This window comes from Oryctolagus cuniculus, chromosome 12 (genome assembly GCF_964237555.1).
Source record: "Oryctolagus cuniculus chromosome 12, mOryCun1.1, whole genome shotgun sequence".
Lineage (NCBI taxonomy): Eukaryota > Metazoa > Chordata > Mammalia > Lagomorpha > Leporidae > Oryctolagus > Oryctolagus cuniculus.
In genome coordinates, this window is record NC_091443.1 from 90,722,370 (window position 1) to 91,858,954 (window position 1,136,585).

Below are 1,136,585 nucleotides of genomic sequence, written 5' to 3' on the forward strand. Positions count from 1 at the left end.
GTGTGCCGCTCACCCGTTCCCCAGCCCCCCGATCCCGGGGACAGTCAGACGCAGCGGGGAATCAAGTCAAGTAAGCAAGAACTCAGTTTATTGCGCGCATAGCAAAGCCTTTTAAAGCACAAGACTGCAGGATTACTGGGGCAGGGCATAAGGACCAACCAATTACTTAAAAGGTCATTTTACAGGGTGACTTTTTACAGGACCAGCCATATGTCTGTACACTCGTCATCAGTTGTCGTCACCTCCCCTGATGCTGCACAGACAATCAGCTTTGGTGGTAGACAACTTTGGATACCGCCCATCTTACTTCCTTTGGGCGCCATCTTTGAATTGCCACGTGTGCCTAATTTCCCCACACCCAAGTATTGGGCTATCTCCTGCTGCTTTCCCAGGCACATTAGCAGGGAGCTGGACTGGAAGTCGAGCAGCTAGGAGTCTAATCGGTGCCCATATGGGATCTGGCACAGCAGGTGGCAACTTAACCCACTGCACCACAGCACCTGTGTTTACATTATTGAGGAATCACCAAGCTGTCTTCTACAGTGGCAATGACATGTTGTAACATGTTCCCACCAGCAATGAATGAGTGCTTCAATTTCTCCATATCCTTGACAATGCTTCCTCCTTCCTCACAGCAGGGGCCGGCGCTGGTGCTATGTCATAGCAGGTAAAGCCACCACCTGCAGTGCTGATATCCCATATGGGCACTAGTTCGAGTCCCATCTGTTCCACTTCCAATCCAGCTCTCTGCTATGGCTTGGGAAAGCAGTAGAAGATGGCCCAAGTCCTTGGGCCCCTGCACTTGCGTGGGAGACCCGAAAGAAGCTCCTGGCTCCTGGCTTGGGATCAGCCCAGCTCTGGCCATTCCAGCCATTTGGGGAGTGAACCAGCAAATGGAAAACCTCTCTCTCTCTCTCTCTCTCTCTCTCTGCCTCTCTGTAACTCTGCTTTTCAAATAAATAAATAAATCTTTTTTTAAAGCCTTTCTGGTGGATATGACCTCTTATTGTGGTTTTGACTTGCATTTTGCCAATGGCAATAACATTGTGCATCTTTACAATTTTTTTATTTAAATTTCAATTTATTTGAGAGGCAGAGATGGAGACAGAGAGTGCTCCCATCTGCTGGTTTACTCTCCAAGTGCACCCAGTGGCTGGAGCCAGGAGCCCTGAAACTGAATCCCAAGTTCGACAGGAAGCCAAGCACTAGAACCATCACCACTGTCTCCCAGGGTGTGCAGTGACAGGAAAGTGGAACCAGAAGCCAGAGACAAGAGCTGAACACAGGCACTCGGATGTGACCCGTGACAACAGCAAGGCTGCACACTTGTCCCACACTGAGCGTCTTCCATGTGCCTCTTGGCCACTGTATATGCTCTTTTGAGAAACATCTATGCAAGTCCTTTGTCCACGTTCAAACTGGCTTGCTTTTCTTTTTGTTGTTGAATTGTAGAAGGTTTTTTCAAGTCCCCCCAAAAAACTGCAAATATTTCTCCCATTCTGTGGGCTGTCATTTCACTCTCTTGATAGCTTGTCTTGATGCAGTTTTAAAGTTTTTGGGAAGCCTCGTCTATCTACATTTTCTGTTGTTACTTGTGCTTTTTCAGTCATTTCTAAAACAAACACCAACAAAAGAAAACCATTACCAAATCTGAGAGTTTATGGTTGTACATCCTACAACCAAGTCTTTTACCCATTTTAACTTTTGTTTTTTTTTTTTTTTTTAAAGATTTATTTATTTATTTGAAGGCAGAGCTACAGAGAGGCAGAGAGAGAGAGAGAGGTCTTCCTTCCGGTGGCTCACTCCCCAGATGGTCGCAACAGCTGGAGCTGGGTCGGACCAGGGCAAGGAGCCAGGAGCTTCTTCCGGGTCTTCCACACATGTGCAGGGGCCCAAAGACTTGGGCCATCTTCTACTGCTTTCCCAGGCCATAAGAGAGAGTGTACTGGAAGTGGAGCAGCCGGGGCCTGAACCGGCGTCCTTATAGGATACGGGCACTGCAGGCGGCGGCTTCATCTGCCTATGACACAGCACTGGCCCCTTAACTTTTGTATTTGGTGCAAGGTAGGGGTCTGCCTTCCTTCTCTTCCTGTGAATATCCAGTTTCCCCCAGTCACTTGTCCAAGAGACTCTTTCCCCCACTGAATCATCACAACAGCCTTCGAACACCAACTGACCTTAGCTACTTGGGTTGATTTCTGGACTCTTGATTCTATTTCATTATCTGTACATCCCGAAAAACTGAGGTTTTTTTGCTTGTTTGTGTTTTTTAAGATTTATTTTATTTATTTGAAAGGCAGAGTTACAGAGAAAGAAGGAGAGACAGAGAGAGTTTTCTTTCCTCTGGTTTACTCCCCAACTGGCCACAAATGGCTGAAGCCAGGAGCCAGGAGCTTCTTCCTGGTCTCCCACGTGGGGCAGGGGTCTAAGCACTTGGGCCATCTTCCACTGCTTTCCCAGGCCGGCGGCTTAACCCACTAAGCCACAACGCTGGCTCCCATGCTGTTTTGATTACTCTAACTTCATAGTAAAGTTTGAAATCAAGAAGGCAAAGTTTTTACATTAATTCTTTTTCCAGATCACTTTGACTACTCTTGATTTCTTAAAACTCCGTATGAATTTTGTGCTCATCTTGTGCATGCGAAAAGGCCTTTAGGTTTCGATAGGTTTTACACTGAATCTGTGGGTTACTTTGCCAAGTGTCACCATCCCCAAATTAAGCCTGCAAACCCACAAACCCAGTATTTTTCCATTCATTTAGATCTCCATTTTATTTCAGCAATGTTTTCATTGCACAAGGCTTTCATCTCCTTGATTAAGTTAATTCCTGCAAATTTTATTCTTTTCTTTTTTTAAAGTAATAAACTTTAGGGGGCAGATTCAGGTTTACAGAAAAATTGAGCAAAGAGCACAGAGTTCCCATATTTTATTCCTTTAATGGCATTAAATGTGAAAATTGTTTTCTTCATTTCCTGTGCAGATATTCATTGCTTTTAATGTAGAGAAATATGACTGATTTTTGTGTGTTGAGCTGGTAGCTTGCAACTTCTCTGAATTCATGAATTAACTCTAATGGCTACCAACATTTTATCCTTGCTCTAACCCACCCACCTTCTCCTCTCCCTTAGCTGGGGCTTGCCCCAGGTCCTATGGCCCAGCTTGGGATGGGCTCAGCATTGGTCCTTTTGGGGTTCAGAGCTCAGCTCACTCCCTTCATTGAACCAGGATTTTCAGTGTCATTTGCGGACACAAATTCCAAGAAGGCCCACAGTCCCCGCCCTCTATTGGCTCCCGCTGGAGTGTCATGGGGAGCCCGCGCTGGCCCCCAGCCCCCATGCCTGATCGCAGAGATTAACCCCAAGCCAACTTGAATTCGGGGACTCTGAGCTCCTGAGGCCCCCTGGAGCACAGAACTACCCAGCCCCCAGGGCAGGTGACCCTCCCCCAGCTGTCTAAAGGGCTCTCTAGGTCCCTGCCTGTCCCCAGCCTCTTGGAGCACCACGGAGCCCCCAACTCAGGCCTCACCAAGCTCTGCACACGCCGAGCTGGCAAGGTCAGACCTGCGCCTGCAGCGCGCCGGCCAGAAAGGCAAACGCGGCATGCAAACCAGGATTATTTTAGCGACTTGGGGCCCCCGCCTGGAATCTGGTTTCCATGCTCACAAAAAAAAAGCAGCTCTAACGGTGCAACTCCCAGGTCCAGTCCCGGGAAGCCGCGAGCTGAGACCGAGCAGCGGGAAGGCGGCCTGCGCTGGAGGGGGTGCAGAGGGAGCCGTGCTGCACCCCCCCCCGTTGCCTAGGTGACGGGAGGGGGGGCTGCGGGGGCTGGGTGCGCCCAGCATCTCAGATCTCCACCCCGTCTAGGGCGCCTCCTTCAGCTGCTTCGATCCCAGGAGGGAGCCCGGGGGGAGCAGAGCCGAGGGCCCCAGGCCCAGGGGTGTCGTCTCCATCCTTTGCGCCTGGCGCCCCAGGCTCTGCGGCTAGTGGAGAAAAGGAAATGTCCACCCTGGAAAAAAGGCTGGTAAAGTCTCCTGGCCCAGTGGTGCCCACCCAGCAGGACTGAAGCAACGAACCTCATTTCAAAGGCACCCCAATACGCAAAACAGACGCAGCGGGGGCTCCTCGTCCATGCCATCTTCCCAGTACACAGCCACCTCAGGCCTGGGCGCAAACCCTCCGTGTAGAGATGGAGACGGCGTCTGCCCTGTGCGGGGCCGAACTGGGGTTGGAGATGACCCGGGTGCATCCCTTTCGACCCGCCAGGAGCACGCCGCCCTCCCCGGGGGCCACCCTCACCCTCGCAGGCAGCGATGTCTCCCCCTGAACCACGACGCGCCCCCCGAACCACGAGCGCCCGAGCGCCTGGCTTCTTGCTGCAGCCCCAGCAGAAGATCCATCCCTGCTGGAACTCGGAGGCGCCAGATGGCGCGGGGGGAGCGGGCCCGTGACCTTGGGAGGCGCGGGGATCGTCCCGAGGATCACAGGATTAGTCCCGGCTCCGCAGGGTCTTGCATTGTCGTTGAAAGTCAGGGCCTCCCTGGGCGGGGCGGGTGGGTGGGGAGGCAGGGAGCGCGCTGGTCTTCAAAGACAGGGAGCTTCTTAAACGCCCTTATTTTCTTTCCCATTTTCCATGGCTAATTATGAAGCAACACGTGGCCATTTCAGAAGAAGTGTGGACAGAAACTGAAAGGAAAAATAAGCAGAAAATAAAAGCACCCCTCAATCAGCGCCAGGGGCAGCGGTTAGGCCACCGGGCACATTTCTGTTCAGTCTTTTTTCTTTACATTTTTCTTGGGCATAGCACTATACTATGCCCAAGAGATTATTTGAGCACTATACTATGCCCAAGAAAAATGGGCAAAACCAGAAACTATGGAATTTTGAAAATAATTTAGTCTAACAATTAGCATTTAACTTAGATACTATTGCAATGTTAAAGCCAAAGCCCTGTTTGGTCACCATCCACAACTGTAGATTTTTTTTTCCAGGCTCTTACAGACAACTACTGCGTTTGGTAAACTTCCTTCCAAAGCCTTCAATTTCTTTTCTCGTTTACAGGAGTTCCTGAAAAAGTTCATGGAGGGTGGCATTAAAAGATAAGTTTAGGGACCGGTGTCATGGCACAGTGGGTTAAACTGCCATGGTTGGAGTCCCTGCATGCGCCATTTCCGATCCAGCTCTCTGCTGCGGCCTGGGAAAACGGCAGAAGATGGTCCAAGTGCTTGTGTCCCCGCACCCACGTGGGAGATCCAGATGAAGTCCTGGATTCAGCCTGGTCCAGCCTTGGCATTCACAGCCATTTGGAGACTGAATCAGTGAATGGAATAATGGAATCTCTCTCTCTCTCTCTTTGTCTTTTTTTTTTTATCTCTGTCTTTCTGAGTAACTTTGCCTTTCAAATAAATGTTTTAAAAAAAAGATAAGCTTATCTTGGTACAAACAATTTTGAAATCTATGTGTAGTTTTCTTCCTAATACCCATATTCCATGAACTATTTTTTAACATTTGTTTATTTATTTGAAAGGCAGTGTTATATATAGAGAGAGGAGAGACAGAATGAGATCTTCCATCTGCTAGTTCACTCTCCAAATCACCACAATAGCCAGGGCTGTGCCAGACTGAAGCCAGGAGCCAAGAGCTTCATTCAGCATCTCCCACATAGATACAGGGGCCCAGGGACACGGGCCATCCTCTGCTGCTTTCCCAGGCACATTAGCAGGGAGCTGGGTCAGAAGTGGAGCAGCTGGGTTTTGAACCAGCACCTATATGCGATATTAGCACTGCAGGTCATGGCTTAACCTGCTTTGCCACAGTGCTTTTTGACTTTTTTGAAGACCTCTTGGGTACATGGAGTTCAGATTTTTTGCACCAAAATAAATCTTCCGTGAGTTTTTTGAAGCACCCATGATCGATACCCATGTTTCATATATCTTTACCTATTTCACTTATGTATACTCATAAGAAATGTAGAGTATAATAATAATAAATATAAAAATAGATAATAATATATACATAATTGAATTTATGAAGTTTTTGTTTCCATAGTGGTATGTGTTTTCTTTGCAGTATTGCTTTTCAATACCTCATCTGCTTTGACCCCTGTGTTACTTCTTATGTAAAAACCACTTTACTCATTTTGTACTTGATGAACATTGGAGCATTGGTCCAAGGTTTTGCTACGTCGCTCAGTTCCGCAGTGACTACCTCTCCCCACGTCCATCTGCACAGGAGCTCACGTGTCTCTGGTGGTAGGTGCATGAAGTAGCAATGCTGGGTTTGCGTGGATTTGCCTGAGCCCATGCTGCTAAATTGCCCCCCACAAACAACATGACTGCATGTCTGAGCCCACACTCCGAGTCACGCATTTATGAAACTAAGTTTGATTGTGAGGGTGGGGTGGATGAGTGGTCAGCCCATCGGCTAAGATGCCGGTCAGGATGCCCACAGTCCATACAGCAGCACCTCAGTTGGACACCTGCTCCTGATTCCAGCTTCCTGCTAATGCAGATTGTGGGAGGCAGCAGTGACAGCTCAAGTGCTTGGATCTCTGCCACCCATGTGGGAGACCTGGGTGAATTCCCAGCCCAACTCCAGCCCTGCAGGCATTTGGAGAGTGAACCAGCAGATGAGAGTTTTTTAATCTGTCTCTGCCTCATAGATAAACACATTCTTCTTGTTTTTATAAAACATCTTGGAGACTTCCTGTGTGCAACCTGATACTTAGGCAATTTTAGTGAAGGCCCCATTTGTGTTAGAGTGTACATCCTCTATTTTTTTTTTCCTCCGACATCTTGCAAGGTTGAGGTGGTTGCTGCCGTGCCCCGCCCCTCGTCAAGCCGCCCAAGGACAACGAGAAGACGCCAGAAAGTCGGCCAAGAAAGATAAGGACTCCGTGAACAAATCTGGAGGCAAGGCCCAAAAGAAGTGGTCAAAGCAACGTTTGGGACAAGCTCCAAACCTAGTTTGACAAAGCTGCCTAGGACAAGCGCTGTAAGGAAGTTCCCAGCTACAGGCTTAGAACTCCGGCTGCGGTCTCTTCGAGACTGAAGATCCGCGGGTCCCTGGCCGGGGCAGCCCTGCAGGTGAAGGACTTCACGCACCTGGTATGGGCTCAAAGCGTGGAGCTCAGCACCCAAAATTCCAAGGGTGGAGCTGCCCCAGCTGCTGCAGACGATGGGGACCAGGTCCAGGCAACTGTTCACTTGGAAACATAAAACTTTATTAAATAGCAAAAAAAAGTGCATCGTCTGTCGGATTCCAAGTCCTACACACTCATATATCCGTTACGTTCCCATGTCGTCCATCACTGTGTTAAAAGTCCAGCTCACTGATGAACAAACCTGTTCCCCCTCCCACCCCGGGCACACGATGAGGCTGTATATCGTACGCTCTTTTCTTGCAATGAGATGTGGCCTCACGAGTGCGTTCTGGCCCGTGGCATGCAAACAGCAGTAACCTGCATCACCGCCAGACCCAGCTCCCACGAGTCTCCCTTCTCCGCCACACTGAGAGCCGGCCACGTGTCAACGCCCGAGGTAACCCGGGAGAACACAGAGCCGGCAGAGACTGCCGTCCTGAATCCCTGAATGCCTGTGTGGAACAGAGGCGTTTCTTCAGTGTTCCATGACCTCACATTAAACTCCATGGAAGAGAGAAACGAACTCCTGTTTGTTTAAGGGTTCGGCTCCTGATATTTGTGAAAATTGCCAGTATGACTTAAACCAATATCATTTTGCTCTTCACACACTCTATACCTATACACTTGTTTGTCTTGTTGATGTCTCAGAATATGAGGGACTGTGTTAGAGTCTCTGAATATAAATTTATTATAATAAGTCTATAAAACTTTGCTGTGTATTTCAGTGCTATATTGTTAGGTGTGTACAATCTCATAAGTGTTATAATTTCTTGGACATTTAATCCTTTTATAAGATGAAAAATAATTTTGATAATATGGCTAGGGGAACCAGTGCTGTGCACAGTAGGCTAAGCCTCTGCCTGTGGCGCTGGCACCCAGTGTGGGCAAGTTTGTATCCTGGCTGCTCTTCTGATCCTCTCTCTGTCTGTAATTCTACCTCTCAAATAAAGAAATTAAAACTTTAAATTAAAAAAATTTGCTAGGTGTTTTGTTTTTTAAAATGTTTAACTTTCCCATGTACTTTTAAAGCAAATTCTTTTTTATATGGAATGCTTCAAGAATTTGTGTATCATCCTTGCACAGGGGCCATGCTAATCTTCTCTGTATCGTTCCAATTTTAGTACATGTGCTGCCTAAGCGAGCATTAAAGTAAATATTTTGTATAAATAACACAGAGCTATGTATTTTTAAAATTCAAAATGGAAAATCTTTTAATAGCTAGGTGAGTTTAATCATTCATTTTTAAAAATAAGATCTTAAAATTGCATTTCAAAGGCAGAGTGTTAGAGGGAGAGGCAGAGAGAAAGAGATCTTCCATTTGCTGATTCACTCCCCAAATGACTGCAATAGCCAGGGCTGAGCCAGGCCCCGAAGCCAGAGGCCTGGGACTCCACAATGGTGGCAGGGGCCCGTGCACTTGGGCCGCCTTCCACTGCTTCCCCAGGAGTGTTAGCAGGAAGTGGATCAGAAGTGAAGCAGCAGACATTCAAACCAGCCCTCACATGGGATGCTGGCTTCACAGGTGGCAACTTGATTGACTGCACCACTGTACCGGCCCAGGCCTTTAAATTTTTTAATTAATTAATTAATTTAATTTTTGAAAAGTGGAGAGACAGAGACAGAGAGATCTTCCATCCACTGATTCACTTCCCAAATAACATCAGACAGCAAGCTTAGGCCAGGCTGAAGCTAGGAGCCAGGAACTCCATCTGGGTTTCCCACAGGGGTGGCAGGGACCCAGTTATTTTAGCCACCACTTGCTGCCTCCCAGGACGCACATGAGCAGGAAGCCGGAGTCAGCAGCGGAGGCAGGACTCGGACCCAGGCCCTCCAACGTGGGATGTGCGCATCTCGAGCAGAGTCAACCGCGGTGCCAGAGAGCCCCTGCGGTTTCTTGTTTTACTTTCCCCACTGCCCTCGAGTTTTCTGGACTCATTGAATTGTATTCATTCAGCCTTTTCCTCTGTGGTTTTGCAAGTTGCCTATTCAATTCTATAACTCTGGTGCGTAATGTTCTTTCTTGTTTTGATAAAATGCATATAACCTAAAGTTCTGTGGTATTAAGGACAACGCATGGTTGCACAGCGCCGCTGTGGGTGCATCTCCAGAGCCTTCTCACACTCGCCCACTGAAATCCCAGGCCACTCTGAAAACCACTGTTTCACTTTCCTACCTAGATAGGTCACATAAGTGAAATCCTACAACATTTGCTCTTTTGCGACTGGCTAGTTTCACGTAGCCAAATATCTTGGAGGTTCATGCATGGGGTAGCGTGTGTCAGATTTTCCGTCTTCATTTGACTTCAATAATAGCCCTTGTAACATTCTTTTTAAATAACAACTTTATTAAGAGAAAACTCACATACTGTAAAATTCACCCTTCTCAGTATACAATTGAGTATTGTTAGTATACTCATAGTTTTCCGACCATGACTGTTATCTAACTGCCGAATATTTTCATGACTCCCCCACACACACACACCCCGAAAAATCCTATGGCCATCAGCAGTCACTTCCAAGTCTCCCTCCCTTCTGCTCTTGGCAACCACTAATCCACTTTCCCCCTCTGTGGATCGGCCCTGCTGGACATTCCACACAAATGAGATCATGCAACACAGGACACGTTGTGTCTGACTGCATCGTTGCTGCGATGTCTTCAAGGGGCTTTCGTGTTGCAGTGGGAATCCACGCTTCACTCCCCTTTCCGGTTGAATACCGCGCTCCTGGGTGCGTACCCCACGCTGTGCGTATCCACTCCTCGGCGGATGCACTTTGAGTTTCTCCACTGGGTCCCTGCCGTGAATAACACTGCTATGAACGTGTGTGTGCAGGTTTTCGTGTGAACATGTGTTTCCCATTTTCTTGGGTATGTACCAGGAGGAGAATCGCTGGACTATGTAGTAACTCTGTGTATAACGTGTTGAGAAACTGCCAAACTGCTTTCCAAAGTGGCTATCCCATTCTGCAATCCCACCAGGGTTTCAATTTCTCCACTTCCTTGCCAATACTTATTATTGTCTGTCTTGTTCATTATAGCCTGTCTGGTGGGTGTGGCAAGGTGTCTGTGGTTTCCAGCTACATTTCCCCGATGACCACTGGTACTGAGATTTTATTTTTCATGTGCTTATTAGCATTCACTTTAAAATGCATGCATGCAAATATATTTTTGAAGAATTCATTGGTATCAATGTCCTCACTCAAACAAGGCAAAAATATTAGCAAGAAGCTTTTTAAGTCTACCTCCATTTTTAGTGGGATATTTGCTATACAAGAACTGTGCCATCACCGGACATCTGACATTTTAGCTCCAGGGTATTATTTTAGAACTTTTTCAAAAATATTTTTTTATTTGAAAGGCAGAGTGACAAAGACAGAGAGAGAGAGAAAGAGAGAGAGAGAGAGAGAGAGAGAGATCCTCCATCCACTAGTTCACTCCCCAAATGGCTGCGACGGCCAGAGCTGAATCTTTCAGAAGCCAGGAGCCAGGAGCTTCATCTGGGTCTCCCATGTTGGGTGCAAGGGCCCAAGCACTTGGGCCATCTTCCACTGCTTTCCCAGGGCATAAACAGTGAGCTGGATCAGAAGTGGAGCAGCCGGGACCCAAATTGTCGGCCATATGGGATGCAGGCAACGCAGTCAGAGGCCTAGCCTATACACCACAGTGCCCGCTCCACTGTTTGCTCTTAGATTTCCCTTTTTTTTTTTTTTTTAAGATTGATTTATTTATTCGAAAGTCAGAGTTACACAGAGAGAGGAGAGGCAGAGAGAGAGAGACAGAGGTCTTCCATCCAATAGTTCAAACCCCAATTGGCCGCAATGGCCGGAGCTGTGCCGATCTGAAGCCAGGAGCCAGGAGCTTCTTCCAGGTCTCCCACACGGGTGCAGGGACCCAAGGACTTGGGCCATCTCCTACTGCTTTCCCAGGCCATAGCAGAGAGCTGGATGGGAAGTGGAGCAGCCAGGACTAGAACCAGCACCCACATGGGATGGCGGCGCTTCAGGCCAGGGCATTAACCCGCTGCGCCACAATGCCAGCCCTGGATTTCCTTTTAAACATCTCTTTGAGAAGATCTGAAGAATGTGGTCTTTGCACCCCCTAGTTAGAGTACAGCATTTACTTACTTTTTTTTTTAATTCAAAAGAACCAGAAAGGAAAAAATAAATAAAGTTTCTGAGTACTTCTATGTCTGACAAAATCTATGTATCATCCTCACATTTATATAATGATTTGGTTATGAAACAACAAATTCAAATATTCCTTACCTTAGGGTCTTAAAGGTGTTAAACCGCTAAAAAGGTCCAATGTCATCTTTGCATAGTAAGCAAATCTGATACTCCTGCCTCTGAGATTTAGAATTCTTCTTTATCTGTAATAGTCTCAAATTTCACTATGATGAGTCCTGATGTGGGTTAAAAAAGTATCTTATTGGGGCCAACAGTGTGGCATACTGGGTAAAGCCACCGCCTGCAGTGCCGGCATCCCATATGAGCACCGGTTCGAGTCTCGGCTGCTCCACTTTCGATCCAGCTCTCTATTAGCTCATTTGTTATTTATTTCAAATTTTATTGCAAAATTTTTATTTTTTATAAGCAATTATTTCTGTTTTATGAATGAAATCCTTGTCTCTTTGAGGATTTATAATTACACATATCCTTTTTTTTAAAAAAAAGATTTATTTATTTACTTGAAAGAGTTACAGAGTGAAAGGCAGAAAGAGAGATCTTTCCATCTGCTGGTTCACTCCCCAAATGGCCACAATGGCCCGGGCTGAGCCAGGCCCAAGCCAGGGGCCAGGAGCTTCTTCCAGGTCTCCTACATGCGTGGCAGGGGCCCAAGCTCTTGGGGCCATCTTCCACTGCTTTCCCCGGGCATTAGCAGGGAGCTGGGTGGAAAGTGTGGCAGCCAGGACATGAACTGGTGCCTGCATGGAATGCCAGCATCACAGGTGGCAGCTGTACCTGCTACACTGCAACACCAGCCCCCACATTTATTTTGAGTTCTAATCTCATTACCCTATTAACCTTCTTTCCTGTTTAATCTCTTTTATTGAAGAGCCAGGGGGGTGGCACAGAACTCCCATCTACTGGTTCACTCCCCCAATGCCAGCTGGGAGCTGGAAACTCAATCCAGGTCTCCCACGTGGGTGGAAGGAACCCAAGTACCTGAGCCAGCACTGTGCTCCCAGGAGGCTCATTATCTGGCAGCTGAGATCAGGAGCCAGAGGCAGGGATCAAGCCCAGCGGAGTCCATCTATTTTATGTATTTGAAAGGCAGAATAACAGAGAGAGAGAGATCTTCCATTTGCTGGTTCATTCCTTCATTCCTGTAAATAGTCACAATGCCTGGGGCTGGGCCAGGTAGAAGCCAGGAGCCAGGAGCTTCCTCTGGGTCTCCCACATGGGTGCAGGGATCCAAGCACTCATGCCATCTTCCGCTGCTTTTCCAGGCAAATTAGCAGGGAGCTGGATCAGAAGTGGATCAGCAGAGAAGCAAAGCAGCGTCCCTAGGGGATGCTGGCATTGCAGGCAAAACGGCTTAAGCTGCTGCACCACCAAGCTGGCCCCAGGGATGCACACATCTTAAACAGTGTCTGAACCACTCGACCAAATGCCTGCCCTCCATAACCTCCTCTTTACGGTATTGCACTTCCTTGTACATTTGGTTATCCTTGACGTGTGTGTGTGTGTGTGCCTGTGTGTGTATCTTTGTAGCTGCAACGTCTAGCCAGGTGGACAGCTGCCTCTGGTGCAGCTGCTTGCCTGCAGGGAGGGACCAAACAGCTGCTGGAGTTTGACGGGCAGGACTGCTGCTGGTGGGAATCCCAGCAGCTGGGCTCTCTGGCCTGCATGTTTCTCAGACCTCCCAGGTTTTGACAGCCACACAGTACGTGGCCAGTTCCATCAATCCAAGTGCTTCTCCCAAGGCCCTCACGCCCTGGGTGTGCAGAGAGATGCAGCGTTGGCATTTATCTCTGCCATCGTTCCCCAATGTCAAGTTCCCCCTGGGCTCTTGGGCTCCCGCCTTCCCTGCACGGGCTCTGAACACGGACCATTGTACTCCTGCTTCCTTTCGGACAGCTCAGTGACGCCATGACCGCGTCTAACGCTGTTTTCTTCTTGAAGCTGAGCCTGTCTGGTTTCAGCATCGCAGAGACTCCTGCTCTGGGGACGTGGAGAAAGTCCCTGCTTGTTCTGGATCCGCATCTGCCTCCCTCTTGTCCAAGGCTGAGACTGGGCTTATTACATGTGTAGTCAGCCATAAATATAATTCTGTGTTTTTCCACTTCATGTTGTATTAAAAACATGTTTTCCAGGGGCCAGCGCTGTGGCGCAGTGGGTAAAGCCGCTGCCTGCAGTGCTGGCATCCCATATGGGCGCCGGTTTGAGTCCCGGCTGCTACACTTCTGATCCAGCTCCCTGCTATGGCCTGGGAAGCAGTGGAAGATGGTCCAAGTGCTTGGGACCCTGCATCCATGTGGGTGACACGGAAGAAGCTCCTGGCTCCTGGCTTCAGATCAGCTCAGCTCCAGCCATCGCGGCCAATTAGGGAGTGAACCAGCGGATGGAAGACCCCTCTCTCTCTCTGCCTCTCCTTCTCTTTCTGTGTAACTCTGACTTTAAAATAAATCTTTAAAAAAATGTTTCCAGTTGTGTGAGTATAAACGTGTGTGTGTGTGTGTCTTAGCTATGTTTGCTCAAAACATCTAGAGACAACGACCAAGAGCAAACCAATTGCCCAAATCTTGGTTTCTTTTTGTTGTTGTTAAGGTTTATTTATTTATTTGAAAGGCAGAGTGACAGAGAGGGAGAGAGAGAGAGATCTTCCATCTGCTGGTTCCCTCCCCAAGTGGCCACAATGGCAAGGCTGGTCCAGCCCAAAGTCAGGAGTCAGGAGCTCCATCTGGGCCCAGGTACTCGAGGCGTCTTCCCTTGCTTTCCCAGGCACATCAGCTTGGAGCTGGATCAGAAGCAGAGCAGCTGGGACTTGAACCAGCACCCTGATCTGGGCTTGTGCTGCTGGGCCTCCAGCCTGCCCTCTTGGTCCTATTTTGACAAAACTGCGTAATCGGAATGTGAACATGAGGAGACACGACTGGGAAATCCAGACTGAAGATAGTCCACAAAGTAAGTGGCCATCACGGATCGAAAGTCCCACGTGTGAAAGACGAGAGTGGGAGAGCGTTCCACAGCATGTGTGTGTGTGTGTGTGTGTGTGCAAATTGTTGAACTCTTTACTTAGTACAGAGTTGGTCTTCTGTGTATAAAATTAATTGAAAATGGATCTTAGTGGAGAATGGGACTGGGATTGGGAGAGGGAGGAGGAGGAAAGGGTGAGAGTGGGTATGGTGGGAAGAATCATTATATTCCTGAAGTTGTACTTACGAAATGTATGTAGTTTGTATTCCTTAAATAAAAGCTTTCTTTGAGGAAAGAAAAAAAAAAAAAAGAAAAAGTGTTCCGGACTACATCCTGACTGGCCATGACAGCTGACTCCTACATTGGCTCCTGTGTTAGGAAGGTCACTTTTTCCCTTTTGCTATGAAGGGTATCACTGGGCAATGGTGAGATGTTTTTATCTGTGCATTAAATAATAGTATCATATCATCATTGCTTTTCTGATTTTGATTGTTGTTATGTTTATTTATTTATTTATTTATTTATTTTTGACAGGCAGAGTGGACAGTGAGAGAGAGAAAGAGAGAGAGACAGAGAGAAAGGTCTTCCTTTGCCGTTGGTTCACCCTCCAATGGCCGCCGCGGCCTGCGCACTGCAGCCGGCGCACCGCGCTGATCCGGTGACAGGAGCCAGGTACTTCTCCTGGTCTCCCCATGTGGGTGCAGGACCCAAGCACTTAGGCCATCCTCCACTGCACTCCCGGGCCACAGCAGAGAGCTGGCCTGGAAGAGGGGCAACCGGGACAGAATCCGGCGCCCCGACAGGGACTAGAACCCAGGGTGCCAGCGCCGCAAGGCGGAGGATTAGCCTAGTGAGCTGTGGCGCTGGCTTATTGTTGTTATGTTTAAAAGTGATTCTTTTTAGAAAACCACACTGAAGTATTTAGTAATCAACAAACTAACACACACCCCCACATTTTTATGCAATTAAAAAATTACCCAGGGTGCCGGCGCTGTGGTGAAATGGGTAAACCCTCTGCCTGCAGTGCCGGCATCCCATACGGGCACCGGTTCAAGTTCTGGCTGCTCCACTTCCCATCCAGCTCCCTGCTACGAGCCTGGGAAAGCAGTGAAAGATGGCCCAAGTCCTTGAGTCCCTACAACCATGTGGGAGACCCAGAAGAAGCTCCTGGCTCGTGGCTTCAGATTGGCCCAGCTCCAGCTGTTTTGGCCACTTGGAAAGTGAACCAGCAGATGGAGGGCCTCTCCTCTCTCTGCCTCTGCCTCTATGTAACTCTGCCTCTCAAATAAAGAAATCTTGAAAAAAAATTCTCCATAAATATCCATTATAAAGCCTGCACAGTGTTTTGGGTAAGTTGTAAATTACTTATCGTGACTTCATATTTGATGTTTCCATGATTTCTAACTTATCCCTATGATAAATAATACTCAAATGCACACTCTTACATTAAAACTCTGTCTACATTTCAGATTTTTCCCTTTAGATAAAGTCATGGACATGTTCATTACTGCCCAGGGGGCCTGAGTGATTCAAGATCCTTAATTCACCCTGGATTGATGTGAGTTAGACTAACCCGCACATGTCATGCATCTCCTCGGTCATTTAGAAGTTCTGTTAATTTAGGGGGGAGATGGGAGCTTATTTCCTGTTGCTGTAACTGACACTTCCTCGCTTATTAGGGAGGATTTTCCCCTCTGGAAGCAGTGGATGTTGTGAGTGGTCCGTTTCTGGTTCTCAAAGGGATTTGTGGTTTTGGCCTCCCCCAGCCCTGCTGTTGCCATTTGGGGAGGGAACCAACCTTGCACATAAATGAATAAGCCTTCAAACATACAAATAAAAACCTTGGGACCTAATTATTTAAGAAATAATAATAATACCTGGCTTCTCCGGGTTTCTGGAGGGTTTAGAGGGAAGTGATCAGCTGGCTCTCCTCTGGGGGCCACACTCCGCCAAACTTGCAGCCGCACCCACCCGGGCGCCAGGGTTTCTCGGACCCTCTCCTTGCCTGCTTTCTCCGCACCTTGCGGCACCAGGAATTCCCTTCCCTACTGCCCGCCATCGAACCTCAATGCCCTTTCAAGCCCGCTCATGGAGGCCACCTCCTCCTCCTCCTCCTGCGTCCTGCGTGCCGCCCGCTGAGCGCCTCCAGGGCAGGCGCTGGGCTGACTCCGGCGCCCCCTCCCCCCACCTGCCACAGCTCCAGCACAGAGGAAGCGCTGAGTGAGCAGCCAGGGAAGAGAACGAAGGAACGTGGCCAGACAGTGTCCCCGCAGCAGCACGCGCAGCACGTGCAGCAAGCGTGTGCGAGGGGCCTGGCTGCTAAGTTATTACCGCCGGGCGACTGCGCGCGGGGCTGGCTGAGGGTTCCCAGAGCGAGAGCTGGAACGGGGCAGGTAAGTCGAGGCCGAGTACTGGAAGAGCAGAGTTCCTGCCCCAGCCCTGCCCCTCATCAGCTGCTGCTCTTGCAAGTTTACTTCCTCCGTGGGCCTCGACCTACCCATCTGTAACACAGGGCCTGCGGGTGACACCTTTCCTGATTAGCCATTCGCCCTTCTGCCACGCACAGTGCGTCAGCTGCCCAGGCAGCGCCGGGCAGACTCAGCCCTGACCTGGAAAAGAGGAAGGCGCGTGGCTGATACCGGGGCCTCCACGTGCTCTCTGTCTTCTTGAAGGCTGTGGAGTTTCAATGACGCTATTTTCTGGGGGAGACCTTCTCCCTCCCCCGCCCCGCCCCCCAGGCTTCGTGAAGGATTTCTCACGACAGACTTGGATACGGGTAGCCTGTGTGAAACATGGATCGTGAACAGGAAGAGCGGCCGGGACACAGTCTAGAAGACTAATGTGGAAAGATAAAAGTGAGTCCATCTCCCGCAGGTGCGTGCGTGCGTGTGCACGTGTGTATGTGTGTATATGTGTGCATGCATGTGTGCACATGTGCATGTGTGTATATATGTGTGTACATGTGTGTGCATGTGTGTGCACATGTGCATATGTGTGTACGTGTGTGTGTATGTGTGTATATGTGTGTGTATGTGTAAATGGAAAATGGCAGAGACACTGGCACACAGAACGGATGACAATGGTATCTTTTAGTAGAGGTGAGGAGGGGGGTGTGGTCAGGGGCTGGATCCAAAAAGAGTTTGGCCTTAATAGCAATGTTCAGGGTTTTATTTTAGGAGAATCTAGCAATGTATTCTTTGCATAGTTATAAAGTTAAAATGATAATAAACAGCAAGTTAAAAGGCCCAAGCGGTATTTAGTGCTGCAGGGTATATATCTTCATTTTTATTTCCTCATCTTTCCATCTGTCTTCCTGTCTGTCTCTGTCTACCTGTCTATCTACCTGCCTATTGTCTATCTAAATGTGAAGATAGGAAATCATTAAACTTCTAGAAATAAGGGATTGATTAAACAGAGGTGTTTTAATTCATAAGACTGCTGTCTCCTAAGATTATGTATTTTCACAGAAAAGAAGCAGATTAAGAGAAAAAAAATGAATAATAGAATTGGGACCGGCGCTGTGGCACAGTAGGTTAACGCCCTGGCCTGAAGCACTGGCATCCCATATGGGCGCCGGTTCGTGTCCCGGCTGCTCCTCTTCCCATCCAGCTCTCTGCTGTGGCCTGGGATTACAGTAGGAGATGGCCCAAGTCCTGCACCTGCTTGGGAAACCCGGAAGAAGCTCATGGCTCCTGGCTTCGGATCAGCATAGATGCGGCCATCTGGGGAGTGAACCAGCGGATGGAAAACCTCTCTCTGTCTCTACCTCTCTCTGTAACTCTGTCTTTCAAATAAATAAAATAAATCTTAAAAAAAAAAAACAGAATTAAGAATCAAGACTTATAAACTCAAAACTCATTTGAAACCTCATTGAAAGATTGTTTTCTTTTGGTGTCTGATGTGTTTGTTCCTTCTAGAATATCTTATTTTCTGCATAGTAAACAGCTTTCCTTTGGTAGCTATTAAAGTATAAATAGAATAAACAGTAATGACCACAAACAAACAAACAAACAAACCAGGGTTTTGCAAAAAGGACGAGGTTGAAACAAGAGAAGCAAGATGGAGGCTGCGGACACGCGCCCGGGGGATGAGCTGGGACAGGTGCATGGCACAGAGGTTTAAGTGGCCACTTGGGCACCTGCATCCCAGCACCAGAGAGCCTGGGCCCAGCTCCTCCGATTCCAGTTCATTTCCCTGCTCATTCACATCCTGGGTTAGAGGCAGCAGATGATGGCTCATGACCTGGACCAAGTACTGGCCTCCTGGCTTCAGCCTGGCCCAGCCTTGGCCCTCGTGGGCATTTGGGGAATGCAGTTATCAGAAAGGAATATTTTGGGGCTAGCACTGTGATGTAGCAGTTTAAGCTGTCACCTGCAACGCCGGCATCCCATATGGGTGCTGATTCGCATCCTGGCTGCTCCACTTCTGATCCAGCTCCCTGCTAATGGCCTGGAATGCAGCAGCAGATGGCCCAAGTGCTTGGGACCCAGATGAAGCTCCTGTCTCCTTGCTTCAGCCTGGCCCGGCCCTGGCTGTTGTGGCCATTTGAGGAGTGACCCAGCAGATGGAAGACCTCTCTCTCACTCTCTCTCTCTCACTCTCTCTCTCTCTTTTTCTCTAACTCTGTCTTTCAAATAAATAAATAATCTTTTTAAAAGAAGATTTCTCTCTCTATCTCTCTTTCTGGCACTGTGCCTCTTTAAAAAAATGAAAAGAAGTAAATAAAAAATGTGAAGTTTTACTAAGTGCTAGAATTCATCTAATTTTTTTAAGAAAGGAAGCAATGTGGTTGCTGGGACCGGGCACCACAGTCGCTTCTGAGGTTCCTGGCAGTGGGGGAGGGAAGAGGAAGAGGCCATTCCTTCCACTGTGCCGCTTCTCAGAAAGCAGGCCTGCTGCCAATTACAAAGAGGGCAAAGCTTGCTACGAAATTCTAAAAAGAACCATTATTGTCCCGTGAGCCAACTGAGGCCTACAGTGAATCAGTAACTTGCCTAATATCCCACTGCCAGCAAGTGATATGGCAGGAAATTAACCTGGTACTTACCCGGGCATTTGCTCATGCAGTCCCTGCGGCAGCAATAAGCCATGCACATCTCTGTCCTCATTTCAGGGATAAGGAAATGGTGGGTCACAAGGTTGGTGCGTGCAAGGACACAGAAGGGAAAGGCAAAACCAGGACTCTGGCTCCAGGAGGCCACCCAGGACGTTGGCAGCACCTGTCTGCCACTGCTGTGCCCTCTCCACTCCCCGCCCCCCAATCCTGTGCCCAGACCCCGCACTGCCCGCAGTTCCACGCGCATGGGCCCCTTCACCCGCCATCCTCACTCCTGCAGAAGTCCTCTCATTCTTCAGCATCTGGACTGCACTTCCTCCTCCCCAGTACTCGGGATCACAGCCGCATTTGATCTCCCGTCGTCTTTAAACACCTGCTATGCTCTCCAGACGCTGAGTCCCGGAAGGATCTGGGTTTTAGGAGTCATCTTTCTAGGCCCAGAGGCTAGCGTTGTGCCTAACATGCAGCAGGTGCTCAGTGAACATTCTGGAAATGGACGTGTAATGTGGCCAAACCTGCCCTTGTTCTGGGAGGCAGAGGGCCCACGTGGCAGATGACAGTGTACCTGTCCCAGAAATCGTGTATCCTTTTTAAAAAGATTAATTTATTTATTTATTTATTTTAAAGTCAGAGTTACACAGAGAGAGAAGGAGAGGCAGAGAGAGAGAGAGAGAGAGAGAGAAAGGTCTTCCATCGCTGGTTCACTCCCCTATTGGCCACAACTGCTGTAACTGCCGATCCAGAGCCAGGAGCTTCTTCACTTCCAGGTCTCCCACGCAGCACGCGGGTGCAGGGCCTCAGGCACTTGGGCCATCTTCTGCTGCTTTCCCAGGCCATAGCAGAGAGCTCGATAGGAAGTGGAGCAGCTGGGACTCAAACCAGCACCCATATGGGATGCCGGCATTGGAGACGTTTGTTTTACCCGCTATGCTATAGCACCAATCCCTTATATCATTTACAGCACAAGAAAATAAACCCAGGAAGCAACTAGAGAACAAAATACATGCAGTCAGATGCCAAAGTGTGTGGTTTAAATTCCGGGGGCTGAAGAGGAAAATGAGTGAGTCTTTGTTTTTGAAAGGCAGAGTTACAGAGGGAGAGAGAGAGAAAGATCTTCCATCCACTGGTTCTCGCCCCAAATCGTTGCAACATCCAGAGCTTAGCTAGGCTGAAGCTAGGAGCCCAGAGCTTCTTCCAGGTCTCCCACATGGGTGCAGGGGCCCAAGTATTTGGACCATCTTCTGCTGCTTTCCCAGGAGCATTAGCAGGGAGTTGGATCAGCAGTGGAGCAGCCAGGACATGAACTGGTGCCCATATGAGATGCCGGTGTGGCAGGCGGTAGGTTAACCTCCTATGCTACAGAGCCAGCCCCAAATGAGACTTTTCCCCCACAATATGATCAGTGTCATGAATGCCACATTTTGTGAAATTAATATCACTATTTTCAAGAAAAAAGCAGTATACATGTATATGTATATAATATCTACCTATGAAGTGAAAACAGTGACATGTTAAAAATTGTTTAATCTTAAAATTTAAAAAAAAATTTTTTTTCAAAAAGTTAAGAGTGAGATTTTTATAGCTGGGGCACAGGAGGAAGCTCTAAGGCTCTGGGCACTGGGCCTGGCCATGGGATGGGCTGCCCTCCACAACAGCTGTTACACAGCAGCAGTAGTGGATCAAATAAGTTTTAAAAAGGCTAAACCTTTGCTAGGAGCATACTTCAAAAATTTCAAGAAAAATGCAGATAAGGGCTGTGTCTCCCTGTCACTGGGTTAACTGCCACCTGCGACATTGTCTTCCCATAACAGAGCAACCGTTCAAGCCTCGGCTGCTCCACTTCTATCCAGCGCCCTGTGAATGAGCCTGGGAAAGCAGCAGAAGATGACCTAAATCCCTGCCACCCTTGTGGGAGTCCCACATGGCGTCCCAGGCTCCTGGCTTCAGTCCGGCACAGCCCCTGAATGTTTGGCCATTTGGGGATTGAACCAGTAGATAGAAGATCTCTCTCTCTATCTATCTCTATCTCTATCTCCCTCTCTATCATTCTTTCAAATAATTAAATAAAATGTTTTTTAAGAGAAAATGGAATTAAGAAGTTTTTTCAGGTGAAAAAATTTTTGAAATTCACGCATAGCTTTTTCATGACACGTATTTTCCATGAACTTTTTGAAGACCCCTCAAACACTGAGATTGAGAGCCAATCTTCATGAGATCATGGAATCCCTGATTCTTTGAACCAGCATGAAGGGTAACAAAATTGTTCTGCCAACAAGAGAGGAGAGGGAGGCCCATAGAAATGAATGAATGTTCATTTCAGCCAATGTTCCTTTTGTAAAATTTAATTTGATAGAGGTTCATTGTGTTTCAAAATGTTTAGCTTTGAAGTACCTTAATGTGTGATTCAAATGTTTATAATTGATGACTTTACTATATGAGGGTTTGAAGTTGAATTTCTAAACCTGATGCCTCTATTTTCTTTCATTTTTAAAGATGTATTTTATTTATTTGGAAGGCAGAGTGACAGAGAGGGAGAAAGAAAGAGACAAAGAGAGAGATCTTCTTTCACTCCCCCAAATGGTCACAATTGGCAGGGCAGGGCCAGGCTAAAGTCAAGAGCCTGGAGCTTCATCCGGGTTCTCATATGGGCAGCAGGAGCCCAAGCTCTTGGGCCATCCTCTGTTGCTTTTCCAGGCACATTAGCGGGGTACTGGATCGGAAGTGCGGCAGCCGGGACTCGAACCCATGCTCCTATGGGATGCCTGCGCTGCACAGGGAGGATTAGCCACTGTTCCACAACACTGGCCCCCCAGACCTCTGCTTCCTCATAGAGCCAGAAGTGATGAGCTTACTTGCGGGGCAGACACCCCCTCGCTGCTACCTGAGTGAGGTCATCGACGGTCGTAATTATCTCCTTATGGACTATAGCTCGGCTGAGATTTTTTTTTTTTTTTTTTTTTTTTTTTTTTGACAGGCAGAGTTAGACAGTGAGAGAGAGAGACAGAGAGAGACAGAGAGAAAGGTCTTCCTTTTCCCTTGGTTCACTCCCCAAATGGCCGCTACGGCTGGCACGTTGCAGCCGGCGTGCTACACTGATCCAAAGCCAGGAGCCAGGCGCTTCCTCCTGGTCTCCCATGGGGTACAGGGCCCAAGCACTTGGGCCATCCTCCACTGCACTCCCTGGCCACAGCAGAGAGCTGGCCTGGAAGAGGAGCAACTGGGACAGAATCCAGCGCCCCAACCTGGACTAGAACCCAGTGTACGGTGCTGCAAGTGGAGGATTAGCCTAGTGAGCTGCGGCGCCGGCCTGAGATTTTTAAAAAAATTTTTTTGTATTTATTTGAGAGACACAGAAAGACAGAGACTGAGACAGACAGACAGAGCTTTTGGAGATAGAGATCTCGGCTCCCTCTCCAAATGTCTGCAACAGCGGGGACTGAAGTCGGGAGCCAGGAACTCAATCCAAGTCTCCCCCATGAGCAGCAGGAACCCAAGTACTTGCGGCATCACCTGCTGCTGCCTTCCAGGTCTGCATTAGCAGGAAGCTAGAACCGGGAGCAGGGCTGGAGCTCAAACCCAGGTTGCAAGAGTCCCAGCTGGTATGGCAAATGCCTGCCCGAGACACTTCTTGAATCGGGTCGCATGTGTCCAGATGTCTAAACCTGTCGTTGTCAATTGCTTTTGGTCATTCCCTTTCACAGCTGTCACAGGAAAAACGTGGAGCCAGTCTTGAGGAAGAAAGGGAAGGAAAATGGTACCCACCAAGCTTGAGGAACAGGGAAACCTCTGAGATAAGTCAGGGCTGTGGCCAGAAGCCAGATTCCCCCCTGGGAGGTTCAAATGCAGACATGGAAAAGAGATACTTGAAGAATTATGAGCAGAGCACAGGGAACCGGCAGCAGGTTTGGGGGCGCTCGGAGCTGAGCAGGTATCAGAGGGAGGGAGAGAAGCTGCTATCACCCGTAGTTCTGAAGGCACAAGGAAAATCAGACAGTATTGTAGGAGCCCAGGATGAACTGGGTTGGGAAGAAAGGGATCACCTGGGGCCAGCGCCATGGTGTGTACAGCATAAGCCGGCACCAACCCATCCCGTATGGGCACCTGTTCAAGTCCCGGCTGCTCCACTTCCAATCCAGCTCCTTGCTATGGCCTAGGAAAGCAGTGGAAAATGGTCCAAGTCCTTGGGTCCCTGCACCCACGTGGGAGACCCAGAAAAAGCTCCTGACTCCTGACTTCGGATAGGCCCATTTGGGGAGTGAAACAGCAGATGGAAGACTTCTCTCTCCTCTCTGTCTTTAACTCTGCCTCTCAAATAAATATATAAATCTTAATAAAAATGCTTTATTTAAAAGAAAAAAGAAGACAGACAGACAGAAAGAAAGAAAGAAAGAAAAGGATCACTTATTCCTAGGGTTGCTTTAGCAAAACCCTTGACTCTGGGCAGTTTCTAAAGAACACATGTTTATTTGGTTCAAGGTTCTGGAGGCTGGAAGTCCAAGAACACAGCAGCTAAGGAGGGCTTCGGGCTGCGTCGGAACATGGTGGAGGGTGTCCCACGGCGAGACAGCAAGTGAGAGTCAGCCCAGGGCTCTCTTCGGCTTTTTGCAGTCATGAGTCCCATCCTGGGAGCCCTACCCTCCTGGCTTTATCTACTCCCAATCACCTCGCAAACGCTCCACCTCCGAACACCGTCAGCGTAAGAATTTGGAGAATAGGTTTCAACATGACTCTTGGTGTGACACCCGTCAGCAGCTGTAGCTCCGGAGGCCACCTCGCCAAAGGCAAATCAAGACAGCAGAGAGGGAGGAGGGAGAGACAAGGGTCTGACCTCGCTTTCTTCCTGTTCCTGGCCTCCTACTAATGTCTCCCTTGGCCAGCCCTAATCAGAAGTGAGCTGGTGACAGATCTTTGGGAAGCCAGAGCAGACAGGGCAGAGCCTCGATCTGGGTAAGGGTGGGTGCGTGTCCCCAGGGAGCAGGGTGCGGCTGGCCAGCATGCCTTCTGAGAGCCAGACCAGAAAAACCCACACACAGTAGATGCCATCAACTACTCTAAAGCAATCCTTGTCAGGTGACCAGATGGGTTGGACAGACGCGAGACTCCAGCCACAGTGCCTGCACTCTCATTCCCCAGGAAATGTGATTTCCATTAAGGAAACTGAAAATGAATGAATTACACTGTACCCAGTCTTGGAGCTCTAGCAGCTCTCAGGAGAGGAGAAGCATGGACCTGGAGTGAGAAGACCCAGAGAAGATTTGGCCATGGGTCTCCAGCACTGTCCAGGGCAGAAGCCCCTTCCAAGCCTGCCTCCAAAAGGGTGATGGACCGAAGTGGCGTGTCATAGCTGTGAAGCCCACCTGCTCCTCCAGTACCTCTGCTTCCAGACTCTGCAAACACACCTGTGTTAGCGTTTGGCCTCCCACTGAGCTCCCCTGTGTCGCTCCCCATCTTCGTGGAGGAATGACACAGGACCCTGCGTTGTTCTTCTGTCTGCTCGGCCCTCCCCGGGTTTGCTGCTTGTTCTTCCCGGGTTGGCTACCGACCCTCCACCTCCGTGGAGGGGCGGTTCCCCCTGCCACATTCCCCACTTCCGCGGGGGAGCGGCACACCGCCTGCCGGCTCTCTCGGGGGCTGCACAGGTATTCCCCTTAGATGTTCCTGGTGCATGCCGTCTCTCTCCTCCTTTATAGTCCTCTTCCACCAATCCCAACTCTGCTACCCACACGCCGAGTACGCTGCTCTCCTCCAATCAGGAGCAGGTCCTACAGTTTATTGGTTGAACTGGAGGCAGCTGTGTAGAAGCTGTTTCTCCCTTCTCAGCGCCATATTGTGGGAGAGCAGATGCATAGAATAAATCTTAATTCCAGTAACTTAGTCTAGTCCGGGTTGCTCCCCACACCCTGCAAAATGGAAATGCGGGGCTCAGCCTACCTAGGGTTCTGACTCTCCTGACAGTTATAGCTCACTATAAATGAATAAGTTCACCTCTAATGCATGTAGACTTGCTCACACTCCACGTTCCATGCCCCACCTGCCTTTTTTTCTTTCTTTCTTTTTTATTTGACAGGTAGAGTTATAGACAGTGAGAGAGAAACAGAGACAGAGAGAAAGGTTTTCCTTCCGTTGGTTCACTCCCCAAATGGCCGCTACAGCCAGTGCTGCACCGATCTGAAGCCAGGAGTCAGGTGCTTCTCCTGGTCTCCCATGTGGGTGCAGGGCCCAAGGACCTGGGCCATCCTCCACTGCCTTCCTGGGCCACAGCAGAGAGCTGGACTGGAAGAGGAGCAACCAGGACTAGAACTTGGTGCCCATATGGGATACTGTTGCGGCAGGTGGAGGATTAACCAAGTGAGCCACAGCGTCAGCCCTCCACCTGCCTTTTCTATCTCTGTTCCTTGTAGACTTCCTGCTTCAAGTCTTTGTCCAAGCACAGGCAGCCTGCGAATGCACAGGATCGTATGTCCCCGGGGTGGGGGTGGGGGTGGGGGTAACCTCAACTCACAGAGGATGAAAATCAGTGCTTGCATGGCCCCGTCTGCCCCCTGCAGAGGAACAATCTAAGATGCGCTCTGTAGGATTCCTTGGAGGTGCCCCAGCAGCACTGAAACCCAGCGTTCCTCATTAGTAACCGACTCCAAACCGCATCCTAACCACAGCAACCCACAAGGCAGCTACTGGCAGCCAGCGGCCGCCGCGGGCCGACGCTCGCTCAGGATCACGCCCTCTCCTGGCCTGTCCTCCTCTGTCCCACCCCCCGCATTCCCTCATTCCAGCTTGACAGAATCATCTCCCCCCAACATTCAAATCTTATCTCAGGCTCTGCTTTGAGACAACACTGGTCAGGCTGGCCTACTTTTCTTTCCCTACAAGGAGGATGCTGCTCCTTTATTCACACATGTAAGCATTCCTCCTCTCCAGATAAGAAATCCAGAGCTCAGGAGCTGTTAAGAGACTTCCTGAATTCCTAGAACAGTGACATTGCTCAATCAAGAACCTGCAGAATTTCTCAGCTTGAAAGACTTAGAATCTGGGGAAGTGTTTCTCAATCCATTACCAAGAGACTTTCTCCCTCATCACCCTCCTCCATGAAAAAAAATTTTTTTTTTGGACAGGCAGAGTGGACAGTGAGAGAGAGAGACAGAGAGAAAGGTCTTCCTTTGCCGTTGGTTCACCCTCCAATGGCCGCCGCGGCCGGCGTGCTGCAGCCGGCGCACCGCGCTGATCCGAAGCCAGGAGCCGGTGCTTCTCCTGGTCTCCCATGGGGTGCAGGGCCCAAGCACTTGGGCCATCCTCCCCTGCCTTCCCGGGCCACAGCAGAGAGCTGGCCTGGAAGAATCCAGCGCCCCGACCGGGACTAGAACCCGGTGTGCCGGCGCCACAGGCGGAGGATTAACCTAGTGAGCCATGGCCCGGCCCTCATGAAATTTTTAATATCCCAGATATCACAGTGCCTATCTGTTTATGCACTGTGGGTCCATGCACATGTGTGTGTGTGTGTGTGTGTGTGTGTGTATTTGACTGGGTATTCTTTTGTATATGGTTGATAATTTTTTTATTTCTAGGAGTTGACATAATTTCCAAGAGACTGAATCACTTCGTAGAATGAAATTGTAAAACACAAACTAAAAATTTAGTTCTCAAAGCCTAAGCCACACAAAAAACATGGGAGATCAAACATCAACAGCATCCGTGTATTAGCTTTTCATTGTTATAATGAAATACTTGAGACAGACTCTAAAGAGAAGCGGTATAGTTGGTGCAGAGTTTGGAGGTTCCAGGGCATGGCACTGGCAGCAGCTCGGTCCTGGTGAGGACTTGGCTGCACCACATCAGGGCTGAAGGCAGTGGGGAGAGGACTGGTGGAAGCAAGTGGTCACCCCTCCATACAGGAAGCCAGAGCCGGGTGGGGACAGGTGCGGCCCTTTGTAACCATACTCTTTAATACCTTCAGAGAGCAGTGGCCTCAGTGACCTAACAAGCTCCCATTAGGCTCTGCCCCTCAAAGGTCCACCCCAATTCCCAGCACAGCCCCTCCGGAAACCTTGTCTCTAACACACAGAACCTTGGGGGACAAACCACATACAAACCCTGGCAGCACATGAGACAGCCCATGGGAGCCAATAGGCTCACCAAGGCCAGTTCTCGTGTTGGGGCTTTTTTGTCAGAGCAAGGGGGCCATAAAGCATTGCAATATCTGAGATATTTTTGCCTCCCCCCAGAATCTGTTTTCACCTCCTCAAGTGTGATGAGAATGTTTGATTGGGTCCAACACCATCATTTTATCATTTTGTGGATCATAGAGACGCTGATAGCCAGAAGATCACACAATGAGACCCAGGAAAAAACAGATCTTCAGATTCTGCATCCAAAAACCACTTTATGCCACCCAAAAACCTTGCTTGCTGGTCAGAAGGAAGCGAGTTTAGTCTCAGCCAGTCTGAAGACTCTCTGGTCCTCAATTTTTATTGGATTAAAAAAAAAATCTTCATTTCGCTGTGGAATGTACTGTGAGTGTTAAGCTCAGTTACGGCGGCTCCGCAACCCAATCTCCACTGGGGCAGATAAAAGCAGGGAGCTAATTATATGATAGTCATTACCTGGAAATTATATGTTTATTGGTTTTCCACTCACGGATACTCCTATTTTCGAACTCTTCACGGTTCTACCCAGTGACAGGAGTCACACTGTCCCCACTGTGAATGTCCCCCCAACCTCGTGATGAGCACACTCTTCAAATGGAGCCGGCGCCAGCGGCACGGAAAGCCTCGGGGGTAGGAGAGGAGGGTCTGACTCAGTCTACGCAGGAGGCACCCGGAAGTCGCCATCGCCCACATTCAGACACCTCACTTGTCCTTTAATAATCAAGCGCTCAGCGCCCCACGGTCTAAATGCAGCATATCCAGTCTTTGCTGCTGGATCCTGGGAATAGTAGCCAATCGGGAAGTGCCTCGTCTGCCATCGGATATATTTATACACCCTTCAATTATGTGCCTTGGTTAATTGTCCCTTTTCTACCCGCTCTCCTTACGACAGAGCTCCTGAAGCTTGCCTGTAATTATAGCGAGGGATTATTTCCTTGAACTTTGCAAAAGACAGCCTAATCTGGGTCAAATACTAAAGGTGGTGGCTTGGGGCACAAGGGTCAAAGTTGACCTCACTTGGAGGAGTTGGTTTCAAAGACTTTGCGTGTCTTGTCACTGGGGGGCCCTTACCTGGAACTCTTCCGTAGGCCTGTCATCCTCTTATCATTATTACAATTAAGTCGATGGGCAACACCTGCCAAGGAGTTGACCAAGTGCCTTGTATGTGAAATACCTCACCCATCTTCTCCGCAAATGCAGGTGCACGTCTCCTCACCTGTCCTGCGGGGCCACAGGACAGATGCCCTCAGTCCTGTTGATGCCTCGGTGTGGACAGCTGGCCAGCGTCCAGCACCAGTAGCTCTTCCTGTTACTCACAGGAAGATCTCAGCCCTTAACAAAATGCCCACACGTGATAGGATGCGGAAAGCGTCAATGGAGAGAGTAGAAGTGTGCATCTAGCACAGGGATGTACAGGGTTAGTGTTCCCAGGGAGGCTCTCTCCCCGCACCACCATGGCCTTGCTGATTCCACCTACTTAGAATGCCTTCCTGCTTATCTTAACGAGTCCATCAGTTCTGGCGTGAATTCCACAACCAAAGGGACGCTCCCAGGGGCGCTGATCCTTGGCAATCCCCTCTATTTTTTCTTTTTTCCAAGAAAAGAAAACTTTTTATTTATTTATTTGAAAGTCAGAGTTACACACAGAGAGGAGAGGCAGAGAGAGAGAGAGGGGTCTTCCATCCTCTGGTTCACTCCCCAGATGGCTGCAATGCTGGAGCTGCACCCATCTGAAGCTAGGAACAAGGAGCTTTCTCCGGGTCTCCCACATGGGTGCAGTGGCTCAAGGACTTAGGCCATCCTCCGCCTCCTTCCCAGGCCATAGCAGAGTTGGATCGGAAGTGGAGCAGCCGGGACTTGAACCAGTGCCCATATAAGATGCCAGCACTGCAGGCGGTGGCTTTACCTGCTACACCACGGCGCCAGCCCTGATCCCTTCCTTTTTTGAACTCCTCCCCCACTCATCAGCTCCCCTCTCAGAGCCTTGACATGAGGTTGGAAACCAATTAATTACCAACCCAGCTACCTCATTTTAAAAAACGAAACACAAACAAACAAAAACCAAGTCCAAAGAGATGAACAGTCTCCCACAAGCTCCAGATAGCCCAGTGAGTCAACCGCAGGGTTGAACCCAGGACCTGGGTGCTCTGATGAGCTGCTCCGGTATGCTTCCTTTTACACCAAGAAACACTTTCCACCACGATGATCTGCTTTGATCAGGCCCCAGTAACACACGGAGAACACAGCAGCCCAGCTTGTTGGGAAAGAGCTCTGTGATTGTTTAATCGCGCCTGCCAGCCTGTAGCAATGAGCAGTGTGTTGGGTGGAGAGTGACTCACGCTGCAACATTTAGGACCTCAGTTTCACCTGGCCTGATCACTGATCCCCTACTTAGCTGATGACGTCGCCTGCCCGTCACCCACCCCTCTCCCGGGGCACTGATTCACAGCTACTCCCTTTTGCTCGCCCTGAAAAGAAAACACATCTGAAGGCCAGAGCTTAGGTTAGGCCAGGATATGGTGTGGCCAACCCTTGCCCGGCTCCAGAAGAGCAACCTTGGAGAGACCAGCGGCTCTGTAAGAACACTTGAAATCGCAGTAGGACTGAAGGGAAAGGCAAAGAGGCCGCGCTCCGTGCCACCAACCGCATGGACAGAGAAGCAAGTCAGCAAATGTTTCTCTCCTTCTCTGTGGCTTTGGAAGAGTGGTGACAAACGCAGATTACTGTAGGGGCAACACGGATAATACAAACGAGTATGTTTGCCCAGGGCAGCAGGGAGCAGTGGGGACTGTGACTAACAGAGTGTAAGCTCTACCTAAAGAAGTTCAAGTTCTCAAGCATTTTTAAAACCACAGCACTGGGGGCCGGTGCTATGACATAATAAGCTAAGCCTCTCCCATATGGATGCCGGTTCGAGCCCCAGCTGCTGCACTTCCTATCCAGCTCCTTGGGAAAGCAGTGGAAGACGGCCCAAGCTCTTGGGCCCCTGCACCTGTGTGGAAGACCTCAAGAAGCTCCTGGCTCCTCCCTTCAGCCTGGCCCAGCCCTGACTGTTGTGGCCATTTGGGGAGTGAACCAGCAGATGGAGGATCTCTCTTTCTCCCTCTCTCTCCTCTGCCTCTCAAATAAATAAATCCTCAAAAATACATAAATAAAAACAGCACCGGCCGAATAAAACGTATTTTCTGGCTTCGTTGAGCTTGAAAGCTTCAGATGGAAAAGTCTGCTCACTGGAGATCTATGTGTAGTGGCTTTACGAGTTATCCACTGATTAATCAGAAAAACAAAGAAGCACATCCAACCCAGGGTGCTGCTCAGACTCTGGGGGTCACCGTGCTGCGGCTCACTGGGGTCTGTCCCGCTGATTCTAGGGGTATCACTCCAGACCAAGGAACTGGGACTTCAAGAATGTTGGCTTAGATGAAGACTTGAGGTTTGAGAGTGGGATCTCCTGAAAAGTGAGAACAGATTGACGAGGCCGAGTAGAGATTTGTAAGAAAGAGCTATGGGCTGGCACTGTGGCGCAGCGGGTTCATGCTCTGGCTTGAAGTGTCGGCATCCCATCAGGGCACCAATTCGAGTCCTGGCTGCTCCACTTCAAATCCAGCTCTCTGCTGTGGCCTGGGAAAGCAGCAGAAGATGGCCCAAGCACTTGGGCCCCTGACACCCACATGGAAGAGCTGGATGGAAGTTCCTGGCTCCTGGCTTCGGCCTGGCCCAGTACTGGCCATGTGGCCTTTTGGAGATTGAACCAGCAGATGGAAGACACCTCTCTCTCTCTTTCTCTCTCTCTAACTCTGCCTTTCAAATAAAAAAAAAGTAAACCTTAAAGAAAAAGAAACCTTTAAAGAAAATGGATATTATAAAAAAAATCTGGTCGGCGCCACGGCTCACTGGGCTAATCCTCTGCCTTGCAGCGCCGGCACACCGGGTTCTAGTCCCGGTCGGGGCGCCAGATTCTGTCCCGGTTGCCCCTCTTCCAGGCCAGCTCTCTGCTGTGGCCAGGGAGTGCAGTGGAGGATGGCCCAAGTGCTTGGGCCCTGCACCCCATGGGAGACCAGGAAAAGCACCTGGCTCCTGCCATCGGATCAGCGCAATGCGCCGGCCGCAGCGCGCCGGTTACGGCGGCCATTGGAGGGTGAACCAACCGCAAAAAGGAAGACCTTTCTCTCTGTCTCTCTCTCTCACTGTCCACTCTGCCTGTCAAAAAAAAAAAAAAATCTATGCCTGAGTTACCAAAGTGGTTTACATCCAAATAAACAAATCTTTTTTTTTTTTTTTTTTTTTTTTTTGACAGGCAGAGTGGACAGTGAGAGAGAGAGACAGAGAGAAAGGTCTTCCTTTGCCTTTGGTTCACCCTCCAATGGCCACTGTGGCTGGCGCGCTGCGGCCGGCACACCGTGCTGATCTGATGGCAGGAGCCAGGTGCTTTTCCTGGTCTCCCATGGGGTGCAGGGCCCAAGAACTTGGGCCATCCTCCACTGCCTTCCCAGGCCACAGCAGAGAGCTGGACTGGAAGAGGGGCAACCAGGACAGAATCCGGTGCCCTGACTGGGACTAGAACCCGGTGTGCCGGCACCGCAGGCGGAGGATTAGCCTATTGAGCCACGGCGCCGGCCCAAATAAACGAATCTTTTTTAAAAAATTTTATTTATTTGTTTGAAAGGCAGAGTTACAGAGAGGCAAAGGCAGAGGCAGAGAGAGAGAGGTCTTCCATCAGCTGCGTCACTTCCCACGGCTGGGGCTGCATGGAACTGAAGCCAGGAGCCAGGAGCGTCTTCCGGGTCTCCCATGTGGGTGCAGGGGCCCAAGGACTTGGGCCATCTTCTACTGCTTTCCCAGGCCACAGCAGAGAGCTGGATCGGAAGTAGAGCAGCTGTGACTAGAACTGGCGCCCACGTGGGATGATGGCACTGCAGGCGGCAGCTTTACTCATTATACTACAGCGCCGACTCCTCCACTGATCTTTTAATTTCTTTTGTCCACAAACGTTTTGAAGTCCCCTCCTACACACTGGACGACGGTATTCCAGAAAAGGGCGAACAGCAGGGGCCTGGACCAGTTCAGGGCCAGAGCTGCCTGATCTCCACCGCAAAGCTCAGAAGGAGCTGCGGTAATGAGCCTCCCAAAGCCCCCTGGGAGGGCTGCATCCGAGGACACTGGTGGACGCTGGGGAAAATAGAGAGCTCCACAACGCAGAATGTCGAGACGCACTCTCCCTCCCACCCCCACCTGCTTCTCACCTTCAGGAGGGACAGGCGATTACATTGTAAGCTGCTTAACCTCCCCTGGCCAGACAAGCAAGCCTTCAGGTACAGCCACAGACGCGTGGAGATTGCAGGCCTGGCCTTGCCTTGGCCTCCCCCAGCCCTGGGGAGGAGAGACCGTGCAGGCCGGTGTAAGGGCAGGGTCTGTGTCTCCTGGCAGGCCTGCATTTGATCCTAGGAGGGTCCTACCCAATCCGTGCCTCGGTTCCCTCGGCTCCCTTCCAAGGCTGTTGCAAGGAATGTGGACAAGCCCTCTGGAACCCCCCAAGCTTTGAGGAACAGAAAGTCTGCTAAAAGTGACTCGAGGCCGGCACCGTGGCTCACTAGGCTAATCCTCTGCTTGCAGAGCTGGCACACCAGGTTCTAGTCCTGGTTGAGGCACCAGATTCTGTCCCGGTTGCTCTTCTTTCGGTCCAGCTCTCTGCTGTGGCCTGGGAGTGCAGTGGAGGATGGCCCAAGTGCTTGGGCCCTGCACCCGCATGGGAGACCAGGAGAAGCACCTGGCTCCTGGCTTCGGGTTGGTGCAGGGCGCAGGCCGTGGCTGCCCTTTGGGGAGTGAACCAACGGAAGGAAGACCTTTCTCTCTTTCTCTCTGTCTCTCTCTCTCATTGTCCACTCTGTCAAAAAAAAAAGAAGTGAGTCGAAAGAGAAGACCCCTTATCCACGGGGCCCACCTTCTAAGACCCCGATCAAATAAATGAAATGCTATTTGAAGGTGCTTTAACAAGTTTATGGAGAAATGAAATTAAAATGTAAGTTTATTTTTGTGCAAAAAAAGGTTTGAACTCCATGTAGTTTTTTCAGAGTACTATTTTCTTTGAGCTCTTTGAAGATCCCTCTACTCATGGATTTCAAAATTTTGGTACCAAAATAAACACCTTTTTAAAGAGGTTTAGTTATTTATTTTTATTTAAAAGCAGAGCAAGAGAGAGGGAGAGGGAAATTGTCATCCACTTGTTTACTTCCCAAATGCCTGCGACAGCTGAAGCTGAGCCGGGCTGAAGCCAGGAGCCTGGAGTTTCACCCGGGCTTCCCACGCGGGTAGCAGGGGCTGAGGACTTGAGCCATGATGAGAGCTGGATTGGAAGTGGAGCCAGGCCTGAAACCCAGGCCCTCTAATATGGGATGTGGGCATCCCAAATGGCAGCTTAACAAGCTATACCAAGGTGCCCACACGCAAAATAAATCTTTTTAAGAATATTTATTTATTTCAGGGATGGCACTGTGGCACAGCGGGTTAAAGCCCTGGCCTGAAGCACTGGCATCCCATATGGGCACCAGTTCTAGTTCCGGCTGCTCCTCTTCCGATCCAGCTCTCTGCTATGGCCTGGGAAAGCAGTAGAAGATGACCCAGGTCCTTGGGCCCCTGCACCCACATGGGAGACCTGGAAGAAACTCCTGGCTCCTGGTTTTGGATCGGTGCAGCTCTGACCATCTGGGGAGTGAACCAGTGGATGAAGACCTCTCTGTCTGTCTCTGCCTCTCTCTGTAACTCAGTCTTTCAAATAAATAAAATAAATCTTAAAAAATAAAGAATATTTATTTATTTGAAAGGCAGAAAGACAGAAAGAGGCAAGGAAACAGAAAGAGACAGAGAGCTTCCATCTGCTGATTCGCTCTCCAAATGGCCACAACAGCTTGATCTGGGCCAGGCTGAAGCTAGGACCCAGGAACTCCAGCTGGGTGTCCCATGTTGCTGGCAGGTGCCCAAGTGCTTGGGCCATCATCTGCTGCTTTCCCAGGTGCATTAACAGGAAGTTGTATAGGAAATACAACAGCCAAGACTCAGACTGGCACTCACATGGAATGCCGGTGTGGCAAGTAGGAGCTTAATTTGTTGTGCCACAACACTGGCCCCCAAAATAAACATCTTTTTTTAAAGATTTATTTTATTCATTTGAAAGACAGAGTTGCAGAGAGAAAGAGAGAGAGAGAGAAAGAGATCTTCCATCTGATGGTTCTACTCCTCAAATGGCAGCAACAGCCATGGCTGGGCCAGGTTGAAACCAGGAGCCAGGAGCTTCATCTGAGTCTCCCCTATGGGTGCCGGGACCCAAGCACTGGGGATATTTTCTGCTGCCTTCCCAGGCACATTAGCAGGGAGCTGGATCAGAAATGGAGCAGCCAGGACTCGAACTGGTGCTGCAGGCAACGGCTCAATCTGCTATGCCACAACACTGGCCCGCAAAATAAACATTTAATTCTATCTTTCCATGAGTTTTTGCACCCCCCCCCATACTGTATACTAGGTGTTTTTCATACACATACATACCTATGATCAAGTTTGATTTCTAAATTAGATACAGTAAGATAGTCACAATCATAACTAATAATAAATTAAAGCAGTTGCAAGCACATAGTGTAAGAACAGTTCTTTAAAACCTATGAACTGTTTCTCTCTGGCATTTTCCATTACCATTCTCTGACCATGGCAGACTGCAGTTGGCTGAAACTACAGAAGGCAAGCGTGATGGTGAGGGGTGGGTTCTCAGATGATGTTTGTACTCTGGGTAGAATCCTGCTCCTGGGACCAGTGCTGTGGTACAGTGGGTTAATTCTCCACCTGCAGTGCCAGCATCTCTTATGGGCACCGGTTCTAGTCCTGGCTGCTCCTTTTCTGATCCAGCTCTCTGCTATGGCCTGGGGAAGCAGTAGAAGATGGTCCAGTCTTTGGGCTCCTGCACCCACATGGGAGATCTGGAAGAAGCTCCTGGCTCCTGGCTTCAGATCGGCACAGCTCCAGCTTTTGTGGCCATTTGGGGAGTGAACCAATGGATGGAAGACCTCTCTCTGTCTCTCCCTCTCTCCGTCTGTAACTCTATCTCTCAAATTAATAGGCAAAATCTCTAAAAAATAAAAAAATCTCACTACTTCCCCAAGGGCCAATCAAGCTGAGTTCTTGGTTAGGGAGCGTCATCTCATCACAAGGCACCTGTAGTCGGGTACCGATGCCTGAGGTTGAGGCCTGGGGAAATGACTGTGTCCCAGGACTGGGGACAGTGGCACTGCCCACCCCCCTCAGTGTAGTCCCTGACCACTGCCGTCTCTGGCCCTCTGGTCACTCTGCCAAGCAATGCTTCCCCGTGGCGGGGACACCTGCAACCCTTCTCAGTGCAGAGGCCGGGAAGTCACAAACAGCTTTCCGTCTTTTCTCCTACTCCGGGAGCCAGAGAAGCTCCAGGGGCCCGTGGCTTCCAGGTCTATCTATTAAAGCCAGGAGAGTTCTTGGGCACCCAAGGATCCAGCACCATCTCTTCTGATTGGAAGGGAAGTCTCTTGTCTGCAGGATGAAGTCCAAGTTCTGGAGCCGGGACCCAGGGTCCCCAAGGTGGTGCAGCTCCTGGCCCTGGCCACACCAGCCACACACATTTCCTGCCTCTACAGCGAGGCTCCTACCCTGTTCCACCAGCTGAACACTTGCCATTTACCAACATCTCTGAGAAAACCTCCCCGCTCACCCCCGGAAGAGCAAGGCCATCCCTTTGTTTCCTCCCTAGCCCTCCAGCTGAGCTGGTTTGTTCACACTTTGTGCTCTCCACCAGTGTGCCAAAGCAGTCAGTGCGGAAGCAGGCTCAGGTGGTGCAGTGGCCAAGACCACCTGGGTTGCCCACACCCAAGTGTCTGGTTTTGAGTCCCAACTCCACTTCAGACTCCAGCTCCCTGCCAACACACACCTGGGGAGGCAGCAGGTGATGGATCAAGGACTTGGGTCCCTGCCACCCACATGATGAGACCTGGCCAAATCTGACCGTTGAGGCACTTTGGGAGTGAACCAGCAAATGGAAGACCTCTCTCTCTCTCTCTCTCTCTCAAAAAATGGAACATACTCCATAGAGGGCACGGTCCCGACAGCCGCTAGTGGGCCATCTTGAGCCGGGACCCCATTCAGGGTCCCAGGGGGAGAAGCAGGGGTACTCTGTGATTGAAGGCTGTGAGCCACTCCCCGGATGTTGCCCCTGAGCCCTTGGCCTCATCTTCCCGAGGACTTGACTTTGACTTTCTGCATGGATCCCAGACTTGGGCCAAACTTCTGGTTTTGGTGGCCCAACTACCAACTTTGAAAAATCCCCAGAGCCTCAGCCCCAGAGTCTCAGGTCCTCATCCAGCTTCCCTCCCGAGGGGCTGGGTCAGACCACTCCGTCTGTGCTCCCCACCTTATTGCTCTGCAACTGACCATTTTGTCTTCCAACTGTTTGTTTTCATGACTGAACTGCTCCCCGGACGGTGGGAAATTCCAGGGTAAAGCGTGGGTGTCAAAACGTGTTTCATTAATGAATGCATGAATTAATTATGATCACTCTCGGGCTGTACAAACATTCATAATGCTGCAAACAATATCGATACCTAGAGAATCATTTTTTCCGTCCTCGACATCCACTTCAAGTCTCACAAAAGAGGGAAGAAGAACAATCCCTGCCTGTCTGGCCCCCCCTGGAGTCCGAGGGCTGTCTTCCTTCTTTTCCTTGTATCTTTCCAACGCCACAGATTTCTTCGGGGCTTGTCCGCCTCCAAATCTGCAGTTTGACTTGGGTTAGATCTGTGGCTGGGTCATGCATCTTGAACTTCATCTTCAGTTGGTCATGGCTCATTGCTATGGCTCCACATTTCATCTGTGGTGGTTCCTCTTTTATTACTTCTATAGGTTGTGAGTTAGGATAATCAAATCAAGATAACATCACTCCAAGCCGTTTACTTGCAGCTCTGGGAAGCTGGCACAGGGCTGTCAGAAGCTGGCTGGGTGCCAACGGGAGGAGGAAATGTCTTTCACGTTGCCAGCCTTATCAGGACTCCCACCTGTTTCTTGCCAAAATTGTAGGAAAATGATGATGTACTCCCCTGCAGCTACCCTGTATGTTCCTATAGGCAGGGAGTCTTTCACCAGGCATTTTCACGGTAAATACCTCTCCTGTTTATCCATCAGATTAAGTGCATAACTTGAGCTCCGTGTTGTGAAAGACTGACATAGAGATGTTAATCAGTGCGTGGCTGAAGTATCGTTGTCATCACAGCGGCACTCACACGGACTGAACGCTTTCATCATAGATGCCCTCCCATTCTAGAAATACGCACAAAGGCTTCCTGGAGACTTCCTTAATTTTTTTAAAGATTTATTTATTTCCTTGAAAGTCAGAGTTACACAGAGAGAGGAGAGGCAGAGAGAGAGAGGGAGAAAGAGAGAGAGAGAGAGAGAGAGAGAGAGAGAGAGAGAGAGGTCTTCCATCTGCTGGTTCACTCTCTAGCTGGCTGTAACCAGGAGCCAGCGGCTTCCTCCAGGTCTCCCACGCAGGCGCAGGGGCCCAAGGACTTGGGCCATCTTCTACTGCTTTCCCAGGCCATAGCAGAGAGCTGGATCAGAAGTGGAGCAGTCAGGACTTGAATCAGCACCCACATGGGATGCCGGCACTGCAAGCGGCGGCTCTACCCACTACGCCACAGAGTCGGCCCCATGAGACTTTCTTATTTTTACTGGGAAAAAAAATGTTCTTTTTGGGAGAAAGGGAACAGCTTATAGAAAGCTAGTAAGTACTCACAATTCTCTTTATTTTTTAAAGATTTATTTATTTATTTATTTATTTGAAGGGCAGAGTTAGAGAGAGAGGAGGAGAGACAGAGCAAGATCTTCCTCTATTGATTCACCCCTCAAATGGCAGAAACAACCGGAGCTGGGCTGATCTGAAGCCAGGAGCCAGGAGCTCCTTCCGGGTCTCTTACGTGGGTGCAGGGCCCAAGGATTTGGGCCATCTTCTACTGCTGGAAAAGCAGGCGCATTAGCAGGGAACTGGATCAGAAATGGAGCAGCCAGCTCTCGAACCAGTGCCCATATGGAAAGCTGGCGTCACAGGCAGCAGATATTTTTTTAAAAGATTCATTTACTTTATTTGAAAGTCAGAGTTACACAAAGAAAGAAGGAGAGGGAAAGAGAGAGAGAGGTCTTCCATCTGCTGGTTCACTCCCCAGTTAGCTGCAATGCCAGGGCTGGGCCAGACCAAAGCCAGGAGCCAGGAGCTTCTTCCAGGTCTCCCACGTGGGTGCAATGGCCCAGGCCACAGCAGAGAGCTGGATCAGAAGTGGAACTGAATCTTAGAAGAAAAAAAAAAAAAAAGAAAGAAAAAACTCTCTCAAAAAGAGGTGATGATAACATCTGCCTCTCAGGGCTGCGGAGGAATGAAGGAAGTAGAGGGTGTATGTTGCAAGGTGCATCTGCAAATGTTGGCATTCTTCCCCTTACTTTTTAGCCTGGAGCAGTCCTCATGGAGAGGGTCATTCCAGCAGCCCTGGGTGAAGGTCGCATTCTCCAGGCCAAGGGCTGTTATCCCTGTAGCCACATGTAAGCAGGCCACTGGTGACCAGCTGTACCCAGGGGAGCAGACTGGCTGCCAATGGCAGTGACCAATGGCAACCTTGGACACTTCCAATTTTCCCTACAATATTAAAATTGCTATCTGTTGCCAGTGTTTAAATATCAGAAGCTCTCTATAAAAGCTTGAACTTGGGGGTTCTCTTGAAAACCAGAGGGGCCGGTGCTGTGGCATAGCAGGTAAAGCCACCACCTGCAATGCCAGCAGCCCACATAGGCGCCAGTTCGTGTCCCGGCTGCTCCACTTCTGATCCAGCTCCCTGCTAATGGCCTGGGAAAGCAGCAGAGGATGGCCCAAGTGCTTGGGTCCCTGCCACCTGTGTGGGAGACCTGGAAGAAGCTTTTGGCTCCTGGCTTCAGCCTGGCTCAGCCCTGGTTGTTGCGGCCATCTGGGGAGTGAACCAGCAGATGGAAGATCTCCCTGTGTGTGTCTCACCTTTCTCTTCTCTGTAACTCTGAGTTTCAAATAAATAAATCTTTGGGGGGGGGGGGGGAACCAACATCACTATTGAATCCCTTGATGTGCAAGGTATGCTGACTGTATTGGCTATGAAGGGAAGAGAGAGAGAACACACCCCTGGGGTTGGGCTCTAGCTCATCAGATGCTCCTCTCAGCTGTGCGAGGTAGGGATTCAGCCTTTCATTGGGAGAATGAGAGGCTAGAATTGATGGTTAAAGGTGACAGCTACTAGGGTTGGCACTGTGGCATAATGGGTAAAGCCGCCATCTACAGTGCCGGCATCCCATATGTGTGCCAGTTCGAGTCCTAGCTGCTCCACTTACAGTTCAGCTTTCTACTAATGTACCTGGGAAGGCATTGGAAGATGGCCCAAGTGCTTGGACCCCTACACCCATGTGGGAGACCTGGATGAAGCTCCTGGCTCCTGGCTTTGGCATGGTCGAGCCCTGGCCGTTGGGATAGAAGTCTCTCTCTCTCTCTCTCTCTCCCCCCACCCTCCCACCCCTCTCTGCCTCTGCCTCTGCCTCTCCCCTTCTGTAACTCTGCCTTTCAAATAAACAAATCTTAAAAAAAAAAAAAAAAAGGTGTCAGCTGCTGAGTGCTGGAGTCAGGGTCCCTGTCGCATTTGCTGTACTCCGGGGCCCCTGCTGTGTGCTTGTCTCTTGGAGGTTGGTCTGCAGGCCCTGGGAAGACAGGGCGGGAACGGGTCAGCTGCTCCTCTGTGCTGTTCCATATGCAAGTTGGGCACACAGTGGTGGGCTTTGCAGTTTTCTGGCGGATTGTAAGATGGGATGCCTTCTTGGCTCCTGCTCTCAAGAAGATTCTAGAAGCACAGAAGACAATGACTGTCACATCAGGTGCTTAGAGTGGAGACGCCAATCAAAGGCTGGAGGGGCCTCAGGCCTCTGGGCAGAGGCCGCCTGTGACAAGGCTTGGAAAGGTGAGGAGGCAGCAAAGAATGTTCTGGACAGAGTTGGCCACAGCAGAGACACGCAGAGTAATCCGGGAGAATGGAGTACTAGAAGTGGAGAGAGTTAGAGGGGCGCGTAGAGCAGACCCCGCAGGCAGCAGCCGTCATGGCCTAGGCGCAGGCTGAAGAACGCGGTCCTCAGACTCCCTCTTACCCTGGGCTCTTTGCTGCTCTCGTGTGCGGCGTCTTTCCGCTCCCTCCCTTGGCCTCAAAGAGATGAGGGAATTCGAGCAAATGCACGAGTATAAGCAACGGAAGGCGCTCAGAGCTCGTGCTATGTGGTACGGATCTGTTTCCGAGAACGAAATGTCGGCATCGTCAGATACAGGTGAGCCTGTCAAACGGAATGACTCAGAAATTTTACCCCAGATCTATGCTCTAGTCTAGAAAAACTTGGGCTCAGGACTGATTGGGGCTGGACGGTGTGTGTAACAGACACAGGATAAGCAACTCCAGTGTCTGATGCTTGGAGACTGGGTAAATAAACAGCGGTGTCATCAAAGGCTGGCCAGCCTGAGAGCAGTAGCTCTGAGCGGATTCTGGTTACAGCAGAAATTCTCAAGTCAGGGTGCTATTGCCACCTTCCAGGTGGACATTTGGCAGTGCCCAGAGATGCTTTTAGTTGTCATGACTGGAGAGGTGTTACAGGCACCTGCAGAGAGAGGGGGGCTAGGGAATGCTATTAAATGCCCCATAGTGCACTGGGCCGCCTCTTAGGCCAGTGACGTCAAAGTTGAAAACCCCTGATGGATGTTATTAAGGATGCATCTCACACATATGCCGAGAGCGGAAAGCAAGCTGCAGAAGAATACACGTCCATAATGCTGCTTTTTAAAATTCAAAAGCAAATGGAACAAAAACATGCTCGACATACAGTAAAACTGCATTGAAAGCAAGGGAAGTGGGGCAGGTGTTCTGGCACAGGTTAAGCCTCTGCTTGGGATGCCTGCATCATGGTTCTGAATGCTTGGCACCCAGTGTCACCTCCACTTCCAATCCAGCTTCCTACTAATGTGCCGGGGAGGAAGTGAGTTGGACCCCGCCAGCCACATGGGAAACCCAGAGAGTGTTCCTGGCTCCTGCTTTCAGCCTGGCCCAGTCCTGGTTGTTGTGAGCATTGGGGACATGAACCAGCAGTTGGAAAATCTGTCTGTCTCTGTTGCTCTTTCAAGTAAATAAAAGTAAATAGGACAGCGCCGTGGCTCAATAGACTAATCCTCCGCCTGTGGCGCTGGCACCCCAGGTTCTAGTCCCGGTCGGGGCACCGAATTCTGTCTCAGTAGCTCCTCTTCCTGTACAGCTCTCTGCTGTGGCCCGGGAGTGCAGTGGAGGATGGCCCAAGTGCTTGGGCCCTGCACCTGCATGGGAGACCGGGAGAAGCACCTGGCTCCTGGCTTCAGATCAACGCAGTGCACTGGCCGCAGCGGCCATTGCGGGGTAAAACAACGGAAAAGGAAGACCTTTCTTTCTGTCTCTCTCACTGTCTACTCTGCCTGTCAAAAAAAAAAAAAAAGTAAATAAAGTTTTTTTTAAAAAAAGCAAGAGAAGTAACAACAGCAAAGACAAAATCAGGAAAGCGATTTCCCCGGTAGGGAGTCAGGGCTTGGGAAAGAGCACTCCAGAGAAGGTAATACGTCACACTTCTTAGACTGCAGGATGAGCTCACGAGTACTGGTTGTTATGCGCCATGACTTACAGCATGTATGTTCTTTGCTCATGTCAAGCATGTCAAAATTAATATACATAAAAATTTTTAATTTTTATTTATTTGCAAAGTGTATATACAGAGAGAGACGTAGAAAGACCAGTGAGAGAGAGGATGAGAATCTTTCATTTACTGATTCACTCCCCAAATGACCACAAAAGCAAGAGCTGGGCCAAGCCAAAGCCAGGAGCCTGGATCTCCCATATGGGTGGCAGGGTCCCAAATACTCAAACCAACTGCCTCCCTGGGTGTGCATCAGCAGGAAGCTGCAATGAGTGGAAACAGAGCTCGAACCAGGCGCTCCAATATAGGATGCAGGTGTCCCAAGTGGCATCTTAACCACGTCACCAAATGCCCGTCCTTAAATTCATATATTTAAAAATATTTTACAGGCCGGTGTTGCGGCACAGGTTAAGGTTAAGCTGCTGCCTTCAGTACCAGCATCCCATATAGAGCACAGGTTCGGGTCCCAGCCACTCAACTTCTGATCAAGCTCCCTGCTAATGCACCTGGGAAAGCAGTGGCTCATAGCTCAAGTACCTGAGGCCCTGCAGCCTTGTGAGAGATCAAGCCTGGCCCAGCTGCAGCCAATGCAGCTATTTGGGAAGCAAACCAGCAGATGGAAGATCTCTCTTTCTCTCCGTCTCTTTCTCTGTCTCTCCCTCTGCAATTCTGCCTTTCAAGTAAATAAACTAAATCTTTTTAAAAAGTTTAGTGCATTGAGGCCGGTGTTGTGGCACAGCAGGTTAACTCTCCACCTGCAGTGCCGGCATCCCATATGGGCGCTGGGTCTAGTCCCAACTGCTCCTCTTCTGATCCAGCTCTCTGCTGTGGCCTGGGAAAGCAGTAGAAGATGACCCAAGTCCGTGGGCCCCTGCACCCACATGGGAGACCTGGAAGAAGCTCCTGGCTCCTGGCTCCTGATCGGCATGGCTATTTTGGCCATCTGGGGAGTGACCATCAGATGGAAGACCTTTCTTTCTCTCTGTTTCTCCCTCTCACTGCCCTTAACTCTACCTCTCAAATAAATAAATAAATTTTTTTAAAGAATATATAGCACTCTGTTTACAGTAGTATGTCTAGGGACTGGCTTTATAGGAAATTTCTTTTCCATTTCTAAATGTTTTTTTTTGTTGTTGTTGTTGTTTTTTTTTTTTTGACAGGCAGAGTGGACAGTGAGAGAGAGAGAGACAGAGAGAAAGGTCTTCCTTTGCCGTTGGTTCACCCTCCAATGGCCGCCGCGGCCAGCGCGCTGCGGCCGGCGCACCGCGCTGATCCGATGGCAGGAACCAGGAGCCAGGTGCTTTTCCTGGTCTCCCATGGGGTGCAGGGCCCAAGCACCTGGGCCATCCTCCACTGCACTCCCTGGCCACAGCAGAGGGCTGGCCTGGAAGAGGGGCAACCGGGACAGAATCCGGCGCCCCGACCGGGACTAGAACCCAGTGTGCCGGTGCCGCTAGGCGGAGGATTAGCCTAGTGAGCCGCGGCGCCGGCCGCATTTCTAAATGTTTTATCTTTCATGATGTATGTGTAATGTTTATGTTGGGGAAAAAAAAAACAGGAACAAATACAAAGAATCCTCGAAATATTCATGACAGGGCTGGCATTTTGGTTCAGTGAGTTCAGCTGCTTGCCAATGACCCATAGGAATGCCAATTCAAGTCCCGGCTGCTCCACTTCCTGTCCAGATCCCTGCTAATGTACATGGGAAAGCAGTGGAAGATGGCACAAATGCGTTGGGCCCTGCCACCCACATGGGAGGCGTGGATGGAGTTCCTGGCTCCTCAATTCAGCCTGGCCAAGACTTGGCTGTTGTAAGCATTTGAGGAGTGAACTGTTACACAATTCTGACTGCAGAATTGAAGTGGAGCAAACTTTCTGCTCAATGAGTGCCAAAACTGTTGCGTCCAGATGAACCACAGACTACCAATGGAGAGTCAAACAAATGGGATCCAGATCCTGAAGCAGGAGATGAAACATGGCTTTATCAGGATGATCCTGAAGACAAAGCACAATCAAAGCAATGGCTACCAAGTTGGACATGGTCCTGGCAAAGCAAAGTAAAAGCAGGCCAGTCAAGAGCAAAGGTCATGGTCACTTTTGTTCTGTTTTGATGTTCAAGGCATTCTGCTTATAGACTTTCTGGAGTCCCAAAGAATAGTACAATTTATTTATTATGTGTTTTGAGAAAGTTAGCTGCAGCATTGGCAGAAGTGTCCAGGAAAGCTTCACCAGGACAATGCTGCTGGTCATTGCTCTCACGAAACAAGGACAATTCTTATTTTTTTTTAAAGAAGATTTATTTGTTTACTTGAGAAGCAGATATACAGACAGAGAGAGAGAAAGGTCTTCTATCTGCTGGTTCACTCCCCAGATGGCTGCAACAGCTGGAACTGGGCTGATTCGAAGCCAGGGGCCAGGAGCTTCTTCCAGGTCTCTCACGCTGGTGCAGGGGCCCAAGCATTTGAGCCATCCTCCACTGCTTTCCCAGGCCATAGCAGAGAGCTGGATGGGAAAATGAGCAGCCGGGACTAGAACTGGTGCCCATATGGGATGCTGGCACCACAGGCAGAGGCTTAACTACACCCCACTATACCACAGTGCTGGCCCCCAAGGAGTTTGATTTTAAATGTATGTATGTTTAGAAATTAAAAGAATGATGAAGCATATTTAGTTTTATAAAAATAGTCATCCTTGATTCAAAACAAATGGTCTATTTGCAAAAACAATCATCCAGGAAACTAAATTCTGTGATAAATGTAGCCACTTCATATGATGCTTAACCTACTATGCCAGGGCACCGGTCCCCACAGGGACAATTCTCCATGAGTGTCCACGGGAAATCACTAGATATCCACCTTACACTTCTGATTTGACTCTTTCTGACTCCTTTGTGTTTCCTAAACTTTAAAAAAAAATTAAAGGCATGAATTCTTCTTCAGTTAATAATGCAAAAAGACTGCATTGACATAGTCAAATTTCAGTACCCTGAGTTCATTAGTGTGGGGAGCAACTCGGACTAGACTGTTACTGGAATTAAGACTTATTCTATGCATCTGCTCTCCCACAATATGGCTCTGGGAGAGGAGGAAACAGCTTCTACACAGCTGCCTCCAGTTCAACCAATAAACTGTAGGACCTGCTCCTGATTGGAGGAGAGCAGCGTACTCGGCATGTGGGTAGCAGAGTTGGGATTGGTGGAAGAGGACTATAAAGGAGGAGAGAGACAACATGCACCAGGAACATCTATCTGAAGGAACACCTGTGCAGCCCCCGAGAGAGCCGGCCGGCGGTGTGCCGCTCCCCCGCGGAAGTGGGGAAAGTGACAGGGGGAACCGCCCTTCCACGGAGGTGGAAGGGACGGTAGCCAACCCGGGAAGAACCAGCAGCAAACCCGGGAAGGGCCGAGCAGACAAAAGAACAGCGCAGGGTCCTGTGTCGTTCCTCCACGAAGACGGGGAGCGACATAATGGTGCCGTGACTCGGATATGAAGCCTAGGCAGGGTTTGGTGTCATTCCTCCACGAAGAGGGGGAGCGACAATTAGGAAGGGACTGAATGGTTGGTCTCACTACATACAAAAATGTCTTAAACTTGGTGGAGCTTTACACTGAGAAATAAAGTTCATATTTTTTATTTTTGTTTTTAAAGACTTATCTTTTTATTTGAAAGGCAGAGTTACAGAGAGAGGAAGAGACACACACAGATCTTCCTTCCACTAGTTCCATCCCCAGATAGCTGCAATGGCTCGGGCTGGGCCAGGCTGAAGCCAGGAGCCTGGAACTCCGTCCAGACCTCCGATGTAGGTAGCAGGGAGTCAAAGACTTGGGCCCTCCTCCCCTGTTTTTGGTGCATGAGCAGGGAGCTGGATCAGAAGTGGAACAGTGAACTCGAACTGGTGCTCAAATGGGATGCCGGCATTGCAGGCCACTGCTTGACCCACTGTACCACAGCGCACGCCCCTGTTTTTATTTCTTCATTCCATTTTTACCATGAACTGTTAGAAGTCCCATCTTACATCAGAATCCTTTCACTAACAAAGAGTTGTGTTTCAAGAGCTCAGATATATCTAAATCCAAATATTACTCTGCCAGTGTAATTTATTGAACCTCAGATGCTGTCAATTACTAAATTTGCTATCATTTTATGTGTTGCTAAGAATGAAAAAATGACACAATACTGTCCTATCTCCGAGACTTCAATTTCATACTTACTGAAAGAGACCTTTCAGACACCTTTTACTTTCATTACATGTCACTCAGACAGGAAAACTACAGACAAATCAGCTGGCTCAGGCACTCAACATTCCCTCACATTCCAAGGCCTGCTAGGCGGCATCACTTTGTAATGGGGGTAATTGACATCTGTCTCCCTTTCCGCCATCGAGAGCGTGGGCGACACAGCACTTCAGAGCATGCTCAATGATTGCCTCAGAGTCTCTTCCAAGCTCCTGCCTCCCGTCTGCCGGGTGATCTTGCTGGAACACGTCAACAGGGACTGGCGTTGGGATGCAGCGGGTTAATTCTGTGATGCCTGCATCCCATATGGGCGCCAGTTCAAATCTCGGCTGCTCCACTTCCAATCCAGTTCCCTGTTTAGGTGCCTGGGAAAGCAGCAGAAGATGGCCTGAATGCTTGGGCCCCTGCCACCCACGTGAGAGACCTGGAGGAAGCTCCTGGCTCCTGACTTTGCCCTGGCCCAGCCCTGGGCCATTGCGGCCATTTGGGGAGTGAACCAGGACATGGAAGATTCTCTATCTCTCTCTTTCACCCCTTCTCTCTCTTTAAACTCTGCCTTTCAAACAAAATAAATAAACCTTAAAACAAAATGTCGGCAGGGTTTTCAAACAGCAAGCAGAATTCCCGTTCCTTCTCCCAAATGGTTCTTAGCTGGTTTGCTGAGTGAAACACTGACAGCTTGCAGCTGCCCGGTCTTGCCATGGAGAACAATGACCAGGTGCACACCTGTGTGGATCACAGCAACTGCACCGTGACTGCTGTCAGGCCGAGAGCATTTAGAAGACGCCGCTGGCTGGGACAGGGTCTGGTCTTCAGAGACAGTGTAACATGAAAGCCGCCATATCACAAGTGCTGAACGCCAGGAAGGCAAATCCATTACCTCCCTGCAAAGTGTGTACATCACAGACTAAGACGGAACCTTCGGAGTCTCCTCATCTCCCAGGATGCCAGCCCAACCAAAGCCGTCGCAGGCGGCCTTGGGTTTCTGTTCTGACAATCTGCTGGCAATTCCAGCAATGCCAGTGACAGAACAACCCTCCCTGCAACCAGAAATCCCCTAGAGATCTGAGTTCCAAGCAGTCGCGGCAGTTACTGCTGAATTTTAATGATAAACAAGCCAATAAGTACTTTGAATGAGCACTAATATTTGTCATCCCCTTCATAAAACTTGCATTCTATGTGGAAGTTAATTTGCAAAACTTCCGGTTCTACGCTGCCCCATACCACGTACATAGGCAGACTCTACCACGCATGACAGTCTTGAGAGACCATTGTTAGGGCGCAGTGGGTTAGATCGGTGTCTGGGATGCCGCCATCCCATATGAGCCCTGGTTTGAGACCCAGCTGCTCCATTTTTTTTTTTTTTTTTTTTTTGACAGGCAGAGTGGACAGTGAGAGAGAGAGACAGAGAGAAAGGTCTTTCTTTTGCTGTTGGTTCACCCTCCAATGGCCGCCACGGCCTGCGCGCTGCAGCCAGCGCACCGCGCTGATCCGAAGGCAGGAGCCAGGTACTTCTCCTGGTCTCCCCTGGGGTGCAGGGCCCAAGGACTTGGGCCATCCTCCACTGCACTCCCTGGCCATAGCAGAGAGCTGGCCTGGAAGAGGGGCAACCGGGACAGAATCTGGCGCCCCGACCAGGACTAGAACCCTGTGTGCCGGCACTGCTAGGCGGAGGATTAGCCTGTTGAGCCGTGGCGCCGGCCTCAGCTGCTCCACTTTTAATCCAGCTTCCTGCCAATGCACCTGGAAGCCAGCAGATGGTGGACCATGTACTTGGGCCCCTGCTACCCACGTGGGAGACCCAGATGGAGTTCCAGGCTCCTGGCTTCAGTCTGGCATAGCCCTGGCTGTTACAGTCATTTTTGGAGTGAACTGGATGGAAGATTCTCTCTCTCTCCCTCTCTCTTTCTTTCTCTCTCTCATTCTCTAGCTTCCTGTTTCTCTGTAACTCTGCCTTTCAAATAAATAAATCTTAAAAGAAAATAAAACTCAAGAGGCCCATGCAACAAGGGTACAACCCCCAGTGCCCAAAGACCTCCTGCCAAGGCCACCTCTGAGAGGCCACAATGAGATTCCATCTCCACCCTTAATTCATCAACCAACAATATTAAGACATCAGAGTTTAACCAGCTGCTTGGATTTTCAGCAGACAAATCCTGCTGTCCCCATAACAACAGTTTTCCAACACTTAGAATTCTGACTTTTCTGGTGAGATCAGTGGGGGCATTCATGAATCTGATTTTTTGATATAATATGATGAAATACGTCAACAGTTGGAAGATCTATATAACCCAGTGAATCAGTATTTCCCAAATGACCAAGGCATACTGTTACAATATTACACATGAATAAAATGAGCCACTCAAAGTACAAGATACATCAATGGAATTCTAATGTCATAGAGTAGGAAAGTTCATGGATGTGATTGCAAAATGCACATTTCAACCAATCTTTACAAAACTACCAACAAAGAATATTCAGAGTTATCTGAACGCCTCCTAAAACACTTTGTCCTTGTCCCTTAGCATATCTGTGTGAAGCTGGACTCTATTTACTTTAACCAAAACAACACCAGCTACTGGGGCCAGCATTGTGCTGTAGCAGGTTAAGCTACCGTCGGTGACACCAGTATCCCATATGGGCACGGGTTTGAGTCCTAGCCCAGCCCCCTATTAATGCGCCTGGGAAAGCAGTGGAAGATGACCCAAATGCTTGGGCCCCTGCACCCATGTGGGAGACCGGATGAAGCTACTGGCTCCTGGCTTCAACCTGGCCCAGCCCTGTTGTTTGGGAAGTAAACCAGCAGACAAAAGATCTGTCTCTCCCTCTCTCTGTGTGTAACTCTGCCTTTCAAATAAGCAATAAAGCTTAGAAAAAGAAAAAAAGAATCCAGCTAGCTTCTGTAAGTTCTTAAAGACATCTGCAAAAATCCCAATGTAATCTTTTCAGTAATTTGTTTGTGGAAAATGGTTATTTTTCACAAAATACATTATTTTAGCATTTGATAAGTTGTGGATTTTTTTTTTTTTTTTTGACAGGCAGAGTGGACAGTGAGAGAGAGAGAGACAGAGAGAAAGGTCTTCCTTTGCCGTTGGTTCACCCTCCAATGGCCGCCGCGGCCGGCGCACCACGCTGATCCGATGGCAGGAGCCAGGAGCCAGGTGCTTTTCCTGGTCTCCCATGGGGTGCAGGGCCCAAGCACCTGGGCCATCCTCCACTGCACTCCCGGGCCACAGCAGAGAGCTGGCCTGGAAGAGGGGCAACCGGGACAGAATCCGGCGCCCCAACCGGGACTAGAACCCGGTGTGCCGGCGCCGCTAGGCGGAGGATTAGCCTAGTGAGCCGCGGCGCCGGCAGTTGTGGATCTTTTTTTTTTTCCCTTGCAGTCTTTCTGGCAATGTTTAAACACAAATAAAACACAGACACTCTGTTAATGCGCTGTCCCCAGGGACTGGGGACTCTGCCGCTCTTTGCGTCCCGGCTCTGCAGTTGCTGAAGGCAGCCTGGTGAGCAGGCTGGAGCAGCCATGCGCACTGCACATCAGGCCCCCCCAGCTCCTGCATGCTGTGTACTGGGAACTCCCAGAAGTCCCCAGGCAGCATATGCTGTGTCTTCTTGCTGCTCCCATCAGCTGAACACCAAGATCTGGCCCTGGCCTCGACACACCCAATTGTCAGCACCTCTGGGTTCCTCCCAGTTACACTTCATTCCGACGCCTCCGTCTGACTGGTGCCTGATGCACTTCTTGGTTCTGTTTTGACTTCATGGGCCATCCGAAGGCAGCCGTGATGCCAGGCTTGGTTGTCCCCACCCCGGGAGCAGGAATTGTTACTTTTAAAAGAATTCAAAAGTTTAGCATCTAATACTATAAGTACCAATAGATGTAGCTGACAAAAAAAAAATCACTAAGGTCCTTGATAATTTTTAAGAATATTAAGTGTGGGGCCAGCACTGTGGTGTAGTAGGCTGAGCCTCTGCCTGTGGCGCCGGCATCCCATAAGGGCACCGGTTCAAGTCCCGGCTGCTCTACTTCCCATCCAGCTCTCTGCTATGGCCTGGGAGAACAGTAGTAGGTGGCCCAAGTCCTTGGGCCCCTGCAGCTGCTTAGGAGACCCAGAAGAAATTCCTGGCTCCTGGCCTTGTATCAGCCCAGCTCCGCTGTTGCAGCCATCTGGGGAGTGAACCAGAGGATGGAAGACCTTTCTCTGTGTATCTCTCCCTCTCTCTGTAGCTGGCAAAGAAACAAAATCTTAAAAAAAAAGAAGAAGAAGAAGACTATGAAGGGATCATAATGCCACTTTGTGAGAACAAGTGACAGCTGTGCTGATCTGAGGCAGATCTGACTTATCTCCTCCTTCAGTCTCTGGAAGCTTCCATTTATTGAGAATCTACGGTGGACACACGCTCACTTTAGCCTCTACTTCTTTCTCATGTCTACTAGGATAAAAAATTAGGAAGTGCATGTGGTTTTGACTCATGGTTCTTGTTTTAAATTTTTAAAAATATTTTTATTTATTTATTTGAAATTCAGAGTTACACAGAGGGAGGGTGAGACCGAGAGAGAGGTCTTCCTGGTTCAGTCCCCAGATGGCCGTGACAGCCAGGGCCGGGCCAAGCCAAAGCCAGGAGCTTCATCCGGGTCTCCCACGTGGGTAGCAGGGGCCCAAGCACTTGGGCCATCTTCTGCTGCTTCCCCAGGCACATCAGCAGGGAGCTGGATCAGAAGTGGAGCAGCCAGAATTTGAACCAGTGCTGATCTGCAATGCCAATGTTGCTGGCAGTGGCTTTACTGGCTTTGCCACGGCGCCAGGATCTTGATTCTTGGTTTCTACCTTCAGGAAATGTCTACCTAGATTTTTCTCCCAAGCATTGTCCTCCTCCTCTTTTGTATTTGTGCATGATTTCGTATACCTTATAGAACACCTTGAATAATAGAAGAAATTAGATACTTTTTATCAAATGCTTCCCTGACACACTGTGCCTACAGGAGTTAATCTCCTTTAACCCTACCATAAGATCATGAGGCAGGTGCCATTCCAGTTTTTTGTTTTTTTTTTTTAGGATTTATTTATATATTTGAAAGAGTTGCACAAAGAAGGAGGGAGAGAGGTCTTCCATCCACTGGTTCTCCCCAGTAATTGGCCACAACTTCTGGAGCTGCGCCGATCCGAAGCCAGGAGCCAGGAGCTTCTTCCGAGTCTCCTACATGCATGAAGGGGCCCAAGTTTGGGCCATCTGCCACTGCTTTCCCAGGCCACAGCAGAGAGCTGGATCAGAAGTAGAGCAGCTGGGACTCGAACCAGCAGCCATATGGGATGTCAGCACTGCAGGCTGCAGCTTTACCCACTACGCCACAGCGTCGGCCCCTACTATTCCTTTTTTACAAGGGAAGAACTGGGGGCTACCTGCGTGAAGTGTCGAGCTCAAGGAAGTAGCGATGGTGTCAAGATGAGGTTCTGGCCTGGACTGTAGACCTGGGGGTTTGGCCTGCACTCCCTACAACTGTTCTTGGGAAGACATGAATAATCAATCCAGTAACTTCACTGTTTCCAAGAGGCTTGCAGGCTAGGGGGGAGGGTTAGTCAATTTTGCAGGCATTTGGTGTTTTTACGCATATTCTATCCTGTCTTGCTCAAGAAAAACAAAATTGAAGTCCTTTAGTGGTTTGCATTCATTGCTGATTCTTGCAAGGGTTTGGGAACACTAATCATCATTCATTGAGGGCTGAGTACAGCATTGGAGGAAAAAATAAACAAGAGCAGAAATGGCCTCTCACTCCTAGGGCTCACCAACACTGGGGAGAGCGAGGCAGGCTCGGCAAGAGAGGCATGCACACGGTCTCTCCCAGGGCAGAGAGCACAGCTCGGAGCACCTTCCCAGGAGAGGCGATGCGCCAGGATGAGATGCATTGGGAAGGGAAGAGATGGCAGGAGCCGGGAACCCAAAGAGGGCAGGGATGGGTGCCATTGCCTAAGCTTGGCTTCTCTGGCAGCAGACACCGAGACAGTTTATTAGGAATGAGCAGCTACGAGAGGGAAGGAAAGCAAAAGAGAAGCAGAGTGGACAGAGGAAACCGTGAATTTGCAAAGCCTCAGCCGCTGGGTGGGGAACTCAGCAGGGGCGCAGGGCCGCCCCAGGTCAGTGAAATGGTTAAGTCCTAAATGTAAAGGGTGGCCCTGGGGCATTTGGGGGAGTCCCTCAGGGCAAAAGGGGATATCAGCCCCCCCAGCTCCGCGGAGACATGCAAATCTCCTGGACCATAGAAAACTCAAGCTGACTGAGGAAATATTGCTGTTACAAGTCCAGTATTTAAATGGACAGCCTCTGGTTGTCCTGCCCATGGCTCCTTATAAGCATATGGTAATAGTTACCCTTACTGTAAAAGGGACTGCCAACCTAGATATACCCCTCAGCTAGCGTCTGCACTGCAGCACTTGTCAGCTCCTGTCTGTTCTGTGTGCTGACTGTCTAGCAGATTTATCTCTGCTCACTCTTATCACATGATAGCTGTAGGACATCCTGAGGCATGGCTGCAGGTGCTGTGACTCTGCAGCTAAACAAAGACCTTTTCTTTGGAAGAACAGCTCTGTGGTAGCAGGTGCATAACCTGCAGGTTAACACTCCACTCACCAGGCTCACATCCCACATCACAGTTCCTTTGTTCAACTGCCACCCCTGGCTCCTGATTCCAGCTTCCTGCCAATTCAGACTCTGAGAGGCAAAGGTGATAACTCAAGTATTTGAGTCCCTGGCACCCACGTGGGAAACCTGGATTGAGTTCCAGTTCCTGCCATCAGCCTGCCCCAACTATTGCAGCCATTTGAAAAGTGGAACAGCAGATACCACCCCCCTCCCTTTCTCTTTCTCTCAAAAGAGAAAAAAAAATCCTGTGGCAACCTGCAGGACAGATTCCAGGCCAGAGGTATGGGCTCACCCTCGGTTGGCTGTCCAGCCCCTGTTCTCTTGGAGTGACCCTGCTCCATCCACAGGTGATGGCGCCCAGGCACAGTGGCAGCCTGCCTGGTTGGCCAGAGTCCTTTACATGGGATTTTGGAATGGAGTCGAGGAGATGTTAGTGACTCTCAGGCCTGGTCTCTTCAATGCAGAAGGGAAACCTCAACTATGGGTCCATGGCCACGTCTTCCACCATGGGGTTTGAGCAACAGGAGAAAGATGCACAGGGCAAAAATCACCAAGCGGAGCACAGAATGAGGCAGCCGAGAGCCTTGGCGACTATTCTTGTCCCTGGCTGTAGCATTGCTTGAGGTTTCATAGGCCATCCCTGTCATTTTTCAGAAAATCTTCCCTTCCAGCCTTTTCCCTTTTTCTGAAAAAAAAAAAAAAAAATCACAGGGCCGGCGCTGTGGTGTAGTAAGTTAGTCCTCTGCTTGTGGCGCCGGCATCCCATATGGGCGCTGTTTCAAGTCCCGGCTGCTCCTCTTCTGATCCAGCTCTCTGCTATGGCCTAGGAAAGCAGTGGAAAATGGCCCAAGTCCTTGGGCCCCTGCATCTGCCTGGGAGACCAGAAGGAAGTTCTTGGCTCCTGGCTTCAGATTGGCCCAGCTCCAGCTGTTGCAGCCATTTGGGGAGTGAACCAGCAGATGGAAAACCTCTCACTCTCTCATAACTCTATCTCTCAAATAAGCAAAATCTTTTAAAAGAAGATCAGTTCAGTTCTGTTCCTGGCTCTGTTTCCCACTGGGAAGACTGGCTGGGAGCTATTGGACTAAGCAACTATGACTGGTGCGGGGCTGGAAAGAGGATTAGAGAACTATTTGTTTTAGCAGCAAAGGGGGAGGGGCAGCAAAGAGGAAGCACCGGCTGCCTTTGCGACCAGGAAGAAGGCAGTCCAGAAACCAAAACAGGGAAGTCAGGGAGAGGAGCTGGCTTGGGAGTGGGCAGGGTGGTTTCAGCGTGGCTTCCGTTGGCAGGTGCACCCCGGTGCCTCACGTCACCCCAGCCCTGCCCCAGTCGGACACAGCACTTCCCATCAGCCTTCCTACCTCAGCCTGTGCTCTCTGCCCTGCACCAACCCCTCCCACGTTTCCATAGCTCCTTCCTGGGAGGAGAGTACTTCGAAAAGTTCCTAGAAGCTTCCTTTGGTGCAAAGACATTTTAAAATCCATGCAGAGTTTTTGCATAATCCAAATTTGCCATGACCTTTTTGAGGACCCATCACGTATCCAGTCTTCCAAGTAAAGATCCTGTAACCCTGGCATGGTGGGAAAACCGGGGAGATGAGTCCGGGTTGGTGTCCCAATGTCGATGACAGTTTGTGAGATCAGACACAGCGGTGAGCAGAGAGGAAGCAAAGTTTTATTAAAGCAAGGAAAGAAGAAGCTCCCCACAAAGGGGAGGGGCTGGTGGGAAAGAGACCGAGCCGCTGAGCTCTCGCTTTCTAGAGGTATTTGTGTGTCTGTAACACGTCATCTCCAGGGAGCAAACACAATGCTTATATATCAGCTACTGTGAAGACAGGGGCCGTCTTCATGGAGCCTCGTTAAACTTGTTTCTGTCAAAACTAAACCTTGTTGTCCATCGGCAAATTTTTGTTGCAAGGAGCTTCCATCCAGTTCTGTTCAGTGTGTCCGTGCTGGGAAGGCGCTGTGGGAAGGCGTTGGTCCGGCCTGCATTAAGTCAAGGCTACCTCGCTGGCGCTGGTGTTGTGGTATGGCGAGTTAAGCCGCCACCTGCCTGGGAAAATAGCAGAAGATGGCCCAGGTGCTTGAACCCCCGCCACCCATGCGCGGGACCCGGATGGAGCTCCTGGGTCCTGGCTTCAGCCCTGACTTAGCCCTGACTATTCGGGCCATTTGGAGAACAAACCAGTACAAGGAACATCTCTCTCCCCCGCACCCCCCGTGTGTGTGTGTGTCTCTAACTCTGCCTTTCAAATAAATAAATTTTTCAAAAAAGAAAAAAAAAATCCTCTAGGCTGACTCTTCGATTCCCTTCACTCATTTCTCTGATCACTTATTACTATAACATTCAACGAGCATTTGTCAAAGAACCACTGCGTGCTACCTGCAAGGTGTCCGGCACGTAACAAATCTTCCCAGCCAGATGAATCAATTAATTCACAAGCTTTTATTGGGATTCCACTCCCGGGCTAGGTTCACTGGTCCCAACAGAGCAGGGGGCCGGGGAAGTCATGCCTCAGAGGTTGGGAGGGCTCCTTTTATAGATACAGGGCGTGGGGGTTAAAGGTTGATCCTTGTTGGTTGACCTTTAGGCACCTGCGGGGACCTTGACAAGGACTTTTCTTCCCCGGAAGTGCGGGTAGGGACTCTCCATTCCCGGAAGTGTGGGCCTTCCCTCTTGCGGATCCCAAAGCTACCACTACCTGCGTACTGGGTGGCAGCAGTAACGAGGGCAGTGTGCCTGGGTCACGATTCCAACAGGACAGATTCCTAGGGAAGAACAGTGCACGTGACTTAGGGGAAGGCTGGGGGGGGGGGGGGGGGCAGGGAGCATCGAATCTGAAGGAATCAGGGCAGGCTGCATAGAGGAAGTGACTTTGAAGCCGGATTTTGAAAACCAGGCTGGGTTTGGCCATTTAGAGGAGCAGGAGGTGGCGGGCCGCACGGAAGGAAGCAGGAGAGTGTGGCTGCAGCTCAGCACTGAGCACAGGAGGGGTAGGGCTGGGAAAGCCGGGTGAAGGGAGCTTTTCCTGTTGGCCTAAGGAACCTGGATTTGACCCCGCGGGGGTGGGAATTTTGAGAGGGGCTGAAATGTGATCACGGATACTTAGGTATCACGTGCAGAAAAGACAGCAAATCACCACCTACCTTGGTGGATTTTCACAAAGTGAGCACAGCTGCACATGGAAGAACCCAAATCTAGGAACGCACAGGAGCCAGCGTCCCAGAAGCCACTTTTGGTCACCACCCACTCCCAAGGACACAGCTGTGCCTGCCAAAGCCCTGCGTGGCAGCGACACAAAGACTGAGGGGGAGGGGTTGAGATGAAGACAGAGCAATATTTGAGGAGGGACAGCCATGGTCCGCGGGAGAGCCGTGAGGCAGCAAGGAGAGCCAGAGTCAGATCTGAAGAGCTGTGGTGTGCGGGACAGACGGCACTCCCCTCGCGGGAACTCACTATGCATTCACTGCTCCAGGCCAGCGTGAACTGACCCTGAGAATTTCCAGTGGCCTCCCTTATCATTTAAAAGTGCCCAAGACCAGCGCTGTGGTGTAGCAGGTAAGGCCACCTCCTGCAGTGCCGGCATCCCATATAGGCAGGCACTGGATTGAGTCCTGGCTGCTCCACTTCCAATCCAGCTCTCTGCTGTGGCCTGGGAAAGCAGTAGAAGATGCCCCAAGTCCTTGGGCCCCTGCACCCACGTGGGAGACCCAGAAGAAGCTCCTGGCTCCTGGCTTCAGATCAGCCCAGCTCTGGCCATTGATGCCATATGGGCAGTGAACCACTGATGGAAGGCCTCTCTCTCTCTCTCTCTCTCTCTCTCTCTTTCTGCCTCTGCTTTTCTTTAACTCTGCCTTTCCAATAAATATTTTTTTAAAAAAAGAAATGTTTGTTTTGGGTATAAAACGATTTGAAACACATGTGTCGTTCCCCCTCTTCGTGGAGGAACGACATTAAACCCTGCCTAGGCTTCGTATCCGAGTCACGGCACCATTATGTCGCTCCCCATCTTCGTGGAGGAACGACACAGGACCCTGCGCTGTTCTTTTGTCTGCTCGGCCCTCCCCGGGTTTGCTGCTTGTTCTTCCCGGGTTGGCTACCGTCCCTTCCACCTCCGTGGAAGGGCGGTTCCCCCTGCCACTTTCCCCACTTCCGCGGGGAAGCGGCACACCGCTGGCCGGCTCTCTCGGGGGCTGCTCAGATGTTCCTTCAGATAGATGTTCCTGGTGCATGTTGTCTCTCTCCTCCTTTATAGTCCTCTTCCACCAATCCCAACTCTGCTACCCACACGCCGAGTACGCTGCTCTCCTCCAATCAGGAGCAGGTCCTGCTGTTTATTGGTTGAACTGGAGGCAGCTGTGTAGAAACTGTTTCCTCCTCTCCCAGCGCCATATTGTGGGAGAGCAGATGCATAGAATAAGTCTTAATTCCAGTAACTTAGTCTAGTCCGAGTTGCTCCCAGTTGCTCCCCACAACATGCAAATGTGGAGGTCTGAAGTCATGGAAAATGCATATTATGAAAAACTGTGTGTGGACTTCAGAAGTTTTTTATTTATTTGAAAGTTAGAGTGCAGAGAGAGAGAATGAGAGACAAAGACAGAGAGAGATCCTCATTCTGCTGGTTCACTCCCCAAATGGCCACAACAGCCAGAGCTGGGGTGATCCAAAGCCAGGATCCAGGTGTTTCTTCCCCGTCTCCCACGTGGGTGCAGGGGCCCAAGCACTTGGACCATCTTCCACTGCTCTCCCAGGTGCATTAGTGGGGAGCTGGGTCAGATGTGGACCCAAATCCATGCCCCTAAGGGGCGCCAGCCCTGCAGAGGCAGCTTCCCCTGCTCCACCACAGCACCAGCCCTGTGCACCTATCCTTAAATTCTGTCTTCCCGTGAATATTCTGGAGTACCCTCTTCCATAGGCAAATATGTCCACCCTCAAAGGGAGTTCCATCTCAATGTACTGTCACTTTTCAAGGACGGGGGCCCCCTGGGCAGTTTCCTGGCACTGTTTCCAAGCAACAGCAAGCATTGGTTAGGATGCTGGTTAGGACACCTGCATCCAGTACCAAAATACCCACGCCTGATGCCCAGCTTCTGACTCAACAGCCTGCCAACGGGAAAACCATGGTGGGGCAGCAGCAGGTGGTGGGTCAAGTGCTTAGGCTCCCTGCCTAAGCTGCTCACCCAGCTGTTTAATGCCCAGCTTCTGACTTCTGCCTGGCCCAAGCCCATACCATGGCCAGGCATTCGGCGAAAGGATGGGTGCTCTCCCTCTCTCTCCCTATCCCTCTTTCTCCCTTTCCCCCCTCCCTCTCAAATAAGCTTTAAAAAGAAGACATTAGAAAACAACAGTAACACAAATCATCAAATGCGGACCTCGCGATAAGAGAGTGCAGGCGCTTCTCAGGATCCTGAGCCTGCGAGCGTCTTTCGCAGGCGGGAGCTGCTCGCCGAGCCACACCAGCAGAGCCATGTGGCACCGACTCAAGCAGTGTAATTTCACAAACACCCACACAGTATTATAGAGGGAAAAAATGTTAAAGCAATAAAAAAAGGATAATTGCTATACATGTTTCTGCAATCCTGACACAGTAATAACTTGCCTGTAAACACCTCCCTTGAAGAATTGGTTAATAAGACATACAATGCATGGCAAAGGAAATTGTTTATCCCACAGGGGCTTGAAGGAAGGGGCGTTGATTCTTCTTGCGAAGCTGTGATGATTCTCCAAGACTGGAGAGGAGGAGGCAACTGCTTAACAACGGTGTAGACTAGAGGGGACTTATAGGAAACACAAGTGGCCCATGACCTTGGGTGTCTTATCTGTAATACAAGGGCACTGGCTGGACCTGGAGGTGGCCCGTGGACCCCACACAGCAACGCATCTCCCTTGCTTTAACTAGAGTGTCTCTGCTCTCAGCTGTTTAAATATCGGGTTGGGGGCCAGCGCTGTGGTGCAGTAGGTTAATTCTCCAGCAGTGCCAGCATCCAACATGGGCACCAGTTCGAGTCCTGGCTGCCCCACCTCTGCTCCAGCTCTCTGCTGTGGCCTGGGAAAGCAGTACAAGATGGCCCAAGTCCTTGGGCCCCTGTACCTGTGTGGGAGATCTAGAGGAAGCTCCTGGCTTCTGGCTTCAGATCAGTGTAGCTCCAAGCATTGCAGTCACTTGGGAGTGAACCAACGGATGGAAGATCCCTCTCTCTGTGTAACTCTGCCTTTCAAATGAATAAAATACATAAAAAAAGGAGAAGAAAGAGAGAAAGGGAGGGGAGGAGGGAGGGAGGGTGGGAGAGAGAGAAAAAGAAAGAGAGAGAGAGAGAGAGAGAGAGAGAGAGAAAGAAAGAAAGAAAGAAAGAAAGAAAGAAAGGAAGGAAGGAAGGAAGGAAGGAAGGAAGGAAGGAAGGAAGGAAGGAAGGAAGGAAGGAACTGGAGGTGGATGGATCCATTTGAGCAAAATGATGGAGGCCATTGGCAGGCACGTGCTGGGAGAAGTGTGCTATCTTCATTATGCTCATTAAGCTTCCTGCAACCCAGGGGAGTAGCTAGAAGTAGCCAAATAAGACACCAAGTGACAAGCTAAGGGAGCTAGAAGAGCTCCTCCCACCCCCACCCCCACCCCCACCCCCTGGGAGCTCTGTTTTGGATTGATGCTAGGTTTTGCAGGTATGTAGCCAACTAACAATAAGATTGTTTAATCATTGACTGCACCACACCTTCTATTATTTTGTAACTCCACTGGGTCAAGTAAAAGAGGAACTGTGTTGATAAGACAGTGGGTGGGGCCCTAACAAAAGCCTAGGAACAGGGGAGTCTCCGCCCCCTGAGCTGGTAGCCCTCAGCCCAGGCTCTTCCCTGGGAAGAGAAGCCCTGCAGGGCCCAAGGACTTGACCTTCTCCAACCAGGCCGGGGCCAAGATTGCCCTGTAGGTCAGCAAATGGGACCTTGTGCTGAACTCTGGAAGCTGGTGTCCCTGGGGAAAGGACACCTTCCAGGGTTGAAGAGGCAGAATCCACTTCCCTGAGACAGGGAAGGGACCTGGTATTTGAGCGTAGTAGGTCCAAGGCTGGCGGCTTCCTGCCCCCCCACCCCATGGTATACAGTGGCCCGGATTGCGGGTGGCCACGCACTGGGTCTGGAGAAGCTGGACTAGGACGCTGCTGCGGGAGTGCGGAGCAAAGGATCTTGGTGTCCTGCTGGAATCAGGACAAAGTGCTTCGAGCAGTGGCCGGGATGAGCCACAGGGCGTTCCAGAACTCTCTGGCCCTTCTAACCTCTTAAGATTCCTTTGCGATTCTAGGAAGGAAAGCCCTCCATATTAAACCACTCTCCCAGAAAAATGATTGTTCAAAGTCAATTTAATCTGATGTAGAAAGATAATGAGATGCGATGGTGCTTACATGCAAATATTGTAGAGCGAATGCTTGTCTCTATAACGGCTTTTCAGTGGGAGTAAGACACGACCAGACCTGTAGTTTGGAAAATCACTCTGGCAGTTGAAAGATGATGTAGTGGAAGGGGGGAGATCAGTCAAGAAGCCATGTGGACGTTGGGATGATGGGATGGCAGCAAGGACAGTAGGAGTGGAGATTTGCAGGGGTGTAGAAGACACCTTGGAGGCAGAGTCAACTGCTATTGGCAGCCAATGAAAAATAATTATGCAGGGGCTGGCGCTGTGGCATAACAAGTAAAGCTGCCACCTGCAGTGCCAACATCCCATATGGGCGCTGGTTCGAGTCCTGGCTGCTCTACTTCTGATCCAGCTCTCTGCTATGGCCTGGGAAAGCAGTAGAAGATGGCCCAAGTCCTTGGGTCCCTGCACCCATATGGGAGACTTGGAAGAAGCTCCTGGCTCCTGGCTTCGGATCAGCCCAGCTCTTGCCATTGTGGCCATCTAGGGAGTGAACCAGTGGATGGATCCTCTCTCTCTCTCTCTCTCTCCCCCTCCCCCATTAGGAAACTGGCACAGTTTTATCTATGGCGCGATCTACACCTTCATTTACATCCTATGCCCTGGCTCCCCCCTGCCATTGTTGAAAGCCAGGTGGCCACATGGCCCAACCACTGTTGTCAAGCTCCACCCCCATCCTAATGGGATTCGCTGCTCCTGCTTCCCTGCCCGCCCTCAGGCAACGTTTTAAAAGGACCTATTTCTGAACACGTGGCTCTCTGGCTCCTCTCCTCCTCTAGTCTCTCTTCTCTCTCCTCTCTCTAGCCTCCTCTTCTCTCTCACTCCCCTCTCTCCTCTCCTCTCTCCTCTTTCTCTCCTTTTGCCCTCTTCGCCCCTTCCCTCCAGTCCGCTGCGTTTGCCCCAATAAACCCTTTCCCTTACTCCGGTGTTTGGTGTGTTTTGTGACAGCCTAAAAGAAATACATAACACCCCCCTCTTTCTGTAATTCTTTCAAATAAGTAAAATAAATCTTTTTTAAAAAAAATGGGGCTGGCACTGTGGCATAGTGGATAAAGCCGCTGCTGGCAGTGCTGGCATTCAATATGGGCACTAGTTCCAGTCCCGGCTGCTCCTCTTCTGATCCAGCTCTCTGCTATGGCCTGGGAAAGCAGTGGAGGATGGCCTAAGTCCTTGAGCCCCTGCACCTGCGTAGGAGACCCAGAAGAAGCTCCTGGCTCCTGACTTAGGATCGGTGCAGCTCCAGCCATTAAGGCCAACTGGGGAGTGAACCAGTCAATGGAAGACCTCTCTCTCTGCCTCTTCTTCTCTCTCTGTGTAACTCTGACTTCCAAATAAATAAAAAAATCTTTTAAAAAATAAAATAAAATAAAAATGAACTTGAAACAGGAGCTGAAAGTGACACTGAAACCATGACTTGCAACTTGGCTGTACTTGAGAGCCATCTTGGAATCTTTCTAACCTCCCATCCCCTGCCCCATGCCCAGGCCATACATCAGACCAGCTGCACCATGTGTTTGGATGCAGCCAAAGCTAAGAAACCATGGCACCAAGAGTTCATACTGGGTCAACAGAATGAATTAGAGTGATATTAAATGAGATAGGTAGGGAACAACCTATTTTTGTTGATCAGGGTGTAAAATAGGTGAAGAGGGAGGAAGGCAAGGTCAGGCAGAAAGCAATGGAGGAGCTGACTGCAGCGAAAATTCTGATGTCCTGGAGGGGACCCCCAGGAGCGGGGGCCTGGAGGGTTGGGGGTGAGGCTGGGAGAGGAGTCGGGTGAGACAGGTGGGCAAAGGTTTGGAACGGATGTCACAGGGAAGGAAATGGTTCTGAATTAAGAACAACAAGGGGCCGGCGCCGCGGCTCTCTAGGCTAATCCTCTGCCTTGCGGCGCCGGCACACCAGGTTCTAGTCCCGGTCGGGGCGCCGGATTCTGTCCCGGTTGCCCCTCTTCCAGGCCAGCTCTCTGCTGTGGCCAGGGAGTGCAGTGGAGGATGGCCCAGGTGCTTGGGCCCTGCACCCCATGGGAGACCAGGAGAAGCACCTGGCTCCTGGCTTCTGATCAGCGCAGTGCGCCGGCCGCAGGATCAGCGCAGTGCGCCGGCCGCAGCGCGCCAGCCGTGGCGGCCGGTGGAGGATGAACCAATGTCAAAAAGGAAGACCTTTCTCTCTCTCTCTCTCACTGTCAAAAAAAAAAAAAAAAAAAAAAAAAAAGAACAACAAGGAAGAATGTGTGTGTCAAAGACTAGCCAGGAGGGAGGGCTTGAGTGAGCCTGCACTGTTAACCCTTTGTTGCATTGTCATCCCAATTGCTGGCGTGCTGGATCTGGCCTGTGCCAGTGCGAGAAAGCAGATGGTAAGATTTACAGGAACCTTGCCAGCCCCTGATTAAACACAGCCACTGATAAAGGTAAACTATATAAACTGAAATATATGAAAAATCTTACACTAAAATAAAGGTCATAAACACTCACTTTTCATCCCTCCTTCTTTCCTTTGCTCTTTTTTTTTTTTTTTTTTTTTTTGACAGATAGAGTTAGACAGTGAGAGAGAGAGACAGAGAGAAAGTTCCTCCTTCCGTTGGTTCACCCCCAAACGGCCGCTATGGCCAATCTGAAGCCAGGAGCCAGATGCTTCTTCCTGGTCTCCAACGCGGGTGCAGGGGCCCAAGCACTTGGGCCATCCTCCACTGCACTCCCAAGGGCCACAGCAGAGAGCTGGACTGGAAGAGGAGCAACCAGGACTAGAACCCGGCGCCCATAAGGGATGCCGGCGCTGCAGGCGGAGGATGAGCCAAGTGGGCCACGGTGGTGGCCCCCCCTTCGTTTGTTCAAACTGTGTTCTGGCTGTGATTGCTCCCCGGAGCTCTCAGCAGAAATGGCCACTCTGGAGTGTATAAGTCTTGTCTCCCTGTGGCAGTCACACTCACACTGGGATTTCTTGGTCTTGATTCCCGATTCCTAGGGAAGGAGCTTGCTCCACATACCAAGCTTCTAACCTTTCAGTTTCTTCTGTAAGATCAAGGTGAGGGAGATATGCATGCCAGACTCCCATGGAAGTCTACATATACCCCAGGGCAGGCTTTTGGCTAAGCAGTTGTGTTGGAGTGCCTGGGATACAGTCCCCATGCCACTACTTTTTTTTTTTTTTTTAAAGATTTATTTTAGGGGCCAGCACCATGGCTCAGTAGGTTATTCCTCCACCTGTGGCGCCAGCATCCCATATGGGCGCCAGTTCTGGTCCTGGCTGCCCCTCTTCCACTCCAGCTCTCTGCTATGGCCTGGGAAAGCAGTGGAAGATGGTCCAAGTGCTTGGGCCCCTGCGCCCACGTTGGGGACCCAGGGGAAGCGTCTGGCTCCTGGTTTCGAAGCGGCACAGCTCCAGCTGTTGTGGGCATCTGGGGAGTGAGCCAATGGAGGGAGGACCTTTTCCTCTGTCTCTCCCTCTCACTGTCTATAACTCTACCTCTCAAATAAACAAATAAAATCTTTTTTAAAAAAGATTTATTTTATTTATTTGAAAGGCAGAGTTACAGAGAAAGAAAGAGAGGTCTTTCATCCACTGCTTCACAACCCAGATGGCCGCAACCATCAGGGTTGGGCCAGGCAAAGCCAGGAGCCAGGAGCTTCCTCCAAGTCTCCCACATGGGTGCAGGGGCTCAAAGACTTGGGCCATCCTCTGCTACTTTCCCAGGCCATTAGCAGGGAGCTGGGTTGGAAGTGGAGCAGCCAGACTCAAACGGGTACCTATACGGGATGCCAGTGTCGCAGGTGGTGGTTTAAATCACTGAACCACAGGGCTGGCCTGCAACTCCACTTCTAATCCAGCTTCCTGCTAATGAACCTGAGAGACAGCAGGTGATACCTCAAGTATTTAGATCCCTGCCACCCACAAGGGAGACACCAAGCTCCTGGCTTCAGCCTGGCTCAGCCCCAACTGTTGTAGATGTTAGGAAAATGGTACAGTTTTATCTATGGTGCAATCTACACCCTGACACCATCCTAGGCTCTAGCCCCTGCCGCCATTGTGGGAAGCCAGGTGGCCACATGGCCCAACCACCGGTGTCAAGCTCCACCCCCATCCTAATGGGATTCGTTGCTCCTGCTTCCCTGCCCGCCCTCCAGCAAGGTTTTAAAAGGGCCTGTTCCTGACCAGGTGGCTCTCTTGGCTCTTCTCTCCTGCTCTCCTCTCTGCTCTCTCTATTTGCTCCTCCCTAGCTCCTCTCCTCTCTGTCTCTCTTATACTCTCCTTCTCTCTCTTTTGCCCTCTTCGCCCCTTCCCTCCGGTCTGCTGGGTTTTCCCCAATAAACCCTTTCCCTGCCGGCGCCGCGGCTCACTAGGCTAATCCTCCGCCTAGCGGCGCCGGCACACCGGGTTCTAGTCCCGGTCGGGGCGCCGGATTCTGTCCCGGTTGCCCCTCTTCCAGGCCAGCCCTCTGCTGTGGCCAGGGAGTGCAGTGGAGGATGGCCCAAGTGCTTGGGCCCTGCACCCCATGGGAGACCAGGAAAAGCACCTGGCTCCTGGCTCCTGCCATCGGATCAGCGCGGTGCGCCGGCTGCAGCGCGCCGGCCGCGGCGGCCATTGGAGGGTGAACCAACGGCAAAGGAAGACCTTTCTCTCTGTCTCTCTCTCTCACTGTCCACTCTGCCTGTCAAAAAAAAAAAAAAAACCCTTTCCCTTACTCTCTGGTGTTTGGTGTGTTTTGTGACGGCCTAACAGTAGGCATTTGAGGAGTGAATGGGTAAATGAAGATCTCTCTCTCTCTCACTCCATTTCTCTCTCTATTGCTCTATCTTCCAAATAAAAATACATTTTTAAGTCTACATCTCTTGTTTTAAATGTTTCCTTGTTTATTTATTTATTTACTTACTTATTTGAAGCAAAGCAACAGGAAGATCTTCCAACTGCTGCTTGGTCCCCCAGATGGCCACAGCAGCCAGGTCTGGGTCAGGCCTAAGCAGCCGTCCAGAACTCCATCTAGGGCTCCCACAAGGGTGGCAGGGCCCCAAGTACTTACGCTGTTTTCTGCTCCGTTCCCAGACGCATTATCAGGAAGCCGGATCAGAACAGTTGGGACTTGAACCAGTACTCGGATATGAGAGCAAGAGGCAGTTTAACCCATTGTGCCACAACGCTGAGCCCCTCCAACCCCCAAACCTACATCTCTAGGCTCACTTTTTCCTTAGGATAAAAATGTAGCATTTTGAGCCCAGAGTCCACTCAGGGTTATATTAAAAAAAAAAAAAAAAATGACAGCTGTCTCCTGAGACCAGCCGTCCAAGACTGCATGGGAGACCTTATTGTTATACTTCAACCTAAGACACAACTCATCACATGGCAGTGTTGTCTCTGGCAGAGAGATGAACAGCTAGGAAGGGTGTCAGGCACACAAAATACATTAGCCTAAGTGGCAATTTGTAATTGTAATGGCCCAGCTGCTTGTCACGGTGGGATGGGATGCGTTTTAATTTAGTCCTGTTTACTGTGACTAAGTCTGACTTTGCCCCTTTGCTCATTACGAAATGTCTGCTGCAGGCTTAGGGCAGTTGCTGTAGGGCTTGTCTGACTTCTTGGTTCCTGGACTTCTCATTGAGCAGCTGGAAGTACAAGGAAGAACCCAGCACGGATCCGTGGACTTGGGTCAAAGCCAGGGTTAAGGCTGCAGCTGGTGCACTACTTGTTAAGTTCCACTGTTAGCTGGAGAGCATTCGAAGGCAGAGCTGCTTAGAATCCAGACTCCAGCTATCTTGGGCATTCCAAACTCCTAACACCAGGCCTCATAAAGAAGAAAAAACTTGTTCCCAATTTCTATAGTTTATGAAATGTACAACACACCCCCAAGTTGAGGTAAGTGATGACTCCCTATGGTTAATTCTGTCCCTGCACGGATCAAGAAAAGGTGCACCGCGCTCACCAGCTGCTCAGATTTTCTCAGGCACCACAAGTCAAAGCTTATGATCCACTTGGTTGTATTTAAACCATGTTTGGATGAACAATTTTCAGGAAATTAAATTATAATAAAACATACGTAGGGGTCGGCACTGTGGCGTAGCGGGTAAAGCCACCACCTACAGTGCTGGCATCCCATATAGGTGCTGGTATCCTATATGGGTGCCGGTTCGTATTCTGGCTGCTCCACTTCCAATCCAGCTCTCTGGTATGGCCTGGGAAAGCATTAGAAGATGGCCCAAGTCCTTGGGCCCCTGCACCCATGTGGCAGACCCGGAGGAAGCTCCTGGCCCCTGGCTTCGGATCAGCCCAGCTCCAGCTGTTGCAGCCATCCGGGCAGTGATCCAGCAGATGGAAGACCTCTCTCTCTCTCTCTCTCTCTCTCTGCCTCTCCTTCTCTCTGTGTGTAACTCTGACTTTCAAATAAATAAATAAATCTTAAAAAAACATATCTGGCCCTTAAACTTTATGGTGAATCCGTCTTTGATGACTGAGAGTGCATTGCTTCAGTTAGCAGATATTCAAAAATTGTTTCCTATATGTGAGGCCCTGTTCTAGATCTTAGAAATATAGATACTCCTGGGGCCGGCGCCGTGGCTCACTTGGTTAATCCTCCGCCTGCAGTGCCGGCATCCCATATGGGTGCCGGGTTCTAGTCCCAGTTACTCCTCTTCCAGTCCAGCTCTCTGCTGTGGCCAGGGAAGGCAGAGGAGGATGGCCTAAGTCCTTGGGCCCTGCACCTACATGGGAGACCAGGAGGAAGCACCTGGCTCCTGGCTTCGGATCGGTGCAGCGTGCTGGCCATGGCAGCCATTTGGGGAGTGAACCAATGGAAGGAAGACCTTTCTCTCTTTCTCTCTCTCACTGTCTAACTCTGCCTGTCTAATAATACTAATAATATATATAGTCTCTGGTTTATGATGGGTGAACATGATTTTTTTAAAATTATTTGAGAGGCAGGAAGAAAGAATAAGATAGGGTGAGATTTCTGTTCTACTGGGCACTGCCAAAATGCTCACAAATAGTTGAAACTGGGGTGATCTGAAGCTAAGAACTGAGAACTCAGCGTAGTCTCCCACACGGTGGCAGGAACCCAATTGCTTGAACCATCAGCACTGCCTCTCAGGGTGGACAACAGCAGGAAGCTGGAGCCAGTTCCCAAAGCTGGAGCTGGGACCCCGGCACTCTGACGTGGGCATGGATGTCCTCACTGGCCTCTTAACCACTAGGCAGACCTACAGTTGTTTAATTCTACAATGGCGCAAAAGGGATACACACTCAGTAGAAACCACACTTTTTAAAATTTTGGATCTTCCCCTGGTATAGCTGTATGCCATAGGATCTTCTCTGTGATGCCGGGTAGGGCCAGCAGCCACAGCTCCTGTTCAGCCCTGTGGTCACGTGGGGAAACAACCCACACTCTATGGTGGACGATGTTACTAAACCAGGATGTGTGGTGGGTAAGGTATATTAAACGCACTATCCACTTAACGATATTTACAACTCACGGCGGGCTTGCCAAGCAGTAACCCCATCGTAAATCCAGCATCATCAATCTAAGACGCAGCTGCCACCCACAGTGAGCTTGCTCGTTTGGCTGGGGGGAGCCTGTAGCGGATGACAGTCCTGGGAAGGGGGGATTTCAGGGCTACAGGAGCAGTGCATGCTGGGACTGCTCCAGAAGGGGCGTGTCTCCCAGATGTCTGGGTGAGGTGTGGCCAAGGAGGATCCTCCAGAGGAGGCGACGTCGTCCAGGGAGACCGGAAGATCAGTAGGGGTTTGCAAAGGGAAACTGGGAGGGGGAGGATGGGGCGAGATGTTCCCGGAGCAGGCTGGGCTCCGTTTCCAGGAACAAACTGCCTCAGCAGGGGCCTCAGGGCTGGGACTTTGATATGGAACACTTTATTTCATCTCCATTCATTTCTCTCCGGTTCACCAGGAACCCTCCGAGGTAGGTGGGTGGTGCACCTGTGCATTGTCACCTGGCTCTGTGAGTCTGGGGCAGTCCTGGGGAGCTGGGCTGTGCCGGCTGCCCTGGGCTCCTCTGCTCCCCACAGCTGGCCTGGGCATTGCAGCCACTGTTACACCTTCATACCTCTGGGAGCTCAACACAGCTAGCAAGTGAAGAATTTCTGCAGTCCTGCAGTGGCACTGTACACCGATGCTGACCCGGGCTCGCCTGGCCCAGCGGCTAGCTAACTGTGTGACCTTGGGCAACTTGTTTACCTCATCCCGAGGCTCAGTGAAGCCTCGTCCAGTTAAAAGATTTTATTTTTTAAGATTTACTTATTTATTTGAAAGAGTTACAGAGGCACAGAGAGAGAGTGAGAGAGGTCTTCTATCAGCTGGTTCATTCCCTAGATGGCCGCAATAGCTGGAGCTGTGCCAATCTGAAGCCAGGAGCCAGGAGCTTCTTCTAGGTCTCCCACGGGGGTGCAGAGGCCCAAGGACTCTCCCAGGCTATGTCTGAGAGCTGGATCGGAAGTGGAGCAGCCAGGACTCGAACTGGCATCCATAGGGGATGCTGGCACTGCAGGCGGCGGCTTTACCCGCTACACCACAGCGCCGGCCCTAATGTCTACATTTTAGATTGACTGAGCTGGATGATGGGTATAAGAAGGTTCCTGTGATTTTGTTTGTATGTTTAAAATTTTGCCCAGGAAAAATTTCAAAACAAAAAACCATTTGAAAGCAACTTTTTCTAACCCGTTGACTTTTATATTATGATAAGAAATAATTGAACTCATATTTCAGACTCAAGGTGAACATTTCATTCCCTCACTCAGATATTCTCCATAATTCTAAGGAATTTTCCAAACTTAAAAAAAAGTCCCTTGCTGGAGAAGGAAGGAAATAGGCAGAAATGAGGGGAGAAACTCCAAGAGCTTAAAGACAGAACATAAAGCCGCAAAGAGAAAAGAGACTTTGACAAGCAGAGAGTACTTGCTGTACCCTCTGGGTCATGGGTCAGCGCAGGGAGGGGCAGGGCCCAAGGGTACAGAGCTGGGGAAAGTGACCCTGCTTCGCACCAGCCCCCAGGGGAGCCGGCACTGGGCCAAGATCCACTGGCCCAAGGACACACAGTCCTCGGAGCCAGACAGGTGGAAGCACCTTTGTTCTGGGTCATCAGTTTATTCAGAACAAGGCTGCAGCCCGAAGTTGGGGGTTCAGAGAACGCTGGCCAGCTCCTCAAATGGAGAGGCTGACCAGTGTGGGCACAGTGGCCCAGTCATGTGACCTGGGAGTCAAAACAGAAAGTGGGCTAAGAGGCCCCCAGGCAGGAGCCCCGCCCTGACACCTGGCCCAGTGTGGTCCTCAGCTCTTTCTCCCTGCAGGGGAGGACAACTTGAGCTGGTGTTGGGGATACACTGAGAGAGGAGCTTGAGCTCTCTCCTTTTATTCCCATTTTTGATCTGTGGTTCCTGAGCCCTGAGGTCATAGTGAGACCAGCAGTGTCTGCTACCTCCCGGCTTTAGGTCATGGCCCTCTCTTTAATGGGCTCCACTATCTGGGCCCCGATCTGGCTCAGGGTGGGTTCCCTAGGAAACAGACTCTGCAGTGGGTATTTGCAGGCAGGAAGTTTACAGGGAGGAGTTCTGAGGCTCAACACCCACACAGAGGGAAGCAGGAGGGAGAGGTTGGGAGTTGGGATGGCTTTTCAGAGCTGCCCCAGATTGAAGCAATGGGGCCAGGCCTTCGCATTCTCACTGGGCTGCCAGTGAAAGGCCAAGGCCTGGCAGGGACACTTCTAGGAGAGGGACTTAGCTGTGGGTAACTCCAACGACGTCCACAGCTGGGAGAACGAGAGCCTCTGTGCAGACTGGCAGGTGCATGGTGTATCACGCCTCCCCTCCATCTTCTGCCTGACTTTCTCCCAAGAGTCATGCTGGTGGGGTCCACTGGTGACTCTGCAGTGGCAGATGTCACGCCCTCCACAGACTTCCCTCATTTCCAGCTTAAACAGATGGCTACTATTGTTTTGGACCTGATCCCCATCTAACCCATTGCGGAACTGCCTAACTCACAGCAAGACAGCTTCCACTGGAGGGCCTGTACGAATGATGTCGCATGGTCCCCGTTAAATAGGTGTGGGGGAAATTTGCCACTCACCAAGGTTGCAGAAGCTCGCTGGATCCCAAGTGCAACTGCTTGAAGGACATCGGCTGCCAACAGCCCCACTACCGTGGTCAAATCTTGGCCTGGAATCTGGGTACAGTGGCAGCTGCACATGCTGGGTGGGTGGTCCACAGCTGAGCAGGCCTAAGGACAAAAGCAGTACTGATGAGACAAGACAGTTTGTGCTGTGCAAAATCTTCACTCCAAGAGAGCTAGCACCATCCTAAGAGTGAGGAAGTGATATGGGATAAACAGGCAGCTACATTAGAACCATAAGCTGGGCGCCACAATACCCACCTCCCATGTAATCCTATTCACCTCCTGGTCAATCAGAACTGCCCCATTCCCAGGAAGTACCAGGTCACCACTCCAACCTCATAAGAGAGAGCGGCATAGGACAGGATCTCTCCTCTCTATGCAGACCAGGATGGGAAAAGGTGCAGAGCTGCCATCTCTCCCCTTCCCTTCCCCACTCCTATTCCCCTCTGGCCCACTGCACTCACTTATGTCTCTCTGTGTGTGTGTGTGTGTGTGTGTGTGTGTGTGCACGCGCATGCGCCTTCCCTAAGTAGAAGGCAAGACATGAAATAATTAAACCCCACCTTTCCTACTTAAGAAGAACCTTGAATCTGAGCTCTAAGCCTGCAACTTTCTAATTATATGCAAGCCATTGGCTTATGGTTCACCAATCAGAAAATATTTAGGGAGTACCTACGGCCAGAAACTGTGTCCAGCATTGGGCCTCTCTGGGCCTCAAGTTCAGCTTATTGTAAAATAAGGGTAGTGGGGGCTGGAATTGTGGCCTAGCAGGTAAAGCTGACATCCCATATCAGTGCCAGATCAAGTCCTGGCTGCTCTACTTCCAACCCAGCTCCCTGCTAATGGCCTGGGAAAAGCAACTGAAGATGACCCAAGTGCTCTCTCTCTCTAACTCTAATTTCCAAATAAATAAGTAAAAGTCTTTAGAAATAAAATAAAATAAAGATATTGGAATCAATTATTTCAATAGGTTAAGACAGTGGCCCTACTTTCAGAAATAAAAATTGAAGGTGCATGGCTGTCAGTGGTAGAATACTTGATACTGGGGCCAGCGCAGTGGCGCAGTAGATTAATCCTCCACCTGCAGCACCGGCATTTCATATGGGCACCGGTTCTAGTATCAGCTACTCCTCTTCCAATCCAGCTCTCTGCTGTGGCCCGGGAAAGCAGTAGAAGATGGCCCAAGTCCTTGGGCCCCTGCACCTGCATGGGAGACCCAGAGGAAGCACCTGGCTCCTGGCTTTGGATCGGCCCAGCTTTAGCCGTTGCGGCCATTTGGGGAGTGAACCAGTGGAAGGCAGACCTTTTTCTCTGTCTCTCCCTCTCACTGTCTGTAACTCTACCTCTGAAATAAATATATAAAATCTATATAAAAAAAAGAATACTTGATACTGAGGGTGCACTCAGGAAGCCCAGAGGTTATATCAGCGTGTACCTGTGGATAAACTATCCCCCAAACCCCAACTTTTCTTGCCCCCAGACATACCACAAAGAATGACTTAATCCTCAGAACCATGGTGAAGAATAGAGAGGTAGTCCTGCAAAAGTTCATAGCAAATGTGTATGAGGAAAAACTGTGCTTGGGGCTAGTGCTGTGGCATAGTGGGTAAAGCTGCCGCCTGCAGTGCCGGCATCCCATATGGGTGCCAGTTCAAGTCCCTGTTGCTCCACTTCCAATCCAGCTCTCTGCTATGGTCTGGGAAAGCAGTAGAAGATGGCCCAAGTCCTTGGATCCCTGCACCCACGTGGGAGACCCGGAAGAAGTTCTTGGCTTCGGATTGGCCAAGCTCTGGCTGTTGCAGCCATTTGGGGAGTGAATCAGCAGATGGAAGACCTCTCTCTCTCTCTCTCTCTCTCTGCCTTTGCCTCTGCCTCTCTGTAACTCTGCCTTTCAAATAAAGAAATAAATCTTAAAAAAAAAAGAAAAACTATACATGAATTTCAAAAATTTCAAGATAAACTGATCTTTTAATTCTACTTTTCCATGAACTTTTTGAAGTAACCTCATAAAAGCTATATGTTTTTTTTTCCTGCTAATCTTGAAAATCACCTAAGTGTTTAACCCTGTTTCTAAAAAATTCTTTAGAACTTAAAGGGCCTGCGATTAAATAGTCCTGAACACATTCCTCAAACACTCTTATTTAAACAAGGCTCAGCCACAGTGATTACACAGCCAGATGTTTTTCCAGCGCTTGGAGACTTACCACAGTGTTAACCTTAGGAGCAGGCACCCATACCTTTGAAAGCTGTGCCTGTGAATCGCCTGTGGGAAGCCAGGGGCCAGAGCCAGAGTGCTCTGCAGAGGCTCCATAGCAGCGCAGAGAGGTCTGGGAAGCAGGGACCCAGCAGTGTCACCTTAGCCACATGGACACCCTCTCAGCCACAGAGTGCCAGGAGCTGAATGTGGTGGAGGGGGCGGAGCAGCCATCAGGGGCATGGCCTTGGCCTTGCCATTGTGGACAGTGACCCTGTAGTAACAGGGCTGGGCGTGAGTGTGCCCTGAGAGTAGGGAGTGCTTAGTACAGATAAAGCACCACTGGTAGCGCCCTAAAAGATGTAAAGGCAAGGTATAGAAGATTAGCATTGATTGTACAGACAAGTATTCAATCAACCATAACAATAATAATAAGCCCTTTGAGGTTTTCACTAAGGGCTGCAAAATGTGCTTAATGCTTTGCATTTTCTTTTATTTTATTAATTCATCCGGCACATTAGTTTTAGCACCTTCTCATAGCGAGCATTGTGAGACATTCGTGAATGCAAACCCCTGCTGCCCTGGAGGAGTTTACATTCTGGTGGGAGAGACAAGTCCTCATGTGCAATAAGCCTGTTAGTGAGCAGAGCTTGGCACAGTCCCAGTGCAGTGGACGCATCATGTGTCAGAGACAGGGAGCATGCGTATCTGTCTGTGTCTGTGTGGCCTCTCTCCTCCTTATAAAGCCACGAGGATACAGTCACAGAGAACTCATCTTAACGACCTAATCTGGGGCCAGCACTGTGGTGCAATGGGTTAAGCCACCGCCTGCAGCACTGGCATCCCATATGGGCACTGGTTCAAGTCCCAGCTGCTTCACTTCTGATCCAGCTCCCTGCTAATGCACCTGGGAAAGCAGCAGAGAATGGCCCAAGTCCTTGGGCCCCTGTACCCACAAGGGAGACCCAGAAGAAGTTCCTGGCTCCTGGCTTCAGGCTGGCCCAGTCCTGGCCTTTGTGGCCATCTGGGGAGTAAATCAGTGGATGAAAGATTACTCTCTCCCTCTCTCTCTCTCTCTCTCTCTGTCACTCTGCCTGTCATATAAAAAAATACACAAACAAATCTTTTTTCTAAAAAAGAGCTTTTAAAAATTTGTGGATGGTGGCCGGCGCCGTGGCTCACTAGGCTAATCCTCTGCCTTGCGGTGCCGGCACACTGGGTTCTAGTCCTGGTCGGGGCACCAGATTCTGTCCCGGTTGCCCCTCTTCCAGGCCAGCTCTCTGCTGTGGCCAGGGAGTGCAGTGGAGGATGGCCCAGGTCCTTGGGCCCTGCACCTCATGGGAGACCAGGATAAGTACCTGGCTCTTAGCTTCGGATCAGCGCGATGCGCTGGCCTCAGTGCACCGGCCGCGGCGGCCATTGGAGGGTGAACCAATGGCAAAAAGGAAGACCTTTCTCTCTGTCTCTCTCTCTCACTGTCCACTCTGCCTGTCAAAAATAAATAAATAAATAAATAAATAAAAAAATTTGTGGATGGCAAGCTCTCATTTCTAATGTCAGCCTGCCATATGGGTGCCAGTTTGATTCTTGGCTGTTCTGTTTCTGATTTGAGCCCCTGCCCCAGTGTGGGAGACCTGACAAAACTCCTGACTCCTGGCTTCAGCTTGGCCCAGCCTGACCATCTGGGGCGTGAACCAGTGGATGGAAGATCTCTCTTTCTCTTTCTGTCTTCCTCCCTTTCTCTCTCTCTCCCTCTCTCCCTCTCTCTGTTACTCTGCCTTTCAAATAAATAGATAAATCTTTAAAAAAAAAATAGATTGTTCTAATTTGCTTACATGGAGAGATGTGGGTGACACATTGTTTAATGAGACAAGGAAGTTTCAGAATTATGTAATACGGCCACATTTTTACAAAACAGGAAAGAAAGGGGATAAAACTATAAATGTGATTGTATCCCTGTTTGAGCATAGGGAAAAGAGTATAATAATACAAACCCATAGTTAACACGTGTGCTTGTTACGGTCTCCCCCAAGCCAGTCCTTCAACGTTCTGCTTTGTGGTGCTGGGGCTGAGTCCACAAAGCAAGCTTCTGCTCCCTCAGCTGTTCCGCTGCACTGTTAATAAGGGGTCCTGGAGAGGAGGAGGACGTCGGAAAAGGCACTTCCTGTTTGCTTCCTGTTCCTGTCAGAGCAGCTTCTGCAATTTTGCACTCTGGCAGCAGTAGCTGGTTCCTGTTTCCAGTATTTTCCACATTCCAGGGATCAGCTTCAGGGTGCTCCCTCAAAGCACCAGAACACCAGCCCCTAATCCCCCAGCGGCTTGGTCCCAGCTCGATCCTGTCCTCCATGTTTCTGGGTTAAATGACCCTGGCTGGTTCACTTGTTCTCCAGCCCTTGGAGTGGGAGTCACTTCTGCGTCTTCTCTCTTATCTCAGGGCCCCCTTTGCCCTCTCAATCCTCTAACTCCTCCTGGATGAGACAGAGGCAGCCCAACAGGTGTCTTAACCATTGTGCCAGATACCCATCCTCTATTAAATTTTTATTTCCTTCTGTATTTTAAGACAAAATCACACACAAGGAGACTTCAAAAAGTTTAGGGAGTGGGCATTTAACCCAGCAATTAGGTTGCTTGCATCCCACAGTGGCATGCCTGGGTGCATTCCCAGTTCTGTCTCCCAGTCTCTCACCAATGCAGACCTTGGGATGCAGTAGTGATGCCTCAAGTACCTGGATTCCTGGCATCCATGTGAGAGACCTGGATTAAGTTCCTTGCTCCTGGCAGGGACCCAAACATCTGCTGCCTTCCCAGATACATTACCGGATAACTGAATCAGAAGTGGAGCAGCCAGGACTCGAACCAGTGCTCCAATATGGGATGTGTATTTTACAAGCAGCAGTTTAACCCATTACACCATAAGGCCCAGCCTCAGCTCGCGCTCTCTCTCTCTCTTTTAGAATTTATTTATTTATTTGAGAGGTGGAGTTACAGAGAGTGGGAAAGACAGAGAGAGAGGTCTTCCATCCCTTGGTTCACTCTCCCAATGGCGCAATGGCCAGAGCTGGGCCAATCCAAAGCCAGGAGCCAGGAGCTTCTTCTGGGTCTTCCATGCAGGTGCAAAGACCCAAGGACTTGGGCCATCTTCTACTGCTTTCCCAGGCCGTAGCAGAGAGCTGGATCAGAAGAGCAGGAGCTGGTGCTATGGCATAGCAGGTAAAGCCGCTGCCTGCAGTGCCAGCATCCCATATGGACACTGGTTCAAGTCCCAGCTGCTCCACTTCTCTGCCCCTGAGAAAGGAAAAAGCGATGGGAGAGGAGATTAAAGGCTGGGACACACACATACACCCAACATTTTTTTTTTAAATGTATTTGAGACACAGAAGAAAAGAGAGAGTGTGCATTCCCATGCCCTGGGTCACTCCCCCGATGCCTACAATGGAGGGGATGCAGTCAGTGCAGGCCTCCCATGTGTGTGGTATATGAAACATTCCTGCTGCCCCTAGGAAATGAGTCAGGAGCAGGACTCAGGGATCAAATCGACACTCTGATGTGGGACATGGGCATGCTAATTGATGTCTTAGGGGCCGGTGCTGTGGCATAGCAGGTAAAGCCACCACCTGTAATACCAGCATCCCATATAGGCACTGGTTTGAGTCCTGGCTGCTCCACTTCTGATCCAGCTCCCTGCTTATGGGCCTGGGAATGCAGCAGAAGATGGTCTAAGTGCTTGGGCCCCTGCACACAGGAAGGAACACCTGGCTCCTGGCTTCAGCCTGGCACGGCCCTGGCCATTTGAGGAATGAACCAGCATATGGAAGATCTCTAGTCACCCACCTTACCCCCAACACCAGAACTCTGCCTTTCGAATAATAGAAAATAAATCTAACAGGTGTCTCAACTGCTAGGGCAAATGCCCATCCCTTTAGTGTCTTCACTGTACATAGGCTGATGTAACTTTTTCACTCAAAGACTTTGGGATTTCTTTCCATGCCTACTAACGTTTTCCTCTACAAAGACTAAACTTACTGATCACTATCTTGGTCAGGGTAGGTTGGGTAAAGTGGTCAAAAATGATAAACAGGCCGGCGCCGCGGCTCATTGGGCTAATCCTCCGCCTTGCAGCGCCGGCACACCGGGTTCTAGTCCCGGTTGGGGCGCCGGATTCTGTCCCGGTTGCCCCTCTTCCAGGCCAGCTCTCTGCTGTGGCCTGGGAAGGCAGTGGAGGACGGCCCAAGTGCTTGGGCCCTGCACCCCATGGGAGACCAGGAGAAGCACCTGGCTCCTGCCTTCGGATCAGCGCGGTGTGCCGGCCACAGCGCACTGGCCGTGGCGGCCATTGGAGGGTGAATCAACGGCAAGGGAAGACTTTTCTCTCTGTCTCTCTCTCTCTCACTGTCCACTCTGCCTGTCAAAAAATAAAAATAAAAACAAACAAACAAACAAACAAAAAAACAAAAATGATAAACAAACCAAGAAACCCTAACAATCTCAGTGGTTTACCTCATTCAAAGCTTATTTTGCGCTCACACGATGTGGTGGCCTGGCAGAATGCTCTCTGGGCCAGAGCCACCCAGGGACAGCGAGTGACAGAAGCTCAACCTCGACACACCACAAAGACAGAAGAGAAGAGAGAACACTGGCTCTCCTGGCGTCTGCCCCAGAGAGACACCTTTCACATTTCATCCAGCAGACTCTGATGTGGTCAGGGTTCCTCTCACATGGAATGGAGACTGGCAATCCCTACTGTGTGTTTGTGAGGGGAGGGACAAAATACTTCTGAACAGGTGTAAGGAAGACTAAAATCCACTAAACACTTTCCCACCAAAAAATGCCTTCACCCAAAGTCCAGTTCTGGTTGGACCTTCCTGCTGAGACCTTAATCCATTCAGAGATTTGTTTTATTTAGATTTGATTTTTATTTATTTGAAAGGCAGAGTTAGAGAGAGTTAGAGAGAGTTAGAGAGAGAGAGAGAGAGAAATCTTTCACTCATAGATTCACTCCCTAGATGGCTACAATAGCCAGGGTTGTGCCAAGCCAGATCCAGGAGCCAGGAGCTTCTTTTGGGTCTCCCATACAAGTGCAGGGGCCCAAACACTTGGGCCATCTTCGACTGCTTTCCCAGTTGCATTAGCAGGGAGCTGTGATAGTAAAATGGCGCTGTCTTACTTGTGGCACCATCTATGCCTCAGACGCCATCTTGGGCCCTGGCCCCTGTCGCCACATTGCATGGTAGGTTTTGGCCCTAAACCTCATGGTCCAACCACCAGTATCAGCTCCACCCCTACCCTAATGGGATTCGATACTCCTACTTCCCTACCCGCCCCCTGACAAAGGGATATTAGGACCTGTGTCCTCAATACGTGCTCTCTCTCTTTTCCCTCTTCACCCCTTCCCTCGGGTTTCCCCCAATAAACTCTTTCCCTTACTCCAGTGTTTGGTGTGTTTTGTGGCGGCCTTACAAGCTGGATCAGAAATGGGGCAGATGGGACTCGAACTGGCACCTGTATAGGATGCTGGCATTACAGGCAGAGGCTTAGCTCAGTACACCAGGGCGCCGGCCAGAAAATTTTAACTACAGGTGCGATGCTCAACACAAGAATTTCAGAGGTGATGTGAGGAGTCAGACAGGTTATTAGACAGTCAGGTTTCCTCTCCCCCCTCCACCCCTACCCCCCCCCCCCCACCAAGGAAATTGGGCATGCAAAATGCTTGCTTTCTCCCAAAAGTTATCTTTAGCAAGATCAAGATGCCAAATCCCAGGGCATACTTCTCCCCAAACTCTACTTTTAGCAAAACAAAAGTACCTGCCCCACTCATTGGGAGCTTCAAATGCCGTGAGAATAGCAAGGGAGTGGTGCACCCACCCTCCTGATGGCTCCTTTGTTTTATCTTGAGCAAGCGGAAGGACAGGGCAGATAAGATTACAAATCAGGTCTTTTGAAGGGTTTGTCCTGGCCTCCTAACTGATTGTTAGCTGAGTGTCAGTTTTTTTTCCCCCTCAAAATTGTTCTTAAAGACCCCACTACCACCAGCCCCTTCAGATCTTGCCTGTCTTGCAGCCCTCTCCCGGCCACTCTGCTGGAGGTTTGTGTGTGTGTGTGTGTTTAAAGATGTATTTATTTATTTATTTATTTGAGAGGCAGTGACATAGAGAGGGAGAGACAGAGAGGTCTTCCACCTGCTGGTTCACTCCCCAAAAGGCCATGATGGCCAGACCTGGACCAATAGGAAGCCAGAAGCCAGGAGCCAGGAGCTTCTTCTGGGTCTCCAACCTGGGTGCAGGGGCCCAAGGACTTGAGCCATCTTCTACTGCTTTCCAGGCCACAGCAGAGAGCTGGATCGGAAGAGGAGCAGCTGGGACACAAAGCGGCATCCATATGGGTTCCTGGCGCCACAGGCAGAGGCTTAACCTATTAAACCACAGTGCCTGTGCCTCCTTATTATTATTTTTTAAGATTTTAAAAAAAATTATTCATTTGAGAGGCAAAGTTAGAAAGAGAGAGAGAGAGAGAGAGAGAGAGAGAGAGAGGTCTTCTACCCACTGGTTCACTACCCAGATGGCCTCAATGGCTGGAGCTGAGCCAATCTGAAGCCAGGAGTTTCTTCTGGGTCTCTCATGTGGGTGGCAGGGGCCCAAGCACTTGGGCCATCTTTCACTGCTTTTCCACAGTAAGCAGCGAGCTGGAGTGGAAGAAGAGAAGCCGGGGCAAAAACCAGCACCCATATGGGATGCTGGCGCCACAGGTGGAGGCTCACTCTACTATGCCACAGCTCTGGCGCCATGGAGGTTTCTGACTTAAATAAATCTTGCTTTTCTCTCTGCCTGTCTGCTTGGAAATTCTTTTTTTTTTTTTTTTTTTTTTTTTTCAGGCAGAGTGGACAGTGAGAGAGAGAAACAGAGAGAAAGGTCTTCCTTCGCCGTTGGTTCACCCCACAATGGCCACCATGGCCAGCGCGCTGTGGCCGGCGCACCGCGCTGATCCGATGGCAGGAGCCAGGTGCTTCTCCTGGTCTCCCATGGGGTGCAGGGCCCAAGGACTTGGGCCATCCTCCACTGCACTCCCTGGCCACAGCAGAGAGCTGGCCTGGAAGAGGGGCAACCGGGACAGAATCCGGCGCCCCGACCAGAACTAGAACCCGGTGTGCTGGCGCTGCAAGGCGGAGGATTAGCCTAGTGAGCCGCGGCGCCTGCCGGAAATTCTTTTTCAATGTGAGACAAAGAACTGAGGTCATCTTTTCTCCGCTGCCATTTCACCTGCAACATTTTGGTGCCCTGACTCGGATAACAACTTCAAAGTGACTTGGGTGTGGCTCGAGTTCAATTCCAGCCAGTATCGGATCATCTAGCCGGATGGGTGAGTACACCGATTGCTCCCGCTGCTGTGTTCCCGAGAGCTTCACTCTCCTCCATAGCAGCTCTCTCACTTTCTCGAAAACACTGGGTCTTCCTCTCGGAGCCCCCCTCCCGGCAGCTTCAACAGGTTTCCAACTTAAATAAATCCTGCTTTGCTCTCTTGCCTTGCTTGCGTCATTCAGCGTGAGACAAAGGGGTCGTCTGTTCGCCACCCCTGCTTCACCCGCAACAGTGAGGCCGAGTTGCAGTGAGCGAGGTAGCAGCATTTAATGAGAATATGCCTAACGGGCCAAGGTGCTGTCTCAGCCAAGAACTGAGAGCCCCCCCACGCTCGGACCGGAGCTTTACAGATAGCAGCCCCTCACCTCTCCTCCCTTCCTCTTCTGGGATACTGCTTTGGAATTCATGGAAAACTTTATCAGCACAGTGTTTTGCTTTGTTTTAAGATTTATTTATTTGTAAGGCAGAGTTAGAGAGAGAGAGAGAGAGAGAGAGAGAGAGATTTTTCACCTGTTGGTTCACTCCTCAAACGACTGCAACAGCCGGGGCTGGGCCGATCTGAAGCCAGGAGCCACGAGCCTCCTCTGGGTCTCCCAGGTGGGTGCAGAGGCCCAAGGACTTGCACCATCTTCTGCTCCTTTCCCAGGTGTATTAGTAGGGGGCTGGATGGGAAGTGGAGCATCAGGAACTGGAATAGGTGCCATACCGCCCTGAGCCACCAGGCCAGCCCCAGCACAGTTTTATTAGACCTAATTACCACCCCTCATGCCCCCTCCCCTCCCCCACACTGGGTGGGGAAGATTCTCTCAATCTGATCACCGGGAGGGCAGGAACCCACTTTATCAGACTTGGATAAGATTTGAGTTGTAAACGCTAGTCTGCTTCTAAAGCAGGCGAATGCTTCTTCCTTCAAGCAACTGCACAAAATTCCCAGTTCTGTACATCAGCCCCTCTCAGGCACGTAGGCTACTGTCTCACTTCCTGCTTAACTCTAACAGTGATGCCATTGCTGAAAAGAAGAGTGTTTATCTTCTCTTTCAACTAATTTATATATTATTACTATTATAGGTATTTCTGGGGTATGGATACAAGTATAATGTAACAATCAAATCGGTTTAGTTTACATTTCTACCTCCTTAGACATTAAATTTTTTTCTTTATGTTTTTTAGGTTTTTAATTTTCTTAAAAATTTTGTTTTAATACTTTATATTATATATAAAGCATACCTTATAATACAATGCATTATAATAGACAGTATTATGTTTACAATTTATGTTGTAAATATTTGGGGTACAGTGTATTTTTCAAAAAATGTGTACAATGTGCACTGTTCAAATCAGGGAAATTTTTTTTTTTTTTTTTGGACAGGCAGAGTGGACAGTGAGAGAAAGAGACAGAGAGAAAGGTCTTCCTTTTTCAGTTGGTTCACCCCCCAGTGGCCACTGCGGCCGGCGCACCGCGCTGATCTGAAGCCAGGAGCCAGGTGCTTCTCCTGGTCTCCAATGGGGTGCAGGGCCCAAGCACTTGGGCCATCCTCCACTGCACTCCCTGGCCACAGCAGAGAGCTGGCCTGGAAGAGGGGCAACCGGGACAGAATCTGGCGCCCCGACTGGGACTAGAACCCAGTGTGCCAGTGCCACAGGCGGAGGATTAGCTTAGTGAGCCGCGGCGCCGGCCAAATCAGGGTAATTTTGAAAATCAAGATAATTACTGTTATCTTTTCCTTAGCATTACTTTATGTTTGCAGGCTTTGAGCTTGTCTCTTGTATTTATTCATAAAAAATGTACAACAGGTTATTGTGAACTACAGTCACTCCAGTTTGCTTTAGAACACTAGAACTTTCTTTCTTTTTTTTTTTTTTAAGATTTATTTGAGAGGCAGAGTTAGAGAGAGAGAGAGAGAGAGAGAGGGAGAGGGGTCTTCCATCCGCTGGTTCACTCCCCAGATGTCCACAATGGCCAGAGCTGGGCAGATCCAAAGCCGGGAGCCAGGAGCTTCTTCCTGGTCTCCCAGGTGGGTGCAGGGTCCCAAGCACTTGGGCCATGTTCTGTGGCTTTCCCAGGCAGAGAGCTGGATAAGAAGTGAAGCAGCCAGGACTTCAAGGGGCCTCCCTATGGGATGCTCGTGCCTCAATTGGAGGCCACAGCGCCAGCCCCTAGAATTTAGTCTTTCTCTCTGGCTGTATTTTGGCACCCATTATCCTCCAGCCCTCTAGGCCCCGCCCCCAATCTAATTTATATTGAGAAGCAGTCTATTGGCCCTGCAATTTCTGGACTCTCTTTTGCCATTCTTTCCCACTTGCAAACACTTTTTTTCCTTCTCTTCTCTGTCTCTTTGCCAGACACAGTTGCTACTTTAGGCCAGCATTGTGGTGCACCAGGTAAAGCCACCACCCATAACATCAGCATCTCACATAGCTGCCAGTTCATGTCCTGGCCATTCCACTTCTGATCTAGGTCCCTGCTAATGGCCTGGAAAAGCAGCGGAGGATGGCCCAAGTCTTTGGGCCCCTGCACCAGAGTGGGAGACCTGAATGAAGCTCCCAACTCCTGGCTTCGGCTTGGTCATTGCAGCCATCTGGGGGAGTGATCCATAGTTTGCCAGGTTGCTCTCTCATTCTCTTGCTGTATCTCTGACTTTCAAATAAATAAATCTTAAAAAAAAAAAAAAAAGTCGATACCATTAACATTATGCTTTCTGATTGCTTCTTTCAGAACTACAAATGCATTAGGTACAGCACCTACGTTCCATGGAAGTTTAGACAAGAGCTCTGCGAAAGGTCTCGCAGGATCCTTGTCACTGCCAATGCCACTTTTGTAGATGTTCTGCCAGCATCCTATACTAGGGATCAGTCCAGACCAGGGAGGTTGGGCTTAGTAACCTCAACCTTCCAACAACTTCAGTAGAAGCTTGGTTCTCCTACGCCACTTGTCCGATCTGCATTCACAGGGATACCTGCTCCCTGCGGTCATGCGGGTACCTCTGCCATATGCTTTCGCAGTCCTCACAGCAGGGAGAAGGGGTGCGTGGCACAAATCCATGGCTCTGCCTAGAAGTGACACTCCTCCCCTCTGTTAGCACTTTGCTTCATGGTAAATCACTTGGAGCTACCTAACTTGCAAGGTATTACCGTGTCAGAGTCGCAGAAAAGACAGCCTGGGTATTTGTGAACCAACTCAGTGACCACCCCAGGATTTTGTGTTTTGGTTTAATTGCGGTGAGATAGACTGTAGGGTAACAGCAACAACAATATTAACATTACCCACACCCCTGGATCTAGTTTCAAACTCCAGCCAGGGTTCCTACTGCACTATTATGGTCCTAAGAGTTGGCCACTGTATTTCTGATCCCACCTTCAAATGAAATTTATTTTTGCTTTAAAGCTGAATAAAAATATGTAATCCTTAAGGCTCAGTTCCTTCCACTAAGTCACAGTGGCTCAAGATAGAGTCTAATTGGGATTTTTGCTTGTGTCCATCCTCCTTTCCTACCCAATGTTTCATTCCGCAACTCTACTGAAGACTGCAAAACCACAATTCATAGTGTGTTTTGCAAGAGGAGCAATTCAGAAAAATAAAAAAATTTGACCTTATTAAAAATGAAATCTGTTTTTACTCAAAATAAAAATGGCTTAATCTAGTTCAATGAAATAATGGCTATTCTCATCAAAGTTACCATTATGTACTTTGTGAAATGGAGGAATGATATTTGGGAAGAAGATTGAACTGCTTTATATTAAGATTAATATAAATATTTGGACATAGTTGAGAAGCAATAACATAAAGTGACATTCTAGCTTTTTCTATCCTAAAATTAGATCCTTTCTTAAGGTTAGGATTACCAAACATTGACTTTTTTTTTTAAAGATTTATTTTATTTATTTGAAAGACAGAGTTACAGAGAGAGGGAGAGACAGAGAGGTCTTCCATCTGCTGGTTCACGCCCCAGATGGCCATAACGCCCAGAGCTGCGCCTATCCGAAGCTAGGAGCCAGGAGCTTCTTCCAGGTCTCTCACGTGGGTGCAGGGGCCCAAGGACTTGGGCCTTCTTCCACTGTGATCCCAGGCCTTAGCAGAGAGCTGGATTGGAAGAGGAGAAGCCGGGACTCGAACTGGCACCCATATGGGATGCCAGCGCTTCAGGCCAGGGCTTTAACCCGCTGCGCCACAGCACCAGCCCCGGCTTTTTTTTTTTTTTTTTTTTAAGATTTATTTATTTATTTGAAAGTCAGAGTTACACACGGAGAGAAGGACAGGTAGGGGGTGGGGAGGGAGAAGGAGAGGAAGAGAGAGAGGGAGAGGTCTTCCATTTGCTGGTTCACTCCCCAATTGGCCCCAAAGGCCGGAGGTGCACCAATCTGAAGTCAGGAGCCAGGAGCTTTTTCTGGGTCTCCCACGCAGGTGCAGAGACACAAGGACTTGGGTCATCCTCCACTGCTTTCCAGACCACAGCAGAGAGCTGGATCAGAAATGGAGTAGCCAGCGCCCGATACCCACTATGCCACAGCACCGGCCACAGCTTTTTCGTCATTGGTTTAAAATGCCCTGATGAGGGGTGGGCGTTTGGTACAGCTTGGAATGCCCACATCCCATATCAGAACACCTGGGTTCAAGTCCCAGCTCCCCTCCTGATTCCAGCTTCTTGCTAATTTATACCATGGAGGCGACAGTGATGGCTGAAATGACTGGCTCCCTGCCGCCCCATATGGGAGACTTGGATCTAGGTCCTGGCTCCCAGCTTTGGGCTGGCCTAGCCCCAGCTTGTGGGCATTTGGGGAGTCAACCAGTGATGTGCACTCTCCCTCTGTGTCAATCTCTCTGCCTTTCAAGCTAATTTTTAAAAATTAAGTTAATTAAATAAAAAAACGTAACTTATTGAAAGATAATAGAAGTTCTCAGGATTAAAAGAAGCCTGGAAGAGTGGACTTGCAAAGTGACCTAGAACCCCAAGAGCCGTACTTGGGATCACTGAGTGGGGCCTGGTGCAGGGAACTCTGCTTGCCAGGTCTGTGTCCTGGGTCCCTGGATCCCTGGGTCCCTGGGTCCCTGGGTCCTAGCAGACACCAGAGACCAGCAGTGAGGTTTTGTTTGATTGAATCGGGTTCTCACACCTGTCCCTCCACCTAATCCAGGAAGCTATTGTCCCCCAGCTTCTGGCTTCCATGTTAGTGGGCTCACTCCAGGTGCTCCCCCTTCCACCAGTTTCTCCAATCCACAGTGCGGAGTTCCTACAGTGTTGGCTACCTCAATGGGGGTGAGTTAGAGGTGGGTCAGCCAGAGGGGGTAAAGGCTGACTACGGGTGAAATAACCTCTATACCAGGTCATGTCTTCAATAAAAGACTTCTAATAGAAAGTAGAATTTGACCCAAGCCAACCTGAGCCTGTTGTCTTCTTCCTTAATTTGTCCTACTACAGATTTTTTGAATGTTTTCTTGATAACTAATAGATTTGAATTTTTTCATATCTTTTGGCCATTTGGTATATGCTCTTTAGAGGTATACCACTTCAAGTCTCTTGTCAATTTTTCTGTTGGATTGTTGGCTTTTTATTTTGTTAAATTGATTTGGAGGCATTTTATCAATTCCTGGTACAATATTCTGAAAAAGTCCTTTCATTGGATATATTTATAAGTAGACACTGAAAAGTTTCACAGAGGGGCCAGAATTGTGGCATAGCAGGTTAAGCTGCTGACTGCAATGCTGGCATCCCACATGGGTGCTGGTTCAAGTTCCAGCTGCTCCAATTTTGATCCAGTTCCCTCTAAAGTGCCTGAGAAAGCATCTGAGGATGGCCAGGTGCTTTGAGCCCTTCCACCCACATGAAGGGATCCCGAAGAAGCTCCTGGCTCCTGGCTTTGGCCAGGCCTAGCCCTAGCCGTTGCAGCCATTTGGAGAGTTAGCCAGCAGATGGAAAATCTCTCTGTAGTTCTTACCCTCTCTCTCTGTAACTCTGCCTTTCAAATAAATAGATTAAAAAAAAATTTTTACTACTATTTTATTGCCAGCATTTATAAAACCAGACATAGGGAAAGAACTAGGCCTGGGGACACATGCATGGTCTTGATATAGCGATTTTTTTTTGTTTGTTTGACAGGCAGAGTGGACAGTGAGAGAGAGAGACAGAGACAGAGAGAAAGGTCTTTCTTTTCTGTTAGTTCACCACCCGCCCTGGTGTGCTGCGCTGATCGGAAGCCAGCAGCCAGGTCTTTCCTCCTGGTCTTCCATGCGGGTGCGGGACCCAAGCACTTGGACCATCCTCCACTGCACTCCCGGGCCACAGCAGAGAGCTGGACTGGAAGAGGAGCAACTGGGACAGAATCTGGCACCCCAACTGGGACTAGAACCAGAGTACCTGCGTCGCAGGCAGAAGATTAGCCTAGTGAGCCCCTGCGCCGGCCTTCATTATCATTTTCAATTCCTATAGGATCTGTAGTGATATTCCTTTCTTCATTTCTGATAATTTTAATTTCTCTTTTATTCTTCTTGATTATTAGAGACATCAGTTTTATTAAAATTTTCAAATATTCAAACTTTGGCTTTAATTGTCTCTGTTTTATATTTGTTTCGAATTTTATTTCTGCTCTAGTGTGTATTATTTCCTCACTGCTAGTTTCTTTAGTTTCTTTAGTTTGATTTGTTACTCTCCTAAAACCTTCCTGAGGGCTGTGAATAAAATTTATGGGAGGCCATTGTTTTGAACGAAGCTCCTACACTAGACCTAATAGACCGCACCAAACCAAAATGGCGTCATTCGTGTAAGGTGATATGTAATCAAACTGAACTTCGAAACAGCTTTCTAAAGAGACAGGAGATTCACAGTGACCTGACAAAGGGCCCAGCTCATCTGAGCCAGCATGATGAGCCAGTCCCCTCTGTTGTAACTCTATAAAGAAATGTAATTATGAAATGTTCTTTCCATGTTTTTTGTTCTCTATTTCTGCCGTTTTCTGCTCATTGTACCACCTTTTCTGAGTTGTTAGAGAAGATAAATTCACAAATCACTAATAAAAGCCAATTAGATCTTTAAACTAAATTTGTTGAAATTTTACATTTTGTAAGAAGGAAACTTGAATAATTGATTTTTAATATTTTTTATTTTTTCTAATATAGAGATATAAAGCTATATATTTACCCTTGAGTGATTTTTAGGTGTGTCTCACAAGGTTTGAGTTTTTTTGTTGTCTTTGTTTCTGTTTTACTATTTTGTTGTTATTGCGGTGTCCTATATAGTACACAGTTGTCACTTGGAGTTACAAATTCGGCAAAGTTACAGGACACAAAATCAACACACAAAAATGAGCTCTATTTCTGTATGTGAGCATAACAATCTGAAAAGGAAATTCAAAAACAATCTTTTAAAAATAGCAATGGTGGGGGAGGTAGCGATTGTAGGGGTTGTGGCACAGTGGATAGGTTAAGCTGCAGCCTACGATGCTAGCATTCCATTCACTGCTGGTTTGGGACCTGGCTGCTCTACTTCCGATCCAGCTCCCTGATAATGTGCCTGGGAAAAGCAGCAAAAGATGGCCCAAGTGATTGAGCCCCTGCACCTACTTAGGAGACAGGGAGGAGCTCCTGACTCCTGATTCCTGGCTCCTGCATCCTAGCTTTGGCCTTGCTCAGCACCAGCCATTCCAGCTATTTAGGGAGTTAACCAGTTGATGGAGGATCTCTACCCTTCAAATAAATAAAACAATTTTTTTTTTTTTTTGACAGGCAGATTTGGCAGTGAGAGAGAGAGACAGAGAAAAAGGTCTTCCTTTTCCATTGGTTTACCCTCCAAATGGCTGCTACGGCTGGTGCGCTGCACCGATCCGAAGCCAGGAACCAGGTCTTTCCTCCTAGTCTCCCATGCTGGTGTAGGGCCCAAGTACTTGGGCCATCCTCCACTGCACTCCCGGGCCACAGCAGAGAGCTGGACTGGAAGAGGAGCAACTGGGACTAGAACCTGGGGTGCTGGCACTGCAGGCAGAGGATTAGCCAAGTGAGCCGCGGCACTGGCCAATAAAACAATTTTTTTAAGATTTATTTATTAGAGAGGCAGGGGCAGAGAAAGAAAGAGAGAGAGAGAGAGAGAGAGAGAGAGAGAGTCTTCCATCCTCTGGTTTACTCTCCAGATGGCTGCAATGGCTGGAGCTGCATCAATCCAAAGCCAGGAGCCAGGAGCTTCTTCCAGGTCTCCCATGAGGGTGCGGAGGCCTCCTTCTACTGCTTTCCCAGGCCTTAGCAGAGAGCTGGATCAGAAGTGGAGCAGGCAAGACTTGAACCAGCACCCACATGGGATGCCGGCACTGCAGGCAGCGGCTTTACCTGCTATACCACAGCGCCAGCCCAACATACTATAAGTCTTGACGTGTTGTGTTTTTGTTTGTATTCATCACAAGGTAGTTTCTAATATCCCTTATGGGAAATTCTTCTTTGATCTATTGGCTGTTTAAGAGTGTTTATTTTCCACGTATTTGCAGATTTTCTATTGGTTTCTAATTTCATTTCATTGTGCTTGGAAAAGACATTTTCTGTTTTTTTCCACCACTAACACATTTATTTGAGGGTGACAAGGTCAGATCTTACCAGGAGTTTTTAAAATGGGTAGGACTAGGCAGAAAAGATATTTTCTAACACTTCAATATTTTTTAGTGCAGTAAGACTTGTTTTAGGGCCTAACATATGTACCATCTGTATTTCCTTCACACACTTTGGGACTTTGTCATGAGGCACACATAAGTTTATATTTGTTATACCTTCTTTTTAAAATGTTTTACTTATTTATTGTCACTTTATTTTTGTAAAGATTTATTTTATTTACTTGAAAGGCAGAGTTACAGAGAGAGAGAGAAAGAGAGAGAGAGAGGTCTTCTACTTGGAATTGGGTTCTCAACAGAACTGAATCTACTAGTGCCTTGATCTTGGACTTTCCAAGAATTGTGGGAAATAAATTTCTGGTTTTTTTTTAAAGATTTATTTATTTTTTGAAAGTCAGAGTTACACACAGAGAAGGGGAGGCAGAGAGAGAGAGAGAGAGAGAGAGAGAGAGAGAGAGATTTTCCATCCGCTGGTTCACTCCCCAGTTGGCCACAATGGCCAGAGCTGTGCCGATCCAAAGCCAGGAGCCAGGAGCTTCTTCTGGGTCTCCCACATGGGTGCTGGGGTCCAAGTACTTCGGCCATCTTCCAGTGCTTTCCCAGACACATTAGCGATGAGCTGGATTAGAAGTAGAGCAGCTGGGACTTGAACCAACAGCCATATGTGATGCCGGCACTGCAGGCCAGGGCTCTAAACTACTGCGCCACAGTGCCAGGCCCAGATGGATCATCTTTTAAATCCATTCTACCAATCTATGCTTTTCAGAGTTTAATCCATTTATTTGTAGTTTAAAGTAATTACAGATAATAATAATTATTATTATCAATCAATTATTATCAATTATTATTATCAATAATGACTTTTTTCCTGTGTTCTTTATGTTGACATTCTTCCACTGAGTTCCTTCCTTCTTTCTTTTTCTGCACATATTGGAGTTATTTTCTTAGTGGTTACTTTGGGAATTACACTTATCGTCTTCAAGTGATAATAACCTGGGAACAGCACTGCGGATAGTGGGTTAGACCTCCGCTTACAGTGGCAGCATCACTGATCGGAGTGCTTTAGTCCTGATTATTCTGGTTTTAGCCCAGAGCCCTCCTAAAGCACCTGGGAAGCAGCAGATGGTGGCTCAGGTACTGGCTCCCTGCCTCCCACATGAGGAACCTGGATTGAGTTCTTAGCTCCTGGCTTCAGCTTGACCCAGTCCTGGCTACGTGAGGGCATTTGGTGGAGGGCAACCAGTAGATGGAAGATCTCTTCTCTCTGACTCTGTCTCTCCCTCTCCCTCTATTACTCTGCCTTTCAAAGGAATAAACAAGTAAATTTTTTTAAAAAATCTATAGCACCCTACTTTGAATAGTACAAAATAAATTTCAGTAATACACATCTTGCTTTCACACATCACTGTCTTTTCCCCTTCATAGTATTATTGCCACAGTTTACATTTTTATAAATCGTATCCCTTTCACATAGCTTCTTTCTCTCTGTCTCTCTCTCTCACTGTCCACTCTGCCTGTCAAAAAAAAAAAAAAAAAAAAAAGCCGGCGCCGTGGCTCACTAGGCTAATCCTCCGCCTTGTGGTGCCGGCACACAGGGTTCTAGTCCCAGTCGGGGCGCCAGATTCTGTCCTGGTTGCCCCTCTTCCAGGCCAGCTCTCTGCTGTGGCCCGGGAGTGCAGTGGAGGATGGCCCAGGTGCTTGGGCCCTGCACCCCATGGGAGACCAGGATAAGTACCTGGCTCCTGCCATCGGATCAGCGCGGCCATTGGAGGGTGAACCAACGGCAAAGGAAGACCTTTCTCTCTGTCTCTCTCTCTCACTGTCCACTCTGCCTGTCCAAAAAAAAAAAAAAATAGCTTTACAAATTACTTTATTCATTCTCCATTTAAATCATAGAGGAAAAGAACTGAGATGTTACAAAACCAAATAAATTATTGATTTTTATATTTGTATATATAGTTACTTTTGTGTTCTTTTATTTCTTCACATAGGTTTGAGTCATTGTCTGCTATCTTTTCATTTTGGACTAAAGGACTTCCTTTAGTATTTTTTTTTTTTTTTTTTTTTTTTTGACAGGCAGAGTGGACAGTGAGAGAGAGAGACAGAGAGAGAAAGGTCTTCCTTTTTGCCGTTGGTTCACCCTCCAATGGCCGCCGCTGCAGCCGGCGCACCGCGCTGATCCTGGCAGGAGCCAGGAGCCAGGTGCTTTTCCTGGTCTCCCATGGGGTGCAGGGCCCAAGCACCTGGGCCATCCTCCACTGCACTCCCTGGCCATAGCAGAGAGCTGGCCTGGAAGAGGGGCAACCGGGACAGAATCCGGCGCCCTGACCGGGACTCGAACCCGGTGTGCCGGCGCCGCAAGGTGGAGGATTAGCCTATTGAGCCACGGCGCCGGCTCTCCTTTAGTATTTTTTATAAAGGCAATTTGTTATTTGTTATTTAAGAATTTTCTTAGGTTTTGAATATCTTAGGATTTTCTCCTTTTTTAAAAAAGATTTTATTTATTTGAGAAGCAGAGTTACAGACAGAGAGAGGGAGAGACAGAGAGGTCTTCTTGCGGGTCATCTTCCATTGCTTTCCCAGGCCATTAGCAGAGAGCTGGATCAGAAGAGAGCAGTGGGACATGAACCTGCACCGATCTGGGATGTGGGTGCGCAGGTGGAGTGTTTGCGCAGGTAGAGTGGTAGCCTGCTACACCACAGCACCTGCCCCTCTCCTTCATTCTTTTTTTTTTTTTCTCCTTCATTCTTGAAGGATAGTTTTTTGCTGGATATGTTTTTTTTCTTTTTCTTTTCTTTTCTTTTCTTTTTTTTTTTTTTTAATTTGAGAGGTACAGTTACAGAGAGAGAGAGAGTCTTCCATCTGCTGGTTCACTCCCCAATTGGCCACAAACGGCTGAGGCTGAGCCGATCCAATGCCAGGAGCTAAGAGCTTCTTCCGGGTCTCCCACATGGGAGCAGGGGCCCGAGCACTTGGGCCATCCTCCACTGCTTTCTCAGGCCATAGCAGAGTTGGATCAGAAGAGGAGCAGCTGGGAAAGAGCTGGCTCGAAAATAGGATGCAGGCACTGCAGGTGGAGGCTTAGCCCACTATGCCGCAGCACCGGCCCAGCTACATTTTTGCTTTCAGCACTTTAACATTCCACTGCTTTCTACCCTCTGATGATAAAAATTCTCTCTCTCTCTCTGTCTCTCTGTCTCTCTCTGTCTCTCAAGATTTATTTTATTTATTTGAAAGTCAGAGTGTCAGAGAGAGAGAGAGACAGAGAGAACTTCCATCTACTTGTTCACTCCCCAGTGAGTGTAATGGCCAAGACTGGGCCAGACCAAAGCCATGAGCTTCAAATTCCATCTGGGTGTGCCACGTGGGTGCAGGGGCCCAAGCCCTTGGGCCACCTTCTACTGCTTTCCCAGGCACATTAGCAGGGAGGTGGATCGGGAGTGGAGCAGCCACCAGGACTTGAGCCTGGGCTCATATTGGATTCTGGTGTCACAGGCAGCGGCTTAACCCACTGTACCACAATGCTTGCCACTAAATTGTTTCTCTCTTAATGCTTCAAAGATTCTTTGTCTGATAATGTGTCTATAGTATATCTCATGGATCTCTTTGAACTAGCCTGCTTAGCGATCACCGTGCTCCTTGTGTGCTGGTATTCATGTGTTTCATCAACTTTGGAAAGCCTCTGGCTATGATTTTCCAACTATTCCTTCTATCTCTTCTTCTCCCTCTTCCTTCCATAGCTTCCATAATGCACACATTAGCCCACCTGATGGTGCCTCATAGGACACGAGGCTCTGTTCACCCCTCTTTGTCTTCTTTATTTTCGTCTGCTCCTCACACTGGATAATTTCAACTGTCCAATCTTCAAGTTCACTGATTCTTTCTTCTAGTTGCTCAAATTTGCTCTTGAATCCTCCCAGTGACTTTATTATTTAGTCGTCACCTTTTTTTTTTTACCACCAAAATTTCTACTGGGTTCCTTTTAATGATTTCTGTCTCTTTATTGATATTCTCATTTTGTTCACTCATAGTTTGTTGGTTTCCTTTGAGTCATTGCTCAGAATCTCCTTTATCTCTTGAAGTGTCTTTAAGATAATTGCTTTAAGTGTTTGTCTAACACACCTGACGTCTGAGTTTCCTTATGGTTGATTTCTTTCTAAAAAAACTTTTTTACATTGAATGGGTTATACTTTACTGTTTCTCTATATGATTTGTTGAAAATTGGACATTAAAGTACTGTAATGTGGTATGTCTGAAAAAGCAGATTTTTTTCTTCCCTAGGACTTTCTGTTCTTGATTGTTGAAGAGCTACCTTATGTTCAGCTAGTGTTTTTACTGAGATTTCTTTGAACACCAGAACTTAAAAACAGGAAAAAAAAAAATCACCTTTCTCATTCTTTACCCATGGCTCTGCAGGGGTACTCCTTGGACACTTAGCCAGGCCATTTGGAATTCCTCCCCGGTCTTCACTGAGCTGGTGCACTGAGTCTCTCAGTCAGCCAGTGGTGGGATCTTACAATCCTCTTGGGGTCTTCCTCAGCCACATCTCTTGTCTTAGGTATGTGAGTTTCTGAAGTCCCCTCAATGCAGGATTTGAATACCCAATCTACCCAACAAATATCTCTCCCTGACTTCTACTCCCAGACTTTATGTGGTCTGTTCTGTGTGTCTGTAATCTTTGGCCCCAGGTTGTTCCAGTTTGTTTGCCTTACAGGGTATTGGACCAATGGCCACTGCTTTTCTGCGCTGGGTTCCCCTTAGGGGAAGTAGAGGCGTGCCATGCATCAGTGCCTCAGTTCACCGCTAGACAGCTGGTGCACATAAACACGCCTGTGAGTGAGGTCGGCTCTGCTCCTCTGTGAGGACAAGGGTCCCACCCTGGAGAGGTGAGCTGCGATCTTTAAGACTGCTGTTGGCCGGCGCTATGACTCACTTGGCTAATCCTCCACCTGTGGCGCCGGCACCCCGGGTTCTAGTCCCGGTTGGGGCGCTGGATTCTGTCCTGATGCTCATCTTCCAGTCCAGCTCTCTGCTGTGGCCACAGGAAGGCAGTGGAGGATGGCCCAAGTGCTTGGGTCCTGCACCCCATGGGAGACCAGGAGGAAACACCTGGATCCTGGCTTTGGATCGGTGCAGCGCTGGCCGTAGCAGCCATTTGCGGGGTGAACCAATGGAAGGAAGACCTTTCTGTCTCTCTCTCTCTCTCTCACTAACTCTGCCTGTCAAAAAAAAAAAAAAAAAAAAAGACTGCTGTCAAGTCAGGGTGGTAAGGTGGTAAGCTTTCCTGCTACTTAAAATCACCCTTTAAAAAAAAATCAGCATGTTGTTGGTTGCTGTAAATCTTTGTTTTCTTCCAGAGTTCTGACTAAGCTGGTCTGACAGTTTCTGCTTGTTTGTTGCATGTTTCTGTGGAGGTATGGGCGCTAGCAGCTGCCTACTTTGCTCTTTTCTGATGTCTCTCTCTCCACACATTGTGTTAGAGTGTTTCTTCGTTATTCATACACACATGCAGGTCTCCATGCATAGCTTTTTCAAAATACACATCTTTCATGCACTTTTTGAAGACCCTCGGTATGCATGGCTTTCAACATTTTCCTCTGCCAAAATAAACTTATCTTCTAAATCTATTTTCTGTGAACTTTTGGAAGTGCCTTTGTGTGTGGGGGATGTGTGTGTGTATTTATTTATGTTAGATACAATTATTGATCCACTTGCAGGTAGGTCATCTGAACCCTTCTCACGGTCTCTGCTAATGTTAATATTTTTATGACAATAGTTTAGTATCAGAACCAGTAGATTAATGTTGGTAACACTCATCCCTTTTCCCCGTTCCTAATCCCATGACAACCATTAGTCTGTTCTCCTTCTCTGTAATTGTGTTATTTCATGGAGGTTATATAAATGAAGTCATGCAATATATATAACTTTTGGTGTTTTTTCACTTAGCATCCTTTCATCAGCATAGTTATCCAAATTATTGTATGTATTTTTTTAAATTGAGGCTGAAGTTTTATTCATTTTAAAGATTTACTTATTTATTTGAAAGCGAGAGAGAGAGAGAGAGAGAGAGAGAGAGAGGTCTGGCATCCACTGCTTTACTCAGAAGTGTTTGCAGCAGCCCTGGCTGGGCCAGGCTGCAGCCAGGAGCTAGGAACTCCTTCCAGGCCTCCCACACAGGTGGCAGGAGCCCATGTACTGTGGCCATTAGCTTCTGCCTCCCAGGGTGTGCATTAGCAGGAAGTTGGATGGGAATCAGAGGTGGAACTCTGTTCCAGGCACTCTGATAAAAGATGTGGTAAACCAGAGGCTTAACCAGCGACACCATGATGTCTTCACATTATGAAAATGTTTTAAATCCTTTAAAATCAGAAGAAAGGGGGGCCAGCTGTATGTCTACCTTTCTCTGTAACTCTTTCTGTTAAATAAATAGAATCAATCTTTTAAAAAATATTTATTATTTATTTATTTAAAAGTCAAATAGAAAGGGGGAGAGAGAATCCTCCATCCACTGGTTCACCCCACCAGATGGCCACAATGGCCAGGGCTGGGCCAGGCCAAAGCCAAGAGCCAGGAACTCCAGCAGGTCTCCCATGTGAGTGACAAGGGCCCAAGCACTTGGACCATCATCCACAGCTTTGATCGGGAGAGAAGCAGCCAGGACACACACACAGGCGCTTATATGGGATGTGAGCCTTACAAGTGGCTTTACCCGCTATGCTGCAACGCCAGACCCGGAGACTAGGTTTTTGAAACTTTGGCAAAAGACTCTGGGTTGGGGAATATGTGGAAGTGCTGGTCAGAGGGAAGATGGTGGAAGCTCTGCACATCCTGTCTCCATTCCTTATGCATCCTCTTCCTTTTGGCCGTTCCTGGGTGGTATTGTTTGTACTGAATCGGTCATCACGAGTGGTTTTCTGAGTCATTCTGGTGAATTATCCAACCTGAGGAGGGACTTGCAGGCACATCTGACTGTACAGGTGACCTAAGGGGATTGCATCCGTGTCTGAGGGGGGGCCAACTGAGTGGGACAGAGCCCTTCACCTGTGGGCTCCGCGTCAACTCTTGCAGTTAACTGAATTGCAGGACACCCAGTTGGTGCCAGGGATTTAGAGAACTGGTGTGCGTGGGCACTTCAAAAAACCTGTAGAAGATGGAAGTATGGGGCCTGTGCTGTGGTGTAGCGGGTAAAGCCATGGCCTGCAGCACCAGCATCCTGTGTGGGCACTGGTTTGAGTCCCAGCTGCTCCACTTCTGATCCAGTTTTCTGCTAAGGCCAGGAAAAGCAGTAGAAGATGGCCCAAGTCCTTGGGCCCCTGCATCCACATGGGAGACCTGGAAGAAGCTCCTGTCTCCTGGCCTTGGATCAACTCAGCTCTGGCTGTTGTGGTCATTTGGGAAGTGAACCAGCAGATGGAAGACCTTTCTCTCTCTCTCTCTGTCTCTACCCTCTCTCTGTAACTCTGTCTCTACCCTCTCTCTGTAACTCTGTCTTTCAAAGAAATAAAATAAATCTTTTCAAAAATGGAAATAAAAGATAAGGAAATAAGCTTAAAATAATGGTACAAAACATTTTGGAAATCCATGAATACTTGTTTCATAAACATTTTCTATGAAATTTTTAAAAGATCCCTCATATTCTGTGGCAGAAAGTTTATCAGAGGTGCTCTCTTCCACTAAAATAAATAGATAAATAAATATTATATATATAACTGTGCTCTGAAGGACAAATGTAATCCAAGCCGACTATGCTCATTTTTTTCTTTGATTTTGTTTTATTTTACTTTTTAAAGATTTATTCATTTGAGAAGCAGAATTACTAGCAGAGAGAGGGAAACAGAGAGAGAGGTCTTCCATCCACTCTTTCACTCCCCCAAATGACCACAACCGATTCGAAGCCAGGAGACAGGAGTTTCTTTTGGATCTCCCAAGTGCATGCAAGGGCCCAAGCACTTAGGCCATCTTCCACTGCCTTAGCAGGCCATAGCAGAGAGCTGGATAAGAAGAGGAGCAGCCGGGACTCAACTGCCCATATGGGATGCCAGTGCTGCAGGTCAGGGCTTTAACCGACTGTGCCGCAGTGCCGGCCCCATAAGTAAATCTTTTTTTTTTTTTTCCTCACACAGGCAGAGTGGATAGTGAGAGAGAGAGACAGAGAGAAAGGTCTTCCTTTTTGCCGTTGGTTCACCCTCCAATGGCCGCCACAGCTGGCGCGCTGCGGCTGGCGCACCGCGCTGATCTGATGGCAGGAGCCAGGTGCTTATCCTGGTCTCCCCTGGGGTGCAGGGCCCAATCACTTGGGCCATCCTCCACTGCCTTCCCTGGCCACAGCAGAGAGCTGGCCTGGAAGAGGAGCAACCGGGAAAGAATCCGGCGCCCCGACCGGGACTAGAACCTGGTGTGCTGGCGCCGCTAGGTGGAGGATTAGCCTATTGAGCCGCGGCGCCAGCCCCCATAAGTAAATCTTAAACAACAAAAACCCAGTCTTCAACTACCTTCTCTCTCATCCTCTAGTAGTTATGGTGACCTGCCAGCATGCTGAAGCTGTCTCGGGGCTGCACCCTGAGTCACCTCCTTAGCATAATCTCTGGTGTGATTGAATGGAGTTTATTATGAATAGCAGAAGACAACCAGGACAAAATTTCCTATCAGGAAATTCCTAGGGTTTTGGGTGCTCTGTGCCAGGAAACAGGGATGAAGCCCAAATATGTTTTATTATATCACAAGACCCAAGAAGCCCAACGTGCCTGGAGTCTCAAAGTCGTCTGGGTGGGCTTCCAGATGTGAGGCTAGGGCAACTTGGCCCAGGGATGCAGCAAAATGGGTGGAGTCTGCCCGGCGCGTGGATGGGGTGTGGGAGGTGAATGAAAGAGGAGTGAAGGATGCTCTCCAGATTTTTGGCTTGAACAGCTGGATGGATGACAGTGCCAATCAGTGAGAATGTTGGGGAAGGAGCAGAGTAGGGAGTGAGGTGAAGAGCTCTCTTCAACATGGGGAGTCTGAGATGACTCAAGGCATGGGTGTTAAGGAGCCAGTTGGATTGGTGAACCTGGGTGTTGGGGGAGAAGTCTAAACTGGAGAGAAACTTGAAAATCGTTAGCTTATAAATGAGATCACCTAGAGAGAGTACGACGGAGAAGAGAGGAGTGGGAGATTTGGAGCAGTGGGTTAAGTTGCTGTTAGGACACATGCATCCCCTATGGCGTGCTGGTTCCAGTCTTGGCTACTCTGTTTCTGATCCAGCTCCCTGCAAATGTACCTGGAAAACAGCAGATGGTGGCTCAAGTACTTGAGTCCCTACTATGCACTTGGGAAACTCGGATGGGATTCCTGGTCTTGTCTTCAGCCTGGTCCAGACCCTGCTGTTATGGCTGTTCGGGGTGAACCAGCAGATGGAAAATCTCTTTCTGTCTCTCCCTCTGTGTTTGTCACTCTGCCTTTCAAATAAATAAATCTTAAAAAAAAAAAAAGAAATTGAGAGGAGAGTAAGGATGGAGCTTTTGAGCCCTCCAATATTTTAAGATTTAGCAAAAGAGGAAAAATCAGCAAAGGATACGGAGGAGCAGATTCAATGCAGAGCTGGCTTCATTCACAGGGAACCAAAGGACACTATGCAAATAAGAGTAGTTGGCCTAGTGAGAAGGGAGTTTATATCTGAGATCTTTTTTTTTTTTTTAAGATTTATTTTATTTATTTGAAGGAGTTACAGAGAGAGGTAGAGACAAAGAGAGAGGTCTTACATCCGATGGTTCACTCTCCAAATGGCCGCAACGGCCGGAGCTGCACCGATCCGAAGCCAGGAGCCAAGAGCTTCCTCTGGGTCTCCCACGTGGGTGCAGGGGCCCAAGGACTTGGGTCATCTTTCATTGCTTTCCCAGGCCATAGCAGAGAGCTGGATTGGAAGAGGAGCAACCAGGACTAGAACCAGTGCCCATATGGGATGCTGGTGCTTCAGGCCAGGACTTTAACCCGCTGTGCCACAGCGCTGGCCCCGAGATCTTTTTCCTAAAAGATTTATTTTTATTTGGAAGGCAGAGTTACAGATAAAGGAGAGAAAATGATCTTCTATCTGGTGGTCCACAATGGCTGGGACTGAGCCAGGCTGAAGCCAGGAGCCTGTAACTCCATCTGGGTCTCCCATGAGGGTGGCAGGGGCCCAAGCACTTGGGCCATCCTCTGCTGCCTTCCCAGGGCGTTAGCAGACAGCTGGATCAAAGTGGCACAGCTCAGACTCAAACCAGAGCCCATATGGTGTGCTGGCATCACAGGCAACGGCTTAACTCACTGGGGCACAAGGCTGGCCCCATAACTGAGATCTTTTATTTTTTCCCATGAGGTATGAGGCAAACTTGCATCGTAAAAAGTAGGGGGTTGGTGGGGAGGGTATAGGAGGAAAGGGTGTGAAATAATCTTCAAATCTAATTCAGTGTCAATGCAGTGGAGAAAGTCCTTCCAGGATTTCAGTCCATCTCCCAAATCCTCTTCCTCTCTCACTAGTTCTCGTTCCCACCACCACTGGTAATGTATCCTTACTTGTTCCCTTGTCTGTACACCAGACAGGGGCAGGAGGGCCAACCTCCCCTAACCTCCCAGTGCGTGTGTAGCCCTAGGGCAGGGCCGGCTAATGACTGCATATCTCCACACTCTGTTTTAGGGCGCCCCTGTTAAGTCTTAGTTATTTGGGCAATTCATCCTTCTCCAGATTTCCGTTTCTGAATACAGTTGTCCGAATTCAAGGTTCTGCACCTGCGGAGTCAACTAATCAGGATGGGAAACATTTAGGAGAAAAAACTGAGCCTGTAACGGACTGTGTGTGTGTGTGTGTGTGTGTGTTTTGCCTTTATTCTTTGAGCAATACAGTACAGCAATTTTTTAAAAATTTATTTGACAGGTAGAGTTACAGACAGTGAGAGAGAGAGAGAGAGAAATTACAGCAACTATTCACCCATCATTCACATTGGGTTAGGCATTAAAAATATTCCAGAGAGGAGTAAAGCATGCAGGAGGCTGGGCAGAGGTTCTGTGCAAATTCCATGCCATGTTCCACGAGGGGCTTGATCTTTTGCGGATTTGGGAATTCTGGGGGGACCAGAAGCCAATCTCCTGCGGACACCGGGGGGTGGAGGGGAGATGTAGGAGTGGCAGGAATACAATCTCTTCCTTGCCTCCCTCACCCTGTTATTAGGAGGAGGATCTGAGCCAGTAAAGGCTTCATTAAATGTTCCTCAAATGTAACAGACTGCAGGTAACAGGTGCTGGAAGAGCCTAGCAAATCGGAGCAGGAGGCATTATTGTCCCTGGGGCAGCGGGCTTTGAAGCTTTGCACAGGGCTGCAATGCGAGGCCCAGACCAGCGTCCCCCTTTGCTCCGGCCTTCCCTGGAGGCGCTGGACTGGCGAGGGCAGGGGGGCGGGAAGCCGAGGGGGGAGTAACTGTCAAACCTCGCCGCTTGGCGCCATTATTTAAATAGTACGTGCCTGTCTCGCAGCTGTACGTGCCCGGGGCGGGGCTCCGAGCGCCAGGAGAGGGGCGGAGGCCGGGGGCGGGCCGGGAAGGCCGAGGGGCGGGCCGGGGCGGGCCGGGGCGGGGCCAGGCCGGCAGCAGGGGAGGGTCTAGCGGCGGCCCCCGGCGAGGTTCACTGCGCTTGCGCTGATAGACGCAAGATGGCGGACAGTGCGGAACTAAAGGTAAAGCGCAGCTCGAATTCACTTCTAATATTCGGCCGCGGAGACGGCGCCGCTGGTGCCGGGGGGGATGGGTCCGGCCCTGGGGGGCCGCTCGGGCCTGACTCTACCCGGGCCTGGAGTTGTAGGGAGGAGAGGCGCGCCCGGCCCCAGCAGAGGTGGCCAGCTGCGGCGGGCCGCGGGCCCCGGGTGCCTCGGGGGCGCTGACGGGTCGTCCCCGGCGTGTTATTGTTGTGGGCGCCTCTGGCGGGGGTGGCGGGGGAAGAGAGAGGGAGTCGGGAGGTGGGGGCTGCGGCTGTCCCCGGGGCTCGGCTTCCTCGCCTCCCAGGCAGCCTCCCCGCCCCCCCATCCCCAAGGGGAGCTGGGACTGGGGGCAGGGTGTGCTTGTCGGGGGGATTGGGAAAGCTCCCCGCCGTCGCTTCCTCTTCCTCCTTTGCAGTCCCGGGCTCCTGTCAGGCGCTTTCCACAGACCCCCGGGAACTTGGCTCCGGCCGCCCCGCCCCTCCGCGGATCCCTGGCGCCCCCGCCCCGCGCTGGGCTCTCGGCGGCTGCCCGCCTGTCAGGAGGCGCCCGGGGTGCCCGGCGTGCGGGGCGACCGGGTGGGAGGGTCGGGGGAGAAGCTGTGGTAAAGTTTCGCGAGCCCCGGCCGGCGTCGGGGTTCGGCCGTCGGGCGCCGAGGGGGGACCCGCCTGGGCGGGACGTTAACTCTTCGCTCTCGTTGCTGGCAGTGGGGGCGAAGCCTCCCACCCCCCGCGAAGAGCGGGCGTGTGGACGCGGTGGCGGGTGGTGGGATGCGGCTGCCTGCTCCGGCTCCGGCTGGCGCCGAGGGCGAGGGGAGCCTTTGGGGGTCTCTGCACACACCATGATGGCGATGCTATGGCTGATGGAGGTGAATGGTTCGTGTTTATATCCCCCCGTTGCCTTTTGTTTGTAGGGACATCTCGCTGGCCATGTTGATTTGAACGGCATTCGCCTCCCTCCTCCTCCTCCAACCCCCCACAAATAGAACGCTCCCCGGTTCCTCTCAACTGTACGGATTACTCACGCCTCGCGAAATTGGATGAAAGGGGGCCCCCTTCTCCCCGCTTTTTCTCCCACCCCAGTCGTTACCTGATGATGGCTTCTTTACCGAAGCCGATAAACCACGACACAAGCAGTTGGGGGAGGCGGTGGAGCCCTTATGATTGGATTGTGACAAATGGGGCTCCGGTTGGATAATTTTGGCTTAGTAGCAAGCAGTTCTTAACTAACGCGTATTATTTCGAGGCTCTGATCGCGATATTCCCTCCTTGGTGGCTTCCCGTGTGTGAACCGAACAGCTGGTTCCATCCCGACCCAGAGAGCTGACATCTCTGTCAGTGGAGGGGGGGGGGCGTATATGCAACTGTGCCCGTTTGGGGAACGTCTTTCTGTAATTCATAAAAAGTATTTCGAATTTTTTTCTCTTATAATGAAGCAACTTGTGGAGCAACCAAACACTAGGTTAATTTCTGGACAGTCTTTCTATGGGAAAGCCTCACGGGAACATCTTTTTTTCTGAATAACTCTACATTGCTAACATTCCAAGATTTGTATGGTGAAGTGTTGGCTTTGAGTGTCACTCTTTTTAAATGGACTTCTAATTACAAATCTATTTAACGGAGAGCAGATTGAAGGTAGATGGTATCATCTGTTTTCCAGTTTCGAACTATTGACTGATACAAGAAAGACTCAGGAATTTTGAGTGTTTGGAGCTAATTTACTCTTGGAATAGAAAAAGTACACAACTTTAAGAATTTTTTAAAATAGTTTTTCTTAAAATATAGCCACTATGTTGCTATGATCTTTGTCTTCTGATATTTATTTTGTTAGCAGTCCTTTTGAATGACGCTAATCAGTTCTCTTGAAAAAGGACCATGGAGCAAAGCTGAAAAGCTTTTGTGGGCTATATTGTCACTCTTGATGCTGTCCAAAGAAACTAGTATGGAAAGCACATGCTGGGAGATTTCCTTCTTTGTTCTTTCTCATTTTAAGAAAGTGCCTTTGGGGATACATCAGATCCCTGGTGTGAGTCTTGTTAGGTAAAAGTTCTCTTTATAAAAATGAGCCAGTATCAGATAAACACCATACACTTGGGGGGAAATGTTATTTTTCTAAAATTGGCTTCCTTTGCTTGCTTGCTTGCTCTCAAAATTTTCTTGAGTTTTTCCAGAGGAGTTGTTCTCTACTTTTATGTTCCTGTTGTATAATTTCTCAAGTTATAATAACTGTTTTGACATGTTGGTATGTCATTGTGTGTGCCTGAGACTTTGAGGAGCTCTGAAAATTGCTTAGCTGGTGATAACTGTATCAAAAATTTGTGTTAATACTTCCTTGTGGTTGAATTTGCTGCTCTTTCTTGGGGCATGGTGGTGATCTCAGGATCACCTACCCTAGTTATTTGAGATGTCTGTGCATAATTATTTCGTGCAGTAAGGTGTGGGAGATATTCCTTTTGGAACTGATACCTTGTGAAGGTTTTTGTTTGTGGTGTGGAGAAATAGTGTGCATTACTAGTAAGGGCAAATCAATAAGAATCAAGAAAAAGCTAGACTTTGGGGGGGGAGGTTCTCTTGGAAATACAGTACTCCCAGCTCTGAGGCTTGGAGTAAATGCGGTGGCTTTTTCATTCGCAGTAGAGACTTCATTTTGCTGTGGATTCTATTAGTAATTATTTTCCTTATGGACCTTTTAGTGAGTCCTTCTGAATCTAACGAATCTGCAAAGATCTGATGGGAAACACAGATCTGTATCCCATGTAGAAATAGCGCAAGCTGCAACACTTTAAAATATTGCCAATAAAAATCAGATTGTGAGTCATATATATCAAAATGAGTTCTCTGTGCACATTTGTTTATAAAAGGTTTACTTTTTCATTAGGGGAATACCCATAAATGACATTTGTAAGAACATGGAGGGTGAATATTTTATTATCTTCAGGAACTTAAAAGCAGGCTGGTGTGATGGCCAGATGATCTTGGTAGTTAATAATCTGACAGCTTCGTGTAGCTCTTCTTAAAGTACTTTTTTCTGAACAAATGCTTTTTGCATGAAAACTCAAACCAAGTTATATTGCCATTTTAGCTCACAGGAGGAACAGTGGGAGAGAAGTTCATCCTTTTAGTGGAGTAAATAACGGAGTTCAATGAAAAGAGAAACCACACTTTTAAAAGTTATCTGTAAGCACATCAGTAAATTCTGTTGTCATATTCTGCCTCTTTATTATCAAGAAATAGCCACTTAATTTTGATCTTTGTGGTGCAGTTTGTCTACTTTTATCTTAAATGGAGGCAAGTAAATCTGACAGTTTGTTCACAGACTTGTTTTGAAGCTCCATAACTTGCTTTTTTTCAAGTGCCTCATTTAGATGCCTTTTGTTTCATGTCACCATTTTTATGAACAGTATTTAAAAACAATTTATAAAACCCTTTAAGTATTTTTAAGTATTTCATGTAATTATTTTGAAATGCTGCCGCCGTGTCCTCTGCCTCTTTTCTCCTGGGTAATTGGGTTGTCTTTCTCTTCAGTCTCTTGTAATCCCTGTTGATTGTAGTAGTGCTTAGTGGCGAGTCTATAGCTGATTAACCTTGGGTTCTCCTGGTGAACCCCATCAACATGCTGTTCAGTGTTCTTGCTGAGGCTTTTGAGATCAATGTAGTTTGTACCCTTTCTTGTTGGTAACTCAGGATACGAAAATAACATGGCCTATGATTGTAGTAGCTGCTGGGAAGAAGTATCTAAGTCTTAGAAAAACTGGATGCTTGTGATGAGATTAGCTTTAAAAACAAAAACATGTGGTTCATTACTTTAGAGAAGTGTTGTAGTATTTTCTGAAGTATTCTGCTGTGGCTTTGAGTCTTTTTTTTTTTTTTTTTTCTAAATGTTCCAATAGTAAGTTCTTTGCACTTCATAATGTAATGCATTATTTCCTTTGATCTTTGCAACAGTTCTTTGTAGTAGGAAAGGCAAGTAGAAACTCCTTTTTATAGGTAGTAAGCCCAGAAAGGGTAAGTGACTAGCCTAAGGTCATACAAATAGAAGTGGCAGGGACCTGAACCAAGGTCTTGTGATTTCAAAACTCTATGCTTTAGGCATCTGTAAAGGTATGGTGGCAGCCCTGGAGTCCTCTAGAGTGCCTAACTCAAAAAGGATTCTATTTAGTTTGTTACTGATACTTTCTCTTTTCACCCTGTGCTAAGGTATTTTTGGATATTCCTTGGGGTTTTTGCAAACTTCCTTGAAAGAAGTTGAGAGTTTGTTAGTTGGAATCATATTGTTATTTTTTTTAGTGATTATTTTTTTGAAAGAGAGGGAGATACACAGAGATCTTCCATTCTCTGGTTTACCTCCCAGATAGCTGCAAGGGCTAGGGCAGACCGAATCCAGGAGCAGGGAACTTCCTATCCAGCTCTCCCTTGTGGGTGGCAGAGATTCATGCACTTGCCACCATCTGCTTTTCCCAGGCCATTAGTAGGAAGCTGGATTGGAAGTGGAAGCAGCTGGGACACGAACTGGAGCTCAGATGAGATGCTGGCTTCGCAGATGGTGGCTTTACCCACTCTGCTACAACGCCGGTCCCTGAATCATACTATTTTGTTTGGGACAATTTCAGAGAATACTGAGACATAAGCGAAAAACAAACAGCACCTGTAATCTCAGCATTTAGGTAATCGTTAACATCTGGGTATCTATCCATTTAGACTTTATTTGTGAGCATATGCGTATGTTATAGTCATCATAAAAAGAGATCACACTATTTTTTATTTGTACTGCTGTTTTCATAGCTGTCTTTCCAGGTTAGTAAATACAGGTCTCTATGATCATTTGAAAGTTTACGTAGTATTTAGTAGTTCTTATCATTAGACAGTTGGATGATTTCTGCCTTTTTTTTTTTTTTTTTTTGCTATATATATTTTTTTCTTCTTCTTCAGGACCCAGCATGGTAGATGGAAAGTCTTTTGCACCAAGATGCTGAGGTGGCTCTTTTCCCTCTGTTTCTGAATAACTGGGTAGAGGGATCACATGCCCACTCCCTGCTGAGAAAAGGACGATGGATTTTGTTATTTTGAACAATGCCTTGAGAAATACTCTTATATAAAAGTTTGAGGGACCAGCATTGTGGCCCAACAGGTTAAGCCACCACCTATTGCACCAGCATCCCATATGGGTGCCGGTTCGCATCCTGGATGCTTCACTTCCCATCTAGCTCCCTAATAATGGGCCTGGGAGAGCAGCAGCAGATTTCTCAAGTCCTTGGGCCCTGTGCATCCAGGTGGGAGACTACAGTTCCTGGCTCCTAGCTTCAGCCTGGCACAGCCCCAGCCGTTGCAGCCATTTGGGGAGTGAACTAGTGGGTGGAAGATTTCTCTCTCTCTCTCTGTCTTTCAAATAGATAAAATAAATTAAAAAAAAAAAAGTTGAGACATGTTTTATTCTAACTAAATATATTGATGGAACAGATCTTTTTGTGTGTGCTTTAGAGAGCAATGCAAGTGGTTTTCTGATTAGATGTTATGAGTGAAATAAATTAGTAATTCTTGATTTGTTCATTGTTACAGCTTTATTTCTGTAAACATGTCAGATTATTAAATGATAGAGGCAGATTTTATAAAATGATAGTAGACAGTGCTTCTGAATTAGAACATTTGATATGTGAAATAGATTATGAGATAATGTGTAACTTATTTCAAGTGTGTTTTAGTTTTGGAAGATATATCAAATATTGCACACTTTGTGCCTTATTTAAATACTTATAAGTTTTAACTGGCATTTTAAAACTATACTGAAGCCAGCGCCGCGGCTCACTAGGCTAATCCTCTGCCTGCGGCGCCGGCACCCCGGGTACTAGTCCTGGTTGGGGCACTGGATTCTGTCCCTGTTGCTGCTCTTCCAGTCCAGCTCTCTGCTGTGGTCTGGGAAGGTAGTGGAGGATGGCCCAAGTGCTTGGGCCCTGCACCTGCATGGGAGACCAGGAGGAAACACCTGGCTCCTGCCTTCGGATTGCTGCAGGGCGCCGGCCATAGCTGCCATTTAGGAGGTGAACCAAAGGAAGGAAGACCTTTCTCTCTGTCTCTCTCTCTCTCTCTCTCTCTCACTCTGCCTGTCAAAAAAAATTAATTAATTAATTAAAACTATATTGAAAATATATAGAAAAATAGAAACGAAAATTTGAAAGTCAGAGTTACACAGAGAGAGGAGAGGCAGAGAAAGAGAGAGAGAGAGGTCTTCCATCCAATGGTTCACTCCCCAATTGGCTGCAACCGCCGGAACTGTGCTGATCCAGAGCCAGGAGCTTCTTTCAGCCTCCCACAAGGGTGCAGGGGCCCAAGGACTTGGGCCATCTTCTACTGCTATCCCAGGCCATAGCAGAGAGCTGGATTGGAAGTGGAGCAGCTGGGGCTTGAACTGGTGCTCATATGGGATGCTGGCACTACAGGCAGCAACTATACCCTCTATTATGCCACAGTGCTGGCTCTTTAAGACATTTTCTGCTGCTGGATCAGAAGTAGAGCAGCTGGGACTTGAACTGGTGCCCATATGAGATGCAGGTGACAGCTTTACCAGTTATGTCACAACGCCAGGCCTGAGGTAGTAAAAACATTTTAAAGTTCTTAGTTGTCTTGTACTGTTATTTTCAGAAGTACACAGGGCTCCTACTTATATACTTTTGACTTTATGATGGTTTAACAGTCCTATACATTCAGTAAAAATTATACTTTAAATTTTGATCTTTTCTCTTAAAGCATGATGTAGTATGAGACTTCTTTAGTGTGCTGGGCAGGGACATCCAGCTACAACTCCCAGTTAGCCCCAGGATTGTGGAGAAACAAACAATATTCTATAGTGCACAGTGTTGTTAAGCTACATTAAGTTAAGTACATTATGGGTATTACAATGGATCTTTTAAAAAATTTTATTTGAAAGGCAGAGTGACAGTGAGAGGGAGAGACAGAAATGGAGGGATCTTCCATCTGCCTGTTCACTCCCCAAATGGCTACAATGACCAGGGCTGGTCCATGCTGAAGCCAGGGGCTTGGAACTCCATCTGGGTCTCTCATGTAGGCGATCTGTGCCCAAGCAGATGGGCCATCATCCTCTGCTTTCCCAGATGTATTAGCAGGGAGCTGAATTGGAAATGGAGCAGCAGGGACTAGAACCAGCCCTCTGATATGGGATGCTGGCCACTACATGCATTTTAAAGATAATTTATTTTATGTATTTGAAAGGCAGAGTTAGAGAGAGAGAGAGATGTCTTCCATCTGCTGATTCACTCTCTAGATGGCTGAAATGACCAGGACTTGGTGAGGCTGAAGCCAGGAGCCTGGAGCTGCTTCTGGGTCTTCTGTGTGAGCACAGGGGCCTAAGTACTTGGACCATTCTTGCTGCTTTCCCAGTCGAATTAGCAGGGAGCGGGATCGGAAGTGGAGCAGCCGGTACTTGAACTGGTGCATATAGGGATATAGGCATTTCAGGCAGCACTTTACCTGCTACACCACAATACTGTCCCCACTCCCCGCCTGCACATTTTGACTTAATTCCAATGTATGATAGGTTTATCAAGATATAACCCGTTGTTAAGTGGAAGAGCATCTGTAGTACTAATTGCCCTTATGTTTTTTATTTCTTTTACTGCTAGATGTTTGTGACCTATACTTCCCCTTCCATGTTGAAAATTGTAAAATGCCTGTTGCTTTTAATTTCCTTTACTCTTGGTTTCGGTGGTGTGGTGTGAAAAGATACTCTCCAGAATCCTTCCCTCAGAATTTTCTGACAAATCTTGATTCTTTGCTATAAACTTAAACTTCATCAAAATGAAGCAACTACGTTTGTTTCTTTTCGGCTTTTTTTAGATCAGTCAACCAAAACAAAGGAAAACTCTTTGAACGTTAGCTGGTAACTGAAATATCAGTAACACTGGCAGGACTGTTGCAGACATTCCTATCTTTGAAAACTTCATCCCTTTCTTACCTTTCCTGCTATTCTCTACTTTCACTTTCCTCTTCCCTACATTTGGTTGCTAGGTTAATTTCACTAAAATACTTTTCATCTGTGAATAAAAACTTTCAGTGGCTTTCCATTGAAAATGGGACAAAGTCCTAGCTTTCAATCTGGTATTCAAGATTTTCTATAGCTTGATCCCAGTCTAGTTTGTGTGTTTTGTCTCCTCAGCAGTATAGCAAAAGTCCTTAACTTAAAGCCAGAGCTGTTAGTTTGCTGCTTTTTGTCGGCTTTGTGTGTGTTTGTATTTAAGATTTATTTTATTTATTTGAAAGTCAGAGAGGGAGAGATAGAGACCAAAAGAAGTCTTCCATTTACTGGTTCACTCTCCAGATGGCTTCAACAGCTAGACTGGGAACTCCATCTGATCTCCCACGTGGATGGCAGAGGCCCAAACAGTCGGGCCATCTTCTGCTGCTTTCCCGGGAACATTAGTAGAGAACTGGATCCAAAGTGGAGCAGAAGGGACTCAAAATGGTCCCTATAGGATGTAGACATTGCAGGTTGAGGCTTAACACACTGTGCCACAGCACCGGCCCTACTAGTGTTTTATTTGTATGTTATTTTGTCCTCTCACATCCCTACTCTTAATACAATAGATGCTGAATGAATATTTGTCAAAAGAGCACATTGTAATCAAGATTCTGTCAGGGATGGGGTGATTCTCATTTCTGTATGATAGTATAAATTGGAAATAATATTAGGGTCATATGTTCACTGTTGTTTCATTTTGCTTCTGAGGTTAATTTGAGTAACATTAAGTCCAGAATAATATAGGAAGGATTTTTGAAGGATGTTTTAAGTTTAGCTTTTATATTCTCTCTCTCTTTTTTTTTTTTTTTTTTTTTTTGACGGGCAGGGTGGACAGAGAGAGAAAGAGAGAGACAGAGAGAAAGGTCTTCCTTTGCCATTGGTTCACCCTCCAATGACCGCTGCGGCCGGTCTGCACTGCGCTGATCCGAAGGCAGGAGCCAGGTGCTTCTCCTGGTCTCCCATGGGGTGCAGGGCCCAAGCATTTGGGCCATCCTCCACTGCACTCCCTGGCCATAGCAGAGAGCTGGCCTGGAAGGGGGGCAACCGGGACAGAATCTGGCGCCCCGACTGGGACTAGAACCCGGTGTGCCGGTGCCGCTAGGTGGAGGATTAGCCTATTGAGCCGCGGCGCCGGCCTATTCTTTCTATCTATATAAGATGTGAATACGTATTTCACTGTGATGAAAGAGCAATAAATTAAGTAAAATTTGAAAGAGCTCACCATTTTCATTCTTCCTCTAGACATTGCCACTTTGGCGTGCATCTCTTTTCTTGGGTGGGTAGAGAGAGCATTAACAGCTTTATTGAAATATAGTTCACTTACCACATAGTTCATCATTTAAAGAGTATAATCAAATAGTTTTTGGTGTATTGAAGTTGTACAGCTATCACTATAGTCAGTTCTAGAATGTTTCTCAACTCGAAACCCTAAGTGGGGGGCATTTAGCCTAGAGGTTAAGATTAAGACACCAGGGGGTCAGTGCTGTGGTACAGTAGATTAATCCTCTGCCTGCAGTGCCAGCATCCCATATGGGTGCCAGTTCTAGTCCTGGCTGCTCCTCTTCTGGTCCAGCTCTCTGCTGTGGTCTGGGAAAGCAGTAGAAGATGGCCCAAGCACTTGGGCCCTGCACCCTTGTAGGAGACCTGGAAGAAACTCCTGGCTTTGGATCTGCCTCACACCCACCATTGTGGGAGTGAACCAGCGGATGGAAGACCTTTGTCTCCTTCTAACTGTTTGTAACTCTACCTCTCAAATAAGTAAGCAAAATCTTTAAAAACAATAAAATGGGGCCTGCACTGTGGTGCAGTGGCTAAGCTTCCACCTGTGGCGCCAGCATCTCATAAGGGCACTGGTTTGAGTCCCAGCTGCTCCACTTCCGAACCAGCTCTCTGCTATGGCCTAGGAAAGTTGTAGAAGATGGCCTAAGTGCTTGGGCCTCTGTATCCACGTGGGAGAGCTGAAAGAAGTTCCCAGCTCCTGGCTTCAGATTGGGTTAGCTCTGGCCGTTGCAGCCATTCGAGGAGTGAACTAACAGATGGAAGACTTTCTCTGCCTCTGCCTCTTTGCAAATAAATAATAAATAAATAAATAAATCTTAAAAAACCAAACAAGGCTGGCGCCGCGGCTCAATAGGCTAATCCTCTGCCTTGCAGCGCCGGCACACCGGGTTCTAGTCCCAGTCGGGGCACCAGATTCTCTCCCAGTTGCCCCTCTTCCAGGCCAACTCTCTGCTATGGCCCGGGAGTGCAGTGGAGGATGACCCAAGTCTTTGGGCCCTGCACCCGCATGAGAGACCAGGGGAAGCACCTGGCTCCTGGCTTCAGATCAGCGCGATGTGCCGGCCGCAGCGCGCTGGCCGCGGTGGCCATTGGAGGGTGAACCAACGGCAAAGGAAGACCTTTCTCTCTGTCTCTCTCTCTCACTATCCACTCTGCCTGTCCAAAAAAACAAAAACAAAAACCAAAACAAAACAAAAAAACAAACAAAAAATAGATGTAACAGTAAGGCACATCCTTATCTTTAAAATAAATAAATAAATAAAAGATTAAGACACGAGCATCCCGGGCTCTGTACTGGTGGTGCAGTGGTGATGGCTCAGGTAATTGGGTTCTTGCTACTCACAAGAGACCTAGATTAAATTCCTGACTCTCAGCTGCAGCCTGGCCCAGTCCTGGCAGTTAGCAGCATTTGTGGAGTGAACCGGAGGGACAGGAGCTCTGTCTCTCCGACCTCATCATCACTCTCTTTCTAAACTGGGCAGATAGAAGGAACTTCTAACATTTATGAAATGAATGCATGTACAGATAATATCCTTCAACTTGTTTTTTCACTATCAGTATATGTTGAATATCTTTCCAAGACATACCCCAAAATAAGATCTCATTCTTTTTAACAGTGCAGAATATTTCATAGGTATGTTTGCAGAGATTCACCTCTTGAATTTATCAGTATATGTGGTTAAAAGTTCTTATGAACTTCTGTTAATGGTTTTGCTATGCTATTTTATAAAAATGATTACCACATTTAATGTAACCTACAGTATCAGTGTTGGAGTTTTACTTTAAAATAGAACGCAAAACATGACAGATAACGATAGTTTGGCTTGAGGAGACATGGAATGCAGGCTCTTTATGGGGTTCTGGCAATGCACAGCCTAGGCAGTTCATTTTTGTATTTTGGTTTCTGAATGTGAACAAGCCTGTTTTTAGTCTCATAGCATAGTACTTAAAATAGAATTTAACTTGATGTCTTGTGCTTTATGGTGAATGTTAAGACTTTCTTAAAAAGTTATGCAGGTCTAATCTTAAAGATGGGGAACATTTCAGAGTATTTTTCATATGTTAAAAATCATCATTCTGGTCTATGGATTTCTTTAAATTATCCAGGAAAGGGAATGTGGAGGCCAGTAGCTCATAACCTGGCTTATAGTAGTTACTTGGCAATTGTTACTGATTCAAGAAATACCTATCTGACATTCTGTCATTCACTTAACGTTTGAATGCCAGTTGTGTGAGACTCCAGGCTATTGGTGGTTTGAGAATATTACTGCATGTGTGTGTGTATAGACACATGTTATAATATGTACTAAAACTTTTTAAACTATAAAGGTGTAAAGCACAGTGATTACAACTGTTCTCAAAGCCTGTTTCTCAGTTCCTGGTGCTTCTCCAGACTGGGGTTTCTCCAGATCAGAATTTTTTCCCTAATAATAGTAAGGCATTATTTGGTATATTAACATTTGCAAAACCAGTGTTGGGTGAAACTGCTGACACCTTAGCATGAATTAAGTTAGTAAATTGTACTAGTTGTATTCGTCGTCACTGTACACTTGGAATCTGTCTAATGAAGTTATAAAATTTGTTAATTAATTTCATTGTATTTCAATCTTTGAATTTTTAAAAAGATTTTATTTGAAAGGCATAATTATAACGAGAGGGAGAGACAGAGAGAGAGAGATCTTCCATCCACTGGTTTACTCCCCAAATCACCAAAACAGCCAGGACTGGCTGGGCCAGGCAGAAGCCAGGAGCCAGGAACGTCTTCTGGGTCTCCCATGTGGGTGCAGGGCCCAGGCAGTTGGGTTATCTTTTGCTGCTTTCCCAGGCGCATTAGCAGGGAACTGGATCAAAAGTGGAGCAACTGGGACTCTAACTGGCACCCATATGAGATGCTGGCATTGTAGGCAGTGGCTTAACCTGCTGCACCACAGCATCAACCCCTTGAATTAGTTTTAAAATATATTTCATATGATAAAATGAAAAGTACCTGTAAAGCAGTTTTTTTTTTACATACCAAATCTGATGGTTAACTCAGGGAAAAGAACTTGTGTTGTTTGGCTAGTCTGTCTTTTTAAATAAAATATCATTTTTATTTGAAAGAATGCCTGGCAAAATACAATTATACAGACTTGTGTATTTGGCATACATTTTTCTCAAAAAATAAAATGAGTTTGTCACTGCAAGGAAAACAACTGGCAGTGTATGTTACTAATGATGAAATCCAAGCTTTCAAGTGAAAATGCAATTTTGGAAGGCTTGTATTTGCTACTGTGAGCTTGATAGTTTCCCAGTACTTGACTTTTTTGATAAGATCAGTATGTTATTAGTGAATGTATGTTGAAATTGTGTAGTGAAATGCATCAGTGTTTAGAGGAACTGTATAACTCAGTGAATGAGTATTTTCTGAGTAACTAACACATGATCTTACAAAATCATGCATGAGTAAAAAAGACCAATTGAAATGGGAGATGGACCATTGCAATTTCAGTGTATTGGGGTAGAAGATGTTCATTAATAATGGTTTCATATTCTGTATTGCAATAGTATTTAAGAAACTGATTTGAAAGGGCAGATGTTGTGGTGCGCTGGGCTAAACTACTGCCTGCAAAACTGGCCTCCCATATCCAAGTGTAGGTTTGAGTCCTGGCTGCTCTGCTTCTGATCCCACTCCCTGTTAAAACACCTGGGAAAGCACTGGAAGGTAGCCCAAGTACTTGGGCCCTTGCCACCCAGGTGGGAAACCCTGGATGAAGCTCCATGCTCTAGGCTTCTGGCTTTGCCTGGCCCAGCCCTAACCATTGTAGCTGGTGTCCATATGGAACTGGTTAAGACTGTGGCTTAACCCGCTGTGCCACAACGCTGGTTCAGAAAACCTAAACTTTTAAAAAAATATGTAAGATTCACAGTACAGGAGTTAATAATTTAAAATGGGAACATCCCATTCACCTTCTCTTCGTATTTTCTGTAATTTAAAAAGATAAATAGTTTGTTTATAGATACAGTGATCCATTAACAAGGCCAGTTTGCTAAGCAGAAGCTGCTTATTAAGCTGTGTAATCTGTTGTAAATGCTGAACACTAACAGTTTGCATTGCACCGAGCGAATGTGCTTGAGGTAGTTTTTATCAGTAATGATATAGAAAATGTCTAACTATCTTTTCAAGGATGTATCTCAACCTTTGATTACTTTTCTTTCTGTGGTAAGGGGTGGGAATCATGGATAAATGAAAAATCTCTGCAGATGTTCCCTAACTTAATTTTAGCCAATAATTTCCATTCTAGGCAGAGCTTAGCTCTTACCAAATATCTATGACTGATTTGCATCCTACATATTTGTTTCCTTTCTCTCTTGTAGGATAAAAACAAAATAGAATCTAAAGGATATAAACTCTGAATGCTTTTCAGTTTCTGTCTATGTTTCTCTAGAATTGTGTGTGAAAAAATCTGGTTTCTCTATTTTGTATCTTGAGGAATGATGCCTCAAGGTCTAAAAGTAAGGTGAGGGTCTGGCGCTGTGGGTAGTGGGTTAAAGCCCTGGCCTGCAGCACCAGCATCTCATATGGGCACTGGTAAGTCCTGGCTGCTCCACTTCTGATCCAGCTCCCTGCTAATGCACCTGGGAAAACAGCAGAGGATGGTCCAAGTGCTTGGGCCCCTGTACCCATGTGGGAGACCCAGAAGAAGCTCCTGGCTCCTGGCTTTGGAGCTGTTGCAGACATTGGGGAGAGAACCAGAAGATGGAAAACCTCTCTCTCTAACTCTGTCTTTCAAATAAATTAAATAAGTCTTTAAAAAAAATTAAGGTGGGAAAAGGAACATTTTGTTTCAGAAGTTATTTTATTTTTAAAAACTTGCATATTTTTTTAAAAGGCAGAGAGAGATCCTCAGATTGATTTTTTTTCATCCACTGTTTCACTCACCAAATGCTCACAGCAACCGGGCAGGCCAAACCAGGAGCTCAGAACCTAATCTGGGTCTCCCAAATAGATGGCAGGGACTCAGGTTCTTTAGCTATAACTGAGTGCCTCCCAGGGCATGCCCAAGCAAGAAGCTGAATTGGAAGTGAAGCTGAGAACTCTGCTATGGGATATGGACAACCCAAAGGGTGATGTAAGCACTGTGCCAAATGCTGTCCCCCCTTCATGTTATTTTAGTGTGATTTCAATAGATCAGTGTCTTTTTTAAAAAAATATATTTATTTTGTTATTTGAAAGAGTTAGAGAGGTAGAGTGAGCGAGCGAGAGAGGTCTTCCATCTGCTGGTTTGCTCCTCAAATGACCACGACGGCCAGAGCTGTGCTGATCCGAAGCCAGGAGCCAGGAGCTTCTTCTGGGTCTCCCACATGGGTGCAGGGGCCCAAGGACTTGGGCCATCTTCTGCTGCTTTCCCAGGACATAGCAAAGAGCCTGGGATCAGAAGTGGAGCAGCCAGGACTCGAACTGGCACCCATATGGGATGCCGGCGCTGCAGTCTGGGGCTTTAACCTACTGTGCTACAGCACCAGCTGCATATATTTGTATCTTAAAAGTGAAAGATCTTTTAATTGAGTCATAGTTAGAGAAATTAGCATGAATTTTAGGATTACCATTAGTCTTCACTCCTGAATTTAGACAGTCCCAGGAATAGTTCAGACTAATGAAGTATGAACAGCAAAATTAATAACCTTTTCTTCCATACTGATTTTAGAACATTACTTCTTTTTTGTTTTAATGTTTATTTTTCATTTACTTGAAAGGCAGAGTAAGAGCAAGAGTGAGAAAAAGAGAGCTCTTCTATCTGGTGCTTCACTCCCCAAATGCCCACAACAGCCAGGGCTGGGCTGGGCTGAAGCCAGGAGCCCAGAACTCCATCCAGGTCTCCCACATGGGTGGCAGGGGCCCAAGCATTTGTGCTATCAGCCACTGCCTTGCAGGATGTCTTAGCAAGAAGCTGGATTGGAAGCAGAGCAACTGGTACTCTGACATGGAATGTAGGTGTCCTAAGTGGCAGTTTATGCCTACCAGAATGTTACTTAGTGTATGTGGCTGTTATTTAAAATGCTTTTCCAGGTGGCAATCTGTTGTACCCAATAGAAGGGATATTAGATAAGACTCATTGGTAATTAGCAGCAGTATTTGGATATAAACACTGAATGTGATAAAGCTATTGAATACTCTTTTGTTGAGTGGGTGAAACTTTGCTTCTTAAAGGTTGGGTGATAATTGTTTAGTACATATTTTCTTCTAGGTAAACATTTTATTCTCTACTGAGTATGTTAGTGTTTTCTGGAATCTGCTGATCTCAACATGTAATTCTATGGAGTGTGGAGGGTGATACTGAACCTTTTGTTTTACAAATAGATATCAGTTTTATTTGTAACATTGGTAGTAAAGTGTCTCACTTTTTGTTCAAACATCTGTCATCGTAAAGCACAATCATCTGAAGGGATGAGGTCTGATGGTAAATGTGCGTTTGTGTCTGGGTGGTAGTGAAGGTATTGGATTTACATAATAAATTCTTTGATTCTGGTGTTCCTGTCTCTCTCCCCTCCAGCCCTTTGCCTCCTTTCTCCCCCTTGTCTGTTAGAAAGTATCATTCATTCTTAGGTTAGTTTTGTCAAATTAAAGTAACCAGAATCCATTGGGAACAAAAGAAATTTAAAATAAAGTTAATGTTGAACTTGAATAATGAGCTTATTGAAGTTAGTTTACTGCTAAATCTGACAAATCTTTAGCTTTTCAGAAACTTTTCTCTAAAGGCTAGTTTTATCTCTTGAGTGAAACTAGGGAATTTGAAGTAGGGTATACTTTTTGAATAGTTAGAACGTTTTCTCTTCTGCATTCTTGACCTTTTAAAGTATAAACTAAAGACGATTTTCACATTGTGCAGAGTACTGTTTCAGTTTCTGTGCCTCTGTAAGTGACCTGTCTAGAAGGTTTTAGGACTTTCTTTATTCATGGTATGCTCAGATTTCATGATGAGAGGCCTCAGTGTGGATATTTTTCGGTTATTGTGTTAAGGTACTTGGTGGCCCACTCTAAAGATGGATGTTCTTTATTTGTAGGAAGGTGTCATAATAACCCTTTAGTAATTTTCTTCCTTTCATTTTCTCTTGTTGGAAGCCTGAACTTCTGCCCTTGCTTTGTATTTCCTCTTCTATTTTCCATCTCTTTGTCTTTATTCAGTGTTCTGTGAGATTTCTTTAACTTCCAAATGTTTTTCCAAAAAAATATTTAGAACAGTTTAATTTCCCAAGAGAGATGCTTGATTCTCCCCCAAACCACTTCTGTTTTATTGCAATAAAATACACGTAACAGAAGTACCTTTGTAACCGTTTTAAGCATACATTTAATTCCATGATGTTGAGTACATTCACAGTGTTGTGTAGCCATCACCACTGTTTGCATAACTTTTTCATTATCCCAGAAGCATGCTGCAGATTAAGGGGCAACTCCCCGTTCCTTCCTCTTCCCAAATGCTGGTGTTCTACGTTCTAAGAATTTGACTATGATTAAGTGTCTTGTTAAAGTGGTCATACACTGTTCATCTTTTTGTATTTGGCTTATTTCATTATTTCAGGGTTTATCAGTGTTGTAGCAGGTATCAGATTTTCATTTGCTTAAAAACTGAGTACCGGGGCCGGTGCTGTGGCGAAGTGGGTTAAAGCCTTGGCCTGAAGCGCCGGCATCCCATATGGGCACCAGTTCTAATCCCGGCTGCTCCTCTTCCGATCCAGCGTTCTTGTGGCCTGGGATAGCAACAGAAGATGGCCCAAATCCTTGGGCCCTTGCACCCACGCGGGAGACCCGGAAGAAGCTCCTGGCTCCTAGCTTCGGATCGGCATGGCTCCAGCTGTTGTGGCCATCTGGGGAGTGAACCAGCAGATGGAAGACCTCTCTCTAACTCTCTCTGTAACTCTGTCTTTCAAATAAATAAAATAAATCTTTAAAAAAGAAACTGAATACTATTCCTATGTGTATATGTATATATAATATATATTTGTTTATTGATTCATCTGTTGATGGATACTTTTGGCTATTGTGTCTAAAGAGACTGTGAATATTGGTGTACAAGTATCAGTTTGAGTGCTGTTTTCAATTTGGGTGTATTCCCAAGGTGGAGTTGCTGGGTCATACTGTAATTGCATGTTGAACTTTATTTTTTTAAGAGTTATTATTGGGCCGGCGCCGCGGCTCAATAAGCTAATCCTCCGGTTGCCCCTCTTCCAGGCCAGCTCTCTGCAGTGGAGGATGGCCCAAGTGCTTGGGCCCTGCACCCCATGGGAGACCAGGAGAAGCTCCTGGCTCCTGCCTTTGGATCAGAGCGGTGCACTGGCCGCGGCGGCCATTGGAGGGTGAACCAACGGCAAAAGGAGGACCTTTCTCTCTGTCGCTCTCTCTCTCACTGTCCACTCTGCCTGTAAAAAAAAAAAAAAAAAAAAAAGTTATTATTTATTTAGTTGAAAAAGAGAGAAAGAATCCATCTGCTGGTTTACTCCCCAAATGGCTGCAACATCCAGGGCTGGGCCAGACTGAAGCCAGCAGCCAGGAACTTCTTCCACGTCTCCCATGTGGGTGCAGGGGCCCAAGCACTTAAGTCGTCTGCTGTTTTCCCAGGTGCATTAGCAGGGAACCAGATGGGAAGTGGAGCAGCTGGGATTTTAACCGGCATCCATATGGGATGCTGGCATTGCAGAAAGCAGCTTTACTTACTATGCTGTAGCGCTGGCCTGAATGTTTAACTCTTTGAGAAATCGTGGATTTTTAATTTTTTAAGTTTAATTAATTTGAAAGGTAGAGTAACACAGAGAGAGGGAGAGACAGACAGAGAAAGGTCTGCCATCTGCTGGTTCATTCCCCAAAAGGCCGCAACAGCCAGGGCTGGGCCAAACTGAAGCCAGGAGCCAAATGCTTCTTTTGGATCTCTCATGTGGGTGCAGGGACCCAAGCACGTGGGCCATCTTCTGCTCTCCCTGATGTTTTAGCAAGGAGCCGAAGCAGAAGTGGAGTAGTGGGGATGTCAGCCGGTGCCCATATGGGATGCTGGTGCTGCAGGTGGCAGCTTAACCCACTATGCCACAATGCTGGCCCCAGTTTTTTAATTTCTGATATCATGTTTTAAATTTCTAATAGCTCTTTTTGTTTTATTTTTCTTTTTTAATAGTATTTCTTTATTTTTTTCTCACAGTGACTGCACTCTTCTTTTGTATAAAGTATACTACCTTTTCTCCCTAAATTATTTCTATCCACTGACTTTCTCTTCCTTATTCTTTTTCTTTCTTTGGTTTCTATCATTTTTCTTAGGAGGCTTTTCCAAATTATTGGTGATTTATAATTGTAAGATGATTGGAAAGTGAGTTTTCCCTACTTTGGGATTTTCCAGTTGTGAGTATGTGTTAGGCTTTCAATTTTTCCTGAAATGAATTCTCTGATCTCTGTGGAGGTGCTTAACTTGGCTGGTGGTGTTTGAAGAACAAGACTGGGTGGATAAAAGTGTCTCACTTAGGGGCATGCAGATATTGCTTATTATCTGTGTGTTTAGACTTGTGCCTCACTTTTTAAACTTGGTTCTTTCTGTGTGGGATTTCTGAGCCCAGAGCCTCTCTGTTTCATTGTTCAGTAGATTTCACGTCTCCTGTGTTAGGAGAGACTAGGGGACGTGGTAAGAGCTTTTGTCCTGGATGTTTAGATGGATGAAATCTGAGTGCCTACCATCCTATGTACAGATTTTCAAACACCTCTTTGATTTTCAGCCTTGCATCTCACCCCTGCCTTCTTATTGGATGAATTTGCTGTGTGTGTGTATGTGTGTGTGTGTGTGTATGTGTGTGTGTGTGTTTGCCTTTCTTTAGTATTTCCTTCTCTAGGCATTTGAAAGTTATAGCTTCTGGTAATTTAATTATCCCCATACTATCTGCTTTTTATCCTCAAAAAGTTTTTTGAAATTGCTAGTTAACCTTGTTTTCTTGGGAATGATTTTTTTAAAAATTCCTTTACTATCATTTTGTTTCCCTTCTGGGAGGGAATATGATCAGTGTTTGTTTATGACTAATTCGTATTTAACTGGAGGTCATTGTAAACTTTCTATGAAGATTGTAATACAGAGTATACTAATGTATGATAATCACTTTTTTTTTTTTTTTTTTAAACAGGCAGAGTTAGAGAGAGACAGAGAGAAAGGTCTTCCTTCCGTTGGTTCAACCCCCAAATGGCCGCTACGGCCGGTGTGCTGTGCCGATGCAAAGCCAGCAGCCAGGTGCTTCCTCCTGGTCTTCATGTGGGTGCAGGGCCCAAGCACTGGGGCCATCCTCCACTGCCTTCCCGGGCCACGGCAGAGAACTGGACTGAAAGAGGAGCCACCAGGACAGAATCCGGTGCCCCAACTGGGGCTAGAACCCGGGGTGCTGGCACTGCAGGTGGAGGATTAGCCAAGTGAGCCAGGTGCTGGCCCGATAATCATTCTTAAATACTAGCCAGTGTTGATTTTTTTAAATATGTATTTGTGTGGGCATATATTTTGCCCAGAGGTTACGACACTGGTTGAGATGCCTGCATCCAATAACCGAGTACCTGGGTTTCAGCCTTGATGCATTTTCCGATTCCAGCTTCTTGCTATTGCACGCCGTGAGAGGCAGTGAGTGATTGGCCCAGGTGTTTGGGTCCCCATCATCCATGTGGGAGATCCAGATTAAGTTGATGGCTCCTGTTATAGGCTGGCTGTGGGTATTTGGAGAGAGAACCAGGAAACGGTAATTTTCAGTCTCAAATAAATAAATAAACAAATTAAGGGGTAGGCTTTTTGGCACTGTGGTTTTTATTTTATTATTGATTATTTTAAAGATTTATTCATTTATTTGAAAGGCAGAGTTACAGGGAGAGAGAAGGGGAGAGTAATCTTCCATCTGCTGATTCACTCCCCAAATGGCCACAATAGCCGGGGGTTGGACCAAGCCAAAGCCAGGAGCCTGGAATTTTATCTGGGTCTCCCACATGGATGGCAGGGGCCCAAGTACCTGGGCCAACTTCCTCTGCCTTCTCAGGTACATTAGCAGGGAGCTGGATTAGATGTTGGGCAGCTAGGACATGAATTGGTGCTTACCTAGGATGCCAACATTACAACTGGTGGCTTAACCCATTGATTGCACAATAGTTAAGACACCTCTTGGGATATGTGCATCCTGTGTAGGAGTGCCTGGGTTTGAGTCCTGGTTCTGCTTTGGATCCAACTTCATGCGAATGGAAAGCTGCAGGTGATGACTTCAGTACCTGGGTCCCTGCTACTCATGTGCGAGACCGGACCTCCTGGCTGCAGCCTGGCCCAGCCCCAGCTGTTGTGGTCATTTGGAGAATGAACGAGTGGATAGAAGATAGCTTTCTCTGTCTCTGTTTCTGTCTCTTTCAGTCACTTTGCCTTTTAAATCAACTTAAAAAGTTAGTGTTCTAAAAAAAATTCATGAATGATAGTAAAAATTGTATATTTAAGGAGAAATGTAGATTATTTTTAAAAATTAAATATACACAAGATAGTATATATAACTTTATAGAAGAATTTGAAATATGGAATGGTAATAAATATCAAGATTAATAAAAAGACTTTCAGGCCTTATTTTTTGTACGCTCATTTGGTCTCTTCTCTCCTTCCTCCCAGGTAACTTGCATCAGTAAGTTATTTTAATAATAAAACTTGTAGTGTAATAATGATTTTGCATATTATTTGTATGGTTATTTTTTTTAAAAAATATTTTATTTGAAAAGCAGAGTTAGAGAGGAAGAGTCAGAGAGAGAGAGGGAGATTGATTGATTGATTCTCCTTTTGCTGGTTCATTCCCCAAATGGCTGGAATGGGCTAGGCCAAAGTCAGGAGCTAGGATCTGGGTCTTCCAGGGATTTGGCTCAGGTATTTGGGCCATCTTCCATTGCTTTTCTAAGTGCATTAGCAGGGAGCTAGATCAGAAGTGGAGCAGCTGGGACTTAAAACGGATACCCATAAGGGATGCTGGTGTTGCAGGTGGTGGCTTAACCTGTTATGCCACAGCGCTAGCTCTTAAACAGTTATTGTAATCATTTTTTGTATCAAAGTACTGGAATTTTCCAAATCTGCTATAGCATTCTTTGATTAGGAGGATTCCATACGTGCAGGTAGACAGGAATGTTTTGCAAACTTCATTTTGAAGTTAGGCATAACTGGCAAATACACATGCCCATCGAATATAGTAATTACATCTGATGACATTTGGGGAAGAAGAAGGGAAGGGACTTAAGTAATTGCCACAGTGATCTGCACTTGTTATCAGGGACAATATTCTGATTTATACTTGTAGGTGTAAATGCTATAATCCATGAAGAAGTTGAATCATCAGAGTTATGGTGAAGTATAAATTGTTACAGTGTATATTGAAGTTTGTATAATTTTGCCCATAAAAATCACAGATTTTTTTTTAAAAGATGTATGTTTATTTGAAAGGCAGAGTTACAGAGAGGGAGAGACAGAAAAAGATCTTCCATCTACTGGCTCATCCCCCAAATGGCTGCAGTGACGGGGCGGGGCGGTGGGGGGGACCGGGAGGGTTGGGCCAGATCAAAGCCAAAAGCCCGGAACTCCATCTGGGTCTCCCATGTCGGTGGTAGATGCCCAAATACATGGGCCATCCTCCACTGCTTTCACAGGCACATTAGCACTCAGGAAAGAGGAGCAGCTGGGACTCAAACTGGTGCCCATATTGGGATAGAGGCGCTGGCTCCTATTTCTGTTTATTTTAGAGACACATAGGGAGACATTTCTTACTGTTTTACTCTTCAAATACCAGCAACATCTGGGGATGGGTCAGGCTGAAGTCAGGTCCCCAGAACTTAATTCAGGTCTCTCTCGCAGGTGGCAGGGACCCAAGTACTTGAGCTGTCACCTGCTTCCTCCTGGGGTGCACATTAGCAAGAAGCTGGAATCAGAAATAGAGTGGGATCAGAACCCAGGTACTCAGATATAGAATGCACCTATCCCAAGTGGCGTTTTTAATTGCTGAATAACTCCTGCTTATATTATTTTGTTTGATAATTTTTTTTCTAAAATCTTATGTAAAGTAAAAATAGTTATTTACTGGGATATAAATATATTTGTTTACTGGCGTATAGGCATTCTGTACTAACAAATAAGCATATTTTCCTCTTTTTCTTCCTTTTGACTTATCTTTTTATTTTTAAGATTTATTTATTTGAAAGGTAGAGTTAGAGAGGAAGACACACACACACACACACACACACAGGGAGAGAGAGATCTTCCATTCCCTGGTTCACTCCCCAAATGGCCCCAATGGCTAGAGTGGGGCTGATCGGAAGTCAGGAGCAAAAACCAGGAGCTTCTTCCGGGTCTCCCATGTGGGTGGCAGGGACCCAAGCACTTGGGCCATTTTCCTTTGCTCTCCCAGGTGCATTAGCAGGGATTTGGATCGGTTGTGGAATAGCTGGGACTCAAAACTGGTGCCCAAATAGGATGCCAGCATTACAGGTGGCCATTTACCTGCTGTGCCACGACACTGGCCCTGAGTTTGATCTTTGCTATTTTTCTTGGAGCAAGATTATTATTCATTCCACTAGTGATTGCTGACTTATGTGCCAGATACTCTGTTATATGCTCAATAGTTAGTTGCTTATGAAATAGATAAAAGTCTTGGCTGGAATGAAACTTACATTCTAGTACTACTATAATATGAAAAATATTTTAGGTTCTTACACCTTTCTATATCCGAATTTTTATAAAGAGCATATGCTCTTTATAAGTGGACAGTGAGAGAGAGAGACAGAGAGAAAGGTTTTCCTTTGCCGTTGGTTCACCCTCCAACGGCCGCCAGGGCCGGTGCGCTGTGGCCGGTGTACTGCGTTGATCTGAAGGCAGGAGCCGGGTGCTTTTCCTGGTTTCCCATGGGGTGCGGGGCCCAAGTGCTTGGGCCATCCTCCACTGCACTCCCGGGCCACAGCAGAGAGCTGGCCTGGAAGAGGGGTAACCGGGACAGAATCTGGCTCCCCGACTGGGACTAGAACCCGGTGTACTGGTGCTGCAGGCGGAGGAATAGCCTATTGAGCCGCGGCGCCGGCAAGAGCCTATGCTTTTAAAACTAGCAACAATTATTTTATTTTCAAAGTTTTTAAAAATATCAGTGCATTGTGAAAGAAAAAAGAATAGTCATTTATTTTATGTATGCTTCTTAAAGGTGATTTGTGGAGGAAGATGTGGGAATACCAAGGAAAAGATAGGAAATAGTTTGTGAGAAGCTTGATTGCAAAAATGTTTAATGGGGCCGACGCCGTGGCTCACTAGGCTAATCCTCCACCTGCGGCGCTGGCACCCCGGGTACTAGTCCTGGTTGGGGCGCCGGATTCTGTCCCGGTTGCTCCTCTTCCAGTCCAGCTCTCTGCTGTGTCCCTGGAGGGCAGTGGAGGATGGCCCAAGTGCTTGGGTCCCTGCACCTGCATGAAGACTGGGAGGAATTACCTGGCTCCTGGCTTCGGATCGGCGCAGCGCCGGCCGTAGCGGCCATTAGGGGAATGAACCAACAGAAGGAAGACCTTTCTCTATGTCTCTCTCATTGTCTAACTCTGCCTGGCAGGAAAAAAAAATGTTTAGTGGGATGTTCCCCCCTCCCCACATCGAGATGATATAGTAATGTCTGCTCTTCTGAGTGCATGCATTTTCTCCTGCAAATAGGGAACCTGCAAATAGGGCAAGCAAAGAATTTTGCAAATGAGTGTTTACTGATGGACTTTGGAATCTAACTAAACGTGGACCTCAAGGAAACTGATGGATAGACTGTGAAAGCTTTGGTGTATTGGAGACCTTCGTGAAATTGAATTCTTGCAGTGAAACAAGTGAGACTAAAAGTTGGAAAATGGAGTGTTTGCATTAGTGGATTTTCTTTATTTGTTTGAAAGGCAGAGTTACAGAGAGGCAGAGGCAGAGAGAGAGGTCTTCTGTCCACTGGTTCACTTCCCTGATGACTGCAACGTCTGGGGCTGTGCTTATCTGAAGCCAGGAGCCAGAAACAACTTCTGGGTCTCTCATGTATGTGCAGGGGCCCCAGGACTTGGGCCATCTCTGCCTTCCCAGGTGCATTAGTATGGAACTGGATCAGAAGTAGAGCAGCCAGGACTCAAACTAGTGTCTATATGGGATGCTGGCACTGCGGGTGGTGTCTTTACTGCTACACCACAATGCTGGCCCCTTAGTGGTTTTCGAGGTGTTATAGGTTCTGATGGGAAAATCCAGGGTGTGGCCATGTGGAGAGTGATGCTGAGGTGTTAGTAAGTTAGACCCTGGATGACTGTGGGAGGTGCTAAAAGTTGCATGATTTACAGGGATGTTCCAGAGTACACTTTTCAGTACTATGTTTGCTACCTATAAGTGGCTATCGAGTACTTGAAATACGGCAAGTGCTAACTGAGGTTTGCTCCAAGTGTAAGATGATGGGCTTTGAAGATATAGTATGAAAAAAAGAATGGATATATCACATGAATTTTTTTATATTGGTTACATGTTGATGTGATAATAGTTGGCCTTTGTTAGTTAGAATATATTTAATTTTGGCTGCTTTTTTTCTTTTTAAAATGTGTCTAGTAGAAAATAAGAAATTACATATGTGGGGTGGGCATTTGATACAGTAGTTAAGGCATTGCTTGGGAATACCTGCATCCCATATCTGAATGTGTGGGTTCATGTCCTGTCTCCTCTTCCAATTCTGCCTTTTGGCTAATGTGCACCCTGAGAGGCAGCAGGTCATGGCTCAAGGGCTTGGATTCCTACCTTCTGCTCCTGAGACCTGGAATGGGTTCTCCAGGCCCAGCCCCAGCTGTTGGGATGCATGGATGATGTCTGTTTCTCTGCTTTTTCAAATGAAAAAAATAGATAAAATGTGTGGTTTGCCCTTATAGCTTAATCATATTTCTTTTATTTATTTCTTTTAAAGATTTATTTATTTATTTGAAAGGCAGAGTTAGAGGAGGGGGAGAGAGAGGTATCTTCATCTGCTGGTTCACTCCCCCGAATAGCCACTATGGCCGTGGCTGGGCGAGACTGAAGTCAGGAGCTCAGTTCTTCTTCTGGGTCTCCTATGTGGGTGCAGGGGCCCAAGCACTTGGGCTGTCTTCTGCTTTCTCAGCCCTGGCCGTTATGGCCATTTGGGGAGTGAACCAGCAGATGGAGGATCTCCCTCTCTGTATTTCTCCCTCTCTCCCTTTGTAACTCTGCCTTTCAAATAAAAAAAAGTCTTTAATTAAAAATTCTGATGAAGGGGCTGGTGTTGTGGCATAGCAGGTTAAGCCGCCATCTGCAATGCTGACATCCCATGTGGGTGCTCGTTCAAGTCCTAGCCACTCCATTTCTGATCCAATTTCCTGCTGTTGTGCCTAGGAAAGCAGAAAATGTCCCGAGTGCGTGGGCACCTGCCACTCACATGGGAAACCCAGATGAGGCTCCTGGCTTCTGGCCTTTGCCTGGCTCATTCTTGGCTGCTGTGGCCAGTGAATCAGTGGATAGAAGATTAATCTCTCTCTCTGTCTCCTCTCTCTTTAACTCTGTCTTTCAAAGAAATTAATCTTTGGGGCCAGTGCTGTGACATATTTGGTAAAGCCACTACCTGCAGTGCCAGCATCTCACTTGGGTGCCGGTTCGAGTCCTAGCTGCTCCACTTCCAATCCAGTTGTCTGCTGTGGCCTGGGAAAGCAGTAAAAGACCCCTGCACCCGTGTGGGAGACCCGGAAGAAACTCCTGTCTCCTGGCTTTGGATCAGCGCAGCTCCGTCTGTTGTGGCTAACTGGGGAGTGAACCAGCGGATGGAAGACCTCTCTCTGTCTCTACCTCTCTCTGTAACTCTGACTTTCAAATAAATAAATGAATCTTTTTTTAAAAAGTGAATCTTTAAAAAAAGAATTCTGAAGAACTCACAGATAAGGCCTGGAATAATGTTTAAAAATGTCTTTGAAAACTTAACAACATATCTTCCATGGGCTTTTTAGTGTTTTCAAGAGTTTTCCTTTCCTTATAATTAGAACAGATTATTTTAAATTATGCATTTATATCATTTGCTGTTCAAATCTATCTGGTTCATGAGTTCAGTAATCCAGAGTATTTTTTAGAGATTTATTTATTTATTTGAAAGCCAGAGTTATACAGAGAGAGAAGGAGAGGCAGAGAGAGAGAGAGAATTTTCCATCTGCTAGTTCACTCCTCATTTGGCCACAGCGGCCAGAGCTGCGCGGATCCGAAGCAAGGAACCAGGAGCTTCTTCCAGGTCTCCCACACTGACGCAGGGGCCAAAGGACTTGGGCCATCTTCTACTGCCTTCCCAGGCCATAGCAGAGAGCTGGATTAGAAGTGGAGCAGCCGGGACTTGAACCAGCATCCATATGAGATGCTGTCACTGCAGGTGGCAGCTTTACCCACTACGCCACTGCACTGGCCCCAGTCCAGAGTATTCTGAAAATATATTTAAGATTGCTAGAGGAGAATTCTTTAAGAAATTTGAGAAAAGGGATCAAGATGATCATTATCTCTATCGCATTTTGGCTGAATGCAATGACATAGCCAGGCTAATGACATTTGGTAATGGTAGCTCACGTGTTTTATAATGTATTTTGTCATTCCTGTGTTAATTCTAAGGTGACTGTATAATTTATTATTCAAACAGAGACACTTTTAAGAGTGAAGAGGGTTCTTTAAATAATTTCCCTAGACAACAGGCAGAGAATGAAACTCTTGGAAACTTGAAGGTCTCATTATTTTTTATTAATTAATTAATTTTATTTTTTGGTGAAGGGAGATGAGGATACTGATAATAATAAATTAGAGTTGTGAACAAGTACATTTGCACAATGTTAACAAAACATTTCTTCCTACTGTATTTCTTGGACTCTTCGATGTATATGATTTGAGAAGGGAAGGTGTGGTTAAAAACTAGAGAATGTTGAATTTTCCTTTTCTTTTTTTAAACTTTTATTTATTTGAAAGGCACGGCTACTGTGTGTGGGGGGGGGGTGAGAGAGAGAGAGAGAGAGAGAGGCTGAGAGACTATCTTCCATCTGCTGGTTCATTTCATTCCTCAGGTGGCCACAATGGCTGGGGTTGGATCAGGCAGAAACCAGTAGCCAGGAGCTTCATCCGAGTCTGCCATGTGTGTGTAGACTGGGGCCATCTTTCATTGCTTTCCCAGGCCCTAAGCAGGGAGCTGGATCGGAAGTGGAACATCCAGAACCCGAACCAGCGCCCATATGGGATGCCAGTACTGCAGACTGCTGCTTAACCCATTGTGCCACAGCACCAGCAGACACAGTTTTTCAAAAGGGTTTTTTTGAAAGGCTAGAATGATGAACTCAGAAAGTTTAATAGTATTAAATACAAAGTTCTGCTTTTAAATTTGAAAAAAAATTGCCTTAGAAGATGAAGTGGCCAAACTTAATAATAGTAAATTCATGTGAAAGAGATCCAGTAAAGATTTCAGTTAATTTCATTCTTAATATGAGCGCAAGGTGAATGTACAGGCAGTCCTCCAGCCCCACTGCTGAAGCAAAAAAAGTAAAACACATCACACTTTCTGCCTTGCAAACAAACCTAAAATTTGAACAGTTTAGTAGGTTACATTGGTAGAAATAATGTTCATAGTAAGGATAATAATAACTGCTGCTTTTTTTGTGTTTGAAAGTAATCTGACTATAAATGTATTATTTCATTTATTCCTGAGTACTGAATGCAGAATGCTTAGAGAACAGGGTTCACAAGTGGGAAGAGGTCTAGCTAATTGAAGGGAAAGAGCCCTCTTAATAAAGTTTAAGAATGGACTTTGATGTGTCATGAAAATGAACTATTAGAACCACTGGGTGGAAGGAAGTTATGACAGTGTTGATTCATAGAGCTTTTCTCGTAAGTGAGCTGCTGTAAAAGATGTGAACTCTTGGTAGTATTTAACAGAGGCTGGGAGACCATCAATCCAGAAACAGTAAGGGATGAGCATTTGGCCTAGTGGTTAAGGCACTGCTTAGGATGCCTGCATCTAGTAACAGAGTGCCTGGGTTTGAGACTGGGATCTGCTCTTGCTTCCTGCTAATGTACATGTCCCCTGAGAGACTACAGGTGATGATAGCTCAAGTGCTTGGGTCCTTGTCACTCATGTTGGAGACCTGGATGGAGTTTCTGCCTCTCAGATTAGGAATGGCCCAGCCCTGGTCATCGAGGGCTTTTGGGGAGTGAACCAGCTGATGGAAATTCTCTCTCAAATAAAATAGATAAAAATTTAAAGAAGTAGTTGTATTTTATGTTATCCTATTTTTCTGCCACTGTGGGGAGCAACTCAGACTAGACTAAGTTACTCGAATTAAGACTTATTCTATGCATCTGCTCTCCCACAATATGGCGCTGGGAGAGGAGGAAACAGCTTCTACACAGCTGCCTCCAGTTCAACCAATAAACAGCAGGACCTGCTCCTGATTGGAGGAGAGCAGCGTGCTCAGCGTGTGGGTAGCAGAGCACGGATTGGTGGAGAGGACTATATAGGAGGAGAGAGACGGCATGGTGGTGTGGGTTGGAGAGTGCGTTGGAGAGTTCGCGGGGAAGTTTTGCTTCGTTCTTTCTCATTTCTCTCTACTCATTCTTGCTTTGGGAGTTCGCTGTTTACTTATTCTTACTTTACTATAGAAAAGACTTGTAAAAAAGGGGAACAACAAGCGTCCGGTCCGGTGCGGCTCCTCCGCGTGCGGAGGAGCAGCAAATGGTGTCCTGACTCAGATAAGAAACCTAGGCAGGGTCCTGTGTCGTTCCTCCACGAAGAGGGGGAGCGACATAATGGTGCCGTGACTTGGATATGAAGCCTAGGCAGGGTTTAGTGTCGTTCCTCCACGAAGAGGGGGAGCGACATAATGGTGCCGTGACTCGGATAGGAAACCTAGGCAGGGTTTAGTGTCGTTCCTCCATGAAGAGGGGGAGCGACATGCCACTTCCAAAAAACATCATATTTTAGAATCATCTAGTAATATCTGCAGTTGCTAGTACTCCATATTACTGTGTGGACTTTGACATATGACTTGAGTCTGAGTACCACTACTTGCAGCTTGCAGTTACACTTGTTACTCTGAAGTAGTTCTCTTTACTGTCCGTCCAGGGCTTTTCCTTAAACTGTGTTCTGGGACTAAAGTCTATACTTTCAAGACTCTGTTTCGTTATATAATGCATTTGTTTTTTTATTTATTTTTGTTAATACATAGCTCTTCCTATTTCTAGGCTTCTCAGCTTTCTGTCAAGTAGGGTATATTGTTTCTTTTACTTCTTGTCTTACCTGAAACTTACATGAGATGAGCTCTCCAGTTGCAATTACAGTGTTTTGTTTGGAGGGAGTTAGGAAATAATATTCAGTCTTTTAGAATTGAATACACTTAAAATTTCTTAAAGTTCAGAGTAATTTTTTTAAAGATTTATTTTAGTTATTTGAAAGATAGAATTACAGAGAGAGAGGTAGAGACATGGAGAAAGAGGTCTGTTGGTTCACGCCCCAGAAGACCGCAATGGCTGGAACTGAGCAGATCCAAAATCAGGAACCAAGAGCTTCTTCTGGGTTTCCCACTTGGGTGCAGGATCCCAAGGCCATCTTCTGCTGCTTTCCCAAATGCACTGAAATCCACACCCATATGGGATGCCAGCACTGCAGGCCGGGGCTTTAACCCACTGTGTCACAGTGTTGGTCCCCAGAGTATTGTGGGTTTTTTTTTAAAGATTTATTTATTTACTTGAAAATCAGAGTTACGGAGAGAGAGGAAGAGAGCCAGAGAAAGAGAGATGTCTTCCATCAGCTTGTTTACTCCCCAATGGGCCGCAATGGCTGGAGCTGTGCCCATTTGAAGCCAGGAGCCAGGAGCCATCTTCTACTGCTTTCCCAGGCCATAGCAGACAGCTGGATCGGAAGTGGAGCAGCAGAGTCTCGAACTGGCGCCCATGTGGGATGCTGGAACTACAGGCGGCGGATTTACCCACTACACCACAGCACCGGCCCCAGTACTGATTTTTTAAAAGACTCACTTGTTGTAATATTGACCATGACCTGCAATTGTTCTTTTATAGTAGTTTCTGATTCTGTCATCTCTATTTCCATTGTCAGTTGTTTCTACCTTGAACGTATATAAAATTTTGTTTGCTGCCCATCTTTAGGTTGGAAGTCATCTTCTCTTTCTTTCTTTCTTTTTTTTTTTTTTTTTTTTTTTAGATTTATTTACTTACTTGCTTAATTATTTGAGAGGCAGAGTTACAGAGAGAGAGGTGTTCCATTCGCTGGTTCACTCTCCAAAAGGTTCTAACAGCCAGGGCTGTGCCACGCTGAAGTTGGGAGCCAGGAGCTTCCTCCGAGTCTTTGGGCCATCCTCCTTTGCTTTCCAAGGAGCGTTAGCAGGGAGCTGGCTCAGAAGTGGAGCAGCTAGGACTTGAATCTGTGCCCAGAAGGGATGCCTGTGTTGTAATTGGCACCTTAATCTGCTGTGTCACAGTGCTGGCCCTTTGAAGTCTTATTTCTTAAGTCGTTTCTTGTTTGATCTATCCTGTTGGCTGGTAATTCAGTTTTCTTATTCATACAGCGGGAGTAAATCTGTCTTATGGGTTCATGTGAGAGTTAAGTATGATTATCAAGGTCACTATAATTGGTATGTTATGGATACATTATAAGCATTTAAATATATATTTGGTTTTATCAACTCATGGGAATGACACTTGATAATGAAAAACATTCCTAGTATAGAAAGACTTCACTGACTAAATGGGTTGTATTTCCTCAATTATAGAACAGTAGAAGAATGAGAAGAAAAATTTCATGTAATGGAATTATACATTATAGAATTTTGAAATTTTAGAGGAGCTCTTTAAAACCTGTAGTTATTTCTGGGGAGAAAAAAAAAAAAACAGTAGTTAATGCCTTACTTATGGAAGCAAACTCTCTAAGATTGTGATTTGGTGAATTAGCAGTCAAATCAAAAACAGAATCTAAATCCTGTATATTCAAGTACCATATTACATTGTGTGTACCAGGCATATAGTAGATGTTCAATAACTTTTGACAGCTAATATGATTACATGTGTCTGAAGACTAGATTGTCTCTGTGTTCATTATTCCTACTCACACAGGACCTGTGCATTGATCCAAAAAGCATTTATTGAACATCTGTGTTCAGAGCAGCTTTTTACTTAAATAAGAGCCATTATTTTCCTGTCTCTGCCTAAGGAGTTTGGCAGTGTTTCAGAATTTTAACCTCCAAATTTTAAAATTGAGCAGAACTATTTCTTATTAGGAAAAATATTTAATCAAAGTTTAAAACATTCTGAGTTGGATTTGTTATTTTTTCAGTATTCAAGCTATCATCTAGAAAGAGTTCTTTGAAGCACATACCCCTATGTTTCATAAAATGTGGTACTACATAAGGGATGGTGTTGAAATTATCTATTGAAAATGGAAGCCATTGTATACCATTTCAACAATGTTAAGTTTATAGTTTGCGTAAAAGGAAATCTCCATCTGTATAATTAACAGTGTTGTCCTGTTCTGGGTACTCAGTGCAATGAATATAATGAAATAGAGTTGGAATAGAGACCAACTTCGAGGAGTAGATGTTACATTCATTTTCTAGTTATCTTACATTGAGAAATAAATAAAAGATGAGAAATTGGGTGGATCAAGATTATGGAGAAGTATGCAACTAACCTGATTTGCTGCTTGGAATAGAAACTGTCTGACTAGATTTTCTGGTTGAACAACACATTGCTGGCAAACTACTAATCTGGCATCTGCTTATTAACAATTTTTAATCAGAAGGATTGGTAATGAAACAAAAGTCAGTCTCATTGATGAAGCATCTAACTTTGAAAGCAGTAAATAAAATACCTTTGTTGTACAGGATTTAATATAAGTAGTTGTCATTTTTTATTCTTTTGCTTTTTAGGATAGAAACAGTAAAATGTTAAAGCATTATTATTATTGTTTTTAAAGACTTATTTATTTATTTGAAAGGCAGAGTTAGATCTGTATTCCATCTGCTGGTTTACTTTAAAAAGGCTGCATCCACCAGGGCTGGGCCAGGCTGACATCAGGAGCCTGGAACTCCATTTCATGCCTTCCCAGGCACATTATCAGGGAGCTATATTGCAAGTGGAGCAGCTGAGACTTGAACTGTTGCTCATGTGGGATGCTGGCATTACAGGTGGCAGCTTAACCTGCTGTGCCACAACACTGGCCCCTTAAGGCGTAATTTATCTTTTTAAGGATTTATTTATTTATTTATTTGAGAGGCAGACTTACAGACAGAGAGAGGGAGGTCTTCTGTCCACTGGTTCACTCCCCAAGTGGCTGCAACGGCTGGAGCTGAGCTGATCTGAAGCCAGGAGCTTCTTCTGGGTCTCCTACATGAGGAGGGGCCCAAGTACTTTGGCCATCTTCTGCTGCTTTCCCAGGCCATTAGCAGGGAGCTGGATGGGAAGTGGAGCAGCTGGGATTTGAATCGGCTCCCATGTAGGATGCCAGCACTGCCAATGGAGGCCTGACCTACTATGTCACAGTGCCAGCTCCTTCATTTTTTTTTTAAATACCTTAAGACATTATTAAATGCTTATTTTGTCTATCTTTAAAATTCATTTTGACTTACAATTAATATCAGGTAAAGGCTCAATATAGAATTTGTTTAATGACTAATCCTATAAAACTGCAATGGAATTTGTGAATAATAATAACTGTATTGTTCAACAGGAAGTACCTAATTCTTTTTTTAATATTTTATTTATTTTTACAGGCAGAGTGACAGTGAGAGAGAGAGACAGAGAGAAAGGTCTTCCTTTGCCGTTGGTTCACCCTCCAATGGCCGCCGCGGCTGGCGCACCACTCTGATCCGATGGCAGGAGCCAGGTGCTTCTCCTGGTCTCCCATGGGGTGCAGGGCCCAAGTACTTGGGCCATCCTCCACTGCACTCCTGGGCCACAGCAGAGAGCTGGCCTGGAAGAGGGGCAACCGGGACAGAATCTGACGCCCTGACCGGGGCTAGAACCCGGTGTGCCTGTGCCGCTAGGCGGAGGATTAGCCTATTGAGCCATGGTGCAGGCCGTACCTAATTCTTATTCACAATTTAGATGCGACCATTAATAATGTAAGCTCGTGGCTAGTGAGACAATGAAACTGGCGGCTTATTTAATTACAAAAAGTACTTTGCTTGTTGATATTGTTTGAATATTATGTGTATTTATCTTTCTTAGAATATGGTCCCTGGTTCTGTGTAGTGGGGATGGTGTTCACTTACATGTATATGTGATATTTTTGGGAAGTTTTATATTTGTGAAGAGGGGACTAAGTGAAATGTCTTCTTATTGAATCGTATGCATCTCCCTCTTCTCGCCCTATTCTTTTCTGGTCTCCCTACCTCCAGAACACTGGGAGCCAACCTTGTATCACCAGAGCGAGAGGTTGAATTCTCCATCGTAAGTGATGAGATGAAAGTGAACAAAAAGGAATTCAGCTAAAATTGCGTTTTCTACTTAATCATTTTGGAATGAAATACACTACTCTGTTCACATAGATATAATTGTCATCTTACTTTTAAATCTGAATGAATAACCAGGGATTTCCACTTATTTAAGAAAAGCTTCAAATATGAAAGACAGAGATCAGAGCAAATAACAAAGAGAGCTCGGAGGTTACCAAAACAATGCACAAAGTGGAAGAAAACAGTGTCAACACTCAATTTAATTGTGTTCTCCAAGAGAAGAGAAAATAAAGATAGAGGACCAGTCCAGTATTATAAAATTAGGCATATAAGGAAAAGAATAGAACATTTTCTAGCAGTGAAGGACATGCATCTCTCCATTAAAAGGCTTATTAATTGCAATTTTTTAAAAAAGACTTTTTATTTGAGAGGCAGAGTGACAGAGAGGGTCTTCCATCTGCTGGCTCACTGCTCAGATGGCCACAACGACTGGAGCTGGGCCAATCCGAAGCCAGGAGCCAGGAGCTTCTTCTGGGTCTTCCCATAGAGGTGCAGGGGCCCAAGGACTTGGGCCATCTTCCACTGCTTTCCCAGAGAGTTGGATAGGAAGAGAAGCAACTGGGACTTGAGTCAGCACCCATGTGGGATTCCAGCGCTGCAGGTAGAGGCTTAGCCTACTACACCATAGTGCTGGACCATCAATTGCAATTTTTACAAAGAAAGAAAGGGGGAAAAGTCTTAACTCTAAGGTATGGCCGGCGACGCGGCCTCCTAGGCTAATCCTCGGCCTTGTGGTGCCGGCACACCGGGTTCTAGTCCCAGTCGGGGCTCCGGATTCTGTTCCGGTTGCTCCTCTTCCAGGCCAGCTCTCTGCTGTGGCCCGGGAGTGCAGTGGAGGATGGCCCAAGTCCTTGGGCCCTGCACCCCAATATGGAGACCAGGATAAGTACCTGGCTCCTGCCATCAGATCAGCGCAGTGCGCAGGCTGCAGCGCACCGGCCACGGCGGCCATTGGAGGGTGAACCAACGGCAAAAAGGAAGACCTTTCTCTCTGTCTCTCTCTCTCACTGTCTACTCTGCCTGTCAAAAAAAAAAAGAAACTCTAAGGTATAATATTGTAAAGTTTAATTTTTTAATTTTTTTTTTTTACTTGTGAGACAGAGAGAGTGACTTTCATACACACAAATGCCTGCAGGGGCCCTGCATCGGGCCAGAGGATGGAGGTGGGAGCTGGGGGTCCAGTGCAGGACTTCAGCTCTCCCATGTGGGTGGCAAGAATCCAGACATTTGAGATATCATTGCTGCCTCTCGGGATCTACATCAGCAGGAGGCTGGAATACAGAGTGGATGGGTGGGTGCATGGGCATTGAACCCAGGCACTCTCAAATGTGACACAGGCATCTTAACCACCAGGCTAAACTTCTACCTTGTAAAATTTTAGTACATACAAAGCGAAGCTCTGCAAGTTTCCAGAGAGGGAATATACAGATGACTATAGAGGATTAAGGACCAGCATGCTACGAGGCTTCTTAACACTAACGCTGGAAACCAGAAGACTATGAGGAAAGCCTTTTAAGATTCTGACAATATATGATTTTCTGCCTCGAATTCTGTACTGCTCCTGACTCAGTTACTAAGTACCAGTAAATGAAGATTCTTGAAGACAGTGCAAAGAATTAAAGTTTCTCCTGTGTTCTCTTTCTCAGAAAGCTACTGAAGGAAATACCCTACAAAAAGAGAGCCAAGAAAGAGGAAGAAGTGACACAAGGAACCAGGAGGTCTAATATACAAGAGAGACAAGGGAATTCCTAGGGATAAGTTAAAGGGAAATTCCATGACCATAATTTTGCATGAGACCTGGGAACTAACAGTCCAAATTGGAACATGCTGGAGGACTACAGGAAATAGGAGATTTACTTGATAGAAGAGGGCACTTCAAAAGACTTTGGAGGCCGGCACCGCGGCTCACTAGGCTAATCCTCTGCCTGCGGCGCTGGCACCCCAGTTACTAGTCCCGGTTGGGGCGCTGGATTCTGTCCTGGTTGCTCTTCTTCCAGTCCAGCTTTCTGCTGTGGCCCAGGAAGACAGTGGAGGATGGCCCTGCACTCACATAGGAGACCAGGAGGAAGCACCTGGCTCCTGGCTTCAGATCGGCGCAGCACACCAGCTGTAACAGCCATTGGGGGGTGAACCAGCGGAAGGAAGACCTTTCTCTCTGTCTCTCCCACTAACTCTGCCAGTCAAAAAAAAAAAAAAGACTTTGGAGAGGTGGGATAAGTTATTTTGGTACAAAAAATTTTTGAAGTCCATGCATAGGTTTTTCACAGTACACATTTTGAAGTATCCTCATATTTGAATATATTGAGGAAAGGTACTCATTTAACAGAGTTTGTAGATGAATTAATAGTAGAAACAAAAAACTACACAAATGAGAGAATTGTGTAGTTATTAACTATGAGAAAAGCAAAGTTAACAACAAAAGAGTAAAGGAGTTCCTTTGGCTCAGTTGTGAATATTCTGCCATGGTAATCTAAATGCGAGCATCAATAATTGGCACAATTACTTAAAAGTTAGGTAGGTTAGATGGAGGGAGGAGAGATATAATGGACTAAACTATTATCTTTTGTAATGGAAGTAAATAGATAATTTAAAAAATTAAGAAACATCTGTATAGAGCTACTACATAGAATGTAGTGAAAAATGCCCTTGATTTGAAAGTGGTTGCCTCTGAGATGAGGGATTTGGGGTTGGGGCAAGGGACTGCTATGTTTCTTGTAAAACTACTTAGTCTTTTAAAGTTGTGTATGTATCTGTCTGCTTAAAAAATTAATTTTAGGAACTGGCACTGTGGCACAGCAAGTAAAAGCCATGGCCTGCAGCGCTGGCATCCCATATGGGTGCTGGTTCCAGTCCTGGCTGCTTCTCTTCTGATCCAGCTCCCTGCTAATGTACCTGGGAAAGCAGTAAAAGATGGGCCAAGTCCTTGGGCCCCTGCACCCACGTGGGAGACCCGAAAGAAGCTCCTGGCTTCAGATTGGCTCAGCTCCAGCCACTGCAGCTGTTTGGAGAGTAAGCCAGTAAATGGAAGACCTTTCTCTGTAACTCTGTCTTTCAAATAAATAAATCCTTAAAAAGTAATTTTAAGAATATGCCCATCACAGAAAGTTCTTTTGCACAAAAATACATGTGCTTTGCAGGCATTCTTAATCTCTGAGGATTCTGAGAAGTGTGTCATTTGAGGATGTAATTAGTAGATTCTTATGAAATTGCCAGTAGTAGTAGTGGTTGATATTATCCTTTAGTTGTAAATACTCATTTTGATATAATACTAACAAACGATGATTTTTTTTTTTATTTTTTTTTTTTTTTATTTTTGACAGGCAGAGTGGACAGTGAGAGAGAGAGAGACAGAGAGAAAGGTCTTCCTTTGCCGTTGGTTCACCCTCCAATGGCCGCCGCTGCAGCCGGCGCACCGCGCTGATCCGATGGCAGGAGCCAGGATCCAGGTGCTTTTCCTGGTCTCCCATGGGGTGCAGGGCCCAAGCACCTGGGCCATCCTCCACTGCACTCCCTGGCCATAGCAGAGAGCTGGCCTGGAAGAGGGGCAACCGGGACAGAATCCGGCGCCCTGACCGGGACTAGAACCCGGTGTGCCGGCACCGCAAGGTGGAGGATTAGCCTATTGAGCCACGGCGCCGGCCTACAAACGATGATTTTTTAACGCATGGCAGATTAAGATACACTGCAACACCTCAGAAGCATTTGCTTAGTTTTCTTCTGTTGTCAACACTTTGCCTTGTGAATTGAGAATTCATATTTCTCTGTAGCTTTTATTTAGGTTGAGTGATGATTCAGTTTCTCCCTCCTCCTTTCTTTAGTTTTGTAAAATAGTGTGTATTTATTACAGTCCTTAGGAGTGTGTAACGGGTTGGTGCTGGGCTGTAGACGGTTTAGCCTCTGCCTGCAATGCTGGCAACCCATATAGGTGCTGGCTTGGGTCCTGACCGCTCCACTTTTGATCCAGCTTCCTCTTAATGCACCTGGGAAAGCAGCAGAAGATGGTCCAAGTCCTTGGGCCCCTTCCACCCATGTGGGAGACCCGGAAGAAGCTCCTGGCTTCAGCCTTGGCCCAGCTTTGGCTGTTGTGGCCATCTGGGGAGTGAACCAGCAGATGGAAGATCTCTCTCTCCCCTCCTTTTCTCTTTGTATCTCTGGCTTTCAAATAAATAAATCTTTTTTTTTTTTTTTTAAAGTATGTAACAGCTGCTTCAATAACAATGCCTAATTTTTAAGAAATTTTAACTATTTTTATTTGAAAGTGATGAGAGGGTGTGGAGATATCTTCTACCTGCTGTTTTTTTTTTTTGTTTGTTTGTTTGTTTGTTTTTGACAGACAGAGTGGACAGTGAGAGAGAGAGACAGAGAGAAAGGTCTTCCTTTGCCATTGGTTCACCCTCCAATGGCCGCCGCAGCCAGCGTACCACGCTGATCTGATGGCAGGAGCCAGGTACTTATCCTGGTCTCCCATGGGGTGCAGGGCCCAAGTACTTGGGCCATCCTCCACTGCACTCCTGGGCCACAGCAGAGAGCTGGCCTGGAAGAGGGGCAACCGGGACAGAATCCGGCGCCCTGACCGGGGCTAGAACCTGGTGTGCCGGCGCCGCAGGCGGAGGATTAGCCTATAGAGCCGCGGTGCCAGCCCTACCTGCTGTTTTAATCCATAAATGTCTGCAACAGCTGGGGTTGGGCTAGGCTGGGAGCCAGGGACTCAATCCAGATCTCCATTGTAAGTGAACAGGGACCCAACTACTTGACAGTGACCCACTGATGCCCAGGGTGTGCATTAGCAGGAAGTTGGAATTAGGGAGTGGACTTGAACTCAGGCATTATGATGTGGGAGGTTGGTATCCCAAGTAAATGCCCACCCAGTGTTACTTCTTTAAAAGCAGAAGCTTATTTATTAATGGAAAATTTCTATTTGAAGCCATATTCCTTTTAAAATAAATAATGAAAAGTATTTTGTATTCTTTTAGACATTTGTTGAGTAGGGAGAAATTGATACCTGCTGACATTATAATTAGAAATTATAATCTCTGAAAATACCCAAAAAGAAACATTTAGAGGATTTGGAGTAGAATTTACTTTTTATTTTTTAAAGATTTATGCCTTTTTATTGGAAAGGTAGAGTTACAGAGGTTCGGAGTAGGGAGGGAGAGAGGGACAGAGGGAGGGAGTCTGCTGGTTCACTCTCCAGTTGGCTGAAACAGCCAGAGCTAGGCTGATATGAAGCCAGGAGCCTGGACCTTCTACCTGGTCTCCCATGTGGGTGCAGGGGCCTAAGGACTCTTGGGCCATCTTCTGCTGATTTCCCAGGCTATAACACAGAGCTGGTTCAGAAGTGGAGCAGGATAAGTGCTAAAATAAAGATAGGAAAAAATGGCGAATAAAAATGGATTCTGGATGGGGCAGACATTGCAGTGCAGTGAGTTAACTCACCACTTGCAGTGTTTGCAGCCTCATACTGGAGTGCCATCTCTAGTCCTGGCTACTCTGCTTCTGCTCCAGCTCCCTGTTGCATAACTGGGAAGCAGCAGACGATGGCTCAAGTATCTTGCCATCCATTCAGGAGTCTCAGATGGAATTCTAGGCTACTGGCTTCAACCTGGCCTTGTGTTGGCTAATGCAGCCATTTGAGGAGTGAACCAAGTGGAAGATCTCTCTCTCCCCCTCTCCCCCTCTCCCCCTCTCCCCCTCCCCCTCTCCCTCCCTCCCTCTCCCCTTCTCCCCCTCCCTCCCTCCCTTTCTTCCTCCCTCCTTCCCTTTCTTCCTCCCTCCCTCTCTCCCTTTCTCCCTCTCTCCCTGTCACTCTACTTTTCAAATAAATAGCTAAATGAATAAATAAGTCTTAAAAACAATAGAATTTGTTCTTCCGGGCCTAGTGGGCAAAGGCTGACAGAAGTTGCACCTTGTGGTAACAATTTTCCAGGCCAGAGAAGTGGGAGGAAAGGCTCTCATTTCTGTGATTAACCAGCTGTATTGCTTATAAAGCTCTTCATAAACTTTTCTTCTATTTTACTTTTAACTTAATTGTTTGTCTCCTGCAAAGAATTTCTAGAGGATTGGTTGGGACGAGAGGGTCATCACAGTGAGTGGCTGTAGTCAGGGAGACAGCATAGCTTTTTGTGTATGGTATTGATATGAAATGAGGGAATCCAACTGTTGAGGAGGCAGCTGATGATAAGCTTGTGTATGTATGTCTTTCCATCCTAACACTTTCAGTGATGGTGGAGTCTCTGATTCTGCTCTTAATAGCTGTGTGATCTTGGGTAAGTCATTTCTCCTCTTTGGGTTTCATTTTCTATTCCTTTAAAATGGGAAGATTAGTATAGATGGGGCATTTCCTATTGGTAGCCTCTTAGTATGTAGAGGAAAACAGTGAGCAAGTAAGTTTATGAATACAGGGTTAAGCAAAATGAGGTAGATTTCTTCACTACAGCCTCACAAATTGTGGCATGTGGATTGAATTCCTTGACTGTCAGCTTGGCCTTGTAGGGACAGTCAGTAATATGTGTTCAGATTTAGAATCAGACATACCTGGATTTCAGTTCTAGATTGCTACTTAACTGTGTGGCCTTGGGTAAGTTATTTAACCTCTTTGAGGAGGTCTGTGCCATATGTAAAGCAGGAAAGATAACACTTTATGGAGTTGTAAAGGTTAAGTGACAACACATTAAAAATGTCAGATGTCGTATCTGGTACGTAGTGATTAAAAAAAAAAGTGTAGTTTAATTTTACAAATTCTAGATTTAGTATATATGTTATTGATATCCTGACTACATCTGGAGTTTGAAGTGGGCTGTTTATTTGTCTCATGTACACTTGACTGTTCTTCCATAGAAAACAAGTTATTCTTGAAGGCACATTATTATCTTTGCCATCCACATAGCACACCCTTCTGGAGATTCAGAACGTATTTTATAAATACATGACAGTTTCATCAAAACAGTGGAATGAAATGAGATATGGTTCTACCTGTTATATATTTATCTTATGTCTTTCATAACCCTGGGTAGAAGTCGATGAGCTATGAATATTAATTTTAAATTCTTTTGATTACTCAAGTTAAATGATTATATTATACAGTTGAAATAATTAGGATTGTAAATATGTTGGTCTTTAAGTAAACCATAAGGAAAGGTTTCAATAAAGTATAGTTTAATATTATGAATTATATTATTGAATACTAATGTGTTTACATTTTGTTTTTTTCTCCAAGCAAATGGTTATGAGCCTTAGAGTTTCTGAGCTCCAAGTACTGTTGGGCTACGCTGGGAGAAACAAGCACGGACGCAAACACGAACTTCTTACAAAAGCCCTGCATTTGCTAAAGGCTGGCTGTAGTCCTGCCGTACAAATGAAAATTAAAGAACTCTACAGGCGGCGGTTCCCCCAGAAAATCATGACGCCTGCGGACTTATCCATCCCAAACGTACATTCAAGTCCTATGCCAGCAACTTTGTCTCCATCTACCATTCCACAGCTCACTTACGATGGTCACCCTGCATCATCACCATTACTCCCTGTTTCTCTTCTGGGACCTAAACACGAACTGGAACTCCCACATCTTACATCAGCTCTTCACCCAGTCCATCCGGATATAAAACTTCAAAAATTACCATTTTATGATTTACTGGATGAACTGATAAAACCCACCAGTCTAGGTAAGATTATTATATAATGCTATTTGGTTAACCTTTGTGGTTAAAATTTTCATTTTAGATGTTTAATTTGACCTAGTATATTATGAATGAAATGAAATTTATATTTGGTAATAGCATCAAGATGAAAAGGATTTTTCAAATTTAGATAAAATCAAATATAGAGAAAAGTCATCTTAAAAAGATGGTATAGACATGGTTACTGACACAGTAACTATTAAAAGCTTTCAAGAATATAAACTTTAAGAGTAACATTTCAGACTGTTGGTTAATATTTTACAATTAAAGCTAAATCACTACCAGTCTGAATTCAGTTCTTAATTTTCAGCATTTGATAACATCTAAAACAAATAACTGGCTAGTTTTGATTATTTAAATTCTTGAATGGTTTTGATTATCATAAAAGGAGATGTGAGCTTTGATGTGTAGTATTCAAATTTCAGCTGCATCTTTTTCAAGTGGACATGTGTGTTTTGCAGGCGCACGTGTGATCATGGTTGTGTATTATGAATGCTTGAAATTTCTTATACTGTGTTTTTTCATAATTTATTTTGTCTAACATAGAATTCAATTTAGTCAAGTTGTAATTTTAATTGCTATAAAACCACCTTGATTTACTTAATGTAGAATAAAACTGACCTTTTTGTGACCTTTGATGTCTTTGGTGTGGTATATTTTGAAAAGCAGACTTCCAAGTGCTGGTCTGTTTTTATGAATCAGAGGTCTGCAAACAGTGGCTGGCAGGTTGAGTGTACTCTGCAGCCTGTTTTTGTGGCTCTGAGCTAAGAATTAAAAACAACAACAACAACAACAACAAAAATCCTACAGAGTTGAAAAAATGAAAGAAAAACAAGAAAATGTTAACAGAGACCATATGTACCTGCAAAACCTAAAATATTTTTTCTATGGTCTTTATAGAGAAAATTTGTCTATCTTTGTTACAAATCATTTTAATATTTTGGTTTCAGGGATTAGAGAATGTTGGGGACATTTTGAAAATTTTCAGAGAACATTTTGAGAACATTTATTGAAATTCTGTCTTTGAACTGAGAAGTGTTTTTTAATTAGATTTCACAGAATTTATCAGAATATTAAAAGGTTATAGGAGTCATTTTTAAACAACATGAATTTTTGTTATTTTATTCTTATAAAGGCTATAAAAGCAAACAAAATTTAATACTTATTAAGAACCTACTGTGTGTTTATAAAACTTACACATGCTCATTGTAAACTTTGAAATTGCCAAACTTCCTTCCTTGTTAGTGGCTTAGTGTGCATGCATATACAAACAAATTATGTTAATTCTTTTTCCCAGAAGGAATCATATACGTAGTATTGTATAGCTTGGCTTTTTCCATTAATAATATAAACATTTTGTCTACCTCATGTATCTCCCGTTTATATTAAAGGCCATATCTGTCTATCTATCTACGTATTTAGTCTGTATGTGTGCATGTATACTTTTAGTTTAGTTTCTTTCTTGTTGAAGATTATATGAGTCTTTTATTAAAAGACAGATTATTCAGGTTTTTCACTATCAAGAATATGCTGCAGTGAATATTTGAAATTTAAAAGGAAAAGGTATTGGTGCTTCTATTTTGATTCCTAGGTTTTAAAATTTCTTCTGATCTTAATTACTGCGTTGTACTGTTTTCATTTTTACTAATGTAAATTTGAAGTGTCAGTTTCATTGGATAATGTTACATATGTATGTAAATTTTGTTACAGAGGAGGAAATGCAAACTGGACATGCATTATGGCTGTATTGGATAATATTTGCAAATTTTAAGATTATTTTTATCTTACTAAGGAATTTTCCTTGAATATATATATATTGATTTTCATTTCTCATTTTCTATAATAGTTGTCTTTTCATTGTTACTGCGTAAGCAGTAACCTGCATAAGCATTGTAGTTTAACTTTTTAGTTTTTTTAAGATTTATTTTATTTGAAAGGTAGTGTGATAAAAGAGAGGGAAAGAGAGATTCCTTCATCTGCTGATTTGCTCCCCAAACGCCTGCAACAACTAGGCCAAGCCAGGGTCAGGAACTCCGTCTGAGTCTCTTATGTGGATGGGAAGAACCCAAGTACTTGGGTTGCCTCCCAGGCCAGAACTGGTACTCTGATATGGGTATGGGTGGCTAAACCTACTGTGCCCTGTCAGTGTCTGCCCCACGGAGCTTGACTTTATAAATCATAATTTATGTCTTTAAAATTTTTTTATTTATTTTTATTTGAAATGCAGAGAGAGAGAGAGAGAGAGAGAGAGAGAGTTGTAAATAGACTGAGATCTACTCAGTGGTTGATTAAAGACCTCCAACAGCCAGGGCTGGGTCAAGCTGAAGGCAAGAGCTGGGAACTCAACCTGGGTTTCCTGTCTGGTAGGTCTCTTATTTGGGGAGCAGGGACTCAAGTACTTGAGTCATCATCTACCTCCCAGAGTGTACAAAAGCAGGAAGCTGGAATTGAGAGGGGAGCCTAGACTGTAACCCAGGTCCTCCAATATGGGATGTGGATATCCCAAGCAGTTTCTTAACTACTTCCGTAAACCATCTCCTCCCATAATTTACATCCTATAATCTATTGTTTTAATACTTTTTGGGTACTTTTATCCTTAGGAGTTTTTTTTTTTTTTTTTTTTTTTTTTTTTTTTTTTTTTTTTGACAGGCAGAGTGGACAGTGAGAGAGAGAGACAGAGAGAGAAAGGTCTTCCTTTTGCCGTTGGTTCACCCTCCAATGGCCGCCGCTGCAGCCGGCGCACCGCGCTGATCCTGGCAGGAGCCAGGAGCCAGGTGCTTTTCCTGGTCTCCCATGGGGTGCAGGGCCCAAGCACCTGGGCCATCCTCCACTGCACTCCCTGGCCATAGCAGAGAGCTGGCCTGGAAGAGGGGCAACCGGGACAGAATCCGGCGCCCCAACCGGGACTAGAACCCGGTGTGCCGGCGCCGCAAGGTGGAGGATTAGCCTATTGAGCCACGGCGCCGGCTCCTTAGGAGTTTTTAAACATGTAGTAATAATTGGAATACATCTGATTTTTCCCCTAAGATGCTGGAAGCAAATAGCTCCTAAGAAATTTTGTTAAGCTACGGTTTTTTATATCTTTATATAATATTTTACCTCAGTAATTATTTTTAAAAGATTGGGCAGTATATTTTAAATAATTTTTCTGTCTTCTGCTTCATCTGAAAGCTTTAAAAAATTTAAACAAACATCTTTTAATTCCATTTTCTCACAAACTTTTTTTTTTAAGATTTATTTATTTATTTGAAAGTCAGAGTTACACAGAGAGAGGAGAAGCAGATAGTGGGAGAGGTCTTCCATCCACTGGTTCACTCCCCAGTTGGCCGCAACAGCCGGAGCTGCGCTGATCAAAGCTGGGGGCTTCTTCCGTGTCTCCCACATGGGTGCAGAGGTCTAAGGACTTAGGCCATCTTGTACTGCTTTCCCAGGCCATAGCAGAGAGCTGGATCAGAAGTGGAGCAGCCAGGACTTGAACCAGTGCCCATATGGGATGCCGGCACTGCAGGTGGTGGCTTAACCTGCTATGCCACATCACTGGCCCCACAAACTTTCTTTTTTTATATTTATTTATTTTTGTCTGTTTGAAAGGCAGAGATGAGGGATTGTCCATCTACTGGTTCACTATACAAATGCCTACAGCATCCAGGGCTTTAGTTCCCAAATGCCCAGAATAGCTGGGTCTGGGCCAGGCTGAAGCCAGGAGCCTAGAATTTAACCTGGTGTCCCATAATGATGGTGTTACAGGTTGCAGAGGGGAGGGTGGTTATCAGAGCGAGTTTTATGAGTTCTTTCCTGCAGCTTAGTGTAGAAATAAAAAGCTGGGAGACAATTTGCAAAGAAGTGAAACTTTTGTTTGATTAGCAAGTGACAGTAAAGCATCTGGTTCGAGAGAATACCGGTTGAATGCTTGATCGGGATTCTCGCTCTCAGGAAGTTTTTGAGGCATTACTGTCTTTTCATTGGGTCATTCTGTGGGGGTTTCACATATGTTTGCTGATTGGCTTGGAGCTCATGGAGATAGCAGGCATCTCTTGGAGACAGCCCAATTCTCCTTAGGGGCTCAGTTCCCTCCTCTGCTAGCTCTGGGTGGAAGATTGCAACTAACTAGAAGGTGTGGTTTAAGACCACAAGGTCACCCGTGCAGCACAAGAAGCTGCGCGGGAGATGCACGCAGGTCTGGAAACAGGCTCTCCGCCCACAGCTGGCAGCCTGCTTGGAAGGACATTCTGCCCATGTCTGAGGGGCCCACAGACCCCCAGCCTCACGGGACGGCCTCAGGTGGCAGGGATCTAAGTACTTGAGCCACCACCTGCTGTCTCTCAAGGTACATGCTAGCAGGAAGCTAGAATTGGAGCTGGAGCCAGGACTTAAATCTAACCACTTTCATATGGCCTGTGTGCATCCCAACGCCAAACACCTGCCCCATCTGAGAACTTCAGAAAAACACTTCAATGAGATTCTTTGTTTGACTTTAAAGCAGTGTTGAAGTTTTGCCTATTGCTGATAGCCAATGTATATAAACCATCTCATTTGTAAGGTTTACTAATTGAAATACTAAACTATTTCCCATGAGATTTATTGAATTGGGCTTTTTTGTGTGTGTAGTCAGTCTTCATTATTTGCTGATTTTGCACTTGTGAATTTGCTGGCTTGCTGAAATTTATTTGTAACTTTGAAACAATTCTCATTGGTGCATCCGGTTAATGCCCTGGCCTGAAGTGCTGACATCCCACATGGGCGCCAGTTTGAGACCTGGCTGCTCCACTTCCGATCCAGCTGTCTGCTATGCAGTAGAAGATGGCCTCAGTCCTTGGGCCCCTGCACCCATGTGGGAGACCCAGAAGAAGCTCCTGGCTTTGGATTGGTACAGCTCTGGCTGTTGCAGCCAATCGGGGAGTGAACCATTGGATGGAAGACCTCTCTTTATCTCTCTCTCTCTCTCTCTCTCTCTCTCTCTCTCTCTCTCTGCCTCTCCTCTCTCTGTGTAATTCTGACTTTCAAATAAATAAATAAAGCTTAAAAAAAAACAGTACTCATGTAACTTTGTACATGTGAGGATTGGAAAACATTCGACCCTTTGCTCCCCGAGTTCCTATCTGTGGTCCTACTAGGTGACAGTGTGCCTCCTTGTTTTCAGTTCTCGTACTGTAAACACATGCTCTGTTTGGTCTAGGTAGTGCCACTTTTTTGTTTGTGTTTTTGTGCTTTTGTGGGGAGTGATTTTGCTGTTTAAAGTTTAGCAAGTGTAGTGCCAAAGTGTTGCCTAGTGGTCGTAAGTACAAGAATGCTGTGATGTGCTTAACGTAGGAAGTGGGTAAGTCACGCATGAGTCAGCGTGGTTGGCTGTGAGTTCTGTGTTAGTGAACCAACGATATATATTAAATAAAATGTCTTTAAAGTTGTGTGTTTGATCAGTTGATGAGAGTATTGTGACCAGAGTCTCGTAGGACTCTGGTTTTCCCCAGTAACAGTGATTCAGTATTTACTAATGCAGTGTTCCAGTGACTTTATTGAACCTACCTGCAACAAATAACACTTAAAGTGTAAGTTTAATACCAGTTTTCATAAATAAATTCATTCTTTGTGATACATAGCCACACAAAAAGGGAATAGAGTGGCTTGGTACTATGTAAATAGATTTCTGATTTCTCATTGTTATGATAGAATTAAAATAAAAGAAAACATTTTTATTATCATAAAAAGATCTCACCAGAAGTTAATTTGTGGCAGTTTATAGTTTCAGCAAGTATTTGTTGCAAGCTAATTCTCAGTGAATCTGAAAAATATTTGTTGAAAAAAAGATTCTGAGTAATTGCATAGTTTAAGTGTGTGTGTGTGTGTGTGTGTAAAGATTTATTTATTTAATTGAAATACAGAGTTAGAGCAGGAGAGAGAGTTCTTTAATTTGCTGGTTCACTCTCCAAGTTGCCGAAATGGCTGGGGCTGGGCCAGGCTGAAGCCAGGAGCTGCGTACTTCACCTGGGCCTCTCACGTGGATGGCAGGGGCCCAAGTAGTTGGGTCATCTTCCTCTGAATTCTCAGGCACAGTAAAAGGAAGCTGAATTGAAAGTGGAATGGCCAGGACTTGAACTGGTACCCATATGGGATATCAGCATGGCCAGCGGCAGCTTAACCTGCTACAACTTTGGCTCTAAGATGAGTATATTTTAAGACTTGATTATTTTATAGATTCTTTTTTTTTTTTTTTTTTTTTTTTTTTTTTTTTTTTTTTGACAGGCAGAGTGGACAGTGAGAGAGAGAGACAGAGAGAGAAAGGTCTTCCTTTTGCCGTTGGTTCACCCTCCAATGGCCGCCGCTGCAGCCGGCGCACCGCGCTGATCCTGGCAGGAGCCAGGAGCCAGGTGCTTTTCCTGGTCTCCCATGGGGTGCAGGGCCCAAGCACCTGGGCCATCCTCCACTGCACTCCCTGGCCATAGCAGAGAGCTGGCCTGGAAGAGGGGCGACCGGGACAGAATCCGGCGCCCCAACCGGGACTAGAACCCGGTGTGCCGGCGCCGCAAGGTGGAGGATTAGCCTATTGAGCCACGGCGCCGGCTATTTTATAGATTCTTTAATGTTATTAAAGACTGTTCCTGATATGAAGTGGCTGCATTTATCACAGAATTTAGTTTCCAGAATGATTATTTCTGCCAATAAATTGTTTTGAATCTAGTAAAACTCTATTTTTTGAAAAACTAAATATATTTCATCATTCTTTTTATTTCTAAACATACATACATTTAAAGTCAAGCTCCTTGGGGCTGGCACTGTGGTGTAGTAGGCTAAGCCTGTGCCTGTTGCACCAGTATTCCATATGGGCACCAATTTGTGTCCCAGCTGCTCCACTTCCAATCCAGCTCTTTGCTTATGGCCTGGGAAAGCAGTGGAAGATGGCCCAAGTGCTTGGGCCCCTGCACGCATGAGGGAGACCCAGAAGAAGCTCCTGGCTCCTGGCTTCAGATCAGTCCAACTCTGGCCATTGTGGCCATTTAGGGAGTGAACCAGTGGATGAAAGACCTCTGTCTGTCCATCTCTCTTTGCCTGTAACTGTGCCTCTCAAATAAATAAATAAATAATTTTTAAAAAAAATCAAGCTCCTAAGAGCTTACTTTTCATCTGTAGTTTGTCACAACTATCACTTGAAATTACAGTATGATAGGCAAATGTAATTTTTCATCTTCTCCATTATGGCCACAAGCACTAGATTTAAGGTCATTTTAAGAGGTGAAGTAAGCTGAATATTTTTTATGCATGGTTTGTGTTTCCAACTGAAATTGAAACAATAGTTCTAATAACTCCCATTTTATTAAGTAGCCTTGTCCATTGTTAAAGTCATTTTTTTGCACATGCCTGAGTGAGAGAGAGAGCGGGGGGCACAATCTTCCATCCACTGATTCACCCTCCAAATGGCTGCAATGGCCAGGACTGGTCTGTGCCAAAGCCAAGAGCCTGAAACTCCATCTGGTCTCCCATGTGGGTGGCAGGGGTCCAAGTACTTAGGCCATCCTTTGCTAGCACTAGCCCCTTAACTAGAAGAATTGAGACATGAAATAAAGGTGGTTCTTAAGTAAAATGATTTATTGTCAGTGTGAAAATCCTTGGTTTTGAATGATAGCTATTTCAAATCCTTTTTTTGTTTTTAAGGGAAAGGGTTTATTGGGGGAAACCGGACAGACCGGAAAGAAAGGGCAAAGAAGGAATAGAGGGAGAAGGAGAGTGTAAGAGAGAGATCCAGAGACAGAGATCAGGAGATGGAGAGAAAGCTAAAATGCTTTTCAAAATTATTTTTGGGGCTATGCTGTGGCACAGCAGAATAAGCCACAACCTGCAGCACTGGCATCCTGTGTGGCTGTTGGTTCTTGTCAATGCTGCTCTGCTTCTGATCCACTTCCCTGCTGATGCACCTGGGAAGGCAGTGGAAGATGGCTCAGTCCCAGAGGCCCTGCACCCATGTTGGAGACTCAGAGGGTTGGCTCCTGGCTCCTGACTTTTGCCTGGCCTCGCCTTGGTCATTCTGGCCATTTGGGGAGTGAACTAATGGATGGAAGATCTTGCTCTCTCTGTCTCTCCTTCTCTAACTCTGCCTTTCAAATAAATCTTTTTTTACAGGCAGAGTGGACAGTGAAAGAGAGAGAGAAAGGTCTTCCTTTTGCCGTTGGTTCACCCTACAATGACCGCTACGGCCGGCACGCTGCAGCCGGCGCACCGCGCCTATCCAAAGGCAGGAGCCAGGAGCCAGGTGCTTCTCTTGGTCTCCCATGGGGTGCAGGGCCCAAGCACTTGGGCCATCCTTCACTGCATTCCTGGGCCACAGCAGAGAGCTGGCCTGGAAGAGGGGCAACCAGGACAGAATCCGGTGCCCCGACCGGGACAAGAACCCGGTGTGCCGGCGCCACAGGAGGATTAGCCTATTGAGCTGCGGCGCCGGCCCTCAAATAAATAAATCTTTTTAAAAACAATTTTTTCATTAATCTAAGATTTTCCTTTTATATAGGTTTATTCTTTCCCCATCCAGAATGAATTTCACTTTCCTTCGTGTTGCTTTAACATTTATCTTACCTCTTAACCCCAGAATGCTAACAGCTCTTCAGTATTTATCTGTATATTCCCATAACAGCTAGAGAGGACTTATTACATAGTATTTGTTCAGTAAACAATTATTAGTTCTCCCACTCATTTTTAATACAAAGTGTGGAATATTTTGTTTTACTTAAATTTAGTGGATTTTAACCATTTTCCTGCACTGCTGAGGCATTGCCATGCTCCGCTATCATGAGCAGATTCCTATGATAGGGCTGGGGAATAGAGTACAGGGGTATCCTTTCCCTTAATGCCACACATGTGCTCTGATCTCTGAATAATTGATGACTGAAATTTAATATAGTCTAATCATAAAAAAACTCCCTAATTATAAAAATACCACACTTAAGGTAGAACCATGGACTTACTTTGTATTAGTGTGTCTCTTGGTGTTGATGAGTTACGGAATTTGCATAATTATGAAAGTCAGAAGGATGTGGATTAAAAAAAAATCTTATATCCTTTCAATGATAAGATGATTACATCATATTTGCCCTCAGTCCACAAATATTTTGTTTAGAGTAGTACCCATATTATTGTAAATAGTTCCTAATATTTTTTATTATTTATTTGCCTGTGTTAGATCATAATGGCAAAAAAGAAGTATTTTTGTGATGGCTGAAAGAATCTGATTCTTTAAGAAGCAGTATTTGACTTGAGTCAGACTTGAGTAAACAAATCTATTAATACACAGTTTTATATTTGTTAACTAATTTAGTATTTTTCTTTGACTCGGAAATTTTCAAAAGCAGTACTCTGAAGTTTTAAGTAGTTTTAGTCATTTCAAAGACCAACATTTAAAGAACAGACATGGCTACATGGAGTAGCCATGTAGAAGTTAGTGGTTCATCTTGTTTGCTCAGATTTAAACCAAATTACATGTTAGGGGATGTCTTCCTTTTCGGGTTTTTTTTTTTTAAGGGCTCAAATCTTTTCTTCCTGTGTCTTTAAAATTTTTTTAAAGATTTATTTATTGTTTGAAAAGCAGAGTTACAGAGAGGCAGAAGCAAAGCAAGAGGTCTTCCATCCGCTGTTTCATTCCCCAAATGGGAGCAGTGGCTGGAGCTGGGCCAATCCAAAGCCTAAAGCCAGGAGCTTCTTCCAAGTCTCCCACATGGGTGCAGGGGCCCAGGCACCTGGGCCATCTTCTTCTGTTTCCCCAGGACATAGTAGAGAGCTGAATCGGAAGTGGAGCAGCCGGGACTGAAACCAGCACCCATATGGGATGCCGGTACTGCAAGGCGGCAGCTTTACTTGCTATGTCGTAGCACCGGCCCCCTTTTTTAGGTTTTTAAAGGTCTTAGGCATTAGATCATTTTATGGTTTAGATATTTTTTGCTGATTGATATGAAGCATAATAGTTGTTGACTTTGAGTGTTATTTATAATTCAGTGTTCTTTGAGGGGTGTGGAACCTTTTCTCTGCCAAGAGGCATTTGAGTATTTATAGCATCAATCACAAGCCATACAAAATTATGAACTTAAAACTTAGCCTACAATATAGATTTATTGAATTTCAAGCCCCAGTTGCCTTGGCACAGGGCCAGACCAAAGGCCCATGGGCTAGACATTTCCCACTCCAGTATCTATTTGGTTATTGAAGGATACAGTATCCCCTTGCTGTGATCTGAGTATTTGTCTCCCAGAATCTGTATGCTGTAACCTAATCCCCAATGCAATAGTATTAAGAGGTGGAGCCTTTAGGAGGTAATTAGGTCATGAGGGTAGAATTCTCATGATTGGTGCCTAGTGGAGCTTTTTTGCCACTTCTACCATGTGAGGACATCAACAAGAAGGTGCCATAAATCTGCTGATTCCTTGATCTTGGTTTCCTTGTCTCCCAAACTGTGAGAAACAAATTTGTGTTGTTTATAAATTACCCAGTCTAAGGCATTTTGTTAGAGCAACCTGAATGGACTGAGATACTCCTTTTAGTCAATCCAGTTTGAACAAATTAATGGATAAAACTAACGAATGATGAAAGATGCATTACTTTTAGTTCTTACTTTAACATACAGTCATTTGCCAATCTTTGATATAGGTATAGGCCTTTTCTTTGAGAATGGTGATTTCCCAATTTAGGGTTCATTAAAGTAGCAAGAGAATTTACAGTTTAATAAAGCATTCTGATTATAGAATCTTATGACTAGACAAGAAATATTTTATAGTTATCTCACATGATTTCATAGCATTTTTTCCCCTCAAGATTTACTTATTTTGAAAGGCAGAGTTATATAGAGAGGGGTAGACAAAGAGGTCTTCCATCTGCTGGCTCACTACCCAAATAGTGACAGCAGCTGGGGCTAGGCCAGGCCAAAGCCAGAAGCTAGAAGCTTCCTCGGAGTCTCCTATGTAAGTGCAAAGGCCCAAGTGCTTGTGCCATATTCTGCGGCGTTTCCCAGGTTCATTAGCAGGGAGCTGGATCAGGAATGGAACAACTAGGACTCAAGCTGGCTACCCTGTGGGGTGGTAGCTTAACCCAGTACAGCACAAAACTGGCCCATTTCTCTTTATAAACAAAATCACTATTATTTATTTTGAGAGGTAGAGTCACAGACAGTGAGAGGGAGAAACAGAGAGGAAAGTCTTCCATGCACTGGTTTATTCCCCAAATGGCTGCAACGGCTGGAGCTGGGCCGATCTGAAGCCAGGAGCCTCTTTCGGGTCTCCCGCGCTGCTGCAGGGGCTCAAGGACTTGGTCCATCTTCTACTGCCTTCCCAGCCCACAGCAGAGAGCTGGATCGGAAGAGCAGCCATGAATAGAACCTGCGCTCAAATAGGATGCTGGTACCACAGGCAGAGGATGAACCCACTGTACCACAGAGCCAGGCCTATTTTGTTTTATCTTTCTGTTTTTTAAGACTTACAAGAAGGTGACTTCTATTTAAGTTTGTTTCTGAAATCATCTTTTCATTAAATACCAAGAATGTCCATTTTTTGGGTTATGTACTTTTGGATTTTCCTAAGCTCTGTTACGAGTAGTTCTTACTTGATGTGGGGTGATACACCAATACTTTCAAGAGAAGAACCAGAAACTTTGGTGTGTTGGGTTTATAGTCTTTGATTTAGAAAACTAGATTAACCCCTTTTCCTTTTTTAAAGTGGGAGATTGCTATATAGGTACTGACAACTGTTCTAGACTTGGGAGGATATATGGATAATTTATACAAAAGAGTTGAATTTAAAAATAAGTGTGTGTATGTATAAACTTAGGTTTTGCCTTAGGCAAAAAGGCAGCAGATGCTTCAACACTTCTCAATAGTTAAAATGATCCGTCTTGTTCTGTGCAGTGCGAGTAAGGTTTCTGCTACATCTTAATGCTATTGGTTACCGCTGTTTTCTGCCAAGGGCTCCTCTGGCATTAGATTATATTTCACAGTTTCCTTCTCCTCTCATTTTTTATAATTGAGTTTTCCTTCTTCCACATGCCTAATAGCCAGTGCCTGGAGATCGTGTGATGCAAATTCAAGGATGCGGGCTCTGACAAGCATTGGAAAGGGTGTTCAAAGGCTTTGCGATTCACTCTACTCCGCTTTTAGAAAATTTGCTTTCTAACAATGCAGCACAAGCTGTGCTCTTCTATATTTGAATTTTGGGGACTCAAAAGCACTTATTTTTCTTTAGGCAGCTTTCTTTTCTAGAAGCTTTTCTTAATCTGGCAGTGCTATTTCCTGACTTTCAAAACAAAAATCTTTGAAGATTCACCTTCTAAATCCTAAATTCCTTTGTTGTTATTATTTTTAGTTGGTGATTTCAGTGTAATATTTTTATTCATGTTTGTGTACTTGTTGAGAAAGCCCCAAGGCATGCAGTGTGTTTTTACTAAATGGGTGTTTAGGGGCCAGCATTTGGCCTAGTGGTTAAGATGCCTTCATTACTTTGCAGTGCCTGTGTTTGAGTCCTGGATCCTGGCCCCCAAGTCCATTGTCCTGCTTGTGCAGACTGTAGGAGGCAGCAAGTGATGGCTCAAGTAATCAGTCACAGCCACCCATGTAGGAGACCCGGGTTAAGTTCCTAGCTTCTGGCTTCCTCCTTGTGCATCTGGGGGATGAACCAGCAGGTGGGCATGTTCTGTTGTCTGTACATTTCTGTCTCTGGGTCTCTCTCTCACGCACACACACATACAAATGGTTTCTGAATATTGTATTGTCTTGGGAACTAAGTATGATAAACTTAGGGCTGTAGTTACAACATAGTGGGTTAAGCCAATGCTTGACACACACACACATCTAATATCTGAGAGCTGGGTCTAGTTCTACCAGCTCCCCTTCTGATCCAGCTTCCTGTTAATGTGCCTGGAAAAGCAGCACACATCTGAATCCCAGGTGCTTGGGTCCTGCCACCCATGTGGGAAACCTGAATCTGTATGAAATTCCTGGTTTTGGTCTGGCCCAGTTCTGGCTGTTGTGGCCATTTGGGTAGTTAAATGGAGTGAACCAGTAGATGTAAGATACTCTCTCTTTTTTTTCCCCTTTCTCTCTCTTCTTTTCCTCCCTTTTTCCCTCCCTCCCTCCCTGTTAACTCTGCCTTTAAAAAATAATAATAGACTTTTTTGGTTGGAAGGGAATCTTGACAATCAATGAATAAAAAGAACTCTTCTATATAATTAGTAAATGTGAAATAAAAATTTTAAAGTGAGGGATTGAGATTCAGAAGTGAAAAAGTTTACTTTTAATTTATTTTCATTTTTATTTGAAAGGCATGAGACAGAAAAGATCTTCCATGTAATGGTTCACTCCCCAAATTAAGTCAGGGCTGGGCCAGGTGGAAGCCAGGAGCCTGGAACTTAATCCAGTCTGTCATGTTGGTGGCAGAGACCCAAGTACCAAAGCCATCACCTGCTGCTCTCCTGGATATATAGTACCAGGAAGCTGGCATTCAAAGAGGAGGCAGGACTTGAACCCAGCAGTCTCATGTGGGATGTGGACATCCCAAGTGATGTCTCAACCTCAGTGCCAAACACCCACTCCATACATGAAGAAATCCAACATACAAGCATTTACTGGGTGAGCGGGGGGCAGCACTGTGGTGTAATGGGTTATGCTGCCGCCTGCAGCGCTGGCATCCCATCCTGGCTGCTCCGCTTTTAATCCAGCTCCCTGCTGCTAATATGCGTAGGAAGGCAGCATAGGATGGCCCAAGTGCTCAGGCCCCTGCACCACGTTGGAGACCCGGGGAGAAGTTCCTAGCTCCTGGTTTCAGCCTGGCTCAGCCCTGGCTGTTGAAGCCATTTTGGGAGTGAACCAGTGGATGGAAGATCTTTCTTTCTCTCTGCACCTGCCTCTCTGTTACTCTGCTGTTCAAATAAATAATTAAATCTTTTAAAAAAAAAGTTTATTGGGGATATAATTTAAAGATTAAGCACCTGGTTTATACTGTTTGAAATTCAGCATTTCAAAATTTGCCTGTGTTTTCTGTAGAGCTTTGGCCCCTCCTGAGCACAAATTTGATTGCCATGAGCATTGCAGAGCTGCCAGCTGGAGGACTAGGTTTTGGGTATTTGGGAAGAGCCCAATGTTGGCAGTTCATTTTTTATTGATAGGTAGCGGGTGATTGGGAGACAACTTTAACCTGAGCTCCCTACCTCAGTTTTGTCAGTGCTTGCGCATGATGATTTTATCAGTTTGAGGCAGAGATTAGTTATTCTAATTTTTGGCATTGCTCCTGGCTAAATCCATTCAAACTGGAATGTAAATAAGCTTTAGATGAAGATGGGGATATGGCAGAGCAAAAGGAATTGGGTGTTGAATGTAGTATTAAAATTGAATCACTTTTATTTTAAAAAAGTCTGAGTTGAAAAAACAAATTTTTATTATCTTCACATTTTCTTGCAAAAAAATCTGTAGTTCTTAGAATTTTGTTTTGAAGCTTCATTTTTAAATCGAAATGTTATTTTCAAGGCCAGTACTGTGGCGAAATGGGTAAAGCCACCACCTGTAATGGGCACTGGTTCAAGTCCCAGCTGCTCCACTTCCAATCCAGCTCTCTGCTATGACTGGGAAAGAAGTAGAGGATGGGATGCTGGCACTGCAGGCATCCTTGGCCTTGCCCTGGTTTTTACCCCTCATGTGCAGGTTACATATACAATTACCAATTTGTGTTTATGAGTTAAGAAATTACACAGAAAATGATCAGTAGAGTGGAAAAATCTACGCATCAGGTTTTTTTTTTTTTCTTTTTTCAAGCATTTAGTGCAGCTGTTAAGACAAGTGTCTAAGGTGCTGCTTGGAATGCCTGCATCCTGTATCAGAGTGCCTGGGTCTGTCCCAGATTCCTGCTTCCTTCTCTCGTGTATCCTGGGAGTTAGCAGGTGATGGCTCATGTATTTGGGTCTGTGACATCCTCATTGGAGACCATGATTGAGTTCCAGACTCCAGATTCTGCATGGCCTTCTGCTACTTCACTCCCATATTGCCAGTGCTGGGCCAGGCTGAAGCCAGGAGCCTGGACCTCCATCCAGATCTCCCACATGGATGGCAGGGGCCTAACCGTCTTCTGCTTCTTTGACAGGGAGCTGGATGGGAAGTACAGCAGTGGCCCTTGACAAATAAAAATATTTTATGGATTTTTCTTCAAAATAATTTACTAAATTTTATAACATTTTGTTCCTTTTAAATGGACATGTCCCTGGGTCAGGTGAAATTGCTGGTTATATGCCTGCACATCCCATGGTGGCATGTCTGGTTTTGATTCCTGCTCCCACCTCTTGACTCTCATCTTCCTGCTGATGCAGACCTAGTGAAGCAGCAGTGCTTACCTGCCTTACACCCATGTGAGAGACCTGGATTGAGTTCTCAGCTTCTGGCACCAGCCTCAGCCCAGCCCAGGCCTTTGTGGACACTGAGGAAGTGAACCAGCAGATGGAACCATTCTCTCTCTCTCTCTGCCTCTCAAACAAAACAAAAAAAAGTAAAGTAAAAAAAAAAGTAAAAAGAAGTAAAAAAGAAAGATATCTCCTTGGATTTTTTTTTTTTTTTTTTTTTTTTTTTTTTTTTAATTTTTGACAGGCAGAGTGGATAGTGAGAGAGAGAGAGAGACAGAGAGAGAAAGGTCTTCCTTTTGCCGTTGGTTCACCCTCCAATGGCCGCCGCTGCAGCCGGCGCACCGCGCTGATCCGATGGCAGGAGCCAGGATCCAGGTGCTTTTCCTGGTCTCCCATGGGGTGCAGGGCCCAAGCACCTGGGCCATCCTCCTCTGCACTCCCTGGCCATAGCAGAGAGCTGGCCTGGAAGAGGGGCAACCGGGACAGAATCCGGCGCCCCGACCGGGACTAGAACCCGGTGTGCCGGCGCCGCAAGGTGGAGGATTAGCCTATTGAGCCACGGCGCCGGCCCTCTCCTTGGATTTTTTAAATAGAAGTAATTGGCAAGAAATGAAAACAGTTTGTTTAAATGCTAAATGTCTTTTGTATTCCATGTATACATTGAAAGGGGGTTTGTGGTTTTAATTTAACACAATAATCCTTACCAGTGTATACTGTAACTGCAATAGTATTTAAACAGATCGGTTTGGACCCATATGAAATTCACAGTATATAGCAGAATTCGAACAACACTTACAGATTTTACTCTCCAGATAAAAAGTATACTGTGTTAAAATTACAGACTCCGTTATACCTCGCTACCTTAAAAAAAAAAATCTAACTCAGTCAAGATTTTAGGGTTTGCTGAGCTTCATTGTCTTGAATGAACTGTGTATTGTAGTTACTCAGTATTTCCTGATATCTAAGTATTTTGTGAGAGGGAAACCTTTTTTCTTTAAGGAAACAAGGGGTGGGGGTAGGAGAGTGGCTGCTCCACCTCCCAGCTAATGTGTCTGGGAAAGAAGCAGAGGATGTTCCAAGTACTTGAGTCCTTGACATCCTCCTGGGAGACCCAGGTCAGTCTTCTGGCCCACGGCTGGTCAGTGTGGGCATTTAGGAAGTGAACCAGTGGAGGTCTCTCTGTCTCCCTGTCTCTAAAATTCTGCCTTTGAAATAAACCAAGAAATCTTAAAAAAAAAATTATAAGTAAATTTTAAAATAAAAAAAAATCAATTGAGAGAGAAATGCTAAATGGAAGTATAGAGGATTCAGGACTTACTTTATTGGTTATTTTCTTTAGTTTGTTATTTTTGATTTCTGTGTTTTTCACATGGATCAAGCGATTTTAAAATGCTCAGAAAGAATAAGGATTTTTTAGGGGCTGGTGCCGTGGTACACACCAGGTTAATCCTCTGCCTGCGGCGCCGGCATCCCATATGGTCATCGGATCTAGTCCTGGTTGCTCCTCTTCCAGTCCAGCTCTCTGCTGTGGCCTGGGAAGGTAGTGGGAGGCACCCGCGAGGGAGACCAGGAGGAAGCACCTGGCTCGTGGCTTCCAATTGGTGTAGCTCTGGCCATTGTGGCCATTTGGGGAGTGAACTAATGGAAGGAAAACCTTTCTCTCTGTCTCTCCCTCTCTCACTGTCTGTAACTCTACATGTCAAATAAATAAATAAATAAAATATTAAAAATAATTTTAAAAGATTGTTTTCATTTTTATGTGGATGCTTATGGTTAGGGAAGTAGAGTCTTCTCTCTTCCTTTCTCCAGATAGATTTATGACTTTATGAACTATGTAAATATGAAAATACTTTTGATGTCACAAAAATTCAATATTCATTGAATTCTTTTTTTGTGCCAGGCAACATTTAAGTTGTTGGGGAAGAATAAAACATGGCCATTTAAGGAGTTTATAATCTAGTAGAGGAATCAAAGATACCTTGGTCCATTTTAGAAAACACAGGACAAAGTAAACTAAAAGACACAGTCTAGGGCCGGCGCCGTGGCTCAATAGGCTAATCATCCACCTTGCGGCGCCGGCACACCGGGTTCTATCTAGTCCCGGTCGGGGCGCCCGATTCTGTCCCGGATGCCCCTCTTCCAGGCCAGCTCTCTGCTGTGGCCCAGGAGTGTAGTGGAGGATGGCCCAAGTGCTTGGGCCCTGCACCCCATGGGAGACCAGGATAAGTACCTGGCTCCTGGCTTTGGATCAGCGCGATGCGCCGGCCGTGGCGGCCATTGGAGGGTGAACCAACGGCAAAGGAAGACCTTCCTCTCTCTCTCTCTCACTGTCTACTCTGCCTGTCAAAAAAAAAAAAAAAAAAAAAAAAGACACAGTCTAGTGATAAAAATGAAAGTATATCTGTTAAGGAACATGAATTTAACATTTTTGTCTTGTAGAGTAGTTGAATCAGAATTACCTGGGACAATTTAAAAAAAGAGAGAGATGTTAAAAATAGTGACTTTTTTTTCACAGCTCAAATCTTCTGAATTACACTAAACATCATATCCATATATCCATATTCCTGTGTAGATCACTTGACTTTTTTGAACTACTACAGAATGTATCATAGTATAAACATAAATTTAAGTTTTCTCCTTTCCATGAATGTATAGTTTTCAATTTTTGTATTTTACCAAATCTGTGATTATCCTATATATAAGGATATTTATTTTGGTTTTTTAGATTTGCTAGGCAAAGGATATGCATACTTCTAGTTTACTACTATCTAATTATGTCATCCCCCCTTTTTTGGTTTAAAAAAACCCCTCACATTGCCACCAGTTGTCTTATGAGAGTGCTTATTACTTGCCCTTTTAGGAAAGATTTAAAATTTTTAAATCAGTTAATAAAGGAAAGCATGTTATTTTAATTTGCATTCCTTCATCTACATATTGTTGAAGTTGAATATGGTTATGATTATTTATATTGTTAAATATTTTATCTCAGTTTTACACTCATTGTTTATAGTATCCTTCATTACACAGAAGTTGAAAACAAATGAACAAATCTGTTACTGTTTGGATTTTTTAAAAAACAACAACTTCATTGAGATACGACTTGCGTACTTGAATGTTCACCTTGTACAATTCAGTAGTTTTTAATATGTTCACAGAGTTATGCATCCATCACCACTGTAATTCCACAAGTTTTGATCATTCCAGAAGGAACTTGAACTGATCAGTCAGTACTCTGTCCTCTCAGCTCCTATGGGTCTCTTCTCGACAATTCGTGTACTATGTGGCCCTCTGTGACTAGCTTCTTTTACTTTGTGTATTTTCTCTTTTCTTTCTTTTTTTTTTTTTTAAGATTTTATTTATTTATTTGAAAGTCAGAGTTACACAGAGAGTGTAGAAGAGACAAAGAGAGAGGTCTTCCATCTGCTGTTTCACTCCCCAAATGGCAGCAATGGCTGGAGCTGTGCCAATCCCAAGCCAGGAGCCAGGAGCTTCTTCCCGGTCTCCCACACGGGTGCAAGGGCCCAAGGATTTGGGGCATTTTCTACTGCTTTCCCAGGCAATAGCAGAGAGCTGGATGGGAAGTGGAGCAGATGGGACTCAAACCGGTACCCCTATGGAGTGCTGGTGATGCAGAAAGAGGATTAACCCCCTGTGCCACAGCACTGGCCCCTTTGCGTATTTGCAGGGCTCGTCCATATTACAGCATGTCACCAGTCCTGCTTCTCCCTTGCCTTGCCTTCCCTTTACCTTCCTTTTCCTCTCCTCTCTCCTTTTATTTAATTTTAATGAGCTATGTCTATTTCTTTAAAAAACTATGGTAAACCCATAAAACTTATTCTCTTAGCTATTTTTAAGCCCAGTAGGGTTAAGTATATTTACATTATTTTGCAACAGACCTCTAGAGCTTTCTCATCTGGCAAAACTGAAACTATACTCATTATATAACTTGCATTTCCCCCTTCCTGCATGCCCTGATGACTGTCATTCTACTTTCTGTTTCTACAAATTTGTCTACTTTAAATACCTCATATAAGTAGAATTATACAGTATGTGTGGTTGTGTGTGTATGATTAGCTTATTGCACTTTGTATAATGCCCTTAAGTTTCACCCCTGTTGTAGCGTATGGGAGAGGATTTCCTTCATTTTAATGCTAATTAATATCCTATTGTATGTATGTACTGCATTTTGCTTACCCACTCATCTGTATATGGGTATTTGGACTGCTTTCACTGCTTGGTTATTTTGAATAATGCTGCTATGAACATGGGTGTGCAAATATATCTTCTAGATCCTCCTTTCAGTTATTTTGGAGATACACGCAGAAATGAGATTGCTACATCACATACTAATTCTGTTTTAAATTGTTGAAAGAACCATCGTCCTGTTTTTCACAACTGCACCACTTTACATTGCTACCGGTAGTGCTTAGAGTTCCGGTTTCTCTATATCTTTGCCAAAATGTTATTTTTATTTATTTATTTTTATAGTGGCCATTTTGACTGCCTGTAGTTTTGGTTTTTGTTTCTCTAATGATAAGTGATGTTCAGCATCTTTTCCTGTCTTTCTTGGCCATTTGAATTTCTTCTTTGAAGAAATTATTTAAGTTCTGTGCCCATTTTAAAATTGGATTTTTTTGTTGCATTGTAGCTGTTTATATATTCTGCATATTCATCCCATGTCATTTATGTGATTTGCAGATAACTCTCCCCTTCTGTAGGTTGCCTTTTCACTCTGCTGATTGTTTCCTCTGAGGTGCCGGAGTTTTTAAGTTTAATAATAGAGTCTGTGGTCTGTTTTTTTTTTGTTTGTTTATTTGTTTTTTTCTGTACTTTTCATGTCATATCCAGTAAATCATTGTCAAATGCAAAGTAATGAGTCAAGTTACTGCAAACATGTACTTTTACTTTTACATTTGTATGCTTTTCCTCGCCTAATTGCTCTAACTACTTCTAGTGCTATGTTGAATAGAAGTAACAAGGGTTGCCTTATTCCTGATCTTAGAAGAAAAGCTTTTAGTCTTGCACCATTAAGTATGATATGGTAGCTGTTTTTTTTTTTAATATATATATGGGTTTAATTATGTTGAGATAATTTCCTTTCATTCCTAACTTTTTTTAAATTAATCATGATAGAGTGTTGAATTTTGTCAAATGCTTTTTCTTTATCAGTTGGGATGATTGTGCATGGATTTTTTTCATTCTGTTAGTGTGGTATATTATATTAATTGAATTTCATATCTTGAACCATTCTGTGTTGCAGGGATAAGTACCACTTGATCACGATATCTAACCCTTTACACTTGCTATTGAGTTTGAAAAGTGAGCATTTTTGTCTTGTTTTGTAGGGAAACATTTTGTCTCTGTTAACTACAATGTTCACTGTGGAATTTTCCATAGATGCCCTCTGTTGATTTTTTAAAATTATGAAAGTGTGTTAGAATGTATTAAAAGGTTTTCTGCATATACTGAGATTTTTTTTAAGATTTCATTTATTTATTTGAAAGGTAGAGTTACAGAGAGAAAGAGACAGAGACAGTGACACACACTGAGAGAGAGAGAGAGAGAGAGAGAGAGAGAGAGAGGTCTTGCATCCACTGGTTCCTTCCCAAATGGCCGCAACGGCCGGAGCTAAGGCTCTCTGAAGCCAGGAGCTTGGAGCTTCCTCCAAGTCTCCCACATGAGTACAGGGACCTAAGGATTTGGGCCAACTACTGCTTTCCCAGGCCACAGCAGAGAGCTGAATTGGAAATGGAGCAGCCGAGATTTGAGCCAGCACCCATATGGAGTGCTGGCACTGCAGGCAGTGGCTTTACCTGATACGCCACAGCATCAGCCCTGATCATATAGTTTTTGTCTATTATTAATATGAGGTGTAGTTTTTTTTATGTTAAACCAGCTGCTTTTGGATTTTGTCTGATTTTGAATGACCTATCCTACTGTCCAGATGAGTAATTAACATTTCCCAATGTTTTCTAATTCTGGCTTGTTTTTGTGGCTGTAGGCTTTAATTTTGTTTTCTCAGACTGTCTTTGAATGACTACTTTCCTAAATCGTATTCTGTTCCATTGATCTATATGTATACTTTGCACAAACATGGAAATATTGTATTTGTTTGGATTGTTTTTAAGTTTTTGAGTAGGCAGTATAATACATTGACTTAGTCAAGTTATGAAAGTTATAATAAAAAAAGAAGTCTCTTGCCTCAACCACAGGTGTTGCTTTCAGTTCCTTTTATATTTTTCCAGAGGTAGTTTCTGTGTATACAAACCCATTTGTTTCTTTTTTAGCAGCTATTTAGCAGGCAGTCGATTGGATTATGTGTTGCTGAATGTCTTGTTGATTGTCAGTTAGGTGATTTCATGCTATTAAAAATGTGCTATAGGGACCAGCATGGCACAGTGGGTTAAGCCACAGCTTGCAGCACTGGCATCCCATATCCAGATGCTGCTTCGGTTTCCTGCTACCCTGCTTCTGGTCCAGCTTCTTGCTAATGTGCCTGGGAAAGCAGTGGAAGATGGCACTTGTGTGGGAGACAAGGGTGGATTTGTTGGCTCTTAGCTTTTGCCTGGCCTAGATCTGGCTGGGTGTAGTCTTTTAGGGGAGTGAACCAGCAGGTAGATCTCTCTCTGTCTTTTTTGTCACTCTGCCTTTCAAATAAATAAGTCTTATAAAGAAAAGTGCTACAGAGAATGTTCTGTGATGAATATCACCATGCACATGTCTAAATACAGCCAGTTTTTAAAATTAATTTTGGTAGATGTTACCAAATTTCCCTTCACAGAAAGTTTTGTATTAATTTGTGAACACATTGACTATGTAAAAGAGTAGTTTTTTTTTTTTTTTTCTGTAAGCTTTCCTCAGTACTACATTATAAAGCTCTTGGTTAATAGGTAAAATTTTCTAATTATAATTTTAATTTTTTATGGATGAGGATTAAGTTCTCATTTTTATATGTTTTAGATGATTATATTTTTTTCTTTTGAGCTATTCAAAGATCTTTGAACTAGCCCATTTTTAAATTGGTTGTTAGACTTTGCCCTCTGATTTGTAGAATTAAGAAATACAGCACCTTAGGCCGGCGCCGCGGCTCACTAGGCTAATCCTCCGCCTAGCGGCGCCGGCACACCGGGTTCTAGTCCCGGTCGGGGCGCCGGATTCTGTCCCGGTTGCCCCTCTTCCAGGCCAGCCCTCTGCTGTGGCCCGGGAGTGCAGTGGAGGATGGCCCAGGTGCTTGGGCCCTGCACCCCATGGGAGACCAGGAAAAGCACCTGGCTCCTGGCTCCTGCCATCGGATCAGTGCGGTGCGCCGGCCGCAGCGCGCTGGCCGCGGCGGCCATTGGAGGGTGAACCAACGGCAAAGGAAGACCTTTCTCTCTGTCTCTCTCTCTCACTGTCCACTCTGCCTGTAAAAAAAAAAAAAAAAAAAAAAGAAATACAGCACCTTGCGTTATAAATTGCAACTACTTTTTCCATTGTGATCAGCTCTGGCTTTATTTATGATTGATGTTGCAAATTTGCCATCACTTCAAAAATGCCTGTCAGAAATACAGATATGTTATAGGGACAGAAGTTTTCTTTTCTCTAGATACATACCTGGGAGTGGTATTGCTGGGTCATACGTATAAATGTATGTTCATGTTTCTGAGAAAAATGCCAGACTTTTCCAGGCCAAAGCCAGGAGCTTCATTCTGGTCTTTCACATGTGTGCAGGGATCCAAGCAGTTGGGCCATCTTATACTGCTATTCCTAGTTCATTAGCAGGAAGCTGGATCAGAAGAGGAGCAGCCAGGACACACACCAGCACATATATGGGACATTGGCTGTGGCTTTACCTGCTGTGCAACAATGCTGGTCCCTCTGAGAACTTTTTTAAGGATTTATTCATTTGAGAGGAAGAGGTACAGAGAGGCCCAGAGAGAGAGAGAGAGAGAGAGAGAGCTTCCATCTTCTGGTTCACTCTCCAAATGGCTGCAATGGCCGGAGCTGGGCCAGTCCGAAGCCAGGAGCCAGGAATTCCATCTGGGTCTCCCATGTGAGTGCAGTGGCCCAAGGACTTGGACCATCTTCTACTGCTTTCTCAAGTGCATTAGCAGGGAGCTGGATTGGAAGTGGAACAGCTGGGACTTGAACCGGCGCCCATTTGGGATGGCAGCACTGCATGCGGTGGCTTTTTACCCACTTACGCCACACCTCCAGCCCCTCCGTGAATTTTTTAAAGCTGCCTTCTGCCCTGTAGAAATGTGTATGTGCACGTCATTCATATTTTTAATTCAATTGTTTGTTTTTATACTCTGACTTCTGTGAGAGTTCCTTTGAATGTTCTAGAGACTGTTCCTTGTCACATATGTTGTTTGCAGGTAATTTCTTTCAGTATATAGCTTGTGTTCCTTTTTTTTAAATAAAGTTTTTGAGGGATAGATGTTTGGCATTTCAGTTCGGATGCCCACATCCTATTCTGGAGTGCCTGGGTTGAGTCCCAGCTGCACTGCCAGTTCTGGCTTCCTGCTGATGTTCTCTCTAGGAGGCAGCAGGTGCTAGATGACTCCAGTAGCTGAGTCCCTGTAACCCACTTGGGAGACCTGGACTGAGCCTGGCCCTGGCCTGGCTGCTGAGGCCATTTGGGTATTGAACAGCAGCAGGTGGAAGAACTTTATCTTTTGTGTCTCATTCTTCGCTTTTTGTCTCTCTGCCTTTCATTTAAATAATTATAGAATCATATATGTTTCAGAGAAATGCAGCTACTTCCATTGCTGTTCTTTCCTAACAGTAGTACAATATTAAAAGTAGGAAATCCACATTGGTACAATCCAGTGCCCATATGGGTGCTGCTTAACCTGCTAAAACACTGTGCCACAGCCTAGGCCCCCTCATTTCTTCCTGATCTTTGTTTATTCTTCCGTTTTCCTGCCTGTGTGCCCTGGGGGATTTCATGTGGTCTCTATGCTTTACATAATAATTAAACATGGGTGACTGTAGATTTATATCTCCATAAGGGCCTCTCCCTGATTCCAGAGTTTCTTTCAGCTGCTTTTCCCCCCACCATTCTGATATCTTTCTGAAGCTTACCATGTCCTAAAGTAAACTTTTGTTCTTCCCTCCAATATTAATTCTACTCTTATTCATAAATAAAAGCATCTTCAGCTTTTTTGTTGTTCAGGTACAAAACTTGTGTGTCACCCTTGACTCTTTAGTGATGTCCCACATCTGGTTAGGAAATCCTGTTGGCATTACCTTTAAAATAGAGCCAGAATTTGACTACTTCCCATGATCTTTATTGCTACTACCTGATCTGTGCCACCATCATCTCTTACTTGGATTACAGTGATACCTACTTCTACACTTAGCCCTGTGTAATCTCAATTTAGGAACTAGAGTGATCCTTTTAAATATAAACTAGCAGTGTTAACTCTACTGTTTAAAGCTCTCTATTGGCCTCCTCTAACTCAGAATAAAATCCAAGGCCTTTATGACTTGGCCCTCTCTTATGTCATCATCCACAGCTGTTTGTTTACTGAAGTCCTCCTTGCTGTTTCTCAGTATGTATGCTCTTGTCTTGGGACCTTGTCATGGGTCTTCTCTTCCCACAGACACTCATTTGGATCACATTTACACTGACTACCCTATTAAAATTCCACATCCCTTTCAATCTCCGTTACCCTTCCCTATTTTCTTCTAAGACATTTATCACTTTCTAACATACCTTATTATATAAATTATTTATTTAGAGACAGCCCAAAGCTCCTATTCACTGGTGTACTTCCCCAGTGCCTACAGCAGGTTGGGTTGGGCTAGGCCTTAGCTAAGAGCCAAGAACTCAATCCAAGTCTCCCATGTGAGTGACAGACTCACCCACTTGAGTTATCACCTGCTTCCTCCAATGGTACACATTAGCAGAAAGATGGAATTGGGAGCAGAGCTGGGACTTAAACTCAGACACTTGGAAATGGGATGCAGGCATTCCAGCCAGTGTCTTCTCCACTGTATCCAAGGGCTCACCACTGAATGAGTGTTTGTAGAACGAATCTCTTCCATGTTCTCTGTTTTGTGGCTCTGATTCCTTGAAGCTAATTCCATTCTTAGGTGTAGCTTTTTTCCCAGCAGTTCCTGGAATCCTTTCAGGAAGTCTGTCTCCTCATTCTCAGGAAAAGTACTGGGGTTCACTGTGATTGAAGTACTTGCCTTGTTCAACCCTTGACCACTCAGCCCTGCCTGGAGAATGCAGCTTTCTAGACTATACTTTGATCTTATGTTCTAGCTCTGAACCTTAGAGGTAAAGCTACAAACAAAATTATCTGTTGGAGGAATAAAAACGTTGAGCAAATATACAAAAAAACTATTAGCTTATATTACTGTTCTACAAAATATGATCCTTGGATTCTGGCTCCATGGGATATCAATAGGTGCTCTTTGATGCTCATTAAGTTTGGAAAGTTCTATTACTGCAGAATTGCTGAGTTTTTAATGTGTAAATGATGTTTGTGAATCTCTAAGCAGGAGATGGTATATGCAGTAGCTTCTTAAAATTCCTAGAACATGGAACCCTTTTCCCTCTAGATTATTTCATGGTGTATTCTCTTGGACAATGCTGTGAGAAATACTCATATGTTTGCTAAGAGCTATTTAGAAACATGAAGCAAAAGCTCATGCAACAATGAAGAGAAAAACAAAAACCACTTTACAAATGTATAGGAGCTGCTTGAAGAAAAAAATTGACAGTATCAAAGACTTTAATGTATAGGACAGTCTTTTAAACTTGTTTATTTAGTTTAATTCGAAAAGTAGAGAAGTGGACAGAGGGACACAAAGATGCCTTCTCTCTGCTGGTTAACTCCCCAAATGCTTTCAATTGCTGGGGCTGTACCACGTTGAAACCAAGAACCCAGAACTCAATACAGGTCTCCCAAATGAGTGGCAGGGACCCAGTACTTGAGCCATCACTTACTGCCTCCGAGGGTGCACATCAGTAGGAAGCTGGAAGGAATCATTAGCAGTGCTGGGACTTCAGTCCAGGCATTCTGGGAATATAGGATGCAGGAATCCTTGGTGATATCTTTTTTTTTTTTTTTTTTTTTTTTGGACAGGCAGAGTGGACAGTGAGAGAGAGAGAGAGACAGAGAGAAAGGTCTTCCTTCTTCCTTTTGCCGTTGGTTCACCCTCCAATGGCCAGCGCGGCCAGCACGCTGCAGCTGGCACACCGCGCTGATCCGAAGGCAGGAGCCAGGTACTTATCCTGGTCTCCCATGGGGTGCAGGGCCCAAGCACTTGGGCCATCCTCCACTGCACTCCCTGGCCACAGCAGAGAGCTGGCCTGGAAGAGGGGCAACCGGGACAGAATCCGGCACCCTGACCAAGACTAGAACCCGGTGTGCCGGCGCCGCGAGGCAGAGGATTAGCCTATTGAGCCGTGGCGCCGGCCCCCTGGTGATATCTTAACCACTGGCCACATGTCCATCCCAGGACAATCTTTAGAAAGATGTTTATTCTCTGTGGCCAGTATTATGGTGCAACAGGTTAGGCTGCCACCTGTAACACTGGCATCCCATATGGCACTCGCTTGCTCGCTCTCTCCTCTCTGTCCTTCTCTCTCTGTCTCTCTCTCTCAGATGTATTTGAAAGTCAGTTACAGAGAGAGAGAATGAGAGACAGATCTTCCATCCACTGGTTCACTCCCCAAATGACTGCAACAGCCAGGTCTGGGCCACGCCAGACCCAGGAGCTTCTTTGGATCTCCCATGTAGGTGCAGGGGCCCAAGGACTTGGGCCGTCCTCTCTTGCGTTCCCATGAACATCGGCAGGGAGCTGGGACAGATGTGGAGCAGCTTGGACTCGAACCATCACACATATGGGATGTTGGTGCTACAGGCCGTGGCCTAACCCACTGAACCACATTGCCGGCCGTAATAAAATAAGTTTTTAAAAATGTTTATTATTGGTAGATTTAATATATTTGTGATTAAAAATCTAGTAAAGAGAGAGATGAAAGGAAGAGAGAATTTTGTAAAATGATCTTAAAGTTTCTTTGTTCAAGGAAGGATAATACCTCAGGGCACCTAAATAAAGTTCCATAATCAATCTTAAAAGAAGCTGGCTTAATTTGATTTTTAGTTCATCTGTCACTGATGGGCAGATCACTTCATGTCTTGTCACTTTATTTGCTCAGAAGTCAGTAGATAGACCACCCTTCAGAAAATTAGGCTCCTTTGTCCTGTAGTGGCTGCTCAGTGCCCAGAATAGCCTATTGGTACATCTGTGGTAGGAAGAAAGGATTAGAAAGGGAGATTTGCTGTGTTAGGCACCATCACTAAAATGTTCTAGAAGGAAAAACAGCAATACCCAGAGGAATTCTGTAAAAAGGATGCAGGCTATACCACATGTACGCTATATCTGTGTATGGCAAAGGTATAGTAACAGTTGATAACCTGGATAAACAGTTAATAAAGTTTTAAATTTAACAATTAATATAGTTTTAAAACAAGATAAAAGTGAAATTCCAAGTTAATGGAATGAGTTTGATACTAAATTGCTCAGGAGTATCTAATTGACCATTAAAAAGTGAAATTTCTACCTTGCAATTTAACAGAATAGTATCAAAATGGCTTAGATTTAAATAATAATTAAGCTAAAACTATCAGAGGAAGATATAGATTAAATTTAAATAATTGAATAACTAGTGTATTACTTAATATTGGGATGAGGAAGAAATGTTCCCTATGATAAAACCATAAAGTTCATTTCGATTCTGTTACGGGAACTCAAGAAAAGGTTAAACTAAATGACAAAGTAAACAAGGGGAGATGATCTTAAATTTGTGAAAGACTGTGAGAAATAATTTGTGTATATAGAACTTCGTCCTACCCAGCCATTGTAACAATATTACGGTCCACACACACTCCCAGTTTCCTGGATGGCTATTTATACCTGTTCTCTCTGTGAAGGTGTCCAACAACTACTGCTGTACTCCGACTCTCTGGTGATGACTGCTCTTTTCTTCTTCCTCGCTGAGAACTGTGCCAATCAGAAAGTACTTCCAAAGGCTCTCACTGCATACATCCCTTTCACACACCTGCCTACATCTCTCCTGTGTGCTGTATGTTTTCTTCTGTGCCTGTGGACTCTGATCTCTGGGCGGAGGCCATCCCCTGCAGTTGTGTATTCGATTCCACTTGAGTGTTTAGTCAAGGACATTGCTTAGCACATCTTTCTACCTGCTATATGATCAGTTTTTGTTTTTACTGTTAGTGGTTTATTCCCATTAACATTTTATTAATATAAAGAAAACAGTTTTAATGTAGTTTGCAGATAGTTCTAAGAATATAATCCATCTCTCCTGCCTTTCTCTATCTCTGTCTTTAAATATTTATTGAAAGTTAGAGTTCCAGAGAGATCTTCCATCTGCTGGTTCACTTCTGTGATGGCCGCAACAGCCAGGGCTGAGCCAGGCTAAAGCCAGAAACTTATCTGGGTCTTGCATGTGGGTGCAGGGGCCATCTTTGGCTGCTTTTCCACACCATCAGCAGGCAGCTGGGTCAGAAATGAGGCAGCCAGGACTAGAGCCCAGAGTCCAAATGTGATACAGGTGTGGCAGGCAGCTGCTTAACCCAGCCCACCACATGCCAGCCTGCCTTTCCCTGCTCTTCCCTCTCCTCCACTCCCCTTCCCTTTTTGCAATAACGTGTTTTTAGTTTACTTTATAATCAAAGGCTGAATGCTCTAATTTTCCAATTTCAAACAGAATATTTTTCTCCTGATTTCCCTTCCAGAACACCCCCATTTTTCTTTGCTTCACCACAAAATTCCTTGCTAGAGATATCTATTTCACTGTCAGTGGTTCTCAACACTGAAAAGGCCCGTGAAGACAGGTATGGAAGCTGTCAAATCTGTATTAGTCAAAGAAATGGAGCCGGTGCTGTGGTGTAGCGGGTGAGACTGCTGCCTGCAGTGCTGGCATTCCATATGGGCGCCAGTTCAAGTCCCCAGCTGCCCCATTTCCAATCCAGCTCTCTTCTGTGCTCTGGGAAGGCAGTGGAGGATGGCCCAGATCCTTGGGCCCCTGCACCCGTGTGGGAGACCCCGAAGAAGCTCCTGGCTTCAGATTGGTGCAACTCCGGCTATTGCAGCCATCTGGGGAATGAACCAGTGGAGAGAAGACCTCTCTCTCTCTCTCTCTCTCTCTCTCTGCCTCTCTGTAGCTCTGCCTTTATATAAGTGAGTAAGTCTTTATAAAAAAAAAAAAAGGAAATGCAGACTTAAGAAAATAAGATAATTTTCACCTGCTTTCTAGTGTTGACAAGGAGCTCCATAACTGTCATGTCACTTGCTTTTATAAGTGACAGTTGATAAATTTCTGGAAGCCCTTTAGTAACTTGTACAAAAGTTTTAGAAATTAGTAGCCGGGTTTGATTTCCTGGCTCCAGCTCCTTACTGTAGCTTCCTGTTAATGAAGACCCTGGGAGGCAGCAGAGATAGCATAAGTGATTGGGTTCCTGCCGCCCATGTGAGAGATCTTGTTGGCATTTCCAGCTCTTGGCTTCAGTTCCAGCTCAGCCCTGGCCATTGTGGGCATTTGAGGGTTGCTCATGCTCTCGAGATCTCTGACTCTTCAATCGATCAATCAATCAATCAATCAATCAACATTATTTTAAGACAGAAGTCTCTTGATCTTTTTAAAAGAAACGTGTAGGTATTTTGATGTGCTGATTGTATTTCTATGAGTGTTTTAAGCAAATAACATACAAATGAGTGCACGCACTGACAAGCGCAAACAGGATTCATTACAGCATTGATTCTGGAAGAAAAAAAACTTAAATGTCTGACAATACGGATTGGTTAAATTATGATATGTGCATATAAAGATACCTTGTAGCCACTTAAAGATAAGGTAGATATGTTTATTGAGATGGAAAGACTTAATATGTTTTTAAGTGGTAGAAATACTCAGTGCAGTTTTGTGGGGAACAAAGTATAAATTGCACTCATGTTTGTATGCGTGTACATATGCGTGAGTTATGTGAATATGTGTGTGTACAGGAAAATGCCTGGAAGCATATATACCAGAATGTTTTCCAGCTGCTATCAAGTAGGATTTTAGATTTTTTTTCAAAACTTTGAATGCTTATATTAACAACACAAAAAGAAAATGAAAAGAAATTTTTGTAAAATTATAGCCTGTTTCCCTTTTCTGTTTTTGCATCTGAACATTGAGCATTAGACTCTGTTCATAGCTGGTTGGCTTATTGTGAAGCTCAGTCCTGTTTCCTAACCCCTTGGATTTAAAATAGCCTAATAGTTTGCCAGCTGTGAGAGAATAGATGAGCCAGATAAAATATTTACCATACTTCCAGCTCCAGAGCTGCTTAGGAGTCAATTTAAGACCAATTAAGTCTACCCGGAGGCCAACTACTAACTCAGTAAGCTAATCTGAGAAAGACTACAAAGATAAAATACATAGGACAGGTAGAGTTCAACCCAGGAGGAGAAAGGTAGTGAAAAGCATAGGCAAGCTTACTAAAGATAGTTCATTAGGAACTTGCAGTTAGGGTGTGAACAGAGGAAATCCAAGTGTTTTGCGGAGCTAAAGTCCAGTAGCATTTTATGTTGTAGTTGTTTTATATTTCTTAGCGTTGGTAATTTTTGTTCTGAGTGGAAAATTTCACGTGCAATTCTCATTGTACCGCAAATAACTTTAAGCCAGGTTTTATTACGAAATATTTGCCACCATGAAAATTCAAATATCTAGCAATAGGACATCATGACTATTTCATATATTTATGTATGTATACATACACATTTACATATGTACTGGTATATGTAATATGGTTTATTCAAGGTATATAAAACAGAAATTATTATGAAAGCAACATATGTTCAATCTGAAGATTTTTAAAAGTAGATGTTATAAAATCAATTTTTGCTGCCTTTTATCTTTTCAGGCATAATTTGCTTATGCTCTACACTTTAAGCTTGTGTCTTGCCTTTTTTCACTTCTCATTTTATGATTGGGAGTGGACATCATGTCGTTCAGTATTTTCTGCTTCAAAAACTCACATTTAAGAGATAAACTCATTAGTCAGAACAATGGGAGTGACTCAGTATGTCTCTTATTGGAAGAAACAAATTTTCTGCAATCTCTGTCTTAATCGTAGTTGAGAACCTGCTGATGAACTGCATCATTTCAGCCACACTTTTTAAAATTTTATAGTTGTCAGATTTTTGTTTGTTTGAGAAACCAACGGGTTCATTAGATTTTAAGGCTGACATTTGGGTACTTTAGTTTCACTTTCCCCAAGACAGCAAGAAATGTTCTATAACAGAAAGATGACTATTTTTAGCTTTTCTTTCTGCTGGTGAGGTGGAGTAGCGAATATTTTTAGAGCAGTTGAAAGTACAGCCACTTAGATTAGCTCACTGTTTCTATCATCAGAATCTCAATAGCCTTGTTTATTTTATGTATCTAGGTTTTCCTTTCCAGTGTTTTGAGTTATGTAAATTGCAACATGATTCCTCTTTTTCTTTTTGATTGAGTTCATTGCTTTGTGGAACAATATATTAAAAACATGAAATTTCTAAATCCTTAATTTTCTGTATAATTTGTGTATTTTGAATTGTAATTAAATTCTTCTGGTTATTGGGCAATATCTCTCTTAGAGATGACTCTTTGGTAATTAATCTCATCGTGGATGGTGCTGAGAACTTCATCTTTAATATTTACAGCCGATCCCTTATAGCCATTGTACACCATTTCATCTTTCTGTAAAATGGTGCATAGGATAAATGAAGGTTTGAGTGACTTATGCCTTACTGAGAGCTACTGACAAGAGTGCAACAGTTGAGATCACACTCATCTCTTTAGGACTGGTCACAGTGATTAAAACATTATGGTAATTAATTCACAAGTCTGAGTCATTAATACTGTTGCTTGTGATGGATATGAAAAAAAAAGGCTTTTTTAAAAAAAAGATTTTATTTATTTGAAAGACAGAGTGACAGAGAGAAATCAGTCTTTTCATCTGCTGATTCACTACGCATTTGCCTGCAATAGCCAGCCAGAGACCAAAAGTCCAGAACTCAGTCTGGGTTTCAGACATGGCTGGTAGGGACCCAAGTAAGCTGGATCAGAAGCAGGGATCCGTGAGAGATGTAGGCTTAACCCACACCATTCCACAGTGTCTGCCCTGATAGTCTGTATTTTGGTGTTAAAACCAATGACTTAGGGGCTGAGCCCTGTGGCATAGAAAGTTGTCTCCACCTGCAGAGCATCCCATGTACCCATGTAGGCACCTGTTTGTCTCGACTGCTCCATTTCTGATCCAGCTCTCTGCTAATGCACCCGGGAAGGCGGCAGCAGATGGCCCAAGTCCCTGAGTCCCTGCACACATGTGGGAGACCCAGAAGAGGCCCCTGACTACTGGCTTTGGCCTGGCCCAACCCCAGCCATTGTGGCCATTTGGGGAGTGAACCAGTGGATGGAAGATATTTCTCTTTGTCTCCCCACCCCACATCTCTTCCTTTCAAATAAATAAATAAATCTTAAAAAACAAAACAAAACAGTGACTTAATAAATCATTCATACCTGAACCAGTTGCAATTTGGCTTCTGCACTCACCATTCCACCCACAGAAACAGCTTCAGCCAAGATTGCCTACTCGTTAAATCCAGTTCTCAATTCTTAACTGAGCTCTGTATCATTTAGTACTGCCCATACCTACTTTAAAATTTTTGCTTGGTATCATGGGCACCATTTTTCCTTGCTTATCTATTTTCAGCCTTTTTTTTTTTTTTAAAGATTTACTTATTTATTTGAAAGGTGGAGTGTATCAGAGGGAGAGAGGGAGGGAGAGAGACAGAGAGAGAGAAAGATCTTCCATCCTATGTTTCACTCCCTAAATGGCTGCAATGGGCAGAGCTGTGCTGATCCAAAGCCAGGAGACCAGGAGCTTCTTCCAGGTACCAGGACTGCAGGTGGCAGCTTTACCCATAATTCCACAGCACTGGTTTTGGCCATTTCTTTCTTCTTCTTCTTTTTTTTTTTTTTCTAAGAATTATTTATTTATTTGAAAGCCAGAGTTACAAAGAAAGGCAGAGAGAGAGAGAGAGAGAGGTCTTCTATTCGCTGGTTCACTCCCAATTGGCCACAATGGCCAGAGCTGTGCTGATCTGAAGTCAGGAGCTAGGAGCTTCTTCTGGGTCTCCCACAGGGGTGCAGGGGCCTAAGGACTTGGGTCATCTTCTACTGTTTTCCCAGGCCATAGCAGAGAGCTGGATCAGAAGTGGAGCAGCCGGGACTAGAACCAGCACCCATGTAGGGGTGCCAGCACTGCAGGTGGCGGCTTTACTCACTATGCCACAGCGCCAGCCCCCTCTGGCCATTTCTTAGAAGACTTAAGCCTCAGATGTTGGTACCAGTTTCCTAAGGTTGTGTTGCCTGTCCCCTCTCCCCCTGCCTTCCTTTGCCATTTTGCATTAGCCACTGTTTTTAAAAAATGTTCTGTCAAAATATTCTTGTCAAAGCATACATTTTAAAAAGCTGTTTATTTTAGCAGTTTGTGGTGTATAGATTTTTAAAAAGATTTATTTTAGAGACAAGAGAGAGGGAGAGACAGGCAGACACAAAGGGAAAGCTCCCATCTGCTGGTCCACTCCCCAAATGCCCACAACAGCCGGGACTGTGTTAGCCTGGGTCTTAGTGCAGATCTCCTGCAGGGATGGCAGGAACTGTTACTTGAGCCATCATCATTGCCTCCCACAATCCCCACTAGCAGGAAGCTGGGGTGAGGTGCTGGAGCTGGATATGGAACCCAGGCACCCCAGTATAGTATGAGGGTGTCCTGATTGGCGTTATAACTGCCAAGCTAAGTGGCTACCTTGTGCTGTTCTAGTTACACATTTTATCTACATGTGTTAAATTTCATTTTGTTGTTATTGTTGCTTTAAATAGTTCTTTTAAAGACATTTAATAAGAAAATTGTGCTTTATCTTTGTTGTTTCCATTTCTAGATTTCCTCATTCCTTTGTGTACATACAGATTTTAATCTGGTATCATTTTCTTTTTGCCTGAAAGCTGTTTTTTACTTTCTTTAAATAAAAGGACTGCTCGTGAATTCTTTTCACCTTTTGTGTGCCTTAGTTTTTACTTTTGCTTTGCTATTATAAGATACTTTTGCTGAGTAAAGAATTCACAGTTGACAGAGTTTTTTTGTTGGTCGTGGTTAATTGGTTGGTTGGGTTTATGTTTTTTCTTTTTTTTTTTTTAAAGTATGTTAAAAATTGCTGGTGTTTGACCTAAGGGTTAAGACAGCTAGCATCCCCTATCAGAGTGCCTGAGTTCAACATCTCAGGCTCCTGGCTCCGGCTTCTGTTAATGCACACCCTGGGAGGCAGCAGGTGGGGCTCAAGTATTTGGGTCCATACCACCCCAGCTCCTGGCCTTGGACTGACCCAGTCCTGCCTGGCCATTTCAGGCATTTGGGGAATGAACCAGTGAATGTGAGTGCCCTTTCTCTCTCCCTCCCTGCCTCCTAGATAGATAGATAGATAAAATAAATAAATAAATAAAATCTTGTGTCTTCTAGCTTGCATTATTTTCTACAAGAAATCTGCTGTTGTTCTTATCCTATTCCTCAGCTTTTTTTTCCATAATGACTGCTTTTAAGATTTTCTTGTTATCAGTGTGTCTCTGCAATTTTGTACTCATGCTTTGGTAATTTTTTTGTTTGTTTCTTATGTTTGGGGTTTGTTGAGTTTTGTTGAAAGCCTTTTTTTTTTTTTTTTTTAAGATTTTATTTATTTATTTGACAGAGTTACAGACAGTGAGAGGGAGAGACAGAGATCTTCCATCCGCTTGTTCACTCTCCAAATGGCTGCAATGGCTGGGGCTGGGTCAGTCTGGAGCCAGGAGCTTCTTCCAGGTCTCCTACATGGGTGTAGGGGCCCAAGCACTTGGGCCATCTTCTGTTGCTTTCCCAGGCCATAGCAGAGAGCTGGATGGGAAGAGGAACAGCTGGGACTTGAACTGTCTTTTTTTTTTTTTTTTTTAAGATTTATTTTAAAGTCATATCTACAGAGAAAGAGGTCTTCCATCAGCTGGTTCGTTCCCCAGGTGGCCGCATTAGCCAGGACTGCAGGGCCCCCAGCACTTGGGCCATCTACTGCTTTTCCCAGGCCATTAACAGGGAGCTGGATTGGAAGTGGAGCAGTCGGGACTTGAACCCATATGGGATGCCTGCATTGCAGGTGTTGACTTTGCCCACCATACCACAATGCCAGCTTCTTGTTGAGTGTTTTGACTGAAAATACCTCTTTGAAATTCTATCTTCTGTTTTTTCTGACCATTTCTTGTTTTATTTGACCCCTAAATGTTGGTAAACCTGGGAATTTTGCTATATAGATATATTTTTTGACTCAACAGGAGAGAACCAGGTAACTGTGTACTCTCGTAGCTATACTATCAGAGATCTTCATGTTTGTCTCGACTCAGACCTCTTCCTAAGCTCCAGATTCGATTCCTTCTCCGCATCCCTACTGAAGTAGACGGGAAGGAGCTGCAGTGTGCAGAGCTGTAGGATAGCTGCTCTCTGAGCTGTAAGAGAGTGCTCTCAACTTCAAGGGCATGTTCAGCAGACAAGCAAGGAAACCTTACATCTGACATTCATAAATAAAATAGCTTTGATGGTGTGAGAAATATCCTTTACCTGTTTGTTCAAGAGATGAACTTGGACTCAGGAAGTGCATTGAAAACAGGACTTTCTTATCATTCTTGCATGATTGGGTGTCTGAAGAGCAGTTGCAGCAAGCGATTTATATCCTATCAAGCTGGTTACTCCCCGGTTCCTCATTGGCTGAGTACTGTGGGACATATAATCTTCTTGGAGGTTTCCTAAGTTACAAAATTACCTTCCCCATTCCTTCTCTGTACTTTAATTTCCTCTTGTGAGTTGCCTACTCGGTAGCATCCTGTTTGCCTAATGAGTTTTGCTACATCTGCAAGTCAGCTAACAGTAATTTTCCATTCTGTGTTGAAAATGGACCACCAAGGGCCGTCATTGTGGCTTATCGGTAAAGCTGCCTCCTGCGGTGCTGGCATCCCATATGGGTGCCAGTTCAAGTCTTGGTTGCTTGACTTCCGATCCAGCTCTCTACTATGGCCTAGGAAAGCAGTAGAAAATGGCCCAAGTCCTTAGGCCCCTGCACCTATGTGGGAGACCCGGAAGAAGCTTCTGGCTCCTGGCTTCAGATAGGCCCAGCTCCAGCTGTTACAGCCATTTGGGGAGTGAGCCAGTGGATAGAAGACCTCTCTCCCTCTCTCTCTCTGTCTGCCTCTGCCTCTGCCTCTCTGTAACTCTGCCTGTCAAATAAATAAATCCAGTCTTTAAAAAAAAAAAAAAAGAAGAAGAAGAAGAAAATGGGCCACCAGACATTTTCTTCTAAGGGGCTGGCGTGCTGCAGTAGGATAAGCTTCTGCTGGTGATGCTAGCATCCTGTATGGGTTCCAGTTTGAATCTTGGCTGCTCTGCTTCTGATCCAGCTCCCTGCTATTGCATCTGCGAAAGCAGTGGAAGGTGGTGTATGTGCTTGGGCCCCTGCACCCGTGTAGGAGACTTGGATTAAACTCCTAGCTCCTGGCTACAGCCTGGCCCAGCTCTGGCTGTTACGTCCATTTGGGGAGTTAACCAGTGAATGGAAGATCTGCGTTCATACGTGTTCTCTCTTTGTAACTCTGCTTTTCAAAAATAAATAAATAAATAAATAAATAAATAAGAAAGCTTTGCCTATTAGGATGTACTAGCAAAAGAAACTGTAACTCTCAAGGAATTAAGCCCTTCAAGAATGACTTGTGAACTACAAGAGAGGAATGAGGACAAGGGAGTTCCAAATGGCAACTATTAGATGGTTTGGAACTGTGCCAACTGAATGAGTAATGTGAGATTTACCCAAACTTTGAAGTGAAATATAATCCTAGAGGCTGGTGAGCTACTATTAGCAAATGACAATGGAAAAAACTGTTCACAGTAGTGGTTCCAAGACATTTTATAAATTCTGTTTCTTTTAATTATGTTATTTTGGTTATATAGAAAAAATAATGTGCTACTAGCTTAATTTGAATGCCACATCAGAATAGTAGATGCTCTTTATGTAGTAGGGAAACAAACAGAAGCCTTTGAAACAGAAGTGATAAGATCATCACTGTGTTTACTATACTATCTAATACTGTGTACTTCTTTAGAAGAGTAATGGTCACCGATTTTTCCAAACTCAGCACTGTGGCATCTGCAGTGGCTCCCCTTCATTTTGTTTCTCACCCAGCTAAATGATCCAGCTAGAGGAATCCTGAGAAAGTGGGATTTTATTTTCTTTGTTAGAATCTATGACAGTTGAAAAGCTTTGAAACTTTTTTCTTATAAATGAAAAAAAAATTTGAAAATTACATTTTGAAATCCAGGAATATTTTAACATGCAAAATTCTTTTTTTTTTAAAGATTTATTTATTTAGGGCCGGCGCCGCGGCTCACTAGGCTAATCCTCCGCCTAGCGGCGCCGGCACACCGGGTTCTAGTCCCGGTTGGGGCGCCGGATTCTGTCCCGGTTGCCCCTCTTCCAGGCCAGCTCTCTGCTGTGGCCAGGGAGTGCAGTGGAGGATGGCCCAGGTGCTTGGGCCCTGCACCCCATGGGAGACCAGGAGAAACACCTGGCTCCTGGCTCCTGCCATCGGATCAGCGCGGTGCGCCGGCCATTGGAGGCTGAACCAACGGCAAAGGAAGACCTTTCTCTCTGTCTCTCTCTCTCACTGTCCACTCTGCCTGTCAAAAAAAATTAAAAAAAAAAAAAAAAGATTTATTTATTTATTTGAAAGTCAGAGTTACACAGAGAGAGGAGAGGCAGAGAGAGAGAGAGGTCTTCCATCTGATGGCTTACTCCCCAATTGGCTGCAACAGCTGGAGCTGTGCCGATCCAAAGCCAGGAGCCAGGAGCTTCCTCCGGGTCTCCCTTCTGGAGAACTGGATCAAAAGTGGAGCAGCTGGGTCTCGAACTGACGCCCATATGGGATGCCGGCGCTTCAGTCCAGGGTGTTAACTTGCTGCACCACAGCCCGGCCCCAACATGCAAAATTTTTAATAGAATTCTAATTTCCTTAAAAAAATATGGATTTACTCTTCTGGGAGATGTTTTAATATTAAAATCACTGCTCTTATGTAATCATCTTTTTTTGTTTATGTCCATCTTCTTGAAAGGCAGAGTGACAGAGCAGGATCTTCCATCTACTGGTTCACTCCTTAAATGCCCCCAACAGCCAGGGGTGGGCCAGGCTGAAGCCATGAGCCCAGAATTCCATCTGGGTCTCTTACATGGGTGACAGGAGCCGAAGCACGTAAGCCATATTCTGCTGTCTCCCAGGGTGCATTAGCAGGAAGCTGGATTGGAAATAAGAGTACCAGGGACTCTAACTGATGCTTTGATAGGAGATGCACACATTCCAAATGATGGCTTAACCTGCTGTGCCACAAGACCCACTCCTAATCTCATTTTTTGGTCTATATATCATATCATACGAGGGTCCTTCACCAAGTTTGTGGGGAAGATGGAATTAAAAGATAAAACTTATTTTGATGCAGAGAATTTGTAAAAAAACCCATGCATAATTTTTAAATATACTTCTGTAACTTTCAAAGGGCCCTCATATGCATGGCTTTCAAATTTTTTTGCACCAAAATAAATTTATTTTTTAGATTAGGAAATATAACAGAGTTGAACCTAGAAAGCACCTTGTATAGCAGATACCCTCGCATGGGATATCATGAAAAGAATCCTCCCCTTTGTTAACACAGAAGAGTGCACTCAAGGAACCACTTTGCTTAGAAACTGATTTAAAATAATTCTGGACCACTTGTGGAAATGTATCCATATGAACCTTCAAGAGTGGCATCCAATTAAGTATATTTTGTAGTATATATTGAAACCTTATTTATGCAGGAAACTTGGATGATTTGTGTCTTCAGTGAGTTTATTGATAAAATGAATTTGATATACCTTAACTAAAACCATGCTTAATTGTAAATGATGTTATTACTTGTTTGTACCATGTTTACATATTTTTTTTTGAAAGATTTTATTTGTTTATTTGAGAGGTAGAGTTAAGGGCAATGAGAGGGAGAGACAGAGAGAAAGGTCTTCCCTCAACTGGTTCAATCTCTAAATGGCCACAATGGCCAGAGCTGGGCCAATCTGAAGCCAGGAGCCTTTTCCAGGTCTCCCACATGGGTGCAGTAGACAAGGGCTTGGGCCGTCTACTCTATCCCAGGCCATAGCAGAGAGCTGGATCGGAAGAGAAGCAGCCGGGACACGAGCAGGTGCTCATATGGGATGCTGCTGCCACAGGCAGTGGCTTAACCTGTTATGCCACAGCGCTGTCCCCGTTTACATATATTTTTAAGTAAAAGAACACAGGTAATAAAGATTAGACATACAATAAACCAGTATTGCTAACTAAAAGTGTTAATGTATATATTTATATGCACAAGAGTATGGAAAAAAGTAAAAAATCTACCAATAGGATGTTGCTCTGTTTCTTTATGGTCTGAATTTCATAATTTTATAATTCTTCTTGATGATGGTGGTGGGGAAGTTATTTCATTTTTGAGGGGGCCGGCACTGTGACATAGCGGGTAAAGCCACCGCCTGCAGTACCGGCATCCCATGTGGACACCAGTTCAAGTCCCAGCTGCTCCTCTTCTGATCCAGCTCTCTGCTGTGGCCTGGGAAAGCAGTAGAATATGGTCCAAGTCCTTGGGCCCCTGCACTCGTGTGGGAAGACCTGAAAGAAGCTCCTGGCTCCTGGCTTCGGATCAGCGCAGCTCCAGCTGTCGCGGCCAGCTGGGGAGTGAATCAGCGGATGGAAGACCTTTCTCTCTGCTTCTCCTCTCGCTGTGTAACTCTGACTTTCAAATAAATAAATAAATGTTTAAAAAAAATTTGAAATGAGCCGGCGCCGTGGCTCAATAGGCTAATCCTCCACCTTGCGGCGCCGGCACACCGGGTTCGAGTCCCGGTTGGGGCGCCGGATTCTGTCCCGGTTGCCCCTCTTCCAGGCCAGCTCTCTGCTATGGCCAGGGAGTGCAGTGGAGGATGGCCCAGGTGCTTGGGCCCTGCACCCCATGGGAGACCAGGAAAAGCACCTGGCTCCTGGCTCCTGCCAGGATCAGCGCGGTGCGCCGGCTGCAGCGGCGGCCATTGGAGGGTGAACCAGCGGCAAAAGGAAGACCTTTCTCTCTCTGTCTCTCTCTCTCACTGTCCACTCTGCCTGTCAAAAAAAAAAAAAAAAAAAAAAAAATTTGAAATGAAAACCAAATTGGGGAATTTTAGAGAATGTGAATTAGGTTGTTACTCTCGTATTCTGTACATGCTGATGACTGTGACCATGTGAAGAAGTGAAATATATTCTGTAAAGGGCAAGCTGGAAGTTAGGAAGATCCCACCTTTAATTGTGGAGGTATAGAGATGGCCTCGTCTTGGGCTCATTTCCCACAGTTGTGACTTTTGCTATTTCTTAGGGTTTTTTTTTTTAATTCAAAAATAGAAATGAAGAAATTGAGGGGTCAGATGGAGTTGTTTTAAAACATCGGTGCTCATCCCCTTTTTCTCTCATTTCCTTTTTTCTTTGGACAATGATCTTGACCTCTTGTCTTTTAAATTAATATGATTACATCACAGATTCATGCATTTTCAGTTTTAGGCATTGTATGTTTCTCTTCCCACCGTGGAAAAGCAGAGTTAGACTTACAATCCATCCTTAGCACAAATCCATTTGTTTCTTGATTGCATATAGTTCTTGGGGGGGGGGGGGTTAAGTTGTCCTGTTACGATTATGTAAATAGTTTTTGTGGCAAAATAATGTGATGAACTGTTTTCCTTTCTTGAATACCTTTTAATTTTCCCTGAGTTTAATAATGGTCATTTTCTTATTTTTCCTGTGTATCTATTCATCTCTCATTTATTCTCAGACTTTTAAAACTTGTATGAATCTCATTAAAGTTCATAAGCATAAGTAGTTCTGCCAGCTTCATCTTCTATAAGAATTTTTCTCTCCAGAATACTTAGGATTCTTTTTTGTACCAGGGTTCTGCAGTTTTATTGTCATTCAGGTCAGTTCCAGCCTGTGTATTGGGAATACCATGGTAATTTGGAAACTCGTTCTTTATTTTGGGGAGATTTCCTTGAATTATTGCATTAATGATTTCCTAGCCCCTTCTCACCATTTTTTTTTTTTGCTCTCCCTCCCTCTGGAATGGCTGGTCCCAGACTCTCTGGTTCTCTGTTCTCTTCATTGCTTCTTTGCTGTGCTTTCAGGGTAGACTTCCTCAGTTTTATTTTTCTAGCCATTCTGTTGAGTTTTTCCTTTCCCAAGGTTTTTTGCTCCCAAAACATTTTTGTCTCTACATCTACAATATTAATTGTTTCATAATTTCAGTCTCTTATTAAGGTGGGTATTGTTAATTGCTTTTTCGGAGTTTTTGGAAGTGTTTTAAATCCCTACATAATCTCTGTTCCTTGCTACTTTTTCTTCCTTACTGTTATTTTGTTTTCTGTCCCGCATTATAACTTCCCTCTGATATTTGGTCATGTTGACACTTCGCATCTGTTCACTTTTCAGCTTGGATGTACTATCAGTGTCCAGGGGCCCAGTTTTAGTTTTGGGTTTCCTGCTGAGCAATGCTAATAGAATTTTGCAAGAAGAGGACGAGCAATCATCCAGCTGTCCAGAGAGGAGAAAGGGACATGGGAATCTGGTTACTCCACAGATTTTTCAAGGAAGTCTTGTTATTTTAGTCATCTTTCCCCTATTTCTAGAACTAGTTTCCATCTTAAAATGGTTCAATTCTAATTCACTCAGCTTTTCTACCTGCTTGGGACGAGTTTTTCTTAGATAACTTTTTAAATCCCTCACACGAGAACATCTTAAAGTTTCTAGTTTCCACACTTTTCTTGAGCTCTTTCTCCCATCCTGCTAATGAGTTTATTCTTTCAAAACAAAAAAGCAAAACAAGTGAGCAAGCAAAAAAGCCCTTTACTGACATTTCATTGGAATTTTAGGAGAGAGCAAAAGTAGATGCATGAAGGGACTTCAGAAACTTTGTAGAAAAGTGGGATTAAAAGGTGTTTGTTGGGGCAGTGTTGTGGCATAGCAGGTAAAGCCGCTGCCTGTTTCACCACTGTCCACCATGGGCATCACATCCTGGCTGCTTCACTTCCAATCCAGCTCCCTGCTAATGACCTGGGAAAGCAACGAAAGGTGGCCCTAGTGTTTGGGCCCCTGCCATCCGTGTGGGAGATCTGGAATAAGCTCCCGACTTCAGCCTGTCCCAGTCCTGGCTGTTGTGGTCATTTGGCAAGTAAACTGGCGGATGGAAGATCTGTCTCCCCCCGCCCCCACTTTGACTTTCAAATGAATTAAATAAATAAATAAATAAATAAATAATTTTGGCACCAAAATATTTTTGAAAATCCATGCATAGCGTTTTTCTAAATTTTTTTAAAGATTTATTTATTTGTTTGAAAGGCAGGGCTACAGAGAAGCAGGGACAGACAGAGAGGGAGAGGTCTTCCATCCACTGATTCACTCCCCAAATGGCTGCAATGGTTGAAGCTGAGCTGATCCGAAGCTAGGAGCCAGAAGCTTCATTCAGGTTACCCACACGGGTGCCAGGGGACTTGGGCCATCCTCTACTGCTTTCCCAGGCTGTAGCAGAGAGCTGGATCAGAGGTGGAGCAGCTGGGACTCGAATTGATGTTCTTATGGGATGCCAACACTGCAGGTGGTGGCTTTACCTGAAAACTCTAGGTATGTACTAAGCCAGCAGTCCTTACCAGAATTGATTTCTCTCTCCTTTTAGATCTTTTATTTGGTAGTTCAACTTTTAGTAGTTTAGAATGAATTCTCAACCACACATTTCGAATCACCTGGAAAGCTTTTGAGAATGACCAGTACTTGGATCTGAAAGATTATTCTAATGTATATGAGAATCTCGATCTGAAAAAAATTTTGAAACTGGCAAAAGGCCACAATTTCTAAAAATATTATTATCATCAATTATTAGAACTTAATATGTTGGGATCAGTGTTGTAGTGAGTGAAACCAGTAGTGCCTGTGATGCCGGCATCCCATATGGGTGCCAGTTTGAGACCTGGCTGTTCCACTTCTGATTCAGTGTACTGCTAATGTGCCTGGGAAAGTAGCAGAAGATGGCCCAAGTGCTTGAATACCTACATCTATGTGGGAGACCCGGAAGAGGCTTCTGGCTCCTGGCTCTGGCCTGGCCCATCCCTAGCCATGTAGGGTGTCTCTCTCGTCCCACCCCCCTTTCTCTGTAACTTTACCTTTCAAGTAAATAAATAAATCCTTTAAAAAATCTATTAGCATTATAAATTCTATTTCAAACATTTTAAATTCTGCTAGAAATATTAACTTTTCTTAATAGAAATTGAGAATGAATTTCTTTGAAGGGTCTGTTCTTCCTTGCATTCCATTAAACAACATTATAGAAGCCAAATCTTTATTGGAAATGGAAAATCCGTAATTCTGTAGAAACTCCAATTAGTAGTGTACAGGATAACTTGAGGATCAGTCATGGAATGCACCGTGAGTCTAGTTAAATTAGAAAAAACAATAATGGGGCTGGTGCTGTGGCACAGCGGGTTAAAGCCCCAGCCTGCATCCCATATGGGCGCTGGTTCGAGTCCCAGCTGCTCCACTTCCTATCTAGCTCTCTGCTGTGGCCTGGAAAAGCAGTAGAAGTTGGCCAAAGTCCTTGGGCCCCTGCACCCACATAGGAGACTTGGAAGAAGCTCCTGGCTTCGGATTGGTGCAGCGGATGGAAGACCTCTCTCTCTCTCTCTCTCTCTCTCTCTCTCTCTCTGCCTCTCCTTTTCCTTGTGTAACTCTGACTTTCAAATAAATAAATAAATCTGAAAATATATATACACACACACTATGGTGTGTTTACATGTTTATTAAATTTTGTTTCATAAATATGAGAGGATACCAATATTTCCAGCTGTCTAAAATATTTATGAAACTTCATGTACACTTTATCATAAAGATAGTGTCCAATTCAAAATAGGAATTTACAAAGTTATTGCTCTGAGTATATTAAAAATTTTTTTAGTAAGGTCAAAAAATAAATTTATGAAAGCAGGCTTTACATAGTCAAAAGAAGCATGTGTGCTTTTATTATTAAAAGGTTAAAGAACCAAGAATTTAGTTTAAAATTTAATGAAAATAAAGACAGGAAGAAAAAATTCAAATAAAAGTAAAAATTATTTTAAATTTATATATATATATATAAAACACTTACAGATACTAAAGTAGAGAATTCTGTATATATATATTGCAGTGAAAAGTTATCCCTCAAAATCAGATTGCAAGATAATTATACTTTTAACACATATGTTAGTTAAAGACAAAATTTTTCAAATTTCAGTGTTTTTTTTTCTTCCTTGGTAGATGCAACAAAGATTGCAGGATACTTTTTGTTTTAATCACATAATATTGTTGAATTTTTTATAGTGATTATTATCTATAGTGTATAAATGGAAAAAAAGATATGTCCATTTTGAGGGGGGTAAATGCAGTATTTCACCACGTTGAAACAGGGAAAATAGCAGGATTAATAAACCTATAAAAAGAAAAGACCTCAGGGCTGGCGCTATTGCATAGTAGGCTAAACCTCTGCCTGCTGCACCAGCATCCCACTTGGGTGCCGGTTCATGTCCTGGCTGCCTCTCTTCCAATCCATCTCTCTGCTTGTGGCCTGGGAAAGCAGTGGAGGATGATCCAAGTTCTTGGGCCGTTGCAATCATGTGGGAGACCTGGAGGAGGCTCAGGTCCAGCCATTGCCGCCATCTGGGGAGTGAACCAGCAGTTGGAAGACCTTTCTCTCTGTCTGTAATTCTGCCTCTCAAGAAATAAATAAAATCTTAATAAAAGACTCATAAAAAGATACAATAAACTATTGGTAAATAAAATTAACTACAGAGTGGATATACAAGAGCACATCAGAAAGCTTATGGGAAATTGCAACTAAAAGATAAGTTTATTTTGGTGTGAAAAAATTTGAAATCTATGCATAGTTTTTTCTTAATGCACACTTTCCATGAACTTTTTTTTTGAATACACCTTACATGCATGAATCACATTATTTATAATTTCACTTAACTGAATTTTCCAGGAACTTGTTTATTTTGAAATTCTTTATTTGAAAAGCAGGTGAAACAAAGACATACACACATGTACACACACACACACACACACACACAAAATCTTCTACTCCTGGTCCACTGTCCCACGTACCCACAGCAGCCTTGGACAGGTAGAAGCCAGGAGCTGGGAACTCAGTCTGGATCTCTTTATTTCAGCTGGAATGCAGCTGAGCTGAGACTTTAGGTGTCCCAAGTGGTATCTTGACTGCTGTGCCAAATGCTCACCCCATGAACTTTGTTTTCTTTAATCTTTATTTATTTGAGAGACAGAAAGAGACAGACAACAGAGGACCTGCCTGCTAGTTCACTCCTCAAATAACCTCAATGGCCAGTGCTGGGCCAGGTCTCCCCACATGGGAGAACCATCACCTGTGGTTTCCCAAGGTCTGCCTCTGCAGGCAGCTAGACTCAGGAGCTGGAGCTCGGGGACTGAACCTAGGTACTCTGATACAGGATGTGGGCATCTTAACTGGCATCTCCCCATAAACATCTTGAAATTCCCATGTAAATCGCATAGAAGGAATATATGTATGCAAATATTAGAATAAACCTCAATAAAATTTCCAAGTATATTAAACATTCCAAATATATATCCTTAAATGTTCCTTTTAAAGAAAAATATAAAACTGTACTTTATTTATTTATTCTTGATAACTTGAATATCATCAAAAAAGTACTTTTAAAAGGAAATAAAAACAAAAATTCAGGATGATTTATTTGCTGATGAGTTCTTTAAAAACTCTTTTCTGGGGACCAATGCTGTGGCTTAGCTGGTAATGCTGCCTCCCGTAGTACCAGCATCCCATGTGGGTGCCAGTTCCAGTCCTGGCTGCTCCACATCCCATCCAACTCTCTACTATGGCCTGGGAAAGCAGTGGAAGTTGGCCTATTTGCTTGGGCCCCTGCACTTAAGTGGAAGACCCAGAATAAGCACCTGGCTCCTGGCTTCATGTTGGCCCAGCTCCAGCCAGAGCTGGAATACCCCACTTGGGGAGTAAACCAGCAGATGGAAGAATCAGTCTCTCTCTCTCTCTCTCTCTCTCTCTCTCTATTTCACTCCTTCCCCCCGTCCCTCTCCCTCTCCCTCTCCCTCTCCCTCTCCCTCTCCCTCTCCCTGTTTCTATAACTCTGCCTTTCAAATAAAATAAAATAAAATAAAATAAAATAAATAAAATAAATAAAAAACTCATTTCAGAGGCAGATAATTTCTGTTTACTACAAAATGTTCTTAATTATTAAAATGCAGTCAAGCCAAAGGTTAAAAACAGAGTAAAGATAGAATTTTTAAAAAAGATAATCATTCGGGGCCGGTGCTGTGGCGCAGCAGGTTAACTCCCTGGCCTGAAGTGCCATATGGGTGCCAGTTAGAGACCTGGCTGCTCCTCTTCCCATCCAGCTCTCTTCTGGCCTGGGATAGCAGTAGAAGATGGCCCAAGTCCTTGGGCCTCTGCACCCGCGTGGGAGACCTGAAAGAAACTCCTGGCTTCTGGCTTCAGATTGGCACAGCTCTGGTCGTCGCGGCCAATTGGGGAGTAAACCATCGGTTGGAAGACCTCTCCCTGCATCTCCTCTGTCCGTGTAACTCTGACTTTCAAATAAATAAATAAATCTTAAAGATAATCATTCATTTTCAATTTAGGATTTTATTATATTCCTTTAAATTATTAACTAGTAAAATGTATTAGAATACCGAAAAAATAAGTTTATTGGAAGAATCTTTTAGTGACTTAATATTGTAAATATTTTAATTCACTGGTATGAGGACCAATAAGGAAATAGCTCCAAAATAAAATTTTTGTGGGTAAAAATTTAATATGTGGTCAGAGAAGCACACGTATATAGAGAAAAGTCAAGAAATGTTTACAAATGGTGTTAATATCGCTAAGAAATTTGGACTAATAGAAATTTAGGCTCTTTTTAATATCATATTTGGCGTATAAATTCCAGGTGGCTTACATAATTAAATAATTGGAAACAACAAGCCAAAGAATTTAATTGTGGATTTGTTTATTTTTTTAAGATTTTTATTTTATTTATCTGAAAGACAGAGAGGGAGGGAGAGAGAGAAATCTTCCATCTGCTGATTCACTCCCCAAATGACTGCATGGCTGGAGCTGAGCCAGCCCAAAGCCAGGAAACAGGAACCTCTTGTAGGTCTCCCATATGGGCACAGGGGCCCAAGCTTGGGCCATCCTCTGCTTGCTTTCACAGGCACATTAGCAGGAGCCGGATCAGAAGTGACTTTTTTTTCTGTGCCAGTAGTGCTCTATAAACATGGAGAACATTCCTAAAACCCCTGGACCTTCTGTAAGAGGTGTGGCAAGCACCAGAAGAAAAGGGGGCAAGTGATCCAGTTCTAATCTTCATCTTATGTTTTGTTAGGAAAACTAAAAGAAGTGGAGCAGCCAGGACTTACACCACAATGCCAGCCCCGAATGACTTTACATATGAGCATAAAACAACCATTCAGAAATCAGTCTTATGATGTGTCAAGATTCATAAAAATCTCTGTACTTTTTGAACCTGGAATCTCACAGATGAGAATTGATCCAAAGAAAATAAACCACCCCCTACCTCCAAAAAACAAACCTATAAAACCAAAGATGTTATGGAGTTGTTTAAAATAATGAAAAATTAGAAACAACCTAAGTGACTACTCAGGGAAATAATTAAAAATTTAATGCACACCCTTATGAAATGCAATAATTAAAATGTGATCCTAGAGATTGTGATTAGAAAGTGTTATCTGGGGTAATTTTTTAAAATAAGCTTTCAAATTGGAAGGAAATACACAAAAATGATAAGCAGTTATGATTATAGTTCATTCTTCTCCTGTTTCCTGTGATCCAGTAGTCAGTAGTCAGTGCAGCACCGGAATCAGGGGGACTGACAGACCTGAGAAGAGCGTGGACTTGGGAGATGGGAGACATGCAGGTCTGAGTTTCAGGTCTGGCTCTGCTACCTACAACTTAGTCATTTAACCTTAGGTCCACCGTCTGAAAAGGGGGCTCATCTCTTCTTCATGATTGTGAGGATTGGCAGTTACTAATACAAACATCGCAGCTGTAATACCGTGACAGCTTATAAGCAGCTGGAGGTCTCAATGGCTAACAACTGGTTTTCAGCCCTCACTTTCTTACCTCCAGGGGGCAGGTTGGCAGTGGCTTTGCTCTGTCTTCTCTTCCCTGTGGAATCAAGACAGCAGGGAAGGGAAGGTGGTAAAAGCACAGGATGGACCTTAAACATCTGTGTGACCGTGGCACACTCCTATTTCAGTGGCCCAGGTTAACCTCCGTGGTCTTGGAGGTCCAGTTCTTTCATGAGGATGGGACATACAAAAGGCAGCATATTTTTTGAACAAATAATTATGCAATGAGAGAGTATGTCCAGGTCTGCCACTTTAATAAGGTTATGCAGAGAAAGAAGATCAGGACAGTGAGTAATTCTGAAGTCTTACTGGGAAGACTGGGAAAGAGAGTCGCTGGAGGGGGCCGGGGAAGCTGGGTGGTCACTGGAGAGTGAGTTCAGCCCAGTGCTGAATGACATCAGTGGGTAGAAGTTACAGCACTGTATGCAAATGTTTTGGTTCAGTATGGAGGCATAAAAGGAAAGGGAACAGAAAAGGAAATTGTTGGTTGTTTTAAATATGTTTAACTTCATTTGCATTCTACTGAATAGCCCTGAGAAGAAAGCAGAGAGTAGATGCTGGGGAGGGAGTATACGAGGAGATTGTTATCCAGTACAAAAATACAGTGCAATAACCAGGGGCAAAGCCAGGAGCCTGGAACTTAATCTTGATTTGTCTTTGAGTAGTAGGGACTCAAATACTTGAGTCTGCTGCCTCCTAGGGTGTGCATTAGCAGGAAGCTGGGTTGGAAGCGGAGAAGCCAGGCCTTGACCTGGGCACTTTGACATGGGATGCAGGTGTCCCAAGCACCAAACATCTTCCCCTTGTGGGTCAATTTTTAAAAATAATAAAAAGAGGCCGGCACCGCGGCTCATTAGGCTAATCCTCAGCCTTGCGGCACCGGCACACCGGGTTCTAGTCCCGGTTGGGGCGCCGGATTCTGTCCCGGTTGCCCCCCCTTCCAGGCCAGCTCTCTGCTGTGGCCAGGGAGTGCAGTGGAGGATGGCCCAAGTGCTTGGGCCCTGCACCCCATGGGACACCAGGAGAAGCACCTGGCTCCTGCCATCGGATCAGCGTGGTGCGCTGGCCGCAGCGCGCCAGCCGCGGCGGCCATTGGAGGGTGAACCAACAGCAAAGGAAGACCTTTTTCTCTGTCTCTCTCTCTCTCTGTCCACTCTGTAAATAATAATAATAATAATAATAATAATAATAATAAAAAGAACACTATCAGTGTGTGTATGTGTGTATGTAGTTATCAGAGGAAACAGTGAATAAGTACCTAAAGTCACATGGCAAATAAATAGCAAAACCAGTTTGGATTCCAGGTCTGTATAATTTTATGTGGGTTTTTTTTGCTTTTTAAAAAATTTATTTATTTATTTGAGAGGTAGAGTTACGGACAGTGAGAGAGAGAGACAGAAAGCTCTTCCTTCCACTGGTTTACTCCCCAAATGGCTGCAATGGCTGGAGCTGCACCGATCCAAAGCCAGGCGCCAGGAGGAGCTTCTTCCTGGTCTCCCACGATGGTGCAGGACCTGGGCCAACTTCCACTGCCCTGCCAGGCCATAGCAGAGAGCTGGATCAGAGGTGGAGCAGCGGGACTCGAACCAGCACCCATATGGGATGCTGGTACTACAAGCAGCATCTTTACCTGCTACGCCACAGCGCCAGCCCCTCTATATAAAAAACAAAACTATAATGTCTTCACTGGCATATCAGCAGTTAAACCTAGAATTCACATAGTGTGAAAGGCACTTTTCCAAATAAATGGTAGCAACCCTATGAGCATTACAATCCATCTGTGACTAGAGATGTAGATAGGGATTGTTATTAAGTAATAAACCTGCTCTCTGTGTGTAGCATAAGGCAGCTGCTTATTTCAGTCATATCTTTTCCCTCTAAAACTGTGTGTGTCCAAAACCTAACTGTAGTCATAGATTCTGAAATGAACCTGAAATTTTGCCTAGAAAATAATAAGAATTTTTGTACTTGGGAAATTATTTTAGCACTGTTTTAGAATGGAGCCAAAGATTTAAATTAGGCTACTGGACTAAAATCTTACAAAAATGTCCTCTAAGAAGCAAAAGAGATAGTTACTTGCCTTGCCTGACAAGGGAAACGTTTGCTTTCCTCCATTTCTGGTTCCTAGTTATCAGCCATTACCAGATCGATGTTTCCCAATGAAGATAACTTTTCTGGCTGGGAACTAACTGGTCCTTGGTAATAGGTTGTTTAAGAAAGAACCTTCTCAGTGCACACAGTGCAGAGATGTAAATGTAGCCTTTCAAAGATGCTCCTGTATTGAGATAAAATTCGAGGTAGCGGTGCTCTTTGCTGCTTTCCTCTCATGGGGATATATTAGTATACAGATGTTTTGATGCAACGGACTGCGGTTTGGGTAGTAGTTGTGAAGGAAGTGTTGCTTGCAGGGAACATCAAATCCATTTTAAGCCAGAGATTAAAACAGCCAACTTCAGCTGCTTTTTCAGCACAGGTCTTAAGTAACCCATGTGCCAGGAGCCCCTTTCTAATTCTTAGTGATTCTTTTTTCTAGAAAGTGAACCTGGAAAAACACATTTCTTAAATTTCTCTGTTGCTTTACTCATTCATTCAGTGTTTCTTTGTACCAAGCCCTTGAGGAAATGGTAGTAACAGGAGGGATACTGACCATGATTTCATTTACCGGGTTTAAATGCCAGTACCAGCACACTGTAAGGCTCCCTGCTCTAGACTGACCTGTGCTTGCCCAACTGCTTGCTCCTTTCTCTTTCCCCACCACTCTGCTTCGTCTTTTTATTCTTCTCTTCTTAAAACTCTTCTGTATTCGAAATGATGACAAACAAATTTTGAAATCAAATCATCCAAGAATAGGAGAAATTATATGTGATATTTATGGTGTAACTTGCATTGTGGGGCTGGGCATCATCACACAGTACAAGGTGAAGGCGCTACTTGTAACACCAATATCCCATACTGAGCTCCAGTTCAGGTTCTGGCTGTCCACTTACAGTCTAGCTCCCCACTCATATGCCAAGGACGTCTGTAGATGATGGCCCAAACATGGACCCTTGCCAACTGCATGGGAGACCTGGATAGAGCTGGAAGTTCCTGACTTGGGTCTGGCCTACCCCTGGCCATTGAGGCCATTTGAGGAGTGAACCAGTGGAGTGGAAGATAACCTCTCTGTCTCTCTCGATCTCTTTTGTTGCTGCCTTTCAAATAAATAAAATTTTTAAAAAAAGAATTTGCATAGAATAGTAAAACAGGAGTTGATAAAAATCTTAATTTGCCTTAATGACCAAATGCCATGTCAATTATATAGGTCTCCAGGCAAGTACATGTGTTACTGAGCTCAGAAACCATTATTTTTTTAAGATGTAAAAAAAATTATTTATATGAAAGAGTGACAGATTTGGCGGGATGGGGACATCTTGGAGCTCTTTCATCCACTGATTCACTCTGTAAATGGCTGCAACAGCGAGGGATGAGTCCAGCTGAAGCCAGGAACCTGGAACTCCATCAGGTCTCCCATGTGGATGGCAGAGGCCCAAGTGCTTGAATATCTTTTGCTGCTTTCTCAGACTAAGAATTAGCAGGAAGCAGGATCAGAAGTAGAGCAGCTGGGACTTGAACTGGCATGCTGACATGGGATGCCTGTATCGAAGGCAGTGGCTTAACCCACTATGCGACAACAGAAAACGTTGTCTTTAAATGGATTAATATTATTGTAAGAAATATTAGTATCCATGTGTTTTTTATATAAGTGTGCTTTTTAGATGTAAACATTTATATGCTTAGATAATTTTCTATTGTCTTTCTTCACTTATGTATTTTCTGAATTTGAACCCCAATCTTATTTCTAGAATTAGCTATTTTTGTGATAACCAGCCCCTTTTTTATTTTTCAGTGCTTTAATCACCTTATTTCATCTCTAGAGTATGTCCCCAATTCAAGACATGTGAGTGTGTTTGTTGCTGTTGCCTTCTCTGTTGATGAATTTAAAAGTCATTAAAATTATTTTTATCTTCTTTAGCATCAGACAACAGTCAGCGCTTTCGAGAAACCTGTTTTGCATTTGCATTGACACCACAACAAGTGCAACAGATCAGTAGTTCCATGTAAGTTGTCTTCAAGTTTAACTTGGAATTTGGCCTTTGAATTCAGTCCTGCCTATTATAAGTAGTTTTAAAAAGCAGTATATTAGGTGAGAATATTAATGTCACAAATATTAGAATTGAAAATATTGTAGTGTGTTAGTTACTCTGAGGATAGGTATAATGGATAACTTGAAAAAGTTTACTGGTGTAACAGTGTCTTTGAATCAACTTGAATGAGCATATTGTGAAAATTATGGAGTTGTAATTCTCACTCTGTCTGTTCTAGGGATATTTCGGGGACCAAATGTGACTTCACAGTGCAGGTCCAGTTAAGGTACAGTGCCGACTATAGTATATATCCAGATTTTAGAGATAATATTCCCTAAAGATTAATTTTTAAATTTGCCTTGTTTTCAATAAGTGCATTAAAAATACTGAGTTCAGTTATTCAGATAAGCGAAAGCATTCTATTGGGCAATATCCTAATTTTTTTCCAATTTAGATTTTAGTACAGCAATTCATATATATCACCACATTTCTCTACTCTAGTTGCTCCCAGTTGGTTAAGAAGCTCCAGCTAATAATATCTTAATATCATAGTGGTCAGCTCTTTAGAAAAACCAAGTTTTGTAAAAGCAAGGACTTTATCATAAGAGGCAAATTATTCTAGGTAAGGGACTAATATTTAACTCTACAGTGTTTCATGAGCCAGCAAACACTGAAATATTCTGATTCGCTTTGTCCTGTTTTTTAAACCATTAATTTAAATATGCTCTAATTGGAAACTCTATATGTCACATCTCTTCAAAATTTTTGGAGTTAACACAATTTTCTCACGTGGCCTCAATAGCTGCCTCTTACTCAGCTTTCCTTAGCCCACTCATTTCTTCTTAGAATGTCTAATCTTTTATATTAACATGCCTCTCTCTTACATAAGCCAGTCTCATTCTGCTCCTGCTATTCATTGACCATGTAGGAACCTGAGTGCTCCATATTGTCCTTTTCTTTCTTTCTTTCTTTTTTTGTACTTTTTTTTTCTTTTTTCCATATTGTTCTTTTAAAAACTTTGTTTTATTTGAAAGAGAGACAGAGAGAAATCTCCCATTTGCTGGTCCACTCCCATACTGTACGCAACAGCCAAGTTCAAAGCCAGTAGCTGGGAACTTAGTTTGGATCTCCCATGTGGATGACAGGGACTCAACTACTTGAGCTGCCACATAGCAGGAAGCTGGGCTCAGGAACAGAACTCCAGCTGAAACCCAGGGACGCTGATAAGAGTTGTGGACAGTCCCAGAGCAGTGTCTCAGCTGCTGCACCAAGTGCCCACCCTCCACACTGTTCTTGCTGTCATAGGGGTAGAAGAGAACTATGAGACAGTTGTTTTCTTCAGTAAGTTTTTCCTTGTTGTGGGGAGGATAAATCACACAGATAGTGTAGTCTTGATAATCAGACACTGAATTTAGTACATAAATAATTGTCAACCAGCTAGTAGGTCAGAAAAAAGATGAAGTGGAAGCACTTGCCCAGCCAACACCTGCTGGAACTGTGTCAAAACCTCAGATCGAGGCCTGCAGGCAGTAAGGTGAAGACAGTGAGAAAGCAGAGGAGAGCTCAGGTCAAAGATGCTAGCAAAGATACAACGGTACTTGCTGTCTTTAACACCATAAAACAATAGGACAGAATCTTACCCCAACAAACTGATGGAAATCTGTTGGTTTTGGAGGGACTGACAAACATGATTCTGTGTGGAAAGTGTACTTTGTCCTGTCAGGGACAGACAGTGAGGATGACTGAATAAAGGATGAAAATATGATGCCTTCATAAGTAATTACATACTGCTGTAACCTTCTTTACTTCCTGCCTTGACAGTTTATGTTGCCTTTTGTGCTTACTAGTGTGTGGTATAATCCTTTAAAACAGTGTTTTTCAGACTGTTGCATAGAGCCACCCTTAGAGGGGTACACAAACACACTGACCCAAAGCAACCAAAGTAGAGGTGTTTTTATCTTTTTAATTAGTTTTGCTTGTTTGGCCTTCTTGCTTAATTTTCACTTAAAGAAAGAGACCTCAAGACCACAATAAACCTTGGAAACCAGAGCTCTAGAATTGAAGATTTAGGTACTGTCCTCAGTGTTTTATAGGAATATACATCTGTTCTGTAAAGCTGCAACATTCCGAAGGGAGGCTATCTTTCTAAGAGCAGTCAACTGTCTAATTCAGAGATTCCAGGGGAGTATTGATAGTTAAAAATGTTTTAGCCATTTTTAGAAAGATTTATTTATTTTTATTTACTTGAAAGGTAGAGAGACAGAGAGATCTTCTGTCCACTGATTGACTCTGTAAATGCCCATGATATCCCAGAACTCCATCCAAGTCTTCCACTTGGGTGACAGAGACCCAGCCGCTTGAGTCCTCACCTGCTGTCTCCTGGGGTGTGCATAGCAGGAAGCTGGATTGGAAGCAGAGCTGGGACTTGAACCAGGGCCGTCCCATATCAATATCAGATGTGGGTTGACTCTTAACTGCTCTTCAGCCATTTCTAATACAAGTTTATTTCTAGAACTTGGTGAACAGATGAACCATTTTGTTTTATATTTGGTAATTGTTAGGTGGTTCTTTGTGTTTTAACAAAATAGTTCCTCTCCTGCTACAGATGCCCCATTACTAGGTCAGAAACCCTAGTGTATTATTTAAGTTAAGAATATATGCCCATCTCGTAGCCTAATTATAAATGTTTACCTAAAGAATGAATTAATTTGGTCAGAATTAGGGTCAGTGTTTGCATTTATGTACCTGTTCACTCTCTTCATTTCCCCACCTGCCATGTGAACTGCTTCACAGAAACTTTCTGCTTTTTTCCCATTTACCTTCAGTTGGTTGGGTAGTTTATATTTTCAGTTTTTTACTTAGTTGAATAGGAGTCGACTTGTCATATTATTCTTTTCCTGAGCTTTCGGCAAATAGGGTCCAAGTTTCAAGTTACTCACTGCATTGGATTAGTCGATTAAAAGCTACAGCATGCTTTCATTTTGCAGTATAAAGATCTAGCCTGTTGGGCTGGCATCATGGCATAATAGGTTAAGCCTCTGCCTGTGACTCTGGTATTCTACTTGGGCACTGGTTCAAGACCCAGCTGCTTCACTTCCGATCCAACACTCTGCTAATGGTGCCTAGAAAAGCAGCAGAATATGGCCCAGGTGCTGGGCCCCTGCACCTACGTAAGGGACCCGAAAAAAGATCTAGGCTCCTGGCTTCTGCCTGGCCCAGCCCCGGCCATTGGAGCCATTTGGGGAGTGAACCAGCTAGTGGAAGATCTTTCTCTGTCTGTCTCTCCTCCTCTCTCTGTAACTTTGCATTTCAAATAAATTACCAAAAAAAAAAAAAGATCTCCCCGTTGTAGAAGTTTCTACTAGGGTTCTGTGATGTGGCCAATGCTGTAGCGAAGCCAGCATCCCATATGGCACCTGGCTGCTCCACTTCTGATCCAGCTCACTGCTAATGCACCTGGGAAAGTAGTGGAGGAGGGCCTGGGTGCTTAGTCCCCTGCACCCACATGGGAGACCCAGAAGAGACTCCTGACTACGGCTTGGCCCAGTTCTGGCTGTTGCAGCCATTTGGCCATGGGGCCAGCAGATGGAAGACCTCTCTGTCTGTCTCTCCCTTTCTCTGTCTGTAACTCTGCCTCTCAAATAAATAAATAAATCTTTAAAAAAAAAAATAGTGATCCTGTTCAGTTTTGACATCTGTTTGCCAAGTTTATTTCTGAAAAATCTTTGTAGGCCGGTAGTTAACTTTTTTATAGAACCCTAGTCCTCTTGATTGATGCAGGTTATGGATTATTTTTCCTGAAAGATGTATATATACTGTTCTCATAAAATTTCACATAGACAAATTATGTTGTTTTGTGAACCATGCCCACACAGATTCCATGGCCTGGAGGGAAAGACCTCACATCGTAGGTGTTGAGAGATGTTTGCAGATGTTGAGTGTTTCACAGAATATTCTTTCCACTGTATAACTCAAAAGTGCTGTGAGAGTTCTGTAAAGGTGGGGATGAGCTTCAGATGTATATTGGGAATAAGAAGTAAAAAGAATAGATGTCTTAAATAACAAATTCTTGATCTATTTAGCAGAGAATAAAATGAGAAGTTACAAATTATCTAGCTTCCTTGGTTTTCCCAACAGATTATGCTTGTAATTTAGAAACATTGTTTTCTTGCGGTTTCTAAAATAATATTTCAGATTCCTGTAGCTATAGCTTAAATAATGTTTAGCACCTTCAGTTCTTAAGGAATAAAGGGAACCTTGGCTTACTGGACAGAACTTGATCCTGTACATGAATTTATAGCATGTTCAGTTTTTGGTTTTTTTTTGCTAAGAATCAGTAAAGTAGTTCGTAGGCAAATAAATTTCATAAATACTGCATACTGTGTCTTCCTGTTGGAGATTTGTAATGGATACTAGCTGTTAAAACCTCTGAGAAGTTCTGTGTTAAGCTTAGTTTCATTATTTTGCTTTGGGAAATTTCTTGTTCATTCAACTACAGAACCTTTTTCTTTCTCTTAACACCTGTTAATATCCACAGAAAATAATGCTCCTCATAGCTTGTTTAAATAGATGATTGGCACATGTCCTGATTGCTAAAACTCTGCATCGTCAGAATTCTGTATTTTAGGGCAGTTTACATATGCTTATTCATCATGTAAAATGTCTAGTTTTTGTAGTTTTTTTTAAGTTGGCTATCTTTTAGATTAATTATTGAAAAAAATTAATGAAGTCATCCTTTAATAAAAATCTTAAACTTGTCCTTTATTGTTTAGGTTTTGTTTATCAGAAACCAGTTGCCCGCAGGAAGATCACTTCCCACCTAATCTTTGTGTGAAAGTGAATACAAAACCTTGTAGCCTTCCAGTAAGTCCTAAAAGCTAATTTTTAAAATACATTGCTAGCATAACTCATTTATAAGTCATCATAGCTATTGTTCATCATAATCATTCATTAAGAAGACAGTTTCATTTTGGATATATATTCATGTGGCTGAGCTAAACATTTATACCAACTCTGTACAGTTAGGTGCTGTGTCATTAACTGTGGAGACAAATCTAGGATTTGGAGTTGGGCGTGGAAGCCTTAGTGTTATATTGGGTTTTGGGGGAAAGCAGTTGTTTCAGCAATATCTTAGTTATGCTCATGTCAGTCTGTAAGCCTGTGGTAGAATGGAGATGTGAAGAAGGCTGTGCCTAAATGGAGTACAGGTGCACACTGTTTCTCTTACACTTGAATATATTCCTGAATACCTATCCAAGCTATTTATGGACGCTTCTGATTCTTAAGTTTAAAATATTTATGTTTTTCTCAGGCTTACAGTAATGATACTGTAAGATTGTTTAGAGAAATAAGAACAGGATAACTGGAAACTCTTTAACAACTGTTTGCTCCTTTACTTTATAATGAAAACATTTTTTCTATTGTATAGTTTGTACTTTTTTTTTTTAAGGAATAGAAGTTGAAATGCTTGTGGAAATAATCAGTTGAAATAAATTATGTTTCAATCTCAGGGTTACCTTCCACCTACTAAAAATGGCGTGGAACCAAAGCGACCCAGCCGACCAATTAACATAACTTCACTTGTCCGGTTGTCCACAACAGTACCAAACACCATTGTTGTCTCTTGGACTGCAGAAATTGGAAGAGTAAGTAAATTTTTGTGTCTGCCAGATCTTCGTATTACAAAGAAGGGTTAATCACCATGGCTACTTGAGCTTATATGTAAATGATACTGTAAAAAGAGTTGCAAAAGGGTTTATTTTTGTTTCACAATGAATTTTCAACATGTTCTCATTTGAAAAATGGCATCATGCAGTATCTAGCATTTTATAGTCCTGTCTTTTCACTCAGTGAGTTATCATGTCTTCCTATGTCATTACACCTTTTCCTGCTTTCTTTTAAACGGCTACATCATATTCCAGTATGACCATGCCTTGATTGTTAGCCTGTTTCCTTCTGTTGAACACTAACTTGATTTATTGATTGATCTGAAGACCCTTCTCGTAGCTGCAGCTGTGCATGTGTGCCTGATCATTTCCTTAGGGCAGGCTCTCAAAGTGGAACTGCGGAGTCAAAAGCCTGGGGGATTTCAAGGAATTTTGTGTAGCTCAAAAGATTGGCTTCCCACAAGATATTGTATAAATTTATCCTGTTACTTTCACTGTTTATTCTCATGCCACACTGTTATCTTCTTTAAAATTCTTACCAATTTCATTAGGTAACTAACGGTACTGCTTTGCCTTAATTAGTGTTCCATTCAGTAGTCAGCATGTTTTACGTTTATGATTATTTAATATCGTATCCATGTCTGTGTCTCTGTTGCTATTTTTCTTAATGACATGTATATTATTCATATGTTGAAACGTAACTTTTTGTCACATACAAATACATGTTTCCAGTTTGTCTTTTGTTTTTATTTGCGTTATTATATAGTATGTGAGAGACTAACTTATTATGGAGCCAAATCTTAGCCAGGTTTTTCCTTTCTAATCTTCCCCTCTACCCTTGTACTTGGTCTGTTTGCCCTTCCCAAGTTTATGTGTATGTCTGTTTATATTTTCTTCTAGACTTTTTAAAGTTTTCATGTTTTGCATTTAAATATTTACACCATCTCAGATTTCTATGTGGCAAGATTTAATCACTTTGATTTTTTAAATAACTAGTTCTAACACCATTAACTAAATAAATGCTGATTCTTAGGCCAGTATTACATATTTAATTTTTACATATCCTGGGTTGTTATAGTTATATATTTAATTTTTTACATATCCTGAACTGTTTCTATAATTTTTTGGTCTACCTTTTTCTGCGAAAATGTTTTAAAAGTTGCAATAAATAAATAAATAAAATCTTTTTTAAAATAAATCTTTTTAAAAGATTTATTTATTTGAAAGACAGAGTTATAAAGAGAGGTAGAGAGAGAGGTCTTCCATCCACTGGTTCACTCCCCAGATGGCTGCAATGGCCGGAGCTGCGCCGATCTGAAGCCAGGACCCAGGAGCTTCCTCCAGGTCTCCCACGCGGATGCAGGGTCCCAAGGACTTGGGGCATGCTCTATTGCCTTTCCAGCAGAGAGCTGGATCAGAAAAGGAGCAGCAGGACCAGAACCGATGCCCATATGGGATGCCAGCGCTTCAGGCCAGGATTTTAACCTGTTGTGCCATGCCAGCCACTGAAAGTTGCAATTTGTAAATTACAGCTTTGAAGTATTCATTCCTGTCAATCCACTAATTTGGTTGAATTTTTTGTGTGCCATTCATAGTAACTCACAACTGACAGGGAGAAAAAGAGGTTTCTTGCTCTTGTGGGATCTGAGATCTAGGAGACAGGTGGTCACACAAAAAACCTGAACTTACCTTGAGTACTATGAAGGAGAAGAGCACATTTTAGGAGGTGGTACTTTAGAAAGGACAGAAAGGCAATCTGAACTGGAGAGAGAGGTCAGAGAGGGCTTCCCTGAGGAAATAGTGACAGAGCCAAGAGCTGAGAGAAGTCTAATCACTCATTAGGTGAATGCTCAGAGGAAGCCACCTGCACAGCGGCCCACTGGCCTGAGACGGCTTGGTTTTGTGAATGACACAAAAAGGGATCTGCTGTGACCAGGGTGCAGAGAGTGGGGAAGAGCAGTGTGGACGGGGCTGGAGGGATGAAATAGGGCTTTATAGGTAGTGTTAAAGTTACGGGTTCTCACTCTCAGAAGAGTTATTTGTTTACAAGGCAGAGTGACAGGGAAAGACAGCTGGAGAGAGCTTCCATCCCCTGGTTCACTCCCTAAATGTCTGCATTGGCCAGGGCTGGACCAGGGCTAAGCCAGACGCCTAGAACTCCAGCTGGGTCTCCCAAGTGAGTGTCAGGGGCCCAAGGACTTGAGCTGTCTTCTGCTGCTTTCTCAGGCACATTAGCAGGAAGCTGCATCAGAAGTGGAGCAGCTCGAACCGGTGCTCATGTGGGAAGGCAGCGTCTTAGCTCACTGCACCAGAAGGCCGGCCCCAAGAGTCTTCTCTTTTATCATATTTCTGTTCTAGTGGTAACAACTTGAATAGCGCCAGAATCATGCCAGGAGGCTACATCTTAGGAACCAGCTTTGGAGAGGTATTGATGAGAGAGATTCTTAACCTAGAGTGCTGGCAGTAGAATGGGGATGAGTGGGAAATCCACAGGTTTGTGATGGATTGGAAGTGGGTGCTCGGAGAAAGAGAGACGTCATAGATGTTCCCTTGGTTTCTGGCTCAATGAAACACTGCAAAATGACTGATGTTACATGTGTTGTGCTGTGCTTTGCTTTGGAAAAGGAGGCATTGAAGGGCTAGAGCAAGGGTGGAGAGTTTATCTTTTCTCTGCCAAGGGCCATTTGGATATTTATAACATAAGTTGTGGCCTTACAAAATTGTCAGATTACAAATTAGCTTGCTATAGACTGATTGAATTTCAAGACCCACCTGCAGTTGCCTTGGCAGGGCCAGACTAGATGATTTTGCAGGCCTTGGGTAGGCCCCACCCCTGAACCAGAGGGAGAACATCCTGAATTCAGTTTTGGAGGTTTTGAGTTTTAGACATCCTGAGTAGGCAGTTGGGCACACAGGCTCAGAGGAGGTTTGGGCTAGAGAGAAGAAAAAGTGTGTGAGGCATCCGTGTATTAGTGATTGCTGGAGCCACACAGGAAAAGCTGGAATGCATCAGGCAGGCAGAGAAGAGTGCCCAAGACCTACTCTTGAGGTCCCACAACATTTAACCCCAGGAGGAGAGAAAGCTGCAGACGACATGGGGAGACGGGCAGTGGTGGGGCGGTCTGCAGGGTGGGTGCAAGAAGCCAAGAGACAGAGTCTCAGGAAGGAAGGAGACGGGAAGCAACACTGAGCAGACTTGGAGAGGGTAAGTGTGCGGAAGTCTGAAGTGTGAGATGACAGAGTTACTTGTTTGGAGGGGAGAGCAAGAGATTAAATGTGCAGGAGAAGGAGGGATAGAAATCAGGAGTGGACTGCATAGTTGGAGGAACTAGCGGCAGTGCAGAGGGTCATTTCTCTACTGGAAGGATAAAAGAACTGGATGAGCAAGCGAGTGTCTGGTCCTGGAGAGGTGATGGCTGGATGACGTCTCTTCCCTCTCTGAAGTTAAGGGAAGACGGAAGGTTTGTGAGGGTAGTGGAGGTTGGAAAGTTACCGCGGAGACTGAGACGTGGCCTCCTTTGTTTTCTCCTCCCGTTTATTCTGGCTGAACTGTAGAATTACCTGATTACATTTCCTCTCCTCCTTTCACTTCCATCTTTCAGAGAATTTGGATGAGATCCCTTAGAATGGTAAATTAAGATGGGGGAATTTATTAACTCATAATGTTTAATATACTCATTCTAACAATGGTGTTTTTCTCTACCTACTCAAATTATCTTTGGTGTTCCTCAGGAATTTAACAAGTTTCTTCTACGTCCTGCATATTTTGTGTTAACTTGTGTGTTGGTTATTATTACTGCTATTGCAAATATATTTTCTATGATATTTTCTAAAGTATTTATTGTTTTTTTAAAAAGCTAATTATTATTGGATATTTACTTCATATCTAAATTCATATCTTGGTTCCAATAGCTTTTTAGTTGATAATTTGGTATTTCCAACTAGGCAGTTTGAGCTTGAGATGCATCATATGCTAGCCCTAACACTTACCTTCATTATTTCTTGTTCTGACTCTCCTGGCTAAACCTTTGTGAACAGTGTTAAGTTACACAGGTGCTAGTGGACATATTTGATGGGTTTGTGTCACTGAGGATACTGCTGCTTACAGCAATTATAATAGCCATTGAGTTTTGGTAGAACTTAATTATGCCAATGATATATCCTTATTTCCCTCTTACTGGATATCTGTTTTAGAAATGAGTTTTGGCTTTTAGCAGAGTCTTTCTGACATCTGTCAGGGTTATATTTTTCCCTTTGACTAGTAACATTTTAAAAATCCTTACGATTGTTTTGCTTCTAGGGTGTTTAGGAGTTCCCTGCCTTCCTTCCCTTTCAGAGAGTGTTGGAAATCCTTAGTTTTGTTTTTGTGTGTAAGAAGTACAGCCCACTGAAGGAGCAGGGGGTGATTTTGTTGAAATATGAAAAAGGCTGACACTGGGGGAGAGCAGGAGGTCTCTCCCAGGGCGGGCTTCTGAGCTGCAGCTCTGAATATTTTAGGCCTGTGAGTTGGCGGCCTTCTTTTTGAAGTAAAACATGGAAAGAAATTTATTCTTTTCTGAAACCCAGAAGATAACTTATTAGTTTGTTGTTAGTTCACCATTTTAATTCAGTTTTGAAGGTATTGTAAATGGTTGCTGTAGAATCCCTTAGCATTTTGTGGATAACTTTGTGTGATTGGTAGCTGTTGAGAAATGTTTTAACTGTCTTTTCAAATGAAATGGAGAACTATTAGTGAATGATATTTTAGCTTCTTTTCCTACCCCAAGGTAATCACTGCATTGAGTCTTTACTAAACTCACTATTTAGAGAGAAATTATTTAGATCTTAGTATAAATAATACATAATGAATAGATTGTATTTCAGTTATGGAGGAAGTGTTTTATAGACTTTATAATTTTCGAAGACTTGAAAAAAACAGTAGTGTAAGCCAGTCTATCACTCATTAGATGTAATTAGTTGCTACTGTGAAGGGTTAACGGGAATATAATGGCATCTTCATAACTATACCATTTTGAAGTTTTAGGAGGTTTGCTGGTGGACCTATTTTATATGATATACTCATAAAGTTGAAGTCCACATTATCAGGACAAGTGAACCTAATGTTCTTTTTTGCATCTCCCCCTAACCTCCTTTTTGGTTACATGTTCTAACTAGAGTGAACATACCTTTTCATGGAATTGTGGTTTTCACTTGATCTCTTCTTAAATATTTATATAGAGCCGTAGGGTAATTCCAAGTTCTGAAGATTCAAGCTGTCAGTACATAATTTCACAGTGTTAATTAGCATTTCTCTAGTTTTCATCATACTTGAAGCATTAAGCAGATACGTAGTAATTGTGACTGAGGTTTTTTCCCCTAAAAGAAGCTTATGGTGTATGCTTTAAAATGTAGGGAAATTTTAAGTTTTTTTTTTTTTAATTATGAGATTTATTAGTGAAAGTAAATTAGATTTTTTAATACTTTATTTTTATCCCCAGAAAATGTATAGCATATGCACATGGGTAGGTTTCTGAAAATTGAAAGAAAATTTGACTTCCCAAAGGTACTATAGGATGTTGCCAAAAGAAAGGAATCCATTTTTGGAAGTGTGAAATGTAACTGAGAGTTGGGTGGCACAATGGACGAAGGAAGGCGTTTCAGAGCTGGTAGGCTGTGCGAAACTGAGAACTGCAGAGAAGCGCCGCGGACTTGAGAACTGAGGCCCCTGTCCTGGCGTCCCTGCTGTTCCTCTTGGTCTCTAGCGCCTGCTCTGCCACCAGGCGGCTGCATGGTCATGAGCAGATGACATAAATCTCTGTGTGTTGCGGTTTCATCAGCTCTTTGATCTCTTAACAGACCCTCTGCAAACTTTAAATGCAGTACTCGGTACATGTTAAGAGTACTTTGAGAACTGTGTATGGCTATAAAATACAGGATGGTAGCAATTATCTTTCCTTTGTTTCTTTTCAAGTCTCTCAATCTTCCTCTTGATCCATCTCTTTTAGATCATAAGCCTTTGCCCTCTTTTCTTCCTCTTATCCAGCCACGCGCCCTTCACACTGCGCCTTGGCTTGTTGATATTTTCTGTATCGCTTTCTCACGATACCATCTCTGCATAGTTCCTTGGCTGGTAATGATATTCATCCACTCAGTTGCCAAACCAGCAGCTTCTTTTTAAAAATCATCTTTAGTAGTTCTCCTCTGCTTGTGTGATAATAGCCTAGGTAGGGTCTTTTTAGGGACTGGTCAAAGGTATAGAGATAGGTTAAGAGTTACAGATTAGGATTAGGAAGCCAATCTCACTTGTAATTTTTTAAATAGCTACAATTTTAGATCTGTTATCTACCAAATAGAATTTGTAACTTTGACACCTTACTTGCCTTCGTTTATCTTTTAGCCTAAACAATGTTTTTTCATATAAGTGCCTTAAATTTATTAGCTCAAGTATAGGTAGTCAGAATAATACATAAGCATGACAGACCTGGTTTTAAATTCTAGGTTTGTTACTTGAAAGGTATAGAATTTAGGGCAGGCTCTTTTACTTCTGTATACTTTACTTTCCTCTTTAGTTAGGATCAAATGAATTGCTGTTCATGAAAACACCCAGGAGTGCTTTGACACACAGTAGATGTCTTAATAAGCATTAGTTTTCTCTCCCTATCTCTGTGCAAATACAGCAGATGTGCTATTTACTTACATATGTCGTTTGTTTTTTCTACATCTTTTTTTTTCCAGACCTATTCCATGGCAGTATATCTTGTAAAACAGTTGTCCTCAACAGTTCTTCTTCAGAGGTTACGAGCAAAGGGAATAAGGAATCCGGATCATTCTAGAGCTTTAAGTACGTATGATGAACTTGATACTTCACTTATGCAGCTCAACTGTTCTGTTAAAGGTCTGAGTAGTATTTGCTTTAACTAAAGAAATTTTAAGATTTATTATTATTTTTTTAACTAGGGCCTGTTGTAGAGGATTAAAAACACTGAGAACCTCATGAAACAAGGCCGAAGAGTAATTTTTGTATATTTGTCACAAATGATATGTTATCTGTATTTTATTGACTTTAACATTGTAAGTTTATACATGAACATTGAAGATGATGTTACTGCAGTTTCGTAAAACACACATTTAAAGAATTCCAGAAGATGGGAAGGAAATCTTGGCATACACTTGAAGATGATTTTAAATTGGAGGTTTACCTGGGAACAATGTGCAGAGTTTATGAGCCAGCATCTATGTAGCAGCAGTGTAGAGGTGGGGTGGGGTGGGGTGGGGTGGTAGAAATGGTCATGAAGTGAGCTCTGCCAGCAAACAGTTATGTAGCCTGGGACAGTCACCGTACCCCTGTACCTCATGTTCCCGCTGTGTAAGGGGTTTCCACAGCCTCCCCAAGAGTCTGTATTCCTGAGCGTGACTGACTGGATGTGTTAATCTGAGATGAAAGTGAGGTCTGCAGATGGGTTCCCTGGCCTCCAGTCATGGGGGCTAAGGGTCGGTGGTCTTTCCAAAGAGGTGAGCTAAATTCTTCCTTTATTAAACTCTTTGTAAAAAGTAGATGCTTCATGAATGGCTTGAGAGTGAGGGTTGGATACTTAGAGACCAACAGGCAGAGGTTGGCTGTCTTTTAAGGAGTCTGGAGGTGAGTTGACTAATGGAGCCCACTATCAGATTTGTAGTTAGAGCTCTGTTGTAGAGAACGACATGGTACAGCCAGCTGTCCTCTCACTTCCCTGTGCCACGGAGCTTTTCTCTGTGAAGATGTGTTCATGTATTTGAAACGCAGAGTTGCAGAGAGGGAAAGACAGAGAAAGAGATCTTCTCTTTGCTGATTCACTCCCCAAATGGCCACAACGGCGAGGGCTGGGCCAGGCCAGACTCATTAGCAGGGAGCTGGATCCAAAGTGGAGCAGCTGGTCTCGAACTGGCACCCATATGAGATGCCGGCATGGCAGGCAGCGGCTTTACCCGCTACACCACACTCCCAGCAAAGCTTTTATGTTTTCCTCTAAGCTGTGTCTGTGCCAGAGTGAAAGCTCCCACTACTCTGACCAGTATACCCTTAATAGTTCATTGAAGGAATCGTCTGTTCTTTTAAAAATGCAGATAATCCTGAATCAAGGGGAGATTCCTTGACAAATGATAGAAAGCTAGAGTGCTTTGTGGTCTGGGGGAATGAAGACACCATTGGCAGGGACAGTGTTAGCAGGAATCCTGAAGGAAGTAGAGCGTGCAAGACAAGTTTGGTTATTTCAGTCTTGTTGAATTTATTCTTGGTCATTCTTTTGTACAGATTCCTGTTAGCTTCACAGTGCTAGAATCTCAGCCAGTCAGAAAACCTTGTGGAATTATGTGTGGAAAAGGAAACGCCAGGAAGTGGTAACAACTTGTCTGCTGGAGCTATTCTGTCCTCCGCTTCTAGCTGTAGCGCCACCTGGAGGTAGAGTGGGAGAGTGACCAGGAAGTGTTTTTTCTGTAAGGAGTCCCTGTTAGTGGCTGTTGGGCAGCTAAAGCTGCTTGCTTCAAAAGCGCTCATTTCAACTCTGATACCCCATGGGATGTAGAGCTAATTGCACATGGCCTCAGATTTTTTTGTGGCACTTCTGCTACATACAAAGAAGTAACTTTCTCAGCAAATTGTGTATCTAAAGTAGTGCTTGAAATAACTTGACAGAAAATGTCAGGTATCGGATATTTATTTGAAGAAGCAAGTTACTTACAGATGTTCATTGTAAGTCATTCTTTTTTTTTTTTTTTTAAGATTTTATTTATTTTGAGAGGTAGAGTTACAGACAGTGAGAGGGAGAGATAGAGAAAGGTCTTCCTTCCATCGGTTCACTCCCCAAATGGCCACAACAGCCAGAGCTACGCCGATCTGAAACCAGGAGACAGGTGCTTCTCCCTGGTCTTCCATGCGGGTGAAAGGGCCTAAGGACTTAGGCTGTCTTCTACTGCTTTCCCAGGCCATAGCAGAGAGCTGGATTGGAAGAGGAGCAGCTGGGACTAGAACTGGCGCCCATATGGGATGCCGGCGCCACAGGCGGAGGATTAACCTACTGCTCCACAGTGCCGGCCCCTGTAAATCATTCTTTTTTTTTTTTTTTTTTTTTAATAAACATAAATTTCCAAAGTACAGCTTATGGATTACAATAGCCCCCCCCCATAACTTCCCTCCCACCCACAACACTCCCCTCTCCCACTCCCTTTCCCCTCCCATTCATATCAAGATTCATTTTCAATTATCTTTATATACAGAAGATCAATTTAGCATATATTAAGTAAAGATTTCAACAGTTTGCACCCACACAGAAACACAAAGTGTAAAATACTATTTGAGTACTAGTTATAGCATTAATTAAACACCTAAGAGTAATTGTGTATTAATTACAGAGTTTAACCAATAGTTTTAAGTAGAACATAAAAAATACTAAAAGGGTAAAGTATTAAGTTCTTTTTTTCTTTTTTTTGTTTGTTATATAGTTATTTTTTATTTTTTTTTAATAAATGTGAATTTACAAAGTGCAACTTTTGTATTGTGGTTTCCCCCCCAACCTCCCTCTCCCATCCCGCTCTTCATCGAGTTTCATTTTCAATTACCTTCATATATTGAAGATCAACTTAGTATATACTAAGCAAGGATTTCAATAAGCTGTCCTCACACAACTGCACAAGGTATAGGGTATTGTTCGACTAGTAGTGTTTTTAAGTTTCATAGTAAAACACATTAAGGACAGAGATCCTACATGGGGAGCATGTACCCAGTGACTCCCGTTGTTGATTTAACAATTGGCACTCTTATTTATGACATCAGCAATCACCCGAGACTCTTGCTGTGAGCTCTCTAGGCTGTGGAAGCCCCTTGAGTTCACCGACTCTGAACCTGTTTAGTCAAGGCCGTATCACAGTGGAGGTTCCTTCCTCCCTTCTGAGAAAGGTGCCTCTCTCTCCTTGATGGCCTGTTCCTTCTGCTGGGGTCTTGTTCACCAGGATCTTTCATTTAGATTGGTTTTTGCCATCATGTCATGGCTTTCCATGCCTGTGAGATTCTCATGGACCTTTTAGCCAGATCCGAATGTCCCAAGGGTTGTGTAAATCATTCTTAACCTTACACATAAACTTTATTAAGATAAAGTTTTATTAGCCAAATCAGGCACTATTATGATCTTTAAGGAATGAAGTTGATAGGTTTTGGTCCTGTAGTTTTTTACTTTTTTTTTTTTTTTTTTTTTTTTTTTTTTAAGATTCATTTGTTTATTTGAAAGAGAGATTTTTGCATCCACTGGGTCACTCCCCAGATGGCTACAATGGCTGGAACTGGGCCAGGTGGAAGCCAGCAGCCAGGAACTTCATCTGTGTCTCCCACATAGGTGGCAGGGGTCTAAATACTTTTGCGCTATCTTCTGCTGCTTTCCCCAGGGCATTAGCATGGAGCTGGATTGGCAGTGGAGCAACAAACTGACACCCAAATGGGATGCTGGCGTTGCAGGCCGTGGCTTTACCTACTACACCACAGCGCCAGCCCCATGGTCTCCTCTTATGTGTAGAGTCATCCCCTTACAGCTATCATAAAAATATTTAGTCTTTGGACCTGGTCAAGTCTCTGTCCTGCCCTGTCCTGTCCCTTCAGCACTTGCTTCAAACCTTAGCCATATTTTACTCAAACATTATTCTCCTCTCCAGACTCCCTGCCAAAACAAGAACACTGGCGATTCAAGAAGTGAATTCTCTAAAGTACTTATTTCTTCCTTAATCTTAGTGCCATCATAATTACTTTTTCACCTTATCTGTATTTGTATCCATCTTACTTTATTTCCTTCTGTTTCAAGGGGAAATATCCCTTTTCCTGCTCGAAGTTAATGTTTTGTTCGTTCATTTTTCTCATTCAAGAAAATGTACTGCCTAGGTGTATAGGCATAGGAGAATATAGCATTAAACAAGACATACATCCTCTCAGCATCCCCTAGAAGTTTGCAGTCTGGCGGGAGAGGAAAACACTGAAGAGGTGTGTAAGTCGTTGATGAGCTACAGTTGTGATGTGCGCCTTAGAGAAAGCAGACAGGAGGCTGGGTGGAGGTGAGCAGGAGAAGACAATCTCCCTGGTGCCGTGATGCTTACAGCTAGATTGTAAGGACCAGGACGGGGCCTGCGCTGTGGTGCAGTAGGCTGAGCCTCCACCTGCCTGCAGCACTGGCTTCGCATACGAGCGCCGGTTCCTGTCCTGGCTGCTCCTCTTCCGATCTGCCTCTCTGCTATGGCCTGGGAAGGTAGTCGAGGATGGCCCAAGTGCTTGGGCCCCTGCACCCGTGTGAGAGACCTGGAAGAAGCTCCTGGCTCCTGGCTTCAGATCAGCCCAGTTCCTTCCATTACAGCCATTTGGGGAGTGAACCAGTGAGTGGAAGACCTTTCTCTGTCTTCTCCCTCTCTGTCTGTAACTCTCAATAAATAAATAGAAACTTAAAATAAATAGAAAAATTAAAAAAAAAAAAGACTGGGCGAGTTGAGCTCCGAGATGGGGAGAAAAGACCGGTCAGTGGAGGTGCCATGGAAAGAGCAAAGCAGGAGAGTGGCCAGAGAAACAGGCACGCAGACAGTGCAGAGGAGGATGGGGTAGCCGCTGAAGTCATGACATGGTCACCTTTGGACAGCATGAGCCTTGCTTTAAGGACGGAATTGAAGTGGGATTGGGGGTGGGAGTTCGCAACCTCATCTGTAGACAGGACTCCCTGTTCCCCCTTAACATATGTTCTTACTGACTTACAGTACGAGTACATATTTATGGGGTTCAGTGTGATGTTTCAACACGTACGTAGTATTTACAACATGTAGTGATCAGATCAGGATAATTGGCGTATCTATGACCAATGACATTTGTCATTTCCTTGCTTTGGAAATATTCAAGTCCTTTCTGCCCCGCTTAATGATCATAGTTGTTGTCAACTACCGTTCTTCCGTGCTCTAGAGCACTGCACGGTGTTCCTCCTGTTCAGCTGTACCCCGTTCCTGTTAACCTTTCTCTGTAAGCTTCTCTCCATCTCCGCCCGCTACACCTTCTAAGGCTCTAGTAACCACTCCTTGCTCTCAGCTTCCACGAGACCAACTCTTTAGCTTCCCCGTGTGAGAACACATGGCAGTTGTCTTTGTGTGCCTGACTTATTTCACTTAACCTGATGATCTCTAGCATCATTTACATTTCTGCAGATGACAGACTCATTCTTTTGTGTGGCTGAATTACATTCCATTGTGTGTATATACTACATTTTCTTTATCCATTTGTCTGTCGGTGGATACGTAGGTTGATTCCTTATCCTGGCTCTTGTGCTGGTACTACAGTGAACATGCAAATACAGATGTTTTTTCAGCATACTTATTTTATTTCCTTTGATTATATACCTAGTAATGGGATGGCTGGATCATAGAGCAGTTGGATTTGTAGCTTTTGAGTAAGCTTCCATACTATGTTCTGTATAGACTGTGCTAATTTGCAGTCTCAACGAGCAGGAGAGCTCCCCTTTCTTTGCATCCTCGCCAACATTTGTTACCTTTTGTCTTTTTGATAATTTGTTGTTTTTTAAAAAAAAATTTTTTTTTAGTTTTCATTTTATTCAAAATGCAGAGAGAGAGGGAGAGACAGAGGTCTTTTATCTGCTGGTTCATATTCTAAGAAGCCCACAACAGCCAGGGCTGAGCCAGACTGCAGCCAGGAGCCCAGAATTCCATGTAGATCTCGCACATGGGTGTCAGGGACTCAAGTACTTGAGCCATCTTTCCCTGTTTCCCAGGATAGGCATTGGCAGGAAGCTGGATCAAAAGTGGACTAGCGAGGGCTCAAGTGAGGCAGGCACTCTGATAGGGGAGGTGGGCGCCCCCAGCTGTAACTAGCGCTGCTGCACCAGTCACTCTCTCCTGGTGATTGCCATTTTAACTAGGGTGAGATGCCTTATTGTGATTTTAAAAATTTTTTAAAAGATTTATTTAGGGGCTGGCACTGTGGCATAGCCAGTAAAGCTGTTGTCTTATAATGACGGTATCCCATATTGCCTGTTTGTGTCCCGGCTGTCCCACTTCCAATCCAGCTCCTTGCTGATTACCTGGGAAAGCAGTGGAAAATGACCCAAGTGCTTGGGCCCCTGCCACCAACATGGGAGACCCAGATGAAGCTCTTGGCTCCTGACTTTGGCCTGCTCCAGTCCCAGTTCTCTGGGGGAGTTAACCAGCAGATGGATAGAAGATCTCTTGTCTCTCCGTATCTCTAACTTTCAAATCAAATATATTTAAAACACAGAGTTAGAGAGATGGGAGAAAAGAGAGAGAATCTTCCATTTGCTGGTTTACACCCAGCAACCAGGAGCCAGGAGCTCCATCTGGGCCTCCTATGTGGATGCAGCGCCCAAGCACTTGGGCCATCATCCGCTGCTTTCTCCAGGCCTTTAGCAGGGAACTGGATGGGAAGTGGAGCAGTTGGGCTGTGAAGCAGCGCCCATGTGGGACATGGGCGCTGCAGGTGATGGCTTAATCTGTCACGCCACAGCGCCAGCACCCATCAATGTGATTTTCACCTACATTTCCCTAATGATTTGTGTTATTGAGCATTTTCTTACACTTGCTGCCATTTGTATATTTTCTTTAAAGATTTAGGCCACCTGGGCAATTTTCAGATTGCTTTCTCTCCTCTTGAGTTGAGTTCCTTGTCATCCCTTGTCAGATGTGTCATTGCAGCTGGTTTTTCACATTGTGTAGGCTGTCTCTTCACTCTGTTGATAGCTTCCTGTGCCGTGCAAAACCTTTTCGGTTTGATGGAATCATTATGGTCAGCTTTCCCTTTTGCTCTTGTCCTTTTGGGATCATATTCAAAAAATTCTTGCCCATTCCAGTGTCCTGAAGCATTTCCCCTATGTTTGCCTCAAATAGTTGTATAGTTTCAGGTTTTACATTTATTGTCTTTTATCCTTTTTTTTTTTTTTTTTGGTTGAGTTTTGTATATGGTGAGAGATAGGATCTAGTTTCATTTTCTGCGTATGGATGTCCAGTTTTCCCAGCACTGTTCATTGAAGAAACTCCTTTCTGTAAAATACATTCATCTTGGCTTTTGCTGAAAATCTGTTGGCTCTTCATCCTCATTTCTTCACAGGAAAGTCCACCCTTGCTCTTTGTACCTCCTCATGCGATTCCTCAAACACGCCATCATTGTGCTGAAGCCGCGCCTGCGCGTGGCACAATGGTGTGTGGGTGCCAGATAGGAAGAACTTCTCTTTTGGCTTGGATGCACTTGCTGTGTTTGATACCAGCTAATTTCTCCTGGAATCACTTTCCTTCCTCTTCTCTGACCTTTTCTTTTCAGTCACTTGCCTCTAACAGGTTCACAGAACAAAAGCATCGTAGATGTTGGTGTTGCCTAGGGTTTCATCCTCACTGCACTTTCCTGCATGCTTTCAGTGTTCAGTCGCAACTGTTCTTGTACCCCCAGGTACACGTCTGCTTAATCTTTCCCCATCTAACTGCCATCCCCGAAACTGTCCACTGACCCCTCCAACTCCAGTGTTTTAAACTGAACTCATCAAGTCCAAACCTACGTGCTAAATATTTCTCAAGTCTGTCTTCTCTGTAACATTGCCCTTGTTTAAGTAAATTCTCATATCCTGCCTTTATTTTCAAAACTCTTCTTAAATAATATATCCCCTGGGGCTGGCGTTGTGGCATAGGGGGTAAAGCTGCCATCTGCATCCCATATGGGCACCGGTTCGAGTCCCGGCTGCTCCACTTCTGATCCAGCTCTCTACTATGGCCTGGGAGAGCAGTAGAAGATGGCCCAAGTATTTGGGCCCCTTCACCCACATGGGAGACCTGGGAGAAGCTTCTGGCTCATGGCTTCAGAGCAGTGCAGGAATTACTTTAAAGCAGTAACAACCTTGAAGAGCACAAAACAGTTTAGCAGAACTGTTTGTGATGTACTGCATCTGCACCATCCCATCTGGTAGCCACCAGAAACCTGTGGCCATTGAGCACTTAAAATGTGCCAGTGCAAGAGCCGGCGCTGTGGCTCATTTGGTTAACCTCCGCCAGTAGTGCCAGCACCCCATATAGGTGCCAAGTTCTAGACCTGGTTGCTCCTCTTCAGTCTAGCTCTCTGCTGTGGCCCAGGAAGGCAGTGGAGGATGGCCTAAGTACTTGGGCGCCTGCACCTGCATGGGAGACCAGGAAAAAGCACCTGGCTCCTGGCTTTGGATCAGCACAGCACTGGCCATGACAGCCACTTGGGGGGTGAACCAACGGAAGGAGGACCTTCCTCTCTGTCTCTCTCTCTCACTGTATAACTCTGCCTGTCCGATTAAAAAAAAAAAAATGTGCCAGTGCAACTGAAGCACTGGCACATTTTTTTTTCCAGATTTTATTTAAGTTTAAATACAACCTCATGTGGGTAACTCTCATAGCTCATAGTAAAAAGGGATAAAAACAAAATCAATTTAAATGTGGCTCATTCTAACTTTGTTATAGGTCATGTAATTGAATATTGTTACCACTGCATATGACACTAACTCAATAAAACTTTCACTTCCAGATAACCTCCCACAAGTTAGTAGATTACAGCAGGATTAAAATTATGTGTTAATTTTAATTTTTTTACTTCCTTGCCACAAAGGATAAGTACTTTTACTTTTATTTTTCCTCCATTTTTAAAGGATTGATTGATTGGAAAGGCAGAGAGAAAGATAAAGAACTGATTCTGTCCTCAGGTACAACAGCCAGAACCAGGCAGGGTTGAAGCCCAGAGTCAGGAACTCTATCTAAACATCCCCCACTTGTGTCATCCTCTGCTTCCAGGCACATTAGCAGGGAGCTGGATCAGAAGCAGAGTAACTGGGACCCAAACTTGGATAGGGGATCTGGGCATCCCACACGGCAGCTTAACCTGCTGCAGCAGAATGCCTGCCCCTCTCTATTTTCTTGTTTAAATTTCCTATAATTCTTTTCCACCTCTTCTTTCTTCTTTCTCCTTTTAGTAAAACTTACTGAAGTATAATTTATAAATGGTAAAAATTTGTTTGACAGTTACGCAGCATCGTGGACCACAATCAAAATGCAGAGCATCCTGCACCCTGGGAAGTTCTGGGTGGCCCTTTGCTCTCCAATCCCGTTACCCCAATTCCTGTAACCACTGATATGATTAGAGCCAAAGTTTGGTCTTTTTCAGAATGTCAGATAAATGGAACCCTCTAGACTGCAGCCTTTGTGTGTGGCTTCTTTCATTTAGCACAATGCTTCTGTGGTTCACCCACATAGTTTGTTCCATTTCTTTGTACCATAATTTATTTACCCATTTATCAGTGGTAGACATTTGGATTGGTTCACGTTCTGCGCTATTTTGAATTACAAATAAAGCTGCCGTAAACATTTACATTTTGCATATGGATGTTTCAGTTTTGTGGACATGTCCATAGGTTCTCAGTTCTCTTGGTTAAATACCTAGGGCCGAGATTGCTGGGTCATACAGTAAGTGTATGAAAAACAATTTGGCAGTTTCTGAGGAAGTAGATATGCCATTTTCGCATTCCTGCTGACAATGTATGAAAATGAGAGTCTCTCCAAACCCTTGCCGGCACAACTGGTATTGTCAGGGTACTTTGGTGTTAGCAGCAGTCCCAGTTGCTGCACAGTGCTCTCTCCATGCCTTTTCCCAATGAATAACGATGCGAGAGCACGTGCTTAGGCCATCCCTGTATCTTCACAGATCTTTTTCCCATTTCTTTGTGTTGGTCTTGCTTTTGTATACATGAAGTCTTTGCTTAACCCAAACTCACAGCCATTTTCTTCTGTTTTACTTTTCATAGTTTTTTTTTTTTTTTTTTTTTTTTTAATTTTTTTGACAGGCAGAGTGGACAGTGAGAGAGAGAAACAGAGAGAGACAGAGAGAAAGGTCTTCCTTTGCCGTTGGTTCACCCTCCAATGGCCGCCGCAGCCGGCACGCTGCAGCTGGCGCACCGCTCTGATCTGAAGCCAGGAGCCAGGTGCTTCTCCTGGTCTCCCATGGGGTGCAGGACCCAAGCACTTGGGCCATCCTCCACTGCACTCCTGGGCCACAGCAGAGAGCTGGCCTGGAAGAGGGGCAACCGGGACAGAATCCGGCGCCCCGACCGGGACTAGAACCCGGTGTGCTGGCGCTGCAAGGCGGAGGATTAGCCTAGTGAGCCACGGCACCAGCCCATACTTCTTGTAGTTTTAACTCTTAGGCTTAGGTCCACAATTCGCTTTGAGTTAAATTTAATATCTAGTGCAGGATAAGGGTAGAAGATCATCCCCTGCCTTGCCCCCATCCCCACACGTATATATCCGATTGATTGTTCTAACATTTATTGAAATGGCTGTTTTCCCCCTTTTTAAATTACTTTGGAATCTTTATGAAAATTAACTGACGGTCGGCGCCGCGGCTCACTAGGCTAATCCTCCGCCTTGCGGCACCGGCACACCGGGTTCTAGTCCCGGTCGGGGCGCCGGATTCTGTCCCGGTTGCCACTCTTCCAGGCCAGCTCTCTGCTGTGGCCAGGGAGTGCAGTGGAAGATGGCCCAAGTGCTTGGGCCCTGCACCCCATGGGAGACCAGGAGAAGCACCTGGCTCCTACCTTCAGATAGGTGTGGTGCGCCGGCCGCAGCGCGCCAGCCACGGCGGCCATTGGAGGGTGAACCAACAGCAAAGGAAGACCTTTCTCTCTCTTACTGTCCACTCTGCCTGTTAAAAAAGAAAAAGAAAAAAAGAAAAACTAACTGACCCTAGAGGTGTGAATCTGTTTCTGAACTCTGTCTTTTCCTTTCACCTCTATGCCTGTCTTTCTTGCAAACCAGAATAGTGATTAATGAAGCCTGGAAATCAAGTAGAATCCTCCAGCTTTTTCATTTTTGGATTTTTTTTTTTTTGACTGTTTAAGTCCACTGTGGTAAAATGATAATGCACAGTGACCAGGTGGAATCTATTTCAGGGATATTAAGTTGATTGAGCATTCAAAAATCAATCAGTGTAATTCACCTTCTCAACAAACTGGGGGGGGGGGGGGATTACAACAAAAAGCCCTATCTGATCATCTCCATAGATATAGAAAAAGCAGTTGACCAGGTTCAACATCCATTCATGATAACATTATTGGTAAAATGGGGGCTGGTTCAAGTCCTGGCTGCTCCTTGCTTACTGTGTTTGGGAAGTCAGCAGGAGATGGCCGCAGTGTTTTGGCCCCTGCCACCAACAAGGGAGAAACCCAGACAGAGTTTCAGGCTCCTGGCTTCAGCCAGGCCTGGCTGTTGTGGCCATTTGGGGAGTGAACCAGCAGATGGAAGATCTCTCTCTCTTTATGTCTCTCCTCTGTCTTTGTTACTCTGCCTTTCAAATAAATAAATAAATAAATCTTTTAAAAAATAAAGAGAAGGCAACTGCCCTAGTGTAATAAAGAATATTTACTAATAACTGACACTAATGTAATACTTGATGATGAAAAACTGGAATGTTTCACCCCTAGAGCTGGGAACAAAGGAGGGGTATCTGCTCTTGGCATTGCCCTTCAGATCCTGGGTAACACAATAAGGACGGGTAAAAAATGCACAGGTTACAAATGAAAAATTATTGTCATTATTTGCAGATGACCTTGTTGTCTATGTAGAAGAAGATCCCAATGAATCTCACAAAACAGCTACTAGAATCAATATGTGAGTTTAGCAAGGTTAGAGAATACATGGTCAGTTTACAAAAGCCAGTTGTTTTTGTTAGTAATGAACAGTTGGAAATTGAACTTCAAAATATTAGAATTTACAATAACATCCAAAAATGTGAAATACCTAGGATACATTGGACAAACTATGTGAAGATGTGTATGCTCAAAATTATGAAACATTGCTTAGAAAAGATCTGGTATGACCCAGTGTGGATCTGGAGAGCTATACTATGTTAATAAATCAGAAGACTCAATATTACTGTATGTCAGTTTTCCAAATTGATTTATAGATTCTGTCCAGTCCAATCATGATCTTTGTACCTTTTTTTTTTTTTTCCCCGACAGGCAGAGTGGACAGTGAGTGAGAGAAAGAGAAAGAAAGGTCTTCCTTTACCATTGGTTCACCCTCCAATGGCCACTGCGGCCAGCCGCACCGATCCAAAGCCAGGTGCCAGGTGCTTCTCCTGGTCTCCCATGCGGGTGCAGGGCCCAAGCACCTGGGCCATCCTCCACTGCACTCCCTGGCCACAGCAGAGAGCTGGCCTGGAAGAGGGGCAACTGGGACAGAATCCGGTGCCCCGACCGGGACTAGAACCCGGTGTGCCGGTGCTGCAAGGCGGAGGATTAGCCTATTGAGCCGCAGCACCGGCCTGTACTGTTTTTAAAAGTATCTTACAGGGAAGGGTTGACTAAGGTTGGGTCTATAGTGGCAAAGGTGTTTTTTTTTTTTTTTTTTTTTTTTTTTTTAATAAAACTTGACAAACACTCTGATATATTTTCAGAAAAATTTCACCTCTGAGAGAAAGTGAACGTGCAATCACATTTTACTTTAACAATAGCTAATAATTATTGAGTGCAATGTTCATTTGTTTTAAAGCATTGTACATGTATTAATTTATTCAATCCTTAAAGCAGTCTTGTGAGATTATAATTATTCCCATCTACTGGATGATGAAACTGGGGCATAGAAAGATTCCGAAACTCAACGCAGGCTGAATTCTAATCCAGGCTGGCCCTCGGTCCCGTGCTCTTATATGTTCCTTTCTAAGTACCACACACTGAGAGATTTGTTGGCTATGAGGTTGATATTATGATCCATGGCGTTGTTGCATTTAAGTGGAAGTTTGATGTGCAGATTTCCAAGTCCCCATTGATGTGTCAGGAAGGATGCGGGGGCAGGGGGCAGGTAGTTGCTGAAGTCACCTACAGTGAGTTCTCCAGAAAGAAACAGAACAATAGGATAGTTAGAGACACCAGGGGGAATTGACTAGTGCAGCTATGCAGGCTGAGATGGCCCACGGTGTGCCGTCTGGAAGTTGGACAAGGGACTTGTTAGTGTGCCCCAGTCCAAGTGTGAAGGCCTCAGAACCAGGGAAGCCAAACTTATTTTTTTTTTTTAAGATTTATTTTATTTATTTGAAAAGCAGAGTTGCAGAGAGAGGTAGACAGAGAGAGAGAGAGATCTTCCATCCGCTGGTTCATTCCCCAAATGGCTGCAACTGCCAGAGCTGGGCAGGGTTGAAGGGAGGAGGAAGCCAAATTCTTGGTGGAAGACTGAAGGTCTGAGAACCTGCGGCCCACTGGTACAAGTGCCAGACCTCAGAGGCCATGCAACCACGAGTTCTGATGTCCAAGGGCAAGAGAAGGGTCTTCTAGCTCCAGGAGAAACATGCATTTGCTTTTCCTTAGCCTTTTTGTTCTGTCTAGGCCTCTGAGCCAATTAAGTGGATGACATGTTGAGGTCAGATCTTTCCCACGTGGGTACCCAGTCTCTGGAAACACACTCAGAAATAATGCTTTGCCAGATATCCAAATATCCCGTAATCCAGTCAAGTGGACACCTAAAATCAGCCATCACAGGTAGTGAACACAGTAGAATACTATTTACATATTTTTATGGCAGTTATTCGTTGCCTTTAATAAGATGCTGTGCTTTAAAAGTATCTTTATAAGAAAGGGCTGAGATTGGTTATATAATGACAGACATACTTTTGTTGTAATTTGTATGTGTATTAATTGGCAAAGTGTTGTAGTAACTGTATTTGTGAATCAAGAACCAAGGGTTTTATTGCATTTTGGATGTGAGACTCACCCTATGAAACACGTGAAGACAGAAGATTGGGGATTTCCAGGTAGTAAAATAACTTTCTAGCCTGGCGTCTCGATCGCACCTCAAGTTTTTAAAACTACCCATTGGTGTCCCTCTTGCCATTCTCACTCAGTGGACAATTAACAGATTAGAAAGCTCTATAAGTAGTTTTGAAGTAGTCTTGATCAAGATCCACTAATTAATGCAAACAGTTCGATAGAGTATCCAAGAATTAGACCATTTCAAAAAATTCTTCTGCCCTAAACTTCTTGCTTATCCGAGTTCTTTCCCCTCTGTTTTCTTTGTCTATCTGGTCACAGTTGTTTGCCACTGCTCTGAAAAATCCCACGATCAGTTACACACCCAGCCATTCCACTTATGGCTTAGAAACTTTAAAATTACTGCAGGATCATTGCCAAGATTATTAGAATGTTATATTTAAACATTTCCTTTCTTACCTATGATGCTTGTTATTGTTGACTAAGGTTTAGGAGGTAACAGATGCCTCAGGTTGACAAATGAGAAGTATGAAGAGCCTTTTCTGTTAAATGGAGAAGAGAACAGCCATGAAAAGCAAAATGACTACTGCTTCCTCTCTGAAGAACATGGAAAATTTGAGCCAAAAAGAGTTCAAGATTATCTAGTGCAGGCTCTAGTTCCTCTGAGCTGAAAGAGTAGGCTTGACTTGCCCAAGGCAGCACAGCTAGTGCATAGATAAGGAAGGGCAGAACTCCAACAATGTGGTATAAAAGCAGCTGGGCATTTTTCTTTTCATTATTTGAAATTCAAATGAATATGTTTTGAATAAATATCTTACTATCTAAAGCTTCCAAAAATTTATGTTGCTTTTATGGGTACTATTATTAATTTCCTTTGAAATAGGAGAATCCAAATAGTACTAGCTGTAGTTTAAAAGAGTTATGAAAGAGAAAGAGCCATCAGTTGACTGTGGTTGATCTGGTATAGAAATTTCCTTTATTTTACTGCAATGCAAATTTTTGTTCCATGAGTGAGGAATGGAAAATTTTTAGGAAATCTAGTCACTCTATAGGTATTCAATTGTTCTCCTTCCTTTGTTTATTATAGAAATTATTTGCCATGTAATTGTTTTTATCATACCATTCAACTGATGGAGAAATAATTGAGCAGATTGTTTTTAGTTCTTTTTAAGTTTTGATTTTTAAGTTCCTTATTTTTTAATGTTGCATCAGTAATGATTCTTTAATAAAGTTGTTCTGTTTGTTTGTTTTCTATTCAATGAATTTCAGTAAAAGAGAAATTGACTGCAGATCCAGACAGTGAAATAGCCACAACCAGCCTAAGGGTTTCTCTACTATGTCCAGTAAGTGTTAACTAATGCTTGCTTTTGAGAAGGCTTAACATACATTTTCTCTTTTCATTGAGTATTTGTAGTATTTGAGAAATTCTGTTTATGTGTAAAATATGCCTGTGTTTGTTAGAGTTTATGAAAATGGAAGGCATCTAGCATGGGTGGAATTTAAACATTTTAAGAATTCTGTACCCTTAGTAGGATGTATCTAAATACTGCCTGTGCTTAATGACTGTCTCAGACTCAAGTACAAAATCTCAGAATAAAGAGTGTCTGTTGTCTCCGTGTATTTATGAAAGGTCACTGTACAGAGAGTGCCCTTCCGAGTAAAGTGGCCGTCATTACTCGCACATCCAGTCTCACCGTCTCACCAAAAAGGACTGTGAGAACCTACCACTTAAAAGCTGTTCTCGTCTTACACAAGAATTTGTTAATGTATATAAAATAACCTACAAGTATTGTAAGTTGTAAGTTGTGTTCAAAATCAGTAATTTTTATGAAGTGAATAGATGGTCTCGTGACATAATGAAATTATTAAACCTGTAGCAGAAAAGTCTTCCAAAAATGGCTTCTTGACGGTTTATTTCGTAATTAATTTGCTGATGATGGGTGGAGCCTAACTAAACAGGGAAGGAGGTACGCAGAGTGAGAGGCCTCTCTGTTGCCTGCTTTGCCTTGATTGTTTAGGCCTGGAACTGAAATCCTGCTGCTCTAGGGTGACAGTGTTGTACTGAATTTTTAAAGGTACAAAGAACTTCAGTAGAAAGTAAATGGCATTTGTCAACAACAACAACAAAAGACCAAAAATATGTTATTTGTCCCTCATCTTTTGTGATTTATAAAACCTTAAAGACAATGTGAAACAGTCATTAACTCTGAAGTTAATTTATATTACTGTACTTTAAGTAGCTCTTCAAAAATAAAACCATTTTTAAAAATTTTGGTATTTGCCCAGGGAAATCTTGCTAATTATAAAACTTCTGTGAGTTATAGAAGGAACTATAATGAATTAATGAAAACCACCAGATCCTATCGTTTTGTATTTACCCTTCTAATCTTCCTATAATTTTCATTTTATTCCTCATTAGAGCCAATATTTTTTCTTACAAAGAATTTTTTTACTCCAGCTTTTTATACTATTAAAAATTATTTAATTAAATACCAGATAAATGTTCTAACAGTCTGTGTTGTAAAGGGAACTGAAACTTTTTTTTTTAATTTTTAACATTTAGAAAAATGCATCAGACTAGGGAAGTAAAGGGTGAGAAGAAGGCAGAAAATAATTTTTTATAAGATTTACTTATTTATTTGAAAAGCAAAATTACACAGAGAAAGGGAGAAACAAAGATCCTCCATCCATTGGCTCATTCCCCAGATGTCTGCAAGGGCTGGAGCTGGGCCAGGCTGAAGCCAGGACCAGGAGCTTCCTCCGGGTCTTCCATGTGGGTCCAGGGGCCCAAGTACTTGGACCATCTGCTGCTGCTTTCCCAGGTACATTAGCAGGGAGCTGGATTGTAAGTGAAACAACTGGGACATGAACTGCTTCCCATATGGGATGCTGGTCTAAAAGGTGGCAGTTTTATCTGTTACGCCACAACTCCAGCCCGTAAATTTTTTTTTTAATAAAAAGATACATACTTAATCTTCCCCTCTTTGCCTCAAATTCTGGCTTATCTGTTTTCCCCTGCTTGGTTCCTTGCTCTCCCATTTCATTGTAAGATCAGCTCTGAGAGTTTGATAAATGTAGACAGTATGGGACTGACACTGTGCAGTGGGTTAAGCCACAGCCTGCAGTGCCGCCGTCCCATATGGGCACCAGTTCGAGTCCCATGTGCTCCACTTCTGACCCAGCTCCATGCTAATGCACTTGGGAAAGCAGCAGAGAATGACCCAAGTACTTGGACTACTGCTACCCACACGGGAGACCTGGAAGAAGCTCCCGGCTCCCGGCTCCCGGCTCCCGGCTCCCGGCTCCTGGCTCCTGGCTCCTGGCTCCTGGGTTTGGCCTGGCCCAGCCCCAGCTGTTGCAGACATCTGGTGAGTGAGCCAGTGGATGGAGGCTCTGTCTTTCTTCCTCTCTCTGCAACTCTGCTTTCAGATAAATAAGTAAATCTATATAAAACAAAAAGAAAATGCGTAAGATTCCATTTTAACTAAGTCTGGGAAAAAAGGCTTGTTCTGCATTCTCACTTAAACAGACTTTACAGTTATTCTAATATGTGATAGTTATAACATTTATGTTAAACACTTATGCATTTAAGACTCCAGGATAAGTCTTTGAAGTTTTGATTTATGGAACCAGTTTTGATTTTTATAGTGGAGACACTCTTTCTTTGTTATTAGAAAAATGTTAATCACATTTTGTTCCTTGCACCTCTTAATTTAGTGGGTCAGCTCTAAAAATTTTTTATGCCTCTCCCCTACTCTTCCCTCTTTAATTCCAACAGTTTTCACAGTACATTTTAAAATGACATTTTAAAAAATTCAGATTATAGGAAAAAACTATATAATCCATAATTATAATACATTCATAGGTCTGTTTGGCTAAAGGGAGAATCCATTTACAGTTATTCTGAAACAGTAAGGCCATATATTTTAGGTATATTTTTGCCAAAAAAATAAAATTTAGTAATGATAGCACATCTAAATACCATATTTATTAAATAATGAGATTTGTTCCCTTTGAAATATGTAAATATGGTGTTTCCCTGTGCATTTGAATTGCCCTTGTGATCTGCAGAGCTCAAATTAAGTTGGTTTCTGTTGTTCGTGTACCATTTAGCTAAAGGCAACAAAAACAATTAAAGAGGTTTTTGTTCTTTGGAAACTTTTTAGTTGTGACTTATTAAAAATAGAGCTGGAAGAATCTTTGAGAACCCACATTGTGAGATACTGTTCAGACTTGTAACTCAAATACAAATAATTTGAGTTGATAAAATGGAAATCTACTTACGAAATTTATTATGAAAAAGCTACACTTCTTCCTCTCCATACAAGGAAAAAAAGTACATATTTTATTGCTGTTTTGGTGTCCTTTTGGTATAAGCTGGTTTAAACTTAAAACTTGAATATTCTCACAGCAACATCAGTTACCGATAGCAAGGTTAAGGGCTTTTGGAAACAGCTTTATGAGTTGTTTCCAAAGTGTTCATTGGAAAATGATGCAAGTATCCATCACCTCCTGAGAAGAGAAGAAGGTGACTTGTAATAACAGGAAGGAGGTGTTCAGAGCTTAGCCTCTTCCAAGTTAGAGAAAATCAGTGTGCATTTCTTGGGTATATATTTAGATCTTAGTGATTGTGTAAAAATAATCACGTAACAGTTATTTTATGATTCTTCAAAGCACGTGTTAGTGATTATTTTAAAACAGGAATATGAGGATTATCACGTAATGGCTATTTTATGATTGTTCAAAGCACAGCATTTGTGTGACAGCCCATACACAGTGCATTTGAAAGTGAAGTTCTGCTTTCCTATACCCATCTATAAATGCCTTCCCTGCACCATTCTTGTTGCTTAAAATCTGTAGGTCACCTTGTCAGTGTAGCTGATCATAAAGGCTTAAGAGTTGTTCTCTTGCCTAAGAGATCTGACAGTTGGGGGATTATAGAGATGGAGTTCTTTGAGATGAAGGCTTTGGAGAACAGCTGCTGTTCAGTGTATAGATCCTGTGAGTCCTGGCATGGGTTCTGAAACAATCTGTATGTTTTCTCATCCCATCCATTGTCTCCCTAAATTACCAGAACTGTATTTGTCTATGATTTTTAGCCTACTGTTTCTCTACTTAGTGGTAAGGCAGAAGCAAAAATACCTACTTGGTAGGAATTTGTACTTCACAAGTACGCTAAGATCTGACTTATAAACATTTAGAACATTTACAAACATTTATTTTGGTACCACCAAACAGTGTCACCTGGAAAATGTTTCTGGATGTGAATAGGTGATGACTTTTCTGTTCCAGGAACTAGTTTGTTGTTTGGCCTTTTTATCAAGTATTCATGTAAGTCAAATTGTAAAAATGGAATCAAAGCTGTTAGGTGTGAGCATAGTATAGAAGAATGGTGGAGCTGCAGTTTGGGTGGACCTCCTAGCATACAAATGCTCTAAAGCAAATATATTTCTGTACTTTAATTAAGAAGGCTGATATTTAGTGAAAACTTACTATGCACTAGGCACTGTGTAATAAACTTATTCTGTGGGGTAGATGCTCTTCTTATCCCCTTACAAATGACTAAATAACACTCAGGATTCACACTGTAAGTAATTGGGGCAAGAATTCAGAGCGAAGAACTCTATCTCCAGAACTCATACTCCGGGCTTGCTGGCCGTGTGCTTGCCGTGCGCACCACCATGAGTGACCCTCCTGGAAGTGCCCATGGTGCACGGGACCATCATCCCGGAGTGTAGCAGGCACATCTCCCCGTGCCGAGGGCCAGGAGATGACTCCCACTTAACTTCAGTGAGAGGAAGCTCAGAGATAAATGGGTAATGGAACTGTGCGCATGGGGTAGTGTTGGAAGTACAGGGGAGGGGGCTGACCAAAACTCTGAGGCGCTGCTGTCTGTACTTCTGATAGTAGGAAGCACTGTGTCTCCCTTATGAAAGGTGTATAACGTCCTTTTTCATTCCTTATCACTACGTATGGTTGCAGTAAGGAGGAAGCAGTGGTGCTTACAGATAGAAAAAGAGGCCCAGAAAGGTTAAGTGCCTTTCCTAGAGGCACAGTAAATCATTGGTACCAGAACAATAATTTTGGGCTCCAGCTGACAGTTAATTTCCTTGGTAGACTAGGAAATTGCACATTTCCCTGAAATTCTCTAAGCCAAGAATCTTTTCCTCATTGAACTCATACCCTTTGCGAGCATTTCTGTTTTTCGAGTGTAGAGATATGTGGGAAATCTTTTCCTGGTGTTCAGGAAATAACGTGGTTATTGAAAGTAGGTAACTGTACTGCATAGGCTGTGTGGGCTTTGGGGTCCCCACGATGGTACTAGGTGACCTCAGGGACGGAAGTTGATGGGCGAGCTCCCTGTGCAGATCTCTGGGCGTTCTCTCTGCTTCGGGCCAAAGCGCAGTAGCTCGAAGACCAGGTGGAGCAGATTTCCTCACTCATGGGATCAGCTCAGCCTGTGTCAGCTGAAGCAACGTTGGCAGCAGGGGAGAAGTCTCCTGGCATGCTGGCCGGGCGGAGGGCCAGGGCCAGGTGCTGCCTTGCCTGTGGTGGTGGTGCCGGTGGGGTGGATTAGGGAGAGCACACCCCTGCCTTCCTCCTCAGAGCTGCCACCTAGCAATTATGTGAAGCTTCACGAGGACTGATTGATATTGATCGTTTGGTCCAGTGAGCTACTTTCATTCAGAGATAAAACTGATAGTGAATATTGTGTCTCTGCAGTATTCACTAAAACATTCTTGTCTCGAATCCCCAGTTAAATGGTGCTTCCCTTTTGCGGAATCAGGAACTGCTTTGAGGATCTGGTGAAAGTCCTCTTCAGAAAAGTGCTTATACCTGGTTGCGCATATGATTTCAAAGGGTTCATTGCCCCACCCACCACAAGCTGATCCATAGGCTGTGGAGTAAATAACCTTTATGGTTGGCATTCTCTCCTCATGTGTTTGACATCCAAAGAAATCGTGTACTTTTTTAGCCTGTAGATGTTTCACAGAAAATGTATTTAATGTTCTTTCACATTGATGAAAAGTAAATATAGAATGCTGTAAGTGAGAACTCATACGTATTGTGTTTCAGGAGCTTTTTATCAGAGCTTACTTTTCAGACAACTGTTAGGCGTAACGTCTGCTCTCTCCTTCTCTTTGAAAGCTCGGTAAGATGCGGCTGACAATTCCGTGCCGGGCCCTTACCTGCTCCCATCTGCAGTGCTTTGATGCAACTCTGTATATTCAGATGAACGAGAAAAAACCAACCTGGGTTTGTCCTGTGTGTGATAAGAAGGCTCCGTATGAACACCTTATTATAGATGGGTATGTCAACTTCTCTTCCTCATACCTGGGTCTGTTATCCTTTGAGTTTGGAATAAAAATTCTACAGGTAATGTTTTCTCAGTTACGCATTTGTAAGATTTTCATGGCTCTTGAAGTCAGTATTTTCATAGCAATTAAGTAGTAGTGTGAAGATTTTCCTTTTTAGTGTGATGTCCCCTTGTTTGAAAATGCGGCCGGCTCTGCGGCTCACTAGGCTAATCCTCCACCTGTGGCACCGGCACCCTGGGTTCTAGTCCCGGTCGGGGCACTGGATTCTGTCCCGGTTGCACCTCTTCCAGGCCAGCTCTCTGTTGTGGCCAGGGAGTGCAGTGGAGGATGGCCCAAGTGCTTGGGCCCTGCACCCGCATGGGAGACCAGGAGAAGCACCTGGCTCCTGCCTTCGGATCAGCGTGGTGCGCCAGCCGCAGCGGCTATTGTAGGGGAACCAACGGCAAAGGAAGAACTTTCTCTCTCTCTCTCTCTCTCACTGTCCACTCTGCCTGTCAAAAAAAAAAAAAAAAAAAAGCATACTTTACTGTGTATGCCTTCTAACGTTTTCCCGTTTTTAAAGCACCAGTGTTTTTGAGCAGGGTATGCATGTTTCCTAACATGAGTCCACCTGTCCCCATATATGCTAACCATTTGGAGAAGGCATGAAAGAATTACGAAATTCGGTTTAACTCTAGCTCATCAAAAAAGTGGAGTTTTTAGTGGAAGTTAGCCTGTTTCTGGAGATTGGATCAAGCTTCAGTTTTGGCCTGTTCTCCCACAGTAGGGTTCCTACAACTGATCAGCACACTGGCTAGCAGCCTCCTTTGTTTATCCATTTCCTCTTTATTCTTCTTTCCTTTTTTTTTTTTTTAATCTAAAGCATTATAATAATTACGTGTTTGTTGTTAATACTATGTTCTTATTAGACGTCTTGGGATGTTCTTTGAGATTTACCCCTATTATTCTGTAGCCTTTCTTTCTTTCGTTCGTTCGTTCCTGAGCAAAAATATGAAAAAGAGTATTTCCTGCACTCTCCTGCAAAACACTTAAAGCAACTTACTTTTGAGAAACACAGGAGTCTGAAATGGTAACATCAGAAATGGAATGTATGTGTGGGCACAAGTGTAACCTAGAGCTTGGTGTAGCTACAAACCCCGTGCCCTGGGTGTATCTGCTTACCTCTTCAGAGATGAGGGTGAGGCTTGCGGATGACCTGGGTAGTGGCGGCTCACCGACTCTGCATGCTGCGTAGCCTTGAGGTTCCCCCTTTCTTGTAATGAAAGCTGTCAAACATTCTTTGTAAGACACATTGGACAGCTCAGGAAGGAGCTCTTTTTGGTGTATAATTTTCTAGGTTTTGCTTTCACATAATTGGGATTGTTTGTTGTTCAGGATATTTATTCTTTTGTTTCATTTAACTTTATAACCTAAGAATTTGACCGTGATGTTCTGCTTTCGTTGTAAATATCTGTGTTTGAAGATGTCTGCATGATGCTTTTTCAGGGAGGCAGTTTATCAGATAAGAGTTGCTTAGTGCAGGCAGTTTGGAATTTTTGAAAAGTATAAAGAAAAATAATCCTGAAAGTCAGCACTGTAACTGCTCTTCTACTGCTACCCAGACACAGTTTTATTTTGGATTCATCATTTTGTTTTCTTGGCCTTTTTTCGCTTTCTGTAAACATTTTTGCATGTTATTAGAATCTTTAAAAATGTAATTTTTTCATCCATAGTTTTAGTAACAGTTTTCCTACTTAGCAGTGGTTTTTGAGAACAACTGTAATTTGCCTGTTCTGCTTTCTCTTTCCCTGTTCATACTTGTACAAAACCTAAACAGCCTGAATGTTTCTTGAACAGTAATATTTCTAATTTGTCTTCATTTAAAATGGGATATTCCAAGGACAATTTTTTTTTTGTAGCTTATTTATGGAAATCCTAAAATACTGTACAGACTGTGATGAAATACAATTTAAGGAGGATGGCTCTTGGGCACCCATGAGATCCAAAAAGGAAGTACAGGAAGTTCCTGCCTCTTACAACGGAGTCGACGGTAAGTGATCATGTTTCACGAGGGTGGGGCAGCCTCCCTGCTGCTGCAAGCCCTGGTTTTCAATATCAGAATTCATACTTTTCTAAAAAAATGAGTAGCTTATGGAGATTTCCAGTGATTCTTACTAAGCTCTTCATTAAGTGCTTAGAAGTAGTAGAACTACTTCTTAATTCCTTTCTTTGCCAGCTTTTAAAATTTTCTGATAAAAGATTTCAAAGTAACCTAATAAGTCATTTTTAACAGACTTGAGACAGAGTAATGAATGGTTCTTTTGCATTTTTTTTTCCTCATTGGCTTTTAATATGTTTTTGCTGGAAGGAGGCCATGAGGTTTTAAAAAATATCACCATTTTTATGTGATTTTATACTGTACTGTACAGAAAAATATATATAATATACAGTCTGTTCTCAAACGACTTTTATTCTGATAGTTATTTTGATTGTTTACCCAAATTCACAACTGTCTTTCAAAACAAGTTTTGTTAAACTCAGTTGGGTTTCCACTCTGAGAAAAGCAGGGCGTGTCATGGATATTCTGTGCCTTGTTTTCTAAACATTCCCACACAGGATGCCTGAGCTCCACATTGGAGCATCAGGTGACTTCCCACCACTCGTCCTCAAATAAAAACAAGAAAGTCGAGGTGATTGATCTAACCATTGACAGCTCATCTGACGAGGAGGAGGAAGAGCCATCTGCCAAGAGGACCTGCCCTTCCCTGTCCCCCACGTCGCCACTCAATAATAAAGGGTAAGTACTGAGGTCAGAACTCAGTGTGAAAGGTAACTTAGTAAGTAGTAATTAAAGAGCTGCTGAATTAAATGATTTGTGCTTGGTTGTCAATTTGGCAATCAAAGAATAGGTTGAATTTTCCTTGTGTGTGATATTCTTGAGAGTTCAGATGATGCACTGGAAGGGCGCTTGGATATAGTGTAGTATCAAAAGCAATTCTCAGACTTTAGTGTAGATGAGACTTACCGAGAGCTTATCAAAATACGCGGTTGCTCCCCCGTGCCAGGTGGGGGCTGGGACAGTGTGTATTCCTGCTGTGTTCCCAGGTGACCCTGCTACTGTCCATCAGATCTAGAACACTTGTTCACTGGAAGGTTGACCCGTTGGAAAGCAGAGGAAGCCTAGGTGATGTGGACCTGGGCCTCAGGGTGTTTGTGATCTGGCAGTGAAGGAGGTCAGAGATGACTTCGGCTGCAGGACGCAGACTTGTTTCCCGTATTTCCTCTTAGTCATAGATCAATGATAGTGTACCTTGGCTACTTCTGTTTAGCTCAGGAAGCACTGTTAATCTACTTTGTGTAAAACAACCTGTGCTAAACATGCATGGTAGTGTAATGAGTAAATACAGAGCTGAACACTATGGAGATGACAGAAGCAGCAGCAAACTCTACCTGCACTCTGAAGCAGACTGTTTGTCCCGGAAACACATTGGGGATGCTCAGCAGGGAGATTTTGTGTGTAGTGTGGCATAGCTGTCGCCTGCTAATGGGAAACCTACAAATAGATGTGCCCCGTTCTGGGTGCATCTCAAGAGAATGACGTAGCCCTTTGAAACTGAATAGGAGCTATTTAAAAAGTCTTCAAACAAAAAGTAACCCATTAGGAAGGGATGTGAGGGGGAGAGGGAAGTCCATAAATGGCGTTGCTATGGATTTCAAGGTTCAAGGGGGAGCATTGCTACCAGGCCAAGAGTAGACGTTTCTGTGCTTGAAAGAAAATCTTTTTCAGGTCTGATAGGCATGATGAGATCAAAAAATATTTAAAGCAAGCGTTACACGGGTTATTGCATTCAGGAGTTGTTTATTTGAGTATGCGGACAGAAATGAAGACATTAAAAAACAGTACCATTATTCTAAACACAGTAAATATTTAAACCAGTTTATGAACAGTTTCTCTGAGGGAATCCCACCTTGACAGCCCTTACGTGGCAAACCTGACCTTGCTGTTGTACTGACCTGAGAAACTGAGGGGGAGCAAAGGTCAGTTTACTTAAAGCCAGCATGGTTAGAATAAATATCTATAGAATGCAAATTCCAAGCTGTTTTATAAGTATCAGACCATAGTCTGACCAAATAGATAGTCAGCCATCCATATCTGATGTTTCTACATCTCCTGTGGACTGAAAATATCCAGAAAAAAAAAAATCACACCAGTACTGAACACCTGTAGACTTAAAAAAAAATTTCCTTGCCATTATTCCCTAAGCAATGCAGTATCACAGCTGGTTACAAAGCATGCACTTCGTGTGAGTATTGTAAGTCATCCAGGGCTGCCTCACAGTACCCAGAAGGACCGTGTGGGTTTTATGCAAATACTGGGCTATTGTGAACATCTACAGATTTTGATATAGATACTGAGGGACAACTGTGTTGTGAGTTTTTAAGACCATAATTGGCAACATTAAAAGATATTTCTTAAACTTCTAGGTATGTGAATACTTTTGAGTTAATATGCATCATTATGTATGTTGGTTCTTTAGAATAGTGATAACAGTCCTGTGTGTGTGTGTGTGTGTGTGTGTGTACATACATATAATACACATAAACTATGCTATAGTTTTCCCATGTGGCTAGATGTTTTTTTTCCTTCAAGGAAACTTTTTAGATATTTACTTTGCTATGTCTATAAAAATAGCTCTGTGTGTTAATGTTTGAAAAAATTACATTAGATGTATTAACTACTTCCTGAGTTTCCCAGTGACTAATTGAACCCAGATACAGTATTTGCAGATGCCAGTCCTTTTTCTATTTTCAGGTAAAACAAGAAACCTGACAATTTACAAGATCTTTAGAAGGAGAATACACCACAGTAGTAGCCATTTTACAGCATGATTCGCCAGTAGCTAGAGAACTAAGCCCAGCGTGGTGTGTGTGTTAGTTATTGTGCAGAATAAAGGTGGAAAAGCATCTCAAAGCATTATCACAAAATTGCAAGTACAGCAGCCAGCCAGGGGCCAGGAAGAAGCAGAAGTCACTAACTGTAAAACCACTTGGCCAGAGTTCCACTGAGTGTCCATTTGTCCAGAAGTGTACCGTACCGTTCAGTGTACTGAGATGTTCCCCGAGATGAGCCTCTCGAATGCTTTCTTCTCTCCTGCAGTCCCCTGGGCACTGTCAGAGGACATGGCTAGTGGAACATGGTAGTTTTTGTAGATGTAAGAGATTTAATTAATTTTCCATTAGATGAGACACTTTCACAAGGAAGATGAGAGTGTGTTGTATATTTCATACCCCATTGATGAAAACGTGGTAGGTAGATGGTCCTAACTAGAACTCTGTTCCCAGAAACCCAACCTGGGCATCTTTTGAAATATTCTGTGCCTTTGAAATTGCCTCACCACACCCAAAAAACTTCATATGAAGCATTCAAAACCAAATATAGCCTCTTTAACCCTTGCTGCTTCTTGGTTTTCTATAATGTAATGCCTGTGAGCTTTTTGTATGACTGGGATAACCTACAACCCTGTTTCTGCCCAGGGTGGTTACATTTCTTTCATTTTCTTCTCCAAATTAGTCACATTCATACTTTTCTCTTTCCTTGCTTCCTTCCTTCCTTTTTCCCTTTTCCTTATATTTTGCTAAAGAGAAACAAGATCTGAATACTCAGCTAATATAGACATTTCACTCTTTTCCTTTTTTTCATGTTCTGATTATGCTCTTCTTCCTTTAAAAACTCTCCACTTGGGGCCGGCGCTGTGGCGCAACGGGTTAAAGCCCTCGCCCGAAGCGCCGGCATCCCATATGGGCACCGATTCTAGTCCCGGCTGCTCCACTTCCAATCCAGCTCTCTGCTATGGTCTGGGAAAGCAGTGGACGATGGCCCAAGTCCTTGGGCCCCTGCACCCGTGTGGGAGACCCGGAGGAAGCTCCTGGCTCCTGGCTTCGGATTGGCACAGCTCCAGCCGTTGTGGCCATCTGGAGAGTGAACCATTGGATGGAAGACCTCTCTCTCTGTAACTCTGTGTTTCAAATAAATAAAATAGATCTTTAAAAAACAAACAAACAAACAAACAAAAACTCTCCACCTTTCCACTGGGAGCACCTCTTGTTTCAGTTCTACAAGGCTTTTATGCCAACAGTGTGCTGACAGAGGTGCTGGACATTGGATGTACCGAGACAGATACCAGCCAGTTTTGGTCCTCATGAAACTCACGTAGGTGCTTTTCACATGTATCCTGCTGAAGTGGCTTAGACATGCCTTTCCCTACATTCTCAAAGTGTAGATGATGGTGTCTCAAAGACTGTGTAATCTGTGCGTATGGATGCTGGATACCATTGCATGCATCTGTTTCTCTCTGTAGCCTCCATAAAATGCTATATTAATTGGGCAGATTATTTCCTCATCATTGTGGATTGTGTAAATTGTATATCACTTTGCCCGTTTTTTGCTTTGATATCCAGCACAAAAGCTAGGGCTCGTAGTGAAATGCAACCTGTTTCAACTAACTCATGGAAATTATGCGAACATTTCCTTCTTACAGCATTTTAAGTCTTCCACATCAAGCATCTCCAGTATCTCGCACCCCCAGCCTTCCTGCTGTGGACACAAGCTACATCAACACGTCCCTCATCCAAGACTACAGGCATCCTTTCCACATGACGCCCATGCCTTACGACCTGCAAGGTGAGTCGCCGTGGCTTCCGAGTTGTCACACGGCATCAAGCATTCCTCTGATCCGTGTGGTCCTCTGTGGGTGCGCCTGAGCAAGAACTGGAAGATTGGGAGAGCAGGCCCCAAGGGATTGAGAGAAATAATAGAACATGGTCACGAATCTGTCCCAGTCATTGTGGGTAACTGCTGTATTATCTTTTAGGTAATGCTGAATTGAGAGACTTGCAAGTTTTCTCTTTTGCTCTAGTGAATTAAAAGCAGTGAGAACTGTCACTCATTTGTATAATGTATTTGGAGTTCGTAATAATCATTTGCACTATTGGAAAGTATTGTTAGTTTTCATATCTTTGTAGTTTAGTAATTTGTAAATTAATCAAGTCATGCAGGAATATTTTTCTTTGTTATTACAGAAAGCCCATATTATATCCCATGAATATGTTCAATTTTTATGGATCCGTTTTTAAAAGCTATATATGCTCACTGTAGTGAATTCCATACAAAACAGTGAAAATTTTCCTCTACCATTCTCCCAAGTCCACAGTCCAGAAGTTCCATTTGCCCTTAACTGTTGGTTAGATGCCTTTCCGTAGCTTTTGTCTTAATGTTTGAAGCATACTGTCGCTCCTAAGGATCGCGGTGCTAAGTCAGCACTTGAGCTGTAATGAGGAGCAGGCAGCGCGTGGGCCCCGTGGTCTCCATGTGCTGGTGGTACGCTTTGCCCTGGGTTTAGCTGTCCTCCCGAGGCATCTCAGTCGCCTTGTTTACTTTGCTCCTGACCACATCACAGTCGAGAATGGGTGCAGGGAGGCCCACCCCCCCCCCCACCCCCCACCCCGGGCTCTGGCCGCTGCAGAGATTCCAAGTTACAGTCTGGTACAGATGGTGGCAGTGAGCAACTCTGAGGAAGAAAAGGAAAATTTGGGCTGTGGCTTGCTTATTACTCTTGGAACTTCAAACTTTCTCCTCTGCAAAATGAGGCCAGAAATGATCAGATGCCTCACGAGGTGCCTGTGAGGGGGAATGAGAGGAATGGAGGAGAGCGGGCCGGTGCGCGGCCAGCAGCCGGTCCCCAGCTGCTCAGACAGAGGTGCGGGGAGGCGGCGTCTCTGCTTGCGCCGCGCCCTCAGCATTCAGAGGAGGGAGAGGCGCAGGACACTCAGCTTGAAGTCAGATTCCAAAAGGCAGAGGAGTTAGGATTTATGTTTGTTTTCCAAGTACTGGGCATTTGGAAAGGGGTTTTACTATGTTTTTTTGTTTTTGTTTTTTCCAAAACTAAAATAATTTTTCTCTCCCATAGGATTAGATTTCTTCCCTTTCTTATCAGGAGACAATCAGGTATGTTACATGAAAAAAGTTACCATTATTTTACTTGTACATTCAAAATATTTAAAAGTCTAATATGTTATCCAGGAGGCAGAATACATTTCTCTGGAAAATTCAGAGTGACCCATGCCTGTTATAGTTAGGTCTGGGAGTGTGGATGAGAGCCCTGGCCTCAGTAGAGCCTGCATCCGTCTGTGGGCTCGCAGTACTGTCTGGAAGAGCAGCTGCAGGCAGCTGGATGGAGAGACGATTCCTGGAGACGCAGTCACACGCCACACGGCGTAGACCATCCCCGTGCTGAGGGCTCACAAGAGGATGACTTGCTGTAGCCCAGTGACATCACAGTTGGGTCACGTCAGCACACTGCCTTCCTGTGCGTGCGTGGGTGTGGGGATAAGCAGACCTAGCGTTGCCAGTCACGGGCGAGCACAGCATGTACAGTTATGCTCACTGCATAACACTTGATAGTGATCAAAAGCATCTCACTGGCTTATGTCTATTACACCACACCACATTGGTAACTTTTGACCGGCTCCTGCTAACCCTACCGATGAACAGGAGAGTTTCAGAAGTATGCCACACTTCATTGGCAGCAGCCCTCTCTCTCATGTCTACTGATTGTGCCCTTCTAGAGCGTGCTTGATTTAATCTGATTTCTTTGGTTCGCTGAGGTCCCTAAATGTAGAAAACCCCTCGCTGACACTGCCCAGTAAGAAGCCACACTGATTGACCCAGAAACAAAATATAAGGTGATTAACGAAAGTTGAAAATCAGTGATGGGGGCTGGCTCTGTGGTGTAGCTGGTAAAGCCGCCACATGTGTTACCAGCATCCCATATGGGCATCAGTTCGAGTCCTGGCTGCTCCACTTCCTATCCAGCTCCCTGCTAATGGGCCTGGGAAAGCAGGGGAAGCTGGCCCAAGTGCTTAGGCTCCTGCCACCCACGTGGGAGACCCAGATAAAGCTCCTGGCTCCTGGCTTCTACCTAGCCCAGCCCCAGCTGTTGCGGCCATCTCGGGAAGTGAACCAGAGGCTGGAAGATCTCTTTGTCTCTCCCTCTCGCTCTCTGTGACGCTGCCTTTCAAATAAATTAATCTAAAAAAAAAGAAAAAAGAAAATGGATGACGGTGTCGCTCAGCAGTCAGGCCTGTCCCATGGCGAGGTAGCTCCTGTCTTGATGGACAGACGTGGAGGAAAGGAAGCTGTTGGAGGAGCCGCTTTACTGAAGGCAGCAGGACCAGTGAGACGGCCAGAGGGGCCCACACCAAGGGTGGAGAAACTTGTGCTGACCTGGGTTGGTGACAGGCTCATCCCTCTTGGCACCATGGTGATCGTAGCCAAAGCTCTGATCAGAACGGAAGTTTGCAAGGTTGAAAGAGGCCAGGCTCAGCTTCGATGTTGAGCTCACTGCCAGCTGTGGGTGACGTGAACACCCGAGAGGCCTCATTCATCACGCATCGTGAAGGTGAGCGGTGGATCCGCACGTGCTGATGCGACGGCAGCCGAAGAAAGAGCTGTTGGAAATGGAATCGGCTGACTGCGGAGGGGCCTTCCTTGCCGGAGCTGATCCTCACTGTGGAGGATGCCTCCCTGTCCTGGAAACGGATGCCCGCAAGGACTTCGTCCATGAGGAGGCCAGGCCAGTGCCAGGTTTCGCGGCTAGGGTAACAGTCTGGCTTGCGGGCCGTGAAGCCGAGCGTGATGTGGCACGGTGCGAGTGCCAGGGCTTTCGAGCCTGTCAGCAAGCACACACTGCACGCACTGCAGGAGCAGCAGCAAGTCACGGATGGCCCCGCCCCTCCTCCGAGATGCCCTCCTGAATTGCTTTGCCAGAGCACTGGAGAAGTACGGGGTGGAGGGCAACACGCCTTCAGGGTTTTGGTGACTGTTGTAAGGCTCCCAGCGCCTTTTCTGTGGTGCCGTTTGTCCCGGGATGAAAGGACAGTTTCTTCCTCCAGACTCAGATCCAGCCAGTGGGTGAAGATTCATAAGGCCCTCCCTCTATGCAAGGGAGATCTTTGCCCAGGCTACCACAGCTGCGTAGACACAGGTGCAGCCCTGGAAGGACTCCCCGGACCTTGCGTGGGCCTGCTGTGGCGTCACCCAGGAGTACATGGTTGGCATCTGCAAGAGAGTCATCCGTGACTTCAGAAGATGTGCCAAGGACGCAGAGGTGGCAGCAGCCATCCAGGCTGGGGCTGAGCCGGGCGGGTGAGGATGACCCAAGGGGCTGCCGGAGCTGCTTCCTGAGGAGTCCAGGAGGGAGGAGGTGCAGAGGGGCCAGAGGAAAGGGCAGTGCGAGAGGAGAGGGCGCTGCCCAGAGGTCTGCAGTGACGTTGAGCAGAAGGCCTGCACAGCCTGACACGCTCCCTAAGAAGCGTGGAACATGGGCCCCAAGCGGGACATGCTCCATAACTAAACAAGGATCCTCACGGGCGCCGCTGCTTGTGAGCAAGCCTGTGGTGACCGACAGCCCGACAGCAGACCGCCTGGACAGACGGCCTGGACAGAGAGCGGCCCTCGGGCGGGGCTCCGTCAGCAGGCCAGACGGCGGAGACAGCGGCGCGAGTGTGCTGTGGCCCGCTGGCCTGCCGGCGGGACAGGAGGCAGGGGCGGAAGACAGCGACAGGCGAGATCCTCACCCAGTGTAGCCTGCGCTCATGTGTTTTTCATTTTTAATAAAAATATTTTCTGAAAATTTAGTCCAAAAATGCTTATAGAATAAAGATATGAGGAAAAAACTTTATATAGCTGTATAGTATGTATTTTAAGCTAAGTGTTACTAAATAGTCAAAAAGTTTTAAGACTTAAAGTGTTTATAAAGTAGACAAGTCACAGGAGGAGAAGCCGTGTTAGGGGAGCCACAGGCCATGCTGTGTGGTGCAGGTGGGTGGCAGGTGCGGCCGCCCAGCTCTGGGTGAGCGTGCTGCAGGGTCCAGGTAACGAAGGCATTGCCTGCTGCCGCGGTGCCCGGACGTGGCCCCATCATTGAGTGCCGTGTGACTGGAACTCCTTAGGAGAAAGCGGGTGGACTGTGCTGCTGCTTCTGGCCATATTCTTCTTTGGCAAGTAGAATTTTGAGAATTGCTTGCCTTACAAATTAAAACAAAAAATTACTATTTTCCAGTTCCGGATGGAAAGATGTGTCTCAGAGATAGTTAGTCATTACATAAGGCCATTGGGTTTTGCACACGTTTAGGAAACCACCGATCCTCAGGACGCAGTAGCAGTAGGAGTGCACTCTGCAGAAAAGGGGTTGGCTGGTTGTGTCGTTAGCATTAACGTGTCTCGGCCCTTGCCCCCCCCCCCAGCATTACAACACCTCGCTGCTGGCCGCCGCCGCCGCCGCCGTCTCGGACGATCAGGACCTCCTGCACTCCTCGCGGTTTTTCCCGTATACCTCCTCGCAGATGTTTCTCGATCAGCTGAGTGCAGGAGGCAGCACCTCATTGCCGACCACCAACGGGAGCAGCAGTGGCAGTAACAGCAGCCTCGTGTCCTCCAACAGCCTGCGGGAGAGCCACAGCCACCCGGTGGCCAGCAGGAGCGGCACGGACACGGCGTCCATCTTCGGCATCATCCCAGACATAATCTCCTTGGACTGAGCCCCCGGCCCAGAGTCAATGAACTCGGCAGAAAGAAGAGAACTTTGTGCTGTTTTACCTTATTCTGTTTAGAAAAGTACACAAGCGTGTTTTTTTCCTTTTTTTAGGGAAAAAATTAAAAGAAATGTACAGAGAACAAAACTATATTTTCAGTTTTACTTTTGTATATAAATCTAAGACTGCCTGTCTGATAAAACACTTATAAAAAAAAAAGAGAAAAGAAAAAAGAAAAATCAAGCACCCACAAACCACCTTCAGTTCATTTTTTCCTGGATTCTGAAGATTTTTCATCAGTTGTCCTCTGGTTTTGGTTTTATTTTACTTCAATGGCATTATTTTATTTGCAATAACAGAAAAGGAATTGCATGTATGAAGTTTTAAATTGTGGGCTTTGTTGTGGGGAGGGGTTGGGGGGATGGTTTGATTTCCATTTTCTAAATATGACAGACTTGGATTCTGTCTGCGTGTGTGTGTGTGCATATTTTATCCAGCCTTAAGTTATAAGTTTCATCTGTCCCACTGCATTCCTGTATTTCCAGGACATGGCTCGTGCGTGCGTGTGTCTGTGTGGATATTTTTCTGTCGTTGCTGTTCCCTCTCCTCCCGAGTTTGCGTTCAGTTCACACATCCGTTGCCTGCTTCTTTCAAACTGCTTTGAGGGTCTTGAACTCACACGGGAGCCCTTTTCGCAACCAGCCCAGTTGCGTGTTCTCTCCGCCAGGTGTTCTCCCCTGAGGATTTGCCTTAGGCTAATGGAGGAGAGCCCCCCCGGGTGGGGAGTGGGCTTGGCAGACCTGGGGTAATGCGCATCCGTCTAGTTCTTGATTCTCAGCCCGGATTGCCAGCATTGCGTGTCTACACCCAGCCTGTGACTACCTGCGTGTTTGGCCACAGGGTAGCAAGTTTTCATGGAAGATCACTCATGCCAAAGGACGATGGAAAAGTGCTTAGGAAGCCCTGCTGGGTGTCCTGTGCAGCCGACAGAGGTAAGGTGACGCCACCTCAGGAGGAGAGACAAGTCCGTTATCCCAAAGGGGCGTTCTCTCTGGAAAACGCAGTGCTGCACGTCCGTCTGTAGGAATGTGAGCAGTTGATGAGCAGTTGAAATTCCACGTGGACTTGATCCACTTCTTTTCCACTCTGGCTCTGAGTGTTCTTATTCCCTTAGCCTGTCTGCCGTGGTCGTTTTCTTCACCTTCTCATGACAACCATGACACGGGAAAGTCACTTTTTAAAACCGCGTGGGTCAGTCTGATCTGCTCTTGCTCATCGGATGTGTAATGTTGACAGCTGCTGCTCAGGGTGGGGAGGGAGGAGAGGCGGCTTCACCTGCGCTCCAGAAGCCGCGTCAGAGAAAGCGTTCGGTCTCAGGTGTGGACACTGCCTTTGAGCTGATGGACAGTGCAGGGATAGGTAACGGAAAAAAGTCACAGGAGGGGTGTGGTGATGCCAGTCCCAACTGGTAGCGTTCTCAGAGCTGATGAAGGACCACCTTTGCGTGTCCACTGGTCCTGTGGGATCTTGCATTGGTGACAAAGTGACATGCTTTAACCCAGGCGGAGTTCATGCTGGCTGTATCTTCAGTTGTGTGACAGAAGTAATGGTTCTCATGACTGTGTGGCATCTAAAAAGAACATGTTTCTACAGCATCTCTGCTACTAAATTGTTGACTTGAATTTTGGAAAAAAAAAAAAACAGTTGGTGTTGCTATGTATATGTGTGTGTGTATATATGTATTTATAAACAGGTGTGTGTGAGTAACAAGTGAGTTACATAGTCTTCCCCTGGGCGTGTGGACTCCACACAGAAGTGGCTGGCTGTAGTCAGGAAACAACTTGTAACTTTGGAAAAGCAGATTGGTTGTCAGTTCACACAGGAGATAGTTTTTAAATGAATCTGGTGTTACAGTGAGTCCACACTAAACTCTCATTACCATATTAATCAAAGCTAATTCCTAATATTACATTTTTGTGTCTGAATTTGTATTTGGGTTTCAGTTTCTGATTTTATATTGCAATAGGAGACAGACTTCTGTTAATTCAGCTCCTTCGGGTAAAATCCTGAATAGTTTTCTTTACTCATTTTTTTTCCTCAGTCGTTCGTGGTCTCAGAATTCTGATCAGTAACTTCGTATATGATGCTGAATTAGGAGCTCTTTGAATGATTCAGTTGGAAACCCACCCTCTACTTTCTTCAGCCCGGTGGTGTTTGTTGTGGAAGACGGAGGGCTGCTGTCCCTCAGTGGCCTGCATTGCGCCGCCCTTAGGGAAGACGGGTGACAGGGAGAAGTCGGTGTCCAGTGGCGTTCGTCCTGATCTCGTTCCGTGTCTGACTTTTTAGTTCATTCCACTCTGTGAGGAGTTTGTTTCCTTCCGTTGGTAACGTTCCACAGTGTTGTGCTGGGTCGTGGCGGTCGCTCGCTCCCTAGCGTCCTGCTCCCCGGAAGTCGGCCCTGGCCTGGGCTGTCACCAGCAGCACCCAGTCCGGCCTGCTTCTCCGTCTCCGCATCTTCAGTGAGAGTCCCTCGCCCCTTCCTCTTCCTTGCTCGGCTCTCCCTTGCTCCCCAGCCCGCCCCAATGGTGACAGTGAGTGCCAGAAGAGTGGGGGCACCTGTGCCACCCCCTCACTCTGGCTGCTCGCGAGGGGTGTGCGCATGTCTGTGTCTCCGTACAGTGCTGTCTGTCCGCACATGTGTGTATCGGACGCTGTCTGCACACGTCTGATGAGACCGCTGTTGGGCTAGCAGCGTTGAAGTGGCTTTTCTTTACTTTGTGGGCATTATTGGACACATCTATTAAAAACAAAAAGTCTGAACCGAAACCACGCCACGTGTGGTGACTGAGTATTTTGAGCATGGAATTTTTTTCCTGTCAGTTTAGACATTAGCACAACTCTGCATCATTACTGACTTAAGATTCACTTAAGCTTCAGAAAAATGTGATTTCCTGGCATTTTTTTCCTTTGAGCCAAGTGTCTGAAATCTGAATGAGAAAATGGATCCCAGCTGTGTACATTTTAAAATGCGGAAAGAACATTGCTTTTAGGACAATTTGAATTTTAAATACATAAAACTCTCAAAGATCTTCAGGACTCTTTAAAGCACATTTGAAATTATTTTAGTAAGAATGTTTGTTTTATTAATACATGTTGGATTCTGTTTTTTAGTTGAACACAAAGCTTAGGTTTCAGAGAGCAGGAGGGAGACTAGCTGGTGGCCCCAGAGAGTGCTGCTGATAATTGTTTAATTAACAAGGGGAAAATGTATATAAACAGATATAAAAGCTACCATAAATTCCATGAACTTCAATCTGTGATTCATTGCCTTAAACTTTCTCTCTTAGAATTTCCATACCGCATGCCAAACCAGTAAAACGGCTTTTAAAACATGTATAGTAGACCAATGTCAGTTTGTATAAAAGTACCAAGTGAAAATATTTATTACATGCATTGGAAAGAAATTGTTTACCTATTGAATGTTACCTGTTTATGTAGAGCTCTTTAGATGTAATAAAAGAAAAGCCTTCAGTTAATTTGTCTTCTGTAAGAGTAACACACTGGATAGATGAGGGGCCGGGCCCCTGCAAGAGAGGTGCCAGTGCCATGGAACCCACAACGCGCTCCTGGCAGGATTGCGGAGCGTGGCCGGGGCTGGCTCTCGCGGCATGGGCAGGGGAGTTGTTCACGCACAGCCCTCGCCCCCTCTTCTCAGAATCGGGCCGCCTGGTGGACCACAGCGTCTGGGCAGCTTTACATCTGTTCAGTGGCTGCAGTTCGAGGGCTCTTGTTGCAAATGACACCAGGTGCCCGGTGAACCCCTGGACATTGCACTGGAGAGAGCACGAGACCTGGACAACGGCAGCGGAAGGGCCCCAAATCCAAACCCTTGCGGGCTCCTACCTCCCAGGCACCGGGCGCGCAGCAGGAGGGCCGAGCGGTTGCAGCGGCGTGTTTGTGGTGTGCTGCGGTTCGGGCTCTTGTTAGGCACGTGGGGTTCGTGAAGCTTGCGTGCAAGCCTCACTGGGACCAGTCAGTGGTAAATGTAGACAAAAAAGCTCCCAGGGAAAGGGCTGTGGTTTATTCATAGAGCCCAGAGCTTCCGTTTCCTGTCCCATCGGTGTCTGGCTCCTGTCTGCTCCCTGGTATTGCAGATGGGCTGCGCGGGATTTGCCTCCTGGTGTTGAAACAGAGGGTCTCTGACCCTTGAGCTTCATCTGAAAGCACAACCTGGAAGGCCTCGGTCTCTACCCAGCAGCAGGTGCACTGCCCGTGTAAGCACCAGGGCTCCTCAGCTTGCTCTGGCCTCCTGCAGGGTCATGGGAACAGCCGCAGACATTCTGTTTCTGTTTTTGTAATTTTTTTTTAATATTTGTTTGAAAGGCAGAGTTACCCAAAGAGGCGGAGCACATAAGCACTTCCAGCTGCTGGTTCACTCCCCAAATAGCTGCAACAGCCAGGGCCGGGCCAGGTTGAAGCCAGGAGCCTGGCACTGCGTCCTGGCCTCCCCGGTGGGTGGCAGTGCCCCAGGCATGTTCATTGGGTTGGAGATGGGGCAGCCGCAGCTCAGACCACCATACAGAATAGAATGCTCATGTCCTAGGTGGCAGCCTCACCCCCTCACCACAGTGCGGGCTCCTGTGTTTGTATTTCTTAAAGAAGCCTACCAAATCACGTAGGGCTCAACGCCCCGCAAAACCTGGATCTGCCCCGGCACCGCAGGACCCAAGCTCCCAATCACTTGTCGCAACCTCACGTCATCGGTGTCGGGGCATTTGCTGCCTGCCGCTCACCGCCACCCCCAGGAACCCTTCCTGCAGCTCCTGGGAGCTCTTGCGGCCATTGGCAAGCACACTGTTGGGAAAACAGCCGGCCCCTTTGTCAGGGCTGCAGGTCCCCGCAGGGCTAAGCCCTCGGTGAGGCACTTGGGGCTTGTGTACCCTCCCGCTGGACGTGACGGCCCCTCCGGGTGTTTTTCTTCTGCCACAACCCAGAGCCCAGTGTCCACGCGAGGATGAGCATCTACCTGGAGCTCTGCACCCCCCGTGTGTCCCTCCGGCAAGGGCGGGGGCGCCTCAGTGTTGAGCAGCACCTCCTAAGTGACCCAAAGGCGCTTGAGCTGGAGGGCCGCCGCCCTCTGACTCCCAGTAGTGCTGGGGCAGTGGCTTAAGGCCATGGTCAGGCCCAGCGCACAGGAGAAAAGGGTCCAGGAAGGCCTTCTGTGCAGGTGCTCAGAGTGCGAGCCCCCGGCTGCTGGCTGCTGTGGGTGTGGTTAGGGTGAGGTTAGGAGGCTCCGCCCACCGCGTGCAGGTGCCACAGCCTCCACCCCGCGGCCGCCGGGATGGGAGTGGGAGTTTAAGTTGCCCTTGGTGCTAGATGCGTGGCCCTAAGCGGTGTGTGTGTCCACCCTTGGCTCGGTGCCGCTTCGCAGCCAGCACTAGCTTGGTCTTGAAAACGTGGAAGGTGATGCCAGCGCCCACACGCAGACCGGGGCTTGGGGTAGAGTGCCCGTCTCAGGAAAACGCCCTCACGCTAACCGGGGGTCCCGATGTGCCCTGCAGCCTCATCTCAATACACCCCAGGAGCTGAGTCGGGATCCAGCTCTTGGGGGCATCCCGAGGCACAGAGGTGAAGAGCTTTGTCCCGAGTCACACAGCTGGGCCTGGGGCCCAGGCTCCTCTCCAAACCACAGGCTGTTTGCACAGCCGAGGCTGGACCTCGGGTGTTAATAAACACATTCGCAATCGGTCCTGAGGCTGAAGTCCTTTATTAGGGTCGCCGGCCGCCCCCTGGCACACTTGGGCACCGCCCTGCCCGGCTGCGCTGGCCGCCTCCGCTGGGGTCTGCGGGCCCCTGCGCTCCCCGCGGCCCCGCGCTCAGTAGTCCTGCATCGGAAGGGTGATCTTGCGGATGAACTCATCGTACTTCACCTGGCCGTTGGGTTCGATATCCGCTTCCTTGAAGAGCTCGTCCACTGCAACAAACCCCGGGGGTGGCTCAGGGGCGCTGCTGGGCACATGGTCGTCGGCAGCTCGCGCTTGGTGGCTGCGGGCTCCCGGGAGGGCTGCCCGGGGGTGGCCGACCGCCTGCTTCCGTGGACAGGAAGTAAGCCAGTGGACCAGAAGGGAGCCCCCACCTCGGGGGGTGGGCACTGATTGCATTTTGAGCCAGCTGGGCTTTCCACAGGGGGCGGGAGTCAGACCCTGAGGCCATCCTGTGCTTCCTTGTAAAGAAAACATCTGACCCCTTTGCCTGTGTCTCTAAAAACTATAAAAATGTATTTCTTTGAAAGGCACACCGAGAGAGGCCAAAACAAAATCTCCCATCTGCTGGTCCCTCCCCCTCCCCAAATGCCTGAAATAGCTGGGCCAGACCCCAGCCTGGAGCCTGGAACTCAATCCAGGTCTCTCCCACGTGGATGGCCAGGACCCAAGTCCCTGGGGGAAGGGAGCCGCGAGTCAGCAGGGACCTGGAATCAGGAGCAGCCCGGGAGCTGGAACCCCGCAGGTGCCCCAGGCAGGCCTCACGGCTGTGCCAGATACACACCTGGATGTGCCCCAGCCCCTCACCTGCCCTCCTTCCTCAGCTCTTTCCTATCAGCCTTGGCTGCCTCTCCCCCGCCAAGAGAGAGCTTGGTGACACAGGGCCCCTGCTATTCACCTCTTTAAAAAAGTGTTTTGGACGTGAGAATTTTATGAGAGAAAAAAAAAAATCCAACTCTGTCTAAAGCTTTGCCTGTTTCCTCTGGTTCTGGGTTCCTGGAACAAGATGCCCGCTTGTCCCTGGCGTTGGCGACAAGAGCCGGCTCAGCTCCTCGCCCGCCTGCACAAAGCGACGCCACCACCCTGGGTCGGCCCCGGCCCCGGCCCCAGGCGCCCTGCCCGCAGCCCTGGGAGCCCCGCGGAGCGCATCGCCTGGACAACCTGAGCGCCCCAAGCCGCCTGCCAGCTGCCTGAGCGCGCGGTGTTTTTAGAAACTGAGCCTGGACTTCTCTGCCTTCACGGGGAAGCGGCTACCCGTCCCCAGCTGGCTGCAGCCGTCCCAGGGGACAGGGCCCAGGCTCGGCCTCCGCGGAGCAGGGACAGCGCTGCGTGGCCACGGCTGGACCTGATGGTGCCTCCTGGGTACGGTGGCCTTCCCCTTGTCCCCCCGGGGTGCGGAAGCCTGCCTGCCCCGGCCACCTCCAGCCGCTCCAGCCACCTTCCTTCCCGGCTCCCTGCTTTCCTGGAACGCGCCCCCTGCCCCCGCCCCCTACCCCCCCACCCCCATTTCTGTGAATCTTCCTCCACTGCTTCAACAGACGGAAGGTTTGGAGAGGTTCCCACAGAGGGCATTCAGCCACCCCCACCTGCTGCCCGAAGGGCCTGGTTCCCACCCCCACCCCCAGGGAAAGGGCGGATGGTGATGGCTGCCCGCCCCAGCAGGCCGCTGCCACTGCCCGCTCCTGCGCTGTTTGCAAACGCGGCGCCCCCTGGGCAGCTGGCTTGGCAGAGGTGAGCGCGTGCAAGGTGCTCGCTCCCAGGGAGGAAACGCGTGCCCCAGGTGCCCCGGAAAGAGGGCCAGCCAGGATTCAGCCCCGATGCAAACCACAGCCCCAAACCCTGCTTGCTGGTGACTCAGCCCAAAGCAAAAGGGCGCTTGTGACCGAAGCCGCTTTCCTGCGCCCCCTTGTGGCCACAGAGGCGAGCGCGGCAGCCCACCTAGAAACCCGGCCCCTGGGAGTTGATGGACGTCCACAGTGCCCGGCAGGCTGGTGGCCCAGCAGAGTGCACAGGCCTTTCCCCAAAGGCCCAGGGCTTGGAGACAGGAAGAGAGCTGGGCCGCTGGCGGGTGCCAGGCCCAGGTCCCTGGGGGCTCCCCCCACCCCGTTGTCCCTGCAGAGCCCCTGTGGCTCCTGGCCTGCAGGGGAGCCAAGTAGGGACGCCTCTGGGGGAGAGGCCAGCCCCTGAGCTGAGTCCCCCTCCAGCCCTGTGAGAGCCACTCCCTCCCTCTGTTTCTTCAGCACTGGAAAGGGACACTTGTGCTCCCAGGATGTCCCCTGTCCTAATTGAAGACGCATGGTGACAGCTTAGACTGAAGCAGAGGCCAAAGCAATGCTGCAGCCACTCTACTGCCTGTGGGTCCCAGAGTGGCCTTCTCCGGACAGTCCCGTCACCCAGGGGAACCTGCTGGGGCTCTGTCCCTCTCCAAGGGCGCACCTGGACTGCCACCTGCCACCTGCCGCTACCTGCACTGGGCTACGCAGGCCTCAGCCCCCCACCCCTAACACCCTGACCCTGTGCCAGGAGCCAGGTGTCCTGGGCTCTCACCTTCCCTGTGCGTGAGCTTCTCCCCCAGTGTTGTGAGCTTCGACCGCAGCTCGGACGCCATGATGTAACCTTTCTTCTCCTTGTCGGCCATCAGCAAGGCCAGGAGGATCTCCTTCTTGGGGTCCTCTTGTTTGATTTGCGTGTGCATCATGGTGAGGAAGGTGGAGAACTCCAGCTCGCCATCTCTGCCTGCGGGACCCCAGACCCAGCCGGTGGGCAGGGGGGAAAGGGGCGCCCGTTGGAGGAGCAGCTGGTCCAGGCCAGCTGTTTAAGAAGCACCGAGAGTTCCCAGGGAGGCCGCTCATAGACTGCTTTTCTGTGTTTTGCCCGCTGCTCCCCGCACCTCCCCCCAGCAGTCCACCGTGACCCTGGTTACCGTCACCCTGTTTTCTTACTAAGGAGACAGCAGCCAGGAGCTCCAGCCCAGGACACCTCCCAGCCACGAGCTGGAGGAAGGCAGTTCCACCCCTCCTGAGCACATCTCCCAGGATGCAACAGGGGACCCCACGAGGCTAGCACCTCAGGCCCCACCTGGGCACCTGCCCTTCCCCCTCCCTACCGCCTGCATCCCAGCCTCCACCCTGGCTCCTCCTCTGGGCTCACCAGGGCCTGGCCCAGCCAGGGCCATGACAGCACGCATGGGATCTTGGCCAGCACAGCTCCCTGCTCACAGGGGCACCTGCCAGGAAGCCACCGCTGCCCCCCCACCAGAGTTGCCAGTGGGCGCCATCAGGAATCAGCCCACCGAGCGCCCCCTCGTGGGGCTCCCAGCACTGTGGCAGGTGGCGGGAACCCACGATGAGAGACCCGGCTTCTGCACCCTGGGCCACTCCTCCTGCCTGAGGGTCCCTCGGCCAGCACCGCTCCACTTTTCTTGGAAAAGAAAAAAGGACCCAACGTGTTTGTTTCTGATCATAGAAGTCTTACAGGGCGGCTTTTCAAAATGTTCATGGAAAATGCAGGTGATGCATGGATTTCAACCTCGTTGGCACCAGAATAAGCCTCCTTGAATCCCATTTCCATGAACTTTCTGAAGTCTCCCCCCCGCCGCTGCCCCATAGTTGAAAACACAGGAAACAACAATAAAAAGGAGGACCCACGCCGCCCTCCCCCATCCCGAGAGCCCCGCGGGGCCCTGTTCCAGGTGGCTTTGCTCCCGGCCTGTTTTCTGGCCATTTTACAGCGTTTTTAGGTCAGTCTTTGAAATCAGAAGAACTGCGTTCCAATCCTGATCCCACTATTGGCCCAAGAACACGGGCAGGCTCCTCCCTGGCTCGGAACCGTTGACGCTTGCCAGGGACAAGGCTCAGCCTTGTGTGGACTGCGGGGCTGTTCCGGCTCAGCCCACGGCAGTGGTCCTCGCCGAGGGACTTTGTCCCACACCAGCAGCGTAGGGACCCTGCCCAGTGCCCCCTCCCCGCCCGCCTCGCCACTGTCTGCACCCACCTGCCGGCCCGGGCCGCTCGCTCACTCACCTATCCCGTGCGTCTGCAGGTGCCGCTGCGCCTCCCCGGGCGTCGGGCTGGCCCCCAGGCACCTCATGGCCACCAGCAGGTCAGCGGCTTTCATCTTGCCCCGCTGCTGCTTGTCATACAGCGAGAAGCACTCCTTGTACTCTGCACACAGCCGGGGGGAGAGTCGGTTGCAGCCGCTCCGCGCCCACCCTGCTGCCCCCTCCATCTTGCACCCCGACAGCCCCCTGCCCAGCCCTTGTCTGTCTCTTTCTCTCCTCTTTTTCCCCTTCCTTCTGCCCATTCCCCAGATGCAGCAAATGAAAACACAGAACGGCCAAGTCAAATTGAATTCTGAGAAGCAATGACTACGTCGTTAGTGTGCGTATGTGCCACGCTTGGGATGTGCTGATCCTAAAATAGCAAGTGTGTTGGGGTGGACATTTAGCCTACTAGTCAAGACACCTGCGTGCCCTAGCAGAGGGCCTGGGCTCAATGCCCAGCTCCATCCCGACCCCAGCTTCCTGCTGACGCAGACCCGGGGAGGCAGCGGGCAGCTCAAGTAGTCGGGCTCCTGCCACCATCCATGTGGGAGATCCAGACTGAGTTAGGGGCCATTGCGAGCATTTAGGGGGTGAACCAGAGGATGGGAGAGCTCGCCCTTTCTCTCTCTCTCAAATACACACATACATAAAAAGCTTTGCGAGTGTTTTTTGTCTGACGTTGAAATGCAACTGGGTGTCTGTTTTATCCCCGCCACTCCTTCTTCTTTGCCCCTCACACCCACAAAGGAAATAAAACGCCAGCCTTGGGAGGCCAGGAGCCAGCTCCGTTCCCAGGAGGGCTCTGGATGACTGTGAGGGCCAGAAGTCCCCCCGACCAGGCCGGGCAGAGCGAGGCTCCCATAGGTGGTGACGGTTGCCACCGCCACCGCCATCATCACCATCGTCACAACTAGGGGCTCTTCTGAGTGCCTGGCCCTGCCCAGGCCCCCAGGCTGCTGACCTCCAGTGGTCCCCTGGTACAGGGCCTGGGCCTGGTCTCTGACTCCCGGACCTGCTGCTGTCCCCAGAGCCCTAGCTGCCCGGTCCTCCGTGTGGAAGAAGCGGCTGCCGGAGGAGGGAAGGCTCCTCTGCACCTGCCGTCCCCAGCCCGGCAGCGCCGCCTGGCACAGAACAGCCCGCTGAGAACTGGGAGCATCCCTGGAGCACCCCAACGCAGGTGCTGATCCGGGGGCTGACAGCAGGAGCAAACGAGTCAGCTCCAAACCCTTGTGGCTCCCCAAGGACGCAGCTGGGCCTGCGGGTGGAACCACTGGCTTGAGCCCCACAGCAGTGAACCAGCCCCAGCCCAGAGCCGGCTCTGCCCTCTGCCCTCTCTCGCTCCCACGCCAGCCAGGGGCATCCTCAGAGGCCCGAGTGCCTCACCCCCAGGCCGTCCCTCGCGTGATCTTCATAACCCTGAGGGCCGACATCACCATGGCCAGGGGTCAAGTGGAGGCCCGGCCCACCTCCCAACAGACCGGCCCATCAGATACCTTCTGTCTTCCTACCCTGACAGCTGGGCCTTTTATTGTTTAATGGAGTTATTTATTTATTTGAAGGAGAGAGTGAGCTTCCATCTGCTAGTTTACTCCCCAAATACTGGGGCTGGGCCAGACCCAAGCCAGGAGGCCAGAACTCAACCCAGGTCATGAGTGTGGTTGACAGGGACCCAAATACTTGAACCATCACCTGCTGCCTCCCAGGCGCATTAGAAGGGCTCTAGATCGAAAGCGGAGCCAAAACTGAACCCCAAACACTCTGATATGGGATGTGGGCATCCTAAGGAGTATTTTTTTTTTTTGACAGGCAGAGTGGACAGTGAGAGAGAGAGACAGAGAGAAAGGTCTTCCTTTGCCGTTGGTTCACCCTCCAATGGCCGCCACGGCCGGCACGCTGCGGCCGGCGCACCGCGCTGATCCAATGGCAGGAGCCAGGTACTTATCCTGGTCTCCCATGGGGTGCAGGGCCCAAGCACTTGGGCCATCCTCCACTGCACTCCCTGGCCACAGCAGAGAGCTGGCCTGGAAGAGGGGCACCGGGACAGAATCCGGCGCCCCGACCGGGACTAGAACCCGGTGTGCCGGCGCCACAAGGCGGAGGATTAGCCTAGTGAGCCACGGCGCCTGCCTATTTTTTTTTTTTTTTTTTAAGATTTATTTATTTGAAAGAGTTACAGAGAGAGAGGGAGAGACACAGAGATTTTCTGCTGGTTCACTCCCAGGATGGCCCACAGCTGCGAGGGCCCAAGCAGAAAGCCAGGAGCCAGGAGCTTCTTCCGGGTCTCCCACGTGGGTGCAGGGGCCCAAGCACTTGGGCCATCTTCTGCTGCTTTCCCAGGCGCATTGGCAGGGAAGCTTAGGGCCATGCTGTGGCATAGTAGGTGAAGCCTCTGCCTGCGGCGCCAGCATCCCATTTGAGTGCAGGTTCGAGTCCCGGCTGCTCTTCTTCCCATCCAGCTCTCTGCTGTGACCTGGGAAAGCAGTAGAAGATGGCCCAGTCCTTGGGCCCCTGCACCCGCGTGGGAGACCTGGAAGAAGCTCCTGGCTCCTGATTGGTCCAGCTCCGACCATTGGAGCCATTTGGGGAATGAACCAGCAGATGGAAGACCTCTCTCTCTCTCTCTCTCTCTAACTCTGCCTTCCAAATAAACAAGTAAATCTTTGTTTAAAAAAAAAAAAAAAAAACGCTCGGCTTTAACAACCATCTTGCAAAATATCCTCAAAATGTGGCTCTCCCCAGCTGGTGCCTCCCACTGCCCGGCTGTGCCTGGCCCAGTGTCAGGCGCGAAACTGGCATCATCTCCATCTGGCAGCAGCCTGGTGAGGCGGCGTTGCCAGCCTTGCGCCACAGATGAAGAACCGGAGGCGATTGCCCCCCCCCCCCGGTGTGGTGTCTCCAGGGCTCCTGTGGGGCCCACCCCGGCAAGCTAGCCCTGTGTAGTGCTTCGTGCATGTGTCACACACTGGGGTGCAAAGAGAAATTACCGCTTCCCTTTGGGGAGGTCCCGATGCGCGTGAGCCTCAGACCCAGCGTGGGTGGGGGACGCTGAGGCTGAGAGCTGACCCCGGCCCCCAGTCTACCAGCAGGTGTCACCTTCAGTGCTGGGCCAGAGGGGGCCTCTGCTCTGGGTCCTGGGCTTTCACAGGCCCGGCTCTTGGGGAACAGAGTCCAGGCCTCCATGGGAGGTACTCCCCTCTCCTTCTCCCTTCTAGACCAAGGTCTAGGTAGGTACCCAGAATTCTGGAACCCCAGCCTATGTAACCGGAAGCCACTTCCAGGGCCTGCAGCACCCCACCCTGGCTCCGGGGAGGCAGCATCTTAGCAGAGATGCAGTGAGAGTGGGGGGTGCCCGGGGCGCACTCACGGGCCCACCGCTGGCCACTGTGCAGGAGGAGCAGAGGTGTGCAGCTCCCCTGTGTGACTCTGGCCTCCCTGCCAGGTGCTCAGAGACCTGGCCTGGGCCCCCTAGTTCTTTGTAACCCGACTCTTTGCTCTCAGCCTTGTGGAAACAGAGCTGTGCCCTCCTGCAGGGAACGGAAGCCCAGAGGGAGACAGGGACAAGGGGGCTCAGACCCCAGCTGGGCTTGGTTACGGGGCACAGACTGGGAGATCCAGGCCCAGAGCGGAGGTAGGCCGGGCGCTTTCCCCATCTCAGCCAGTTTCAAAGCCCGTCCTCCCTTTTCCTCTGTGATCAGCCGCAAGGTGAAGGGTCTCCCCTCCACCGCAACCCCTTCCTCCCCCAAATCCACCCACCAGCTTCCGGGTTGGGGAACCCAGCCAGCTCTGCCCTCTGACCTGGGCTTGTATTGCATTCCCGGCTGTGAAGCTGCCCCCACCCCCTCCTCAGCACGGCTGTGCCCCCTATCCATGGGTGGGCCCAGACCCCCACAGACACATGCTTGCCTTCCCACCACCAAAAGGGAGCGGAGCAAACCGCCTAGGGAGACCCATATTCTGCTAATTAAAGAACAAACCCGCATACCATTAATTTGGTCCTGGGAAAGAAACTTGGCCTGTAGCGGAGAGAAGACAGCGGTCAGGGCCGACTCCGCTCGCCCCCGCCCCGCCCCCCCCCCCCAGCCCTGGCCCTCCCCTCCACCCCGCTGCCCCCCATTTACCATCGCGGGACCCCGGCTGCTTCCTGCCTATGATCTCGGTTCCCTTTCTTCCGGCTTCAGGTCTAAAGTCCCAGCCGCCAGCCGGGTGGAGGCCTCCGTAATAAATTCCCGGCTGCCATGGAGACCGGGACCCACGCCACTGGGCTCAGATTCCAGTTCCTGTGCTTGGCGGCGGCAGTGGCGAAGGCTCTGCGGGGCGGGCCCCGGGTGACTCTTGAGGAATTGGGCCTTGGGGTCCTTGCCTCTGAGGCAAGCCCAGGGACAGAGGCGGGTGCTCGCCTGGGATGGAGCTGACCTGGGCTGTGGGGTCTCCCCACTGCCCGCGCGGGTTTTTTTTTTTTTTTTTTTACAGCCCTGTGTTACTGACGGTGCTGGCAGAAGGAATGGGGCTTGGCTCAGAAGCTCCGGCCTCCCCAGCCCGGGGACACCTCTGCAGAAGGAAGCCAGGCTCACTGTGTCAGGCTGGGGTGCTAGGCCTGCTGATTTGCCCGGTGCCCTGGGAGTCAGTCACAACTCCATGCCTCGGTTTCCCCACCAGGCCCCCTTACAGGGCTGCTGGGAGAATCAATTGGCCAGTGCACGGGCGGCTCCCAGCCGGTGCTGTGGTCTCGCGGGTTGGGGTGGGTGCCTGGACTGGGCCTGCAGCCCTACTACGGGCTACCTGGCGGAGTGAGGCCCCTTGGGAGACCTCCCTGGTCAGGAAGGCTCATCCAAGACTTCCTTCTCCTCCCTGCCCCGCGCCTTCCGGCAGAAGCTGCTGACTCCGGATTCTCCAGCGGTTTGGGCTGTGCCCCTCCCCCCAACCAGGGGAAACCGGCAGGGTGGGGCAGCGCCCTTGAGTTTCTGTTCTGGGCTGTGGAGCAGGCGCGCCCCTGCACTGCCAGCAACTACATTGCCAGGGTCACGTGTGGCCACACAGCGGAGTGCCCTGCACAGGGGCACCCCCACCTAGGGGCCAAAGGCGGGCTGGCGGGGGGCTGCCTGTGCCGGAAGGAAGAGGGCGCTCTGGCCCATGTGTACAAAGGCATGGGCCCGGGGGCCGGGTGCATCCTCTCCTTCCCTCCTGTCCTGCCCACCTCCATAGGAACAGTTTTCATGCCCTAGATCCTGTCTCCTCTCTCGTCTTCACAGCTGCTTCCGAGAGAGAGAGAGAGAGAGAGAGAGAGAGAGAGAGAGAGAAAGGGAGAAACTCCCGTGGAAGGGTCACAGTGCTGGCTCCGAAGACCCCCGTCTTGGGGAAGCGGCTCGCGGGGGAAGAAGCATGTGCTTGGGTGCAGGTCAGAGTGCGTGCGGTTTGACCTGTGCACCTCAAAGGCAGCCTGACACCCGCGCGCCTCCTTCCTCCTCTCTGCAGATGTCTCCAAGGAGGGCCTCACAGATGGCCGAGGCCACATGAGGTTCACCGGCGAGCTGGGCCAGGCAGCGCATGTGGCTTCATCTCGGCGAAAAACCCGCGAGTTTTCATTCATTGACCTTATTCCTGAACCCTGGCCACTCTGCTGCGGGAGCTGGCACACCTGGTACCTCTGCGACTTTCTCTGGGTCCAGGCCCTCCTGCCCCAACTCCCTGGACCCCTCCAGGGAGGGGTTCCAAGCAGGAGAAGCTCCTCCATCCTCCAGCCCCACTGGCCAAGTCTCAACAGAGCCCCAGAAAGGTTCCGGTGGCCACAGCGCCACCTCCTGCCTGCCCCAGCCTTGTTGCGCCCCACCTGGGCACCTGTCTCCACCTTGGACCTGAGTGGGCCTGGACCTCAGAGCGAGCTCCGTTCTGTGCACAATCAGGGGCTGGTGGGGTGTCCTGGGGAGCACCAGAGGAGTCCAAGTCCATGGCAGGTTAGGGGTGTGCTCCTGGTTGAGGGGCGGGAGTGGCCCCCAGAGGCCATGTGGGCTTTGCTCCCCCTGGTCCTGTGTGCCCCGGAACAGGGGACGCACAGCCACCTGGCACCTGTGGGGATGACCTCACCTGGAAACAGGCCCCTTCCAGGTACAACTGAGATAAGCAGAGGCCATGGGGGGTAGGAGACACACAGAGATGCACCTGTCGGGGGTCCCATGGGGCAGGGACTGCAGTGCCACCTCCAGGAGCCAGGGGCCACCAGGCACAGCCTTCGGACCACGTGGAGGTGGCGAAGGGTCGGCCCTAGAACCTGTGGAAGGAGCACGGCCCTGCTGCCCCTCGCAGACCCGAGAGGCCACACTGCTGCCGGTTTAAGCCACCATGTGTGGTCCCCTGTCCCAGCCATCTGGCACACAGACACAGGCCTGCACTGGCTGGTGTGGCGAGGTGGGCACGGGGTCACTCACAGACCCCGCCACCTGCAGCCAGGGAGATGTCTGGGTGGAGCCAAGACGCCATGCTCCTCACTGGTTCCCCGGTGGGGCCGGGCAGATGCGGGACTGCGGGGAGCTTGGCGGCTCCCAGACGTGAGTGCATCAGAGTTCCCTGCAGACCCAGAGCCCGGAGCTCTGCCCTCCGGGGCTGTGGCGTCCCCAAGGCTCTGGCTGCCCGCCGGCCAGGGGGAAGTACTTCCAGGGCAACACTTCCCAAAGTGCCCAGAGACCCCAAGGATGAGCCATGTTCTCCAGGCTCCAGCGATTGGCAGGGGCCTCTTCTTTCTAGGCATGCATGGTCATGGTCATCCAAGTTTTCACTGCACTTTTGCTCTTTACTGCCTTTTTTTTTTTTTTTTTTTTTTAAAGATAGAGTTAGTGAAAGAGAGAGAGACAGAGAGAAAGGTCTTCCTTCCTTTGGTTCACCCCCCAAATGGCTGCTACGGCCGACGCGCTGCACCGATCCGAAGCCAGGAGCCAGGTGCTTCCTCCTGGTCTCCCATGCGGGTGCAGGGCCCAAGGACCTGGGCCATCCTCCACTGCCTTCCCGGGCCACAGCAGAGAGCTGGACTGGAAGAGGAGCAACCAAGACAGAATCCGGCGTCCCAACCGGGACTAGAACCCATGGTGCCGGCGCCACAGGCAGAGGATTAGCCTAGTGAGCCATGGCGCCGGCTTTACTGCTTTTTAAATAAACTTATTTATTTATTTATGTGAGAGGTAGAGTTACAGAGAGAGGGAGAGACAGAGAGAAAGAGAGAGAGGATTCTTCCACCCGTGGGTCCACTCCCCAGTTGGTCGCAGCAACTGGAGCTGTGTCTGTTAGGAAACTGGTGCAGTTGTAGCCAGGTGACCGCATGGCCCAGCTACATGAGCCAGGCTCCACCCCCATCCTAATGGGATTCGCTGCTCCGGTTTCCCTGCCCGCCGTCAGCGAAGTTTTAAGGGCTTGTTCCTGCACACGTGCTCTCTCGGCTCTCGGTTCTTCTCTCTTAGCTCCCCTTTCCTGCTCTCTGCTCTCTTCTCTTCTTGCTAGCGCCTCTCCTCTCTGTTTCTCTTGTACATTCTCTTTCTCTCTCTTTTTCCTTCACTGCCCCTTCACTCCGGTCTGTAGGGTGTTCCCCAATAAACCCTTTCCCTTACTCCGGTGTCCGGTGTGCTTTGCGACGGCTAACATTAATATATAACAGTGTTGACCCGAAGCCAGGAGCCAGGAGCTTGCTCCTGGTCTCCCACAGGGGTGCAGGGGCCCAAGGACCTGGGCCATCTTCTACTGCTTTCCCAGGCCACAACAGAGAGCTAGATCGGAAGTGGAGGAGCCAGGACTCCAATCAGCGTCCACATCGGATGCCGGCGCCGCAGGTGGGGGTTTAGCCCACTGTGCCACCGCGCCGGCCCCTTTCACTGCTTCCTAACCCAGGGCGCCCCGGCTGCACAAGCTTCAGGGCCACACAGCCAGGCCACGCGGCTTCCACGGTGTCCTGGAGGCTTCTGTGCAGAACAGGCCAGACTGGGGCCGGGGGGCTGTGTCCTGGGGGCCGGGAAGGAAGCAGAGGTAGAGGCGCTGCCGCCGGCTGGTAGGGGTGGGGGCGTGGACGCATGGTGGGAGCCGGCCCACGGCCCTCCTTCTGTGTGCCCGGCTAACCTCAGCCCGCCCACGTCGCTGCTGCGTTCGTGAGGACGCATAGACCCTTGAAGGTGAAGAGCTGAGGTCGCGAGAGGTAACGGGTTGCACCCAAGGTGGTACAACCTGCGAGAAACCAGCCTCCCGCCTTGCCCCAGAGGGCAGCACAGGCCACGCCCACAGCCCCCTCTGAAAGGGGCTGGGATGGGGCTTCTTGTGCCCCACTCCCTAAAGGCCACTAAGGGGCACTCAGGCAGTGGCACTGGCCAGGCTCACTGGCCACCAGCCCTGGGAAGCTCCTAGGGGGACCCTTGGGCTCCGGCCTGAGCTCCAGAACAGCTAGGTTCTCCCCTACTCCGGGGACCCCACCCCTCCCTGTGCCTCCCCAGCTCATACCCAAAGCCACGAACAACCACCAGCCAGGCCTTATTCCTGTGTGCCAACACCCACCCAACGAGGGCCACCAGCACGCAGGGCCTGCCCCAGCGGCCGGGGACTCCTAAGGGGGCTGTGGAGGGCCGACGCCGAAGGAGAATGAGGCTGAGGGCTCCCTGGGGGCACAGGAGAGGGGGGAGTCCCTCACCCCGCCCGGAGAGCGTGGGCACCCTTGAGCCAGCCAGCGTTGGCTGGAGAATGACCTGGCCCCACCTACTCCCAGGGAGCTCCTAGCTCCTGGGAGCAGGGCCAGGTGGAAGGGGGAGCCTGGGTGCCCTGGACCCCTGCAGGGCGAGGGTCTGGTGCCCAAGGGTTTGGCTGGGGTGGGGGGTGCTGGCCACACACAAGTTCAGGCCGGGCAGGTGGTGGAGCGAGCAGGCTCCGGCTTCCTGGAGTCCGGCTGGGGGGGGGGCTCATGCCACATGGGAGCTGGAGGAGCACCCGCCCCTGCCAGGCTGGGGCACCTTAGGGACAGGAGAGAAGCACGAGGTCGTCCCATGGCTTCCCTAGGGGCGTCAGTGCCCCCAGCCCCCCAGGACCCGGGGCCCATCTGGGACACGAGGCCCAGGGAGGGAAGTGCTTTGCTCACCACACACACACACACACACACACACACACACCTGCCCATGTCCTGTGTAACCGGAGTACAGGGCCAGCGAGGGCCCGAGGGGAGCCAGGTGGCGGCCGGGTGACACCCAAGTCCCCTCCTGTCATCTGCCCCAGCCAGGCCATCCCTGAGGTGGAGGAGCCCAGCTCTGAGAAGCGGCAGCGTGACCAGGGGCCTGGAGCTTGGCCTGGACATGCTTCCCCACACTGGATTCCATCTGGAAAGATCCAAACCCAGGAGAGCACCTGACACACTCTTGCACACACGTGCGCCTTTCCATGCACACAGTGCACACCCCGCCATGCTCTTCAAACACTGGTTTTGCACACACACAGCACACAAGGAGGTCTCAACAAGTTCGTGGAAAATGTGTATTATGAAAAAAATATGCAGGGATTTCAAAAATGTTCTGCATCGAAATAAACCGATCTCGCGATTCCACTCTGCACAGAGCTTTGCGAACCCCCCACGGCCCCGTGCACCTGCGCGGGGGCGCGGGGCGGGGCTCAGTGCTGACTGCTGACGTGCAGGGTGTAGAAGGCCCAGGGCTCCGGGACGTAGATGACGCCCGGGTACTTCTTCCGGAGCACAGGGTCGTCCCACAGCCAGGCGACCCACAGCGCCACCAGCGCCAGGGTGAGGGCGAACGAGTAGACGAGGAAGAGGCCGTTGCTGTCCAGGAAGAGGCGCTTGCGCTTCTGGTGCAGCACGAGCGCCAGCATGGCGAAGAAGGTGAAGAGGAAGAGGATGAAGATCTGGCCCTCGGTGACCAGGTACCTGGGGAGGCGGGGGCGGGGCGAGGTGGGCACCATGGCAACCCCGCCCCGCCCCCGCGGCCCCGCCCTGGCAGCGCCTCTCAGCCGGCCTCCCTGACGGCTGGTGCAACTGTAGCACCGAGGGGCGCACAGCGCATGCCCACTCCTCGCTGACGTGCTGGTCTGAGTCCCGGCGGTGCCGCCTACGATTCGGCCTCCTGCTAAGGAGCCTGGGAGGCGGCAGCTGAGGGCTCAAGCGCTTGGGTCCCTGCCACCCACGGGGGAGACCTGGATTGAGTTTTGGGCTCCTGGCCTCAGCCTGGCCCAGTCCTGGCTGCTGTATTTAGGGAGTGAACCAGTAGATGGGAGATTGTCTCTGTGTTTCAAGTAAATGAAAAATAAACATTAGGGACCGGTGCTGTGGTGTGCTGGGTAAAGCTGTCACCTGCAGTGCCGGCATCCCATGTGGGTGCTGGTTCTAGTCCTGGCTGCTCCACTTCCTATCCAGCTCTCTGCTATGGCCTGGGAAAGCAGTGGAAGATGACCCAAGTCCTTGGGCCCCTGCACCCAGGTGGGAGACCCGGAAGAAGCTCCTGGCTCCAGATTGGCCCAGCTCCGGCCATTATGGCCATTTGGGGAGTGAACCAGAGGATGGGAAGGCTCTCTCTCTCTCTGCCTTTCCTTCTCTGTGTGTAATTCTGACTTTCAAATAAATAAATAATTCTTTAAAAAAGGTAAACACTAAAAGAAACCAGAACACCTAAAAGTGTGGATCGCTGGGTTCTGCTTCCCTGTGACACAGGCGGAGGAGGGACAAACACTCGCAGCGGTGGTTAGGGCCGCGTGGGACACCCACATCTCACGGGGGGGGGGCGCCTGGGTTGGAGCCCCAGCTCCTCGCTAACACACACCCTCGGTGGCAGCTCAGGAAGTGGGATTTTGCCACTCACAGACTTGGACTGAGTTCTAAGTCCTAGCTTCAGTCTGGCCAAGCTCGGCTGTTGTGGGCATCTGGGGTGTGAACCAGCGGATAGGAGCTTTCTCTGTCTCTATCTCTTTAATAAAAATTAAAAACAAACAAAGAAGAAAAACAAAAAGAGAAAGCAGCTGCCTCCTTTAGAGAGCACTGCTGTGTAGTTTGCCACACTCTCCACCCCTCCCTATCGCTAACTGCCGCATTCCTGATACCCACTCGGTTCCTGCTGGCTGTTGAGTCTGGGAGTGCAGCTGCCGCTGGTGGAAGCTGTCCTCACTGTCTCCCTGAAGGCTGCAAGGCAGCCTCAGACCTGGGTCCTCCAGCGACACTCCCCTGCCTCCAGGACCTGCAACCTGCAGTGCACAGGCTGCGTGGCCTCAGGGAAGTCAGGCGGGTCCTGGAGACTATTTTCTCTACAGCAGGGCCACGTGTGGCCCGACCTCTCAGGTCACAGCCAGGAGCAGTGCGCACCTCCGACTCGGCCAAGTGTGGCTCAGTGCGGGCCGCTGCCCCCGCACCAGCACAATGTGGAAAAGACGCAGCAGGAAGCACCCCAGGCCCGGGTGTGCCCTCCAGAAGCCTCCTGCTCCTTTCAGTCGTCCTCAGGGAGAGCAGAGCTGAGCCCAGGGGGACCCTACCAGACGGTGGGGGGAGGCCCTGGCGGTGGGGGGAGGCCCTGGGGGTGGGAAAGGCCCTGGGGGTGGGGGGAAGGCCCTGGGGGTGAGGGGGAGGTCCTGGGGGTGGGGAGGCCCTGGGGGTGGGGGGATGCCCTGGGGGTGGGGGGAAGGCCCTGGGGGGAGGGGGAGGTCCTGGGGGTGGGGGGGAGGCCCTGGGGTGAGGGGGAGGTCCTGGGGGTGGGGGGAAGGCCCTGGGGGTGGGAAAGGCCCTGGGGGTGGGGAGGATGCCCTGGGGTGAGGGGGAGGTCCTGGGGGTATGGGGGAGGTCCTGGGGTGTGGGGGGTGGCCCTGGGGGTGGGGGGAAGCCCTGGGGGTGGGAAAGGCCCTGGGGGTGGGAAAGGCCCTGGGGGTGAGGGGGAGGCCCTGGGGTGAGGGGGAGGTCCAGGGGGTGGGGGGAGGCCCTGGGGGTGGGGGGAGGCCCTGGAAGTGGAGGGAGGCCCTGGGGGTGGGGGCAGCCCCGGGCAGTGGCTGGGCACTTCTGGCCAGAGACAGCCCAGTCCACCAAGCCCTCCCTGACGCTCACAGCCCCGCGGCAGGGTGGGGAGCCCTGTAGGGGCAGAAGTGAGAGGAGGGGGTCAGGCTGAGGCCAGGATCCCGGCTGGCGGGAAGAGGAGCTGGAGAGAGGAGAGGGGCCCCGAAGGCCACGGCTCCCCCATTCCGCCCCGTCCTCACTGTCTCCAGAGTGGGAGGCTGGCAGGTGTCACCATGTCTGTTTCACACAAGAGGCAACGGAGGCCGGCGGGCGTGCTGGGACTCGGTGTTGGAGGTGGACCCTTTCAGTTCCGGGATGGAGACCCTGCCATCCCTGCCCTTCCTCCCCACTTCCTGCCGGCCCGGGACCCAGGAGGGGGCAGAGAGCGCCAGGCTCCTCTGGGCCATGCACGGGGCAGGCAGCCTGGGGTCCCTGCACCCCCGCCCCCGCGCAGCGCCCAGCCCCACTCACCAGTAGTAGAGGCCGCTGGGCCCCAGCAGGAGCAGCGCGGGCCCGGGCAGGGCGCTGTGGGCTCGGCAGGCCGTGAAGCAGCCGCTGAAGTACATGAAGAGGATGAGGAAGAAGGGGACGTACCTGCAACACACGGCACCTCAGCCACGGCCCAGGAGGGCGCCCCCGGGGTGTCCTGGTCCTTAGGGTGTCCAGGCCCGGGCCAGCCATGCGGGCTGGGGTCAGGAACACAGACGGGAACGGGACGCGAGGGCCCTGGGCTCCCTGGCTGCACGCGCAGGTGCAGGGGACGCAGGATGCTCACACCCCCACCCCCACCCCCACTCCCACCCAGGGGGCTGGCCTGGGAGACACCAGCACGCGGGGCCTCCCAAGGGCTCCCAAGGGCTCTGCGAAGCCTCCCACCCACGCTGGGCCACAGCCTGGGACCCCTCCCCTCTCCTCCCCCACTGCTCTGCGCCCGGGAGGACCTGGTCTCCGTGCCTGGGGCAGGTGAAGGTGGCAGGCTGCGGTGCCGGCCCCTTCCCGGCTCCCCCCAGCCCAGACCCCACCTCTGCCGGGTCCGAGCCCTCTCCCGGGGGTGCGGGAGACAGACCTCTGTCGACCCGAGGAGGGGAGCTCGAGCAGAGCTCCCCTAAGTGACCGAAGACGCCCTGCCCAGTGGGCTGGGGGTGTGGATCAGGGCGGCGCCCTTCCCCCAGCCCCGGGGACGACCCGGGCGGGACCGCAGCCGCGTGCTGCCCCCTCGTGGCCGCTGCGGGCACTGCGGCTGGCAAGGGGGAGGAGCTCGAGGCCGGCGGGGAGGCCGGCGCAGGACAGGACCGCAGCGGCGGAGCTCGCAGGGCCCGGGACGCCGTCTCCCCCGCCTGCACGCGGGGCCCGCCACTCACCACATGCAGTGGCCCAGGTACTCGTCGTAGTAGTAGAGCAGCTCGAAGGAGTCGATCTGCGGGGGCGCAGCAGGGTTAGGGGCCACTCCGCCACCCCTGCCGCCCGCCGTCCGGCCGAGGGAGCCCCGGGAGCAGCGGCCGCGGCCAGGGTGCGGGGCAGGTGCCTCCCGGGAGGCGCGCGGGGCCTCACCAGCGTCTCCGGCTTGAGGTTCTTGATGACCGGGTTCTCGCGGACCGACAGGTGGTGCTGGTAGCCGCTGAAGAGCAGGCGGTGGTTGACGGAGTCGCCCACCAGGTGGATGCTGGCGCCCATGATGAAGGTGATGATGCTGACGTAGACGACGGAGCGCGGCAGGGTGCGGGGGGACCGCTCGATGAGCTGGGGGCGGGGGGAGGGCGCGGCATGAGCCTCGACCCCAGACGCCGGCGTCCTGCCTCCCCCACCAGCCCGAACGCTCGGAGAGGCGTGGGCCCCCTCTCACTTCCCAGGGGCTGCAGGCGGCGGCCGGGCCTTCAGTGCAGGGAGCCAGGCTCTAGGAGCCCTGCCCCGGCCCCAGCCGTGCCCCGGGGTGGCTGGGCCAGCCTGCCCGAGGCAGCACGCAGGTGCCACTGAGCGAAGTGACGCGGAGGGGGGGGGGGGAATCCAGGGGCCAGCAGGCGGTGAGGGCGGCGTTAGAAGGCCCTGACTGCACAATGCAGAGTCGGGGCCCCTGCTGTTGCTGCCATGATGCCCCAATCACCGCCTCTCTAGCCACCTGTCCCCACCCACCTTCCCAGTGAGTCCCTGAGCTCTCCCTGGACACCTCAACCACTCCCTTCTGCCTCACACCTCCCGTGGCTTCCCAAGCAGGCCTGTCTACCGGCCCCAGGCCCTTGGCCCATCCCGCGCTCACCCCAGCAGCAGGCGAGCCTGGCACCTGCCCCCTGCTGGAAGGAGGAGGAGACCCGGGGGCGGGAGGGCGCAGGGGCGGGCCGGCCTACCTTCAGCAAGAGGAAGGGTGTGATGACGTTGTAGGCCATGTGGAAGTAGTCTCCGACGCTGGGCTTGTTGAGGGGGAACCATTCCAGAGGGAACACCAGCTGTGGAGGGGCGGGGGGAGGCGATGACACAGGCCTGGACCCGTGAGGCCCTGGGCGGCCAGTGTCCCCCTCCCCCACTCTGCTGGGGGCCACACAGGCGTGCGTCATTCCCGCCACGGTCTCTAGGGCACTGCGGTAGCCCCGGGGCGCAGGGGCTTTCAGACGGGGAAACTGAGTCCCGGAGCCGGCCGAACTGTGCACCTCCCCCTGGATAGCAGACTCAGCCGTGTCCAGACTCCACTGGGTGGTCCTGGGCCTCGGTCTCCCCACCTGCAGCACAAGGGCGGCCCAGGGGCTCTGGGCTCAGGATACCTGCGGGCCCAGGGTGGAGGAGGCTCTGAGGCATGGCCACTTCGGAGTCACGGCCCAGGTGGACAGCAGGGGAGCAGCGGGAAGGCCACGTGCTCTACATGTGAATCACGTGTGTGTCTCCTCCGACTCAGAACCGCCCCACAGACAACACTGAACCACAACGACGAAACCCTCAGGATGGGGGGATCTCAGCCCCGCCCCTGGCACGCATGCAGGCAGCAATGTCTTTTCATTTTATTTATCTACGTATTTATTGGAAGGGCATAGTGTGTGTGTGTGTGTGAGAGAGAGAGAGAGAGAGAGAGAGAAAGAGGTTGATTCTGCATACCCTGGTTCACTCCCCAAATGCCTGCAATAGCCAGGGTTGGGCCAGGTCAAACCAGGAGCCAGGAACTCCATCTGGGCCTCCCATGTGGACAGCAGGAGCCCAAAGGCTTGGGCCATCATCTGCTGTCCCCTGGGTGTGTCAGTAGGAAGCTGGTTTGGAAGCAGAGCAAGGACTCAGCTGCAGGTACTCTGATATGGGATGTGGGCTGTGCCACCACACCCACCTTAAGAATTCCTTTTCTTTTTTAGATTTTTTTTTATTTGAAAGGCAGGCCAAAGCCAGGAACCTGGGACACCACCCAGGTCTCCAACGTGGATAGCAGGGCCCAAGTATTTGGGTCATTTTCTGCTGTTTTCCCAGCTACATTAGCAGGGAGCTGGATCGGAAGTGGAGCAGCCGGGACTTGAACTGGTGTCCATACGGGATGCTGCCATTGCAGGCGGTGGCTCAACCCACTGTGCCACAATGCTAGTCCCTGTCAATGAATGCCAGCCCTATCTTTACCTGTATTAAAACATATGTTTGCTGAGATCCTCTTTGTGACAGCAAAGTCCCAGAGGTCACTGACTCCTCAACTTAACAGGACCAGGTAAATACTTAATGGTTCATTTTTACCGTGGAAGGTTAAGCAGCCATGAACAGAAATGATACCTTCATGTACTGACATGGAAAGACATCCACAACACAAGTGCAGGTGGTGTATAATATTAAAAAAAAATCTCACTTAGGTCAAGAAAATAATATCTGCTGGTATGAACAGAGAGAGGAGTGAAAGGATGTGCCCCAGACTGTCCAGGGTGAATGCAGGGAACTGTTCTTCATGTTGCAACCACCACGTGCTACTTTTAATGTGTAGTTTGTTTCTACAGTGAGCTTTGTAAATGTATACTCTGACAAAAAGTCCCAGTTACGTCACAGTCACAGCAGGTCTGCAGAAAGGGCAGCTAGCGCCTGCCCTAACTCCCGGACACTGGTGTCCAGGAAGCTGGGCTGGAGCCCCTTCAAGTTGGATCACAAAACTCATTTCCCCATCCCTACTGCTGGACACTGAAGTCACTCCCGAGGTTTGTTCTGATGTGCGTAGGTGACAGAGCTGACTCTCCCAGAGGAGGTGGCAGGCTCTGGGGATTCAGATGGAGGCTCCTCCACTTGAGCCCATTTCTGTCTCTGTCTTCAAGATTCCTCAGCTATAAAATTGGAATTGGTAACACTGCGGGTGTGAGAATTAAATAAACTTGAACACAGAAGAGCTTAGAAGAGAAGCAGCACTCAATGCTAACTGCTAGTGTTACCTTTCATCATTGTTGTTAATTCAACAACAACGTTTTGAGGACTTAACTGCATGAGGCACTATTGTAGGTACTAGCTATTACCTTGCCAGACTTTGCGATGTTGTGTTATCACTGGCATGTACGAGGCACCAGCTTCAGCACCAGACATGTGATTTTTACCCTGGACGCACACATAGAAAGCCAGCTGACATCTGGTGCTATCCCACGCAGTTTTAAAAATCAATTTATCACAAGTGAGGGGCTTCGGAGCTCTCAGTATCAATCCCTTGTGTGTGTGGAGACCCTGCACTGCCCTCTGACATATGAAGGCCGGGGGCGGGGGGCAGAAGGGATGGTTTCACCAAATGGCACTAAAATGAAATCTCCCCTACAGGAAAATAACAGCAGCTCCATGCAATGGGGATGCCCTGTTGCTTAGTCCATTGTCTGGGTTGGTGACTTGGCTAAACCTGTTCACCTGCTTCAAGACAGAGGCTGTGGGACAGGGGTGCGGGCTGTTGTGTGCATCCCATATACTGGAGCGCCAGTTCCAGGCATGTGGCCCCGGCTTCCTCTCCTGCTTCCTGCTAATGCGCCCTTGGCTCAAGGGGTGCCTTGAGCGATGGTTCAGGAGCTGGGCCCCTGCACCCCTGTGGGAGGCCCGGATGGCGTCCTGGATTCCTGTCTGCAGCCTGGCTCAGTCATGGCTGTTATGGGCATTCGGGGAGTGATCTAGTGAAAGGCACTGCTCTGCTTTTCAAAGAGATGAAAATAAATAGAGATTTGCAAAAACATTGACCATTGTTTTTTTACAAAAGGTGGAAGCTATTGGGGGGAGGCACAGCCTGACTGTCCGGCCTCGCCCTCCCCAGTGTGCTGCCACTGCCAGGTGGGCCACAGTGAAGGAATGGAAGGTGTGGACGTCTTGAAGGCCATCTCTCAGTGTTGAGGGACAGGGAGTGACCTGTGCAGGCCATGCAGCTCAGCCCGGGTGCCCTGGGTCTCCTGGATGCCGGGCAAGGCTGCCCACAGCTGCCCACTCACCATGGCAATGGGCCGGCCGAAGTCCAGCACCCAGTTCTGCAGTGTGAAGTAGACCCAGAGGTCGAGGTGGAAGGGAGCCGTGGGCTCGACGTCATCAGCCTGCGCCGACGCGTGTCTGGGAAGGAAGGGGACAATGCGTCAGCTCCTCCCCCGCCTGCTGCCGCGGCGGCCAGAACCTTCCAGAGACGGCTAGAGCCTTTGGGGGACGAGCTCGGAGCGCTCGGGGGCTGAGGCAGCAGGGGACCCGCGACTGCGCCCCGGGAATCTGCAGCCGGCGTCCTGGGGAGGGGGTGGGGCCACTCCAGCTGCCCTGTGACCCGGAAGGACTCTGCCACGCAGCCGCCATAACTGCCAGGCAGGCAGCTGTGTTCTGGGCGCGTTGCTGGCTGCTCGTGTATCGCCTCACGTCATCCTCTCCATCTCACAGGACTCCCGAGGGGCTGGAATGTCACCCCCACTGTGCAGGTGGGAAAGCCAAGGCCCCACAGGCTAAGTAACTCGCCTAGGGTCACAGCGCTGGCCATGGCGGGCATGTGGGGAGTGAACCAGTGGATGGAGGGTCTTTCCTGTCTCTCTGCCTTTCAAATAAATGAAAAGAGAGAAAAAAGTTCCTGGAAAAATGGGAGTGGGTGTTGGGCCTCACAGTTAATTAAGATGCCGTGTGCTACATCAGAGCTCCTGGGTTTGCTTGTTGGTTCAAGCTCCCGGCTCCAGCTTCCTCCTAATGCAGACCCTGGGCGGCAGCAGCGGTGGCACCGCCACCCGCGCGGAGGACGATTTGAGTCCTCGGCGCCTGGCTTTGGCCCTGGCCCAGCCCCAGCGCTCAGGACATTCAGGAAGTGAATGACAGGGTGGGGACGCTCTTTTTCTTTTTCAGATAAAAAAATAAAAGGTCATGAAAAATGACTATTATGAAAAGGGTATGGATTCCAGAATTTTTTGCACCAAAATAAACTCATCTTTCCATTTTCCACGGACTTTTTGAAACACCCTTGGATCTTTGTCGGCAAAGCAGTCAGCCACCTGCTGGTCACAGATGCACTGAAGTTCAAGGGCAGATGCCACCTCCTCCAGGGAGGCTTCCCTGATGAAAATCTGCCAGCCCTACTCCAAGGAGTGCTTTGCTCATTCAGTCTGGCCATGACGTCATGGGGCCATGCGGGCCCTCAATAAGAAGGTGACCCTAAGGTTCTCCCCCCATTCCGTCTCCCCATCAGTGTCCAGAACCTCTTCATAATGTCCCCTCTACTACGTGCACCCCTCCAGTGACGAGCAGCCTACTGTTTCCTCAGGGGAGTGTGCTGTGAGCAACACTGCTCACCACTTTTAAAAAGAGGTTTTTAAAATTTATTTGGAAGGCAGGGTGACAGATAAAGAAATGCAGAGAGCCCACCCATCCACTGGTTCACTCCCCAAATGGCTGCAACAGCCAGGAGCCAGGAACTCTATTTGGGTCTCCCATGTGGGCGCAGGGACTCAAGCACTTGGGCCATATTCTGCTGTCTTCCAGGTGCGTTAGCAGGGAGCTGGATCAGAAGCGGAGCAGCTGGGACTTGAACTGGTGCTCCAACACAGAATCTCGGCTTTGCAGGGCAGCAGCTTAACCTGCAGTGCCACCACACTGGCCCTACAGCAACCCCTTATACCCAGAAGGGGCAAGCACACGGATCATGTACCCCTCCGCACTTTGAGCTGGGCCCTTGGTTCACACTCAGTGTGAACTTACCTAAAACCAGCACAGTTACCAGTTACTCCTGTTTTAGTGGCAAACAGCAGCTCACGGGCACCTTGAACTTCCCGCTGTCGATGCTGCTGTGATACCCAGCAACCTTTTCAGTGAATTCCAGGGGTGACGCTCCCTGGGCTGATGGGGCACCGGGACTGGGAGGCCAGCTCTTGGGCGACCTCATCATCTGGCTGCAGGTACATGTGGAGTAGGCTTTCCCTGGGTCAACCAGGTCTTCCTGTCCCCAGCACTTATTGCACACCAACTGCATGCCAGGCCAGGAGCTCTACCCACATCAGCTCATCCTCAGTTCCTCCAGCTGGCAGGGGCTCTCATCTCCCACTTTGCAGACGGGCAGCGGGGGCTGAGAGGGGTTAAGTGCTTGGCCAAGGTCAGCCACGCAGTCCGGAGCTTCAGCGACTGCTCCTTTGGTCAGCCTATTTGCTCCCTCCTGCTGCTTTTGCGAACACATGATGTTTGTATGATGTAGGCTAGGCCAGAGGGACTTGGTGCAAAGACTCCTTGTTCTCTGTGGCTGCTGCTCCCAGGATATGGGGCCGCCTGTGGCCAAGGTTCTCCTCCCCAGCGATGGCTGGGGTGGGGGGACAGACAGCCCCATTTGTGCTGGCCCGTTCTCTCTGTCGAGGGAGCTGCCGCCCATGCTGGCTGTCCTCTGCAACCAGGGTGGGAAATGGACTAGCACGAATTCCAGACCTGGGCCTCTATGCACGCAAGACCCCTGCTCTTCTGCTTTTGATGATTATAATAAGCCGCATGGAGAATGAGGAGATCAGAGTGGGATTCACATGGCCTGGAACAGTGCGCAGGCCCGCGGGAAGGAAGGCAGCCTGGGCGCGGGTGTTTGAGCAGAGGGAAGCGGGCAGACAAGCAGCAGGTGCGCAGCACCAGAGGCCAGGAGGTGGCGGCCGGAGCGGCTCTTTGGAGTTGAGAAAAGAAGACAGGCTTCCCGGCGGTGGAGGGAGGGATGGGGGCGGGGTCCAGTGGGGTCTCCAGGTGGGGCAGAAGTTCAGGGAGGACCTGGGAGCACTGGTGATGACCAGCATGGAGACCCAGCCTGCCCGCTCCTCTTCAGGAAGCAGACAGTGGAAGCCTCCAGGCCAGACGCGCTTGGATGGAGCAGGAGGCTAAGAGTCTGAAACCTCCACGCTGGGCTGAGAGTGGGAGGCTTGGTACAGGAAATAAAGGGACTCTGGATCCCTGCGGGCAGCACCTAGCCGTGCGTCTCTGCAAGGTATGGGACTACTGTGATTGGAACGTGGTTTGACACCGAAACCCCAAAGTTCCTAAGCCAGCGGTACAGAGGGCGGAAACTCCATCCAGTCATGGTGTGTGGGAGGTCCTGGGGTCATGCCCTCCAATGGTAATTCTTTTCTTTACTCATTTTCATTTTATTTTTGAAAGTCAGAGAGACAGAGAGAAAGAGATCTTCCACTTACTGGTTCACTCCTCAAGTGCCTCCAACAACGAGGGATGCATCAGGCCCAAACCAGGAGCCTGCAACTCAACCTGCGTCTCCAACGTGGGTGGCAAGGACCCATGTCCTTGGGTCATCATCCGCAGCTTCCCAGGGTGCTCGTTAGCAGGAGGGGCATTGGAAGTGGAACCAAACCCAAATAATCAGATAAGGGATGCAGGCTTCCTAAGCATTGTCTATGTAGCTGCACCAAATGCTCACGCCAGATGGCAAGTCTTGTGAGAGAAGACTGGTTATAAAGGCTGTGTGGGGCCTAGCCTCTCCCTCTCCCTCTCTCTGCTTCTTGGCTTGTCCCTGATCCTTCCCCCACAGCTGTCCTGCCAATGCCATCTGCCACCTGCACGAGACACCAAACCAGTGGAGCCACCTGATCTTGGACTTGAACCTGTCTTTCCCTCCTAAGTAGCTCCCTTCAGGTATTCCATTATAGCGGTGAAACGCTCACACAGGTGGAACCCAGCCCGGGCTAGGGGCTCAGTTCCTACATCCTCTTCTACCTCGAGAAGGACCTTGGTCAGTGGGAATCCCTAGCATCAGTCCAATCTCACTTAGTACGGTAGGAAAGCAACGGAAACAAGCAAAACCCAGATGGCAAGGGCAGCCAGCCAGCTTAGGAATCAGGACAGAGCAGCATCTGCCCAGCTCTCTTCTCCTGGGACTCTGACCGTGGGAGGGAGGTCACACAGACAAAGGCCCTGTCCTTGGAATGATCAGGCTCAAGTCTGCCCCAAGTTCCTGACTCCACACACGGATCCCCAGCTCAGGACAGCAGCCCTCGCTCCCAGTCTCCCCTCAACTGCTGTGGAGAACCATGGGAAAAGTGCAGAGACAGGTAACCTGAAGCTAGGCTGTGGGCTTTGCTCCCTTCCACAGCTTTGCAAGTCTCCCACATGGGAAACTCGACACCCCGACAGCTGGGGAGCGCACACCGTCCAGTAGTCCAGGCAATCAGCCGCACCTGGAGGGCTGCCCAGGAGAAAAAGGGCAGGAATTCGTCCTGGAGATGTTGAGCAGGGACCCGTTAGAGGGGACTGCAGAGGGGAGGACGGTGGCTCAGCACACTGAGTGATGAAATACCAGACACGACTGCAAGTTTGAACAAAACGAGCAAATAACAAGAGGTAGGGGGAAAATAAAGGCCATGACAAATCCCAGGAAAAACAAAAGCCTTATTAGAAAGCAAATGTAACTGTTAATCATTACTTGGTTCTGAAGGGAATAACATTTACATGACTTAAATAATGTAACATTGTACATTGATTTTCGGGGTTTAGAATCAATCTTCAAACAAAATGTAGAAGATAATTATGGCTGAAATGCAAGTAGATGCTGCCAACCTTGACAACATGAAAGCAAAACTAGAGGTGACAAGTGGGGGGAAAAGGGCAGGGTTACAGTGGGGGGCTAACAGTCTCTTTTTAAAAGGAGTCAAGCTTACCTATGGCTGAACCAAGCAAGGAGTAACTGCCAAGGCCACATGATAGGGGAGGTAATAAGCGAGTCAATTCATAACAGGAAGGCAGGAAGTCAGGAGGTAATATTTAAAATCGATAAACCAAGAAATAGCAATTGAGCGTAGCTTTTAAAAGTGTGGACTTTGGAGACCAGCCGGGTTTATGTTCCAGCTCACTCACTAAGCAGATCCTGAGATAGACTTAACTTCTTGGGACTCAATGTTGTCATCTGTAAAATGGGAGTTAACCTCAAGAATTGTGGTTAGGGAGGCTGGCACTGTGGTGCAGTGGGTACAGCTGCTGCCTGCGGTGTCGGCATCCCAGATGGGCTCCAATTTAAGTCCTGGCTGCTCCACTTCCAACCCAGCTCCCTGCTAATGTACCTGGAAGGGCAGCAGAACATGGCCCAAGTGCTTCGGGCCCCTGAACCCACGTGGGAGACCCAGAAGAAGATCATAGGTTCAGGTCGGTCCAGCTCTGGCTGTTGCGGCCATTAGGGGAGTGAAACAGCAGGTGGAAGATCTCTCTCTCTCTGTCTCCCCACCTCCAACTCTGCCTTTCAAATAAATAAATAAATCTTAAAAAAAAAAAGAATGGTAGTTGAATTAATTAATGCAAAAACTTAGAGCCTTGTCAACAGAAAGTATTACACAATACTTGCTATATTATAAAGGTATTACTTAGAAATCTGAATTTAACTCTGATAGAAAAGCAGCTCACGTGGTTGTCTCTGGTGCCAGGGAGGGGTGGAAGGGCACGACTGCTTTTAAAACTCTGACTTCTGTGTTGTCAATGCACAAAATCTGTCAGCAGAGCAGGCAGCACCTGCAAGCGGCTACCTGGTGAGGTCGTGCGCGTCTTGTTACAAGAGGTATGTAAGAGAAGCACAGCACAGGACGTGCAAGCACACCCAGAACTGGACAAGATGATTCCGCCTACAGTCGTGAGCAGCACTGATACAGCCAGAGACCCCACGAATGGGGGAGAAGACCCCTGGGAGAGAGATGGTACCTCTCACCATCCCCAGGGCCAGGCTGGCCAGTGGAAAGCTCATTACTGCTCAGCAGCCAACGTGGAGGAGCAGGGATGGACAGCACTGACCAGAGCTCTGGCCTTGGGGCCTGGCTCTTGACAGGGAATGACACGATGTCTCTGGGCCTCAGTCTTTCAATCTGTGCATTGGGAGTGACACTCGGCAGCCACTGCAAAAACCAAGCGACAGGCTAGACCTGGGTGGCCCCAGCAGAGAGTGGAGATCCTCTCTGGTACCCACAGGCTGTTCTCTGGGCGGCCACAGCTCAGGGCAGCCAGAGACCCCCAACTTGACAGGGGCTCAGTAGAGACACCCCAGGGGCAGAGGAGAGTTGGCAGGTGGGCTGGGAGGAGAGGCCCCAGGGGACCCATTCCGCAGTGACAGCCCAGGCTGGAGGCTCCTTAGCTCACCCAAGCCTATGTCCTCATCCATAAAACCATACTTAGCTCAGAGACCAAAGCGAGGCTTAGACCAGAGAGTGAGTCGGGAGGCACACAGTTGGGTCATGGGTCCCTTAAAGACGGGGGGGTGCATGGCGGGGGGGGTTGCTCCTGGGCAAAGATCACACAGACTAAGGGCAGCACCACTAGGCCCTGTCATCTAGCGGAGATGCCCACCTACCCACGTCATGCGGCACAGGACTGTGTTTGGTAAATCATTTCAAAGCAAAAACGGAAATCCAGCCTACGGTGCCCCCAAAGGGCTATCTCAGACTCCTGTCCTCACCCACATCAAACCACAGGCTTCCTAAGACCCACCCTGAGCGCAATGCACCAGCGCTCACAAACCTTCCACGGCTCCCGGTGCCCAAGGGATGAAGGCAGCATCCCTGGCGAGCCACCCAGATCAGGAGCCAGGGCGAGGCACCAACGCCCACCAGCCCCCACTCAGGCGCAGGGTCTCACCCTGCCCCAAGAGGCAGCACCTCATCAGAACCCTGCAGCCCCGGCTCTCACTCGGGAGTGGGGAGCCTTTTTTTTTTTCTCTCTATTTGGATGTTTATAGCATCATTTGCAGGACATAGAAAATGATTAACTTAAAAATAGCTGGCTATCATAGATTCATTGACTTCGGAGTCCTGTCTGGGCCTTTTACTGCGAAAGGCTTTTCCCCACACTCTTGCCCTGCCCTTCCCGGGAGCCGCCCGGGTTTCTTCTCACTCCTACTTGGGCTCCTGCCCCTCCAAGCTTCATCCTGCGCGCCTCTTGGTGCCTGGACATCGGAGCACGGGGCTGAACGCGCGCTGAACAAAATCCGTGCCGCTGGTCGCTCAGGCCGCCCTCCCGCTCTGCCTCAGCGGCCGGGAGAAGCCAGGCGCCCTCCCCGCTGCCACACTGGCCCGCCCTGGGCTACCCCGGGCCAGGAGTACACCCCGATTAACTCAGCCTCCAGGTCCCACGCGGCCCAGAACCTGCAGGTGCGCTGGGAGCCGAGGCAGCGCCCTCGCTTCCCCGTACCCGGAACTCCCTGCGCTCCCCAGCCCTGCGGGGCCCGAGGTCACCCAGGAAGAGAGAGGAACACCGAGGCTGGGCGCGGGCGAGCGGGCGCGGGAGCAGCCGCACCGGTGCAGCCCGGCCCGCCCCAGGCTCCGCTTCGTCGGGCTGGCCGCCCGCGCCCCGCCAGTCCCCGAGCAGGGACTCGGCTCCCGCTGCCGGCGCGCGCCCACCTGGCCTGCAGGAAGGAGGCGCCCGGCTGCGCCCCGGGGCCGCCCGCCGTTCCCGGGTGCTGCCGCCTCCGCGCCGCGGCCTCCATGGCTGCCCCGCCGGCCGGGCTCCGGCCCGCCTTCCGAAGTAAGACGCCGGCGCCGCTGGCCCGGCAGCGGCGATTACGAACGCGGAGCGCGGGGGCGGGCCGGAGCGGGCGAGCGCGGGGCCGGGGAGGAGCGTGCAGGGCCGCAGGGCCGGAGCGGGGCCGAAGGGGCGGGAAGGGGCGTGGCGAGGAGCCCTTGGGCCCTGTGAGGAGCGTGCAGGGCCGCAGGGCCGGGGCGGGGCCTGAGGGGGCGGGGCCTGAGGGGCGGGCGGGGCTTGAGGGGCGTGGCGAGCTCTGCCCTGCGACCGCGCGGTGAGCGCGGCGTGCACTTGGCGAGCAAGCCAGTGGGGCTGGGATTCTTGGGGCGGCCCTGGGGTGTGGACGCGGGAAGCCTAGCTACTTAGATTGGCTGAGGTCTTGAGGGAGCTGGGCTGGGGCGCGGTGGGGACCTGGGGACAGATGCGGCTGAGTTAGGCGCTAGCCTGGGTGGGATTTTCTGGTGTCTTGTACGGGCAGCCCCGGGGCTGGGGTGGTGGTGGGGGCGTGGGGAGGCTCTGCGCAGCGCCCCTTTTGCGGGTGAGAGATGTTTCCTCTTAAAATGTCAGGGCGCCGGATTCTATCCCGGTTGCCCCTCTTCCAGTCCAGCTCTCTGTTGTGGCCCGAGAAGGTAGTGGAGGATGACCCTAGTGCTTGGTCCCTGCACCCACATGGGAGACCAGAAGCACCTGCTCCTGGCTTCGGATCAGCGGGGTGCGCCGGCCGTAGCGTGCTGGCCGCAGCGGCCACTGGGGGGTGAGCCAACGGAAAAGGAAGACCTTTCTGTTTCTCTCTCTCATTGTCCACTCTGCTTGTCCAAAAAAAAAAAAAAAAAGTCAGCCCTGTGGCTTTGATGATAGGAATGAAATGGTTGGTGGGACAAAGGGTGGGAAAGAGGGGAGGGGACGGATTTACAGGGTGGGGGTGGCGTGCAGAGTCCGCTCCTCGCTTTGTGGCTTTGGAAGAGGCACTTCCTGGCTGGGTCAGAGGCGGATTGACTGCGCCGTGGGCCGGGCACGTGGGGCGGGTTCTGCAGGCAAGTGGGGAATGGAGGAGGTGCTCTCTGGGTTAGGGCCGGCGTAGGATAAATCAGGATGTCTCCTTGGAAACAGTAAGCAGGAGGTGGATCGGGAAGGCTGTTGGACCTAGGGACCCAAGGCCAGACCTGGGTGCCCAAAGGGCAGATGTGGCGGCAGGAGAAGGCAGAAGGCAACCAGGGCGGAAGGAGACCGCATCCCTCTGAGAAGAGAACTGAGGGCCACGGCCGCCTGAGCACTACCTGCAGGGGCAGGTGCTGGGGCTTCCAGCTGTGACACGGCCTCCGCTTGCTCCTCTGTAACAGGGGACGTCTGTTGCTACTGCACTGAGGTTGTGATGATGAAATGCGAGAAGGCATGGAGTTAAATGTGATTCATCAAGTCTGATAAAGCACAGGCATGCGCACTAGCAGAGCCTGGCACTGGCGCCTGCTGGGACTCCTTACACGGGACCCTCAGCACCGCGAGGGGTTGGTTCCAGGAGCACAAATCCACAGGGGCTCGCGTCTCTGGTATCAAATGGTGCGGGGCTTGCACAGAACATGTGCATCCTCCGTGTAGACTTTAGGTTCCGTGTAACAGCTGATACACTGTTAGTGCTTTGGAAGTAGCTGTTCTGTGGTCTTGTTGGGGGAGTGCTGACAAGAAAAAGGTCTCCCCACGTTCAGTGCACACAGGATTTTCCCTAAGCATTTTCCATCCGTGGCTGGTTGAGCCCTGGGTGCGGAGCCTGTGTGTCAGGAGAATCAACTGTGTTCACAATAGGTCCTCTCTGGACCTGGCGTTTCCCGTCCTGGTGTGAGGTTTGAGCCCAGCCGAGTTCCCTTCTCTCTCTTTCCTTTTTTTCTTGGGAGTCTTTTCTTTCCCCACTGGGCCAGAACCTGCTCATCCATCTTAACTGCAGGCGGCAGGGCTGATTGCCTGCATTAGGGCCCTTTCCCATCAAGCCTCACGGGGCCCCCTGAGCAGAGCAGCAGTTATGCCCCCACGTGGCAGCGGAGACAAAGTCCTGAGCCGGAGCGGTAGGTCCAAGGTCAGCGGCGACAATGCTGGGACAGCCCCTAGGTGTAACCCCGGGGGCTGCCTTACAGATTTGTCTCTGGATACACCACAGGAGAAGATCGAGGCGCCCTGCTCTGACCCCAATCTCTCCTCTGCGGGCTGGACAAGCTGCTGGGCCCTGGAGGGAGGGCCAGGAGGTGCCCGTGATGTAATCGCCCATGTAATAACACTCAGGAGTGGGCGTCCAGCTGTTGGGATGAGGCTGTGTGGAGGGAGCATCTCTGGCCCACTTAATCCTCCAATCCCTTAAATACCAACAAATCTGCCTTCCGCCTGGTGCTGGCAGCTGCCCTCTGTGTGGAGGGAGGTAAGTCTAAGCTGGTGGGGGGAGGGAGCCGGGCCTTCCTGCATGAACAAGTTGCCTGGCGGGATCATCGGTTCTTGTTGTTCTCATCTCGTCAGCCTCTCTAAAACACCGTCTTCATGAGTTCTCAACCTGTCTGGAAATTTGGACCTGAAGCTGGTACCTGCTTGAGCACTGAGCGAGTAGAGGTTCTCAGGCTCCTGTTTGTGATCCTCTAGGGGACGTAGTCCCTGCACGTCCGAAGGGCAAATGCTCCCCCATTCCCGAGCGGCAACTTCAGTGACCAGCAGCAGGAAGTCTCAGCTGGGAAAGTTCGTTGGGATTATCCAGTCCCCAGCTTTCAATAGTTGTTTTAGGGGCCGGCACTGTGGTGTGTCGGGTAAAGCTGCTGCCTGCAGCACCGGCATCTCATAAAGGTGTGGGTTCAAACCTGGCTGCTCCACTTCTGATCCAGCTCTCTGCTGTGGCCTGGGAAAGCAGTGGAAGATGGCCCAAGTCCTTAGGCCCCTGCACCCACGTAGGAGACCAAGAGGAAGCTCCTGGCTCCTGGCTTTGGATTGGCCAGCTTCAGCTGTTGTGGCTATCTGGGGAGTGAACCAGAGGATAGATGACCCCCCCCGCCGTGCCTGTGTTTTTCAAATAAATAAATCTTATTTCTTTTTATTTGACAGATAGAGCTAAACAGTGAGAGAGAGAGAGACAAAGAGAAAGGTCTTCCTTCTGCTGGTTTACTCCCCAAATGGCTGCTATAGCTGGAGCTACGTTGATCTGAAGCCAGGTGCCAGGTGCTTATCCTGGTCTCCCATGTGGGCGCAGAGACCCAAGCACTTGGGCCATCCTCCACTGCCCTCCTGGGCCACAGCAGAGAGCTGGACTGGAAGAGGAGCAACCGGGACTAGAACCCAGTGCCCATATGGGATGCTGGCGCCGCAGGCGGAGGGTTAACCAAGTGAGCCACGGTGCCGGCCCCTGTCTTCTTTTATTTTATTTTATTCTTTGTCCTTTTTGGTCTTGGTGGCTAGTTCTTGTACACTGAGTTTTTCCAAAACAAGTAGGGCTACTCTGAGGGAAGAGAAGCATTGCAGGCGCGGAAGGTAGCAGCGCCCTGGGATGCCTTTCATCTTGTCCTGTTCCATGATTCTGCAGCTGCACAAACCAGAGCCGACTGTCCCATGGCGAGTCAGAAGCAAAGCCTGCCCCTGGGGCCAGCCCTGGCTCCCTGTCCTGTACCCTTGCTGTCCAGCCAGTTTGAAAAATGTTCTTTCCCCAAATGCTTTCCCATGAGGGCCGGCCACCAGGTGGCTTTGAAGGCCCCTGCTAGACTGTAGCTACCCCCGGGCGGTATGACACACAGTGTCATAGTGGGGGAGGCCATGAAAATGTGAAAATTAAGCTCCTCGTGGACTCTATGGAGGTATGGTGAAATTCTCACCCATGTAGAGGCACCACGCCCTAGCTCATAAAAAAGGGCCAATGATGGGGGGGTGTCCTCTCTTTCTCCATGGTCCATGGCTGGGGTGCCAGTCAGGTCCCCCTGCCCTGCTTTGGGCCATCCTGTATCCCCCTCATGATGGTATTTCTCCACGGGGGGTGCTCCACACTCGTGTGTGGATGTGTTCTGTCTTTCCCTGTCCCTATTTGTGCACCTTATACATGTCTCACCTTAGAATGGGACAAGGACCTGGGAGAAGATTAGAATCACCCATGCCCCAGCAGTCAGAAGGCGGCTCGAGGACGGGCCTCAGGGGTCGTAGGCACCTGGGGGAGGGGAGGTCACCGAGGGGGAGGCCACATCTTTCTCCAGCGGCCGGTGTGGCTGCAGCCACCCTCAGGAGATGTTGGCCTCCAGTTGCTCCAAGGAAGACTCCTTGCGGGTTTTTCCTCCTTTCTCCGCCATCGTGGTGAGCGGCCCCGACTCTTCCTCACCGTGTCTTCTCACAAAACCTTCAGGATTGAGAGATTCCTTGGCCAAAAACCAAAAAAAAAAAACAAACAAAATCGCCCCATTCCCCCAATGGATTCGGATGAAAACTGGTAACAAAGTCAGGTAATGACTCCAGGAGGGGAAGAACCATGCGGGGTCCTTAAGGAATTCACTTGCACGGCTGCACACACACACACACACACACACACACACGTATGCTGCGTCAATAGCATGATCTTCTTCCCTGCATGCAGCTGAAGCTGTCACCTGCAAGGCACAGCTGCGAGGGTTTCACTGGGGCTGTGATCAGCGGGTGGGTTCAGCAAAAACTATGCCAGGGCTTTAAAAAAAGACTCTGTGCTTGTCCGTTGTTGCTGGAAACAATTGGGGACAGATTGACAACAGTCTGTGGATACAGGAGTGTCTTTTTTTCTTTTCTTTGTAAATATTTATTTGAGTGGCAGAGTTACAGACAGAGAGAGGGAGAGACAGAGAAAGAGGTCTCCCATCCACTGGTTCACTCCCCAAATGGCCACAGTGGTGGGAGCTGCACCAATCCGAAGCCAGGGGCCAGGAGCTTCTTCCAGGTCTCCCACGTGGGTGCAGGGGCCCAAGGACTTGGGCCATCTTCTACTGCTTTCCCAGGTCATAGCAGAGAGCTGGATCAGAAGTGGAGTAGCCGGGACTCGAATTGGCACCCACAAGGGATGTTGACGTCATGGGCAGAGGCTTAACCCAGTACCCCACAGTGCCGGACCCCAGATGTTTCATTTTTCTTGGTAGATGCCTGGACACGTGGTAAGCCTCTGTTTACCTTTATCAGAAGCTGTAAACTGCCGAAGCAACTGGATCTGTTTCAAAGCGAACCTTTAAGAACCTCAGATTCTCTGCCTCACAGTCAGGGTCAGGCAAGATTTCCTTCTGGGCTCATAACCCAAGCAGTAGGATCGCCGGTGAATCAAGTTGCGGTAACCTGCCCCTGCCACGTGGGAGGACCGCTCTAAGCCGGGTCATTCACCCTCCCTGTTGTTGCTCACCCTCCCTCGCCCTTCCCTGACCTTCCTTTCAGGTATCCTGGCACAAGTGCCAAGGGCAGAATCAGGTCAAGGCAGTGGATACATAATGTATGGATCGTCTGCAAATTAAGTTTCCATCCCAAGCCCAGAGCCCTGGTTGTCTGCCTTGAGATGAACTATTTATTGGTTTGGCTACTAGATCCCGCACTGGACAATGGGCGAGTCACGATTCTCAAGGGGCCAGGCTGGTGAAGCTGGATCACTTTTCCCAGCTGGACAAGCGCCCAGAGGCAGCTCTCAGTTACGAGATCAGTCGGAGGCATCGGCTGAGCTGCGCCAGGACGAGCGCAGGCAGAACCAGCATTTCCTGCCACTGTCCCGTGCGCCCCGTAGATGCTGTCACTGCTCGTTGAGCGATGAGTCATGGGAACTTGGAGGTCTGGCTGAGCCTGCCCAAGGTCACTCCGCAGAGGCTGCAGTGGACTCCCCAGTCTTGGTGCTGTGCGGGTCCTTCCCTGGAAAACCTCTCGCTCCATCTCTCTCTCTCTCTCTCTCTGTAACTCTACCTTTCAAATAAATAAGTAAAATCTTAAAGAAAGAAAGAAAAGCATTAGGAGAAACATTCTGACGTCTTTGGCCTCTACAGAAGCTGGACTGGGATTTTGGGTGTTCTCTCTTCCTCTCCGTAAACAGTGCCCACAGATGGATGCTGGGGGTCTTTGCACCACCTGACTGGGAGCAGTGTGCGCTGAGGATACGCAGGCTGGGTAGCCCTTATTGGAAGAACTTGGGACTAGAAGTGTTTCAGAACTTCTCCCTCCAGAGTTTGGAATATTTGCATATGTATAATGAGACATCTTGGGGATGGGACCTAAGTTCAAATGCAAGATTGTGTACCTCTTAGACACATAGCCTGCAGGTAATTCTATTTTATTTTATTTTTAAAAAAGATTTATTTATTTGGGGCCGGTGTTATGGCATAGCTGGTAAAGCCACTGCCTATGGCTCCAGCATCCCATATGGCTGCTGATTTGAGTCCCTGCTGCTCTACTTCTGATCCAGCTGTCTGCTAATGCTGCTGGGAAAGCAGTGGGAGATGGCCCAAGTGCTTGGGTCCCTGCACCAGCTTGGGAGACCCAGAAGAAGAAGCTCCCGGCTCCTGGCTTTGGCCTGGCCAAGCCCTGGCCATTGCAGTCACTTGGGAAGTGAACCAGCAGATGGAAGATCTCTCTCTCTCTCTTTTTCTCTCTCTGTGGTTCTGTTTTTCAATTTAAAAAAATCTTTAAAATATTTATTTCTTTGAAAGGCAGAACAACAGAAAAAGAAGAGATTCTTCCATCTGCTGGTTCACTCTTCAAATGGCTGCAACAGGCAAGTCCGGGCCAGGCTGTAACCAGGAGCCAGGAGCTTCTTCCAGGTCTCTCATATGGGTGCAGGGGTCCAAGCACCTGGGCCATTTTCTGCTGCTGTCCCAGGAGCATTAGCAGGAAGCTGGATAGGAAGTGGAGCAGCCAGGACTTGAACCTGCCCTCCAGTATGGCATGCTGGTGTCACAAGCAACAGCTCACCTGCTGGGTCACAATGCCGGCCTGAGGGTAATTCTATACAATCTTCTTAGTGCACCTGTATTTTGACGGCAACCCATCACCGAAGGTCAGGTGTAGAATTCTCCACTTGCAGCATCATTTCAGAGTTCAGAGGGTCTCCGACCGTGGGGCGATTCACATTTTGTATTTTTAAATTCGGGATGCACCTCAAAACCTCTGTGACACAGCCACAGGTTTGCGTAATTTGTTTTTCCCCGTACCCCTGCAGCACTGGTAGCAGGATTATTTCGGAGACGTCAGAGGATTGTCGCAGGTGGGGAGCCTTTTGCAAAGCACCCTGAGTCTTCTGCCTTTGGTTAGCGCGCTGAGCACGCAGAAATAAGCGAAGTCTCCAAAGCTCCCCGCCGCGAGAACCAGAGGCAAATCTGGGCTGCTCTGAGGGCAAATTCCTGCGTCAGCTGCTCGTGGGACGCCTCCCCAGCGCCGGTCACCACAGGGCAGCTTTGACCCCAGAGTGCATAAGCTCAGGTCGCTCGAAGGCGAGGAGGAGGAGTGTATTGCAGCCCCCTTCCAGTGCTCCTCCGCATTCCAGAGGGGCGGCCAGGAACTCCGTTTCCCACCATCCGCGGCGGAGGCGGGGTCCTTGTGAGCGGTTTGGGAGCGGGCGCAGCTTCTGGGTGCGCTACTAGAGCGTCGCCGCTAGGGGCGCTGCAGCCCGAGTGGGTGGTGCTTCTCCCAGGCTCTGCGCAGCACAGCGGCCCCTTAAACTGCGGCCAGACCCCTGGAGCTGCCCGCCCGGGGGTGGGGCTGCAGCCTGAGCTCCCAGGCGGAGGCGCCCTTGTCTTTGCGCCCCTAGCCTTCCAGTGGCTGTATAAACCTCTGTTTCCCAGTGTCCAAACCTTAGATCCTGGGCGTGCTAGTTCTCACCTTTCAGCTCCGAATTCACTTCAGCTATCCAACAAGAATTTTCAAGTCACTTTCAAGTCACTTTTTCAAGACTCTTTCAAGTCACTCAGGGTGCTGGATGATGGGGCTCTAGCAATGGCCCAGAAGTCTACCTTACATTTTCACAGCAGTGATTCTCCAGACGCAGAAGGGAACAGGCCGCCTTAAGTGACAACAGGTAGGCCGGCGCCGCGGCTCAACAGGCTAATCCTCCACCTAGCAGCGCCGGCACACCGGGTTCTAGTCCCGGTCGGGGCGCCGGATTCTGTCCCGGTTGCCCCTCTTCCAGGCCAGCTCTCTGCTATGGCCCGGGAGTGCAATGGAGGATGGCCCAAGGACTTGGGCCCTGCACCCCATGGGAGACCAGGAGAAGCACCTGGCTCCTGCCTTCGGATCAGCGCGGCGGCCATTGGAGGGTGAACCAACGGCAAAGGAAGACCTTTCTCTCTGTCTCTCTCACTGTCCACTCTGCCTGTCAAAAAAAAAAAAAAGTGACAACAAATAACATATTTCGATGCCCCCAAAGGTTTTTTCTGGTTACTGTAACTATGTGAGATAGAAGCTATAAAATAACTGTGAAATATTTGAAGCAACAAAGGATGAGATCTTGAGAAACAGCAAATGATCCAGCAGACAGGCGATAACGAACGCTGGTGAGGACGCAGAGGAATCGGCTCCGCTCTGCGCTGTCGGTGGGGCTGAGACCTGGTGAAGCTGCCTTGGAAAACCGTTGGGCTGTCTTCCAGCCGCAGGCATGCAGTCATCACACGACTCACCAGCTCTGCTTCCAGGCATAAAACCAAGAGGACCCAAGGCAAAGTCCACCCAGGATCTGTGCGTAAATGCTCACCGCAGCAGCCTGTAACAGGCCAGCAGGTGAGCAGCCCGGAGGTCCGTCAGCAACCAAGGAACAGCTAGCTGCGTGCATACGTTCCATGTCCCAAGAGTATTCTTTAAGTACTAATACAACCGGGAAGAACCTCGGAGACACTGTGCCGGAGGAAAGCAGCCAGCCACGAAGGACCAGAGAGTCTACGATTCCATTCTTGTGAAATGCCCAGAGCAGGCAAGTCCACAGAGACAGAAAGTGGATCCGTGGTTTCCAGAGGCGAGAGGGTCAAGGGAAATTAGTGGTGACTGCTCGTGGGACAAGGCTTCTTTCTGGGGCGACAGACATGTTCTAGAATTCAATAATGGCATTAGTTTCACAACTCCTGTGAATATACTAAAAGCCATTGAATTGGGCCGGCGCTGTGGCGTAGCAGGTTAAGCTTCCTCCTGCAGCACCAGCATCCCATATGGGTGCCAGTTCGAGTCCCAGCTGCTGGGAAGGAAACGGATGGCCCAAGTGCTTGGGCTCCTGCACCCACATGGGAAACCCAGAAGAAGCTTCTTCTGGCCCTTGGCTTTGGCCTGGCCCAGCCCTGATCATTACAGCCATTTGGGGGACTTGACCAGCAGATGGAAGATCTCTTTCTCTCTCTCTGTCTCCTTCTCCTTCTCAATCTGTATCTCTGCCTTTCAAATAAATAAATCTTAAAAAAAACCCTACTGAATTGTACAATTAAAAAGGGTGAATTTTATGGTATGTAAATTATGTCTCAATAAAGCTGTTATTTTAATAACTTATGTAAGGCAAAGAGACTACTGCAAATGGCCAGACATATCTGCAAAAAAGGCAAATAGAACTTTGAGAGCTTACTTATGTAATTGTGGGGTGGAAGGCTCAATGGATAGGGTGAACAACAGGTTAAATGCAGCTGAATAGTGCCTTAGTAAAGTGGAAGGCAGATCTGAAAAAATTACCCAGAATGCAGCACAGGGAGTTATATGAAGAAGAGGTTCCCAGAAGAGTTTGCAATGAGAAGGTATATAAATATGCAGTCGGAATCCTAGAAGAGAATAGGGGGAAATCGGCATTTGAGAAGCTAATGGATAAGCAATTCCAGAGTCAAAGAAAGAAGGGAGCCCATAAATGAAACACAACAAGCTTCAAGAAAGTTAAAGAACAAAGAAACCACACCTGGATGTACTGCAGAGAAACCACAAAGCTCCAAACAAGCTAGAAAGAAAAGAAAGATGTTCTACAAAGAAACAGTTATATGGTGGCAGTAACAATGAATCAAAAAAAGTCTTCAAAATGCCAACAGAAAAAGTAACTGTTAACCCAGAAGTGTATACCCAGTGAAACCATTTTTCAAAAACTATCTTTTAAAAACTAGTGTTAAGTAAAAATATGAAGGTGAGATAGGGCCATTTTCAGAAAAAAACAGATTTTACCACAAACAGATCTCTCTCTCTCTCTCTCTCTCTCTCTCTCTCTCTCTCTCTCTCTCTCTGACTCTCCCTCTCTCTGTGTGACTCTGCCTTTCAAATACTTTGACAAATCTTAAAAAAAAAATTGTCCACAAAAAACTACCCATAAATCTGTGTATAATCTGTGAAATTCTTAAAAAAGGATGTTAACAAACACTGTCAACACTAATTTGTAATTGGGGTAAGAGGTGAGGCTAGTACAGAGAGTTATGATATTCCAGGTTCTTTGTGCATTTCTTAGAGAATATTAAGGTATTGATCTACTGTAGACATTGCTAAATGTGCATGGTAAAAATTCAGGTAATCACTGAAAACAGAAAATATATAGTTTCCATACAAGAAGAGGAGAAATAGAATAAGAACACAAAACCTCAATTTAGGAGAAAAAGAAGTTTAGAAAAGAAGACAAAGAGAAACCAAAAGGAGGATGGTAGAAATTTAAATACAGGGGCCAGCTCTCTGCTGTAGCAGGTAAAGCCACCACCTGTGGCGCTGGAATCCCATATGGGCACTGGTTCGAGTCCTGGCTGCTCCTCTTCTGATCCAGCTCTCTGCTATGACCTGGGAAAGCAGTAGAAGATGGCCCAAGTGCTTGGGTCCCTGCACCAGCTTGGGAGACCCAGAAGAAACTCTTGACTTCTGACTTCAGATCGGCTCAGCTCTGGCCGTTGCAGCCATCTGGGGAGTGAACCAGTAGATGGAAGATCTTTCTCTCTGTAACTCTATCTTTAAAAAACAAAACAAAATAAAACAAATACCTTAAACAAATGTAAACACATTAGTAATTACAATAAATATAAATAGACTAAGCAATCTGCTAAAAGAACCTCGGATTTAGATTCATAAAAATCTTCGCACACCTGGATTAAGGACAAAATAAAGAACAAAGAAAAGATAAAAGTATAATGATGAGCCGGCGCCGCGGCTCACTAGGCTAACCCTCCACCTTGCGGTGCCGGCACACCGGGTTCTAGTCCCGGTCGGGGCGCCGGATTCTGTCCCGGTTGCTCCTCTTCCAGGCCAGCTCTCTGCTGTGGCCTGGGAGTGCAGTGGAGGATGGCCCAAGTACTTGGGCCCTGCACCCCATGGGAGACCAGGATAAGTACCTGGCTCCTGCCATCAGATCAGTGCGGTGCGCCGGCCGCAGTGCGCCAGCCGTGGCGGCCATTGGAGGGTGAACCAACGGCAAAGGAAGACCTTTCTCTCTGTCTCTCTCTCTCACTGTCCACTCTGCCTGTCAAAAACAAAAACAAAAACAAAAACAAAAACAAAAACAAAAACAAAAACTATAATGATGAGAAATGATGTACCAGGCAAATACTAATGAAAAGAAGACTGGTACAACTATACTGATAGTTAACAAATAGGTGATAAAGTGAAAATTATAGGAGATAAATAAGGACCTTATTTAATGATAAAAGAATAATGTATCAGTAATACAAGAGAGTTCTGAAGTTGTGGGAAATTATTGAAATAGCATCCAAATATATATATAATATATATATATATAATATATATATATAAACTAAACATTTATGGATTGTGGAAAGGAAGTTGATGAGTAGTGGGAGATTTCGATACAATGCTCTTGATTATTGATAGATGAAGCAGGATTTCAATAACAAAATTGGTCAGCTTGATTTAGTGGATGTTTACAAATTACCCTGTATCCAAAAACCAAGTGCCCATGGAACAGTTCCAAAACTTGACCAGAAAGGCCATAAAACCAATCTCAACGAATTCCAAAGATTCCGATTCACATAAAGCATATTTATGACCTAGGATTATTGCATCTAACTTAACGAACTACTTACAAGTCCACAACAGAAACTTGAATGACAGATCCCTACATTTTGGAAATTGAAAAGTTCCAGAGAATGTGTGGGTCAAGCGAGAAATTGTAGGAGAGATTGAAAGTTGTCTAGCAATAGGGGCCGGCGCTGTGGCACAGTGGGTTAAAGCCCTGGCCTGCAGTGCTGGCATCCCATATGGGCACTGGTTCTAGTCCTGGTTGCTCCTCTTCCAATCCAACTCTATGCTATGGCCTGGGAAAGCGGTAGAAGATGGCCCAAGTCCTTGGGCCCCTGCACCCACGTGGGAGACCAGGAAAAAGCTCCTGGCTCCTGGCTTCAGATTGGCATAGCTCTGGCCATTGTGGCCATTTGGGGAGTGAACCAGCAGATGGAAGACCTCTCTCTGTAACTCTTTCAAATAATTAAAAATAAAGTCTTTTTAAAAAAAGTTGTCTAGAAGCCGGCGCCGTGGCTCAATAGGCTAATCCTCCACCTTGCGGCGCCGGCACACCGGGTTCTAGTCCCGGTTGGGGCGCCGGATTCTGTCCCGGTTGCCCCTCTTCCAGGCCAGCTCTCTGCTGTGGCCAGGGAGTGCAGTGGAGGATGGCCCAGGTGCTTGGGCCCTGCACCCCATGGGAGACCAGGAAAAGCACCTGGCTCCTGGCTCCTGCCAGGATCAGCGCGGTGCGCCGGCTGCAGCGGCGGCCATTGGAGGGTGAACCAGCGGCAAAGGAAGACCTTTCTCTCTCTGTCTCTCTCTCTCACTGTCTACTCTGCCTGTCAAAAAAAAAAAAAAAAAGTTGTCTAGAAATAGTGATTCAATTCTACTTATCAAAACTTGTAGATGCCCCTAAAACTGTAATTACAGGAAATTTATAGCTGTAGACACTTACATTATAAAGGAAGAAAGGCTGAAAATTATTGAGCAAGAATTCACTGTAAGAGGGAAAAAATAGAATAAACCCATAAAGTATAAGGTACTTATATATACTTTATATAAAGTATAAAAAATATATATATAAATATATATATACTTTATATAAAGTATAAAAATGATAAAAGCAAAAAGGAATGAAATATAATAAAATAAGCATAAAATGGAGATGATCAATGAGCCAGGGCCAAGATAAAATAGACAAACCTTTTGCAAGACATTTAATTAAAAAAATGAGAGTAGGACCAGCGCCGCGGCTCACTAGGCTAATCCTCTGCCTTGCGGCGCCGGCACACCAGGTTCTAGTCCCGGTCGGGGCGCCGGATTCTGTCCCGGTTGCTCCTCTTCCAGGCCAACTCTCTGCTGTGGCCCGGGAGTACAGTGGAGGATGGCCCAAGTGCTTGGGCCCTGCACCCCATGGGAGACCAGGATAAGTACCTGGCTTCTGCCATCGGATCAGCGCGGTGCGCCGGCCGCAGCACGCCGGCCGCAGCACGCCGGCCGCAGCAGTCATTGGAGGGTGAACCAACGGCAAAGGAAGACCTTTCTCTCTCTCTCTCACTGTCCACTCTGCCTGTCAAATAAATAAATAAATAAAAATTTTAAAAAAATGAGAGTAGAGGCTAGCATTTGGTGTAGTGGTTAACGTGCCACTCAGGATGCCAGTACCCCCCTCCAGAGTGTCTGGGTTTGGGTCCTGACTCCACTTTCAAATGCCAGCTTCCTGCTAACGCACACCCCGGGGAGGCAACAGACAATGGTTCAAGTACTTGGGTTCCTGGCACCTACCTGGGATGCCTGGATTGAGTGGCTTCTGGCTTGGGCCTGGCTCAGCCCTGGCTGTTGCAGGCATTTGGGGAGTGCCAATCCAAAACCAGGAGCCAGGAGCTTCTTCCAGGTCTCCCACGCAGAGGCCCAATCACTTGGGCCATCTTCTACTGCTTTCCCAGGCCATATCAGAGAGCTGGATTGGAAGTGGAGCAGCTGGGACTTGAACTGGTGCCCTTATGAGATGCTGACACTGCAGGCCGGGGCTTTAACCCACTGTGCCACAGCGCCGGCCCCAGAACACTGCCTTCTGATGTGTCCTCCTGTGTGCCCCTTTCCTTCCTCGCCCTGCTTCCTCATCATGTAGATCCTTAGCTTGATTTTAAAAAAATGTCTGTACTTTCATCATATATCTGTGCATCTCTAAACAAAATAGTATTTAGTTTACTTGTTTAGGCTGTATAACAGTGACATCATGACTTCAAGTTCTGCAACTTGCCTTTTTATGCATTATATGCTGTGATTATATATTATACATAGTTGTGTATTTATTATGTAGCAGTGAGTCCGGCGCCGTGGCTCACTAGGCTAATCCTCCGCCTTGCGGCGCCGCCACACCGGGTTCTAGTCCTGGTCCAGGCGCGAGATTCTGTCCCGGTTGCCCCTCTTCCAGGCCAGCTCTCTGCTGTGGCCAGGGAGTGCAGTGGAGGATGGCCCAAGTACTTGGGCCCTGCACCCCATGGGAGACCAGGAGAAGCACCTGGCTCCTGCCATCGGATCAGCGCGGTGCACCGGCCGCAGCGTGCTGGCCGCGGTGGTCATTGGAGGGTGAACCAACGGCAAAGGAAGACCTTTCTCTCTGTCTCTCTCTCTCACTGTCCACTCTGCCTGACAAAAATAAAAATAAAAATAAAAATAAATAAAAAAATACTATGTAGCAGTGACTGATTCACTCTGGAAATATCACTGACCATTCTCCTATCATTGCATGGTGGCATCCCATATTTCCGTATTGTAAATATTAGTTCAGTGAGCATTCATATCAGTGTGCAAAAATGTCTCTGCAATATATCTAGCTCCGTTTTCCATAATACTGCTCCTTGGCTTTGCAGGCAATGCACACTCCATTTGTGTATATGTGACATAGACCCTCTATCAGCCTTTGTACTTTTGTACTTACCAACCATTCTGGGCTCACTTATTAATTTTAATAATTTATAAATTATTTTGGTATTTCTGTGCACTTAATTATATTCACTGCCAATAACGACAATGCTGTTTTTTTCTCTCTCCTTATATGAGTGTCTGGCTTACCCTGGCCTTATCGAGCAGTCAGGATGTTAGAGACAGCTTCATCTTTTTCTGCTCTTAAAGGAACAATAGTTACAATGATTTACCATTAGGAATGATGACTAGAGGGGCCAGCGCTGTGGTGCAGTGGGTTAACCTGACATCTGCAGCACCAGCATCCCCTGTGGTCACTGGTTTGAGTCCCAGCTGCTCCACTTGCAATCCAGCTCCCTGCTAATGTGCCTAGGAAAGTATTGGAGGATGGCCCAAAGTGCTTAGGCCTCTGCACCCATGTGGGAGACCATGAAGAAGCGCCTGGCTTTGGCTTGGCCCAGCCCTGGTCATTGTGGCCATTTAGGGAATGAACCAGCAGACAGAAGATCTCTCTCCTCTTTCTATCTCTTCCTCTCTCACTGTAACTCTGACTCTCAAGTAAATGAATAAATCTTTAAAAAATGATGACTGAGGCCAACGCTGTGGTGCAGTGGGTGAAGCCTCTACCTGCAATGCTGGCATCCCTTATTGGAGTGCTGGTTCAAGTCCCGGCTTTCTGCTTCCAAATGCAGCTCCTTGCTAATGCACCTGGGAAAGCAGCAGAAGATGGTCCAAGTGCTTGGGCCCCTGCATACCCGGAAGAAGTTCCTGGCTCCTGCCTGGCGCAATCTAGGCAGTTAGAGCCATGTGGAGAGTGAACCAGGAGCTTCATCCCGGTCTCCCATATGAATTGTAGGGGCCCAAGCACGTGGGCCATCTTCCACTGCTTTCCCAGACCATTAGCAGGGAGCTGGATCCGAAGTGGAGCAGCTGGGATTCAAACCAGTGCCTATATGGGATGCCAACACTGCAAGCATGAGCTTAACCCATTATGCCACAGCGCTGGCCCCATTTCATTCTCTTTAATAGCTGCTCACTACTCAAGCTTTATTGACACAGCATTGATAAACTATCCTTTTCTGGAAATATTCCTTACACGCTTTCTGACACATTCATGTCACCTTTGTAGTCTCCATATCTACTACCTTCTTCTGCTCTGCCTTCTTATTCATTGCTTATTTATTCGTGATGCTTCTTTTTCAAGTGGTGTCTTGGCCATTTGGGGAATGAACCAGTGCATGGAAGACCTCTGTCTCTCTCTGCCTCTCCTTCTCTCTCTGTGTAACTCTGACTTTCAAATAACTAAATAAGTCCTTTTTTTTAAAAAAAAAAAAAAGGTAGTGTTCCATTTCTTAAACTGTACGGTGAGTTTCCAACTAGCATTTTATATTGCAAGTTTTCTTTTCCTGAGTATTAAACCTATTTAAGGGCCATGCACTTTCCCTTTTTCACCACTACGCGGCAGGCTAGGACGTCTGGACAGTAAGCCTGGTCTGGGAAAGGCTGGGGAGAATGCATAGGCCTAACCCGCCATGTTTCTGTAGCATTCTTCTAATTCCCCCACACGGGCGATGGTTCGCAGAGTATTAAATGTACCGCACACCAGCCCAGGTGGGCATCTTTGCAGCCCCGTGGCCAGATGTTCTGTTTTTTCTTTTCGCCTGGTTATGTCACCGTTTTTGCAAACTTAGAAAGTTTGTCTGCTTCATGGCCCATTCCTATTTCTCAGTTTCCCAGGGTGTTTGTTCCTAAATTGCCAAGGGCACGAGGGTGGTGATGTGGCCTCTTCCTGGCTGCTGCTCATGAGATGCCTCCTTTCACCTGTATTGATTTGGGGCTTTTTTTGGGGGGGGGGATTTATTTATTGGGGCTGGTGCTGTGGCGCAATGGGTTAACACCCTGGCCTGAAGCGCCGGCATCCCATATGGGTGCCAGTTCAAGATCCAGCTGCTCCACTTCCAATCCAGCTCTCTTCTGTGGCCTGGGAAAGCAGTGGAAGATGGCCCAAGTGCTTGGGCCCTGCACCCACGTGGGAGACCTGGAAGAAGCTCCTGGTTCCTGGCTTCGGATTGGCCCAGCTCTGGCTGTTGTGGCCAATTGGGGAGTGAACCAGCAGATGGAAGACCTCTCTCTCTCTCTCTCTCTCTCTGCCTCTCCTCCTCTCTTCAATAAATAAATAAATAATTCTTTATTTATTTATTTTAAAGTCAGAGTTACACAGAGAGAGGAGGAGAGGCAGAGAGAGAGGTCTTCCATCCTTTGGTTCACTCCCCAAATGGCCACAATGGCTGGAGCTGCACCAATCCGAAGCCAGGGGCCAGGAGCTTCTTCCAGGTCTCCCACGTGGGTACAGGGGCCCAAGGACTTGGGCCATCTTCCACTGCTTTCCCAGGCCACAGAAGAGAGCTGGATTGGAAGTAGAGCAGCCGGGTCTTGAACAGTGCCCATTTGGGATGCCGGCACTGCAGCCGGTGGCTTTACCGCTACGCCACAGCACCGGCCCCGGGGCTGTTTTTCAGCACCAGCGTTAGAACTTCTGCTTGGTGAATATTTGGATGACATTGTTTTAGAGAGCTGTATGTAAAGTTTTAGTAACAAGCAATGTTAAAACATCACCACGAGAGTTACCAAAATCGTTCATAGGAATCCTGGTGCCAGAGGCCAGCATTGTGGTGTAGTGGGTTAAGCCATGGCCTGCCCTGCCGGCATCCATAGGGGCACTGCTTCCAGCACCCTGCCAATGAGCCTGAGAAAGCAGAGGAAGATGACCAAGTGTTTGGGCCCCTGTACCCACGTGGGAAACCTGGAGGAGCTCCTGCCTCCTGGCTTCCGCCTGGCCCAGCTCTGGCTGTTGTGGCCATATGGGGAGGGAACCAGCAGATGGAAGACCTCTCTGTCTGTCTCTCCCTCTCTCTGTAACTCTGACTTTCAAATAAATAAACAAATCTTAGACTTTTTTTACAGAAAAATGTTAAATGCTACAGAAACACAGGGGTACTTCCAAAAAAGAAATTGTGGTAACACATAATGTGTTCATGTGACATGACTGGTGTGGTATTGACAGCTGTGGGTAGGAATTTCTGGTTCAGCAGTCACCGACTTTCACTAAGGGACAGCACGGGCGGTACCCCAGCCACCTGCTTCCCTTGGCAATCCCTGGGTCCGCCCAGCCCCTAGCCTAGCACCAATCACCCTGACCCTCTGCAATGAGCCGTGAAGGCAGTGTGAACACACCCTGGACCTCTCCGCTGCGGGCCGGCCACCCACCTCACCCCACTGTGTCCCCACTCTGGCCAGGGACGATTGGGGGAAGGGCTGTGTCTCCTCTTCTGTCTCCATGAGGTTTGGGGTATTTTTCTTGTGTCTTGGACTCCGATTAAAATGAAAATGATTGGTTTCTCAAAACAAACAAACAAACAAAACAAAAAAGCCACTTGAATTTGAAGACAGTATTGGAAAAAAAATAGCCAGACGTCTCAATGATTTTTTTGAATATTGATTGAGTTTAAGTATTGATTAACGTTGACATGCTTCTTTCGGGATGCTGGTTAAATAAAATGCTTCATAAACATTGCTTTGAACGGCTCCTTTTCACTTTTCAGAAAATGAGAGTACGGCCAAATTTAAAGGCCTGTGTGGTGGTTTGCCTCGCGCAGGGCAGCGGGTGCGGAAGTCAGGACCCGGGCGCGGGACTGCGGCGCATGGTGCAGCGCGGTGGTCCTGCGGGCTCCGTGTTCGCAGGTCCTCGCGCTTGATTTAACCCTCGGCTGTCACTGCCTGGAAGTCCTTTGAATCTGAGCTTTGCTAAGCGAAGCCTCACTGCGCAGTGCAGCACGCCCACGCGCGGTCCCTGCTCCCGCCGCCTCCCGCAAGGCACCGGCGGCCGTTCCTCCCCAGGGAAGAGCCAGGTGCGCGCCCCCGCCAAGGCCACGCGTGGTGTGCTCGGGCGGCCACGCGGGGTCCTCTCCACCCCGACTAGGGAGCTCGCGGCGAGCTTGGCTCTGGGACCGGGACTGCCGGGTGGACTTTCCCAGACCTGGGGGCGCGGGGCTCAGAGCTGCGGGGCGGATGCACTGGCCCCCGGGAGCCGCCGCGTGCAGGAGGAGCTTGGCGCTGGGGTCTCCTACAGGACCTGTGTGAGTTTGGTGATGGCGATGTTTAAATTTAAACCTGGGCTGCAACAACCTGGTAAAATTCGCGAGGGTAATTTAATTTTTTTAAAAAATTTGTATTTATTTTAAAGACGGAGTTACACAGAGGCAGAGAGAGAGAGAGAGAGAGAGAGAGAGAGAGAGAGGTTTTCCATCTGCTGGTTCACTCCCCAAATGGCCGATCCGAAGCCAGGAGCCAGGAGCTTCTTTCAGGTCTCCCACGTGGGTGCAGGGCCCAAGCACTTGGGCCATCCTCCACTGCTTTCCCAGGTGCATTAGCAGGGAGTTGGAAAGGAAGTGGAGCAGCCGGGTCTTGAACTGGCGCCCATAGGGACACCAGCGCTGCAGACTGTGGCTTTAACCCACTGCACCACAGTGCCAGCTCCTCTTTTAATTTTTGAAATGACATATTTTTAATTTAATTTATAATCTCTAAGTTTTACAACTACAAACTTTAAAAGGAGATAAAGTGGATCTTAATCTTTTTCTCCCAGGAGGCAACTTAATTTCTGTAAAGCTGACTGCTCTTTGCAGCAGCCTGGGTTATTGGGATAATAGGAAGGAGAGAGGACACTTGGCCAAGCCATTAAATTCTGCAAAAAAAATTTTTTTAAATATTTATTTATTTGAAAGTCAGAGTTACACAGAGAGAGGAAAGGCAGAGAGGTCTTCCATCTGCTGGTTCACTCCCCAACTGGCCATAATGGCTGGAGCTGCTCTGATCCCAAGCCAGAAGCCGGGAGCTTCTTCTGGTCTCCCACACGGGTGCAGGGGCCCAAGGACTTGGGCCATCCTCTACTGCCCTCCCAGGCCATAGCAGAGAGCTGGATCAGAAGTGGAGCAGCCAGGACTCAAACCAGCACCCACATGGGGTGCTGGCACTTCAGGTGGCAGCTTTACCCACTATGCCACAGCGCCGGCCTCAAATTCTGCAAACTTATGATGATCTGATCACCATAGGTAAGGGGACTGCTACTTCAGACAGCAGACACTTACAACTCTGACACCTGTATGAATGTGGTGTTTTAGGTGGACTTTGATGCTTGTGCCCAGTAACAATATTGTGAGTAGGTGGTATTATTAGGCCTATTTTTAAAGAATTAATGAGTATTTAGAAGTTTTTAGAAATTTATTTCATGGCCGGCACTGTGGTATAGTGGGTAAAACCGCTGCCTGCAGTGCCAGCATCCCATATGGGTACCAGTTCTAGTCCTGGCTGCTCCACTTCCGATCCAGCTCTCTGCTGTGGCCTGGGAAAGCAGTAGAAGATGGCCAAGTGCTTGGGCCCCTGCACCCACATGGGAGACTCAGAAGAAGCTCCTGGCTCCTGGCTTCGGGTTGGCCAGCTTCAGCGGTTGTGGCTATTTGGGGAGTGAACCAGAGGATAGATGACCTCTCTCTCTCTGTGTGTGTGTGTGTGTAACTCTTCCTTTCAAATAAATAAATCTCTTTTTTTAAAAAAAGAAACTTATTTCCTTTTTATTTAAAAAGCAGAGAGAGAGGGAGAGGGAGAGAGAGAGAGAGAGAGTGCGCGCATGTGAGCTTCCATTTGCTGCTTCACTCCCCTAATGCCCCCAACAGCCGGGACTGAGTCAGGCCAAAAGCAGGAGCTGGGAACTCACTCTGGGTCTCCCCCACGGGTGGTGGCGGGGACCCAAGTACCTGAGCATCACCCGCTGCCTCCCAGGGTGCACAATAGCAGGAAGCCAGAAGGAGGCGCAGAGGAGCTGGGGCTCAAACCAGGCACTCCGCTGTGGGATGTGGGCATTGCACACTTGGCCTTCAGCGCCCTGCTGAGAGCCCACGGCTCAGCCTGTTTTTTGGTGAGGGAACAGCGAAGCAAAGTCGTGCAAATGTTTGCATGAAGTCCCCTGGTTGGGAATCCAGATTTGATGTTACACTGTCTCCTAGAGTGAGGACTTGCTTCAGATAGCACAAGCATGGCTGACAGCTACTGTTCTTTAAGAAACTATCATTGTCTAACTTTATTTGCATGCTGATTACATGCTGATTTAACTTGGTTCACAAAATACAATAAACCAATTTACGTTTTGAATCCCATTGAGTCGGGTATTGAGACATGCCCTTTGAAAGCACAGTAATGTTAAATCCCAGAGCAGTTTGTACACCAACATTCAATTGACTTATTAATCTTCACATAAAGAAGAGCTTAATCTAAAATTTGTTTCTGAGTAGGTGGGACACGCACACAGTATGCAATTAAAAAGGCTTGCAGTTGTGGAAAACAGTTTGGTGACTTTCTGCAAGAAGTTAAACATAGGCTTTACCACATGATGCACCAATTCCACTCCTGGGCAGAGGCCCCAAATGATTAAAAGGGGCTTAAAGAGACATTTGTACTGCATTGTGCTACAGTGGATTAAGTTGCTGCCTGAGATGCTGGCATCCCATATGAGCACCATTGAGTCCTGAGCATGCTGCTTCCCCCTCAGCCCCCTGCTAAAGGGCCCAGGAAAGCAGCAGAAGATGGCCCAAGTGCTTGGGCGCCTGCACCCACATGGGAGACCCAGATGGAGTTCCAGGCTCCTGGTTTTGACCTGACCCAGCCCCAGCTGTTGTGGTCATTCAGAGAGTTAACCAGTGGATGGAAGATTTCTCTCTCTCTCTCTCTCTCTCTCTCTCTCCTCTTCTCCTTCTTTGCCTTTCAAATAAATAAATAAATAAATCTTATAAATAAATAATTAAATATATTATTTTTATAAAAGCTCATACTTGGATGTTCAAAGCAGCTTTATTCGCAAAAGCCAAAAGGCGACCATGTGAATGGGTCAGCAAAGAGGTATATCCAGATGGTAAGCTGTGTCTTGGCTATGAAAGGAAGACGTATGATACGGGCTGCAACCTGGGTGGGCCGTGGAAACATGCTGAAGCCAGACATACAGGCCACATCCCTGCCACGTCTGGACTGGACAAATCCACGGAGACCCGCAGCGGATTCGTGGTTGCCGGGGGCTGGAGGCCAGAAAGCGGCTGCTTTGGCATACTATTGGGGGTAATGAGAAATGGCTGACCTGGACTGCGGGGATCTTGTACAACATTCTGAATATCTTGAGGGCCACTACCCTGTGTACCTTAAAATGGTTACCAGAAACATTTTGCTTTATATGTATATTACCACCAGCCCCGCCAGCCCTGCCCACACCCCCTGAAAACAAACTCTTCCATCAGACACTATTGCTCGCAGATCTGCCCATGTTTCCCCTGGCAAAGTCTGTGTACTAGTTAGGTGTATTTATATTTGGTTTAGTGAGATTTCCCCACAATCGTGAAAGGTTGTAGCATTTCCTTCTTTTACTCTCCCGGTGCCCACCAAATAGGCAGATTGTTCCACATCCCTTCCAAACACAGACTCAACACAGTGTTTTTTTTTTTTTTAATAAAATTTATTTATTTGTATTTCAAGTCTTTAAAGACTTATTTGGAAGGCAGAGTTACAGACAGAGAGGGAAAGACAGGGATAGGGAGGGAGGGAGGGAGGGAGAGAGAGAGAGAATCTTCCATCCACTGGTTCACTCTCCAAATGGCTGCAACAGCCAGGGCTGGGCCAGGCTGAAACCAGGAGCCAGGAGCTTGTTTCAGGTTTCCCACGTGGATGCAGGGGCCCAAGCATTTGGGCCACCCGCCACTGCTTTCCCAAGTGCTTGAGCAGGGAGCTGGATGGGAAGTGGAGCAGCCTGGGACATGAGCCAGTGCCCATATGGGATGCCGGCATTGCAGGTGGTGGCTTAACCCACTGTGCCATGATGCTGGCCCCTCATTCTGCATTTTTAAATGGTTGAAACAGTTTTTTAAATATTCTGATTGTTAAAATACACATAGCAGAATTTTCTTGTATTTGCCATTTTCAACTGCATCATTCAGTTGTGTTGAATATATTCACATTTTGTTCAAACAGCCTCCCAACTGCATGGAGTCTCCAAAGCCAGGAGCCAGGAGCTTTATCCAGGTCTCCCACATGGGTGCAGGGGTCCAAGCACTTGGGCCATCTCTCACTGCTTTCCCAGGTGCATTAGCAGGAGCTAGATCGGAAATGGAGCAGCCAGGATTTGAACTGGTGCTAATATGCATGCCAGGGTTGCAGGCAGCTGCCTAACCTGCTGTGCCACAACACCAACACCATTTTTCTTTAAAGAATAAATGTCTTATTATTTTTTAAAATAGATTTACTTATTTATTTGAAAGTGAGAATACATATATATGTGGGTGGGGAAGGGGAGAGATCTTCCTGGCCAGGGCTGAACCAGACCAAAGCCAGGAGCTTCTTCCAGGTCCCCACATGTGTGCAGGGGCACAAGCACTTGGGCCATCTTCCATTGCTTTCTCAGGCCATAGCAGGGAGTTGGATCTGAAGTGGAGCAGCCAGGACACGAACCAGTGCCTATATAGGATGTTGGCCTCAAAGGCAGTGGCTTAACCCACTATGCTGCATCACTGGCCCTTGTGCAGGTCGTCTTGCATATCTTTTGTTAGATTTACTCATCTCAGGACTTCATGCTATTAATAATGTTCTTCACTTTCACCTGCTGTGTTTCTTTGTTGCAAGTACATAGAAATACAACTGACAGTTGACCTATATCCACCAATCATGTTAAATTGCCTTACTGATTTTAGCAGCTTGTTCATAGATCGTTTTGAATTTTCTTTATATACAACCATATGGTTATTTACTCCTTTGTCTTACCTTATTGCACTGACTGGGACCTCCATGTAATATTTTAGATACAATTGGTGGTAGGGGACAGCAGGCACTCTTGTCAGTCTCAAGGAAACTGCTTTCGGTAGTTTATCATTACATAGGATGTTTGCTGAAGATCTTTATGCATACTTCCTATCAGATTGAAAAAGTTTTCTCTTGGGGCTGGCGCTGTGGTGCAGCGGGTTAACACCCTGGCCTGAAGCGCCGGCATCCCATATGGGCGCCAGTTCTAGTCCTGGCTGCTCCACTTCCGATCCAGCTCTCTGCTGTGGCCCGGAAAAGCAGTGGAAGATGGCCCAGGTGCTTTGGGCCCCTGTACCCGCATGGGAGACCTGGAGGAAGCTCCTGGCTCCTGGCTTTGGATCGGCGCAGCTCCGGCCGTTGCGGCCAACTGGGGAGTGAACTAACAGATGGAAGACCTCTCTCTCTCTGTCTCAGCCTCTCTCTGTAACTCTGTCTTTCAAATAAATAAAATCTTTAAAAAAAAAAAAAAGAAAAAGTTTTCTTTATTACTTAATGAGAATTGTTAATATCCTGGATGGATATTGAACTTTACCCAATGATTTTTCTGCATTTATTGAAATGATTTTAAGTTTTTTCTTTTATTTTGTTATTACAAGGATTGATTTTCTAGTAATGAAACCACCTGCTCTCAGTGAGATAATTTGGCTTGAAGTATCATTGCTTTCATATATTGCTGGACGGATTTGCAAAAGTTTTATTTTGGATTATGTTGTTATTATTTATTGCAGCCATTAGTCCGTATTTTTCCTTTCTTGTAATAACCTTGTTCTATTTTGATAACAAGGTTATGTTGACCTCATAAAGAGAGCTGGGAATTATTCCTTCCTTTTATCCCCCTGGTGTTTTCTTTGTGGGCAGGTTTCTAATTATGGATTAAATTTTTAAAAAGAGACATAGGCTCTCAGCAAATGTGAAGCTAAATCGGGCCCAGCTGAGGACATCACACCTTGCTGTCCCCTCAATGCTTCTTCAGGCTTCCCTCGCTCATCCATGCCCCTCAGTGTAAGGGTTTGACACCTGCCCTTACAAGAGAGAGAGAGAAAGAGAGAGAGAGATAGGAATACACACTTGTGTTTCTTCTTGTGTTTATTTTGGGAAGTTGGATTTTTCAAAGAACTGACCCAACCCACATCCTCAAAACTTTCAAATGTATTAGCATAAATTTTTTTATTTTTTAAATTTTTTAATTTTTTTTACAGGCAGAGTGGACAGTGAAAGAGAGAGACAGAGAGAAAGGTCTTCCTTTTTGCCGTTGGTTCACCCTCCAATGGCCACTGCGGCTGGTGCGCTGTGGCCGGCGCACCGCACTGATCCGATGGCAGGAGCCAGGTACTTCTCCTGGTCTCCCATGGGGTGCAGGGCCCAAGCACTTGGGCCATCCTCCACTGCACTCCCTGGCCACAGCAGAGAGCTGGCCTGGAAGAGGAGCAACCAGGACAGAATCCAGCGCCCCGACCGGGACTAGAACCCGGTGTGCCGGCGCCACAGGCGGAGGATTAGCCTAGTGAGCTGTGGCACCAGCCAGCATAAATTTTTAAAGACTCCTTTTCAATGTCCTTTTTAAATAATTATAGGATCTGTTGTAAAATCTCAATTTTTAACCCTGATGTTGGTAATCTGTATTTTCTCTTTTGATCAATCTTGCCAGCATTTATTAACTTTCAAACTTTTTCAGGGGCCAGTGCTGTGGTGTAGTGGGTTAAGCCACTGCCTGCAGCACCAGCATCCTATTTGGACACTGGTTCAAGTCCCTGCTGCTCCACTTCTGATCCAGGTCCCTGCTAATGCACCTGGGAAAGCAGTGGAGGATGGCCCAAGCTCTTGGACTCCAGCACCCATATGAGAGAGCTAGAAGAAGCTCCTGGCTCCTGGCTTTGGCCTGGCTCAGCTCCAGTTGCTGAAGCCATTTGGGGTGTAAACCAGTGGATAGAAGCCCTCTCTGACTCTTCCTCTCTTTCTGTAACTCTGCTTTCAAATAAAATAAATAAATCTGTTTTTTAAAACCTTTTCAAGAATAAATGTTTGAATGTGTTATAATCTCATATTTGTCTTTTTCAAAAATTTCCACTCTTTATTACTAGCTTCCTTTTTGTTTGCTTGGTTTTAGTTTGTTGCTGCTTTTCTAGATTCTTGGTTTTTTATTTCACGGTTTCCTTTCCTTTTATTTTTCTAAGTGTGACATGTTATTGTTCTACCCTTTTATCTTTTTTTTTTTTTTTTGGCCAGGCAGAGTTAGACAGTGAGAGAGAGAGACAGAGAGAGAGAGAGTAATAGACAGTGAGAGAGAGACAGAGAGAAAGGTCTTCCTTCCGTTGGTTCACTCCCCTAATGGCTGCTAGGGCTGGCGCTGCACCTATCTGAAGCTAGGAGCCAGGTACTTCCTCCCGGTCTCCCCCATGTGGACGCAGGGACCCAAGTGCTTGGGCCATCTTCCGCCGCCCTCCTGGGCCACAGCAGAGAGCTGGACTGGAAGAGGAGCAACCGGGACCTGAACCCCGGGGTGCCGGCACCGCAGGCGGAGGATTAGCCAAGTGAGCCACGGCACCGGCCCTATATTTGTTTTTAACAAGTGATTTTTCTGTTATTCTGCCTTTTAGTTTTCCTAAGTTTGGTCACTTAAGGAACCCAAAAAAGAACAAATAAAAGTATGATCTGAACAATGTTGAAGTAGCAAGCTTACTTTTCAGAACTTGTGTGTTAGCTTTTCACTATGATCCAGTTCAAAGTCTTCTCTAATTCCCATTGCAATTTTTTTTGGATGCGTGAGTTATTTAGAAGTTTTATCTGATATCAAAGCGGTTGAGAGTCGCTTTCTTACCTACCTGTGATAAATGTCTGGCTTAACTGCACGATGGAAGAACACGCTCCATGCCACCCTCCTTCTGAGATCTGTGGAGTCTGACTGTGTCTCAGCACGTGGTGTGTTTGGGGAAGCGATCACTGCCCCCGTGAGAACAAGCTCTCCACAGTTGTTGGGCACAGCGTTTGCAGTATGTTAATTAGGTCAATGTTGCTAATGCTACTGCTCACATATTTTATACCTTCAGTGATATTTTTGCGCTTGTACTGTCAGTTGCCCATAGAGGTAAGTTAAAATTTCCAATCGTAAGTGTAAATTTGCCTATTTGTTTCACTTCTGTTTTCATGATCTATTTTCAGGCTATGTTATTACATCATACACAAGTTGGATTAATATATCCATAAGGAAAAGGAGCAGAACAGAGAGGAGACAGGATACACACTCACAGCCAAAACAAATTTATTCAAGAAGAAAAATAAATTCTCCGAGGTGACCGACTGCCGGTATGCACACAGAGCAAGTGGCAGAGGGCAAGAAACTGGTTATGGGCTGGATCTACACAGCATCAGCCAGGCAAGGGCCACAGCAGGGGTGGAGCTATCCATGTGAGAGACCTGGACTGAATTCCTGGCTCCTGGCTTTGGCCATGGCCCTGCCCTGCTCATTGTGGGCATTTGGAGAGTGAACCAGTGGGTGGTAGAGATCTCTGTCCCTCACAATAAATTAATAAAGAAAACATTTTAAATGTTGTAGAAGAAGTAAACGTGTGAGTTTACCATAGTGCAAAAATAAATATGAGGGATCGCTGGAATGGAAGAAAACACAGGAGATTATCTTTGTGACATGAAGATAGGGAAATACCTTAAATAAAAACCAAAGAGGGGCCACTGGTGTACTGGGTAAAGCCGCTGCCTGCAACACCATGCTGGCATTCCATATGGGCACTGGTTCGAGTTCTGGCTGCTCTGCTTCTGATCCAGTTCCTTGCTCGTGCACCTGGGAAAGCAGTGGAGGATGGGCCAAGTGCTTGGGCCCCTGCACCCACGTGAGAGACCTGGAAGAAGCTCCTGCTTCCTGGCTTCAGCCTGGCCCAACCCTAGTCGCTTTAGTTATTTGGAGAGTGAATCAGCTGATGGAGGGTCTCTCGCCCTCTGTCTCTGTCTCTCTCTCTCTCTCTCTTTGTAGTTCTGCCTTTCAAATAATCTTTAAAACCAAAGAAAAAATTGAAAGGCCCAAATTGAATGAATGTGATTATGTCACAATTTTACTATTTCTGTTTAATGCAGATCAGGTTAAAAGTGTCTGTCTGACTTGGAGATAATATTTGCAATATCTCAAACAAGATAAGTGGCCATCATCAGATTGCAAAAAAAAAAAAAATTCATGCAAATTGGTAAGAAAAAACTCACAAATAACTTTATAGAAAAAAATGACATAGAAAAAATAAGTATTCACAGAAGCAGAAACTAGAATGTAAGATACATTCAAATGTATAAGTCATCAGAGAGATGTAGTCACAAAAATGAGACACCACTTCATAATTGCCTGGACATCAAAAATCAGAAAGCTGGGTGATCCCACATGTTAGTACTGGTGGCAGAGAAATTCTCACAGAGGCTTCCAGAGGTCCTGCACAGCAACTTCAGCCTGCCTTGGAGAGGTGGGGGAGTGAGGGCCTCCTCAGTGCCAGTCACTGGGAACGGAGAACAGCATGATAGTTCCACACCATGGCATTAGCTGGTTAACTGCTCACCAAAGCTAGTCCACATTCCCTGTCCTCCACTACAGCTAGGTATAGTCTTCCACTGAGGTCCAGAGAGGGCAAATGAACGGAACTGAGGTCACCGTTCCGTGTGATGGTCTGTTCCTTTCACCGTCTGCCATTTGATGCAGGTGGACCTGCCAGCCTTGCAAGCCACCTGTTAGAGAAGACAGAGGCCCAAAATCCATGCAGCCTCGTTCCTGACATCACCACTTGGAGGGAAACCTGCATGCTAATTTGCAATGCCAGTTTTGGAACTTTATGAATAAGGAATAAATTGTGCTTGGTGCCATATACTCTGGGATTTGCTTATTGTAGCAGCTGGTGTTACTACAAATAATGTAGCACACTGGGAAACACAATGCTGGGGAAAGAGGAGAGACAGAAAGCACCATGGCTGGGCCTCAGACACATTGGACTCAGAAGGGTATTTGTAACAAGGTTCTGTGTATTAAGTGATGTATTCACACAGTATTCTAGTAAATATTCTCTAAGGAGACCTGCATATGTAGGGATGTACCAAATGCTTTATTTTATTTTATTATTTTTAAGATTTATTTATTTATTTTGAAAGGCAGAGTTACAGAGAGGCAGAGAGAGGAGAGAGAGAGAGAGAGAGAGAGAGAGATCTTCCATCCCCTGGTTTACTCCTGAAACTGCAGCAATGGCCAGAGCTGGGCCAATCTGAAGCCATGAGCCAGGAGCTTCCATCGGTCTCCCATGATGGTGCACTTGGGCCATCTTCTACTGCTTTCCCAGGCCATAGCGGAGAGCTGGATTGGAAGTGGAGCAGCTGGGACTCGAACTGGCGCCCATATGGGATGCCGGCACTGCAGGCTGTTGCCTTACCTGCCTCACCACAGCGTTGGCCCCATCAAATGTTTTATTTTTTTAAAGATTTATTTATTTATTTGAAATGCAGAGTTATAGAGAGGCAGAGGCAGAGGCAGAGAGAGAGAGAGAGAGGCAGAGACAGAGAGAGGCAGAGAAAGAGACGGGGCGGGGAGCGGAGAGGTCCTCCAACCGCTGGTTCACTCCCCAAATGGCCACAATGTCTGGAGCTGTGCCGATCCGAAGCCAGGAGCCAGGAGCTTCTTCCAGGTCTCCCACATGGGTGCAGGGGCCCAAGGACCTGGACCATCTTCTACTGCTTTCCCAGGCTATAGCAGAGAGCTGGATTGGAAGTAGAGCAGCCAGGACTTGAACTGGCGCCCATATGGGATGCTGGCACTGCAGGCGGCAGTTTTACCTGCTATGCCACTGCACCTCCCCCCACCCCCAGATGCTTTAGAATGCATTGATAGGGTAGAATCAGGGAAGAGAGAAAGAGAGAAAAAAGAAATATTTCAAGAGAGTTATTGAGGACAGTAAACTGTGGATGGAGTAGTATAATGAATTAATTCTGTGTACCTGAGGGCCTGAGTCCCACTTCTAAAAAAGAAAATAAAACAACAATTCACTTTAAAAATTAAATAGATCCAGCAAGAAAATATGTGAAAAATTCTGGCCATGACACTTTTTTTTTTTTTTTGGACAGGCAGAGTGGACAGTGAGAGAGAGAGACAGAGAGAAAGGTCTTCCTTTGCCGTTGGTTCACCCTCCAATGGCCGCCACAGCTGGCGCGCTGCGGCCGGTGCACCACGCTGATCCGAAGGCAGGAGCCAGGTGCTTCTCCTGGTCTCCCATGGGGTGCAGGGCCCAAGCACTTGGGCCATCCTCCACTGCACTCCCAGGCCACAGCAGAGAGCTGGCCTGGAAGAGGGGCAACCGGGACAGAATCTGGTGCCCCAACCAGGACTAGAACCCCGGGTGCCAGCGCTGCAAGCAGAGGATTAGCCTAGTGAGCCATGGTGCCGGCACAAATGTATATTATATTTGGCTACAAATGTGTAATGAACCAACTAGTCTCACAGCTAGGTGTGGGAGTGGATGCCCTACCTACAGTAAACTCTCAGCGTGGCAAGAATGGACAGCAAAAATAAGCAAAAAGAGGTCAGTCCACTTCCATGAGAAATGGAGTTTCCAACTAAGTTGGTTTTGCTGAATGAGAACTGTGACCACCTGTGTCAGCATGACACAACTTTTTTTTTTTTTTTTAAGATTTATTTTAGGGGCTGACACTATAGCATAGTGGTTAAAGCTGCAGCCTGCAGTGCCTGCATCCCATATTATGGGCGCCAGTTCAAGACCTGTCTGCTTCTCTTCTGATCCAGCTCTCTGCTATGGCCTGGGAAAGCACTAGAAGATGGTCCAAGTCCTTGGGCCCCTGCACTCACATGGGAAACCTGGAAGTGAAGAAGCTCCTGGCTCCTGGCTTCGGATTGGTGCAGCTGCAGCCATTGTGGCCATTTGGGGAGTGAACCAGAGGATGGAAGACCTCTCTCTCTCTGTCTCTGCCTCTGCTTCTCTGTAACTCTGCCTTTCAAATAAATTAATAAATATATATATATATTTTAAAAGAATTTATTAATATTATTTATTTATTTGAAAGAATAACAGACAGAAGAAGAGACAGAGAGAAAGAGATAGTTTATCCCCAAATATCTGGAATGGCCAGGGCCGGGCCAAGAGCCTAGAACTCCATCCTGGTCTCTCACAGGGACCTAAGGACTTGGACCATCATCTCCTGCATCCAGAATGCATTAGCAGGGAACTGGATCAGGAGTGGAGCAGCCAACCCAGAACTGTGCTCTGATACAGGATGCTGGCATCGCAGGCCATGGCTTAACTCACTGTGCCACAGCGCCTGCCCCATGACAAAACTCACCCAGCAGTCTTTCCCAGGATGATAAGATGGTAAACCAAGAAGTGCATTCACTGCTTGCTCCAAGAAGTGAATGTCTGTGGGCAAACAGTTTGGTCGTCAGGGCAAAGCACTCTCCTGTGTGGTTTGGATGTGCTTTGTCCCCAGCAGTTCATGGCTGAAAGCTTGGTCCCCAGTATGGTGGTGTTGGCAGGTGATGGAACCTTCAAGAGCTGGGGCCCAGTGGGAGCGCTTTAGGTCTCTGGGGAACCAGCCTTGTGACGGCGTCAGTGCTAGCTGGTGGGGTGAGTTAGTTCTCCCGAGAGCTAACCTGCTGTGAGAAGAGTGAGCCCAGGCCCTGCGTCTCTCTGGCTCCCGGTCTCACCGTGTGAGCCCTTCCCCTCTGATGCCATCCGCACACCGGGATGGAGCCAGAGGCCTTCACCACAGCAAGCAGGTGCCAGCCCCATGCTCTTGAATCTCCAGAACTGTGAACTCAAGTGCCCAGCCTCAGGTCTTTTGCTACAGCAACTGGAAATGGACTAATGTCCTATCAGAATCATAGATGGCTCACTTGTGCAAGGCAGTCTGTCTACATGGCTGGCTCCCATACCTGCTCTCCACTGTGTCTACCAACCCTCAGTTCTCCTAGATTATAAACTATGCCCAAGCTCCATTTCTTTCCTGCTTTCTAAGACCACGTTAAATTACGTCAAGGGTGGGTGTTTGGCCTAGTGCTTAAGATGCTGGTTGGAATGCCTGCATCCCATATCATGGTCTCTTGGTCAGAATCCTGGCTGTGCACCTGATTCCAGCTTCCTGCTAATTGCCGCACACCCTGGGAGACAGCAGGTGATGGCTCCTGTGGTGGGTTCCTGAGAGACCTGGTTGGTTCAGAGAGACCTGGATGGAGTCCCTGGCTCCATAGGCATTAGGGGAGTGAATCGGAGAATAAGAGCTCTCTACGTCTCTTTCTCTCTGTCAGATAAAGAGAGAAAACTTAGGGGTGGATGTCGCTCCCCCTCTTCGCGGAGGAACGACACTAAACCCTGCGCTGTTCTTTTGTCTGCTCGGCCCTTCCCGGGTTTGCTGCTGGTCCTTCCCGGGTTGGCTGCCGGCCCCTCACTCGCGGAGGAACGACGCCGTCCTGGGTTAGCTGCCAACCCCTCCACCTCCGTGGAGGGGCGGCACCCCCTGCTACTTTCCCCGCTTCCACGGGGGAGCGGCACACCGCCGGCCGGCTCTCTAGGGGGCTGCTCAGGTGTTCCTTCAGATGTTCCCCTTAGATGTTCCTCGTGCATGTTGTCTCTCTCCTCCTTTATAGTCCTCTTCCACCAATCCCAATTCAAAAATATTCAGATTTGTCTATTTGCCTTTACTCTTTTTTTTTTTAAATATTTATTTATTTATTTGAAAGGCAGAGTTACAAGGAGAAAGGGAGAGAAGAGATAGAGATCTTCTATCTGCTGCTTCACTCCTCAAATGGCTGAAAAGGCCAGGGATGGGCCGGGCTGAAACCAGGAGTCAGGAGCTTCATCCGGGTCTCCCATGTGGGTGCAGGGGCACAAGTACTTCAACTACTTTCCCAGGTGCATTAGCAGGGAGCTTGATCAGAAGTGGAGCAGAAAAGATTTGAACCAGTGCCTTTATGGGATGCCGGTGCTGTAGGCAGAGAGGCTTAACCTTCTACGCTACAATGCTGGTCCTGGCCTCAACATTTTGAAAAAAAAAAAAAAAAAGATTCCACATTATTTTTAAAAAACATATGTACTTAATTTGATTTTTTTAAAAAAGATTTATTTATTTTTATTTGAAAGGCAGAGTTACAGAGAGAGAGAGAGGGAATCTTCCATCTGATGGTTCACTCCCAAAATGGCTGCAACTGCCAGGGCTGGGCCAGGCCGAAACCAGAAGCCTGGAACTTAGTCTGGGTTCCCATGTGGGTAGCAGTGACTCAAGAACTGGAGCCATTACCTGTGTCTTCTTGGGGTGTGCCTTAGCGGGAGCTGGATTGGAAGCAGAGCCAGGTCTAGAACCCAGATACGGGATGTGGGTGTTGCAAGCAGTGAGCAAGGGCAGACGCCCACCCCTTTGTAACATTGAGTGTTCAGTGAGCGGGGTGCGGCTACAGAAATCGTGACACATCTCTCCCCTAAGTGCAGCCATTATGCGTTATCACAGTAGTATGGTAACACAGGAAAAGGGCCATGACCTTATGGTAAGTGAATAAAATACAGAACTCTAGGGGTGTGGCTCTGATTTTGTTTATCGAACTATAAGTTTATATATGCATATTTATGGGGGACGTCAAAAACTTCATGGGAGATTTAAGTAAATGTTAGATTTATTTGGGTGCAAAAAAAAAAAGGAATCCCATGCATAGTTGTTTTTTTCATAATATGCCTTTTCCACGAACTTTAAATATCTCTCATACATGGGCTTAGAAGAAAAGACTAGCAGACTAGCAGCAAATGGACTGATACTTATTGCTAGTGACCTAATTCTGTAAACGCATCTGACATTTAAAATTTACATTGGGAAAAGTTTCTCCATAAGCATGTGCTGCTCTGTCATCAGAGAAGCATATTATTTAAAAGGATCTCAAAACTGACGCTAACCCGTATTGTGCGGCAGGGTTGGTGTTTTCCCAGCTGGACTCCGGTTTAAATCAGTCAAGTCTGCTCCTGCGCGGCTCCGGCAGCTCCTGGTGCAGGCGGCTCCCTCCCTCTGCCCGGCTCCTGCTCCCCTGCCTGCCTGGCAGCTGGGCAGCCCCACCCCGTTGGTTCCGAGCCTGGTTTGTTTTTCTTCTAGCCCTGGATCCGCGGCCCAGCCCTCCTTCCTTGCGCACAGGGCTGTCTGGTCTTGTCTCCCGGGTGACTCATGCGTCAGAAATGGTAGAAGCCTCAAGGCCAGGGCCTGTCTCTGTGCAGGAGCTGGGGCCCAGCTCGCACGGTGACATCAATGTGTGTGATGAGGGTTTGGTTGCAGATTCCAGGCTGCATGGCAGGCGTGGGTGTCGCTAAGCTCCTGGCCTTGATGGAGGGCTTAAGTGATGTGGCCAGACACAGGTGAGGACAAGGCCACAGCTCCTCTTCCCGGCAGCCCCCAGCTCTGGTGCTGACTCACTCACTTCCCCTCCTGGAGTCTCCACCATCAGTCAGGCTGCTTCGCAGGGAAGAGACCTGACAGGCGTGGACAGAGAAGGCTCCTGCCCAAATGCACATGGATCAGATGGGACAGTTTCCATCCTGGGCGAGGACTGAGGCCGTGGAATCGGTGGGACTGATCCCCTGTGGCTCAGGATGCTACCTGATGTCTCCTTGCCTGTTCCATGACACACACCAAGCATCTGCCAGGCACAGTTCCAGGGGCCTTTCTATTAGCTCACTCGGTCTCTTACAACCAGCTTATTAGGCAGTTACTGCTGTCATGCCCACTTTACAGATGAGAAAACTGAAGCACTAGTAGGTCGCTGAGCTGCTCAAGGTGTCACAGCTTGATGGAGCTGGAGGAAGCCTTAGAGGTTTGAGCTCATTTGAATTGATGACAAGAACTGACTTGCTTTGTTCATTCCTGCAGACATTTGGGGGTGGATTCAGTGAGATGATGATAACGATGGCGGGTTGGTTTATCTCTTCCAATCCTCCAACCCTAGGGTGGAGTTGCTATTATTGTCCCCATTTCACAGACAGGGAAACTGACACATTGAGAAGTCAAGTGAGTAATGGTCCAGCGTCACACACCGGGGAGGGAGCGAGGTTGCAGGCAGAGAGGGATCCAGAGCGTGGTTCTGTCTCTGAACCCTCATGTTCTCTGCCATCTCTGTCATAGAAGGTAGCCAGGCCGGCGGAAGGGCAGGGTGGCAAAGTGCTTTGCAGGATATAATGTACAGTACAGACATGAGTTATTACTAGGAGGAGGCGAGGGTGACAGGAGAGACAGAGGAGAGCTCAGGGCAAATCAAGAAAGATCTGCAAGATGAGATGGCATTGGTTTTGGATTTGAAGCCGCGTTCATGGGGAATGTCCAGGGTGTGTGGGACACGGTGGTGGGGGGATTTCCTACAGCCTTTCCTTGCACTGGATATCTGATTAGATTACCCAGTGGGCTCCTGGGCCCGGGTGAAGCGATCAGAACCGCAGAAAACTGGGATCCTAACTGCAGAGAGCAGGATGGGGTGGGGGAGGGGGAGAAGGGGGCATGGAAGGCTGGCAGCAGGAGCCGGGGTGTCATCCCTGTGACGCTCTAGCTATGAGGCTGTGCTGTGGGCAAGCTGCTCACCAGCCCTCTGCCTCCGCTTGCTCATCTGAAGATTGGGAATGAGAATAAGGAGATGTACTTCGGGCTTGGGTGAATTCAACACGCTAATCCATGTACAGTGCTTACTGTGCTGCCTGGCACACACAAGCTCTCTGTAAGTGCTAGCTGTTGCTATCCTGGCTGGGACCACTGTCCCAGGAAGAGTGGGAGGAGCTAGAACAGAGCAGACACACACGGCCACTTCATCTACTTTCCTGATGAATCTAAACTGGGCAGGGGTGACCGGTTAGCAACATAACATAGGTCAGTTCCCCCTTCACTCCCCTTGGCTTTGTTTTGCTAATCATTAGATCTGCTTTTTTTTTTTTTTTTTTTAAGATTTATTTATTTATTTGAAAGGCAGAGTTAGAGAGAGAGGGAGATACAGACACACACACACACACACACATTTTCCACCCGCTGGTTCACTCCCCAAACAGCTGCAACAGCTGGGGCTGGGCTGGGTCGAAACCAAGAGCCAGAGGCTTCTTCCTGATGTCCCAAAGTAGGTGCAGGGGCGGGTGCCACCCTCTGCTGCTTTCTCAGGCACAGGAGCAGGGAGCTGGATTGGAGGTGGAGCAGCAGGGACTCCTATGGGAGTGGCAGCTTGGCCTGCTGTGCCACAGTGCTAGCTCCTAGGTATGCTTTTCAGGGAAAAGTAAAAAGGTGGGCAGGGAGGCAGAGGCCAGTGGGTGCTCAGCCTGTGAACGGGGCTCAGGGGGACTCTTCATCGGGGCGGGGGGTCTTGTTAGGCATCCTGATTTCTGGAGACTTCCAGCGAAGGGAAGCGTTGTCTGGAATTTCTACTCTTATTCCTCAGCCTCCCCCGCCCGGCCCCTGACTGTGGGTTTCCTCTGCATTCTCAGAAGCAGGCACATCCTGCAGATGGGGTGGGAAGACCTTTCTCAAGCAGGTGCAGGGCACAATCCAAGGGTGACCGCTGGGCTGGGAGACAGGGAGACAGGCATCTGTAGTGACAGGCACCCTTCCCCAGGACCAGGCTTGGCGACAGAGCGTCACGTCAGCATCACACAGTCCTGCTGGGGAAGATACGCAGATGAAGAAACTTGGCCAAGGCCACAGCCAGCCTGTAGGCGGGAGAGTCCAACCCAGATGTATTCAACACCGAGAGTTGCCCTCTTCCTCTATTGTGCGTGGGAGAGTTATAGGACCAAAACAAGTGTCTGCCCTGGCTCTTGAAAAGCCACATTTTCCATGTACTCCATGCAAAATCTGAGACACTGCATTGGCTCAGAGCTCTAAGGCTGGGCCAGCCTGCCTTGGGAAAAGGATCCGATCCACCAACTCTCAACCACCTCAGCCCCTGGGAAGCAACGTCCCGGGAAATGTGGCTCCAGTTTTTGTCCAGGTAGAAGGCTACAGAGCGTCGTCATTAGCAAATCAGTCTCCGCCGGGAACCAGGTCCTTGGAGTTGTACTTTATTTTTGTTCATTTGCTCAGTGGAATTCTGTGCAGGGGGAGGGTAATGGTCCTGCTTACACACGCTCTCTCCCAATTTGCACAGGATGACCACAAAAACATCACCCTCCAAACCTAGGTAAACAGAAGCAGCCACCTAGTTTCTATTCAAAGAGCTATTTAGCAACCAAGGCGTCCCAGAACCCTGTCCAAAGCCACTGTGACAAATATACATGAAGACAGCAGCCCCAAACTCCCGACCCGGGGCTGCTGGGGCAGAGGTGTATTCCTGCCTGGTGGCGGAGGCTCTGCGCCTCTCTCAGGTGTGAGCCTTGGTCCAGTCACCCCTTTTAGTATCCACCCAGTTCTAGCACCCAGCTGAGGTGGGAGGAAGAAGGGAGTCTTACTGAGCAATGAATGTCTGTGTGAATCAGGTCTTGTTTAGGGAACAAAACTGGAACAAGGCACCTGTGTTTTGAACGGGAAAAGAGTGATGGAGAGATGTGGGTGGGCCAAAGGCTGGGAGGAGAGGGTCTCACCTAGGGAGGCAGGCTGTCTTCCATGAGTGTCAGCTTACGCCCTGGTGATCCAAGCTGGAGTGGGGGTGAGAGGAGAGGTGTGGGAGGGAGGGAAGGAGGGAGAGAGAGAGAATGAATCAGACAGGAGAGAGCCTGGTTGCTCGGTAGAGGCAGAGAAGGAAGTCAGAAGATAAACTGTGTCTCACATCTGAATGTGTCACTGCTGTGACCCCAGAGCCCAAGAATCCTGGGTGAACCTGCCCAAAACTGGACTGTCTTACAGTCTTCAAGCCCTAGAATGCAATCAGCCAGCTTCCCCCTCTTTCCCACCAGCTCCCTCAGAGACACCATCGGGAGATTCTCATCTTTAATCCTTAACATGGGGGGGGAAAATCCAGTGTCAGTGTAGGCGGCTGCAAATAAGGAAAGTTGTGCTGTAGATTTAACAAGTGTCCCCTGCCCCCAGGAGCTCAGCACTGGAGGTGCAGGCTTCAACTCCTGGGACTGGAACAGTAGGGCTCCAATAGAATAATCCCTGTGAACCTGTGGAGTGCAGCCCCAGTTTTTGGAGCCAAAAGAAAATGTATTTGTTCTTCTCTCGGGCAGGTATGATCCCCTTGGGGGAAGGTGGGAAGGGGAGGAGGGAGAGAAGGACCTTCCCCGTGGAACTTGGACTTTCCGAGGCTGCTCCCAGAGCGTCCTCGGCTCCACTCCTACCGTCCTAATCCCAGGCCTCTCCTAACTGACCTCTCCGCTTCTACTCTTGTTTCCTGGGGTCCTTGTCCACACAGAAGCCAGAGTGATTTTTTTTTAAAAAGATATCATCAGGATCTTGTCATTTCTAAAACTCTTCAAATGCCCCCATCACTGGGTAGACCTGAAGCCCTTTGTCATGGGTTCCCGGGCTGGATGGGCATCCAGCCGTCTTCATCTCCCATTCCCTCAAGGGCAGCTCCTGCTGCAGCCTCAGGGGCCTTCCTGGTCCTGGCTCACCACCCCTTCCTCTCTCGGGGCGTTTGTAGCAGCGATGCCCTCTGACGTGGAGGTCCCGCCCGACCGTGCAGACTAGTCTCCCATCACTCCCCTTCCATTCGTTTGACAGCAAATGGCTACAGGACCGCGTCTCGGCCATCATTTGTTTATTGTCTGCTTCCCCCCAACACAAGTCCCCGGGGGAGAGGGGCCTGTTCCATCGCGGAATCCCGAGTGCTGAGCGGAGCCTGGCACACAGTGGCGCCCAGGCATTCGTCGGATAAACGAGCTTTTCAGATGCCAACAACAATCTTGGGCCGTATGTGAGAACACGGACGTTCTTGAGGCTCAGGGACGGAGCGCCATCAGCCCAGGGACCCTGCCTTCCTCCGCCGCGCACGCCTCGCCCCCTCCCCAGCGGCATCAGCTCCCCTCAACGCGCCCCACACCCCGAATCCCCCTCCCCAGCGACTTCCGGCCCCTCCTTAGAACCCGGGGCAGCAGCCCGCGGGCCCTTCCATTTTTCGCGGGCTCGGCGACGCCGCCCTTCTTCTAATATAGACCCTCTGGGGGCGCGCATCTCCCTCCCGAGCCCCCCGACCAGGGGGTAGAGGGCCGTCCCGCAGCGTCGGTGGCAAAACACGGCGGGCTCCCTAACCCACCAGTTCGACGTCCTCGCCCCGGCCCCCACCCCCTACCCCGCCTTGGACCCCCAGGGCCGCGGAGGGGCGGGCAGAAGGCCCTGGGCGTCAAGGGTACTGAGGACATCCAGGCCCGACCCGGCTCCGCGCAGCAGAACCTTTCTTCACCGCGGCCGCGTTTGCCGGCCGGCCGGCTTTGGCGGAGACACCCAGCTAACCGCCCGTCCGGCTCCGCCCGCCCCAGCCGGCGCCGTCGGAGGAGGCTCGCCTTCCTCCCCGCCCCGAGTTCCGGCGCCGCTCCTGTGGGCGCGTTCCGCGTCGCTGCGGGGCCACCCACGCGGGGCTCGCCGACGCCAGCCGCAGCGCCGCCCCGCACTCCTGAGCTGCGGCGGGCGAGCGTCGGCGGCCTGCCCGCGGCCGGAGAACGCGGAGAGCGGAGGCAGAGGCGGGCCCAGGCCTTCGGCCGGGTGGCCCGGGCAAGGCGGGCGAGGCGGGCGAGGCGGGCGAGGCGGGCGAGGCGCGCCCGTCGTCCGCCATCCGGGGCGCGCGGGACCCCGCCGGCGACCCGTAGCTCGGGCGCGCGCCTGTCGCAGCCCGGAGGAAGGAGGGGTCCGGCCTGAGGCCCGGGGCGGCGGCCGCCATGGAGATCCCCTCGGCCCAGGGCCGGCGCCTGGGGCCTCGGGGGCGGCCCTGACCGCCCTCCTCCCCGGCCCGGCTGGGTGGCGGACGTGCCCGCTGCGGCACTCGGCCGCCTCTGCGTCTCCGCCCTCCCCGGGCCGCGCTGCTGCCTGGGCGCGGCGGCGGCGGCGGCGGCGCCCTGTTGAATGGGCTGTGAGGGCCCAGGTTTGAAGTGCTCGGCGGACGCGGCCTCCGGGGGCGCAAGGCAGCAGCCGCGGTGGCGACCAAACGGGTGTTGGAGTTGGCGGCGGCCATGGAGGGCCTGGCTGGCTATGTGTACAAGGCGGCCAGCGAGGGCAAGGTGCTGACTCTGGCCGCCCTGCTCCTCAACCGGTCTGAAAGCGACATCCGCTATCTGCTTGGCTATGTGAGCCAGCAGGGAGGGCAGCGCTCCACGCCCCTCATCATCGCAGCCCGCAACGGGCACGCCAAGGTGGTGCGCTTGCTGTTGGAACATTACCGGGTGCAGACCCAACAGACCGGCACCGTCCGCTTCGACGGGTAGGTACACCCCGGCTCCAGCCTCCCGCCGGCTCCCGGGGCCTCCCCCCCGTCCTGCAGGGCCCCTCGTTAGGTAGAATCCCAGTTGTCTTCTCGGCTAGGTGGACTGGACGAGCAGTGTTTTGCGTTTTCTCGGGACTGGCCTTGTAACCGCGATCAGAAATTCATGAGGTCGGCAATTAACATCGAAGACCTCCGACGCGGGTTCTTGGGCTGCCCAGTTTCCTCCTCCCTCCATCGCCCCCCAGGAACCCCATAACCCGACCCCTACAAGCGAGCGGTCGCATAAAGCAGTCCTCGGCGAGCCGCGGCCCCTTGATGTCAAAGTCAGCCCCCAGGACCCGCAGCAGCTGCAGCCTCTTGAGAGCTCGTCACGCAGCCAGACATCTGAAAACGCGATTCTGGCCCGTCCACATTGCTGGGGTAGCTAGGCCGGCTCCACAAATGGCCCTGGGCCTGCCGTAGGCGGTGATGCCATTGTTAAGTTGGCGGTGTTTACCCTGCAGGTTGTGGAGGGGCTGGGTCCCTTGCTGTTGGGTGGGGGGAGGGGGCGGTGTTCAGACTTTCCTGCCCTCGCGGTTGGGGAATGTGCCCTTTGGGTTTAATTGTGCGTATTTTGGGGCGTGAGGAGGGGCACAGGCTTGTCAGGCTGAGTGATCCAGTGTTTCGCAGATTACAGCTCCTAGAGATGTTTGCTTCATTCATTGTGTTTTTTGTTGACTTGCACCAGGAGGTGAGCTATTTTATCCTTTTATTCTTCTGAAGTGGCTGGGGCTAGGCATAAAAATACAAACTCTATATGGTCAGGTTGAAAACGTGGTACTTCTCTAAGGTGACTAGGGTCGTGTGGAGGCGTTTTCAGGCTCAGTGTTTTAGATGGGAGGAGAATATTTTAGGGCTTTACGCGTTAGTGTGAGGATAGCCCGTGGGTGCTGGCTTATCTTCAGAGACATTAAGGAGGTGGTGATATTTTGGTTTTTGTTTTGTCTTCCCATGTTGACCAAAGATGGCAACCTGATTCACGGTTGTTTTCTCTCGCTGGCATCTATGTCTCCGGAAGGCTCCGCATTCCCACAGCCTGAGTTTACACCTGCAGGAGGGAAGAAGAAATGACCCCTGAACCCGGGGTCCAGCTGTGCAGGCTTGTGCATTCGCTGAGATAGGCGTCTCTGCAGTAGCAGCTGCTCCGAGTTTGCCGAGGCCTAGTTGGGTGAGGAATAGTCTGGAAGGAGCATAGTTCTCTAGAAATTCAGGTGGGCTTCGCTTGTCGCTGCCTTCCTTGGCCATCAAAGGGAAAGACAGTTTGAGTGGCAGTTAAAGGAACGGACAGTGAACTGGACCTGTAACATGGAGACTAGGAAGTGGTTTACCTTGCCCCACGCTCTGCAGGGAAAGGAAGGGCTTTAGGCAACAAACACGTGGAGTACCCACTGTGTGCCAGCCTCTGTGGTAGATACTGGTGTCTAGATGAGTGACACGGTGTTCCCACGGTGGGAGAAGGAGGTAGAGAGAAAGAGAAGGGAGACGGAGACAGTGACAGAGAGGAGAGAGAGAAGTGGATGTATAAATGAGCAATTATGGATGCCAGTTCAGTTGGGCTTGCAGAATCTTTTGGACTGTGAGGGAGAGGGAGAACAGGGAGGAGAGTGCTTGGCTTTGCGTGGGGGAACCAGGGAGGGTGTCACAGAAGAGGTGATATTCGAGCTGGGTTTTAAAGATGAGTGGGACATGAAGAAGAGGGGACAGCACCATGGTGCGCTTGAGGTGGCCAGTGTCCCAGGGCTGTAGCAGCAGGATTCTAGCTGGAAAGACTGTGGGAGAGCAGAGAGCATTGGATGGCCCTTGAGTGAAATACCAAGAATCAGACTCAGGTGTTCCATCGTTTGCAGTGTTGCCCGAGCCTTCCTGAATCTGTGTATCTGCTTAGCCTATGGAGTGCTAGAATTAGGAGTTTCTTAGCTTACAATTGAAGTAGCTCAGTGTTCATTTGTTTCATGCCATGTCCCTGCATCCTCAAGGATACGGAGCAAATGGAAGGGTTCTTTTGAGGCGCTTACCAATTACTTAGTAAGAGAGAAGAATTGAGTTTCATGGCCACCTTCTGCCCTCTCACACTTCTTACTGAGGTTTTGCTGTAGTGTAGCGCCATCATTCTGGCACGTCCAAAAACCAGGAGAAAGAATGGGACTCACAGACGTGTCGCTTGTCCCAGCACGCCTTTCAGCCATTGAGCAAGCGGTCGGTGGGTGCTGTTGGCCTTAGGAAGCGTGCTCGCTCCCTAGGGGCTGCCTTGTGAAAAGTGCTTTTCCTTGGCTCTGGAGACCCCAGGTGAGGTGGGGCTAGCAGGTTCCTGTTGATGCTGAAGTAGATTCGAGTTTTTCACTTTCAGTCGCTTGTATACCATCGTTCCAATTTTTGACTGAGTTATTTGCCATCCGTCTTGCTACTAACTTTTAATGCCTTTAAAATTTCTGTTATTTACTTTATAAGTATCTTTAGAGTGTCGTCTTAGCTACATCCTATGAAACAGTATCTGTAATTTGATGTAAGGTTGTGTGTGTGTGTGTGTGTATGTGTGTATACACATAAAAGAGAGAAGGAGAGAGACATTAAATAAAACTGTTGTCAGCACCGTGGCGCAGTAGGTTAATCCTCCATCTTCAGTGCCAGTATCCCATATGGGCACCGGTTTGAGTCCCGGCTGCCTTTCTTCTGATCCAGCTCTCTGCTATGGCCTGGGAAAGCAGTGGAAGACGGCCCGGGTGCTTGGGTCCCTGCACTGGCGTGGGAGACCCGGAAGAAGTTCCTGGCTCCTGGCTTTGGATTGGCCCAGCTCTGGCTGTTGTGGCTACTTGGGGATTGAACCAGCAGATGAAAGACCTCTCTGTCTCTCCCTCTCTCTGTAACTCTCAAATAAATAAAATCTTTAAAATAATTAACTGTTAAAAACTTTTAAAAATCTGTATTCTGCCTAAAAACTTCTATACTACATTAGGAGACTAAAATAGATTCATACTACAGCCTGAGGGAGAAAGGGACCACCCACCTAGATTAAGCTGTATGTGGCTATTTGAGTCCTCATTCACATTTCTAGGAGTAACATCTCAGGTTATTTTACCGTGGCTTAACACGTGAATACCAAGATTGACATAGGTGAGTGGTCAAACTGAGAAGCTGTTAAAGAATGTTACAGACATGATGGGGTGGGGGCATTGTGGTGCAGGGGCTTAAGCTGCCTTTTGGGACTCCCGTGTCCCATTTCAGAGTGCCTAGGATAGAGTTCTGCCTCTGCTTCCAATCCAGTCTCCTGGTAGTGTGTACCCTGGGAGGCAACAGATGATGACTCAAATACTTGTGTCCTTGCCACCCACATGGGAGACCTGGATGGACTTCCTGGTTTGGCCTGGCCCAGCCCTGGCTGTTGTGGGCATTTGAGGAGTGAACCAGCAGATAGAAGATCTCTCTCCCTGTTACTGTGCCTTTAATATGTTAAACAAACAAACAAAAAGAATAGAAATGTTAAAGAAAAGAATGTGGGGGCCAGTGCAGGGGCTCACTTGGCTAATCCTCCACCTGTGGCGCCGGCATCCCATGTGGGCACCAGGTTCTAGTCCTAGCTGCTCCTCTTCCAGTCCAGCTCTCTGCTGTGGCCCGGGAGGACAGTGGAGGATGGCCCAAGTGCTTGGGCCCTGCACCCCATGGGAGACCAGGAGAAGCACCTGGCTCCTGCCTTCGGATCAGTGTAGCTCCAGCCCTAGCGGCCGTTTAGGGGGTGAACCAATGGAAGGAAGACCTTTCTCTCTGTCTCTCTCTCTCTCTCACTGTCTAACTCTATCTGTCAAATAAAAAAAAAAAAAAAAAGAAAGAAAGAAAAGAATGTTATAGGAATGGAGTAGAACAGAGGGAAGGGATCATGTGTTCCTGGTGGCTTATGTTAGCTTGAGTTCTGAGGACCCTGCTGCCCTGTGCCGGAGTTTGCAGGGACCACCTGTCCGCAACACACTGACTAGCGTGGATGTGGAGGAGGACGGAGCTCTTTAAGTCCATGCTGGTGCCAGTAGTTGTGGCAGATGCCCAGGTAGCTGAAAGGCGTGACAGGCAGCACATCATTTGGCTTCGTTTAAAAAGGCAATGGCAATATATATTTTAAGGAACTCGTTAGACCCATTGAATGATTTTAGTCTTTGGTAAAATAACAATGCTGATCATGTACATTTAGTGAATTTTTATTTCCATTCAAAATGCTTGAATCATGCATTTCTGTTTCAAATTGAAACAGGAAATAGACGAGTTGGCCTTGTGATTAGTGATGTTCTCTCACTGTGAACCATTTCCATCATCTGTTACATAGCTTTTGTTTGAAAGTGTGAATATCTGATTATAGTTTCTTGATTTTAAGTTGAAATATGTAATAGAGAATTTGCATTGCAGTTTTGGACTGAATCTGGAAAGAGCATTGTTTTATAGTTTTCTCCCTTAAGAACTTTAGTGACTATTGCATTACTTACATTTTTTATTCTGTTAAGTGCGTTTGGTATTTTGTTCTGAGGTAGTATAGTCTTATATTTTAGCTAGATTTTATAGATAGAGGAATGTGTTAGATGTGAAGATTCTAATTCTCTTGAGTCATTTGATATTTTGGTTTAGATGTAGATGTTCTGAATTCACCAAGGCTAATGTGTCATTACTTAAACTGCCAGCGGCAGGCACTTTGTAAAGAACAGAGCTTTACTTTGGCTCATGGTTCTGAAGGGTCGTAGTTTGAGATGATGGGTGGGCCATGGCTTTGGTCTGTGGTGATGGAGTTCTTGCTGACAGGGCACCATGTGACAAGGGGGAGACAGTGTGTGTCTGTATGTGTGACCTCTTTCTCCCCTTTTGAAGCCACTGAGATTCAATGATGAGGGCCTCACCCTCATGGCAAAATCCAGCCTAATTACTTCGCTAAACTCCCACCTCTTAAACACCGTAATTAGTGTCATTGCCATGAGATTCAGGAGACTAACACGCTGCCTGAGTTTGGGTTCAAATCACACTAAAACCATAGCATAGTCATTTTATAAAGCGTTTGCAATGAATTTTTAAAAATATTTATTTATTTATTTGAAAGGCATCATGGCTAAACGAGAGACAGACACACAGAGAGCCAGAGAGCCCCCATCTGCTGGTTCACTCCCCAAATGCCCACAACAGCCAGGGCTGAGTCAGGCCGAAGTCAGGAGCCAGGAACTGCATCGTGGACTCCCATGTGTGTGGCCGGGACCCAAGTACTTGAGTCATCATCTGCTGTCTTCCAGGCACATTAGCAGGAAGTTGGGTTGGAAGTGGGAGTAGCAGGAACTAGATAGCACCTGAATATGGGGTGGGGGTTTCCTAAGCAGAGGCTTAACCTGCTGCTCTGCATCTGCCAACTCCTGAGTACCGATTTTAATGTCATGTTTCTTCAGTTTCAGATAGCTTAGATTCATATTTCTGGCATTTAATAATTTTATATTTTAAAAACCAGTACAGGGACTGGCACTGTGGCATAGTGGGTAAAGCCGCCACCTGTGGTGCCGGCATCCCAAATGGGCTGGTTCAAGTCCCAGCTGCTCCACTTCCAATCCAACTCTCTGCTATGGCCTGGGAAAGCAGTAGAAGATGGTCCAAGTCCTTGGATCCTTGCACCTGTGTGGGAGACCTGGAGGAAACTCCTGGCTCCTGGCTTCAGATTGGCCCAGCTCCAGCTATTGAGGCATTTTGGGAGGTGAACCAGCAGATGGAAGACCTCTCTGTCTCTCTCTGCTTCTGCCTCTCTGTAACTCTGCCTTTTAAATAAATAAATAAATCTTTAAAAAAAGTACAAAGAAGCTTTATAATTAACATGTAAATGTAACTGTGTACTTAGTGTTTTGATAGATTAGTCAACCTGACAAAATACTGTTTACATTGAAACAAAATTTGAACAGTGTTCCTTCCATTTGATGCATTTTATGGTATTCAAAGTATGTTTGTAAACACTTCAGTTATATTTCTATAAGATGGGCTTTGTAAATAGTGTCTACCTTAAAGGTTTATTGACAGGAGATTACTTTAATGTGAGGATTAAATGAGATATCACATTAAGCTGTTAAGAGAGTGCGTAGCACATTAAAAATACTTGATAGCTATTTGTGCTCATTTACATTTTCTTTAAAGTACTTTGTATTTCTTTTTAAAAATGTATCATTGTATATTTTTACTAAAGGTATAGCAAATCTAGTAAAGTGTGAGAATCTTAAGTGCATAGTATAGTGAACTTTTAATGTTTGCATCTAGGTACTCACTGTCTAGGTCAGATGATATGTGAAACTATTACTCTGTAAAAATTTCCCTTTGTCCCTTTTCAGTCAGTCTTCCCTTCCCACCACCCCTACCCCTGAAAAATGATTGTTCTGACTTCTCTCTCCATAGATTAGTTCTACTGGTACTTGAATTTCCTATAAGAGGAATCATGCAGTATACTCTATTGTGTTCAACTCTTTTTTTCTTTCTTTCTTTCTTTCTTTTTTTTTTTTTTTTTTTTAAGATTTATTTATTCATTTGAAAGGCAGAGTTGCAAAGAGGCAGAAGCAGAGACAGAGAGGTCTTCCATCCGCTGGGTCACTCTCAACACAGCAGCCCTAATGGCTGGAGCTGAGCGAATCCGGAGCCAGGAGCTTCCTCCAGATCTCCCATACAGGTGCAGGGGCCCAAGGACTTCTATTGCTTTCTGAGGTCATACATAGCAGAGGGCTGGATTGAAAGTGGAGCAACCAGGACTCGAACCAGTGCCCATATGAGATGCCGGCAGTGCAGGCGGTGACAACCTGCTACTAGTGCCGGCCTCCCGACTTTTCTTGTTTGACATAAAGTCTGTGACATAGATTCATCCTTGTAGCTGTGTGCATCGGTAGTGTCTCCTATTTTTTCAGTGCTGTGTAGTATTCCTTTGTATGAATCTACTGTGATTTATGTATCCATTTTCCTCTTTGTGCGTATTTCAGTTGTTCCCAGTGTTTGTTTGAACACAGCTACTGTGAACATTGTTATGTATGTCTTCTGGTGGACATTGCATTCTTTTCTCCTGGTATATATCAAGGAGTAGAATTGCTGGATTGTGTGGCAGATGTGTGTTTAATAGATTTGCCAAGCAGCTTTCCCAAAATGGTTGGACTGAATTTCATTCCTTCCAGTGGTTTCCACCAGCTGTGAAGAGTTTCAGTTGCCCTGTTCTTATTAAGTTAGCTATTCTGATGGATGTCTGTTGGTCATTACTAGTTTCAATTTGTATTTATTTTGGTGAGTAATTATCTTGTTCTGTCAAATGTTTCTCTTGCAAATGTCTTCTCAGTGGATGACTTGCTTACGATATAACATCATAATGAATAGCGGTTCTTAGTTTTAATGAAGTCTAATCTTTTTTGTTTTATGGTTATTACTTTCTTTTTGCATCTTTGAGAAATCTTGATCAACACTGAGGTTATTAAGATAGTGTGTGCGAGTGTGTGTGTATGTGTGTGTAGAAGCATTTATTCTGCTTTGCACCTTACAGGTTTATACTGTTACTTTAATGTTTTGTACATAGTGTGAAGTAGGAGTCAAAGGTAATTCTTTTTGATACAAATTATCTTGTTGCTCCAGCTACTGTGAAAGACCGCACATGCTTACATGCTTTCACCTGAATTTCACTGGAGTCTGTGTCATCAATGAAGTGACTCTGGACTTTTTTTTGGCTTCAGTTGATAATACTGTTCTTTGTATCAGCAACACACTCACACTAATCTCTTTTTTTTTTTTTTTTTTTTAAGGATTTATTTATTTTTTTTGAAAGAGTTACTCAGAGAGAGAAGAGGCAGAGAGAGAGAGAGAGGTCTTCCATCCACTGGGTCGCTCCCAAATTGGCCGCAATGGCCGGAGCTTCGCCAGTCCGAAGCCAGGAGCTTTTTCTGGGTCTCCCACATGGGTGCAGGGGCCCAAGGTCTTGGGGCGTCTTCTTCTGCTTTCTCAGACCATAACCGAGAGCTGGATTGGAAGTGGAGCATCCGGGACTTGAACCAGCACCTACATGGAATGCCAGCAATGCAAGTGGTGGCTTTACCTGCTACGTCACAGTGCCGGCCCCAACACACTTATCTTAATTGTTGTAATTTGCCCTCTAACTTTTGTTTTTCTTCAAGATTATCTTGGTTGTTTGCATTTCCATGTGCTTTTTGGAACTGGCCTATCCATTCCTTTATATGTGTGCACATGCAAAATTATACTACACAGTTCACTGGGATATTGATTTTGATTATATTGCATCTTTATCATTTTAGGGAGTAATTGACACCTTAACACTATGGAGTCTTCTGAATTGTGAATATGGAGTATTTCTCCACTTATTTGGGTTTTCTTTTATTTATCTCAAGAGTTTTGCCATTTCCAATGTAGACGTCTAGCATGTTTCTCATTGACTACTAGATACATTGATACTTTCTGATGGTGTTGCAAATAGTATTTCTTTGACAGTGCAAAAAAGTATTAAACTTTATATACAGTCATGGAAATTAAAATATAATAAGGAGTGAGTGCTTGGCCTAGTGGTTAAGATGCCAGTTAAGATGGCTACATCCTGGGGCCTGCGCTGCGGCTAGGCAGGTTAAAGCCACCGCCTGCTGTGCTGGCATCCCATGGGGTTGCTGGTTTGAGTCCCTGCTGCTCTACTTTCATTCTAGCTCCCTGCTAATGTGCCTGGGAAAGCAGCAGAAGATGGCCCAAATCCTTGGGCCCATGCACCTGCGTGGGAGACCTGGAGGAAGCTCCTGGCTCCTGGCTTTGGCCTGGCCAGGCCTCGGTTATTGCAGCCATTTGAGAAGTGAACCAGAGGATGGAAGATTCTCTCTGTGTTCCCTTCTCTTTGTGTGTAACTGTGCCTCTCAAATAAATAAATATATATATATTTTTTAAAGATGTCTTCATCCACATCAGACCTGCTCTGGCTCTTGACTCCAGCTTCTTGCTGATGCAGAGCCTGGGAGTCAACTGTGATAGCCCAAGTGATAGGATTCCTGCTAACCACACGGGGGAGCTGTATTGATGGCCCTGGCCCATCGCCTGACTGTAGGCATATGGGAATGAACCAAAGGATGGGAGCTCTGTTTGTCTTGTCTGTGTATCTCTCTAATGATAATTGAAAAAAGAAAAAGTGTTTAATGCAATAGTGAATTTTGGTAAAGCTGAGTTAGAAGGTACAGTTGGCAACCAGTGAAACACATCACTGATGTAATGTTGTTTCCTTGATTCATTAAGTTTAAAAGATGATTTATAATTAAATGGCTTTTTAAAAAAGATTTATTTATTTATTTATTTGAAAGGCAGAGAGAGAGAGGTCTTCCATCCACTGGTTGGTTCACTTCCCAAATGGTCGCAACAGCTGGAGCTGGGCCAGGAGCCATGAGCTTCCTCCAGGTCTCCCACGTAGGTACAGGAGCCCAAGGACTTGGGCCATCTTCTGCTGCTTTCTCAGGCCATAGCAGAGAGCTGGATCAGAAATGGAGCAGCCGGGACTTGAACCAGCGCCCATATAGGATGCTGGCACTGTAGGCAGTAGTTTTACCCACTGCGTTGCAGTACCAGTCCCTAAATGATGTTTTAAAAAAAAAATTTAAAAAGAAACTTCAGAAATTTTCTGATTTAAAAAAAAAAGATTTTTTTTTTTTTGAAAGGCAGAGTTACAGAGAAGTGGGCGTGGGGGGGCGTGGGGAGAAAGAATCTTCCATCCGCTGATTCATTCTCTGAATGGCTGAAGTGGCTTGAGCTGGGCTGATCCAAAGCCAGGAGCTTCATCTTGGTCTCCCAAGTACAGGCCCAAGTACTTGGGCCATCTTCCACTTCTTTCTCAGGCTCATTAGCGGAGAGCTGCATCAGAGGTGGAGCTGCCAGGATTCGAACCAGTGCTCAAATGAGATGCTGGTGCCGCAAGTGGCAGCTTTACCCACCATGCCATAGCACAGGCCCCAGTTTTCTGATTTTTTAAAAATGTATTTCTTTTAAAAGCAGAGAGAGAGAGAGAGAGAGAGAAAGAGAGAGAGCAAGAGAGAGAGAGTGTGAGCGCACTTCTATTATTCCCCACATGTCTGCAGTGACCAGAGAGGGAGAGATCTTTTGTGTGCTGCTTCATTCCCCACATGTCTGCAATGGCCAGGGCTGGGCTAGGTTGAATGAGTGTAGGGACCTAAGTACTTGGTTTTTCCCAGGTGCTTTAGAAGGGAGCTGGATCACAAGTGGAGCAGCTGGGACTTGAACCAGCCCCTATATGGGATGCCAGTGTCGCAGTCAGCAGCTTAACCCACTATACAGCGGTGGGCCCTTCTCATTTTTTGTTGTTGTTGATGTGTATCTTAAGTACAGTAATATGCACAGATATGAAGTGTGTAGTTTGGTGGAAATATTTTCCCCCTAAATACACATCCATGTGAACACACCCCAGATGAAGATACAGCATCCAGTACCTTTAAGCCTATTGATACTACCGCCTTCACGCATAAGTAACCACTGGCACTGAGACAGCTTTTGCTTATAAACATTTTGTGGCATTATTTTAAATTGAGGAATTAATCACTTGAATTATTATATACTGAGAATTTTATTTTCAACAGAGGTGGTAGAAGGTATTTTTGAGATGTTGCTAACTGGGATTAAACTTTGATTTTATCTTAGTCTGTTTTGTGCTGCTATAACAAAATGTTTGAGGCTGAGTAATTGATAAAGTCAAGAAGTTTATTTATCACAGTACTGGAGACTAGACAATCCAAGGTCAAGGTGCTTGTAAGTTTGGTTGTCTTATGAGGCCTGTGTCTGGAGGGGAGGAGTGCTCTGTTCTGGCAGGAAGCAGAAGGGCTGTGGCACTGCTCTGTTCCTGGAGTCTTACTGCCATTCACAAAAGCCGGAGCTTTCTGGCCCTCATCACCTCTGAGAGGCCTCTTCTCTCAGTACTATCACATTGTCCGAATCTGAATGTTGGAGAGGACATGTTCCAACTCTTTCACTTCATGGGAGGTACAATTTGACCTGTTGACTCTTGGTATATACCCGATCACTGTGGTGAATATTGCTTTGATCAACCTTGTTCCTTAACGCTTCCAAGTATACTCGCTAGTTTCTAGCACAACAGATCTAAATATCTCTAACAAAAATCTACTTTTCAGGTCTTTTGGTCAGTGGTAGGATAAAAATCCGTTGAGATTGGGGGAAATTGAAAGTGGAAAAATGAAAGTGATTTATGTGAGAGTCTAAGTAGTGAACTTAGCACGTGCAGGTGTTCGGTAAGTGGTGACTGTGAAGCCGTAAAGTCCACATCACGGTGGGGAAGGTCCCTGCTTGGTTTTCAGAAGTGCTGCTTGTTTCCTGCTGTTAGTAGTTTCTTCCAGAAGGATTTGGTTGAAGAGCACACAGACATTCAGTATATACACATCGGTACAGGTATATCTTAACAACTTAGATGTACAGGGAAAGGCACCGATGGAAAGTAGAGCGTTTTCACAAGATGAACGTGAAGGACTGTGTGTGCTCCCTCCCGTTCACTGCCTCCCCCAGCCAGTGGATCAGCTTGGTGGTAAACATGTTGTAAACCCCTTGCATTTCTTCTGTGCTTTCTGGTGATTCTCTACTTTTTTTTTTTTTTTTTTTTTTTAAGGTTTATATGCTATAGCAATGATAACTAATAGCTAGCTGTAATTGTAATGCTAACTCTCATTCTTACTCTCACCTTAGCTGTAACCCATTAACTGTAACCCTAACCATAACCATAGCCTTGGCCTAGCCCTAACCCTAAACCTAAAATTAACCCTAACCCTAAACCTAGCCCTAGCCCAGGCCCTAGGCTAAACTTCAACCCAGCCCTAACCCTAATTGTAGCCCTCGCTTTAGCCCTAGCCCTAGCCCTAGCCCTAGCTCTAACCCTATCCCAAGTCCTGTCCATAAATCTAGCCTAAGACTAGCCTTACCCTTAACCCTAATGCTAGCCCTAATCTTACTCTAATCCCAATATAACTGTAACCCTTAACCTAACCCTGATTTACCCTCATACTAGGTACAAGTACCATACAGAGTACTTTACTAGAATTACCTGTTTTTATTTTCACAAAATCCGATCTTTTATGAATGTTCTGGAGGGTAAGGTTTTGGTTGATGCAGGTGATGCATCCTTTAAACTCATATTAAGGCATGTGGCTGCCATCATGTAATGGTTTGCTCTTTTCATGGGCAGGTATGTCATCGATGGCGCCACTGCTCTTTGGTGTGCCGCGGGAGCTGGACACTTTGAAGTTGTTAAGCTTCTAGTCAGCCACGGAGCCAACGTGAACCATACCACCGTCACTAATTCGACCCCACTACGGGCAGCATGCTTTGACGGCAGACTGGATATTGTGAAATACTTAGTTGAAAATAATGCCAACATCAGCATTGCCAACAAGTATGACAACACCTGCCTAATGATTGCAGCATACAAGGGACACACTGATGTGGTCAGATACCTTTTAGAACAACGTGCTGATCCCAATGCTAAAGCACACTGTGGAGCCACAGCACTGCACTTTGCGGCTGAAGCCGGGCACATAGATATCGTGAAAGAGCTGATAAAATGGCGCGCCGCAATCGTTGTGAACGGCCACGGGATGACGCCCCTGAAGGTGGCTGCCGAGAGCTGTAAGGCTGATGTTGTTGAACTGTTACTCTCTCATGCTGATTGTGACCGAAGAAGTCGCATTGAAGCTTTGGAACTCCTGGGTGCCTCCTTTGCAAATGACCGTGAGAACTATGATATCATGAAGACATACCACTATTTGTACTTAGCCATGTTGGAGAGGTTTCAAGATGGTGATAACATCCTTGAAAAAGAGGTTCTGCCACCAATCCATGCGTACGGGAATAGAACTGAATGTAGAAATCCTCAGGAACTGGAAGCCATTCGGCAAGACCGAGATGCTCTTCACATGGAAGGCCTTATAGTTCGGGAGCGGATTTTAGGGGCTGACAACATCGATGTTTCCCACCCCATCATTTACAGGGGGGCTGTCTACGCGGACAACATGGAATTTGAACAGTGTATCAAGTTGTGGCTGCACGCCCTGCACCTCAGGCAGAAGGGTAACAGGAATACTCACAAGGATCTTCTTCGATTCGCTCAAGTTTTCTCACAGATGATCCATCTGAATGAAACTGTGAAGGCCCCGGACATAGAATGTGTTTTGAGATGCAGTGTTTTGGAAATAGAACAGAGTATGAACAGAGTGAAAAATGTTACAGATGCTGATGTACACAACGCCATGGACAATTACGAATGTAATCTCTATACCTTTCTGTATTTAGTGTGCATCTCCACCAAAACACAGTGCAGCGAAGAAGATCAGTGCAAAATTAACAAGCAGATATACAACCTGATCCACCTCGACCCCAGAACTCGGGAAGGTTTCACCTTGCTGCATCTCGCGGTCAACTCCAACACGCCAGTCGACGATTTCCACACCAATGACGTCTGCAGCTTTCCCAACGCACTGGTCACCAAGCTCCTGCTGGACTGTGGTGCCGAGGTGAACGCTGTGGACAACGAGGGCAACAGTGCGCTGCATATCATTGTTCAGTACAACAGGCCCATCAGTGACTTCTTGACCTTGCACTCTATCATCATCAGCCTGGTTGAAGCTGGCGCTCACACTGACATGACGAACAAACAGAATAAGACTCCGCTCGACAAAAGCACAACTGGGGTCTCAGAAATACTACTTAAAACTCAAATGAAGATGAGTCTCAAGTGCCTGGCTGCCCGAGCAGTTCGGGCTAATGACATTAACTACCAAGACCAGATCCCCAGAACTCTTGAAGAGTTTGTTGGATTTCATTAAGTGACTGGATATGTAAAATCGTTTAATGTGGTGCTAAAAAGTAAAGGACTTTAATCACAGACAATAGAATTATGTGTTCATAAATTCTGCTTTTCTTTCCACTACCCTTCCTCCCAACCCAGCCTCCCTTAGTTCTGTGTTTGTTCCTGCCTGTTATGGGAATCGATTTCAAACACACTTTAGACAAAGCCACATTGTTTAGGTGTAATTAGAGTTTGAGGTATTTGGAACGTTGATCACCTAACAATTTCTCCTTTTTTTTTCCTCTTTAAAGGAATGAATATGAAATATTTTGTTTATATAGTAGGGGACATTTATGATTTCAAGTTGATGATGTTTAAACAGCTGCCTACAGCAGTGTTTCTGTTAAGCCCATGTCAGCGTGTTTTCCACGCCGCAATTTGGAGGATTTCATGAAGAAGAGGAACTACAAAGGAACATGGAAAGTGGTGGGATATTCAGGTGTTCTGCCCATGCCAAGCTGCTGCGGATAGCTGTCACTCTTCATTTCTTCTGTGGAGTGCTGCAACACACATTAACATCAGGAGGATTTAAAAAACAGCTGCAGATGAATCTGAATGTGCTACTTCACTAACAACACTTGGCAAATGTCTCAAGTTAAATCCTTTGAAATTGTTGCATAATTGTGGATACTATAGACAAAGTGGTAGTAATCTTAAAACCAGTTTTTCAAAGAATACTGATGAACTCTTTGCCTTTAGGCGCAAATTCTTCAAAGCCTGTTTTAATGAAATTTATCTAAATTGCAGCAGTCTGCATTTGATTCATTTTATGGATGTGTAAAAATTATGAATTCTGTGTTTTCTTATGAAACAAGTTGTCACAATATAGTTACACATTCTATTTTTGTCCCCTTCTCCCTTCCCTCTCGTGTTGTTTCTTCCACAAAATGGAAAGCTACTTTTCCAGAGGGCATTATTTGTGCCTCCCTAATAAGGTGTTTGTGACAGATGAAAAAGAACCAGGATATTTTTGAATTTTTCCTTTCTTAGTCTGTGACAAGAAGTAGAAAAATTATTGATGTGGTCCAGGAAATAGAACGTTTTTGAGGATGAAAATAATTCTCAATTCCACTTGAAAGGTATTTTTTGTCAGAACTACAAATTTTTCGGCCACAAAATGTTGCTTATTCTGACAGCTCTACAGGAGTCTTTATGCATTTTTGTTTGGTTTGGTTTTAATGGCAACATTTTAACTGTCAGATAAAGTATTCTGTGGTTATCTTTTAAGCATCACAGAAATTCAAGTAAAGGATACACATCTCTTTCTATTGATACTAAAAACGATAAAGTAAAATCAGCCGTATCTGTAATTTTCTCTCTAGTGCCAAATGAATGCCTTCGCTACTCATAGTGCATGGTACTGTAAGTGAAGATCTGCAGCTTTCTTTTTTCCTTAACAAAAAGCATTATAACGACGTGGCTATATCAGATTCGCACTTAGACAAACCCGTAAGGTTTCAATCAACATTTTATGTGCAGATGTTGCTTTGTAAAATACAAGACAAAGGTTGCAGTTAGAGCAGTGTCAAACAATGACCAAGCCAAAATCAGCACCTAGGGCCTTAAATAAAACAGAGATGCCCCACGAAAAGAGATACTTTGAAGGGTGGGAGGAGATGGAAAGGGAGGTTTAAACACTTTTTCCCTCCGGGAAGCATGATACTTCTACAGCTCTATTAACACTTTGACTGTCTTCTTGCTTCAGTTAGGAATGCTTTGATGGTCAATTCTGCCCTGTTGATAGATACGTGATTTCCTAACATGAGATTTTTTAAAGAGGCTTTTTTAGGATGGCTTAAAGGAAGGCATTTGAGCCCTAATTTGAGAATTACCCAACCTTGATCCTGCTAGTGTGAGTCAGGGAGATCCTGTGGCCTGAAGGAGAAAATGCGTTTTTCCTTAAGGCGAGTGAATCATGCCTTTTCCATGGCTCGGACCTTCACAGTGCAAGGCCTGCTTGTTGGACAGTCTGGGGAATGGCTATGATACTTGGTATTCAGTTGGCTCCATTATTGGTGTGTATGATTTTTAAACACTTGAAATATCAGATAATGTTGCATGTTTTAAAAACACATTTCATCCCTTCGGCTTCCCAGGACCAGCACTATTTAAGACATTAGTTACAAAATAAAGATACCGACTATGTACATATTCAGACATCAAAATTTAATGTCCCTCAGTGTTGTGGAGGAGGGAAGACTGTGCTGGAGAAGGTAAAACCGTGCTGATTGGAAGCTGACAAAGATGGAGAAAGAATCGAAGAGGGTAATGACATATGAACTGTGCTAATGGTAACTAGATTTTTTTTTTAAACTGTAGTATAGTAGTACATTGTGCGCTCTCTCGCTGGGGATCTAATTCTGTCTTGTAAAACCGATGTGTGTTGTAAAACACCTGTATAAAAGCATTCTTGAAACAAGTGATCTACATGCCTGTTTTTTAAAAATTTGTGGTAGAATTATTTAAAAGTATGTTTCGCCAAACCCCTCCCAAACTTAGTATTTTTTTTGTTTGTTTGCTGTTTTAAAAGGAAAATAGATAAGAAAGGTTATAGTTTTACACCTCAGCTCACTACGAACTCTAGGCTGACTCTACTGTGCAGCCACTGTTGTCATTTGACTTCTATTATTGGTAGAAATCTGCTTTGAACTGTAACTCTTCCTGGAGAGCATTACAGATTCGTTCAGAACCTCTCTGTTCTGCTTGATACGTGATTTCTTCTACGTCCTATAGATCTGGATGAGCTAGAGACCTGGGTGGACGCTTTATATTGGCCAGCCCTGACTTAAGTGGGCTTCATACTTGCAGTAGAATTGGTGAAATTGAACTCTGGAGTTAAAATAACTAATTCAAGGAGTGTGCAACAAATTCACCCCTTTCACTGATGCAGAAGGGGGACATTTTCACTAAGAACCGATGCTGACAACCTGAGTTTATTTGGTCTACCCTGGACTGCTCTAGTGGGGCCACAGCCCACCCACCTTTGCTGTGGGAACCTTTAATAGACTAGCTAAAAAGTGGATTATCTGTAGGCCTTTTTCCTGAGAAGGGTTCGTTTTATGTACTAATAGTTAATGGTGGCTAACAGTGAGCCTGTAGCGAGGTGTAACAGCATTGTTTGTTGTGAAGTCAGATTTGAAGGCAGCAGCTCCCTCATGCTGACTGTTTGACGAGTGTTTTTGAAAATCAACATTTCCAGGGAGCAACACCCTATTAGGGTTCCTACCACAGTTGAGGCAGCTACTTTCTGAATAAGACCACTCTGGGTAACTCAATGAGAAGCATTTTTGGGGTGGGGTGGGGTGGGGTGCGCAATTTGAGTTGCCGTACCTTGGATTAAGTACTATTGGCTGGTTTAGAAGCGGCTGGCAGTTGAACCAGTGAGTAGGTGAAAGAAAGTGCAGTGGGCTTGTTTTCATGGTCGGTTTTCTGTAAAAACCTTAACTGTTCCACTTCAGACTAGCCAGGCTTCTGCTTTCCTCACTGATTCTACTCTAACTTTGAAAGGGGTTAAAGAAAGCAAAAGTCTGCCTTTCTCTCTGAGAAGTTTTTAGTCCAGGAGATTGTAAGCTGTGTGTCCATTGCTTCTCTAAAGATGCACAGCCGTGTCCTGGATAGCTTCTCTTGAAAGGAGAAGGCGCCTCGCCGTGTCTGTCCCATGGCAGGGCTCTCGCAGCCTTGCCCAGATCTTCTCACGGGCTGGCTCGTACAGATCCCCTCCCCTGAATGCAGGGTCTGACATAAATCCTTCATTGATAGTGGTGATGTATTAGTTTTTAAAACTGTAAAATAAATGTGGTCTCTAGTCCTAGGTTTGTGGTGTGTCCTTTTGTGTTACTGTGTAGGGAAGGGGCAGTGACTTGGTGGCGACGGGGCGTGTGTCTTGCTTTGTGTGCAGGGGCGAGCATTGCTGAAGTACTAACAGCCTTTCATTTAGGAGTGAGTCATGGCATGAGCGGCCTAACCAGAAAAATGACAGGGTGAAGACACAAGCTTGCCGAGTTGGTGACGTGAACCAGATTCTGTATCTGTTTTTTATCAGGTGTTGTAAAATTGTGCATGGCCTTTTTTCTTGTTGCTTAATAATTGGGAGAGGGAAAAAAAAAAACCCTCCACTTTCCTAACCAATCTTCGCAGAGGCACATCGTTGGGGGTAAAGTCTGCCTGGCCTAAACTATTGGAGAGATCTGTCCTTGAATACGCACCCTCCCTGTAGTCCTCGGTGTGGGGGAGTCGCCTTGTTGTATTCTAGTAATTCACTGTGCATTAGAACAAACCAATGATGTCATTCGATTGTGTACTTTTGTCAAATCATTTATGTGACTTTAATAAAATAGTGAACTTGCTGACTGCACCAGAGGTCTGTTAGTGATTTGTATATTGCATGGTCTTCCCCCCCCCCCCATTTGAGTTTGACATGTCGAATCACTTTTTTTTAATTTAGTGGCAATGGACAGCCCTAATAGCTCAGCTAATTTGAAACTAACAATCTTGCTGTACAAAAGGAAAAATATGGTGTTTGTGTTCAGTAAATGTTTGAAAAAAGAAAAACTCCCTTGAAGTTTGTGTCTTTATTGTTCGTTGTGCCTTAGTTGAGATGCTCTTTTGTTGGGCTCATTAAAAAAAAAAAAAAAGCTATCAAGGTTCCACGTGTGCACGGGAAAGAATTCAGATGGTAAAATAATCCCGCTTCCTCTTTGTGCTGTGCAGAAGCGGTCAGTAGCTTTGCAGTTTTTCTCTGCGAGTCTGTGTTATTTCTCCTCATTTTAAAAAATGCAAGTGCACTCTTATCTTTTAAATTTAATATATTTTAGGTATTTTTCATTTCCACAGCTAGACTTTAAGAAAAAAAAGCTTCACAGTATTTAGTTCAGTTGTCGTTTTTTTTTTTTTTTTTTTTTTTTTTTTTTGATTTCTCAAATAACGCTGCGGTGAACATCTTTAAATACAGTATTCATAGAACAACCTCATTCCTAGCACTGGAACATCTGGTTAGTGACTGTGCATTTGGAATCTTGACAGAAGCTATCCGAGTGCCTTCATCTCCCTATACCTTTATATTAATAAAGGTGTTACCTACTCAGTTTTTGTCAGGTGATTAGTGAAAAGTAGTATTTTGTGGTTTTGATTTGTGTTCTTTTCATTCTGAATGGGGTTGAACACCTTCTTCTATGTCCTGACCTTTAATAATTCCTTTGTGGTGGTCTTCTCACTCCTTGTTAGAAATTCCTTGGAAATTTAAGGAGATTTCATCATATAACAGTTAGTAGTTTTTTGATTTTTAAATGTAGTTTTTGTATCAGAAGTTTATACTCTTATGAAAAGTTGATAACTTTTTTTCCCTCAAAGATTTAACTGAAAGACTTACAGAGAGAGAGGGAGAGACAGAGATCGTCCATCCGCTGGTTCACATCCCAGATGGCCACAACAGCCAGTGCTGGGCCAGGCTGAAGCCAGGAGCCGTAAGCTTCCGAGTCTCCCACGTGCATAGCAGGGGTCTGCGGCTTTTCTCAGGCCATTAAGAGGGAGCTGGATTGGAAGTGGAGCAGTTGAGGCATGAACCAGCGCCCGTATGGAGTGCTGGCATTGCAAGTGGTGGCTTTACCACAATGCTGGCCCTTATAATAATTTTTGTTTGTTTTTAAGTTTTGTATCTTGTTTGTATGACTCTCTCCATTCCAGGATCTTTTTAACCATTTTTTTTTTTAACTTGAGAAGGAGAGATTTTTTATGACTTTTTTCTCTTTTCTTCTTTGAATTTCATTTCTGACCTTGGAGGCCGGCACTGTGGCATATAGGATAAAGCTGCCACTGCGACACTGGCATCCCATGTGGGCACCAGGTAGAGTCCTGGCTCCCTGCTAACTCACCTGGGAAAGCAGTGAAAGATGGTCCAAGTCCTTGGGCCCTTGTACCCAAGTAGGAGACCCAGAAGAAGCTCCTGGCTCCTGGCTTTGGTCTAACCCAGCCCTGGCCATTGCAGCCATTTGGGGAGTGAACCAGCAGATAGAAGACTTCTCTTTCTCTGCCTCTGCCTCTGTCTCTGTGACTCTGCCTTTCAAATAATTTTTTTTTAAGATTTATTTTGTTTATTTGAAAAAGTTACAGAGTGAGGTAGAGAGGTCTTCCATCCGCTGGTTCACTCCCCAGATGGCTGCAACGGCTGGAGCCACACCAATCTGAAACCAGGAGCCAGGAGTGTCTTCCAGGTCTCCCACGTGGGTGCAGGGGCCCGAGGACTTGGGCCATCTTCTACTGCCTTCCCAGGCCACAGCAGAGAGCTGGATTGGAAGAGGACAGCAGGGACTAGAACCAGTATATGGTACGCTGGCGCTTCAGGCCAGGGTTTTAACCTGCTGTGCCACAGCGCCAGCCCCTAAATAAATAAATAAATAAATAAATAAATAAATAAATAAATAAATTTTTTTTGACAGTAGACAGAGAAAGGTCTTCCTTCTGCTGGTTCATCCCCCAAATGGCTGCTACGGCCAGTGCGCTGTGCCGATCCGAAGCCAGGAACCAGGTGCTTCCTCCAGGTTTCCCATGCAGGTGCAGGGCCCAAGGACCTGGGCCATCCTCCACTGCACTCCCAGGCCACAGCAGAGAGCTGGACTGGAAGAGGAGCAACCGGGACTGAATCCGGCACCCCGACCAGATTAGAACCCGGTGTGCCGGTGCCACAGGCGGAGGATTAGCCTAGTGAGCCGAGGCGCCGGCCAATAAATCTTAAAAAAAAATTCTGACCTACCTTGGATTTACTTTGATATAAGGTTCTAGCTATCTAAGGGCCTTTTAATTATTTCTCACTGATTTGAATTATAAACGAAATTCCCACAATGTCACTGGATCTTTTTCTAGTTGGTTTAAAGCTCGGGAATATCATCTGTGTTCAACTACCAGCTCTACCACTTACTAGCTCTGTGACCTTGGGCAAGTTGCTTTTCAATCAGGCCGCAGTTTTTGTAAATTGGGACAATAAGATTCTCTAACTTGGGCTGTGATGAGCAAATGAGAATTATAATACTTACCTAGTGTCAGAGGGAAGTACCTGGTAGATGCTTATTAGGATTGGTTAGTTGGGCTAGTATCTCTTCATTTGTTTTTGTTTGTTTTTGGTGGTGGTGTGTTTCTTTTTCTGGATGAATTTTGGTGTCATTTTATCATGGTGAAGTATTTTGTTTAGCATCGGCTTTATTTCTTGACATCTCTACAGTTCTGAGCTTTTTCTTTCAACGATTTATTTATTTGAAAAGGACACAGAGAGAGCGGGCACAGACAGAGATCTTCTGTCTGCTGGTTCTCTCCCAAAATGGCTTCAACTGCTGGGACTGGGCCAGGCGGAAACCAGGAGCAAGAAGTTTCTTCCGGGTCTCCCACGTGAGTGCAGGGGCCCAAGGACTTGGGCCGTCTTCCACTGCTTTCCCAGGCCATAGCAGAGAGCTGGCTCCGAAGAGGAGCAGCCGGTACTCGAACTGGTGCTCTGGTATGGGAAGCCGGTGTCACAAGCAGCAGTTTAACCTGCTGTGCCATAGGCTGGTCCCGGTTCTGAGTCTTTTAATTCAAAAGCAAGATATTTTCATTTAGTCAAGTCTTTTATGTCTTCGAAGGTTTTGAAAAAAAAATTTTTTTTTTTGACAGGCAGAGTGGACAGTGAGAGAGAGAGAAAGGTCTTCCTTTTGCCGTTGGTTCACCCTCCAATGGCCACCACGGCCGGCGCACCGCGTTGATCCGATGGCAGGAGCCAGGAGCCAGGTGCTTTTCCTGGTCTCCCATGGGGTGCAGGGCCCAAGCACCTGGGCCATCCTCCACTGCACTCCCTGGCCACAGCAGAGGGCTGGCCTGGAAGAGGGGCAACCGGGACAGAATCTGGCGCCCCGACCGGGACTAGAACCCGGTGTGCCGGCGCCGCAAGGCGGAGGATTAGCCTAGTGAGCCGCGGCGCCGGCTGAAATTTTTTTAAATGAAAATCAGATGTCTTTATTTTCATTGTTTATATTGGTATATATGTGTCTAAATGTCAGCGTTATTTTACAAAGTCCTTTAATGATGACTTTTTTTTTTTTTTTTAAGATTTTTGTTATTTGAGAGGCAGAGTTACAGGCAGTGAGAGGGAGAGACAGAGAGAAAGGTCTTCCTTCTGCTGGTTCACTCCCCAAATAGTCGCTACAGCCAGAGCTGCACCGATCCGAAGCCAGGAGCCAGGAGCTTTCTTCTAGGTTTCCCACGCAGGTGCAGGAGCCCAAGCGCTTGAGCCAGGCCATTGCAGAGAGCTGGATCGGAAGAGGAGCAGCTGGGACTAGAACCAGCAGCCACGTGGGATGACAGCGCTGTAGGCAGAGGATTAACGCCCTGTGCCGGCCCCGACTTTTTTTTTTCTAAGAATATTTTTCAGTTGCTTCTTTTGGATGTCCCAGATACACTCATCATCATTTATGTGTCATGATAAAATCTTGCCTTTTCAGTCGTCACACCTGTGTGTGTGTGTGTGTGTGTGTGTTTTGTTTTGGCCAAATTACTGCCTGTCAAAACAAACAAAGATTGCCAGGAGAGTATTAAATGGTGGTCTTAGAGCACATGCTTGGCACATGCTTGTTTTGAATTTAGATTTTTTGGGTAGCCATTCCAGTCTATCTAAAGATCGTAACTGTGTAGTGTAACCCTCTCTCTCTCGCTGTGTCTCTCTATTTATTTCTTTGAAATGCAGAGTTACAGAGAGGCAGGGAGAGAGAGGTCTTCCATCTGCTGGTTCACTCCCCAGATGGCTGCAATGGCCAGAGCTGTGCTGATCCGAAGCCAGGGTCCGGGAGCTTCTTCCTAGTGTCCCACGTGGGTACAGGGGCCCAAGGACTTGGACCATCTTCTACTGCCTTCCCAGGCCATAGCAGAGAGCTGGATGGGAAGTGGAACAGCTGGGACTTGAACCAGCATCCATATGGGATGTTGGCACTGCAGGTAGTGGCTTTACCTGCTACACCACAGTGCTGGTCCCAACCCTCTCATTTTATAAGCAAAGATATGGACCAGAAAGTGACTCGTGCATCCAGGTCCACATCAGGACTGCGTGTCAGAGCTGGGAGTAGGCTGTGGGTGGTAACCCTCCCAGAGTGCTCTCACTGCCTGGCGGCAGTACCTGGCTGACTACAGGAAGTGCCCCCTATAGGTTGCAGAGCCTGGCTTTTCTTAGTAAGACCGCAGGCTCTCGGGCTCACCGGCACACAGAAACGGACAAGAGGCCCATGTGTGGTGGGAGCTTGTTCTTGAGCACAAGGGAGTAGCCTAGCGTGAAGAGGCCCCACTGGCTGCTTGGATGGCGGAGCTGGGTGGGGCCTTTGGTCAGATAGGGGGCTTGGCAGGTCCCCTCACACTCAGGGCACCCCCATCTGCACCCAGCCTGGAATTCTGGCTCATCACCCTCAGCTTTGTGCTTTGGGTGCACCCAGGCCGGTTCTGTGCAGGCTTGGTTCTTACTGCACATGACAATCTCAAAATGGGGGTGTTGCTCACTGCCTCACCCCGGGAAGGATATGTATTAGTTACATTGGGCTATTCCGGGCACGTGTGTAGGTTAGGGAAGGCCCCCACAGGGCAGTGTGGGGCCTTTGCAGGTAGGGTCTGGCTGTTTCTTGGGCCTCATTGATTTGAGACTAGATGGATACATACCATGGGAGGGAGTGAGGGCTGGAATTTGTGAATCCTACTTTTCTTTTTGTAAAGTTTTATTTATTTGAAAGACAGAGTTACACAGAAGGATGGAGAGAGAGAGAGAGAGAGAGAGACAGAGAGAGAGAGAGAGAGAGAGAGAGAGAGATCTGTCTACTGAGTCACTCCCCAAATGGCCTCAATAGCCAGTGCTGGGCCAGGCCGAAGCCAGGTCTCAAATGGGTGCAGGAGCCCAAGCGCTTGGCCCCTCCTCTGCTGCCTTCCCAGGCGCATTAACAGGGAGCTGGATCAGAAGTAGAGCAGCCGGGTCTCGAACCGGCACCCCTTTGGGATGCCACAGTGCTGGCCCCTGTGAATTCTGTTTCTATCCTGTCTCAAGATGACCAGACTAAAGAAAATGCTGGTAATAGTATATTTTGGCAGATAATTTGATTCAGGAAATTTTGATACAAGAGGTGGGAATATCAAGTGTTTCACAAAACCTTAGCTTGTTGGCAAGTTTAGAAAACTATTTCCAAATTGCCCAAGCTTTTACAATTTGATGTGCTCCATCCATCCAAGAGGAGAACTGGGTTGTTCTCTTGCCTCAACCAGTGAGAACAAACGTGGGAGCCCTTAGTGGGCACCTGCGTGCCAGGCTATGTGCCAGGGGTGTGCAGCGACAGTAAGGCAGATGGTCTCTGGCCCTGTTTGAAACCTAATTTTCTGGTTTTTGTCAAATTTTAATTTCTCAAACATTTGCAAGTATATATATATGTGTGTGTGTGTATGTGTGTATATATACATATATGTATTTTTTATGAAGTCTTGGGCCACCCTCTGGAAACATTTCAGAGCACTGAGTTGTTTCTTGCACATTTTTTTTAAAAAGTGCAGTCTGAGGGCGATTAGAACAAAGCCAAGCAAGACTGACCAGGAACCATGTACCCTTCCCTTTTTTTTTTTTTGTTTTCAAGAATTATTTTGCTCATAGCCTATTTTGAGCCTGGCGAGCTTGCTGGGTAGAGTTCAGCCTGTGTCTTGCTGGGCGTTTCAGAGCCCAGGCGCAAGGCTCCTAACCCTGTCTCCACGCCGAGCCGGGGAAGCCGGCCGTGCCTGTTTCGGTTTCAGTTCTGGAACACGCTGTCGCACTTCAGTGTGATGCCAGAAGTGGCAGCCTGGACAGTGACAGGAGAGCTCTCTGCGGATCATGTTGTGCTCAGTGAAGCTGACTCCCCTTGGAGAAGCAGCTGCTTGATGTTAATGCTAATGTGATGTTTGAATTAATTCTAAGTTGTAGGAAATCGTGCAGACTACAGGGCCGGTAGCGCTCTAGCTGCAGGTGAAACCAAAGGCGGGGGGGGGGGCCCACGGCTGCATGAAGTCAGCCCAGGGCTGAGACGTGGTTGCAGTGAGTCATCGCACCAGGAAAGGAGCGTGGTACAGCCTGCTGCTTCTATTACAGGTTGTTTGGCATCCTGGGCTGGAAGCCAGAAGCCAGGGGAACTGACTTCCTGTGTCTTGCGAGGGTATGCCACTAGAAACTCTGGAATACAAGGGTGCTTCAGAAAGCAATTGGAAATGGAATTAAAAGATATTTATTTTGGTGCAAAAACAATTCAAAAATCCATGCATAGCTTTTTCATAATACATAGTTTACATGAACGTTTTGAAGATCCTTTGTATGCATGGATTTCACTGTTTTTTGGCACCAAAATGAACTTTTTAAAGATTGATTTATTTATTTGAAAGGCAAAGTTACAGAGAGGCAGAGGTAGAAAGAGAGAGATGGCCAGCGCCGCGGCTCACTAGGCTAATCCTCCGCCTGCGGCGCTGGCACATCGGGTTCTAGTCCCGGTCGGGGCGCCGGATTCTGTCCCAGTTGCCCCTCTTCCAGGCCAGCTCTCTGCTGTGGCCCGGGAGTGCAGTGGAGGATGGCCCAGGTCCTTGGGCCCTGCACTGGCATGGGAGACCAGGAGGAAGCACCTGGCTCCTGGCTTCGGATCAGTGCGGTGTGCCGGCCACAACACACCAGCTGTAGCAGCCATTGAAGGGTGAACCAACGGTAAAGGAAGACCTTTCTCTTTGTCTCTCTCTCAGTGTCCACTCTGCCTGTCAAAAATAAAAAATAAAAAAAGAGAAGTCTTCCATCCCCTGGTTCACTTCCCAAGTGGCTGCAATGGCTGGAGCTGCCCCGATCCAAAGCCAGGAGCCAGGATCCTCCTCTGGGTATCCCACATGGGTGCAGGGGCCCAAGGAGTTGGGCCATCTTCCACTGCTTTTCCAGGCCATAGCAGAGAGCTGGATGGGAAGTGGAGCAGCCGGGACTCGAACCGGTGGCCATATGGGATGCCGGCACTGCAGGTGGCGGCTTTTTTTTTACGCCACAGTGCCGGCCCCCCAAAATGAACTTCTTTTTAAAATATTTATTTATTTGAAAGAGTTACACAGAGGAGAGGTAGAGAGAGAGAGGGGTCTTCCATCCACTTGTTCACACCCCAAATGGCTGCAAAGGTCAGAGCTGCGCCAATCTGAAACCAGGAGCCAGAAGGCTCCTCCAGGTGGGTGTAGGGTCCCAAGGATTTGGGCCATCTTCTACTGCTTTCCTAGGCCATAGCAGAGAGTGAAGTGGAGCAGCCGGGTTTCTAACCAGCGCCCATATGAGATGCCGGCGCTTCAGGCCAGGGTGTTAACCCGCTGCACCCCAGCGCCGGCCCCCAAAATGAACTTTTAATTTCATCTTCCATGGAGGTTTGAAGTCTACTTGACCTGTTGGAGGTGAGGGTAATCTTGCAGAGACCTCCAAGGAAGGAGGGGTCCTAGAAGCTCCTCATGTCCTAAGCTCAGTACCTCTCTGCTGTGTTCACGTTAGCACTTAGCCCTTCCACCTGTGTAGCTGTCTTGTTAGGAAACCACTTTCCTGGGGCGGGTTCTGGCACAGCCGTTACAGCGCCACTGGGGACACCCACGTTCCATATTTGCAGTGCCTGGATTTGCGTCTCGGCTCCCCTTTCAATTCAAGCTTCCCGTGAATGAAGACCATGGAAGGCAGCAGGTGACAGCGGAAGCAGTTGGGTCCCTGTCACTGATGAGGGAGACCCGGATTGAGTTCCGGGCTCTTGGTCAGCCTGGTTCAGCCCCTACCTTTCGGTGCATTTGGGGAGTGAACTGGCGAATGGAAGATCTCTGTGTCTCTCTGCCTTTCAAAAAAACAGAAACAAAAACAAAACAAAACAAAAACCACACCCCACCTCCCTTACTGAAGCACATCTAGAAAGGCCGATGTTTCAAATGTAGGATCCACACATTGCCGAAGGGCCGCTGGTTAAGAAACTGACACTGAAGATTAGGAAATACCAGAAGATCGTTGCTCCTGTTGGTTTAACGTGTTTAGAATTGGATCTGTGAAGTCTGGAGTGGGATCCAGGAGTCCATGGGACCCTGCTGAGAACCTCAGCTTGGATGCCCCTGAGCCTGCACGCCCGCGTCCTCCGATGCCAGAAGATAGCAGTGCGCTTGTCTGGGTTTCTGTGCCGCTCTCAGGTGGCCCTGCAGAACCTAGGCCCCTGGAGGACCTGTCCCCGTCATGGGTGCAGGCTCTGCTAGAGGCCCCAGAGGACGGAGTCAGCCATGCAACCGTAGGGACACCTTGCACATCTTTTACAGCTCCTTATTGGAGGTCTGTCTCTGCCACAGTGACCTGGAACTTAGAAATCCTCACCACCCAAGAGCCGCTTTTTGTTTTTTAAAGATTTATTTATTTATTTAAAAGAGGCTCACTAGGCTAATCCTCCACCTTGCAGCGCCGGCACACCAGGTTCTAGTCCCGGTTGGGGCAACGGATTCTGTCCCGGTTGCCCCTCTTGCAGTCCAGCTCTCTGCTGTGGCCAGGGAGTGCAGTGGAGGATGGCCCAAGTGCTTGGGCCCCTGCACCCACATGGGAGACCAGGAGAAGCACGTGGCTCCTGGCTTCGGATCAGCGCGGTGCGCCGGCCGCAGCGCGCAGGCCATGGTGGCCATTGGAGGGTGAACCAACGGCAAAAAGGAAGACCTTTCTCTCTGTCTCTCTCACTATCCACTCTGCCTGTCAAAAAAAAAAAAAAAAAAAAAAAAAAGAAAAAAAAGAAAAAAAAAAAGAGTTACACAGAGAGAGGAGGAGATGCAGAGAGAGAGAGAGAGAGAGAGAGAGAGAGAGAGAAAGAGTCCACCCCCGCTGGTTCACTCCCCAAATGGCCACAACAGCCGGAGCTATGCTGATCCGAAGTGAGGAGCCAGGAGCTTCTTCTGTGTTTCCCAAACAGGTGCAGGGGCCCAAGGACTTGGGCCATCTTCTTCTGCTTTCCCAGGCCATAGCAGAGAGCTGGATCGGAAGTGGAGCAGCCAGGACTGGCGCCCATATGGGATGCAGGCACTGCAGGCAACGGCTTTACCCGCAATGCCACAGCACCAGTCCCTGTATTGCATTTTTTTTTTCCATTCATAGGATTGTTTATTCAGAGCTGTCTCTAGACTGTAGCCAATCTGACCCAAGCTCCATTGGCTCCATCCTGGGCATTGTGACCTTGGCAAGAATCTGCAGAGGCACCAGTGTTCCCTTAAACAGGCACCGACGAAGAGCCCGTCTCCTCGCCGTCCCCCCTTGGTCTGCAGCCACACCTTCACTTCTGTAAGTAAAAGGTGAAACTTCCTACAGTGCTGTCCACTCATTGGTGTTTTTAATGCAATCTTTTTTCTCCAAAGTTTTGTTTTATTACTGTTAATTTTCAAATTAAAAAAATATTTGAAAGGCAGAGAGAGAGGGAGAGCAAGCGAGCTTCTGTCTGCTAGTTCACTCCCCAGAAGGATCGGAGTGGGGCAAGCAGGACTTGGACCTGCCCTCAGGTGATGCTGACATCGCTCGCGGGCAGCGACTTAACTCACTGTACCACCACGCTGGCCCCTGCTTGAAAAACACTAAACAGAGCACAATGTGAATTTTAGTGTTCATGTGAGTTTGCATCTGGGCTGCTTCCCTGTAAATCCGAAAACTGTCTTCTCAGACCGAGCAAGTGTATCCAGCTCCTCCCAGTGCCCCCTGGGTGCCACCCCCGCCCCGGACCCTGGGAAGCTCAGTGAAAATCTGAAGGCTGCAATAGCCAGAACTGGGTTAACTTTTTTTTTTTTTAATATTCATTTTATTTATTTGAAAGAGTTATAGAGAAAGGGAGAGAGAGACAGAGATCTTCCATCAGCTGGTTCACTGCTCAGATGGCCGCAATGGCCGGAGCTGGGCCAATCTGAAGCCACAGAAGCTTCTTCCTGGTCTCCCACGTGGGTGCAGGGGCCCAAGGACTTGGGCCGTTTTCCACTGCTATCAATTCTTTTTTTTTTTAAAAAAAAGATTTATTTATTTCAAAAGTGTGGGGAGCAACTCGGACTAGACTGTTACTCGAATTAAGACTTATTTTATGCATCTGCTCTCCCACAATATGGCGCTGGGAGAGGAGGAAACAGCTTCTACACAGCTGCCTCCAGTTCAACCAATAAACAGCAGGACCTGCTCCTGATTGGAGGAGAGCAGCGTACTCGGCGTGTGGGTAGCAGAGTTGGGATTGGCGGAAGAGGACTATAAAGGAGGAGAGAGACAACATGCACCAGGAACATCTAGCTGAAGGAACACCTGTGCAGCCCCCGAGAGAGCCGGCTGGCAGTGTGCCGCTCCCCCGTGGAAGTGGGGAAAGTCGCAGGGGGAACCGCCCTTCCACAGAGGTGGAAGGGACGGTAGCCAACCCGGGAAGAACCAGCAGCAAACCCAGGAAGGGCCGAGCAGACAAAAGAACAACGCAGGGTCCTGTGTCGTTCCTCCACGAAGAGGGGGAGCGACACAAAAGCAGAGTTACAGAGAGAGAAATAAATCTTCCATCTGCTGTTTCACTCCCCAAATGGCTGCAACAGCCTGGCCCAGGCCCAGCCAAAGCCAGGAGCCTGGAACTCTACCTGGGTCTCCCAAGATCTTGGGGCATCATCTGCTCCTTTCCAGGCACATTAGCCGGGAGCCGGGTCAGAAGTGCAGCAGCTGGGACTCGAACTGGTGCCCATGTGGGGTGTGCACACTGCAAGCCGTGGCTTAATCCACTGCACCACAGCACTGGGTCACCTTGAATGACCTTGGTGATGTCAGCACAGGTCCGAGCATTCCCTGTAGAAGTTGGCTGTTGTAACTCGCTCGGTCCTTCAGCCTGGAGCCTCAGTGTTCCCTTGAGTTTTGAGTTCAGCTCGGCACTTCAGAATTATTTGGGGGAATTGGACACAAAGAAAAATGAAGCTCTGGCCCCTCTCCCAGCCATTTACCTCTGAGTGCCTAGGGGCTGGGGCCCATGCACCTGTACCTAAAGCTCCCAGGTGACTCAATGGTGAGCTGGGACTGAGAATCTGTGTTAGCATTGAGATTCTCTCCCAAAAAATGTGCCTTGTTGCATCTGTTGGTGCTGCCTTGAACATTCAGCCTTCAGAGTAAAACAGGTTCAGAAAGGGTGCGGTGGTAAGAGGGAGGAGCTGACGGACAGACAGTGCAAGGGCTAAAGGGCTTGGGGGAGCGAGCCCCCCCCTCCATGTCCCCACCTTTTGACCATTGAGTTGGTCTTGGTACAGACCTGGGGGAGAGACTGGGGTCCCGGGGACAAAGCTGCTGGCCAGAGGTTGCAGGTGCCCTGGGCTGGCTGCATCTGACCGCAGACATGCTCTGTGCCTTGCGTGGGGGTCACGTGCATCAGTTGTTAACATCGCACGGCAGCCTCTCTGAAGCTTTCCATGAGCGCATTCCCAGATCCGCTGCAGACATTGCTCCATAGATTACCCCATTCAGACGGTCATGCCTGACAAGGCGTGTGATTTAACCACACTTCCATCTGATTGTTAGGAGGAAGAACAGGTTTTGCTATTTAGGTTTCATTTTACCATTTTCACCTTTGGCTTCTCGCTCTGAGGCTGGGCTGGAGTGACAGCCCTGGTTTGGAAATCGCAGCCCCGGGTGTAGTTTTGATTTTGCTGCAGGATCTCAGGCTCTCTCTCTCTCTCTCTCTCTCTCTCTCTCTCTCTCTCTCTCTCTTTCAAAGGTTTATTTATTTAAAAGGCAGAGAGTTAGAGGCTGAGGCAGAGAGAGAGAAGTCTTCCATCTGCTGGTTCACTCCCCAAAAGGCTTTGGCCTAATCCCAAGCCAGGAGCCAGGAGCTTCTTGCAAGTCTCCTACATGGATGCAGGGGCCCAAGGAAGTGGAACAGCGGGGTTAAAACTGGCACCCATATGGGATGCTGGCACTGCAGGCTGCAGCTTTACCTGCTACGCCACAGCCCCGGCCCCATCAGGCTCTCTCTTAACTTAGCTCTGCGTGTCCTCATTTATGTAGGAAGAAGACCAAGTCATTTCCAAGGTTCTGCTTGTTGGGGTTCCAAGGAGTGAATGGCGCAAGAACAGAATGCAGATGCCTTGGTTTAAAAGCAGCTGGTGGAAAGAAGTCATTCGAAGTCAGGGTGTGCGAGGGACCACACTGGACCTCCAGCCTGGAGGGGAGAAGTGGGAGCCCAGGGCAGAAGCTACCGCAAGGCAGCCGTGACCTAACCATCCACAACGGCCAAGACAGAAAGGATGACCTGGGGGGCAGGGGCGGAGAAGGGCGCTGTGGTAGGCAGCAGATGGCGTGCAAGCCCCTCCCCACATTTAGAGTTGGCTGGTGGGAAGCAGGGAGCCCCACCTGCTTCCTTTCCTGAGAAACAGCGTGGCTTGCCGCACACAAAATGGGATGTCAGCACCTTGGTTGGTTTTAAACATGATTTTTTTTTTTATAATTTTTAAAAACTCCGACAGTAAAGGTCGTACTGTGCACAGGGGGACAGATGCCTTTGATGTGTCCCCTTTCATTCCTACCTTAAAACAAGGCTAAGGCATAAATTACTCTGCCGGGCAGCAGGCATGCCCCTTGTCCTTGGGGCGCCATCGGTGGTGGTACCACTTGGTCTCTGGGCTGGTGGATGAGACATTTGCCAGTGAGGCTGCCCAGGTGCCTGGAGCCTTGCACGGGCGTTGTTCAGTGCATTCGAGGGAGGGCCCCTCCGAGCCCTTCTCCCACGCACTGGTGGGCGTAGAGGGAGTGGGAGGCCCCCCTCCTAGCCTGCGCCTGGCTGCAGTGGGGTCAGTGCGCCTGCGTCAGGTGCAGCCTGCGGCCGGGCCCCGGGCATCGCGTCACCCACGTGCCTTGCTTCCCCTTCCCGTGAGGTACCCCGGAACACAGCAGCGGGAGGAGAGGGGGAGGCGGGAGGCCGGGAGCCAGGGCGGACGGAGTGTGTGGGTGGCAGGAGAGCCAGCTGCTTTCCAGGCTCAGCCGGATCCACAGCCTCCTGGGTCCCACCCCCACCCCTCCGCAGTCTCCGCATCCCAGAGTCTCCCAACATCCCTGGCGGCAGCTGTCACCAGCAAGCCCTAGGGTGCCATTCTGTCTATCCATGGGGAGCCCTGGGGGCCTGGGGTTGGGGCTGATCTGTGAGCCAGCCGCAGGCGTGGGAGGGGTCAGGAGGGTGTCGCAGGATTCCGCAGTGCTGGGCCGCTGCGTTCTGGAGCTGCAGAGAGGCGTGGCCGGTGCACAGCGGGGTTGTATTTACAGTCTTCCTCCCTGGGCTTCTTCCCAGGATAGGGATGGTGGTCAGTTCCTAGCACCTTAGTGGCTGGGGCAGCAAATGCCCTCCACGGGGGAGGGGGGGTGTTCTCCTGCCTCTAGGGAGCTGTGCTGCAGGTGTCCCAAGCCCCCCAGCAGGACAGTTTCCCTTGAAAACTGGCTTGAGTTCCATTCCAGAGGGAGCAGGTGCGTCACTCAGGAGATGAGGTCAAGTGCAAAGCCAGCTGGCGTCCTGTCCGCTGCAGCTTGGTGGGGCCTCGGATCTGGGCCTGCTCTCCGCCGGGACTGGCCCCCCTTCTACTCGAAGCTTCCTGCCCAGCCTCACTCCAGCTCTTTGGGGGCGGGGTCCAGGCCAGGCTCCCTCCTGCGCTTGGCGCTTTGAAAGAAGCCGAGCTGTGGCAGAAACAAAGGCAGAATCGTGGCGGGGAGTGGGGTGAACAGCGTGGAGAGGGCCTGCCTCCCATCTCAGAGGGCCTCCCTGGATGCCCCAGCAGCCCACCACCAGAGCCCCCCACCCCCAGCTGTGGTCTGGAGCAGAGCAGAGGGAGCCCCGGGAGTGGGGCCAGGACATGGAGCTGGCTCCCGCTGTCTTGCTGTGTGGTCCTGCCAAGGTCAGTCTCCCTCTCTGGACCTCCCTTACTTCATCTGAAACAGGAGGAGGTGGGGACCAGGAGCTCAGCTCAGAGACAGGGAGGGCGTGGCAGGGTTTATTAACAGCCTGGCCCTGTTGAGATGTTGTCTTCCCAAGGGTTGCAGCATAGTTGGAGTGCCCTCTGCTGGCACAAACCAGTCTGCCTGCCACGGCGAGGGGCTGGAGGCGGGGGAGCAGGAGAGCTGCAGGAGGAGGCTGGGTGGGGGCCTAGGCCTGCCCAGCAGTCCGGAGGCTGTGCCTGTCCCTGCCGTGTGTGGGAGCACTCACCTTCCACAGGGCCAGGACCAGCAAGGCCAGAAGCAGGAGGCCCCCCAGCGTGCTGCCCACGATGATCCAGATGGGGACGTGCGAGTCTTCCTCCTTGGAGATCTCGAACGTGACCTGCAGGGGGCAGGGGAGGAGTCAGGTGACAGCTTTGCTGCTGTGGGGCGGGGCGGGGCAGGAGAGCCAGGGTAGGTGGGGAGGGGGGTCAGCTGGCCCTCGGTGGGAGAGCTGCAGCCCTGGTTCAAGGAGAAGGCGGAGCGATGGGCGGCACACAGCCAGCCGGGCTCTCTCAGCAGCCAGCCCTGCACGGTGGACACCTGAGTTAGGTGACAAGGTGAGGCTCCTCCGTGAGACACTTTCCGCCTCTGGCCTCAGGCCACCTCGCTCGCCCAGATTCGCGTCCTACTCTGTGCACTGCTCTTCCTCAGTCTTTGTCACTTCTTGTTGCCCCCTCCCCCACATCTGCAAGTTGGTGCGCCCCTTCCTTCAGTCCTTGGACCCCTTCTTTCTCTGCAGCTGTTCCCTGGGCGAGCTCGGGGCTGGCTTCCCAGGAGACATAGCAGGCTTGGTGTCCAGGCCCGCAGCAATGGCCGGAGCCCAGGACAATCTGAAATTCTTTTACAAAGTGGTAGAAAGAGTGAGTATAACCTGGGCTGGATGATATGCCTTCATCTTGACAGCAAGCAACACCGCTGGATAACGTGACGATGTTGCATAGAATATACACACAGAGCACTAAGGGAGAGAGGGGCCCCCAGACAGGGGCTGGGGCTGGGGCTGGGGCCAAGGAAGCGAGAAAGCAGCACTGGGGGCGCTCACTCAGCTTTAACCGCCAGTGCGCTGGCCACACCCACGCTTGGCCCAGCAGCTTCAACCACCCAGCACTGGCCACGCCCACACTCAGCCCTGCAGCTCTAACCACCCTGCGCTGGCCACGCCCACACTCTCCTGCAGCTCTAACCACCCATGCGCTGGCCACGCCCACGCTCAGCCCTGTAGCTCTAACCACCCTGCGCTGGCCACGCTCACATTCTGTCACCTGCCTGCGCTCCAGCTGAATTCCAGACTCACGTGTGTCTGCAGGCTCCAAGGCAGACCCTGGGCCCCATCGCCTGCCCCCAGCCCTGTTCCTCCTGTGTCTCCTGTGCGTGTTTGCTGCTGCCATGCCCAGAGCACTCCTGGCTCATGCCTGCTCTCCCTTCCGCATCAGCAGAGGCCACTGCTCTGCCCTGCAAACACCCAGATGTGCCCGCTCCCCTGTGCCCCATCTCTGGAGCTGGCCTCCGGCTTCCTCCTGAGGCCTCGGCGCAGCAGCTAAGGCAGCTCCCTCAACTGGGAGCGCTCTGGTCACTGCACCGGCCGTGGTGCCCAGTGTCACTCAGGAAAGACGGAAGCCCTGGCCTCACCATCTCCTACCGCCCTGGCTCGCCCCCAGCCCTCAGCCTCAGCCTCCTGCAGACCCCCACCCAGCAGTCTCGGCTACCCCACGCTCTCCCCCTGCTGTCTGTTCCCTCCACCTGGACGCCCCGTCTTCACGAGTGTGCCTTCTCCAGGGGCAGCCCTTCCCTCCACGAGTCACTGCCCACCTCCGCGTTGACTGCCTTTCTTCCTGCCTAGCATGGTCACGTCGGGAGAGCAGAGCCTCATTCGTGTGGTTCTCTGCACTGTACCCTGGGTGTGGAACACAGCGGGGCTCACTCAGCACCTGCCCTGGGTGCATGAACCTCTGCAGGGCACAGGGGAGCTTGCCCTGGGCACTGACTCACCACGCAACTCAACGCAGGGCACTGCCTGTTCTGCCTGACCTTCTGCAGCCTCAGTTTCCAAATCCGAACAATGGGGTGGTGGGATGCACCTCGCAGAGCAGTGACGAGCGAGCAAGATAAAGTGGGGTGTCTGTGGCAGTGCCTGGCACGAACCCAGTGCTCAGCACTTATTCTTTTATGTGTCTTCTTTCTGTGCCCGAAGGCTGGGGCCTTGTTCTGCCTCTCCACCATCTCCTGCACAGCCCTCTCCCCCCAGGCTAGGGGTTTAGTTTGGGGGTGGCGAATCTCTTTAACAGAAAAGCGAGGCATCCGGAGGGTATAAGAGGGATTTTTATGGGGTGGGGTGTGTGGAAGGCGAAGAATTCACCTAAAAGACATGCGCTGTAGCGGGGACAGGAGCCTGTGTGTGTGAGGGGGGCCTGTTCCATACCTCCCTTCTCTTGAAGGCCTGGAAGATAACAGCATTTCCAGGTTCGGGTCAAAGGGGCTGGCTCCAGAAAGCTTTCCTGGGACCCCTCCCCACTGTGCCCCCACCTGGCTGCAGCGCCTGCACTCACCCCATATCGCACCTGTGCTTTGCTGTCATGGTCCCCTCACTTGCTCAATTCATCTCCATACCCCCCTGGGGGGGGGGGCTGAGTTAGTAGGAATGGCAAATGAATGAACAAATAAATACAGAACACTCCTGGGGCGGGGCGCCCCCCAAGGGCAGCTTCCAGGCCTCTGCACCTGCTGCCCCTTGGCCAGGCACACCCCAAGTTACCCACGCGCCTTCCTTGACCTTGCCTGTCGCCCTGGGGCGGGGCTGGCGTTTACTGGGGCGTGGCCAGTAGGGGGCAGCAGCGTCCCGCGCCCGGCGGCGGCGCTCTCTCTCTCCAACAGAACTGGGCTTTTCTTTGGGACTTTTCTCTGATCCAGAAAAGTGTCTCTCGAAGGCTCGCCCCTTTTCTGGCCCCCGATGTCATCAGGTTTGATCGGTAACAACCTGGCCAGGGAGGGCCGACCCCAGCACCGAGACACCCCCACGCCCGTGGAGTCTGGGAGCGAAGTCCGCCCCAGACCCGGCCCCTTTTTCTTACAGCTGAGGTGGATGGGGAGGGGGCTTTCCTTCCAAGTTGCCTCCCCTGCCCCGCTTCTCAGGCACAGGGGCCTGGGCTCCCGTTCCTGCCTCCTCCCGAGTAGGATGTGCAGGTGTGCCTCCTACCCCCTGCCCCAGGGGCGGTGACGGTGCCTTGGGCACACAGCCCCTCCCCACTCTTGCATGTTCTCTCCTCGGAGGCTCACCTGTCCACAGGTCTGCCCACCTCTCCCGCTGGGACACGGGGGAGGGGGCTGTTGGGGAGCTGGGGGCAGCCCTTTCCAAGGTCTGCAGGGGCTTAGGGGTGGGGGTTGGGGTGGGGAGCACGCACCTGGCGGCTGGGGTCCTCCTCGCGGAAGATGAAGGGGCTGTGGAACTGCCTCTGCAGGGCGGCGTGGATGGTGATTTTCAGAGACCTGTACTTGAGCTGTGTGATCAGAGGGCGTCGGTCAGAAGCCGCCCCCGCCCGGGCCCCTTCCCTTCCTGCCCCCTGCCCCGCAGCCACCCCTGCCTGGCCCCCCCCCCCGGGGGGGGGGCGGCGCCTCCACTTACTGCTTTCAGAGACTTCAACCACAGGTTCCCCAGCAGCCGGAAATGGGTTTCCTGGTTGGGGTTCAGCCTCACGTTGCAGTTGATGGAGACCACGTCAGAGTTGCTGTGGTTCTGAAAGAGGCGAGGGGGCTCGGGGTGAGCAGCTGGGCTAGCCGGAGTAATACGGCAAGAAAAGTGACCTGTGGGGCCTGAATGGGAAACCTCGCGTTGATGGCCCAAGCAGGTGTTCAATGATTAGAAGCCGTCAGGTAGAAGCTGTTTGTGGGGCTGCCCGCCCCAAGCCTTTGCGTGAAGCATGCGTTTGGGGGAAATAAAACTAAAAAAGCTAAGATTTTGATCTGGGTGAGGACCAGTGAGAGCGTGCCGAGGACCTGAGAACAGGAGCCTGGTTGCAAGCAGGTGGCCTGGGAGGTCGTGGGGCAGGAGACCCCCCTGGCTGGTGTGGGCGGACACCTCCAGCACAGCGGCGCCTGTGCGCCCTGCTCCCTCTTCAGATCCGGGGAGACAACCAGCCCCCCGGCTCGGCCTGGGGTTCCAGGGACACTCACCAGCTGTGGGGCACGACTCAAATCCTCCTCCGTTGGGGTGGTCCGGTACTCGGTGCCGTTCCCCCACACGTTACAGGATGTGTTCACCTGGACAGAGGACACGCGCACACGGCTTCACAACCCACCCAGCCCTCAGCAGCCCAGAGATCTTTCCCTTCCCAGAGGAGGCCCAGCTGCCCCAGTGCCAGGAGAAGGGAGCCGGGGACCAGGGGACGCACGCCAGAGTGCATCTGTCTCCCGGCTCCTCCCTGAGCCTGGTCCCTGGGGGTTTGGGTACCTGGTCAGTGAGGAAGTCTCTCAGCATCAGCAGACGGTTGCCAGCCCTGGTGGCCACAGGTACGGTGATTTTCATCGTCACCCCGTGCACGGGGAAAAGGCCCAGGTTCTGGATCTGCGGCCAGAGAAGGGCAGGGTCAGTGCCCCAGCAGCAGCTGAGGGGTGGCAGACAGGCCTGGAGGGGCCAGAGCTGGGAGACGGGCCATTCAAAGGCCCCTGGGGAGCAGGGCCGGTGCTGTGGCATAGCTGGTTAAGCTGCTGTCCACAGTGCCGGCATCCCATATGGGCACCAGTTCAAGTCCCGGCTGCTCCACTTCCAATCCAGCTCCTTGCTAATGCGCTGGGGGAAGCAGTGGAAGATGGCCCAAGTGCTTGGGCCCCTGCACCCACGTGGGAGACTCAGGTAGAGTTCCTGGCTCCCGGAGTCTGCCTGACCCAGTCCCAGCTGCTGTAGCCATTTGGAGAGTAAACCAGTGGATGGAAGATTGTGTGTGTGTGTGTGTGTGTGTGTGTGTGTCTGCCTCCCTTTCTCTGTAACTCTTTGGGCCCGGGGCTCCCCTTGTGGAAGATCTAAAGCTTTGCCAAATTGTTGGGGGTCGGGGGAGGCGGCATGGATGAAACTGCTCACACTGGGGGCGGGGGTGGGGTGGGGAACAGCTCCTCCTGGCTGGGGGTAGGGGGAGTTTGCTGGAGCCAGGGTGGAGACATGGCGGTCAATGCTTCTCACTGCAGGACTTCAACAGCGTGTGTGAGCGTTCACATTCGAGCTTCGACCCCTTCAAACCCCTTTGGGACCAGAGCCATGGGGCAGGGTCGCCGCCAGGTGGGAGCTGTGTGGCCTTGGCCAGGTTACTGAGCCCCTCTCGGACAAGCCAAGCAGGGCTCCAGTGTCTGCAGTCTGGTGTCCGGCTGTCGGCCTGCCCCCAGCTCTCACACAGCTGAAGGACAGTCTGATAAACTCAGCAGGTCAGGGCGCAGTGTAGCAGAGACTGCTCAAGTTCTCCTAATACGCACTACAAAAGGCCACCTTCCCAGCCTACACCTCCACCATTCTGGAGACAGGAGGTAAGTGGAGTGTGATGAACTACCAGGGAGTTTCTTTAATAGGGGCAGAGTGGGGCTGCACACTCTCTTCCTCTTCCTTCTTGCTGCTTCCTGGAATGAAAATGTGATGGCTGGAGCTGCAGCCACTTTGGGCTGGGAGGTGAACCGGAGGCTACCAATCTCACGCTGAGGATGGTAGAACAGGAAAACCAATCCTGGAAGACTCTGCCAGCTCTGACCTTCTCTCATGGTAGGTTTGAACTTCAAATTTAGTTTTTTTTTTTTTTTTTTGTATTAAAATTTTTACGTGGCTACAACTAATCCTCACTGACGAATCTTCCAGCCAAGAGGGGATGGGAGGCCCAGAGAAGGGTGGCGGCTTGCCAGAAGTTGCACGGTGAGGGGTGGCGGGTGGTGGCTGGACTCAGGCATGAGCAAGGCTCCCAAGCTCCCCCCAGCAACATGGGCGCGCCTTACCGCCGTCCCTCCCTCTGTGCCCAGTCCCCTCCAGCCTCACCTTGAAGACACAGCTGAACGGCGGCCCGATGCCGTTGTATCTCTCCAGTGAGCTGTTGGCCTTGACCTCGTAGTGGCTCAGGCTGCTGCTCCTGCAGAGACAGAGAACAGAGCAGTCGAGAGCTCCGTCAGTGTTGGCTACGTGGGCACGTGAGCGACAGAGCGCGTGGGCAGGCACCTGCCTCCCCCTAGCCACAAAGACCAGGCTTGCTCACATGTCCACCGGGATGGCTGTGTTGGGCAGGATTCTGAGGTTCAGTGTGTCTGCCTCATGTGCAGGGGGTACCTGAGCCAGGGAGCTACTTGCTGGTGTCTGCACAGGGCCCTGGCCTCTAGCGGTGGCCGTGGGGTGCGGCTGGCAAGATGCCCCGGGGCCAGGCCTGGGTCCCCTTCTAGTGTGGCTGCAGAGGAGGGGCTGTGCTTGGCTTGGTGGGTGTCCCAGGCCCCCAGGGCCCAGCAAAGGGTGCGTGCTGCCTGAGGCTGCTGTCCCAGGGTCCCCCGGGGCCAGCCCACCTGGTGAAGAGGACGTCGGCTTCGTACTTGAGGTGGAAACGCAGGAGGGCAGTGTTGTCGTCCTTGGTGCTGTCCTGTTCCTCACTGTCGCTGCAAGGGGAGCCGGGCAGCCGTCAGGAGCGCACTGGCTGGGGAGTTCCCAGGGGAGGAGGGCCTGGGGCTGGGAGTGGGTGGACGCAGCCTTGCCTGCTGCCTTGGCAGGAGCTGCTGGGCTGGTATGGGGTCGGGACGGCGGGGCGGGGCGGGGGGAGGAGTTAGATTGTTCATTTATTTATCTATCAGTTATTTGAAAGGCAGACAGAGAACGAGAAACAGACAATTAGAGAGAAATCTTCCATCTGCTGGTTCCCTCCCGGATGCCCACAACAGCTGGGGCTGGCCAGGCAGAAGTCAGGAGCCAGGAACCCCATCTAGATCTCCCACACAGGTGTCAGGGGACACAAGCGCTTGGGCGTGGTTACTGCCTTCCAGGGAACGTGGGAGTGGGGCTGGGACTCCTCTGGTGTGGGGTTAGGGCATTGCAAGCAGGGTCTTAACCACTGAGCCAAGTTGCATCCCCACCGAGGGTGCGGTGTGGGTCTTGGCCATGGCCTGCCTGTGACCTCCTCGCGGCCGCCCCCTGCTGGCCATGGAGTCTCAGGGGCAGGGGCGGGGAGGGCGATGACACCTGCCCGCTCTGGCCCTGGGGGGTTGGGGGGAGACCGGAGGAGTCGCAGTGGAGTGGTTTGCTTCTGTCCAAGCTGACTGGTCGCAGCCCCTCTGCAGGCGGGGAGGACCCTGTTTCTGCTAAGGGCCATTGGCTATTTCCAACCTCACTCGCAGGCCACAGGAAACGATCAACTTGAAGATCCGCCTGCTGTGGGTGTACTGAGTTTCGAGCCCCGCCTGCGGCTGCCTTGGCACAGGATTCCCCGGGCACAGCAGGGGCGGACGTTCCCCACCCCTGCCCAGGACACTGTGCCCCAGGAGAAGGCTGCAGGGGACTCAGAGGCGCACAGGGAGTCTCGCCAAACCCTCCCCCCTCTTGGAGCTGAGCACGTGAGCTACCAGGGCGATCACTGCGGACGCAATCATGTATGGTTTCTGCTTGCTCCTCCCCCAGGTCTGTCCCCTCTGGAGCCTTGCCCCAGGGTAAGTGTTTAGTTAGAAGGAGGATCCCCCAGACGTCCCCCACGTCTCCCCGCCGTGCTCCTCTACTACACACACCTGATTCCCAAATACTCGCATCTGTGCCCAAGGCACGACCACGCAGGTGTATTCCTTGTCCTGCGAGAATGGGACCGTGCTTTCTAACAGTGGGGAAGAGCCTGGGGGAGGCTGGAAGACATCCAGGTTACCGCACAAATTTGGTCATATGTCAAGTGCAAATTCTTCCGAACGGCACTTTGTTTAACCGCAGTGAGGGTGAGCACACCCTGGTGTGTGGAGTGCTGGTCGTCCCGTGACCGCTGAGCTGGGTTTGTGCACGTGCATGTGTGTATCTACATGTGTGCTGGCCATCCTGTGGCCACTGAGCTGTGTTCATGTGTGTGTGCACGTGTGTGCACATGCGTGTTGGCTATCCTGTGACTACTGAGCTGAGTGTATATGTGTGCATGCGGGTGTGCATCTGTGTGTGGGTATCTGCATGCATGCATGTGTGTGTGTGCTGGCCATTCTGTGACCTCTGAGCTGCGCATGTGTGTATGTACACATGCACATATATGTACAACACACGTGTAACTTCACATGACACATACACGTGTAACCACACACATGTACATGGCATACACACGTGTGCACATACGTGTGCATGTGTGTGCTGAATGGCAGTGTGTGTTTGCTGGAGTTCTTCTTTCTCAGCCCCCCCCATCCCACACGGGGGTGATTTTGTGAAAAAGGAAAAGTGTGCTTGCTCCAGACGCAGGGTGACTCACGGATGTCACCACGCAGCAAGCCCGTCAGAGGCCTGGGAAGCAGGCAGGCAGACAGACGCACGGAGAGGAAGGAACGGTCTCTAAAACGTGGAAAGAGTTCCCAGGAGAGAGCTCTGGGCAAGGAGCAGGACAGTTCCCAGTTGTGCCATTCCGTGCTGTGTGTCATAGAGAAGTTTGCTCAATGTCTCTGGGCCTCCCCTTCCTTCCCTGTAACTCGGAGGATGGAGTAGGGCTGAGCCCCTGCCCTGGGGGGTCTCCGGGGTGCAGGGGAGATGGACTGAGGGCAGGGAATGTGCAGTGCCTTGTGTGGGGGAACACAGCTGCTGTGTGAGGGGAGGGACTGCCCTCCCCTGACACACAGGTGGGCAGCCACGCGCAGGCGGCAGGGCCCACACCTGTGAGGGAGGCAGGACGTGGTTCCCCGGCTTGGGCTTGGGTAGCAGGGAGGGGCCTTGCTAGGAGAGGGGCAGGCCTGGCCCTGACCTGCCCGAGGCGAGCTGGATCTCCAGGTGGTGCAGGAAGACGGATTTGCTGAACTCAAAATCCAGCCGGAAGGCCACCTGCAAGGAAGTGGGGCCTGAGCTGGGGCAGCTGCAAGCCGAGCTGTGTGCACTGCCCCCCCCCCCAGCCCCCTCCCTTCCTGCCCGCCCTGCTGCTGAGGCCCGGGTGCTGGGAGCCGGCTTGGGGAGGGAGCTGGGGACGCAGCCAAAGACCACAGCTCCCGCCACTCCAGAGCTCAGCTTTGAGGCCACCCCTCTTTTCCACTCCCTCCCATCGCCCCGCCTTCTGTGTTTAACCAAAGACACTTGGGAAGCAGCAAGGCAGCTTCAGGCCACTTCTGCTGGAGTTTGGGGTGGGGGCCCTGAGGGCAGGAAGGGGAGGGTTTTGCACCACAGGATGTGGAGTCAGAAGCAAGGGGAGGGGTTGTCGGCCTCACCGCCCCTTGCTCTTGTGTGTGTGTGTGTGTGTGTGTGTGCGCGCGTACGCACATGTGTGCAGGTACCCTCACAGCGCATGCCTGCGTGCCTGTGTGTACGTGTGAGCATGTGCGTCTGCATGTTTGAGTCCATGCATGCGTGTGTGCCCACGTAAACTTACGTGCACCACACACCTGTGTGTGTGTGGGGGGTGAGGCTGGAGAAGGCAGTAGAGCACCTGCCTCCTTGCCCATGAGCCCAATGCCAGCCCGCTGCACTGATGCCCTGTCCAGAGGTGGGGCAGGGGTCCCTGAGTGTGACCTTTGCACAGCTGACCCTCCCAGCCTCCTCCCTGCCCCACCCTGGAGACTTCCCTGGAGCTTCGCACAGACCCCCTGTTGTCCTCCCAGGTCTGACCCTCAGGAGGTCCACAGGAGGGGTTGGGGTGGGAGCAGCAAGGGCTCTCCCTGGGGTGAAGGGGACCTGGGTCCCATTCTCCAGGGAGTGGCTAGGTGGGGAAGGGGTGGAGAAGTGCGTGCTGGGCTCTCCTCTCTGGGCCCTCACTCCAGAGCTCCCGGGTTTGTCGTGTTTCAACCTGAAAGCTACACCTTGACCTTGATCTCACTGGGGAGGCTGTGTTCCAAGGCGCCCCTCCCTCCACCCCATGCTTTCCCCTGGCCGCAACTTTGCAGCCCCAGCTCCTGGGAACACTGCTCCTGCCCCGAGCGCCCCCTCTCTGATTTTGCAGGTGGTTTGACCTCAGTGAGGGCTTCTCCTGCTCCAGAACCTTCTGTGGCTGCCCACTGCCCAAGGCTGATGGCTGAGCACCCCCCCCCCCCCGCCGCCACCGTCTGGCACCTGCTCCCTTTCCCAGCTACCTTGCTTCTCCCATAGACCCAACCCTGTTTCCACATGGCTGCTAGGCACTTGAGAGACGTTTCTCTCCCCATGCCTGCCCATCCACAGGAAGTCTGAGCCACCTGGGAGGAAGAAGGCAAGGGATTGGCCAGGAGTGGGGTTGGGGTGGGAGCAGCAAGGGCTCTCCCTGGGGTGAAGGGGACCTGGGTGCCCTGCCTGGGTGGGCTCCCAGTGCTGGGGCTGGCTCCCTCATTAGGTGATTCAAAGATTGTTTCACAGGAGAAAACACCAATCGACTCAAAAGTCGCTCCAGGCCTCTCCACCTCTCCCTAGCTTGGCCCCCTATACATTTCCACAGTTTTCTGGGCCTCCTTGGAGCTCCCAGTGCCCACCCCATTCCCTCCCCAACCCCGACCCCAGCCTCCACCTTGGCCTTGGCCCGGAAGAAGGGGTAGCTGACGTTGCAGACTTTCTTATGGAGCCTCCTCTCCTCATTCACACACTCGATGCTGCCTTCCGAGTCGTCCTGGACGGGGGGAGCACAGGCAGGAGACATAAAGGCAGCAGTTAGAAGGGTCCAAGGCCCATGGCTGGAGCCACCCTCACCACCAGCAGCCCCACCCAGGCCACCCTGCTGCCCATGCTACTGCCCGGAACACGAAGACCCTGTGTGGTTCGTGGAGGACACGGGGTGGGGCACACTCAGTGACTTCTTAGCACAGGAGCCTAGGCAAGGGACTTGCACACAATGTTCTGTCTTACACTGCTGTGGCCACACTGCTTGGCTGGAGTCTTTTTGCTCGTTGGTTAGATGGCGATGGTGGTACTTATGGCCCTCTGTATCCACAGGTTCTGTGTCTGCAGATTTAACCAACTGGGGATGGGAACTGTTCCCCAAAACAAGTGTGTCTCAACTGACCATGTACAGACTTCCTTCCTTGTCAGTCTTCCCCAGACAGCGCAACACATGTGCATTGCATTAGGTATTCTAAATAACCTAGAGATGATGTGCAGTGGAGCGGAGGGTGTGCATAGCCTCTGTGCAGATACCGCACCACGTTCTGTGCGGGGCTTGAGCGCCTGCGGATCTTGGTAGGGTTCCGGAACCCATTCCCCCATGGATATGGAGGAACAACTGCAATTGCCTCGTTCAGTTGGGATGAAGATTAAATGATGTGATGCCTGCAAACACGCCGGTCTAGTTCAATGCGCTGCACATTGTCATCACTCACTGAGCAGCAGGTCTTGTCATGACGGCTGTGCCTGCCCGGGCTCTGCAGTGCTGGGCGTGGGCTGGGGAAGGAGTGAGCATGTCCCTGGGCACGTGTGTGTGTCTGCGTGTCAGTGCGTGTGTGTGTGCACGATGCAGATGTGGGTGTTTCTGCATGGTTGTGATCAGAGGAGTGTGTATTTGGCTGAGAAATGTATTCCGCCACCAGGGCTCCCCTTGGCTAGACGCAGGGAGGAGGGGGAGAGAAAGTCCGACCTCCCAGCTGTATGCCCTTCTGGGTTGGGGTCGAGTGGCATGTCCCGTGGAGGAGGCTGGATTTAGCCGGCCACGGCCACCACCTGCCCTCTGTGGGTTCAGCACTTGCTAGGACTCTTTGCCTCCATTGATTTCTGAAAGCCCTGCTGTGTTATGAAAACAAAAGTGATACAGGCAGGGAGGTAGCTAAGGGCTGAGGTCGCCAGCCTCTCCCTGCCGCCTGGTTTGCCCTGCTCAAACCACCCCCTATCTTTCTGTCTGCCACTTAGAATTTGCATCAGCCAGAAATGACCAGCATGGCTGCTGACTGCATCCTCAGAGCCTTTGGCTAATTATATCATTAAAATAGAACTACTACAGTCTCCCTAAAGGACAAGGCGAAGTTTCTTTACCAGTGCCAATACCCCTTACAGCCAGAAGCCAAATGGGGACTTCAGTCTTCAACTGATAAATTTCTCAATCATGGAGTCCTGATTCCATGTCAGTGCTCTCGCAATACCCCCGTCTGCTAATTTTAAAGCTACATGGGGAATATAGCATGGTTCACGACCTTAGGAACACACACGAGGCTGTCAGCCCACTTCATCCTGTTGTATCAGATCCCTTTACCATCCTAACCCAGGTACCTGAAGGCAACACTTGGTCCACAGCCCTAGACCTAGAAGATGCCACCTTCTGTATACCATTATGCCCAGAATCTTCGGACTCCCGGTGTCTGTTTGCCTTTGAAAGGACTGGTTCGTTCTTAGCAATGACTCAGTGTTACAGCTGGACAGTTCTTCCTCAAGGCTTAAGGGATGGCCCTCATTTGTTTGGCAATGCCCTCACCAACGAACTTGGCTCAAGTTCAAGACTGGAGCCATTCTACGCTATGTAGATGATATCTTCCTCTAGCGAGGACTCAGATGAAAACATTCATGTCTCATTGTTTGTTTTAGAGAAACGGAAATATAAAGTTTACCCAACCAAAGTACGTGTCTCTCAGCAGGAAGTAAGCTATGTCTTCACCCCAGGAAGCTGTGCCCTCTTGATTAAACAAGAAGAAACCATACTACATGTAGGGCTTCCACAGACGAAGCAGGCGAGGAGGCAGGGCACAGGCCTGGCTTTCCTGGGGAGCCGCACTCTGCAGCTGCCACTCCTCCTGCCAGGAGCAATTCCTGTGTGCGGGCGGGGCCAGGGAGGGGCCTCTCCCCCAGCCCAGCTGGCGGGGACCTCGGGGAGCAGCCGGTTCTGAGGTGGAGGTGGGGACAGCAGGGGTGCTGGGGGCTCCACGTGGACCCCAAGACCCATCTGAGGGGCCCCGGGATGGCCCAGCACCCGTACAGGACAGCAGTGCCCCCTAGCTTTGCTCCACCCACAGGTCCTGCCCAGCCCTGGGCACAGGCAAAGGCTAAGACAGCGGTGTGCAGCAGAGCAACACCCGAGCACCGCTGCTTGCTCCGGAGCCCCGGGTGGGCGGGGCCTGGAGGCGGGGCGGGGCCTTGAGCTCCACCACCGAACAGCATCCAGTTGGCTGGGAGAGTGGCTGGGGATGATCGGAGGTGAGGCGTGGGCGGGAACCAGCTCCGAGTCTTGCTAGAGCGCCCTTTCTGAGAGCCTGGGGGCTGCACGGCAGGTGCCCGGCGTGTGGCACTGGCGGCTGCCGCGTGGCACACGTGTGACTGTGACCTTGGTTCAAGCATCTTCCTCCCCTGCTCCTGGGGACTCAGACACCCCGATGCCGATCCTGGCCGCACAGCAGAGGCACCAGGGAGGCGTGCAAGCCTGAGGACGCCCGGCCCCACCCCAGGGAGCAACAGTGGCTCTGGTGGGCAGCTGGGACACCCCGCCCGGGGCTGGGAAGGGGCAGGGGCAGGGGCAGGGGCAGGGGCAGGGGCAGGGGCAGGGGCAGGGGCAGGGGCGCCACCTTGTGGATGAGGCTGGCAAACTGCAGGTTGGCCGACTGGGAGATGTTCAGTGTGGTGCTGTAGGCGTTCTCGCCTCGGTTCTCCAGCAAGGCCTCCACTGCCACCCGCCGGCGCGTGCTCTCTATGATGAAAACCGTGGTGTCAAAGGACAGCGTGTAGGCGGAGCAGTCCTGTGCAGGTCTCCTCAGCACGCGCTGGCAGTACTCCCTGCGGGCGAGAGACCACGGGTTCAGGCGGGGCGGGGGTGGGGGGGTGGCACTTGGCTCCCAGCTGGAGCAGCTACTGGGAGAAGCAGGGGATGGCAGAGCTCACCCTGCCCCTCAGGCCCCTGCGCTTCCCTCCACGGACTGCATTCTCCACTCAATTCAGAGTGCATCACCTCCTCACTCATCATGTTTCCCTTTTGGCCTTGGCTGCCAGGAAGCTTGGAGCTAAATGGAGAGCCACTTCTGGTTGTCAGCCTCCACTGCTGGAATATTTGCTTCCCTGGGGCTGGTGCTGTGGTGTAGTGGATAGAGCTGCCACCCACAGTGCCAGCTTCCTATATGGATGCTGGTTCTAGTCCCAGCTGCTCCACTTCTGATCCAGCTCTCTGCTAATGTGCCTGGGAAAGTGCTTGGGCCCCCACGTGGGAGACCCAGAAGAAGCTCCTGGCTCCTGGCTTTGGATCTGCCCAGCTCTGGCTTTTGTGACCATTTGGGGAGTGAACCAGCAGATGGAAGACTCTCTCTCTCTCTCTTTTTGACAGGCAGAGTTAGACAGTGAGAGAGAGAGAGAGAGAGAAAGGTCTTCCTTCCACTGGTTCACCCCCCAAATGGCCGCTATGGCCGGTGCACTGTGCCGATCTGAAGCCAGGAGCCAGGTGCTTCCTCCTGGTCTCCCATGCAGGTGCAGGGCCCAAGCACTTGGGCCATCCTCCACTGCCTTCCCAGGCCACAGCAGAGAGCTGGACTGGAAGAGGAGCAACCGGGACAGAACCAGTGCCCCAACTGGGATTAGAACCCTGGGTGCCAGCACTGCAGGTAGAGGATTAGCCTAGTGAGTCATGGCGCCGGCCAATAAATCTTTCTAAAAGAGTATTTGCTTCCTACCCTTCTACACATCTTTGGATTCATGCTATTTCTACATCCTGTCTCATGTTGTGGTTTATGTTTCTTCCATCTAAGTCATCTCATCCTTAGACAAAAGTTAAGCGTAAATCATTGCACGTATAAGACTTCAATGTAGACGAGGCTGTGCTTCCTTCTGTTTCCTCACTTTGGCGACTTTGTTTCTTCCAGGGGTTGTGGACACCCTGCCCAACCTCTGTGTCTTTCCACCGCAGGGACCGGAAAACCTCGCTGTTCAAACCAAGGACCCGGGGTTGCTCAGTCCAGGGACGCAGGATGTGCACCCGGGACTCGGCTATCCGATTTGGAGCGTGGATCCAGAGAAAGCATCTTTTTTCTAAGCAGAGTTTGAGAAAAGGGACCAGGCCAGCAGCGTTCACTTTATAGAGGAGAGGCCCAGGGGCTGGCCCAGGGTCCCTCGGGAGTCAGAGCTGGAGCCTGGCCTGCCTGGGCTGGATGTTCCGTGCCTGCTTCCCCATTACCTATATGGAAGGCGCGCAGCAAAGCACCCTGGGGGTCCTGCCAGCCAAAAGCCGCTGGCGAGGATGGGCGGGGCAGGCAGGGAGGGGCCGACTCACATGGCGGTGGGCAGGTCGCTGCGGGCGTCCAGCACAAGGTCAGGGACACAGTGCTCGTCTTCATTGCAGCCGTTCCAGAAGGGCACCTGTGCCAGGGAGAGCTCCGTGTGGGCTGCACAGGCACAGTGGCTCCCAGCGGCCACCCTTCCTGAGCCCACGGCGCGGCAGTGGCTCTGTCCACCACACCAGAGACGCCCTGGCCTCGTCTGCCCTTCCCTGGACCCCACACCACCTTTTCTCTTGCTTTTGTGTTGATTCTTCCTTCTTTCAAACATGGCTCAGAAGGCAACTCCCCCAAGTCCCTTTCAGGCCCCAACCCAGCTGGGAGGCGGAGCTCCCCAATTCCCCTGCAGTAAGCATTTAATTGATCATCTACTATGTGCGTGTGGGGGGAAGTCTTTGGTGCTGGGGATACAGGACGAGGAAGACATGGCTCCTGCCCTCAGCTCAGGGGGAAGATAGGGCAGTGAACAAATAATGATAGTGTGAAATGTGCGAGAGATTAGGAAAGGTAGAAGTCTTTAGGAGGAATAGAAGCCCAGGGAAGAAGTGGCTATTCTGGCCTGTGGCTGGCCGAGCAGGATTTATAGGAGTGACAGCCGGCCATGGTTCTGAAGGATGAGTGAGCTGCCCAGACAGACTGAGGCGGAGAGGGAGGTCCAGGGGAAGGAGGATCCTGTGCAAAGGCCCTGTGGCAGATGCTGCATGGTGAGTTTGGGGAATGACTGGCACTTAGGAGCTGTTTTGGTAAGAGAGACAGGAGTGGAGGGGATGGAGAAATGGGTGGGACCAGTGCTTGCGGCGCCTTGGGGTCCTGCATTATTACTGACAGGAGTCCCTGGAGGCTTTGGGCAGGGGAGTGTCCCACCAGACACACATGCCGGAGGCTCCCCTGGCTGCTGCACGGGGCTGGACCAGAAGGGTCTGAGCTGCAGGCCGGGAGCTCACTGAGGAGGCTGCTGGAACACTCAGGGAGAGAAGGCGATGGTGGCGGGGAGGTGGTGGGCGTGGAGAGGAGGAAACAGGCGAGCTCCGAGTGGGGCCAATAGGACGTGGAGGGGGGCGGGGCTAAGGGAGAAAGGGGCCAGGGTGCTGCCATCTATGGGTTCACGCCCCAAATGCCCAAAATGGCCAACGGACGGAGCTGGGAGGCCGGAACTTTTCAATCCAGGCCTCCCACGTCAGGAGAAGCAACCTGATCATTTGAGCCATCCCCAGGGCCTCCCAGGGTCCCCACTGCCTCCCAGGGTCCCCATTGCCTCCCAGGGTCCCCAGTGCCTCCCAGGGTCCCCTCTGCCTCCCAGGGTCCCCGGTGCCTCCCAGGGTCCCCAGTGCCTCCCAGGGTCCCCTCTGCCTCCCAGGGTCCCCGGTGCCTCCCAGGGTCCCCACTGCCTCCCAGGGTCCCCGGTGCCTCCCAGGGTCCCCACTGCCTCCCAGGGTCCCCGGTGCTTCCCAGGGTCCCCACTGCCTCCCAGGGTCCCCTCTGCCTCCCAGGGTCCCCACTGCCTCCCAGGGTCCCCGGTGCCTCCCAGGGTCCCCACTGCCTCCCAGGCTCTGCATTAGCAGGAAGCTGGAGTCAGGAGCTAGAGCCAGGAATCCGACCCAGGCGCTTTCATGTGGGACCTGGGCATCTAAGCATCTCGCCCTGAGATTGTTCTCCATTTAAAAAGAATCTCATGGTATCTGTTGATTTGAAAGGCAGAGTTACAGAGAGAGAGGTCTTCCATCCGCTGGCTCACTCCCCAGATGGCCGCAACAGCCAGGGCTGGGGCAGATGGGGGAAGTCCAACAGGAGGAAGCCTGGTCCTTCCCCCAGGGACCGGCTGGGCTCACCCTGAGCACCCCCAGAGTGGGAGGGGAGCAGCCGGGGCGGGGGAGAAGGCAGGAGGCGTGGCGGGGAGGGCACCTCTGAGGGTCCCGGGGGCGGGGGATATTGCCAGTCGGCTGAGTCCTGCCCACTAGGGAGTACCGAGACTTTGAGGGTAGTGGGCCAGCCGTCATCCAGTATGGGACCGTGGTCCGGGTCCTCCAGGGAATACTCCACCCAGAAGGTCACTGGCTTCACGTAGTCAGCGGTGTCCTGGGGGGTGGAGAGAGGGCAGGGGTGAGAGAGCAGAGGGCACCTCCCTCAGCCCAAGGGCGGCTGCTCGGGGGGCCCTGGCGATGGGCAGAGGGCACACCCAGTGGGGTCCGCAGGTGCCGAGTGAGCCGCGTGGAAGGGGCTCCGTGTGGCTCAGCCACGCCCAGCCTGGCTGTGTGGCCAACCTTCGGCTCCCCTCGCCCCACACCTGGGTCTGGGCCACACCTGACCGCTTCCCGGCGCGGTTTGCACCGCCTGCCTGCCAGGCTGCCCTCCTGGCGGCATGGTGCTGCCCAGGAGGGGGCCAGTGCCAGATTCTGGGATGGACAACGTGCAGAAGGAGCCTTGTTTAGATCAAGGTGGTGGCTCCGAACCCCGGCAGGGGGCGTCAGAATCCCCCAGGGGCTACCCCCTCACCTCTGCCCCAGCCAGGAAGGCTGATGCGCCCTGGGGCCATGCCTTGTCTGGGTGACCTTGGGCCAGGGGCTATGAGTGCCCTCTGGGCATTTGGAGGTTCTAGAGGGACACACATGTCACCTGCTCCTTAGCCATAAGAGGAGCTCCAGGCCTCTGTCCTGCTAGGCCACCGCTGGTCTCCCTTGCTGCCTGCCTGGCTCCTCTCTGCTCCTCTGCCCAATTGTCCCGGCCTCTGCCCACCTCTGCCCGCCAATGCCTGTGTATCCTCTCCCCTGGAGCCGCGGCCCCCGCTGGCTGACTCCAGCTCCCAGTGCCAGCTTTTACAAGCCCACCGCCCTGCTGAAGAAGCCCTCCCTGGACATTTGTACGTGGGGGCTAAGGGGCTTTGCAGGGAGGGACTGAGGGGTGGTGGGCAGCACTGCCCCCTGCTGGCACCCTGGGACCCTAGCCTCTCCCACTGTGGATGCTGCCCCCGGTTCTGGGTCCCCTTCCCGCGGGAGCCCGAGCTCTGCGGGTGGGGGCAGCCCGGCTCACCAGGACGTGGAAGTTGATCCGCTGGCAGTGCTCCTGGCCGGCGGACAGCAGGGCAGCCCTGTTGGTAAAGCGGTCCCCGCCGTCGTCCAGGTGGGCGCGCGGTGTGTACCGCCTTTCATCCATGGTGGCGTTGTACCTGATGCCTGTAGGAGGGAGCAGAGTCAGACAGGCAGGTGCAGGTCCGCTCCCACCCAGTGTGGAGTGTGCTTCTCTTTAAAAAAAAAAAAAAGCCTCTGGGGAGTCTGCCTCCTCCAGGAAGCCCACAGGCTGACCAGGGAAAAGCTTTTATAAGCAAAGAGAAAGGAAGGAACAGAGGCTAAGGGGGAGGCAGAAGGAGAAGGAGGCAGAGGAGCACGGGGGAGCAGGAGGGGAGACAGGGCGAGGGGCTGGGGTGGCGCCCTGTTGAGTCTCTGAGTTATCAGCATACCTCCTTCCCTCCCTCCACCTGCAGGGCTGGTCCAAGCTTCTGCCAGCCGGCGCCTTCCCCAAGAGGGTGTCTCTGGATGCGGCCTGGCATGGAGACCCCACCTTGGGGGCAGCCCAGTCCCCGGGGTGGGGGGCAGGCTGGGAGGGGACGGGGCAGCCTGCGTTACCGACAGTTGCAGTCTGGAAGTGGGGCGCCGGGAAGACGGGCGTGAAGCAGAGGAAGGCGGCCAGGCACGTGGCGTCCCTGCCGTTGCGCTTGCAGTCTTTGTGGAAGATGTTGATCTTGGACGGCTCAAAGCGGAGGCTGGCGTTGATCTGGACCACGGGGCGGGACCTGCGGGAGGAGGGCCAGGGCTGAGGGCTGTGGGTGGGGGGCTGGGAGTGGGGCGTCTGCAAAGCAACCACGGGACGGAGAGGTAGTGCGAGGGGGCAGAGCGGGGCTCCGGATTGCGCAACAATGACTGGGAATGGGGGGTCCAGGAGCTGGTCAGCCCCCGAGGCAGCCCTGCGACTCGCGCTGGGGGCTGCCCTTGCTGGGGCCAGCGCTCCTCTGATGGCAGCGTCTGGCTGGGACCACGACAGTGAACACCTGTGCTATGCTTTCCAAGCCCAGGCCGCTGCTGGTGCTGCCACTACCAAAGACCCAGGAGCCCTGGCATGAGGAGCAAACCCCCTGAGAGGCAGAACGCGAGCCTGGGCCCTGGAGGGGTGGGACCCCCGGAGACTCCGGCTTGCCCAGGGGTGCCCAGAGGCCAGAGGACACCGCTGGAAGTGTGGCTATGGCAACAGGGACCTGCAGGAGCCTGTGGAGTGTTGCCTTGGTCCCCTACCACAGCTGTTTTGTGGGACTTCGGTGCAGATGCTGAGTGGCTGAGCAAGGGGCGGCACATGGGGTGGATCCGGCTCGCTCATCGCCACTCTCCCGCCTCCCTGCCTCGTTCTGCTGTGGGACTGAGCCCACTCCCAGCTGTCACACAGGAGCCCACGCCTCAGGCCCTCCTTCCCAGGGAAGCCGGCGAAGCCGTCACGCAGCTGGGCCGCACTCATCTCCCTGTACAGTCATGACTACTTTCTCTGCTTAATCTTTTTTTTTCTTTTTGGGTGGAGGGGGAATAAAATATTTATTTATCTGAAAAGCAAAAAGACACCTGCAAAGAAATCGTCCTTCCGCTGGTTCACGCCTCAAATGCCTGCAGCGGCTGGGCTGGGCCTGGTGGAAGCCGGGAGCTCAATCCGGGTCTCCCACATGCATGTCAGGGACTCAACTTGAACCGTCCTTGCTGACTCTCAGGATGTGCATTAATTGGCCGCTGGAATCCGAAACAGAGCTGGGACTTGAACCCAGATGGGACGTGGGCACTCAGTGGTGCATGCCTGCTCGCATGTGGCATCTTTTTAAAGTTAGATAGAAAACATGATTGCATTTATATAAGACAACAAGCAGGGTGGGGAAGGAGGGGTGGGAGTATGCCCACCCAGCCCAGGTGACGGAGCGGGAGCGAGCTTCCCCTTGTGCTGTCAATCTCTGAGTAACGTGTTTTGATGAGAAACATCTCATTAATATACATTAACAGAAAACTCAGGGGCCAGCACTGTGGCATAGTGGCGGGTAAAGACGCCACTTGCAATGCCAGCATCCCATATGGGCACTGGTTTGAGTCCCGGCTGCTCCACTTGTGATCCAGCTCCCTGCTAATGTGCCTGGGAAAGCAGTAGAAGATGGCCCAAGTCCTTGGGCCCCCGCACCCACGTGGGAGACCCGGAGGAAGCTCCTGGCTCCTGGCTTCGAATTAGTGCAGCTCTGGTTGTTGCGGCCATTTGGGGAGTGAACCGGAGGATGGAAGACCTCTCTCTGTGTTTCTCCCTAACTCCAACTCTGCCTTTCAAATAAATGAAATAAATCTAAAAAAACGTTCAAATTATCTTTCTTTTTTTTGGCACAAAAAGTAGTCAATGCACGGTAAACTACATGGGCTTTTAAGGAAGCATTAAAATGAGAACTTGGAAAAAGGAAACAAGAAGATGGGGCACTGGAAAGAAAGAAATCTTTGTGTCACGATCACATTCTTGCACCAACGGGGGAAGGAAAGCTCCCCCGGCTGGGAAAACCATGCTCAGCCCAGTGTCGCTCCCAGCAGCGCAAGAAGCTGAGGCAGGGGGAGGCCCAAGCAGTCAGCACTCTGGGGCTAAATTCCAAGAGGGTTTGAAGGCCCTGGACATCGGTGGAAAGGGGAATTTGAGGGGCCGGCGCTGTGGTGTAGCGGGTAAAGCCACTGCCTCCAGTGCTGGCATCCCATATGGGCGCCGGTTTGAGTCCTGGATGCTCCACTTCTGATCCAGCTCTCTGCTGTGGCCTGGGAAAGCAGTGGAAGATGGCCCAAGTCCTTGGGCCCCTGCACTCACGTGGGAAACCTGGAGGAAGCTCCTGGCTTAGGATCAGCGCATCTCCGGCCGTTGCAGCTATTTGGGGAGTGAACCAGTGGATGGAAGACCTCTCTCTCTCTCTCTCTCTCTCTGCCTCTCCTTCTCTCTGTGTGTAACTCTGACTTTCAAATAAATAAATCTTAAAAAAAAAAAGAGAGAGAGAAGGGGTATTTGGACCTCAAGATCACACACAATGAGTCTGTAAGAGAAATCTGTCGTTGGGACAGGATAAGAACAGGTGATGACAAGGGACAGGAACGGGTCCATGGTGGCCCTCAAGAGAGGCGGAAGTGGACACCAACCACAGAATCACAGCGTTGCCCAGGGCGCCCACCGCCAGGTCCACAAGACCATCCTCGTTGAGGTCCAGTTGCCCATGGATGCTGCAGCCAAAATACTGGAGGCCAGGAGCCAGCTCCGCCGCGGCGATTCTCTGCGGGCCAGGAGAGAGAACTCAGGGCGCGGGTGCGGGCATGGCGGGAGGGGCTCTGCCCGGGCAGAGCCCAGCACCCCAGCCCCAGCTGTCTGCTCTCCTGCCTGCCATGGCACTCCAAGTTCCCCCAATTCAGGTCATTCTTTTGTGTTAAAATGTCTTGTCTTAGAAGAGCTGCCCACTGTGTGTAAATACATATTACCTGTCAGGTCACCTGTAATTATTAGACTATCTTAAAAATTTTTTTTGACAGGCAGAGTTAGACAGTGAGAGAGAGAGAGACAGAGAGAAAGGTCTTCCTTCCGTTGGTTCACCCCCCAATGGCTGCTATGGCTGGCGCGCTGTGCCGATCCAAAGCCAGGAGCCACGTGCTTCTCCTGGTCTCCCATGGGGGTGCAGGGCCCAAGCACTTGGGCCATCCTCCACTGCACTCCCTGGCCACAGCAGAGAGCTGGCCTGGAAGAGGGGCAACCGGGACAGAATCCGGCGCCCCGACCGGGACTAGAACCCAGTGTGCTGGCACTGTAAGGCAGAGGATTAGCCTAGTGAGCCGTGGTGCTAGCTATCTTAAAATTTTTTAAAATGCATTTATTTTTATTTGTTTGAAAGACAGATACAAGATAGAGATAGAAATATACATATGGGTAGATAGATGATAAATAGATAAATGATAGAAACCTCCCATCTCCAAGAGTGACTGCAACAGCCTGGGCTGGGCCAGGCCGAAGCTGGGAGCCTGGAATTAAATCTGGATCGCCCACGTAAGTGGCAGGGACCCGAGTAACTTTGGCTTCTCAGAATGCACAGGCAGGAGGCTGGGAGGGAACCAGAGCTGGGACTGGAACTCAAGCACTCCAATATGGACCGCAGGTGTCTCGGGAGGCATTTTAACCACTGTGCTGTGTGCCCGCCCCTAGAGGCTGTGTGGCCAATAAAACATGAGCCTGCATAGGGCTTGAAATGGGGCAGTTTTGGAGGGAGGGTACCCCGGGGAGTGATGGGAAGGTCCCGGGACAAATGGCCTGCGTTAGAAAGTCTCTGCCAGGGGCTAAGCCCACGGTGGGGGCGCAGGGAGTGCTGGCTCCAGTCCCAGCTGCTTTGCGTCTGATCTGGCTTCCTGCTAATTTGCCTGGAAGACAGCAGGTGGTGGCCAAGTACTTGGGTTCCCCGCCACCAACACAGGAGACCAGGATTGAGTTCTGGGCTCCTGGCTCCTTCTGCTTGGACCTGCTCTGGCTGTTGTGGCCATTTGGGGAGTGAACCAACAGATGGAAGATTCTCTCTCTCCCTCTCTCTCTCTCTCTCTCTCTCTCTCCCTGTTGCTCTGCCTTTCAAATAGATGGCTAACATAAGAAATAAAATTAAAGAAAAAAAAAAAACAAACAAAGAACATCTCAGCTTGAGACAAGAACAACCAGGATGAACCGGAGTTGCCTTCCTGGGCGTGGACACAGAGCCTGGGGGCCACGCGTGAGCTCCCAGCGGTCTGCGCGCCTCCCTGACTCTCCCTGGGCAGCTGTACCTGCTTGGGCCTCTTCAGGACGCCCCCGGGGAAGCCGTGGAAGATGTAGATGGCTCCCCCGTGACTGTCCTCCAGCGGTGCTCCCACCACCACGTCGTTGTAGGAGTCCTGGTTGAGGTCTCGGATGGAGGCGATAGAGGACCCAAACCGTGCGTTCTGGTAACTGTGTGAGTCCTTCAGCGTCCCGTTGTAAACAAACCGATTCTGCAAAGCCGGGCGTCGGGGAGAGGCTCAGGGCGCCTGGGCCAGAGCCCCCAGGGTCATGGTCGCTGCCCACCCCCACCCCCGCCTGTATGCGCTGTCCCCTCCGTTTCCCCAGCACCCCATCCTGTTCAGTGACAGAGGTCCCTGGTCCTTCCCCTGGTAGCCCCGTTTCCCCAGGCAGGGGTCAGGTGCCCCGCCCCGCCCTCCTCAGTACCTGTCTCAGGCTGTACACCTTGCCCCGCCCCACCCCGCTTCCGGCACCTGTCTCAGGCTATAGAGGTACACCTCGCCCCGCCCCGCCCTCCTCGGTACCTGTCTCAGGACGTAGACGTACACCTTGCCTCGCTCCCGGCCCTCGCTGAAGTACATGGGGGCGCCCACGAGCAGGACGTCGGTCACTCCGTCGTCGTCGCTGTCCACCGACGTGATTTCACTCCCGAAGTAGGAGCCTATCTGTGGCACACGCGGGCAAAGGGGAGCGGGGCTGGGTTCCCGCCTCGCACGGCCACGAGCTCCCAGGACCACCCCTCCGCTCAGAAGCGCATAGCCCCTTTGTCGGGCCGCTGGCTCCCTTCCTCCCGCAGTGGGCATGCCTGCCCTCAGCGCGGCCTTGGCCTCTTCCCCTCCCTTCTTCCCACCCCCTTTCTTCTCAATGTTTAATTTTTGCGCTGGCCATTTATTTTGTTTGGAAGTCATATACGATAATGACTAACAAAAGGGAAAAAATTTTAAAAACCCAAAAAGATAAAGAAAGCCAAAGTTACTGATTTCCTAAACATAACTAAATTAGTGGGTTTTCTTCCAGTCTTTTTGTTTGTGTGTACGTTTCCATTGTAATAAATCGAGGACATACTACATGTATAGCTTGTATACTGACTTTGAAAATCAGAGAGAGAGGGAGAGAGGGATGGCTCTCACTCACTGGTTCATCACCCCAGATTTCTGAAATGTCTGGGGCAGGGAGCTAGAGATGCAACCAGGGTGTCCCATGTGGGTGGCAGGGACCCATGTACTTGAGCCATCACCTGGTGGCTCCCAGGGTGTGCAATCCGCAGGAAGCTGGGTGGGAAGTGGAGGAGCCGGGTCTCTAACCAGGCTCTCTGGTATGGGGTGAGGATGTCCCAGGGGGGCGACTTAGTTGTTAAACACTACTGCTTGTCCAGTTTTTAATAGTGCAAGTCCTCTGTACTCGTGTCTTGGATGGTGATATGCGTTAGAGATGGTTAAGGGATCCCAAAGGTTCATGTAATGGGGCTTGGTGCCCAGGGTGGTGATGTGAAGAGGTCAGGTGGGACCTTTAAGGGGGGAGGCCTAGTTGGGGTCGTGACATCATCGAGGGTGTGGCCTGGGAAGAGACTGACAGTTCTTGTAAGAGTGCATTACCCTGCTCTCTGGCCATGTGAACCTTCTCTCACACACGGAGCCAGAGGCTGGCACGGTGCCCTTGAGCCTCTGGAACTGGGAGCTAAATGAACCTCTTTTCTGGATAAAGTACTCAGCCTTAGATACAGCCTTAGATACAGCCTTGATACAGTAACACGCAATGGACTAACAATGGTGCGTGGCGACCCCTGTGGGCGCCTGAGCACCTGCTGAGTTCTTTCCTGCCTCAGTGCGGCGCTGCCTACCACCCCCATCCCACCAGAAACTGAGGGGTCCTCCCTGGTCCCACCTCCCACCTCTCCCACCTGCAGATGCCCCAGCAAGCCCCACGGGCTGTCTGCCCCCCCCCCCCCGACTCCTACCCAAGCGCCTCCCAGCTTCTTGGGTCCCTCCAGCCCTCCCAGCTAGAGGGGAGCACACAGCATCCTCGCGGTCTCCACTCCTCAGCGTGCCTCTGTGGACCTGCCTCCCTCCACAGCCTCTGTCCCACCCCTCCTGCTCCCAGTGCTGCACTCCTGGCCCCTGCCCTACCAACTGACTTCTCTCCAAAAGCCCTAGGCCCTGGCTGGGTTCCTCTGCACCCCCAAATAAATCTTGGCCACCCTTCGGGTCTCTGCTGAAGGGTCCCTGCCTGCCAGGAGCTGCCCCTAACCCTCTCTCTCTCCACTCTGTGCCTGGTGCCCCCTCAATGACTCCCCAGCCCCTACACTTCCCCCACCAGGCCCGACTCCCTCCACTGGCAGCCTCAGGAGGGGCGCCATGCCTGGCACACAGGAGGTGCATACTAAATGCTTATAGGGTCCCTGGGTTGCCTGGGAAACTGGAAGGTGCCCTGGCCGGGCTCAGGCTCTGAGTGAGAAAGGGGTAGGTGAACACGCGGGAGCCCCACACTGCTGCGGGGAGAGAGAAATGGCCTCATTATGCAGGGAAGGAATGCGAGTGGCTGGCCCAAGGTCAGACGTCTGGGCCCTGCCAAGCTGGGGCTGTCTGATGCCCGGGCTCATGACTCCTGGAGGAGAGTGTTCCAGAACACAGCCATGCTCAAGCATCAAAGCTTGTAACTGAGGAGAAAGATGAACAAGAGAGAGAGAGAGAGAGAGAGAGAGAAAACTCCTGAACACGGTGCGGGGAGAGGGAGACGCTCCTACAGCCGGAGCCAGGCAGGCAGGGGCGGGAGAGACGGGTCTCAGTCTGCGGCCTCAGCTATGTGGGTCACAGTGATTTGGAATCCACTTAATTCAGCTGCCTTCAGCACTGTGGTTTCGCGTTCGGATGTTGGAGGAGGAACCGGCTAGGAAAAATGTCCTAAAACCATCAGCAAATTCCCTCCAGCTCTCAAGGTCTAGTGCTTGATTCCAAAAGTGCCGGCCCAGGGTGGGGCACGGTGTGGGCAGACCCTGGAGTGCCAGCGCCCGTGGGGTGCAGGAAGAAGGACGGCAGAGTTAGACCCACAAGGACACCATCCTCAGTGTGACAAATGCAGCAGAGGCTCTGGGGAGCTGAGGACAACAATGAGGGCCAGACTGGGCTCCGCCGGGGCCCCGGGGGTCTGCATGATGCCAGCCTGGAGGAGCCAAGGTCAGGATCAGCGCCATATGCCAGTCCCACCCAGAGGCCAGGATTCTTAACCTGACCTCGCCATGGGGCTGCCGCATGGCTTCCCCTCACTTTTCCTCGCCACTAATGTCTTATTTTCTGATCTCTTCGCCGCCACCAACTCTGTTCATGGCTCCCAGTTGGAGGTCTAGCCTGAGCCACTGAGCACCACGGGCCGGGTGCCAGCCCCACACCAGGCAGGTGTCGGCACCATCTCCTCCCAGGAGCAGGGTGGATGTTGGTATGGAGGCCGCGGTGAGTCCGTGGCACCCTGCTGTGGGTGGGTGGGTGGGTGCAGAACTCCGGCCACTTTGGGCAGCACGCTGGCCCCTCTAAGATGCCCGCACAGGGGCAGCCCAGGCTGGATGGCCATGACCTAGATGCCATCTGGAGCTCTGGAGTGAGGGGAGGGGGCTGGTGGGAAGGAGCAGAGGTCTAGCACTTGCCCTTCCCCCAACCCCAAGACAAGAGTTCCAGGAAAAGTAGGCAAGAAGTTCTTCTGGGATCTCCCTGCTGGAGGAGGGACCGGGCGTGGTGCTGGGGGAGGGGCAGGCTGGAGCACCTGCAACCTGGGTGCCAATGAGGTCCATGCTCCCCATCAGGAGGGATGCTTGTAGGTCAGGGGCCTTCCTGCGGAGAGGGAACAGGTGAGTTCCAGGGGCCCCTGGGCCACCTGTGCCCGCTGCCACTCCCTGTGGGCTGCCTCCCGTCTTCCCTGCCCCAGGCTCCCCCGCCTGTTACCTGCTCGCCGCGCAGAGCCTGGTGGATGGTGAGGTTCCGGTTGTTGTGCATCGTGAACAGGATGACTTTGCCTGTGTGGTTGAACCGGGGGGCTCCGGCCACGTACACCCGCCCCTGCCTGGAGGACACGACCGATGTCACCGTGTACCCTGCCACAGGAGGAAACAGGCTGGTCTCTGGCGCCTTGTCCTGGGCAGGCCTTGCCTGGGCCTGGCTCAGGGCTTGGCTCCCCAGAGGACGGGCCTGGGACGGAGGTGGCTCCGGGGCAGGCTAAGCAGGTGCGTTCATTGTGGGTGGCGGTTCCCAGGGACGGCTGGGCCTGGGACACGGGTGTGGAGGGTGGGGCGGACTCCCTGCACCTGACCCCTGCTGGAGGAATAAAGGAAGCCATGGAGGGCCATGAAAGGGAGCTGCCAACCTGGAATGTGTACGTCCCAGCCCCAGCTCACGGGAGCAGTGCGGACCGAGCCACACTTCATTCCAGACTGGGCAGGCCCCGCCAATCAGTGTCCACGCTACGTCCCCACCTCCTGCTCCGTGTTGGCCCCAAGTTGCTCTACTCCTGGAGTCTTGGGGATTCTTGCAGCCCCAAGGCTTTGTACACTAAAAGGAGGAAGCTCCCAGGCTCCTGCCGGTCCCCTGGCCCCTGCCCTACACACTTCACTGGAGAGGAAGAAGCTTAAGCCCCGAGGCTCCTTTGGAAGGGCCCCCAGCCTGTGCCATGCTGTGGCTGAGCGTGCAGGTCCCCGGAGGTGAACGTGCAGTGACCAGAATTCTCACTTCCTGCCAGCCGATACTGTATACTGGATCCCGACTTTGAGATGGGCACCCGGCTTTGTCGGCAGTTCCTGGGCTGCTTCCGGGGAGATCAATGTGTCCTTCTGCTGTGTGTTTGTGTGTGTGTGTGTGTGTGCAGGGGTGCACCTATGCACATGTCCTGTGTGTGCAACACTGGCACTTGGGTCACACCTGCGGCTCCCAGAGAGGCTGTGGGATGGGTAAACTAGCGGACTCAGTGCCCAGGAGCGTGGTGGGTACAGTAGGGGGCGCTGCTCTGGCTCCCAGCACACTTTTGACTCTTGGAGGTGGATTCTGGTCAGTGGGGCCTCCGAGGTCCAGGAGCCCAGGGCAGTGAACTTAGAGCAGCCGCAAATAGGTGGTGGTGGTGGGCTCAGCCTTGTGGACAGTGTGAGGGCGCTCCCCAGCTGGGCCCACAGGGACACTCAGTTGGCCTTGGACTTGCAGATTTCTCCGAAGGAGGGAGGCTGGGCCAGGCCCGGGGACGAGGGTCCCGGCAGCGGATGGGGGCTGCCGCTCCGAGGGCGTGGAGCTTCCTGCTCTCTAGCCGACTACCAGCTGCCTGTGCCTGGGGTTCCCTTGCTGGTTCTTTGGCGCATGGGCAGGGCTCTTCGGGAACTGGCCCAGCCTCCCTGGGGCTGGGTGAAGGAATGGGGGCAGAGCCTGGCCTGAATCCAGGTGAGCCAGGCCTCTCTGTCTCCTGGCTCCAAAACTTCCTCTCTTCTCTGCCTGGGGAACCAGGCGGTTACTGCCCCAGGGGAGAGCCCAGAAGGAGGAGGTGGAGGGAAGGTGTGGGTTCTCCCAGGACCTGCCCAAGGCAGTGACTGGGGTTAAGGAGTTACAGCTGGGCTTCCTGGAGTGGGGGAGGGGCCTTTCAGCCTGGCTCTGCCCCTGCTGGGTCTTCTGGGAGGAGCCGGAGGCTAGCTGTGCTGGGCCAGGTGTGCCCTCAGTTACCTTCCATAGCTCCCTACTGCCAGACCTCTTAGCCTGGCATTCAAGGCCTCCTGCTGCAGCTGTCCTAACCTGTGTCTGGAACCCAAACTGTGTCCAGAACCTGCCAGCACTCCCCATCCCTCCCTCCTTTGCTTGGCCAAGCGGAGGCTGTAGCACACACCCAGTGGGGCCCCGCATGTGCCAGCCTGCTGCCCACGGCCTCCCGCATCCTTCCCCCACCATAAGCGGCCCTGGGACACTGCCGCTGTCACCTGCCTTGCTATTCCACGCTTTGGGGCACCCACACCTCAAAGTGATCAGTGCTTGCTTCCTTGCCTGCAGGGCAGGGCTCAGCATTTGGACATCCAACCGATGCTAGAGAAAGGGGCGCTGGCCTTTACCCTGTCTGTGTTTTCCCAGCGTGGGCGCCTTTGGCCATGCAGGGACTCCAGCCTCTCCTCCTTTACCTGTGCTGTGTCCCAACCCTTGCCGCTCTTGTGCGAGGGTTATCTGTGCACAGGTGTCTCTGCCACCCACTGGCCGGGAAGCAGCCCGAGGGTGGGGGCCAGGACCTGTCCACCGCTGCACCTGACAGTAGGTGCTGTTCTGCACAGCCTGGGTTTAACACCTTGAGCATGAGAGGGAGCTCGGGCCCCAGGGCCAGGGCTGCAGGCAAATTTCTAGAGCTCTACTCCTCTGAATGTTGTCGCATAGCTCCCAGATTCCAGCATTTTGCACTGTGCTCAGCTGAGGGTCCCAAGGTTGGGGGATGGAAGTGGGGGTGACCATGGTGGGGGCAGCACCGTGGGCCAGGTATGAGGCTGAACCGCTGAGGGATGAGGGCAGGACTGGGACGGTGCTAAGCTCGAATGGCCGACATAGTCTGGCGGCAGCAGGTGCAGCACAGTTCAGACATGCAGGGGAGGCCTGTCGTTTCCTGATGTGCCAGGCGTGGGCGGGGCCATGATGGACAGGAAACGGTGCCTGACTCCAGCACTCGGGTGGAGCGCTGAATCAGCACTCTGCCCCCCACCCCCACGCCGCTGCCCTGTTCGCCCCCAGCCGCCAGCCTCCTCCCAGGGCCTGGCTCGTACCCAGGTATGCGCCGTGGTTCTTGAGCTCCTCGGGGAACTCCTTCAGGTAGGACTCACGGTGCGGGATGACCTTCCCGCCGCTCGTCTCCTTCAGCACAGCTCCGTTCCAGTCGTAGGCGCCCACGGCTCCCAGCAGAACCCCGTCCTGCCATGGAGGGGCCACACGTCAGCTCCCGTCCCCGAGCCACACCTAACTTCCGGGTGGGACTCTTGGCTTTGCAATGAGCTGAGGAGACCTCATTCCATCCGTCGTTAGCACGAGATAGGTCAAGTTGATCCCAAGGAGAGGAATTTAGGAAACAGAGAATGTTCTAGAAAAAACTGCAAATCCAGCACCAAACCTCTATTCCCCCGCTGGGTTACAAAACTCCTCTAGGAAATCTCTCATTGCCACCCCTTCCTTCTGCCAGCCCTTGCTTGGCTCTGGGGAGATTGTCCTTGCCCTCTTGGATAAGAAAGGAATACTCAAGACAGAGAGCAGCAGCTCATACGTATCAAGGTGGTACATCCAATCAGGGAAAGCCACAGCTGGGTTTCTTTAGACTGCCATGGAGGCCAGCAGAAGCCGTGCGAGGAAATGAGGTTTACCCAGACATCTGCAAGACAAGGCAGGGTCAGGCAGGGGAAGAGCTGGAAGGGAAGCACTAGAAACAGCTCATGCAAAGGTCCTGAGGCTGGCGAGAGTTTAGAGCTTCTGTTTGGTGGGGCTGGAGCAGTGAGTGAGAGTGGGCAGAGAGGCTGGAGGTAAGGCCAGACAGGTAAGCCAGGGTCCCATCTCTGACAGTCAGGTCTGAGAGATCCCGGGAAAGACGGGCGGATGTGTGAGCCCACGGAAGGCGGGAGAGACCCAGCAGTCTGGGAAGGGCAAGTGTGTGCAGGTGGGAGACAGGGAGGGCGGCTCCCAAGCCCTACCTCCACCACATGGGAGGAAAAGCCCGTCTGAGACATCTCCAGTCCAAAGGAGGTTTCGTTCTTGTTGGTGCCTGAAACAGAGGGACGGAAAGGCGTCAGCTCCGTGCCTAGCTGCTTAGCGCAGGCCGGTGCCTGTGTCCCAGGGGCCTCTTACATTGGGGCGGAGTCCCCTCCCCACCCCGCAACACCATCCTGATAGCCTGGTTTATTTATTTATTTTTAGAAAGGTTTTACTTAATAAATATAAATTTTATAGGTACAACTTTAGGAATACAATGGTTCTTCCCCCCATACCTGCCTTCCTACCCCCACTCCCATCTCACCTCCTACTCTCTCTCCCATCCCATTCTTCATTTAGATTCATTTTTCATTATCTTTACATACAGAAGATCAACTCTATACTAAGTAAAGATTTCAACAGTTTGCACCCACACAAGTATAAAGTACAGTTTGAAGACTAGTTTTACCGTTAATTCTCATAGTACAACTCATTAAGGACAGCGATCCTACATGGAGAATAGGTGCACAGTGACTCCCGTTGTTGATTTAACAATTGACACTCTTATTTATGACGTCAGTGATCACCCAAGGCTCTTGTCATGAGCTGCCAAGGCTATGGAAGCCTACTGAGTTCACAAACTCTGACCTTATTTAGACAAAGCCATAATCAAAGTTCTCTCCTCCCTTCAAAGAAAGGTACCTCCTTCTTTCTTTCTTTCTTTCTTTCTTTCTTTCTTTCTTTCTTTCTTTCTTTCTTTCTTTCTTTCTTTCTTTCTTTCTTTTTAAATTTGACAGGTAGACTTTTAGACAGTGAGAGAGAGAGAGAGACAGAGAGAAAGGTTTTCCTTTTCCATTGGTTCACCCCCCAATGACCGCTGCAGTCGGTGTACTGCAGCCGGCGCACTGTGCTGATCCGAAGCCAGGAGCCAGGTGCCTCTCCTGGTCTCCCATGCGGGGGCAGGGCCCAAGGACTTGGGCCATCCTCCGCTGCACTCCTGGGCCACAGCAGAGAGCTGGACTGGAAGAGGAGCAACTGGGACTAGAACTGGGCACCCATATGAGATGCCAGCACTGCAGGCGGAGGATTAACCAAGTGAGCCATGGCTCCTGCCCCCAGGTACCTCCTTCTTTGATGGCCCGTTCTTTCCACTGGGATCTCACCCACAGAGATCTTTCATTTAGATCATTTGTTGCCACAGTATCTTGGCTTTCCATGCCTGAAATGCTCTCATGGGCTTTTTAGCCAGATCTGAATGCCTTAAGGGCTGATTCTGAGGTCAGAGTGCTGACAGCCTGCTTTGTTAGGTGGACCATGCACCTGCTTGGTAGCCACACATGAGCCATCCACTGCTTTGTGGAAAGGGCTTGGGACCAGTTAGGTTCCAGGGTGCAGCTACTCCAAGCCTGTTAAAATGGGGAGGGAAGGGGCTGAAGAAAAAGTGCATGGTGGTAAACAGTGTGCATTGCTGGCAGCAGATGGAATTTTCCACCTTGTTCATTCCTAGTAATCACCAGATTTGGTTGCAGTCGCCAATGGATGGTTCCTGAACCTCAGATCCACCCCCAGAAGGGAGGTCTGGCCTCTGCAGCGCCCCCCCCACCCCCACTTGTGCAGGATAAGCTCCTCCCCCTGGAGGCTCCCTGCACATGTCCTGGGAGCTCACGTCCTCGTCACTGAAGGTGACTGCCATGGAGAAGAAGCGTGCTGACCTGGCTGTTTCAGTTCGGGTGGGAGCGGCACAGCTCACCACACACAGTTTGTACTCATAGATCCTTGCTCTCGAGGGCCATTTTTGTCTCTTTCCGTGCGGCTGCAGCTGTCGATGGCAAAGCACTGGGGACTTCTCAGGCTTTGGGACACTGACATTCTATAATCCTCCCCTTTGCCCAAAGCCCTGTATGGGGAGGGCCCACTACCATACTCTAGGGTGCAGATGGGCTCTGCACAAATCAAAGATGCAGCTCAGGGGCCGGTGCTATGGCATAGCAGGTAAAGCTGCCACCTGCAGTGCCGCATCCCATACCTGCACCGGTTCGAGTCCCGGCTGCTCCACTTCTGATCCGGCTCTCTGCTATGGCCTGGGAAAGCAGTAGAAGATGGCCCAAGTCCTTGGGCCCCTGCACCCACATGGGAGACCCAGAGGAAGCTCCTGGCTCCTGGTTTTGACCTGGCCCAGTCCCAGTTGTAGCTGTGCAGTGGATGGAAGACCTTTCTCTCTGTCTCTCCCTCTCTTTGTCCGTAACTCTGCCTCTCAAATGAATAAGTAAAATCTTAAAAAAAAAAAAAAAAAAAAGAAACCCAATTCCTTGAGCCATCACAGCTGCTCCCGGAGTGTGCATAGCAGGAAGCTAGAGTCAGGCTTGGAGGCCGGACACAAACCCCAGCACGCTGACAGGGGCCGCAGGAGTCTTAGCCGCCAGACCGAACCTTCGTTCCAGTTCCCGTGAATTTTGCGCAGTCCCCTGTGTCTCTGGGGAGGGCTCTTGTGAATCCACAGTGCTCTGTGGGACTGGATTCTCTGTGGGTTTTACCTGGCACAAGCCCAGGACGGCCCAGCCCCTGCCCGCACCCGCTGCTCACCTTCCAGGCTGAAGATCCTGTCCCCCAGTGCGTCCACGATGTCCTTCAGGGCCGCCTCGTCCGTGACATTGAAGAAGTGCTTGTCATCGGGGTCGCTGGCGATGTATTTGATTTCATTTAGAAAAGTTTCCGGGTTGATGCCCCTGCGGTTGTAGTAGCCCAGGACCTGCCAGGGGACAGGGGCAGGGGCGACAAACCGGGACATGGCACAAATTTCCCCACGTGGCCCCGGCCCTGACCCCGGGGGCTGCAGTGTGGGCCGGAGCCAGGGCTGCACCGCGGCCACGAGCGTTCCTGGGGTGCCCTTTGCACTTTGAAACTGAGTCTCGGCGGCAAGGCGAGGCCCCAGTGCCGAGCGAGGGCTCTGCGAGGCGGGGACTTGGGGTGCTCTCAAGTTTGAGATTCAAGACCCCCCACCCGCCAGCAGTGGGAGAGAAAACCCCCTACGACTCTTGCGGATAGCCCTGAGCCGGGCTGGCAGGAGGTTCCTAATTCTTCGTTTTTGGGAGGCTCCCGGTGGTGGTGGTTGGGGGCAGCCAGCAGCCCTCGGGCGGGGGCGGCACTCACGGCCACTGCGTATCTGGTCACGTTGTCCCTCTCGCTTTGCCGGATCACCTTCTTCAGGTCAGGGCTGTCGTGGGACTCCCCGTCCGTGATGACAATCATCACCTTCTTGGCTCCTTTCCTTCCACCTTTCTGGAAAGCCTCGGAGCTGGGAGGAGAGCACAGGGCGGGCTCCCTGGAGGAGGCGGTGTGGTGGGGCAGCCCCTGGCCGCTCTTCCAGAAACCCAGACCGAGGCCCCTGGGAGAACCTGCAGGCGTCGCTGGCTGGGCTGAGATGCCCAGGCTGCCTCCCAGGCGGGTTTTGCACCTGCTCATCTTTCAGGCTGACTTTGGAGTCTTGGCCTTGATGGTTGGGGTGGGCAGAGGAGATGAGGAGGATGTGGGAGGCGAGTGCAAGGACAGAGAGCAATTTCTGGAGGAGCTAAGTCAGTTGTTCAAAAATCCAGGTGCCATGCATCTGGGAAGGCAGAAGATGGCCCCCAAGGGGCTGGAGCTGTGGCATAGCAATGGGGCACCAGCATCCCAAATGGGTGCCGGTTCGAGTCCTGGCTGCTCCTCTTCTGAACCAGCTCTCTGCTATGGCCTGGGAAAGCAGTGGAAGATGGCCCAAGTGATTGGGCCCCTGCACCTGTGTGGGTGACCCGGAAGAAGCCCCTGGCTCCTGGCTTCGGATCAGCCCAGATCTGGCTGTTGCAGCTACCTGGGGAGTGAAGCAGTGGGTGGAAGACCTCTCTCTACTTCTTTCTGACCCTGTCTCCTGTAAGTCTACCTTTCAAATACATAAATAAATCTTTAAAGACAAACAAACAAACAAACAAAAAAAGGCCCAAGCACTTGGACCCCTGCCTGCTACTCATGTGAGAGACCAGGATGGAATTCTTTGCTCTTGGAGGTGGTCTGGCCCAGCCCTGGCCCTGGTGGCTGGCTAGGGACAGAACCGGGGGGTTTGGAAGATCGACTCTCTCTCTTTCAAATAAATAAATTTTAAAAAGCATTGCACATTAAAATCTCCTGGAGGCTGTTTCTGAGATCCCGTGGTGCCAGCCCCCATCCACCCAGGAGATCAGAAGCTCTGGGGTGGGGGTGGGGGTGGGGGTGGCCAGGGGTCAGCGGTTTTTGGAAGCTCCGCTGAAGCTCCAGCGCTGAGAGCTGCTCCCCTAAGAGCTGCAAAGCGGAGGCGCCCGGGGAACGCAGCATGCGGGCGGTGCCAACCCTTAAATCACGTGTGAGGAGGGGCGATGACTAATTTGATTCATTTGGGGAAATATTCAACGTCAGCTTCCACGAAAAGGACTCTCCTTTCTCATCTTTTATTTTGTTTTGTGTCCAGAGCTTGACTGAGCTGCTGGTGGCAAGCCGCCAGAGGACGGCTGAACGCAGCAGAGGGGCTGGCAACTGGTCTACAAAGCGGGCCCAGTGGCTCCTGCACCATCACTGGGCCCTGGTGCCAACGCCCCCACTATGGTTAGGACGTTCAATGCCCCCAACGGCTCTCGTGTTAACGACTCGGTTCTTAGGATGGCGCTACCAGGAGGCAGGGGAACCTTTGCAGGTGGTCTAGCAGGAGGCCCTTTGGGCACACCCCGTGCCCTTGGAAGGTGGGTCTCCAGCAGAGTTGTTAGGGCAGCCTGTGTTTGAACCCATCCAGTCTCCTTCTGCTCCGGGTTGAGTTGTGTCCTTTTGTGCCCGTGTCCGCCACTCCCTGTCCCTTGCGATGTGATGCTCTGTGCCACCTCAGAACTCCACCAGCAAGAACAGCGTCTCCAAAGGCTGAACAAACAGGGTCTGCCTGAGCTTAGACTGTGAGCTCCAGAACCATGAGCCGGGATCAACCTCTCTCCTCTATAAAGCCTGCCTGGGCGAGGTTCTCAGAAACCGAGTCTGCCCCAGCAGGTGGAATTTTCCAATGGGGTTCTAGAAATAAGCCTTACTCTTGGATTCTCCAGTAATTCCTCCATGGTCAAGCAGGAGGGACAGGCCACCGAGTTAAGCTCCCTGGAGCCTGGTTAAAGGGCCATGGGCTTTGGTTGCTAGGGGTCTCTCTAAGGACGAGGCAAACTCATGGGCTGCTGTGTATGATTTAGATGTTGAAGAATTCACGAAACCTGGAATGAGTTAGTCTGGAGCATCTTCAAGCTACCAGGAAAGGGGAAAAACCATCTGCAGCTCTCTTCGCAGCTCTGTGATATTCGGGGTGTGTTGACTTTACAAAACCCCAGTGCTAGGACGAGCTAAGCTGCACGCTGCACAGGCTCGCCAGCGTGATGCGAGCGGGAAAACTCGTCTGTCCTCCAAAGGAGATCCTAGAAGCTTCCATGACCTCACTAAAGGGCCAGGCCCAGGAACGAAACTCCAGACAGAGAAGCATAGCAGGGGAAAAACAGATTTCTGCTTTATCTGGAGACCAGAAAAATTCCAAGAGCATGGAATAGTGTGAGTATCAGCAGGCACCATCAGATTTTAAATTGTGGCTTTGGACTGAGTTCAGAGACCTGGATCTGGGCCTGGCTCAGCTGGATTACGAAGTCCCAGAAGGCACCAGGTTCTACAGAGACGCAAGCTTGATCCCCGGATGTTGAGAGCGCCTGGGGTCTTCCGTCTGCACGGCTCCTATTTCTCTCGGGGATAGCCCAGGCTCTGCCCAGGGCCTGCGCTGGGCTGTGGGATTTGGCCCCAGTGCCTGTCTGAGCCCTTCCACGCGCTCTCGGCCCTTGGTTGGTTCTGGACAGCGCCGGGCACACTCGGAGCCTTTGTTGCAGGCTGCACCCTCTGCCAAGCGCTCCCTCCCAGCTGTCCCCTCTGCCATCACCCTCACCTCCGTCACCTCGGGTCACCTCTCAGCGAAGCCTTGCCTGACCACCCTGATGCCCTCACTGAGTTAGGGGTAGGGTTCCCACGTGTCTGAGCTCCCATCAGACTGCGAGCCATCAAGGTTCCCAACCCCTCAAGTTCAAGCTCACTAACAGAGGTACAGAAAAAAAAATAACCCATTCCAAATAAGCAAGTGGGGAGAAGGAAACTTTCCCCTTAAGAGGCACGGGCTGCAGTTTGGGAGGTGACCTGGGCAGGCAGGGAAGGTCTGAGACTTTGACTTGAGGGGAAGATTGCTGCCCAATGGCCTTGAGTCACCGAGGGCTCAGGCCACCGGGTGCGCCATGTGCACACTTGCCCTAAGGTCGGAGGGCTGCAGAATGAGACGGGCTCAGGGGGCTTCACCCCAGGGTGAGTCAGTGAGCTTCCCACTTGGGGGAGGGTGGCCCACTGCTTCCATGTCACAAGGGTCTCAGGTCTCCCCCCAGAGATGGCAGCATAGCGAAACAGCCCATTCCTTAGGGGGCTAAGTGAGGCAGCCCCCACTCATCCAGGCAGGAAAAGCTCGCAAGTTTTATCGACAAACAGAACTACGCTGGTGGAGCAGCAGCTTCTATCACACAGAGGTGGGGGTGGGGCGGTCTTCATCTTCCCACCACGTGACGTCATGACACAATGAGATAGCTCTGACGCTGTAGAATTCTGCCGAGTGCATCCATAGATCCTATGTGAGATGGCGCTGTGTGTGGTCTCCATGAATGTGGCAGAGTCCACATTCACAGGCGGTTAAAGTCTAAATGCCTCTGCCATGGTTGTCTTAGGAGCTTAGGCTTTGGCTCAAGAAATTTTTTTTAAAGATTTATTTATTTGAAAGGCAGAGTTGCAGAGAGGCAGAGACGAGAGAGAGAGAGAGAGAGAGAGAGAGAGAGAATCTTCCATCTATCCGATTCAGCTCTCTGCTATGGCCTGGGAAGGTAGTAGAGGATGGCTCAAGTCCTTGGGCCCCTGCACCTGCATGAAAGATCCGGAAGAAGCTCCCGGCCCCTGGCTCCTGGCTTTGGATCAGCTCTGCTTCAGCCATGGCAGCCATTTGGGGAGTGAACCAGCGGATGGAAGACCTCTCTCTCTCTCTCTCTCTCTGCCTCTCTGTAACTCTGCCTTTCAAATAATAAATAAATACATCTTGTTTTTAAAAAGTGACCTTGCTGTCCCTCCATCAAGAGGCCGGATCCGTCTCTCTGCCACCTCAATCTGGCCTGGCCTTCGTCACGTGCCTGTAGAATGGGGCAGAAATCTCACTCTGGGACTTGGAGGCTGGGTCACCGGTGGTCTCCAGGACCTGCCGAGGACTCTTGGGAAGCTCCTTCTGGGGACAAATCCCTCTCAGAACCCAGTTGCCGCACTTGGAAAACCAAGCCACAGGACCATGTGTGGATGCTCAGCTCATCCATTGCCCACAGCCGGCACCAGCTGTCAGCCACACGCAAGCGCCATCTTGGACGCACAGTGCATACCAAGCTTCGGATGACAAGAGCCCCAGCTGGCACCAGCCCACGACCACATGAAAGGGCCCAAGAGGTAGCCAGCAGAGCCCAGCTAACCCCCGGAGCCTGGAGGGGTTCCTACATTTTGTTACATAGTAACAGGGAGCTAGAAATGGGCATATATATATATATATATATATATATATATACTTTTTTTTTACCGAGCAAATTCTATGCCAAATGCTGTCCGGGTCTCCGTTCCTCCTCTCTGCTCGATGTGGCTGGCAGCTTCCACCACGTCCTTCACAGACTTGTAGTCATTGAGGTGGAACTCATGGACCGCGTCTTCCCCGTACTGCACAACTCCAACCTGCAGATCAGACGAGAGCAGGGCAGAGCATCCGGGCACCTGGAGACGCCTTGAGATGAGGACCGCCCCCCGCCCGGGGTGGGGGTGGGGCTGTTTCCCTGTCTCTGACGATTGGGGAGCCAGGAGGGCTGAGGGCCTTTCCAAGACGGTGACTACAGGGGAAAGTTCCCAGGAGGAATCGATGGCTTGTTGGGACCAGTGGAGAGTGTGTGTGTATGAAGGCGCGCTCACAGCTCATGGATGGACAGGGGCTTGTTGCAGTGGTTAGCTGGTCTCTTGGGACGCCTGCTCTCCCTGTTGGAGGGCCTGGTTTGAGTCCCAGCTCCTCCTCTGACCCCAGCTTCCTGCTAATGCACACCCTGGAAGGCTGCAGGTGATGGCTCAAAGTACTTGGATCTCTTCCACCCACCTGGGAGGCCCAGATTGAATTCTGGCTCCTGGCTGCAGCCCCAGCTGTTGTAGGCATTTGGAATGTGAACCAGCAGATAGGAGCTGTGTCTTTCTGTCTGTCTCTCTCTGTCTTTCAAATAAATTAAAACCAGGGGCTGGCGCTGTGGCGCAGTAGGTTAATCCTCCGCCTGCAATGCCAGCATCCCATATGGGGGCTGGTTCGAGTCCCGGCTACTCCACTTCCGATCCAGCTCTCTGCTATGGCCTGGGAAAGCAGTAGAAGATGGCCCAAGTGCCTGGGCCCCTGCACCCACATGGAGACCAGGAAAAAGCACCTGGCTCCTGGCTTTGGATCGGCGCATCTCCCGCCATTGCGGCCATCTGTGGAGTGAACCAATGGAAGGAAGACCTTTCTCTCTATCTCTCCCTCTCACTGTCTGTAACTCTACCTCTCAAATAAATAAATAAATAATCTTTAAAATAAATAATAAGATAAATAAATAAATAAATCAGTCAAAACTTTAAAAAGGTTCATGGAAGATAAGTTCATTTTAGTACAAAAACATTTTGAAACACATGCATGCAAACGAGGCATTTTCAGACAATTCAAGAGAAATGTGTATTATAAAAAAAAAGCTATACTTGGGGTTTGCATTGTGGCAGAGTAAAACCTGCAGCACTGGCATCCCAAGTGGGTGCTGATCTGAGTCCTGGCTGCTTCATTTCTTTCTCTCTCTTTCTCTCTCTCTCTTTTTAAAATATTTTTTGGAGCTTACTTCAATTTTTTCCTCCAAGATTTGTTTATTTGAAAGGTAGAGTTACAGAGAAGCAGAAGCAGAGCGGGGGGCGGGTGTCTTCTGCTGGTTTGCTCCCCAAATGACTGCAATGGCTGGAGCTGGGCAGATCTGAAGCCAGGAGTCAGGAGCTTCTTCCGTGTCTCCCATGTGGGTGCAGGGGCCCAAGGACTTGGGTCATCTTCTACTGCTTTTCCAGGCCATGGCAGAGAGCTAGATCGGAAGTAGAACAGCCGGGACTTGAACCGGCGCCCATATGGGATCCTGGCACTGCAGGCGGCAGCTTTATCCACTATGCCACAGTGCTGGCCCCTGCTCCGTTTCTGGTCACTGCAGCCATCTGTGGAGTGAACCAGCAGATGGAAGATCTCACTTTCTCTCTCTCTGCCTCTCTCTATGTAACTCTGACTTTCAAGCAAATAAATACAACTTTTAAAAAAATCTGTAGGTGGATTTCAATTTATTTTGCACCACAATAAACTTGTCTTTAAAATCCATTTTCCATGAGCTTTTTGAAGTCTCCTGATAGAGAAGGGAGACTTTGTGATTTAACAGAAGGCCCAGTGGGTCATGTTTCTTTTCTAGAAAGAGAGAAGTCAAGGAGAACGTGGAAGTCTGAAATTTCAGGAACTGTGTCGGTGGGACGCACAAGGTTCAGGCCAAGCCCTGATCGAAAGGCTCCTTAAGTTTTGGAAGAGACGAGATCCTTCTATCCCCGAAGCCGATCAAGTGTCAGTAGCATCAGCTGCTTCCAAGTAAACAGAAACCGTCAAGCCGGGAGTCGGGATAGGACAAGAGCTGTGGCCGTCAGAATGCACACGGGCCAGGCGCCCTTCTGTGGCTGGACCCTCAGCCAGGAGGCCCTGAGCGTGCCTCCCAGGGGGGATGCCTTACGTCACCAGTGCGTCTACCTTCTTTTTTTCTTTTTAAATTTTTATTTATTTATTTGAGAAGTAGAGTTACAGACAGAGAGAAAGGTCTTCCATGTGCTGGTTCACTCTCCAGATGGCTGCAATGACTGGAGCTGGGCCTCTGAAGCCAGGAGCCAGGAGCTTTTTCCAGGTCTCCCACATGGGGGCAGTGGCCCAAGGACTTGGACCATCCTCTGCTGCTTTCCTAGGCCACAGCAGAGAGCTGGATTGGAAGCAGAGCAGCCGGGACTAGAACCGGCATCCATATGGGATGCCAGCACTGCAGGCAGAGGATTAACCTACTGTGCCACAGTGCCAGCCCACACTCTCTTCTTAATAACTCTAATTGGTCCAAGTGATTTCTTAGATTGTCTTGGAATCTGCCACCTCGCATGAAACATCTCTTCCCTGGTCCTTGTTTAGCCAAAACATGGAAAACTTTTAAAAAAAAATTTTTTTATTTTATTTTATGACAGGCAGAGTGGACAGTGAGAGAGAGAGATAGAGAAAAAGGTCCTCCTTTTCCATTGGTTCACCCCACAATGGCCGCTGTGGCCAGCGCACTGCGCTGATCCGAAGCCAGGAGCCAGGTGCCTCCTCCTGGTCTCCCATGCGGGTGCAGGGCCTAAGCACTTGGGCCATCCTCCACTGCACTCCTGGGCCACAGCAGAGAGCTGGACAGGAAGAGGAGCAACCGGGACAGAATCTGGTGCTAGAACCCGGGGTGCCGGCACTGCAGGCAGAGGATTAGCCTATTGAGCCGCGGCGCTGGCCCAAAATAGGGAAAACTTGAACCCTCTTCAGACAGGCTGTGTTTCAAATGTTACCACCTCCCTAGCCTTCTCGGCGAGATCAATCAGCTCCTTGCTGTGCCCCCCAGAGACGGGTGTGTGGGTACCATCGCCTGTGCCTTTTCAGTGAACGTATCTGCCTGGGGCTGGGGATGGGGGTACGGTCCCGTTCAGATGGAGCCGGAAGAGCCCCGGAGGGAGGACTCACCTGGATCTGCCCAGGGCCGATGTAGAACTTCTTGAGGATGTTGATGAGGAAGTGCTGGACCTCCACCCAGGGGTAGATGCTGTTGGAGCCATCCAGGACAATGACGATGTCCATGTAGGTCTGGCACCCTGGGAAGTGGGGACAGGGTCATGGCTACCTGGCGAGCCACTGTCTGCAAATCTCGGCTGCTTCAGGAGATTAGGGAAAAGCATGATGCTAAACCTGGGAGATCCCCCAGGCCAGGGAGCCTCTTGGGCCGGGCGTTTACTTGGGCAACATGAAAGATGAGCCCAGGGGTTCCTGGTTCGGTTCCCCCACTCCACTGGCCGTCTGCACGCGGCTGAAATTAAGCCTGAGCATCTCTGCTCCCAAGCAGGCGCGGACTGCCAGTCACTGGTCAGTTCTGAGGCCCCATCGGACCATGGTGTCATTTGTTTTGCTGTAACAAGTGGGCTGGCATTAATCATTTTCCTCCTGAATGAATGCACCTTACTTTTATTGAGGGGGCACGGGGTAATGGCCGGGGGCATGGAACCTGGCATCCCACCATCTGCCTCCTGGCTTTGCCACACCTTTGCTATGTAACCAGGGCTGCCATTTAGCTCTCTGCCACAGTGATCTGTTCAGCGCAGAGGCAGGGTAAGGGGCAGCTGTCACGAGGAACTAATGCGAAGATGCTTCTAAGTGGCAGTGCACAAAGCGACAGCTCCAACAAGCTCAGCCCAGGCCATTTTCAAGTCTTTTAGAACAAACCGCCCAGGTCAGTGGCTCTGACATCATCAGGTCGAGTCTTTATCTCTGCTCTGAACAGCAAAGCTTCTCTGTATCTTTGTAATAACAATACCCAATTAAAAGGGACAACAAAATCAACCAAGAAAACTAATCAAAGGCTGATAACCACAACAAACATAAAAGAAATCTCATCTAAGGACTAAGCAAGTTCTGTTTGCCAATGCCCCCGAGCTGTGTCTGGCCTCTGCTTATTTTCCTGGAGGATTTTCCTTCTGCTACACACAAGGCTGCAGGGAGCCCTCTGTGTGGCAGCCACGCCCCCAACGCTCGCCCCACCGAGGGGCTGGGTGTTGGAGTCAGCCCTCCCTCACTGGAAGGCGCTCAGCCATGCAACTGCTCCCACTGCACCCCGTGTATACGGTGTGTGTCCGGCAGGTCTGCACTGTTGCAGGCGGGTTCAGCTCAACACCCGTGGACTGAGTGCCTCCTCTCGCTCCCAGGACTCTGCAAGCTGCAGGCAGCCAGGGGCGACCCAGACAGAAACGCCTTTATTCGGGGGAATGTATGACCTGGTGGAGGGGCGGGGCCTCTCATTTATATGCATGCTTTACTGTTCAAATGCATGCATTGTTGCTGATTTCTTCCTCCCAATTTCAGACTTTTCTTTTGAAGACATCTCGGGAAGAACCTGGCTTTGGGTCTGTGGTTCCTAAGCGCGACCGGACACTTCCAGGGGGAACTCACACCCACACAAGCACACACGTGTGCACACACATGAACTCACACATTTGCATGCACATGCACACACACATATGCACAAGCACACGCTCGCTCTTGGGGCCACGGGGAGCACCGTGGAGCCTGCGCTTGGGCAGCTCACGGCAGGGGAGTCCTGCAGCAGAACAGGTTCAGGGAGCCGTTGACGGCCCCATCTCAGCCTGTGGAGAACCGCAGCCCAGGGCGGGCGGGACCTGGCTCCTGGGGGGGACCCCGCATGCCCTGACCTTGGACCTCCCACCCCATGCCCAGGTGCCATCTCCCTTGAGCATTGCGTGTGAGTTGACAGCACACCGTCTCGTGCCCTAAGATCACTTTCCAGCCCCTGCTGCACGACGCTTGCTCCGCCTCCCTCCCCCAAGCCCCGCCCCGGCACCGCTGACTGGGCCTGTTGTTCGGAGGTGCTAATCCCCTTGCTCTCCATAAAACGGGCAGCAGCGGCTGGGGTGATGGTGCTCAGCCCGGCGACACGGGGAGGCTCCGAGCCAGGACGTCTGGGCTTTGGGAGGCACGGCCTCAGCGTGCGTTTCCCAGGTTTTCTTGGTGGGTGGTGAGGGGGAGGTTTTGTGACCCAGGAGGCTCTGAGCAAGCTGGGAAGAACTCCCTGGAGCAGGAGCACTGGCTGGGTGGCCTACATCTACAGGGCCCTGCATAGCATCAGGAGCACCACTCACACTATAGTCTAAGTGAATGATGCTTCTAGAATTGTGAGTGCACAGCCTGGCTGCTGTACCTGCTGACCTTGTGGGTTTTCCCTGTGAGCCTTCTTTGATGCCAGGATTGTCCTGCCAACCTTAGCTCGTTTGCTCTCCGCCATCACATGGGGCAGAGGGTGGCCAGGGTGAGGGCCTCCACAGAAGCCCAGAGAGGGGAAGCGACTCTTGCAGGGTGTTCCAGATTGCTGGGCAGGGCAGGGCTGATGTCCCAATCCTGCTTTGTAGCCACAGGAGAGCAGTGATCACAGCCCCGAGCCCCTCTGTACTGTCCAGCGCTCAGCCCCACCCTGCGGAGTCGGAGCCACTTACTTTGCAGGGCCGGGGCCACGGTCTTGGAGAACCGGAAGTTGGAGTTGACTCGCGAGCACATCCCCGTGGTGTAGTAGGAGCTGCCGCACTCGTGAGACCAGAGCGGGCTGCAGGCCTGCGAAGCACAGTGCAGACCCCCGGTCAGTGGGGTGGGGGTGGGGCCTGTGGGGGGGGGCTCAGGCCCACTGGCCTGCAGCCCATCCCCAAGCTCCACCCCCCAGGTGGACCTCCTGTGAGTGAGTGCTGAGGGTCTTCCCTGAGCCTGCCTCAAGCCTCCCTTGTCCCGTGCCCAGGCCCCTTGGTGTCAGGTGTGAGGGGGACGGCTGGCTTGGGGTCCCCTTGTGCCGTTTCCCCGAGGCCCCATTTAGGGCTGTGGGGCTCCTTCATCCCCCAGTCCCCTTTCTGTCCATGGCAGTGACCGTCCCAGGGTCCCCAGAACAGCTTCTTGGGTTGAAGGGCTCCTGACTGTCCTTACTGGAAAAACTCCCAGGACAGAGGTCCAACCCCCTGCTGTGGCCCTTCTTAGGGAATGAAGGCAGAAAGCCTCTTTGCCTGTGAACTTGGCTACCAAAAACATGGACGTCGGCCCCTTGTTCGGGGGTTGAGTGATGAGCTCCTATGGCGGAGTCGTTGAGTCGGAAGCCCAGCTCCAGGCCTCCTGTTTGCCCTCCTGCCAGAAGCCCAGGGTTGAGTCTGGCTCTGTGGTTTCATTTGGTTTCAGGGAGTAATTATTCTACTCCCAAACCCTTTCTTTAACTAGCTCCCTTTTTTCTTTTTTACCTTGATCTCAAAGACTGTGTTTTATTTGTGTCCTTTGTTGAAGTTCCTCTAAATTATTTTCGGAAGTGGGGGAGAATAAAGAATGGCTAGATCAGTGGAGAGGGATGGATGGGCAGGTGGGGGGATGGATGGGTGGGTGGGTGGACGGGTGAGTGGCTGGGTACATGGATAATTAGAAGGGAGGATTGGGGCTGGCGCTGTGGCGAAGTGGGTTAACGCCCTGGCCTGAGGCACTGGCATCCCATATGGGCGCCGGTTCTAGTCCCAGCTGCTCCACTTCTGACCCAGCTCTCTGCTGTGGCCTGGGAAAGCAGTGGAAGATGGCCCAGGTCCTTGGGCTCCTGCACCCGCGTGGGAGACCTGGAAGAAGCTCCAGGCTCCTGGCTTCGGATTGGCGCAGCTCTGGCCATTGCGGCCATCTGAGGAGTGAACCAGCAGATGGAAGACCTCTCTCTCTCTCTCTCTCTCTCTCTGCCTCTCCTTCTCTCTCTGTGCAACTCTGACTTTCAAATAAATAAAAATAAATCTTAAAAAAAAGAAGGGAGGATGATGGATGGATGGGGGTGGATGGATGAATGACGGATGAATGGATGGGTGCATGGATGGATGAGTGCATAGATGGGTAGATGGATAGTTAGAAGGGAGGGTGATGGATGGATGACAAATGGATAGATGGGTAGGCAGATGGATGGATGGATTGGTGGGTGGATACATGCATGGATGGATGGATGGACAGATGGATGGATGGGTAGGTGGATATACATATGGATGTATGGTAAATGGATGAGCAGGTGGATGGTTGGATGACTGGATAATTGGTTGGGAGGATGATGGATAGGTGGATGATGGGTGGGTAATGATTGAATTGGAAGATGAGTAGATGGACTATTCATAGACAGATGATGTATTGGATGAATGATTGGATGGATGGATGACTGGGGGGATGGATGACTGGGGGACCGACTGCTGAATGAGTCAGTTACTAGGCGGGTGAATGAGTGAATGAGCTAACAGAGGCCGTTACTATGAACCAGGAATCAGCCTCACAGAGGTCCTAGCGGATGCCTCTTGAGCCTTCCTGTGCTCCGTGAAGTAGCTGACGTCAGGTTATAGGGAATGTGGCAAGGAGATTCCATAGGAAAGGGGCCAGGGACAAAGGCCTGGTGGATGTGGACATGGATGGGGCCAGGGTTCCTGCCCCGTCCTGGACTGGGGAGGAGGAAGGGCCGTGGGCTGAGCACACAGGTCACCTTCTAGGTGTGGCCCTGGAAGCACACGGTGTCCTCAAGTCCCCATGAGCCCCATCCCCTTGGCCTGGGGTCTGCGGCTCCAGGCCCTGTTGAGTTTCATCTTCTGCGGAAAGGGATTGAAGGACAAGAGTGAGGAGTGGGTGGCGCGAGCCTCCGTGTGAGGATGGGTGGTGCTTTGCATTGCGCTTTCTGGGACGGTTTTCTCTCGCGGCTGTTTTGAGGAACCGCCAGCCCCAGCAGGCTCGTGTTGGAAGCCTCACGCTCAGGGCGGTTCCCCCCGCACGGTGACCTGAGCAGGCAGTGCCGAGGGATGCGGCTGCCCCCGCCCCTGCACCTGCAGTGTGCCCAGGCTGCCAAGTCGCCCCTGCTCACTTTAGACATCACTCATTTGCCATCGTCTCTGTCCCAGCCAGAGGGTGGGTCCCAGCAGGGCGGGCGCTCTCTGCACTGGGATGAACACACACTGGGTGTTGAAAACCCACTGGCTGTTTAAAGAGACAAGTGCTTCTACCCCCTCCTCCCTTTCCTCTGCCCCAGAAACCCAGCTTCCCAGGGGCAGGGGTCGCACCCCCTCCCCATTATTATCTTCATTCCTTCTTGTCCCTTTTCTGGCTGTCCCCAAAGGCCACCCCCCCCCCCCCCGCCACAACAGGGCATGGGCACAAACGGGCTCAATCCTTTTCTTGCCAGGGCCTGGGCATCCAGAATGGCAAAAGCAAGGGGCATGCGGAAGAGCCGCTTGCGGGAGCCCTGGGGCTGGCAGCCCGTGGAGGGGCGCGTGTGAGGGGCAACGTCACCCCGCCCCCCGCTCTCTGGACCCCGCGCTTACCAGGAAACTGTTGTCCTTGGGGTTGGTGGCAAGGCTGAGGCCCAGGCGCATGTTGTCCTTCCGCTCGGACACGTTGGACAGGGTCACCCTTCCTGGGGGTGGGACGAGAAGCTCAGCCTGGTCCCCGCTGCCTGCCCCCCGCCACCCAGGGTGCCCGCAGCAGGGCTGGGGCTGGGCAGTGCCGGCCCTGATTCTCCGCCCCTCCGGGACTTGTTATGTGAGTGTGTGACAGGAGGGTGCAAAGCCAGAGTGTGCCAGTCCCGACCTGCCGCCAGGAGAACCCAGCTCTTCTCGTGGGGGTGGGGCAGGGAGCCTCAGCCCAGCCTGGTTCACCCTCTGCCCGCAGCTGCAGGAGCTTTCTGGAGGCTGGAGGTGGTGGCCTGGCTTCCATGGGTGCAGGAGCAGAGGCCAGAATCCCGAATGCAGGGTAGCTGGGTGGGCTGGGGGTGGGGCGGCTGCATTTGTTGTTTGCCCCTGGGAGCTCCCTCAGTTTTCCCAGTGGCTCCCTTTGGACCCAGCAGCCCTTAGCCTGGCCCTGGATCCCATGACCACCCCAGCCCCCGCCCCTCCTTTAAAACCCCGACTTCCTCCAGATATAGAGAAGAAGGTCTCCAGGGACAGGCTCTTTCATACTCAGGTGTGAATGACTGTCGCCCGCTCAGCCTTCCCCGGAGAGAGAATAGTCCTGGCGTGGGCGTGGCCTGGCGCCTGGAAAGGCCACAGGGAGCCCAGACTCTGTGTTCTTGCCCCGGGGTTCAGCTGGCTGATGGGCGTCCTGCCTGCATTTTCTTCCCACCACGTGACGCCCCAACCACCCAGCCCACGCCACCGCCCCCTGCCTCCTGGGAGGACGCCCAGCTCAGAGCTGTTTCCTGGGGTCCGGTGGTGTTAGGTCTCCTCCTCCCCCTGCAGGGAAATGAGCTCCGCACTGGAAACCAGGACAAGACAGGAAAACAAAAGGATGGTTTGCTGTCCATGCCTTGCCCGGACCAGGGTGGCCTGGACCCCGAACACCACCCCTGCCTCTCCCAGCATCCTCCTGGCTCCCTCTGCTTGAACCACATGGCCCTTCCTCCTATTCTCCAACAGCAAACCTATTCTGACCTCAGGACCTTTGCACTTGCGGCCTTCCTGTCTGCAATCTCCACCCCTTCTCACCCTTTGCTGGCGTGTTTCCTGCTCTGAGAGGCCCTCCCTGGCCCCTCCCCACCCCTCTATGCCACAGTCGCTCCGTCACAGAACCCTGGCATATTGCACAGCGTCTGTCCCCACCGCAATTATCCTGCCTCCTCATTTGTCACTTCTTGTCGCCTCCCAGCCGAGCCCTTGGCTCCCAGCAGAATTCCCTGCACGGTGTTGGGAATTCCAGGTGCTGCTCATCAGGGCTGGAGTAGAGCCAGAGGGGATCCCGGGGGTCTTGAGTCCAGCCTCCCCACTTTACACACGAGCAAACGGAGCCTCAGAGAGGGGGTGTGAGCTCCCCAGAGACACACAGCCAGGAGCCCATTCAGCTGGAAGGGAAAGCTGGTGCTCAACAGAGTGGCGATGACCGTGAGCCACAGGCCACCAGCTCCCTCGGCAGCTCCTTGCTGCAGTTTGAGCCCCTACAATGCTGGGTTTCGGACTCCCCACCATGTGACGCTGCACCATGTGACGGACAGCTGGCCACCCCAGGCATGGGAGTTCTTGTGACTTCCTCTAGGATGCCGGCCTTTGCAGCCCTCTGCATGCGTAGATTTTTTGAGGACTTGGCAAGCTGCAGGGTGCTCACAGCATGGCCCTACTCCCTGCCACAGAATATGCTGGAAAACTCTTCTCTTCAGCAGAGGCAAAAGCTTTGCTTCGGGAAGGCAGTGCTGTGCAGCGGTTAAGGGCTTGCGGGGACTATGGACTGGCGTCCCGGCTCTGCTACCCCCAGGTGGGTGCCCCCAGGCAGGCCCCTCACCTCCACACACTCACTGCTGCCAGTCTCATCCAGGTGTCGTGAGATCGCAGCTGGGATGGAATGAGCCCTAAATACCTACGAGTGCGCCAACCAGCGCCTGGCACATTGCACATCACCCAAGACACGTGTACGTTGGCTGCCGCTGTTACCCCAAAGCAGAAAGAAGGCAGACAACGGTTTACTGCAGCCACAGGAGAAAAGCCCAAGTTGAAGGGCAGTGGAGGAGCTGGAAAGAGCAATGGCCAGGACCCTGGAGACCCGGGGTTGAGCCCTGGCCAGGCTCTGACCGGCCTGTGACTGTGGGGAAGCGGCTTCCTCCCTCTGTGAAGTGGGAGCAGCGCTGTGAGCTGGGATGGGGGCAGCGGGGAGGCGCCAGTGTGACCATGACCATGGATGTGGCTGGGGGGTACCCTGTCCTGGACGGGCAGGGGGGCGCACTTACCCAGGTTGAGCTTGGTGCAGTTCCCGTGCGTCACTGGACACTTGTACACGTCACCTGTCTTCTGGTGGCCATTGGTTTCCAACGGGGCACCTACCACCAGCCTGGGGAGGGAGAGAGGGTGAGCGAGGATGCTGGGGCAGGCGGGAGGGGAGCCTGGGGGAAATCCTGGTGCAGGGACCACAGGCGGTCCTCGGGAGGAAGACTGGGCATTCAGTACTCAGTCCCGGGGCTGGGGCTGGGGTCTGGGGGTTCAGGGCTGAAGAATGCAAGGGTCCTGTGATCAATGGTTTGCAGGCAAGTCTGGCAGAACAGGGGACAGTGCTTGAACTGGATTTTTTGCCTAAAATCTGTTATTATTTATTTCAGAAGGGAAGACAGGGAGAGAAAGAGAGAGAGAGAGAGAGAGAGAGAGAGAGAGAGAGAGAGAGAGAGGAGAGGACTTCCATCCTTTGGTTTGCTCCCCAGATGCCCATAACAGCCAGAGCCAGGCTGAAGCCAGAGCCTGGAACTCAGTCCAGGTCTCCCATGTGGTTGGCAGGGACCCAACCCCTTGAGTCATCAGCTGCCGCCGCCAGGATGTGCATCAGCAGGAGGCTGGATTGGAAGCAGAGCTGGGACTCAAACCAAGCACGGCTGGTGTCCTGAGCCATGTCTGACCCATGGTGCCAAGCAAGCTGGGTCTTAACAGATGAAGACGAGTTTGTGGAATGGTAAGAGGGTGGCCACACAGTCAGCACAGACAGAGGTGCCATGCGCTTGCACTCAGAGCCATTCTTCTTGGCCTCACAAGGCAGGTTTCCTGCAGGTGGGTCCAGGGTGGGGCCCAGGATGGGCAAGGCAGCCCAGGAGCTAAAAAACAGCCTGGGGAGCCGGCGCCGTGGCTCAATAGGCTAATCCTCCACCTTGCGGCGCCGGCACACCGGGTTCTAGTCCCGGTCGGGGCGCCGGATTCTGTCCCGGTTGCCCCTCTTCCAGGCCAGCTCTCTGCTGTGGCCAGGGAGTGCAGTGGAGGATGGCCCAAGTGCTTGGGCCCTGCACCCCATGGGAGACCAGGAAAAGCACCTGGCTCCTGGCTCCTGCCATCGGATCAGCGCGGTGCGCCGGCTGCAGCGGCGGCCATTGGAGGGTGAACCAACGGCAAAGGAAGACCTTTCTCTCTGTCTCTCTCTCACTGTCCACTCTGCCTGTCAAAAAAAAAAAAAAAAAAAAAAAAAAAAAAAAAAAAAACAGCCTGGGGCAGCCACGCAGCCGGGCCTCTGCCTCCAGCCTGAGCCTCTGTGACCTTATTTGGCAAAGGCATCTTTGCAGCTAGAATTAAGCTCACAGGTTCAGATCATCCTGGATTCTCTCGTGCACCCTACGGGCAATGCCAAGTGTCCTCCTGAGAGACTCGGGGCGTGGAGGACCTGCAAAGACGGAGGCAGAGGCAGGGAGGAGGAGGCTGCTGGGGGTGGGGGGCAAGGCTGCCTGGAGCCACCGCAAGCCCAAGAGTCACCGAAGGCTCCGCCGGGAGCTTGGGCGGGAGCGCGCACGGCTGCGGCTTTCAGCCTCCTGGCTTGTGATCCTGGCTACAGCAGGGAACGGCTCTCACCCGCATGCAGACCTGGTCCTGCTTCTGGGGACAAGGAGCGGCCACTGCCTCCTGCGCTGGGGGTCTGAGGGAATTCCCCCTCCCTTGCCAGGGCCCCAGGCACTGTCCGTCATGCTCCCATGCTCCCTCCGTGCCCCACCCCCCTCCGCCCTGGGCCCACTGGAGGGCAGCACCCACAGGGGTGGCCTGGGGTGGTCCAAGGACACAGTGGGCCCACCTGCCATCTCTCTGGCATACCTGGAAGCCCCAGGCCTTGGAATCCTGTCTGTCACACTGTGTAGGCTCAGATGGCTCATAATGACTCAGGAATGATAACCTGGGGGCCAGCGTTGTGGCTCAGTGGGCTAAGCCGCTGCCTGTGATGCTGGCATCCCATATGGGTGCCACTTCGAGTCCCGGCTGCTCCACTTCCAATTCACCTCCCTGCTAATGCGCCTGGGAAAGTAGCAGAGGATGGCCCAAGTGCTTGGGTCCCTGCACCCACCTGGGAGACTTGGATGGAGTTTCTGGCTCCTGCCTTTGCCTTTGACTAAATAAATAAGAGAGAAAGAGAGAAAGAGAGAAAGAGAGAATGAGAAAGAGAGGAAGGAAGACACGCAGTTTTTGCTGGGACCATGCCTCAGCCCCATAGCTCTTCTGGATTCTAAGGGATAAAGAAAAACAACCATAGAGGCCGGCGCTGAAGCTCACTAGGCTAATCCTCCGCCTGTGGCACCAACACTCCGGGTTCTAGTCCTGGTTGGGGCACCGGACCTGTTGCTCCTCTTCCAGTCCAGCTCTCTGCTGTGCCCCGGGAAGGCAGTGGAGGATGGCCCAAGTGCTTGGGCCTTGCACCCGCATGGGAGACCAGGAGGAAGCACCTGGCTCCTGGCTTTGGATCGGCGCAGCGCGCCAGCTGTAGCAACCATTTGGGGGTTGAACCAATGGAAGGAAGACCTTTCTCTCTGTCTCTCTCTCTCACTGTCTAACTCTGCCTGTCAAACAAAACAAAACAAAACAAAACAAAACAAAATAAAACATAGAGTTTGGGGCACAGAGGCAGGTGAGACATTTGGGGAGGAACGAGGTTTCTGGAGGCCTTTAAACTCCCTTCCGGAAGCTTCTCACCACCCAGCAGCACAGCCTGGGGAAGGCACCCTTGGTCGTTTCCTGCCTTCACAAGGTCAAGTGGAACCAACCCAGGAAGGAGGCTGAGGACTCCCGTGGCCCCTGCAGCCCCGCCCCCACCCCGCCCCGCCCACCTCGGCGGGGTCAGGAGAGGGAGCCAGGGCTGAGCGGCAAGTGAACGGAGCTCTGTTTGAAATTAAGAGTGTGTGAAATCAGAGCTGAGCTTTCTCCCCCGGGGAGCCAGATAATGACAGATTCTAAAAATAGCCCCCTATTAAGCACGCCTAGTTTTGACTGGCAGGAATTAATTGGTCCCATAAAATCGGTTTGTCTAGACGGACGTGAATGTTGACTACTTGGTTCTGCGAGCCATGGTGTGGTCAGGGCTGCTTCATTTTTTCCAGCCAGAAAGAGAGGGAGAGGAGGGAGGAGAGAGAGAAAGAGAGAGAGAAAGGAGAAAGAGAGAGAGAGAGAGAGAAAGGGAGAGAGAGGTTGGTCAGTGAGTAAGGGGGCCTGGAGCTCCCTGCTTGCTTTCTGGTGCTCGGGGGTCTGTGGTATGGGGCCACGTGTCCCCGAGGCGCCCCCTGGTGGACACCAATGCTACCTGGGGCGGTGCGCCCTGGAAGAGGTGGGTATCTTTGGGGTGCCCCCTCACTGGGTGCCTTTGGGAGAATCAGGCATGGAACATTCCAGATTAGAAGACCATGGCCATGTTCTAGAACAGCTTTCCCCACGTGTCCTGTAGAAAACCCCAGAGCCTGACACGGGCAGATGCCCCGCAGCCCGTCCCGTCTCACAGAGGACAGCCCTGAGGCCCCAGGGGCCTACTTAGAGGGGCACCTGGGGGATGGTGAGATCCTTGGCTCAGGCACAGAGCTGGATCCTCGTCCTGGTTCTGTCACCAGCCGGCTGTGTGACCTTGAGACATCATTTACTTTTCCAACACTTGCTTTTCTTGGCCGTGGAATGGGTTGACTATCCCTGCCTCCCAGGGCCACCATGGAAGGTCACAGATGATAAAATCTTTGGGAAACAGGAAGGGCCACACCTAGGCGAGCGATGCAGGAAGATGGGTGGCTTCCCAGAGGTCAGGTACCCTGGCAGTGACCAAGATGGGACGGACAGGCAGCCAGTCCACTGGGCCGCTGCGACCCTGAAGCCACAGAGAGCCTGGGCTGTGTCTTCTTCAAAAGCCGGGAGCTGTCCCTACTTCCCACCTCCATCCTCCAAGCCCTCCTTCCCCTGGGGGTCCTTGGCACTTATGTCCCCATAATACGGATGCAGAAACTGAGGCCCCAAACAGAGGAGCTGCCGCAGGGCCCCGGATGGCACGGCATCCCCTGTGTTGCCCCAAAGTGCTCTGTGCCGAGAAGAGAGCCCCAGGCCAGTGGTCTCTCCGCTCTCGGGTCTGGGCATGACGTATGCCTGTCGGGTTGAGGTTTCGAGGGTATGTATGATTCAGTCGCACTCCGGGCCGATAACTGCCGAAGCGCAGGGAAAATGTTCACGTCACCCCCCGGCGCAGCCAAATTGTTCCTGGGGTCTGGCAGCCCCGCCACCCACTGTGGCCGGGGTGCTCGCGGGGCTGGATACCCAATCCCTCCTGGCGTAGGAGGTCCTCGTGGCGGGCGCGGGGGCCCCCTCCGCGGCTGTGCGCGTGAGTCACCGGCTGCGGGCTCCCGGCATTCCTCCTGTGGGGCCCAGGCAGCAGGGCTGCGGCTGCCGGCATTTCAGCCACAGCCTCGGAGAAGCCTGGCCCGCGGGCCGCTCTCTAAGCAGGGTCCCGCCAGGGAGGCTGGCTGGGGAAGGCTGGACATGGCCCTCTGGCTCCCAGTAGGCTCTGGGCTAAGGGAAGGGGCTGTCCCCCCCCCCCCCCCCCCCCAGCTCACACCCTCTCCAACCAGGCTCTGGGGCAGGGCTGGGGAACCTTCTCTCTGCCCAGGGCTGGCTGGATATTTACGGCATCCTTCGCGGGCCATACAAAACCATCAACTTAAAAAAAAATCAGCTTGCCAGAGAGTCACTGAGTTTCGAGGCCCACTTGCAGTGGCCTTCGCAGAGCCAGACCAAACCGGTTTCACGGACCTTACGTGGCTCACGGGCCGGATGTCCCCATCCTCCACTCCGCAGAACTCAGCCTGAATTCTGCTTCCCCCTAGCTCCACCCTTCAAGGCACTTTGGGTCCCCTAAGCTTAAAACTGCAAAATCCATCAGTAAAAATGGACACAGGCACCCCTCCCATTAGCATGGTAGAATCTACGAGTACATTATGTCAGGACACAACTGTCATTAGTGGATTCAATATTAGTCATCTTAGGGTTTTTTTTTTTTTTTTTTTTTTTTACATATAAACTTAAATAGAACCTGATCAGTTTATTTCTGTGCCCCAGTCTATTGTCTGGCACATCCCCTGTGGTGTGCATACCCCATCCTGGAGATCATCCTTTACTGTGCAGCGCAAATCCCCACCTGCTCCAGGAAGCCCTCCCTGACTGCCCCAGGCGTCCCCCCGTTAACCAGCATGCCGTCCCTGCCGCTGGTGTGGCCTGTGTTGCAGCATCTGCATTTCCTGGGGGCTAAGACATCCTGGTCTGCCCTGCAGGGCTGGGTGGTCCTGAAGCCACCGCGGCTGCTCTGAGCTTGCGTCTGATTGTCTGCCGCGGAGGCTTTGGGTTTACCCCAGATCTAGGTGGAGCCCCCAGATCAGCACCCAGGAAAAGGGCTTCTGAAAAACAGCCTTTTGGGTGCACAGAGGTCCACGGAGCTGCTCCGCGTCCACTCTGAAGCCCCTGTCGGCTGCTTCTTTGGTTCCCGGTTCCCTCTTCCCAGTGGGTCAACATTTCTGTTGAGGGTCCGGGGAACCTGGCTCAATTCCCAGTCCCGTGGCTGAAGCACACAGCTCAGAGGAGGCCAGTTCCACCTGCGGCTGCAGCGGCTAAGTTGGGGTGAGTGGCTCTCGGGACTTCTGCCCCAGGTGCGGGGGCCACGGTGTTCTCTCTGACTGCTGTCATGTGGGGATATATGGCCTGGGACTGCTGGCAGCCATGCTGCATCAATGAGGGAGGCTGTGAGCTGATGCCTGAGAGGGAGAGGGCTGAGAAGGAGCTGGAAGTTCTGTGAACCCCTGGATCCAACTATACCTGAAGCCCACACTACTGCTGGTTTTATCCAGATATATAGGCAATAAGTACCTTTTACTGTAGCAATCTGAGTTGAATTTTGAGGTGTTTATACATGAAAACATGGTGACCTTAGCATGTGTAAGGCAAATGAAAGACACACATAGTGAAAACCGCCCCAACAGTTCCGACTATTACGGTGCTATTGGAGGAACACAGGCCAAGGAGACCAATGAGGGGGAGAAGCAGAGGCCCCTCCCCTCCTGGTCTGCCTGGAGGTGGGGGTGGAGCTGCAGCACCAGGTACAGGTTTCTCCTGGTTGTTCAGCTGGGGGCACCAAACTGTCCTCAGGCCCAGACTTGTGGGAGCAGCAAGCCCCTGACAGCAGCCCCCCACCCTCCAGATGTGGCTGGTTGTCAGAGCTCGGGGCACATTGTGGGGCACCTGGAAGTCCCTGGGGCCAGCCTCGGGTGAGCGTCCCAGGCTCAGAGAGGGCACAGGAGAGCAGGTGGCGCCCGGCCTGCTGACTCCAGGGCAGCACGTCCCCCAGGGCACAGAGGCTTGCCCCGGCTGAGTCTGGTGAGGGGCATGTGCATGGCTTGGCTCCCTAGCGGGTGGATCATGGGCCCAGAGAGGCTCCTGCCTGCTTGGGGGGAGGAGCAAGGGGACCTCCTGGCTCTGTAGGCAGCCCTGAGCCCAGAGGGAGGCTGGCAGGGACAGGGACAGCCGGGGGAGCCCAGTCCCCTCCCTGCCAGCCTCCCGCCCCAGGAAATCCAACGAGCCTTGTCCTTTAGACCAGTGACTTCCACAGTGAGGGAAGCCTTGCTTCTGGCCCCGTGCACAGCTCCGAGGCCGGCGGGGCAGGTTCAGAGCGCCACTGTACTAAGCTGGCAGACACCGCTGGTCCGTGCCAGAGCCGGGTCTCCAAAGGCAGTGCTCTCTTCACCTCTGAGAAGAATCTGGAAGCTTGATCCGGGCGTCAGGGGGCTGGGAACTCCAGAGAACAAAGGGGAGACTATTCCTTGGGCGCGGCCGCCCCCACCCCTCCCCTCCCCTCCCCATGGAAAATGTAGTCCCCGGCAGCCACTGTGAGCGTGCCGCTAATGGGTTCAGCGTGCGGCTGGGGAAGCAGTGCTGGCCGGGTGGGGGGTGGGTGGGGAGGCCGCCCACAGGCAGAAGTGGGCACCTGCAGGCCTCCCTGGGCAAGCAGCTGGGCCTGCAGGATCACCTCGGCTCCAGCACCCTGCAGAGCCTGGACCCCTAGGGCCCCAGAAATGAGGGCCCCTTGCGTTGCCAGCTCACTCCTTACTCTCCCTGCACGCGCCTCCCCCTCCCCCAAGCCCCACCCGAGACGGACACAGCCCTTGTGTGTGCTTTCAGCAACAAATGCGCACAGACTGTGCACTGCTGGTTCCTTTCAGTCCATGACGACCTGACTGGGCCCCGGGGCACCCAGATACGTGTGTGTGTGTGTGTGTGTGTGTGTGGTCCAAGCTGATTTGGGGTGTTCTGGGAGCACGCGTGGGCACTGGGCACTGAAATCTGTAGCCTCAGCAAGGCAGATGGCACCGCCCTGGGTGGGAGTGGACTCATCTCCTGGCTGGAGGCCGGAGGGAGCAAAACACTGGCCCTGTGCCCCCAGAAGAGTCGGGCCTCCTGCCTGCCTGCCCCCACACAGGGACAGCGAGTTTCTCTGACTCAGACAGGAGCCGCAGCATCGGCTTTCCCTGGAGCCCGCCAGCACCTGCAGCAGACCAGCACCGTGGGCAGCCCTGGGGGCCCCACTGGCCCACTCACTGCAGACCCGGGACCCGCCCGGCCCTGCCATGGTCCCAGCGACTCCCTTCTGGAAAGTGCTCTCTTTTTGCACACGTGCATTCTATTAGTCCCATTTGTCTGATTATGCTGTGTTACGACGGCTTCGCATTATTAGGGGCGGCTGGCGGTTCACACCTTCATCCGCTCACTCCGTAACCTGCGCTGAGCCCCCCACCCCCAACATCCAAGCGCTGGGGCCGAGGGTGAGCGTGACCTCACCCCTGCCTTCAGGCTGGGGCGGGGGCAAAGATAACACAGCAGGGGTTGTCGAAGGGGTCCCCAGGCCAGCAGCGGCTGTCCCCTCTGTGACGCCTTGGGCCCTGTTGAGACTGAGGTTTGAGAACTGGGAGAAGGACTTCGGTGGCAGCTGCAGAGGGGTGGTGGCGCTCACTTGGGCTCCAAGTCTCTGATGCACTCCAGGGAAAAGCCACCCTCTTGCATACAGGCTCTGTGTCCCCTCGCTGCTGCCTGCCCCCTGCGCCCACCTTGGCCAGGGCTGCAGAGGACGCGGTGCCAGGACCTGCCCTTCAGGGGCAACACGTGGGGCTCACCCCTAAGCCCGCCTCGCCCAGCGGGCTCTGCACCTCCACCCGCCGTCCTGTCCCGCGCCATCTGCTTTATGGACCTCGGCATCAGCTCTCTCCCCTGTCGAATCCGAGCTGCGATCCTCAAGCTCCCGTGGTGCTGGGGCCCAGCTGGCCAGGTTCATGGCTGCATCCTTGGGGAACTGAGCCACACGCCCGGCACCTGCCCCCGCTCATCCTTCACGGCGGTTTCTTTATTAATTTTTTTTCTAGTGTGCAACCTTTTGTATCAAAGCAAAATGCAAGGTCGCTGCTCACGAGCAGCCGAGTGGGGCCGGGACACCAGAGGACGTCCACGTCACTGGGAAGGCTGGGCGTGCCGGTGGCCCCAGTCTCGGGTTTGCAGCCTGTTGGCACACAGCGCGTGTGGGATGCCTGCAAAGGCCCCCACTTGTTCTGGGCAACTCTCGCTTGATCCACCTCAGTTTCTGTGCAGGCAACAGTTTTTCCCAAGCTGCGGAGGGGAGAGTGAGAAACAGTAACGGCTCACAAAGTCCTGGCTCAGAAGGGGGAAGGGACCGCCTTGTGCCGCTTAGGTAACGGGTGTCCACCTCTCCGCTCCCCTTCTCCGTCACGCCCCAGCGCCGGGCACATCACCACATGTCTATCTCTGAACACGCCAGCACTCTCTCCCTCCTGCCTCGGTGTGTGTAGTCTCCTCGTCCCAGCTCCGCTTTGGCACCTCTTCCTCCAGGAAGTCTTCCTTGATCTCTCAGCTGAAAGCGCTCAATTCCTGGGATGTTTTGTTCACGTCTCTCTCGCCTCTCAAGATAATTTGCTTCTAGAAAGCAAAGAGAGAGACCTTGATCCGCCTTTCGTCTCTCCCAATGCCGCTCCAGCCTCAGGAGAAGGCTGGGTAGAAGGAGGAGGCTGCAGAGTCTTCGTTTGCTTCTTGGGGTGTAGCTGTGGGCAGAGCTGGGCTGGGTTCATCTGGGTCCCATTCACAGGTGGGCCGCCGGCCCGGGGAGGCTGTGGCCCAGCTCTTCCGGGAAGGAGACTGTGGTCTGTCCTCTCCCCAGAGAGGCTGAGCACACAGTAGGACCAAGGCCCATTTCCTGAGACACAGTAGGACCAAGGCCCTTCTGAGCGCACAGTAGGACCAAGGCCCTTCTCCTGAGCACACAGTAGGACCATCTCCCCTCTCCTTTCAACGCGCCTGAGACACCCTTGCTTGCTTCTCACAGCCACGCTCTGCCACTTTCTGTAACAAGTCTCTCCTCTGAAAACGAAACGTAAACACAGCCATAGTTTGGACAGCTGTTTCTGGGTGGGAAGCGGAGTTTTAATTTCTTGGTATGTGTGGGTCTGTTGGCTCTCAGGCTGTGTGGCATGGTAGCGAGGAGGAGGCTCCCAGGTTCCCGGGCCTCGGGTCCAGCCCTGATCCCCTCGGCTCACACTGAAGACCGTGCTGAGCCTCTGTCTGTGACCGGCTGGACAGGCTGAGCTCAGGAGCACGTCCCTGTGCTGGGCTCTGTGCACCTGGGCACGCAGGAGGCGCGGTCCTCACCTGTGCTCTGGGGAGCGCAGCGAGGCCTGCACCTGTTTCCGGGTGGAGAACAGTGGGCGGCCTCTCCTCAGCCAACTTCGAAGCAGGGGTCCCACAAATGGACTCTAGGGAGGCTGTCTTGGTGCCTCCAGGACTGGGTGAGAAATCTGCCCCAGGGGACTCCAGCGTATTCATGGACAATGGAATGGAAAGGGAAGCTTGGGGCCAGCGCTGTGGTGCAGCGGGTTAACGCCCTGGCCTGAAGCACCAGCATCCCATATGGGCACCAGTTGGAGAGCTGGCTGCTCCACTTCTGATCCAGCTCTCTGCTACGGCCTGGGAAAGCAGAGGAAGATGGTCCAAGTCCTTGGGCCCCTGCACCCATGTGGGAGACCTGGAAGAGGCTCCTGGCTTCAGATCGGCTCAGCTCCGGCCGTTGTAGCCAACTGGGGAGTGAACCATCGGATGGAAGACCTCTCTCTCTACCTCTCCCCTCTCTGTGTAACTCTGACTTTCAAATAAATAAATAAACCTTAAAAAAAATCTATTAAAAAAAGGAAAGGGAAGCTGATTTTGCCGCAGAAAATATTTTTGAAGGCCATGCCTAAAGGATCTTCAAAATGTTCAGGGAGGGAACCAGGCGTGGATTTCAATTTTTTTTTTGCACTAAAATAAACTCATCATTTTTTTTTTTTTTTTGACAGGCAGAGTGGACAGTGAGAGAGAGAGAGACAGAGAGAGAAAGGTCTTCCTTTGCCGTTGGTTCACCCTCCAATGGCCGCCGCTGCAGCCGGCGCACCGCGCTGATCCTGGCAGGAGCCAGGAGCCAGGTGCTTTTCCTGGTCTCCCATGGGGTGCAGGGCCCAAGCACCTGGGCCATCCTCCACTGCACTCCCTGGCCATAGCAGAGAGCTGGCCTGGAAGAGGGGCTACCGGGACAGAATCCGGTGCCCCGACCGGGACTAGAACCTGGTGTGCCGGCGCCGCAAGGTGGAGGATTAGCCTAGTGAGCCACGGCGCCGGCTTAAACTCATCATTTTTTAAAAAAGATTTATTTATTTTATTTATTTATTTATTTATTTGAAAGACAGGGGCGGGGGTCCTCCAACCGCTGGTTCATTCCTCAAATGGCCCCAATGACTGGAGCTGGGCCAATCCGAAGCCAGGAGCCAGGAGCTTCCTCTGGGTCTCCCACGTGGGTGCAGGGGCCCAAGGACTTGGGCCATCTTCCACTGCTTTCCCTGCCACATTAGCAGGGAGCTGGATTGGAAGTGGAGCAGCCGGGACTCAAACTGGTGCCCATATGGGATACAGGCGCTGTAGGTTGGGGCTTTAACCCACTGCACCATAGCACTAGCCCCTAAACTTTTCCTTTAATCCCACTTCCCAGGAAGATTTTTCAAGTGCCCTCGAATTCCTTGTTAACCTTCACGGGTGATTCTGTTGTGTAGTCAGGTGTGGGCACCCTTGGGTCATATTATCAGCCATCAGTGGGCTTTGGAAGAATGGGAAGTAGGTCTCCCGTAGGGGCGGGGGGCCCGTGCCGTGCAGAGAAATGGTGAACAAACACCAGCACCCACGCAGCACCCACATGGGTCCACTTTCAAGGCACTTGGCTAGGGATAAGCAACTCCACAGCCGGGCGGCAGACGGTACGTTGGAGCCGAGCACCTGAAGCCTGTCCGGGCAACATCAGGTCCTGGGTCATGGTCATGGGTGCAGACTCCTCCTAAGCACGTTTCGTCTGGTCCCCGGCTCAGGTGTCCCTCTCGCCTCCTGCTCTGGAATATGGCTAACGGCTACTCCGACACAATTGTTCTAACTTTGAGGAACCGGAAAGAAAGGCCGTGGCGCAGCTTGAGCCGGCCGAGTCCGTCATTGCAGTTCTGGAAACCTCCTCCTCCTGGGTGCAAACCCTCGGCTCGGCAGTTGGGCAGCGGCAGAGGGGATGATGCAGGCAGACGCTGCTGTCACTGTGCAGGCATCCTGGGGCTTGGTGGGGCCTCCGGCTCTCACCCACCTGCCCTGCTGTCTCACTTCCCTTCCACTGCGTCCTTCCAAGGTTTGCGAAGGAAAGAAGAGGCCAGGAAACCCCCCTGAGGCCCCCGAGCCCCTACACCCTGCATCACAAGAAGGCCCAGCACGGGTCACCCCTAGACCCCCCGGAACCAACTCCTGCTTCAGACCTGCTCCACGCACCGGAGACGCACAGGTGAACCGGCGGCCCCACCCCGGGCGGATGTGCCGCCCGCCTCCCCTCCTGGTCGGCTGTGTATCTCCCACCTCACCTTCTCCCTTCTCTCATGGCTTTTCCCACTTCATTCCTGTTTCGTTCAAGATTTATTTTAGTTTTTCGAAAGGCAGAGTTACAGAGACGGAGGGAGGGAAGGAGGGAGGAAGGGAGGGGGGAGGGAGGGAGGAAGGGGGAGGGGGAGAGAGATTCTCCGCTGCAGGGCAGGGCTGGGGAGGGAAGGTGCTGACTGGGCCAATTCCCCTGGCTCCCCCAAGCGCCCACATCCACTTCACTTCTGCCCTTGGAGGTGAGTCACCGGAGCCGTTCTTTCCAGTGTTTCCGCTACTGACATTGCGCCTCTTGCCCCTACAGCCGGCGGTGGCGGTTACAGGGCTGCCAGCACTGGGCTTAGCTCCATGCCTGGCTGATCAGCTGGTGCGCAGGCCAGTCCCCGGGCCCTCCCTGCAACACTCGAGTCCCAGGGATTTCCCAGGTTTGCGTTGCCTTTTTTTTTTTTTTTTTTTTTTTTTTTTTTGTGATAGGATGAGAAAGCAAGGGCAGAAGAGCAGCAGGGCAGCAGGGAGCCCACCACAGGCTGGGTCTTAGCTGCACACGCTGGCTCAGCTCTTGTGTGCTGGGCCTGTGTTCATCCGGGCTCTCCCGGCCTGCAGGTGCCCCCAGCTCCATCCAGTGAGGATGGCTGTCTGCATGGCTACTCCCGGGGCCTTTGCAACTCCTGTTCTTCTCCGTGTGTCTGCCAGGATCTCCTGGGTGGCTTGGCTCAGGGCCCCGGGCCAACGTTTCCCCCAAAACAATCTCTCTCTCTCTCTCTCATGCATTGGGTGGTTTCATCCTACCTCAGGCTTTGCTTCTGTAGCGACTTCTTCTTTAACCAGAATGAGTCATGGTGTGGATTTTATTTGTTCCGACAGAAAGCAGCGGAAGGCCTGTCTGTGTGTCTGTGCTGTGGCATTGGGAGCTGGGGCCAGGGAAAGAACTCAGGCAGTTGTCCCGCAGGGAGTTCCCCAGCGGCCAAGGGCCAAGCTGCCTCAGGCCTGAGCACTGGCCCTGGCACCGAGGAAGAGGGACGGACTCAGACAAGATCCAGCCTTCTGTCCAAACACCAGGTCGGTGCGGGGGTGGGGAGATGGGGTGGGCTTTTCCTTGAGACTTCTCCCTGGACCCCGGAAGGGAGCAGGCCAGCTCCTCCCGCACCTACCCCAGGAGGGACCCCATCTACATCATCCTCGTAAGAACCCTCTGGGGTTGGCATCAGCACGCCCATTTCACAGATGTGGAAACTGTCGGCCGGAGAGCAGAGGCATACGTGCTTAGGCGGCTCGGGAGGAGGCTGAGCTGGGAAACCTAAACTTGCCCTGCGGTGAGAAGTCGCTCAGGTGCGCCCTCACTTGCCTGCTCAGCCCAGAGACCCCTGGAAGCACAGAACAGGGCGCCAGTGAGGGCTGGGAGGGGCGTGAGCGGGAACTGAATCCTGCAGTTACAGGAACCACCTTTCCCGTCAGCCCGAAGGCTCTGAGGCACGGGAGCCCCCAGGGAGTCCGGAAAGAAGGTTCACGAAACCATATGAAGGGATCGATGCTGTGTCCGGATTAGAACTCAGGTCAGGAGCAGGGTGCGGAACCAAGAGACCAGGCCGCAGGCGGTGGAGGAGCAGAGTGCACGGGACGGCGCGGAGGGGCGTCCGGCTGGTCTCCGCACTTGCGGGGCGCCCTAGTGCCGCCCCTGGATCCCGGGTAGAAAGCCCGGGGCACGGGCACCCCTTGGGCCTTGTGCTGCCCAGGCCCCGCCCAGAGCCGCAGAGGGGCGGGGCCGGCGGCTTCTGGGACCCGCGGTGGGCGGGGAGAAGCGGGGCCTTGCGCACCACGCCTGCCGCGTGCCCCGATTCCCGTGAGGCCTCGGACCTAACTCGCGCGAACACGCGCCTGCCAACCTCTGCCCTCCGGACACGGCAGCGCGCCCGCCCTAGTCACCGTCCCCAAGTCCACAGCTTCACAGCTGTACCTACCACTTCCCAACAGGCGATGGACGGACCGATAATGCCTCGTGCGCAGCGGAAGCAGAGCTCCATAGGGTAGGCACTTGGCAATTTCGTTCGTCCTTGAAATCTCAAGAAGTACCGATGCTGATCAAGCAGCACCCCTCCAACCCCTCACCCCTTAGCTTGGCCACGCCCCCCGCCTCCTCCCTACAGAAGCTCCCCCCTCGCTACCATCCTTCGCAGGACAGCTCCTGCCGATCACTCTTCTGCCCAGCAGCCTGCCTGTCGCGCCCATGCCGGCCCCTTTGCCACCCTCTGCCCTCCCTCAGCCGCCCTCTCCTGCTGGGTTGGAAATGCGCTCCCCCTCGGCTGAATTCCCGAGGTCCCATGGGGGGTCCCTCTCTTGGGCTCACTCCATCTTCCTGGGCCTTGGGGCTCTGCTTAGTGCTGGGCCACTGGACACCAGCGGACCGGGGGTCCCGGCCAGTCGTGGGAGGGAGCTGCTTCTGATCCAGGTCTCTTTTTGGGCTGAACCAGGCCCCTGCCCTGAGTCAGCGGGGAACAGGCAGCTCTGGGCTCCAGGCCCGACGCTGACACTGATTGTGTCATCTCTTGGACTCTGAGTTGTTGCACCTGTAAAATTTGTGTGTGGTCTGTGTGTACGCGCACACGTGTGCCTACTTCCCATGCAAGCTGCTTATGGCCCTAGACATGTTCCCAGGGGTTCCCCTTGGCCTCCTGCCCATAAAGCCTGCAGCAGGCTAAGCAGCCGCTTGGGGCCCCCACGTGCCGTATCAGAGTGCCTAGTTCAAGCCCTAGCTCCTCTACTTCCAGTGCAGCTCCTTGCTAATGCACCTGGGAGGCGGCTGTGTTGGCCCAAGTGTTTGGGTCCCTGCCACCTGTGTGGGAGACCCAGATAAAGCTCTTGACTCCTGGCTCGGGGCTGGCCCAGCCCTGGCTGTGTGGACATTTGGGGAAGGAACCAGCAAATGGAAGATCTCTCTCTGTGTGTCTCTCTGCCCGTCACTCTGCCTTTCAAGTCAATAAATTAATCAGAAATAAAATACAGGCTGCAGAGTCCTAAAGACGGCCCCCTTTGGAGCGCACTGGGGAGCTACGAGGCACCTGCTCGCCAGCGTTCTGGTAGAGGGAGCGGCCTTCTCTCTGCAGGGCTGAGAGGCCTGGAAGCCTGGGAGGGCTCTGCTGTGTGGTCTCAGCAGCACCAGGAGGCTCCGGGCTCAGTAAGGCCCTTCGCTTCCCCGTGCCCAGCCCCTGGCACAGCCAAGGGTTCTAAAAACCAGCTGACTTAATGACTTCCATGTCAATGCAGCGGAGCCATATGGATCAGATTTCTCTGAAAATACGCAAGGGCTTAAAAGCAGGGGCAGAGAAGCCTCAGGCCGAGAGGAGTCTGTTTTCTCCTTCTGTTTGGTGGGTCTGTGCGTGTTGTTATTGTTGCTAAACCAAAGCAGGTGGGAACCTCTTCCAGCTGCCTGGAGCCCGTGGGCAGGTGGCCTCCCCCTGGCTGGGGTTGGGCGTTGGGGGTACGGAGGGCAGAGGCTGCCTGTCCACTCACCCTCCAGCTGTATGCTCCACATCCTGTGCCCTAGGCACTCAGGCAAGCTCCCAGCCTGGCACCTGCGGTGGGAGGGAGATGGCAGGTGGGATCTTGCCTGGGGCAATGCTGAGAGCAGGTCTGGGGGCGGGCGCTGGCGAGTGATGCTTTGCCTTGCTGGTCTCTCCCAGTCCTATGCTCTCTGGGGGAATGGTGGAGACTTTAACCTTTAACCCCAGCCCTGTGCCAGAGTCAGCTGGGAGCTTTGCTTTGCTTTTTCTTTCCTTCCTTCCTTCCTTTATTTATTTGAAAGACAGAGTTACAGAGAGAGAAGGAGAGAGAGAGAGAGAGAGAGAGAATCTTCCATCTGCTGATTCTCTCCCTGAGTGGCTGCAACAGCCAGGGCTGGGGTGGGATGTAGTCAGGAGCCAGGAGTTTCATCTGGGTCTCCCATGTGGGTAGCAGGGGCCCCGTGGCAGGAGGCAGCTGAACTCACTGTGCCTCCCGCCGGCCCCTGGAAGTGTTTCTAGAAGCACAGATTTCCTGGCCCCACTGCAGGCTCAGGAGGTGCAGATCAGCTCCGCCTTAAGGGCTGGAAGCCAGGTGTACGTCTAGGAGGCAGTAAGAGCCTGGGTCAGTGGCCTGCACGTAACCAGGTAGCCAGTGGCTTGACTTCCATTTGAGCTGCCCATAGGCTACGAGCGACTCATCTCTGCTTTGCTGATCACAAAATACCTACACCTTTTGGATCTTGCTCGGCACCCAAGGCAGGTATGCCCACTCCCACTTGACACAGGAGCAGATAGAAGATCGGGAGGCTTGAGATGGCTTCTCACAAGGTCTCCCGCCAAGGGGCAGAGGCTCTGCACCTCCAACCTTGGCTCTTGGCCTCCTATGAGGGGCTCAAGACCCCGCCCCTCTGGGGTCACTCATCACGGTCAACCTTGACACCCCCCCCCCCAGTGATGCTGGCTTCAGCCTCTCTTTTCCTATGACCAACACGTACAGGGTTCTTTGTCAGGATAAAGAAGCTTGGGGTGCTGCCTTTAGGAGAGGGAAGGTAGGGGCTGGGGGAGGCAGCCACGTAAGCTATGCCGTGGGGTTCACGCACAAAAGGCCCAGTGTGCTCCCATGCCTCTACCTGCGGCTCGGCTGCCTGTGTCCCCCAAGCTGCTGTCTCTGTTTTACTCAACTCAGGGCCGGCGGCTGCAATGGACGAACCCTACCTGCCTGGGGGACCAGCTCCTCCCAGGATCCTCCTGCTGTTCTCATCAGCCAGCAGCTGGGAGTCAGTTCTGTCACCTCTGTCTGCTCACCTGGGTCCAACCTCAGACCCCGTTCCAATGCCTGTCTCCCTTGCAGCCCTCCAGAGACCCCAGGCAGGCCCAGACAAGAAAATCCTGCTGTGAGCGGGACAGTGTGCTGGCTGCTCTCAGGCCGCAGGGGATGAAGCCGGGTCCCGTGGGGGAGATGGGCCCTGGCCCATGTGGCTCCAGCACAAGACAAGGAGTGACGTGTGCCATCAGAGAGGAGGCCCAGAAAGGGAAGGTCATTTTAGGCCGAGAGAATGATCTAGAACGCCTTCATGGAGAAAGTGGCCTTGCCAAGATGAATGTCATTAACAGCAGTGTGTATTTTGTTGTGAATGGGTTTTCAATTATTCCAAGGATGTTCGTGTTGCCGCCTCAGCTTGCCTGTGAGTTATTTGAGAGTGCAACCACATTTTACTCAGAATCCGGTAAAATCCAGCAGATGCTTAGTAAACAAAGATCAGTCAGAATAACTTCTATCTGGGAAAAGTCAGTGCGGCTTCACCTCCAAGCCTTCCCAGCATGTCAAGAATGTGGGTGTTCCTCGTCTTACCTCTGGGCTAGAGATTTAAGCCATGAGTTTAGTCTCTCCGAACAGGCTCCTAGAACCCCTGCTAAATGCCGGGGATTACAGCCTTGATTTCAGGAAGAGAGACAGTGAAATAGGCAATGACTATTCAGTTTGAGAAATGCCAGGAGAAGGGAAATATAGACTATTATGGGGGTGGCTAATCCCCCGATGGGAAGGGATGGTTAGAGAAGGTTTCCCAGGGGAAGTGGTACCTAAGGTGAGAAAAAGAACATGAAAGAAGGGGCTGGCCAGCCGCCACCTGTGACACTGGCTTCCCACATCAGAGCACAGCTTCCAGTCCCGGCTGCTCTGGTTCTGATCCAACACCCTGCCGATGTTCCTGGGAAGACACCAGAAAGTGGCCCAAGTACTTGGGCCCCTGCCGCTCTCGTGGGAGACCAGGATGGAGTTCCAGGTTCCTGGCTGTTTGTGGACATTTGGCTGTTTGTGGGCATTTGGGGTGTGAATCAGTGGATGGAGGATCTCCCTTTCTCTGTGTCTCTCCCCTCTCCTGTCACTCTTTCAAATAAATTTTAAAAAAAGTTAAAAAATTAGATCCTATAATAGCTGAAAAATAAAGAATATGAACAGGACTTTCCGTTCCAGCTGTGAACAGCCTTGAAAGCCAGACAGAATGCATGAAAGAGCTGTTTCCGGGCACTGGACCACAATGAAAACAAAGCAGGACACTTGAGAGAGAGAGGAAGTGTGGGGCAGAACCCACAGCCAGCCCTGCCTTCCCTGTGCAGGCGTTTTCTTTCCTGCAGCCCAGGGAAGGGGAGTGCACCCCAACAGCACAGTCTCCCTGGATGGAGGGAAGACTGGAAGCGGGGCTGCCAGGACTACAGCTCTGGGAGGGACAGGGCACCAGCAAGGAGAAAGCCTTGGCAAGAGCTCCCCAACTTTTGTTGAAAGCCTCCCTAGGTCCTTGGCTGACTCTGGGAAATGTGGTTGGAAATAGCTGCTCTAATGGGGAGATCTTATGAATGCCCTGGGCTTTGATCTGAGACTGGGGAAACTCTATACTCCAAAAGCAAAAACCATATGGCAGGAGTAAGGGCAAGACCAGGTTAGACCTGCACTAACCAAGACCCAAACCAAGTGCTAAGGTCTCCATGAGTTTACTTAACTGCTAGACAGAGCAGAATGTAGTGTTCTTTAATGAATGGTAAGATGATCCATAGCCTCTATAATGTATCATCCACAATATTTAACATAGAATAAAAAGTTACTGTACAAGAAAAGAATTAGGAAAAAAATGGCTGATAACCAAGAGATAAAATAGTCACTAGAAGCAGACCAAAGATGTTCCCAATATTTGAGTGAACCAACTAGGACTTCAAAATAAGTATGATTAATACATTAAAAATATGGGGTTGGTGCTGTGGCGCAGTGGGGTAACACCCTGGCCTGAAGCGCCGGCATCCCATATGGGCTCCAGTTCTGGTCCCTGCTGCCCCACTTCCAATCCAGCTCTCTGCTATGGCCTGGGAAAGCAGTAGAAGATGGACTAAGTCTTTGGGCCCCTGCACCCATGAAGGAGACCTGGAGGAATATCCTGGCTCCTGGTTTCGATTGGCACAGTTCTGGCCATTGAGGCCAACTGGGGAGTGAACCATCGGATGGAAGACCCCCTCCCCTGCTTCTCCTCTCTCTGTGTAACTCTGACTCTTAAATAAAAAATAAATAAATCTTTAAAAAATACAATAAATAAAAATATGATAAAAGATGGAGGAAGGGGATAGAGATGATTCTGACAGAATTAGAAGCTATACAAAAGAATCAAAAGGACATATAGGGACTAAAACATAAAATTCTGTAATAGTGTATTGGATGAGTTTAGCTGCACACTGGATGCAACAAAAACAGTATTAGTGAGCTTTAAGAAATATCAATAAAAGATACCTAATTTCAAGCACACACAGAGAAAAATGGAATAAAAAACCCACACAGGGTTATGAAGAATATGACAAGAAGGTGTAACACACACTCAATTGGAGCCGGAGAAGACAAGGAGAGTATAAATGAGACAGAAACTGTACTCTCAGTGGTGAAGGTAAATAATCTCCCAAATCTGTTGGAAGATGTCAACTACAGATACAAGAAGCTTAGGAGACCCCATGCAGAACAAATATAAACAAAACTACACTTAGCTACATCACAGTCAAACTGCTCACACCAAAGACAAGCAGGAAACCAAGCATGGGAAAACAATGTTCAAAAGAATAATAAGGGGCAGCTCTTTGGTTCAGTAGTTAAGGTGCCACTTGGGATACCCTTGTGCCATGCTGGAGTGCCTGGGTTTTTGTCCTGGTTCTGCCAATGTACACTGTGGAAGGCAGCAAGTGATGGCTCAAAGAGCTGGGTCTCTGCCATCCATGTGGGTGACCTGGACTGAGTTCCTGGCTCCTGGACACCAGGGAAATGTCTGCTTGTCTCTCTCTGCCTCTTAAATAAAATCAATCAGTAAATAAAAATAAAAGAGAATAATGATAAAACTACAGGTTGACATCTCAAGAGAAACTAGAAAACCAGAAGACAACAGAATGACATTTTAAAGTGAAACACACACACACACACACACACACAACTGCCAGTCAAGTATTTTATACCTACATAAGATAATCCTCAAAAATTAAGGTGAGGGGCTGATGCTGTGGTGTAGAGGGCTAAGCCTCTGCCAGTATCTTGTATGGGCACCGGTTTGTGTCCCGGCTGCTCCACTTCCAGTCCAGCTCTCTGCTAGGGCCTGCGAAAGCAGCAGAAGATGGCTCAAGTCCTTGGGCCTCTGTAATCATGTGGGAAACTGGAAGAGGCTCCTGGCTCCTGGCTTTGGATCAGCCCAGCTCTGGCCATTGTAGCCACTGGGGAGTGAACCAGCAGATGGAAGACCTTTCTCTCTGTTTCTCTCTCTGTCTCTCTCTGATTATAACTCTACCTCTCAAATAAATAAATAAAATATTTTTAAAAATTAAGGTGAGAAAAATATTTATTCAAACAAATAAACCAACAAACAAAAAAACCCCCAAAACACCACAATTCCCAATGCTGAAAGAATCATTATAAGAATATCTGCATTAAAAGAAATACTAAGCAGACATCTTTGGCTAAACGAAAATAGTCTTGAATTAAAGCACAAAAGATCTGTATGGGAAAAAACGAAGGCCACCAGAAAAGGTAATTCTTTGGGTGAGCTGACGTAAGTATTGATAGTTTAAAGCAACAACAACAGTGATGTCTTGTGGAAGTTAACAACACACGCAAAGGTAAAATAGATGACAAAACTGAGAGAAAGGCTGGAACAGGCAACTGGAACCAGACTGTTACAAAGTTCTAGTGTTATGTAGGAAATGGCAAAAGTACTAATTTAAAGTGGACTGTAGTAAATCAAGGATGCATACTGCAATTTCTAGGGTGAATGCTAAGAGTAAGAAAAGAAGGTAAGCTAAAGACTAGAGGCAGCAAAGACAAATATTCAAAATACTTATCAAAAGACGTTCAAAGAAGAGAAATAATAGGAACAAAAATAGATGAAGCAATTGTAATATCCATGGCAAGATGACAGAATTCAACCCAACTCTTTCTCAGTTATTACACTGAATATAATGAGCCAGTTAAAAGGCAAGGATTGTCAGACTAGATTAAAAATAGCAAGACTGTTTACAGGAGACATGCTTTAAATACAAGGACACAGAAAAATTGAAAATGAAATTATGGAAAAAGAGAGCCCCCCCAAATTGACAAAAAAGACAGTGGGTATGCCAATACTAATATCAGACAAATTAGACTTTAAGGCAAGAAACATTATTAAAGATAAAGAAGGATCAATTTAATAGGATGGATCACAGTCTAACATTTACATATTGTCTAATTAACATAGCTTCAAATATAAAAAACTGACAGAACTAAAAGGAGAGGGAAGCAAATTTCCAGATAGCTGGAAATTTTAATACCAAAAAAAAAAAAAAAAGAAATCAGTGAGAATGTAAATGATTTGAACAACCCAATCAAATAGAAAATTTCTACATATAATTTATATATTACATATATTTAATAAATTATAGATGCACAGTCTTTTCAATTGTGCTGGGAATTTACTAAAATAGGTGATGTCCTCAGTCTTAAAGAAAATAATGTCAAAGAATTCAAATTATACAGTGTCTCTTGTGACTTCTGTGGAATTAAATTAGAACTGGAAAAGAGTGATAACTAGAGACTCTTCAAACATGTGAAAACTAACACATTTCTAAATAGCCCATACACAAAAAAAAATCACAACAAAAATTAGAATTTTTGAACTGTGATTGATAATGAACACATCAAAATTTGTGGGATGTAGCTAAGGGAATATTCAGAGGAAGTTTATAGCCTTCCATGTATATATTAGAAACAAAAAGATTAGACAATCAACAATTTAATACAAATTTAGAAGAAAAAAAAAACAAATTAAATCCCCAAAATAGGAGGAAAGAAATAGGAGTAGGAAATAAGAGTAGGAACCGAAGAAAGAGAAAACAGAGGTTCAATAGAGAAAGCAAATAGTCCAAAGCTGAGCCTTGAAAACATTACTAAAATCCATACACCTTTAGCAAGCCTGATCAAGAACAAGAAAGACAAACTACCAGTAGGAGAAATGAAAAAGATCTCATAGACACTGAAAAGATAATGGGAGGCTAACATGAATAATAATGTGTTAACAAAATTTGAAAATGGACAAATTAGTTGCAAAATACAATTTACTAAACTTAACCCAAGAAGCAACAGGAACCCACGAGGAAAATCCAGATGCTGTATTGGTCGGCTTTTCTAAATATTTACAGAAACAATACAAATCTCACATTATACTAAATAATAGAAAAAGAGCACTTTTCAAAATGTTATTTTAAAAAATAATTTTAGTTTTATTTGAAAGGCAGACACACACGCACAGAGAGAGAAAGAGAAGGAGAGAGAGGGAGGGAGGCAGAGAAACAGAGAAATCTTCCATCCACTGCTTCATCCCACAAATGCCCAAAACAGCGAGGGCTGAGCCAGGCCAAAGTCAAGAGCCAGGAACTCCGTCCGGGTCCCAGCCTGGAGAGCAGGGCCCCAAGTGTGTGAGCCGCCCCCTGCTGCCTCCTGGGCTGTGCATCAGCAGGAGCTGCAGTTGGAAGCAGAGCTGGCACTAGGACCCAGGCACTCGAGATGGGCTGTAGGTGTCCCGGGCAACATTTTAACCACTGCAACAAATGCCTGTCTACAACATATTCTATGAGATCTGATTAACTGTAATACCAAAACCCAAAAAGGATATTACAAAAAAAAATTTATAGGCCAACACAACTCATAAAGTAAAAAATAGAAACAAATATCTCATAGAAACAAAATTCCTGAGAATACATGGTGACCAAGTGAGCTTTAGCCCAGGAATGCAAGTTTGGTTTCATACCAAAAGCATTCATCCATCCATCCATGAAATTAACCACATTAACAGGATAAATAGGAACCATATAATCATCTCAATTGTTGCAGAAAAAGCATCTGATAAAATTCAATCCTGTTCACAATTAAAGAAGAAAACCTCAGAAAACTAGAAATAGCAGAAAATTGCTTTAATCTGAAAGTATCTAAAACAAACAAATGAATAGACTACAGTTAACATCTTATTTAATTTTGCCATATTGGAAGTTTTCCCTTTGATGATGGAAATAAGAAAGAATATTCAGTATCAACACTTGTATTAAACCTTACACCAAAAGTTTTAGCCAGTGCAATTAGGAAAGAAAAATAAATAAGGGCAGGAAGATTAGGAGAGCAAAAAGAACACTGTAATTATTTCAGATGATCTGATCATGCAATAGAAAGTCCAAAATATCTACAAACAAGCTATTAGAAATGGTAACTGGCCGGCACCGTGGCTCACTAGGCTAATCCTCCGTGTGCGGTGCTGGCACCCCGGGTTCTAGTCCTGGTCGGGGCGCCGGATTCTGTCCCGGTTGCTCCTCTTCCAGGCCAGCTCTCTGCTGTGGCCCGGGAGTGCAGTGGAGGATGGCCCAAGTCCTTGGGTCCCTGCACCCGCATGGGAGACCAGGAGAAGCACCTGGCTCCTGCCTTCGTATCGGCACAGTGTGCTGGCCATAGCGGCCATTTTGGGGGTGAACCAATGCAAGAAAGACCTTTCTCTCTGTCTCTCTCTCTCTCACTGTCTAACTCTGCCTGTCAAAAAAAGAAAGAAAGAAAGAAAGAAAGAAAGAAAGAAAGAAAGAAAGAAAGAAAGAAAGAAAGAAAGAAAGAAAGAAATGGTAACTGACTTTAGTAAAGTTGCAAGATAAAATATGCATAAATCAACTACATTTTTATGTACTAGCCAAACAAATTGGAAAATGAAATAAGACATTTTCACTTTTATTTATTTTTTTGGCAGGCAGAGTGGACAGTGAGAGAGAGAGACAGAGAGAAAGGTCTTCCTTTGCCATTGGTTCACCCTCCAATGGCCGCCGTGACTGGTGCGCTGCGGCTGGCGTACCGCGCTGATCCTAAGCCAGGAGCCAGGTACTTCTCCTGGTCTCCCATGGGGTGCAGGGCCCAAGGACTTGGGCCATCCTCCACTGCACTCCTGGGCCACAGCAGAGAGCTGGCCTGGAAGAGGGGCAACCGGGACAGAATCCGGCGCCCTGACCGGGACTAGAACCCGGTATGCCAGTGCCGCTAGGCGGAGGATTAGCCTAGTGAGCCGCGGCACCGGCTGGACATTTTCACTTTTAATAACCTAAATACAAACATGTAAGAATTAATGAAATGAAAGCTATGCAAGACTTTTACATTGAAAATTTTAAAGCATCATGGACAGAAATTTTGAAAAGCTGAATAAATGGATATGCATATTCATGAGCTGACCATATGCTATTAAGACGTCATTTCTCCACACCTATGCTAAAACTCAGTGCAACATCAATCAAAATTTCAATGCATTTTATTGGGGGAAAGTTGTCAAGCTGGCTCTCAAATTCATATTTGAGCCTAGTGCCACCAAAACAGCCTTGTCAATAAAAAACCAACCTGGGGACGTCACAGCACCTGGCTTGAAGACTTGCTATAAAGCTGTCATAACCCAAACAGCTTTTTGTTGGTGCAAATTTAGAAAAAATAGACAAACGGAATAGAGTAGACCAATGGATGTTTGACAAAGATGACCCCAGAATTCAGTGGAGGGAAGAAGCTTTTAACAAATGGTGCCAGATCAGTCGGGTTTCCATGTTGGGGAAAAAAAAAAAAGAATTTGACCGTTATTGTACACGTTATGCAAAAATTAATTTTTCATGAATCACTGACCTAAATAAGAAAGAAGAACATCTAACACCTAGAAGTACACTTTGGGGAGAGGCAAAGATTTCTTAATGAGACCCACAAAAACCAGAAGGAGATGGATAAAGCAGCCTTTATCAAAGTCAGGAACTTCGCTTCATTGAAAGATGCTCAGAGAAAGAAAAGGCAAGCCGCAGAGTCAGAAATAACCTCTACAGCGCCCCTGTCTGAACAAAGGTTTGCACACAGGATATATTTTTAAAGTCCTATAAATCAATTTTCAAAGATACATAATGCAATTTAAAAATGGACAAAAGACTCAGTCAGACTCTTCACAAAAGGAAGCATCAAAATGGCCAATACATTTATGAGGAGTTCCTCAGCATCAGTAGTGCAGAAATGCAAATTAAACCCATGACGAGCTGCTACTGCGCACCCCTGGAATGCCCACAGCCGAAATGGCTGGTAATGCGCGTGTTAGTGAGGAGTAGAACAGCAAGAACTCTCTTATGTTACTCGGGAGAGTGGTAAAATGGTAAACCACCCCGGAAAAATGCTTGGCAGATCCTCCTAAAGTTAAACACGTACCTACCCTTGAACTCAGCAACCCTACTCCTGGGTATATATCCAGTAAAAAGGAGTCCATGTGTCCGACAAAAGATATTTACAAAATGTTAGCAGTGGCTTCATTCGAAATAGCCAAACAGGGGAACAATCCAAGTATCCATCAGTAGTAGAATAAATAAACAGTGATACATTCATTCAAGAGGATGCTACACATCCGTGACACATCCTTATGGATTGGTGCTGAGTAAAAGGGGTCAGATATAAATGAGCCATTCATCGATGTGAAGTCCCAAACTGGCAAAACTGACCTATGGCCATAGGGGTTGGAGCAGTGCTTCCCTGGAGGGGCACTAAAGGGGAGGGGGCTCGGCGGAGCCTTCTGGAAGCTGGAAGCCTCCTGAACACGTGTGTGGGCACACAGGCGCAATCCACTGAGCTGTGCCCGCAAGGTACTTTATTCCATGTAAGTCATCCTTTCATAGAAAGATAATAAGATACCCCTTTCCAAAAAAGTAGGAGGGAAGGAAAGAAGGAAGACCAGGAGAGAATTGTGCAGATTGGGGTGGTGGGGAGTGGGGTGAGGGAGTGGGGGAGCGGGGGAGGCAGCAGGAGGCAGGGGCACGTGCCGAGAAGGCCTGGAGAGCTGGGCAACTGGCCAGGTGCAAGCGTGGCTGGAGGGCGGAGCACAAGGACCAAGGCAGAGGGCGGGAAGGGTGGGGAGCAGCAGACAGGGTGGGGGGGAGGCGGCTTAGGACACTGATGGCCACTGTTACTGCGGTCTCCCGGGATAGATTAGTCCCCAAGGCCTTCTCAGAGGGTCCAGCAGAGGCCTGGCCCCAGCCACCCTGGAAGGGGCAGGGGCAGGGGCAGTGGGGCCCATGAGGATCGTGTGTGGGATCACGGGTGATCCCATCATCTAAAGATGAGTCGTGGCTGTCGTGTGCATACCTTGTTTATTTGCATTCTTGGAATAGCAGATCATACGATAAAACCTGCTGTGATTCAGTTATTTTAAAACTGGGAGGTGAGTCATTGCCTCCTCTTGGTTGCTCCTGGCCTGGAGGGGTCCTGGGGACTTTCTGCGCCCCTTCCCCCTCCCCCGGCCTCGCTCTCGCTGCCTTTGCCCCAGGCTTGCTGTGCTGCAACATCCAACTCTCAGGGGCACCCCAGTGGACGGGAGCAGAGGTGCTGTCCCCTGTTGATGAGACACCGAGTCCCTGAGGGCCACAGGAAAGGGCTGCCCGACACCTGTGCTGTCCCAGCTCATTCCCAGTTCACAGACGAGAAGACACAGGGCCTGAGAAACCAAGCGCTCAGCTTGCACGGCTGGGGCGGGGTCTGCCTCAGCCTGTGACCGGCTGGGGTACAGTCCAGTCTGCTGGGAACGGGGGTCGCCAGCCGCTGGGCCTGGTGCGCGGGTCTCACTCACCACTTCTGGCCCCCGATGTCGTGCTGCTGCACCGTGTAGCCGAAGAAGGCGCTCCTGGAGCCCGCGATGACCCGGGGCTTCCTGGTGTCCACGTTGAAGGTGTCTGTGAACCCTGGAGTGGGAGCAGAGGGGAAGCGGGGTGTCAGGCTGGGGAGGTACAGGCCCCCGGGCTGTGCGAGGGCCTGCCGCAGGTGACCCGCCCCAGAGGGCCTCAGCCATGGGGACGGTAGCTTCCCCTGGATCTGAGAAGCCCCCGCATAATGTGGTTCACATGGTTTCTGCTTGAGCGAACCCCCAGTCAGATGGGAGAGGCCCAGACCCTCCCCATAAACTGATGGGGGAGGCACAAAAGCTAGTCCTAGGAAGAGCAGGTTTCTGTCTGTCCTGGAGAGTCCTGGTCTCACGGAAGCAGAAGGCTCCCTTCCCCCACTCCTCACTCCTTCCTCCAGTCCTGCGTCCCCCAGCTTCTGTTGTTTCTTCTTCCCCCCTCTTCCCCTCCTCTCTCCTTTCTCTCCCTCTTCCTCCCTTCTTTCGTCTCTGCCTACTAAGGAATCAGGGTACTGGGCTCCCACCTCCTGCCCAAGCCTGGGGTCCTTGTGGCTACCTGGCCACATCCTTCTGCGCCTGTGTGCAAGGCTCTGTCTGGCTTTAGCAGGGACTGCCACTTAGCTGGGCAGCTACGGGTGAAGCAGAGAGAAGTCCCAAACAGCCCTGGCCCCAAGAGTCGTCCCTGTGTGGCTAAGTCACATGTCAACCGATTCTTCCAGATGGAATCCTGCGCTGAGCCAAACGCTTTGCCCTTTGGGGAAATCACAAGAGATAACAGCTCACACCTCTGTGGCCCTGTTGTCTGGATGTGGCTGGTCCCCACTAGAACTCACGTTCAAGTTCAATTCCCACTGTCAGGGTGTTAGGAGGGGACTTTGAGAGATCTGTAGGTCATGGGGGCTGCACCCTCAGGAATGGAGTGATGTCTCTCTGGAGAGGCAGGGTCAGGCCTGTCAAGACTGGATCAGGGGCTGGCACTGTGATGTGGTGGTAGAGCTGCTGCCTGCGGTGTCGACATCCTATATGTGCACTGGTTTGAGTCCCAGGTGCTCCACTTCTGATCCAGCTCTCTGCAATGGCCTGACAAAGCAGTAGAGGATGGTTCAGGTCCTTGGGACTCTCTGCACCCGTGTGGGAGACCTGGAAGAAACTCCTGGATCCTGGCTTGGGATCAGCCCAGCTCTGGCCATTGCGGCCAGTTGGGGAGTAAACCAGTGGCTGGAGGACTTTCTCCCTCTCTCTCTCTCTCTCTCTCTCTCTGCCTCTATAACTCTGCCTTTCAAATAAATCTTTTTTTTTTTTTTAAAGACTGGATCATCTCTTTAGGGAGGGAGCTGGGTTTCCCTGGACTGATTCTGCAAAGTGGCCAGTAAGGCAAAGTTACAGCCAATGTTTCACCTCTTCTGCACAGGCCCCTACTGGCCACTCTCGCACACACTCCAGTCTGGCCGACCAGATCCCAGCACCGTGCTCGTGGACTCCAGAGTCATGAACTACATAAACCCCATTCTTCATAAAGCACTCAGTCTCGTGCATTCTGTTACAACAACAGAAAATGCACTAAGACGGCCATCCTAACACCTGCCACCATCTACCCTCACGGGACCTGGAAGGAATGGGCCGGCACCACCTACACGCGGCAGAAGCACTTGACCCAGCACCAGAGCAGTCCAGAGGTGTGTCCAGGGGTGCCCTGCGTTCAGGGGCAGCGTCAGAACCAGGACTCTGTGACTGCGTCCTCCCCACGGCCTTTGCCAGCCTATGTTCAAGCAAGCCTCTGCCTGGCTGTCACCACTGATAGGACCAGCAAATGTGGGGTGCAAGGGATGGACAGGGTGGGATCCCGCCAGGAGCCAAAACTTTGAGATTAGTGAGACTCAATCAGCAGGACACCATTGTCACCACGGTGCCCTTGTTCCTGTGTAGGACACTGTCTAAGCCTCAAAGAACAGTCATAGGCGTGTTCTCAGGGATACCTGATCTGCCATCTCACGTACTCATGCCAGTTAATCATTAGTGCTGCCTGGAGCGTTGAGTTAAGGATGATGCTGGGTCAGGGGGCAAGAGTAGTGTGACTGATGAGCGGTAGCTGCTGCAGGTGCAGGAGGGGCCCATGGCAGCAAGTGACATGGACGTGAACTTGGTGCCATGGCCTTGGAGTAGGGTGGGGGGAAAATCACGTTGGCTGCTTTGTGCCTCACTTACCATCCCATCCCTTGAATGGGCTTCCCAGGCTGGTAGACTGCAGGCAGTCGTGGGGAAGAGGACTCTGGTCTGGTGAGCCCAGGGGATGAAGAACACAGGCCCTGGCTATTGGGGAGCAGGGAGGGACAGCAGTGTAACCCGTGCAGATGTGGGAGGCCAGTGTCGCACACAGAGTGGTCACAGACATGGAGTTGTGGTGGCAGAGCGAGACCTGACTGTAAGTATGAGAAGGAGCACATATATGTAGCTGCATTCGTGCACATGCCCAAACACAGCTGTGTGTCTGCACACACACACACCTGTACGTAAACGTACACACACCTGTATACCCTTGAACACACGTGCACAGGCCATGCACATTTCCTGCATGGACAACCCTTTCTCTGGCTCCCTGGTGCCCCCTGGGGACCAGGCTCTCCCCTTCCTGCACAGGACCCCAGCGTGGGTGGAAGTGCTGGGCAGGAGCGCCCGTTCCGACCGTCAGAGTCCAGAGCAGCCAGCACCTCCCCGCCTTGCAGAAGGGTGAGGGCCATGAAGGTGACTCTGAAGCGTGCCCTGGGCCCTTCTCCACCTGCTGCCTTCTGTCAGCGTTTCTTGTGTGACCACAGCCAGAGGGACCCTTCCCAGGTGCCCTGGCCCCGCTCTCCTCAGCTCTGCGCCCTCCTCTGGTTGTCTCTTTTCCACACACAGGCTGAGCCCGTGGCCCCAGCTGACAGCTCCCTGGTTCCTCTGCCCACCCTCTGCTGCGGCCACACTGCCAGCCCCCTGCTGCCAGCCCCATTCTCTGCTCAGCATCTGCGCCCTGGCTCTCCCCTGCACCTGCTGTGCCCTTCCTCCTCTCCCCGCCGGGCTCCTCCCTCCCGTCCCCAGGCTTCCTCCTTCCACGCCATCCCCGGCTCTGACAGCCCTCGTGGCACTTATCACACAGCGGATGTTCTGCCATAGTCTCAGGTTCCCTAGGTGCGGCGAGTGGTTGCGTTGTTGGAGACCGGGACCCCGATCTGGCCTGAGCACCCCTTCTCCCTCAGCGAGAACCTGTTGAGGCGCTGCTCGGGGGCTCCGAGCGCTTGCTTCACGTGAATCAACCACAGCTCACCCCAGCCCTTGGAGACGGATCCCATCCGACCTTTGGGGCTTTAAGTAAATGACCTTAACTCTGATTGGCTGAGAATAATAAGATCCCATGCTGGAGGGTGCCGGCTGCCATGACCCTCAGAGAGGCCAGCCTTCCCTTGGAGGGACACACTGAGGCCAGGGAATCGTCTCAGCAGAGAAGAGGGTCCCCCTCTTACCCTCTTACCCTCGGGTCCTGCCTCCTCTGCCTTTGGGTTCCCGCTGGGAAAGCAGGTGACCAAGCAGACTCCTGTGGCCCAGTGAGGTGCCCTCTGACTAGGACTGGCGCCACCTCCCAAGTTCCTCTCTCACCTCAGCCCCGCCCCCGCCCCCAGCTCCTCGGACCTCTCTGAGGGTACACGGTTTTCACGTCGGGGGAATGGGCTCTTTGCAGAAATGTGTGACCCCCCTTACCAGCCAAGCGCAGCTAAGTTGTTTGTGATTGGGATCAACAGGGATTGCAGGAACACTGGGAGCTGGCACTTCTCTGCCCTGGGTAGTGATAACAGTGGCAGGGGTGGAGGTGGAGGAGGGGGAGGGGGGGATCCGTGATTACTGGGCTCTCTGCCTTTGTCTGTGGCCAGCATTACACCAGCTACTGCTGCCTTTCTCAGAGTCTCATCTGCTTTTTAAAAAGCATCAGTCAGGGGCCGGCGCCGCGGCTCACTAGGCTAATCCTCCGCCTAGCGGCGCCGGCACACCGGGTTCTAGTCCCGGTCGGGGCGCCGGATTCTGTCCCGGTTGCCCCTCTTCCAGGCCAGCCCTCTGCTGTGGCCAGGGAGTGCAGTGGAGGATGGCCCAGGTGCTTGGGCCCTGCACCCCATGGGAGACCAGGAAAAGCACCTGGCTCCTGGCTCCTGCCATCGGATCAGCGCGGTGCGCCGGCCGCAGCGCGCCGGCCGCGGCGGCCACTGGAGGGTGAACCAACGGCAAAGGAAGACCTTTCTCTCTGTCTCTCTCTCTCTCTCTGTCCACTCTGCCTGTCAAAAAAAAAAAAAAAAAAGCATCAGTCAGTCCTGCGATGGCACTGGAGTCACGACATTCAACCTGAGCGTCACGTGGCACTCACAGGACACCAACCACTGCCAATCAAGGTGGAGGCTGGCACCTCTGCCTCGTGGGGCAGTCATAGTCCCCAGAGCCGAGGGGCGTGGCCCAGCTCCTGCCTACAGCTCAGCGGCTGCATGGGGAGTGTTCTCACAGCCTGGGGAGAGTTTGCCCAGTGTCCACGCGTGCCGTTCCCCTTCTGCCCCCTCCTCCTCCTCCAGGGATCCTGGGAAAAATTCCAAGACCTTCCGTGAGGTCTCTAGCTTCATCTTGTGCGAGTTTTTCTCTGGTTCCTTGCAACCCAGTCACCACTAAGCCCTTTCTGCCGCCCACACACATCTTGCTTCCTCCACCTCTGGGCCTTTGCACAAGTCGGGTCCTCTGGGGAGCTTCTGGTCCCCTTCAAATCTCAACACAAACGTCACAGCCTCCCCTCGCCTCACCTGGAAGCGGCTACCCTGACACCTGGACCCCATCAGGTCTTGCTCAGAGATCTGATCACCCCGAACCTCATTGACAGGTGCCCGGCCACACCTCCATTTCACATCACAGCCACCAGCCATCCTCCATGGCTGTGATCTTGTGACATCTGTCTCTCCCGTCAGCACCACGGCTCCACGAGAGCAGGATGGGGTCTGCTTACTGCTCATCGCTGGCTGCAGTGCTGGCTCAGGGCACTCCCAGGATACTGGAGAGGGGTGGGCGGGACCACAAGACAGCATGGAGACCACCCCCGCCACACACAGACACACACACACACATACACACATACACTTTTTTTTGTTTTGTTTTTTTGATAGGCAGAGTGGACAGTGAGAGAGAGAGACAGACAGAAAGGTCTTCCTTTGCTGTTGGTTCACCCTCCAATGGCCGCCGCGGCCGGCGCGCTGCGGCCAGTGCACTGCGCTGATCCGATGGCAGGAGCCAGGTACTTATCCTGGTCTCCCATGGGGTGCAGGGCCCAAGCACTTGGGCCATCCTCCACTGCCTTCCCAGGCCACAGCAGAGAGCTGGCCTGGAAGAGGGGCAACCGGGACAGAATCCGGCGCCCCAACTGGGACTAGAACCCGGTGTGCAAGGCGGAGGATTAGCCTAGTGAGCCGCGGCACTGGCCTACACACACATACACTTATACACACACACGCACACACCAGCTCCTGGAGTAAGTGTGCACTGCAGCCAGAACGCCTTGCTTGTGAAGGAAGAACTGCTGTGGGCAGGGGTGGGCAGGAACTTTCTGGAAATGTGCACCTGGCCTTGAACGGTGATGTGTAGGACCAGGGGAGGCCACCCTGAGGTGGCAAGCAGGCTTTCCTGACGTGACCGTGCAGCCAGGCAGGGAGAAGCCTAGCTCCTCCCACTCTCCAGCTAGGCTCCTAGAGGGGTGGCCTGGCCTGGAGACAAAGTGAGAGGGCGTGGCTGGAGGCTCCAGTGTTCTTTCACCAAGCGGGTGGCCCTCGCTGGTTCTCAATTTACTCATCTGTAAAATGGAATCATAATAACACCGGCCCTTGGTATGCACAGGGGACTGATTCCAGGGCCCTCCCCATCGTGGATATCAAAATTCTTGGATCCTTGGGAGACTGGTTTGAGCATCCATCATGGAAACTGAAATCTGCCAACGCCCGAGTCCCTGGCATTGAAAGGTGAATATTTGCATAGAACCTGCACACATGAAATCACTACCTATAATACCTGACACAATGTAACTGCTACGTAACTAGCTCTGACACTACATTGTTCAGTGTGTAAGACAAGACAAAGGCTGTCCATGTTCTTCACTTTCGATTTTCGAGTATTTTGGATCCACAGCTGCTTGAATGACTGTTGTAGAATGAGCAGGTGCCAGGGCTGATGAAGCTCCCTCCCAGGGTGGCCAGCAGGACCGGATGGCAGGGCCCTGGCACGGAGAAGGCGCCCGGTAAACCTCAGTGGAAATGAGCTGAACCAAGGTTCCCTGTTCTCGGAGCTGCCTCAGTGCCTTTGCCCGTGCTGGTTGCTGTGCCTGGTCCAGCTCTGATGATGGACACCTCTGCTGCAAGGAAGTCCCTCCCCGGGGGCTGCCTGGCTGCTCATTTCTTCTGTGCTCTCTGCGTAGGGTGGCAGCTGTTTCCCACCTGCCTTGTTTTCTGCGGAAGACAACACCTACGATCAGGTTTCGTCTTTGCCCCGTGTTGAGAAGTTGCTGAGACTCGCCTGCCGGGCCTCTCGCTGTCTGAGAACTTTTTGTCCAGCCAATACCTGCTGGCTGCTTCCCGCCTGAGTTTCCCAAGTCCCCTACCACTTAGATCACACATACAGAAATAATAGCGTGTGTGTGCCAAGCTCACTTCTCAATTGACAAAAACCCTTACCATCACCTTTAGATGTAAATATCTTAATATTCTCATCTCACAGGTGATAATGCTGTGGGACAAAGGTCAGCAGGTGGCCCAGGTCACCCAGCTGACATGCGAGACCTCATCCATGTTGCTTCTCAGAACCCTGCTCTCTTTAGTTCCTTTTTAAGGCTTATTTGTGGTGCTGGCACTGTGACATAGCAGGCGAAGCCACCACCTGCAGTGCCAGCATTCCATATGGGTGCCCGTTCGAGTCCTGGCTGCTCTACTTCCAATCCAGCTCTCTGCTGTGGCCTGGGAAAGCAGTGGAGGATGGTCCAAGTGCTTGGGCCCCTGCACCTGCATGGGAGACCTGGAAGAAGCTCCTGGCTCCTGGCTTTAGATTGTTGCAGCTCTGGCCATTGCAGCCATTTGGGGAGTGAATCAGCAGATGGAAGACCTCTCTCTCTCTCTTTCTCTGCCTCTGCCTCTCTGTAAATCTGCTCTGCAAATAAATACATATTTTAAAAAAACAAAGTTTATTTGTATTTATTAGACAGAGTGAGAGTGAGAAGGTGTGCGACAGAGAGAGAGAGCCACTGGTTCACTCCCCAAATGCCTGCAACAGCCAGTTGTGGGCCAGGCAGACACCTAGGGCTAGGAACGCCATTCAGGTCTCCCATGTGGATGGCAGGGACCCAAGTATTTGAGCCATCCTCTGCTGCCTCCCAGGGTGCACACGAGCAGGAAGCTGGATGGAAAGTGGGCGCGGGACTCGATCCCATGTCCTTGGCGATGAAGTGCAGGCACCCTGAGCAGCGGCTTCACTGTCTGTGCCACCACACCCGCCCTCTCGGCTCCTCCGCCCTCACTGGAGGGCTCTCCCCGAGGCTAATCCCACTCTAGCTGCATCTTCTCCTTCAAAACTCCCCATCCTGCATCCCCACGCCTCCGATCGTGTTGGCTAGAGAACTGACTGGCGAATTCCTGATGGTAACAGGCTGGACGCGAGAGACCAGGTCTCCAGGAAGGATGGAGCCAGGGCCCTGAGGGTGCTGGCCCGGATTTGAGCTGAGGGTGGGAAGAGGAAGGCGCTGGGGAGAGCCCGGGAGTGAGCATCCCTTGCAGCCTTCCCATTGCCAGTGTCCCGGCCCCAGCTCACTCCCTGGACCCCGCCTGATGCCACAGCTGCACCTGTGCGGGCAGTAGCTCCCATTTTTCCTGGGTGGCGCTGGGGGAGGGGTCTGGAAACAACACCCGTTCTCTGGCATTTTTTCCTTCACCCCTCCCCCCCAACATTTCATCAAAAATTTTTTTATTTACTTCATTTGAGAGGCAGAGAGAGAAAGAGAAAGAGAGAGAAAGAGCGCTCCCACATGCTGGTTTACTCTTTAAATGGCCTCACTGGCCAGGGTTGGGCTGAGGCTGAAGCAGGTAGCCAGGAAGCCCATCCAGGTCCCCCATGTAGGTGGCAGGAACCCAGTGAATCAGGCTGTCACCTGCTGCCACCCAGGGTGCACAGTAGCAGGAAGCTGGCTTCAGGAGCCGAGCCAGGACTTGGACCCAGGCCCTCCTCTGTGGGAGGCAGCTGTCCCCAGCAGTGTCTTAGCTGCGGCACTAGCTGTTCTCCCTAACCTGTGGTCTCCAGGGGCTATGGTGGCGGGGGAAGGGCCAGCAGCACATTTGTCTGTCTCAGCTTTGTCACGAACCAGGTCACGTGTCCATGCAGAGTCGCTGAGCCCTCAGGGCCGGGGCTTCCCCTCCTCCACCCTGGCACACGTCAGGCAGGCTCCCCTGGACCAACCCCAGCTGACTTCCAGTTGTGGGCCCATGAGCAAGTGTCCGAGGAGTGTGGAGAGGGAGGCCAGGCTGTGTGTAGCAATTGCACACTCGTCTCGGTGGGCTGGAGCCAGATCCCTTCAGGAAGGGAAAGCTCCGGGCATGGATGACAAGAGTTTGCATCGCTGTGCCAACGGCAAGGGTTCAAGCAAATCGGCCTCCAGGGCGCAGCGTCACCCGTGCTGGCGCCTTGGAGACTTGGCTGCAGTGCCCCGCCCCGCCCCTGGCTAGGGCTTCTGGACACACCCAGGGGTTAGAAAGACGGAGGCCTTGGTGGGAGTCCAGGCAATGTGGTCACCTTTCCACGGAAGCCCAGCAGAGCCCCGGAGCGCTCGGGGCAAGTGGGCGGGGCGCCAGCACGGTGCTGGTCACACTCCTCCTCATTCAAAACAGCTGACCCCAGCCTGGGTACACTGCCTCCTTGGGACCATGTCACGCCTGTGTGGTCTTGAACTGAGCCAGGCTGCGCTCCTCCTGGGATCTGCTAGGAATGAGAGCGACGGTGGTGGGGATGGGGAGAGAATGGCTGGAGTATTGGATGCTGAGGTCAAAGGCCACAGCCTGGATGCAAGGGCTCAGAGATGGGGACCTGGGACGAGAACGCCTGCCTCCTGAGAGCTCAGGCTGCTGTGGTTTCTCCTTCGGGATCTGCCTGTGTGACCTTGAACCAGATCTTGTGCCCTCAGAGGCCTCCCGCAGGGGAATGATCTCACTGGGGAAGCAGCAGGCCCGCAGCCTGGCAGCCAGGAGCTCTGAGCGCGTGTCTTGGGGTTGCCCTGAGGCCTGGCCTGCAGGGGTTGCACTGTGGCCAGTGCGTCCGCTGTCCCCAGGAGCAGAGCCCTGGATCCCGGCACTGGCACGGCCGACCACTGGGGGCTGGATGGTTTCCAGGGTGTGCGTTAGGGGAGACTCAGCTGGCTCCCTAGAAACGGTCAGGGAGGTGCTCCCTGGGGCGGTGAACCTGACCTTCACCCAGGATGGCCAGGAAGTCAGGGGACCTCCTGGTAGAAGTGTCCTCTTGGCAGTGGGAATCCTAGACAGCAGCCGCAGGCCGGGCACGCACGGCCACCCTGCAGATGGCTCAGGTCTGAAGCAGGCAAGTGGCTCCTCCGGATTCCCCTTCACTTCCGCTCCATCAGTCCTGCAGGTTCTGCCTCATCCCCACCCCCCATGTGTCCACCCTGCCCCGCCTCCTTTGGGACTACTCAGACCAAGCGAAAGTCTCAGCCCGCCGCTCAGTTCTTCATAGCCGGAGTGATCTGAGAACCACGTCAGTCAGGGCTGCCCCTTTGCTGTTCTGAGCCTCCTGGAGTCCCCCACGGAATGAGAAGAGATTCCAGACCCTTCCCCGGGGGCCCTCCCAGGCCCTGCAGGCCCTGCAGGCCCTGCCTTCTCTTGGTTCCTGGAGCACACCCAGCTCTTTCCCACCGCGGCATCCTTTTTTTTTTTTTTTTTGACAGGCGGAGTGGACAGTGAGAGAGACAGACAGAGAGAAAGGTCTTCCTTTGCCGTTGGTTCACCCTCCAATGGCCACTGCGACCGGCGTGCTGCAGCTGGCGCACCGCGCTGATCCAATGACAGGAGCCAGGTACTTCTCCTGGTCTCCCATGGGGTGCAGGGCCCAAGGACTTGGGCCATCCTCCACTGCACTCCCTGGCCACAGCAGAGAGCTGGCCTGGAAGAGGGGCAACTGGGGCAGAATCCGGGACTAGAACCCGGTGTGCCGGCACCACTAGGTGGAGGATTAGCCTAGTGAGCCGCGGCACCTGCCGCGGCATCCTTGCACCTGCTGCTCCCTTGGCCCAGGACATTCTTGCCCAAGGTCCTCGCTCTGCTAGCTCCTTCTCAGGCTCCAGTTCTGCCGGCTCGGCCCATGCTAGGAAGAACCAACCTCCTGGCATCTCCTTTGTGCCTTTCAGAAGGAAAGGTGACCACAGGGAGCTACCAGCGCTGTCTGCTTGCTTGGGCGCTGTCTGCCTTGCATCAGTTTACCAGCCGCAGGGCCAGGAGTGGGGGCTGCTGGCGCCTACTCCCCAGAGCTGACGGACGGTGCACAGGCCTCATTCAGCGATGTCATCTTGTGAACTTGATCTTGACCACATTGGGAGAATTTACACCAGTGTCCTTGGCCAAAGGCACAAACAACAATGGAAAGAAGTCTTGCATACTACCCCAAGAGAAGAAGTCGGTGTTAACCATTTGCCAGCAGCACCCTGGAAGGGACCAGATCTGCCTCCCTGCTTTATCTGTAGCGTCTGGAGCGAGGCCTAGCACCCCGCTAGCACATCAGTGTGCGTTTGTGAAAGGGAAGCACGCAGGTCTCTAGGACCTTGCCCTGCCGACGAGGGGTTGCCGGCGTCCGCGATCTCAGAGCCTTGGGAAGGGAAGGCACCGACGGTGTTGAGTTCGGCTTCAGGAGCCCTAGTTCTTTTTTTTTTAATTATTTATTTATTTATTTTATTTTTATTTTTTGACAGGCAGAGTGGACAGTGAGAGAGAGAGACAGAGAGAAATGTCTTCCTTTGCCGTTGGTTCACCCTCCAATGGCCGCCACGGCCCGGCGCCCCGCGGCCGGCGCACCGTGCTGATCCGATGGCAGGAGCCAGGAGCCAGGTGCTTTTCCTGGTCTCCTATGGGGTGCAGGGCCCAAGCACCTGGGCCATCCTCCACTGCACTCCCTGGCCACAGCAGAGAGCTGGCCTGGAAGAGGGGCAACCGGGACAGAATCCGGCGCCCCAACCGGGACTAGAACCCAGTGTGCCGGCGCCGCTAGGCGGAGGATTAGCCCAGTGAGCCGCGGCGCCGGCCAGGAGCCCTAGTTCTGATCCCAGCATGCCTTCTAACTTGCTTTGTTCCTCTGGGCCAGTTCTTTCCTCTTCCTATCCCTCGTCTGTAAAAGACAAACACTGGACTAGATGCCCTACATCCCTGTATTGGATTTAAAGAAATCCATAGGCACACACCTCTGCCATTTTCCTCCCCCTCCCCCCACCCCTGGGGTCACAGCACTCCACAAGTACACAGGCCGTTGTTAACACTGGAGTTGGTGGAAGCTACACAGTGCACAGCCTGTGCAGCTGTACGTGGCGGCCCTGCCCTCTCTGACCCTGGCCACAGGCCTTTTCAAAGAGAGCCAACTTGGACAGTGAGTCCCTCCCTTTCCAAACATAGTAACCAGCTCCAGGGGCTCAGACAGTTTGGCTTTGATTTGCCAGCTCCCAAGCTTGTGTCCTGCTTGTCATGGGTGTGTGGCTCCACGGCCCCATGCATCCGGGATTAGCCCCAGCCTAGGGAGTGTTTGGGTAAAGTTAAGAGCAAGACAAGGCTCAGAATATGCAATTTGTGGCAGGGCTTCCCCCCGGAGGACAGGAAGTAGGGTAATGAGGACCCAGAGGACCGCTCGGCGAGGCTACTCCTGCCGTTTGAGTGTAAACTAAGAAAGAGCATGGCGGGGCGCTTCCCTCGCAGGCCAGCAGGGCCCGCCCAGCAGTGCAGCCACCCACGCCCTTCTGCAAAGTCCTCTGGCTGTGCAGAGCTTAGCGCAGATCCACCAGATGCCTGCAGCTAGGCTCGGTGGGAGCGGGGATGCTGGGGAGGGGTGGGTTTTGATTCCCTGGGGGTTGTGCAGAGGTTCTTCCGGATTTCATGTTAGGCCGGGTTTTGCTGGTTGCAAAACCATCTCAGATGTCCACTGTTGCTTTCAGGTTCTGTGACTCAAGCTCTCGTCATCCATCTGCCTTTACTGCACGCTAAGGGGACTGCCTTGCGAGGCGGTGACCTCCCTGTCTTGGGGCAGTTGCAAGCCCCCGATGGCTGTTTGTCCTGGGATGTTCACACTGTCAAAGACCCTCGCAGGCAAGTGCGTGGTGCTGAGCCTCTGGGGGTGGGGACAAAGCCCAGAACGGCTCATGAAGTGGTGACAAGGGAAGGCCACCCTCGCACTGGATCCACCCATGTGCTGGAGCAAACTGTTACAATAATGAAACTGTCAACCTCCCATCACATGTAGCTTTGCGGTCAGATTCGGGGCTCTATTTCTGGAAGTTTTCATCAAGGCCCCTAAAGACTATTAGAAGCACAAAAGCCCCCCACTCCCTGCTAACGCACCTGGGAAAGTAGTGGAATTTGGGTGTGTGTGTCGGAGGCAGGACAGACGGTGCCAGATTACACTGAAGAAGGGACAGGAACAGGAAGGCGGAGAACAGCGCTCACAGCCCCAGGGTCCTGACGGCCCCGTGAGCAGTGGCCGTATCATGTTGGTCAGACAAAGCAGAGAAGCCCATAAGTCTATGCTCTCGCTCTTGTTCCGCAGACCTCGGGCAGGCCACTTGACCCCTCAGGACCACAGTCTCTGGAGTCGGAGTGCCAAGGTTCCAGTCGCAGGCTGTGGCTTTGTCACCCGGGGCCATCATGGCTAAGGCCTGTCACGTGTGCATTGGTCACGATTCCTTTGCTGGTGGCACTTTTCCAGCACTTCATCCCTGCCAGCCACTGCGTCTGGGACCAGGCGACATCGGCTGTGGCTGGGTGGCATTCCTCCCTTTCCACCCCCTGGCCCTGTGACATCCGTCATTCACTCCACACTGGACTTTGGTCCATGCATCCAGATGTGATCCCAGCATGCCTCCCAAGGAGAGGAGGTTGCACACTGAGCAAGGGGCAGGGCTGCCGCCGGGACCCAGGCTCATGCACAGGCTGCCCAGCTGAGCCACCGGAACAGGTTCTGGGCTCTAGGGTTCCCAGAGGCCACGCCATGGCCTGGGGTCTCTATTCAGCCCCCACCTTCTTCTCTGGACACCCCCGGCTCGCTCTGGGTCCTGCAGGACCTGGCCACATTCTGCCGAGGGTGGGTGACGTCTGAGCCACTTCCCTTAGTGGGGGGAATGAGAGACGTCTGCTTCCCTTGGTCCTCGCTGGGTCAAAACAAGGTCTCTCCATGTCTCCTTGTGTTCTCTGAGCCACAGGAAACCCGGGGCCTGCTGGGAGTAAACTTGCCCCTTTCTGAGGCCCCCTCCCTGCAGCTGCCCTCCTGCCCTGTCCACCTGCTCCTGCAAGTGTCCCTCAATGCCCCCAACCCATTGTTGTCTGGAGAGACAGCTCTGGATAGCAGGTGGCCAGGGCAATGGCAGGGCTGGCCCTGTGCCCACCTAGTGGACTGGTTAAGAAGCAGGGGGGTGGTTGGTTAATGGACATCCCAGCTGCAACAGGAGCTTCCTCTGGGTCTCCCATGTGGGTGCAGGGACCCAAGCATTTGGGCCATCTTCCACTGCTTTCCCAGGCCATCAACAAGGAACTGGATCAGAAGTGAAGCAGCCGGGACTCGAACTGGTGCCCATATGGGATGCTGGTGCTGCAGGTGGTGGCTTTACCCGGCCCCTGGTGAGGAGATTTTTATTAGTTGGTTCATCCCTTCTACAGCTGCCTATTAGGCCAGGCACGGGTCTGGGCTAGGCAAGTAAACACAACAGAAAGAGATCCTTGCTCCCACAGGTGTTCTGTTGGGACAGGCAATGCAGGGAGCACTTCAACAAACTTGTGGGACATGGCATTAAAAGGCCAATTTAGGGGCCAGTGCTGTGGTGCTGTTAAGTTGAGCTGTAGCTTGCAATGCTGGCATCCTAAGGCAGTTCAAGTCCTGGCTGCTCTGTTTCCAATCCTGCTCCCTGCTAATGCACTGGGAAGGCAGCGGAAGATGGCCCCTGCACCCACGTGGGAGACCTGGCTGGAGTTCCTGATTCCTGGCTTTGGTGTGGCCCAGCCCCAGTTGTTGCAGCCATTTGGGGAGTGAACCAGTGGCTCTGGGCCTGGACAGGGGATGGAGCAGCACTAAGGCACTTGTCTGGGCGACTACTCACTCTTGCTGCCTGACTCCCAGCCAAGGGCCACCTGCACCTGCCCCGCAGCTCGGTGCTGTGAACGGGTCCAGACCCGATGCACCCTCCCCTCCTGAAGCCTTCTTGTCCTTCATGCTCTCTGCTCAGGTCAAGGCCACCGCCCTTTCACCTGCCGCACGTTTGCTGGTTCACGCCTCACTCTCTGCCCTGCCTTTATCTGAAGTTTCACCATCACCTTGCTGGGCCACTGCAGCAGTCCTCTGACTGCTCCACCTGCTCCCCCACACCTGCTCCCCCACCCATCTGCTACCCACCCACCTGCTCCCACCCACCAGCTCCCCATCTACCTGCTCCCAACACATGCTCCCTCCCCCACCTGCCCCCCCCACATCTGATCCCCTAACACCTGTTCCCCCCACACCTGCTCCTCACCCACCTGCTCTCCATTGCACCCACCAAGCACAGAAACCGGCACTCCCCTCTCTCAGAAACCTTGCATGGCTCCTATCTGCTAGCTCCAACTTTGTTGGCCCCCAGGTCCTCTCTCAGGACCTGGGTATTCCCCACAGCACACACTGTAGCACCCTGCTGAGCAGATAGCAGCCCATGTGCCCAGAGAGCCCCTCTACCCACCTCTTGCTGCAAGGCCAACCCTCCTTGTACTTAGGATTCTCTCGCCTCGCCCACCTCCCAAATCCCAGAGTCTGTGTCTGCTGCTGTCTGTGGTCCCTGTTACTCCCTCTTGTGCTGTCATTATTTATCCCCAAACTCTCTCCAATAACCCGCGAGCTCCCTGACAGACAGATGACTTTTCACCGTCTGTCCCCAGGGCACCCAGCACAGGGCTCACGCAGGCTACCGTGCTCGGACCACCTGGCAGTGAGTGTCGCTCCCCCTCTTTGCGGAGGAACGACACAGGACCCTGCGCTGTTCTTTTGTCTGCTCGGCCCTCCCCGGGTTTGCTGCTGGTTCTTCCCGGGTTGGCTACCGTCCCTTCCACCTCCGTGGAAAGGCGGTTCCCCCTGCCACTTTCCCCACTTCCGTGGGGGAGCGGCACACCGCCGGCCGGCTCTCTCAGGGGCTGCACAGGTGTTCCCTCAGATGTTCCTGGTGCATGTTGTCTCTCTCCTCCTTTATAGTCCTCTTCCATCAATCCCAACTCTGCTACCCACACGCTAAGTATGCTACTCTCCTCCAATCAGGAGCAGGTCCTGCTGTTTATTGGTTGAACTGGAGGCAGCTGTGTAGAAGCTGTTTCCTCCTCTCCCAGCGCCATATTGTGGGAGAGCAGATGCATAGAATAAGTCTTAATTCGAGTAACAGTCTAGTCTGAGTTGCTCCCCACAGAGTATGCAAAGAAATGTCAGCCATCTCTCCTGCCTGCAGCTCTCTCCACAGCAATGTGGTCTTCTGTCCATCCCACACATGCTCACTGAGCACCTGCTATGGCTGGCACTATGTGAGAGCTGGGGACCCCACGGCTGATCAGAGAGATGATGTGCCCAGTGCCGAGGGGGAGGATGTCAGGGGACTAGACAACTGTGGTGGTGGGGACTGGGCAGCTGTGTGTGTGGGGGGAGGGGGCTGGGCAGCTGTGGTGGGGAGGGGAGAGGCACAGGATTCCTCAAAATCACACGGTGGGAGGGGAACGCTGATTGAGGACATCAGGGGAGCCTTCCAGGAGGAAGTGGTACCCCAGTGAAGAACTGGAGCATAAGTGGGAGGCAGCCAGAGGAAGAGCAAGGGTACCGTGGGATGTGAGGAGGCCAGAGGGAGCCCTGTGCATTTGAGAAATGCAGAGCCTGGCTTGTTGGGGGGCTGCAACGGTGTGCAGGTGCCCACACACCTGGCGCTGCTCAAGGTGAGTCCTGAGCAGGGGCCAAGTCAGCCAATCCAGGTCTGGTTGGAGCTTGGACCAGGACTCAATGGAATGGCAGTAGGGAGTCATGGAGGGTTTAAGGAGGGGAGTAAGAAACACTCTAGGTTGGGGCAGTAGAAGATGGCCTAAGTCCTTGGGTCCCTGCATCCACATGGGAGACCGGGAAGAAGCTCCTGGCTCCTGGCTTCAGATTGGCGCAGCTCCAGCCATTGTGGCCATCTGGAGAGTGACAGTGAATGAAAGACCTCTCTCTCTGTCTCTATCTCTCTCTGTAACTCTTTCAAATAAATAAAAATAAATCTTAAAAAAAGAGAAAAGAAATGGTTTAGGTTGTGTCTTAGCCTCACTTTGGCTGCTGCTGAGAAAGGTCTGGACCGGCCTCAGGGAGGTGCCAGGCCTGCACATCCCCCCGCCCCCAGCCTCCTCTTCCTGCTTCATGGGGCCTCTGTTCCCCCCTCAGCCTGGCTTGGGTTAGCCAGGACCCTCTCCCGAGTCAGAGGCTCCCTTCACCGGAACACCAAAACAGCTCCAGCGGGACCCAACATCACGGCACAGGAGTGGCCCCCACGGGCTTCTTCCCACCCCTGCTGTCACTCCCACGTCCCAGAGCTGCGGGCAGCCCTGACTGGGTGGGACCCTCAGCCAAATCCATCACCCCTCAGCTCCCTGGGTTTTCCTGCTCTTCCCATGTGGAGCCCGAGATGGAGTAGTTGACGGCCTGGGATGGGGGCGATGGGGACAGGACACAGACAATGTCTCCAGTGAATAAATCCCCAAAGACCTTGTGCTCAAGCCTCTGAAAGCCTGGCCAAGCCGTGGGTGCAGCCCCGCCTGGCTGTGAATCCCCTGGAACTTCAGGCTGGTGGCGGGAGAGGAACTGAGCTTGCGGAGAGCTGGCTAAATCCCGGCTCTGACCCCGATGCGCTGGGTGACCCTGAGCAAGCCACTTTCCTTCCTTGGAGAGCGTTTGCCCTTGTCCCTTGCGCTCGACCCGGGAGGTGCTTAGCCAATGCCCATGGCTGCCTCCTTGAGCGCGGCCATGTGTTTGGAGGTGGGTGGGGCAAAGGTTTTGTCTGACACCATGGTTCCCACGCTCACCCAGGAGGGAGGGGCCTTGGATGTGCTGATGCTTCTGTACCTCCTGGCCCTGACCATCTTGGACAGACACGAGGGGGGCGCGAGTGGGCAGGCGAGAGGGGTCGCTGCTTATTCAGAGCCGTCATCCCAGTAGCATAGGGCCACCCCACAGTGGGGGCTGCGAGAGGCAAGGACCTGCAAGTCCCGGCTGCTCAGCTTTGCCCTGGACCCTGACCCTGACCCTGAATGGTTCTCAAAGCAGTCTTGGGCAGCAGCTGCAGACAGAAGCCCCTCCTGGATTCCAGGGCTTGAAGCGAGCTGTGTGCTCTCAGAACGGCTCCGTGGGGTCCCTGCCCTCGCCGCTCAGCAGGCTGGGGGCTGCTCCCACCTCCGTGTCCCTGGGATCGCCAGAACCCAGTAAGCGGGTGTCTGGGGCTCCATGGAGCTCAGCCCCTTGGTTGCCTCAGAGTCAAGGCTGGCTGTGGGGAGAACCAGGTGAGCAGGACTGGCCTCATGGGCGTGTGCCTGCCCTGGGTTTAGCACTCTGCTGTGGTCATCTGGAACTTGTTCATTTTTAAACAAGGGGCCTGGCATTTGCCTTTGGCACTGATGGCCCGCTAAGTGGTACGAATGAGCCCAGGGGAGAGCTGCGCCTGCACATTGCTTATGAGCCTTAGATCAGCACCGAGCACCGGCTCTGAGGGGCTGTGAGCTCCAGGAAAGAGCAATTCCAGAGGACAGGACAGGGCCTGGAGTGGGCCGGGCTGACCAGGGCACTGCGGTCAGCACGCCAGTACTACCTGCCCACCACAGCTGCAGAACACACACCCTTAGAAAGTCACTCCTTTGGCTGAGTCAACACACCTTAAGTTCCCCTGCTGGGTGTAGCCAACTAGGCTTTCCACCTCACCCTTACCCTAGGACCTGACTCCGAGTCCCCATGTGACCTTGGGATGAGCGAGGCACTCACACAGCGCACATAGCCTCAGCTTCCCCGTCCCTCTACTGGACACATCAGCCTTAGCTGGGCTTCTGGCCTCACCTGGCCTGTCCCGGCTGATGAAACCAACACCGGGGAGCCCTCTTTGCAGACTGCCAAGGCTGCAGCCCTTTGCCCCTCTGCTGGTCCCCCTCCCCCGCGCCCCGCCTTCCTGGGCCCTGGAACTCCCCCCTGGCTTAAGAGTTTCTGGTGCCTGGCCCTACCAGGCAACGTTGTTGGGGGCAGAAGGCTGTGAGCGCTGCTGCTGCGCAGGCAAAAACGCCTTCCCTGTCATCCTGCTTGGAATCCTGGAGGCGTTGCCATGGGAACTCGCCTAACTCACCCCACACGCCACGTGGAAAACACTCGGCCCGGCCCGGGGCAGAGCCGCTGCAATCAAGCCACGGGCTGGGTTCTTCCCCATTGGAGGCCGAGGCTGTCCATCATCACCAAGGGCTGGGCAAGGGTGCGCCCGCCTGCGCCGGAGCAATCCAGGCCAGGCAGGTGTCCCTGCCAGAGTCACTTGCTGGGGGGTCCCCCGTGAGCCCTTTACTCAAAGGCAAAGACAGGGTCCAGTTAAAGTGCCAGCCCCTCTGGGTAGCGCACATCAAACCGTCACCAGTCATCCCTGCAGTTCGGCGGGAGCTCAGAGCGGGTTTGGGTTGCGGGAATGGGGGCACGCAGGGTTGGGAGGAGACCTCTGTCCGGACCCAGGGGGATGGGCTGCATGGGAGCCCTGGGGCAGCCAGAGTGACCGGGCGCTAGGGCAGGGGTGCCAGGGCCCTTGGCTGGCAGGCAGCGGAGACTGCAAGTGAGGGGGAGAGGCTGTCCTGAGCTGGGGCTCCGTGAGAAGCCCCCTCCTCTCCCAGCCAGATCTCCCGTGGAGAAAGCTGGGAGGGCCTGGGGTGACCACTTTCCCCCTCATGCCAGCGCCTCTTCTGTGCCTTCAAGGCCCACGTCCTAGGAGAGCATCTGTGGGCTCAGCCAAAGCTTGATCCTCAGTCTGCGGTCTGGAGCTTGGACAACGTGGGCCTGGCCATCACGACCTAAGGCAGCTGCAGCGAGGCCGGAGGGGGCGCCGATGACTTCCGGTTTGCAGAGGGCTGCCCAGGCGCGGGGCGCTGTTCTGAGCACCTGACACGCATGCATCACGCATGCATCATTCAACTGCAGCACCGGCTGGTGCTGTGCTTAGTCTACATTTCACAGCTGAGGAAGACAGGGCCTGGGGCGCTTATACTGGATCGCCCAAGTAACAAAGGTTTGAATGAAGGCGATCTGGCTCCGCCCCCAAGCCTCACTGCACTCGGAAGCACTCCAGTGAAGGAAGAAGTGAGGAGGCAGGGAGGGGATTGGCCACGCTGACGCCCCCTCCCAGTGGACTCCACATGCCTGATGCCTGGGTGCTAGGTACCCGGATGGTTACCCTCCGTGGGAATTTGCAACCTCATATACTTTTGGTTTATAAGATGACCTACTCCAGTCTCTCTCTTGCCCTTTCTCCTCTGTTTCAAACCTCTGAGCACCCAGCACAGATTTCACACAGGGGGGGTTCACATGCTAGGGTGGAGTGGTCCCTCCTGGGCCAGCACTCCCCATGGCACGTGCCCCATGCTGTGGGTGTGTGACTTTGGAACTCACTATGGGCTTTGAGGGGAAATCCTAGGGGGCTTCAAAACGTTCATGGGGGGGCTGGCGCCACGGTGTAGAAGGTTAAGCCTTTGCCAGCAGCACCTGTGTCCCATATGAGCTCAGGTTTGAGACTTGGCTGCTCCACTTCTGATCCAGCTCCCTGCTAATGCATCTGGGAAAGCAGCAGAGGACGGCCCAAGTGCTTGGGCCACTGCACCCACATGGGAGACCTGGAAGAAGCTCCTGCTTTCAGCCTGGCCCAGCTCTGGCCGTTGGGGCCATTTGGGGAGTGAACCCGTGGATGGAAGACCTCTCTCTCCCCTTCTACCTCTGCCTTTTAAACAAACAAATAAATAAACCTTTTTTTAAAGTTCATGGAAAAGTGAAATGAAAAGATAAGCTTATTTTGGTGCAGAAATGTGAAGTGCATCAGGGATTTTCCATAATGCACCTTTTGCATGGAGAGCCCGCGGGGTTTAAACAGCCAGGAATCCTTGGTGGTGACCTTGGTTTGGGAGGTGGGGAGGGAGATGGGGTATTAAGTGATAAAGAGCAGCAGGGGCGTGGTTTCCCAGCTCAGAGGCCGCTGCCAGTAGGGGAGAATGCTGAGGCTGCTTCCTCTTTACAGCTGTCAGTCCCAGAGAAAGATCTTCGATTCTCTACTGAGACGTGGCCACCCAAACCAGGCTCTAAGGGGAGGAACTAAAAGGTTTTCAAATTCACCCAGCCCCGGGCTGGTGCTGTGGTGCAGCAGGTTAACTCTCTGGCCTGAAGCGCCGGCATCCCATATGGGTGCCGGTTCTAGTCCCAGCTGCTCCTCTTCCGATCCAGCTCTCTGCTCCCAGCCTCTTCCATTAGCGAAAGCTGAGCCAGGCCAACTCAGGACATGGTTTTCTCCTAAGCACTGAGGGAGGGCTAGATTGCAATGAGAGGCTGTGTGGCTGGGCTAGGGAAACCGGGCAGGAGGGGGAGGCCCACTGAGGGCTGAGAGTGGGGTGGGGTGAGAATGCAGAGAGAGGGCGAGGCCCCCCAAGGTTGCATGTGCTGTGCAGGGCGCCACAGGCTCCTTGGCTGACAGCGGCTGGGTTGAGGAGCGTCCAGCAGGGTGGGCGATGGAGAGACACGGGGACAGCCTGCATCCTTTCCCATGCTGCCCTTATAGTCTGCACATCCACGGACTGGCCTCTTACTGACTGGGACCTCTCCACCCACAAGGACACCCCAGGGCCAGGCTGAAGGGCATAGTCCCCACCCCTCCCCATCCCCAGCTCTGCAACACCACAGACACCCACACTGAGATCGCACGGACTTCACAGCAACTCAGCCACCAAAATCTTCGGACCTGGTCTTGGGGGTGGGGTGGGAGTAGGGAGTGAGTGGGAGGAGCCAAGAGAGCCTCAGTGAGGGGGCATCCTCCGAGCCTCCATCACACTTCTGCTAGCTTTGTCTCAGAGACCTGTGCTTGAAAGTCATATCTCTGGGGCCGGTGCTGTGGCGTAGCAGGTAAAATTGCCTCCTGCAGTGCCAGCATCCCATATGGGCGCCGGTTCAGGTCCCGGCTGCTGTATTTCTGATCCAGCTCCCTGCTGTGGCCTGGGAAAGCAGTAGAAGATGGCCCAAGTGCTTGGGCCCCTGCACTCGTGTGGGAGACCTGGAAGAAGCTCCTGGCTCCTGGCTTTGGATTGGCACAGCTCTGGCCATTGAGGCTCACTGGGGAGTGAACCAGTGGATGGAAGACACCTCTCTCTCTCTCTCTCTCTCTCTCTCTCTCTCTCTGCCTCTCCTTCTCTCTCTGTGTAACTCTGCCTTTCAAATAAATAAAATAAATCTTAAAAAAAGTCATATCTCTGTGATCCTTAGATCCTCACAGAATTGTCACCCCCTTGATGATGACCATCATCATCCTATAGTGCTGATCAAACCTGCCTGGAGCTCTGACGCTATATACTTTGTAGGCCGAGAAACTGAGGCATAGAGCCTGACCGTGACTCACCCAGGGCACAGGGCCCTGCTGGGCAGAGCCCGGGTCAGCCCCAGGCAGCAGGACACCGGGGCCTTGCATGACGAGGCCTGGCAGACAGCAGGTGTTCAGGAAAGACTGTGTGACTACAGAAGCAGCGGCTGGGACGTTCTGGCCCCTGAGGCTACTTTCTCTGAACAGCAGCTGTGAAAGTCTTCGGAGTTATTTCCTTCATTTTTTTTAAGGCTTTCTTGAGAGTCGTGTCCCCACCACTGCCCTGCACAGCCTGCAGCAGGAGCCCCGCCCAGCAAGGTGCAGGCCCACGCTGGCCTCTGACAGCTGCCCGCCCAGCCAGACTGTGCTGTCACCGGAAAGCAAGCTTCCTCCTAATCCTCACATTGAATCCAACCACCTGCTGCACGGATGAGAGAGCCACACGTACCCTGCCCTGGAGCCAGGGGAATGGCCGCTATGACCCTAAGACCTTTCCAATTGCCAGAGCCCGTATTGACCAGAGTCACCTTTGTGGCTTTAAAATACCAACGTCCTGGTTCTTTAATCATCGCAGGAACTGCCTTGCTAAAATAGGCACAATCTCATTTTAAATTCTGTCCACACACTCCACACACACACTCCTTCGGTGCCCAATCCAAATTACGTCTCTTCCTCCAGGAAGGCTCCCTTGCTTATCCAGCTGAGGCTGAACTTCTCATTTGCTGGCTCAGTCCTGGGGCTCACTGAGCCGTGTGTTCCCTGGCCTTGCCTTGATCTCAGCTACAGCAGGGCCCAGTCTGCACCCGCGGGCCGGGGCCCCACCCCCCAGCTCCTTGCAAGCAGATGTCGGTCGCTCCAGCGTGGATTGATATGTTTAATGAATGCCATATTTCAAAAACCCAAACTGACCAGACATAACTCCAGAGTGGTTTTCTCCACATGCAGGACACTCTGAGTCACAGCTCCCGTGTCATCAGAGGTCTTTCACTGGTCTGCACCCACCTCCTTCCCCTCCCCAGGGTAGCACCCCTGCCAGCCATGGAGAGAGCCATCCTGTGTGCCAAGCCCCCTCCCCCCAGGAGGGGGGAGGCTTTTGTTACAGACCCTTGGCTTCATCCCAGGGACAGTGTGTGGATTTGAGTTGCCGTCTGCGTTGCACACACGGGAAACCTATGGGAGAGGCGGCAGAGCCAGCCCGGGGCGGCACAGTCCCCCCGCAGGCGGCAGAGCCGGAATTGGAAGCGGGCTCTGATTTCAAAGCCTTTGCTCTCAGCTTCTGGAAGTTCCCAGACCCCAAGCTGGCGGCTCCATCCCAGGTTCTGGTGGGGCCACCAGTCTGGAGCCACACGGAAGTGCACCCCTCTCCCTGTGGCTGGGGGGCAGCTGTCCCTGCAGTGGTGCCCCCTCCCGTCTAACTGCAGCAGGAAGGGGCTCACTGGTTGCAGCAGTGGCTGCTGTCTGCTGGGCGCATGGGCGCTTCCCCACCCTCCCTGGGACTCCATCCATCAGAGTTGGCTTTAAAGTCACAGTGACTTTGGGGTCTGGTCAGATCCCCACCAGCCCTAAGCCTTGTCAATTACAGAAGGCAGAACGGAAGGGCGCACTCTTTTCTCAACGTGCCTGGGGGCCAGGGAGAGTAACCGTGGGCTGGGGACGGGGGTCTCCTCCTGGGCTCCGCCTCTCTCCAGCTCCGGCCTGGAGTCCACACCGAGGGGGAGCCCAGCTCAGAGGCCACACTCGGCCAGCCCCGAGGCACTGGCCCGTGTCAGATCACTTGGGAGGGGCCCTGCGAGCTTTCGCTCGATCTCCGAACAAGTCGCTGGCCACCGCCCCCGCGTGGCGCCGGCAGTTGTGCAGAGGCCTGGGCCCCGGTACCCCAGTGCCGGCAGCCCCGGGCCTGCCTCTCGCCCCCCTGGCCCCGGATCCGCGCTGCGCCCCAACACCTGGAGTGCATTAGGCGGCAGCACGCGTCTCGGCGAGAGCGGCTTGGTACGGATTACGGAATAATCACATAATTCGGGCGCGGGTTGGGTGGGTGGGCAATGCCGGTGCCCACCCCGGGTTTCAGGGACCCTCGACCAGGCAGACGAAGGCTTGCCATTTCGCGCCGGGGCTTCGCTCCGGCCCCGGGCCAGAGGGACTTTCGCAGTCTTCGGCGCCCGGTCCCCCTCCCGGGCCACCGCGCCGGGCTCTCCAAACTTCGGGAGGCAAACAGGCGGCCAAGGCTCCCTCAGCGCGTTCTGCCTGCTTCCCCAGCCGGGGTCGCGCGCCCTCCGCGTTCCCGGGACGCCCGCGTGCCCCGGCGGTAGCGCAGGACGCCCAGCGCCGCCCTGGCAGGCACCCCGGGCGCCCGGTGGGGCCAGCAGCCCCCGGCGCTGCGCGATTAGAGCCTCTGCAACTCTTCCCAAACAACCCCAAAGTCCGCGTTCTAAGTCTCCCCGGCGCACAACTCCTTTGTGCAGAAGCTGGCGGGGCCGCCAGGCTGCTGCCGGTTCCCAGGGGACCCGCGTCCCATAGAGCAGCCAAGGTCTCACCCCGGGGGGCGCGGCGCGGGATCCCAAGTCCCAGCGGGCCCGGCAAGGGCTCCACGACGCAGGGGACGGGCATCGGGGCACGTACCTGGCCAGAGGCTGAGCGCCCAGGCCACCACGAGGCTCCTGGGCAGGTCCATGGCCGGCGGCGGGTGTCAGGGGCGCGGCGGCGGCGGGGGGGCGACGAGCCAGAGCGGCAGCCTCCTCGGCGCGGCGCCTCAAGCCTGCACTGCGTGCCGGGCTCCCTGACAGCCGCGGCCCGGGCGGAGGAAGTGGGAGGGCCCGGACGGCGGGAGGGGCGCGGCCGCCACTGGAGCTCTGGCACCGGTCCAGGCTCGGCCCCTCTGCCACCTGGGCAGGCGGCGCGCGGCGGCCTGGACGCCCCCTCCCGCCTCGCGGCTTCTCCCCGACCCCACGTCGGTGCTAGCGGGAAACCCAGGGACCAGCCCGCTCCCGCGAACCGCACCTCGCCGGGGGCGCGCCTCCGCCGGTCACCGTCGAGCTCCGGGTCTGTTCGGGGAGGAGATGTGAACCCTATTTCTCTAGGAAAAGAGCGTTCCAAAGCGAGGTGAGCCGGGGACACCCGCTGGCCAAGTGTCCACTCTGCCACAGCCCTGGCCTCTGTGCACCGCGCGCCTTGCGCTGTCAAGGCCACACCGAACTTGCGCACCTGTTGCCGCCCAAGGTCCCCCAGCGGGGAGCGGGGCTCTCTGTCAGCCCTGGGAAGCTCTTCTTTGGAGCCCACGCGTCTTCCTCCCCGTGTGACTGGCTTCTCTCTCCCTGCCCAGACTGAAAACACCTTCAGAGTAGACAAATGGAGGCTTCACACTGAGGACCCTGCCCCTAGCCCCCAGGTGGGTGAATGGATGGTGGTATGCGGGTGCATAGGGATTGGGAGGGCTTCCTGGAGGAGGTGACCGCTGGGCAGCCTCCCTGAGGGTGAATCAGGTGCTGGGAAGGCCTGCGGTGGGGTCAGCACAGCTGTGGGCATCGTGTTTATATCTCTTCCTGGTGGCCCCTGTGTTAGCTTTGGTATCTTCACTTCTTCCCTTCGGCTGCAGACTGGGGATGCCCATTCCACCCCTGGGGCTTTTGTGTGTGCATGTGTGTGCATGTATGATTGCGCACGTGTATATTTGTGTGTATATTGCATATGTGTATGTATATGGGCACATGTGTGTATTTGTGTGCATGCATGTGTGGGTGTGTATATGGGTGCCTGCTTATGTGTAAATGTGTGCATGTATGTGTGTGTGTGTCTGTGTGTGTAGGGAGGCACGTGGCTCCAGCTGAAACCATCAGCGTGCGTGTGCCATCCCAGGCCACAGTGGAAGAAAGGGTGGTGTGACAAAGGACAGGGGTTTGCTGGGACATAAGCATGCTTGCTCTCCTAGGAGCCCCTAGCAAGAGTGCACATGTCAACTCACCCACAACTGACTCACCGTTCTCCCCCTCTCTCCTGCCCCACCTCCTCTCCCTGGCTGGGGCAGGCTCTAGCGGGCTGGGAGTTGGGGTTGGGGTGGGGAAGCGGGGAACCTGGCCTTGGGAGGAGGCAGACAGAGGAGATCATGTGCAGGGGAATCCCCGGGACCTGGCGGTGATGGGTCAGGGGGTCCTCTTCGTTCTTTAAGTTGGTTTACATCCGGGTGCCTTGCATCCAGCGCACCCTTACCTGATGGCACCTGTCTCATGGGCTGCAACTCGCTTCCAGCCTCGCACAAATTCCTGCTCTCTCTGGTGGTTCTCAGACTCCAGGTGCCTCAGCCTGACCCGGAGCACCTGTGCAGGATCGGGGCGTGCTGGTGGGCGCCCCAGGCCCCGGTGATGGGCTCCGTGGACATGTGCTGTTGACGGCCTCCATTCATTAACTTTCCTCGTCCTCACGGGGAGCTGTGGCTCTCAGTGTGTGCACTTTTGTGCAACACCGAAGGCTGGGGGAGAGGTGTGAGCACATTTGTTCTTTCAACAGGTGCCTATGTGTCCCGGGCTCTGCAAGGCACTCAGCAGAAGCCCACAGAGGGGAGCCAGCGATGGAGCTGAGAAGCAAGACCCAAGCTCAAGGGGATGCATTTACTCATAATTTCCTGGCCATGAACTTCCTGCACGTCCTTTCTTCTTTCATCATTATTAAACATGATTTCGGCAGGTGGGAGACCAAAGCACAATCTCAGTTGCGAGGCTGGAACAGCTCAGAGAATTGGATGAAGGACTTTAGGCAAGTTTGGATTTTTTTCAAAAGATGTATTTTACTTATTTGAAAGAGAGAGAGAGAGAGAGAGAGAGAGAATCTCCCACCCGCTGGTTCACTTCCCAAATGTCCAGGCTGTAACCAGGTGCCAGGAGCTCCATCCATGTCTCCCTTGTAGGTAGCAGGGATCCAGCGACTGGAGCCATCACCACGGCCCCTCAGGAGCCAGAGCCCGGCCTCGAACCCAGGCCCTCTGGTGTGGGATGAGAGCATCGCCAGTGCTCGGGCCAGCTGCTGGCTCCTGGAGGCTGGCATTTGCACTGACTAATAATAGTAATCCTTTACAGGGACGTGGTCTTTTTATTCATCTCTTTTAAAGTTTTTATTGAGATATAATTCACATGCCATAAAGTTCACCATGTAATTCAGCAATTTTTAGTACATTCACGATGTTGTGTAACCATCACCACTGATTACACAACATTTCCATCATCTCCGAAAGAAGCGCTCTAACCATGGGCGGCCCCTCCCCAATCCTTCAGCCACCATTCGACTTTCCGTCTGTGTTCATCTGCCCACCCCGGAACACTTCATGGAGATGGAATCACCCCATCTGTGGCCTTTGGGTCTGCGTAAGGTTTCCAGGGTTTAGCACACAGTCGCAGTGTCAGCATCTCGCTCCTCTCTGTTACCAAGTACACGTCCCCACATTGGCTGTGCCGTACGCTTGGCGCTCACCAGGGGCTGCCTGCCTGGATGCTTCTACTTGGGCCATCATGAATAATGCTACTTTCAACACGTGCGTGCAAGTCTTCGTGTGAACTTCGGTTTTCAATCCTCTTGGGTAGGTGCGAGGGAACTTCAATAAAAAGTTTCATTCCTTTTCACCTGAACTTGTTGAAGTCAACTTGGTGATGTCAGGGCCAGCATCATGACCCAGTAGATTGAGCTACCGCCTGTTCCTGCCCACGCTGGCGTCCCGTGAGTGCTAGTGCTAGTTGGACTGCTGGCTGCTCCACTTCTGATCCAGCTCCCTCCCAATGTGCCTGGATATGCAGCAGAAGATGGCCCAAGTGCTTGGGTGGCCCCTGCCACCCACGGAGGAGACCCAGATGGAGTTCCAGGCTCTGGGCTTCAGCCAGGCACAGCCCTGGCTATTGTAGCCCTTTGGGGAGGGAGCCAGTGGTTGGAAAATGTGTCTCTCTCTGTAACTCTGCCTTTCAAATAAATCAATACATCTTTATATATATACATATATATATATTATATTGACATCTATTCCTATGAAATATTTTCCAGAAGTTTATAGAAAATTCATATGGGGAAAAAGCTGTCTATGGCTTTAAAATTGTTTTCTACCAAAAACAACCTTATCCTTTAGTGTTCAATTTTCCACGAACTTTCTGAAGAACCCTTGTCCATACTGTCACATGCCACAACCCGCTGTTTCCGTCCGTGATGGTGATCCCAGGGGGCCTAGGTGTGAGGTGAGTCTCGCCCTGTAGGTTCTCGGGGGCGCACTCCACATTGCAACAACAAAACCGCCCAACCCAGCACTTCTCAGAACACGCCTCTGTCCTTAAGTGCCGCACGACCCGACCTGGCATGGAGCTGCTGAGTCCTACGGTCAAGTTTCTGTTTAATCACTAGAATGGTTTTCCATTGCTGCACTCTTGTTTTGCGTCCCCCTGCAGTGTATGACTGATGTACGGGACGTTTTACGCTTTTGGAAATTCTTTCACATGTATCATCTCATTGAACACTCACAACGGCCAATAGCTCTGCAAGGAATTTTTATATATATAAAGAGAGAGGAGAAAGAGTGGGGGGGGGGAGAGAGAGAGAGAGGGAGGGATTGTATTGGTGAGGATTCACTTGGTTGCAAGAAACAGACTCAGAACTAGCTGGAGCAGAACAGCAAGTGTAAAAGTTCAGGCCACCAGGAGGTGCATGCTAGCTGCAGGTACGGCTGGATCAAGCATCTCCAGTGAATGTTCCTGCTGCGTCTGTCCCCCTTTCGTTTTGCGTCACTGTTTCTGTCTCCTGTAGCACACAGGACGGCTCCATCCAGAGAGCCAGCCAGCTCACTCTTGATGGATTCTAGGAGGAGACAGGCAAATGTCCCTCCCAGAACAGCAGAAAAGTCCCAAGCTTTAGTGCAGGCCCACCCCTGAGCAAATCATAGTGTCTGGAGGCTATGGCATTATAATCGGCCCCGTCTGGGACACACGCCCAGCCCCGAGGGGTGGGGAAGAGAAGGGCATCGTGGGTGACAGCCCCACCAAGACCACATATTGCAGGAGAGGACTGGCCTGGAGGAGCCAGAAACAGACTGGAAAAGGCTGCTGGGCAGGCAAAGCCACAGCTGCCGCGTCCACTCCGAGAGTCGAGGCTCCGAGCGGCACCAGCTCGGCCCCCCGCCCCCCGCCACCTACCTTGGCAGACTGGGGTTGCCATCCAGGCTCACAGCTTGCCATCACACCCCAGCCGGATGGGCAGGGCAGGCGGTTCAGGCCAGGCTGCAGGAGCACAGTCAGCCCAGAGGGAGGTCCCGCGGGTGGCTCCTTGGGCATTTCTTGCCTCTGTGACCCGTGAGCCGCCGCCCTGGTGTGCCGGGCACTGAGGGTTTCCCAGGACGCTGGGCTTTCCGTGTCAAAATCGAGACAATCTGTGGCCAATCGGGGCAGGCAGTCCCCCGGCTCTGCCTTGGAGCCTCAGCCCCACCTTCTCCAACTGCTCTTTCTCCACGTGCGCTCCTCTCTGCCATGCCAGCACCCTGACCATGCCACCCTCGGGTGAGCTTGCTTCCTCCCCCTCCCCCGGCTCCCAGGTGCCTGCTACACCGAGGCTTCCCATCCCAGCGTGGGGTCTCCCCCTTGAGGTGCTGCCTGCCTCATGCCCCAGCGCCTTCCTGGCCCACGCCTCCCACCCCACGGGGGAGCTGGCCTCCTCCTTGTGCTGTCGGCTGGTTTGCACTTAGGAAATGCAAGCGTGTGCGCATGCGCTCTCTCTCTCTCATTTATTTTTGAGATAAACAAAGAGTTACTGAGAAGTCATGTCTTACACCAATAAAAATGCTGTAACAAATTCCAAAGCCAAAGAAAGAAGTAGGAAGAAAAGCTGCAAGGTGGCTTTTCTGGGCTGGTGGAGCGCCGCGTTGCGCCGCTCTGCTCTGCGCCTGCGATCTGGGTGGCGGGAGGCGATTGCGTTTGTCACGCACACGTGGGCTGAGAGCGCTTCCCCAGGGTCTGCTGTCACAGCTACACAGGGAAGGGGGCTCAGGGGAAGAGGGCGCGTTCCCCAGCTGCGTGCCTCGCCCCCGCCACTTTCTCCTCCCAGTCCGCTGGGCACCCTCGGACACCACAGCTCCTCCTCCTGTGCCCCAGCCCCTGTCTTATTCCCCCTGCTGAGGGTCAGTGGCACTTCCCTTAGGATCAAGCCCTGTACACAACCTATATGGAATCCAGGAAAGTTATTTTGTGACCCTGTCTCTCTGGCCACAAGTATGTCCAGCATTCGCAGTAAAGACCTCAAAGGAAACGGGAGGGGCCAGGGCACACTCGGACATGCAGCTCCCAGAGGGCAGCCGCCCTTCAGAGACGAGTGGTGTCCCAGGGGATGGGGGGAGGCGGAGCACTTTCTAGTCTGCAGGGCAGGTGGCCCCCCACCGGCCTTGCTGAGAGGTCATTTCTGACGGGGCTTGAGTGGGCTGAACCCTTGGCACTGGGCCAGCCTGCAGCAGCTGCATCAGAAGCAAACATCACATGAATGACCTCAGCCTGGCAGGCTGCCTTCACCTGAGCCTCGTTCTGGGCTCCACCGGCCTCCCGCCTCCTCTCCTCCAATCCTCAGCGCTGCTCAGGGCCTCTTCTGGACTTCCTGCCCCGGCCCCGGGCTGGGCTGAGACGTCAGTGACAGCCAGGGTCTGGACGTGTGCACAGGACAACAGTGCCCTGCCCCCGCCCAGCCCCGGATGCTCAGCCGGCAGGGTCATGACCCCAAGCAAGTTCAAGGAGAGGAGGCAGGTATGTAGGACAATAAGCAAGCAAATTTCCCATGGGGTGGCTGCTTGACCCTGCCATGAAGATGCCCACGTCCCATATCAGAGGACAAGGGTTCAAGACCAGCTCTAGCTCCAGTCTCCAGCTTCCTGCTAATGCGGAGCCTGAGAGGCAACAGTGGGTTCCAGTCGTTGGGTCTCCGATGCCCACTCCCCCCATGGAAGACCTGGGTTGAATTCGCGGCTTGCAGCTCCAGCTCCAGTCCAGCCCTGACTGTCCTGCGGGCGTTTGGGGAGTGAACCCGTGGGTGGGATATCTCTCTCTGTATCTGTCTGTCTGTGCCTCTCTGTCTCTCAGCTAAAGCTGAAACAACCACAGTGATCCCATCCTTTGGCCACTTGGCAAGCTCAGCGCTCACCTTCCGTCATTTTCTTTCGTCTTCTTGGCGGCCTAGCTGGGGGTCCCACCTGAGCAGGCCTCGCAAGCAAGAGTAGGAGTTCTTCAGAGGAAAATGGGCATGCGGGGTGGAGGCGACTGGGCCTGGACTGCTCTCTGTGCACAAGAGCGAGGGTTCGAGCTGTGCACAGAGCACAGAGAGCAGCTGGGGTCGGGGACAGAGAGGTAAGAACAGGGCAGGGCCATGCCTGCGAGGAACAGGTGTATCGGTCAGGGTCTCCGGTAGACCAGCAGTCCCTTCATCTCCCAGTACCCCCTACACACTCCCCCAAGATACCACTCACCTTTCACAGGTGTTTCGTGAGCTTCCTTACAGAGGCCGTCTCCTCCCCACCCCCAACCCCGGCTCCAGCGGGAGCTCGCCCCCGCCCTCCTGCCTCTGGGTCACACCCTGCCCTGCCAGCCCCTGCAGGCCCTGTGTGGACCAAGCCCTGAGCATGGACGAGGCTCCGTGCTGAGCGCGTTGCACAGCCACACCCAGGGCCCCGCAGGCCTTTTGTACAGGCACCCAGTGGGTGGTGCTGCAGTCCCTGCCGATACATACCTCCATGTGAATGTTGACGCCATGGCCTCCAGCTGCCAGCCTGCGCTGTCCTCTGCGCCCCGAGCAGGCCGGGAGTGCTGGAGAATTGATGGGAGCTGTCTCCGAGGGCCACTTCCCCGGCTACTGCACCAGGCAGCCCATGGTGCTGACCTGCTCGCTACTGCCTCGCCTTGGAGCTGCTTCTAGGGATCACTCCCCTCACCACCCCCCCTCAAAATACTTAGGCTTATGTCCTCTTGTCACACAGTCTCCTTCCAGGGCAGGTGGTAGGCAGAAGCGAAGCAAGTTGCTCCAAGTATCAGAGCTACAAAGTAGCAGATTGAACGCAGGAGGCGGGCTGCTAGGCTGATGGTGACTCCAAGCCAGCCTAATCATACTGCCTCCAGACTGGTGCACATCCGCCATGCACCTGGGCTGTTTAGGACGCCTGGATCCAGCTGTTGAAATGTGTGGCTCTGGGAACCTTCTTTTAATAAGAAAACCCCCCTTGGGAAGCAGATTAACCTATCACACTAATATCACCTGCCATGTGAACTTGTATATTACACCCTCTGCCATGTGAACTTGTAACTTGTATATTATACCCTTTTCTTCCTCAAGGTCCTTGAACACAGGAGGACTTTTTTTTTTTTTTTTTTTTTTAAGGGGAGGGGGGGCCGGCGCCACGGCTCAATAGGCTAATCCTCCACCTAGCGGCGCCAGCACACATGGTTCTAGTCCTGGTTGGGGTGCCGGATTCCGTCCCGGTTGCCCCTCTTCCAGGCCAGCTCTCTGCTGTGGCCCGGGAAGGCAGTGGAGGATGGCCCAAGTGCTTGGGCCCTGCACCCCATGGAAGACCAGGAGAAGCACCTGGCTCCTGTCTTCGGATCAGCGTGGTGCACCGGCCGCAGTGCGCCAGCCGTGGCGGCCATTGGAGGGTGAACCAACGGCACCATGGCTCACTAGGCTAATCCTCCGCCTTGCGGCACTGGCACACCAGCTTCTAGTCCCGGTCAGGGCGCCGGATTCTGTCCCTGTTGCCCCTCTTCCAGGCCAGCTCTCTGTTGTGGCCAGGGAGTGCAGTGGAGGATGGCCCAAGTACTTGGGCCCTGCACCCCATGGGAGACCAGGATAAGTACCTGGCTCCTGCCATCGGATCAGCACGGTGCACCATTGGAGGGTGAACCAATGGCAAAGGAAGACCTTTCTCTCTGTCTCTCTCACTGTCCACTCTGCCTGTCAAAAAATTTTAAAAAGGGTTTATTTATTTATTTAAAGGCTGAGTTACAGAGAGAGTGAGAGCAAGAGCGATAGCGAAAGAGAGAGAGAGAGAGAGAGAGAGAGAGAGAGAGAGAAAGAGAGAGAGGTCTTCCATCTGCTGGTTCACTCTCCAAATGGCTTCAATGGCCAGGGCTGAGCCCTGGTGAAGCCAGGAGCCAGAAGCTTCTTCCAGGTCTCCAACTTGGGTGCAGGCGCCCAAGCCCTTGGGCCATCTTCTACCACTTTCCCAGGCCATAACAGGGAGCTGGATCAGAAGTGGAGCAGCCAGGGCTTGAACTGGCACCCATATGGGATGCCGGAGCCACAGGTGGTGGCTTAATCTTCTGTGACACAGTGCCAACCTCCTAGGATTAACTTATTTAAAAAGTGGGGAGGTGGAGGTGGAGAGGGAGAGAGTGAGAAGGGAAGAGAGAACACTGATCCACTGGTTTACTCCTTAATTGCCCAGAGCCAGGAACTCAATCCATGTGCCCCATGTAGGTGGCAGGAACTCAACTATTTGAGCCATTACTGCTGTCTCCAAGGGCATCCGCAGGAAGCTGGAATTGTGGGTGGTGGAGCCAAGACTCGAACCCAGACCCTCCAACATGGGATACGGGCAACCTAAGTGACGTGTTAGCCACTGCACCAAATGCCTGCCCAGGAAGCTGGAGGGCCCACGAGGAGAAAGCAGACCCTCAGAAGAGCGGTGGTGAGGGTGATGAAGGGTCACGTGGCCCATTGCCCCTTTCAGCTGAGGGTAGGGCCCAGCTCTTGGGGTGGATGTCCTCAACCTAGAAGGGTACGCGGGGATTTCTGAACATCCCAAGTTGCATAGCTGATTGTCGAAATGGAAGAGAAGTGAGAACACAGCGCAGGATAAACCAGGAATGATGTTCGTGACAGTGTGACCAGGGGAGGAAGCCCATTATCTAAGCTCCGCCCCCAGCCCGCCTCACCAAGCTCAGTGGCCGGAATACAGAATGGATGCTACCTCCCTCACCCTTCGCTTCTCACGGGATTGAGGGGCTGGTCTTGTCCCTGGACCAAATGCCCTCCAGGCGGGGCCGGCCACCAACTAGGTACCTGCTTGGAGACAGCTTTGGGGACACCTATTTCTGCAGAAGCCAGACTTTCTGCTTGGCCGGGGGGAGGTTCTGCAGACCGCCCCAGCTGCGACACAGCCTCGTGCATGTACCAGAAATAAACATCTCCCGAGCAATTTGCAGCTTCGGGCAGAGGTCAAGTGGCGGTGGCCAGTGATGGGAGAACGTACGGGGCGTGTGGGTGTTTTAGCTGATGTCTGTGAGTATTTTTTTTTTCTCTGCTGAGCCTTAGTGAGAAAAATGTGGGTGCAAGTGTTGGGCTTAAAGCCTCTTGAGAACGACCCCCTTAGAAATGGCCAAATATCAGGCATTTTCTGGAGGGTGATTGCAAAGGGAGTGGAGAGAGCTTTGCAATGGCTGATGACACCCGAAGTTGCCTCTGTGGCTGCGGGGTAGGGAGTAGACTGGTTAAACGTGTGGGTTCTGGGGTCCTAGCTGGGTCAGAACCCAGCCTGGTCCCTCAGCCACTGGATGACCTGCTGCCCGCAGCCCATAACGTGAAGACCATAAAGCAGCCAGCTCGACCGGTGCTTCCCAAGTGCCAGGCACAGTTGTAAGCACTGGACCTATGTCGTACTCGTGCAACGGCTCTGCGATGCTGCCTCCCCTGCCGTTCTCGCTTTTCAGATGAGAGACCAAGGCAGAAAGGAGACCAGCGCCGGCTCAGGGCCGCTCAGCTGGCCGCGGTGGAGCCTGGAGGTGGCCTCGGGCGACCTGGCTGCAGTGCCGCTGACCACACCGTCTCCTGGGCTGCTGCGCGCGAGCGAGTGAGTGTAGTCCATAAAGGGTTTGGCACGAGCGCTCAATAAATGTTAGCTTCCATTATTAACACCATATGAAGCAGCATAAAACAGCCGAGTCGGGCTGTCTGCATCGTTCGAGATTCTTAACAATGCCTGACACTTGTTTAGCTCTGTATATAATCCAAAGGGGATGTCCCAACTCCGTCTCCTCCAACCCCCCAAGCCCTGTGAAAGTAACGGGGCAGCGTAGAGTGGGAGGTCGGGGACTTGCAAATGGCCCCACCCTGGGCAGCCCATCCTTCAGCAAGTCTCATAGCCCAGAGCTTGAATTACACGGGGTGTGGGCTGGGAAAAAAATGTCAGAGGGCCATCTGTGTGTGGGTGACCCTTAAGTATGTTGAATTCAGAGTCTATCTGCACAAATATTTTGATACTCCACTGTGTAAACTGTGATACAAGTATCATTCCTTCATTGCTTACTCTCTACCTTTGGGAACTAGGAATCTGAAAGGATTGTCACAAAAGCAGATGTCACAAACTCAGAGAATCACCTATGACCTAGAGGACCGGGGGCTAAACAACAGTACTAACCTCTGCACAGCATTCTCCAGTTTATAAACGTGAGCGACCTCATTTCAGCCTCACGGCCATCCACTGCTGGACACACTTGGGCCATAAACATTGGGCTTAGGAGTGCGGCTACAATTGATAATGATATGAAGATGCCAACTCTACCTTTATTGTTTAGCCTGTATGCTGTGTTCGTTACTAAGAGAGGAGGGTTTATGTATCCCACCATGTTTTTTTTTTTTAAGATTTGTTTATTTATTTGAGAAGCAGAGCTACAGACAGAGAGAGGGAGAGGCAGAGTGAGAGGTCTTCCATCCACTGGTTCCCCCCAACAGGCCCAACCTCCTACGCCACAGCGACAGCCACTCCCACTATGCTTCGGTAACGGACGCAAAGGAATGCTTAATTTCATGTATCTGACCTGATACTTAACTAATGTTGGAAGAGTTGTTTACCCTTTGAGAATTGCTGAATTCTTTTTTTTAAAGATTTATTTATTTGAAAATCAGAGTTTCACAGAGAGAGAGGCAGAAAGAGAGAGAGAGAGAGAGAGAGAGAGGTCTTCCATCTGCTGGTTCACTCCTCAGATGGCTGCAACAGCTGGAGCTGTGCCAATCTGAAGCCAGGAGCCAGGAGCTTCTTCCAGGTCTCCCACATGGGTACGGGGGCCCAAGGACTTGGGCCATCTTCTAGTGCTTTTCCAGGCCATAGCAGGGAGCTGGATCAGAAGCGGAGCAGCTGGCTCTCTTATGGGATGCTGGTGCTTCAGGCCAGGGCGTTAACCCACTGCGCCACAGCACCGGCCCCTGTTGCTGAATTCTCACTGTGTAAGTGAGGTACCAGTTTCATTTGACTGTGGTGAGGATTAAAGGAGCCAGCACACATAAGGTGTCCAGAAAGGTGCCTGGCATGTGGTGACGAAGTGCTATCTGCTTATCGAAAATCAAAATGAAATCACGCCTCACAAAGATTGTAGAATTGCATCTCTCGGCGTTCTGTCCATTTTTTTTCTTTCTGGATTTTGAGGCTAAGTTATGAACTGCATACTAATTTAGAATTGTCATATCTACTTAATGATTTGAACATGTTATCATTGCATTTGTTTTCAGCGATGTTTTTTGCCTTAAAATCTACTTTGTCTGATATTAATGTGGGTTCGCTCTCTTCTTTAGGATTATCATTTTGTATTCTTTCACTTCCCACACGTCTGTGTCTGTGTTTTTGACCTGTCTCATGTCAGTAACATATTGTTGCTTTTTTAAAAAAATCATTGAAGCATTTAGTCCTTTTGCATTTAATTTACTTGGCTCTGAACTTGAGTCAAAGTCTACCATCTTAGCATTTTCTATTTGCCCTGCTTCCTTATGTCCTCTTTCTTTGGAAATAGTATTTGTGAGTATTCTACCTCACCCTGTTGTGTTGGAAATGATGAAGTCATTTGCTACCCTTGGACGTTTCCCTTGCAATTGCTATGCAGCTTTGATTTATGAGACTCTGGGACTAAGTGCTTTTGTCTTCCTCTCAGACAACTCAGGAACCCCAGGGCATTGGCACAGCAGTTACTCTCCCGATTCCTGTTCAATTGTCTTTGGCTTTTCTCTCTCTCCTTTATAAAAAAGATTTATTTATTTTTATTTATTTGAAAGACAGAGTACAGAGAGAGGTTGAGCCAGGGAAAGAGAGGTCTTCTACCCCCTGGTTCACTCCTCAAATGGCCGCAATGGCCAGAGCTGACCTGATCCAAAGCCAGGAGCCAAGAGCTTCTTCTGGGTCTCCCATGCGGGTGCAGGAGCCCAAGGACTTGGACCATCTTCTACTGCTTTCCTAGGCCACAGCAGAGAGCTGGATCGGAAGTGGAGCAGCCGGGACTCGAATTGGCACCCATATGGGATGCCAGCGCTGCATTCTAGGGCTTTAACCTGCTGCGCCACAGCCGGCCCCATCTTCGTAGTTTAAGTACTACAAGCCGTTACGTTTTGCAGCCATTCGCTATTTAGATTCACCCACACATATTTACACTCTGCTGTCCTGTGTCTCCGACTTTGCTGTGAGATATCTGCCTTCTGTGGGAAGTAAGCTGTGTCCTACTTCCTGATGGGTCGATTTTCTGGTGCCAAATCCTCTTGAGTTGTTTGTGTGAACGTGTCGGTATTTTGCGTCTGGGCTGGAAGGACACGTTTTTCTGGGCCTAGAATTCCGTCTCAAGAATGTTTTCTTTAGGGGTAGAATATCCTAGACTGTAAGCCGGCGCCGTGGCTCAATAGGCTAATCCTCCACCTTGCGGCGCCGGCACACCGGGTTCTAGTCCCGGTCGGGGCACCGGATTCTGTCCCGGTTGCCCCTCTTCCAGGCCAGCTCTCTGCTATGGCCAGGGAGTGCAGTGGAGGATGGCCCAGGTGCTTGGGCCCTGCACCCCATGGGAGACCAGGAAAAGCACCTGGATCCTGGCTCCTGCCATCGGATCAGCGCGGTGCGCCGGCTGCAGCGGCGGCCATTGGAGGGTGAACCAACGGCAAAAGGAAGACCTTTCTCTCTCTGTCTCTCTCTCTCACTGTCCACTCTGCCTATCAAAAATTAAAAAAAAAAAAAAAAAAAAGAATATCCTAGACTGTCATTCGTGCTTCCTTCAGCACCTTGAACACGTCCTTCCCCTGTCCTCTGACTCCTGTTCCTTTTGAGAAGTCAAATGTCAGTTTGATGGTGGCTTCTTTGAAAGCAAATTCTTTCTCCCCCATAGCTGCCTTTAAGGGCATTCTCTTTGACTTCGAGAAATTCTACTATGTTTCAAGCTTACTTCCACCTATTCTTATGAGATTAATTTGGCTTCTTTTCACCACGGATCTAAGTCTTTCATCAGTTTTTGGGAAAAGTTCGGTCCTTTTCTTTCTCTTTTAAAGATTTATTTATTTATTTATTTATTTATTTGAGAGAAAGAAAGAGAGAGAGAGCTAGCGAGCTCTTCCATCCACTGGTTCACTCCCCAAATGGCCGCAACGGCTGGAGCTGCACCGATCTGAAGCCAGGAGCCAGGAGCTTCTTCCGGGTCTCCCACGTTGGTGCAGGGGCCCAAGGACTTGGGCCATCTTCCACTGCTTTCCCAGGCCATAGCAGAGAGCTGGATCAGAAGAAGAGCAGCTGGGACTTGAACCAGTGCCCATATGGGATGCCGGCACCACAGGCGGCGGCTTTACCTGCTGTGCCACAGTGCTGGCTCAGCCCTTACTCTTTGTGTCCCTCCCATGTTCTCTATTCTCCACGTGGGGACCACACCTAAACGCGTGTTTGCAATTCCCAGTTGCAGTCTGCGTGTCCTTTACCCTCCGTGTGCATTTTCCAGTTTTAATTCTGGTGGCTCATTTTGGATATTTTCTTAATCTCTATGTTGGAATTTCTAAAGTCTTTCCTCAGCTGAGTCAAAGTCCATCCTTTAAGTTCTACATTTTGGCTGTTTAATTTTTAAACTTGGGAATCTCGATTTAATTCGTCACAGTTGTCTGTTAAAAATTTAAATCTTATCTTTCATATCCGCATGCATAAATAATCACTACTTTAGACTCTGAGGAAGCGGGTTCTCTTTGGTCAGTTTCTGTTGGACGCCGCCTCTCTGGTGCTCGGGTGGGCTGTCTCCTCGTGGGACCGGTCATCTGCGGGCACAGGTCATTGCACTGGAAAGTGATTTGGGAAAATAAAAGGACAGCTCGGATTTCACTTTCCAAAGAGGATTCCTTGCTTCTGGAAGGTTTCTGAGGTCATTCATATCACTTCCAAATGGCTAATGACGTTGCAGGAATTAAGACTCTCGTGGGTCCCCACCAGGTCGTCTGGAAGCCGGGTCAGTATCCCTGAGGTCCGGCTCACCAAGAGCTCGCCCTCACCCTTACAGCAGAGCCCACTGGAGTTGAGAAGTGTTAGGGTTTGTCACCTTCCCCCATTGACAGACCCTATGCAAAATGCTTCCCCCTCGCTCAGCGGCTCAGCCGCTTTGCAGACGCCTCCAGGGCAAAACCCCCCAAATGCCAGGCACACTTTTCCAGGCTTCTTTTCTCTTTCAGATCCTAGTCCAGCCTTTTTATTTGCATTATTATTATTACCTTAATAGCTTTCCCATCCTTTCAAGTTGGGTTTTGGAAAGCATTTTGAGTAATTTTTCAAGTTCTCCGTAGAGGGGGAATTTGTCCAGATTCCTCAAGCTCCCAGAATTGGAAATAGAAAATACGGCAGTGTCATTTCCTCAGAGTGCCCTTTAATGGCATCTCAGAAGTCTCCGCTGGAATTTTCTGGAAAATCTTTTAAAATTTCCAATTCCTGATCAACTACGCGAGGGTAGGGATTTTCTCCAGCCTCCTAACAACTTGAGGACGGGGAGATGGGCTCATTCCTTGATTCAACAAGTACTTATCGAGTGCGTGCCGTGCGCCAGGCCTGACCTTGGCAGAGCAGGCACCTCCTCTCACGCCGTTTACGTCTAGACAGAGCGTGGGGTAAGGAGAAAGCTCACTCGGATGTGCTGAGAGATTGAGAGGGAAATTGATTGAAAACAATCGATTGCAATAGGAAGAGGGGGAGGGTGCCAAGCAAGACAGATTCCAGCAAGCGTGAGGCTCTGTCTGCCAGCACCACCAAATCCAGCCCCAGCGGCTCTGAACAATGACTGAGCACATTATCTCTTACAGAGTGAGTGGAGGTGGGGAACCTCAACCGAGGTCCTCATCACTCCCCTCCTCCACGGATCCCACGCAACCAGGGAAACAGCCAGAAGAGGAAAAAAAAGAAAAAAAAAGGAGCACTACCCAGCATCCCTAGCACAGCTCTCCTCCCTTTGCACTGCAGAATTGATTGGGTTCCAAGCCCACTGGCAAAGGGAATAAAGCCGTCGTGATGGACTTAGAGTAGCCCCAACCTGCTCCCGGCTCGGGGTGGGACAGTCCTGCTTCGAGCCATCTGTGGGAGAGACTCATTCCTCAGTGAAATCGGGGGTCTCTTAGGGAGGAAGAAGGGAGGAGTGAATGGTTACCGTGCAGGCAGCCGGAAGTGTCTGCTCTCGAGGGTGGGGGAGAGACATCACCAACCACCAGCCACTCACTGCACGACTCCTCAGGGTCTCCCGCATATGCATTCGAACCTGTTCTTCCCAGCAGCCCTGGAAACGAATAGTAACGATGGCTAACAGTGCTGAGTGTCTATATGTAACTCATTAGGCCTGTGACAGCCCCACAGGTAGGTCTTACCGTTGTTTTCATTGGTTAATGGCAAAACTGAGTCACAAAATGACAAGGAGCTCACCCAAGGTGACATGGTTGGTGGAGCCAGTTGCCAGTCCGGGACATCTGGCGTCACTGTTAATGATGTTCACCTCTGCAATAAACTGCCACTAACCAGCCAAGTGGAGATTTCGATTCTCACTTTTCAGGCCAGAAAACCGAGGTTCAGAAATGAGATTCATTCATCTGCTTATTCATCTAACGTCACTTCCTTTGAATCTTTTTAAAGAAAGGTTTATTTATTTTATTTGAGAGGCACAGAGTTACAGACAGAGAAAGGGAGAGACAAAGAGAAGTCTTTTATCTGATGGTTCACTCCCCAAATGGTGGCAACAGCTGGAGCTGAGCCGATCGGAATCCAGGAGCCAGGAGCTTCCTCCTGGACTCCCATGTGGGTGCAGGGCCCCAAAGACTTGGGCCATCCTCCACTGCTTTCCCAGGCCATCAGCAGGGAGCGGGATTGGAAGTGGAGCAGCCGGGACTTGAACTGGCACTATATGGGTTGGCTGGTGAGCAGTGAGCTCGGATGTTAACAACCGTCTTCTGTTCCAGATGCTGGCAGTGTCCCACAACACTGGACTGAGATCCGGTTCACTAGGAAAGTGTGGGTTTGATTATGCACGCATCCCTTACCCATCCGCTTATCCATCCACTTATCCATTCATATATCCATCTATCCATCCTTCCTTCCATCCTTGCATGTAAACACGAATGCGTTCACCCACATGCTTTATTTTTTTTTTTTTAATTATTTATTCATTTGGAAGGCAGAGTTACAGAGAGGCCCAGGCCAAGGTGCAGCTTTTCCTGTGAGGCCGCACTGCCCAGGAGAGCAGGGCGGGCGACAGTTTCTTCCCACAAGGAAGACTGGAGACAAGTTTCGGTGAACATGTCTGACTTTATTCAGCCACAAACACTTTTAAAGGGCAGGTAGAAGGGGCATTAACTAATGCAGGGGAACACTATTAGTAGGACAGAACTGACACTGGTGCCAATAGGCCTCTCCAATCAGCTTGAAGGCCACGTAGCTAGGGTAGCTTTCCAGGGGGCCTGGGCCACACCCAGGAGCAGTTGACTTGATTGGCCGAAGGCGGGGGTAGGGGAAATGTACCTGGGGGTCCTACCACCTGCCAGTAGGTAGGCTAATTGCTGGGATTGCCTACACAGAGGCAGGGAGAGAGAGAGAGAGAGAGAGAGAGAGAGAGGTCTTCCATCTGATGGTTCACTCCCCAGATGGCTGCAACAGCCAGAGCTGCACCGATCCGAAGCCAGAAGCCAGGAGCTTCTTCCGGGTCTCCCACATCGGTGCAGGGACCCAAGGACTTGGGCCATCTTCTACTGCTTTCCAAGGCTTTAGCAGAGAGCTGGATCGGAAGTGGAGCAGCCGGGACTCAAACCGGCACCCATGTGGGATGCCAGCACTGCAGGTGGCGGCTTTATTCACTATACCACAGCACTGGCCCTTCACCCACTATCTTGTCTGCTCACTCAACAAACATTTATTGAGTGCCTGCGATGTGATGTCGCTGTCCGGGATCCCCTTGGAATCTCTCCAACTCCCCCTCCCCGCCCCCACCCCGCCCTGGCCCTGATGATTTGGACTGGCGGTCCCTCTGCGGCACAGTGGAGAGGGAGTTCTCACAGAGTCTCTGAGAGTGGACAGACTGGACTAAGCCGTGATTGCCCTGAGCACAGGGAGGCCTTGCTGGGCCCTCACGGGTGTGAGCTCAGGCTGGCATCTTCCTCTCTCAGCCTGGTTTCGTCATTTACAGAGCTCAAACACTGGGTGGGGGGCGCGGGGAGCTTCCTTCCAGCTCCACCCGAGCACATATTGCTAAACACAGTGTGTCAGGAGACCCTCACTCCGTGGAACCATGGCTGTCTCAGAACTCCCCCCGCCCCCCCCCCCCCCCGAAGGCTACCCACACCCACACATCCTTCTGGTCCATGCCTCCCGCTCCCCCGGGAGGGCCCAGCTCTTTTCAGATATTTACTTCCAGGAGGACGGTGAGACGCAATGACAGCTGCGGACGCAACTGCACGCAGTAGACAGAGAAGGTCGCTGGCGGTCCCTTTGTTGGGCTTTGAAGTTCGTCGACGCATGACGCATCGCCTTCATCCGGGCAGCCTGACTGCTTCTCAACATGAGCCTCATCTTTCAGTGAGACGGGGCCACGGCAATGCCACGATGGAGCCCCACAGGCGGAGCCAGCTTCGCAGTTTTCTCTGAGGCCGCTTGTTGTCCACAGGTCTGGGAGGGAGCCTTGCCAGGCTGGACCGGGAGCCAGACACGCAGAAGCCTCCCGTCTCCCCCGCAGGCCCAGCCGCAGCCCTGTGGACAGGCAGTCGTCAGGCAGCGGGGCGAGGCCCAGAGCGGCACACAGCAGAGTCTCCTCTTTCTCCACCGGGGGTGTAGAAGAGAGCGCGGCCCAGCTCCCTCGAGGGGGTTCTTCCGTTTTACGATTTTACAGGAGCCGGGAGGGGTCAGGAACCCCAGGGAATCTAATATGAGGTTGATTTGTATAAAGCCAGGGTATCTTTAAGATTGAATAAGAAATAAACTCTACCGGACTGGTGTAGTGGCAGCAGCTGGTCTGCCTGTAATGCCTGCATCCCATATGAGTGCCGGTTCGAGTCCTGGCTGCTCCACTCCCAATCCAGCTCCCTGCTAACGCGCCTGGGAAAGCAGCAGAAGATGGCCCAAGTGTTTGGGTCCCTGCCATCCACATGGGAGACCTGGGTAGAGTTCCAGGCTCCTGACTTTGACCTGGCCACTGAGGCTATTTGGGGAGTAGATCGGGAGCAGATGGAAGCTCTCTTTCTCTGTCTCTCCTTTGTGCTCTGTAACTCAACAAATGTATAAAAAACAAACAAAAAGAAAAAAAAAACTCTATGAAGAAGCTAAGGCATGGAAACCAGCCTTTAAAAAATATTGCTAGTGGATGGTGTGTTAGCCAGAGTTCTCTAGAGAGACAGGATGGATAGGATATACATTCAGGTGAGTGGAGGGGGGTTGTTAGGGGGCTTGGCTGACTGAGAAGCCCTACCACGGGACATCTGTAGGCTGCAGCCCCTGGGACAGTGGCAGTGTGGCTCAGGCCGAGTCTGGAGGCCTCAGAACCAGGGAAGCTGAGGTGTAACTCAGTTCAGGGCCAAGCACCCGAGTGCCAGTGAGGAGTCCACGGGTGTAAGCCCCGGAGGCCGAGGGCCAGTGAGCCCGGAGCTCAGTGTGGAGGGCAGGTTGTGAGTGGGACCCAGCTCTGAGAGCAAGGAACCGAGTTGCCTCCCAGAATGGAGACTCTCCGGCCCCTCAGGCAGCTGACGGTGCCACCCGCATCAAAGCTAGACTTTGCACCTGGTCCATGCAGACTTCCAGTCCCACACCTCATTTGGGAACACCCTTGTAGGCATTAATCCAACCAAGTTGGAGATGCAGAGAAATACATTCAAAATGATCAGTTTCCTTATATGTGAGTTTATAGTTTCAATTTGGACAATAAGCCTGTCACAAAATTTTAAATGGATAATTTAATTGAATTTTCTTCCCATGCCAGAAGAAGCAAACATAAAAAATCTTTGGAGGAATGAAAATCAAGCTCTTGGAGATTTCCCATAGCTAAATTCCCAAAGAACATGGGCTTCTCACAGTAAAAACAAAATTCAGCACAAGACACAGGAAATAAGTCATTGAAAGGGAGAATCAGCAGAAATAACAATCAACAGAAACTGACCCCCAAGATGACCCTAAAAGCTGGGCCACTAGACAGAACAACTCATCTGCTTAAAGAAAGAAAAATACCTTAGGAACCTGAGCAATAAAGAAGAAGGTTTGGAACCGAACTGAAACAAAACCACAATGAACTGGTGAATGAGCAGCTTAGACACTGAAGAAAGAGGCTGAAGAGAGAATCCATAAAGTGGAAAACAGCATCAAAAGAATGAACCACACGTCACATCATGATCCAAGCAGCTGGGAACTACGAAGAGAGGATGCTGCTAAGAGACACAGAAGGTAGAGTGAAAAGTGTTCATATATTTTGAATGGATTCATTAAAAGGTAATAGAAAAAATGGAGGGAGAGACAATGCTTTGGATATACACATGCTAATGATTTTCCAGAATTGTCAAAACTTTCTAGTCCTTATCTCTAGAAAACACAATAGATTGCAATGAACACACATACATACTCCTAGACATATCATAGCGAATGTTTTATTTAATTTTTTTTAAAGTTTTATTTTATTTATTTGAAAGACAGAGTTAGAGAGAGAGGAGAGACAGAGAGAGAGAGAGGTCTTCCATCTGCTGGTTCACTCCCTAGATGGCTGCAATGGCCGGAGCTGTGCCAATCCAAAGGCAGAAGCCAGGAGCTTCTTCTGGGTCTCCCATGCGGGTGCAGGGGCCCAGGGACTTGGGCCATCCTCCACTGCTTTCCCAGGTGCATTAACAGAGCTGGATGGGAAGTGGAGCAGCTGGGACACAAATCAGTATCCCCACAAGGTGCCAGCAGTGATTTTACCTGCTACACCAGAATGCTGGCCCTTACATTTATCATTTAAAAATATTTTTCTTATTGTTTGACAGGCAGAAAAACAAAAAGAGCCAGACAAAGAGCTCCTTTGCTGGTTTACCCCTCACCTGCCCACATGGCGCCGTCAGAACCAGCAACTGAATCCAGGTCTCCCGTGTGAGTGGCGGGGACGCAGTCCTGTTGAGAACAGAACCATCCCTTTCTGCCTCCGAGTCTGTAGTGGCAGGAAGTTTAAACCTGGAGCCATGGTGGGGAACTGAATCCAGGTCCATCAGTGTGGGACAGGAACATCTTGGGGCTGTGTCTTGGCCTTTAGGCCCAACACCTGCCCCATAAACTTATCTTTTAATTTCACTTTCTTCGCATAAATTTCTTGAAGTAACTTCATGTTGTTTAGTAGGAAGGTTATAATGCGCTTTATCTATGTGGAGTTTAGTATGCATGAAAAAATAAGTAGGGAAATTACAAAACATATAGACACAGAACTTATAATGAAGTATAGGAGGGGGCCAGCACTGTGGTGTAGTGAGTAAAGCCGCCACCTGCAGTGCTGGAATCCCATATGGGCACTGGTTCGAGTCCCAGCTGCTCCACTTCCAATTCAGCTTCCTGTTGATGGCCTGGGAAAGCAGTGGAAGATGGCCCAAGTGTTTGGGCCCCTGCACCCATGTGGGATACCCTGATCCTGGCTTCAGCCTGGCCCAGCCCTGGCAGTTGGGGTCATTTGGGGAGTGAACCAGCAGATAGAAAAATCAAATAACCAAAAGATTTTAATAAAAAGGACCTATACATTAACAGCATTTTAAATATCCCATACTACTTGCTTAGCTTGATTTAATCATTCTACAGTATATACATGCATCAAGATGGGGAAGGCATTGTGGCAAAGAAATCACATTGCATAGTGTAAGTATATACAATTTTAATTAATTAATTATACTTTAATAAAGTGTGGAGAAGAGAATTCCTGCCTGCTAAACAACTCATTGATCAAAACCCAGAAGACAATGAGAATTCAAGGACTTATAATTGAACAGTAATAAAACTTTTTTATAAACACTTATAAAAGGTTCTTCCTACAGAGTTAGAATATTGCTGATTCATAGCTTTAAACTGTATTCTTAGAAAAAAAGACTCAAATTTTATATAGTAAGTGCATAACATTGGTATCACAGAAACCCAGCCAAATAATCCTATAAAAAGTCCAAAGAAAGAAATGGCAAAGGTAGAATCAGAAAATGATAAAGTGGAAGATAAACTTCCTGGTGAAGGGACTTTGCTCCCCTCTTCTGAGTACACTCAGCATAGCTCACCACAGCACGCGTCTCCCTGGTCACCAGGCCCACGTGTGGCTGCCCCTCCACATTTCAGGCAGTTCTCCGCAGACAGCGGCTGGGGGACCCGTGCTGTAGCTCGATTCTGATGCTGTCTGCTTGGAGCCAGGTTAAGTAGATGCTGCTGACCTGAAATTGGGTCTGCAGTTGGCAGCCCTGTTACAGGGGAGTGGGTGCCCAGAAGCACTTCCATCAGTTCAGGAGCCCAGTAGGAGAAAATATGCATAATAAACAAGAAGAGATGTTTATTTCTTCAAATGCATAGATATCAATGAGTCATGAAGAATCAGGGAAAATCACACCAAGAAAGGAATGACATGAAAAATGCAATATTTTCAAAAATAGAATTAAGCAGAAGAAAGAATATGTGACCTTGAAGATAGATCATACAAAATTATCCATTCTGGGGGTGAGGGAGAAGACAGAATTGGTAAAAGCTAAGAAACATTTTAGGATTCATGAGACATTGGAAAGCAAACCAAAATACATGTTATGGTGATTCCAATAGGACAAGAAAGAAAGGAGTAAAATGCTCATTTAAATACTGAAAAAGTATTTAAAACTGAAAAGTTTCCAGACTTTGGGAGGAATATGAACATGTGGGGCCATGGGATTTGAAAGTTCCCAAACAAGAGCATACTGGGACACATTTAAAGTTCAATCACCACCAGTCAAAGACAGAGGAGAATTTTGAAAGCCCAATGAGAACAGTGGCTCACAACAGAGAAGGGAATCCCCACAAGGCTGCTAGCAGATTTCTCAGCAGCAACGTTTCAGGTGGGGAGAGGATTTATTCAAAGTACTGAAAGGAAAAAAAAGCCTACCAAACAAGAATGAGAATACTATACCCATCTGCTATATCCTGAACGTTGGTGTCTCCCCAGAATTCATACAAGAGAACCTAATTCCCCAAGCCAGCACTGTGGCATAGAAGGTTAAGCCTCTACCTGCAGTGTTGGCATTCCATATGGGCACCAGTAGCTCTACTTCCAATCCAGTTCCCTACTAATGTGCCTGGGAAAGCAGCAGAAGATGGCCTAAGTGCCTGGGCCCCTGCACCCACATGGGAGACCTGAAAGAAGCTCCTGGCTTCAACCTGGCCCAGCCCTGGCCATTGCAGTTATTTGGGGTGAGCCAGTAGATGAAAGATTCTCTCTCTCTGACTTTCAAATAAATAAATGAATCTTTTTTAAAAAAGAACCTAACACCCGTTATGATAGTATTAAGAGGTGGGTTCTTTGGGAAGTGATTAAGGAAGAAGGCTTCATCTTCACATATGAGACTGAAGGCTAATGAAGAGAACCGAGTGAGCTACCTCTTCTGCCATCTGTAGGTGCGACAGTAAGTTGCTGTTTGTGAAGCCCTCAGCAGAGACCCAATCTGTGAGCACCTCCATCTTGGGCTTCCCAGCCTTCTGCAAGAAACTGACTGATGCTGTTTGTAAATTACCCAATTTAAGGCACTTTGTTGGAGGAACTGAAACATGATCCAACAAAGCTGTCCTTCAGACAGAAGCTGAGGGAGTTTAACACCACTAGACCTGCCTTACAGGAAATGCTGAAGAGAGTTATTCAAGTTGAAGGGAAAGGACTCTTGTTAGTAACATATAAACATATACAACTCACGGGTAAAGGCAGCTGAAGGTCAGATTCGCATACCGTAGTCTGATAATGTGCTACATAAGACACTTCACTCATACTATAAAAAAGCAACCCAATAATAATAAAGACAAATAACCCAATTTTGAACAACATTTCTCTAAAGAATATGCAAATGCCGTGTGAGTGCAGGAAGATACTTGGCAGCACTCGTCACTGAGGAGATGCCAATCAACACTGGGATGAGATGCCCCTTCGTACCCACCACGATGATGGCAAAGATGGCAGCTAATCCATTATCTGGCAAAAATATTATCTTGGCAAGATTTTCATATATTGGTAATGCAAATGTAAAATTAATACAATGCAAGCACTGTACAAAAATGGTTTGGCAATTCCTTGTGGAATTACCATTTGACCAAGAAATTCTGCTCCCAGATAACCGTGCCAGAGAAATGAAAACATAGGCCCACACGAAAACCTGCACATAAATGCTCATAGCAGAGTTATTCCCAAGGGCCCCAAAGTAGAAAGACACAAATACCCATGGATACATTAAATGTATCCATTCAGCAGAATATTATGTAGCAAGAAAAAAAGAATGAACTACTGATGGAAGGCATCTCTCGGTCTCTCCCTTTCTCTCTCAATTCTAACTTTCAAATAAATAAATCTTTTTAAGACAAGGTTTCTTTTGAGAATGCTGACAATGTTCTGATTTTAGAGTATAGCAGTAGCTGCCAAGTGCTATAAATACACCGACAGTCTTTGAATTGTCCATTTTACATGGGCCAACTTTATTATGAATAAATTAAATCTCAATAATTCCATGTGAAAAGACCATGCATAACAAGATACATCTTCATTCCTGCCAAATAGTTAAATGAAAAAATGCAGAAAAAACCCATTGGTGGCCAGGATGAGGAGCGCCCAGAGCTCTCTTCCATTGCGGGTGGAACTGCAAGCCACTTTGATCACTTCAGAAACCCTGTGCAAGGAGCTCCTGAAGTTGGCCAAATAGACGCCCTGTGATCTGGCAGCTCCTCCCCAAGATGTATTTCTGGAAGGTACGTTCCAGAATCCTTCAACCATACTACTCACGATAACCCCAAACTAGAAAGCATTAAATGCTTTGAACAGGACAATGAACACATACTGTGCTGTGTTCTTACAGTGTAAGACTGACGCAGTCAGAATGAGTGGTCTACAGTTACACACACGGCGTGGAGAAATCTCACTCATAAGTTCGAAAACGGGTGACACTGATGTGTACTTAGTTGGGAGAGAAGTTGGCTTAATGTTTGGATCCTGTGGGGAGTGACTGGCAGGGGACAGGGCAGGGTTTGAGAGATACTATTCATGTTCTGTTTCTTGATATGGGTGCTATATAAGTGAGTACTTTCAGTTTATGATAATTCCATAGCTTCTTGACTTATATGTATTTTTCTAATGTACACCAATAAAAAAGCTCTGAAAATATCAAACATAAAACAGCAAAAAATGTAAAAGGTACAGGAATAAATTTAACAGGTGGGAGCTGGTGGAAGACCTCTCTCTCCATCTTTCCATCTCTCTGTAACTCTTTCAAATAAATAAAATAAAGCCTAACAAAAGTAAATTTAGCAGGTGGGCTAGCCTTTTATGGACAAAACTGTAACACTTTACTGAAAAGCACTAGACAAGACCTCAATCAATGGAATGACAGGTTGTGTTTTGGATCGGGTAGCAGCATGGTGGCGATTCTTGGTTGTATATAAACGCAGTGCCAGTCCAATTAAAAGACAGCAGTAGTGTTTTCATTTAGCAAGCTGATTCTCAAACTTACATGGAAATGCTAAAGAGCAGGAATAGTCCAAACACTCTGACTGAACAAAAAACACATCAACAAGCCAGGTGGTAGATTACCATGTCAGATGTCGGGATTTGTCATAACGATGTGTGATAGTTGTAGGGATGAAAGTAAAGAGAGAACCAAGAAGTCTACCTTCTTAGTCAGAAACTTCATTTACACAGCCCAACCACTGCAGATCTGCTATGCCAGGACAACCGGTGATCCAGACGGAAAGGGTGAAATTTGATTCCTACCTTATACGATACATAAAAATCCATTCCAGATGGAGCAAAGGCTTAAAAACGAAGGGAAAAACTATAAAATTATTGGAAGATAATATATTTCTGACCTCGGGGTAGGGACATATTTCTTAAATAAGGCATGGTAAGTACAAACCATGGGAGCCAAGATTGATACATTTGCATTATAATCAAGAGCTTCTGTTCATCAAAAGATACCATAAAGTCAGTAAAAAGACAAGCCACAAACTGGGAGAAGATAATTTCAATACATAAAAATAACATAGGATTCAATGGTATCCAGAATATATAAATATGAATCAATGTGAAAATGATAATGAAAAAGTAGGCAAGAGATATAAATCAGGATTTCACAGAAGAGGAAACATCAATGGCTCCTAAGTGTAGAAAATGAGATCGACGTCATCGGTCACCAGGTAAATGCAAACTAAAGCTGCAATGAGATACAATTACACCCTGATGAGAGAGGCTACCTTACAAACTACTGGTGAGGATTTGGAGGCACAGAATTCTCTTTCATTGCCAATGGCAGTAGAAGGCAATAGAACAAACTGTGAAGTGACTTGGTATTATGACCCAGTAGAGTTGAATAGGCATCAACCCTAGGATTCACATTGCAATTCTAGGTATAAATACTTCTGCACATGGCATCAAGAGACCCTTTAAAGAATGGATTGAGGGGGCCGGTGCTGTGGGGTAGCAGATAAAGCCACCGCTTGCGGTGTCGGCATCCCACATGGGCACCAGTCTGAGTCCAGGCAGCTCCACTTCCGATCCAGCTCTCTGCTATGGCCTGGGAAAGGAGTGGAAGATGGCCCAAGTCCTTGGGCCTCTGCACCCTCATGGGAGACCCGAAAGAAGCTCCTGGTCCTGGCTTCAGATCGGCACCGCTCTGGTCGTTGCAGCCATTTGGGGAATGAACCAGTGGATGGAAGATCTTCCTCTCTCTGCCTCTCTCTAACTCTGCCTTTCAAATAAATAAATAAATAATTTTTTTTTGACAGGCAAAGTTAGACACAGAGAGAGAGACAAAGAGAAAGGTCTTCCTTTTTCCGTTGGTTCACCCCCTAAGTGGCCATTACAGCCAGCGCATTGCGGCCGGCGCGCTTTGCTGATCCAAAGCCAGGAACCGGGTGCTTCCTATTGGTCTCCCATGGGGTGCAGGGCCCAAGGACCTGGGCCATCCTCCACTGCACTCCCTGGCTACAGCAGAGAGCTGGATTGGAAGAGGAGCAGCCAGGACAGAATCCGGCGCCCCAACCGGGACTAGAACCCGGGGTGCCAGCGCTGCAGGCAGAGGATTAGCCTAGTGAGCTGCGGTGCCAGCCATAAATCTTTTTTTTTTTAAAGAATGGATTGGGGGGTTCAGTTGGCACAGTGGTTATGACACCTCTTGGGATGCCTGCATCTTATATCAGAATCCCTGTGTTCAAGTCCTGGCTCCACTTACAGTTCCAGTTTCCTGCTAATGTAACAGATGAGGGCTCAAGTACTTGAGTGCTTATCACCTGCTTGAGAGACCCCGATGCGATTCCAGACTCTCGGCTCTGGTCTGGCCCAGCTCCAGCAGTCGAGGACACTGGGGGAGTGACCCAGCAGATGAAAGCTCCATCTTTGCTGCTGTCTGAAGCTCTCTCTCTCTTTCTTAATAAAACTTTAAAGGAATGCTCATAAAATAAAATAAATAATAATAAATAAATAAAACTTTAAAAGAATGCTCATAGCAGAATTATTGGTATTAGTCCCAAACTGGAAACAACTCAACTGTCCATCAATCACAGAGCAGATAAATAAATTCCAGCAGGTGCAAACAATGGGATACTACATAGAGACGGAATGGAAAGACTCCAGCTGCATAAAAGAACAGATGAAAATACAGTGAAAGCAATAAGTCACAGGGTAATTCACACAGCATTGTTTCTTTCAGATCAACTTTTTGTTTTTTTAAAATTCACACATTCTGGGGCCGGCGCTGTGGTGTAGTAGGTTAAGTCTCTACCTGTGGTGCTGGCATTCCATATGGACACTGGTTTGAGTCCTGGCTGCTCCACTTCTGATTCAGCTCCCTGCTAATGGCCTGGGAAAGAAATAGAGGATGGCCCAAGTGCTTGGGTCCCTGCACCCACGTGGGAGACCTGGATGGCATTCCTGGCTCCTGGCTTTCGATTGGTGCAGCCTCAGCTGTTGCAGCCATCTGGAAAGTGAACCTCTCTTCGCTGTCTTTCACTCTCTCTGTCTGTAACTCTGCCTCTCAAACAAATAAATAAATCTTTAAAAAAATTGCACATTCTTATGTGTACTTTCATGATAGTTGACACAGTCAAGTACTACCTCCATGAATGCGTTCCATCATTCAACATGAATCCATGCTACAACATGTGTGATCCTTGGAAACCCTGTTTACGCGGAATGTCCAGATTAGGCAGATGTATGGAGGAGGCGGAGAGCAGCTGAGTGGCTGCCAGGGGCCATGGGAGGGAGGAATGAGGAGTGACTGGTCCAAGGTTTTGAGGGCAACGATGAAAAAGGGGATGGTTGCACGTGGTTGTGAAAGCGTGTTACTAGTACTAGTAACATGTTACAGTTCTAGTACACAGTTAATGTTCTAGTACACAGTTGCTAGAACTAGTCACTGTGAAAGCACACATTTAAGGTGTGTGAACTGTATCTCAACTATGACAACCAATACGCATGAGCTTGTAGAACTATTTTTAAATGTAAGGGCTGGTTAACTCAGCATGGAGATGTGGTTACCTCCAGCGTGCGGGGTGGGGCTTTGACAAGGAACGAGGTGGGCACTCAGAATATGTTGGAAACGTCTCTCTGCGTATCTTCCGAGATGAGCCCGAGGTCTTCTTTTTCACAGCTCTGCAAGCGGCACACACTTCACTGCACCTGCCTGCAGTATATTCTAGCAAATAGGAACCATGAAGTGAGGGCGTTGAATGAGATGATCTCCCAGAGTCCTTTTAGCCCAGGAACCACAAAGCTCCTGTCCCCGTGTGACCACCCTCAGGGAAAGGCTCCTGTCTGGCTGACCCTGGCCTCCTGGGCTCCCTGGCTGGCTGCTTCCCAGACAGCCTCAAGAGGGTGCTCATCACATTGCCTGGCAGCCGGGTGCCCCTCAGACACCTGCTGCCATCAGCCCCACCCGGGCCCACCCACAGACTCCACATCAGGGGAGGGGTTACATTCTTGTGAATACAGCATATGCATCTGATGGATAAACTAAACTGCTTCATTATAGTGCAATTGCCATTGCAGGGAGACCTCGGGACTCACACTGGGTGCTCACATTGTCCTCCTAAGGAGGGGTCTGAGTGGGGGCCTCCCCAGCAGCAGGAAGCGGCCTGGTGTGCCCACAGTGAGGACAGGCGTCCACGTTAGCAACCTGGCACAGGTGCGTTGGGTGAATGAACGGATGCCTAGCCACTGAATGACAATGCTGCCTTCCGTGGGTAAGGCTGCCTCTCTCCTGCACTCCTGGGCACTGCCTGGGACTCCCCTCCTCTTCTGCCTTGCACCAGCCCCCTCCATCTGATTTGCACGATCCTCCTTGGGAGCTTTCCATGAGGCCCCGGCTCAGACTCGGCGTCGTGAGTGCCAGTCCATCTGCGAAGGCGACTCTGATTACTGCTGTCCTCATTCATTCACGTTCTTGGGGCAGCACGGCCCTGTGGCTGCCAGGGCCAGCAACATTTATGTGGTTGTCACAGTGCAGCCCAGGGAGGTTATCCGAGTGGCCGCATTCGAGATGGCGCTCACTTCCCAGTGGAGGGTAGACGATGCAGCCCCAAGCTGAGAACACTCGCTCACCCTAGCAGGACCTGAGCCTGTCCAGAGAGCTGTGCGGCCTCCCCAGGCAGGACTGGGGCCCCCGGGCCATGAGACAGTGAGGGGCCATCAGTAGGCAGAGGAGAGAGCAAGGGCCCAGTCCTTGGAAACACCCCGAGGTGATCGGAGAGTGGGAATGTTGTCGCTGATGGGCCAGGAGGGGATTCTAGCAGCAGCCAAACACGGAGACTTACAACCCAGTGGAAGCAGCCTAATTCCTCTGCTGCTACGGACTCAGACTCAGAGGATGGTAGCTGTACCATGATAATAATACTAGCTAGGATTACTCCAGCTCAGAAAGGGAGGGTGGGCTAGAGAATCCAGATGAGCTCCAGGGAGCAGGCAGAACAAGTCCCCTAAAAGCAAAGATCAGATATGTGGGAAGGGTGGCAGGTGGGGGGAAACTGAGGCAGAGGGTGGGGCAGAGTGGGTGGGGGTGGGGCCTGGTTGGGGAGAAGCCCTCCAGGCTGCACAGAGTTGGAGCTGGGGTTGGACGGGGCTGAGGGTGCGTCCTGAGGCTCTGTCTAAGGAGCTCTCAGCATCCCAACAGAGGCTGTCCCTGCAACTCGCTCAGGGCTTCAAGATGTCACCCTGCACTTCCTGGGGTGCCCTGGTCGCGAGTGATGGGCACATGGGGTTGCTGCCATTTTGGAAAGACCCAGGGTCTCCAGCAGCTCTGCCTCCAGTCAGGCGAGCGCCCTTATGGCTTCCTTTGGCCGACATCTGTTCCCTTACCCGGGAGACGGAGGCGGTACCTGCTGGCCAAAGCGTCTGTTCCTTTGTGACTTCTGCAAAAGCAAAGCAAAACCTAAAGCACAAAGCACCCACTCCAACCTTGCCCCTCCTGTTGCAAAGAACGCGTGGGCAAAGCTCCAGGTACTCATTTGGGTGAAGTTCACAGCGAGGTGGCTGTGAGCAGAGCTCCTAGGCTCGTGGGTTTCAGTCCTGAGAGTTAACAAGGCAACTGTTGTCCTTGCATCAGAACTTCAGGACTAATAACTTTTTAAAAATACCTTTTGAAATGCAGATTGGCTCCAGACTAACCCACAGGCAGCTGTGTGCGGTGGTGGCCGAAACCTTGGCCTTGGGTTTGGTAGATGGGGCTGGTGTGCTGGCTCGGACAGCCAGCACCCATGGGATCCCGGTCAAGATCCCTGCTCTCCCAGCCCAGGAGGGGCAACCTGTTCTCTGATGCTTAGGACAGCCTCGCAAGGCCTCTGCTGCACACTCGCTTCAGCCTGGGCGGTGAGCGAGAGCCCCTCCCCCAGCCAGAGAGGACCATGGCCCCGGGGACGGTGAGGCAGGGCCATGTGGCTGTTGACCACAGTCACCAGCAGGCCCCCAGTTCCAGTAGCTGTCCCGGAAGCTGCAACCCAGGCCTATAATTTTCAGGCTGGGCCTGGCCCAAGAGCAACCCCGCTGCTGAATCAGTCCGTCGGTGGGTCCCGGCTCCGTGTCTCTTGGCTCCGCCGCTGAGTGCATCGCCTCCAGAAAGCAGCGCTCAGGAGCCTGCCCTCTGTAGGGCATGCTGGGGTCACCTCACCATCTCTGTCCTGCTCCCCAGACACGCACGCCCCTGGCTCCTGACCCCTAAGCCCCGCAGCCTCTCTCCAGCCTCCCTCATCAATTGCAAACCTTGCTGGCTCCATCCCACTGGCTGAATCATGCGTTTTTTTCTCCCCGGAGGGCCTGGGCTGGGGTTTCTGCCAGGCAATCTGACAATCTCTGCAGATAACTGCAAGGCACTTTCCCACAAGACACGGGAAAACGGCCCAGAAATGAGACAACTGGCCGCCATCCTCCCCTCCCCCACCCGGCCCTCCACCCGGCCCCCACAGGCTCCCGCAAAGCCCAAGAGGGGATGGAACCCAGGGGGACAACACAGGGCCCTCGAGCAGAGAGCACCTTCTCGGGGCCCCGCAGAAAGGCTGTGGACGCGGGTGCTGGAGCGGGAAGACCCGATGATCACTTCTGAAAGAACCGGGCCCCTGTCACCGCTGTCTGGATGGTGCTGGCTCTAGACCAGAGTCGCCTCCCAGCAGGCTCCAGGCAACCCCTCTCCATCTCTTTCCCACACACAGAAGCTGGGCTTCCCCTTCTGAACTGTGACTCTGCCGCGACTCCCCTGTGCCTCGTTATCACCTGTTGGTGGTGTCCATGGAACTGTGTGGCCTACCCACTGCCTCCAGATTCTCTCGGGCCTCCTGTCACCACCCACCTGTCATCACTTGTCCCTCCCACCCAGGGACCCCTGTACTCACTGCTCCTTCTGCCTTGAGTTCTTGTGCCCACCTGGCTGGCACCTGCTCAGCCCTCCAGCCCTGTGTCCCCAAGCTCAGCTCAGTCCGCATCATCCTCACCACATCACAGATGCACCCACCCCCCCGCCATCACAGCTAAGTCACAGTGCAACCATACGCTTGTCTGTGTGTTCCTTTGATTAATGTCTGTCTCCTCCGTGAGAGCCAGGAGCTTGTCTGCTTTTGCCCCCACCCTCCCCATCTCTGGTGCCTAGCATCTTACGTGGCCCAGGGCAGGTGCCACCTGGTTCATATTTGTACAGTGGGGGAAGAAAATGCCAGATCCTTCCAGATGCCAAGCGCCTGTGGTCTAGGAGCTCCCGACAGTGGTCACACAGGGTGCCTAGCGGAAGTTGTAGCAGAGCTGGGAACCATGGATGGCTCAGGTCATTTGCAAGTGTGCAATGATCATGGGTGTGAACCCTCAGCAAGTGTGTGTGTGTGTGTGTGTATGCATGTGCTCACACCCAACATACTTCGGTGCAAGCATCACCTGTGACTCAAACCCCAGTTGGTGCACAAGTCCGTCCACCGCATTCCAGAGACGGTCACCATGTCACAGAGCGGGCATTCCAGTGGCTGCGCACCTACCTACCTCGATTGGAAGGAGTATTTAAAAACACACAGTCAAATGCGCCGGGCTGGAATCCCAGCCGCAGCACAGAACAAGCCATCTAACCATCCGGAGCAGCGGTTTCTTTCCTTGAAAAAGAGAGATGGTGATTTTTCCACCTCCGGGGATGTCGGTAGAAATCTGTGACGCTGCGTTTGATGTGCTTCGCACAGGCCCATGCACATCCAGGGCTCTGCTGCTGACGCTCCTGTGTGGCCCTTCTGCGAGCAGGCTTTTTACCTTTGACTCAGGTCCTCCTGGGTCAGGAGTCGAGGCTCTCACCAAGTCCCTCAAAAGCCAATTCGCTCCCCAAGCACCCCACCCCACTCCCTCCCCACCCCCTATAGCCCTGAACTACCCCTGCCTGGCCCGCAGTTCAGCTGGGACCCACACCTGCACTCTGCGTGACGGACACCGCGCACAGCTTTCCCGATGGTGACTTGCCAGCACTGAGCCCGGTAGTGGTGGCATTCAGTCCACTGAGAGCCCAGCTGTTGGTCATTGTCATTTCCCGCAACAGCAGGTACTCTCACTGTGAAGAAGTGGTGGTAAATGCACTGATCTCTGATTGCTAAGCAAATCCCCGTTCTGTGATGAAATTCCTTCCAACGTGGAGCGCAGCTTGGTGGCCCCGTAACTCCACCTTCTCCCCACCCCCTCCCACCCACGGGAAATACCCACTGAGTCTGTTCTTCTGCATGGGGCGGGCCTCCGAAGGTCACATCGAGTTCCCTAAGGAACATTCCACAGTGTATTCTTGGCTCTCAGCCTTCTCCAGAATCCCACGTCTCGCTTTCGCACTGGCTCTTGGCTGTGTGTCTGTCTGCCTTTCCCCTCAGGCTCCGTATGTGTTCTTCCTGGTTGCAGCTCATGCATATGCCGCCGCCGCCATATCAGTTTGTCCACCAGGCCCCCTGATCTTGCTTCCTCCGGGCCACGTCAAGCTGCACTCACCTGGATTTCACCTGTGATGGCAAGCTCTCTTATACAGTCGCTCAGAATGGGATGCACGGGCTGCTTGCTTCCTTCGCGTTGAGGGAGGGTATAAAAGGGCAGCCATTTGGTGCAGTGTTGAGATACCAAGTAGGATGCCTGATCCCCTGTCGGAGGACCTGGGTTCGAGTCCCGACTCTGCATCTGATTCCAGCTTCCTGCTCGTGGGCACCCTGAGAGGCAGCAGGTGACGGCTCCAGTACTCGGGTCTCTGCCACCCACATGGGAGACCTGATTAAGCAACAGGCTCCTGGCTTTGGTCTCACCCAGCCCTGACTATTGGCGACACCAAAGCCAGGTCTCCCCCTCTGCCCCGTTCCTTTCAAATAAACAAAAATCAATGAAACTGTATTCCTAAAATGCAGATTCTGGGCTTCCTCTCAGATCTGCTAAAGCCAGCCTGGTGAAGGATCTGACATGGGACAAAAGCGAGGTTCTGTGTCGTACTCTGCCATATAGCAACAGAAGTCCCCAGACTCTCCTGGGGCCGGGAATAAACCGACCCCCCCCCCCCAACGACTAGAGGCAAGTCCAGATCCCAAAGCAGAGCTCTAAGGAAGCCAGAGAGGCACCTCGTCAAGCCGGGACTCCACGTGGTCCGCTGTTGGAGATTTGGCTGGCGAGGATGGAATTCTTACAGGGTTGGTAGCGAGGAGGGAGAGAGGTGTGTTTGTTGGTGATGAGAGGAAGTTGTTTACCAAGTAATAGAGCATTCCCTTCTTGGGCTTTAGTATCATCATTTTTGGAGCCACTGAGATTCCAGAAATGCTTCAAATGCTGCCTGATTCTGCACTCACCAGCCGGCCGCTCAGACATCCCGGGTGTTTATTTGTGTTCCTACAAATAGCTTCTCATGTTCATTGAGTGTCTACACCATGCCTGGCTCAGGGATACTTCCGCGAGCAAAGCAAGTGTCCTGTGCTCATGGACATCACCCCACGAAGGACAAGGAGGGACGGAGGCACCGGCAGTGGAAGACGGAGACGTGGGAGTGCCGGTCGCTCTCATTTGGTGGGTAAAATGCAGTGAGATGTGAGGTTGAGACATGAGCAGAGATGGCCCACGAGCAGGTCGTAAGGGAAAAGTCCAAGGGTGGGGGATGAGGAGGACTCTGAAGGTGACTGGGGGGGCAGGTGCTTGGTGTCGTGGTTAAGACTCCACTTGGGACCTCTGTGCCCCGTACGCGGAGGCTGCTTCTGGTCTGGCTTCCTGCTGGTGTGCACCCTCGGAGGCAGCAGGTGATGGCTCAGTACTTGGGTCCCTGTCACCCACACGGAAGACCCAGAGCGAGTTCCCAGCTCCCGGTTTGGGTCTGGTCCAGGCCCGGCTGTTGCGGGTATTTGGGAGAGTGAACCAGTCTCTCTAGCTTTCAAGCAAAATAAAACAAATTAATAAAACATATTTTAAGAGGTGATTGGGGACTCTGCCAAGGAGAGAAGGGAGCTTACATCAGATGAGAGGGAGCAGGACTCTGGGCAGTAGACTGGCAGCTATTGACTAGTAGCAGCTACTGCTGGGGCTGTGGGCTTACAGAGAGAAGGCAGATGTCTGGGTGAGCGGGGAGCTGATGTCCAGGAGGCTGAGCCACGCAGCTGGGTACACAGGAAGACGGATCTCAGTGTGGGAGCCTCTGGGCACAGCCTCTGCAGCACTGGATCATCTGTGTGTGGTTCTGTGTCACTGGCGTCTGGTGTACTGGTCCCTCTCCTGACAGCAGACATGAAAGAGTGGGGGACCTGGCTTCAAGGCTCAATGCAGGCACAGGGGAAACACAGGTTCTAAACCCCTTATGCGGCAAGGGACGTCACAGGGCACTCAAACATGGGCACACACTCATGCATGTTCACACATGTACACGCCAAGGGACATCACATGGTCACTCAAATATGGACACACTCATGCATGTTCATAAGTGTACATGCTAAGGGATGTCACAGGTCACTGAAACATGGACACATACACTCACACATGTTCACATGTGTACATGGCAAGGGACATCACTGCCACTCAAATATGGACACAGACTCTCACATATGTTCACATGTGTACATGCCAAGGGATGTCACAGGGCACTCAAACATGGACATACACATGTTCACACATGCACACATGTGTGCACATCCGCACCCACAGTCACCCTCCTGCTCTTTCCCTGAGCTTGTGGAGTGTGGTTGCAGGGGTAGACCTAGGTGACAGAGCCGCGGGGCTTGGCGGGGACATCTCGAGGACAGGGGTCAGAGGCGAGACGAGTGCTGCCTGCGACATCTGAGTGGGGGTCTCGGGCCGTCCCACGGGCCCAGCCCTCTCTCCTGCTGGTCTGCCCTGGACCGGCTCGCAGGGAGTGAGCGATGACAGCGGCCACGGAAGAAGAGAGCTCCTGGAGTCACACCACTCTGCGCTTGTCCTCCCGAGGGTGGAAAACACATTTTTGAGGCCAGATTTTTATAGCCAGGAAGTCATTTTAACCAAAGCAAGGGGCCTAGTGATGTGTCGCTGTTGACAGCAACATTCGGGATTAATTCTGCTTCTTCGGAAGACTCGTTCCACCCTTGAGCAAACACTGAACTCGTACCTGCTGGGCAGCAGGCGCCGCCATGAGGCCAAGGCCACGGTAAGGACCACGAGGTGTGGGGGTCCCCGCTCAGGTCCAGGGAGCAGAGGGCTTGGTGTGCCAGGCAGTGCCGGGCCCCCTGCTGAGCCCATGTGGACTTTCCAGATGTACAGCCTTCCCTGCAGCCCCCCAGATGCTGTTCTGGGAGGCACCGGTCATCGCTGACACGGAACAAGGCCTGGACATGCAGGCCACTGGGCGGGGGTGGGGGGTGGGATAGCCGAGATCTGGGTCCTGTGCCATCTGCTCTTAGCAGTTGGACAGCTGTTTCCTTCCCCCATCCCCCATCCCCAGGAAGGAGCCAGCAGATCCAGACCTCCCGCCAGCACGGGGGAGACGCACTGAAGATGCAGCCATGCTGGTGTGGGTGGGTTTCCCAGCTCAGTGCCTGTGTCACAGTTCTGCAACACAGCCTCCAAGCCTAACTGCCCCTGGTCTTTCTGGTCTACCAGCTCTGTTCAACGCACGCACGGACAGCAGCCAAGCGCTGGACACTGGTGGAGCAGAAATCCATGAAGCCGTGTTCCCAGCATGCCCAGAGCTCCCCCAGACTGTGTAAGCCCCAGGAAGCATTGGGTCTGGCCATGTATGCTTGGTTGTGACGTCACTCACCACGGCTGTGTCCATGGCTCCCCTCGAGCCGACCACCACCAGAAAGCGCTAGAACACCCGTAACTGCTTCCCCCATCTCATCTCCCTGCCTCCCCCTGCTGCGATACTCACTCGCCTGCCTCCTGTGTTCATGATTTGCTTATCCCAACACATGGCTCCCATACACGTATGTGCAAACACTTCCATGAGAGAATGCACACACACACACTCCACACGCATGTGCGTGCATACGCATGGAACTATTCACTGCCACCGTCCCAAGGAGTACATGTGTGTGTTGGTTGTCATTTGTAGCTTTCTGAAAATGGCATTGCTTGCTTTTGATCATCTTCTGCCATTTTCGCTTTTTATTCAATGCCTTCCTGGTAAAGTTCACCTGTATTGCTGTGTGGCTATGGCTCATCTCTTACCACTGCTGTAAGAGATCCTAGCACGGTGGACTGATTTGCTCTCCGTTGGATGAGCAGCCCTGTGCTAGTTCCAGGTTCTGTTTTTGCTGTTACAGGTTGCTGTGAAAATGCCTGGATGTGTCTTCAAGTCTTGGGTTTGAAGCGAGGAGCGCAAATGCTAGGTTCAGAAGAGGAGACGGTTCAGATTCCCGAGAGAGCCCGGCGCCACCTGTCCCGCAGAAGGCTGGGTTTATCTTCTCCCACAGACTGGAGAGAGTAAATACTGTACAGCCGCAGAATACACTGGGGAGCTCTCTGCACTGTGAGGGAGTGAATGGCAGTGGACGTCGTTAAAGGACAAAGAGCAAAGTCCCAAAGCATGTGGAGTAGCTGTCCTCTTACGTAAGAACAGAAATAAGAACCTGCGCGTTTGTCTGCTTCCCTTTCTAAACAGACAGAGGAAAGATAAGCCGGGAAGCCGGGAGAAAGGGTGACCACAAGGTGGGGGGATTGGGGTGGGAGGGTCCCGCCATGTGGAAGCAGGGACTTTTCTGTAAATCCAAAAAAATTAAATCGACAATAATGGGGGGGGGGCTGGCACCATGGCTCACTTGGTTAATCCTCCACCTGTGGCGCCAGCATCCCATATGGGCGCCGGGTTCTAGTACCGACTACCCCTCTTTCAGTCCAGCTCTCTGCTGTGACCCAGGAAGGCAGTGGAGGATGGCCCAAGTCCTTGAGCCCTGCACCTGCGTGGGAGACCAGGAGGAAGCACCTGGCTCCTGGCTTCGGATTGGCGCAGCGCGCCAGCCATAGCAGCCATTTGGGGGTGGGGGTGAACCAACAGATGGAAGACCTTTCTCTCTGTCTCTCTCTCTCTCACTGTCTAACTCTGCCTGTCAAATAAAAAAAAAAAAAGAAAAGAAAAGAATGGGAAGGGGGAAAGAACCTAAAATGGAAGCAAATGGGCCCAACTATATTTCAAATAAATATCGTCATCACAGTCATCCACAGAAAAGTAGAGAAGACCCCGATCCAGGTCCCTGGGGGATACGGTGTTTGACGGCACGACTTCAGAGTTGGGTAGGACATAGCTGAGGGAGGTAGAGCTTGGTTTTTGTCGTGGGAGGGGTGGCACGATGCTGGAATCGTCGTGAATGCATTCCAGGATTAGTTAAGTGCGTGGCTGTTGACACGACGGGGACTTGGAGTTCCAGCTGTGGAAGAAGGGACAAGCACGAATGGAGGGAGGAAAGGCAGGAAAGAACGGGAATGAGTGGGAACTGGAAGCATCAGTGCAAACCCATAACTTTTTTAAAAAAGATTTATTTATTATTTGTTTGAAAGTCAGAGTTACACAGAGGAGAGGCAGAAAGAGAGAGAGAGAGAGAGGTCTTCCATCCACTGGTTCACTCCCCAGATGATCAGCGAGAGCTGTGCCGATCCGAAGCCAGGAGTCAGGAGCTTCTTCCGGGTCTCTCATGTGGGTACAGGGACCGAAGGACTTGAGCCATCTTCTACTGCTATCCCAGGCCATAGCAGAGAGCTGGACTAGAAGTGGAGCAGCCGGGTCTGGAACTGGTGCCTACATGGGATGCTGGCACTTAAGGCCAGGGCTTTAACCCATTGTGCCACAGCGCCAGCCCAACCATGACTTCTAAAATAGGTAGATATTGGGATATATGGATATGAATACATACATGCACTGTGCTTTTGTGTACATATGCGTGTGTGTGTGTATATATAAGGGTACCTCAAAAAGTTCATGGCTGGGGTCTGGGGGACTGGTGTTTTGGTGCCTTGGGTAAAGCCACTGCCTATGATGCTGCCATGCCACACCAGCACCGGTTCCTGTCCCAGCAGCTACACTTCGCATCCAGCTCCCTGCTAAAGCCTGGGAAACCAGTGAAAGAGGACCCAAGTGCTTGGGTTCCTGCACTCGTATGGGAGACTTGAAAGAAGCTCTTGGCTCCTGGCTTCAACCTGGCCCAGTCCTGTCCATTGCAGCCATCTGGGGAATGAACCAGTGGATGGAAGATCTCTCTCTCTCTCTCTCTCTCTCTCTGACTCTGTAACTCTGCCTTTCAAATAAAATAAATAAATACATCTTTTAAAAAGCCATCTTTTCTTTTTGTAAAAAAGGATGTATTTATTTATTTGAAAGGCAGAGTTACAGAGAGGCAGAGGCAGAGAGAGATAGAGAGAGACAGAGATCTTCCATCTGCTGTTTCACTCCCCAAATGGTGGCAATGGCTCGAGCAGGGCTGGTCTGAAGCCAGGAATCAGGAACTTCTTCTGGGTCTCCCATGTGAGTGCAGGGACCCAAGCCCTTGGGTCCTCTTTCACTGTTTTCCCAGGCCATAAGCAGAGAGCTGGCTCGGAAGTGGAACTACCGGGACTCGAACCGGTGCCCTTATGGGATGCCTGCCCTGCAAGCAGCAGCTTTACCTGCTATGCCACAGCGCTGGCCGCAATAAATACTTCTTAAAAAATTCATGGGAAATGGAATTCAAAGGTAAGTTTATTTGATGAAAAAAGTTTTTTGAAATCTATGCATATGAGGGAACTTCAAAAAGCTTATGCAAAATACGGATTATAAGAAAACTAGGTGTGCCGAGCCGGTGCCGTGGCTCAATAGGCTAATCCTCCACCTTGCGGCGCCGGCACACCGGGTTCTAGTCCCGGTTGGGGCGCCGGATTCTGTCCCGGTTGCCCCTCTTCCAGGCCAGCTCTCTGCTATGGCCAGGGAGTGCAGTGGAGGATGGCCCAGGTGCTTGGGCCCTGCACCCCATGGGAGACCAGGAAAAGCACCTGGCTCCTGGCTCCTGCCAGGATCAGCGCGGTGCGCCGGCTGCAGCGGCGGCCATTGGAGGGTGAACCAACGGCAAAGGAAGACCTTTCTCTCTCTGTCTCTCTCTCTCACTGTCCACTCTGCCTGTCAAAAAAAAAAAAAAAAAAAAAAAAAAAAAAAAAAAAAAAAAAAAAAAAAAAGAAAACTAGGTGTGGATTTCAAAATATTTTTGCTCCAAAGAAACATCTTTTAGTGCTGTTTTCCCTGAACTTGTAGGGCCCTCATATGTGTTTGCTTGTGTATGATTATGCACATACCTTTCTTGGCCTTGGGTAGGACCCAGAAGGACCTAGAAGGACCTGGAAGGACCTAGAAGCAGATGCCCTGGTAGCAGTGAACACCTCTAACGCCTAGACCTTGTCCCTGCCATTATTCCCCAGGGAAAGAACCCAGGGCTCCTTGAAGAAATGCCTGATTCTGGGGCTAGGTCAGGGCAGATATAAGCTAAACCTGAGGCATCTGCTTACACCACAAAGGAAGGGAGTGTCCCCCAAATGCTGGAGGCGCGCCACCAAGACGCAAACACCAGCCTGAGGGGGTTCCCATTTGGCAAACCGAGGATCATTTGAACAAATAATTCGGAGCACAAGTGAACTACAAACTGCTGAAAGAAGTGGAAATGCTGGCATCGGTAGCCATGGAAACAGATAAATAAGTCAACAGTGCAGAGTCCTGCGTGAACGAGTGGTCGTGAAGGACGTGTGGCATGTGCCAGCCAAGCAGCACACGTGGAGGGGGTGCTGGAGGAAAGATGGGAGCAGGCAAGCCTCCCACCGGATGCACGAGCCCCTGGTGCTGAGTCAGAGTTCGCATGGCTGAACAGTGCATCTCCACGCGTGGGTGACTCAGCGTAAAGGGGATCCAACAGCCTTTCCGTGGAGACATTATATGATAGCTCGAGGAGGTGATCTGAATTAGAGTGACCCATACAGGCGAGTGACATCATGTGTCTCCAACGATGGTATCGTGAGAAGGACCCCACGTCACTGATGGAATATTCCAGAAGGAAGCCATAGCCTGAATCCAAGCATGAAGAAGCACTGGACAACACTTCCCCTTCCCTTCCTCCTGCTCCCCCTCCTCCTTCTTCTCTTTCCATCCACGTCTTGTTCTTGAACTACCCATTTTTCTCCTGGTTTTTTTTTTTTTTTTTTTTTTTTTAATGATTGTGTATTTAGTTGAGAGAGGAGGAGTCCAGTTTGTTCCCCCATGGCTCACAATGGCCAAAGTTGGGCTGGCACTGGACCCAGGAGCTGGGCACTCCATCCAAGGGTGCTGTGTGGGAGGCAGGCCCCCAGCTGCTTGGGCCACCAAGGGTCTGCCTTGGCAGGAATCTGGAATCAGGAGCAGGAGCTGGAACTCAAATCTCAGCACTGCCATTGGAACACAGACATCTTGAACAGTGTCCTACCCCCCAAACCACAGGCCTACTCCCGTTTTTCCTACTTAATTTGTTACTTTAAGGCTTGGAATTTCCTTCCCTAAGGGATCTCTCTTCTATTTCATGACTTTCTGCTCTTATTATCGCCTTCGTTCAAATTTCCTTGGATTGATTCTTTTTATTTATTTATTTATTTATTTAATTTATTTATTTTGACAGGCAGAGTGGACAGTGAGAGAGACAGGGAGAAAGGTCTTCCTTTACCGTTCCTTTACCCTCCAATGGCCGCTGTGGCCGACACGCTGAGGCCGGTGCACCGCGCTGATCCGATGGCAGGAGCCAGGTGCTTCTCCTGGTCTCCCATGGGGTGCAGGGCCCAAGCACTCAGGCCATCCTCCACTGCACTCCCGGGCCACAGCAGAGAGCTGGCCTGGAAGAGGGGCAACCGGGACAGAATCCGGCGCCCCGACCGGGACTAGAACCCGGTGTGCCAATGCCGCAGGTGGAGGATTAGCATATTGAGCCACAGCGCCGGCCTTTATTTTTTTAAAGATTTATTTTATTTATTTGAAAGGCAGAGATAGAGAGACAGAGAGACAGAGAGGGAGAGAGAGAGAGAGAGAGAGAACACTCCCATCCACTGGTTCACTCTCCAGATGTCTACAACAGCTGGGGCTGGGCCAGGTGGAAGCCAGGAGCCTGGAGCAACATCCAGGTCTCCAACATGAGTGGCAGGGATCAAGGACTTAGGCCACCTCCTGGGGCTTTCTCAGGAGCATTAGCAGTAGAACAGAGGGGCTGGTGCTGTGGCATAGCAGGTACAGCTGCCACCAGCAGTGCTGGGATCCCATGTAGGTGCCCGTTCCAGTTCCGGCTGCTCCACTTATGATCCAGCTCTCTGCTATGGCCTGGGAAAACAGCAGAGGATGGCCCAAGTCCTTGGGCCTCTGCACTGTTTGGGAGATCTTGAAGAGGCTCCGAGCTCCTGGCTTCGGATTGGCCCAGCTCCAGCCTTTGCAGCCATTTGTGGAGTGAACTGACAAATGGAAGACCTTTCTCTCTCTCTCTCTCTCTCTCTCTGCCTCTGCCTCTCTATAACTCTGCCTTTCAAATCAATCAATCAATCAATCCTTAAAAAAAAAAAAAGAGAGAGAGAGCCGAAGGAACTCAAATTGGTGGATGCTTTGGGTTAATTCTTTTGTTATTTTTCCCATTTCTTACACTGGACACCAACTTATTAATTTGCAGCCCATGGGTTAAAAAATAAATTTCTAATGAAAGTTTAAAAATACTTGGAGATGACTGATAGTTAATAATGACACTGTAAATAAAATTAAATTAATCATTAAAAATAATCATGAAGAACTCTCCAGGGAGGATAGTATTCTATCAAAATTTTAAAGAAGAATTAACATAAATTCTTCTTCATATGAGCTAATAGTATTCTGATTCCCAAACCAGACAAAAACAGTACCCAAAAAGAAAACTACAGGTCAATATCCCTTATGGATATAGAAAAAGAAGTCCTTAAAATGTTCACAGAGAAAATTAAATAGCAAATAAAAAAACAGGTGTAGAGTTTATTCTCTAAGAATGAAATATTAGCTCAAGATTGGAAAATTCCTCAAAAAGATTCTGGCCAATTGAATCCAACAACACATCAGAAAGATCATTCTCCTGGACCAAATGGGATTTATCCCTGGTATGCAGGGATGGTTCAACATTCACAGTCAATCAATGTGATACATCACGTTAACAAACTGAAGAGCAAAAACCATATGATTATCTCAATAGATGCAGAGAAAGCATTTGATAAAATACAACACCCTTTCATGATGAAAACTCTAAGCAAATTGGGTATAGAAGGAACATTCCTCAACACAATCAAGGCAGTTTCTGACAAGTCCATGGCCAGTGTCCTATTGAATGAGGATAAGTTGGAAGCATTCCCACTGAGATTTGGAACCAGACAAAGATGTGGGCACCAGTCAACAGGACTCCAAGCCAGAGACAAACCAAAGAGTAAAAGCAGAAGCAGAAATGAGAGATGGTAAAATCAACAAACAAGGTCTTCAAAACAGGTACCGTGGTTATGCTCAGGACCAAAGATTTAAAGGAACATATGAACTCAATGAGGACAAAGAGAAAATTCAAAAACCATTTTAAAAAAACCATGAAGCTTGGGGCTGGCACTGTGGTGCAGTGGGTTAAACTGCCGCCTGCTGTGCCAGCATCCCATAGGGGCATTGGTTTGAGTCCCGGCTGCTCCATTTCCAATCCAGCTCTCTGCTATGGCCTGGGAAAGCAGTAGAAGATGGCTTAGGTCCTTGGGCCCCTGCATCCACATGGGAGACCCAGATGAAGCTCCTGGCTCCTGGCTTCAGACCAGCACAGCTCCGGCTGTTGCGGCCATCTGGGGAGTGAACCAGTGGATGGAGGACCTCTCACTCTCTCTCTCTGCCTCTCTGAAAGTCATAACTCTGACTTTCAGATAAATAAATCTTTAAAAACTGAACACTGAAAATAAAAATTGCACCATTATGATCTCCCAGAAAAAAGTGAGATAGATGTAATCTAATAAAATATGCCCCAGGCCTGGATGCTGAAAACCCCAAAACACTTAGGAAACGACTCAAAGATCTTCACAGATCAAGACACATACTGTGTTCTCAGATTGGAAGACTCAGTATAGGTAAAGATGTCAATTTTCCCCAAATTGATATGCAGGCTGAACACAATACCTACCAAAAGCCCAGAAAAGAATCTATGGATATAGACAAGATTATTTGAACATTTACATAGAAAGGTAAAGAACTATAGTAGTAAAAACTACTTTTTCTGTTGAAAAAGATTAATAAGTTGAGCGAAATGAGTCTGCTCTGTTTCAAGTCTTGATATACAGCTAAGGGATCAGCACTGTGTGGTACTGGCTGAGGGACAGACACATCAATCAATGTAACAGAACCGAGAACTCAGAAACAGACCTACATAAAGAATTGAAAGTTTGTGAAAATAATATTAAAAGTTTATTTTGGTGCAAAAAATCAAAATCCATGCATTTTTTTCATAATACACACTTTCTGTGAACATCTTGAAGACTCCTGCTATACACAGATACCCAACTGATTTTTTTTTTTTTACAAATGAGAAAAAACAATCCCATAAGGAGCCTTTCCCACAGATGGTACTGGAGTGATTGGACATCCATAGGCAGAAAAAAAAAAACAACCTTGATATAAACCTCAAACCTTATGCAAAAAAATTGCAGACTTAAATGTAAAGTGTAAAAGTAAAACTTAGAAAAAATGTAGGGGAAGATCTTTGTGAGTTAATGATAGACAATGAGTTCTGAAAAGATCCCAAAGGCATGACTCATAAAAGGAAAATTTATAACTTGGACTTCATCAAAATAAAAAATTGAAGGTTACGCTGCTGCTTGTGACACCAGAATCCTGTGTTAAAGCACCAGTTAGAGAGCCATTGGCTCTGCTTCCACTCCAGCTCCCTGCTATGGAGCCTGGGAAAGCAGCAGAGGACGGCCTGAGTACTCACGTGGGAAACCTGGATGGAATTCTGGGCTTCTGGCTTCAACCTGGCCCTGCCTCAGCCCTTGCAGCCATTTGGGGAGTGAATTAGCAGACAGAAGATCGATCTCTCTCTCTCTCTACCTTTCAAATAAAATAAATGAACACCTAAACACTTCTCAAAAAAACTCAACAGTAAAAGCCCCCAACAACCTTTCAGGGAAAAGGTGAAAGATGTGCTCAGACATTTCACCAAGGAGGACACACAGACAGCCAACAAGTCCGTGAGATGCTGTTCACCATCACTCGTTGGTAACATAGTGCACAGCGAGACTTCCAGGAGACATCACTACAGAACTGACAGAATGGCTAAAAAGAAAGGCGGTGAGAATGCCGAGAGACTGAAGCACACACACTTATCTGGTGAGAATGTACAACGGTGTTCCTCCGGAAAACAGTTCAGCAGCTTCCTAAAAAACTAAACCCGCAGCTACTGTATGATCCAGCAGTTGCACCCCCAGACGTTGACACCAGAGCAATGAAGACCCATGTTCATACAAAAGCCATACTTGAGGGTTTGTTGCAGTTTTATTTCTAACAGATCCACACTGGAGACAACGCAGGCATCTTCAACTAGGTGAATGGTTGCACAAGCCATGGCTTATCCACACCATGGACTACTACTCAGCAACAAAAAGGAAGGAGTGATTGACACATGCAACTGCTTGGGCCGCCAGGGAATTATGCAGAGTGACAAAAAGTCAGTCCCAAAGGTTACGTACTGTGGGATTCAGTTTACATCGCACTGTTCAATTGATGGGCCCGTAGAGATGGAGATGTGTGACTCTCAGGTGGTCACCAGGCTTAGAGGAGTAGGTGGGGACAGGAAGGTGGATGAAGCTATCAAAGGACAGTACAGGGTCCTTGTGGGAATGCACTGGTCATCTTGGCCACATCAGTGTCGTGTCCTGGCTGTGACAGTGCAGGACGCCATCACAGAGGGAACTAGGTAACAGGTGCAGGGATCTCCAGGGCTGTTTCTCACAACTGCTTAAGAATCTACAGTTAATCTTCATGAAAGTTGGGGTGTCCCAGAGATTCAATGGCTGTCATGGCTGCTGGTGTTGACTACGACATTGCCTGCAGGTGCTGGGGACCACAGCTATGCCACAGAGAAACCAACCCTCGACATCAAGGCAGAAGGCCTGGATTCAAGTCTTGCCCTCACTAAGCCCTTGACCTTCTGCAAGCGGCCCGGTCCCTTGGTCTCCTGTTCCTCTCTTCTTCCTGCTGCTCAGGTGGGGCTGACCTGTCCTTGCTGAGCAGGTGTGGCACCTTCAGGGACGTAGCAATCAGCCAGAATGATGGGTTCTGACGTCAGGCTGGGAGCCAGGCGGCATTAACGAGAGCTTCCCTTCTTCTGCACCTCCTCCCCCTCCTTCTTTCCAAGGAGCCATCAGAAAGGTTTCTCCCCTCCTTTAGAAACACAGGCTCTAAGGCTGACACGGGGGCTGCCTGGCCTTTTCTTCCCCAGCCCCAGGAAAGGAGAAGCAACTAGGCAAGGTCAGGGTTCCTCGGTCCTGCCAGGCCTGTGACAGCTACTGCACAGAGCCTTGATCACTGATGCTGATTTCAGCTAATAGTATTCTGATCCTTCCTTCCTTCCTTCCTTCCTTCCTTCCTTCCTTCCTTCCTTCCTTCCTTCCTTCCTTCCCAGGGCGCTGGATTCTCTCCCGGTCACTCCTCTTCCAGTCCAGCTCTCTGCTGTGGCCCGGGAAGGCAGTGGAGGATGGCCCAGGTCCTTGGGCCCTGCACCCGCATGGGAGACCAGGAGGAAGCACCTGGCTCCTGGCTTTGGATCAGCGCAGCGCGCCAACCATAGTGGCCATTTGTGGGGGGTGAACCAACGGAAGGAAGACCTTTCTCTCTGTCTCTCTCTCACTCTCTAACTCTGCCTGTCAAAAAAAAAAAAAAAAAGACAGGTAGAGTTAAAGAGAGAAAGAGAGAGGTCTTCCATCCATTGGTTCACTCCCCACAGCTGGAGCTGTGCTGATCCAAAGCCAGGAACCAGGAGCTTCTTCCCAGTCTCCCACATGGGTGCAGGGGCCCAAGGACTTGAGCCATTTTCAACTGCTTTCCAAGGCCACAGCAGAGAGCTGGATCAGAAGTAGAGAGCAGCCGGGACTAGAACTGGCACCTACATGGGATGCCGATGTTGCAGGAGGTATCTCTAACCGCTACGCCACAGCACCCGCCCCTGGATGATGGTTTTGTCATGGGCGCTTGAAAAGGTGGTCATTATTATTTCCTTTAACCACCTCGAGTCTGTTTTATTGGCTCAAAAATAGGTATAAAAAGAACAATCTCATTGAATTTCTGGACTTGCCATGCAGGTAAATATTTTCTTCCCCACCGTTAGGCAGTTGATTGGCGTGGGTGGTCACAGGGAAGACAGAGCAGAATACACTTACAGGAGGGGGTCTGAGAGACCATCCAGAGCCCCCCCCCCCAAATGCTTTCTCCAGTCTTGTTATTCATGGCGGGTATAACCGCCTTTTTTTTTTTTTTAGTACATAATGTGGTTTGGAGACTTAAATGGCTTGACGTGTATTAAGATATATTGCACAAAATATAAGAAAAAAGTTAATATTTCACAAGGGACCTGTGGTCTGGCAACAGAGATAAGGACTAGTCCAGGAAGCTTCTAGAAAGAGCTCCTTAAAATGCAGGGATGCATAAGAATAAGCTGAGGAGTGGGGCAGGGTCATCGAAATGGCGTGGGTCACCCCGGTGCCGCACGGTGAGAGTCTGCAAGAACAGCGGGAAAGCAGCTGTCCCACACGTGCTGCTGACCATGGGAGAAGGGGCCCCGGCTCGCACTGCCTGTGAGCTGGGTGAACGTGGGACAGGCAGCCGCAGCTGGACTCCGGGAGGAAGGCCGCGTAGGTGGGGTTCTCCCAGGGACAGACCTGGAACCAGGTATGCAAGTGCAAGGGGTAAACCGGCGGCTCGCTCCAGGGGACACTGCTCAGGGGTGGGTGAGGCGGGATAGGGAGGCGCAGCAAGTGGGCACAGGTGCGGGGGCAGGCGAAGTCCCTGCTCTCTCGGGCTCCCGCACCCCGTCAGGCGCTGGCTCTGCAAGTGGGAATCCACTCCCCTTGCCATCCCGCTCCCCTGGGTGTGGGGCGGGGCCAGAGCCCGAGAGCAGGGTGCTGGTGGTCCCAGGTGCCGCCCTTGAGCAGCAAAATTCCAAGAAGCTGAGGAGGTGGGTGAGTGGGAATTGCGAGGCTTAGAGTTCCTTGGCCATGGCCGTGATCTCTAGGATGGTGGAGGAAGCTTCAGGATCCCAGACTGAAAGTCCCCTGTGGCGTGAGCTGCCACTCTCGCATTTCTTAAATGATTTTCCATGTCTCTAGCAGAGCCCAGACGAAAATGCCAAGAACCCTGGCACATCACCCACCTTCCCACACCCCTGCCTTCAGCACCCCGCCACACACAGCTGTGCCCTTGGCCGTCAGCGTCTCCAGACGGCGTTGCACAAGAGCCGAGCTGCGCGCCGCCCGCGGATGGGAAAGCCATCCATGCTCGGAGAAGCAGCCAGGGTGGCTCAGGGGAGCTGGCAGGTTCCAAACCTCTCTGCACAGAAAGGGAAAACCTGACGAACGCCAGGGAGGCGAGGTGACCTCATCCAGCCGCGGAGTTACTGGGAGCAATAACAGGCGAGCCCACTTGCAGTTTTGGATTCACAGAATGTTACAGCTGTGAGGACTCTTGGGAGCGGGTCTGCAGCCTGAACCGGCGGTTACCAAAATGAGCAAACAGAGCTTCTCCCCCAAGTCGCATAGCTTCGCTGGGGGCTGAGATCAGAACCCAGGCTCGGCTGGCAGCCAGCCAGAACCCTTGCTTGTCTCTCTTAATCTTCAAAGAGAGTTGGAGTGGAGCCTCCCCGCCAGCCACGAATGAGCCCGTGCCTGCAGGGTTTCCCGGAGCAGCGCGGTGTGCAGGTCATTGCTGTACCCCAGGGCCTGGAGGGGTGGCTGGCCTGTAGCAGGTGCTCAGGGAACTTAAGCCGAACGCATGAGTGACGCAGCCGAACAGCCCTGCGCAACCCCTTTGGGCAACGACTTCTCACACGAGAGAAGAAATAGTCTTGTCCCCTGGGGGGCTCGCATTTGAGTTGCTTGGACGGGATCCATGGGTGGAAAATGCTAGAAAGTGATCTCAGGTCACACAGACACACACACACGAGCTGCTGGTGCCAGCTTTGGGGGGGGTGTGGAGGTCTCCACCCCACCCCCACCCCACCTGCACTCTGGCTAAAAGGAGCTACTCCTTCACCCCCATGCCCCAACCAAGACCTTGACCTAAAGCAAACTCCCTCTGGTTCCCCAAGCCTGGGTCCCACCAGCCTTCAGGGCTTGACTTGGTGCCGTCTCCTGCAGGAAGTCTTTCTTGATTCCTCCTGATAGCAGGTATTTCTCTCCACTCGGGGTTCCCATAACACTTGACCGGTACCTCCCTTGTGGCACAGACCTCACCCCCTCTACTGGCCCCAAGATGGGTGTCAGGTTCACCCCTGGAGCCCCAAATACCCAGAAAAGACCCTGATCCACTGGTGTGTCCCGGGTATATGATGAGCGATGGATGGAGGAGTAGCTGTGTGTTACTCGGCTTTTTGTTGCTACAATAAAAGAAAAGGGTTATGCAGCTGACAGCTGGGGAGGTTCAAGTCCAGGATGAAGTGGTCCCCAGTGGTTTGGCCTCTGGTGATGGCCGTGTGTCTGTCCAATGTCTCCTTACAGAGCCAGGATTCATTCACTGGGGCTCCATTCTGACAACTCAATCTGATGGGTTTGTGGTTTTTAAAGATTTATTTATTTGTTTGAAAGGCAGAATTACAGAGAGTCAGAGAGAGAGAGAGAGAGAGAGAGAGAGATCTTCCATCCGCTCATTCACTCCCCAAGTGTCCACATCAGCCAGAGTTGGGCCGATCCGAAGCCAGGAGCCTGGCGTTTCTTCCAGGTCTCCCACATGGATGCAGGGCCCCCAAGGACTTGGACCACCCTCTACTGCTCTCCCAGGTGCTTTATCAGGGAGCTGGGTTGTAACTGGAGCAGCCAGGACTAGAACCGGCACCCACATGGGATGCTGGTACTGCAGGCAGCGGCTTTACCCACTGTGCCACAGTGCCGTCTCCTCCATCTGACATATTCACCTCCAAAGGCCCTGCCTCTGAACACCCTGATGGGATGAAGCTCTGGTCCTTTGGGGGCTACCATGCATGAGTCCAGGCACCGGCTCCTAGTAAAGCAGGTGGCGAGGTGGGTACCAGACAGGCTGTCTGGAGCAGGGGGTCGTCCCCACGGAGCACAGGAGCCTGCCCCCTGGTCACATGTTCCACACCTCCTGTTAGCCACCTACCGCTCTGAGTTCAGGGAGAGGCAGGAACTTCCATCTCCCTGGCCGCACGAATCCTTAGGCTTAATTTCAACTCATGTTTGGAGCAAGTAGCAACACGCCTGTCCCTGTTGGGTGCTTAGAGTTGCAAAAAAGGGAGCATGGCTGTAAACACCTTTGACATCATATCTTGGAGAAGTGGTTTGCAAGCTGTGCTAGAGCCACCTCCCCCGACCCCTGCCCCCACCAGCTTCCCCAAATGACTCACTCTCTCTCTTATTAATTTTACGTTTCCCCCATTCAATTTATTTGAACAAATTTTCCACGTGCTGGAAATCTCGACCCTGTGCCCCTTGGCCACTGTGGGTGCTGGGCTGGTGTTGCGTTCAGAAAGCCCCCACAAAGCCCCGGGGTTGCAGGTCCTGGAGGACAGGGGCTCTGATTCGCTCACTGCACCTGCCCCACACCTGTCACACTGCCTGGCACCAGGTGCTGAGTTTCTTTGCAAGGCAGGGGAGGGAGATAGCATGGATGGGTTAGAGCATTTGGCAAAATTACTGATGGCCATTGGACAGAGACGTTTTGAACCCTGCAGGGAAACGGTTCCAGGAACACAGGAGAAGGTGGCGACGGAAACGGGTGGGGGCTGGGGGACAGCCGTGCTGCATGGAATCCTGGCACTGGCAAGAGGACCTGTGTGGGCCCACGGACAACCGGCCCTGCATCCTGCCTCCCATGTGGCCTTGTGTGTGTGTGTGTGTGTGTGTGTGGCCATGTCGAACTTCAAGTCCAAGTTCTACACACACTTTCCAGAAAGTATCCCCACCTCGGCCACCCTGAGAGCCCAGGGAGTGGCCTCCTTAGGAGAGGTGGCTCCCTGGACGTGCATGGGGTCCATTTAACCAGGGAATTCTGGAGTCTTGGGGACTGGAAGTACGGGTTTGGGGACAGCGGGTAGGAGGCAGGGCTCCGGTGGGGCCATCCCTTTGGCCCTGAGATCTCGCTGTTCTTCTGGGGTCAGAGGAGAAGCAGAACAGGGATCCTGGAGACCCAGGCCTCCAGGAGAAACCCCAGGAGGGAGAAGAGTCACGCTGCTGAGCCCCTCAGGAGCAAGGCACACACTGCTGACTGATGTAATGGAACAGTTCGCGAATAAAGTGGGAGAGTCACAGGTAAAGGTGTTAAATGCCAGACTACCCTGAGGGGAAGCCAGCAGGTCCTGCGAGAAACCAGTGCAGCACAGGGTGGGCGTCAGCGCTTCCGAGGACGCTTGGAGCGCTGGTGTCCCACACTGGAGAGCCAGGGGCCGAGCTCCTTCTCCACTGTTAGCTTCCCGCTAATGTGCACCCTGCCAGACAGCAGGTGATGGCGCAAGTGGCTGGGTCCTTGCCACTCACCTCGGAGACCCGGATTGAGTTCCTGGCACCCAGCTCCAGCCCTGGCTCAGCCCCAGCCACGGGGGGCGTTTGGGGAGTGACTCAGTGAAGGGGGGCATTTCTCTCTCTCTCTCTCTCTGCCTTTCAAATAATAAATTAATTTTTAATTATAGAAAAAAAGAAATAGGGGCCAGCATTATGGTCCAGCAAGTTAAGCCGCTGCCTGCAATGAGCCCTGGTTTGGGTCCTAGTTTCTCCAGTTCCAATCCAGCTCCCTGTTAATGCGCCTGGGAAGGCAGCAGGAGACGGCTGAAGTTCGTGGGCCCCTGCACCCTCATAGGAGACCCGGATGGAGTTCCCGGTTCCTGGATTCAGCTTGGCCCAGCTGGGATGTTACGGCCATTTGAGGAGTGAGCCACTGGATGAAGACCTCTCTCTCTCTCCCCTCCTCTCTTCTCTCTCTCTCTCCTCTGTATATGTCTCCATATCTCTCTGTAACTCTGCCTTTCAAATAAATAAATCTTTAAAAAAAGCAATAGAAATAAAAATATAGACTTTTAAAAACTTCTGAAAATGCACATTATGAAAAAAAGATGCATTGATATTTTAAATTTGTACCAAAATGAAATTATCACTTAATTCCAATTTTCCACAATGTTTTTGAAGTATCCTCATATTTTTCTTTAAAGTGCTGAAAGTTGGTGGTGGTGCTGTGGCCCGGTGGGTTAAGCCCAGCCTGGAGTGCTGGCATCCCATATGGGCACTGGTTTGAATCCCAGCTGCTCCACTTCTGATCCAGCTCCCTGATAATGCACCTGGGAAAGCAGCAGAAGATGCCCCAAGTCTTTGGGCCCCTGCACCCACCTGGGAGACCTGGAGGAGGCTCCTGGCTCCTGGCTTTGAATCAGCACAGCTCTGGCCATTGTGACCCTCTGGGGAGTAAACCAGCAGGTGGAAGACTTCTCTCTCTCTTTCTCTCTGCCTCTCCTACTCTCTCTGTGTAACTCTGATTTTTAAATAATAAATAAATAAATAAAAGTGATGCTGCCCTAGCAGCATCAGTGTCACCTGGGATCTTTAAAAAAGAGAGAAGTTTATTTGGGTGCAAAAAAATGAGATCCATGCGTAGTTTTTTCATAATGCCCCATTTTTCATGAACATTTTGAGGACCCCTAGTATGCATGAATTTCACATTTTTTTGCACCAAAATAGACTTATCTTTTAATTCTGTCTTCCATAAACTTTATTTTTTAAAAATATTTTATTTTATTTATTTGAAAGACAGAGTTACAAAGAGAGGTAGAGGCAGAGAGAGAAAGAGAGAAAAAGAGGTCTTCCATCCCCAAAAGGCCAACGGCTAGAGCTGAGCGGCTCTTAAACCAGGAGCTTCCTCTGGGTCTCCCATGTGGGTGCAGGAACTGAAGAATTTGGACCATCTTCTGCTTTCCCAGGCCATAGCAGAGAGCTGGATTGGAAGTGGAGCAGCTGGGACTCAAACTGGCACCCATATGGGATGCTGACGCTGCAGTCTGGGACTTTAACCCACAGCACCAGTCCCCTTCCATAAACTTTATAAAAATCTACTTATTTATTTATTTTTATTTGAGAGAGAGAGAGAGAGAGAGAGAGAGAGAGAGAGGGAGGGAGGGGGAGAGAGAGAGAGGGAGGGAGGGGGGAGAGAGAGAGAGAAAGAGGGAGGGAGAAGGCACTTCTATCATCTGGAGAGCACTTCCATCATGGTTCACTACCCAAATTCCCATAATGCCGAGGCTCGACCAATCCAAAGCCAGGAGCTAGGAACTCAGTCCAGGTCTCCCACATGGGTGGCAGGGACTCAGGAGCTCTCGAGCCATCACCTACTGCCTCCCAGGGCACACGTCAGCGAGAAGCAGGGACGGGAAGCAGAGACGGAACACGAACCCAAGGCACTCTGACACGGGATGTGGGGATTCTCAGCGGTATCCTAACTTCTGTGCCGATGCTGCCTCCTGACTGGTTTTGAAAAAGGTTTATTTATTTATTTATTTGAAAGTCAAAGCTACACACACCGAAAAAGAGCGGGGGAGAGAAGAAGAGATCTTCTATCCACGGGTTCACTGCCCACAGGGCCACAGTGACTAGGGCTGGGCCAGGCTAAAGCCAGAAGCCAGGAGCTTCCTCTGGTGGGTGGCAGGGGCCCAAGAACTTGGTCCATTTTCTTCTCCCAGGCACATGAACAGGTAGCTGGATCTGAAGTGGAGCAGCCAAAACTCAAACCAGTGCCCACGTGGGAGCTGGCACCACAGGCGGTGGCTTCACGGGCGACATGTCCTTGTCAGTGTCTGGCACCTGGAAGTGGAGCATGGGAAGACAGGGCTCAGTCTGGACTGTTGGCCTGAGCATCTGCAGGTGCCTTTTCTGGTCCTAAGGGTCTCGGGGACCGTCCATGTAAGCCGGGGACTCTTCCACGGTAGCTCAGGGCTCCCAGGGCCAGTGTACCACAAGTGCCAAGCAGAACTCTTAAGGTTTCTTTTTTCTTTTCTTTCTTTTTCTTTTTTTTTTTTTTGACAGGCAGAGTGGACAGTGAGAGAGAGAGAGAGAGAGAGAGAGACAGACAGACAGACAGAGAGAAAGGTCTTCCTTTGCCATTGGTTCACCCTCCAATGGCCACCGTAGCCGGTGTGCTGTGGCCAGTGTGCCGCGCTGATCCAATGGCAGGAGCCAGGTGCTTCTTCTGGTCTCCCATGGGGTGCAGGGCCCAAGGACTTGGGCCATCCTCCACTGCATTCCCGGGCCACAGCAGAGAGCTGGCCTGGAAGAGGGGCAACCAGAACAGAATCCGGCGCCCCGACCGGGACTAGAACCCGGTGTGCCGGCGCTGCAAGGCGGAGGATTAGCCTAGTGAGCCGTGGCACCGGCTCTTAAGGTTTTTTATGAGTGAGCCGGAGAAGCCCCAGTCTGTCCTCCTACCACCTCCAGGCAACCCAGTCACCAAGGCCGACACAGATTCAAGGACAAAGGGATCAGACTCCGAGGTGCAGCAGAGGACTTGTGACCACGTTTCTCAAATCCTCCTAAGGTTTTGAGATGGTTCATATTATTTTGTAAAGTACTAATATTATATAAAGGTTAAAATAATAAGGACCTCAGAAACCAAGCTCCGGGCCCTGCCCACCTTTGGGACTTTTCTAGTTGATGTTACTGCTTCAGGCAGGTGAGCGCACCTGCTGATCCCAGCACCCTGTCTCAGTCTCGCCTTCAGAGGGAAGGTGCGCCATGCTGGGCTGTGGCTACCTTGTCTGCTGCAGGGTTTGATGGGTGCTCCTGCATCAGACTGAGAAATCCATGACCTTCAGCCCTGACTTTGAAAATAATGAGCCTGTGCAAGAATGCTACTTTGGTCAAATCACAATTTAAAAAAATAAAAAGATGCCCTTGGTAGCTACTGCGGAGGTGAGCGCAGGTATGAGACACGAGGAGGGAGGCCAGTGGAGACCAAGTGGAGGCCGGGAGAGATGGGGGCGGGGGGAGGGCAGCACGCCACGGCCTGGAGAAGCAGCTTATTGTGGGGGAAGGGTGTGGAAGAGAGGGCTGAATACCCCTGCAGGTCTGGCAGCTCTAATGATGGGGACCTAGAGGTCAGCAGGCGGGGCAGAACCCCAGCCTGGCTATGAGTGAGGGGCAGGAGGAGAGGCTCGGTCCTGTGTGGGCTACGGCCATTACAGAGGGATCCCCTCCGATGGCCATCATCACTCAGGCACCTGCTTGCCAGCTGGGAAGGGGCTAGGATTTCCCAAGCCAACAGGGCAAGAATTCTTGGGAACTGAAATTGATCACTTGGAATAGTGAGATGGCATTGGCACATGCCACCTTGATGGGATTGAACTGGAATCCCCTGGTATGTTTCCAACTCTACCAATTGGGGCAAGTCAGCCCGAGCATGCCCCAAATTATATATCTCTTCCCTCTCTTATTCCCACTCTTATGTTTAACAGGGATCACATTTCAGTTACTTTTCAACACTTAAGAATAACTGTGTGATAATTACAGAATTAAACCAGTCATATTAAGTAGAACAGACAAAAAAAAATACTAAGAGGGATAATGTATTAAGTTGTCCATTAACAGTCAGGGCTATGCTGATCAAGTCACCGTTTCCCATAGTGTCCATTTCACTTCAGGAGGTTTCCTTTTTGGTGTTCAGTCAGTTGTCACCGATCAGGGAGAACATATGGTATTTGTCCCTTTGGGACTGGCTTACTTCACTCAGCATGATGTGTTCCAGATTCCTCCATTTTGTTGCAAATGACTGGATTTCATTGTTTCTTACTGCGGTATAGTATTCTAAAGAGTACATATCCCATAATTTCTTTATCCAGTCTACCGTTGATGGGCATTTAGGTTGGTTCCAGGTCTTGGCTATTGTGAATTGTGCTGCAATAAACATTAGGGTGCAGACCGCTTTTTTGTTTGTCAATTTAAACTCCTTTGGGTAAATTCCAAGGAGTGGGATGGCTGGGTCGAACGGTAGGGTTATATTCAGGTTTCTGAGGAATCTCCAGACTGATTTCCATAGTGGCTTGACCAGTTTGCATTCCCACCAACAGTGGGTTAGTGTCCCTTTTTCCCCACATCCTCGCCAGCATCTGTTGTTGGTAGATTTCTGTATGTGAGCCATTCTAACCAGGGTGAGGTGAAACCTCATTGTGCTTTTGATTTGCATTTCCCTGATTGCTAGAGTCAAAGGGAGCACATAAACAAGTCTAGTACCTGCTAACACTAACCGATAGAATAAATAAAGGGGAGAGTGATCCAACATGGGAAGTGAGATACTCAGCAGACTCATAGAATGGCGGATGTCCTAAATAGCACTCTGGCCTCAGAATCAGCCCTAAAGGGACTCGGATCTGGCTGAAAAGCCCATGAGAGTATTTCAGGCATGGAAAGCCAAGACACTCTGGCAAAAAGATCTCTGTGAGTGAGATCCCAGTGGAAAGAACAGGTCTTCAAAGAGGGAGGTGCCTTTCTCTGAAGGGAGGAGAGAACCTCCACTTTGACTATGACCGTGTCTAAACAAGATAAGAGTCGGAGAACTCAGGGGGCTTCCATAACCTTGGAAACTCATGACTGGTGCATAGGGAGATTACTGATGCCATAAACAGGAGTGTCAATTTGTAAAGTCAACAACAGGAGTCACTGTGCACTTACTCCTCATGTAGGATCTCTGTCCTTAATGTGCTGTACATTGAGGCTTAATGCTATAACGAGTACTCAAACAGTATATTTCACTTTGTGTTTCTATGGGGGTGCAAACGATTGAAATCTTTACTTAATGTACACTAAACTGATCTTCTGGAAAAAAAAAAGAAATTATCAATTCCCAACTTGACTCTCACTGGGATTAAACATGACAATAGGTCTGATCTGATTTCATCATCATTTAAAAAAATCATCTATTATTTTTCACTTTATGTTTCTGTGTGGGAGCAAACTGTTGAAATCCTTACTTAAGGTATACCAAGCTGATCTTCTGTATATTAAGATAATCGAAAATGAATCTTGATGTGAATGGAAGGGGAGAGGGAGTGGGAAAGGGGAGGGTTGTGGGTGGGAGGGACGGTATGGGGGGGGGAAGCCATTGTAACCCATGAGTCGTACTTTGGAAATTTATATTCATTAAATAAAAGATTTAAAAAAAAAAAAGAATTCTTGGGAAAGGAGAATTAAAAACCATAAAATCCGGGGCTGGCATTACAGCGTAGTGGGTAAAGTTGCCGCCTACAGTACTGACACCTCATGTGGGCGCCGGTTCGAGTCCCTGCTGCTCCACTTCTGACCCAACTCCCTGCTGGTGGCCTGGGAAAGCAGCGGAGGACGGCCCAAGTCCTTGGGCCCTTGCACCCACATCAGAGACCCAGAAGAAGCTCCTGGCTCCTGGCTTCAGCCTGGCCCAGCCCTGGCTGTTGTGGCCATTAGGGGAGTGAACCAGCAGATGGAAGATCTCTCTCTGTCTTTCCCTGTCTCTCCCTATCTCTCTGTAGCTCCAACTTTCAAATAAATGTATCTTTAAAAAAAAAATTCCCAAAACCACAAAATCAATTGTGGCCCTGAAATAAAAATAGCCAATAGCTGAGATTTTTAAGAGTGAGGAAAAACAAAAACAGCTTTTGGATCCTGAGTCACTCTGACGTCTCTCAATTACCAGCTGCTGGGCTCCTAGTGATGCTTCTGACCGAGAAGCCTTGGAATGCTGGCGGGGCGCGGCCCTGAGCGCTGACCTCTGGCCCGTCTCGAACGCGGCCCTTTCCCGTGGAAACAGGTGGCCTGCCTGCCCGGGGCTGTGTGTCTGTCTTCTCTGGTGCTGGTCCAGGTCATGCCCCTCCTGGGGCCCCAGCATCCCCCTCTGCAAAGCAAGGAACCTGGACTGAACGGCCTCACAGCTCCCCCGGCGCGCATGTGCTTCGGTGTGGGAAAAGCGTCAGAGGTGGCCATGGCCGTCACCCCCTGGGCAGGTTTTGGGGGTCAACAGGCCCAGGAGAAAGCTCTGAGGCCTGGCAGGGGCTCCCAGAGAGAAGCCGGGGAGGAGGTTTGTGCTCAGAGCTGTGGTTTGGGTGTTGGTTTGGATGTTGAATGTCCCTAAGTGGACCGTGTGTGTGGAAGGCTTGGTCCCCACCATGGTGCCGTGGGGAGCGGGTGGGACCTGGAGGAGGCAGGGCTGGGTCCCAGGTTGGGGGGAGTCCTGAGGTCACTATAGGTGGACCCTCAGAAGGAAGTGCTTGCAAGAATGCTATTAGATACATGGCGGGGGGCAGGGGGCACTGGGGAATAGCGGATAAAGCCGCCACCTGCAGTGCCGGCATCCCATATGGGCACCCGTTTGAGTCCTGGCTGCTCCACTTCTGACCCAGCTCTCTGCTGTGGTCTGGGAAAGCAGTAGAAGGTGGCCCAAGTCCTTGGGCCCCTGCACCCATGTGGGAGACCCAGAAGAAGCTCCTGGCTCCTGGTTTTGGATCGGAGCAACTCTGGCTGTTGCTGCTGTCTGGGGAGTGAACCAGTGGATGGAGGACCTCTTTCTCTCCCTCTGTCTCTGTCGCTCTGTATTTCTGTCTCTCAAATAAAGAAATAAATATTTAAAAAGAAAGAAAGAAAGAAAGAAAGAAAGAAAGAAAGAAAGAAAGAAAGAAAGAAAGAAAGAAAGAAAGAATCTGGGGCAGGCATTCGGCATCATGATTAAGATTCAGCTTGAGACACTGGCACCCCAGCAATGCCTGGGTTCCAGTCCCAGCTCCACTCCCGATTCCAGATTCCTGCTGCAGTGCATCCCACGAGGCAGTGGGGATGGCTCAAGTAGCTGGGCTCTGACACACACACGGGAGACCCACGTTGAGTTCCGGGTTCCCAACTTTGGCTGAACTCAGTCCTGGCTGTTGCAGGCATCTGGGGGAGTGAACTAGCAGAAGGGAGATCTTTTTGTGTCCATCTGACTTGCTCTCTCTCTCTCTTTCTCCCTTTCAAATAAAAAAATAAAATTTTAGGAAAAAATGAAAGCCTGAGCTGGGCCCAACCTCACCCTCTCCCTGCCCCCTGGCCGCCGAGTGATCCTGCACACCAGCACGGCCATTGCCACCCTCTGGCATCCCCAGATGCCAAGCCCGCAGAGCTGCCCAGTCTTGGGCTCCAACCCCCAGAGCTGCAAGCTAAAGAATGCTTCTCTCTTTACAAAGTCACTGCCGCTTGTGTTTTGTCGGAGGAGCAAAAACCCAACGAATGTACTTGGGGAACCTCCACCCCTGCTGTGAGTCAGGAGGAAGGGGAGAGAACGCCATCTCTGGGCTGGGCTGGGCTGGGCGGCTGCTGGAGGAGGTGGCCTTGGACTTGAAGAACAGGCAGGAACCACCTGCTTGGGCCGGTTCAGCCGTGGGAGCACGGATGCAGGGGGATGGACGAGGTGACTCCTGCAGTACTCCCCACCCTACAATGTGAATAGGGTTTGTCCCCTCCAAAACTCCTGTCAAAATTTAGCCCATAAGTGGCACCCGTCCTCTGCACCCTCAGTCAGGCTCCGGCCCAGGCATGTCAGTGAGTGAGACCATTCCGAAGAGCTCAGTGCCGACAGTGTGTGCAAAGTCACTGATGCCCTGGTCACCAGCAACACCTCAGGGCCCCAGGTCTGCAGGAGTCTGCTTTGTGTATTTATTTATTTTAAAGGCAGAGGAGGAGGAGAAGGGGAGGAGAGAGAGAGAGAGAGAGAGAGAGAGAGAGAGAGAGCGCACGCGCGAGAGAGCGCACTTCCATCCGCTGGTTCACCCCCCAAATGGCCACAACAGCCAGGGCTGTGCTTGTGGCTTCACAGGAAACACCGTCCCACCCAGGCGTGGAGCCCCGGGGCCTTGGTTGCTGCTGACATTCTGAATACTAACCAGTGGGGGAGATCCTGGGAGGTGTGGTGCCCTCCTGTGGCCTGGAATACAGCGGCCCTTGCCCAGGGACCAGGCTGTGAACATCTGGGAGGGAGGAGCCAACCCAGGTGACCCAGGAGGCCGGGTTTGCAGCAGGAGCGATGACCCCGAGGCTGGAGTCCTTCCTTCACCCCACCATCCACTCCGAAGAGCACGCCCCTGAGTGGTTAGAGACGTCCCAGGGCAGCCGTCTGACTTCACCAGTTGGCCTTGGAGCAGCTGGGCCAGCCAGCCAGCAGGGAAAGTGTGACCCAGCGAGGGTCCAAGTTGACTCAGGCTGTGAGGGTGGATTCTTTGGGGGCTGAAGCTGCCCCGTTCTCAGCTCTGTCCGGCACTGGTCACCTTCTGTCCTGGGCCCTGTGACCTGGGCAGTGGCCTGGGCCCTGTGACTCTTCCACCTCCCAAGTGTGGCTTCCGTCGAACTCAACGTGACCCCCTCTCTGCCCGCCCCGTGGCCCGAGCCCCCTGCAGGTCACGGGTCATGTGCTCTGGGACACACAGGCCAGCGGCTTGTTTACACAGTGTTTGCTCACAATAGCAACAAGCGCCTGTCTGATATTGTCAGCTAGGAGGGGCTGCAAAGTAGCTGGCAGCAGGGAGCATCCAAAAACTCAGCTCAGGCTCACCAAAGCGTCTTCAAAACAAGCTCCGATCCGAGAAAACATGTATTTTAAAAAGTGAAAAAGGAAAGAAAGACCGAGCACCCTCGGGCCCAGGCCCTTTCCCCAGGCTCAGGCGGATGCGCACGGGCCCGGGCCACACCCCCTGTGCACATCGCAGCCTCCTGAGCCTTTGCGACCCTGACGGGCACTGCTCACCCTGGCTGCCCTCAGATCCCACAGTTAAGGGGAGCTGGCTGGCAGGCAATGGGGTCTTAGAAACACCACCGGAGCTCTCAGGCTGAAGGAGAGAGGTGGCCACTTTTGCATGAACACACGGTTTTCTCGTGCTTCAAGCCTACGAGTCCCAGAGGGGGCGGGATCAGCAGGACAGGGTAGGGAAAGCCCTGGAAGCCACCCCTCCCCCGCCCCCATCCTGGTGGCTGAGAGCAGTGATGAACTCTCCCACAGCCTAGTTCCCATCCCTGTGCCCCTCCCGACACCCGGCTGCCCGTCTACACAAGAGCAAAGTGAACCACGCAAGGGAAGCATAGCCCGGTTGTGGTTGGCCTAAAGCTGGTGTCCGGTGTCCAGAGCCCAGCGCAGTGGCTACAGTGGCAGTGAGCCACATGTAGCGTTTCCCATCGCACTGCCACCAATCCTGGCACTCGTATGGTGCCTTCCGGTTTAGGTAGCACTTGCAGTCCTTTGGTAAATACTGCCGAGCACGTCCCAGGTGCAGGGCAGTTTGCTAGAAGCGAGCGTTCCCGGGCGAATACAGTCAACATGGAGGGTGGACATTGGGTGCACCAGCTGGGACGCTGCTTGAGACACCTGCATCCCACATTGCAGAGCCTGGGTTCAAATCCCGGCTGCAGCTCCAGCTTTTGCTCATGTACGTCCTGGGGGGCGGTGATGGTAGCTCAAGTGCTTGGGTCCCTGTCGCCACCGTGGAAGGCGAGCATTCAGTTTCCAACTCCAGCTGGGACTTGACCCAGCCCCAATGATTGCAGGCATTTGGGGAATGAACTAGCGAATGGGACATCTGTCTCTCTCTCTCTGCCTTTCAAAATCAACACATACAAGCAAACATCATTTTACAAACTGGCACAGAGCATTGGGAGAGGCATTGGGGTAGCAGGGACAGCCTGCCTGGGCCAGGGACTGATTAGGGCTTTTCTTGGAAGGGACGGAGCTTGGGGAGTTGGGGAGCCTCAGTCTCCATTGCAATTCTCTATATAGACTCACAAAGTATTCTTTAAAAAGATTTATTTATTTATTTACTTGAAAGGCAGTTACAGAGAGGCAGAGGCAGAGAGAGAGAGAGAGAGAAAGAGAGAGAGAGAGAGGTCTTCCATCCATCTGCTGGTTCACTCCCCAAAGGGTTGCAACAGGGGGAGCTGTGCCGATCTGAAGCCAGGAGCCAGGAGCTTCTTCCAGGTCTCCCACATGGGTGCAGGGGCCCAAGGACTTGGGCCATCCTCTACTGCTTTCCCAGGCCATAGCAGAGAGCTGGATCAGAAGAGGAGCAGCCAGAACTAGAACTGGCGCCCATATGGGATGCTGGCGCTTCAGGCCAGGGCGTTAACCCACTGCACCACAGCGCTGGCCCCATCAGCCAGTCTTGTTCCTGAGCCTTTCACAGCCAATCACGTCATCCTGGCATCAAGGCTGTGTGCAGGGGCAAGCGTGCGGCTGTGCACAGGTGTCATCATGCCGCTGAGTCTGGGATGAATCCTGGTGACACATCCTGGAGGGATATGTCATCCTTTTGTCTCCAACAAGGTGGGATCTGGTTCAGAGACCACATCCCCCCAAGGTGCCTGGAAGGAAGGAGTTAACGAGTGCTTGAGCAGGAGTGCAAGGACTGAAGACAGCAGATAGCCGGGGACCCCCCACCCCACCCACACTCTCAGCCTCCATGTCCTCATCTGCCCCCAGGGTGATGTCTGAGGGCCCCTTCTCCCGACGTGACAGCAGTGAGCTGGTGTGGCTGGAAACTCCGCCTGCTGTGTCTGTCCCTGTGTCAGCCCCCGAGGCCCGACTCCTGGGTGTCTGGGAGACTTCACCCAGAGACAGCGGCTTCCACACTTAGCGTGTGGACCGAGTCCCAGCAGCGGTACTGCAGTGTGGGGAGACGTCTCCGGGCCCCGGGCTCTGTGGCCAGGGCTTGTGCGTAGATGCAGACGGGTGTGACTCAGGAGCAGAGACAGGAAATGTCTTCTCCCAAATACCTCTGCCGCTGCTGCTGCCGCTGCTGCCTGACATTCCACCATCTGGGATTTATTCCCCTGGGCTCGGCGTGGCCCTCCTCATCAGTGGGTCCTCCCCACAAAGCTGAAACCCTTGGTCGAGAGAGGGAGCTTGTCAACAAAGCTCAGTTCTGACGGGGCTTTCGGGTGCTGGCGTCGGCACAGCGGGCTGGGGTAGACACAGGGGCCCTGACAGTGCCTTTAACATCACGGCTGTTTAACTGAGCGTTTACTATGCAACACACTCAGCACACATGGCTTCCCCTAGCCCTTACGCCAGCCCCAGGAGATGTGTCTTTTTGATCTCCTGAAACTGAGGCCGAGAGACTGAGACACTCACCCAACATCACACAGCTGGACGCCTCCTGCCGGCACACGTGGTTCAGGGCAGGAAGTGGAAGACCCAGGTTTGGCAATGGGGGAGCCGTTGGAGGATTTTGCAGAATGGAAATCCACGTCTGTTTTCAAACTCTCCCGCCTCCTGAAAAGCTACCACAGACCACATGGGCTAAGGAGACAGGTTCATTAAACGCCACGAGGCATCCTGCATGGGATTCTGGGACAGAAAAAAGACGTTGGAGGGAGACCCAGATCTAAGTAGGATTGGAGTTGAGTTCATGGCAGTGTTGCTCCATTCACTGGATCAAGGCACGCTAACAACAGGGGGAGTTGGGTCAAGGGGGGTGTACCGAAACTCTCTCTGCGAACTTTCTGCAAATCTAAAAATGCTTCCCACAGGCAGCGCTCCCAAGTGACGGAACGACCTCCCACCCTTGGGGACCCCTCAAGCCACGGTCAAACCTCAGCATCCTCCCTGCTGCCCAAGAGTCAGGGGCCGCGACTGTGCTTAGAGAAAGCCGGGACTCAAAGGGGTCCCTACACCGAGTGGGGGCATCAGCGCGCGCATGCGCGCAGGTTGGCTCTGTGCTCTGGCCGGTTTTCAGCCGCAGGGCGCTGAGGGCAGCCGACTGCGTTGCTGCTCCGCCTCTTCCCCTCGGGCACTTCAGGTTTTTCTGCAGGCTCCTCCTGGTTCTTCCTCCCCGGAGGCTGAATCACGGGTTGCTTTGGTTCAAGGAAAGGAGGAAGCAGAGGGGCGTGCCTGGAAGAGCCAGGGCCAGAGGTGACCTCACAGCTGGCCCCCGTGGCAGGAGCGCGTGCGGAGCTCTGGAGCCCCGGCCCTGACCCTGGCGCTGTCCCCAAGTCTCTGCCACCGACAGACTGGGAGGAACGGGACTCTGGCGGCACCTAGCAACAGGTCCTAATGACAACACGGAGAGGCTGGACACAGGGTCAAGTGTAGTCTTTGCTTGGGGCGGGGGGGGGGGGTGTCTCTGTGGCGTTTGGTTTTCCCGTGGGCACCGCCCCCGTCAGAGACTGAAGCCGGGCTCTGGGGCTTCCTCTCCTTGGAGGCTGCAGGGGTGAAGGGGAAACGGGTTGGAAGCCATCTCCTTTCTGGGCTTCCCAGGGCACTGGACAAAGGAGCCGTTAGGGTCCCTGGGGCAGGCCAGGTGGCCACACAGGGTGGGAGATGCCCCTGTGCTCAGGAATGGAGCCTGGGAGTCTGGGGGGTTGTGAGTCGTGGGGACCCATCCTGTAGTCCCCTCTCTGGGGCTGTACTGCTCGCCTCGGGAGGCGTCAGCCTCTTCAGAGACTCATTCGCTCATCAGGGAGTCACCACCCCAAACCCAGGCTGTGCGTGCACCTGCCTGGGCTTGGGGGTGCAGGGAGCCCCAAGACAGACGGTTAGGAAACAACAAGACACTTCCAAGGTCCATCTCGCAGATGAGAATCCACCCCCAGCTCCCAGCCATGGCCCCCTCCCCCAGCCTCTGCTTGCCCATGGCCTTGCTTTTCAGGCTGGGGCTCCACTCGGCACTCACAGCCTTTAGCATAGGAGAAGGTGGGTCCCTGCAGCTCGCACACAGTCCTTGGCACCTACAGGAAGGATTGGCTCACTGAGCTATGGGAACGGAGAAGGCCGCACCCTGCAGAGCCGGGAAAGCCGGTGGCCTGATCCAGCCCCTGTCCAGCGGCTGAGCTCTGCGGCAGACAAGGGCGTAAATCCCCGCACGGAGCTGAGAAGGCGAGTGAGCAGGTGCAGCTCGGCCGGCAGGCAAGAAGCAAAACAGACCGAACTGCTCTGTCTTTTTGCACTGGGGAGGCCCTCAGCAGAGGGCATGATGCCCCCACCCACCCACGCAGGAGGGCAAGGGACTTTCCTGCTTGGGGTGCAGGCACTCTCGCCCTCTGAAAAGCGGCGGGTGTGGGAGATGATGCACACGCAAACCAGCTGGGTTCAGGCGTTACTCCGCAAGGTGCACAGGTGCGCTTGCCCCACACCGCGGTTACGCGCAGCCTGCGCTCGCCGATCCACTACTGAAGCTGTCAGTCCACCCAGAAACACCATCGCAGACATACCCATGGGGAACAATGCCCACGGCACTCGGCTAGCCAAGTCCACGGTGGACAGGGCGAACCAGCACAGGCAGCTGTGCTTACACTGCCTCTCTGAGTTGGTGTTGTTCGTGCCCAGGGTGCCAAATCCAATCCAGCGTGGCAAGGAAGCAGTCCAGACTGGAGCAGGAAGACAGAGGGCTTCCTTCGCCCCGGAGGCCTCCAGGGAGAGGGCCTGAACTTCCAAGGCGCAGTGAACTCAGCAGAGAAGTGTCTATAGGTCTGGCTGAACCTGGGACTAAATAGAGCTCATAGGAAGAAAAGAAATGAAAGGGAAAAGTATGATTAACTCTTGAAAAAACAGAGGCCAGGGGCCAGTGCTGTGACGTAGCAGGTAAAGCCACCACCTGCAGTGCCGGCGTCCCATATGGGCACTGGTTCGAGTCCTGGCTGCTCCACTTCTGATTCAGCTCTCTGTTATGGCCTGGGAAAGCAGTGGAAGATGGCCCAAGTCCTTGAGTCCCTGCACCTGCATGGGAGACCCAGAAGAAGCTCCTGGCTCCTGGCTTTGGATCGGCACAGCTCCTGCTGTTGCAGCCAATTGGGGAGTGAACCTGCAGTTGGAAGACCTTTCTCTCTCTCTCTCTCTCTCTCTCTCCCTCTCTCTCTCTCTCTCTTTCTCTCTCTCTCTGCCTCTCCTTCTCTCTCTGTGTAACTCTTTCAAATAAATCTTTAAAAACCAAAAAGAATCACACTTGTGGGCTCAGCTCTGAACAAGTCAGTACTGAAGGGAGATTTAAGCAAAAATTATGCTACAGTCATATTGAAAAGATGGATGTTGGAGAAGTTGGAGGGAGAAGTTGGAGAACTAATTTGCTATTGTTGGCAGTGAATAGCTGATGTCTCCCATTTAGACATCAGAAACCAATGTCAAAGATATGGCTGTCCTCTGAAATCTCACAACAGCACAGTCATGGAAACGGATGCAAATGGTGGCTACCAGAGGCTGCGGGCGGGGCCTGGTGGGCGGTGGGGGGGGGGCACACGTTTCCATGGAGACACCGAGCGGAGCCAGTTCTGGAGCTCCACACTTTGTGCTGGTGGATGCGCCACAGGACGGGATTTAGAAAGGTTCGTGGAAACTGAGAATTATGACCAAGCTAGGCCTGGATTTCAAAGTCTTAGCGGTCTCTCCTCGCACTCGTCTGAGAGTGGGGTGCAAGCGCTCTCGCCCTCTGAGAAGCGGCGGGTGTGGGAGATGATGCGCACGCAAACCAGCTGGGTTCAGGCGTTACTCCGCAAGGTGCACGGGTGCGCTTGCCCCACACCGCGGTTACGCGCAGCCTGCGCTCACCGATCCAAAAATAAGGAGAAACGAAAGAAACACCAGGAACCAGAACCAGAAGCCGGATCTGTGCGGGTGAGCCTGCTCCAGAGAGGGTGCAGAACCGCGCGTGTGTGGCTCTGGAATCTGCGGTTTTTGTTATCCATTTTACAGGCCTCTTGGACTATTTAAACCCAAGCGCAGGCAGTGCTACAATTCGGATTACAATTTAAACCCTGACAAGACCAAAGAGACTGCCTGGGGTCTCTGCCCAGCTCCTCCTGGGGAACCCCGCGAAGTATCCCCTCCGCCCTGCTGGGCCACGTCTCAGCTGGGGCAGGGCCCGTGGAGAATGCGTCCCACTCAGCGGCTGCCGAGTTCCACGGCTCAGGAGCACAGGGCCAGCAGCTCTCGACCTGGCGCCGTGCGCGTGCCAGGGGGAGCAGGTGCGGTGGAGGATGCCTGAGAGAAACCTGGCGGGCCGGGCCCCGGGGCTTTGTTTTTCTTCTGAGACCAGACACTTCTGAGAACCCTCGTTCCCGAGTGTGGTTTTTCAAAAACCTTCCTCTTTGCAAATTCCACGGGCGGCCCAGACTGATTCGTCCGTCTAGGAATTTGAGGGGCCAGGAGCAGAAATAACATTTTATAGGAGCAGGGGGATCCAAGCCAGCGGGCTGTGTGCAGAATCCGCCCGGGTCTCGCCCTTGCAGGCTCGCACCTCTTTAACAGCCGCCGAGGCTCGCGGGGCTGCTTCTTAACAAGCCGCTCTTCTCTGTGCTCTGGCTTGCTATCAGCATTTTCCAGGCAAGCCGCTGTTTGTCCTGGAGCTGGAATAAATCCCCAGTGGACTCCAAGCAGGACCCAAACTCCACCGTACAAGGGGTCTTGTGCTTTGTCTGCCAACGTGTGCGGCTCATCTTTCTCCGTGTACTCTTCCAGCGAGCCCTAAGATTTCCGTGGTGCCATCCAGGTTCCCACTCTGTGTCAGTCAACATGGGATGGGTGGGGACTGTGGCTTCCATTGAACAGGTGGGGGAAACTGAGGCTCGGAGTGGTTAAGAGAAAGGTGCGTGGTCACACAGCTAGAAAGGGCCACAGGTGCAACTCGGGGTTGCCAAGCTGGCGAGCGGTGCTCTCCTCCACACCGGACACCTGCAGGTGACAGTCCCCAGCCCCCTGCAGTGGCCCTGGTGTGGCGCTGGGCTAGCTCACCTGCCTGCTTGTCTCACAGGGAGCCAGGTCTCCTGGCCTCCTCTCCAGCTCCAGGCTCCTCGCCAGCCTCAACCTCTCTCCTAGAGCCTGGCTGTCATCTCTAACCATCAGTGCACAGGGTCTGAAGACAAGTCCTCTAAAGCCCAAACAGATGTCACTCACGCCTATGGGTGTGACGTTAGCTGCAAAGCCCCAGCTCTGGGATGTGTGGACTGTGGCCATGGGCAATACCCGAGGCCCTGAGGGCCTCCCGTCCCCTTCTCCGAGATGAGGGGAGGAGTTCCTGTCCCAGCGGGGTCTCCATGGATCAAAGAACCGAAGCGCACTGAGAGAAGTGTTGGCAGCAGCAGCAGTGGTGCCTGTGTAGACCCCACGCCTCGCCTGCCCGCTTCGCAGGTGCAGACACTGGTGTTCAGAGACGGCTTGGACTGTCGTGCAGGAGCCGCAGGATGTCCTGGTCTAGATCTGAGCTCTGTTCAGTGTTAATCCAGCACCAATTCAGAAGGACTTGCCTCTCCAGTACATACCCTTCATGCACCTGGCCGGTCCCTGTGTCTCAGAGAGTAGCTAACAAATGCTTTTACTAAAAATTGTATTTCTTTTTTTTAAAAAATGTTTATTTAAAAAGCAGGGTTACAGAGAGAAAGAGAGAGATCTTCCATCTGCTGGCTCACTCACCAAATGGCCTCAATGGCTGGGGCTGGGCCAAAACTAGGAGCCTGGAGCTCCATCTGGGTGTCCCACATGGGTGGCAGGGGCCCAAGCACTTGGGCCATCCCCTGCTGCTTTCCCAGGTGCATTAGCAGGAAGCTGGATCAGAAGTGGAGCAGCTGGAACTTGAACCAGCGTCTATGTGGAATGCCAGCATTGTAGATGGCAGCTTTACCTGCTATGTCACAGCACCAGTCCCTTCGTATTTCTTTTTTTAAAAAAAGTATTATTTATTTAGTTATTTGAAAGTCAGAGTTGCAGAGAGAGGGAGAGACAGACAGAGAGATCCTCCATCTGCTGGTTCACTCCCCAGATGGCCACAGCCACCAGGGCTGGGCCAGGCTGGAGCCAGGAGCCAGGAATTTCATCCGGGTCTCCCATGTGGGTGGCAGGGACCCAAGCACTTGGATCATCTTCTTCTGCCTTCCCAGGCGCATTAGCTGGGAGCTTGATTGGAAGTGGAGCAGCTGGGGAGGCTGGCGGTTTAACCCACTGTGTCACACCAGCCCCCAAACTCGTATTTCTTAGCATTCTTGTGGCCACAAATAACAACTCCTAACGAAGACAGGAGGAAGACGAGTGACATCACACGACAAGCAGTTTCCAGCCCTCACTGTATTTCCAAGGGCAAGATGCCAGCACCCAGTCCCTCTCCCAGGCTGCGCATGGCTTTGGGGTGGAGGGCGCTCTGCCCTCCAGGGAAACACTCTCTCCTGGGTCACCACCGCCTGGCCACCCGACCCCAGCGCCCAAGGCCCAGTGCCCGCCAGGGGCCTGGGGTCTGAGCGGTGACTGCGCTGCCTCCTGGCCTCCGCACAGGTGGGGCTCGCCAGTGATATGGCCTGTGCAGATCTCAGTGAATGGGACCGTAGCTCTCCCAACCGACGCCCAGCACACACAGGTCAGGGTGGTGACGGCTGTGGCCTGGGCTCAACGGCTTGTCCCAGACATGGTTCCACTGCCAGGCAGACCACCACATAAATTCCTGGGGGTCTCTGCTGTACGCTCCTCCCTTCTCCCCTCCTCTATCCTCTGTCCCAGCCCTGACCTTCGGGTCACATGCCGGCTTCGATACCCTACCTCATCTCCTTGCGTCAAATATCTCTACCTCATCTACTCATGTGGTTCTGCCGAGGTCCAAGTCCAAAGCCGCCTCTTCCTTGAAGCCCTTCCAGATTTCCACCTAGAAGTGAACAATTTCTCCTTTGTCTCCAATAACCCATGTAAAAGGATCCTTGGGGTAAATCACGGGTGGCCTTGCTTTAGAGTGCCGTGCGTGTGTTTCCCGACCCACAAATCTCTGCTCTCTGCACCCCACCCCAGGCACCAGGCGCGGTGTTCTGTTGGAGCAGGGAACACTGGCCCTTGGTGTAGACTCCCTCTCTTCCAGACTCTGCATCCCAGTTAGTATTTACGGAGCATGTACTACGTGTCTGGCCAGAGCCACGCTGTTTTGTGGGCTTTAACTCATGCCCTCGGAATAGTGCAGTGAGGTGGGTGCACTATTAAGAGAAAGGGTGCACTATTTCTGACAAGGAAAGGAAGGCACAGAGAGGTTAAGTACCCTGCTCAGAGCCACACAGCCAGGAAGGGGCAAGGCTGGGATGAGACTCTGTGCGGTCCAAAGGCCAGAACCTGTGGAACCTGTGCCACTCACCCTCCGCGTCCCCTCTGTAGGCAGTTGTGGACGTGGGGCCTGACAGCTGGGGTCTGGATCAGGGCTCCACGTCCCCTAGCTGTGTGCCCTGGGCACGGTTACCCAACTGCCTGTCTGAGTTTCCTTGTGTGTGCAAGAGAGATTTGAGTTCCTCTGTTACAGCTTGTTTCCAGAATTCAGTGAAGGGGCTGGCATTGTGGTGTAGCGGGTAAAGCCGCCGCCTGCAGTGCCGGCATCCCATATGGGTGCTGGTTCTAGTCCCAGCTGCTCTACTTCCGATCCAGCTCTCTGCTATGGCTTGGGAAGGCAGTGGAAGATGGCCCAAGTGCTTGGGCCCCTGCACCCCCGTGAGAGACCTGGAAGAAGCTCCTGGCTCCTGGCTTTGGATCAGAGCAGCTCTGGCTGTTGCTGCTGTCTGGGGAGTGAACCAGCGGATGGAAGACCCCTCTGTCACTCTCTCTGCTTCTGCCTCTCTGTAACTCTGCCTTTCAAATAAATAAATAAAAATATTTTTTAAAAAAAAGACTTCAATGAAGAGGCAGCAGGTGCAAAAGGCTCTACCTGCTGCTTGGCGTGCAGAAAGTACACTGGAAGAAGTGCACTGAGCCCCCTGCTCCTGCCTTGACGATGCTCAGCTTCAGGAGGGTCTGGCCCTCAGTGTGCAGGCCCAGCACTGAGGGCCAGCGCCAGGGGTGTGGCAGGCAAAGTCACAGGAAGGGAGCCCAAGGGGTAAGAGACACCTCTCAACCTGGGACCCCGGAAGGCTGCTCTGTGGTAGCTCGGTGTAGGTCAGGGCCAGGGCTGCCACCTGGCACCTCCCAGCCTTCCCCATCCCAACTCCCCAGGGGCTGAGGTCAGAGTCCCAGAGTACCCCCCCTCCTTTCCAGCTTGCCCCAGCCTTTCTGCCGCCCCCACTCCAACCTCCAGGCCAGCCGGGGCCTCTCCAGGCCTCCCCTGCGGGCAGGAAAGATGGTGCTGTCGTCTGTATCTGGTGTGGGAGGATAAGGCCTGCAGGAAACAAGAAAGAAAGGCACTGTTGCATTAGGATGCCAGGAGGGTGGGGTGCTTGTTTCTAGAACATTCCTCTTTAAAATGTGCATTTTATTTATTTGAAATGCATAGAGAAAGAGAGAGAGAGAGAGAGAGATCTCCCATCTTCTGATTCATTTCCCAGATGCCTACAACAACCAGTATCGAGCTGGCCGGAAACTTGGAGCTGGAAACTCAGCCCAGGTCTCCCATATGGGAGGCAGGGACCCAGGCACCTGGGCTGTCCTCTGCTGCTCCCAGGTGCGCATTAGCAGGGAGCTGCAACAGGGAGCAGAGCTGGGACTTGAACCCACGCACGGTAGGGATGCAGGTCCCTTAAGCAGGGTCTTAACTGATGCTCCTAACACCTGCCCCTAGAACATTCTTTAATGATGTTGTTACATCCATCACCCCTCATAAAACAGTCCAAGTAAACATGGGGTTACTTCAACAAGTTCACAGGAAACGCATATTGTGAAAACTTGTGGGGGGACTGTATACAAATTTGCACCAAGGTCAGCGTATCTTTTAGTTGCATTTCCCACGCACTTTCGGAAGTCCCCTCGGAGCGCTGCTGCAGAGCCGGGGGCTTATGTGTCTGCGTGCACCTGCTCCTCTTGGCCACGGCTCACGTGTTCTGATTCCAGGCCCAGCTCCCAGGTTGGACCTGTGACCCAGTGCTGGCCCTGCAGTACACCAGGCACCTGGAGCCGTAGGGGTGAGGCCCAGTGAGACCATCTTCTGAGACACCCCCCCCCCCCCGCCTTTGAATAGCTCGGATGACGTAAGCCTCAGCTGCCGACGGCCACCGCCTGCAGAGGCCTGGCTGAGACGGAGTTGACATCAGGACCAGGCAGGGAGGTGGCGAGGCTGGTGGGTTGTGGTGACATTGGTTGGGGCCCTGGGTGCAGACTTGCCTGAAGAGAGATCTCTTCCCGCACTTCCTTCTCTGTGGGGTGTGGAGCCAGGCTCCTACGTCAGCTCTTGGCTCTGCCGCTTGCCAGCACTGGGAAAAAGTCCACTCCCGAGTTTCTCATCTGTAAAATGGGGGTAAGAATGGCCCACCCAGGTTGCTGTGAGTTAATACAAAGGTTCTTAAAAAAGTTGGTGGAAAAATGGAATGAGAACATGTTTATCCTGATGCAAAAAAAAAAAAAAATAGGCAGGCATAAGTTTTTTCATGATAGTCATTTTCCATGAAAGTTTTGAAGATCCCTCCTTGGTATGCATGGTTTTCAAAATTCTTTTTGCCAAGGTAAACTTATCTTTCAGTTCTATTTTCCGTGAGCTTGTCCCTAGTGTCCATAAAGCAAACACAGGGACGGATGCATGGGACACAGACACATCAAACCGCGTGTCTTCTCACTGCTGCTGGCGGCGTGGGTTGGCATGGACAGCTGGCCCCAGGGGCAGGCGCTGTGGCTCTCAGCTGCATTGTTTGCTGGCTGTGGGCCCTCTGACCCTCTCACCCACATCATGGGCCAGTTCTGACCCAGGAAGATGCAGCCTCCAGGCGAGGACCGGAACCAGCTGTGCCGCAGGGTTCAGGGGCCAGGTGAGGCTGGCTGCAGATGTGCGCACTGGCCAGGCCATAGTGTCTTTCTTCCCTGACCCATTGGTCCCACTTGGCAGATAGGTAGTTGACTCACTGTCCTGGCTGGCCCTGCAGCACCCGGGGCAAATTGCACCTGCTTCGCTCAGCCTGTGGCAGCCTTGACCCAGCAGTGGCTTCTGTCCAGGCACACTCAGCGGGCTCCAAACAGCTGGGCCTTCTGGAACCTGCAAAAACCTGACACCTTCCCACCAGTGGGGCCAATCCCAGGGGCGTGGGACAATGAGTGATGTACAAGCTACTGTTTGCTGTGGCTCCTTGACCACACGGGGGTGATGTGAAGCTGGGGCCTGGCTGGGAAAATGCCCCCCCCAGGAGAGCCGCTGGCCCTGACGTAGTCGCCTCCCTGCCCCACCTGCTGCCCTGGCCGAGTTCCCGGTGAAGCCAGAGCCCCCGCCTGCATCAGCTGTGTGACAAAGGACCCGCAGGCACAGCCGCCTAGAACAACCCACACTGATGACCATGTGTGGCCTCGCAGGGGTTCCGAGGGGCAGGGATGTGGGAGTGGCTCTGCTCCGGGCCCCTTGAGGGGTGTTCCGGCTGTCCTTGGGGGCTACAGCTGTCCTGAGGCCTGCAGTGGGAGGGGCTGCTCCCAGCTCACTCCCACAGCCATTGGCAGGGGCTTTGGTCTGTCCCGTCCCAGGGAGATGACAGACACAGGTAGAGAGAGGGAGGGAGGGGGAGAGAGAGAGCGAGTCTGCAAGACAGAAGTGGCTGTGTGGTTTTTTTGTTTGTTTGTTTGTTTGTTTGTTTTTTGTGAAAGATTTATTTTATTTATTTGAAAGAGCTACAGAGAGAGGTAGAGCCAGAAAAAGAGGTCTTCCATCTGCTGGTTCACTCCCCACATGGCCACAACAGCCAGAACTGAGCTGATCCGAAGCCAGGAGCCAGGAGCCTCTTCTGGTCTCCCTCATGGGCGCAGGGGCCCAAGAACTTGGGCCATCCTCTACTGCTTTCCCAGGCCACAGCAGAGAGTTGGATCAGAAGTGGAACAGCTGGGACATGAACCGGCGCCCATATGGGACGCCAGCACTACAGACCAGGACTTTAACCCTCTGTGCCACAGCACCGGCCCCTGCAGTGTCTTTTATAACCCAGTCTTGGAAGTAATGGACGCTCACATTCTCCTGTTCACCCGGCCCAGCCTTGGCACTGAGTGGGAGGAGCCTGCACCGGCACGCCCCGCAGAAGGCAGGTGGCTGGGACCCGCTTGGATTTCGGCTGTGCTGTGTCCAGCAAGGCCTAGAGCCAGACTGAGGGGCAGGAAGAGTTCCATTCAGAGCAATTACAACCGTGAATGGTCACAGACATGTATTTTTTTAAAGATTATTTATTTGAAAGGAGAGTGACTGAGATGGGGGAAGAGAGAGAGAAAGATATTTTCCATCAACTAGTTCACTCTAAGTGCTTGCAACAGCCAGGGCTGGGCCAGGCTGAAGTCAGGATCCAGGAGCTCCATCTGGGTCTCCCACTGGGGTGGCTGGGACTCAAATACTTGTACCTTCATCTGCTGCCTCCCAGGTGTGTTAGCGGGGACCTGGATTGGAAGTGGAGCAGCCGGGACTCAAACCGGCGCTTCAATATAGGATGTAGACAGCCAAGTGGCTTAACACTCTGGCCACAGCACCCGCCCTGCACAGTCATGTTTCAGTCTGACCGGTCCCTCCCCCCAGGACACACAGATGTTAGGAACCTCCCTCCATGCCGCGGGAACGGGAGGAGCAGCATGGGTCTGTGTTGAGCACGTGGGGACTGCAGCACATGGACTAAGCTCGGTCAGACGGGCGGGGCTTCCCCTGGGGACTCGGTCTGTGGGTCAATTCACTGATGTCTGCCAATGCAGGTGCACCCTGGCAGAGTCTGGGGCAATGAGATAGACAAGGCTCACGCAAGAGGGGGCAGCTGTTGAGCCGGACCTTGAGGGAGGGGAGAATTTGGGCCGCAGGAGGAACCGTGGCAGGAAAGACTGAAACAGCAGGTGGCGGTCAAGACAATGGCCACCACCCAGGTGGACAGCAACATCACCTCTGTACCGGTCACCTCTATTCCAGGAGCGTGTCAACTCTGAGCTCTGGAGCCCATCCCCACGCCCCACCCACCCCCAGTTCCTGGGCCTGCAGCTTGCAGACAGCAGAGTGTGGGACCACCTGCGCCACCCCCTCCTGTCCATCCCGCACTGCCCCACATCTGGCCTGCTTCTGTGGGAAACCCCATCCCTGGGGAAGAAGCAGGAGCAGGCTGCTGCAGGGCCAGCCAGCGAATTCCTGAAGCGTGAACAGGTTGGTTTTCATCAAAAGAAAGTTCTCGACAGCCAGACACGTCTCTTTGGGGTAATGATATTTGCAGACCCCAGGGCTGTCTTCCAGCTCCCGTGCATGGCAGCTTGCTGCCTCCCGTCTATCACCTCGGAGTCCCAGAATCCCTGCTCCCTGAGGCCCCCTCCACCTCCTGGAGCCCTCTGGGGCCCAGGGCCTTCCTGGATGGAACCAAATCCAATCTTTGCAAACTTGGTGTTCGGCCAGAAGGTGCTGAGGGGCCCCAGGCTCAGCCCCCAGACAAAGGCAGCCCAGCCTCCAGCCTGCCTCTCCAGGTGCCGCCAGCATCTCCCGTGGCCTGCCAATCCCCAGATAGCACACCCACCCCAGCCCCTCTAGCCACGCTGGCCACTAGAGTCTCTCCCTCGGCGCCAGTGAGGCTTCAGTTTAGGGGTGAATTTGAAGGGGCCATGGGACGCCCCAATGCATGATCAGCTTGAGCTCTGGGTATGGCTGCAAGGGTGCTGCTAAGGGATTACACTTGAACTTGCGGATTGCATGCAGCCGATGGCCTCTGCCCCTATGGGCTCCTCCAATGCGAGGGCTCGCATGGACCATGAGGGTGGAGAGGGGTGATTCTCACTCCGGCTGACAGCCCTTTGCTCTCAGGTCTTCCCACTCGGACTGGAATGCACACCCCAGCTTTCCTGGGCCTCCAGCCCATGCCCAGCAGATTAGGGGACCCCTCAGCCTCTGGTTCCATTGCCCGCAACAGCCCGGACTCCTCCAGCGCCGGTGGGGGACGAGAACACGGGGAGCTGGGGGATGCAGTCCAGTCCCGCCTCTGCCTTGCATGCACACTTCGAGCAGACCAGCCCCCTGCCCGCCGGCTCCCTGGGAGCAATCCTGCCCTCCCACCCCGCAAGGCTGCTCAGAACGCGGGGCAGTGAGATTACGGAACTGTACGCATCACCCCTGCTGCCCCAGATACCTGCAGGAGCGTATGCTGCTTTGATTCAAGACCCCCCTAGGATCCTGGCACCTACACAAAACTCAGTTCCCGAGGCCACCCCTTCTGTCTCTCCCACAGAAGATCTCAAAGAGAGTGATGCTCCTACGTCAGCAGGAGTAGTGGGTTCCGGCTCAAAGTTCCGTGCACTGACATTTGCAGCGTCAGGAGATTCGCAACGCTCTCGTGCAAGCCATTCAGGAAGCTGGCGCAAGGCCAGGCGGGCTTCTGCCTTGTTCCTTGTGCATGGTTCCTAAATGGGAACCAAACACAAGGGAGCTGCCGCCCCACTACTTCTCTCCCACCTCCTGCCTCCCCCACCCCTGCAGCTGATGAGGAAGCTGTCTGATGAGGGATGGCTGTGTGGGGTGCAGCGCCTCCCCTCGCCTCTGCATGGTGAGCCCATGCAGCTGGGAGAACAGCAGCCACCCAGGGCTCTCCCTTCAAAGCTGTCTGGAGGTCCGGCAGGGCCTGCAGCTCTGCTCATGGGCTCCAAGGGAGTTTGCAAGTGGAACCAATTTGCAAGTGACCGTGGAGGGTCCACCTTTGCATCCTCTGCTCCTGGGCTGCAGCCAGGCAGGACCGTGTGGCAGTTCCAGGAGTTGGACGCTCTGACCATCACGGTCCACCCCTTTCAAACTAAGACCCTGCAGTGTTGGGTGGGTGGGACCTGGCACCACGTGTGGGCCATCAGACCTAGGCAGCTCCTAAGGCAAGAAGCAGCAGGTGCAGTGGGCGCAAGGAGGCTATACTCATAATGTTTGTATCCATTCATTCAGAGCTGTTTTATGTCGGGCGGGCCAGGCTCTGGGGACTGAATGGTGGGTGTGACTGCTTTGGTTCTGCCTCCGTGCAGATGGGCCGGCAGTGACAAGAGCTGTCATGCCACAGGAGCCCAGGAACGGGAGAACGGTGAGGAGGTAGCTGGCCTCCCTGCCTCGCAGGTATGCTGATGTCCTAACCCCTAGCCCCTGTGCACATGACCTCACTTGGAACTTGTCTACAGACGCGATCCCCTGTGACCTGAGACATGGACACACAGGGACCCTCTGGGAGAAGCCTCTGGGAGAGGCAGAGGTTGGAGAGCTGTGCCCTGCAAACCAAGGGCCAGCCACAGAGCTTCCCTGAGCCTCAGGGAGAGCACTCCTCTGCAGAGACCTGGCCCGGGGCTACTTTCTGCTCCACAAAGCCGCCCACCCTCCAGTCTGTGGGGCAAGAGCAGGCACTGACCTCAGAGCAGCAGCAGGCGGGCGTCTGAGCAGATGCGGGCCGGCATCTGGAGGGTGGGCATCTCATCTGGGGGAGCGGACTCAGATGAAGGGGCTGGTGATGAGGGTGGGAGCTGGCAGGGCGCCAGCCTCTCTGTTTCTCCCTCCCTCCTGGGTAGCCTCTTCCCCTCGCTGTTTGGGTCCCAATGTCACCATACGGGGTCCCCCGTACCCGTGGCTCCATACCATCGCCCTGTTTCGCTTATGTCTCCTGCTTAGCACAAGTCACAGTCAGTGGTTGAAAGTTCCGGAAGTTTGTTTTTCACCTGTCTTGCTCCTGATGTCGGAAGCCTGCCCTGATAAGCATCCGGCCCTCGTGCTGAGACCCAGGACAGTCACGTGATGGCACTTGTGCTTCCTAAGGATCCCGGGGCTGCGGGCTGAGGAGGAGGGGTGAGGCCTGGAACGGAGTGAGCGCCCACAGGCCGTGCTGTGAGCATGGTCAGGGCCCAGATGGGGGTGCAGCCAGAGAGCTCGCTTGATGGCCCGGGCTACGCGCAGTAGCAGAGAAGTGCTGGGGGAGGGGCATGAGAATCTCGAGGCACTGGGGAAGAAGAGCAGACGAGACTCAGGGCCTGCCTGATGTGGGAAAGAGGGAGAGAGGAGAAAGCAAGAAGAGCTCACAGGACTTGGGGTATGGCGGGTGGGGGGCTGGGGCTGGCAGAAGGGGTGATGCCCGCATTCCTGGATGAGTGCGCTTGAGGTGCCTGGGGCCCTGGCATGGGGGAGTCGGAGAGCAGCTGTGCCATCTAGGGGGGCTCTGGGGCCCTGGGGGGCGGGGCCACTGGGGGTGCTGATTTGCAGTTAGAGGAGGCGGCTCCCAGGGACTACGCAGTAAGGGAAGGGGGAAAGTGGCCTCGGGCAGCCCCTGAGAGCATCCGATCGCCAGGAAGGAGCAGAGGAAGAGGATCCTGCACAGGAGGCGGGAAGCCGGGCCAGGGAGGGTGGGGCGAGCACAGGGAGGGTTTCCGGAAGCTGGGCAGAGCATGGACAAGGTGGGAGTGGCCAGCAGCGCCCAGCGGGGTCTCAGGGCCGAGCAAGATGAGAAAGGAAACACATCTCTCAGCTTCGTTGCAAGGAGAGCATTGGTCATCTTCACAAAGCTGCTTCCTTGTTGCAGGGGGAGAGTCAGATGGTGGAGGGGGTGTGGGGTACACACTGTGTAGGGGAGAGAGTCAGATGGTGGAGGGGGCATGGGGTGCGTGTGTGTGTGGACAGCTCTTCCCAGAACTGGGAATACAGGAGAGAGGGAGGAACCCAGGGCAGATCCTGGAGAGGGGTGGGGCAGCGGGAGCTCTGGGGAGAGGGTCCCAAGCCCACCATGGGGACAGACCCCCGCGCAAGCCACTTCGCACAGTGCCCGGGCAAGCACACAGCCTTGGGAGCAGCCAGTCCTCCTGCCTCTCAGCCCGTGGGCCCTGCTGGACGCCCATTGGGAGCCCTGCCTCGTGTCCCGTCCTCCTGGGAACCTGTCCAGCTCCCACGCCCGGCTCTGTCCCACCGGCCTCGTCTCCCCCAGCACAACTCCCTGAGAGACTCCAGTCACAGAGAAGGAGAGAGAGAACGAGTCTCTGCTTCGGGGGATTCCGGGGCAGCTCCCTGCAGGAGCAGAGCCAGGGCTGCTGAGCGGTGCCCCCGTCCCGGGCCCTGCAGCCCCTCCTTCTGTCACCTTCCCTGGCGGCCCTGGCCCATGTGATCAAGTTGAGTGTCGCGAGGCTGGATCCTCTGCCATCTGACTGGATCAGCTCTGAACACAGGGTTCCGGTCAGAGGGAGGTGTGACGGCACTGCACCGCTGGCTTTGATGCCCGCGAGGGTGGCGTACTCTACAAGACTGCGGTGACCACAGCGGGTCCTGCCCTGAGCCCTGTGACGCCCGACTGTACCCCAGGGTCTCTGACTTTCACCTCTGGCCCCAGCCCTGTAGGGTGGCTTTGTTCGAAGCCATTCAGTGACAGCAGCTGCAGCTGACCAACCGCAGTCTTAACCTCATTCCGTCTGACTTCTTACTTCCGGCTCCCTTAACCAGCCCCTTCCTCTGGCACATCAGCCCCACTGCAGTGCACCGGGCACTTCAAAGAGCTCATGGAAATGCCATGAAAAGGTAAGTTTCAGGGCTGGCACTGTGGCGCGGTGGGTTAAAGCCCTGGCCTGAAGCACTGGCATCCCATATGAGCGCTGGTTCTAGTCCCGGCTGCTCCACTTCCGATCCAGCTCTCTGCTGTGGCCTGGAAAAGCAGTACAAAATGGCCCGAATCCTTGGGCCCCTGCGCCCACGTGGGAGGCCCGGAAGAAGCTCCTGGCTCCTGGCTTCGGATCAGGCAGCTCCAGCCGTTGCGGTCATCTGGGGGAGTGAACCAGCGGATGGAAGACCTCTGTGTCTACCTCTCTCTGTAACTCTGTCTTTCAAGTAAATAAAATAAATCTTTTTAAAAAAAGGTAAGTTTCTCTGCGCACAAAGAATTCTTAAAGCTCACGCCAGTGAGGGATCTTCAAAGAGTTCAAGCATGAAAAAACAATGCATGGATTCCAACATTTTTGCACCAAAATAAACTTAATTTATAATTTAATTTTCCACCAACTTCTGAAGTGCCTCCTCGTCTAAACTCGAAAACATTTGGGAGGGTGTTTGGCACGGTGGCTGAGATGCCGCTCGGGACGCCCACATCCCATTTGGGAGTTGCTCAGTTGAGCTCCAGCTCTTCTGTTTCCAGTGTCGACTTCCTGCTGTTGTGCACCCTGGGAGGCGGCAGTTTGGTCCCTGTCACCCACGTGGGAGACCTGGATTGAGTCCTGGGCTCCCGGCTTTGGCCTGGCTCAGCCCTGGCTTTTGGGGGCATTTGGGGGAATGAGCCAGTAGATGGCAGATCCCTTTCTCTTTCTGTCTCCCTATCTCTCTGTCTTTCGAATAAAGGAAATAGAGAAATTCAAACTTTAAGCATCTCCTTGGTAAGTGCATTTGCTGTAGGATTTTAGTTGAGAATCAAGGTCAAGTTTAAAAAGTTCCTATCTATTCTTAGTGCCTGAGAATGTTCATCATAGAGAGAAGTTCCACTTTGAATTCTCTTCTTGTGATGGTGCATCTGTATGCATATCTGTGATTTTCTTCCCCTTAGTCTGTTAGTGTGAGGACACATGGGGCAGGTTTCCCTGGATCATCCTTACCAGCCTGGGACTGAACCCTTCTTAGTGACAAGAGGCTATTTGAAAAATACTTTGTGAGGGGCCAGCGCGGTGGCATAGCAGATAAAGCTGCCGCCTGCAGTGCCGACATCCCATATTGGCACCAGTTTGAGTCCCGGCTGCTCCACTTCTGATCCAGCTCTCTGCTGTGGCCTGGAAAAGCAGTAGAAGATGGCCCAAGTGCTTGGGCCCCTGCACCCGTGTGAGAGACCTGGAAGAAGCTCCTGGCTTCAGTCTGCCCAGCTCCGGCTGTTGGGCCATCTGGGGAGTGACCCAGTAGATGGAAGACTCTCTCTCTCTCTCTCTCTCTCTCTCTCTCTGCCTCTGCCTCTCAAGTAGATAAATACATCTTTAAAATACTTTGTGAATCTTTATACAGAATTGCAGTGGGGCAATAAAGGAAAGAGCCTATAGCTTCCTTTTCTTGTGCTGTCCTTGCACAGTCGGAAAGCAAGATTACCGTGGCCTCATTTACAGCGGATGGCAGGTTGCTCTCTTCCCACTGGGGTGCTGTGAAGGTGGGCTTCTGTGCTGCCCACCTGGAGGAGGTGGCAAAGAACATCTGACCACATGCTTGCTCCAAGTCAAGGTTCTTAATAACACAAGATGCTGTGGGAATTCGGTTTATCATGGATGGCTGAGAGCGGGGGTGGCTGGGACCAGGCATCAGGACTGCTGCTTGAGGCCCAGAGGGGGAGGTTAAGCATCAGTGGGAAGCAGGGCCCCCCAGAACACGAGCGGAACCCCGAGCTGGACAAGGGGGCTCCTGGTCCAGAACCAGAAACTCAGAGCCAGCTCTGGAGTTCAAGTTCTTCCCCAGGCAGGCTGCGTGCCCTTGGGCAAAACACTTCTCTCTGGGTCTGTGAGTCTGAGATCTTTCAAATGGGTTAGAAATGATGGGAGACCCCTTGCAGCTGTAACTTGACACCAGTTAGGGGATGGGTGACTTGGAAAAAGGTGGCACTAGGTAGAAAGACTCAAAGGGACAAGTTGAAAAAGCGACGTTGTGTGAAAATCGATCCAGGCTTTCCCGCGTCCACTCAGTAGCTGGCATGAACACTGGCACTGATAACAATGACCTTGGTCTCGGGCAGTGATTGCCCTTGAGGACTCCCAGGTCCCGCAGGACAGGCCCTGTGCTGCCACTCACACATGGTGATCTCACCGTCTGCGTCTGTGCAGGGGGCGAGATGTGACAATGTCTCCTGCCTTTTGGTGGTCTTCTCTCATGGGAGGTGGGCAGTGATCCAGCCCGCAGCCCAGAAACAGAACCCCGGCCTGCCTCCCTGCACGTGTTTGCCCCTATAAAGGCATTAGATTGTTACTGCAAAAGAAAATCGGAAAACTGTGGCCGTCCTTCCCGCTCTTTCCACCAAGGTGGAATGGCCATCACAGCCTTCTCACCGTGTGCCAGCAGCTTTCCGTCTCAATGCCAAACCCACTGCCGCTGGGGAAGGAACCTTGAAACAGCAACTGAGTTGAACACGTGTGGTTCCAACAATGGAAGCCACGCACAGTTGAAGAGACAACAATAGGAACAGCTGGGTCCTGCATGGACAGCCACGTCACAAGCGCCACCTGGCCGATGGCAACTTAAGAGGCTCCGTTCCTTAGAAACACATCCTGGGGCCGGCGCTGTGGCGCAGCAGGTGAAGCCGCAGCCTGCAGTGCTGCCAGCATCCCATCTGGGTGACGGTTCAAGTCCTGGCTGCTCCACTTCTGATCCAGCTCCCTGCTAACGCACCTGGGAAGGCAGCAGATGGTGGCCCAAGTACTTGGACCCCTTCACCCATGTAGAAGACCTGGATGGAGTTCCAGGCTCCTGGCTTCAGCCGTCTGGGGAGTGAAGGAGAATCTCTCTCCTCACCCTATAACCTTGCCTTTCAAATCAATAAAGAAATCTTAGAACAACACACTTTCTAAGGCCTCTTATAGTGGGTGAAATAGAGTCGCTAAGGAAGGTCAATGTTTATCAAGCAAATCACATACGTGAATATAGAGACGGCCTGGGCTTCCCTCCCCAGCCTAAGGGGGGCCCTCAGAGCTCCACAGTGAAGATGCGCTTGACTGATGCACCTGTCACCTCCTGCTCGTATGAGCAACGGTGTCTGATCAAGCTCTGAGGGACCTGGAGTCAGGCTGGCCAGGGTGAGATAGTTGGTCTGGGGCTGGGGTTAGAGGTCGGCCAGAAGTCCCCAAGAGCGTGGTTCATGGCAGTTAGGGACACCCTCAAGGTGGACCACCCTGGAGGGCTGGGGTCAGTATTCCAGGGTGCTCCACGGACAGCCAGTCTCTCGGTGGGTAACTGCAACTGGGGTTCACAGCTGGCCTGTGCTTGTTTTTATGGGTCTGTGTGTGTGGCCAGGGTTGAGGTCAGGGTATGGTTCAGAGTTGGTGTGTGGCTGAAGTTGGGAACCAGAGAGAAGCCCTCTGGGGGCCTGGGACTGTCCCTGGCCGCCCGAGTGGATCTCAGGACTTACCACACCTCAGGGGCCTCTTGCCTGATCCCTTTGGCCGACCAGCCTCGGCTCTGGGCCTCTGTCCAGAGCATGCTCTCGCCAGACCCTTCCTAGCACACGGATTGCAGCAAACCCCGCACTGCCCCCTCACAGGGGCTCCACTCTGAGCTCTGGGACAGCCCAGGCCTGCTTCCAGCACAGCACTGTAGCCCTGCCAGCTCAGAGCCAGGTACCAGCTACCTCCCCGGAGACGCCGAGGCTCGCCTAGGGAGACAGGAGTGGCCACAGAGGGATGGTGTCTGTGTTGCGTGAGCCTGCAGCTGCCCCGTGCTGTCCCGTGGTTCTGCGCTGTGCAGAGCTGCAGCTCCAGGGCCTACGTCTTGCTTCTCCCTCCGTCTTGGGTAAGAGAGAAGCCCACATGGCATTTGGTCTCTGTGAACTTCAGCTTTCTTGCCTGCAAAATGGGAATAAATAAGAACTCCTGCAAGGATGAAATGAGACAGTGTGCTGAAATTTATTGTGAAAAGTGGTAAAGTAAGGGATGATGGTGATGATGAGGATGATGATGACAATGACAGCTACAAAATGGTACAGTTGGGGCTGGCGCTGTGGTGCAGCGGGTGAAACTGCCGCCTGCAGTGCCGGCATCCCATATGGACGCCAGTTCCAGTCCCGGCTGCTCCACTTCCAATCCAGCTCCCTGCTATGGCCTGGGAAAGCAATAGAAGATGGCCCAAGTCCTTGGGCCCCTACACTCACGTGGGAGACCCTGAAGAAGCTCCTGGCTCCCGGCTTTGGAACAGCCCAGCTCTGGCCATTGCGACCAGTTGAGGAGTGAACCAGCGGGTGGAAGACCTCCACCCCCATCTCTCTCTCTGCCTCTGCTTCTCCTGTAACTCTGCCTTTCAAATAAATAAATAAGTCTTTTTAAAAAATGGGATGGTGAACCTGTAGCCTCGTCCCAGCCACAGAAGGCAGCATTATCCCCATTTTATAGATGCGAATGCTGAGGCTGGGAGAGTGTAGGATTTAACCAAGGTCCCGTGACTCGGAGGTTCTTGAACTCCTGTTTTAGAGCCTGTGCCGGACGCCGGTTGCCTTGGTGAGCAGTGTCTGACGGAGGCTGCTTCCGTCCCATCTCCAGAAACCTGCCGTTGCCTGTGTCACCAGTTAATACAGGATGATAGGAACCCTGGACCGAGCGCTCACTGCTGGCTTCTGTGCTCCGTCCTTGAGATGAATCGTTTCATTCCATCCTCACGACAGCCTTTCAAAGAGGGGTCTATTTCAGCTAGAGCTCCCCCGAGGGGAGGGGGGGAAACCACCGCACATGAAGAAACCAAGGCTGCAGGGGGCGTGAGTCCCAGCAGGTGCCTGACCCCCGACTTCCTCGCGGTCCTTCCTGGCCCCAGAGCCCACGCTCACAGCGCAGTGCAAACCTGAAACTGTGCCTTCTGGGCCTCAGCCAGCCTGCCCCGGACGCCTCTGCGCTGTGGCCCTCTGCACTCGTGTAGCATTCTCGTCTGCAGAAAACGAAACCCACACCTGAGCCTCCCTCCCAGGGGTGGTTGAGGAGCAGGTGCACACAAGAATACCTGGAAAGGCCAGGAAGCTGCAGAAAAGAAAGGGACGTTGAACATCCTCAAATCCGTTCGCTTTTGTCCACTCTGGGTTTCCGATCTCCCCACTCCCTCCCTGCCAGTAACAGAGTCAGGACAAAAGGGGCGACTGTTCGGAGGGGTACAGGCAGGGATCTGTCTCTGGCAGGGGCCTCTCCCCCGCAATCTCCTGGAGGCTTCCTGGTGTGGGGCTGTTCCCAGTGGCCCCCAAGAAGCCTACCACTGCCCGCTCCGTCCCTCTTCTGCGGGCAGCAGTAGGCTGCTCCATGTCTGGTCAGGCCCTTGACCGTGACCTTTGCTTGCATTCTCAACCCCTCACAGGTTCTATTTTTACTTCTCTTGCTGGAGGAATTCTGCAGAAGTTGACTCCAGCACAAAGAGCCCTAATTAATTTCCCCTGGCTTTAAATATTTGTTCAAAGTATCTGTTTGAAAAGGACATTGAAAGAAAAAAAAAAAAAACCATGACTCTGAGGCGGATTCCAAAATACTTCTCCCTGCTTTCCACTTGGAAAGCAACCTCCCCCCTGGCTGCAGAATCCTGTTTTGCAGCTGGGCAGGACTCAACACTCCTCCTCCTCCTCCTCCTCCTCCTTCACCTCCCCTCCTCCTCCTCCTCCTTCCACTCCCCTCCTCCTCCACCCAACTCACTTGCAGCTGGGACCCCCCACTGGGGCCACAAAGGCCTTATGCCAGAGACTGAGGGCCCCAGGAAGAAGAAGAGGGTCCAGGCGAAAAGTCTGGCAAAGGTGAGGGGGCACCAGGGGGCCTCCGAGGGCCAGAAACACAGGACTGGAGCCATTGGAAAAACCATTAGTAAGATTCCTTTGCCTTGAAGGCCCGTTCCCAGGATGGCCGCGGAGCCAAACTATACATGTTGGCTGGAGATTTATTGCCGACCTGGCTGTGCCGACTTTGCGGTGATGCTCCTCTAGCTGTGTGTGTCCTTGTCGGGCCCCGCAAGCTGGAGCCCAGGACCTCGCCCTTGTGATGGGGAGCACGGGTTCCGGGAGGCAGTTTCCCCCCCTTGGGAGACATCCGGGTTTTCAGGCTGCTCGCTGAAGAGCACTTGTTTTGAAAGAACAGATGCTTTTTGAAAACACACAAGAAAGGCCGCCCCTTGCAGCTCTCGGCTTCCTGGAAGGCATCCTAAACCAAGCAGGGAAGCCAGAGGCCCCTCCAACCTGAGCCGAGCCTCTGCCTGGGAGAGCCCTGGGCCCAAATGCCCGGCCTTGAGTGCTTCTGGCTCTCGGAGTCTGGGCGCCAGCCCTGGAAAATGCAATTCTCTCCTGAGGAGCTTGTGAGAGGCGTGGGTGGCAGCGACCTAGAAACTGCCCCTCTCCCTCCCCTCTCTCCCCTCCTCCCCAGGTCTCCTCTCCTCCCTCCTTCCCCATTCCCTCAGTAGCCTTTCTCCCCCCATCTGGTCTCTTCTCTCCTCTCCTCTGGGTCTCCCATGCAGGTGTAGGGGCCCAAGGACTTGGACCATCTTCCACTGCTTTCCCAGGCCACAGCAGAGAGCTGGATCGGAAGTGGAGCAGCTGGGACTTGAACTGGTGCCCATACTGGATGCCCGCACTGCAGGTGGCAGCTTTACCCGCTATGCCACAGCACAAGGCCCCGATTTATTTTTAAATACATGTAAAAGATGAGAGAGAAAAAGAGAGAGAGGAGGAGAGAAAGAGAACGAGATCTTCCACCTGCTGGTTCATTCCCCAAATGCCCACAACAATCAAGGCTGGGCCATTCTGATGTCAGGAGCTAGGAACACTACCTGGGTCTCTCACATGGGTGGCAGGACCCTCGTACCTGAGCCATGGTGACACACCTTCCAGAGTGTGCATTAGCAGGAAGCTGGATCAGAAGCAGAGCCAGGACTCAATCTCAGGCACTTGGAAACGGGCTGTGGGTATCCCAAGCAGTGGCTTAACTGCGACACCACAACGCCCACCCTGTCATCCAGTCTTTTCGCCAAGGTGAGTCTGGTCAGTGGCACTCTGGCCTTTCTGCTAGAAATGGGGCAGTCTGAGTGCGGTTGAGCTCCACCCTCGGGCTCCCAGGGGACTCCCTGGTGATCTGTGGTGGCCTCTCTCATTGCTCCTTTCTGATGGGTGGGGGTGGGGGTGACTGGAGGAGACAGAGGTTTTCTCTTTACAGCCTTGGACACTGAGAAAGACACTGGCAGCTTGGGCCCTGAGCCTCCTGCTCCGCACCCTGGAACGACCTCTAGCCCAGGAGGAGGAGCCTGCGCTGGGTCCCTATTCTCCGGCCGCTGATTTCAGGAAACACAGTCCAGATGCCCTGCTCTGTTGCCAAGCCTGCAGATACCTTAGTGTCACCCTAGATTCTCACCCCACCCCCGAGCACTGATCAGAGCTCCCTGGCCTCACCCAGCACAAGTCTCTGGGTATTCACTGAGGGAGCAGACGCTCCACTAAGCCACAGAGGCTCAGTTCAAAGATAGAAGCCATCGGAGGAAAAACCAACAGATGTCTTCACAAGTGCCTAAAGATGAACACAGAAATGAAACAATGAGGAAGACCACATGGTCTCCCAAGAGGACCACAGCAACACCTCAATATTAGGATGTGAAGACGAAGAGGCTGTGACATGGCTGAAAATGAATTCAGAAAAAGATCACCAAATTGCTCTTCTGAAACACAGAGAAACAAATTCATGAGATAAAGAAATCCACACACAATACGAATGAAAAATTTTACTTAGAGGTTGAAATATTGAAGAGAAATCAAACTGAAATGTTAGAGATGAAGAATTCAATACATCAAATAGAAAATACAATGGAAAGCCTCAACAGGCTTTGTGAGGCAGAAGAAAGAATATTCAAACTAGAAGACATATCCTTGAAATTTCAGTCAGACAAGAAAAAAATAGAAAAACAAAATAGTGTTTGAGATTTTTGGAATATTATCAAACGACTTAGGAACTCTTGAAGACGTAGAAAGACAGAATGGATTAGAAAACTTATTCAGTGAAATAATAGCAAAAATTTCCCTAAGAAAGGGATAGCCAAGTACAGGAATCACATAGAACTCCTAATAGACATGACCAGAAAAGAGCTTCATCTTGACACTTTATAGTCAAACTTTCAACAGCAGAATGTAAAGAAAAGATTCTAAAATAAGCACGAGATAAATGCCAGATTACCTTCAGAGGATCCCCTATTAGACTAATAGCTTATTTCTCATCAGAAACCCTATAGACAAGCAGAGAACAGAGAATAGAGAGACACAGTCCAAGTCCTAAAAGAAAGAAACTCTCAACCCAGAATACTGCACCCAGCAAAGCTCTCATTTGTGAGTGAAGGTGAAATAAAGACCTTCCATAACAAACAGAAATTGGAAGAATTTGTCAGCACTTGTCCAGCCTTAAAAATGATTCTTCAGGATCTACTATGCACAGAAACAGAGAATGATAGTCATCATTATGAAAGAAAATCTCCTAGTAAAAGTTCAAAGGAAATCCGAAGCAAACGTATGAATATGTGTGGAAAAGGGGTAGGACCAAATTGTTACTTACCAATAATAACCTTGAATGTAAGTGGCCTAAATTCCCCAATTAAGATGCAGACTGTCTGAATGGATTAAAAAACAAGACCCATCTATCTTCTGTCTACAGGAAACACACCTCGTCAATAAAAATAAACGCAGATTGAAAGTGAAAGGCTGGAAAAAGATATTCCTTGCTGATGGAAACCAGAAATGAGCAAGTATAGCCATCCTAATACCAGACAAAATAGACTTTAACACTAAAACTGTTAAAAGACACAAAGAAGGGCATAATGTAATGATTAATGGGTCCATTCCACAGGAAGACGTGACTATAAGGTGCCTGGCTATTTAAAACAAATAATAATGGATCCAAAGGAAGACATAGACTCCAATACAATAGTAATGGAGGACTTCAGCTCCCCACTTTCATCAATGGACAAATCAACTAGACAGAAAATCAAAAAAGAAACAGCAGAGCTAATCTACATCATGAACCAAATGTATCTGATATCTACAGAACTTTTCATCCCACTGTTTCACAATACACGTTCTTCTCATCAGTGAATGGAATTTTCTCTAAGATAGACAGTATACTAGGCCATAAAGCAAGTCTCAGCAAATTCAAAAAAACTGAAATCATACCATGTATCTTTTCTGACCACAGTGGAATGAAGCTGGAAATTAACAACTCAAGAATCTTCAGAAAATATGCAAACACATGAAACCAAGTAACACATTCCTGAATGTACAGTGAGTCATAGAAAAAATCAAAAGGAAATCAAAAGATTCCTGTAAACAAATGAAGATGACAATACAATATATCAAAACTTATGGAATACAGCAAAAGTAGTGTTAAGAGGGAGGTTTATAGCAAATTAGTGCCTACATCAAGAAATTAGAAAGGCATCAAATAAATAAGCTATCAATACATTTCAAGGATCTAGAAAAACAACAAACTGAACCCAAAATTAGTAGGAGGAAAGAAACAATTAAAATTAGAGAAGAAATAAACAAAATTGGAACCAAAGAAATACAAAAGAACAGTGAAATTAAAAACATTAAAAAAAGACACACCATTTGCCCAACTAATAAAAAAAGAGAAGATTCAAACCAATAAAATTGGAGAAGAAAAAAAGAGATGTAACAATGGATACCATAGAAATAAAAAGAATCATCAGGAATTCCTGCAAACAGCTGCATGTCAACAAATTGGGAGATTTAGAAGAAATGGATACATTCCTAGAAACACAAAATCTACCAATATTGAGTCACGAAGACATAGAAAACCTAAACAGACCAATAACCAAGATGGAAATTGAAGCAGTAATAAAGACCCTCACAACAAAGAAAAGCCCAGGACCAATGGCTTCACTGATGAATTCTACCAGACTTTTAAGAACTAACTTCAATTCTTCTCAAACTATTCAAAAACAATTGAAAGTAAAGGAAACATCCCTAACTCCATCTATAAGGCCAGCATCACCTTAATTCCAAAACCAGAAAAAGATACAACAAAGAGAGAACTATAGACCAAGATCCCTGATGAACAAAGATGCAAAAAATCCTCAACAAAATACTAGCCAATTGAATCCAACAACAAATCAGAAAGATGGTTCAACATAAGCAAATCAATAAATGTGCTACATCACATTAACAAACTGAAGAACAAAAACCATAGGATTAGTTCAATAGATGCAGAGAAAGCATTTGATAAAATACAATAACTGTTCATGATGAAAAAAAAACTATAAGAAAATTGGGTATAGAAGGGTAGAAGGGGCATTCCTCAACACAATCAAGACAATGCATGACAAACCCATAGCCAGGATCATATTGAACAGGGAAAAGTTGGAAGCATTTTCACTAAGACTGAACCAGCAGCATAGTTTTTAAAAGATATAGTCTGAAAATCTTTCTGTATTTTGAGCAGCATATTTAGTCCATTTACATTTAATTGGAATATCTATTACTTTGGTTGATATGCTTGTGATTTTATTGACCATATTTCCTATTTGTTTTCCTATATATCATGTGTTCATTTTTCTTGCCTTATTTTGGATTAATAATTTTTCATGGGGCAGGTGTTAGGTACAGCAGTTTAGACACCACTTAGGGTGCTTGTATCTCATATCAGAGTGTCTGGGTTCAAGTTCTAGGTCCACTTCTATGCCAGCTTCCTGCTAATAATACACACGCTTGGTGGCAGCAGATCATGGCTCATCCTAGGGTCCCACCTCCCATGTGGGAGGCCTGGATTGAGTTCTAGGCTCCTGATTTCAGCTGGGCCCAGCCCTGGCTATTGTGGGCATTTGAGTAGAGAACCAGTGGATGGAAGACCTTTGTCTGCCACTCCCTCGCTCTCTCTCTCAAATAAAATGAAAACAAATAACACATTTAAAAGATATTTTTGGCCGGTGCTGCGGCTCACTAGGCTAATCTTCCGCCTTGTGGCGCCGGCACACTGGGTTCTAGTCCCAGTCAGGGCGCCGGATTCTGTCCCAGTTGCCCCTCTTCCAGGCCAGCTCTCTGCTGTGGCCAGGGAGTGTGGGGAGCCATTGCACGGCGCCCTAAAGATGGCGCCGGCTCCTTTCCCCCGGAAGGACTGGCGAGAAACAAACATCTCCTAATAAGGAGATGTTTGAGCTCCCTTCCGGCTTCCGCGTTGCTGTACCAATCAATGCTTGCCACTTGGCCGCTTTTGATTGGTGCGCGGATGGCTATAAGAGGGAGGGGAGAAAAAAGGGCGCGAGATTCAAAGTTTGAAAGAGGTTCCTGAATAAACTGCTGGAAGAAGAGTTCGGGTCGTGTCTTCCTTGCTGGTCGAGGGACGCGACAACTGGTGGCCCGTACGGGGAACATCTCGAACGCGAACTCAGAACTTCCTGCAGTCAGGGCAGCGCTGGTAAGTCCCCCGGGAAAATAAGGTGGGGATCCGCGATAAGAGCGGGCAGTCCTGCGATAAAAGCGGGAGGGTAGTTCTGCGATTAAAGCAGAGGAAGTTCTGCGACAAAAGCAGAAGGAGCTCTGACCCGTGGCCAGGGAAGGAGCGCAATTTTTTGACAATGGGTAATTCACAGTCCCATGAAATTTTTCTGGCGCTGAATGCGCTGCTTCGGGAAAACGGTTTGAAACTTAAGCCTAGTACGTTGCATAGGTTTTTACGTAACTGCGATACCATTGCACCCTGGTATGGGGTTTCGGGAAGCCTTACTATCCCTTCATGGGACAAACTAGGCAGGGATTTGGATTTTGCATTTGAACAGGGTAATCTTGAAGGGGGAGTGAGACCAATATGGAAGTTAGTGCGAGCATGCCTCGAGGATGAGCAGTGTAGTGAAGCTATTCTGAGCGGTCAAGCTGCCTTGGAGGAGCTTCAGGAAGAGCGCTCTGAGAGAGCTGCCAGTGAAAAAGGGAAAACTTTGAAGGAGAGTCGGAAAAGAACTAGGAAAAAACTGTACCCCGATCTTTCCGAGTTGCACAGCCCCTCCTTAGTAAGTAGTTCTAGTGCAGAAAGTAGCTCAGAAAGCAGCAGTGAGTCTGAAGAGTGTGGCGATAACAAAGAGTCTGATATAAAGCAAGTACGGGAATTAAATCGGCAAATGAGGAAATTGCAATTAAAAGGAAAAAAGGAACTTAAGCATGGTACTTTCAAGGGGAACTTAGGGGAGGAGCCTGAAGCCTCTCCTCCTCAGTATGAGCCTGTATCCGCGCAAGAAAGAGGGCGGACTTTCTGTCCAGGAGTCTGGAAACAGGTTGGTGCAGAGTTGTTAAGTGCCTATCCTGTCTTCCAAGATCCGCAAGGGCAGAGGTACGAGGAACCCCTCGACATAAAGATAATCAAATCACTAGCGGAGTCAGTAAGAGCCTATGGCATCAGCGGCTCGTTCACGCTGGCTCAAGTAGAAAATCTTCAAAGATACTGCATGACTCCAAATGACTGGAGCGGGTTGGCTCGTGCTGCATTGTCACCAGGACAATACTTAGACTTCAGAGCTTTCCTGATTGACTTTGCCAATGAACAAGCGGCAGAAAATGCAGCGGCAGGGAATCAGCATTGGGACAGAGATATGCTGCTAGGCATAGGGAGATTCGCTAACCAGCAGACAGGTTACCCACATGCAGTGTATGAACAAGTTAACAAGATAGCCATCAAGGCTTGGAAGTCTATACCCAACAGAGGAGAGGTAAGTGGGAATTTGACAAAGATTACACAGGGACCCACCGAGCCGTTTTCAGACTTTGCAGCGCGCATGGTGGAAGCTGCGGGTAGGATTTTTGGAGATCCAGATCGCGCCATGCCGCTGATAGAACAGTTGGTTTTTGAGCAGTGCACTAAGGAATGCAGAGCCGCTATAACACCATGGAAGAGCAAAGGGCTTCAGGTATGGATAAAACAATGCAGGGAAATAGGAGGGCCGCTATCCAACACTGGCCTTGCTGCAGCAGTCCTTCAAATCACGAAGGGCAATAGGGGATCAGGGAACGCTGGAGCATGTTTCAGCTGTGGAAAAATGGGACATATGAAGCGGCAATGTCCGCAAAGGGGAAGAGGCAAAGAACAAAGACAGGAAGGACCAGGAATTTGTCCAAAATGCAGGAAGGGAAAGCACTGGGCCAACGAATGCCGCTCGGTAAAGGACATTGACGGCAACGTCCTTGTTTCTGGCAATGGTGGGGCGCGTCCAAAAAACGGGCAGCGGGGCCCTCGTCCCCAGGGCCCGCAAATATATGGGGCATTCGAGAGTCAGCATCAGGGCCCCCATCAGGACCAGCAGCAGGGGAGGCAAAGTCAGTGGCCCAGCTTCAGACATCCCAGAGACCACGGAGAGCCACTGCAGGCTCTGCAGGCCTGGACCTCTGTGCCACCACCAGACTCATACTGACACCAAAAATGGGAGTGCAAGCCATTGAGTCAGACTTTCAGGGACCCCTAGAGGAAGGGACAGTGGGATTGTTGTTGGGACGTTCATCCTCTACCTTGAAAGGTCTCATAATTCATCCAGGAGTCATAGATTCGGATTATACTGGCATGGTGAAAATCATGGTTGAGTCCCCTAGAGGTATAACAGCTATTAATCCAGGAGATAGGATTGCACAACTTGTAATCCTTCCTAGCAAGCATTTGCAGTTCAGTGCATCAAAGAAACAACGAGGAAGTGAAGGCTTTGGATCCACAGGCGTAGATTGTACCTTCTTGTCTTTAGAACTAGACCAGAGACCAACCTTAAAGATAAAAATAAATGGAAAGGACATTCTCGGCCTACTAGACACAGGTGCAGACCGTAGTATCATCGCCTCCAAGGATTGGCCTCCAAAGTGGCCTAAGCAGGCATCCTCACAATCCCTTCGGGGACTGGGATATTCAGAAACTCCTGAGATGAGCGCAGTAATGCTGCGCTGGGAGGATGCAGAGGGACATTCAGGCACGGTGCAACCTTATGTTTTGGATTTACCTATCTCTTTATGGGGCCGAGACCTTTTGAAGGACATGAACTATAAATTAAGTAATGAATACTCCCGTGTTTCTCAAAAATTGATGAAGGATATGGGACACCATCCGAATTATGGAATAGGAAAATTCTTACAAGGAAGAAATGAGCCCACTGAAGTAGTGCAGAGGCCTTCTCGCCAAGGGCTGGGTTTTTCATAGGGGCCGCTGAGGAAGGTATTCCCATTACTTGGAAGCACGAGGACCCAGTGTGGGTTCCTCAGTGGCCTCTGTCCTCAGACAAATTGGTCGCAGCGCAGCAATTGATTCAAGAACAATTGAATTTAGGACACATTAGACCCTCTGTATCGCCTTGGAATACTCCTATTTTTGTAATAAAAAAGAAATCCGGGAAGTGGCGGTTGCTACATGACTTGAGAGTTATTAATATGCAGATGCAGGTCATGGGGCCGGTGCAACGTGGGCTGCCTCTTCTATCTGCACTTCCACAGGGATGGCCCATAATAATAATAGATATTAAAGACTGTTTCTTCTCCATACCCCTACATACAAAGGATTGTGAAAGGTTTGCCTTTACCTTGCCGGCGTGCAATCATGAGCAGCCTGACCAGAGGTATGAATGGGTTGTGCTTCCACAGGGCATGGCTAACAGCCCCACAATGTGTCAGCTATTCGTGGGTCAAGCGATTGGGCCTTTACGTAAGAGATTTTCTTCCCTAAAATGCATCCATTACATGGATGACATCCTCTTAGCAGCAAAAGATGAATTCGTATTAGATGATGGCTTTGCATATTTGATTCAGTTGTTAGAAAGTAAGAAGTTATTTATTGCCCCTGAAAAGGTTCAAAAAGGAAGCATTGCAACTTATCTGGGATCCTGCATAACTAGTACTCAAATTGTTCCTCAAAAGGTGGAATTGCGCAAAGATAGTTTAAAGACTTTAAATGATTTTCAGAGATTATTAGGAGATATAAATTGGGTTAGGGGTTATTTGAATCTTCCCAATTATGAACTTAAGCCACTTTATGTCATTTTGCGTGGTGATTCGGCATTGGACTCACCGCGGTGCTTAACTCCGGAGGCCAGGGAGGCCCTAGAGAAGGTAGAAAAGAAATTACAGGAGGCATTCTTATGCAGAATGAATGAAAATCTGCCATTGTCATTATGCATTCTCCCAACGCTTAGCCAACCTACAGGGCTAGTATGGCAGGAAGGTCCGCTTTTATGGATACATCCAAGGAGCTCTCCAGCCAAGTCTATTGAGTATTATCCGGCAGCGGTGGCAAAGCTAGCACTGGAAGGTTTGCAACAATGTTTACAATATTTTGGAAAATTGCCGTGTGAAGTGATTGTTCCTTATGATGCCAAACAAGTCAACGTCCTATGTGCTCTTTTAGATGATTGGGCAGTGTTTTGCTGTGGGTTCCCAGGCTTTATAGACAATCATTTACCAAAAAGTCCATTGTTACAATTCTTTAAAGAACATCCGGTAGTATTTCCAAAAATTACAGCCGCTGAGCCATTACTAGGTGCTCCAAATATATTTACGGATGGGTCAAAAACAGGCTGTGGGGTTTATATGGTAGAGGGTAATGACCCGGTATTTCATCAGTTTCAGCCAGGCTCACCTCAAGTTGTGGAGTTAAAAATAGTTATTGAGGTCCTTAAGCAGTGCTCTTTTGCCTTTAATTTGTTGTCAGATTCCTTATATGTGGTGAACGCATTAAAGATATTGGAAACCGCAGGGCCGATTAAACCTTCTAGCCCAATTGCATCCCTATTACATATAGCCCAGCGGTTGCTTTGGTCACGGAAAAATCCCTTTTTTGCTCAGCATATTAGAGCCCACACAGGCATGCCTGGTCCTTTATGTGAAGGCAATGCGCGAGTAGATCTGTGTACTAGACAGGAATTCATCTTTTTTACTACTTCCGCAGAGGCTGCTAAAGCTTTCCATCAATCTTTTCATGTCAACGCGCGCGCTTTGCAGCAGAAATTTCATCTTTCCCGCGCAGATGCCAGACAGATTGTACTTGATTGCGCTGACTGTGCTGTTACTCGTGCACAACCTAGTGTTGGCGTAAACCCTAGAGGGTTACTGCCTGGGAGAGTATGGCAGATGGATGTGACCCATGTATCGGAATTTGGTAAATTGAAATATGTTCATGTCTCAGTGGACACGTGCTCAGGCATTATGTATGCCTCTCCCCTCAGTGGTGAATCTACACGTCAGGTGATCGCTCATTGTCTGGATGCATGGGCCGCCTGGGGGAAACCCCAGGTGCTAAAAACTGATAATGGCCCGGCCTATACATCTCAAACCTTTACCACCTATTGCCAAAAAATGGAGGTTCAACTTGTCCATGGATTGCCATACAATCCTCAGGGCCAGGGCATAATTGAGCGAGCACACCGCACACTGAAAGAATATCTTTTAAAACAAAAAGGGGGAGTTGGCTATAGCCGCACCCCGAGAGAGAGAATTGCCTTAGTCTTATTTACAATTAATTTTTTAAATTTGGATGTGCATGGGCACTCAGCCGCGGACAGGCATCAGCAACAAGGAAACCCAAGTAGAGGGTTGGTAAAATGGAAAGATCTCTTGACGGGCCAGTGGCGTGGCCCTGATCCCGTGCTGGCATGGGCACGAGGTGCTGTTTGTGTTTTTCCACAGGATCAACATGACCCGGTGTGGGTTCCGGAGCGAGCGGTCAGGCGGGTCTGCCACGAGGAGAATCCTGCTGTTGCTTTTGATACTTCTGCCTCAAATGCAGCGGACACTGGCGGAGCAGAGATGGGGGATTCTATCAGTATTCCCAAAGCCGATGCCGAATTGGTCCGCGGAATTTGACTACACCTTGGAGCAACTGCGCCTTGCCGTGGTCACCATCAACTCCACGCGTGTGGATGTCTCCTTCGCATCTGGACTGTCATCCCAGATCCAGCTGTCTCCAGCCTGAAGGAGTGGGTGGGACTTGGAGCTTTGACGGGGTTGCTGTTACTTGTTGTGTTATTTTGCCTGTGGTGTTTGTGCAGGATGAGGACAGCTCATTGGCGGGAATTGGCCATGATAGCTCAAGCCTTTTATGCCCTTGAGGCTGGACAACTGCCGCAAGCATGGCTGGCCTTCCTTGAATGCTAGGCATGGGTGCAGGGTGCGAGGCAAAGCACTGCAGAGAGAACGAGCCATTACGTTCTCTGGAAGGCAAGTCTGTCTGCATGTGGGTTGGCATCCCAGATCCCACCCCCGCGAAAAGGATGCTGTTCCAGGTGGATGCCTGGCAGTGGGGGACAGACCCCTACCTTCTCCTGTAATCCTTAGATGCCTGGTTCTAAAACAAAAAGGGGGAACTGTGGGGAGCCATTGCACGGCGCCCTAAAGATGGCGCCGGCTCCTTTCCCCCGGAAGGACTGGCGAGAAACAAACATCTCCTAATAAGGAGATGTTTGAGCTCCCTTCCGGCTTCCGCGTTGCTGTACCAATCAATGCTTGCCACTTGGCCGCTTTTGATTGGTGCGCGGATGGCTATAAGAGGGAGGGGAGAAAAAAGGGCGCGAGATTCAAAGTTTGAAAGAGGTTCCTGAATAAACTGCTGGAAGAAGAGTTCGGGTCGTGTCTTCCTTGCTGGTCGAGGGACGCGACAAGGGAGTGCAGTGGAGGATGGCCCAAGTGCTTGGGCCCTGCACCCCAGGGGAGACCAGGAGAAGCACCTGGCTCCTGCAATCGGATCAGCACAGTGTGCTGGCCACAGCACACCGGCCGCGGCGGCCATTGGAGGGTGAACCAACAGCAAAGGAAGACCTTTCTCTCTGTCTCTCTCTCTCACTGTCCACTCTGCCTGTCAAAAAAAAATTTTTTTTATTATTCCATCACTCCCATTAGCTTATCTTTTACTAATATTTTAGAGGTTGCCCTAGATTGCTTAATTTATCAGAGTCTGATATAAAATCAGCACTTTGAAGCCGGCGCCGTGGCTCAATAGGCTAATCTTCCACCTTGCGGCGCCGGCATACCGGGTTCTAGTCCCGGTTGGGGCGCCGGATTCTGTCCCGGTTGCCCCTCTTCCAGGCCAGCTCTCTGCTATGGCCAGGGAGTGCAGTGGAGGATGGCCCAGGTGCTTGGGCCCTGCACCCCATGGGAGACCAGGAAAAGCACCTGGATCCTGGCTCCTGCCATCGGATCAGCGTGGTGCGCCGGCTGCAGCGGCGGCCATTGGAGGGTGAACCAACGGCAAAAGGAAGACCTTTCTGTCTGTCTCTCTCTCTCACTGTCCACTCTGCCTATCAAAAATTAAAAAAAAAAAATCAGCACTTTGGTAGGTTGTCAGATAATTCTAGAAGCCTGGAACATTCTAACTGCATCTGCTGCTTTTCTTCTTGTGGACTGCTACCATGCATGCTAGTGTCATGTCATATGCACTTTAACCTTCGCGATGTTGTCTCAACGTCCATCTAGACTCACCACATACTGCTCCTGCTGTTCTGTGTTCCTTTCTACGTCTCCTCATATTCTAGCTGGGAATGCTTAACTCCTGCCTCAAGAACTCACCGTAGTGTTTAGGTGGGTACAAGCCTGCTGGTGCTGGATTCTTTTGGTTCCTGTCTGTCTGAAAACAGTTTTATTTTGCCTACATTTTTGGAAGATATTTTCTCTGGGTATAGAATCCTAAGTTGCTAATGATTTGTACTTTAGAAGTTTGAAGAGGCCGGCACCGTGGCTCACTAGGCTAATCCTCTGCCTGCGTCACCGGTACTCCGGGTTCTAGTCCCGGTTGGGGCGCCAGTTCTGCCCCGGTTGCTCCTCTTCCAGTCCAGCTCTCTGCTGTGGCCCGGGAAGGCAGTGGAGGATGGCCCAAGTGCTTGGGTCCCTGCACCCACATGGGAGACCAGGAGGAAGCACCTGGCTCCTGGCTTCAGATTGGTGTGCTGGCCGTAGCGGCCATTTGGGGTGTGAACCAATGGAAGGAAGACCTTTCTTTCTTTCTTTTTCTTTTTTCTTTTTTTTGACAGGCAGAGTGGAGTGAGAGAGAGAGACAGAGAGAAAGGTCTTTCTTTTTGCTGTTGGTTCACCCTCCAATGGCCGCCGCAGCCAGCGTGCACCGCGCTGATCCGAAGCCAGGAGCCAGGTGCTTATCCTGGTCTCCCAGGGGGTGCAGGGCCCAAGCACTTGGGCCATCCTCCACTGCACTCCTGGGCCACAGCAGAGAGCTATGAGGGGCAACCGGGACAGAATCTGGCGCCCCGACTGGGACTAGAACTCGGTGTGCCGGCGCCGCAAGGCAGAGGATTAGCCTATTGAGCCGCGGTGTCGGCCAGGAAAACCTTTCTCTCTGTCTGTCTCCCTCTCACTGTCTAACTCTGCCTGTCAAAAAAAAAAAAAAAAAAAAAGAAGTTTGAAGAGATAGTCTATTGTCTTCTGGCTTTCATATTTTAAGACATTTTTATTTTATTATTTATATATTTCATTTATTTGAAAGACAAACAGATATATGTATATGTGTGTATCTATCTATTTATATATATATACACACACACAAACATGCTCAGATATTGAGAGAGAGAGAGAGAAGACTCCTATGTGCTGGTGCATTTCCTAAATGCCCTCAATAGCCAGGCCTGGGACAGGTTAAAGCCAGGAGCCAGAAACTCAATCCAGGTGACCCATGTTGGTGGCAAGAACCCAACCATTTGAACTATTACCGAGACGTGCATTAGCAGGAACCTAGGCACTCTGGTGTGAGATGCAGATGTTCCAAGTGGTGGCTTATCTGCTGTGCCCAACACCCACCCCTGGCTTTCATCTTTTAATTCTGCTTTTGAAGGTCTGTGTCTTTTCACCCTGAACTCCTTTTGAGAATTATTCTCTTTCTCTGCGTCTGAAGCTTCGCCGTGATATTCCCTGGTGGGATTCTCTTTCTGTTTATCCCGCTTCTTGTATCACAAGTCTGATATCTTGTCATTGCTGGAGATTCCAGGCCTCCCCTGGACTGCAGCTGAGCTGGCCTTAGAACTTTGCACCACGGGTGTCTCCTACACTCTCTGTACAGCTGAGCCGCTTCCCTTCAATGGGGCCGATCTCCTTTGGAGCTGAAGACTGAATTCTTAATTTCATGAATTTCATTCCTTGGCAGTTTCAGAATTTCTCTTTGATATTTTTTTATGGGTTGCAGCCCTGAAGTGACGTCTTCCACCCCGTTAGATATGTTTTTCTGAACGTTATTAACCACAGTTAAGTTGACCTATGGCTGAGACTCCTGGCATCTTGGCCACCTGTCCATTCGCTTCTGCCGTCTGCTTTTCTCTTGGTCCCATCGCCTGCTGCACCTGGGGGGTCCTGCTGTGATGCGTGGAGGCTCTGAATGAGGCTGTCCTCTTCTACAGAGGAAGCATCTCCTAGCCTGCGCTCTGCCAAGCAGCTGGAGCCCCGGCTGCCGTCACGGGCTGAGCTGCCGCACAGCTGGTTCCAGTCTTGCCCAGACTGCTCTTCCCCTGGCCAGCTTTCCCTCCCTCCCCGAGTGCAAACCCCTCCCCCTCTGGGCCCCAGGTTCAGGGATGTTTCCGGAGTCCCTCATCCTTGGCAAATCCCAAGTTCACATGTTTGTCTCCCAGGAATCACGGAAGCTTGTCAGCCACTGTCAGCATCTTGGCTCCTCAATCCCAGCTGTCTTGGCCGCCTGGAGCTGGGCTTCTCTTCCTCTCTGCTCTGTAAAGAGGCCCCGAGCTCTCTGCGGCTTCTCTGGCTCAGCCAACAAGTGTTCCAGGTGCTCGGCTCTCTCAGAGTCTTCTTTTAGTCTCCAAAATCTTGACCCCTTGAATAGGGTTACCATCGGAATCCTACTACTCTTCAGAGATTTTTTTTTTTTAAAGATTTATTTATTTTATTTGAAAAGCAGAGTTACAGAGAGGCAGAGGCAGAGAGAGAGAGAGAGGAGAGACAGAGAGAGAGAGAGAAAGAGAAGTCTTCCATCCAGTGGTTCAGTCCCCAAATGTCTGCAACAGCCAGAGCCTAGCCAATCCGAAGCCAGGAGCCTGGAGCTTCATCCAGGTCTCCCACGTCGGGGCAGGGTCCCAAGCACTTGGGCCATCTTCTGCTGCTTTCTTAGGCTCATTCGCAGGGAGCTGGATCAGAAATGGAGCAGCAGGCACTCGAATTGGCACCCATCTGGGATGCCAGTGCCAAAGATAGTACCCACTCTGCCACAGCGCTGGCCCCCAAAGAGATTTTAAGACTATCTTATCCAGCTTTTAAAGTTGGTCTTGTGGAAAACTCTGATCTGACATGAGAGACTCCATTATCACCCGAAGTAAAAGCATAATTCTCCCATCTTTCAAAATCTTATATTATATGATTTTCAAGTGAACAGAGTTTGTTGTTCTCCTTAATCCTGTTAGCACCTCCATGAGGGATAAACAAAGACGTCACAAATGCCTTCAGAGGCTTGTGCCTGATGTCTCCCGGGCTCATCTCCCAGTCCCGTTTTCATCAATGAACTTCACAATGGCATTGCGTTTGTATTTTTAAAAAGTGCATCCTAGGCACTATTTTCCTTTCACCTCACCCAAATCCTGAAAGTTCACTGGGAGGGATCATTCGCTTCTCTGGCAGGCGAAGACTGGAAGGAAGCTCATTACAATGTATCTAACACGGAAGTTCAATGACTTCTAATGCTGCTGAGCAAGTAGGGGAATCATAACTCAAAGTCAGCTGTCTGGCTCAGCGTCTGGCTGCCATCATGGTTCTCGTGTAAAACATTTTTATTCACTTATTTTATTTGCTTGTAAGACACAGAGAGAGAGAATCTCATCCACTGTTTCATTCCCCAAATGCCCACAAATCCAGGCCTGGGCCATGTCAAAGCTAGGATCCTGGGGGGCCAGCCCTGTGGTGTAGTGGGTGGAGCCTGCCGCCTGAAGCACTGGCATCCCATATGGTCGCCTGTTTGAGTCCTGGCTGCTCCTCTTCCAATCCAGCTCTCTGCTCTGGCCTGGGAAAGCAGTGGAAGATGGCCCAAGTCCCTAGGCCCCTGCACCCACTTGGGAGATCCAGAAGAAGCTCCCGGCTCCTGCCTTTGGATCGGCACAGCTCCAACCATTGCAGCCAATAGGGGAGTGAACCAGCAGATGGAAGACCTCTCTCTCTCTATCTATCTATCTCTTAAAGATTTATTTTTATTTATTTGAAAGACAGAGTTACAGAGAGAGAGAGGTAAAAACAGAGAGAGAGGTCTTCTATCTGCTGGTTCACTCCCCAGATGGCTGCAAAGGCTGGAACTATGCTGATCTGAAGCCAGGAGCCAGGAGCTTCTTCCGGGTCTCCCACGGGAGTGCAGGGGCCCAAGGATTTGGGCCATTTTGTACTGCTTTCCCAGGTCATAGCAGAGAGCTGGATCAGAAGAGGAACAGCCAGGACTAGAACTGGCGCCTATATGGGATGCCAGTGCTTCAGGCCAGGGCTTTAACCCTCTGCGCCACAGCGCCGGCCCAGTCTCTCCTTCTCTCTCTATGTAACTCTGACTTTCAAATAAAAAAATAAATAAATATTTTTTTAAAAAAAAAGCTAGGATCCTGAAAATCCATGCAGGTCTCCACATGGGGGAGAGGGAACCAAGTACCTGAGCCCTCCCCCACAACCCCCTTCCCCCCAGTGCACATTAGCAGGAAGCTGGAATAAAAAGCAGGGCCAGGACTCGAACCCAGGCCCTCCCATACAGCATGTGGGCCTCCCAAGCTGCATCTTCACCACGAGGCTAACATCCTCCCCTCGCTTCCTTTCCACTGTAGGTGTCCAGCCACCAGAAGCTCCCTCCGAGGGCTCCCCGGGGCTCCGCAGGGCTCTCGGGCTCCAGCAGATGCGCTCGGAATATCTGCTGAATTGATTTGCTGACTGATCACGGGCCCAGGCTGCCGCCCCGCTGCCGGCCCTTCACTGTTGCATCGGATTTTATTGAAAAAGGAACTGCGAATAATAAATCAAATGCTGGTGCCAAAAGGAACCCACAGGAATTGATGAGAAATACAACATAAATTCACTGAAACTCTTACTCAGTGTTTCTTCTGCTCTGTCTTTTATTTAGACACATCTGGGTCCAACTAAGAGGAAGCTGCCCCCGCCAAACAGGCAGCTTAACCGCCACTCGCTCCCCCCAACCCTCCCCCCCAAAAAAACAAAAGTCAAGCAAACTGACATCATGCACAGTTAATGGGGCCCATTATGTTCTAACATGACAGGCATGTCAATTAAAGCCGCTTCTGAAATGAGCCACTCAAAGCCCCAGGGCTGAGGGCATCACCGTTTTCCTCTTCCAAAAGTCAATTCTGGCACCTCCCGCAAAAGCAAGCAGGGCTGTCTCGGAGCCGACAGATGTTTTGAAGCAACTTGTTGGTGAGCTTGTCAAAATGCGGGCGAGGCCAGCTGCCCGCAGCCCGGGGCACGGGAGGACTCCGGGAGGCTGCGCACGGCCCCCAGCTCAGATGAACCTGACTCTCGACGCAGGCTTTTGCAGGGTTTGGGGAAAATATTTTTCATTTGTTAAAAAAGCACAAATGCAATTTCTGTTGCTTGCTCACGCAATAAAAATCTCCAGACTCCGGTCTCAAATTCAACCTCATTCCTGCCCGTCCCCAGCTCAGAAACCAAAGCGCCTGAAGCCCATCAACTATGTCAGCGCTGTTTACAGGACATGCTGCTGGGTGGAGAGGCAAACTTGGCTCGCTGGAGTTTTAAAAACTGGTTTTAATCAACTTTATGGACCCTATTGAAGGACAATGTGTGTATGTGTGTGTGTATACAGTAAATTGCACTCCATTAAAGTGTATATTTTTGTTTTAAAGAGTTATTTACTTATTTGAGCGGCAGAGTTACAGAGAGAGAGAGAGAGAGGTCTTCCATCCATTGGTTCACTCCCCAAATGGCTACAATGGTCAGAGCTGAGCTGATCTGAAGCCAGGAGCCAGGAGCTTCTTCCAGGTCTCCCATATGGATGCAGGGGCCCAAGCACTGGGCCATCTTCTGCTGCTTGCCCAGGCACATTAGCAGGGACCTGAATTGGAAATGGAGCAGCTGGGACACGAACCGGTGCCCATATGGGATGCTGGCATTGCAGACTGTGGCTTAGCCTGCTGTGCCACAATGCTAGCCCCAAAGTGTAGAATTGCAATAAATGTGTATGCTTATGTACAAATCAAAATATAGAACTCTCTGGACCAGTGTCGTGTTGACTGCAGGTTAAGCTGCCTAAGACACTGGCATCTCAAATGGATGCCAGTTTGAGTCCCTGCTGTTCCACTTCCAACCCAACTCCCTGTTAGTGCGCCTGGGAAAGCGGAGGAAGATGCTGAAGTGCTTGGGTCCCTGCACTCACATGGGAGACCTGGACGGAGTTCCAGGCTCCTGGCTTCAGCCTGGCTCAGCCTCGGCCACAGCAGCCCACTGGGAAGTGAACTGCAAATGGCAGACTTTCTCTCTCTCTCTCTTTCTCTGTGTGTAACTCTTCCTGTCAAATAAACAAATAAATCTTTAAAACAGAAAGCTACAGAACCTTCTCTACTTCCCAACGTTTGCTTATGTTCTGTCAGGGTCAAGCCCTCTTGCAGCCACCCCTAAGGAACCGCTGATGAGTGTTGCGTGGCTTGTTGAGGAGCCTCTGAGAGCCACTGCAGTTGTTACACCATTGACACCGTCACCGGTCATGCTCCTCAGCCTTCCCATTCTTACAGCATCAGTTTTTAAAATCAACCATCTTTAACATTTTATCTACTTTAAAGACACAGAGAGAGAGAGAGCTTCCATTTGCTAGTATAGGCCCCAGATGGCTGCCGGGGTTGGGGCTGGACCAGGAGCCAGGAACTCTACCCACATGGGTGCAGGGGCCCAAACACTTGGGCCATCCTCCGCTGCTTCCCCAGGCGCATTAGCAGGGAGCTGGATGGGAAGCGGAGGAAGCGGGCCTCAAGCCAATGCTGAGATACGGGACATCAGCGTTGCAGCAGCTTCACCGGCTCTGCCACAGGCTAGCCCCCAGTACCGGCCATTCTAATGGGTGTGTTTTGACATCTCCTTGTGGGTTTAAAATTTTGTTTTCATGAGCATTTTCTCGCGTGTTTCTTGGCCATTCACACATCTCCCTTTGTGAGGTGTTTCTATGAGTCTGTTGGATATTTAAACTTTTTGTTGTCCTTGAGCTTTTTATATATTCAGAATAGAAGTCCTTTGTTGAGATACGTGAAAGTGAACATTTTCTCCCATGCTGTGGCCTGTCTTCATTCACTGGAGATGTTTTCATAAGAACAGAAGTTTTTAATTATGATGAAGATGGTTTGGAACAGAACTGGGTTCCCTGCCAAAATTCCTATGCTGGAGCCCTAACAGATACAACTGTGATGGAGACAGGGCTTTCAGGGTGTGACTCACACTAAATGGGACATTTAAAAGGTTTACTTCTTTATCTTTCTTTATTTGAATGGCAGAGTAAGCAAGAGAGAGAGAGAGAGAGAGAGAGAGAGAGAGAATAATCCATCCACTGGCTTACTCCACAAATGATTGCAACAGTCAGGTTCCAAGGTCTGGGCCAGGCTAAAACCAGGAACGCCATCTGGGTCTCACACATGGGTGGCAGAGGCCCAAGTACTTGGGCTATCGTGTGCTGTCTTCCTAGGTGCATCCGCAGGAGCTGGATCAGAAGTGGAGCAGCCAGGACTCGAATCAGTGCCCATATGGGATACCAACATAGCAGGTGGCAGATTAACCCACTGAGCCATAGTGCCGGCCCCTTTCACAGTTCCTTTATGTAGTTTGAGTATTTGGGTATGATGGCTCCATAAGGAGTTGGAACATACTCCTTCCTCCTCCTTTCCCTGAAAGAGTATTTCGTTCTATTTTTAGACTTGCTATTATCTATTTCTTAAATGTTTGTTGGAATTCACTACTGAAACTCTCTGGATTTGGAGTATTTTGTTTGGATGAGAAAATTGTAAATTATGAATTCAATGTAGTTGTTTAAGATGTATTTTATTTATTTGAAAGGAGATATACATACATACACAGAGAGAGAGAGACAGACAGACAGAGAGAGACAGAGAGAGACAGAGAAAGAGAGAGAGACAGAGAGATTAATGGGAAATGGAGCAGCTGGGACTCAAACCAGCCTTAACATTGGACACTGGTGTTCCAGGCTCTGCTTAACCACTTGCACCACAATGCAGGATCCTGAATTCACTAGCTTTAGTGGGCATGTGTTGCATTTGAGTTTCCAACTGACTATTTTTGATGCTCTTAATTCCTTTCGACACATCCAAGTTTCCAACTAATATCATTTCATTTCTGTTTGGATAATTTCCTTTTAGTCTTTTACAGTGTGTGTGTGTGTGTGTGCACACCAGGATTTAATTCTATCAGTTTTCATTTGCCTGCAAACATCTTCAGTTTGTCTTTACTCCTGAAGGTCATTGTCACTGGCTGTGGAATTCGGTTGATGGAGCGCGTTTTCCTTCCGTCTGTCCTTGTTCTCTGATGCGCACACTGTGTGACCGGTCTGCGGTTTGGTGGCGGTGTCTTTCCTCTGCCGTGGGCTGTGCTCTTTCTGCAGCTCCTGGTACTACTCCCACCACTGCAATGGGATCGCGCCGCGTCTCGGTCTGATTCTCTTTGTTTTTGTTCTGCTGAGGCTCTGTGGGTTTACATTACTCATCAAACTTAGAAAAGTTTTGCTCAGGATTTCTTTAAATATTTTTCTCCTCTGCTCCGGGATTAAGCTACTGCTGCTAAATGCTGTCCCACAGATCAGCGTGACTGCGTTTCTTTGTAGTTCGGCCCTGCCCTCTGTATTTCAGTTTAGATAGTTCCCATCACCTTGTCTTCACATTCACTGTTTTTTTTTTTGTTGTTGTTGTTGTTTTTTGTTTTTGTTTTGTTTGTTGGTTTGTTTTCCCTAATTGGCTGTTCATCCTATCTGGTGAGTTTTTCATTTCATATATTATCTTTTTTATCTCTAGGAGTTCCATGGCTTTTTTTTTTCATTTGAAAGACAGTTACAGAGAGGCAGAGGCAGAGAGATAGAGAGAGAGAGAGAGGTCTTCAATCTTGCTGGTTCACTTCCCAAATGGCCACAACGGCTGGAGCCATGCCAGTCCAAAGCCAGGAGCCAAGAGCTTCTTCCGGGTCTCCCACATGGGTGCAGGGGCCCCAAGCACTTGGGCCATCCTCCACTGCTTTCCCAGGCCACAGCAGAGAGCTGGATCAGAAGTGGATCAGCCGGGACTCGAACCAGTGTCCATATGGGATGCCGGCACTGCAGGCGGTGGTTTCACCCGCTGCACTACAGCGCTGGCCCTGAGTTCCATGGTTTTGTGAAATGTTTCTTGAATCTTCTCTTTGTCCTCGTCGAGTTCATATGTTCCTTTAAATCCTGGGTCCCACTGAGCATAACCGCAGTACGTGTTTTGAAGGCCTTGTTTGTTCATTTTGCCATCTCTGTCATTTCTGCCTCTGTCTGGTTTGTCTCTGGCTTGGAGGCCTGTTGATCTGAGTCTTGGCATGTCCAGCCATTGAAGTGGATTTAGTTGTGAATATCACAATTTGGGGCATTTTGTTGTCTTCCTGGAAAGACGTGTCTGGGCGTTGGACCACCAAAGATTGGCTTCTGTCTTTCAAGTCTTGGTTGGACTTTGTTGGGTATGCCTGGAGTCGGATGCCCTGGGTGGTCCCTCTTCCCCTCTCTGGAGACGAGACATCCCTCTCCTGTGTGACCTCTGGACGCTACTCGGCTTCCACACCCACCCCCACTCTCTGCCGGCCGTCACAGCGTCTCCCCCTACACACGTGTGGCTTAAAATTCAGCTAAAACCCAAGGGGGCTCTTGGGCAGTTTTCAGAGCTCCTTTTCTGCACCCGGCCCTTGTCCCTGGAGCTCTGTGCCCGCTGGTCCCCGTCTCCTGAGCACTGCACGGCCACCATGCTCTCCTTGAAAGTCTCCCCCCACACACCCCCCACTGTCCACATGTGCCTCCAGGCTCCGGTCCACAGAGGCCACTGAGCATGCGTTTTTACCTCGCTTCTCTTAGGAGTTCACTCTTAGCTGCTTATGAACCAGTGTCTCCGAAAGCAGGTGCTTAATAGATTCGTGGTCAGTTGACCAATTAGGACGGGGAGGTCCGTGTGAACCCTGTTGCTCTCACATGGCCAGAACTGGAAATCCTCTGTGCTGAATTTGAACTCCGAAGCTCTCGGCTCAGCTGGGGAGAACAGACGCAGGTTTGCAGATTAAGCAGACGTGGAACAGGTGCGCAAAAGCATCACCTGCGAGTGTGAAGGACTAAACAGAGAAACTTGACCAGTGGGGACCTCGGGTAGAATCAGCACAGAACAGACAGATACCAGAGCTGGGACAGTGCAGCTGGGCCATGGCTGTCAGCTGACCAGGAAAGTGCCCTGCGCGTGAGCGAGGACAAGAGAAATCAATGCCGGAGCTGGGCAGAGCCGTGAGGATGTGAAGTCAGCGAGAGGAGCAGCCAGGCCTCCCCACGCACTGTCCCGAAGGACACTATCTTTTCAGCGTTTTCAAAGGTCACATTGATATGAAAGTGGTCAAACTAATACCAGAGGGATCGGCACTGTGGCGTAGCGGGTAGAGCCACCGCCTGCAGTACTGGCATCCCATATGGGTGCCGGTTTTGGTCCCGGCTGCTCTACTTCTGATCAAGCTCTCTGCTATGGCTGGGAAAGCAGTAGAAGATGGCTTAGGTCCTTGGGCCCCTGCACCCATGTGGGAGACCCGGAAGAAGCTCCTGGCTCGTGGCTTCAGATCGGCGCAGCTCTGGCCATCGCGGCCAACTGGGGAGTGAACCAGCGGATGGAAGACCTCTCTCTCTCTCTCTCTCTCTCTTTCTCTCTCTCTCTCTCTCTCTGCCTCTTCTTCTCTCCCTTGTAACTCTGACTTTCAAATAAATAAAGAAATATTTTTAAAAAACAATAGTAGAAATGTGTTCCGGCGAGCAGTACGAAATCTTCCAAGGAAAGAGCTGGGCCCCCATTGTGGGTGCTCAGAGGAAGAAACCAAAGGGTGGGGATACTTTTGTGGCCATTGTTCCCGGCCACACTCCACACAGGGCTGTGCAGAGCTGCCGGTTCCCACCCTTTCGTTCCATGGCTTCCTATGGCCTACAGGACAGATTCAAGCAAGGCCTCGGCTGACCCTCATCTGACCCCTCCCCCAGCCTCCCAACAGGGGCTCTGCCTGCAAGACAGGAAGTGCTCCCACCTGGCCTCCCCTCCCACAGTGGCTCTTTCCCCTGGGGACCCTGCGTGCTGGTGGGGCCCTGGCTGGGAGGGCCCCCTGCCACCTCTGCCAAGGCCACCCCCCAACTTCCCTGCCTTTGTGTCCTTCTGGGTCACACACACACACACCCATGTACATGATTGCCTATGCCACTTGCAGGTGCACGCACACACACACACACACACCCATGCTATCCTCCCACAGCTGCACTTGTAACTGGTTACCGGCCACCTGTTTCTCCAGAGACAAAGATTTCCATCTCCAGATCCCGGATCACGACAGAAGCTCAGACAGTGAGTGCTGTCTCATGATCTGCCTTGGGAATTGGTCGGCCAGCTGCACCTGGATGCTCAGGTCAGCCAGTCCAGGCACCGCCCCGCTTTCCCCTACACACTGTCAATTAAAGACGTGCCTCTGAAAACCACGTACTTGAAGGTTACATGGCCTTGCCTGTGCGCTAATTCTCCATGTCCTGGAGCATTACGTCTCGATGCTCACTGAGTTACACGGGGCCACACCCTGGCCACCCCTCCCCGTGGGTCACTCCAGGAAGGACTATTCCTGCAGATGGCTCCTTTAATCATTTCCCTGTTGGAATTCTGTGGCTCTGATCCCAAAGAGTGGGGCAGCCTTTCCTCCCAGGTTCTGCCCCAGCTGGCGGCATTTCCCTACACCCCGGAACCAGCAACCAGGGCTGAGGTGCAGTAGGCTTTGTGGCTCAGCTGGTGAGGGCCAGCTTCCAGTGCAGCTTCCTGCTCGTGCACCTGGGAAGCAGCAGAGGATGGCCCGAGCGCAGGGAGCTGGAGTTAGAAGCCAGCGCTGGCAATCGAACTGGGAACTCAGACAACAGGACATAGGTATCTTACGTGCTCGGCTAAATACACGAGCCTGAATCTGCTACTTGAAATATTTATTGACTTGCATTTTTATTTCAAGGTATAGAGACACACAGAGAGAAAGAGAGAGAGAGAGAGAGAGAGAGAGAGAGAGAGAGAGAGAGAGAGGCATACACAGAGAGATATTTCACACACAGCCAGGCTGAAGCCAGGAGCCCGAGCACAATCAGGGTCTCCCGCTTGGGTGGCAGGGGCTCAGCTACTTGAGCCGTTGTCTGCTGCAGGAAGCTGGGCTCTCCGATGATACGAGACGCCGGTGACCCAAGCGGTGACACGCGGCCCTGAGCTGCTGCTTTACGGTTGTGTGACTTCCGCCAAGCCGCCTAGGCTTTCTGACGCTGGCTTTTTCACCTGTCGAATGAGACTATCAATGATAACTGCAAACATTTTCATTAGGATGACAACCCAGTCGTAAGGCTGTTGGGAGGATTAATGTCAAGAGCTTAGAGTGGTGCACAGGTAGGCGTTCAACCAGCCAGGATCGTCCTAATTACTGGTGTTCTCCCTCATACGCTGATGGTGCTGCCTCTCACAAGTCTGAATATCTGTAGAAGTTGTCATGCACCCATGCAACCAGTGGAGGTGCCGAGAGAGAGAGAGAGAGAGAAAGAGAGAGAGAGAGAGAGAGAGAGAGAGAGAGGAAATCTGCTTACCACCAGCATGGAGCAGAGGGCTGTTTTGTGAATCCCAACTTGGGAGCAGACACAGACACCTCGGTTGCCAGCTCCGCTGGGGGCCTTGGGACACAGAGACCAGGAATGTCATCCGCCAGGGTGACGTGGGACTCCAGGACACAGACTGTCTAAGAAGCTCGCTCCATTCTGGAAACTTGGTTGAGAAGAATCAGGTGTGTTTTTACAGAACTGTAGGCTCCAGAAATGCTGCCTTGATTCTAGACACAATGGCTTGGAAGAACTCTGGGTGATCCTGGAACGCTGGCCCGTACTTGGGGCGTTTAATAATATTGTACCATTTTACAGCCTTGTGCGCTTCTGGAAACCTGATCCGCGGTAGCCTTCTGTGGCTCTGGAAAGTCAGTTTATTAAGCTGTTCTGCAGAGCTGGCCAGCGGGAAGGGGGTTTGACCCCGGGCCGCTGGCTGTCGGAACAGTGGATGGTAGCACGGTGTGATCCAGAATCTTCCTCTACAAGGAAAGCGTGTGACTCTGGAGTCCGTGTTTACAGGATGTCTCGTGTTGTTCTGGAATTGCCATTCCCTCGTCTCTCAGCCTGTAGGGACCTTGCAAGCCTGAGTATAAACGTTGGTTCTGGAGGAATTTCACGTATTTCTGGACCTTGGAGTGAAAGAGTCTCATGTGATTCACTAGGTTTTGTAGTTTGGGCTTGTGAAAACCTGACACGAATCTGGAGTCTTGGCCTGAAGGAATGTTACTTCTAGAACGTTGGCCAACGAGAATCGGATGTGACTCAGAATCAGATGCGGCCTATAAGGGCACAGGGCTGCAGAGCTGCGGCCGGTGAGAGGGTGGTGTATCACAGGCCGCCTGCCTGTGATAACAGAACCTTGCCCTTTGTGGGGTGTGACTGAGAAGGCTTGGGATGTCAGAGACCGCGGGCTGGCTGCTAACATCTGCTCTTCCTCCGCTTTCTCGGATATGGCCCACCTGGCTTTTCACTGTGTGCGTGGCCACCCGAAATAAAAACTGAACTCCTTACCATTTCCTGCTGCTAAGTTTGTCCTTGTGACTAAGCTCTGACCCATGACACGGAAACAGGAGCGGCTTAGGCAATAGAAAAGATCCATTAACACAGGGGCTAGGCCCTTCTCCCAGCATGCTCTTTCCTGTCACTGGACTGTGGACCTGGCTCCAGCAGTCACCTTGAACCATAAAATGAATGGTGGTGCACAGAGATTGCAGGAACCCGGAGAGCATCATCCCAGCCCACCCTGGTTCAAGAGCAAGTTCAACGGCCTCATGTAAACACTTCTCCTTTGGGTCCTGTGTCCCTCACCAGCAGTCCTAACTCACTGCTTTAACCCAAAGAACCACAGAGGATTCTGCAGACCTGGTTTCCGTCACCCTAGCGCTGTGACCTGCTGGATCGTCTGCTGTCAACGTCATTACCGCTTTCTTGGGGAGAAGCAGCTGAGAACTAGACTTCCCAGAATTCCCTTCGACACAGTTCTGGACTATAATTTGTGTATAAGAGGCACTCATGTGAGGCTTAGAAGGTAGAACAGGAGAGGCCATTATTCTTCAGAGACAATGATAAGCAATAGTGTGGTTAGACTCTGGTCATTATGGCTCTGAGCAGAGCTTAGAAAACTATAGTTCCAGGGGCCGGCACTGTGGTACAGTGGGTTAAGCTTCTGTCTGCAGTGTCAGCATCCCATGTGGGCACTGGTTTGAGTCCCAGCTGTTCACTTCCCATCCACCTCCCTGCTGGGAATGCAGTGGAGGATGGACCAAGTCCTTGCGTCCCTGCACCCACGTGGGAGACCCTGATGAAGCTCCTGGCTCCTGGCTTCATCTTGGCCCAGCCCTGGATGTTGTGGCCATTTGAGAAGTGAACCAGTGGATAGGAGATTTCTCTCTCTCTCTGTCTCTCTTTCTCTCTCTCTCTTTCTCTCTCTCTCTCACTCTGTCTTTCAAATAAATAAAATAAATCTTTAAAAAGAAAACTGGAGTCCCTAGGCCACACTGGCCCACTGCTTACTTTTATAGATAAAGTTTTATTGGAACATAGCCATGCCTGTTGACTATGGTTGCCTTTACGTTACAAGAGTGGAGCTGAGCAGTTGCTGTGAAGACCCCATGTGGGCCACAAAGCCTAGAATGTAAGTTTACCAACTCCTGCTACAGAGCACGTGCTGGAGTTGAGGGAGGTAAATTTGGAAAGGATGCATTCACAGAGTGGGTACCGTTTAGGTGAAATAAGAAGGTACACGCAGGTTCTATCAGCGTCACAAACCTGCTTACGTCCCCTCCAGACGTCCAGAGAAGCACACAACACTGCTTTTCTTCTCCAGGATTTTTCTCACCTCCTTCAAGCCACTGTGTGCTGGGCACGAGAGGCAAGAAGCCCTACAGTGCGCTCTGGCCCAAGAACTGTATTCTCGGCTGGTGCCGCGGCTCACTAGGCTAATCCTCCACCTGCGGCGCCGGCACACCGGGTTCTAGTCCCGGTCGGGGCACCGGATTCTGTCCTGGTTGCTCCTCTTCCAGGCCAGCTCTCTGCTGTGGCCAGGGAGTGCAGTGGAGGATGGCCCAGGTGCTTGGGCCCTGCACCTGCATGGGAGACCAGGAGAAGCACCTGGCTCCTGGCTTCGGATCAGCATGGTGTGCCGGCCGTAGCGCACTGGCCGCAGTGGCCATTGGAGGGTGAACCAACGGTAAAAGGAAGACCTTTCTCTCTCTTTCTCTCTGTCTCTCTCTCTCACTGTCCACTCTGCCTGCCAAAAAAAAAAAAAAAAAAAAAAGAACTTTATTCTTTCCTTTACCCTCTCCATCTCCCTGGCCGTTCTGGGGGGCAGAGGGTGAAGGGAGTTGCAGGGGGTGGCCCCAGCCTCCCAGGGGGCTCACACAGCCCCCTAAAACAACTTGTGATGGCACAAAAGACCACGTCAAAGCCGTGCTCAGCTGCATGAGGTTAAAGACGTCCGAAGAGACGGGACCCGCACTGGGTGCAGCAGGAACATTGCTGCCTGGCCTGCCTGCACCCACATCAGAGCGCCTGCCTGCAATTCCAGCCTCCTGTCATGCACGCCCTGGGAGGCAGCAGATGACGGCTCACGTTACTTTGTCCCTGCCACCCACGCCGGGGGCTCAGATTGAGTTCTGGCCTCCCCGCTTTGGGCTGACCCAGCCCTTGGCTGTCACAGGCATTTGCGGACTGAACCAGCAAATGGAAGTTCTCTCTTCCATTTCTCCGCCTTTCGACTCCAGTGAAAATAAACACGAACTGTATACAGAGCGGGCAGCACGGGAGAGGTGGCCGAGGACACGACACAGCCCTGGGATGGCTGCCCCTGGGTGCTCTCTGGGCTGGGACTAAGCAGAGGTCGTGCTTTGGTGCAGCAACACCGCTGGGGGCTGCGGTGTGCGAACACGCCCAGTGGCTCTGCCTGTTTCTCCGTGCACTCAGGGCCAGCGCCTCTCGGCGGATTGGACTCCTCTTTGCTTCTTTCCGTCATTTTGATGAAAGTGTAGTCATCAGATTTACTCAAAATCGCTGGGTCTTTCCCTATACCAGGGAAACTCACAAATTCACGAACACAGCAGAAAGGTGAGCTTTCTCGTGGTGTTCTGGCTCCCAGACCCAGAGGGAGAGAGAACATGCGGATCCCCGACCACCCGGCGCGTCTCTCAGCTAAGGAGCGGGCTCCCCATTATCCCAGCAGCCGCAGCTTCGCAGCAGTCGGGGTCTCGCTCTGTCCCATCGGGGAGAGACAGAGGGTCAGGCGGCCTTTGCTGGCTCAAGTCCTTGGGGACGGGAGACACAGAACTCCCTCAGTCCTTTAAAACCACATCACAGGATGGCACTCACGCACTTCCGATTCTGCTTCTGTGTCTAATTTCAAACATTTGGGTGACACTTGAATTGCGTTGCTTAGCACCCACAGGCTTCTATAAACAAAGGAGACGGCTCAGGGCCCCGAGAGAAAATGCAGCATGACGTCATAGAGCTAGAGCGCTGTGGAGGGGCTCCTGCGAGGTCTGTCCCTCTGTCATCTTGTTCTGACAACTCAACATCCCGCCAGGTGGCAGGCGGCGGTGCTGACGGCCCCAGCTCCACTGTTGCTGAACCAGCAGGGCACGGTGAGTGTACACCTGCAAGTCGGAGTCTGACAACAGAAGCATGAGAGTTTCTCATTCGTTTTCAAATAAGAGTGACAAATCCGCTATGCGTCACGCATGACGTCATGCCTCTCTGTAGGTCACACACAAATGCTCCCTCCACTGCCACTGGGTTACACACCCAGGAAGCCACTGGGAGCTGGCAACAGCGTGGGTGGAAACCACGTGAGGTGCACCTTCCCCGCCGACATCACTGCTCAGCCTCACCTGCCTTCGACACACCCAGACACCTGCCTTGAGCCCACATTTGGGCAACACCATCTAATGCGAAGAGTGTCAGCTCTCCCACGTGGTCTATTGGATGCCTGCATCCACCCAAGGCTGCCGTCACAGCGCAGTGCAGGTGCAGTTAGTACAGCGCAGACATTCCCCGTGCGAGCACAGGGCTGGCCAGGCACCGGGCTCACTGCCACCGCCCAGCACTGCGAGAGTGACTTGTACCCAACATGGCCTAGCCTGGGAAAAGACCAAAATTCAAAAAAGCATGATTTCTACTGGATATGTATCACTTTGGCACTGTAGTCAAGTCCAAAAATTCTGAGTTAAACCATCTTAAGAACCACCCATAATGCATTTTTTAAAAATGGCTGTATTTTTCCAAAAATACACACAGACTTATTTGAAAGAGTGGCATTGTCTGACAATCTCGGGAGTCTCTTTGGAGTTTGGCTTGATAATAACAGTTGGTCTTCCCCTCTGAATTCAAATCAGTCTATTGTGATGCAATATATTGGGCGAAGTATGTGAGGAAACCTGACCTCACGCAGATAAGTCTTCGGGAAAGGGAAGAGTTTTTAAATCACTTTTAAAGATCCTTGTGGATATTTTTCTTTGTCCATGCACCAAAAGGCATCATGTGGTGGTTTCTTGCAGGCGTCTGAAGCCGTCTCCACTCCTCACACCTGCTACGTGAAGATCCGCTGGCCAGCCTTGCACTCGAGACGGGTCTTCGCCCACTCGTGAGTTTGCAACATGAGGCAGTGATGACCATTTGGAAAGCAGTGGTCCTCTGCGCTATGGGACCTTCCAAATGTTGACCCACTCCAGCAGACAAGAGGAAAAAACAGTGTTCCCTAACATCACCGTGTATTCGGAAGCTGTCCATCCTGTTGGGGCACATACAAGTCGTCCAAAATGCTAACTTGAAATCTTGAGTTATTTGTGAGCAATCATTATTGCCAGTTATCCAAGTCTGAATAACTCTCCTTTGTCTGTCTTTCAGGTAGAAATGGAGTGCTGTTGGAAAAGTCCCAGCTACTCCACTTCTGATCCAGCTCTCTGCTGTGGCCTGGGAAAGCAGTGGAAGATGGCTCAAGTCCTTGGGACCCTGCACCCACATGGGAGACCCGGAAGAAGCTCCTGGCTCCTGGCTTTGGATTGGCGCAGCTCTGGCCGTTGCAGCCATCTGGGGAGTGAGCCAGCAGACGGAAGACCTCGCTCTCTATCTCTCTCTCTCTGCCTCTCCTTCTCTCTGTAACCCTGATTTTCAAATAAATAAATAAATCTTAAAAAAAAAAAAGAAAAGAAAAAGCACTCCGCGTAGCTCACAACGCACACCACACAAGTGCTTCTCCTGCAGGCGGCCATTCTTCCTCGCGTGCAGCAGAACTGCCGACACCATGCACCAGGACATTCTAAAGGTCGGTGTTTAATATACCACAGGATGGTATTTAATAAGATGGACACTTTTTACTGCTTCTTCAAGGCCGTTCTTTCTTCAAACAATCCTTTAAAATCATTTTGAGAGGCAGAGAGCTCCGATCTGCTGGTCCAGTTGGCAGCAGCCAGGGCTGCGCAGGGCTGAAGCCGGGAGCAGAGAGCTCAATCCAGGTCTCTAACGCGAATCGGAAGAACCCCACCAGGCCAGCCACCACCACCGCCTCACAGAGCTTGCTTCAGCAAGGCACCGGAGTCAGGGGCTGGAGCTGGGAATGACAGCAGGTACTCTGGCCTGGGCCACAGGCCCCCAACTGCTGGGCTGGGTGTCCCGCCCAAGGACGTTCTAAGTAAAAGTGACAAGTGCAAGTGACTACCTCTCTCATGGGTGCAGGAGCCCACGGTCATGGGCCATCCTCCGTTGTCTTCCCAGTCGCATCAGCAGGAAGCAGAGTTTGGGACTGGACTTGCTGCTCTGAGCTGAGCGTGGGCGTCCCAGGTGGCAGCTTAACCCACCCGTGCCACAATGCCCACGCCACGTAAACACCATCGCGCGCTCTTAGGGCCGGCATTCGCACGCGAAGGAAGGGTGCTGCAGACTCCAAGGGCACCAACTGAGCCGTAAGGCGAGTGAGGCCAGCGCAGGAGAGGTCCCAGGTGATGACGTCAGAGCCTGGGGCAGGGCTGAGTCATCACACTGGGCAGCTGAGCCCCGAGGAACTGTGCGGCTGCAGCCGGGGGCGGGGGGGGGGGGCTGCCTTCCAGCAAAAACAGGGCCGTCCTGAGCAGACTACCCCACCCGCCCTGCCCCGCCCCGCCACCTAAGCAAGACGCTTCCAGGCGCTCCGCCTGCGACTCAGGAGGTGTCCAGTCTACCTGGAGAACAGCCCGGCGCTGCGTGAACTTCTAGTGCCATTTCCTCTGGTCCTCTAGGCGGCTCGCTGCCTGGTTCTAGAAGCTTCCACACGTATGCACATGTGTGGCTCAGGCTTCTGCTGAACACAGGAGACCTGCGCCCTGTGAAGCTCATTCCCTGTGTGGCGCTCGCTCGCTCTCTCTCTCTGTCGTTTCTAGTGCAGGGTCCTTGAACTCCTGCTGCCCAGCTGGCCCTCGCTCAGATTCCCCACTCCAGGGTCTGCCCGGGATCCTTTTCCCTGCACCGTGGCCTGCAATCTCTCAGAGCAGCCGGCGGGGGGCGCTCCTGGGACGCTGCCTTTGCTCTGGGGACCACTGCCTTGTGTTGCCTGGGATCCGGGCTCCTAAGGACCCTGGTTTCCTGGTTACAGTTGCTTTCATCGAAGCAGACAGCATCAGGGGGTCCCAGCTCCTCCCGTGAGCACCCAGTGTAGACTGGCCCTTCCTTCTGAACATATCTCCCACTCTCTTTTAAAGATTTACCTGTTATTTTAAAGGGAGAGAGAGAGAGAGAGAGAGAGAATCTTCCACGGGCTGGTTCACTCCCTAAATGTTCACAACAGCCAGGGCTGGGCCAGGCCAAAGCCAGGAGCCTGGAGCTTCTTCCAGGTCTCCCACGTGGGTACAGGGGCCCAAGGACTTCGGCCACCTTCCTCTGCCTTCTTAGGTGCATTAGCAGGGAGCTGGGTCGGTGTGGAGTAGCTGGGACTCGAACTGCCACTCCCACATGGGATGCTGGCTTTGCAAGCAGCGGCTTAGCCCTCTGTGCCACCACACCGGGCCCCTCCCCTCTTTTCTGCCATACTTTGTGCCAAATGCAGCCAACAGCAGCAGACCACGCTGCCAACTCTCTTGGAGCCCCTCCCGCAAGTAATCCCAGGGAACCATTTTCCCAAACACTGCTTCACGCCTCCAGTCATGGCCATTGTGCCTGTGTCCTGTTGCCACCTAGGACATCTGAGAGACCGCCACCTCTTTTAGGCCTCGTCGGTTTCAACACGACACCGCTGCTGAGCAAAAATGCCTGTGTCGGGCAGGCGAGGCGAGGCGGCTGAGTGAACCACGACCTCCAAGCCAGCCGGGGTGGCTGCTCTGCCCAGCCAGTAGGGGCCAGGGGCAGGGGCTCACCTTGTCACAGCTACAAGTGGGTCAGGCTGCAGCCAACTGTGCAGGGCTCCCAAGGGGTCTGCTCTGTTTCGGAGGTCAAGGTGAGGGGCGTGGCTTCGCTGAACTTCTAGACAGCAGAGACCGCCCTAAGAAGGTGCACCGGGGGCAACTTTGGGCTTATGCTGCCTCGTGATCCCTGCTGCCTCTTTGGCAATCGGTGACCTGCCGAGTCAGGCTCAGCCCCCGAGGCGTACCTAACCAGGAGCACCTTGCTCCAGACTCCCCCTGGGGGACATCAGCGTGTATTGCAGACCAAAGGCAGTGCCAATGCAGAAGCATCCGATTGGACCAGTGGTGATAACCCAGGAAGGCTCCCAGCAGGGGGAGGCATTGTGTAGCCAGAAGTTCCTGATGCTACCCTGAACAGGCAGCATCCCTGCTGCAGCCCCCCAGCTCGCTCCCTGGAAGAGGTGGGTAGTGTGTGCATGGAAATTTCCAGAACAGAGCTGGACTTGCTCCCCTCCCCCTGGCTGGGAAACGTCTCTCTCTGTCCTGGACCGGGGCCTGGGACTGATTCACAGCCGCAGTCAGCGCGGGCCAGGTCAGCGTGTTGTTTATCTTGGTGGCCGGGCCCATTCCTGACATTTGCAGACATGGAGGATAACAGCGTAAGGGCCCGGGGGTCGCCACCCCAGCTCTCTGCCATCCCCTCCCCTCCTTCCCATCACCCCAGGAGCGTGTGGGAATGACTGCAAAATGTGGCTGGGAGGCGTGTCCCCGAGGGCCTTCCCTGGGAATGCTGGGGGTTGGTTGCCCCCTGTCCAACCCTGCGCCTGCACTCCCGGCCACCCTCCTCCTCCAGCCTGCTCCTCCCAGCCAGGGCTCCTGCGCAGGGAATGAGATGGAGCCCCGTGGTGACGCGAGGCCCTTGTTGCTCTCCTGCCCACAACAGACGGGAGGCTGTGGGGCCAGCTGTGTGCCTTCTGCCTGTGTGCCCACCAAGCCCTTCCTCTGGCAGCCCTGGCAGCATCGTACACCCCACCTTGGTGGCCACACTGCCCTGCTCCACCCTGTCCTCCTCCAGGGGCTATGTAAGACTCCTGTGTGATGGGCTCAGAGCAGACAGAGGCGCAGGGGCTGGCGTTGCCATCTGTGACGCCCGCATCCCCTATAGGAGCACTGATTCCAGTCCCGGCTGCTCCACTTCTCATCCAGGGGAGGCAGCAGAAGATGGCCCAAGCGCTGGGCCATGCCACTCACGCGGGAGACCCAGATGGGCCATTGTGGCCATCTGGGGAGTGAACCAGAGGATGGAATCTCAATCTCTCTCTCTCTCTCTCTTTCTCTCTCTCTCCCCTTCCTCTCTTTTTCTCTGCCTTTCAAATAAACAAATGATACTTTACAAAAAGAGAGAGAGCCAAGGTGACAACAGCTGCACTGTGGGATACACACCTTGGTTCTGCCTCTCGTGAGCAAGTGGCTTTAAGCTCCCTGACTCGGTTTCCCTGGAATCCCAATCCCCTCTTCTGGGGCCTCCTGGGAGCGGTAATTGAGAGCAGGTGTAATGGTGTGCAGCATGGGTGGCCATAGCCTACATTTCATCCACCTGCTGGCCCACCTGCCCGCACATGTGTCCTGAGCCCCTCCTCGGGCCTTGAGCTAGTTGCTAGGGATGCAGGATGCCTGGGGCTCAGTCCACATCGTCCTGGAAGCATTCTTCCAGCAGAAGAGAGAACCGCTGAAACCAACGTGTGGACGCCGTGTGACATCAGTGGACAGAGCCGTGGATGAGGAGTGCTCCTTCTGCCTGGGGGCAATCCACTGAGCTGGGTTCCCCGGCTGAGTTCCCCAGGGAAAGGCGAGGGCGGTACCCTGCGGCTGGATCCTAACTCTTAAAGGGCGAGCCAGCTGGCGCCCTCTAGTGCCTGCCGCTGGACCCTGCAGCGCTGTTCTGTGAGGGTGAGGAGGCAGAGAAGTGGTCCGGCCTTGGGAAGAATGGCTCGTTGGTCTGGGCTTGTGAGGGCCCGAGGGGCTCTCTGTCGAGCACATACAGAGTGCTTCATCAATGCTGCCCCTGTGTAGACAGATGTGTGGGATGACCGAGGACCCCACAGTCTAGGGCCACTCCCACCCCCGCCTCGTGGTGCAGGGGGCCCGCTGGCCACATGCCACGCTGGCTGGGAATCCGTGGAGCAGACTTTCTCGAAGCTTCCAGATGGTGGTACTGGTGGGCGATCTTCAAGTGGGAAACGCAAGCCCGTACGTGGGGTCCATCCCTGTGAAGGTGAACCACTGGCCCTTCCAGGACAGAGGAACCCGACCCACTCACCTTTCCGGGTGGCCAGTGGGCTCCCCGAGGAAGCAGTGCCACATCCGGGGTTTGCTAGTGGTCTCCACTGATGCAGGTGGGACACCCAGAGACAGCAGGAGCCAGGTGAGCCTTGGGAAGTGCAAGTCCACGCTGTCAGCCCCACAGTAGCCCAGGTCCCTGCCACTGTCGCTGCTGCACTAACGGGCCCCGGGGTGGTGCCTGCCAACTGACCAAATGGTGCGGTCCACTCAGTGGTTCAGGGCTTCCTCGGCGGTGATGTTTTTCTGGAAGGTTTACTATCTCCTACCAAATCCTCATCCTGCCAGCTCACTACCGTATGCCCATACATATGCTACTGCCCCACACTTCCTCGCCTTGGACTGTCCAAGCTCCTGCCCATATGGCCAGGTCATTGGCCGCTGCTCAACAGTCCCCCCAGATTCTCCCTCTGGGCTGCTTCTCCTACCACACGGATGGGAGCAGGTGCGCCGAGCACGGCTTCATCCGTCGGGAAGACACTTCCTCTGCTCCGTCTCGGATGTGACCATAACACAGGCACTGCTCTCCTTTTGCAGTCTTTTTAGAAACTGATCCGATCTGAACTGAGCTCCAGATGTTCCCTCCCCTTGTAGCTGCTTGTATAGGAACTGTCTTCCCTCCAACACCACACACACACACACACACACACACAGCCATAGATGCCACCTGGGAGAGGGGCCTGGGGCCCTGACTACCCAGGCCTGCAGCCTACACCTGCCTCTGGTGCCACACCAGCTTGATGGGGACACGCACCTTGCATCTCACCGCGGCCCCTCCCAGTCTGACCTTAGGATTCGGCCATCATAGTTCCCGACGAATGGCCTTTGACGCCCGCTGAGCACGTGTTCCATCTCAACCAGGGCCAGTGCCAGGCCAGCAGGAGCTGTTCCACGAGGGCAGTGCAGCTCTCTGCTGTGGGTTTCCCCAGGCCTTGCTCCAGAGCCCCAGGGGTCTTCGCCGTGACTCTCACTGGAGCTGCCTGCAAGCCCTGTGCTGGTGTCTCCAGCACCCAGGCCCAGGGGGAGGCAATGGCACCCTGACCAGGAGCCCTCTCCTTCTCCGGTCCCATCCACACCTGCCTTCTCTGCTGCCAGGATATGGGAGGAACAACACCCCTTGATACGCGAAGCTTCGTCTGTCTGGGGCTGTGCTTCCTACTTTGTGGTCCAGGAGGCAAGGGGAGTGGCTTCGCAGCTGCCTCGGATCCCAGAGTCTGTGGGCAGAGGTACAGAGACACAGGGAGAGAGGTTTTCCATCTGCTGGTTTACTCCGCAAGTGGCCACACGGCTGGGGCTGGGCCAGCACAAAGCCAGGAGGAGCCTGAAGCTGCTTCTGGGTCTCCACGTGGCTGCAGGGGCCCAAGCACTTGGACCATTGTCTGCTGCCTTCGCAGGTCCATTAACAGGGAGCTGGATCAGAAATGGAGCAGCCGGGACTTGAACCGGTGACCACATAGGATGCCAGTGCTGCAGGCAGTGGCTCAGCCTGTTGTGCCACAGTGCCGACCCGTCTGAAACTCTTTTTAAGAGAGACAGAGATCTCCCACCACTGGTTCACTCCCCAAATGCCTGGAATCCCCAGAACTGGGCCAGGCAGAATAACCCAACCCAGACCTTACACTTGTGGTGGGGACTAAAACACTTGAGCCGGCACCTTCTGCCTCCTGGGGTCTCCACTAGCAAGAAGGTGGAGTCAGGAGCCAGAGCCAAGGACAGAGCCCAAGGACTCGGGTGTGGGCTGCGGATGTCCTAGCTGGCAGGCTGAGTGCACATCCCATGACCGTGAGTCTGCAGCGCACGCCCGTGTTTCACCCAGGCCTCCCGCGTCCTCGCCACCTCTTGCCCATCTCAGCAAAGCAGCTCGATGTCTCCATAGAAGAGTGGAGTGAGTCTGGGGGCTGCTGTGGTGGTGAGGGACAGACAGCCGGAGAGTTCCCGTAGACCTGGGACAAATCCTACCTGGGTAGATTCGTGTCGTGTCCCCCCCCCCCCCCCCCCCCCCCCCGTCTTCATGTGAAGTGTTGCTGGTTCTTTTTTTTTTTTTTTTTTTCCTAATTGGAATGCAAAAGAATGCATTCACCAATGGGTGACTGGGACTGTGGACCTGAGGCTGTGACACTCGGACCACACCCGGTGCAGCAGCCTGAAGGGTGGAGCCCGCTGAAGCCGGACACCTGCAGGGCACAGCCCAGGGCCCCCAGCGTGGACTGAGCGACAGCTGGGACACCATGGACCTCGCTCCTTGGGAAACTGTGTCTGCCTTCATGATGTTCCCTGACTGTTCAACCTGGATGTCTAACTCCTGTCTTTTCCCTTTTTCCCGTATGTGGAAAGGGCTGTCCGCTGCAGGTCACAGCTTCTACACCTCCAGGTCCTCTTGCTCCACGCCTCTCCGCCCCTCCCATCGGCACTCCCCCGTATTCGCTGGGAGCTGAACTGTGCAGCACCCGCTCCTCCATTTTGAGGTTCTTGTGGGGTAGAAAAGCATCCCAGAGGCTCCCCGAGGCCCGGCCGCCCTGCCTGCGTCAGGATGTGGGGGAGCAGAGTTCGAGTATAGCCTCCCGTCCCTCGGTCCTGGCAAGAACATTCCTTCTGGAAAATACCATAGTGCTGTTCCGTAAGGGCAATGAACCAGGCCTGCCTGGAAGGGGGCACGGATGCCGGCTTCTGGGCTCAGGACGGAGTCCCCAGCCCCAGTACCCCCAAAGGTGCGGTGTGGGAGACTGGCAGGGGCAGCGCCAGGGCCCAGAAAGACTGGCATTGCCACTGCAAGGGTCTCACGTCCCCGGCGCAGGGTCTCCCAACCCCGCCCACTCTGCACCAAGCAGTGAGCCATTCTGGCCAGGCTGAGCAGTTTGGGTGGAAAATGGCCTCTGGGCTCTCGTTGAGGGCCATTCGGTGCCAGCCTTTACCCCGCCTGCTCAGCGCAGGCTCCCTCTTGCCGCTGTCGAAGCTGCTCCAAGCCCCCAGGGCCGCCCAGGGCCCATCTTCCCGGTGTCTCCCCCTGCACAGCGCCGTGTGTGGGCCTGAGCCATGTGTGGAGGGAGTTTCTGTGCCTCCACTCCGGACCTGGCTGCCCCACGGCTTCCGTGGCATCCAGTGACCCCCAGGGAGGCCTGTCCAAGCCGGGAGCCCAGCCGCCCCTAGTCCGGTGTGTCTGGCTGCTCTGCCTGAGTTTCCCGAGTTGAGTTTTGGTCATTTGAGTGCTTCTGCCAGGCCGCCCCTGGCCCAGATATGAAAGGGAGGGAGGAGGAAGTGGGGAGGGGGGAAGAGGGAGAGAGCGAGGCAGGGGGGAGGGACATTGCCTTGCTTTGCCCCCTTCCTGCCTGGTACCTGTCCACTCTGGTTTTAGGCTGACCGTTTCCTTTGCTAACCTTGCCCTTGACCTTGGCAGCTTTTTTCACCCAGGCCTTCACTCTATCCCCTGGACCATGAAGCGAAACAAACCAACCATACACATGGCAAATCATTTATTTATTTTTTTATTTGAGGGACGGAGAAAGCTGCCAGCCGTTGGTTCCCTCCCCCGAATCCCTGCAGCTGCTGCATTGGTGGAGAGAGAGAGGCAAAGCTGGCGGCTGGGGGGTAGGGACTCAGTCCAGGTATCCCATGTGGGCCGCGGGGACCCAGCTCCGTGGGCCATCGCTGCTGCCTCCCAGGATCTGCTGCACTCGGGAGTGGAGGCTCAAGCCCAGGTCCCCCCAGCAAATACCATAGTGCGGCTCTGAGCATTTGCTCCGGGGCCTGAGATCTGTCAGTCTTCCTTCCTGGCTTGCAGCTCTGGGGCTCCGGGGCTGCTTTTTCTGTCTTTGTATCGACCAGCTCGGGGTTTCGATGCGACTGCTCTTGTGGCGCTAACACCTGCTGGCCTCCCAGCTCGTTCCCTCTTGCACTCACTTTGCTAACCATTGGCTGAACCAGCCCCGGTGACCTCATGGGAAAGGGAAACACGAGGTGTGGGTGCACTGTGGCGGGAATGGAGCAGCGCTAACCCCCTGCCCACCCAGCCACCTCCCAACCGCCCACGGTGGCAATCAGATTTCATCACGAGCTGTGGTGGGGACCAGCTGTGGTCAGGCCCTAGCAGGTACTCTTCCAGACCCGGGAGAGGGCAGAGTCGGCCAAGAGCTGGGCAGCAGGAAGGCAGGGCGGGCGGCCTGCCGGGCGCTGGGGTTCTCTGTGCGGGGACACTGATTTCCTTACCAGCACCAATACGGAGAGTGGCTAGAGAGAGCTCCGGCATGCAAGTCAGGACAGCCCCGGGGAGGGGTGCTCCCTTCCCACCTTGGTCACTGACTTGTCCTGAGCTGGCCCTGGGCCTCAGGACTCCCCCCGGGAGGCCGGTGGGCTGGGCAGTGACGGGAGGGCGGTGGAGCTTCAGCCCACGCCCGATTCATTGAGTGAATTAGTTGGCCTCTCTGAAGCTCAGTGTCACGACGAGATGGGGACACGATGGCCCCTACCTTGTGCAGTTCAGTGTAAGAACTTAATGAAATGGTCCAGGTGCAGCAAGGAGGTTGGAACCTTTCTCACTGTCACTGCTGAGGGCTAGGCGCCCTACCCAGAATAGCCAGCAGGTGGCGCTATCTCAGAACAAATCTCCCAGTTGCACGTGGAAAGGTTCGCCTCCTGAATACCAGGGGGCCTGGCTGGAGCCAGAGCTCACCTCAGAGGCAGGGGGGCTGAGAGCACAGCCCCCTCATTCTCCAAGGGGTTCCTGGGGCCAAGAAGGGTGCACTGCATTCCTGTAACCATAACGGAGCCAGAGCTGGAACCCAGCCCACTGGCTTCCCAGAGGGTCTCCTGGACTCTCCGCAGTCTCCCTCCCACCTGTGGGCAGCCCCCCACCCTCTGGGTGGGATGCCCGGCTCCGTGCAGCCTGTGGGGTGAGCGTCTGCATGGGGAAGCTGACTCCTGACTTGGGAGAAGGAAGCCCGGGTTGTGACCCTTGGCGGCCCTGAATGGGAGTCCTTACTCGGTCTGTCCCAACACTCCTGTGCCAAGGTGGGCTGAGAGAGGGGCGTGGGATGAACCTGAGGCCTGACCCAAAAGAGAGGCAGCTCGCAGAGCACAGAGCCCCTGCGCTGTTGGGGACCTCTGGCCCCGCACCCCAACCCGCATCAGGGGGCCCAGTGGGGAGGGGTTCTCCTAAAGGCTGGGTGGCCCAGCCTGGCCTTCAGGGCAGCTCATGTCATCTTTGTCCCCTGGGATGTTCCTAGAAGAACTCGGAGCAGAGGGAGCAGAGCTGGGCCCTTGCCCAGCCCCCAGCCCAGCCCCCCGACCACGCATTGGTGGTCAACTCGCTCCCTCCGCAGGCCCCACCCAGCATCTTCCTTCTTCTACAGGAGGCCTGGGGGTTGGGGAGCCAGGGCCCTCGCAGGTGGGCAGAGGCCACAGCTACTTCCACTGCTTTGGACCCAAGTCTGTTTTCAAAGTGAAAAACAGGGACCGGAGTTCCAAAGGCTGTAGCTGGTTTGAAATGTTTATGGTTTCCAACAAGTCCCTTCCACTGACGAAACCTGAAGACGGCCTTATAAGAAGCTCCTTGGCTGACGACAGGTGCAGCGCAGGTGCACGAATGGAAGGCCCAGAGCCCAGCGGCCTCTTGAGCCCTGGACCCCCAGCCCCAGCCCCAGGCGCTGCAGAGCTCGGGGCGGGGGACAAGAACCAGGGGCCTGATGTGTGCTCGGCTCTGAAGTCGGGATGGCAGCTACAGAAAGCGCCTTGGTTGCCAGCTCGCACGCATTTCCTGTTTTTTGGATGCTTAACCCATGACCTCTGGCCACAGCGGCCTCAGAACTCTTTCAGCTGCCCCCCTGGGTCCTGGGGTGAGAGGAAGTCTGGTTCCATCCAAACACGGGGCAGTCAGAGAGGACATCTACACCCCAGGGGCAGAGCCGGCCATAGGAGGGATGGGGGGGCAAGCCCTTGTTGCTGGGCAACCAGCTCCCTCTGTTGCCTTGGTGACGGCCCTGCCAGAGGGAGGCTGTGAGTCCCCAGTCTCCCCAGCACCAGCCAGCTCCTCCCCACTGCACACTGCCTCCCACAGGTATTCTACGCCCCCTTCCATCACCAGCCTCCCCAAGCCTTCAGGTTTGGGCTCAAGCAGTTCCCCAGCCCAGGGCATTGCTGGTGGCCCACCCAGGCAGAGGCCCAAGAGGAGGAGGCTGCGGCTCTCAGGGGACTGGAGGAGCCAGTGCCAAAGTCACTGTCATTCATTCAACAAACAGTCAGCGAGTGCTGCCCCCACATCAGGCTCCATGCTGGGCACAGGGGCCAGCTCTGTCCCTCAGCCAGAAGCGGCAGGGTAGGGGACAGTGTGTGTTCCACGAGGGATCCTGCTGTGAGCTCTGTGGCTCTCTGAGAGGGAAGAGGAGGCTCGGAGGGAGAGGAGAGGTGCCGGTGGGCACCGGAGGTCGGAGCCACGTGGAGAGGCGGGAGGCAGGGAGAGAGAGGCTAGGATTGGCAGTCTCCGCGCTCCGCCCCCTGAGAGGCCCAGTGAGGATTTTGCCTTGGGAGGGAAGGCCAAGGAGCCAGAGATGGGGAAAGGGGTGAGGACAGGGCCTGATGAGCCATGGGGAAGAGTTTGAGCAATGGGGAGCCATGGAAGGGTAAAGCGAGAGGGTGGCCGAGTCATATTGGACTCCTGGGAACACCACTGATTCCCCAAGAGAGAGAAAGGATGGCGGGGGCAAGACTGGATAGGGGAGACCAAGCTGGAGGCTGCCAGTCATCCAGGGCTGGAGAGGGCCACACAGCGGGGAGGGAGGAGCACTGCACCTGTGCCATCGACCCTGGCCACGCCCCACGAGCCTGGCCAGCACTGGACACCTCGGCCCCCTTCGCTTCCCATCCACTCCATGGAAAAAGTGCTGACCTCACTCTGTGGAGGCGCAGAGATGCTGAGTCAGCCAATGGCTGAATGGTCCGAAGCCCCATGGCCAGAAAGTGACATGCCCGGAGGGAAGAGGTCCCCGGCATCTGGGGCCAAGGTCACACAAGGTCACAAAAGACCAACCTTGACCTGGGGTTTGAAGCCAGGCTTGTCTTGGTGCCAGACCCAGGGGAGCATCTGCACAGAAGTGGGGGCCTCCCAGGTGCCCCGCAGCCCAGCCCCCAGCTGGCCACACTACTCACCAGCCACAGGCACCTGCCTTTGTCCTGCACCAGGGCCCGGCCCTCACAGCCTTGGGAGGCCTTGGCTCTGGCAGGGCCCAGGGGTATGGGACAGGCATGTTGGGCAGTGGGTGGGGGGACCTGGAGCCTGGGACAGCGGAGGCTCTGTGTCACCCCCACCAACACAAGGCCCCATCAGGCAGGACTCCTGGACTCCCTGCTCCGGGCCGCCATCCGCTGTCTGTGGCCAAGCAGATGCATCTAAGAGCGCTCTGCAAAGGCAGCTCCCACAAAACAGACTCAGCTCCGCTTGGAGAGCAGCAACAATGCAGGTGTCCGGGCTGGCGCTGTGGCCCCCAGGTGCATCCATCCTATATGGGCACCTGTTCGAGTCCCAGCTGCTCCATTTCCGATCCAGCTCCCTGCTAATGCACCTGGGAAAGCAGCAGAAAATGGCCCAAGTGCCTGGGGCCTTGCACCCTCGTGGGAGACCCGGATGAAGCTCCTGGCGGACTGGCTTCAGACTGGCCATATGGGAGTGGACCAGGAGATGAAGATCTCTCTCCTCTCTGTCTCTCCTCCTGTCTCTGTCACTCTGCCTTTGAAAGAAGGCAGGTGCTGGCCAGCTGCATGGCCCGGCTCTGTTGGGAGAGGCTGGGGAAAGCGCTCACTGGAGAGGAAGTGGCCGTGTTTTTGGGGGAGGGAGGGTTCTAACTGAGAGCATACTACATGGATCTTCCATCTGCTGGTTCACTCCCCGAATGCCCACAACCAGGATTGAGCCAAGCTGAAGCCTGGAGCCAGGAACTCCAGCCAGGTCTCCCACATAGGTGCAGGGGCCCAAGCACTTGGACCTGCACCTGCTGCCTCCCAGGGTGTGCATTTGCAGTGGGCTGGAATTGCAAGCAGAGACAGGACTGGAACCCAGGCGCTTCCACAAAGGATGCAGGTGTCCAAGCAGAGTGTTAACCCCCGCGCCAAACGCCCAGCCTGGAGGCGCTCATTCTCAGAATTCCTGGTCAGCCTTGGGGACAGCATGGTCAGACCCCGCTTATGGAAGCAGATCCCTGGCTGCGTTCCTGCAGACATCTGGACCGAGGAGTAGCGGGCAAGGCTGCTAGGACACACCAGGGCCCACTGCAAGAGCAGACGGACCAGCCGGGGAGCACCAGAAACGACTGCGGCGGTGCTGAGAGGCGCCAAAGGCTCTTCCCTTCGCCGAGCCTCAGTTTCCCCGCTAGTGCCGCCGTCGGAGGCGGTCCCAGGGAACCAGTCCAGGCCGCCCACCGCCTCCCCTGCTGGGGCGCAGTTGCAGCCGACTTCCAGCAGAGGGCGCGGCGGTTCCAGGGTTCAGAAGAACCTGTCTCCCAGACACGCGCGCGTTCCTGAACACGCGCTCGCGCGCACACACACACACACACACACACGCACGGGAGAGTGTGGCTCCCAGCACCGGCGTCGCTTGGGGTCTCCTGATGAGCAGACGTCAAGGGGTAGGAGTGCCAGGGGCCTGCCGGGGGCTACCACCTGTGAAAGGTGACGCGGGAGAGGGACCTGCGCGGGCAGAGCCTCGGCGTCCACGCAGACCCGGCCGCGTCTCCGCCTCTCCCATGGGCAGGTCCCGAGCTGGGGCTGCTCCCTAGCGGGGTCCCGAGAGGCTGAGACGGCCCAGATCGGGGCCACAGGCGCGGGTTCCGGGAAGATGGGGGCGCTGGTTGCCCACCTTGCGGCTGCGCGCGCATTCTTTCTGGAAGGCAGAGACCTGCAGGGTAGCAGCCCCTGTCTCAAAGCCGCGTGCCCCACGGGCAGCCCCTACTCGCCTTCTGCCTTGACCACCTGGAGCCCCTCTCGCCCCGGCTGGGTGCAGGGCACCAGCAGATGCTCCCCAGGGAAGGAGCCCCAGCCCACCAACCCCTGTGCAGGGATGAATTGGTGCCCACTCTCCTGGGCTCTCTGCCAGTCCCCGGGGACAGAATCCCCAGTGGGGACGAAGGCGGAGCCCACATCCCCGGGGGCCGGGGCACAAGGGCACAAGAGCCCTGGATGTTAAGGGGTTTGCGCAGCTGCACCTGCCAGCACGGATGGAGACCCTGCTGCAGGGACTGATGAAGGGAGTTTGGAGAGGGTTTTCCAGAGTCAGACACCCTCCCTCGGGCAGACTGGGGGCGGCTGGGCCGGGGCGGGGCTCCTGCAGGCGCCTCCTGCTCCTCTCAGGCACCAGGAATGCCCATCTGCTGTTGCAGGGACCTGGGCCGAGCCTGCGGCGCCTCCCTCCTGGGGCCAGATGGTCACCACCCCATCCCCGGCTGCCCTCCCAGCAAGGCCTGGACAAAGGCCTCTCTGCCTTCCAGCCCCTTCCCCTTCAGCCAACAGGAGCCCACTGTGCCAGGTAGAGGGGCCCTGGTTGTCTTGGAAACCAGGCCTGTGAGGAAGGGGCAGGTGGCTGGGGTGGGACAGAAGAGAGGGGCTGATATCCGGAAGATGCCAAAAATCACACACATGTACACGCAGGCGCCATGGCATGTGCACACACGTGGATGCCTGGTTTGTGCACATACGGGCACGTGGCACATGCACACACACAGAGCCTAAGAGAGAAACAGGCAGACACCGAGGTTTTCTGTGATCCTGATCTGTTACCGTGTCTAGGGCTGAGGCACCCCAGCTGAGTAAGCACCCTTCCAGTGCCCCACCCCCGGGCACGGGCACCAGGAGAAAGGCCAAAATGCATTTCCCCTGCAGTTGCCTCTGTCCACACCCTTGAGTCTGTCTGTGAGGACAGTCAGGGGACACCCAGACGGCTGAACCTCAGGGCAGCACATGGGTGGACTTTGGGTGCCAGGCACTGGCTGGACTGCGCAGTGGGGGTGGGGGAGCCCCAGGAGCCCCTGGGAGAGAGCAGGGGCCCTGGTGCAGCCTGGCTCAGCCCCTCCCCCTGCACTTTCCCAGGAGACCTTATGCTTTCGCTGAACTGGGGGTCTCTGCAGGGTAGGTCCTGGTCCCTCCCCACTTAAACTAGAAGTTTCCAGAGTGTGGGGCCTGTGTTTTCACCTTCTTAGTGCTGTAGGGCTGCCCAGTAAAATACAGAGGGTCCAGGTAAATTTTAATTTCAGGCTAAAATAAAAAATACTTTAGTAAAAGCGAACCTCAGATACTATGTGGGAAATTAACTAAAAAAGATATTCATTATTTACTGAAATTCAAAGATAACTGGGCATCCTGTGTTTATACTAGCTAAATCTGGAAACTTCATATAGGAAGGCCCCACACACAGCAAACAACTAGATTAAAAGTGAAAAGATGGATAAAAACAAGATAGACCAGAGCCGGCATCACGGTGCAGTGCGTTAAGCCGTATCTGCAGTGCTGGCATCCCATCTGGGTGCAGGTTCAAGTCCCGGCTGCTCCACTTCTGATCCAGCTCCCTGCTAATGCACCTGGGAAAGCAGCAGAGGATAACCCAAGTGCTTGAGCCTCTGCTCCCATATGGGAGACTGGGAAGAAGCTCCTGGCTCCCGTTTGTCCTGCCCCTGGTCATCTGGGAAGTGAACCAGTGGATGGAAGATCTCTCTCTCTCTCTGTCTCTCTCTCTCTCTCTGTCACCCTCTATCTCTGTAACTCTTTCAAATAAATAAATCTTTCTTTGCAAAAAGAAGACATTATATACAAACAGTAACCAGAACAGAGCTGGGATAGCTATACTAAAAGAACAAATAGGCTTAGTTAAAAAGATGAAGAAGGACATGATGTATTCATAAAAGAAGATATGACAGTTATGGACATATACACACCTAACAAAAGAGCCACAAACTCACAAACTCTGTGAAGCAACCTGGCAGGACCAAAGCAAGACATGGTTCTCCAATAGTAGTTGGTGGTTCCAATACCCTTCTTCAGGACTGCGTAGAACAGCTAGACAGAACTCGGAAGGAAACAGCAGCAGGGGCAGTGTTCGGCACCGAGGCTGAGACACTGCCTGGGATACCTGGTTCAAGCTTTTTCTCCCTGTTTTCAAATGGAAGTGTGAGTTAATAAATAACTAGAAGCAAAGAGAATTGGTAACCGACATTCTCTCAATAAGGAAATCCCAGGACCAGACAGCTTCCCGGCTTCCCGGAGTGGGGGGCATCCACAAAGCACTGCGTGGAGGGGCGGTCCCAATCCTCAGATTCTGTCTATTCTCTCTATTCTGTCTATTCTGTTCTGTGCAGCAAGCATTACTCTGCTAGGGAACCTAGATAAAGACGGCACAAGGGAAGCAAACTAGGGGCCCGTCTCCCTTAGAACATCACATACTGCAAGTTAGCCATTTTTTGTGACTTCTTTTTTAATAAACTTTATTAATGACTTTAAAAACAAACTTGTTTTCCACGTGTCATCAACTTGGAGACCTTGAGGTGTGGCGAGAACAGTTTCATGGGAGCGCAGTCTTTCAGGCTGGCTTCCAGCATGGCGCTCAGCAGGTTCTAAACTGTCACTGAGGACAGAGCCCCCGGGGCCTGTCTTCCCCACCAGGAGGTCCCAGTCCCACCCAGGTTCCTCCCTGCCCCCGAGCCCCTCTGAGATTTTGTAGAAGAAAAGCTCCAAAAGGCGTTTCCCAAACAGAAGGGGAAAGGTTTTATTGGGAAAACGTTGATCAGGGAGACGTTCACAAACCACGGTGATGGATTCTGAAGCCAAGATATAAGCAGTATTAAGATTGCTGGAGGAGCTGGCGTGGTGGTGCAGTAGGTTAAGCATCCGCCTGTGGTGCTGGCATCCCATATGGGCACTGGTTCGAGTCCTGGATGCTCCTCTTCCAATCCAGCTCCCTGCTGGAATCCTTGGAAAACAGTGGAGGATGGCCCAAGTGCCTGGGCCCTTGCACCTGCAAGGAGACCGGGAAGAAGCTCCTGGCTCCTGGCTTTGGCTTGGCCCAGCCCTGAATGTTGCGGCCATCTGGGGAATGAACCAGTGGATGGAAGACCTCTCTCTCTGTCTTTCCCTCTCTCTGACTGTAATTCACCACTCAAGTAAATAAATAAATCTTTAAAAAAGGGAGAGAGGAGATATTGCTGGAATTTGGCGTGAAATGGAATTTTTTGAATCTACCACATTTACTCTTTTAAAGTTTTCCTAATTATGCACATGTGAAAGTAACTTCTCAAAAATTAAAATTGATTAAAAAGTTTTCTTTGGTCAGTTATGAGCAAAGATCGATGGGTAAAGGTGGTGTGAGTGTGTACTGGACATGGGTTTGAGAAGATGAATTTTGAGGATGCCATTCAGGGATTTGCAGGTGTATTATTTGCTACTGTGACAGACAATATATCCATGTAAGTTTTTTCTTTGTTTTCAAAGGTCCGTTAACAAATTTAAAAGTTTAATTTGTTACTCTCTTCCATTTCTGCATTTTTAATTTTCATTTTTATTGACCTATTGAACTGTTAGAAATTTCAACAAAATTTTTTTCTGTCTGCAATTATTTTTTTTTAAGAATCATTTATTTATTTGAGAGGTAGAGTTACAGAGAGAGAGAGCGGGAGGGAGGGAGGAGGGACAGAGAGAGAGGTCTTCCATCCACTGTTTCACTCCCCAAGTGACCACAATGGCCAGAACTGAGCTGATTAGAAGCCAGGAGCCAGGAGCTTCCTCCAGGTCTCCCATGCAGGTGCAGGGACCCACGGACTTGGGGCCATCTTCTACTGTTTTCCCCGGCCATAGCAGAGAGCTGGATTGAAAGTGAAGCAGCCGGGACTCAAACCGGCACCCATATGGGATGCTGGCACCACAGCACTGGCCCCTACAATTCTCCTTTTCAAGAGTGCTTTATTTATTTATTTTTATGTTTATTTGCAAAGCAGAGCAACAGAGAGAGAGAGAGAGAATGATCTTCCATCTGCCGGTTCACTCCCCAAATGCCCACAGCAACCAGGGCTGGGCCAAGCGGAAGTCAGGAGCCCAGAACTTCATATGGATTTCCCACAGCGGGGGCAGGGGCCCGTGCACCTGAGCCATCATTGCTGCCCCCCAGAGTGTGCACTAGCAGGGAGGTGGATCCGAAGCGGAGGAGCCGGGACTCACAGCAGATACTCCGGTAGGTGATGCAGGCGTCTCAAGCCGCATCGTAACCGCTGTGCCTAACACCTGCCCCATTGGCGTTTCTTTTCCAGCCATTTGTATTATTTCTTTTATTGCAAGATGATCATTGAAAGTGACCTTGTGATAAAGACAGGAGGAGGACCCCCACTCTGGGTGTCAGATGTGCAAGGAAGGTCACTGGCTGGGACCCATGGAACCAGGCCCAGGCGATGGTGCGCCATGCTGGCTCACTCCTTTCTAGAACCTTCCAGAACCTTCCATGCCTGCAGGATGATGCCTGCTTGATCTCTGCTGCACCTGCCCTCCCCCGCTGCACCCACAACAGTTTCCCCTCTCCCTGGGCCTGGCTGCTTCCTCTGCCATGTGGTCCCAGCCCCCCCCCCCCACCAGCAGGGAGGCAGAGCAGGGTGAGAGCAGAAGGGAGTCTCGTGGTGTTAATTGGTGCTAACGAATTCTTGCAGCCCCACGCCCCTCCCCTGCGGCGAGCAGGCAGCTGACAGCAGCGCCAGCTTTGCACTTTGCAGAGGCCACCAAGCAGCACCCCAGGTGCCCGCGGGGATGAGGAGAAGGCGAAGGGGAGGGAGAGGGCGCAGCGATAACCCGAGTGATCAGCACTGTCTCTGCTGTGGTCCCAGCCACGCACTTGACGTGCACTTGTCATGCACTTGAGCCACCCCGCCCCACTCCCTGGGACCCAGTAGCCCTGTCCCACTTTGTACGCCAGCCGTGGCTTTGAGTCCTGGCTCTGTCTGTGCCTGCTCCCACACCAGGCTGGGGACAGACTTTTCTCTGTGAGGAAGCCGGGGACCAGGGAGGCTAAGCTGTTGTACCATGGTCCCTCGGGGGGAGGCGAGTGGGGACTCAGGTGTGACTGCACAGCCTCAGCCTGCCCACCAGCCCAGCAGCCTCCTACAGGGGCCCCACTTGAACTCTGGCCTCTGACCTCTGACCTCCGCAGGGATCAGGAGGGGGTGCCTGCAGGTCCACACACACCCACACACTCACATACTTACACATACGCACACCCCCACACACACTCACATACACATATACACACTCATACCCCACACACACATCCCACACATGCTCACACACACACACACCCACATACACACACACGCACATACACCCCACACACCCATTCACACACACACATGCCAACACATACCCCCACACATGCCCACACACACTCACAGCCCCCACGCCCACTCACACACACACTTGCCCACACACACACTTACATCCCACACTCACACGCCCGTGCACACACTCACACACCCATGCCCCCCACGCTCACACACACTGACACAGACACGCAAACAGCCCTCACACACACACACACACGCCCCCCATGCCCATACTCACACACACCCATGCCCAAACATGCCCCCACACTCACACACACTGAAACACACACACAACTCCTACACTCACACACACACTCGCTGACACACACACGCCCCCCATGCCCACACACGCCCATTCGCCTGTGTCCGGATCACCGTGGCTCGCGGCCAGTCCTCCGGAAGCGTTGGCTGTCATCGTCGTCGTCCTCATCATCTGCTGTGCAGCGCAGTGGGCCACCCCCTGCAGCGCACGCGAGGCCTGGGGGTGGACTTGGCGGATGAGAACCAGGCACTGAGGCTTCCAGAACCTTCTTTGTACGGACCAGCTGTGCGACCAGGACAGCGACTCTCCTTCCCACCTCTCCCCTCGCTTCCCCAGCTTTCTTGTCTGTAAAGTTATCTGATTGTGAGTCAGCTGCTTCACACAGTGTCCAGACAGAGCCATGACCCCCACCGTCGCCACTGCAGCCGTCTGTCCACCGAGGGGTTGTCGCGGAGGTCAGGGACGGGAGCCCGTGCGAGTGCCTCGGCTTGCGGCTGAGGACGGGGGGCCAAGTGAACCCCCACTGTAGGTTCCCAGACTGGCTGGGATTTACCAACACAACAGTGCCGGCCCTTGAAGTCCACACATCAACTTGCCATCCACAAATGGCCTGCCTGGGGCTCACACGGAACCTGGGGGGCCGCGGCTGCACGGGCTGGCGGGGAGTCTCCGAGGAGCTGCCGCTAAGGAGGAGGCCCGGGAGTGATTTAGAACTTTTCTTTTTAAAGAATTATTTTATTTATTTGAAAGACAGAGCTACAGAGAAAGGTAGAACCAGAGAAAAAGAGAGATAGGAGGTCTTCCATTCACTGGTTCACTCCCCAAATGACTGCAGTGGCCAGAGCTGCGCTGATCCAAACCCAGGAGTCAGGAGCTTCTTCCAGGTCTACGGGTGCAGTGGCCCAAGCACTTGGGCCATCTTCTGCTGCTTTCCCAGGCCATAGCAGAAAGCTGGATTGGAAGTGGAGCAGCCGGGACTAGAACCAGCGCCCATATGGGATGCCAGCTCTGCAGGCCGTGGCTTTACTTGCCGTGCCACAGCGCCGGCCCTGATTTAGAACTTACACCTGTCATGTGCACGATGGAGCGAGACTTGTGGTCTTTTCCTGCAATGTCTTCTGCCTGCATTTGGTATCAAGAGGGATGGCTGTTCTCAGAGCATGCATCAGGGGCTACTGTGGCTCTTAACCGTGGGGTTGTAGGATATCGAGGGAAACTTTGACAAATCAACTGGCGCCCTCATATCTCAATACTGAGGATCCATAAAGGGCCTGGGAATGAGCAAGGTGCCCAGGTGGGCTTGCCAGAGGCCCTGCCTGGGGGGCCCCGCCTAGAAAGCTGCAGTATACAAGCTGTTTTTGTCCTCCCCTGGAGTCCAGGGAAGATTCCAGAAGCCAGGGCCTTCCCAGCTGTGCTGAGGGAAGCAGGCAGTGTCCCTGAAGGGCAAGGAAGGGTCTGTATCCAGTCAGAGGACCCCCGTGGTGCAGCAGGAGGAGCCTAGTGGAAGCCAGGCAGCCCCAGAGTTGAATCGTGGAGTGACTTGGGCGCACCCATCTGTAGAATGGAGACCCAGCGCCGTGGAGCTCTGTCTTTCTGTGAAGACAATGGAGCTGAGCAGGGAATGTTCTAGAACTGGCGGGGCAAGGCAGCTATGATGGCTGGCCTGTCTTTGTTTCATGTTTTGCTTTTGGTTTTTGTTTTTATTTGACACACACACACACGCACACACACACGCACACACACACACACAGAGCAGGAAGGGTAGCGAGAGAGAGAGAGAGCGCCCTCATGTGGCAGTTCACTCTCCAAACGTCTGCAACACCTAAGGCTGGACCAGGCTGAAGCTCAGCATTTTAGCCCTTTGGAATTCAGTGATTCCGTTCACAGGCTCCAAAACTGGGTCTGCAGAAATGAACTGACAATAGACATGAACACATGGGGCTGGGGAAAACATACAGACCAACTGGCATGTGCATGTGCCTGGAGCCACACAGAACAGGCACTGCAAAGAAAGGCCAGACGGTTGAGGCTTTTCTACACCCCCACTTCATGGGGGACAGGGCAACATGACCGCAGGCACTTCCAGCGCAGAGAAATCATCTCTGCCAAAGATGCAGGGCGCTGGAACAACGGAGGATGCTCTGGGACAAAGTCCTCTGGGCTCCGGGAGCGGCGCTTCCTCTGTGATGTGAGTTTAATCTTCCCCCACTAATGTAAGAGGTTGAAGACGTTTGTGCTCGTCTTTGGCCAGCCCAGTCTTGGATACAGGAACATCACAGGAAGCCTGTTCCTGCACTTCAGGAGAGAAAGGTGGTCCAGATATCAGCACAAAGGCAGAGGGGCCTGGACGACATGCATGTGGCGCCGGCGCTGTGGTGCAGTCAAGCCTCTGCCTGCAGCACCGGCATCCTACATGGGCACTGGTTCGAGTCCCGGCTGCTCCACTTCTGATTCGGATCTCCGCTGATGCGCCTGGGAAAGATGGCCCAAGTGTTTGGGCTCCTGCCACGCCCGTAGGAGACCCGGATGGAGGCTGCACATCCCAGGGCCATACCCTGGGGCGTCATCTTCTGAGCCTCCCCAGGAAGAAAGAGGGAGAAGAGGTACAGCCGGCCGGGCTGCAGCTGCCAAGGCCCCTCCGCAGGAGGGCTCGGGAAGTGTGCTCCGAGGGATAAACACGACGGGGACCGGGGACTTCCGCCCCCTCTGCCGCTCCCCTCGGTGACTCTGCCGGAATCACCTCTAACACCCAGCTTCCCAAAAGGACAGGTGTGCAACTACACGACGCGCGCATGCGCAGAGGCTGCTCGCTAGCACAGGCCTGAGCACAGCGTGAAGGAGGAGGGGCCGGCGGCTGCTGGAGGCGGTGCTAACAGCACACGGGGAAGCCAGGGGCGGAGCGGCACCAGGACCAAAGGCTGTCTCCCTATGTGATGGTCCTCAGACGCACAGGTTCTGAGGGGCCTTCAGAGGAAAAGGAGGTTTGCTGCATGGACGGGTGCTGTCAGAGAAACCTGCAGGCTGCTTGTCTTTTTAAAGATTTATTTATTTATTTATTTATTTGAAAGTCAAGAGTTATGCGAGAGAGAGAGAGAGAGAGAGAGAGAGAGAGAGGGAATCTTTCTTTCTTCTGCTGGTTCACTCCCCAATTGGCCACAATGGCTAGGGTTGGGCTGGACTGAAGCCAGGAGCCAGGAGCTCCCTCTGGGTCTCCCATGCAGGTGCAGGGGCCATCTTCCACTCCTGTCCCAGGCCATTAGCAGGGAATTGGATCAGAAGTGGAGCAGCCGGGACTCGAACCGGTGCCCACATGGGATGCTGGCCCTGCAGGTGGCGGCTTTTATAGCTATGCCACAGCACCAACCCCTGGAGGCTGCTGTTTAGTTCAAAGTCCAGCATTATTCGCTGGGATCTCATTTTCTGGACCCCAAAGGCCTCTCTTCAGTGAGCTGCCCAAGAACCTCTCAACCCATTTCCTTGTAAATTCCACCGACGTTCCCTGCGGCGTCCTCAGAAACTCCTCTTCCCACCCTGCTGCCCACGGCACCGTTCCTCAGAGGGGAGGGCCACGTGGCTGTCAGGGCGTGAAGACGGCTTCTCTCCACGCGCGTGGTTTCTCTGGGTAGGCTGTGAATTCAAGTGACGCCAGAGGATTCAGAGCAGCTAAACCATGTCGAATTACGTGAGCAAGCATGGGAGTCACACGTGAGACCCGGGGCGGCTCAGATGATCGACACGCTGCCTCCGGAAAGGCTGGGAGCTAGGAGCTTGGGGCTTAGGCAGAAGCCGTCGGAGGCTGGGGGAGGCACCGGGCAGTGAACGGAGCTCGCCTTCCTATGCAGGTCCTGGACGCTGTCTGGAGCAGCCCTCCTCCCGATGCTGGGATTTTTACTAACATCGATTGCGTTTATAGATCTGAGCCTCTTGTCACAAAAGGACAGCTTCTCGGAGCTGCTCCTGCGTCTGCCTCTTCTCAGAATCACCGGCTCAAAACTCTGCAGAGCAGTTATGTTTTGGGCTGGCGTGTTCTGGTCTCCTGAAGTCATGTTTTGGGGTGGTGTGTGCTGAGCCCCAACAAGAGAAGTTCCATGTGGCTTCAGTATAAACAGGTCCCTGAGGGCCACGGCCCTGGGAATCAGTGCAACACTGTTGCCTTCTCTCAAGGCAGAAGACAAGCAATCAGCCAGCGAAGGTGTACTTGACTTGACCACGGAGACCACAAAGAGATGGTTCCTAGATCTGGACAGGAAAAGCTGCTGTTCAGGGAGCCAGCGCTGTGGCACAGTGAGTTAAGCCACCACCTGCAATGCTGGCATCCCCTATGGGAGTGCTGGTTCAAGTCCTAGTTGTTCCACTTCTGATCCAGCTCCCAGCTAATGCACCTGGGAAGGCAGTGGAGGATGGCCCAAGTGCTTGGGCCCCTGCACCCACATGGGAGACCCAGAAGCAGCTCCTGGCTCCTGGCTTTGGTCTGGCCCAGCCCTGGCTGTTGCAGCTATTTGGGGAGTGAACCAACGGATGGAAGATTTCTCTCTCTCTCTCTCTCTCTCTCTCTCTCTCTCTGTCACTCTGCCTTTTCAAATCAATCAATCTTCTAAGAAAGGATGATTCTCAGAGCCTACAAGGAATCTTCCCATGCCCTTATCAGATCATAAACAAATCTACGAGCCCCTCTTCTCTCCCTGTTTGTCTAAACCTTCACTGATAAATCCCAATGCCTCCTAGGGGCCAAGAATTTTGTACCACATTTCAAAACATTTGCATCCAGGCACAAAAATACTTGCCCAGGGGTGTACCCACGCCAAGGGCAGCTGTTCCCCGGGTGGAGAGCCTCATCTTTGGGGTCCAGAGTGCCTCGGGCAGGAAAAGGCCTTAGCAGCCGTGTGACCCCCAAGCCCGTGTTTTGCAAACAAGAAGGGAGCTTAGCGGATCAGTGGTGGGAGCCTGAGGTTTTTAACCCTGAGGAAGTGGGGGTGGGGTGTCCCTCTGAAACAAGAGAGAGCATGTGGGGGTAGAGGTGGGGGAGAGGGAGACACAGAGGGACAGGAGTGAGCAGGACCTGGGCACAGTGGGCATCCATTGGGAAGGGGGTGCTGGGCTGTAGGTGGGTCTCCAGGGCCCCAGCCTTACTTTCCAAGTTGAAGATCATCTCTGTCCATCATGGGCAGGGTCCTTTTCCTCCCCGCCACTGGGGGCATCCTCAGGTTCAGCGTCACCGAGGGTGGTACCTGGAGCTGCTGTCTGCCTAGGGGTTTAAACCAGAGCAGGAACCTTCCAAGTGTCCATCCCTGATGGCAGCTGTTTTGGGGTCCTGCCTCGCATCTCACTTCCTTTGGGGGAAGGACTTGATAAGTGTCTGGTCCCCATATTGAAGCCCAGGTTTCAACTCAATCGTGTCGCCTGGGAGACCGGAGGTAAAACGGTGCCTGGTGTCTGTCCTGTGTGGTCCAGCTGAGATGGTGGCCACGCCTCCCTGAGATGTCAATGGGGCAAGGGCTGCAGGTCTAGGGTGGGCTCCGAGTCCCCTTTCTGGACCCTGAGGCCTGCAGTGGGGCGCGAGGATCCACCGTGTGACAAGCTCCCAGAGACGCGGCTGCTGGGGTGGGGCCCCTTGTTTGACACTCCCTGGCTGGGTGTTCTCATGGTTTAGTTCCAAAAGTTACCCAAAGGCTGGGACTGCAGCTCCAGAGTCCCAAGGGGCTCTAACGGGGTGGGGGCTGCGGGGAGTCACGCCTGCCCCCTGCTGGAGGCGCTGAGAATGGCAGCCTTGTTTCTTCCGCGTGGCCCTCAGTGTCATTCTTCGTTCTCCATGTGCCAGCTCAGAGTTCTGAAGTAGATGCTCCCCGTAAACGGGCTCTGCAGTCGGTGGACCACAGCCTGGCTGGGCTCTGGGGGCCTGGTAAGCACGGCTGGAGCTGGACTCAGGTCTCCCGATCCCCTCCCCTCCCCCCTACTGTTGAGGAGCCCTGGGGTTTGCCGGCTGCGGTGCACAGGAGAGGTAAGGGTTGACAGACAACAGGGCTCTGCTCCCTGGAGGCTGGGTCGCCTTCAGAAGCCGGGGGGGACCCAAGTAGATTCCCCGGGCTGTGCAAAGTGCAGCAAGGGTGGAGGGAGACGGGGCCTGGGCCATCATTGCCTGTGTTCCCGTGAGCCTGGACACACGTGGGGCTCAAGGTTCCCTTTGGGGGAAGTGGGGATGGTAACAGTTGCTCCTTCTACCCTGGCTGGTTCCTCAGGAGGCCTGGGAGAGTGTAGAGGACTGGCCGGCGGGAGCTGACTGTGCACTTGTAATCAGAGGCGCATTTCCGGGGTGGCTGCACTGCCCCACATGCCGTCTGCTGTCTGCCATGCGTGTCTAGTGACAGCTCTCCAGGGCCTGTGCTGTGAAGATCTGCAGGAGGTTAAACAGCTGCCCCCAGCCCTCAGGTGCTAAGTGCGGGAGGCGGGACTCTAACCCCAGTATCTGGCTCGGAAGCCGGAAGCCGGGATCCTAACCACCAAACCACAGAGAAGCAGAAGGCTCTCCTGAGGCCCATTAGCCTCCGGGGAGGGCCCTCTGCCAGGGCGGGCCATCTGCTGTCCCCCGGCTGACCTGCCTGTCTGCTCTTGTGACCCCAGGGGATGCTGGGACAGCAGACCTTTCAGAGGAGGCTGGCCGGGAGCTCTCCTCACTGCCGCAGCTCCTCCCTTCCTGGTGGTCCATGTCCAGACATTGCACACACGCATGCGCACATACACATGGATACGCACAGCCCCTCCCCCCCACTCACCTGCACACATACAAGCTTGCAGAGTGGGGCCATGAAGGAGGGGCTTGAAGATGCAGCCCCCAGGGCTGCGGGACATCCGCGGGCCTCCCCTAGGAGATGACAAGCCGTGTGTGGGCCGGAACCAAGCCCTTCTCATTCTGTGCAGTGGCACCCCATCCACGGCCTGGGTGAATACATGGACAAGCCAGGTAGGGCCCAGCCCCTCGTCCAGAGGCCGCTGTGCCTGGGCTGGGCCTTGAGCCAAGGGGTTCTGAAGGCAGAAGTTATTGGTGCCCATGGCAGCCTTATTGGATCCTCAGGAAGTTATGCGGCGCCCCGTGTGTGTGACCCTGGGTTAAAAATTTGAAAGGGGGGAGGGGCGCAGGTGCTTGGTGCAGCGCTTAAGCAAACCACTTGGGTTGCCAGGTCCCACACTGGAGTGTCTGGGTTTGAATCCAGGCTGCGCTTCTGATCTCACTGCCTGCTCCCGTGCACACTGGGGCACATCAAGTAGATGGGTTTCTCTTACCCACGTGGGAGACTCGGATAGAGTTTCCAGCTCTGGCCTTCAGCCTGGCTCAGTCCTATGCTGTCATGGGCATTTGGGGGGAGAACCAACAAATGGAAATGTCTGTCTTTCAAACAAAATAGATTTTAAAAGCTAAAGAGATAGAGATAGAGATAGAGAGAGAGAGAGAGAGAGAGAGAGAGAGAGAGAAATATGGTCACAATCCATAAAAAAAAGGCAAGAGCAAATATATTTCATTATGCTATTTAATAACACATGTGACTCAGGCCACCAAGGAGGTGGTGTAAGGAGAGCCATGTAGGGATAATGGCATGTGAGTGGGGTCTCAAAGATGGGTGGGGGTTCCCCCTGCTGAGACCAAGGGCAAAAGGCACAGGGGCTGGGGAGAGGGCGCACCCAGGGGAGCCCGTGGCTACGCTGCAAGTGCTCCAGGATTTGAAACCCATCCTGCAGCCCCACCCCTCCGATTGCACCTGCAGCTCAGCGGAGGTCTCAGGGCTCAGAGGGCTAGGGGGTGGAGCCCTCCCCTCCCTAGGTGCTTCCAGCCGAGACTTTGAGAACACACTATTCTAATGGCTTTTCCTCCGTCTGGGTCTCACTTCCACTCCTGGGAGTGCCTTAAGTCACCGACCTCCAACTCTCTGCTCACGCTCTGCTTTGCAAGGAACGTAAACCAGGGTGTGCTGTGCTGTGGGGCGACTCTGCCGGAGACACACACTCATCTCGAAGCCTCTCCCGTGGCCCAGGCCAGGGAGGGGCCCTGCTCTTGCAGACCTGGCCTCTGGCCAGGGCCAGGCCACTCCCGAAGGTTCAGGAACATTTTCTTTCTGCCTTCACAGCATATAGGGGTGGGCGTGGACTGGGGCAGCAGATTGATGTCCCTAATTACTTTTGGCTCAGGCTGATATTAAGTGTTTGTCTCATTCCCAGAGCCCACAGCAACAGCGGATGGCAGGGAGGGTGCCAGGAGGCGGGCTGGGGAGCTGAGTATGACCATCTGGGACTTGCGGTATCAGTGGGAGAGCAAAGTGGACAGGTCTCAGCTGTGGGTGCAGGGCAAGAGGGTGCCCTTTGATGGCTTCCCATGGGATCGGAGGCTGGGGGGCCCGGGCAAGGTCTTGAGTCTGATCTGGGGCTTCCCTGTGAGACGACCCAACCAGGCTCTGCTGGCTGTGCCCGCGGGGGCCCCAGCGCGACTCCTGCTTCAGGACGAAGGTGGATTTGGTCTGATTTGATCTTGGTGGCATTCGGCATTAAGTGAGCATCTGCTGTGTGCCCAAGGGTTCACAGTAACAGAAGGCCTGCCCTTGTATGGGGAGGCTAGGCGGCTCACTACCCACACGACGGACACTCAGGAAAATGAGCCCAGACCCTCAGAAGTAAATGCAGTGCGTGCGGGGAGACTGTTGGGGTGGGGCTGCCCGGGGAGAAGTGGGGTGCGTTGGGATTAGTGCAGAACAGGCAGTCAGGCGTTCCCGGCAGGAGAGCAACCCCGTCAAAGGCACAGGTCCAGCAGAGAAGCAAGCCTAGGAAGGGTCTGGGGCAAAAGAGATGCCTGGGGCCTGGTGCATCTGCTGCCCAAGGGGTTTAGTGAGTCCTGGAGCTCCTCGGGGCACCCCCGGTGCCCTAGCTCTTCCCAAGCCCCTGTGAGGCTGGATAACGCAGCAGCAGATACAGACGTGCCCTGAGTTCAAATCCAGACCACTACCTGGTGTGGTCTTGGGCAGCCCTCTGCGGCCCTCTCTCTCCACCTGTTTAACTCACCTGCCAAGCAGGGTGACAATTGCTTCTTAATGCCGCTCATTGCCTTTCCGGTAGTGGCGAGGATGCCGGCCACGCTCTTCCTGTGGCTGTAATTCACACAGGGGTCTCCTTTGAGGCCGGCCTGCGACCTCCTGAGCCCCCCAGGCTTTCCACGGGGCAGGTGCTCACCCATCACCTGCAGTCATCCCTGGCGGATGAATCGCACTGTCCCTCGCCAAGGAGCAGGAGGCCGGCGCCTCCCGGTCCCCATCTCCACTAGAGGCCCCTCGCTACTCTGTGCCCACAGCGGTTCTGCCCAGGTCCAGGGGCATGCGTTTCTCAGGAGGAGAGGTCGCCTTCGGGCGATATCGCTGAGACTCTTACCCAGGCTCCAAGATAGGGCGTGACCCAAGCTAGGAAGGATCCCCGCACCGGGCGCACCTGTATCGCCCCCCGCCTCCGCTTCCAGAGCGGCGCCACACGCTGGCCTTCGGGCGAGCGACTCGCTGCAGGCACCGGACGCAAACGGGCGCTCACGCAAGCCGGCCTGGCCACTCGCGCCCCAGTTCTGCGCGGCCGCGGCTCCGGGATCCGCGGCTCCCGTCCGGCAGGGGGCGAGCCCCGCAGTCTTGCGGGCCCGCGCTGTCCCGCGTGCTACTTGGCACGCGTCCCCGGGCCGCGGGCACCGGCAGGTGCGAGTAGCCAGCTTCGCCCAGGCGCGTGGCAGCCGCGGGCCCGAAAGGGTTAAGGCCACGGGCCCAGGCTCCAGCCCCAAGCCCCGGGCGCGGCAGTGGCCGGCGGCCGGCGGTCGAGCTGGGAGGCGCGGGGCACGGCGGCGAGCGGGCGGGCTGCGCTTCCTCCTCCTCCTCCTCCTCCCTCCGCCTCCGCCTTTGTAGCGAGTTCCCGGCCCCTCTCCTCCCCCGCCCCCAGCCCGGGCCCGCTCGCTCGCTCCCTTTCTTCCTGCCTCGCCTTCCTGCGGCGAAGGAGGCTCATTTATTATAAATGCACATTCGGGGCTGACATCAGCGCCGACGAGCGGTCCCTGCGCGCTGCCCGCTCGGCCCAGCCGCCGGCGGGGCGCAGGGAGCGCACCGGACCCTTCCCGCCGCCGCCCGCACCGCCACCGCCACCGCCACCGCCAACCGCGCCCCCGCACCGCCGCCCGCTTCCTGCATGACTGTCACAAAGGTAAGCGTCGCTCGCCCGCCCGCCCGGGACCGCCGGCGCCTGCAGCCCCCGGCCTGGGCTGCGGGGGGCGCGGGGGTGTGGGCGCGGGCTGGGGGCCAGGGCCCAGCGCGGTGCGCCTTCCGCGCTTCCCGGGTCGCTCGAGTCGCTCCAGCCCCCCAGCACTGCGGAGGCGAAAAGAGGACGCGGCTCTGGCAGCCCTGGGGGGGTTGGACCGCGTCCCTCCGGATCCCGGCCCGGCCCGGGGACTGCATTTTTAACCCTTGTTTGGATGCTGCAGTTTTAACCCCTGGCGAGCGGTGCTGGGCGGACCGCTCGTGGCGTCCCTCGGGGCAGCGCGCCGTGGGGAACGTCGCTGGCCAGGATTGGGGCCGAGCAGTGGGGTGGGGGGCCGCCGAAAGAAAGAGAGGAACCGCGCCTCACCTGCAGGCTTCGGCCGCCCAACCCGGGAGGCCAGTCCCGCTCGCACGCACGCCGCGCCGCGGGACCTGCGCTGCCCATCCCAGAGGTTCTGCCGTGGCCGGCTTGGCGACCTGGGCAGGGGGACCTCTCGGCAGGCGCCGTGGTGAATCAAGGTAGTGGGCCTGGTCCAGGGACCCAGGTTTGTTGTGGAGCTCCCTGGCGCTTCCCTGTTGCGGGAAGGAAGGTGTTAAGAGGAAAGTAGTTGGAGTAGTGGAGCAGGTCCTGGAGAGACCAGAGTGCCCTCCCCGGCCCTATCCCAAATCCCCTGGAAAGCCTGGGGAAGGGGGACCCTTCACTTGGGGCCTCAGTGATGAGCGTTTGATCCTAGACATCCTGGTGGTGGTGGCAGACAGCTGGGGGACCCGTGAGAAAAAGTGTGAACTTTTCAGAGGGCTCACAGCCTGGCCTTAGCCTTGGGCATGGCCTTGGGATGGTCCAACTGTGCCCCCAAGGCCAGATCCTGCCCTTCCAGGCTGCCCAGCTGGCTCTTAGAACTGAGGAGCTAGATGCCAAGAGGGAGAGGCAGCCCACTGGTGGGCAGAGCAAGGGGCCAGGGGCACAGGTGATGGCCCAGGGGCCATCCTGCCTCTACTTGTTCTTGGGTCCACTGGGCTTCTCACTGCTGTGGTTCTGGGACTTGGAAACATTGTGGCAGATACACTTGGGGCTGCAGGACTCCATGGCCCGCCACCGCGGTGGGTAGGATGCTTCATGGTCTGAAATATTACTGATGCTGTTCAGCTGCAATAACTCAGGTTATTGCGCCCAAAGCCCAAGCAGCTGGGACAGAAGAGTAAGGGGAGGGAGGATGTGGCATTTGTAACAATGGCACTGAGGCTTGAGTTGGCACCTCCCCTGTGTTTGCTTAAGCACTGGATCGGAATGCAAGCAGCCTTGTGTCCCAGGAGGCCTACCAGGAAGGTGTGTCCAGCCCTGGGGAACTGAGGGAGCAGCCCAGGCTCAGAGAGGCGAGGTGGCTGCCTGAGGTCCCACAGCAGGTGCACCTGCACTGCTCAGAGAGCACTCAGGGCAGCCTCCACCGCCGAGAACCCCGGAGACTCAGGGACTCTCCTGGTGGAGGGGGCCGCAGCTTGGAGGCCTGGCCCAGAGGCAGGCGTGGGACGTCGGGGAGTCCAAGAAGGCAGACTTGTCAGTTAAGCCCACTGGCAGGCCCTGCCTGCTGGTCCCTGGTCCATTATTCACAAACATTCCCCTCCCCCAGCAAGTCTCACCTCCTGCTCTATCCAACGTTGGCTTCCTCTAAGCCAGCTTAGAGGATTAAATACAATCCCCACTTTAACCCTGTCTCCACTCCGCTGGCTGCCCTGAGCAGCAGCTGGCGAGGGCTGGGGACCCTGCTGCGCCCGGGAGCCCGGGGAAGAGGCTGCTGTCCCCAGGAAGGCTGGCCTCCAGTCCTCAGCCCGCCCCCACCCCAGGCTGGGTTCACTTCTCTCCTTCCCTGGGCCTCTGCTTTTGCACCTGTAGCAGGCAGGAATCGGTTCCCATGATCCCGGGAGCGCAGCGCTGGCAAGGAACTCCGTTCTGGCGGAGACTGGGGGGCTCTTTGTTCTTGGGGGTGCTCTGGTTACAAGAGAGCTAGCAAGGACAGCCCACAAGGGAGTGTGGGAGCAGGGGGCGGTGGGGGGAGGTTAGAGGATGAGCCCAGGGGCCACGCCAGATGCAGGGTCAGGGGTGGGCCAGTGGTCTGAGGCTTTGTGGCAGCCCCTGAAAGCAAAGGTCTTGGTGCCGGTGCCGGTGCCGGTGCCGGTGCCGACTGCGGGAGCTCAGAGCCGCGAGAGGCCCGGGGGAGTGGAGAGGCAGCCAGCGGGCAGTTGCTGGTTGCTCAGTTGCACTTCCTGGGCCCGTTGCTGCCCATCGCCGCTCTCTCACACTCAGCCCCCCACCTCCCGTGGTCGTGCAGAGCTGCTGGGGAAGTTGATCGAAAAGCCTGGGCCCGACCCGGGACGGGGCTGTGGCCACACTGGTCTCCGGACCTCCTAGCTGGATGCTGGTTTTCCTGGTTCAGACGTGTTGGGGTTTATTTTCATTTTATTTGAAAGGCAGAGAGACAGAGACAGAGGGCTTCCTTTTGCTGGTTCATTCCCGAAATACACACAGCAGCAGGGGCTGAGCCAGGTGGAAAGCAGGAGCCAGAAATTCCATTCGGGGCTCCCACGTGTGTGGCAGGGGGCCAGGTACTTGAGCCCTCCATCACCTGTTGCCTCCCTGGGTGCGCATTAGCAGGAAGGAGAGTCAGGACTGCAGCCCAGACACTCTGGTGGGCAGGAGGTGGGGGGCCGCCCGAAGGGGATGTCCTTGGTGGCATCGTTTTTTTAAAAGGTGTATTTATTTATTTGAAAGGCAGAGTGGGGAGAGGCAGAGAGAGAGAGAAGTCTTCCCTCTGCTGGTTCACTCCTCAAATGGTCACAACGGTCAGGGCTGGGCCAAGACAAAGCCAGGAGCCAGGAGCTTCTTCCTGCTCTCCCATGTGGGTGCAGGGGCCCATGCACTTGGGCCATCCTCCGCTGCTTTCCCAGGTGCATTAGCAGACAGCTGGACCGGAAGTGGAGCAACCGGGACTCGAACCGGCACCCATATGGGATGCCAGCACTGCAGGCAGTGGCTTTATCTGCTACACCACAGCTCTGGCCCCCTTACTGACATCTTAACCACTGTACCGAATGTCCACCCCTGGTTATGATATTTTAATTCAATTTTATTATATGCCTTTTAGTAAGTTAATTTCTTCATGGAACGAAGAGGAGAAAAGAGAAGGAAAACTGGCAGGAGCAGAGGGCGCGCTGCCTCCCTGTCTCAGCCCAGCAGGCTTGCAGTCGGGGCAGAGGGAGCGAGCTTACTTCCCCGTGACAAGCAGCTCCTGACGCTTTCATTCTTCGAGGTCTTGTGTCTGCTTTTTATGATTTTCCCAATTTCATCTGTGCTTCCTCGCTTCTGTCTCTAAACTGCCCTCACGTGGGAAATCAGGGAGCAGAATCCATCTGACATGTGTGTAAAGTACAAGCTAACGGCCTGTAAGAGGGCTGGCACTGCGGCACATAGACACTGGGTCGAGTCCCAGCTGCTCTACTTCCAATCCAGCCTCCTGCTAATGCACCTGGGAAAGCAGTGGAGGATGGTCCAAGTGCTTGGGCTCCTGCACCCACGTGGGAGACCCGGAAGAAGCTCCTGGCTCCTGGTTTTGGACTGGTCCAGCCATAGCCAATGGCAGCCATTTGGGGAGTCAACCAGCAGATGGAAGATCTCTCTCTCTGTCTCCCCACCCCCTACTCTGTAACTCTGCCTTTCAAAAAAAAAATAAATAAATCCTTGAAAACAATAGGCTGTAAGAGAAGCCACACAGTCTAACGCAGGCCCTTGCAAACCTCCTTTCTGCAGCCCAGAGACCTTTTGCAGTGACTTCTTGGTGTTGGCAGTTCTGTAAGCAGAGGAGGCGGGGCTTCGAGGAGGTGGCTTAGTGGGGCGGGTGTTCCCAGGTGTGCCTGGTGACGCTGAGTGCTTTTTCCAGACCCCAGGACCAGCAGCCGTGACTTGCCCAGTTAGTCGTCTAAGCTGGCAGCCTTGAACCTGAACCAGCCTTGAACTCATGGCTGGTGCTGTCTCCACCCACCCAGCTGTGATGGGGCCAGCAGGCAGCCTGGGCAGAGGCGAGTGTCCCAGCCCCAGTCCAGTCACCACCCTGTCTCGCCCTGTCTGGCCTGCTGCTGTCTGGATTTTCCTCTGCTGGGCAGGCTTCCACCCTTGGAGGAGAAGCACGGCGTTTGGGGGGGGTCACGTGGGGAGGGAGGAGCCCCAGCTACTCCCCAGGGGCAGCGTGGTGAGGGAGGACTGCGGGGCCCTCGGCCTCTGGCACCCAGGCCCGGAATCCGGCCTGCTCAGGAGATGCCTGCAGCCCCCATAGTCTACATCCGGGCACTGCTGTCCCATCTGGCTCTTGCTATGAGAGGGGTGAGAGAGTTGGGAGTCTCCAGGACCAGCAGACACAAGCCAGGCAGTCTGCCTTGGCTGCATGCTGTAGGTACTCAATAAGTGCAGGCTCTCTCCTTCCAGACAGCAAAACGGCTCTCCACAAAAACCCTGCCAGTTTCTTTCTTACAGCAAGGCCAAGGTGCCTACGTCCCCTTACCCCAGGACACTGCCGCCTTGGGAGGGATTGGGGAGGCTCCGTGGCGCCCCAGGATCACCCCTCACTTGGCCGGCCCTGAGCGTCGCTGCCGGGGAGCCTGGGTCTGGCTGGGCCAGTGGCCTGGCACTCCTGCCATGCAGTGAGTTTTTCCACTTCTCTCCCAGGCCGCCTGGCCAGGGCAGACATGGCCTCAGCCAGTGGCAGCCGCCGTGGAGTCTTGGCTGCTGGCACCCGGGGCCGCCTAGATTCTGATGTGGATGTGCCTGGCCCCAGGATTTGTCTGGTGCCCAGGAGAGGAGAGAATGTGCACATTCCCTCCATGCCGGGCCCCAGACCTTCTCCAGATCAGCTCCGTTCCGCTCCCCTCCCTTTGCCCTGTGGACCCTGCAGGCTCAGACCCAGGAACCGAGCCCGGTGGTGCCGGTGGCGACGGAGAAGGCGGTGCAGAGCAGCTGGCCCGGGGCAGGCCCTGCCAGGGAAACAGATGCAAATCCAGTGGCTGCCACTTGAAAGGAGCTCTTTGGAATGAGCCTCTCCTTTGTGGCCTGGAGTGTGGGACCAGCTGCAAAGGAGGCTCCAGGAGGGTGGGGGTGGGGTGGGGAAGGAGCCGCCCCCAGCCCTGTGTGCTCCCTCCCCCTTGCTGCCCGCAAAGGCCCCTGGGGGTTCTTGGTAATTGGTTTCTGGCTGGCACCCTCTTTCCACTTAATTAAGGGAGCAATGGGAGGCTCTCTCGCTGGGCCGCCCTGGATGCGGGGCTGGGGCTGCTGCACAGGCTCCTCCCGCACTCCCTGCTCCCCGCTGGGCCCAGGGCAGGGCCCCTGTTTGAGGATGAATAAACAGTCTTGGAGAGCAGAGAGGACCACGCCCTAGCTAGTGCTCGCGCGTGTCGGAGGCGGGCCGCACGGGCAATTCTCTTAGCTTGGAGCCAAGCTTCCCAGTCGGGACGCTGAGTGTTGGAGGATTAGCCCTCATCATGAGTTAATAGCAGCTCTTGAGCAGGCGTCCGGCACACGAGGCCGTGTGCACTCTGCGCGTGGAGCCCATTTCCCAGAGCAGGAAACTGAGGCTTACTGAGAGGAGGCGGATCCGCCGAGGTCACAGATTGAGTGGGTGGGGAGCAGGGGGTTGATGCCTGGGCTGTGTGCCCCCAGGAAATATGCTGGTGCCACATCCGGGCCCTGCGTCCTGGCCTGCCGTCCCATTCTGCTTGCCGCACCCTCGAAACACTTGGCTCCTGGCTGCTGTGTCTGTGGCCTGCCACTGAGGCTGAGCTGGTGGGCTTTGCTGGAGCTGGGAACCACACCAAGAGTTTGGGGTGGGAAAGGGGGTGCTGGAGAGGAGGGCTTCCTGCCTGTGGTGTCGTGGGCAGGGCAGGGCAAGGCAGCCAGCCTGGGGCCCAAGCAGGGCCACGTCCATTTCTGGGATCTGGCTTTGTTCAGGGGTTGCTTGTCTCTGGAGGTGGCCCACAGCCTTGAACAGGAACAGCCTTCTCTTGGGGCGGTCCCTGATGAACAGGGGTGGGGGGCAGGGGCTAGGCATCTGGACTTTGCTGCCAGACAGATGGCTCTGTGTTGTTGCTTGCTGTGTGTTCCTGGGCAAATTGCCTAACCTCTCTGAACATCTGTTTCTCCATCTATTAATTGGGATTGATAATAGTAGCACTTAAAAGGATAATGATTAAGACTAAGTGAGCTGGTTCATGTGATGCTTGGCAGCTCGTGTGAGCTGTTAATATACCAGGAAGATGGAGCATGAACGAGCATCCGGGGGTTAGGAAACGAGCAGTGCGCAGAGGCCCGGGGCTGCACCAGCCTCCATTCCGCCTCGCTGCTGACCTAGTCGGGGGTGAAGAAGTGACTTAGAAGTGACTTTTAAGCTAAGTCATAAAGAACAAGGTGGAGGAAGCTGGTGACAGGAGGGGCGCTGGAGCCGGCATGGTGGTTAAGCCCCCGGCTTGCAGCACCGGCATCCTGTCCATGAGTGCAGGTTCGATTCCCAGCTGCTCTGCTTCTGATCCCACTCCCTGCGAATGCACCTGGGAAAGCAGCAGAGGACGGCCCAAGTGCTTGGGCCCCTGCACCCACATGGGAGACCCAGAAGCAGCTCCTGGCTCCGGGCTCCTGGCTTCAGCCTGGCCCAGCCCTGGCTGTTGTGGCCATTTGGGGAGTGAACCTGGCAGATGGGAGACCTCTATCCTTCTCTCTTTATCTCCCTCTCTCTCTCCCCCTCTCCTTCTCTCCTCCCTCTGTCACTCTGCCTTTCAAATAAGTAAAAATAAATCTTTCTTAAAAAAGAAAGAGAGGCGGGGAGCTGGGGAGAGGGGAATGGCAGAGGGAGCAGGATGGTGGATACGCAGGTAGAACAACTCCGCGCTTTTGTGAGCTGTCCAGGGCTCCACGGACAGTACCTATGGCGGAGGTGACCGGTTCTTCCAGGCTTCAGCCAAGCTGGGTGGGGGCTGTGCTGTTGTTAGAGGTCACGAACCACAGTCACACAGGCACTCAGGGGCTCAGCCTCTCCAGCCAGGCGGTGGGAATGACCCTGAGATGGGGCCAGGGCAGGGGGACCTGGAGGCGGAAGACCCAGGCCTTGCTCTTGCCTCTGCTCCTAGCTGTGTGCCCTGAGGCTGGTCCCTGCATGTCTCTGAGCCTCTGTTTTTCACCTGTAAACCCAGGGCGAGTCTTCCACCCCCCTAACATGCTGTGATGTGTGAGTAGTCCAGAAAGTAGCCCGGAAAACACCTTGCAGACGTCAGCATAGGAGGGGTTCTTGTAATGTCTAATTTGCACCCCCTACTCCCAGCACCCCAGTGTTTCGTGGCCCTGAGGCCAAGGCCATTCCACCCAGCGGCTGGCCCCCTCCCCACCCTACTGCAGGCCTGACTTCGGCACTGACTCACGTGCTGTGGGTGGAAGAGAAATACTCATCGCTCCCCACAGCCTCTATCCGCTTCCCCCCGTCAGTTAGTCGAGTATAGATGAAAAGTCACTCTTCTCTCTCCCGGCTCTGCTCTGCTCTGGGCTGCTTTCATGGCTTGGGACAAGTCTTCTGGCCGCAGAAGGGTGCCTTCCTGCTCGGGGTTGAAAAAGAGCTGAGCCTACTCCTGAGCCAGGATGTGTGGCCCCTGGCCCTCTGCAGGCCAGAGCTCCCGGGAAGGTGGGGAGGTGGGGCCCAGTGGCCTTGACCTTTGCTCCTAAGGCCTCTGTGCCCTTGGGGCTCAGACTTGCTTTGCCTGGGGGTGCACTTGAGCGCTCACAGCTCTAGAGCTTCCAGGACCTGGACGCTGATGGAGAGAACGGCGCTGGGCATCTGCCTGTCTCAGAGCCTTCCACAGCACTCAGCCAATGGCTGTGCAGGGCAGGGAGGGTGCGCCACGGACTGCGGTGTAGCAGTGTGGACAGACACGAGTCGGAGGGGGTGGAGCAAGCCTCGGCCTTCCTAGCCAATGCTGTGTGGCCTGTGGCCAGGTCCTTGGCCTCCTGGCCCTGGCGCTGCTGAGCCACAGGGCACGCTGGGGAGGTCTGGGGCCGGCATAGCCCCAGCAGGTGTGTCCGGGTTGGGGGACAGGGAGGATATGGCTCAGTGGGGATCGGGCACCCATCCCCCAGTCAACCACAGGCTCTGTTGGGGGCAGGGAGGTGAGATTCAATTCTGTGGGTTTGTCTGGGTCACCAGTGTTCACCTGATGTTGGCAGGCCAATGACTAATTCGAAAGTGAAGAGCGAAGGAAAGTTCTAGAAAGGAGATGCTGGGTACTTGGCCTAGATGGGAGGGGCACCCGGCGTGGAGGGGCTTGGCTCCCCCAGGGCCCCCACTCAGGATAGCCGCAGAGGCAGGAGGGGCAACTCGGAGCTCTGTGCACAGGGCCAGGCTGATTCCCGTGGCCTGGCAGCCTCCGGGCCTACGTGCCCGGCTGCCACCCCCGGCGCCCGCAGTGGCCCGTGACCCCGCTGTCCCTCCTGGCACACAGAGCCGAGGGCAATCTTGCCTGCCCGCCTTTGTCTCAGAGAACCCCGGGAGCCTCGGTTGCTAAGAGCTCTCCTCGGGCCAAGGTCTTATCGCAGCTTGTGGAAGTTTCGGGCCAAGTTTTTCCGGAGACTCCAGGAGTGGGTGCTTGGGAGCCGCAAACAGAGCTGCTCTCTGTGGCCAGCTGGCCGGCCGGGGAGAACCACAGGGCCCGGGACCCTGGCGTTGGGAAGTGGTGGGAACCACAGTGCTGTCCTGGGCCCATGCACCGCGCTGTGCACTGCACATGTGCTGTCTCATGGAGTCCGTATCACACGGCTGTGGTCCCCGTTTTCCAAGTGAGGAAACCGGACCTCAGAGAGGTCTGCCGCAGCCCGGGGTTCACCCAGCAGGGAAGGCAGATGGGACCCAACTCTGAGACTGATTGCAGAGGCGGGGCGGCCCCTGGCCTGGGGGGTACAACAGATGGTGCCTCCCAGCTCACGGAGCCTAGAACCCCCCAGAGGGCTCAGCTGCTCCGGGCCTCTTAGATGCTGTTAAAGTAGAGCCCAAGGGAGGGCCGATGGCAGCGCCTTCCGTGGCTTCCGTGGATGGGGCCCTGGCTGCTGCGGTCTGTAAGTGATAAGACTCAGGAGAGGCGGCCGGAGGGGAAACAGAGGCAGGAGGAGAGAGCTGGGGCCTGGGAGTGATCCGAGGCTGCCAGGGAGGCGGGGTGCGTGAGGAGGATGGCAGTTCTTCCTCTGGGACCCTGTCCCCCGCCCCCGGCTGCCCCAGGTCCTCATCGATGACCCCGGCCCGGCCCCAGTGCAATACAGCGAGGTCCTAGGCATTTGCTGAGAGGTTGAAACAAGGCTGGGGAGGCAGGGAGGGGCCAGGGAGCTGCGGATGTGCGGATTGGAGTGGAAGCCCAGGGTCGCCCCGTGTCTCTGAGGAAGTCGCTCAGCCTGGATCAGGGTGTGTGCATGGCCGTGGATTTGCGGACAACACCAGCCCTTGGCACACAAAAGGGAGTTTTGTGAGTCGGCGTCTGTCTTGGGTGAACCTGTGCATATCCCACCTCCTGCAGCAGGAGAGCCCTCTCCGGTGTTCCCAGGGATGGGGAGAACCTTCTGGAAGGCCGGTGGTGACAGGAACATGTACTTGCTTGAAGCTGTATCAGGCCGAACACTTGAGGCTGGTGCGCTGCAGGTCTGACCCAGTTCAGCTGTCTGGTTCAAGCTGCATCTCTCTCTGCCCATTCATTCATTCATGCCCTCATTCATTCGTTCCCTGTGCCAGCACTGGGCTGTGCTCCGGGCAGCCCTGGCCCACGACGTGAAGGAGATGCGGGTCGGTGTGCAGCCCATGGCTGGCTTGCTTTCACACGCGGCCGTTCCTGTTTTGAAATTCTTCACCCTTGTTGAAAATGGAGACTTTCTCTAGCCGTGCCTCTCTGGCCTCCTTGTCTGAGAACAGGGGATCTGGATTTCTTCAAAGCTGAACTTTGTCCAGAGGGGGGCCCCAATCTTTGGCCACTCTTGGACCCTGGGTCACTGAGTTGGAACAGTAAGACCTCACGCAGGCGTGAGAGGGGCACAGGAACAGGTCCCAGGCAGTGATGGCAAAGAACCCCGAGGGAGCTCAGTTGGCAAGGGGCTATCCTCGGGGGTGGAGGGGGAGGATGGTCAAGGAAAGCTTCCTGGAGGAGGTGGCATGTGAGCCATCTTGAGAAGGCTGATATAAGAGAAGGGGGCTGGAGGGAAGGCAAAAGAAGCGTTGAGGAGCCGGAAGGACTCACTTAGGGAGGGAGCAGGCTAACTGGAGTGTGGCCGGAGCAGAGAGACGCAGGGCGGGGCTGGCTGGGGAGGCACCGGAAATGACAGGCTGAGAGAAGTCTGCCTTGGAGCCGTCTGGATCCAAGGAAGGAAAGGGAGTGTCTGGGGGACACTTGGAGGGGCTGCCCGCCAGACCCCGCCGGCCCCAGGGGAGCGCAGGTGCACCTGTCCCGCACCCTCTTCCTGGCTGTGTGGGAACCTGCAGCTGGGACTGAAGCCCCCAGAACAGACCATTCGCTCTCGTTTCTAAGAACAGCCAGTGGGGCGGAGGTGGGGGGTGGAGAATCTGCCCAGTTCTCAGCAGGTGCTGGCCCTGGGGAGCAGGGAGGGTGGCCGGGCCTGTGTGCCGGGTCTCCCATGGCCCCGGTGAGGGTGGAGGGGGCTCCGCTTCTGAGTCCGCAGCAGGAGATCAAAAGCCACTCTGTTTGTTTCCGTCTCCTGAAATATTTATGCCGGAAGACGGGAAAGGGGCTCTGTTTATCGAGCTGATCCTCCAGGGGCCGGGGCCCCTTCCAGGGTCTGAGAGCCAGCAAGCGGAGAGACCGCCAGCCTGCCCGCGCAGGCGCTCACAGAGTGGGATTGGGGGGGAGGGAGAGGGAGGAGGGGGAGGGAGCGTCCTCCCAGCTCCTGCCTCCAGTCCCATGCAGGCCACTCCGATTGATAACCACAGAAATCTCAGCCTGCTTTCTCTTCCCAGCTCCGCCTCTCACGATGCTGTGTGATCTTGGGCAAGCTGCTGAGCCTCTCTGGGTCTTTATTGCCAGCCCTTACTAAGAGGGAGGTATCTGTCCAGTTCCTCTGCCCCTTTATAGTGTTTGGAGATCAGACGGGCTGTGGAGTGAGTTTGCTCCAAGGCAGTGAAGTCAGCGTGGGAGCCGTTGCACCACCCCAGGGTCCCCACCGTGTAGCCATCAAGGCCAGGGAACTGGCTGAGACGGTGGCCCAGCCGCAGCCTCAGCTGTGACTTGTGGGGCAGACCACAGGGAGCGTCCCCGTGACCCAGGCCCCACACCCCGCAGCAGGGCCTGGGACAAAGGGGCCCCTTCCCCTCCTTCCTTGCCGGAATGAGCCTCCTGTCCCCTGCGCCTGAGAACGCCGGCCAGATTTCCTCCCAGGAAGAGGACGCGGGTGTCCGGTTTACATCCCCCCCCCAACCTGGAGTCGCAGGAACGGAGGAGCAAGCAGCACCGCCCCTGACAGTGGGGCTGGACGCCGGGCACCGTGCCCTGAGCCACGTGGCAGGCCTGGGATCGTCTCCTGTGCACACGTAGGCGCCTGGGGCCCCCTGCCCTCCGCTCGGCCCCCCAGGCAGGGCTCCAAGGCTTGTCCCTGAGCTGGGCTCCCATCACAGCTCTGAGTCGGCCGGCTCCTCCTGTTTCCCACGCAAGCAGCGGAGTTAACAACAGTTACAGCCCTGCCACAAGCGCGTCTTAGAAGAACTGCCCTTTGCTAAGCACCTGCTTCACGCCAGGTGCTGCGCTGGCTCGGGGGACGCACAGAGGGGACCCCACGTCCCCATCTTGGGCGATCCCTCTGAAGTAATCCCCACAGCCTGAGCGCCCGCCCTGCTGGCCCTGGGAACACTGGAGAGAGAGGCAGGCTTTGATCTTGACTTTGGGAGGAAGTGGGATTTGGGGAAGGGAGGGGTGGAGCAGCGTGGGTAACAGCCAGGGTGCCTGGGGCATCCCACAGCCAGTGAGGTTTGGGGGTGGTGGGTCAGGGAGGGGCTGGGGAGCAGGGGGCGGCTGAAGGGGAGGGGAGGGGGAGCAGGGGCGGGTCGCCCGCGAGGGCTGTGCTTGGCAGGCTCCGGAGAGGAGCAAGAGGTGACCCCAAGCTGTAGATACTGCACCATCGTGCACTGTGGCAGCGTCTGTCCAGGCCGTGGACCCCTCAATGCCAGGGAGCAGAGCAGGAGCCCCCGCCCTGTGGGACCATGGAGCACACGCCCAGGCGGGTTGGTGGGGACGCAGGGCTGGGGCAGAGGAGTGAGAGAGGTGATGGATCCCATGGACTCCTTCTGAGGAGGGACCCATCTGGAGGCCCTCATCTGGGAGTGGGGGCCGGGAAGGGGGGTATGGAGAGGAAGATGGGTCTGCCTCCCAGGAGACCCAGCACCAATGCCTGTTGACTGCTGAGAGCCACCCTGAGGAGGACCAAGAGAAGGGGGATGAGGCTCGAGGGCCGGAGCCCCGCAACCACATTGAGCTGACGAGGATCTGAGCTGCAGCGGAGGCAGTGGGCACCGGGAAGGTGAATCAGGCTGTGGGAGGAGGGGGCCTACTGCAGACGGCAGGCTCCTGAGGAGGAACTGGATCCACAGAGGGTCCCACAGAGGGGTCCCACACCCGCAGCCCGGGACCTGAGCGGCGAGCGCGAAGCTCACATGTGCCTCCTGCCCGTCTGGAGGGGCTGCAAACTGGGTCGCGTCTGCCCGTGTGGCCCCCGTCCGTCCTCCGGGGCCGCCCTCCCTGACAGCCTCACCTCATTAGTATTTTGAGCTGAAGCATCTTCCTTTTTTTTTTTTTTCCGCTGCAGGGAGCCGGTGCCCTGCTCATTTCAAATTGAGTTAGACCAGCGAGCAATTAAGAGGCCCAGCCCCTTGAGCCGGCGCCGTGGCTCAATAGGCTAATCCTCCACCTTGCGGCGCCGGCACACCGGGTTCTAGTCCCGGTTGGGGCGCCGGATTCTGTCCCGGTTGCCCCTCTTCCAGGCCAGCTCTCTGCTATGGCCAGGGAGTGCAGTGGAGGATGGCCCAGGTGCTTGGGCCCTGCACCCCATGGGAGACCAGGAAAAGCACCTGGCTCCTGGCTCCTGCCAGGATCAGCGCGGTGCGCCGGCTGCAGCGGCGGCCATTGGAGGGTGAACCAGCGGCAAAGGAAGACCTTTCTCTCTCTCTGTCTCTCTCTCTCACTGTCCACTCTGCCTGTCAAAAAAAAATAAAAAAATAAAAAAAAAAAATTAAAAAAAAAAAAAAAAAAAAGAGGCCCAGCCCCGTGGGTAGAGGAGAAGGACAGGGAGGAGCGGCATCGCCCCTCGCCGTGTGGCTGGGTGCAGCTTTTCTGGGCTGGCAGGGAGGGGAGACTCCCTGGGACTAAAATTCATCCTAACAGAAGCCTAACGACTTAGAGACCTGCAGGCTCCCCCGCCCGGGGGCCGTGTGAACTGTGCCAGGGCAGCTCGCATCATCCGGTCCTTTCTTTTGTATTGTTCACATTTGTTGGAAAGACAGAGCGACAGCAAGAAAGAGACAGACAGAGGTCTTCCATACTCTGGTTCACTCCCCCAAATGGCTGCAGCACCCAGGGCTGGGCCAGGACGAAGCCACGAGCCTGGCGCTCCATCCGGGTCTCCTGTGTGGGTGGCAGGGACCCGAGCACCAGGCCATCAGACACTGGATCGGAAGGGGCGCAGCCAGGACTCAAACTGGATGGCAGCTTTGGAAGTGGTGGCTTCACCCACTGTGCCACAGTGCCAGCCCCTCTTTTCTCCTTCCTCCCTCACTTCCTCCCTTGCTCCCTTCTCTCTCTTTCTCTCTCTCATTCTTTTTAATATATATTTATTTGAAAAGCAGAGAGAAAGAGTGATCTCCCACCTGTTGGTTCACTCCCCCAATGGCCACAACAGCCAGGCCAAAGCCAAAAGCCAGGAACTCTGTCTGGGCCTCCTGTGTGGGTGGCAGTGACTCAAGCACTTGGGCTGTCCCCTGCTGCCTCCCAGGCACAGCAGCAGGGAGCTGGATCAGAAGTGGAGATGCGGGGACTCACACCAGGACTCCCTCCGCTAGGAGATGAGGGCGTTTTTTGTTTTTTTGTTTTTTGTTTGTTTGTTTGTTTGTTTTTTTGACAGGCAGAGTTAGACAGTGAGAGAGAGAGAGAGAGACAGAGAGAGAGAGAGACATAGAGAAAGGTCTTCCTTCCGTTGGTTCACCCCCCAAATGGCTGCTGTGGCCGGCGCACTGCTCCGATCTGAAGGCAGGAGCCAGGTGCTTCTCCTGGTCTCCCATGGGGTGCAGGGCCCAAGCACTTGGGCCATCCTCCACTGCACTCCCGGGCCACAGCAGAGAGCTGGACTGGAAGAGGATCACCGGGACAGAATCCGGCACCCCGACCGTGACTAGAACCCCGGGTGCCGGCACCGCAGGTGGAGGATTAGCCGAGTGAGCCGCGGTACCAGCCTAGGTGTGGGCGTTCTACACAATGACTTCACCTTCAGCACCACGGTGCGCACCCTGTCCTGTCGATCCCTTCAATACCTGGTAAATATAGACAGGTGGGGACTGCTATTGTGTCCATTTTACAGGTCAGGAAACCGAGACTCAGAGGTTAACATGCGAAACTGGTAGACGGAGGTGGCACTGGGTTAAGCCCGTGCCCTGACCTCCTGCAGTTTCGCCTCTCAGAACCATTGCCTTTGAAGAGCTGTGCCTCGCATCGCAGAGAGAGGGGAGGGAAGGAAGGCAGAGACCACACAAGACCCCCCACCCCTCAGGAACACAGCGAGGGCAGAGGGGAAGCCCGGGCACAAGGCAGCTAGCTGTCCAGGCAGAGGCTCGCGCTGGCCATGTGGCGGCCATGAGGGGAGGGCAGGCAAGGAAGGCAGGGTGTGGGGTGACAAAGGAGATGGGTGCGGTGGCGAAGCTGGTGGAAGATACGGCTCCTGGCCACACCATCCATGCCATGGGCAACCCGGGAAGAAGGGGTGGTGCTGGTCATCTTGGCCTGCATTGCAGGTCCGGACCCCTCCCCTAGCCAGGTCATCCACCTGTCCCACAGAGTCGGCTCGGTTTCAGAAAATCAGACCCATGGAGGCTGGAGTTAGCTGTGCTGGCTCCCGGGGCGCTGAGCTGGACGCCCGGCCCCACGACGCTGGATTTAGGCTTTGAGCACCGGGAATGCCTCCTAGAACTCAAGCTGCAGGTTCTGCCCGCTCTGTTCCTGTTGTGCACGGACAAGCGTTTCCGCTTACGGCAGCCTCCTGGGGCCAGTTATCCAAGGCCAGCACTCCGGCCCTCCCTGGACAGCACTCTGCTTTCTACAGAGGCCTTGACCTTGGAGCAGCCGGGAGAGATGAGTGTCCCAGGGAACCGAGTCCCTGGTGCCCCCAGGGCTCCCTGGCTCCAGACCCCGCCCCTCTGCTGCGGTCTCCACTCCCCGGCTCTGTGCACAGGACCCGTAGCTCTGCAGCACACTCGCCTCTGCTCTGTCCCCTCCCCTCCCCTCCCCTCCCCTCCCCTCCCCTCCCCTCCCTGCGCTGTGCCCTCGGCTGAGCACCAAGGGGCTGATCTGCTGACCTGGTTTCTGGACATCAGGGGCGTGTGTGGGAGTCTGGCCAGAAGAGCTTCTATCCGGAGCAGACCACCTGGTGGCTGGGAGGGAAGCCGGGTGGGGGGGGGGGAGGAGATGCAGCACTGTCCTGGATGCCGGCTCAAGCCGAGCCTGGGGGGCTGGGGTTTAGGGGACCTCCTGGCCTACACTGCTGGAGCCTGCCCCACATCCTTTGGCGTCCCACTGCTCAGGCCACTCAGCTGGGCATCGTGGTACCTTCTCTCTCTGGCCGCAGTTCCGGCACCAGTCTGCTGGCTGCCTCCAAACTTGTGTTTTCCTGTTCCCTTTCTCCTGGAAAGGTGTCCTGATCCTGCTTTCAAGGCTCACATGCCACCTCCTCCAGGGGGCCTTCCCTGACTCCCAGCTCTGCCTTTCTCCTGAGATGAGAGTTAGGACGAGCCCCACGCGCTGTATGAGAGGGAGCTCCGACCGCGTGTGCCCGCTCTGCCTGGCCCTGGAGCTGCTCCACTTGGGAGTTCTGAAAGATGCGCTGCTGTGTGCCTGGCGGATTCTGTGTGTGCAGTACAGCGGGAGACTCTTTGGCAAAGTCATCAGGTCTGCAGGGAGGGGGAGAGGGCAGGGCTTTTGCTCTCCCGACCCCACTGCTCAGCCTCAGGCTGGGCTGCCCTGGGGGGTAGTCGGAAGCAAGGGACGTGGTCCCCAGGGTCTCTCCAACATCCCCCACCCCCGCCTGAGAGTGGCTGCACCCCAGTGACCCTGGTGACCCTGGGAGGTGGCCCTATGCTTTCCGGATATGCAGGTCCCCTTAGGCACTGACTCAAAAATTCATCTCGCCTGATTGTGCTCGAGGCCCGGGTGCATTCAGACTGTTCCTGGGCGGGCAGTGTGGGCCCTGGTGTCTCCATGGCAACGGAGGATGCGTCCTAGTGAACCGTGTCCTTAGAGACTGGCTGAGGGTCTTGGACCACTGCTGGTGTCCCTGCTGCTTGGCGGAGGCCCCTCCGGAGGGGACCCGGGGCTGGGGAGGCAGCGTCTGGGGGCAGCCCATGGCCAGTCCCTACTCTTCAGGGATATTAGGTGCCCACGAGGCCAGCTTCGTTGCCTGTCTCTAAACAACACACACACTGCATTCCCGGAGCTGAAATGTGCTTTGCAAATCTCCCTAGGATGTGGAAGATGCACTTCTCCCTGGAGGCCCAGCTCCAGTGTGACCTCCTCCAGGAAGGCTTCCTGGAGTGTTGCTCTGCCACTTTGCTAGGTTCGTGGCCCAGAGACGTTTTCAGCATGGACTTCACTGAGGACCCAGCACTGGTGACCCCTACCTTCCTCTCTGAGCCGCAGCCCCGGCCCCTGTGGGCTCAGTGGGCAGGCAGAAGGAGACTTTGCCAGCAGCCTCTCTCTGGTCCCTGGACCCACCCAGGCCTCCGGGCTTCACTGCGCATGTGGCTGCTGGGGCCATTGGAGGCCCTCCTGGCCCCAGGACTGTAGGCGATGAGCATGGACAGGCGCTTTGCGCCTCCCTGTCCCCCCAAGCAGCTGTGCCTAAAAACCAGGCCTTGGGGAAGGAAGGGAGGAGAGAGGAGACCAGGGAAAATGGGATGGGCAAGCCACACAGCCTGAGCCGGCCCTGCCTGTGGCCCCAGGCCCCTGGCTCCTCCCTAGGCAGCGTGGGAGGAGGGCGGAGAGGCAGAGATGCGAGCCCAGTAATTCCTGCCCGCGTGGCGGCCGTCCTGCTGACTCGGGCCAGGGAGGCAGGAGCGGGGAGGAGGCTGCTTGCCTGCCTTTCAATTAAGATGAGAAGGGCACCTCCCAGGCGGCCTGTGCGGGTTGGGGGTGGGGGACTCGGAATTCCACCCCCAGAGCTGGTCTCTCCCCGTGGTGCAGTAGGCAGTTCCCGAGTGGCCACCTTGGGCTAGCCCTGCACCAGCCAGGCACTGGCGCTGCAGAGACCAGTGAGACAGCTCCTGGCCTCGGCTGCCACTGGCAGGGTGGGAGGCATGGGGTGGGGGGTGGACACAGGGGTTGAGGGACCCGCCTGCCCCTGGCCTCCCTCAGGCAGCACCCCCTGAGCATGGCTGTGTGCCCTGGCTTTGGCTTTGGCTGGACATGGAGGATAGAAGGGCAAATGCAGCAGAGGTCCTGGCCCCAGGAGTCTACAGCAGAGGCCATATGGGTGGGGAGTGCAGCAGACGGCAGTGTGTGGGGCCAGGGCGGGGGAGCCGCTCACAGAGGCCAGGGCCACGGGAAGGCTCAGCCTGGACAGGGTGTCCAGGCGGACAGACCTAAGGGAGGAGGAAGAGGCCTGGCTCCAGCTGTGGCAGGCATTTGGGGAATGAACCAGTGAATGGAAGTGCGCTCTCTCTCTCTCTCTCTCTGTCCTGTCTCTGTGTCTTTCAAGCACATGAAAATAAATAAATACTTAGGGGCTGGTGTTGTGGCTTGGTGGTAAAGCTGCCGCCTGCAGCGCCGGCATCCCATACGGGCACCGGTTCGAGTCCTGGCTGCTCCACTTCCGGTCCAGCTCTCTGCTATGGCCTGGAAAAGCAGCAGAAGATGACCCAAGTCCTTGGGCCCCTGCACCCATGTGGGAGACCTGGAAGAAGCTCCTGGATCCTGGCTTCGGATTGGCGTAGCTCCGGCTGTTGTGGCCAATAGGGAATGAACCAGCGGATGGAAGACCTCTTTCTCTGCCTCTCCTTTTCTTTCTGTAACTCTTGACTTTCAAATAAATAAGTAAATGTTTTTAAAAAATGATGCTTTCTAGGCACTCATCGTAGGGTGGATTGTGGTTGCTTTGTTTGATTTGGTTCCACTTTTCTGTTTGCCTTTCTCTATTGTGCATTTACTCCTTTGATAGGGAGGAGACAGGAAGCCAACTTTGAAGCAGTTTTTAAAGAGAAAAACTCCAAACCCACAGGTGCCCAGCCCTGTCCAGGGTCCTGTGGCAGGTCCGTCCCAGAGTAAACTCTTCTCAAAGACACGGAAGTCACATCACTGCTTTTGGTTACCAACTTGGCCACGTGCAGCAGGAGCCATCCGAGTGTCCATGGCCTGTGACCCGGTCATCCCACTGCTGGGAACGTGGCCAGGGGAAACAGCCCACAGGCAGGGAAGGGCTCGGTGCATCGCAATGTCCACCACAGCCTTATGTAGAGTAACTCAGAATTGCAAGGAAAAGAAAGGCCTGGCGACACGTGGCTGGCTGAGTAAGCCGGCAGCATCTACTCCATGGGACAGCCGCAGCCCTTTCAGAACCGCAGTCCCACCGCGGGCTGTGTGATGTGGGAGGCACTCGTGCTAGGTGGGGCAGGTGGGAGGTGGAGTTGTGTGTGCACCTTGATCGTAACTGTGCAGCAGGTCTTGGGGAAGCACAGGTGCCCTTAAAGCACAAGAAAGAACGCAGGCTGGGCTGGGAATTTTTGGAGGCATCTGTTTGTGGATGGATCACCCCAGCAGCCAAGAGTCCGCGCAGAGGGTCCCACGCAAAGCTTTGTAGTAGAGTCACCAGCAGATCCCCTCCAGGCAAAGGAACTGGGAATGCAGGGGTGTGGTCAGCATCAGCATTTATTCACAGCTTCCCGGGGCCAGGGAGTAACGTGCTGGGCGGAGCAGCAGCTGGGTTGGTGGCAGATGAAGAGGAAGGGCCTTCGGAGGGGACCGAGATAGCGTGGCCAGCAGAAGGTCAAGGAGGAAGCAGCGGTCGCCAGTGTCAACTGCTGTGCAGAGGGCAAGCGGGAGGAGGCCACGGTCTCGGGTGTAGCAGCAGGAATGGGCCGGGGCTTGTCCTCAGTGCGAGTCCCTGAACCAGACGGGACTGACGGCCCCGTGGAGCCCAGCTTCAGGCCTCCCACGCAGGCACAGGCTGAAAGGAAAGGTTGCTGGCCAGTCGCTTTCCTTAAAGCAAACATCTTCCATATCCCAAATGCTGGCACTTGGTCCAACAGGGCTTTTGAGCTGCCTCTGGCTGGAAGGGGCCATGCAGAAAATGCAGTTTGGATACAGAAAACGTGGAAATCACAAGGGTGCTTTGATTGCTCCTGGGGGCGGTGGGGCAGATTATTTGAGACCGAGGCAGACACAGACAAATTTGGAACGCAACAACTCAACTTGGAGTTATATTTCCTTGAATCCCCTATCTGCTCTGGTGGCTAGAGACCCCTGGAGGGGGGTAAGTGACAAGGACTGGGGGTGATGGCACGGAACACGTTATATGGGTTCCTGGGAGGTACCTTGCAGGTGCACAGTGTGTGTTGGTTGACTTGGAGCAAGCTACCTGGGCAGGGCCTTGGTGTCCCAGCTGGAGGGGACTTCCCCAACTGCACCAAGTGTCTGCTGGCTTCGTCCTGATTTCAGACTTTGAAGCAGGTGGAGTGGGGTAGCGAGGAACCTCCTGGATTCAGTGGATCGGGCACAGAGCAGATTGCTTGTCTCAGCTGACTTGAACGTGGGATGGGCTGCAGTCGTCCGGAAGTTTCTGCACACATATGTGCAGGGCCTGGACTGGGAGGAGTTAAAGATGCGATGTGGCCGGGACCATTGACGGGAGTTTCTTCCCGGGACGTCTTCATGAGGCCTGGAACTGTCGCCGTGACCTGGGGCTGCAGGACCAAGGGTCCCGACAAACACGGCCAAGGACTGTGACCACCTAGGATCCGGCCACACGGTGCCACTTGCACAATCCGGAGTCTATGGAAAAGACGGGGGGGGGGGGGCTCCCTCCAAGCCCCTTTCTTCTAAAAGAGCCTCTCTCTGAGGCTGGTCCGACCAGGTCTCCAAAGCAGACATCACCCAGTGTTCATGACTTTGGCTTTCCTGAGACCCTGGGGCCTTTATCATTTTTCAGTGGGCCACAGACCCTCCTGCAAGAGGAGCCTGGAAGAGAGGGGTGCACATGACCTTGGGCTGTGTGGCGGCTCTGCAACAGGAGAGGATCGAGACGCATTTGCTGCTACCCACGCCTCGGGCAAGGGTCCTTCCCTTGGACTCAGGCACCCAAACCAGACCCATTGCAGGCTCAGAGTCCTAAGCCTAACCTACTCTGGCCGACAGTACACAGCCCTCCAGGCCGAGGGGCCTCCTGGGAGGAGGGCCCTTCGCCTCCCCCACTCTTTGGCCAGCTGGAGGACTGCAGTCCTAGGGACACGCCCCCTGGCCAGGCTCAGGCAGCATAGGCTGACCAGCAGGCTGGATGGGAGCCCAGCTCTCTCCCCCAGGGAGCCCCCAGCCACTTCCTGGCGTGGTTCTATGAGTGTGCACACGTGCGTGAGTGTGTGTGTTGGAGGACATGTCTGCTTTGCAAGGACTTGGCTCAGGGCGGCGAGGGGCTTGTTAGAAAATGGAGTGAGGCCGGCCAGCAGGGAGCTCATTCCCTCTTCCCAGTCCCCTGGGAGCCCAAATTCCTCTCGCTTTGTTCTCTGCCCCTCCCCTGAATGCCTGTTCCCAGGCTTCCGGGCTTCCCACGCTGGCTTTAGCCTCAGGGGGCTCCAGGGGGGCACTGGAAATTCTTCATCGGCACAATCACCCTCCTCCTCCTCCTCCTCCTTCCCTCTTCCTCTTCTCCCTGTTTGCTTTTCCAGCCTTCCATCTATCCATTCAAGTGTTTACTAAAACTCCTACATGGGAGCAGGAATTGAGAAGGGGAGGGGGAGAAGAGAGAGAGAGAGAGAGAGAGAGGGAGTCAAACTCAAACCCTGTTGTTCTCAAGTGCAGCCAGAGGAGACCAGCTCCCTGGACACCCGGTTAGGCTGAGGGCCCCAGGGTGCCCGCTCGGATGAGGCACCTGCACCTGGCATCCCGCCTGGGGCCCATGGAGGAGGGGCACTGGAGCTGCGCCCTCGGGGTTGGCTGTGATCAGGTCCCGGCAGCCAGGGCAGGGAGGAACAGGTGGGCACAGGCCTTGTAAGGACTGGTCCAGGAGCTGCGGCTGCCTCGAGGGGCACATTTGCTGTGCAGGGGAACTGACCTCACTCCCCCCCAGTCCCCCGCTCTGGTACTCTCTCTGAGCCTTCTCTGGCAGAGGAGATGAGGAGCCAGGGAACTGAGCCGCGGGGCGTCCGCTTGGGTCCGCTCCAGCCCCCTAGGCCTGAGGGCACCAGGGACTGAACCAGACTTGGGTAGGTGGAAGGAAAAGGGACTGAAATCGCTGAGCTCCGGGGCGGGGGCAGCGGGGGCAGGGCTGGCCCCCTGCTCCTGCCTGGTCCCCCGAGTTGAAAGCAATGGGGATGGTTGTCTTCTTCGTCTTTGGCTTGCGCCGGCGAGGTGCCAGACCTGAGTCTGCTGCCCCACCCCTCCCTCACTGCCATTCTGTGTCCAGAACATTCTGAAATGGACTGAAGGTGGCCTGGGGTTGGCCTGTGGTGGGGGCACAGCAGGAGCCAGTGAGATCGGGGGGGGGGGGGCGGTGGAAACCGGGTCCTGCTCAGTGCACCCACTTGACCTGGAATCCGCCAGCGAGCCCATCCCGGGACCCCATCGTTGTGGACCCCCCCACCCCGAGACAGGCACAGGGAGGAAAGGGAGGTGGGGCTGATTCCGTGTGTCACTCACGGTGAGCTTAGGGTACCGACTGCTCCGCAGTAGGCACCAAGGGCCACAGGGGTTCGTGGGACTTGACCTCTGTCCTGCATGTGAGCTCTGACCTCAGGGGCCCTGATCTGGCCCCAGAAACTGCTCTCGCCTGCCCAACGTTGGAAGCAGCCTCAAGGAGCAGCGAGGACCCGGTTGGGTGGGACAGGAGCCCACAGCAAGCGGCAGAGCCTCTGCCTGCTCTGCATCTGTTCTCTCCTCCAGCCCCAGAGAAGAAGGGCTGGAGCTGCCGCAGAGCCTGGTGCCCGCAGAGAGGAACTGCAGCATCAGCGTGGCCTTCCGGGGGTAGGGGGTGGGGCAACATGGCAGCAGGCCAGTCTGGAACCTTCAGGTGCAGAAGCAGAGGGGGAGTGGACCTCAGACGCCAAGCGCACAGAAGGAGCCCAAGGGGGAAATGAGTGTTTTGTACAAAATGCTTTGTGTGAGCAGAATATGGGGGGGGGGGGCCCTCCACATCCTGAGAGACACGGAGCTAAGGCAACCATGGTCCCTCAGCACAGGGCACGTGCCCCAGCCCCCGTGCGGCTCCCAGGACCTGCTCTGTGCGTGGACGGGGGGCTGGGAAGGCAGAGTCCAGAGTCGCGTGCTCACCACGATCACAGCTGTTCCTTGCTTTGGGTTTGTATTTATTTGGAAATAACATCTTTTTCAAGGTGTAAAAAATGATATAGAAGCATTCCAGAAAATTGGAAAATCAGAAAGGTGTGAAAATGAAATTAAACAGTCACCCTTGGAGCAGGTATTTCTTTGGCTTAGCTATTGAGATGCCTGTTAATGGGCAGGCACTGTGGTGCAGCGGATTAAAGCCCTGACCTACAGCACGTCGGCATCCCATATGGGCACCAGTTCAAGTCCCACCTACTCCACTTCCCATCCAGCTCCTTGCTAATGCGCTTGGGAAAGCAGTAGAAGATGGCCCAAGTCCCTGGGCCCCTGCAGCTGTGTGGGAGACCCGGAAGACGCTCCTGGCTCCTGGCTTTGGATCCGGAGTTCAGCTCTGGCCATTGTGGCCATTTAGGGAGTGAACCAGCAGATGGAAGATCTCTCTGCCTCTCTCTCTGTCACCACCTCTCTGTAACTGTGTCTTTCAAATAAATAAAATGAATCTTTGAAAAAAAAAAAAAAGATGCCAGTTAAAACTCTCGCCTCCCACAAGAGTGCCTGGGTTCCAGTGGCAGCCCTGCTCCCGATGCAGCTTCCGGCTCATGCACACCCTGGGAGGCAGTGGCCGTGGCTCAAGTGGGTGGATCCCTGTCCTGCAGCGACCTGAATGGAGTTGCGGGCTCCTGGCTTCGTCCCAGCCCTAGTTGTAGGCATTTGGGGAGGATGAGAGCTGCCTCTCTCTCTCTCTCTCCCCTTCCTCCTCTCCCTCTCCCTCTCCCCTCCCCCACTTCAGTTCTATCCTCTATCGTCTTTGTCTCTGGAGAAAAGGAAGTCCCTTTGTCTCCCCCGCTGAGACCCAGCAGCCTGCTGGTGGTGCTTTCCTGCCCCTCTTCCCTGGGTGGGTACCAGTAGATCCTGCTGCTGCTGCATTTGATGTCACAACACTGTATGAGGGGCGCTTCCTCAGGGTATCAACTATCCCATATGTCATCGGTTTTCTTTTAAAGATATATTTATTTATTTGAAAGTCAGAGTTACAGAGAAAGAAGGAGAGGCAGAGAGAGAAAGAGGTCTTCCATCCACTGGTTCACTCCCCAGATGGCCGCAATGGCTGGAGCTGTGCAGATCCGGAGCCAGGAACCAGGAGCTTCTTCCAGGTCTCCCACGTGGGTGCAGGGGCCCAAGCACTTGGGCCATCTTCTACTGCTTTGCCAGGCCATAGCAAGGAGCTGGATCAGAAGTGGAGCAGCCAGGACTTGAACTGGTGCCCATAGGGGATGCCGGCACTGCAGGCAGCGTGTTTACCCACTATGCCACCTCACCAGCCCCAATGGTTTTAGTATTTCACATTTTGTGATCTCCAAATACCGGCTCCAGTTGGTAGCAAATCACTGTTAATTACAACATGCTTTGTCTTCCCTAGAGGAATATTGGATAACGATTAGCCCTGCGATTGATTGAATTAGATGTAATGAAAATAGTATATGCTTCAAAAATGTGATTATTTTGATGCCTGTGTAGTAGATTATCATACGAATATATCATTTTATTTTATCAGCTTCTTATTATTGGACATTGAATAGTTCCATATTTCTACCTATTAAAAGTGTGTTTATTTATTTATTTGAAAGGCAAAGTAGCAGAGAGAGAGAGAGGAGAGAGAGAGAGAGAGAGAGAGAGAGAGAGAGAGAAATCTTCTATCCACTGGTTCACTCCCCAAATGGCTGTAACAACCAGGGCTGGGCCAGGCAAACGCCAAGAGCCTGGAACTCCATCTGGGTCTCCCATGTGGGTGGCCGGGGCCCAAGTACTTGGACCATTGTCTGTGGGCTTCCCAGGTGCGTTGGTACACAGCCGGAGCGGAAGCAGTGCAGCCAGGACTCAGGGGGGGTGCTCAGAAGGGCTGTGGGTGCGGCAGGTGGCAGCTTGACCCGGCGCATTTCCACCTTTCAGGAGCGTCTCTGTAGGTGGAGCGAGTCCACTCTGCTCGATGTCAATTCCCAGAAACTGATCAGATGAGACAGAACCAGAGAGGGTCTTGGATGCTCTGGCACAGATTCCTGTACTTGTTAAGGGACAGCGTGGATGTAGTGGGGGCAAAGGGGGCATGATGCTACCGTCAGGTTCTGCTTTCTTTCTTTTTTTTTTAATTTATTTGAAAGTAGAGTTATAGACAGTAAGAAAGTGACAGAGAGCAAGGTCTTCCGTCCGTTGGTTCACTCCCCAGATGGCCGCCACGGCCAGCGCTGCGGCAATCCGAAGCCAGGAGCCAGGTGTTTCTTCCTGGTCTCCCATGCGGGTGCAGGGGCCCAAGCACTCGGGCCATCCTCCACTGCCTTCCTGGGCCACAGCAGAGAGAGAGCTGGACTGGAAGAGGAGCAACCGCGTCTAGAACCTGGCGCCCATATGAGATGCCAGTGCTGCAGGCGGAGGATTAACCAAGTGAGCCACGACTCTGGCCCCTGGTTCTGCTTTCTATGACTTCTTTGTGTATAGGCTTTGAAATCAGTAGTCAATGGCCCCATTCATTTATGCGTGTGTGTGTGTCCGTGAGTGTGCACATGTGTGTGTGTGTGTGTGTTAGAGAGAGAGTGCACGCAGGAGAACTGGCTGGCCCTTCAGAGACACTTGCAGCTTCCCTGGCTTCCACAGGAGCTCCTGACTTGGGTCTTGGCCGTGTGCTTTTACAAACTTCACTCCCCACTCAAGGTCAAAGACTGAGAGACAGGAGTTAGAGCAGAGCTTTGGATAGGGTATGCATTGGGCTGCCACGTGATACTATTGCTCACCTCCTATTGGCCTGAGTTTCGTCACATGATCATACGCAGTTGCAAAGGCACCTGGGACATGTAAATCATTTCCATGCTAGAAGCTGAGCCTGTTGGTACCACGATACAGAGAAGAACAGAATTAGAGGGAAATAAGCAGTCACTGCAAAGGCAAAAGCCAGATTTTCAAGCCCAGCATTTCGGGACCCCTGTGTGACGTCAGCCACAGGTCATTAAATGCTTGTGACATTGAGGCGGATCAGAATAGACTCCCTCCTCACCTCAACCCTCCTTGCCGTGTGTGCTGCCCATCTTGAAGCACCAGTCCTCAGGTCAGCGGCAAGGCTCCCCGCAGGCTGGAGAGCACGCTGGGAACTGCGAGCCCTGCCTGGGCTTCTTCTACTTTTTTAAAAATCATTTATTTGTTTATTTATTTAAAAAGCAGAGTTACAAAGAGGCAGAGGCAGACAGAGAGAGAGGTCTTTCATCCACCGGAGCTATGCTGATCCAAAGCCAGGGGCCAGGAGCTTCTTCCAGATCTCCCATGTGGGTGCAGGGGCCCAAGCATTTGGGCCATCTTCTACTGCTTTCCAAGCCCATAGCAGAGAGCTGGATCGGAAGTGGAGCAGCCGGGACTCTAACCAGCGCCCATATGGGATGTCGGCACTGCAGGTGGTGGCTTTACCCGCTGCACCACAGTGCTGGCCCCCTGCTTCGACTTCTTAAGAGACACTGTTGTACAGTTCCACAGACTTTATTTCAATTGTAAAGCAAAGCTGCTTACACACTTGTTTCTTTCTGAATTAAATCAGGTTGATCAGTGACCCGCAATGATCTCTAGAACTTAGTGGGTTTTGGTGCCAGGATTCTCCTGAGACGTCTGGCAAAGCTCCTACTGTGTGCATCCGGGTAGATGCATGGCACTCCTGCAGGTCTCAGCTCAGCAACGACGCTTTGCCCTCGGTGTCACCTGGATTTGGCTCCTGTGTCCAGTTGCCGCCGTGGCTGCTTTTCTGTTAGAGATCGTGGTGAGGTTAGCTCCATCGTGACAGTTTGGAGGCGGCAAGTTGTCTAGTTGGTCCCCAGGGTGTGAGGGGGCGGTGCCTATTGCGTACTTAAAGCCTGTAGGTGTCGGTTAACCACGAGTTTTAAAGATAACCCTGCGCTGGCTCTGTGGGGTGCTTGTTCAAATGCAGATTCCCGGGTACAGACTCCCAGCCCCTGAGTCAGCCTCTCTGTCCGTGCCCTCTGCATGCATCTGCAGTGTGTTTGCAGGGTGGTCACCAAACGAGTCTCCTGCCCTTGCTGCCAAAGCTGCCGTGTGCGGCACTCCCCAGCTCGGCTTATAGCGATGGGCGGCCCGTGGGTTTGCGCTCCCTAAGCATCCTGCTGCGGGAAGGGTGTTGTGTTAGCTCATCAGCTCGTGCATAGCTGCTTCAGGAAGCGCGTGGTCAGGGCTCTGTGATGTCCCTGTCCTGCTCCTTGTTATCCCCCACCGTCTTCCCACTGATGGCCGGGCAGGGGTAGGGGAGGAGCCTCCGGGCCAGCCAAGGTCAGAGACCACTGCCTGAGACAGCGCGGCGCGCTCCGGACACAGCTAGGGCCGGAACACCTGTGCACGAAACTTCCAGAAAGAATGGCCGGTGGTGGGGAAGCGATGCAGGTGTGCTCCAGGGTTGGGTGGGAAGGCATCCCAGCCCCCGAGGTCAGGAATGTGGCTCAGGCTCTGCCGCACAGTGGTGGGAAGCTCTGGCCTCCCCCGGGGCCCTCCTTGACCTCTGTGCTGAGGGAGGGGCCATTCCAGGCCCCCCCACCCGCAGCCCTGCACGGCCCTGCCCCTGGGCTCTGACTAGAGTGCATTGTGTCCTGGCTGGCCTCTCTCAAGCCTCTGAGTGACGGGCCTGTTGTCCAAGATGGCCCCGGGGCTGGTCAGGGCCTGGGCCCATGTATCACGCAGCTGCCACCAGACAAAGCCCCTGTGTGTGGGAGCCTGCTGGCGCAGCGGGGGGCTGCCTCCCCCGCCGAGTCCTGTTTACCAGGCACTGCGAGGCGAGAGGGTGGGGTGGGGGTGCTGGGTGCCAGATACGAGCTTGGCAATGAGGCCCCTGAGTGGAGCGAGGTTGTGGTGTCATGGGCACCGCCCGCTGCAGGCCTCCCTGGCTGATGCAGGAGTGATGGTTTAGTTCAAGTTCAAGACAGCCAGAGAAGTGGCCCACCCACCTCCCAGAGCTCCCAGGCCTGCTCAGGACGCCCTGTTTGATCCTTATCAGGGAGTCTGGTTAACCACATCGCAATCACCCATAGTTCCCAGGGCCTCTACAACATGGCCCTAGGGCCTCAGGGACCCAAGTGGCAGGACCACTGCCCACCTGCCTTATCCGAGGGGTCAGAGTCCGACACTCGGCCTGCAAAGGAAGCTGCAGCCGGGACTCAGGTCTCTCTGTACCCCCAACCCTGGGTCCTGGTGCCAGGCTAGCACCCAGAGGCTATCTGGGGAACGCGGCCTGCCCATTGCTGCCCATTGCTGTGGCTGTGGTCCAGGCTCAGCAGAGACACAGATGTGCTCTGGCAGAATGTTTGCGTCCGCCCGAATCCCGTGTGTTGAAATCCTAACCCCCGAGGGAAGGAAGCCGGGCCTTTGGGACGTGATGAGGGCTGTGGATAGGATTGGTGCCCATGGAGAGAGACCACAGCCCAGCCTTCTGGATCCTTCTGTTTGGCGGCCGTGGGCTTCTCTCAAACAAGGAGGGCCACAGGAGGCTGTCGCTAGTAGGACGCCCTCTGCAGGTCAGACTTGGCTCTGCTCTGGGGGAAGAGCCTGGCCGCCTGAGGTGCGAGAACCGCTGGGCTTCAGCGGTCCACAGTGCAGTGTGGGGAGGTGGGGACGTGGCTAAGCGGTGTTACCCTGGGCTCCTTTTCACGCCAACAGCCCACCTCTTCCCCATCCCCCACGGTCTCCCATGCACTTGCTGCGGGAGGTGGGGGAGGAATCGTGGACAGGGTGCGTTTAGCTTGCAGAAGCAACGCCGTCGGCCTAGTTTCTGCTCACACAGGTGTTTAGCCTTGTTCTTAGACTTATTTATAGCCTGTGACTCCAGCAGCAAGGCAAGGCCTTGTTCAAGGTCACGTTTACCCCCAGGGTCCTTGGCTGCCAGGCCTGCCGCCCTCCCTGAAGGCAGGCGGCTGCCTCAAGCCAGATCCCATCTACCTGCTGGGCGCTGTGGGTGACTGTGGGAGTCTCCAGATGGGGGGGGGGCTCCCCTAGGTCTCGACCCCGTGAGGCGCTCTGTCCCCCTAGGGGAACGTATTCCGCAGTGTGTGACCCATGCTGAGGCCTGGAACCAGACTCTCACGGCCAGACTGATTCCAACTGCATGGATCGGAATTGGGGCTTTACAAAGGGGAAGTGGGGGAGACAGGTGTGAAGGAAGAGGCCATGCGTGTGTGTGTGTGTGTGTGTATGCGTGTACACACACGGTCAGTGCACTCTGCCATCTCAGGTGCCAGGTAACCCGTTTCTTATCATGACCGCACACAAGAGCTGGAGGCAGAGTTACAGGATCGGATCGTAAAAAGCGTTGAGTGTGGGGCTGGGGAGCTGGATTTGGTTCTTTTCAGGAGCAACAGGGAAAGGGTTAGCACAGAAGACACGGGCAGGTTTTTTTTTTTTTTTTTTTTTTTTTTTTTTTTTTTTTCTGTATTTGGAAGAAATCGCTGAGGATGGAAGAACAGGTTTTGAAGAGAAAGGCAAAGGGTGGGAGGAGCTGGCATCGAAACACCTGCTCGGTATCTATCTCGCCTGCCTGTCTTCTCTGCTTCTCCCGGGGTCTTGGGGAGCAGGCACCAGAGAAGGGGCTACAAACAGACGCAGCCCAAGCCTGTGCTTTGCAGCGATGCTAGCTCTCCCTGTGCTAGGCTGGCATGGGTGGCTCTGGGGGTGGCAGCTAGGAGTGGGCCGGAACCTGGAGGCAGTGGGGGGCCGGCCACTCTGGCCACCTGTCTCCGCAGACACGGAACCTGGGCATCGACACCACCTCCCACTGTCCGGGGGGACTGGGAAAGGTTTCTAATGCTTTTCTGTCTGGTGCATCGTGGGTCAGGGGGCCGGGAGACTTGGTCGCAGTCCCAGCTGTGCTGTTCACCTGCTAGGGCCCGTGCGGGACCCCCACATTGCAACAGAATGAAGGGTAGTGCCTGTGTGGTGTGTGTGTGCACATGTGTGTACATGGGCTTGTGCGTGGGCTTGTGTGCATTCTCAACAGCAGGGCCACAGACACGCCAGCCCTTTCCTTGCGTGGTCCCTCGCCGCGGGGGGACGATGCTGGCATGCTCATTCCCGTTGCATAGAAGAAGGATGTGGAGACAGAGGGGATCCTGGGTAGGCAGCCACTAAACCATGCTGCTCTCCGCTCCTGGGCCTGAGCGGGGCCCTCGGTAGCTGTGTTTGAGCATGGAGGTTCATGGTTGACCTTCAGACTGACCCCTGACTGCCCCAGGAGGCTCCCTGTTCTGGATCGCTGGTATTTACAATTCACAAAACAAGCAACGAGTGTGTGTTGAGTGTCTGCTATGCACCAGGCTTTGTACCAAGGGCTGGGCACAAGGGGGACCCGGAGGCAGCCCTGGCCCTACAGGCACCCACAGTTAGTGCTCTGGCTTTTGGACAGTTTTGGTCTTAACCCCCTAGTGAGGTTATAACCCAACATGTGGCCACAAGTATAAACATATGTTCCAGGTACGAAACCAAATCGGAAGGTACTCTGCTTCATTTTTTCCCCTGAATTTTTATTTTAGGGGCAGAAAGACAGAGAAAGAGAGAGAGAGGGAGGGAGGGGGGAGGGGGAGAGAGAAAGAGAGAGGGAGGGGGAGGGAGAGAGAGGGAGGGAGGAGGGAGGCAGAGAGGGAGGGAGAGAGAGGGAGGGAGGGGGGAGGGGGAGAGAGAGAGGGAGGGGGGAGGGAGGGGGAGGGGGAGAGAGAGGGAGGGGGAGCGAAAGAGAAGGAGGAGGGAGGCAGAGAGGGAGGGAGAGAGAGGGAGGGAGAGAGAGGAAAGGGGGAGGGAGAGAGAGGGAGGGAGGGGGGAGGGAGAGAGGGAGGGAAAGAGAGGGAGAGGGAGAGGGGGAGGGAGGGGGGATGGAGAGAGAGAGGTAGAGGGGAGGAGAGAGAGGGGGGAGAGGGGGGAGGGAGAAAGAGAGGGAGAGAGGGGGGAGGAAGAGAGGGGGAGGGAGGAAGGGAGAGAGAGAGGGAGGGAGAGAGAGGGAGAGAGAGAGAGAGGGAGGGAGGGGGAAGGGAGAGAGAGAGGGAGAGAGGGGGGAGGGAGAGAGGGAGGGAGGAAGGGAGAGAGAGAGGGAGGGAGAGAGAGGGGAGGGAGAGAGAGGGAGGGAGGAAGGGAGAGAGAGGGAGGGAGGAAGGGAGAGAGAGAGGGAGGGAGAGAGAGGGGAGGGAGAGAGAGGGAGGGAGGAAGGGAGAGAGAGAGGGAGGGAGAGAGAGGGGAGGGAGAGAGAGGGAGGGAGGAAGGGAGAGAGAGGGAGGGAGGAAGGGAGAGAGAGAGGGAGGGAGAGAGAGGGGAGGGAGAGAGAGAGGGAGGGAGGGGGAAGGGAGAGAGAGAGGGAGAGAGGGGGGAGGGAGAGAGGGAGGGAGGAAGGGAGAGAGAGAGGGAGGGAGGAAGAGGAGGGGAGGGAGAGAGAGGGAGGGAGAGGGAGAGAGCCCATTTACTAGCTCATCCCCCAAATGCGGGGGATGGGCCAGGGCTGGAGCCGGGAGCCAGGAACTCAATCCAGGTCTTCCAGTGTGGGCAGCGGTGAGTCCGCAGGGTGAGCAGGGTGAGAAGCCGTATTGAGCACAGCTATGTATCTGCTGTGTATCCTGTACTGATCTGTGTTGCCTGGGGGAAGGGTCCTGATGTTTGGGAAAATCAGATAAGAACCTCACTCAGCTGACGCAGAGGGGAAAGGCAGGCAGGTGGAGCCAGAGGACAGCGTGGGGGCTGCCCTCCCTGGGCCCTCCCGCTCCCTTCTCCAGGATCCCAGCAGACAAGGACTCTTTGTATCTTGTGCTATGAAGAAGGAAATGGAGCCGCAGAGAAGTTACGTAACTTGCCTGGGGTCACCCAGCACTGAGGGCTGGAGCTGGGTGTGAATTCAGGCAGTCACACTGCGCTTTGATTAGGAGGTCCCTGGAAGTGTGGCTCTTTGGGATGGTTGATCAGAAGCCTGAAAACTGTGGCGTTTCATTCTGTAGGCAAAAACACTTGACGTTTTTGAGAAAGGGAAGGGAGATGATCCAAGCCTCATTTGGGGGAAGATCACAGTGACGTCAGCGTAGGAGATGGACTCCCGGAGAGGCAGGGACGCCTGCCAGGTGGGAGCAGCATCCTCGGGGCAGGGCCGCAGCCCCAGAGCCTGTTATATCAGATCCATCTCGGAGACATTGCTCATAGGTCAATGCTGACGAGAATGAACGAAGAATGAATCCTGTTGCCCTTTATCCTTTGGCTGCTAGGAAGCTCAGAGTCCCAGTCTGTGGTCCTCTTCCAAGGAGCATTTGAGAGCTCCAGTAAGCCTGGTGTGCATTCATTTCACCTTGCCTTCCTCCCCCAATCCTCATTTTCCCTTTAGTCTGAATTCTGCCATGTAGTTTTCTTACAGCTATAATGTGTGTGTGTGTGTGTGTGTGTGTGTGTGTGTACAATGCCTCAGTAAGGATCAGGTAGCACACAAAGGAAACATCTAGAAGCAGCTGCAGAGCGTTTTCCCTGGTAAAGACAGAGCTCTTTTAGGGCGGGTTTGTCCGACCGTCTCCCGGGGCTCCTGTCCCAGGGCTGGGTGCCAGTTGCGTCATCACGTGGATGTCACCCGTGGGCTGCTGGGGGCATTCTCACTCCCTCTGCTACTTGGAGAGTGCCCACCGGGCCCCCGGGGGTGCCCACGGTGGCTTCTGTAGGGTCTGGGTTGGGGGGGCAGGGTTTGTTTAATCGTCATGTATTTATTTAATGAGTATCAGGGCAACAGGTAGCCAGGACATGTTTTAGCCAGATATCCTGGCTAAAATTGCTTAGAGTGAGGCTCGGGCAGATGCTTAATTTTTGGAAAGAGTCTGTTTAGAGAACGTTCGCTATGGTTTGTTGATTTGTAGCTATGGCAGGAATGTGCTGGCCGCGGGGTACGGACTGTGAGGCTTGGGGAACACTGATTCTGTCCAGCCTCTCATCTGACAAGCGGGGCACGGACTGCGCACCTGCCCGCAAGTCTGTGCAGGAGAGAGGGCCTTCCCCTCCCAGCCTCGCAGAAGCCTGAGTTTACGGGGTCACCTGGCCCTGCATTTTGCTCTTGAATCATTTTTATGTTTCCAAAATGCCTTCGCTCTTTTACTCTCTCATTCCATTGTTTTCTTTTTTAAAAAAAATCCATATTTATTGGAAAGGCAGACAGACAAAGGATTCAGAGCCAGACAGACGTCTTCCATCCACTGGTTCACTCTCCGAATGTCCACAACAACTGAGGATGGGCCAGGCTGGAGCCAGGAGCTGGAGCTCAATCCTGGCCCCCAGTGGAGGGGACGGAGACTCACGCACCTGAGCCACCACTTGCCGCCTCCCAGGGTTGGAATGGGACGTACAGGTAGGACTTGAACCCAGGCACTCTGATAAGGAGTGTGGCGTCCCAGGTGGCACCTTAGCCACTGAGCCGAACACTCATCCCTCTCAGTCCCTTTCTGCCCCAGCCCTAATCAGACAGGTGTAGCATGGTCATTAGTGTTCCATTTTGCAGAGGAATAAACTGAGGCCTGGAGCAGAGGTGGATCTGCCGACACCCAGGCAACCACCGAGGGACCCGGGTTTAAAAGTTCTGGGCCTTCCCACGGTGCATGTGCGGCAGGGGGAGGCAGGGAGCCAGTCTCTATGACAAAATCCACCGACAACTGGCGGATGGTGAGCTGGGGTGAGGGCAGGGCGGTGTGAGTGCTCGCTCCATGGCTGATTACACGCCGCCTGCCTCCTGCAGGTTGCTTCTTTCTGGGGCAGCCACAGCTGTTCCCTCTCGCCTGTGTGTAATGAGCTGTGTCACTCACTCAGTGTGGACGGATGAGGTCAGCGGGGAACGCTCTCAACTCTGTGGCCACCATAGGCCCTGCCAACACCCGCGTGGGGACCCGTGCGCCCTAAGCCCGAAGCCGTGGCCTTCACAGAGCAGCTGGGCATCTTGGGGCACAGTGGGGGAGGTGAGGGGGTGGGTAGCGGGCCGTGTGGCCACAGTGGCGGGAGGGCTGCAGCCTCTGCCCCCAGCCCCCAGGAGCTCAGAGAGGCGGGTTCGTAAACAGTTGGCCGGAGAACAATGCAGTAAGTGCTAGAATGAGCGCTGAGCCAAGTGTGACCGAAGGAGCATGGCGTTCTTTCTCAGGGATCAGAGCGGGAGACATTCGATCTGGGCTTGGACGCTTGGGAGGAGTTGCCAGGACGAGTGGAGAAGCCATTGCGGACGACGAGGGGACAGGAGCCGGGCCGCCCGGGCGTGCCTCTGCCTTCATCGCGCCACTGCCCCTGGGAGCATTCCCTGCCTGGCTTCATTGTCAGGGTGCAAGGAACCTGGCCAGCGCTTGCATTGGTTGCTGTTTGGTGTCTGGAGGCAGTGGGGCTGGAGGATGGGCCTTGGAGTGAGCCTGGCTTGGATTCAAATCCAGCTCTGCTCCTCCCAGCTCTGTGACCGCGGCTGAGTTGTTGCCTCGTCTGAGCCTTGGTTTTCCTTTTTTTTTTTTTTTTTTAAGATTTATTTTATTTATTTGAAAGGCAGAGGGAGGGAGAGAAAGAGAGATCTTCCATCTGCTCGTTCACTCCCCAAATGTGTGATGGCCAAGGCTGGCCAGGCTGAAGCCAGGAGCCAGGAGCTTCATCTGGGTCTCCCACGTGGGTGCAGGGGCCCAGGGACTTGGGCCATCTTCCACTGCTTTCCCAAGTGCATTAGCAGGGAGCTGGATGGGAAGATGAGCAGCCTGGACTTGAACTGGTGTCCACATGGGCCAGGCGGTGACTTAACCTGCTACAGCACAGCGCTGGCCCCTGGTTTTCCACCTTTAAAATGGGGTTAGCGAAATGAGCTGAATGGGAGGAGGGGATTTAGCCCAAAGCCTGGTTTGCAGCGAGTACTGGGGTGTGGACGGTGGTGGCCGCTGTGCTGTGTGCGCAGCCGTAGGGACGGTGGAGGCTGTGGGCAAGGCTGGTGTTGAGAGCATGTGTCCCGGCGAGGGTGTGGGTGTGACTGTGCTGTGAGGATGACAGGGTCAGGTTCAAGTGCACTTTCGTGGGCTGCCTGGGCAGGACCTGCCAGGGGGCTGTCGGGGGCTGGGGCATTCGAGATGGGCTCAGTCAGCCTGGTGTCGCTGGCTCTGGGTTGGATGGGAGACCTGAGATGTCGTTCAGCTCCACCTGCACCTGCTGGGGGGAGTCCCCTCAGTGACGCCTGCCCCGAGGGACCCTCTCCTTTCTCTGAGTGCCTTCAGTGACGGGGAACTCACCACTCCGCCATGCAGCCCATGCCCCCTGCAGATACCCCCAGCTGCTTGTGAGAAACAAGGGCACCAGGGCCCTGTGCAGGGCAGTCCCGGCTGCGGACTCCATGTGCACACCACTCATTCATTCATTCATTCAGGCGTGCGTGCACTTACAGCTGATCGCCCAGCACTGTGCTCGCAATGCTGGGGATGCAGCCGGGCACAGGGCAGACACGGGCTGTGCCCTCGGGGAGGTTAGAGCTTGCTTACCTTGTCACAACGCCCCGTCGGGTGAGGGCACAGGGCTGCGGGGAGGAACAGATGGGGGAGCCGGCTGGAGGCAGGGGTGGGGGTGGCTAATATTTATAGGTGCTGGGGGTGCTGCCCGTGAACCCTCCCGGGTAAGCCCCATTCACATCAACCCTGTTTTATAAATAAGGAAACAGAGGCTGAGAGAGGTAGTGTTGCTTGCTTAGGGTCACACAGCAAGGAGGCTGCCTGGATCTTCATGTGAGGCTCCTTATTGAGCTGCCATTTGAGACTGTCCCAGGTGGCCCGGCAGCCTCTGCTCCCCCGCCAGACCCAAGCTGCTGCTCTCACATCCTGTGTCCTGTGCCACCACATCAGACAGTCATGTGGGAGCCCTGGCAGTGTCCAGTCCACCCCACCCACAGCTGTGTTGACCCCGCTTCCTCATCCCTACCCCAGCCCATCCCAGAGGGACGGACGGGGGTGAGGTCAGCCTCTCCCACTCTGGAATGGAGCTGAGGCCATTGGAGGGGACCAGGGGTCATCTTGGGGCAGGCTCCTTTGTCCCAGCATGCAAGAGCCTGGTGCAGGACAGCGATGGGGCGGGGGCGGGTCCATTACCCCACGCCGGAGCCCAGCCCTGGGGATGCTGGTGTGCTCCGAGGCAGGAGATGGGACGTGGGCGTGTGTGAGCAGCCCTGCCACTCCGGGTGGACACCAGTCACTCTGTAGCCCGGCACAGGAGGCATCAAGAGGTGCCCAGCTCTGCTCAGCTCAGCTCAGCCCACAGTGGGAAGAGGGAGACCTGGCCCCAGAGACATGAACAAGAAGTCTGCGCCCAGAAGTCCTTTAGATGGGCTCACCTGGGAAGCGGCTGTTCCGTCTGTGCCCTTGCTCCACACAGCGCACTGGAGCCTCTCTCCCCGGGGCTGGGCGTGCCGGCCCACTCGGATCTTTTGGCCCAGTGCTGGCGTCTGTCACTCAGCTGGGCCACAGCCTATCTTGCTGGGGTCACTGGTGTGCCCTTAGCTTTCATCCAGAAATGCCATCCAGCTGGAAATGCTGTTTGTCGGGTTCATATGCAGATCTTGTGCACCAGCTGCTGCGAAAGGTAGAAGATTCGTTCTGTAGGGGCCTGCACTGGGGCCGGCCCGGTCACAGAGCAGGTAAAAGCCTCATCTGCGGCGCCGGCATCCCACTTGGGTACCGGTTCGAGTCCCAGCTGCTCCATTCCAAGCCAGTTCTCTGCTGTGGCCCCGGAGGACAGTGAAAGATGGCCCACGTGCTTGGGCCCCTGCATCTTTGGTTCCTGGCTTTGGATTGGCCCAGCTCCGGCCGTTGCGGCCATCTGGGGAGGATAGAAGACCTCCCTCTCTCTCTCTGCCTCTCAAATAAATAAATACATTTGGAAACGGGCCACCACGTGCCACTGCTAGGGCACAGAGTTCCAGAGCCCCAACACTGCGGCGACCTGGGTGTGACCCAAGTCCCCACTTCCTTCTTTAGGGCGGCAGTGGGAGAGTGGGCCCAGAGTGGGCAGATTTTTCTCGTTGCTGCTTTTTCAAAAAAGGAAAGAAATCTGGATTTTTATATAAGTATCCTGATTTTTTTTAAATGTTGGCAACAGATTCAGAACAGTTTAAATCACGATGCTGGACCTCAAACCCCACATCTGCTGGGTAGATTGAGTCCTTGGATGCCGGGCGGTGTATGTGGTGCCGAGTGCTGGGGGGCAGACAGGGAGAAACCAGACTTCAGCCTGGTGGCTGCACACTGGGGCCAGGGCTCCTCGAGCAATGTGGAAAGGTGTTTTGAGGACACAGTGACCTACCTTGGACCTTGCACTATCAGGGAGGCCTCCCCAGAGGCGGTGACCCCAAGGGGGCCTTGGCAGCAGAGTAGGAGTTTGTGTACCATGAAGGATGGGCTGCACAGGAGGGTCAGCATGGGGAGGCGAGGCGGGCAAGGGAGAGCCTGGCTCTGGCAGAGGACGAGGAGCCCATGGGTGCGGGCGTGCACCCTGGGTAGAATCCTTATAAATTCCATCAGGGACTGAACCCTGTATTTTCAGAACAGCAAGTCCAAAGTGCCCCAGATTCTTGTGCTACTGAAACATAAGCTCCTAAAGGCACCTGTCGTTGTCCCGGGGGATGGCTGTGCCCTCCGTGGACGGCTTGTGGCCTTGTTTCGCGCTCCTTTCTCTTGGGGACCCGGGGCCCGGGGCTCACTGCCCCCCACCGCCCGCCGTGCACTTGGTGGATATGAAGGTGCACAGGGCCCACAGGTTAATGAGAGCCCAGGGAAGGATGCAGGACCAGAGGCGCCACAGTGAGTGACAGACAGCGAGGGGACGCCGTTCCTGGGATCCCAGACAAAGTGGGGTGTCCCGAGGCTACCCCAGACTCCCTTGCTGTTCTTGCATCTGTGGGCACTGCCTGCGGGGTGGGGGTGGGGGACCAGCAGGGGTTTTGCTCTTGTCACCGCCCAGGGCCCTCAGGGAAGGAGTTGGCATGGACAGGAGGAGAAGCCGGAGTCCAGGTGCCGCATGGAGGAGCCAGGTGCAGGCCCGGGGAGACAGCCACTCTGGGTTCTCACAGAGCAGAATCGCTTAGCAGTGCACATGCTTGGGTCCCAGCCCATAACTGCGGGACCATAGCAAGACACTCGCCATCCCTCGGCCGCTGTTCCGGCACCTGCCCCATGGGCGCAGTGAGGCTGGCCTCGCCAGGATCCTAGGGACTCCGTTAGTCGCTTCCTGGGCGGCTTGGAGAGCAGGTGCTGAGCGAGTACTCTGTGTGCACTATGTTTAAAGTTTTATCTCCGTTTCTTTGCTTTATTTCCAAGTATTCGTTACTATACTTACCTTGGGCCAGTCTCGTGTGGGGGACTTGGGGACAGCTCTCATGCTGTCCTGACCCTCCCCCCCCCCCAGGGTGTTCAGGAACTAGAACACAGGTGGCATGACGGGACTTGCAAGTGCAGGGCCCCCGAGGAGAAGGTAGGTGTTGGGGGAGAGACGGGCAGGAAGCCAGGACCCGCGATGCAGAGACCCCGGCGGGTGTCTCAGGACCGGCTTGGGGCTGGGGAGATGGAGGTGGCCGCATGCCAGGGACCACGGGGAGGGTCTGAGCGCAGCCCCCAGTCGGTGGAAGAGGGAGCCCCGAGTCCTGGTGCCAGCCCGGGAGGCCCAGGTGGGATGAGCAGGAAATGGCACGGCTGCAGGGCTCCCGGATAGCGTCAGGAGCCCCGGGGATCATTTGTGGAGCTCAGTCTGGCAGGAACAGCCTGGCTCCCTCTGTCTGCTTCCCCCTCCACCGACCCCTGAGGCTCACAGGCCCAGCCCCTTCCTCTGCCTCCCCGCTGGCGCCGGCGCAGCTTCTGCTGAGCTCCCGAGGTACCAGATGGATGAGGTTGTGTGCCGATGGCGTTACCCTCTCCTCTGTACCCTGCCCCTCTCGGAAACCCAGCAGGAAGCTTCTACAAAAGGTGATGAGACCCCTCCCCCTCTCAACCATCACCCAACCCATCAATGCTGGAGGGAGGGGCGAGGGGAAGAGGAGGCTGCAGAATTCAGGCGGGCGCTGAGCCAGGGGGATGACAACCATAATGGTCGATGAACGTAATGGCCTTGCTTGGCAAATGTGCTGTGTGCCCAGCACTTAGCACGTGTCATCCTGCTTCCCACAATAGCCAGAGCGGCCCCACACTCTGTCTGTGCCACTTGAGGAATGACCGTGGAGCTCCAGGGCCTGGGTCGGAATCTTTCCTCTGCCCCTTTCTCCCTGGGCAAGTTCCTTGATGCCTGTGCCTCGGTTCCCCTCCTGTACCAAGGAGAAGATGACAGCCCGTCCCTCACTGAGGATTAAGGGAATCCGCATTGTAAAGTGCTTAGGGCGGCGCTGGCCCCTTAACAAGCACAAGCCTGAGTGTTGAATACACCGGGCGTACCCCACCCTGTGTCGCCAGCGTTATCAACAAGGAGGCAGCACACACATCGAGCAGGTCTCTCCTGATTTTGCCCCCTGTCGCCACCCCTCGGGAGGTAGCACCATGTGCTCCTCGCCAACCAGAAGCCAAACAACTTATTCAGGACAGTAGCTGGCCAGCGGGAGGGCAAGGCCTCCAGCCAGGGCCCGCCTTCTGTCCATCCCCTGAGCCTGGCCCCTGGGCTGGCTGCTGTGTGCGGGAGACATCGTTCTGCCAGGGATCCCCTAAGGTTTCCCGTGTGCCGTGGGCCACGGGGAGAGCTGAGGAGGGCAGGGACGGCTGTGTCTGCTGGGACAGGGGCTCTGCTGCCCCACCGAGTGGGAGCCTGGGAGGGGAGCCGGGCAGGGGGTTGGGGCTGGCGTGGGCCCAGTGGGTCCTGGAGTTTTGTGAGGCTGCTGCCCCTGTGCGCTAGGCCACTCCACACTGCAAGTTCTAGAGTGGGTGACTGGAAAGATTCCACAGCGGTCTGCTATGTACAGTGGTGCAGGTTGTGCCCTGAACAAGGCCAGCAGGGGGGCGAGTTGGGACTGACTCTGCCTGGAGCAGCATCTGTCAGGACAGGACATCTTTTTCTATCTCACAAAAGTGTCCAGTGGCCCGCAGAGGCCCTGGCTCCATGGACAGACAAGTGGGAGGTGTCACCGACAGAGACGAGTCTGCACCGGGCCAGCCATGGGCACGCAAGCAAATCCAGCTTGGAGTTTTGAAGTGACTGGGAAGGTTCAAAGCCAGGAGGGGGCTGAAATGATGGGTGCGGTGGTGGAGGGGGGAGGCCGGGCACTGGCCCCCTCCCGGGCCCCCTAACCAGAGTGTGAAACAGACAAGGAGCCTGCAGAAGCATGGGGCTCCATGCAGGATAAATCAGGAGGGTTTGGATGAGGCAGAGGAAGGAACCCACGGGGGCCCCTGAACCTGCAGCCGCGGCCCCAACTCACTGTGGAGTCAGCACATTGGGCTGCTGAGCCAGGTGTGTGTGTGTGTGTGTGTGCACGCTTGCCTGTGCGAGCGTTGTGTGTGCATGTGCAGGTGTGTGCGTGTGCACACCGGATTGAAGTGGACACCATGAAGGAAAAGCACCCTGGAGAGAGCAGCTCAAAGAGAGGCTTCCAGAAAGGACGGCAGGAGCACCTGCCGGAGGTGCCGGCGCCCCCCCCCCCGCCCAGGGGCTGCTGGGGCCATGTTTGCCCCCTAAGCATGGTGGTCACTGGGAAGGGGAGGGAGGGAGGGTGCTGGAGCCACGCCACGCCCACAGGCGCTGTGCCCAGTGTTCCGCATGCTTCCCTCATTCCCCTGTGCAGCTCTTCCTCGTGGCTTCTGTTGCAATGGCAGTGCGCAGTGGGATCGAAGGAAAGAGGAAAAAATTCTCCTCTGGAGATGCAGCAGTGTCGCCACCCACCCCCGGGGGGCGCTGTGCGCCATGGCTGGTGGAGCAGTGGGCAGGCGGTTCGAATCCGGTGATTGTTTCTGTTCCCCGCTGGTCCCCGTTGTCCCTAGAGCTGTGCCACTTTTCCAGCCGCTGCACGGGAGACGGGCAGCTGCATGGGCACACCCTGGGGCACCCAGCAAAGGGTGAGAGGAATGCTGGGAAGGAAATTGGGGGAGGGGCTCGAGTTTCTTTGCCCTCAGGCATGGGCAGGGATCCTCGGGTTCTCTCCAGCAGCCAGCAGCTGGCAGGGACGCAGGAGTGGCCCCCTCCCTGGGCCCTCTCTGGCCATGCCCCTCGCCGTGGCGCATCGTGGAGCCATCTTTGACTTCGCCCCTGTTCTGAACTGAGTCCCTGCTCCTTCCAGAATCCCAGCAGGAAAGTGGGCGAGGGACCCGCCATGTTCTCAGACTCTCAGCTGCCCTGGCACATTCACCCCTGAGATTCCAACACGAGGGCCAGGAAATCAGGCCGCGCCTCTGACTGCTCGCTTCCAGGCCTGCTTCCCGGCATTCAGGCTGCCAGGGCGGCCTCCCCTTCCTCTGGGGTCCCCCCAGGGCTCGCTAGAATAGGGTCGGCCAGGCGGACTCTTGGTTGGCTAACGCAGGGCGGCGAGATTCGAGAAAAGCCTCCTCTGAACAAGTCTGGCTTTTAAGACGATCGATGGATCGATCATTCGTGTTGCAGCAACGTCCGTGTTGGATGTCAGGACCCGGATTCTCTTTTGCATCCTGCTGCCCCGAGGTTCTTGAGGTTGGTGGGAGGTTGGGGGGAGGGAGGCGTGCATCTAGGGGGCGAAAGGGCAGCTGGAAACCAGTGACTGCAGACATGTGAAAGTGGCTGCAAAATAAAAACCACGCCCGTGCGTTTCTCGCTCATCTGTTCTCCGTTCCCCTCCTTTCAGCTCTCAGCTCTGCCTCTGCCGCTGGCCCCGTGTAGCTGACATCGCGGGGAGCAGCTGGCTGTGCATGCAGCCATCCGCTCTGAGTGTGGTCACAGTCACGGAGCAGGGCTGGGGGCTGGGGGGTCAGGGACACGATGCGGCCACCTAGAATGGGGCTGCACCCCCAGCAGCCAGGGGAACAGAGGCTGTCACAGGGAAGTTGGCTAAAGATCCAGGGAGATCCGCTGTGCTTACTGGTACTAGAATCTTTGTAGAAGGCAGTGAGAGGCAGGATATTCTTTCTGAGACACTCTTCATTTGGAGGGCTTTTTATTTATTTATTTTTTAGAGATTTTGTTTATTTGAAAGGCAGAGTTACAGAGAGATAGAGACAGAGACAGAGAGACAGAAGTCTTCCATCCGCTGGTTCACTCCCCAAATGGCTACAATAGCCAGGGCTGGGCCAGGCTGAAGCCAAGAACAAGATCTCCCCTGTGGGTACAGGGGCCCAGACACTTGGGCCATCCTCTGCATTAGCAGGGAGCTGGATGGGAAGTGGAGCAGCCGGGACTTGAACTGGTGTCTGTATAGGATGTCGGCACCATAGGCTGCTTAACCCACTGCGCCACAGCGCCAGCCCCAGTCAGAGGGGTTTTACAGCAGAAACCCTTTTGTTCTGTGGGTAACAATAAATTCAATCAAAAAGTTTCCATTCTGGTTTTTGAACTTTCATCTGGTGAGGCCCCTGGAATGGCTTCCAGGGTCCAGCAGGAGGTGGTTCTTCCTACACACGCACACTCGCCTTGGGGATGCGGAGGGTAGTAGTGCAGAGGGCTCATCCCCAAACAAGCTGTGTGCCAGTGCCTGTGGCCTCTGCTTCTCGTGGGCGTCTGGATGCGCTGTCCTCTGTCACTTCCGGTGGTTAACAGCGGCACGAGGGGGCTCGGCGTTTCTCTCTCTGGACCCTCGGAGACTGCCCTCTGCTGTCCAAGCGATGTGACAGCAGAACCAGCAGACCATCCTTCTCTCCTGTGCCCTGCCCGGCTGGCAGTTTGGATAGATGGTCATTCGGGCAGGGTAAGGTGAAGGCTCACACCTGGGGGATGGCGCGCTGGCCCGTGTGTCCCCACATTGCCAGGTGACAGGAAGCCCAGGTCTCCCTCTGGGCAGTGGACAGGCCCAGGGTCCTGGGACTGCAGGGACGAACAAGCAGGACTCCTTGGCAGGCCCCTGGGCCCCGAGAGGAAGCAGCAGCTGTCCCTGGGGAAGCCACCCCACTGCTGCCACCCTCGGAGTTGCTTCCTTCCCGGCACGCACACGGCGCGTCGTTATTTCGGGAGCTCTCATTGATAAAAAGCAGTGTTGACCTCTGCTAGTTCTGCGCGACCGTCACCATCCTGAGCCCCAGAGCCTGGGCGTGGGGGCGCTGCTGACGAGCCCCTCAGAGGGGACAGGCTGTGCATCCGGGGCAGCCAGCGAGCACAGGGCCCCACCCCGTCCTGGGAGGCAGAAGGGTGTGGCACAGGCGGGAGCCTCTCACTCGACCACCAGTGTCCACTACAAAAGACCCTTTTCTGAAGAGCTGCTCAGCCGCCCATGCTGAGAGCCAGGGGCCACAGAGGAGGGCACAGAAGTCAAGACCGTAGGGCTGGTGTTGTGGCCAGTGGGTAAAGCTGCAGCCTATGCCGCCGACATCCCATACGTGCGTCGGTTCGAGTCTCGCTGCTCCACTTCCCATCCAGCTCCCTGCTAATGCACCTGGGAAAGCAGCAGAAGACGGCCCACGTGCTTGGGCCCCTGCCACTCATGTGGGAGAGCTGGCTGGAGTTCCGGGCTCCTGGCTTCAGCAAGGCCCAGCACCAGCTGTTGTGGCCATCTGGGGAGTGAACCGGAGTGTGTGGAAGGTTCTGTCCCTGCCTCTGTGTCACTGAACAAACAATAAATACGTAAACATTGGATAAATAAAGGGCAGTTTCTGTAGAGCCGTTCACAGTTCACAAAGCACTTACACACCGGCTCCTCAAACTCTCCTAGGGAAAGCGGTGGGAATGTGTGCATTTATAGGTGGAGACACTGCGACTCAGAGCGGTCAAGGGGAGGTCACAGAGCCCGCGCTCCGGAGCGCACAGTGCTCCTTGCCCTGCAGCTCAGGGACCAAAGTCGGGATCCAGGACCAGAAGCTTCCGTGTCTCCCGGCCACTTGATGGGAATGCAGATTCCCAGGCCCCACCCGGGACTGCCTGGATCAGAAGCGGGCGGCCTCGGACGAGTCCACCCCGTGACTCTGCCGGACACTCGGGATGGAAGAGCACTGGCCCCGGGCAGCGGCTCTGGACTTAGTGTCCGGGCGAATCACCTGGGGTCTTGTTGACCTTGGCTCCCAGGTGATGCCGCAGCTGGTGGTCCACAGCCCTTACCTTGAATAGCAGAGACCCCAAATAGGAGCCACCTGGTGGGGGCGTGGCCTGGTTAATGACATGCACATTCCTCCCCCCCCCCCCATGTGTGTTTCTGCAGACCGGGGACCTAGGAACTTGGATTCCCACCAGCAACTCAGGCCGGGGGGGGCTTGGGGCTCGCGCTGCGGATCCCTCCTCTGGAGCTCGGATTTGCAGGCCGTTTCCCACCCCCAGCAAGCCTCATTTTCAAAGATTTTTGTTTCCTGAATCACTCATGCAATCTCCTGCCAGGCTGTGGGTTACGGGACTGCGAGTGGGAGGCCATCTCTGAGCCAGCAGGGCCCTCGGTTCCTCAAAATAGGTCAGGAGTCTGGCACAGACCGGGCTCAGGGACTACAAATAGAAACCCATCTGTGGGTTCTGTCACCCACCCCCCTCCCTGCCTGGCCAGAGGAACACAGGACTCAGAACCCCAGAGGAGGGGGTGCCTCCCTGGGTGGGGCTGGGGGCTGCTGTGCCACCTCCCACCCAGCTACTGCCACTGGGTCAGCCTGCAGGGGACAGGTGGCAGCGCCAGATCTTACCTTCCCCGGAGTGGGAGGCTGGCGGTGTGCACTGGTCATCTGGGGACCGTGCTGTGTGACCTTGGGCAAGTCACTCACCCTCTCTGGGCCTCACTGGGCTGGATTTCAGTGGAGCTGTGGCTGCTCTTCTGCTGGGGCAGACTGTGGCTCGGTGAACGCCTGTTTGAGTCGGGATCCCAGGGAGAAGAAGCTGGGCCGGAGAGAGGGGAGGGGTGGGGGAGGCAGGCATTTCCTTCTCCTGGCTCCCTGCCGGCCGGGATGTTGTGGGATCTGGCCCTGTGGATGAAGGGAGGACAAGGTTGGTGTCCCCTAAGTGACCTTGGACCAGCCCGTTTGCGTCGGGGAAGTGGGGAGAATAGTTAATGTTTATTCCTTGGGGTCAAGGACTCCAAAAGGTCATGAGTGTGAAATGCTTAGCTCATAGTAAACAATCCGAGGAGCTGGCCGTGGTTCCGTGGGTGGAGAGGCAGGAGCTGGGGCCGCACAAGACAGCACAGCATCTGGGGGGGGGGGTGCTTCGGGGCTGTGGTGGGGGCTGGGGAGGCTCTGCTCCAGAGGCTGAGGCGGAAGCGGCCTCTGGGCTTCTCTGCAGAACAGGAAAGGCTGCGGGGGCCCCGGACAGCAGCCTGGCCCAGAGTAGACTTTGTGTCTGGCTGGAAGGGCACTGGCAGGTGGGCAGGGTGCTGGGTCTGCAGGGGGTGGACCTGCACCCTCTGTGCAGAGGCAGCAGCCAGCCACGCCCGCTCCTGCTGGACTTTGGTCTGCTCCCTGATAGCCTGAGAGAGGCTGCCCATTTCACAGGTGAGCAGGATGAGGCGTTGAGGAGAAGAGGCCCCCGTGGTTGGTAGGAGCAGGCCCAGAACTCCATTTCTGCGAGGGGTGGAGAAATTCAGTGGAGTGACCCCTTATTGTGGCCTTCCCTGGTCCCCACGTGTCCCTCCCGGGACCTGCCAGGTCTGTGGGTTCAGTGAGGTCCTTTTTCCACAGGACGTTTTGCTTTGGGATCTCAGTGACATCCCCCCAGTGATGTCCAAGGGAATGCTTTGAGAGCGTGCCGCCCAGTATGGCCACCACCTTCCAATGCGGCCAGTGAACCCTTACAACGTGGTTAGTCTGACTGGGGAAGCAATTTCTGATTGGATTTAATTGTCATCAATCTGAGCTTAAGGGGCCACGTGTGGCCGGCGGCCGCCCTGTGGAATGGTGCCGTTTTAGCCCGCTCTCAGGTGCATGGGCTCAGCTGTGGGCGTCCACAGATTTCCGGCCCCCTAACTCTCTCCTTGGATGGCCTGATGCCTGGGAAGCCTGGGCCAGAGCTCTGGGAGACTCCACCCAGAGCGAAACTCCAAACCCGCTCATCCTGCAGCTCCATCGTCTGTCATTTCATTTCTGTGGCTGTTTAACGCTGCCCCAACGAGACACTCGGCTGTGTCACATTGGCAGCCTGGAAACTGGCCATGGTGGCAACATTTACACCATGGACATTGGCAAATAGTGCATTCCTCCTGCCTTCCAGAGAGCCGGTTGTTAAACACGTCCCAGCACAGCACCGCTGCGGGCACATCCTTTGAGTGCTCACCACTGGTGAGCCTGCTGGTGTTTGCGGCACTGTGGAAAGAGCAGTGGACGAAAGAGACAGAAATCCTTACCCTGCCGGAGCTGAACCCACCCCGGCCCTGCACGCCTGCTGAAGGATGCAGAGAATTACAAGGTGGACCCTGAGGGCCCCCCCGGGGTCCCCAAAGCCCAGTGCCAGTGGATTCAGAGATCTCAGTGCATGTAAGGTAGAAAATGTGTGGCCCAGCGTCCCAGGGCTGGGAATTTCTTGAGATGTAACAGCATCTCCTGGGAGCCAACGAGACCCTGGCATCCTGGGCTAGCCCACAACAGGGCAGAGCTGGGCCAGTGATACCCCAGCATCCTGGGCTAGCCCACGGCAGGGCAGAGCTGGGTGGTGGGTCATCCAGCCCAAACTCCTGTGGCGGGAGAAGCAAGGGGAGCCTGCGTGGGGGCTTTGGTGAGCCAGCAGCTGGGCCAGCAGCACCGGCTCCCTGCACTCCAGGGCCCTTACATCAGGCTGTGTGCAGCCCAGGACCCTGGCTCGCAGGTGTTTCCGGCTGCTTTCTTCATTGAAAGGAAATGGCTCTGGCTTTACCTGTTGTACAGGTACAGTTTGGAGTTCTAAGTAAAGTTTTCTTTTTTTTTTTTTAATTCACTTATTCATTCGAGAGGCAGAGCCACAGACAAAGAGGAGCAGAGGCAGAAAGAGAGGCCTTCCATCTGCTGGTTCATTCCCCAGATGGCTGCAATGGCTGGAGCTGGGTCAATCCAAAGGAGCCAGGAGCTTCTTCTGGGTCTCCCACATGGATGCAGGGGCCCAAGGACTTGGGGCACCTTCCACTGCTTTCCCAGGCCCTTAGCAGGGAGCTGGATCAGAAGTGGAGCAGCCAGGACTCAAACCAGCACCCATATGGGATGCTGGTGCCACAAGCAGGGGCTTAGCCTACTATGCTACAGCACCAGCCCCTGAGTGCAATTTTCTTTAGAGTTCTCCTGCTCATGGAATGTGCTCACACCCCTGCATTTTGCAAGGAAAAAACTGAAGCTTTGCATCCACCGGAGACGCTACCCCACCTGGTGCACAGCTCGGGCTCTCGGCTCTCGGCTGCTCCCCTCCTGTGTGTCTGGCTTCCCTGGGCCAGGGCAGGTGGAGCTGGCTGAGGCAGACCCGCTACTGCTCACAGACCCAGCACTCTGCGAGGGCATGGGACCGGGTACTGGTGACAGTGTCTTCCTCTCACCATGGTGTCGCTCATGCTCCATCCTCAGATCCCACGACAGAGGTGTGGTTGACTCCCAGAGCCTGGCGGAGGAAGGAGGCCACGCAGCAGAAAAATGTAGTCTTTCCCCCGTGGCACATGGACAGGGCGTGGCTGCTCCATGCATCCCGTTGGGCTGTCCGCTGGGCATGCAGCCCCCAAGGCACCTGCTCCCCAGCCTCTTGATGTGCCTGTGGCCAGAAGCTCCTGTCCCTGCACGAGCAGAGGCAGGAAAGACAAACTCTTTCTTGCCCCCTGGAGCGTGGTTTTTATCATCATCCTCATGATGACAGAGTGGCTGCTGGCCATGGGCCATCAATTATCACATCTAAGGACAGGGGGCGCTTTGCTGCCCTGCTGAGCAAACCCAGTGATGATCTCCCGGGAGAAGTAAAGCCAGCCTCTCGGCCTCCACCTCTTGAGAGGTGCCAGGGGCAAAGTGACAGCGCCTTGCTTCTGGCTGTCCCCTCTCAGAGGGAGACCAGGGCGGCCCGAGCCCCGGGAGGGGCTGCCAGTGAGCAGCCGAGCAGCCGACTGTTGGTTTTTGTAATCTCGTGGAGTGCTGTGTGTTACTGGAACAAGCAGGCAGAGGTGAGCGTTTGGGTGCAGAGGCTGAGAGAGGACAAGATTCACTGTACGCTCTGGAAAGACCAGGAGGTGAAGTCACAAGTTCTTGGCCAAAATCCGGCCCCCACCCCTTGCACGCCTCTGAGCCCGTATCTCGGAAGTGGGGTTGCAGTATCGGCCCGGCGCTGCCAGCTGGACAGCTGCATGGCTGACTGAGGGGGCGGGGAGGCTGCAGGGGTTGTGGCTGTGGGTGGGCGCCGCCGGGATTCCCCCCGCTGGCCCTGGAGAAGACTGGACCAAGAGACACACGACGACTGGGACACCTTGGAGCTCCTTACAAAGCAGAACTGTCTGTTTTTGAAGTTAATTCATTTATTCTTATGGATTCATTTATTCTTATGGAAAGAGAGTCTTCCATGCAGTACCTGAGCCATCACCTGCTGCCTCCCAGAATGCATTAGTAGGAAGCTGGACCGGAAGCAGAGGCAGGATTTGAACCCAGGCACTCTGACATGGGATGTGGGTGTTCCAAGCGGCGGCTTAAGCCACTGCTCCACAGCACCCACCCCGGACAGCGCTGCCTTTTACTGGTGAGGGATGGCCGAGGCGGAAAAGAAGGCTGCCTTGATAGGTCGTGAGCTTCTCGTCCCTGCAGGGGGTTCAAGGATGAGGCGGGCGACCTCTGGCCCAGGGCGACGTGGAACAATGGATGGACGCAGATGGCCACCCTGTCCCAGGAGAATTGAGTTCCTCCACACCACTGAAGGCACAGAGGCCCTCTGGGCCCGGTCCTGCCACCCTGGCTGGGGACCCTCGTCCCCTCCGAGTCCCCCTCCTAACAGGACTGCTGTGACAGGGCAAAGGGCAAAAGGTCAGACTCGCAGGTCACCTCTTGCCCCCCCCCAACACACACACTGGTTTCTCTTTAATGTCCTGAGTGACTTCTCCACACGCAGCCAGCAGCCTGGGGAGAAGGAGACTTCTGTTCCCTGCCTGCCCCAGCTGCACGGGACCTCAGGATGGCGTCCCCCCCTTTAGTGGTGCAGGGTGGGAAGGTCAGAGCCCCGTGGCCTGTAGTGTGCGTGGGGGGGGGGGCATCTGCTCTGGCCTCTCAGACCCTCCAGCCTCCTGCCCCCACCCAGATCCCACCCAGAACAGAGCCTTGGCCACCTGGCCTGTCGCCGCCACCAGCCAGCCCAGGTGCCTGCTCACGTGTTCCCTCTGCCCTCCCCTCTCCTTCCCACCCCTCACCCCCCACCAGACCAAGAGACTGCGGGAGGAGGCATTTCAGCTTGAATTCAATCAGGGCTAAAGACCTAAAGCCCATGTTTCCAGGGCACACAGGAATGACTGAGGATGCCACGAGCCGACAGCAGACAGGATGCCGGGCCGTGCTGCGTGTTGCAGGCGCAGGGATGCGAGAGCGAGGTCACAGCCGCACGCAGTGTGTGGACCTTTCGTTGAAAACGTAGAGTGGGTGTGAAAGACACTTTGGGGGAACGTGCATGCGGGCTGGATATCCGGGGGCCGTGAGGAGCTGCTGTCCGTGTTCCTGGCCGTGGCGATGGCAAAGTGCTGGGGCAGGAGGCGCTGGCTGGCTGGGAAACGCGTGCTGAAGGAACCAGGAGGCAGAAGTCACGAGTTTTGCAAGGTTGTCCCCAGTAATGCTGCCGAAGAAGAAAGAGAGAGAGGGAGAAGAATGGCTGAGAAGGAGAGGGGGGGACAGGAGGGCCCTGGGCCACCGAGGGAGGTGACGGGCCCGTCCCAGGCTTGGGGAGCAGAGCCCAGGACCGCAGGCTCCCCGTATTGCGGCCAGGCCATGAACGCTCGCTGTGGGCCCGTGTGCAGACCCCACAATGTGACCCACTCATAAGCAAGGACCTCCGGCCTCCCTCCCTTGCACTTCCAAAGGCCCAGCAGAGAGAATCTCCCTCGAGACCCAGGCCAGGCCTGCAGCCAGCCAGCCCTGTGCAGAACGTGCTCCAGTGTCCCCAGGAAACAGATCTGTCCCAGCCCATCCCCGCGGCGGGGGGGTTGACACGTCACCCAGAGAGCTGTGGGCTCCCAGCAGTGCCAGCTGGGCTGGGGTGGGGGTTGATGGCAGAAGCATCCGGGGAGGCAGTGGTGCTCACACGGAGCCTGCACCACAAATGCCCAGTGCACGCTCTGTAGACCGGGTGGGGGGCAGACAGGAAAGAGTGGGGCAGGAGAGGCAGGGGAGGGTAGAAGAGGAGGGGTGACATCAGTGGGAGACAGGCAGGGACTGGGGTACCTGGGGTGAATGTGGCGGGTGTGCAGAAGGCTCGGTCAGGTCGGCTTGCCCTGGGCAGCTTAGCATTCATTCCCCCAAGTCCTGGGGTGGGGGCAGGGTTGTTATTAACTCTTTTGTCTAGGTGCGGTGCAGGTGGCACAGAGAGGTGGTGAGGCTTGCCCAAGTCACACAGCTCATTGGCAGCAGAGGTGGGACTTGGATGTAGGTCTATGAGGCGCCCAGTCCAATGCTTGTGACCCTCCCCTCACAGTCCCCAGGAGACCCTGCAGGGCCATCTGCCCTGGGAGACTCAGGCCCTAAGTGCCAGGCCACTCGCTCTATACCCAGGCTCATGCTGGCATCCCCGGGCCCCAGCCCCTGGCTGTGCTCATGCCGGAGACAGAACACGCGGCCCCTGTTCAGCAGCCTTGGCCTGTGTCTATTCTGGGGGGACAGAACTGTCCCTGTCCATCTTCTGTGGGAACCGCGGAATCTGGAATGTTCTACCTGGAAGGGGCACATCCTTCCCAGCTCAGACAGAATTCTAGAATTCTACCAGGTCCTCAAACCACCCACACTGTGGGTTTTTTTGTTTGTTTTTTTGTTTTTGTTTTTTTGTTTGTTTGTTTTGACAGGCAGAGTGGACAGTGAGAGAGAGAGACTGAGAGAAAGGTCTTCCTTTGCCGTTGGTTCACCCTCCAATGGCCGCTGATCCGATGGCAGGAGCCAGGTGCTTCTCCTGGTCTCCCATGGGGTGCAGGGCCCAAGCACTTGGGCCATCCTCCACTGCACTCCCTGGCCACAGCAGAGGGCTGGCCTGGAAGAGGGGCAACCGGGACAGAATCCGGCGCCCCGACCGGGACTAGAACCCGGAGTGCCGGCGCCGCAAGGCAGAGGATTAGCCTAGTGAGCCGCGGCACCATCTTGCTGTGGTTTTAATACTGTGTTCTTCCCACTGCTTTGTTCCCCTTTCTCCTAGCAATGGTGCCTGTGAAGTTCTCCACCTCATGTGCAAGGTGCATTTTTTTCAAACCCAAATTAAAATAAACATGCGACGACTTGAATTAAAAGTTGTCACCTCTATATCCAGTGAAGGGATCTCGAGTGACCACCTGGGCTCCGCTTGGGGGAGTCCACAGTGACCCGCCAGGCTCCCATCGGTGCTCTTGCCTGTCCTGCGGGACTTTGTCCGGAAGGCCTTGGGCAGGGCTCAGCAGAGAAGGCAAGCGGCAGAGAGATACGGTGTGGGTAGAGGCGGGGAGGTGGGGAGATGGCTCTGCTGGGGTGAGGGTGACCTTGGGGTGGAGGAGGGCCGTGGAGCTGGGGGAACAGCATCTGCGGCTTCTCCGTGTCAGATACCGAGCCTCTTCCTTCGATAAGGAGGTCTTTGGTGGCTTAGCTCCTGGCTTCACTTAAATCAGTTGCAGTTTTGTTTTCATTGAAATTTCCCAGAGTCGGTTTCCTGAGTGAGTGGCAGCGTTCGCTTCTGATTGCGCTTCCCCCGGGGAAAGTTCAGGGAGGAAGCTAGCTTGCCCCATGCTGTCCCGGGATGGGGTGGGGCTCAGGCACACCTGGAGATAGGCCAGGGCAACATCTGTGGGGCCGGAAGCACTATCATTTCAATCATTTCGGGAAGCGCGGATGCGCCCTGCCAGGTGCCAGGCCTGGGGCCGTGTGCTGTGCGTCTGCCAGGGCGACCCAGCTCAGGACTTCCCTGCAGGAGGCGCCATCCTGGGCGGAGCGGGACTCCACGGAGCACTGCCCGTCCCGTGTCTACCCACCCAACGCCTGCACATCTGTGCACCGCTGTGCCCAGCCTGGACAGGTGCCAGAGGAGGCAGTGAAAGGGCTCAGTTGGGCGGCTGGAGCCTGTGTTGTCCTTGGTGGGCAGAGAGGGCCGGGGGAGGGGTCCTGCCCAGTTCTCTAGAACAGGCGTCTTCCGATTTTAATGTGGTTCCAACCGAGCCAGGAGGTGGGCAGGGCCCCTGGCTAAAATTGCCGATGTAACTGGAGGTCCCGTCTCCCGAGGTCTGAACGGGGACCCAGGACTTAGTGCTTCTGAACAATGCCACCGGGGGGCCGGGTGATGCATGGGTAGGGCACCTGGCATGGGTTGGAGCCTCAGATCTTCACTTAGGAGACCTGTCTGTCTTCATAGCCCTACCCTGCTGTGTGGCCTTGGACAAGTCACTTGACTTCTCTGTGCATAATGGTGATGACCTACAGGACTCCTGGGGATGGCCTTGTGGATGGGAAACTCCAGAGAGTACCTGAGGAGGGGCTGATGAGGAATGGGCCGTGGCTTGTCCCCTTGTGCATAGAGGGCCACCCTCACCCTTCCAAGCCCCGCCATCGGCACCACCCCAATCTTCGTGAACGTGGGATTCAGCAGCGTGTCGGACCACAGGAGGCAGTGTCGCGCAGTGCTGCTTTGCTCTGTCCTTTCTGGAAGGATGTGGACCAAAAGCAGGGAGTGGCGGAAGGCCTTGGCCCTCGTGGGAGCTCACCCAAAGAGGGAGGGGATCCTGCAGCCTCCTGCCTGAGGCAGGCACTGGGGCTCAGCCACCTCCTGCACCCCTGCCGCCTGTGCCCAGCTCAGGGCCCCTCACAAGCCGGTGGCCAGGCTGACCCAGGCTCTCTGGCCCCTCAACAGATGTCCTGGCGTCCGCAGTACCGCAGCTCCAAGTTCCGGAACGTCTACGGGAAGGTGGCCAACCGCGAGCACTGCTTCGACGGCATCCCCATCACCAAGAACGTGCACGATAACCACTTCTGCGCCGTCAACGCCCGCTTCCTGGCCATCGTCACCGAGAGCGCGGGCGGCGGCTCCTTCCTCGTCATCCCCCTGGAGCAGGTAAGTGGCTCTGGGGTCTGCCCGAGGCGTGACCCAGGGGACCCGGGCGACCTGAGCCCTCTTGCCAGAGCTTGGGCACGCCCCCTGCAGCAGTGTCCCAGGCCGCGAGGGATTGGCACGCGCTGTGGTTCTGCGTCCTGGGCGTCCTTTCCTATGAGGCTGGGAGAAGACCCAGCCTTGGGCTCGTTGGTTGGCTGCAGGAGTGGCTTGTTGGAAAAGGCACTGCTCTCGGGGAGAGCCTGCCCCCTCGCCCCCACCTCCTGTCTCAGGGTCTCCCCCCTCTACAGTTGCTTACGTGAACGGAGCAGATTAAATGTGCGAAGGCTGGATCATGAAATTTTTAAGCTGCAGCCGTTCAGGCAGAGTCCCTGGAGGCCCGTGGGAGGTCACGAGCCTCGGGGAAAGTGCTCGCTGTCAGTCCCACTTGTTTATGCCTGAGTTCCCCCTCCCCGCCCTGACTCATCCCCACTCCCACCCTGCGCCAGAGAGTGCAGGGGGAGGGGAGGTGTGCGTGGAAGGAAGCCTCTGTTCCCGACTCTGGCTGGCAGGTGGGGGCCGCAGGTTGGCACAAGGCTAGGGGGAGCCTCCCTTCCACCCTGGGGGGCAGCCGTCGTGACACTGAGGACAGAGAGAGGTCGGTGGATTCCATGGCAAGTGGTCTGGCTTCTGCCACTTGCCAGGATTGTTGACCTCCGGCGTGTCGCCTAACTCGTGTGGAAATGGGGACCATAAGTCCTTGTCTCCCTGCATCCCCCATGTTGACGTCAAGTGGGGTGGAGGGCACGGAGGTTCCCGGCAAACACTTTCACGCATTCCAGATGCCGTCTGCCGTGCCCAGCAGCCGGGCACAAGCCCAGGGCGGCTCCAGTGGATTCGGGATTCTGAAGCACAGCTCACCGCCCCTCCGGAGCCAGCTGGCCTCAGGGCTCTGTCTGCCTGGGGACTGGCCCAGCTCCGCGCATCCGCGCAGCCTGCAGTGCTGTGGGGACGAGTGGGCCGCTCCTCCCTGGGCTCCGGTCCGTTGCCGGCACTCTGCCATACCTCCGCTCCTGGCTTGCAAAGGTCAACTGTCAGTGCCTCACGCCATGATGAAATTGCTTCCAGATGGATTAATGATGAGCGCATGAAAGGGGAAAAATGAGCTGCAACGTATTAGAGGAGAGCGGAGAGCGCTTTAAAAGCCAGGCAGTGAGTGAGGCTTCGTAAGCAGGGTGAGAGTCCCCAAAACCATAAAGGCAAGGATTAATATTTTAAGAGAAGTATTTTTTTTCAAAGGTTTACTTATTTGATTTGAAAGGCAGAGCGACAGAGAGAGGGAAAAGACAGAGAGAATCTTTCATCTGCTGATTCACTTCCCAAGTGGCTGGAACAGCCAAGGACTGAGCCAGGCTGAAGCCAGGATCCAGGGATCCAAGCACTTGGGCCATCTTCCACTGCTTTCCCAGCCACATTAGCAGGAAGCTGGATTGGAAGTGGAGCAACCGGGATTTGAACTGGCTCTCTGACCCACCAGTATAAGCAGTGACCCAACCTGCTGTGCCACAACACCAGTCCCTAGAATAAGAACATAAAGGGACTGTGCTATCATGAGACAAAATTTAAAAACAAACCACATACTTGAGTACAATATTTGCAGTATATAATAAAGATTTGTATCCAGAATATATATAAAGATTCCTAGAAAAATCAGTAAGAAAAATAACCCAAAAGAAAAATGAGCGAAAGGTATGAATCAGCAACTCACAGAAGATGAAATATCCCTTAACCTACTAACTGGAAAAGACTTAAAAGCATGGTAATCTTCAGTATGGCCAAAGGTGGGCGGCAGCGGGCGCTCAGGGGCACGTGAAGCCATTCGGTCGCATTTGTTCACATTCAGAGATGCAGTTCAGCTTCAGGAGCCTGTCCTGCAGAGATGGTCACACGTGTGTGACACAGGCACTTGATCGTTTTTACAAACTCAGTCTTTTCTTTGAAATAGGCAGAGAGAAACAGAGACGAAAAGAAATCTTCCATTTGCTGGGTCACTCCCCAAATGCCCCCAAGAGCTGCTGCTTGGCCAGGCTGGAACCAGAAGCCTGGATCTCAATTCAGGTCTCCCACGGGGTGGGCATTAGCAGGAAACTGAATCAGGAGCACATGTTATAGGATGTGGGTGTCCCATGTGGCATCCTAACCACTGTGCTGGCTTCCATTATATTTTTGGAAGTCTCAAATTGATTAAAAGTTCCTAATTTCATCCTCTTTGGTAGCAAAGAGGTTTTTTTAAAAAAGATTTATTTTATTTATTTGAAAGACAGAGTTACAGAGAGAAGGGGAGAGAGAGAGAGAGAGAGAGAGAGAGAGGTGTCTTCCATTTGCTGGTTCACCCTCCAGATGGCCGCAATGGCTGGAGCTGTGCTGATCCGAAGCCAGGAGCCAGGAGCTTCCTCCAGGTCTCCCACATGGCTTCAGGGGCCCAAGGACTTGGTTCACCTTCTACTGCTTTCCCAGGCCATAGCAGAGAGCTGGATTGGAAGAGGAGCAGCCAGGACTTGAACTGGCACCCATATGGAATGCCGGTGCTTCAGGCCAAGGCGTTAACCTGCTAGATCACAGAGCTGGCCCCGCAAAGAGGTTTTTTTTTTTTTCTTTTTAAGATTTATTTATTTATTTGAAAGGCAGAGTTATAGAGATAGAAGGTGGAGAGAGAGGTCATCCATCCATTGGCTCACTCCTCAAATGGCCGCAACAGCCAGGACTGGCCCAAGCCAAGGTCAGGAGCCAGGAGCTTCATCCGGGTCTCCCATGTGAGTGCAGGAGCCCAAGCAAGCACTTGAGCCATCCTCCGCTCTTTCCCAGGTGCATTAGCAGGGAGCTGGATCAGAAGTGGAGCAGCTGGGACTTGAAAAAGCACTTATATGAGATGCCAGCATTGCCACGACTTTACCCACTACACCACAGCACCAGCCCCAAAAAGAAGTACTTTTATTTATTTACTTGAAAGAGTTACAGAGAGAGAGAGGAGAGGCAGAGAGAGGGGTCTTCCATCTGATGGTTCACTCCCCAATTGGCTGCAACGGCCAGAGCTGCGCCGATCCGAAGCCAGGAGCCAGGAGCTTCTTCTGGGTCTCCCACACGGGTGCAGGGACCCAAGGACTTGGGCCATCTTCCACTGCTTTCCCAGGCTATAATAGAGGGCTGGATTGGAAGAGGAGCAGCCAGGTCTCGAACTGGCACCCATATGGGATGCTGGCACTTCAGGTCAGGGTGTTAACCTGCTGCGCCAAGAAGTACTTGTAACAGAGCGTAAATTGCTTTCTATACAAGAGGCCTTGAAGAAGTTTGTGAAAGGGTGTACTAGGAAAGATCCAAGAGTGGATTTCAAAATTGTTTGCACCAGAGTAAACATATTTAATGCTATTGTTGCAACGCTTCCTGCAATCTCCTCTTTAAAATATGTGACATGCATGTACGCATATACATGTATATTTGATATCTATGTATTTTCAGCTTGGTTCACACTCTGATACAGTTTGTGTAACTTGATGACTGTGATAGTAATGGCTTCTGCTCCCAGCTGCTTGCCTTTTTTTTTTTTTTTTTTTTTTTTAGGATTTATTTATTCGCTTGACAGAGTTACAGAGAGGCAGAGGCAGAGAGAGAGAGAGAAAGAGAGAGAGAGAGGTCTTCCATCTGCTGGTTCACTCCCCAGCTGGCCACAACAGCCAGAGCTGTGCCAATCCGAAGCTAGGAGCCAGGGGCTTCCTCTGGGTCTCCCACACAGGTGCAGGGGCCCAAGGACTTGGGCCATCTTCTACTGCTTTCCCAGGCCACAGCAGAGAGCTGGATGGGAAGTGGAGCAGCCGGGACTCAAACCAGCGCCCGTACGGGATGCCAGCACTGCAGGCAGCGGCTTTACCCAGCATGCCACAGCTGCTTTCTCTTGTTTTTCTCACTTTCTGTTTCACTTCAAGAGCCTCGGGTGATCACTGACGTCATTCATCAAAGTGTTAATTGTTAACAACAGGAGTCACTGGGCACTAATTCCTATGCAGGACCTCTGTCCTCAATGAGTTGTATTACGAGAATTAGCTGTAAAACTCGTTCTCAAAACAGTTTTGTGTGTGTGTGTGTGTGTGTGTGCAAATTGTTGAAGTCTTTACTTAGTATAGAGTTGGTGTTCTGTGTATGAAGTTTATTGTAAATGAATCTTAATGGAGAATAGGACTGGGAATGGGAGAGGGAGAAGGAGGAGGAGTGGAAGTGGGGGTGGGAGGGCGGGTATGTTGGGAAGAATCGCTATATTGCTAAAGTTGCACTTATGACCTCTTCACTCCTTAAGTAAAAGGTTTCTTTGGGGGAAAAAAGTTTTCACTTCCCAAAAATACTCAGTGACTTGTCTAGGATTGTGGAGAATGGGGGCCGCCTTCAGGTCTCTGAGTAAGGAGATGGGAACGGGCTGGGGACAGCCACACAAAGGAACGCAGGGCGGTCACCAAAACAGGATGCTGGCGTGCGCGGCCTCCCGGTGGTCTCCCGATCACTTTGCACTTTTTAAAAAAAGATGTATTTCTGTGTGTACTTGACAAGCAGAGCATCCGACAGAGAGCGGGAGAGAGAGAGAGGTATTTCCCCTATAATGGTTCACACACACACACCCCCCACCTGGCCGCAATAGCCAGGGCTGGGCCAGGCTGAAGCCAGTTTGAGCTGGGAGCTCCATTCTGGTCTCCTCCGTGGGCGGCAGGGGCCCAAGTACTTGCGCCATCATCTGCTGCCTTCCCGGGAGTGTCAGTGGGACGATGGGCTGGAAACAGAAAAACTGGGACATAAACTGGCACTCTGAATGGGACGTGGCCCTCCCCACGGCGCCACAAGGCCGGCCCCAGGTGGATCACTTCATCTGCCCCCCCGTATAGGCCGTGCACACAGGCACTCGGCACTGTTTGCAGCTTTTTCCCCAGTCTGTGCATGAGTCGCGGTATTCAAGCAGAGCTTGAAGCAGCTGTGGTGAGGGCTTGGTGGAGAAGTGGCCCCTGGCTGGCTGGCAGCGTGAGGCAGCTCCTTGATCCGAGAACTGCGTTTGGATTTGAGGCAGGACCCCTGGGACTGGGGTCCACACGCTCAAGGATCCTGCCCGGCAAAGGGGAGCTACTTAGGAATCGGGACAAAGTCTGGTCTTCCACAACTGGCAGTCTACTGCCCCCTGTGGTCGGGACTGAGCCTGCAGGCAAGGGACTTGGCGGGGCTGGTGCCGACGCCGGGAGAAGAGACGGAGCTATGGATCACAAAAAGGCCAAGTTCAGAGTCATTTGTCTGGCAGGGGCAGAGCTGAGCTGTTCCACGCAGGTCCGTTTTCTAGGAAGAAGTTTGTACTATTTTTAGCTCCAGTCCTCCCCCCAACACCGTTAACTTGATAGAAAGTCCCTTAAAAATAGTTTGGCGGTGTTCAACGCAAACAGAAAAGATTGCTGCCGTTGGTCCTTGTGCTCCTGGTGGGCCGGGGGCTCGTGGTGGGCACGCGCCGGGGCCACTCGGGTTGCTTTGCAGCCTCAGAAGCATGTCTGCTCTGCTTGCTCTCTTCTGCCTTTCCCCCCTCTGCTGTCTGGTGGCTTTTCCCGTTCCCTTCTCGCTTTCTGGGAGGCTCAGGACCCCCAGAAATCCCTGCCCCGAAGCCAAGCCGGAGCTGGAGGGAGGTTTGGGATCTTTGTGGGGAGCTTTTTTTTTTTTTTTCCTTTAGAAGAGCACTGCAAAAAGTTTGTTGGAGAACGAAATGGAAACCGTGGCTATTTGGGTACAAACAGCTTTGAAATCCAGGCATGGTTTCTTTTGTCATCGTATGCATGGCCCATGAACTTTTCAAAGTCCCTTTGATTGTCCTCCCAAAGCCAGCTGGCCTGAGAGTTCATTATTTGGGATTCAGTCTCCTCCAAGGTCAGAGAGAAGGTGTGTCCAGAACAACTACAAATGGCAACCATGGATCCTCCCAGCAGGTAGGGACAGCAGACCAAGGTACAGACCAGGCAGGAGCTGAACCTGAAGCCTGCTGCCTGGTCGGCGCAGAGGCCGGACCAAAGCCAGCCTGCTTAATTCTGCACCCGCAACTCGTGCCCGGCCGCATTGCTGGTAGACAGCTAGGTTCTTGAAGGGGCCGGTTTGTCTTCCTCGGGGCGGCCTGGTTTCCCCTGGTTAACATTCAGCCGCCAGCTCCCCCTCTCTGGACTGGAATGTTAAGCTACAGATGGGGGAGCAATCAGCTCTCTGATTGCCTGGCACAGCTGGAGAAGCCTTATGAATATTCCAGAGGACAGGCTCTGTGCCCAGCAGCCCGATCAACCCCTGGGGCCCACCCCGGCGCCCCGCCCCATCCCTGCTGCCTCCAGACCCAGGCCGGGGCTAGAAACACAGCTCCCCAGGCCTAAGCTTTCGCCAGCTACCTGGTACCCAAGCTGGCACCAGCACAAAGAGGAGGGAAGGCTGGCCTGGAATCAGGAGCCTGGGCTCTCCTGGTACCCAGTCTGGATCCTGGAACCACTTGGGGAGGTTCTTGAGGTTCGAACCGCCACGCTGAATCTCACCTCTAGTCTTTTTTTTTTTAAGATTTATTTATTTATTTGAAAGTCAGAATTACACAGAGAGAGGAGAGGCAGAGAGAGAGAGAGAGAGAGAGAGAGAGAGAGAGAGAGAGAGAGGTCTTGCATCCACTGGTATACTCCCCAGTTGGCCGCAATGGCTAGAGCTGTGCCGATCCAAAGCCAGGAGCCAGGAGCCTCCTCTGGGTCTCCCACACGGGTGCAGGAGCCCAAGGACTTGGGCTGTCTTCCACTGCTTTCCCAGGCCATAGCAGAGGATCAGAAGAGGAGCAGCCAGGACTCGAACCGGTGCCCATGTGGGATGCCGGCACCTCAGGTCGTGGCTTTACCCACTACATCACAGCGCCGGCCCCTCCCCTCTAGTCTTGGATGAAAGTGCGATTGTTCTCGCCGTCTTGCAGATGAAGAACCAGAGGCTCAGGGAAGTCAGGTGACTCCAGCAAAACTGCACAGTGCACAGAGGGCGCGGCCAGAATGGGAAGCCAGGCTCCCCCAGCGGCGTGCCTGTCCACTTTACAGAGTCCGGGAGGAGCCCTTCTGTACTGAGCTTCTCCGGCGTCCGTCTCTCCTGGAAGCCAGGAGAGCAGGTGGATCCTAAACCCCACACAAGATCTGCAGACTTTGGGGGAGGGTTCTCTGTGGAGGGAGGGAAGAAGGATTCCACGGCAGTGAAAGGCCGGGAAGGCGCCCTGGAGCAGGAGACCAGACAGGGTGGCCTCCACCCTTCAGGGACATCAGGGCTGCTGAGCGGCCTGCCACTGCTGGGTCTGGGAAACAGGCGTTCCCTGAGGGGGCCGAGGAGCCCACCTCACGCTGGGCGTGGGCAGCTCCCTAGCAGGTGCATTGCACGAGGACAGGAACGATGGGGCAGCAGCGCATTTTTCTGGCCTCAGAGGGATCGGAGACCTACCCAGGGCCGGGCAATCTCCTCACTTCTGCCCGGCCCCCAGCCCTGCAGGGGTGAGTGGTGCAGAGGAGCTGAAGCACACAGGGGAGCAAAAGTGCACGAGACATCCGAGGAGAGGAGCCGGAGAGCAGCGCAGGGCGTGACGGGGGCGGGGCCCCCAGAAGCAGAGAGACCTTGCTTGAATCTCCGCCTTGCCGCTCAGCCTTCCAGGGGCCCCTGGGTCGGACCACATGGTCTCTGGGGCCCATTGTAGCTCTCCCATTCTACTCCCTGGGTGTACTCCCAGCCTCACTGGGTGCTGGGGGTGGGAGCACTGTGCAGAAACAGAATGGCCGCTTCTCCTCCCTCAAGGCCACCTCCAGTGCTGCCGGCCCTGGGGAAGGCGCTCCTGTCCCGGTACCATCTGGAGGGGTCTGTCTGTCGCTATTGGGATGCTGCCTACATCTGCCTTCTTTTGTTTTTAATTACAAAAAAAATCTGCTTTCATTTTATTGGAAAGACAGGGAGAGAGACACAGAAAGACAGAGAGAGATCCTCCATCCACTGGGTCACCCCCTGAAAGCTTGCAGCAGCCAGCGTGGGGTGAAGCTGTAGCCAGGAGCCCAGGACTTTATCTGAGTGTGCCATGTGGGTGGCGGGGACCAGAGTACTTGCACCCGTTGCCACCCAAGGGTCGCAGTAGCAGGAAGCGAGGTTGGAAGCAGAGGAGACAGGACTCAGATGTGAGATGCAGGTGTCCTGAGCAGTGTCGGCCCTGCTGTGCCGAATGCCCACCCCCATCCTGGATGTTCTCTAAGGCGGTTGGTCCATCCATCCGTCCATCCATCTTGCAGGGCTAGGCTTCACTCACGGGTCTGGACCAGGGATGCAGCCAAGTCCTTGCCTGCATGGAGTTTGCAGTCCCGCTGGCTGCCTTCCCTGCACCGAGAGCCCTAGGAGTGAGGAGCCTGCAGAGGGTCTGGCCTCACGTGGGTGCTCAGCAAGGGGACACTGGGCTGACCTGCGGGCCCGGTGTCGCGGGTGCTCAGTCTCCCCGTGGCTGGGGGTTTCCTTACTGATCCCGGCAGCGCCTCCCCTCCAGGCCCCAGGGCGGGTGTGGGGCTCCCTGCAGGGGTCAGTACTGCCCACGGGCCACCCCGGTCTTCCTCTGGAGTGGAGTCCAGGAGTGGATGGGTCGGTGGCTACTCCTGGGGCACACAGTGTGCCTGGGGCACGCTGTGAGAAGGGGAGAAGGTGAAATCCCATCACAGCCGAGGCTCCCGTCCCAGGCCCTGCAACCCCTGCCACCCTCCATGGTCAGCGCTGGGCCCCACAGGCCGGGGCTCCCCATAGAACATCCCCAGTCTTCCTCACTGCCCCCCAGCTCCCCTGTGGGGGTGGGTGGGGGGATTGGGAGAGCCTCTTCCAGCTCCATGTTTCAGATCTTTCCTCAATTGTCCTTTGTTCTTCAAGCTGCCTTCTGCCTGGTGCAATTTACATCTCAAAGCCGGTGACAGCCTGAACGTACAGTGAGTGACTTCCGGGGAGGGAGGGGTGGAGAGAAGTCCCGACTCCATTCCGTTTGATTGAGGCCCGAGATTGACAGCTTTGCTGTGTGCCTTTCCCTTTTTTGGAAGAACGGCTGCCTTTTTTAATTTTTTTTTTTATTTTTTTAAGAAAAGTGCAAGACAAGCCCCTTCCACAGAACTGGAAGTGTCGCTCCATCATTTGAATTCAAGGCTGTGGGATGGGGCCTTCTCTGGAGTGATCCAGGGATGGGGCCTGGTTGCTGGAAGTCATCGGAGGTCAAAGACGGCATCCCTCTGCCATGGGCCGGGGTGGCTTGGCTCCCTGGTTCTGCTTCCTTGCTGAGCAAGTGCGGCTGGAAGCGGTAGCGCCAGCTTCACTGGGGCTCTGCGAGCCGCGGCCAGGGGCTCGCCCCTGCCCAGGGTGGCTGTCCACGTGCTGTGCTCCCTAGCTACCTTCCTGGGCCTATGGGCATAGAGCCCCAACCCCAGCTGTGCAGCGCCAGGCCTGGACCACTGTGTGCCTCGCTCCTTGCTTGCACCTGACTGGCAGGTGCAGTGATGATAAAGACGGAGCTGGGAAAAGCCCTGAGCACGCAGCCTGCGCCCAGCGTGTGCTCACCATGCGGGCGCTGTGGTCATGCCGAGGACTTTGGCTCCCTCCCTCCCTCCCTTCCCCAACTCCACCAAGTCCCAGAGCTGGCACTGGGGCCTGCAGGCGGCAAGGGGGAGGCTTGTCTTTGGCCTTGGGGGGCGCCTTGGAGCAAGCCTCTGAACATCTACCTATAGAGGGAGCCCCCCCAAGCCCCGTCCTCTGTGCCCGCCATGGGGTGGGGCTGATGGTGCAGGGTCCCCGGGGTGTGCCTGCTTCTCTGGAGCTGGCTGTCACCAAGGTTCCAGGTGGTTCCAAGGCTCTGCCACAGCGGCGGGGAAGACAGCAGATGCCTAAGGGATCCATGGCTCCCATAGCTCCCAGCAGAGGAAGGCCTGGGTTGGCGGGAGGACAAGGGTGTAGGAACCAGGCCAGGTGCTGCCCGCAACCCAGCCAGCTCACCGAGAGGCACGGGAGTGTTGAATGGGCACAAGTTGGCGACTCCGGGCTCTGAGCCGGCCTGAAGCCACGCGGTCCTCCAGGTTACAGCCCTCGGGAGTCCTCCACACAGTCCTCCAGCCCCAGTGGACACCGACTGGCCTCCCCCAGTGGCCACATTCTCCCAGCACCTCCTTGTGCCCCGTCAAGTCCCAGCCCAGAAGGGAGGGTCTTACCTACGCCTGCCCCGCGTGCTGGGACCCGCCCCCACCAAGCCCCCTTTCCAGGCACCCTCACCCTCTGTCACTCATCAGAGCCCCCAGGGCTATCTACCCAGGTATGGGGGGTGACAGAGCCGCTCCTGGGCCAAGGACCTCGGTGTTTGGCCAGAAGGGGGTTCAAAGGGCTGCATTGCCAAGGGTGGAGTTTCAGTGTGCAGGGGGACTATCCACGCGGGACACATGGCCAAGGCCCTCGAGAGAGAGGCCAGGTAGGCACTGCCGCTTCCCCTGGGTCTGGGCCGCAGCTCCCGAGGCCCCCGCCCCTGTGCCTGAGATCCAGGGAGCCAGGGGTGCGGGCTGGGACGCCCCAAGCTTTTCTGGCAGCTTCCAGTACAAAGCCTGGCCTTGCTCCTGTCGCAGCCCCCACCCCATCCCAAAGGTCACCTTGATCTCGGGGAGCAAAGAGTTGGCCCCAGCACCCCAGCCTCTTCCACAGAGCCTCACTTCTCCCCGTTCTCCCCTGCCCCCTTTCCATTCCACTCAGCCTAGACCTTGATTGCGGTTGCTAAGCAACCTGTGCCTAGGTTTCCACGTGGGTTGTCAGGTGAACATGGAGGGGGGAGGTAGGGACCTGCAGCACTTAGAACTTGACATTTTGTGCGTGGAGGCCCAGAGAGGGCAAGAGACTTGTTCAAGGTTGCACAGTGGGTTAGTGCCCCTTGCGCCAGGTGATTGATCCAGGCAGCAACCCCCTCCCCTGGGGAAGCCCCCCCAGAGAAGCCCCCAGGCAGCCGCAGCCTCTGCAGGACTTGCTGTGAGAGGTGTCCGTCCCCCCTGACATAGAGACAGTGTGCCCAGCGATTGGGTGCCCAGGGTCTGGCATCGGTGGGCCTGGATTCAAATTCCTCCTCCACCGTTCACTACCGTAAGCTTTGGGCAAGTTATCCACCAGTCTCTGCCTCAGTGTCCGCTCCTGCAAATGGGAGGTGCAGTCTCAAGTGCAAGGCAGTCCTGAGGGGGGTGGCGAGCCTCTCCACGCACGCACGCACCCATGCGGTGCTGACCTGCTGGGCCCCGTGCCCCCTCCCCACCAGGGGCACCAGCCCCGCCCCAAGCTTTCTCCTTTCTCTCATAGCAATGCCGCCCTGATTTACAAAACAAAATAGATTTAAAAGAATTTTTTCACCAAAGCAAATATCACCTAATTCCATTTTTCCATAAACTTGTTGAGGTCCCCAGGTAGGGTCGAAAGCTGTAAATTTTAGTTTCTAATGCCAGAAACTATTGTTCAAATGAAACAGGTTTTTCACTTGGGGTGGGGGGAGAGGAGGCAGACTCTGGGGAGATCTTAAAACATTCCCTGGACGCTCGCGGAACACCTTTCTGAAGTAAAACAAAACGAACAGGGCTATGTATGCAACCCGCTCAGTTGAAATATACGGGTATCAAAACGTGGACCAGAATTGTGGCAAGGGGCACAGGGGCCTGGGGTGTACTAGCGCAGGGAGTCACACGGTCAAGTGCAAGGCCTGGCTGGGGTGGACATCAGCAGTACTTGCCCATGGGGTCCGTGATGAGGCCTCCTGGTCCCGCGAATCCTGCTGGGCTTCCCTGCCTGCGTCGACAGACGGAGGAAATGCGACGTTTCAGGCGGGGGCCACTGGACACACAGATGTCTGATTTGCTTTCCCCCAAGCTTGCAGATCTCTGAGGGAGTCTGTGGACGACTCAGAGGATAAGAGCCGGAAATAAAGTCAGAAGTGAACATTGGTGTAGGAATCAGGAGCAGGACAACTGCCGTGCCTGGAGCTCAGAGGTCCCTGGGCCCCTCTGTGCCTCAGTTTCCCTCTCTGTAGTGCAAGATGTTGCCCCCCCCCCCACGTTGTCCTCTGAGGTCTTGCCAGCTCCCACATTCTGGAAGTCTGTTTCCCTCCCCTGGAGACAAAGGCCCCAGAAATGCCTGGCCCAGCAGGAGCCCAGGCCCAGTGCGAGGGAACAGCTGGGGCCAGGCTGGCCGGCTCCCAATCCTTTCTGGGAGGAGGAGGCTGGCGAGATTCGGAGATGCGTGGCACTCTCCAAGCGACAGCTGGGTGAGCCTGGCTGGGGGCTCCTCCTCCTCGCCGGCCATCTGTGCCTCCTTCCTGCCTTCGGCCAGCAGGGGGGCCGGATGGGGCTGGGGCCAGACAGCCACCTGGGGAGGGGGGGAGGGGCTGACCGGAGAGAGCCTGGGGAGCCCCTGGCTGCTTACTCCTGGGTGCTTAACCCTTTCCTCTCTCCCCTCTGTCCCTGGAATTCTCTCTGGAGAGGGCAGGATACGTAGTGGCTTCGTGGGACCTGAGACAATTTTCTCAACCTCTCTGAACCTCTCTCCTCCTCAGTCCAATGGACGTCATTCCTAAGACCTACCCCTAGGGATGGGGGCAAGTGAGCAGGGGTGGATGAAATACCTGGGCCTCTGCAATGCCCCCTGCTAGTGAGAATGCTACTGCAAGGCCCAGTGAGCCCTGGGCCAGTGTGGATGAAGGGCTCCCAGGTCCCTGGGCACAGGGGACTTTGCCGCCCGGCGCGGCCCCGCGACCCTGTGCTACAGCTCCTCCTTCCGTCTGGAGCGCCCTCACTGACTATGCACGCGCACACTCCCACTTGGGGAGCTCGTCTGTTTATAAATGAATACTTGTTTTCAGATCGGCAAAGCCTTCACTCGTTTACACCCCAGAAGCAATCAAAGGACACAGTGAAGAGTCAGCTTGTCTCACCTGCTCCCAGATACTCAGCTCCCCCACCCCGCCCCGCCCCCAGGCGACATCAGCATCTCTCCAGGAGCTGATTCCACAGCAGGGCGGGGCGGGGTGGGGGATGATCTCCCAGCTGATGGCTCACTTCCCAAATGGCTGCAGCAGCCAGGGCTGCCCAGGCCAAAGCCGGGAGTCTGGGTCTCCATCTGCATCTCCCCACATGGATGGCAGGGGCCCAAGGACTTGGGCCATCCTCCACTGCTTTCCCAGGCCACAGCAGAGAGCTGGATGGGAAGTGGAGCAGCCGGGACAAGAACTGGCGCCCGTATGGGATGCTGGAGCCGCAGGCAGAGGATTAACCTACTGCGCCGCAGCGCCAGCCTCCATATCGGGTCTTCGAAGTAACGTAGAGACAGTTAGAGTGTCTGGGAGATGAGTACAGTCCCAGGAAAATACCGTGCCGTTTTGCGCAGGGGACTTGAGCCTTTTGGGATTTGGGTTCGTGCGGGGGTCCTGGAACTGAGCCCCTTGGGGGATGGGCTGCGTCTGTGCTTGGTTTGTGCGGATGCTGCGTTAGTCAGCGTTTCATCCTGCGGTGAAGTGCAGAGCAGTGACTTTCTAGAGAGAAGAGGTTTGGGCTTGGGGCTCTGGGGGTGCAGGCTGTGGCGAGGCCCCTGCGCTGAATCGCTTCTGGCATGAGTGTGCCTGTCTCTCCCTCTCTCCCTCTCCCTCTCCCTCCCCCTCTCTCCCTCTCCCTCTCTCTCCCTCTCTCTCCCTCTCTCCATCTCTCTCCTCCTGACACCATCAGGATTCCATCACGGGGGCTCCACTAAGGACCTCATCTAATCACGGTCACTTCTCAGAGGTCCCCCCCCGAACACTGTAATTGGGGTGAGTCTCCACCGTCAGGGCGTGCCTTTGGGGGTTAAGCTTCTGCTCGCGTTCAGGCACCCAATGACAGACGTAGCATACATCTCCATGTAGACAGATGCCCGTAGTGCGTGTCCCTTTCTACACGGAACTCTCCCGCCGCCTACATCGCCTCTGCCTCTTGCTTTGCTCCGTGGACCTAAATATCTTGGAGGGCTCGCTTTGCCGCATACAGCCAGAGCCCCCCCGCGCGTTCAGCCACCCGGGGCCCCACAGGCCCGCCTGGACCATCCTCGGCAGGCTCCGCTTCCGCTATGAGGGGCGTCAGGATGGTTTCCCAAGTCACCAATGGCGCTGCGGAGCGTCCCTGCAGGTGTATCCACGGAACAGCCCCAGATGTCGAATTGGTCACTGCAGAGGTATGTGCGTTCCTGCAGCAAACACACACACCACACACCACATACACACCACACACACACACCACACACCACACACCACACACACATACTACACACACACCACACCACACACAAACCACACACACACACACCACACACACATACTACACACGCACCACACCACACACAAACCACACACACACACCACACACCACACACACCACACACACCACACACACACCACATACCACACATACCACACACCACACACATGACACACACACCACACATACACCACACACACCACACATACCACACACCACACACCACATACCACACACGCCACACGCCACACACACACCACACACACACCCCACATATACCACACACACGCCCCACACAGACACCACACACACACACCCCACACACACCACATACAACACATACAACACACCACACATACCACACACCACACACACACATACCACACATACCACACACACACACCCCACACACTACACACACACACCACACACCACACACACATACCACACACACACCACACATACACCACATACACCACACACACACCACACACACCACACACATACCACATACCACACACCACACACACACACACCACACACACACACACACCACACGCCACACACATACCACACACACACCCCACACACTACACACACACACCACACACGCCACACACACCACACACACCACATACCACACACCACACACACACACACCACACGCCACACACACACACCACACATGCCACACACACGCCACACACACCACACGCCACACACATACCACACATATACCACACACACACCGCACACACATACCACACACACACACACCACACTAACACACACACCACACACACCACACACACACCACACACACACCACACCACACACACCACATACCACATACACACACCACACATACTACACACACACCACACACACACACCACACATACCACACACACACACACCACACACCACATACCACACACACACACACCACACACACACACCACACACCACACATACCACACACACACACACACACACACCACATCCTGATTTCTTCCTGACGTCACAGTAGGCAAAGATTTCATGACAGGGCACATAAAGCTGTAACTGTAGAAATATTTGATAAATTGAACTTTATCAAAATTCAAAGCTCTTTCTCATGGAAAGATCCACTAAGGGGCCAGCGCTGTGGCGCAGCGGGGTAAAGCCACCGCCTGTGACACCAGCATCCCATATGGACGCTGGATCAAGTCCCAGCAGCTCCACTTCTGATCCAGCTCTCTGCTGTGGCCTGGGAAAGCAGTAGAGGATGGCCCAAGTCCTTGGGCCCCTGCACCCGCGTGGGAGACCCAGAGGAAGCTCCTGGCTCCTGGCTTCAGATCAGCCCAGCTCCGGCCCTTGTGGCCATCTGGGGAGTAAACCAGTGAATGGAAGACCTCTCTCTCTCTCTGTCTCTCTCTCTCTCTCTCTGCCTCTTCTTCTCTCTCTCTGTAACTCTGACTTTCAAATAAATAAATAAATCTTTAAAAATTAATTTAGACATGAGTAAAAAGAAGAAAATGGACCAGACTTGAACGAGCGATGTGTGGAAGTGGATATCCAAGGGCTGGCGCTGGAGTGTAGTTGGGTTAAGCAGCCTCCTGCAGGGCTGGCATCCCATATGGGTGCCGGTTCGAGTCTCTGCTGCTCCACTTCCGTTCCAGCTCTCTACTATGGCCTGGGAAAGCTGTAGAAGATGGCCCAAGTCCTTGGGCCCCTACAGCCGCCTGGGAGACCCGGAAGAAGCTCCTGGCTCCTGGATTCAGCCTGACCCAGTCCTGGCCAATTAGGACATTTGGGGAGTAAATCACCAGGTGGAAGATCTCTCTCTCTCTGTAATTCTTTCAAATAATATATAAATCTTAAAAGAAAGAAAGTAGATAGCCAAATAGCTTAATATTTCTGCATACTTCCTCAAAGTAGCTTCAGCTGAAGGAGGTTTTCTGTGTGTAAGTTCTATTTGCATTTCCTTTTTTTTTTTTTTTTTTTTGACAGGCAGAGTGGACAGTGAGAGAGAGAGAGACAGAGAGAAAGGTCTTCCTTTGCCGTTGGTTCACCCTCCAATGGCCGCCACGGCCAGCGCACCACGCTGATCCGAAGGCAGGAGCCAGGTGCTTCTCCTGGTCTCCCATGGGGTGCAGGGCCCAAGCACTTGGGCCATCCTCCACTGCACTCCCTGGCCACAGCAGAGAGCTGGCCTGGAAGAGGGGCAACTGGGACAGAATCCGGCTCCCCGACCGGGACTAGAACCCGGTGTGCAGGCGCCCCAATGTGGAGGATTAGCCTAGTGAGCCTCTGCGGCACTGGCTTGCATTTCCTTTTTTGTGTGAATTGTTTCTATGCTTTCCACATGCTGCTCTGCAGGAAAATGCAAATTAAAACCATGGCTTGGCTGGCGCCGCGGCTCACTAGGCTAATCCTCCGCCTAGCGGCACCGGCACACCGGGTTCTAGTCCCGGTCGGGGCGCCGGATTCTGTCCCGGTTGCCCCTCTTCCAGGCCAGCCCTCTGCTGTGGCCAGGGAGTGCAGTGGAGGATGGCCCAGGTGCTTGGGCCCTGCACCCCATGGGAGACCAGGAAAAGCACCTGGCTCCTGGCTCCTGCCATCGGATCAGCATGGTGCGCCGGCTGCAGCGCGCCGGCCGCGGCGGCCATTGGAGGGTGAACCAACGGCAAAAGGAAGACCTTTCACTCTGTCTCTCTCTCTCACTGTCCACTCTGCCTGTCAAAAATAAAAAATAAAAATAAAAAAACCATGGCTCAATAGGCTAATCCTCTGCCTGCTGTGCTGGCACACCAGGTTCTAGTCCTGGTCCAGGGCGCAGGATTCTGTCCCGGTTGCTTCTCTTCCAGTCCAGCTCTCTGTTGTGGCCCGGGAGGGCAGTGGAGGATGGCCCAGGTCCTTGGGCCCCTGCACCCCGCGTGGGAGACCCAGAAGAAGCTCTTGGCTCCTGGCTTCAGTCTGTCCCAACCCTGACATTGCAGCCATTGGGGAGGGAACCAGTGGATGGAAGATCTCTCTCTACCTTACAAATGAATGAATGAATGTTTTAAAAAATGCAAGTGGGTGGGGTCGACGCCGTGTCACACTAGGTTAATCCTCCACCTGCGGCACCAGCATCCCATATGGGCGCTGGGTTCTAGTCCCGGTTGCTCCTCTTCCAGTCCAGCTCTCTGCTGTGGCCCGGGAGTGCAGTGGAAGATGGCCTGAGTGCTTGGGCTCTGCATCCGCATGGGAGACCAGAAAGAAGCACCTGGCTCCTGGCTTCGGATCGGCGTAGCTCCGGCCATTGTGGCCATTTGGGGAGTGAACCAACAGAAGGAAGACCTTTCTCTCTCTCTCCCTCTCACTATCTGTAACTCTACCTGTCAATTAAATAAATGAAATCTTAAAAAAAAATGCAAGTGGGTTAGTTTACCAGTCTTTTTTCTTGGTCTCGGGCCATTGTTAGAGAGGCCTTTATAAGGTAAATGTAAAGTTCCCACTACGCCTTCCAGAGCTTTGTCTTTGAGGCACTTAGGATCCATCCTGGTGTGAGTGTGAGGCGTGCATTCAGCTCAGCTTCTCCGGGGGCCTCCTTGTATCCTGTGGACGATCCAGCTGAGCCCACCACGGCCTTCGCCACTGTCGCACTGTCTGCATTTCTGTGTGTCCTGGGGCATTTGCAGGGACTGCCTGTTCCCTCCCACTGAGGTGGGGGCTCCCTGATCCTGTAGCAGGCCCACCGTGCTGCTCTTATGTCCCTAGCGCTGGTCCCGCATGGGTGACAGGAATCTGACTCCCCAAGCCATCACTATGACCCAAGCACTTGGGCCATCTTCCACTGCTTTCCCAGGCCATAGCAGAGAGCTGGACTGGAAGAGGAGCAGCCGGGACTCAAACTGGTGCCCATAAGGGAGGCTGGGGCTTTAACCCGCTGTGCCATAGCGCCGGCCCCTGTTCTGTGTTGCTTACTACACACATTTTCTGTTTTACCACATTCTCTATAGAACCCGTTCCCATCACATCTGCTAGTTGGTAACTTTATATCCAAAAGCCACGGGACACTGGATACACGTGAGTGTTCTGCCGTGCACCTAAACACCAGTTTATTCCTAGTGGCTTCCACGTGGTGATGGCTTTCCCTCATTATTTACCGTTTCTGCCTGTGTCTCTTTCCTGGACTGGGTGCTCCTTCCAGCCGGTAGCGTCTTCTTGCCTCAGAGGTGAACACCAACCCGCCAGGCAGTTTGGGTTGAGAAAGATGGGTTTCCCCCAACCTTTCATTTCTAAGCGTCTCAAGCACACTGCGAAGTTTAAGTGGCTTTGCCGTGAGTGCCTCTAGGTGCTCCTGAGGACCGGCTACTTAGCCAGTGCTTCCTGAAGCCCGGTGACCCCTTTGTCTGAACCGAGGGAGGGGCTCCAGCCCGAGGACTCCTGTGGCCAGCACAGGACCTGGCAAGCCCTCCAGGGAGCCGGGATGCAGGACACGAGGGAGATGCGCAGCCGTGCCAAAGCGCAGCGAGGCCCAAGGCTCCCGGATGCCCCAGTGCGCAGGGCTCCTGCGGGAAGCAGCCAGGGCCAGGCCTTCCAGCAGATGGGTTCTTCCTGATGGCTGCTGTCCTTCCTTCTTCCTTTCTGGTTAATTCTTTATTTCCTCTAAGAGTTATTCATTTGAAAGGCAGAGAGCTAAGCCACTGCCTACAGTGCTGGCATCCCATAGAGGCGCCAGTTCAAGTCCTGGCTGCTCCACTTCCAATACAGCTCCCTGCTGTGGCCTGGGAAAGCAGTGGAAGATGGCCCAAGTGCTGGGTTCCTGCACCTGCATGGGAGACCCAGAAGAAGCTCCTGGCTTCTGGCTTCGGCCTGGCCCAGCCTTGGCCATTGTGGCCATTTGGGGAGTGGACTAGAAGCAGATGAAAGACCCCCCCCCCCGCCTCTGTCTCTCTGTAACTCTGCCTTTCAAATAAATAAATCTTTTATATAAAAAAAAAAAGCTCATGGAAACTGGAGTTAAAGGACATGTTAATTTTGGTGCCCTTTATATTGTATCACAGTCACCCCACTGTGCAAACAACAAAAAAAAATACAAAAAAAGTCCATAGGCTTTTCCTTTCTTTCCTTTTTTTTCTTTAATTTATTTGAGAGACAAAGAGAGAGAGAGAGAGAGAGAGAGAGAGAGAGAGAGAGAGAGGTTGATTTTGCATTTGCAAGTGCTGGACAGGGCTAGGCCAAAGCCAGGAGCCAGGAACCCAAGCCGGGTCTCTCCCGCGGGTAGCAGGGTCACCTGCGTCTCCTGGAGTCAGCATTAGCAGGAAGCTGGAGCCAGGAGCCACAGCCCGATCTCTGAACCTCGACCCTGCAGGATGGGACATGGGCATCCTCACTACTAGGCCAAACAGCCGCCCAGTGCACAGCCTGCTGGTCTCGCAGGTGTGAGTTTGCAGCTTGGCCGGTCCAGGAAGCAGCTGCCTTCCTCCGGTGGTGGGCGGGGCCACCTCCTCCAGGGCCCCTTCCACTGAAAGCCGGCCCTGGGCTTCCCTTCTCCCTCTCCCCTCCCTCCAGATGATGGCCACTCCCAGCCCCACCCACCCGGCTCCCTTCTCCCAGGGTTTTTCCTACACAGCGCCCGCCTGGGGCCACGCTGCTTCTCCATCCCGCCCCCGCTGTGGGGAGGCACCTCCGTTCACCCTGTCCTGAGAGCTGCTGTCTTGAGGCCGGTCCCATGCCAGGCCCTCTCTCCCCAACAGCCGTGCTCAGCGGAGGGTCAGTCATGGCCAGTGCATGGGCCAGTTGTGGCCATTTGGGAAGTGAACCAGCTGATGGGAAAAATCTCTCTCTCTCTCTCTCTCTCTCTCTTCCACTCTTCTTCTCTTTCTCTGTAACTCTACCTCTCAAATACATAAAATAAATATTTAAAAATTAAAAAAAAGAAGCCAGGTTCACACTGGGCTTCTCCCCCAGGTGCACCTGCTCAGCCTCCGTTTGCCCCATCTGTGGGATGGGGGCGTGCACTGAAGATGTGGAGGCAGACTGCAGAGCCGCCGTCGATAGAGTGTGTGCAGCACAAGTGGGTGTTAGCCAGGACCGCGGGCCTCACGACTTCGAGCCCTGACTCAGCCACTTCCCCCTGAGTAAGACTCTTGCGGCTTGGTTTGCTTATTCATAAGCTGGAGGTGATTGAATCCTGCCTCGCAGGGTGCTGTGGGGCCCGTGATCACCCACACAGATGGAGCGGAGCCGAGCGCTGGTGCACCCTGTGTCACTCACTGCCCTGTTTTACAGGCAAGGAAACACACACAGCAAACTTAGGTCACTTATTCAAAGCCACACAGCCAGAAAGTGACGGATCCAGAGAAATGCTGGCCAAGAAGTGAGCCGAGTGCCCCATCCAGGGTGCAGGGAGGCCCCGGGATCCCAGAGAACCTCCCAGGCCATGCAGGCAACACGGACAGGACCCCTGGGAGTCCAGCACCAAACAAGGAAACAGCCACTAAGATGATTTCAGATGGCGCTGAGCACCATGGGAAAAGAGCCCGTTAGAGACAGGAAAAGCTGTGACACCTGGAATGGGAAGGAAGCAGTCACACGGACGACAGGGAGGTGTTTCTGGAGGAGACAATAGCATGTGCAAAGGCCGGGGCAGGAAGGAGGCTGACGAGGTGCTGAGCGGGAGCGTGTGGCGAAGACGTGCAGGGGGCAGGTGACCCAGGGCCTGGGACGCCCTGCCTAGGAGTTTGGATTTTCTTCTTGCTGCCACTGTTGGGGCTCAAGCACAAGGTGACCTCTTGACTTGAGCTACACAAAGCAATTCAAGTCACCACGGGTCCCTTGGAGAGCCTGAGACAGGACTGGGCCTTGTGACTCGGGGCGCCTGGTCCACACGTGGACCGTGGCTCACCCAGGGACTCGCCTTCGCGTCTCAGGTGCTCCAAATCCACACGTCTGTCGGCGCCGACCCGCAAACAGGCAGGTTCGCGACAGGGAGCCGTGGCAGAGCCGCTGTGTGGCCGGGGCAGAGGCGGGAGGCGGCTGGTTCTCCCAGCCCTGGTGGAGGTGTGGGATGCGCGTACTCTGCTACAAACAGCAGCGCCCTAACCAGCACGGGAGTGCAGAACCCATTCTCTGGACTGGCAAGGGCTTCACCGTAAAAATGTCCCTGACCCTCAGACATAAATCTGAACTCCGGGCCGGCGCTGTGGTGCAGTGGACAAAGCCGCCACCTGCGGTGCCTGCGTCCCATATGAGTGCTGGTTCAAGTCCCGGCTACTCCACTTCCGATCCAGCTCCTTGCTATGTACCTGGGAAGGCGGCAGATGGTGGCCCAAGTGCTTGGGCTCCTGCAAACCTACATGGGAGACCTGGATGAGGCTCCAGGCTCCTGGCTTTGGTTTGGCCCAAGCCCAGCCATTGTGGCCATTTGGGGAGTGAACCAGCAGATGGAAGATCTCTCTCTCTCTCTCTCTCTCTCTCTCTCTCTCTAACTGCCTTTCCAATAAATGAATCTTTAAAAGAAAAAAAAGTCTGAACTCACTGAAGAAATCCCTCCAAGGGTAGTTTTAGGCTCAACAAAGGATTAATCTGCTGATAGAAAAGATTGTTTTTGGACAACAAACTGGGCAGAGCTTGGAGTGGGCCCCACAAGGCAACCAGACACACGCACACCCATTAGCTCTTGTAGGTGGACCCAGAGCGGATAGGGACAACGAATGTAAGAAAGAACTGCTCCTGAGAGTCAGCATCTCTCACACACATCGAAGAGCGCCTGAGTCATTAAGATAAAGACGAGCATCCATTAGGAACAAGGGAGCCGCCTCCTGGGGTCAGGAGGCCTCAAACAAGTAAATGCACGTGTCCACTGCGGGTGAGGACGTCATCGCTCTAACTCCACACCCACAGCTTGCAGGTAAAACGCCGTGAGGTCGGTGATCCGAAAACAAGCGAGCAAAAAAAAGCTGGAAGACCTTGTGCTGCCGACGGGAGTCCGGATCAGCACAGCCCGGGGCATGGCCATCGTCAGATCCGCAATCAAAGGCAATTTTAGAAAGTGCAGACGATTCACCCAGCATTCTCACTTACAGGAATTTATCTCTAAAAAAAAGGCAGGAGCAGGCCCTGAGCCTAGTTGGAGCTTAAGGTGCTCCAGCCTGGCTGGGAGTGCCTGCATGGGCTGCCCTGCCCCACTTCCTGCACGTGGGCACCCGGGGGCAGCAGTAGTCACTCAAGTAACCGGGTCCCTGCCACCCACGGGGGAAACTTGGATTGAGTTGCCGGCTCCTGGCTTCAGCCACTGCAGGCATCTGGGGGAGTGAACCAGTGTATGGGAGTTCTCGCTTTCTCTCTCTCAAATAAATAAGTAACTAATAAATAAGTAATTCTCTCTCAAATAAATAAGGCCCCCAGGGTCTTTTTAGAGCCTTAGAAATCCATCTACGCACCGGCGCCGCGGCTCAATAGGCTAATCCTCCACCTAGCGGCACCAGCACACCGGGTTCTAGTCCTGGTTGGGGCGCCGGATTCTGTCCCGGTTGCCCCTCTTCCAGGCCAGCTCTCTGCTGTGGCCAGGGAGTGCAGTGGAGGATGGCCCAAGTCCTTGGGCCCTGCACCCCATGGGAGACCAGGATAAGTACCTGGCTCCTGCCATCGGATCAGCGCAGTGAGCCGGCTGCAGCGCGCCGGCTGCGGCGGCCATTGGAGGGTGAACCAACGGCAAAGGAAGACCTTTCTCTCTGTCTCTCTCTCTCACTGTCCACTCTGCCTGTCAAAAAAAAGAAATCCATCTATGCTCCCTGCATTGCTGAATAGCCAATCGGTGGAATACAATGTAGCCAGGAAAATGGTGATGTCAGAGATATTTGCTGGCACAGGGAAAGCACTACTCTCTTTAGCTGGACACAAAATGCAGCTGGTATTCATCAGGGCATAATTATAGTCATCCCTCATCTGCAGTTCCCAATTTTCCTAGTTTTTTTTTTTTTTTTTTTTTTAAGTGCAGCAGGAGGCTCTGAAATGTTAGGGGTTGTGCCTCCTGGCACACCGTGCCCTCTCCTCGCGACCGTGGACCCCCGCGGCGGGAAGCCTTGCCCACGTGGCTTGTCTGCGCCGTGCCCCCACTGCCCACAGGGTGTCTGCTCTGCCTCCCTCGCAACCAAATCGGAAATTGATCCATGGGAGTCTCCGGCCGCAGCAGAGCAGGCGGATACGGCTTCGCTCTCGGGAGGCGGCTAGTTTAGCTGTTGGCTGGCTGGCGCTGTAGGCGTCCGAAGGCTCGGATCCGGGGACGCAGGCACCCACGCCCAGGTCTTCGCCGCTTGGGTCCCTTCCCTGGGCTACGCGTTCTCGCTCGTGGCGGACAGCGCCCCCGGTGGTGGCCCAGGAACGAGCAAGGGGGCCCCAAGGCAGAAGCCAGGTCTTCCGCAGCCCCTGCTAAGTTCTAGAGTAACACAGACAGGTGCGTGCCAGCAGGTGGGACTAGAGGGGCAGTCTCTGGCTTAAAGTGGGAAAGGTGGGATTCCGAGGGGCGGGAGGAGTGCGCCCAGCTCTTTCTGAAGCCCTGACAAGCGTGATGGGGGTCCCCAGCCGGCTCCACCCAGTGCAGCTTGGGGGAAGACACACCCCAAAACGGAGAGCCATCCTCCTCCCCTGGTAAATTGGCGTCGGGGACGGGCTGTGCATTCTTGGCGCCTTTCAGGTCATCTTCTTTGAGTGTGCAGAACTGTTGCAGTTAAAACAGAAATGTTTTTTGGTCTAGGGAGGCAGAGCGAGAAGTCAGAACAAGAAACAGGGGCCCTCAGGCGGTGGGGCAGGCACCGGCTGCCCCCAGGGACCTGGTCCTCCTCTGTGCCCACCCCGCGGCCAAGGACTGCCAGGGACAAGTGGGAGTCAGGGCTGTGGGCGTGGCACCCCGGGGCGTGCACCCGTGGGCTGCAGATGAGCTCAGGGAGGTGGTGATGAGGACACCCAGCTAAGGGGCCAAACGCAGGTGCTGGCGGCGGGGGCTGGGAGACCAGGCCCTGAGGGTCACACCTAGAAGGTGCCTGGGACTTGGTAAGGATCCATCCCGATAAGTGACATGCGCTCTGGGCCCCTGAAAACTGGGTCCTCGACTCCCAGAGCTGACCCTGGAGCAGGTGCACGTACTTCTGGCAAAGGCTCGCAGGAGACACCCATTTTCCCCGCAGGATGAAGAAGGGTGTCCTGAGCGAGCCTGGCGCCGTGGCCAGCCAGGCTGGGCCGGGAGCCAGCTGCGGAAGGGAAGGGCTGGGCCCGGCCGAGAGCAGCGCAGCGGCCGCCCTCTGCTGGCGAGACGGCGGTAGCACCGCCTCCCTGCTTGTGGGGGGGGGACCCCAGGGCCCTGTCCCGCTAAGCAAGTCTCCCCAAAAGAAGCAAGGGCTGGGACGGGGGCGGGGGTGTGCCCCCACACACAGCTGTTGCCAGGAGGGGGCCTAGACCTCGGAGTGGGCCCCGCAGTGTCTATAAGGCAGGAGAGGCACCAGGCACACCCCAGGTAACTGATGTGACCCCAACCCCGTCTTCTCCTGGGACCCCACAGCCCCTTCCTGTGAGCTTGGTCGCCAGCACTGAGTCCCGGGACTGGGCACCGACCGCCATGCCATGGCCCTGGCACAGTGGTCACCGCTTACCCCACTGGGTGACCTGGAGCCACTGCCCACCTCGGTCTGACCTTGTGCTGTGGGGGGAGGGGTGGGAGATGGGCACAGGGGCAGGGGCCCATCAGGAAGATGCCCGGTGACCTTGTCAGGTCATTCTGAGGCTGGGCATCTGCACTGACCCCAGCCACCTGATTGCTTCTTTCTAATGCCCCCACCCCATCCCCTCATGCCTGCTTGCCGTGAGTTCCCAAAACCCATTCAGAACGAGTGGACAGTGACCTGTACCATCTCCTGCTTTGCTGTCCTCCATGGTGTTTACATGTGAAGAGTGGCGAGGTGAGATCAACCAAAGGAATGAATCCTAATGGTGGAATTCCAGGGACACACAGGAAAGTCAGCTGGGAATCAGGAATCAGAGCGGCTTTAACAAGGCGGCAAGGCCCTGGGGCTGAGAAAGAAAGAGCGCCCCCCCCCATCCTGCGCTGAGCGGCGCGCAAGCTGGAAGGTCAGAGTCGTTCTCGGCTCCGTGAGCCACTCTCATTGGGAAATAGAGCAGAAGATAATCGGAGGGAGGCAGCTATGGCGGGGGAAACAGGAACACCCCCCCCCCCCCGCCGCCCCACACCGCCGCTCTGCTGTCAGTCATCTGGGAGGCTTTCGCAGGAACAAATGGGGAGCGGGCGAGGCCTCGGGTCCCTCCCTCCCTGCCCCCGCCCCCCACTGCTCCCCCGGGAACGTGGAGCTCTGTGGGCAGGGGCACCTTCCAGACGAAGGGGCCACCCTGCAGCGTGGGAGCGTGGGGAGTGCTGGGGAACAAGGGGGGGTGGGTGATGACCTCACAGCCCCCCCCCCCGTTTCAGCTCTGCCAGCTACTTTGAGCTGGAGCAAGTCTCTTAACCCCTTTTGATAGATATATAATTATTCATATTTGTATTTAAATTTTTTATTTATTTAGAAAAGAAGAGAGAGAGAGAAAGAAAGATCTTCCATCCACTGGTTCACTCCCCAAATGGCCACAACAGCCAGTGGGCCGATCCGAAGCCAGGAACCAGGAGCTTCATCCGGGTCTCCCACACAGGTGCAGGGGCCCAAGGACTGGGCCATCTTCTGCTGCTTTCGCAGGGAGCAGGCTCAGAAGCAGAGCAGCCGGGACTCGAACATGCACCCATAGAAGATGGCCGTGTCGCAGGCGGTGGCTTTACCCACTGTGCCACAGGGACGCTCACCCACCCATTAACCTTCCTGAGCCTTGGGTCTCTGAGCTCTAAAATTAGGGAATCCAGGCACAAGGGTGCAGGGAGAGGCCCCCCCCCAGGGTGTGCATGAGCAGGGATCTGGAGTCAGGAGCAGGGCGGGGACTCGAACCCACGCACCCGAATGTGGGTTACAGGCGTCCTAAGCATCAGCTCCGGCCACTCGGCTGAACACCTGGGCCAACCTGTGTTTCTACCAGTGCCTCCGGGATTGCGGTCCCTGCCGGGCTGGGGACCCTGTGGGCAGGCGTTGCCGCTCCTCGGGGCGCTCCGTCGGCGGCCCTCGGCTTGCTCTTCTCACTCCCCTGCTGCCCGTCCCCGCTGAGCCCAGCAGAGGCCACCAATAAGAAAATGCCAGCGCCCCAGAGGCCGGCCTGGCACAAAGGCTCATCGCATGGAAGGTACAATCGAGGCCCAGGCATGGACAGAGCTGGCTCAAGGCCACAGGGGTGGAGCTGAGACAGGCGCATGCGCAGATTGGGGATTGGGTGGGGTCGGGGGGAGGAGGTTGGGGACTAGGGACCCCTTTCCCGGACAGCCAGGCCAGGAGGGACACCGAGGCCACAGCCTCGGGGGAGTCTCAGGGATTGTCTTGCAGAGACAAAGCTTATTTCGGGGCCAATCTTCAAAGCCTTCTGGGGCAGAGAGGAAATTGCTTTGGCGGCTTTGGGTTGGGACGTCGCCCAGCCTTGTCCCTTAGCCCTGGCAGGCAGGAGTGGCTCTGTCTGTGCATGGCCCCGCCACCGTGTCTCCGCTCTGGGTAGCCAGGCCCTGCACTGCCTCATAGACACCAGACTCTGCTCCCCAGGCTCAGCAGCCACAGGCGCCCCACTGCTGGACACAGATGCTTCTCCCCACCCAGTTTGTGGCCCAGGAGGCGGGCCCTGCGCTGGCATCCTTGCCCAGTGCCCTCTCTCCACTGCCTGGGCCATAGTCCCTCCCTAAGCGACGTCAAACGGGCACTTGACTTGTTCCAGGACGGTGGTTCTGAGTCCTGTGCCACTGGCTCTGCCTGCAGATGCTGGGTGCACCATGGTGGGGGGACAGTCGGCAGGATGACCTTGGTGCCCTGTGGTGCCGAGTGGACGCTCTGGAGGGCAGGGACCCCCCAGCTCCTGTGCTCCCACAGAGTCCCCCAGGAGGTGGCATCAGGGACAAAAGACAGCAGCCGGGCTCAGGATGGGCAAGTGTGGCATCCGGGGCCAAGCTGCCCACACCATGTGCCCTGGGAGGCGGTGGACACCGGACACACCACCCACAGCCTTCATAGCTCTGTCCCCCCGAGGCTCCATCCCCCTGAGCCTCCGTCCCCCCGAGGCTCCAGTGAGGCCGCCACATGTCCCACTTCCCATGGGAGAAAATGTAACTGCAGGTCGCTGGGAGATACCAGGTTGGATCAGAGGCCGTGCAGCAGCTGGGGCAGGGGCTGCGTCCACCCCCCCAGCTCTCCCCCGCCACCCAGCTCTGCCCCACAGAGTCCTGCACCCCCACGCGGGAGCTTCAGGGGAACAGGTATGTCCGGCAGCTGTGTGTTGCTACAATGAGATCCTTTAGGCAGCTCACTTTCTAAGAGGGAAGTTTGTTTGCCGGTTCAAGTCCCGGCTGCTCCACTTCCCGTCCAGCTCCCTGCTAATGCGCCTGGGAAAGCAGCAGAGGATGGCCCAAGGGCACCCACGTGGGAGACCAGGATGGAGTTCCAGACTCCTGGTTTGGGCCTGGACCAATAAATAAATATTTATTCCAGTAAATAAATAAATGTTTTTTAAAAAGACCACCGCCATCCCCCTACCCTGCATTGGCAAGCTCACCATCTGATGACAGTCCCGGGAGACACAGAACCCCGGGGTGCATACAGAGCACAGGCCACAGGGGGCCAGCTTGCCTCTTGTCGGAGATGCCGCGGGAGTAACTGGGCATCGAGTGCTTGCTGCGTGCCAGGCACAGGTTTTCATTGGCTCCCGAGGAAGCTAACGGAAGCCCAGAACGCAGGGCACCTGCTGGGTCCCTCACGGGTGTGAGCAGACCCACAGCTACACTGTGGAGAGCGCTGTGTTCCCCCAGCGCCCCTGCCCCCGGGGTAGACGGACTGCAGCAGCGGGCACAGAGAGAGGGCTGGGAGGGAGCGGTGGCCAGCCGAGGCATGGACTGCTCACAAGTAAGGGTAAGGAACACTTCCAAGGTCACTGGCATCCCAGCCCCTTCCCTAGCCTCTTAGATGTCCCTGAGGGAACAAGGCTGGGAGCCTTAGCCAGAGGTCTCTGCCTTGCCCGCTGATCCCATGGCTTTCCCTGGGAGTGAGGGCCCAGGCTGACTCTCTCTTGCTCGCTTGCTCTCTCTCTCTCTCTTTTTTTTTTTTAAGATTTATTTATTTGTTTGAGAGGCAGAGTTACAGAGAGAGAAGAAGAAGCAGAGAGAGGGAGAGGGAGAGGGAGAGAGGTGTCTTCCATCTGCTGATTCACTCCCAAAATGATTGTACTGGCTGGAGCTGGGCCGATCCGAAGCCAGGAGCCAGGAGCTTCTTCCAGGTCTCCCATGTGGGTACAGGGGCCCAAGGACTTGGGCCATCTTCTACTGCTTTCCCAGGCCACAGCAGAGAGCTAGATCAGAAGTGGAGCAGCCAGGACTCATTCAGCGCCCATATGGGATGTTGGCTCTGCAGGCGGAGGCTTAGCCACAGCGCCGGCCCCCCAAGCTGACTCTGGAGGGTGTGGAGGCAGGGAATGGGGGGCACTGGGCCCCTGCAGAGCCTGCCTGCTCCTAATGGGTGGGGGTTTCTGGCGAGGCAGAGGAGTGGCCCGGCTCCGGGGAGTGCGGATGGTGCTCTGGGCTGGCTCCCACTGGCAACAAAAACGTCATCTGTGCAACTGGCGGCTGTGGTCAGGGACCCCTGGACCCCGAGCAGAGGCTGTGGACGGCGTGTCTGTGCCTCTCGGGTTTCCTGTGTGTCCCTCGCTCGGCTGGAAGCTCTCTAGGGCGATCTCACTTAAGAAGAAAACGCTGAGCGTCTCCTGCCCCTTCGAGTTGTGCAGTGCACGGTCCAGGCAACTGCACAGGAGGCCCTGATTGGACACACAGTTCGTGGATCATTAACTCAATAAAAGTGAGCTGCAGGTTTCCTGTGTGTTGAGCACAAGTCCAGACACCGAGGTTCCGGCAGGGAACAAGACAGAGCACTCTCCTGGTGTAGTCTGCATTCCGGTCACATGGTTGGAGCTTTCTCTTTGTGACTTAATCTCACTAAGCTTCTGTTCCCTCGCGTGTCCAATGGACACAATGGCAGGTGCTTCTTAAGATCATGGTGGTGACGGGCAGATGCCACGCTCTCGGGTGGGACACGTGACTCAGTGTATCACACGTCCTGGCGCCGGGGAGGAGGGAGGCTGGTAACAGCTGGGGAGAGGGGGCTCACCAGGAGCAGGGCTGGAATGATGGACCGTGCTGGGGGAAGCCCAGAGGAGTGGATCTGTCCGGGGGAGGGCGTGATGGGAGACAGGGTGGGTGGGGGGAGGGTGCTGCTGTCGCTGGCCTGCTTTGGGGACTGCATTTTCCCAGACCACGGCTCAGGACCTGGCCATGGAGCTGTGTGGCCCTTCCAGACCGGAGGGACAATGAGAGCCGCACTCAGCTCAGCTCTGGGACCTGGGGAGATGCCTGCGTCCTCTTACACTCGCCGTGGAGTCTGTCTCCTGGCAGCTTGAGAAATGTGACCCCTGCCCCCAAACAGGGTTGAGCAAACTGGAGAAGGTTGGGGGAGGGGGGCTCTGGACCCCTCCCAGGCCAAGTGGTATCCAGTGAGCTGAAGCAAAGGAAGTTTACTCCGTTAGGATTCCTGCATGCTAGGGACCAGAACGACCACCCCCCACCCCGCCGTGGCTCTCATGTGCAGGAAAACTTGGGGGCTTTGCGGATTGGAGGGGCCTGGGAGAACCAGGCTTGAGACCAGCCCTTGGAGACACCCGGTCACGGGCTCCAGGCAAGAAGCGGGGTGGGAGGTGGGGTGTGGCCTCCCTGCAGCGCAGGGGGAGAGGCAGAGGGGCCTTGAGCAAAACCCTACAGCACAGGAGACTCTGGCAGAGCTGCCCGGTGCGGTGGTAGCCACGGCAGGTCAGCATTGCCCTGGGGCTGCAGGGGACCCGCTGGGAGGCTGCTGCAGATCCTGGGGGCGGGGGTGGGGGGCAGGGCGGAGAGGAAGGGGCAGATGTGAGGGCATCTGTGGGGATTAACGTGCGGGGGCCTCCGGGAATCTGGGTGGAGAGGCCGGAGAGGCAGGGGCTTACCGAGGGCGGGCCCGTTTGCTCACAGCTGTCAAAGCTCTAATGCTCACGTTGGCGCCAGCTGACATTCAGACTTCCTCTGATGGACTGGCCCAGAGCCCAGGGTACGGCGCTGAGCACTGGCGAGGCTCGGGTGGGACTCCGCAAGCGATTAGTCATGCCTGCTGCAGATCCCAAAGCCCCAGTGGGTGGCAGGTGTGCTGAACTTGTATCCTCTCTCTCAACCGTGACCCCACTTTGCAGAGGGAGAAACTGAGACCCAGAGGGGTAGGGACTGGGGCAGAGACCACACAGTCGGGGAGAAGCAGAGGTGAGCTGAACACCCCACCTGCCAGGCTGCTGCTCTGTTCCCTGGAGCAGCGGCTCAGTGGCACCCCCTCAGATCCCAGGCCACTGGGGCACAAATGGTGGCCCAGGACCAATCCCTTGCACCTCACAGTACACATGTGAGCAGTCAGGGTGGCAGTCTGGGGTCCCCCTCTCCTCATTCCCTGGACCAGATGACAGAGGGGACAGCAGAGTTTCTACCTCTCATCAGAGCTGCTGGACCTGAGATGGGCTGGCCAGTGCTCTGTTGAGATGGCCCCAGAGTTGTCCCTGCTCTGTACGTCTCTCCCAGGGTGCTCCCCAGGGAGATGGATCCCCCAGGACGCTCGCAGACTCACCCACTCCGTGCAGGGCTTGTCCCACCTCCCAGGGAGGCCCTGTGGCCTCAGCCAGTGTCCCAGGCACGTGCCGGTGGCAGGGTAAGCCCCTCCGTGTTCTTGCAGGACCCTGGACTGGGTGGCCACTGGCTCTGGGCCTCGGGTTTCTTATCTGTGAAAGGGGAGGAGAGGTGTTGAAGGTCAGCCTCCCCACCTGTCCTACCTGAGCTCAGGTGACAGGTGGCCACGTGAGCTCAGGTGACAAGCTCCTGCCTGGGGTGTTAGTAGCAGTTCCCAAAAGATCACCTGGAGGCCCTGTGGTGGGGTGGGGAGAGAGGGAGATCTAAGGTTGGGCGCCTGGGGTGAGCTTCCCTGGAACATCTCGGAACCTTAGCTTTCATACGAATAAAATGGCCTGGCAACAAAGATGTTGGTTAAGAAGCCCTCGACCCGCAGGGGAGAGCCTGGGCTTGACTCGGCCGTGTTTCTGATTCCAGCTGCCTGGCATTGCAGACCTGGGAGCGGCCGTGATGGCTTGAGTACTTGGGTTCCTGCCACCCACGTCGGGGACCCGAATTGAGTTCTTGACTTCTGGGTTTGGCCTGGCCCAGCCCCTGCTGTTGGGGCCTTCGGGGACTCTCTGTCTCTGTCTCTCTCTTTCCCTGCCTCTCAATTTGTTTGATTTAAAAACGGCCTGACCAAGATGTTTGTGGCTTGTTGGATAACTGTGTAGCCTCTCTGTTCATTCTATAGAAAGATGCATGGATCAGACAGTTTGGCTAACTCAGCAGGGGAGCAGCATCCCAGATGGCCTTGCGGGTTGGGCGTCCCAGGGGGCCTTGCTCCAGCAAGACCCCCGCCAGGGCTGTGTTCCATGGGGCAGGGGGCGCCCCTCCTTGGGCCCTTGGGCTCCCATGCGTAACATGGTTCTGGCTATGCTGTGACTGCCCGGCGTTCTTCTGGGTCCTACTGCAGTCCGTTCTCCTGCCTTAAACCATCAGTGGCTCCCCGTTGCCACTGGGGTGCAGTCTTGGCTCCAGGCACGGGCCAGTGAGCTCCCCGGCGCTCTGAGCTGGGCCTTTCTCCTTGCCTCACCTCTCTCTCCCTGTTGGACTTCCGCAGAGGGACTGGGCCTTTGCACGTGCTGCCGCCCCCCTTCCCTGGCTGGGTTGAGTCTTTGGCGTCTGTCTGGGGAAGCTGCCCTGGTTTTCCAGGCTCCAGCGCATGGTCCCCGGGGTCCGTCCCATGGGGACACAGCGCTCAGCCTCCTGCACCGCAAGTGTCCCGTTCTTAGTCCTTCTTGCCTGACAGACTGAGCCCCCGGGGCAGAGAGCAGGCACCTGCTGGGACACCACGTTACAGACGCCATCCACGCCCTTCCCACAGGTGTTGAATGGGTGTCCGCACCGGGCAAGGCGTCGGGGGCACCCAGGGACAGGCAGGAGCTCTGAGGTCTGCAGGGAGGGGTGGACGGAGCCAGGCAGCCCTTGCCTGAAACACGCTCACATACACATTGATACATACACTCACACACACACTCACACACACTCAAACATACACACTCATTCACACACACGTTCATGCACCTACACACTCACATATACTCATGCACACACATTCACGTGCACACACACTCACACTCATTCACCCACTCATACACTCATGTACATTCACACACTCATGCTCATATTTGCAAACATACACACTCATTCACAATACGCACACTCATTCACACAAACATACTCATTCACTCACACACATTCACACTCATTCACACAACTCATCCCCACATACTTTCACACACATACATTCATTCTCACACACGCTCACATACTCATTCACAGACACATTCTCACACACTCATATTTACACAAACACATGTTCACAAATACAACATCTCCACACACTCACATACACACGCATTCATAGACACACACTCACACACACACAGACTCATTCACTTTCTCACACACGAACACAGTCACACACATACACACACGTGTTCACAAACACAAACGCTCAAACATCCCCACAAATCACTCATTCACAGACACACATACTCACAGGTTCACACACTGGCACAGCACACTGGGACACACACACACACTCACACAGCACAGTGTTGTATTCAAATGCACAGTCATGTTTGCACACAACCCCCCCACTTGAACATTGCCACACACACACACACACTTGCACATTCACACACTCACATGCACACACTCGTGCACTTTCTAACACTCACACCCATGCACACTCACACACCGTGAGTGACTCCTGTCACTCAGCATCTGCCCATGGGGACCTTTTTCCCAGTGTCCGGGCTCTGAGACAGGCCCCTGCCTAGCACAGAGGACCGGGGGACCCCGGCGGAGCCTGCAGACGAGGGCACATCCCTAAGAGCTGTGAAGTGCACAGCCGGGTGAGGGCAGCCCCGCTGTGGAACACGAGACTCCACCCCTAGCCGTAGTGCCAGGCGGGGTGACCGGGGACGACTTCTAGGGTTGACAACTGCGCTCCCCCATGACTTAAAGGAACATGGATTCAGCTGAAATAGGGGCCGGGTGCAAGTCCCCCAACTCTGTGAACAAATGCATTTCTGGTCCACAAAAGCCTTGAGCCACGCACATCTGGGCGACACAGCAGGGGCGGCTCCTCTGGGGAAGGTCCTGGAACAGAGGGGATTTTCAGTCAAGGCTACATACAGTGTTTGACTTTTGTTATTAACATCTCTCTTTTTTAAAAAAAAAAATTATGTTTTTTTTTATTTGAAAGGCAGAGTTACACTGAGATAGAAGGAGAGGCGGAGAGAGAGAGAGAGAAAGAGAGAGAGAGAGAAAGAGAGGTCTTCCATCTGCTGGTTCACCCCCCAATTGGTTCCAGTGGCTGGAGCTGGGCCGATAGAAGCCAGGAGTCAGAAGCCTCCTCCAGGTCTCCCACGCAGGTGCAGGGGCCCAAGCACTTGGGTCATCTTCCACTACTTTCCCAGGCCACAGCAGAGAGCTGGATTGGAAGTAGAGCAGCCGGGACTCAAACCAATGCCCATATGGGATGCCAGCACTGCAGGCGGCGGCTTCACTCACTACGCCACAGCGCCGGCCCCCATCTATCTTTTAAACGACAGATCAAAGCGTTCATTACAGAAGATCAGGCCACTGATAATACACAGTAGCCATGAAGATGGTGTATTTTTAATACACAATCTTAATTTTAATTTAATTTAATTACTAAGTTAGTGATTACCTTAATTATGTACATTTAATTTAATAATTAAATTATTAATAATTTAATATGTATCTAACTTGGTTCTGTTTCACTAGCCATTAGAGCTTTAGCCATTGGTATGGCAGGAACTACTCTTTGAAAATGTGATTTCGTTTTCTATAATTTATTTTATTTATTTGAAAGGTAGAGTGACGGAGAGAGGGGGAGGAGAGGCGGAGAAAGACAGAGACCTTCCATCTGCTGGTTCACTCACAGCTGCATCGGTCGGGGCTGGGCCAGCCGAGCCTCCCACGTGTGTGGCAGGGCGCAGGTGCTTAGGCCATCTTCTGCTGCCTCCCAGGAACATTTAGCAGGGAGCAGGGCTGGGAGCAAGGCAGCTGGGGCTTGATCCGGTGCTGATTCAGATGCGATGTCACAGGCGGCGGCTTAACCTGCTGTTCTTTAATTTTTATCTCTCTCAAAATAGCATGCAGAGCTCATGAAGTCTAATAGAAGCACAAAGCCCATGGCCAGGCCAAGGCCAGGAGCCAGGAGCTTCTTACGAGTCTCCCACAGGGGTGCAGGAGCCCAAGGACTTGGGCCATCTTCCACTGCTTTCCCAGGCCATAACAGGGAGATGGATCAGAAGTGGAGCAGCCAGGACTCAAACTAGCATCCATATAGGATGCCGGTGCTACAGTCAGCTTGTGCAGGGGTGTGCTGGAGTCAGCTGTACCTGCTCACGGGAGCTTCTTCTTAAATTCTCAGGAGTTTTGCAGGCCAGTGGTTAAAGATGGCCATGATTTAAAATTAAATCATATTAACATACGTGTAACTAGATTATCGCAAAAACAGGGCCACTAAATATTAATAATTCATCACTTCATAATTCTTTAACTACTCTCTGTGTTCTGGAGGTTGGTTAAGTGTGTTCCAGCTGTTTAGCAGAGATACTGTATAGTGCTGAGCAGGCAAATCTTTTCTTTTTTGAAAAAAAAAAAGAAAAAGATTTATTTATTTGAAAGACGGGGGTATAAAGAAAAGGAGAGAGAAAGACAGAGAGATCTTCCATCCACTGGCTCACTCCCCAAATGACCCCAACAGCCAGGGCTGGGCCAGCCCAAAGTCAGGAGTCTGGAAATCCACCCAGGTCTCCCACGCAGGTGCAGGGGTCCAAGGACTTGGGCCATCTTCTGCTGCTTTCCCAGGCCATAGCAGGGAGCTGGATTGGAAGTGGAGCAGTTGGGACTCGAACCGCCACCCATATGGGATGCCCATACAGCAGGTGCAGCTTTACCCACTGCACTACAGACTGCCTCACCAAGTCTCTTCCAAGCCTGCCTTTGGCAACATCTCCTTTTCATGCCCCAGAAGCTGGGATGGGGCGTTTGGGGAGTGAACCCGTGGACAGGAGCTCTTTCTTGCTCACTCTCGCTCGTGCTCTCTCGCTCTCTCTGCCTGTCAAATAAATAAATAAAAACGTTAAACAGAAAGTGGTTTTCACACATCCCTTTTTAGCAACAGAACTCATCTTTCAAACAAAATTGCTGTGGACTCCGAGCGCACGAACAGGAAAATGAAAGCTGTGGGGTGGAAAAGGGGGCTCCTTTCCTCCAGGGCTGCCATGCGGAGCGCGCGGTGCGGGCACTGCCACCTCGGGAGGCTTCAGTCACGGAAGTCGTACTTACCCACCCCACGGGGGAGGCCCGCGCTGTGTACAGAGGCCCCCTGCAAGCCAGCATGCCCTCAGGACCCCGCTGGGCTCCTGAGGGCCAGTTCCCTCCGTGCTGCGGGGCTCTGGCCTCTGCCCGCTCTGCCTGGGTTCCCTCTGCCATCTGAGTTGGTTGCTGTGACAGTGCCCAGCCTGTCCCGCCAGCGCCACCTCCCACGCGCGCTGCTGGCTGGATGCTCCTGCAGCGGATGGCCACCTACAGACTGCTTGGGTGTTCCTCCGGTTTGCTTGGGCTGGGCTGGGTGCCAAGAGCTTGGTGCAAAGCTTTGCAAGTACAGCCTTTGCGATCGGATGGAAGGAGCGGGGCGCTGGCAGAAGACGCGTGAGCGATGGAAGCAGGCGGGGCTGCGGGAGCGGGGCTGGCCACCGGGAGCGGTAAGGTGCAAAAAGCTCACCTGGAGGAGTCACACCTGGGTGACTGTGCCTGTAGCTGCTTCACTTTGGGCCTAAATTGCATGTTTTTATGAAAATTAGCAGTAGGGGCTGGTGCCATAGCAAAGGAGGTTAAGCTGCAGCCTGCAGCACCAGCATCCCATATGGACACTGGTTCAGTCCTGGCAGCTCCACTTCTGATCCAGCTCCCTGCTAATGTGCCTGGTAGGGCAGCGGCAGATGGCCCACGTGCTTGGGCCCCTGCACCCACGTGAGAGACCCGAAAGAAGCTCCTGGCTCCTGGCTTTAGCCTGGCCCAGCCCTGGCTGTTGCAGCCATTTGGGGAGTGAACCAGCAGAGGGAAGATATTTTCTCTATCTATCTATCTATCTCTATCTCTCATCTCTCTTTGTAACTCTGCCTTTCAAATAAATCTTAAAAAAAAAAAAAGAAAATTCAAAATAACATTATTACTATGTCTCAAAAGACCTGAGGGGCTGGCACTGTGATACAACAGAAGCAGCTACCGCTTGAGACTCCCGCATCCCATAACGGAGCGCTAGTTCCCATCTCAACTATTCCGCCTCCAATCCGGCTCCCTGCCAATGCGCCTGGAAAGGCAGAAGATGACCTGAGCGCTTCAGCCCCTGTCGCACACTTGGGAGACCCGGATGGAGTTCCTGGCTTTTGACTTTGGCCTAGCCCAGCTCTAGCCATTGCCGTCATTTGGGGAGTGAACCAGCAGATGCAAGATCTCTCTCTCTCTCTCGGCCCTTCAAATAAATAAATTTAAATAAAATAATAAAGATGGGAAGATCTGAGAAGGAGCTGACGGAGAGGCGGCAGGAAGTGGGCAGAGGTTAAGAGCAGGATTCCTGCTCTGGAACTGCTGTCACCCAGGGAAGTGCCAGGCACAGTACCGGGGCCGGCAGCAGTGGTCCCCTCGCTCCTGGTGATTCCCCGAGGCACCTGTGGGCGGTGCAGGCAGTAGCTGCTGGCCTTCTCCCCTCTAATGCCAACCTCCCACCCCAAAAAGCTCTCGCTCAAAAGCCTGGAAGGATGGAGGCCCAGCTTCTGCCTCTAGCCCCCTCCCTGCCCTGCTGCCTTTGTAGCTCTGTCACCCCAACACGCACGCACCCCTTGTTCAGCCTTTCCCCTCCCAGGATGTCGCAGGGCCTCTGCTGTGCACCTGCTGTGTGTCAGGCCCGTGAGGAATAGAGACACAGAGCCGGTCCCTGGTTGCTCACACAGAGGGACACACGGAATGCTGGGATAACACAGGGGAGGCACTGGGGAAGACTTCCTGGAGGAGGTGACATCTAAGTGGTACTAGCAAGCTCTGTCAAATACGCTGGTATCACCCTGGTGATGATCTTTACATTAAGCATTGCGTAAAGCTAAGCACATCAGCTTTTTTGATTTTCACAGTGATGCTAAGAAGTAGGTGGGACAGGACCCTCAAAACTGGTTGGAGGAGTTGCTAAGGAACCCCCCCAAAACTGGGTTCGCTCGCCCAGCGCCAGGCCATCCCTGACCCTGGGCTGGCAGGAGAAAGCAGCGGATTGTTCATAGTGCACAGAGCCGGGAGCCAGGTGGCTCTCGCTCAGTTCCTGGACTCCCTGCGGGATTAAACCAGTGGATTGGGGCTGGCACTGTGGCGTAGCAGGTAATGCAGCCATGCGTGACACTGGCTTCCCATATGGGCGCCAATTTATGTCCCGGCTGCTTCGCTTCCAATCCAGCTCCCTGCTAGTACACCTGGGAAAGCAGTGAAAGATGGCATAAGTGGGCCCCTGCTGCCCACGTGTGAGACCCGGATGAAGCTCCCGGCTTCTGGCCCAGCCCGTTACAGCCGAATGGGAGTGAACCAGCAGATGGAAGGACCCCCCCCCCCGTCTCGTTCGCTCCGTGTGTGTGTGTGTGTGTGTGTGTGTGTGAGACTCTGCCTTAAAAAAAAAATAAGTCTTAAAATGAATAAAGTGGCCGGGGTGGGGGGCGGGGTGTGGGCAGCTGGAACAGCAGGTGCGTGTGCATGGGAGGGGGAGGCCTGTGCTGCCCACCACGCAGTGGTTGTTTCCGTGGGTGGTGACGTCCTCGCTGGAAATGCTACTACTAGAGGTAGAGGCACCTTTTCCTCCCTCGCACAGAAGGGGGTTGTGGGGACCTGCCACGGGCCCGCTCTGCCATCAAGCCAAGCAGGAGGCCCACGCGGCCTCAGAGCAGTTGGCTCAGCAGGAACCTGAAAGACGCATGACATCGGTGGGTCCTCCAGGACCTGCCAATCCAGTTGTTTAGCCAACTCCACCCTGGGGGTAGCAAAGGAATTCCCACGGGGAGTGCCCTGAGCCAGGGTCCATGAGGCCGGGGGGGGGGGGGGGGCATCCCAAAGAGAGAAGCCCTGGGGGCCAGGGTGATGAGCCCGGAGCGCGCCAAGAGGGCGGGCACAGCCTTGCCCCGGGGCCATGGGAGAGCAGGGGTGGTGTCCCCGGGGGACAGCCTCAGCCTCTATGTAGGGAGTTGGGCTCGGGGCTGGGGCCAGTTTCTTGGTGCTTCGGACAACAACCTAAACACCTGCCTCAGTGCCCAGCAATGGTCAAGGCCCCGGCTTGGGCTCGAGGCTGCTGGGAAACCTGCTGTGGCCACCTGACGGAGCAGGTGGCGGGGGGCGGGGGGACGGGGCAGGAGCTCTGGAGGGCCCCACCCTGGCTGAGAAGCCCAGGAAAGAGGGCTATGCTTTCAGGGCCACCCCAGGGCCGCCACATTAACCCCCTCCCTCCCCTCTGCAGACCGGCAGGATTGAGCCCAACTACCCCAAGGTCTGTGGCCATCAAGGCAACGTGCTGGACATCAAATGGAACCCCTTCATCGACACCGTCATCGCCTCGTGCTCCGAGGACACGTCGGTGAGTGCAAGTCTCCCTCCTCCTCCCGGAGGCCTCCCTTCTTACCCCCCTGCCCAGGCCCTCCTGCCTTCCTCTTCCTGACCCCTCCAGGTGGCCCCCGGGATAGGAAGGGAGTCCAAGAAGCAGGGTGGGAGCGAATCCGTGGAGTATTTGACAGGTCTGTGCCTTCGGTGTGATTGCGTCTGCAGGTGTTGATTTGGGAAGTGAGAATTGAAACCAAAAATTAAAATGTGTGATTCAGCCCTCGCCTGTGCCCCCAAAGGGTGAGAAGGTGGCCCTGGAGGGAAGTGCTCCCTGTGAGCCGGAGGTGCTGGGGAAGGACACTGGGCTGAGAGAATCCCTGTGACTTGTCCAAGGAGCCACACCGGTGGCTCTGAATTGGAGCTCCGTGTGTCCGTGGAGGAAGCCAGGGAGAGTGGGCTGGGGGGCGCTTCCTGGCCACCCTTCTCTCAGTAGGGGCGATGGCTCTGGCTTTCCGCTTTCTGGAGAGGAGCCCCCAGCTGTCCCCACTCCCTGCCCCAAGCAGCAGCAGCAGCAGCAGCAGCAGCAGCAGCGTGGAAGCCCTCGGGGACTGCAGCGTCTCCGCTGAGCTAGCAAGAGGGGGCCTAGTGTTCCCAGGGGAAGCAGATCAGCCCGGGCCCTGCCGGCCGCAGGCAAAGGCAGGCCACAGGCGCCTCCCCGGGGAGCTCCCAGGATGCTGCGATCAGAAGGAACTTCAGGGCTCCTGTCTGTCGTCTTCCCAGGCTGGACCATGAGCCTCTGAGAGCAGAGACCACGGCCTTTTAAGTTCTGAACCCAGTACAGGATCTGCTACCTCGTAGATGCTGGAGAGGGTGGACCATGGGTGTTTGGATGGATTTAGTACCACGTCGGTGGATGAGTGGTTGATGCATAACCAGAGGAAGGGTAGGAACAACAACCGGGTAGGCAGATGTTTGGATCACGGGTGGATGGATAGAAAGACAGGCAGATGTGTGAATGAATGCATGCATGCATGTAGCCCAACTTATGTACCCCAAGAACGTGAGAGAGCCACAGAGCACGGTCCCCATCGGTTCACAAGGCAGGGGTCAGGTCAGCTGGCACAGTCGAGTGGAGGGGGCCTCACCTGCTGCTGATGGTCACAAGGACCACGTCAGCTGGAGACAGCAGTGACCAAGGCAGGGCCCATGTGAGCAGAGAGAGAGAGAGAGAGAGCAAGAACTGGCGGTGCAGATGGCCCCCCAGAACCCAAGTGACCAGAGGACAGCCATCAGGGGTCAGGACCCAGGCTACAGAATGGTGGAGCCCAGGAGGGGTGATGGAGCCAGGGGAGCAGCGCAGTCAGTTGCCTCTCGGGCAGGGAAGGAGTCAGATCGTGCTGGGAGGAGCTGGGGAGCTCAGTGGTCAGTGTGTGAGAACACTAGGTGGGCAGAGGCACTGCCCGTCCACTCCTGGACACAGGGAGCCCCACAAGGAGGGCACGACCACAGCTGGCCCTGACCTGGCCTGCTCATCACTGTCACAACCAGCAGGAAGCTGACACCCCTAAAAAGCGGAGCTGTCTCTTACCACGTTCCTCCACCCGCTCTGGGCTGGGCACCTTCCATGTACTTAGCACTTCTGGCTGCTCTGTGAGACAGGCTCAGGGCTGAGGACCAGGAAGGAGAGGAGCAAGGGTTTACGCGGGGCTGCTGGCTCCAGAGCCGTGTGCTGCCAGAAGCTTCAGGCCCTTCCTGGGGTCTCCTGTCTCCCCATGGGACCCCGCTGGACGGAGAAGAGTAGGGTCCATATTGGTACAGGGCAGGGAAAGGTTAGACCAGGGCTCCCAGAATTGCTGGCCACCTTAGCTCCTCCGAAGTTTGCACCTGCCTCCGTGTGAGTCACGGCCAGGTTCATTTGGTAACTTAACTCCACCTGCAAGGCACCTCTGCTCCAGAACCCCAGCATTAAATAAGACGTCCTTGGTGTGTGCAGGAAAGCCCCGGAACCAAGCGTTCTCTTTGGTGATGTCCCCTCCTGGTGGCTGGAGCCCAAAGACAGTGCACCTGTATTAGGTGGTGGACCCAGACTGAATCTCAGCTTCCTGTTTAGCAGCTGTGTGACCAAGGTGTGTTGCTTAACCTCTCTGAGCCTCGCTTTTGTTCATCCATTAGACAAGGAAACCTGTGGCTAGCATGGTGCCTGGCACCTCATGAACACCTGCCAGTCTTCCTCTTGCTCTGGGGACAGCCCCCACAGAGAGGCAGGGCAGTGCATCCACCCAAAGCCAAACCAAGGGCTGTGCACCCAAGGGTCTTGAGCAAGGTGCAAAGAGGAGAAGCCGGGGGTAGGGAGAGCTGGGCCTGGGAGAAGCAGGACCCTGGCTGGCAGAACAAGGGTTAAGGGAGTCCCGGAAGACCCAGCATAGGCAGAGACCCAGAGGGAATGCGAGGTGCCGCTCGGGAACATCTGTGCCGCTGGAGCCCTGGGCAGGGGCTCAGCAGGCAGGAGAGGCTGGGCCGCAGCGTGAGCCGGACCCCACTGGGTGTGGTATGCGGGAGACCTACGCGCTCCCAGGCATCGAGAAGCCGGCCCAGGGGTGTGGAGGAGTCCCGGCCAGCTTCTTGAAGGAGGCGGGCCCTGAGTTAGCTACACACGGACTGCTCTGCACATCAGTGCTGAGAAGGGGAGATTCGGGGAGGGCGGGCCTCCAGAAGGGGTGAAGGGAGGCCGGCGCCGTGGCTCACTAGGCTAATCCTCCGCCTTGTGGTGCCGGCACACTGGGTTCTAGTCCCAGTCGGGGCGCCGGATTCTGTCCCGGTTGCCCCTCTTCCAGGCCAGCTCTCTGCTGTCGCCAGGGAGTGCAGTGGAGGATGGCCCAAGTCCTTGGGCCCTGCACCCCATGGGAGACCAGGAGAAGTACCTGGCTCCTGCCATTGGATCAGCGCGGTGCGCCGGCCGCAGCGCATCAGCTGTGGCGGCCATTGGAGGGTGAACCAACGGCAAAAGGAAGACCTTTCTGTCTCTCTCTCTCTCACTGTCCACTCTGCCTGTCCAAAAAAAAAAAAAAAAAAGAAGGGGTGAAGGGAGAGGGCTAGGCGATCCAGAGACCAGCCGGTTTTGTCTCCGGATCCTAGAGGAGCTTAAAGCTCTGGCTCCGCCCATCTGGCCAGCTGCCCCCAGAAGCCGCAGCTCCGCCCCACGCCAGCCCTCAGGTGTCAGCTGGGGTGAGGGGGGGCAGGGCCCTTGGCACTGGTGCACCGGACCCCCCCCCCCGAAGAAGGGCGCACAGAAGCAAGAGGGGCCCTGGGTCCTGGGCGTGGTTCCTGACTTCTGGCCAGAGGCCCACGTCCTGCAGGAAAGGAAATGGACACAGAGCTGGTCCATCCCACACCCTGTGCTCCCACAGGGTGGCCTTCCTGGCCAGGCCCCGGGGCAGAGGCTGCCGGCCTCTTTGCCTCCACCCAAGCACCTCGAGGCTCCAGCCTCTTGCTAAGCTCTCCCCTCCGCCCACTCCTGCCCGAATGGCCGACTGACTGCACACCCATGATGGCATCGGAGCAAGGGCGGGAGGCCAGCGGCACAGACAAGGGCCAAGCACTATACCCCAACCCTGGGCTGGGCAGGGCCCCAGCCACAGCCCCCCCCCCCCACTCTCTTGCCACCCTCACCTATCTGGGAACATTTGGAGGCACTGCAGGGGTCCGACAAGTCCCCCACCCCCACACTCCCCTGGCTCCTTTCCCACATCCCCTAGAGCCTAGTGAAATCCATGCCTGGGTCCCCAGATCTGCCCCACCCCCACCTCCACCCCCAGCCTCCCCAGAGTCCACCCTGCAGCCCCCAGGTCCCGTGGAGCACCCGTCCCCAGGAGCCTCCATCCTGAGGGATGGGTGGGGGCCGTAGCTCTCCCTGGCAGCTGGCAGAATCCGGTTCTTGCTGCTGCTGGGTGATGTCACCTATTGTTGAAGGCTGTGCTTTTTATAGCTTCTGCGGCAGCCAGGGAGGGCGGCTGGCAGGCGGGCGGCGGGAAGGGCCCTACGGGTTTCCAAGGCTCCTGCACCCAGCCCTTCCCAGGGGCCTGCAGTCACAGAGGGGGTGGGGAGAGCCTCTGACATCCCCAGGGGACCGACAGAGTGACCCTGGCGGAGGGCGGGGGTGGCGGGGAGGCAGGCAGGCCCCTTTGCCCGGTGGACCAAGCTCAGCATCTTTCCTTTGGCTTCTTCTGTTCCGGCTCCTCCTCTGGGTGGCTGTCCCCACTGCCCCAGAGAGATGCGGCCCCTTCTCTGAGGCTGGGCACTGGGTGGTCCAGGGGGGCAACCCTGCCTCCTGCCCCCACCCCACCCCCAAGGTCAAGAGCCCAGTACCTCCTGCAGCCTGACGGAGCAGTGAACTCCTTCAGCGACAAGAGGGGTAGCCTTGGGGTGCCAGTGACATCACCGGGTCCTCCCCAAGGGACCTGGCAACTGCAGGGAAAGCAGCAGTGTGGCTTGATGGTTAAGGAGCTGGGCTCCAGAGTCCATGGGTTCAAATCCTGGCTCTGCCACTTCCCAGCCCTGTGACCTTGGACCTGTTTCTCCCCCCCCCCCCCGCTGGGCCTCAGTTGCTTTACTGTAAAATGGGAGTCTGTCAGCTCAGCTTGAGAACTGAGTGCAGAGGAAAGTGGTTCCTGCCTATGGAGAGCCCCCTAAACATGCACTTCTGCCTTCTTCTCTGTAAGTGTGGATGCAGAATTTAAATAGCTCACCCCAGCTGGGGGGGCCGGAGGGGCGGGGAGTCAGGCCCGCTGGTCTCCCCACTGTGTCTCAGTCTGCACTCATGGGGCCCCCAGATAGGCCTTCCAGCACTGCTCCCCAAAAATGGCTGAACGCTGGGACTCAGAATCCAGAAAACGGGTGGGCCTTGGGGGCAGCGGATAAGCCGCCGCTTGGGGCCCCCATCCCACATCCAAGTGCCAGGTTCAAGTCCTGCCTCTGCTCCCAATCCCAGCTTTCTGCTAATGTGCATCCTGGGAGGCAGCAGGTGATGGCTCAAGTCACTGGGCCCCTGCTACCCACACGGAAGATCTGGTGGAGCTCCGGGCTCCTGGCTTCAGCCTGGCCCAGCCCTGGCTGTTGCAGGCATTTGGGGAGTGAACCAGAGGATGGAAGATCTCTGTCTTGGTCCGCTCAGGTGCCCCTGCCCGCAGTCAGCCTGCTCGCCCAGGTCGGGGTTGCTGAGCCTGTAGGAGCTGGGGAGCAGCTAGGTTTGAGGTTCTTCCGTTTGTTCATTCATTCGGGAACACGAGCACCTATTGTGTGCCCAGCATTGTCCCCTGTGCCAGGGACAGCAGTGAGTCACAGGAGCCCACCTTCGGGTGGTGCGGTGTGCCGTCCACAGGGAGCCGGCAGGCTGTGTCCCCAGACACACACCATTCTAGCCAGTGGCAGACCACGTGGGGGACAGTGGTCCTGCGAGATTGTAATGGACCCGGAAAATTCCTGGCGCTCAGGGATGCCACAGCTGTTGTGACGTCACAGCGAGAGGTGTCACTCCCGGGTGTGCGCTGCTGCTATTGAAAACACACCTGGACTGGCAGCCCGGCGAGAGGGTGAGAGCGGGGACAGAACGCTGTGCGTGGTCCTGACCCTGGGTCATGACAATGAACCAGTGAGTGCTGCCTGTACTCTACTTGCCGTTGTAATCGGAGAGCATTTACCTTCCACTGTGTAACCAGCCTCAGCAGGCCCTCGGGAGTGCTCCGTGCCTATTCCTGTCCCAGAGACCTTCCAGGGGCACGAGGCGTGGAGGTGACGCCGGTGATGGTGATCTTGACCCTGTGTATATTTTGTGGATTTGTGGATTACTTGCTTTTTTTTTTTTTAAATTGATGCTTATTTATTTCCATCTACTTGAAAGGCAGAGCAACACAAAGGGAGTGATCACTTATCTGCTGGTTCACTCCCCAGAGGCCCACAGCAGCCAGGGCTGGGCCAGGCCAAAGCCAGGAACCCCGAACTCTAACCTGGTGTCCCACGTGGGTGGCAGGGGCCCACGTCCTTGGGCCATCACCTTCTCCTTTCCAGTTTGCAGGAAGGCTGGATCAGAAGCAGAGTAGCCAAGATTCAAACCAGCACTCCAATATGGGATGCAGGTGTCACAAGCGGTGGCTTAACCCATTGTGCCACAATGCCAGCCCTGTGTCTTAGTGTTTTTTTAATAAAATTTTTAAATATTAAACATTTTAACAATACAGGCTGGTGCTGTGGCATAATGGGTTAAGCTGATGCCTGCAGTGCCAGCATCCCATATGGACACCTGTTCGAATCCCAGCTGCTTCACTTCCAATCCAGCTCTCTGCTAATGCTCCTGGGAAAGCAATAGAAGATTGCTCAAGTCCTTGGGCCCCAACACTTGCATGGGAGACCCGGAAGAAGCTCCTGGCTCCTGGCTTCAGATGGCCCTGTTGTAGCCATTTAGAGTGAACCAGTGGATAGAATACCTTTATCTCTCTCTCTCTCTCTCTCTCTCTCTCTCTGCCTCTCTAACTCTGCCTTTCAAATAAATAAATGAATCTTTTTTTTTTTTTTTTTGACAGGCAGAGTGGACAGTGAGAGAGACAGACAGAGAGAAAGGTCTTCCTTTACTGTTGGTTCACCCTCCAGTGACCGCTGCGGCCTGCGCACCATGCTGATCTGAAGCCAGGAGCCAGGTGTTTCTCCTGGTCTCCCATGGGGGTGCAGGGCCCAAGCACTTGGGCCATCCTCCACTGCACTCCCGGGCCATAGCAGAGAGCTGGACTGGAAGAGGGGCAACTGGGACAGAATCCGGAGCCCCGACCAGGACTAGAACCCGGGGTGCTGGCGCCACAGGTGGAGGATTAGCCTATTGAGCTGTGGCGCCGGCCATAAATGAATCTTTAAAAAATTTTTTAATAGAAAATAGTAACAGATTAAGGATATAGAGAAAGATAAACATCACAATGTATTTTAAGCAGTTAGTATAAGAGGAAAAAGGTTTAATGTAAATGTTTATAAAGTTAAAAAGTTACAATAAGCTAGGATTTGGCTGCCGTTGAAGAAGGAAAAGTATGCTTTATGAATGTAGTGTAGCCTGCAGGTGCACAGCCAAGTGCTAGGCCTTCCCTCCCCGCTCAGACACCCACCCAGGGCCACTGCCAGGACAGGTGCAGCCGCACGCCACCTGCAATGCTAGGAACAGCAGCCAGGGTGCGGTCGTCGCTGTTGACACGATCCACATCAGTGTGTAATGACCTCACTCTCTGAACCTGGCCCCTGTTGCCAAGTGACTGGAGGCCTGTTCTGTTTCCTGGAACAGTCAGTAGAAGGGGAGGCCACGCCCCCTTCAGTTGTTAGATCCCATCAGGGAAGAAGGGGCGGGGCTTAGAGGCAGGGGGAGGATGGCATGCCTGATGGATTCTGAGTGGGAATCCCAGCTCCTGGTGTCCTGGCCGTGTAACCTGGGCACATTTGCTAACCTCTCTCTGCCTCATCTCCGTATCTGCGTGTGAGGGACATGAGTATCTCAACTCTTATTCCAAATTCCTGACCCCACAGACACAAGACCTCAAAACAGAGGCATAGATACAGTGCCCAGGTGAAAGCAGGGTTTATTTAAAAGTGAATGTGGAGCTGGTGCATCGGTTAAGCTGCCGCTGGCATCCTACATGAGTGCCGGCTGCCCCATTTCCAATCCAGCTCCCTGCTCCTGTACCTGGGAAGGCAGTGGAGAATTGGCTCCAAGTGCTTGGGTAGCTGCTGCCCACGTGGGAGACCCAGATGGAGTTCCAGGCTCCTGGCCTCTGCCTGGCTCGGCCCCACCCATCATGACTGTTTAGGGAGTGAGCCGGCAGATGGAAGATAAAGATTCTCTCTCTCCCTCTCTCTCTCTCTCCCCTCCATCTCTGTAACTCTGCCTTTCAAATAAATAAATAAAAATACAAGTGAGAGAGTGGATACACAGGCACACCTGAGTGTGGGTGATCCCACACAGAGACAGCGGTCATGAGTGGGCCAGGGAGCTGCCTATGAGGAGTGAGGGAGGCCACAGAGCATGGCCCACGGGCCGAAAGGGGAAAGGGTGAGTCCACGCGGAGCAGTCCCCTTTATGGGGGTAGAGGGCGTGGCCATGCAAACAAGGTGGAGTTTAGTGTGGGAGAGGCTTTCTGGGAGTTCCGTGGCACCCCCAGGTACAGCTTAACTTCCACATGGCCATCGTGGCGTCTCCTCCTTCCTGGTCTCAGATGAGACACAGATGCATCATGGGACAGCGGGTGTCCTGGATTGACAGGTGAGGGGGTGGAGTTCCAATGCAGGAGCTGGGAGTGGGTGTTCCTGCCTGATCTGCCCACCTAACTCCCTGGAGCAGGAGACGACAGTGACTCGTCATAGCCAGGGCGGCGACATGTCCAGTTGCAGTGCCCAAATCCCCTGACAGCTCCTCCCCCAGAGTCCCACTCCAGATTGCAACACCGCCCCTCCCTGGGCCTCAGGCGGCCACTCCTGCCTCCTCGGGTTCCTAGTGCTTTGTCTCCCACATTGGCAAACAGCGATGGGGGTCATGAGCAGGAGCCTTGCCCTTCCGGCTCCTGCATAGGTGAGAGATGACAGGATAATGGCCACGGAGTGGGCAGGTGGGTTCCCAGGGCTCCCAGCAAGGCCCTCGCATCCTCTCCCTCCTCAAGGCAGGCAGGAGTAGGAGAGTGGGCGTGCTCCCCGCGTGCCGTCCTGGGGCCATCGGTGCATACTGGGGTGCCGCTAATGTGGAGGGAAGAACCTGCATGTAAACCCTCCTCTTCCTCCCCAGCGGAGGCGCATGCACCTGTCAGAGGCCGATACTGAGGGGTTGGGATTCGGGTCTTCTCCCAGCCACTGGCCCTCTGCAAACTGCAGCCCCTCTGAACCCCTGTACCACACACAGTGAGGACTGTCTGCCTGCTGTAACTGCCGACAGGCAGACCCCCCCAGGTAGGAACAGCGTCATCGGGGGCTAAGTCCCTCCTCAGGCCCCGGCCCGAAGTCACAGCAGCCACAAAGCACCAGAAAGCAGAGGGCCCACCGGAGACCTGTAGGCATTCTGTAGATGAGGTTTGCATTGCACTGTATACAATGGAGACCAACTTCCTAGCATACTTGCATTGACTACGCAAAAGGAACAAAATACACACGAAGAATTAAAAGCACACCTAAAGTCTGTCCTGAATTAAGAGGAAGTCAGCATCCGTGTTAGGAAGTCCTGGGTGACGTCACAAGCGTGTATAGTTTATTCAGTCAGCTCACGCTCACGCTGACAGAGAGGCTCAAGTCCCCCAGTGAGTAACATGAGGGCGACAGGTCAACAGAGCCTGCCCCACTGGCCGCAGCGGGGTCTTGCTTGGTGTCCAGCGCCCCTCTGGCATGCATGTGTGGTTCTGCAGCTTTGCCTTAGCCTTGTCTGCACACACCTGCTCCCCTCCCCCACCCCGGCCGGCCAGGGGGCTCCTGGAGATCAATGACTGGTCCCCTGGACCTGCTGCACACGGCACAGGGAGGTGTTGACCTTGTCCTTCAGGGCTGACTGCTGAGCCCCAGGGAACTGTGTGTGAAGGGGACTGTCCCAGGGACAGCTGGCAGGCTGCAGAGAGCGCTTCTGCCACTGTCCCCACCCCTTCCTTCCAGAAATCCGGTTTGGCCACCCTCTTGGTTTCCTGTTGAATGGAAGTGACCTCCCAGAGCAGGTCCACAAGCACTCCTCCCACACCCCAGCCACTCTTTGTTTCCAGCAAATTCCTTGAATGCTAAGGCTCTGCAGTTCCTTTTCCAGCTGTGAACCCGGGGCTTCTCCCCAGGCTTGGGGCAAAGTAGAGCCAGAAGCAGAGAGGCTGTGCTGGGAAAGGGGTCTTTCCTGAGACTCTTTGGCCATGGTGACAGGTGCGACACACGGCCCCCGGCCCCCTCTGCACCACACCAGCCAGGCTAAGCTGCTGCAGTGTCCCCACGCTGCCCAGACTCACACATGCTCATCACTTTTTCTGTCCCCTCTCCCCTCCCCACAGCCCCCACCTGTCTTTGCAACCTTGGCCCAGGGTCCACTCTCTCTAACCTTGTTCCTCCCAGGGTCCCTGGCCCGACTCCACCCATGGAGGCTCCCTGCACCACCACCCCCCATCCCCAGGCTGATTTTTGTTTCAAAAGGGCTTGCATGATGGCCAGAAATGGACCCCTACCTTGGTCAACGTTTTGGCACCAAGGGCCAGACTTTGGGTGGGCATGCGTCATCTGCCAGCCACAAGCTGGAGCAGGACAAACCCTGCATGTTCTGTGTCACGGGTGGAGGCTTCAGGAAAGTTGGCCTGAATGGAAGAGAGTGATTACTGAAGGGGAGAGGGAGGGAGAGGAAAGGGGAGAGGGAGGCAGGAGCACAGTACCCAAGCACAGGTGGACAAAGTAACCCTGAGTGCTCCTGGGCACAGTGGGGCGACCCCAGGCCACAGGGACTGTCACGTGCCTCACGTGCGAATGGAAGAGAGAGCCTCGGAGGCTCCACACTGGGCTGAGCATCTGGCCGAGCCGTTGGGACCCCAACATCCCGTGTCTGAGCAGGTTCCAGTCCTGGCTCAATCCTGTTCTAGCTTCTCGCTAGTGGAGCCCAACTGTTGGACCATCACCTGCCTGCTGCAGCCCCAGGTAAACGTTGGCAGGAAGCTGGAGTCCGGAGTGGAGTCAGGACTCTGAGCCAAACACCCTGATGTGGGAAGTGGGCGTTCTGAGCAGCATCTTTAAAAAATTATTTATTTGAAAGGCAGAGAAAAAGATCTTCCATCCGCTGGTTCACTCCCAAAATGGCCACAGTGACTGGAGTTGGGCCAGGCTGATGCCAGGAACTTGGAGCTCCATCCAGGTCTTCCACGTGGGCGCAGGACTTGGACCACCCTCTGCAGCCACACAGATTTGTAACCACTCTGTGAAATGTCTACCCCATCAAAGCATTTTTTAAACATTTTAAATTTATTTGTTTGAGAGATGAGAGAGAGTGATCGAGCACTCCTATTCCCAAATTCCCACAAGGAAGCCAGGAGCTGGGAACTCACTCCGGGTTTCCCGCGTGGGTGGCAGAGGCCCAGTCACTTGAGCTGTCACCACTGCCTCCCAGGGTGCGCATTGGTAGGAATCTGGAGACAGGAGCCAGAGCCGGGTACTGAACCCAGGCCCTCCAAGATAGGAGATGGTTAAATGCTCACCCCAATAAAAACAGTTTTTAAGATGTTTAAGGATATGGAAATGCTAACTAACCTGATTTGATCAGCCATTGTATAAATATCAGATTATCCCACTGTATCCCATAAATATGCACAATTAAAATTTTTAAATGCAGCACAAGGTATCCATAAACAGAATTCAGTGTCCCCAGACACCTTCTTGCCAGCATTTTTTTTTTAAGATTTATTTATTTACTTGAAAGTCAGAGTTACAAAGAGAGAGAAGGAGAGGCAGAGAGAGAGAGAGAGAGAAAGAGAGAGAGGTTCTTCTATCCACTGGTTCACCCCCCAATTGGCCGCAACGGCCAGAGCTCAGCAGATCTGAAGCCAGTAACCAGGAGCTTCTTCCTGGTCTCCCACCCGGATTTAGGGGCCCAAGCACTTGGGCCAGCTTCTACATCTTTCCCAGGCCATAGCAGAGAGCAGGATCAGAAGTGGAGCAGCGGGACTCGAACTGGTACCCACATGGGATGCCAGCACTGCAGGTGTCAGCTTTAACCACCATGTCACAGCCCATCCCCTCTTGGCCTCTTTCCACCTCTTTGCATCCAGCAGCTTCTAGAGCTTCCAACACAAGTGCAAACAAAAGTGACCAACCAACAGGACAAGAGATGCCCGCTGTTTCTAAGAACCAAGAAGAGGCAACTCCAAACAACAGTGAGAAGTTGTGTTTGGCCCACCAGATGGGCCACTACAATCAAGTTTTTGAAAGGTGTAGTTTTTGGGGTTGGCGTTGTGACCTCCTGGGTTAAGCTGCTGCCTGTGACTCCTGCATCCCATATGGGCTCCAGTCTGATTCTCGGCTTCTCCACTTCCTATCCAGCTCCCTGCTAATGCACCTGGGAAAGAATCAGAACTTGGGTCCCTGCACCCATGTGGGAGAACTGGAAGAAGCTCCTGGCTCCTGGCTTTAGCCTGGCCCATCCCCAGCCATTGCAGCCATCTGGGGAGTGAACCAGCAGATGGAATATTCATTTGTCTCTCTCTCTCTCTCTCCCTCCCTCTCTCCCTCTCTCCCCCTTTCTCTCTTTTTCTCCCTCTCTCTCTGTAACTCTGCCTTCAAATAAATAAATAAACCTTTTTTTTAAAATAGGGGTAAGAGCATCCCTTTTGGGTGAAACAGAGTGAAGTGTGTTATGCGTGTGTACACCTAACCCAGGCATTAGTGTCCCCACTGCAAGCAGCACCTTCCCCCGCTGCCTTCGGGGGTCGGAGGTGCATGTGTCTTGCTGGTGATGCCTGAGTCGCATACCCAGTAGCGTGTCCCTGCCTTCCGGCCATTTGCAGCCCAGTCCTCAGCGCTGACCAGCCCTGCACAGGGGCTGTCAAGGAGAAGCCACAGGGCATGGGGGGCCCCCTTTATGTCACTTCCTCTCCCCCATCCTGCCCTACCCCAGCCTGAGGACTGCCAGGGAGGGTGAGGCTCTCCTGGAAGGCTGGGGGCACCCAAGGGAGAGGTTACATTTGAAACCGTCCTCCACTGGGAAATGTTTCCCGGCAGTTTTGGGACCAGACCGCTGCTCCTAAGGATGACCCTACCTCCTGAGCCTGCCTTTCTCACGCTACAGCCTCCCAGGCGACAGGTGCACCCGCTGGGTCTTTGGGGGACACACGTGAGGAAAAGGCTCATTTCTGCAGTCTCAGGAGGAGGCACCTTCCCGAAGGGGTTCCCTTCGTGGTGCCCAGTTCCCAGCCATGCTCCTTGGCCCTGGGCTCTGCCTTTGGCTGCTGTCTTTCCTCCCATCCTTTCCTCCCTCCCTCCTTGCTTTTTAGTTTCAATTTAAAAGAGAGACAACAAGAGAAAGAGAGCAAGATGCAGACAGAGAGACACAGAGAGCTGTCATCCACTGGTTCACTCTCATGGCCCTTCAGGACTGGTCCAGGCTGAAGCCAGGAGCCAGGAACTCCATCCAGGTCTCCTGCATGGGTGGCAGGGACCCAAGCACTGAGCCATCACCTGCTGCCTCCCAGGGTGCACATTAACAGGAAACTGGATTGGAAAGAGAGGCGGGACTTGAACCCAAGTACTCTGAAAATGGGATACGGGCGTCCCAACCATTGTCTTAGGTACTAGGACAAATGCACTTTTAAAAAAATGTATTTATTTAGGTAAAAGGCAGATAGAGAGTGGGAGAGGAGACAGACCCAGGGGTGGGGGGAGAGTTCCCATCCACTATTGCCCTTGACAGCCGAGCCAGAAGCCAGCAATTCAATCCTGGGTCTCCTGTTGGGGCGGGGAGGGGAGCAGCAACCCGATCACTGACCTGCTGCCTCTCAGGGTGTGAATTAGCAGGAAGCTGAAATCGAGAGCGGAGCTGAGCCTTGATGCTCGCCAGTCCAAGATCTTGGGATGCAGACGTCCCGGGAAGCATCTTAGCCACTGCCCCTAACACCTGGCCTTTCTGGCTGTATTTAACACGCTCTGCCTCCCATCAGTGGTCTTTAGTATTGTAGCCCAGCAGCTGATAGGACCCCAAAGTATGCCCCTAATGTTGGTCCTGTAGGGCGTGTCTGCATTTTCTGCAGAAATGGTGTTGCCATGAACATCTTCATACCTGGAGATTTTTGCTTATATCCTACAAGTGAAGTTACGCGGTCAAAGAGTGTTAATAAATATGGCTAGATTGCCAAGCCACTTGCCGAAGAACGCCACTGATTTCTGTAATACTACCAAACACCGACTGAGGCTTTGGTCCTGGCGTCACCTTGCTAGCAGGTGGCTATTTTAGCAGATTAGCAATGGCACCTCGGAGCTGGTTCTGCTGTTCCTCCTTCCTAGCGAGGATGGGGTTCAGATTTTCAAAAGGTCTGTTTGAAAGGGGTCTTAAGCTCTTGCCCTGCGTGCACCTGCTGCCCCGCCCTGTTAAACCACAATCAATAGTAGCAACGATGACAACGATAGCACTGAGAGTCCCTGAACTGTCACCACGGTGCTCTCACTGGATGCTACGCGCGGGCGAGCCGGGGCAAAGATCCCCACGTGAAAATGACACAGTTGAATCTGCAGGGTGCAGCGTGCATGAGAGAAGCTCACGGGGGCTGATGGGAGTGATCAGAGGACAGGCGGGGCTGGGGCGCGGGGATTCAAAGGTTGCCCAGAAACAACACTGAGGCCGCCTGGTCTCTCCTCCGCTGCTCTCCGCGCACCACCCTGTCTGCGGATGATGTCTTCCTGCTTTTTCAGCAGCAGGCACAAGACTTGAAGTCCCAACGACAGCCAGGCTCTGCCCATCTGATGAGCCCCACCCCAGAGCCCCTCACCCCAGCAGAGCCACGGCCAGGTGCATTTCCCACTGCTGGGGCATCCAATCTGGGTCAGGGACAGAGTTAGGGCACGAGGCCAGGTGGCGCAGACACAAGAGCTGGGGCTGAGCAGAGCGTTGACAGGGCTAGAAGCTGCTGCTGGGTGGTCCTCGCTCTGCCTAGACTGCGGCAGTCACAACACACCAGGAGGAGTGGTTCTCGGGTTCCAGACTTCGCAGAGAAAACCGTCCCACCCTGGGACATCCCCAAGACCTCACCCAGGCCCTGCCCAGGAGGCTGATCTCAGGAAGCCGGGTGTCCCAGGGAGGGGGCACCTGTCAGCAGGGGCTCCTCCCGGCCCTGCCCACCCCTGCTCAGCCCACGGACCCCCTCTACAGGTGCGGATCTGGGAGATCCCCGAGGGCGGGCTGAAGCGGAACATGACTGAAGCCCTGCTGGAGCTGCATGGGCACAGCCGGCGCGTGGGGCTGGTCGAGTGGCACCCCACCACCAACAACATCCTGTTCAGTGCCGGCTACGACTACAAGGTGCACAGTTGGGCGCGCGGGTGGCCTCTGTCGGGGGGCACAGGGACGGGGGGGGCCTTTGGGGGACTCACAGGGAGCACGGCTATTTCCTGTTGTCTCATCCGTTCCTTTGCTTGCTCGCGCATTCATTCATACTTGCTCATTTATCCATTCACATTTGCTCGATCAATCATTCATTCATTCATACGCAACTGAGCCTGTCCCACCATGGCTGGAGCCTCTTTCCTGCCTCCTCTGATGACCCTTCGTGGCCGCTGCTCTCTCCTGGGAGGGAGAGGAAGCAGACAAAGCTGCGGCAGGGGAGGAAGCGCGCGCCCGCCTTCACCGGCGCCGTGCACGCTGCAGAGATGTGCCGGCCACCCGGGACGCACCCAGGAACTCTGTCCTTGTGGGCTAGGGAAACAGAGTCCAGGCTGGGGCTGGGACTGGGACCTGACCAGGGATATTGATGGGTTTGGGTGGCAGGAGGGCCCTGCCTGGGGCTGGGGGGTCTCTCTCAGGCTGGTGGGGTAGGGACCGCAGCAAGGCTGACCCCCATCCCTCCTGCGCATCCGCCCTCCTCGCAGGTCCTCATCTGGAACCTGGATGTGGGCGAGCCGGTGAAGATGATCGACTGCCACACGGACGTGATCCTGTGCCTGTCCTTCAACACGGACGGCAGCCTGCTCACCACCACGTGCAAGGACAAGAAGCTGCGCGTGATTGAGCCCCGCTCCGGCCGGGTCCTGCAGGTGGAGCTCCATGTTGGTCTCAGCTGGACGGGAAGGTGTGGGGTCCTGGGCTCAGCTTCCAGCCAGGCCCGAGGCACAGGCCACGGCCATCTGGCCCGAGCTGCCCTCGGCTCATAGGAAACCCACCGTGCTCTGGGCGGGGGGGGGGGGTTCAGGATCCTTTCCTGCTCCACCCCACCCCACCCCCACGGCAATGCCCCCCTCCTTCTGCCCCCCTCCTTCTGCCTGCTCTGGTGACACCATGCAGCACGTGTGTGTCCAGGCGTTGCTAAGTCCCACACGGACCCAGAGGAGGGGACTTGGAGCCGTCCTCAGAGGCAGGTGCAAGTGGGGAGGCTGACGGTGAGCTGAGCCTCACTTTTGCTCTCCTGGGTGTTCATCTGGAGTTTGTCTCCTGGTGCTTGACCTGGGCGTGCTTGTCCTGCAGGAGTCCAGTGTTGCACGTCTACCACCGCGAGCGGTCTTCAGGGAGTTCATGAGAAAAAAAAAAATGCATGCTGCAAAAAAACAGACGCATGGCTTGCAAAACGTTTTTGCAGCAGAGCAAACTTCCCGTGAACTTTGTGAGGTCTCCTCGGACCGCACATCGTGATAATCACGGTCGCGGGTGCCATTCGTATCAGCCGCTTTCCCAGGGTGCTCAGGACAGCCCTCTGCCCCGGGAGCTGTCGCTCCGCCCATTTTACACGTGGTAACTCTGGGCCTGCAGAGGTGTCGACTGGCAGCACAGGAGGAGCTGCCATGGAACCCCAGGGGCCGGGCTGACCGGGCAGGACGGCAGCGCAGACAGAACCCAACCTCCAGCCCACACACGGGGACACAAGTCCAGAAAGCATGGGGGACCTCTCCCGGGGACGCTGCTCCAGCCCCCTCTGGCCCCTGCCTGACCCGAGGCTGACTCGCCTGGAGGAGGAGGGCCGTGTGCTAGGAGGACAAGGAGCCCCGGGCTGGCCGGCAGAGTTAAGAAGGAGTCGGCATCTGAGCCCCGTGTGCTCCGTCTTCCTCCATCCATAGTGGGGCTGCCGATCCATTCCAGCCCCGGTGCCAGTGCCTGGCACGCAGCAGCCCCTGATGGACTCTTGGTCCAGGGTAGCCGCCCCCTGCCCTGTCGCCGGCTGCTCTCACAAAGCACACGGAGGCTGGCTGCCTGGGCTCCCAGGGCTCCGGTGCGCCCAGCCTCTGTGTTACTTTCCTGGGGCTATGTTAACAAATGACTACAAGGAGGGGGCTTCATACAATGGAAGGCCAGTGTCTCAGAGTTCCGGGGGCCAGAGGTCCCAGATCAGGGCGGCAGCAGGGCCTCACTCCCCACCCGAGGGTGGAGTCCAGAACAGGTGCCTTCTGCCTGCAGCTGCTGGTGCCTTCGGCTCTTCCTGCCAGACTCCGCCCCTGCAGCCTCATCTCCTCCTGCGTCTGCACCTTCTGCTCCGACAGTTAGGGTACTCGCCTCTTCTCAGGGTCCTTAACTTGGTCACGTGTGCCAGGACCCTTTTCTTCCCCCTCCCCTCCCAGAAGGAAGTATTCCCAGGGCCCAGGGATGAAGACACAGACAATCGTTGCCAGGAGCAGCCCCCTAGCCCATCACAAGTGCCGGGGGCCCTGGCTCACCTGCTCTCTGTGTGCCCACCAGGAGGCAAGCTGCAAAAACCACAGAGTGAACCGGGTGGTGTTCCTGGGGAACATGAAGCGGCTCCTCACGACGGGGGTCTCCAGGTGGAACACAAGACAGATCGCCCTCTGGGACCAGGTCAGCCATGGCGCCTGGGATGGATGGCCCTCCGAGACCAGGAGGCTGCAGTGGGCGGGGCGTTCTCACACTGGGGAGCCTAGATTGGAGCTCATGGCATCTCTTGCTCCCCAGGCAGGGGCGGTGAGGTTTGTGGGGTGAGTGCCCCGGGGTGTCCGGTCCAGGCGGAGGGTGGGAAGAGATGTCGGCTCACCGGACGCTGGAGGGATGGGCTCACAGAGGGGGTCTCCGGGGGTCTCAGCCCTGGCCCCATCCTTGTGTGGCGAGTGGATAGGGCAGAGCCATCCTGGCTGGAGCTGGGGTGCTGTCCGAGAGCCTCGCAGGTGCAGAGTGGGTCTCCATTTATAGCACAAGCGTGCGCTGGGACTCTGTCCCCTAGTGGGTCCACTGGGCTCGGGAGGCCCTCAGGCCATCCCTTCCTGAAGGTTCCTCTGACCCCACAGGGCAGCCAAGTCAGTGTTTTTACACCAAGGGAGCTTGGCTCCTCTGCCCCAAACCCTCTGCTTTTGTCAGCATTCATCTGTGCGGGTGCTCAAGGCCAGGCCTGGCTAGCTGGACTCTGGGCTGGACCTGCGGGGTCATGGGCACCCGCGTCTGGTCTCCTCCCGGAGCAGAGGCACGAGGTGCTCAGTGCTCTGTGTGACCTCAGGAAGGCCTGTGTCCCCCTCTCTTAAACAAAGGGCTGGGACGAGGCGGGTTGCACGGCGCAGGCCTGCAACTGCAGGTCTGCGTTCCCAGCAGAGCTGTGGAGGGCACAGCCGGGCAGTGCGCATGCGCAGTGGAGGAAGGGCCGAGGGCAGAGGAGCGGCTGGATTTGGACTAAGCGAAGCAGCCTTGGCGCTGGGACGTGACATCCTCAGAAAGTCAGGAGCCTGGGCTGCCACAGCCAGCTGAGGAATCAGAGCCTCCAGAGGCGGAGCTTGGTACGGAAGCCCTTCGCGGGGAGGGGCACTGGGCACAGCTGTTAAGCCACAGCCTGGGATGCCAGTGTCCCATATCAGAGGTCTAGCCTGTCCCATATCCGAGGTCTAGCCTCCTGCTAATGCACCTGGGAGGCAGCAGGAGATGCCGCCAGCCATGTGGGAGACCCAGATTGAGTTCCTGGCTCCTGGCTTTGGCCTGGCCCAGGGCTGGCTGTTGTGAGCATTTGGGGAATGAACCAGCAAATGAGTGAGTCTCTCTCTCTCTCTCTCCCTCTCTCCCTGTCAAATAAAATAAATTTTTCTTTTTTTAAAAGCAATTTAAAAGTTTTTAAAATTTATTTGCAAGGCAGAGTTAGAGAGGAGTAGAGACAGAGAGATCAATCTCCCATCCTCTGGTTCACTCCCCCAAATGGCTGCAATGGCCAGGACTGGGTCAGGCCAAAGCCAGGAGCCCGGAGCTTCTTCTTGGTCTCCCACCTGGGTGCAGGGGCCCAAGAACTTGGGCCATCTTCCGCTGCTTTTCCAGGCCACAGCAGAGAGCTGGATTGGAAATGGAGCAGCCGGGACTCAAACTGGAGCCCATACGGGATGCCGGTACTGCAGGAGGAGGATTAACCTGCTATACCCCAAAGCCGGCCCCCAATAAACAAATTTTTAAAAGAAGGCCTTCAAGGGCCGGTATCCAGCCAGCCACCCCTGCAAGTTCTCTCACTTTTTCCAGCGTTGGGGCTGAGAGCTACATGGGGATGCAGGAAGCAGTGTGTCGGGAAGTGATACTCGAGAAAACCGAGCCCTTCCCACGGCCCCGGCCACTCGTCACCTCCAACTTTGTGCTGTCCTGTAGTACAGGCTTGCAAACATCTACGGGGACCTTTTAAACTTGTTTTTAAAGATTTATTTATGTATTTATTTGAAAGAGTTACAGTGAGACAGGGAGAGTCAGAGAGAGGGAGATCTTCCATCTGCGAGTTTACTCCCCAAATGACGCAACAGTTGAGGCCGGGCCAGACCAAAGCTAGGAGCCAGGAACTCCATCCGGGTCTCCCACTTGGTTGGCAGAGGCCCAAGTACTTGGCCATCATCTGCTGCCTTCCCAGGGAGTCAGATCGGAAGAGGAGCATCAGGGATTCGAACCAGGTCTCCAGTATGGGACGCCGGCATCACAGGTGGTAACAACTTACTGTGTGCGCCACAACGCCAGCCCCATCTGCAGGGACCTTGACATGCAGGAGCTGGAGCTCCAGGGGTCCTGCTGGGATGTGGGCGGTGACATTGGGCCGTCCTGCCTGGACGTGGGCTCACTGCCCCTCCCCCACGCATACAGGAGGACCTGTCCATGCCCCTGATCGAGGAGGAGATCGATGGCCTCTCTGGCCTCCTGTTCCCCTTCTACGACGCCGACACCCACATGCTCTACCTGGCTGGAAAGGTAGTGGAGTGGGGAGGGGACCCTGCCCCCGTTGCGCCCCTGCTGCTGCCACAGCCCCCTAAAAGGAGCCCGCTGGCTCTCGGCAGTGTCCCCTGACCCAGCGGGGGGCGGGCCTCACCCTCTTCCGCCACTGGCTGTCACTGAAATGCTGCGACTGGGAGCTCCTGAAAGATGGAAATTGAAGTGGGGTTGACACTGGGCAGAGCTCAAAGCTGAAGTGCAGGCCAGGACTAGGGATGGGCTTAGACACCTGCCACACACCCATGGCCCCGCCCAGCCCACCTGCACCTGCCAGGTGTCCCCCTATGGCACAATGCGGGGTGGTGGTGGTGGGGAGAGGGTCTCTTCAGCAGCCCCTGGGCCCCGCCCTCCCTGCACTGACTCACCAGCCACTCTCTGCCCCGGCAGGGGGACGGAAACATCCGGTACTACGAGATCAGTACGGAGAAGCCCTACCTGAGTTACCTCATGGAGTTCCGGTCCCCGGCTCCACAGAAAGGCCTGGGTAAGGGCCCAAGGCTGCACCTGTGAAGCGAGGGCACCTCCCCTCCTCCCCGCAGAAGAAAGCAAGACGGGCTGGGACCTACGGTGCTACCCCCGTGACGTCAGCAGTCCCCCGCCTGCCTGTGCGCTGTATCCTCACTGCCCGGGGCATGGTGGGGCAGGGGTGGGGTGGGGAGGGGGCGACTGAACCCACAGTGGCTGTGACATGATGGGGGGAAGGTCAGAGCGGGGCCTAGACCCGACCCCGTGGGCACCTCTGGGAAGCCAGGGCCAGCAGCAGCGCCATTCTCACCGTGGAGGACGGGTAGATGTTCCGGGAGACCCATGGCTGCAGCCTGCACTCTGGGATTCTTGCACCCAGCTCTAGAGAGGGCTTGGGGGTTGCTGGGCGGAGGGGAGTCAGGCCAGGTGGTCCTCAGCCCTACAGTCTCCCACCACTCAAGTCTTGTCGTGAAGCTGTGCGATGGGTGGCTGCGCTCCCACAGTTGGGCGCAGCGCCCCCCAGCGGAGCCGCTCGTCAGCGGATGTGCCCCCTTCAGAGCGCATGGGATCTGTGGATCCCTGGATCCCTCTGTGGATCTGTGGATCCCTCTGTGGATCTGTGTCACAGACAGGGTCTGCCTCGGGAACTTACAGCTGGATGAGCCCAAGAGCCCATCTCCATGGCCAATGGCAAAACAGAGGCCCAGGATCTCTGGGGCCCCAGTGGCTGCTCCAGTGGTTTCACCTTGCCCCTAGCCCTGTCACGCCCGCTTCTCACCATCACCCCTTCCTTGGATCCTATCAAAACGCAGCCTGGACTTTGGAGCTGCCTGGGTTTTCATTCTGGCTTAGACTGTGTGCTGCATCCCTCCAAGTCTGTCTCCACATCTGTAAATTGGGGAAAGGCAAGCCCCCCTTGCAGGGCTTTTGGAAAGCTAGGAGACTGTGCCCACAGCACCTGGCTCCTTCCTGCAGCTGATCCACAGACACCCACGGGTACCAGACCCTGCCTGCTGGACCCAGGGCCACAGTGAGGCTCGCACTGCACTAAGGGGAGGACAGGAGATAAACAGATGGGTTCTAGGCAGACAATCTCGTGGGGCGAGACAACAGAGTGGCTGGCAGCTGCTTGAGACGGGGGAGGTGGTCAGGGAGGGTCTCTCTGTGCATCTGATATCTCAAGCTGAGATCTGAAAGGCAGGAGGGGAAGAGTAATCCTGCAGGGGAGATCATCAGTGCAAAGGTCCTGTGGCCAGGACGAAACTGGCATGCTCCAAGATCTGAGGGGAGGTCGGTGTGGCTGAGCATGGAGGAGACTGCACAACACAGCCAGAGATGGGGAGGGTAACAGTCAGGGGCCGAATCCCATGGGATGCAGCAAGCAACAGGCAGAAGGAGTTTGGGTTTTACCGGGCAGTCGTGGGCCGGTGGGTGAGAGACGGACTGTCACTTTCTGATTGCTCTGGCTTAGGGAGGCAGGGAGACCAGCGGGGAAGCAGCTGGGGGCTTTCAGGCAAGGGAGGGGGCACTGGATGAGGAGACACACCCAGGAGATGTTTAGGAGGCAGGGCGGTCAGCAGGCCTGGCCGAGGTTTCAGATGAGATGGGGTGGGGTGAGGAGGAGAGGAGAGGAAGCGAGGATGACCGCCTGTCCTCGCCCTGGACTCAGAGAAGTTAAAGTAGCTGACCCCAGGGTGGCCACACAGTGGAGGCAGAACTCAAGCCCAGGTCTGCAGGCCTCCAGTCCCACCCGGGGAACCATCACACCCCTCCCCCGTCACGCCCCTCCCCCATCACGCCCCTCCCCCATCACGCCCCTCCCCATGCTGAGCAGCTTTGTCCGGGAGCAAAGCTTTGACCCTCCAGCAGGCTGAGGTGGAGCCCCACTCAGGTCCCCATCACTTGTGCCCCTGATGTGACCCTGGGCACCCCCTTGTCCTCCGCCCCTCAGAAGCCCCCTCTGTAAAACGAGAGGACTAGATTCAAACACCTCTGCCGTCCCAGTTCTGAAAGGCCCAGGTACAAAGTCTCCACCCTGGGGAGGCAGGGCTGGCACGAGGATAACTGAGACAGAGCCTGGGTCAGGAGACCCCAGCCCACCCCCTGCCCTCTGCCTTCTGAGGCTGAGAGCGTCAGGGGGTCGGGTGCTGCCAGGAGGGTCCCAGGCCCCCGCGGACTGCGTGTGCCTGTCCCCAGGGGTCATGCCCAAACACGGCCTGGACGTGTCGGCCTGCGAGGTGTTTCGCTTCTACAAGCTGGTGACGCTCAAGGGTCTCATCGAGCCCATCTCCATGATTGTGCCGCGGAGGGTGAGTCATGCCTGGCTCCCCCACCCCGTTCACTCCTCCCCCCCTGCTCGCCACCACCGGGCCCAGGGGGTGCAGACGGCAGGCCCACTTTGGAGCAGTGGCGGGGAGATGCTCTCGGGTCAGAGGGGGGCGTTGAGGGCAGAGAAGTAAGTGGCATGGCGGGAGGTCCGGCCAGGCAGCAAGCCCCAGCTGCCCACTCTTTTGCTCCTCCCCCTGCAGTCGGATTCCTACCAGGAAGACATCTACCCCATGACGCCAGGCACGGAGCCAGCTCTGACCCCGGATGAGTGGCTGGGGGGCATCAACCGAGGTACTGCAAGGGCTGGACTCTGCAGGAGGGTTCCGGGGCTGCACCCGGGCCTCTGGCCTGGCTTGGCTTGCCACAGTTCCCCTGGCGCAGGCTCCCTCCTGACGCCCCTCCCCCATACCCCGCCAGGCTGCCGAAATCCCCATCACTTGCGCCCCTTGAGCTGAGACTTCTCCTTGGCTTCCTCAGATCCCGTGCTGATGTCTTTGAAAGAAGGCTACAAGAAGTCATCGAAACTGGTATTTAAGGCTCCCGTCAGAGAAAAGAAGAGTGTCGTAGTCAACGGCATAGATTTGCTAGAAAACGTCCCGCCCCGGACGGAGAACGAGGTGAGAGCCAGACCTGTGCATTTCAGCCTGGAGGCCCGCTCCACTCCCGGGCGTGTTGCTCTCCGTGACAAATGCCACAGTCACCTGCGGCCGGCTTCCGTTGCCTTTGACCCCGGTAAAACAGAGGCCGGACGTGACGCGGATACCGGCTCCCCAGCCCTGCCGGACCGCCTAGCTGCTCACCCACAGGGTTGTGCCTCTCCTCTCCTCGCAATTCCATTCCGAATTTCTGCTGTCCTCTGGGGTCACAGGAGGCCCCGCCCACTTCACCTTCCTCGCTGGAGGGACAGTGAAGGGTTCTGGCGCCGCCTGTCTTTGTGGAAGAGGCTGGGTGTTTGTAAAAGTGCCCCGTGCAGCATCTGGAACAGGGGCCAGTTCGTTCAGGGACAGCTATCACCAGGCCCCATCCCTGTCCCCAGAGTCATCTCCTTCCACCCCACAGCCTGTCCTTTGGGGGCCGGTGCCGTTCAGCTCAGCCAGGATTCTCAGGATGCCAGCCACGTGCCAGGCCCAAGGCCCAAAGCAGCTGAACCCTGGACGGCTGCAGGGAGCCATCTGTCTCAGGATCCTGGCTGTGCCGCTTCTCGGGTTTCCTAGGAACACTTCCTCCTGGTGAAATGGTGCCGCGAAATGCTGGGAATGTCAAAGAGGTGACCCCTAAGTGTTGAGCGCTCTTTCCGCTCAAAGGGAGGGGCCACCTGCATTAGCTGCCTCTTGCTGCGGTACAACTGACCCAGAACTCAGTGACCTAAACCCCTACACCGCTGCGACCTCCCAGTTGCCGGAAGCGTCTGCGGCTCCAGCAGAGTTCCACTGGCAGCCGGGGCTGCAGTTGCATCCGAAGGCTCAACTGGGGAAGCGTCAGTGTGGTTGTGGGCAGGAGTGAGGGGGCCATGAGCAGCAGCTTCCCATGGGTCCCATGGACTCTCCCCAAGGGGCAGCCCACAGCCGGGAAGTTGGCCTGTCCCGGGGCATGGCAGCAAGCGAGGGTGTCTAAGGGAAAAGCCACAGTCTTCTATCCGAATCTTGGAACTGGCATCCAGATTCTGTCCAGTGAAGCAAGCTCCTAAGTCCAGCCCACCCTTGAGGGCAGGCAGTAATAACCTGGGGGCAGCCAGCGCCACGGCTCGCTAGTCTAATCCTCTGCCTGTGGCGCCGGTACCCTGGGTTCTAGTCCTGGTTGGGGCGCCAGATTCTGTCCCAGTTGCTCCTCTTCCAGTCCAGCTCTCTGCTATGGCCCGGGAAGGCCATGGAGGATGGCCCAAGTGATTGGGCCCTGCAACCACATGGGAGACCAGGAGGAAGCACCTGGCTCCTGGCTTCAGATCGGCGCAGTGCGCCGGCCGTGGCGGCCATTTGGGGGGTGAACCAACAGAAGGAAGACCTTTCTCTCTGTCTTTCTCTCTCGCTCTCTCACTGTCTAACTCTGCCTGTCAAAATAAATAAATAAATAAATAACCTGGGAGCGATCTTAGCAGTGACCTGCTCCATCAACTTAAGGTAAAACTTTTTAATAAGAATCAGGCTGTTCTTGACCTCTGAGATCTTAAGGCGAAGATTGACAAGTGGCCAAGAGTCGCCACAAATACGCTTTGTGTGCCCATGTGGCAAGATGCTCAGATTTCTCGGGCCAGAGGAGGTCACGTAATAAATGGGATTTGCTTCCAAGCCGTTCCTGAGGGAGGGGCTGGGAGGGGCTGTGCAGGGGAGTGGGGGGCAGTGGTGAAGCAAGAGCAGACACAGATTCTTTGCTGATGCTGGGTGATGGGGCACTTGAGGGTTCACGATGCAACTCTTTTTTTTTTGACAGGCAGAGTGGACAGTGAGAGAGAGACAGAGAGAAAGGTCTTCCTTTGCCGTTGGTCCACCCTCCAATGGCTGCTGCGGCCGGTGCACTGCGGCCGGCGCACCGCGCTGATCCGATGGCAGGAGCCAGGTACTTATCCTGGTCTCCCATGGGGTGCAGGGACCAAGCACTTGGGCCATCCTCCACTGCACTCCCTGGCCACAGCAGAGAGCTGGCCTGGAAGAGGGGCAACCAGGACAGAATCCAGCGCCCCGACCGGGACTAGAACCTGGTGTGCCGGCACCGCTAGGTGGAGGATTAGCCTAGTGAGCCGCGGCGCTGGCCCACAATGCAACTCTTTCTGCTTCTGTATCTAGTTAACGTTTTCCATTTTTTTTTTTAAAAAAAAGCTCCCTTTTTAAATTTTTTTATTTTTTAAAGATTTATTTTATTTATTTGAAAGGCAGGGTTACAGAGACAGAAGGAGAGAGGGAGAGCAAGAGAGATCTTCCATCCTCCACTGGTTCACTCCCCAGATGGCCACAATGGCCAGGGCTGAGCCAATCCAGAGCCAGGAGCCAGGAGCTTCCTCCAGGTCTCCCATGTGGGTACAGGGGCCCAAGGACTTGGGCCATCTTCTACTGCTTTCCCAGGCCATTAACAGAGAGCTGGATGGGAAGTGGAGCAACTGGGCTCAAACCAGCGACCATGCCCACATGGGATGCCAGCATCGCAGGCAGCAGCTCAAGCGGCTGCACCTCGATAGCGGCCCCCAAGTGCCCTACTTTTTGAAGGTAGTGATACATGGACATATGTGGATTGCTGCAATAGCCCAGGTGGGCAACAGCAAGGCCCTGAACTTGGTTCTGGCATGGGGTGGGGAGAAGGCACCGTTGCACAGAAGTTAAATCAGATGACAACTAGCCATGGACTTGTCTCTGTGAGTCAGAACTGAGAGCCGGCAGGGAAGTTTGAAGGGGCTCTGAGCAGGCTACACAGATGCTGTGATGCGTCCCTGTCCTGGGGAAGACCCCTCCTGAGATCCTGTGGAGTTTGGGTTGCCCCCAGTCTGCACCCAGGGTGCCCCAGTCTGCTGTGGGCAACCCGGCAGGAAGCGTGGCTGTGAATGGGAGACACGGGATCCCGGGGTTAGGAAACCACTGATGATGGTGTGACGAGGAGGAAAAGACCCAGGCTTGTCCAGCTCGACATGAATTGTACCTCAGGAAGCTGTATTTTGACAAAAGCAGACCAAAAGGGGGAAAAAACTATGCAAAGAATTTTCTGGACTTGGAAGGCACAAGAATGTATAGAATGATCCAGTGTGTCACTTCTTGGCCTCTTGGGTAAGGTAAGTGTGGAATGATCCAGTGTAAGGACCGTAGCGCGCCGTCCTTTTGAACAGAAGTAGCCAGGACTGGAGTGGGCATTGGGAGGCAGCAGGTTCACCACCATGTGCAGTGCCGGCATCCCATCTCTCAGTGCCTGGTTCGAGCTCCGGTGGCTCCACTTCTGATCCAGTTCTCTGCTCATGCGCCTGGGAAAGCAGCGGAGGAGGGTCTAAGCACTTGGACCCCTGCCACTCACATGGGAGACAAGAATGGAGCTCCAGGCTCCTTGCTGGCTTCCGCCTGGCTCAGCCCTGGCTGTTGTTACCATTTGGGGAGTGAACCAGCGGATGGAAGGTATCTCATCTCTCTTTCTCTCTCCCCCTCTGCTTTTCAAGTAAAGAAGTCTACTTTTTTAAAAATAATTTAAAGGAGGAATCCTAAAAATGATACATGCATTCTTTAAACCCTGATTTTCATTTAAAACATAAAACACAAAACATATGCACGGCTTCATCGTATTTTGTTGCAACAGACCTGCTCTGGACGAGACCTTCCCGGGTGGAATCTGCCATGTCTTTGTCACATCTCCCTCCACTGCAGGCGTTGGGTTTGCTGCTTTTAGGTGGAACAAGAACTTAAAGTACCAGAAAGCAAAGCCCTGGTTTTCACCATGTTTTCCCCAGGCTTTAATTGAGACAGGTGACCAGGCATCACTTCCTGCTGGTACACTTCATAGTGGTGCAGAGTTCTGTGAGTTTGCACCACGCACACGCAAGCAACACGCGGAATGTGCACCAACCTGTTGCGGTTCGAGCCATGTCTGCCTCATCACCTGGATCAAGATTTTTCTAAAGCATTTAACTCAGTTCTTTTTAAAGATTTATTTATTTATTTGAAAGGCAGAGTTACAGAGAGAGAAGAAAGAAAGAGAAAGAGAAAGAAAGATCGAGAGATCGATCTCCCATCCGCTAGTTCACTCCCCAAATGGCCACAACCACCAGAGCTGGACTGATCAGAAGCCAGGAGCCAGGAGCTTCCTCCAGGTCTCCCACGTGGGTGCAGGGGCCCAAGGACTTGGGCCATCTTCTACTGCATTCCCAGGTGCATTAACAGAGAGCAGGATGGGAAGTGGAGCAGCCGGGCCTCATATACACATGTCAGCGCCTCAGACAGGCGGCTTTACCTGCTAGATCAAAGCACCTGTCCCCAACTCAGTTTTTATGTAAATTCTCTCTTCCTACCCCTTTCATCCTTTTATAACCTAGTTAATTAAGTTCCCCAACAGCAATTCACACCAGGGAGTCGGAGAGCACACAGGGGACTGCAGGTCTCAGCCAGAGCCTCTGGGCAGCTGTGCTTAGTCTGGGGGTCGTTTCAGTGCAGGTCTGCACAGCCACCCCAGGAAACGCATCACCGCCCAGCACCAACGTCCATGTTGCTGTCGGGGCCACACCGCACCAGGGAGCAGACCAGGCTCCAATCCAAGCCCTGAGCCTCCCTGAGCAGAGATGGAGGGGTATAGGGGGTTCCATCCAAAAGGGTAAAAAGAGCAGGGATGGGGAGTAGCATTGTGGTGTCGAGGGTTCGAGTCCCAGCTGCTCCACTTCTCATCTAGCTCCCTGCTAGCACACTTGGGAAAGCAGCAGAAGACAGTCCAAGTGCTTGGGCCCCTGCTACCCATGTGAGAGACCCAGATGGAGCTTCTGGCTCCTGGCTTTGGCCCAGCCCAGCCCTGGCAGTTGCGGCCATGTGGGGAGTGAACCAGAGGTTGGAAGACGTCTTTGTCTGTGTCTCTCCTTCCCTCTCTCTCTGTAACTGCGCCTTTCAAATAAATAAATTTTTAAAACAGGGAAGAGAAAAGAAAATGCTAAAAAAGAGAGAGAGAGAGAGAGAAGAAGTCCTAGGTTTGGTCCCTTGAGGGTGTAAGCTTGGGAAATTTGGAAAACTGGACCGTGCAGCCTCGCTCCTGCCTCGGGTACCCAGCATCTATGAATGTGGCTGGGCCAGGACAGGGGACGGTGGAGAAGAGGATGAGCGGGCGGGGAGCCTAAGGCGGGGCAGGCAGGGGGGAGGGGAGGAGGGCAGGGGCGGGGCGGGGCGAGCGTGGGGGCGGGAGACACCCCCCCACACTCCCCTTCTCACCCGCGCGCTCTCCGCCCCCAGCTCCTCCGCATGTTCTTCCGGCAGCAAGACGAGATCCGGCGGCTGAAAGAGGAGCTCACCCAGAAAGACATCCGCATTCGGCAGCTGCAGCTGGAGCTGAAGAACTTGCGCAACAGCCCCAAGAACTGCTAGCTCCCGCGGGGGCTGCCGGCCGAGCTGACCCCTTACCGTCCCCTTCTCCACCGCCCCCAGAGACAGAGCCAGGACTGGAGCCGGCCGTGAACCGGAAGCAGACCTTTGAACTTCTGACCCCGCCTCTCCTGGACGCCCCTAGCGGGCAGCCCCTTTCGTTGCCACAGCCCCCGCCCCCGGCGCCCCCTGGGACCAGGCCTCCCCTCTGCGGGGTGAGGACCGCAGACTCTATGGACAGAGGAGGAGGCGGGGCCACAGCTAGACTTAGAACTTGAACTTGGCCCTCCCGCAGGGGAGGGGACTGCAGGCCCCCTGAGCCCTCCAGCGTCGCTCTGTCTCTCCCCGCCCCCGGCCCCCTTGTCTTCAGGGAATCCAGAGGATGCTCTCCAAGGCCATAATGACCCCTTGCCTTCCCGTGATTCTGCTCAGAGCTCTTGCACACCCTTTTCCCACTTAACTGGTGAGCCAGGCAGGGCAGGCTCACGTGACAAGTGACAGAACTGAGGGTCCCAGAGGGGAAGCGACTTACTGAGTCACCCAGCAGGTCAGGCCCAGGCCCCTGGCTGTCCGGTCCCCACTTCCCAGGGCCTTGCCAACCCTACCATGGGCTTCCCCAGAAAGGACTGGAAGCCACACCTCCCGTCTGCCCAACACCGGCCGTGCCAACATGCCACACTGCCCGTTGAGGCCCCTCACGTGTCCACACCTTCTGCTTCTGCTCGTGCCCCCGGGGGGCTCCCCCTGAGATGAGGCCTCTTCCTCCTGGCAGCTGAGGCTGAGAAAGGTGGAGCCTGGCCCTGGGGCAGGCAGAACAGGGCTCCCCGGTGGCTTCCGGGCGTGCACAGCGTGTCCCCCACTCCGCGATCTCAGCCACTTCCAGCCTTAGCCCCGTGGAACGACCTCGGTCACTCGCATCCGTACAGCACTTTAACGTTTACACGGAGGATCTCACCGAGCCCCACGTCTGCGGAAGCCCAGGGGCGCACCCCACCTTGGGACGCTGCCGCGTTGCATGGGGTCTCTCCACGTTTCCCTTCTGTTTTGTTTTTCCTTCTTTCTCTCCGCCTTTCATTTCCACTCCATGCAGAGCCCAGAGTCACTGTTCTCAGAAAAGTCACAGTTTGGGGGGCGAGATCTGAGGATTAAGAAACGGGTGTCCACGCTTCACTCTCTGGAGCCAGGAGGTACCTGCTGCGCTGTAGCCACGCCTGCTTTGCCCTGGCCACCCTGCAGGACAGCCTGTGTGCAGAGGCCAGGTGAGCTGGGCAGGGAGGAGCCCCTCACCCCTCCAAGACCCCTGCCCCTCTCCAGCCGGCTCAGGCAGGGTCTCTGCCCCCAGCCCACAGATGGACTGCATTAGCTCTCATCTCCCCACCACACACCTCCACGCTTTTTTTTTTTTCTTTCCCACTGACCTCGTGGTCTTCTGTGATTATTTATGCTGCCTCCTAAGGATAGAATTGAAATAAAAAGTTTTCAACTTATCAGACCCCCTTGTGGCTCGTTGCTCTTGGTCACCGTGGTCTCTTTGCTGGTCAGCTTCCCAATCCATGGCCCCAGGTTCCTTTCTGGAAGCGCAACCCATGTCTGTATAGAAGTAATTCCACACTTTCATTCATCTCAGCCCTGCTTTGGGCCAGATCGCTCTTTGCCTGGGGGATGTCCTGTGCGAGGTTTCCCTGGCTGCTGTCCGTCAGACGCCAGAGCAACCTCCGACAACTGGAAACGACCGGAGATCCTGCCCCACGTCCCCTGGGTGTCAAAACCAGCCCTGGCTGGGAACTGCCGCCCCACAGCTGTCCGAAGATGTTGTGCTGGGGTCTGAGAGACACCTGTGTAGCACACTGCTGCCACCCAGCACCACCCATGAGGCACAGACACCCAGCTCCCTGACCTCCAATTGGCAGGTTCTAGTGTGAGTCCTGCATTCTAGAGAGTGCTCGGGCCTGGGGCAGTGGGGAGGTCCCGGCTCTGGGTTCCTAGCCAGGCTCGGAGCTGATCAGTCTGTGCTGGAGCAGGGCTGGGCCCACTGTGACACAGGGGAAACCTGGAGAGGAGCCCTCAGAAGGCACCAGGGACACATAGGAAGGGAAGTGGGCACATCTTAGCGAAGGGGACAGAGGAGGAGAGGATGAAGGGCTGCAGCAGTGGGCGGGACGCTGGGAGGAATGACGAAAGCCCCACCCTGCCCCACACCTGCAGGGCTGTGTAATGTTGAGTAAGCCACTGTCCTGCTCTGGGCTGTGCTTTCTCCACCTACAAAGTGAAGCGGGGCTGTAAGGATGCCTGCGTCCCACACCAAGCGCCTGGCTCCCACTCCTGGCTTCTCTGTTAATACAGAACCCGGGGGCAGTGGTGATGGCTTGCAGAGTTGGGTTCCTGCCATCCACCTGGGACACCCGAATTGAATTCCCAGCTTCTGGCTTTGCCCTTGGCCCATCCACGGCTGTTGTGGGCATTTGAGGGGGCAAACCAGCAGATGGGAGAACTCATTCTCTCTCTCTTTTTCCTCTCCTTTCTCTGCCACTAGCCACTAAATAAATCAATCAACAAATAATAACTGCAGGACTGGGACCATCCCTTGAGTTCCTTCCTGGTCCGAAGCATCAGGTTCCCACGGTCCGAGCAGTGGAGAAGATGGCCCAGGTCTGCCCACCAGCTGACATGGCTGGTGCCTAGGCAAGGGTGTAGGAAAGGACTTTGGCTGCATGCGAATTTGAACAAGGACACCCCTGGAATTCCTTGAGTTGAAAAGAAACCTGGCCTTGGAGGATGTGGGAGGAAAAGGATTCGGTTGCCTGGGAACAGGTGACTGGACAATGCAATCTTCCTACTCTGAATTCTGTCCCACCCAACCCCCAGCTCTGCACCCAAGCAGGCCTCCCTTCAATCATTATTTATTAGGGGAAGCTGCCCAAGGTCAAGGTAGAGTCACTCCACCACCCCCTCCCTGCACATGCCCTCCACCCCCAAAGCCCATTTTCTCCACTGTGTCTGTTGAATCCTCACTGGCTGGCTCCACGTCCTTAAGTTCTTTGTATACTAGGACACACTGTGTCCCCCTTGTGTGCCCCCGCTCCCTCTGCCAAGTGTGGCTTTGCTCACCCCATAGCTCTTGTCCCCCGGGTGATGCCAAGCGCCGATCCCGCGGCCCTTCAAACCTCCCGCACTGCCACACTCCTTGCCGGCTGTTGGCTCCCTGCCTTGCATTGGGTAAGGACATGTCTTGGGCTGAATGCCAGACCTCTGTCTCCCATGGAGGCAGCAATGGTGCCTTCCTGGGCATGCCTCCCCTGACACCTCGTTGGAGTTTCAATTCTATTTAGCACAGTACCCAGGGATCAGCCAGGTACTGGGGTGCTGGAGGTGCCGCTGCCAGTGGCCTGCCTGTCTGTAGGCATCAGATCATCCAGCAACACACAGAGCCTGGGGAGGCTGGGTTGGGCTCCCTGCTCAGCACGCAGCGGCGGGAGTAGGCGGTCATCCGGGCACCAGCTAACTCCTGGGGCGTCCTCCAACAGCCTCCTGAGATCCCAAGGCGGGTTTGGGCATTTTTAGACACTCTCCTGGTGCTGGGCAGGCATCCCAGACTGCCAGTGGGCCGTGCAGAACGTGGCTGCCGCTTCTCTGTGGGAGATGACTTCATATCGAAAGCACCCCCACCGCAGGGCCCCGCCCCCAGCGCTCTTGCTGGGAAGGGCTGGGTGACAGTGATGGTGATGGGTCGCCTGGAGCAGAGGCAGACTCCTCAGCCACGGTGCCCCTCCTCCCCAGCCGGGCAGCCTGGGGACCGCGGGTCTGCAGTGCGGGGAGGGGAGAGGCCCCTGCCTGGGAGGTTGGCAGAAGCTCCTGGTTCTCTGTGGATGCGCGTTTCCTATTTGGGCACAACCTGCCGTGTGTCTTTCCTTGGCATTTTCATTCCATCACAAGCACAAATGGGTCAGCCTTACGCAGAGGGAAAAGGTGAGCCCCTGTGGGTACAGGGGGTGTGGGGGAGGAGTTTTAGGGAGGCCCTCTCTGGAGCCTGGCTGTGGCACTGCCCGGGAGCCCCCTGCCAGCACACAGTCCCCGTGGGTCAGGCACTGTCTCTGTCGGAGCCCTCTTCTCACACAGGTCCCCGTGGGGTTTTGTTGCTCCCGCAAATGGGGTGAACAGAGGGAAGGGGACATGGGGACAATGAAAAGGGTGGCCCCTCAAGGCAGGGGGCTGGGCGGGGGGGACACACTGAGGATGGAGGTCTTGAATTTCAAGGTCACAGTAATCACAGCAAAATTCCAAGAGTTTGCTGGAAACTTGAAGGCAGCCAGCAGGTGGCAGATGATGGCCTTTCGTTCTTCCTGAGCCGGTCCCTTCTGCCACTCCCCACCCCGCCCCAGAAGGAAGGGCCCAAGTCCAGGCACCAGACCTCAAGGCAAAAAAGCATCAGATCAGCACGGTGTGCCGGCTGCAGCAGCCACTGTGGGGTGAACCAACGGAAAAGGAAGACCTTTCTCTCTGTCTCTCTCACTGTCCACTCTGCCTGTCAAAAATAAATAAATAAATACAAAAAAAAAAATAAACCAGCATCAGGAACATCCCAAGTAGAGGAGGGAGACCCCCCCAGGGGGCAGCCCCGTGCCCTGCCACCCTGGAGGTCAGCTGTCCTCAGGGAGCTGCCAGAGGAGCAGTGCACCTGTCTCAGCCTCTTTGCTCGGCTGCTGCAGGCCCTGCCTCCCTGCCTGGCCCAGCCTGGACCTGCTCTGTGGCCCTGAGCCCACAGGGACAAGCATAGGAAGGGGCTCTTGCTTTCTGGAGAGTCTGCAGTCCATGAGGCTTGGAGTAAGAAGATGACAGGAGGAAGAGCCCGAAAGGGAAGAGAAGGGCAGAAAGGGAAGGCAAGGGGGCTGCGGAGGTCCAGGCCTGCTGCTGCAGCCCGGGGGTCACAGCCCAGCCCAGCCTGGGGCTCACCGGCTCCAGCCACACTGTCTCCAGGAAGCTACTGATGAGAGAAGCAGGAGCACTTGTCCATGGTCTCTGCTCCTCACGCACACGTACAGCCCAGGGGACAGGGGAAGAGGGTGGCTCCAGTTCAAGGAAGCCCCAAATCCTGGCCCTGGGAGGCTGGACTCCACTCCCCACCCCTGCCCTCAGCAGCCAGGGAGGGGCTTGAAAAGGAGCAGATGCCCACCTCCGCCTGTTTCTGTGGGGAGGGGCTGCAGGGGGACGTTCACCCAGGGACACCAGGTCCAGAAGGGAGTTGAGCGTGGTCAGGGCAGACGGAAGAGAGCTGGCTGAGATAAGACATTGGCCTTGACCCCAGGCAGGGGTGGGAGGGGGGAGGTGAGAGGAGGGAGAGGGAGGGAGGGTGGTTGGGGAACCCCTAGGAATGGTGACAGAGCTGCCTTCCTCCCGGCAGGGACCTTGTTCGTTGTCCCTTTAAAATCGCCACCACCAGCAGAGACCCAGAAGAGTGCTGGCGGCAGCTTGCTTAGTCCTCTGGCTACCTGAAACAGGAAGATCCGGTCTTAGGACACTTGTTAGGTCCATTTGGCTTTAATCATAGTTATCTGAAAGGCAGAGAAACAGAAAGAGAGGCAGACATCCCATCTGCTAACTCCCTGCCCAAATGCCCACCACAGTCAGGGCTATGCCAGGCTGAAGCCAGGAGCCAAGAACTCAAACTGGGTCTCCCACGTGGGAGGCAGGGACCCAGGGTCTTGAGCCATCACCAATAGGAACCTGGGTGGGAAGTAGAGCCGCGACCGGATCCCAGATACTGCAGTAGGGGATGCCAGCAGCCAGAGCAGTGGCTTGAGCGCTCAGCCAAGTGCTTGCATCTTGGTCGGGTCCTTTTGTCACTGAGAGACCTGGCTGTCCCTTGGGGCTCCTTAGCAATGTGAGTTGAGAACTCTGCTTTCCCCAGGGTCTCCCACCCTCCCTTATCCTGCCCTCCCCACCCCCCAGGGTACCTGAAATCCACACAGTTGTCCCAAAGTCACTTGTAATAATAGTGAGAACACGTTGTTGTTGGCTTTGAGACAGTTTTCATCCAAAAGTGTCCTATGAAGTAGTTCTCAAATGCCTTCTTTGTATCAGCTATTGTCCTAGATGCTGGAACCAATGGAAACAAAGGAGATTCAGCCCGTTTATAATTAAAAATTAAAAATCTGTGCATAACACAGAGAGATGTCAGGAAGCACTGGCATTTTTTAAAAAACTTTTTATTGACTAAGTTTACTTATTTGGAATGCAGAGAAACACCTGCCGGTTCACCCCCTAAAATGCTAACAACAGCCCAGGGCCAGGCCAGGCTAAAACCAGAGTCCCAGAACCCTCTCCGGTCCCTCACACAGTGACAGGGACTCATGTACTTGAGCTATGTTCTGCTGCCTCCAGGGTACAGCATAGCAGGAAGCTGGAATCAGTAGCAGGGTCAGGGCTTGCAGCCAGGCACTCTGATATGGGATGCGGGTGTCCCAGGGGCATGGTAACTGCTGAGCCAATGTCCTCCCCAGAACTGACATAATTATAGTGATTATCTCAGGGTAATGGGACAACAGGTGAATTCAATGTTGTTGTTGTTTTTTTTTTAAAAAAGATTTATTTATTCATTTTAAAGTCAGAGTTACATAGAGAAAGAAAGAAGACAGAGAGAGAGAGAAAGAGGTGTCTTCCACCTGCTGGTTCACTCCCCACTTGGCTGCAACAGCTGGAGCTGTGCCGATCCAAAGCCAGGAGCCAGGAGCTTCTCTGGGTCTTCCACATGGGTACAGGGCCCCAAGGACTTGGGCCATCTTCTACTGCTTTCCCAGGCCATAGTAAGGAACTAGATTGGAAGTAAAGCAGCCGGGACTCGAACCAGAGCCCTTATGGGCTGCCAGCACTGCAGGTGGCAGCTTTAACCCACTGTGCCACAGTGCTGGACCCCAATAAACCATCTTTCAACCAGCCAGAAAGAGGTTCTCACACACCTTAAACACTCAGGGCTTGCCATAACTCTTTCCTTTGGGATGAAATCCTAACCTTGTTCCAGTGTGGGCTCTTGGGCTTTCTGACCCACATCACCACCGCCCCTCCGGACCAGGAGAGGGATCGGCCCTTGTGGGTGGTTGGATGGGGAGAGCGGGCTCGCTGCTGACCCAGTGTCACTTCTGGTGGACACTTGAGGGGCAGGTTCCTCCCAGAGGCCCCAGCTCCCACACAGTGACATGCACAGTTGCTCTGCATCCCAACACAGGCCAAGATGGCCACACACTGCTGAGACCCCGGCCCGCCCTTCCCTGCAGCTTCTCCTGCTGACTCTGCCAGTCGGATCCCCAGGCCTACAGGATCTTCACTGAAGTCCTTCCATTCCTTATGACCCTGATCTCTCTGGCTGGCTGTTTTTTTAATTGTTTTTTAATTTTAAATTTTTTTTTTTGACAGGCAGAGTGGACAGTGAGAGAGAGACAGAGAGAAAGGTCTTCCTTTGCCGTTGGTTCACCCACCAATGGCCACCGCGGCAGGTGCACCACGCTGATCCGAAGCCAGGAGCCAGGTGTTTCTCCTGGTCTCCCATGGGGTGCAGGGCCCAAGCACCTGGGCCATCCTCCACTGCACTCCCGGGCCACAGCAGAGAGCTGGCCTGGAAGAGGAGCAACCGGGACAGAATACGGCACCTCGACCGGGACTAGAACCCGGGGTGCTGGCTGGCTGTTTTTTAAATGACAGAGACAGAGAGAGAGATCCCACCAGCAGGTTCACTCCCCAAACGCCCATGACAGCCATGGTTAAGCTGAGGCAGAAGCCAGGAACTCAATCCAGGCCTCCCATGCGGGGGACAGGAACCCAATGACTTGAGCCATCACCAGAGCCCTCCAGGGTCTGCATTAGCGGGAAGCTGGCGTCAGTCCGGTCCCACCCACTGCTCTCTGCTAGGTGGCCCCAGTGGCCCCAATCCCCCACCTTGTCTCTGGTGGGATCATGGCTCATGACCCACACTCTTCCCAACCCACTGCCTGGGACTGGACCCACCGTCTCTGCCCTTTATTCGCTTCAAATCAAGTCTTGCAAGACTACGTATTGTTTAAAGCCTTGGCTTTCAAGACTATTCATTGTTTAAGCCATCAGCTCTCAAAACAATCAGTTTAGAAATTCAAAAGCTGAGCATTGACTCCTGATTTGCTTGTTGAGGTCTTCCAGCTCTGAGTCCCGGGCCTCCCCTGTGCGATGCACCCTGCTGGCTGCAGTGGGAAGGAGGTGCTTCAGAAACTACAGAATCCACAGCTTTAACGTCCCTCCACCACTCACGGATACAACCGGGTCACTGAAAGGACCAGGGAGGCGCAGGTGCTTGGCCAAGAGGTTAAGACCCCTGTGTCCCACACCGGAGCGCCTGGGATCGGTGGCTGGCTGCGGCTCTGGACTCCAGCAGACCCGGGTGACGGCTCGAGTCATGGGATTGATTCCTGTCGCCCACCTGGCAGATCTGGAGCGTGCAGCCGCTGCTTTTTCCTCGGCCTGGTCCAGGCTGTCGTGGGCATTTGGGGAGTGAAACAGCACGTGGGACCCCCCCCTTCCTCTTTAATTTGAAAAGTGGCCAAAGAGATCAAGATCATATGCAATAAAAGAACTTTAGTTAATGACGATGTAGAACTGGAGAATAGTGTGTTTTTTTTTTTAAGATTTATTTTGTTTATTTTTTTAAAGATACATTTGTTTATCTTAAAGTTAGAATTATACAAACGGTGCTGGCGCTGTGGCGCAGAGGGTAAAGCCGCCGCCTGCGGTGCCGGCATCCCATATGGGCACCTCTCTCTCTCTCTCTTTCTGTCTGCTTCTTTGTAACTCTGCTTTTCAAATAAAATTTAAAAATAAATAAATAAAAAGAATTACACAGAGAGGGGGAGACAGAGAGAGTTTCTTCTTCCATTCATTGATTCACTCCCCAAATGTCTGTAATGGCCAGGGCTGGGCCAGGCAGAGCCAGGAGCTTCCTCTGGGTCTCCCACATTGGGGTGCAGAGGCCCAAGGACTTGGGCCATCTTCTACTGCTTTCCCGCACCATCAGCAGGGAGCTGGATCAGAAGAAGAGCAGCCAGGACCCGAACCAGTGCCCATATGGGATGCGGGCACTGCAGGCAGCAGCTTTACCTGCTGTGCCACAGCGCCGGCCCTCACAACAGTGCTCTTTTGCTAATTTTCCACTCGCATCTGATGGACAATAACACTCCTGTAGACGCCAGTGAACCAGTGACCCAAGATGGATTAAGACGCACAATTTGCTGCCCTTGGGAGCTTGGGTTAGTGAAGGATGCAGATGTGTGGATCAGAGTTCCAGTGCAGCATAATGAGAATCTTATGGGGGCCGGCGCTGTGGCACAGCAGGTAAAGCCGCTGCCTGCAGTGCCGGCATCCCATATGGGCACTGGTTCGAGTCCCAGCTGCTCCACTTCCTATCCAGCTCTCTGCTGTGGCCTGGGAAAGCAGTGGAAGATGGCCCATGTCCTTGGACCCCTGCACCTGTGTGGGAGACCCAGATCAGCCCAGCTCTGGCCATTGCGACCATCTGGGGAGTGAACCAGCAGATAGAAGACCACTTTCTCTCTGCCTCTGCCTCTCTGTAACTCTGCCTCTCAAATAAATAAAAATAAATCTTTAAAAGAGAGAGAGAGAGAGAGAACTTTATGAGAGTGATGGAAATCCAGAAAACCCGAGCAAAGGCCTCTTGGGGAGAAGCAGTATGAGTCCCTGAGGTGTGGGCGGTTTTCCCGGGGAAGAGGGGCAAAGGCCCTGGGGCGGGGGGAGGGGGCAAAGCCACAGAGCGTGTAGAACTCTGGGCACTCAGCATGGCCTCGGGCTGTTTACCTGGAGTCAGCTTCTCAGGCCCTGGGGAGCCTCAGAGCAGCCACAGCTGGAAGCAGGAGATGCAATGGGAGAGCCTTTCCAGTAGGGTGGGGAGGAGGGGGAGGGGAGGGAAGGGGAGGGAAGGGGAGGGAGGGGGAGGGGAGGGGAGGGAAGGGGAGGGGAGGGAAGGGGAGGGGAGGGGGAGGGAGCAAGCGAGTGCTGTGTTGAGTGCACAGAAGTACAAAGACAAATGTGTGTTTCTGGCCCTGGTTCGCTGTCCCGCGGTTGGAAAGCCGCAGGTCTAAAACATGCTCCTGGTGCGAAGCCCAGAGCGATGGCCAGAGGATTCCAGGAGAGAGGACCCATCCTCACAGGGCCATGGAGCGGCTCCACAGGGGATAGCAGGAGGGGGCACCGGCCTCACAGGAGGATGGCGGTGGTGCGTGGAGCAGGAGGCAGAGGGAGGGCCTCACGGGTGGGTCCCACGCAGCCCTGCGGGTCCTTCCTGAGCTACCCCCTGCCCAGCAGCCCCACACCAGCTGTCTCTGGGAGAAACATTTTGGTCTCAACACAGAAAAAGCTTCTGGCTGCTCTCCTCCTCCAGCAGCTCCGTGACGTCTGTAGCCACACGGCGATGGCCCTCTTCACTGTCCACACCAGGGCACCAAACTGACCTGACCAACAGTGACAAACTCCCGAGAGAGAGAATTGAATGAGCTGACGTCTGAGTTCAAGTTCAGGCAAAGAAGCCCATCCATCCAATCTCTGACCGTTCCTAAAAATCCACTTTTTTTTCCTTTTAAGATTTATTTATGTGTTTGAAAGGCAGAGAGAGAGAGAGAAAGAGAGAGAAAATTAAGAGAAAGCTCTTGCAGGGCCGGTGCTGTGCCTAGTAGGTTAAGCATCTGACTGTGGTGCCGGCATCCCATATGGGTGTCGATTCAAGTCCCAGCAGCTCCATTTCAGATCCAGCATCCCTGTTGATGGTGTGGGAAAGTAGCAGAAGATGACCCAAGTGCTTAGGCCCCTGTGCCCATGTGGGAGACCTGGAAGAAGCTCCTGGTTCCCAGCTTTGGTTCAGCCCAGCTCTGGTCATTGCAGCCATTTGGAGAGTGAACCAGCACGTGAAAGACCTTTCTGTCTCTCCCTCTCTATCTGTAACTCTGCCTCCCAAGTAAATAAAAAGAGAGAGAGAGAGAGAGAGATCTTCCATCTGCTGGTTCATTCCCCAAATGGCCACAATGACCAGAGCTGGGGCAGGCCATCTCTATTCGGGTCTCCCATGTGGGTAGCAAGGACCCAACTACTCAGCCCATCTTCTTCTTCCTCCCAGGCACATTCGCAGGAAGCTGGATTGGAAGCGGAGCAGCCAAGACTCAAGTATGGGATGCTGGCATCTCAGGTAGCAGCTTCACCTACTGCACCACAACGCCAGTCCCCTAAACCCCCTCTTTTGCCCATCACTGAATGGGTGGATCAGAAGAACTCAGCTTTCCTCCCAGACTCGGTGAACATAGGCAGGAATCTCCGTGCTTACCTCCCCATGGCCAGATGGATCCTGGGAATGTCCAAGCTCACACACAACAAGCACGACTTGGCAGCCTCGTCCCTGTTGTCACAGAGTAAGGGACTTTATTATTTTATCAGCTGGCACCAGAGTTCCTTTTCAGGAAGGAAGTGTCTTTGTTTAGGAAAATTCCTTGATAGGCCCCTTGAGGGTAGAAGGTGAGGCGCTGAGAGCAAGGGTTGGGAGGAAAAAACAAAGATAGCGAAAGGAAGAAATGAACAGGGGTCTGGGGAGGAGGGGAGCGAAAGAGAGAGGGAGAGGGAGAGGGGGAGCTGAGCAAAATGGTCAGAAGCCAGAGCCCTAGGAGGCAGGAAGTCAGGGGGGCTCTTAAGAACAGAGAGCCAGGCTGAGGCTGTGGCGTAGCAGATAAAGCCGCCACCTTGCAGAGCCAGCATCCCATATGGGCACAGGTCCCTGTCCCGGCTGCTCCACTTCCCATCCAGCTCTCTGCTATGGCCTGGGAAAGCACTGGAGGATGGCCCACGTCCTCAGGCCCCTGCACTCACATGGGAGACTCAGAAGAAGTTCCTAGTTCCTGGCTTCAGATCGGTGCAGCTCTGGCCATTTTGGCCAATTGGGACGTGATCCAGCGGATGGATGACCTCTCTCTCTCTCTCTCTCTCTCTCTGCCTCTCTGTAACTCTGCCTTTCAAAAATAAATAAATAAATCTTAAAAAAAAAAAAAAAAAAAGAGTGAGAGTACCCAGGTTTGATTTTAAATGATCAGGACCTGGCTCTGGAATCCAGCCCTTCTCTCCAATGCAGTCTGCACCCCAAATCCCCAGTGTGTCTATCCAACAGGCCACCTACAGGAGCAGGCTGAGCAGGCAGCAAGGGAGAAAGGGTTTGCTTCAAGTGCGGGGCAATTCTGGGACAGAGATATGAGGTGGCCACTGCAATATAGCCTAGAAGAAAATGTAGGGGACTGGCACTGTGGCTCAGCGGGTTAAGCCACCGCCAGCGACTCTGGCTTCCCTTATGAGTGCTGGTTTGAGTGCCTGTGTGAGGAGTTAGACTGGTTAAAAGGCAGTCAGGTTGGCCCTGGTGGAAATTGAGGGAGCAAAATGCTTGCTTTGCCCAAAGGTTATCTGTAGCAAGGTCAAAAGTGCCTGCCCCAGCCCCTGGGAGCTTCCAATTTTATCATGAGAATAGCAAGGGAGTGGCGATTCCACCCTTCTGAGCTCACAGGTTAACATGAAAACAAGTTACCTGTCCACCCTTCTGCTGGCATTTTTGTTTTATCCTGAGCAAGCCAGATAGGGCAAATAAAATTATAGGTCTGGTCTTTCGATGGGTTTTGTCCCCACCTTTTTGCTGATCATTAAGTTTTTCTTTTTTTCTTCCCTAGAATTGTGCTTAGAAACCCAACTACTGGGGCTGGCTCTGTGGCAAAGCCGGTAAAGCTGCCGCCTGCAGTACCGGCATGGCATCCCATGTGGGCGCTGGTTCTAGTCCTGGCTGTTTCTCCTCCGATCCAGCTCTCTGGCCTGGGGGAGCAGTAGAAGGTGGCCCAAACCCTTGGGCCCCTGCTCCCACATAGGAGACCTGGAAGAATTGGCTTTGGATTGGCCCAGCTCTGCCTGATACAGCCATTTGGGGACCGAACCAGTGGATGGAAGACCTCTCTCTCTCTCTCTGCCACTGGCCGGTAACTCTGTCTCTCAAATAAATAAATCTTAAAAACAAACAAAAAATACATTACCACAAGCCCCTTTGGGTTTAGCCTCTTTTGGAGTCTCCCCTCTGGGCCACTCTGCCAACAGGTCTTTGTCTCCAATAAATCTTGCTTTTCTCTCTGCCTTGTCCGCTTGGGAATTCTTCCATGTGCCACCTTTCACCCGCAACACTGGCTGCTCTACTTCTGAACCAGCTGCCTGCTAATGCACCTGGGAAAGCAACAGAAGATGGCCTAAGGCTTAGACTCCTTGATGGGAGACCTGGATGAAGTTCCAGGCTCCTGGCTTTGGCCTGGTCCAGCCCTGGCTGTTGCAGCCATTTGTAGAGTGAACCAGCAGATGGAAGAGCTTTCTCTTTGTCTCTCCCTCTTTCTCTCTCTCTCTACCTTCCAAATAAATAAACCTTTCAAAAATAATCTATTTCATCTGTGTGCTATTTAAGGCTACCTCGGCTGGTGTTTGGCACAGCAGGCTGAGCTGCTGCCTGCAACACTGACATCCCATATTGGAGTGCTGGTTGGAGGCCTGGCTGCTCCACTTCTGACCCCGTGCCCTGGACCCCTGCCGCTCCTGTTGGAGACCCAGATGGAATTCTTGGCTCCTGACTTTACCCGAGCCGAGATCTGGCTGTTGTGACCACTTGGGGAATGAACCAGTGATTGGGAAATCTCTCTGTCTCTCCCTCTTTCTCTGTAACTCTGCCTTTCCAATAAATAATCTAAAAAAGAAAGAAAATCCACTTGACATCACTGGATACTGGATCTTCACGAAACCCTGCAAAACAGGAAAGACAAGGACTCCCTCCACCCTCCCTGTTAGCACTGGAGAAACTGAGCCCAAAGAATAGAAAGGTGCTTTTGGATTAGGCAGGAGAGCCCATCGCAGGTCTCAAGGAATGCTGGGGAGACAAGATGCACATGCACAGAGCCCGCGCTGTGGCCTAGCAGGTAAAGCCGCCGCCTGCAGTCTTGGCATTCCATGTGGGTGACGGTTCGAGTCCTGGCCGCTCCACTTCCGATCCAGCTCTCTGCTATAACCTAGGAAAGCAGTAGAAGATGGCCCAAGTGCTTGGGCCCCTGCACCCATGTGGGAGACCCGGAGGAGATTTCTGGCTCCTAGTTTCAGATTGGCTGTTGCGGCTATCTGGGCAGTGAGCCAGCTGATGGAGAACCTTTCTCTGTCTCTCTCTCTGCCTCTGCCTCTCTGTAACTCTGCTTTCAAATAAATAAATAAATCTTAAAAAAAAAAAAAAAAAGATGCACAGGCATGAAAAGCTGATAGCCTTGAAAAGGTAGGACTAAATATAAAAATCAATGTTTTAAGGCAGGGCATAATTAATTGTTGCAAAAATGATAGTGATCAGGAGATCCCCAAAATCAAGGCCAAATTCAGCTCTACCATCCACGACCAGCTCTTCTTCCCGCCTTCTGACAGTCCCACCACTGCAGTCTCCACACCATCACTGCTGCAGCCTCCAGGTTGCCTGTCCGAGCCCAGGATCGCCCTCAGCCCAGCTCTCGCAGCCACTGGAGTGATCCTTGGAACCTGCAAGTCTCATCACTGAAGCCCTGGTGGCTCCTCTGCTCCTGCTCTCAAGACTTCTTTAACCTCTTTCTTTCTGGACCTGCTTCAGGCATCTCGAGCCCTCATGGCTTACCATTTGCTGCCTGAAACTCTCTGCCTAAACTCCATCTACGCATAATGACGGGAGATGCATTACGACAGGTGTAATCACCATGGAGGGCATCTACACCAACCTGCCCGGTGCAGGCCAATCACCGGACAAGGCCTCTTTTCCTCCCTCCCCACCACGCCCCTTCATTGCTTTCTTCCTTCCTGAGAGAGAGAGAGAGAGAACCCTCATCTCCTGGTTTACTCCCCAAATGTCCACAACAGCCAGAGCTGGGCCAGGCATCCCACGTAGGTGACAGAAACCCCACCACCAGAGCCATCACCACTGCCTCCCAGGGTCCGCACTGGCAGGAAACGAGTCGGCAGCCAGAGGTGGAACTCGAACCCAGGCCCTCTGATGTGGGACTTGGGCGTCTGAACCACTGGGCTAAATGCCTGCTCCTCACATGGCCTCTTGACCCATTACCTCTTTTTTTTTTTTTTTTTTTTTTTGACAGGCAGAGTGGACAGTGAGAGAGAGAGAGAGACAGAGAGAAAGGTCTTCCTTTTTCCGTTGGTTCACCCCCCAAGTGGCCGCTATGGCTGGCATGTTGTGGCCGTCTCGCTGTGCTGATCCGAAGCCAGGAGCCAGGTGCTTCCTCCTGGTCTCCCATGCGGGTACAGGGCCCAAGGACCTGGGCCATCCTCCACTGCCTTCCCAGGCCACACAGCAGAGAGCTGGACTGGAAGAGGAGCAACCGGGACAGAATCCGACGCCCCAACCGGGACTAGAACCCGGGGTGCCAGCGCCGCAGGCGGAGGATTAGCCTAGTGAGCTGCAGTGCCGGCCGACCCATTACCTCTTGACGGGTAAGCACGAGATGGCTTCAGACAGCACCCAAGTGCTTGACAGTAGATTGATCTTAGTAAGTGGAGAATGTACTCTAAAATAAGGATAAGACGTATATGATAATAAGTCACAGCCCAGCACTTGCTATGCAGCGTGGTGTAGCGTGCCTAACCGCATGTGCTGCTTCCATACGAGCATTTGCACGGCGTCACCAGCAGCGTGTGAGTCATGCATTGCACCGAGATCTCGGCTGACAAGGGTTTTTCAGCTCCAGTGGGATCTCATGGGACCAGTGTTGCATGTGCGTCCGGGCTTGACTAAGGCATCGTCTTGTCACACATGACCGGCTTTGGTCTCGGTCCCTGGCTCCTGGCAAAGACAGCCTGAAAGCCCTGGGATAGGAGAGTTACAAGGAGCCCTTCAGCCACACCTGAATGTGTGTTGTTATTGAGTGATGTAGGGCGGGTCCTGAGATAGCCTCAGGACGGGGCTGGCCACCAGATCCGTCAAGTGATTGGGGGCGGGAAGTTCAGGCACCCACTGCCCTGCGGTTCTGTGGACCGAGTGAAGCAGAGGATGCTGGGAGCTCCTGGTGGGCGGGTGCACCCCCGCCTGCCTAGGCACAAAAGCTCTGGCCCTCAGGACTCACCGTGTCCCTCTTGGCCTGTGTGTCCGTTGTAATAGCCTCTACACAGAGACAAAGAGAGGAGGAGGAGTGGCTTCCCGAGTCCTAGCAGCTGCTCTGGCGAAGTAGCCAGCCTGAGGAGGGGTCGTGGGCACCCTAGGGTCACAGGTGGCCTCACTGGCAGCCTTGTGGGGCTGAACACGCTGTTGATTCTGTGCGGTTAGTGTCGGATCGGAACCCAATCGCTGCGCGTCTGGCTGGGGTCGGAAAACAGCCTAAACACAGACCTCCTTCTTGCTTTGTTTCTCCTAATTTCCAGAAACTCTGCTGCCTGCTGGCCTTTGGATATCGCATTCCTTCTTGGTTTCCTTCTTTCTGCTCTCTTGGTCTGGTCAATTTCCTCCGGTGCCACGCCCAAGGCAGGTGCTTCCACCACTAAAACGGGTCAGAGCCTCCAGCCGGCTCCTCCCCTGGATCCACACCTCCCTGAGCTGACACTCATCTCACCTCAGGTCCTGACGTCAGCGCCAGGCTCCTCCAAGCATTCTAAGCTCGCTGGGAGATGGGCTTTGTGTGTCTCATTCACACCCAGGACCTGGCATAGTGCCTGGTAGGACTGACACAGTGACTGTGAATGGTCAGTGCTCAGCATCCAAGGTGGATTGGTTCCAGCACACCTGGAGATACCAAAAGCCAGGATGCCCAAGTCCCTATCGTAAAGTGGTACAATGGGGCCGGCGCTGTGGCCTAGCGGGTAAAGCTGCTGGCTACAGTGCAGGCATCCCATGTGGGCGCTGGTTCAAATCCCAGATGCTCCAATTCCCATCCAGCTCTCTGCTATGGCCTGGGAAAGCAGAAGATGGCCCAAGTGCTTGGACCACTGCACCTGCATGGGAGACCCGGAAGAAGCTCCTGGCTCCTGACTTTGGATTGGCGCAGCTCTTACTGTTGTGGCCATCTGGGGAGTGAACCAGCGGTTGGAAGACCTTTCTCTCTCTCTCTCTCTCTCTCTCTGCATCTCCTTCTCTCTGTGTGTAACTCTAACTTTCAAATAAATAAATAAATCTTAAAAAAATAAACAAAGTGGTACAGTGTCCACATACAGCCTGCGGGATCCCCCTGTGTACTGGAACTGTCTCTGGATAATACCTGATATGATGTCATGCCATATTCGTAGCTGTCCTACTGCGCTGTTTCGGGAATGACAATTGGAGGTCTTTTTCTTTTTTTCTTTTTTAATGTCTGCAGTCTGTGCTTGGTTGAATCCATGGTGACAGAGGGCCGACCGGGCCGAGTTCAGAATGAGTGAACATCATAGGAACTCCGGAGGAAGAGGGTGAGTGTGGAGGTGTCCAGACGCTGGTGGCTGGGCCTCCACACCAGGCAGAGAAGCTGTCACTGCCCGCAGTCCCCCCCGTTAGCAACTCCAACTCGGAGGAAAAGGCCTTGAGCGGGAGACGGAAGAGCTGGTTCTAGTCCTGCCTCTGGGCCGCATGCACAGTCTTTTAAGCTTTGAGCTTCTTTATCTGTAAAATGCAGCTGTGGTTGGCCTGGAGGGTTTTCTGTGAGGCTGGTGAGGCCCTGGGTGTGGCTGTGCCCAGCCCAACCTGGGTTTTCTTTCTTTCTTTCTTTCTTTTTTTAAAGATTTATTTTAATTATTTGAAAGGCAGAGAGAGAGAGCGAGAGATCTTCTAACCACTGGTTCACTCCCCAATGGCCACAACTGCCAGGACTGGGCCAGGCCAAAGCCAGGAGCCTCAACTCTATCCAGGTCTCCCGCATGAGTAGCAGTGGCCCAGGCATGTCATCAGGGAGCTGGATTGGAAGTGGGGCAGCTGGGTGGGACCAGAACCAGTACCCATAGGGAATGCCAGCACTGCAGGCCGGGACCTTAACCCACTGCGCCGCAGCACCGGCCCCCAGGGATTTTATAGGCAGTGAAAGGGGCAGTGCTCCTGACTGGTCTGGGAGATGCATTGCGAAGTGATGGTTTGATTGTTAATTGGGTGAAAGTTAAGTCTCCAATCAAGACTTCATAAAGACAACAGAAAACACGTGAAACTTTTCTCCAAGACACATAAAATGCTCGTTACCTTGGTCAGGTACAACACAGAAAAACTGTGATGAGGGGCCGGTGCTGTGGCATAGTGGGTTACACCTCCGCCTGCAGAACCAGCATCCCACATGGGTGCCGGTTCGAGTCCCAGCTGCTCCACTTCTACCAAGACCCAGTCCCAGAGGCAGGGAACAAAACAAAACAACAAAAAAAAATGTGTTGAGAGCATGTGAGTCAGGGGCAGGAAGATCTCCCGGAGCAGCTGCTGGCCCCAGGCCCACGGAGGCCAAGGGATGGCAGAGAGACCTCCAGAGGAAAGACCAGGCAGACCACCAGGAAGTGCCTGGGAGACCCTCCCTGTCCCCCTGGGGGCAGGGTCTGAGATCTCAGCCATTCTGTCCGAGGGACACAGAGGCAGAGAGAGGCTGCTTTATTTGCAATTCCTGATGGAATTTTACTCCATCCCTGCAGCGCTGCTGTGGCCTGGAGTACAAGCATGCATAAATCTATTCATCTCCAATAAAAGCTTTTATTTAAAAAAAAAAAAGATTGATTGATTTATTTGAGAGAGATTTGCCATCTGCTGGTTCACTCCTCAAATGGCCACAATGGCCAGGGGTGAGCTGGGCAGAAGCCAAGAGCCAGGAACTCCATCCAGGTCTCCCATGTGGATGGCAGGGGCCCAAGCACTTGGGTCATGCTCCATTGCTTTCCCAGGTGCATTAGCAGGAAGCTGGATCAGAAGTGGAGCAGCTGGGACTTGAACCTGTGCCCATATAGGATGCTGGTGCTGCCAGTGGTGGCTTTACCTGATGTGCTACAGCCCTGGCCCCTGAATTTTAATTTTGAAACCTAAAAAATAAGGATGATAACATGACCTATACTACAGAGGGCTATGAAGAAATAGCGGGCAGGTTCCCGATCACCACACCCCCAGTAGGAAAATATGCACTCCCCTCTCCGTTTCTCCAAGCCAGAGACCTCCGGCTTCCCACTGGAACATCTCTGGCACCGGGATAGGACTCAGCAGAGTATCAGGCAGGCAGCAGTCCCGAGGTCCTTGTACTACCAGAGCTTGCAAAGTCAGGGCCACTGGGTAGGAGCAAAATGCCAAAGATAGTAGGGTAACGTCCTTTGAGAAATGGTGCCTCAGGGCTGGCATGCGGCTCGGCAGGCTAAGCCACCACTTCCAACACCAGCAGCTCATATCGGAGCATTGGTTCGAGTCCCGGCTGCTCCACTTCCCATCCAGCTCCCTGCTAATGCGCCTGGGAAGGCATCAGATGATGACCTAGGTGCTTTGGTCCCTGCCACCAATGTAGGAGACCCTGATACAGTTCCAGGCTCCTGCTTTGGCCTGGCCCAGCCTTGGCCATTGCGGCCATTTGGAGAGTGAACCAGCGGATAGAGCTGTCTCTCTCTCTCTCTTCCCCCTACCCCCTCAACCCTCTGTGACTCTGCCACTTAAATAAATTTAAAGAATGAAAATCTTTTAAAAATGCTAAGTACTCAGTGAATGGGGGAAAGCAGGACAAAGGAAGAAGGAACAAAGAACAAACCGAAAACAAATAGCAAGATGTCGTAGGAGTAGTCAAATACAACCATATTCATAATCACACAAAATATAACTGGCTGAAACTGTCCAATTACAAGACAGAGGTTTCATACCATACAAAAAGTCTGTAAGAACAAACTCTAAAATCATCGGCCAGTTAAAAGTTAAAGGATAGGGGTTGGCACTGTGGCGTAGCGAGTAAAGCCGCCAACTGTAGGGCCAGCATCCCATATGGGCACTGGTTCCAGTCCTGGCTGCTCCACTTCCTATCCAGCTCTCTGCTATGGCCTGGGAAAGCAGTGGAGGAGGACCCAGGTCCTTGGGCCCCTGCACCCATGTGGGAGACCTGGAAGAAGCTCCTGGCTCCTGGCTTTGGATGGGCGCAGCTCTGGCCATTGCAGCCAACTGGGGTGTGAACCAATGGAGGGAGGTCCTCTCTCTCTCTGCCTCTCCTTCTCTGTATCTGACTTTCAAATAAATAAACAAATCTTTTTCTAAAAAAAAGTTAAAGGATAGAAAAAAGACACCCAGAAAACTAAACATAAAAAACTGAAATGACTACATTAACATCATTTAAAGTAATTTCAGAAAATATATCAACAGGGACAGAAACAGTTCATGACAAGGAGAGGACTGCTTCCTCAAGAAGACTCCACTAAATGTGCGTGCGCTGAGCAACAGTGCCAGGGACACGAGGAACTAACAGACTAAAAGAGAAAACAGATAAACTTGCATATCTAATTGTAGTGTTCCACATGCCTCTCTCACTAATTGATAGAACAAGTAGATAGAAAACCAGTAAGTAGAGGCCAGCACTGTGACGTAGCAGTCTGCAGTGCTGGCATCCCATATGGGCACTGGTTTTAGTCCAAGCTGCTCCACTTCCCACCCAGCTCTCTGCTATGACCTGGGAAGGCAGCGGAGGATGGCTCAAGTCCTTGGGCCCCTGCACCCATGGGGGAGCCCCGGAAGAAGCTCCTGACTTCAGCCTGGCTCAGTCCTGGCTGTTGTGGCCACTTGAGAAGTAAACCAGCAATGGAAGATCGATCTCTCTCTCTCTCTCTCTCCCTCCCCACCCCTTGTTCCCATGTCACACTGCCTTTCAAATAAATAAAATAAATATTTAAAAAACTATGTATAGATTTCAAAATTTTTTGCAACAAAAGAAACTTAGTTTTTGTATTGTTTTGTTTTAATATGAAAGGAAGAGAGACAGAGACGGACACAGATACAGAGAGATCTATGCACTGGTTCATTCCCCAAATGTCCACAACAGTCAGGCCCGAGGCCGGTGAAGCCAGGAGCTTAGAACTCAAAGTGGGTCTCCCAACTCATGGAGCGTGCCTGTGGCGGCCCGCCACGGCCGGCAGCCAGAAGCTGGAATTGTGAGCAGAGTGAGGACTCAAACCCAGGCGCTCCAAAATGAAGCAGAGAGAGAGAGAAACAGAGAGAGAGAGAGAGAGAGAAGCAGAGATCTCCCCTCTGCTGGTTCATTCCCCAATAACCTGCAACAGCTGGGACTGAGCCAGGCTGAAGCCAGAAGCCACAACTCACTCTGGGCTTCCACCTGTGGGCAGCAGGTGCCAGAGCCTGCTGCCATGAACTCATCTTTTAATTCCATTCCCCACCAACTTTGTGAATATCCCAAAGCAACAAGGAAGGAAATCATAGATCAGAATCAAATGAAATAGAAAGCAAAGAATAGACTGTCAATCACCCTGCCATGAAAGTGTATCCTGGAAAAGGTGAATAACTAAACCAATGTAGGGCAGGTGACTGGTGCAGCCGCCTAGACACCGGCGTCTCACATCCAAGTCCTGGACTCAAGTCCTTGCTCTACTCCTGATCCCAGGTGCTTCTAATGCACATCCTGGGAGGCAGCAGGTGATGGGTCAAGTGTCTGGGTCCCTGCCCCCACGTGGGAGCCCTGATGGAGTTCTCAGTGCAGTTTCTGCCCGGCCTCACCCTAGCTGTTGTATCTGGGTAGTGAACCAGCAGGTGGAAGATCTCCGTGTCTGTCTCTGTCCCTGCCTACTAATACTAATACTAATACTAATACTAATACTAATACTAATACTAATACTAATACTAATAAGTTCATGGGAAAGTGGAATTAAAAAGTCAGGTTTGTTGAAAAATAAAGTAGGGCCAGTGTTGTGGCACAGCAGGTAAAGGCAACGCCTGCGGTGCCAGCATCCCACATGGGCGCCAGGTTGAGTCCCAGCTGTTCCACTTTTGATCCAGCTCTCTGCTATGGCCTGGGAAAGCAGTGGAAGACGGCCCAAGTCCTTGGGCCCCTGCACCCCCATGGGAGACCTGGAAGAAGCTCCTGGCTCCTGGCTTCGGATCTGCACAGCTCCGGCCATTGTAGCCATCTGGGGAATGAACCGGTGAATGAAAGAACTCCTCTCTCTCTGCCTCTGCCTCTCTGTAGCTCGGCCTTTCAAATAAATAAATACATATTTTAAACAAATACAAATAAAAAATAAAGTGATCCAGGGAAAAACAGAAGATGCAAATGAACAATGAAAGGGAAATCAAAAGAAGGGCTCCCCAGAGGTTGTAAACGACAAAGGTAATGGAGACTGTGCTGAACGACGTAAGTCCTGTGTTCCAGAACTTGGGTGAGCAGGAATATTCCTGGAAAGCCACGTACCACTCTCACTCGAACTAGAGAATGTGAACAACCCCATATCTATTTAAAACCGTAAGTTCAGAATTTAAAATCCGCCCTCAAAGAAGACTCCAGAAACTTTGGCTTCACTGGTGAATTCTAGAAAACATTTAAGGAAAAAAATACCAGTTCTATAAACTGTTTTACGTTGAGAAGGAGGGAGCACTTCTCAACAGATTTTCTGAGAGCTGTCTTACCCTGCTACCTAAAATAAGTGAAGACAATGTAAGAAAGGCCAATTACATGCCAGTATGTTTCATGAGCATAGACACACAGAAAAAAATCTCAACAAATGTTAGATAGTTAGGGGCCGGGTTTGGAATAGCAGGTTAAGCTGCTTACAACACTGGTATCCCATATGAGTACCTGTTTGAGTCCTGACTTTTCCACTTCTGAACCAGCTCCCTGCTAATGCGCCTGGGAGAGCAGCAGAGGATGGCCCAAGTGCTTGGGCCCCTGCCACTCATGTGGGAAACCCTGATGGAGTTTCAGGCTCTGGGCTTTGGCCTAATCCAGCCCTGGCTGTTGTGGTTATTTGGGGAGTGCACCAGAGGATGGAAGACCTCTCTCTCTCTCTCTCTCTCTCTCTCTCTCTTTCTCTGTAACTCTGACTTTCAAATAAATAAATAAATCTGTAAAAAAAAAATAGATTTTAGTTAATTAAATCCAGTAGTATAGGAAAAGGACAATACATCACTACCAATCAGGTTTTATTTAATAAATTCATGGTTCATTGGACTTCCTGTCTCCTTCAGCTACAGCCCTGACTGTAGTAGGTTTTGGGGCTGTGAACCAGCAAATAGAGCTCCCTCTCTCTGCTTTGCTTGCTTGCCTTCCTTCCTTCCTTCCTTCCTCTCTCTCTCTCTTTTTGACAGATAGAGTTAGACAATGAGAGAGAGACAGAGAGAAAGGTCTTCCTTCCATTGGTTCACTCCCCAGTTGGCCGCAATGGCCAGAGCTGTACCGATCCGAAGCCAGGAGCCAGGAGCCTCTTCCCAGTCTCCCATGCGGATGCAGGGCGCAAGCACTTGGGCCATCTTCTCCTGCTTTTCCAGGCCACAGCAGAGAGCTGGACTGGAAGAGGAGCAACCGGGACTAGAACTGGCGCCCATATGGGATGTCGGTGCCGCAGGCAGAGGATTAACCTAGGGAGCCACGGCGCCGGCCCCTCTGCTTTTCAAATAAATAATTATTTTTAACAGAACTCAGGTCTATAAAATAAGATAAAGTATAAATAAATGAACAAATAGTTTTACTCGTTGGCAAAAAATGAATTGGAATCAGGCCAGGGTGCCCGTTTTCACCCTTCTACTCAGAATCACATGAGAGACTGTAGCCTGTACAATAAGCCAAGGAAAAGCAATACCTCACATGCAGACGGCAAAAAAGGAAATAAAGCTATTTTTATTTGCAGAGGATATAATCATACAAATAGAAAACCCAAATGAATGCTTTAACAAGCCACTGGAATTACTGAGGTTAGCAAAACTGCAGAATGCAAGGGTCATTTACAGATATCAATTATATTTGTATGTAGTGTCAACAATTAATTAGAAAATAAATTAGGAATCAATAAGGTTACAACGTGCAGTACTAAGGGTAAATTTAATAAAAACTGGGCAAGACCTTTGGTTTCAAAGCTATAAAACACGGCTTACAGAAATCTAAATGTACATGCACCGGAAGACTGGATTGTAAGATTTGTATTTCTTCCTTATTGATTGATATTCAACTGAATCCTGACCGAAACATTCCAGCAGCCTCTTGTGAAGAAAGGAAACAATTACAGACTTCACATACGTAGAGAACTTACAATAATCAAGACTGTTCTGAAAAGGCACAAAATACAAGGACTGACGCCCTGGATTCCAAGACTTACTGCACATGTGGTGACATAGTGATTGACAGATCAATGAAACTAAAGGAATAATCCAGAAATAAAATAGCATGCATGGGCAATTGGTTTTTGACAAAGGGGCCAAATAATTAATTTAATGGTAAGAATAATTGTTTGTTTGTTTGTTTGTTTGTTTTAAGATTTAATTTATTTGAGAGGCAGAGTTACAGGCAGAGAGAGGAGAGAACCATCCACTGGTTCACTCCTCCTATCAGAGCTGGGATCCAAAGCCAGGAGCCAGGAGCTTCTTCCAGGTCTCCCATGCGGGTGCAGGGCCCAAACACTTGGGCCATCCTCCACTGCTCTCCCAGGCCATAGCAGAGAGCTGGACTGGAAGAGGAGCAGTCGGGACATGAAAGGGTGCCCATATGGGAGCCGGCACCGCAGGCAGAGGCTTAGCCTGCTACGCCACAGCGCGGCTGGGTTTTTCAGATAATGACGCTGGCGCACTGGACACCCATCTGGGAGAAGTGGAGTCCCCTCCCCTGAGGTTCTTTTGGGGGTGATAGGCAGACTCTAAGAACAGCCGGCCGGCAGCTCTCCCTAAGCAATTCCCGCCTGAGGGCGTTGAGAAAAACAAGGCAGATTTGCGTGGTAAGAAATTAGGAAGGGGCTAAGCTGTCGACCAGCTGGAAAGGGCACCGGGAGCATCCGGGCACGAGAGGGAAACTAGAAACAAGCCCGCGAGCCCGGCCACGCCCTGCAGGTGCGGAGCCCGGGTCCTGGGCTCAGATGCCAGGGCACAGCTCCCCTCTCCTCGTTCCACAATCATCGCGGCAGCTAAAGCCGCCATCCAGCTCCACTCTTCAGCACAGCTCCTCCCGCGAAGGCAGACCCGAGTCCTTGTGTAACCAACTGTAACCCAAGTCGTTCCGTGCACAGAGTGAAAAACCCAACTTGGGAATTTGAGGCTCAGCCCATGAGAGCGGCCAAGGCGGCCCGCAGCCCCAGCCGTGGTCGCAGCGCCAGCCGGGGTCGGGGTCCCAGCGCCAGCAGGGGTCGGGGTCGCAGCCCCTGGGAGCCTCGCTTCCGCCTTCCGGAGCGCGCTTCCGCTTGGCCGGCCCTGCTCTCCGGCCACGTGGGTCTCTCGGAACCTGTTCTGGCTCTGGGCACTGCCCAATTCGTGAATCATTTTTTGCTCAATTAAACTCTGTTAGGCTTCATTTGCCCAATGTTTTCCCTTTAACCCTGGAGACTCCCTGCTCCGTGTAGCGCTCAGGAGCTCACTACACTCCTTATTGTAGATCCCTTTCCAAGGGATTGTCTGCTTTACTCTTTTTTTTTTTTTTTTAAAGATTTACTTTATTTATTTGAAAGACAGAGTTAAAGAGAGAGAGGTAGAGAAAGAGAGAGAGAGGTCTTCCATCTGCCGGTTACACTCCCCAGATGGCTGTTGGCCAGAGCTGAGCTGATCCGAAGCCAGGAGCCAGGAGCTTCTCTTGGGTCTCCCATGTGGGTACAGGGCCCCAAGGACTTGGGCCATCTTCTGCTGCTTTCCCAAGCCACAGCAGAGAGCTGGATCAGAAGTGGAGCAGCCGGGACTCAAACCAGCGCCCGTACGGGATGCCGGTGCTTCAGGCCAGGGCTTTAACCCACTGCGCCACACTGCAGGCCCCTGTCTGGTTTACCTCTTTGTTATTTACTGTGTGTCCCTATGCGAGAACATAAACTTGGAGAGGGCAGAGACTTCTGCTTTTTTCAATCTGGTCCTGACAAGAAAATAAACTTCCAGGAAGTACAAAAGTTAGTGAATTAAAGAATTAATGAATTTGTGAAGATGGAAAGACTATAGATCAGTAAGAAATGCCTCACTAGAAAAATGAGATGCTGGGGCTGGCACTGTGGCGAAGTCGGTAAAGCCACTGCCTGCAGTGCCGGCGTCCCATGTGGGCACTGGTTCAAGTCCTGGCAGCTCCACTTCCGACCCAGCTCTCTGCTGTGGCCTGGGAAAGCAGTAGAAGATGGACCCAGTCCTTGGGCCCCTGCACCCGTGTAGGAGACCCGGAAGAAGTTCCTGGCTCCTGGCTTCGGATCAGCTCAGTTACAGCTGTTGCAGCCAATTGGGGAGTGACCCAGCGGATGGAAGATCTTTTTCTCTCTCTCCCTCTCTCTCTTTCTATCTGCCTCTGCCTTTCAAATAAATAAATAGAATATTTAAAAAAAGAAAAATGAGATGTTACAAAATATGAACATATATGGATGATAAATACTTAATAAACTTATGACATGATGCTAAATGTCATTAGTAAGAGAGAAATAACGAAGACCTTGATGAGATACCGTTTCACACTCACAAGCGTGGTAAAACCGAGGAAGTTCCACAATTTGAACTGACATGCAGGAGGTCATTGGCAACTGTGACAGCGCTGGCAGGAGTGTGGGTTGGTACAACTTTTACTAAATAACTGGTCATTTGCACAGAAAAGTCAACGTTGCCAAGCTCCAAGCAGTGGTTCTTGTACTTGGGTGTAATTCAGAATCACCTAGGAAACTTAGCTTAGCGGAAAAAACAAAAAAACAAAAAACAAAAACAAGAAACAGCAGGCCTAGGCTCGAGGTCACAGCTGTGAAAGCAAGCTTTTGTATTCCTGATTCACTTTCCCGGTGATTCCGTTACACTAGGAAGTTTCAAAACCACGCTTGTCGACCCATTCCTCATTGAATAACCTGCTGACACTCTTGCAATGTGCACCAGGAAGCGTCTACACGATTGCACACTGAAGCCAGTTTCTAGCAGCCACAAAGAAAACAGGGGTCGGTGCTGTGGGTTAAGCCTCAGCCTGAGACACCGACGTCCCATATGGGTGCCCCTTTGAGTCCCGGCTGCTTCACTTCTTTTCTTTTTTTTTTTTTTTTAAGATGTATTTATTTATTTATTTGAAAAGCAGAGTTACATAGAGGCAGAGAGAGAGAGAGAGAAAGAGAGAGAGAGGTCTTCCATCCGCTGGTTCACTCCCCAAATGGCCACAACGGCCGGAGATGCACTGATCCGAAGCCAGGAGCCAGGAGCTTCTTCCAGGTCTCCCACACAGGTGCAGGGGCACAAGGACTTGGGCCATCTTCAGCTGCTCCTGCTCTTCTTCTGATCCAGCTCCCAGCTAATGCGCCTGGGAGAGCAAAGGAAAATGGCTCAAGTGCTTGGGCCCCCTGTACCCATATGGGAGACCTGGATGGAGTTCCAGGCTCCTGGCTTCAGCCTGGCCAGCTCTGGCTGTTGCAGCCATCTGGGGAATGAACCAGCAGATGGAAGATCTGTCCATGTAGTTCTGACTTTCAAAGAAATTTTTTAAAATTTCTTAAAAGAAAAAAAAAAAGGAAGGAAATAAACATGGGAGCTACTTAAATGTCCACCAGTCAGAGAATGGATGACTGAGTCACAGGATCTCATACAGCAGTGAAAATAAATGAGCTACAGCTCCATTTACTTCTTGGAAGAATCATAGACTTACAACACAGGGGGGAAAGAAAGTGCAGGACACCTACAAACATCTACAGGATTTTAGAGAGCTAAAAACAAACAAATTAACCAACACACTATCTGGCACACATATATGTGAGAAGAGCCACATATTTAAAAGGCAAAGAAAAGTCTCGCAGAGTTCAGGATTTCGAGAGGAAGGTAGGAGGAAGGACTAGGAGGGGAACTCAAAGGGAGAAGAGTGGCCCCTAGAATTCTCAATGTCGGCCTGAGCTACGGTTCACTGGTGTTATTTATGCTTAGTAAATTTCATGTGAGTATCTAGAACACATACAATTAAAATTAAATTTAAAAAGTTGCATGGAACTAAGTGCTCCGTAGGGAGTGGCGTGTAAGTGACAGATTGGGAATTACGAAGTGGTACAGTCCCGGTCGGGCTTTTCGTCTTGAGCAGGGCAGTCCCTGCACAGGTGATCTCTGTTCCAGTCTGTGTGTGTTTCCTGATGGGAGGAGAGAAGGAAAGAATGACTGAAAACCCGGTCTGAAAGCCAGCTGCCCTCAGCAGTACCCTATCATGCTGGGGTGACAGCTGCCGTGTAGTGGTCTCTGTGTGTTCTCATGGCCTCATCAAGAGGCCTGCAGTTGGGCCCTAGGAGGAACTGAAGCCATCTAGAGACTTCGACATAGCCTGATGGTGACCAGGATAACATCAAATAGGGAAGCTGGTCCCCCGGACCTGGTTACGCTGGACTCCAGGAAGTGACGTAATCCAGGAACTTACATATTCACAAAGACGCCACCCAGGCAGCGGCACTGTAGTTCCTGCTTGAATCAGGGGAGCAGAGTCTCGTGGAGGGTCTGCACAGGGAGCTCCCTGTGCAGAGGCTGCTGTGGGAGGTGTGAGATCGTGGAGAATGGAGAAGGAGGGTGACTGGGGTGTGCCAGCCCCTGGGGAGGCCCTGGGCCCCGAGGTGCACCTGCTGTGGCCCCACCTTCTCGAGATAACAGAAGACCAGGGCTGATCCAAGGTCCCTATTTGTCCCCCTTCATTGTGAGAGAACAGCAGAAAAGATACGTGTGTTGAGCACTTCTGTGAAGCGGAAGAGACTCAAGATGGTTGAGGAGAGGAAAGGAGAGGAGAAGGGTGGGGGACCGAGGAGCATGAGCACCGCCCGGAGAGGCCCCAAGGATGAGGACGAATTCTGTCGCTTTTGGTTGGGAACCCTTAATCCCAGTGGAACAGCAGCAAGAGGCGTGGCCCTTGGGAGGGGGTCAGGTCACAAGGCGCCAGCCCTCAGGAACGGATGAGCACCCGTCTAGAAGAGAGAGGTTGAGGGGAATGCTCGCTTGCCCTTCTGCCGTGGGCAACACAGCGCCCCTCCCCGCCAGGGGCTGCCGTGAGCAGCCCTCGCCAGATACCGAATGCTGGGCTCCCTGGGCTTCCCAGAGCCGTGAGAAGTCAAGTTCTGTTCTGCGTAAGTGAGCCTGTCTGTGCACGTTGTCCTGGTCAGAGAAACAGACTCAGAGCGTTGGTGTTTAGAGAGAGACTCAAATCAGTTGGGGAGGGCTCCAGGACGTAAGAAGGATTTAGAAATGGAAGAACCGATGCCTGTAAATATTAGAGAACAACACTGGTTTTTAATCTTTTAAAGAATACTTGCGGCCGGCGCCACGGCTCACTAGGCTAATCCTCCGCCTTGCGGCGCCGGCACACCAGGTTCTAGTCCTGGTCGGGGCGCCGGATTCTGTCCCGGTTGCCCCTCTTCCAGGCCAGCTCTCTGCTGTGGCCAGGAAGGCAGTGGAGAATGGCCCAAGTGCTTGGGTCCCTGCACCCCATGGAAGACCAGGAGAAGCACCTGGCTCCTGGCTTTGGATCAGCGCGGTGCGCCGGCCGCAGCGGCCATTGGAGGGTGAACCAACGGTAAAGGAAGACCTTTCTATCTCTCTCTCTCTCTCACTGTCCACTCTGTCAAAAAAAAAAAAAAAAAGAATACTTGCATTTGATATGTGGTTGTCATACGTGATAGTGTTGAACCATTTCCAAGTCATACAGCAGTCGGGGGGAGTGCTATTCAACTCTGGTTCTCTCTCTTCTCTCTCTCTCCTTCCTTCCTTCCTTCCTCTCTCTCTCTCTCTCTCTCTCTCTCTCTATCTCCTTAAAAGTCCACAGTGTCCATATATATTCCATCACTTCTTACAGTTTTTGCTGATGTTAGGGTAGGGGAAGTAAGATTTTTTTTTTTTTGGAGGGGCCGGCGCTGTGGCACAGTGGGTTAACACCCTGGCCTGAAGCGCCAGCATCCCATATGGGTGCCGGTTTGAGGCCCAGCTGCTCCTCTTCCAATCCAGCTCTCTGCTATGGCCTGGGAAAGCAGCAGAAGATGACCCAAGTCCTTGGGCCCCTGCACCCGCATGGGAGACCTGGAGGAAGCTCCTGGCTCCTGGCTTTGGATCGGCATAGCTCCCGCAGTTGCGGCCAACTGGGGAGTGAACCAGTGGATGGAAGACCTCTCTCTTTCTCTGCCTCTCCTCTCTCTGTGTAACTCTGACTTTCAAATAAATAAATAAATCTTTAAAAAAAAGATTTTTTGGAGTCAGGAATTGAATGTCCTTATGTCCACTGCCTTTTAATAACAACAAACTCATCAGAAGAAGTTCATAAAAAATCCAACAAGTTTGGAAGTGTTACAGAGGGAAGGGCCCTCCGCTATTCTCTACATCCAGAGGTAATGGTAGTGAATATTCTTAGTTGTTTCATTATCCTTCCAGGTCTTTTAATATTATCTATCTATTATCCACATGTCCGTCCATCTACCTGTCCATCTGTCCTATCTATCCATCCATCTATCCATCTGTATGATTGACATACATGTGTACACTGAAATGTACCCATGCTGTTTAAGTTTTCTACAATAATAATAATATTAATAATAGTATCATATTAATGAGTAATTATATAATTACAATTCTATAATATATAACATAACTATAATAATAACTAACTCACTTTGGGACATTTAGGCTTCTCTAATTTTTGTTTTACTCTTTCAAAATAATGTATTTGTGTGCCTAAGAACGTAGCTACCAGCCCATGTTGTTGGGTTCTATACAGCTCTGAGGCTCATTAGCTTTCTGTTCTCTGCTTCGTGTGTCCGCACCTCTGAAACTGGGAAGGTAGCCCCTGCCCCCCGGGGCCATGAGGGCCCTGTCTGCCGAGCGCTGAGCTCATGCCTACCACATCGTGAGCACTTGCTGCTGTTATCACTCATGTCTTTGCAACGTGTGCTAGTGTTTTTTAAGACAGCAGTCTAGAAGTAGAATTGAAAAGGGTGCCGGGGTGAATGTTTGGGTTTGCCACTAGGGGTGCCCCAGCTCCTATCAGAGCACCTGGGTTTGAGTGCCGACTCCTCTTCTGACTCCAGCTGCCTGTTAATGCGCACCCTAGGAGGTAGCAGGTGGTGGCTCAAACAGATGGGTCTCGGCCACCCACCTAGGAGACCCAGATTCAGTTCCCTGCTCCTGCCTCTGGCCTAGCCCAGCCTCGCTGTGGCAGGCATTTGGAAAATGAATCAGCAGATGGAAGATTTTCTCTCTCTCTCTCTCTTTCTCTCTCTCTCTCTGCCTTTCACATCAAAGTAGAGTTGGCAATGCAATATTAAAAAAAAAATTATTCCAAAAAAGGAACAATAGAACACAGTGCCAAAATACCTTTCAAAGAGGCTGCCCAATTGCCCTGGCCACCAGCAGCAAGGGCGAGCGTCCCTGCTTTGTCCTGCGCCGTTGTGGGATGACTTCCACTCCAGCTCTCCCCGCTCACTGAGCTGATTCTTCCCAAAGGTTCTTGACTGATGGTTTCCTTGGTTTGAAGTAGCCTTGCAATTTGCAACTTGCGCTTAGCATCCCTGCCAAAATTTCAAATATGTGTACTCTTTGGCCCAGCAATTCCAATTCTGGAAATTTATCCTACAGCTCTAATAGCAGACTTGCAAAATGACGTATTTGCCAGGTTATTCATTGTGGTATTGTTTGTAACGGCAACAGACTGGAAAGTGAGAGGGGACTGGTTAAATAATTTATGGTTCATCCGCACAATGGATTACTATACAGCCCTTTTTTAAAAGGGGAAAAGTCTCTCTGTGTAGCAATAGAGAACAATATCCAAGATGTGTTTTAAGTGAAAGAAGGAGTGGAATAGCTAACGCGTATATCCCATATTTCATCAGTTCTAAGATGTGTATTTTTCACTTTCTAACATATTTGAAATGAGGATGTATTATAGTCAAAATCATGTCATAATTTACTTTCTTTCTCAGTGTATAAAATAATGATGTGTTTCATAATCCAAGGCATTTTGGATTTGATGAAATATAATAGTGCCTGCCAGGCACTGTCTTTTAAAAAAATTTATTTACTTACAAAGAGAGAGGGACACACACACACACACACACACACACACACATCTTCTATATATCTTCCATTGCTGGTTCACTCCCCAAATGGGCACAACTACTGGGGCTGGGACAGGCTGAGGCCGAGAGCTTCTTCTGGGTTTCCCATGTGGGTGGCAGGAGACCAAGCACTTGGGCCATTTTCTGCTGCTTTGCCAGGTGCACCAACAGAGAGCTGGGTCAGAAGTGGGCAACCAGGATGTGAGCCATTGCTCATATGGGATGCCCATGTCACAAGCAGCAGCTTCAGCCTCTGTATTCACACTAGCACTGCTTTTTTTTTTAAGATTTATTTATTTGAAAGTCAGAATTACACAGAGAGAGAAGGAGAGGCAGAGAGAGAGAGAGAGAGGTCTTCCATCCGCTGGTTCACTCCCTAATTGGCCTCAATGGCCAGAGCTGCGCCAATCCGAAGCCAGGAGCCAGGAGCTTCTTCCAGATCTCCCACACAGATGCAGGGGCCCAAGGATTGGGCCATCTTCTGCTTTCTGAGACGATTAGCAGAGAGCTGAATTGGAAGTGGAGCAGCCGGGACTCAAACTGGTGCCCACATGGGATGCTGGCACTGCAGGTGGCAGCTTTACCTGCTACGCGACAGCGCCGGCCCCTCACTGGCACTCTTAAGTGAGATATCTATGTATTTGAATAAGTGTATTTATATATTCATTTTGATCCCACAACAACCCTCTGAGAGTAATCACTATTATCATCTCCATTTTGCACATAAGGAGGTGAGATCTGACCATGGGCAGTCTTGCTCCGTGGCCATCAGGCTCTGGAAACCACAGCTCCCTATGGGAATAGAGCCGCATACACAGGCTCTCTGGGGACCAGGCCCTGCCCTAAATGCTTTGTGCATGCGTTAGCCCACTGAACCCTCAAATAACCACCACATGAGACAGGTGCTAGTGATGGCCTGAGAGGGCCCAGGCCCTGCACAGAGACGCGGAGTTAGGCATCAGGGCAGGGGGTTGGCCTCAGGGTTCATGTTCATAGTGCTCTTTATGCTGCCTTTGGTGTGAAGAAGGGAGAAGCAGAATAGGGCACTTGTAAAATGAGACGTCGGGATAGGACGAAACCATGCGAGTGGATGGGTTGTGGGTAGAGCAGGCGGCAGGGACAGAGCCATCGGGAACCGAGACCGAGTGGCGACGGGGCATTTTACTGGACACCCTTTTATGTTATTTGGTTTTCTGATCCATGTGACTGCATTACCTGCTTTAAGCAAAATGCAATAGGAATTTTGATTTTGCTTCAAGTTAATATGCCAATGGTGCGAGTGAGTCAGTGAACTGTCTCACCTGTTTGTTCTTCTGACATTTGGTATTTCTCTCTTAGGCCTCAGAAAGATGTAGTTTTATTGTTTTTAAAGTAACAAACATATCGGTGATGAGTCCCGACTGCTCCACTTCTGATCCAGCTCTCCACTATGGCCTGGGAAAGCAGAAGAGGGCCCAAGTGCTTGGGCCCCTGCACCCACACAGGAGACCCAGAGGAAGCGCCTGGCTTCTGGCTTTGGGCTGGCTTAGCCCCAGGGCATTACAGCCGTTTGGGGAGCGAACCAGCAGAGGGAAGACCTCTGTCTCTCTCTGTAACTCTGCCTTTCAAATGAAAAAGAGAGAAATGCCCAAATGTCTCCACAAAAGCTGTGGCATATTTGGAATAACCACATTTTTTTACATTGGCTCTTTTAATACAAAAACAGAAATAACAGCAAAATTCACTATATTTGTTTTTTTGTTTTTTTTTTTTTTTTTTTTTTTTTTTTTTTTTTTTTTTTTTTTGACAGGCAGAGTGGACAGTGAGAGAGAGAGACAGAGAGAGAAAGGTCTTCCTTTGCCGTTGGTTCACCCTCCAATGGCCGCCGCTGCAGCCGGCGCACCGCGCTGATCCGATGGCAGGAGCCAGGAGCCAGGTGCTTTTCCTGGTCTCCCATGGGGTGCAGGGCCCAAGCACCTGGGCCATCCTCCACTGCACTCCCTGGCCATAGCAGAGAGCTGGCCTGGAAGAGGGGCAACCGGGACAGAATCCGGCGCCCCAACCGGGACTAGAACCCGGTGTGCCGGCGCCGCAAGGTGGAGGATTAGCCTATTGAGCCACGGCGCCGGCCTCACTATATTTGTTTTAACCAGGAGATAAACATCGCAGTCACCAAATAATTAAGTCACAGCCCAACAGCGGCAGTGTGGTGTGGTAGCAGGCCGCAACTTGGAAGCTACGGGGAAAGTCTCTTCTTTTAGCCTTCTTTTATACCACACAAAGGCATATGGGGAGTAGCATTTAGCAATGGTACTTGGTATTTGCAATTGTAGGTTGTTTTCGTTGTGGATAACTAAAGGTTTACTATACATTAAAATTTTTACATCTTTTAAAATTATTTACTTATTCGAGAGACAGATAGAGGGAGAACTGTCCTTTCTGGTTTGCTCCCCAAATGCCCTCAACCGCTGGGCAGAGGCAGGGCTGAAGCCAGGAGCCTGGAACTCAACGCAGGTCTCCCCCGTGGGTAGCAGGGACCCAAACACTTGAGCTGTCACTCATTGCTGCCTGCCAGGCTGTGTATGAGCAGGGAGCTGGGGTCCGGAGCTGGATCAGGGCGTGGAATCTGAGTGCTCCAATATGGAACGCAGGCATCTTACCCAAGGAATAGGACATTACTACCAGGTCCCGCAGACTTCAGAGTTAAGAATTTACTAGGTGCGAAGAGACGCAACATAAGGTGATGGTGAGGCCAACTCAGGAGAAGGCACAGCGATCCTAAGTGCCAACAAGCTATTGGCTAGGTAAGGAGAACCAGGGAGAACGGAAAGGAGAGGCAGACACAGCCCCAAGGCAGCGAAGACTTCAGGGCTCCTCTCCACTGCGGGTAGCACTACCCAGAAATGCAACAACCTCATCAACACTGGCCCCTGATCAGTAAAGTGTGACTGTTTTTTAAAAAAAGGATTTATTTTTATTTGAAAGGCTCAGTTACAGAAGCAGAGGGACAGGGAGAGAGAGAGAGAGAGAGAGAGAGAGAGAGAGAGAGAGAATCTTCCACCTGCTAGTTCACTCCCCAAATGGTTCCAACAGCCAGGGCTGTTCTAACTTTCAAATAAACAAAATAAATCTAAAACAAACAAACAAACAAAAAACCCTCATAGGAAGAAGGAAGGAAATAATAAAGAGGTGGAGTTAATGAAATTAAAAACAAAAAATGAGGATAAATCAGTAAAACAGACAACTCGTTCTTGAAAAAGATCAATAAGATTGGCTGACCTCTAGCAAGATGGGCAAAGAAAAATTGAGAGAAGACATAGATTATCAGTATCAAGAGTGAAATTGGCAATATCACCACAGAGCCTACAGAGATCAAAAGGAAAATAAGGGAATATTATGAAAATTCTACACATATAAATTTGACAACTTAGATGAAAAAGCCCAATTTCTCAAAAACTACCAAAGCTCACCTAATATGAAACAGATAACTTGAAATTGCTGTAACTCTTAAGAGAATTGGATAAATAGCTTTAAGACTTGCGAAGAGGAAAACTATAGGCCCAGATAGTTTCACTAGAGAAATCTACCAAGCATTTGAAGAATTAACCCCAATCTTACACATTCTGTTTGCTAAAACAGGGGAAGAGGGACCACTCCCCAGTTTATTTGTTTTGTTTTGTTCTTTTCTAAAGATTTATTTTTATTTGAAAGTCAGAGTTACACAGAGAGGAGAGGCAGAGAGAACAGAGGCAGAGAGAGAAAGAGAGAAAGGTCTTCCATCCACTGGTTCACTCCCCAATTGGCTGCAACAGCTGGAGCTATGCCGATCCGAAGCCAGGAGCCAGGAGCTTCCTCTGGGTCTCCCATGCGGGTGCAGGGGTCCAAGGACTTGGGTCATCTTGTACTGTTTTCCCAGGCCATTAGCAGAGAGCTGGATTGGAAGAGGAGCAGCTGGGCCTTGAACCGGCGCCCATATGGGATGCTGGCGCTTCAGTCCAGGGTGTTAACCCACTGCGCCACAGCACATCCCCTCCCCAGTTTATTTTGTAAGATTAATATTACCTTGGTACCAAAATCAGATAAAAATAGTACAACAAGAAAATGAGACACCAATATCCATCGTGGCCGGCGCCGCGGCTCACTAGGCTAATCCTCCGCCTTGCGGCGCCGGCACACCAGGTTCTAGTCCCGGTCGGGGCACTGGATTCTGTCCCGGTTGCCTCTCTTCCAGGCCAGCTCTCTGCTGTGGCCAGGAAGGCAGTGGAGGATGGCCCAGGTGCTTGGGCCCTGCACCCCATGGGAGACCAGGAGAAGCACCTGGCTCCTGCTATCGGATCAGTGCGGTGCGCCGGCAGCAGGGCGCCGTGTGGGGAGCAGCCCGGACTGGACTGAGTTACTGGAATTAAGACTTATTCTATGCATCTGCTCTCCTACAATATGGCGCTGGGAGAGGAGAAAACAGCTTCTACGCAGCTGCCTCCAGTTCAACCAATAAACTGTAGGACCTACTCCTGATTAGAGGAGAGCAGCGTACTCGGCGTGTGGGCAGCCGAGTTAGGATTGGCGGAGGAGGACTATAAAGGAGGAGAGAGACGGCATTCACCAGGAACATCTAAGAGGAACATCTAAGGGGAACATGTAGCTGAAGGAACACCTGTGCAGCCCCCGAGAAGAGCCAGCCGGCCGGTGGTGTGCCGCTCCCCTGTGGAAGTGGGGAATGCGGCCAGGGGGAACTGCCCTTCCACGGAGGTGGAAGGGATAGTAGCCAACCCGGGAAGAACCAGCAGCAAACCCGGGGAGGGCCGAGCAGACAAAAGAACAGCGCAGGGTCCTGTGTCGTTCCTCCACGAAGATGGGGAGCGACATAATGGTGCCGTGACTCGGATATGAAGCCTAGGCAGGGCTTAGTGTCGTTCCTCCACAAAGAGGGGGAGCGACATAATGGTGCCGTGACTCGGATAGGATACCTAAGAGGGAAGAAACGGGAAGAAGTGGAAAATGCCAGAGAGAGAGACTAGCAAACAGCCTAGGGAAAAGCCAGACGAAAAAGGTGCCAGAAGAAGCTATTGAAAGCCTAGGCATAGACTCGGATACGGACTGTGGGAAAGAAGTTAGGATTTAAAGTGAAAGCAAGAAGAAACTTAGACTCAGATACGGACTGCAGGTTGAAAGTGAAAGTGAAACCTATAAGAAACTTAGACTTGGATATGGACTGTGGGGAGAGGCCAGGAGAAATGAGGGAGGAATATTGTTGGAAGAAAACTTAGGGAAACATACCGGGTAGAGAAAAATGTTAGGGAGGATGAAGCCGCGAGTGCAGGCCAAGGCGGAGACGTAAGCCATCTTGGAATTCTTCAAGTCAGCCCGGGGAGCAAGAGGCGAAGATCTGGAACCAGAGGCAGAGACGTGGGCCACCAGGTTGGAATTCGCCAGGTTAGTCCGGGGAACTTGGATTGAATGCTAGTGGCAGAGACGTAAGCTACGCTGTGTGACTCGCGGAAGCCGCCGCGTGCAGAGAGAGCACGGGGCGTGAATAGATAGGGAACGCGGGGCTGGCGCGAGGCCGTGGTGCGGGCGCGAAGTGCGTGGAGACCGCGGAGTGTGCGCGCAGAGCCGGGAACCCGCCGGTGGGGCGAGGCGCCGGGAAGCCGCGCAGAGCCGGGAAGCTGCTGCGGGGCGAGGTGCCGAGAAGCAGCCTCGGGGCGGGCACCGGGAAGCCGCAGGAATAAGAGAAACAGAAGTTTAGAAGTAAAATGAGAGAAATAGGAATGCTGGTAGATAGAAGTAAAATAGGAGAAATAGGAATGCCCGGAGATAGAGAAATAGAGAAAGGCCTCCCCACAACACAGCAATGAGAGAGCTTGGATTCGGTCTGCCTGATTAGGGCGATAAGCACCAGCAGGCAGCTCGACCAGAGTATGAGCTGCAGGTCACCGAAGATAGGCACGAATCAACACCAATAAGCCTCCCCACAATATGGCAATGAGAAGGCTTGGATTCGGTTTGCCTGATAGGGCTTGTAAGCACCTGCAGGCAGAGCAGAGCATGCGCTGCAGGGCACCGAACACAGGCACGCATCAGCGCCTAAAAACCTCCTCACAACATGGCGAAGAGAGGACCCGGATTCGGTTTGCCTGATTGATAGGACTTGTAAGAACCTGTGGCAACTCTAGCAAGCAGAGCAGAGTGTGTGCCGCGGGGCACCGAAGACAGGCGCGTATCAACGCCAAAAATAAAAAGAAAGGGGGATCTGTGGGGAGCAGCCCGGACTGGACTGAGTTACTGGAATTAAGACTTATTCTATGCATCTGCTCTCCTACAATATGGCGCTGGGAGAGGAGAAAACAGCTTCTACGCAGCTGCCTCCAGTTCAACCAATAAACTGTAGGACCTACTCCTGATTAGAGGAGAGCAGCGTACTCGGCGTGTGGGCAGCCGAGTTAGGATTGGCGGAGGAGGACTATAAAGGAGGAGAGAGACGGCATTCACCAGGAACATCTAAGGGGAACATGTAGCTGAAGGAACACCTGTGCAGCCCCCGAGAAGAGCCGGCCGGCGGTGTGCCGCTCCCCTGCGGAAGTGGGGAATGTGGCCAGGGGGAACTGCCCTTCCACGGAGGTGGAAGGGATAGTAGCCAACCCGGGAAGAACCAGCAGCAAACCCGGGGAGGGCCGAGCAGACGAAAGAACAGCGCAGGGTCCTGTGTCGTTCCTCCACGAAGATGGGGAGCGACATAATGGTGCCGTGACTCGGATATGAAGCCTAGGCAGGGCTTAGTGTCATTCCCCCATGAAGACGGGGAGCGACAGCGCCGGCCGCGGCGGCCATTGGAGGGTGAACCAACAGCAAAAGGAAGACCTTTCTCTCTGTCTCTCTCTCTCACTGTCCACTCTGCCTGTCAAAAAAAAAAAAAAATCCATCATGAATATAGATGCAAAAATACTTAACAGGATATTGGAATATAGTAGTCAGCAGTATATAAAAAGAATTATAACAAAGTGCTGTTTGCTCCCAGGGTGCAAGACTGGTGGAATGTTTGAAAATCGATTAGTGTAATCCATATCAACAGGCTAAGGAAAGAAAACTGTACGATCGAAAACCATTTGACATAATTCAACACCCATTTCCGATAAAGACTTTTAGGAAAAAAGGGAAACTCCCTTTACTTGAAAAAAAATATTCACAGCATATAGTACACTTCTTACTGGAGAAAGACGAAATGCTTTTTTCCCAAATTTTAGAAGCAAGGCAAGGATGCTTTGCTTTCACCATTCTTATTCACGACAGTGCAGGAAATTCTAACCAGTGCGTTACGGTAAGGAAAAAAATTATAGTCATGAGATCGGAAGGCAGAGATGGCATCGTCCCAGCGGCATTGTGGCTCAGCAGGTTAAGCTGCCGCCTGTGGTGCCGGCTGGTTTGAGTCCTGGCTGCCCCACTTCCAATCCAGTTGCCTGCGATTGCATCTGAGAAAGCATCAGAGGATGCCCCAAGTGCTTGGATTCTTGCTACCCACCCAGGAAACCCAACCGAGGTTCCTGGCCCCTGACTTCAGCCTGGTCCAGCTCTGGCCTTTGTGGCCATTTGGGGAGTGAACCAATGATTGAAGATCCTCTCTCTCTCTTTCTCTGTAATTCTGCTTTTAAAATAATAAAATAGGAGCTGCTGCTGTGGCGTAGTTGGTAAAGCTGCTGCCTGCAGTGCCGGCAGCCCAGATGGGTGTCAGTTCAAGTCCTGGCTGCTCCACTTCTGATCCAGCTCTCTGCTATGGCCTGGGAGAGCAGTAGAAGATGGCCCAAGTTCTTGGGCCTCTGCTCCCACGTGGGAGACCTGGAGGAAGCTCCTGGCTCTTGGCTTTGGGTCGGTGCAGCTCCGGCCATTGTGGCCAATTGGGGAGTGAACCAGCGGATGGAAGACCTCTCTCTCTCTCTCTCTCTCTCTCTCTCTCTCTCTCCTTCTCTCTGTGTAACTCTTTCAAATAAATACTTAAATCTTTAAAATAATAAAATAGGGGGCTGGCGCTCTGGTGCAGTAGATTAATCCTCCGCCTGTGGTGCTGGCATTCCATATGGGCACCAGTTCTAGTTCCAGTTGCTCCTCTTCCAATCCAGTTTTCCGCTGTGGCCTGGGAAAGCAGTAGAAGATGGCTTGAGGCTTTGGGCCCCTGCACCTGTATGGGAGATCAGAGGAAGCTCCTGGTTCCTGGCTTCGGATCGGCTCAGCTCCAGCCATTGCAGCCATTTTGGGGAGTGAACCATTGGATGGAAGACCTTTCTCTCCATCTCTCCCTCTCACTGACTGTAACTCTAACTCTCAAATAAATAAATAAATAAAATCTTTTTTTCTTGACAGGCAGAGTTAGACAGTGAGAGAAGAGAAAGAGAAAAAGGTCCTCCCTCCGTTGGTTCACTCCCCAAATGGCCACCACGGCCGGAGCTACGCTGATCCGAAGCCAGGAGCCAGGCGTTTCCTCCTGGTCTCCCATGCAGGTGCAGGGCCTAAGGACCTGGGCCATCCTCCACTGCCCTCCCAGGCCACAGCAGAGAGCTGGCGGAGGATTAGCCTAGTGAGCTGCAGCATCGACCCTAAAAAATCTTTAAAAAAAATAATAGGGGCTGGCACTGTGGCTCTCTTGGTTAGTCCTCCACCTGTGGCACAGGCATCCCATATGGGCACCGGGTTCTAGTCCCGGTTGTTTCTCTTCCAGTCCAGCTCTCTGCTGTGGCCTGGACAGGCAGTGGAGGATGGCCCAAGTGCTTGGGCCCCTGCACCCACATGAGAGACTGGGAGGAGGCACCTGGCTCCTAGCTTCAGATCGGCGTAGCTCCGGCCGTGGTGGCCATTTGGGGAGTGAACCAACAGAGGGAGGACCTTTCTTTCTTTTCTCTCACTGTCTGTAACTCTACCTATCAAATAAATAAATAAATAAATAAATAAAATAAGTAACTCTTAAAAGAAAAAGAAAACAGACACACACACACACACCCCTCTAGAACCAACAAAGTGAGCTCAATAACATCAACTGATACAAGATCAAGATAGAAAAATCAATTATAATTCTATACCCTAATAATAAATATGTGGACACTGAAATTCACAATAACACGTCATTTTTAATCCCTCAAAAAATAAAATACTTGGGGGATGGTGCTGTGATATAGTGAATAAAGCCGCTGCCTGCGGCACCAGCATCTCATATGGGTGCCGGTTCGAGTCCCAGCTGTTCCACTTCCTATCCTGCTCCCTGCTAATGCGCCTGGGAAAGCAACAGAAGATGACTCAAGTGTTTGCGCTCCTGCACCCATTTGGGAGACCTGGAAGGAGTTCTTGGAGCCTAGTTTCTGCCTGAACCAGTCCCCAATCTTTGCAGCCATTTGGGAAATGAATGAGCAGATAGAAGATTCTCTCTCTCTCCTTCTGTCTCTCTGCCACTCTGCCTTTCAAAGAAAGAAAGAAAGAAAGAAAGAAAGAAAGAAAGAAAGAAAGAAAGAAAGATTTTATTTATTTATTTATTTATTTGAAAGTCAGAGTTACACAGAGAGAAAGGAGAGGCAGAGAGAGAGGTCTTCCATCCACTGGTTCACTCTCTAATTGGCTGCAATGGTTGGAGCTGCGCCAATCCAAAGCCAGGAGCCAGGAACTTCTTCCAGGTCTCCCACGTGGGTGCAGGGGCCCAAGGACTTAGACCATCTTCTGCTGCTTTCCCAGGCCATAGCAGAGAGCTGGATCGGAAGTGGAGCAGCTGGGACTCAAACCAGCACCCATATGGGATGCCGGTACTACAGTTGGCAGCTTTACCTGCTATGCCACAGCACTGGCCCCAATAAATAAATTTTTAAAACAAACAAACAAATAGCAACAGAGGTACAGCAACAAGCCAAAGGAGGAACAGCAGCCTTGTGGGCATCTGGTGCTGGAGAATCTGGAAGAACCTTGACGGAAACGTCACACTTCCCGCAGGAGCAGCTCAAAATGGGGCATAGACTTCAATATAAGATGGAAAACTTGAAAGCTTTTAGAAAAAAAAAAAAAAAAAAAAACAGGAGAAAATCTCTTCTATAGAAGCAGAGTTCTTAGCCTTGATAGCAAAAGCATCATCCATAAAAGGAAAAACTGATAAATTAGACTTCATCAAAATTAAAATTGTTTGCTTTCCAAAAGGCCATGTTAAGAGGATGACAAAGAAGCTATATACTGGGTGAAAATACATGCAGCCCACACATTCAACAAAGTCCTTGTAACAGGTGTACAGGGAGAACTCTCAAAACTCCACAGTGAAAAAAAATTCAATTTAACAATGGACCAACACCAAGAGGAAGCATTTTGGGAAAGAAGATATCCTCATGGCAAATAAACACATGAGAAGCTGTGAACACCAATAATCTTTCGGGAAATGCTAATTAAACACACCATGAGCTATTACTACACATGCATCAGGATTTCTGAAACAAATAACTGATAGCAACCCATGCCAGCAAGCAGAGTGCATGGGACATCGTCCACTGCTTTCCCAGGCCCAAGCAGAGAGCTGGATCAGAAGAGGAGCAGCCGGGACACAAAAGGGCACCCATATGAGATGCCGACACTACAGGAAGAAGATTATCCTACGGTGCCACAGCGCCAGCCCCCAAAATCAAAAGTAAATTCTAAAAAAATACCCAAAGGTGACCACGTTTTAGGAAAATAACCACTCTCAGTCACTCTGTAGGGTATGCAAATCAAGTAACCTTTCTAGAAACAATTTGCTAATATTAACCACTCAAGTTCCTAACCTCTGGTCCAGCAAGTCAAATTCAAGGAACCCATCCTAAGGAAAAACCAAAATGCCATCAAAGACTAATGTACAATAATGTTCACTCCAGCTTCGCCTGCACTTGAACACCTTGGAAGCAAGCCAACATCTAACAATAGGAAGTGATTCAACAACTTATATATAGTCCATACATGCGGCGGGATGCACCACTATCTAAAAATCATGCTTTTGAAGAATATTTAATGAGAGGGCAAATGTTCGTGATAAGTTAAAGAAGAAATGTACTAAGAGGTCACTACGTGATTTTCTCTGGGTTACGAGATTATGAATATAAAACATTTTGTTTCCACTTTTCAGCATATTCCAACATTTCTATAATGAATTACTTTTTTAACCATGGTCATAAAGGATGATGTTAAAGTATTTTAGTTAAATATAAAAATACAAAATTAACATTTAAGGTGACCAAAAATAAATTGACCACCATCTTAGATTTTTAATACGTCTTTGTTTAGTATGCTACCTTCATACTACAATTTCATCATTAAGTTTTCCATACATACAAAATAACTGAAGATATATTTGCCACCTAGAGTCTATAATATTTCATCATATTTACTTTATAACATATACCTCAATCCATCTTATTTTTATGTGTTCCCAAATAAATTCCAGAAATCAGTGCATTTCATCTCTAGATGCTTCAGCGTGCACAGCATTAAGTAAGCATCAGTATTTAGTTAATGGTTCTGTGTGCTTTAGCTTATATGCTGTGAAAGTGAAACATGGGGCCGGCGCTGTGGCGCTGTGGGTAAAGCTGCTGCTTGCAGTCCCGGCAACCCATATGGGCACCGGTTCGAGTCCCGGCTGCTCCACTTCCGATCCAGCTCTCCACTATGGCCTGGGAAAGCAGTAGAAGATGGTCCAAGTCCTTGGGCCCCTGCACCAGCATGGGAGACCCAGAAGAAGCTCCTGGCTCCTGGCTTTGGATTGGCACAGCTACAGCCATTGTGACCAACTCGGGAGTGAACCAGCAGGTGGAAGATCTCTCTCTCTCTCTCTCTCTCTCTCTCTCTCTCTCTCTCTCTCTGCCTCTCTGTAACTCTGCCTTTCAAATAAATGAGTAAATCTTGAATGGAAGGAAGGAAGGAAGAGAAACAAGCTGATCGATACATTTTGACAAAAGCCTCCTCCACACCCTTTGCCCCAGTAACTTTCTGCTGCTTTCCTGTTGGTACCCACTCCCACGCTCACAGAGGCACACTCACGTTTAACTTTGATCACTGTAGATTGGTTTTGCTTGTTATTAAGTTTTTAAATAAATGGAATCGTGTAGTGCAAGGAAACTTCAAAAAGTTCATGGAAAATGGAATTAAAAGGTAAATTTGGGGCCGGCACTGTTGGCATAGTAGGTAAAGCTGCTGCCTGAGGTGCTGGCATCCCATATGGGTGCCAGTTCAAATCCTGGCTGCTCCACTTCTGATCCAGCTCCCTGCTAATGTGCCTGGAACAGAATTGGAAAATGGACCAAGTCTTTGGGCCCCTGCACCCACATGGGAGACCCAGAAGAAGCGCCTGGTTCCTGGCTTTAGACTGGACCAGTTCTGACTGTTGTGGCCATTTGAGGAGTGAACCAGCAGATGAAAGACCTCTCTCTCTCTCTCTCCCCCTCCTCTCTCTGTAACTCTGAATTTCAAATAAATAAACCTATTTTTCTAAAGTAAATTTATTTTGTTGGAAAATTTTTGCAATACATGTGCATGGTAAGGCTTCATGAAGTTTATAGAAAGTGCATCCTATGAAAAGACTATGCTTGGATTTCAGTTCCATTTTTCCATGCAATTTTGAAGTGCCCCTTTCTGTACTGTTTGCCTGCTTCAGTTTTGCCCTAAAATGATTTCTGAGTTGTGTTTACCGGTAATTCATTGATTTTTATGGTTGGGTAGTATTCCAATGCGTGGAGATGCCACCGTTTGTTTCTTCATTCACCTGAGTTGTTTCCAGTTTGGGGCTATTACAAAGTGGCTGAACATTTGCTTGCACAAGTCTCTGGTGAGTGAGTGCATTTCATTTTTGCTGGGCAAATATCTAGGCGTGGGATTGCTTGGTCACAGCGTCTGTCTACAATCATGAGATTAAAGGAAACTGCTAGAACTGCTCCCTACGAGGCTATAGGATGCCCATGTCCCCACCACACGTGAGTTCTAGTTGCTCCCGCTGCTCATCAGCTTTTGGTGTTCTCAGCTTCTTACATTTTCTTGTTAATGGTGAGCGTGAGTGACAACTCCGTGAGTTCAACCTGCGTTTCCCTGATGGCGCGGGGTGTTGGGCACTTTCTTTTCTTTCTTTTCTCCTCCTCTTCCCCTGCCTCCTCCTTCACCTTCTTCTTTTTCTTGACAAGAAGGGAGAGAGAGTAACAGAGCGAGAGAGTCCCCCAACAGCCTGCAGTGGCTGGGCAGGGCCCAAGCTTGGAGCTGGAATTCGATCCACGTCTCCGAAGTTCTCACTGCTGTCTCTCAGGGTCTGTATTCTCAGGAACTGCTGAGCGCAGGGACTGTGATGTGGGGTCCAAGCACTTGGGCCATCCTCCACTGTTTTCTGGGTGCATTAGCAGGGAGCTGCACTGGAAGTGGAGCAGCTGGGATTCCAACTGGTGCCCACATGGGATGCCGGCATCACAGGCGGTGGTTTACCCACTATGCCACAACGCAGGTGTCTTAAACAAGAGTCTAAATGCCCATTTTAACGTGGGACACCTTTAAAAGTTTGTTTTTATTTATTTATTGGGAAGACAGAGTGACAAAGAGGGAGAGAAAGATCTTCCTCCTACGGGTTCACTCCTCAGTTGGCTGCAATGGCAAGGGCCGGGCCAGGCTGCAGCCAGGAGCCTGGGTGGTGGCAGGGGCCGGAACCAGTGCTCCAGTTGGAAGCCAGTGTCACTGCAGTAGCTTAATCCACTGCCCGCCCCACTCCGACTCTTTGCAGAACCCATGAAGCGCCACAGAGGAGCATGCCACAGCCTCTTGGGAAAGGGGCCCCCAGGCGGCTCTTTCTGCTCAGTTGAGGGTACCTGTGAGTGCATGCTGGAGACCGTGGACAGACGATGGGGCAGGGCCTGCGTCCCAGCCAGAGCCGGACCAGTCAAGGGTTCCCTGGTGCTGGTGACGGAACAGCTGGGGCAGTTCCTTTTTGCAAAGAGCAGCAGGGTCAAGTGAATACCTCAGGTCCTGGGCCTGTAGCATACTTAATTGACACAGGTCTGTAGGGGCTGGGGTGGGCGCTGGGGCCCGAGAGCCCAGAGCTGCCGAAAACTGCACTGGTGCCCATCACAGCTTCCGGTCTCCTGCCTGCGCCTTCAAGCCTGCCTCTTGGTGGCTGTGAGCTGTCCCCTCAACAGTGAGGACTTTCCCTCTTGCTTCTATTATTCTTCCTCTTATTCTCACGGACGGAAATCGTCCCCAACCCCCGCTCCCACGCTCCTGTGTTCGTGGCCATGACCTTCTCGCCTATACCACTGCGGCCACCTCTATCCCCGACTGCTGACTCCTTGCCTTCCAGCCCACCCACCTGAGGCTTCCACCCCAGCATGGCCGCAACTCCAGCCGCTCCCAGCCCAGTGATCTCCTCCCGCCAGTCCTGGCTCAGTTCCCTCCCTAACCAGTGTAGAATGGGGGCCATCCATCCTGCGCTCCTTAGTCGATGGCTCCCTTGGTGCCCACACTCAAGCGGCTGGATATGCCGGCCGGTCCCCTCCTCAAATCACGTTCCCCAATCTCATGCAGGGGTTGTCTGCTCTCCCACCCTCCTGGGATGGCTGTGCTCCCACCCACCAGAACGGCTGTCTCAGGCCCCTCCCGCCATCGCTCCCCCCCCCCCCGCCAGTCTCCCACTGAGGACCTCGCCTCATGTTTCCTGCCACTCTTATCCTCTATTCTGCAAATCCCCCCCACCCTCCTGCATTGTACCCTTCTCTCCTGCTACAAATGAGGGAGGGTCCAAAGGCCAGACTTCCACAAGGGGTCATCAACATTTCATGGAAAATGCACATTATGGGTGCCAGCGCTGTGGCACAGTGGGTTAACGCTGTGGCCTGAAGTGCCGGCATCTCAGATGGGCACCAGTTCGAGACCCGGCTGCTCTACTTCCAGTCCAGCTCTCTGCTAGGGCCTGGGAAAGCAGTAGGAGATGCACCTGTGCTACCTGCACCCGTGTGGGAGCCCCGGAAGAAGCTCCTGGCTCCTGGCTTCGCATTGGCACGGCTCCAGCTGATACAGCCATTTGGGGAGTGAACCAGTGGATGGAAGATCTCTCTCTCTCTCTCTCTCTCTCTCTCTCTCTGTAACTCTGCCTTTCAAATAAATAAATAAATAAATCTTTAAAAATGTTTTATGCATTTATTAGAAAGGGAAGGTGGGGGAGAGAGAAGATTCCAATTACTGGTTCGTTCCCCAAATGCCTGTTAACAGCAAGGGCTGGGCCAGCTAAATTCCATCCAGGCCTCCCACGTGCGTGGCAATGACCCAAGAACTTGAGCCATCACCCGCTGTCCTCCGAGGTGCACTTAGCAGGAAGCTGGGTCAGAAGCAGAGCCAGGGCCGGACCCCAGGCGCTCTGTAGGCATCTCTGGAGGCGTCTCAACCAGCACAGCGAGTGCCTGCCCCTCCCCTTGTGCTTACGTGCTGGGTTCAAGTCTCAGATTTCCTCCAAGGTTCTCCTCACTGCGCCTACATCGGGGATGCCTCCCTCCCTGCCAGACCTGTCCTGTCAGCACACGTACCTGCTCTGGACCTGCTGACACTACTGGGAGGTGGGCGGTTGGGAGACGGGGCTTGGTCAAGGTCATTCCTAGTGCAGGATGGTACCAACACCTGTGCTATCCTTTCCTTCCCTCATTCCTCCCTCTCTCCCTCCCTCCGTCCCCTCCTCCCTTTTTTCTTTGATTTTTTTAGCAGTGGAAGGAGCTGCTGCTGATCTTTCAAAATACCTCACGTGCCTCCTGCAGGCACAGAGGTCCATTCTCCCATTCTCCTCGCTCCTGAGGTTCGAACCCTGTGTGTGGCAAGACATCTGTCCCCAGGGCCAGGGCGAGACTGGTTTCGTCACGGCATGGAAGCGGGAGAGTGGCAGAGGAGTGGGGGGCTGCGCTGGGCCTGGGAGCGGCTTCTTCAGAAAAGGTGTGAAATCAGTCAAGCCCAGATTCGGCGGAGATGACGGGGCCGGGCTGAAAATCAAGGAAACACCTCCATTCCTCAGAGCAGGAAGCTGCAGCGTCTAAAGCCGGCTCCTGCCCTCCGCGCTGCATGACCTTGAGCAGCCCACCTCGTCTCTGAGCCCCCATCTCTTCATCTGGGCAGTGCGGACAATCGTAACTCCCTCCAGGACGGTTCCACTGCGAGAATGGGATGGAATCACCCATGTCAACTGCATCGTATAAGGAGCACGCGATACAGATCAATGTTGTCTCTGCCGCCCTGTGGGCCCGGCTGGGTCACCCGGCGCCGGGGAGCAGGAGTTGTCTGGATCAGGCTCTGCGTCTCCACCCAGAGACCTCGGAAAGTCCTCTTGCCGACTCCCACTCAGAGCCGCCTTCCTGCCGCTGCAGTTTCCCAGAGGAATTCCGCGCTTCACGTTGGAAGCAGATGGAACGAGCAGCACAGCGGGTTAAGCCACTGGTCGAGACACTTGTGATTCTGTATCAAGTGCCTGGGATCGAGTCCCGCCTCCGTTTCCATCCAGCTTCCTGCTAATGTACACCAGGGAGGCAGAGGCGATGGCTTGAGCACTGGAATCCTTTTCAGCAGTTAGCAACTGCTTCCTTTCAGAGCGAGTGTGAGTGCCCAGTCCCTGGCTCCCGAGTGCCAGCTCAGGCGTGTGACACCTTCAGAAGCCATCAGCAAAGTGGAGCGTCCTTCCAAAGGGTCAGCTTATTTCTTTCTTTCATTTTTTTTTTTAAGATTTAGTCTATGTATTTGAAAGACAGGGTTACACAGAGAGTTAGAGCCAGAGAGAAAGATCTTCCATCCACTGGTTCACTCCCCAGATGGCTGCAATGGCCAGAGCTGCACCTATCTGAAACCAGGATCCAGGAGCTTCTTCCAGGTCTCCCACATGGGTGCAGGGGCCCAAGAACCTGGGCCATCTTCTACTGCTTTCCCAGGCCATAGCAGAGAGCTGGATCAGAAGTGGAGCAGCTGGGACTTGAACTGGCGCCCAAATGGGATGGCGGTGCTTCAGGCCGGGGCTTTAATCCATGTGTCACAGCGCTGGCCCCAGCTCATTTCTTTTTACAACAAAGATAATCCCTGAGGTATCACATCTGTAGGGCTTTATACAGAGTACATTTGACTTCCACGTAAATTATCTTCATGACCAAGTGGCATTTAGAACTTTGTTTTCCCCTTGTCACAGAAAATATTTGGGTTGCTTGGACTTTTTAGCCATGAAATTGGCATGATTTAAAAAATATGTACATACTTATATATTATATATATGCAATATATATGCAGGTTTCCTTTTTTTTCTTTGAGTTAGAGAGCCAGCGAGCAGCTGGTTCACTTCCCAAATGCCCGTAACGGTTAGGGCTGGGCCACACTGAAGCCAAGACCCAGAACTCAACCAAGTCTCCCAAGTGCTCGAGCCATCACCGCTGCCTCGCAGGGTGTGCAGGTGTCCGCGCCGGCTCCACTCCCCAGCCCGGCACCCTCATACCGAGGGTGCCATTTGCCACATTCCAGGGACCGAGATGCACTTGAGAGTTTGCATTCCAGGTCCTTCCTCGTTCCAGTCCCCGCAGGGTTAGGCGTTCCAGTCCCTGCAGGGTTAGGAGTCCCGTGATGGACGCTTAGCCTGGGAGCCACAGCGGGTGCGGGGCAGCCCAGCCCAGCCCAGCCCATTGATCAGGGGTGGAGCACGGTTACTGCGTTCCCTCAGGGCAGCTGCTGACCTGGAGGAACAGGTGCCAGGCTCCTGCATCCGCTCGCTTCCGGAGTCACCCATGGTCAGCAGCCAGTGCATGCCCTGTCAGGCTTGGATTTTCCTCAGCTCCCCTGCTGGCCAGCCCGGCGGGCCTCAGTCTCAGCCCTGTGCTTGTCTGGGCAGCCACCTCCGGCCCTCGCCCTGCTTGGTCCCAGGCCCAGCCCGCCAGCAGACTGCGGTTATCCGGGGACCTGGGACTGTTGTTGTCCAAAGCTGCTTCCCTGGGGACCCACAGTGGGGGATCCACCGTGAGCTTCTGACCCAGAATGAAAACAGCCTTTGCAGGTTGGCAAGCTGGAAGAGCTGTCTCTGCGCCTCCTTCCCGTGCCTGGCACTTGGGGTGCAGGCATGAGCAAGGTCTCTGGCGCCAGCCGTGTAGGTCTGGGGCCTGTCGCCTTCCTCATCTGTGAAACCCACGAGGGTGAAAGGAGACTCGGAGGCCACGATGCAGAAGCACCACTGTGCCTGGGTTTTCTCTCTCCAGGCACTGGTCTGCACTGAAACAGGCATGGCCCTCTCTGGTGGTTGGAGCGCATCAAGGAACCACCTGCTGTGTTAGGAACAGGTGCTTCATCCGAGGAGCAGGGTGCGGGACCCACTCTATATCCCACTGCTGGGCTGGGCTCTGCTCTCCCTGGAAGACACACTGCACAGCTACCTGCTGCAACGACCCCACCCTCCCACCCCTACCCCCGCTTCCCCGTAGCCACCCAGGATAGCAGCAAGGCCTGGGACGGACGGCGTCCTTGGTTCCAGGCTTGGCTTCTGTTGCTCCCTTGCTTTGTGGCTTGGGCACAATGCCTGCCCTCTCTGGGCTGTGGTTTTGCCAGCATGGACTGGGCTCCTCTCTCACCGGGAGCTGTGATGCTCCAGGGTGCCGACTGCTTCGTACAGGTGGGCGCAGAGCAGGGGAGCAGGAGGCAGCAGGCCGGGGGCACTCGGTGCAAGGGCCAGGGCTGGCACATTCCTGACAGTGCTCTCCTTTCTGGCTGCAAGAGCGCAGCTGAGTCACTCGCTCAGCCATCTGTTTAACAAGGGTAATGGCACGTACCAAAGGTGGCTTTGATGATTCAGCCAGATTAATGCAATGCTGCCCGTGAAACGCAGGGCGGGCCTGGCACACAGCAAGACCTCAGAAAAGGTCAGCACCTCCTCGCTCCGGAGCCAAACTTCCTCTTCTCCCAGCCACTCATGGCCACGTTCAGTAAAGCGGAAGTAAGCCCCAAACAGACCTGGGTTCCATCCCAACTCATTTCTCAAGGCTACTCAGCCTCGATTTTCCTCATCTGCAAAATGGGCATAACGACTTTCTCGAGGCTGATGTGAATGTTTGGTGTGATGGATACGATGGATACAGAGGTTTTCTTCCCGGAGGTCACCATTAACCCATCAGCATCCACTTCACCTTGCACTTTATGGTACCTGCTTCCATGCTTATGCCAGTCAACTTACAGCCCCACACAGGGAGTCTGGACCAAAGCCTGAGGCCAGACCATGTCCACCAGCCGAGCCACCGACCGTGTTCATCCTCACAGCCCCAGTGCTTAGGTCGTAGGTGGCCCCAGGCCCCTGCCCCAGAGGGCAGGTTGAACAAGGCTGGAATCGCGCAATGACTGATAAAGACCTTGTAGGGAGCCAGGGCTCCTGTCTGAGGCTGACAGCGAATACAGGACTTGGAGTGTAACTCAAAGTCTACTGGAAAGATATATCACAAGGAAACCACGCATGGCTATCCAAAGTTCTGATGCCAAAATGAACATATATATATTTGGAAGGCAGAGTGACAGAGGGAGATCTTCCACACACTTGTTCACTCCCCAAATGTCTACAACAGCCAGCGCCGAGCCAGTCCCGACTGAAGCCAGGAACTCCAGCCAGGTCTCCAGTCCTTGGGCCATCATCTGCCGCCTCCCAGGCCCATTAGAAAGAAGCTGGATTGGAAGTGCGGAACGGGCTGGAAGGGAACCAGGATCTGCCTGCCTCGTGGGCTGCGGGCAGCGGAAGCCTCTGAGCCCACACCGGCCTCTAGACTTCGCGTTTCACTCCATTTCCCCACGAACTTCCCGATGTATAAACAAAGAGGAAACAGGCACAGCGACCCTTCTGGAAGGCAGGGGAAACGCGAGCCTTAAAGACGCAGGAGCCCCTGGCCGGACGACCCCACCCCCTGAGGGTTTGTACTAAGAAACCCACAGAGGGTGAGGAGGTACAGGGCCTTCACCGCAGGGGTGAGCGGGAACCCCAAAGGAACCAGGATGAGCCGAGGCCTGCGGTGCACACCATTCAGAGGTAGACAGAAGTGATCGCAAGAACAGGAAGCAAAAAAAAAAGTAGCAAAAGAAAACACCATATGTAACTCTCTGCATTTGGGAAATAATTTGCTTTATACATTCCTGAGTTGAAGCATACATTCTTTTTTACAGTATGAAAAATGAAACAGTAAAAGAGAGATTTAAACACGGTCCGACGTCAGCGACTCTTATCTTTTTTGTTTTTCCTTTGTGTCCCTGTTCTGCACCTTTTTAATGAAAATATACCACTGTGCATTTTGCTTTGGGACCAAAAATATCCAAACTTAGTTATCAGGTTGGATGTCCCGCGAGAAAAGCCACTGTATAAACAACAAAAATGAAGCGTCCCCTCACCCCCACCCCACCCCACCCCACCCTAAGCAGCTTTTCTGGAATTCATCTTAGAAAGCTCAATGGCCTACTGGACTCAAAAGAAGCCATCCCCCACAAAATTGTATAAAAAGATTTATTGAAATTTATCAATGACAAACAGACATAAAACTCAAAGTTTGGCTCTTCTGAGGGGCGAGAGAAAACCTGGGATGGAACACGGGGTTAGGAGGCGACATCACTTCTAAAGCCAGGAACCTGTGGTTACTTCCCACCCCCCCGCTAGGTAAGAAAATACAACTTTGCATTAGTTTTTCCGTGCTCGGGTGTATGAAAAAAAAAAAAAAAATGAAACCCAAACCCCAGCGACATGCAGTGACACCTCCCATGTTCCGGCCGGTGACAGAGGCAGACACGTGGAAGGATGCGGTCATTTTGGTAAAACCAGGCGTGCTAACATCTCACAGAACCCGATGGGACAGTTTTTTCTTTTTCCTTAAGAACAGGCTGACGCTGCAGGGTTTCTGTCTTCTCCTCTCGTGTTCGTCGTCAAATCCGGTTTACTTGCAACTCAAAAATACGACGGTGCTCTCAGCATCCCGGCCCGTGGCTCCCAGGAGGCCCTGCAGCATCCTCTCTGCAGAGACGGGGAAGCCCGCCACCATCTGCGAAGGGGTGGGAGGGGCGGAAGAGGGAGGCGAGACGGGGCAGAGTCCCCGGACCCGTGCCAAGGTCCACCCGCCTGCAGATTGCTATGTACAAACCAGGGCACCCCGTGCCCCGAGCAGACCCAAGAAATGCAGAAATCACGTGGCCCAGAGCAAGAGTGGAGGACGCCGCTGCGGGCTCGGGGTGCATACAGCGAGGCCGGCCGCCGAGGGTACGGGGCAGGTGCTCGCTCGGTTGTGTGCTCGGCTGATGCATTGACAGGGACAAAACCAGACACAGAGGCAGAGTAGGGGAAAAGAACATAAAGAGTGGCAGTAAAAATAGTCTTTTATTCCACCCCGCCCGCCCGCCCCCCGCCCCCCACGGCCCCCGGACACTCATCCCCTCTCGTTCCCACAGCAACAGTTACAATCAGAAAAAAATAAGTTTCAGGGGGCAGGATTTGGAGGAGGGGGGAGGGGATACGGGTAAAAACAGTCAGATCACGACAGGAATCGTTCAAAGTCGGGATTCCGCTCAGTCGTCCTCATCTCCCTCGTCTTCCGGCTCTCGTTTCCGCTTCTGACCCCTCTCTTCCTCTGCAAGGGTACAGAGAAGGCGCTCCCGTTAGCTCTGCCCTGCCTCCCTGCCTCCACCCACCCGCCGCGCATCCCGGACCCCTGTGGTCACGGCCAAGGCCAGGCTACAGGAGCTTGAGAGCAAAGGACTGTCTCGTACCACCGCCTTCTTCCTCCTCTTCCTCATCCACCTCCCCGTCGTTGTAACCTTCTTCGTCCTCCTAAGGGAAAACATGGACACCAAGGACGTGAGGGGCGGCACAGGTTCCGGATCAGTTCTGGATTGAAGACCCATTTGAGCACCTGCATGAGGCTCTGAGCTCCCCGCTCCCGAATGTGCCAACAACTTCCGGGGGGCTGTGGAGTCTACAGCCCCGGTTAGGGCCGTGGGATCTGCAGTCCCTCGGAGGGAGAGGTGGCTTCCCGTCGAAGCAGACTCTGGGTTGTGCCAAACAGCCCAGCATTTTTTTTTTTTTTTTTTTTTGACAGGCAGAGTGGACAGTGAGAGAGAGAGACAGAGAGAAAGGTCTTCCTTTTTGCCGTTGGTTCACCCTCCAATGGCTGCCGCCAGTGCGCTGCAGCCAGCGCACCGCGCTGATCCGAAGGCAGGAGCCAGGTGCTTCTCCTGGTCTCTCATGGGGTGCAGGGCCCAAGCACGTGGGCCATCCTCCACTGCACTCCCTGGCCACAGCAGAGAGCTGGACTGGAAGAGGGGCAATCAGGACAGAATCTGGCGCCCCGACCGGGACTAGAACCCGGTGTGCCGGCGCCGCTAGGTGGAGGATTAGCCTAGTGAGCCGCGGCGCCGGCCAACCCAGCATTTCTTTCACCTGTCCTCAATCGAGTCACGGCTTCCAGGGGAAATCCAGTGTCTGCAGGTCCAGCCTCCCCATCTCCAGCCCCTGAGGCCGCCACCCTCAACCTGCTCAGGAGTCAGCCAGGGGCGTGGCTCCACTGCTGTACCACACCCCTGGGTGGTGAGCCCTGGTCCTCAGCCTCAGGCAGTCCCTGGCTGCAAAGCCCTCGCCACAGATTTCTTTATGCGAAGGGAAACACACGCTTCTGCACTGTCACCAGCTAGCACCCTCGCCTGTCTGCCTGCTGAGCTCTGTGTGTGCCTGTGTGTGTGTGTGTGCGTGCATGCGTATATGTGTGTGTGCACACGCGCTACCCTTCCCTGGAAGCTGGAAACATGCCGACGGTCAGTGAGACCACAGCAGCAAAACAAGCTTGCATGCTGCCGCGCCTGTGACAGGAAGGGCAAGGCCACTGGCCCGGCGGTCAGCACGGCTTACAGCCCTGTCCTGGGGGGAGGGGAGAGAAGCTGCCTGCACCCAGGGAGACGACAACGCAGTGGGAGAACAAGCTGGACCAGGCCCCCTCCCAGTGGCTTTTCTCTCTGCTCCAGCGGGCTTCTAAGCTCGGGCTGTGCTGGGCTGTGCTGGCCGGGAGACCCTGGCTCAGCGAGCGTGGGCCATGACGCATGTCCGAAATCTCCATGGAGGGCCAGGAAACGGGGGAGGGGGGGGGCGGGGCACAGGGGACACAGAGGCACCTGTTCCTGCCATTATCCCATTAAACCTTTCCAGGTTCAACTTTTGCAATTATCTAGAGCTGATGGAGAGAGTTCTAAGCAAGCTACAGAGAGACCGAGAACACCCAAACAGAATGCACGGGGCCAGCAGCGGGACGGCCTCAGTGATCCGGTCTCTGAGCAGCCTATTCACAGCTCCTCATCAGGCTCCCTTCTTTGTGATGGAGGGACAGGCTCAGAAAGGCCACGTGGCAGCTCCAGGGACACACTGCTTGTTGGCGGTGGGGCAGGGAGCACCCCCTGCGCTCTGCTACCTCCCTGAGCCTGTGGGTACCGGCCACGCCTCCAGGCACGGTCTCACAGGGGAGGGCGCCCCTCTCACTTGGGCTGGGTCCTCTGCTGCTTGCTAGTTTGAGGAGTCTCTGCTTTCCCCAGCACAGGGGGGTCTGGGTGCTCCTTGCATCTTAATTAACACAGGAAGGCGAAAAAGGGGGGCGGGGACTCTGCCAGACCCCCCCCCCCCAGGAGATGAGACCCTGCCTGCAACATCCTCTGCCCCACCCCCAAGCCAACCCCCTCCAAACCAGCCCAGCAAATCTCAGCGTCCTCCCCCTGCCCCAGCGAGGGCGCCGCGCCCTGCCTCCTCACCTCCTCCTCTGCACTCACGTCCTCCTCTTCACCCTCCTCCTCCTCCTCCTCGTCCTCCTCGTCTTCCACTACCTGAGCGTCTTCGTCAAACAACTCCTCTGTGCGAGCGAAACGGGGCACACAAACAGAACTGGCAGTAAGCCGGCTGCCCCTCACCCTGGGCTGGGGGCCTGCAGTGCAGGGGGCCCCGTGACCCCCACCCCCACCCCCCAAGCCCAAAGGCCCAGTGCTCTAACTGTTGAGGAAGCAGAGCCGGGATGATGGCTCCAGCCCATGGCATCTGGAACACGGGCCGTGCTCCCAAGGTTCCCGATGCTGCAGGAGCCTCATGGAGGCTGAGGCCACAGCAGAGTCAGCAGCTCAGACCAACAGCTGCCCGGCCCGTTCCTCGCCCTAACTGCAAGAAATCCGAGGCACGCTGCACCCGGTCAAGGGCACACACGGAGTCACCACGGAGCGGGACCTGATACTGGCTCACAAAGTACCCCGCCCCTCTCAGGGCCCTTCTGCCCCATCCCAAGATGCCCCCCATGGCAAAGAGGGCTCCTGAGACTCTTCAAAACACCCCCATCTAACAGGGGTACCCCAACCTTGTGTCTGAACAATGGGCCAAGCGGCTCAATGCTCGGCACCTGCAGGGGAGCTGCCGGCAGTGGGAGGCTTGTCCTCTTTGCCTTCTTCCCCTTCCAGAAGCTTCTGCCTGCTGGCAGTGCTGCCAGGGAGCCCTGCAGCCCCTCCCATCCCCGCGAGCCCAAGTGCCAGTTCCCATCCTGTGGGCTGCAGCCACCAGGGGGCCCCCAGCCCCTCCAACTCTGGACCTCCTCTCCATGAAGGCATGCCTAAAAGGGACCGGGCTGCACCCTACCCAGGGCCAACCCCTGGGACCCCCACCCTGAGGGGTTGCCAAAGGCCGGGGGTGTACTGCAGAGAGACACAGAGGACCATCTTCCCTGCATGCTTTGCTAAAGGGACAGAAATGGAAGTGATGCAGTGAGCCGGTTTCCAGGGAGTGACTGCAGCTGCGGGTTCTGCAGTGCCTCTCTGAGCCAGACTAGGGACTTGGGCAAGGACAGCTGACAGCCCCACGCCCCCGCAGGTGGGAGCTGGAGCTGGTGCTCCCCACACCCAGCCCCAGTGCTGCAAAGCAAGGAGGACCCTGCAGCTCCGGGCTTCCCTCTCCACCACTCACCGTCCTCATCCTCCTCCTCGTCCTCCTCCTCCTCGTCATCGTCCAGGCCCTCCACGTAGCCCTCGGCATCCGAGTCAGAGGCCTCCTTGTCGTCCCGGTCGTAGCCGTCGAGGTACGTGAGCTGCGGGAGGAGCTCGAACACGTTTTCCCGGTAGTCGTTCAGGTTGGTCACCTCGCAGTTGAAAAGGTCTAAGCTCTTGAGGTTTTCTAACTTTTTCTGCAGGTGGCAAAATGGAGTCGTCGGTGAGCTATTTGAAGGAGGTGGGACGGGGGGGGGGGTGGGGGGCAGGGGGCAAACAGGTGGGGATGCCAGGCCAGGAGGGGCAGCCCGAGGCTCACAGGTGGCAAGGAAACCCAGGTCAGACTCGGCTGGGCCATGGCCTTCACCCAGGCTCCTCAGCCCTGATTTGTGGACCTCAGTTTGTTCATCTGGAAATTGGGGAGTTGGACTTGAGAATGCGTAAAGCCGAAACTACTGGTCACACTTTAATTTTGCAAGCGCAGGTTTTGCCTGAAGAGTGACTAGCTGGACGTGACGCTGGGGCAATCTTGGAGCCCCAGCCAGGAAATCTGCTGCATGCCCTGGGACTACAGAGGCAGAGGGGGAAGAACAGGTACCGGAGCTAATACACGCACTCCTTCTGTGTCTCCTAGCGACCACGGTGTGGGCAGGGAACACGGCACCTTGTGGATGAAGCTTGGTGTCCTTCCACCCTGTACAACTGTGTACAACATGTTCTGAAGATGTGGGAACAGAATACAGAACCGGGGCTTAGCCTGGCTCAGCCCTATGCTCTCCCTGCCGGCAACACGGGCGCCACGTGGGTGGCAGCTGATGCACATGAGGAAGCAAAGCCCCCCATCCCCTCCGGGGTGGGGCCACAGGGCCACAAGCACCAGGGCTGCCTCTTCTCTGACTTCTGCCTCACTCAGCCCATCCCAGGCTGAGTCCCTGTGCTGGCGGTGGCCCCCGCTGGGCAGGGAGCCGCTGTCCCGTGTGCCGGTAGTGGGCCCTCTCACACCTCAGGCTTGAGGCCTAGGTGGTTATCAGCAGGGATGAAGGGCCGTGGGGAGGTCTGGGCTGTGGTCTGTGCGGGGGAGCCCCACACCCGCCACCCAGAACATCTCCCAGCCCCCTTGAGGTCAGCGCAGCACATCACACTGAGCCCCAGGGCGGGGCAGCTACTGGGGAGGGACAGACAGATCTCTAGCGGTGAGCAAAGCAGCGTTTTACAAGGCTTTTATCTACCCATCCCCTGTCCCAGCCCCCAAACACACAACACAGAACTTCAAGGTCTCCTCTTCTTCTAATGAAATGACGAGATCAAAAACTTCCCAGCAGATGACAAAACCTCCTGCTTCTCCTCCGAGATCACCGAGAGAGAGAGCTCAGAAGGACTTCCATGGCAAGCCAGGTTCTAGGCACCCCCACCACTCCCGAGAGACCAGGTTTCCCAAGCAGCCGACTGGCGTGGATAACAGAGCCGGCTCCAGGCCTGGCTGCCACCACCACCACCTCGCAGGCACTGGGCAGCCTGCAGAACACGTCCACCCCGGGTTCTTGGTCAGCACTGCCCCATCTCACGCCGCTCACAGTTGCCAGCCTCAGGCCAGAGACCCGAGATGCACACAGGGGTCCCCCTCCCCAGTGAGCTGAATTCCTGCACGGCTCTTCCTCCTTCCCAATCAGGGCAACAGGCCATGCCCGGGGCCGAGGGAATGAGAGCTCAGGTTTCCAGAGCTGAGCAGAAACTACGAGGGGAAGAAGCACAGGACTGGGAAGCAAGGTCACGCTCACGGTCCGGCCATGCCACCTCGGCACAGCCCTCCGGGCCTTGGTTACTCTGCAGACAAAGCAGCAACCAAAGCTCCGATTCCACCTCGTGGCCCGTCGCCAGAGTCACAGGGATTCAGTGGAAGGAAGAACATTCCAGAGTCACCGGGCCAACGCCTCCCCGCCGCCCCCCCCCCCCCCCCCGATGACTTACCAGGGGCTCTATCGTGCTGAGGTCTTTAATTTTGTTGCCGCTTAAATTTAGATGCGTAAGGTTCGGACACTTTTCTGCCAACACGTCCAGGCCCCCTGAGATTCTGTTATCGCTTAGTTCGAGCTGAACGAGGCAGAGAGAGACAAAGCAGAAGCGGCTTTCACGTGAGGGCTCGCGGGGGGGCCCCCCTTCTGTCCCGCACCCTACAGGCAAAGCGGCGGCCCCCTCCTCCCGCCGCCCGCCTGGCTTGCCACGCGCCACCACTCACCTTCTTGAGTTTGTTTAACTTTGGTAAGTTTGCAACTGACACGAGGCCGACGTTGATTGTACTTAAGAATTCCAGTTCTTCAAACTCATCTGTCAGGCCCTCGATTTTGCCTTCATTCGACCGGCAGTTGTCCAGCACAAGCTCTTTCACCTGGAAGGCAAGCGCCGGTGGGCGTGGGGGAAGGGTACTGGGGGGGTGGGGGGCACCATCACGGCACGAGGACGCCCCCTGCCGCCCCAGCCTCTTCCCCATCACGGCCCTGTTTGCCTTCGCCCACCCTGGCTTTTCTGCCTTTGGTAACATTAAGGCAAGGGGAGCCCTGGGGTGGGCAGAGCGGGAACAGGGTGACCGAAGCCTCACAGGGGACTAACACGCCGGGCCCTGCCGCCTTTGGCGAGGTGGCCGATGGTCTCATTCCAAACCCTGCAGTCAGTCCCCAGCTCCCCACCAGCTCCAGCCACATGGTTAAGGGGAACCCTAGGCTGTGCTGCACTCCCCAACCCCAGCCTGACCACTTCCCACCCCCACCCACCTCCCCCCAGCCAGGAGGCCAGCTGCCTGCTTCCTACCCTCAGCTCCCACCTTCCTCTCACCTCCATGTGTCTGCCGTGTGCTCGTGCCCACTCCTGCCAGCAGGGAGAGGCTGGCCCCACCCCCACCTGGCTTTCGTCACCACAGTCACCTTCCTGGCCAGCCCCATGGGACCCTCCTGCCTGTAGACCAGCGCCATCCAAGAGAACTCCTCGAGGATGGGAAGGTTCTGTGCTGTGCCTGCCGTGTGTGGCCACGGAGCCACGGAGCTTCTAGTTTCACTCATTTTAATTACGTCAGGTGTGCAGAGAGGAAACCCACACGCCTGGCGGGGCCGCATCAAAACGGCGAGGCTGGCAAAACCCCCCAGTCTGCCTTCGGAGGCGCCTCTGCGGCCCCGGCTGTTCCTTCCCCAACTCTATCCCGAGTCTGGGTCCTAATCCTTTATCTCTAAGGAGGTAGAAGAACCAACACTCCCCGGAGGTGGCTAAAGGCAGACCTGGCTGCAGGTGAAATCGCAGGCTTGAGAGAGGAGGGTGACCGCGGGGGAGGAGCACCAGGTCTCCAGCCCGAAGTGACCCTGGGGGTCGGGTCAGCAGGGCGCCTGGGCGCCTACAGCCGGCTCAGTTACACACCCAGTCGGCTGCTTGGGAAACCCGGCCTCTCGGGGGTGGTGGGGGTGTTGGGCCAGGTTAACAGTGACTGCTCCTGGCTGCGCCTGGTGCTCGGCCCTGCCGGGACACGGTACCCCAACCTGACCACCATGCAGCCTGCCTCCAGGTGCGAGGCCTGAGCGCTCAGGACGGTTCACGGCGTACAGGCACGTCCTCCACGGCAAGCGCCAAGCAGCCTTCTCTCCTCCCGGATAATCAGATGGGCCTTGTCCAGGGCTGCCCCTGCCCCTCTGAGTGGGCCCGCCTTGCCCCCTCCCTATGCCACTGGGCTGAAGAGATGAGAACAGTGTCCCCCCAGGCCACAACTGCCCAAGCCCAGGCGGAGGAGCTGGGGCCAGGTCTGCTCTGGAGCCCTGAGGGGCCCTGCAGCTGTCCTGACTCCGTCCTTCCCTGGTGGATGGACGACTACTGCTCTGCCCGGGACAGCAGCTCCCTCCCAAAGCCAACAAGCCCTCAGCCCAGGCCTGGCCACCACGCCCACCTTCCTGTTACATCTGGGAGGGGAAGCCCACTTCCCAGGGGAGCCCAGATGTCTAGGTTGAGCCACCTTCTCAAGGTCACCGGCAAGAGTGCCTGGGAAAAGATGCTGGGAGGCCTTCTCCCCAGGGCAGGAGAGCCCTGCAGAACCAGGAAGCCAGGCTTTAGGGGACGCAGCAAAGAGAGGGGCAGTGCCCACTGGGGGAGGGGACCCACCCTCTGTTTCTGCAGTAAACACAGTCTGCTTTAGTAACTGGCTTCCCTGGGAATTCCCGAATCTCCACTACAGAAAGACAAAGATGCGCAGGCCACCCTGGAACACTGCGCAAATGGTTCTCCTAGAGGTCAAGGGCTTCTCCCCTTACTGCCATCAGCCAAGGAGAGGAGGCTGAGGATGCGCGGGGGAGGGGGGACAGCTCTCCCTGCAGAGGCACAGCGCTGCCTGCCACCCCTGCCTGCAGCCTGCCTGGGACTTCCCGGTCAGTCCCTGGCTCCTGGCACCCACCCAGGCTGGTGGTCACTCCTCTGGAGGGCCTGTGTACAAGCCACCACTGCTAATGTCTTTACTAAAAATGATCATTAGATCATCAGGCCTACTTGAAATGCTCCACACACACACACACACACACACACGGTCTCATTCAATCACTCCATGGAGTAGTCACAGGACACTCTCTCCAACTCAGCCTCACCAGCACCGCTTACCCTAGCATGCCAGGACACGGCTAGAGCAGGGTGCCGGTGTGGTCAGTGTCAGCCACCAGCTGAGGAGGGCCCCGGAGGGCTTCTCTGATGTCCTTGAACAGATAGGGCACCTGCTCTCCTGGACGCTCCCCGCTACAAGACCTCTTGGCCCCCACTGCCCCACTGCCGCCCTCTGACTGCTCCACTAAGCCTGGATGGTGCCACTTCCAGGTCCCCACCCTGGTTACACTTCCTCCGTAACCACAGCACAGGCCCTAACCCAGCCCTGGCTCAGACGGCGCTGGAGGAAAAGCCAGGGGCTGCCTCCACTCCCTGCTAAGGGTCCAGGCAGCGGGGTCTGTGGAATCCCCACTGCTTCCGGGTTTCCTTCTGGGCAGGGGGGTGGCTCAGTTCAGAATGGGATTTGAAAGCAGAGGAAGGGGCCGGGCTGAGAGTCTGAGGCCGCAGAGAGCACCCAGTCTGCCTCTTGCCCGTGTCACAGAGCGGGAGGGGCGCGGCGGCAGGTGCAGGTGGGCTGCCTGCCAAGTGTCAGAAACCAGGACAAAGCCACAATGGCGGCGTCACAGTGGACCTCACACTGCCTCCGACCCAGCCCTGGGCTCCCCGCTTCCACTGTAACCCTTCCACGTGAAGAACCATCTCTTTTACTTCCAGGGGGTGTTCTGCTTAAAAAAGAAAACAACACAGGAAAAACTAAAGCCAAGTCCTGGGTGTGAGCGAAGTGCAAAGTTAAAATTAAACCGAAAATTTGTACTTTGGGATTCGGCTCGCTCCCAGTTCCACCGGCCATTTAAAAATACCCGAATGTGGTTACCCTCAAGTGCAACGAATGGAATTCCTCCGCCTGCATCAGGAGCTTGCGAATCCCTGAGACAAACCCACACCGGCCCAGTGCTACATCCCTCAGGTTTCAACACCCAGGAGCTATCGGCGGGGAGCCCCAGAAGGTTCCCCAGAAGTCAAAATGCTCTGGCATGTCCTGAAAAAACATGTCCCTGGGGCCAAGGGTCTGTCCTCAGTCCTCCCCAGCGAGAGCTGAAGCGCCCATGAGCAGCACACATGCACCACACTGGAGCTCGCCTCTCCACTCCCCTACTGCATCCCTGCCGCAGCCACCTCAGACTGCTTTTGCCTCCAAAGGAGGTCTCTGTGACCCTGGGGACGGACGTGGTTAGCCTGGGCTACGGGGACAGGTCTCAACCTGGAAGCCAAAGATCCAACTGGCTGCCCGACCTCGGCTCTATCCCCAGGCAAGTGCTTCTGCCTCTGCCGCCAAGGGCACCGCGAGTATCTGCGAAACCCACGCGGTGCCAATGCCAGTCTGGAAAAGGGTCCTGGCCCCTCCCACTGCCCCACAACCATTCAGGCTCCGAAACACCACTTGCGAGGCCTCCCCTTCCCCCCAGGTTGCCCCACCCTCCTCCAATCTCAGGGCTCCCCCCACCCCCGCCACCTCTTTTCCCCACAAATCTGGCTCAAGTCCCCCTCCCGCAAGCCCAGCCCGCGCATCCTGGGGCAGCGGGCAGCTGCTGCGTGAATCGTTTAATCGTGTATTAAGCATCTGATCCTCCTGGAGGTCAGCGGCTGTCCTTCCCCGTAATCAGCCTAGTGGGAGCACACGCCGTAGCAACTGCCCGGCCACCGTCCCGGCCCCCGTGCCAGGTGGGGACCCAAGGCGGCAGGGACTCCGACCACCATGAAACTGGAGCATAACCAGCAGAGCCAATGCTGAGGGCGCCTTACCTTTAACAAGCTACAATCCCCACCACACCACCAGCACCAGCAGCACGATGCTGTGCCCTGGGAGACACCGGGGCCCTGGGAGGCAGGCCAGCTGGGCGCACTCCTCCTGACCTGGTCTGCAGCCCTGTCCACACACTCACTGCTGGCTGAGGGCATGCGGAGACCATGGCGAGCCGGGGGAGGGGACAGGCAGGCGGTATACAACCGCAGTCCAGTGTGCCAGGCAGCGGGATGGAGGCCAGGACACAGTATGCGCTTCCAATGCCTCTGCGAGACGGGACAGGCACACTCAAGGCAGACAAGAGGGATGCAGCGGGGCCAGGAGCAGCCACACCACTCAGGGTCCAGGTCAGCAGTGGTGGTGGGGGCGCCCTTCTCCAGAATGGTGAGGAATTGCAAGGTGGTGACTGCAGCGTGTGAAACCAGGCATGCACCGCGCGGCGCACGCACCTCGATGGAACAAACAGGCCCGGAGAGAAGGGAAGGAAGCTTGTAGGAAAAGGCATGCTTTGTTTTCCCGGCGGTGGGGAGAGGTGGACAGAAGGTAGGCTCCGGAGTCAGGCAGAGCTGGCTCGCATCCGGACTTCCTATCTCTGGGCCATCCCACCTCGTCCAGCTTTCACTTCCTCTAACGACCGCAAGCGCACAGCACCCAACGGGGGACAAAACACCACAGGGCACCCAGAGCACCCTCAGCTCGGAAAAAGCCACTCGCCTTCCCCGTCACCCACAGCCCCCTGGCTGCTGTGCAAGGCCCAAGAATGGGGACAAGTCAGCCCGAGGCTCCCAGGCCTCTGCCGCCGTGACACCTGTTGGAGAATCCAGCCGCTCCGCCCGGAACACGCCCCGCTTGCTTTTTACTCCTGCGCCTCATTTGGCTTTCTCACATGAACCTTGAGCCTTGATTTTCTTTTCCTTCACTGAGCAGGAATCCAATAAATATGTGCAGCTTTGTTTTCCACCCTGTCAGCCCCTGCCCGATTTAGTGTTCGCGTCCCAGTCTTTGCACAGAAGAGGAGACTCAAATCCAATTGACCTGGTGCTTTTTGGTGCGCGTGGTCTCTAAATAGGTCAGCTTGTAAATGGGCCATCCCCTGTTGCAAATTCCATTTCTAGCTCGAAGGCCAAACTGTTAGAGACACGGTTTTTGACAGGGGTGAGAGACAGATGCTTGTGATTTTGTTGCTTATAAAATCTACGGTTCTGCTCCGCAGCCGCTGTCGGCAGAACCCCGGCCAGGCTCCTGGGAGAAAAGTTAAGACATTCGTAAAGCTCTGACGGTCCCGGGGAGCAGCAGGCCAGTGGTGTTCTGACCACAGCAACCCCACTGCAAGAGGCAGCTCCACCCCCGGCTCAGTGCGCACCTGTGCGCGCGCTCGGGCAGACGCGCCTGAGACACAGCTTCATGATGGCTTTGTCACACGTGATCCCTGGCTTGCAAAATGCTCGTCTAGTTTGGCCTCTTTCCCGGGGGGAAGCAAGATCCAGAGAGCTGGGGAGCCTGAGCTGGGTGACTTTTTGGTGACACCACATGTCGCCACCCAGGATCTGTACCCGCACCCCAGTGGGAGACCGAGGAATGAACAGATCCCGTCTCTGTGAACAGCCTCAATGGCAGCTAAGGCACCTGCCGATGAAGGGGTGGGGCCCAGCCTCTCCGGTATTTTGTGTGTGTTTCCCACCCCAGAGCTCTGAGGGCAAGCGCAGGGCACGCAGCCAAGGGAAGCTGGAGGCACCATCCTTTTTATCTTAAGGCCCCCAGGCGCAGGGTGGAATGAGCTGTCCCAGGCCTGCATTAACATAAACCCTGTGGCTTGCTCCTAGCCGCCTGGAACTGGCTTCCCCTCTCCTCCAGGGGGTGTGGGGAGGACTTAGCCAAAGCAGAGGAGCTGGTTCCACCAGAGATCCCTCCAGCCAGGGGCTGACTGTGGGCAGTGCCCAGCAGCTGGTTACTGGCGAGCCCCGTGACTCCGGCCCCTCCCCGAGGTCGTGCCTTTGCTTTCTCCACCTTAAGCCTCATTCCAGCTGGTCTAGATTCTGCTACTCCACTTTCAGGACCTGTCAGGCCCACCTCCTGTAGGAGGCCTTCCCTGACTGCCCAGGCCCTACCTGTCCTACCTGATTCAGGGGTTGTTAGATGGTCTGCAGAGGAGGAGGGGTCTTGCTGGGGGTGGGGGAGATGAGGGTGTTGGAATTGGCAGGCGACAGAATCAAGAGAAAAATCAAGTGGTTGCTCCCTTCCTGCCTGGAATAGTGGAAGAGGCAGCATTCGGTGGGTGCACTTGTGAGAGCAGGCGGTGTCTGAATGGTGACCAGGGGGAGAGGTGGGCCCAGGCACGGAGCAGGGGCCACCTGCCCGGCAGGCCCCCGCCGTTCTGTGGGCTTCTGTGCTCCTCTCATCCGTATACTGGAGAGCAGGGCCTGAGGACACAGAGGAGACCCCTCCAGTCCCGACGCTTCCACCCCACATCCAAACTCCATCTGTTTCCCAAAGGAGGTGGGCGACCTCAAGGGTCAGGGAGCCAGCACTCAGTGTGGAGGGATGCAGGGAGGAAATCTGGGACACGGGCGGGTCTCCTGGGTGATGAGCAAGGCGGGAAAGTCAACCAAAGGAGCACAAGGGGCTCAGGGAGGCAGGGGCCGGGGGGCAACGGGTTCCAAACGTGGGAGCCTGGCGGCCGTCCCACCCAATAGCTGTTATCTACGGGGTGGCTTTCGTGGTCCGACTCAGGCATCCTGTTCCCAGCTCAACGATTCCGTGGAACCCAGTAAACCCCACGGCCACCGCTGCTGAACTCCCCACAGAGCCACGGCACCGTGCCCACACCACGGGAAAACCGCGAGGGATCCAGGAGCAAGGCTGAGAGGGAAGGGGGTGCATCCTGAGCTCAGCCCCCCGAAACGCCGCTTTGACCACACCTCACCCTGTCCCTCATTCTCCTGACCAAGGCCCTCAACAGCCACGTGGATCAAGCACAAATCCAGCGGAGGAAGTCCCCCCACACTCCCCACCCCTGCAGAATTCCCCAGTGGAATCCCTGAGCCAACACCCAGGCAGCGTGTTCCCTACCTCACCCCTCCACCAGCTTCCCTGGTGACGCCTGGGACTCCACCTCTGCTTCCCCTCCCAGGGTCCCCCTGAGAGCTGTGGAATGGTGGATCTTTCCTGGCCGCAGCCTGAGGAATCCGTGTTCCCTGGGGTGCCCGGAGCCAGAGTGGGCCCCCAGGCTAGAGGAAGGAGAGGGTGTGTGGCTGAAGTGACTCTGCAAGGGCCCAGCTCCCAGAGTGAATTTTGGCTCCTGATATTGCCCTGGGGGAGTTCAGCCTGGCCAGGTCGGGACCACCTCCTTGGGGCTGGCTGTGGACTTGGCCTGCCACCACCCACCCCCACCCCCAGCCAGGGGAAGAATTGCCTGCACCTCTGCTCCCAGCCCCCAGGACCACCTACCCACAAAGACATCACACCAATCATCCTGGGAGAAGGGGGGGGGGGTGCTCGGAATCCCAGGTGTTTGTAAACAATGCTCCAAAGAACCAAAGCCATTGGTGAAACTGCGTAAGAGGCCCACCCAGTGACTCGGCCCAATGCAAGCAGGAAAATGCAGGCCCCCCACACCCCACGCCACATCCGTCCCAAGGGGGCTGCAGTGCACAAGCCACACGGGTGGCTAGAGGGTCCCAGGACGGCCTGGCCCCCTGTCTGCCACCCCCACTCAATCACAGTGGCCTGGGAAGTGACCGAAGCAGAGCAAGCCCAGCCCGGCCCTGAAGCCCTGGCGTCTGGCTGCTAAGGGCAAATGGCTGATACGGGCAGAAACAAACACCGCTTTTCTCTCCGAGACCCAAACTGGCCAAGGGTTACACCTAAGAGGCGGCTTAACCTCGCAACTTTCTCCCCTAGGTGAGTGATAAGGGCACAGCTTCCAAAAGTTTGTGGTAAACGTATTGGCCAATGGAAGTGCAAGGATTGGGGGAACCGGGGGCTGGCGCTGTGGCACAGCTGGTAAAGCTACCGCCTGAGATGCCAGCATCCCATCTGAGCACTGGTTCGAGTCCTGGCTGCTCTATTTCCCATCCAGCTCCCTGCTAATGTGCACCACGTTGCTTCCCTATTCTACTGATCGGAAAGGGGATAAGTGAAAGTGATGGGAGGGAGAACGAGGGAGCAGTGGGGGGTGTGGGCCATGGAGGAGGGGAGCTGAGAAACTGACGGGTGCTTAAAGAGAAACAAAGGGGTCAGTCCCAGGCCTGGGAGCTCTGGCTTGGCGTCCACAGTCCCAGCCTCCTCCTCTGGGTTTTGGTGACAGAGTCCCTGTATGAGGGGACTCTGAAAGCTTCACGGAAAAATGGAATGAACACACTAAGTGTATTTTGATGCAAGCGAAATACATAGTTTTTTTTTCTTTTTTTCTTTCCTTTTTTTTTTTTTTTGTTTGTTTTTTGACAGGCAGAGTGGACAGTGAGAGAGAGAGACAGAGAGAAAGGTCTTCCTTTGCCGTTGGTTCACCCTCCAATGGCTGCTGCGGCCAGCGCACCGCGCTAATCCGAAGGCAGGAGCCAGGTACTTTTCCCGGTCTCCCATGGGGTGCAGGGCCCAAGCACATGGGCCATCCTCCACTGCACTCCCTGGCCACAGCAGAGAGCTGGCCTGGAAGAGGGGCAACCGGGACAGAATCCGCACCCTGACCAGGACTAGAACCCGGTGTGCCGGCACCGCAAGGCGGAGGATTAGCCTAGTGAGCCGCGGCGCCGGCCCATAGTTTTTTCATACTGTGTATCTTCCCTGGGCTTTGTGAAGACTCCTCATGTATGGATTTCAAAATACTTTGTACTGAAGTAAGTTTATCTGTTGATTCCATTTTCTATGAACTTTAAAAACTGCTCTCGTATTTACAGCTCCTTTTTTTTTTTTTAAATGAAACATAGTGTACAGCTGTTTTAATCTTAAAGATTTATTTGATTTACTTGAAAGTCAGAGGGGCTGGTGCTGTGGTGTAGTGGGTAAAGCTTCCGACTGCAGTGCCAGGATCCTGTATAAGCACTGGTTCCAGTCCCGGCTGCTCCACTTCCCATCCAGCTCGCTGCTGTGGCCTGGGAAAGCCGTGGAGGATGGCCCAAGTCCTTGGGCCCCCGCACCCATGTGGGAGACCCGGAAGAAGCTCCTGGTTCTTGGCTTCGGATCCGTGCAGTTTCAGCTGTGGCAGCTAATTGGGGAGTGAATCATCGGACGGAAGACCTCTCTCTCTCTGCCTCTCTCTGTGTGTAGCTCTGACTTTCAAATAAATAAATTAAAAAAAGAAAGAAAGAAAGTCAAGAGTTACAACAGGGAGGGAGAGATTAGAGAGATCTTCCATCCATCCGCTGGTTTACTCCCCAAATGGCCACAACGGCCAGGGCTGGGCCAGGCCAAAGCCAGGAGCCAGGAGCTTTCTTTGGGTCTCCCACGTGGATGCAGGGGCCCCAGGCACTTGGGCCATCTTTCCCAGGTGCATTAGCAGGGAGCTGGATCGGAAGTGGAGCAACCAGGACTCGAACCGGTGCCCACGTGGGACACCAGCACTGCAGATGGCTGCTTAACCCACTGTGCCACAGTGCCAGCCCCGGCTGCTTTCTTCTTAAAATACTAAAACACAGAAACAAACCAAAGAACAGGGACAAGCATGTGACCCGGTGGTTAAGCCGCTGCTTGGGACACCCGCATCCCACATCAGAGCAAGGCCCTCCTCCACTTCCCATCTAGCTTCCTGTGCAAGTGCACCTTGGGAAGCAGCAGGTGTCCTGCCACCCATGTGGGAAACCCGGATTGAGTTCCATGCTCCTGGGTTTGGCCTGGGCCAGATCTCGCTGTTGCAGGCATTTGGGGAGTGAATCAACAGATAGAAGACCTCTCTCTGCCTTTTAAATAAACAAAGCTCACACCAGCTGTGTTGACAGAAGCAAGTGGGATGAACTCATGTTCTGCACTGCTCTGCGGGCTTCAAGAACTGTGATCTGTGTGCAGGAATGACCAAGAGGCAGCTTATACAACAGAGGTCTTTATCTTTATTTGAGAGGGAGAGAGACACACTGGCAGACAGTTCCCATCTGCTGGTTCATTCCTGAAGCACCAGCACGTGCCAGGGCTGGGGCTGGGGCCAGGAGCCAGGGAGGCAATCCAGGCCTCCCACGAGGGGAGCAGGAACCCAGCAGCACTGCCGCCTGCCAGCATCTGTGCTAGCTGGGACACTGGAGTCAGGAGCCAGAGCCAGGAATCAAACCTAAGTGCTCTGATGGGACCCGTGCGTCTTAACCACTGGGCTAAACACTCTCTCCAAAAGACAGCTTCATTACTTTTTTTAAAGGGATTTACTTGTTTACTTACTTAAAAGACAAGAGTGACAGCGTGGGAGAGACAGGGAGAGGCAAGAGAGATCTTCCAATCGCTGCGGTTCATTCCCAAATGGCTGCAACAGCCAGGGCTGGTCCAGGCCCAAACCAGGAGCTTGGGACTCCTTCCAGGTCCCCCATGTGGGTGGTAGGGACCCAAGTTCTTGGACCCTCTCTCACTGCCTTCCCAGGAGCAGGAGCCCAGAGCTGGATGGGAAGCAAAGGAGCCAGGACTTGAACAGCACTCCGACACGGATGCTTGTGTTGCATGCAGCAGCTTAACAAGTGCTGGTCCCTCTAGAAGAGGGTCTTCAGACTGTGCCAGCTGCCCCACCAAGAGAAAGGGCTGCTCTGAAAACCCGTGTGCTCCTCTCCTGCAGGCCCACCACTCTGGGGCTGCGCAGTGACTGTCGGCAGAGGGCCCTGCGCACAGAGCGCCGAATGCATATTAACTGAATTAATGATGTTGCACAATGAAGCCCTGCAGAGGGGTGAGCCTTGGCACACTGCGGCTCTCCAGACGCGGAGAGTCTGTTCCTTCTTCTTAAAGAAGCGTGGCTTGCGTAGGGGGTGGGCCCAACTGTCTCACTTAACAATCTTTACAGAGTATCTATTCTATGCTGGGCATGGCACTGGAGACAGTAAGAACTAGACACCTGCCCTGACGCTAGACCAATAAACACATACATCTATACCTCTGCCTACAATGCATATTAATGACACAAAGGAAAAATAAGAGAGAAAAGCAACGCTACCAAGCAACCTCACATCTGAAAGGGTGCCCAGGGCAGGCCTAGCCACGGTGCACGGTCACCAGGGAACTCTAAGACAAGCAAACATCTGGGAAGAGCCTGGAGGCAGAAGGAATGGCCACGGCAAAGACTCTGAGCCCTGGCGGGGAACAGCCAGGACGCTGGGGCTGCAACAGGATCTGCTGTAGGGAAACAAAGGCACTGGTGGCACGCGACTGGGGCCAGGTGGAGGCTGCTGCAAGCTCCATGCATCCTCACGCACGAGGCCAGGGAAGACGGAACTGTCTGGACCACCGTAAGGGAGCCGAGACGGAAGACCCAGCTAGGAGCCTAAGGTTTCCTGGGACCTGCAGCAGGCTGGGCTGTCCACTTGTGACACCACCAAGTGCCAGCTGCTCTGCTTCCAATCCAGCTCCCTGCTGATATGCCTGGAAAGGCAGCAGAAGATGGCCACTGCCACCCACGTGGGAGACCAAGCTTTGGCTTGGCCCAGACTTGCTGCTATGGCCACCTGGGGGGTGAACCAGCGAATGAAGGATCTTTATCTCTGCCTTTCAAATAAATAAATTGGCCACAGCAGAGAGCTGGATCAGAAGTGGAGCAGCCGGGACTCAAACCAGCACCCATATGGGATGCTGGCACTGCAGTGGCAGCTTTACCCACTACGCCACAGCGCTGGCCCCAATAAATCTTAAAAAAAACTTCCTGTGCCCTGGCTCAAGGAGAAAACACACAGGGAGCTTCAATCAGAACAGTGCTCACCCCAGATCTCCAGACAGAACAGGGCCCGCACCACACCCCTGGGAAACAGCCTTGGGGGGAATGTTTTGAGTGTGGGCCCTTGAGACAGTGGGAGAAAATCTGGGTGGGCTCCTGGCTCTCCCAGGAGCTGTGTGGCTGTAGGCAGTTCTTTGCTGGGACCCCATTTCTTCATCTGTAAATGGGAAGAAACCCACCAGTCCCACGGGTCCCCACAAGAGAGGGCTGCCAGAGCAGGAGCCCAGCGGGGTGTCCCAGAGGCCACTGCGATGGCCATCACCAGCACCCTGGAGAGCAGAGACCAGAGGTGACGCAACGTGGGTCCCCCACACCGCCTAGCGCTGAGCTTCAATCAACGCTTGCCAAACCAAAAAGCATTAACAATAACCTGGGAAAGGGTGTTATTGTTTCTGCTCCTATTACAGAACTGGCTCTCTTCGCTGTCACTCTCTGCTTTGGAGGAAAAACCAACCGAAGTCAGCTCGGGGCAAGCTCGCCTGGAATGGGGTCGGGAACAGGGGGGCCAGGGCAGGGCACCCGCAGAAGGGACCATCCCAGGACGCACAACTGTCCACTCCAGGTACTCCAGCAAAGCCTCGGTCGAGCCTCACTGCCTCGCTACACAGCGCAGACGAGAGCAACTGTTCAAAGCCCCTCCTGCCAACACGTTCCTTCTCACGGTTTCAAACCAAAGAGAGTAAGAGGATTCGCCGCTAACTCTCCTCCCACCTTATCTTCATCTGCCCACGTAACCAGCCCACCTACTAAGCATCTCTCCAGAGTCTACACAGCAGGAGAGCAAATACACAATCTTATTTTTCTCCTTCTGGTCCCCAACTGGCGCCTACCACTGATCCACCTCGCCTCGCCCTCCCGGAGCCTCGCCTGCCAGTGCCCGAGGACCACCCTCGGGTCTGATCTGCAGCCACGTGGTGCTGCACTGTGTCGCTGTGTCATCATTTTCCCCAACCGGTCCCTTATTGATGCATACTTGGGTTGCTTCCAATCTTTAGCTATAACAAATAATTTCACAATCAAGACAAGCTTTTCCATGTCGTGCTGCATTTACCCAGCTTAGAGACAGGAGCTGGAATCAGAGCCTACTTCCGACCTGAGGCATGTCAGCTTCGGAGTCCTGCAGTCTGACGGGCCCATCGCCGCCCACCCAGGGGGATGGGTCACTGAATTTCCATGCATTCAGCAAATGCTGGTTAGAACTGGCTAAGCGCCAGGCACAGCAGCAGGTGTTGTCCTTGCCTCCTGCCCCCGGAGTGGCTGGAGAGGCCCCCTGAGAACACTGGACAGGCAGAAGGGGCCATGACAGCACGGCCAGCCCTGTGGGCTGGAATCCCTGTCTGGAAATGGGTGACCAGACCTACAGCTCGGGATCAAAAAGGTACTACTACTTGCCAAGTCCCTAAGCAGGCAAAGTGGCACGCTCTCAGCAGGTGCTCAGTGCTGGGGGCGGGGTGGGGTGGGGGTCTCAGTGAGGTGTTCCGGGGAATACACTGCACAGCCTTGCCCAGCCCACAATGAACACTACTCTTCCCTCCAGAAGGCTGGAATACACGGCGACTCACTGTCTGGGGCAGCACCTCAGTCCCTAACGATGCCTTATGCAAAACAATCTGTCCCTCTCCCACCTCCCACTTTGCACACGCTGCTCAGGACCCCTAAAGCATGGAGTGTTTTCTCCAAGCGCCTTGGTAGGGCCCCCGTGTGTGTGCAAAGCCCTGTGACAGCCCTGAATGTGTCAAGCAATCAGTTGCATTTGAAAGCAGGAGAAAACTCATTGAACCTTATTGGTTTATTTTTATGTGTTGTGCTCTACAATACAAAAAAAAAAAAAAACCACCAGAAGTTTTGGCATAATATGCTTCATGTTCCCAGGAAGACAGACGTAGCAGTCATCCTGATTGAGCGGACAAGAACACCCAAGATTCCCATGCTGTCACCACGGTCAGTGGCTGGGAGGTGGGCGGAGGTCACCGCTGAGATGCCAGGTTACTTGCACAGGTCTGAAGGCAGCGAGCTGGCTTTGTACCCAAGTTCAGCTCCTCAGGACGTCATGGCTGTGGGCCAGAGTTACTCAGTCTTTCGAAGCCCAAGTCCCCTCACCTGTTAAGAATGGGAAAGATCCCATTCATCTTGTAGCATTTCTGAACAGATTCAGAATAAACACAAGGGCGCCCAACAGTTAATAACAAACAAGGGGCCGGCGCTGTGGCATAGCAGGTAAAGCCACCGCCTGTAGTGTCAGCATCCCCTATGGGTGCCGGTGTGAGACCCAGATGTTCCACTTCCCATCCAGCTCCCTGCTGATTCACCTGGGAAAGGAGTGGAAGACGGCCCAAGTCCTTGGACCCCTGCACTCACGTGGGAGACTGGGGGAAGCTCCTGGCTCCTGGTTTTGGCCTGGCCCAGCCCTGGCTGTTGTGGCTGCTTGGGGAGTGAACCAGCAGGTGGAAGATCTCTCTTTCTGCCTCTCCTCCCTCTCTGTTAATTCTTTCAAATAAATAAATCAATCTTAAAAAAAAAAATACTACCTCTCCTTACTACTTAGCGGAAGCATGAAAATCTAGTGCCTTGCTGAAGTACAAAGAACAGGGGGCGTCAGCTCATCCAGCCCCGTGACACCGGAAGCCAGGTTCTGGACGCTGAGGAGGACTCTGACTGCCCACCCTCGCAGGTGGCCAGCACTGGCCCGCGGCAGCTCACCCTGGTCCTGGGCAGGAGTGGGTCCGCGCTGGGTGTGTGAACTCTGGCTTAACTCCTGCTATGTAAGCCCGGCGCCCTAGGTGTCCTGCCTCGCCATCTTTGGTCACCAGCATGGGTAGAGTCCCCCACAGCCTCTCCACCACACAAACCATGGTGAGGCCCTGAACAGCTGACAACAGAATCCACAAGTCCCCACGAAACACCGCTCCTACAGACGACAGAGAAAGCCTGTGGTTACACCTGCTACAGATGCACCAAAAATGTCTAAAGCCTTCCCGACACCCCGGCCCTGTATGTGGAAAGAAATCTACCACTGTCAAGAAACACAGCTTCGAGTCCACATCTCGAGGCGTGATTCTGGGAGGAAGAGGCAGAGGGCAGCGCCTAGGGGTGAGGGAGCACAGCATGGGGCCCCGGTTAGCCTCGGTCGCCTCTGCCTCTCAATTCCTCTGCCCCACTGATCGCCTCGTGAGTTTGCACCTAACCTTGCGAGGCCCCAGTCTGCTCCAGACTGGGGAAGACGGCTCCAGCTCACAGAGCTCAGAAGGCCACACACTTGAGCATTTGCTCAAATGTCACCTCCTGAGCCGGCGCCGTGGCTCAATAGGCTAATCCTCCACCTTGCGGCGCCGGCACACCGGGTTCTAGTCCCGGTCGGGGCGCCGGATTCTGTCCCGGTTGCCCCTCTTCCAGGCCAGCTCTCTGCTATGGCCAGGGAGTGCAGTGGAGGATGGCCCAGGTGCTTGGGCCCTGCACCCCATGGGAGACCAGGAAAAGCACCTGGATCCTGGCTCCTGCCATCGGATCAGCGCGGTGCGCCGGCTGCAGCGGCGGCCATTGGAGGGTGAACCAACGGCAAAGGAAGACCTTTCTCTCTCTGTCTCTCTCTCACTGTCCACTCTGCCTGTCAAAAAAAAAAAAAAAAAAAAAATTTAAAAAAAAAAAAAAAAAAAACAAATGTCACCTCCTCTGAGCGGCCTTCCTGGATCGTCTACCTATGTACTTATTTATTTAAAGATCTATTTATTTGAAAGGTAGAGCTAGAGAGAGCGAGAGCGAAAGTGTGTGTATGTGTGTGTCTTCCATCCACTGGTTCACTCCCAAGATGGCTGCAACAGCTGGGGCTGGGGCCAAGCTGAAGCCAGGAACCAAGAACTCCATCTCTCTCTCCCACGTGGGTAAGGGAGGGCCAGGTACTCAGGCCATCCTCTACTGTTTCCCCAGGCACGTTCGCGGGGAGCTAGAGCAGATGTGGAGCAGCTGGGACTTGGCATGCAAGTGGCAGCTTTATCCACTGCGCCACAACCCCGGCCCCTATCCATTGCCCTTCACACAGCTTTCGCTGTGTCTGTGGCACTTACCACACCAGCAGCTGTGCCTGTTTGACGGCTTACGGCCTCCCCAGGGGAATGGAAGCCCCAGGGGGACAGCACAGGTGATGTGCTGCTTGTTTGGTTCACTGCTGTATCCAGTGCCTGGAACAGAACCCAGTACCCAGCAGGCACTTAATCGGAGTGTGGAATGAATGAATGAGCTTCTAAGACTGGGAGTTGGCCAGAGGAATTCCAATGCTGTACCTCCTCGGACTGCTAGCTAACTCATCGACCCCACTGTGTGCTAGTTTCTATTTGCAGAAACCATGCCCACGACCCTGGCTAGCGTCAGACAGGCCGGCCAAGTGCTGCGGGGGAACGTCTGTGGCCTTATAGGGCTCTTGGGGCTAACAAGGCTCCTGCCTCAGATAAGCCCGGTATTGGGCACCTCTCAGATCAACACACACACCTTGCTGGAGTCTCTGGCTACTGGTCAAACTCAGAAGCACACTCTCACTTCCACATCCGGCCCTGCCCTGTGGTCACTCCTGGCAATGCCCGTGCTGGCCACTGGAACTGAGGGAAGACTCTAGAGTGCCTTCAGAGGCCAACCCCCTGCCCTGAACCAAGCACCCGCCCCAGGTTTCAGGAAGGTAGCCAGCAGTGCATTCCCGATCTGCCACCCCTATCCCAGCAGAGCCCTGGAGGGCCCTCCCCTCAGGGAAGGCTCCCAGACTCCAGCCCACACCTGCATACCAGCACTCCTGAGCAAGACACACGCAGGCCTGTCGGCCACAGAGCTGCCAACCAGACGGGGCCAAGAGGAGCAGAACTACTCATTACGGCTGCAGGGTGCCGCAGCCTTCTGTGGGCCGACCAGAGAACATAGCTCGCTCTTCCTAGGCCACATGCAGGGGCCACTCAAATCTCCAGGGGGCATGCAGCGGGTGGGAGAGGGTGGCACATGCAGGGTGAAGAAATGCCTGGGTGGCTGTGAGAGCCAGTACCTGGCCCTCCAGATGGGGCAGGCAGCCAGGCGGGAGGCCGGAGAGGTGCACCTGCTGTCCCTGCAGAGCCTTGCTCTGCCCCCAGCTGCTGAGGCGTCACACAAAGCTGCACACACAGCAGGTGGCACAAAGAGACAGTGAGCAGCCTACCAGAGAGAGGGGCCACAGATGCACCCCCAGGCAAGATGCTAACAGAACTAGCTGCTGTGTGACTTGGGAGGCCTGGGGGCTTCTCCCTTGATCTTCCCTCGGTGGACACAATTTGTTCCCAATTGCCCAGAAAGTCAAGGAGGCCTTCCTGGGGAAGGGGACGTCTCAGGGGCTGTTCGCATGCATGAAGGACAGAGGACTAAGAGACACCAGCCCACAGTTCTGCAGCCAGGGGGAGGAGCTGGGGCAGGATGTGCTACTGCCACAGACCAGGTAAGCCGGGCAAAGAGCCCCCTCCTGAAGGAAGCCCCCAGCCCGGGGATGCCTATGGCTTAGCTGATGTCCCTCCAGCCCCTTCAACAAACACTGGGGGCTCTGGCAGTCACCCAGGGCCTCCTACCTGCTTCAGCAGCTCCAAGCAAGAACCTTTCATAGGTGTGGCTACCTCAGACACTGCCCCCTTGGCCTGAGTGCCGGCACCTGGCACCCTCCGCTTCTTCCAAGGCCCCAGTGACCTCCCAATCCCCTGGAGACAGAGGAATGGGCCAACCCCAGTCCCAAACAGCAAGGTCCAGCCTACACTCCCAGCAGCAGCCGCAGGAGACACAGGTAAATGAAAAGTCGCGACTGCGCTGAGCAGAATGTGGGTGTGCATAAGTTCTGTGTGGCTGGGGGTGGGGGGAGGGGTGACGGGGGTGGGGGGAGGGGTGGCAGCGGTCTGGGGACAGTCAAGGAGTGGATCCCTGTACCCCAGATGCCTGTACCCCAGCAGGTTCAATCTTGTCCCTTTGTTCGTGCCTCCTGGTCCCATTTTCCTCTTCTTTTTACATCCTCTGGGTTTACTCCTCCTGACCTGCTGGGAAAGTCCTGCAGCCCACCCCAACAGGCTGGCTCTTGATTGAGTCCTCCTCAGAGCTTGCTAAAAATACGTGGTGCACCAGGCACCGTGGGGGACCCCGATTCAGTCGGTGGAGTAGAGCCTGGGAATTTCTTTGGTGGCTCCCCAGGGTGGTCCCGGTATACGGCTGAGGCTGAAATCGATTCTCACGAGCCTCACTCTTGGCTCCTGTCTAGGAGCCGTGTTCAAAGTCCCCAGTGCCGCGACAGCAACCTGGCAGGATTTGTCCCCAGTTGCACAGTGGATTCCGTACATTAACTGTGCTACGCAAACACTCCAGCAGCACTGGCATAAACTCCCTGCTTCACTCTGCAGGCTGGCGCCACAAAGCCATGGCTGACATTCAGGCCAGGTCAGCAAAGTGGGCTCCCGCCCTGCCCTTCACAGCCACACCACCAGGGCCTGCGGTGAGAGCGGGTGACAGAACACGGGGCTGGGTCCCTCACTGATTCATGATACAGAAGAAATCTCACAGTCCTTACAGGCCCTTGCCTCCCACCTCTTCCCCCCCAACTTCTCCATCTACAGGAGGCAGCAGAATCCAGAATTCGAGGCTGGAGCACTCTCTGGCAGCTGGGCCCCGGCAACTGTATCAAAGTCTCACCAACAAGCAGAGCCAGGCCTCTCTCCTCCATGCTTCCCTCTGCCCCTGGGTCCCTGCTGTCCCACCTGCAGCAGATCCTGCCTCTGACTTCTTCCTGGCCTCAGATAAGGAGGAAAAAGCCATCCACCTACCCACCACTGGTCCCGAGCCTGTGGTGACAGAATCCTCTCCCCTCAGCCACTTCTGGGCCTCTCGGCACATGTGCAGGGAGGACCCAGGGGCTTAGTGCTGTGGAACCACAGGGATCACCTGAGGGGACGCTGGCGGACCCAAGCCCTTGGCGTCACCAAGTGGACAGGCAGCAACAATGGACCGTCGACGCACGGTGACCCCAGGAAGGCCACCTTATCAAAGAGGGGCTGGGATGTCCCCCTGTCCTGCTCACCCTTCGCCGGGGCTGAGAAGAGCTTAACAAGGAAAGTGTTTGCCAGGGTTTGGGCATTCACTTTACAAAGTGAATTTTATAACTGAACTAAAAATAAGCAGTGCATTACAGCAGTGGTCTCCTAAGTGGACCACCCTAGGCAATCTACTAGGGCAAAAGAATAAAATGTTAGGACTCAAATTTAACTAATCATTTCTCATTTGCATTTCTGGTATCACGTTTTACTATATATCTATATTTATTTACATGTAACATATGCAAATAATCACAACTAAAAGGTACACATACAAGAACACCTCAAGAAGTGAGCAGAAAAATGAAATTAAAAAATCTATTTTTGTGCAGTTTTGTGTAGTTTTTTCATAATGCACATTTTCATGAACTTTTTCCAGACCCTTTATTTGCATAGATTAATTTTTTTCAGCATCCAAATAAACTTACCATTTAGTTCTACATTCCATCAACTTCATCAAATACCCATGTACTGGGGGCTTAGAAAAAGATTTTGGGGGGGGGGGCTGTTAATGGATGCAAAAAAAATAAATCAGGAAGACTTGAAGCCTACTGAGCTATGGATGCAGGCACCACTCACCACTGAGCTATGTATGCAGGCAGCTCAGTAAACAGAAAACCTCTCATCAACCCCCCAAGAAAGCTGGTGCCTCGTTTCGGTGGCTTCATGCTTGGTTTACCAGGCAGGGGGTGACGCAAGAGACAGGTGCCATGATGCCTTCACTCTCTCAGTACTTCCAGAAGGCTCCCATGTGCCAAGTGCAGTGAGCCCTGAGATACACTTGATGATGAGCAAGACCAGGTCTCTTAAACCACACAGTGTACTGGCTACATGGAGGGAACAGAGATGTTCATTAGACACCTTCGGGAGTGTGTAATTACAAGCTGAAGCGCTGGGAAGGAAAGTTCTCAAAGAGTTTTACAACGGAAGAATAAGCCCTAGACCTGAGGGGGAAGATGAAGGAGATGGCAGTAAGATCGGGGGGGAGATGAGAGAGAAGATGAGAGGGAAGCCACGCAGGGCCTTGCTGATCTAACTTCATCCTAAGAACAGCGGTGAATTTTACCTATGGGCTGACACGATCGCACCTGTGTTTCTGTAAAGGTGACCCTGGCTGAAGTTCAAAGCAAGGCTTCCAGGAGACCACGCTGGGATGCAGAAAGATCTGCTGGCAAGCAACAGGGGCAGGGTTGCAGACTCAGGACTTGTGCTGGGTGGAAAGGGGACCGGCATGGGGGTGGAGCAAGGCAGATGTCATGGGCTCCCTTTGAACTCCAGTGCAGCTGGAGCAGAGACCTCAGGCGGGTCCCAGGCAGCACATGGCACCTGAGGTTGTGTGTAAGGGAGACCTCTTAGGGGTGGAATGCAGAGCCACAGGGCCCAGGACCCAGGCTTGACTGAGTATAGCATTTCACAGCTGCCCAGGGGGAAGACAACCGGACACAAGAAACCAAGGGCTGGTGAGGGCTGTGGAGGGAGAGCTGGGGGCTGGGAACACAGCTCGTGAAGGTCAGGGATGCTGAACGTGGAGGCAACAGAAGGCCGAGGACTGAGAGGGGTGAAGCGGGGGAGAAGGGGGTGTGGCAGCTCCAGGGTGGGTATGGGACCCACCAAAGGCATCTGTGTGCTTGTCTGGGAGGGCAGCGGCAGCCCAGCACGAGGAGCATCGAGGTGCCCTGGAGAAGTGGGCAGGTGCACAGGACCACTGAGCCAGGGAGTGGGCCTGGGCTGTAGTAATTCCTTAGGAGATGGGAAGTTCCAATCTGCCCTGGGAGGGGTGTCCCCAGCTTGGGGGGGTGGTCGGTGAGCACTTTAAGGAGCGGAGGCCTAAAGCAGTAGTAGCTAAGGGCAGCAGCAAAAGGAGTGGCCTGGGAGAAGGCAAATTGTGACATCGCCCCTGTTGAAACCACTGCCCCCGATCAGTGCTGGGGCCATCTGTGCTGCTTGGATCCTAGGGCCGTGCCCAGATCTGGAGACCACTCAGTGACTAGTGAATTGCTTGTGTGCAAAAATAACTGTGGCCAGTTTGATTCTCCAGCTTCTGACCTCTTTTCCCACTGAAACAATGTGTCTCTTGATAATGGAAGTGATGACAGCTACAGAGTCCTAGCAGAACAGACTGTAATGTTTAGTGAGTGCTTACTGTGTACATGGAAGGTAGGACTACATCTTCATCTCGCAGAGGCAAATTGGCAAGGCCCTGGGAGGGAAAGGACCTGTCCAAGTGCCCCAGTTGCAAGTGGGGGAGACAGGATGCATACTCAGGCCATCTGGGCCCAGGGAGCCAAGCGCATTCTCCTCTCTGCAAACTGCTTTTTAAAAAAAGATTTGTTGGGGCTGGTGCTATGGCATCTCTACCTGCGGCACCAGCAACCCATATGGGCACCAGGTTGTGTTCCTACTGCTCCTCTTCCAATTCAGCTCCCTGCTTATAGCCTGGGGGAAAGCAGTGGAAGATGGCCCAGTGCTTGGGCCCCTGCACCCACATGGGAGACCTGGAAGAAGCTCCTGGATCCTGATGGGCCCAGCTCCAGCTGTTGCAACCATTTGGGTAGTGAACCAGTGGATGGAAGACCTTTCTGTCTCTGTCTATAACTCTGCATCTCAAATAAATAAATAAAATCTTTAAAAAAAGAAAACCCTTAAAAATATTTTTACTTGAAAGGCAGAGTTACGGAGGGAGAGAGAGATCTGCCATCTACTGATTTACTCCCCAAGTGGCCATAACGACCAGGGGTTGGCCAGGTGGAAGCCCAGCGCCTGGAACTCCATCCACGTCTCCCATGTGGATGCAGGGGCCAAGGACTCAGGCCATCTTCTGCTGCTTTCTCAGGTGCATCAGCAGGGAGCTGGATCAGAAGTAGAGCAGCAGGGACTTGAACTGGTGCCCATATGGGATGCTGGCGTGGCAGGCGGTGGTTTAACCCACTGTACCACAGCGCCGGCCCCTGTGCAAGCTTCTCTGACTCAGTGCTGGAAAGTGTGGGTGCCTTCAGGCGACAGCCATGGTGTGTGGCACCCTGAAAGACAGAGGGCGAGGGCGGATGAGGAAGGTGTGGCGGAGGGCACACCTGAGGACTGTGGACAGCATCTGCCTGGGCAAAGGAGTGCCTGCAGGGTGACAAGGCCTGGGCCAGGAAAGAGCTGGGAGTGAGGAGAGAAAGCAGCTCCAGAACAGGGCACCCAGAGCGGAGCTGGCTCGAAACAGGAGAAATCATGCCTCACTCACCGCGCAGAGCCCCCAGAGCCACAAAGGCATTTTCTCAGTCCCCCAAGTCCCCGAGTACCAAGGAACTTTAACACTCGTCTTCATAAACATTAACAAGGAACAGAATCCATCCATGAGTCAAAGCCAGCCAAATTTCTTTTCAATGAATCAAAAAAAAAAAAAAAAAAAAAAAAAGCGTTTTACGCAAAGAGGCAGAGACCGGTGTTAGCTTCTTGACTAACAATCGGATGTGTGCAGCAGTGGGCACAGGCCTCTGGGCAGCAGGTGTAAAACTCAACTGTTGCTATCAGGCTCAAAGTGTTTGAAAGTCGCCCACCCAATCCAACCGCCCCATCTTAGAGTGGAGAAAGCAAGAGGCCCAAAGAGGCCAAACTCCATGTCCAACGCAGTTAACAGCAAAGCTGAGCACAGAGCCAAGTCTTTAATAGTCCTCTGATAATTTCCTCACCAAACCGGAATCTCCAAACATAAATAGGTCTGGGAAAAACAGGGCTGACTTTCATCCACAGTCGAGTCAGTAATAGCAGAGCGCGCCTGCTGATCTTTCAGATCTGGGGCTCGGAGCGAGTGTGGGAAATGAAGGGCAGGTGGGTGAATGCGGAGCTAAAACAAAGCAAATCTGAGGAAACCTCCCGGGTTGCAGGGTGCGGCCCAGGGTTTGCGGGACTGTAGCGTATTCACAACCGACTCCACACGAGGAAGCTGCAGCCCTGTCCTGGCAACTGGCTCCTGGCCACCAGTGCTAGGCTCAGTTTCAACAGCAAATCTCATTAAATGAGAAGTTCTGAACAGCTGCCTTCACCAATCTCCATCCCTGCCAGCCGCCATCTCTCTATAATGAGGACACCAGCGCTGGGCACCTATCATTGGTTGTGCAGTTATATTTCAAGGCAACTTAGGCGTCACAGGCAGGTCCCCACTTCCCTGCTTGTTGGGGGACTGCTACAGGCTGCTTCCCAGGAGATTAGAGAGCCAGCCAGAGCAGAGGTGGGACAGGCCAAAACAGGAGTGGTGGCAGGTGGGGGTGAGGCAGCAAACATCTCTATGGGAGCGTCCCCTTCTGGACCCCTAAACGGAGTCACAATTCAGCCTCGTCGGCTCAGGCCAAAGCAGCTGGAGGAGGATACGAGGGCCCCGAAAGCAGGCCACACTTGGAGGGAGAGCGGCCGAACAAAACCAGAGACGCCGGGATCGCCCCTGTTTCCAGGAACCTGTGCCCTGTGCCCCACTTCAGCCCCCGGGGTACACAGCGCCCCTAGACTAGGGAGGCCTGAACACTTGAAGCTCTCCAGTGCAAACTCCTTCACTCGAACCCCGAGAAGGCATCCAACATGTAAGGGGTACTATTTCATTATAAGATGGGCAAAAGCCCTTTGAAATACTGAGTACAAGGTGGTTACACACCAGAAGGGGGCAGAGAGGGGTGTGCGACACTAAATCGGTCAACAAGGACAATTTCTCTCCCTGAAGGGGGAGTTCTAGACTTGAGGCTGATTTCCACAAGGCACACACAGAAAGAACTGGAAAAACTCCAAACACACCACCCCAAAAAACCATGCGTTCGGATGAAACAAAGCACCAGGGCCCAGGGGCCCTCACCCTCCCTCCCTCCCCAATCCAAGGATGAACTTCACTGAGAACATCACGCACGGGCACTTTTACAACAAAGGTAAACACATTTCCACTATTTTTTTCTTTTATTGATAAAACTCAAAGCACACTGAGTACAATTTCTTTTTTTGTCATTCAGGCCAACTAGCGAGGTAAGTGGAATTCTTTATGGAGAGGGGATAATATTTTGCTTAATTGGGGTTCCACGTGTGTGTTTCACCATCAAAGCGATCACAAGGTTCAGGGGTATTCAGCATGCTTAGCCCAGGAGCTGTGCAGCCAGCTCAGCTGTCGTTTGGTGACTGGAGCCCTGGACTGTGCATTTTACATGCTCCCTGGCTGATTCTGGTAAAAGCTCAAACTTGACACCTAACGGACTACACCAGGCTACTGCCCACCAAAGGGGCCTCTGGTTTCACAGCACAAAAGCCCAGCTCCGCTGCTTGCCAGTTCTTCGACCTTCTCTGCCAACCCCAGATGATCCACCCTGGTAACGGGGATAACGTCGCACTGCTTGGCCTGCCCTTAAGGAGTTGTTGGGAGGATTAAGTGAGATGATCCATGAGGTGTTACTAGTGTACCATGTCCCAGATACTAAGCGCAAGCCAATTCTGTTCTGTTTCCTGGCTGTAGACGGAGACTAGCAAAACAGGACAGGCGTAACATGGGAGAGCCACACAAGCTAGGAGTGGCTCCTGCCCATCTTCTCTTTACCCAGATGTGTCCCTCAACATCCAAATGGCCAGATGCACCCCAGCCTAAGTAGACACGACTGCGCTAAGCCGTACTCGGCGTGTGGCTCCCCGCCTCCCCGGGAATGACAACCCCCGGAGCCAGGGGTCCTGAGCCCCAGCCGCAAGAGCTTTGCTCAGGAGCCTAGCCAATCTTCACTCCTGCACCTTCAGTGCCGGGAAGCTGGCTCGCTTCATAAGGCGGCATCACTCCAAAGCAGGCAGAGAAACGCCACTCCCCGTGCTGCCCTACACAAACAGGGGCTTCCAGGGAGGCAGAGGATGCACACTTGGTGGTGCAAGCATCTGACTGGTCCCGTGATACCCCTTCCATGCCTCCATTCCCGTATGCAATACAGGAAAATACTAACAATCCCCACTGCACAGAGCTGTAGTGGGGCCTAACTTAACTGGCATGTGGAATCCACTTAGGTGTGTGCCAGGGGCTCTGAATGCATTAGCTATTGTTGCTGTTCTAAACCACAGAGAGCCTCAAACTTAGGACTGAGAAGACTGCTGCCATGCACTGACCACCCACCCACCGCAAGCCAAGTCAAAACAGCTTTGTCACGTGCCGACTAAATGGGACTGCTGTTCCCACTTCACAGGTGAGAAAACCAAGCTTCAAGGACACAGATTGGGCCAACCTACGCCAGGAAGGGCAGGTGAACGCAGCCTCCTCTTTTGTGGTGGGGAAGTCCAAGCCAGGCCGGGGCCGTTGCTACAGCCCAGCTTGACCATGGAGCCCCCAGACTCAACACCACCACCATCAGCAGCAGCAACACTCAATAACCGAACTCAGCTGCCTGTGGCCATGTGGAGCTCATGCTCAATTTTCTGCCCGTGCCTCCCTAGCTGGCTCGCATACGCTGCAGTTAATATCAGGCTGCTTGAACCCAATTAGGCAGTAAGTCAGCCTGGAAAACATCATGCGATGTATTCCAAAGGTCAAAGTCAGAGCCGGCCTCCCGGCCTCCAAGGCAGCCTCTGCGGGACACTGCCATGGAACTTAGGTCTCTAAGCAGACACCTGGGTTCAAGCAGCCCCAACGGCGGCTTTCCAAAAGTCCCAGGAGAGCCAGTGGCTCCGGCAAGGGGCGAACAGCCGGAGAGAGGCAGGGAACTTTTTCAAAAACTGGGTCTCCTCCCTTTCGGGTGGGGACTGCATTGACAATTCTAACTGCTTCCCCACGGGCAAAAATAAAAAGGAGGGGGGAGGCCGAGAAAGAGCAAGGATGGGCTCCCCCAGGCTGCCGGGCCCTGCAACGCGGAGCTCGACCTACCTTCCCGGAGAGCCCAGCCCCGGAGGGCGTTTCCCCAATGCGTCCGCACCTCGTCCCTCCCGGGGAAGGGGCCGCCGTCCTCGGCTGCAGGCTGGCACCAGAGTCGCGTGCGCGACCCCCATTCCCCCACCCTCCCACCCGGGCCAAAAGACCCCTCCCGTTCAATGCTCCCCTCGCCCCATCACTTCCGCCCAAGGAGCAAACAGCCGGGCGATCGGATCGTCCTTAAGGCTACATTTAACCACGTCTACGCCTGCAGTAGGATCGGCCAAATCCTGGAGAGAGGCGGAGAGGGCGGGGATCTGCGGGTGGGGGAGCGGCCCTGGCGGCGCGAGGCCCTCCCCGCGCAACGCCGCTGCGACGCCTCGGGCCGCCGGCGCTGGGTGCAGACCCCAGTCGAGCCCCGCGCACAAGTAGGGGGCCCTGGGGCCAGCTCCAAGGCCGCCTCCGCGCCGGAGGCCGTCGAGGCGATGGCGCAAGACTTCACTCCCCCCCCCCAACCCCCGGCGACAACAGCCACGGTGACAAAATGGCAGCCCGGCGCCCAGCGGTCGTGCCACAGGCGCGCAGAGCCCTGGCGGCTGCCCCCGCCTCCCCACCAAGAACGCCTCGGCGCCCTTCGGGCCCGGCCCCGGGGCGGCTCTCGCAGTTAAAAAAAAAAAATCATCATCACAAATAAAACACCTGGAGCTCGGAATCGGCTCCGGGAGCCCGAAGGCCCGCCCGGCGCGCCGCCCGGCGCGCCGCCCCGCGCGCACGGCGCCCCGCGCCCGCCCGCGCCCCGCGCCGCATGGAGCCGGAGCCCGCATTCCGAGCCCCGCGCGCCGCGCCGGCCCCGCCGTGGGGGGAGGGGCGGGGCGGGCCGCGCGAGACCGGGGAACATGGCTGCACGTCCTAGTTCGGCGTCGCGGCGTGGCCACCAGCCCCGGATCCGAGTTGGGAGAGGTTCCGAAGGTGGGTGTGTGGGGGGCCCCCGGGGGCGGCGCGGCGGGGAGGGCGCAGGGGCGCTCCCCAGGAGCTGTTTGTCTCCCGAGCCTCCGCAAAAACCCGGTTCTCCTCCCCCACCCCTTTTGTCCCTCGCTCGCCGGCGCTCGCCCCCTCCCCCGCCGCCCGCGCCCCACCCCGCCCGGAGGCAGGGGCCGGCGTGCGGGCCGCCAGGCTGGCGGGCGAGGGGGCGCCGTGCGAGCAGCCTCCCCGCCCGGCGCGCCGCGCGCCCTCCCCCGCGCACACTCGCGAAGTTTAAAGCCGGTTCGACCCGCTTGCCCGTCGCGCTCCCGAGGCGGCCGGCGGTGCGGCTCGGGCCGGCCGAGACCCCGGCCCCTTCGAGCCCCGGGGGCTTTCCGGAAAGTACGCGGGAAGACCGCGGCCGCGCCCCCTCCCCCATCACCACACCCAGCCCCCAAAGGCTCGGCTCCCGGGCCCGGCCGGGGCGACGCGGGCCGGAGGCAGGCTGGCGCGGTGGACGCTCCGCGGCGACTCCCGCCCGGCCGGGGCGCCCCCTCCCTCCGCCCCGCGCGCCGGAGGCATCGCACACGTCCACCGTCCGCCGCTGCAGGCGGGAGGGGGGAGGGGGACGACAAAAAGGATCTTGTTTTCAAAAGTCTCACTCCGGTTCGGGGGAGGAACTAGGGTAAGAGGAAGCAAGGCCTGCCTCCGCCAGGGACTCGCGTGGCACGGGCCGGAGGGGCGACCGGTCCGCGCTCCGTGCCGCCCCGAGTCCCAACTCTGCGGCTCCCCGGCCTCCGAGGGTCCCGCCGGGGTCTCCGAGCCCAGCCGCCAACTCGGCCGGAACACCCAAGTGTGAGAGCGAGCGGGAGCCAGGAATAAAAGCGAGCGTCCGAGCCGCCCGCCTCGCCTTCCCCTCCTTGGGGTGCGCTCCGGCCCCACCCCCGGCTCCCACCCGCGTAAGTGTCCCTTGGCCGGGGTCCCGCCGCCGCCGCCGCCGCCCAGCTGGTGCCGGCCACGGGCAGGCAAACTCCTCGGCCCGGGGCTGCGTGCGCGCCGTGCCCGCACGGTCGTGGGCCCGCGCCGCCCAGCTCGGCGGCAGCTCCGGCAGCTCGCGTCCTGACAAAGTTTCCCGTGCCCGTTCCCGAGTCTGGGGCCGCCAAGGAGCCCGCCACAGTCCAGGGCTGGCAGGGGCCGGGGCGAGGGGGCACCGGGACGCGGCGCCTTTGGGCAACTTGCGGCGGCGGCGGGAGCTTGGGGAGGCGCGGGGGCCCCGGGCGCCTGGGCGCCGTCGAGAATCCCTCCCCCTCCTGCCAATCTACCCTCCCCTCGGAAGGAGAGGGAGAAACATCAGCATCTGGCCCGAAGGTGGTGTGGAAAGAGTGAGGGAGAAAGAGGAGAGGAAGGGAGGGAGGGAGAGAAAGGGCGCGTTCACGAACACTACAAAGTTACAAATATGGCTCCCCCGTCTCTCGCCTCATCACTGCGAAGCCACCGAGACGCACTTTAAACTCGAGCCGCCCCCAACTCCGCGGCGGCCCCCTGCCCCGGGCCGCGGCCCCCCGCGGACCGCAAACTACACCGGACTCGCGGCGCCCAAAACTTATTGTGCGCGAGGGGGCCGGGGCGCGGGGGCGGCGCGGCGGCCCCGAGCCCCCTCCCCCGGGCCGCGGAGCCCGGCGCGCAGCCCCTCGCCGCCGCCCCCCGCGGCCATCCCTGCCCCGGCCGAGGCGCGGGAGCCGCGGGCCCCGAGGCTCCCGCGGCCCGCACGCGTGCGCCCGCCGCCCCGCCGGTGCACACTCGCACGCACCTCGCACACGCGGGCGCACACGCACAGGTAGTCACCCAGCAAGGGCAGCGGCTCGGGGGGCTCTGCGGCCCCCGGCCCCACGCCCCCGAGGAAGAAGTGCCTCCCCCTCCAGCGCGCGCGCGCACACGCACATACACACGCGCGCACACACACACACACACACGCACACACAAAGTAGGAGAATGGACCGCCGGGGATATTTTTGGCAAATGCTCACATCAGAGGGCGTCCTGTTCCGCAGCTCTAAATGAATCCGTTTGTTCATGTCCATCTCTCGCGCTCTCTCTCTGCAGAGGCTCCCGCGCCGGCGGAATTCAATCAATAAACCCCGGACCCACGGCCGCGCGTTTTAGGACTTTGAAGGCTCAACCAGCTCCGCTCGGTTCTCGAGCCCCCAGCACCCGCGGCGCACACTAACCTGATCGCCGTGGAGGCGGGATCTGCGGCCCCGCGGACGAACGGCAGCGGCCTGGGCCAATCGCCGCCGAGGGTCTCCGAGCAACAGCCAATGGCGGCGGCGGCGGGGGGGGAAGGGCCCAATGGGCGGGCTGCGCAGCCGGCCAGGGAGGCTCAGCCATTTGGTTGTGGTGCCGGAGACGGACCCCTTTAGATTTCGGGGCGGCGGAGGAGCGCGGCGGCTGCTCCCTGGCTGAGCGAGGGGGGTGGGCGGAATGGCGGGGGAAGGGAAGGTGACTGTGCCTCCGGGGCCGAGCCGCCTGGCCTCGCCAGCCCGCCGCCGCCTCCGCGTTTGGCCGGGGGCGGGGCCGCAGGTGCGTTACACGAGGGGGAGGGGCGCGGCCGGAGGGGTCGGGTCGGGGTCCCTGCCGCGCCGCGGGCTGCGCCAGGGCTGCCCGGGGCCCGCCCGCGCGGCACACCGCGGGGTTGCGGAAGGAGGCGGGCGGCCCGGCGTGGCTGGGGCGGGGGGAGGCCCCGGGGACGCGGGAGGGGTCGGGGTGCGCTGGGGGAGGGGGCGGCCCTGGGCCGGGGTCCCCAGGGTCGCGCCGGGAGCCCCGGGCTGCGGCTCCCGGCCCGCGCGCCCCTTCCCCTCGGTGCGGCCGCCGCCCGCGGCCTGCACCCCGGCGTGACTCACCGCGGGTCCACGGCGGTCTCCTCAGAGGCAGGCTTCCTTGTGGCTGTCGCGTCAGGTCAGCTCGCCCCGGGGCGCCCGGGCCTGGAGTGGGTGAAGACCGTGCCCTGAGAGCGGCCGCCGCACGTCTGCAGGGGTGGCCGGGGCGAGAGGCAGGCGCGGGTCCCGCCCGGAGTCCTGGGCCGAGGCCCGTGCGGCTGGGAGCCGCGCGCCGTGCGCTGCGGCTTTGCAGGGCGGCATCGTCGGAACGCTTGGCCCAGGCGTCTCCGTGGGCTGCCGCCTGATTATTTTGGGGGGGAAGTTTTGAGGGACCTCTCAGCCCGGTTCCCCAGCGGGTTCCCGACTTGGCGGCGTCCGCGTCGGCCTGCCCCTCTGGGTCGGCGCGTTGGTTTCTCCGCACACCCCGGTGCCCCCAGCACGGACCCCGAGCTGGTTTCCCGCCCCCCTTTTTGGATATTGGATACATTGTTTACTCCCCCCCCCCCCCAGACGTGGGTTCGATGGAGGGAGAAATGTAAAACATGGTTACATAACACCGATACAGTTTCATTCTTAAAGTTTAGGAGGAAATACAAAGTGACAGCGTAAATAAAACACTGAACGCGCACACGGGGCAGGAAGCCGGAGCATCTTAATACTGCAACCTGCTGGATTGCAGGCCTGAAGGGCTGCGGCTCATAAGCGTTTTCCTCCGTGCCTTTTTTTTTCAGCGAAAATAACAAGTGCAGTTTGAAAGGTGAGCATGGTTACTCTGAGTAGCTGAGAAATGCAAAATTAAAAAAAAAAAAAACACCTTAAGTCATAGTTTTATTTCATCTGGATATAAATAGTATAATTGTTGACTTAGCTGGCATCTCCCTCGGCCTCAGACGCTGCTAATCTTATTGAGGGCTATTTGTGTCATTCGGATTTATTTACTTTTAATTGTATTCTCTTTAAGACAGGAGGGAGCCCAAATTACCACTCTTTGCCATTGAGTCCGTTTGTGATTTCTGGAGAGGGTGTTTGAGTTTCTCTTAAAGCATCACGCACCCATTAAGCCACTGCGGTGTGCAGGAGCCAGGTAACACCCGGGTCCTCAGGTTCCTGCCCTCTCTGGTGGGGAAGGCTTATCTTGGGTTTGCAAGTCCCAACCAGACTTAAGACCACACAGCTGGCAATGCAATGAGGCACCGTGCTTTTCCGCAAGAGTAATCTCACAGCCAACCAATCAGACGCAGAGATGCGGGCCATCCAGGGCTCTGGTAAACAAGCAGATAGCTCACTTCTGTGCTGGGGCTGAAGAGGATCGCCTGGAAGCCCAAACCCCCACGGAAGAAAGCCGACAGCAGCGATTCAAATAAGAATGCTTGTTTTTAGAAGCATCTTACTTGTACACATTTTGATAACAGTGTTTGTTTTAGTGTTAGAAAATGGAAAGAGGGCCTCGCTTAGATGTCGATCACTATAGAAGTTGCACTATCCAAAAAGTGTAGCCCATTGGATATTGCCCATGGAGAAATCTGCACTTGGCTTTTTAAAATAAGCTTGTAGTTTGTGTCTAAGAAAAATGTAATATGATTTTGATTTCTTATCCAAAGGCAACTAGGGCTACAGTTTCACTTCAGCCAAGCCATCAGCCCTGTTGCAACTTGACCAAATATCAGAACTGCTAGTTCCTTATTTTACAGGATTCTTTAAGTTACACTGTATTGGATATTACAGTAGTAAACAAATGCTCTGAATGAATCAAAAACTGTAATAAGGACAGAAGCCCATATCAAGGAATCGGGTGAGGCGATCAAAGCGGGAACAGGTGGCATCCCTAGCACCTAGAGGGTCTACAGCAGGACTTGGGTTATGAGGGATGTGGGGTCTGTAACCTCTGGAACTGGGTTGGATTCACACTGAAAATACAATTCAAAGTTTTGAGTCACTGGAAAGAAAGATGGCCTTTCAGTAGGGGTAGACAGCTTCCCGCCTTCCCAAATATTTTCCATCAAGAATCATTGCAAACAACTGGGCAGCCCATTTTATTCTCAGAGACTAAGGAGCGATGACCCTCAACCTCCCGGTACATGCTGGAAAATACTGTTTTGTAAGCACCCACATCGCAGCTGCTCTTTTAGCTCCTTTGCCCTGGTTTGATGTCTAAAGATGGAGACCCGTGAGGTCGCATCCTTTTCCCGAGTCTGTTTGCAGCTCAACTTTTTGTTCTTCAGCTTGCATCACAGGCACTGGAACCTGGCCACAGGATTCTCGCCTACATCATAGTTCTGCTTGGACCCCAAAGACAATGATATGGAAAGACTCCAGCTTAATTACGTTCTTTTGTTGTTCTATATAAATAGCTTTTAGAAATGTAGAAAATCCATGGTAACAAATGTGAAGACTACTGCATTTTGATGTGAATAGCAAAGGAATGTTGAGGCCCAGGATGTAAAAAGTCATTCTTCATTTTCTTTGGCTTAAAAGAAAAAAAAAACCACGGGATGATTTTCTTAATAATTGTTTTAAGTGGTTGAACAGTCATCAGAGATTTTGGTTATGCAGAAAAAGCACCATTTCTTGAAAACAGTCATAAGTCACCCTAAAAATTAAACCGGTGCAGCTATGTGGCCTGGGCCCTGAAATGGCAGCTGACACCACGTCCCATATCGCAGTGCCTGGCTTTGAGTTCTGGCTCCGCCTTCCAACTCCAGCTCCCCTCTAATGCAGACCCTGGGAGGGAGCAGGCCACGGCCCAAGTAGCTGAGTCCCTGCCACCTACACAGGCGACCTGGACTGGGGTCCCAGCTCCTGGGTTTGGCCTGGCCCAGCCTTCGCTGTTTCATACATTTGAAGACTCAAAGCAGTGGATGGGAGAGAGTGTCCCCCTCCTGCCTTTCAAATAAATGAATAAAATTTAAATAATTTGGTGGTAGCAATAAGGAAAATTTGTTCACCAAGAAGGAAACCAGAGCTATTAGCTTTTTTATTTAGCATTAAAGTATGGCTATAAAGGAAAAAAATTAACACCTTAAAACCATGTAATAGAATGACGAACCATAGGATAAGACAGACTCAAGGCAATTTAGGTTGAAAAAAATTGAAAATTAAGTTAGAGACTACTAATTCATTTTAATCCATCTGGGGTTAAGGTTTACCTCTGTAAAAGAGGGCATTAAGCTCTATTAAGCTGTAAGGGCTAAAGAGAATTTCTAAAAAATGTTAATGTTACTATTTGCAAATAACAGTTTTTAGTATACATAGCAAAATTTTTCGCTGAAGTCCTCTGTAACAGCAGTCATACTTACAAACAATGATTCACTTTAAACTAGATCTTCCACAACTGTTCTTGAATTAGAGATCAGTCTAATGTGTTCTGAAAAACTGGTAAATTTTTAATGTTAGTTGAAATACTGGGTCCTTTCAGGAGCGCATGTCTATATTCTAAACTTTCTATGGAAGTTCCGGCTCCTAGCAACTTGAATCTAATTTTTTAAACATTCATTTGCACATGACCAAATGAGAGCCAGGTGAGGTGTCTGAGGATCCAGCCCAGCAGAAGGGCACGGCTCCATCTGCTGGATTGGGTTTCTGGCCCGGTTATTTACCTGAACTCATCTGCTGTGGTGACTTGTAGGACAGTTCTGTCACTTCTACATGCATTTATTCAAAGGCAACTTGAATCAGTGTGACAGACGCTGGACCGACTCGTAGCAATGCTGTGGGAAAGGCAGTGCAATAGGCAAATTCAGGATGCAGGTGTACAAACGTGTTCAGCAAGGATGTCAGTCACAGCATCACAGTCACAGTAAAAGAAGACTGTCCACATGCCCAGGGAAAAAGCGGGAAGGTTATGACCAAAAACTTTAAAGTTGTTTACAATGGTTGGTGGAATTATAGTGAATTTTTTTAGGGGGTCTTAGTTGTTGGTAATTTTTGCAATCAGAAAAACAGATTTGAATGGAAAATACAGGTGTAACTGGTACTTATGAGATATTTATGCTAGGCAAAACTCTTGATTGCCAATGACAGACATTTGTCCTGACCAATGAGAGCAGAAAGCAGTTAGTGTGAGACTAGCACAGAGCCGGGGGAAGGGGCAGGAGATGGGAGCCTGGGCAGCCTGGAGCACAGCCACAGTACACCAGGTCCAGTCTGCAATGGGCCCCAGCCCTTGGAAGTCATCTCAGCACTGCCGCTCTGCACCCACCTCTCCATCGCTGCAAATGATCTCTCAGCACCTTGCATTTTTGTTTCACTCCCTGAAGGTTCAAAGCCCTTGGCAAGAGCATTTGCAGATGCCCCAGCTGTCTAGGAAAAAAGATGAGCTGCCCCCTTAGCTTCCAGAGTGGGAGGTGTGTGTGACACTACCTTCTACTTAGTTTAGGATTCTGCCCGAATAACATTCTGAGGCCAGGTGACCACGCCAAAATCCACTGATCCTGGGAAAGTTTTCTGATGATGCATCTTGGCTCCTCTCCCACCAGTTGCTACTTCACATGAACAGCCCACAGCCCCTAGTTAGTAGGATCAACCCAAAGCAGACCTAATATCTGAAATCCTAGTTTCCCTTCAAATGCTGCCCTTTGCAAATCCTAGGCCAGAATAAACAATATGTAATAATTGCTGATGTCAATGGCGTACTTACAGAGCAGAGCTGGGGATAGGCTTAAGGTTTTGAGAGGCTTTCCTCAAGTAGATTTGATATTAAGTTACCAGGATTCTGTTCCCAAGGGATATTCTAAACATAGGAATAATCCACATGGTATATTTCATGAATAAATGCAGAGATCCCTTGGTATTAAGTGATACGTGTGCCCGGGCCCGAGCAGCAATGGATCAGCGATCATGAGTCTCAGCTACCCTGAGCACGTATTCCAGCCGAAGAGCAGAGTTATGCTGAGGGGATGGGGTTTGTGTTCAACATCTACTGGAAGAAGAGAAGTGATCATGGCCTCAGTAAGGCTTCCTAGCAGGAGCCAGTCACTTTAAAAACAATTTTGAAATTCAAAACCCACCAACACATCCAAAAGGCCCATGTTACTGGGAATAAAGAGGAAGGCGGTGTGCAGCATGCTTGCTGACCACGTCCGTGCTGGGTACTGGCCTCCCCCCATCCTTTCAGGTCAGCTTGGATTGCTGTTCCTTTAGAAAAAGCAAGTGAGAGTCCCACACTCTGGCATAGCAGGTAAAACCACCGCCGCCTGCAGTGCCGGCATCCCATATGGGCACCAGTTCAAGTCCCAGCTGCTCCATTTCTGATCCAGCTCTCTGCTGTGGCCTGGGAAAGCAGTGAAAGATGGCCCAAGTCCCTGGGCCCCTGCATCTGTGTGGAAGATCCGGAGGAAGCTCCTGGCTTCCGATCCGCGCAGCTCGGCCACTGTGGCCAATTGGGGAGTGAATCAGCAGATGGAAGACTCTCTCTCTCTCTCTCTCTCTCTCTCTCTCTCTCTCCCCCCCCTCCCTCCCAGCCCCCCCCCCCCCCAGTAACTCTTTCAAATAAGTAAATAAATAAATCTTTTTAAAAAAAGACAACGAAGAAGAAAAAGCAAAAAAGCAACTGATGCCCTTGTCAGGACTCAATAAGCAGTATTGGGGGAATTCACCTGTTTTCTGTTAAAGCATGGTTAAACCGCTATGTGAGAAGTTCCTTGTAAGTAACTTCTTCCCAGAGAAGCAGTGCTAGGCCTTCTTGTCACTGATAATATAAAATGTTTTCCATGAGCAAGTGTTTTATTTTTTGGAGTGTAAACTGTTTTCTTGGGCGATTTAACACAAATCATACAAAAACTTTCTCCATGCATTGGCTAACTAGAACTGGGTCACATGACCCCCCATCTAGCTGCTAGGGCAGCTGAGAATCATTGTCAAGTTCTTGTGTAGGAAGAATAGGAAATGGCTTTTGCTGAACAATTAGCAGCCTGCTACGGTTTGCATTCAGTGAGTTCTAGCTAGAAGAGTCTCATAGAAGTGCTGCTGCCACTTGAAGACATCTGGGATCCACTGTGCATATGACAGACGGAGGTGACCGTGACCTTAGAAGCCTTGTGCTCATGAGGTGGGACCTCCCACAGCCTGTGTCCAGCGGCAGAGCCTTCCTGCTAACCTGTTCACCTGCCTGTGAACACAGAGAAACTCAGATCAACAAAGAAACTCATGGTGGTGCACCATTATGCTTGGGATCCATTTGTTACTGTAGCTTATGCTAACCAATACATGGAGAAAGTTTTTGCGATCCTAGTTTTCTATTCAGTTATGATTTTGTAGATCAATGTAAATTTGAATATTATATTTGCAATGTATCTGAATTATAGGTCCAGGCATAATAAAATGGAGATAAAAGATTATATTAAATAACAAGTACTTAATGAAGAAAAGATAGTTATAAGGAAATCTATAGAAATGGCATGTAAATATATCTATGTATTAGCCCCAGACTTGGTGCTTTGCTCATAGTAGTTATAAAATAAATTTCTGCTGTGTCATCGATAAATAAGCTCAGGGGTCAGGGTTTGGCACAGCAGTTAAGCCACAACTTGGAATGTCCACATCCCAAAGAGGTTCTTGATTCAAGTGCTGGCTACTCTGCTTCTGCTCCAGTTTCCTGCTAATGTGCACCCTGGGAGGCACCAGGTGATGAGTGACGTACTTGGGCCCCTGCCACCCATGAGGGGGTCCTGGATTGAGCTTTGAGCTCCTGGCTTTGGACTGGCCCAACCCTGGCTGTTATAGACATAGCATGAACCAGCAGATGGAAGATATTTCTGCATCTCTCTCTCTCTTTCTCTCTCTCCCTTTCAAATAAAAAGAAAATAAATACATACATTTTTATTTACATAAAGAAGTACATGAAGAGGTTGGCACTGTGGTGTAGTGGGCTAAGCCTCTGACTGCATGCCATATGGGTGTCGGTTTGAGTCCCAGCTGCTTCTCTTCCAATCCAGCTGTCTGTTGATGGCCTGGGAAAGCAGTGGAAGATGACTCAAGTGCTTGGACCCCTGCACCTGTATGAGAGACCTGGAAGAAGCTCCTGGCTCCTGGCTTCAGATCAGCCCAGCTCTGGCCATTGTGGCCATCTGGGGAGTGAGCCAGCAGATGGAAGATCTTTCTGTCTTTCCCTCCCTGTGTCTGAAACTCTACCTCTCAAGTAAATAAATAAAAAAAAAAATTTTTTTTTAATATACATGAGTCCCCTGGCAAGTGCCAAGCAGACACTTTAGTTGTTCAATGGACATTTCCAAACAGCTGTTCTACAGGAACTTCCACGTAACACTCCCAAAACCAAAATAAACTTCTCGGTTAGCCTGCACCAAACCCCCACTTTCCTCCCATCACCCCTGTTCTTAGCCGGGACACCCTTGCCAAATGGTTGTCTCACCCTCTGAATTTCCAGCCATCTTCCCTTCTTGCAGCCCTACTGGTGACATCTTTCTAGAGTGCCCACACCAGCGCCAGCTTTCCTTGTGTCTAAATCCCCCAGGAGCCAGTGATGGGGGTCTACATCACTTAGCCTTTCAGGTTGTCGCCCCCACAGAGATAAGAATTCAAGCAGAGGCATAAATACAGTGCACAAGTGAGCAGGGTTTATTTATAGGAGAGAGCAGACTGCCCCACAGGGAGAGACACCGTCATGGGTGGCAAGGAGAGCTGCCTTGAGGAGAGAGATGGAGAGGGAACCTGAGTGGGATCTCCAAGCACGGTCAGGGTCACAGAAGGACCCCTCCTCTGCGATCAGTCTCTTGTATGACTTGCATGACAATCCCTTATATGACGTGGGGGCTGGTGGTTTAGCTGAACAGGGTGGGGTCTTAGCATGTGTGAAGCTTTCTGAGATTTTTCCGGCACCTCCATGTGGAGTTGACCTTCACCTTGTCATCGTGACATCTCCTTCCTGGTCCAGGATGAGACACAGGTGCATCCTGGGAAAGTAGGTGCATTAGGTTGACAGGCAGAAGGGATAAGGTGGCAGTGCAGATAAAAACACTCTAGGGGCCGGCATCAGGGTGCCGCAGGTTAAGCCTCTGCCTTGGACACTGACATCCCACGTGGGCACTGGTTGAGTCCTGGCTGCTGCACTTCCGATCCAGCTCCCTGCTAATGCACCTGGGAAGGCAGCGGGCCCTGGGTGCTTTGGCCCATGCACCCAGGAGATCCGGATGGAGTTTCTGGCTCCTGGCTCATCTGGGGACTAAACAAGCAGATGGAAGATTTCTCTCCTTCTGTCTCTGTAACTCTGCCTTTCAAATAGATGAATAAATCTTTAAAAAAGACAGCCATCCAGGCTGGTGCTGTGGCTCAATAGGCTAATCCTCCACCTAGCGGCACCGGCATACCGGGTTCTAGTCCCGGTCGGGGCGCCAGATTCTGTCCCGGTTGCCCCTCTTCCAGGCCAGCTCTCTGCTGTGGCCCGGGAGTGCAGTGGAGGATGGCCCAGGTGCTTGGGCCCTGCACCCCATGGGAGACCAGGAGAAGCACCTGGCTCCTGGCTTCGGATCAGTGCGGTGCGCCGGCCGCAATGTGCCAGCCGTGGCGGCCATTGGAGGGTGAACCAACGGCAAAGGAAGACCTTTCTCTCTGTCTCTCTCACTATCTACTCTGCCTGTCAAAAAAAAAAAAAAAAAAAAGACAGCTTTTTTTTTGAATTTCTTAGAAGACAATCACTTTTTTTTTTTAAAGATCCATTTATTTATTTGAGAGGTAGAGTTACAGAAAAGGTAGAGACACACAGAGAGAGGTCTTCCATCTGCTGGTTCACTCCCTCATTGGCCGCAATGGCCAGAGCCGATGTGAAGCCAGGAGCCAGGAGCTTCCTCCAGGTCTCCCATGTGCGTGCAGGGGCCCAAGGACTTGGGCCATCTTCCACTGCTTTCCCAGGCCATAGCAGAGGGCTGAATCAGAAGTGGAGCAGCCAGGACTCGAACCTGCACCCATATGGGATGCCGGTACTGCAGGTGGCTTTACCCACTGCGTCACAGCACCAGCCTTGAGATCTTGATATTATTAAGGTAGTGATTTTCCCCAATTTGATATATTCTACCCAACCCCAATCCCAAGACTTATGTCACCTGAACATAACACCATAGCAACCAAACACAGCAGGGTACTGGTATGTTGATGGAGTCCAGAAATAAATCCCCAATGTAGTGTCATTGATTTTTGACCAAAAATTCAAGGGTCATTCATCAGCAAATGGGATTGATAAAACTAGATCTTTTGTGGAAAAAATAATTTTGACCTCTATATCACAGACACAGAAGAATTAATTCGAGATATATCATGCACCCAAATAGAAAATCTTTACCTTTAAAGCTTTTTCCTAAAAAAAAATATAGGAGGATATCTTTCTGAATTTAGGTCAAATATTTCAGAGGGGCGACCCAAAACACTCACCAGAAAATTAAAAACCACTTACACTGCGCAGAAAGTAAAAACTCCTGTTCATCGACACCACCTAGAAAGTAAATGGTGAGCTGTAGTGTGGCTGAAAACATTCCCAATACAGCCAGCGAAAGGGCGTGGCCCAGACTACAGGAAGAACTCCCAGAAGTCCGTAAGCAGCGAGAAGCAACTCTATCAACGAGCAAACCCTACATCGACCCTTGATGAAAGGAGAGGGTACCCGCCAGTGAGAGCCCGCCACATGACGGAGACTGCGGGAGTGCGGTGGGGAAGGGAGGGTGCAAGCAGGTGAGGAGACGTCCCCGCCGTGGGTGTCTGAGCCCAAGGAGGCAGCCCCACGCGGGGAGCAGGGAGCCCCCTGGTGAGACGGGCATTTACACGGGGCGCACAGCCGTCAGACTCAGCACTGGGAGCAGCCCCACCTGCCGATTTAGAGCCTGCTCACCTGGTCCCACTTAGGGGACCAGCACCCAAGTGGGATCAGGAGGGCCACCTGAGGCTGGGGAGGCCCCCAGAAGACCTCAGAGCCGGAGCGAGGTGAGGAGGTGACCCAGAAGAGGCAGGACCAGCATGGGGCGCCAGAAAGTAGGCACACGGTCAGGAAGTAAAAAGAATAAACACAACGCAGGTCAGAAAAAGCAAATCCTAGTATGGAGAGGGGGCGATAAAGTGAATCCTATTAGATTAGAATTGGAAGTGCTGGCATGGACCCCTCATTTCCCCCCAACACAAGTAGGTACAGAAATAAACACATAGGTAAATGCACCGTGTGTGTGTGTGTGCGTGTGTGTGTGCGCGTGTGCGTGTCTACCCACATACTCCCTAGCTCTGCTCTGAGACACGCCGCAGACACAATGATATGATCATAATGAGTTGGTTTCTAAATACCATTTGCCGCTAAAAGAAACCAGGGCTCCTTGGAGAAATGGTTGATATCGGGGTGGGCATAAGTACAGGTGATTCTGGAAATCCTTGCTCCAGAAAGCAAGGGGCTATTCCAAGACCCAGACGGGGCCAAAGCTGTGGTGTAGTGGTTAGGTGCTGCTTACAACACTGGCAACCCATATCAGCGCTGGTTCAAGACCCATCTGCTCCGTTTCCAATCCAGCTCTCTGCTAATGCTCCTGGGAAGTCAGCAGAAGATGGCTCCATTATTTGGGCCCCTGTATCCACGTGGGAGATCTGGATGGAGCTCCTGGCTCTTGGCTTCTGCCTAGACCAGCCCCAGTCAATGTGGCCAGTGAATATTTTCTCCTCTCTCTCTCTCTTCCTCCCCCATCCCCAGCTTTCAAATAAATACATAAATCTTTTTTTTTTTTTAAAGGACATGGAAAGCCAGCTCCCAGAGTCAAATCAGACATAATTTGAATATGAAAATAAGGGTGATTGTGACCTGCTGAAGAATGGAGGGAACCTCGGCTCCTACAGATAGACATGAGCAAGTGAACAGATGAACTCTGGGACGCAGTGGAAGAGCTACCTAATCTCAGCACAGCCCCGCGGGGGAACATGAATTATGAGGGCAGAAGTATCTTAGAGGGAGAGGGCTGGCAGCGCCCCCCATGCGCAAGAGCTAAGGGGCAGGCAGCACCCGCGCCTTGTGGGACAGCACCCACGCCTTGTGGGACAGCACCCGCGCCTTGTAGGACAGCACCCGCGCCTTGTGGGACAGCACCCGCGCCTTGTAGGACAGCACCCGCGCCTTGTGGGACAGCACCCGCGCCTTGTAGGACGCTCTTGCCGAGGAGGCCAGAGTACACTTGTGAAGAAACACCAGCCGCTCCTCAGAGGCCGGCCTGTCCGTTTCAAATGGGTCAAGGTCACGGCAGTCAAGAGAACCCGAGACTGGTTCCAGCTGGATGGAGCCTCGGGAGCCGGGCCCACTGAACACAACGTATAGTACTTCCGGCAGCAGTTCAACGGCACCCTTGTGCTAGACAAAACAGTACTGAGGCCAGTGTGAGAGCTTGCCCAGGGGCAGCCAGTGTGTGCACCAGTGCGCATTTCCTAAGTCTGACGGAAAAGTGCCCTGGCTGGTACAACGCACCCTGAAAAGTTAGGGCAAAATGGGACAGCGGGTTGGCAAGTCGAAGTGTTGCAGGAAACAAACGTTGTTTGCATAAACTGTGCTTACGCCAACGTTGATGAAGAGTATTAAACCTACATTCACACACACACACGCAAAATTAAGTTGGCGAAGGTGAGAACAGAGCTTATACGTTCTCGGTGTATTTATTCAACACAGCCCCAAATGTCCATTGGTAAGTGAATGGCAGGGGTGGGCAGCTAAGACGCCCCCCTGGGGGACCCACATCCCAATCCAGAGTGCCTGGGTTTGAGTCTGCTGATGCAGCCCCTGGGAGGCAGTGGGGACAGTCGCCCACCATCCATGCGGGAGACCTGGATCCCACCTCCTGGCTTTGGTCTGAACCAGCCCTGGCTGCTGTGGGTGTTTAGGGAGTGAACCAGCTCGTGGGAGCAATCTCTCTCTTTCAAATAAAATAAATAAAAAGCTTTGAAAACAAGCGATGGTTTACCCACGCAATGGAATTCTTGTTTAGAAATAAGCAGGGCTGATGTCTGAAACAACGTGGGTGTAGAGTGTCATTTCTTCAGAGCCACTTCAAGGGCAGCTGGAACTACGGTGGGGTCATCAAAATAAAAGCTCCTGCCTGGGGGGGGGGGGTGAATAAACACGCCGAGAACGTATAAGCTCTGTTCTCACCTTCGCCAACTTAATTTTGCGTGTGTGTGTGTGAATGTAGGTTTAATACTCTTCATCAACATTGGCTAAGCACAGTTTATGGAAACAACGTTTGTTTCCTGCAACACTTCGACTTGCCAACCCGCTGGTGAGTGGAAAGGGGTAGGATGGGTACAGAATGTTGTCTCCCAGGGCCTGGGCTGTGGCACAGGCGGTTAAGTTCCACCTGTGATGCCAGCATCCAATGTGGGTGCTGGTTCCTGTTCTGCCTGCTCCACTTCCGATCCAGCTCCCTGCTAATGCCCTGAGGATGGCTCAAGTCCTTGGGCCCCTGCAGCCTCATGGGAGACACGGAAGAAGCTCCTGGCTTCTGGCTTTGGATCCACCCAGCACTGGCTGTTGTAGCCATTTGGGGAGTGAACCAGCGGATGGAAGACCTCTCTCTCTCTCTGTAACTCTTAACTTTCAGATAGATAAATAAAATATACACACTAATGAGGTGATGGTATGTATTCATAAAAACACAGAAACCACATCTAAAACCTGCGTGTGATATCTTTGTAAAATAGGTCTCAATTTTAAAAGACCAAAAATTTGAATTTCACTAAGTCATCAGCAGTGGTTATGGGGGGGGGGATCTTTTACTTTCTGCATTATACATTTCTGAGAATTTGAACTATTGTCACCATGAAATTTCTCGTTACTAAAAAGAGCCACATTGAGGTTCTAAAGATACAACTGCATGAAGGATTTGTCCAAAGGATGCTCAAGCAACGGGTTACCTCCGGAGAACGTTAGGTTAGGCCGTTTCTACGTATGCACCCCCAAACTGCGCACGTCAGGCAAAGCCATGCATCCCAAGCCAAGTCACAGCTAACCTAAGACGGGTTAATGTTTATCAGATGTCTGAATGGCAGACAAACTTCTAAGGATGGAAAGCGACGGCAGGAACAATAAAGTTTTTTGAAACATGAGTTTAAAAAATTTAAATTTTTAAAAAATTAAAAAATGTAAAACACTAAATGCAACAGGGCGTTGGGGGCGGGGTTTACAAAACGCAACAGCCGACAGGTGTGCAGGCAAAAGACAGGGATCCTAGAAGGCAGACGAGGTGGAAGACGAGGACGGCGCGGCCGGGCGGGAACGCAGGGCCGTCAGGTGTGCGGGAAGCGGGAAGAGTTTCCTGCAACCTGAAACGTTCTACCCCAGCGGTCGCGAAGGAACCCCCGCGCCGCGGAGCTGCGGACCGCGACCCTGCCCGCACGGGCCTGCGTGCGCGGCGCCCTTCCGTACGCTCGCGTTTTCTGACCCAGAGACATCACTTTTAGGGATCCCCCCAAAACGCTCCTGGTTCCAGAGTTCCTCCACGCGCACACGATGGGCTCCAGCCGTTCCGTTACGGGTGTGCACCCGCTTCTCCCGAGCCGGGGTGTTTACAGCGAGTGTTTCGCCACGGGGACTTGGTGACACTCGTGACGAACGCTGGGCGCCCGCACACACTCCCCGGCGGCGAAGAGCCTCGGCTTCCGGGCGCTGGCCTCTCCCCTCCGTCGTCCGCGCCGGGTTTTAAATTTGGTGCCACCTCCTACCCGCAGGTCCCTCACCGCGGGGCTGCGGAGAAAAACGCCAGCCGCGCGGCGTGCGGGGCGCACGCCAGGGAGCGCGCGAGGCGTGGGGAGGAAGGCGGCCTGAAGCAGAGGCGCCTGGGAGCTGGCCGGGAAGCCCTGGCCGCTCGCGTCGGCTGAGCCCGGCCCGCTGCCGCCTCTGGAGAATAATGGACTCCCCCTCGCCTTCCCTGTCTTCCGTGCAGTTCCTCTCCCAGCGCCTGGAAACGGGCGGTTCTGGGAAATGTAGTTCCCGTGGCTCTCCCAGCGGGCGGTTCTGGGAAGCGTAGTTCCCGCGGATTTCCCAGCAGGCACCCGCCAGGAAGCGGGCGGTTCTGGGAAGTGTAGTTCCCGCGGACTTCCCAGCGGGCGCCCGCCGGGAAGCGGGCGGTTCTGGGAAATGTAGTTCCCGCGAGTCTGCATTGCGGAGCCTGCTGGGAGCGAGCCCGAGCCACCACGGGCGGCCGTCGCGGCACGGGGCGCAGAGAACCGTCGTGGTTCCGTCCTGCCCAGGCGGCAAGGTCGTCGGCGGCCGCAGGTCGAGGAGAAAATCGACTCTACGTTTTACTGTTAAAGCACTTCATTTTTTTCCCAAGTGTGGCATTCTTGGTGTATTTTATTACACATTTGCAAAGCTGTATGCATATGTGTGTGTGTATATATATATATTATTTATGTTTATCTGAAAGGCTCGCGGCAGAGACAGATTTCCCAGCGGCTAGGTCCCTCCCCAGATGCCCTCACCTGGCAGCGCAGGCCCAGGCTGAAGCCAGGAGCTGGGAACTTTATCCCGGTCTCCCACTGGGGGCAGGACCCCAGGTACCTGAGCCATCTGCACTGCCTCCCAGGGCCTACGTTAGTGGGATTACCTGGCTAGTATTATCGGGACAGGAAGCACGGATACATGCGACAACAGATGGCGTTGACAGCATCACTCTACCTGAAAGACACAGGCCGCGTATCTTATGGTTTCATTTCTCTGGAGGAAAAATGTCCAGAATGGGCTGGGGCTGGGTGGACGGGCGGGATGAGGACCCTTTGCTAAGAGACAAGGTGTTTCTTTCGGGAAGGAAATGGAGATGTTCGAATATTAGATGGTGGGGGCAGGAGCCGAGGCATAGTAGGCTAAGCCGCTGCCTGCAGTGCTGGCCTCCCATGTGCACACCAGTTGGAGTCCCGGCTGATCCACTCCTGATCCAGCTCTCAGCTGTGGCCTGGGAAAGCAGTGCAAGATGGTCCAAATCTTTGGGTCCCTGCACCTGCGTGGGAGACCCGGAGGAAGCTCCTGGCTCCTGGTTTTGGATCGGCCCAGCTCCAGCCATTGTGGCCATTTGGGGAGTGAACCAGCAGGTGGAAGACTTTTCTCTCTGTCTCTCCTTTTCTCTGTCTGTAACTCTGCCTCTCAAATAAATAAACAAATCTTTTTAAAAAATTAGGTGGTGGTGATTGCTATGCAACCCTATTGATGTACCACACACCATGGAAGGCATTTTAACTGCCATAAACATGCCCAAGGTAGCACTTATTGGTGCACTGTTGTGCCAGCACCGCTCTCAGCCATCCCAGAACTCCAGCCTCCTAAACCAGAACTTTCTACCGGTTCCTTATGCAACAGGCACCGCCCCCTTCTCGCCCCAGTCCCTGCAAACCACCCTTCCGCGTCCTGTCTCTGTGAATGCGACTCTTCCGGGTGTGAGTGGACCCCCAGAGTTTGTCCTTTGCGGCTGGCTGATTTCGCTTAGCTTGATGTCTTTGAGTTTCATCCGTGTGGTGGTGCACGACTGAATTTCTTCCTGTGGCATGGCCGAATTCTACTCTGATGTGGGCGGAGGCCACATTTTGTTGATCCGTTCACCACATCGGGGGTCTTGTTTGCACCTCTGGCCAGGGTGACAAATGCTGCTATGAGCATGGGTACAAAACTCCTGAGCAGGTCTCTGCTTCCAGTTCTTTTGGGTCCATCTCCGAATGTGGGCAGCCACAGGTAGTTGCTCCCTTTATTTATACTTAAACATATGGATGGAGACTTCCCAGCACAGACAATTAGACTAAGGAGATTCCAGGAAGAGGCAGGAAGAACCTTATCTCACTGCTAAACCTCTCACAAGAGATAATATAGATAATCAGTCACACCTGAAACCTGCATTTATCACCTCAGTGTTTTATTGTAACCTTAAAAGCCTTTTTGATATGTAAATCTTTTGTGCTCCTTCTTGTAAACAACTGGTCACGTTTAAATACCACTGGATTTGTTGAATAAACGAGCCTTGATCAGGACTTGTCTTGGCTCCATTCTTTGCGTCCTTGTCCCCGCATTCCCACTCTCTGTTTCAGGAAACCCAGTTCATTGTGCTGCAGGCCGGCACATCCGAAGTGGAATGGCTGCATCGTACGGTGTGTTTATTTTTTAATGTCTTGACGGGTACCACCCACTGACAGTGCTGCCCTGATTGCTCTACATCACCCACTGTTGTTTTTTTTTTTAAGATTTATTTATTTATTTATTTGAAAGTCAGAGTTACACAGAGAGAGAGGAGAGGCAGAGAGAGAGAGAGAGAGAGGTCTTCCATCCAATGGTTCACTTCCCAGTTGGCCACAATGGCTGGAGCTGTGCCAATCTGAAGCAAGGAGCCAGGAGCCAGGAACCTTCTCCAGGTCTCCCACGTGGATGCAGGGGCCCAAGCCATCCTCTACTGCTTTCTCAGGCCACAGCAGAGAGCTGGATCAGAAGTGGAGCAGCCAGGACTCAAACCCTCAAACCAGCGGCCATATGGGATGCCGGCACTGCAGGCGGTGGCTTTACCCACTACACCACAGCGCCGCCCCCCCCCCCCAATATTTTCTACTACTACTACTACTACTACTCCTCCTGAGGGTGAAGCTGTATCTCATTGTGATAGAGTTGTGGGATTTTTTATGTTTCACTGACACATAAAGATTGTATACATGAGTGCACTGCGTTGGCATCTCATTATGATTTCAGTTTGCACTTTGAATGTACAATTTTTAAAGGACGAGTTTTAGATGGGAAATGTATCTTAAGTTTTTTAAAAAACACTATTCATTGAGAGACTTAAGTAGCCCCGAGCACACCTGCCATCCAGAGTTTGTCTCCTAAATCCTTCTTCACCAAGGGGGGGAGGGGTCTGGGGCAGAGAAAACAATGGCAGGTAGGCCTGCAACTTTGCCAGGAAGCAGGGAAGAGGTGCTCAAACAATGATGGGTGCACTTACAGGACACTGGCCAATCTGGGGCAATTGGACCATCACAAGGGTAGCGACTGCAGTTAGTTGTAAAATATCGCGTGAATAACAATCCATGAATTTCTGGTCATACAGAGAGAGAAGAGAAAAGAGGATTCCTTGTAGGAGAGAGCCAGCTCGTAGATAGAACAGGAATGACACAATTTTAAAAAATCATCATTTTGCAACACCTAATGGGACACACTGTTCAAATAAGGATCGGCGATAGATGTGACAGCCATTGGGCAAATGACTATTTGGAGAGCACTCAGGCTATCACCGTGTGGATCACGGCGAGTTGGAAGTGAAGGCAGGTGACTTCTTCTTTGGGGAATCTGGCAAGCAGCAGCTGCACTGAGCAAACTCGGCACGGCGAGCTGCAGGTGCCGCATTCCCGTCCCTCAGTGGAGCAGTGTTCCCGTCACAACTCCTCCTGGGGAGGCTAGCCTCTGTGGCAGCCGGGGCACTCAAGCGACAGACGAGGCGTTGAAGACACGTGCAGGACGCACAGGCGTCGGACCTGGGAGCCTCACTAAGTCCACGGGAAGAAAGAGGCAAGGAGACGGCTGGAGACGAAGACGTGAGGCCCCGCTGAGCACCTGTCCCGCGGGCCCGCCGCTGGCTGCACTTACGCTTTCTACATTTATGCTAAAACAACGCAGGCGTGTGTGTGTGAATGCATCATGCTTTAATGATAATCTAAAATATTTATTACCAACACTTCTAATGAATTGAAAATGTCAATGCAATTGTGTTTTGTATTCCTTGCCCTAAGGGAGGAGAAACCGTAGTCCTGGAAGTGCTGTCCTTGGAAGGAGACGCGGCGACACGTGTCTCAAGATATTTGTCTGATTTATCACTAAAGCATAGATTCAGCCCGGGAAGGAGGTAGAAACGTATGGATGATTTTTCATTTCACTGGGCTCGCAAAGCTTTCCCACCTGTTAATAATATCATTAGCTGCAGTGAGAGCTAGAAACATCATATTTCTAGACAAAATACTGCTTTAGAAGCAGCACTGGCCGAGAGAAATATAATGGGGACCACACGTGTGAGCCCATATATGATTTTACATGTTCTAGTGGTCAGGCTTTACAAGTAAAAAGAAAACAGCTGAAGGTAATTTTAATAATTATTTTATTTAACCCAACGTACCCAAACTACTATCATTCTGATATGTAATCAATATAAAATAACTTAATAGATGCTTTACATTGTTTGATTGTAAAATAAGTCTCTGAAATCTGGTGTAGAGAGCATTCAAAATTGTTTAGAAAAATGAGATAAAGAATACATTTATTTGGGGGAAAATTTGTTAAGTCCATGTATTTTTTTAAAGGATTTATTTATTTATTTGAAAGGCAGAGATACAGAGAGCAGAGGCAGCAGAGGAGGCTGAGGAGGGCAGGGTACCTCCTGAGCTGTTTCCTTACCTGGAGGTGCAGGGGTCCGGCCAGGGTTGTCCTGAAGATTCTTCCAGAACCACATGATGCCAAGTTCATGAAACCTGTTACATACGTGTGTCAGGTGCAGCTGTTCCCAGCCAGCTACACAACTGAACCAGATTAACTGCCAGCCACGGCGGGGGCCAGGGGTGTGTCCCAGGTGTTCACACAGTTGGAGCAACCGCGAACCACACACCCCACAGTCACCACTAAAGCACACGCCGCCTGCCAGGTGCTTCCTTGTGCCACTGTCTGGTTTATTTCTCCCAGCGCAGTCAGAGGAACACGGGTTCCTCTTTGCTTTTGGGTGAGTGTGCCCCTGGCCACAGTTAGCCAAGGGTGGGTGGAGCTGGGGTTCAGACCTGGCCCTACTCAGGGTCCAGACCCTGCTGGCCAGAGCACACCACCCACAGCCCTTGGGCTGCTCCACCGTGAGGGCCACAAACCCAACATGTGTCTACACAGATTCCTGGAGGGAAGTCAACCCTGTGAAACCATTTTAGAGCTCCTAGCTTTCTCTCTTTCTCTCTCTCTCTCTTTCTTTCTTTCTTTCTCTCTCTTTCTCTCTTTCTTTCTCTCTCTCTTTCTTTCTCTCTCTCTCTGTCTCTCTCTCTCTCCTCTCTCCCTCCCTTCCTTCCTTCCTTTTTAAAAGATTTATTTATTTATTTGAAAGTCAGAGTTACACAGAGAGAAGGAGAGGCAGAGAGAGAGAGAGAGAGAGAGAGAGAGAGAGAGAGGTCCTCCATCTGCTGGTTCACTCCTCAATTGGTTGCAATGGCCAGAGCCGTGCTGATCTGAAGCCAGGAGCTTCTTCCGGGTCTCCCACATGGGTGCAGGGGTCCAAGGCACTGCAGGCAGCAGCTTTACCCGCTACCCCACAGGCAGCCCCCCCCCCCACCGGTTTCTAACACTCTTCATTCTTCTCCTTTTGGGTTTATGCCTGGTATTAACACCTTACCACTTCCAAGTGTGGGAACCTGCACACACCATTCCTTAACTCCTCCTTATAATTATCTCAAACACTCAGATACGTTGAGAACCATATCACACGGCGTTCTTATCATTTCTGCTTTCTGCTTCAGCTACCAGATTGCTCATTCAGAATGCTGCGGACACAGGGGCGCAGTCACCACACTCCCGATTCAGCCTCGCACAGCTTGCCTTCTTCCATTGCTGCTTCTTTGTGTGCAAAGAGCTTCCTTTAGCCCTTTTGTTGGAATCTGTGACTTCAAGTTACGTTCATTTTCCCTTATCTGAGGATGTCTTAATTCCCCCTTTATTAAAATATATTGTTGAGGGACTGGCACCATAGAGTAGCAGGTAAAGCCGCCGCCTGAAGTGCCAGCATCCCATATGGGCGCTGGTTCAAGTCCCGGCTGCTCCACTTCTTCTGATCCAGCTCTCTGCTGTGGCCTGGGAAAGCAGTAGAAGATGGCCCAAGTCCTTGGGCCCCTGCACCCGCGTGGGAGACCCGGAAGAAGCTCCTGGTCCTGGCTTTGATAGGCGCAGCCCTGGCTGTTGTGGCCATCTGGGGAGTGAACCAGCGGATGGAAGACCTCGGGCAGGTGGCAGGCAGGCTGTGGGACCCGTCAGTGCGCACACAGGTGAGCTGTCACTCAAAGGCTTTCGTGTGAACAGGTGAGTCTGTCTGAAGTCATCGTTTTTTCAATTGTAGTAGAATGGAAATTTTCTATCATTATGTTTGCATTTTTAGTTGACACATCTGGTGCCTTTTCTGTGTAAACAAAGACTTCCCTCAGGGCCGGTGCTGTGTCATAGCGGGTAAAGCTGCTACCTGCAGTACTGGCATCCCATGTGGGCACTGGTTCAATTCCAGCTGCTCCACTTCTGATCCAGCTCTCTGCAGTGGCCTGGGAAAGCAGTAGAAGATGGCCCAGGTCCTTGGGCCCCTGCACCCACGTGGGAGACCTGGAAGAAGCTCCTGACTCCTGGCTTCAGACTGGCTCAGCTCTGGCTGTTACGGCCATCTGGGGAGTGAACCAGCAAATGGAAAACCTCTCTTGGGCCGGCACTGTGGCACAGCGGGTTAACGCCATGGCCTGAAGCACAGGCATCCCATATGGGTGCAGGTTCTAGTCCTGGCTGCTCCTTTTCCGAGCCAGCTCTCTGCTGTGGCCTGGGAAAGCAGTAGAAGATGGTCCAAGTCCTTGGGCCCCTGCATCCGGAGGAAGCTCCTGGCTCCTGGCTTTGACTCGGTGCAGCTCCGGCCATTCAGCCATCTGGGGAGTGAACCAGCAGATGGAAGATCTCTCTGCCTAGATCTCTCTGTAACTCTGTCTTTCAAATAAATAAAATAGATCTTTAAAAAATATGCATGTGTTAATGAATTTGTTTCTGTTTGGTTTCTTTAGTTCTTTGCAATGATTAATAGAATGTAGCTGGTTAGGTTTGAGATTTTAATTTATAATGTACAAATGAGTAATTGGCTTAAATTTGTTATTTAATGGTTAAATCTTATTCTATAAATAGTCGAGGAACAATTAAAGGCATTTAAGACTCATGATATGCATATATATATATATATATATTTAACTTACTAAATTTTTCAAGTATTATTCCAGAGGGGTCTCTTTGTTAATGAGGTAATTGGAATACTTAAAAAATAAATTGGCTATATTAAATTTCAAAATTCAATTTGGAATAATTAAAGCATTTAATTCAATATGTAAATGGGACCCAAATTAGTCCAAGCTCCTTGTAAATGCGTATTACAATCCTTTAGATTTATAAAGAGAAGAAGAGATGATTAATATTTTAAATTGTATCAAGGTTTTGCATTTATAACTTTAATAATTAAACAATTAATTTTAAATTAACATTTTAAACAAATATTTATTAACATAGATTCTGCATGTTTTTTTAGAGATTTATTTATTTGAAAGTCAGAGCTACACAGAGACATAGAGAGACAGAGATAAAGAGAAATCTTATGTCTGCTAGTTCACTCCCCAGGTGACTGCAGTGGCCCGGGCTGGGCCAGATGGAAACTAGAAGCCTGGAGCTTCTTCCGGGTCTCCCACGTGGGTGCAGGGGCCCAAGCACTTGGGCCATCTTCTGCTGCTTTCCCAGGCGCATTAGCAGGGAGCTGGATTAGTGGATTAGTGGAGCATCAGGGACTGGAACCAGTGCCCATATGAGATGCTGGCACTTCAGGCTCCTATGTGCGGTTTTGCAGTCTCAATGACTTAGTTAAGATTACTCCAGATAGAGGTAGACACTGTGGTATAGTGAGTTAAACTGCTGCTGGGGAAGCGCCAGGCCAAGTCCCAGCTGCTCCACTTTAGATCAGCTCCCTGCTGGGAAAAGCAGTGCATGATGGCCCAAGTGCTTGGACCCTGCCACTCATGCGGGAGACCAAGATGGAGTTCCTGGCTCCCGGCTTCAGCTTGTCCCAGTCCTGGCTGTGTGGCTATTTGTGGAGCGAACCAGAGGATGGAAGATCTTTCTCTCTCTCTCTCTGACCTTCAAATAAGTAAATATTAAAAGTCGCTCCAGTTGTTACTTATTTGAAAAGCAGAGTTACAGAGAGAGGTAGAGACAGGAGAGAGTGATCTTCCATCTGCTGGTTCACTCCCCAAATGGCCGAAACGACCGGGGCTGGGCCAGGCTGAAGCCAGGAGCCAGGCAGGAGCCAGGACCTTCCTCCAGGTCTCCCACATGTGCGCTGGGGCCCAAACACTTGGGGCCATCCTTTGCTGCTTTCCCAGGTGCATTACCAGGGAGCTGGATCAGAAGTGGAGAAGCCGGGACTCGAACCAGTGCCCATGTGGTTTGCCTGTGTTGCAGGTCGGGGCTTTAACTCACTGAGCCACAGGGCTGGCCCCAATTTCTTTATTTGTAAAATGTGAATAAGGATATCTCCCTAAATGTATAGATTTCAGTAATTCATAACTCTAATTATGATGAATGAAAACCTTTTTTTTTTAGGGAAAGAGATGTTTACTTATTTTAAAAATTTATGTTTTTAAGACTTCTTTATTTATTTTGAAAGTCAGAGTTACATAGACAGAGGGAGAGAGAGAGAGAAAGGAGAGATCTTCCATCTGCTGGTTCACTCTCCAGATGGCTGCAACCGACAGCAAAGGGCCAGGTGGAAGCCGGAGCTTTATCGGGGTCTCCCACATGGATGGCAGCAGCCCAATAATGAAGGCCATCTTCCGCTGCTTTTCCCGGCGGAGAGCTGGATTTGAAGTGAAGCCGCCGGAATATGAACTGGTGCCCACAGGGGATGCTGGTGTCTCAAGTGGTGGCTTAACCTGCTGCACCACAGCACCGGCCCTGAGAGAGTATTTTTTTAAGGAGCATTATAAAATAATGTGTACAGTATGATTCCACTTTTGGTAAAAATAAAGACATCATAAAAACCATATATGCAAGCAAGTATAAAAGTTCTCCTGGAGGCTATATAACAGTGCTGTGGCATAACAGGTAAAGACACTGCCTGAGATGCCAGCATCCCACATGGGTGCTGATTCAAGTCCTGGCTGCTCCACTTCTGATCCATCTCCCTGCTAATGGCCTGAGAAAGCAGTAGAAGATGGCCCAAGTGCTTGGGTCCCTGCACCGTGTGGGAGACCCAGAAGAAGCTCCTGGCTCCTGACTCCCGCCTGACCCAGCCCTGTCCATTGAGACAATTTGAGGAATGAAACCAGCGGATGGAAGATCTCATTCTCATTCTCTCTCTCTGTAATTCTATCTTTTTTTTTTTTTTTTTTTTTTTTTTTTTTTTTTTTTTGATAGGCAGAGTGGACAGTGAGAGAGAGAGACAGAGAGAAAGGTCTTCCTTTTGCCGTTGGTTCACCCTCCAATGGCTGCCGCGGCCGGCGCACTGCGGCCCGCGCACCGCGCTAATCTGAAGCCAGGAGCCAGGTGCTTCTCCTGGTCTCCCATGAGGGTGCAGGGCCCAAGCACTTGGGCCATCCTCCACTGCACTCCCGGGCCACAGCAGAGAGCTGGCCTGGAAGAGGGGCAACCGGGACAGAATCTGGTGCCCCGACCGGGACTAGAACCCGGTGTGCCGGCGCCACAAGGCGGAGGATTAGCCTATTGAGCCAGGGCCCTGGCTTGTAATTCTATCTTTCAAGTAAATAAATGAATCCTTTTTAAAAAAGCTTATGGAAAATGCCTATTATGAAAAAAGTAAACACAGTTTTCAAAAAAATTTTTGCACCAAGATAAACTTCTCTTTTTAGTTTAATTTTTCCTTGAACTTTGAAGTAACTTTTGTATAGATGACTTCAATTTTCCACATAATTATTTCTCAGTTGCCCACAACGTGCATCTATTGTATTACATCTGTGCATGTGTGCAGGTACTCACATACAATTTTAGCTGTGGTTGTTCTGTGGGATAGGACTATGAGTATGTTTTGCAACTTGTTAATCCTGTTGTTGAATAGATCTAGGTTATGTAATTAGAAATACAGCTAAGTATTAAAATTTATTTTGAGAGGTGCACAGAGAGAGGAGAGAGAAAAAGGGGAGGGGCGGGGAGAGGGCGCCCATTCCCATCCGCTGGTTCATTCTCCAAAGCCCATAGTGTCTCAGACGATGAAGGCAAGGCCAGGACCCAGACACTCTTTCCAGGCCCCCAAGTGGGTGCTGGGAGCGGAAGTACTTGAGCCACCCCCGCCGCTCCCAGGTTCTGCCCTAGCAGGGAGGTGGAGCGAGGGGAGGAGCCAGGTGTTGAACCCAGGGACTCGAATGTGGGACCTGGGCGTCCTGCTTCTTCCTAGGCCACATGCCCCCCGGGAGCAGTGCCAGGCTGCGAGAGGACGTTCTCCTGGGCTTCAGGCCTGTGAGGAGCTCTTCCCATCAGGGAACAGGGAGCAGGAGGAGGTGAGGTTCAGGGTCAGCCGAATCCTTCCTCAGCGAGACGCAGTGTGAAGCACCCGCAGCTCAGGAACACCCAGCGCTGGCGTGAGGTCGGGTGCAGACTGACTCCCACACCAGCCCCTTTCTCGCTCCACACGCCCGGCCCTGGGTGCTGTGTCTGCAGAGACTTTAAGTGGGGGGGCCTCGCTATCCTTTCCCACCTCCCTTTGTCATTCTGCAGCTCTGGTCTCTCTTCCCTGGGGGATTTCTGAATCTGTCTCTAACCTCTTCTTCCTGCCGGCCCCCAGCCTGAACCCCCCAAACATCTACTGGCTATTTCCATGTCCAGTTCGGCAAATCAAACACGGGATGCTCCACTGGCCTGCAAACCAGCCTGATGTCTTTTTTTTTTTTTTTTTAACTACAATTAAATATCTCGGACCAAGCTGCAATGAGAAAAAGGGGGCTGCCCAGTCTAAGATCTGGGAGGTGGCTCAGGTGTGGCCCTGGTGAGGCAGAGGCCAGCGCCAGAGGCAGAGCTGGCCCAGAGAAGCAACCTCATGGTGCCCCAGGAAACAGACAGCCAGACAGGCTGGGACGCCCCAGGCCTATGCAACCAGGCCTCTTTTGAGAATTACCCTCTAGAGGTGTGTGCTCCCTGCCACCAAGGGCCTCCCAGCAGGCCAGACACCATGACTGAATAATATTCAATAAAATGAACAACACTGAATAAAATCTCCACCCCATTGGTACCATCCGCATACGAATTTGACACTTAACCATCTGCATGAGTTGAGGAGCCAGGTTTTTTGTTTGTTTGTTTGTTTGTTTGTTTGTTTTGGTAAGAGTTATTTTATTTATTTGAAAAGCAGAGTTACACACATGCACACACAAACACACACACATACAGAGAGAGAGAGAGAGAGAGAGAGAGAGAGAGAGAATCTTTCATCTGCTGGTTCACTCCCCAAATGGCCACAAGCTAGGAGCCAAGAGCTTCCTGCAGCTTCATCTCCCACATGGTGCAGGGACCCCAGCACTTGGGCCATCTTCCCCTGCTTTCCCAGGCCATTAGCAGGGAGCTGGATTGGAAGTGGAGCAGCCGGGACTCGAACTGGTGCCCACATGGAATGCTGGGTGTTACAGGCGGCGGCTTAACTCGCTGCGTCATAACTCCAGCCAGGTGAGCCATTTATTTAAACAGGCAAGTGCGTCTGGCTTCCCTCTGATGTCACTTTCCCCGAGGCCTTTCTTGACCTCTGTCCCAGAGAATAACCGCTCTCACGGGGCGGGTGTTTGGTGCAGCCGTCAACCTCCACTTAGGACGCCTGCATTCCACAGCCAAGTGCCTGGGTCCAGCTCCTGGCTTCCCTACCAATTCCAGCTTCCTGGTGACGCGCACCCTGGGAGATGGCAGTGATTGCTCAACTATTTGGATTCCTGCCACCGGCTTCGGAATCCTGGACTGAGTTCCTGGTTCCTGGCTTCAGCCTTGTCCAGCCTCAGCTGTTTCGGGCAACTGGGGAGTGGATCAGCAGATGGAAGCTCTCTCTCTCTCTCTCTCTCTCTTTCTCTCCAGTAAACAAAAGCCACCCTCCTTCTCTGGGACCAGTGAGGCTCCATAGCACCTCCTATAGGCAATTTGGGCTGTGACTCTTGGCCCATTTTCCATTTTCATCCACGATGAGATGAGATTGCATGTTTCAAGACCCCCCGGGGCTACACAGGGTATCCCCAGCACTGGCCACAATGCCTTTGAGAAGGTCTCATCATTTGTTCACTCTCTTGAAGCAAAAGCAATGCTTTGGAACCTTGAATGTTCCCCCTCCCCAGCAGAGGCGACTCTTTAAGCAAGAATAACAGCAAACAGCGCCTGCAGGAGCTGCAGGAGTGCCAGCCCCTCGCCAAGTGTGGGCTGCACTTGGTGACTCTTACAGAGAGGCAAACACAGCGTTCTGGTGCGGAAACCTGGGAGGGACACCCTCACTCAGGGAGGAAAGACGACAGCATCGGTGATGTCCTGTCCGCGTCCTGTGTGCTGCCGTGATGTGACCAGGGTGCTTCGGCTGACTGATGTTCTTTCCCAAACCTACAGCTGCGAGAAAGCATCTGACAAACCCAAACCAAGGGACCGGGTGCAAACACCTGACCCCCCCACCTCCAAACTGTCACCGTCACTAAGAAAGCCACCACCGATCCAGGAAGGGCTGAGCAGTTGTCACAGAGCAGAGTACCCCGAAGGGCTGCGATGGCCAGCTGTGATGTGGGATGGTGGATGGGATCACACGGAACAGAAGGAGGGTGGGAACGAAAAATCACTCTCTCAGATGCAGTGTCCACTGTCACGGCCCAAAGGTCAAATGTCTCTATCAGGATGCAACTAGCACCCAGCCAGTTAGATAACTGTGGAGTAGAACTGAGACCGGGGTGGGGTGGGGGTGGAGCAGGGGGCGGTGCTGTGGCATAGAGGGTGCCGGTTCATGTCTTGGCTGCTCCACTTCCGATCCAGCTCTCTGCTATGGCCTGGGAAAGCAGTGGAAGATGGCTCAAGTCCTTGGGCCCCTGCACCCACGTGGGAGACCTGGAAGAAGCTCCAGGCTCCAGGCTTCAGATCAACGCAGCTCCGGCCATTGCCACCATCTGGGGAGTGAACCAGCAGGTGGAAGACCTCTCTCTCTCTCTTTCTCTCTCTGCCTTTGCCTCTCTGTAACTCTGCCTTTCAAATACATAAATAGATATAAAAAAATTTAAGAAGATAGTGCAGTGCCCCTTACAAAAAGAGGAAAAATAATCCCTATGTACTATTTAATAAACAGAAAAGAACTGAGAAAATAAAGCAATGTATCCTGTTTTTGGTTTGTATATTGATGATACGGTCTGCTTCAGAGACGGCCAATTGGCTGCCCCACCTGTTCTTTGTTTGTTTGTTTGTTTGTTTTGTTTTGTTTTTGGACAGGCAGAGTTAGACAGTGAGAGAGAGAGACAGAGAGAAAGGTCTTCCTTCCGTTGGTTCACCCCCAAAATGGCTGCTATGGCCGGTGCACTGCGCTGATCCGAAGCCAGGAGCCAGGTGCTTTCTCCTGGTCTCCCACACGGGTGCAGGACCCAGCACTTGGGCCATCCTCCACTGCACTCCTGGGCCACAGCAGAGAGCTGGACTGGAAGAGGGGCAACCGGGACAGAATCCGGCACCTGGACCGTGACTAGAATCCAGGGTGCCGGCGCCGCAGGCGGAGGATTAGCCTAGTGAGCCGCGGCGCCGGCCTTGCCTGTTCTTCACTGACAGAATCGACGCTGGCATGGAGCTAAATGGCCTGGATGACCCGGTGCCCAGCCTCTGGCAGTGCCCTGGCATCGGAGTGGACGACATTTCCTAGGAGTCTCCAGCAAAGACAGGAGCACAAACCTCTCTTCCTCCCTCACGCGGGCTGGGGTGAGGCCGCCAAGGGCATGACGCACTCGCAGGTCGGCTGCGCAACAGCAGAGCGTGAGCCTGGCGCTCTGGTGAGGCCTGCTTTGCGAATGCTTATACGCATTTCTTTGGGAAAGGAGAGAACGGGCGAGCGAGAGTGAGAGCAAGGGAGAGAGCGAGCCCATCCACTGATTCACTCCCCCAGATGCCCTTGAAGGCTAGGACTTGGAGCTGTAACTCCGCCCAAGTATCCCACAAGCCTGGCAGAAACCCAGCACCTTTAGTCATCACTGCTGCCTCCCAGGGTCTACATTAGCAGGAAACTCGAGCCGGGAGCCTCAGTGGGACACCAAACCCGGGCACTCTGCCATGGGATGCAGGCATCTTAACTCCTCAATCAATGCCCATTCCTCACACCCACTCTTGAGTGATATAGGATCATGCATATTCATTTTTAAATGGAAAATTCAGACAGCGTAGATGAGCAGATGGAAGAAAATAAGAATGATGTGTGATTCTGCCACATAGAAATAGTTAGTTTTGATTTATCCAGTTTCACTTAGGAGATAAATAGGGATACCTATGAGATTAAAAAGAAAAATGCAGCTCATAGGATCTTATGCATTGGCAGTTGTATCTACTGTTAACACAATACTACAGGGGCTGGCGCTGCGGTGTAATGGGTAAAGCTGCCGGCTGCAGTGCCGGCATCCCATGTGGGCACCGGTTCAAGTCCCAGTGGCTCCTCTTCTGATCCAGCTCTCTTCAGATTGGCTCAGCTCCAGCCGTTGCAGCCTTTGGGGAGTGAAACAGTGGATGGAAGACCTCTCTCTCTCTCTCTCTTTCTCCCTCTCTCCCTCTCCCTCTCCCTCTCCCTCTCCCTCTGTCTCTGTCTCTCTCTCTCTCTTTCTCTCTGTACCTCTCCTCTCTCTATATAACTCTGATTTTCAAGTAAATAAGTAAATCTTTAAAAAAAAAAAAAAAAAGATGGCCCAGGTCCGTGGGCCCACGCACTCACATGGGAGACCTAGAAGGAGCTCCTGGCTCCTGACTCCAGATCAGCCCAGCTCTGGCCGTTGCAGCCATCTGGAGAGTGAACGAGCGGATGGGAGACCTATCTCTCTCTCTTTGCCTCTGTCTCTTTGTAACTCTGCCTTTCAAATAAATAAATAAATCATTTAAAAAATCACCATTATGTTATGGACACTTATCTGTATTGTTTTGGTGTCTGTGTGGTACCCGCTGTGGTGATGCACTCTCATGAGGATGAATCTGGTGTCATATCCTCACACACCTCAATCTCAGCTGGGCCAGTGACGAGCTGTGTGACCTCAGGCAAGCTGGGCCCCTCTCTATGAAATGGGGATAAGTTCATGGCTCGCCTTTTGGAGCTATTGGGAGGATTAACTGAGTTGATGCATCTAACATCTTAAATATAGGGCTTGGATCCCCACCAGTTCTTAATAAGCACTGGCCACTGTGCTCAGTAATCGTCCTCGATCCATTCCCGACTCTCGGACAGTTGATCTATCAGAGTCTCACGAGGAGCAGATCAAGGCGCAGTTTGGCTTGGCAGGGAATGCTTAGCTTCCAGTCCCGGCTCCGCTTCCAAGTCCAGCTTCCTGCTAACGCACACCATGGGAAGCAGCGGGTGACGGGTCCAGTAGCTGGGTCTCTGCCACCCACGTGGGAGATCCCACTGGGTTCCGGGCTCCCGGCTGCGGCTCGGCTGGGCCCCAGCTATTGCAGGCATCAGGGCAGTGAATCAGCAGATGAAAGAGTCTCTCTCTCTTTCAAATACAAGAAAAAGAAAGAAATAGAAACCATGGGGAGTATTTAGAATAAATAAATGCAGAGCATTTGTCTCCAAGATGGTAGGAAAACTGAAAAATAAAATAAAATTGGCAACAGGCAATGCAAAACCACTACCAGCATCTGTGACAGGAGAGATAAAAGGTATAACCCGAGGCCAGAAGCGAACCCCTCCAGGAGTCTGGAAAGCGGAGCCTGAAGGGGTTGGCCTCCTGAGCACGCACAGCCGAGTGGGGGGGGGGGGGCGCATGTGATGGGGGCGCCCCTGGGGCTGCGCCCCCCCCGCCTCTTCCCGCACCTTCGCCAGCGTCAGCTTGAAGCCCCTCTCCCGTACAAACGAAGGTGCTTTCTCCCGCCCTCCGGCAAGAGGGGGTGAAAATCCCGTCTCAGGCCCAAGGTCCCGGGTGCGTCTCAGTCCTCCGCGCGTCCCCTGGTGCTCCCAGGGCCTTGTTGAAGGTTGCACAAGACACCGCGCGAAGAGGAGGGAGCACCCGGGATCGGCGGGGTCGGCGGTTCCCGTGTCCGTGAAATACCCGCAGATCCTTCGGCTCTCATCGCTCAGCTGACCACGGCCCACGGTAGACGGTGACCAGGTTCTTATTCCACCACCAGTCCATGCTACCTTGGTTTCTTAGGGCTGTTTATTTGGTGGTCTGAGTCTGCGGCGCTCCCTGACTTTGGTCCTTAGCTGACACTTCCTGTTGGACACACGACCCTGTCCTGTAAGCACCCCCAGCTCTCGGCAGCCCCGACGTGCCACACGACTTTCCCTTGACACTTGGTGCGGACCACAGCGGGAACCATGGACGCTGCCCTCCTGCAGGTCCCCCCGCCCAGCACTGAGGCCACACGCTGGTTGCCAGGAACATCTATCACCGCTCTGTTGGAGGGGGTGACCCTCCCTGGGGGAAATCCTCCAGCAGTATGTGGTGCACCTGGCAATACCAACCCCTTTTTCTTTCCAGGGCTCCCTGGGAGAGCAGCTGAGGCCTCCATTGCTACTTGATCTCAGTGCCACTTCTACCTCTGCCCAGTCCTGCCTCTAGCTCCCAGCTTTTTTTAAAAAAATTATTTATTATTTGAGAGACAGAGTTACAGACAGAGGGAGAGACACTCCCCAGATGGCTGCAATGGCTGGAGCTGGACTGATCTGAAGCCAGGGGCCTGGAGCTTCTTCCAGGTCTCCCTCGCAGGTGCAGGGACCAAGGACTTGGACCATCTTCTACTGCTTTCCCAGGCCACAGCAGAGAGCTGGATCAGAAGAGGAGCAGCCGGGACACGAACCAGTGCCCATATGGGATGCCAGCACTGCTGGCGGAGACTTAGCCTACTGCTCCACAGTGTCAGCCCTGTCTTTTACTCTAATACAGGATTTCTCGGGGCTGGCGACATGACTCACTTGGTTAATCCTCCACCTGCAGCGCCAGCATCCCATATGGGCACCGGGTTCTGGTCCCAGTTGCCCCTCTTCCAGTCCAGCTCTCTGCTGTGGCCCAGCAGGGCAGTGGAGGATGGCCCAAGTGCTTGGGCCCTACACCCGCATGGGAGACCAGGAGGAAGCACCTGGCTCCTGGCTTCGGATCGGCGTAGAGCCGGCTATAGCGGCCTTTTGGGGAGTGAACCAACGGAAGGAAGACCTTTCTCTCTGTGTCTCTCTCTCTCTCTCTCTCTCCCTCTCTCTCTCACTGTCTAACTCTATCTGTCAAATAAAAAAAATGCAAGATTTCTCTCCCAAATGCAGCCCCCAGTATACCTCCTGTGCCCCAAACTGCATCTCAGTGTTGGCTTCCGGGGGCCCAGCTCAATAAACACGTGTTCAGCCTCTAAGAAGTCTCGAAGTCTCTGTTGAGCCAGGATCTTCTTCTCTGAGGAAGACTGGCCACCAGCTCAGGAAGGCGTAGTGTTGTTAAAATCCCGCGGGTCGATGCTAGGGTTCTCTTAGTGGTACTTCCTGTTCCCTGTAGACTCCTCTGATTTCCCACCAATCTTTGCGTGCCCTTGGTTCTGCTGGTCAGAGGTCCCACCCCGAGACAGGGCGGCCTGTCCCACAGCCTGCAGAACCTGCTGTCGCCTCGGGCCTGTTTCACACTCAGCCACGTAGGCTGCTTGGTCAGTGGATCGGGGCATCCACTCAGGGCGCAGCCTCTGAGATCCAGAGAAGCTCAGGAATGGTGGAGAGAGTTCAATAACACGTTGGCTTCATATAAAGCGTACAGATTTCTAGTACGACACTCATTCGCCCTTTGAAGACCTGCTGCGGTCAGACACGTGACGGGGTGAGCTGCGGCTGCGGCACATTGAGGGCAGGGCCACCCTACACGGAGGCATGAAGTGCCACGGGAGACCACAGGGACGCTCGGGGGGGTGGGGAGTGACCTCCAGCCACAATGAACTGCAAGCTGACCTATGCCAAAAAGGGCGGAACACCCTGCTCAGGCCAAATGTGACATTTCACGGCTCTGAGAGCTAAGCTGCCCCCAAGTATACGATTTGCGTATCAGACCTTTTTTTTTTTTTTTTTTTTTCCTTTTCTGGGTTTGGTTCCCTAAAAAAGATGCAACAGAATAGCTTTCTGCTCACTTGTAAAAGGAGAATTTTGAACAATAGCTCAGATAATTCCTGCTTACTTTTCCAAGCACAGCAATGGAGTCCCCACCACTGTCGCCTGCTGCTCCTGACCTGTCCATGCACAGCTTAAGGAGCAACTACGTGCTCCCTTGTAAATCACGCGCCACACAGGTGTGCTAAGTGTGTTCCTGGACATATAACGTTGGCCCCAATGTTTGAGTTCAGTCCAGCCTTTCTTGTCTTTCATTGCTGAATCAGATGCATAAGGCTCTGAATACCCCCGAAATTCATTATCACTCACTCTATCCAATGCTTAAAAAAAAAATAAAATAAAACTAGGATGCCTTCTTGGAAATGAAGTAGGGAAAGGTTTAGCTACTTAGGGAAACCATCTCTTTGCCACATCCATACACTGAGTAAACTGAATACAATCAAGAATGAATACTTTATATTTTCCTTTTGATAGCAAAGACTATTTTCAACTTTCTTTACAAAAAAGGGAGACCAGTACTGTGGTATAGAAGGTTAAGCCTCTGCCTGCAGTGCTGGCATCTCATATAGGTGCCGGTTTGAGTCCCGGCTGCTCCACTTCCTACCTAGTTACCTGCTAATATGCCTGGGAAAGCAGCAGAAAATGGCCCAAGTCCTTGGGTCCCAGCATGCACATGGGAGACCTGGAAGAAGCTCCAGGCTCCTGGTCCAGGTCCGGCCATTGCAGACATGTGGTGTCTGAACCAGCAGATGGAAGATTCTCTTTCTCTCTTTCTCTCTCTCTTTCCTTCTCCTCTCTCTGTATTTCTGTCTTTCAAATAAATAAATAAATCTTTTTTTAATAAATTTTTTTATTTATTTGACAGATAGAGCTAGACAGTGAGAGAGAGAGAGAGAGAGACAGAGAGACAGAGAGAAAGGTCTTCCTTCCATTGGTTCACCCCCCAAATGGCTGCAACGGCCGGTGCTGTACCGATCTGAAGCCAGGAGCCAGGTGCTTCCTCCTGGTCTCCCATGTGGGTGCAGGTGCCCAAGCACTTGGGCCATCCTCCACTGCCCTCCTGAGCCACAGCAGAGAGCTGGACTGGAAGAGGAGCAACCGGGACTAGAATCAGTGCCCATATGGGATGCCGGCGCCACAGGCGGAGGATTAACCAAGCGAGCCACGGCGCCAGCCCCTAAATAAATATATCTTAAAAAAAGAGGAATTCCTCTGATGGCTCTCTCTCTCTCTCTCTCTCTCTCTCTCACACACACACACACACACACACACACACACATATGGCTATTTAAATGCCTTATTCCTTGCTTCCTAGGTAATGTCTTCAGGCTTGGTGTATCCCTGAGGTGCCGTGGTCAGCTAACAATGGTGTGTGTACATACTATGTGTCTGACAGTCTTCTGGATACTTTCAAGTCTTTGTGGCTGACTTCTTGTCAGCCCTGATTATTTGACGGTTACTATCTTTAACCTTGTAAATTGGCAGGGGACGTATCAGGTTTTCTATTTTCTTGTGCACTTGCGCTTGCTTTATGAGTGTTCTCTTTGATCCAAGGTCCCTTTGAAGGTCCAGTTTTATAGCATTTGTCCACCTGCGAGGGTTACTTATGCTCAAGGAGATGATTTAATCTGCAAGTCCAGGGAACCTGCTGCCTGTCCACCTGAGGGTATCACTGTGAGCCAGGAGAGAGGCTGCCGGCTGCTCTGAGGTGTGGCGCCACCCCAGCCCTCAGCTTTGTGTTAGCCTGCGGGTAACACGTGGTTGTCGCCTGTGGGGCTGAGACTGCTAGCATCAATCCGATCATGAAAATACTTGCATAAATGGCGGGCACTCGGCATAGTGGTTAATATTTCCTGCATCCTGTATCTGAGCGTCTGGGTCCTGGCTCCACTGCCCATTTCAGCTTCCTGCTGAACGGCACCGTGGGAGGTGGCAGGTGATGGCTCAAGTCGCTGGGTCCCTGCCGCCCACGTGGGAGACCCGGATGGAGTTCCCAGCTTCCTGCTTTGATCTGGCCCAGTGCTGGCTGTTGTGAGCATTTGAGGAGTGAACCAGTGGAAGGAAGATTTTGCTGCCTGCCTTTCAGGTTAAAAATAAAATAAATTTTAAGAATTAAAAAAAAAAAAAACCAAAACGGTGCTTGGGTAAAACCCATTCAAACTGTGACATGGCCCGGTGGGTTTCAGTGTAACAGTGTGCTAAACAGATGCCGTTTCAGATTCCACATTGCAACTAACCTTAAAGCCTGACCACAATGATCCAATAAAAGCTGTAGAAATATTTCTCCCTTTTCCAACTCCAAATCTCTGTGAGGTCAGATTACCTTCATATGCTGCTACCAAACCACAGATCACAAGAAATTAAATTCAGATGCAGGTACAAGAATTTGACTTTTGTTAGTCAAGACATCAAGAAGATTTATAAAAGCATAAAGATTTTGTTTCCCCACTACAGTTTCTTTCCTGTATTGGAAAGTACAGATACTTCTAAAAATATGTATGTTTTTATTTTTAACTTAAAATGGGTCTTAAGGTTATCTTAAAGTAAATTAACAAATATGTTTTAAGTTCTCAAATTTAATTTTAATATGACAAATTGCGGATAAACTTCATAAACCAAAGTTTTTCTTTTTAAAGATTGATTCTATTTATTTCAAAGAGTTACAGGGAGGCAGATACAGAGGTCTTCTCTCCACTGGCTCACTCCCCAAATGGCCAGGAGCCTCCTCCGGGTCTCCCATGTAGGTGCAGGGGCCCAAGGGCTTGCGTCATCTTCTACTGCTTTCCCAGGTGCATTAGCAGGGAACTGGATCGGAAGTGGAGCAGCCAGGACTCAAACCAGTGTCCATTTGGGATAGCGGTGCTGCAGGCCAAGGTTTTAAGCCATTGTGCAACAGTGCTTCCTCCCAACGATCTTATTTTGAAGATTTATGTTATTTATTTGAAAGGCAGAATGACAGAGAGTGAGAGAGAGACACACACACAGAGATCTTCCATTTGCTGGTTCAATCTCCAAATGGCTTCAACAGGTTTAATCAGGATCTTCCACAAAGCTGGCAGGGGCCCAAGTGCCTGGGCCATCTTCCACTGCCTTTGCAGGCGCATTAGCAGGGAGCTGGATTGGAAGTGGAGCAGTGGGGACTTGAACCAACGGTTGCTTATATGAGATGTTGGTGTTGCAGGTGATGGCTTGGCCCACTGTGCACAACGCCAGCCCCTTACAGTTCTTAATCATTGTGAAGACACCAGCAAGCAGAAAAAATGATAGCATGGTGGCATCACTGGGATGGATACATTTTGTTAACATAGCAAGAAGTAAAAATAAGTTTTAGAAGAGTACTATGATGTCCTTGTTAAAGAAGACTCCTAACGAGCAATTTGAGATTGACAGCAACACTGAGAGGGAGGTACAGGGATTCCTCTTTTTTGAAGGTTTTTATTTGATGAATACACATTTCCTTATGTACAGCTTTCAAGGATATAGTGCTTCTTACCCCCATTCCTGCACTCCCATCCCACCTCCCAGTCCCTCTCCCGTTCTGTTTTCCATTAAGATTCATTTTTAATTGACTTTATATACAGAAGACTAACTCTTTTTTTTTTTTTTTTGACAGGCAGAGTGGACAGTGAGAGAGAGAGACAGAGAGAAAGGTCTTCCTTTGCTGTTGGTTCACCCCCCCAGTGGCCGCTGTGGCCAGCGCACCGCGCTGATCCAAAGCCAGGAGCCAGGTGCTTCCTCCTGGTCTCCCATGGGGTGCAGGACCCAAGGACTTGGGCCATCCTCCACTGCCTTCCCTGGCCACAGCAGAGAGCTGGCCTGGAAGAGGAGCAACCAGGACAGAATCCGGCGCCCCAACCGGGACTAGAACCCGGTGTGCCAGCGCCGCAGTCGGAGGATTAGCCTAGGAGCTGTGGCACCAGCCAAGACTAACTCTTTATTAAGGAGAGATTTCAACTATTTGCGCCCACACAGACACACGAAGTATAAAGTACAGTTTGATTGCTTCTTGGCCTTTTGGCTAAGATCAAGTGTAAAGTACAGTTTGAAGACAAGTTTTACCATTAATTCTCACAGTACAACTCATTAAGGACAGAGGCCCAGCATAGGGAGCAAGTGCACAGTGACTCCTGTTGTGGATTTAACAATGGACACACTTATTTATGACGTCAGTGATCACCTGAGGCTCTTGTCATGAGCTGCCGAGGCTATGGAAGCCTTTTGAATCCACAAACTCCGTGGGATTTTAGACAGGGACATATGCAAAGTGGAAGTTCTCCCCTCCCTTCAGAGGAAAGTACATCCTTCTTTGATGGCGGATTCTTTCCACTGGGGTCTCACTCACAGAAATCTTTCATGCGGAACAAATTTTGCCACTGTGTCTTAGCTTTCCATGCCTGAAATGCCCTCATGGTGTTTTCAGTCAGGCCTTAGGGGCTGATTCTGAGGTCAGAGTGCTGTTTAGGGTGTTTGTCATTCCATGAGTCTGCTGTGTGGACTGCTTCCCATGTTGGAACTTCTCTCCTTTGTAATTCTATCGATTGTTATTACCAGGCACTTGGTCTTATTTATGTGATCCCTTTGACTGATGGTCCTATGTATATGATCAATTCCATGTTTAATATGATCACTTTATCACTTAAGATGGGATTAGTGCCATCCAACTAAATGGGATTTGGAATCCCATGGCAAGTTTTTAGCTTCAGCCTTAGGGGTAGGTCTGTGGGAATGTGTGCAGATATGTACAGCTCCTCCCTCTCTCATTCCCACTCTTATTTTTAACTGGGATCTATTTTCAATTGACTTAATACATCTATGATAGGTTCTATGTTAAGTAAGGAGTTCAGCCAATGGTATTAAGTAGAGAAGAAAAAAAATAAAAAAATAGATAAAGTGATATAATAAAGTGTTCCTCGATAGTCAAGACAAGGGCTGTTTGAGTAATTGCTTCTCATAGTGTCTGTTTCACTTCTACAGGTTTACAGGGATTTCCCCTACCCTGCCTGCCCTGTCTGTGAATAGCCTCCCTGCTGCCCGTGGCTCCCACCAGAGGGATAGGACCATCATCATCACCTAAAGCCCATGGGTATTTTTTTAAAATGCAGAGAGGGAGAGAGAGAGGGATAGAGGGAGAGAGAGGGAGAGAGAAGGGGGGGGGAAGAGAGAGAGAGAGGGAGAGAGGGGGAGAGGGGGAGAGAGGGGGGAGGGGGGAGGCAGAGAGAGGGGGAGTGGGGGAGGGAGAGAAAGGGGGAGTGGGGGAGGGAGAGAAAGGGGGAGAGGGAGAGAGAGAGAGAGGGACAGAGGAAGAGAGAGAAGGAGAGAGAGGGGGAGGGAGAGAGGGAAAGAGGGAGAGAGAGGGGGAGAGAGAGAAAGAGGGAGGGAGAGAGGGGGAGAGGGGGGGAGAGTGGGAGAGAGAGAGAGAGGGAGGGAGAGAGAGGGGGAGGGAGAGAGGGAAAGAGGGAGAGAGAGGGGGAGAGAGAGAAAGAGGGAGGGAGAGAGGGGGAGAGGGGGGGAGAGTGGGAGAGAGAGAGAGAGGGAGGGAGAGAGAGAGGGAGAGAGAGGGGGAGGGAGAGAGGGAAAGAGGGAGAGGGGGAGAGAGAGAGAGAGGGAGGGAGAGAGGGGGAGGGGGGAGAGGGAGAGAGAGGGGGAGAGAGAGGGGGAGAGAGAGAGGGAGAGGGGGAGGGGGAGAGGGGGGAGAGGGAGGAGATAGGGAGAGGGAGAGGGGGAGAGGGATAGAAAGAGAATCTTCCATCTGCTGGATCACTCCTCAAATGCTCGCGATGGACAGGAGTAGCCAGGCCGAAGCCAGGAGCCCAGGACTCCACCTGGGCAGCAGGGATTGTTGTACCCGAGCCATCAGCTCCTGCCTCTCAGGGTGTGCATTATTAGCAAGAAGCCGGATCGGGAGTGGAGCAGAGGGGACTCAAACCGGTGCTCCAGTATGGGATGGCGGCGTCCCAAGTGGCCCCTTAGCCCACTGTGCCACAAGGCCAGCCCAAAGCCATGGCTTATGAGTTTGCTCTGGGTGTTGTTCATTCTGTGGGTTAGGACAAGTGTGTGATGTGACTCCGTCAGTATCGTATCACACAGAGCTTTCTCCCCGCCTAAAACCCCTCTGTGCTCCGTCTGTCATCCGTCTTCACTCCCAAGCTGGTCCTCTGGTGCCGCCTCTCCGAGTGTCAGGCAGTACTGATGAGCCTCACCAGACTGGCTTCTTCCACCTGGTACCACCTGTGGAAGGTCCCGCCATGTCTTTCCATAACCTGACAGCTCATGTCTTCAGTTATGAGTAACCTGCTTCTGTCCAGCCGCGCCGCAGTTTCCTTCTGCACTCACCTCCTGAAAGACATCCTGCTTGCTTTCAGGTTTTGGCAAGGATGAACAGAGCACTTGACAATCATCTCAGAGATGTTGTTCATATTAGAACATTATTTTAAAGAATTGCATGATTTTCCACTGGACACGTGTATCGGAAGTGGAGCAACCAGGACTCGAACAGGTGCCCATATGGGATGCCGGCACTGCAGGCGGCGGCTTTCCCTGCTATGCCACAGCACTGGCCCTTAGCTAGTTTGTAATGTTCTGACATCATGAAGTTGCATGGGATAATCTGGTGCAGTGTACTCCCCACCTGTGACAGTGTCTATGGGATTAATCTAAGAAAACCGTGGGAAAAGCCCAGGTCAATAGGAGTGCGTGCCCGTGACCGTGATAAATATTGCCCGGCTTCTGTCCTCAGTATCGTACCAAGTTCTACCCGGAAGAGCTGTATCAGCAGGTTTGTTTTTCTGAATCTTGCCATCTCAGTGTGTTATCAATCTTTCTTTATACTAGCCTACTAGGTTAGACATGAAATTGATGGGGTTTTAATTTGTGTTTCTTTAGTCAGAGTCAAGTTCAACATTTTCATTAGTCAACATTTCATTTTCATTTCATCATGTTTCATTTATTCCTTTTCCGTGAACCACTTGCTGAAATCCTTTATCCGTCTCTCTGCTGTGTTGTCTTAAACAGTACTAAGCGCTATTTATCTTCTTAATGATTTTTTAAAAATGTATTTACTTGAGAGGCAGAAAGAGTGAACCGGCATCCACTGTCTCCATCCCCAAACACCTGCAACAGCTGGGGCTAGGCCAAAGCTGGGAGCCTGGGAAGTCAATCCAGGTCTCCTGCCTGGGGGGCAGACTCTCAGGTACTTGAGCCCCCACTGCGGCCTCCCGGGTCTGCGTTAGCAGGAAGCTGGAGCCAGGAGCAGCGCCAGGCGGTAAACCCAGGTTCCTGCTATGGAACATGGGCGTCTTGACCGCTGGGCAAAAGCACCAGCCCTTGTCCTCTTAGCGATTTGTACTTCCCTTTGGATTGCCCTTCGAGGATTTTCTGCATTTATTTTCTCGTGGTGTCGTGTGTGTGTAGAGTCAGGTTGGTTTTGCGTGAGTGCGGGTATTGCCTTCCCAAGGCAGTCTTGTGAGGCATTGTGTGTATTGTTGTGCACTGTTTTTATTTTTCTTTTAGCACAGCTCTGGGATTCTTTTTTGTCTTTTGAAAGGGCTTCCTGAAGTGGGATACACAGCAGACTCATAGAATGACACATGTTCTAAACAGCACTCTGGCCTCAGAATCAGCCCTTAACCCTTAAGGCATTCGGATTTGGCTGATGAGCCCATGAGAGTATTTTAGGCGTGGAAAGCCAAGACACTCTGGAAAAAAAAAAAAAAAGACCTACATGAAAGATCTCTGCAAGTGAGATCCCAGTAGAAAGAAGGGGCCATCAAAGAAGAAGGTACCTTTCTCTGAAGGGAGGAGAGAACTTCCACTTTGACTATGGTCTTGTCTAAATAAGATCAGAGTCGGTGAACTCAAAAGGCCTCCATAGCCTTGGCAACTCATTACAAGAGCCTCGGGTGATTACTGACGCCATAAACAAGAGTGTCAATTTGTTAAGTCAACAACAGGAGTCACTGTACACTTACTCCCCATGTAGGATCTCTGTCCTTAATGGGTTGTTCAATGTGAATTAATGCTATAACTAGTACTCATACAGTATTTTGCACTTTGTGTTTTGGTGTGGGTGCAAACTGTTGAAATATTTACTTAATTTATACTAAATTGATCTGTATATAAAGATAATTGAAAATGAATCTTGATGTGAATGGAAGGGGAGAGGGAGTAGGAAAGGGGAGGGGTGCAGGTGGAAGGAAAGTTATAGGCGGGGAAAAGCCATTGTAACCTATAAGCTGTACTTTGGAAATTTATATTTATTAAATAAAAGTTTAAAAAATTTAAAAAAGAAAGGGCTTCCTTCACATTTCTCTCTTCGTATTTTTTCCAATCTTGGTAGCGTCTCTCATTTTCCACTCGCAGGTGTTGATTCACTTGGCATCTGTCTTACCATAAAGCACGTGGTCACTTTATTTTTCCCCCAGGTGGTCGCCCAGATGTCTTATGGCCACTCATTAACTATTTCATCCCCGCCACCACCTTCATCGTTGACCACATTCTGGTTTGCACTTAGATCCGCTTCTGGAGTTTCTGCTATTTTTCACTGGTCTCAAGATTGCACTTTTAATTACTCTAGTGTTAGGCTTTCATATCTGGTAGAGATATCGGTCACTTCTTTTTTATCAGAATTCTGACTATTGCTGCTTGTTTGTCTTACTTTAAGTAGCATTAGAACCAGCTTGTCTCTGCCTATGCACACACGCGCGTGCACACACACACACACAAACGTGTTAGCTTAGGGGAGTGGACGTCTCTGACATGTTGATAGATGCTTCTCAGCAGGTGGTAAACTCTCATTTGCTGAAGTATTTTCCTGTGTGTCCCATAGGAGTCATTGAAAGCGCTCTTGCCATAGGTCTCGCCCTGGCGCTCAATGCTGCCACCGTGTGGCCACTCCTGAGCGTTCTTCAGACCGCTTTAGCCACTGCAGAGGCCACCTGTGGCCTGTGTCATTAAAAGGAAAACCAGTTTTATGGGGGTCTAATTAGCATACAATTAACTCTATCCTATGCATGCATTTTTTACTCCACAAATAAAATGTCATGAGATTTTTGTTCAGAAAATGTGGCACTCTGACACGCAAGAAATGCTTGGTTCAGTCCTTGCTGTGTTTGCCTGTGACCCCAAAGCATCAGGAGCTGCTGGGGTGGGAGAAGGCATCTGGGGGCCGAGCCCGGAGGGCCAGCTCTGGGTCACGAGGAGACAGAATGTTGCTTTCAGGGAGAGGGGCCTGGGCATCCACGGCTCGGCGTCCGACGTTCTCCTGTGAGCTCAAGCTGGACGAGGGTGCCAGGGGCATGACTCACGCCCTTGGTCTTCCTCTGGGGAAGACATGAGGTAGAGGGTTGCAATGTAAAGTCAAAGGTGGGTGGAAACATAAGCAGTTCTTAAGCAGGCAAGGCCGACGCACTGAAGGCACGCTGGGGCAGAAAGCCACCTTCCTTCTGATTTGGTGGTGCCAATCAAAAGAGCTCTGCCTAGGGGCCGGCGCCATGGCATGCTGGGCTGGGCCTCCGCCTGCAGCACTGGCATCCCATGTAGGCGCCAGTTTGTATCCTGGCTGCTCCTCTTCTGATCCAGCTCTCTGCTGTGACCTGGGAAAGCACTGGAAGATGGTGCAAGTGCTTAGGTCCCTGCTACCCACATGGGAGACCCGGAGGAAGCCCCTGGCTCCTGGCCTCAGATCAGCCCAGCATTGGGCATTATGGCCATCTGGGAAGTGAAACAGAGGATGGGAGACTTCTCTCTCTGTCTCTCCCTCTCTCTGTAACTCTACGTCTCAAATAAATAAATAAATAAGATCTTAAAAAAAAAAAAAGAGAGCTCTGCCTATTGTGCCACAACTTCCATGGAACTTACCTTTCAACTGAGTAAAGACATGGACAGTGAACAGCATGATAACTCCTGCCCTAAAGAAATCCATCACCTAGTGCGTTAACACTTCTTTTGCGGGGCAAGTGTTGTGGGGCAGTGGGTTAAGCTGCCACCGGGATGCCAGCATCACACATCAGAGTGCCTGGTTCGAGGCCTGGCTGCCTCTGCTCCCCATCCAGCCTCCTGCTAATGTACCCGCTAGTGCACCTGGGCAGCTGGCACGAGGGGCAGACCCAGATGGCTCCTGGCTCCTGCTTCAGCCTGGCCTTGTTCTTCCTGTTGTGGCCATTTGTGGAGTGACCCAGTGGATGAGAGATCTCTTCTCTGTCTCTGTGTCTGTCCAGCGTCTGTCACTCTGCCTTTCAAGTAAATAAAATAGATACATCTTTTAAAAGACATATTTCCTTCTCAGAAGTGAATAGACGCTTGGGTGCTGGTTACATGGGTAGGCTCACAGCACACACACTGAGCTACGCAATGATGATTTGTGTATTTTTTCTAGGTCAGGTTCAGGGAAGAGTGTTCAGGAGAGTAAATGGAATTCACGTTGAGTGTGTGCTTGTAGGACACAGTCACAGATTTGGGTGGAGCACAGCACGTTGTCATAGGGGTGCGCCACAAGTTATCAACCGAGTCCACTAGCGAAGGGCGTTTGGTGTTTCCGGTGTGGGGCAGTTGTGAGCGATGCTCAGAATATCCCAGTGTGTGTGGCCTGGGGCTCAGGGAGCCGGGTTCTGCCTTGTTTGCTGGCAGTTGATGGATTTATGTCAAACTCGAGCCTCTTACAGAGGTGATGGGGTAATCATCAAGACAATGTTTCTATGACAGAATTCTCATGGCTGCACCCCATGGGAGACCAGGAGAAGCACCTGGCTCCTGGCTTCGGATCAGCGCAGTGAGCCGGCCGCAGAGCACCAGTCTTGGAGGCCATTGGAGGGTGAACCAATGGCAAAAGGAAGACCTTTCTCTCTGTCTCTCTCACTGTCCACTCTGCCTGTCAAAAAAAAAAAAAAAAAAAAAAGTGAGCAGTTTTTGTTCTTGTGTTTTATGATGGAAGGGCATTGTAACAATATTCTGGGTTTTTTTTTTAGATTTTTATTTTTATTATTTATTTGAAAGACAGAATTACAGAGAGAGGTACAAACAGAGAGAGAGAGAGAGAGAGAGAGAGAGATCTTTCATCTGCTGGTTCACTCCCCAGATGGCCGCAATAGCCGGAGCTATGCAGATCCAAAGCCAGGAGCCAGGATCTTCTTTTGGGTCTCCCACACAGGTGCAGGGGCCCAAGGACTTGGGGCATCCTCTACTGCTTTCCCAGGCCACAGCAGAGAGCTGGATCAGAGGAGGAGCAGCCGGGACTAGAACTGGCGCCCATATGGGTTGCCGGCGCTTCAGGCCAGGGCTTTATCCTGTTACGCCACAGCACCAGGCCCGTAACAATATTCTTATAATGTGCAGATGAGTACATGCAAGCGAGGGTACAAATATACAAATATAAACATATTTCTGGATGAATATATTACAATTTTTAAAATGAATTTACTTCCTTGACAAATAACAACTGTATGTATGCATGGGGCACCAGGTGAGGTTTTGATGCATGTATGCATTGTAGAAAGATTAAGTCAAGCTAAGTAGGCTATCCATCACTTCACCTCCTTATTTTTTTGTGTGTGGTGAGGATGGTTAAAATTTTTTAAGGAGTTTTGACAGACACATGTTTTTAAAGAAAAGATTTATTTTATTTATTTGGAAGGCAGAGTGAAAGAAAGAGAAGAGACAGAGAGAGAGAGGTCTTCCATCTGCTGGTTCACTCCCCAAATGGCCACAAAGTCCGGAGCTGGACTGGTCTGAAGGTGGGAGCTGGAAGCTTCTTCTGTGTCTCTCACATGGGTGCACAGGGACCCAAGCACTTGGGCCATCAGCCACTGTTTTCCCAGGCACATTAGCAGGGAGCTGGATCAGAAGTGGAGCAGCCAGGACTCGAACTGGCACCCCTATGGGATGCTGGTACCGCAGGTGGAGGCTTTACCCGCTATGCCACAACACTGGCCCTTGAATTCCCCAACTCATTCTAATAATCAATACCACAGATATATCATTAAGAAATACATAGATGACATGCTAAAATATGGTTAATGCAAGTCAACGTTTTTTGCTTAAGAAATACAAAAACTGATCATCAGGATGTCTCAACTCATTGTACACTAATAAAACTGCAAGAATTCCTCTAACACTCGAAGCCTTATTGTCATGTCTCATTTAACATGAAATAAGCTTTTCTATATTTTTAGTTGCAGATGAGAATAAGATAATAAAAAAACCTTTGACCATAAAGGTGAATTTTTAAAGATTTAGTTATTTTTTATTAGAAAGGCAGAGTGACACAGAGAGAGAAAAAGAGAGAGAGAGAGAGAGAAACAGACAGACTGATATTTTGTCCACTGGTTCATTCCCCAGATGGCTACAGTAGCCAGTGCTGGGCCAGGCTGAAGCCAGGAGCCAGGAGCTCCATCCGGGTCTCCCAAGAGGGCAGTAGGGGCCAAGATGCCTAGGCCAACATGTGCAATAGCAGGGAGCGGGGTCAGAAGCAGAATAGACAGAACTTGAACCTGCATTCCAAAATAGTATGTTAGCATTTCAAGTGGCAGCTTAACCTGCTGCGCCACAGGAAGATACAGCCATATATGTATATATAGAAAGCTTTCATTTAATAAATATAAATTTCAAAAGTACAATTTGTGGATTATAGCAGTTCTTCCCCCCCATAACCACCCTCCCACCCACAAACCATCTCATCTCCTACTCCCCCTCCCATCCCATTCTTCATTAAGATTCATTTTTAATTATCTTTATATACAGAAGATCAACTCTATACTAAGTAAAGATTTCAACAGTTTGCACCCACACAGACACACAAAGTATAAAGTACTGTTTGAAGACTAGTTTTACTGTTAGTTCACATAGTACAACACATTAAGGACAGAGTTCCTACATAGGGAACAAGTGCACAGTGACTCCTGTTGTTGATTTAACCAATAACACTCTTATTTATGTCGTCAGTAATCACCGAGGCTCTTGTCATGAGTTGCCAAGGCTATGGAAGCCTCTTGAGTTCGCCAACTCTGATCTTATTTAGACAAGGCCATAGTCAAAGTGGACGTTCTCTCCTCCCTTTAGAGAAAGGTACCTCCTTCTTTGTTGGCCCCTTCTTTCCACTGGGATCTCACTTGCAGAGATCTTTCATGTAGGTCATTTTTTGCCACAGTATCTTGGTTTTCCATGCCTGAGAAACTCTCATGAGCTTTTTTTTTTTTTTTTTTTTGACAGGCAGAGTGGACAGTGAGAGAGAGAGACAGAGAGAAAGGTCTTCCTTTGCTGTTGGTTCACCCTCCAATGGCCGCTGCGGCCGGCGCGCTGCGGCCGGCGCACCGCACTGATCCGATGGCAGGAGCCAGGAGCCAGGTGATTCTCCTGGTCTCCCATGGGGTGCAGGGCCCAAGCACTTGGGCCATCCTCCACTGCACTCCCTGGCCACAGCAGAGGGCTGGCCTGGAACAGGGGCAACCGGGACAGAACCGGCGCCCCAACCAGGGCTAGAACCCAGTGTGCCGGCACCGTAGATGGAGGATTAGCCTAGTGAGCCGCGGTGCCAGCCCCCACTCTTATGTTTAGCAGTGATCAATTTTCAGTTGGGTTTAAACACCTAAGAATAATTTTGTGTTAATTAAACAGTTTAACCAATGGTATTAAAAATACTAAAAAGAATAAAATAGTAAGCTGTTCTTCAACAGCGAGGACAATGGCTGATCAAGTCATTGTTTCTTGTAGTATCAGTTTTACTTCTACAGGTTTCCTTTTAGGTGCTCAGTTAGTTGTCACAGATCAGAGAGAACATATGATATTTGTCCCTTTGGGACTGGCTTATTTCACTCAGCATGATGTTTTCCAGATTCCTCCGTTTTGTTGCAAATGACCAGATTTCTTTCTTTCTTTCTTTCTTTCTTTCTTTCTTTCTTTCTTTCTTTCTTTCTTTCTTTCTTTCTTTCTTTCTTTCTTTCTTTCACTGCTGTGTAGTATTCTATAGAATACATTTCCCATAATTTCTTTATCCAGTCTTCTGTTGATGAGCATTTAGGTTGATTCTATGTCTTAGCTATTGTGAATTGAACTGCAATAAACATTGAGGTGCTCTTTTATTTGCCAATTTAATTTCCCTTGGATAAATTCTGAGAAGTGGGATGGCTTGGTAGTGTGGTAGGGCTATATTCAGATTTCAGAGGAATCTTCGAACTGTCTTCCATAGTGGCTTTACCAGTTTGTATTCCCACTAACAGTGGATTAGTGTGTCTTTTTCCTCACATCCTCGCCAGCATCTGTTGTTGGTAGATTTCTGTATGTGAGCCATTCTAACTGGGGTGGGGTGAAACCTCATTGTGGTTTTGATTTGCGTTCCTTGATTGCTAGTGATCCTGAACATTTTTTCATGTGTTTGTTGGCCGTTTGGATTTCCTCTTTTGAAAAATGTCTGTTTAGATCCTTGGCCCAGGAAAGATATAGTCTTGGGTAAAATTCTAATTTGGAGGAGGAAAGAGAATACACACTTCTTGACTATGAGAGATGAGCTAGTTCATGTATACTTTAAATCAAATTATGTAGCATTTATTTTCCACCTAACACTTGGTTTTAAGAGAATGATATGAAAGTTTTCCTTAAAGAGGTGCATTCCTGTAAGATGCCACAAATAACCTATAATGAAAATGTTAGCGGTCAGCGGTTACGAATTGCAAAGTTATTTGGAGTGAATTGGAGCAGGACAGCGTGAAGAGCCGGGCCTGGTGCCGCCTGCGCCTGCGCCCTCCTTTGGCTTCGCCAGCCCGGTTGGGCACTTGCTGAAGAGCGAACTTCCTGGGAAGAGGTTTCCTGCCGGGCGAGATCGCTTCAGTGTCTAGAACATTCCCACCTGGGAATTCTTCCTCATCCTCATCTTCACTCCAGAGGGAAGTAGCTGGCGGCCAGGGCTGTAGTGTCCACTTACGCACGTCCTTCCGTGGGGACACGGAGCAGTGAATGCTCAGAGCTGGAGGGGCTTCATAAAGTTCATGGAACATGGAACTGAAAACTTACTTTATTTTGATGCAAAAATATTTTGAAGCGCATGCATAGCTTTTAAAAGATACAACTTTTCTAGTTTAATTTTTTTTAATTTCAAATTCTATTTGAAATGACTTAATTTATTTGAAACACACTTGCAGAGAAACAGACACACACACACACACATACACACACACACAGTGCACACAGAGTCTCATCTGCTGATTCACCACAGCTTGGACTGGGCCAGGCCAGCTGGGAAGAGTGAGGGGAAGGAGAGGGGGCCAGAGACGCAGGAGACACCCTCGTTTTCCTGGAGCGTCCTCTGTGCTCAGGAATCTTTGCCGCCCTCGCGCCCACTATTCGATTTGCACACCAGCTCATGCTCCAGATGAAGCCGTGGCGCCTTGGGAAGATGACAGAGCTCGTCTGGGATCGCACGACCCCTCAGTGAGTGGTGTGGCTGGGGCTGGGCCCTGGGCTTGTCTGATGTGGCTGAACCATGACCTTGGAGTGGGAAGAAGCGTGTGTCCTTGGGTACGTCGCTGAGCTTCTGAGGGCTCAAGCTTACTGGGGGTGCTAACAGCCATTTGCAGGGCGGTAGTGTTGCTGATCAAAATATACGCAGTGTCCGGCGCTCTGAACTGGGGGAGATGGCGCGGCCTCACAAGCGGAGTCTCTCACCTTCTCCTGCCCCCAACCCTGGCTCCTCCAAGGTGACTGGGGGACACTAGACCTCTTCTTCCCCCAAGCTAGCCATTACAGCCCAGGAAGCCGATGGGGTCTGGGACGGCTGGACAGAGAGCCCCGCCCCCACGTCTGCCACAGAGAAGAACCTAAACAACCATGAAAGGACGCATCTCCAGCAGACTGACCGAGGGGAACCGTCGGTGCAGAGACGGGAACTGCAGACAGCACAGAGACTCCGGAAGCCAGCAGAGAGGGCCAAGGCACACGGCAGGAGGCTGCCAGCTTACCAGGAAAACGCCAGCAGGAAGCTCCATCACCATGGACCTGCCGCCATCACCATGCACCTGCGGGAGACTTCCAGACTTACAGGCTTAAATCCTGTCTAGCAAGCTGCCTGGGCTGAGCGACTCCTTGGTGCCACAATAAGGAGCCCACGTTGCCTTGCTCCACCCGCAGCAGTCCTGACTGCTGAGACACAGCCACTGCTGAACTCCATTCTGTCTGATGTGGCTGTGACCATGACCATGACAGCAAGTCCCCAGAGATCAGGCCCCCTGTACCCGCACGGGCGGGATGGCTGGGCACAAGCCCTGGAGCCACCGTCACTGCTCTGGCAGGCTGGGAAGATGCCCTCAGCTTCCTGGGGGCTCGGCTCCAGCAGCAGCTGATACACCAGCCCAGAGGGCCAGACCTGAGGACGCCTCTTGCATCTCTTAGCACAGGGTGCTGCCTGGCCAGGGCACGAGCCCCACTGTCACCCTTTCCTGCCCTGTGGGAACTGGAGGCGGTCCCTTCTGTGCCCTGCAGCTCTGGCTCTGTGACTATCCGCGATGGAAATCCCGGGAACCTCTGAGCTCCCCCTTGGGGAAGGCCCTGTCTGCATTTCTATGCTCCAGGCTTGCATCTGACAGCACACAATCTGCCATATGCCCTGCAGTCCCTGTGTGGGACCTGGATAAGGGACCTCTGTGTTCTGCAGCTCTGGGACTGTGACTGTTGGGCTGTATTCCATGGTCACCTGAGTTCACCCCAAGGGGTCTGGGTGAGGACCCCACTGCATCCTGAGCTCTGAATTTGTGAGTGTTTGTTCTATAAGTCCCAGGGACACCTGTGCTCACCTGTGGGGCTGGGGGAAGGCCCCATCAGCATCCTACTGAGCCAGGCTTGCACCAGCTAGTGAACATCTTCTGGCATAACCTGTGATCAAGCTGTAGGACATAGATAAGCTACCATGAGAGTCCTGCAGCTCTGGGACTAGGCTGTTAGAACTGAATTCTCCCCAAAGTGAATTCATCCCAAACTGAATTCTCCCTGTGGGACCCAGGGAGGACCCTGATGCATTCCAGTGCTCCAGACCTGTGCCTGCCAGTGCACAGTCTTCAGAATAAGCTGCATGTTTCTACTGCATGCCCATGGCTGCCAGTGCACAGTCCCCAGCGTGGTCTACTGTGGGGAGCAACCCGGACTAGACTAAGTTACTGGAATTAAGACTTATTCTATGCATCTGCTCTCCCACAATATGGCGCTGAGAAGGGAGTAACAACTTCTACGCAGCTGCCTCTCGCCAATTTGATTGACTGAGCTGCAGGAGCTGATCTTGCTCCTGATTGGAGGAGATCAGCGTACTCGGCATGTGGGTAGCAGAGTTGGGATTGGTGGAAGAGGACTATAAAGGAGGAGAGAGACAACATGCACCAGGAACATCTAAGGGGAACATCTGAAGGAACACCTGTGCAGCCCCCGAGAGAGCCGGCCGGCGGTGTGCCGCTCCCCCGCGGAAGTGGGGAAAGTGACTAGGGGGAACCGCCCTTCCACGGAGGTGGAAGGGTTGGTAGCCAACCCGGGAAGAACCAGCAGCAAACCCAGGGAGGGCCAAGCAGACAAAAGAACAGCGCAGGGTCCTGTGTCGTTCCTCCACGAAGACGGGGAGCGACATAATGGTGCTGTGACTCGGATATGAAGCCTGGGCAGGTTCAGTGTCGCTCCTTCATGAAGAGGGGGAGCGACAGTCTACACCTTTCCTGTGGGGCCTGGACAAGGTACCCTTTCTGCCCTGTGGCTCTGGGACTGTCTATTAGCACTACATTCAGCCAAGCCACTGGAACCCAACCTGTGGGACCAAGGGAAGACTCTACTTGCACTCCACTTCTCCAGGCCCACATCTGCCGGCGCACAATCCTGGAAGAACCTGCATTCACTTCCATGGGACCTAGGCAAGGTCCCCTTCACATCTCCCATGGCTGAGACCAGGGCTTTTGGTGCTATTAGACCCAGCATCACCCATGCCCACACAGCAGGACCTGGGAAAAGTCCCAACTGTTTCACATAGTTCCAGGGCCATCGCCAGGACAAGGGGACAGCACAATATGGGTCCCACAGCTTCTGAACCACAGATCCTGGTGTAGTGGACGCCCAACTCTCTGGGGCCTGAAGATACACTTTCTGGATGTCCACATTGACTACTGCTGCTGCGACAGCTGTGGACGGGACAATGGTGGCACTCATAGATACTGCTGAGAAAGTCGCTCAGAGGCTACACTTCTGGGCTCAAGTAGAACCAAAGCCAAAGGAACTACCCAATGGACTAGCTCCACCATAACCAAAAACTCTTCTCCAGTGGAAGCTGTACAGGACACAGGAAAGACAAAGAAGCAAGGGAGTGTGATATTTCCAAAAGAACACACTAGTTTTCCAGAAATAGATCCTGATTTGAAGGAAATCTATGAGATGCCTGGAAAGGAATTTTCAAAGCAATGATCATAAGGAAATTCATCAAGGTGCAAGGTAGTACAGACAGCTAGTCTAAATCAGTGAGGAAAACAATGTGTGAAATGAATAAGAAATTCAACAGAGATAGAAATCATAAAAAAGGAATCCATCAGAAATCTTGGAACTGAAAACTCCAATCAATGACATAAAAAATACAGCTGAGAGCTTCAGCAACGGAATAGACCAAGTGGAAGAATTTCTGACAAGACTTTTGAAATAATCCAGGTAGACAAAATAAAAAAGTTTTTAAATAAATGGAGGAAGCCTGTGAGACATATGAGACACTGTTAAACAAGCACATGTTCATAATATAGGGGTATCTGAAGGGGAAGAGAGAGAAAAAGGCTTTGAGATTCTATTGAGTGAGATAGTAGTTGAAAACTTCCCAAGTCTTGGAAGAGATATGGACCTCCAGATACAAGAAGTTCAAAGGACCCTACCAGACTCAACCAAGAAAGACCTTTCCCCAGGCATATTTTATTATAGTCAAAGGACATGGAGAGAAAAATGTCAAATTACATAAAAAGAAAAACTCATTAGGCTAACAAGAGACTTCTCAGCAGAAATCTCACAGGCTAGCAGAACATGGGCTGATATATTTAAGGTCTTGAAAGAAAAAAAAAAAAAAACTCTTCTAACCCGGCATATTATGTTCAGTGAAGACATCGTTTAGAACTGAAGAGGAAATAAAGCATTTCCTAGACAAACAAAAATTCATCACCACCAGACAAGCCCTACAAGAAATCCTGAAGGCAGCCCTACCTTAGAAATAAAAGGATACTAACTCCCACCATGAAAATACATGACAGGGTCCAGCATTTTGGTGGAGCAGACAAAGCCACTTCTTGCCACACCAGCATCTCATCTTGGAACACCAATTCAGGTCCCAGCTGCTCTGCTTCCAATCCAGCTTCCTGCTAATGCACCTGGGAAGGCAGTGGAAGATGGCCCAAGTGCTTGGGCCCCTAACATCCATGTAAGATATCTGGATGGAATTCCTGGTTCCTGGCTTCAGCTTGGCCCAGCTCAAGGTTATTGTGGCCATTTGGGGACTGAATCAGTGAATGGAAGATTCTCTCTCTCTCTCTCACTTTGCCTTTCAAATAAATAAACACATACATAAATAATGGAACCCTTGAGCACTCTTAGCAAAATTTAAAAGAAAAGAAAAGAAAATCTACAACAGAACAAAAGTTACAGAGCAGATGCACAAAAGAGAAAGAGAAGGGAATCCAAAATCATCATGACAGAAAGCTTTCAAAACACAAGACAAATAAGAAGAGAGGCAGAGGGAATCAAAGAATATATAAAACAATAAACGATCAACAAAATGACAGACATTAGTTCTTTTTTTAAAAGGTTTTTTATTTTATTTATTTGACAGGTAGAGTTACAGACAGTGAGAGGGAGAGACAAAGAGAAAGGACTTCCTTTCATTGGTTCACCCCCTAAATGGCTGCTATGGCCGGAGCTATGCTGATCTGAAGCTAGGAGCCATGTGCTTCTTCTTGGTCTCCCACACGGGTGCAGGCGCCCAAGCACTTGGGCCATCCTCCACTGCCTTCCCAGGCCACAGCAGAGAGCTGGACTGGAAGAGGAGCAACCAGGACCAGAACCTGGGGCCCATATGGGATGCCAGCGCTGCAGGCAGATGATTAGCCAAGTGAGCCACAGCGCCGGCCCAGACATTAGTTCTTACCTACCAAAATTAACCTTGAACATAAATGGATTAGATTCCCCAATCAAAAGATATAGGTTGGCTGAATGAATTTAAAAAAATAAGACTCAACTACATGTTGCCTACAAAAAAATTCATTTCACAGGTAAAGGTACACATAGACTGAGAGTGAAGAGTTGAAAAAAGATACACCATCCAAACAGAAACCAAAACCAAGCTGGAGCAGCTATCCTCATATCAGATAAAACAGACTTCAAATAAAAACAGGGAGGGAGGGCAGGTGTTGTGGCCCAGTGGGTTAAGCAGCTGCTTGCAATGACTGCCTCCCAGATCAGAGGTGCCGGTTCAAGTCCCGGCTGCCCCACTTCCAATCCAGCTTCTTGCTGATGCACCCTGGGAAGCAGCAGATGTACTTGGGCCCCTGCAACCCACCCAGGTGGGAGACCTGCATGGAGCTCCAGCCTCACTCAGCTCTGGCTGCTGTAGGCGTCTGGGAAGTGAACCAGTGGAGGAAGCTCTCTCTTCTCTCTCCCTTTCTCTGTTACTCTGCTTTTCTTTTTCTTTTTTTTTTTTTTTTTTTTTTTTTTTTTTTTTTTGACAGGCAGAGTGGACAGTGAGAGAGAGAGACATAGAGAGAAAGGTCTTCCTTTGCCGTTGGTTCACCCTCCAATGGCCGCCGCGGCCGGCGTGCTGCGGCCGGCACACCGCGCTGATCCGATGGCAGGAGCCAGGAGCCAGGTGCCTTTCCTGGTCTCCCATGGGGTGCAGGGCCCAAGCACCTGGGCCATCCTCCACTGCACTCCCTGGCCATAGCAGAGAGCTGGCCTGGAAGAGGGGCAACCGGGACAGAATCCGGCGCCCCAACCGGGACTAGAACCCGGTATGCCAGCGCTGCAAGGCGGAGGATTAGCCTAGTGAGCCGCGGCGCCGGCCATGTTACTCTGCTTTTCAAGTAGATGAAATAAAAAACAAATAAAAACATAAGCATTTTTTAAAAAAAAGATAATGGTGACAACAGCAAACTTGGGCTTTAAAAAACTATAAAAATGACAAGGAAGACACTATATGTTGACACAAGGATTGACTCAGTAAGAAATAATGATTTGAAATATATATATCTCTCTCCAATGTAAGACCAACCAGATATGTAAAGCAAAAATATTAGACCTAAAAGGAAAGTAGGCTCCAACCAATAGCAGTGGGGGATTTCAGCACTCACTGTCACCACCGGGCAGATCGTTCAGACAGAAAATCAACAAAGGTACATCAGAGTTGAACCATCCTATAGAGCAAATGGCCCTCATAGACAAATACAGAACATCTCACCCCACAGCTACAGAATCCACATTCTTCTCATCTAGGACAGATCTTATATTAGACACACAATCTAGTGTCTGTAAATATTATGAAAATTGAAATCATACCATGCATCTTTTCAGACGATGAAGAAATAAAACCAGAAATCAATAGCAATATGAACAATAGCAAATTCACAAATACATAGAAACTGAACAATATGTTCTTATAGGATCAATGGATCATTGAAGAAATTGAAAAGGAAATAAAAAAGCTTTTTTGAAACAAATGAGAATGAAAACACGACATGTCAAAATCTGTGGGATACAGGAAAGGTGGTATTAAAAATGATGTTTATAGCAGTATGTGCACACATTAAAAAAAGGATGATCTCAAATAAACAACCTAACAATGCAACTCAAGGACTTGGAGAAGCAAGGACACAGCCATCCCCAAATTAGTAAGATGTGAGAAATAATAATGGAGCAGAAATAAATGAAATTGAAACTGAAAAACATACAAAAGATCAACAAAACTACATGCTGTTGTTTAAAAAAACAAACAAAATAGAGAAGCTTTTCGCCGACTAACAAAGACAAAAAGAGAAAATACTCTAATAAAATTATAGATGAAAAAAGAGATGCTATAATTGATATTACAGAAATACAAAGGATCATAAGAAGCTGCTATGAACGATACGTCGACAAACTGGAAAACACAATGAAGTGGACAAATTCCTGGATACATACTACCTGCCAAGATTAAATCAAGGAGATACAGAAAATCTAAACAGATCCGTAACAAGTAAAGAGATTGAAGCGGTAAGTAAAAATCTCCCTTCAAAGAAAAATCCAAGACCTGATATCTTTCCAATTAAATTCTACAAGATATTTAAAGAGGAACTGACTCAATGACTTCTCACACTGTTACAAAATACTGAAAATTCTTTTTATGAGGCTAGCATTACTCTGAGGCCAAAACCAAACAAAGGCACAAAACAAAAAGAAATCTACAGACCAATATCCTTGATGAACATAGTTGCGAAAACACTCAACCAAATCTTAGCAAACTGAATCCAACACTACATCACAAAGATACAAAAGAATCAAGTCGGGTTTATCCCAGGGATGCAAAGGTAGTTCAACATTTGCAAATCAATAAGTGCCATAAAACCCAACAGCAGAATGAAGAAGAAAAACCATATGGTCATCTTAATAGATGCAGAGAAAACCATTTGGTAAATTTCAGCATCCCTTTGTGACAAAACCTCTCACCAAATTAGGTAGAAGGAACATACCTCAAAATTTTGTAGGCTATATATGACAAGCCCACACCTCATATAATACTTATAACCCAATAAGAAATGGGCAAAGAACCTGAGAAGACAGTTCTCAAAAGAACAAATTCAAATGGCCAAAATAAATTTGAAAAAAAAAATTCTCAATATCACTAGCCATTAGGGAAATGCAAATCAAAACCACAATGAGCTATTGTCTCACCTCTGTGTGCATGGTTGTTATAAAAAAGAAAGTGACAGGCTGGCACCGTGGCTCACTAGGCTAATCCTCCGCCTGTGGCGCCGGCACCCCGGGTTCTAGTCCTGGTTGGGGCGCTGGTTCTGTCCCGGTTGCTCCTCTTCCAGTCCAGCTCTCTGCTGTGGCCTGGGAGTGCAGTGGAGGATGGCCCAAATGCTTGGGCCCTGCACCTGCATGGGAGACCAGGAGGAAGCACCTGGCTCCTGGCTTTGATCTGAACAGCTGAACAGCGCGCCGGCTGTTGTATATGTATGTATATATATATATATATATATGCATATAAAAGATATGAAATCATTGCTATAAAGATACCTGCTCCCCCATGTTTCCAGCAGCACTGTTCACACTAGCCAAGATATGGACTGTGGCTGGCTCTGTGGCACAGGGCATAAAGCCTATGATGCCAGCACCTCACATGGGCACTGGTTCCAGTCTCAGCTGCTTCACTTCCAATCCAGCTCCCTGCTAATGGTCTGGGAAATCAGTGGAAGATGGCCCAAGTGTTTGGGTCCCTGCCACCCACATGGGAGACCCAGATGAAGCTCCTGGCTCCTGACGTCAGCTTGCCCAAGTTCCCCTCGCTATAGCCATCTGAGGAGTGAACCAGCAGATATCTCCCTGTCTCTCTGTAACTCTGACTTTCAAAGCAAATAAAATAAATATTAAAAAAGATAAGAAATCAACCAAGGTGTCCGTTATCTGGTGAATATATAAAGAAAATATGGTACATATATACAATGGAATACTATTCAGCCGTTAAAAGAATGGAACCCTGTTATTAGCAGCAATGCATGGAAGTGGAAGACATCGTGGTGAGTGAAATAAGACTGACAGGACAAATACAGCATGCTCTCCCTCATGCATAGGAGGCTAAAATGCCTCCATCTGAACACAGAATGGAGACTGCCAGGGGCTGGGGCGGGGGAGACAGAGGGAGTCTGGGTGATGGGACCCACAGCAGCGGCAGCCGGAAGGAGTATGTTCTTTATGTCTCCCAGCACGGCGAGACTATAGTCCACAAAACCTAGTGTGTACTGCACGAACGAACAGAAGAGACAAGCTCCAAGCCTCCACTCCTGATGTCCAACAGGGACAACGTCGTTACCCTGTTCTGATCAGTTCATGTTGTACATGTGCATTGAAATGTCACAGTGCAGCCCATAAATATGTACAATCAGTGCTAAGAAAACATTTAAAAATGGCCTCCCTTCCCTCCCTCTCCCCTGCAAACCCTAATTCCAGGTGGTCCCTGCTCCGTGCCTGGGGAAGACGGAGTCCCCCACAGAGAGGCCAAAGAGCCGCACAGACAGCTCTGCTGGCCCCTGCATGCATCACCGCTGGATCCGAAACTCGGTTCAACCCCACATCGACGCAGCAGCCCAGGACAGCTCACGCCAGGGCCCCTCGCTGGTGTAGCTACAGACAGGAAAAGGCAAGCCGGAGGGGTTTTCTAGCTCTCCTGGGTGGAGGACAGTCGCTGTTGGTATAACCATCGCCGTCTTGGGTGCACCTGCTGTTCAGAGCACTGATGTGTGCACGCGTCCTCCCCCTAAAGTTGCCAGTGAGTGAGCAGCACGAGACGCGACGTGAGCCAGGACGGAACAGACGCTGCATTCGCACCTGCACAGGAGCTCGCTAGCAGGAGAGGGAGGTGGTGACTGCAGCCCGGGAAGTGTGTGGGGGAGGGGAAGGGCTGAGGCTCCTTAGTGGGTCCAGAGAGCATGACTGACTTCTACTGTTTATACAACCATAGAACAACCATAGCTTCTAGCAGTTAGTTGAATATTTCAAACTAGTTCAAAAAGGATTTTGAATGCCCCTGACAAAGAAATGATCCATGTCTGAAGCGATGGATATGCCGGTTGTCTTGATCTGATCACCACACATTGTAGGCATCCACAGAAATGCTACACTGTACCCCATAAATACGTGCAGTTGTTATTTATTAATTAAAACATGTTTAAACATAGCTTAAAGTCACTACCCAGACAAGAACTTAGCAAGCAAAGCCCTAAGGTGGCGGAAGGCGCCTTCCTGGCGCTGTTGGTGTTGCATGGGCGCCCCCTGGTGGCCAGCGACCTTCCCTGGCAGGGAAATTGGCGCAGATCATCAATTCGTAAAAGCGGGCAGCACAGGAAGTGTCGCTCGGAGCTGCTGGACCTGCGGCAGGGACCACCGACATTGCTAGGGTTAACACCGAGCTGGAGAGAAGCCTCACAGGCGGTGCTCCTGTGCATCCAGGCCTGAGAACCTCTGTGGAGGGCGATTTCGTTCAGAGTGAGCCACTGGCCTTGCCTGGCAGGTGCACCCTCCTCATTAAACTTCGCTCGTGCAATTTCTGCTGAAAAGAAGGAACAAGTAACAATCTCCTCTGGTTCATTTAACAAATCTTTATTGAGATCCTGGTAGGTGTTACGTGTTATGACAGGGAGTGACGAGCAACAAGAGACCAGTCCTTTGTTTAGTGGAGCTTTAAGCCTTTGACTATAACATAAATTAAAAAAATAAATAAAATATTAATTTCTTTTTTAAGAAAAGAAAGGCCAACCCCGGGGTCTGCATTGTGGTGCAGTTGGTGAAGCTGCCCCTTGGGATGCCAGCACCCCATATCGGAGCACTGGTTCAAGTCCCGGCTGCTCTGCTTCCGATCCAGCTCCCTGCCAATGCACGAAAGAGTCCCTAGGGCTAAGAATAAGGCAGCCTGCGCTCATCCGGGTCAGCGAAGGCTTCCCTGAGGAAGCAGCTTTGCAAGACGAGGCCAGGACAGAGAAAGGCCGGGGCATCCTGGCTTTGGCTGGGCAAAGCGTCCTTGATAAGAGGCTGGTCTCCTGCCCACACCCCTGCATGAGACCACCTAGTAATTCCCCCAGGGTAACGTGGGAAAGCGTTGAAGTGGAGAGGTGTGTGTGTGGTGTGGTGTGTGTATGTGGTGTGGTGTGTGTGATGTGTATGTGGTGTGTGATGTGTGTGTGTGTGTGTTGTGTGTGTGGTACGTGGTATGTGTGTGGTGTGGTGTGTGTGTGTGGTATGTGGTGTGTGGTGTGTGTGGTGTTGGTGTGTATAGTGTGTGTATGGTGTGTGGTATGTGGTGTGTGGTGTGGTGTGGTATGTATGTGTGTGTGTGGTGTATGGTGTGTGTGTGTGGTGTTGGTGTGTGTGGTGTTGGTGTGTGTATGTGTGTGTGTGGTGTGTGGTGTGTGTGTGGTGTATGGTGTGGTGTGTGTATGTGTGTGTGGTATGTGGTGTGTGGTGTGTGTGGTGTTGGTGTGTGTGTATATGTGTGTGTGTGGTGTGTGTGGCGTGTGGTATGTGTGGTGTTGGTGTGTGTGGTGTGTGTGTGTGTGGTGTATGGTGTGGTGTGTTGGGGTGTGTGGTGTATGGTGTGGTGTATGGTGTGATGTGTGTGGTGTATGGTGTGGTGTGTGGTGTATGGTGTGGTGTGTGGTGTGTGGTGTGGTATGTGGTGTGTGTGGTGTGGTGTGTATGTGTGTGTGTGGTGTATGGTGTGATGTATGTGGTGTTGGTGTGTGTGTGGTCTGTGTGTGTGTGGTGTTGGTGTGTGTGGTGTATGGTGTGGTGTGTGGTGTGTGGTGTGTGGTGTATGGTGTGGTGTGTGGTGTGTGTGGTCTGTGTGTGTCTGGTGTGTGGTGTGGTATGTGGTGTGTGTGGTGTGGTGTGTATGTGTGTGTGTGGTGTATGGTGTGATGTGTGTGGTGTATGGTGTGGTGTGTGGTGTGTGTGGTCTGTGTGTGTCTGGTGTGTGGTGTGGTATGTGGTGTGTGTGGTGTGGTGTGTATGTGTGTGTGTGGTGTATGGTGTGATGTGTGTGGTGTATGGTGTGATGTGGTGGTGTTGGTGTGTGTGTGGTCTGTGTGTGTGTGGTGTTGGTGTGTGTGGTGTATGGTGTGACGTGTGTGGTGTTGGTGTGTGTGTGGTCTGTGTGTGTGTGGTGTTGGTGCGTGTGGTGTGTGTGGTTTGTGGTGTGTTGATGTGTGTGGTGTATGGTGTGGTATATGGTATGATGTGTGTGGTGTATGGTGTGGTGTGTGGTGTGGTATGTGGTGTGTGTGGTCTGTGTGTGTGTGGTGTGGTATGTGGTGTGTGTGGTGTGGTGTGTATGTGTGTGTGTGTGGTGTATGGTGTGACGTGTGTGGTGTTGGTGTGTGTGTGGTGTATGGTGTGGTGTATGGTGTGATGTGTGTGGTATTGGTGTGTGTGGTCTGTGTGTGTGGTGTTGATGTGTGTGGTGTGTGTGGTGTATGGTGTGGTGTATGGTGTGGTGTGTGTGGTATGTGGTGTGTGGTGTGTGTGTGTGTGTGTGTGTGTGGAGCAGGTTGGGCAGGGGAGGGACGGGGCACTGGACAGCAGTCAGGGCAGACAAGCGCTGTGACCTCACCTGCATGGGGGGTGGATCTAGGAGCGGGTGGAGGCGGGAGGGGTGGGGGAGGGGACCGGAGAGCGGAGGGTTAGTGGGTCCAGGGGGCGACAGGGGCTTCCAACCAGCCGGGGCCTCCGACCAAGCCGTTGACGACCCGCCAGGGCCAGCGTCGGCACGGCCCCGGGAGAACATGGGCACGGACTCGCGGGGCGCCTCCCGGAGCAGGGAGGCTGGCTGCGCTCGGCTAGGCGGATGCGGCCCTTTGGGAGGAGAGGTTTCTTGGAGCGAGAGGAAGAGCGACCGAGCACCGGCTGGGCGGCTGCGCTCGCGGAGGCGGGCGGGATCCTGGGAAGCAGAGCCAGTGCAGACAATGCCTGTTCCGCAACGCCTCCGGTGGCATCCACTACGCCCACTGAGGACCTGCCCGCGCCAGGCTCTGGCAGGGGTGAAGGGGCACACGGGAGGCGCCCGCTCCCTGGCCGCCAGGACGGGTGTGCAGAGGACGGCCCGTGCAAACGCGGTCGTCAGGATGAGGCCGGTGTAGCTAGGAGCGGTTCACAGGCTTCTGGGACGCCTGATAGATCTTAATGGGAGAAACAGGGAGGGCGAGGCCCCAGCAGACACACACTGAGCAAAATGTTGAAGAACTGATTGGCTTTCCAAAGATTTGAAGACGGGTAGTGGCGGAGCTTTAAGGAAAGAATTGCATGAGGCTTATTTGATGTCTTTACTGGGTGCCCACTGCTCAGAAGAATGAGGGCTTTCTACCACGAAGGGGGGGGGGGGAGAAGAGGAAGAAGAGGGGGGAGGAGGGGGAGGAGGAGGAAGAGGGAAAAGGCGTGATGTTAAATTAGCCTGTCATGGGGTGGTGGTGTGCTGCCGGATCCAGAGCCCGGATGTTTGTGGCAAGGTGGCAAGAACCCTGCTGAGGGCCAAGGGGAGCATGGGCTCCTCCCCCAGATTCTGGGCTGAAAGGTGCGATCATTTCCCAACAAGGAGTTTGAACAGCCCAGCCTCTGCTCACACCCTCAGCTCCCCTCCCAGCCGGCTTCCGTCCCCAGCTATCCTCACTGTTGCCCTGGTGGCGGGGATCCTCCCAGTCGGGTATCCGTGCCTCTTAATGTAAATAGGTACATGTGAGGGGTTCTTCCAAACATTCCTGCGGTCTATTACGCAAAAGCTGCCCGTGGGTTTCAACTTTTTTTTGTCCCAAATGATTTTTTTTATTTACATTTTTATTGATTTTCATCTTGAAAGGTAGAGAGAGAGAGAGAGAGAGAGAGAGAGAGATCTTCCATCTGCTTGTTTATTCCCCAAATGCCTGCCTGCAACAGGCAGGGTTGGGCCAAGCTGAAGCCAGGAGCCTGGAACTCCATCCGGGTTTCCCACGTGGATGGCAGGAACCCAAGTGCTTGAACCATTCTCTGTTGTCTCCCAGGGTGCCCATTAGCAGGGAGCTGGATCCGAAGCAGAGCATCTGGGACTCCAACCAGGCACTCCAATAGAGGATGCCAGCATCCCCAGTGGCAACTTAGCTCCTGTTCCAAACACCTGCCGCCCCCCCACCACCCCCAGTGATCTTCCATTTCCATCTTGCACGAGTATCTCCACGTCTCCCTTTGTATGTGAATACATGGCATGTTGGATCACTGTGTGTTTTATGGCAATATCCCCAACATTCAACACTGTTTCCCACTCCAGTATATTCAGGGAGCTGAACTGGTGTCCCTTTTCATACACACACCTCATTATTTTATTTTAATTTTTATTTAGTTTTTTTATTTTTATTTATTTTTTATTTTTTGACAGGCAGAGTGGACAGAGAGAGACAGAGAGAAAGGTCTTCCTTTGCCGTTGGTTCACCCTCCAATGGCCGCCGCGGCCGGCGCACCGTGCTGATCCTAAGGCAGGAGCCAGGTGCTTCTCTTGGTCTCCCATGGGGTGCAGGGCCCAAGCACTTGGGCCATCCTCCATTGCACTCCCTGGCCACAGCAGAGCTGGCCTGGAAGAGGGGCAACCGGGACAGAATCCGGCGCCCCGACTGGGACTAGAACCCGATGTGCCGGCGCCGCTAGGTGGAGGATTAGCCTAGTGAGCCGCGGTGCCGGCCCAATTTTTTAGTTTTTAATGGATCCAATGCCCTTTGTAGATATGATTCTATGAACAGTTCCCTCCCTCTCTCCCTCCCTCCCTCCTACTCCCTCTCCCCATTCTTCCTTTTCCCTTTCTTTTCTTGTTTTTGAGATAACATATTTTAAATTTACATTATGGTAAAAAGAGTTCATACTTTGTGGACTAAGCAGCTTAACAAGTAAAAAGCAAAAAGACTCCAGTTTAGTGGGAATGCAGACAATGGGTATAAACAATACGTCTCACTATTTCTAACCAATATTCCGGGGTCTGATGCCTCTTAGCTACTTGGCTATTCCCATCTGATCAACGACAACCCGCGAGGTTCTACTTGACTTGTGTGTCAATAACAATGACAAAATCCAATTTGAGTGTCATGCAGGGGCCCCTGTCTCCAGCCTCCACCATGGAGCGTCACGGCCCCATGGCCAACTCCAAGGTCTGAGTCCATTCACAGCTCTGGAAGCAGGGGGAGCTGGGGTTCCCTGGAGAAGAAGTCAGAATTGACACTGCCATGGCAACTGGGAATCTGACTTGGCGTCCCCAGGGCTGCTGGCCACTGGCTATGTCACCGGCTAGAAGAGGGAAGTGCCAGGAGCTTGAAGGCCACTGTGCCCCGCTGCGAGGCTGGGTGAGGGGAGCAGAAGGCGTTGGCCTGGGTCTGTGTCACGGTAGGGCTCATGGTGACTGAGATGCTCAGGGCCTCCAGAGATGTTTGGGTCTGAGAAGGAGTTCTAGATGGTGTGTTTTCCATCACTGACAACTTTAAAGATGTAGAGAGAATATTTCTTTTTTTTTTTTTAAAGATTTTATTTATTTGACGGCTGGTGCTGCGGCTCACTTGGCTAATCCTCCACCTGCGGGGCCAGCACCACGGTTCTAGTCCTGGTTGAGGCGCCGGATTCTGTCCCGGTTGTTCTTCTTCCTGTCCAGCTCTCTGCTGTGGTCCAGGAGGGCAGTGGAGGATGGCCCAAGTGCTTGGGCCCTGCACCCCATGGGAGACCAGGAGGAAGCACCTGGCTCCTGGCTTTGGATCGGCGCAGTGCCAACCGTGGTAGCCATTTGGGGAGTGAACCAACAGAAGGAAGATCTTTCTCTCTGTCTCTCTCTCTCACTGTCTAACTCTGCCTGTCAAAAAAAAAAAAGATTTTATTTATTTATTTGAGAGGTAGAGTTACAGACAGTGAGAAGTAGAGACAGAGAGAAAGGTCTTCCATCTGCTGGTTCACTCCCCAGATGGCCACAACAGTGGGAGCTGCGCTGAGCTGAAGCCAGGAGCCAGGTGCTTCTTCCAGGTCTCCTATGCAGGTCCAGGGGCCCAAGCACTTGGGCCATCTTCTACTGCTTTCCCAGGCCATAGCAGAGAGCTGGATTGGAAGAGGAGTAGCCAGGTCTAGAACCGGCTCCCATATGGGATGCCAGCACCGCAGGCGGAGAATTAACCTACTGTGCCACGGTGGTGGCCCCAAGAGAACATTTCTGTTTCACTAAGCTGAGTGGTAAGTGACTATATTGTTTGTGGATGGAAGTCTGTGTTTCCCCCTTAACCCAGCTAGTCTACTTTTAAGAATTATGCCACAGAATTATCCTCTCAGATAGGCAGAGAGCAGAGCAGAGGAGAGAAACTGGTAAACTTTTGCTCACATCTTGGAATTTAAAAACTCCTTGAGTGGGACATTTTGACCTTGCCTGGTGGCTGTTGCCCAAGTTTCTGAGTGAGAGCTGAAATGGATGGACTGAGAAACTGGCAGAATCTTCAATGGGACCCCTAATCCCTGGAGTGGGACTATTGCGGTTGGAAGAATCCAGACAGCCATTAGCGCCACCACCAAGCACGTGAATGCTGGCAGAGCCACGGTGTCCGTCACGTCTGCAAACGGCTCGACAGCAGAGCCGAGGCACCGTTTAGAACTTGGAGAGTAAAATGAAAGCGGCGTCAATCGCCATCTCTGCCATGGTCGCTGTCAGTTCAGCCAGTGCCTTTTCTCCCTCCATAACAGTGACACCACACGGCAGCAGCAGCAAAACACTCCCACCACCCAGCCTCAGGCTCAGACGAGCTCCGTGGGGCTGGGGTTGTGTACTTGGGAACCTTGACTGTCTCCCCCAGCCCCCGGCCCTCTGCCTGCACACTGCTGACATTGCAGTGAGGGGCCCTGGTGAGCAGGAGGCAGGGAAGATGCGTGCTTGGTGAAGGTGGGAGACACAGTCCACGAAAAATCCAGGGACCACCGTGTCAGTGAAGTTTCTGGGGTCCTGTCATCTCAGCTATGTGGGGCACTTGCTCCAAAATGAAAGACAAGTCTCTGATCCTTTACCCCTCTTAAAAATATTTATTATTTATTTGGAAGGTAGAGTTAGAGAATGCAAAACAGAGAGAGGGAGAGAAATCTCGCATCCCCTGGTTCACCCCCTAAATGGCCACAAGGACTAGGACAGGGCCAGGGCCAAGCCAGGAGCCTGGAGCTCCATTCGGGTTTCCCTCATGGGTGGCAGGGGCCCAAGCACTTGGGCTAACTTCCGGTGCTTTCCCATGGGACTTGAGCAGGTGCTTATGAGATGGCAGCATTGCAGGAGGCAACTTGACCCGCTACAGCACCACGAGAGTCTTGGCAGAGCTATGACACGCTGTGGGACATCTTTAGAGAAGTGAAAGTTTGCAGAAGTTGAGTGAGACCACAAGCGGGCTGTATGGGCTGCAGTGGGAGCCCCCTGCCATGGGCCCTTTGGACCCAGAGCCGCCCATGGCGATCCGAGCGGCTGTGGCGAACAGGGCTGTGTGGAGCCCAGGGTGAGCCCCGTGGGAGAAGCAGGTGGCTGCTATAGACAGGCCCTGATCCACGTCTTCCCATTGCGGCAACGTTCCTCTGAAAGAGCCACCTGATTTTGTGACGGTGTTGACAAATATTTGAAAGACGGATAACATGGAATTCACCATCTTAATGGTGTTTAGGTGCCCAGCTCAGTGGCACCTCTCACGCACATGGTTATGCCACCATCTCCACCCTCCCTACCCAGAGCGCTGGAAAATCCTGCACCAATAAAGGAGCTCCCTGTTCCCCGGCCCGCCCCCACCCAGAGACCCCCACTCTACCCTCCATCTCCGTGACTGTGCCTGCTCTAAAGGACTTCATGACTCACACTGGATATCTTTTTTTAAAAAGGCATTTATTTGAAAGGCAGAGTTACAGAGAGAGGAAGGAGAGATAGAGGGGGAGAAAGCAAACTCTTCATCCCCTGGCTCACTGCTCAAACAGCTGCAATGGCTGGGGCTTGGCCAGGCTGCAGCCAGCCGCCTAGAACTCCACGCAGGTCTCCCACATCACTGGGGCCGTCTTCTGCCGCCTTCCCAGGTGTACTAGCAGGTGGCCAGATTGGAAGTGGAGCAGTCGGGACTCAAACCGGTGGCCGCCACATGGAATGCAGGGGTTGTAGGCAGCAGCTTAACCTGCCGTGTCACTCCCTGTATTCTGATATCATTATGGCATCTTTTGCCCTCTAGAGGGATGTCTTTCCCCATTGTTCTTTACATAATTTTTTTCTCTAGACACAATTGCACGTTTGCTTCTCCTGTGGCGTTTTGAGTCAGCTGGTCATATTTCACACAAAACTGAGATTTGTGAAATTACATGGAATCAGCACCACTAAGGTGTAACCGTTTTAGTTTCAGAAAACAGCTGCAGGTTCGTTCAACAAGTCAAATCTATTTTAAAAAGGCCCGAGACTCTAATGCCTCCAAATAGGATATTGGTTTTCTTTCCAAATAAATGGAGCAGAATACACATAGCTTACGGCTATTCTGGTGGGAAACAGAATTCAAGTCTATTCCAAGAATGTCTTCATTTTTCCCACGTAGAAGGATAAGGCTCTTCCCATGAGGCGTTAATGCAGAAGTTCCCTGGATTTTCTGCACCTCCACCGTGTTTAACACTCGGCATCTCCGGGCCAAGGATGGGGCCGTGGCTGGCACCAGGGGCAAGTCCTAAGTGCCTTAAGATTCCAAATTCGGTTTGTGTCCAACAACCCAACATTCCTAACTAGGGGTTAGCCAAGTCCCAGAATCAAATGGTTTGCCCTCGCCGTGTAAGTCAGGGTTCTTCCGAGAGACAGCCTCGCTACACGTCGGAGCACTTCCTAGGAGACCGGTTTGTGCGGTCATAAAGCCTGTGAGGTCCCCGACAGGGCGTCTGCAGGCTGGAGATCCTGCGATGCAGTCATGGCTGGAAGCTTCAGCACCAGGGGAGCCGATGGTGTGAGTCACAGTCAGTCTGAGGGTCTGAGAACACCAGGGACCGCTCTGGGAGTGCGGCAGTGCCGTGGCTGGAGAGCCCACAGTTCTCATGTCTGGAGGAGGCGGGGGGAGGGGGAGGAGAGGAGAAGGAGAGTGTGTCTTTTTTTCCAAAAGATTTATTTATTTATTTAGAAAGTCAGAGTTACAGAAAGAGCAAAAGTGAGCGAGTGAGCGAGTGAGCGAGCGAGAGTGTCTTCCATCTGCTGGCTTACTCCCCAAATGGCTGCAATGGCCAGCACTGGGCCAGGTTGAAGCCAGGAGCCAGGAGCTTCTTTCAGGTCTCCCACATGGGTGGCAGGGGCCCAAACACTTGGGCCATCTTTCTCTGCTTTCCCAGGCCATCAGCAGGGAGCTGGATTGGAAGTGGAGCGGCTGGGACTTGAACCGGTGCCTGTTGGGATGCCAGCATCCAAGATGGAAGCTTCACCTGCTGTGCCACAGCTCTGACCCAAAATGTGTCCTTTTCTCTGTCTTTTAATTCCATCCAGGTGCTGGGGTGATTGGCGCCTGCCACGTGGAGGGTGGGTCTTTCCCACTTGGTGCTGCAACACCCACGCCGGTCTCCCCGGAACACTTCAGATGCCCTTGGAAATTGTGCTTTATTGGTAATCTAGGGGTCCCTGACTCTATTAAGTTGACACCAAAAATGAGCCACTACACTCCTCATGTTCCACCCATCACATGCCAGCCAGCCTCGGGGTAGGTGCCGGCTGACTCTCCCCAACATCGTAATTCAACATGGCGGGTGAAGCCGGGTAGCAGGGTAGCCCCAAAGCCAAGACAGATGCACGTGGTTAGGTGCGCTTCCAGAATAACCTCTAGCTAGCGCCCCCCTCAGGAGGAAACCATTCCAATCCCATCAGTTCCCCATTCAGATCCTGCACCCTGCCCCAGGCCTCTGAGCACAGGCACACAGTTTATTTCATGTAGGACACGGAATGGAGAGTAGGTGGCTTAGCGGACAACACTCCCATTACAGAGAGTAACTGGGTACAAGCAGAAAACACGAACTGAGTCCGTTTTAGACAGAGTGGTTGTGTTTGGCTTTGGAAAATTCCTGGTTTAATAACTGGAATACACACACACACACACACACACACACACACACACACAAACGGGAGAGAGCTCCATCTGCTGGTTCTTCCCCCAAAATACCCACAACAGTTGAGGCTGAACTCATCTAGGTCTCTCATGTGGGTGGCAGGGGCCCAGTGGCTTAACCTGCTGCACCCCAAGAAGCCGGTCCCAGATGTGGGCATCTTAACCAGAATGCTAACCATTAGATAAATGCTCACCCCTGGCGTCACATCTTCCAGTGAATTCTTTTTTTTCTTTTTTTCTATGTGGCATAGAAAATTGAAAGAAGGATTCTTTGGATGACATTCTAATCATACCAAATTTGAATCAGCCAGTTTGTAAGTTGAAGTTGAATATATATATATATATATATATATATTTATATATGTATGTATGTGTGTATATATATATAGTGTAACATTTAAATATTTGTACAACATACATTAGGAAAAACATTCCCCCCACCAGATTATACAAATAGAAATGGTATTTGCTGTTTCTTCCCAAGGTAACTCTGAGATCTGATTTAAACTTTATTTCATGCATGTCAAAGTGAAGTGGAGTGGCATTGTAGCTACGAATGCTGAGTGCACCGTGCGACTTAGCATTGCCCAGGGTCAGACAACCGGACCCGGACACGGACACACTGCACCTCCTGGTGGGGGGTGGGATGAAGTGCAGAGCACCACGCCCACGGCGTTCTTGCCTGAAAGAGAACAAACTGAACTTGAGTTTAATGAACCGGTCGATCCAGCTCTGTGCCAAACAGCATCACCAGGACACAATAATTCTAATGGCATCCTGTGTCAGAGAATGCTACCACGTGTCAGATTCCTGATGTGCACGACTGGACTGTTCCAGAAAGCTAAAAACCCACATCCTCACCATCGTGACAAAAACTCATCTCACTCCTGCTGGCCAGAACTGATGGTTACAATCAGTTTTAAGTAAAGCACATTATTTGAATTTTGCAAAGTGGTATTTACTATTGCATTAATTTGCATACAACTGAGGTTAAATACAGTTTTTGTCAGTTGATTACTTATTTCTGTCTATTTTTGTTTTCTATACACTGATTTGTTAGGAACTTGACAGTTTTCTTTGTATATATGAAGTCTTTACCACTAAATGTATTCGTTGCATTTTTTCCCAACTTCTACTTTGTCTTTTAATTTTGTTGGCAGTTTTGTAAGCATTTTAAACATTTTATTGTAGTGAAATGTACTTCTACTTTCCTTTGGGTTTCTATTATTGCTTTTAAATTTAGGAAGTTATTCTCCACATAGGAGGCAATTCTGTTTGGGACTAGAACCTGACAAATATGCAACTCTATTTTCCTTTATTTGTGGCTTGATATTTAGATATTTAATACTTTGAGCTACTTAGACATTTTTGGTATAAGGTATGAAAAGATAATCTATTTTTTCTCCAAACTAAAAACCTGTGATTTGAGCACTTTAATGAATTATTCTTATTTTCATGTGATTATTATAAAATGAAGTTTTATAGTCAGCAAGAGGCCATTGTTCCTTCATTATTGCTGATCTAGAAAAACCAATTCTGCCAAAACCCAAATTACTTTTGCTCAATTCTGTTGTTTTCTTGGAGGTAAAAATAGAAGCTAACTTTATTCTCCCTTATGTTACAGAATAAGGAATAATGTGTCACCATTTGCATTTTATATTCATGAACATTTTGCCTATTTATATTTTATAAACTGATATCATTTGATTTTCACACTAGCAATAAATTTTGATTTCTGTTTGCATACATTCTTCTAAAAACTGGAAAGCCAATTTCTTCAATTGTCATGAGTGAAATCCTGACTGGTTGTCTACTTAAGATGTTTTCCTTGGGGCTGGCACTGTGGCGTAGCAGGTAAACCTACCACCTGCAGTACTGGCATCCCATATGGGCAGCGGTTCGAGTCTCAGCTGCTCCACTTCCCATCCAGCTCTCTGCTATGTCCTGAGAAAGCAGCAGAAGATGGCCCAAGTGCTTGGGCCCCTGCACCTGCGTGGGGGACCTGGAAGAAGCTCCAGGCTCCTGGCTTTAGATTGGCACAGCTCCGGCTATTGCAGCCATTTGGGGAGTGAACCAGCAGATAGAAGAACTTTCTCTCTGTCTCTCCCTCTCTGTGTAACTCTAAATAAATCTTTAAAAAATGGATTCCTAAAGGGAAGTTCAAAATTAAGAACTTAAATCCTTAAATTTAAATTTAAATCCTTAAATCCTTTCACAAAAAGCGAAAATAAGTAACAGCCAATATGTCTGCTGGACACCAGGACCATGAGACAACAAACAGCAGGTGACTTTTGTCATGAGAAGCGGGGCAGATGAGGGTCACCCGCCCGAGGACTGCGCTGGAGCGGGCTGGCCAGTTTGTGGCATCCGGCTGGATTCTGGTCGGCAATGTCTTCCCATATTTAAAACCTGATGGTTGAAACAGTGCCTGCGTCCAAATACTCAGTGGGCTTACATGTTAAATGAGCCCAAAAAGTCACTCCTGCAGGTCAGAGTTGGACAGGCAACCAGGAGTCACAGGAGTGAGGACGGAAGGGAACTAATCCATAATCCATCTTAAGGATAGCAGAGCATGGCTTACGACATCCTGCTGTTCCAGGTATGCTTCTTGGACTGCAGTCCCTATTTTACCAGCCTGTGGCTCTCCCACCCGCGGCTCCCTTCAGAGTCTTCCTAACTAAAGGGTCTCCTCCTGCCACAGGTCGACCCTTCAGGTGAAGTTCTCCCCAGACTTTAGGCAGCATGGGTTTATGGGACCTAGCCCAGGGTGGGGCAGGTTTCCCTCCAGCTGCCCATGGAGGAGGCGTGCAAATGCTGGTCTGCTTCCAAGGCACGCCCTGTGTGTCTCCCCTCAGTCAGCCATGCACAAGATGCCCACACATAGGCTCAGGTCTACTTTGCCCCCTGAGGCAGGGATTGGTGTGAGGTTGGGCTCCCAAGCCTGGGTGTCTCTGGGGGAGGGCAGTGCTTTCTTCCATCTTCCTTCCTTCCTTCCTTCCTTCTTTCCTTCCTTCCTTCCTTCCTTCCTTCCTTCCTTCCTTCCCTCCTTCCAAGATTTATTTGAAAGTCAGTTACACACACACACACACACACACACACAGAGAATGAGAGAGAGAGAGAGAGAGAAAGAGAGAGGTCTTCTATCCGCTGGTTCACTCCCCAGATGGCCGCAATGGCCAGAGCTGTGCCGATCCAAAGCCAGGAGCCAGGAGCTTCTTCCGGGTCTCTCACATGGGTGCAGGGACCCAAGGACTTGGGCCATCTTTTACTGCTTTCTCAGGCCATGGCAGAGAGCTGGATCAGAAGTGGAGCAGCCTGGACTCAAACCGCTGCCCATATGGGATGCTGGTACTGCAGGCGGTAGCTTTACCTGCTATGCCACAATGCTGGCCTCTTGTAATCATTTTGTTAGTGGTTCTGTTAGTATTGTTCTGAAACAATGTACGTGTGGGGTCTGTGTGTGTGTGTGTGTGTGTGCAAATCACAGAAACAGTGTAGATCTAAGAGGGTCCTTCAAAAGCCGATGAGAAGTTCCTTACCCAAAGTGAGTGCACTCCTTGGGGAACAGAAATCAAAACTGCCACCAGACGTAGTTGCCACATGAGCAGTTGTTACTGGCACCCAAAGGAGGGCAGCACGAGAAATCTCTAAAGCCGAGGTTGCCTGGGCAAGGCAAAGCAGGTGTCTCTTATTTTGGGTGGGGGAGTTTTGTCACTACATACGCAGGTGTAGTCTGGAAACACACTCTCACATACGTCACATGCTGTGGCCATGAGACTTAAGTTCTCTGGAAATCCTAGCGTTAACATTGAGCACATAATGGTTTTTGGCCATCTCTGGTTTTTTGTTTGTTTGTTTTGTTTTTTGAAAGATTTATTTTATTTGAAAGAATTAAACAGAGAGAGGGAGAGACAGAGAGAGGTATCTTTCATCTGTTGGTTCACTCTTCAAGTGGATAAAATGGCCAGGGCTGGGCCAGACTAAAGCCAGGAGCCAGGAGCTTTATCCAGGTCTCCCAAGTAGGTGCAAGGGCCCAAGCACTTGGGCCATCTTCTGCTGCTTTCCCAGGTGCATTAGCAGGGATCTGGATCGGAAGTGGAGCAGCTGGGATTCGAACCTGCGCCCATATGGATGCCAGTGCTGCAGGCAGCAGCGTAACCTGCTGCATCACAGCGCTAGCTCCTGGCCACTTCTTGGCTCATTTGTACAGGTGTAGCTCTTGAGGGAGGGATGGGCCAGTTCAAGGTGGCAGGAAGTGGAACTTCAGGACACCTGTGGAAGCTTTAGGGCTTTGAAGTAAAAATAAATCAAGATAAAGCTTTCAGAGCTGCTGGAGGCATTAACTGGGTCAGAAAATGGAATGAAAAGAGAAATTTATTTGGGTGCAAATTTGTTTTTAAATCTGTGCATATAAAGGGATCTTTAAAACATTCATGGAAAGAGTGCATTATGAGGGCCGGCGCCGCGGCTCACTAGGCTAATCCTCCGCCTTGCGGCGCCGGCACACCGGGTTCTAGTCCCGGTCGGGGCGCCGGATTCTGTCCCGGTTGCCCCTCTTCCAGGCCAGCTCTCTGCTGTGGCCCGGGAGTGCAGTGGAGGATGGCCCAAGTACTTGGACCCTGCACCCCATGGGAGACCAGGAAAAAGCACCTGGCTCCTGGCTCCTGCCATCGGATCAGCGCGGTGCGCCGGCCGCAGCGCGCCGGCCGTGGCGGCCATTGGAGGGTGAACCAACGGCAAAGGAAGACCTTTCTCTCTGTCTCTCTCTCTCACTGTCCACTCTGCCTGTCAAAAAAAAAAAAAAAAAAAAAAAGAGTGCATTATGAAAAAGCTATGCACAGACTTAAAAAAAATTGCACCAAAATAAACTTATCTTCTAATCCCATTTTCCGTACACTTCTTGCAGTGCCCTTGTACCCGGCCTCTGCGAGGGGTGCCACCGTCAGTTCAGGCTAGCCTGGGCGCAGTGACAGCAAGCAGAAGATGTTCTCCACCAGGTGGAGGAATTTACCCCCGAGGCTACTGAGAGTTTTTTTTTTTTAATCATGAGTAGGCGTTGGATTTAGTCAATGCTTTTTCTGCAAATACTGATATGATAATGTGGCTTTTCTTTTTTTGACGGCTGATGTGATACTGGAACAGACTTCTTCATGTTGAAGCAGCCTTGCACACCTGAGATAGAGCCCACTTGTTCACGGTATAGAATCCTTTTCCGAGATTGCTGACCATGATTGGCTAGTATTTTGCTGAAGATTTCTGCGTCTGTGCTCCTGAGATTTGATCTGCGCGTTTCTCGCGATGTCTTCGTCTGGTTTTGGGATTCGGGTGATGCCACCCTCGTGGAATTCCCTTTGCTTCTCTCCTCTGAGGGAGCTCATGGAGGATTGGGATGATTTCTGCCTTAAATACTTGGTATTTAAGTAAAACTTAAATATTTAAGTATTTAAGTAAAACTTAACAGTGAAACTGCCTGTGCCTGGTCTTTTCTATTTTAAAGATAATGAATTGATTTTCTTAGGGGCTACAGGTCTATTCAGACTGTCTATTTCTTCCTGGGTGAGTTTTGGTAAATTGTGTCTTTAAAGGAATTGATGCATTTCATCTAGTGTGGGGCCCCATGGGCTGGCCAGCCATGGGGTCCCCATGTCAGGGTTTGGTCTGATAGCTGTCGTTGTGTCCTTATTGCAAGGCGGATGTTGCTAGTTTCAGTTAGGGCAATGCTTTCCAGCGGTTGGGACTTTCCAGAGAAGTTGAGCCTGCCTCGTAAACAACAAGATGGCGCCAAGGACTGTGCAGTGAGCCTGCCTGCTGCGTGACACTTCATCTGATTGGCCCGAGGACGCGTGCACACCGCGTGAACAAGCAGCGGATTGGAGTGTTCTGTGCATGGACTAGAGCCCGCTTGCGATTGGTTGAATTTCGTATATAAGCTGTGTGCCCAGGAAGGAGGGGGCTTTTTTCTCTCTCCTCTCTTCCTCTTTTCATGCTTTCTCTGTCGCTGTTATTTTCTCAATAAAAGTCTACAGAAGACCGATAAACTGCGAGCAACGTCGTTCCTTTGCGGGCAAGGGAACAGCAATCTAGGTTATCAAACTTGTGGGCACAGAGTTGCTCACAGTATACCAATAAATAATATTAATTATTAATGTCTGTATTTAATGTCTAGGGCCTGTAGGAATATCTCCTTTTTCATTTCTGTTACAACTAAGTTGTGTTTCTCTTTTTCTTCCTTAGTTATCCTGGTTCCATGTGTCGCTCCCCCTCTTCATGGAGGAACGACACTAAGCCCTGCCTAGGCTTCATATCCGAGTCACGGCACCATTATGTCGCTCCCTGTCTTCGTGGAGGAACGACACAGGACCCTGCGCTGTTCTTTCGTCTGCTCGGCCCTTCCCGGGTTTGCTGCTGGTTCTTCCCCATCCCCAGGCCATGTCTAGGTGAGTCTCGCTCCCATACCAGCCTGTTAGACCTGAGCAAGCATCCAGTGGTCTCGGGTGTCAGGACTGAGTAGAAAAATAAGCTAGGTCGTGCCTTTTATGTTGGGACTTGAAGAGGGCACTTTCCCTGTGTGTGGCCACCCAATCTCTGTCGCTCCCCGTCTTCGTGGAGGAACGACACAGGACCCTGCGTTGTTCTTTCGTCTGCTCGGCCCTCCCCGGGTTTGCTGCTGGTTCTTCCCGGGTGGGCTACTGACCCTTCCACCTCCGTGGAAGGGCGGTTCCCCCTGGCCACTTTCCCCACTTCCGCGGGGGAGCGGCACACCGCCGGCCGGCTCTCTCGGGGGCTGCACAGGTGTTCCTTCAGATAGATGTTCCTCTTAGATGTTCCTGGTGCATGTTGTCTCTCTCCTCCTTTATAGTCCTCTTCCACCAATCCCAACTCTGCTACCCACACGCCGAGTACGCTGCTCTCCTCCAATCAGGAGCAGGTCCTACAGTTTGTTGGTTGAACTGGAGGCAGCTGTGTAGAAGCTGCTTCTCCCTTCTCAGCGCCATATTGTGGGAGAGCAGATGCATAGAATAAGTCTTAATTCCAGTAACTTAGTCTAGTCCGGGTTACTCACCACACCATGTTTATGGCTTTTCCTTCAGCCTGACGATATCTGTCTGATTGTGCTTTTAAACCATCGATGTGCAAAGTGATTCATTCTGGGGGCTGCTGCTGTGGTGTAGCGGGTAAAGCGCTGCCTGCTGTGTCGGCATCCCATATGGGCACCAGTTCGAATCCTGGCTGCTCCACTTCTGACCTAGCACTCTGCTGTGGCCTGGAAAAGCAGTGGAAGATGGCCCAAGTCCTTGGGCCCCAGCACACACTTGGGAGACCCAGAGGAAGCTCCTGGCTCCTGGCTTCGGATCAACGGAGCTCCGGCTGTTGTGGATAATTGGGGAGTGAACCAGTGGATGGAAGACCTCTCTTTCTCTCTCTCTCTCTCTCTCTCTGCTTCTCCTTCTCTCTCTGTGTAACTCTGACTTTCAAATAAATAAATAAATCTTTAAAAAAAAAAAAGTGATTCATTCTTTTCAAAGAACCGAGTTTTTGATTTCATTGGTTTTTATGCTTTCTATTTCATTGATTTTTACTCTAAATCTTTTTTTTTTTTTTTTTTTTTTTTTTTGACAGGCAGAGTAGACAGTGAGAGAGAGAGACAGAGAGAAAGGTCTTCCTTTGCCGTTGGTTCACCCTCCAATGGCTGCCGCGGCCGGCGCAATGCGGCCGGCACACTGTGCTGATCTGATGGCAGGAGCCAGGTGCTTCTCCTTGTCTCCCATGGGGTGCAGGGCCCAAGCACTTAGGCCATCCTCTACTGCACTCCCTGGCCACAGCAGAGAGCTGGCCTGGAAGAGGGGCAACCGGGACAGAATCCAGCGCCCCAACCGGGACTAGAACCCGGTGTGCTGGCACCGCAAGGCAGAGGATTAGCCTAGTGAGCCACAGTGCCAGCTAATTAAGCATTTTTTATTATTCCATTTTCTATATTAGCATATCATTTATACTTCTATTTTGACTTTAAAAATTGTATTTACTTACTTGAGAGAGACAGAATGCCAGATGGACAGCTTCCACGCACTGGTTCACCCCAGATATCTGCAACAGCTGGAGCTGAGAGCTGGGAACTCGATCCAGGAATCCTGCCTTGCTGCAGGGACCCAACTACAGAGCCACCGCCTGCCTCCCAGGATGCATGGTAGCAGGACGCTGGGATCTGGAGTGGAGCTGGGCCTGGAACAGGTTCCCCACTGATAGGGAAGTAGGTGTTCCAGCCAGGGGCTTGCGCACTAGGCCAACACCTGCTTCCCCCTTTTTTCTTCGACTTCTTTCAGTGGGTATCGTAGAGGTTGTAATATACATTTACAACTCCTATAGAGATGTTTTCAAATGCACCACACTGCATCACAAATAGTATGAGTACCTTCAAATAACAAAACTGCCCTCATTCCTGCCTCTTGTCCTTTGCATCACAGCTGTCATTCGTTTAACTTAACATAAACGTATTTCTACGCACAGAGAAGCACAGGTACTGCCCATGTAAGCATGCGTGATATGCACTTCCCAAGCAAACAGAATCAAATGTGTTGTGTCCGTTACTGTTTTGAACAATCAGCTGTTCAATCAACTAATAAGAGAAATGAAAGTTTTTATTTTACTTTCCCCACTCCCTCTCCCTCTTTCTATGCAGATCCGAGTTGCTGACCCGTAGGCGTTTCCTTCTCTCCACGCAACTTTTCACTTAACTTGCAAGGAAGCTCTCCTGGCTTTTCTCCCTTTCTCCGCCAGCGTGGTGAGGGTTCTGCCTCTTCCTCGCCGCGTCTTCTCACAAGAGCTGCAGAATCAAGAGGAGCCTGGCCGAAAAAAAAAAAATAGACCAAAAACCAAACCAAACAAAGCCCCTAAAACAGAATCGTCCTGTTCCCCAATGGATTCAGCTGAAAACTGGTAATCCAATCAGATTGCAACTCCAAGGGCAGACACTGGAGTAGAAGCACGTGGGGTCGATGAGGAAGTGTGCCTGAATGGACGGCACACGCATGTGCTGTATCCCGGCCACCATCCTCGCCACCTCCAGCTGCACACGTCACCATCGCCGGGACAGCGGGACACATCTGTCGGGGGCTGTGACTGGTGGGCTGGTGCAGCAATAAACAGGGAGGCCTTTTGGAAAAAAAAATCTCAGCTGGCAACACATCCCCTCAATTCTTGTTTGAGAAAGCTTTTGTTTCTCCTTCACTTTTTAAAATAAGTCTGTCTTTTAAGAAAATGTGTATTTATTTATTTGAAAGGCAGAGAGAGAGAGAGAGATCTTCCATTTGCTGGTTCACTCCCCAAATGGCTGCAGCTGTGGGGGCTGGGCCAGGCTGAAGCCAGGGGCCAGGAGCTTCCAATTGTGGTGACCTTGAACTTCACTGGCTTCTCTCTCCCCTGGGGGGGAAGGGGCGGGGCGAGGACGGCCAGGCTGGGTGGGAGGTGGCTATTTCCCTTCCTGCAGTAAGGTTAGGCTCTGCTAACACCCCAGCAGGCTAGGCTGTGGTTGCTCCCGAGAACTGAGTGCCTTGGCGTATTTCAAAATGGTCCCTCCCCACCCTCTCCTGTGGAAGCCCCAGGGCAGTCTGCTCCCCACCTGCACTGCGGGGCACTCAGCCAGCAGCGGGAGCCCGCCTCTGAGTTTTCACCATCAGCCTTGTCCAGGGTTTCCCACACCGGCTCTGCTTCCCGTCATTGCTTTCTGCCCCGGAGGCTGCTCTGTCTGGCAGATGGTGACCCCCCACCCCATGTCTGTCTGTCTGCCTCTCTGATGTTGGGGCCAGCACGTTGCTGTGTCCCCACTCCCATTATGGATCCAAGAAGAGTTGTTGATTTTTCAATCTTCTCTCCATGTGGAATGAAAACCCAAGTCTACCAAGACATGTTTTTACACCTGTAAATGTTTCCACATTATCTCCAAAACACAAGCATACTCTAAAGCCAACAGTAACACCATCATCACACCTATTAACATAAAAAATTCCTCAATATCATCAAATAGTCAGCCAATTGTCAATTTTATTTATTGGCTTCAAATATCATTATCTTCTAGCTTGTTTGAATCAGGATGCCAATGAGGTGTTTATCTTGTCATTAACTGCTATGAGTCTTCTAGTTTAAATGCTGGCCTGTCGCTCCCCCTCTTCGCGGAGGAACGACACAGGACCCTGCGCTGTTCTTTTGTCTGCTCGGCCCTCCCCGGGTTTGCTGCTGGTTCTTCCCGGGTTGGCTACCGTCCCTTCCACCTCCGTGGAAGGGCGGTTCCCCCTGCCACTTTCCCCACTTCCGCGGGGGAGCGGCACACCGCCGGCCGGCTCTCTCGGGGGCTGCTCAGATGTTCCTTCAGATAGATGTTCCTGGTGCATGTTGTCTCTCTCCTCCTTTATAGTCCTCTTCCACCAATCCCAACTCTGCTACCCACACGCCGAGTACACTGCTCTCCTCCAATCAGGAGCAGGATCAGCTCCTGCAGGTCATCACTCAAGTTGGCGAGAGGCAGCTGCGTAGAAGTTGTTACTCCCTTCTCAGCGCCATATTGTGGGAGAGCAGATGCATAGAATAAGTCTTAATTCCAGTAACTTAGTCTAGTCCCGAGTTGCTCCCCACACTGGCCCCTTTCTCTCATGTGAGAATCTCAGTTTTCATGAGACAAGGATGGTAGAATTAGATCACATAGGCTCTCCTTTGCTCCATTCTACCGTGCACACACACCCACATAACCTCCACACCACACACTCACACACATCACACATACACCAAACACAATCCACACATACCACACACCCCACACACACCAAATACCACATACCCCCCACACCACACATACACACCCACACACCCACCACACTCACCCCACACATACCACATACCACACATACCACACACACATACTGCACACACACTACATACACCATACACACGCCACATACCACACACACACCTCACACCCACACCACACACACCACACACACTGCACACATACCACATACACATCAAACACCACATACCCCCCACACCACACATACACACCCACACACCCACCACACACACTCACCCCCCCCACACCACATACCACACATACCACACAAACACTGCATACACACCACATACACCATACACCACATACACACCTCACACCCATACACCACACACACCCCTCACACACCCCTCACACATACCCCACACACTGCACACACACCCCTCACACATACCCCACACACCACATACACTGCACACATACCACACACACACACCCTACACACCACACACCACAGACATATACTACACACACACACACACTGCACACACACTACATACACCATATACACGCCGCATACCACACACACCTCACACCCACACACCTCACAGTTGCCACATACACACCACACACCACACACATGCCACAGCACCATTTCAGAGTAACGATACTAATAGCACCACCGACAAAATGATTATGGGACAGAATTAAAGATGTTTCTAATGGTTTTCCTTATCAGGTTTACTTTCATTTTGTTTAAAGTTACTTGGAGTATAGCTCCTCTCTCTCTGATTATGCTATCAACCTGATATACATTCCGGTTACTCACAGAGTGAATGTTCCATTGATCAGCCTGAAGATCATTATCGCTATTCAGCAGAGGCACCAGGAGGTACTGAGCGCCCCCTGGGGGTAGAAGTCTGCATAATCACGGTGACATTGAACCTTGCAATGAGGCCACTTCCTGGTGCGCCTTGTTAAGGTGTTGCATCCCCCATTTCAGAGCAGTGCTTTGTGTCCCGGCTGCTCTGCTTTTGATCCAGCTCCCTGCTAATGTGCCTGGGAAAGCAGGGTGGCCCTCTACCACCGACACGGGAGGCCTGGTTGGAGTTCCTGGTGAATCAGCAGATGAAAGCACGCGCGCGCTCTCTCTCTCTCCGTCTCTCCCTCTCTGCCTTCAAATAAATAAAATAAATCTTAAAAAATCTAATCCTTGCAACAGCTCTGTGAGACAGGATTTGTTTTGCTCTTGTAATTGAAGGAACAAAATCAGAGAGGTTACAAACTCAACAATGAGTCTCACAGCTAGTAAGGGGAGTGGAGAGGCAGGACTGAATCCTGGTCAGTATCTGGGATCCACATTCTGCACTTGGGAAGATTAGGATGGGGAGGTCGGTGCTGTGGTGCAGCAGGTTAAAGCCCCGGCCTGCAGCGCCAGCATCCTATATGGGCGCCAGTTCGTGTCCCAGCTGCTCCACTCCTGATCCAGCTCCCTCCTGATGGCCTGGGAAAGAAACAGAGGATGTCCCAAGTGCTTGGGCCCCTGCACTCACATGGGAGACCCGGAAGAAGCTCCTGGCTCCTGGCTTCAGCCTGGCTCAGTCCCGGTTGCGGCCATTTAGGGAGTGAACCAGCAGATGGAAAACCTCCCCCCAACCTCTCCCTGTAACTCTACCCTTCAAATAAATAAAATCTTTAAAAAATGATTTAGGTTGATTTATGAGAGCTTGTGGAAGCTTCTGGTTTTACTTCACGTGTGTGTATGCATATGTGTATATATACACATGTATGTACGTATGATGGGTCTTTAAAAAAGTTCATGGAAAGTGCATATTATGAAACAATTCTGCATGGGTTTCAAAATTTTTTGCACTAACTAAAATAAACTTATCTTTTAAAAAAGACTTATTTTAAAAAGACTTATTTATTTGAAAGTCAGAATTTGCAAAGAGAGAGATGTAGAGGGGGTGGGGGAGAGATCTTCCATCTGCTGGTTCACTCCCAAGTGGTCTCAATGGCTGGGGCTGGGCAGGTCAAAGCCAGGAGCTAGGAGTTTTCTCTGGATCTCCATTGTAGGTGCAGGAGCCCAAGCACTTGGGTCATCCTCCACAGCTTTCCAGGTGCATTAGCAGGGAGCTGGATTAGAAGTGGGTCAGCTGGGACTTAAACCTGTGCCCAGATGGGATGTTGGGGCTGCGGGTGTTGGCTTAACCCACCGTGCCACAACGCCGGCCCCTAACCTTATCTTTTAATTCCAGTTTTTCTACACATCTTGTGAAGCCTCCTTGTATATTACAGAAGGAGGACAAATTGGCAACTGGTGATGCGCTCACCTGATTACAAGAAAGTGCTAACTTCTCTTCCAGATCTTATGCTCAGAGACAGTGCTACCGTTAGTGCTACTTGCTTTCCTCCAACTTCTCTGGAGTAATCCTCCTCTCCAAAGTTGGGAACTTTGCTGGGCTTAGCAGTGGGTTTAGGAGGATGATCTTCAATATTTCCTTCTCTTCAGGGCCTGTTGTGGCCTGGGCTTCAAATTCACAAAGGGCCTTAAATCTGGATTTGCACTTTCCATCCAGAAGAGATTACACCTGTGACCACAGAGCTACAGCAACAAGGTGGAGGAAGGATGTGTGTGCCCCCAGCTTTAACCTTGGGTTTCATGAGCAGAAGGCACTGCTGGCGGTGCCTAGTGAATTATTATTTTTTAAAAGATTTATTTATTTATTTGAAAGTCAGAGTTACACACAGAGAGAAGGAGAGAGAGAGAGAGAGAGAGAGAGAGAGAGAGAGAGAGAGAGAGAGAGTCTTCCATCCGCTGGTTCACTCCCCATTTGGCCGCAATAGTCGGAGCTGGGCCGATCCAAAGCCAGGATCCAGGAGCTTCCTCCAGGTCTCCCATGTGGGTGCAGGGGCTCAAGGACTTGGGCCATCTTTTACTGCCTTCCCAGGCCATAGCAGAGAGCCAGATCGGAAGTGGAGCAGCCGGGACTCAAACCAGCACCCATATGGGATTCCAGCACCACAGGCTACACCACAGCGGGCCCCTGCCTCGTGAATTATTTACTGCTTCTGTAAATCCAGTGCCTATCCTGTGACTACCACAATTACGAGCAATTATATATTGGGACGGTGTTTTAAGAGTGTCCGCTTATTAAACATAAGCATCTCAGCATATCTTGCTCTCCTGTTTTCTCATTTCTTTTTCTTTTTTTTTTAAGATTTATTTATTTATTTGAGAGGTAGAGTTATAGACTGAGAGAGGAAGAGACAGAGAGGTCGATCTTCCATCCATCTGCTGGTTCACTCCCCAGATGGTCGCAATGGCCAGGCTGGGTTGATCTGAAGCCAGGAGCCAGGAGTTTCTTCTGGGTTCCCCACCTGGGTGCAGGGGCCCAAACACTTGGGCCATCTTCCACTGCTTTCCCAGGCTAAAGCAGAGAGCTGGATTGGAAGAGGAGCAGCCAGGACTCAAACCAGCACCCGTATGAGATGCTAGTGCTCCAGGCAGGGGCTTAGCCCACTATGCCGCAGCACCATCCCTGTTTTGCCATTTCTATGTTGCCCAGGATAGCAGGAGCTGTGAGAGATGGAAGTGTCTGGGGACTCAGAACAGCTGAGCTTTCTGCCTGCACTCCATCCGGAGTCCTGCTGTCCACTGTGGAAATCTAGCAGTGATTAACTATCGTATTGGTGGTCTTTCCTTTTGTCTCTCTGAGTTTATGAAATTTCAGAGTGGGCTTTTAGCCTACCAGTTAAGACACCCGCATCCCAAAGTAGCCGGTTTCATTACCCAGCTCTGGTTCCTGACTCCAGCTTCCTGCTTCTACAGATCCTGGAGAGCAGAGGTGGTGGCTCAAGTATTTGGGCCCTACCACCCATGCAAGAGACCTGCATTTCACTCATAGCCCTCAGCTTCAGTCCTGGCCCAGCCCTGGCCATCGCTGGGCACCTGGGGAGGAAATCTGTGTTTGTGTGTCTGTCTCTGTCTCTAAAATAAAATAAAACTTACAGACTTTCTAGTCTGACCGTGCATAACTTTTATAATTAGAGCAAAGAGATCAAAGGCATTTTTCAGACAAGAAGAAGAACCTGGCTGGGCTTTCATCCCACCTGGGTATTGCGCCACATGGATTCTGAGAAAGAATAGTCTTGGGGCCGGTGCTGTGGCATAGCGGGTAGAGCCACTGCCCGCAGTGCTGGCATCCCATATGGGTGCCGGTTCAAGTCCTGGCTGCTCCACTTCCGATCCAGCTCTCTGCTATGGTCTGGGAAAGCAGTAGAAGATGGCCCAAGTCCTTGGGTCCCTGCACCCACTTTGGGAGACCCGGAAGAAGCTCCTGGCTCCTGGCTTCGGGTCGGCACAGTTTCGGCCGCTGCAGCCAATTGGAGCGTGAACCAGCAGACGGAAGACCTCTCTCTCTCTCTCTCTCTCTCTCCTTCTCTCTTTGTGTAACTCTTTCAAATAAATAAATAAATAAAACACAATAAAATTTTTTTAAAAAGAGCAGTCTCCACACCTGCCCCTGCCATCATCTCCACCAGGAAATCCACTCAGATGTCATCTGGGCAGTGGTTAGGCAATGACTCCTCCAATTATTATGAGCACCAACCATGGTGTTTATGGAGGGGTGAGTGCAGAACAATTTCTCCCTGTTGAGAGTACTCATGGTGTGGAAGCTTCAGGTTAATTGCTCTTCTCCAGAATCTCATTCCCTCTGTTAGATACTGAGATGGAGTTGGCCACCTGCCCTTGGCCGGGGGCAGCTGCTGAGTGTGTCCGGAGAGAGGTCTCAGGGAAAGGGGTTCAAGCTGTATCCTGCTTTTCCAACCCCTCCTCTCTCCATGCTCCTCAGAGAAGAACTCACTACCCATAAAGCCTCCCCCTAGCATTAAGGAAAACATTGATAAAAAGAAGACATTAAAATTAGAAAATTATCCAAAGATACATTAAGAGATTAAAACACAAACCACAAAATAGAAGTGGAAGCTATTTTTTTCAAGATGTATTTGAAAGGCAGAGAAATAGAGAAGGAGATAGATAGATAGAGAATGATAGATAGATTTTCCACCTGCTGGTTCACTCTCCAAATGACTGCAACAGCCAGGGCTGGGACAGTCCAAAGCCAGGAGGCAGGAACTCCATCCTGGTCTCCCACATGGGTGGCAGGGATCCAAGCACTTGGGCTATTACCTGCTGCTTCCCAGGAGCATTAGCAGGGCGCAGATTGAAAGTGGAGGAGCCAAGACTCAAACCAGCACTCTGATGTGGAATGCTGGCATTGCAAACAGCTAATTAACCTGCTGCACCATAATGCCAGCCTCAAGTAGAAGCTATTTGTAGCACATAACTAACAAAGGACACTTATACAAAATACATGTTTAAAAATACACTAAAAATTAATAAGCAAAATATAACCTAATAAAAAGCCTCGAAGTGCTGTGCAAGTCGAGAAATCCTGGTAGAGTGCAGGTAAACCAAACTCTACCATGGCCAGGGCCAGCAGCTGGGAATCAGGTGGATGTAAGCATGTGCTGGTGAGGTGGAGCAAATGGAGACGCAGCACACAGGGAACCCAACGCGCAGAGTGCAACGAGCTCATGGGATATGGTTGTGGCAGAGCTTCAGGCCCAGCCAAGCCAGATTCTTAGTGCCTCTGACTTTTTAGGGAAGAAATTTCCTCCATCAGGGAGCTGCTCCCATATCCTGGAAACCGTGCTGTCTATGGGCTTCCTCTAACACTCCTCTACTTTGCATTAGTTGACCTTATCACCCATACAGGAAAGGCGTGGAGCTGGGAATGCCCACAACTGGAAGTCTTCAGAGGGCTGGGGCCACAAACCCTGCCCCTCTCAGAGCTCCCATTCCAAGACAGCTACTATGTTCCAGCTATAAAGAACATGGAACAAATAGATCGACGCATATTTGTGAAGTGCCTTCTGTGTTCAAGTGTCTAGCCAGACACTTCCACACAGGATGTTCACCTTAACCCTCACTACTACCTACTCTACTGATGAGAGCCTCAGGAAATCACAGGCATCCCTCGTTCACAGTTTGCCAGTTGTGTAGTTGGGTTCTGACCCCAAGATCCACCTAACTAGCTCCTATACCTCCATAGCCTCAGAATCAGATGTGTGTGTGTGACATCTCTAATCTCTACAAGCTCCGTTCCCTCTGTGCAATGGTATCTGGGGAGTAGGACCACCCTTGCTTGGGATGGGATGGGTTTGTCTGTGAACATCCTGTCTTTAGCATGGGGTCTGGTACATGAGAGATCTTGAAGAGAAGGGAATTGAATGCTCTTCAAAGTTAGATTTTCTTTTTCCAGGTGTAACTATGCCAGGAGATAAAGGGAGAGAAGAGAGAGATTGAGATTGAGATCAAGAATGAGAATGAGAGAGAGAGGTAGAGAGGGAGGGAAGGAGGAAGTGAGGGAGACAGACAGACACACACACACATACACACACACACACACACACACACAGAGAGAGAGAGAGAGAGAGAGAGAGAGAGAGAAGGAGAGAGAGAGAGAGAGCATCCAGGACAGATACATTTGAGCTAAGTGACAACTTGAGAGTGGCACGCTGAGAAGTCATGGTCTTATTTGGAGACTGGGCAGCTAATGTCTTAGAACAACCAAAAGCAGACATGGCAATGGCTAACCCGTACTGGCCCAAAGAGGTGTAAGGCTTGTGACTGTCCACAACCCCCTTCCCTCAATCCCCAGCCAAAGACAAAAATCGCTTAACAACCATTTGTTAATAGAAAGAGGAGCAGCCCACAGAGCCATCCAGCATTCCACAGTGTAGAATGAGAAACTCAGGTTGCCCTGTTCATTTAGGGCAGAGAATTTTTGGACAAAGTCACCTGTTTAGGAGTGCCTGCCCCTGCTGCTCACTCTTGGTACTTATTTAACAAAGCAGTTCCTCTTTAACGGTCCATGGTATAGCTGTATGCGGGCTAGCTTTAATGGAGAGCTGGGTGTGGGAAGTTTCCTCGTTAGAGCCTGGACAGAGGAAAATCTCCCGTGGGGAATGAGGGTCATTCCATTCATTACTACTGAATCATTATTTGTTACTTACATATTGAATGCATTTGTTATTCAAAGCATACATGTAGGGTAGGGTACTCTGACAGCCAAATCAAAACCCAGTTCCCAAGATGCAGTCTAAGAGATGAACCCACTCACCAGACAAGGCCTAGAGGGGCTATCTGTAGGGAACTTCCTGGGGCCACTGGAGTCGTTTTGGTGTCCCCTGTTGGCAAACAGCCTATCCTGAAATAATCTAGGAGGCCAGCCCTGTGGCACAGCAGGTTAAGCCACCTTCTGCTGGACATTCCATGTGTGTGCTGGTTCAAGTCCTGGATGCTCTACTTCTGATCCAGCTCCCTGCTAATGTGCCTGGGAAAGCAGCAGAGGATCGTCCAAGTCCTTGGGTCCCTGCACTCACATGGGAGACCCAAAAGAGTCTCCTGGCTCCTGGCTTCAGCCTGGCCCAGCCCTGGCCATTGTGGCCATTTGGGAAGTGAGCCAGAAAATGGAAGATCTCTCCCTCTCCCTCTCTGTCTCCCCCTGTTTCTCTCTTGTCTCTGTAACTATATCTTTCAAATAAAGAGATAAATTAAAAAAAAAGAAGTGATTTGGAAAGTTAAAAAAATTGCCGAATCCCTATGTCCAGTGATTCTGATTGAATAGGTCTGCATTGGAGGCGAGGATTTGGGATTGCTAAAAATAAAACAACACCCCAGGGGATTGTGCTGCGCACTCCAGCCTGAGAACCAAGTGCTGGGTGGGTGTCATGTACATTGTTGAGAGATTGATTTCTTTCACTCACTGAGCTCCTGGTATACACCAGGCACTGAGGCACTGACAGACACAGACAGGCCAGGATCTTACCTCTCAGGTGTTACAGATGTGAATCAGATCATTATATAAACATTTCATCCGGGAATGATCAAAGTGTACAGTGCTTGGGTAGCTGGGTGGGAGGGGCTGGGGGACAGTCCCCTGGTAGACCTCTCTCTCTCCATTTCCCGTTAGCAAGGAACAGCTTCTTATCGGATTGACTACTGGCTGTGTAGCACGTATTCTGTGGAGTAAACAGGAGAAAGAATAACATCTGGAAAACTGTAGACTCCAGGGACACCCAAAAGAAACAAAGCACACCTCGAAGAAAAAGTAGGATACTCAACGAGATTGTGCGTGAAAGAATCAGTGTGGATGCAGGGGAGGAGCCTGTGGCGAGACACACGTGGCAGATGAACCCCAAGAAGGCCTCAGAGGAACCCAGCAGAGGTGGTGGAAGAGGTTTTTCTCTACTACCATCTTCCCACTAGGTTCTGAATCTTAAACACTTTACTCTTGCTTCAAATTACATGTATAAAGCCCGAAAAAATGTTTGTTTCAAAAGCTTTTTTTTTTTTTTTTTGGACAGGCAGAGTGGACAGAGAGAGAGACAGAGAGAAAGGTCTTCCTTTTCCGTTGGTTCACCCTCCAATGGCCACCGCAGCTGGCACACCACGCTGATCCGAAGCCAGGAGCCAGGTGCTTCTCCTGGTCTCCCATGGGGTGCAGGGCCCAAGGACCTGGGCCATCCTCCACTGCACTCCCTGGCCACAGCAGAGAGCTGGCCTGGAAGAGGGGCAACCGGGACAGAATCCAGCACCCCAACCAGGACTGGAACCCAGGGTACCGGCGCCGCAGGCGGAGGATTAGCCTAGTGAGCCGCGGCGCCGGCCTCAAAAGCTTTTAAGCAATAACAGTGCAGAGTAACCACACCGAAGTCTGGCCTTCACTGTCCAAGGCTCGCCTCTGACCTCTCTTCCACTCCTAGAGGGCCACCATTCACACTGGCTGTGTCTCTTTCCAGAGGTTCCCTTTGCAGTTACGCGAGGGGGTGCTACAAAAAGTCATGAACCAATAGAATTTAAAGATACGTCTATTTTTAAGTATAAAAACTTGAAATCCATGCAGTTTTTTCTTTTCCTTTATTTATTTGAAGGGCAGAGTTATAGAGAGAAAGGGAGATTCAGAGAGAGAGGTCTTTTATCCGTTGGTTCACTCTCCAAATGGCTGCAGTAGCAGGAGCTAGGGCTTTATCCAGGTCTCCCGCACGGGTGGCAGGGGCTCGAGCCGTCACCTGCTGCCTCCCAGGGTGTGCATCAGCAGGAAGCTGGAGTCAGGAATGGAGCTGGGACTGGGGCCCAGGCACTCTGATAATGGGACGCAGTCATCTCAAGGCACTGGTGGTGGGGGTGGGGCTGGGCGGAACTGTAACTGCTATGCCAAACTCTAGCCTCTTCCATGAACTTCTTGAAGTATCCTTGTGCAAATAAGTCCAGACTTGAGTTAACAGTTGTTTTGTGTATTTTTAGATGTGTTTGATGTTTATCTACAAACCCCTTTTTTATTCAATTATATATACACATATACATATATATTATATACATATATACATATATTGTATAATGTATATTATATACATATATACATAAATATATATATATTACTTTGAGGCCAAGAGGGTTGGATGAGTAAGCACTTGCCCTGGACACACAATTTAAGGAGTTCTGAAAACTCAGTAATCAAGATAAATAATGGTTGGAGCTGGTGTTGTGGCACAGAGTATTCAACTGCTGCCTGAGATGCTGGTGTCCCACAGAGGTCAGTTTGAGCCGTGGGCGTTCCTCTTCTGATTAGCTCCCTGCTAATGTGCCTGGGAAAGCAGTGGAAGATGGCCGAAGTGTTTGGGCCCCTGCCACCCACATGGGAGACCTGGATGAAGCTCCTGGCTCCTGGTGTCAGCCTGAACCAGCACTGGCTATTGATCCAGTGAGTGAATCTAAAGATGGAAGCTGTCTCTCTCTTCTTCTGTCAGTTTGCCTTTTAAATAAATAACAATATTTTTAAAAATTTTTATTATTTATTTGAAAGGCAGAGTTACAGAAAGAGAGAGGTAACTTCTATCCGCTGGTTCACTCCTAAATGGCCACAATGGCCAGAGCTGGGCCAGTCCAGAGCCAGGATCCAGGAGCTTCTTCCGGGTATCCCACGTGGGTGCAGGGGTCCAAGCACCTGGGCCATATTCCACTGCTTTCCCAGGCATGTTCGCCGAGAGCTGGATCTGAAGTTGAGCAGCTGGGGCTTGAACCTGTTTCTACATAGGATGCAGGCACCCTAAGTGGCAGCCCCAAATAACTAAATCTTTTAAAAATAATATTTAAGTGCAGTGTTTTTGAAAATCTAAATTAGTGCAAAAATTCATGTTGAACAAGAAAGCACTATCTTTTTTTTATTTTTTAAACTTTTATTTAATGAATATAAATTTCCAAAGTACAGCCCATGGACCACAATGGCTTCCCCCCCATAACATCCCTCCCACCCGCAACCCTCCCCCCTCCCACCCCTTCTCCCCCTCCATTCACATCAAGATTCATTTTCAATTCTCTTTATATACAGAAGATCAGTTTAGCATACATTAAGTAAATATTTCAACAGTTTGCTCCCACACAGAAACATAAAGTGAAAAATACTGTTTGAGTACTAGTTATAGCATTAAATCTCAATGTACAGCACACTAAGGACAAAGATCCTACATGAGGAGTAAGTGCACAGTGACTCCTGTTGTTGACTTAACACATTGACACTCTTGTTTATGGCATCAGTAATCACCCTAGGCTCTTGTCATGAGCTGCCAAGGCTATGGAAGCCCCCTGAGTTCACTGACTCTGATCATATTTAGACAAGGCCATGGTCAAAGTGGAAGTTCTCTCCTCCCTTAAGAAAGCACTATCTTAAATAAAGGCTGGGTCAATATTGCCAAATTTCACCTTGGCTTTGCACTCCTTAATGGCTTGCTGCAATTCTAAGTCATCTGCCCCCATCGACACATACAGATCCTTTTCTAGAAAGTCATACTTTGTTCAGAAATAATTTCAAACTTTCAAAAAGTGCAAAGAACTCCCACAGTACTTTCCCAAACTGCTAAGTATGCTGAATTTTCTCTGTTATCTTCTCTTAATTTGTATGAGGTTATTTCAAAATATCATTTTGAAGTAGAATTAAAAATAAGCTTACTTTTTGAAAAAGATTTATTTATTTGAAAGTCAGAGTTACACATAGAGAGGAGAGGCAGAGAGAGAGAGAGAGAGAGAGAGAGAGAGAGAGAGAGGTCTTCCATCTGTTGGCTCACTCCCCAGTTGGCTACAACGGCCGGAGCTGTGCCGATCCAAAGCCAGGAGCCAGGAGCTTCTTCCGGGTCTCGCACGGCAGGCAGCAGCTTTACCCACTACACCTCAGCGCCGGCCCCAAGCTTATTTATTTTAAAAATTTATATTTATTTATTTATTTGAAGACAGAGAAGCAGAGTAACAAGGAGAGAGAGACTCATCCGCTGACTCACGCCCCCAAGTGGCCACATCAGCCAGGGCTGGGCCAGGCTGACGCTGACGGAGGAGCTCGTCCAGGTCTCCCATGTGGGTGGCAGGGGCCCGGAAGCATGACTCCCCATTATTGAGTTCAGTTGTGCAGCTTTAATTACTAGAGAAACACTAACATTTCAGTGTATTATTTGCAGAGCTATACCGGCTAATGAAGCAATTCAGCCATCAAAATAAGTGGCATTTACACGCAACTCAAAAAGAAATAAAATCACAACCAAAGGACTTCTTCAAATAAAGAGCATCAAATTAAAAAGCTGACAGAAGCAGATGTTCATAATTTTACATACAAACAGTAAGCTGCTCTTCACAGGATTTTTAAAAGGCAGCACTTTGTCTAAGACCAAAAAAAAAAAACAAAAAAAAAAAAACCAAAAAAAAAAAACCCTACAATTGTGGAAAGAAGCAAAGAAATCAATAACTTGAAAGTTCCAATGTTTGGAAATTTTGAAAGAATCTTGAGCAAAGAAGATAGCTTCAAAACTACTTTCTAATGACATTATAGATAAATGCATTTACGAACCGACTACATGGAAGACCGATTTATGATACAAACAAGGCCAGTAAACTATGTTGCAATGGGACTTGATGCACAGATGATACCAATAAGATAAGTTTTAAGTATTTGTATGCTTTGAGCATGAAGGTGATGTTGAGGGAGAACTCTTACTTTGTAGTTTCATTACCTCACACACAGCTAACTCCATGCTGTATGCAATGATAATGGATCACGTGTGCGTGTGACTTGGAGATTAGGTTTGGAGTAGAAGAATGTCTTGATACACACGTATGAGGACAGGTGAGCGTTCTGCAGCAGTTAATCCAGAGAGAGGGTCGGGGCCAGAATGTCCATCAGCATGTCCCTCCTCTTTGAGAATACCTCCCCTTGCTGCAGAAACAAATAGTAAGAAATGGGCTGGACCCCTGGTGCTCAGCGACATGGTGAAAAGTGGGTTACATAAAGGCCAATGTGCTAAGTTTGAGGTTATTCTTTCCCTTATGCGATCCTATCAAACCTGATCATCAGCGAGTGTTATTACACGATGTGGTATGAATGGTGTTGAGCAGAAGGTTCTGTGAACAATGAACCAAGGAAGATGTCTCGGTGTTTCTGCAAGATAAGAAACTAATTTGGTCTCAACTTTGTGTTTTTTTTTTTCTTTCTTGATCATTTAATTACTGGGTATAATTACTTAAAAGTTTCTAGGATAATTCTTGTGTTCACTTAAGACTAGGTCATAAATCAAAGACTATATCTTTAACACTGAATATTTTCCAAGATTAACATAAAGACCAAAAAATAAATTTGTTCATAAGCATATTATTTGCAAAATCCCTTGTAAAATCCTATACCTAAAGGCCAGAACTTTTCTCTTTGTTTTGATTGCTACATTGGTAATTTATTACAATATAGATAACCGACTTCGTGAATTTCACATAAAGATTCCAGGAATACAACAATATTTTCCTCTTCCCTCCTCCTCCTTCCGTCCTTTCCTTCAATTTTTTGTGATAACAAACTTTCAGTTTACTTTATAATCACAGGCTCAATGCTCCTGTAAACAAAGAGCTCTACAAGTAAAAGGTAGCGAGACCACTGTTCTGCAGGGGTACAGACAACAACCAAATCACAAAATGCCCATTTAGCTTACTAGCCATTAATTTTTTGGATTCTCTCTATTAGCTAAAACCAATCAGAGAAAACATATGATATTTGTCTTTTTGGGTCTGGATTACTTCACTAAGCATAATAGTCCCTAGTTGCATACATTTTGTTGCAAATTTTAGTCTTTTCTTATCCATTGTGTATATATACCACAATTTCTTTATCCAATCATCAGTTGATGGACATCTGAGTTGATTCCATATCTTAGCTATAGGGAACTGAGCTGCTGTAAACACAGGGGTATAAATAACTCACTGTGGATGAGTTATGTGGGTTTCATTTCCTAGGAGTAGAATGGCTGCACCATGTGGTAGCTCTATTCCCATATTTCTGAAGAAGCTCCAGAATGTCTTCCACAATGGGTGTTCTAGTTTATCTTCCCACCAGCAGTGCATTAGGGTACCTTTTTTTCCACATCCTCAACAGCCATTGATATTTTTGGATGATGGCCATTCTAATGTGATTTTTATTTACATTTTCCTCATCTGATTTTTATTTGCATTTCTGATGGCTAGTGATCCTGAGCATTTTTTCATGTGCCTGCATGTATGTCATCCTTTGAAAAATGCCTGTTCATGTCCTTTGTCTATTTCTTAACTGGATTGCTTGTTTCATTATTGTTGAGTTTCTTGGGGTCCTTATATAACCCGGATATTAATCCTTTATCAGATGCATAGTCTGCAAATATTTTCTCCCATTCTGTCAGTTGCCTCATCACTGCTGAATGTTTCCTTTGCTGTGTAGAAGCTTCTTAGCTTGATGTAATCCCATTTGTCTAATTTTGCTTTAATTGCCTGTCCTTCTGGGGTCTTATCCAAGAAATCTTTGCCTATGCCAATGTCTTGCAGGGCTTACTCTGCTTTCCTCTGGTATTTGATAATTTCAGGTCTTAGGTTTAGATGTGATCCATTGTGAGGTGATTTTTTATATAGGGTATAAGGTCTTGTTTCATACTTCTGCATGCAGAGATCCTATTTTTCCCACACCATTTATTGAAAATACTGTCTTTTTTCCAGAGAATGACTTTGTCTTTATTTTTTTTCAAAGATTTTTTATTTGAGAGCAGTGATACGCACACACACACAGAGATCTTCCATCCATTGGCTCATTCCCCAAATGGTCACAATGACCAGGATTGGGCCAAATCAAATCCAAGAACACCATCCTGGTCTCCCATGTGGGTGATAGGGGCTCAAGCACTTGGAGCACCTTCCACTACCTTCCCAGGCACATTAGCATTGAGCTGAGAAGGGAGTGAAACAGCTGGGACTCTTAACCAGTGCTCTGATATGGAATGCTGGCATCACAGGCTTAAACCACTGCACCACAGTATCAGCTCCTGGTCTCAGCTTTTTAAAGATGTAACTACAGTAGCCAGAATTCCTATTTTTTCTGGTATTTCCAATATTTTAAATTACCTTACTACTTTCATGTAAGGAAGGAATGAAAAAAAATTTTAAAAGTTATGTATTCAAAAAGCAGAGACCTCCTTCCTCTTAGCTGCTGCATAAGACACCCACTCTCCCTCCCAGTCTTAGAATGGCAAAGAGAAAACAGCAAATCAAGATTAGAGTCCCACGTTTCTACAGAAAGTCGTGGCGTGCTTCACGGTCCCACGATTATCAGCATCATAGCTTAGGGCTTCATATCTGCAAGAGTTCTCATGGAATCATGGGAAAGGGGTCTTCTTTGGACAAGGGAGAGGCTGGGGAAGTCGTGCACTCAGCTCATTGTGAGTCCAGATGCAGATTTACATAGAAAGTTTAAAACGGTAATTTGAGAGCATATATCACATTTTTAAAAAATTTTGAAGTGTAACATTTATAGAAAAGTGTGTAAGAAATGAAGAGCCAATGACTGATGAGAAAATGAACATCCAAGTCATTACTACTGAAGTCAGAATTAAGGATAATGCTAGTGCCCTCGAACTCCCTGTCCCCCATCCTCTCTGATGGTTCTTTCTGGAGCCACTGTGTTTGCCTTGCACACAGGCACTGGGCAGTCCTCTGCTGACCACAGCTCGAGCCTCCCTGGTTCTGTCCTGCAAACTCTCTTTCTTGGGTCTCTCAGCTGCAGCTCCTCCACCCAGGGAGTTCTCCATGCTCCTGATGGAGTTCTCCTTTCTGCAGCGTGGCCTGGAAACTCTAAGGAGAGAGCTGGGGCAATGGGGGGGAGGGGGCTTAGCCTGTTTGTCCCCATACCCCAGGGATCGCTCGCTGTCTTTCCTTCCCTCAAGTTCAGTGCCCTGAAACCATCATGTCATGTATGTTTTGGGGGAATGGGGAGGATTTGTTTCAGGAATAAAGATAAGCCTGGTGCTGGCACTGTGCTCAGCAGGTTAAGCTGTTGTTTGTGATGCCAGCGTTCCATATTGGAGTGCTGGTGCCAGTCCCCGCTGCTCCACTTCTGATCCAGTTTCCTACTATTGTGCCTGGGAAGGCAGTGGATGATGGTCCAAGTGTTTGGGCTCCTGGGATACCTGGATGGAGTTCCTGGCTCCTGGCTTTGGGCCTGGCCCAGCCCTAACTGTTGTAGTCATTTAGGGAATGAATCAGCAGATGGAAGCTCTCTCTGCCTCTCCCTCTGTCACTCTTTCAGATAAGTAAATAAATGTATGTATGATAAAAAAAAAGATAAATCTTCTCCCTGTTACTCCATCTTGGTCAGGTGCAAAAGTTTCAGAACCTGAATTACATTAGCTTTGGTTTTTGTGGTTCATTTTTGCTGTTTATGACTTTTTCCTCTCTTGGTCACTGACCAACAAACAGAGGAATAATTCATTTACATTTTATTTTGGCTAATAACATGACTATTTCACATTTTGTAAGCTAGTAACATTTCATTTTTATTAACGGCAACACATTTTGCCTTTGATTTAAATGCCTCGTTGGAAACTACTCTTCCATTAGCAAATCCAATTTTGAAAATAACAGTAATAAATTCTGACTAGTTCTACATAAACATTGTATTCCTTTTGAAAATTTCAATAAAGAAAACACTGGTAAGAAGAAGAAGAAGAAGAAATAAACACCAGCCCCAATGCCCCTAGGGGTAGCAGGCTATGAAGAAACAGAGATCCAGGGGTAAGTTCTCACAGAAGTGGGGTTCCTGGAGTTGGAGAAAGAGGGTACAGCAGGAGAGGAGGAGTTACATGAGGGTAGGGACGGGTCAGAGCAGCCAGGGAGCCTGGGCAGCTCAGCAAGGCTGGGTTCCAGCTGGGCGGCTGTGCCGAAGCCCGCATCTGGGGAAGCACGGCTCTGGATTTCACATCTCAGACATTTCCCCATCCCCAGGCCATGTCTAGGTGAGTCTCGCTCCCATACCAGCCTGTTAGACCTGAGCAAGCATCCAGTGGTCTCGGGTGTCAGGACTGAGTAGAAAAATAAGCTAGGTCGTGCCTTTTATGTTGGGACTTGAAGAGGGCACTTTCCCTGTGTGTGGCCACCCAATCTCTGTCGCTCCCCGTCTTCGTGGAGGAACGACACAGGACCCTGCGTTGTTCTTTCGTCTGCTCGGCCCTCCCCGGGTTTGCTGCTGGTTCTTCCCGGGTGGGCTACTGACCCTTCCACCTCCGTGGAAGGGCGGTTCCCCCTGGCCACTTTCCCCACTTCCGCGGGGGAGCGGCACACCGCCGGCCGGCTCTCTCGGGGGCTGCACAGGTGTTCCTTCAGATAGATGTTCCCCTTAGATGTTCCTGGTGCATGTTGTCTCTCTCCTCCTTTATAGTCCTCTTCCACCAATCCCAACTCTGCTACCCACACGCCGAGTACGCTGCTCTCCTCCAATCAGGAGCAAGATCAGCTCCTGCAGCTCAGTCAATCAAATTGGCGAGAGGCAGCTGCGTAGAAGTTGTTACTCCCTTCTCAGCGCCATATTGTGGGAGAGCAGATGCATAGAATAAGTCTTAATTCCAGTAACTTAGTCTAGTCCGAGTTGTTCCCCACAAATCTCACTACAGATGAGCAGACAAATGAGTAGCACGTCAGATTATGAGAGCCAAAAGATTGCACCTTGTCAGAAACATAACAAAATTCAAATGTTTTTCCTTAGGGGCCTACTGTGAGCAAAACTAGGATTTTGTAGATGAAAGTTAGAACGATACAGGTGCCCCCATCCGTCATGTGTTCATGAACTAAATGCATAACACATTTTTCTTTACTGAGCGTGACTTTGGAGTGTTATTCTACTGTGTTGTGTACTGTATAGGGCAAGATCGTAAACCCACAGATGACTGCCCCCGAGAGTAGAGAAATGACAGGTGCTGAGAGAAACCTGAATGATCGGTGGCAGTGGGGTAGCCTGAACTGTGAGGAAAACAGGAGAGTATGCACGGACATCTCCCGTCACAGGTGTGTGCAAGCCCTGCTCCTGCCACTGTCAAACACTGAGATTAAAGTCTCTCTAGGACATATATATGAGACCCAGACAGAGGTGGTCTCATGTACTATAGTTGCCAGGAGCCAGAGGCAGGAGCTGAACCCAGGACTCTGATGTAGGACACGGGCATCCTAACTGCTAGGTCGCCCCTAGAATCCATTCACTAATATTTGTGGTGAAAAATCCAGAACATAAAACTGGCCATGCTGACCCTATTTAAGCAAACAGTTCAGTGGTTCTAATCACTCTACTTAATTATCTCGGGGGCTTTTTCACATTGCAGAGTGGAAGCTCTCGCTACACCCACTGGATAGCAACTCCCTTTCTCTGCAGCCCTGGTACCCACCGCTCTGCCTCTGCTTCTGAGGTCTGGCTACTTTGTGCTCCTCCCACAAGTGGACTCAGGCAGGCTTTGGGTTCTGTGTTAGGCTTACTTCATTTAGCACAAAGCCCTGAAGGTTCACCCATGTTGTAGTAAGTGATAGGATTTCCTTCTTCTTCAAGGCCAAACAGTATTCCACTGTATGCATATACCTCCTTTTTAAATTCCATCCATCCATCAGTGGACATTTAAAATCTATTCTTGACTTACTCTTACCTTGGAAAATTTTCAGGGGAACCCACAAACCAGTGACCAATAGCACAGGTTCAGAAGACATGGAACCTCGATGAGATGTTTTTAAAAGCCTCCAATTTCCGCTAATCCTCCGCCTAGCGGCGCCGGCACACCGGGTTCTAGTCCCGGTCGGGGCGCCGGATTCTGTCCCGGTTGCCCCTCTTCCAGGCCAGCCCTCTGCTGTGGCCAGGGAGTGCAGTGGAGGATGGCCCAGGTGCTTGGGCCCTGCACCCCATGGGAGACCAGGAAAAGCACCTGGCTCCTGGCTCCTGCCATCGGATCAGCGCGGTGCGCCGGCCGCAGCGCGCCGGCCGCGGCGGCCATTGGAGGGTGAACCAACGGCAAAGGAAGACCTTTCTCTCTGTCTCTCTCTCTCACTGTCCACTCTGTCTGTCAAAAAAATAAAAAAAATAAAAAATAAAAAAAAAATAAATAAATAAAAGCCTCCAATTTCCATGAATGTGTTCAAATGTGGAATGCACTGAACCGGTTTAACACCTAGAAATTGCGCGAGTGTCTGAATGGAACATTTCAAATCCTGCTCATCCTTCCTTCAAACCTGCTCTTGCACTTTCCCTGTGAGGCTCCTGCTGCCCAGCCCCCTTCCACCAGCGTCTGGGCTGGGGGAGAAGGCTCCTCTCTGTGGTCTCTGCTCCTGAGGTTGGTCCAGCTTCACACAGACACCACCAAACCTGGTCCTGCTTTTCCGCCTCTCTGCCTCACAGAGCCTTACAGGGCTGTGGCTCCAGCCACCTTGATGTCCTCGCCATCGGAACAAACCCTACCTTTGCGTCTTTGATGCCCTGGCCTCCTCAGAGCACCCTGGGCAGCATTGAACCTTCCCCACGTTATCTGTGGCTCCCTCCCCACTGCACCCTCACCCCACACCCCCTTCCCACCCATGTCTTTGAGTCCTACCTGCTCTTCCAGGCCTTTGCAGCTGCTCACAAGAACCCTCGTGCACCTGCCTGGTTCCCACGGTGGGCAGGCTGTGCTGAGCTCCTGGACTCGCTCCAGGCTCTGGGAGACTTGGGAATCTGCTATATATGGAACAGCTAATCAGACAGTTGAAGCACAGTTTCAGTAATTATACATAAATCCTTCTTCAGCCTTAAAAATAGGCACTGATTCAGAGAGGGAAGAAATATTTATTGAGCACCTCGACGTGCCAGATGCTTTCAGTTTCATTTAATCCTCAAAGCAACCCAATAAATTAAGCACTAAACCCTCTTTGTGGTGACCCAGGGGAGTTAAAGCACTGACCCCATGTGTTTGTTAGCTAGGGATGCCATAATGAAATACCATAGACTGGACGGCTGAATCAAGGAAAAATTTACTTCCTCACAGTGCTGGAGGTGCCAGCAGCGTTGGTTTCTTTGAGACCTCTCTCCTTGGCTTGCAGGTGGCCATCTTGTCCTTGTGTCTCCATACGGTCTTCCCTCTGTTGTGTGTCTGTCCCAATCTCCTCCTGTAAGGACATGGCCCAGGCCGGTTTGGGGCCCACTGCTACAACTTGGTGTTATCTTAGTTACTTCTCTAAAAGTCCTATCTCCAAAGGCAGCCTCATTCTGAGGTTGGGGACTTCAACACAGGAATTTTGGGGAAGCACAGTTGAGTCTGTAACGTGCAGGCTGTGCAGCAACTATAGATTGGGGTCTGGATCAGTCTCTTGCTAGTCTCAGAGTCCACTCTTGGTTCCCTGTGCCACCTGCTACTGAAACTCTAGATCCATGATGGGTAGGCTGGGAACAAGAAAAATGGCTGATTTCACTAATTTCAGTTCCTCTCTGCCTTTTGTTAGTGTCAACCTAAGTCAAAAAACAGTCAGCAATCAGGGAGAGAGACTTTCTAATGAATTGTGATCTCTCTCTGTGAATACCAGAGCTTGCAGGGGGAATATGCATGCCACGGGCAGTCACGGAGGTTGAGGCAAGGAAAAGGTTTAAAGGCAAAAGGGAGGAGGATCATGTCAGCTGTTCTGAGACAATTACCTTCAGCCACAATGATTAACAAGCAAGGTGACATTAGTCCAAGGTGGAAGTGACCAAGGCTGATCAGGTGTCTTGGAGGTGTACTTCTTGTCAAGGCTGCGGCAGCCTCTGTGTGAAGCTGCGGCTCTGGAGGCGTGTTTTGCCGTAGTTACTATCAGGTAACCATGGGTAACAACCCTTTCTTCATAAGCTCCCGGTTTTATTCATTTTAGTTTTTTGGGGGGGGGGGGTTGACACAAGTGACTCCATTTTGATTCTGACAACTTTTCCACTCCTTTCACACTTTCCCTTTTTGTGCAAGATCTTTTCTCTGAGAACATCACTGAGGAGTGCTGTGGTCGGGGTTTGATTGTCCCTCATTCCCGGGGTGGTCTGGTCCCACACGGGAGTAAAGTGATGATGGTCAGGAGTCAGTATGCAAGCAGTTTAGCCACAATGAGCAACAAGCAAGTTTCGAAGGAGGAGTTCTCAGGCTAAGACCGCGTGGAGTCCACTGTTAAGTTTAGCTTCATCTGTTAGGAGTTGTACTTTCGCAAAATTTTGATATGCAAAAAGTACAAAGCGTAAAAAGGGAAACACAAAATAAACCCAACAAGAGCATAACAAATCCAGTCTGCATAATAGTTTTTCAAGCCAAGAAAGAAAACTTTTTTTCCGTATAGTTATACCAATTTTACCAAAGATAACTACAGAAAAACCAATTTGTTTGTAAGATGAATTTAGTTTTGTCAGAAAACTGCACTTAAGAATACTTTTTAGGCTCTTTATCATGAATTTGATTGTAAATGCTTTTGGAGAAGAATCAAAACTGTGGATAGCAAAAGACACAGAATAACTATGGTTAAAATTGCTTTAACATTTTTTCCTTATTTATTTGGGAGGCAAAGAGAGGCAGAGCTAGAGACAGAGCTCCCATTCACTGGTTCACCCCCCGAATACTTACACTGGCCAGGGCTGGGCCTGGACTAAAGCCTAGTGCCAGGAACTTAATCGGGGTGCCCCATATGGGGGGCAGGAACCCAAATTACCCGAGTTACCACTGCTGCATCTCAGGATCCGCAGCAGCAAGAAGCAGGAGTCAGGAGGCGGAGCTGAAATCCAGCCCAGGCTCTCCAAGGTGGAATGCGGAGTGATAACTGCTAGGTTTGTTCCCATGGTTACAATTTTGATTAGTGTTTAGCCACTGACAAGGTCATTGAGTTATTTTTATTGCATTTAGCATTCTAAGATAACAACCATGATTGACAATGCCGTAACAGGAACATAACACTTCTATAAATTTTACATGTTCAGAACGTTAATAATATACCCATACAAATATAACTTTTAAACAATAGTCATCAATGAGGCTGGCACTGTGGCGCAATGGGTTAACGCCCTGGCCTGAAGCGTCGGCATCCCATATGGGTGCCTGTTCGAGATCCGGCTGCTCCACTTCCTGTCCAGCTCTCTGCTATGGCCTGGGAAAGCAGTGGAAGATGGCTCAAGTCCTTGGGCCCCTGCACCCATGTGGGAGACCTGGAAGAAGCTCCTGGCTCCTGGCTCCTGGCTCCTGGCTCCTGGCTCCTGGCTCCTGGCTTTGGATTGGCACAGCTCTGGCTGTTGCAGCCATCTGGGGAGTGAACCGTTGGATGGAAGACCTTTCTCTCTTTCTCTCTGCCTCTCCTCTCTCTGTGTAACTCAGACTTTCAAATAAATAAATAAATCTTAAAAAAAATTGTCAAAAGATTCAAAACATCTGGTCAAAGAAGATCACAAATCATTGTGAAATAATCATCTTTCATTTAATTAGTGTTTTAACCAGAATTAATAAAGTGATCATTTAAAAGACTTAAAAAGCAAATAGATGTAAAAAAATTAACTCTTTTAAGACTCAGTTTTTCCTAATTAACCAAAACCAAATAAGGGCAGTAGAAAACATAAGAAATTATCTTAACAAAGTCTTAGCTTCTTAGGCCAGTTCTTCTAAATTTTATTAAGAGCAGATCAATATTTTAAGATAATCTTGCTTTAAACATAGAGAATTAAATTGTTTTATATCAGTGTGTTAATACTTAATATTTATTATAATTTTTTTATAATTATAGCCAACTTCATCACATACAAATTTCTTTTCACAAGATTTGTCCTTGGGCTTTGTGCTGTGGCCTAGAAAAGTTAAGCCTCTCTGCCTGTGGTGCTGGCATTCCATATGGGCAGTGGTATGAGTCCTGGCTGTTCCTCTTCCAATGCAGCTCTCTGCTAACGGCCTGGGAAGGCAATGCATGATGGCCCAGGTGCTTGGGCCCCAGCACTTGGGAGACCCTGCAATGGTCAGACCTGGGTCAATCCGAAGTCAGGAGTCAGGAACTGTTTCTTCGTCTCCCACGTGGGTGCAGGGGCCTGAGCACCAGGGCCATCTTCCACTACTTTCCTAAGCACATTAACAGGGACCAGGATCAGAAGTGGAGCAGCAGGGACACAAACGGGTACCCATAAGGGATCCGGCACTGAGGGTGGCAGCTTTACCCAATATGCCACAGCCCCGGTCCCAAGAATATAAAGAATTTTAAACTCTAAGTAACTTTAAAGCAGTCTTGAATTGTTTGTTATATACCAACAGTTTCTGAAAACTGTTGTATTTTTTGATAGAGCCAAACATGTTGCTTATTTTATAGAAGTTAAGAAGTCGGCCGGCGCCACGGCTCAATGGGCTAATCCTCTGCCTGTGGCGCCGGCACCCGGGGTTCTAGTCCCAGTCGGGGCACCAGATTCTGTCCCGGTTCCCCCTCTTCCAGGCCAGCTCTCTGCTATGGCCCGGGAGTGCAGTGGAGAATGGCCCAAGTGCTTGGGCCCTGCACCCGCATGAGAGACCAGGAAGAAGCACCTGGCTCCTGGCTTCAGATCAGCGCGGTGCACCGGCCGCAGCGGCCATTGGAGGGTGAACCAACGGCAAGAGAGGAAGACCTTTCTCTCTGTCTCTCTCTCTCTCTCTCACTGTCCACTCTGCCTGTCAAAAAAAAAAAAAAAAAAAAAGTCAAGAACACTTGAATTTGTATCTAGAAACATCTATCTCAGTTACATTGCTCGACTTATTTATTTGTAGCAATTGTTCCTAGATTATGAAAACTGAGACAGCAGACAAGAACAGTCATCATTTTATTTTCTTACCAAAGAAAAACCCTGTAAGATAAAATGATATAGTTGACAGAAGAAATGGACATTGTGTTATTATATTTTACTTGCTTATTTATTGTTAGGCCAAGCTTATACTCTTATGATCTTAAAAATAGTTGTTTATTTTATTCGAAAGTCAAAGTGACACAGAGAGAGAGAGATCTCCCATTTGTTGGTTCACTCTCCAACTGGCTGCAATGATCTGGGACTGGTTCAGGCGAAAGCCAGGAGCCTGGAACTCCATCTGGGTTTCCTGCATGGGTGATAGGGACCCAAGCACATGGGCCACCTTTCCCAGGTGCATTAGCAGGGCACTAGATCAGAAGCAGAGCAGCTGGGATTACAACCCATGCTCTGATAGGGGATGCTGTGCCATAAGTGGTGTCGTTCCCCGTCTTCGTGGAGGAACGACACAGGACCCTGCGCTGTTCTTTTGTCTGCTTGGCCCTTCCCAGGTTTGCTGCTGGTTCTTCCCGGGTTGGCTACCGACCCTTCCACCTCCGTGGAAGGGCGGTTCCCCCTAGCCACTTTCCCCACTTCCGCAGGAGAGTGGCACACCGCAGGCCGGCTCTCTCGGGGGCTGCACAGGTGTTCCTTCAGATAGATGTTCCTCTTAGATGTCCCTGGTGCATGTTGTCTCTCTCCTCCTTTATAGTCCTCTTCCGCCAATCCCAACTCAGCTGCCCACATGCCGAGTACGCTGCTCTCCTCCAATCAGGAGCAGGATCAGCTCCTGGAGGTCATCACTCAAGTTGGCAAGAGGCAGCTGCGTAGAAGCTGTTTCCTCCTCTCCCAGCGCCATATTGTGGGAGAGCAGATGCATAGAATAAGTCTTAATTCCAGTAACTTAGTCTAGTCCGAGTTGCTCCCCACAAGTGGTAACTTAGCCCGCTATGCCACAATGTCGGCTCCTACACTCTCATGATCTTGGATGTTTAAAGAAATAAATATAACTCTGACTGGCCAGCAAACCAGGCAGAATGTATGCTAAAATGTTGAAGATATTTTTACCAACAAATTTAAAACAGCTTATTTATTCTCAAAGCAGCTTAGTTTTTTTTTTTTTTCCATCTCCAATGAGTTTAGGAGTTAACTTCTTTCAATGTTTACATTTCAGCCAGGACTGGCTGAAATAACAAACTTCCAAGCAAACTTGCAAAACCAAATTATCTTAGTATAGAAAAAAAAAAAGCAGATTCAAAGTAGGCAGAGGGAAAAAACAGAGAGCTAGACAGAGACCAGACGCCTGTGCAGATTAACTCTCTGTCATTGAAGAATCGTGGAAAGCAGTTACGAGAAAGAGGCCACAAGATGTCACCGTGCGCTCCAGAGCTCCAGGGGTGCTGCCAAAGCAGGCAGAGGGGGGGCAGCTTCCTTACTGGTTAGAACGGAATTCTGCCAGGTGTCCTCAGAAGCCAAGGGAAGACGTGAACTCCCACTCAGAACACAAGAGAACCTCGACGTGAGCACTCACCGGAGCCCACAGTCGTGAGGCGGCTGCCTGCAGGCTTGTTGAAGCAACCTTTTCAGAGCACCCCAAATAAAGTCAGCAGGGGGCCTCTGCCTCAACCTGACAGCAGATTCACCCGGGCAGAGAACAGCAAGCTGGGGAAACGAGGGCGAAGGGCTCCCTCTGCACCTGCTCTGGGCTTCTCTGGGTTGTCAACCTAATGCAGACAAGAATCAGAGAGAGGGAGGCTCCCTGGAGAATCATGGCATTCATATGGGAGTGCCAGAGCATGGCAATGGAATTACCATGGCATCACAGTGCCAATATACAATGCTATAGTAAACTATAGGAAGATTCAAGGAGGTTGAGGCAAAGGAAAGGTTTTAAAGGGAAAAATGAAGAGGAGGGTTGCATCAAATGTTTTGAGACAATTATCTTCAGCCACAATGAGTAGTAAGCAAGGAGGCATTAGTCTGAGATTGGACAGACCATTGATGGGCAGGTGTCCTTGCAGAAGTATCATTTTTGTGTGTGTGTAAATGTTGATTTATTTGAAAGGCAGAGTTAGAGAGAGACAGAGATTTTCCATCCGCTGGTTCACTCTCCAAATTGTCACCAACGGCTTGGGCTGGACCAGGTCAAAGCCAGGGGCCAGGGGCTTCTTCCCAGTCTTCCACATGGGTGCAAGGGGCCCAAACACTTGGGTCATCTTCCACTGCTTTCCTAGGCTCATTAGCAGGGAGCTGGATGAGAAGAGGAGCAGCAGGGACTCAAACCAGTGCCCTTATGGGATGCTGGTGCTGCAGGCTGTGGCCTAAGGCTGTGGTGGCCTCTGTGTAATGTGGTTCTGGTGGAGTCTTTTGTGATCATTAGTATCAGGTGATTACATCTAACAACCCTTTCTTCATAACCTCCTGGCCGCACTGATTGGTTTTGTTAGGGCTGACACAAGTGACTCTGTCTTAACTCTGACCACTCCTGCTCCTGACTTCAGAGCTGTTCGGCTCTGGCCGGCCGTTGCAGTTGTTTGGGGGAATGAAGCAACAGATCAAAGACCAATCTCCCAGCAGGTTTTGGGATGGCATTCACAATCTTTGCGAAGAGCTGAACGTTATTAGTTGAGTCCAATCATATCCTTGGAAGGGGAAAACAGTAAGGGCAATTACGGAACTGGAATTACTACCAAACTTTCAGTAAACCCAACCATATTTATGTAACCACACGAGGCAACTTTATTTAAATCAGGACTGTCGGAGAAAAATATTTTGTCAGCCATTCATGAGAATTTAATTATGGTGCACATAAAAAAGTCATGAGGCATTCCAGTTTTGTAATAAATGAGGCAGTTGCCAATCATTACTCATTAGTATCATTTCTGAGATGAGCTATCAAGCCTGCCCTTTCATTCTTGTCTTAATGCCAGCGAGGATCATTTTGGTTCCAGGATGTATTTCTTGGATTCTCCAAATCCTCCCCAGGGGATGCGTTTGCTCTTGGTGGTATCCGTGCAGGGGAAGCCAACTGTCTTGCCTGTCTTCCGCCCAAACAGACCAGGGAGACTTGGTCCAGTCTTGTGCTTGCCCCCCTTTCCACAGTGTGGCACCAGGCACCCTTCTGGACAAAAACGTTCCTGCCTTGCTCAACAGCACCCATTTTTAACTCGCTGTTCGTTGCTCGCACTTCAGAGGTCTGCACTGGGAAGCTGGACATCCTGCTCTCCAAAGCAGTTTTTTTTTTTTTTTAATGATTTATTCATTTACGTGAAAGAGAGGCAGAGTGAGAGGGAGAGAAGGGAGGAATCTTCCAGTCTGCTGGTTCACTCCCGAAATGGCCATAGCGGCTGGGGCTGGGCCAGGCGGAAGCCAAGAGCTAGGAACTCTATCCAGGTCTCCTGTGTGGGTGCCAGGGGCCCAAGGACTCAGGCCATCAGACACTGGTTTCCCAGGTGCGTTAACAGGAAGCTGGATTGGAAGCAGAGCAGCCGGGACTCAGCGACTCTGACAGGGGATGCTGGTGAGCAGCTTCATAATTGGCGATGAATGAAGTACCCCCAGCCCCCTCAGCCAGTTTTATTATTCTTTAAAAATTCCCTACAGTGTCGCCGTAGGGTAAGCCTGGGGCAGGCATGCCTTGTTCTTGGTAACCCCCTCCCCAGTCTCTTACATTTTGCCAGTTTAAAGGTGAGCTGACCACTCACCCTGCCCACCCCATTTGGACCTGTCACAGCCAGGTCTTGCATCAGTGGGGAACCTTACATTTAGAATTTCGATGTCTCAGCTCTGTAGGGTCATTCCTGCAGTCATAGAGTTAGACCAACAGAAAGGAGAAGATGCTCACCTTACATTTTTTAACTTATGGGGTGTGTAATTTAATGTCCTTAAAAGTCTGAAATTATTTTACGAATAGCATGAACATAATAAATTGCATATTTGAAGTGTTTTAAGTGGGTTACTTTGTTAAATGTAAATCTTAAGACATGCTACAATTTTTCAAAAACTTACTTATTTTCATTTTTATTTGAGAGAGAGAGAGAGAAACAGAGAGACAGAGAGAGAATCTTGCAAACCCTGATTCACTCTCCCAAAAGGCTGGGTCAGGCCAAAGGCAGGAGCCTGAAGTAACATCTGGGTCTCCCATGTGGGTGGCAGGGCCACAGTGCTAGTCCCAAGTTGGCTTATTTTAAACTGACACATAATAATTGTACATCTTGTTGGAGTTCTGTGTGATATTTTGATACATGTATACAGTATGTACTGATCAAATCAGGGTAATTAACATATCGTCATCTCAAACATGTATGACTTCCTTGTATTGGGAACATTCAAAATCCTTTCTTCTAGCTGTTTTGAAACATGCAATAAATGGCTGCCAACCACAGTTGCCCCACTGTGCTATGAAACACTAGCACGTCATCCTCCTTAAAACTGTATTTGTACTCATTAGCCAACTGTTCTCTATCCCCTTCCCTGGTACCCCGCCCAGCCTCCGGTAAGCACTATTCTCTCTGCTTCCAAGAGGTCCACAGTTTCTGCTTCCATGTATGAGTGAGAACACGCTACGTTTGTCTGCCTGTGCCTGGCTTACTCCATTAGCATAGTGCTCCATCTCTACTGCCACAGATGACAGGACTGCAGTCTTTTTTATGACTGAATAATATTCCACTTGTGTACACGTTCCATATTTTTCTTATCCATTCATCCACTGACAGAAACATACGCTAATTCCCTGTCCTGGCCTTGAGAACACTGCTGCAGTGAGCAGAAGTGTGCAGACGCCTCTTTGACAGATTGACTGCATTTCTCTTGGAACCAAACCCAGCAGTGGGATCGCTGGGTCACGTCGTATTTCTATGTTTAGCTTTTTGAAGAAGTTCTATTCTGTTTTCCATAATGGCTGTACTAATTTACATTCCAGCCAACAGTGTGTAAGAATTTCTCTTTCTCTGCATCCTCCCCAGAATTTGTTATTATTTTTTTTAAATTATAGACATTTTAACTGGTGTGAGATGATAACTCATCATGGGTTCTTATTTATTTATTTTGGGGGAAGAGAGAAAGAAAATGAGAGATCCCATCATTTGGTTCATCCCCCAAATGCCTACAACAGTGGGAACTGAGCCACGCTGAAGCTGGGAGCCAAGTGGTGGGAACACAACCCAGCTCTCCCGTGTGAGTGACAAAAGCCCTACCATTAGAGACACAGCCATTGCCCCCCAGGGTCTGCATTGGCGGGAAGCTGGAGTCAGGAACCGGTCGAGTCTTGAACGCAGGGACGTGAATGGATGAACCTGCATCCAGACTACTAAAGTCAAATGCTTGGCCTTCACTGTGGTTTGGATTTGCATTTTGTGATGATTAGTGATGCTGGACATTTTTTAATGTAGTTGTTGGCCATTTATACTTGTTCATATGAGAAATGTCTATGTAGATCATCTACCCATTTTTAATCAGATTTTTTTTTGCTGTTGAGTTGTTTGAGGTCCTTTTTAACTTTATTTTTTTTAAAGATTCATTTATCTATTTGAGAGGAGAAATTACATAAAGAGAGAGGGAGAAACAGAGAGGTCTCTTACCCTTTGGTTCACTCTCCAAATGGCTGCAACAGCAGGAGCTGCGCTGATCCGAAGCCAGGAGCCAGGAGCTTCCTCTGGGTCTCCCATGCGGGTGCAGGGGCCCAAGGACTTGGGCCATCTTCTTCTGCTTTCCCAGGCCATAGCACAGAGCCTGATCAGAAGAGGAGCAGCTGGGATGTGAAGCAGCACCCATAAAGGATACTGGCACCGCAGGTGGTGGCTTAACCTACTATGCACTGCCGCCGGCCCCGAGGTCCTTGTATGTTCTGGATATTTACCCCTGGCTGGATGACAGTCTACGGACATTTCCTCCCATTATGGAAGTTATCTCTTCACTCTGCTGACAGGTTTCCTGTGCTGTGCAGAAGATTTGGTCTGCATGGTTCCGTTGGTCTATTTTTGCCTTTTCTCTCTGTAGGTTTGAAGCCTTGTCTATCGATGCCGAGCTTGTCTGCACTGCAAGCAACAATGACCCTCTGGATTTGTGCGGAACTACGGAGTTCCCCAGGGTGCAGGTCTTGCAGTTCTGAACTCGGGCAGGCCCATCGAGGTAAACCAGGTGCTGCTCGGAGCACAGTGCTCCCTGACCTAACAGGACGGGGGCTCTCTGCCTGGCTGCTCTGGAAACCTTTCTAGCGAGGCACAGAGTTCTCCACCTCCGCTTCGTGCTGAAGCAGGAACATTCAGCTGAGAATCGGGGAGTCCTCCCCATGCCCACTTTCCCTTCTGCCCTGACCAATGCCCCTCTGACTCAAATAAAGCTCTGGTCAACAACAGCACATGCAAACCTGCAAGGTCCTGGATATAAGTCTTGGGAGAGTGCTGTATAAGCAAAAATGGGGAGATCCACGGTGGCTGAATAGGGAGAAGCCACACTGACCTCAGCCACCATGGATACCAGAAACACAAAGGCAAGACCGTGTTCCCAGGGGACTCATTGAGAGATGTTCTCAGTGAAGAGTGACAGAACAGGGCAGAGGCTCCACAGAACAGTAGGGAGAGGACAAACACACATCCATTGGCTGCATGCCACCAGTGACGCCTGCACATTCACGGCAGGTGCCTGGCTGGGACCGCCACCTGCTCAGGCGAGGTGAGAACAGGATGCTGCAGCCCACGCCACTGGTGGCTTTGACTGAGGGAGAATTCCCCGGTCCGCCTTGGCTTTCAGTCTGGCCGGGGGGACTGGCGGGGGTGCCGAGCAACTACTTTACTCCGTGAAGGGAGACCACGCTGCTTCTTCTCTCCCCTCCACCCACCAAAGTGCCAGTCTCGATTTGCTGAGGTGGAGTTGTGGCTGATCTGTGTCCTGATTCGGGAGCTGCAGGGAGCTCACGCTGGGTACGAGGCAGCTCCCAGGGCGGAGAGCAGGCCTCTTGTCCCTGTGACTGAGTCCGGGGCACAGGCCGCGGAGCTGAGCGGGCTCTAGGATGTGGCTGGGTTGCTGTGCACCTGTGCAGCCTGACTGCAGAAACTGAGTTCCCTGCAACTGCGGACAGATCTCACAGAGGGCTCAGGGGACACACCCCGAAGTAGGCTCGTGTTCTGTATGGTGTGAGTGTCTGGGTGGGTGGGGTGCACGGGCACCGTGAGTTCACTCTAGGCTGTAAATAAGCCGGTTCATTTTGGCACACAGAAGGGCTGGGATTTTGAACACACTAGTTCCAAGATCCCCTCCTACTGCTGACTGAAGCCAGAGGTGGTATAGCAGCCCAACTTGGGTGTCACTCTAGACTCTTACCCCACTCCCAATGGTGGACAGAGCTTCCTGGTTTCACCTAGCACACACCTCTGGAACTCCAGTACAAGTCTCAGGCCCTCCACTGACCCAGAGAGGCACAAGTCAAAGAATGAAACCTTCAATAACAATAAAAAAAAAAAAAATCCATCCCCAAGGGATGACAAGTGATTCCCTCAGATGCATAAAAAACCATGTAGAAGAGTTAGTGCTGTGGTGTAGCAGGTAAGGCTACTGCCTACAGTGCCGGCATCCCATATTGGTGCTGGTTTGAGTCCTGGATGCTCCACTTCCAATCCAGCTCTCTGCTATGGTCTAGGAAAGCAGTAGGAGATGGCCCAAGGGCTTGGGCCCCTGCACCCACGTGGGAGACCTGGAAGAAGCTCCAGGTCCCTGGTTTTAGGAACAGCCTCGACCATGGTAGCCATTTGGAGAGTGAACCAGATGGAAGACCTCTCTCTCTGTCCCTTTTCTTTCTCTCTGTAACTCTGCCTTTCAAATAAATAAAATATAAATCTTTTAAAAAAACCCCAAACCAATGTGGAAAAAAATTAACATGAACAAGGAAGGCAAAATGACTCCCCAAAAGGAATATAATAATACATTAATATTGGACTGTGGCCAGCGCCGCGGCTCAACAGGCTAATCCTCCGCCTTGTGGCGCCCGCACACCAGGTTCTAGTCCCGGTCAGGGCGCCAGATTCTTTCCCGGTTGCCCCTCTTCCAGGCCAGCTCTTTGCTGTGGCCCGGGAAGGCAGTGGAGGAAGGCCCAAGTGCTTGGGCCCTGCACCCCATGGGAGACCAGGATAAGCACCTGGCTCCTGCCAGATCAGCTAGGTGCACCGGCCGCAGTGCACTGGTTGCGGCGGCCACTGGAGGGTGAACCAATGGCAAAAGGAAGACCTTTCTCCCTTTCTCTCTCTCCCCCTGTACACTCTGCCTGTCAAACACACACACACACACACACACACACAGGCCAGCGCCGCGGCTCACTGGGCTGGTCCTCTGCCTGCAGCACCGGTACTCCGGGTTCTGGTCCCAGTTGGGGCACCGGATTCTGTCCCAGTTGCTCCTCTTCCAGTCCAGCTCTCTGCTGTGGCCCGGGAGTGCAGTGGAGGATGGCCCAGGTCCTTGGGCCCTGCACCCGCATGGGAGACTAGGAGGAGGCACCTGGCTCCTGGCTTCCGATTGGTGCAGCACGCCGGCTGTAGCGACCATTTGGGGGGTGAACCAATGGAAGGAAGACCTTTCTCTCTCTCACTGTCTAACTCCGCCTGTCAAAAAAAAAAAAAAAAAACACACACACACACAGAGAAACTGTTACATGAACTAAGGAAATCCATACATGACATGGATGAGAAATTCTGCAAAGAGATAGAGGTATTAAAGAAAAATCTGACAAAAATATTAGAAATGAAACATTCAAGAAGTCAAATAATATATGTGTATTCAACAAGCCAAGTAAAAATAAACTCAATAAGTCAAATAAAAAGTTACAACAGGCTTGGTGAGGCAAAAGATCATCTCATCTAGAAGACAGGTCTTTTGAAATATCTCAGGCAAAAAATAAGGACAAAACAGAAGGACTGAAAACAGTCTTAGGATGTACAGGATATCGTCAAATGACCAAATTTATGAGTCTTAGGAGTTCCTGAAGATATGGAAAAGAGAAAAGCTTAGAAAACTTATTTAGTGAAATAAAGTAGAAAATGTCCCCAATTTTGAGAAAGATATGAACATCCAAATGTGAAAAGCACATGGAACCCACAGGCATGATCAGAAAAGATTTTCACCATGACACATTACAGTCAAACTTTAAAAGTAAAACATAAAAAGGATACCTTAAAATATGTAAAAGAGGAATGCCAAATCGCCTTTAAGGAATCTTCCATCAGAATGACAGCAGATTTCTCAACAGAAACCCTACAGGCCAGGAGAGAATGGAGAGCTATAGTCCAAGTCCTAAAAGAAAGAAACTGCCCACTCAGCATACTTTACCCAGTGAAGTTCTCATTCATAAATGAAAATGAAATAAAGACATTCCTAGAAAAGAAAAAATTTTTTTTGACAGGCAGAGTTAGACAATGAGAGAGACAGAGAGAAAGGTCTTCCTTTTTCCATTGGTTCACTCCCAAAAATGGCCACCACGGCCAGCACTGCACCAATCGGAAGCCAGGAGACAGGTGCTTCCTCCTGGTCTCCCATGTGGGTGCAGGTCCCGGGGACCTGGGCCATCCTCCACTGCACTCCCGGGCCACAGCAGAGAGCTGGACTGGAAGAACCGGGACAGAACCGGTGTCCCGACCGGCACTAGAACCTGGAGTACAGGTGCTGCAGGAGGAGGATTAGCCTAGTGAGCTGTGGTGCTGGCCCGAAAATCAAAAAATTTTTAAAAAGATTTAGTTATTTATTTTAAAGTCAGAGTTACACAGAAAAGGAGAGGCAAGAGAGAAAGGTCTTCCATCCACTGGCTCACTCTTCAGATGGCCACAACGGCCAGAACTGAGCCAATCCAAAGCCAGGAACCAGGAGCTTCTTCTGGGTCTCCCACATGGGAGCAGGGGCCCAAGCACTTGAGCCATCCTCTACTGCCTTCCCAGGCCACAGCAGAGAGCTGTATTGAAGTGGAGCAGCCTGGACTTGAACCAGCGCCCATATGGGATGCTGGCATTGCAGGCAGTGGCTTTACCTGCTATGCCACAGCGCCAGCCTGACAAGCAAAAATTTAAGGAACTTGTCAGCACTCAGTCAGCCTTATCAGTAATACTTAAAGATGTAGCACACATGGAAACAGAGAAAAACATTCAGCATCATGAAAGAATGTGAAGGCATTCTAGTAACAGAAAAATGAGATTCAAAACAACAGGAATATTCATGGAAAAGTGGCAGGAGCAAGCCATTAATTATCAATTCTAAATTCTCAAGTCAAAGATACAGAATGGCTGAATATATTTATAAACAAGACCCATCTATATGCTGCCTATAAGAAACACATTTTACCAATAAAGATAAACACCAACTGAAACAGAAAGGATGGAAAAAAATACTCCATGCAAATGGAAATAAAGAATGAACAGGAGCAGTTACTCTAATACACCATAGACTTTAAGACAAAAACCATTAAAAGAGACAAAGAAGGTCATCATGTAATGATTAAGGGGTCAATTAAATAAGATGTGGTTATAGTAAATGTCCATGCACCCAACGCCAGGGCACCAGTTTTATGAAACAAATCTTAATGGATCTTAAAGGAGACATTAACTCCAATACGATAATAATGGAGGACTCATACACCCCAGTTCCATCAAAGGACAGATCAACCAGACAAAAAAATTATCAATAAATAATAGAACTAATCTGTACTACAGACCAAACAGACCTAATAGATAGTTACAGAATGTTTCATCCCACTACTGCAGAATGCACATTCTCTAGGATAGACCACATACATGGCCATAAAATACGTCTCAACAAATAAAAAAAAATTTAAATCATGTGTCTATTTTCTGACCACAATGGAATGAAGATGGAAGTACACAACAAAAGAAACTCTAGAAAATATATAAACACATGGAGACTGAACAACATGCTCCTGGATGAATAGCAGGTCAGAGAAGAAATGAAAAGAGAAATAAAAATCTTTGAAATGAATGAAAATTAAAATACAACATATCAAAACTTATGAGCTACAGCAAAAGAAACGTTAAGAGGAAGTTTATGCCATGGGACTCCAAATCCCATTAAGGTGGCAGGTACCAATGCCATCTTACTGGTTAGAGTGATGAGTTTAAAAACTGATCATAAAGATAGGATTAAGTGTCAAAGGGATCACATAAATAAGACCAGTGTCTGCTAATAATAATTGATAGAATTAAAAAGGAGAGAACAATCCAACATGGGAAGCAGGATACACAGCAGACTCATAGAATGGCAAATGCCCTAAACAGCACTCTGGTCTCAGAATCAGCCCTTAAGGCATTCAGATCTGGCTAAAAAGCCCATGAGAGTTTCTCAGGCATGGAAAGCCAAATCACTGTGGAAAAAAATAACCTACATGAAAGATCTCTGAGTGAGATCCCAGTGGAAAGAACAGGCCATCAAAAAAGGAGGTACCTTTCTCTAAAGGGAGGAGAGAACTTCCACTTTGACTATGGCCTTGTCTAAATAAGATTGGAGTTGATGAACTCAAGAGGCTTCCATAGCCTTGGCAACTCATGACAAGAGCCTTCAGTGATTACTGACGCCATAAATAAGAGTGTCAACTGTTAAATCAACAATAGGAGTTACTGTGCACTTATTCCCCACATAGGATCTCTGTCCTTAATGTGTTGTACTATGCGAATTAACAGTAAAAATAGTCTTCAAACAGTACTTTATACTTTGTGTGTCTGTGTGGGTGCAAACTGTTGAAATCTTTACTTAGTTTATACTAAGTTGATCTTCTGTATATAAAGATAATTAAAAATGAATCTTAATGAAGAATGGGATGAGAGGGGGAGTAGGAGATGAGATGGTTTGTGGGTGGGAGGGTGGTTATGGGGGGAAAAACCACTATAATCCAAAAGTTGTACTTTTGAAATTTATATTTATTAAAGTTTTCTAAAAAATAGAAAGAAGAAAGTTTACAGTAATCAAAAAATCTGAAAAGTATCAAATAAATGATCTAACAATGCATATCAAGGACCTAGGAAAAACAAAAACAAACTGAATCCAAAAATTAGTAGGAGGAAACAGATAAAAATTAGAGAAATAAAAAAAAGTAGAATCTAAAAACTATATGAAAGATCAATAAAATGAAGAGCTATTTTTTGAAAAAATAAACAAAACTGATAAATCATTGGCTCAACTAACCAACAAAAAAAAAGGAAAGGGGGAGAAGATGACCCAAATTAACAAAATCAGAGTTGAAAAAGGAGATATTATAACTGCTACCACAGATTCACCAAGAATTAGGAATGATTACTGACAACTGTATGCCAACAGACTGGAAAATACAGAAGAAATGGATTGATTCCTGGACACATATAATTTGCCAGAATTGAGGCACAAAGACATACAAAACTTAAATAGAACAATAACCAAGACTGAGATTGAATCAGCAATAAAGACCCTCCCATCAAAGAAGAGCCCAGGACCAGATGGCTTCACTGTTAAATTCTACCTAACTTTTAAGGAAGAACTCATTGAAATTCTTCTTATTCACAATTGAAAGGGAAGGAACCTTGCCAAACTCATTCTATGAGGTCAGCATTACCTTAATTCCAAAACCAGATAGAGATGTAACAAAAAAGAGAACTGCAGACCAATATCCTTGAAGAACATAGATGCAAAAGTACTCAGCAAAACACTAGTAAACTGAATCCAACACATCAAAAAGATCACCCGCCTGGACCAAGTGGGATTCATCCCAGGAATACAGGGATAGTTCAACATATGCAAATCAATAAACATGGTGTATCACATCAATAAAATGGATAAAATGTATATGATTATCTCAACTGATGCAGAGAAAGCAATTGGTAAACTACAACATCCATCATGACAAAAATCTTTAAAAACTGGGAATACAAGGAACATACTTCCACATATCAAGGCACAAATCCACAGTCAGCATCATATTAAATGAGGAAAAGCTGAAACCATTTCCAATAAGAACCAGACCCCAGAAGAAAAATATCATGCTTTCTCTTAATTGTAGTGGTTAATATATCCAGCTATACTACTACAGTTTTAATGGTCTGTGATTATTTTAAAATTTACTGAGTATGAGTGACATGGACATCTTTTCATGTGATTATTGTTTATAGTCCTTGCCTGAATTCCTGCTGAACTAGGGCCTTTTTATTTTTTACTTGCTGAACTCTTTATTTAGTGAAGCATCAAGCTTTGACTAAGATGTAGATTAAAAATGTGTGATCTCAAAAATTAAAAAAGGAAGGAAGGAAGGATGGAGGACAGAGGGAAATATCATGTTCTCAGATTTGTATCAATGAACTACATTGAATCTGTTCTCTTTGTATTACTATTACATTAACATGAGAACTGATGAGAGTTGTATTTATTATGCACTTGCCATGACCCTGAAAATCTAATATACTAATAAATCCCTTAAAATAAATAAAAGTGAAGCAAGTCTGAAAAAAGAGTCTAAAATGAGATAAATACAGAAAGCTTATCATTGTCCTAAGAACCTGGGGGTAGATTTAGCTTTCTCAATATCACCCGGAGGCTGTTGCCATACCTACAGGTACAAATTCAGAGAGCCCTAGAAATGAGGTTCCAAGGCTGAACTTTTAAATATACAAGAGAATTGAGAGATACAGACTTTTGAATGTGGAATAAAATAAAAGACTTGGCAAGTATTATAGCCTGCTAGAATTGTACCACAAGTGAGTTAAATAACTAAAAAGAAAAAAAAAATCAATAACAACATTACCAAACTACTGCACTGTGGGGGTTTGGGGCCAAAACAACAAGAGATAATGGTGATGCTTTCCTTGGGTTATAAGTTGTCTTCCAGCCAATTGCATGGTCCAGGGAATCTGTAAACATTGATTCATGGTAGGTCTCAAGTCTTGAAATAAATTCATTGCAGTCAAATTTGATTAACACCTTTTTGCCTGTTGCTACTTAAAAAAACAAAACCAAAACAAACAAAAATGACTTCTAGACTGGAAAGAAAACCATCAAAATGTTGACAGGACAGAAAGGTTACAGTAACTTCAATAATCGACCACTGAAGACTTGGCTGTTTGCACCTCCAGTAAGATTTAAATTGCAAATTCCTTCAAAACCAAGACAACCTTAACTCATGAGTAACTGAGGCTGGATCAGCTTTATCAGAGTGGGGAGAGGGAAAACCAAGACCCCTGCCACAGCCAGGTGGGGCAGAGAGAACTCAGACCTGTGTTTGTGGAAAGGTTACTGGGCGCAAATGTTTTGGAGTGCAATTTGGCCCCATATACAAAGTTTTAAATACACATATGCCCTGATAAAGTCATGTCTAAGAATCTGGTGTACTGAACTGACACAGACTGGCAAAAATACACGAACAAGAAAAGCTTACTGGGGACTAAGCATAAGATTTGTAACAGTTAAAAGTTCACAACCTAGATGTTAACAACAGGATTGCCAACTTTATTATGGATCTGTACCTGGGTGACTGTGAAGCCATCGGAAAGAAGGCAGTGGAGGGGCTGGCGCTGTGGTGTGGTGGGTAAAGCTGCCGCCTGCAGTGCCGGCATCCCATATGGGTGCCAATTTGAGTCCCGGCTGTTCCACTTCCGATCCAGCTCTCTGCTAAGGCCTGGGAAAGCAGTGGAGGATGGCTCAAGTCCTTGGGCCCCTGCACCCACGTGGGAGACCTGGAAGAAGCTCCTGGCTCCTGGCTCCTGGCTCCTGGCTTCGGATTGGCGCAGCTCCGGCCGTTGCGGCCAATTGAGGGGTGAACCAGTGGATGGAAGATCCCTCCTCCCCGCTTTTCCTTCTCTCTCTGTGTAAGCCTGACTTTTGAATAAATTACAAAAAAAAAAATCTTAAAAAAAAAAAAACAAAAAAAAAAAAACAAAGAAGGCAGTGCATTTGCACACACTGACACGGAAATAAGCCTGGAATACGTCGCAGAAACGAGAACAAGCCGCAGAGCAGTGTGCACAGCGTGACTGCCTTTCATAAAATAAGTGGAAAAATACACTAATCCGAATACAAGTGCATCTGCGTGCTCATAAATAATTCAGGAGATACTGCACTGACTGTCAAGAGTGGTTAATTCTTGGGAGTAGCACTAGTGGTGTTTCATTTGAATTTTTGGGGTTGCACGTATATTATTTTTTGTGTTTTAGACTGGGTTATGTTTTTAGTAACTAGGAGGATGTTGGCAGTTAGGTCTGGACCCTGAACATCACAGTCCTCCCTTGCACTGACTACACTAGTGGCAGAGGCAGCAGTGAGTGTAGAGAAGAGAGGGAACCCTGTGGAGGATCAGGTTCCCACACCGCACGCACAGGGATCTGTTAAGAGATGATCGCCAGTATTTTTGGGAAAAGTTTTAAGTTAGGTAACATATTAAAGTCACTTATTAGGGGCTGGTGTTGTGGTGTAGTGGGCTGAGCTGCCACTTGCAACCCTGGCTTCCCATATCAGAGTGCTGGGTGGAGCCCAGATGCTCTGCTTCTGATCCGGCTCCCTGCTAATGGTCTTGAGAAGGCAGCAGATGGTGGCCCCATTACCTAGGCTCCTGCCACCCACGTGGGGGCCCTGGATGGAGTTCCTGGCACCTGGTTTCAACTTGGTCTGACCCTAGCTGTTTTGGCTGTTTGGGGAGTGAACCAACTGACAGAAGGTCTCTTTCTCTCTGTCTCTGTCTCTCTGTCATTCTTCCAAATAAAAATAAATCTTATTTAAAAAAATAAAGACAAAGTCACTTAGCAAACAAAGCTGGTATAGAGCTTAAAGATTTAAAGTGTACATTTACACCTATTCACACCGACCTAGTTTAGAACGAGGAGACGGAGAAAGCTCTGCCTTCCTTCCGAAGCCACATCTCATTCCCTTGGGTTTTCCAAAGCCTGCATCTGTCTCCATCAGATACCACCCAAACAAATTTTAGGATATTTTTAAAACAGGAAGCAGAAGCTGTCTGTGAGTGGCTCTAAAAAAGAGTGCTATTTCTGGAAGGATCCAAATGGACTGGGGCATGGAGTAGCCAAGACTAATAAATTCAAAGGTGCAGGTTACAAGATCAAGACACACAGGTATATCTCTATACACAAGCAATAAATAATCTGAATAGGAAATTAAGAAAATTCTATTTACAATAGCATCCAAAAAATAATCTACCTAAGACTATATCTAACCAAGGAGGTGAAAGACTTGTATACTGAAGATCATAGAACACTGTTGAAAGGAATTTTAAAAGACATAAATAAATGAAAAGACATTTGGGTTCATGGATCATAGGACTTCATGTTGCAAAAGACTCACTTCCTGATTTCAAAAATTATTACAAAGCTGTAGTAGTCCCAGCAATGTGGTATCCCCAAAGGCAGGTGCACGGACCAATGGGACACAACCAGGAGCCCACAAATAAACTCACGCATCTACAGCCAATCGATTTTTGGCAAAATTTCAGGACTGTTCAATGGGACAAGAGCAGTCTCTTTAACAAATGATGCTGGGACAACCAGATATCCATCCCTGCCACATCATACAAAAAACAACTCAAAATGAATTAACAATTTAAATATAAAAGCTAAAACTGTAAAGTCTCAGAAGAAAACAGGGGCACATCTTCATGACTTTGACTTGGCAATGAATTCCCAGATATGCTACCACAAGCACAAGCAACTAGGGGAGAAACAGATAAATTGTATTTCATCAGAATTAAAAATCTTATGCTTTAAAAAGGCATTATGAGGGGCCAGCACTGTGGCGCAGCAGGTAAAGCTGCCGCCTGCAGTGCCGGCATTCCTTATGGGTACTGGTTTGAGACCCGGCTGTTCCAACTTTCGATCCTGCTCTCTGCTATGGCCCGGGAAAGCAGTAGAAGATGGCCCAAGTCCTTGGGCTCCTGCTCCTGCTCCTGCTCCTGGCTTCTGGCTCCTGGCTTTAGATCAGCACAGCTCCAGCTGTTGCAGCCGATTGGAGAGTGAATCAGTGGATGGAAAACCTCTCTCTCTCTCTCTCTCTCTCTCTCTCTGCCTCTCCTTCTCTCTGTGTAATTCTTTCAAGTAAATAAATAAATCTTTTTTTAAAAAAGGGGCATTATGAAGAAAGTGAAAAGTCAACCATACAATGGGGGAGAGTATCTCAAAGCATGTATCTGGTAAGGTCTAGTACCCAAAATATCTCGAGAGCTCTATTTAACGCAACAACAAAAGGAAACAACCCAATTAAAAATATGAGGAAAGGACTTGAAGACGCTTTACTCCACATTACATACAAATGACCAAAAATCGCCTGAAAGGTGCTCGGCATCACTGGTCATTGAGGAAACGCTTCAAACCTCAGTGAGATAGCACTTCACTCCCACCAGGGTGGCCTCGATTCAAACAAACAAGCAAACTAGAAAATTACAGATCTCAGAAGGATGGGGAGAAATTCCATCCCCCGTATATTTCTGCTGGGAAAGAAAAATATCCAGCCACTGTGGAACTGTGTGGTGGCTCCTCAGAAGGTAGCGGACAGAATTACCATTGGATCCAACAGTTTCAAAGAATTGCCCCAGGCCGGTGCATCTCCTCTCTCTGACTCTGCCTTTCTGTAACTCTGCCCTTCAAATAAATAAATAAATCTTTTTAGTGAGAGGGAGAGGCAGAGAGAAAGGTCTTCCTTCCGTTGGTTCACTCCCCAGATGGCCGCAACGGTTGGAGCTGCGCTGATCCAAAGCCAGGATCCAGGAGCTTCTTCCTAGTCTCCCATGTGGGTGCAGGGGCCCAGGCACTTGGGCCATCTTCTACTGCTTTCCCAGGCCACAGCAGAGAGCTGGATCGAAAGAGGAGCAGTTGGGACTAGAACTGGTGCCCATATGGGGTGCTGGCGCCACAAGGGAGGATTAACCTACTGCACCATAGTGCTGGCCCCTAAATAAATCTTAAAAAAAAAGAATTGCCCCAAAGAACTGAAAACAGGTACTCAAATAAATACATTTGCATGCGTGTTCAAAGCAGCACTATTCATAATTGCTCAAAGGCAGAAAGAACCCAGATGTCCATCAGCAGAAAAAAGGATAAAAAAATTGGGGGTATATACTTACAATGGAATATTGTTTGTCCATGAAAAGGAATAAAGTACCAATACATGCTACCATGTCAGTATGCAACACCAGGAAAGTGATTTACAGAGATGCCAGAACAATCATATACTGTAAAAACAGGATTTTTCCTTGGGTTTTCTATTCTATTCCATGGATCCTATTTGTCCATTCCCCTGCCACTATGACACAGTCCTGATTATTCACAGGGCTGCACACTGGCTTCCAGAGAGGTGAGAGCGAGGAAGAGAGAGAGTTTTCTCAGGCAGAACTAAAAATACTCCGAGGCTCACAGGCTCACAATCCCTCGCCAGCTACGCCCATCCACCTTCTAGCACTGTTTGGCCATCCATGTATTAAAACAAAAACACCCCACAGAGACTATTTAAAGTCCTGTATAGTGAACAGAAAATGCATTTTGCCCACTTCAGATGGGGCAGAACCTGCAGAAAGAGGGCATTCCCCAGGGTCAGCCTGCCTGTCCTGGGTGCTCCCAGATCTCATTTATAATTTGATTTCAGCCTAGGCCTGGCTGCAGTGTGGCTGCACTGGCTCAGCTGACAGTCAGAGAGAGACTGGATCGCAACATTCTTCTAGACAGCCTGCACTGAAGACGCCCTTATTGGGAGAGCAAATGCTATCGTTACTAAATAATTTTAAACATTATCGAATGTTAGTTTGTGCATTTAGAATGCAAAGCATTGAGAACCATGTAAAAAACACAAGTGCAAAGTATTCCTGGTGCAGCAAAATCAAAACCAGCTCCAGATGTGCAGCCAAGGGGAGGCTCTGAATTGCTGTCATTGCGAGGCCGTCTGCTGCTGGTGAGGCTCTGCTGCCCCCGGGTGGCTGAAGTCCTCCTTGACAAAGCTGCTGGGCCTCGGGCTAGATAGAAGCATGGGCGAATTCATCCATTTGCTCATTCATTGTATTGTATTTCAACTCATTTTCCAGGGCACTGAGCCAAGTGAGTAAGGAAGTGACATTTGAGAGCTGAGATGTGAAAACTGTACTGGTGTTAGGTAGGCGAGGGACATGGTTGGAGCTGTCCCATGCATTGAAAGGCTGTGGAAAGAACCAGGAAAATGAGGCCGGCACTGTGGCGTAATGGGTAAAGCTGTCGCCTGCAGTGCTGGCATCCCATGTAGGCACTGGTTCGAGTCTCAGCTGCTCCACTTCCAATCCAGCTCTCTGCTGTGGCCTGGGAAAGCAGTAGAAGATGACCCAAGTCCTTGGGCCCTTGCACCCATGTGGGAAGACCCGGAAGAAGCTCCGGGCTCCTGGCTATAGATCAGCTCAGCTCCAGCCATTGCTGCCACTTGGGGAGTAAACCAGTGGATGGAAGACCTGTCTGTCTGTCTGTCTCTCTCTGTAACTCTTTCAAATAAATACATAAATCTTTAAGAAAAGAAAGAAAATACTGGAAAAATGATGTAGAACCTCCTACTATGCTTCCTCCTCCCAAGAGACAAACCTATCTTGGGCTAACCTCAGCCTGCTAACCCAAACCCACTTGGTACACAGGCGAAGGAACTGCAAGCAGCACCTGCACGCTTTCACTGAACGCTGGATGTACAGGGAAAGTCCACTGTGGGGACAGGGAGGGAGAGTGGGCAGAACCCCCCATGTCCCTGAAAAGGAAGTGAGTGAGATTGAACATGACACCACATTTCACAGGGCTGTCCTCAACAGTGAGGCCCCCTGGGTCACTAAGTTACTACAGGCCAGAGGAGCCTGCGAACAGAGATTCCACAGTCCGCAAAGACACATGCAGGGTACAGGAAAAGCAGACAGCGGCTGAGACCATGCCTCATTCACTCCACCTGGACCTCAGTCACAGCACCACAGGCACGCAGAGTGGAGATTCTTCCTGGAAGCTGAAAACTGACTTGCAAGTTGTCTCTGTAGTTGGTTACTATTATTAGCTCCTCTTAGGATTTTGTCAAAAAGCCCATGTAGAAAATTCTAAACTATTCATTTCAGTGAGACTCCAACATGCATCTGTGAGCACTTGGTGAATGCAAGACGGGCTGTGCTGGGGAGGGAGCAATGTCAGGGTGACTGACTTCTCCCTCAAAGACCGTGGTCTAGGGGTGCTGGTTGCAAAGAAGCAATGTAGCAATCAGACTTTAACCGTTACATGGGACAGGAAATGTGAGCTAGGATGACATGACACATCCTACCTGCAGGGAGCACACAGGGGTGGCACCTGTGCCTTGAAACACAGGAGAAAGATTTGGATAGCTCAGAGAGGAGAGGGGGATGGACTCTCTTTCTTCAGTTTGGGGGAACAGGCACTGTTATTTGTTAAATCTTTCCTGAGCACCACCAAGGTGCTGTGGGAAACAGACGCAAAGGAAAACCTACAAAGGGGAGATGATGACAACATTGGGAAAAGTCAGAAGACAGCAAAGGATCCTGTGTGAATAGCATCAGAACAGCCTGAAAGCCCACAGGTGAAGCAGAAGTGCCGGCTCCCCACTTCGGGTACTGAATAAACCACTTCAGAAAACCTTTGAGTGAAGGAAGGGAAAACAAGATACACAGGACATCCATTCCAGTGACCGGCCCTCCCGTCTCTCAGCATTTTGATTTTGCAAAAAAAGATTTTTTTTTACAAACAGTCTACTCTTTCATAAAAGAATAAATGAGACAAAGTACAATTTTTTAGTTCACTAATACACTAAAAATCCCTTTCAGATTGTTTGTTCCTTTCTTTTTAAAAGATTTATTTTTTTGAAAGGCAGAGTGGCAGAGGGGAGCGGGGAAGAGGAGTGGGAGGGAAAGATATATCCTCTGTCCGCTGGTTCATGCCCCAACAGCCAGGGGTGGGCTAAGCCAAAGCTAGGAGCAGGAATTCCATCCGGGTCTCCTACATGGCAGGTGGGAGCCCAAGTATTTGGGTCATCATCTGTTGCTTCCCAGGTGCATCAGCAGGGAACTGGATGTCTCTGTCTCTCCTTCTCTCTGTGTAACTCTGCCTTTCAAATAAATAAATCTTTAAAAAGAAAGATTGTTCTATTTAAAAATATTTATTTAGTTACACAGAGAGAAGGAGTGGCAGAGACAGACAGAGAGAGAGAGAGATCATCCACTCCCTGGTTCACTCCCCAAATGGCTGCAACAGCCAGACCTGGGCAGGTCAGAAGGCAGGAGCCAGGAGCTTCTGGGCCTCTGAAGATTGTTGTTAAGGCACGTCTTAGTATATTCTTTCTTTCTTTTTTTTAATTTTTTGACAGGCAGAGTGGACAGTGAGAGAGAGACAGAGAGAAAGGTCTTCCTTTTGCCGTTGGTTCACCCTCCAATGGCCACCGCGGCCAGCGCGCTGTGGCCCGTGCACCACGCTGATCCAATGGCAGGAGCCAGGTGCTTATCCTGGTCTCCAATGGGGTGCAGGGCCCAAGTATTTGGGCCATCCTCCACTGCACTCCCGGGCCACAGCAGAGCTGGCCTGGAAGAGGGGCAACCAGGACAGAATCCGGTGCCCCGACCGGGACTAGAACCTGGTGTGCCGGCGCCGCAAGGCGGATGATTAGCCTAGTGAGCCGCGGCGCCGGCCTGTATATTCTTTCAAACACCTTTTAGAAAATTGTTTCTCAGAAACAATTGTGATTTTAGTTTTGACATTTTCAACACCTTTTCTGAGATTTCCAGTTTTTCTCCTGGAGAAATGATCCAAACTTTCCTGAATTGCGCCGTTGTTGTGGCACAGTGCATTAAGCTGCTGCCTTTGAAATCAGCATCCATATGAACTCTGGTTTACGTCCTGGGGGCTCCACTTCTTATTAAGCATTTAAAGTCAGACCAACAGAGAGAGAGAGGAGAGAGAGATAGAGAGAAAGATCTTTCATGTGCAATGGCCAGAGCTGAGCCAGGCTAAACTCAGGAGACTGGAGCTGTTTTGGAGTCTTCCACACAGGTGGCAGGGCCCAAGCACTCGGGCCATCCTTTGCTGCTTTCCCAGGTCATTAGCAGGGAGCTGGGTGGGAAGCAGAGCAGCCGGGACATGAACTGGTGCCCACATGGATGCCAGCTGGCATAGCAGGTGGCAGCTTTACCCACTATGCCACAGCACTGGCCCTGCTCCACTTCTGATCCAGCTTCCTGACAGTACACCTGTGAAAGCAGTGGATGGTAGCCAAGTACTTGGGCTCCTGCACCTGCATGGGAGACCTGGATGGAGTTCCAGGCTCCTCATATCATCCTGGTCCAGTTCTGACCTTGTGGCCATTTGAGGAGTGAACCAGATGACGGGAGATATTCTCTCTCTCGCTCGCTCCCTCTCTCCCTCTCTCTGTGGATGTATGTGTGTGTCTTCCAAAGGTGAGTAAGGTCCAAATTAAACCTCCAGATTGATCTCTTGGGCTTTTTGCCTTTTGGCACCATCTTGAAAGATTGCAGCATAAGCAGAAAGCAAAAAGTGATTGCGTTTATTTTAAATTACAAGAGCATTGCACAATACATAATATAATCCTGTTTGGAAAAACTTAAGGGATAGGAAACATGATTACAGTAAAAATAAAATTCTCCCTTCAAAGCCACCAATCTCACTTCTCTTCCTAGAAGCAGGCATGTCACCAGCTTGCTGGGTTTCCTTCCAGAATGATTTCTGGTGAATTCATGTAAAGACAAAACTATGCTGTGACTGATATATAAATGGAAAGAAGTTATTTTTCTGCGCTCTCTTTTTTTCCCACTTAACACCACATACTGGAGAGTTCTCCATGTTGGTATGTCAATCATAGACTTGCTACAGTTAAACTCATTCTTTTCAATTGGAATTCCACAGTAGGTTACACCTTAGCTGTTTCACCATTTCCTTTACAATGGCTCACGAGATGAAAGCTGCTGAGTTACCAAACAAGCAAACAACAAGTCCAGCTCTGGGACTGTTTACAAATCCAATGTCTCCTAAATGAAGAGGAAATTGGAAAGTCCTGGAAGAATTTGGTAATGCTGCCACAGGTACATACTGCAGCTGTTCCCGCCTCGCCTTCCCAAAAGGGAGGAGTGGCCACCTACTGGTACAGCTGTTCCAAGAAAAGGAAAAGCTCTGGTCCTCTGGGGTTATGTACTTCTGGCTAATCATCCACTCGTTAGGACTGGGCCGACAGGGTGAAGTGATCATTTCTAACCTCAGTCCACCTTAAGCTATGTTCAGTGGAACACTAGACCCTCCGGCAGTGGTTTTTTAATTCTTGGGTGCACATTTGAAAGAGCTACAACTCTGCACGGGCAGAATCTTTACTTTGGTTCCTGATCTTTAGACCAAAGTAAGTGGAAACGCACAGAGCTTTATTCTACCCCCTTCTCCCAATCCCCATCAAAATAGCAAAACAGAAGTTCTACCACTTCCTTGGAGAGCAGCCATTGTGTTGCCATCAAGGATGTGAAGACGGGGCAAGCATTTGGCACAGCAGGGAGGGTGATGCCTGGGGCGCCTGCATCCCAAGTCGGAGTGGCTGGTTCTGGTGCAGGTTACTCTGCTTCTGATCCAGCTTCCTGCTGGTGTGCATCCTGGGAGGAAGCGGTTGACAGCTCAGGCAGTTGGGTTCCTGTCACTTCAGTGGGAGACTAAGAATGAGATCCCCTCTCCTGGCTTTCACCTGACCCAGCCTGGCCATTGAGGGCAGTGGAGACTAACTAGCAGATGGAAGATCTCCAACTGTCAGTTTCTGACTCTCTGCTTTTCAAATAAAACAAAAAAATTATATTTTTAAAAAGGATGTGAAGATCATTTAACCTGCCACGTGGGGATGAAAAATGGATGGATACTAAGGCATAATTGATGACTGTGAGCTCAATCAAGTAGGTACCAACTGCAGGTGTTTTCTAGGAGTGGCTGTTCCAGGTGTGGCTTCTATGGATAGCATATGGACAGACACAGTTGTAGGCAGCTATCGCCAAGGATCTTATATCCCTCTACCTTATAACAAGCATGTGTCACCCTACCTTCCGTGGGTCAGGACCTGAGCTCCCTGTTGCTGGCTCTATGGCTCTCAAGAGGCTGCAATCAAGACATCAGCAGGTGAAGGGATTACAAAACAAGACCCATCTATTTGCTGCCTACAAGAAACACATCTCACCAACAAAGACACACGCAGACATGCTAGCAGAAACTGAAAAAGGACTGGCACAGCCATCCTAATATCAAAAAAGATAGACTTTAACACAAAAACTGTTACATGAAACAAAGGGCACTTTGTAATGATTAAGGGATCAATTCAACAGGAAGATATGACTATTATAAACATAAATGCAACTAATTACAGGGCACCTGGCTATTTGAAAGAAATGCTAATGGATCTAAAGGGAGACACAGACTCCAGAACAATAGTAATAGGGGGACTTCAATACCTCACTTTCAGCAATGGACAGATCAACCAAACAGAAAATCAACAAGGAAACAATAGAGTTAATCGACACTATCGACCAAATGGGCCTAATGGATATCTACAGAACTTTTCATCCTACAGTCGCAGAATACACATTCTTCTCTCCAGTGCATGGAACCTTCTCTCAGCTACACCACACGCTAGGCCATAAAGCAAGTCTCAGCAAATTCAAAAACATCAAAATCAAAAGCATGGGTCTTCTCTGACTACAATGGAATGAAGCTGGAAATCAACAACTCAGCAATCTCTAGAACATATGCAAACACATGGAGACTGAACAACATGCTCCTGAATGAACCATGGGTTCATTTGATTTAAAGAAATCAAAAAATTTCAGGAAATGAATGAAGTTGACAATACAAAATATCAAAACTTATGGGATACAGCAAAAGCACTTATATCAGTTGGTGCCTACATTAAGAAATTGGAAAGGGACCAAATAAATGAGCTATCAATGCATCTCAAGGACTCAGAAAAACAATGGCAAACCAAACCCAAAACTAGTAGGAGAAAAGGAATCATTAAAATTAGAGAAGAAATAAACAGAATTGAAACAAAAAAATAGAAAAGATCAGCAAAGTGAAGAGCTGTTTTTTGAAAAAATAAACAAAACTGACACACCATTGACCCAACTAACAAAAGAAAAAAGAGGGAGAAGACCCAAATCAATAAAATTAGAGATGAAAAAGGAAATGTAACAACAGATACCACAGAAATAAAAGAATCACCAGAAATTACTACAAAGAGCTGTATGCCAACAAACCAGGAAACCTGAAGAAATGGACAGATTCCTAGACACATGCAACCTACCTAAATTGAGCCATGAAGACACAGAAAACCTAAACAGACCCATAACCAAGACAGAACTTGAATCATTAATAAAGACCTTACCAACAAAGAAAAGCCCAGGACAGGATGGCTTCACTGCTATATTCTATCAGATGTTTAAAGAAGAAGTAACTCCAATTCTTCTCAAGCTGTTCAAAACATTTGAAAGGGAGGGAATCCTCCAAAACTCTTCTATGAATCCAGCATCACCTTAATTCCTAAGCTTGAAAAAGATACAACAGAAAAAGAGAACTACAGGCCAATTTCCCTGATGAACATAGATGTAAAAATCCTCAACAAAATACTAGCCAATCAAATCCAACAACACATCAGAAAGATCATTCACCCAGACCAAGCAGGGTTTATCCCTGAAATGCAGGGATGGTTCAACATTCACAAATCACTCAATGTGATATATCACATTAACAACTTGAAGAACAAAAACATGATTATCTCAATAGATGCAGAGAAAGCATTTGATAAAATATAACACCCTTTCATGATGAAAACTTTAAGCAAACTGGGTATAGAAGGAACATTCCTCAACACAACCACAGCAATTTATGACACACCCACGGCCAGTGTCCTATCTGTGGGGAGCAACTGGGAGCAACTCGGACTAGACTAAGTTACTGGAATTAAGACTTATTCTGTGCATCTGCTCTCCCACAATATGGCGCTGGGAGAGGAGGAAACAGCTTCTACACAGCTGCCTCCAGTTCAACCAATAAACTGTAGGACCTGCTCCTGATTGGAGGAGAGCAGCGTACTCGGCGTGTGGGTAGCAGAGTTGGGACTGGCGGAAGAGGACTATAAAGGAGGAGAGAGACAACATGCACCGGGAACATCTATCTGAAGGAACACCTGTGCAGCCCCCGAGAGAGCTGGCCGGCGGTGTGCCGCTCCCCCGCGGAAGTGGGGAAAGTGGCTAGGGGGAACCGCCCTTCCACGGAGGTGGAAGGGTCGGTAGCCAACCCGGGAAGAACCAGCAGCAAACCCGGGGAGGGCCGAGCAGACAAAAGAACAATGCAGGGTCCTGTGTCGTTCCTCCACAAAGAGGGGGAGCGACACTATCGAATGAGGAAAAGTTGGAAGCATTCCCTCTGAAATCCAGAACCAGACAAGGATGCCCACTCTCATCATTGTTATTCAATATAGTCCTGGAAGTTTTAGCCAGAGCCATTAGGCAAGAAAAAGAAATCAAAGGGATACAAATTGGGGAGGAGGAAGTCAAACTATCCCTATTTTCAGATGACATGATTCTATATTTAGGGGGTCCAAAAGATTCCTGGTAAGTGGCAGGATACAAAATCAACACACAAAATCAATAGCCTTTGTATGCACAGACAATCGCACAGCTGAGAAAGAACTTCTAAGATCAATCACATTCACAACAGCTACAAAAATAATTAAATATCTTGGAATAAATTTAACCAAGGATGTCAGAGTTTTCTATGATGAGAACTACAAAACATAAAACAAAGAAATAGAAGAAGTGGCAAAAAAAAAAAAAAGGAAAAATCTTTCATGTTCATGGACTGGAAGAATCAACATCATCAAAATGTCTATACTACTGAAAGCAATATACAGATTCAACGTGATCCCAATGAAAATACTAATGACATTTTTCTCAGATATGGAAAAAATGATGCTGAAATTCATATGGAAACATAGGAGACCCCGAATAGCTAAAGCAATCTTATACAAAAAAATGCTGGAGGCATCACCATACCAGATTTCAAGACATACTACAGGGCAGTCATAATCAAAACAGCCTGGTGCTGGTACAAAAACAGATGGATAGACCAATGGAACAGAATAGAAATGCCAGAAATTAACCCATGCATCTACAACCAACTTATTTTTGACAAAGTCAAAGTCAATCCCTGGAACAATGACAATCCCTTCAACAAATGGTGCTGGGAAAACTGGATCTCCACATGCAGAAGTATGAAGCAAGATCCCCACCTTACACTTTACACAAAAATCCACTCAAAATGGATTAAAGACCTAAATCTATGACCCAATACCATCAAATTATTAGAGAACATTGGGGAAACCCTGCAAGACATTGGCACAGGAAAAGAGTTCTTTGACAAGACTCCAGAGGCAAAGCAATCAAAGCCAAAATTGACAAATGAGATTACATCCAATTGAGAAGCTTTTGCACTGCAAAAGAAACACTCAGGAAAAGTGGATAGGCAACAGACAGAATGGGAGAAATTATTTGCAAACTATGCAACTGATAAAGGATTAATAACCAGAATATATATAAAGAGATCAAGAAACTCAGCAACAACAAAACGAACAACCCAGTTAAGAAATGGGCAAAGGGGCCGGCGCCGCAGCTCACTAGGCTAATCCTCCACCTGCAGCACCAGCACCCCGGGTTCTAGTCCCAGTTGGGGCGCCAGATTTTGTCCTGGTTGCTCCTCTTCCAGCCCAGCTCTCTGCTGTGGCCCAGGAGTGCAGTGGAAGATGGCCCAGGTCCTTGGGCCCTGCACCTGCATGGGAGACCAGGAGAAGCACCTGGCTCCTGGCTTCGGATCTGTGCAGTGTGCTGGCTGCAACACACCGGCCATAGTGGCCACTTTGCGGGGTGAACCAATGGAAAAGGAAGACCTTTCTCTCTGTCTGTTTCTCTCACTGTCTAACTCTGCCTGTCAAAAAAAAAAAAAAAAAAAAAAAAAAAAAAAAAAAAAAAGAAAGAAAGAAAGAAAAAAAAAAGAAAAAGAAAAAGAAATGGGCAAAGGATTTAAACAGACATTTTTCAAAAGAGGAAATTCAAATGGCCAACAGACACATGAAAAGATGCTCAGGATCACTAGCCACAGGGTATGTAAATCGAAACCATGATGAGATTTCCTGTTAGAATGGTTTTCCTACAGAAATCAACAAACAACAAATGCTGGTGAGGATATGGGGGAAAAGGTACTCTAATCCACCGCTGGTGGGAATGTAAACTGGTACAGCCACAGGGGAAGACAGGATGGAGATACCTAGAAATCTGAATATAGACCTTCCATATGAGTCCTGGCCGCTCCACTTCCAATCCAGCTTTGCTATGACCTGGGAAAGCAGTGGAAGATGGCCCAAGTCCTTGGACCCCTGTACCCGTGTGGGAGACCCAGAAGAAGCTCCTGGCTCCTGGCTCAGATCAGGGCAGCTCCGGCTGTTTTGGCCGTCTGGGGAGTGAACCAGCGGATGGAAGACCTCTCTCTCTCTCTCTCTCTGCCTTTCTGTAACTCTGCCTTTCAAATAAATAAACAAATAAATAAATATTTTTTTAAAAAGAAAATGGATCTTAGTTAAAAATAAGAGTGGGAATAGGAGAGGGAGGAGGGAGAGGGGTGGGAGTGTGGGTGGGAGAGCAGGTCAGGTGGGAAGAACCATTATGTTTCTAGAGTTGTACTTATGAAATGCATGCAGTTTGTGTTCCTTAAATAAAAGGTTTCGGGGCAGGGGGAGACATCAGCAGGCTAGCTGTGGTCCTCTCCAGGCTTGTCCAGGGAGGATCTAGTCCACATCACTCACGTGACTGTGGTTAGGCCTCAGGTCCTCACTGGCTGTCGGCCAGAGACATCAGCCCCGTGGTGCACAGGGCAGCTCATGACACAGCAGTGGGCTTCTTTTACACTACCAGAGGGCTGGGGGTGCACAGGTGCAACCATGGTTCTTCTTGTAGCCTGTCTTCAAAGTGGCATCCCAGCACTTTTGTGGTGCTCCCTCTGTTAGATTCCAGTTGCTCAGTCCAGTGCGTACTTGAGCTAAGCTTGCCAAGTACTTACTGTAGGCCGGTGCATATCCCAGCACCTGGCTTCCTTCTGATCGGAGCCCCAGGCCCTCACTCAGCATTTCTGAGCTTCCCTGGCAAGCGGCCCACTTGACCTGCCCACTTCAGTAACTGAGTCAGCCATAGGAGCACAGCCGCTTTGGCCCCAGGCTGAACACACAGCTTGTCTGAAAAGTCTGCATTTTCCCTCAACTCTGAAAAGGTGGATGTGAACATTCTCTTCTCCCTCCAAAACCTGTCAGGTGGTTGTGTGTGTGCACTGCAACCTGGCCTCTCTGCTGGAACAACCAGGAAAACCAACCTCAGACCATTCTGAACCCCACTCCAATCTGTGGCTTTCTGCTCTCAGGTCCAGTGGCCTTGAGTTTTGATATTCAGAACTTGGCATTTTCACTAAAACCACCAAACTTTTCACCTGAGTAGCAGCTCTTCCAGAAGTTCTGCATCTGTCAACACTGCCATGAACTGGGAAAAGAAAAAAATCAGCATGTCACATAATGTGCACGTTTGAGATGCTACTATCCTATCCTGAGACAGCGCATATAAAGATGATGACTAGGGGCGGCCGGCTCCACCTCTTACTCCTCAGACAGGGATTAAGATTTTAACATCTGAATTTAGGGGGTGACAAAAAACCTCAGTCCATTTCCTTAATTTGTATTTTGTTTGTCTTTGTATTATAGGATAATACAGTACAGTTGACATAGAACATTAAGTGTGATCACTTTATTACACAATTTATATCATAGTGTTTACATAAGGATTTTATTACATATTCCACATTGCTTTCCAAATAATTGCAACTTTTTTTTTTTTTTTAAGATTTACTTACTTGAAAGGCAGAGTTAAGAGTGAAGGGGAGAGTCACGGGCAGAGGGAAAGAGATATTTCTTGCATTTGCTGGTTTACTCCCTAGATGGTTGAAACCAGGAGCCTGTAACTCAATCCAGGTCTCCCCCGTGGGTAGCAGGGGCCCAAGCACTTGGGCCATTATCTGTGGCTTTCTCAGGTGCATTAGCAGGGAGCTGGATCAGAAGTGGAGCAGCTGGGACTTAACTGGTGCTCACATGGGATGCCAGTTTGCAGGTTTAAGGCTGTGCCACAACACCAGCCCCAGCTGCAACATCGAGAGTGGAGAACGCAGCTGTATTCTGGACTAAGCGCTGGTGAGTGCATTACAAGCTCCTGCAGCAACCTGACAAAGTCGCCTGCACTGTACCGTCCCCACTTCACCACCTCGCATTCCTCAGCTCACGGTGGTCTGGCTTCTGCCCGAACACCCCCACAGAGACTGCCTCTGCAGGGGATCTAGTTGCTAAGCGTAAGCTCTCTCTCTCTCTCTCTCTCTCTCTCTCTCTCTCTCTCTCTCTCTTTTCTTTTTTGCCGGCTCAGAAGCACTGGACAGCCTGGGCTCCTCCTCTTTTACAAAGCGTCGGTGATCCGCTGCTTTTCCTCTCCCCACTTGGGGTCTCCTCCGCAGGTCCACCCTCCTCCCTCTAGCCCACCTGTGTTTCCCAGGAATGGGTCCTGGGTGCAAGACTGTCCTCATTTGCAGACATCTCCACTGCGGGTAGCGAGTCGCAAGCCCATCTCCACATGTGGTGCTGGAAACAGGACTCATCGCCTGTCTCCACCCCAACACCGGGCATCACCTCCTTCTCGCTCATCCTGCACGTTCAATCAGCCCCCTGCCCTTGGTGGTTCTCTGTCCCTCAGATCTGCCCACGTGTCCCACGGCCTCTGCCACTGCGAGTCCAGGCCCCCATCAACCCAGGCCTGTACGGCTGGAGCAGCTTCCTAGGCAGGCCCCCGCTCTAGCCTTCCCTCCTTCCTAACCATCCTTGGCACGACAGCGAGGGTGAGCTTTCCGCCATGCAAACTGATCACGACCTCACCCAGCTTAAAAACCTGAAGTATCTCCCTTATGGCAACCTTGCCTTCTGAGATGCAGGGCTCCGTGTATCTCCAAAACAATCCTACGGCAAGACGGGTCCTCTTGGCTTGCAGTTCCAGTACGTTTAACAGTGTGCATTCTCGTAGCCACCGCCACGGTCACCCCAGATTTTGCTAGTGCTACCCTCTCGCTAGTCACACCCTCCCCCATCCCTAACCCTACCCTTTCAGAAAATGCCATTAAAAAAAAAGTCACCTTTAAAACAATAAAGCAAAAAACAACTCGAGCCCTCGAGGCGACATCTACGCCCCTACCTCTCCTCCCCCACCTCCCAAATCTCACCCCCGACCCACCAACGAGCCTGCACATTTTTGGTCCTTAACGCTTTCCTCCGTTTGGACAACTTCACTTTGGGCGTGGGGTGCCGAGGGGGTCCCCCCGTGACAACCACTGCACACTTTCGTGATCACCTGCTATCTGTATTTACCCGACAGCGCCTTCTACACAGGGTCCGTGTTCTGCCCAAAGCAAGAAAGACCTGGCCTGCCGGCCCCAAAGCCCTCAAGTCCCCAGCAGCAGCCATGGCGTCAAGACGTTCGCGCCCCCACTGGCCTGAGCTGTGAAGGCCGAGCGAGCATGCGCGTCGGGGCGGGGCTGGTGCGCTAGCGGTCTCCCCGCCCCCACACGTGACCTCGGGAGTGGGCGGGCCTCAGGCGCTCGTGCTCCCCTCCCCCACCCCGCTGCGCTTGCGCACTGGGGGCAACCGTTGCGAGGAGGGCGCCCTGGGCCCTGAGGTGGGACTGTCGGCTGCTGACACCCTCTTCCGGCCCTGAAGCGCCCGGCCTGGTGGTCCCGGGACGTTCTGGTCGCATGGCGGAGTGCTGCGGACGACGCCCATGAAGCCCTTCGTCCTCCTTGTTGCGCTGTTGCTATGGCCTGCGTCCGTGCCGGCATTTCCGGGTGAGTGACCACCCCGGCACGCCGCTGGCGACCCTCCCAGGTTTGTGACCGCCCGAGGCCGGGGCCTTCCCTGCTGGCCAGGGTACCGAGCCTTGCGCCGCAGCCAGCCTGCCAGGCGCGGGGACCGGGCAGCAGGGCCCTTGGGTCTGTGCCCGGTGCCTCGCTGCGCGCGCTTGGCCCGGCCAGCTCAGAGATGGCCGTGTGAACTCTGGTGAAGCGTGGGGAAGCGTGCACTTCCCCGTATCGTCGTTCGTAGATAAAGTTTTACTGGGACGCAGGCACGCACAAGCCTTTGTGTCCTGTGAGGCTGCTTTCCTGCAGAGCGATAGCAGCAGGAGTCCCCTCCACCACCGGGCTTGCAAAGCCTAAAGTATTTACTGCTTGTCCCTTTAAGGAAAAGATTTTTTTTTTAAGATTATTTGTTTAAAAGGCACAGTTAGAGAGAGAGAGAGAGAGAGGGAGGGAGGGAGAGAGAGAGAGAGATCCTCCATTCCCTGGTTCACACCCCCCAGATGGCTGTAAGCATTGAAGCTGGGCCCAGCGGGAGCCAGGAGCTTCTTCCGGGCCTCCACCTGGGTGCAGGGGCCCAAGCACTTGGGCCATCTTCCACTGCTTTTCCAGGCCATTAGCAGCGAGCTGGATCAGAAGTGGAGCAGCCCGTGCTGGGGGTGCCAGCGCAGGTGGTGGTGGCCCCTACAGGAAACTGGGAGAGTTTGTGGATTGTGGGCAGCAGTTGAGGCCTGTTAAGCAGAATTACAAAATATGGCTTCCCAGGAGCTCCTTGGCCCTGCCCAACAGCTGAAAGGTACACATGGCGAGTGTTTAAGTCAGGTGTTTGGTGGGGCTTGCCCATCTAGTCTAACTGCAGTTCATTGTACGGTTCAGTAATGTTGGGGTTTGGTTTAACCAAAGTGATCAACAGAATCAAACAGGTGGGTGTGAAAAAAGTATTACAGTGCACGCGAATTCTTAGTTTTTTTTGTTTTTGTTTTTGTTTTTTGAGATGTGTTCTTTTATTTAATTGAAAGGCAGAGTTAGAGAGGAGGAGAGACAGAAAGCTTCCATCCGCTGGTTCATTGTTCAAGTGGCCACAGTGGCCAGGGCTGGGCCAGGCTGAATCCATGAGGGTACAGGGGACCAAGCACTTGGGCCATCTGCTGCTGCTTCTCCTGGCACATTAGCAAGGAACTGGATCAGATGTGGAGCAGCCAGGACTGGAACCAGTGCCCATATGGGATGGTGGCATCCCAGGTGGAGGCTTCACCTACTACACCACAATCCTGACCCCAAAAGATCTTGGTTTAAAATCAGATTTAAATGTTGAAAATACTACACAACCTAAACTTTAGATAGGTGGGATGAGGTGTCCTAGATAACTAACATAAGCCCTTTAAATATTAACACTTCATTTTTAGCTATTTTACCACTATGAATTTTTTTCCCTTGCCATAAAGGAATAGAACATATTGAAGAGGCTGTCTTTTCCCGATACTTAGTGGTCATTGTTAATAACACCAGTTACTGCATTTTGGTCATGGTAGATCAGTGGCTCACAACTGACTGATGTATATGGAGACTGTAATTGGAGGGACATCAGTACTGCCACGTGGTACGCTCTGGGCTCCTTACTCAGTGCAATCTCCTGCTAACTTCGTGATTTTATGACCCAGTCTTTTCCTTTGCATCCTTTTCCCTAAGCTTTCTTTCAGGTCCCCAGAAAAAGGAATGATTTTGTGTTGAATACATAGAAGTTAGAAAACGTAAGGAAAATACATACAGATTGTAGATGATATATTTTTAAAAAAATTATCTCTTAATCATGGAAATGGATTAAGGGATATGTGTGTATGGAAATGTTATATGGCTACTTTCCCCTATGTCTTGTTTTCTTATTCTTTTTCTCCAAATAATTCACATTTTTTCTCTTCAAAAATAAGTATAACAAAAGGAACCGTCGAGTGTTTAACCTTATGATTAGAATGTCTGCATCCCATATTGAAGTACTTGCTTTGTTAATTGGGATCAGGCTCTTTTTTAAATGATTTTATTTATTTATTTGAAAGTTAGAGTTACAGACAGAGAGAGGTCTTCCATCCGCTGCTTCACTTCTCACATGGCTGCACTGGCCGGAGCCAGGCTGATCGGAAGCCAGGAGCCAGGAGCTTCCTCCGGGTCTCCCACGCAGGTGCAGGGGCCCAAGCACCTAGGCCATCTTCTTCCCAGGCCACAGCAGAGAGCTGGATGGGAAGAGGAGCAGCCGGGATCAGGCTCTTGATTGCACCTTGCTGCTAATGCAGCCCCTGGGAGACAGAAGTAGTGACTCGGTGATTGGGCTCCTGTCATTCACATGGGAAATCTAGAAGATGTTCTGGGGTCTAGCTTCAGCCAGCCATTTGGATAGTGAACCAGTGGCTGGGAGCCTGCGGGCTCTAGGTCCCTCTCCACATCCCCTCCCTTTTTCCTTCATCTACCCCTCCCCTTAAATTTATTAATTTACAAGGAATCCAGCCTTCTTATGTTTGCTTTACATCAGTTATGTATCCTTTTATGTAACCATGACTGGAACAATTGTTAGTGAGAGAGTCAAATTCAAAAGTTGTCACACTCTTGGGCCAAAGATGAGGCACATAGGTTTTTAAATGAAAAGTGAAGCATTGACACAGTTTTTTTTTTCTAGACAAGTAAGACAGTTTTGAGGTTATCTTAGAGCAGAACAGGCATATAAAATAACCATATTTGTTGAAAACCTCAGTACTGCTTGTAAAGCTTTCAAACATACCCCACTGATTTACCCTAAATTCAGGCTTGCATACTAATGTGTGCATCCTGATGGTGCCAGATAAACATCCTTTATTATATGCCTACGTTTTTATATATTTGATCAATATTCTGTATCTGATTTTTCCGTAGTTGTAGTTTTGAATTCTTTCCAGTTTTTAAAATAATGCTTTCATGTATTTTCACTGTAAAACTGGCTTTATACTTCTTATGAGAATTTCTTTGCTTAAAAAAGGTACAATAATTTCTAAGGTAATATGACAGTTATACATTAAAATTACATAATTTTCCTTTTATAATTTTAAATTACTAAATATTCATTGGCCTGAAGCTATAAAAACAGGACTGAAATACTAATTATGGATTTATTTTATATCAAATGAGTAAATTGGTGTTTTTTCCACATCAACTTTCACATAGATCAGCTAAAAGAGGGGGTGGTCCAGGTTTTCGTCTTGGGTGACAAAACCTCTTAACTTGCCTCTCTACATTGATATTAAAAGAAGGCTCGATTTGTGAGTCCTCGGCCTGTGTCGTCCTGAAGGAGACCTTTGTCCTGATGAACCACGCAAGTAAGGGAATTATGAGGGTGCTTGAAAAGATTCACGAAAAAATGAAATTATGAGATAATTTTATTGTGATGCAAGAAAACTTTAAAGCCCATACACAGGTTTTTCATAATACACATTTTCCAGGAACTTTTCAAAGAGCCCTGGCACTAAGGCAGTAACCAGAAACAATGTTCAAATCTGTTACAAAATAAAGTCAAAGGAAAAGCAGCTTTGTGTTATTCGAAGTACATTCTGAAAGTGAAATCAACCTGGGCCTGTGCTGCAAGTTCACTTCATCCTGTCTCTGCCCCAGGAGGCTGTGGGTCTCAGGAGGGTCTCTGAAAACGTAACCAGACTGCTGTGACCTACGCATTGACATCTGAGATAGTAGGGGCGTGAGTGTCTGGAGAGTGACCTTTGTGGGATTGGCAGGAAGTTCCAGTAGCCTGTCCACTGATGTCTTCTGGGGGGAAAAGCCCTATCATTTTGTTCTTTTGACCACAGTAGCCCTTAAGTAATATACTGTAGTCTTCTGATAATTTATTTGAAATTAAACGTAAGCAACAGTTTTTATTATCTGAGTAACATAAGCATAAGAAAAATATTAGTTGAAGAGAGAATATTTTCCTTTCTAAAGAATCATGTATTTGTGGTTTTTAAAAACAATTTATTATACTTAAATGCAGTTTTTTTCTGAGGCTCAACTACTAATTTCTTGACTAGATGTAGCTACTGTGAGATGCCTTTTGTGTTCTTTTGATAGGATCCTATATATTTTTTTGTTTCATTTTCTGACAGTAACTGGTTGTTCCAAGCCCACTTTGTATCTGCTCTGCTCTGAGTAGAATTAGTCATAGAATACCTAGTAGAATACATTTAGTTAGCAAAGCACCAGACTCATGTGGTAGGGTGGTTTTGTTACTTTGGTCATTTTAGTGAACAGAACTAGAAGAGATATATTTGAAAATCTTGAGTTTTATTTTGGTTCCAATTATATTTTAACATTTCTCATGGGGTAACTTCAGTTTGTTTCTTCTTTATATCTTAATCCTTCCTCCTCTTCTGGTGGGGATGCAGCTGCTTTGGTGGTTTCTCAAACATTAAACATGGTATTAGATCTGTGAGCCAGCAGTTCCACTCCTGGGTATGGACCCAAGGGAAATGAAAACTTGGACCTGAAACCTTCTCAGCAACATATCCGTAACCTCTAAAAATGGAAAGAGCCATATGCCATCAACTGATGAATGTATAAATAAAATGTAATGTGACCCTAGAATGGAATATTGATTTGGCAAAAGGGGGGGGTGAGATATTGATAAATGCTACAATACAGGTGGCCTTGAAAACATGATGCTAAGTGAAAGAAGCCAATCACAAAAGGACACATCCTACATGAGTCCTTTATATGAGATGCCTAGAACAGGCGAATGCCGGAATGTAGGTTAATATTCTTCTAGGACTAGAGGCAGGGGCTGAAGAGAGAAGGTTTCTTTTTTTTATATGAAACTGTTTTCCACTTGGATTTTAGTAATGGTTGCACAATGAAAACTATTGAATTGTATTCAGGTATTTTAATATTGCTTAAAGTGTTAGTTACATTAAAATTATTTTAATGCAATGTTACTTTAGAGATTGATAAGGTACAACAAAAGAAAATCATTAGAATTTAGCTAAGTTTATGTAATCCAAACTTATATTAGGCCATTTAGTAAGGGGCAGTTACAAGACATAGTGGAGCACTCTGAAAATTGGAGTTGTGTAACTACAGTATTTATGATGTTCAAACTAAGAATATAGAAAAACATGGTTGAAGCTGGATCTTTAATTATCAGAAACTTTGTGCTTTACATAAAATAAAAGAAAGTATTATCTAGGTTTGTTCCTTAATATACTTAATTATTGGACTATTATCGTACAACTCCCCATTTTCTCCTGAACCAAAAAGTAGTCTTTAGAGTAGCAGATTTATTTTAAACATAACATGAAGTCTCGTTTTCCTCTACAACATTCTTCTGTAGACTTTTTTGTGATTATCTTCTTAGGATAAATGACTGGAGGTACATTGAGTTTCTGTACCTGCCAGGATCCTGTTCACATGCTTGATCATTCAGCTAACAAATACTGTTAACTGTCTACCATGACTCTAGATGTTGAAGAGATGGATATATACAATGAATTGTATAGATGGAACTGGATAGATACAGTGACAACACAGAAATGTTCACAGTTCTCAAAGAACATAAACACATACATGTAGTTAAAATATCCTGAATTCTATAAAGAAAAGATCGGGGTGCTCCTAGAGAGACACTAATGATCTGGGGATCAGAAAACAGGCAAGACGGCCAGCATCGTGATGCCGGGCACTGACCTGCCACTTGTGATGCTGGCATCCTGTTGGGAGTGATGGTTTGAGTCCACTTAGGATCCAGCACCCTGCTGAATGTGCCTGGGAAACAGTGTCTGCTGGCCCCAGTGCTTGGGGCCCTGTCACCCATGAGGGAGACTGTTGGAATTCCTGGCTCCTGACTGGCCTGGTTCATATTTGACTGTTGGGGCATTTAGGGAGTAAACCAGATGACAGAAGATATCTGTCTGTCTCTGTCACTCTGCCTTTCAGATAAACAAACAAATCTTAAAAAAAAAAAAAAGGGAAGCCAAGAAATAACTTCTTTTACTAAGGAGTTAACATATACAGTAAATCCTAGGTTTAAAAAAATTTAGTTAAGGTTTACAGACTTCATGCATTTCATATATAAAAATTAAGAAACAGTGATTCTTCCCACTCTACCCTCCCTCCCACCTGTGCTCCCCTGTGGGGAGCAACTCGGACTAGACTAAGTTACTGGAATTAAGACTTATTCTATGCATCTGCTCTCCCACAATATGGCGCTGAGAAGGGAGAAACAGCTTCTACACAGCTGCCTCCAGTTCAACCAACAAACCTGCTCCTGATTGGAGGAGAGCAGCGTACTCGGCGTGTGGGTAGCAGAGTTGGGATTGGCGGAAGAGGACTATAAAGGAGGAGAGAGACAACATGCACCAGGAACATCTAAGGGGAACACCTGAGGAACACCTGTGCAGCCCCCGAGAGAGCCGGCCGGCGGTGTGCCGCTCCCCCGCGGAAGTGGGGAATGTGGCAGGGGGAACCGCCCTTCCACGGAGGTGGAAGGGACAGTAGCCAACCCGGGAAGAACCAGCAGCAAACCCGGGGAGGGCCGAGCAGACGAAAGAACAACGCAGGGTCCTGTGTCGTTCCTCCACGAAGACGGGGAGCGACATAATGGTGCCGTGACTCGGATAGGAAACTTAGGAGGGAAGAAGCGGGAAGAAGTGGGAAAATACCGGAGAGAGAGAGACTAGCAAAGAGCCTAGGGAAAAGCCGGACGAAAAAGGTGCCGGAGAAGCTATTGAAAGCCTAGGCATAGACTCGGATACGGACTACGGGGGGAAGCCGGGAGAAATCTCTAAGGGCAAAAGTGAAAGTGAAACCTAGAAGAAACTTAGACTTGGATACGGACTGTGGGGAGAAGCCAGGAGAAATGAGGGAGGAATATTGTTGGAAGAAAACTTAGGGAAACATACCGGGTAGAGAAAAATGTTAGGGAGGATGAAGCCGCGAGTGCAGGCCGAGGCGGAGACGTAAGCCAGCTTGGAATTCTTCAAGTCAGCCCGGGGAGCAAAAGGCGAAAATCTGGAACCAGAGGCAGAGACGTGGGCCGCCAGGTTGGAATTCGCCAGGTTAGTCCGGGGAACTTGGACTGAATGCCGGTGGTGGCGGAAACGTAAGCTACGCTGTGTGATTCACGGAAGCCGCCGCGTGCAGAGAGAGCACGGGGCGTGAATAGATAGGGAACGCGGGGCTGGCGCGAAGGCCATGGTGCGTGCGCGAAGGGCGTGGAGACTGCGGAGTGTGCGCGCGAAGCCGAGCCGCGCAGAGCCAGGAGCCCGCCGCAGGGCGGGCGCCGGGAAGCCGCGCAGATGAGAGAAGCGCGGGCTGAAGCGGCTCAGAGCCGGGAAGCCGCCGAGAAGCAGCCTCGGGGCGGGCACCGGGAAGCCGCAGGGATAAGAGAAACAGAAGTTTAGAAGTAAAATGAGAGAAATAGGAATGCTGGTAGATAGAAGTAAAATAGGAGAAATAGGAATGCCTGGAGATAGAGAAATAGAGAAAAATAAGGCCTCCCCTCAACATGGCCATGAGAGAGCTTGGATTCGGTCTGCCTGATTAGGGAGGTGGTGAGCACCTGCGGGCGGCTAGCAGCTTATGCGCCGCAGGTCACCGAAGACAGGCACGAATTAACATCAATAAGTCTCCCCACAATACGGCAATGAGAAGGCTTGGATTCGGTCTGCCTGATTAGGCGATAAGCACCAGCAGGCAGCTCGACCAGAGTATGAGCTGCGGGTCACCGAAGATAGGCACGAACCAACACCAATAAGTCTCCCCACAAGACGGCAATGAGAAGGCTTGGATTCGGTTTGCCTGATAGGGCTTGTAAGTACCTGCAGGCAGTTCTAGCAGAGCAGAGCATGCGCTGCAGGGCACCGAACACAGGCATGCATCAGCGCCTAAAAACCTCCTCACAACATGGCGAAGAGAGGACCCGGATTCGGTTTGCCTGATTGGTAGGGCTTGTAAGCACCTGTGGGCAACTCCAGCAAGCAAAGCAGAGTGTGTGCCACGGGGCACTGAAGACAGGCACGTATCAATGCCAAAAAATAAAAAGAAAGGGGGATCTGTGGGGAGCAACTCGGACTAGACTAAGTTACTGGAATTAAGACTTATTCTATGCATCTGCTCTCCCACAATATGGCGCTGAGAAGGGAGAAACAGCTTCTACACAGCTGCCTCCAGTTCAACCAACAAACTGTAGGACCTGCTCCTGATTGGAGGAGAGCAGCGTACTCGGCGTGTGGGTAGCAGAGTTGGGATTGGCGGAAGAGGACTATAAAGGAGGAGAGAGACAACATGCACCAGGAACATCTAAGGGGAACACCTGAGGAACACCTGTGCAGCCCCCAAGAGAGCCGGCCGGCGGTGTGCCGCTCCCCCGCGGAAGTGGGGAATGTGGCAGGGGGAACCGCCCTTCCACGGAGGTGGAAGGGACGGTAGCCAACCCGGGAAGAACCAGCAGCAAACCCGGGGAGGGCCGAGCAGACGAAAGAACAACGCAGGGTCCTGTGTCGTTCCTCCACGAAGACGGGGAGCGACACTCCCCCCCTTCTTCCTCCTCTGTCTCCTATCCCCAGTCTTAATTTTTGCAAAGGTCTGTTTTCAGTTTTCATTTCCTTTATACTCATAAGATTAACCCTACAGGAAGTAAAGAGTTCAACAAATAGTATGAGAAAAACAGCAACAACATTGTTCCTCAACAATAGAGACAAGGGCTGCAAACAATCATTGAATCTCAAAATGTCAATTTCATTCTTATACATTGCATTTTAGATTATTAATTACCAGAGATCAGGGAAAACATGTGGTATTTGTCTTTTTAGGACTCACTAATTTCACTAAGTATAATGGTTTCCAGTTGCATGCATTTTGTTGCAAAAGACAGGATCTCTTTTTTTTTTTTTTTACTGGTGAGTAGTAGTCCATAGTATATATATGCCATAATATATATGCCATAATTTCTTTATCCAGTTATAGATATTGCCATTTAAAAGTATTTGCTTATTTCAATAGCAAAGCAAAATTTGTTTTTAATTTGCATATATTTTATGTACAGTGAATCTCAGCAATTTTTATACTAATTGGCTCATGTTATTCCTCATATTTTCCTGTTTCTCTTTTAGTTGGCCATCTCTGAAAAGGATTGTATGTGTATTTCAAATGTATTGTTTATATTTTTTATTTAAAAAAGTTAAAAAATATTTATTTATTCAAAAGTCAGAGTTACAGAGAGAGAGAGATCTTCCATCTGTTAGTTCACTCCCCAGATGGTCTCAACAGCCAGGGCCAGGCTGGATTGAAGTGCCAGGAGCCAATTTCCTCTGGGTCTCCCACGTGGGTTCAGGGGCCTAAGCACTTGGACCATTCTCTGCTGCTTCTCCCAGGTGCATTAGCAGGGAGCTGGATTGGAAGTAGAGCAGCTGGGGCCGGCACCACGGCTCAATGGGCTAATCCTCTGCCTGTGGTGCCGGCACACTGGGTTGTAGTCCCGGTCAGGGCACCAGATTCTGTCCCGGTTGCCCCTCTTCCAGGCCAGCTCTCTGCTGTGGCCAGGGAGTGCAGTGGAGGATGGCCCAAGTGCTTGGGCCCTGCACCCCATGGGAGACCAGGCCGGCCAACAGCACGCTGGCCGTGGCAGCCATTGTAGGGTGAACCAACGGCAAAGGAAGACCTTTCTCTCTGTCTCTCTCTCTCACTGTCCACTCTGCCTGTCAAAAAAAAAAAAAAAAGAAAAAAAGAAAAAAAAAAAAAGGAAGTAGAGCAGCTGGTACTTAAGGTGCCCATATGGATGCTGGTATTGCAGGCAGTGGGTCCACCTGCTGTACCACAATTCTGGCCCCTTTTATTTTTAAAAAAATATTTCTTTATTTGATAGAGTTGCAGAGAGCAAATGAGAAACAAATCTTCTGTGCACTGATTCTCTTCCCAGATGGCCACAACAGCCGAAACCAGGGTCTCCCATGTGTATGCTGGGGGCCAAGCACTTGGGCCATCCTCTGCTGCTTTCCCAGGCACATCAGCAGAGAGTTGCATCAGAAGTGGAGCACGAACTAGCACCCATATGGAATACTGGCTTTGCAGGCAGCAGTTTAACCCACTATATCAAAATACCATCCCCTGTGTTGCTTATTTTTAAATGTTTACATTTTAAAATTTTCATTTCAATTGAAAGGCAGACACACACACACACGTACACGGGGAGGGGGGAGAGAATGAATCTTCATCTGCTTTTTCATTCCCCCAAATTATCAACAACCAGAGCTGAGCCAGACTGAAGCCAGCAGCTGAGAACTCAGTCTGGATCTCCAACGTGGGTGGCAGGGATCCAAGTCCTTGAGCCATTACTTTCTGCCTCCCCTGGTGCTGTTAACTATGAAGCTAGAATCAGAAGTGGAGCTGGCACTTGAACCCAGGCACTCCGATATGTGACGTGGGCCTCCCAAGTGGCATCTTGACTGCTGTGCCAAATGTCTGCCCCTCATTGCTCATTTTAAATCCTTATTTTATCACTTTCCTCAGTATAAAGTCAAAAGTATCCTGGGTTGTACCTTTGTGTAGAATGGATTTGTTCTTTTCTTAGTTGTTGAATGTGAGTCTCCACTCACATTTTATAGTAAGGAAACATTATATTTGGATTACCTTTACTGTTTCTAGGTACATCTTAATATATGAAAGAGATTCATTTTAGTCCAGTTGACAATACAGCACAATTTTGTCTTATTTTATTTTACTGTTCACATGTATTTTAAAATATTTTAATCCAATTGACAGGATTCAGATTTTGTTTATTTGTTTAATATCACATATATTTTAAAGTAGAATTGTATTCCTTTAGGATAATTTTATCACCATACTCTTTTTAGCAGCATCCCTGCATAATGTGACCTCCTTGCATGATATGACAGTATTGTATGGTTTCTCTAAACTCATTCTTACCACTTACAAATTTAATATAATCTTAGGCAAGTTATGTATTCTTTTTTTTTTTTTTTTTTTTTTTTTTTTTTTGACAGGCAGAGTTAAACAGTGAGAGAGACAGAAAGGTCTTCCTTCCATTGGTTCATCCCCCAAATGGCCACTACGGCCGGCGCACTGCGCTGATCCGAAGCCAGGAGCCAGGTGCTTCCTCCTGGTCTCCCATGTGGGTGCAGGGCCCAAGAACCTTGGCCATCCTCCACTTCCTGGGCCACAGCAGAGAGCTGGACCGGAAGAGGAGCAACCGGGACAAAATCCTGCGCCCCAACCGGAACTAGAACCCGGGGTGCCGGTGCCACAGGCGGAGGATTAGCCTAGTGAGCCACAGCGCCGGCGTAGTTATGTATTCTTTATAACTGTCTTCCTTTTCCTCATTATCACATCACTCACACTCAAAGCCCTTCATAGCATACTTGGTACATAGTAATCACTTAGTGAGTGAGAGCTACAACGATCTTTACAATCATGGTCTTCCAGCTCCTCCTGTAGATTTGCTGCCACTTTTGTTCCTATAGTTTTTAGTTGTTTACTTTCCCATTATTTCTGTCCCATGACCAGTTCTCCTTGTACTACATCAAGAAGAGAGAGTTCAGCAATTAATCAGCAATCTCAAACTCAGATACAGTCCCTATATCTTAGATTTCAGCAAAACCCTAAGCCGCCTGCCTTCCTGCCTGCCTGCCTTCCCTCCTTCCCCTCCCCCTCCCCCTCTCCCTCTCCCTTTCCCTCTCTCATTCTCTCTCTTTTAAAGCTTTATTTATTTATTTGAAAGTTATTTATTTGTTTGGGTTACAAAGAGAAGGAGAGGCAGAGAGAGAGAGAGAGAGAGAACCATCCGCTGGTTCACTCCCCAGTTGCCCGCAATGGCCAAAGCTGTGCCGATCCGAAGCCAGGAGCTTCCTCTGGGTCTTCACATGCGGGTGCAGGGGCTCAAGGACTTGGCCATCTGCTACTGCTTTTCAAGGCCATAGCAGAGAGCTAGATCGGAAGTGGAACAGCTAGGACTTGAACCAGTGCCCATATGGGATGCCGGCACTGCAGGTGGTGGCTTTACCCCTATGGCACAGCACTGGCACCGTGACTTAAAGTTAACCATGCTGCCTGCATGAGGCAGTGGGGAGAGCAGCATTCCCATTTCTCGAACTTGAAGAGATCCTTATCTTAGTTATGTTCTGGGGCTTTGCTTATCCTGTAAAAGTAGAATATTTTAAAGAATGCCAGTGTAGACTACAAATATCTAAAGCATTTAATCCAGCTTCTATCAAGGTAGTCTGTCCTTTGTAAGAATTTGAATTTTCTTCAACACCTCTAGATTTTTTTTCCTCCTTAGCAACAGAGAAAAAGGGTTTCTGCTATAGTCAGGGCTGACTGTAAGCAAATTTGAGACTCAATTATTTTTCACTACCATGCCTGCAAAAATTTTTATAAAGATTAAATTGATTTGGAAAAGCACTTCTACTGATTAGTAGAACTGAGAGGGTCAATATGAAATGAGTAGATGTTTGGGGGGACAAAAGCAAGAGGTAGGAAATGTGTGGAGAGAGGATGGATTTAATAATAGAACCATACAGAGACAAAGCATACAGGGAGATGGGAAGAAAAGTGGAGTAGGAGGTAGGGTGCTGTGTTGCTAAGCAGCCATGAACAGTCTTTGGTGTTGCCTGAGTAACAGTAGAAGCGGATAATGACTACTTGAGTTCTTTCTTGGCGTCAACTAGTAGTGAGTATGTCCTCTTCTGCCTTTGACATCCCAGCTCACCCACTAGCCATCTGGTGGGAAGTTCATTTATTACTTTGAGCAAAGACAAGAGATCTGCTACTTTGAGAAGAGATAGGCTAGATGATTTGAAAATCAAGGTTTAGCATGCAGTGTCTTTTTAAAAGCATGTACGCCTTCATTGTTTGCACCTTTTAGATTTGCTTATGGTAGTTGCTTGAAGGTTAAATATTTCCAAAACAGATTTTTTTAAAAAAACTTTTATTTATTTGAAAGAGTTATAGAGCAAAAGGGAGAACAGAGACAGAAATGGAGAGAGAGAAACATCTTCCATTCACCAATTCACTCCCCAGATGGCTGCAGTGGCTGGGCTGGGTCAGGCCGAAGCCAAGAGCCAGGAGCTTCTTTCAGGTCTCCCACGTGGGTAGCAGGAGCCCAAGCACTTGGGCCATCTTTTGCTGTTTGCCCAGGCACATTAGCAGGGAGCTGGATGCTAGGTCTTGAACCTTCACCTGTATGTTTTGCTGGCATTGCAGACAATGGCTTAACCTATTAAACTCCGATGCCACCCCCTCCAAACAGATTTTAAAAAGCATTTTACTGATCAGAAGTTGAGCAGGAAGATTCCAAGATGTCTGAATAGGGAAAAGACATACTGCTTTAGAGGAGGGGAAAACAGGGGGAAAAAAAAAGTGGAAGAACTACACTCCCAGAGAGAATTGGAGAGAAATCTGCATTGGAAATCCTACAGGAGGAGGAAGAACATCGTGGACCCGCGTGGCAGGAGCAGATGCTCAGCAAGGAGCATGACACCACAAACAGTCCCTGCAGCTGAGGGCTGGAGGAGATGCCAGCTTTGGAGACCGAGGTGAGACCAGACTGCAGCAGCTTGTGCCACTGGTGATACTGCCAGAAGGAAAGCCTTGCGGACCAAACTGCCTTTGAGTCTGGCCTAGAGCCTTAACGGGGGCAGGGTTCCTACCTAACCCAGTGACAAACCTGTTTCTTTCTCCCCATCCGCCTACAAGAGCGCCCAGCAACCGTCGGGGAGAAGACACCATTTTGACACCAGTAGAGGCTGTGGTGGCTCCTATGCGCACATGTGATTGGGGGATTTTACTAGAGGCAAAATATCCTTGTTTCCCACTGACTTTGAGTATGGCTGGGAAGGTTGACAGGGGATTGGGTGCCCAGGAAGGACTGTGAGGTGCCCCCAGCCTCTCAACATAACACAGACTCTGGGACTCAAGCCGCCACAGGCAGCTGGCACTCGGGACTTCTCTGCTCTCTGTGGACAGGACAGGCTAGCAGGGCAGAGCAAATCCTCTGCAGCTTGTGTGCTGAGACTGTGGGGACTCTTTGCATGATAGGGTGCAGGGTGTCGCTGGGCCTCTGGGTAATCACTGTCCAGCGCCAGAGGCTCAGAGATCTCTGACTGCCTGGGGTGGGTCATTGCAGAGGCATCCATGCACACACTGAGGACTGCACAGATCTTTTGTGTGGTTCATGCAGCAGCACGAGTGAGTGTTGTATCCAATGTGAGCAACCCCCAAGCATTGATCACCTTGGAAGAGAGGAGGTGAGGATGTAATTACACCAGAAGAGGTGATCATACCCTCCCCACTGCTGACAACAGAGATCTACCACACTCACCTTGGGCATCACCGTTGATACTTGCCCACCCTGGAACACTGACTAGAGCTCCCTGGCCACATACAGCACACGCCTCTGAGTGTTTACTGAAAGAGCAGACACTCTACTAAACCACTGAGACATAGTTCAGAGATAAAATCCATCAGAGGAGAAAACCAAGGTATTTCCACAAATGACTAAAAATAAATGCAGAAATTCAAGTAACAAGAATAAGGAAGACATGGGGCTGGCACTGTGGCATAGTGAGTAAAGCTACCACCTGCGGTGCCAGCATCCCATATGGGCGCCACTGAAAGTCCCAGCTGCTCCATTTCCGATCCAGTTCTCTGCTATGGCCTGGGAAAGCAATAGAAGATGGCCCAAATCCTTGGGCCCCTGCACCCACATGGGAGACCCAGAGGAAACTCCTGGCTTTGGATCGGCACAGCTTCGGCCGTTGCTGCCAATTGGAGAGTGAACCAATGGATGGTTCTCTCTCTCTCTGCCTCTCTCTCTCCCTCTTTCTCCCTTTCTCCCTCTCCCTCTCATCTCCTTCTCTCTCTGTGTAACTCTGACTTTCAAATAAATAAATCAGTCTTAAAAAAAAAGAAGAAGAAGGGAGACAACATAATTTTCCCAGTGGAGCACAACACTTCAATATTATAATGTGAATATGAAGCAATTCATGAACTATATGAAAAGGAATTCAAAAGATTGATCATAGGATTATTCAGAAGCAATGAGGAATAAATTCATAAGTTAAAGAAATCCATACATGACATGGAGGAATAATTTTCCCAAGATATTGAACTTTTGAAGAGAAATCAAACTGAAATATTAGAAATGAAGAATTCAATATGTCAAATAAAAAATACAGTGGAAAGCCTTAGCAACAGACTTGGTGAGGCAGAAGAAAGACTGTCTGAGCTAGAAGACAAATCATTGCAAATAGACCCCCCCAAAAAAGAAGAAATTAGAAAAATTAAAAAACAGTGTTAGAGATTGATGGTGTATTATCAAATGACCTAACATACAGGTCGTAGAAGTTCCTAAAGATGTGGAGAGACTGAATTAGGGGCCAGTGCTGTGGCTCAGTAGGTTAATCCTCTGCCTGCGGCGCCAGCATCCCACATGGGCGCTGGTTCTAGTCCTGGCTGTTCCTCTTAGTAGGACTAAGCAGTGTAGTGTTGAACTCTACTTTCCCAATCTTATGAGGATAAAGTAAACTGAAAGTAGATCATTGTAAAAATCAAGAGAATAAGAGTGGAAGGAGGAGGAAGAGTAGGAGCATGGGTGGGAAGTATCAGTATGTTCCTAAATCTGTATATATGAAATACATGAAATTTGTTTACCATAAATTAAAAAAATTTTTAATTTTACTACAGAAAACTTTAAATATATACACAAATAGAAATATCACACAAGCATAATAAATCTCCATGTTCCTATAAGCAGTTAAAACTATTAACTGGTGATTAGTCTTGTTTCAATGGTAGATCCTACTCACATTATTTGCCCCTCAACTGCATGTCCCATTACCAATTTCTTGGGCTTGGATTATTTAGAAGTAATGTCTAGACATCATATAATTTTATCAGTAAATATTTTAGTATTGAGCATTAAAATAAAAGAATTTAAAAATACACAAATGTAATTTCATACCTAAAATGCTAATAGTTCCTTAGTATCAAATGTGTTCAGTTAGGGCTCATACTTTTCTGATTTTCCATCTTTTCTCCCGTTCATTTGATTGCACTGGGATTGAAATAAGATTTATGCATTGTATTAGTCCACTTTTCATTACTTTAACTAAAATACCTGAGAGGAAGTTCTCTGGGAAGGAAAGGGTTTATTTCAACTCATAGTTTGGACATTACAGATCAAAATGGGTGGCCCCATAGTCTGGCATCTGTGGAAGCTGGTCAGGGCGGGTGTGCAGGAACACATGGTGAACAAGGAAACAGTGCCAAGCCTAGGCTCAACTCAAGCTCACAATAAACCAACACTCTAATAAGAAACACCCTCCAAGGGCACACCCCTAAAGACCCAAAGATTTTCCATTGGCTACATCTCCTAGCCACAATAAAATCAGCCGGTGCCTTGGCTCACTAGGCTAATCCTCCACCTTGCGGCGCCAGCACACCGGGTTCTAGTCCCGGTCGGAGCACCAGATTCTGCCCCGGTTGCCCCTCTTCCAGTCCAGTTCTCTGCTGTGGCCAGGGAGTGCAGTGGAGGATGGCCCAAGTGCTTGGGCCCTGCACCCCATGGGAGACCAGGAGAAGCACCTGGCTCCTGGCTTCGGATCAGCACGATGCGCCGGCCTCAGTGGCCATTGGAGGGTGAACCAACGGCAAAAGGAAGACCTTTCTGTCTCTCTCTCTCACTGTCCACTCTGCCTGTCAAAAAAAAAAAAAAAATCCCACTATTAATCCTTCAGCCATTAGCATTAAGACATTAGTTTAAGCATTTGCTTGAGTGTGGGGAGGCAAGTCCTGTTGTACCCATAACATATGTGTAATTTACTGATGTGCTTGTTAATTATCTTTTACTTTCTACATTGTCTTCCACCTTTGCTTTCTACCCTTGAAATTTATCTGGTGAAGAAACTGGTCCTATGTCCCCTAGTTTCCCACAGACTGGATTTTGCTGATTGCATCCCAGTGGTGTGGTTTACTATGTATCTTTTTTTGCTTGCCTGTATAGCATTAGATCCAGAGAGACCTGTTGGATTCAGGTTTGACTTCTCCAAGAGCACTTCATAGGTGGTATTGTGTTCTCTTGAGAAGCACCTAATGCCTAGGTATTTTTTTTATAACACAGGCAACCATTGAAAATCATTGCAAGATGATAATGTTCTTTTTTTTTTTTTTTTTTTGACAGGCATAGTGGACAGTGAGAGAGAGAGACAGAAAGGTCTTCCTTTTGCCGTTGGTTCACCCTCCAATGGCCGCCGCGGCCGGCGCACCGTGCTGATCTGATGGCAGGAGCCAGGTGCTTCTCCTGGTCTCCCATGCAGGTGCAGGGCCCAAGGACTTGGGCCATCCTCTGCTGCACTCCCTGGCCACAGCAGAGAGCTGGACTGGAAGAGGGGCAACCGGGACAGAATCCGGCGCCCTGACCGGGACTAGAACCCGGTGTGCCGGCGCCGCAAGGCGGAGGATTTGCCTAGTGAGCCATGGCGCCGGCCTGATAATGTTCTAATTGGAAATGTTTTCTTCATGTATTAGCTGAAATGGTTTATAAATTGAAACTTTCCCTCACCTTGAGCTATTTTTCCATATGCAGGTGTTGTGTGCTGTTCCATTCATCTGCCTTTTCATATGCCAGCACTATACTATTTTTTATAATAAAAGGTTTATAGTGTCTTTTTTAAAAAGATTTATTTTATTTATTTGAAAGACAGAGTTACATAGAGAGGTAGAGCCAGAAAGAGGTCTTCCATCTGCTGGTTCATTCCCCAAATGGCCACAATGGCCAGAGCTGAACTGATCCGAAGCCAGGAGCCAGGAGCTTTCTCTGGGTCTGCCATGTGGGTGCAGGGGCCCAAGGACTTGGGCCATCTTCTACTGCTTTCCCAGGCCATAGCAGAAAGCTAGATCGGAAGTGAAGCAGCCGAGACTTGAACCGGCACCCATATGGGATGTTGGTGCTGCAGGCTGGAGCTTTAACCCGCTGCGCCACAGTTTTGACCCCTAGAGTGTCTTTTGATATCTAGTTTTATTATGTCACAGTGATAACCCCTGCTTTCCTGACTGTAATTTTTTTAAAGATTTATTTATTTATCTGAAAGAGTGAGGCAGAGAGAGAGAGAGAGGTCTTTCATCTGATGCTTCACTCCCTAATTGGCTGCAACGGCTAGAGCTGTGCCGATTTGAAGCCAAGAGCTTCTTCCGGGTCTCCCATGCGGGTGCAGGGGCCCAAGGACTTGGGACATCTTCTACTCTCCCAGGCCACAGCAGAGAGCTGTGTCATAAGTGGAGCAGCTGGTACTCGAATTTGTGCCATGCTGGCACTGCAGACCAGGGCATTAACCCACTGTACCACAGCGCTGGCCCCGATGGTTATTATTTTTTTAAAGATTTATTTATTTGAAAGAGTTAAAGAGAGGGAGATTCACAGAGAGACATCTGCCCACTGGTTCACTCCGCAAATGCTCACATAGTCAGGGCTGGGCCAGGCTGAATGAAGCCAGGAACTGAACTGCATCAGGCTCTCCTACGTGTGGCAGAGGCCAAGCACTTGGTCAGTCTTCTTCTGCTTTCCCCAGGTGCATTAGCAGGGAGCTGGATCAGAAGCAGAGCTACAAGGACTTGAAGCTGTGTTTATGTGGCTTGCCGGTGCCACAGGCAGTGGTTTAACCTATTTTGCCACAACACTGGACCCTTTCCTGGCTATTCTTATTTGTTCTTGCAAATGGACTTTTCAGTGTATTTTTATAGCTCCAGAAAAAGAGGAATGATATTTTATTAGGAGCATCTTAATGTATAAATTAATAGAGAATATGACATCCAAACATTTGATGTTGAATCTTCATGTCTGAGAACATGCGGTTTGTTGAATTTTACATTATAACTTTCCAAAGGGTTTATTATATCCCTATATTAGCTTGCTGTGGTTGCTGCAACAGATTACCACAAACCTGGTAAAAATATAAATTTATTCTCATATTTCTGGAGGCCAGAAGTCTGAAATCAGTTTTACCGAGTCACAATGAAAATGGCGCAGGGCCATTCTCCCTCTGGAAGTCCTGTGGAAGAATGTGTGCCTGTCTTTCTCAGTTGCTGGTGGCTGCTAGCATTCTTTGATTTATGGCCATGTCACTCTTATCTCTGCCTCTCCCTACAAATTATATCCTCCTTGCCTCTGTGTTTCGAGTCTCTGTGTCTCTTTTATAGGAATATTTATAATTAGATTTAGAACCTACACACATAATCCATGATATAGCTCCATGTCAGGATCCTAAGTTAATCATGTCTTCAATAAAGAAACATACACAGGTTCTAGGGATTAGGCCCTAATACACTTGATGTTCATTATTTAGCATACTATAATTCCTCTCATGATTTTTGACTTGTCTTAATCATGATTAGGTATTTTTGTTATTGTTCTTGTAATCTGAAAAGCATCTTCTTTCTCATTGTATCTCTTTTTTTAAAAGATTTATTTATTTGAAAGAGTTACACAGAGAGAGAAGGAGAGGCAGAGAGAGAGAGAGAGAGGTCTTCTATTCGCTGGTTCACTCCCCAGTTGGCCACAATGGCTGGAACTGTGCCGATCCGAAGCCAGGAGCCAGGAGCTTCTTCTGGGTCTCCCATGTGGGTTCAGGAGCCCAAGGACTTGGGCCATCTTCTACTGCTTCCCCAGGCCACAGCAGAGAGCTGGATGGGAAGTGGAGCAGCCAGGACTCGAACCGGCGCCCATATGGGATGCCGGCACTGCAGGCGGCGGCTTTACCCCCTGCACCACAGTGCCGGCCCCCATTGTACTTTCTAACTGGTTAATATTTATATATTGAATTTTATAACTTGTTGCCTTACAAAATTCTCTTAATTGTAGTAGTTCTTCAACTGATTCTTTTCTATGGATGGATTTATAATTATATCATCTGCATATAGAGAAGTGAAGTAGTTATCTCAGGCCATGCTGCCAGAAAGTAAAAGAGCCAGGACCACAATCACAGATTTTATTTTCAATTCACTAGGCTACATATTTGCTTTAAAGAATATTTCACTTTATGGAAACTATAGGCTCAGGGCAATGCATTTTATAAATGGGTATATGTATTTTATTTGTATGTTATTTGCCTTTTAAAAATGTGACTTTTGTTTATGAGGGGATTCAAAATGTTCATTGAAAACTCATAATACCTTTCTACTTTTTAAGATTTTTTACTTGTTTGAAAAGCAGAACAGTGAGAAGAAGAGGGAGAGAATGAATGAGAGAGAGATATATAGGGAGGGAGGGAGAGAGAGATTTTCTGTCTGCTGGTGCACTCCACAAACAGCCACATCTGAGCTAGGCCAAAGCCAGGAACTCCATCCTGATCTCCCACGTGGGTGACCGTAACCAAATACTTGGCCCATCTTCTCTCTTACCATGCATATTAGTAGCAGCGGGATTGGGGGTGGAGTAGCCAGGACTCAAATTGGCACTGCAATGTGGGTTGCCAACATTGCAAGTGGCAACTTAACCCGCTGCATCACAGTGCCAGCCCCATTTTCCCACAAACTTTTTGCGCATGCATACCCTGTGTTTTGGAAGTAAAACATTGTAGATGAGTCTGAAGTTGCCTTTAAACTCAGTCCCATTTCCCCTCCTCAGAGGCAACTACCCCTCTGAATTTGGTGTATTATCCTTCCAGTCCATTTTAAAGTACATTATGTGAGTGATTTTTAAAAAGATTTATTTTACTTATTTGAAAGGTAGAGTTCCACAGAGAGGGAAATATATATAGAGAGATCTTGCATCTGCTGGTCTACTCCTCAAATAGCCACAATGACAGGGGCTGGGCCAACCTGAAGCCAGGAGTCAGGAGCTTCATTTGGGTCTCCTACATGGGTGCAGGAGCCCAAGCACTTGGGCCACTCTCTGCTTCTTTCCCAGGTGCATTAACAGGGAGCTGGATTGAAAATGAATCAACCATGGCTGGAACTGGCACCTGTATGGATTGCTGGCATTGCAGGCAGCAGCCTAACCAGTTATGCCACAATGCCTAGCCCATGAGCGATTTAAAAAAAAATTACAAGTACAGTATCAAAATCCACAAGAACAAAGGTACTTCAACAAATTCGTGGTAAATGGACTTAAAAGTTTATTTAGGAGCAAAGAATTTTGAAATCTGCTATTTTTACAGGTCTTCAAAAAGTTCATGAAATGTATATTATGAAAATGCTATGTTTGTAATTTTTTTGCACCAAAATACTATTTTAATTCTTTTACACTGACTGTTTGCAGTGCCCTTGTGTATATATCTTCCTTTGTCACCCAGTATCGTTGTGTGCATCTTGGAGAAGGCAAAGCTTTTCTAAACATGAAATGCAGAATCTACTATTAGAACCAAATCTCCAGGTGGATCTGGTATCTTTCCATTATCACCTTGCCTCACTAAACGGTTCTCATTATGAAATTCTTATTAATTTGGAAATATTCTAATTTTTATTAAATTTCATCTGGTCTTTTGAAGTTAGAATAATTAATGAAAAGAGAAGAAAAATGTAAATACCAGTGTAAGGCAATTTTTGAGTATTGTGTACTTACTAAAAAGCCAAATAAAAGTACCTCCTGATTGGAAAGTTTTTTCATTTAGCCTACAGAAGGATCATTCAGGTGGGAGTTACACCTTGCAGCAGGGTAAAAAATGACTTGCTTACTTGAATTAAATAAATTTGGACATATGATAATGACAAAATCAGTTGAAAAATACATGTGATACAAAACACCAGCACTTAAAATTAAAACATTCCTGATTCCAGAGTAGGGGAATTAAACAGAATTCCAGAACATTTTATTCAATAATCTCTTCTGTTCTCCAAATTGGAAAGAAGAGTCTTCACTATTCAGAAAACCCCAATAAAAATAGAACTTGCATTTTATTGTTGAGTGAAATGTTGATGATTTAGACCAGGAATTGGAAAACTTTTCTGTAAAGGGCCAGATAGTATTTTCAGCTTTGCAGGCCATGTGGTCTTTTGCCCTACTGTTGTAGCAAAAACACCCATAAATGATACAAATGAGTAAAAGTGGCTGGATTCTGATAAAAACTCATTTATGAAAACAGTTAAGATGGGGAGTAGCAGCTGGGCATTTGGCCCAGAGATTAAGATGTCAGCTAAGTTGCCTGCATCCTGTATCAACGCTTGGTTCAGTACTGCTGTCTCCGCTCTGGCTCCAGCTTCTTGCCTAATGTGCACCTGGGGAAGCAGCGGGTGATGATGTTAGCACTTGGGGTCCTTGCCACTCATATAAGAGGTCTGGATTGAATTCCTGGCTCCCCAGCTTTGAACTAAACTGGCCCAACTTCAACCATTTGGTTAGTGAACCACCAGGTAGGCTCTTTCTTTGCTCTGTCCTCCCTCCCTCTCTCTCAAGGAAGTAAAAAAAAATATTTTTTAGGTGGGATGGATGTAACCTGTAGACTATAGTTAAATCTTTCTTGAGATGAAGACAAGCAGCATACCGGTAAATGTTTGATAACTGGCTTTTGTGGGGAGAGAGGTGAGCCCTCATTTGTAGCATTTGTTATGTGTGGAATCAGTAGTTCATTTCAGGCTACCAATTTGACATTGCTGAACAGGGAGATAGAAAGGGATCCGTAGTGTACACCACTGCATTTTTATCACATACATAGGGTAAAAAACCTCCAGAGTTTAAATAGTAAGGTGAAATAGAACAATTAGGGAGTGGTGAGTTTTGACTATCTATTACTTTTGTTTTTAATATAATTGATTTAATTGCAGACTCAGATAACTTGATTTTAATGATTTATGATTTTTTAAAAAGTTTATTTTTTAAAATGTATTTGGAAGGCAGAATTACAGAGAGGAGGAGAGACAGAGAGAGATCTTCCATCTGCTGGTTCATTCCCCAAATGGCTTCAATGGCCACGGCTGGGCCAGGCAGAAGCCAAGAGCCAGGAGCTTCTTCAAGAAAATTGTGTTAATATGCAACTTTTGCACCAATCTTATTCATCTCTTTTAATAAGAACCCTGAAAGTTGTTCATTTAAGGCCGGTGCCGCCGCTCACTAGGCTAATCCTCCACCTGCGGCACCAGTACTCCAGGTTCTAATCCCAGTTGGGGCGCCGGTTGTGTCCTGGTTGCTCCTCTTCCAGTCCAGCTCTCTGCTGTGGCCTGCCAAGACAGTGGAGGATGGCCCAAGTGCTTGGGCCCTGCACCCCATGGGAGATCAGGAGGAAGCACCTGGCTCCTGGCTTCAGATCGGCGCAATGTGCCAGCCGTAGTGGCCATTTTGGGGGGTGAAACAATGGAGGGAAGACCTTTTTCTCTGTATCTCTCTCTCATTAACTCTGCCTGTCAAAAATAAAATTGTTCATTTAAGTGTGAATTAGCTCTGTGTCAAATTTACTTTGCTTCTTAGTTAATCTCAACTAATAAGTGATAGCATGCATAATAAATTTAGGTCCACAGAGTCTGTCAATGTATCATAGAATAATAAATGTTACTTATTGTTTATTTGATTTTCTTCCCCTTAAGGTATAACTGTGACGCCTGACGAAGAACAAAACTTGAATCATTATGTACAGGTTTTAGAGAACCTACTACTAAGTGTTCCCACCAGGGATCAAGGCCGTGAGAAAAAATCAAAGTCTCCAAGAAATGATTATTCTACAGGATCGAGGGCATCAAAGGAGGTAACCACATCTGCTCCACCTGCAGAATCTTCAACTGAGAATGATGTTTTAATCAATCCTGTCAGTGAAGAAACGACATCTTCTCCTCCTAGAGGCTTCACACTGGAAATACCAAAGAAAAAACGGACACAGAGTACAGCCTTCTGGTCGATCAAACCAAACAATGTTTCTGTTGTTTTACATGCGGAAGAACCTTACATTGAAAAAGAAGAGCCCGAGCCGGAGCCCGAGCCCGAGCCCGTTACGAAAACAACTGTGGCAACCACGTCAACAACAGAAGTATTTACAAGCCTGCCTGGCACCACTTTAACCAGAAGCACTGAGATGGCAATGTCCACAGAGTCGGAAGATGTTCCTCAGCTCTCAGGTGAATATGACATAGAAAAGCTCGAAGAACCAACCAGTGAACGACACTCGACCTTGGATTATGATGAAATCTTGAGAAAAATCTCGGATATGAAACTCCAGGTGCGGCGGGCACCTTTCTTTGACAACAGCAACCCAGAATACAGAGAGGACATCATAGCCTCCAAAGAGCACCTGAAGCGCAGCCTCGCGCTTGCCGAAGCAGCCGAGCACAAGCTGCAGAAAATGTACCAGTCCCGCCTGATCTCAGTGGGACAGGCCAGCAGTGAAGCCAGTGACGTGGAAACTGTTATTAACATGCTGTATAACTCCAGGTATAAGTTATCTGAATATTTCGATATCAAATATATTCCACCAGAGATGAGAGAAAAAGCTACTACAGTATTCAATACATTGAAAAAAATATTATGTGCAGGTCAACTGGAAACTCAAAACCTTATTAGAAAGTTATTAAGCAATAATATAAAAATTTTAAACCTACTTGATATTCCATGACAAAATTGACTTGGGCAAACTTCATTCATTCACAGGAGAAATAAGCATATTAGTGATTTCAACAATGATACAAAAATATTTTCTATTGTAGCTCAGTATGTTTAACATCTTTATATGTAATGTATTATGAACATTTTTTATGCAGTAAAAATTCAGTAATTTAAAATAAACTTTTGGTTCAGGAGTCTATAGTTTTTGCTTATTAATTTTAAAACTTGTGAAGATATACTCCTTAAAATGGTCAAGCTTTTATTTTACTTGAATAGACTAACTAAATTCACATTTTATAACTTAAGAGACTGTGTACCATATGCATATATATGGATAAGTGTATATATACAACTGTATACAGACATATGACATACATATGACCAACTTAAAAGAATTGCATATAAATGTAAAGTTTGGGGGATATATAGCTTTTATTACTCTTTGGATAATCTGTTTTAAGTCAGAAAACCATATTTGGGGCTTGGGTTAAAGCTACTTTTCTTTGGATACATGTGCACCTTTGAACAGTATGTGATTATATTAAGATACATCCTTGTTCTTTTGTTAAGCACTTTTGAAAGTAGCAATGAGCGACTGTAACCCGGATTTTTAATGAAGTCATTATTATTTCCTCATTTTTGTGTGTGTGTACATATACATGGAAACTTTGCAAATCCTTTGTCATGGAGTATGATTGACGCCATTAGGTTAACTGTGTAAATAGTACAGCTGTGGTGCAGGCAATTCTGTTTCATAATTTGATTAAGTATTGTATTCAAATTCATTCATTCATTCATTCATTCATTAAGCCAGTCATGTATTGACCTTCTGCTAGGACAAAATGCTGGACTTTGGGGATATAATAATATGACTTAATACCTTCTCTCTGAGATTACATTATAGCAGAAAAGACAGACATTAAACAATTCCAGCAATTTAAAAATTTCAATTGTGACAAGTTGTTAGGAAGATGTGAGATGTTTGACATCATCTAGACCAAGAATAATGGAAAAGCTATCCTGAGAAAGTGGGAATTGAGGCCTGAAAGATGCGGGTGTGTACAAGGGCAAAGGGTGTTCCAGCAGAGGGAACTGCATGCGTGAATGCTCTGAGTTAATGAGAATGGCAGAGTCAGGAAGAGCCCAGAGTCTAAAAGGAAGGAGAGGGGTCAGTGTTGTGGTACAGCACTGCTGGGAGAGCATGGGAAAATTGGTCAAGGTCTTGGGCCTCTGTGCCCCCATGGAAGACCCGAATGGAGTTCCAGCCTTCTGGCTTCAGCCTGGCCCAGCCCCAGTTGTGACCATTAGGGGAGGGAACCAGCAGATCAAAGATGGTAGATTCATCTCACTCTCTCCCTCTCTCCCTCTCTCCCTCTCTCCTTCTCTCCCTCTCTCCCTCTCTCCTTCTCTCCCTCTCCCCCTCTCCCCCTCTTTCCCTCTCCCCCTCTCCCCCTCTCCCCCTCTCCCTCCCTCCCTCCCTTCCCTCCCTCCCCCCATCTCCCCTCTTTCCCTACCTCCCTCCCTCATTTCCTCTCTCTGTAATTCTGCTTTTCAAATAAATAAATGCATGTTTTAATAAATGAAAAAGCAAGGTAAGGAGAGCATTCTAAGTTGGGAATGGTGATTGTACACAGGGTGAAAGTAGATCCTACAGGCTCTGTTGACTATGTAAGTGGATTTTAAGCAAAGGATTGATCTTAAAAAAAATTTAAAGCAATGTTCTGGGTATAGTTTTAGAAGGAGGTCAAAGAAGTGAACCATGCATAGACACATTTAGTTTGGAGCAGATAGAAGTGGAAATTAGGTAAATCAACAGAATTTGGTGGTTAATGCATATGGAGACCAAGGGAGTGGCGGGGATCAAAAATAGTTGCCGATCACAGGGGCGTCTTACAGCGGAGTTCCTGGATTCAATTCCCAGCTCTAGCTTCTGAGGCTAGCCTCCTGCAAATGCCTGCTGGCTTGAGGGACTGGATTCCAGCCACCCAAGTGGAAGACCTGTTCCCTGCTTCTGCTAGGCCTTGGCTAACCCTAGCTGTTGCAGGAATTTGGAGGCCATGCCAGCACATGAGAACTCTGTCTCTGTCTTTCGCTATCTATCTTTTCTTCTGTCTCTACTTCTCAAATAAATAAAGTTTTTTAAGTATTGCAGAAATTTTGTTTTGTAAAAACTATGCTGTTAACTAAAGCAACAGTTTTACCATGGAAAAATTCAAACAAATGCAAAATAAACAGTGTAATGAATTCATGATCCATCATGTAGTTGCAGCCATTATCTACTAATAGCCAGTCTTCTTCCATGTATACCCTGTCACTTCCCCTTCCTATGTTATGTAGAACTACATCCCAGATACTTTATCATTTCACCTGTAAACAACGTAAAGCTATAAGCTTTTAAAACAACCTGACCACACTATCACAGAAATTTAGTGATTCTTTTTTTTTAGATTGATTGATTTATTTGAAAGGCAGAACTACAGAGAGGCAGAGAGAGAGAGAGAGAGAGGTCTTGCATCCACTGGTTCAGTCCTCAAATGACCACAATGGCTAGAGCTGAGCTAATCCAAAGCCAGGAGCCAGGAGCTTCTTCTGGGTCTCCCACATGGGTGCAGGGGTGCAAGGACTTGAGCCATCTTCTACTGCTTTTCCAGGCCGTAGCAAAGAGCTGGACCAGAACTGGAGCAGCAGGAACTCAAACCAGTGCTTGTATGGGATGCTGGCACTGCAGGCAGCGGCTTTACACCGGCCCCATACTTTTTAATTTAAAAACTTGGTTTTCCTGAGTCCCAGGTTCAGCTTTATTACTTAATAATAAGTCCAGCCTCTTTCTTTTTTAAAAAAATTTATTTATTTGAAAGGCAGATACAGAGAGGGGGAGAGAGAACTACATGCTTCCATCTGCTGCTTCACACACTAATGGCCTTAACAACCTGGGGCTGGACCAGGCCAAAGCCAGGAGCTGGGAACTTCTTCTGGGCCTCCCACGTGGGTGCAAGGGCCCAACCACTTGGGCCATCTTCTGCTGCTTTCTCAGGCATATTGGCAGGTAGCTGGGTTGGAAGTGGAGCAGCTGAGACTCAAACCAGCACCCATATGGGATGCTAGCACTGCAGGCAGAGGATTAACCTATGCCACAGAGCTGGCCCCAACTGTAACCTCTTGAACACTGAAATTAGTTATTCAAAAGTTCAATTAAAACAATTTATGGGGTTGGCACTGTGGCGCAGCAGGTTAACGCCCTGGCCAGAAGCACTGGCATCCCATATGGATGCCAGTTCAAGACCCAGCTGCTCCACTTCTCATCCAGCTCTCTGCTATGGCCTGGGAAAGCAGTAGAAGATGGCCCAAGTCCTTGGACCCCTGCGCCCATGTGGGAGATCTGGAAGAAGCTCTTGGCTCCTGGCTTCAGATCAGCCCAGCTCCTACCGTTGTGGCCAATTGGGGAGTGTGAACAGTCGGATGGAAGACCTCCCTCTCACCCTCTCCTCCTCCCCTCCCCCTCTCTCACTCTCTGCCTGTCCTCCTTCTATGTAACTCTTTCAAATAAATACAAAAAAGCATAATTTATGGGTATTTAATACATTTCTGAAAAAAATTTCAAATTTAGAATTTAAAGTGTGCATAATATAATCAAATAACAGAGCTTCAAATTTCAAATCCCATCAGGTACATACTCAGCAACATCAGTCTTTTGAAGATCTTCAAAATCTTGTTAAATGATTCTTTAATATCATAAAATAATAAACTCCCAAATTGGTATTTTTTAAAATTTAGAATGTATGAATCAAGATCAAATCAAGTGTCCACATTGATATTGGTTGATGTATTATTTAGCTTTTCATTACTACAACTAAAACACCTACAAGGAGCTTCTTAGGAAGAACAAAGGTTTATTTTGTTTCACCGTTTGGAGAGTTACAGTCCAAGGCAGGGCAACCCCAGTGGCTCAGGCATCTGCTGGGCAGAGAGGTGGCAGAGGGGTGATCACATGATGAGGTAGGAAGATGGGGGAGAAGCCCATTCTTCATCTGCCCTCTCGTGATCTCTTCTGCAACCATCATGAGTCCCTGAAGGAGCTCCCACCCAGCGATGCAATGCAATCCCATCGCTTTCCAAGGTCCCACCTTTAGGCATCATCACTGGATTAAATGCCATGCCTGACCCATCAACCATTACTCCATTAATCACTACCATAAAACTTCAAGGTTTGAAGTCTGCATGAGTTTGGGGCTCCAATTCCAGTTCAAACCGTGACTGTTGATTTGACAGATCAGTCATTTTTTTTAACTTTTATTTAATAAATATAAATTTCCAAAGTACAGCTTTTGGATTACAGTGGCCTTCCTCCCCCATAACTTCCCTCCCATCCGCATTCACATCAAGATTCATTTTCAGTTATCTTTATATTCAGAAGATTAATATATATTAAGTAAAGATTTCAACAGTTTGCATCCACACAGAAACAAAAAGTATAAAGTACTTTTTGAGTACTAGTTATATTGTTAATTTGCATAGTACAACACATTAAGGACAGAGATCCTACGTGGGGAGTAAGTGCACAGTGACTCCTGTTGTTGATTTAACAGTTGACACTCTTGTTTATGGCGTCAGTAATCACCCGAGGCTCTTGTCATGAGTTGCCAAGGCTATGGAAGCCTTTTGAGTTCGCCAACTCCGATCTTATTTAGACAAGGCCATAGTCAAAGTGGAAGTTCTCTCCTCCCTTCAGAGAAAGGTACCTCCCTCTTTGATGGCCCATTCTTTCCACTGATATCTCACTTGCAGAGATCCTTCATTTAGGTTTTTTTTGTTTTTGTTTTTGTTTTTGTTTTTGTTTTTGTTTTGCCAGAGTGTCTTAGCTTTCCATGCCTGAAATAGTCTCGTGGGCTTTTTAGCCAGATCTGAATGCCTTAAGGGCTGATTCTGAGGCAAGAGTGCTGTTTAAGACATTTGCCATTTTATGGGTCTGCTGTGTATCCCGCTTCCCATGTTGGATCGTTCTCTCCTTTTTAATTCTATCAATTAGTATTAGCAGACACTAGTCTTGTTTATGTGATCCCTTTGACTGTTAATTCTATCATTATGATCAATAATGAACTGAAACTGAATCAGTCATTTTTAATCTGAAGATTCAACCTCTCTTTGCCCCTTGAAATTTCTCATCAAAGAGGTCATTTGTGCTACAGTTCCCTGCAGTGGATTTTGCTGATTGCATCTTCATTGGTGCCATTAGTGTGTTCTCCTGTCCTCCCTTTTCTGTACATCAGTAACTGGATCTAGAGAGGTGTCATCAGACTGAGGCTTGCCATCTCTTCTCTCTCGGCAAGGCTGTGTTTTATTCTTCCATCTGGTTATGTCTCTAGTTTTAGAAGAATTTGATGATCATTATTAGCTAGGTAGATTTATCAGGTGAGGCAAAATGGAGATAGCATATGTCTATAAAGAGAAATATTATATCCATTATTTGATTCCTTTCTTTTTAAAAATATTCAGTTTGTAGACTCCTCCAGTGATGACCTTCTTATTTTTTGACATTACTGATCTTAATTTTTAAAGCAGTCTTAGGCTTATAGACAAGTTCACAGGACCTACAGAGTTCCCTTTGACCTCCCTCCCCTCCCAGTAGTTTCCCTATTATTTACATCTTGTGTTAGTGTGGTACAGTTACTACAAATGACGAACCTACAGTAACACATCATCACCCAAATCCATAGTTTACATGAAGGATTGCTCTTTCTAGGTTTTTGGACAAATGTGTAAGGACACGTGTTCATCCATATTCTTTCATTGCCCTGAGAATCCTATGTGCTCCACCTGTTCATCCCTGCCTCCCTGTATATCCCCTGGAAACCCACTGCTCTTTTACGGTCTCCATAGTTTTGATTTTTCCAGAATAGATATTGGATTCATGCAGTCTATAGTCCTTTCAGACTGGCTTCTTTGATTTAGTGATACGTGTTCAAGTTTCCTTCATATCTTGAAATAGATTGTCCGCTCACCAGCTGAAGGGCTTCTTGGTCACTTCTAAGGTTTGGCAGTCATAAATAAACTGCTTTAAACATCCACGTGCAAGTTTTGTGTAGACATAAGTTTTCCACTCCTTAAGGAGAATACTAAGGAGCACAATTGCTGAATCATAAGGTCATAATATGTTTAGTTTTACAAGAAACTGCCACATTGTCTTCCTAAGTGCTCTATCAGTTTGCATTCCCACCAGCAATGAATGAGAGTTCCTGATGCGTCCTTGGCAACCGTTGATGTTGCCAGTGTTCTGGATTTTGGCCGTTCTGATAGCCTTGTATCTGTTATCTTATTGTTGTGAACTCTTATTTTTAATTAACCTTTTTATTTTGTGAAAATTACAGTCACATGTGTTTGTAAGAAAGAATACTGAGAGATCTAGTTGGTGTCCCATTTACCCATTTCAGGCAATGGAATACCTTTTAAAACTCCACAATATAGCAACCAAGATATAATGTTGATATGATACAGACCATTTCTGTCACCATAAGGATCCCTCATGTTTGCCTTTTATAGCCACACCCACATCCCTCCTGGCTTCACCCCTCCCTAGCCACTGGTAACTCTTCTCTATTTTCTTTCTTTTTTTTTTTTTAAGATTTATTTATTTATTTGAAAGTCAGAATTACACAGAGAAGGAGAGGCAGAAAGAGAGAGAGGTCTTCCATCTGGTGGTTCACTCCCTGGATGGCCACAATGGCCAGAGCTGTACCGATCCAGAGCCAGGAGCTTCTTCCGGGTCTCACATGTGAGTGCAGGGGCCCAAGGACTTGGACCATCTTCTACTGCTTTCCCAGGCCATAGCAGAGAGCTGGATTGCAAGTGGAGCAACTGGGACACGAAGCGGTGCCCACATGGGATGCTAGCACTTCAGGCTGCAGCTTTACCAGCTATGCCACAGCCACAGCCCCTGTTCTCCATTTTCACAACTTCATCATTCCAAGAAAGTTACTTGGGTGGTGTCATCCAGTACATGTTTTTTGGAACTGACTCTTTACTCTCAGGTTTATCAAGGTTTTTGCATGTATCCATTCGTTTTTTATGCTGAGTACTACTCTACAGTTTAACTATCCACCTATTTAAGAACCAATGCTTTGCTTCCAGTTCTCAGTGAATACAAAGCTGCTAAAATATTAATTTACAGGCTTTTGCTTGAACATGAGTTTTCAATTTCTCTGGGGTAAATGCCCAGGAGTGCAGTTGCTATGTTGTATGGCAGATGTAATTCAGTTTTATAAGAAAAATTCCACTGTTTTTTCAGAGTGACTATGTCATTTCACATAACCACCAGCAATATATGAGTTTCCCTGAGACCTTACTGGCATTTGGTGTTACCACTCTTTTTTAAAATGTAAAATATGCAATTTAATGATTTTATTACCTTCACAAAGATGTAAAATCATCATATCTGATTTCAGATTATTTCATCATGCCCAAAGGAAATTCTGTCCCCAGCAATTATTCCTCTGTCCTCTGCCCCTAGCCTCTGACAACCACTGATTTGCATTCTCTGGATTTGCCTCTCTGGACATTTCATATAATACACCATGTATCATGTTGTGACTGGCTTCTTTCATACATAATGTTTTGAAATTCATGCATATTGTAGCCTGTATCTGTATTTATGCCTTTTGTGATGGAGTAAGCCTCCATTGTATGGATATGAATTTTGGTTATGCACTCATCAGTTGATGGACATTTGAGCTGTTTGCAATTTTTGGCTTTTAGGGATAGTGCTTCCATAAAATCCATGTATGCCTTTTTGTATGGACATGTTTCAAGTTGTTTTGGGTGTATACCTTGGTGTGGACTTGCTGGTAACCTTGTGTTATAACTTTGAGTTATACTCAAAGTGTTCTTCCAAAGTGATTTCCAAAGGGGCTGAATCATTTTACATTCCAACTAACTATATTTGAGAGTTAAAATTTCTACACAACCTTTCCAACATTTGTCATTGTCTTTTTTATTACAGTGATCTTTGTGTATGCAAAGTGGTCTCTTGTTGTTTTACCTTATATTCTCTAATGGCTAATGATGTCGTACCTTTTTGTATGCCTGTTGGTCATCTGTGTATCTTCTTTGGAGAATGTCAGTTCAGATCCTTTGCCTTTTAATTGAGTTATTTGTCTTTATCATTGAGTTGTAAAAATTCTTTACATATTATGGATACTGGTTCCATATCATATATATAATTTGCAAACTTTCTCTTCCATGCTGTCATTTGCTTTTTTCATATTCTTAATAGTATGGTTTGCAGCACAGAACTTTTAAATTTTGGTGTAATTCAATTTATATATGTTTCTTTTTCCCGCCATGCTTTGGTAGCATATCTTAGAAACTGTTGCCAACTCCAGGGTTCCTAATTCAGTATGACTAGTGTCCTTTTGAGACATCCTTTAAGAAGAGGAAAATGCTGTGTGAAGACAGACACACAGACCTCACACCATATGACAGAACCAGAGACTGGAGTGGCGCAGTTCCTCGGCAGGGACTGCCAAGCATCAACAGTCCCCTGTAGAAAATAGGACAGGGAAAGGAAGGACTCCACCCGGAATCACAGGGGCCCTGGAGACACCTGGTTACAGAAGTCTACCCCCTAGAGTCACGAGAGAGGGACTTTCTGTTGTTAAAGCCAATTAGTTTGTGGCACTTTGTTATGGTAGCCCTAGGGAATTAAAACAGCCATGGTGTTTCTTTTTATATACACAATTCTTCATTCCAAATGCTAACATTTATTAGGGATTTTTGCATCTATTTATTGAGGGATTTTGGTCTGTGGCATCCCTGTTTTGTACTTGGTATCAGGGTAATATTAGTTTCATCAAATGAGTTAGGAAGTGTTGCTTTCTCTTCTACTTTCTGGAACAGATTATGTCAACTAATATTAATTATTATTTCACATTTTATAGCATTCCCCTTTGAACCAGCAGGGCCTCCATGTTTCTCCCATGAGAATTTTTAACTTGTAGGTTAAATTTCCTTAATGGTTTCAGGGCTATTCAAACTTTTTGTTTTATATTGGGTGAGTCGTAACCATTTATTTTTCAAGAAATGAGTCCATTTCATCCAACTTGTCACATTTGTGTTTTTGAAGTTGTTGACATGATTCTCCTGTTGTCTTTTTTGATGTCTACAAGGTTTTTCGTGATACACCTCATTTCATTTTTTATATAAATAATGGATGTGTTCTCTCCTTTTCCTTTTTCAGTCTTGCAGAGAGGTTTTTCAGTTTTATAAATCTTTTCAAAGAACCAGTGAAGATTCATTTCATTAATTTTCTCTATTATTTATCTTTTCAATTTCATTTATTGTGTCTCTTTATCTTATCCTTTTTTCTTGGAGTTTTTTTTGTGTTTTTTTTTTTTTTTTTGTAGGTTCCTGAGGTTGGTGCTTAGATGATTGATTTAAGACTTTACCTTTTCCTAAAGCATGCATTTAGCGCCTTATATGTTCTTAGCAGAACTATATTTCCTTTTTTTTTTTAAAGATGATTTATTTATTTGAAAGTCAGAGTTACACACAGAGAGAAGGAGAAGCAGAGAGAGAGAGAGAGAGAGAGAGAGAGAGATCTTCCATCTGCTGACTCACTCCCCAGATGGCTGCAATGGCCAGAGCTGTGCCAATCCAAAGCCAGGGGCCAAGAGTTTCTTTCAAGCCTTTCATGTGGGTACAGGGGCCAAAGGACTTGGGCCATCTTCTACTGCTTTCCTAGGCCATAGCAGAGAGCTGGATCAGAAGTGAAGCAGCCAGGACTTGAACTGGTGCCCATATGGGATGCCAACACTGCAGGCAGCGGCTTCATGGGCTACGCCATAGGCTGGCCCCTAGCAGAATTATTCTCACTGTGTCTCACAACTTTTGATATGCTCTCTTCCATTCATTCAGTTTAATAAATTTTTTATTTCTCTTGAGACTTCCTCTCTTACTCATGGATTGTTTAAAGGTGTGTTATGTAATTTCCAAGTGGTCAGAATTTACTGTAATCCTCCATTCTTGGATTTCCAGTTTGATTCTTTTGTGTCTCAGAAAATACTATATGATTCAATCCTTTAAAAAAAATTTAAAGGCAGTTACAGAGAGAGAGGGAGAGACACAGAGAGGTCTTCCATCTGCTAGTTCACTTCCCAGATAGCTGCAACAGCTGGCCTGTGCCAGGCTGAAGCCAGGAGCCCAGAGCTGCTTCTGAGTCTCCCACATGGGTTCAGGAACTCAAGCTCTTGGGCCATCTTTCACTGCTTTCCTAGGTGCATTAGCAGGGAGCTGGATTGGAAATGGAGCAGCCAGGTGTTGCTGTGGATTCATTCTGAGAGGAGCAGCGTGGTGGGGGCAAGAGGAGCAGAGTCATCACACAGACCCGGGGAGTCAGGTGAAAGCAGGCCAGAGGTGAGAAGCCTGCAGACTTGTTTATTTCAGTTGGTACAGCAGCTTATATAGCCGAGACAGCCAATCTGGTCAAGGGGCGGTTTATGCCCTAACCAATCACAGCCTGTTGCCAGGCAGGTTCCATTGCTGTCGCTCCCCCTCTTCGTGGAGGAACGACACTAAACCCTGCCTAGGCTTCATATCCGAGTCATGGCACCATTATGTCGCTCCCCCTCTTCGTGGAGGAACGACACAGGACCCTGCGCTGTTCTTTCGTCTGCTCGGCCCTCCCCGGGTTTGCTGCTGGTTCTTCCCGGGTTGGCTACTGTCCCTTCCACCTCCGTGGAAGGGCGGTTCCCCCTGCCACTTTCCCCACTTCTGCGGGGGAGCGGCATACCGCCGGCCGGCTCTCTCGGGGGCTGCACAGGTGTTCCTTCAGATAGATGTTCCTGGTGCATGTTGTCTCTCTCCTCCTTTATAGTCCTCTTCCACCAATCCCAACTCTGCTACCCACACGCCGAGTACGCTGCTCTCCTCCAATCGGGAGCAGGTCCTGCTGTTTATTGGTTGAACTGGAGGCAGCTGTGTAGAAGCTGTTTCCTCCTCTCCCAGCGCCATATTGTGGAAGAGCAGATGCATAGAATAAGTTTTTTTTTTTTTTTTTTTTGACAGGCAGAGTGGACAGTGAGATAGAGAGACAGAGAGAAAGGTCTTCCTTTGCCGTTGGTTCACCCTCCAATGGCCGCCGCGGCCGGCGCGCTGCGGCCGGTGCACCGCGCTGATCCAATGGCAGGAGCCAGGAGCCAGGTGCTTTTCCTGGTCTCCCATGGGGTGCAGGGCCCAAGCACTTGGGCCATCCTCCACTGCACTCCCTGTCCACAGCAGAGAGCTGGCCTGGAAGAGGGGCAACCGGGACAGAATCCGGCGCCCCGACCGGGACTAGAACCCGGTGTGCCGGCGCCGCTAGGCAGAGGATTAGCCTAGTGAGCAGCGGCGCCGGCCTAGAATAAGTCTTAATTCCAGTAACAGTCTAGTCCGAGTTGCTCCCAGTTGCTCCCCACACATTGCCATGTGGTTTCTGAAGCCATCCAATCAGAGCCTGTTGCCAGGCAGGCTCTGTTGCCAGTGGCCATCTTGGCATGGCCTTTTCATTCCACCACAGCCAAGTTTTGAACTGGTGCCCATATGGGATGCTGGTGTTGCAGGCTGCGGCTTAACCCGCTACATCACAATAGTGGCCCCTCAAAATTGTTAATGGGAGGCCAGCACCGTGGCACAGTGTGTTAGTCCTCCACTTGCAATGCTAGCATCCCATATGGGCACCAGTTCTAGTCCCAGGTGCTCCTCTTCCATTCAAGCTCTCTGCTATGGCCTGAGAAAGTAGTAGAAGATGGCCCAAGTCCTTGGGTCCCTGCACCCAGGTGGGAGACCTGGAAGAAGCTCCTGGCTCCTGGCTTCAGATCGGCGCAGCTCTGGCCATTGTGGCCATCTGGGGAGTGAACCAGTGGGTGGAAGACCTCTCTCTATCTGTCTCTACCTCTCTCTGTGTAACTCTGTCTTTCAAATAAATAAATCTTAAAAAAAGAAATTCAGTTTGATTTATCTATATTACATTTAAATATATAACTATAATTTTTATTGATTGCTCTAGTATTATATTAAATATACAGAATTTAGGGCAGTCATCATTTAACTATTTGGATGAAGAATAGAAATCTTAACTCCATTTAGAGCCCTTTATCTTCTCTTGCTTATGATCGTCTCAACTGTTTCCTCTGCATACATTCAGAACCACATCAGACATGTTATAAATTTTTGATTTAACAGCAGACATAATTGAGAAAATACAGAAAAAAGAAAATCTATTATATATTTAGCCTAGCCATTATTTACATTTTTTACATTATTTACACATTTTACTCTAGTCACTATTTTCTCCTTTCTTGATGTTCCAAGATTCCTGGTTGTTATTTCTTTTCTGTGTAGAAAACTTCCTTTAGCCATTCTTTTAGGGTAGGTCTCCTATAACAGATGCTCTTAGTTTTTCTTTGTATGAAAATATCCTCATTTACCCTTCATTCCTGAAAGATGTTTTTGCTGGGTATAGGGTTCTGGATCGATCTTTCCTTTCATCACCTCAAAAATATGCTATTTCCTTCCTCTCTCCATGGCTTTTGATAAGAAACCCACTGTCACTTGTATTAGGTTTTCTTATTGGTAAGATGGCATTCTGTTCTCTCTGCTTTCAAAGTTTCTTCTTTGTAATTTTCAGAATGTTGGCCATGATATGCCCTGGTTTTATTTTTTTTTTAAAGGTTATTTATTTGAAAGTCAAATATACAGAGAGAGAGAGAGAGAGAGAGAGAGAGAGGTCATCCATCTGGTGGTTCACTCCCCAATTGGCTGCAACAGCTGGAGCCACGCTGATCCAAAGCCAGGAGCCAGGAGCTTCTTCCAGGTCTCCCATGGGGGTGTAGGGGCCCAAGGACTCGGGCCATCTTCCACTGCTTTCCCAGGCCATAGCAGAGAGCTGGATCAGAAGTGGAACAGCTGGGTCTTGAACCGGTGCCCATATGATGCTGGCGCTTCAGTCCAGGGCATTAACCTGCTGCACCACAGCACTGGCCCCACCCCTGGTTTTATTATTTCTTGCTGTAATACATCTTGTTTTTATTTATTTATTGGGATTTATTTATGCATTTTGAAGTTTTCTCAGCTTCTTGAATCTCCAGGTTTATACCTTTTGCCAAATTTGGAGATTTGAGTTATTGTTTCTTAGGTACGTCTAAAGCCCTTTCCTCCTCTCCTTCTGGGACTTTAACAACATAAATGTTCGATCTTTCATTTTAGTTCCTGGGGTCCCTGGGGCTCTGTTTTTTCTCCCTGTCATTTTTCTCTTTATTGTTCAGATTGGGCCATTTCTACAGTTCTGTTTTCAAACTTATTAATTTATTTCCCTCTACCCTTTCTATTCTTTCTGAGGACACTCACTGAGCTTTTTATTCAGTTACTGTATTCTTTTTTTTTTTTTTTTTTTTTTTGACAGGCAGAGTGGACAGTGAGAGAGAGAGACAGAGAGAAAGGTCTTCCTTTGCGGCTGGTTCACCCTCCAATGGCCGCCATGGCCGACGCGCTGCGGCCGGCGCACCACGCTGATCCGAAGGCAGGATCCAGGTGCTTCTCCTGGTCTCCCATGGGGTGCAGGGCCCAAGCACTTGGGCCATCCTCCACTCACTCCCTGGCCACAGCAGAGAGCTGGCCTGGAAGAGGGGCAACCGGGACAGAATCCAGCACTCCCATCAGGACTAGAACCCAGTGTGCTGGCGCCGCAAGGTGGAGGATTAGCCTAGTGAGCCGCGGCGGCGCCGGCCCAGTTACTGTATTCTTTAGTTCTAAGATTTTCATTTGGTACTCCTTTAAATTTTCTAGTTATTTGCTACGCCTATTTCTTTGGGAACTTTTTATTTCTGTTTACTTCAAGTGTGGCTGTCACTGTTCATCAAGGCATTTTTATGATGGCTGCTTTGAAAGTCTTTGTTATGGGGATGGGTGGTGTGCTGTGGGTTAAGCCACCACTTGGTATGCTCACATCCCATTTCAGAGGGCCTGGTTTGAGTCCTGGCTGCTCATTTCTGATCCAGTTTCCTGTTAGTGCACTTGGGAAGGGGGAAGGCAGAGGGTGATGACTCAAATGCTTGAGTCCCTTTTCCAGCATGGGAGGCCCAGAGAGAGTTTCTGGCTCCTGGCTTCATCCTGGCCCAGCCAGGGCTGTTGAGAGCATTTGAGGAGTGGACCAGCAGATGGAAGATTTCTCTCTGTCTCCGTGTGGGTGGGTGGGTGTGTATAAAATCCTTCCTTCCTTCCTTCCTTCCTTCCTTCCTTCCTTCCTTCCTTCCTTCCTTCCTTCCTTCCTTCCTTCCTTCCTCTCTCTCTCCCCATCATTCTGCTTTTCAAATAAACAAATAAATAAGTTTTTTAAAAAAACCCTTTATTACGTAATTCCAGCATCTCCATCATCTTAGTGTCGACATCTGTTGATTATTGTCTCACTAACACGAAGTAGGGATTCAGTGCACCCATCAGGGATGGAAGTCCTGGCTCCCTGTTTAGCTTCTCTGCTGTCACCCCAGTGAGGGGGGAGTCAGGAGCCTGGTGAATATGGAAGACTAGACTCACTATTCAGCTTCTGTTGGTGGACATAGGGGTTATGCCGGGGTTATAGCTTTTATATACATTTGGCCAGAAAATAGGCACCGTTCCTCAGAAGATTCCTGTGTTTCTAGGTACGTTAGTTTTTCATTACTGCAATGAAATACTTAAGACAGTCTGTGTATGAAGGAAGGAGGTTTATTTTGGCTCCTCTGATTCAGCCATTTGTTGAGGTTATAGGATGGCAGTGGTGGAGTACATGTGGAGGAGTGACCACTTGGCAAGCCAGGAAACGGAGAGATGGCTGGGTCCAACACAGCTGTTAGGACCAACCCTCTCACAGCAGCGCTCTTCTGAGGCACACTCCCGGAGGTCTAAGATCTTCTATCCAGGCCCTCCTGAGTGTCTTCATCCCCCTAGCACCCCGACTCATGGCTTGGTGGTTCCAACATTCCTATGAGTTCAGGAGCCATATCCTGTTCAAGCTGTAGCGCTATCCCATCCCCTTCATGATCACGGCTAAAGAGAGCAGGTTTTGTTATATCTGTGCTCGTTCATGATCCCTGGGTTGCCACCTTCTTTAGGTCCGAGTCTGGGCTCTCTGATGCAAAGAGAAAACCTGAGCCAGGTGCCGTCATGTCCGTTGTAGTCAGATGCCTTCTCCCCTCCACATTTTAGAGTCTTGTGTTTATTTTATAAATGATGTCCAGGAGTTTTACTCGTGTTTCGGAGTTTGTGCATGATTCTAAAATAGCATGTTTTGAAAAAATCTTAAGTCTGTTGAGCTGTTTCTGTGTAGGGAAGGGATAGGAAGCAGCAAGACTGGAAGTAGAGACCAGTCAGGAAACAGGACTCGGCAGGAGAGGCCCATCAGGAAGTGCTGGAGGAGTCTGGTGGAAGATGATGATGTCCTGGATTTGGATGGTAACAGAGAAGATGGAAATAAGTAGGTAAATTTCAGAGATGTTTAGGAATTGAGACTCCAGGAAAATTTGGTGATGGTTATCCAAGATACAAGAATCAGAAAAGACTTCTATGTTTCTGACTTGTCTCCCCTTCCTGGCCAGCAGGTCTGTGAGAGCAGGGGCCATGAGAATTTTGTTCATTGCTATAAACCCAGTACCTGGCACATTGTCTATCCTGTAATTATATGTTCAGTGAATATTGCTATATTATGATATATTTAAAAGGAGAAGCATGTTTATGGCAAAGATAATTTTTGAAATGTTTTTGTGTATACTTTAAAAAACATTTAATGTATTTATTTGCATTTTACTTGAAAGGCAGAGAGACAGAGACTAATAGACATAGAGAAGTGTTCCATCTACTAGTACTCCCCGAATTCCCTCTACAGCCAGAGCTAAGTCAGGCCGAAGCCAGGAACACACAACTCAATCTGGTTCTCCCATGTGAGTGGCAGGGGTCCAAGTACTTGAGCCACCATCCACTTCCTCCCAGAGTACGCGGTAGCAGGAAGCTGGAAATGGAAGCAGAGCTGGGACTCAAACTCAGGCACTGTCGCATGTGACACTTCACCACCACACCAAACACCCACCTCACTGAATATCTTAGATTTAAGCTGCCTATGAGCCGTATATCTCAGTTATGTGTATGTTAGCCTGAAGATTAAGAGATAGCTGTTAATAAGGTTCTGGGATGTATATGCCCATAGATAGAAACTCAAGCCATTGAAGTAGAGAGAGGAGAATGCAGCCTAGAACTAAGCCTTTAGGAACTCCGACTTGAAGGAGTTCCTCAAGCAACTGGGCAAGAACAGAGACGTAGGAGCTACTCCAGGAGATGTGTAGTTAAACAGGAGCAGGAGGAAGAAGGAGGGCTGAGCACCACTGTAACTCCGAAGTCAAACAGGGTAACGACTGAAAATCATCCACGGCTTTGGTGCAGAGCGAGCTTTCGGACAGGGGTGAGACAGGAACCCGCACTAGAAGAATGAGCTGGGGTAAGAAAAGGGAGTGAAAAGCATGGACAAGCCCCGAAATAGTTAACCAACTAGAATGGGTCACGTAGGTGACAACCAGAGGGAGAGTGAGGCCCAGGGAAAACATGAGTTTCTCCATTTTCTTTTTTAAAGGTTTATTTATTTATTTTTAAGTCAGAGTTACACAGAGAGAGGAGAGGCAGAGAGCGAGTGAGAGGTCTTCCATCCACTGGTTCACTCCCCAAATTGGCCGCAACGGCTGGAGCTGCACTGATGTGAAGCCAGGAGCCAGGAGCCAGGAGCTTCTTCCAGGTCTCACACGGGTGCAGGGACCCAAGGACTTGGGCCACCTTCCACTGCTTTCCTAGGCCACAGCAGAGAGCTGGATTGGAAGTGGAGTAGCTGGGACTTGAACCGGCGCCCATATGGGATGCTGGCACTACACACGGCAGCTTTACCCACTATGCCACAGTGCCGGTCCCCTCTATTTTCAGATAGATGAGATTAAACCATGTTTAGCAGGCAACAGGAGGGTGCTGGTGGAAAAAGAGAGCCTGAGGGTGGGTTGGGGAAGGTGGGATAAGAGGGAAGGAGAAAGAATGGATTCATAAAAAGGTAGGCATAGGGGCTGACACCGTGGCATAGCAGGTAAAGCCACCGCCTGCAATGCTTCATCCCATATGAGCACCAGTTCAAGTCCTGGCTGCTCCACTTCTGATCCAACTCCCTGGTAATGGTCTAGAAAGCAGCAGAAGATGGCCCAAGTGCTTGGGCTCCTGCACCCACGTGGCAGACTCGGAGAGCCAGGAGCATCTCACAGTTCTGCAGCCTTCAAGTCAGGGAGTCTGCAGTGTGGGTTTTGTTCCAGGCCAGCCCCCAAACCTCTGGGGTTCCCTGGTGCTCTCTGTTGCCCCTCAGCACATAGAAGTGTCACTGTTCTCTGCTTTCACCATCACATGGTGTCTGTGTGCCTGTGTCCAAACCCCCATCAACAAAGATTTTCTTTTTAAAAGATTTATTTTGTTTGTTTGAAAGAGAGAGTGAGCGAGAGAGAAAGAGAGAGAGAATCTTCCATCCACTTGTTCTCTCCTACAATGGCCCCAACAGCCAGAGCTGGGCCAAGTGAAGCTAGGAGCCAGGAGCTTCTTCCAGGTCTCCCATGTAGGTGCAGGAACAGAAGCATTTGGGCCATCTTCGCTGCTTTTCCAGGCCACAGCAGAGAGCTGGATGGGAAGTGGAGCAGCTGGGACTTGAACTGGTGCTCAGGTGGGATGCCAGTTACTGGTGGTAGCCTCATGCAGTGTGCCACAACTCCAGCCCCCAGGTTCCCCCTTTTTCTTTGGACCACTGGAATCCCATATTGGATTAGGGCCCACCCTGATAGTCTCATTGTATTTCTATAACCTCTGTAAAGACCCTATCCCCAGTTAAGGTCATGTTCTGAGGACAAGCCAGCTTCTGCACTTCCAATGCAGGACACCATTGACAGAGAAAGGGTGGCCTTACTCCCAGATTTGCTCTGTGCCAGGCTCTTTCATCCACTGGTTTACTCCACAAATGCCTGCAACAGCTAGGGCAGGGTTTGGCTTAAGCCAGGAGCCTGCAGCTCCATCCAGGTCTTCCAATGGGTGGCAGGGATCCAACCACTTGGACCATCACCTGCTGCCTCCCATGGGGAGGATTACCAGGGAGCTGGATTGGAAGTGGAGCTGGGACTTGAACCCAGGCACTCAGATACTGAATGTAGTGACTTAACTGTTGTGTCAGATGCTCACCCCTGCACTATGCTTCTTAATGGGTTTGTCAAAGCCTCTGTGTAAAGTCTCAGCCACCATGGACACTTCCAATGGCATTAGGTCTGCTGGGTTCTAAGGTAGAAGACCTAGGGTAACTTGTGTTGTGCCCTGAATCTATTACACAGTCTGTGCTTATTCCCCAGGCTCCGTTCAAAACTAACAGCCTTACTTTTATTTCTAGAATTTGAAATAATTACTGATTCACAGGAAGTAGCAAAGAAATACACAGAAAGATTCCATACACCTTTCACATTGCCTCTCTCCAACGTTGACACCTGCCATAGCTATACAATAAAAAAATAAGAAAAAGACAAGGCTACAATCCACATAGCTTATTCATATTTCCCCCATCATGAGTTCTCGTGTGTATGTATGTACAGTGGTGCGAATTCCATCACAGATGTCACTTTGTGTAGCCACCATGCCAATCAGATGCTTAACGTATGGCTGTCACAGGATCGTGACAGTAACCCTGATCATAGTCGATTCCACCTTCTCTCCCGCCCCCGCCCGGATCCTGGCAGTCACAGATTTCTCCTCCCTCTCTAGGATTTTATTATTTCACAAGTGTCATGATCATGGAACTGTGCACTCCACATCCTGTTGAGGTTGATATTTTGTATCACTTACCTTATGATGCAAAATGATAGGATACGGTAGCACATGCCTTAACACTCATCCAGCTCATCGCACGTGCCAATAGTTGGTTCCTTTTTATTATCGAGTAGAATTCCATGGTAGCGATTTAGGTGTTTGCTTAACCATTCCCTGACTGAAGGACGTTTGGGGAGTTTCCAGTTTGGAGCCACTGCCAATAAAACCTCTGTGAAGACCGCATACAGGTTTCTGTGTGAATATAGATGCCCTTTCATTTCTCCAAGATAAATGCCAGGGACTGCAAGCCCTGGGCTGTCTGGAACTTGCCAGTTCCGTTTTCTAGGAAGCTGCCAAAATGTTTTCCAGAGTGACTGGACCATTTTACATTCTCATCAGCAACGCAGAAGTCATGCAAATTCTCCACCACCTTGCAGCATTGGACGTTGTCAGTCTTGTGTTAGTCATTCTGATAGATGTGTGCTCAGATCTCCCTAGGGTTTTAATTCGTGCTTGCTAATGGTGTCAAACATCTTTCCATGCACTAATTCTACCCTGTATTTCCTCTGTAGTGAAGTGTGTGTTATGTCTTTTGCACAGTTTCCAAATGGATTGCTTAATGTTGAGTTTTGAGTTTTTTTTTTTTTTTTTCTGATGTTTTAAGGTGCAGGTCCTTCAGAGGACATGAGATCTTCAAACATTTTTTTTCACTCATCAGGGCCTTTTACGGAGAATAGTTTTTAATTTTGGCAAAGTGCCACTTATCATTTTTTTTCTTTCATAGGTGTGCTTGTGGTGTTAAGTTTAGGGATTGTAACTATTCTGGGTTCCAAAGGTTTTTCTCCTAGCACGCTTCTCTAATGGTTTGAGAGTCTTGTGTTTTATAGTTGAGTCCATGATCCACTTTGAGTTAATTTTCTTATAAGGTGTGAGGTTTTGGTCAAGGTCCTTCCTCCTACCCCACCCCCCGCTCAGTCCCTCTATGGATGTCCAATCACCCCATCACCATTTGCTGAAAAGACTGTACCGCTCCCACCGAAAGGCTATTGCTTATTCTTCACCAAAAACTCAGCGGCCGTATTTTTGTTCATCTCCGGGTTCTGCATTGCTGTGTGTGTCCATCCCTTGGTTTGTGTTAAGTTCTCCCGTGTCTTGTTACCGTAACTCTGTGGATATAGTCAGCCTGAAGCCTTCACTGGGGAGGGCCAGTCCTGCCGTTTTGTTCTCTGGGCTCTACTACAGTCATTCCTTTTTCATAAAACGTTTAGAATAGGCTGTCTGTCTGCCAAAAAAAAAAGTAGCTGACATTTCACTGGGGATTGTGTTGAACACGGAAGTGGATCAGTCTGGGGGAGGGTGACCCCTGTGCCTTGTGGGTGCTCCTGTTCAGCCACACGGTATCTCTCCACGTGTGATTCCTCTCATCAGCATTTTGTGGGAGGGTTTTGGAGGTTCTTCAGGCGCAGTCACGTGATGAGGAAGTCCTGCTTTTCCCCACTAACTGATGTTGGCCAGCTGAGATATAGGTTGCCTCCAAAATCCAGAGGCGACCACACTTTGTGCCTTGTTCTTTGCAACGGCAGTACTGTTGCGACTCACTTTGGATAGGATTTCCCAATATCTTTTAACAGACCCCTATCCAGCGCACATCGTGGGTTTCCATGATGAATTAGCCGTTGCTACTTTTCCGTGCAATCCCAACCCTCTGTTTGCCGCCCCGTCCCCGTGTGTCCCTGTGCCCATGTCGTCTGTGAAACTGAAGTGCCGCCACCTGGCCTCTGCTGCTTCGAAACTCCACTAAATCCACAGTGGACAGAGAGAATCGAATTCCATCGTCTCCTGCTATTGTCATCATCCTAGAGACGACAACCAAGGCACAGGTCTCTGAGCATGCCGACACCTGCCCTCCCAAGGTGTGACCCAATACCCTGCTGAAGTGGTGTCTTCCAGGCTACCCAGGGGTGTGGCTGTCTGCCACCGACCCATTCTGAATCCGTGGGTCTGTTACAGACGCGGCTGGCAGTTGAAGCCTGGCCCTTCGCGCTACTGGTAAGGCAGGGACTGTGATAGATCCTTGTGTCCTCATAAGAAAATAATTCAGACAAGAGACAGGGCTCAGCAGGAAGCGAGCTAGCCAAGTTGAATGGAGAGAATACACCTGACAGGCAGGTGGGCAGCTCGGCAGAGAGCTGAGTGCCTGTCTCAGCATCGACCGGCGCAGGGTGACCGTCTTCCCCCTCTTCTGCTGGAAGGCTGCCAGGCGGAAAGCTCTGGGGGTGCAGGATTCCCCTGTCGCATGCAGTGTTATGGGACAGAAAGGTCCCTGGGGGCCGGCACCGCGGCTCACTAGGCTAATCCTCCACCTTGCGGCGCTGGCACACCAGGTTCTAGTCCCGGTCGGGGCGCCGGATTCTGTCCCAGTTGCCCCTCTTCCAGGCCAGCTCTCTGCTGTGGCCAGGGAGTGAGTGGAGGATGGCCCAAGTCCTCGGATCAGCGCAGTGCGCCAGCCGCGGCAGCCATTGGAGGGTGAACCAATGGCAAAGGAAGACCTTTCTCTCTGTCTCTCTCTCTCTCTCTCACTATCCACTCTGCCTGTCAAAAAAAAAAAAAAAAAAAAAAAAGAAAAGAAAAAAAGAAAGGTCCCTGGGACACCTCCAAGGGCTGCTCCTGGAGGGCTAGGAGCAGGAGTGTTATTGAACAGGAAGATTCCTGGCACCAGATTTTCCCTATGATTCACTGGACAGGGACAGGCACATTCCCAGGCATGGGACCTTCCCTGCACGCGGGACCTGTGATGGGCAAGTGTCCTGTCTCTTCCAGGGCGTCCAGGCCCCTTAACTGCACCAACTTCCTCTTTTCTTTACTCACAAGCACGCACATGCACGCACACGCACAGGCTCATGTGGCTCCTGCCTGACAGGTGTTTTGTGTATACCAGAGGATTTCCTCTCTCCCCGCTGCTTGCAACCCCTTATACATCCCAGGATATATACTTACTCCTCATTAACTCCAGACCACTACGAAGCCTGCTCCCCTTGTGTGTGGAGACTGCAGAAAGGGCACAAATGGAAGGCCATATACATCTTGTTCAAATATCTAAAAAAAAAAAAATCTGTAAGCCAAGGTAAAAAAATTGTTAAGGAATGTATGTCCTTCTACCTTAAAAAAAAAAAAAAAATAGGACAACCTAGAAGATTCACATCTAGAGTTCTCTGGGAATCTTTGGAATTCCACTCTGGGGCGTGGCAGCCCTGGGGGCTCCTTAGGGAAGAGCCAGTGTTGTTTAGGCTGTTTTGCACAGCCGGCTTGTGATGTTCCGGTGCTTAAGCCTAAGCCACTGCATTAAATCCTGCATCTTGGGTGAGTGCCCTCAAGCCAATGAACTCAGTTGCACTCTGGGATATGTGGGGACCAGCAGAAGATCCAGGGAGGCTGGGGTGCTGCCCCCTGCGTGTTGGGAGGGTTGAGTGTTTTTTAGCTGGCTGCTCAGCTCAAGAGACCGTATCCTGGTGACGTCCAGGTTCAATGCAGGCAGCAGCGGCAATCACCAGAGCGGTCCTGGGGAGGGAAGGCTGTGTCGTTTGGCCAGCACCAAGGAAGCAACAGACGGCACCCAGCTGCCACGCCCAGCATGGATCCTCCTGCTCCCTGGGTTCTTCCGTGGCCACTGTCTGGCAGGCATTGATTGACAAAGCCACACACACTATGCCCGCCCTTACATGCCATCTGCATGTCTCTTTCCCAGATCCCCTGGTCCCTCTCTTGCTACTCTCAGGCCACTCATCGCCCCCTGGAGCCCACCTGTGTCCTTGCTTTGGGCAGTTCCTCCCTGCAGACACGGTCACTGGTTACGCTTTCTTCTCAAAGCTCTCCCCACAGAGAGGAGCACCCCCCTACACACACACATACACACCAGCCCCAGCAGGCACACAGCTCCCCTGGACCGCTGCTCCCTAGTTCACTCCTAAGCAGGGCTGCATGGTGGCAGCCATCCCCGTGGGCTCATGCAACACCCCAAGCTGACTCATCCCTGAAGCAGCCCCAGGGTGTTCTTCCTCCCTGCTAGAAGTCACCCGGGTCTTAGCAGGACCCGTGGCAGCCTTCTTGAGCACTTCCCATTTCCTACTCTACTCAGCAGATCTAATCAGCGTGCTATTGTTGTCAGCGTACTGGCCCAGCACAACAGCCAGTGGAGTGTTGAAATGACCAAGACACCTGTGGTCTGCCTTGTCACGTGGCCCTGGGGCCAGTCAAGGAGTGTGTACTCCCATCCTCTCCATGCATGTATTACCTTTATCTGCCTGCCTTTAGTGACAGAGGTTTCTAAAGATCGCATTTACTGAAACATTAGTCAGGTGGGCATTTAGCACAGCAGTTACACGGCTGCTTGGAATGTCTGTGCTGCATAGCAGAGCGCTTGGATTTGAATCTCAGCTCTGCTTTCCATTCCAGCTTCCTGCCAATAATGTGCACCCTGGGGGTATTTGGGTTCCTGCCACCCATGTGGGAGACCTGGAGTGGAGTCCTGGGCTCCTGGGTTCCGCCTGGCCCAGCCCTGGTTGTCGTGGGTCTTTGGGGAGTGAGCGAGCAGATGGAAGATCTCTATCTCTCTGCCTTTCAGACACATACACTAAGTAAATAATAATTAGAAAGGAAAAAGCAGTATACTGAGTGTTGCTTCTGCTGTAGTAAATGCCTAGCACCTGACGCATGAGCTGCAATTGGAGTTGTCACTCGGTTAAGTTTTCAGTAGTGTTGTGTGCACCTTGGCCCCTGGCTGGGCCTGTTCCAGACTCTTCCCTCCACAGAGGAAAGAAGGCAAGGAGGAGGCGTAACGGTGGACAGGAGAGCAGGGTTTACTGAAAGGGGCAGCACACAGACGTGAGTGCAGGCAGCCTCCCTTCGTGTCCCCCCCTTTTATAGGATAGACAATGCCCTGGGCAGGGCCTAACTGAATATTCAAATAGGGTAGAATCAGGGCGGGGCTTGAGTACTCTTTGCATTCACATCCCCATTTGGGGGACCTTGAAAATGTCATGGCATCTCCACCTGGAGCTGCCACACACACACACACGTGGCCATCTCTAGGAAGGTGTCACAGCATCTCGTGCATGACGGGAAGTGAGGTTCAGGAGCCGGATGAGGAGTGGGTGTGCCGAGCCCACAGTCATGTTGGATTGGCACAGGAGGAGTAGGGTGTGGGGTGCGTGGGGCACGGGTGCCAGCTGTCACTCAGCTCCTCTTTGCTTATCAGCTACCTGCCAGCCCTCACCCTCCACTGTCTGTCTGGATTCTGCAGGGTTCATGAGGATGATGATGGGATTACCGCCTCAGCATTCCTTCTTTTTGAGAGTGACCCAGCAAAGGCGCCAAGACTCATTTTTTCTGTTGATTTGCCATTTGGCTGCTGGGGGAGGGTCTTACGGGCCTTCCCACACAATGACTCCAATGCCAGGAAAACCAAGTGATGATCCAGAGCTCCTAGGAGGTCCATCTCCATGGTGCCCTCCAGCACAGGGATGCAAGGAGAGGGTGAGGCTCAGAACCCTTTGGAAGCCCTGCAAGACAGCTTGGAGCGAGGACACAATGTGCCATCTGACCCCCTAATCCTTCTCTCTCACTGGAGGCCGTGATGCGGGGCCGGGACCAGGGTGAGGTGAGTGAGGCCCCTAGGGTGCAGATTGTAAGGGAGCGTTCACTCTCAGGTGCCAGTCCAGCACCTGCACCCATGGAGTGTGTGTCCCTTCTGAAATGTATGTGCTAGGCAACTTGCTTGCTCACCTTGGTCCTGGCCCTATGATGATGGCCACTGTTGTTCAGACAGTTCCTGTCTCATCCCAACCTACTACCTGGGAGAGTCTTAGCCATTATGGGGCTTCAGCATAGCAGGGGTTGGGATCACCATACCTAGCACCACCCACGTGCTGCTTGTTGATATCTGCCTGAAGGAGCCAGTTCCAGAAGCCCAGCCCAAGGAGACAGGATCCTGCCTCTGCCTCTGCCTCTGGAGAGCAGAGTCTATGCCAAAGGCATGCATGCAGGAAGTTTATCTGGGAGACGATCCAAGAAAGCAGGATCCGCATTTGACAGGAAATGCAGCAGTGTTTTCACACCGTAAGTCTGGGCAGTTGGTTTTAACTGGAGAAGTGGTGAGGAAGGGGCGGTAGCACGGGCGCTGTTCTCTGTAGGGGCAGTGGCTCCCCTGCCACTGCAGGCCTTGCATTTTTTTTTTTTTGACAGGCAGAGTGGACAGTGAGAGAGAGAGACAGAGAGAAAGGTCTTCCTTTGCCGTTGGTTCACCTTCCAATGGCCATCGCGGTTGGCGCGTTGCGGCCGGCGCACTGCACTGATCTGATGGCAGGAGCCAGGTGCTTCTCCTGGTCTCCCATGGGGTGCAGGGCCCAAGCACTTGGGCCATCCTCCACTGCACTCCCTGGCCACAGCAGAGAGCTGGCCTGGAAGAAGGGGCAACCGGGACAGAATCCGGCACCCCGACCGGGACTAGAACCTGGTGTGCGGGCGCCACGGGCGGAGGATTAGCCTAGTGAGCCACTGCGCCAGCCTAGGCCTTGCATTTTTCAGGGCTGAGCATCCTGAGCTGGGGAGCGGGGCTGACATGGAGATGGGCTGGGAGTACGGCATGGGGCAGCTGAAGCACCTTACACGGTGCCACACCCAGGGGTGCCTCCATGTGCTCTGAATTACCCGTCTCCCATTTCTCCCAGGCAAGCAAGGTATATCCCAGTGCTCCTCAAAGCGAGAATCCCATTTTGAGAGTCTGTTTCCTGGGGCCGCATTCCATACCATGTAGGGAAAGAGATGGCGTCCCCAAGCTAGTTAATTTAAGGAGAAGTAATCGGGGGACCTTTTACAAAGGTGTGGTCAGGGCTACCACAAAGAAGGGAGTAGTGTCTCAGGGCTGGTAAGAGCAGGGGTTACGGGACAGGGCCCTGCCCGCACGCACCGTATTAGAGTCACTGTTTGAGGAAGAGAACGTTTATTTCTCGCTGAAGGCCTGTAAGGGACAGAGGCAAGGCCCAAGTCAGTCTGCCCATTGAGGGAGGTTTGGGAGTTTATAGAGTTAGGGTGATTGGGGCAGAACTCGGCAGGTGCAGAGACAAGGGCTGGAGTAAGTCGTTGGAGCATGCGCCTTGACAAATCCCATCTTTACAGGTCAGTTCAAAGAGGGCTACTGAGGCATCATCAGAGGAATGTCACTGGACATCATAGTGCACTGGTAGGCAGCTCGCTGGTCAGTCTGAGCTCATTTGCAAAGGCTCCAGTTACGGGACTGGCTGTAGCTGGTTCTGTCCAGTTTTATCAAGGACCCTGGATAGATAGCTCAGCAGATTTTTTTTTTTTTTTTTTTTTTTTTTTTTTGCCAAAGCAACGGTGATAGGATTGCAAGTTGCTATGCAACAGGTATGCTAAGAACTATTATTGGCTGTCACATGCTAGGCAGCCCCTGGTAAGCTCACTGTTGAGCAAGGGCTGGGTACTCTGATCCTTTCTTGTCCATGATTTCAGATCAACCTCCCCCCACCCCCGCTTTTGGGTTCATTCCTGTCTTGCAGGGAGAAGGGGCAATGACTGTGCTGAGCGACTTCCGGCTGACAAAAGGTGCAGGTCGATCAGGATTTGAGGAATGAGATGGTTTGGCACCAAGTCATATATATTCTCCATCCCTTCTGTGGGACTGATAGAGAGGTTGGTACCCCCTGCGTTTGGGGTTGAGGTGGCACAGAACTAGCCCAGTGGCCAGAAGTGTTTGGGAAACGAGTTTAGTGAGGAATTGGGGGTGATGGGGCCAAACAGGAGAAGCAGTAAGACCATGTAAGGCCAAGCAGTAAGACCATGGCCAAAGGACCTCCGAGTGGGTACACCTACTTCTGCCAGGATCTGTCGGGGCAGAATTCCTTAAGAGATCTCCAGTCCTCCTGGGAAGGAGGGTCGCTGTTGTCACGTGGCCAGCCGGCCTGTGGCTGAAAGAGGAATTCTCTTTCCCTGTTATTCAGTGGGGGTAGAACAGGGTCTGGGAACTGGTCCTCCAGCTGCTATGTCAGATCTAACCGGTTTGTACCGGTCTCCCATGTGCTTCCAGTTAGTTGTGAGGCCTTGGTCTTGCTCTCCAGTTTCTCGTAGGTGGAGGCTATTATCTCATTCCTCCCAGGAGAAGTCTATGCCTCCTTGCCTTTCTAAGGAAATCAGAATGAAAGTCTCATTTTCCATAATTGCTTCCCACTGATTAAGGGTGCGGCCCCGCCTGTCACAGGAGGAATACAGTTCTCTCACGGCCCTGCCCAAGGGTCTCGGGCAAGTGGTGTCCGTTGGCAGCAGGCACTGGCTGAAGTCCTTGAAGGCCGACATTTTCATAGGAAGCTGCTGAAGCCGAGAAGACACACACATAGCAAGCAGGTTAAACAGGCAAGGTCCGAGTGTTAGCAACAGTACAGCAAGCATCGAGGGTCCTGGGGGGCTAAGAACCATGTGGGAGGGGAAAGAGCTGCCTCGAAGGTGGTCCAAACCCAGCTGGTTTTTTACTCCTGCTCACTGTTGGGACCACTCCCCTTGTCCATAGACTTTCTGGACGTTGGTCTCTATCTGTCCTGATGTATTTTTGCACGTGGGTGGCGAGTCTGATTAATTAACAGCACAGCCACTTCTTTGTTCCACAAGGATACAACCCAGTGCCAGGCAGTGACTGAGGAAGGAATCATACCGGCCGTGGAGGCCCTGTGGAACGTTTGGTTTCTTAGTAGGAAGTCCGTCCAGGTAACCTGGGAGTCGAGCCTGGTGGGAAAGTGCTCCAGTTTGCCTAGCCGCTGGAATAGGATGTGTCCTAAGGGGCGAGTGGGTCACTCTGTTAATGAAAGAGTGTCGGCAGGAAAACCTGCAGCACCATCGGCTGATTGTGTGGGACGATTTAAGTGCACGGAGAAAGGTCAGGGGCAAATAATGACGCCATCTGGCTGTCCTGGGCTGTGCACATGAAACCAGGGAGGCAGAAAGAGCTTACCAGAGCAGACTGGAAAGTCAAGCCAGAGAGCCCTCAATGAAGCAGAAGCTGTAGAAGATGGGCGAAGGAATGAGAAATGGAGTTTAAAACTAGAGATCAAAATGCCTCGCAAACTTCTACCACCAAGTCGATACTTGAAATAAACCTTCTTGCTTTAACACAGGGAACCAAATTCTAGTTTTATGTCTGCACCTTGGACACCAAAGTTCAGCGTTTGGGAAATCTGGAGTTAACTCCCTTCCGATCTCATCCAACCTAATCTCACACAGTTTCGTCTTTCACAAACCTGTACAACCTTCTTCCACTCCTTCGGTCTCCTCCTTCTCCTTGTGGAACACCAGTCGTTTTACTTTAGGACAAATATTACTCCTCCTTTGCTCCTTCTCTGTCTAGCTTAGATGGTAATGGTTCAGGTGCTTACATGTTTAGCCAGCACTGCCTGAAATATCAAACTTTTAAGCAACCTTGAATAACAAAATTATCTTAATAGGTGCAAAAAGTCAGCAGATTTTAAAAGGGGCACAGAAAAAACAGGTAGAGCTAGAGAAAGTCGTAACATGTTAGCTCTATAGTTGCAATTCAGCATTTTAACTGTAAGCCTTGAGTGGGTCCCCATTCCTGGGAGCGCTGGTGTCAGTTTTTTTAATGGTTCTTTCTACTTGGGATGAGTGCTGATGTAAGCCTAGCAGACGGAGCTGGCTACCATATGGGCACCCCCTACGGTGTGTCTGAACCCAGATTTGGAGTCAACCTTCCTAGGCTTCATCCCTACCTCTCCCGAACAAAGGGACCCTTCCGTGTGCGTGCTGTGCATGTGAAGATACCAAGCATCACGTCTAGTTAATGCCTCTCTCCTGGCGTGGTGGCCTCTGCAGAGCTGGGAGCTCTGGAAGAGGCATTGTGACAGTGACTGGCAGGTAATCATGTGTAAGAGCCCTTTCCCACGACCTTTTGGCCTTGTATTTTAGTTCGTGTTGACAGCATCTTGCAACTTTTATGCTCCCACCTTGTCATCCTTTTCTGAAAACGCCGCGGATCTCACCTTGTGGCTAGGCTGTGTTTGTTTCACGCTACCAGGATGGACCTGTTCTGGTCTCTGGTCTGGTCCCACATTTGCAGTACAGATTCAGCATCATAAATCCTTTTAGCCACATGTTGGAGCAACAAAGAGGCTTAGGAAGAAGTGGTTCTTCAGCCAACTGCCTAGAGTCCATTGTGAAAAAGATTATTAAAAGATTATTAGAGTCCATTGTGAGATTTGACTTTATCAGTTCTGTGGATGAGAGCCATCATTTCAAAATGTTACATCAGCAGCATTATGCTGGGAGTTGTACTTCTGCAGAATTCCGAGGGACAACAGACACAAAGCCCCAAACCAGCAAGTACACAACACATCAGGTCCATATGTTAAAAGCAACAGAGTTACAGTCCAACGGCAGGCATAGGATGGCTGGCTATTTGCATGAGTACGGCAAGAAAAGTTGATTTGCCATATAATAATCTCAGCTTTAAGGAACTCAAAGTTCAGAAGCCCAGTGAACGCAGAGTTTAGTTTTGTTGTTGCTGTTTTAACCATAGTGTCTAATCCTTTGAGATTTTAAGGATTACTAAGAGGTAGTAATCTTATTTGTTTTCTGTAAAACTGGGAAACCTTGGTGCCGGGCAGTCTGTGTGTATTTTGGATATGCTAGTGTTTCCAATTGTATCCTATTATGAAGATGACAGATTCTCATTGAATTTGTGTGAATCATCACATTGTCATCAAAAGAAAAATTTCATAAGTAGTGTGTTTTTTTTTTTTGGATTCTGGAGGAATTAAAATAGGGAGCAAAAGCAAATGGTTTTATCTTTATTTACAAAAAAGTGCTTTATCAAAATGCTATAAGCCAGTGATAGACCAAGAAAGTGTCTTTAAACTTTAGAAGACAAAACATTTAAGCATAGAACCAACAATGCTTTAGATAAAAGTGATGGAAACTCACAAAATGCTTCAGTTCGTGCAGTCGCAAGTGAGTGATTCTTGTTCAATCTCAGCTTTATGAATTTCTCATTGTCAGAAATCTGTGTTTTAGAAAATTTGTTGGGGCCGGCGCCGTGGCTCACTTGGTTAATCCTCCTCCTGCTATGCCGGCATCCCATATGGGTGCCGGGTTCTAGTCCCGGTTGCCGCTCCTCCAGTCCAGCTCTCTGCTGTGGCCCGGAAAGGCAGTGGAGGATGGCCCAAGTGCTGGGCGCCTGCACCCGCATGGGAGACCGGGAAGAGACACCTGGCTCCTGGCTTCAGATTGGCATAGCTTCGGCCGTGGCAGCCATTTGGGGGGTGAACCAACAGAAGGAAGACCTTTCTCTCTGTCTCTCACTGTTTAACTCTATCTGTCAAATTAAAAAAAGAAAGAAAGAACAAAAAGAAAAAGAAAATTTGTTAAGGGGCTGGGCATTGTGGTGTCACAGGTAAGGCCGCTGCCTGTGATTCTGGCATCCCATATGGGCCCCGGTTCCAGTCTCAGCTGCTCCACTTCTCATCCGGCTCCCTGCTTATGTAGTTGGGAAAATAGAGGAAGATGGTCCAAGTGTTTCATCCAGGTGTTCTCTCCGTATGAGAGACCCGGAGGAAGCGCCTGGCTCCTGGCTTTGGGCAAGCCCAGCCCTGGCCATTGTAACCATTTAGGAAATGAACCAGTGGATAGAAGTGCGCGCGCTCTCTCTCTCTCTCTGCCTCTCCATAACTCTGCCTTTCAAAAATAAAATAAATCTCTTTTTTTTTTTTTAAAAAAAAGAGACTATTTGTTAGCGTCTTTTCCGTAAGTCAGATTGTGAATGTTTCTGGAAAAGAATCAGAACATGAATGACAAGAGACTTACAATTTCCATGGCTAAATTGCTGATAGCAGCTCGGCAATTGTGTACCACATTTTATAAAGCAGCTGGAGAGAGTCCTGAAACTTCGGTGCCCTCGGCCTCCAGGCGGGATGGGAGGGGCAGTCTCAGTCATGCTGGGACCCCATGCTTCATGGTGAGACAGTAGTCATGATTGGTAACATCTCGCCAGGACCCTCGGGCTATGTAACACCTCGTCTGTATCCACAGCAAACCTATAGAAGTGGAACTTAAAGTTTAACATCTTCTTAGAACTTGACAATGCTCTCCACGCAATCTAAACCTGATTAGCTCTCATCTTTCTAAGTTGAGCGATGTATGTCCGAGGGTCTCCAGGGGCCTACCTGGACATCTCAGGGTCCAAGGACTAAATTTAGAACTTTGACCCACCCTGGGAATGCAGTCAAAGGTGTCAAAGGTCAAAACAGGACCCCAAGTCTCCTACCTGGGTGGCAGGGACCCCAACTAGTCGAGCCATCACTGCTACCTCTCCAAGTCTGCATTAACAGAAAGCTGGAACCAGAACCAAAGCTGGGACTTGAACCCAGGCTCTCCAGTTTGGGACGCCGTGGGCATCCCAAGTGAGATCTTAAACTGCAGCCCACCCCGGATCCGTCTTATTTCTGCTCCCCTCGGAGAGGGAGGTTTTCGCAGCTCTGATGTGTGTTTTACTGATTTCTGAGTCTTCAGGGTGTGGCACGTAGCAGGTGTCTAATCAATTTGTGTGAAGTTTAATGACAGGAAGTTCAGAAGTTTATCATTTGCTGGCCGCCAGCAAAGTTCAGCCTGATGCTGGCCTCCCGCCCTTGACTTTATCCCAGCGTTCCTGCCTTTTCCTAGGAAGCCGAGCAGTGCATAGTTCAGCAGTTATGTTTTTACTTCAGGGACAAGGGGCAGGGGCACACGGGTGTACGAAGCTTTGCAGCTAGGACAAGCCACGGCCATGGTGTCATTTAAGATGAGGGACTGGGGATGATGAGGATGATGGCCGAGGGGCAGGAGACGGCGAGTTTTCCCCAGAGAACGAGACCTCCTGGCATCCCAGATCTTACCGTAGCAGCATGCTGCCTCCCTAGTGTCTCATCAGCAGCCTGAGACACGCAGGCTGCGCCATGATCTTGCCAGCTGAAGCCATGGGAGTCCACGTCTTGCTTTATTAACACCGCGTTGCCTCTCACCTCCTGGAGGCTCCTGTGGGGAGCAACTCAGACTAGACTGTTACTCGAATTAAGACTTATTCTATGCATCTGCTCTCCCACAATATGGCACTGGGAGAGGAGGAAACAGCTTCTACACAGCTGCCTCCAGTTCAACCAATAAACAGCAGGACCTGCTCCTGATTGGAGGAGAGCAGCGTACTCGGCGTGTGGGTAGCAGAGTTGGGATTGGTGGAAAAGGACTATAAAGGAGGAGAGAGACAACATGCACCAGGAACATCTATCTGAAGGAACACCTGTGCAGCCCCCGAGAGAGCCGGCCGGCGGTGTGCTGCTCCCCTGCGGAAGTGGGGAAAGTGGCAGGGGGAACCGCCCTTCCACGGAGGTGGAAGGGACGGTAGCCAACCCGGGAAGAACCAGCAGCAAACCCGGGGAGGGCCGAGCAGACAAAAGAACAGCGCAGGGTCCTGTTTCGTTCCTCCACGAAGAGGGGGAGCGACAGGCTCCGGTCGCCACTGTCGCCTCCTGCGGGGGTCCTGCCTGTGATTTCCTTTCTGATCTCATGCGTCATCCGCAAGCTTGATTTCCAGTCCCTTGGTGACCCTCCGAATGGCTTCTGCTGGCAGGCGTCTGCCCGAAACTGCAAGAACTTGAAGCAGCTGCTGGTGCAAAGGGCAAATTTGCTAGTGGGACCAGTTCCCCGGGGAATAGCAAGGCGAGGCCACTGGCAGGTGCCTTGGGACCCGGGAACCACCATCGTCCTAGTGGGGGCCCATCCGCCCTGGTTTGCCCTGGACCCAGGGCTTTCCCAGGACTTGGGACTTTGGGTGCTGGGCCAGACAAGGTGAGTTGGTCACCCCTGTCCAGGAAAGCTCAACCTCAAGAGGCCAAGAAGGAGCCCGTCCACTTCTTGCTTGTCTCTGAGGGCCTTCACCTAAACTCTGCTCCACAGTTGGGGTGCACCGTGTTGTCACCCGAGTGCAAGGGCTCCGTCGCAGTCCCCACAGGATGCGCACGTGATAGGGGAGCAAGACAAGGGGGAGAGAGAGAGAGAGAGAGAGAGAGAAGCAGCCACTCCCTGGTGAGCAGAGACCCTCCCAGGAGGAGTAATGCAGCCTGCTGTTGGCTGACTCTGCTGTCAGTCAAGGATGTGGGGTGGGGACGGGGGATGAGATCCTGATAACAGACCTTTTCTTCAGAGGGTGCAAGGGGCAAGGACTTGGAAACGCGTCCTGGACACGTCAGTGCACACGCTCTTTGTCGCTCCCCCTCTTCATGGAGGAACGACACTAAACCCTGCCTAGGCTTCATATCCGAGTCACGGCACCATTATGTCGCTCCCCCTCTTCGTGGAGGAACGACACAGGATTCTGCGTTGTTCTTTCGTCTGCTCGGCCCTCCCCGGGTTTGCTGCTGGTTCTTCCCGGGTTGGCTGCCGTCCCTCCCACCTCCGTGGAAGGGCGGTTCCCCCTGCCACATTCCCCACTTCCGCGGGGGAGCGGCACACCGCCGGCCGGCTCTCTCGGGGGCTGCACAGGTGTTCCCCTTAGATGTTCCTCTTAGATGTTCCTGGTGCATGTTGTCTCTCTCCTCCTTTATAGTCCTCTTCCGCCAATCCCAACTCGGCTGCCCACACGCCGAGTACGCTGCTCTCCTCCAATCAGGAGCAGGTCCTGCTGTTTATTGGTTGAACTGGAGGCAGCTGTGTAGAAGCTGTTTCCTCCTCTCCCAGCGCCATATTGTGGGAGAGCAGATGCATAGAATAAGTCTTAATTCCAGTAACTTAGTCTAGTCCGGGTTGCTCCCAGTTGCTCCCCACACTCTTTAGGCCCTGGCTGCATGCCTGCCATCACCCTGACATGAACATACACACACACACGTATGCACATGTGCACTCGCACAGGGCATGCACACACACACATGGGTGCACACACGTGAGCACGCACACACGATCAAGTCTAGAAAGTTCCGTTGGAACAGTGCCACAGACTCGGTCAGCCTTCACCAGCCCTGCCTGTGCTTGTGTGTGTGCGCGTGTGGAGGGATATGTCGGTTTGGAAGTGGTGCAGCTTGTGTCATCACCACCACCACCACGGTCGGGGTGCGGGACCATCCCATTGCCACGAGAGAGCTCCCCACGCTTCCTCTCTCGGTTTGCTGCCCAGCCCTGATTCTCAGCCCTTGGCAAGGGCTCAGCTGTCGTCAGGACCTGCCGCTGACACAGACCTTCATAACACGCGCGGAGGGCGTATTCCACAGTCACGCACCTGGAGTAAGCGCCCATCGAAAGGAAACACAGAGACACTGTGACACTTCGGCTGTGTGGAAGGTGGTGTTCATTCCCAAGGTATGTGCATCCAATTGATTTCATTGAAAGGGGCCCAGAAATGGGGCACTTGTGCTGTTGAAGAATAAGATGCTGGCTGAGTAAGCTGATGAAGAGGGCCGGCGCTGTGGCAGAGCGGGCTAAGCCTCCACCTGCGGCGTCGGCGTCCCATATGACACTGGTTCGTGTCCCAGCTGCTCTCTTCCCATCCAGCTCTCTGCTATGGCCCAGAAGATGTTCCAAATGCTTGGGTGTCTGCACCTATGTAAGAGACCTGGAAGAAGCTCCTGACTTCAGATCTGCCCAGTTCTAGCCATTCTGGCCAAATGGGGAGTGAACCAATGATGGAAGATCTCTCTCTCTTTCTCACTCTCACTCTTTGTATGTAGCTCTGCCTCTCAGATAAATAAATAAAATCTTAAAAAACAATGTTGACGCAGAATCATCTTCTAAGTAGGTGGTGAAAGCAGAGGCAGCACAGTACCCACCATGTGTTTTGTGTGTGTATGTGTTGTGCGTATGTGTGTATATGTGTATGTATGTGTGTATGCATGTGTGCGTTCTGTGTATGTGTTCTGGGTGTATATGTCTGTATATGTGTTCTCTGTGTGTATGTATGTATATGTGCGCACATGTTCTGTGTATGTGTTGTGTGTATGTGTGTACATGTGTGTATCATGTGTGTTCTGTGTGTATGTGGTATATGCTCTCTGTGTGCGTATGTGTATGCATGTGTGCATATGTTCTGTGTGTATGTATGTGTGCATGCATGTGTGTGTTCTGTGTATGTGCTCTGTGTGTATGTGTTCTCTGTGTGTATGTATGTGTATGCATGTATGCATGTGTTTGTGTGTATGTGTATATGTGTATGTATGCATGTACCATGTGTGTTCTGTGTATGTATGTGTTCTCTGTGTATTTATGGGTATGTATGTGTGTGTATGTATGCTGTGTGTATGTGTATACGTGTACATGTGTGTATGCATATGTGTTCTGTGTATGTCTTGTGTGTATGTATGTATGCATGTGTGTTCTGTGCGTGTGTTTGTGTGTATGCCTTGTGTGTATGTGTGCATATGTGTATGCATATGTGTGTTCTCTGTGTGCATGTGTGTTTGTGCATGTGTTCTCTCTGTGTATGTATGTGTATGTGTGAATGTATGTGTGCATGTGTTCTGTGGGTATGTTGTGTGTATGTGTATATGTGTACATATATGTGTATGCACGTGTTCTGTGTATGTGTATGTATGTGTGTTTTGTGCATGTGTGTTTTGTGCATGTGTTTGTGCATATGTGTACGTATGTGTGTATGCATGTGTGTGTTCTCTGCGTGCATGTGTGTTTGTGCATGTGTTCTCTCTGTGCATGTATGTGTATGTGTGTATGTGTGTGTGTATGTGTTCTGTGTATGTATTTATGTATGTATATGGATATGTATGTGTTCTGTGTATATGTGTTCTCTGTGTGTATGTGTGTATGTGCATGTGTTCTCTGTGTGTATGTGTACATATGTATGTATGTGTGCATGTGTTCTGTGCGTGTATAGATATGTATGTGTGTGTGTGTATATGTGTTCTGTGTATATGTGTTCTGTATGTGTATATGTGTGTATGGTGTATGTATGTGTACATGTGTTCTGTGTGTATGTGTATATATGTGTATGTGTGTCTGGGGTGTGGGCAGGCAGCTCTGTAATCAAAGACACTATGATCTGTACATTAAAACCATTCTAATGGAGGAGACCAGGGGCTGAGGAACGGGGGGACTCTCCCTCTCCCGTGCCTTTCTTGCGTGAAGACAAGAATCGACCACCCATCGCCACTAACAGGGAAACAGAACACACAGAAGAGGTTCATGACAACCCAAAGACCAACTTACCTGGAAAAGCAAAGACATGAGATAGTTCAAGAAAGTGTGTCAGGGGCCTGGCACTGTGGCATAGTGGGTAAAGCCATCGCCTGCAGTGCCAGCATCCCATATGGGTGCTGGTTCAAGTCCTAGATGCTCCACTTCCAATCCAGCTCTCTGCTGTGGCCTGGGAAGGCAGTAGAGGATGGCTCAAGTGCTTGGGCCCCTGCACCTGTGTGGGAGACCCAGAGGAAGCTCCTGGCTCCTGGCTTCATTCTGCCCAGCTCTGGCCGTGGTGGCCAACTGGGGATTGAATCAGCAGATGGAAGATCTCTCTCTCTGACTCTCCTTCTCTCTCTCTGTAACTCTGACTTTCAAATAAATAAATAAATCTTTTTTTAAAAAGTGTGTCAGGACAAATTGGCGATGCAGACAGTGAGGGCCACAGGGACATACAGTGACTCGGGGCTGGGAGCAGCAGGGAAGGCCTCCAGGAGGAGGTGGACTTCTGCTGGGCCTGAGGGGTGAGCGGTCACGAAGGCACCACGCAGAGGCATCTCTGTGCAGAGAGAAGGGAGACCCGGCAGGTGCCAGGGCAGCACAGCTCTGCGCTCCCGGCCCTGCTCTCAGCTTGCTCTGAGCTGAGGTGCCGGCTTACCCTCCTGCTGTTTGCCCCCAGCACAGTGCGCCTTAGCATGGCTGCCCCATTGGGGTCTCGTGGGGACTTCCTGGGATGCACTTGCACAACCACCTTGCACCTGGGTGCTGCCTCATAGGCACTCAGCACTCAGCCCCGGAGGCAGATGCGATGTGTGGTCCACAGAGCTCAGGAGCATGCCCTGGGGCCCAGGAAACAGAAAAGAACCACAGCAGCTATGCTGGCAGGTGGCCACTGCAGGCCAAGCCCCTGGAAGACAGATCCCAGCATCCCAGGGTGTAATCAGAAAGTGAGCAAAGCTGGTGCACACAGCATCCCCTGCAATGCTTTGTTTTCAAAGATTTATTTATTTATTTGAAAGGCAGAGTTACAGAAAGAGGAGGAGAGACAAAGGGACCCGAAAGAGAGAGAGGTCTTCCATCTGCTGCTTCACTCCCCAGATGGCTGCAACAGCTAGGGTTGGACCGATCTGAAGCCAGGAGCCAGGAGCTTCTTCCGGGTCTCCCACATGGGTACAGGGGCCCAAGGACTTGGGCCATCTTCCACGGCTTTTCCAGGCCATAGCAGAGAGTTGGATTGGAAGTGGAGCAGCCAGGACTTGAACTGCCGCCCACATGGGATGCCGGCACTGTGCTGGCCACAGCGCTAGCCCCACCCTGCAGTGTTATGAACTGGCTCCAAATGATCGATCATAGAATTTGCCTGAGAATTTCAACCCTACAGGGGTGGGACCGAGGGAGCTTGGTCACATTCCAATCACATCAGGATAAACTCATTCCATCTGCAGGAAAACTGCGCTAGCACATTTTTGTGGCTGCTTGTTTGACCTCAGGGGCACCACCTTGGTTGTGAAGCCTCTGAGGATGAGCTGTCTCCACCCTCCCGCCTGGAATGGGAGCTGATGCCTGCAACTCTGTCAGTGCCTGTGCCTGCTCTCACTCCACGGCTGGGGCAGGAAGCCAGGGCCAATTCCCCGGGGAGCAGATAAGGCCCTGGGTCCTGGGGAGGGGTGGGCCAGGTCCTGCAGGGAGCTAGCAGGCAGGAATGGCTGAGAGTAGCAGGCATTGCTCTGTGGGGCCAGCAAGGCAGCGCCAGCCCACCACACTCACCCAGCACTGACTGTGACCGCTGCAGGCCAGCAACCCTCCTCTCTGCTGAGATCCTCCGGCAAACAGAAGACATGAGTTCCTGCCTCCATGGAACTTACACTCCAGTGGGGAGGGGAGGCAGGCAGAAGCCAGTAACCACAGCGGTGAGCACCTTACCCAGGAAGTTAGAAAAAGACCCACGATGCGGGAAGATAAGGGTGGCCAGAGAAATGGGGTCAGTAATTTAGGAAGGGGAGAGATACAATTTTTTTAAATAATTCTTTTTAAAAATTTATTTATTTAAAAAGCAGAGCAACAGAGAGAGGGGGAGAGACAGAGATCTTCCATCCACTGATTTATTCCTGTGACACTTTGAAGAGGCAGGGCTGGACCAGGCTAAAGCTAGGGGCCAGGACATCCATCTGGGTCTCCCACGTGGGTGCAGGAGCATAAGTACTGGGCCATCCGTTGTCTTCCAAGGTGCATTAGCAAGGAGCTGGATCAGAAGCGGAGCAGCTGAGACTCAAATTGGACTCCAAGATGGGATGCCGGCATCGTGAATGACAGCGCCACAACACCAGGCTCAAGACCCAATTTTAAACCAGGGAGCTCAGCCTAGACTTCATGAGAAGGTGATAGAAGTAAAAGCTTGAAGGAGGTGAGGGCATTAGCCATGTGACTCTCTGGAGTAAAACTGTTCTGGGCCAGGATGTAGAAAACCATGAGGCTAGGTGAGCGCAACAAGGCAGCTGGTCTGAGTTAGAAAAGACAAGACAGGGGAAGACGGGGCCCAACTTTCAAAGGTCGGATTAAAGAACAGGGAGTTAGCAGGGAGACCTGGAGAGGGTCTGGGGCCCTGGGGTCTAGCAAAGGCCATGGTTCAAGAAGGAGCGAGCACAGACATTTACCCAGTGCTGCTGTGGACTGAGAAGGACCCTGGGATTGGGCAGGAGGAGGTTATGGGTAATCTTATCCAGAAACCTTTCTTTTGGGGAGAGAAATTGGATTGGAATGAGTTCCCAACAACAACAGAATAGGAAATGTTGAAATGAAGACCACGTATTGACAACTCTCTCAAGAAGTTTTGTTGGGTCTGGCGCCATGGTGTAGTGGGTAAAGCCACCGCTTGCAGTGTCGGCATCCCATATGAGCACTGGTTCAAGACCCGGCTGTTCCACTTCACATCCACCTCTCTGCTGTGGCCTGGTAAAGCTGTAGAAGATGGCCCAAGTCCTTGGGCCCCTGCACCTGCATGGGAGACCTGGAGGAGGCTCCCGGCTCCTGGTTTCAAATCAACCCAGCTCTGGCCATTGCAGCCATCTGAGGAGTGAACCAGCGGATGGAAGACCTCTCTCTCTGCCTGTGCCTCTCTGTGACTCTGCCTTTCAAATCAATAAATAAATCTAAAAAAACAAGATGCTATAGACAGATCATCTCTCTCTCTCTCTCTCTCAAAAAAAAAGGAAGTTTTGTTAAGGAAAAGGGGGATTGGGTAACAGCTGGAGAAAGAAGGATCCAACGAAGCAGCAGGAAATGGTGCAGGAGGCAAGGGAGGAATTTCAAGATTCCCGGGTCGGGGAGGGGATGTGGCTCCGGGCACAAGTGGCAGGATGCCCCTCCTCTTCCCCACTGTGGGTCTGTATTGTTTCAGGGGTCATCTGTCTTTCCTGACGTGTGTTATCAGATGAAAGTGGCCATAGCAATGTCCCTACTCTACAGCCAGCAAGGAAGACACCAGTGACCCATGCTGTCGGGCTGGAGTGAAAACAGGACATGAAAGTTCTGTGTTCCAAACCACAGCAACAACACAGTGGGGACACGGCTAATGCACCCCCATTTCATCCAAGGGATGAGAATGAGAGGCGTTCACGACTTTTCCTTCCACAATGCTGGTTTCCTGCTGTGATCAGTTTTGTGTCAGGGGACAAACATTTTCAAAGATAACGCCTGTTAGTACCAGATGTCTGGGGAAACAGGCGCTCTCCTAAGGCAGGGAGGGGAGAGACAGCCGCTGAGATCTGGGAGAAGCTGCTGGGCAACATCGATGACACTGGAGACTTCGTACTTCTAGGGCTTCGTGATCCCCCTCTGATCCCCCTCGTGTCCCCAGTCTAGAGAAATCACTGGAAACTTGGACAGGGATTCGATCACACGATTGCTCACACGGTCGTTTAGGGCAGCGGAACAAAGGCAAGGAAATCGCGTGTCCAAACGTGGAAGCCGAGATAACTACAGTTTGACATGTCCATATTTAATAACATGGAAAAACGCTTAACGCGTGTTGGAAAATGAGAAAGAAGTGACAAAATCATTTCCGTTGAACTACTCAATACTATCTTAGGAAGCTCTCATTCTCTCTTCAACTATTTCTAGCCTAAAAATCGGCTACTGTTGAGTAATGATTACTGAGTTATCCTATTTATTTGACATTGTCAAATCAAATGCTAATAACCCTACTTTTCTCCATGATCTCTAAGTGCATTTTCTTCAAGCCAAGTGGGGTCAGTTTCATTTCTGCCCCCTGTGGTCTAATTTCTTTATAAAGATTTATTTATTTTTGAAAGTCAGAATGATAGAGAGAAAGAGAGAGAGAGGGATCTTCCAATCCATTGTTTCACTCCTCAAATGGCTGCAACAGCCAGGGCTGGGCCAAGCTAAAGCCAGGAGCCTAGAACTCCATCCGGGTCTCTGACATGGGTGGCAGGGACTCCAGCACCTGGGCCATCTGCTGCTGCTTTCCAGGGTGCATTAGCAGGGAGCTGGATCAGAAGTGGAGCAGCTTGGACTCGAGTCAGTGCTCCGATATGGGATGCCGGCCCCTGGCCAGTTGTGTGTGTGTGTGTGTGTGTGTGTGTGTGTGGTGAAATCCATACATAACATACAATTTCCGGTCTTGACCACTTGGCAGAGTACAACAATTCCGTGGCAGCGATGTGTTTCCCACTATTGTGCAGCCATCAGCACCAGCGTCTCCAGAACTCTTTCCCTTGTGTAGAACTGAACCTGAGCACCCTTCACACACTCACTGCCCACTGTCCCCTCGCTGGCCGCTACCATTCTGCTTCCTGTTTAGGCTGACCGCCGCAGCTGCCTCGTCTTAGTGAAATCCTAATCTTCCATGACTGGCTTATTTCACTTCATTTATGTTCATTTTTATTTTTTTAAGTTCATATTTTTATGCATGCTTTTCTATCATTTTGTCCTTTAAAGATTCTAATTATATTTAGAGATTTTGTTATTTTCACTTCTTACAATGTGAATTATTCTCCCTCTGGTTAGTTTCATGGCTATCTCCAAAGCCTTGTTTTTCCTGTTGAAGGATTTTTTTAGATTTATTTATTTACTCGAGAGGCAGAGCTACAGACTGAGAGAGGGAGAGAGAGAGACACACAGAGAGAGGTCTTCCATCCACTGGTTCACTCCCCAACTGGCCACAATGGCTGCAGCTGGGCCGATCTGAAGCCAGGAGTCAGGAGCTTCCTCCAGGTCTCCCACGTGGGTACAGGGGCCCAAGGACTTGGGCCATCTTCCATTGCTTTCCCAGGCCACAGCAGAGAGCTGGATGGGAAGTGGAGCAACCAGGACTCAAACCGGCGCCCATATGGGATGCTGGCGCCACAGGCAGATACTTAACCTACTACACCACAGTGCCAGCCCCTCGTTGAAGGATTTTTGGAATGCCAGGTTGTCGGCTCAACTTGAATGGTAACTGTGTGTGTGTCCATGCTCAGCCCTCTTCTAGAAGCTTTCTAGGGTCGGCCACCCAGTTTCCTAGGCCCCCGTGAACCACTGGCCCCGTTGGCGGCTTCAGGTCCTTGAAGACCCCAGGATATGGTGGGTCCGGTCACCAAGCAACAGTTGGTCTGGCCCGGCTCTCCTTTAAGAGGCTGTGCCAACTTCTCCTCTGCCTCAAAGTGCAGACCGTAAACCACTGTCCCGCCCACTCTGGTCAGCTCTCTGCCAAGGGCAGGGCCCCGCCCAAGCCTCCCTAGAAGACGGCCCTGGCCTCTGGACCAGACAGCAGCAAGCCCTTCGCTTTGCTCTGACTCGCTCGTGAGCATTTCTGCTCAACTCGGGTGAACAGAGACGTCTGTTTTTGTGAGCAGCCGGTCTTTTTAGCTTTAAAAGCGCTCTGAGAGTGAACCGAGTTTGATTGAACCAGAAGTCCCACAGGACAGCTCCTTAGGCTCTGAACTCCGCTGGTGGGTGTGGCGGAAGTGGCGTCAGCATTTGGGCCCATCTTCTGCTCCCCGCTGCCCAGTTTCCCGCAGTTACTCCCCGGGGAGGGTCCCCCCAGCCTGCCCTGCCCAGCCCCTAGGTGAGGACATCCCTCCCCCCACTCTCATAACTTGTGTCATTTTGGAAAGCATCTCTCAGTGCAGGGGCGCTCCCCGGAGCCCCCCAAAATCAAGACCCCAGAGCACCCAAAAGGGACCAGAGCCATCTTGAGTCTGCAAAACTGGGGGGGGGGGCGCCTCCTCCGCAGACGCCACCCCCACGCCCTCTGCTGAACCCTCCTCAGCGGCCGGACTGCCCAGCGCACGCGCTCAACAGAGGCAGCAGCCCCACTGTGTGTCACAGTGCAATCATTGCTCCTGGAATCATTCAGTGGAGGGTGTTTCTCCTTCTCTCTCCTCTCCAGTACGAGCAGGACAATTCGAACAGCGGAAGTAGCCCCCCACAGGTTGCTGCATCACAAGCAAGTGAGCACCCCTGGTGGGAGGCATGGACCACCAGGCGCTGTTAGGGAAGGGGTGGGGAGGTAGACAGGTGCTTAAGAAGATCGGTGATGTGGATGACCTTGACGTTCTTTCCGACTCTACTATCAGGAAGATCAGGGAAGCCTCACCCAGGATCCTGAAATGGGCCCCCCAAAATGCTGTCGTCACAGTCCGCGCCACGGAAGAGCGCCCCACGTGGTCTGCCTGCCACATCTGGCCCCCCAGTAGCTGGACCACCAGCCGGTGGGGGCGGGCGCGTTTCCAGAGGCCGCCAGGAGGTGGAGCAGTTCTGCAGACCGTCCCCCTGCCTGGCCCGGGGCGGCCCAAGTGAGCAGCAACTGGGCTTGGGGGGAGGGGGAGGGGAGGTGGGGTCGCGTGGCAGCCGCGCAGGGGCAGGGGTCCTGAGCCGCGGCCACCAGGCAGCTCCTGGAAGGAGCCCCACCGCGGGCCACACAGAAGGGAGTCACTGCTACCACTCTGCTTCAAAACCAGGTGGCAATGAATTCTGGCCCTGATTTTGGAAATTAACAGAAGCTGAACCTCAGGCTCCTCCTGTGTTTGGACTCACAACACTGAGCGCCTCTGTGATCCTAAAGGCACGAGGGGTTCTCTCCCTCTGCAAGCAGGCAACCCCGGGCTGCCTCTGAGCCCAGCTGGGTGTCCTCTAACTGAATTCTGTTCTGTGTGCCTGCGGGCGCCCTCAGGGGCCGCAGGTGGAGAGCTCGGTCAGTCACCATTGCAAGCTCCTGGGGTTGCTTGATCTGCGCCTTCCAGCGGGTTGCACGTTGGGCTTCCCGCAACCCCATCGGCAGGTTTGATGCAGTTGCTGGAGCAGCTCACAGAACTCAGGGAAACAGGCTCCCAGTGTATCATAGCAAACAGTACAGGGACCAGCGTTGTGCGGTGAGTGAAGCCACCTCTGGACACCAGCGTTTTATCATAAAGCACCAGTTGGAGGCCTGGCTGCCCCACTTCCAATGCAGCTCCCTGCTAATGCGTCTGGGAAAGCAGTCCTTGGGCCCCTGCACCCACATGGGAGACCCGGATGGAGTTCCTGGCTCTGGCTTTGGCTGCCCAGCCCAGCTGTGACAGCCATTTGAGGAGTGAACCAGCAGATGGGATGACCTCTCTCTCTCTGTCTCTCCCTCTCTCTCTCTGTCACGCTGCCTTTCAAATAGATAAAATAAAATAAATGAGAGATATTACAAAAGACACAGATGAAGAGATACATGGGTTGGGGGGACGCCCAGTTGCCACGCCCTGCGCAGGTGCACCACGCCCCCCCCCCATACTCAGGTATCCGGAAGCTCTCCGAACCCTGTCCTTTGGAGCTTTTTCTGAAGACTTCATTGCACAAGTGTTGGAGAAGTCTGGCCAACTGTGTAGAAATGGGACTGGACAGAGGAGGGGGACCTATGGTAGCAGATTGAGTGGGGAAAGCGGCCAGGTCTGCTCTGTGCAGGGTCCTCCCACCCGGGCACAGGGCAGAGCCTCCCCCGACTCAGGATCTATTGATCTGCTGGGGACAAGACAGGCCAGGGAGCGTCCGCAAGCAGCTCCAGGACAAGCAGGCAGGGGAAGATCCGAGTCTCCAAGATCTGCCTCCGGGAGAACTGGTTTCTCTGAGCTGCCTCGGTGGGGGGAGTTCAGAACCAGGATTGGAGGCTAAAAACCACAAAATATATCTGGGGCAGTTCCGAAAGCCCATGGCAGGCGGAATGAAGAGATAAGTTCATTCTGGCACAAAAAGGAAAAAATTGAAGTCGCACATTTGCAGGGTGTGCTGACCATTCACAGGACACGCATGCTATGGAAAGCTCTGCCTGGATTGCAGAAACTGTTTACATGAACTCACTGAAGTGCCCTTGTGAATCAAAATCACACAGCCAGAGACAGCGCAACAGCACCCTAGGAGGGCCTGATCTCCACCAGCTGCCCGGGGTTATCAGCCTGAGGTTTTCTTCCTTCCTTCCTTCCTTCCTCCCTTCCTTCCTTCCTTCCTTCCTTCCTTCCTTCCTTCCTTCCTTCCTTCCTTCCTTCCTTCCTTTATTTCTTTTTTAAGATTTATTTATTCATTTGAAAGCCAGAGCCACAGAGAGGCAGAGAGAGAGAGAGGTCTTCCATCTCCTGGTTCACTCCCCAATTGGCCACAATGGCTGGAGCTGAGCTGATCTGAAGCCAGGAGCCAGGAGCTTCTTCTGGGTCTCCCACACAGGTGCAGGGGCCCAAGGACTTGGGCCATCTCCTACTGCTTTCCCAGGCCATAGCAGAGAGCTGAATCGGAAGTGGAGCAGCCAGGTCTCAAACAAGCACCTATATGGAATGCTGGCACTTCAGGCCAGGGCATTAACCCATTGCGTCACAGCGTCGGCCCCGTCTCTGTCTCTTTCTTTTTTTAAGAGCCTGTAGATCCCAGGATCTGTGGGCTGGGAACCTTGCCTGTGGGTGTCCCAACACAGCACATTGGGCCAGAATTTAGCTCCCTGGGTGGCACGGTCTCCAGGATCAGTTTAACAGGGGGCCTGCTGAGACACCTGCCATTGTCACTAGCCTCCAGGCTTCTTCTTCCTCATCTGCAGAATGCTGACAGTGAACCCCACTCCCCACCCCTGCCCCAGGCTGTGCTAGGTGTGGAAAGGCTCAGCCCAGGCAGGATGAAAGCGCAAGAGTTCATTTTGCTGGTCATCGATATTATGGGTTATGGACCAAATCCCCCACTGCTGATTACTCTCCTAGCAGGGCCTGCCCCGGCTGCTGGTGATTTTTCCACGGTGCTTTCCTAGACCCCACCCCCCAGGCCCCTGGGCTGCATGCATGGGGTTTTGATGAGGGAGGGAAAGTGGAAGGCACCGACCCAGCAGATGGACCGCAGCCAACATCCTTCCAATAAAAGCCCAGCCCCACCCCTGCACCAGACCTCCTGGCTGGAATTTCTCTGGACCAAGTCAGCCACCAGCCAGCACTTGGATCACAGAGCGGCCCTGAGTGCGAGCAGGTCTTTAGGAAAGTCAGGACTGGGAGGAGCTGGGAGAGGCGGCCTCACCACGCAGGCTGCGGGGCTGACGGTCGCCTTGCTCGGATGTGTGCTCCAGAGGCGCGATGAGCTCACCAGGAGACCCTGCCCAACCAGGTCCCCAGGGCGGCAGAAGGTGAGTGCCCCCCCCCCCGGGCCTCTCCACTGCGGGGAGGAAGGAGCAATGGCCGAACTCATTGCCTCTGTGAATTTACAGAGTGTGACGGTGTCAGCGGTGGGCACAAGTCTCGGAGACCTGAGTTCCGCTCTTGCTCTGTTACTGGCGTGCCGTGCCGTCTTGGACAAGTCATTCGCCATCTCTGGGCCTGTTTTCTCATCTGTGATATAAGGCATTGGCCGTGTCAGCCCAAGAGCAGTGCACCCACCCCCGCTTCTGACCTGGGCCTCCCAGTGGCACTTCCCACCCTGGCTCAGGCCCCCGTTGTGGGGCTGCTGGCAGGGTGGTCGGGGGCTGCTGCAGGGCAAGGCTGCCCCTGCGTGGATTCCGGCCCCGCTGAGCACGCAGATGTCTTGTTGCCCTGAAATCTGCAGGTCCTGCTCTCTTTCCTCTGCTTCCCTGACTCCTTTTCTCCACCCCACCCCACCCCCCGCTCTCGCCACCTGCCCGCTCTGGCTGTCCTGGTCTCTGCTGGTCCCTTCCCATTCCAGGGGGGCTGCCACCCTTCTTGTTTAAAAAGCAGGGGACAAACAACAGCTACCCAATCCCAGCCACCCTCGGCCACCCCTGCACGGGCCTGTGCCCCAGAGTCCTCTCTGCTCTCTGCCCTGCCTGCCCCAGGCACCGCAGGAGGTGAAATAAACAGGGGCTGTTTAACACTCAGGGTGGCGCTTCTCCAGGGCTGGGCCCGGACCACCCACACACGTGTCTGTGGTGCAGACCCCTGGGCCCTATCCCATGTGGAGAGAATGCTCATTGCATAAGCTCTCCTGCTTCTGCCAGGCATGCTCACTGCTTGGGGGCCATTCCCCTGTGGGAGGGCGCCTTTGGGGGCTGCGGAGGGCTGCCTCAAAGCAGCTGGAAGGTACCTCGAAATCAGACGGAGGTGCAAGGGTCCTGGGGCCAGTGGTGGGAAACCAGCATCAGCTCAGGGACTTCAGGAGCACGCACCCCAGGCTTGGTGGCTGTGGAGGCCACCCCATCAGCAAAGGTGTCAGCGGAGTTGCTGGGCGGGGCTGCAGCCAGGCTGGTGTCATCCAGGAAGCTCAGGGCAGCCACATTTCAAAGGGGGCTCCCTGGCTGGCGCACCAGGAGTGGGAGGTCTGGCTGGAAGCCCCTCCCACTTTTGCAAGCTGTGGCACCTCTCTGTGCTGGCCCAGCAGGGATATCACCATAACCATAGTGGCGCCTGCCCCGCCAGGCTGCTCCAAAGACCAAAGGGGCGGGTATACTGAGGATGAGGAGCTTGGCACACAGGAAGGCCAAGGCCCCACCGCAGGCAGTGCGAAAGGGGCCTGAGTGGGCGGGAGGCTAGCCTGGCATTGGCACAGCTCCCGCCACTTCGGGCGCAGGCTTTCAGGTCCCACCCTGGCCCCCATTTCCAGGGAGGAGCTGCCCATAGCCCAGCACATGCCCAGGACTCCGGGGCCCAGTGCATGGCTGTGCCACAAGTCACGGTGGGGCTCTGGGGGGCTACCTCCTCTCCACGTGCCCTCTGGGATATGGGGGCCCTGAGCGCTTTGCTGACTGGGAGGTAGAGTGAGTTCACAGGTGTGAAAAGAGGTGGAGGATGGACGGGACTCCTGCGGGCCGTGTGCTAGACTGGGGGCTGCGCGTGGTCACAGCAGCTCCACAAGCTGAGCTCTCGCAGGCTGGTCAGTACAAGAGGAGACTGAGCAGGTGCACACGGCCCGGATGCAGCAGTGGGATACACGTCCCACAGCTCATTGGCAAGTTCACAGAAATGCACATGACTTGCCTTTTTAAAGTTAAAAAAAAAGATTTACTTTAAAAAAATTATTTGAAAGGCAGAGAGAGAGAGAGAGAGAGAGAGAGAGAGAGATTTCATCTGCTGGCCAGGCCAAAGCCAGAAGCCAGGGTCTCCCATGTGGGCGGCAGGAACCCAAACACTTGGGCCACCTTCTGTTGCTGCCCAGGTGCATTAGCAGGGAGTTGGATCGGAAGTGGAGCAGCCGGGACTTGAACTGATGTCTACGTGGGAAGCAGGAGACCCAAGCAGCAGCTTAACCCCCGCCCTGCAACACCCCGCCCTATCTTTCAACTCTGCCATCCATGGACTCTTCCACGCCCCCCGAGTGTGTACATACATCACACACGTGAAAGCATGCAAAATAGGTGCGGATACAGGCACCAAAGCACACTCAAGGATACATCAGAATGTTCATGGAACAATGGAATTATGTGGCATGTTTGTTTTGGTGCAAAAATATTTTGAAATTCATGCAGTTTTTCATAGTAATCATTTTTCAGGAATATTTTTGAAGACCTCTCCCATACATGGATTTCAAACACTTGACAGCAAAAAGAACTTATTTTTAATTCCATTTTACATGAGCTATTTGAAGACTGTCATATCACACACACACACACACACACACACACACACACTGCATATACAGCATAAAATACCTTCCTAAGAAGAGATCAGGAGAGAAACAGGGAACCCGGATGATGGCACAGGGTCCCCCAGCAGGCCGGGGTGCTCTGGAAAGCTCGCCCCTCCCCCCAACATGTCTGAGCGTTTCTGAAGGCCTGGGTTCAACCTGCAGCTCTGCGCGTGCTGCTCAGATCCACACTTCCAGGCCCAGGCTCTGAAGTCCCCAAGCCAGGACCTCAGTCGCCCAGCCCACGGCAATATTGGAAGGGAGGGGACTCCCCAGCCTGCCCTGAAGGTGCAGGTGTTCAGGCACCCAGAAAGCCCCAATCCATCACCCGAGTCGGAGTGTCTGAGGAGAAGTGTGTGGCAGGTGGGGCAGAGGCGCCAAGAAGAACTAGGGTGTCCTTGCTGAGTGGGCAGGGAGGCTGGAGGGTCAGGGGTGGGGGCCCTAGAGGAGCCCCAGGGTGGAGAAGAGGAGGAGGAGCTGTGGGGGCGGGGCAGAGGCTGAGCCCCAACCCCACCTCCTTTGTCTCCAGCACCCTGTCTGCCCAGGAGGACACCAAGTGGCTGCGATGGGTGACGCACCAGTTTGAGGCCATTGCGGGAGAGGACCGGGAGATCAGCTTGCAGGAATTCAAGGCGGCTCTGAACGTGAAAGAGGCGAGTGCTGGCCCAGCAGAGGGCGCCCTGCGTGTGTGTGTGTGTGTGTGTGTGTGTGTGTGTGTGTGTGTGTGTGCTGTGTGTGTTATTTGGAAGGCAGAGAGAAAGAGAGAGACTGAATCTCCCACCCACTAATTTACTCCCCAAATGGCTGAAACAGTTGGCGGGGGCCAGGAACTCCAGCCGGGCCGCCCACACAGGTGGCAAGGATCCAAGGCCGTGAGCCATCATCGGCTGCCCCCAAGGTGCAGGAGCAGGAAGCTGCAGTCCAAGCGGAGCTGGGACTTGACCCAGGCGCTCCGTCCGACCTGGGAGCTGAGCGTTCTGAGTGGCAGCTCGCCCTGCAGTCATATTGTATCCAGTTCCCGGTTCTCAGAACAGCCTCACAAGGAAGGGAGGCAGCTCCGGGGGTCCTTCAGGGTCCCCCACCTGTAAGCAAGGCTGCTCCCGGTGCCCTCCCACCCCCCAGTAGCTGTGACCCCCCTTGGGGTCTTCCAAAGCCCACCGAGGCTGGAAATCAGTAGTTCGTGGAATCTCTCACAATCCCTGTGAGCCTCCTGGACAGAGCTGGTGCTGCCTTACGCCAGTGTGGAAGCCCTGTGTGCAGAACCCCGCCATCCCCAGCCCTCTGCCCGCCCCCTTCACAGCCTGTACACCCACACAGTTGGTGGGTGATGTCAGCAGAGGTGGTGGGGTGATCTCAGAGCACCAAACTCTCTCCTGGACTGGCATGGGGCTGGAGGTGTGTGTGTCAGGGTGGCCCGTGTGCCCCATAGGGGTCAGCCAATGAGCACTTGCATGGCACCTGTGGAGCTGAAGCACCTTGGCCTGTGGGGACCAGAGATGTGCCTCTCCCAGCACATGTGAGGAGGGAAGGTGGCCCATTCTGCACCCCCACCCAAACAGGGGGCTGTAGAACGGCCCCTCTGGAGGACTGAGTGACAGCAGTGGTACCCAAGGGTTGCAGAGGAAGAAGAAGAAATCTGGGGTGTCAGCCAATACAGCCCTATAGGCTCCTCCCTGCCACCCCCTCCAGGAAGCCCCCCAGGCTTGGGCACCTCTGGGATCCCCACCCAAGCCATGCAGGTCTGTGTTTCCAACCTCTGATCTCAGGCCTGCAAGCAGGAGCTGCACAGCCCACGGCTGTGGAACCAACAAGTGAGCACCTCCATGCTGGCTGGAAGCAGCCTCAAGCCTCAGATAGACAAGTAGAATCTACGCTAAAGTCCTTCCCCCATGAGACAGGGCCTGTGAGGAGCCTGCAGGGGACCCTCCCTCTGACTCCCTCCCGGCCCCCCAGAGTTCTGAACGGCAAGGCTGATGGGGGTGATGGCGTGCACAGGTGCTCACATGCCTGGGGCCCCAGCCAACCCCCACCTCACTGCGGGGCCCGGCACAGCTCTTCCTCTGGGTGCTCAGAGCCCTGTAGGATGCCGCTGCCCCCTGTGTGTGCCTTGATCCTGCAGTCAGGCAAAGACAGTGGCAAGCCCGGCCATCACATCTGTGCCTGTGCCCACCCTTCCTGCCCGCAGTCCTTCTTTGCGGAGCGATTCTTTGCCCTGTTCGACTCGGACAAGAGCGGCACCATCACCCTCCAGAAGCTGCAGGAGGCGCTGACCCTGCTCATCCATGGGAGCCCTATGGACAAACTCAAGTTCCTTTTCCAGGTGTACGATGTCGATGGTGAGCGCTCCTCCGGCGCCTGGGTTGGGGGTGGGGTGAGGGCCGGGGCCTCCCAGCCATTAGCAGGAAGCTGAATGGGAAGTGGAGCAGCCAGGTCCAGGGCCAGCCAGGGCAGGGCCACAGAGACCCTGTCTTAGAGTCTTAGCCCCATGAGCAGCGGGGAACCCTCAAAGAGCACCCAGCACGGGAGTCACAGGGCTGGATTTACAGTCTAGGAAATCTCAGGTTCTCTGTAGAGATCCGCGGTCCTGGGCCAAGGCTTCTCTGGCTCCCAAGCCCGCCTGCCCCCATCTAAGCACACCTGGTTCCTGGAACCACTCCCCAGGTAACCCACACGGCTCCACTCCATGGGTGGTGTAGACCTTGTCTGCTTCCTGGATGTCTTCCTCAGACCCCAGGGGACTCTCATCACTGATTGCCTTCTGACCACCTGGCTTCGGTCACCCCTGGGGACTAGCGATGACCTCATGTGGAGGCGTGGCCTCCTGGAGCGCAGAGGTGGGGAGCAAGGGCAGGCCAGGTGGGTGAAAGGTCTGTGGATGTGGGCAGGACCCACAGGAAATTCCTCTCCAGTGGCCGCGGTGTTGTCCGGGAGTCAGGCAAGGTGGGGGTGGGCGTGAGACAGGCAGTGGCTCTTGCAGAGAGCAGGGGAGCAGCCTTCCTGGGGCAGCGAGAGGTGACGGTAGGGCGAGTTAAGATCGTGCTGAAATCAGGCATCAGCGCAGTGCTGCTCTTCCGGGTGCTTTTTCTCCGCAATGTTCACGCAGCTGCCCTGCGCTGGGTTCACCCAGGGATGGGATATGTGTAGGGCTAGTGGAATAGGACAGAGGGACCGAGAAGGAGGACTGTGGGTCTGGAATTGGCCAAGGAGAGAAGGAAGCTGTGAGGACAAGAGGGCATCAGGACGGGAGGGCAGGAAGAGACTGGCGTTGGGGTGAGGGCGGGGACCTGTGGCGGTGGCTGCTTGTGACTAGGGTGGGGGAGGGGACAGGAGGGGGAGTGATGCTGGTGACTCCACCTTGCACGGGGTGACAGGCTTTGGCGTGGGCCCAAATGACCATCACAGCAGCAGTCAGAATGTCCGGTTCTATGCAGTTACCTCCTTCCAGATCTGCACCGGCAGCTTCCTGACGAGCTACTAGCCTTGAGCAATTCTGGAAGGGAGGAATGGCTATCCCCATTTTACAGATGAGCAAAGCAAGGCTCGCGGCTCTGAAGGTCTGAGAGCCACCCTTGGGCTTAGTGAGGGGCAGAAGCGGGGTGTGTCTGCAGGGAAAGCAGGCTGGGTTATCGCAAGGCCTGCGGCTCCTGAAGAATGAAAATGTGAGACTGCTTCAACGGGCTCGTGGGAAGGCGGAATTAAAAGATAGGGGGTTTTGTTAAAAAACAAAAAAGTTGCCATCCATGCATAGTTTTTTTCATAATGCACTTTTTTAAAAAAAGATTCATTTATTATTTAGTTGAAAGTCAGAGTTACACAGAGAAAGAGAGGCAGAAACAGAGAGAGAGAGAGAGAGGTCTTCCATCCGTTGGTTCCAATTGGCTGCAACAGCCGGAGCTGCACCAATCCAAAGCCAGGAGCTTCTTCCGGATCTCCGATGCAGGTGCAGGGGCCCAAGGACTTGGGTCACCTTCTGCTGCTTTCCCAGGCCATAGCAGAGAGCTCAATGGGAAGTGGAGCAGCCGGGACTCGAACCGGCGCCCAAATGGGATGCCAGCACTGCAGGAGGAAGCTGTACCCGCTCTGCCATAGCGCCGGCCCCATAATGCACATTTTCCATGGGCTTTTTGAAGATCTTTCATACGCTAAGGGAAAAAAAAAATGGGCCCAAAGTTCAACTCGGCTGGGGCTTCTCTGGGGACAACGCGGCAGACAGCTTGCGCCACTCCCCACCCCACGCACAACGCGCACACGGCCCCTTAGCCTCCGGGCCAGAGCAGGCAAGTGCGCGCTCCAGGTGCTGGGCTAGGGAGCGCAGTGGTGCTTACAGACAGCGCGGATTCTGGAGATAGGCTTGCGGTGAGGCCCCAGGTTCCTCGTGCCTGGGGAGACTGGTGCTGGGCAGTAGGGAGCCATGCACGGTTCTGAGCGCAGGAGAGTCCCCGGACCGGACGTGGCTGGCGGAAAGCCGGCGGTGCGGGAGCTGGCGCTCTGTGGGGCGCGTGGGCACAGGGCGCGGGCCGGCGAGGGCTCACGCGCGCCCGGCCTCCGCCCTGCGCCCTGGGTAGGCAACGGCTCCATCGACGTGGACGAGCTGCGCACCGTGCTGCAGTCGTGCCTGCGCGAGAGCGCCCTCTCGCTGCCCGCCGAGAAGCTGGACCAGCTCACGCTGGCGCTCTTCCAGTCGGCCGACCGGGACGGCAGCGGGGCCATCACCTTCGACGAGCTCCGGGACGAGCTGCAGCGCTTCCCCGGGGTCCTGGAGAACCTCACCATCAGGTACTGCGGGCTCTCGGCCCACCGCGAGGTTACCCTGGGTCCGGAGACTGGCCGGAGTGCACAGGGCCCCGCCCCTCCAGGCCCCGCCCCAGTGCGCCTAGGCCCCGCCCCCAGACCCCGCTCTCAGTGCTCCCAGGCCCCGCCCGTGCCCTCCAGGCCCCTCCTCCACCCCAGTCCCTTCCCAGCGCAGCCGGTCTGTGAGCTCCCTTTCTCCCGCGGGCACCAGTCTGCCCTCGTGTTCTGCAGCACCAGTGCGTTCTGTGGCAATGCACATTTCACAAAAGGCAATCACAGTTAACGGTAACGAGCCTAGGAGTGCACGAAGACAGCTGTCATTCAGCCGTCTGGGCGGGCGGCCAGGCCCCCTGGGGCCGCGTCCCGGACCAGGACATGGCAATAAGCTGGAGAAGCAACAAGGGTCACACATGTCGCATTGTAAGGACATCCTCAAGTTTATCCGACTCCAAACTGCGGTGCCGGGTCTACAGCTCCTTTTATGGTGTAAACTTCCTTGTGCCAAAAACACACCTCAGATTCTCTCGTCCCACCCATGGCTTTTTTTTTTTTTTTTTTTAATTTAAAAAAAGAGCTTCGTTTTTAAATTTGAAAGGCAGGGAGAGAGAGAGAGAGAGAGAGAGAGCGCTGGTTTCCTCCCCAAATGCTGGCAACAGCCGGGGCTGGGCCAGGCTAAAGCCGGGAGCCAGGAGCTCCATGCAGGTCCCCCCCCCCCCCCCGCCGTGGGTGGCAGGGGCCCAAGCACTTCAGCCATCCTAGCCGCCTCCCAGGTGCAGCTCGGCACCTGGACTGGACGCATAGCTGGGATTCTAACCCAGGCACTGTGAGGTGAGTCGCAGGGCTCCCAAGCAGTGTCTTACCTGCTATGCCAAATGCCTGTCCTTTTTTAAAACTGAGAAATGGCCGAGGTGGCGGGGCCATCCCCCGGCTATGTGACTGTGGCCAAGTCGCTGACCTCTCTGTTTCCTGGTGACCCCACACGCTTGCCACGGGGCTCCAAATAGTCGGCCGGAGAAAGCGGAGAGGAGGTCTCCAGGTTCGAACTCTCTTAGAGCCCACACCCCGTGCCCAGCACAGGTGCCCCGCTCCCCACTCTCCCCACCCCGCCCTCTGAGCCCCGCCCCCGCTCCCGCAGCGCCGCTCACTGGCTGACTCCGCCTGCCGCCCAGCCTCGCCCGCGCCGGCCACGCCTGCTGACCCCCGCCTACTGGCACAACCACCGCAGCCAGCTGCTCTGCCTGGCCGCCTACGCGGGCCTCCACGTGTTGCTCTTCGCGCTGGCGGCCAGCGCGCACCGGACCCTGGGCGCCAGCGTCATGGTGGCCAAGGGCTGCGGCCAGTGCCTCAACTTCGACTGCAGCTTCATCGCGGTAGGGCTCCGCGGGAACACGGAGGGGCACGGGCAGCAGGACAGGCGCGGGTTCCTGGCAAAGCCACACCCACACCTGGAAATCAGCTGGGCCGGCCCTCTCGGTGGAGGGGGAGGCCAGGAGAGGGGGCCAGTGACTTGTAGCCGCCATTCCTGTGGCTGACTGCGCGTCCCAGGCTCAGGGCAGAGAGGCCTTGAACTTAAAGCAGAACGTGATCCTGTTTCAATGATCAAGTAGGACAGCCCTTGTCGACTGCCCTGGACTTCTCCAGGGGACGCCTAGAGCAGGACACGTGGCACCTGCCCACCCAGCCCGTGGACCAAGAGGACGTGACATCAACGCGGGCATTAAGTATCAGGCCGAGCTTCCGTGTGGCTCCCGCGTTGACATGAAAAGTAAAACGCACACATTCTCTTCTCCCCCGGAATTCCCGAGAGAGACCCCAGCTGGACCTCAAGGAGCAGTGCAGACTGGGGGGATACGGGGTGGGGCTGGGGGGTGAGACGCCCACTCAGGAGGTGCAGCTGGCTCAGGAGGGCACGGGCAGCGCGGGGGGGGGGGGGATGGGGCACAGAGAGAGGCTGGGCTCCCTGCTTCTCTGCCTACCAGGTGCTCATGTTCAGGCGCTGCCTTACCTGGCTGCGGGCCACGTGGCTGGCTCAGGTCCTGCCCCTGGACCGCAACATCCAGTTTCACCAGCTCATGGGCTACGTGGTGGTCGGGCTGTCCCTCGTGCACACGGTGGCCCACGTGGTGAACTTTGGTGAGTGGTCTGGAGAGGGCTGGGGGCGGGGTGGGGCGGGGCAGGGGCTGGATGTCTCCTGGTCCTCTCAAGTATCCAGCCCCCAGCCTAAGGGGACACGGGGCGGGGGGTGCCCTTTTGGCGGGCGCCCTGCGCCAAAGCCCTCACCTGTGCCCGTGTCTCATGGGTATAGGGGCGGGGTCCCAAAGGCAAGGCGATGTGGGCAGACCTGGGCTTGTCGTCTGCAGCGCTGCAAGTTCACTCTGGAGCCAGCCCTTTCCAGTTCTGGGAGCTGCTGCTCACCACCAGGCCCGGCATCGGCTGGGTGCACGGCTTGGCCTCTCCGACAGGTGTCGCCCTGCTGCTGCTACTGCTGCTCATGGTCGCCTGTGCCAGCACCTGCGTCCGCAGGAGCGGCCACTTTGAGGTGCCCAGCCTCTGCCCCTGCCCCTGCCCTGCCCCTGCCAGCTCCCACCCTGTCCCCCTCCCAACACACACACACCTTCCCTTTAACTTACTCCAGAGCTCAAGAAGGTCCCAGGCTGGTCTGCATGTTATTTGCATGTGATGGGGTGGGGGGGCTCCCAGCCAATGGGCTGTGGTTCAGATCTGCCAAGCGAAAATGGTTTGCTATGGAAGATTCGGCCCTTTTGCCAACATCTCGCCCTCACCGGCTTCAGTTGGACCCAAACAGGGCAAGGCAGGGGAAACGCAGGCTCACCCGGGGGTCCAGTCCCACCGCCCTGCTTTCTGGTCACTCAGCTCTGCTGAGCTTCGATTTCCTCACCTGTGAAATTGTAAAGTGTAATTCTCCGCCTTCGAAGTTCCGTTAAGAATTCGTGAGAGAATCTGCATGAAGCCACTAACTAGCTACCCAGCACACAGGTGCCCTGAACGTGTTAGTTCCAGTTGTCAAGATGTGGGCAGTCCCGGCGGATTTGGCCTGGGGACTCGGTCTCCTGGACTGAGCTGGCCACAGCTGGAATAGACGCCCACAGGCCACAGCAACAAGCCTTGGGTGTAGGGATCCGCATCCTCGTGCGACGCTGAGAGAGGCAGAGAACATCCCGAGGCCCCGTAGTTAGAAGCAGAGCAGGCGGGCTGGCGCCGCGGCTCACTAGGCTAATCCTCCGCCTAGCGGCGCCGGCACACCGGGTTCTAGTCCCGGTTGGGGTGCCAGATTCTGTCCCGGTTGCCCCTCTTCCAGGCCAGCTCTCTGCTGTGGCCAGGGAGTGCAGTGGAGGATGGCCCAGGTGCTTGGGCCCTGCACCCCATGGGAGACCAGGAGAAGCACCTGGCTCCTGCCATCGGATCAGCGCGGTGCGCCAGCCGCGGCGGCCATTGGAGGGTGAACCAACTGCAGAGGAAGACCTTTCTCTCTCTCTCACTGTCCACTCTGCCTGTCAAAAAAAAAATAAAATAAAATAAGAAGCAGAGCAGGCAGTGAAACCTGCACTTGCTTCTCCACTCCCAGGAGTCCACTGATGTCCCCTTGCTTCCTCCTGCACCAGTGACCTTGACAGTTGCTCTCTGCCCAGTGCGTCCCCAGGCCTGTATCTCAGATACTGGTCTGCAGCATCAGGACCTTCCCTTGCTCACTCTCTCAGCCAAGTCCCCAGAACAAAGAAGCAACGCAGCGTCCCAGCCCCAGCCTCTTGCCCAACACCGTCCCCAGGGAGTGGGCTCTCTGGCACGCCCAGGTCCCTGAGCTCGGTTGGCCACCTCCCCGCTCTCCCAGGTGTTCTATTGGACCCACCTGGCCTACCTCCCCATATGGCTTCTGCTCATCCTGCATGGACCCAATTTCTGGAAGTGGCTGCTGGTCCCTGGCACCCTGTTCTTCCTGGAGAAGGCTGTCGGACTGGCAGCGTCCCGCATGGAGGCCCTGTGCATCGTGGAAGTCAACCTCCTCCCCTCCAAGGTGCGGGGGGAGCCCTTTCCCATCTCACCCTGGGGCAGGTGCCGGGGTCAAGCAGCTGGGTTAGGCTGTGTGTCAGTGAGGAGAGAAGCAGAATGTCAGACAGTGTTCAACTGTTTGGACGCTATCTCCAGGGAATGCTTCAGAATGTAGGAGGAGAGCCCGTGTCAGGGTTTTGAGGGTTGAATAGGAGTTTGTTGGAAGCTAAGGCAGGAAAGGTATTTCTGGGAGAAGAAGCAAACTTGCAAAAGCATGGAGTTATGAAAGGGTCCATTGTACTTGGGGGAACTGTGGGCCCTTGGGCATAACCAGGACAGGGCCAACAGGGAGACGCTGGAGAGGCAGGCAGGGCCTGATAGGGAAAGGCCTTCCAAGCTGGCAGCCTGCTGTGCAGGCTGTGAGAGCCCGGGAGCGTGGTGGGCGAGATGAGTGGAACACACGTGGTGTGTATCCAGCCTAGCTGGGTTTCTGTGCTTGCTCTGTGGAGCTCGGCTGGGGGCTGTTGGCTCGGGGACCCGCTGCATGTGAAGATGGGAGGTGCCAAGGGCCTTGACCTGGAGGCGGTGGCTGTGGGGGGAGGGGCTGCACATCACAGGAAGGCTGAACAGGTGCCTGGTGGCGTTTCGGGAGGAGAGGGAGGGAGGCGCCGTGGCTGTCTGTGGAGGGAGGAGAGGCGGCTCTGGCGGGCTCAGCCCTGGACTTGAGGACAGGGAGAGCTGGGGCTGGGGCTGGGGCTGGGGTCTGGCTCCAGCGAGCAGCAGGCCTCTCCCACCTGGCGGCCCGGGGCAGGTAATGCAAGCTCCCTGAGCCTTCGCTGCTCAGGCACATGGCACGAAGCAGCGGCCATCTTGCAGAGCCTTTTGGAGGCGCTGCACACAGCTCCGGTACACAGCAAGTGCTTAGCACACAGAAGGTGATTGACACCCCGGGGGGACGCCCACGAGCTGCTGGACAATGCCGAGTACTGGCTGAGGTGCTGCCCAAATCCATGAAGAGAGCTGGGGCAGTCAGGAAGGCTCCCTGGAGGAGGGGGCCCCCTCAGCAGCTGTGTTTATACCCCGAGAAGTGCAGTCAAACCCTGGGCCCCACTTCAGGCCCAGCCTGACTCCCCCTTCTCTGTTGCCCACCTCCAGGCTGGCAGGCTGCCAGGGCAGTGTCACATCCTATCCCAGGCTTGCCAGGTTTCTGCAGCAGAGGGAGGGAGCGGCTAGCAGCTTTGGGCCTGCGGGGATGACGCAGGTCCCCTTGCTGCCTCCCAGGTCACTCACCTCCTCATCCGGCGGCCGCCTCTCTTCCACTACCGGCCAGGCGACTACTTGTACCTGAACGTCCCCACCATCGCGCGCTACGAGTGGCACCCTTTCACCATCAGCAGTGCTCCCGAGCAGAAAGGTACAGCGGCTCCGTGGCTGCCGTGGGCCCAGTGCAGGCTGGGAATGCCACACGGCGACCCCAACCAGAGACACACAGAGGCAGGAGCCCCAGCGGAAAGGCAGCAGACAGGAGGACACTGACCCTGTGGGGTGGCAGGGGCTGTCCCGGCTGGCGGCTGGCGGGAGGGTTACAGGGAGACAGCGGCACTTCCATGCACTTTGCAGGGTTGGTAGGTGGTTATGAGATGAGGGAGGACGCAGGAAAGCATGTGTGGAAACATGAAAAATTGGACGCACGGAGCAGTCTGAGGCCTCTGGAGCTCAGGGGAGCAGGTAGGGTGAGCCAGTTAGAGCCAGGGTGGGGCTGAGGACTGGCAGAGCAGAGTTGGGATCCGGGTGGAGGGCGGAGGCAGTTGGGAGCCATGGATGGTTCTCTCTCCCTCTCTGTCTCTTTTTAAAAATTATTTATTTGACAGACAACGTGAGAGAAAGAGAGAGAGAGAGATAAAGAGAGGTGTTACATCCACTGATTTACTCCCCAAATGACCACAGTAGCCAGGGTGGGCTGAAGCCAGGAGCCTGGAACTCCATCCAGGTCTCCCACACGGGAGCAGGGGCCCAAGCGCTTTCTCAGGCTCATTAGCAGGAAGCTGGGTGAGAAGCAGAGCAGCTTGGACTCGCGCTCTGCTATAGGATACAGGCTTTGCAAGTAGCAGCTTACTGCCCTGCGCCACAATGGGAGCCCCATCATGGGTGGTCCGTAAGCAGAGGAGTGGCTGGCTCGGGCAGCACCGCAGGCGTTTTCCAGGGGGCTGTGATGGGAGGCCAGGCTCCTCTCTGTGGCCGAGCATGAGCCATACGGAGCCCAAGGCAGTGGAATGCCTGCGTTCTTCTCCCCCAGCCCTGAACCACCCCCGTTTCTGCCTGGGTCCCCAGCACCCACAGGACTGCTAAGCCCTCCGTGCCGTGCCCAGCTGTCCTCTGACTCTCACCCATGCACATGCCTGCCTTCTGGTCCCAGGCTGTTGCTGGAGTTGGCACCTGGACCCCTGCACTCCTGGCCAGGCCAGCGATTGGCCTGGCAATGGTGGCTGGCCCCAGTGCTTGTGCCCAGTAAGGTGGTGTTGGTGTTCTGGTACAGCGAGAGCCCTGCTGGGCTCAGTGAGGGGAGGGGTGTCCAGGGTGCCAGGGACTCCCTGAGTCATCCCCATTCCAAGTTTAAGTTCCACTCAGGCTGCACCCAGCCCCAGCCCGGCAGGACCCCCGGCTCAGTCCCCACAGCTCAGGCTGCAGACATAAGCCCACATGGGGCTTCACACCTCTGTCCTGGATGTACAATGGACTGGGCTGGGGATGATCAAGATGGGCTACTTTTCCTTCCTTTAATGTTTTGTAAAGAACATCTATGTTCTCTGAAAGTTCAGGCAATATAGAAATGTACAGAGGGAAATGGAAATCCCTCCAGCAAATCCGTGCAAGGAGAACCCTTTTGTTTGGTGCACAGCCTTCCAGATCTCTCTCCACAGTCATGCACCTAGTGACGCTTTGATCCATGACAGACTGCACGGATGGGGGGTAGGGGCAGGGGTCCTGTAAGATACAAGGGGACTTCACAAAGTCCATGGAAAATGGAGTTAGAAGCTAAAGTTTATTTGGGTGCAGAAGCTTTGAAATCCAGGCATAGCATTTTTTAAGACTTACTTATTAATTTGAAAGTCAGAGTTACACAGAGAGAGAAGAGGCAGAAAGAGAAAGAGAGAGGTCTTCCATCTGCTGGTTCACTCCCCAACTGGCCGCAATGGCCGGAGCTGCACTGATCCTAAACCAGGAGCCAGAAGCTTCCTCCGGGTCTCCCACATGGGTGCAGGGGCCCAAGGACTTGGGCCATTTTCCACTGGTCTCCCAGGCCACAGCAGAGAGCCAGATCAGATGTGAAGCAGCCAGGACTCGAACCGGTGCCCAAATGGAATGCCGGCACTGCAAGTGGCAGCTTCACCCACTAGGCCATAGCGCTGGCCCCAGGCATAGCTCTTTTATAATGCACATTTTCTGTAAACTTTTTGAAGCCCCCTCTATAATGGAGCTGAAAAATTCCTATTGTGAATTCACATCCTAACAACCATCATATCACCATATGGTGGTGCTGGCATAGATACCTACATCACATAAACATTTAGCACATACAATTATGAATAGTTAAATGATGCTTGCTAATGATGGTAAATGACTATACTATTTGTTTTTGTGTTTACTATATTTTTAATCATTATTTTAGCATCTACTCCTTTATGTGTGTGCACTTGGCCCGTCTTCCACTGCCTTCCCAGGTGCATTAGCAGGAAGCTGGGTTGGCAGTGGAGAATCAGCACTGCAGTACACGATGCTGTCCTTGTCAGTGCTGGCGTGATCCACCGTGCCACAGCACTGGCTCCTTGGTTGGTTCTTGAAGGGTTTTCTTCAGGGTCTCCGCTTGGAATCCACCTGTCTCACGAGTCCTGAGTCTCCCCCAGTAAGCTGAATGAGCTTGTGTGGGTGGTAAATACACCCACTTTGTGTGTGGAGCTCAGTTCGTTGGTGTCCCGGAGTGGGATTCCACAGAGCAGCTGGGGCTGAGTGAATTCACCGACATTTACTGACAAAGGAGTCAATGTCTTCTTAAACCAAAACATTTGCTAATGTTTTGTAGCTGTTACACTGGTTTCCTCTATAATTTCTCTATTAGGATTTTAATTGACACATAGTAATTGTACAAATTTCTCAGATACAATGTAGCATTTTGATTCATGCACAATGCATATAATGTGTAATGATCAAATCAGTGTAATTAGTGTATCCGTTACCTCAGACATTTGCCATTTCTTTGTGGTGACAGCATTCCAAAACCTTGTCTTATGATTTCTGTGTTGCTATGACTTCTGTGTGATTTTGTATGTTGAAAAACTTCATCCCAACGAGGAGACGCTCCGTTGCCTTCCCAGTACAGCCAAGGGAGTCTGTGGTCTAGAAAAACAAGGGAAGGAAGCAGGGACTCAGCCGGAGACCCTCTGTGGTCCTCCTCGCTCTGATGTGGGCTCCCCTCAGCAGAGGGGAACACCTGACCCCTCCTTCCCACCTGTCACCACGCAACACAGAACCTCAGCAGCAAACACCTGCTACACCTCAGATGTGGGGTACAATGAGAGCAGTTGGTCTCAGCATGGATTGAGCACCTACTGAATGCAGAGCTGTTGAATGATGGGAGCTACCCCAGCTCGTGGAGGAGGCAGGGCCCTCACCCTTAGGGAGTTCCTAGTGTGCTCAGAAACTCTGACACATGCCTGGGAGAGGAGACGGAGCCCTTATTCAGCTTCACTGGCTGCACTGGGAGAGCTGGGATGTCCGAGTCCCTTGGCTGTGGAGCTAGGTTTTTTTGTTTGTCTATTTGTTTTGTTTTGTTTTGTTTTAATATGTATTTATTTATTTGAGTGGCAGAGTTACAGAGACAGAGAGAGGGAGAGACAGAGAGAGAAGTCTTCTATCTGCTGGTTCACTCCTCAAATGGCTGTAACAGTCAGAGCTGGGCCGGTCCACAGCCAGGAGCTTCTTCTGGGTCTCCCACACGGGTGCAGGGGCCCAAACACTTGGGCCATCTTCAACTGCTTTCCCAGGCCACAGCAGAGAGCTGGGTTGGAAGAGGAGCAGCCAGGACTTGAACCGGCGCCCATATGAGATGCCGGCACTGCAGGCAGTGGCTTTGCCAGCTACACCACAGCGCCGGCCCCTGTGGAGCTAGTTTGACCCTGAGGAAGGACATTGCCACTGGGACTCAAGCGTCTGAGGCCAGCACCAACCCCTCCCACGGTGCAAAGCCTGCGGCCTGTTGGAGGCCCGCACAGCCCTTGCTCTGCTTCCTGTCTCTTGCTCAGACACCATCTGGCTGCACGTCCGGTCGGAAGGCCAGTGGACAAACAGGCTGCACGAGTTCTTCCAGGCATCGGACCCTGTGGGCTTTGGTCCCAAGAGGCTATCGAGGAGTCTGAGGCTGAGACAGAGCCAGAGGAGGCCCCAGGTAGGTGGCCTATGGGAGGGGCAGACTCAGTAGGCAAACCCGTGAGCACCAAGTTGCCTTCTTCCTGCTCAGTGCACAGCGATCATGGAGCAACTGCTGTGTACGCGGGCTGGGTGGCAGCCCACGTGGTCCTGGCCTCTGCTGCCCGTGTGGTCCCAGAGCCTCCTTGAGGCCTGGCCACCCCAGATCCAGCACAGCCTGGAGGGGCAGGAACAACCACGGTAAGAGGGGAGAACAGATAGAATCATCTCCAGTTTGTGCTGCCACACTTGCCAAATGTATGGCCTTGGGCAAGTCCTTTTACCTCACTCATCCTCACTGTGCTCATCTGTCAAATGGGAGCAGTTTCCTTCCCAGCCTTACCTTGCTCACACGAGTGTCTCAAGGACAACTGGATGAGAACACATAACTGTTTGAGAATTGAGGGGCAGGGGAAGCGTGGCCCCGGTGGGCCCCCTTCCTCATCACCATCATCAATGTCAACCTCATTATCTCTGAGCCTGGCTGAAACCCACAAAACTGGCAAGGTGCTGGTGCCCCAGAGGGTTTGGAGGACTGAGCAGAGCCCAGAGCAGCTCCCCAGGAAGTAAGGCTAGAAGGGGGGGTTGAGGGATGCTGGGTACAAACTCAGCAGCCTGCACCTGTTGGCTGCAGACCTATAACAGGAGTATGGAAACCTGCTGAAGGTCAAAGGCAGACAAGTCCCCAGGCCTGGCCCAGCCCTGCCTTGCTCTTGGGGAATTTAAAGTCCAGGGGAAATCCCTATGGCCAGACCTTTCCAGAACCCTACCAGAAGCAGAGCTTGGGGCGGGTAGAGGCAGGCAGAGCGCCCTCTGCTGTCCAACAGGGGACTCTTCCTGAAGGACTTTCCACCCCCGAGGTCTGTGGGTAAACACATGGGGATGCCGTTTGCCAGGGACTGGGGGCACCCCTGCCACAGAAGTCCACTGGCACATTCTTCCCAGGAGCAGTCTGGCCGTACAGACGGAGCGTGTTCCACAGGAACACCCCGGCCCAGCAGTTCCCTTGTTAGAGATCGGCTCTCAGAAGCTCTTTGAGCAGGTGCGCAAGAGCAGTTGGCTTGGATGCATTCCTTTAGCGCAGATGGCTCCAGCACAGCGGTGACTGTCTTCCAGGCCGCAGCTGAGCCAAGTAGGCCTAGCACCTGACGCCCCCCTGCTGGGGAGACAGAACACACAAGGCGACTAGGCGGGTGGTGACGAGTGTTACACAGAGGAATAACGCAGGGACAAGGGGACAAGGGGCACTGCTGGGAAAGACGCTACTTCCTTGGGGACAGTGGTTCAGCATAGGGAGCCAGTGGAGCCAGTCCAGACTCCCAGCCAGGGATCATCCCTCTCCCGGGATAGAAGGTGCCTAAAAGATGATCTACATTCCAGTGTACTCATGTGCAAGGCTGGTCAAGCGTGGTTATGTTGTCTAAAACATTTCTCACCGATTTGTGTCATTGTGTTCAACTAGCACGTATCCATCTTGTGATTTAAATCCTAAAGCAGTTTCCATCACAAAAATAAACAGGGTGTGCAGCCCCAGCCCGTCCATTCTGGAGCCCCAGCCCAGGGAACAGTGGCCGCCTCCAAGGACGCCATTGTGGACCTGGCGTCATACAGCGAAGGACCTGCCCAGCAGGGTGGTGAAGACTGGGCATGCACCAGGACTGAGAGAGAGGCTGCAGCACCAGGGACAGCCTCTTCCGCAGACCTGGTAAGGCTGCGGGAGCTGGGGGGGGTGGGGTGGGCGGGGCTGGCTCATCTCCCAGGGGCTGGGAAGCCCAGCCCCCGTGCAGGAAGCGGCACACAGCCCCTGCTGTGGCTGCAACCCATCACCAGCCACCTGCCACTAACTCTGCCTATTGCATGTTTCTCTTACTTCCCCACGGCACTGTTAAACTTAATTACATTTAAAAAGGCTTCTTTAGATGGCCGTGTTTAACAGAAAACAAAGCATTGCTCTGAAAGTAAAATCAATGAAAATCGAGCCAGGGCCGCCTCCCCTACTCCTCCGCTCCCTTACTCTCCCTTTCACTCTCCCTCCCTTTCTCACTTTGTTTAAAAAAAGAAAAGTTAGCAGGTGCTCCAGAGGTGCTGGCGCAGTGTCAGGCTTTCTGGGTGCCATCAGAAGGATTAGAGAAACTTGTAGGGGAGCCAAATTCATGTCCTCCACTGTGGGGAATGCGAAATTCCGTCGCCCCCAGACCAAGCAGCCAGGCGCTGAGATGTGGTGGTCTTGTTGGGGCAGCCCCGGCCCCAGGCTCTTCCTGGCTCTGTGGGATCTTGGGCTAGTTCTGTCCACACTCCCAGCCTTGGCTCCTCTCCCAGGGCCCGTGAGACTGGCCGGCTGGCTGGGAGGCCCCCTCCCAGCTCTGCCTCCCTCAGCAGGCACAACTGTCTCAGGTCCCTTCAGATCCACTCTGGGCTCTGCTTCCTTCACCTTCCAAAGGAAGGGCTTTGGCTCTGACTGTCTGTCCATCTGTCTGTCTGTCTGTCTACGGGGGGCTGTAGCTGGAGATGGTGGGCAGCCACTGCAGACAGAGGAGGTGCTGCCTCGGAGAGCGCATGCACCAGCACCCCCAGAGCAGAGACTAGGCTAGGCGGGTGGAGCCTTGGGCCAGGGTGGGAGACTCTGGCTCTTGGAGCAGCCGAGCGAAGCTCTACTTCCAATGAGCTGGACAGTGCAGGGTGAGTGACAGGCGGGGGCAGCAGAAGGGAGATTTAGGCAGAGGGAGAAGAATGTCCCAGGCCAGCTGGAGATAAGGAAGGTGGGAGTGGCTGGAGGCTGAGCTAAGAGGTGAGCCGGGTGCTGACCTGGACAGGACCATAAGAGCCAGTGGGGACATTCTCAGGGACGGCTACCGTGGTCGTTGTGGTGGCAGTACTGGCACCCCAGAGATGGGCAGATGCTCACGATCAGGGTCGCTGTCATTTCCCCAAACCCCAGAGCCCCCCTAACTCTCTGCAGGCCCCCGAGATGCCCTCCGAGAGCCACCAGTTCTGCAACATTAAGGTGAGAGGCTCTAGGCTGGCCATGGCCGAGAACGCCCGCCCCTCCCCCCCGCGGGAGGACGACCCTGGCTGTGGTGCCCGTGCTCCTCAAAGCCCCACAGCCCGACTTCCGCCACCCCCTGCTCTTCATATGCATGCTGCCCAGCCCCTCCTCTGCCCATGCCTCCTCCAGGGGTGGGATGAGTGCAGAGAGCTCCGTGCGCAGCTCCTTAGCAGCCCGTGTGCAGAGGAGGGGCTCTGCTGGGTCCCATCTCAGCGCATCTGCACTCGCACCTGCCAGGGATCTCCCCAGACTCGTGCTGGGCACACAGCAAGTGCCAGGAGCACTGGCGCGGGAGCCGCTGGTTCTAGCCGCGGGATGACGGCCTGAGCATAACGCGGTGCTCTCTTCTCTCACACCCACCCATGCCCAGTGCTACATCGACGGCCCTTATGGGAGCCCCACCCGCAGGATCTTCGCCGCAGAGCACGCGGTGCTGATTGGGGCGGGCATTGGAATCACGCCCTTCGCCTCCATCCTGCAGAGCATCCTGTACAGGTGAGGCCGGTGCACCGTCCTGCAGGGCGTCCTGCACAGGTGAGGGAGATGCGCCGTCCTGCAGGGCGTCCTGCACAGGTGAGGCAGGTGAGCCATCCTGCAGGGCGTCCTGCACAGGTGAGGCCGGTGCACCGTCCTGCAGGGCGTCCTGCACAGGTGAGGGAGATGCGCCGTCCTGCAGGGCGTCCTGCACAGGTGAGGGAGATGCGCCATCCTGCAGGGCGTCCTGCACAGGTGAGGCAGGTGAGCTGTCCTGCAGGGCGTCCTGCACAGGTGAGGGAGGTGAGCCATCCTGCAGGGCGTCCTGCACAGGTGAGGGAGGTGAGCCATCCTGCAGGGCGTCCTGCACAGGTGAGGGAGATGCGCCGTCCTGCAGGGCGTCCTGCACAGGTGAGGCAGGTGAGCCATCCTGCAGGGCGTCCTGCACAGGTGAGGGAGGTGAGCCATCCTGCAGGGCGTCCTGTGCAGGTGAGGCAGGTGCGCCGTCCTGCAGGGCGTCCTGTACAGGTGAGGGAGGGGCAGCCAGATGTGGCCACTGCCTGGGCCCTGGGCCCAAGTGCAGGGCGTTGTGCTCCCTCTCACCCTCCCCCTTCTCTTCCTCTTTCCTCCCCTTCCACCTGCTCCCCTCCTAGCATTTCCTCTTCTCTCTCCTGCTTTTCTTCCCTCTGTCCCTTTTGTGCGTCTCATCCCTCCCCTTCCTCTTAGAGTGGACACTACCACCCTCTCCTGAACTGCTCTTTGGGGTGCTGAAAAGTCTTGTATTCACCCCGGATCCAAAACCCCCTTCCTCCTACCTCAGGCACCAGCAGAGGAAGCGAGTTTGTCCCAAATGCCATCATTGCTGGTCTAGTGGCATCCAGGACGAGGACATGAAACTCCAAAAGGTGAGTGCTGCCTCCTGCAGGCAGGCCTCCCAAACTTCTCCCCAGGACACCTCCTGGAACAGAGCTGGTCCTCCCGTGCAGAGGTGGGGAGGGACAGATGACCGTCCCCTCCTGGGGTCCTTCAGCTCACTACAAGCCACCTGTCTCCCCCGGATACCCCAGGTTCTCCTGGTGCCCCTCACTATCCATGTGTCTCCTGTCGGCCATCTGCCGCCAGTGAGACCCCCACTGGAGGCTGTGCAGCTTGAAAGTCAGGTCATCTGGAGTCAGTTACAACCACAAGGCCTGCTGTCCCTGACCCCACGGAGGTTTTACAAGTGAAATGTGTTTTTACATTTTGAAATCTATTCTTGGGGTCAGAGCTGTGGCGTAGCAGGTAAAGCCACCACCTGCAGTGCCGGCATCCCATATGGGCACCAGTTCAGGTCCCAGCTGCTTCACTTCCAATCCAGCTCTCTGCTGTGGCCTGGGGAGGCAGTGAAGATGGCCCAAGTCCTTGGGCCCCTGCACCCACGTGTGAGACCTGGAAGGAACTCCTGGCTCCTGGCTTCAGATCAGCCCAGCTCCGGCTATTGTGGCCAGTTGGGGAATGAACCACCTGATGGAAGACTCCCTCTCTCTGCCTCTCTTTCTCTCTGTGTAACTCTGACTTTCAAATAAATAAATAAATCTTTTTTTTTTTTTAAAAGAAATCCTTTCTTATACATAGGCCACTTAAGGGAGCTTCTAACAGAATAACTAATTATTTTTCTGTTAGTATCTAAGCACTGCTTGCTATAACCAGCAGAGACAATGCTGGCCCTGGAGTTAGGAGCGCAGGCTCTCGTCCTGTGTGGCTCTGTGGCCCGGGCAAGGCTCCTCACCTCCATTCTCCCCTGTGTTGAATGGCGGTGATGATGCCTGTCCCGTGTCACCAGTGTGGGCATTTGGGTCCAGGAGCCACAGAGGTGAGCCTGCTGCCTGGGAGGGGCCGTGCTGAACAAAGGGCTGCTCTCTGCAGGTGGACTTCATCTGGATCAACCGAGACCAGAGGGCTTTCGAGTGGTTTGTGAGCCTGCTGACCAGGCTGGAGATGGAGCAGGCCAAGGAAGCTGAGCAAGGTAGGAGAGGGACAGGGCTTGAGGGCAGTGCTGTGGGGCGGGGCACTTGGGGTCTTCATTTTCTAATCAGGGTGAAGTTCACATAGCACAAAACGAACCATTTAAAAGTAAACTCAGGAACTTTTTGGGAAGGTGTTTATTCCATCGTTAGCAAAGGTGGGTGGGGGTGGATTCCACTAAAAGCTAACACTTTGTAAAGTGGAAAGACAGAGAAAGAGAAAGGAGGAAATTGCACATAATCCCAGCCAGCTGTGCAAGTCGCTCCAGGCACTTCATAGGATTTCCCTCCCCTTTTCATTTTTTTAAATTCTCATTTTATGAAAGTATAGTCTTTTATTTTTGTAATTTCTCTTCTGATGATGAATCTTTCATGTGAAATGGGCACTGTTAAACATTTAGATTCCTTGAGGCTGGTGTTGTGGAGCAGAGGCTGAGTCTTCCTTGCACCACCGGCATCGCATGTGAGCACTGGGTCAAGTCCCGGCTGCTCCACTTCCCATCCAGCTCTCTGCTAATGTGCCTGGGAAAGCAGCAAAAGACAGTCCTAGTGCTTGGGCCCCTGCTACTCAATGTGGGAGACCCAGATGGAGCTCCTGGCTCCTGGCTTTGGCCTGGCCCTGCCCTGGCTGTTGCAGCCATTTGGAGAGTGAACCAGCAGATGAAAGATGCTAGTTTCAATACGTAGTTGTTCCTTTCTATTGGTGAGTGGTATTCCATTTTACGGATATAGTGCAATTGCTTTTGTGTTCCCTTGTTTTTGGACATGGAAGGTATTTCCCTTTGGGGCTATTTTGGATACAGGTGCAATGACTATGTACATCCAAGCTGTTATATCGATGACCACTCTCATTTCTGCTGGGTAACACGTGGGAGAGGAATTGCTGGTTATCTGAACATGCTCACTCTATGTTCAGTTTTTTGAGGGGCTGCAGACTATTTTCCAAATTGGCTGCTCCTCTCAGCTGTGTACGAGGGTTCCAGTTTCTCCATGTCTTTACCAACACTCATTGGTATCTGTTTATTATTATTATCATTCTCATTATTATTATAGTCATCCTAATGGATGTGAAGCAACAGCTCATTGTGGTTTTGATTTGCATTTCCCCAATGGCTAATGATGTTGGGCATCTTTTAATCTATTTATGCCTTTGTTCTATTTTTTAACTGGATTTTTGTCTCTTTTATTCTTGAGTTGTAATAGTTCTTTATATATTTTAGATACAGCCTCTTATCAAATATATCATTCACAAAAAATTTTCTTCCTTTCTCTGGATCTATTTCTTCTTACCTTTGGTAGCTAGTGTATTTCATTAAATCTACATTGGGTAGTTGGTACATTTCAATAAATCTGTCCTTTTTTTAAGTTACTGAATTTATTGGCTTTATAATATCCGTAATATTATCTTATTATCCTTTTCATGTCTGTGTGGTCTGTAGTGATGCCCCCTTTTCATTCCCAATGTTAGTCACTTATCTTTTCTCTTTCATTCCTGAACAGGACATCAGAGGATTATCAATTTTATTGATCTTTTCAAATAATCAGTTTTTAATTTCACTGATTTCTCAATTTTTTGTCTCTTATTTTACTGATTTATCACCTTAATTCCATCTTTCTGTTTATGTTGCATATAATTTGCTCTTCTATTTCTAATTTCTTAACACTTAAGGCCTTGCTTTTTTGTAATATATTTAATATTATCAATTTATTTCTAAAGAATACTGTAGCTGCCTCACACAAATTTTTATTGTATGCATTTTCATTATCATTCACTCAGAATGTTTTCTGATTTTCTTTGTTATGTCTTCTTTGATCCATAGGCCAATTATACGTTTGTTTCATTTTAAAACATTTGGAACTTTCTTTCTGCTACTGATTTCTAATTTAATTGTGTTGTAGAGGGAGAGTACATTTTTTAGGACATGTTCATTTAAATGTGATGGAAACTTGTTTTATAACCTGAAGTATGGTCTTTGTTGGTGATTATTCCCTCAGCAAATGAGAAGAATGTGAAATTCCACTGTTCTGCAAGTGATCAGGTGGGCCAAGAATGCTGTTCATGTCTGACTTTTATCTGTTCTGTCAGTTACCAGAACAGGAGTGTTTAAATTTCCAGCTGTCATTATGGACTTACCTATTTCCCCTTGGCTTTGTTTATTCAAAGCTCTTTGGTAAGCTTTTTCTGACACCAACTGGTATTTGCAATGTCATTCTACCCGTAACTGGCCCGAGTTAGCACAGATACCACACAAGGCGAGGACTCAGTCCTTCACGACGGCTGTTAGGTCACTCACACTCCTCACCAGTGGGCTGCGATGCGTGGGTTCTCACACCCACCACAGGCTAAATGATTCACTGCAATGACTCAAGGGACTCAGGAAAGTGCTATACTTGGGCTTACAGTTTTACAGAAAGGACACAACGCAGGACCCGTAGGGAGAGTGCTGTACACAGAGCCTCTGTGCCTTCTCCCTGTGAAACCAAGATGCATCCGTCAGCCTCCAGCTCAGCAACCAGGAGCAAGTGACTGAATCACTGACCGAATGACTGACCTCAAGCCTCAGCTGCCCTACACTCACCAGTGCTTGGACTGACTCAAACCCCGATCTTCTATTCACTGTGACTAGTCCCGATAAGTCATCCTATCTGTTAGCACAAACCCAGGAGCGATCCAAGGGCTCCTGAGTAACAGAGATACCCATATTGGGAAATTCCAAGGGTTTAAGTTTCTTTCCCAAGATCCAGAGACAGAGGCCAGTCAGAGCCTTCATTCCGCAGCAAGCATGGACACACACTGAGGGTTTGTCTTCTTGGTGAATGAACCGCCATCTCAGCATATGATGTCCTGAGGAGAGCCCTCCTCTGGAGTCTCCTCTTCCTGACATCGGTAGAGAAATTCCAGTGTTTTCCATCCATTAAGTAGTCTGTATCTTTATATTTAAAGAGTTTCTTACAGACAGGCTGTAGCTGGATCTTTCTTTTTATAAGTCCAATCTTATAATCTTTGCCTTTTAACTGGAGTTTTTAGTCCATTTCTATGTAACACAATTACTGAATTACTGATATAATTGGGTTCAAATCCACCATCGTTTGTTTTCTGTTTGTCCTTTTTCCCCTCCTTCCCTCTACACTTTCATATTAATTATATATTTGTATAATCATTTTCTCCATTATTTGATTATTAAGTGTACGTTATTGTTTTATTTTATTGCTCTAGTGGTTGCTGTAGGGTTTATTACATCTTTAACTTCTTACAGCTGTTTAGTATAACATCTTTACCATAGTAAACACTCAAGTGCCACATGACATTTTGTGGCCAATGGTGAACCACATAATTACAATGGTGCTGAAAAATCCCTACTCTCTCCTGACATAGTAGCCACTGTAACATTGTAGCAAAATTCATCACTCCCTTGTCTGGGGTGATGCTGGGACAAGCAAACCTGGGCTGCCAGTAACACAGTAGTACAGCAATTCAATTACATGCAACACATAATGCTTGATAACAATGACTATGCTACTGTTTATCTGTGTAGTATAATATACATTTAGATTATTTTAGAGTGTGTCCTTTCCACTTCTAAAAACCAATGTTACCTGTAAGACAGGATGCGGGGTTATGCCAGCAGCAACCTCGTAGGTCTGGAGTTCACCGTAGTGTTCACCATGTCTCTCAAATGTAAAAGGCCACATGGACTGCTTGGCCTGTGCCAGCAAGCTCTGTGTGACTACACCGTGGAACAGTCACTTCAAAGGTTTTATCTTTATCACTGGTCTTCAGTGTTTCTTATGATGTGTCTCACTTTGACTTGCTTCATTTCCTTATACTTGGAGTTCACTGAACTTTTTGTATATATGGGCTTATAATTTTCACCAAGCTGGAAAAGTTTCAGCTACTTTCTCTTTACATATGTATTTTTTCTTTTTCTTTTTAATAAGATTTTATTATTTTAATATTTATTTGAGAGGTAGAGTTACAGTGAGAGGGAGAGGCAGAGAGAAAGATCTTCTGTCCATTGGTTCACTCCTCAAATGGCTGGAATGGCCAGAGCTGCGCTGATCTGAAGCCAGGAGCCAGGAGCTTCTTCCGGGTCTCCCACGTGGGTGAAGGAGCCCAAGGACTTGGGCCATCTTCTACTGCTTTCCCAGGCCACAGCAGAGAGCTGGATAAGAAGAGGAGCAGCCAGGACTAGAATCAGTGTCCATAGGTGCCACAGGTGGAGGCTTAGCCCACTATGCTACAGCGCCAACCCACATACATATTTTTTTTCTGTGTCTTTTCCCCCTTCCTATCACTCCATTTACTGGTATGTTAAACAGCTTGATAGCATCCCACAGGTGACAGGAGTGTTCTCCCTCTCACTGCTTCATTTTGAATGCTTTCTTTTGCGCATCTTCAAGTTCACGGCTCCTCTCTTCTGCAGCACCTCATCCTCATCAAAATCCCAACAGGTAGTTACAATAGCTGTTGACAAGCGGATTCTAGCATTTACATGGAAATCCAACAGATTTAGAGCCACTGTTGAGTCTGTCCATTGTGTTTTTCAGTTCTGTTATTGTATTTTCCTTCCCCAGCAGTGTCTCCCATTTCTTTCCTCATTACGTTTGTTTTGTTCGTTTCGCTCTACTGTCCTTGAGCACAGTTGTAAGGATCACTTCAGCGTCTTTGTCTGCTGAGTCGTCATCTCTGCCACTCCCAGGTCTGTTTCCAAGGACTCCTTTTCTCCCAACTAAATCATGTTCTCTGGCGTCTTTGCATGCCTGGCTCTCAGACTTTGTGGCTCTTCCGTTTTGTACTGCAGATTTTGTGATATGTCTTCAAACCATCCTGCACTCCTTCCTGGTGCATAGTTCTTTAGGATTCTGTGGGTTTTTTCAAGACATGCTTGCAGTTTTTGCCAGCATCCAGAGCAGCTCCTAGTGTAGGGTTGTTAGCTCCAGCACTAATGGGTACACTTCTGATATCACACGACCTGGCGCCCTGTGTAGTGCAAGCTCTCTCCACTCCTTTTCACCCTTGTGTTTTCGGGTCATTTTCTTCCTCACAGCTGCAGCCAAGGACTCAGGGGGAACTTGATGCAGCTTCCGAGTCACTGAGTCCACAGCTTCCCTCTGCCTGCCCTTCCCTTCCTTCGCTCCCTCCCTCCCTGCCTCTCTTCTTCCTTCCTTCCCCCTTTTTCTGTCTGCAATTCCCCTTTCCCACACTGTGCCCAGCAGAGTGGAGCTCCCTTGGCCTCCCTGCACTCTAGTTTCTGACCCTCATCGTCATGACGCTGGCACCAGGCAGAAAGCTGGCCCTTGTGCACTGACCTCATTGGTCTCCCTTCTCGCAGCAATTCCAGTCCTTCTGCACCTGCTGGAAACTGCTGGTTAAGGTGGTTCCTTTTGCTCAACACAAATTCCTTATAAATATAATAAGGTTTTTTAAAAAAAGATTTATTTATTTATTTGAAAGTCAAAGTTATATATAGAAAGAGGGAGAGATGGTGGGGGGTGGGGGAGAGAGAAAGAAACAGAGAGAGAGAATGAGAATGAACTGAGATCCTCAGAGATCTTCCATCTGCTAGTTCACTTCCCAGATAGGTTGAAGCCAGGGGCTAGGAGCTTCTTACGGGTCTCCCAGCTTCTTCTGGGTCTCTGTTTTGTTTCAGGGGCACAAGGAGAAATCTCTTTAGATACATTTTTAACTTTAAGAGAATTGAGGTAGTTTTTTTCCACTGGCTGAGTTCCCTGGAAATAGATCTTATTGGGCTGCTTAATTATCACAAGGTTTTCATGAATAACTTCAAATCGCTACGATAAACACAAGTTCAAATAATGAAACCCATGGTTTTCTGTAGGAAACATTCAGACAGTTTACCGTAACAAACATTCAAAGCCCGAAGTTCAAGGGGACCCTCTGGGGAGGTGGCTCATAAAGCTTAGACCATCACAGCGAGGCTCCCGCCCCGCCTGGCCCGGAACAATTACAGCAAATATTTAGATAGCGTTGACTTCATCCTCAATGCTCTTACGTATATGAATTCATTAGGAACTTAATTTTATGATGACAAGCTAGAGGAGAAGTTCCAATTAAATTTAAAATGTCTAGTTGCTGGTATATAAATATTTGCTGTTTGCTTCTTCCTCATGTGTGTAAACAAAAGGGGTGGGGCTAACCCAGGGCTTTGCATTCGCAGAGCACCTTGAGCCAACAGTTTCTTACATCAGATTTCTTTCAGGGTTTCTCATTAACTGCCTCTGGAACTTGTAGGTCCTGGCTTCAACTTTATACAGCAAGGTTTTAATGCAAGAATTTGTGGCTTATGATTTAAAAAAAAAGATTTGTTTATTGGAAAGAGTGACAGAAAGCGAGAAGGAGCCTCCATCTGCTGGTTTACTCCCCGCAACGGCCCCAACAGCCAGGAGCTCCATCCAGGTCTCCCACATGGGTGGCAGGGGCTCAAGCACTTGGGCCATCTTCTGCTGCCTTCCTAGGTGCATTAGTGGGGAGCTGGACCCATAACAGAGCAGCCGGGACTCCAACCAGTGCTCCGAGATGGGATGCATCCAGCACCATAAGCCGTGGCTTAACCTGCTGCGCCATGAGGCTGGTCCACCGTTTTTCAATCCTATAGCTTAATCTTCAACCTTCTGTTGGAGTTGTCATGAACAAAGCTGAGATGAATATAGCTGTGCGCGTGGCTGTTCTCTGTCTCCTTCCTGTGGATGTTCCAGAACTGGGACGACCGCCCCAACACGGCTGTCTGGAGAGGCCCCACCCCTCCCTTTCTCCCCCTGCTACCCTGCTGCCTCCTGTCCCCTCCTCTCAGCCCTCTCGGGGGCACAGAGACTCCGAGGGAGAGCTCGAAGGACTGGGACCCCTCATGTGGGCTTTCCTTGTAATGCATCTCCCTCTGGCCCATACCACCTGGCACTGCCAAGGCCCAGGTGATTTGTGACACAACTGAACCCTTCCTGGGGCCGTTGGCTTTGCCACAGTGGCTGGGACATGAAGGCAGTGGAGAATGGGCCAAGGGAGGCGGCAGGTGAAGCCACAGAGACGGCCCAAAGCCCTGCACGGGGCCAGCAATGGAGGCAGAGCAGGCGAGAGAGATTCCCTGCCCATGGCTGCACCCTCCGGCATCCCAGCTCAGGGCTGGGCACAGGTCTAAGGCAGCCCGGCACACACAGAGAAGGAGACCATGTGTGCAGCACACAGCAGGAAGCTGCATGAACACAGGGCGGGGGCGGGAGCAGGGCAGGGGGACCACCTGGGAGCCCCAGCTGCCCCAGGGGCTGGGGGGTCCATGCCCCAGCTCCCCTGCTGGGAGCAGCATAGAGCTATTTAAGGGCAATGGGGCTCTCAATGGGTTTTCAGCTCTCAGACGCCCCTCCCTTAGGCACTGTCATCACCACCTCACACCTGCTCAAACTTAGACACCCTCCACCTTCCCCCGTTTCTTCGCTGGGCATTCAAGACCCTCCATGGTCCAGTCCCCGGAGAATTCTCTGTTCCAGCCAGGCGGTCACCCTGAGCCGCACCTGCTCCCACCTCTTGGCCTCTGCTCCTACCTTTCCTTCTTAGGCTGCCTTCTTCCACCCCCCACCCCCACCCCAATCCTGCCCCTGAGACCTGACCCAGCCCCCACCCCTCCATCTGCTGGAGCCTGTCCCTGCCCGTCATTGGCGCGTGCTGTCTGCACCCTTCGTGCCTCCCTCAGCCCTGTGACCTGACCCCTTTTCACACACGCTTGGCTCATGTCCCCAAGTACTCTGGAGATGGACACAACGAGAAACGGAAGGGCAGGAGCTTTGAGCCTGAGGACCCCCATGCTGGCCACCCTGGGATCCACGGCCCCTTCTATAATCAGGCTTAGCTAGTGTGGTGCTTGGAAGGCGCACGCCCGCAGTGAGTATTAAGGAGCTCGTGTGTGTCTTGTACGTAGTAGGCCCAGCTCAAGCCGTGGGCCGTCTCCTCTCCAGAGCCCGACCCCGTGACAGGTTCCGGCCACTATGGTTGGCTGAAGGCACGTGTTCTGAGACCTCGGTCTCGCTCCACGCTCCAGGCGAGGCCATGGCTGGCACCAGCCTCTCAGCAGCACGCCCTCCCCCCGCCCACAGACCGATTCCTGGAGCTGCACATGTACATGACCTCTGCCCTGGGCAAGAACGACATGAAGGCCATTGGCCTGCAGATGGCCCTCGACCTCCTGGCCGAGAAGGAGAAGAAGGACTCCATCACAGGCCTCCAGACCCGCACACAGCCTGGCCGGCCGGACTGGAACAAGGTAAAGGCAGCCTGCACGGCTTCACCAGCCAGAGGCGCAGCCGGGAGGTCAGGGAACGAGCAGCCAGGGGCCCTGCAGTCACGGGCCAGACAGGATGGCCGAGCGGGCCAGCAAACCCCAGCTCGCTCACAGAGGACGTTAGCCCACAGACCCATCAGGGCCCTGCCAGCCACGGCTCCCAGAGGGAGGAAGCCCAAGAGGACTGGATCCTCGGGAGACATTGAGTCTAGCTTCTACTGTCACCAAGAGGGGAAACTGAGGCCCAAGATGCAAAGAATTGCAATCTTTCCATTTTGTTTCTTAGATTGCTTTGATCATTTTCATTCTCTCCTGAGCAGTCGGGGCATGGAGTTGGGAGCATGTAGCCTCACGCATGTCTGCTACGGCATGCCATTGCTGCCTGCGGTTTGGTGCATATGTCCTCCACGGAGGCAGATCCCAGAGTGCAGGGCTTGGCTCTTGCTTATCTCTGGCCCCAGCCCCTGCCTGAGCTCCTGGGTTGTGTTGGGAGCTGAGCAGCGGCCCTTAAATGAACAGCCAAGGGCGGGCTCTACAGTCAAGCGCAGCAGGTGCATCTCGGGGCTGCACAGTGTCCTCTGTCCATGGGGATGCTCATTGCTGGCACCATCACATGCTCACTTCCAGCGGGCAGGTGTGTGGTGGGCAGGCTGGCCATCCCACCACCCTTCTGTGTTCTCCCCAACCCCGCGGACTGCAGGTGTTCCAGAAAGTGGCCGCTGAGAAGAAGGGCAAGGTGCAGGTCTTCTTCTGCGGCTCCCCGGCCCTGGCCAAGGTGCTGCGGGCCCACTGCGCGGACTTCCACTTCAGATTCTTCCAGGAGAACTTCTAGCCTCTGTGCTCCATGCTCGGCCCCCAGCCCAGACTGTTGGTCTGCTTCTCACTCTGGCACAAGTGCCCCACAGGGACCAGCCTCAGACCACCTGCCAGGCAGGACAAAGCCCAGGGACCACCTGATCCTGCTCAACACGGAGACCCAGGCAAGGGGGCTTCAGTGCAAACTTGCATCAGAACCCGAGGAGGGGCTGGTGCTGTGGTGTAGTGGGCTTACTCTGCCTGTGATGCTGACATCCCACACGAGTGCCGGTTCAAGTCCCAGCTGCTCCACTTCCGATCCAGCTCTCTGCTATATCCTGGGAAAGCAGTAGAAGATGGCCCAAGTGCTTGGGCCCCTGAAAAGTCACATGGGAGACCTGAAAGAGGCTCCTAGCTCCTGGCTTCAGATTGGCGCAGCTCCGGCTGTTGCAGCCAATTGGGGAGTGAACCAGTGGATGGAAGACCTCTCTCTCTCTCTCTCTGCCTCTGCCTCTCTGTAACTGCCTTTCAAATAAATAAATCTTTAAAAGAAAAACAAAAAGAACCCAAGGGATGGGCAGGCCTTGTCCAGCCTGCTGTGCACCCTGGGAAGGCTGTGACTCTGTGATGCCTGAGGCTGGCGGTCAGAGGGGCGTGAAGCACACGGCCCAGGGCCTCCAAGCAAGTACTTCTGCAGCAGCAGCCCCGCCCCTGCCCGATCACCCAGTAACTTGGGAGAGGTACTCCAGCAGCTTCTTAGGAAAATTCCCAGATGTACAGAAAGTGCAAGGAACGGCCCACCGGAAGTGTCACCCACCTGTGAGACGTCTTAGTTAACGCTCTGCCCTAGTGTTTCTTACCCACCAGTCCCTCTCGCACCTGCCAATTTTTCTGACCTTGCTGGTACATTTCAAAGTGGCTGGACCCTTTGCCACTCAGCAGATTTAGATGTAGATTCCTGGGGCCCATGCCCACAGCGTCTGATTGTGCAGGTGTAGGGGATGAGAGCTGGAGTGTGTATTTCCCCCAGATCTGTTCCCACAGGGAGACGGAACAGCATGCCCCCACCCCAGGTGTGTGCCTCAGTTTCTCTTCTTGCTCTTCGTATTGGCCTCCTTGTTCTCTCTCTGGGAATTGATCATTAGGGACCAAGGTAGAGACGGCCTCCGGGTGGGCTGTCGGTGGGGCCATGGGAAGCCATCCGCCTGTCAATCAAGCAGGCTGTGTGGTGTAGCCTTGGCCATCTCTCCCCCTCCTGCCCTGTGTGGCCTCTGTGTCTCTGCCCCTTCCCTCTAGGCCCCTGTGTCCCTGGGCTGCAGCCCTTGTTCACTCCTATCTGGGCAGGAGTGGCCGGCAGCGCGGCACCTGCAGAGGCGCTCTGAGAACGGGCGCGCCGTGGGCAGGGACGGACAGCGCCCGCCCTGCCCTCCCCACCCAGCAGCACATTTCAGTCTGCAGCCAGGCTGACCGGGCCCTCCCCAAAGCCACTGGACTAGGGCAGGTGCCAGGGGCATTGCAGCTGGCACCTTTGTTGTCCATGGACTGGCAGCCCCTGGCGGAGGCACAGGGAGAGAGGCTGGGCGGTGGCCATGGTGATGGCATCACTATTCCAGGTGGGGCTGGGGCGCCAGGAAGAGCCTGCAGGTGGCGCTGATACAAGATGGATGAGTGTGTTGGGGGGACCTCTTCCCAGAGAATAGGGGCCGGGGAAGCTGAAGGGGGCCCTGGGGAAAGGCCAGAGCACCCCAAGGGCTGGGCAGACAGACGTTCAAGTTGCGGGAGAGAGAGGAGCCGGTGGTCAGCTGTCGTGAAGGAAGTAGCCACGCCAGGGTGGTGGGGCAGAACCTGGTCGGGGGTGGGCAAGGAGCCTCCGTCCCCTGGGGCAGAATGCAGACCCGGCTCTGGGGCCTTGGGCCGGGGTCTCTGGACAGGGCTGTGTTTCCTTCCCACTCAGCCCCGGGCAAGTGCCCTCCCCCAGACTTCCCTAGGATTCGAGAGCTCCGTGGGGATCCTAGGCCCTTGGTCCTGACTCTGGGGTGCATGGGTCACAAAGACAGGACAGTCACTAGGGCCCTGGACTGGCATCTCCCCACACTGAGCGCCTGCCCGTCCCCCACGCGCACAAGCACGCCGGCAGCTGTTTGTGCGGAACTGGGTGCGGCGCGGCGAGAGGGAGCAGTGGGAAACATGAACACGGGACTCTAGGAGCCACAACCAGCTCACATGGCTGCCTCCCAACGAGTCGGCAGCCTGGGTCTTCTCTCCAGACTGCGCCAGGTGCCCACGAGAGGGCGCTGCAGAATCAAGGATCGCAGGAGTTTTGTGGGGCCGGGAGGTGAGGCGGGTGCTTAGGGCCAGCGGTGATAGGGGTCGGGACAGTAGGGGTCGGGGCAGGGCCAGCGACAGTGCTTATCTGCGAGGAGCAGCTGAGCCATGCAGGCCGGCCAGGACAGGGTTCCAGCCATCGCGGGTGTCAGGGCGGGCAGCACACGGGCTCAGAGGCCCCTGTCCATCAAGATGCTTCCACAGGGCGAGAACAGAGGAAGCTTGGGCTACCTGCAGAAAAAGAGAGTGCTGGGGGTGGGCTTGTACCCCCCCATCATGGAGGTGGACACCCCAGGGCAGACTTGTGGCCCCCAAATGCAGCACAGAGCGGAGAGGAGTGGGCATAATCTGTCAGTCCCCACCGGCGCAGGGGGCCTATGAAGGGAGTTGTAGTGCCTCTAATTGTCACTTTTGCCTTTGTCCATGCCTTTCTTCGGTAACAACGTGACAGCAGGGCCAGCAGGTGTTAATGAAACAAGGGATTCGGCAGGACCCACCCGGAACACTGCATGAGTGCGGGGGCAGCCCTGGGCGGGGAGGCTGAGGGGCTGTCTCCAGCCTTGTGGGCAAGGTCAACACCAGGGAGGGATTGGAGACACCTGCAGAGACTGGCACCAGACAGACACCTGACGTACAGGTGCACAATGGAAAACGCAGAGCCGGGCACTTGCCTTTGCCGTGAGCTATGCAACCTTGGATGCCTCCAGGGAGCCCTCCGAGCCGGCGCTTCCCCGTCTGCAGCCGTGTGGTGCAGAGTCATTTCTAGAACGCACAGAAATGCCTTTGTGTGCCCTGGAGAGTGGGAGCGGGAGGCGGACAGGGGAAGGATTTGGGTTTTGGGGGTGTGGCGGTTGTTGCTTTTTTGCTCCTCTGTGAAGTCTGTGAGGAGCATTTATTAATTTGATGGGTTTATTTTAAACAGAGGCCCAAAATACAATGTTATGTAAAAGAAAAAGAAAACAAGCAGCAGATGTTTTATATGATCCTATTTGTAAGATAAAAAGAGAGATGACCGTGTCTGTGCCACGTGGGGATAAACAGCTGGCCGCAGGGGGACTTGGGAGGCCACGCCCCAAGGAGGTCCCAGCGGCTCAGGGTGCAGGAGAGGAGGGGGCTTTGCTTCCTGCCTGCTCCGGGTGTTTCTGTGCTACGCAGAGAACAGCTCATGCGGCAAGGTTGTGTGCCTCGCCCTTCGGGTATTACTTGTGTAGCCTGTGCGCTTGCGTCTGGCTCCTGTAACTGTGTAAAGGATGCAACAGAACACAGAGAGGCTCAGCCGTGTTGTCTTGGGGTCGCTCCTTCATTCTCAAGTTCAAGTGTCTAGGACATGGGCTGCAGGAAGAGAGGCTACCCAGACTGAGGACGCAAAGTTGCCGGCCCTGGAAGACCCAAGGATGAGAATAGAAGGCCGGAGCCTGGCGCAGGAAGAATGCAGAGTTCTTGGGCAGATGGGGGAGGGGGAGGGAGGTGGTGTCCACAGGGCTATGGCCAGCGGCCGCCCAGCTGCGCTGGGGTGCAGAGGCTTCGCGGAATAGATGCTCCTCTCATCTTCTTACGATCTGTCTTTACCGTTAGGTGACGCAAGATTAACCAAGAAATCCATCCCCAGGGGAAACACACCCAAGAGTGAGGGCAGAGAGGGCTGGAAGCAGACTGGACTCCCAGGAAGCATCGGCCTCCCAACCTCGCCACCCAGCATGTGCGCCACCTGGGTCCTCCCTGCACCTGTAGCTGGAAAAGAAAGGGATGGAGAGAGAGAGAGAGAGAGAGAGAGAGAGAGAGAGAGAGAGAGAGAGGAGGGAAGGATGGAAGGAGAGAGAGAGGGTGGAGGGAGAGGAGGAGGGGAGGAAGGGAGGAGGGCGTTTCCGCACAGCAGGGAGAAAGGGATGTGCTTTTATTTTTGGTAAAAGAGGAGCCATATTCTGCTCAATGCAAGTTCATACGTGCGCCTGCAGCGTGTTCCCTGGGACTGGATGCTGTGAGCTCTGGGTCCCCAGAGACTACCACAGCATGCCCCCTCCCCACACCTGGCTGGGCTCCGCAGAGGCTTCGGCCAAGGGCGGCAGCAGGAGGGCCCCTGAGCCTGCTCAGCAGGGCATGCCCAGTGCGCCTCACACCCACCCCTTCCTCCTGGGCCCTGCCTTGGATCCGTGCCTAAGTCAGTTTCTGTCAGGTTGAGGACACAACCTCTGCCAGCTGGGGTCCACCCTCCACACAGGTGCAGGACTGGCCGCGCCCCCCCCCCAGCCGGATGACTCCCCTGGCCTGGTACCATGAGTCACCCCCGCCCTTACTCGGGACCCACCGACAGTGGACCCATCCTCAGTGTCATTACCTGGGCGTCTCACTCCTGATGCTCTCAGGCCCCACTTAGCGCCACACCCCTCCCCCCAACACTGTGCCCCTCACACCTTCCCCCACCCCTGACAAATGCCAGGCCTGCCATTTGGAGCCCCCTGCCCACCGCCAGGGCTCCCATCTAGCAAGAATGGACAGCCTCCTCCCTCTGATTGGGCTGTGTGTACACAGGCTGCTTCTAACACGGGTGCTGCACAGTGCTGCATTTACCCAGGTACTTGACTGTGAACTCCTTGAGAGCAGCACACTGTCTCTCTCGGGCTGGGCTCCTGGGAGCCGCTGAGACTGCCCCGCCCCCCCCTTCCTTCTCAAGCCCTGAAGGCTTGGGGCAAGGGGGTGGAGCAGGCAGCTGTCTTCCAAGTCCACTTCTGCAGCCCTGGAAAGAGTGCCCCTCCCCCTCCCCCTAAACCACCCACACTTGCCTTTCTTCCACGACCAGAGCCCAGGTTTGATTTCCAAACCCCACCTGCAGAGTGGAGCTGCCTCAAAGTCACTCCAAAAAGCTGGTGGCAGCTCCTATGCAGAAGGAGGTGGGGGGGCCCATGGTCCCTTGTTCCTGTGTCACCTCCTCCCCCACTTCCTCCTCCTCATTCTTCTCCCGCTTTCTTCTTCTAACTCAAAAGAGATGAATGACTTAGAAAGAGCAAATGAATCAGAAATAGGGGAAGCAAAAAAAAAAAAAAAAGAGTCATTTTGCCAAGTTATTATTCAAAGGCGCTCTGTGGGACTGAGAGCCGGAGGGCCTCATCCATCACATGGCCAAGCTCTAGGGCAGGTGGGATGACGGGCGTGGTGTCTGTGGGTAGCTCTGTGCTTGAGCAACTGGGCCGGGAGCCTGGGGGTCTCTGCCAGCCCCCCAGGAAGAAGGAGGCCCGAGGAACCCTGAAAGGGGATGATTGGCCCAAAGGTCCAGGGGGAGGGTTGCTCTCTGTCCTGTTTATTCTACAGCTGGGCCCCTGGAGACCTGGCTCTGGGCCCCTCCAAGGGTTGGGAGGAGACCCCTATGGCCTGCAGGGGTTCACCCTGGAGCCTTCTCTCCCCAAGGGGAGGCAGCCACTGCCTCATCTGAGCCACGTTTACCTCTGTATTCCAGGCTCCAGCCCACTGGGTGCATCCTGTTTTTAATGTTGATGATTGCATTTGTGTGGATTTGAAAGGCAGAGGAACAGAGAGAGAGAAGTAGGGAAACAGAGATCTTTTTCTGTCCTCTGGTTCACTCCCCAAATGTCCACAACAATCAGGGTTGAGCTAGGAGCCTGGAGCTCCATCTGGGAGGGACGCAAGCACTTGAGCCATCATCTGCTGCCTCCCAGGCGCATTGGGAGGAGGCTGGATTGGAAGAAGAGGCGGGGCTCATGAGCATCCCTAGCAACGGCTTAACCCTCTGTGCCACAATGGCTGGCCCCAGTGCCTGCTGCTTTGAATGGATGACAGAATTATTAGAGCATCCCTTGTTTCTTTTCGTGTTTTTTTGTTACTTCAGACCTTACTCTTGCATGCCTTTCCTGCACGGACTGTACCTGCTCGTTACATTGTAACTGCGGTCTCCTTGGGGACAGCACTCACACACCCAGTCCTTCTCTGTTCAGGACCCTGCACCAGAACCTTAGAAAACCAGCCTGGAGGAAAGAGGGCCGGACTGGGGTGCCCAGAAGGGGCAGGCAGAGCCTCTCCTGTGGCTCCAGCACAGTCAGTCCCCCCAGGTCCCGCAAAGCTGTGGTCTGGGAGGTTGCTGGCCATAGGGTTCCCAAGAGAGTACTTTGTGGAGCAGTTAAGTAGACAAACTGTGGGTTCAACATCTGACAGGAGAACCGAGGCCCTTGCTCTCAGTTTCCTTGTCAATACAATGGGTATGAGCATAAGCATGAGCCTGTCAGCTAGGATGCTGACAGGGACTAGAGTTCATATACCCGAGGTGCTTGGAGCAGTGCTGGGTGTGTGCGTGTGTGTGTGTGTGTGTGTGTGTGTGTGTGTGTTGTAAGTGCTGAGTCATCCTGACCACCCAGTCCTTACTACTGCCCCCTGGAGGCCAGGCCAAACAGGTAAATAAGCAATGGCATTCCAGAGAGTGCAGGCTCACAGAGGGAGGGGGCAGGGGCAGGGAGTATGATGTGCAGAGTCCACGTTCTGGACATCATGGGAATTCAGTTCATACGAGGGCGGCTGTGCCCTGTCAGCACCACGTGGGCAAGTAGGGTGCGTGTTGAGTGTGAGGGGGGCAAGGAGCATTGGGCAGGAAGTGGTCAGTGAATGTCCATCACCACTCCTGCCCATTGCACGCCTGGAGAGGTGCTAAGTCAGTGACAGCTGTGATTTGGAAATTTCCCAGATGTTAGGACTTGGTCTGTTTGACCTCTCTCGGCAGGGAGGTCACAGTGGGTCTCCTTCCTTGTGTGCCCCCTGCCCCTGCCACCAGGCGGCTTCTTGGGGTCCTTTGTGAGCAAGTCACATTCAGGTCCCCAGTAAAATGCCCATCCCTCCTGTGGACGACCGCCAGGCTTGAGGGGCCAGCAAACCGGAAGTGGAGAGGGCGACAGGGCCCCTCCCTGCGTCTCTGCCCAAATCTGGCGGATCCAGGGCTCGGGGGGGGGGGGGGGGGAGTGGGGGAGGCAGCCCTCCAGCTCATTAGTGCTGCCTTGTGAATTCTTCCGGGGATAACCCGCGATCTCTTCTCTCCCGACGGCTTTGCGGCCGCCTGTTTGTCAAATCGCAGCCACACTTGGCAGCTCCCAGCCACCTTGCTGGCTCCTAGGGGATTTCCTTCTGAGATGGGGACTGAGAGGCAGAGCGCGGACGGCCTCCCCAGTGCCACCGACCCCCACCCAGAAGCCAGACTCCAGGGCAGGGAAGCCTTTCTTCTCCACCCTCCGCAAACCCCTCACCCTCCCCCCACAATGCTCCCCAGTCACCATCGGAGAATCATTCATTCATTCATTCATTCGCCATTCCACATGGCTCCCAGGCCTGGCTTGGACCAGGCAACAAGGGTACTCAGAGGAGGCAGGGCCCCGCCCATGTAACCAAGCAACAGAGAGGCAGGTGCCAGCACAGGTGTCTTGAGGTGCTGCAGCAGCAGGAAGGTCAGGGTGGGGTGAGGTGACCTTGACTGTGATCTTGGAGGAGGCGGGGATAGGGGAGAGAGGCTCTGTGCACAAGGCCCTGGCATGTCTCCGAAAGTGCTGGGCTGCTTCAGTCCATCCTGGAGCGGCTGAGCCATGGATCGGGGGTACCCTTATGGTGATGGGGCTCAAGGCCCAGCTAAGGGGTTCTGACTTTAATCCAAAACAGTGAGGAGCCATTTTCTTAAAAAAAGATTGATTTATTTGAAAGGCAGGGTGACAGAGAGAGATGGATGGGGAATCTTCCATATGCTGGTTCACCTCCCAAATGACTGCAAAAGCTGAGATTGGACCAAGTCATAGCCAGGAGGCTGGCACTCCACCCAGGTCTCCCGCACGGGTGCAGCGCCCCAAGCACTTGAGCCACCTTCTGCTGCCTTCCCAGGAGCATTTGCAGGGAGCTGGATCAGAAACAGAGCAACGGAGACTGAAACTGGCGCTCGGATTTGGGATGCCGGCACTGTAAGAGGAGCTTGGCCTGCTGTGCCACAGCACCGGCCCCTGCTTGAAGTTTTTAAGGTAAGGATGCATCTGGGCCCATGAGCCATTGCGGGGGTGAGGATGGGCCTGGGCTCCTGCAAGCATTGAGCAAGGCGTGATCTGCGCAAGGGGCGTGGGCAGGGCGGGCAGGGAAAGTGCCTCCTACAATGATTGGATAGCAGTGCGTTCAGTTTCCACAAATCCCCTTTTACTGCCCCAGGAGCAGGTGGTCTCAGGGGTGTGCGTGGTCCCCGGCCAGTCTGGAGGTCCCCTGGGGCTGGATCCCTTCCTCCCCTTCACACTCCCTGCACAGCATTTGGGAAAGACCTCAGTAAATAGCAAGCACTCCATAAGGACTCTGGGCCTGACCTCCCACTGCATCTAACGTCACTGTTAGGGTGGTTGCCTATGCATACTTACCAAGGGACATGTACAGTGCCCATGCCTGCCTCACCTTGCAGACAGTGACAGCCTGCCTGCCTGTCGAGTCTCCACCCTCTTCTCCCTTGCAAGTCACACCTTGACTTTGTTCTGGGCAGCCCAGATGATAAACAGCAGCTGGATGAACTATTCAGGAAAACTCCGATGTCCCCTAGGTGCCTGGTTCTCCCTGGGGATGGTGCATGGGATGTGCCTGCTGGGGATTCAGGGAAGGCTTTGCTCTCCTGATGACAGGAACAGACGAGGGGCTGGAATTGGAGCACAATGGGTTAAGCTGCTGCCTGCAGTGCCAGCATCCCATATAGGTGCTGGTTCAAGTCCCAGCTGCTCCACTTCTGATCCAGCTCTCTTCTATGGCCTAGGAAAGCAGTAGAAGATGGCCCAAGTCCTTGGGCCCTGCCCCCACGTGGGAGACACGGAGGAAGCTCCTGGCTCCTGGCTTCGGATCGGCTCAGCTCTGGCCGTTGCGGCCATTTGGGGAGTGAACCAGCAGATGGAAGACCTCTCTATCTCTCTGCCTCTGCCTCTCTGTAACTCTGCCTTTCAAATAAATACATCTTTTTTTTTAAGAAAAGAAAGGAACAGGTAGAACAGGTGCCACTTCTTCCTCTTGCCTCCCGCCTTGACTGAGATCCTAGGCCCCTGAGCTCTGCCGTGGCCGGGAGGCAGAAGCCCCAAGCCCCTATTGCCTGAGGGCAGGAAGCGGGTCCTTCCCACCGCCTTCTCCCCGTGGTGCAGCAGCCCCGGCATGTTGTCACCCCTCCACAGTCCTTCCTGGCTGGAGGGGAGGTTTAGGTTGCCTAGGTCACTATTGACGGGAGCCTATTCCTAACCCGGTAACTGTTAACCAGTAATAACAGCACTTGCTGAGGTTGCAAATGGAGGAACAGGGCAGAAGCACCACCTCAAATCAGAAGAGCGCTCACACAGCCATGGCTGGCTCCCTGACCACACCCCCGCCCTGTCTTTCTGATCCTGCAGCTATGCCCACTTGGTCCCCGGCCCCTGCAGCCTGCATCTGCACCCCATCGCTCAAGGGCGTGGCAGCTCTGCTCATTGTCTCACGGGTGCTGGTGTTCACCTCGTGGCCTTGCCTGACTCCCAGAGCTGGGTAACCACGCCCACCCCAATCTTCCCAGGAGCAGAGCTTCCAAGCCCCCCAGACGCCAGCTGGGAGAGCAGCAGAGGGAGGGACTCGCAAGCCATCCCTGCCATATGGCGGCAGCCTTGCCTTGTCCCTGCCGTGGGCCATTAACCTGCTAATTACCAACCAATTAGCTCTGCTCCTCATCAACCACATGGAGGGGCCCTGCCCGGCCCTCTCGTCCCCACCAGCTGTCCTTGGGGGAGGCATCAAGGGGTTCTCGGCAAACAGGCTCTGCACACTTTTCTCCAGGGCTGCACGAGAGGAAGCCCCCAGCCGCCCCCGCTCCGTGACAAAGGGACTATGCGGCCATCTACAGATGGGTGGAACCGAAGGGACTGCTCAGCTGTAATGGGAGGAAGAAGACAGAGCTCATGACGGAACCTGCTTTCCTGGGATCTCTGCTGCAGGTCTGGAACCTGGATTACTACCAGCCCCTCGGAGCCCCGTCACTTTTATATCCAAGTAATGTCAAACTTTGCTTCCCAGGTCCCTCTCCACGTGAGCCTAAGTTTCTAGCTATGTCATTGTCAGCGCCGCCTCCCATGCCACTCTCCCCAACATCATCTGCCCTTTCCTTCCAAACCCCACACAAGACTCTGCCCCGCTGGGGTGACTCCTGCCTCCCTCCCAGCCCCCCCAATCCCTATCAACAATGGGTCTGTTTGCACCGGGATCCTGAGCATACCCCGTGTGCGTCTTAGTGTCTCCAGCCCTGTCCTAGCCCGTGTGCCATCATTTCGCCCTGGGAGCTGTTCGCCCAAGTTCCCCAGGGCAGTGCCTCGGAGCCCCTCCCAATGGGAGCGTGCATGCGGGACCCCATGGAAGCTGGGAACGGTGGCTGCCTGCTCCCGGGACCTGTGGATGTGTGACACCCCGCTCCCAAAGTGAGCAGATGGCTCAGGGTCCCTGCCGTCTCAGGAGCCCGTGGGTTCACTGGGACCAGTCGGGCTGTTTTCAGGTGCACACGGCATTGGCTGAGGCCATGGTGGTCTGGGAGCTGGACTGGACCAAACTGTCCATCAGGGATCACTCACTGGAGGGGGGTTAAGAGTGGCTGAGTCAGGGCACTGGGCCAGCTGGGCTCCCCTCTCTGTGGTCTCAAAGTCTCTCCCTCGCTTATTCTCTCCATACACAGTGTCTCCAGTGCAGACACCACACTGCTTATGTGCTGGCTTCCAGCCCCTGGACACAGCAGTACAAGCCTCTCTGACTTCTCAAGACTTAAACCAGAGCTGGCCCAGCGTCACCCTTGCCGTGTTTTATTGCCTGAAGTGAGTCGCAGACCAGCTGGGAGTGACCTCACCTGGGTGTGGTGATGGGGAGGCCTGGCCTGGGGTTCTAGGACACCTGCTCCTCCTGACCAAATGCCAGCGGTGTCTTATGGAGCCTGGCATTGGCTTCCTTAGTGCCAAGATTTCCATGAAATCCCAGCTGCCTCTTCCTCGGACTGTTTTCATTGGGAATAAGAAAACACTCACAAACACACACCCGTGGACGCACATACACAGAGACACACCCAGACACAAACACAATCCCACAGACACACCCAGACATATACACAGACACACATACACACACACATACAGACATATACACAGAAACAATCAGAATCACACATACAGACACACAGAGACATCCACAAATACACATAGACACACACACAGGCACACACAGACACAATCACAGACACACCCAGACATATATACACACACACACTCAGGCATATACACAGAGACAGTCACAACCACACACACATTCACAACCACAGATACACAGAGACACCCACAAATAACACAGACACGATCCCACAGACACACACAGACATATACACCAATATACACACATATACACAGAAACAATCACAACCACACACACAGACATTCACTCACACAGATATACAGAGACACAGACACAGACACCCACAAATACACACAGACACAGGCACACATCCAGAGAGACACATCCAGACACACCCAGACATATACACACACAGACACACAGAGACACCTGCAAATACATACAGATATAGGCACACATCCAGAGAGACACATCCAGACACACCCAGACATACACATAGAAACACTAACAAACACAGAGACGTACCCACAGACACACCTCCTGGAACACAGCTGCCCCCTCCTGCAGAACTCTCTGAGAGGTGAAGGTATGTGTACATCTGAAGACACTGGCTGCCATTCTTTGTAGCCACCTATTTTATTTTTAAAATGTTTTACTCATTTGAAAGGCATAGAGATAAGGGGATGAAGAGAGAGAAAAAGAGAGATCGTCCATCTACTGGTTCACTCCCAAAATGCTTGCAGCAGCCAGGGCTGGGCCAGGCCAAACCCAAGAGCCTAGAACCCCACTGGGATCTCCGACATGGGTGGCAGGGACACAGCACAGGAGCTGACACCTGCCGCCTCCCAGGGTGCTGGTGAGCAGGGAGCTGGATTGGAACTGCAGGAGCTGGGGTTTGAGTTAGGCCCTCTGATGTGGAATGTGGGAGTCCCCAAGGGGCATCCTATCGGCCGCTCCCAATGCCCGCTCCAGCTGCCCGTTTTGAAAATATGTCTTAAATATGTCATCTCCTTTGGCCTCAGTTTCCATCCCCGTTTCACAGCACCCGAGGCTCAGAGATGCTGAGTCACTTCACCAGAGCTCTGAAGCTGAGTCCGTCAACCCCCATGACGTCCCATCCCGTCGGGAAGAATAGTCCACGATGACTCTCTGTGGTGCAGCTGACAGAACGAGGTCCTGACAGGTGGAGTGGTCCAGGGTTCCCTCAGCCAGGGTCCCAGTGCCCCCTTTGAGGAGAATAGATGCAAGAGAAAGTGCAGGGCCTGGCACATAGTAGGTGTTCAGTAAACGCAAACGCAAACCAAGCCCTCCACTCCAAGCCAGATCGCTCGTGCAGCTCATGTCGGGGGTCCACAGACTGCAGCTGGGGCATCGCGTTATTGGCCTGACTGTGGTCAGGACTGAATTTCCGACTGGGTGACCGACAAGCTCGGAAGGAGTAGTTCCCTCCCCCACTTGCCTCTCACCCACAGCCGTTCGGTTTCTGAGCGATCTGTTCCTAGAAAGGAACAGATTGATGCATCGGCTGTGTGTGGCCAAGTGATTTATTTTTAATGTGACTAAACAAGACATGCACCTGCCTATGGAAATGTAAGCCCGTTGATGCGGATGGCCCACTAGGCAAGGAAGAGACGGAAGAAGCAGAGGAGAGGAGAGGGAAGGAGGAGGGGGAGGTGGAGAGGGGAGAGTAGGAAACCGGGGGGCGCGTGTCAGCCCCCTGAAAAGGAGGCTGTGGGCAGCATCAGCGGAGCACCTCCCATTGGCCTAGCAGCCCCCCCACCCCATTCAGCTTTGTGGATGGCTGACATCTCAGAATTCACCTGCGCCTCCGCGGTTTCATCAAGCCGGCCCGCGCCGTGGGAGTGTCAGTGCCGGGAGCCCAGCGCAGCACCGCACCGCACCCATTGTTTTCACCAGTGAGAAGGACGTTGTGGGGTCCTTTATGAAAGCAGGGTTTGTTTTATTCCCCCCTGGGGGATGGATGTGGGCATGGAAGCAACGTTTATGGAGGTCACCAGTTAGGGGACAAAAAAGACACAGAAAGGAACCGAGGGGTTCTGGACACCCCTCTTCTTCACAGCTTTCTTAATTATAACAGTGGCCTCTAACTGGGCACCTACTGCGTCCGGACACCGGGGGGCCTAGCGTGTCATATGGGTCATCTCAGTGTGTCCTCACCATCACCCAGGAGTGCCGGCGGCGTTGTCCCCACTCTGCAGAGAGGGAGCCGAGGCCAGCCTGGGGTCCGGCTCAGCCCCCTTCTGCAGGACACTCCCCCAGGGTGTTGTCCTGCCAGCCCCCAGCCTGGCTGGCAGAAGGCAGTGCAGCAAAGCGCCAGCGAGGACCATGAATGAGCCGGTGCCACTCTTCGCTGTTCACTGCGACTTTCTCCCAGGCGTTCTCCCAGCTTCCTGCAGATGAGCCCAAGAAATTTCTGAACCACGACTGGGGGAAGCTAAGTGTCCTCCACCCCAGCTGCCTCCTGCAGGTCCCGGGGTGGGCACCCGGCTGCTCCACCTCATGGTTGGCTTGCTCTGTGTTCCAGCACCGTGGGGGAGGCAGGCCCAGCTTCTCTGCAGAGATTTTTGGGGGTTCAATGAGTACTTTCATACCTGCAGGAATGTCTTTCTCAAAAGCAGTACAGGGGACCGGCGCTGTGGCATAGCAGGTAAAGCCGCTGCCTGCAGTGCTGGCATCCCATAGTTCTAGTCCCGGCTGCTCCTCTTCCGATCCAGCTCTCTGCTGTGGCCTGGGAAAGCAGTGGAAGATGGCCCAAGTCCTTGGGCCCCTGCATCCACGTGGGAGACGCGGAGGAAGCTCCTGGCTCCTGGCTTTGATAGGCACAGCTCGGAATGTTGTGGCCATCTGGGGAGTGAACCAGCGGATGGATGACCTCTCTCTCTTCTCTGCCTCTCCTTCTCTCTCTGTGTAACTCTGACTTTCAAATACAGAAAACTTTAAAGAAAAAAGCAGTGCCATCTCTTTGTGTCTTGTGTTAAAACCAATGGTGGACACTTCTTTTTCTTCAGTCACAACGGCATCTTGCACCCTGCCCTGAGCATGTGGCACAGCGACACATCAAGGAGATGTAAAGTCAGATGCGATTGGTACAGCCGCACATTAAGGAGATGTAAAGTCAGACGTGACTGGTGGATACTCAGAGATGGATGATAAATGAGTGGTGTGGGCAAGGCTAGAGGAAATGGAGACTCCGACACTGTCCATGAAGCTGTTTAGAAGGCAAATCAGGGCCAGCACTGTGGCCTAGTAGGTTAAGCCTCTGCCTGCGGTGCCAGCACCCCATGTGCGCACCAGTTCGAGTCCCTGCTGCTCCACTTCTGATCCTCTCTGATGGTGGCCTGGGAAGGCAGTGGAAGATGATACAGGTGCTTAGACCCCTGCACACACATGGGGGCCCTGAGGGGAAGCTCCTGGTTCCTGGTTTTGGATTGGCTCAGCTACAGCCATTGTGGCCATTTGGGGGGTGAACCAGAGGATGGAAGACCTATCTTTCTCTGGCTCTCCCTCTCTCTGTTTGTGAATCTGCCTCTCAAATAAATAAATCCTAAAAAAAAAAAAAGGTAAATCATCAGTAAATCATGAGATGGGATTTATTTTTCCATACCCAAGCCTAAGCTGGTAGGAAATCCTGGGGGGAGAGAGGACGCTCAGGCCCATGGTCATGCCCATGGATCCAGGTTCTTTCTAACCATGGCCCCACCCCCGCAAGGTGTCATCCCCCCCACCCCGCCCATTCCCCAGCAGAGCTGGCTCCAAACAGCTTTCTCCACGAGAAAAGAGAAGTAGAACACACAGCACAGCCCAGGCCAGAACTGAGCTACATACCCCAGGAAAGGAGACTGGAAATGATGTTCTTGATTGGAGGCCAGACAAGGCTCGGGAGATTCCCTGCTAAAAATAAGAGAGCACAGATGCCAATTACGTCTCAGACACGAACACGAGCTGTCAAAATTAAAAATGCACGTCGCTCCACTCAGCAGTTCCAGTTCTAGAGATCTTCTCTAAGGAATGATTCACACAAGCGCTCAAAGATTACAGGTAAGGGTAATGCTGATGGCTTTAAAATATGTTCACAAAGAGTTGGTGTTGTGGCCCAGCGGGCGACACGGTCCGGCTGCTCCGCTTCCGATCCAGCTCCCTGCTAATGCACCTGGGAAAGCAGCAGAAGATGGTCCAAGTGCTTGGGCCCCTGCACCTACGTGGGAGACCCAGTGGAGTCCCTGGTTCCTGACTGCTGCCTGGCCCAGCCCTAGGCATTGCAGCCATTTGGGGACTGAACCAGCAAATGGAATGTCTCTCCCTCTCTGGCATTCTGCCTTTCGATAAAATAAAATAAGTGTTTTTTTAAAATATTATAGGAGTCTTTTTTAATAAGAACAGTTTTTTATTTTGTTTTAAGATTTTTATTTTATTTATTTGAAAGGCAGAGTTACAGAGAAGCAGAGGTAGAGAGAGAGAGAGAGAGAGGTCTTCCATCCACTGGTTCACTCCCCAGATGGCAGCAACAGCTGAAACTGCGCTGATCTGAAGCCAGGAGCCAGGAGCTTCCTCTGGGTCTCACGCGGGTGCAGAGGCCCAAACACGTGGGCCATCTTCTGCTGCTTTCCAAGGTGCATTAGCAGGGAGCTGGATCGGAAACTGCGCCACGATGCCAGCCCCTCCAAGAGCATTTTGAAGATTCCGTCATTCAAGTGCGAGTCGTAGTACGGTCCTAATAATATGAGAATAGAAACTGTTATGGGGCCGGCGCTGTGGCTCAATAGGTTAATCCTCCACCTAGCAGCGCCGGCACACAGGGTTCTAGTCCCAGTCGGGGCGCCAGATTCTGTCCCGGTTGCCCCTCTTCCAGGCCAGCTCTCTGCTGTGGCCAGGGAAGTGGAGGGTGCCTCCAGGCAGTGGAGGGTGGCCCAGGTGCTTGCGCCCTGCACCCTATGGGAGACCAGGAGAAGCACCTGGCTCCTGCCTTCGGATCAGCGCGGTGCACCGGCCACAGCACACCAGCCGTGGCGGCCATTGGAGGGTGAACCAACGGCAAAAAGGAAGAACCTTTCTCTCTGTCTCTCTCTCTCACTGTCCACTCTGCCTGTCAAAAAAAGAAAGAAAGAAAGAAAGAAAGAAAGAAAGAAAGAAAGAAAGAAAGAAAGAAAGAAAGAAAGAAACTGTTATGTGTACATGAACATACAGACATACATGCTTAAATTCTGGCCCTTGGGAGTGAGTCGGACAAGCCTGACTCCCGCAGAGGTCTCCCCGCGAAGAGGTGGGGCAGGTGGGCCGGTAGCTCGCTGTCCACTCTGTTTGGCCATCGGATATATTGTCACTTTTGACGGGGTTCCATGTCAGGAGAATCCCAAACCAGAGCAGACAGCGGCGATGGAAGGGAGAGGGCGAAGGGAGGAGGTGGCTTGGCCACCCACCCAGCCCCGGCTGCAGGCACCTTAAGAATACAGCCCGCACTGGCCTTGTCCTTGCTGGGCGCCGACTGCCCACTGGTGCAGGGTGGGGTGGGTGGGGGCCGTCTGTCCCGGAGCCCGGGAGCAGGGGGCCGGGAACCTCCTAGCTTGGGGCTCTCCTCGCCTTGCGCGCCGGGAACATGGGGGTGGGGTGTCTGCGACCCACGGGGCGGCGGGGGCGGGGTGTCTCCGGTTCTCGGGCAGTACGCCCAGCATCGTGGCTCCCAGGCTCTGGACACGCGAGTCCGGGCGGGTGTTGCAGAGAGGCCAGCGTAAGGATCAGCTCCAGGGCCCCAGCCTGGAGGAGCCCTCACGAGGTCCGGGCTGTGCGGTGCTGGGAGTCCGGCCTCGGAGTCACTGGGCTTGTTGCCACCCTGCCTGGGCCTCCCTGGAGAAGGGAGATGCCAGAGGACGCAGGACCGGAGGCTGCAGCGGGCACCGCAGGGGAGCCGCGCCCAGCGAGAAGCCAAGCACTGCACCCATGTCCCGCGCTCCCCGCGGTGGCGCCTGCTCGGTCTCCCAGAAGAACACAGACCTGAGATCTTTTTGCCTCTCCCACGCGTGAACCTCCCCGTTGCGCGGAAGTCGCATCTCCAGCGACATCACATAAAGCAAAGCCCCTGTGTAAACGGGACCTCACCGCTGAGCCCAGGCGACTTTTCCCCAAAATCGCTTCAGCAGCAAGGACACAGTACGCCCCTGTCTTCGCTGCTCTGAGGCTGGCCCCACCTCTCCCCACCTGCCGCTGCACCTGCCATACCGGCCCATTTCCGGTTCCCTGGGGCTGGCTCCTCCTGGGCTCCTGGCCTCACCCAAGACATCCCAGGTCCAGGCAGCTCCTCTCCCCGCCTCTTTCCCCAGCCGGCCACGCCCCCAGCAGCCTCTCCCAGTCCCCGCCGGCCTGCAAACGCCCTTCCTCGGGGCTGGCTCCGTGGGTTGCACGCCTCACACAGTTGGCTGATACTCCCATTTCGGCTCTGCCTGGAGACTCCGAAGGCAGCCAGACCCTGTCTGTTTTGCTTACAGAGATGTCCCCAGATGGTAGCCTGGAGTCTGACACCCCACTTCGCTCAAGTAAACATATCAATATTTAAAACTTGCCATTTGGGGTGGACGATTGGTGCGGTAGCTGAGACACAGCTTGGGATGCCCGTGTGAAGTCCAGCCTCTGCTGTGCACCCTGGGAGGCAGTGGTGATGGCCTAGGTAGTGGGTCTCTGCCACCCCCACGGGAGACTGGGATTGAGTCCCTGGCTCCGGGTTTCTGCCTGGCCCAGTCCCGGCTGTTGCAAACATTTGGGGGCTGTGAACCAGTGGATGGAAAACCTCTCTTTGTTGATCTCTATCCTTAGTTTTCTGTTTCTCTCCGCCTTTCGGAGAAATCAAATTAGTAAAGATATTTTTTAAACTTTGAAATGCAACATGCATCGTTTTAAGACTAAAAATAAAATGAGTGATTTTCCACAGCAAAACAAATAGCATGGAATAAAAGTGCGTGGTCCATTTGGCCCACAGAGTGAATTCCTCCCCATCACTCAGCGTGGGCACGTTCCCGTGCGCCAGACAGGTTAGCACTCACCTCATGCTGCTTTCCTGCAGGCTGAAATGGACTTGGTGTCCACCTGACTTTTGCTGGCGCCCTGAAGGCAAACATTTCTCCTGCCTTTGCCCTGGGTGTCCGATTGAACTGGCGTGCCCGGTACTGTCCTAGAAATATCACTAACAGGCAATGCCAGCGGGATTAGATCTGAGAAGTGTTTCAAGTTTAGCAAGAAGGCTTTCTACAAATGTCAACACCCCACACAGTTTCCAGTTTCCTGCAGACCAGCGTTTTAATCAGCGGGGCTGCCTTTTCCAGCTCACTGAGCACCGACACCACAAACTCCTAGCTCGAGTGTTTCTCTGGAAGAAAAGCACCAGAGGGAGGGAGAGCGAAGAACCATCAGAGCTTCCTACTATGTGCACTGGGCCCTACTGGCGGCCAAAGCGCCGCTGTCTTCTGTCCTCACAGCAACTTTGACAGATGAAGAAACTGAAGTTCACTGAAGTCACTCAGTGGGCTAAGCTGCTTCCTGCGACACTCGCATCCCATAGCAGCACCTGTCGGGGCTGCTCCTCTTCCGATCCAGCTCCCTGCTAATGCATCTGGGAAAAGCTGAGGAAGATAGCCCAAGTACTTGAGCCCTTGCACCTACATGGGACCCTGATGGAGTTTCAGGCTCCTGGCTATGGCCTAGCCCAGCCCTGGCTGCCGAGGCCATCTGGGGAGTGAACCAGCAGATGGAAGACCTCTCTCTCTCTCTCTCTCTCTCTCTGCCTCTTTCTCTCTCCCTTTTACCCACTCTCTAACTCTGCCTTTTAAATAAGTAAATAAAGAGAGAAAGAGAGAGAGAGAGAGAGAGAGAGGAAAGAAGGAAAGAAGGAAAGAAGGAAGGAAGGAAGGAAGGAAGGAAGGAAGGAAGGAAGGAAGGAAGGAAGGAGAAAGTCACACATCTCACAGCTCCATCTGATACCCGGGCCTGGGCACTCAATGCCAGTTTGGGTTCAATATCTTCGAGTGGGAGGTTCCTCAGGGAAAGAAAGTACCGGTGTTCTCATGCCTGGGGCTCGGGGACTGCTCCTCCTCCTCCTCCTTCTTTTTAATATTTATTTATTTATTTGAATGTCAGAGTTACACAGAAAGAGAAGGAGAGGCACAGACAGAGAGAGAGAGAGAGAGAGAGAGGTCTTCTATCTGATGGTTCACTCCTCAATTGGCCGCAATGGCTGGAGCTGTGCCGATTGGAAGTCAGGAGCCAGGAGCTTCCTCCAGGTCCCCCACACAGGTGCAGGGGCCCAGGTACTTGGGCCATCTTCTACTGCTTTCCCAGGCCATAGCAGGGAGCTGAATCAGAAGTGGAGCAGCCAGCACTCAAACCGGTGCCCATATGGGCTGCCAGCACTGCAGGCAGTGGCTTTACCTGCTACACCACAGCTCCGGCCCTGCCAATCTTCTTGTTTTCCTCTTCCATTCCCCTTGGAAGCCAGGTGCAATGATGCAATGACTTGGGACATTTTTGTACTGAAGGAGGAAGATGCTTGCTTTCTGTGTTGCGAGAGAGCTGTTAGGATGCTCCCCTTGGCACTGCAGTGGGCAAGCCTGGTGGGATTTCACAGGGAAGTTACCAAGGGGAATATGATGAGAGGGAGGCGCTTCCCAGAGATGTTGCTAATAGGAAGCGGCTGGTGCTAGGTGAGCAGGATTGTTGTGCCAGATTGTCACAGCTGTGCTTGGGCCCGACAGAACCGGGACCAGCCTGGCTGAAATGTGACAACGGGGGTCGCTTCTCAGACGAGGCTCTGACCAGACAGCAGCTCCCGGAAGGAGCCCAAGCAAAGGCAGAGCACCTTGGTTCAGCCACAGCGTGTCCTGGGGTCCAGAGCTGAAGACGTGGAGTGAAGGCCATGGGCAGCTGCTGTGGGTCACCCCGGTCCCTGACCACTGTAGGACAGCAAGCTGCTCCCTTTGACCTCCAACTACCCCTGAGACAGCACAGCCCCGGTTCTCAGCCCTGGCTACGCACTCGCGTCATCTGGCCAGCTTTTGAGTAAATGCAGATAAATGCTCAGGACCCATCCCAGATGGACGAAATCAGATCTACGGAGGGAGGAACCTGGGGTCATGAGCTGAGATGCTGCTGTGTGGTCGGAGCTCAAAGCCTCTGTTCACCCCAGCATCCATGGATCACACGGCCTGACGTGATGTTCCGGGGGGCCTGGGATTTTTGAAGCACTCCCTGGGGTGGGCATTGTGGTGCAGTGGGTTAAGCCTCTGTTGGGGATGCCCCATCCCATAATAGAGCGCCGATTCAATCCTGGCTGCTGCACTTCCCATCCAGCTCCCTGCTCATGCACCTGGGAAGCAGCAGCGGATGGTTCAAGTGCTTGGGCCCCTGCACCCATGTGAGAGACCCAGGTGGAGCTCCTGGCCCCTGGCTTCAGCCTCACCCAACCCTGGCTGTTGTTGCCATTTGAGGAGTGAACAAGTGCATTGAAGATATCTGTGTGTGTATGTGTGTGTGTGTCATCCCACCTTTCAAATAAATGAATAAAGAATTTTTTTTAAATAGGAGGGGCTGGCACTGTGGTACAGCAGGTAAAGCCACCAACTGCAGTGCTGGCATCCCATATGGGCGCTGGTTCCAGTCCCAGCTGCTCCACTTCCGATCCAGTTCTCTGCTGTGGCCTGGGAAAGCAGTAGCCGATGGCCCAAGTCCTTAGGCCCCTGCACCCACATGGGAGACCCAGAAGAGGCTCCTGGCTCAGATCCACTCAGTTCTGGCCATTTGGAGAGTGAACCAGTGGACGGAAGACCTCTCCTTCTACCTCTGTCTGTAATTCTGCCTTTCAAATAAATAAATTTATTATTAAAAAAAGGAGCTTTCTGATGGTTGTCTTCTGATGGTTGGGGACCCACAACCATAATAAGTTGTTGTATTTTCATCCTAACATCATTGCAGTCACCACTGTGATATGTTATGTCTCTGTGGCGAAGTGGCCACGGGCGGGGCTGTTACAGCACACAGGGTGAGAGCATGGGGTCATCACATCTCAGATGCCTGCAGGGTAAGAGGTGACCTTTCATTTATGGACCAATAGGAGAACTGCGGCTGACTGAACTGTGAGGCGTCATGGACAGTAAAACCTACTCTACTTTGAGATGGGGAAATGTGGGGCATGGTGGGTGTGTGGTTTAGACCTGACGACATGTGTAGGTGTACACCCGAGCCAAGGGTGGGAGGGGGTGTTTAGAAGGAGGGAGAGGACCAGGCAGAGGGAGCAGCCTGTGCTGAGAGTCTTGGGGTGAAAGGCGCCCTGCTTGTAGCTCGGGATGGCTGGAGCTAGAACCTGCAGGCTGGCAGGTGAGCGATGAGGCCTGGGAGAGAAGCCTGGGCCCGATCACGACCGGCCTTAACAGCAGGCGGCCCTGGGCCTGTGTCATCTGCAGCACCTCCTTTCAGCCTCCAGTGCTCCATCGGGCAATGCGTTCTAGGCCCCCTACAAGTCAGCTTCTGTATGCTGAGATCAGTGAAGACCACAACCTACGCCATTTGTGTACACGTGTGTTGAGGGAGAAAGCAGACATCGCCCAATTTGACTTCTGTGCTGAGTTAATCAGTCATCAAATAAACATCTTAGAAAACACAAGCATGGATGCTTTTTCTTCCTCCTCTGCCATTTTCTGCCCACCTCCCCCCACCCCCACCCCCCGCCCAGTGCCAGCCCCATTGCTGTCCCTGGAAGGCCTCCCGATGTTATCCATTTCCCCGTGCCCCCTCAGAGATGTTTAACGCACACACAGCAGGTTTTGGTCTTTCACACCTGGCTAGCATTTTCTCTCCAATCTGTAGTTGTTTAAATCTGCCTTCTTAAGAAGCCAGAGAGGGGCCTGCTTCCCTCGATCCACGGCGTTTATTCTCCTTTGTAGTCTTCGAATCTTTGGCTTCTGGGTAAGACTGAAGGCGGAGGGGTTTTCTTTTCGCTCCCATTCCTGCCCTGAGCTCTGACAGCTGCAGATTTCCGTCCTCTGGTTGCCTTGTCCTTTCCCTCGTCTCCAAGGCCCACATTTTCTGCATGGGAGGGAGGATTTCACTGTTTAAATTTCCGCTTACAATGTTCACAAGCGGCAACACTTCTCAGTGAGCTTCCTCTGCCTGCTCCCCCCCACCTTTGTTTTTCCTCTCCTTTGTTTCTTTGTTTCTTGTCAAATTGCTGCAAGGATTACCCATCACGGAAGGGGGTGAGTTTTTTTTTTTCCTTCTCCCTTGGACCTCCTGTGTGAGAGGCTGTCTTACAGGTTGGCTAAATCCTTCGTATGCCCCAGGGTTGATGGATGTTGGTTTATCACTGGAGTTCTCTCAGTCAGTCTCAGTCAGTCGGGAGGCCTTCCCCAAAGCGAAGCGTCTCCTCCCCTGTTGCCATAGAGACAGAGCACTTCCTGTATCCATGGCACACGTGAGCGATGAGCGATGCCTTGTCACTCCTGGTCCTGCAGAGCTCCTGCCTTTGGCGTGTGCACCTGTTTCCTGCTCTGTACAAGGACTTTGTGCAGCACGCGTCCAGGTGCACCCACCTCTTGGATGAAAGTTCTACGGGCCATCCCTGATGCTTTCCAACAATGTCCTTGCTCTGCCTTCTCCCGTAACATCTCTGCTGGGCTTCCATTGGTTTTTTTGTCCTCTCTGCAGATTTTTCTTTAAGTGCCTCCTACTTTACTATAAATGGAATTTGTGTTATTATTTCTCAATTCTGTCATCCTTTTGCATTATATTCAGAAGAATAAGTAGGGGATGGCTAACTTTGCCTCCTCGTCTCACCAGAAATGCTCAGATTAGTAAAATCGCATTGGTTGTGGCATAGAGAATTGACCGGAAGCAGAAAGACTGGCTGGTGGTGGGGAGACCAGTGGGGAGTTTGCTCCTGCACAAGGAGCTGGTGTAGGAGAGATAAGGGAAACAGACACGCGAGGCCCTGGTAGGAGGTGACGTTGGTACATCTGACTGGCGAATTAGGTGTATGCTTAGGGGACAATGCAGGTCAGAGGGAAGGGGAGTGTCTCAGGACTGGCTGCTGGCAGCTCTAGCGCTGTGACAGGGGCTGGGCATCCTGTTCTGTTCTGCAGCTTCCAAGCCACATCTGTTTGGCTGAGCCCTCTCGGAAGGTCACAGGGAGTCCCACGGGACAATGCACTTCCCACTCGTTCCCCAGCAGATCTCCAAACGAAACCCGAGACTGGGGAAACCTCTGAGGAGACTGAGGTAGGCAGAAGCCGAGTTCTTTGTCATCTCGGCGTTTCTGTCCTGTTAGCCAAGTCTCCTGGTGATGAAATCTGAAGTTGAGTTTGCAAGATAAAACAAAGCCAAAAAAGATTGCTCTGCAGGACAGTCCAGAGCCCGCATTTCCTGCCACGTTCCCAGGAAGGAACGGGGATTTCTGGCCCCAAGGGAAAGAGAGTGGGGCTAATAGGATTCATACGGCCCTCGCCTGCCTCCAGGGCGGCTTTCCAAGGGCTCTGAACTCCAAAGACAGAACCGGGAGCTTTAGGTCTCTCTAGGAGCCTCCGAGCAAAGAAGAAAAGCCTTTTAAATCAGTCTGCAGTAAGTCCTTGCTGTGTGCGTGTGCGTGTGCGTGTGCGTGTGTGTGTGTGTAGCCAGGCTTGAGAACTAAGGATGATACAATCTTAGAGATCTGAGGAATTTGCTGGCTCCAGGCCTGCCTCCCCTGTCCAGGCTCACAGCTGCCCGCTTGGGGCCAGCGTGGAATGTCTCCGGCTCTGTTCCCTGGGAGAGCCGGACAGCTGTGCGCAAAATGACCGGTATGCTGCATCCTCTCCGTCTGGGTTTTACAATCTGCCTGTGTCCCGCCTAGGGAGTTTCTCACCTCTGCTTACCTGGGGGCAGCCCAGCCTGGCCTCCATGCCCTCTAAGTGCAGCAATATTTCCACTCACCATAAACTGCTCGCTAGCAATGGCTTCTTTAGACAGCCACCCTCCCCCACCAATCCCGACTTTGCTGGGCTAGCTCTGGCTGTTAAGGATTTCCTTTCACAAGAATAATACTGGGGGCCAGCAGGGGCCAGCGCTGTAGCATAGCAGGTAAATCTACCACCTGTGGTGCCGGCATCCCATATAGGCGCTGGTTTGAGTCCCAGTTGCTCCACTTCCGATCCAGCTTTCTGCTGTGGCCTGGGAAAGCAGTAGAAGATGGCCCAAGTGCTTGGGCCCCTGCACCCATGTGGGAGACCCAGAAGAAGCTCCTGGCTCCTGGCTTCGGATCTACCCAGCGCCGGCCATTGTGGCCATTTGGGGAGTAAACCTGCGGTTGCAAAATATCCCCCCCAACTCTGCCATTCAAATAAAATAAATAAATATTTAATAATAGTAATAATGCTGAGTCTTTTGGCCTTTAGGACTTTCTGCTGTTAAAATTCTCGTAGGCGGGGCCAGCGCTATGGTGCAGTAGGGTAGGTTAATCCTCTGCCTGCGGCACCGGTATCCCATATGGGTGGTTGTTCTAGTCCTGGCTGTTCCTCTTCTGATCCAGCTCTCTGCTATAGCCTAAGAAAGTACCCCTGCACCCACGTGGGAGACTAGGAAGAAGCTCCTGGCTCCTGGCTTCAGATCAGCTCAGCTCCAGCCATTGTGGCCATTTGGGGAGTGAACCAGCAGACAGAAGACCTTTCTCTCTCTCTCCCTCTCACTATCTGCAACTTTACCTCTCAAATAAATAAATAAGAATCTTTTTTAAAAATTTCTCAAAGCCACAACAGTGCTCTGTGCAGTGAATATGACACATTAGTTAAAATTGGTGCTTATGTAAAACAGGGTGCTTAGGGCGTATTTAAAAACTTAAGAGAATGCTTATGATACTGTGGGGGGAAAACAGGACACAAAGTTGTATAATTTCAAACACATTAAAAATACGTGTGATGGAGTGAGAAAGAACTTCTCGCCCTGCCTTTCCTGGTGCCAACACCGCCCCTGTTTGCCTTGCAAGTGACGGGAGGAATCTGCAGCTCGGGTGCCCGGTGCTTGTTTGCCACGTCCAGCGGGGGCGGGGGGGGGCTTGTCCTGGAGCCTTGGGCAGAAAGCAGGCCACTGTTCCGTGGGGCTGAGAAGGTGGAGGTGTCGGCTCCCAGGAGACGGAGCTACGAGCAGGGTATTGTCGATGTTCCTTTCTTAGTGGGTCAAGTACTATTTGTATGGATGTGTGTTCTTCCTGGAAGCACTTGGTCTTTGGACTTTGGACTTGACTTTGGGGTATGCTTTCTTTTCAGTAGGCTGTTGTGTGAAGCAGCTATGGGGTCAGTGGTGGGCCCACCCTCCCCACCCCAATGAGTTCTGGAGATCTGATGAAGGTCAGGGGGGCACCGCGGGCTCCCTGCCTCTGCCCCCCAGCCCCGTTCTGTAAGAGCTGGAGACAGAGAAGTCCTGAGACTCTCCAGGCCCAGCGCACCTGCCAGGATGGCTTCTAACCCCCTCCCAGAGGGGCTGGGGGCAGAGCAGGAGCCCCACTGAGGACCCCCAGGTGTGAGGAACAGCCTCCCTCCCACGGGGGACAAACCACCTGGAGGCAGCAATACCAGTCTCCCACCCGCCCTCCCCGGGAGACCCCAGGAGGAGGTCCTCCCAGGTGCAGGCTTTGGCGCTGGCAGGTGGGGGTCCTGTTTCCTGCTTCTTCATGAAATCTGGGACATGCCATATTCATCATCAAGGGTGGGTGTGCAAAGTTCCAGGGCCACTGGCTCAGAGAGGCCATGAGGCCACAGGTGAACGTGGCAGACCAGAAGGCACTTGGAGAGGCCACGCAGCCCTGCCCCCACCCTCTGAGCCCACCCCTTTGAGCCAGACCCCCTCCCCAGCAGCCCAGTGTGGTACTCAGCAGGAAGGAGGCCCCTGACGGCCCAGGGACACAGGCTGCAGCCTCCCAGAGGCCCCCTGGCTGAGCCCCCGGCTGGGGCGCACTCTTGCAGGAGGGCACGAGGGCCACTGGGGCCTCCTCCCTCTCCCCTTCCCTCTCTTGTCTCATGAAGGGCTGTGCCAGGCAGATGGCGTGGGAACTGACAGGCAAACTTAAGTCTTGGCCCCCAGCTTCTAGTGAGGTGAGAGAGAGAATTTCCTGGCACAGGAGCTTCAGTACATAACTTCTCCCCAAGCTGTGGGTCTGTGTGTATGCATGTGTATGTATGCATGTATGTGTTCACATGTGTAGACACGCACATGTGTGTACAGTATGTGTCTATAGGCATGTTTGTGTGTATGTGTGCAGATATGCACATGTGTGTGCATGCGTGCCTACGTGTGTGTATTGTTCGTGTGTATGTGTGTACATGTGTGTTCGTGTGTGTGTGCATGTGCCGTGTGCCTGTGTGTATGTGTATGTGGCCGAGAGTTGAATAAGACACAAACACCGTGATACATACCACAGCCATTGCAGAGCCAGATCACTCTAGGTGTAGAGAGTTCCGGACTTCCAGAGCCGTGGGGACAGCTGCACTCTGGAGCAACACTGCCAACCCCCCTCCCATCTCTTCTTCCCTGAACACTGCCCCTCCACCCCACCCCATAGAGGTTCCATGTCCCAGTCCCTGGAATTCGTGCTGTTCTTACATTACATGGCCCAGAGGTCTCTGCTCCTGTGACTAAAGGAAGAATCTTGCAAGGGGGAAGTCATCCTGGATTTTTCTGGGTGCGCCCATTGTCACCGCAAGGTCCTTGGAAGGGGAAGCTGGGGGCTGAGCTAAGGAGGGAGGCCGTAGGCTGGAAAGAGCTGGCAGGGAGAGAAGACGCCCTGCAGCTGTCTTGCAGACGGGCCCACGAGCCAAGGCGGCCTCTGCAAGCTGGAAACGGCTCCCCAGGGCCCCCAGAAGGGATGCAGCTCTGCCAGCCCATTTAGGCTTCAGATCCTCTGCACCATAAGCAACAAATCTGCCTTGCCTTGAGCTGCCTGCGCTGGGTGTGGAGATTTGTTACAGAAGCAACAGGAAATCCACACATTCCCGGCTGCCCTCTCTGTGGTCTGTGTGAGGCTCTGCTGTGGTTTGCATGTGGTTTGCTCCCTAGAGGTTCAGGTACTGGAGGTTTAGCCCCCAAGGGGTTGGTGTTGAGGCTGCGGGCCCTTTAAGAGGCAGGGCCTTGGGCAAAGCCATCAGGTCCTGGAGCTTCGGCTTGGCCGGGTAGCCGAGGTCACCGGGAGCTGCAGCGCTCCTGGGACTGATCAGCAGCTGCAGAGCACGCTGTTTGTGAAGTGCCCTTGGCCCCTGCCCTTGGTGCCCTTGGCCCCTGCCCTTGACCCCTGCTGCCCGGGGCCATTGCACTCCCCATTTCTCCACCATGCTCGGTTCAGCCGACAGGGGCCACACCAGAGGCAGAACAGGCAGGGCCGGGGGTTCTGGACTTTCAGTCTCTAAAACTGAGAGCCACATAAACCTCTTTATAAATTTATTTATGTATTTCAAAGTCAGAGTTACAGAGAGAAGGAGAGACAGAGAGAGGTCCTCCATCTGCTGGTTCACTCCCCAAATGGCCACAACAGCCAGAGTTGGGCCAGGCAGAAGCCAGGAGCTTCTTCTGGGTCTCCCACATAGGTGGCAGGGGCCCAAGCTCTTGGACCATCCTCTGCTGCTTTCCCAGGGGGATTAGCAGGGAGCTGGATCGGAAGTAGAACAGCCATGGGACGCCAGCATCGCAGGCAGAGGCTTGACTCATTATACCACAGTGCCGGCCCAGCCTCTCTTCTTTATCCAGTACCCAGCATGAAGCATTCTGTGACAGCAAGATAAAACAGAGGGATACGCTACGTCCAGAAAGAGGAATGGCGACCTGTGTTTGAAGCTGTAGCAGAGAAAGACAGACATATTTGTCATGCACAAATTTGTCCAAGAGCTGATACATTTATAAAGAGTTTGATAAGAGAACCACTCCAAACTAAGGTTTAAAATACTTATGTGTTTATTTGCAAGACAGACAGAAAGCTCCCTGTCATTGGTTCACTTCCCAAATGCTTGCAACAGCCAGGGCTGGGCTGGGCCAAAGCCAGGAGCTGGGAATGCCATCCAAGTCTCCCACGTGGGTGGCAGGGACCCACTCACCTGAGCATCGCCACTGCCTCCCGGGGTCTGCATTAGCAGGAAGTTGGGCCCTGGGCATCTTCACTGCTAGGCCAAATGCCTGCTCCTAGAATTTTGATGAGCAAAGTAACAGACACATAACGTTAGGGAAAAGAATGGCGGTTTCCTCTGCTAACGCGCAAGGAGCCTTAGTGTCAACGAGGCCATCTGAACAGGATATGATCACTCTGTATCTGTGTACATTTAAACAATGCTGCAGGGGCTGGCGTGGTGGCGCAAGCGGGTTCAGCTGCCGCCTACGACCTTGACGTCCTGTATGAGCGCTGGTTCGAGTCCCAGCTGCTCTGCTGCTGATCTAGCTCCCTGCTAATGCTCCTGAGAAACCAGCAGATGGTCCAAGTGCTTGGGCCTCTGCCACCCCCATGTGGGAGACCAAGAAAGGGTTCCAGGCTCCTCGCTTCGACCTTCGACCCCAACAATTGAAGCCATGGATGAACCAGCAAATAGAAAATCTCTCTGTGTGTGCATCACTCTTTCAAATAAAAACAAATCTTAAAAAATGCTTCAACCAGCATTAATAGAAGGTGGGCCCTGTGGGGAAGAATCCAGCGCTCTGTGCTGAAACAGATAAGGTGTGATGAACCTATAAATACCGTAAGAAGGCTGGGTTTGATGCTCATGCTCAGGAAATGATTCCTGCTGAGCCCGCTGGCGTTAATAAACTGCTTCCGATCCTCCACGGTCTCTGCTGCCTGTTTGATGAAGGGAGTTTTCCACGCCAGGTTTCTGTACCATGCAGTGCACGTGTTAAAAATTCTTGCAAAACTGTCCACTCCAGCTGCTCCCGGGAAACCAGAGCTGGAATATCTGTGACGAATCCCCAGCACTCCGGGCCCCTGGCATCCGGCAGAGGGCTGACCAGGGCCCTGCGACCCGGACGTGATTGGAGAACAGAGTAGCACACGGTTCCAGCTTTGCCGCTCAGCGACCGTTCAACCTTGGGCCCGTCGGGGCTTTTGTCTCATCATCTGTCAAGCTGGGGGCGGGACGGGGCAGGATGTTTGACTTCTGGGTCACTGGGCGGTTTGCAGGAGACGCTGTGAGGTGCCCAGCACGGCGACTGGCCTGCGCAGGGTGTCTTTCTCTCCATTTCACACTTATTTCTTAGCCTATGGAGGGCTGAAGGGGCTCTCATTCAACAGGAGAGAGGTTAAGAGCAAGATGTTGTGGATACAAGTTGCAGAAACTTCATAGGAAAAAGAACCTCAGAGCATGGGGCCGCCTTGGGGACCAGGGCTCAGAGTCGGCTGGGACACCAGGTCTGAAAGAACACTCCTGGAGTGTAGGCAGGTGGTTCGTTGTCGATCCAGCCAGCGGCAGCCACAGTGGCGTGGGCGAGCGTAACACAGCAGCTCACAAGGGCAAGCTCTTTTTCACATGTGGTCTACATAACAGTGGCCATCGGCCAAGAAGGCATGGTATCAGGTCTCCTGGGGCCCGCTGGCCAGCAGAAAATGTAGCCACCACAAGGACCTGCAAGGCAGCCACAGAGGCACAGATAAGAAGGTGTGGGGGCATTCCACCTTAACGCTGTTAGTCAGTCCCTCTACCTGGATTTGCTTATGCTTCCAACACTGCCAGTCTATTTCCACATCTGGGTATTTGCCCCTGGTTTGCTCTGTCTTCCAAACCCCAAAAGGTTAATGAAGTGACTGAGGGGCTGGTGGCATAGCATAGCGGTTAACCCATCACCCACAATGCCGGCATCACATAGAGACTGAGCTCCAGTCCCTGCTGCTCCATTTCCAATCCAGCTCCTTGCTAAAGTGCCTGGAAAAGCAGCAGAGGATGGCTCAAGTGCTTGGGGCCCTGCCACTCATGTGGGAGACCCGGATGGAGTTCTGGGCTCCTGGCTTTGGCCTGGCCCAGCCCCAGCTGTTGCAGCCATTTGAGGGAGTGAACCAGAGAATGGAAGATCTCTGTCTGCCTCTCACCCCCCTCCCATCACTTGGTCTTTCAAATAAAGACATCTTAAAAAAGTAATAGAGCTCGTGGGTTCTTTAAGGCTCCTTTGCAACACATCCTTGGTGTCCATTGCCCATATGCCTACAGACCCAGGGCGGGGGAAGAACAGGTGTGCTCCTCACGCTCCTCCCACAGCCCCTGCCATGCGGTGCTAGTTTTCCAAAGCATTTTTTAAAGATTTATTTATTTATTTGAAAGTCAGAGTTACAAAGAGAGAGAAGGAGAAGCAGAGAGAGAGAGAGAAAGGTCCTTCATCCTCTGGTTCATTCCCCAGACGGCCACAATGGCCAGAGCTGAGCCAATCCAAAGTCAGGAACCAGGAGCTTCTTCTGGGTCTCCCATGCAGGTGCAGGGGCCCAAGGACTTGGACCATCTTCCACTGCTTTCCCAGGCCACAGCAGAGAACTGGATCGGAAATGGAGCAGTTGGGACCTGAACCAGCACCATATGGGATGCCAGCACTGCAGGCGAGGGCTTTACCTACTATGCCATAGCACTGGCCCTTTCCAATGCATTTAAACAAGAAACAGTGCCATGCAGCTGGTAGCTGCTCCAAGTAGGGATAGGCCCGATGCTCCGAGCTCAAGGGAATAGCCAAAGACTCTGTCTGGAATCCAGAGATCCAAGGGGTCTTTATGGCTCCTTGCCCCTAGGGGTCACCTCACTCAGGAAGCCCCCCGTGCCCCCTGCCATCAGGTGGGCAACTCTGCCCACCCAGTCTTGGTCCCCGGGGTCACACTCCACAAGGCTGGCACCGGGCCCTGCAGATGCAGCTATGGCTGAGAGAGAAGCCACCGGCCAGCCAGGACTTCCAGAGCTCATCCCGGGAGTGGCACCAAGGGCCTGGGGTGGGGATGGATCCCAGAGACACTCACAGCCTGGGCCAGGCTGGGGCTGTGCGGTGAGGGAGGGGACGGAGTGAGCAGGAGCAGGTGTCCAGCTCCTGCTGAGGCTGCCAAAGTCATAGGTTTCCAGTGGGAAGGAACCTGTTTTTCAACAGGTTGGGCTTCAGGCCCCAGGGGGACGCCCAAGGTCAGAAGTCGGTGGGAAAGTACAAGGAGACTTCCAAATGTTCAACTGAAAAGCACAAGGAAAAGAGAAGCTTATTTTGGTGCAAAAAAATGTGCAATGCATACGTGGTTGTTTTTTTTTTTTTTTTTCATTATTCATGTGCTCCGTAAACTGTTGGGATTCCCTTGGTATACACTATTTCAGGAAAGTTTGCAGCAAAATAAACACCTTTTCCCATGTACATTTGGAAGCACCCCCTTTACGGACCCAGCGCACAGGAGCGACGTCTGAACGGGAGACACAACAAATGGGCGCTCAAAGAGGCGAGAGGGTCAGAGAGCCAAGGACAGAGTGGCAGGCAGTGCTACAGGGCCTGAGCCTTAGAGGATGGGCAGCGTCCCCGAGGGGAGTCACCCCGGACAGCGAGGCTGATGCAAAGACGGGGAAGTCACGGCGACCCTGGCCCAAAGCCCAGCTTCCCCAGGGCAACACGTGGGAAATCACCTTCCGTCCTCTGTGTGCCGTGGGGTTGGGATGAGGTTGGTGATGCCATGCAGCCCATTATAACCACAATGGAGAGCCTGGAGTTGCTGGGGTCCCGGAAGGGAGGCCCTGGGGCTGAAGCCTGAAGGGTATTTATCAGGACAAGGAGGAAGTGGGTCTTAGGTGACCTTGCGTGTGTGTGTGTGAGTGTGCATGTGTGTGTGTGTGTGTGTGTGTGCTGCTGGATCGAGCTTCTCCTGAAGCCAGCCCCACTCTAGGCCTGCAGTCCATCATTTCCTTTCACTGTTGAAGCCAGCATGGGTTGAGGTTCTCTTTGTTTTGCAGCTTAAAACAGGAAGAGTCCTAACTACTGCCCTAGTGGAGGGAGAGATGTCAGGACCTCAGAAACCAGGACACTTCTGTGTCTCCAAATCGCCATTGCCTCCGGAGGCACCTTGGTGGGTCTTCCACCTCTTGGCGGGCTGTCTCCCCTCCTGCTGTCTTTCCCCGCCCCCATGACGCTCACTCAGGGAGCAGGAGATGCTGTCGGGAAGTAGGTCAGGCTCCCCTCCTCCTCCATCACCGCCCAGACGCCCCGCCCCGGTGCAGGCCAGGGTCAATGGCGTGGGCGGGGCATCCTTAGCTCTCTCCTCCAGGAGGCACCGCAGACGTAAGCGCACACGCGCGTAGACCCTGGCTCACCTTCCCGCCCAGCCACTTCCCTGTGCAGTCAGGCTGTCAGAGGGTGCCACCCCTCCCCCATCTCTGGCCTGCGTTCCTGCCCCGCCTCCTGGACGCCCCGCTCCCACGCACCCCTCTTGCCGGCTCAGACTCGGGGCAGGGTGCTGGGAAGGCACGCCTCTCTCGCTTAGGGACCGGGGATCACTGGCGGAGGTCAGAAAACAGGTGGCAGTGCCGAGGCCAGAGGCCGGGAAGAAGTGAGGACGTGGGTGAGGAAAGCCGGGAATGGGGGCTCCTGGCCGGGTGGGCAGCTCCATCTGGGCTGAGACGGGGGCTACCCCCACTCGAGCAAGGCCCTCAGGGGCTTGTGCGACTGGGATCCTCCAGTGGAGTCCTCCTGGAGGCTGCAGACGGCGGCTGGGGCCGGCGCGTGCCAGTCCCTGCAGGGGACACGGAGGCTCTGTGTGTCTCTGCCGGCCTAGTGTGTGTGTGCTTATGTGTGTGCATATGTGTGTGTGCAAGTATGTGCACACACTGCATACGTGTGTATGGTCTGTACATACATGGGTACGTGTACTGCGTGCGCATGCATTACGTGTGTGGTGTTTGTGCATGTGGGTATGTATCGCATTGTATGTATGTGGGTGTGTTTATTGTGTGCATATAGGTTTGTGTATTGTGTGTATATCATGTGTTTGTATATGGATGTGTGTATGTATATGTGTGTGTGTTTTGTGTGAGTATGGGTGTGTGTATGTGTACTGTGTGTATGGGTGTGCATGGGTGTGTATATGTGTGTAGGTGTGTATGGGTGTGTGTATATGCATATGTGGGTATGTATTGTGTGTATATGGGTGTGAGTGTTTATGTGTATGTCTACATGTGTATGGGTGTATGTATATGTGTGTTGTATTGTGTATATGTGTGTTGTGTATATGGGGGCGTGTATGTATGTGGGTGTGTGTATGTGTATATTGTGTGTGTATGTGTTGTGTGTATGGGTGTGAATATGTGTGTTGTATGTATATGTGTATATGGGTGTGCGTATATGTGTGTTGCATGGATATGTATGTGTATTGTGTGGGGGAGTATGTGTTGTGAGTATGTGTGCTGTGTGTATGCGTGTGTTGTGTATATGGGTGTGTGTATGGGTGTATGTGTGTGACGTGTGTATATGGTTGTGTGTGTTTCATGTGAGTATGGGTGTGTATATGTATGTGTATTGTGTGTATTGTGTGTATGCGTGTGTTTATATGTGTGCATGGGTATGTATATGTGTGTGCATGGGTGTGTATATGTGTGTGGGTATTTACGTGTGTGTCTGTGTGTGTATGGGTGTGTATATGCGTATGTGGGTATGTATTGTGTGTATATGGTGTGGGTGTTTATGTGTATGTCTACATGTGTATGGGTATATGTATATGTGCATGTTATATGTGTGTATATGTGTGTTGTGTGTATAGGTGTGTGTATGTATGTGGGTGTGTGTATATTGTGTATATGTGTGTTGTGTGTATAGGTGTGTGTATGTATGTGGGTGTGTGTATATTGTGTATATGTGTGTGTGTTGTGTGTATGGGTGTGAATATGTGTGTTGTGTATATATGTGTGCATGGGTATGAATATGTGTGTGTTGTGTGTATTCATGTGTATGAGTGTGTGTATATGTGTGTGTTGTGTGGGTATGTATGTGTTGAGTGGGGGAGTACGTGTTGTATGTGTGTTGTGTGTATATGTGTGTTGTGTACGTGTGTGTATGTGTGTGTTGTGTGTGTATGGGTGCATGTGTCTGTCATGTGTATGGGTGTGTACTCCAAACTTAGAGACATTTACCACTAGATACCCCACACAGTCTATTTAAAATAAATACAGAAACACAACCAGCAGTTGTGTGTGTGGGTGCATGTGTTGTGTGTGTATGGGTGCATGTGTGTGTCATGTGTATGGGTGTGTGTATATGTGTGTGTTATGTGGATATGTATGTGTGTTGTGTGGGGAGTATGTGTTGTGAGTATGTGTGTTGTGTGTATGGGTGAGTTGTGTGTATATGTGTATTGTGTATATGGGTGTGTGTGTATGTGTCTGTTGTATGTATAGGTGTGTGTATGTGTTGTGTGTGTATGGGTGCACGTGTGTGTCATGCATATGGGTGTGTGCATATGTGTGTGTTGTGTGTATAGGTGTGTGTGTATGTGTATGTTGTGTGTATGGGTGTGTGTGTATGTGCGTGTATATTTGTGTGTTGGGGGATAATTTGCCTCCTTGCCTAATTGGATGCCTGTGTGACCAGTAGACTTGGCCTCTGTAGGGTCTTCCTTGGCCACGCCCTGCCTTACCTCCAAAGGACACCCTTTTTCTGGAGAAGCTCCCCAAATCTCTGCCCCCTGCAGGCCCTCGGTCTCAGCCCCACCCTTCCCCTGAACGGTGTCCTCACGAAACAGAAGCCAGGGTGCCGGAGCCCAGGCTCCCCAGGGAGCAGGCCTCTCCCGCGCTGGGGAGGGGGAAGTTTCCGCACAGGGGGAGGAGCCGGCCCGACGCCCGCCTGGTCCCGTGTGCCATTGCCATCAGCAACTTCGTCCTCCGCTCCGTGTCAGCTGCCTTGCTGCCCTGGGCCTCAGTACAGGGCCTAGCACCCGCGCAGGCTCAGGAAGTGTGTTGGCTGGAGGAGGAGGGCGTGGCGGGCAGGGGGCGGGCCCCGCTTCCTCCCTCTCCTCCCCGAGCGCTCCTGCTGGGGTTCCCTCCTCTGGCAGGGGCAGGGTGTGCTTCCAGCCCGGGGACACGCCGCCCAGCCCTGCTCCCCTGTGGAGAAGCTGCGTGGCTCGGGGGAACGCACAGGGGCTGGGGTCCCGCGGGCAGTCGTCCAGTGTCCGCAGCATGATGCGGATGCTGGGAGGTGCACAGGCGTGGCAAGTGGTGGGAGCTCCACAAGCAGAGCTCTGAAGGCGGCCCCACACCCTGCCCTGCCCTCGCTCCACCCCTGCCTCGTCTCCCAGAACTTCCGGGAAGGTCTACGTGCCCCGGACTCTCCATCAGGTACACACGAGGCACCTGCTACGTATGCTAAGGGCTGGGGATATGGAGAAGGCAGAACCCTGCCCTCGGGCCTCTCTGCTCCTCTATTCTGCTTTTTCCTTCTCATCCCCCTCCAATGCCCCTCAGACCTCAGGGCACTCCTCTGCAGGGTCTCTCAGGGTGGGGGTGGGGGCCTCGCTCACCCCAGTGCCCTGCCTGAGCCCGGGGGTCTGCAGAGCTGCAGGGCTGGAGTGTCCTCACGGTCACTCTCCCTGGAGTTCCTGGCTCCTGGCTTTGACCTTGTCCAGCCCCTATGACTGCAAGCATTTGGGAAGTGAACCAGCATATAGAGTTCTCTCTCCCCCTGCCCCTCTCAGATAAAAAAAAAAAAAATAGAAAGAAAGAATCACACCAGAATGGCTGAAATTACAAAGGCTGACAGCTAGAGCCGTCATATCCTATTGGTGATGGGTAAACGGGCACCAGCGCCTTGGAAAGACAGGCCAGAGAGACCACAAAAGCTGAACGTGATCACACGGGCTCCAGAAATCTAAGCCTACGTGTGCAACCAGCGGAATTTGCCTGACGTTCCTAGCAGAGCTGTTGGCTGCATTCATGAACTGGAACGCCCCCCCAACACACACACACACACACACACACACACACTGCCCATCCCTGCAACAGAAACGTGAGCGGCAATGAGTGTGAATGAACTAAGACCACCACAACCCCAGGGACAGATCTTGCCCGCAGGATGTCAAGGGGAGAAAGCCAGACACGAAGGAGCCCTAGATTCTGTTACTCCACCCATTTAAAGCTCTAAAGCAAGCAAGCCTCAAATCTGTGCAGCAGGAGTCAGGAGAGGGGCCAGCGCGGTGGCGCAGCGGGTTAAATCCCTGAGCTGCAGCACCTGCGTCCCATATGGGTGCCGGTTCAAGTCCCGGTTGCTCCACTTCTGATCCATGTCCCTGCTAATGCACTTGGGAAAGCACTGGAGGATGACCCAAGTGCTTGGGCCCCTGCACCCATGTGGGAGACCCGGAAGAAGCTCCTGGCTCCTGGCATCAGATCAGCTCAGCTCCGGCTGTTACAGCAGATGGAAGACTTCTTTATCGCTCTGTCTCTACCTCTCTGTAACTCTTTCAAAGAAGACAAGAAAAAAGAAAAAGGAGTGGGGACGGTGGTGGCCTTGGGGAGGCAGGGCGGACAGACTCAGGCGGTGCTGGTTTCCATTTCCCGATGTGGCAATGGCCCCAGCTTATGTTCGTCTTGCTCGGGCACCCCTTATCCACATACCTGTTACTTTACGGTGGGTCCTGGGATCTCGGCAGGTGGGAGGACGGCCTGAGCTGGGCCTCAGCTGAGCCTTTGGGAAGGCCTGGGCTGGGTTAGCCCTGGGAAGTGTCCTGTCTTGGACTGCGTTGGCTACACCTTCACCCTGAACACTGGTCAGTCCCGGACCTGCCCCTCGTGAGGAAGAGCAGGGGTCCGCGGCGAGGGAACTGCTCCCCACAGAGGGAGCTGCGTCTGCCCTGAGATATTTGTGGCCCAGAAACATCTCCTCAGGCTCCTCTTCCCCAGTCCTCCCAGGCTGGATGAAGTCCTCCAGGGGTGCCCATCACCCATGGGACGGTGACTGGCAGGCAGACCTGCTTCCCAAGCCTGGACACCCCCGGGGGCACTGCTGTGCGCCTCTCACACCCCAGCAAAAGCCCCTCCCTGACCTGATCATCCTCAACCCAGACTTGCCTGGTGATGCCCAGCTGTCCTTTAAGACTTGAGAGTCGCCTCCTCCAGGAAGCTTTCCCTGATCCCGCCCCCAATCCTGGGAAGCCCAGGGCCCTCTCTCTTCTGAGCCCTGTCCCAGCAGCCGTCCTTACATAAAGCTCTGCTTGCCCTCTTGGTTTGTTGCTGGTGGGAATCAATTGAGAGCAGCAGAGGCCGCGTTGCTCGCTGCACAGCCTCAAGGATTCGGATGTCACTGCTTGGAGTCCCTGCAGCGGGCCTGGCCTGTGCTGTGTGTGGATTGACTTAATTGCAACAACCAACCCTGCGAAGGGAGGACAGCTATGTTTGGAAAGGAGGCGCACTTGCTCACCATCAGGCAAGTTCACTATCAGAGTCAGCACACAGACCGCTGGTTTGAAGCCCCAGGGTCCTCTGGAAATGGGAGGTGGAGAGAAAAAGGGAAGAGGAGGGGAGTGAAGGGGAGGGAAGAAGAGATGGAAGAAAGGAGGGAGGCAAAGGGAGAGGAAAGGAGGAGGGCCCTCTCTCCACACCCCTGGGGCAGGCCCAGGAGAGGGCAGCGCCCCCCGTGCGCCCCCTGCAGGCCTGCCGGGCTCTCCTGTTTCACAATCCCTCAGCTCCTGGGATCCCATCCAGGTCTGGAGAAATGCACCTGTCGAATCAGTGCCACCTGGCAGGTGTGCGTGGAGGGTGGGGGTCGGAGGAGGGCGCCCCCGGGCCAGGCTACAGCAGGGGCCGGGTGGTTCAGGTCTCAGTCCTGCGGTTTCCTTTATTTCCTTCCGCCCCAGTAGCTCCCTTTGAAGAACCACCTCGGGGTTCCTGTTGCAGCATCAGACTAGGCTGGAAGATGCACCTTGCCATAGCGGCAGGAGCCCCCAGAGCCGCTGAAGTCCCTGTGGGTGTGCCTGGCACACAGAATCCTGCGCTCAGCCCCTAGCACAACAGGGCGAGGGCGCAGCAGGTGGAGCGCGGGCCAGGGCCACAGGTGCACGGGCGCCATCACGCCCCCATGCGGGATGCTGGAGAACGCACAGCCTTTGTGCCCACAGAGGCAGGTGCGACCAGCGGTGTGCACGCATGCGCAGGACACGTGTGAGAACAGGCACCTGTTTGCTCACAGCTGCGGCAGAGACACACCCGATGGCCTTCTCAGTCCATCTTTTAAGTGACCCTGCTCATTGTCCCTCCTCTCTGCCCCTGTTGCTGCCTTGGTCCCTTTAACCCCATCAGGACCAGGGGACATCAGCGACAGTCTCCTGGCTGGAGTTCCACCCTATTCAGTCCATGCCACGTGCCAGAGCAGATCTGAACAGAACGCCCTGCCTTGGCGTCCCAGCTGAGGGCCTCCGGGATGAAGACCGCCTCCCTGAGGCCTGATGCTGTTGCTCTCGCTGCACTCACCATGTGCAGCGCCCCCCATCGGTGCTTTTGTGGAACTGCCGCTCAAGGCCCAGAGGAGCCTGCTTCTCCCCCCACCCCCCTTCACGCTGACTTCCAAGGCTTTGCTGATGACAGTGCTACTGGGCCCTGGCCGCTATCACCGTCCCCTGCATAACTCCTTGGCTTCTCCAGCTCAGCTCCAAGCACTGTGGGTGCAGAGCCCAAAGCGTGCTGGGTGCTCCACAGCTGTCTGGGTGTGAGGGAACAGAGGGAGTGCTCACGCGGGTGCCCCTGCCCAGCCAGGGAAGACTCAGGCCACACGCACGGTCACTTGTCCAGGCTCAGCCCCGGTCCCGTCTCTCTGGTGGAGTCCCCTGTCTGGACGGCAGGGGAGAACTCAGCAGAGGGGCTGGCAGGAGGTGGGCACTCCACCCGTGAGGGCCGTGGCGAGGCTCTTAACTTCCATTCTAATGTCCACTGCAGCCCCTCCCCCGTGGTCTCTGGTTCTCTGCCTCCCACCGCCTGCCCAGTTCAGGGCTGAGCTCTCTCTGAACCAGCTCGCCGGAGGACTGATTCACTAAGTGGCTTCCCAAGGCTCACTCCAGGCTGAGAATTCTGCCCCCAGCAGCCTTTCTGTGCCTGGCTATGGAGCGCACAGAACACCGTCCAGGTCTGCCCCCCACCCCCCAGAGCTCAACAGCGGCCCTGTTTGGCATTCTGTGGCCCGAGCCCAGCTGGGACCCGAGGGGACGGGGACAGCTGAGCTGTTTTGCTCCAAAAGGCAGCGTCACTGCAGTCAGGCACCCCCAGGGATGCTGCACATGTGGCTGGGGTTCCCATGGCAACCTCTGTGGGCACCTGCTTTCCCTGCGTCTCCTCCACATCTCCCCCGAAGGGAAGGGAAGGGAAGGGAAGGGAAGGGAGGGGAGCGGAGAGGGCGGGACAGCCAGGCTTTGCGTCTTTTGAGGAAATTGCTATTATTCTCTTCATTTCACTGACAAGAAAATGGAGGTCCAAAGACATGCCACCAAGGTCACCCAGCTAGCCCATTGTCACCCACCTAGCCCAAGGTCACCCCCTAGCAAACAGGAGAGCTGCTTGGACCCCAGCTCCAGTGTCAGGGTGTCAGGTTCTGAGCAACTGGGACCAGCTCCCACTGCCGTAGATGGACAAGCAGTTGCAAAGCACCAGGAGAAAATAACATGGCAAAGGCGTGGCTGGAGGGGACAGGACGCAGCGAGGCAGGCGGGCCTGAGTGCCAGGAGTGAAGGGACCCTTGTGCCCTCACAATGTGCAACCTCCTTTTTTAAATCTCTCTGCTTCTCCATCTAGAGTTCAGGTTCCAGGAGGAGGGCCTGGGCCCTGTGCCACCTGCTGGCTGAGAGATGGCTCCTGCTGCGACTGGCAGTCCTACCAAGCATCTAGCCAGTGGGCTAGGGGCGGCCCCCCTGAGAAAAATCAGGTGCTGTTCCTGGAAGAAAGGAGAGGGCATGCTTGGGAGGCCAACCTCCCAGCTCAGCTGCCCACACGGCACTGCAATAGGTCGAAGGACAGTGAGTTCCTGTGGAGAGAGGGAAAGGAGACTCAAGGAACCCGGAAGTGGGAGCTACAGGGAGGAATAAGGTCCACTCCAGAGGCCCCAGCTAGAGGGAAGCTGGAAACTGGGTCTGTTTCCACAGAAACAAAATGTATCCTGGGCTCAATGTTATCCAGGCTGGCAACTGACCTTCTGTGTCTCAACACACTAGTGTGCATGCGTGCACACACACACTGTCTCTGTCTCTCTCTCACACACACACCTATGCATCACACACTGTCATAGACACACGTGTGCACACATGCACATGCATACCTGTGCATGTACACACTGTCATACACATACGCACATATATGCACCCCCACACTCTCTCACACACACACACACCTATGCATCACACACTGTCATAGACACACGTGTGCACGCATGCACACACGCGATCTCTCACACATGCACACACATACCCGTGCATGTGCACATACACCATCATACATGCACACGCACACACACACACACAGACACTCCTTTTCTCTTGTCCAGTAGCTAAGTCGCAAGGATCACAGAGAATTCCGCAGCACTGCCTTGGGTGGCAGGCTGAGCCCTGGTTCCCCTGGAGCATTCTCTAGGACTTCCTCGTTCTGTCAGCTGTTCCTTGCCTACCCCTCCTGTCTTCCTTAGAGTGACAAATGGAGGCGCGCAGGGACTTCCTCCTACTTGGCTCCCTGCTGTCTCCCCAGTGCCCGAAAGAGGACCTGGCACATAGTAGGTGCTCAATGAACCTGTGCCGAGCGCATGAGGAAGCTCCAGTCACTGCGGCAGGAACTCTGTAGGGCTCACGGAGCTCACAGCTGGTGAGGCAGAAACAATGACAAAAATCCATAATGAAAGAACAGAACTAAAAAGGAAGACATGGGACACACACCTTAAAGGAAGCAAGGGTGAAAAAATCAGAGCCAAGCAGTGAGAAACCACAGAAGCCACGCAGGCACGGGCAGACGGCCCCCCTCGAGCACCTGAAAGCTGAGAAGGCGCTGACCATGCCCATGTGCAGGCCAACTCTCCCCAGCAGAGCAGAGAGCACGGACAAAGGCCCTGAGGCTGGAAAGAATGCACTGTGTTTGGGGAACTGGCAGAGAAGACCGTGTGGCTGGAGCTCAGGCAGCAAGGACCAGAGGGACACAGGTGAAAGATGGAGGTGCCAGGTGCCAGGTCGCCAGCACTTACAGGTGGTGGTGCAGAGCTTGCATTTCATTCAGGATAAGCAATGGGGGGTAATATTAGTGCTTGAGCCCATTTGCATTTCTAGCCGATCACCCTGGCTTTCAGGTGGAGCACGCACACCAAACCAGAGAGCAGGGAGCAGCAAGCAGTGGAAGGCGGCTGTGGGCATCTGGACAGGGACCAAGCACAGGTGGCAAAGGCTCAGAGGACAGGGGGACACCATCATGCCATCTCTCAGTTGAGTGAGGTGTGACCATAGGACCGAGTCCACTCCCAGACCGTGAGTGATGGATAGACCCACTGGCTGAGCCCTGGGCCTGAGTGACAGGTGACGGATGATCTTGGAACCGAACGCTCGGAGACATGTGGCCGGCAAACTCCTCCAAGGAGGACGTGGGAGCCAGGAGTTAACTTAGAGGGAAGAGCGGGGAAGCTCAATGTGGCTTCCTCCACTGCTCAATTAGTGAAGAGGGCCACAGAGAGCTGGAGTTTTAGGGCCCGTTTAATCATCTCTGCCTGCCTGGCAGTGTGCGGGAGTGTGGCACAGATAATTGCACCTGCCCATTAACAAGTGCAATTAAGGCACTGGGGCCTCCAGCACCCCCTTCTCCCATTAAGCAGCAGACATGGGGCCTGTGGGGGTGGACTTCGAGATGAATCACTCGAAGCTGAAACCTTGGGAGGCTGAAGTCTGGGCGGAGAGGCGAGCAGAGTCGATCAAGTCGTGGTGGGGAAGGAGAAACTCCCATTGACCACAACTTGCTGCCGGATGGATGCTCCGTGGGCCAAAGTGGCAGACGTTCTGCTAGGCACCCAGGACCATCAATATTTGGACCGTGTTAACCCCACCACTTGCAGCCAAGTGCCTCTTCAAGGCCAAGGGCACACTCAGAGTGTTTAGATGCAGGTGAAATCCTGGGTGAGGAGTTTTGATGGGGAGCTAGGGTTTCTGGGTGTGTTGTCTGGGAGCGTGTGGGAGGGTGGGTGCCCGTGAGGGGGTGCAGGTGCAGGAGGGGACCTTCCACTCTTGGGCACCTCCAAGACCCCCAGACCATGTGTTCCCTCCTTTCCCACCCACCTCCCACAGGGGCCAGGATCTTTTTGCTGTAGGGGATGGAATCAGAGGAGTGTGAATGCTTGATCTAAGACAACAGAATTAGCAGGGGACGACGCTGACATCTGAACCCTGGCCCATGGGGCTTCAGAAAGAACCACTCCCCTCTGCTGAGAGGTCTCTGAGTCAGGACTGCCCAGCTCCTGGCCCCTGCGCCCTTGGCACCCCGGGAGGGTGGACTCAGGGGACACCTCAGATGTTCTTCCCTCTCCTCGGCTGGCTGCATCTCTGAACTTCTGCAAAGCAGACTCTCTGGGGTTTACGACATGGCCGCGAGCTAGCGCTCTGCAGCTGGTGGCTTCCCGGGTGCCGAAACATAAAGTGAGCAGAGAAAACCCTGCTGCGTTAATTGCCTCTCTGTGTTCCCTTCCAGCCCCTCACCAGTTTCAAGGGGCACGTGGCTCATGCACCTGCAGCACCACTGGAATTTTCCAAAGAGGCTCAGCTCCGTCTGAACGCCTCTGGCTTGGTGCCCCTGCAGGGGCCCAGGAAGGGGCCGGGAGACCCAGCCTGTGCCTGCCCAGGGGCTCTGCCACACCCACGCTGCTCAAATCGCTCTGCTTTTGCCTGGGGAGCTCACGGGGTGAGCAACGCGTTTCCTATCCCCCAATTCCCTGCCTTTATTTCGCTGGGAACTCTGCTCGTGTTCCTTGCTTTTCTTTTTGTTGCTCTGTGGCTTCAGTGGAACACAAAGAAATCGGTGGTTAAAACTGTGTGAACTGAGCCGGCGCCGTGGCTCAATAGGCTAATCCTCCACCTTGCGGCGCCGGCACACCGGGTTCTAGTCCTGGTCAGGGTGCCAGATTCTGTCCCGGTTGCCCCTCTTCCAGGCCAGCTCTCTGCTGTGGCCCAGGAGTGCAGTGGAGGATGGCCCAGGTGCTTGGGCCCTGCACCCACATGGGAGACCAGGAGAAGCACCTGGCTCCCAGCTTCGGATCAGCGCGATAAGCTGGCCGCAGCACACCAGCTGCAGCGGCCATTGGAGGGAGGGTGAACCAATGGTAAAGGAAGACCTTTCTCTCTGTCTCTCTCTCTCATTATCCACTCTGCCTGTCAAAAAACAAACACAAAACAAAACAAAAAAACTGTGTGAACTGAGAAGAACATCTGCCCGCGACCCCTTCCTCAGAGACCACCCTAGGCTAACATGAGTCGGATAAGCCAGGTTTTCTTTTCCCCAACTTTATAAACACACACACACACACACACACACACACACACCTATTTATACCTAAATGCTGGATTGGAGCAGCTTAGGAAGGAAGGAGACGTATTTCAGCTCAGAGCTGGATCTGGCAGCCCCACGTGTCCGGCCATGGGGAGGCTGGCAGTGAATGGTGCGTGTGGCGAGCCAGGAAGGAGAGAGATACGCAGCACTCGCTTCTGTTCCACACATGAACTCCAGGGACCCCTCCACACCTCCACATCTTGGCTTCCCGGCTCACCGTGTGACGGTTCTGCCACACACGCTCTACCACCGTCAGCCTCCCCACCAGATGCCAGACTACAGAGGTTGCTTGACCCTGAATGGGGGGAACCTCTAACTGCAAACCAGAATAAACCTTTCCCTCACTCCCCCTCCCCCTGCTGTAGAAGCTGCTCTCAGGTATTTGAGTTAAAGTCACAAAAAGCTGGCTGACACACTGGGACACCTGTTATTTTCTGCGGCCTACATTCTTCTGGAGTTGAAAATATCCACAGTCCAGCTCATTTGCTCCTGACCCTTACAGCTCCCATAAGATAGGAAGAGAAAGGGCAGGGGCGACCAGCTGCGGTGTGGCCTGGATGTGAGACCAGCTGCAGTCTCTGACAGCCTCCAGCCAGGCCCACACTGAGCTGCCAGGGGGGCGCTGTGTCTTCTCCTGCTACTCCCATAACCCCTAGGACGGGCCTGGCCACACAGTCCTCCCTGCCCGAGCGTTTGCCAAATGTCTACTCTGAGTCTGGCCAAGCTCCAGGGGCTGAGGACCAGACAATAAATAAAGCGGCTTCCTGTCCAGTGGGAGACACACTGGGATAAGGAGCACATAGCAATAACACCACGAGGGGAGCTTTCCGGAGCTGCAGGAGCAAGGGCCTCCCTGGGGGATCTGGGAGGAGGCAGCAGGGGCTGGCGGGTATTTGCATTTGAGTCTCCAAGGTTGAACGGGGCAGGAGAGCCACAGGCATTCCAGGAACTGTGAAAACCTCAGCCAGAAAAGGAAAGGCGCAGAGATAGGGCCTGTTTGGTGCCCTGCCCAGAGCCTGCTGCCCCCCAAGGCCCTCAGATGGTCAGAGTTTCATGCGTCCACCCCCGAGAGGAGGAATGGCACAGTGCCTCCCAGTGTCAGTGCCTGGAGCCAGGTGGGAGGGCTATGGGCTAGGCACGTGGCTTCCGCCTGCAGATAAGCTGGGGTGGAGGTGGGGCAGCCACAGGACACACCCATCCTGGGGTCAGGATCCCCAGATTCAACCAGAGTCCTCGGCACCCCACACAACCCATGGCAGGCACAGAGTCACGAGATGTCTCTAAGCTGGATAGAGCGAGCATGCACACACGTGCGCGCGCGCACACACACACACACACACACAGAAGCTGCGGACCTGGGCCCTGAAGTCCCCTCCCCACCCACCCTCCTCCCCTTCACGCCAGGCTGAGCACCACCCATTGCCCGATGCCAAACAGATGGTGGGAGGAGATCTTGCTCCGAGGGGGGTGGCAGTGGCAAGGTCGCCTCTGACGCACGAGGGAGGGGCCCGTGCCTGGGAAAAGTTAGCAAACGGCTTGCATTCATCCCCTCCCTCCCCAGCTAGCCAGATTCCACGGAGAGCCGCCTCTGTTCACAGCAGGGACGCAGAACTCGCAAGGTTTACTGTGCACCGGCCTTGGCCTTGGCCTTGGCTTCTCCCTTTCACTCTCCTTAGCTCTGTGTTCTGTCTTCTCTGGCCCTTGGGACGGGAAGGGCTAGGGCATGGCCCAGGGTACAGGCAATGAGAAAGGGGAAAGAGTTGCTCTTGACACTGGGGGGCTGGCCTGCCCCCTCCCCGCCAGGCCATTCTCCTACTGGATGCAAAGCGTTCCACAGAACACCAACCGCAGACTCTGAAACCAAGATCCGGTGAAACAGAGCAAGACCTCCTCATAATTGCATCAGCACAGAGGAAAGCCAGGCCACTCTGCCTCCCACCCAACATCAGGCATCTCTCTTGGCCAAGACCAGCAGCTGCCACTGCTTTGCCAACACCAGTCTTCGTTCCGGTCTCTCCTCCCTGCGGGTGAGACTGGTTGAGACCGGCAGAGAATTGTCCCTGCTTTCTGCCAACGTCCCACCCAGAGCAACCTTCACTTCCCCAGACCCTCCCCCAAGTCATCCCAGATTCTAACAGTGGTTCTGCCTAGCGTGATCTGGTGCAACGAACACCCCCACGGTTCCCTGGGTGTGTACACACTCCCTTCCGGCAGTGAGTCAGGATCCCAATTTGCTTGACGATGTTTGTGTTCCTGGTGGTCTGTGGTTAAAGCGCATGGACACAACGGGGGTACCACCAAGATTCAGCTGAGATCGTTAGGGCTTTGAACTGGGACCCTCCCTCAATTCACTAATAGAGTGCACATCTTTTGGGATATGGGTCCCAGGCACTGGTATTTAAAGAAAAAAATCGCTAGTAAGGCATGTGGTTAAGCAGCAGGTTAAGCCACATCCCATATCAGAGCACCGGTTCAAATCCCAGCTACGCTACTTCCGATGCAGCTTCCTGCTAATGCACCTGGCAGGCAGCAGATGATGGAAAGCGCTTGGGCCTCTGCCACCCACATGGGAGATCCAGATGGAATTCGTGGCTCCTGGATTCAGCCTGGCACAGCCCTGGCTGTTGTGGCCATTTGAGGAGCAAACCAGCAGATGAAACATCTCTGTCTCTCTGTCTCCTTGTCTCTCTCACTCTGTGTCACTCTTTCAAATAAATAAATAGATATTTTTTTAAAAAAAAATAGCTTAGCATTTCAGGCATGGCAAGCCAAGATATTGTGATAAAAAATGGCCTATCTGAAAGATCTCTGTGAGATTCCAGTGGAAAGAACAGGCCATCAAAGAAGGAGGTACCTTTCTCTGAAGGGAGGAGAGAACTTCCACTTTGACTATGGCCTTGTCTTGTTAGGGTTTGTGAACTCAAGAGGCTTCCATAGCCTTGGCAGCTCATGACCAGAACCTCGGGTGATCACTAACATCATAAATAAGAGTGTCAATTGTTAAATCAACAACAGGAGTCACTGTGCACCTGTTCCCCATGTAGGACCTCTGTGTAATGTGTTGTACTATGAGAATTAATGGTAAAACTTGTCTTCCAACAGTACTTTGTACTTTGTGTATCTGTGTGGGTGCAAACTGTTGAAATCTTTAATTAGTATATTGGTCTTCTATATATAAAGATAATTTAAAATGAATCTTAATGAAGAATGGGATGGGAGAGGGAGTAGGAAGGGGGACCGGAATGGGGGTGGGAGGGTGGGCATGGGGGAAATATTCCAAAAGCTGTACCTATAAAATTTATATTTATTAAATAAAAGCTTTCTAAAAAATAGCTTAGGTGGGGCCAGCAATGTGGCATAGTGGGTAAGCCACCACCTGCAGTGCCGGCATCCCATGTGGGCTCTGGTTCAACTCCTGGCTACTCCACTTCTGATCCAGCTCTCTGCTATGGCCTGGGAAAGCAGTGGAAGATGGCCCAAGTCCTTGGGCCCCTGCACCCACATGGGAGACCCGGAAGAAGCTCCTGGCTCCTGGCTTTGGATCAGCCTAGTTCTGGCTGCTGTGGCCATTTGGGGGGTGAACCAGAGGATGGAAGACCTTTCTGTCTGTCTCTCCCCACCCCCCTCTGTAACTTTACCTCTCAAATAAATTTAAAACATTAGCTTAGGTTATAAAAAGAAAAAGAAACTCCCCAGGCAACCATAACGGACAGGCTGGTTTGGAAGCCCCGTGGTGACGAGACTCTGGGAGGCTGTGGTGAGGAGCAAAAGGGCAGAAGGACAGGCACATGGCCCATGGCGTTGGTCAAGATTTGCTGTCATTGTTGTTGGCTTCTGCACCCCTCAACAGACTTTTCTTACTGAGCGCTGAGGCTGGTGAGAGGCTGCAAGGTGCAGCAAATGAAGAGCACCACAAAGCACAGCACCGTGCCACTCCCAAACCAGCATCCTCGCAGTCCCCCAGGCTGTAGCCTGGAGATGGAGGCTCTGACCCCTCTGTTGCCTGACCTGAGTCTCCAGCAGGCCCCGAGCCCAGCCTCCACGCAGAGTCTCATGGCACCTCTCTCTGATCTCACTAGCCCCACAGTGTCTTGAGCATCCAGCTTTTTTTTTTTTTTTTTTTTTTTTTTTTTTTTTTTTTTGACAGGCAGAGTGGACAGTGAGAAAGAGAGACAGAGAGAAAGGTCTTCCTTTGCCGTTGGTTCACCCTCCAATGGCCGCCGCGGCTGGCGCACCGCGCTGATCCGATGGCAGGAGCCAGGAGCCAGGTGCTTTTCCTGGTCTCCCATGGGGTGCAGGGCCTAAGCACCTGGGCCATCCTCCACTGCACTCCCGGGCCACAGCAGAGGGCTGGCCTGGAAGAGGGGCAACCGGGACAGAATCCGGTGCCCCGACTGGGACTAGAACCCGGTGTGCCGGCGCCGCTAGGTGGAGGATTAGCCTAGTGAGCCACGGCGCCGGCCTAGCATCCAGCTTTTCTCCACGCAGCTCACTGTGGTCAGCATAGATCTTTCTAGAGCTTGGTCTGACCATGGCACAGCCCTGGCTCAGGTACTCTGTGTGAATCCTCTCCATCCTGCCTGCTTTCAAACTCCCTTGCTTATGCCGACCCTTGCATCAAGAACGCCCTCCCAGCACCGTACCTGGATCGCTCCCACTTAAAAGTCAAATTCCAGCTCAACACTCCCCCTCCACTGCTGATCAACCCAAGCTCCTAACTATTCGGTATGGTAAACTCGCTTATGACCTTTTACCACACACTGCCCTGAGCTGTGGCTGTCTTTATTCACCCTGGAGCTATAAGGTGCTGGAGTCACTCTGGAGCAGTAGTTAAAAATCTAGGCTTTGGGGGCCGGCGCTGTGGTGTAGCGGTAAAGCCGCCGCCTGCAGTGCCAGCATCCCATACGGGCACCAGTTCAAGTCCCACCTGCTCCACTTCCAATCTCTCTGCTATGGCCTGCGAAAGCAGTACAAGATGACTGAAGTCCTTGGGCCCCTGCACCCACGTGGGAGACCTGGAAGAAGCTCCTGGCTCCTGGCTTCAGATGGGTGCAGCTCCAGCCATAGCAGCCAGTTGGGGAGTGAACCAGCAGATGGAAGGCCACTCTCTCTCTCTCTCTGCCTCTCCTCTCTCTCTGTGTAACTTTGACTTTCAAATACATAAATACATCTTTTTTTTAAAAAAAAAAAAAAAGAAGAATCTAGGCTTTGGAATCAGGAAATTCTGGGATTATAATTTTACTAGTTCAGCCACCTTGCATACGTTTGTTGTCATCTCTGACCTTTAACCTGCTCTCATCTCGTAGCAGGGTTGTGATGAGGATTAAATGAGAGCACCATGAAGCCTCACACAGAACGCGGCAGAGCTAACAATTATCAGAAGTAGATACAACAGTTGTTATTTCTAGCCTGATTACCTGCTGGGGCAGCCATCGCCACCTCAGAGTCTCCTGGGGCTCTGGATAAAGTCTAATGGGATTCGGTAGGTCCAGGGCGGGCCTGGCGTTCTGCACATCTAACAAGCTTCCCAGTGGGCCAAGGACCACACTCAATAGCGAAGTTCTAGGCCGCAGGGTCCGTGTCTTGTAGAGCAGAGTCTCTCTTGCACAGTCCAGCACGGCTTCCCACGCAGAACAGGGGCATCCTCATTTGTTTAAGCAAACTCCTGCTCGTGCCGGTGGTGAGAACAAGATGCACACAGCCCTCCTGACTCAGATCACACACACACACACACACACACGCACACACCCCGTACACGCATCAGCTCATTCGTCTAAACTCGCCCGGCGCTGAGATTTCCCAGGGGCCCAGCTGCTGGGTCTCAGAAATCAGGGCTCTGAGATGGAAGCGGCTGCGTGCTAACCTTATAGCCCTGATTAATTCCCTCCCTTTGTTTGCCTCATTATCGTGATTAGGCTCTGCCCGTAGCATAGCAACGGCTAATTGTAGGCTGGTTGCAGAGTGCATAATTCCCACTATTAAAATTTGATCGAGGCTTAATTGCACTCCTGTTTGCCACAGCGGAGCTTCAAAGTTTCAGAAAAGAGGGGATGTGGTTAGTGGGAGCTGATGACTGTTTCGTCTTTGCAAGCCTGGAAAGGCCGGCTTTGCAATATCATTGACCTTGAGATGGCTTCCTGCGGCCAGCAAGAAGCCCATCATTTATTTATTAACCCTCCAGAAGGTCTGCAAACAATCCCCTGTGGCCAAGCAGAGAGCATATTGTGGGTCAGAAGCCATTACAAGAAAGCCCCAGAGAGCAGGCCGACCAAAGAGTCTGGCCATGTGGGCACTTGGGTAGGGGAGGCTGGGCGGGGGAAGCTGCACTGGGCCAGTGGGCGTGGGGCGGTGTGTGGACAGGTGCCCTGTGGCCCTCCAACCCAGCAGAACTGACAGGCTAGCAAACCTATTAGCGGATGCTTTCCACAAATGGTTTCCAAACGTGACTGCGCGCCAGCCTCAGCTGTGAAGCTGTTTAGAGATGCAAGTCCCAGACGCGTGGCCACACCTGCTTGGTGGGAGCTGGGAGGGAGGCTGACTTCACCCCCCTCAAGTGCTGCTGCCACCGCTGAGCCACTTTAGGGGCCACCAACCTGCAGACTGCAAAGAACATTTACAAATGTAAAACTGATAGCAGAAACTGCTGCCCCCCGGGGAGGGGTCTGCTGAACTCCGCTTAGCAGGCCCAGTGACATGGGGTGGCTCCAAGTCAGTGGTTCTCACATGGGCGCGTGCATGGAACCCCTGGAGGGCCTGTGAAAATGCAGGTCTCTGGGCCCTCGGTCCCCCCACCCCCAGGTTTCTGATTCCTTAGGTGGGGGGAGGACCCAAGGCTTGGCATTTCTACCAGGCCTGTAGGGGGCGCTGCTCGCAGGCCCACACCTTGAGAAGCCAGGTCCTCAGTGAGTCTCCAGATGTGGCGCAGACTTTACCTCTTGGGGGTGGACCCAGTTGGGCTTCCTCAGTCTGCACCTGCTAGGATGTTGCTCCCCAGGAAGACCCTGTCCTTGTGTCCTGAGCATCTAGCTCTCTCCTTAGGAATGCCAGAAACAGTGGCATCTGCCTTCAGGCTTTGTCCTGAGCCGTTCTGAAGGAGTGGAATCTGGGGGCCCTGGATTTAAACACAGCGAAATGCACGCGAATCCACTGCCGCTCTTCCTTTATGAGGTCAAGCCAGGATTTTAAAAGGAGGTGGGATTTCAGGCACTGCTTAAACAATGGGGCTCAGCATTGTTTGATGAGCTGGCCTCCCTCCGAGAAAGGCTTTAGATAAGGCACAAGGGTGGAATTATGGCAGTGGAAAATGACAAAGGCGCTTCTTAGGGAGAGGAGATAAATTGTGGGTGAGGGACGCGGTGAAAGGGAGAACATTCCGAGTAGTGCAAAGCAGGAATTGGAACAGAAAAGCCTTCTGAGCAGGCGGACGACAGACGTGAGTGGCGCAGACACCTGAGACCACCCGGAGAACCTGTGGCTCCGATCTGAAGGTGACATGATGGAGTGGCGGGGACTGTGCTGCACTCCACAGCCCTGGGCCCTCGAAGAGGGCCGGCCCGGCTCAGATCTTGCCAGTCGTTGCCATGGGAGAATGTGGCCCAGGGCCAAACACCCTTTCAACTATTCAAAGAAATCTTGTAATATTGAAGATTCTAAGATTAGATTTCCCAATTTTCAAAAACTGTCCTCTAATCAAGTATGGCTATAGACTACCAGTTTCTTTTTCTAAAGATGTTTTTATTTATTTGAGAGGCAGAGTTACAGACACTGAGAGGGACAGAGAGAGAAAGATCTTCCTTCTGCTGGTTCACTCCCCAAATGGCCACGATGGCTAGAGCTGGGTGATCAGAAGCCAGGAGCCAGGAGCTTCTTCCTGGTCTCCCATGCAGGTGCAGGGACCCAAGGACCTGGGCCATCTTCCATTGCTTTCCCAGGCTATTAGCAGGGAGCTGGATGGAAAGTAGAGCAGCTGGTACTTGAACTGGCGCCCATGTGGGATGACAGCACTACAGACAGAGGCTTAGCCTACCGCATCACAGTGCCGGCCCCAGACTACCAGTTTCTGACACTAGTTTAGAAGGCTCAGATCCTAATTTCCAGATCCTAATTCCTTGGGATGCTTTTATAGGAACTTGGAACAGACCAGCAAATTTTACTTCTTTTTAATAATTTTTTGAAAGATTTCTTTATTTATTTGAAAGGCAAAGCAACAGGGGTAGGGGGCAGGGCGTGCGAGACAGAGAAAGAGATTTTCCATCCGCTGGTTCACTCCCCACATGGCTGCAAACAGCTAAGTCTGGACCAGGCTGAAGCAGGAGTCAGGAATTGCATCCAGGAGTTCCACATGGGTGGCAGGGGCCCAAGCCCTTGGGGCCATCTTCTGCTGCCTTCCCAGGCGCATTAGCAGGGAGCTGGAAGCAGAGCAGCCGGGACTCAAACCCTCAAATGGCACACAACACCAGTCCCTTTTTAAAGGGGAGGGAAGGCGAGGAGTTTTGGGGCGGGGAAAATGGAATGAAGACAGAGACATTGTAGAGAAGCCCACACGATCTGGAGGGCGCTCGGGGGTTGGCCCACTCCTGTGCTCTGGGCAGCCCTGGGACGGTGGACTGCTGACCGTGTGGTGGCCTGCAGAGGCCCTTCCCACAGCGACTGGCGACACGGCAGAGGCTTGCTAACTGCTCGCCCACCGGAATATGCTCTTGGGGTTCCGGCTGCCATGTCAAATGGGTGACAATGACAGAATGTGCGGGAGAAGAGGTCCCAGCCTCTCAGCTCTCACTGCCAAGGTGCCAGGCACGGGAGGAAAGCCGTCTTGGACTTGAGCACTACAGCCCCACGAGACACCCCAGAGAGGCCAGCGGAGGAACCGTGTGGCTGAGGCCTAGTCAACCCACAGAAGCTTGCAAAATAATAAAATGATTGTTTTAAGCCTCTACGTTTTGGAGCAGCTTGTAAGGCAGTGACAATGAATGGGAACACCTGGGAAGTAACTGGCCCACGAATCAGACTGCATCCTGTTGGGCTGGAAGCAGCAGGCCGTCTAATGAACAGTGACACAAGCGAGGGAGAGGCTGGTTATTCTCCTGGGATAAGAAGTCTGACTGGACTGCATCAGCCAGAAGCAAAGCGGACTGAGGAAGTCTGATGGACCGGGCACACTGATGTCGTGAACAAAACAGGGCCGGAAGGAGGAAGAAGTAGTAGGCATATACTTTGCCAGGTCTGCTGTAAGAACAAATCCACATTCTTCTCTCGCAACGTATCCTTGCTCTAGCAAATGTAGCCATAAACCCACCCGTCCAGCCATGCACACAGCCAGCACACGCCCAGCCACGCTCGGAGAAGGAAGAGGCCTTTGGCTCCGTTTAACAAATCTGTATTCCCTGGTGGTCTGTCTGCTTCCAGCTTCCGTTTGTCAGGATCTGATGGATCTTGAACTTGGTTGAGGCCATTGAGGTTTCTCACTCCTGATGGAAGGTCTCAGGGCCGCCTTCTTCCAGTGGGAAGCCATGCTGATGAGCAGACATCAGCGCCCATTCTGCAAACCTCAGCTGACTTGCAGGATGCAAGTCGCGGTCCAAGACAAGAGGCTACTGCAGGAGCTAAAAATAAAGCCTGCAGTTCCAAGAGTTAGCCTGTGGCCACCTCACAGGGCCGTGGGGCCGCGGAGCCACGGCACAAGTGGGAGAGAGGCAGTAAAAGAAAATGAGATGGAAATTTGCTCATTTCCCTTTTCTCTTCAGCAACTTCTTGGAGGGAGGGAATGGAGATGAATGAGACATAAAAATCACAGAACGTGGACTTGGCAATGCTCGGAGAGATAAATTACCCAACCTTTCACCCAATTGCAAATAATAATAGCGAACATTTGTTGAGTGTTTACTGCCTGCCAAGTGTTAGGCAGAATAATTTCCTTGTTCTCTGTCGTCTTACCCTCACCACGTTCATAGAAGATGGAATGATTTTAGTGCCCAATTTACAGACATCGAGGTAAGGAACTTGGTTAAAGCCGCAGCGAATAAACGGGGGGCTCAGAATTCCAGGCTCTGGGTCCCCTCCTCCTAACAACCTCTGCCTCGCCTCTTCTCGCTCTCCCCTGCTCCAGACAATCCACTCCCAACTAGAAGGCTTGGTTGTGCAGACTCACCCTCAGAGTAAGCTCCAGTCGGCTGTGTAGACCCCTCTTCATCTCGGTCTGTGCACCTGCCCTGGGACGGCTCTCCCAGTCATGCACCCTCTGAGCCTTCGTTCTCTGCCTGGCTACCATCGACAGCCACTCTAACCCTTCCCGTCAGAACTTCCTGCGTGCCATGCTTCTTCCTCTATGCGCGCTGTGCTCAGGGGCTGAAAACTCAAATTTCCACAAGCCCCAGACTAGGGATGAAAATAAACAGAGCAGGCCAGGTACAGTAAAATTGCACAGCCTGGGACCGGTGCTGTGGTGTAGTGGGTAAAGCCGCTGCCTGCAATGATGCCAGCATCCCATATGGGTACCAGTTCGAATCCTGGCTGCTCCACTTCCGATCCAGCTTCCTGCTAATGGCCAGGGAAAGCAGTGGAAGATGGCCCAAGTCCTTGGGCCACTGCACCCATGTGGGAGACCTGGAAGAAGCTCCTGGCTCCTGGCTTCGGATCGGCATAGCTCTGGCTGTTGCGGCTATCTGGGGAGTAAACCAGCTGATGGAAAACCTTTTTCTCTGTCTCTCCCTATCACTGTCTGTAACCCTACCTCTTAAATAAATAAATAAATCTTTAAAAAAATAAATAAAATTTTTTATGAAAATTTTTTGGAGCTGGTGCCATGGTACAGTAAGTTAATCCTCCTCCTGTGGCTCCAGCATCCCATATGGGTGTCGGTTCAAGTCCTGGCTGCTCCACTTCCTATCCAGCTCTCTGCTATGGTCTTGGAAAGCAGCAGAAAATGGCCCAAGTCCTTGGGCCCCTGCACCTTCATGGGAGACTGGGAAGAATCACTGGACTCCTGGCTTTGGATCGGCACAGCTCCAGCCATTGTGGCCATTTGGGGAGTGAACCAGTGGAAGGAAGACTGTTCTCCCTGCCTCTCCCTCTCTCTGTAAGTCTACTTCCCAAATAAATAAAAAAATCTTTAAAAAAGAAAACAAAAAAAATGTTTAAATTGCACAGCCTTCTTGCTCTTTCGTTTCCCCACTGTTCATGGGGACATCCTACAGCGAAGGTTTTCCCTGCAAATCCGCTGAGAAAAGGCGACTGGCACTCAGGATGTCTGCGTGACGAGCACCGCAGCCAGCTGGCGGGCAAGAGCAGACGCCACCCAGACCCGGCCAGGGGCTGCTGCTCAGGGTGGCGCCAGGCCTTCTTACCTTTGCGAACGCTGCTGGAAATCCGGGGTTTTACTGGAAAACTTTTGACTTCTCTCAGCTTTTCTCTCAGGTTTTGTGTAATGGCGACATTGTAGGGACCAAATACGAGGCACCTGCAGGCAGGATTCCACCTTCCGGCTGCTGGTTGACTGTGGCTGTTGCATTCCCCAGCTGGGCCCAATACCATGATGAAATGAAATGGCCATGGGGCCCGCCCTTGACCTCCACTTCCTGTTTCCAGGAATGCAGACTAAATGCCCAATAGCTTTTCTGGCAGCTGTGTCGTACGCGCTTGAAGTTTGGTTGGAATCTGTGGCCAAGCAAGTGTGGCTGTCCCAAGTCGCCCTGGTCCATGACGCTGCCCAGCTTTGCCTTCATGCCTCTTGGTCCCACACGTCTTGGAGAGTCTGGGCCATTTCTCCCCAGTTGCTTTTGTGCACAGCTTTGAAGGTCACCCCTTCTGTGAACTCTCCAGCTCGATTCAGTACGCCGATGAAACCTGATCAGACGCAGGCCAGTGTGAAAACCGTGTGAAAACGGTGGTCCCAGGCAACCCACAAGTGGCCAGTGCACTAGTGGACGCTCCTTAGCTTCAGAATGAAAGGGAAGCAGCCTGTGTTCAGCCCCTATGAGGAGCTTACGCCTGTCTGCTCCCTCATCTTCACTTCCTACCAACTACGAGAGCCCCTGCTCCTGCAGCTTTGCCCCATGGCAGGGAGGGTCCCCAGCCTTCACCCTAGCTAAATCCGAATTCCCAGATTGATTCTATTTCTTGGTTTAGGATCTTTGTCTCGCCTCTGGGTGTAGCCCCAGCCTCTGGAACACAAGGACGGTGGGGTTCCTGCCCAGGGTCCATCCCGAGCAGCTGTCCTTTGCCTGTGGTCTGGGACTGAGCCCTGCTTATCCGGGGGGACACACCCTGTGCCAGCCACTGTCCCTGGCTGCACTGCCCATTATCATCACTTAATGATGAATCTGTTTCCACTGCCATCTGGCCAACGTCATCCATGGAGCCTTTTCCATTATCAAGGAGACTGCATGATTTACGCTCTTCCCGCCTCCCCATTACTGTGATTGCCAGCAAGGCACCGAGCTGTGAGCGCCCTGCACAAAGCCAGCGCTGCACATCCATAGGTTTTTTCCCTTCTCTGGGCGCTTTGTGCCTCAGTATTCTCACCTGTGCGTGGGGGTGTTGGGCGGGATCTCTTAGCAGACGCTGAGTGTTTACTACAGAGGCAGGCAAGTAGTGGGCACCCGGAGAGACAACCCATTATAGAACTAATGACCATCTTCTCCTGGTGACGCCAAAGAGGGGCTGCCCCTTCTGCCAGGAGGCGCCGTTAGCCCCCTACCACTAGAAGGCTCAGCAGCAGTTACCCAGGGGGGCTTTTCCAACAAAGTGCCCTCTCCACGGCCCAATGGGTGTCCCTGCAGGACCCAGCCCTGTCCATTATGAGCTGTGGGCCTTTAGGCTGCTTGTTGGGTTCCCTGAGCCCCAGCTGTCCGTCTCTAAAATGTGAACACAAGGATACGTAGCTTTCAGAACGATCAGCAGTGGAGGTGGGGGACAAATGACGTTGACAGGTGGGCACTTGATACGGAGATGTTGATAATGAAAATACCGAGGTGCCTGCAAGGTCCGTGGCCCTTCCCGGGGAGCGAGAGCCTCCTTCTCTTTTCCTCCAGTCGGATTTGCGAAAATTAGATCACAGATTATTGCGTGGTTATTTTTTAAATGCAAACTATGGACACAGGCGCTTTCCAAATAAAAGCTAGAGTTCTCTACACTCCACACCTACTCTCCAAAGAGAGCTGATGGTGACTACTTGGCATATGCCCTTGCTGATATTTTTCTACACACGTGCTATTATTATTACTTCAAAAGGCAGAGACCCAGAGACAGAGAGATCTTCCAAATGCCCACCACAGCTGGGGCCAGGCCAGGTCAAAACCAGGAGATCTGAGTTCAGTGCAGGTCTCTCCCATAGGGGTGGCAGGGACCCTCGCACTTGGATCATCACCGACTACCTCCCAGGGTCTGCATGAGCAGGAAGCTGGAATTGGAAAGAGAGCTGGGTCTTGAACCCAGGCCCTCTATCACAGGGTGGCTTCCTGACCACTGTGCTGAGTGCCCGTCTCACGTCTTACTTGTCATGTCACATGAGGGTTCTTCTACACCTACTCTCCTGCCACCTGCTGCTTCCTCTCAGCAGGGTGCCATGGTAATTTTTCCACGCCAGAGCATATGGAGCCAGTCCAGTGCTACAGGCTGCATTGAGTCTCTCCCTGCCCCCAAATCCACAGGGCGAAGCCCTCACCCTCACCCTCAGGATTAAGATGTGAGTGTATGCAGTCAGGACCTTGAAAGAGGTAATTAGGTGACAATGAACCTGCCAGGGCAGATTGCAATCCAAATGTCCTTGCAAGAAGAGGAGTGTGGGACCCAGCTGGAGACACCAAGCGTGCACACACGAAGACAACCTTGGGAAACGCCGTGAGAAGGCAGCCTTCTGCAAACCCAGGAGAGAGGCCTCGGAAGACTCCAACCCTGCCGATGTCTTGGGCTCAGACTTCCAGCCTCCAGGATCACGAGAATATACATTTCGGTTGTTTAAGTAGCTCCCTCTGTGCAAACAAATGGACCCAACCCTTCATAAGACAAAGAGTATCCCTTTTTATAGATGGCACCAAAAATGGGCGTATTAGCAGACTTTTTGGTTGATCCCAGTTTGATGCTAGTTCTAAGAGGGCTGTGAGTAATAGTCATGCTTTTGTGCACATATGTAGAATATGTGTGAGCTCTGCTCCCATGTGAGGGGTGACTGATAATAAGTTCATCTGCAATGATACATGATTGGCTGGACAAGTGACCGCAACAACTAAATGGACTCCATAAAATTATGACATTCTTGACCTTGGCTTTGCTCATGCTGACACCTGCTGCCTATGCGGGGAGCTTGGTCCCACCCACCACCTGGGGAGACATACGAGCTTCCTGAAAAGAGGAAGCTCTCCCCAGCCTCTTCCTTGTAAAGGCGAACTCAATAAAAGCAGCCACACTACAAATAGAAGCATTGATTTTAACTTTTTAAGAGTAGAAATAGATTTGAATCACACATAGTCTATTGGATTTGAGGAGAAAATATTTCATGACAACCTGCCAATGTATTTGTGTTCTCATCTTTCAGCAAATAAGAATGGGGCTTGAACACTGCCGAAATGGACAGAAGTTGGCAAGGCTGCTCAGACAGGCAGAAGCAGGCTCGACTGGCCTTCTGTTTGGAAAGGAGAATCCAAACTGGGAGGCCTCAGCTGCGGTGCTGACGAACTTGGGGGTCCCCAGGTGCTTCCCGGAGAGGTAAAGCATTTCCCAAGACCCGGTGAGCTTTACCTTCCTATTCTTGCTGCTGCTCTCCCATATACGCGGGTGTCCAACAGAACCAATACAGGAAGTCTATGGAACAAAAATACGGCTATCCCCCATGTGGAGGATGCATAGAGTGGTCGTCCCCCTTGCGGGCCTGGGTGCTGGCTTGGAAAGAAGGGTGACTGGCAGGTGCGATGCTTCTGCACATTGTTCTATGCACTCACCTCGCACCTTGGAGCACAGGCTGCTTGGAAGCAGGGGTCACCACCATCTTCGCGCTGGCTCTGACCCTCTTCGCTCTTCCCAACACACTGCAGGGGCTGTCTCATCCTGCTCCTTGGCTATCAGCACCATCCATGCGCCGGTAACCCAAAGATTTCCATCTCTAGTCTAGAGCTCTCACCTGGAGTGTATCCATCCACCCACTGGACATCTCCCCCTGAATGCCTAACTCAGCTCAAACTGGACTTCTGGTCTACCCAGCCCTCCCAGGCTATTCCAGCCATGCAGGGGGCAATTCCATCCTTCCAGCTGCTCAGCCCAACACCCTGGAGTTGTCTCCGACTCCTTTTATTCTCTCCACTCAAACTGTTAATGCTGCCTTCAGAACAGACTCTAAGCATGTTTCAGTACGTTCTCAGCCATCATTGCTATCGTCCTGACTCAGCCATGGTGGCGGGCTGGATTGTGGTCCCCAAAGGCATGCCCAAGCCCTAAGCCCAGGAATCTGTGATGATGGCTTTATTTAGTGAAAGGGGTTCACAGGTATAATCAGGGACTTCAAGAGGAGATCAGTAGCTGGCATCATGGCGCAGTGGGTTATGCCACTGCCTGCAATGCCGGCTTCTAATGTTAGAGCGCTGGTTCGAGTCCTGGTTGCTCCCCTTTCAATCCAGCTCCCTGCTAATGCACCTGGGAAAGCAGTGGAAGATGGCCTGAGTGCTTGGGCCCCGCCACCCACTTGGAAGAATCAGACGGAGATCCTGGCTCCTAGCTTCAGTCTGAGCCAAGCTGTTGAGGCCATCTGGGGAGTGAACCAGAGGATAGAAGATCTCTCTCTCTCTCTCTCTCTCTCTCTCTCTCTCTCTGCATTTCAAATGAATAAAACAAATCTTTTTTTTTTTTTTAAGAGATCAGCTGGGTTCAGGGTGGGCCCTAGATCCAATGCCATATGTCCTTGTTAGAGAAAGGCAGATGGAGCCACAGGCGCAGGGACCCAGGAGAGAAGGCCGTGAAGACGGGAGATGGAGTAGGAGACCGGAGAAGGACAGTCCCAAGTCAAGCGCTCCCGAGGAACCATCAGAGGCCCAAGGAGGCAAGGCAGGTTTCTCCCCCAGAGCCTTCCTGGGGCACCTGGGCCACTGCGCCTGTGTCAGGACTTCTGGCCTCAGAACTGTGAGAGAACACGCTGTGCCCTTTCAGCCCCCTCCCCCCATCTGTGTCATGAGCTACTCCAGTGTCCCGGAGCCACTCACCCGGCTCACCGTGGCTCCTGACAGTTGCCCAGGGGCTGGCTGGCACTGTGGCATAGTGGGCTAGGCCTCCACCTGCAGTGCCGGCATCACATATGAGCACCGGTTCAAGTCCCGGCAGCTCCACTTCCGATCCGGCTCTCTGCTGTGGCCTGGGAAAGCAGTAGAAGGTGGTCCAAGTGCTTGGGACCCTGCACCTGCGTGGGAGACCTGGAAACAGCTCCTGGCTCCTGGCTTCAGATTGGCTCAGCTCTGGCCATTGTGGCCAATAGGGGAGTGAACCAGTGGATGGAGGCCTTCTTTGTCTATCTGTCTATCTGTTTCTCTACCTCTCCTTCTCTCTCTGTGTAACTCTGACCTTCAAATAAATAAAAATATATCTTAAAAAAAAAAAAGAATAAAAGCCCAAATCTGCACCAGGACCTGACAGGCGCTGCCTGCCCTACCCCTCTCTCTCTCCCTCTCTCTCTCTCCCTCCCCCATCACTTGGTGCTGGCCACTCCCACCCAGCGCCCCTGCCTTCTGCAGCCCTTGATGGGCCAAGTGCCCTTGCCTGAGAGCCAGGTCCCTCCTCTGGTCCACAGGGCTCGCTCCTCTGCCTCCTCCACTTCTCTCAGCTCAGAGGTTCACCACGGAAACCTCCCGCCCTCCCCACCCTGCTTTCCCCACCTGTAGCTCCCGTCCTCGCATCCCCAGTGAGCCAGGCCCTCGCTCGTTCTTCTGCTTACTGAGCCTCTCTCCGCAGAGGACAGCACACGGGGCAGGGACCCTTGCCGGTGTTGCTCTTTGTGGGGTCCTTAGCTCCTAGCAGAGGGCCTCACGTGCAGCAGCGGCTCAGTAAATATTTGTTGTGTGGATGAAAAAGTGGGTAAACTCTCAGGCCACTTCCTCTACTTCATTGGATTGTTTTTTTCCGACTGTGAAATTCTAAAGGTGCCAAAAAGATTTACAGCAAAGATTCTTCCAACCCCACTGAAGTTTCGCTTCCCAGCCGATCATTTCTTTTCTATCAGTCTAGATTTTATGTCCGTCTACTGCCGATCTATTGATCTACCTGTCTATGGTTTTCTAAAATTTATTTAATTAATTACTTTGAAAGGCAGAGAGACAGATAGAGATCACTCATCTACCAGTTCACTCTCCCAAAGCCTGCAATAGCCGGGAGCTAGGAACTCGCTCTGGATCTCGCACCTGGGTGGCAGGGACCCAAGTGCTTGAGCCATCACTGCTGCCCCCAGGGTGTGCATTAGCAGGAAGCCAGAGTCAGGAGTGGAGCCAGGACTCGAACCCAGACACTCCAACATGGGATGCAAGCATCCAAGCCACTGGGATGCTTCTCAACCACCGCACCAAATACCTGCCCCAATCCCTGCTTTTTTTTTTTTAAGGTTTTATTTATTTACTTGAGAGGTAGAGTGACAGACAGAGAGTGGGAGAGACAGAGAGAGAGAAGTCTTCCATCCACAGGTTCACTCCCCAAATGGCTGCAAATGGCCAGAGCTGGGCTGATCTAAAGCCAGGAGGCAGGAGCTTCTTCTGGGTCTCCCATGCAGGTGCAGGGGCTCGAGTGCTTGGGTCATCTTTTGCTGCTTTCCCAGGTGCATTAGCAGAGAGCTGGATCAGAAGAGGAGCAGCTGGGACATGAACCCGTATGGGATGCTGGTGCCACAGGTGGGGACTTAGCCTACTGTGCCACAGCACCGGCCCCCAATCTCCACTTTTTAATTAATGCTGGAACTTGAAAATATTTTGCATCAGCACATAAGAATTTTCTCATTCTTCTATCTGGCAGCATAGTGTTTCATGATTTGTGTAAACCTTGACACAATTTAACCAGCCCTTAATTAACAGACATTTAGGTTGCTTTCAGTTCCTTGATTCTTCAAACAATGGTAGAATCTCATATGCAGATTAGTTTCACACTTGTAAATCTATTAGTATAGAATGGCACATTTTGAAAATAACATCTTTCACAATGAAATGATTAATAAATGACTTTGGGGTCAGGTTGTGTATTTATGAGCTCTAGGTGCTCCCCCCAAGTCCAGCTGTGGCTGGCATCTCGGTCCTGGTCTCATTCTGGGTGGGGCTCAGGTCCAGTCTGCTCAGAGTGGTGGCTGCGGGGCACTGGGTCTCACTGGGCACTTGGATGTTAGGCGAGCTACTTTGAGTAATCCCACTTAATCCTCTACCAGGGGTGGCTCAGCATCCCCATTTATAGCTCCAGAAGCTGAGGCTCAGGGGACTGACTTGCCAAGGTCACACAGTTAGCTAAGAATCAAAAGCAAGATTCTTCTCCAGGTCTGTTACTTGAATCAGATTTCTACAAAATAAATAAATTGCTTTGGAAATTCCTTCCTTCCTTCCTTTTGAGAGGCAGACACACACACACACACACACACACACAGATTCTGATCAGCTGGTTCACACCCCAAATGCCGGCGGGTGGAAGCCAGGAACCAGAAGCCAGGAACTCCACCCAGGGCTCCCATGTGTGGGTGGCAGGGATCCAACTACTTGAGCCGTCACCTGCTGCCTCCTTGGGTGCCCGTCAGCAGGAAGCTGGAATCAGAAACGCAGTGGGGCCCAAACCCAATATGGAATGCAAGAGTCCCAGGGAGTGACTTACCTGCCGGACCAAATGCCCGCCCTAGAGTCAGGACTTACTCCCTTAAATTCTTTGGGGCTTGATTTCCTCAGCCATACCATGGGGATAATAATAGTGGCTATTTCGGCCGGCGCCGCGGCTCACTAGGCTAATCCTCCGCCTTGCAACACCAGCACACCGGGTCCTAGTCCTGGTCGGGGCACCGGATTCTGTCCTGGTTGTCCCTCTTCCAGGCCAGCTCTCTGCTGTGGCCAGGGAGTGCAGGGAGTACAACACCTGTTGTACAGTGCAGTGGCCAAGGACTTGGGCCCTGCACCCCATGGGAGACCAGGATAAGTACCTGGCTCCTGCCATCAGATCAGCGCGGTGCACGGGACGCAGCGCGCCAGCCACGGCGGCCATTGGAAGGTGAACCAACGGCAAAGGAAGACCTTTCTCTCTGTCTCTCTCTCTCACTGTCCACTCTGCCTGTCAAAAAATAAAATAATAATAATAATAATAGTGGCTATTTCACAAATTTGCTTTGAGGGCGGGTAAGGAGGCAGCAAGGATTGGCGTGGATCAGAAACAGCTGGGGAAGGGGTTGGAGGAAGATGACGGATGAATGGACTTTCTCAAAGTGTGACCCAGGGCCCCCCCATTGGCACCACTTTGGGCACAGGCTCCAGGGCCCCTCCAGAGATTCCCTGGGGAAAAGAAAGAGTACAGGAACCTACATCTTTAAAGCAGCAGCCAGGGTGTTTACAGCAGTTAGGCTACCTGTGTCCCACTGCGGAACGTTTGGTGCAGCGCCTGGCTGTGGCTTGACCCCAGCTTCTCACTGCAGATCGCAGGAGGCAGCAGGGGATGGCTCAGGTGGGGCAGTCCCTGGCACCCATGTGGGAGACCTGGATTGAGTTCCTGGCTCCCAGCATTAGTCCCAGTCCAGCCCTGACTGTTGGTGGCCTTGGGGGAAATGAGCCAGTGGACGGAAGCACGCGCATGCGCTCTCTCTCTCTCTCTTTCTCTTTTACTGTTTCTCTCTGTGTCTCTGCCTCTTAAACAAAAAACATCTTTTAAACATGCATCCAGGTAGTTGTGATACACAATAGAATTTGAGATAAATAAATATTTATACAGATTTACAAATTTGTATAACCATAGCTGTTTCCTAAGAGCACTTCTTCTCTGGTTCTAGCATCCTAAGCTTCTCTTCAGCTTCCCTCCACCCACACACAAGCTATTCTTTTCTTAACACTAGCATAGCCATTCCCTATTCAGGAGAGATTCCTTGATCCCAAACCCACACAAACTTAACATGTATTTTGGAAGGAGGGAGTGATATTGCGCCTCTGTTTTCTTTTGCTTAGAAAAGTTATGTATTGACAGACGACCATGAACGATGCCCATACATGGCCAGGTGGCTACAAGGGGCTCGTTGGCCCCCTACTGGAAGGTCCATCAGTGACCGTGGGTCCCCCCCTCCACTGTGACTCTGGTGCCCCGAGTTTGAGTGCTGTCTCTGTGGACCCCAAGTCTCCTGTGAACTACTTAGACTGGGAAAATTTAAGTCACCAGTTCTTATTAACATCGCTATCCTGTGTGACACTTCCTATTACCAAATGGTCCTGGTACACAGATATTAGTCACTTAAATAATCAATCACTGTCAAGAAATTACAGGCTGCAGTGAATGGAATTAGCAAAATCAACTCGGGATGTGAAATTCATCTGAAATTCAACCTGGAGGCAACATTAGCTTTCAATTAGTCTGCCCGACACTTTGAACATCCTTCTTGTGCACCAATTTTTTTAATAAAACAATAAATGTCATGAACCATTCTACTACTCCATTGCTATTGGATGCAAGTGTGTTGTAACGACATGGCGCCTGTTGTTTGAGAGTGAAGTAATTGGACGATCAGGATGGGGACAGCGGGGCGGCTGTGGGCTGTTCCTGGGGCTTCTTCTTGTGGAGGAACAAGTGGGGTCCTGGAGGCAGGGGAGGCGGGGGCTCGGGCCGCCCCGGTGGTGCCGACCTTGCTGGGTTCTCAGAGCAGCCTCGAGACCTCTCACACTCGGCTCCTCAGCCCCGTGCCACAGGCAGTGCTGCCTTCGATGCTGCCTGCCCATTGCCCTGAAGACCCAGCCCCTTCCCCTGGCACACTATTGCATGTCCGGGTCCTTAGACGCCTGTTGTACAGTGGCACTGGCTGGAGGACTGGACAGAGCCCACCTTGCTTTGGCCCCCTGGCCACTGTCATCCCTTCCAGCTCTGCCCCCGCCCCTGCCTTGCCAGGATCCTGGCCTCATCCACCCACCTGCTGAACCATTGCATAGCTACAGTCTTACCTCCTGTGTGCACTCCCATCAAACTTAAACAGACCCCTCTTGGCCAGCTTCCTGCAGCGGCTCCACACTGCCTACCCCGGGGGAGCCCAGAGCCTCACGTCGCATCTGCCACCTGCCACGGAGGCCAGGCACGGCCTCACCCACCACCACACCTGCTCTGCTCGGCCTCCCCTTTGTCTCGGCAGGTGTCCTATCTGCCCTCGCACCTCTGCTCACGCCAGCCTCTCGCCTGTAGAGAAAAGCTTCTCCATTTCTCTTAGTGAAATCCTTCTTATCCCACGCGCGGCCCCAACCTCACATCTGCCACGAAGCCTTCCCGCCGCACCCCAGGCTCCCACGATCTGTCAACTTCAAACGGCTCCAGAGCTTATTGTCTGGGACAGCCCTTTTGATCCTTAATAACATGCTTTGTGATTTTCCCCGGCGCACACACAGCTGAACAGTATATTCTTTGAGAGCAGGGCACGCCTGCGGTCCCTGCTTCTTGCAGACGTCTCTGCTTCACTGGCATAGCAGTTTCCAAGCCTCCACAGAGAAAGGTGGACCGCAGCGCCTTTTATCTCTCCTGTGTGCAGGGATTGTTAAGGTGGACAGCTGAGATGTGGTGAGAGCCAGGCCGCCAATGCCTTGGGGCAGAGCGTGGCGGAGCCATTCCAGTGGAGCAGGCCACCTAAAAGTGCAACCATGACTCAAGGGCGGGGACTGGGTCTCGTCAGCTGGGCTGGGGTAGTCTTGGCTCCTTTCCACGTCTCTGGCGGTTTACAGATCTCCCCGTTGTGTGCCCAGAGCTGCCGCCACTGCCTGTAGGCGGGAAGCGGGCAGCGGCTCAGAAGCCTGCAGGTGCACCCAGTCCTCTCCCTCTGCTCCTGCGGGGCCGCTGGGAAACGAACCATGTAGACGTTGATGTAACCCCGAGCCTTCAACAGCCTGGCCGCAGACATACCCACAGATTCCCAGGATTCTTCTCGAAGAACCTAGGCAGGGGTGGGGGTGGGGGTTGCAGCTGTTGACCTAGATTTTGAACTTGCCCCTTCTCAGGTCTGAGGATGGAGAGAAACAGCCTCACTTACTGCCAAGCTGGAGCGCCTCTCCCTTAGCCTCCAAAGTCAACCCATTTCTCCTCTGTCCTCACTAACGCTGCTGAGTAAGCTCCCGTGTGTATACCAGGAGCTGTGCCAAGTGCTTGCCGTATTTCACTCTCCCAGTAACTTACGAAGAAAGGTTATTCCCACTGTAGAAGCTAGACGTCTGAAGCTAGGGAGCGGGTGAGCACAGCTGGTAAGTGGAGCCAAGGTAGAAACCACCAGAATCCGCAGCCGCTCTTCCAACTCAGACCCGCAGACCTGAAATCCCGCCTCCTGGGGGAAGCGCCACCCCACAGGCTGCCTAGGTCCTGCCATCCCCCCAGTTACCCTCCCAGGTTTCTTCCCAGCCTGCTGTGAATGATGGGGCTGTGTGCTTCTCCCGACGCGTGGATATCACGAGCCCCGAGCCCTGTGCTACTCAAGCTGAACCAGCATTTGGGCAGGAGCCCAGGTTCCCCCTCCAAGACTGGCTGGCCGGCCTGTCTTTAGGGAATCGAGGCACAAAACTGGGGTCTAGGTGGGCTTCCAGCCACTGCGGCCTTTGAGCTGCCTCCCCCACTACCCACACCACACTCTCTTGGAGATCCTCTGGGGGATGAAGCCACCGGGCAAGTTCCCCCTGGTCCCCGGAGAGATCTGAGTTCTGCCTGAACCAGGCGCCTTAGCCTCTGTTCTTCAGGGTCCTCCCGCACTGTGTGACCCAAGGCGTGAACAAGAGAAGGCACACGAAATGCCCAGCACAGCGGCTGGCACACTGTGGCCGTCCCAGAAACGCTGGCTTCCTTCAGATACCAAAGAAGCCAGAAGGTCGCTGTGCTTGGGGGAGTGGAGCCTGAACAACGACCACCTCTCGGAACTCCCCCATCCCCGCTGTGAGCAGGACCCAGGCCCCCGCCCCCTCGCTCTCAGCCTTGTGTGGCCACCCACAGCCCCTCTCCTGCCCCGGTGTAGACAGAGCCCTTCCTGGGGAGGCAGAGAGAGGACGTGGAGTCAGCCCCTCCCTGCTGTCTGCCTTCCTGAACCCAACTTCCTGCACTGGCACAGCCAACAGCCCTGCTCAGCAGGGAGGTGGAGCAGCCATGGAAGGAGTAGTGGGGTCCAGGGAGGGATTTTTAAAAGGTGGGAGATGTCACTTCACCGGAAGGGAATGACTGAGAGAGACCGGGCACTGGGCCTGGTCTCATGGGTTTGTCTGGCCTCTTCCATGCTCCTGAACTGCAGGTTAGAGTTTCCTTGCCCAGGGTCAGTGACTCCCTTCTCCAGGGGAGATGCAGTGGGAAGAGCTTTGGGATCTGGATTCAAATCCTGGTCCTGCCAATTCTGGACTGGATGTTCTCTCTGCGCCTCTGTTTCCTCATTGTTTTCTTTCTTTCTTCTTCTTCTTCTTTTTTTTTTTTTTTTTTGTAAGTGTCATAACTGGAGTCGATGCTGTGGCGTAGAAGGTTAAGCCTCCTTCTGCAGTGCCAGCATCCCATATGGGTGCTGGTTTGAGTCCTGGCTGCTCCACTTCCCATCCAGCTCTCTGCTGTGCCCTGGGAAAGCAGTTGAAGATGGCCCAAGTGCTTGCGCCCCTGCACCCATGTGGGAGACCCAGAAGAATCTCCTGGCTTCAGATCAGCTCAGCTCTAGCCGTGTGACCATTTGGGGAGTGAAGCAGCAGATGGAAGACCTGTGTGTGTGTGTGTGTGTGTGTGTGTGTCTCCTTTCTCAGTATTTCTTCTTTTCAAATAATTTTTTAAAAGAAAGTGTCGTTACCAGGTTCAAATATAAGACCAGTTTTTCTTTAAAATTTATTTATTTATTTGAAGGAGGGAAGAGAGAGAGAGAAAGATCTTCCATCCATTGGTTCACACCCCAAATGGCTGCAAACAGCTGGGGCTGGGCCAAGCTGAAGCCAGGAGCCAGGAGCTCCACCCAGGTCTCCCATGTAGGTGGCAGGGGTCAACATCATCCATTGCTGCCTCAGACACATGAGCAGGGAGCTGGGTCTGAAGCAGAGCAGCCGGGACTCGAACCCGCACTGTGATATGGGATCCTGTGTTGCAGGTGATGGCTTAGCTCACTGCACCACAACACCGGCCCTGTCTCCTCATCTTTCAAATTGAAATAATGACGACAACAGCAACACTCGCCTCTTGGATTCAGGGTGAGGAGGAGAGGAACGGTGTTTTGCCTGGCAGAGGACTTTCTAAGAGCCCCGTACTCGCTGCTGCTGCTTTGCCTCGCTTTTGCCAAAAAGTCCTCCCAGTCTTTCTGGGAAGCACAGCCCCTCGGTAGCCGACGGCCATGGAGCCACGACCAAGCCACCAGTCAGTGTTGGAGTGTGTCAGCATGGGCAGGGCTGGGGTCTCCATGGTCATCCAGACACTGCCTTCATCACCTTAACCCTTTCGTACCTGCCTGGGGCCTGCGTTTCCCACTCACAGGTTCCTAGGGCCACCTCGGGAGCTTGAAGCTGCCTCCTGCACCTGCGTGTGCCCCCAAGGCGAGGAGCCCCTGGGCCTCTCAGCCCCCTGATGGTTCTGTGTTGATGACTGGGCCAGAGGGGGCAGCTGCCATGACCGGGCCACATCTGCTGTGGCCTGTCATCCCTGTGTCAGACCCGACCCCAGGGCAGACGGGACTCCAGCTGGCCATGGCCTCTCTGCAGCCCACAGTTGCTGTCTCGTCTCCCCTGGCGCCCCTTCCAGCCCTCAGCACACAGCACAGCCGGGCAGAGACACAGGAAATCCCCTTCTCCCCAGATCCGGTTACGGAACGGGTTCCTGGGTCACCCTAGAACATCATCAGAGACCTGAGCCGAGCTGCCCGCGTGGTTGCGACACCAGGGCCCCTGGGAAAATCTGTCGAGCCTCCAGTCTTTTCCTGCTACCGGCCCGAAAGTCCACCCTGAGAGCCCAGCCGTAGGATGTGGAGCTGTGGCTCTCAAAGCGTGCTCCTCCCTGCCCCCACCCTCACCAGTAGGTGCAGCACCCCCTGGGAGCTCGGGAGAAATGCAGATTCCTGGGCCCCTGGCTCCGAGTCTGGTAGAAGGAGGATTTGTGTACTGGGACCTGGGATTCTGGCAGCCCTGCGAAGGGTGGTTTACCCAGGAGCGGGCAAACAAACCTGCGGTGTCACAGCTCTGAGCTGTCGTCCAGCTTCACGGGCAGTGAGGGTGTGGGGGCCAGGGCTGGGGGGCCGGGGCGGGAAGGTCCAGTCTTCTATAGAGCAGACAGACCTGGGGTGGTCTCCCAGCTGCTCCTTCCTGCTGTAGGGCCCAGGCAACTGGCTTCATCTCCCTAGTTTTCCTTTGCTCCATGGGGGGTGGGGTCACTTCTTTGCTTACTCTGCCCCGACTTCATTCTAACCTCTTTGGGGTACAAGACTTACAGGTCTAAGGAAGGGCTACCTGCGGGGAGATGATTTTGGAGAGATGGAAGTGGGGGTCTTGCCTGCAGCTCTGGATCCTTCGTGCTAGGAAGAGAGCCAACAGGGGACCCAGAGGCCACCCTGGGCCAGGCACTGCCAGGGTCTCCAGTGCAGCCAATAGGCAGGCAGCTGAGAGCATTCAAGACGGAGAGTGTGCATGCCCCAGAGCCCAGTGTTTCCTGTTCTCTCTCTGCAAGGCTGGGATGGGACCACGCATTAAGGCCTCAGTTTCCCTAGGAGGGCTCATCCAAGGCAGTTCTGGGGTGATGCCATACCAATGATCCCAGCCCTCCACTGCCAGGAACATCAGAGCCAATGCTTCATCATTAATTGAGGGGTTTAATCTCTGCTAGAGTTTGCACCTCCATTAAGCTATGTTCTAGGCTTGCATTGAGTTGGTCTAGCTTCAAACCCTGCTCTACCACTTGGTAACTGTGTTCCAGGTTAAGCCTTTAAACTCTTCAAGCCTCAGTCCTTTTGCAAAATAGGAACAGTGTTTTTATATGCACACGCGCATGGATATAGTCATTACTATTGCAAGGTTAAAACTGTGCACTGCTACTTGGGTTTTGTGTGAATAATAGAAATAAAGACTGAAGTGAAAGGCTGAGATCAGGTGGCTAACAGGTATCACCAATGAACTTGGGTGGATGTATGGGTGCCTCTCATGACACTGCCCTGCTGGGGTTGGGAGGAGTCTAAGGCCACCTCCAGTCTTGGCAGACAGAATGGCCATGTCTGCTCCAACATGTGTGCATACGTGTGTGCATGGTGCATGGTGTATATCTCTTATTTGGTTGTCTCTCTCAGGAGGTAAAGACAGGATATGACTCTTATTAATTAATTTTTAAGATGTATTTGTTTGCTTTTACTGATTTCAAACGCAGAGTTACAGAGAGAGGAGGAGAGACAGAGAGACAGGAAGATCTTCTAACTGCTGGTTCACTCCCCAAATGGCTGCAACGGCCAGGGCTGGGCCAGGCTGAATCCAGGAGCCCAGAGCTTCTTCCAGGTCTCCCACTTGGATGCAGAGCTCAAACACTTGGGCCATCTTCCACTGATTTCCCAGATGCATTGGCAGGGAGCTGGATCGGAAGCAGAGTAGCCAGCACTTGAACTGGCGCCCGTGTGGGATGCCAGTGTCACAGGCAGAAGCTTAAGCTGCTACGCCACAGTGCCAGCCCCAGGTTATGGCTCTTGCAATCACTTCCAGTAGAATTACAGTTGTCATTATCTGGGATCTTCGGAGGCTCACACAGAAACAGTAACGTGACCTTTTCATCCAATGCCGCTTCCAGTATCCCATATCAGAGTGTCGGTTCAAATCCCATCCACCCCACTTCTGGTTCATCTTAACAACTAATGTGCCTGGGAGGGCAGTGGATGATGACCCAAGTGCTTGGGAGACCTGGATGGAACTCCTAGCTCTTGGCTTCTGCCTGGTACAGACCTGCAGCCATTTGGGGGAATAAACCAGTGGATGGAAGTTTCTCTCTCTCTCTCTCTCTCTCTCTCTCTCTCTCTCTCTCTCCATCCCAGTATGAGGCTGCCCCCAGCCACCACACACATCTGTACTCACCTCTTTCCACAGGTGTTTGTGCACCAGAAAGATCTGGAGGCTGTTTCCGTGAGGGTGGGGTGGGAGTTGGTGAGACTGGGAGAAAGCCAGCTCTCCCAGTGAACCTGAGCTCTACTTCCTGCCTACTCAGGGCATCAGCGGCAGCTTTTGTGCACTTTGCAGCTGGGAGCCTGTGAGGCTGGCAGGTGGCTTACATTATTAATCAGCTGGATCTCTTTGCTCCCTAATAGCCGAGTCTCCTGCCACGTGCAGAGGCACTTTGAGAAAGAGGTACCTGTGCTAGTGATGCCTGGGAGGCAGCGGGGCGGGGCCTTCCATGCGGCAGGTACAGCAAGCCCTGTGCCTGGCGCTTACAGGACCTGGACGGGCATCGACGATGCTTTCATTTTACTTTGTTTTAAACTCAGAGGGGAAATACAATAAAAACTAATATGGACGAATTCAGCCTGGATGATTCGTCTCTAACCTCATGCGAGCATAAAATGTGATTTTCATGCTTGGTCCTGGCAGAAGGGACCACAGAGGGTAAAGCACCTAAGCCCAGGGACGTCAGGACGTGAGGCAGGGTGGGGTCTGAAGAGAGGGCTGAGGTCCTGGCTCAGACGCTGCTCATCCACCACCTGCAGCAAATCATTCCTTTAAGGAACTGAGCTCTCCTCTCCCTTCTTCCTCCCTGTCCCAGGCCGCCTCTAAAGAGATCACCATGCAACCTATTTGAGAACTTGTAAACAGGGGCGGCGTCTGACCAGGTGGCTGGGACATCTGCATCCATCTCAGAGGGCCTGGGTTCAAGTCCCAGCTCTGTTCCAAATCCCAGCTTCCTGGGAATGTGCGCCCTTGGAGGCAGTGGGTGATGGCTCAAGTAGTCAGGTGCCTGCCACCCACAGGAGAGACCGGGTCTAGTCCTCAGTTCGGCCTGGCCTGGCATTTCAGAAAGTGAACCAGTAGGCCGGCACCGCAGCTCACTAGGCTAATCCTCCGCCTGTGGCGCCGGCACACCGGGTTCTAGTCCTGGTTGGGGTGCCGGATTCTGTCCTGGTTGCTCCTCTTCTAGTCCAGGTCTCTGCTGTGGCCCGGGAGTGCAGTGGAGGATGGCCCAGGTCCTTGGGCCCTGCACCTGCATGGGAGACCAGGAGAAGCACCTGGCTTCTGGCTTCAGATCGGCGCACCGGCCGCAGCAGCCACCTGGGGGGTGAACCAACGGTAAAGGAAGACCTTTCTCTGTCTGTCTCTCTCACTGTCTAGCTCTGCCTGTCAAAAAATTTAAAAAAAGAAAGTAAACCAGCAAATAGGAGAGAGTTTGCTTGCTCGCTCTCTCTCTCTCTCTCTCTGCCTTTCAAGTACAATGAAAATATATATATATATATATATATATATATATTTTAAAGAAAATCAGGGCTGTGGTGCGGTGAGTTAGGCTACCACTTGCAGTGCCAGCGTCCCATATCAGAGTGGTGGTTTGAATCCCAGCTGCTCCACTTCTGGTTCATCTTTCTACTAATGCGCCTGGGAAGGCAGTGGATGGTGGCCCAAGTACTTGGGCCCCTGCTACCCACATGGGAGACCTCGATGGAGTTCCTAGCTCCTGGCTTCAGCCTGGTTCAGACCTGGCTATTACAGTCATTTGGGGAGTGAACCAGGGGATGGAAGCCCCCCCCCTCTTGCTCTCTCTCCCTCCCTCCCTTGCTGTCACTCTATCTTTCGAATAAATAAATATTTTTTAAAAAAAGGAGAAAATGTGCAAACCTGTAATGGGTATGTAAGAGGCCAGAATCCTTCCTCTGGCTCCAGAGGAGAGGTGAACATGTCCACACTTGATCTTAGCCAAAAGGCCGAGAAGCAACGTGAACACTTCCATGACACCCTAAGACCCGGCCGTCAGCCACCATCTGTCCCAGTCCCAGGGAGACAGAAGCAAAGGAGAGGTTGTGTGGGGGAAACCCTGACTCCAGCTCTGCCCACCAGACAGAGACAAGCAGGGAGGGACCTAGAAAAGGGGGAGTCCAGGCATTCCCAGGGCTGTGCACAAGGGGCGTGGTGGGGTGGGGAAGATAATGAGCTGCCAGAGTACCAACCACCCAAGGCCTCGCAGCTCTATAATTAAGAACCAAAGAAACGTGCATTCAAATAACCAAGGACAGCTTTCGAAACTCATCAGATGGGCAAAATCGTGACAGTTTTTTAAACGTCCGCCTCCTAAGCAGGTGCTCTCAAGTCCTGCTGTTAAGGCTCTTTCTGGGGTCGGAGCTGTGGAGGAGTGAGGTGAAGCGCTGGCATCCTTATATGGGCACCAGTTCGAGTCCTGACTTCTCCACTTCTAATGAAGATCCCTGCTATCGCTTGAGAAAGTGGTGGAGGATGGCCCAAGTCCTAAGGCCCCTGTACCCACATAGGAGACCCAGGAGACTCCCCTGGCTCCTGGCTTCAGATCAGCTCAGCTCTGGCCATTGTGGCCAATTGGGGAGTGAACCAGTGGATGGAAGACCTCTCTCTCTTTCTCGCTTGCTCTCTCTCTACCTCTGCCTCTCTCTAGCTCTCTCTGTAACTGTCTTTCAAATAAATATAGTCAATTAAAAAAAAAAAAAAAAACTCTTGGCCAGCGCCGCGGCTCACTAGGCTAATCCTCCGCCTAGCGGCGCCGGCACACCAGGTTCTAGTCCCGGTCGGGGCGCCGGATTCTGTCCCGGTTGCCCCTCTTCCAGGCCAGCCCTCTGCTGTGGCCAGGGAGTGCAGTGGGCCCTGCACCCCATGGGAGACCAGGAAAAGCACCTGGCTCCTGGCTCCTGCCATCGGATCAGCGCGGTGCGCCGGCCGCAGCGCACTGGCCGCGGCGGCCATTGGAGGGTGAACCAACGGCAAAGGAAGACCTTTCTCTCTGTCTCTCTCTCTCACTGTCCACTCTGCCTGTCAAAAAAAAAAAAAAAAAACTCTTTGTGGAGAAAGAATTTGGAAATACAGAACCCAAAATACATCTTAATACCTAGCAAATCCACTTCCAAAAATCCATCCTAAGAGAGCCATCCGTGTTGCGAAGAATTTCCCACAAAAGTGGCCATGCCATTTTGATGATAGTAGTGGACAATGCAGAGCAGGTATGCGGCAAGGCCATTAAGATGCCACTTAGAGTGCCTGCATCCTGTGTCAGGGTTCGAGCCCTGGCTCCACCCTGCATCCTGGGTCGGAGCGTCAGGGTTCGAGTCCTGGCTCCACGTTCAACTCCAGCTTCCTACTAACGCATACCCTTGAAGGCAGCAGGTGATGGCTCAGGTATTGCGGCCCTGCCAAAGTCCTGGGTTGAGTTCATGGCCCCAGCACTGGGGCAGCGACCAGCCAATGGGAAACCTCCATCTGTTTCTCCATCCTTCAGATAAATAAAGAATATTTTTAAATAGTGGAAAATGTGAGATTTAGAAGAGGGATTAAATAAACTGTGTTCATTAAAATTCCAAATGTCCTTTAAATGACTATGGATACAAATTGATTGACACGGAAGTTGTTCACGATCTACTGTTTGAGTGGACGAAGTTGGTTTCTGAAGAGGATGCACATTATGACTGTCACTTTTGTTTTTAAGATTTTATTTATTTATTTGGCAGGCAGAGTTGCAGACAGAGTGAGAGAGAAAGACAGAGAGAAAGGTCTTCCTTCTGTTGGTTCAATCCCCAGGTGGCCACAACAGCTGGAGCTGAGCCAATCCAAAGCTAGGAGCCAGAAGCTTTCTCCTGGTCTCCCATGCGGGTGCAGGGCCCAAGCACTTGGGCCATCCTCCACTGCCCTCCCGGGCCACAGCAGAGAGCTGGCCTGGAAGAGGAGCAACCGGGACAGAATCCGGCGCCCATATGGGATGCCCGCTCCACAGGCAGAAGATTAGCCTACTGCGCCCCAGCGCCGGCCCCCTGGCTTCATTTCTGACTCCAGCTTCCTGTTAATGTGCACCCTGGGAGGCAGCAAGTCCTTGGATCCCTGCCACCCACACAGAAGACCCAGAGGGAGTTCCAGTCTCCTGGATTTGGCCTGGCCTAGCCCAAACTGTTTGGGGGAGTGAATCTGCAGGTGGAAGAGCTCTCTCTTTTCTCTGTTTCTGTTTCTTTTTGCCTTTCAAATACGTAATAATATTCATCAATTTGCAAACAGGAAGCCACCCATTGTCACTCCCGCAACATTCTGCTTTCCAGGTTGTACCGTGGAAGGGACCTGGACAGCAGCATGGACCCCAGAGGGCAGCAATCCCAGGGGTCATCCTGGAGGCCAGCTCCAGGCCTGTGTGCACTCATTCCTTCTTAAGCAGTGCTGCAGCACCCACGAGGCGTTCTTCTCCAGTGGTGCCAAGCTGGGGGCCCCCCCAGCAGAAAGAGACAAGGTCCCTGCTCCCCTGGGGATCGCCTTCCTCGGGGGGGGGGGGGGCGTGGGGCAAGCCCAGGGTAAGACAAGTTCATTCTCAACAGTGACCAAAGGGCAGACGTGTCAGAAGAACAGGCAGGTGCTGGTGGAGGCCATGGACTGAACTTCGCTCTTCCTCTCAGTGTGCTATAGAAAGCCCCTGGGGGGCTGTAAGCAGAGCTGTGGTCTGTGATTCGTTTCCACAAGACCGCTCTGGCTCAGGGTGGAGATGGGAAGCAGGGACAAACACGGAAGCTGAGAGACAGGGTTTGCAAATGCAGCCTCGCAGCGGCGGCCCTGATGATGACACAGCCATCCGGGTAGATAGATTATATAACAAGAGCAGCGCTTTGCTTTTACCTCCATCCCTGCCGCCCCCACCTTGGCTCAGCAGAGAGCTGGGTGCAGGGTCAGGAGGTGGGTGGCGGCCAAGGGACCAGGGGACTGACCTGGCCATCCGAGACCCCACCCACCACATGCCAGTCACTCCCATTCTGTGCGTGAGTTTCCTTGTTAACAAAACCCATCAAATGAGCAAAGCTAATGGTTTGCTAGCATTTTAATTGACTTTTTTTTTTTTTTTTTTTTTTTTTAGCAGTGCAGCCCTGTCTCCTGATTAGAATCAGCTCACAACTATGCAAACCAGAGGGAAGAGAACACTGTGGCCGAAGCAGGGTGGAGCACTCGGTCCCCGTGGAAAGGACCCGGGCTGACCCTTCCAACATCGAAGCTCCATGTGCCAAGTGTTCCATAAATACGCTCCGGCGGCCAATGGGCTTGATTCCTGCCAGGCCTTTCCTGCTGCCACGTTGAAACGCTCTGTTCCACGTCCCCCCGCCTGGCAGGAGCTGGACATTCCATTACGTTCCACTGCGCTCTTTGCTCCCAGGGCTGCCCAGCTGGGAGTGCTGTGCTGGCTCTGCTGGGGAGGGCGGCCTTGGCGCCGGGCACGGCTGATAAGTTTTTGTTCATATTTAGCCTGAGCCCCAGGGCTCCCCTGGGAGGAAGAAGCGGCTCTGAGGTCCCCCCTGTAAGCTATCCAATGAGTGGCTGCTTTTCTCTAAGCTCCTTGGATGAAAACTGTCAGAGGGGGATTTCCTGGCTGAATCCTTTACTCCCTCCAAGGCCAGGGCCCAGCTGCTCCCATGTGCTTCTAGCAGCCCTGCCAGCCTTCTCTTCTCTCAATCGACTGCTTCACTTATTAGCCGTGGACTTCAGGGATGTGGAAAGGCAGAGTGACAGAGAGAGAAAGGGAGAGGCAGAGAGAGTTTCCATCTGTTTGTTTACTCCCTGAAGTCACAAAGGTTGGGGCTGAGAAAGACAGAAGCCAGGAGTCAGGAACTCCACTCATGTCTCCCACGTGGGTCACAGGTGGGCCATCTCTTGTTGCCTTCCCAACTGCATTGGTAGAGAGCTGGATCGGAAGCAGAGCAGCAAAGACTTAAACCAGTGCTCTGATGTGTGATGCCAGCACCTCAGGTGGTGGCTTAGCCACTGTGCCACAACGCTACCCCTGGCTCACAGTTTTAGACTTTCAAAGTCCAAATGGCATGGCACAAGGTTTGGCTGTGGTGAGGGTCTCATGGCCGATGGCAGATGGTGGAGCACAGGCAGAGGGAAGATCACACAGAGAACCATGCAGCAGAAGTAGAGGGAGAGAGAGAGGCTGGGCCCAGACGCGGGCTTTTAGGGGAAGGCTCTCACAAGAGCCACCTCCCAAGGCGTCCCTCCAATGACCTAGGCGCTTCCTACAGTCTCCACTCACATCACCGGTGACGGCTCCGAAAAGACTTGGCTCCCCCAACTCCTGTAGATATTTAAACCCCGAAGACTTGCGTTAGCAGTTCATGAATTTGGGTGGTTTGGAGGTGGGCTCAGGGGAGGTGTGTGGTCACTGGGGGCTTGGTTGATCTCATCAGAGGGTTGGTGTTCCAGTCAAGTTCAGCCCACTTCTCCCTGCACTTGCTGGCTGCCCTGGTGATGGTTCCTCCATACCTGCTCCGCTATCGCCAGCTTCCACCAGACTGTGGACCACAGGGCCACCTGTCAACCGTGACCTCTGAACGAGAATCAACCTTTGCCTTCCCAAGAAGCTCTTTGTGGATACTTCTGTTAAAGTAACCGAAAGCTGATTGACACCCCCCATCCTGGGCTCATTAACTTATGACTCTGAGGTTTAACGTCTTGTGTGGGATCCAAATGACATGGAAAGCACAGCAACTCCTATCCCACACAACCGAGCCCAGGCAGGAGGGCGCTGAGGGGGCTTCTGCGCTTTGCCGTCACGCAGATGATGGCCTTGTGCACTCCAGGGGCTCCTGTCCCCGTCCCGGCCCCCACGCCCCCCCACCGCCGCTTCTGGTCCCAATGCCTTCTTTTTCCCCACAGCACACCTTTGGCCAGACTACAAAGCTTGCGTGCTTGTCAGGTTTATTATTTGTTAGCTGTCTCCATGTGATAGATCTTGGGCTTTCTTATTCAGAGTTGTAACACAAGCATCTAGAGAATTTCTGTGCACGTGCTGGCTTCCCACAAGATGTTTTTCTGATCGAATGAGCTTGGCTCTCCACTTTCCCTAAGGGCAGGAGTGGGGGAAAGACATGTGCTCTTCCCCTTAAGGGTATAAACCAGAAGTTCCCCTCCCAGAACTCATATTTAGTCACATGGTCACTTCCGGCTGCAAAGGAGACTGGGAAATGTGTTCCGTATTCAAGGTGATCGGGTAACTCCAGCAAAGCCAGCACTAAAGAGAAAAAAGGAAGCATGGTTTTGAAAGAACAACAGTCAGTTTATACTCAAAATGAGAGTTGAATGAAGATTGTTCATTTAAAAAAATATATATATATATTTAGGGGTCGGCGCTGTGGCACAGCAGGTTAATGCCCCCGCCTAAAGCGCTGGCATCCCATATGGGCACCGGTTCAAGACCTGGCTGCTCCACTTCCAATCCAGCTCTCTGCTATGGCCTGGGAAAGCAGTAGAAGATGGCTCAAGTCCTTGGACCCTTGCACCCACGAGGGAGACCTAGAAGAAACTCCTGGCTCCTGGCTTCAGATCAACACAGCTCCAGCCGTTTCGGCCAACTGGGGGGTGAACCAGCAGATGGAAGACCTCTCTCTCTCTCTCTCTGCCTCTTCTCTCTCTGTGTAACTCTGACTTTCAAATAAATAAATAAATCTTTAACAAAATGTTAAAAAATAAAATATATTTATTTATTCATTTGAAAGACAGAGTTATGGGGGGGGATTCTTCCATCCACTGGTTCACTCCCCAAATGGCCATAATGGCCAGAGCTGAGCCGATCTGAAGCCAGGAGCCAGGACCTTCTCCATGTCAACCATGGGGGTGCAGGGGTCCCAGGACTTGGGCAATCCTCTGCTGCTTTCCTAGGCCACAGCAGGGAGCTGGATCGGAAGTGGAGCAGCCGGGACTCGAACTGGCACTCATGTGGGATGCCAGTGTCCCAGGCAGCAGCTTTACCCGCTACACCATAGTGCCAGTCCCCAAGATTATACATTTCTGATAAGTCCCTCATTGATTCCAATTCATGGGACAGGATATTCGAAAAGAAAAATCAGTTTCACCACATGTCTAAGACAAGATTCAGAAAGAATATTCCATAGACCCTCTGATGTTACAGGTGAGAAAATGGAGACCTAGAAAGGGAAAGTGATCTGCCAAGGACACCTGACAAGAGAGACAGCTGGCGCGCCGAGTTCTGAGTCACATGTCCCTTCCCACCACCCCACTGCCCCTAGGAGGTGAACCAGTGCGGACACGGCCACAGGCCAGGCTCTCAGAGCAAGCACTGGCAGCGCCAGCATTGTCCGTGACCTTGTTAGAAATGGAAGTTCTCGGGCGCTGCCCCGACAGCGGCGAGGCCCAGGATTCTGTGTTTCAGCAGGCCTCCACGCTCGAGCTTGCTGTAGGCAAAGGAATGGTGCTCTAATGGGCAGTTCTGACAGATCACTAGGGGCCCACCAGAGAGCTGCTGAGAGGAACAGACCCAAGGCCACACCTCCTGGGGGAAGTGGCTTCTCAGGACCCAGTGGGGCCCGTGGCTCAGGCCCAGAGCACCGGGCCCCCGCTTCAGCAATACGCAGCCAGACCCCCTCTGATGCTGGCAGCTCTGTCCTCCACTTTCTACGAACCAACCCCTTTTTCACTGGTTCCCTCCCCAGATGGCTACAATGGCTGGGGCTGGGCCAGGTGGAAGCCAGGAGCCAGGAATCCCATCCCAGTCTCCCCCATGAGTGGCAGGGGCCCAAGCACTTGGGCCATCTTCTTCTGTCCTCCCAGACACATTCTCAGGGAGCTGGATCAGGAGAAGAGCAGCCAGGATTCAAACTGGCACTTGTACAGGATGCCAGAGTTATAGGGAGCCCCTTAGCTCACTGTGCCACAATGCTGGCTCCCAAATGTAAATTAAGGAAAAAAAATGCATCTGAGGAAGGAGACACCTGCCCTCTGTCCCTTACAACAGATGTCAGCAAGCTAGAAATTAGACGACTCGAAGAGGAAAGTGACTTAAAACTGGGGGCTCCTTGGAGATGCCCGTTGCTGCGGCTGCCTCCCCATACAGCCAGAGAGAACCCTCGGTGGACTGTAATCCCAGATAGCCTGTCCCAGCCTCCAGGAAACTTGTGCTGAGCAGACAGAATCTTGCTTAGCCTTGATCCTACACCATGACCTTGGGCCCTTCCCCTAAGCCCACCAAGCCTTGGTTTCCCCTCTGTGAAGGGAGGGAGTTGCACAGAGCAAGTAGGCTTTGCATCCCAGGCACTCAGCCAACAGCCCACCACCACCTCAAAGGGGCCTCCCTGAGCTGCCTCGTGGTGACAGCGTACCCAGATTACAGATAAATTACCCCGAGAACATACAACAGCCTGACAAACCAAACCACAAGCACGAGTGAGGAAAGCCCTAATTTAAAGAGGACAGCCCTGTTAGGAAGGTGTGGCCGGCGGTTAATGTGTCCCTGTCCCCAGTGAATTTAGGAAACCACGTGACAAAAGACCCCAAGAACGGACAGGTGATCTCTCGTGCCATGAGCTTAGGTGGCTGTGACCCATCCATCCATCCATTCGTTTATTTTATTCCTCATCGTCTTCCAAAAAAAAAAAAAAGATTTGAGGCCACTGTAATAGCACTAAAGCTATTGCTTTGCCACTCTAGGACATAAAACATTTCTTATTGTGTTGGGAGAGAGAAAAGAAGTCAAGGAGGGGAAGAAGAGGAGGAAGGAGAGGCCAGATTCACTGAGGCATAGCTAAGAGGAAAAACAGAGAGAAAATACTGGCCCCATCCCACAAAGGTCCATTTACTAAGCAAACAAAGCTTTCTATTTCTCTTTGGCTCTGTCTGAAAAGGCCTCTGCTGAGCTGTATCGATCGGAGACCAGGGCCACGCTCCCCCTGCCAGGCAACCCCCCCCACCCCGACACAGCACCAGCACGCCCACGGGAGATGGCTTTCCGGCCCCAAGGAAGCAGACTTCCAGCAGGTGTCTTGCAGGAGCCAGTTGGGCCCAAGTGTGCCCCCCAGGACAGGGAACATTGGCGAAGCTGAGATGTGCACATCCTCCCCAGGCTGCAGCCTGGGACCGGGCCCACTCCCAGGATGCTGTGCCCAGGCCCTGCCTGGCATCTACATTAGGAGCACTTCTTCAGGAGTCCTGGGAGGGGCCGCTCACACACCACCCTCCAGGCCTGTGCTAGGGAGACAATGTCAGCATGTGGTTTAGAAAGGGTGGCTCTGGGAAGCCAATCCGTGCCCATAAACATTAAAAGAAAGAAAGAGGTGCAGAGACTGACAGTCTTAGGAGCACGGACCCAAGGGTAAGGAGCTCCATCCAAGGGCCCCAAAACACACATTCTTGGGGTGTGAACCTGTCTTCCTCATGAGAAACAGAAGAAGATCGGAGGTGTGAGGCCAGATCTGGGAGTGGGCTCTGCAAACAGCAGAGGAGGTGGGCTTCCCGAGTTTCCAAGGGGGAAGCCCGCTTTCAGCAGGGGTCCTGTATGGGGAGGTGAGATGGAGAAAGCATGGGGGCTGGGGGCCGTGGGCGTGGTCATGTGAGCGAGGCGCGCTGGGAGTGTAAACCCATTCTTGCACATTTCCCACGTGAAGACTCCCTCATATACATGGAGTCCAAAAACCTTTGCACCCAAATCGTCTTACCTCTTAATTCCACTTGCGTCTCAGCCCTGTGAAGTACCCTTGCATGGTGCTTAATCTGTGTAGGTGGTGGATTCACGAAGGTAGCCATCGGGCAAGGCAGGTACCGCTCTCCTCTCCATCTTAGAGGCAACTGGCCTAAAGTTACCTACTGCTGGAATGTGAACCGGCAGCCGGGTTCGCAGAGCCTGAATCTGCAGCCCCTACATGATCCTGTGTCTGTGAGTACCATCAGGAAAGGGAGCTACGACGAAGGGGATGCTTTGAGCTGGGGACTTGTTTTGGGGTGGAGGCACCAGGCCGCCGGTGGTGCTTCCTGTTACAACAGCAAGGGCTTCTGCGGGGGGCTCGTTGCAGGAGAAGGCGCTGGACACTCCTGCCCACTCACTCCCTGTCCTTGGGGAGGAAGGAGAGGGCCTTGGGAACAGACTGCCTGTTCCCAGACTCAGGTTTTGTTTGTTTCTGAGCTATAGCCTCCAGGGGAAGGTGGGGGCGAGGAGAGAACAGCCGCGTCCACACATCCTCTGCTCTCCCCCGGCTAACACAAAGGCAGAAGTCTTTATGGCGAGCCAATCAATGACCAGTCAGGGCGTCCTTTTCATCCCGGAAAAAATCGATCACTCAGGCTGCACCGACAAAGAGAAGCAACAGGATGGCCTAGGCGATGAGTCCCACTTCTGGGAAAGCTCAGACCGGGGTGGGGGGGTTCATTTAACCTTCAAAGCAACTTCGGAGGCAGGTGCAGCTGCTGAAACCACGTGGGCACGTTCCTCGTGGCCAGCCAGAGCCTCGCAGCCAAGCCAGGCGACTGTCGGTGCAGACGCCTGAGCCGAGATCCGGGATCCACAGCTCGCTGCTCCTGCTTGGCTGCCTGCGAGAGTATGACGGGGCTCAGTGTTCTCATCTGTGAAGTGGGGAGAGGAGTCGCAGCTCAGGTCCCTCTCTGCTGAGGCCTTAGGGCTCCGTTACCACCCAGGGCCTTGTCTTGTCCTGGGCTTCCTGGACCCAGGCTGGTTGCTCAGCCACAGCTCCCAGCAGGCACAGGCTTGTCATTTCTACTCAAAGCGGTGCCTTCCCAACCCTCCCCAGAGTCTTCAAGTGAGCATCTGTGATCCTTCCTGCTTCTTGGCGGGGTGTTGGTGGGAGGAGGGGGAACCCTATGGTGCACGGCCGAAGGGCCAGGCCCCTCCCTGCTGGCCGGCGAGGAGAGGAAAGGAGCGGCAGATGGCCAGCAGGGCTGCCCCCGCCCCGCCCTGGCGCCTCCCTCTCCCTGGCCGCTGCCTCGTACACTGACAGCAGCCCCTGCAGCTGAGCCGGGCGGCCGAGGGCCTTGGTCTGATGCTACTCACAGCTTTTGATTTTGCATTGGGGTCTCCATCTTTCTGGATGAGGAAATTCAGACCCCCGTGTGCCCCCCATACGCTCTGGCCCTGGGTCAAGAGCAAAAGAGGCCCTGCTCACACTCTGTGCACCAGGGTGCCGTCCACCCCAGGGAGAGGGGCGAGCCCAACCACGAGGTGATATTGGCAGTCACAGGCCTGGGACCTGAGCAGAGATGGAAAGAATCCCCCAGGGGCCTCAAACTCCTTCCCGTGCACCACGGTTGTCCCAACACAGCCCACGGGCCAGATCCAGCCAGCTGGCTGTTTTTGTAAATAAAGTTTTATTGGAACTCAGCCATGCCCATTTGTTGTAGCTGCCTCCATGCGGCGGAATTGAGCAATTACAACAGAGACCATATGGGGTGCACAGAGTCTAAAATATTCACTACGTGGCCCTTTGTGGAGGCTGCCTGCCCAGCCCTGCTCCACGTGGCTGCTCTTACAGTCCCAGGGTGATGGCGATGCCTGCTGCCCGCCTATGAGCCGAGACCGTAAGAACACAGGCCCCTCGTGGCCAGGTGTTTTGGGACTCTGAAGGGTTCGGATTTCTGTAAATAGGCAACGCATTTACAGAATATTCTATCTTCATCCTGCTGGGGCCTGAGGCAACATGCCGTGATCAAACACACCCAAGTTCCTAGGGTGACGTACAGCACCACTCCCTTTACGTAGGCTCCTGTGACACCATGAGCAGGCTCCCGCCGCCTCAGGCCAGGTGCTGCCACCGACTGCGCTCAGCTCACAGCACTCGAGGCTGCCGAATGAATTGCAAAGTCACTTTTGCTTCTGCAAGCATTAGGGACGCCTGAATTGCTACTGAGGAATTATGCTGCAAGCCTGCTGCTTTTCTGGGCATGTTGGTGGTGGTGGGGGGGGGGACCCTTTGGTAGATAAGGAAATGAGGCCCCAGCTGGCGTAGGACGCACCCCAGGCCCGAACCCTGACTGTCTCCAGATCCTAATCCTAGCCCCCTTTAAGACCCAGATATATCCCCCATCCCAGCCTCTGTCACCTCTTCTGCAGCTTTCCCGAAGAAAGTCCACGTTTTCCTTGGATTTTTCTAATCTTTTACTCCCCCACCCCACCAGGGCCAGCACTTAATTGTGTGCTCCATGGCCTTGTACGCCTCAGTGGGGCTTCTGATCCCTGGCAAGGCAGGTCTGCGAATTCCGCTTTTCCTTACTTTGCACACAGGGCCGAGTGCTCAATCTTTCAGGCGTGATTCATTGTGGATTGGAAACAGTGATAGGTCGGGGCTCTAACTCCACTTCCTGCACACAGGACGCCTGCGAAAAGGCCAGGGAGAGCTGCCAAGTGCGTGTGCCTGGAGGAGGAAGGCCATGGAGGCCTCCTCAATTGGAGATCTACCTTCACAGACACGTACGCTGCAACCGACGCGCACGCGTGTGCTGCTCTGTTGGGCCGGACAATAGTACAGGAATGCTGCAGGTGTGCGTGCAGAGAGCCCAGTGAGCCCGGGCTCCCACAGCCTCAGGCAAGCTGGGTGATGTCCCCAAGGAGGGCAAGGCAGAGCCTGCATTTAGGGACTCTTCGGGCTGAGAGCCTCTGTGGGGCTCGGGTTATGCTGATGCAAGTGTGTGTGTTGGAGTCGGTCAGGCATAGAAAGACGCCTATGGGAGCAGCGGCCCCTTCCCCTGCTGCTGTGGTGCTGGATCTAGGCTCGGTCCAGGGGACACCTCCTCACTGCCCTCGAGAGTCAGGTGGTGCGGCCCCTTCCAGCCTAACCACGTCGGGGGCGGGCATTAGTCTGGAAACCTAGATGTGGACCCTGACTCTGCCACTTAGAGTCCAGACCGTCACCTACGGAACCAACTTGTCACTCTGCCACTTAGTTTCTATCCGCCCTAAAGCAAATCACTCCCCTTCTCTGAGTTTCAGATTTTCATCTGTAGAAGGGATTGTTGAAAATACATTTTTCAGGGTAGTTATGAGATATTTACTATTAAATAAGGCCCTTCTCTTCCTGCCCACTCATTGCTCTTCTGGGTTAACCCAGGTGTAACACACATGCTCCCCCTCTCCTTTTCAATGCGCATGGCAGACATCAATAATCAAGTGCTGTATTGTGCTCGGCCCTGCTGAGCTTAAATGAGGCCTCAGAATCTTCAGCACAATATTCCAGGCTTTATAACCATTAGGACCTGACCCCAGCCTGTGTGTAACTGGTTTGGTTCACCCTCTGATAGTGGAAGAGTTCCAGTTGGAGCTTAAGCAATGATCCCATTAGGCTCAAGAGTGCTTATTGGTGTACTGGAGCCAGCCCACTAGGAGTCTATTCGCTTGAAGAACCAAGGAGTCTCCTGGAAAAGAGTTTATTCTAAAGGACAAAGCCAGCACTGTGGTGCAGCGGATAAAGCCGCCACCTGCAGTGCCAGCATCCCATATGGACGCCGGTTCGAGTCCCAGCTGCTCCACTTCTGATCCAGCTCTTTGCTATGGCCTGAGAAAGCAGTAGAAGATGGCCCAAGTCCTTGGGCCCCTGCACCCATGTGGGAGACCCGGAAGACACTTCTGGCTCCTGACTTCGGGATCAGCTCAGCTCCAGCTGTTGTGGCCAATTAGGGCGTGAACCAGTGGATGGAAGACTTTCTCTCTCTACCTCTCTGTTTCTCTCTGCCTATCCTTCTCTCTGTGTGATAACTCTGACTTTCAAATAAATATTAAAAAAAAAAAAAAGGAATACAGAAGGGAGTCACAGAAGTCAGATTCAAATATAATATAGTCTGTTGTTCAGGAAGTGAGAATGTAGAACCAGGATGGACCTCTGCCTGACCCGTCTGGATGATGCCCAAGTCTTTTTTTTTTTTTTTTTTTTTTTTTTTTTTTTTTTTTGGTAAAAAGGGCTAGAAAGAAAAAAGTATAAAAGAGCAGTTTCCCAATAATGGACATAGACAGTGATGGTCTAAATTACCTGTCACTTTGGGGCCAACAGCTGCTGCCCCTGTGGGATACCCTTGCCAGGTGCTGGTGTGGGAGGTAGGAGGCGTGGGCCAGTGTTGGCATGGGAGATAGGGGGCGTGGGCAGGTAAGGGGACCCTGGGAGCCCCCTCGGTCCCCAGGCTTTGGCAGGGGGCTCCTGTGGCTGCTGCACCTGCAACTGGTGACGACAGACCTTGACACAGCAAAGCAGAGCAGAGGAGCAGCTGGGGTCCGGCGCTACGAAACCTTCATAACAGAACCCCTGGAACTAGCTGGGAAGAAATCTGAGGCGCCACAGAATGGATAGGAGACAGCACAGAAATATTTTTAAGAGAGTATTCCTAAAGCTGTCCTGCAGCCCAGCCCAGCAACGCAGAAAACCACAGTTAGTGTAGGATCTAGAGCCACCACACATCTCATATTAGTTGTCAAGAAGTAATTTTGATAAGTCACTCCTGGCATTGTGATTTATGAAACATGTATTTGGTCTCCAGAAGTGATAAGAATGTCTTTTGTATGCTAATGAGCTGACTGGTGTCTGACAGCGCCTAGGTGGCTTCGGGATGGAGGCTGGGCATGGACAGGTCCAAGGCATGATCAGAGGATTGGGGCTTTGAGCCCCCCGTCCTCTTGCCAACCTTCAGGGAAAAGGGAGCGGGGCTGAAGGTAAAGCTGATCGCCAATGGTTAAGGGTTCAATCACTCCCACCGGTATAATGAGGCTGTCACAAAAACCCAAAAGGCCCGGGTTCCCGAATTTCTGCACAGCGAAATACCCTGGAGCTTGGCTGGCTGAAGCTCTACATGGCTTCTCCCTTCCTTGTCCTGGGCACCTCTTCCATCGGCAGCCATCTGTAACCTTTGCCACAATCCCCATAATAACGAATAAACGCGAGCAAAGTTCTGAGTTCTGGGAGCCACTCCAGCAATTTAATCAAACCCGTGTTGGGGGTCATGGCAGTTGATCAGAAACACAGGTTGCACACTGGGCCTGAGACTGGCACCTGAAGGGCAGCCGTCTTGTGGGACTGGACCCCCGGCCCTTGGAAGTTGTCACGATCTCCAAGAAGATTGCGTGAGAACTAGATTGAATGAGAGGATGCTGACCGGGTGCCTGCGGCTACAGGCTCAAGTGCTTGGTGTGAGGGGGAAACCTGGTCACAGCTGGGGTCGCACGGCATGTGGTGAGTAGACAATGGGAAAGTACTCCGCATCCAAGAGGTACAGCCCCTATAAGAAGAGCTGGGCTCTGCCCTCACAGTGTCCTTGCCAGTCTCCAGCCAGCTTGCTGTGACCCAGTCCCTCACAAAAAGGCTGGTCACAGCACTGAATAGAGGAGGAGTAAGTTAGTGGAAGGACAGGAGGCGGAGGGCTGGTTGAATGGATGGACCGACTACTGACAGACAGCCGGCCTGACGGCTGGAGGGCCATTCCCGGAAGCCAGCATGGACGCTCCTCTATCAGTGATCATCACTTGCATCTTGCGCCCCCCCCCCCATTCCTCCAGCGCATTTCCTGTTTCCTTCGCTTTCGCCACCCCATCCCTGCCTCCGCTGAGCACTTCCTTTCTCATAGTTCCCCTCTCCCCTCTCCTGAGATCAGAATGAAAGACTGGGGCAATTTTCCATTCATTTGTTCATTCACTCATTGGGTCAATAGCTGTTTATCGAGCTCCTGCTGTTCCTTTGTCCATTCCTGCGGTGCTTTGAGAAGATGGCTATCGAACAGGGGCAGGTGTCCAACGTGCTGCTAGGAGCGAACTGATGGGGAAACAGGATGAGCTCAGCCAGGGAAGCCCTGCTCTCGGGCATGCAGCGATCTAGGAGGTGAAGTAGATGGACCAGCCACCCCTGAGCCCTGCTGGCCCGCAGCTCCCATCCTGCCCTGCGCCCCATTGATGTGTGACATGGCCCACCGCTCCCAGGCTCCACGCCGCTTTCCCACGTGCCCCTGGTTTGGGTCTAACTCGCCACCTATGACGGTCACGTGAGTAACACGACATTTACAGAGGCTGCCAGCTCCTCTCCCCTCGCCGTCTCCCAGTTTCACCGGGGCCTCATCTTCAGGGCTCCCTGCCCCTTCCTTGGATTGGAATCCTCAGCTCCCGGGATAAGAAGCCACCGCTGCTCCCTCGCCTCCAACAGTAGCCCGCTCTCTCGGCTTCACGGGCCTCCTGCCCTGGCTCCACCACGTTGAGCTCAAGCTGAGCCACTTTGTGCGCACGGCGGAAGTTGGAGCTCAGGGTCATCCCGGAGCCTCACCTTCCTGATGTCAGAGTTAAAGCGAATGAGCTCCTTCTCAGGATGTCCTTGCCATGAATATGTACTCCCAGTATCTGCACTTCACATCCAAACGTCACCATCCCGCGGAGCTTTCTCTGGACAAACGAGTTTCCTAGACAGCCTTCCACATGCTCCTCTCGCCTGCATTGACTACTACAAAGAGGAGGCTGCCTGGCCGCTGAAGTCGGCGGGGCCAAGCCTAGTTTAAGGACCCACTCTATTCCTCCTGGCGCACTCCCACTTTGCGTCGTCTGTTCACATGCCCGTGGCTCTGACTGAATTCATTGCCAGCTGAAACTACCAAGTCCTCTTGATGCGGATGAAATGTGGCAGGGTCGATGTGAAGGTTAAACTAAACCATGAGGATGTTACCAGGAGGGAAGCTGGGACCCCCGGGGAGGCCAGGGGACTGCACAAGGGCTCACAGCTCCCGTAGTGCGAGGACAGAGCAGGCTGCTACCCCTACGCTGGTGTTTTCCCACTGCCGCAGGCTGCCCCGGGATGGGTGACCACCTCGGAGCGGAAGTGGTCACGTCTTCTACCTTCAGGTCCATTTTACTCACTCAAAATTTTGTGCTGTTGGATTTTTTTTTTTTTAACTCAGTGCATGATCCCGGGTTTCGACCTTTTGGATTTCATCTTATTCATTTCATTCCATCTGTCGAGATCACTTCCAGCCTGGCTCTTGCGAACCAGCTATGGCAGGTGCTCCCTGCCTTGTGTCTGGCTGAGGGGTGGAAGCCCCGGTAGCTCCAGGGGCCTTTCATGCCGTGCTCCGTGCCAGCTCCTCCTGCGTGCGGCAGACCTGCTGCCCCCAGCCACTCGCTGGCAGGGTGGTCCTCTGCCTCCTCTCGCCAGCTCTGCGGCTGCTGCCTTCCACCTGAGACTCTGTCCTCCGCTCTGTTTCAGAGGAGCCCCACAAACCCACTTCAGACCTTCCCCCAGGATGGAGTCGGGGAGAAAAACCTAGCACAGAGGATTTTGTTTCATTTTGAAAAGTAGCCTTTTCTGAGAGCCTCCTGTCCCTGGAATGAGCACACCCACATACAAAGGGACCCCATCCCTTTGTGGACTCACATCATTCCTCTTGCCTCAGTTTTCTCATCTATATAATGGGAGGAGACAGAAACTCACAGCTGGCGAGCCCCTTCCCTGTCAGGGCAGCTGTGCTGGGGGCTCCATTTACATTTGCCTTGTATTTCATTGTTGCTGCAAGATTATCCCAGTCCAAAAAAAAAAAAAGAAGACGGAAGTCAGAGAACTTAATTTGGCCAGGTTTATGCAGCTGGTTAGTGGCAAAGTTTCTTTATTGCTGCCCCCCGCCATTGGTGAGTTATTGTAAAAATCACGTAATTTAGGGATGAATGTAAAACTGCTTTGAACAGCGTAAAGCCCTCTGCAAATAGAGGGAGTGTTAGCAAAATACCGAGCTCCCCCGCCTGCTTTCACTCCCTCTCCTCTCCTGTCACCTCCCTGAAGTATAAGCAGCTGCCTTTGGTCTAGAGCTATCAAAGAAATGTCATAAAACCATTTTTCAAAATGTCAAATGCCTGTGTACTTTAGCCCGAAGTAATTAAGCCCTTTTATTTTCTCCAAGTCACCATGCAGAACCCCGGGAGCTTCCAGAATGTGCCCTTTCTCCTCCATCCTGAACTAATGGAAATCAGGGCTGAAGGCTGAGCTTACCGCAGACCCCACGAGAGCCCCTCAGTGCCACGGGGGCCTGACCCAACTGTGCCAGGACTGCAGCAGCTACCACAGCGGGCTAAGAAACACGGGGTTGGATTATTCACCCTGGGGGCCAATGACCCACAATGGCACAATCCGCTCCTAGCACAGTGCCAGGCTCCCGAGGTCTCAGGTGAGTGGGTTCCAGATGGAGGACAGCAGCCCTCCTTGTCGCCCCCACCCCCGGAATCACCACACCTTGCACCCAGCAGGCCCGACAGGGGCACACAGGATGCCCCGAGAGCACCTGACATCTCCTGACTCCGCTGGCTGTTTGCCTGAGCTATGTCTTTGTAACTACGTTTCCCCATCTCCTCTTCACTGCAACCTTTCCCCCCTGCAGCTGTTTTTCCTGATAAAGAAGTTGTGGTTTATGTTCCAGGTAATGCCGACAGCAAAGGGCAGAGCTGGTATGGAGAGCCCAGGCCTGACATTTCTCTTAGAATTGCTTTTTCCCTGACAATTGTTTTTAAAAGCACACTCTAGGAAGCCTAGATGGTGCCGGGTGCGGAATGGGGAGCACTGGGTTCTCAGCGCTGTCCGGGGTCCTCCATGACCTGGTGCCATTCCAGCTTCTCCTCGGTCATGTGCTTTCCACCGCCGGGCTCACCATAGTCCTTGGGTCGCCATAATCCTGGCAATGGGCGCTGAGGCCCAGGAATGTGTTTTTGCAAGCCCCCGATGTGACTGCAATGATCAGTTAGTTGGAGAACCACTATCTTTTTGGATTTTTAATTTATTTTTTATTTCCGTGCAAGGCAGAGTTACAGAGAAAGAGGGAGAGACACACACAGAGAGAAATGTTCCATCCACTGGTTCACTCCCCAGATGGCCAAAATGGCCAGGCAGGAAGTCAGGAGCCAGGAGCTTCTCCAGATCTCCCACATGGGTGCAGGGGCCCAAACACTTGGGCCATCTTCTGTTGCTTTCCCAAGGCACATTAGTAGGGAACTGGATGGGGAGTGGAGCAGCTGTGTCTTGAACAGGTGCCCATATGGGATGCCGGCATCACAGGTGGAGGCTTAACCTGCTGTGCCCCAGCGCCAACCCAGAACCACTCTTACACAAACTTTATCTGTAATCCCTTTCCAAATGGCTGTGTCTGTTTCCATCCCTGAGGCGGAACACAGTGCCATGGACTCCATCCAGCTGGGCTTTTTCCACTTCCACCCATCATTCTTTTAACCCAGCTCACTGTCCATCACCTCTCTGCGGATTCTCACCAGCACGGCTTCCAGGAATGCTCCGTCATCTGTAATCCATTAACACCTTTGGCTCACAACCGACACATAAATTAGTTAGGATGTGAGCGTAGAAGCTGTAGGAGAGACCCCAAAGAACAGTTTGCCTGATTGAACACCCAGAAATAGGTTCCTGTTTTCTGCAGAGAAGCGGGAATGATCACACCAGCAGGGCTCCAGGGCGTCGGGCGCCTGCCACCTCGCTGCTCTTCCCTAGGTCAGTGCCTTGCCTTTGTCCACGTGGTCCAGGGCAGCTCAGCACCATGTCCATGTTCAAGTCAGCGGGGAAAGGGAGAGTAGGAGAAGGGAAAACAATGACAGGAAGTACCCGGAATGGCGTTATCACTTTCCACCATCCTGAATGCCATCACAGCAGAGCTGACGATTAGCCTAGAGGCTACGCCGCCCGTGTCTCACATCAGGGTGCCTGGGTTTGAATCCTGGCTCTGGCTCCTGACTCTATCTTCACCCCAAAGAGATTCTGGGAAACAATTGGGCCCCTGACATTCACTCACGGGGGAGACCTGGATTCAGTTCCCAGCTCCTGGCCCTGGCCCCAGCCCAGGCATTAGAGGCATGAACCCGCATATGGGAACTCTCTCTTTCTCTCTCTCATTCTCTTTCTGCCTCTCAAATAAACTTTTAAAATAATTTAAAAAATTATTCAAAAAATAACGTGTCCATCTTTAGCTGTAACCAAGGTTGAGAGAATTCACTTTATTCTATATCATTCTAACTAATTCTGCTAACTGTGCATAGTGGAAGGGGAGAATGGGGATGGGAGAATCACCCAGCAGGTTCACCTTCTTCTTGGGTTTGTAATTTCCGGTTTGTGCCTGTTCCCAGCTATACTGTGGCAGCTCCTCCCAGGTGTCTAACATATGGAAAGCAACAGAACAGAGCAGAGTGATTGACAGAGCTCTGGAATTTGAGTCATTGTTATTTTAGTCCTGTTGCCCACAATTTAAAGGGTAGATTCTTAACCGCTCTGGGCTTCAGCCCATAACCAAAAAATTCCATTAAAAAGTGTCTGTTTTGGCCGGCGCCGTGGCTCACTAGGCTAATCCTCTGCCTGTGGCGCCAGCACCAGGGGTTCTAGTCCCAGTCGGGGATTCTGTCCCAGTTGCTCCTTTTCCTGTCTAGCTCTCTGCTGTGGCCCGGGAGTCCAGTGGAGGATGGCCCAAGTCCTTGGGCTCTACACCTGAATGGAAGACCAGGGAAAGCTCCTGGCTCCTGGCTTCGGATCAGCGCAGTGCACCGGCCGCAGCGCACAGGCCGCAGTGGCCATTGTGGGGTGAACCAACGGAAAAAGGAAGACCTTCCTCTCTGTCTCTCTCTCTCACTGTCCACTCTGCCTGTCAAAAAATTTTTAAAAAGTGTCTTTTTATTTTTTAAAAAGATTTTGTTTATTTGTTTGAGACGAAGAGGTTAGAGAGAGATGTCTTCCATCTGCTGGTTCACTCCCCAAATGGTTACAACGGCTGGAGCTGGGCCAATCAGAAGCCAGGAGCTTCTTCCAGGTCTCCTACATGGGTGCAGGGGCCCAAGGACTTGGGCCATCTTCTACTGCTTTCCCAGACCATAGCAGAGAGCTGGATCAGAAGTGGAAAAGCCAGACTCTAACAGGTGCCCACATAGGATGCTGGTGTAGCCCACTATGGCACAACACCGGCCACCTAGAAAGTGTCTTAAAAATCATTTATCCCCTCGTTTTGTTATGAGAAAGCCGAAGCTTGTAAAACTGCCACCTGTATGGGGCAGGCGTGTGGCACAGTGGGTTAAAGCCCTGGGCTGCAACACCGCCGGCATCCCGTGTAGATGCCAGTTCAAGTCCCAGCGGTTCCACTTCCCATCCAGCTTGCTGCTAATGTGCCTGGGAAAGCAGCAGAGGATGGTCCAAGTAGGCCCCTGCGTCCCCAGAAGAAGTTCCTGGCTCCAGGCTCTTCGTGGCCCATTATCTGATCACACGTACTGGCTCCCTGTGGGCTTCTCGGAGAAGCGCCTGTCCCAGACGCTGAGAGCAGTTGTCTTCAGGGAATTTGGAAGCCAGGCCAGACACAGTTAAACAGCAGCAGAGGAGGGACATCTATAACATCCAACAGAAGAAATGTCACACGGCAAACCGGCCGCAATCATAATAACAGCCTCCCTTTATTGCTCAATTGCAGTGTGCGCCCCACACTGTGAGAGGTATTTATTTTATAGGCTTGATCTCATTAAATTCTCACGACAAGCTTCTGGGCTTACTGAAGGTCACGCGGCTGGTAAGTGGTGATTAATTGTCGGAGGCGCCGTGTGAAGAGCATAAATTACAGAGCCCTTGGAAGGAGAGGAGCTGTGGGTGGAGTGGTCTGGGGAGGCCCCGCGGGGAGGAGAGGGTGGCTGCGTGGAGGGGGGAGAGGGAGGGTGGGGGGAGGCAGCAGAGGTAGGCCAGGTGCAGTCCCAGATCAAGGATGGGAGGAGTTTCACCGAAGGGCAAGCTCTCAAGTTGTAGGCTTGTGGGGCAGCGCCACGCCCGCAGTTATTCTGGGAGAAGGGGTGAAAAGTCAACCGAAGACCCGTATGTAGCTCACCCAGGGCCTGCCGCGGAAGAAGAAAAGACAGCAGCTGGAAAACTCTCAAAGCGATCTGTGCTGAGTGCCTGGCAAAAAAAAAAAAAGAGAGAGAGAGACCTGTCTTTTCATGCAGGATGCCACTTGTAGGGTGTAAGCTAAAGACACTTCAGAAGCAGAGTGAAAGCTTGCAACAACAGAACTGTTGAGTAGGTTGTGGGGCCACGTGTGAGTGCTGTGCAGCCTTTCTAGAAGACACTCTGGTTTGGAAAGATTACGTGAAAGGCAGAGCTACAGAGCCCCTCGCCCCACCCCCCCACACCTTCCATCTGCTGGTCCTTTGAGTATATTTAATCTATTAGAAAAGGTATATGGGTGCCACATTGTTTAAATAGATGTTTTCTGTTTGCTATATGCAAACAAAATGTGTTAACAATCTATTTAATACAATACACTAAGAACTGAATATGTTACATGAAATGATTGCTTTTTATTTTTTAAGATGAATTCATTTGAAAGGCAGAGTGACAGAGAGAGAGAAAGATGGAGAGAGATCCTCCATCTGTTGATTTACTCTTCCAATAGTAGCAGCTGGGTCTGGGCCAGTGGGAAGCCAAGGGCCCAGAACTCCACCTAGGTCTCCCACATGGGTGGCCTGGTGCATTCTCAGGAAGCTTACTCGGAATTGGAGTAGCCAGGACTTGAACCAGCACTCCAATGTGGGTGATGATGTCACAAGTGGTGGCTTAACCCGCCCGCTGTGCTGCAACGCCCACCCTGCAGAAAACACTTTGGAAGAATGCATAATGATATCAAGAAGCAGAATATGAAACTGCAGCACAGGAGATTCTGCTTTTAGACTGCAGGTATTATCTGAAATCGTGTATACGTACACACACACAGGAAAAAAAGACTAGAAGCCAGGACGCTGGCATATTTACTATGTGTATCATCACAGGATAGGAACGTGGGTAATCTTTTCTCTTTATACTTTTTTATACTTGCCAAGCTTTGTTCAGTGTGCACACACTTTGTAGTAATAAAAATGCTCATATTTGATTCTTTAACTTAACATTTCCATACCGTATCATGAAACACTATGATAAGCATCTCGCTTTGCATGAAAGACAGTTCATTATCTCTTTCTCCAGTTTGCAGTCACAAATATCCCAACGAAATGCTTGTTCAGCAGCTGCTGCTTTTCCGGAAGGTCATTGATCCTGGTTCTCCTGGGTTCTTTTGTAAAGCTCCCAGCCCCATGGCTCCCGCTACATTCGAAACACTGGAGTCTCCCATTGATGTTCTCAGTAGCCAGTTCTCAGTTGATTCCCCAGAGCCATAAATCCTCAGGGAACAACACCCTTATTTCAGGGGACAGGCACCCACGCTCCTTTCAACCTCAGTGATTGATGGCTCCGTGGATTTCAGGATGTGGGGGGGCCCTTTACCAACATGCCCGGTCCCTCCCTCCCAGATAGAGGAACATAACCGCATCTGATGGAAACACATTCCCACATGTGGGTCAGTGGATCTCACCTTCCTTCCTCCTGCTCTGTTTGGTTTGGGAGTTTATTTCTCTTCCTCTCGCTGCAATAGTTGGGATGTTGGTTGAGTAAGCAAGGCAGTGCATTAAACGAAACTTGATCAGCATCCCAGCCTGTCCTTACCCTCGCTTCAGTAGGGGCGGCAGAAAGGTTAATAACTGAGAAAGACCCCCACACGCTTAGCCGGAGTGCAGCTCCCTATCACCAGGTGACAGCCAGGCGCCCTCCATGAATGCCAATGACCGGTGATCTAACAGAGCTTTGCCTGGGCGCACCTCGGCGTGAGCTCAGCTCTCCATCCGTCACAGAGCTGACAGCCTGTAGAGCTCCATGCGGGGCCCACGGCTCTGTCTTTCTGTTTTAGCCAATGAAATGATCTATGCTGCAGGAGTGGGAGAGGAGTCGGGGAGGGAATGAGCGAGATGGAATAGGCTTGTGTTTGGCATGCTTGGACAACAGCTCTGTCTGTCTGAGACTGAAGGAGATCCATTGCACAATGAGCTTGCTTGTTCCTGCTTGCAACTTTCTGCCTCCCGACAAGGATGAGTACCTCCAACGGTTCTCTTTTTGGAGGCACCGCGATACAGTGGAGCAAAACACAGAGCCAGATGTGTGATTTTTGGACACATCATGCTGGGTCCATGCTTTCTTCATCCACGGAGTAGAGGGATTGGATGAGAACAGCAGTTTTCAACCTCAGGGGCTTAGGGTTCTGTAACGGTGCCCCACAGTCCCCGGAGGTGGGAGCTTGGTAAGCACCAGGCACAGCCGTTCTTTGTAGGTTTATTTGGAGACTACTGAAAAGCGTGCAGAACAGACTCTTACGTGTGAATCCGTCAGTCCCCACAACTTCGCGGCTCAGCCAGGGTGCGCATGACCATCTGTTTCAGTCACGATTGCCATGTAACAACTCACCCCAACCTCGATGGATAAGACAGCTGTCATTTCATGTTCATGGACGCCTGGGTCAGGAAATCCACTCTGACCTGTGATGTCTGGGCCCTCCGCTGCAGGGCGACTTGGCAGCCAGGGACCACACTCATCTCCTTGCATCTTCACTCACATGTCTGCCTGCTGGGATCTCAGCTGAGTTGTTGACAGGAACACCTACACCTGGCTTTTCTCTGGGGCCTCATCACTGGGCTAATTTGGGCTTTCCTCACACACGGCAGCTCCATTCGAAGGGCTGGTGTCTCAAGAGCAAGGCAGAATTGCACTGAGTTTGTATAATATAACTTTAAATGTCACACAGTGTTGCTTCTGCCATACCCTGCTGGTTCGAGACAGCCCCAAAATTCCACCCAGGATCAAGGGAGAGGACAAGATGAGAGAACAGTCAATGTCATGGTGCAAGAAGTACATCGGAATGGCAGACAGCATTGTGGAGTCTCTGGAAAATGCAGTCTGTCAAGTGCTGACACATGAGGGGACAGACAGTGGAGAATCAGTACGTTTCATAGGAGCAGAGCTGAGTTGTGAACGGCTTCCGATTCAAGCTCCTTTTTTTTTTAGGATCTATTTTTTTATTTATGGGAGAGACAGAGTGACACAGAGAAGGGGAGACACACACACACACTCTGCTTTTGTGGGTACATTATCAGAGAACTGGATCGAAAGTGGAACAGCCAGAACTCTAACCAGTGCTCAGATATGGGATGCCAGGGTCACAGTGGCGGCATATCGCACTGCACCACGGTGTCAGCTCTTCTCGCACCTTCTTTACCATAAGCCCAGGACTCTTCACTTCATCTCTCTGAGTTAACTTATTATGAACCCTGCCATGGCCACGCATGGCCGGCCTAGGAGAACAGTGTCTTTCAGTGGGTAGAACATTTTCTTCTCATCTATTCTCCGAAAATCGGAGTGGAAAATATATATAGATTCCATTACAGCTTAGGTAACAGGCAAGGTGTTCATGCCTCTGTAGTGTCCAGGCTGCCACCAGGAATGTAGTTGATACTTGATAAAGAATTGGAATTTTTTGTTTTCTTTTTATGAATCGTTAGAATTTAAATCTTTTCCAAAGTCAAAGCCGCATAAACAATTCTCTAAGGTTGCTTTGATGCTTTGATGTTTCCTGCTTGGAGTTTCCCTTTCTCCATTTTCACAGCACCAAAATACATTTATTTCTTTAAAAAAAAAAGATTTATTTTATTTATTTGAAAGACAGAGTTACAGAGAAAGGTAGAGACAGAGAGAGAGGTCTTCCATCCTCTGGTTCACTCCCCAGATGGCTGCAACAGCCGGAGCTGCACCGATCTGAAGCCAGGAGCCAGGAGCTTCTTCCAGGTCTCCCACGTGAGTGCAGGGGCCCAAGAACTTGGGCCATCTTTTACTGCCTTCCCAGGCTATCTCAGAGAGCTGGATCAGAAGAGGAGCAGCCAAGACTAGAACTGGCACCCATTATGGGATGCCGGCGCTTCAGGCCAGAACTTTAACCCGCTGCGCCTTGGCGCTGGCCCCCAAAACACATTTATTTCTAATTGACCAATAAGATAAATGAGAGACAAGGACACAGGGTGGAGCCTGAGAAAAGAGCTGGGCTTTGGAGGAAAGTTGTAAAGCAGAAAACTTTTCATTGACCCGGCTACCACCTCTTGGTCAGTGACATGGCCCAGTCCTGTGTTGGACACGGAATCCAGAGACAAGGTGAAGATGGCCCTTCCTGTTGAGGGCCCTGTGGGATGGAGGAGAAGATACACAGCATAACCAGTGCTGGAAGAGAGCCTGCGTCAAGTACTGTGCCAACACAGAGGAAGCCGCGACGGGCACTGCCTGGGAGACCTGGCCACTTCACAGACATGACATTTAGCCTGGAATCGGAGAGAGGACAGGACAAGCTGTGCGGCAGACGGTGGGGTGAAAAACAGTCCTAAGCACGGGCAAGCACAGAGACATGAAAAGGGCGTGACATGTCTTGAGACAGGTGGACACCCGTTTAGCGTCGGGGGTGGGTGTAGGTGTGGGCAGACACACAGAGAAAGAGGCTGGGAAAGCGAGTCGAGGTCAGTTGTAGGGGAGTGTCGGTAGCATCCC

The 1,136,585-nt window shown here is 51.7% G+C and overlaps 9 protein-coding genes, 7 long non-coding RNA genes and 2 other non-coding genes across 27 annotated transcripts; 8 read left to right on the forward strand and 10 right to left on the reverse strand.

Annotated features, from left to right (window-relative positions):
* Nucleotides 1-8,175: 8,175 nt before the first annotated feature.
* Nucleotides 8,176-8,282, reverse strand: LOC127483875 (U6 spliceosomal RNA). Its single transcript, XR_007910669.1, has one exon. It is a non-coding gene; the product is annotated as a U6 spliceosomal RNA (small nuclear RNA).
* A 77,876-nt stretch (nt 8,283-86,158) lies between these two features.
* On the reverse strand, nt 86,159-86,263 carry LOC127484027 (small nucleolar RNA SNORA72). Its single transcript, XR_007910808.2, has one exon. It is a non-coding gene; the product is annotated as a small nucleolar RNA SNORA72 (small nucleolar RNA).
* Nucleotides 86,264-100,319: 14,056 nt separating this feature from the next.
* PIAS1 (protein inhibitor of activated STAT 1) lies at nt 100,320-243,658 on the forward strand. 4 transcript variants are annotated; one of them, XM_008268843.4, is made up of 14 exons: nt 100,320-100,430; nt 141,488-141,932; nt 194,699-194,783; nt 195,049-195,096; nt 199,583-199,673; nt 200,321-200,455; nt 207,191-207,296; nt 222,502-222,575; nt 228,382-228,542; nt 230,450-230,580; nt 231,147-231,327; nt 235,070-235,212; nt 236,498-236,535; nt 239,835-243,658. In XM_008268843.4, the coding sequence occupies exons 1-14, from the start codon at nt 100,407-100,409 to the stop codon at nt 240,126-240,128; spliced, it is 1,956 nt and encodes a 651-aa protein (XP_008267065.1). In that variant the 5' UTR covers nt 100,320-100,406; the 3' UTR covers nt 240,129-243,658. The 4 variants fall into 4 exon arrangements, with proteins under 4 accessions (XP_008267065.1, XP_051678284.1, XP_051678285.1 ...); XM_051822324.2 differs by lacking the exon at nt 100,320-100,430 and adding an exon at nt 101,072-101,316; XM_051822325.2 differs by lacking the exon at nt 100,320-100,430 and adding an exon at nt 101,207-101,323.
* A 2,212-nt stretch (nt 243,659-245,870) lies between these two features.
* CALML4 (calmodulin like 4) lies at nt 245,871-635,350 on the reverse strand. 2 transcript variants are annotated; one of them, XM_070054408.1, is made up of 5 exons: nt 635,347-635,350; nt 253,909-253,939; nt 249,907-250,047; nt 248,432-248,620; nt 245,871-246,096 (listed from the first exon to the last, which is right to left on the reverse strand). In XM_070054408.1, exons 1-5 carry the CDS (start codon nt 635,347-635,349, stop codon nt 245,999-246,001), a joined length of 462 nt encoding a protein of 153 aa, XP_069910509.1. In that variant the 5' UTR covers nt 635,350; the 3' UTR covers nt 245,871-245,998. The 2 variants fall into 2 exon arrangements, with proteins under 2 accessions (XP_069910509.1, XP_008267062.1); XM_008268840.4 differs by lacking the exon at nt 635,347-635,350 and adding an exon at nt 254,045-254,176.
* CLN6 (CLN6 transmembrane ER protein) lies at nt 259,399-274,886 on the reverse strand. Its single transcript, XM_017347926.3, has 7 exons — nt 274,692-274,886; nt 267,318-267,432; nt 264,264-264,362; nt 263,473-263,661; nt 263,283-263,338; nt 262,393-262,515; nt 259,399-259,818 (listed from the first exon to the last, which is right to left on the reverse strand). The coding sequence occupies exons 1-7, from the start codon at nt 274,775-274,777 to the stop codon at nt 259,548-259,550; spliced, it is 939 nt and encodes a 312-aa protein (XP_017203415.3). The 5' UTR covers nt 274,778-274,886; the 3' UTR covers nt 259,399-259,547.
* On the forward strand, nt 313,913-333,105 carry FEM1B (fem-1 homolog B). Its single transcript, XM_051822326.2, has 2 exons — nt 313,913-314,845; nt 327,093-333,105. The coding sequence occupies exons 1-2, from the start codon at nt 314,598-314,600 to the stop codon at nt 328,726-328,728; spliced, it is 1,884 nt and encodes a 627-aa protein (XP_051678286.1). The 5' UTR covers nt 313,913-314,597; the 3' UTR covers nt 328,729-333,105.
* Nucleotides 346,183-448,577, reverse strand: ITGA11 (integrin subunit alpha 11). The gene is made up of 30 exons (XM_002718168.5): nt 448,400-448,577; nt 423,856-423,967; nt 397,202-397,302; nt 394,815-394,906; nt 391,956-392,070; nt 389,422-389,549; nt 386,179-386,327; nt 381,666-381,810; nt 381,099-381,264; nt 378,518-378,588; nt 377,606-377,750; nt 374,781-374,929; nt 371,373-371,513; nt 370,857-371,060; nt 369,204-369,334; nt 366,645-366,811; nt 366,052-366,194; nt 364,990-365,100; nt 363,021-363,106; nt 361,333-361,540; nt 358,365-358,463; nt 356,646-356,722; nt 354,247-354,336; nt 353,735-353,825; nt 352,175-352,288; nt 351,898-351,984; nt 351,350-351,460; nt 351,129-351,224; nt 347,957-348,070; nt 346,183-347,430 (listed from the first exon to the last, which is right to left on the reverse strand). Exons 1-30 carry the CDS (start codon nt 448,449-448,451, stop codon nt 347,359-347,361), a joined length of 3,567 nt encoding a protein of 1,188 aa, XP_002718214.3. The 5' UTR covers nt 448,452-448,577; the 3' UTR covers nt 346,183-347,358.
* Nucleotides 447,503-451,864, forward strand: LOC108178241 (uncharacterized). The gene is made up of 3 exons (XR_001794957.3): nt 447,503-447,769; nt 449,100-449,165; nt 450,281-451,864. It is a non-coding gene; the product is annotated as an uncharacterized lncRNA (long non-coding RNA).
* On the reverse strand, nt 590,938-592,996 carry LOC127489785 (uncharacterized). The gene is made up of 3 exons (XR_011380946.1): nt 592,639-592,996; nt 592,471-592,556; nt 590,938-592,243 (listed from the first exon to the last, which is right to left on the reverse strand). It is a non-coding gene; the product is annotated as an uncharacterized lncRNA (long non-coding RNA).
* Nucleotides 593,487-716,220, forward strand: CORO2B (coronin 2B). The gene is made up of 12 exons (XM_051841569.2): nt 593,487-593,637; nt 646,560-646,760; nt 685,959-686,075; nt 700,914-701,063; nt 701,630-701,794; nt 703,425-703,541; nt 705,789-705,893; nt 706,302-706,398; nt 708,576-708,688; nt 708,908-708,998; nt 709,185-709,324; nt 714,605-716,220. The coding sequence occupies exons 1-12, from the start codon at nt 593,623-593,625 to the stop codon at nt 714,734-714,736; spliced, it is 1,443 nt and encodes a 480-aa protein (XP_051697529.1). The 5' UTR covers nt 593,487-593,622; the 3' UTR covers nt 714,737-716,220.
* Nucleotides 609,445-619,217, forward strand: LOC138844557 (uncharacterized). Its single transcript, XR_011380489.1, has 2 exons — nt 609,445-609,899; nt 610,472-619,217. It is a non-coding gene; the product is annotated as an uncharacterized lncRNA (long non-coding RNA).
* Nucleotides 716,221-768,307: 52,087 nt separating the features above from the next.
* Nucleotides 768,308-803,149, reverse strand: ANP32A (acidic nuclear phosphoprotein 32 family member A). The gene is made up of 7 exons (XM_008252604.4): nt 803,019-803,149; nt 774,099-774,248; nt 773,831-773,953; nt 771,843-772,059; nt 770,654-770,751; nt 768,632-768,692; nt 768,308-768,492 (listed from the first exon to the last, which is right to left on the reverse strand). The coding sequence occupies exons 1-7, from the start codon at nt 803,070-803,072 to the stop codon at nt 768,431-768,433; spliced, it is 765 nt and encodes a 254-aa protein (XP_008250826.2). The 5' UTR covers nt 803,073-803,149; the 3' UTR covers nt 768,308-768,430.
* LOC127489784 (uncharacterized) lies at nt 772,461-773,566 on the reverse strand. The gene is made up of 2 exons (XR_007917657.2): nt 773,437-773,566; nt 772,461-772,580 (listed from the first exon to the last, which is right to left on the reverse strand). It is a non-coding gene; the product is annotated as an uncharacterized lncRNA (long non-coding RNA).
* On the forward strand, nt 800,861-803,142 carry LOC138844711 (uncharacterized). Its single transcript, XR_011380947.1, has 2 exons — nt 800,861-801,000; nt 803,095-803,142. It is a non-coding gene; the product is annotated as an uncharacterized lncRNA (long non-coding RNA).
* Nucleotides 803,150-878,338: 75,189 nt separating the features above from the next.
* On the reverse strand, nt 878,339-936,740 carry LOC127488256 (uncharacterized). Of its 5 annotated transcripts, XR_011380490.1 has the most exons (6): nt 936,113-936,735; nt 934,164-934,213; nt 913,824-913,905; nt 900,494-913,256; nt 889,375-889,567; nt 878,339-879,539 (listed from the first exon to the last, which is right to left on the reverse strand). It is a non-coding gene; the product is annotated as an uncharacterized lncRNA (long non-coding RNA). The 5 variants fall into 5 exon arrangements; XR_007915815.2 differs by lacking the exon at nt 913,824-913,905 and having other exon boundaries at nt 900,494-901,043; nt 934,050-934,213; nt 936,130-936,740; XR_007915817.2 differs by lacking the exon at nt 913,824-913,905 and having other exon boundaries at nt 900,494-901,043; nt 934,050-934,213; nt 936,113-936,740.
* SPESP1 (sperm equatorial segment protein 1) lies at nt 936,369-961,846 on the forward strand. Its single transcript, XM_008249803.4, has 2 exons — nt 936,369-936,602; nt 960,141-961,846. Exons 1-2 carry the CDS (start codon nt 936,539-936,541, stop codon nt 961,157-961,159), a joined length of 1,083 nt encoding a protein of 360 aa, XP_008248025.2. The 5' UTR covers nt 936,369-936,538; the 3' UTR covers nt 961,160-961,846.
* A 44,768-nt stretch (nt 961,847-1,006,614) lies between these two features.
* On the forward strand, nt 1,006,615-1,038,726 carry NOX5 (NADPH oxidase 5). Of its 2 annotated transcripts, XM_008249804.4 has the most exons (17): nt 1,006,615-1,006,849; nt 1,009,826-1,009,949; nt 1,011,482-1,011,632; nt 1,013,862-1,014,072; nt 1,015,223-1,015,457; nt 1,016,067-1,016,220; nt 1,016,448-1,016,626; nt 1,017,938-1,018,120; nt 1,019,377-1,019,509; nt 1,023,396-1,023,538; nt 1,025,078-1,025,263; nt 1,026,518-1,026,562; nt 1,026,975-1,027,099; nt 1,027,899-1,027,983; nt 1,028,984-1,029,083; nt 1,037,185-1,037,351; nt 1,038,070-1,038,726. In XM_008249804.4, the coding sequence occupies exons 1-17, from the start codon at nt 1,006,800-1,006,802 to the stop codon at nt 1,038,199-1,038,201; spliced, it is 2,403 nt and encodes an 800-aa protein (XP_008248026.2). In that variant the 5' UTR covers nt 1,006,615-1,006,799; the 3' UTR covers nt 1,038,202-1,038,726. The 2 variants fall into 2 exon arrangements, with proteins under 2 accessions (XP_008248026.2, XP_051692591.1); XM_051836631.2 differs by lacking the exons at nt 1,037,185-1,037,351; nt 1,038,070-1,038,726 and adding an exon at nt 1,031,077-1,031,333 and having other exon boundaries at nt 1,006,643-1,006,849.
* Nucleotides 1,013,062-1,015,162, reverse strand: LOC138844712 (uncharacterized). Its single transcript, XR_011380948.1, has 3 exons — nt 1,014,948-1,015,162; nt 1,013,622-1,014,052; nt 1,013,062-1,013,438 (listed from the first exon to the last, which is right to left on the reverse strand). It is a non-coding gene; the product is annotated as an uncharacterized lncRNA (long non-coding RNA).
* Nucleotides 1,038,727-1,136,585: the final 97,859 nt, after the last annotated feature.

What these genes read in the sequence shown, in the direction of transcription:
- NOX5 (XM_008249804.4), top strand. Translation starts at nt 1,006,800, where the DNA reads ATGAGCTCACCAGGAGACCCTGCCCAACCAGGTCCCCAGGGCGGCAGA. An exon ending in GGTCCCCAGGGCGGCAGAAG is followed by an intron (nt 1,006,850 to 1,009,825) that starts GTGAGTGCCCCC and finishes CTTTGTCTCCAG; the next exon opens with CACCCTGTCTGCCCAGGAGG. An exon ending in GGCCAAGGAAGCTGAGCAAG is followed by an intron (nt 1,029,084 to 1,037,184) that starts GTAGGAGAGGGA and finishes CCCCGCCCACAG; the next exon opens with ACCGATTCCTGGAGCTGCAC.
- SPESP1 (XM_008249803.4), top strand. Translation starts at nt 936,539, where the DNA reads ATGAAGCCCTTCGTCCTCCTTGTTGCGCTGTTGCTATGGCCTGCGTCC. An exon ending in GTCCGTGCCGGCATTTCCGG is followed by an intron (nt 936,603 to 960,140) that starts GTGAGTGACCAC and finishes CTTCCCCTTAAG; the next exon opens with GTATAACTGTGACGCCTGAC.
- CORO2B (XM_051841569.2), top strand. An exon ending in TGCTCTACCTGGCTGGAAAG is followed by an intron (nt 705,894 to 706,301) that starts GTAGTGGAGTGG and finishes CTGCCCCGGCAG; the next exon opens with GGGGACGGAAACATCCGGTA. An exon ending in CGCCCCGGACGGAGAACGAG is followed by an intron (nt 709,325 to 714,604) that starts GTGAGAGCCAGA and finishes CTCCGCCCCCAG; the next exon opens with CTCCTCCGCATGTTCTTCCG.
- CLN6 (XM_017347926.3), bottom strand. Translation starts at nt 274,777, where the DNA reads ATGGAGGCCGCGGCGCGGAGGCGGCAGCACCCGGGAACGGCGGGCGGC. An exon ending in ACCTCAAGCCGGAGACGCTG is followed by an intron (nt 263,339 to 263,472) that starts GTGAGGCCCCGC and finishes GCGCCCCCGCAG; the next exon opens with ATCGACTCCTTCGAGCTGCT. An exon ending in CCCAGCGGCCTCTACTACTG is followed by an intron (nt 259,819 to 262,392) that starts GTGAGTGGGGCT and finishes CCGCCTCCCCAG; the next exon opens with GTACCTGGTCACCGAGGGCC.
- CALML4 (XM_070054408.1), bottom strand. An exon ending in CCTGCAGACGCACGGGATAG is followed by an intron (nt 248,621 to 249,906) that starts GTGAGTGAGCGA and finishes GGGGTCCCGCAG; the next exon opens with GCAGAGATGGCGAGCTGGAG. An exon ending in GAAGCTCACGCACAGGGAAG is followed by an intron (nt 246,097 to 248,431) that starts GTGAGAGCCCAG and finishes GGTTTGTTGCAG; the next exon opens with TGGACGAGCTCTTCAAGGAA.
- FEM1B (XM_051822326.2), top strand. Translation starts at nt 314,598, where the DNA reads ATGGAGGGCCTGGCTGGCTATGTGTACAAGGCGGCCAGCGAGGGCAAG. An exon ending in GGCACCGTCCGCTTCGACGG is followed by an intron (nt 314,846 to 327,092) that starts GTAGGTACACCC and finishes TTTCATGGGCAG; the next exon opens with GTATGTCATCGATGGCGCCA.
- ANP32A (XM_008252604.4), bottom strand. Translation starts at nt 803,072, where the DNA reads ATGGACATGAACAAACGGATTCATTTAGAGCTGCGGAACAGGACGCCC. An exon ending in GGAACAGGACGCCCTCTGAT is followed by an intron (nt 774,249 to 803,018) that starts GTGAGCATTTGC and finishes CTTGCCTTCCAG; the next exon opens with GTGAAAGAGCTTGTGCTGGA. An exon ending in TCAGCACGATAGAGCCCCTG is followed by an intron (nt 772,060 to 773,830) that starts GTAAGTCATCGG and finishes TGCCACCTGCAG; the next exon opens with AAAAAGTTAGAAAACCTCAA.
- PIAS1 (XM_051822324.2), top strand. Translation starts at nt 101,290, where the DNA reads ATGATGGCGATGCTATGGCTGATGGAG. An exon ending in GGATCATTCTAGAGCTTTAA is followed by an intron (nt 207,297 to 222,501) that starts GTACGTATGATG and finishes AATGAATTTCAG; the next exon opens with TAAAAGAGAAATTGACTGCA. An exon ending in GAACACCTTATTATAGATGG is followed by an intron (nt 228,543 to 230,449) that starts GTATGTCAACTT and finishes TTTTTTTTGTAG; the next exon opens with CTTATTTATGGAAATCCTAA.
- ITGA11 (XM_002718168.5), bottom strand. Translation starts at nt 448,451, where the DNA reads ATGGACCTGCCCAGGAGCCTCGTGGTGGCCTGGGCGCTCAGCCTCTGG. An exon ending in TCCTGAAGAGGCCCAAGCAG is followed by an intron (nt 369,335 to 370,856) that starts GTACAGCTGCCC and finishes CCTGGCCCGCAG; the next exon opens with AGAATCGCCGCGGCGGAGCT. An exon ending in AGCGACCTGCCCACCGCCAT is followed by an intron (nt 361,541 to 363,020) that starts GTGAGTCGGCCC and finishes TCTCGCCCGCAG; the next exon opens with GGAGTACTGCCAGCGCGTGC.